This window comes from Pan paniscus, chromosome 19 (assembly GCF_029289425.2).
Source record: "Pan paniscus chromosome 19, NHGRI_mPanPan1-v2.0_pri, whole genome shotgun sequence".
NCBI classification, from domain to species: Eukaryota; Metazoa; Chordata; class Mammalia; order Primates; family Hominidae; genus Pan; species Pan paniscus.
In genome coordinates this window covers 78770678-79917572 of record NC_073268.2, presented here as the reverse complement: position 1 = coordinate 79917572, position 1146895 = coordinate 78770678, and the positions used below count along the sequence as shown (strand labels likewise).

The window sequence follows — 1146895 nt, the reverse complement described above, 5'->3', positions numbered from 1 at the left end:
TTACTTTAATATTATATAATTATAGTAGTAGCCTTGTTTTACAGACCTTTAAATTACATTTTAGAAATCAAAGTTGATAGTCTTAGTTATCTTTTGAGTAAGAAAAGCTTTCCTAAAGTCCCATACGTTTGGACCATGGCAGCTAATTTTGTAACTTAAGCATTCATATGAACTACCTATGGACATCTATTAAAGTGACTGACAAAATCTCAGAGTGCCGCCTTGACTTTCTGGAGTTATCCTACAAGAGTATAAGCTCAGAGGAAAATTCTTTCTGTTCGATAAAAGTCAGCACTGAAATGCTTTTCCTTCAAAAGAGTTCATCTGAATATTCCTTTTGTTATTACCATTCAATCATTTTAAAAATATTTTATATTTTTAGAGCCCCATATGTTATTTATGGGCTCCTCCCTGCATTCCACCTCTTGAGTTAAGACTCCATTAATTCTCCTGTGAATGCGAGGACAAAGAGAGGAGGATGTTGTTTAGTGTCACAAACTGGAAAACCACTAAGTCTCCAATCTCATTTGCATTGCCTGGATGTTTAGCAATGCCAAAATAAGCACTGGACTGTAAGACAAAGACCTGGCTTTTAGTGCCAGCAGAACTAATTACTAATCCTTTGACTTTCGGCAAGTTATTAACCTAACGTGAAGTGAGGATAGTAATTATTTGCCCTGCCTGCTTCACAGGTAGTTGAACACTAAGAGAAAATATTTATATATGTAAGATTGTTTTGTAAACTGTTTAAGCACTTTGCAAGTATAAGGCATCATCTAGGACTGGTCTCCAAGTGATGCATTCTTGCTTTACTCTCTTTTGCTTTTCTTTCTCCCAATGGAAACCAAGCAGATCCTTTCAGAGTTCTTTATCTGCAAAAATTGATAGGGTATTTTTTGAGGAAGAGGGGAGTAGCTTATGATTCTGTTTCCTTAGTAATAGCAAACCTTTTCCTGTAAAGACCAGATGTGAAACTCCTCTTTTGTTTGTTTTTGAGACGGAGTCTCACTGTGTTGCCCAGGCTGGAGTGCAGTGGTGCAATTTCGGCTCACTGCAACCTCCATCTCCCAAGTTCAAGCGATTCTCCTACCTCAGCCTCCAGAGTAGCTGGGACTACAGATGCGTGCTACCACGCCCTGCTTATTTTTTATATTTTTAGTAGAGATGGGATTTCACTGTGTTAGCCAGGATGGTCTCGATCTCCTGACCTCGTGATCCACCCACCTCGGCCTCCCAAAGTGTTGGGATTACAGGTGTGAGCCAGTGCGCCTGGCCCTAACTCCTTTCTTTAGATGGAATTTAGACCAAAGAAAAACATTGATTTCTTATTCCACCCATTCAGTAGGAATTGGCAATGTGAAGATTGTTTAGAATTGTGTTGTACAAGAATCCAGTGGATTTGGCAGGAAGAGGTGAAACACTGTGCTTTATCATCCCAGGTTCTCATTCCTTACCATTCCTGCCTCCTCTCATTTTGAATGATGTGAAACGATATAAGAGAGACAAGAGGCCGGGCGCGGTGGCTCATGCCTGTAATCCCAGCACTTTGGGAGGCCGAGGCGGGCAGATCACATGAGGTCAGGAGTTCAAGACCAGCCTGGCCAATATGGCAAATCCCCGTCTCTACTAAAAATACAAAAATTAACCGGGTGCGGTGGCACAAACCTGTAATCCTAGCTACTCAGGAGGCTGAGGCAGGAGAATCACTTGAACCCAGGAGGCGGAGGTTGCAGTGAACCAAGATTGCACCACTGCACTCCAGCCTGGGCGATAGAGCAAGACTTCCGTCTCAAAAAAAAAAAAAAAAAAAAAAAAAAAAGAAGAGTTATACCCATAGGACTGTCTTCTGTTACAGACTGCTAAAACAGAACAGTTCTGAGACAATATGTTTTCTCTACCCATTTGTAATGGCCGCAAGAAGTTTAGCATCTTTTCAAGCAGTCTCTCTAATACTCGGTTCCAAAAGACCACATGTGAAAGACCCTTCAGTAGAACACTGCTAGAAATTTTACTTCTCTGTTTATACTGTGTTGCTTTGTGAGTTTACCAAGTTTGCTCCTGAGAGTGGCATCTTATTTTGAGAATGAGAGCATGTGAGGGTAGCCCTTAGCAATGTCAAAGCACTCGATAAAATCAAAATGATGTGGCCCAGCGCAGATGGCTCACACCTGTAATCCCAGCACTTTGGGAGGCCGAGGCTGGTGGATCACCTGAGGTCAGGATTTTAAGACCAGCCTGACCAATATGGTGAAACCTCGTCTCTACTAAAAATACAAAAATCAGCCAGGCGTGGTGGCGTGCGCCTGTAGTCCCAGCGACTTGGGAGGCTGAGTCAGGAGAATTGCTTGAGCCCAGGAGGCAGAGGTTGCAGTGAGCCCAGATCACGTCACTGCATTCCAGCCTGGGCAACAGAGCAAGACTCCATCTCAAAAAAAAAAAAAAAATCAAAGTGATGTATGTAAGATCAAATGAGAACTCGTGCATACAGGTCCCACAGTTTCAGGGGCATATTTCTTTTTTTTTTTTTTTTTTTTTTGAGACGGAGTCGCGCTCTGTCGCCCAGGCTGGAAGTGCAGTGACGCGATCTCTGCTCACTGCAAGCTCCGCCTCTCGGGTTCAGGCCATTCTGCTGCCTCAGCCTCCATAGTAGCTGGGATTACGGGCGCCTGTCACCACGCCCGGCTAATTTTTTTGTACTTTAAGTAGAGACGGGGTTTCGCCGTATTAACCAGGATGGTCTCGATCTCCTGACCTCGTGAACCACCCGCGTCGGCCTCCCAAAGTGCTGGGATTACAGGCGTGAGCCACCGCGCCCGGCCTTCCAGGGGCATATTTCTATAAGTCCCTACTTGGATGTAGCTAAACTTCTCCCCCAGTCTTGGAAGTTAGGACGGTCTAAATCTGTGTCAAAGCTCAGAGCTGGCAAGAGCGAGTGTTCATTACCTGATGGTATATATCCGCGTTTTGGATACCCCCTCCTGTGCACGCGGGGGATAAGTCACTGAAAAACCTAGTCTCACAGGAGTGAGGCTTAGTTCATCGCTTCCTCATTTCTCAAGCTCTGCATAACCTGGCTTGGACAAATCTGATAGGTTTCCACAAACGGCCTCAGCTGTGGATGAGGAAGGCTTCGGGGGGAAAAAAAAGATACTGAGGGGACAAGATCGTTTTCATTAGTTGAGCTATTTTCCTTGTTTTACAAATAGTGGGGAGCAAAGAAAGGATGGGCTTCCCCTTTGCAGCTTGTTATCTGGTGCCCGAGAGGCCAAAGTGAGGGGCATTTGAGATGTCGTCCAAGAAAAGTGCGAGGCGGGTTTTCCCATAGAAGTCCTACCACATGAAATGAGAAGAACACAATTCTCAGGAACAGCCAAGTTTGCCTTTCTCTGGTCCTTCATTGTTGAAGCCACCTGCTTCCCCCTCCTGCTGCGGGGGCGGAGGCTGTAGGCGGAAGCGCTGCGCGGCGGGAAAGACAACGGGAACTGAGAACCGCTCTCGGCGCGGCGGCGGCTGCTATGGCCTGCCGCAGCCGCGGCCACTCGGAAAGGGCGGGACTTCCCCGCAGGGCGGGGTGGGGCGGAGCGCTCTATCAGTCCTCCCGGTCGCCCGACTGCGCATGGCACGTTGCGTGCTCCCCTCCCAGCAACCGGTCTGGCGGCGGCGCGGCAGTAAAACTGAGGAGGCGGAGCCAAGACGGTCGGGGCTGCTTGCTAACTCCAGGAACAGGTACCTACCTGCCTGGCGGGGTGCCTGGTGCGCTGCCGGGGCCAGTCCCTCCTGGCTCTGCCACCGATTCCATCTCCCCAGGCCCGGGCCTTCGTCGGAGCGGCCATCCTGGGCTCACCCTCACCCTCCACGGGCCCCCTTTTTAACCCGCGTCCTCGACTCCCGCAATGAGGCGCCGCAACCCGAGAGCAGAATAGGCTTGGGCCTGGCGGGGAGACGCTGAAGCGGAGTTGCCGGGCGAGAGAGGCGGGCTCCTGCTTTCCCCTTCCTCCCCACCCCCTAGGACTTCCAGGTGGGGAGCCTAGGGCTGGGTGCCCGTTTGTCCTGTTCAGGCAGAGTGGCGGCCGACCCCGGTCCTGGGCTCCCCGCTCTCCCCAGCCGCCGCGCACTTCGGGCTGACAGGCAGCGGGTCAAGTCCTCGTAAGGACACAAGATCCAGATGACTCCCAGAATCGGCCTAAACGAAGAGCTCATTGTCTTTTTGTTTTCCAGAAATGTTTTTTGGGTGCCTGCAGGGGATTTGGGCGCCGGAGATGGGGATTGGGGGTTGGGGATAAGGAAGAGAGCTCGAGGGAGGGGCAGTGGGTAGGTAAAACTGTTCATAGTTCTCAGGAAATAGGGAACTAACCTCTCTGCCCAGCCTTCTCCTGTATCCTAACATACTTTAACTTGACTTTCCCGGAGAAAGAGCCGTTGGAATTTGCCCTTTTCTTATTGTAATATCTGTTCAAGTAGAAGCATGTTCCAATACGTATACGCGACGTTAAGACAATTCTTCATTGACACTCATACCTTCCTGAAGACACCCAGGACTGTTTCTTGTCCCTGAGAGTTAAGGAAGAAACCAAATTTGATCACCTGCCAAAAGCCTGTGAATTCAGCCTTTAGTTACAGTGCTGAACTGGTCAAATCTGTCCCCTACTTTTTAATCAGATTTCTTAGAGGTGTTTTGGCTGGAATGCAGTGTTTATAGTTGTGGCCCCAGAAATGGAGGAAGTTTACTCTGGTTTTTAGAGCACAGGCTTTGGAACAGATTTAATTAGTCCCCTACCACTTATCTGTGTGACTTTGGGCATTTAACCTCCCTGCACACCTTAATTTCCTGATCCGTAAAACAGAGATGATAATACTTGTGAGCTGCTCATGAAGCATTTAAAAGCACAGTGCCTGACACGTAGGAAGTTTGCCATAAATGTTTGCTGGGTTTATTATTTTCTCTCTTTATTTTTATTTTAATTTTTTTGAGATGGAGTTTCGCCCTTGTCCCCCAGGCTGGAATGCAATGGCGCGAACTCCGCTCACTGCAACCTCGGCCTCCTTGGTACAAGCAGTTATCCTGCCTCAGCCTTCCGAGTAGCTGGCATTACAGGCACCCCCCACCACACCTGGTTAATTTTTGTATTTTCAGTAGAGACGGGGTTTCACCATGTTGGTCAGGCCGATCTCTGAGGTCCTGACCTCAGGTGATCCACCAGCCTCGACCTCCCAAAGTGCTGGGATTACAGGCGTGAGCCACCGCGCCCGGCCAATAAAGCTATTTCTATGTCTGTCCACTAGTAATATTGCTTTGTTGTGTGTGTGTGTGTGTATATATATATATATATATAGTGTTAAATGTTTCTGATAGGCTGGGTACCGTGGCCCACCTCTGTAATCCCAGCACTTTGAGAGACTGAGGCAGTAGGATTGCTTGAGCTCCGGAGTTTGAAACCAGGAACAGGTACCTGCCTGGCGGGGTGCCTGGTGCGCTGCCGGAGCCAGTCCCTCCTCGCTCTGCCACCGATTCCATCTCCCCAGGCCCGGGCCTTCGTCGGAGCAGCCGTCCCGGGCCATATAATTATGTACATTATATGTATATACATATAATTATGTACATTATATGTATATACATATAATTATGTACATTATATGTATATATGTACATATATAATATATGTACATATACATAAATATATAATGTATCAATATGTATACATAATATATACACATAAAATTATATATGTATACATATTAATACACTATGTACATATATAATATATACATATATGCATAATATATAATATACACATACATATGTATTTCTTAATTCTTGATAAGTGTGGATATATCTTTCGAATGATATCCATCTGCCCTCCCCTTCCATTAGAATTTATATTTTAAGGAAATTTACATTTGCATTTTAAGGAAATTTGAAGGGAGCAGAGTGATGATGTTAATGTCATACACATAACCGGGCATGGTGTAATCCTAGCACTTTGGGAGGCTGATGCAGGAGGATTGCTTGAGTTCAGGAGTTTGAGACCAGCCTGGGCAAGTTCATTTGTACATGATTCAATCTGAAAATAGAAAAGTCCTTCATAATTTGTATACCATTTACTGCTAATCACTAGGTAGAGCTACTCTAAACCAGCTCAGATGAAATTTATTAATAAGATTTTATCAAAGAAAATACTTGTGTGCAGTTATTAAAATAATTGTATAGGGGGCTATAAAGAAAAATACCAGTCTCATCTCTATCTCTCTCCATCCCTGTGTCTATTTCCCTTTTTTTTTTTTTTTTTTTTTGAGATGGAGTCTCGCTCTGTTGCCCAGGCTGGAGTGCAGTGGCACGGTCTTGCTTCGCCTCCCAGGTTCACGCCATTCTCCTGCCTCAGCCTCCCAAGTAGCTGGGACTACAGGTGCCCGCCACCATACCCAGCTAATTTTTTTTGTAATTTTAGTAGAGATGAGGTTTCATCATGTTAGCCAGGATGGTCTCGATCTCCTGACCTCGTGATCTGCCCGCCTCTGCCTCCCAAAGTGCTGGGATTACAGGCGTGAGCCACCGCACCCGGCCTGTTCCCCATTATTATTATTATTTTGAGATGGAGTGTCACTCTGCAGCCCAAGCTGGAGTGCAATAGCACAATCACAGCTCACTGCAACCTCCTGCCTCAGTCTCCCAAGTAGCTGAGACTACAGGTGCATGCCATCACACCCTGCTAATTTTTTGTATTTTAGGAGAGATGGGGTTTCACCATGTTGCCTGGGGCAGTGTGGAACTGCGGAGCTCAGGAGATCTGCCTGCCTTGGCCTCCCAAAGTGCTGGAATTACAGGCAGAGCCACTGGGCCCGGCCTCAATTAATTTAATCATTTTTTGTTTTAGTTCTTTAATGATGGACTTCTGTAATTCTAAACATGTTTAGACTTTCCACTGACAGGAGAGACAGAGAAATGACTAGTGAAGCTTATCCTTATTTTTCCAAGAGAGTAAAGGTCATGCTGAATCTCACACCACCCCCTCCTCACTGCCTCCCAACTTTTTCTTTTTCTTTTCTTCTTTTTCTTTTTCTTTTCTTTTCTTTATTCTTTTTTTTTTTTTTTTTTTGAGTCGGAGTCTCGCTCTGTCACCCAGGCTGGAGTGCAGTGGTGTACTCTCGGCTCACTACAACCTCCGCCTCCCGGTTTCAAGCAATTCTCCTACCTCAGCCTCCCAAGTAGCTGGGAGTACAGGTGCCCGCCACCATGCCCGGCTAATTTTTGTATTTTTAGTAGAGACGGGGTTTCACTATATTGGCCAGGCTGGTCTCGAACTCCTGACCTTGTGATCTGCCCGCCTCGGCCTCCCAAGGTGCTGGGATTATAGGCGTGAGCCACCGTGCCCGGCCCCTTCTTTTCTTTTTTCTTTTCATTTCTTTTCATTTATTTTCGTTTTTCTTTTCTCTTCTCTTTTCTTTTCTTTTCAACGGGGTCCCTCTGTGTTGCCCAAGCTGGAGTGCAGTGGCTCAATCTCAGCTCACTGCAGCCTCCACCTCTGGAGCTCAAGTGATCCTCCCGTCTCAGCCTCCTGAGTAGCTGGGACCACAGGCACATGCCACCACACCTGGCCAGTTTTTTTTATTTTTTATAGAGTTGGGGTTTCAAACTCCTGGGCTCAAGTGATCCACCCACCTCTGTTTCCCAAAGTGCTGGGAACACAGGCATGAGCCACTGTACCCAACCAGCACCTCCAAACTTTTGATAGTTGAATCCCTCTATTTTTACACTTGTTGGTTACCTTTGTAACCTTAAATATTATACATAACTTTCTATTTGTTATCCTATCAACTTTCAGTATTAACTTTACCTTCTTAGGAAGATAGGGGTATTAGCTGCCCCAGTCATTCCTCTATCTCTTCCCTGTTCCATTTCCCATCTTCTGTCAGGTGAAACTTTACTTTCATATTATCAAATTTGAAGGCATTTACATTGTGTTCTATAACTGTAATTAAGTTTATCATGCTTTGTCTATAGACTTAAAATTTATAAGCTGATGATGAGCACTTACAGTATTGTAAGTATTATTCACAAAACAGCCAAGTGTTATTCTGCACTGCGGTCCACTGTCCTAACTTCCTTGTCATTCAAGGTCAAGTGGATTTTCTTTCTCATTCCTTGCTGAACTATCTCAATTTTTTTTTTTTTTTTTGAGATAGAGTGTCGCTCTGTCACCCAGGCTGGAGTGCAGTGGCATGATCTTGACTCACTGCAACCTCCGCCTCCCAGGTTCAAGCGATTCTCCTGCCTCAGCCTCCCCAGTAGCTGGGACTACAAGCATGTGCCACCATGCCCAGCTACTTTTTGTATTTTTAGTAGAGACAGGGTTTCACCATGTTGACTAGACTGGTCTTGAACTCCTGACCTCAGGTGATCTGCCCTCCTCGGCCTCCCAAAGTGCTGGGATTATAGGCGTGGACCACTGTGCCCAGCCATGCTATCTAAAAATTGTAACACATTTAAATTTGTTTCAAATTCGGACTTTGACTTTTAAAATATAGTTTTAATTTCTGTTGGAATTTTTGGTTGCCTTTCTGCTTGATTTTTTTTTGGGGGGGGGCGGGGGGAAGAAATAGGCCACTTTCCACCCTGTCCATGATATTTTTCATCCTTTATAATCTGTATATTTCGTGATATTATTATATTTTCTTCAACCTGCCAACTTCATGTTCTAATTTTGACTGATTCCTTTCTTGATCAGCTTCGTAGCTATCATCTTGAGATATCTCTTCAGTGGACACACCACTTTATTATTATTTTTTTTTTCTTGGGGCAGAGTCTCACTCTGTCACCCAGGCTGGAGTGCAATGGCGTGATCTTGGCTCACTGCAACCTCCGCCTCCCAAGTTCAAGCAATTCTCCTGCCTTAGCCTCCCGAGTAGCTGGCATTACAGGCACCCGCCAACATGCCTGGCTAATTATTGTATTTTTAGTAGAGACAGTGTTTTGCAATGTTGGGCAGGCTGGTCTCAAACTCCTGACCTCAGATGATCCGCCTGCTTCAGCCTCCCAAAGCTCTGGGATTACAGGAGTGAGCCACCGCGCCCGGCTGGACACACCACTTTTTATATCTCATAGCTTCCTTTTTAAATTTTAGCCTCATTTTACTGGAATATTATTTGGAGTACATTAAAATAATTTCATTAAAAACCGTGTATGGGGCTGGGTGCGGTGGCTCATGCCTGTAATCCCAGCACTTTGGGAGGCTGAGGCGGGTGGATCACCTAAGGTGTTTGAGACCAGCCTGGCCAACATGGTTAAGCCCCGTCTCTACTAAAAATACAAAAATCAGCTGGGCGTAGTGGCACATGCCAGTAATCCCAGCTACTCCAGAGGCTGAGGCAGGAGAATCCCTTGAACCCAAGAGGCGGAGGTTGCAGTGCGCCAAGATCGCACCATTGCACTCCAGCCTGGCCTGGGCGACAGAGCCAGACTCCGTCTCAAAAAAAAAAGAGGAATAGAAAAGCTGCTGACTGGGAGCTCTGTGGATTTAAGACTCATGGACATGAGTGGGCAGTTACGCCAGGGGCTTGTTTTCAGCCCCACTTCTCCTTCCCTCATTCCTTATTGCTGCAGTTTTGTTTCAGAGCCCCTTAGGATTGTCTGCTGGGCATATCTGCCGTCTCCTCTACTATACTCTCCATTCACATTCTAGCCTGCAGCTTTCTCTCCATTTCCTGAGACAGCACCCTTATGTCCACTTTTCAACTCCTAGAAATTTATTGAAATTTCATCTAATAGCTCCTCTCATTCTGTCCTCAGATATATGGTTATTATTTGTATTCCTTTGCCTTAATTGGGACCTTGGGAGAGAGGTGAGATTCTAAAATCTTAAATCAGAAACCTGAAATCTAATCTTTCTAATTCTCTGAAAAAGTTAATTTTAAGGTCTGTCCTAGAAACATAAGCCATTATTATAAGCATCACTATCAGAGGGAGAAAGATATTTGTCTCAGGTGTCAGACAGATGTCATTAACCTCATTTTAGGGTTATTAACGTTGAGATTCGGCAAGCCAAAGTATGTTGATCAAGTTAACACAGATGCAAGAACGCAATTCATACCATGCTCGTCTTATTTCAGAGTATGTGCTTTTTTTACTATGCCATATTGTCACCCTTAAGTATAAATCTCTGACTTCAGGTTACTCTTAATGAGCCTTTAGCCATGTTTTAACCTTATTGATTATTCTTACGATTTGTATAGTAACATTATGGGTGAAATTAGCTCACTCTTTTTTTTGAGACAGAGTCTCGCTCTGTCACCCAAGCTGGCGTGTGCAATGGCACGATCTCGGCCCACTGCAACCTCTGCCTCCTGGGTTCAAACGATTCTCCTGTCTCAGCTTCACAAATAGCTGAGCTTACAGGTGCCCGCCACCATGCCTAATTTTTATATTTTTTATTAGAGACGGGGTTTCTCCCTGTTGGTCAGGCTGGTCTTGAACTCCTGACCTCAGGTGATCCACCTGCCTTGGCCTCCCAAAATGTTGGTATTACAGGTGTGAGCCACCGTGCCCAGCCAAATTTGCTCTTTTCTAGATGTTAACCTTTCCTAATAGCTTCTATTTTTCTAAATTAATCTTTACTATCTTTGAAACATGTCCAAGTTCTTTGTGTGTCTTTACCATTTTCTTACGTAGGACTGAAATACACATGTGGTAAATGCTGTTAGGGAAAGATTAATTTGGTCAAGGTTGAAGTTAGTTTGGCAAAAATTCAGAAAAAGCAAAAGTATCCCTGATTCTTTTTTCTTTTTTTTGAGACAGGGTCTCACTCTGTCACCCAGGCTGGAGTGCAGTGGCGCAATCTCGGCTCACTGCAACCTCTGCCTCCCGGGTTCAAGCGATTCTCAGCTTCCCAAGTAGCTGCAATTACAGGCCAGTGCCACCATGCCCAGCTAATTTTTGTATTTTTTATAGAGATGGGGTTTTCACCATGTTGGCCAGGCTGGCCTCTAACCCCTGACCTCTAATGATCTGCCTGCCTCAGCCTTGCTAAGTGCTGGGATTACAGGTATGAGCCACCGTGCCCAACCTATCCCTGATTCTTAATCCAGAATGACATTTCTTCTGCCTCTTCTCATTTAGTGAACACAGTAATAAAAGCATTTTTAGAACATTCTTATTGAAAACAGTGACAAGTTTCTTAGAGCTTTTGATATAAAATAAAGGCTATTCAAGTACAGTTCAGTAAAAATAATTTTATTGGAGGCAAATAGAGTAAGACCTAGGCCTGTAGCCATCCATTGGCCAGCCTTAATCAAGGAATAGATTTAGAACATTTAAAATAATTTCCTTCAGGTATCCCTGTATTGGAGGTTCCCAAGAACACCCTCAGGTTCAGTAATTCACTAGGAGGACTCACAGCACTCAGCATATAGTCACATTCATGGCTAGGATTTATTTCAACAGAAGAATACAAAGAAAAACCAGCAAAGGGAAACAGCACATGGGGTGAAGTCTGGGGGAAACCAGGAGCAAACTTCCAAGGATCCTCCCCAGTAGAGTGACACAGGACTCAAAGCAAGAAGTTGTGGTAGCATGTGTGAAATGTTATCAACCAGGAAAGCTCATTAGAAACTCCATACCCAGGATGGTCATGTAGGCAGCCTGTGCCTGGCATGTATCAAAACTGGACTCCCAGAAGGAAAGCAGGTGTTCAGCATAAACCATACTGTTTGTACAAATAGTTTAGGCATAATAAGCCACTCTTGTCATTTTTAGGAAAATGGGAAATCTCTCAAAATCCAAGTTCCCCAATGCCAGCCAGTGGCTAACCACGTAAGCAGACTTTTTAAAGGATAAGAAGTTAGGCCTGCTATATTAACCCTTCTTCTGCAGAATCCCAGTCTGTAAATACTATTTCTTTAAATTGGTCTTTTGAGAGATATGGGAATGGGAGTGGGTTGAAGATTGTATTCTTTGAGCCAGTTCCACTTGAGATGAAAAATAAGATAAACAAGAATAGAAAAGCAAAGATAAAAGGAAGAAGAAAAAGCAAGAGAACTGAATACAATTTTAAAAAGGAAATTAAAAAAAAAAAAGATTGTACTCTGACAAATACCAGGAGTACTGCTGTTTTATTGTCAGTTATATATGACCCATATGTCTTAAACATTTAGTAGTGAAAATTGAGGAGTCTGATAAAGATTCATACCTGAACAGAAGGGTATCCTATCCCTTTGCAAAAGTGTGTCTAGCTTGTGCCCATTGGCAGGCCCAAAATCTTAGGAAATGGTTTTTAGTTGGAAGGCCGAGGTGGGCGGATCACCTGAGGTCAGGAGTTTAAGATTAGCCCGGCCAACATGGTAAAACCCTGTCTCTACTAAAAATACAAAAAAACTAGCTGGGTGTGGTGGCGGGTGCCTGTAATCCCAGCTACTTGGGAGGCCGAGGCAGGAGAATCGCTTGAACCTGGGAGGTGGAGGTTGCAGTGAGCCGAGACCACACCATTGCATTGCAGCCTGGACAACAGCGCGAGACTCTGTCCTTCCCCAGAAAGAAAATGGTTTTTAGGCTGGGTGTGGTGGCTCATACTGTTAATCTCACCACTTTGGGAGGCCAAGGTAGGAGAATCACTTGAGCCCAGGAGTTCAAGACCAGCCTGGACAACATAGTCTGTTACCTAGGCTGGAGTGCAGTGGTGCAATCGTGGCTCACTTCAACCTCTGCCTCCTAGGTTCAAGGTATCCTCCCACCTCACCCTCCCAAGTAGTTGGGACTACAGGCACATGCCACCATGCCTGGCTCATTTTTATATTTTTGTAGAGATGGGCTTTCGCTATGTTGCCCACACTGGTCTTGAACTCCTGAGCTCAAGAAATCCATCTGCCTCAGCCTCCCAAAGTGCTGGGACTACAGACATGAACCACCACGCCCGGCCTACACAAACAATTTTTTTTTTTTTTTTTAACTAGCCAGGCAGCTTCTCACACCTGTGGTCCCAGCTATTCAGAAGGCTGAGGTAGGAGGATTGCTTGAGCCCAGGAGGTTGAGGTTGCAGTGAGCCGTGGTTACACCACTGCTTTCCAGCCTAGGTGACAGAGCAAGACCCTGTCTCCAAAAAAAGAATGGTTTTTAATATGCCACTATTGGCCAGGTGCGGTAGCTCACACCTGTAATCCTAGCACTTTGGGAGGCCGAGGCGGGTGGACTGCCTTAGCTCAGGAGTTTGAGACTAGCCTGGGCAACATGGCAAAACCCCGTCTCTACTAAAAATACAAAAAATTAGGCCAGGCGTGGTGGCTCACGCCTGTAATCCCGGCACTTTGGGAGGCAGAGGCGGGTGGATCACGAGGTCAGGAGATCGAGACCATCCTGGCTAACATGGTGAAACCCTGTCTCTACTAAAAATACAAAAAAAAAATTAACCGGGTGTGGTGGCGGGCGCCTGTAGTCCCAGCTACTCAGGAGGCTGAGGCAGGAGAATGGCGTGAACCTGGGAAGCAGAGGTTGCTGTGAACCGAGATTGTGCCACTGCACTCTAACCTGGGCAATAGAATGAAACCCTGTCTCATAAAAAACAAAAGAAAGAAAGAAAATTTGATTTTATTTTTAAATTCCAAAATTTTTCCAGACCATAGAAACTTTTTTTGCAGATAAAAACATCTGTCTGCCTCTTTACACTAATTTTCTCTTTCTATTGTAGACTACATGAGGATATGGACCTTTTTTCCTCTTAAATTTCTTTTGCATGATGCTTTGTGTTTAATACTATTAAATATGCATTCTAATCATGTTTTTTCAAATCTATATTTTTAAAATTTTGTGACAAGATAAATGAGTGATTCTCAGCTGGGGTTGGAGAAGGAGCTTCTATAAGAATATCAGGGCCGGCCAGGCGCGGTGGCTCATGCCTGTAATCCCAGCACTTTGGGAGGCCAAGGCGGACGGATCACGAGGTCAGGAGATCGAGATCATCTTGGCCAACATGGTGAAACCCCACCTCTACTAAAAAAATACAAAAAATTAGCTGGGTGTGGTAGCGCATGCCTGTAATCCCAGCTACTGGGGTGGCGGAGGCAGGGGAATCACTTGAACCCAGGAGGCGGAGGTTGCAGTGAGCTGAGATCACGCCACTGCACTCCAGCCTGGTGACATGGCAAGACTCCGTCTCAGAAAAAAAAAAAAAAAAAAGGAAAGAATATCAGGGCCAGGTGCAGTGAGTCACGCCTATAATCCCAGCACTTTGAAAGGCCCGAGGCGGGCAGATCACGAGGTCAGGAGATCGAGACCATCCTGGCCAACATGGTGGAACCCCGTCTCTATTAAAAATACAAAACTTAGCAGGGTGTGGTGGCGCACGCCTGTAGTCCCAGCTACTCAGGAGGCTGAGGCAGGAGAATCGCTGGAACCTGGGAGTCGGAGGTTGCAGTGAGCCAAGATCGCCGCTGCACTCCAGCCTGGCAACAGAGCGAGACTCCATCTCAAAAAAAAAGAATATCAGGGTAGGGCCAGGCGCAGTGGCTCACACCTGTAATCCTAGCACTTTGGGAGGCTGAGGCAGACAATTGCTTGAGCTCAAGAGCTTGAGACCAGGCGCAGTGGCTCGCACCTGTAATCCCAACACTTTGGGAGCCTAAGGTGGGTGGATCACCTGAGATCAAGGGTTCGAGACCAGCCTGGCCAACATAGTGAAACCCTGTCTCTACTAAAAATACAAAAAAATTAGCCAGGTGTAGTGGTGCGCGTACCTATAGTCCCAGTAACTCAGGAGGCTGAAGCCAGAGAATCACTTGAACCTGGGAGGCAGAGGTTGCAGTGAGCCAGGATTGCGCCACCACACTCCAGCCTGGGCAACATGGCAAAGCCCGTCTCTACAAAAAATACAAAAATAAGGCATGATGGCATGTACCTGTAGTTCCAGCTACTCAGGAGACTGAGGTGGGAGGATGGTTGGAGCCCTGGAGGCAGAGGTTGCAGTGAGCAGAGATCACATCACTGCACTCCAGACTGGATGACAGAGCCAGACCCCGCCTCAAAAAAAAAAAAAAAAGTCAACTAAGTGCAACTGGCCTAAAAAGCAGTTAGTCCAGATTGTAGCAGGAGACTGGAGGGCCCTATGAAGGCAACTTCCAGGAGAAAATTCTAATTGATGGGTTTGAGGGTATGGAAAAATACATTGATAAGGCAAATAGCAGAGATGTTGGTGTATTTGTAAAAAGTTAATAATAGCTATATGGGAAACCAAGCAAGTGAACAAATGAGGCAGTTATTAACTCTAGGAAAAAATAGGTGTATAAGGAAAGAGAGACATTGTCTGGGCACAGTGGCTCATGCCTATAATCCCAGCACTTTGGGAGGCCGAGGCAGGTGGATCATCTGAAGTCAGGAGTTTGAGACTAGCCTGGCCAACATGGTGAAACGCCATCTCTACTAAATACAAAAATTAGCCAGGCATGGTGGCAGGCACCTGTTATCCCAGCTACTCTGGAGGCTGGGGCAGGAGAATCACTTGAACCTGGGAGGCGGAGATTGCAGTGAGTCAAGATTGTGCAACTGCACTCCAGCCTGGGCAACAAGAGCGAAACTCCCTCTCAAAAAAAAAAAAAAAAAAGGAAAAGAGACATGGTTTTTTTTTGTTGTTTTTTTTGGTTTGTTTTGAGATGGAGTCTAGCTCTGTCACCCAGGCTGGAGTGCAGTGGCGCGACCTTGGCTCACTGCAACCTCTGCCTCCTGGGTTCAAGCAATTCTTCTTTCTCAGCCTCCTGAGTAGCTGGGACTAGAGGTGCCTGTCACCATGCCTGGCTAATTTTTTTGTGTATTTTTAGTAGAGACAGGGTTTTACCATGTTGGTCAGGCTAGTCTCGAACTCCTGACCTCAAGTGATCCACCCACCTCAGCCTCCCAAAGTGCTGGGATTACAGGCTTGAGCCACCAGGCCTGGCTGAGACATAGTTATTTCTATTTGCCTCAGCTCTGAACCATATTTGCATAGTCATAATAATATAAATGTGGACTATTGATTTAACCAAATTATGCCAGAGCTATGTTGGTAGAATGAAAGCAGGAGATACAGTGGAAGATGATGCTATAAGAAGCTTCGTCTTCATCTACCATAGTAGGAAGTTAAAACTGGCTGACTCTGGGTACATTGTCTATGAGTTAGCCCTGCTCTGCAAGGAGCAGTAAAGAAAATTTTAAAAGTCTAAAATTAAGTCATACCCATATAAACATTGTTTAAGAATAATTATTAAAAAGCAGGATAACACTGTGCATGGTGGCTCACGTGGTAACCCCCACACTTTGGGAGGCCAAGATGGGAGGATCGCTTGAGTCCAGGAGTTCCAGACCAGCCTGGGCCACATAGAGAGACCCTGTCTCTATAAGAAGTAAATAAATAAAAAGCAGGATAACCATGGAAAATAACTGAAGGTAATTGCTTCTGGGAAAAGGTTAGTGGGGGATTAAGTCAAGAGAAATTTAGGAATTAATTTAAAACCATATAATGACAAATTTCTCTTTCTACAGAAATTAATTAATTTTTTTTTTTTTTTTTTTTTGAGACAGTCTCACTCTGTCACCCAGGCTGGAATGCAATGGCGTGATCTTGGCTCACTGCAATCTCCATCTCCTGGGTTCAAACGATTCTTAAGTAGGTGGGATTACAGCCACCTGCCACCTTGCCTGGCCTTTTTTTTTTTTTTTTTATAGAGATGGGGTTTCACCATGTTGGCCAGGCTGGTCTCGAACTCCTGACCTCAGGTGATCCGCCCGCCTCGGCCTCCCAAAGTGCTGGGATTACAGACGTGAACCACCACACCTGGCCAGAAATTACAGAATTTTATAATGTACTTGGCCAAAGTATATTCAGATTTATCATCACTTAAAGTTTCTCTAAACAAATCTAGCAATTTATAGGTGAAGTCCAGTGCTTTGAATGGTAGACCTGTAATAAGTTTTTGTTAATCAGAAGGTATTTCTCTATAAGGAGATTTTTGCTAACTCAACCTGTTTCTATTTTCCTTTTAGGTTTAAGTTTTTGAAACTGAAGTAGGTCTACACAGTAGGAACTCATGTCATTTCTTGTAAGTAAACCAGAGCGAATCAGGGTGAGTGTTTTTCTATTTTTCTGGCTTTACTATTTTTGTTTTCTGAAAAGCAGTGTATTTTGGCAGATGTTGTAGGTGGTTTTCTATGTGAGGGTCGGAATGATACGGAAGTGAGGGATGTAGGAAGTAAGGCAGGTAGTGCAGCCTCCACTCCTGAGAAGAGTTTGCAGACAGAGGCTGACCAGAGACACAAAATTTACCACCAGCTTGTCTGATAGAGAAGAAATAAGAAGAAAGTGGCTTATTTCATGAATATCAGTCATACAACATTAAATGAGTCGATGATACTTTTCAGTGTAGACGTTTAACTGCTTATGACCCCCCGTGAGGTTGTGAGTTTTCAAAATCAAGTTGTAATTACTAGGACACTTTTTTCTAAGTAATATCATTAGTTTTAATTGAAGACATTTTGAACATGAAAGATTTTATTATACTTCAAAACTTCGTCAGATAAAATGACTTCAAAAACAATACTAGATTTAGCTTCTTTACAAATTCCCATTATTTCATGAGTTTCTTATTTTCTTTATTATCAAGTACCTAATTTCTAAATGCAGTTGTAATTATTTTAGAATTTTGTAACTGTGTAAGTGCTATGAGATATTATGAGTACACCACTTTCTTTACACATTAAAGCATAATTTATGTTTTTTGATGCAGTGCATATAATTTATATGAAGTTTTAAATTTAGGATGTTACTTCTTTTTTGATTTGGAAAAAATAGTTATAGGTAAGGGCAGAAGATGCTATAGTTCCAGTTCACAGTCTGTATCATGCAACTTATTTCTGAATGTTACTTAATCTTTTTTCTAATGTTTATGCATATAAGAACAATTTATATTAGAAAGAGTAAACTTCACTGTTAATTAAGAGGAAAAAAGGAATCTCTCCATAGCCTGAACTCCGCCCAGTGGAAAGAATGCCCCCAAGCCAAAGTGTAACACCAGTCCTTAAGGGAAATACAATCTTGATTCCATTGCTTTTAAATATGAGCTCCTTGTCTGTTTCAACGTAGCCTAATTCAGGTGAAACGAAACCACTGATCAGAATGACAGAAATCTAATACTCGTTTGAAATAGGCCAGTAAAGTGAGCCATAGATTGATCCTGCTAGTTTGGTCTTACTAGTTTGGCCCTTGTGAACTTGGTAGAAAATGTAAGCAGCCATGTCTTTAGAACCCCTAGTGGATAAAGAATATGCAACTTGTTGTGTGCCATTTTACAAACTAACAGGGTCTTGTGAATAACTACTGTTTCATCTCTGTTTTCTGTGTTATGAATTCCAGTAATAGTTTTCAAATTGACATCAGTGATCCAAGGCATCTGTAATGTAGAACGAGTAAGATGGAACCAATATAGGGAAGGCAAAAACAGTCTTCATTATTACAGCCAGTACTATTTCTCATCTGTCAAATTTAAGAATTATTCATCAAATAGGCAAAGAGGAGTAGAGAAAGGAATCTTGTTTTTAGTTCATTTCAAGATTCTGTTAAAAACTTTTCCATAGAAATGATTCCTAACTGTACTGCATGATTCTGTTTTCATAGTTGGGATTTTGTTTGTCTGTCTAAAGGCTGATAGCTAATTTGTTGCGGCTTGGAAGAAATACTAATTCTCTTTGGGGTTTTCCTCTTTAGCGGTGGGTCTCGGAAAAGTTCATTGTTGAGGGCTTAAGAGATTTGGAACTATTTGGAGGTAAGTACAGTATGGCATTTAGCCATCACTTCAGGATATAAAAATCACTACTTTTTTGTTGACTAAATCAATCTATAGCAATTGGCAATTCTAAGGGCAAATGTAACCTACAGTTGTTGGATTTCTTTGGTTCCTTTTTGAATTTATGGTTTCCCAAAGATTTGAAGACTAACATGGCAATTTTCCTTGGCCTGTCTTGATTGTTAGAAAGCCAGTATTTACTTAAAAGCATATATGTTTTCTTTTGTCCAGGTGAAATACATATTTTTAAAGGAAGAAAACTATTTAAAAGTCTGTAGCCTTGATTTAAAAAATAATTGTCAAGACAAAGGAAGCAATGATATGAAAGTTCTGGTTTTATTGATGAATCTAGTTGACTCATTTTTTCATGGTAGAAATTATGAGATTTAAGAGAACTAAGGAAAAATCTTTCAGAACAAAAATATGAACTTCCTATTGTAAAACCTGACTGTTGATTTCAGAAGTAAACTTTGACAGGCCTAGGCATTACCCTTTGGCCATTTTCAAAGTGAGCCTTTTTGGGAACTGTCATCTTAATTTAGGGCAACAAAAATTATTTTCAATAAAAATAATAGTAGAGCCCCATTCTTTGTGTCTGAATTCTAAGATACTCTTAGGATCCTATAGTTTAAGAAACAGATTACCGACCGGGTATGGTGGCTCACGCCTGTAATCCCAGCACATTGGGAGGCCGAGGTGGGCAGATTACGAGATCAGGAGATCGAGACCATCTTGGCTAACATGGTGAAACTCCGTCTCTACTAAAAATACAAAAAAATTAGCCGGGCGTGGTGGTGGGTGCCTGTAATCCTAGCTACTCCAGAGGCTGAGACAGGAGAATGGCGTGAACCCAGGAGGCGGAGCTTGCAATAAGCGGAGATCGCGCCACTGCACTCCAGCCTGGGAAACAGAGCTAGACTCCGTCTCAAAGAAAAAAAAAGGAAAGAAAGAAACAGATTATCGGCCGGGCACGGTGGCTCACGCCTGTAATCCCAGCACTTTGGGAGGCCGAGGCAGGCGGATCACCTGAGGTCAGGAGTTCAAGACCAGGCTGGCCAACGTGGTGAACCCACATCTCTACTAAAAATACAAAAATTAGCCAGGCATGGTGGTGCACACCTGTGGTCCCAGCTGCTAGGGAGACTGAAGCAGGAGAATGGCTTGAACTCGCGAGGTGGAGGTTGCAGTGAGCCAAGATCACACCACTGCACTCCAGCCTGGGCGACAGAGCAAGGCTGAGTTTTTGAGACTCCGTCTCAAAAAATAAAATAAGAAGGAAATTTAAAAAACAGATTATCAGATTGAGTACATTGGTTGGCTGATCCAAAATACCCCCAGATAGGTTTTTTTGGTTTTGTTTTGTTTTGTTGTTGTTTTGTTTTGAGACAGAGTCTCGCTCTGTCGCTCAAGCTGGAGTGCAGTGGCACGATCTCGGCTCACTGCAAACTCCGCCTCCCGGGTTCAAGAGATTCTCCTGCCTCAGCCCTCCTGAGTAGCTGGGATTACAGGATCACACCACCATGCCCGGCTAAATTTTTTTTGTATTTTTAGTAGAGACAGGGTTTCACTTTGGGAGGCCCAGGTGGGCGGATCACGAGGTCAGGGATAGGTTTAAGTAATTGAAAACTCAAACTTGTTAGTTACTAGGTGGTACCTATTATTTTCCCTAACACATCTCAAAGAATTTCTGGACTAGTAATATTTGTGAACTTTGTCAAAGTATTATGTTTTAGATAAATGGGAGTTTAGAATAATGATGAGTTCTTTATATTTTAGTTGGAAAGAATTAGTTAGATGCACAGTAAAGGAAAGGCTAGTGGAACAAAAATACCACATTCTGTTCCTATTCTCATTTTCTTCCCATCATTAATGGGAATAAAATGGTTTCAAAGTAAACAATGAGGCTGGGCACGGTGGCTCATGTTTGTAATCCCAGCACTTTGGGAGGCCGAGGTGGGCAGATCACAAGGTCGGGAGTTCAAGACCAGCCTGGCAATATGGTGAAAACCCCATCTCTACTAAAAAGACAAAAAAAGATAGTCAGCATGGTGGCGCACGCCTGTAATCCCAGCTACTCAGGAGGCTGAGGCAGGAGAATTGCCAAGATCGCGCCACTGCACTCCAGACTGGGCGACAGAGGGAGACTCCGTCTCAAAAAAAAAAAAAAAAAAAAAAAAAAGTAGGCCAGGCGCAGTGGCTCACGCCTGTAATCCCAGCATTTTGGGAGACCGAGGCAGGCAGATCACCTGAGGTCAGGAGTTGGAGACCAGCCTGGCCAACATGGCAAAACCCCATCTCTACTAAAAACATAAAAATTAGCCAGGCGTGGTGGCAGGCACCTGTAATCCCAGCTACTCGGGAGGCTGAGGCAGGAGAATCGCTTGAACCCGGGAGGCGGAGGTTGCAGTGAGCCAGGATCACACCACTGCACTCCAGCCTAGGGGATAAAGCAAGACTCTGCCTCCAAAAAATAAAAAATTAAAAAAAAAAATAAAAAAGAAGAAAGCATTTTCCTTGGTAACTAGACTTTTCTGATTTTGTAGTTTAAGGTATTTAGAATTGTATAATTTAAGATAATTAGAAATGTATAATCACTCCAATATTTTACAGTTAAAAATCTTCAGTTTGGTGATTTTTATCACTTTTACAGAATAGAGAAGGTCAAAAGCACATACAGAATTTGGCTTAAGAACAGAAAGTTATTTCAGTTGTCCTTTGTTTTGTTCATTTTCACTAGGACAAGCAGAGCGCCAAAATGCCATTGCTTTATTTACATTTAGAATCAAATCTATCTGACTTTAGAGAATCAGGTTGGGTAATGGTCCTTCATACACGTGTTGCTATCTTAAAACTTTTTGCCCTTTTTTGAAAAAACATGTTTTCTAGTTCCCACACTCACTGGGAAATGGCCAACCATCTCTGTAACTATATAATGAATTGTTTATTCACAAAATATAAGGAACTGGCCTATTCATAATAACATTGTGTGTTGATGCCAAGTAAATGTATGACCAGAAATGTAAGAGTTGAGTTCTATCCAGTAAAGAATACCCATAGAGTAGTAGCCTTGCCACCTTTTGAAGAACCATAGATCCATGTTTAAAGCCCTATCTCTCTGCAGCATTTTTACTGTGGATCTGTGTGTGTTTATATGTAGCCCCGCAGGCACTTTTTGCTGTGATGACTTTTAAGTGGTTTCTATTAATAAATGTAGTCCTAAGTACAATAATTGCTGTTCTGAATGTGGGTGTGTCTTCTGCTAAAACACAAAATGCCAACAATCAATTTCTCTACCCCAGAGCAGCCTCCGGGTGACACTCGGAGAAAAGTAAGTGGCTTCCTAGGCCCTAGCACTATGGCTGTTGCATGGAGATGACTTCTTGTGGAAGTTTGTGTGTTTTGTTGGCTTATCATTTTATGTTTCTGCTTATCTGTCACTGAGCTTTATTTGTAGTGTGATTTTTGTACTTGTGGAGATTCAGGTTTCACCCTGGAAAAATTTGGATGTGTAGTTTGAAAACTGAAAAAAGTCTCAGGTAGTTTTTGTCTCTTCTGGGGATTAAGGTCTCCTCCCCTCCCCAGCCCTGCCAATCGACTGCCACCCCTTCCCCCAAAAAAGTAAGTTTCAACAGTCAGAAATACGGTTATTGTTTAGTGACTAATGGTATTAAATTTTCCGTCCTTAGTTTATTAATAATAGATTTTAGTCCACAGAGATAATACAGATCTCTGCCTAGATAATAAGACAGGACCTCAAATCTCTTACCTTAAAAAACAAAAGCAAAATTAAAAAGTATAAAACAGAACATTTACTTTTTTCATTGGTGAAAGCTGCAAGATTCTTACCCTGTTTCCTTCTTTTCTAGTTTATTTTACTTAAATAAATAGCACCAGATGTGCACAGTGTACCAAGCTATTTTGGAATATATGAATCAGTGTCTTATAAGGAGAGAGGATAAGAGCCTTTCCTACCTAGACTTCTGACTCTGTTCAGATTGCAGACATTTGCAGCTTCTGCAGCAGCCCTAAGGTTGAGTGAAGGACAGTGATGTTGACTGGGAATTTCTGAGTAAAGCTTTGGCTGTGCTTATGTCATCTGCTAATCAGGAGCACCTCTCTATCAGATCCAAATGCTTTCCAATCTGGAGACCAAAAACGTTCCCTATAGGCTCAGTTAGCTATTTTTCTAGAATACGATACCAATTACATAGGATTTTTATATTTTTACAGCTGCTGATGTTATATCAAAAGTTATCCTGTGTGAAACCTGTGGGAAGTTGAATGTGTTTATTTGGTAGCATTTTGTGAATATTGTCTTTGTGTGCTTTACTGTATTTTGTTTTAAACTCTTTAAACACAGTTATTTTATGGTCATTTCTGGATATCAGCTGCTTATTTATTTTTCAGATGCTTCAAAATGAATAAAATGCATTTCATGGTGGGGGAAACTAAGAAAACACTTTGACAGAATTAGTTGCTTTCTATGAGCAATTGGAGATTATTACATTACACTAATTAAACTATGCCATGCTGCATTTAAAGAGAATGGGCTAAATATTTCATTCTTTTTATCTGAGTTTAGACCTGTTCTAAAACTGAAACAGTGTGATGAACTAACCTGCGTTTCTTGTGGCAATGTCAGATGATCTAGACTTCTTCCTTTCAAAATATTGCCTGTTTCCTTGTTTGTTTGTTTGTTTTCCTAAATGAAGTTTGGTCTCTCTTTGAGTTCGGACGTATACAATATCCACAAAGTAGAAGGCCTCCATTTTAGAATCATTCCTAGTGAGCTGGGGACAGAGCAGTTGCTATCACTGGACTAGTTCATTTTATGCAATTCCAGATTGCCTGTGAGCTCATATTGCCAGTTTCATAAAGAACTTTATTTTCTTTTTTTTTTTTTTTTTTTTTTGAGACTGAGTCTCACTGTTGCCCAGGCTGGAGTGCAGTGGTGCAATCTCGGCTTACTGCAACCTCTGCCTCCTGGGTTCAAGCAATTCTCCTGCCTCAACCTCCCGAGTAGCTGGGATTACAGGCCTGTGCCATCACACCCAGCTAATTTTTATATTTTTAGTAGAGACAGGGTTTCACTATGTTGGCTGGTCTCGAACTCCTGACCTCAAGTGATCTACCCTACTCAGCCTCCCAAAGTCCTGGTATTACAGGTGTGAGCCACCGTGCCCAGTCAAGAACTTTTTTTTTTTTTTTTGAGATGGAGCTTCACTTTATTTTTTTTTATTTTATTTTTTCTTGAGATGGCGTCTCACTCTGTCACCCAGGCTGGAGTGCAATGGCATGATCTCGGCTCACTGCAACCTCTACCTCTCGGGTTCAAGCGATTCTCCTGCCTCAGCCTCCCGAGTAGCTGGGACTACAGGCGCCTGCCACCACGCCCAGCTAATTTTTATACTTTTAATAGAGACGGAGTTTCACCATGTTGTCCAGGATGGTCTCGATCTCTTGACCTTGTGATCCGCCTGCCTCGGCCTTCCAAAGTGCTGGGATTACAGGCGTGAGCCACCACGCCCAGCCGGAGCTTCACTTTTGTTGCCCAGGCTGGAGTGCAATGGTGCAATCTCAGCTCACTGCAATGTCTGCCACCTGGGTTCAAGCGATTCTCCTTCCTCAGCCTCCCAAGTAGCTGGGATTACAGACATGTGCCACCACACCCAGCTAATTTTTTGTATTCAGTAGAGACAGGGTTTCACCATGTTGGTCAGGCTGGACTCGAACTCCTGACCTCAGATGATCCACCTGCCTCAGCCTCCCAAAGTGCTGGGATTACAGGCGTGAGCCACCATGCCTGGCCAAGAACTTTATTTTCTTTTTTTTCTTTTTTTTTAAACAGTCTCGCTCTGTCGCCCAGGCTGGAGTGCAGTGGCGCGATCTCAGCTCACTGCAAGCTCTGCCTCCCCGGGTTCACGGCATTCTCCTGCCTCAGCCTCCCGAGTAGCTGGGACTGCAGGTGCCTGCTGCCATGCCCAGCTAATTTTTTGTAGTTTTAGTAGAGACAGGGTTTCACCGTGTTGGCCAGGATGGTCTCAATCTCCTGACCTTGTGATCCGCCTGCCTCGGCTTCCAAAGTGCTGGGATTACAGGCGTGAGCCACCACGCCCAGCCCCCAGAACTTTATTTTCTAAAGGCCAGGTGTGGTGGCTCACACCTGTAAACCCAGCACTTTGGGAGGCTGAGGCAGGAGGATGACTTGAGGCCAGGAATTTGAAGCCAGCCTGGGCAACATAGTGAGACCCCATCTCTAAAAACAAAAAAACTAGCCAGGCATGGTAGCGCACACTGGTAGTCCTAGCTACCCAGGAAGATGAGGCAGAAAAATCCCTTAAGCCCAGGAGTTCAAGGCTGCAGTGAGCTAGGATAGCGCCATTGCACTCCAGCTTAGGAGACAGAGTGAGACTCTGTCCCTAATTAAAAAAAAAAAAAAAAATTAGCCTGGCATGGTGGCATATACCTGGGAGGCTGAGGTGGGAGGATCCGCTTGAGCCCTGGAGTTCGAGGCTGTAGTGAACTATGATCATGCCACTGTACTCCAGCCTGGGTGACAGAGTGAGACCCTGTCTCAAAAAAAAAAGAAAAAGAATTTTATTTTCTGAAACTAATACTTTTGGGTTAGTTTTGGTAGTTTTCTGTAATACTGGAGAGTAGAAATAAATACTGTCAAGTTACTAACTAAGCACATTGATAGTTTAATGAATCATTCCCTACCTAGGCTTAGCAAGAATGTGTCTTAGTGTATAGCCTAGTAGACAATATGTCTTATAAGCTTATATGCACGCCTGACAAGGAAGAGGGACATAGGTATTGAAGTATCTATCTGCCGGGCGCCATGGCTCACGCCTGTAATCCCAGCACTTTGGGAGGCCGAGGTGCGCGGATCACCTGAGGTCAGGAGTTTGAAACCAGCCTGGCCAACACAATGAAACCCCATCTCTACTAAAAATGCAAAAATTAGCCGGGCATGGTAGCACGCACCTGTAATCCCAGCTACCCAGGAGGCTGGGGCAGGAGAATCACTTGAACCTGGGAGGTGGAGGTTGCAGTGAGCCGAGATCACGCCATTGCACTCCAGCCTGGGCGATAGAGCAAGACTCTGTCTCAAAAAAAAAAAAAAAAAGTAGTATCTATCTGTGGTTTCTCCAAAGGGAGTTATTTAAAGTACATAAAATGAATATTTGAATCTCAGGACTCAGCTGTCTTTCATAGTCTCTTTTTCAAGTGAGAGAAATTTTAAGGAGTTTGCTTAGAGAGCAGATGCGCGAAGACCTTCAGATACAAAGTAGTTGCCTCTCATTGAGGCCATATTGTTACCTACTGAAAAATGCAGTACTTTCTCACATGCAGGAATCAGATTCTGATCTATAGAGTGTTCTGAGTAACACAGGAATCTAACGACTGTGTCGTTATGAGGCTGGCATTTCCAGCATAGGTCATCATGCTGAACCTGTTACCAAAGGAACTGGCTGCATTGACCTATTCTCTTCTTTAGCCCGTGGGAATGAAAAGATCATGGGCAGAAAGCCTCAGTTCAAACTTTGCTTAAATCATTTTCATTTTTTAAGTATTTGCCAGTGGTGTTCCAGGCACTGGGGGAATACATCAGTGAACATGACAGACAAGGTCCCTGCCTTTCTGGTGCTTGCATTTTAATGGAAGAGACTTTAGTGGAAGATTTTAGAGAAATAAGCTGCAATGGTAACTTCTGTGAAGAAAGGAAAGCAAGGCTGTCTGATAACGTGACCAGGAGCCTAGTTTACTTTGGCTGGGCAGTCTCTCTGAAAAGGACATTTAAGTTGAGACATCAGTGATGTTGAGGAGGTAGCCATGAGAAAAATAGCAGGGTCAAGGGAAGGAAGAGGCTAGGAGGGTTCCAAAGGGACAGTTAGTGCAAGTTTCCTGAGACTGGAACACGCTTGTTTATGTGGGAATATTGTTCAAGTCAGGCGAGCGTGGTGTGGAATGAGATCACAGAGGTAGGCAAGGGCCAAATCATTTGTATACTCATAGGCTGGGGTGGGGAGTTTGGGTCTGAAAGCAACCCACTGAGCTTTCCATTAACTGTTAACATTGATTTTATTAAGGAATAGATTAATACTTAAGAAAACAGAATCTGCAGAGCAAGAATATGTGCAGAAGTTAGGCGTATATAAGGTTGAGAAAATGAGACACTTCAAGACCAAATGAGCGTTGTGAATTCTAAACCGATGGAGAGTTGTCATTTCAGAACTCTTGCTTGAGGCTTTTTGCTCAAATTGCTGCTCCATTTTTGCCTCCTGGTTGTGTATCTCTCTCACCTTGGTGAGGTACCTGGCATGTGGTAACCAGTATCTTAAGATCTTAAGATGATTCTGAAGATGAGATCGTTTCAAAAAGCTAGAGTCAGCAGGGTGCGGTGGCTCAAGCCTGTAATCCCAGTACTTTGGGAGGCCGAGGCAAGAGAATCGCTTGAGCCCAGGAGTTTGAGACCAGCCTGAGCAACATAGGGAGACCTCATCTCTACAAAAAATACAAAAATTAGCTAGGCGTGGTGGCACATGCCTGTAGTCTTAGCCACTTGAGAGGACTGCTTGAGCCTGGGAGATTGAGGTTGCAGTGAGCCATCATCTTGCCACTGCACTCCAGCCTGGGTGACATAGTGAGAGCCTATCTCAAATAATAATAATAATAATTTTTAAAAATTTAGTGATCCTAGGCCAGGCATGGTGGCTCACGCCTATAATCCCAGCACTTTGAGAGGCCAAGGTGGGAGGATCACTTGAGATCAGGAGTTCAAGGCCAGTCTGGCCAACATGGTGAAACCCTGTCTCTACTAAAAATACAAAAATTAGCTGGGCATGGTGGCTCACACCTGTAATCCCAGCACTTTGGGAGACTGAGGCGGGTAGATCACTTGAAGTCAGGAGTTCGAGACCAATCTGGCCAACATGGTGAAACCCTGTCTCTACTAAAAATACAGAAATTAGGGGTGGTGGCAGGCATCTGTAATCCCAGCTACTTGGGAGGCTGAGGCAGGAGAATCACTTGAACCCAGGAGGCAGAGGTTGCAGTGAGCTGAGATCGCACTACTGCACTCCAGCCTGGGCAACAGAGTGAGACTCTGTCTAAAATAAATAAATAAATAAAAAAACTTAGCCGGGCATGGTGGTTCGCACCTGTAGTCCCAGCTACTTAGAAGGCTGAGGCAGGAGAATCGCTTAAACCCAAAAGGCAGAGGCTATAGTGAGCTGAGATCACGCCATTGCACTCCAGCCTGGGTGACAGAGTGAGACTCCGTCTCAAAAATAAATAAATAAAATAAAATAAAATTTAATGATCCTAGAATTTATTTTGAGAGCATTAGAAAACACAGATAAGTATAAAAACCAGTATCAAATCAACTTTACTGATCAAGCTCTGCTTAGGATTCTGTTTCCTCCATTTTCTCTTTTCCATTTTATTTGTTGAACAGGAGAGTCACCAAAAAGTAGAGAGCAATAGAAGGAGGAGGAGAATAGGATTCACATGTATTGAATGTCTTTTATACACCAGGTAGCACTAAGCTCTTAACATATTTTATCTCATCTAATAGATACAACACTATGAGATGGAAATTATTCAGCTGCTGATATAATGGAGATCCCAAGAGATCAGAGTGACTTGCCCAGGGTCACAGAACCAGTAATAGACCTCAGTTCAAATTCTGCCTCTATGTGGCCCATAAGCCTATGCTCTTTGCATTGTAGCATATGTTTTATTTAAAATAGCCTTTCCCAATTATCTTTCCCAAAATTTAACAGATGTTAGGCACAAAAGGTTCCCTAGACAGATCTCTTTGGGAAATGCTGGGTTAAACACAGTAAGTTTTCTTACTACAGAATTTCTCAGTGCCTTTAATATGGATGTACACCTTGTGATCCTCCATGAGAGAGTGTGCTGCATTTCCTAACTTCACTGGACATGGAAACTTTTTCCATCCAACTGGCAGAATCAGAGTTCCGTGGGGCCTACTTTGGGGAAATCCTGCACTGAAACAACAGGAAAATGGTCAAGAGACAGGAAGAGGCATTTTCACCTTGGAGAACGCTCACATGACTGATAAATATATGAAAAGATCCTCATCTTCATTAGTAATCAGGGAAATGTAAATCAAATCCATGAGACTGGCGAAAATTAAAAAATCTGAAAATACCAAGTGTTGGGGAAAAGATAAATTAATAGGAACACATGTGGCCGGGCACAGTGGCTCATGCCTGTAATGTTAGCACTTTGGGAGGCCAAGCTGGGTGGGTCACTTGAGGTCAGGAGTTCAAGACCAGCTGGGCAACATGGCAAAACCCCATCTCTACAAAAAAATACAAAACTTAGCCAGGCATGGTGGCTCACACCTATAGTCCCAGCTACCTGGGAGGCTGAGGCAGGAGAATTGCTTGGACCCAGGAGGCGGAGCTTGCATTGAGCCAAGATCGTGCCACTGCACTCCAGCCTGGTGACAGAGTGAGACTCCGTCTAAAAAAAAAAAAAAAAAAACCACGTACGTTGCTGGTGGAAGTGTAAATTGGTATAACCATTTTGGAAAATAATTTGGCATTGTCTCAAACAGTTGATTGTTCATATGCTCTGTCACTAGCAATTCCAGCCACTCCTAATTACAAGCTTTAGTCAGGATACATATTCAAACATGTTTATAGTAGCACAGTCCATAATAGCAGAACTGAAAAACAACCCAAATGAGCCATCAAAGTTGGAATTGGATAAACTGAGATATATTCATGTGCTGAATATATTATACAGCAGTGAAAATGGGTGAACTACAGTGAAATACAACAGTATGGCCAAATCTTAGAAATTTAAAAATTGATTAAATTAGAAATGGAATTTGGTGACAGGGCTTAATTTTGCTTGACTAGGTTCCTCTTATTGCCAGGGTAAGTGGTGAGGGAGACAGAGCCCACTTGAGGGTTTCTTTCCCCATCAGCAGCATCAACTGTTTTGAAACCACATACAGCCAATAATCTCAGCTCCTGCCAATAATCTCAGCTACTTGGGAGGCTGAGGCAGGAGGATCAATTGAGCCCAGGAGTTCAAGGCCACGGTGAGCCAGGAACTCACCACTGCACTTTAGCCTGAGCGACAAAGAGATAACCCATCTCTTAAAAACAACAGCAACAAAACAACAAACAAACCAGAGATACACGTGAAACGTCAGCCAACAGGGTGGTAGATTAATCTCACTGGCTTGGGCCTGGGTCCTGTGCCATGTACTCACGTTTTGATTTTTGGTAAGTCACATAATCTCCTTGGCCCTCGTTTTTGTTAGTGAAAAGTGGAGATAAGATCTGTCCCGGCTACTTGACTGAGCTATGGAGGAATCATGTGCAATTTGGAAGTGCTCTGGAAAGTATACTCTGGTCATCTTACAGGTATAGAGCACCGTCATCTTTATGGTTTCCTCTGCAGAGCCTCTTCCCAAAGAGTTGTTCAAGCACCGCCTTTTCAGAACACTCTCAGCTCGTGCTCTTCTGGGTAGTGCTGGGTCAGGAGCCTCTCATACTTTCACAAAGGACTTTTTCTGCCTGGAGGTCAGGTTTATGAGTGCAGCACATGAAACATGAGCTGGCCCAGGTTTCTCCATTTCAGTTAGATGTGCATCTGAAGAAAGAGAATCTAAAAGAAAAGCAGTCACAGTCCCTAAATCATACACATAAATTTAGGTGTGGAAGAAGGAAACAGTCCATTAAGCTGAAAGAAGAGCTGTTGGTCTGCCGTGTGTTTTGCACAAACTCAGACATGGCTGGACACCTTCCTCTAGGACCTTAGAGGCCAGAGTTGTGACACATCCTAAGTGGCTGGACTCCAGCTTCACTCACAGCACACGTGGGCAGGAACGAGGGAGCAGGCCATGTCAGCTGCCTGGACGATGCCTGAGACCTGACAGCTCTGTGCCTTGCCTGCAGCTCAGGGCATCAGGGTTCTCCCACTTCACTTGGAAATGTCAGGCAACGACTGGCCCGGGCTCTTGGTTTGCTAAAGAGGGGGCTACTCCTGGCCACATTTTCCCTAGAGCAAGATTCAGCGTTTGACCTTTTGGGATCTTGTGGTCAGGACCTTAAAAATAGGATCCTAATGCATCAGGAAATTCATGAGAACCCCTACCTCTCCACCTGCTTCTCTTTTCCAAACATGCTTTCATTCTCTAGACATCCCTTCTCCAAGTGAGCATTTCATAGCTTTTAGCAAATGCATTGATTGTTGGAAAGGACAAGCAGATTAACATTTGATGGGAACAGGTCCTTGTCTCCTCATTTGTAGACAACCCTAACACTTGCTCTGATATTAGTGCTGATTACTACCCTGAATGTAGTGTTTTGTTTCTCTTCAAATAGTGCTGGCACTGCGTCGGGATTTGTGTGTGTGTTTAGATGCCAGTCTCCTCGTGGGTCTGAATTACCACCTTCACCCCACTCCCATCCCACCCCCAGTTTTCTCTACTAACCTATTTTTCTTTTTCTTTTTTAGACCAATGATGCGAGCTCAGAGTCAATAGCATCCTTCTCTAAACAGGAGGTCATGAGTAGCTTTCTGCCAGAGGGAGGGTGTTACGAGCTGCTCACTGTGATAGGTATGTGCAGGGGCCGTCCTTACTCTCCTGCTTTCTGCTCCAGGGGCTGCTGCAGCTTTCTCAGCAGCCCCAGATGTGTGTACGGCAGAGGCCATCCACTAGTTAGGAGGATTCATGGGCACAGACTTGCTTCTGTGGGTCTTCTCTGTTTATTTCTGCCAAGTATGGGAAGAGATCAAACTTCCAGGAAAGAAGCTCTTTTGCCATCTTTCCTTTGTGGCTGCATGTTTCCGATGTCCTGGCCATAGTGAGTCAGAAAGGTTGGCTGAGAAGGAACTGATGAGAGAAAAATCAAGAAATGTGAGCCATGAACATAACAGTTAAATTCTGCTGGGAAAAGGAAAAAAAAAAAAGTAACAGTCGTGAAAAATTTAACATTAAGTTTCTTTTGAAATCAAGTCCCTTTTTTAAAGGAAAATTTTCTTAAAACCTTTTGTTGTTCTTGTCCTTGCGTATGGCATTCCCTTTTTCTTTTAGGCAAAGGATTTGAGGACCTGATGACTGTGAATCTAGCAAGGTACAAACCAACAGGAGAGTACGTGACTGTACGGAGGATTAACCTAGAAGCTTGTTCCAATGAGATGGTAACATTCTTGCAGGTAATAAACCATGAGTGTGTCACATGGAGGGAGAGTGGGCTCTTGGCTCTGATAGGAATTACAAGGAATTACAAAGAAATGAAGGGAGACTAAACGTTCGGAAGTTATGGAAGCTTTCAGTGGAGAATCCTGGCCATTTGGCACTAAGGATTGGGCTGAAATGCTGCTCAGCCTAATTTATATTTCCCTTTTCTTCTCCAAACACTCCCTTCTGGCTTTTTTATTCATTTATTTATTATTTAGAGAGAAGCTAAGTAACTTGCTCATGGCAGAGGCAGGATTCAAACCCAGGCCATCTTGTTCCAGACACAAGGCGCCTGCCCTGCCACCAGTGGCCATCTTCTGGCTCTCAGCCTCCTGTTTGCCTGATGTTCCTTTCTTTTTCTTTTCTTTCTTTTTTTTTTTTTTTTTTTGAGACGGATTCTCACTCTGTCACCCAGGCTGGAGTGCAGTGGCACGATCTCGGCTCACTGCAACCCCCACCTCCCGGGTTCAAGCGATTCTCCTGCCTTAGCCTCCCGAGTAGCTGGGACTATAGGCGCACACCACCATGCCCAGCTAACTTTTGTATTTTTAGAAAAGACGGGGTTTCTTCATGTTGGCCAGGCTGGTCTCAAACTCCTGACTTCAGGTGATCTGCCTGCCTTGGTCTCCCAAAGTGCTGTGATTACAAATGTGAGCCACCGCATCTGGCCCCTTTTTTTTTTTCGAGACAGGGTCTCATTTTATTGCCCTGGCTGGAGTACAGTGGCAGGACCACGGCTTACTGCAGCCTTAACCTCCTGGGCTCAAGTGATTCTCCTGCCTCAGCCCCCCAAGTAGCTGGGACTATAGGCACACCACACCTGACTAATTTTTGTATTTTTTGTAGAGACAGAGTTTCACCATCTTGCCCAGGCTGGTCTCAAACTCCTGAGCTCGAGCAATCAACTCACCTCAGCCTCCCAAAATGCTAGGATTACAGGTGTGAGCCACTATGCCCAGTCCTGACATTCCTTTCTATTCGAGAAGCAAGTAGCCACTCTCTCATTAAACTGAGAGAGGGGGCAGGCATGGTAGCTCATGCCTGTAATCCCAACACTTTGGGAGGGCAAGGCAGGGAGATTGCTTGAGCCCGGGAGTTTGAGATTGCACTACCAAACTCCAGCCTGGGTGACAGACTGAGTCCCTGGCTCAAAAAACAAAACAAAACAAAACGGAGAGAGACTGTGAGTCTAGTAAGTGCCTGGGAGTTAGACTCTCCTTTCCTGATGCCAGCTTAGATTCAGGGCCTGGAGCAGTTTTCCTTCAGTAGAGTTCGTTGCAGCCCCTCCCCTCCTTCATTTACAACTTTTTCTGAATTGGTGGTTACCTGATGGTGCTCTAGGACCTGTTCATCTGTTCATAGTAGTTTGGTGGGTCTGAGGATGGAGCAGAAACCAGTCTCAGCTGGCCTTCTCCTCCATCAACTGTGTTTTCTTTTTCTTTTTTTTTTTTCTTTATTTGAGACAAGGTCTGGCTCTGTTGCTCAGACTGGAGTGCGGTGGTGCAATCACAGCTCACCACAGCCTCAACTGCTCAGGCACAGGTGATTCTACCACTTAAGCTTCCCGAGTAGCTGGGACTAAAGGCATGCACCAGCATGCTCAACTAATTTTTTGTATGTTTCATATAGATGGGGTTTTGCCATGTTGCCCAGGCTGGTCTCCAACTCTTGGGATCAAGTGATCCGCCTGCCTCGCCTCCCAAAGTGCTGGGATTACAGGCGTGAGCCACCATGCCCGGCCATGTTTTCTTTTATAATAGAAACATAGTTTTGGGCTGGGCACAGTGGCTCACGCCTGTAATCCCAGCACTTTGGGAGGCCAAAGCAGGCCTAGGCAACACGGCAAAACCCTGTCTCTACAAAAAAATAAAAAAAATTAGCTAGGTATGTTGACGTCCACCTGTGGTCGCAGCTACCAGCGAGGCTGAGGTGGGAGGATGACTTGAGCCTGGGAAGTTCAGGCTGCAGTGAGACGGGATCACACCACTGCACTCCAGCCTGGGTGACAGAGCAAGACCCTGTCTCAAAAAAATAAAAAAGAAAACATTTTTTGGCCAGGTGCAGTGGCTTGGTGGCTCACGCCTATAATCCTAGCACTTTGGGAGGCTGAGGCAGAAGGATTGCTTGAGCCCAGGAGTTTGAGACCAGCCTGGGCAACACAGTGAGACCTTGTCTCTACAAATAACAACAACAAAATGTTTTTTGTTTTCTTATCTTAAAGAGGAATTCTATACGTTGGCCCTTGAAATTGAGATAAGCTTATAACTTCAGAAGTCTTCAGTCAACAGTTTGCCTTCATCATCTCTGAGTCGGTGTGCTGGCACCCTTTGTTGTTGGCAGTTTCCCTATCTGGCAGAAGCAAAGCAGTGCTGGGTCCCTGCAGAGGCAGCAGGGCCTTGTTTTTCCTATGTTGGCAGGCACCTGCTTAGGCTGTTCCCATGACTCTGAGAACACCCAGAAAGTGCCAGGTCCCCCTATTGTCCATGCTGCCATCTTTGTGTTGAGCGGCATCCTTCAGTGCCATTTGGTTCTGACTTCAGCTTCATCATTGCTTCCAGGGCGAGCTGCATGTCTCCAAACTCTTCAACCATCCCAATATCGTGCCATATCGAGCCACTTTTATTGCAGACAATGAGCTGTGGGTTGTCACATCATTCATGGCATACGGTGAGTGGGAAAGGGTTCTTGGTAGAAAGGGGTTATTGGGACTCTGTTGTCAGATTGCCTGTGTTTTCCTCCTCCATTACCTTTCACTGCCTCCATGCAATCCTTTTCTGCAGGTTCTGCAAAAGATCTCATCTGTACACACTTCATGGATGGCATGAATGAGCTGGCGATTGCTTACATCCTGCAGGGGGTGCTGAAGGCCCTCGACTACATCCACCACATGGGATATGTACACAGGTGCGTTCTTAGGCGGCCTTTCCCATGATTACAGTGGGTAGCTATACCCCTGAGCCTTCAGGTAAAGTGAAGTTTGACTGAAGTTAATGAAGCCAGAGTTTAAAATCAAGGATCTGGATTCTTGCTGAAGATCTCTTTGCTCTGAAAAGAAACAGGGCCCAGCGCAATGGCTCACGCCTGTAATCACAGCGCTTGGGAGGCCAAGGCGGGTGGATCACAAGGTCAGGAGTTTGAGACCAGCCTGGCCAACATAGTGAAACCCTGTCTCTACTAAAAATACAAAAATTAGCCGGGTGTGGTGGCACGTGCTTGTAGTCCCAGTAGCTGGGACTACAAGCTGAGGCAGGAGAATCGCTTGAACCTGGGAGGCAGAGGTTGCAGTGACTGGAGATCACACCACTGCACTCCAGCCTGGGTGGCAGAGTGAGACTCTTGTCGGAAAAAAAAAAAAAAAAAAAGAGAGAAGGATCTGGATTCTGACCTTGCCACTGACTTGGGAGATGGTCGCTTAGCCTGTTAGTGCTGAAGCCACTGACTTTCTCTTTGCTGAGCAGCTTGGTCCTGAGTGTTGTGTGAGAGGAACATCTGATGTGGACCTTTGTACTCCACTCTCTGCCTCCTTCTTTCTGTGCCCCAGAGTCAGTCTTATGCTGAAAGACCAGGGCGAAGACAGATAGCTTAGTAGATAGTGTCAGGAAATCAGCTCATAGTAGGGAAAATGGTAAAACTGGACCCCTACCTAACTCCTCATACAGAGAAGGACTCCAGCTGGATTAAAGGCTTCTATGTAAAACGTGAAACTGTAGACTTAAATAGAAGGAAATGTGAGAAAATGTTTTTGTGACCTGAGGCATGTAATAATTTCTCAACATTTTAGAAGCACAAAACATAAGACAAAAGATTGATGAATTTGATTAGATCAAGATGATTTCTATCCAATACAAGATACCATGAAAAAGGTTAAGAAACAAGTGACAGAGCAGATGATATTAGCTTTGTCACCACAGGAGATTAGTAACAGGGAAATCTTGCAAATCAACAAGAAATGGACAGCAAAGCAAGAAAAATGGGCCAAAGATATGAAGTTTACAAAAGAGGAAACCCCAAGACAAACCCATCATAGGAAGAGCCACTCAAATCTCACAATCAGAGAAAAGCAAATGAAAAACAAGATGTCACCTTATACACATGAGACTGGCAGCGGTTGGGAGGCTGGACGAGTCCCAGTGTGGCAAGGACGGGGAGCCTCCTGTCCAGGTGGTGGAAGATGCCCGGTGCTGCCAGTCAGGGTCACGGAACCAGAACCATCAGTGCCACTTCTGGATGTACACCCTAAAGAAACCCTCGTGCAGACCCATCAGGGGACATGTTTGGATGTCACCATTCACACGTGTGTTGGTTAGGGGTAGTGTGAGTGTCTGTCCCCAGAAGGATGGATGAGTAAAAGTGTTAGATCTCTTCCCAGAACCAAGGTGACAATTAGAAGCAAAGATGAAAGGTACACAGCAACACAGATGTGTCTGGAAACTACAGCCCTGAGTGAAAAAGGAAGAATGGGATGCGGAACACAGTACCCCTAGGTACACTTTACAAGAGTCCTACAGATAAGAAGTACAGATTAAAAGCATTCGTAGGAGGTAGGGCAAGAGGTGGTCTAGAGCATACAAGAGCACTGAACAGTCCCAGCACTCTGGGAGGCCAAGGTGGGTGGATCACCTGAGGTCAGGAGTTCGAGACCAGCCTGGCCAACATCGCAAAACCCTGTCTCTACTAAACATACAAAAATTAGCCGGGCATGGTGGCAGGTGCCTGTAATCCCAGCTACTCAGGAGGCTGAGGCAAGATAATCACTTGAACCTGGGAGGTGGAGGCTGCAGTGAGCTGAGATCGTGCCGTTGCACTCCAGCCTGGATGACAGAGCTAAATAAGCTTTTAATCTGGTGATATGTAAATGGAGTCATGCTATTTTATGTAGATTTGAAGTTTTTCATTAAAACATAGTTATAGCTGGATGCAGTGGCAGCACTTTGGGAGGCCAAGGGGTGGATCTCTTGAGGTCAGGAGTTCAAGACCAGCCTGGCTAACATGGTGAAACCCTGTCTCTACTAAAAATACAAAAACTGGCTGGATGTGGTGGCATGTGCCTGTAGTCCCAGCTGCTCAGGAGACTGAGGCAGGAGAATTGCTTGAACCTGGGAGGCAGAGGTTGCAGTGAACTGAGATTGCGCCACTGCACTCCAGCCTGGGCGACAGAGTGAGACTCTGTCTCAACAACAACAACAACAAGAACAAAAAACCTGGTTATAGGCCGGTCACGGTGATTCACACCTGTAATCCCAGCACTTTGGGAGGCCAAAGCAGGCGGATCATTTAAAGCCAGGAGTTCAAGACTGGCATGGCCAACATGGCAAAACCCCATCTCTACTAAAAATATAAAAATTAGTTGGGCGGGCCCAGCGCAGTGGTTCACACCGGTAATCCTAGCACTTTGGGAGGCTGAGACAGGTGGATCACGAGGTCAGGAGATCGAGACCATCCTGGCTAACACAGTGAAACCCTGTCTCCACTAAAAATACAAAAAAAAAAAAAAAATTAGCCAGGCGTGGTGGCGGGTGCCTGTAGTCCCAGCTACTTGGGAGGCTGAGGCAGGAGAATGGTGTGAACCCGGGAGGCGGAGCTTGCAGTGAGCCGAGATGGCGCCACTACACTCCAGTCTGTGCGACAGAGCAAGACTCCGTCTCAAAAAAAAAAGAAAAAAAAATTAGCTGGGTGTGGTGGTGCACACCTGTAATCCCAGCTACTTGGTTGGCTGAGGCACAGGAATTGCTTGAACCCAGGAGGCAGAGGTTGCAGTGAGCCTAGATTGAGCCACTGCACTCTAGCCTGGTGACAGAGTGAGACTCTATCTCAATGAAAACAAAAACATGGTTATGTATATGTAAAATACACATATACATGTATAACACACACACACAGGAGAGAGCTGGCCAGGTGGAGTGTGTGAAGACCAAAAATTTGTAGCAGGAGGGGCTCCTGCTCTCCATGACACCCTCCCCGCTTCCCCAGGAGTGTCAAAGCCAGCCACATCCTGATCTCTGTGGATGGGAAGGTCTACCTGTCTGGTTTGCGCAGCAACCTCAGCATGATAAGCCACGGGCAGCGGCAGCGAGTGGTCCACGATTTTCCCAAGTACAGTGTCAAGGTTCTGCCGTGGCTCAGCCCCGAGGTCCTCCAGCAGGTCTGTGTGTGGGCCCAGAGGAGCTCCCCCACCCAACTCATGATTCCCAAGGGAGCCTTCAGGCATTGCCTGGAGTCGGGGGCTCTCAACCTCCCAGTGGGGTAAAGGGGTTCCTGGAGGGAGGGAGCCCTCAGCGTGGGCAGCGCCTGTCCACTGCAGATGGATGTGGTTCCTCCCAGGGGGTCCTAACCTCTACTGGATGCAATTTCAGCTCCCTTTAGGGACCCTTGGCACCCTATGAGAAGAGTGAGCATTTTGGAAATGTTTGCTGCTCTCTGGATCCCTGTGCTAAGCAGGGGCGTGGGGCTGGCACTTCCTGCTCCTTACAGAGCATCGCCAGTTGCAGGTGGTAAAATACCAGTTAGTCTTCAGTAGCACAGGCAAGGAGAGTCATTAGCAGCAGGTCCTGATGTGGGGACAGCCATCCTTTTCCTCTCTTTAGTTCTACCCTTTTTCTAAGAACAAAGACCAAATGGGGTAATCTGTGGCCTTTTTTTTCTGGCTTAGAATCTCCAGGGTTATGATGCCAAGTCTGACATCTACAGTGTGGGAATCACAGCCTGTGAACTGGCCAACGGCCATGTCCCCTTTAAGGATATGCCTGCCACCCAGGTAAGCCTGCCGCCCATCGGTTTCCTTCTTGCCTGCTTGCCTTCCACAGATGTTCGTTGAATAGCTCTCACACTCAGGACACAGACCAGGAATACTAAGATGAAAGACCCTGTCTTTTCCTTCAAGAAGTCCCACCCAGTGGGGGATGGTGACCTCACTGTTTACTTCCTGTGGCAAACCTGGTGGTAAGGGAGGCCAGCTTGGGAAGGGGAGCCCGGGAGCAGGGGTGCAAATGGAGGCCCACACGCTACATGTCTATTTAAAACATATACATTAAGCTAACTAGTTTTTATAAATGCATAAAATATGTTCTGTCCTCCTACTTGGATAAATATACCTGGAAGGTCAGTTTCTAATTTAGAATTCCCACAGTTCTCAACCGCATTCCAGCTGACACCTTTGGAACCCCCATTCTGTAAGTTCAGCTTCTGTTCATGCCCCTCCAGATGCCTGTCCTTTGGCCACCCCTAGGATCCAAGGGTGCACAGTCAGTGGCACAGTCTACCCTTGGGAAAACAGACCCAGGGAAGAGGCTTATCCAAGCCTCATTAAATCCAGAAAATGGATTTGGGGTCATTTGGGCAAGGATTACCTGGGTCCCAGCTACTTGGAGTGTGGTCTAGAACTGGGAGGGGCAGGATGCAGGCTCTAATTAAGCCACTTCCGGAACCCACAGGCTGCTTGCCCGGTGGTAGGGGCAGCTGGAGGGTGGCCAGAGTGCAGCCCCCCAGAGCAGGGGCCCAGGGAAGTCCTGGGAGGAGGCAGCCTTGAGTTGGAAGGCAGACAGCAGTCACCTGTGTGGAGGAGGAACTAGGACACTCTTCTCGGCAGACAGCAGCATGTGCAGAGACCCAGTCTAGAAAAAACAGATCTGGAGAACAGCAAGGAGGTGTAAATGGTATAAATGGCCAAGGTGCAGTGCTTCTTGGGGGCTGCCAGGTGACAGGCGCAGAAGGAAGCAAGGGTACATTGTGAAGGGCTTTGATGCCACTTTAGAGCACTGGTTCCTGTCCTAAAGCCTGTGGAGCAGTGCTGAGGATTCTAAGCACAGGAGTGATAGCATAAGATAGCTCATTTACAAAGACCACCCCGGCAGATGGATTAGATCCGTAGCTCAGTTAGGCGGGTATGGAAGTCTATGTGAGGAATCTAGGAGATCTCAGTAAAATAATTCAGTGACAGAGGATGCTCAGGAAAGAAAAGGTGACTGAGGAGGAACAAGAAGTCCAGGCCTAGAAGCAGCACCATCCACTAGAATTTGCTGCAGCGAAGGAGGGCTTCTGTGGCTGCACTGTCCAGCGTGGGAGCCATGAGACTGTGGCTGTCGAGCATTTAGAAGGTGACCAGTGAGACTGTGGGACTGAATTTTAAACCTCATTTAAATCGAAATAGCCACAAGTGGCTAGTGGCTATCACGTTAATGCAGCTCTAGAGCAATTTCCAGGTTTCTGGCTTGGACAGCTTATGCGGTCATGAGGACTTCCACGAGGACAGCAGTCCCAGGTGGGGCTGGTTTTATATGTGTTGAGTTGGGGTACTTTGGAACAGCCACCCAGCCTGGCCTCCCCTTGGGCATCTTGCTCCCGTGTGGCCTGCTGCAGAGACAGCCCAGGCTGTGGCACTGCAGGGACTGCCTCTCAGACCTCATCGGATCCACCTGGGCATGGCAGACGGCTGGGCTTCAAAGCAGGTTCATCTGACTGCTCCTTCCCTCTAGGGTGAAGACTCTACAGTAAAAGGAATTTGATGCCTTGTAAAGGGAGAGCGGAAACTGTGAGCCCTGCTTTCCAGCCATGGCGAAAGCGGGTACTTTTGTGCAACCCCTCTCCTTTCACGTTGGCCTGGCTAGGGCGGAGCTGCCACGCCAGTGACCAGCGTTTCTTTGGGAAAATTGGACTTACTGCACTTCCACCTTTTCCACTCTTCAAATGATCACATTTGCATATTGGGAACAGTGTATTTGTGAAGAGACTCTCAGGCCTTCCAGGGACCCCCCCGCCCGCTACAGCCCAGGTCCTGGTTCTGTCCTCCCCAGATGCTGCTAGAGAAACTGAACGGCACAGTGCCCTGCCTGTTGGATACCAGCACCATCCCCGCTGAGGAGCTGACCATGAGCCCTTCGCGCTCAGTGGCCAACTCTGGCCTGAGTGACAGCCTGACCACCAGCACCCCCCGGCCCTCCAACGGCGACTCGCCCTCCCACCCCTACCACCGAACCTTCTCCCCCCACTTCCACCACTTTGTGGAGCAGTGCCTTCAGCGCAACCCGGATGCCAGGTATCCCTGCTGGCCTGGACCTGGGCTTCGGGAGAGCAGAGGGTGCTCAGGAGGGTAAGGCCAGGGTGTGAAGGGACTTACCTCCCAAAGGTTCTGCAGGGGAATCTGGAGCTACACAGAGGAGGGATCAGCTCCTGGGTGTGTCAGAGGCCAGCCTGGGGAGCTCTGGCCACTGCTTCCCATGAGCTGAGGGAGAGGGAGAGGGGACCCGAGGCTGAGGCATAAGTGGCAGGATTTCGGGAAGCTGGGGGCACGGCAGTGATGCTGCGGTCTCTCCTCCCCTTTCCCTCCAGGCCCAGTGCCAGCACCCTCCTGAACCACTCTTTCTTCAAGCAGGTATCGTAGCCCCTTCGTTCTGGTTCTGGTTCTAGTTCTGGTTCTAACAACTCACAATCCCTTTAGCTTTCTCTCCCCTCCCTTTGAATGAGAGAAACTACCCCGCTTCCGAAGCCCCTGAAAGACACTGCTCCTTCCTCTCATGGAGTTGGCTCCGACAGCCCGTCTGCCACCAGGCCATGGTTCCTTGCCCCATGGTGTCCTGGGACCCACAGCAACAGGATCTGTCACCCACCTCTCTCTTCTCCCCCAGATCAAGCGACGTGCCTCAGAGGCTTTGCCCGAATTGCTTCGTCCTGTCACCCCCATCACCAATTTTGAGGGCAGCCATTCTCAGGACCACAGTGGAATCTTTGGCCTGGTAACAAACCTGGAAGAGCTGGAGGTGGACGATTGGGAGTTCTGAGCCTCTGCAAACTGTGCGCATTCTCCAGCCAGGGATGCAGAGGCCACCCAGAGGCCCTTCCTGAGGGCCGGCCACATTCCCGCCCTCCTGGGCAGATTGGGTAGAAAGGACATTCTTCCAGGAAAGTTGACTGCTGACTGATTGGGAAAGAAAATCCTGGAGAGACACTTCACTGCTCCAAGGCTTTTGAGACACAAGGGAATCTCAACAACCAGGGATCAGGAGGGTCCAAAGCCGACATTCCCAGTCCTGTGAGCTCAGGTGACCTCCTCTGCAGAAGAGAGATGCTGCTCTGGCCCTGGGAGCTGAATTCCAAGCCCAGGGTTTGACTCCTTAAACCCGAGGACCGCCACCTCTTCCCAGTGCTTGCGACCAGCCTCATTCTATTTAACTTTGCTCTCAGATGCCTCAGATGCTATAGGTCAGTGAGAGGGCAAGTAGTAAGCTGCCTGCCTCCCTTCCCTCAGACCTCTCCCTCATAATTCCAGAGAAGGGCATTTCTGTCTTTTTAAGCACAGACTAAGGCTGGAACAGTCCATCCTTATCCCTCTTCTAGCTTGGGCCCTGACACCTAAGTCTTTCCCACGGTTTATGTGTGTGCCTCATTCCTTTCCCACCAAGAATCCATCTTAGCGCCTCCTGCCAGCTGCCCTGGTGCTTTCTCCAAGGGCCATCAGTGTGTTGCCTAGCTTGAGGGCTTAAGTCCTTATGCTGAGTTAGTTTCGTTGTCAGAACAAATTAAAATTTTCAGAGACGCTGCTGGAGAATGGCATTGTGTCTGCGTCAGCTCAGGGGCTACAGGCTGCTTCCTGGTGTGTGTGCTTGCAGGGATGGCCATGCTGCCCCAGGTGAGAGCTGTCCCACCATCCAAGAGCAGGCCCATGGGTGCTCACTGAAGCTCAGCAGTGACCTCTTACACTAGATAGACCAGTTTATTTGAAAACCTGTAACAGATCTGTCTCTTAACTATCTAAAATTTTAAGACTATGAATTTTAGCCTGTGGTCATCAAACCACTTTGGAGCTAAAAAGGTCCAAAGATTGAGATTGAGGCAGAGGATGCTGGTGGCCTTTGGCAGGAAAGGAGGTAGAAGGGTTTGTCTTGCAACCTGACATGGGTGTCTCCTTACCCTGGGTGCTAGCACCCAAAGAGCAGGAAACCTAAGAACCAGCCCCGCTCATCCCTGCCATGCTGGCTGGCGCCAGCGAGTGTGAGCCAGGGGGTGCAAATCTGAGGCTCCCTGCAGTGCTTCCAGGGCACATGGCTTACCCTTCTCCCAGTCCCTCAGGGGGAAGGCCCTCCCCCAGCTCGGGCACCTCAAATGCCCCTCTAACCTGAAGCTGCTCTGAACCATCAGGTGCCCTTGCTTTCCGTTTCCTCCCAAATTTTAACAGCAGTTTAAAGAAGAAAAGTAAGCCTCTTTGGGCAGTGAGAGGCTAAGGTGAAGGGAATGACACTGACCCTGGGCTAGGATGGGGCCTGGGGCGAGTGAGTGTCAGCGCGGGGGGGGGGGGGGGGGGGGGCGGGGGAGCATTTCCGGCCCTCCTCCCCCTGCTTTAAACCTCAAGTTCCCTTCGCCTCGCCCCGCCCTCCCCCCCCTCCCCCCGCCACACAAACACAGAGCCTGTCGCCCAGGCTGGCGTGCACTGGCTTCATCTTGACTCTGTAGGCTCCACCTCCCGGGTTCAAGCGATTCTTCTGCCTCAGCCTCCCGAGTAGCTAGGATTACAGGCACACACCACCACGCCTGGATAATTTTTGTATTTTTAGTAGAGACGGGATTTCACCATGTTGGCCAGGCTGGTCTTGAACTTCTGACCTCGTGATCCACCTGTCTCTGCCTCCCAAAGTGCTGGGACTACAGGCGTGAGCCACCGCCGAGCCAAGTTCCCTTTTTTTGTTTGTTTTTGACGCTGGTCATCAGTTTCCTTTGCTTCCGGATGCCTTCTGCACCTTGCTGTTGGGGCATCCTCAATGCCCATCTGCAGCTCAGCCCACAGGCCCGTCCTGGGCAGGGTGCCGGGGCCTCACCATGCCCAATGGCAGCGAGCCCTGCTCCTAGTACCCCCGGGGCTTCCCGTTTCTTGCATCAAACAGCCCCTTTGGAGAATCTGATGACAGGTGTGGACGCTTTCCCGAGAGGTAGCCACTTTAGAGGGTCTGACGCTCCCCACTAGAGAGTCGGCCCACAGTGCAGACAAAACGCAGATCTTCCTCTAGAGAGAACAGAAGGCTGGAGAGGAGACGCGGAGCCGGTCCGTGGAGTCCGCCAGCCTGGGAAACAGCTGGGCGCTGGGGAAGCTGCAGCCTCCCTGCTCCCCTGCCAGGCGTCGGGCGGGAGCTGTTCTGTTCCCTGACAAGCGCGTGGGCCGCCAGTGCTATTCCTGCCACAGTGTGGGAAGGCGCTGGGCTCAGGGCTGTGCTTCCCGGAGCTGCTTCTAGCCTGATTTCAGGCCAAGCCACGCAGTCCCTGGTGCCCGGGAAGGCGCCGGCCTCGCCGCCGCTCCAAAGCGAGTGGCCGTCTCTCGCCTGCTGTGCCTCCGGCCTGCTGTGCGGCTGCAGGGAGGGAGCAGCTCTGCGGCCCAAGCTCTCTGGGCCGCGGCTCCCACGTGAGAAATGAGGTGCGCTTGTTGGAGAGGGGGCCCCCGTTGCTGCCCACAGAATTCCGCCCCAGAAACGCTTGAGTACGTGGAGCCTCGGGGGACGGGTGCTCCGGGAACCACGCATACCGGCCTCCCCAGCCCGTCGCAGGGTTGCAGAGGCGCCGAGGGCTGGTGGGGCCGCCGGGCCCTCGTGCAGGCTCCTCCCCGCAGCCTCGCGGCCGGGCCTGGAGACGGCGTGCCCAGACGCCGCCGCCAGCCTCGTGGGCCGCAAAGGGGCGGGGCGGCCCCTGGCGGCGGGAGGACTCGGCCGCCCGAGGGACCCTGGGCCAGGCTCCGGGGTCGCCCCGGCTGGGTCTCTGAGGCCCCACAGCTCTGGGCGGGGATGGGGGCGCCGGCGCCTACGCGCGAGGCCACCCGGGGGAAACCGAGGCAGTGAATGGCCCAGGCCCCGCCCGGTTATCCCGGAGCCAGGCCGGGAGCGCCCAGTGTCCCGCGACCGCAGCCGCCGCAGCCTGAACCCGTCCCCTCCCAGTAGGATGCGGAGCGCGGCCCTTCCATCCTGTCCCTGCCACCGTTGCTTCCCCACGCCGGACCGCCGTCGGGATGGGCAGACGGCGCGGCCGGTACCCGAGGCCTGCGAGCGCGAGGCCCGCGGGGCGCTGCGGAGCCGGGGCGGGGGACAGACAAAGGCGGGGACGGCGGCGAGGGGAAGACAAAGCGCGGAGGGGGGTCGGCGGCGGCGCCGGGGCCCCGGAGGCGGCTCCGGGCGCGGCGGAGCCAATGGGCGGGCGCGGGGCGGGGGCCGGCGGGGGCGGTGCAGCGATAAGGCGGTGGCGGCGGCGGTGGCTCGGGGACCACTGGCAGCGGCAGCAGCTCGCGCCCGCGCCCTCCTCGTACCCGTGCGCCCCCGGAGACCGATCCCGCCCCGCGGCCCAGGCCGGGCCTGGTGAGAGCCGCGGGGGGAGGGGCCGCGTCCGGCTCCGGAACCGGGAGAGGCGCCGAGGGGTGTGGGGTGAGGGCCGCCCGTGGGGTCCCGGCGAGTCTGCGAGCCGCTCTCGCCCGGGGCGCACAGGCTCGAGTCCTCGTTTCGGGGCCGGCCCCCGGCTGGGCGGAGCCGAGACCCGCTGGCGGGGCTCGCGGCGCCGGGGTCTGGGGTCCGGTCCTCGCGGGGCCAGGTCGGGGGCCGAGGGGCGGGGCGGGCGGGGACCTCGGGCGCTGTCCAGGGGCTGCGCAGCCTAGGCCTGGACGCCCGGGCGCGGCGCGGGGCAGCGAGGGCCGGGGTCAGGTCGGGGCAGCGGCTTCTCATCGCGGCCCCGCCGGCCCCGACCTCCCCTCACCCCAAGCGGGGTCCGAGCCCGCGGGACGCACACGGGGGCTGCGCGGGAGCCCCCGGCCCCTCCGCTCCCACTAACTTTGTTCTTCCGAGGGACGGTGCCACTCGGGACCCCGGCCCCTGGGGAGCAGGGGTGGGGGAGGTGGGTGAGGGGCGGAAGTGGCAAGACCAAGAGCAACAGGAAATGACTTAGGGAAAGTCCCAACCGCAATCCCCCCAGCCCCTGCCTGTCAACACCCCCCACCCTGCAGGCTGGGGCCGGGCTGGCGGGGCCCTCCCGACTGACTTCCCCTTGCAGAACCCAGCGGGTGCCGCGTCTCCACCCGAGGCTTCCACCTCCAACGAGCCATGTTCCAGGCTGCAGGAGCCGCCCAGGCCACCCCCTCTCATGTAAGTGCCCGGCTGGGTGGGAGGGCCCCCCGGACAGGAGCCTGGCCTGGGGTGAAGGGGAGAGGCGCCAGAGTTTGCCGGCCCCCTTTGTGCCCTGCGGCGCGCCCCTGGGCCTTGGGCTGATGGCTGCAGCCCTGGTCCAGGGCCTCCCGGAGCTGCCCCTGCCCTGACCGCCCCTCTCCCTCAGGACGCCAAAGGCGGCGGCAGCAGCACGGTGCAGCGCTCCAAGGTAGGGGCCTGGGGCCGAGTGTGCGGGAGGAGGGGTGTGAGGGAGCGGGATGAGCACTGGGGCAGCACCTGGCTGAGCCTCCCGCACAGTCCTTCAGCCTGCGGGCCCAGGTGAAGGAGACCTGCGCCGCCTGCCAGAAGACCGTGTACCCCATGGAGCGGCTGGTGGCCGACAAGCTCATTTTCCACAACTCTTGCTTCTGCTGCAAGCACTGTCACACCAAGCTCAGGTGCGCCCCTGCCCTGCCCGCCCCCGCCTCGCCTGCCAACCCAGCCCCGACCTGACCTGACCTGACGCCGTTGTTTGGCTTCTGCAGCCTGGGCAGCTACGCCGCGCTGCACGGGGAGTTCTACTGCAAACCCCACTTCCAGCAGCTGTTTAAGAGCAAAGGCAACTACGACGAGGGGTTTGGCCGCAAGCAGCACAAGGAGCTCTGGGCCCACAAGGAGGTGGACCCCGGCACCAAGACGGCCTGAGGCCTCTGTAACCTTCCACCCCCTCTGCGGAGGGCCTGGAGCCGGCAGGGGGAAGGTGGGAAGGAGGTCGAGCTGGGCTTGCGTGGGGGCCAGGTGGGAAGGGGATGAGGCTTGCTCAGGCGTAGGGGACCAGGGCAGGGCTCTGCTCCAGGACTCCTTCCTTCTTCCTTCTCCCGCAGCCGGTGAGGGTTTGGGAACCAGGATTGGGGTCTGCCCACCACCCTGCTTCCTGCTTCGTTCAGCCTCCCTCCCCACCTCACCCCAGGACCCCCTGGGAGGCCCCCAAGCCCAGCTCCCCTATCTAGGTGCCTTTTCTCCAGCAAGGAGTCAGCATGCCCCGCTCAGGGTCCCAAGCTCCCTCACTGCCACCGGAGACTGTGTGGCCCCCACGTCTCCCCATCTACCTCTACCCTTAACCTGTTTCTGAGCCACGGAGACAGGGAGGAAGGAGCGCGACAGTGCCACCTGTTGGGCATCATAAATGCCCCTGCAGCCCATGGGGGAGGAGATGGGGAAGTGGAGCCACCCTGCCTCTGCAGGGCAAGGCAGGGCCTGCCCCAGTGGGGCTTGGGACCATCTCGAACCACCAGCGTGGAGAAGCAGAAGCAAAAGCACTCGCCAGGCTGCAGCCTCAAGCACTGGCAGGGGCTGGTGCGGCCCCACTCCCCTCCCCCACTCCCATTTGTGCCCATCCTGTTGTGACCAACCCCGTTTTAAACATGTTTCAATAGATCCAGATTCTCTATTGTGTGGCCTGCTGGGGGATCTGTCACAGGAAGGGTGCAGACTCACCATGGGGCGGGCATGGGGGGACAGGGCCAGCCCCGACTACCTCGGCCCTGATGGGGGCAGGGAGCTAGAAGTGGGTGTCAGTTCCCTGACACACCATTGAGAAATGGGAGGGCTCCTCTTCACAGCAAGGGCTTCATGCTGTCACACCCACAGTGGTTTTGGAACTGAAACTCCACCTCACCCCTCAGTTCTGGGTTGGTTCAGACCCACCAACTTACTTACCATATGCACCCCATTGTGAAGAGGCCTGAGAGCGGGAGGGCCAGGCTGCCAGTGGGTGATGGCGCCTGTCCTCGCTGCACTTCAGTGCCTGGGGTGCGAGCTGCCGCGTTCCCTGGCTGGTTCCAGCTGTCTAGCTCCCTCCCTTCTTCCCAGCCCTTTGACCTGGAAGTAAGTTAGCGAAGAATGGCGGGAACCAGCAGACCCAGCAAGTGCTGCCCAAGGTTTTAGTGACCCCTGGATTGTCCCCCCTCACATTACCCCTCGCTGCTGTCATCATCCCCTTGCCTTTTCAAGCTCTACGGAGGTGCAGTCACAGCTACTGTCTCAGGAAATCCAAAGAGAAACTACCTCTGCTTCTCTGAAAACCCAGGGACAATGAGGGATGAGTTGAGTTCACAGTAGAGCAAACCAGGCAAGTTGGGAGGACCTGAGGGCGCCCCAGTGGGACACAGGCAGAAGTCTGGGTTGTCCTGCTCCAGATTCAACTTCCTGATGTCTCCAGACATGGGATCGATGAGAACAGAGACTCCTGGAGGGTTTGCTGCCACCACACCATACACCTGCCTGAGTTCCTAAGTGGCCTCCCCGTGGAACAGGGCAGGGAGCTGGGCCACAGGCTCCAGTGTCACATACGTCACTATGCTGAGGCAGGCACTGCTCCTCGAGGGAGCAGAGCGAATACTCAGCAGAGATGGTGCCCCAGGCCTGGGTCCTCCCAAGTGTGAAGTGAGCGCCTCAGAGCCTCTCAGGGCAGGCCAACTTCCTGCACCAGAGGTCTCAGATGGCAAGGATCATCTTGGTTCGGTTAAGCAACAGTAGCAGATGACCACAAGGGGGTACTGGAGAGGTGGCTCTTGGAGACACCTGACCCCTGCCCTGCAAAGATGGGACTGAAGGAAGTCCTCTGGGCCAGGAAGACCCTACCAAATATCATGAAAGCTCCGGGAACTCAGCCACTGGTGACGTTCAGGTTGTGAGGGCCAGCAGTGCCACCCTGGTAAATCAGCCCTGTTGGGACCACCCCAGTGGAGCTCCTGGAGGGGCAACTGGAGGAAAGGGGCAGACACCTCTGGACTGACAGTGGTATCAGCCAGGTCACCCCAGGACCCCTCTACTTGGAGTCAAGTTCTCTTCTGCTTGAAAGGCCCAGGCTCGTTGCCAGGCACCATACCTGGCCCCTGCTAAGCAAAAACCTACCTCCACCCCCCCACAACTGAAAGCACTGCCACAGGACCCCTCTGATATAAATGATCCCTTTTATTGTAAGTAATGCGCAACACTGGCCTGGCTTTGCACTGCAAGCCCTCGGTCAAGATATAGTCAAATAACTATGGCTGCAGGTTCCACAGTTCCACAATAACCATGGCTGCATGATCCACAATTCAGACACAGACATAGAGCTGGGGTGGGTGGAAGGGGCAGGAGGGTGGCAGAGTGCGGACTGTCCCCAGCCCTGGCCTCTCCATGCAGAGTTGGCCCAGGCAGACACACCCCATGGAATGATGAGAAAGTGACGGCACGGCCCCTTCCCACAGCAAGCCTGGGGCTGCCAGGAACTGCCCTTCAGAACCTTTGGGCCCAGGTCACCCTGAAGCCCCACAACTTTTTATCTGGATTAGTTATTAAAAAACAATAAATTAAGCAACAACTTGGTCCTGAGGATGCTGAGCCAGCATGTCCACAGTTTTTGGCACAAAAAAATTAGGGTCTGTTTTGCTTTTTTGGAGTGCAGGGTTTGTTGGCTTGTCTTCAAATTCATTTTCAAAACACATTCCCAGTGAGGTAAGACCCCAGGGGGTGGAGCTCTGTAAGACCCTGAACCTGGGACGCACAGTTGAGTCAGCCAGCACTGTGCTCTGTATCCTCTTGGGAACAGGGACTGGGGATGGGGGTGCGGGCCAGGAAGAGTGTGCAGCCACCAAGATGGGGTCGTAGAGAGGCCTAGCTGCCACACAGCAGCTTTGGTCAAGATGAGGGCCAGGCCCCACCCTGGGCAAGGGCCGAGGTGGAAGCAGGAGCCTGTGCTGTCTTCAGAGGGCAGTGTGGGGTACAGGGGCTGATAGAGCCCCTGGGGGAACAGGGATGGACACAGGAGGGTCCAGGCCCAACTGGCGCATGCGACACACACTTCTGCAAAACCAGCTGCTTTCATTTTCTCTTCTCTCTCTTGAGGCGTCCGTCACCTGTAACAGTCTAGAATTGATATATATAAAAACCATCAAATATGATCTGAGATATAAATTAACAAGTACAAGGCCTCACATTACATGATGTGAAAAGGCTAAAAACAGCGATAGAAACTACATTCATAAAAGTGCATCGTCAACATACAACGAAGGCTTTGGCTTGTTCTGTGCCCATGGGGATGTAGGCATGGCTGGCAGGGCTGCCTGGCACTAATCCCCAGCTCCCTGGAGATGCCCATCCCTGGGCACTGGCTTTTTTTTTTTTTTTTTTTTCCTTTAATGACAACTCCCAAGGAAACTGGGTGTTGAGAGGGAGGAGCTCTAGCAATAGGCACATTTTGGAGGGGAGGGGCCGGAAGAAAGGACCAGCGCCCAGGCTGAGGTAAATATGGCCAACTCTAAGCTGCTTGGAGATGCTGTTTCCCCAACCCCTGCTGCCATTCCCCCTCCAGGGGAGGAGCTACAAGGGAAAGGGGCTGAGACCTCAAGGGGATGGGCGAGGCTGGCTGAGGAAGAACAGAGCTGGCGGTTTTGGACACAGCTGGTGGTAGCACATGGGCTTTCCCTTCTACCAGACGGAGTGGGCTCTGGCCTAGCAGGTCACGACTCAGGCAGCCTGAGACACCTCCTCGGGCTCTCTGGGATCAGGGCACTGGCCGGGCCAGATGCCCCCACCGTGTCGTCCATCTCCTTCTGCTCCAGTGGGGAACAAAGGCTGGGCCAGGAGCACAAAGGCCACAACCTTCAGCCCTTTCCAATGCAGCCTAGGCCCAAGCCCAAAGCAGGGGTACTCAGAGCCCAGAGGGCACACACAGTCTCCAGTTTAGAAACTGGGTACAGCATAAGAGTGACTCCAACTTGTAAAACAGAGACAACTGCATTGACAAAACTGGATCCCCCCTCAGTGGCAGCAGTTCCACATCGCGGGCCCCTGCCTGGGAGAGGCAGGGTCATGGCCACAGGCAGGACAGGCTCCTCCTTCCCTGAATAAGGCAGCATGACATTTGCTTCATTCATCTTTGGTAAAGGACAGGACTGGCAGAGCCAACCTGGGACTCTAGGGGACGGCAGCCTGGGCCTCTGCCTGCCACTGCTAGCGAGTGCTGGCCTTTCCCTCAGGCTTGTGGGAGCTCATCCAGCCCAGAGATGCCCTGGTGGTCTCCAGACATTGGAAGGAAAAACAAAATAACACTTTGAATGAAAATAACACTCTTCATACCCTGGCGTCAGTCTTGTGCCCCCAGACCCTCTGGGCTTCGGTGCCAATTGCAGTGTCAGGACACATCCCCGAGGGTGGGGCCCACGGCTGCCTTGCACACTGTTCCCAGCCCCTACCCCTCCACGCTGAGCTCAGGACACTGGAGCTCCTGGATCTGACAGGCTGGGGGCTCCCAGTCCTGAGGCTGCAGCCACCCCACCCCGGCTCTGAGCCCCAGTGGCGGAAGGGGCACAGACCGACGCTGGCTGGGCTGCCACTCCATGGTCCACAGCCTTGCCTGGGAGAAGCAGCAACTTCACTGAGCCCAGCAGCAGCCCCCTGCCATGCAGCAAAGGGCGACCGGCAGCTGTGTGGCCGTGAGAGCTCAGTACATGAGCTGTGCAAAGTGGTGTGTGAGCAGCTCCTCAGCTGAAGGTCTCTGGCGAGCCTCCACAAAAATGCGCCTCAGGAAGTCCCGGCCATGTTCAGAGATGTGGGAGGGCAGCTGAGGATTGGTGGGCTGGGTGGCAATCTTGAAGATGGCAGCCATAGCTTCATACTCTGCCCACGGTGGTTTCTCTGTCAGCATCTCCACCACAGTGCAGCCCAGGCTCCTGGAAAGAGAGAACCCCATGTCACCCCTCAGCCAGCCCTGGACTCCCAGCTGTCCTGCCCACCACTGCAGAAAGAGGCGCCTTTCTCACAGCATGCTGAGGTGCAGGACAGGCCAAGCTGAGGGATACCTCAGCTTGGATGTCTGTCCACGTGGGCTTCATGGACCTACACTCACCACACACCTGGGTACTTCTTGAAATTAGGAAAAAGAGAATCACTTAGCCTTGACAGAAAGAACTCTACAATAACTGTATTAGCTACCCATAGCTGCTCTTAACAAATGACCACAAACTTAGAGGCAGGAAAACAACACAAATGTATCATCTTACAGTTCTGAAGGTCAGAGGTCTAAAATCAGTCTCACAGGGCTAAAGTCAAGGTGGCGGCAGGGCTGGTTCCTGTCAGAGGCTCTGAGGGGAGAACCTGTTTCCTTGCCTTTCCTGGGTTCTAGAGGCCACCTGCATTTCGTGGCTCATGGTCCCCTCCTTGTATTACTCCAACCTCTTGCTTTCATTGTCTCACCTCCTATTAGCCACTCTGACCTCGAGACCCTTCTGTAAGGACCCTTAATCCAGGATAATCCATCCATCTCAAAACCCTTAACCTAATCCTATCTGCAAAGGCCCTTTGCTATATACAATCACATTTACAGATCCAGGGATTAGGCAGTGGACATCTTTGGGGGGGCCATTATTCAGCCCACCACAATAGCTTTCCAAGGGGAGAAGCTCTCCTGACTTAGGGGCCATTTCAGAGGATAGACACAAGGTTATGTCAAGCAAGTGCAAACTGTCTTGAGTGCTAGAAGGGACAGAAGCCTGCTCCTGTTGAGAGACTGGTCCAGGCCTTCAGGCCTTCAGAGTGGATCCTGCTTCCTTAAGAGATTTAGCAAACATGAGGGATGTTTTCCATGGCCTAAGTTCCCAGCTCTAATGGAGTGTGCTTTGAGCACCACCCATGTGGTGTGTGTGCTACTGCACCCAATAATACCCTTGCACACACTGCAGCCTGGGCCCTGGGCACACTCCCTCCTGCCACACCACAAAGTCCCCAGGGTGTGTTTCTAATGGGGGGCCACTATGGCCTGGGTGGAAGAATGGGTTCTGCATGTCCCAGTGCTCACCACACGTCTGCTTTCCTTCCATAGCCCTCGCCGCTGATCACCTCAGGGCTCATCCAGTAGGGTGTGCCAGTGACGGAGCGCATGCCCGTCCCCGACATACAGATCGTCTGCAGGCGTTTGCTGGCCCCAAAGTCCCCCAGCTTTACATTCCCAGCAGAGTCTCGGAGGATGTTGGCTCCTGAGGCATGAAAGGGCAGAGGCTGCAACCCTGGACCCTCTTGCATTTTCTCCCATCCTCCCCACCCCCAGGTCACTGAGAGCTGCTGGAGAGGGCAGGGCTACCACTGAATTAGACATGAACTGCAGAGGGCAAAGGATTTAGCGAAGGGGAGTCTCAGATCTACCGCACAAAATGACCATCTCCAAGGCCCACATGTAGAGGGAACTTGGCAATATTCTCTCATATTGCTCAACCAATCTCACCAGTTCCTCAGGGAAACAACTGGGGTCCCACTTTTCAGAAAGTTCAGAATGGTTAAGTGATTGGCCCCTGCAGGCACTCAATGGTAGACTTGAACCCAGGTCCTGGGGACTCCATGTATCCTGGCCCTGCTCACCCTTAATGTCCCGGTGAACAATCATGTTGCTGTGCAGGTAGGACATGCCCTCCAGGATCTGCCGCGTGTACTTTCGGGTCACGCTCTCTGTCAGAGCACCGTAAGCCTTCAACTGGTCTTTCACCGAGCCCTGGAGGCCACAAGAAGTCAGAGGAGTCCCCTCAGGGGAGGGCTGGTGGAGGGGCAAGCCCATTCCAGCCCCCAGCATGGCAGCAAAGGAGTGATTTGTTCAATTCCTATTTGGCTGGGCAGGGCATTTTGCCAGGAGCTGTCAGGCAGTTTGGAAAAGAGAGTACCACAAGTCCTTCTCAAGCAGAGCGCCACCCAAATCCAGGAGCAGGGAGGCCTCTCTGCTCCAGATGAAGGCTGCATTTACTGGACAGTGGGCCAGCCCTACATGCCTCAGGGGAGTGCTGGACCTAGGACAGCTGTCATCTCATACTCCCACTGCAACCTGAGGCAGGGCCCTCCTGACTCCAAGTCCCACCATCACCTCACTTTGCTCCTCTGGGCCTCTGGAGCCTCAGGTGTTCAAACTCCTATCCAAGGTGACCCCGCTCCTGCAGGCCCCAGCCCCCAGGTCAGGCCCTCTTTTGTGTGTGTCTCACATGCATTCAAGGGGCACGTACCCCTGGCATGTACTCCATGAAGATGGTCAGGGTCTTCTCAGCGCGGTCCCGCAGACAGCCATAGTACTGCACGATGCGCTCATGCTGCAAGTTCTTTAGCAACTGGATCTCGCACTCCAGAGCACTCACCTCCTAGGGGAGGGGTCAGTGGTCGCCTCAGCTCTCAGGGCCCTAGTTCTGCCCGCCTGGGTTCAGCTCAGCTTGCCCTAGTTAGTGGCCTCACAGGGATCTGCCTTGGGAACTGCAGTTGGAGAAAAGGGGGACTCTCTTAACTGTCTAGCTCTTGGCCACAATGCTGGGCAGGCCTTGGGATGGTGGCACTCCCATGGGTGGAAGGAGGCAGGGAGGTGGGAGAAGGGGCTGTGGGTGCTTAGTTAAGGTAACTGCTGTTTGTCCACAGAACTTGAAGTATAAGCGACGTTGAAAGCTGAACTGCAAAGACAGGCCATATGATTCCTCCTCTAGAGCTGGACCAAGTGAAGGAGCCCCACAGCTCCTTCCTGGGCTGAGAGCTGGGGAGAGATACTTGTCTAGGGGAGGGAGTCCCCTCTGTGTCACAGGTCATCACCTCTCAGTTTGGGTTACTTGGTACTATGGCATCAGTTTAGTTCCTTACACCCAATCCCTCCCCGCCAGGTGCTTGGTGCTCTTCAGACCACAGTCCTTTCACCCTGTGGCTGGGACCAGGATGGACAGAAAGGGAGTTTGGGAAGAATGACAGAGGAAGCAACCTACAGCATCTCAAGCAACTACTCTGTGTGGTAAGAGAGGCATTTTTGTTGAAAGGAGGGAACTGGAAGTCAGACCACGGGTTAAGTGTACCTTGCTTGTCTCAGGACTGTCTGGATCAAATTGGACCTGCTTGGAAGCAAGTTCACGTCCCGTGTCCACGTCATAGCACAAATAGACCCTGCCGAAGGCACCCTGGCCCAGGAGCTTTCCCCGGCGCCAGTTGATGGGGGCACTGGGAGCTACAGGAGAGCAGAAGGAAAGAGTTACTTTGTGTACATTATTTATGAATATCCCATTCATTCTCCAGGAACAGGGTCTCTGGCTCAGGCTCCCCCTCACCCAGCACCATCACATCATCTCTTAGTAGAGCATCTCCACCACAATCCGGAGCAAGCCCAGTGCCCTAGTCACTCGGACCTGAAGTGAGAGTCCTAAGAAGCAGAGGATTGGCTGAAGTCATGGTTAAATGCTCTTCTGCATTGATCAAATGCATTTCCTTCCAAAGCCCCTAAATATCTTAATATGGCAGGGATGAAGGGTGTGCTCTTCCCTAGTTTAAACACGGAAAAACTAAAGATCAGAGAGGAGAAGAGGCTTGTCACACAATAGTGGAGCCAGGCTTCAGACACTCCAAGGCTTATCCCGTGTGGTGCATTTGGGCCAAAGCCACCACCTGCTGAGCCTAAGGGTCCCAGGGGCCCAGCTGTTTGCCCCCGTAGCTTGTCTGAGACCACCTGGGCAGTCTCCTCCTAGCCAGGGACAGCTCCTCACACTTGGTTGGCACATTCCTCTCCTGCACAGAGAGGGCATTCTCGCTGTCCGCACTCCGCAGGCGCCCACGGGGGTCCAGGTATTGCACAGCCAGACCCATGTTCTCGCCATTTGTGCTCAGGGAGCGGCTGGAGGGCACCAGGGTGAACAAGTTGCCTTGATGACGCCGTATTCGGGGAAATGTTCTTCTGCCTGAAAGGGTGCAAGGGCCAGAGTAGAGCAAGTCACACCCCAGGCTACGAGGCGGAACGTACAAACCAGGTCTGAGACACCCCGGGCTACAAGGCGGAATATACAAACCAGGTTTCAGCCAGAAGTGATAGATAATACCAGCTCCAGCCCATCCTGTCCGCACTCCCACCTGACTCATTCCACAGAGGCTGCTGTCCCAAGCACTCCAAGAATCAGGACAAAAGCAGAAATTAGGAAGTAGTCTGGTTCAGGGAGATCTGGCCAAAGGGAAGGTGTATGGCTGGCCAACAGGCTCCCAATTGCTTGCAAGGCCAAGCCACACCCGAAGGCACTGATTTCCTTGTATCCTACTCCTTACCCCTCTACAGGGCCCAGGCCACCTGCTGCTGTGGGGCAGAAGAGGACATGGGAGAGATGGTGCCCCTGGAGCACACCACTGGCTTCAAGCAAGGTCAGAGTTCCCAGTGGCAGCATCTGGTCTACAAATACTATCTTCCCTGTTTTTGTTTTTGTTTTTTTCCTGTCTCCCATGCCTCAAGTCTGGGCCACAAATCCTCAGGAATGAAGGAAAATACAGGCACTTCATGGACGAACCCACCCTCCTCATGGCAACTTGTCCTTTCTTGAGGCAGCCAGCAGGGAGCAGGTGAAGAAGAACTCACCATCACTGTAGTCCTTGTGGTGCACAGACACGTGGTAGCGCCGGGGGTAGGTTCCACCTTTGACCCCTTTGTCATAAAGCTGAGTTTCCCGATCTGAGTAAGACAGGAGAATCACTGGCTTCTGGGTAGGTCAATGTGAGCCACTTAAGCCCCCAAGTCCCCAAGGCACCTGAGACCTCAAAGCACCAAGCCCAAGGAGAGCTACTGACTCAGAAAAGTCGAAGCAGAGCCACCTGAGGCCCCACCCAGACACCCTGCATTACCCACCCAGGCTCTGTGGAACTCACCTGAGTATTCCTGTCTGTTGTCAGGGAAGCTCTGGGCACGGGACATTCGTGATTTCCGGAAGGATGGGCTGGAGAAAACAAAAAGAAAAAACAGACTCCCACACACTTCCACAGCAACCAAGCAGGGCGTCCAGGCAGTCTCCCTTTCTAACCCCTGCCACAGCATTAGGTGGGGGAAGCAGATTTTGCGGGAAATAGCCCTTTTCTGAGCCCAGCTCCTGCTTTCTCCACCCTCCCTTCACTAGTCTGTGACCCAAATTTGACAGCACCCTGAGTGGTAAATCTCCCCCATCTGACCCAACTCCAGCCTGGCTGCACAGCCCTCTCCCTCCTTGGCCTTTCTTCCCACCTCTGTAACAGGCAAAGAGCTCCAAGAGAATCCTTTGCCCAGGGCAGTAATAAAAACAGCCACAGCATCATCGTTGATAGGTTGCTGCTTTCTTACCTATTTTCTAAAGTGAGCTTTTTCTCATTTAATCCTCAGAACGCTGTGAGGTAGCAAATACACCATATAATAAAAATAACATAATAGCAGATCCACTTGATGAGCAGCTAGGCTGTTTCTGTCTTCACAGACACCCCTACAGATTAGGCACACACAGTCCTATTTATATGCTCAAAGATAAAGCTAGGAAGACAGGGCCAGACTTTTTTTTTTTTGAGATGGAGTCTCGCTCTGCTGCCGGGCTGGAGTGCCGTAGCATCTCAGCTCACCGCAACCTCAACCTCGCGGGTTCAAGCGATTCTCCTGCCTCAGCCTCCCGAGTAGCTGGGACTACAGGCACGCGCCACTGGCCAAGATGGTCTCGATCTCTTGACCTTATGATCCACCCGCCTCGGCCTCCCAAAATGCTGGGACTACAGGCATGAGCCACCGCGCCCAGCCCCAGACTTTTTTTTTTTAAGATGGAGTCTTGCTCTGTCGCCCAGGCTGGAGTGCAGTGGCGCGATCTTGGCTCACTGCAACCTCCACCTCCTGGGTTCAAGCTATTCTCCTGCCTCAGCCTCCCAAGTAGCTGGGACTACAGGCACGTGCCACCATGCCCAGCTAATTTTTTTTGTTGTTTTTTTTTTTCTTTTTGAGACGGAATCTCACACTGTTGCCCAGACTGGAGTGCAATGGGGCGATCTGGGTTCACTGCAACCTCCGCCTCCTGGGCTCAAGCAATTCTCCTGCCTCAGCCTCCCAAGGAGCTGGGATTACGGCGCCTGCCACCACGCCCAGCTATTTTTTTTTTTTTTTTTTTTTTGTATTTTTTAGTAGAGACAGGGTTTCACTATGTTGGCCAGGCTGGTCTCGAACTCCTGACCTCATGATCCGCCCACCTCAGCCTCCCAAAGGGCTGGGATTACAGGCAGGAGCCACCGCGCCTGGCTTTTTTTTTTTCATTTTTAGTAGAGACGGGGTTTCGCTATGCTGGTCAGGCTGGTCTCAAACTCCTGACCTCAGGTGATCTGCGTGCCTCAGCTTCCCAAAGTGCTGGGATTACAGGCGTGAGCCACAGTGCCTCAAGGCCAGACTTTAAATCCAGGTCTATGAACCCAAAGTCTATGTTCTTGCTGCTAAACCAGGCATCTTTCTTTCACCTTAATCATCACCATCCCATTTTGGAGATGGGGAAATTCAGGAATAGAGAGGTTAAAAGACTTGTCTGAAGCCATTCAACTAATATTTGGTGGAGCTGGGACTGGATCTAGGTTTGTCTGGCTCCAGATCTCATGCCCTTTCCCAGATCCCGTGAAGGGAAGATGAAAGCCCTGAGCCCAAGTCAGGCTGGACCTCAAGGAAATAAGTCCAGGTCATTCACAATGAGAAGAAAACAAAGTACTGCAGGCACAGAGGAAAAAACCCAAGAATAGAGAGGCGGGTAAATTTAGCTATCTTTCCCAGCACCCACCTGAATGGCCCTTTCCCTTACACAATAGTGCTTATTGGCCTTTTGCGGGGGCCACAGGTTTGAAACTCTTAAGGCAGTGGCACAAGGGGGCTGCCCCCTCATTTCCCAACTACTAGACCTTCTGTAGTCCTCTTCTCTCCCCTTTCCCCTCCAAAGCTTAGGAGATAATCCAAAGCCAGAGTCAATCCCTGTCTTGGCAGAGCCCTCAGTCTATGACAGCAAGCCCTGGCACTCTTGCCTGTGCCTTCTTACTCCCCTGGTTGGAAAGCAAGCCCCAAACAAGGCTACACATTGGAAACCAAGTAACCATGACTGTATTCTATGATATCTAAAGGGAAGACAGTGCTCATCAGTGCTCAGGTCTATTAGGCAAGACAATGCAAATTTAGCCATAGTCATAATATCACTACCCAAATGAACAATTAATCAGTTACACAAAGTAAAAAAATCCCCAAACCTTTTCCATAGCCTCTGACCACAGTCCTAAGCCCAGACAGACGTGATCAAAAGAGTTCTTGGGCATAATGAGGCAGAGGCGAGGGAGTGGCAAGATCAATGCCAAGGCCTCTCCAAACATACCTTTGCGATTTGGTATGTAAAGGACACCACTTGTTTCCTCCCAAAGTGTAAGAAGAAGATATACACCAAGCAGGTGGCATGGTACACTAGGCATTCTGGATATTCTGTTTTTGGGTTTCAGTTTCTTACTCCACCAAAAACACTTGGAATAAAAAATGATGGTAAAACAATGAATGAGAATTCAGTTTTCCCCCTAAAACACTGACAGTCCACTCCTTCTCAGTTCAGATCACAGCAGTGAGGCCAAAAGTACGAAAGCGGCATATATTATATGGAAAGTCAAAACATGTAAAGCACTTAGAACAACAAATAAGCTGCTATTTTATGAGCTATTTTTACATTCATTTAATTATGCCATCATAACATTCTCGTGGTGTTTGGGAAATTAAGGAGAAGGCTTTTCCTAGAAGCATGATGTTTTAACCCTGGGCCTGCAGAGCTAACTCTTCTTCCTCAACCCATCAATTCCAAAAATGCCTATGCATTACCCTCCAAACCACCCACAGTCCCATACCTGTCTGCTGACCTGTCCAAGGATTGGCAGCTTCCAGACAAGGAATTTTCTGCACTGTTCAGGGGATCCAGCATCTGTAAGGCAAGTCAAACAATGAAGCCACACCCCCAGCCCCAATTCCCCCCAGTGACCCAGGCTTTATGGTAAGGGCCAGCAAATGGGCCTTTTTGTCAAAATATGAAAGTGTCCTCTTTCTCCCCATGCAATGGGAAGAATAGTTAGAAAGGTACCATCCTCCCCCTTAGTTTGAAAGGCAAGTTTCCAGGAGGGAGAAAAATGCTTGGCTGGCATCCCAAGGAGCTCTGGCACGAGAGCAAAGCAGAGGCTCTGCTTTTCTTGTTGGCATGTTCTTGGCTCATTAACACTGGAGCCTGGCGCTGGAGATGGTACTACCCTGCTGAGCCTTCCAGTGAGTTCGGGTGGGACCTTAATGCTTCTGTTTACACTCCATAATTTATAATTTACAAAGACAAGGATTGCCTCATTTCACAGATGAGCACTACAGGCCTAGAAAGGTTAGGAGACTTGTCTAAAGTCATAAAACTAGTTAGTGCACAGCTGATACCAGAACAAAAATGTCCCAGTTCCTGGTCCAATGCAGAGGTAATAGATATCTAAATATAATAAAATATTTCTCTGGCCCCTGGTCAAATGCAGCAACAAAAGGCCTTTGGAATCCCTTTTTCTCCAATCAATGTCCTGAAGGGTCCTCCCTTTCATTTTCTCTGCACAAAAGTTGGGGTGGGGTCTTCAATTTCAGAATATTCATTATCCGAGCTCCAACATTAAACATTACATAGGGGCCAGACTTGGTGGCTCATGCCTGTAATCCTAGCACTTTGGGAGCCTGAGAGGGAAGGATCACTTGCACTCAGGAGTTCAAGACCAGCCTGGGCAACATAGTGAGACCTTGTTTCTGTTTAAATATTTTTTTAATTAATTTTAAAAAATTACATAGGGAAACAAAGTATCAGAATTATGAAAATTCACTAACGACCTCCATAAAATTAGTTTCCAACTCAAATATTTTTTCCCATTTAATACTAGGGTCCATCCCCACCCATAATTTCAAATGCTTTAAGTCATGTTGTCACACATGATTTTTTAAAATCTGCCAATCAAGGCAAATTAATTGCAAAGTAAAACTGCAAATGTTGCTAAGGATATAGGATAGCCAAAGTGGATGAAACCAATATGGGAGAGAATTGCTTTAAATCCATCAGATGCATATTTGGCAAATTTAGACTAGTTAACAGATAAAGACAAAATGGACAAATAAATAACATGGCAGGTGTGGTGGAGGAAGAATACCAAAGATTCACAAGAGGCCTTGGGGAAAACTGCTGAGTCCTGTGAACACTCTTGTAAAAAATGACGTTCTTTATGGTTAGAAGTCAAGCAGGGAGTGAAGGACGTTACATTGTGCTAGCATTTTGTTGTTGGTGCTGTTGTTCGAGACAGGGTCTCATTCTGTCACCTAAGCTGGAGTGCAATTCACTGCAGCCTGGGCTCAAGTGATCCTCCCACCTCAGCCTCCCGAGTAGCTGGGACTACAGGCAGGTGTGCCACTATGCCCAGCTAATTAAATTTTTTTTTTTTTTTGTAGAGACAGGGTTTTGCTATGTTGCCCAGGCTGGTCTTGAACTCCTGACCTCAAGCAATCCTCCTGCCTTGGCCTCCCAACGTGCTGGGATTACAGCTATGAGCCACTGCGACCGGACTGACATAATTTTTGTTGGAAAAATTAGGCCAAAAAATTAACATGAATCATGCTTTGCTCATTCTAAAAATTAGTAAATAGATGCAATTATTGCTTAAACCTGATTAAAGAAAAAACAAAACTTATCATATTTTCACTTTTCAGTAAAGTCACACTGGAATATTCTTTTATTACATACTATGCAGTGTTCGTTCCTGTTAAGTAGATTGATCTCAAATGGCCTGTTACCAGGAGCAATTCTCTTCAGCTAAAGAGGCAGGCGCTGGGGGAGGACCTTGGCAATCCCCAACCACTGCCTTCCTTGGCCTCTTTCTAAAAGTCTGTCCTCACTGGGAGTCAAATCCTCCCATGCCTTCCAGGGCCATGCAGGCAAAGTACAAAAGTGAAGGGGGCAGAGTATAGGACCATGGCGAGGGACACAGACTGAGGGCAATCAAGCTCATCTGCAATCTCTGGGATTTTACACCCAAGTCACCCCTAGAACAGCTGATGTCCAGAAGTACCCTGGTTAGAGAAACCAGAAAGGATGGTCAGTAAAATGCCCAAAAAGGAAATCTGCAGCTAATGGCACTCCAGGTCACTACTCCAAACATGAATTTATCTGGAAGGCAGGAGTATAGAAGGAAGAAGAGTACAAAGGGCTTCTCATAGCCTACATAGTTTGAATAATGAAAGAAAAGTTACAAGAATCAGCTTTTTGTAAGATCTCCCATGTGACAGCACAGGCCCTTCTGTTGGACATTTTCCCCTTAAGAAATTTCCCCTTCTCAGGCCAAATCCCAGAAAGTGTAAGAGCAGCCTTTTCTTTTACATCAAAGCAAGTTTATTGAAAAGACCAGAATGAAGCTGGAGATCTCACGCTTGGTGAGTTCACTAAGCCAAATTGCCATTTGCATCAAGTAAGCCACCAATTTAAAAGCTAGCCACTAAAATGGCTGAGCCACTGTGGTAGACACACCCTAAGGTGATTGCTCCCTCTTCCAATTAGTCCCAATGAACTGCCTTTCCCTTTAGTGCAAGTAGAACCTGTGACGTGCGTCTAGCCAATAGACTATGGCAAAGAGGATAGAATATTCATTCCTATGATTATGTGATGTTTTATGACTCCATCTTTGCAGATTGGAGCAAAAGATTCTCCTGCTGGCCTTGAAGAAGCTGCCATGTTGTGAGAGGGCCCCATGGCAAGGAACTGCAGGTGGCCTCTAGGAAGGGAACTCAGAGAAGCCCCTGGGTGACATTCAGAAGAAAAGAGGAACCACAGTCCTACAGCCACAAAAACTGAATTCTGGCAACAACCATCTGAGCTTAGAAAAGAGCCTCAAACTCAAGAAAGGCAGGCAGCCTGGCTGACACCTTGATCGCAGTCTTGTGTGACCCTCAGCAGAGGACCCATTTGAGTCATGCCTGGACTCCTTACCCAGGGAAACTGGAAAATGATAAATGTATATTGTTTTAAGCCTCTAGGTTTGTGGTAATTTGTTATGGAGCAATAGATAACTAATACAACTGTCTACCATCATAAATGATCAGCCTAACCAATCCTACAGTGTAATTTTGATATGGTTTACTCCTTACCTTTCATCAAGAAACAGCAAAACTAAAATATATCCAATGAAAAACATAACCTGTCACTTTAGAACCAGTCGTATGTTAAAACACTACTGAAATGAGCTGGGCGTGGTGGTGCCTGCCTGTAGGAACAATGAGAGGACCACGATGAAGAAAAATCTGTTAAATCCTCACCCAACAACAAGGAAACTATGTAGTTTAGATCCTTTAGATCCCATCTTTGGCAGAAATTGTTATTTGGCACTTAAAAAGGGACAATCCATATTTGGGCAGGCCTGGTTTATAAAAGAGCTTTCAAATGGGGTTCATGTCCCTCACTTCTGCACTGTGACTACTGAGAACCCCTTGTTATGACCTTGGTCTGCTGATACAGGCCACAGGCATATCCCAGCCCCCCTATACTCACGCACTGCTCGCTGGTCTCTGGGATGAACTCCCCCTCACTGTTGATGCTGGTGTAGGACCCCTGCCGGGCAATGTGCTGCTGCCGCTCAGGAACATAGCCAGGGGGAGGTGAGCTTCGGCCAGGGTTCTGGGAGCCTAGAGCACATAAAGGAGGCTTTCAACAACAGAGCCCAGGGTGTGTGGCCCAAGAGGAGCAGGCATGGGGCCAACTATTAGGCCCTAGAGGTCAGGAATGTGACTCAGATGGGTCATGGCACCAACGTCCAGCATGTGCCAGCTCCCTCAGGCAAACAAAGTCCCTTCCTAATAGGAAACAAACTCCAGAGATGGAGCAGGCACTACGGCATATCCGACCAAAAAAACCTTGACACAAAACAGAAACCAGAATGACCCCTAGGAGACCATTTTAGCTGGCAATCAGACTAGCTTTTAAAAAAAGTCTTATATATAATTACTCCTTCATAATGTCACCTTCTCTCTTCCTCTAGAGCACTAATGCCATTTCCTCCCATCAGCTCAATACATCAGCTTAGTCCTCTTTAGTTTTGGGTCCAAGCAGTATTTTGAGGGTGGGGACCAGGGAAAGGTAACTGAATATACCTGTGCATCTCTCTCTGTTGCCCTGTTCCCCCAGCCAGTGTCTCCCCTTATTTGTTCTCTACTTGTATCAGGTAAAAAGGCCTTCGTGATGGTCTGGCCAGGATCAAAAGGCAGGCTTCTCCATTCCTACCCACTCCCACACTTCCTGGCTTATGAGTAATGATATTACCTTTTTTTTTTTTTTTTAATTGAGACAGGGTCTCACTATGTTGCTCAGGTTGGTCTGAGTAATGATATTATCTTGCATTTATGTGGTGCTTTACTTTTTGTTACACATTCACAGTAATTAACCTCATTTGATTTTCAACATCTCTACAACAGAGGTTTGGCAAATATTTTTTGAGTGGCTGCTAAGTGGCAATCATTCCACAAGGTATTTTTACATTTGTTACTTCACTTAATCCTTTCAACAATCCTGAGAGGTAAGCATTTGCTTTACTTAACAGAGGAGGAGACGGAGACTCAAGGAACTTAAATCTTAAAAAAAAAAAAAAAAAAAAAACCCAAAACACCCAAAAACAATTATTTATGTTTTACAGATAAGAGACTATAAAACCAATTAACAGGTACTTTCACCACATCAGCTTGTAAGATGAAATGGTTTATCATCCTAACGTTAGTGAATGACAGAGGTGTGCAGTCTTACAAATGACACACTTTGTAAGTCACTGAGCAATGTTTTTCTGCCATAAGGGATTTTGAGTCCGAGAAATCAGGTCCTCCTTCCTCCTAGCCCAAGAGCTTTTTCTGACTGGCTGTGTTGCTTTCCATGATCAGAGAAGACAAAAATGAGGCCAAAAGTTTGCATCTTTTTTCCTTCCTAAGCTCACCAGACAAACCAGAAGAGCCAATTTTCAGAAGGTTTAAAAAAAGCTTTAACTATACCCACACAAATATTTCTTGTAGCTTCAAAACTTAAACATAAGACTCTTATCCTGAACCCTTTTCCTGTTCTGAAGGGAACAAATTTATCCTGTTGTTTAGAAAACCAGAGACACAAGAGCCCTCCATTCCCTTATCTACCACCCCTTACCTCTCTCCCACGACCCAGCAATTCCCAGACACCAGGAATAGAGTAGTACCATCCCTCAACAATGCAGGTTACTTTCCTTGCTGGTTGGTTTCTCCAGTCTAGTTCAGGGGCTGTAGCACTAGGTTTTCTGAAATGGAACTGCAGGCAAGATGCTCTGTGGAAATGGCTAAGGAAGCAAGAGAGACCAAGTTTGGTAGCTGGAGACCTAGGGAAGTACCTGACTCATTCTATTCTGTTTTGTTGTTTTGTTTTGTTTCAGAGACAGGGTCTCACTCTGTTGCCCAGGCTAGTCTTGAGCTCCTGGGCTCAGGCAATCCTCCCCCTTCAGCTACAGGCAGGTGCCACCATGCCTGGCTTCTCTCCTTTCTTGATGATAGATCCCTAGTCCAGACTAGTTTTAGATGGAAAATCTGAGATACACAGTTTTAGTTTTATGTATGTGTGTGTGTATACATGTTTATACATATATGTATATATATTTCCTATTGCTCAAAAACTCATGTGTGGCCAGGTGCAGTGGCTCACACCTATTATCCCGACACTTTGAGAGGCAGGAGAAATGCTTGAGGCCAGGAGTTTGAGACCAGCATGGGCAACATGGTGAGACCCCATCTCTACAAAAAATATTTTAAAAATTAGCCAGGCGCACACTTGTGGACCCAGCTACTTGGAAGACTGAGGCAGGAGGACTGCTTGAGCCTGGGAGGTTGAGGCCGCAGTGAGCCGTGTTTGGACCACTGCACTCCAGCATAGGTGATGGAGTGCGACCCTGTCTCATAGACAAAACAAAAAAGCTCATGTGGAGCCAGGAGCACTCAGCCTGTACCTGGAAGTAGAGGTAGTGCACCAGGGACTAAGCATCTACAGCAGAGGGTGCTCAAGAGCCCAGTCCAGGGTCTTAGAACATCCCGGAAAAGAGGGTGGGCCTGACAGACTGATGGAGCTCAACAAACTCCCTGAGCCAGAGAGACTCCCACTATTTCAAAGACCCTCAGAAGGAAGAAAAATACTTAATGGAAAAAAAGAATGGCGGGGAGGCTTGCTCTGTGTGTGTGTGCACTTTTAGGAACAGGGTCTCGCTATGTTGCCTAGGCTGGTCTCAAGCCTTGGCCTCCCAAAGTGCTGGGATTAAAGGCATGGGCCCCCATACCTGGCCAGAGGGTTGCTTTTTGAAAGACATTTTCTAAGAAGCTTAAACTATTGTTTTTCAATGACCTTTAAGAAACTGACACTGACTCTTTTTTTTGAGATGGAGTCTTGCTCTGTTGCCCAGGCTGGAGTGCAGTGGTACAATCTTGGCTCAAGGCAACCTCCGCCTCCTGGGTTCAAGCAATTTTCTGCCTCAGCCTCCTGAATAGCTGGGATTACAGGTGGCCGTCACCATACCCAGCTAATTCTTATATTTTTAGTAGAGACAGGGTTTCACCATGTTGGCCAGGCTGGTCTTGAACTCTTGTCTTCAGGTGATCTGCCTGTCTCAGCCTCCCAAAGTGCTGGGATTACAGGCGTCAGCCACTGCACCCAGTTGAAACTGACTCTTTAATTCTTCTATATTAAGTCAGTTGTTCAGAACATATGGTTCATGTGGTTGTGCTGAATACATTTTGAGAATTCACCACTGAACTGGTATTGGAGAATACTTCCAATCTCTTCTTGGACACATCACCCCAGCCTCCCTCCAAGGATGTCTCTCTGGCAGGAAAGCTAACATGGGGTCCTCAGTAATCTGGCTTCCCCACCTGACTCCAGAGCAAAGGCCAGAAACAAAATTGCTCTGAAAACAGGCATAGAATTTTGCTGGATTTCCTGTCTCAACATCTCACTCACAGGGTAGAGGCCACCAATTCTGAGATAAAGTGGTATCTGAGCCATGCCTTTGCAATGGTCTCAAACAGCCCATGGAAGAGAATTTGTCCTATTTTCTAAGTCCTAACAGAAACTAAAGTTACTCTGAGTGTAAATTTAGGGATATTGTACCATGAACTAACAGAGCAATAAAATCAGTCAAGGCAATTTTTTTTTCTTAAAAAAATATTGTCACCTCTCATTTAACCCTTACTACACCCCTGCAGTGGTGATGCATTATCATCATCCACATTGCGCAGAGGGAAACCCAAGCCCCAAAGCCATAAAGTGACTTTATGGTGGGGCCGAAGCGAGAAAACAGGCTTTGTGACTCTCATACAGTTCAGCCAAGGCAATTTGGGGACCATAATTTATTTCCAAAAAGGGCAGGCATGCTGCTCAACACAGTGGCACAAGACAAAACTTCTCCTTGAACTGGCCAGGCCATCTGTCCCCCATGAGTAATCCCTATGGAGGATGGAGATCCCATCCACAAGGAAATATGACAGCCTGCCAGGTGTGGGAGGGAGGCTAACGTGGGGACTTCCTGGCAGCACAGGGGAAGCACAGTGCCATGTTTCTTTCTTTCTTTGGAGTGCAGTGGCGTGTTCATAGCTCACTGTAGCCCCAAACTCCTTGGGCTCAAGGGATCCTCCTGCTTCAGCCTCCCAAAGTGCAGGGATTACAGGTGTGAGCCACATCCACAGTGGCATGTTTCATGCAGCTCAAATTCAGGGTTGTTTTCTCCATGGTCATTTGGGAGTCAGAGGCCAGGAATACAAAATGCCGCTTGGCCAACAGAGGGCTTGTAGGCAAAGACAAGATGGAGGTTTAGGGGAAATCTGGACCAAGGGAACTACTCCACTTTCCAGTGACCCAGACCTCACAGACCCATGTACCTGGCTGTTTCCCTTGCTACTGTAACACAAAATTCCAGTGCAACTGTAAAAAAAGGATGGTTTTCCTAAGTCTTATCATGTCACAAAACACAGAGAGAGCACTATTTAACCCTTTGCTTATAAAAATTAGCCTACTGCCTGCTTCCTACTTTTAGCTTTGGATGACATCTTGGTAGTCCACAAGTTCTATGACAATTCAGTCCACATGTCAGCAACATTTGTCAGCAGCAGAAGCAACTCTAAGGAGGTAAGTGAGGTGCATGGAGAAAAGACTAAGCTTTGAAATTAGATATACGTGGGTTCAGATCAGGCTTTGCCACTCATTAGCTAAATGATCTAAGCTCTCACCTCAATTTCCTCAACTGCAAAAATGGGGAGAACTATCTACCTCATAATTTCTTTTGGAAGTTATAAATGTGCTGGCACAGGTACATATCTGCATAACCCCATCTCACAGTAGGAACTCCGTAGAATCCCATTTGTACCCTTCACTCTATGTGGCAGATATATGGGGTAGGCGTAAGATGGATTCCACCCTTCTACTGTGCCTTCCTGTACTTCAGAAGCTAACTGGCTAAAAGCTGTATTTCTAAGACTTTCTTTAGATTCAGCTAATCACATGCACTTCTATGAGATTAACAGGCTTCCTGCTGTTCCTGAGCAGTCACAGAAGCCTTTGGTTTTTCTGCCACAGTGTTAGCAGAGGCCCCACACCTGGTCTCCAGCTTTGCCGATGTTGACAGACAGGTGTGGACCAGACCTGAGGGGCACTGGACTTCTGGACCGGTGGCTTCCTGATTACAGAAGAGGGAGGACGCTCTGTGGTGTGTCTTAACCTAGAGGCTGCTTCTCTTTCTTCCCTCATTGATTCCATAATCCACAATGTGCACCTCTGGTTTATGGAATCTCTTCTTCCTGAAACTAGCTACAGTGGGTTCTCCTCTGCACAACTGAACTCTGACCAACACACTCTGGAGCTGTATTATACATTTTACCTAGAACAAATAAAAATGTCTCTTGTAAGGGATTGATTGGAGAGAAAGAAAAACTCTTATTTATGAAACCTCAGACACTGGTCCAAACTACGCCTAGGCAGGATGAAATGCCCTCAATCTGTTACATGGAGTGTCTGGGGTGAGACTTCCCTGGGATAAAATATCCATGGTCCCCCTGACACCTGTCCCCTCCTTCATCAGCTGCACTGAACTCTCCCCTGGTTTTACAGGTGGGATGGGACTAGCTCACAGGAGGCCAGCACTACAGACCCAGGAGGGTCTGGGGGGAAAAATAGCAAAGGTTTTCTGAGCTTTTATTTCCAGCCAGAAACTTTCACTTTTTCCAATCCACACTGTGCCTGCAGAGAGCCAGCCTTGTTATCTGATGGGCTATGTGCCAGCGGCTATTGTGCACAGGCCCACAGGCTGGAGCAGGAAAAGGAAGTCTCCCCAAACCAGTGGCTATCAGAGGAACCGAATGGAAAAACCAGGAGTTGGCAGAACTGTTCCAGGGCATTTTCAGTTTTGTTTTTAATCTTCATTTCAGAAATTGGGAGCCAATGAGATACACAACAGTTGAGAGCAAGTGAGACAGGGAGCTGAACAGGATAGGATACTGGACCATAAAACTACGTATTTACCAGCAGTGATAGCAATGAGCCAGACAGCCCAAAGCACAGAGCTATGCAAAACAGCTCATTCCGTAGGTCTCAGAAGGCTGCATAGGCAGGGGTCACAGGCTTTCTTGGGACACCTTTCCCTGGTATTCCAGCCTGAACTTGCTCTAGCCTCACTGCGCCACCTGTGCCACCAGCTGAAGCAAAGGAGCACAGTAGCAGTTCCACTGTTTAGAGAGAGGCCCACAGTTTCCCATGAAGGTATTTTACACAGAAGGAGAAAAGCGGGGTTTAAGCTGCCAGCTATCCTCATTCCACCCAGTGCGTGCTAGCTCTCTACCAGCCTCCTTAACCCAAAGAAGCAGAGTCAAAGATACACTCTCACCCTCGGATATGGTAGGTTCTTTTGCTTTGTACTCTGACTTAAAGCTGAACGACAGGCTCTCAGATTCTAGCCCTTCTCATAGCAGAACCCTAATCAGGAAGCTGATGCAGTCAGGAAGTTGTCTCCGCAGGGAGTTCTAGGGCTTTGGGTCAGTGTTAATGTGCAGGTCACTGCAAGTATAAAGAGATAGCTTTTTTGGCCACTAACTATTTCCTAAACTCTTTTCTCTCTTCAGGGACAGATGAGATGGGGAGAGAAATCAAACATTTTTTTCTTTCTCAATAGAAAATCTTAACTAATATTTACCAATATGCTCACAGTGGACCACACTCTGTAGAACACAGTAGTGGGTAGAATTTCCATAAGACCCTAAGAACATCTTCTGTGTTTCAACTTTCAAAATTCCCATTTTATTTTGGAGCTGCTACCACCATCAAAGTTTCTGATCTCATGTAGCATCATAGAACTTATAGCAAGGAGGGGAAAAAAACCTTTGAAGATGAAAGAAGCTAACCATTTTGTTTCCAAGTGTATGGTCACTACCTCTGCAGTCCTGGCTTCTACCCTTTCAAATCGGTACTAGGACTGGAAGCTGGTCCTGAGTACTGCTCTCTGTTTACTGCCCAGTTGTCGCTATAATCTACCCTCATCCTTTCAACATTCTTTCTTGTCCTCTGCCTGAATTTTCCCTCCATGTCTCTCAGAGGCAGAGAGGGCTCCTCTCTTCCTTGCAAAAGCATTATAAACCCTCTACCTGGACTCGATTCATCTCCAGCAGGAGTCAGCTCCCCCATGGTCTCCTCTTCATCACCTTTAACCCCTCCTTTTCAGCTGTCTTTATCCCTCCCTTCATACACTTCCTCATATCTCTAGCCTAAGAACATCCTGGGCTGGGCATGGTGGCTCATACCTATAATCTCAGCACTTTGGGAAGCTGAGGTGTAGAAGGATTGCTTGAGACCAGGAATTCAAGACCAGGCTGGGCAACATAGTGAGAACTCATCTCTACAAAAAACAAATTAGCCAGGTATGGTGGCAAGCACCTGTGGTCCCAGCTATTTGGGAGGCTGAGGCAAGAGGATCAGTGGTTGAGGCTGCAGTGAGCCATGATGGCACCACTGCACTCCAGCCTGGGTGACAGAGAGATGGGGTTTTGCCATGTTGCCTGGGCTGGTTTCGAACTCCTGGGCTCAAGCAATCCACCCACCTTGGCCTCCCAAAGTGCTGGGATTACAGGCACGCACCACTGCAACTGGCAGGCCCACCATTTCACTACCAAACTCCAGAAAAACCTGATTGCCTCCACTCAGGCGTTGGAGTATGGCTTGCCTCACTATGGGACAAAGTGGCAAGATAAGGAGAAAGACAGAGTGAGAACTGAGGCAAAGGCACTTAACAAGATGAACTTAGACCATACAGGAGTCAGAATGTAGCAGGGACAAGTCCTTTTTTTTTTTTTGAGACAGAGTCTCACTCTGTTGCCTAAGCTGGAGCGCAGTGGCACGATCTCAGCTCACTGCAACCTCCGCCTCCCGGGTTCAAGTGATTGTCCCACCTCAGCCTCCCAAGTAGCTGGGATTACAGATGCGCACGACCACACCTGGATAATTTTTATTTATTTTTTATTTTTTTGAGACAGACCAAGAGTCTGTCCAGGCTAGAGTGCAGTGACACGATCTTGGCTCAATGCAATCTCTGCTTCCCAGGTTCAAGCAATTCTCCTGCCTCAGCGGCCGAGTAGCTCGGATTACAGGCACCTGCCATCATACCTGGCTAATTTTTGTATTTTTAGTACAGACAGCGTTTCACCATGTTGGACAGGCTGGTCTTGAACTCCCATCCTCAGATGATTTGCCCGCCTTGGCCTCCCAAAGTGTTAAGATTATAGGCATGAGCCACTGCGCCCCGCCGACAAGTCCTTTAGTTGAGGCTTGGTTACATGGCTTAAGGGCACCACCCAATGTATCATGGAAAAATAGTGCTTGAGCTTCAAAGGCAGGTAGAATTTCCGTAGGCCAAGGTATGAGAGAGGATATCTTCAGGTAAGGAAATTCCACCTATCTGCCTAGTGATCTCCCCACAGAGAGATTAACTCCTTTGGATTAACTCATTACTTAGTAGGGTTTTTGTTTGTTTGTTTCTGTTTTGTTTAGCATGAACTAGTTTAACAGACTAAATGGCCTGAAAAAAACCTGGGATTCAAGGTATGCATATTATGATGGAAACAACAAAGGGTAAACATGATACCTGGCTTCACATGTTTGAAAAACTGTCATATGAAAGATTTTATCTGTGTTTATCTGTTGCTCAAGGGAGCAGCACTAGAATCAGTGGGTAAAGTGAGAGAAAGCTGATTTTCAATCCAAAATAAAGAAGAATTTCAAATATACATGTCTGGAATTTGATTGGGCTACCCTGCGCTTCCCCATCAATGCAAATGTTCCAGTGTGAACTGAGTAGCCTGCTTGCTGCAGACTCACTAAATATTCACATGTATGTAAACGATGATGGCAAGGAGGCAACAGAGGAACCCAGTGGAAGGCTGAATTGCTAAGGCTTACTAACCAAGGACTTCTTGGACCCCATTTCTACTGCTAGGACTTTTCCAAGTCTCTCATGCTATACCTTGACTTCTGTCTCTGTTTCCCTTCCAGAAAGTCTTGTCTGTATCAGCACACAGCAAGCACTCAAACATCTGTGAATGAAAATAACAGGTTTCTGTCTCTTACCCTTGGTCTGTCCTTACCAACCTGGCTGGTTCTGTGTAATGCCTTCTCCCCACACTCCTAATTTCCTTTCCTACTTCTCTGGTTACTCCTTTTCTGTGTCCTTCGCAGGCTCATCCTCTTCTAACTGGCCACTAAGTGTTGGGTTCCTAAGGCTCAATCATGGACCCTCTTTTCTTCTCATTCTATAGTCTCTGCTTAGGCACTCTCCCCTGGGTGCATGGTTTCAACATAACAATTTCCAATATTTTTTCACTAGCCCTGATTTTCTCCCCTCTGAGCTAGAGACCTATATATCTAACTGCCTCTCTGATATCTCCCGTTGGCTGTATCAGAGGCACTTCAATACCAACATGTCTAAAACATTAAGTCTGCCCCTTCCCAGCACCTGGAACCAGGCTCTCTTCCAGTATTCCTGTCTTAGTGAAAGGCGATGCCATTTATTCATCTCCACAAAGCAGTAATTTACCTCCCTCTCTCTCAATATCTGCAAATTATTTTTTCTTCCTTCCTTTTTTTTTTTTTTTTGAGATGGAGTTTTGCTCTTGTTGCCCAGGCTGGAGTGCAATGGCACCATCTCGGCTCACTGCAACCTCCGCCTCCCGGGTTCAAACAATTCTCCTGCCTCAGCCTCCCTAGTAGACGGGATTACAGGCGCATGCCACCACACCCAACTAATTTTTGTATTTTTCATAGAGACGGGGTTTCACCATGTTGGTCAGGTTGGTTTCAAACTCCTAATCTCAGGTGATCCACCCATCTCGGCCTCCCAAAGTGCTGGGATTACAGATGTGAGCCACCAAACCCGGCCTCATTTTTTTTTTTTAAATGATATTGGGTCTCATTATGTTGTCTAGGCTAAGCTCAAACTCCTGGAATCAAGCTATCCTCCCACCTTAGCCTCCTGAAAACACCTGCAAATTCAATCCAATACTATAGTAATTCTTAAGCCTTTTGGTCTTAGAACCCCTCTGCACCTTAAAACTGAGGCCACTTAGCTTTTATTTATGTAGGATATATCAACTGATATTTACTGTATTTGCAATTAAAACTCAGAAATTTTAAAAACATTTTCTCAGGAGAAACCAGTGGAGGAAAAAAGAAATTTTAAGAATACAATCATATACAAGCACACATGCCATTAAGCCATTACGGTGATGATATCACCTCAGGCACCTGACCTCTGGAAACCTCCATTGTACCCTTGTGAGAGAATTGAGTGTCATGTCTTAGCATGATTATGAAAATAATTTTGAGGGCCAGGCGTGGTGGCTCACTCCTGTAATCCCAGCACTTTGGGAGGCTGAGGCAGGTGGATCACAAGGTCAAGAGATCGAGACCATCCTGGCCAACATGGTGAAACCCCGATTCTACTAAAAATACAAAATTTAGCTGGGCGTGGTGGTGCATGCCTGTAGTCCCAGCTACTTGGGAGGCTGAGGCAAGAGAATCGTTTGAACCCGGGAGGCGGAGGTTGCAGTGAGCCAAGATCGCACCACTGCACTTCGGCCTGGTGACAGAGCAAGACTCTGTCACAAAAAAAAAAAAAAAAAGAAAAAAGAAAATAATTTTGAACTCACAGGGTCAAAGGATCCAAGTGACTCCCCAGGATCCCCAGAACACACTTTGAGAACCACCAAAACGCCATGTTCTGTCAGTTTTACCTCTAAATGTCACAAGTTCACCTGCTCCTTCCTCTCTCCACTTCATCAGCCTACTCCAAGCCCAGTTTTCTTTACCTGGACCACTGCATTAGCCTAATGCAGTTCCCTTGCATGCATTCTTGCCCCCTCCAATCTGTTATCCACACTGTAGCCAGATCAATCTTTTCAAAATACAAATACGAATATGTAACATCACCCACTCCTCTTCCCTTAAAAACTCTAAAGTAGCTTTTCACTACTTTCCATGCAATGATCAGAATCTTAACCAGGGTCCACAAGGCTCTGCCTCCCTCCCCAGCTTCATCCTGCCCTCCCCTTCCCCTTGCTCCCAGCTCTCCAGCTATCTGGACTTCTTTCCATTTCTGACATACCACACTTCCTCTTGCCATCAAGTCTCTGCTCTTGTAACATCCCCTGCCTGGAACCCTCTTCCTTGCATCCCTTTTGCCTAACTCCCAAATCCCATTCATGCCTAAGGCTTTCCTGGCCCCAAGATCAGGATCAGGTCCCATCCCTTAGTTATAGCCCACCATTTCTTTCTTTCTTTCTTTCTTTCTTTTTTTTTTTTTTTTTTTTTTGAGACAGAGTCTCACTCACTCTGTCACCCAGGCTGGAGTACAGTGGTGCAATCTCCACTCACTGCAGCCTCGATCTCTCAGGTTCAAGTGATCCTCCTGCCTCAGCCCCCTGAGTAGCTGGGACTAGAGGCACTCACCATCATGCCCAGCTAATTTTTGCATTTTTATTAGTGACGGGGTTTTACTGTGTTGGTCAGGCTGGTCTCAAACTCCTGGCCTCAAGCAATCCACTCACCTCGGCCTCACCAAGTGCTGGGGTTACAGGCATGAGCCACCATGCCCAGCCCATTTCTTAGTTATAGCCCACCTGCAGCACCACACACCTTTCAGTCACAGTTTGTAATTATACATTAATCACATCAGAAGAAGTAAATGTCTGTCTTTCCATGGATTGTAAAGGCCACAGGGACAGGGCCTGTGTCTTTTTTGCTTCCCATATTTCTGGCACATAGTAAATACTTTGGTAATTACTTTTTTTTTTTGAGACAGGGTCTTGATCTGTTGCCCAGGCTGGAGTACCATGGCACATTCATGGCTCACTGAAACCTCTGCCTCCCAGGCTCAAGTGATCCTCTCACCTCAGCTTCCCAAGTACCTGGGACTACAAGCTTGCACCACCACACTTGGCTAATTTTTGTATTTTTTGTAGAGACGGGGTTTTGCCATGTTGCCCAGGCTAGTCTCAAACTCCTGAGGCTCAAGCAATCCACCAACTCGGCCTCCTAAAGTGCTGGGATTATAGGCATAAGCCACCATGCCCAGCCAGTAATTATCTTTTGAATGAATGAACAAAAATGTAGTATGATGGAAGAGAGATAAGATAACATGATAGGTTGAGGCGTGGTGGCTCACGCCTGTAATCCCAACACTTTGGGAGGCCGAGGCAGGTGGTCATCTGAGGTCAGGAGTCAGACCAGCCTGGCCAACATGGCGAAATCCCGTCTCTACTAAAAACACAAAAATTAGCAGGGAGTGGTGGTGTGCACCTGTAACAGGCTAAGGCAGAAGAATTGCTTGAGCGCATGAAGCAGGGGTTGCAGTGAGCCGAGATGGCATCAATGCACTCCAGCCTGGGTGACAGTGAGACTCTGTCTCGAGAAAAAAAAAAAAAAGACAACATAATAAATATTATAATGGTGATGGGTATAAGGGGCAAACATTTTCAGTGGCTTCCACTGCCTACCAAAAGAGTCTGAGTGCAGCTGAGAGTCCCTTAGAAAACACCCAGGCATCCTTTCTTGGCCTCTCTATTCCTCCTCCAAATGTATCAGCCAGCCTGGACCTGAAGGATAGCGAGCTCTCCACAGACATAGTCTAAAAGCCCTCTCCTCTCTCCCCTTGTCCCCTGTGGAAATCCTCCACAATCTTTCAAGGTCCAGCTGGAACAGCTCCCCTCAGAATGCATTTTCCAGATCATTCCAGTTAGAAATCATCTCTCCCATTTCTTGGCTCTATGGAAACGCTCACAGGCTCAGCCCATTCTCTTGCCACATCTACCTTACCCTACACACAGTGCAAAGCCCCTGGGGTTCTTCAACCCACCAAGTTCTTTTGTGATCATGCCTGGCAGGTGCTCCTTACTATGCCTGAGATATCTCTCTCTACTTGATGCTCAGTAAATTTTCCTTGGAGTGTCAGCTCTGATGTTACCTTTTCTGTGAAAGCCCCTCTCTCCCAGGCGGAATCTGCTCCAGCCACCCTTGCTCTTTCAAATGCTTCACTGCAGCATTCATCTCAGCCCAACAGCTGGTACTTAATGCTTTGCTGAATGAAGGAAGCCAGGATCTAGGTATGCTAAGAGGCTGTGTTGCCCATTTTCCAGATAAACAGGAACTACTTCACAGAAATCTCATTCCTCAGCATTCTCAGCCAGGAAAATCATTTCCATATATAGCTCCCGGTAACATGGAGAAAGGGTCCAGTGGCTAAGTATTTAGCCCCTGCCTCCATGCACATATCATAGGCTCTTGCTTGGGGGCAAGAGACCCAGTTACTGCCCCATCAATCCTTACTGATTACAAGGGACCATGCTGCCCACCTCCATCCCCTCAATCTCTACAAGGACTACGGAAAAGAGGCCAAACTGGCAGAGCTTCCCAGGCTCTGAGGCACACAGATTCCAGGGCCAGAGATGCTGTGGCTAGGCTCTCCTTGCTAGGGTACTAGCTCTCCATCCTCAACCAACACATTCCCCAATTATCTACAGAAATCTGAAATTCATATACAGACTTTCAGCCTGGCAATACTTACTACCAGTACTTGCCTGGATTCCAGAAGTTACTCAGTAAGGCAAAGTCAGTACCTCAGAAACATATTTTTCCTGTAACTCCCTCAGGAGGCATATTGCAAACAGACAAACTCAGCAACAGGATCAGTGCTTAGATCTCTCAAGCTCAGCTCAGGATCTTCAGAGGACACTTCAATTTGAAGCAATTCTACCTATACGGATAAGGGCAAAGCTGGCTTTCTAGCAGCAGCAGGGGTCTCCACAACATTAAGGCAGCAGGCTCAACACAATGTTTGATAAGACCAGATTTCCCTTTTGATACAAGTTCCACAATTCAAGAAATGGGGGCTTTCTCCCCAGACTCCCAAAAGTGGAATCCACAGGAATCCTGGGTTAACAAGTAATAATGCACAGGCCTGATTTAGATTCCTGTCCTGGGAAGGACTGGTAGCAGCCACAGAGCTTTCTGACTAGTTAGCAGAGGGTTGTATATATAGTTGGCCCTCCATATCTCCAGGTTCTGCATCTGTGGATTCAACCAACCACAGATTGAGAATATGTGGAAAATTATAAAAAATAACAATAGCAAAAAAATACAAATAAAAATATAGCATAAGAACTATTTACATAGTATTTACATCATATTAGGTATTATAAATAACCCGGAGATGATTTAAACTATGAGGGAGGATGTGGGTAGGTTATATGCAAATACTACACTATTTTATTTCAGGGACTTGAGCATCCACAGACCTTGGCATCCACAGGGGTCCTGGAACCAATCCCCTACAAACACAGAGAAATGACTGTACTATGTCAATAGTCTCCTTTCCTTCCCAGACAACTTAGCTTGACTCTCTCAAAAGTTTCATTGGTCACTATCTTCCCTGAAGTATAAAGACTTCTCAGGAATCATAAGCAAGAGGTTTAAGGTCAAAATTCAAACTTAGACCCGATTCCTAACTTTACAAGTCTCTATTCTTCACAAGAATGGTCAAAAGTGAGTGTAAACACAGCTGGAAGTCTTCAAGCAGATGTCTGAGGCGATCACTTTTTCAGGAATGTTTAAAAGGAATTTAATCACACTACTATATCATTATATTTTAAGTTCCTTGAGAGTCAGGATACCATCCCAGTTATTTCTTTGCCCTTCCTCTCTAAATAAAATAAAGGCATAAAGGATTACTCTACACAGAGTAATAGTTAATAAATATTTGATGATTATTTAATTAACAAATACTTGTTGCTTTTTAAAAATGTGGGCAGATAAAATAGAGGGGGAGAAAAAAGGGGTGAAATACTCACTGACAGAGAGGTGCCTGCTTCTGGGCTCGGGGGGCTGGTAGATAGTATTTATATCCCCTGCGGACTGGGAAGCCTTGATCCGCACCTGTCTGGACACCCCAGAGTGGGGAGAGGAACTGTTCTGTAAAAGAAGAGGAAAAAGGCCAAGCTACATCTTTACACAGTCAGGCCTATCAAGGTCTTCTCACCCTTTTCCTAAGGACTCCCTGCAGGCTCAGCCACCTTCATGCTTTTAATACATGAGTTACCCAGCTTTCCCCCAAATCTCACTCTTCTATTTGTCTCAGCAAACCACTATTCGCTCAATGTAGTTTTATAGCTTCAATGATGTATGAGCGCTGAGACCTAGTGCCCCAGTTTAACAGGTGATGATCCAGACATGGAGGAATAACAGGCATTCCTGTAATAATCTGCAAAACAGAAAAGAGAGCTGTAAATACCCTCTCATAAAATTCTCCAGAGAGTTTAGGAAGAGTAGCAGAAAATTATTTCTGCAGATGAGGAAGTCAGAATGGAGAGTGAATGATGGCAACTTCCCTCCCCAACAAAATTCTGGTTGCTATATATGTATTTATCTTATTGACTGATTGATTGATACAGAGTCTTGCTATGTTGCCCAGGCTGGACTCAAACTCCTGGGCTCAAGGGATCCTCCCACCTCAGCCTCCGGGTTAGCTGAGACTATAGGTACATGCTACCATGCCCAGCTTATATATGTATGTTTAAAAGTAGCTCAATATGCTTCTTTTTCCCAACAATAATCACTCCCTGAAAATTAAGAAGATTCCAGGGTTTACACGCAAATCATCTCAGGATCATGTTCAATTGGGAAAAGCTATCATAAGTACCATTGTGCCAGACAGAGGTCAAGGGCCTGAGAGGAGGGTCAGCAATCCTCCCAGCACCCACCCACTCTTTCCACTGGGCCCAGTCCAGCCGCCAGAGAAAACTAAGCAACAAAGGGAGGCCTTTGCACTGAGAAAGCTTAAAACTAAACCCTGGAGGTAATCAAGTGATGTCAGGATGCTATTACAAATAAGCAGGGCACTGGTGAGAGTCGGGGTGAAAGCTCAGGATTTACAAACAAGTTGGTTCAAAGTTTCTACTTGCTCCTCTATCTCCTCTACCTCCCCCTAACAAAAAAAGTCCGATCTAAACAAACTCTATATCCTGTCCTCCAGGAAAAAGGTTTCCCGCTCTCAGGGGAGAGTTCAGCTGCCAAGCAACCTCCTGTAGTCCCCATGCCAGACTTTATCACATGCAGGTTGTCTTGAAAAACTGTCTTGCTCTAACGGGAAGTCAGAACCAAGGGGAAGTGAATGTTCTTGCTGAAGCCTCCGATGTGCAATAGCTCTCTGCTAAGGGTCAAAAAGGAAACAACAGTCAAAGCCACATACTGGGGAGGCAGGCAAGTGAAGGGCAAGGGAGGGTCATAGTCTTGCACTCACAAAGAGGAGGTGCATGATGAGCACCCTGCCACCTGCCTGAATGCAGGGCCTTACACACAGTGGGAATTCAAAAAATCATGGCAACATGAATTTGAAATGTGTACCAAAGGACATACTATCTAAACCCTCAATTAAAAAATCTAAAAGCTAGTCCGGGAGTGGCTCATGCCTATAATCCCAGCACTTTGGGAGGCTGAGGCGGGCGGATCATGAGGTCAGGAGATCAAGACCATCCTGGCTAGCACAGTGGAACCCCGTCTCTAATAAAAATACAAAAAATTAGCTGGGCGTGGTGGCAGGCACCTGTAGTCCCAGCTACTCAGGAGGCTGAGGCAGAAGAAGGGCATGAACCTGGGAGGCGGAGCTTGCAGTGAGCCGAGATTGCACCACTGCACTCCAGCCTGGACGACAGAGCAAGACTCCGTCTCAAAAATAAAAAATAAAATAAAATAAAATAAAAAAATAAAATATATAAAATATATAAAAGCTGAATTTCAATGGCCAGCACGAGCATAGATTTGTAAAAGAAAAGGTTGAGGTTGTGGCAACAGGTTAGAAAGCAGGTGAAGAGAATCACTGAAGGTCTCAAAGCAGAGCTTCTCACCCTTTAATGCACATATGAATCACCTGCAGTCTTGTTCAAGTGCAGATTCTGATTCGGTAGGTCTGGGGTGGAGCTCAGAGCCTGCATTTCTAACCAGCTTCCAGGTGATGCTGACACTGCTGTTACACGGGCCACACTTTGAGTAGCCACGTCTTAGAAGTGAGTCATGCCTCAATTGCAGGTAATGGTTCTCAACCCTAGCGGCCCATGAGAATTGCCTGTGGAGCTTTTTTTTTTTTTTTTGAGACGAAGTCTCGCTCTGCGCCCAGGCTGGAGTGCAGTGGCGCGATCCTGGCTCACTGCAAGCTCCGCCTCCCGGGTTCACGCCATTCTCCTGCCTCAGCCTCCCGAGTAGCAGGGACTAGAGGTGCCCGCCACCACGCCCGGCTAATTTTTTGTATTTTTATTTGCGACAGAACCTGCCTCTCGGGTTCAAGCGATTCTTCTGCCCCCACCTCCTGATTACAGGCATGCACCACCATGCCCAGCTAATTTTTTTTATTTTTTTTTATTTCTGAGACAGAGTTTCACTCTTGCTGCCCAGGCTAGGAGTGCAATGGCACAATCTCGGCTCACCGCAACCTCTGCCTCCCGGGTTCAAGTGATTTTCCTGCCTCGGCCTCCCGAGTAGCTGGGATTACAGGCATGTGCCACCACGCCCAGCTAATTTTTTGCATTTTTAGTAGAGATGGGGTTTCTCCATGTTGGTCAGGCTGGTCTTGAACTCCTGACCTCAGGTGATCTGCCTGCCTTGGCCTTCCAAAGTGCTGGGATTACAGGGGTGAGCGACCATGCCCAGCTGCCTGTGGAGATTTTGACACCTCAGATCAACAGAACTTCTGGACACAGAGTCCAAGCACTGACATTTTGTAATATTCAGCCAAATTTTGAAAACCTCAATTTAAGGGGGCAAAAGGGAATGGCATGGTAAATAAAAATGAGGTTGCTTCAAGGGTTTAGGACACCTTGAATAAGACTCAGAAGTGGGAAAAAGAGGAAGGAGGAAGGTGGGACTATGCCTGAGAATATAAGGGGACTGTCGCAGAGTGACAGGAGAGCCCATAGGTATGAACTGTGTAGCTAGCAGAACATTCTAAAGACAACAAATAGAAGATGGTGTTTGATCATTCCATGAACACCTCACTAAAGGACTCTGGGTAGAAGTTAGCTGTGGCTAACAAAACAATATGAAAAATTACCAGGAAACCATGTGCATCAAGATTTCAGTGACTGGAAGATAGGAGATCAGTAGAAAAATAAGTTACAAAAGTCCACCCACAAATTATCTCAATAAAAGATCTGGCAAGTGGATTCAACAATGCAGGGAAGAGGTGAAGCAGGGAGAGGGGTTGCTTTAGTTTGTTACATGGGAATGTAAGGTAAGAAATGGCACACTGGATCACCAAGAACATCCTGTCCAGTCCTCTGTTTTAATGGTGGTACCAAGAGATATTTGCATGGAAGACCATGATAGTTATGATAGCTGTGAAAGCATCAGAGGTGATTTAATTAAATTTACAGCTTTACCATCCATGAATTTATTAAAGCCCTTTTTAAAATCTGCTTTGAAGCTACACAATTTCAGAATAATAGATGCCACATATATCATCTTTTTTGTTTTTGAGACAGGGTCTTGCTCAATGAGTGCAGTGGTGCAATCATAGCTCATCGCAGCCTGGAATTCCTTGGCTCAAGTGATCCTCCCACCTCAGCCTCCCAGGTAGGTGGAATTGCAGGCATTTGCCACCACGACTGATTTTAAAACTTTTGTAGAGATTGGGGTCTTGCTATGTTACCCAGGCTGGTTTATCACTTGTTATACAAATTATTTCTTTTTTGTTCTAAGATAATGCTCAATATTCAAGGAGTTCATCCAAATTGAGATTAGGTGAATAAATCTGTGTCTTCATTATCCATGCTCTTAAACGCTTTAAAGACTCTGATTATATATGCTTAGGCTGTCTTTCCTAACTAAAGAGTTCCAAACTTTTTTTTTTTTTTTTTTGAGACGGAGTTTCGCTCATCGCCCAGGCTGGAGTGCAATGGCACAATCTCGGCTCACTGCAACCTCCGCCTCCCAGGTTCAAGCAATTCTCCTGCCTCAGCCTCCCGAGTAGCTGGGATTGCGGGCATGCGCCACCACGCTCAGCTAATTTTGTATTTTCAGTAGACAGGGTTTCACCATGTTGGTCAGGCTGGTATCAAATTCCTGACCTCAAGGGATCCACCTACCTCAGCCTCCCAAAGTGCTGGGATTACAGGCATGAGCCACCACGCCTGGCCAAGCATTGTAAACTTTTACACTGTTCATATATGAAAGTGACTCCAACTCCTTGAAAATTTTGTCTTCTGGACATTTGCTAGCTCAGTTGTCTTCAAAGCTGCAGGGAACAGAATGATACAACATCTCACAAGTTCTCCTCATGGACAGTATTATACTTTCTGCTTGGCTTCTAATGATTTCCAACCATGGAGGCACCTGGGTGAGGTTTCCCAAGGACTACAATAATTCTAAGAACCCTCTTCTGGGGCCGGGCGTGGTGGCTCACAACTGTAATCCCAGCACTTTGGGAGGCCAAGGCGGTCAGATCATTTGAAGTTTAAGAGTTCGAGACCAGCCCGGCCAACATGGTGAGGACCCCCCCCACCCCCACCCCGCCTCCACTAAAAATACGAAAATTAACCGGGCGTAGTGGCGCACGCCTGTAATCCCAGCTACTAGGGAGGCTGAGGCAGGAGAATCGCTTGAACCCGGGAGATGGAGGCTGTGGTGAGCTGAGATTGCGCCACTGCACTCCAACCTGGGTGACAGAGTGAGACTCCATCAAAAAAAAAAAAAAAAAATCCCTCTTCTGGATGGTGACTGACAGGCACTAGACTACAAGTCAGAACATCTGGATTTCAGACCAGCTCTGTCACTACACACTGCCTCACCTGAGCAGTCACCCTAAGTCTCAGTTTCCCCAGATGTAGACTGGAGATAATAGACGCCTGCCCTGGTACCCTCAGAGTTGTAAAAATCAAGTGAAAGATAAAAACACTTTTTATGTGCTAGGTGTTGTTATTATTACTATTATTCGAGACAGGGTCTTACTCTGTCACCCAGGCTGGAGTGCAGTGTTGCAATCTTGGCTCACTGCGGCCTCAACCTCCCGGGCTCAGGTGATTCTCCCACCTCAGCCACTCAAGTAGCTAAGACCACAGGCACGCACCACACCTGGCTAATTTTCGTTTTTTTTTTTTTTTTTTTTTTCAATAGAGACAGGGTTTCGCCATGTTGCTCAGGCTGGTCTCAAACTCCTAGGCTCAAGTAATCTGCCTGCCTCAGCCTCCCAAAGTGCTGAGATTACAGGTGTGAGCCACCATGCCCAGCCCAATGTTATTATTATTGAGATGAGATGGAGTCTCGCTCTGTGGCCCAGGCTGGAGTGCAATGGCGCAATCCTGGCTCACTGCAAGCTCTGCCTCCCGGGTTCACGTCATTCTCCTGCCTCAGCCTCCCAAGTAGCTGGGACTACAGGCACCTGCCACCATGCCCGGCTAATTTTTTGTATTTTTTAGTAGAGATGGGGTTTCACGTGTTAGCCAGGATGGTCTCGATCTCCTGACCTTGTGATCCGCCTGCCTCGGCCTCCCAAAGTGCTGGGATTACAGGCGTGAGCCACCGCGCCTGGCCCAGTGTTATTATTTTTAACAGGGGCCAGAAGAAGCTATTCTGCCCAATCAGGTTTGTTTTATCTTCCTGCACTTGTCCCACTATTTTACAAGGACTGAAAAGAATTACCTTTTAAATTATCCTTGATATTTTTAACTTACAATATTTAGGTGAGAAGATTAGAAGCTTATTTTTGTCAACGCGAATATGAGGTAACAAAACAAAGTGGCTAGGTGTTTAGTTTTTATCGTATACAAATACAAGTTACAAAAGAAGGTTCAGCTTGATATTACTTTATGACAGTGGAAGATCTGAGACTAGAAAGTCCTAAGAAGGTCAAAAGCTGAAAGACAAATGTAAAAGTTAGATGCATAAGCTAAAAGTTGGTGGTCCAAAGCAGAGGCTTAGGACAGCAAAAACTACAGAAGGAGACAATGAAGTATCTTAAAATGATGGTAGAGACCAAGGCTAGAGAGAGGCTTTTCAGACAAAGAGACTGGCCAGATCCGGTGGCTCACACCTGTAATCTCAGCACTTTGAGAAGCTGAGGCGTGCGGATCACTTGAGGTCAGGAGTTTGAGACTGGCCTCGCCAACAGTGCGAAACCCCATCTCTACCAAAAATACAAAAATTAGCCGGGCATGGTGGCATGCACCTGTAATCCCAGCTACTCAGGAGGCTGAGGCAGGAGAATCACTTGAATCTGGGAGGCGGAGGTTGCAATGAGCTGAGATCATACCTGGGTGACAGAGTGAAACTGTGCCTCAAAATAAAAAAAAGAGATAGTTCTGTGATTACCAAAACTCAGGAGTTCTCAAGAATAATATTGAGGCCTCTCAGACATGGCCTTGGCCAAAGTGAGGTGGGAGAGGTAAGACTATGTACCTTGTGAGGAATGAAGACAGAAGGAAAATTAGAAGCTGCCATATAGGGATCAGAAGAATCCAAGGCGGGGTGCAGTGGCTCATGCCTGTAATCCCAGCACTTTGGGAGGCCGAGACAGGCGGATCACCTGAGGTCGGGAGTTCAAGACCAGCCTGACCAACATGGAGAAACTCCGTCTCTACTAAAAAAAAATACAAAATTAGGCGGTTGTGGTGGTGCATGCCTGTAACCCCAGCTACTGGGGAGGCTGAGGCAGGAGAATCACTTGAACCTGGAAGCCAGAGGTTGCAGTGAGCCAAGATCACACCCCTGCACTCCAGCCTGGGCAACAAGAGTGAAACTCTATCTCAAAAAAAAAAAAAAAAAAAAAGAAGAAGAAGAAGAAGAAGAATCCGAAGAGAAGAAAGAGATAGCACAATTCAAAACAGGAACAAGAAGAGAAACAGCCAGGTACGGTGGCTCAAACCTGTAATCCCAGCACTTCGCAAGGCTGAGACAGAAGGATTGCTTGAGCCCAGGAGTTTGAGACCAGCTTGGGCAACATGGCAAGACCCTGTCTCTACAAACAATTAAAAAAAAAAAAAGAAAAGCCAAGCATGGGGGCACACGCCTGTAGTCCCAGTTACTTGTGAGGCTGAGATGGGAGGAAGATAACTTGAGTCTGGGAGGTTGAGGCTGTGGTGAGCTGTCATTGCGTCACTGCACTCCAGCTTGGGTGACAGAGTAAGATCCCATCTCAAAAAAAAAGGGAAATAAAGGAATAGGTGGTAACAAAAGGCAGTGAGGCAACTGCTACAAATGCAGGAAATTCAAAGTGGAGAAACAAAGTGACTGACAGTATCAGCGGAGGTGATGAAGACCAGGTGATATAGTATCCTGGAGCAGTGTACTTAAGGTATGATATCTGGGCTGGTGCCAGTCCACACACTGGTATACTGCTCGTCCTGCTCTTCCACCAAGTAAGTAAAGAAATGGAGAGGGCCCTTTGAAAAACTTTAGAGCAATTTGGCAGAGTGATTTTATGTTTATTGAATCTACTAATGAAAACTGTAGCCTTATAATTTATATACCTCTAGTTTATTTTTCCATTTCACTTCTCAGTTTTTGTATTTAAAAAAAGAACTGGTACAGCCGGGCACAGTGGCTCATGCCTGTAATCCCAGTACTTTGGGAGGCCAAGGCGGGCGGATCACAAGGTCAGGAGTTCAAGACAAGTCTGGCCAACATGGTGAAACCCCTTCTCTACTAAAAATACAAAAATTAGTGGGGCGTGGTGTCGTGCACCTGTAATCCCAGCTTCTCGGGAGGCTGAGGCAGAAGAATTGCTTGAACCCGGGAGGTGGAGGTTGCAGTGAGCCGAGATCACGCCACTGCACTCCGGCCTGGGTGACAGAGTGAGACTCCATCTCCAAAAAAAAAAAAAAAAGTCCATGACAGATTTGAAATCAAAAGAACAAAACTGATATTTCATCACAGATAGTTAGAGAAACACTGTTCTAGAGGTGAGGATTCCTGAGCACAGAGCAATTTTGGATCATAATTCTTCCATTTATTAAGAAGCCTAAAGTCTAGGTGAGGAAGTTCTGGAGGAAAGATTTCATCACCAACATTACCATTGTTACTCTTAAATGTAAATATTTATAAATGTAAAAAACAGGAGCAGTTTCTGTGTCCCAACAGTAGCAAAAATGGTTATTTAATTAAATTATGGTATATCCACTCAAGAGAAACATGTATCCTTACAAATTATAATTACAACATAGAAAAATGTTCATCACAGGCTGGGTGTAGTGGCTCACACTTGTAATCCCAGCACTTTGCAAGGCTAAAGTGGGTGGATCATTTGAGCTCAGGAATTCAAGACCAGCCTGGGCAACACAGTGAGACCCCATCTCTACTAAAAAAATTAAAAAATGGCCGGGCACAGTGGCTCACGCCTGTAATCCCAACACTTAGGGAGTCCGAGGCGGGTGGATCACCTGAGGTCAGGAATTTGAGACCAGCCTGACGAACATGGTGAAACCTTGTCTCTACTAAAAAATACAAAAATTAGCCAGGCATGGTGGCGGGCACCTGTAATCCCAGCTACTCGAGAGGCTGAAACAGGAGAATCATTTGAAGCTAGGAGGCGGAGGCTGCAGTGAGCTAAGATCACACCATTGCATTCCAGCCTGGGCAACAAGAGCAAAACTCTGTCTCAAAAAAAAAAAAAAGAAAAGAAATGGTCAGCATGAGCAGCATTCCACCTAAACTTTGTCCTAGTCACTACACCCACACTTATGCTGCCATGTTGGCTGTCCACATAAAGAAAAGGAAAGGCTGTCAAGCATAAGAAAAGGAAATGGTGCCAAGAAACCTTCAGAAACATGCATCTGAAGAAAACTGGTAGAAGAATCAGTAATTGGAAGACAGATACAGATTGCAAGCATTCTTGTGAAATGCGGGCCTCCAGGAATCCTTCAGGAGAGGAAACTGTGCATAAGGGATAATTCCCCACTTCTGACACCCTACAGACTGCCTGCCATTGGGTAAAGCAACAGCTGATAAGTTATAAGAGGCCCCCAACCCATGGCTTTTTCCACTGAACAAAAGGAAAAGTTTGTTTTCTACAAGTGTTCCAAGGGAAAGGCAAGGTGTTATGGGAGTTGGGTTTATAAAGCATGGCAGTCTCAAATCTTTGACAGTCTTTCCTAATCGGCACTGCCAAACGAATCAAATTTCTCTTGTTGGGGTCAAAATCTAATTGAAAAAACATAAATTTAGAGCACAAGAATTTTATTCTTTATCATAAAGTATTTTCCTTCCTCCCTCACCATAAGTCAAATAACCTTTAGATGCAACGTTAACACTGACAATCTGGCTTTTCGGTGAAATCAAATGCAGAATGTTCACTGGCCACTGACAAGTGGGCTGTGCTGTGCTTATGCTCTCAATTTGGCAGTGGCTGAGGAACGAAAATGTCTGTCAAGGAGGCAAGACAAGTTCCTGAAGGAAAGCAAGCTTTGTCTTCAGCTGCCAGACCATGACAAGGGCTACTTACATGGTTTCTGTCCTGGGACAACAGCAATATCCTAAGGCTTTTCATGCTTGAGCTTCTATCCAAAATGTCAATTGCTTTATCAAGATCATCTTGGTTTTTCAGCAGGATGGAGAGCTGTGATACAAGACATAGAAAAGGAAAATAATATAAAACAAGTTTATCTCAATGTTTCACTTTGCAGAAATAAAATAAACAAAAAATAAAAATACGTTTGGAGGAAAACAATCTCACTGGATACTATGGGGTCTTAAAAGATCTAGTTGAAACCATACAGATTTTTTTCTCTAAATGTACAATCCAAAAATTTGTAGTACCTTTACATAGTTGTGCAACCATCATCATAATCCAATTTTAAAACATTTCCAGAACTCCAACAGGATCTCTTGTGCCCATTTATAGTCACTCCTCCTTCCCACCTCCAGCCCCAGGCAACCACTACTCTACTTTCTATCTCTATTGATTTGCCTTTTCTGGACATTTCATTCCATTTAGACTCATACAATTCATACATATTCAATTCAATTCATAAAGATTCAATCTTTTTCATCTAGCTTCTTTCACTTAATGTTTTTTAGTTCATCCATGCTGTAGCATACCTCAGTACCCCGTTGTGAGATACTTTCTGAGAAGAGCTGCCTCTCCAAAAACACCATTTACTTCAAAACATCAAGTTGCAAACAGTTACAGCCCCCATATTCTTTTCCAAATTAAGTAGGATCATGTCCCACTCTACTGCCAATTGTGCTGACATTAATAGAACAAGCAGAAAAGGAAGAGAAGGGGTGGAAGGATGGTCAGAGGATGAAAATTGTTATACAAATAAAAACACAAATTTAGACTGCATAGCACGGTTTAATATCTTTCTGTTTAAGGGCAAAGTCAGTGACTAGAACCTGAAAACGACCTCCTCCATTCTCACGGAGCTTTTCCCCCTTTGCTTGGCACTTCTCTCTCCTGTCGCCATATGAAGGACGTGTTTGCTTTCCCTTCCGTCATGATTGTAAGTTTCCTGAGGCCTCCCCAGCCATGCTGAACTGTGAGTCAATTAAACCTCTTTCCTTTATAAATTACCCAGTCTTGGGCAGTTTTTTACAGCAGCGTGAGAACAGACTAATACACTCATACGTTCCAGTGAAATATTAAATAGAAGGTCCCTGAGGGTACAAATAAGTCTCACTCACTGCAAAAAGCAGAGCATGTTATGAATACTTGGTATTAAGAGATTCATAAGATGCAAACGTATGCCTTGCTTAGGACCTAGCAAATGTCAGATCTTATTCTTATTCTTATTATTTTTTGGAGACAGAGTCTTACTCTGTCGCCCAGGCTGGAGTGCAGTGGCACAATCACAACTTGCTGCAATGTCCACCTCCTGGGTTCAAGTGATTCTCCTGCCTTAGCCTCCAGAGTAGCCGGGATTACAGGTGCACACCACCACTCCCCACTAATTTTTTTTTTTTTTTTAGTAGAGACTGGGTTTTGTCATATTGGTCAGGTTGGTCTTGAACTCCTGACCTCAAGTAATCTGCCCGCCTCAGCCTACCAAACTGGTGGGATTACAGGAGTGAGCCACCATGCCTGGCCAGATTTTATACACGTATGGTAAACACAAAATCAAGCAAAAGTCCAATTAACTTATACAGTTCCCAATTTATAATACAAGATTTTTTTTTTTTGAGACAGCATCTCCCTCTGTTGCCCAGGCTGGAGTGCAGTGGCACAATCTCGGCTCACAGCAACCTCCGCCTCCTGGGCTAAAGTGATCCTCCTGCCTCAGCCTCTCAAGTAGCTGGGATTACAGGCAGGAGCCACCACAACCGACTAATTTTTGTACTTTTTGTAGAGATGGGGTTTCACCATGTTGTCCAGGCTGGTCTTGAACTCCTGAGCTCAAGAGATCTGCCTGCCTCAGCCTCCCAAAGTGCTGGCATTACAGGCATGAACCATCGCGCCTGGCCAAAAACAGTACATATTTAAAATAAAATCTCAAAACTACTTATGGAATGGGAGAATGTTCTGCAAATCATATTATATTGCAAAAGAATTTCTTCCTGCGTGACATTCAAAGTGGGAATAAATAAGAATGGTTGGGAAGGGAGTTAAATAAAAAAAAACAAGTAGGCTGGGGATAGTGGCTCACACCTGTAATCCTAGGAGGCTGTGGCGGGAGGATCACTTGAGGCCAGGAGTTTAAGACCAGCCTGGGCAAAACAGTGAGACCCCCATCTCTACAAAAATTTATTTTTAATTAGCTCAGTGTGGTGGCATGTGCTTATTGTCCCAGTTACTGGGGAAACTGAGGTGGGGGGATCACTTGAACCCAGGATGTCAAGGCTGCAGTGAGCCATGATTGCACACTGCACTCTGGCCTGGGCAACAAAGTGAAACCCTGTCTCAAACCAAAAACAAAAACAAAACTCACAGTGACATATCACTTTACACCTACTAGGATGGCTATTAAAAGAAGAAAATAACAAATGTTGGTAAGGATGGTGGAGAAACTGCAGCCCTCATTGATATGGTTTGGCTGTGTCCCCACCCAAATCCCATATTGATTTGTAGTTCCAATAATCCCCATGTGTCCTGGCAGGGACCCAGTGGGAGGTAAATGAATCACGGGGGTGGTAATTCCATGCTGCTGTTCTCCTGACAGTGAGTGAGTTCTCACGAGATCTGATGGTTTTATAGGGGGCCTTTTCTCATTTGCTTGGCCCTTCTCTCTCCTGTCGCCATGTGAAGGATGTGTTTGCTTTCCCTTCCATCATGATTGTAAGTTTGCTAGGCCTCCCCAGCCATGCTGAACTGTGAGTCAATTAAACCTCTTTCCTTTATTTGTTTATTTTAAAAAAATATAAAATAATTTTTTTAATCGTTTTTTGAGACGGAGTCTCAACTCTGTCTCAAATGAGCTGCAATCTCGGCTCATTGCAACCTCCGCCTCTCAGGTTCAAGTAATTCTTCTGCCTCAGCCTCCTGAGTAGCTGGGACTACAGGTGTGCACCACCATGCCCAGCTAATTTTTATATCAGCAGCAGAGACGGCGTTTCACCATGTTGGCCAGGCTGGTCTCGAACTCCTGACCTCGTGATCTGCCCGCCTCAGCCTCCCAAAGTGCTGGGATTAACAGGCGTGAGTCACTGCACCTAGCCACCTATTTCTTTTATAAATTACCCAGTCTCGGGCAGTGTTTTACAGCAGAGTGAGAATAGACTAATACACTCATAAGTTGCTAGTGGGACTGTAAAATTGTGCAACCATTATAGAAAATCTGGGCAGTTCCTCAAAAAGTTAGAGTTATCTTATGACCCAGCAATTCCACGCCTAGGTATATACCTTACAGAATTGAAAACATATGTTCATTTAAACACTTGTAAACAAATGCTCATAGCAGCACTATTTAATCACCAAAAAATGAAAACAACCCAAATGTCTATCAATAGATGAATAGATACACAAAATGTGGTATATCCATAAATGGAATATTTATTATTCAGCCATAAAATAGAATGACATACTGACAACATGCACAGATGACCGTTGAAAACATATGCTTAGTCAAAGAAGCCAGACAAAAAAGGTCACGTACTGTATGATTCCACTACACGAAATGTTCAGAATAGGTAAATCCAAAGAGACAGAAAGATAAGTGCTTACCAAGAGCTGAGAAGAGGAGAGAAAGGCGAATAACTGCTAATAGGTACAGGGTTTCTCTTTGGAGTGATAAAAATGTTCTGGAGGCCAAGTGCGGTGGCTCATGCCTGTAATCCCAGCACTTTGGGAGGCTGAGGCAGGCAGATCGCTTGAGCTCAGGAATTTGAGACCAGCCTGGGCAACATGGCGAAACCCTGCCTCCATAAAAAATACAAAAAAATTAGCTGGGTGTGGTGGTGTGTGCCTGTAGTCCCAGCTACTTGGGTGGCTGAGGCGGGGGAATCGCTTGAGCGCAGGAGGTCAAGGCTGCAGTGAGCCGTGTTTGCGCCACTGCACTCCAGCCTGGGCGACAGAGCAAGACTGTCTCAGAAAAAAACAGAAAATGTTCTGGAATTAGATAGCGGTGTTGGTTGCACAACTCTATCAGCATACTAAAAACCACTGAATGGTATACTTTTAGATGATAAATTTTTTAATCTCAATAAAACTATAAGTACAAAGACATAAATAAATAAAATCTCAGTAGATTTTTCATTTGGGATTCTTAGATCCTGACAGTGCAGGGTTTAAAGGGCAAACAAAAGAACGGAATTGAGGGATTTTAAATTAATCAAATGTAAGTTAGTCAACTCCTGATCATTAACATTAGTAGAGTATGTTAAGACATGTATGAACTAAAATAATAACAATGATTTATATTTGGCTTTAGAATAAAGAAACATCAGGAATTCTTAATGGAAATATTAACTGAAAAAGAAAAGAGTACTAAATGATTCAGAAAAGTCTTTACTAAAAGAAAAATTTTAACTCCTCATCAAATAAAATAAAACTACATAGTGATGATCTGGTTCTCAAAGGGTCATGATGTTGCCCAGCTTTCTTGTCTTGCACCCCTAACTCAATTTCCTCGAGGTACACATTCTTTACTCAGCATAAATACACTGCAAAGCACCAGCCTAAGCTGATTGTAGTCTGTAATATTCTTCTTGGAGCTGGGAAAGCAGCCCAGAAACTGACATTCAAAAGAATTCCTTCCTGGGTGATATTCAAAGTAGAAGTAAATAAGGACCGTTGGGGTGAGTGAGGAGGAGGAGGAGTTAAAGAACTTATTGGAGCAGGTGCTAACATTTGAAACAAATAAGCTCCAATCAGAAGAAACGCTAAGAGAAGAATCCTGCATTTATGACTGTAATAGATGACCTACTCACTGGTTTTTCACACCTCCCTAGCCCCTGCTAAACGCTCTGCTTCTTGTTAAGGCTGTGCTGGGGGGAAAAAAATAAGATACTCCTACAAAATGTAAAGGAGACAGTATAAGCCCTAGCCCTGGTGTCATACCTGATTCCACCATGGAATATTAGAGCTATCTGCACTGAATGAGTAGGGGGAATGGAGATGGCTGAGATGGCTGAGTAATCTCCCATGTAGTAAAAAACAGAAATCCCACAGTTGTTGGAATTAAGAAAAGGGGGTCTAGAAATTGAAAACCTGCAGATGATACTAGAGGAACAAACTTTAAAGGCTCTGGTAAACAGAGAGAAAAAAGGTAGGCATCTGCCCCTCTTGTCCCTGCCCCATCCATCTGCCTTCTCACCTCATTGTTCATGTAATGTAGATCAAGAGGTTGTCCAAATACTGTTGTCACCTTGTGCTCCACATCTTCATATTTCACAGGCCGGCTGAATGCTATAATTCTGAAAAGAAACAGAAAGAAAGGTTGGTTAATTGTATACTTAAAATGTAGGGTTTAAAAAGCAATGGTCTGAGTATATTCTTCCTTTCTTCTCAACATAGGATTCTGTTTTCTTTCACTCAATTTGCCTTTTCCCGATTGTTTCCTTTTTTCCTCTTCTCTACCGTTACCTTTCACCCTCTGAGCATCTATCAGGTTTGACAACAGTACCCACAACTATTGCTCAATCCCAACCATTCATCTACCACTTCAGCTTAGACTCTTCTGCCAATGACAGAAGACGCCACTAGATTTAAAAACTATGTTCCAACGATGAGAACACACAGACACATGGAGGAGGAACAATACACACTGGGGCTGTTGGGACTTGGGGAGAGAGAGTATCAGGAAGAATAGCTAATGCATACTGGGCTTAATATATAGGTGATGGATTAATCTGTGCAGCAAACCACCATGGCACATGTTTAACTATGTAACAAACCTGCACATCCTACACATGTACCCCAGAACTTAAATAAAAGTTGAAAGAAAAAAATTATTTAGGAAATAAGGTAGAAAACATACAGACTGGAGTAGCAGTCCTGAAAACATGGCCTCAACTCCTAAGGGACTCAACTCTAGGACTTGACAGGTCTTTTCCATTGTTCATCTTTGAGATGCCATACGAATCTCCATACTGATTTTCCTCAGAATTAAGATTTTCTACTACAGAGTCACAGGAATTCCCCCTTGAGTTAGTGATATGCCTGATCAGTTTTCTTAACCAGTGACATATCTGTGTATGTAACTAGTATTGACATTGAAGATTTTCTGGAGAGACTCATTAGGTCAGTTCAAAGAACAATTTCTACAAATATAAGGTAGAGTAAGGAGTCATCCAAAGAGGTGTAAAATCTGATTTGTTATTAAATACTTCAGCAAAATTTAAAAGTGGGAATTGATAAAACAAGACTGGGAAAATGTTAGTAATGTTGAAGCTGGGTGACAGGTCCATGGGAGTTCAGTTTAATACTCTGTCTACTTTTGTGTGTGCTTGAAATTTCCATAATAAAAAGTTGTGGGGTTTGTTTGTTTGTTTGTTTCGAAACAGAGTCTCGTTCTGTCACCTAGGCTGGAGTGCAGTGGCATGATAACGGCTCACTGCAGCTTCAACCTCTGGGGCTCAGGCAATCCTCCTGCCTCAGCTTCCCAAGTAGCTGGGACTACTGGCATGCACCGGCTAATTTTTTATTTTTTGTAGGGATGGGCCTCAATAAGTTGCCCAGGCTGATCTCAAACCTCTGAACTCTGGCAATCCTCCCACGTCGGCCTTCCAAAGTGCTGGTATTATAGGTGTAAGCCACCATGCTTGGCCAATAAAAAGTTTGAATGAATGTATTAGGTTGAACTATATGAGACTACTGATGGCCGACCATTTTTGATATATAAAAGTGGCAATTTTATATGGGTTCAACCCAATACTCTAGAACAGAAATGACTAAAAATAATCAGAGATAACTGAAACAGAAAAGAATATAAGAAAGAAACTCATACACACACATACTCTCAAATTTATATAAGAAAATACAGAATTAAAAAAAAAATCTTGGGGGCCAAGCACTTTGGGAGGCCAAGGTAGGAGGCTCGCTTGAGGCTAGGAGCTCAAGATCAGCCTGGGCAAGATAGTGAGCCCTCCTGCCTACTAAACATTTTTTTAAAAAATTAGCCAGGTGTGATAGTACATGCTTATAGTCTAAGCTACTTGGGAGGCTGAGGTGGGAGGATCACTTGAGCCCAGGAGATCAAGGCTGTAGTGAGCTGTGATCATGCCACTATACTCCAGCCTAGGCGACAGAATGAGACCCTGTCTAAAAAAAAAAAAAATCTCTCTCTCTCTCTCTCTCTATAAGAGACAGAGAGAGAGAAGGTCTTCCTAACCATAACATAAAATACAGAAGACAAGCCAGGCAAGATGGCTCATGCCTGTAATCCCAGCGCTTTGGGAGGCTGCGGTGGGTGGATCACCTGAGGTCAGACTAGCCTGGCCAACATGGGAAAACCCCATCTCTACTAAAAATTTAAAAATTACCTGGGTGTGGTGGCACATGCCCTGTAATCCCAGCTACTTGGGAGGCTGAAGCAGGAGAATCACTTGAACCCAGGAGGCAGAGGTTGCAGTGAGCTGAGATCACACCACTGCACTCCAGCCTGGGCAACAGAGCAAGAGACTCTGTCTCAAAAAAATAAATAAATAAACTTCTGATTGCAAAATAAGCCATCAACAAAGTTAAACAAATATCAAACTTTGAGAAAATACTTGTAAAAAATCAATAAAAGACAATCTAATAGAAAAGGCAAAAGATTAGACAATTCACAGAAGAATTGTAAGTGGCTAATAAAACACATGAAAAGATGCCCAATGTGACTGGAGAAATGCCTATTAAAACAACCTTCATCTCTTAGTACACCTAAGCAGGATAAAATCAGACTAGTGTGTGTTGGAGCAAGCAGTATTCAGCCATGGGCCTGCGCAGTTCTTGTCCTCTTCCATGCTGAGAGGAAGAAGTGTGTGGTTCTTTCTCATCTTCCCTGCTCCCCCGGAGTGGGAAGTGGTGTAACCAGAGGAAGAAGCAATAAGCCACAAGAGAGAGGGATCTAAACCATTGGGTTTTAATAAAATCTGACCAGATAATTTCTTTAATGTTCTTCTGTAACAGGTTGGCTCAAATCAGTGAGAAGCATAAAAGCCTTCATCATCTAGAACTGCATCTGCACTATTCAATATGGCAGCCATTAGCCACATATGACTATTTAAATTTAAATTGATTAAACTGAAAATTGGTTCCTGAACAGGTACAGTGGCTCACGCCTATAATCCCAGAACTCTGGAAGGCCAAGGCAGGCGGATAGCTTGAGTCCAGGAGTTTGAAACCAGCCTGGGCAAAATGGCAAAACCCTGTCTCTACAAAAATTACCTGGCTATGGCAGTGTGCCTGTTGTCCCAGGCACCTGGGAGGTTGAGGCAGGAGGACTGCTTGAGCCTAGGAGGTGGAGGCTCCACGATCACACCACTGTACTCCAGCCTGAGCAACAGAGATCCTGTCTATTTTTTTTTTTTTTTTTTGAGATGGAGTCTCACTCTGTCGCCTAGGCTGGAGTGGCACGATCTCGGCTCACTGCAAGCTCCACCTCCCGGGTTCATGCCATTCTCCTGCCTCAGCCTCCCGAGTAGCTGGGACTACAGGTGTGCACCACCACACCCAGCTAATTTTTATATTTTTAGTAGAGACGGGGTTTCACCATGTTGGCCAGGCTGGTCTGGAACTCCTGACCTCAGGTAATCTTCCTGCCTCAGCCTCCCAAAGTGCTGGGATTACAGGCGTGAGCCTCTGTACCTGGCCCAGAGACCCTCTTAAAAGAAAAAGGTTCCTCTGTCTCACCAACCACATTTCAAGTGCTCATTAGCCACATGTACAGCAGCCATATGTGTACTGGACAGCACAGATATAGAACATTTCCATTATAGCAGAAAGTTCTACAGGGCAACATTGATAGACTATTAATATAAACCATAATCTATCCTTCACGCAAAGCCTAACATCTCAAGAAGGTAATTCCTTCCTGTTTTTTTCCTTTGTCCATCACCACCTTTCATTTTTGGAAATTATACTGCTAACCAAATTAGTTTCATCTCCACTAGGAAACCCATTGAGACTGTAATTCTTTTTTCTGTGTGTGTGTGATGGAGTCTCGCTCTGTCCCCCAGGCTGGAGTGCAGTGGCTCGAACTCGGCTCACTGCAACTTCCACCTCCCAGGTTCAAGCGATTCTCCTGCCTTAGCCTCCCGAGTAGCTGGGACTACAGACGCTGGCCACCAAGCCCAGCTAATTTTTGTATTTTTAGTAGAGACAGGGTTTCACCATATTGGTCTCGAACTCCTGACCTTTTTATCTGCCCGCCTCAGCCTCCCAAAGTGCTGGGATTACAGGCGTGAGCCACCACGCCCGGCCCAGACTGTAATTCTTATATTTTTTTCTTCCAAATCAACTGTCCCAAGCAGTGATACTGTTAGGTGCTATCTAGATGGGTTCTCTAGATAGAGGTGTTTCTGAAGCCTTTTGAGAGGATAGCTTTCCATTAATGCCTAATAGCAAATCATACCCCTCCTTCTTCAAGGCCTCAGCAACAGTGCAAAAGGGTCCAGCCTTTCTGGATAAAATACCAGAAGTCCACTCAGATGTCCCTAGCACACTATTGAAAAAGGATCATGATCAGAGATAAATTCTTCTGCATTTGGCCTGGCAATGAGCCATTCAAAACCCACAAAAGCAGCTTGAAAGTCTGGTCAAGATCAGAGGCCAGGACTTCCAGATTGGGTAAGATCTAAGCTGCTGCCATCCTATTGAATAACAGGCATTTTTAGGCCAGTGCTTCAAAGAGAGGTCTAACACCCATGCAACCACCCCCATCAGTGTGTCATTAACATTTCCAAAGGGAAGGAGATCTTAATCTACAATCCTTCTCCCCAGCTCTCCTGGGGCCAAAAGGGAGGACAGTCAGGGGTCTGGTCCCCATATTCTCAAAGTAAAGGGAAAGTCAGCCCACCAGAATGAATACCTGTCATGGGTAAGTGGGAAAAGTCATGACTTCTTTCCCCTTTCCTGTGAATTCTAATTCTATAAGGGCCTACATTTAGATAAATACTGCCCATATTCCAGGTAAAAAGTTAAAAATGCCCACAATGACATTCTCTACAAAATCCTGACGTGAAATACACGAAACTAGAGCTGTGTGGCACAGAGTACTAACTCTGTTGGCTTCCCTGCACCAACTTTATAAAGTCCTCAATTCCACATATAGTACACAAACACTGAAATGCCATGGCTCCTGAAAACAGCTCCGTAAAAAGAGAATGCACCATTTTCAAAACCTTGATAAGCAACGTTCTGCTGCTCAGGGCTTCAGAAGGCCATTCCTGCCTGACCACCTTAAATATTTGTGGTTTCAATCTGGCAGCTTCTCTGAAACCAAACACATACACTTTCTCAGTGTAAGCCTGCTCACTGTAACTGCATACCACTTTGGGAACAGGGAATTCAGGAGAGCCTAACTGCGTAATTGGGCTCCAACACAATTGTGCTTTTGATGGAAAACTCTGCTGCTCTGAGTTTGGCCATCCCTTTAAAACTCAGGTTGGAAAATGTGAAAAGTAGCAACAATGAAGTGACAATTTAACTTCTCTGCTAATGGCAGGACACAGGAAAAGCAGCTGGGGACAGAGCTCAGACCTTCCTCCCTCCAGGCCTGGAACTCACATAGGAGCAGAAGGACCCTGGCTCTGCAGACCACACTTTCCACAATGCTTCCACCGGGTTGCCTCTGACAACTTTGTAGGCTTGTGAATGTGTATTTTAAAGGGAGAATAGTAGCCACAGGTCTCCTCTGGAGCCAGCTGCAAAGTAGGCTGAAAGGTACCAACTGTAGAGAACTACCAGAATCAAGAATGTTTAGAGGTACTAAGGTCCTGTCGTGAGACTCTTAAAGTAGGAAGACCTCATACTAATGGGTATGCTCTTCACCTGTCCAAATGCTCAAAGCAAAGGAAAGCTGGGGGTGGCGGGGGGTAGTATATCAATGGGAAAGAAAGGCAAAGAGTGGAAAAAACACCGAAAGGCACATTTACGTGTACATGTGCCGCACATGCGCAAACATGCAAGGTCCCAAATATCCCATGTCCAGAGTTCTGTATGCTTTCTGAATGTTTTCCCTAAATAACTTCAGAAATTAAGTACAGTCACATTTTTTCTACTGAGAACTTCTACCTTGGCTTCCCACAAAAAATAACAATAATGAAAATACTGACAATGGAGAAAAGGACAGAAGAGTTTTGTAACACTACTTTCACTTCCCTAATGAGGTAAGATTCAGAACACAGACCGAAAAACTCCCTCTTTCTATGTCCTCAAAGGAGCTAAAGTCTTTTACAACTGATGGACTTGGTGCAGCTTCCCATGACCTAGAGACACCATGAAGAAACTTCTAATTCACCAACCTGACCCTTGATGTGGACAAAGCCAGGGCTGCTCTACTGGGAATAGTAATGGCACCATATCACAGGAGAATCCTGCCCTCCCTCTAATGCCCACAGGTGACACAGTGTCAGTGTGTCTGAAAGCCATGACTCTGAGTAGGGCCAGAGTCCTCACTTCCTAATAAAATGTCAGACCTCACAGCAGCAGAATAGAGCAGAACAGTAAAACATCAGCAGTTGAAATGGCTTCCAATGCTAAGATAGGAACAAGGTTCAATTAGTAGGCCAAGACAAGGGTGAAACTTTCCTCCCTTTATGCCCAATCCACCCTATTACCCAGCCAGTGGCCCCACAGGGATCAGGACAGGGGAATGACTTCCATGAACTCAATGCTATCTGAGAACTTTGGCATACATGAACACAACTACTCATCAGAAGGCAGACTTACCGCCTCTCCCCGTTGTGCTCGAACTTGATTCTGACGTCACTCTGCCAAAAAGAATGATAGACAGGTTAGAGAATTCTCTGGAATGTGTCACTCCTGCCATTGCCAAGTAAGCCTTGGGCAGTTCGTTAGCAACATTAGGCATACATCCCTGATGGCTCCTGGTCCAGCTTCTCTTCCCAGATGGGCATGGGCATTCCTTTCCAATGAGTTAAAACTTCCAGTTCTAACATCAGGGACAACAAAGCTCTTAGGGTAAGATCCCTAGGTGGCTGCCCAGCTCAGCTGCTATGCTGTGACATGCTGTTTCTAGCTTCATACACACCCTATTTCTACAATTGGCTCTGGAAGTTTCTCCCACTCTATCACCTCCTGACCAGGATACATTTCCTTGTTGGCTGATGTGACTGAAGACAAAAAAGAAATTTTGCTGCTGATGCTTTCTAGCTATATGACCACAGGCAAGTTACTTATCCTCTGTGAGTCTTAGTTTTTCCATCTGTAGAGTAAGCCTAAACATACCTTGCAGAGTTCTTACAACAACTAAATGTAAGTAAAATATCTGACACATAATAGACATGCAATATTCGGTTTTTGCTGCTGCTGCCACTGGTACCACTATCATTGATTTCCCATAACCCTCCCAAAGCTACCCCACTGGGGGTAAAGTAGGATCTTATACACTGTTCCCAGCCTTTTCCAAAATGACCATCATGAGTAGCCTGTAAACTGCAGTAGAGCAGAGATCAGGTCTATCATGTTTCTTTTTTTTTTTTTTGAGACGGAGTGTCACTCTGTCACCCAGGTTGGAGTGCAGTAGCACAATATCGGCTCACCGCAACCTCCGCCTCCCGGGTTCAAACGATTCTCTTGCCTCAGCCTCCCAAGGTCTATCATGTTTCTATATCCCCAGTGCCAGGCAAAGGAAATGGCATATAATATTTGTGCTTAATAATATTTGTTAAGTGGTTGAATGAATTGAAGAACAGAAGTATAAATATGAGAAATAAGAGGAAGTAGAAATGTTAAAATGACAAAGAACAAATTAAAGAGGAAGAGATATTGCAAAAGGGCAAACAAACAACTTGAGGGAGTTTTAAAAATGACAGGGAAAGGAGAGAGATATTACAGAAGAACAGGTGTAGAGGAAAAGAAAGGTAAGATGGGCAGGAAACCAGCAAATAATAGAGATAAAGGAGAGAATGAAGTCATAGTTGATGAAGAAAAATTATTTTGAAGAAGACAAATTAATAGGCTGTGGCTTGGAAGAAAGAGGACTTAAGAGTATTTGAAGATGAGGAACACATAGCAAACAGACAAGACAACAGAAAAGGGAGTGAGTTTGAAAGGAAGGGTAGATGCCTAAAGGACTCCCTTTTCCCAAGGTATTAAGGGACTAGACTTCTCTTCCAGTTCAATGAATTACAAGAGTGGTTCTAATTTACACTGTAAAAATTATTAAAGACCCCAAAGAGCTTTTGCTTATGTGGATTATATCTATTGTATTTACCATATTCAAAATTAAAACTGAGAAAATTTACTTTATTCATTTAAAATGGCAATTAAAGGCCAGAGGCACAGTGGCTCACAACTGTAATCCCAGCCCCTTGGGAGGCCGAGGCAGGCAGATCACTGGAGGTCAGGAGTTTGAGACCAGCCTGGCCAACATGGTGAAACCTCATCTCTACTTAAAATACAAAAAGTGTGCCGTGAGTAGTGGCGCACACCTGTAATCCCAGCTACTCGGGAGGCTGAGGCAGGAGAATCGCTTGAACCTAGGAGGCAGAGGTTGCAGTGAGCTGAGACAATGCCGTTGCACTCCAGTCTGGGTGACAGAGTGAGACCCTGTCTCAAAAAACATACAGCCCTGATATAGCCTTCTTATCCTGTAAGATAACACATGGACCACTTTATCCATTAATAATAATGATAATAGCTAACGTTTATTGAGCATTTACCACAAACCAAGCATTGTTCTAAGCATGTTTACATATATTAATTAAACTGATCCTCAAAACAAGTACCATTATTATCCCTATTTTACAGAAAATAACTGAGTTACAATAAGATTAAGTAAGTTCCCCCAAGGTCAGGTCATATCGCTTGTAAAGGAAGAGGTAGGATTTGAACCCTGGAAGCCTGACTCTTAACTACCATGCTATGCTACAACTTAAGTGTCACACAGGCACTGAGAGCAGTTTTTCACTATCTTCTTTTTCTCGTTCCCCTGAAATTCTAAACAGTTACCATGACAAGAGTCCTCTAAAGCAGAGTTGCCATGCTCTGATGTGTGGTCTCCAGCTTCCCACACTATTTCCTCAACTGGATCTGGAGTATCCCAAGTGCTCTATGAAGTTTGTAGTCCTGTCTGCCCCTGTGGGTGGGTTACACATCCTTTTATCTGTTCCTGCCTACAGCCCAGCATACCTTGCTGTAGCTCTATTATTTTAATTAATAAATTTTATTTTTAGAAGTTTTACATTTACAGAAAAACTGAGCGTACAGAGCAGAGTTCTGATATATCCTTCTCCCCTTTGTACAGTTTCCCCTATTATTATTATTGTTATTATTGAGACAGGGTCTTACTCCTGCCACCCAAGCTGGAGTGCAGTGGTACGATCACGGTTCGCTGCAGCCTTGACTTCCCGGGCACAGGTGATTGATTCTCCTACCTCAGCCTCCCATGTAGCTGGGACTACAAACAGGCACATGTCGCCACACTGGGCTAATCTGTAACTTTTTGTAGAGATGGGGTCTTGCCATGCTGCCCAGCTAGTCTCAAACTCCTGGGCTCAAACAATCTGTCCACCTCAGCCTCCCAAAGTGCTGGGATTACAGGCATGAGCCACCACACCCAGCCAGTTTCCCCTATTATTAATATCTTACATTAGTATGGTATATTTCTTTTTGTTACAATTAATTAATCAATATTGATATATCAACTAAAGTCCATAGTTTACTCACATATTTCCTCAGGTTTTTGTTTTTGTTTTTTGTCTAATTTTTTTTTTTTTTCATTTTTAGAAGTTTTGGGCCAGGTGTGGTAGCTCACGCTTCTAACCCCAACACTTTGGGAAGCCGAGGTTTGAGGATTGCTTGAGCCCAGGAGTTTGAGATCAGTCTGGGCGACATAGCAAAACGCCATCTCTACAAAAAATACAAAAATTAGCTGGTTGTGGTGGCACACGCCTGTAGTCTTAGCTACTTGGGAAGCTGAGGCAAGAGGATTGCTTGAGCCCGGGGGGCTTGAGGTTGCAGTGAGCCATGATCACGCCACTGGACTCCAGCCTGGGTGATAGAGAAGGATTCTGTCTCAAAAATAAATTGAAACAAAACAAAACAAAACAAAAAAACGAGGTTAAAAACACACACACACATAACAGCTTTCATTCTTAAACTGGGACAACATTTTATTTTATTTTTTATTTTTTGAGACAGAGTCTCACTCTGTTGCCCAGGCTGGAGTGCAGTGGTGCGATCTCGGCTCACTGCAGCCTCTGTCTCCTGGGTTCAAGTGATTCTCCTGCCTCAGCCTCCCAAGTAGCTGGGATTACAGGCATGCACCACCATGCCTGAATAATTTTTGTATTTTTAGTAGAGACGAGGTTTCACCCCTGGCCAGATTGGTCTTGAACTCTTGACCTCAAGTGATCCACCCGCCTTGGCCTCCCAAAGTGCTTGGACTACAGGTGTGAGCCACTGCCCCAGCCCTGGGACAACATTATATTTAGATATACTAATGAAGGAATCTCCTCAGTGCCTTTATGGAACTGAAGGAACTAAATTTATTTCATAACGAGCCATAACCTAAGCACTGCTCTACATGAATTTATTCAGAAAGGGAATTAAACTTTTGTTCCAAACCACAAATCACTGCTACTTAAGACTAACCAAGCCTGTGACTAAAAAGCAGTGTAAACAAAGATGCTTCTTTGATGCCATGACAGCCTTACAAGCTTCCATGAACCACATGATATGCCCAAATCTTCTGAGTCCCTAAATCTGAATTTCACCCGTCAGGTTGACCATAATAAGCCATAGATAAGGGAAGTTCAGATAAAGATAATTTGATTCAATGCCTTCCGGCCAGCCATTCTTCTTGTCCTCTCTGAGGCATTTCACACTGGTGGGTGGCCAACTCTATTTCCAACTTCTGTGACTCTATCCCAGCACAGGGAACCTGCTACCACTCTGACCACTTCTGCTTCTTTGCTGGTTCCTCTTGTTCATGCCCTCTCCCACCCCTCCCCAAACACATGACCATTCCTCAACCTTGCGACTTCTGACTTCTGGCTTTCTCCTGCTCTGCATACAACTTCTCAGTGGGCCTCTAAATAGATGATTCCTCAATCTCTATATGTAGCCCCAATCACTGAAGCAAGGCTCATCTGCTTGCCACGTATCTGAGGCCAATATGTAGTTGTTAAGAATGTAGCACTGGAGTCCAACTGCCTGCTTCAAATCTTGGCTCTACAACTTCCTAGCTGTGTAACCTCGAACTTAGGTTGGTGCAAAAGAAATTGCAGTTTTTGCCATTAAACCTAACTGCACTAGGCTGGGCATGGTGGCCTTGTAATCCCAGCACTTTGGGAGGTCAAGGAGGGCAGATCACGAGGTCAGGAGTTCGAGACCAGCCTGGCCAACATGGTGAAACCCCGTCTCTACTAAACATACAAAAATTAGCCGGGTGTGGTGGCGGGCACCTGTAATCCCAGCTATTCGGGAGGCTGAGGCAGGAGAATTGCTTGAACCCAGGAAGTGGAGGTTGCAGCGAGCCGAGATCACGCCACTGCACTCCAGCCTGGGTGACAGAACAAGACTCCATCTCAGGAAAAAAAAAAAAAAGTAATGGCACTGCAGCCTCATACTTAACCTATAACTTAGTTTCCTCATCTGTAAAGTGAGAATGATAGTATCCAATTTATGGAATTATCAAAAGAATTAAATCATATAATTGGGTAAAGTGATTAGAACAGTACCTGATATACAAGTGGTTGGTAAATGGTAATACAGGTCTATTATCCTTTAGCCAAAATTCTTGGGGCCAAAAGTGTTTCAGAATGCAGTTTTGGATTTAGAGGGGTAGTATGGTAGATGTTCTATAAATCATGTGATGCCTCCCCAGGGAGTGGAGTGGGGGGTGTCTGAGACAGTACTACTGTGGTAGAGGCAGAATGCTCAAGTATTTCCTGGACCTCTTAAAAGTTAGTTTGGGGGGTTTGTCCCTAGTTCTGACCAAGAGCTAGGAACAGAATCAAGTTCTATACTCTCTTCCCTGGCACGCACATGTCCTAGGACAGAGGAGTCTCCCTCAATCCAGGTTCCTAAGTAACTCTGGGCAACACTGTTCTCCCCCTCCTTGTACTGGGAATACTGTGTTAAATCACTGAGATTTGGAGTCTATTTGTGAACAGAGTACATGCTTTTTATCCAAGCTATCCTAATTTTTGCAATGAAAAGTATGAATATTCACAATAAGTAGAATAAAGAAAGACCATAAATTGCCCTGTGTCTATTCAGGACAGGTCTGGTTGCCAAATGAGTCTGCTACAAATTAAAAAATAATAAATAGAAACTAAAAACTAAAAATACCCCTTTAGTTTGTAGTACTGTTTGGATCTCAGAACTGCAGATAACAGATTATGGACCTGCAAAAATCAACGTACACACATACACATACCTCACACACTCTTGAGGTTTTTTCCCACTGTAATCTCAAACTCAATCTAGCCATATGTGTCTGTATCAACTACTCTCCTAAACTAGTCTCCCTTCTCAACTATTACTTTCTTTTCAGAGATGGGGTCTCGCTATGTTGCCCAGGCTGGAGTGCAGTAGCTATTCACAGGCACAATCATTGTGCGCTACAGATTTGAGCTCCTGGGCTCAAGTGATCCTCCTGCCTCAGCCTCCCAAGCAGCTTGGACTACAGGCGCATGTCACCATGCCTGGCTCAGTGTCACTATTTCTAACATTGGTACTGCTGTGCTCCCAGCTACACAGTTACATCTCTGAGTAATGCTTGATTCTTTCCTTCCTTTTCCTCCTCACAGCCAGGGAGCAAATTTCAATTCTTCTCTCAAAGGCCTCCGGTATAAGACTCTGCTTCCCATTCTCCCTGACATCACCTTCAGTGAGACCCTTTCCCCTTGATCCCAGAGTCAATAAGATATAAAGCATTATATCTTTATACATTTATAAATGTATAAAGCTGAAAATAAGATATAAAGCAACACACAAGCCTGGCATTATATTTTGTAAGAAGGTTACTTTATAATTATCTCTTCCACTGATCTCCTACAACTTTCCAGAGTCATGCTTAAAAATAAAATTTAAATTTTTGTTGTATTTTTTTTTTCCTTTCATTCACTTACTCTCTCTGGCAAAATAAGGACTGCAATTCCAGAAATGTGGGGAGGCATCAAAGGTATGTAGCAAATGCAGGGAGAGAAATCAGTACAGAATCAGAGTGAGGATACATTTCAGCTCCCCATTTCCAACCCACTCTGCGTTCCTCTACAGTTCCAACCATCTCAATCACCTTTTTCACCATGTTCCTTCTTTGTTCATAAGGTAATCAGTGATACCCATTATCTATGGAATAAAGTCTAAATTCTCTGCTATCACTCAAAGCCCTCTGGGATTTAGGCTCATTCAGTTTACCTGATCATCTCACACTGTTTGTTCCCCACAGGGACCCCCCTTTAAAGCCAGATCAAAGCTCACCTTGTTTCCTGATACATGCCATGTTTGCTTCTTCCCCTAGGCCTTTAATCATTCTGTTTCCTGACCTGGAGTGCCACCCTTCCTCCGTTCTACCTAACTGTTTATACTTCCTTCACAGCCTAGTTCAAGTGCCCTTCCACCTGAAATGACTCCATAGCTCCTCTGGCCCGAGCTCATCTTTCATTTTCCTGGCCTTCTATAGCACTTACTCTCTGTACCACACAGCGAGGCATAGTCATATCATACTTTCTTTTTTTCATGTAGTCCTCATTTCCCAGTAAGACTGCATGATTCCTGGGGTACAGGGAATATGACATACCTTTCTTTTTTCTTTTTTTTCTGAGATGGAGTCTTGCTCTGTCGCCCAGGCTGGAGTGCAGTGATCTCGGCTCACTACAACCTTCGCCTCCCAAGTACAAGCGATTCTCCCACCTCAGCCTCCCAAGTAGCTGGGATTACAAGCACCTATCATCATGCCCAGCTAATTTTTGTATTTTTGTACAGACAGGGTTTCACCACGTTGGCCAGGCCAGGTGATCCGCCTGCTTCGGCCTCCCAAAGTGTTGGGGTTACAGGCATGAGCCACCACTCCTGACGGACATACATTTCTTTTGTGTGTCTGAGAAGCTTGACCATAGGCACATGTTAAACTGAATGGAGGTGTCAGCTACTGAGAAAAAAGTTCTAGTACAGAAATTCAGGTCTAAGCAGCTTCATGTCCCCTCCCCACCACAGGCAATCCGGTGAGAGCAGTAGTGACAGCCACGCTCAGGAGAGAGACAGTGCGGGCTGTCGGGTTGAGCTACAGATTCAGGGACTCAGCAGGAGCAACAGGAATAACTGACAATAACACTAAAGCAGAAATGACCTTCTCAAAGTCTGGACTCAACAGCTGAACATGTAGCCCAAAAAGCTTTCAAGAATCCAGAAAAATCAGGATTTATTAACCAAAGGTTTATGAACTAACTTGACCTGAAAAAGGCCTCAGTTACCCATCATTCTTCTTATCCTCGCTCTGATTCTGTACTGATTTCTCTCCCTGCATTTGCTACATACCTTTGATGCCTCCCCACATTTCTGGAATTGCAGTCCTTATTTTGCCAAAGAGAGTAAGTGAATGAAAGGAAAAAAAAATACAACAAAAATTTAAATTTTATTTTTAAGCATGACTCTGGAAAGTTGTAGGAGATCAGTGGAAGAGACGATTATAAAGCAATCTTCTTACAAAATATAATGCCAGGCTTGTGTGTTGTTTTATATCTTATTTTCAAACTGGCCAGCCCATCTTATCAACAACCCTTGAAAGAGAAGGGAGGTCCTGAAGAGCCAGGTCTTTCACACTGAAAGCAAAAGACAGTCTGCTCAATCACTGACCCTGCTGGGGGAACAGATCCTGGAATTCTCTTCCTCTAGAAATGATAGCCAAGGCCCTGCCCTGCTTGTGCCTATCATGAAGAAAGCAGCTTTTCTGTTCTGAAGCACCCACTCATGAACATCTGGAGGGTTAGATCCAGAGCCCAGACTCTGTTCAAGTATCTACCTACCATTTTGATAAGATTCAAGGGAAACAGGAATCCATGGAAATAAGGATTCCATTTCTTCCTCCACTGGGATTTTCAGAAATTAGGCTAGCTTCAGAAATTTGCAAAGATCATCAGATAAACAGTAATGATAATCTCATAAAGAGAGAAAAACCTTCATCCTTTCAGTTCCACAACACTATGGACAGTTGTAGTTAGAAGCTTTCCCCAAAGCTCACACCTGCAGTGCCAGAACATAAGAAGTGACATAACCACTGCAACTTTACATTTGTACATCTGTTTTACAATGTACACAATATTTCACATTCTGTCTATGATCTTACAACAATCTTAAGAGGTAGACACAGTGAGTATTAAGTCTATATTTCAGATGGAAAAACTCACTTCAGAAAGGTTATATGACTTATGCATGGTAAAATTACCGTGACTAGGAATCACAAGGCTTGGATTTACTTCCTGCCTCTACTCAATACCTTTGTGTAAAAGCTGTGTAAACCTTATACACATGCTTATAGCATTGATGTTAACTGTTGTTGAAAGCACTCTATAAATTATAAAATCCTACATTAATAGATGAGTAACAACTCTATGACTCCTAGGCCAGCACTCTTTTTTTTTTTTTTTTTTTTTGGTTGGTCTCAGTTTTTAATCGTGGCAGGGCCTCACACACTTGCACACGTGCGCACACACGCACACATACTCTAAGGCTTCAGACCTTGTTGAAAGCTGCAACATCGACACTCTACATACGCTCTCAAACTTGGTAATCTCCTCTTCCAGAAAGTTTGTCCCCACCTTGTCGTCCCCCACCACACACTGAATCTGCAGCTTCCGGATACCGTAGCCCATGGGCACCAGCTTGGAGGCCCCCCTAGATCAGCCCGTCCAGCTGGATGAAGCGCATACAGGCCTCCAATTGGGCTATATTGGTCTCATTGTCCCAAGGCTTGATGTCCAGCGGGATGGAGGACTTGACCACCAATGCAGTCTTCTTGGCCTTCTTCTCCACATACCACCTCAGCCACTTCTCCCACAGCCGGGCTGCCTCCTTGTCTTCCTCCTCATTGTCGCTGACAAACAGGTCAATGTCATTGTCCTCGTCACCCTCTGCTAGTGTGGCTGCCTTCTTGGCTGGGGGCTCCACTTGGCACATGGGAGACACATGCTGGATCTGCGTGGCTGTGTCCCTGTGGCCAGGCAAGCTCTTCTCCAGCATGTTCAGCCACAGGCCAGCACTCTTTTCACTATACTAAGTTGTCAGACCCACAGAGAACTAACACCCATTGATAACTCACTGTGAGTTAATGACTGCTAAAGGGACACTGCACATCATGGCCTGCAAAACTATCCATAGGACCCAGCCACACGTAGGATGTGCCACACATCTAAGAATATTCAGTCAGCTCTAACCATGCTGTAGGCTTCCAGAGACCCAATATACAAAAGGGAGAATACAGAGAATGCTCCTAGTGTACAGTATTCTCTGTACTCCTAGAATACAGAGAATACAGAATCTACCTCCTAGAAAATAGTTAATAGCTCACTGCCCATGTACTTCCATAGCTGCCTATTTGTTCTCAAATCCATTCTCTTTTTCAATTACTTACCAAGCTTGTTTACTTAGGGAAAAGGATGTCTCAAGTCTTGCCAAGCAGAGATATTAAATTAGATTTTTCAGTTCTTCCAGGCCTCAGCACCCAAACAATCCTGTTAATGAACCCACAGCTCCTCTGGCTTTCCTTGCTGGGCCAAGCTTGAGCTCCATGAAGCTGTGCCAGTCTCGACTCTGCCTTGTAGCCAGCACTGCCATTCTCATAGTGAAAGGCTGTTTGCCTCTGCCAGCCCCATTCCACCCTTGAATAAACAACCTTTCCAGCTAGCCAAAATGCTTAGCTTCTTTCAACTGGGACTCTGTAATTTGAATCTGTAATCCAATTAGACATTTCTTAACCAAATTTGGCAACTCTTCACCATTTAAATTAGGTTTTGATCTTTTATTCCTCTCTCTTCCTAAGCATGGACTTTCTGGCAGAAGAACTGGTAATGAAGAAAACTGTTTCATTCTATCTCAGGCCTAGGCTAACAAAAACTACAATAATAATAATAAATGTGTAACTCTGTGAATTATAAAATCCGATGTTAAATGATTATTAATATCACCAGGCTCCTTTCATTATACTAGGCTATAAATACCTCTCCCCAACATCTTCCCCGCACTGCCTCTTACCCCATCTTTCCTAGAAATGCATTTGCTGAGACTTTGTCTTTTTCTGCTTTCAGAATTTTGCTGAAGAATATCCCTCTTGGTCAGAAGCAAAACATCTGCTACACTTTCCAGGACAGGCCATTCTATAACCTTGACTTCATTAAGAGGAAAAGCTATCTTAGCATTTTATTTCCCCTTTTGCCCATATTAACATAAAACTTTGAGCTTCAATTTCTAAACAGCTGTTCTAGTTCCACATCTTCACATTCTTCCTAAAACAGAAATCTTAGGTAGGATTCCCATTATTAGCTTATCACAATGTACAGAAACTCATGACGTAAGGAATGAACATACCAATGAATATCTACACATCTCCAAGCATATACATAATTTCTTGCCCAATAAATCAACAGTCCCTTACATAGTGCATAAAGTCATGCTGTCCAATACAATAGCCACTAGCCACATGTGGCTGTCTAAATTAATTAAAATGATATAAAATTTAAAATTTAGTTCCTTAGTTGCTCAACAGCCACATGTAGCTAGTGGCTACAATACCACATTGGACAGCAGAGATATACAACATTTCTGTCATCACAGAAGGTTTATTGGACAGCACTGATAGAGGCTGTTTATGAATAATACTGTTGTGAGAAATGGTGACTAGAAGCACTGAACACAGGTCACGGGTAACCAATGCTTTTTACAAATCCACTAAAACAACTTGTCTGGGAAGTGAATTCTGCTGTTGCAGCATGAGTAGCAGATTTAAAAGTACATTTTGGCTTTAACAGGTAATCTGGATCCTTACCAAAAATTTCTTTTTCTCACTGGCCCCTGCACCTGAGCTTGTTGTTACTGTGGGGCTGTTCAGAAGGGCTGAGCTGCTGCTGTTGTGTTTTTTCTTTAAAAACAAAAAAACTGAGGTTAATAATTTGTATCCTTCGTGCAACATAAGTTTGACAACATTGAAGTAAATCATGGATCCAAAGATCTAGTACCTCTTGTTAAGATTACTTCCTAACAGTCAATCCTTTTTAGGTTTCTGCCTTCATAACCACTGACTTCACTCTACCAGCGCAGCAGCAGGCACAGCAAAAGATCAAGACTTCCCTCATCATGGCTTTTAGGCTCTAAGCAGAAGGAGTCCTAAAAAGGAATCCTCCTTCAAGGAACTATCAGTGACCATTCCACCCCTCCTTTTCCCAGCCTCGTCCTTTTGGGCCTTCCAATTCAAGAAAGCTTCCCCTTTTCACCTACTAACTGATATTCATGCTAATAGTCCAGTCTGGAGAAAGATCAGCTAACTGGAGCAATGTTAGCAAGCACACACTACATAGGAAGACAGGAAGGAAAGTGAGGTCATTAGGCTCAAGCAAGGGGGAGGGGACTCACTTCTGGTAAAATGCTCCTTCCAAAAGTGGCTTTGAATACAAATGAGTTATAGCAAGGGAGAACTCACACAGTCAGACTGAATAACATATGAAAATAGTGTAAGAATGGGCCCTTATCTGTTTATACCTCCAGTATTATAAGGTAACAACAACAAAAGCAGCTTTTTAAACTAATCCTTCTGTTTTAACATGAAACAAAAGGACTCCTCTTCCCTTGGGGTCCCTAGGATTCCTAAAGGCAGGAAATACTCTGGAAGGCTCTATCTAGCAGACCACAGACAGGAAAAGTTTTAGGGCCTTATACTATCTCTAGGAACCAATTCTGAAGAATCGGTAAACAAGGTGCAAATGAGAAGAAAGGAGGTTAGCTGATAACAAACAGAACCAAAAGGGAGAATGTCATACACAAATTTTCATCAAACATGCCCAATATAGCTAGCTGACGCAGCACTGGATACCCACTAGGTAGGAAAGCTCCCCATCATTCACTCCTCTCTGCAGAACAAAGTACCCAGGAAACAGGTAAGTGGCACTACAGGTGAGAAGAAGATTGTCAATGACACACAAGTTTAAATGTTAAGGAAAATAGGCAATGTTTTCCTAAAGAAGCATACAACTCTCAATAAAACAGGCACTATCAATAAGGTTAATAAGGTTAATAAGGTAAAATAACTGTAAACAGTAATAACAAAATCACTCATTATTGCCTTTATAATATACTAGGTGACATTTTAATTAATAAATTTACCTTCTTAATTATATTTTACATAAGCTAATACCAAATTAATTAGTTTTTCCTGACTATATACTGTAAGGTAGCTAAAAACCTTCTGACTTAGGGATCATGAATCTGAATTAAATATTTGCCAAATATCAGTAAAGGGGAAAAACGAATATGAATACTGTCCCCATAACAGATGAAATGCTTACACAAGGCTTTAAGACTCCAAATCATAGATCCATAACTGCATGGCATATATAACTTTTTTTTTTTTTTGAAACAGAGTTTCACTCTGTCTTGCCCAGGCTGGAGTGCAGTGGCGCTATCTCGGCTCACTGCAGCCTTTGCCTTCCAGGTTCAAGCGATTCTCCTGTCTCAGCTTCCTGAGTAGCTGGGACTACAGGCATGGACCACCACACGTGGCTAATTTTGTGTTTTTTAGTAGAGACGGGGTTTCACCATGTTGGCCAGGCTGGTCTCAAACTACTGACTTCAGGTGATCCGCCTGCCTCGGCCTCCCAATATCACTTACCATTTAACCATACCTGGTTGGTATGTATTACTTCCCATTTAACAGACTGTGAAAGGAAGGGGTCAAAAGCATTCAACCCTGGTAATATAGTCTCCTCAGCTTTTCGTATATTTCCCATTTGAAAACCCCTCCCCAACAAATCTCACTTAGCTCTGCCAGGGTCACACACACCTGCCTATTTGAGTGACCTGTGTCTTTGTTCTTCATGGTCTCATATCCAGGCATCCGGTGACGTCGGTTCATCTGGAGGGCCACCAGATCGTTCATGATTGAGTTCAATGCCTCCTGTTCGTCTGCAATGAAAGAGAGCACATGGACTAAGATACTTAAATACAGACCAGCAAAGCTCTTTCACAAACTGTATAACTAATACTCAGGGAGTTCTGCCCAGGTAAAATGACAGACCCTGTAACTATAATCAGATGCAGCCCAAAAGGTCAGACTATGGCAATTTGAATTTTAATGGATTCTTTTTTTTCTTCAAGACAAGGTCTTGCTCTGTCACTCAGGCTGGAGTGCAGTGGCGTGATCATAGCTCACTGCAGCCTCCAACTCTGGGGCTCAAGTGACCTTCCCACATCAGCCTCCTGAGTAGCTGGGAACACAGGCATGCACCACCATGCCTGGATGATTTTTTTATTTTTTGTAGAGACGGGGTCTCCCCATGTTGCCCAGGCTGGTCTCCAACTCCTGGACTCCAGTGATCCTCCTGCCTCGGCCTCCCAAAGTGCTAAGATTACATACAGGTGTGGGCCACCATGCCTGGCCTTTAATGGTTTCTTAATAGCCCTCCAATCAGATTTCCTGCAGCAATATTTACCAATTCATTGCAGGGAAGCGACACGCTCAAACAGGGCAGTTGGTCCAGTGCCAGAGAAACTTAACCAGGAAAAATAGATGAAAAATTGAAGTGAAGAACACAGTACAATGTAATATGGTACTGAATGAAAAGATGAATCCATAGAGAGAGGATTATGGCACAGTGTCAGTCCCAGACTTATTCTTAAAGCATCATAAGGAGGAGAGCACACTTTAAAAGGTACCAAATAAGGGCCTCAGGTAACTGCTTTGAACAGAAGTTGTTTTACAAGCCTAGCATTTGAATGCCACCACCACCAGCAACCCCCACAACTCTTTACAAGTTTATAGGCCTTCTACTTCCCATAGGGAAGTCAAAGGGTAGTTCTATTGTTTTTCCTCCCTAAGCTGACCAAGCAATGCATTGTCTCCACCTTACTGGCATTACTTTTAATCCCCTTTTCTTGAAATAGCATGGAGTACTAGAGTTCTCATACATTGAAAACAACTGGCCAAAACCCAGAACACAAACCAGTCCAACTCCATGTTGTACAAATTTTTCCCAGGTCCTTTAAGAGATCTTTGCCCATTCAAATAGCATTTGGAGATTGAAAATGAATAAATCTGTTGATCGTGAAGGGAACATGAGGGATGAGTTGTTACACTTGCTTTGGTGACAACTGAGCCATCTGGGGACTTGGGGCACACCTTAAAAGAAGCAAATACAAAAGATTCCACCCAAAGAGAGTGCCTATCTTCTGCCCTTTATCACTGTCCCTTGGAAATATTCTAATACCCTGTGGAAAGAAACAAACAGCATGAAATGTAGGAAGTAAAACTGCTCAAGTCTCTTCTCCCACTACTGATTAACTGATTGACTGACTGATTGAAACAGGGTTTCACTCTGTTGCCCAGGCTAGAGTGCAGTGGTGCAATCACAGCTCACTGCAGCCTCCTCCACCCCCAGGCTCAAACAATCCTCCACCTCAGCCTCCAGAGTAGCTGGGACTACAGATGCACACCACCATGCCCTGCTAATTTTTGTATTTTTTATTGAGCGAGGGTTTCACCATGTTGCCCAGGCTGATTTCAAACACCTGAGCTCAAGCGATCCTCCCTCCTTAGCCTCCCAAAATGCTGGGATTACAGGCATAAGCCACCGTGCCTGGCCCCTCACCTTATTTGCCTCTTCCCTCTTCCTAGACGAAATCTGCTCTGGTGCCCTATATGCCCTCTGACGAGGTACAGAAAAGGACAAAGTTGCCTATAAAGAGGTTTTTGCTTGTTCAGGAAAGTAAAATTAGATTTAAAACTTGCAGGAAAACCACCAGGAGCATAACTTCCCATATGATTCCACTTCAAAACATATACAAAAGTATGTATGAGAGTGACATAGCTGTAATATAGAAAGCATGCAGTAAAGGGGATAATGAATGAGGAGAAAGTGGGTATCTACAAAAAGACATCTGTCAAATTAACACATATATATCCCATCAATTATTTTATACCTTCTACAATTTCCCTATAGCTTCTTTAAAGAAGGGAACCTGGCTGGACAGGGTGGCTCATGCCTGTAATCCCAGCACTTTGGGAGGCTGAGGCAGGTGGATTGCTTGAGCCCAGGAGTTCGAGACCAGACTGGGCAACATGGCAAAACTACATTCTACAAAAAATACAAAAAATTAGCTGGGCATGGTGGTGCACGCTGTAGGCTCAGCTACTTGAGAGGCTTAGGTGGAAGGATCACTTGAGCCCAGGAGGTTGAGGCTGCAGTGAGCCATGATCATGCCACTGTACTTCAGCCTGGGCAACAGTGAGACCCTGTCCCAAAAACAAAAAGGGAACTTGGTTTTTTGTTTTGATTTTTATCCTCACAACCAAACTTTAAAAACTAGAGCATAACATCTAAGCTAGGAAGATTGGCTTATATATAATATGTATAGGTTTATATATTAAATGGCTTAGATATTATTAAATATATATAAAATTGGGCCAACTGTAATAATAAATTGGGATCAATATAAGGAGGATTATGACTAGGTTTAAGTATTTTCTGAGGAGCATCCAACAATACTCCTAAAAGCGGAATGCACGGAGTTATCAGTAACAACATTAACCACCCTAAGTATTGAGAATTTTCAGTTCTTTCAACTCAGATATTGAACAAAGATGGATGTGAATACACATACAGGCACACACATACACACACCACTTTTCAAGTCAGATCCACAAGTATGACTGAAGAAATCATTTCTAATTCTGTATAAGATAATGCTATTATAAGAGCTGGTTTATCAGGTTGACAAATTCTGTTTCCAGGAAGCTAACCAATTCCTGGCATTACTTAATGAACAAACTTGTTTAGTAGTTCCAGAGCTGAGAACACACGAGTGGAAAAGTCTGGCACTGTCATCTGAAATCTGGGACAACTGACACAAGTGAATCAGGGTTATAGAATCTAATTTTGTGTCAAAGTAAAATACATTCCTAGAGGTAGACAGGTTCTTCAACTGATACTTCAGAGGACATGTATAAAGACAGGAAGTAAATCAAGTGGCTCTTTTAGGCATTTCTTCCTGGATTGAGGTTTTGTTTTTGTTTTTTTTCCTTCTAAAAAGCAACATCACTATGCACACTTGGCTGCCACAAGCCAGTTATCTCTGTGGTATGGACTGAGACTAACTGAATTATCAGCACTCCTTCAATGTGGCATTCTTTAAAAACAAACAAAACTTTTAAAAACAAATAACAGGCTGGGCGCAGAGGCTCACGCCTGTAATTCTAGCACTTTGGGAGGCCGAGATGGGTGGATCACTTGAGATCAGGAGTTTGAAACCAGCCTGGCCAGCATGGTGAAACCCCGTCTCTACTAAAAATACAAAAAAATTAACTGGGCGTGGTGGTATGCACCTGTAATCCCAGCTACTTGGGAGGCTGAGGCAGGAGAATTGCCTGAACACAGGAGGTGGAGGTTGGTGTGAGCTGAGATGGCGCTACTGAACTCCAGCATGGCGACAGGGCGAGACTCCATCTCAAAAAAAAAAACAACAAATAACAACTTTCTTAGACTGAAGCAGTTAGGAATATGAACTTCAGAATCAGAAAAATTTGGTAAGGAGGCCCTGAGCAAATCATTTATTCTCTCCAAACCTCAATTTCCTCATCTGTAAAATGGAGATAAAGCATCATTTCACAAAGCTGCTGTGGGAGTTAAAAGCAACAGAAAACCTATGAATTATTTCTTATGGTACCTAACACAGTAACGCTAAAAAAATGCTGGCTATTATTATCATCAATGAGAAAAGGTCAATGGAAAAAGACTGGAGGCCATTTAATCTACCCTAATACTTAATTTTATTACTGAACTTTTATAAATCATTAACAACAATTTACTGAATACTTATCTTGTATTATACATTAGAAAGTTTTAAAAGATATTTCAAGGTGTTCAAACTCTAGGGATAAAAAGATAAACAACACACAAATACAAAGTTGTATGAAAAAAAAGATAGAATTGGCAGGGCCCAGGGGCTCACGCCTGTAATCCCAGCACTTTGGGAGGCTGAGGCAGGTGGATCACCTGAGGTTAGGGGTTCGAGAACAGCCTGACCAACATGGAGAAACCCCGTCTCTACTAAAACTACAAAATTAGCTGGGCGTGGTGGCACATGCCTGTAATCCCATCTACACGGGAGGCTGAGGCAGGAGAACTGCTTCAAGCTGGGAGGCGGAGGTTGCGGTGAGCCAAGATGGTGCCATTGCACTCCAGCCTGGGCAACAAGAGCGAAACTCCGTCTCAAAAAAAAAAAAAAAAAAAGACAGAATTAGACAATATATAAACCAGAGTATATAAATACAAATGTATAAAAATAAATATTTTTAAATATGAGTAGCTTATATGGTTATATAAGAGGTTATATGGATGATTTTACACAGTTGTTAACAGACTAAAGATTCTTTAAGAAAAGCAAGCTGGCTGGGCGTGGTGGCTCACACCTGTAATCTCAGCACTTTGGGAGGCCGAGGCAGGCAGATCACCTGAGGTCAGGAGTTCAAGACCAGCCTGGCCAACATGGTGAAACCTCATCTCTACTAAAAATACAAAAATTAGCTGGGCGTGGTGGTGCACACCTGTAATCCCAGCTACTGTGGAGGCTGAGGCATGGGAATAGCTTGAACCTGGGAGGCAGAGGTTGCAGTGAGCCAAGACTATGCCAACACATTCCAGCCTGGGCGACAGAGTAGAGACTCTGTCTCAGAAAAAAAAAAAAAGGATTGAAGAAAATAAGAGTGACAGGCCGGGCGCATTGGCTCACACCTGTAAGTCCAACATTCCGGGAAGCCAAGGCGGGCGTATCACTTGATCCCAGGAGTTTGAGACCAGCTTGGGCAACATGGCAAAACCCCATCTCTACAAAAAATACAAAAAATTAGTCATGGCCAGGCACGATGGCTCATGCCTGTAATCCTAGCACTTTGGGAGGCCGAGGAGGGTGGATCAGCGGCAGTCAGGAGTTCAAGACTAGCCTGGCCAACATGGTGAAACCCTGTCTCTACTAAAAATACAAAATTAGCCAGGCATGGTGGCCGGTGCCTGTAATCCCAGCTACTCGGGAGGCTGAGGTAGGAGAATTGCTTGAACCCGGGAGGCGGAGGTTGTAGTGAACTGAGATCGTGCCACTGCACTCAAGCCTAGGCGACAGGGCAAAACTCCATCTCGAAAAAAAAAAAAAGTATTTGTGAACTTTACACGTGAACAAGTTGAGGTAGCGTAATAGTGTGCTTATAACTTTGAAAAGATTTCCTGAGAGTGGGAGTGGTCTGACACACTTAGAAGCTACCAGGAAGAAGCATAAGGAGAAAGAGGTTAATTTTAGAGATTAAGAGGTTAAGAATCTAGGAAAAGGAGGAGTATTCATGGAACTAGAAAAGGATCTATGAAACAAGGATTAGAGTTCAGGCTTAAAAAGTGGAAGCTCTTAGGCAGTTTTAAGTAATTCCCCAGTGGCATGTAGTTTTTCTTCTCCTGGTACCCCAACCTGTGGTATGGAGGCTGCCAGGCAACATACTCCTCTCTTTAGCTCCAGCAGGAAGCCACTCTTCCAGACTGAGCTATTACTTGTATCTCAAAGCAGGGTCTTAAGGCACTTCCCATTTGTGAGTTCCCTTGGCTAACAACCCAGAAAAGTTGCCAGAAGCACCACATTCTCTAATAAACATTGTTATCCCGTATGGTGTCTGTTTACTATGCCACACACTCTCTCTCTTTTCCATAGATACAATCCCCAAAGTAATGTTTTAATCTTTGTTTTGTTTAATTTAACTAATGATGTTATTTCTTCATCTTGACAATGTTCTACCCAGCTCCACCAGATCGTCTGATCGCACTGCTCACTCAGGAGAGTCTGTGCTTCAGTGTCCCTGAGTCAGATTTTACTTTCTCTTCATGACATTCCACATACTTCCACTGCCTCCACCCTGTCCATGCCCAGGCAAACATCATTTTACAATGAGTATATGCAACAAGGCCAGACCCTCAATTCATAAGAAACTTTTATCCTTCAAGAAATGGTTGAACCTTTGCTAAATCTCAAAGTCAAATGCTGGCGTTTTTCTGTTCTAAGATATAATAGGCATTCAATATTAATTGATGGTTCAAATTCTTAAAACACATATTATAAAGTAGGCCATTTATTCCTCATAAGAATCAATATATATCACCACTACATTTTAACGTTTAGTGAAATTAACCCAAAGGACTGGAGACTATAGAATTACATGTGTCAATACCAAAACGACAGAATTGATCTCTCTCCTGTATATCTTTACACGCTTTTGCACTTAATTGTTTACATGTTTCTGCTTCACCTTACCTAACTGTAACTTCTTGAGGACAGGATAACACAGGCACAGGGCTTAATACTATGCCTGGCACATAGGAGGCATTCAACAAATGGGCAAAGAATAAATTAACAGCTTCCATAGAACCAGAAAAACCTCATCTTATCCTCTGTGTATTCCCCTAAGTAATGCTCAGTTGGACAGATAGTTACTTTTTACAGATGCCTAAAATTCAGCTATTTTTTGTTTGTTTTTTGTTTTAGAGACAGGGTCTCTCACTCTTGTTGCCTGGGCTGGAGTGCAGTGACACGATCATGGTTCACTGCAGCCTCAACCTCCCAGGCTCAGATGATCCTTCCACCTCGGTCTCCTGGGTAGCTGGGACTATAGGGGCATGCCACTACGCCCAGCTAAGTATGTGTGTTTTTAGTAGAGACAGGGTTTCACCATGTTGCCCAGGCTGCTCTCGAACTCCTGGGCTCAAGCGATCTACCAGTCTCAGCTTCCCAAAGTGCTGGGATTATAGGTATAAGCCACCATGCCCAACCTAAAATTCAGTTTTAAAATCCAATTGTCATTTTTAAAAATATCAGAAATCTAGTAATGACATAGCCATGTTGATTTATTAAACTGTGATTCAAATTTCAATCAAAACAGCTGCTAACTATTCAGAGTCTACATAGGTGGTCAGATTCTAGCCAAACTGAATTGAGACTATTCTAACAGGGAGCTCCTAACAGCCTTGGAACCCTAGACAAGGTGTCTGTAAGTCACAATAATTCTGACTCCAAACCAGAACCAGATCATCTGTAATCCTGTACTCCATTCACTATAGTTTCCTGTAGCATTTCCAAGTTGTTACATATTTTTCAGTGATATATAAAGTTTCAGACTGCGTTTATAAAAAGACCACATAAACAATCTCAGGTATTATGAACAGCATTTGCCACTATGATTACTAAATCTGGAAATGAATTCTGGAGTGACCAAGAAAAAACAACCAGTCAATCCCAATTTTTTATAGCCACATAGTATCAAAGCAAAAAAAAAATTTCCTGTTATTTACAGAGATAAATAATTTCCACTAGAAATTCATTGGGGCTAACAGACAATATAAAATCTGACCTGTTTTTATTAACCCAAGTTGTCAAACAGGCTTCAGTCTTGGGCTTAGAACAGCTCAGGAAAATATGACTCTTACTTAACCAAAGAACCTGCAGGGCAGAGACTCAAGTTTTAGTCCTTTCTTCATGAGGCTGGAGTTTAACAAGTATAACTAAAATACTAAGAAGTCTATGTTTCTCTCTTATCAATCCTTTGAGTTTATTTAGAACTACAGCAACTAAAAGCAAACTAACTAAACTGGGAATTCAAATTTTCATCACCAAAATGGAAACTAGTATTTAAGAGAGAGACTGTGTGTGAATGTATCTGTGTATACATATCCTCAATGAGCTCTATACAAAGCAAATTGAACAGCCAGGTGTCAAGAAGAATTCAATATTAGCTCTAACAGTGTATCAAGGTCATCTACTTTCCCCTCACAAAAAAGATGGAGAGAGTTGTATGGGGGAAAGTGAAGAAAGCTAGGGCAGTGGTTCTTAAACTAGCTTGCCTAATATACTGCAGCCACCAGGGAAGTTAATTCCTCTTGCATGTTCCTTTTACATGTGTCTTCATGTAAAACTGACAGGAGGACAACTGATGTGGGGACAAATGAGAAGATCCTGAGGTTCTGGCCCTTTTTTCTTTGGGGCTCTAGACCCAGCCTATATAGTTTCCTTCCTCCCCATCATTGGTCTCCATATACTCACACACTTATAAACTTTTTGAAAATGTCTTGAAATGTGAAAACAGGTTCATATCTATTTTCATGTTAGATAATGAGATGTAGTCAACACATGTGGGCACTCTAACTGGTGTAGCAGTCAACAAAGTAGGAAGTGGATGGTCTACATACCCGTAAGTATTTCACACTCTCCTTTGGGACTAACAGCTGCCCCACAGGACAAGAAAAAAGACTTGTAAGAAAGACTATCACAATACAGGCTCATAAATCAATTCGAAGATTTATTCAAAATATATAATACAAGATAAATGTTTGAATCCTGGGGTAGACAAGAATTCTGTGTCTCATATATAAAAAAATTCAATAAACATTTCTTCAATTATATATTTAAATACCAGGCCTTACTGGGTTCCTTTTATGTCCACTCTCACAGCAGACCTTCCCTCAGAAGAGCACGCACTTCTGAAGGAAAGCATGAGAAGGAAACAGTAAGCCCAGCAAATGAACAAACCCTTCTCATACTGTATGAGGGACAGCATGAACTAGAACAAGGCAATTCATTCAAAGCCAGGGTGTAGAGATGGGTCACAAAACAATATCTGGCGAATTTGACATAGCGTACAGTTAACCTCCTACAAAAAGGACTTGACCTTGCTATAGGGCAAGGCAAACATTAAGGCTCCCTCTTCACATGGGGCACTTCACAGAAGCAACGGAAGATTTTGCAAACGATCCTCTCACTGAAGTTTACCCTTTTATTATTATTTAGGGCAATACCAAATATTTTGCAAAACTTGTGACAACAGTATCACAACACCTGTCTGGACAGGAGAAGTAAAGAACGTTTAAAATGTTATTTCTTAGTCTAGTCCAGTAGTCATTTGCTAAACTACCAAAAAGGATATGGAATATAATTCAACTCAAATGCTACGTGCGGAAGACATTAAAAGCTTTCCTTAGATTACATCTTCACAGTAGAAATTGTAAATACTGACAAAAAGGAAGTGATTTCAGAGAAATTCTTTTGTGTAGCAAATGTTTCTTTCAAAAGTTACATAATTTCAGGGATACCGCAAGAAAAAAATAATGGATTAAACCCCTGCAACGGGATTTTTCAAAAAGTAGGATGTGAATGCTAACTGGCAGCATCCGACCAACTCCTGACCCCCAGCAATCTGCGTGCAGCACGCATTTGTCAACCGCGCGCTTGATCACAGTTCCAGTTTAATCGCCTCCTAGCCGAGCCCCGCACGCCCTCCCCCCTGCGCTGGGGCGCGCACAGGGCTGGAGAGCAAGCCCCGGGAACTCTCACAGGCCGGCCTGTGTGAGCAAAGGGAAGGAAATGACACAGGCAGGAAAAAAAAGCAAATCAAGGAAAAGACACAACAGCAGCTGGGCCTGCGGCAGCCTCCAGCCCGGGCCCCACACTGCGCTCTTGCTCCCCCGCCCTCGGGCTCGAGGTCCGGCTCGTTCGGACCAGGCTGCCCCGCGGAGCACGGGCCCTCGGTCCCGCCGCCGCTTCCCCGGGATGCGCCCGCCGCGCCGCCCGGAAGGAGGGCTGCCGAGCGGGCTCTGCCGGCCGGGCCGCCCCGCGGAGCCAGAACCCCCGCCCGGGCCGCGGCGCGCGAGCGGGGCGGGCGGCCGGCGGTCCGCAGCCCCGGGCCGGGCGGGCTGTCCATGCCTGTCAGGCGGTGGCCCAGGGTCCTCCTCCCTCAGCCCGGGGCGGGGCGTCGCGAAGCAGCGCGGGCACAGGCCGGGGCGGTGGCGACACTTACCCATGGTGGCGATGGCGGCGGCGGTGGCTAAGGTCCGTGAGTGTCACCTCCGCAGCCGGGGCTGCATGCCGGGGGCCCGGGCGGCGGGGACGGCAGCGGGCCTGGCTCCGCGCGGGGGGCGCGGGCTGCGCTCTGGGCCCCCGCCGCCTCCCCAGGCTCCGGCTCCGGCTCCGCCCGCGGCCGGGCGCTGTGGCATCGGCAGGGTGGCCCGCTACATCCCGGGCGCTCCTGGGCTCGGCCCAGCCCGGCCTCGGCGGCGCCGCTCGGCCCGCCCGCCCGCCAGTCCCTCAGACCCGCAGTCTCTCCGTCCGGCCACCGTTCTCCACCTCAGGAACGCTCCGAAAAACAAACCGCTGGTCGCGCAGCTCGCCCCCCTGTCTGTCACTCACGCCGGCCCCCACCAATCCCAGGCAGCCGCTGGGCCGTCGCACCGCCCCCACCCACCTCACCAGCCAATAACAAGAAGGAAGTCGTCTGCCCCCGCCGTCCCCCCCCAACTCTCTCCCAACACCCTAACTCTCAGCGGCCAGCTAATCATCAGCACCACACGATGAACCAATCCCGCCTACTCTCACAGGATGCCAATGGGCGAAGCCAAGGCGGTTTCCGAGGGCTGTCTAGCGCCTGCCAATCATCGGGACAGCGCCCGGCTCCCTGCGCTGTTAGCCAATCACGTAGAGGCCTCTAAGCCCCCGCCTCTGCGCATCCCTCTCTGGTGCTGTCTCCCTCTCTTGGGAGAGATTGGGAGGTGTTGGTTGTTCCAATCACAGCTCCGGCGTGAGGCTCCGCCCACATTCCCACCTCCCGTCAGTCACCGAAGGCTCGGCGGGCGCGCGGGCTGGCGCAGTTCCCCGCCGGCTACTTTAGGGCTGGGGTGAGGAGTAGGCGGCTGCAGGGGGCCCTCAGGCCTTCCGCCCTCCGGGTTCCCGGAGGCCCCAGCGATCTGGGTGGTTCCAGAGGGTGGCGTCCTGCTCCTCCCCGTGCCCAGCACAGGGCGTGTAACGAGTGGGGAGGGTCTGGCCTGAGCACTTCCCGGCGCGCGGCCACCTCTGCGGCCCCATCCCCCGACTGGTCCTCCGGTCCCGACGCTGCTCTTGCCCCGGGCAGGGGCGGCCGGCCCTGCCCAGCTTTCCCTGTCTCACACCTCCAGGTCCACACCCTCTGGTCTAGGTACCTCAGACACCCGAGGCTGGGGTAGTGCTGGCATGTGGGTCCCTGGAAATCTGAGTTCCGCCAGAGGTTCTTTCAGAAAATAACTTTTTTCTTATAAAAGCAACACAAGCTTTTTGTAGGAAAATTGAAAAATGCAGAAAACTATGAAAAAGAAAAGATCCCACCCCAGAGATAATCTATTTCCTACCTAGATAGGCGTTTGACAAAAATGGCTTTGTATTGTTTTGTAGTATGCTTACATTTTATTCTGTTTTCCCGTGCCACCAAATATCCTTCCAAAACAATTGTACTGATTGCATGATATTTCAAAATTAAAGGGACCATAATTAATTTCCCCAACCTTTTCATTGTTCAACATTTTATACACTCAGATCTTCAGATTCCAAGTCCACCACAATTAATGTGGGCTCCTTTCTCCGGCCTCTGTTCCAGTGTAATATGTCAGGCTCCAGAATAATCTTCCTCAGATGTCATTGTCCACTGTCCACTAAGAACATTTAGTGGTGGCTTTGCCTTGAGTGTCAAATCCCTTAAGAATTACCTTGGGCTCTCCCCTATTTCTTTTCTTTTTCTTTTTTATTTTTCAAGATGGAGTCTCGCACTGTCGTCCAGGCTGGAGTGCAGTGGCGCGATCTCGGCTCACTGCAACCTCCGTCTCCCGTGTTCAAGCAATTCTCCTGCTTCAGCCTCTCAAGTAGCTGGGATTAACAGGCGTGCGCCACCACGCCCGGCTAATTTTTGAATTTTTAGTAGAGACGGGGTTTCACCATGTTGTCCAGGCTGGTCTCGAACTCCAGACCTCAGGTGATCCGCCAGCCTCGGCCTCCCAAAGTGCTGGGATTACAGGCGTGAGCCACTGCAAGCAGCCTCCCTTATTTCTTTACACTCATCTCCGTATATTTAATCAGCCCCCTTGTCCTGTTTTCTTTTTCTTCCAACAAGCTTAAGCCTGCCATATTCCCACTTGATTCGGTCTCTACCCAGTTTACTGGAGTTCCTTAACTATAATAATCTCTATTCTTGAAAGCGGGGATAAAGGGGAAAGAAAATTAGTATTTATCAATATAACAGGCACGTCATTGCATTTAATTTTTCCAATAACTCTAAGGTTATTATGCTAATACTGTGGGCATTTAAATGATGAAAGTGAAGCTTAGAGAGGTTAAGCACTGTGTCCAAGTAGTGGAGCCAGGATTCATACCAAGCCTGTGTGACTCCCAAAGGCCATGTTCTTGCACTAAGCCAGTGTTTCTCAACCTTTTTTTCATTATCCACCCCTGCCAGGAAAAAATTTTTAATTTAAATTACTTAATTAAATTTAAATTCTCCCTAAGAAGAGAAATTAAATACTAAGGAATAAGATTTTGTCAGGTAGAGTAGAGCCTTTGTAAAAAAAATTTTCTGTAGAGTTGAGGGTGTCCCACCGTTTTGCCCAAACTGGTCTCAAACTCCTGGGCTCAAGCAATCCTCCCACCTCAACTTCCCAAATTGCTGGAATTACAGGTGTGAGCCGCCATGCTCCTTTCTGTTTTCCCAATTGCTAAAGCACAGATGCTGCTTACAATGGGGCCATGTCCAGATAAACCATCAGATGAACAATCGTTAAGTAGAAAATGCATTTAATACACCTGACCTACTGAACATCATAGCTTAGCCAAGCCTATCTTAAGCATGCTCGAACACTTAAGTTAGCCTACAGTTGGACAAAATTATCTAACACAAAGCCTATTTTATAAGAAAGTTTTGAATAGCTCATGTAATTTACCAAATACTGTACTGAAAATGAAAAACAGAATGGTTGTACTCAAAGCACAGTTTCTACTGAATTGTGTGTTGTTTTTGAACCATCATAACGTCAAAAATCATAAGCTGAGGCCGGGCACAGTGGCTCACGCCTGTAATCCCAGCACTTTGGGAGGCTGAGGCGGGTGGATCACTTGAGGTCAGGAGTTCGAGACCAGCCTGACCAACATGGTAAAACCCTCTCTCTACTAAAAATAAAAAATTAGCTGGGCGTCGTAGCGCACACCTGTAATCCCAGCTACTTGGGAGGCTGAGGCAGGACAATTGCTTGAATCCGGGAGACAGAGGTTGCAGTGAGCCAAGATCATGCCATTGCACTCCAGCCTGGGCAACAAAAGCAAAACTCCATCTCAAAAAAACAAAACAAAACAAAAAAAAAGGTATAAGCCGAACCATAGTAAGTCAGAGACTCTCTGTACAAACCTAGGAGTGTTCCTTGATTATTCTCTCTCCCTGACACCCATATATCCAAACATGCAGCAAATCTTTTCAGCTCCCACTTCAAAATGTATCTGAATCAGGTCGGACGCAGTGGCTCACACCTGTAATCCCAGCGCTTTGGGAGGCCAGGGCAGGTGGATCACTTGAGGTCAGGAGTTCGAAACCAGCTTGGCCAATATGGTGAAACCCCATCTCTATTAAAAATATAAAAATTAGCCAGGTGTGGTGGCCTGTAATCCTAGCTACTTGGAGGCTGAGGCAGGAGAATCGCTTGAACCTAGAAGGCGGAGGTTGCAGTGAGCCAAGATTGTGCCACTGCACTCCAGCCTGAGCAATAGAGTGAAACCCTGTCTCCAAAAAAAATACAATAAAAATAAACACACACACACACACACACACACACACACCTGAATCCAACCACTTCTCATCCCACCCCCCTTATCCAAGCCACCACCTACTCTCCTGAATGACTGCCCCAGACTCCTATCTGGCCTCCATTGTTTCCTCTGTGGCAGCCCAACAAATGATTCCCCAATAGCAACCAGAGTGATCCCTGTAAAATGTAATTCAGATCACGCCACCCTACCCCCTGCCCACTGTCAGCCCTCCAATGGCTTCCCTCCCAATCACACTCAGAATAAAACCCCAATTCTTTGCCATGACCTGCCAGGCCCAATAGGAGCTGGCCCCTCCATCCTGTCCCTCCATCACTGTCCTCTAGCTACTCTGGCCTTCTTTCCATTCTTTGAAACTACCAAGCCAAGATGTTCTCATTTCTGCAGTTTATTCAAGTCTCTGCTCAAATGTCTGCTTTTAAGTCATTTCTTATCACCCCATCCAAAATGACCCCTCCCTTCCATCATTCTGTATTTGTATATTTTTTCCTTGTTTTTTTTTCTCAGTGGCTAAAATTATATATTTATTTGTTTGCTCTACTCCAACTACCACAAACATAAGGTATGCAGGAGCAGGAATTTTGTCCTGCTTACTGCTGTATCACCAGCACTTAGAATAGTGCCTCACACATAGAGAACCGCAGTACATCTACCTGAGTCTTTAGCTGAAAACAACCTTCTGATTTACCTTCTACCTTTCTTACAACTGCCTTCTTTGTGGCTTCATTTGCACTATCTGTGTCTCAACCAGCCATCTCAAACATTCCCATACTGCAGTTACCATATCCAGAATCTCAACTGTATCTCTAGCTCAGGGAGGTCTTTCTTCTGAACTCCACAGACATGGGTGTCCCACAGGAACCTCCAATTTTGGGTCCAAACTGAAATCATTTTCCCCCATAGTTCTATATTTTCTCTGTCCCTCTCCAGTTTCCCAAGTTAGATACCTTCGAATGATCAGATAGCTCTTTCTCTCCATTTCTTTTCCCCCACAGCCAATCTTGAACAAGTCTCCAATCTGTCCATTCCTCTCCCATCCCATTTTACCACCCTAGTTCAAACCACCAAAATCTCTTACCTGCATGACTTAAGCGTAACAGCCTCTCAACATATATTCACATCACAGATTGATCTTTCTGAAATGGACACCTGATTCTGCCATACCCTCCCTAAAAAGTTTCCCATCACCCTTAGGATAAGTCATATATGTGAATGTAGTTAAGAAGGTCCTTCAGGACCCAACCCATACCTTCTTCTTCAGCCACACGTCCTTCTATTTCCACCTTAACTATAATAGTTAACCCCATTATTCAAATTCTATGCCCCAGCCACATAGAACCACCAGCAATTCCTCAAATATGAATTTCTCTTGCTTCTATACCTCTGCGTGTGCTATGTTCTCTGCATGAAATCCTCTTCGCTTCTGCTCCCACCTCCATTCTTTTTTTTTTTTTGAGACGGAGTCTCGCTCTCTCGCCCAGGCTGGAGTGCAGTGGCGCAAGCTCCGCCTGCCGGGTTCATGCCATTCTCCTGCCTCAGCCTCCCGAGTAGCTGGGACTACAGGTGCCCGCCACCACGCCTGGCTAATTTTTTGTATTTTTTTTTAGTAGAGACGGGGTTTCACCGCGTTAGCCAGGATGGTCTCAATCTCCTGACCTCGTGATCTGCCGCCTCGGCCTCCCAAAGTGCTGGGATTACAGGCATGAGCCACCACGCCCGGCCCCCACCTCCATTCTTTCAGGGAAGAGCTAAGCCTATACAGCATTCTCCAGGAAGCCTTCTCAGACAGACAACTCCAAGTCCGGGTTAAGGCCCTCAGACATGCTGTCAGAGCACTGGGTACTTTCTTCATCAAAGCATGTGTCCTGCTAATAATTGTCTTTAACCAAGTATGTATAAAAAGGCCAGGTGTGGTGGCTCATATGTCTGTAATCCTAACATTTTAGGAGGCTAATGAGGGAGGATTGCTTGACGCCAGGAGTTTGAGACCAGTCTGGGCAACATAGTTAGACCTCGTCTCTACAAAAAAAATTTAAAATTATCCAGGTATGGTGGCGTGTGCCTGTAGTCCTAGCTACTCAAGAAGCTGAGGTGGGAGAACTGCTTGAGCTCAGGAGGTAAGGCTACAGTGAGCTATGATCCTATCACTGCACTCCAGCCTAGATGACAGGGCCAGACCCTCAAACAAAACAAAACAAAGCAAAACAAAACAACCAAATTAAGCCTAAAGACAGAAGCTGCTTTCAAATCAGCATGACTCTCATCTTTCATAGCACATTAAAAAACAAATATTTGTCAAATGAGTAAGTGAACCTCAAATGGAGATGTTAGTAACTGAATGTAATTTCCATAATGTTCCCTTTTAGGTATATGCAGTATTTTATCTTCTTTTTTTTTTTTTTGAGATGGAGTCTCGCTCTGTCACCCAGGCTGGAGTGCAGTGGCGTGATCTCGGCTCACTGCAAGCTCTGCCTCCCAGGTTCACACCATTCTCCTGCCTCAGCCTCCCAAGTAGCTGGGACTACAGGCGCCTGCCACCATGCTTGGCTAACTTTTTGTATTTTTAGTAGAGACGGGATTTCACCATGTTAGCAAGGATGGTCTCAATCTCCTGACCTCATGATCCGCTCACCTTGGCCGCCCAAAGTGCTGGGATTACAGGCATGAGCCACTGTACCCAGCCGAAAATTCTTTTTTGAGACAAGGTCTTGCTGTCATCCAGACTGGAGTACAGTGGCACAGTCATAGCTTACCGCAAGCTCAACCTCCCAGGTTCAAGGGATCCTCCTGTCTCAGTCTCCTCAGTAGCTGATACTACAGGCGCATGGCACCACACCTGGCTTTTTATTTTCATTTTATTTTTGAAGACAGAGTCTTACTCCATCACCCAGGCTGGAGTGAAGTGGTGTAATCGTAGCTCACTGAAGCCTTGACCTCCTGGGCTCAATCTTTCCACCCCAGCCTCTCAAGTAGCTGGGACTACAGGTGCACACCACCATGCCCTGCTAACTTTTGTATGTTTTGTAGAGACAGGGTTTTGCCATGTTGCCCAGGCTGGTCTTGAACTCTTTGGGCTCAAGCTATCTGCCCGCCTCAGCCTCTTGAAGTGCTGGGATTACAAGTGTGAGCCACCATGCCCGGCCCTAGCATCTTTTTTAAAACAGACAATCCAAATGCCCATTGATAGGAGACTGGTTAAATTATGACACGTTAATACCAAAAAAGTTATGTAGCTATTAAAAAGAATGAAGAGACTTCTCCATACTAATACTAAAAGGTAACCAGGATATATTGTGAAGTGAAAAAAAAAAAGGTTAAAGCAAAGTATATAGCATGATCACTTTTCAGTTTTAAAAAATGCTCATTCAGGCCAGGTGTGGTGGCTTATGCCTGTAATCTCAACACTTTGGGAGGCTGAGGCAGAATTGCTTCAGGCCATGAGTTCAAAACTATGTATCAAGACCCTGATATGCCTGTCCAACATACTGAGACTCCATGTCTATTTAAAAAAAAAAAAAGAAGAAGCTGGCCAGGCAAGGTGGCTCACACCTATAATCCCAGCATTTTGGGAGGTCAAGCTGGGAGGATCACTTGAGCCCAGGAGTTCAAGACTGGCCTGGGCAACATGGCAAGATCCCATATCAATTAAAAAAAAATTTTTTTTTTTTTTGAGACAGAGTCTTGCTCTGTGGCCCAGGCTGGAGTGCAGTGGTGCAATCTCACTGCAACCTCTGCCTCCTGGGTTCAAGCAATTCTCCTGCCTCAGCCTCCCGAGTAGCTGGGATTACAGGCAAGCACCACCCAGCCCAGCTAATTTTTGTATTTTAGTAGATGTGGGGTTTCACCATGTTGCCCCTAGGGTGGTCTTGAACTCCTGAGCTCAGGCAATCCACCTGCCTCGGCCTCCCAAAGTGCTAGGATTGCAGGCATTAGCCACCATGCCTGGCCAAAAAATTTTTTTAATAAAAAAAAAAAAATGCTCATTCACACTTAGAAAAAGGCCAACATTTATTGAACACTTAACTATTGCCAGGTGCTGTTTCAAGTGCTTAACATATATTAACTTAATTCTCAAAACAGCCGCATGTAATCAGTACTATCATTACCCCCATTTTACAGGTAAAGAAGCATGTACAAAGAGGTTAAGTTCTTGTCCAAGGTTGCTAGCTGTTGGCAGAGCTAGAATTTGGTCCCTAGCAGACTGGCTCCAAAGAGTGAAAAAATATAAATCGTTAATGGTGGTTGTATCTTAGGAGGTAGAATTAAATGGGAATTTTGTTGTCGTTGTTGTTGTTGTTATTTATTTATGTAAGATTTGCCTTTTTAAAGACAATAAATGTTACCTTTTGGGCATACACAAAAAATAAAAAGAACAAAGAAGTAAAAATGCTATCCTGTTCACTGGCTGGACATAGAATAATTTCAGTTAAGAGTAGTGTGGCACCAGGTTGATGGCTCATACCTGTAATCCCAGCACTTCAGGAGGCCAAGATGGGAGGATCACTTGAACCCAGGAGTTCAAGACCAGCCCTGTCAACATAGCAATACCCCATCTCTTCAAAACTTAAAATAACCGGGCATGGTGGCATGCAAGGAGGCTGAGGCAGAAGGATTGCTTGAGCCTGAGAGGTTGAGGCTGCAGTGAGCGATGGTTGTGCCACTGCACTCCAGCTTGGCTGACAAAGTTAGACCCTGTTACACACACAAAAAAAAAAAAAAAAAAAAAGAAAAGAAAGAAAGAAAGGAAAGGAAAAGGAAAAGAAAAAGAGTATTGTGGATCTATCATCGCATTCCCTTTTGCCAGACTTATTTTCTGTGAAGAGAATGTCTCCAGAAGTGTCTTTGGGGATTCAAATAAGTCTGGGAATTGGGGGCTCTTCGAGTTTGAAAATTTATTGACTGCTATAAGTTTCAGAGAAAAAAAAGTAACTCAACCACATGGCTGAATTTCCACAGTTGGTTGGAGGCACAGCCTTTGCTGTTCCTCTTGGATTCAGCCAGGGCCTCTAGCAGAGGGGAGGTGGCTACGCACAAGAGTGCTTCTTATAACAGTCAAGACTGTGAACAGAGCCTATCACAGATACTTCTATCCCACTAAAAGGACACTTGAAGGTAAGCCCAAGGTGGCTTCAAGACCTTGAATAATTTTATGTTGCTAAGACAATGACCAAAGATAAGGCAAAGCAAGCCAAGCCAGCACTGGACCCCATTCCTCTGACTTTAACATGCATCTGACTCCCAGACTCTCAGATGCTGTGAGACTAGCTTTTAGTTTTTTTTTAATTATGTCACCTGATAAAAGTAAAACATGGGGGCTGGGCACAGTGGCTCACACCTATAATCCCAGCACTTTGGAAGGCTGAGGCAAGAGGATCCCTAGGAGCCAGGAATTCAAAACCAGCCTAACACAGGAAGACCCCATCTCTCTCTCTCTCTTTTTTTTTTTTTTTTTTTTTTTGTGAGACGGAGTCTTGCTCTGTCGCCCAGGCTGGAGTGCAGTGGTGCAATCTTGGCTCACTGCAACTTCTGCCTCCTGGGTTCAAATGATTCTCCTGCCTCAGCTTCCCAAGTAGCTGGGATTACAGGCGCCCGCCACCACACACAGCCAATTTTTATATTTTTAGTAGAGACGGGGTTTCACCACATTGGCCAGGCTGGTCTTGAACTCCTGACCTTATGATCCACACACATCGGCCTCCCAAAGTGCTGGGATTACAGGCGTGAGCCACCGCGCCCGGCCGGGAAGACACCATCTCTTAAGAAAAGAAAAGAAAGAAAGAAAAAAGGAAAACGTGATTACAGAATATAAAGCTCAGTAATAACATCACTACCCTGAGATAACCTGTTTTGATATTTTAGTACATTTCCTTCTAGTCTTTTTTAAAAAGTTCATATATATAATATGTTAAATAAATATATACATATCTATTTCAAAATTTGGACCACACTATACATGTAGTTTTGTATCTTTTTTCCCACTTAATGTTATATTCTAAACATTTTCTCTGACAAAAGATTCTTTAAAAAATAATTTTTAGTGGCAACATAATACCTTGGCATATGGATGTAACCATCTTTAACGTTTTTTTTTGAGACGGAGTCTCGCTCTTGTGCCCCAGGCTGGAGTGCAATGGTGTGATCTCGGCTCACTGCAACCTCCACTTCCCGGGTTCAAGTGATTCTCCTGCCTCAGCCTCCTGAGTAGCTGGGATTACAGGCGCCTGCCACCATGCCTGGCTAATTTTTGTATTTTTAGTAGAGACGGGGTTTCACCATGTTGGCCAGGCTAGTCTTGAATTCCTGACCTCAGGTAATCCACCCGCCTCGGCTTCCCAAAGTGCTGGGATTACAAGCGGGAGCCACCGCACCCGGCCATGACCATCTTTATTTGAATAGCTCAGGGTCTCTTTACCAGATCTAGAGACAGCAGAACAAATTCAAGAAGGGTTCATTTCTGCCTTTCCTATTAACTGCAGGAGAGAGACTGCAGGGCACCACTAGGGGTCAGTGCAGAGCCATCATCACAGGAGCCTTTACTGTGCCTTACAGTAAGCATGTCTTGATGTAAGATAATTGGTTATACAACAATCCATATTAATAAAGATTCTATATGCTACATTAGAGATCTATTCACATGACTAGCCATGTTCCCTTTAAGAGCAGACTCCCTTAGTACAGATTTCTCAGATTATAAATAAGATTCCTCCAAATTAATTTCCAAAACAGAGCTATTTTATAAACACCAAGGTCTATCAGTGTAAGACCTGTTCTTTCCTGCTTGGTATGAGATCATTTGTGCATAAAATACTTGGCCAAAGTGTTTTATAGGTTTGTTGGGAAAATCAAATAAATAACATGTAAACATATCTTACAAATTATGAAGCCACATATAAACGTAAATTTGCTCTTTTTTAATGATAAGCAATTCAGATATTTGGGCAAGTGGCATGACCATGGATTATTTCACTGGTTTTCTTCCTCATAGCCCTTGCTCTCCAGCTATTGACATCAGTGTGGAGTCAGTAATTCTTTTCTTAGAAGCTGAAGTTATCATTTACAGTAAATTTGGTTTTAGTTCTTTGTCATCCTTATTTACCTGAAGCTCCTTCAGGAAAATTACTCTGAGCTCAGAATTAGCTTAGATAACTTATAAATAGGTGTATAACAGGGATCAGAAAGCCACTCTAGGCCTGACATGCTTGACAGGCTCCGACGCAGGAGGTGGGAGTTCCTGGCCCTTCTAAACACAGATGTGACTATTAGGAGCAAAAGGTACCAAGGGCCCTATTTCCCACTGGCGAGGCTTCTTATTCAGCCCTCACTCTTCTTTCTGTTCACGTTTCCTCTTCAGTTCTCAGTGCCACATCATTTGGCATCAGAGATGAAAAGGATCTAGGGCTGGTTGTTCTCAGAACCAAGAAGCTTTCAAAACCAGCTTGTGGTAGCCCTTCTTGAGAGCAGCTCAGTCTTCTCATTGGTTCACTCTGACCAATCCCAGGATGCATAGGGACTCAGGCAAAGCAGGCCCTGGTAAGTCCCTTTTTTTTTTTTTTTTTGAAAGACAGAGGCTGGGCGCCATGGCTCATGCCTGTAATCCCAGCACTTTGGGAGGCCAAGGTGGACGGATCACCTAAGGTCAGGAGTTCGAGACCAGCCTGGCCAACATGGCCAAACCTGGTCTCTACTAAAGATACAAAAATTAGCCAGGGTGGCATGGTGCAGGGCGGTATGGGGACGCCATGGCCGAGCTGCAGCAGCTGTGGGTGCAGGAGGTGGTGGACTCCACGGTGAAGAGTCTGGAGAGAGAGAACATCTGGAAGATGCAGGGTCTCATGTTCCGGTGCAGCACCAGCTGTTGTGAGGACAGCCAGGCCTCCATACAGTAGGTGCGCCAGTACATCAAAGCACTGCCATGTGCCTCTGGCTCAAGCCCGGGCTTTGCTCACCAGTGAGTTGGAGAAGTTCCAGGACCACCTGGTCCGGTGCGCCATGCATTGCAACAACAAAGCCAAAGATTCAATGGATACTGGGAGTAAGGAGCTTCAGGTGAAGCAGCAGCTGGACGGTTGTGTGACCAAGTGTGTGGATGACCACACGCACCTCATCCCAACTATGGCCAAGAAGATGAAGGAGGCTCTCTTATCCATTGGGAAATAACAGTCTTTGCCAGTGGCCACTGGGGCTGAGGGCAAGAATATATTTTTTATAAGGAATTGGGAATTTTAGTCTTTTAAGCAAAGTTTATGAAGAAATGAAGGATGGCCACAAGTGTAAGACATATGTCACTTGCCTCTAGACACTGGTTCTTTTATGTTTCAGTCCTAAAAAATGAAATGGAAAAAAGTGGTGCTAAATTGGGTCAGAGATATTACAGGAGAGTTTTAGAGCTTATATATCCTATGGCCAGTGCTTGTCCTGCCAGTAAGGATCTCCCCTGTAACAAGCCAGAGCCGTCCAAGGCACTAGACTCTTCTTATTACACAGGTACCAACAGGCTGGCAGGTTAGAGTTGGTGGAGTTTGAGGAGAGGTATTTTCTCTTTGTTGCCAACATCCTGTTTACCAGAAGTGTCACCACACCATTTTCCGTAAGCTGTGAAACAAAATCCATGAGGTCACCCGCTTAGAAGGGCAAAAAAGTTTTCTGGGTCTTTGTTTTCTTGGTTTTGTGTAATTTATACAAGGCGATACAAATTGATTTTAAGATGTGGAATTGGGAGGGAGACTAGTTTGGATAAGAACTTTGAAAGTTTCCTTGAGGATCCCCATTTCTGGTCATCAAGATGTAGATGTAGATTTCTTAAAATTATTACATGCTGCATCTTTCAGCCTGGAGACCATGCAAAAACATGAGAGGTGATGACATACTAATTATGGGAAGCATAATTACTGGCTGATGGGCCGAGGCTGTGTGTAGCAAAATGACAGGACAATCTTGCAGTAACACTTTCCCGGTGAAGAGAAGGGGGTTTTGATTGTGATATATACTAGTATCTAGAAATGAACAGTAAAAGAAGAGCAGTTGGCTACTTGATTATAACAGAGTTATGAAGTACTGGATTTGGAAAAACCTGGTTTTTATAGAACAGATGGAATGAAAGCCTAAACCTAGCACTGCCTACTTAGCCCCCTGAATTAACAAAGCACAATTGAGACAAACCCTGGCAACAGGAAATCCAAGGGAGAAAAAGTAAGCAACTTGGGCTAGGATGAGCTGACTCCCTTATAGCAAAGGAGAGGCAGACCCCAGTACCAAAAACCATTTTTGCCTGGGGCTTTCGCAACTTGCAGTGTTCCTGCCCCGGCATGGCACGTTATTGTTTTGATAGCAACCTCATTGTATTTTCATCAACTTACTACTTGAAATGATAATATAGCCTGTCCATTTGCTGCTTCCAGGCTGTGTTATATTTTCCCGGTGGTTTGGTTTTAAAAATAAATGAAGTTTAATTTTCTCCCCTCCCCCCCCACAAAAAAATTAGCCGGGCATGGTGGTGCCTGCTTGTAATCCCAGCTACTTGGGAGGCTGAAGGAGGAGAATCACTTGAACCTGGGAGGTGGAGGTTGCAGTGAGCCAAGATCATGCTACTGCACTCCAGCCTGGGCCACAGAGCAAGACTCTGTCTCAAAAAAAAAGAGACAGACTCAGCCGGGCGTGGTGGCTCATGCCTGTAATCCCAGCACTTTGGGAGGCCGAGTGTGCAGACCACTTGAGCTCAGGAGCTCGACACCAATCTGGACAACATAGTGAAACCCCATCTCTACAAAAATATATATAAATTAGCTGGGCGTGGTGGCATGCACCTGTAGTTCTAGCTACTTGGGAGGCTGAGGTGGAAGGACTGCTTGAGTCCAGGAGGTCAAGGCTGCAATGAGCTGAGATTGTGCCACTGCTCTCCAGCCTGGGCAACAGAGTGAGACTCTGCCTCAAAAAAAAAAAAAAAAGAAGAGTTCTCACTCTGTCACCCAAGCTGGAATGCAATGGTGCAATCATAGCTCACTGTAGCCTTAGACTCCTGGGCTCAAGTGATCCTCCCGCCTCAGCCTCTCGAGTAGATGGGATTATAGGTGTGAGCCACTGCCAAGTCCCTTATCACTGGCACTTGATTTCCTACTGGGCTAGAACCTTAAGCTGTTTGGTGAAAGAAGGGCACAGAAGTCACACAAAGAGAGCAACAGATGCTTGCACAGCAGCTCACACTGCCCTGGGACAGCTCCAGTAAAGAGCAGTCCTGTGTTCAGGTCCTACCTTCTAGAGCAGGATCTAACACAGGACACCAGTTGAATAGTTTATGCTCTAGATAAGTACAGTTCTTGGTATATAGCTAGTGTTCCAGAAATATTAGTTGCATGAATGAATGACAGGTTTAGGCTGTAAGACCAGCATCAGACCATGGAGTGCCTAGATACAACTACATTTCTATGGCCAATTAAAAAAATAATCCTGGGATTGGAGTAGTAGAGCTAAGCCTAGGGACTTGAAAGTTAGTCCAGAGGATCCCAACAGCTGGACACAAACTCAGGAAGACTCAAGAGCCATACAACAGCAATGCAGCAACCAATAATCACCGTTATTATTAAGAGCAGTTTCTAGTACAGAGCGCCTCAGGGCACTTACAATCCCCACAGAGGCCAGCTACCCAACATCAGAGTCTGACCAGCTGGGTGGTCCTGCCCTGCATCCGAGAGGGTGTCGGGACACTCATCCAGATGGCTCTGAGACAGCAGCAGAGCTGACAAGGAGGCCCCACAAGTGAGATTCCTTTGGCTTCAAGGTCGCAAGTCCTGGCCTTGGGCCTCCTGGCCTGCTGAGCCTCCCACCGGCTTTACCCTCAGAGATTGCTGCAGAAGCCTGTGTGCTGGAATGGGCTGCCACATTTCTAGGAAGGAACCCGGGGGCACATGTAGCCTGGTTATTCAATGTTATCATAGACGTGAATCACATCCTCGTGGTTGCTGAGAGCCTGAATGAGATGTGCGGCCTGTTCCAGGTCGGGCTCAGCCAGCTGCACCTTTGAGTTGGGAATGAACTCTAGTGCACAGGACACAGAACACAGGCCCAGGGAGTCCAGCTTCTTCCTCACTTGGTGCAGTGAAGAGGCATCACAAATAAACTAGGGATAAAGGAAAGTCAGGAGGTGAGGAGCCAGGAGGTAATGAGACAAAGCCACACAGGACCTTGCAAAGTCCTGAATGTCAGTACTGGAATGGATCACTGGGTTTGAGCTCTTCACTGGCAGGGACATCGTTTTCAATGTTTTGACTCTTTCTTTCTCATAGTCCTCACTAGAGTCGGTCCTATTCAGTATTCACTTAATAAATGTTTGTACAATATGTGAACTGTCTCACCTATACCCTGGGGCACATGAAGGAAGAAACCAAGAGGCATGCGTAAGGCATCTATCAGGGTCCTCCCGGAAGCCCACCAAACACCCATGTTTTCATGCTTACTTTAAAAACGTTCCTTTCTTCTTCATCTTCAGTTTCCTTGACATCCTCAGCTCCTGCTTCGATTGCCATCTCCAGGGCACGCTCTAGGTTCACAGCCTTCTTCTCTCTGTCCTCCACTTCAACCACAATCACCCCCTTTTTGTCAAAAGAGTGACGAGCTCCTACAGCCATCACTCCTCTGACAGGGAAGGAAACAGGCTGGCATGAGTGGATGCCTCTAGAAGCTCAGCCTCCATAAAGCTCATCATTCTATCGCTGTCTCTTTCTCACCCAGTCTATGAAGTACACACAGACATGGAGCAGATCGCATTCTCAAGGAGAAAATGCAGCTGCTGCTGGGTAAGGGAACAGCCCAAGAATGTCCCACGCTCGATTTTCTGCCCTGATTGCAGTTGGGAGGAAGCAGACTTAGCTGATAATTTCCTGTGCCATTAAGATGCCAGTCCTGGTGGAGCATTTTAAGACTTGGGCATTATATGGCTACAGATGGGGATAATAGGACAAAGATCCCCTTCTACATCTGATGAACAAGTCTTTGGGATCCTGCTAGTAGAGACTACATTAAGGGAAAGTCAATTAACTCATTGGATTCTGCTAAGGAGCAAGTGTGCTTAAAACCCGAAACATGGCCAGGCATGGTGGCTCCCAGCACTTTGGGAGGCTGAGGCAGGTGGATCACCTGAGATCAGGAGTTCAAGACTAGTCTGGCCAACATGATGAAACCCTGTCATCTCTACTAAAAATACAAAAATTAGCTGGGCATGGCTGTGGGTATCTTTAATCCCAGCTACTCAGGAGGCTGAGGCAGGAGAATCACTTGAACCCAGAAGGCAGAGGTTGCAGTGAGCCAAGATCATGCCATTGCACTCCAGCCTGGGCGACAAGAGTGAGACTCCGTCTCAAAAAACAAAAAAAACAAAAAACAAAACCCTGAAACACTAGCAGAGATCAACAGTACTTGCCTTGCAGAGAATTGGAACATAAAGGCTCTGTCCCCTACCACTCCTCCCAGACGTACACTTACCCATTCTTATTCAGGATATGTCTAATGTCTGCTTGACACTTGTGGCTACTGTTAGATAACGCCTCGATGAGCAGAGAAGAGCCACCAGGGCCTCGACCCTCATACAGCAAATAAGTGTCCTTGGATTTCTGCAATAAACAACACAAGCACATTTTCCTGTTTCCCAATTCCTTCCCACATGTCAGCCCAGAACCACAAGTATCGCAAAACTAACTCCATGGGATGGGCTCTCTAGGCTGGAGCCTGAGCTCTCAATCTTTATTTTTGTCCCCACCCTCTAACCAACTTTTGAGGTAACAGGAAGTACTACCCCTAACTTGGAAGGAGTCTGTTTCTCCGGTCCCTGAACAATCCATCAGCCATCTCTCAGCTTTGCTTCCTACCATCCCTAACCAAATGCCACATCTAGTCCCTACCCAATCCCACTCAGACTCATCCTCCTACACCCCCATCCTGTAAGAAACCCGCCGGTCAAGTCTCAAGGTCCCTACCCTGGGCTGCTGAGTACTGCTGTGAAAAATCACACACCTAGGCCTTGTTGTAAGAGCTGCTGAAAACAGCATGGTCTCAAAATTCAAATAATTAATCCAGAGCTCTAGGGACTAATCTCTTCTGGACCTTCCATGCCCCTACTCATCCCTTGTCCATGTATTCAATATTCCCCACTCCAAGCACCCTGTCCTGCAACTTTCCAGGAATTCTCAACTCATAACTTCTCCTTTCCTCTTTCACAAAGGTAAAAAGGGCCACTAGGTGGGGAAAATAGTTGCTGTCTCCACCACCTTCTCTGCACCACGGCCTACATGAAGGCAATAAGCATAACGGTTAGAGCACAGGCTCTAAAGTCTGACTATCTGGTTTCAAGTCTGTCATTTTCTATGTGACTTGAGTCAAGTCACCTAACATTCCTGTGCCTCAGTTTCTACTTACGGTGGTTTTGAGGATTCGATGAGATAACACACATAGAGTTTTTATCCATGCTTAGCCTGCAGGAAGCACTCAATAATTTTGAGCTATTAAGATAACTATTACTTCCTCAGAGCCTCCCTACCTGCCCCAGAGAAAGGTGTACCCTTACATGGACTCTATATACCTGCCCCTCCCACCATCTCTATCACCCCCATCCTCTCCCTTTCTACTGGCTTTTCTCCTTTAGGGCATAAACATCTGAAAAACAAACACTTCCTCCACCTAACATAAGGGCTTTCTCCCACACTGCCCTTTCTTTCTATAATACCTCATCTCCCTACAACTTGGCTGAGCAGTCCCGGTCTTGACTGTATGGCCCTGCATACTGCCTATGCATCCTACTCCCAGTTGTGCTCCTAGAACCAATGACCAAGGACGGTGAGCTCTCAAAAGACTCTAGGCTGAGGGCGTCAACTACATTGCTACCGTTCTCTCTGATAATTTTTTTTTTTTTTTTTTTTTTTGAGACAGAGTCTCGCTCTGTCGCCCAGGCTGGAGTGCAGTGGTGCAATCTCGGCTCACCGCAATCTCTACCTCCTGGGTTCAAGCGATCCTCCACCTCAGCCTCCCCAGTAGCTGGGATTACAAGCATATGCCACCACGCCCAGCTAATTTTTGTATTTTTAGTAGAGATGGAGTTTCACCATGCTGGCCAGGCTGGTCTCCAAACTCCTGGCCTCAAGTGATCCACCCACCTTAGCCTCCCAAAGTGCTGGGATTATAGTCGTGAGCCACTGCACTTGGCCCCTCTGATAATTTACGGTGTGTTTGTTGGCCATCCAGACATGAGCCCGGTAGAGGCTGTGATCAATAAAAAGCATGTCAAACAGTACACACCTCCATTTTCAGCGCTGTCTCAATCGTTGACTTGGGCATATGTTTGCTGCGACACACCTCTAAGATATTGGCCAGGTTGCTGTTGTGCTCAGGGTTGGGGCCTCCTTCTGAGATTTAAAGAAAAAAAAAAAAAGAGTGAGCAAAGACATCTCATTACAACATGGGAGAAAAAAAGGGATTTCCAGCCCCACCAAGCCAAAGGAGTGGCAAATCACCATTTAGCTCCCAGTTACCTTAGAATACCTTAACTAGTGTTTCAGTGGGATACGGAGAAGTATTTTTGGGTTTTTTTGGTTTGTTTTTTGAGATGGAGTCTCACTCTGTTGCTGGCTGGAGTGCAGTGGCACGATCTTGGCTCACTGCAACATCCACCTCCTGGGTTCAAGTGATTCTCCTGCCTCAGCCTCCCGAGTAGCTGGGATTACAGGTGCACACCACCACACCCGGCTAATTTTTGTATTTTTAGTAGAGACCAGGTTTCGCCATGTTGGCCAGGCTGGTCTCGAACTCCTGACCTCAGGTGATCCACACACCTTGGCCTCCGAAAGTGCTGGGATTACAAGTGTGAGCCACTGCGCCTGGCCTGGATAAGTATTTTGGAAAAGTACTTTCTTTTTTTTTTTTGAGACAAAGTCTCACTTTGTCACCCAGGCTGGAGTGCAGTGGCATGATTTTAGCTCACTGTAGCCTCAACCTCCAGGGTTCGAGCGATCCTCCTGCCTCAGCCTCCCAAGTAGCTGGGACCACTGGTGTGCACCACCACACCCAGGTAATTTTTTTCGTATTTTTTGTAGATTCAGGTTTTCACCATGTCGCCCAGGCTGGTCTCAAACTCCTGAGCTCAAGTGATCTGCCTGACTCGGCCTCCCAAAGTGCCAGGATTACAGGTGTGGGCCACCATGTCTGGCCAGAAAAGACCCTTTTTTCTGAGACAGAGTCTCACTCTGTCATCCATGCTGGAGTGCAGTGGCATGATCTTGGCTTATCTTGGCTCACTGCAACCTCCCACTCCCGGGTTCAAGGGATTCTCCTGCCTCAGCCTCCTAAGTAGCTGGGATTACAGGTGTCTGCCACCACGCCCAGCTAATTTTTGTATTTTTAGTAGAGATGAGGTTTCACCACATTGGCCAGGTTGGTCTCGAACTCCTGACCTCAAGTGATCCACTCACCTTGGCCTTCCAAAGTGCTGGGGTTACAGGCATGAGGCACCGTTCCTGGCCAGAACTTTCTAATTCATTGTCTTTAGGGATGGTTTTCATTCTGCTAGGTTTCAGCGATCTCTACTTTGTGTCAGATGAAGAAGGGTTATGGATGGTAACAACACTTCCTGGACTCATTACTGCTCTTACTCTACTACTTTGTGCATAATAATTATTTTTATTTTATTTTATTTTTATTATTTTTTTTTGAGACAGAGTTTTCCTCTGTTGCCCAGGCTGGAGTGCAGTGGTGTAATCTCGGCTCACTGCAAGCTCCGCCTTCCGGGTTCACGCCATTCTCCTGCCTCAGCCTCCTGAGTAGCTGGGACTACAGGCGCCCGCCACCACCACGCCTGGCTAATTTTTTTGTATTGTTAGTAGAGACGGGGTTTCACCGTGTTAGCCAGGATGGTCTCGATCTCCTGACCTCGTGATCCGCTGGCCTCAGCCTCCCAAAGTGTTGAGATTACAGGTGTGAGCCACGGCGCCCAGCACTTTGTGCATAATTATTGAAATGTTCACATGACATTGTAATCTGAGGGTAGGGGCTGTATCTCATCATCTTTGTAGTACCAATGGCATGCCTGGCACAAAATAAACACAAGTTGGTTGAACTTCATTGGCACGCAGTGGCTGATGCCTGCAATCCCAGCACTTTGGGAGGTGGAGGTGGGTGGATCATTTGAGGTCAGGAGTTCGAGACCAGCCTGGCCAACATGGTGAAACCCTGTCTCTACTAAAAATACAAAAAAATTTAGCCAGGCATGGTGGTGCACACTTGTAGTCCCAGCTACTCCGGAGGCTAAAGCAGGAGAATCACTTGAGCCTGGGAGGTGGAGGTTGCAATGGGCCAAGATCACGCCACTGCACTCTACCCTGGGTGACAGAGTGAGACTCTGTCTCAAAATAAATAAACAAATAAATAAATAAATGTTGCTTGAACTTAATATCAAGAATTTTGAAGAAAAGGAAGCAAACAAATACCAGGCATGAGCTGAGGGGGTAAATTAACATTAACTGAATGTCAATGATGTGCCATAAACCATAAACTACCTCAAGGTGGGTATTATCCTTGTTTCAGGGAAACTCAAGCTACTTGTTCAAGGTTAGTCAGTGACAGAAACCAGTCTTCCTGACTCCAAAGTCCACAGTTTCTCTCTCTTTTTTTTTTTTTTTTTTTTTTTTTTGAGATGGAGTCTTGCTCTGTCACCCAGGCTGGATGGAGTACAGTAGAGCAATCTCGCTTACTGCAGCCTCCAACTCCTGGGTTCAAGCAATTCTCCTGCTTCAGCCTCCCGAGTAGCCAGCATTACAGGCGTGCACCACCATGCCTGGCTAATGTTTTTTTTTTTATGCTATTTTTAGTAGACACAGGGTTTCCCCATGTTGGCCAGGCTAGTCCTTAACTCCTGACCTCAAGTGATCTGCCCGCCTCTGGCCTGGGATTACAGGCTGAGCCACTGCGCCCAGTCCAAAGTCCATGCTTTCTACAGGACTTTTCCTTTGCTCCTACAGATGTCTGGCCCTAAACAGAAAAAAAGCCTTTTCAGTGTGGCGACCTAAGGGAGAAAAGACATGGCTGCAAATCTACCTTCCAAGGAAATGTGTCTTGGGGAAACATTAATGAAGCAAACTAAGGCCTAAGCACTTAAGTAACAGCTTTACTCAGTGCCCCTGCCACAACCAATAAGGTACTTGAGGCGACTTCAGAGGGGTTGATTTGTCTCTTCAGGAGAGACACACATCTGCCCTGACTCTTAGGGCTTGTTGCTATTAAGTACCCAGCTAGACTAGGATGAAGTCACTTCTACCTTACCGGCTTATCTTCTTAAGAGCAGCTCCCTCTCTGACAAACTGGCCAGATGCTCAGCGTCTGGAAAGGTGAGTGAGAACCTTCAACGTAGGGTAGGTGTTTTGAGGATTTATGAGGTGGGCAATGGTGGGTACTGGGGAAGGAAAACAAAGTGAAGGGCCGGAGATCTAGGTGGGCCCAACTCCGAGAGGCAAGCGAGGCTGCGGGCACTGAGAGGGCAGCGGCAGCCAGTGCTGGGTGACCGTCAGGGTCTCACCTTTCACTGCCAGGCGGATGTTCAAACAGAGTTTGGAAAAGATGCGACTCCTTTCGACGTCCTTCGGACCCTTGATGTGCCTGACTTTGGACCACTTGTTGTGCCCGGCGGGGACAGCCGCGGTGAAGTGCAGCGTCCTGCCCGGAGCGGCACCACAGCCCCGGGGCTCGGGGTGGGAGGGCCGGGGGTCGCGCGGAGGAGCCGCCCTGACCCCGGGGCCTCGTGCCAGCAAGCATAGGGCAGCGGCCCTGCTTAGGCTGGCAGCAGCCCAAGCCGCCATCGGTCCCGACCTGGGGTTCAAGCTGCTAGCAGCAGCGGCCAACGCCGGCGCGTCTCTTCCACTGCCGGAACAAGCAGTTCCGGACCCCGCGGCCGCCTATGCCGGTCACCTGAGACCCAAAGGCTTGGGCCCGCCCGGGGCGGCTCAACAGCTAATGACCCTACACCGTCCCCTCGGCACCCGGGACTGGGGGCCCTTGATGGCATAGCACACTTCCTTTACCGGGTTCGCTCCAAAAACACGTCCCCACTGCCCGCAAAGTCCGTTCCGTGGCTGCACGGTACTCGCTCCTCTCTTGCCCTTGAGCAGATCTAGTTAGTGCTCAAGCCCTCCCGGTTGCCTAGAGAGTGCCGGACTTTGTTTCTCATAATGTTCTAGTGGAGACACATCTGAGTTACGAAACTGACTTTGCTTCCAAATTGCTGCCTAAATCTGAGCAAGTCCAGAATGATATTTTGTTGTTGCCTCATTGTACTGGGAAAGAAACTGCTGCCAGAGAAGTGAATTGCCCAAATGTTTAATCTCTCTGAACGTCTTCCCTATTTATAAATAAGGATCTAATATTTGCTTTATCAACATAGGAAAGTTGGAAACACAAAATGAGCCCTTAGAGCTTTAAAGTAATAAAGTTTTACGTAAATAGCCACAGTGCACTTAAGCCCCTAGATGCAAGAGATGGTTTGGGACAGACTCAGATGAGTCACAGGCCTTTGGGAGAGGGAGAATGATCAGACAAGCCCTTTGGAGCTAAACTCCCCTCTTCATTTTCTCTCTGCTGTCTCGAAAGAGAAAACCGAATCCGTTAGAAGATGGAGAGAAACAAAGCAGCAGCTGCTGAAAAGCTTTGTAGTGACTCCCATGCTGGTGAGATTAAGTCCAAAGGGCATGACATATCAGGTAGAGAAGCAGGACAGCCGGGCGCGGTGGCTCACGCCTGTAATCCCAGCACTTTGGGAGGGTGAGGCAGACGGATCGCTAGGTCAGGAGTGCCAGACCAGTCTGATCAACATGGTGAAACCCCGTCTCTACTAAAAATACAAAAAAAATTAGCCGGCCGTGGTGGCGCGCGCCTGTAATGCCAGCTACTCAGGAGGATGAGGCAGGAGAATCGCTTGAACTCGGGAGGAGGAGGTTGCAGTGAGCCGAGATCGCGCCACTGCACTCCAGCCTGTGCGACAGAGCGAGAATCCATCTTAAAAAAAAAAAAGAGAGAGAGAGAGAGAGAAGCAGGACAGTGTGAAGTCCAAGCTTGTGCCCTCTGCAGTTAGACTGGGTGGCTTCAAACCCTGGTTGTTCCATTTTCTAGTGTATCCTTGGGCAAGTTCCTTTACTTTCCTGTTTCAGTTTCCTTACCATAGAATGGCCTTGTGAGGACTAAATGGGATAATGGATGCAAAGCACAAAAGCATAGATTTTTGATTTTTTATTATATAAGAACCTCCATGGGGCTGGGTGCGGTGGCTCACGCCTGTAATCCTAGCACTTTGGGAGGCCAAGGCTGGCAGATCACTTGAGGTCAGGAGTTCGAGACCAGCCTGGTCAACATGGTGAAACCCCGTCTCTACTAAAAATACAAAAATTAGCCAGGTGCGGTGGGTGCCCATAGCCCTTCATACATGCTTGCACCTTAGCACTTACCTTTTAAAAAAATATCAAAATGTTTATATCTGTTTCTACCGTAATACTAAATTCTCTGAGAGTAGGACTGTACTTCCTATGCCCAACACAGTTCTCATTTTTAAAAAAATTAACAGCTTTGACATATTTCACAGATCACACAGATCACCAATTCAAAGTGTACAATGTGTTATAGAATATTCAGAGCTGTGCACAATTGATTTTACATTTTCATCATCCCCAAAAGAAGTCCTGTACCCATTAACAATCATTCCCTATTTCCCCCCAATTCCCGCAGCCCTAGGCAATCACCAATTTACTTCTGTCTCTGTGGGTTTGCCTCTTCTGGACATTTAATATGAATGGGCCCAAACGCTATGTGGCCTTTGGTAACTGGCTTCTTTCACTTAGCATGATGTTTTCAGGATTCTTGCATGTTGTAGCATGTATCAGTATTTCATTTCTATTGCCAAATAATATTCCATTGTATGAATATACCAAGTTTTATTTATCCATTCATCAGGCAATGGACATGTGGTTGTTTCCACCTTCTATGATGAATAATGAGGCTGTGAACATTCATGTACACATTGCTGTGTGGACGTATGTTTTCACTTCTTTTAGTTATATACCTAGGAGTGGAATTGCTGGGTCATATCATAACTATGTTTAACCTTTTGTGGGATTGCCAGACTGTCTTCTAAAGTGGTTGTATCATTTTACATTCCCACCAGCAATATATGAGGGTTTAATTTCTCCATATTATGAATTTTTTTTTTTTCTGCTTTGTTACCCAGGCTAGAGTCCAGTGGAGCAATCATAGCTGACTGCAGCATAGAACTCCTGGGCTCAAGCGATCTTCCCATCTCAGTCTCCCAAGTAGATGAGATTACAGGTGCGAGCCACTGGCTAAATTTGTTATTCTTTTTGACTACAGCTATCACCATCCTTGTGGGTGAGAAGTATTATCTCATTGTGGTTTTGATTGTATTTCCTGAATGACTACTAATGGTAAGCATCTTTTCATGTGCTTATCAGCCATTCATATATAGTATTACTTTTTGCAATTTAAAAATAGTTTATTCAGGCCAGGCGTGGTGGCTCACACCTGTAATCCCAGCACTTTGGGAGGCTGATTTGGGGCAGATAATGAGGTCAGGAGATCGAGACCATCTTGGCTAACACGGTGAAACCCCGTCTCTACTAATAATACAAAAAATTAGCTAGGTGTGGTGGCACACGCCTGTAGTCCCAGCTACTCAGGAGGCTGAGGCAGGAGAATCGCTTGAACCCAGGAGGCGGAGGTTGCAGTGAGCCGAGATCGCGCCACTGCACTTGAGCCTCGGTGACAGAGCGAGACTCCATCTCAAAAAAAAAGAAAAAATATATATATATAATATTTACTTTGAGAAGCAAAAATCAAATTAATGGAATTTGTAATCACAAATAAGTGTAGAGGCTAAAACAAGGTTTGAGATTGCCCTAGTCCAGTCAGCCTGAGACCAGCAAGGGAAACCTATAGTCCCACAGAGTTAGGCTTATCAACTCACTGCAACAAGGGAGACCACACCAGAGGAATGGTGAAGTGTCTTACCGAAGAAAAAACTGGTCATAGGATTATGGCGAAGGGTGGAAGTTAGGTGAAAAATTAGAGTTAGGCTCAAAGAAACACAGACCTGTGTGAAAGGCGGATTAAGATCAGCTGGACTACCAAGTGGACCCAGGGGATCAGTTTCCCTGGAAAGTACAAAGTCAAGGTAAATGTGGACTGTTGTGTTCAGAAGCCCCTGCTCTGAAGCGCAATACCTGGCCTGGAAATCAAGGCTGCTTCTCTGTCAGAGTGACTCAGCTCCTCCAAGCAAGACTGACTATAAGCCTTAATTCTCACAAATACAATTGCAAACAGCAAACTTTGTCAGCCTATGATTTTGGAGAATGAAATTTCTCGGTGAATTTTTTTAAAACAGTAGTCACTCAGGGAGTTGTTATGACACTTTATGTTGCCAAAAAAAGAAAAAAAAGTTGCAGTGTGTTCTTGATAGAGGTACTATATCCTGTTAACTGTGCAGCTGGTTTTATCTGTCTGTGCATCTGTGATGAATGGCAGGGCAGATTTTAACTCTCTCAGTCTGAGTTAATAGCCACCTTTCAAGATAAATTCATAGTTGACTGAACCATCTCTAGACGCCTGGCTGTCAGGATCACTGAAATCACTTAACTAACAATGAGCCTTGGAAGCTAAAGACTGGCTACAAGTATCATTCCATTAGGTTTGACCATGTGTTGCCCAGTACTAACAGCTCTCAATGAATGAGATTACATTAGTTATTAGTCCAGATACTTAGCCGATTTGCTGGTATGGCTGAGACATAACTATTCACTACTTCACTTCCTCTTCCAGGGTACACAGGAAGACTACATTTCTTGACTTGACCTTCCTTGCAGTTGGCAGATAGGAGCAAAAGTGAGTAAGCCACTTCCAGGCCCATCCTGAAAAATGTACTCCCTCCCACCCCCCATAAGCAACCTGGAGGTCACACGTTTATTTTCATTATTTTTTGAGATGGAGTCTTGCTCTGTTGCCCAGGCTGAAGTGCAGTGGTGCGATCTTGGCTCACTGCAACCTCCACCTCCCGGGTTCAAGCTATTCTCCTGCCTCAGCTTCCCAAGTAGCTGGGACAACAGGCGTGCGCCACCATGCCTAGCTAATTTTTGTATTTTTAGTACAGATAGGGTTTCACCATGTTGGCCAGGCTGGTCTCGAACTCCTGACCTCAAGCTATCTGCCCCCCTCAGCCTTCCAAAGTGCTGGGATTAGAGAGTTGAGCCACTGCACCCGGCCCAGAGGACTTTGTGTAAGCAAAAAATAAGCTTTTGTAGTGCTCAGTTTCTGAGATTTGGGGGGTTTTGCTGCAGCATAGGCTAGCCTATAAATAGTATTACTCTCTGTTTTCTCCTTAAAAACCAGACAGCAGGACTCATGTGTTTCTCACAAAATATACATTGTCAGACCATATAGCAGCACAGTTCCAAAGGACCAGCAGGTACTCATAAAACTTAAATTCTCGGCCAGGCACGGTGGCTTATGCCTGTAATCCCAGCACTTTGGGAGGCCGAGGTGGGTGGATCATCTGAGGTCGGGAGTTTGAGACCAGCCTGACCAACATGATGAAACCCCATCTCTACTAAAAATATAAAATTAGCCAGGCGTGGTGGCACATGCCTGTAGTCCCAGCTACTCAGGAGGCTGAGACAAGAGAATCGCTTGAACCCGGGAGACGGAGGTTGCGATGAGCCGAGATCGCGCCATTGCACTCCAGCCTGGGCAACAAGAGCGAAATTCTGTCTGAAAAAAAAAAAAAAATTAAATTCTCAAGAGCAGATACTTCCCTTCACAGATCCACTGCCACCGGCTCCATATCAGCTGACACAATGGCAGGTACTTACCGAATACAGGTTCACGGAACCAATCAGTTTGCCTTTCTTTTCTTCCTTCACAGTGGCCCAACATGAAGAATAAAAATAAAAATAAATGGGGGTAGTATTTCATCCAGGACACACAGCATTTGAAGAGCAGTGGGATAGGAACTCCCCCACCCTACCGTGTGGGGCATAGGTTTGGGAAATTAGCAGGGACTTGGACATTCCTAGTCAGCCATCAGAACCTGTCCAAATCCAAAAGATCTGGTAGTTATTTCTCTGTCCTCCTTCACAACCAATAAATTACTGAATGCTGATGACTGCATCCCTCTTCACTTGTGCCCTGTCCTCTCCATCCTTGCCGTGGCTGCTGCTGCCGCCGCCGCCTTAGTTCAGGGTTTTTCTCTCACCCTATAAGAAGGAAGAGGCACTTTTTCATTGCCTATCCTTCTAAAATGCAATTCTGATGACTCCTCTCTGTGTATGTTTTCCAGGATCATACAGAAGTGTAATGTCTAAGATTTCTGCAAAGCGGGAGACTTTCCCTGCCCTGGCTCCCGTATACATCTCTAGCTACATTTCCCACTATTCACCCCACCTCAACCTGCAATTCTCTAAATATGACCATACTTTCTTGCCTCCATAGATTTGCACATGGGTGTTCTCTCTGCCTTAAAGGACATTCCCTATTTCCAGATAACTCCTACTCAGCCTTCAAAACCCAGCTTAGGCATCCATCTTAAGTAGTTTTCGCTGACCCCATGTGGCTCCCACACAGGCAGAGGTGATCACCTCCTCCTGAGGGGTGATGCCTAAACACATCCATTATCGCACAACAATGCAAGTTATTTGGTTTTTTTGTTTTTTGTCTTTTAAAAATTTGGGTGGGAGGGGGTAGGGATAAAAGACTACCAATTGGGTACAGTGTACACTGCTCGGGTGATGGGTGCACCAAAATCTCAGAAATCACCATTAAAAAAACTTATTATCCACATAACCAAAAACCACTTGTTCCTCCAAAACTATTAAAATAAAATAAATGCCAGGTGCGGTGGCTCACACCTGTAATCCCAACACTTTGGGAAGCTGAGGCAGGCGTATCACAAGGTCAGGAGTTCAAGACCAACCTGACCAACACGGTGAAACCCCGTCTTTACTAACAATACAAAAATCAGTCGGGTGTTGTGGCACATGCCTGTAATCTCAGCTACTCAGGAGGCTGAGGCAGGAGAATAGCTTGAACCGGGAGGTGGAGGTTGCAGTGAGCCGAGATCGCGCCATTGCACTCCAGCCTGGGTGACAGAGCGAGACCCCGTCTCAAAAAAAAAGAAAAAGAAAAAAGAAATGCAAAAAAAAAAGATTTGTCTTAGATCTTAGTCTGGCTAAAAAAAAAAATTTTTTTTAATAAAAATTACTGATTGATTGAGACAGGGTCTTGCTATGTTGCCAAGGCTGGTCTTGAACTCCTGGCCTCAAGTGATCCTCCCACCTCAGCCACCCCCGTGCCTCAGCTGGGATCACAGACCACTGTGCCCGGCCACAAGTATTTATGTAGATGTCTCCTCTGGTAGACTGCAACCAACTTGAGGGCCATGTCCCCCGGCATAGAGGAGGTACTCCACTGAATTAACAAGTGAATGACTAAACAGGATATAAAAGGTGATGAGTAGACTGCCCGGCTCGGGCTGGAGCACTGCCACTGTCTATGGAACATGACCAAAGTGACAAAATGGGAAGAACTGAATTAGTCACAAAAAGAAATTCAGTCAATCTATACGTGTTCAAGTTTTATTACAAAGTATGATGGGCAGAAAATACGGTACTTCTTATACAGGAGGCTGAAACAGAATGAAAGGGTGAAAATTAGGTTTAATTTACTTAGGAAACAAGAAATAGAAAGTCATAGCTATAACACTCCACTTTCAGGTGCCCATGAAGTAGCCTTCAATGGAGATTCCCCATAGTTGTTTCACAGCACAGTGTTAAAATTTTATTACAAGCCCTGTGTACAATCAGTCCTGTGAAAATATTTATAAAAGAAAAATATTACAGTACAGTTCTGCAAGGGGCAGCTTCCTCTCCACCTGACCATGGATGCCACAAAACCTATAATATAGAGGGAAAGTTTAAATATATAACAAGAATGGAAGTTCAGACATACTAGGCTAAAGGGCACAGAAATGGATCAGTTAGAGCTTAACATTTCAGAGCAAGAAATCTCCATTTTCTACATAGAGGTTTATACAATCATGCTACAAATTCACTCTGGGTGGGGTGGGGAAGGAAAGTCACTGACAAGAGGGGTAGTAAAATAACACAGGAACCAAAGCAAGTGAGTCAGACTCAACTAAATCGATTCAAAGCTTCAGCTCAACAATTTTCATAACACATGGTATACCACAATCAACCCAAGGTGAGAACATTTCTTTTAAATAGTAGATATCACATGTTAATCACTGGGTTGTCCCAAAGGTGGGTGCCTATAAACTTTCCAGCTGTTACATAGACTGTCAACATCTTTCTTCTTGAGTTTAAACTTTCTTTAGCTTATTTGTTTCTCGTTGGATATACCAGTCCAAGCCTCTTTGGGAAGGCACCTGCATGTTTCCATATTTTAAAAATGACATCCAGAAAGTAGCCTGAGAGGACCTGGCCCATCCCATGTGGCCACACATTTGACTTTGACCATTAGCAGCAGTGACACTGTGGGAGGGGGAGAAGGTGCAGGTGGGTGAAGTGGGCAAGGGTCTGCAATACGAGACACTCTCAGGAGCTGGCCCAGCCAGGGCCTGGCCCAGGGTTCACAGTGACTTTGCTCTGCTCCACTGTCTTCCCTGGGAAAACCAATCTAAGTATCAAGCATGATCTTCCTTCTTCGTCCTGGAGTACACACAGTAAAGGGAAAAGTCTGCTTTGAGGCTTCTACTTCAATGGTCTCCCCTACCCCAAGCCAGGAATGAAAGAGGCTGCCATATTCTCAAAGTGGGGAAGGCAGAGGGACAGTACTGGGCTGCCCTCCCACGTGTGGTAAACCCTGCAGCTCCTACATGTCTTCACAGCCCAGGAATTCAAGGCCCAGGTGGCAGCAGGAAGAAACAGTGGAAAAGCAAGGGGAAGAGAAAAGAGAAAAAGGAGGGGGAAAGTCTGCATAACTGTAATAACCTCTGCTTCTCCTGCTCTGTAACAAACCCACAACCAGGAAGAGTCATGGTCTGGAATAATCATGGGACCCCAAACGCCTGTAGGTTTTTTACCACCAAACATCACCCATGGCTGCTCTAAGCTGTCATCTTGTTCCCACAGTTACCTAGCATCACGGATGCCCAATTTATGGCCCAGGAAGGCTGACCCAGGCTAAGGGCAGTCTCACTCCACAGTCATGCAATGGACAGTCTGAATGTTTCCCTACCCCAGACCTTCACTGACCTCTACTATTTCCTCCTCTGATATAAAGAAAACACTTTAATTTTCTCCTGCATCCTACATCTCCTCCTAAAATTTCGGCCCTAATTGTCATCAAAACCTTGTAGGATTCTGAACTTCTTGTTTCTTCCTGAATCTTAGCCAGTTCTCTCAGAGCCAATCCTGGATTTATAAGGAATTTTCACCTATTTTTATTTTTTTTATTTTTTGAGATGGAGTCTTGCTCTGTCGCCCAGGCTGGAGTGCAGTGGCACAATCTTGGCTCACTGCAAGCTCCACCTCCCAGGTTCACGCCATTCTCCTGCCTCAGCCTTCCAAGTAGCTAGGACTACAGGCACCCGCCACCACCCCCGGCTAATTTTTTTTTGTATTTTTAGTAGAGATGGGGTTTCACCATGTTAGCCAGGATGGTCTCGATCTTCTGACCTTGGGATCTGGCCGCCTCAGCCTCCCAAAGTGCTGGGATTACAGGTATGAGCCACCACACCCATCCTCGCCCAGTTATTAAATATCTTCCCTCTTCAAGTCCTAACCTTGCAGGCTAATTCCTCCCTGGAAGAAGAGGATTCCAATACTCCTGAGCATAAAAAATTCAGGTCCTTGAATGACGTGGACCCATTCTCCAGCTCTCTGGTGGTAGAAGCCTGAGGCCTAATTTATTCAGCACCTCCATCCTTCAGTCAGAACAGATGAGGACAATACAGGCAGCTGTGCCTCAGGCTGCCAGGAGCAAAAGGGCCATCACCAGCTGGGCCACAGCCTGGCGGAGCCTCCATGTGGGCTTCCTGGTAAAGTCCTAGTGGCTGCTCCTCCCGCAGTCAGGGAGAACAGATCCAGGGCCTCCCACCCAGTCTCGCTGGCTGTCAATTTGAGAACCTCAACAAATTACAGAGTTGTTTTTGCAACTACAACAGATCGGTGCTTTCTGGAGCATGGATGGCTTAGAGACTTTCTAAATCCTAAGACTGTAGAAATCCCCTCCTCAGTCATGGGTCGTCGGGCTGGTGGAGTAAAGGGAGGGTAAGAGAGCTGGGACTCAAAGACCAGCAACTCATCAACTGTGAGTATGTGTGTGCTTGCTTAGGGGGGTGGAGTCCCCCTGGGTCCCCGGTGGCATTCAGGGGAAGACTGCACTGCAGGACCTAAGGAAGGATGACAGGAGCTGGGCGTCCACAGGGCAAGGGAAATCTCAAAAGTTGTTGGTTTCCAGAGTAAATAGCTATCTTATGCAAATATGTTCTAATTATTATTATTTTTTTCAAGTTGTTGTTTCTGAGTTCCAGCTGACAAATTCCACCATACAGACCAGGCGTAGGTGCAGATCAGGAAAGGAATCTTAGAACTCAGTGGATGTAAGCCCTGCCCAGCAGACCAGCCCCTTCTACCACTGACTTCCATTTCAGACCCTTCTCCACAGGAAGGAACTGATGGCCTCCTAAACAAGCAGCCATCAGCTTGGCCTTGCTACCCTTGAGAGAAGGACCCAGTAACCATTATCAAACACAATGAAAAGCAGAGGAGGGTTCTGACCAAGAACTGCTCGCTTTGTATCTCCAAACGATGCAGTGCAAATCCAGTGGCAAATGCAGGAGAGGCAACCACAAGCACATGGCCAGCCAGAGTCCTAAAATCAGAACAACAAAGTAAAAGGGTAGAAGGGGAAATACGCTGGCTAAAAAAAGAGCCTTTTTCTTTGGGACAGGTCCCTGTATGGTAAAGCAAAGAGCTAGACTTTGGGCATATAATGACATCTACTTCTGAAAAGGAAGACTTAACCAAAAAAGCTTAAGGGCCCAGAAGAACAAAGTTACTGTTTTACTTCTCAAGCAGGTGAGAACCAAAGAGGACAAAACCATCATCCTTCAGGCCTGCTACTCTACTAATCTCAGATGAGCAATTCAGAGGGACTTAAAAACCTTCAGGTAGGAGCAGAACGCAAGGAAACAGCCAACTTTCCCCCAAGAGCACATCCCAAACTGCCTGCCCCAAGGGCTCATCTAACGGTGGAATCACACATATGCCCCTCCATGGAACTCATTCACATAACGGAAAGACACCTGCGGCCTGCAAGTCAAAAGACAACTGCAGGCTACAAGTCCAATACTGCTCAGAACCTAAACTGGGGGAGAGAGGGGTTGACAGGTGTGGGTAGAGCTCTTAACTGGCTGACCCTGGGGGTCTATAATTCCTTCTCCTTCTTTTTTTTCCCTCCCTTTTCATTACCCACAGTATAATGCTTTTTAACTATCTATCCACTTCACAGCCCGGGATTGCCGCAGTCCATCAGTCCATCTCTCATGTAAGGTCTTGTTCAGGGTTGGAAGCACAGACAGGATGCCTCTCGGGAAGACTCTCTCACCTCAGAACACTCAATCCAAAGAATGCCCAATATACCACCAGGCACAGTAAACTCAACCAACAGAAGCACCGAAGTTCAACTCAGATATCATTCTTGCCTATCATTGAAAAGACACTAAGTGGAATGGCCTGGGGCTTATATTTGGATGGAAAAACAGACTCTGAAAGAATGTACTGGAAATATGCTTGAAGTTCAGCTTCATGAAACGATTCCCCTCAAGTCAGGTACCCTGAGAGCCTGTTTCTCTCAGCTCTACCATGCTCCCAGTGGGAACCAATGGGCTGGACAGTGGTGCTTCAGGGTAAACAGAGGCTTCCTACGTCTGTTTACAAGCCCAGAATGCCCTTGAGAGGAGCTCGGCTAAGAAAGGTGTGATGAGTCAGTGGACTTCAGAGCACCAAGGTGGTTCGGACTCCCGGTCAGGTATGTACTACACAGGCAGTGACTCAAGAAGGCAAACTGCTCATGGGGCCAGGGGCCCAGTACCAGCTCCAGGCACTGAGGGAAGAGAAGAAGGTGCAAAGAGGGAGGACTATAAGACAAAGAAATGAAGCAGGAGAGTAAAATTCTTTTCATAAAAAAATTAGCCTGATAGATAACAAATATACAAAGTTAAAATTTGTTAAACACACTGATACTAGGAGAAAAGACAAATTGGTATTTGTTCCCATGTAAGTGCTAACATGAACATGGACATGGACGAGACATGAACCGCTGCCTTGGGCAGCAAACAGAGACACCTGGGCAGAGGAATAGACACAGCCAGTGCGTGAACTGCTCCTCAACACAACGCCTGACAAACAAATATACACACATTTTTTAATTGAGGAACCAAAGGAGAAGAGGAAAGGAGAGAAAATCTTAAAACTCAGCCCTGGGCTGAGGAGGCGCCACACAGCACTGAGTCTGCCACAGAGGGCGATGGGGTGACTGGCCAGGAACTCCTAGAGCAGCTTCTGGTAACAGTGGGTGAAAAGCAATGAAAGACATACTGGCCACTGGAAACATGTTTCTTCTTACTTTGGGGGTGGGGCAGAGGCAGGAAATACAAAAGCCCCTGCCTTGTGGGCACAGCGCCACCAACACTACACTCTGAGTATCTCCAGGCAGTTGTTGTAGCAGATGGCGATCCAGTCGGGCTGAGTTGATGCCCACTGCACATTGTTGATCTCTCCTTCAGCTGTGTAGGCCAGGATAGGGTCCTCAATGGCTCGGGGCATTTGCTGGATGTCCCAGATGAGAGCCTGGTGGTCATCCGCTAGGGACAAAGAAAGCCAGCAAGCAAGGTCACAAGTGAGGCAATGAGGATGATGATCCCTGCATTTCAGGAGCAAGTCACAGTTTACAAAGCACCCCCGTGATGGCAGTTCTATTTTAAGCCCCCATTTTATCGATAAGGAAATCAAGATTCAGAAATGTTAAGGCACTTGTTCCAAATCACACAGCTATTCAGCAAGTGAGTGGCAGAGCCAGAACTCAAATCTAGGCCCTGACTCCATCTCCCAGATGTCCCCAGGCTCTATCCACTGCACTAATGAGTCCTTCTCATCTGGGTCAGGTATCAGGAGTGGACAAGGGGATACCAAACATGTCATTTGCAGCCGCTTAAAATACTTGAGTGGTTACAAAGATCATTCTCTGATCATTCAATATAATGAGAGCGTTTCTTCCCTGTTTGATGGACATTTATGCTTCAGTGAGGTGTTATATAGAAGAAGACTGATAAAGTAGTGCTGATATGTGCTGTTAAAAAATTCTTTCCTGGCTAGGCATGGTGGCTCACACCTGTAATCCCAACACTTTGGAAGGCTGAGGCAGGCGGATCACCTGAGGTCAGGCGTTCAAGACCAGCCTGGCCAACATGGTGAAACCCCATCTCTACTAAAAAAAAAAAAAATACAAATTAGCCAGGTGTGGTGGTGCACACCTGTAATCCCAGCTACTTCGGTGGCTGAGGCAGGAGAATCGCTTTAACTCGGGAGGCAGAGGTTGCAGTGAGCCAAAATCATACCACTGCACTCCAGCATGGGTGACAGAGTGAGACTTCATCTCAAAAAAAAAAATAAATAAATAAATCCAAGAAAATAGCTATGGGAAACACCAGAAAGATGGTAATCACTTTAAATATATAAAAGCACATGAAAAATAACTAGAAGGAAATATATTAAAATGAGAATGATGGCAATACTAAGATGGCAAGGTTAGGATTTATGTTTACTTTTCTCTAGTTCCTAAGTGATCCGTAATGTGCTCATATTACTTTTTTTTTTTTTTTAAATGGAGTCTCATTCTGTTGCCCAGGCTTGAGTGCAATGGTGCAATCTCGGCTCACTGCAACCAAAGCCTCCCAGGTTCAAGCGATTCTCCTGCCTCGGCCTCCCAAAATGCTGGGATTACAGGCATGAACCACCGCACCTGGCCTATATTACTTTTATAATCAAAATAGTAAGTTAATTTTTAAAAAAGAAAAAAATAAGGCAATGGCCTTCAGAGCTGCAGTGTACCCTGACTCTGCCATGCATTCTGATGAAAGCTGGTCTCAGATACACAGAAAATCTGAATAAACTAAACCCTAATAGGCTAATTGTGGGCAATACTAGTCTCCTGCCAAGGCTGCATAGTCTGGGCCAGGTGCAAGATCCCTCTCCCACGGACAATCAATGCCAAGAGGTCAGGGAATTGCACCTCTAGAGCACTAAGCCCCTTTTCCTCAATGCTCAACCGAGCACACTTGAGCAACAGCTCCTTCGGTTGAAGGGGCTCAAGGCAGGTGCAACACACAAAACAACAGCGAGCCAGACAAAGGCAGCAGCCAGGAGCAGAAAATGGGGCTTCTACGGGGCCAGTCCTGCTTTCCATGAATAATGGATGACACCTTTCTTTTCTGCTTCTTCTATCCCTCCCTATCCACACCCCTGGGGGGGAAAAAAAAAGAGGGCAATAATGAAGAAGACAGACCACAATCTGAGGTACAGAAGGCAGCAGCAGGCCCCCAGCTGCTCTTCAAGGAGACATACAGGCATGAGCAGAGGGCCAAAATCAGGAAAAGCTTCATGCCTTCCAAATAATGCTCAAATGGCAGAAAAACACCAGAGTACATTGCTTCTTGGGCTCCATAACAAACCTTGTCCATTATAAGGCTCCTGATTAGTGAGGAGAAGAAAAAAAAAACACACTAAAAAGTTAAGGAGCAAAACATCACAGGACTAGGACAGAATCCTATCAGTGCAAAAGGAAGAAGTATATAGTTGTATTTGGGGGCATAGATGTACATCCCTGAAAGTATACCAAAAGGGTCTGGAAGGAGACACATTACCTGTTGATAGAGGTCATCTATGCAGAGGGGGATGGAGGCAGAAATGATATAGGAAGGAGAAAAGATGACTTTTGCCTTGCTCTTAAATATGCTTCTGTACTGTTTTCAATTTAAGTAACAGATTGGCATTATTTCTACAATAAAAGTGCATTGACAACCAGCATATTTTTCTTTCTTTTTTTTTTTTTTTTGAGACGGGGTTTCACTCTGTCACCAGGCTGGAGGGTAGTGGCATGATCTCAGCTCACTGCAACCTCCACGTCCCGGGTTCAAGCGATTCTCCTGCCTCAGCCTCCCGAGTAGCTGGGACTACAGGCATGTGCCACCACGCCCAGCTAATTTTTGTATTTAGTAGAGACAGGGTTTCACCATGTTGGCCAGGATGGTCTTGATCTCCTGACCTCGTGATCCACCTGCCTCGGCCTCCCAAAGTGCTGGTATTACAGATGTGAGCCACTGCACCCAGCCTTTCTTTTCTTTTTTTAAAATTTATTTTAGAGGCAGGGTCTTGCTTGGTTGCCCAGGCTGGAGTACAGTGGCACAATCACAGCTCACTGTAACCTCAAACTCCTGGGCTCAAGGGATCCTCTCACCTCAGCCTCTAAGTAGCTGGGACTACAGGAATTCACCACCACACCCAGATAGTCTTTTTTTAACTTTCTGTAGAGATGAGGTCTCACTATACTGCCCAGGCTGGTCTTGAACTCTTGGCCTCAAGCAATCCTCCCACTTAAGCCTCCCAAAGTACTGCAATTACAGGCCTGAAACACTGTGCCTGGCCCAACATATTTTTAAGGGGTACTTTTTTTTTTTTTTTTTTGGAGATAGAGTCTTGCTCTGTTGCCCTGGCTGGAGGGCAGTGGCATAATCTCTGGTCAATGCAACCTCCACCTCCTGGGTTGAAGTGCTTCTCCTGCCTCAGCCTCCTGAGTAGCTTGGACTACAGGTGCGTGCCACCATGCCTGGCTAATTTTTTTTGTATTTTTAGTAGAGACAGGGTTTCACCATGTTTGTCAGGCTGGTCACGAACTCCTGACCTCAGGTGATCCACCCGCCTCAGCCTCCCAAAGTGCTGGGATTACACGCGTGAACCACTGCACCCAGCCAGTAAGGGGTGCTAGCTTTGGTCTGGGAAACAGTGAAATGAAAACCACAAGTCACAAACCACAACCAGGCAAAGTTCTGTGGGGCCCTCCGATGCATCCAGAGCTCACTGTGGGTTTGTTATAGTGAAACCTGAAAGGTCCCATGGGAGATGTTGATCTTCACAGTCCCAAAGATTCTGTTATATCCATGAGGGATGCCTCCCTTTCCCCATATTCCTGGAATTGAGTCCTCTGTGCCATCCAGATTTCAGGGGCACAGTACAAGGCACAGCCGTATAACTGACACATGATGTAAATCATATATGGAAGATGTTCTGATGTCCATGAGGGTACAAGATCGTCTAAAAATTTGTACTGATTGAATTTCACAAGTGTGGAGAGGCTCCAACTAGTCATTTTGTATAAATCTCTCAAGACTGTCCTTAGAAAACAGTAACAACTACAATTCTAAGGAGCCAAGAGAACAGATTTCCTCCATCCCTCCCAGATTTCTTTCTCCCCACCGTGATTACCAGCAGTGCAGATGTGGCAGGATGAATGTGGGGCCCAAGCAATGCCATTGACACATGCTCGATGGTTGTTTAACCTGGCGACAGGTGTGCAGGGAACCCGGACATCTAGAATCACCACCTGCGGAAATAACAAGTAAAAGGCCTGGGATCATCAGAGTTTCATACAAAAAAACAAAAAATACTATCCAGATGCAAAAATCTTTTTAGGCATAATTTTTCATTTGTGGATTTAAAGAACTAGAGACAGGACTTCCATAGGATTGAGGGAAAAGAAGACAAAGGACACGGGTAGTTGATAGTCTCTATCTTGAGCAACACTGGGTCTTTAGACTGATAGAGGAGATGCAGAAACAGGCAACAGGAGTCTGGGTAATCCTGGGTCCCAGCAGGTGCATGTGGTAAGAATTCTATGCATCTCAGAAGAATGGAATGAGAGCCCAGCCAAAGCAGAATCTGAGGTGCTAGCGCCACCAAACCAAGGACAACCAATGCATTCTCCCCACCCACAATTCACCTCTTTAATCACGTAACAGACTAGAGACAGCTGCCATTTGTTTTTCTTTTTTTTTTTTTTTGAGACAGGGCATGCTCTGTCACCAGGCTGGAGTGCAGTGGCATGATCTCCGCTCACTGCAAGCTCCGCTTCCCAGGTTCAAGCCATTCTCCTGCCTCAGCCTCCCGAGTAGCTGGGACTACAGGTGCCTGACACCACGCCCGGTTAATTTTTTGTATTTTTTTAGTAGAGACGGGGGTTTCACCATGTTAGCTAGGATGGTCTTGATCTCCTGACCTGTGATCCGCCCACCTTGGCCTCCCAAAGTGCTGGGATTACAGGTGTGAGCCACCGTGCCTGGCCTTTTTTTTTTTAGATGGCGTCTTGCTCTATCTCCCAGGCTTGAGTGCAATGGTGCGATCTCGGCTCACTGCAACCTCTGCCTACCAGGTTCAAACAATTCTCTTGCCTCAGCCTCCCAAATAGCTGGAACTACAGGCGTACGCCACCACACCCAGCTAATTTTTGTATTTTTAGTAGAGACAAGGTTTCGCCATGTTGGCCAGGATGGTCTCCATCTCTTGACCTCGTGATCCACCTGCCTCAGCCTCCCAAAGTGTTGGGATTACAGGCGTGAGCCAGAGCGCCCGGCCAGAGGGCTGCCATTTCTACATCTGTTTGCTAAAGCTAGATGAATCTGTCCAGACTACAGAAGGGAAAATCTGCTTTTTCACTCAGCACCATAGGCACATACGATTTGGTTTACTCTTTAGATATTGCTTTTCCTGGCTCTAACTCCAACTCTTCAAAAATTAAAAGTTCTTAACAAGTAATTCTTATTCCAGATTAGGCTTTCTCAGTCCCGGGACTGCTGTCATTTTAGGTAGGATATACTTTGCTGGGGGACTGTCCTGGGCATTGTAGGATATTTAGCAGCCTCCCTGGTCTCTACCCCCTAGATGCCATAGTACCAACTGTGTCTCTAGAGCTGTGACAATCAAAAATGCCTCCAGACATTCCCAAAGATACTCCGGGGGCCAACTGCTCCAGTTGAGAACCAGCCTTCTAGATATACTAAGCAGTGCTGGAGTTAGGCAGGGCCCATGGTAGCCTGAGGGGAGTGCTCACCTCCATTCCATCCATGGCCATGGTGGCCAGGTAGTTAGGGTCCTGCTTGTTCCAGCAGAGGCGAAGCAGTGGGTGATGCTGTGGGTCTTCGTAAATGATGGTGCTGTGTTCTAGATGGCGGAGGTCAAACATCCGCACCGAGCCATCAGCACCCACAGAGGCAAACATGTCCCTGCCACCCCCGGCCCGGCTAAATGCAATATCATAGACCTGTTGGTGAACAAGAAGCTCCAGTCAGATTCAGATCCATTACCTCTTCTTCCTACAGGAGGGAAATCTGCCACGTCCAGTTCATCTAAACCTCGCTCATGACACAAAAGCAGATAAATGAAGCCCAGTGTCTGTGAGTACTGAAACCCGAGAGCTCTAATATCAGTGGCTTCCCAAAGATGGAAGATCATTCTGCTATAGAAATTGGCTGGCTTCTTCCCACATTCCTGCTTTCCAAGTCTTCTTCCTCCAACCCCTGTGATAAAACAAAGGCACATGCCCTGCTGACCAACAGAACAGTGGCTGTCTTCTGCCACACAACAAGAATGAGACACTTATTTCCTGGGCCTTGTGCACAATCAGAGGCAGGTCTACGAGCTCATTAAGGCCTAGATCATCAATCACAGAGGTGAAAGCAGCCCTCCTGTGGCCACTTAATAGCAGCCAAGCTGATTCTACTGTGAAACCTGGACCTGAGACTCATTTGCAAGAAAGAGGTAACAGAAATTTTGAGTCACGGGAGGCCTAGATGTTCCTGTATTCACAAATACGTTAGTAGCACCCGCTTGTCCTAGGACATGTTGTTTCTTCTCCTAGTTGGTTTGTGATCATAAGTGAATCAATTTAGGTTCTGAATCACTGTTTTCTGCTGTTATTTGCTGCAAACATTGCATATCACTAACGTCTATGAGGAAACAGAGGCAGAGAGCAACGGAGAGCTTCAGAGAAAGGACGAAGGCCGGGTGCGGATTACACCTGTAATCCCAGCACTTTGGGAGGCTGAGGCGGGCGGATCACGAGGTCAAGAGATCAAGACCATCCGGGCCAACCCAGTGAAACTCCATCTCTACTAAAAATACAAAAAAATTAGCTGAGTGTGGTGTCTGGTGCCGGTAATCCCAGCTACACGGGAGGCTAAGGCAGGAGAATCGCTTGAACCCGGGAGGCAGAGATTACAGTGAGCTGAGATCAGGCCATTGCACTCCAGCCTGGGACAGAGCGAAACTCTGTCTTAAAGAAAAAAAAAAAAAAGAGGACGAAGAGGGACGAAGAGAGAGCCAGAGACAGACAAGTAGAGAGAGAAACAGAAAAACTAATGCCAAACAAAACTCATCTTCTGGGGATAATAACAGCTGACTTCTGGGGAGACACGACTAGAATTTCTCACTAAATATTACAGCTCCAGTGTTGAAGTTCTGCCTACAGAGGGACACTGCCAAATGAGCATCTATTGCTATTTAACCTCATGAATTCCTTTTTTTTCTGGCCATGAAGAAATTATGCTTGTCTTTCTATGGCAGGAAGTAGAAGTGGTTCAAAAGGGACCGGGCCAGTCATCAACAAGGAGGCACTCAGGCCTGACATGGCTGACAGATCGAGGCTTTGTCTAGTACTGTACAGCTGCGTTAAGGCACAGCCATGTTTATCAATATGTATACCCCCCAATGCCAGCTCCTGGTAACCCTCAGGGACAGAGATCCCACAGGTGCCATGGGCAGTGTGGCCGAGTGTGTAATGCTCTCTCGGCTCTAAGTGACTGCTCCTTCAGTGCTCCGCTAGCATGGTTCACTGGGAAACCAAGGGAAGGTGACAACTCCCAAGTACACTAAACCCTCTTCTACACTGATCTGCCAGGTATCAATGAGAGCCTTCCAAACAAGTCTTTTCCTAGAGAAAGGTGGACTGAGAAAAATCAAAGGTGCTAGAAAGGTGCTATTACTGTTTCTCTAGAGCCACTATCCTTTCTCAGGTTTATTCCTTCAAGACAAGGCTGCCGGTCCAGGCCTGTCTGCTGTCAAGATCCATTCCTGGCCTTTCTCCCTGCTCTTCTCTGTGTCACAAGAGAACTGATTCCTACAGCGTGCATTTGGCAGGGTCTCAGATCTGCTGGCTGCTTCTGGCTGGTTCAGCCATGGGAGGCTTTGGTGGGAAAATGAATGATGGGAGGCAGGGAAAAGCTAAGGTATTTCTCCTCCCCTCTCTCTGTTCCTAGAAGCGTCTCTGCCAGGTAAATCCAGCCCCTGGGCTCCAGGAACCCTGCCTCCTCCCATGGTCCCTCTGGCCTATAGGCAGCTGCAGCTTCCTGCTGCTCCCATTCTATGGATGACCTCACTGCTACCTACGTGGCTTCTCAGCTTTACCATCTTCTGTATAAGCAGCCCCTGGATTAAATCCCTGCAGTTCAAATACTTAAGAGTAGTTCCCATTCTCTGCGTTGGACCTAACAGACAACAGCAGGCTAAGTTGTCATATAACTAAAATGTAGCCGCTTGTTCAACTTGATGCCAAGAGGGTTTCCAGAAGTTCCTTACTGGTCCTCTCTGTGGGACAAACTCTTCATTTGACCCCTGGTTTAGCAGCAGTCAACTCTAGAAGTCTTGTAACAGGGCTTACCTTCAGGAGTACAGAAAGCCAAAGACAACCCCTTACTAAGAATGATAACCTGGGTCACATCTTCCTATGCTGTTGACAACCTCAAGTTTCTGACCTAAGATCAAGGCATTCCTTTTATCTGTATAGATATTAATACCCCTAGCTGTGCAGGGTAAGGTAGAAAAGAACAGGAAATAGTACCCACAGGAGATGAGAGTACCAGGAGCATGCAATGGCTCTAGGAGGAAAAGACTTATGGGGATTTTCCAAAATCACTGAGAAGAATGCTTTGATTAAAATGCAATTGGCCGGGCGCAGTGGCTCACGCCTGTAATCCCAGCACTTTGAGAGGCCAAGGTGGGTGGATCACCTGAGGTCAGGAGAGTTCGAGACAATCCTGGCCAACATGGTGAAACCCTGTCTCTGCTAAAAAATACAAAAATTAGCCAGGCGTGGTTGTGGGCACCTGTAATCTCAGCTACTCCGGAAGCTGAGGCAGGAGAATTGCTTGAACCCGGAAGGCAGAGGATGCAGTGAGCCCAGATTGCGCCATTGCACTCCAGCCTGGGCAACAAGAGGAAAACTTTGTCTCAAAAAAAAAAAAAAAGAAAAAAAAAAAGCAATCACAAATAGCTCTTCTCAGTTTTTCCAATAAACACAGAAGCATCGCCATCAAAATAAAATATATTCCATTGCCTCCATTGCCAACAGTAATGAAAGTATAAAGATTAAGTGAACATACTAGGATTTGGTAAAACATTTATAGAGAAAAATGAATAATTACGTTTGTCTCTCAGAAAATTTTTTCTCTTCCTGTCTCCCTTCTTTCCTCCCCAAATCTAATCTGTTTCAAGATAAGTATTACTCTAAAGTTATTTTTTAATCACATCAGTTCCCAGCTCCTCTATAAGAGGCTTTGTTATTTAAAAAAAGCAACCTCTGGCATGAAAAGAACAATGACAGACCGTAGAATAGGTCATTTACATTAGCCAAAAAAAAGCATTAGTTTACAATAGTGTTGTTTTCCCGTTTTTGATACATTACTATTGTCAATTTAGACAAGAAGATGTTATGTTATGATTTTCCACATAAATTGCAGAACAATGAGAGAACAAGCTGACCTCTTCCTGTGCGGAAGGCACAGGAAGCATTTGAGGAAAGACGAAATGGAAAAGCATCTTACCTCTTTGTCATGGGCGATCAGTTGGGTCTTCACGTGGCCAGACACAAGATTCACTCGCCCTAACACCTGCCCTGTCTCCAGCCCCCAGATGGTACATGTCGTATCAATGCTTGAGGTACCTGCAAACAACCAGTGCAAGTCAGGGCTGACGGGACCAAGGTTCTCATGCAAGCTTCCCTCTTGTGTCTACTCATCTGCTCAGCCCAGGGAGCAGCATACCATAAAGACTACAGAAAACAAGGTGGGGGCTACCGGCAGAGCCACAGAGGAAGTCAAGTCTTCAGTCCTCACCGTAGGACCTTAGATTCTAACTGGAGAGACAAGATCTACACACACGGAAAGCTCACCCACACAAAGGAATTAATAAATAACCACATTCCACGCCTAGCCTACTTCCCACTGAGCCTTGTTCTAGGATGATGTATGGCCCAGTGTGACATCTGAGAAAATTTATTTTGGCTTCTTCCAGCTGAAATACATACTCCCTAACTCCCTTACCTAAAAGATAAGGATCCACCTCATTCCAGTCAAAGGAAGTCAGGGGAGCACAGAAATCAGAGTTCTTATTATTGTTTAGCAAACACTCCAGCCTGGTCTCTGTTTCACCAACCTGAAGGAACAAGAATTTTTAAAAAAATCAGCCAGTCTTATCCTCATAAAAAGTCTTTTAAAAAATCCCTGTTTAGAAAATATCTTAGCAAACATAAGACATGAGGGGAAAACATTTTTATCAAAAACAGTAATAAACCCAGGACTCCCTGAATGCTACTTTTTCCCATACTTTCTCCTCTGCCCAGCTTTATTTTCTACATTTTCATCCCTGCACCTTCCTAGAGGAGAGGTCTTCTCACTTTGCCCAGCCTGGAACCTCTGCACAGGTGTACTAAGGCCACGCCCATGCTACAGAGGACGCTGCTGCTGATGAGCTCAGCTGAGGGTGGAGGGAAGCCTCCAAGATCCACTCACACACTTTATCAGAATCAATGGCCTGGTATTTCATTTAGTTTACTCAAAAATACCTTGGCTGCAAACAGAATATGAGTTCCCAAGTATTCCCACCTCCACTGAAGGCCGTCATCATCACCTTGGGTTGACTGAGCTGACTGCAGCCAGCCTTCATGGAATCTTGACTTGATATACTAGAAAATCGGCTGAGCCAAACGAGGCCAGTCCATTTAAGCTTCGCTTGCTTCTCCTGTGCTGCAATGACACTCGCTGCCTCTGACCCCTGTCTGTTCTGTGACTTTTCACTGCTAACAGCTGAGGCTGAGAAAGCCCACTTGTCTGGCTGCTAATAAAGCATCCGCTTACCCTCCACACACGGAGATAGTCACCGCTTGTTGCCAGTAGGTCTGGATAGACGCCTTTTGTGTCAGGGATCCACATGAGCTTTGTGGTGGGGTATGGGTGGTCAAAGGTGTTTCTGCAAATAAACTCTGAACTCTCCTCATCTAAACCAACAAGCTGAACCTGTAACATACCAAAGTTGAGCCACATAAGCATTTGTGAGCAGTACAGCAAATACATTAGATCCCTGGTCAGTGACAGAGGTTTTTTTTGTTTGTTTTTTGTTTTAAAGACAGGATCTTGCTCTGTTGCCCAGGCTGGAGTGCAGTGGTGCAACCACAGCTCAATGCAGCCTCCACCTCCTGGTCTCAAGTGATCCTTCCACCTCAGCCTCTCAAGTAGCTGGGGTTAGAGGCAGGCACCACCAGACACAGCTAATTTTGTTCATTTTTTGTAGAGACAAGGCCTCACATGTTGCCCAGGCTGGCCTTGAACTCCTGGGCTCAACTGATCCTCCCACCTCAGCCTCCCAAAAGTGCTGGGATTACAGACATGAGTCACTATGCCTGGCCAGTGACAGAAGTCTTGACACTGTACTACACTAAACTGCAGAATCAAAAACGATTGCCACGAGAGGGTAACTAGTCCAACCATCCTCTGGCAGACAAGGACACCCAGACTCAAAGAGGTGGTTACACTCAACACTGCAAAGCCAGTAGGAGACAGAGATTACAGGTTTTCTGACTCAAGTCTGCATTCTTGACTCCAACTACATAAGTGCACTATCTGCCAGGCCAGGCACACCTTCCCCCGAAACCCCTAAGGTATTTGAAAATGACCAGGGGTGGTTCTTGGCTGCCACAATGACTGAAGTGCTGAGGACATTTGGTGCTCAGGGGCCAGGAATATGAAACACTCTTTGCAATTTCATTAAACAAACTAATGCTCACTTAAAAATCCAATAGTACACAACCCTCACCAACCCCAAACTCAACACTGGCTCATTATGTTTACACATAAAGGTATGTCAAATGACTGTTTGAGAGCCCAAACCACTGTGATTGGCAAAAAAAAGTCGGCGCCATTGATGAGAAAGTCCCACCTAGCTCTGATCACTTTTTCTTAGAGTCAATTTTAGCCCACCATTAACTTCCAATCTTTGCTGTCAAACTCAATCTGGCTCAATGGGACACTAACTGTACATTTGCTTATGAACTTCCAACTGGAAGATGGAATGGTGGGGATATTTGGTAAAGATCCACAATAAGGGGAAAAGCACTAACCAGACAACACAAAATAGAATTCCTTCTACTCATCTTTCTGACCTCAGTCTCAGACACCAGTATCTTCCAGACATTTTCCCCCCAAAGTTAGGTATAGTTGCATATAATAAAACCCACTCAAGTGTACAGTTAAATGAGTTTTGGCAAATGTACAGTTGTATAACCCCCACAGTAAGATATAAAACATTTCCATTAACCCAGAAAGTTCTCCCAGGCTCCTCCGCAGTCAACCCCTCATACCTACCCCAAGTAGCCACTGATCTATGGTTTTGTCTCTCTATAATACGATATAAATAGAATCAGATGGTCTTGAGTCTTTGTGTCTGGCTACTTTCACTCAGTACACTGCTCTTGAGATTCATCCATGTTCTTGTGTGTATCAGTAGTTGCTTCTTTTCTTACTGCTGAATAATATTGCATTATGTGCAATGTGGCAGTATAATTTTGGGTTGTTGAGACAGGGTCTCACTCTGTTGCACTGGTTCGAGTGCAGTGGTGCAATCGTGGTTCACTGCAGGCTCAACCTCCTGGGCTTAAGCAATCCTCCAGCTTCAGCCTCCCGAGTAGCTGGGACCACAGGCATGTGCCACCACACCCAGCTAATTTCTAAATTTTTTGTAGAGATGAGGTCTCCTTATGTTGCCCAGGCTGGTCTCGAACTTCTGGGCTCAAGGGATCCTCCCGGCTTGGCCTCCCAAAGTGCTGGGATTACAGGCGTAAGCCACCGCACCCAGAAAATTTTTTATGTCCTAGTTGAGAAATCTTTGCCTAATCCCAGGTCCCAAATATTTTTCCCTGTTTTCTTCTAAAAGTTTTCTAGTTTTAGGCTTCATATTTATGTCTCTGAGTCATTTCAAGTTAAATTTTTATATGGTACAAGATATGAATCAAGGTTTGCTTTTTGTTGTTGTTTTTTTTCCTTTTGAGACGGAGTTTCGCTCTTGTCACCCAGGCTGGAGTGCAATGGGCACAGTCTTGGCTTACGGCAACCTCCACCTCCTGGGTTCAAGCAATTCTCCTACCTCTCTGCCTCCTAAGTAGCTGGGACTACAGGCATGTGCCACTACGCCCGGCTAATTTTTTAATACTTTTAGTAGAGAAGGGTCTTCACCATTTTGGCCAGTCTAGTCTCGAACTCTTGACCTCAGGTGATCCACACGCCTCGGCCTCCCAAAGTGCTAGGATTATAGGCGTGAGCTACAGCTCCCGAACAAGGTTTGCTTTTTTACATATGAACGTCTGACTCTTCCAGCATCATTGGTTGAGAATTCTTTCTCCTTTGCATTACCTTGACCCCTTTATTGAAAATCAGTTGACCATGTATTTATTCATCTATTTCTGGACTCTATTCTGTTCCATTATTTATTTGCCTGTTTGCTAGTAGGCAAACTGTCTTGATTATAGTAGCTTTCTAGTAAGTTCTAAAATCAGATAGTGAGTTCTCCAACTTTGTTCTTCTGTTTCAAAATTGTTTTGCTATTCTCTACTTTTGCTTTTCCATGTACATTTTACAATCAGCTTGTCGAATTTTACAAAAGGCCTGCTGAGATTCTGATTGGGATTGTGTTGAATCTATTGAGCAGTTTGGGGAGAACTGACATCTTACAATATTAAGTCTTCCAACGCATAAACATAGCACATTTCTCCATTAATTTAGGCCTTTTTTAAGTTCTTTTTTTTGAGACAGAGTCTCGCTCTAGCAACCAAGCTGGAGTGCAGTGGCACGATCTTGGCTCACTGCAACCTCTGCCTCCCATGTTCAAGTGATTCTCATGCCTTAGCTGGGACTACAGGTGCGCACCACCACGCCCAGGCAATTTTTGTATTTTTAGTAGAGATGGGGTTTTGCCATGTCGGCTAGGCTGATTGCTAACTCCTGGCCTCAAGTGATCTGCCTGTCTTGCCCTCTCAGGGTGCTGATATTACAGGCGTGAACCACTACGCCCGGCTGCCTTAATTTCTTTCAGCAATGTTTTAAAGTTTTCAGTGTACTTCTTATGATTCTTTCATTAATTTTATTTCTTTATTTCTTTTTCTGAGACTGAGTCTCGCTCTGTCGCCTCAGCTGGAGTGTAGGGGCATGATCTCCGCTTACTGAAACCTCTGTCTCCCAGGTTCAAGCAATTCTCCTGCCTCAGCCTCCCATGTTGCTGGAATTATAGGCGTGCGTGACCACGCCTGGCTAATTTTTATTTTTATTTTTTGTATTTTTTAGTAGAGACAGGGTTTCACCATGTTGGCCAGGCTGGTCTCAAACTCCTGACCTCAAGTGATCTGCCCATCTCAGCCTGACAGAGTTCTGGGATTACTGGCATGAGCTACTGCGCCTGGCCCATTAACTTGATTTCTACATAAGTTTTATGCTATTATAAATGAAACTGTGTTTTGTTTATTATTTTTAAGATAGGATCTTGCTTGTCACCCAGGGTGGAGTGTAGTGGCTCAATCACAGCTCACTACAGCCTTGACTTCCCAGGCTCAAGTGATCCTACCACCTCAGCCTCCCAAGTAGCTGGGACTACAGGTACAAGCCACTGTACCCAGCTAATTTTTGTATTTTTTGTAGAGACAGGGTTTTGCCATGTTGCCCAGGCTGGTCTTGAACTCCTGGGCTCAAGTGATCCACCCACTCTGGCCTCCCAGTATGCTGGGCTTACACATATGAGCCACTGTGCTTGACCGTGAAACTGTTTTAAATTCCATTTCCAATTGTTCATTGGTACTGTATATAGAAATACAACTGATTTTTGTACATTAATCTTGGCTTCTATAACTTTGCTACATTAGTTATTAGTTTTAGTAGCTTTTTTGTAGATTCCTAAGGATTTTTCTACGTATATTCATAGATCTTGTCATCCATGTTTAACTCTTAAAAATCCATATGACTAAGTCTAAATATTCATTTTATGGAGCACTCACAGACTTTCAACAATCATATAATTGTTAGGGGAGTTAACATATAAAGATGTAAAAGGAGACAAAACCCAGTGTCCTAAAACACTTAAGATAGCAATGCAAGTAATGTCACAAGGTAATACATGATTGGCTTCTTATTTATGACACAGATAATAATCGATAACAATTGAGAGGAAACAGCAATAATTCAAATGGGGCACCTGAGGAAAAAAGTAAGCATCTGAGCAGAGTCTTCAAAGGAGAATAGGAAGGATCTGGGTAGGCAAATAGGAAAGGGAAGGGCATCCCAGGTAGGTAGAACAGAAGGTCACACATACAAAGGTGGCAAACTAAATGACCCATTTGATAGCAGCAAGCAGGCCTGTTTGAGAGAGCCATGTGGGAGTGCAGCGGAGATGCGGCTGGGAAGGTGTGCTGAGGGTAGGCTGGAAGGCACCAAAAGCAACCTTCACCTTCCCCCGATGAAGGTGTCTGAGAAGACAGTGGTATGATTACAAGGCCTCTGAGGACCACACATCTGGTAGTGCTGGGCAGGACAGACTGGATCAAGGAGGTGGCTGGAGGCAGGGAGCCCAGAGGGGAACAGGAGAAAAATTAAGGGATAGTGAGAATGGCAAGGGATAACCAGGAATGGCCACAAGAGGGACTGTGACCAAATGAACAGTTTTTACATGGAACTAAAAAGTTGACATTCTGACCTTTGCAGAATTTTTTTTTTTTTTTTTTTTTTTGAGACGGATTTTCACTCTTGTCACCCAGGCTGGAGTGCAATGGCGCAATCTTGGTTCACTGCTACCTCAGCCTCTCAGGTTTAAGCGATTCTCCTGCCTCAGCCTCCCAAGTAGCTGGGATTACAGGCAGATGCCACTGTACCCAGCTAATTTTTTTTTGTATTTTTCGTAGAGATGGGGTTTCACCATGTCGGTCAGGCTGCTCTCAAGCTCCTGATCTCAGGTGATCCACCCGCCTTGGCCTCCCAAAGTGCTGGGATTACAGGCATAAGCCACCACGCCCAGCCAGAAAATATTACATAAAGAAGGAAGATTCTAGATGAAATGTGGAATTTTTGGTATCAGCCTTTGTGGAGGAGAAACGGGAAAAAAAACCCAGATGAGAGTGCTTGCTTCAGCAGCACACACACTCAAATCGGAACTATACAAAGGTTAGCATGGCCCCTGCACAAGGATGACACGGAAATTTGTAAAGTGTTCTGTATTTTCACAAAGGATAAATGCTTGGGGCAATGGATACCCAATTTTCCAAGTTGTGATTATTATGTTTTGCATGCCTATACCAAAATAGATACACCTATTATGTACCCACACAACAACAACAATAACAACAAAAACATGAAAGGCTAAATTCTGAGGCTCATTGGGCAGAATAAAGAATAAACCTCTGAGGCTGGGTGTGGTGGCTCACACCTGTAGTCTCAGCACTTTGGGAGGCCAAGGTGGGTGGATGGCTTGAGCCCAGGAATTCGAGACCAGTCTGGGCAACATGGTGAAACCTCATCTCTACAAAAAATACAAAAATTAGCCGGGTGTGGTAGCGCATGCCTGTAGTCCCAGCTAATTGGGAAGCTGAGGTGGGAGGATGGTTTGAGCCTAGGAGGTAGAGGTTGCAGTGAGCTGAGATCACGCCACTACACTGCAGCCTGGGGAACAGAGCGAGGCCTTGTCTCAGAAAAACAAAGAAAAAAGAATAAGTCTCTGATGTAGATTGTGAGCCAGATATTTATATATTCATTCAAGAAGTATTTAGTAGACAGCTCTTAGGAGTCAGGCACTGTTTTAAGTGCTGTGGATACACCAGGGAGCATGAAACCCCAAATCCCTCTCTAACTTTGCAGATAACACTGTGAAGTTCGACTGGAAGAGAAAATGTCTTTCAAGTGATCAGAGATTTCCTCCCAAGCTTCAAATATCTGATCTTGTGAGCATTTGACACTTGGGATCTTCTTAGCCTAACAAGACTTTCTACCACCCAGCCCTAACTTACCTTATACTCCACCTTCATTTATCTAGTCACTGCTTCCCATCCCTTTCCTTACACTTCCCTCTATACCTGTAAAATCCTCATACATCCTTTCCACTGACCCAAATCCTGCCCAATGTTAATACAGCACAGTGGAATTGGGCTTCTAGGGCTTCCCACTTAACCACCTGCTAGCTGTAAGACTTTGGACATGTTACTTAACTCTGCTCATCTTGTTTCCCAATCTGTAAAGTGAGGATATTCACAGTACCTACCTTGAGTTGTATGTAACAGCTCTACGTAGAACTGTCTTACTCAATATATGAGCTTTGAATATTATGACATCTTGCCTCCTTCATAAGACATTCACAGTCTTCCTGGTCCAGTGCTCTTTCTTTCAGTGCTTATCTCTACCATCTGTTTGGTGACTAATCCCATAGTGCCTCATGAAAGCACTGACATTACTGTCTTATGCTATTTCACTTAGTAAATGCCTTAAATATAGGCCTGTGTCTTACTTCTGCTTGTACTGCCTACAGCAATGGTTTTCCAACTTAGCTATCAGACTTGCCTGAAGAGGTTTACATTCCTAGGCCTTCAACTCCAGCCTAAGATTCTGATTCAGTAAGTGTCAAGTGAGGCCCAGGACTCTCTATTCTTAGGAATTCACCACCCCTGGTGATGTGATTTCAGCAAAGTTTGACAATCTCTGAAAAATAGTACCTAACCTAAGAGAGAAGTCAGGAAATAGCTGAGATTCTATCTTTCCTTGACCTTCTCAATGCTTTCAGAAGAGGTAATGACTTAAATTTTTAATTTGAATTCAAGAAAAAAGCCATCCTCATTTTTCAGAAAAGGCTCGTGAAATTCAAGTCCTGACGTAATTTTTAAAAATGATTTTCCCCAATTAGAAAATTAAAACTTTTTCTTTATAAAAAATACTGCCCCCCAACACACAAAAAATTAAAATTAAAATCCCACCACATAAAGATAACCATTCATTTTCTTTTTTCCCATGGTTCTTTATAGTTTTTAAGTATTTTTAAGCATTACAGAAGTAATTTATACTAACTGTAAATAATTAAGGTACTAAGTATAGAGAATTAAAAGTACAAGTCCCTCTTTCAATGCTACCCCATCCCTCTATACCAGTAATTGCCATTTGGTTTGATATAACTACTTCCAGATCTTGCCTACAGATTTACAGATACAAATTTTCTTTACATAAATATAATTATACTATTCTGCAACTCACTTCCTTTACACAATATATCAATTTTCTTTTCTTTTTTTTTTTTTGAGATGGAGACTCACTTTGTCGCCCAGACTGCAATGCAGTGGCACGATCTTGGCTCACTACAACCTCCACTTCCTGGGCTCAAGTGATTCTCTTGCCTCAGCCTCCTGAGTAGCTGGGATTACAGGCACCCGCCATCGCACCTGGCTAATTTTTGTATTTTTAGTAGAGACAGGGCTTCACCATGTTGGCCAGGCTGGTCTTGAACTTCTGACCTCAAGTGATCTACCAGCCTCGGCTTCCCAAAGTGCTGGGATTACAGGCGTGAGCCACCGTGCCTGGCCATCTTTTCTCTTTTCAAAAAATTTTAAAATTTTTTCCAATCATATTCTGCATGACAGTTTTCTTTTTCATGCTGGTGCCAATACAAATAAATCTGTCTAATTGTCACAACTGTATAGCATTCCACAAGATAGCCAAATTACAATGTATTTAATCCCAAAAGACAGTTAGACTACTTCCCATTTTCCCTATGAAAAACAATGCCTCAATATATATCCTAATCATGTTTTTCTGCACTAGTAAGTTATTTCTATAGAGCAGAGCACTACTTTCTGAATTGCCTTGCAATTTACACTCTTACCACCTAACTATGCAAACGCCTGTTTCCCTACACCCTCCCTCACAAGGGAAGAGGAGGCTTCCCTATCAAGGATATATATGAGAGGACCAGTATCTAGGAGGCAAAGAATATAATAAACATTTTTCCTATCTTTTTTTTTCTTTTTTTTTTGAGACGGAGTCTCACTGTTGCCCAGGCTGGAGTGCAGTGGCACAATCTCAGCTCACTGCAACCTCCGCTTCCCAGGTTCAAGCGATTCTTGTGCCTCAGCCTCCCGAGTAGCTGGGATTACAGGTGCATACCACCACGCCTGGCTAATTTTTCCATATTTTGTAGAGACAGGGTTTTGCTGCGTTGCCCAGGCTGGTCTGGAACTCCTGAGCTCAAGCAATCTGCCTGCATTGGCCTCCCAAAGTGCTGGGATTAGAGGTGTGAGCCATCACGCCTTGCCTTTCCTATCATTTCTGTCAGCTGTTAGGCTGATGTGACCAACATCCCTGTAATGAATCACCCTCCCCACCAGTAATGTTTAACCCACTGTAGTACACACACTTGACATAGCTGGTGCTTCCCAGTTTCTCTTACCAAAGTACTTGGAAAAAGACATCTAGACCAGGTGTGGTGGCTCACACCTGTAATCCCAGCACTTTGGGAGGTTGAGGCAGGCAGCTTACCTGAGGTCAGAAGTTCAAGACCAGCCTGGCCAACATGGTGAAAGCCCGTCTCTACAAAAAATACAAAGATTAGCCAAGCGTGGTGGTGCACACCTGTAATCCCAGCTTCTCAGAAGGCTGAGGCAGGAGAATCGCTTGAACCCGGGAGGCAGAATTTGCAGTGAGCCAAGATTGTACTACTGCACCCCAGCCTGAGCAACAGAGTGAGACCCCATCTCAAAACAAAAACAGAAACAAAAACAAAAAGACATCTAGACTATTTAAAAATAAAAAGGTACATTTGTTACTCAGAGGTCAGATAGTATTGGCTCCTAAATATCTGACCAAGATTTGAGACACCTTAGAATTAAACAAAAACAAAAACAAAAAACCACCAAAGTGGTATATATGAAGCCATGACTGTGGATGGTGCTGCTATGTGAGAGTGCACGGCCTGGAGATCAGGCCTGGTGGTACTGTTGGAATTTGCAGGGCAGCTTAAAAACTATGCCTGCTTGGTCCCCACCCTCTGAAGGTTCTGATTTACTAGGTCTGGGCATGAGCTTTTTTTTTTTTTTTTTTCCTTAAAGTAGAGCTCCATAGGTTATTCCAACACACCCTATAAGAAAGAGGACTGGTAGGTTAAAGCCAAAAATGGGGACACCCTAGAGGACATCTTTGGGAGAATAATCTACCTAGGCCAAGACCCCACTATCTGAGCATTCCACGCCTATAAGATGACCCTCTTCTCTCCTAGATCAGTGCTTCTCAACCATGGACCACAGCTCTATGTTAGAATCCTCTGGGAACTTAAACATATCCCAACAAATTAGGTTTAGTAACATCCCAGACCACTAAAACCAGAATTTCTGGTAATGGGACACAGGCTTTGGTATCTATTAAAGCTCCCAGTGACATCAAATAATAGCCAAGGTTGAGAATTAATGTGCTAGATTGACACAGGTGTTTGAACTGGTTGGACTTCTGAGCTAACCGATTCACTCCTAAGCATTTGGAATTAAGACCCAAAAGCTATCTAGTTTTAGCCTGGAAGGCAAAAGGCAGGAAAACGGCCACAGACGCAGCGTGCATGGAGCTGCAGGGAAAGCTGGCATACATAGCTAGTGAGAATGACAAGCATGCAAGAAAAGAGGCAGAAAAGAGACATGTATTGTTAGGTGGGGCAGGGTGTGAGACAACAGCTTTCCACTGGCCGGGTCCAGTCCCATGAGAGGCCTGAGGCTCATTCTTGCCTTCGGATTCTCCAACTCCCTTGAATGAAAACCTCCCTTTCCTTCAACTACCTTGAGTGGGTTTCTGTTTCTTGCAAGCAACGAACATTAAGCCAAGAAAATAACAAAAACAGAGACGGTTTCTGTTAATGACAGAGATCAACTAAGCTAGCTTTCACGTATTTCAGTGTAAAATTTAAAGCGCCTGAGTTTAATGTTAGGTTGGTGCAAAGGTAATTGTGTTGTGTTTTTTTGCCATCATAAGTGATGGCCAAAACTGCAATTACCTTTGCACTAACCTAATATAACTGATAACCAAAGCAAAGACTAAGAACTTTCTACATATAGTACCCCGAAGAAAATGCAAAGCTTCTCTGGAATACCTTAGGGCATGCCCAATTCTACCATGTATCTTTCTACATCCAAAATCAGACCTGGGCACGGTGGCTCACTCTTGTAATCCCAGCACTTTGGGAGGCTGAGGCGGGTGGATCACTTGAGGTCAGGAGTTCGAGGCCAGCCTGGCTCTACTAAAAATACAAAAATTAGCCGGGTGAGGTGGTGCATGCCTGTAGTCCCAGTTACTTGGGAGGCTGAGGCAGGAGAATCGCTTGAACCCAGGAGGTGGAGGTTATGGTGAGCTGAGATCACGCCACTGCACTCCAGCCTGGGCGACAGAGCGAGACTCCATCTCAAAAAACAAAAACAATAACAAAACAAAATCAGGGTGAAGTTTCAGGGTACATGCTATATTTAAGAAGGATGCCAGGCTGGGTGCGGTGGCTCATGACTATAATCCCAACACCCTGGGATGCCAAGGCCGGAGGATTGCTTGAGCCCAGGAGGAATTTGAGACCAGCCTGGGCAACCTGACAAAATCCCATCTCTGTAAGAAGTAAAAAAAATTAGCCAGGTGTGGTTGCACGGGCCTGTAGTCCCAGTTACTCAGGAGGCTGAGGTGGGAGGACCACCTGAATCCAGAAAGTCAAGGCTGTAGTGAGCTGTGATTGTGCCACCGCACTCCAGCCTGGGCAACAAAGTGAGACCCTGTCTTGCGGGGGAAAAAAAATAAGGACGCCAAATAAAATCTCATGTACTGTTACAAAACAATGTAAGCTTTGCCTACAACTAGAGTTTAGTATGTTGTGTACTTTATAATATTTCTGACCAGATATTCATCTCTTTCCAAAATTGATTGTGTTTTCTTCAACATTTCAAGATTGTACTACTTACAATAGACAGTCCTGGCCCACCTGAATGTTCTAATCACACAGCCTAGTTTCTCTTTCCAAAGAATACATTGTGTTTGCACAAGTGTGTGTTTTAGCCTCAGCCAAACTGACACTGGCTCTTCCGCTCCAAATTGCCAACCAAATATTGAGAGGAATTACAATTGGCTCTCATGTTGTTCAATTTTTTTTTGTTCAGATATCCATTTAAATTTAATGATGAAAGAAAATATAAGTTCTCTCTGAATATGCATATAATACAGAGTAAAAGAGTAAAGCCTCCCATCTGCTTATTGACCCTCACAAATCCTTACTGATGCTGTTTGGTGTGCATCTTTCCAAATACTTCTCCATGTATTTGTGTGTCGTTTTTTCTTTTTTTAAAAAAGCATAAATAGGTGCTAGGTGCAGTGGCTCACACCTGTAATCCCAGCACTTTGGGAGACTGAGAAGGGAGTATCACTTGAGCCCAGTAGTTTGAGACCAGCCTGGGCAACATAATGAGACCTCATCTGTTTAAAAAAGAAAGAAAGAAAGAAAAAAGCATAAATAGACTTGCATCATAAAATGTATTCTGCAACTTTTTTTTTGAGACAAGGTCTCATTCTGTCACCCAAACTGCAGAGCGGTGGCATGATCACAGCTCACTGCAGCCTTGACCTCCCAGGCTCAGGCGATCCTCCTGCTTCAGCCTCTTAAGGAGCTGGGACCACAGGTACACACACATCACACCTAGCTAATTTTTGAATTGTCTGTAGAGATAGGGTCTCCCTCGAACTCCTGGGCTCAAACAATCCTCCCGCCCTGGCCTCCCATATTGCTGGGATTACCAGTGTCAGCCACCGTTGTCAGCTGTATTCTGCAATTTGCTTTTAACAATAATCTTAGAAGATCTTCAGTACAAATAGCTCTCCTTTCCCTCATTCTTCTATAGCAGATTATGGTAAGCACACCATAATTTATTTAACTATTCAGTTGTTTTGGTTATGTCCCATTGTTTGCTAATACAATACTACTATACTTTTGCTAATACTACTACTCTTACTCATTTATTTTTGTATGTGTGTGCAAATGTTTTTATTGGACAGATTCTATAAGTGTAACTGTTGGTTTTTTTTTTTGAGACAGAGTCTCGCTCTTTTGCCCAGGCTGGAGTGCAGTGGCGCCATCTCTGCTCACTCTAAGTCCCGCCTCCCGGGTTCACGCCATTCTCCTGCCTCAGCCTCCCGAGTAGCTGGGACTACAGGCGCCTACCACCACGCCTGGCTAATTTTTTTGTATTTTTAGTAGAGACGGGGTTTCACAGTGTTAGCCAGGATGGTCTCGATCTCCTGACCTCATGATCCGCCCACCTCGGCCTCCCAAAGTGCTGGGATTTTCGTTTTGTTTTTGAGACGGAGTCTCGCTCTCTCGCCCAGGCTGGAGTGCAGTGGTGTAATCTTGGCTCATTGCAACTTCTGCCTCCTGGGTTCAAGTGATTCTCCTGCCTCAGTTTCCTGAGTAGCTAGGATTATAGGTGCACACCACCATGCCCAGCTAATTTTTGTATTTTTAGTAGAGACAGGGTTTCGCCATGTTGATCAGGCTGGTCTCGAACTCCTGACCTCAAGTGATTTGCCTACCTAGGCCTTCCGAAGTGCTGAGATTACAGGTGTGAGCCACTGCACCTGGCCAGAGGCTGAGTATATTTGTTCACTGACTACCTTTACTTTTGAATAACAATAATCATTAATAACGGAGCACTTACATGGACCAAGTATAAGCATTATTAATGCTTTACACACATCATCTCATTTAATCCTCTCAACACTGCCATGAGGTAGGTACTATTATTCTTTCCACTTTCAGTAAAGAATGTTGAGTTAAATATCTTGCCCAATATCACAAAGCTCCATTTTTAAATTATTATTATTTATTATTTTTTTGAGACAGAGTTTTGCTCTTGTTGCCCAGGCTGGAGTGCAATGGTGCGATCTCGGCTCACCACAACTTCTACCTCCCGGGTTCAAGTGATTCTCCTGCCTCAGTAGCTAGGATTATAGGCGTGCACCATCACACCCAGCTAATTTTTGTATTTTTAGTAGAGATGGGGTTTCTCCGTGGTGGTCAAGCTGGTCTCCAACTCCCAACCCTAGGTGATCCACCCACCTCAGCCTCCCAAAGTGCTGGGATTACAGGCGTGAGCCACCACGCCCGGCCACAAAGCTCTATTTTAAATACAGGCAGTCCCATCCCACAACCCAAACTCTTCACCATTACATGGAAATCACCAGCTTAGAACATTTGTCCAGTTTTTCTACTGGGTTGTGGATATCTCTTTCTTACTGATTTGTAAGGACTTTCTCTCTCTCTTTTTCTAAGAGATGGGGTCTCACTCTCACCCAGGCTGGAACGCAGTGGCATGATCATAGCTTACCACAGCCTCCAATTACTGGCCTCAAGCAATCCTGACACCTTGGTCCTCCCAAAGTGCTGGGAATTATAGGCATGAGCCACTGAGCCCAACTCCTCATCTAGATTCGTGACTGTACTGTTACAAATTGTTAGTAGCACTCTCATTCTTTAAACTCCTCATCCCCTAACACCGCATTTCCGCCTATGCCCATAGGAAGGATGAGTTTTTGCCCCAGTCCCCCATGGAGGGAATACTGAGCGTGGGAGTTCTGCTCTTCTGTCCCCACCACTCACTAGCTCCTCCGGTGGGGGAAGAATTGCTGAAGTGATTGGCTGAAGCCTGAGACAGGTGCATGGGCCTGACCACTCTACAGTCAGACATGTCCCATGGCTCTCTGGCTCTGGCTTATCCTGCTCCTACATGGACAGGCAAATTGGCCTCCTCAGAATGGGCCTGACCATCCTCCGCTCCAGCTTCTCTGAACCTACAACTGGGTAGGAGAGGTCAGATTGGGTCTGTCCTTGAGTCAGAGGTAGAAAAGCAGAAAGTTTCACTGAGGCTTCAAGGCCAAACTGCATTTTCCCCACTTAGTTCACCAGGGAGCAGCACCACATTAGTGGTTCTTGTTCGGTTATTAATAAAATGATGCTAGGTTTCCCCTTTGGCTACTATTATTTGTATATAATTTCCTTGATAAGACTCCAGTGGAAAAAGAGGTGAGTGCTAGAATTTAGATACCAGAGTTCTAGCCTGAACCCCTTACCATTATATCCTCTAACATTTTCTTGTCCATTTTTACAAGTTTTATCTACTTTGATGACATTCCAATTGGGTTTATTACATTCTTTAAATGTACTTTTAGATTATAAGAGGATTATAAAGTGTATCACATCATATAAAATCAAACAAAACACAGGTGTGTGTGTATATGTGTGTGTGTGTGTGTATATATATATAAAGTTAACATCCCTCTATGTCATCCCCAAGATATCACATAATTTGTTGTGTGTTGCTTCTACTTTCTTCTATATGGTCAAACATATATACATTAAGAGTAAAGTTTTCCCTCAACTTTTAGAAAAAGGAAATTCTAGAGCCAAGGCTATGAATCTCTATTAATTTGACAAAATAATGGGCATCCCTCAGAGCAATATGAAGATCCAAATCATTCTTTTAATCTATGTACCGGGATTCCCCCAGTGCTGTACACTGTTTCTCTTACTTGCCGCTACTTATTTTTATTTTTTATTATTTATTTGAGACAGAATCTCACTCTGTCGCCCAAGCTGGAGTGCAGTGGCACGATCTCAGCTCACTGCAACCTCCACCTCCTGGGTTCAAGTGATCCTCCCATCTCAGCCTCCCGAGTAGCTGAGACTAGAGGTGCCCACCACCATGCTAGGCTAAATTTTTATTTTTTATTTTTTGTTTTTATAGAGATGGGATTTCACCAGGTTGCCCAGGCTGATTTCAAACTCCTGAGCTCCAGGGATTACAGGCATGAGCCACCACGCCCAGCCACCACTACTTATTTATATGCCTTTGTACATATGTGTTTATGAACTGCTGTATTTTTTTCTGGAGGCCAATGTCCTAACAGTGGGATTTCTGTATTAGAAAGTATGTGCATTTTAAATTTTAATAGACACCAACTTACTTTTCAAATAGACTGTAGCAACTAACATTCTTAGCAGCAGTATGTAAAGGTGTTCATTTCTCCATACTGTCAACAGCACTAGAAGCAATAACTTAATTTTTATAAATTTAAAAGGGAAAGATGATATCACAATTCTCATTTCCCTTAACTACCTGTGAGGTTCAGCATTTTTCCTGTTTACTGATCACTTGCATTTCCTCTCCTATGAACTAGATATTCATACCCTTTGTCCATTTTTCTATTGCATTGAGTATTAGCTACTATTGTCTGTCATGTTTTGAAAATATTTTCCGCCGGGCAGGGCTCGGTGGCTTATGCCCGTTATCCCACTATTTTGGGAAGCTAAGGTGGGAGGATTGCTGAGCCCAGAGTTCAAGACCAGCCTGGGCAACATGGCGAGATCCCATCTCTACAAAAAATAAAAATAACTAGCCAGGCAGGGTGGTGCGCGTCTGTAATTCTAGCAACTTGGGAGGCTGAGGTGGAAGAATCTCTTGAGCCTGAGAGGTTGAGGCTGCAGTGAGCTGTGAATTGTGCCACTGTACTCCAGCCCAGCTCACGGAGCAAGACAGTGTCTCAAAAGAAAAAAAAAGAAAAGAAAAGAAAATATTTTCTGCAGTATTTGGTTTTTTGTTCTTGTGCATATTCTCACTCATAGGTGGGAACTGAACAATGAGAACACATGGACACAGGAAGGGGAACATCACACTCTGGGGACTGTTGTGGGGTGGGGGGAGGGGGGAGGGATAGCATTGGGAGATATACCTAATGCTAGATGACGAGTTAGTGGGTGCAGCGCACCAGCATGGCACGTGTATACATATGTAACTAACCTGCACATTGTGCACATGTACCCTAAAACTTAAAGTATAATAATAATAATAATAAATAAAAAAAGAAAATATTTTCTGCTGTCTTTTGACTTTGTCCATGGCATATCTTTCACAGAGAAATGTTTTATTTGTATGTACTATAGAATCTGCCAATCTTTTCCTTTGTTGACTCTGGAATTAATTAATGAGTGTCCCTGCGCACCCCCACTGCCTCATGACAAATTTCCTGATCAACTTTCTAATATTGTCTGTGGACTTTCCTTTATAATTAGACGTTTGATCTGGAATTAGTTTTCATCATACACTGTGAATTAGGGGTTCTAAATTTTTCTGCTAGATGAACAACTGTGCCATACGATGTAATCTTTTACCCAGTGAATTACAGTTCTATCTTATCACATATTTCACATTTATATACAATAAAGTTGTCTTTGAAATATTCTATTCAGTTCCACCTATCTCTCTGGCTATAATTATATCAATTCCAGTATGTTTATTCTAATCTGGTAGGGTAAGTGTTCCTCTGTTTTTCAACATGTTCTTTTTCCCCCTAAGTTTTTATTTTTATTTTTGGACACTGACATACATTTATTCTGAACACTCTGGAGACAGACAGTACTCCAGTTCTGGCCCTCCTTTACCCCTTATATGACTTTGGGCAAGCCACTTAGCATATAGCTGGGCTTCAGGTTCCTCACCTTCCTGTAAGTTTTGATATGTAGTATTTTTTTTTCCAATCAGTTGATTTCAACTTAAAAAAATTTTTTTTCTAAATACAGAGTTTTGGTAAATTGGGTTATTGTTTAAAGTGAATTTTCTGTTGAATGCAAAGCTCTCTATACTTATAACACATTATTTTCTTCTTTCGAGATGGGGTCTCACTCTGTCACCCAGACTGAAGTACAGTGGCTCGATCTAGGCTCACTGCAAGCCACTGCCTTCTGGGCTCAAGCGATCCTCCCACCTCACCCTCCCAAGTAGCTAAAACCACAGGCATGGTGCCACCACATCTGGCTATTTTTTATATTTTGATAGAGATGGAGTTTCACCATGTTGCCCAGGCTGATCTCAAACTCCTGGGCTCAATGATCTGCCAGCCTCAGCCTCCCAAAGCGCTGGGATTACAGGTGTGAGCAAACTGTAATTTTCTAATCCTCTATATCCTTGTTTTGTCTAATTCACTTAACAATTTCCAACATATGAACCAAATTCTCCCTATATTTAAAAAATTTTTGCTTTCTATTTAAATGCTATACTATTAGATATGTAAAGACTTATCACTTTTTATTCTCAGTCGGTTGTACTTTTCTTTCTTATTTTTTGAGATAGAGTCTTGCTCTGTTGCCCAGGCTGGAGTGCAGTGGCGTGATCTCAGCTCACTGCAACCTCCGCCTCCCGGGTTCAAGTCATTCTCCTGCCTCAGCCTCCCAAGTAGCTGGGATTACAGGCACACACCACCACACCCAACTAATTTTTGTATTTTGAATAGAGACAAGGTTTCACCATGTTGGCCAGGCTGGTCTTGAACTCTTGACCTCGAGTGATCTGACTGCCTCAGCCTCCCAAAGTGCTGGGATTACAGGCATGAGCCACTGCACCCAGCCTGTAGTGGGGATTACAGGTGTGAGCCATCACGCCCAGCCTGTATGTTTAACATGTAAAATATTTCCTTTTGTTTCAACATTTTTGCCTTGAATTTTATCTGATGTTAATATTATCATGCCTGACTTCTTCTCTATAAAAAGAACTGCTTCTTGCTACTATATGCCTAGTGTTTCTTCATTCATTCCTTTCTGTTTATTCCTCTTTCTGAAGTTCTACTAAGATTTAATTTTTATTAATGTTAGTTTTTTTATTACTAACTTTCTTACTAGGTAATACATACACAAGGCCCAAATTTTGAAAGGCATAAAAGCAATTACAGTACAAATTAGAGCCCCTACATCCCAGTCCCTTTCCCTGGAGAAATCAATATTATCAATTTCTTGTGTATCCCTTCTACACACAACCACATATGGGTGTACATATGTATATGCATATGCTTTTAAAAAACACAGGTGTTTACTCTTCTACATATTTTTCCACCGAATATTTATTTTAAAATATTCCATATCAGTACATGAAAAGCTAGCTCGTTCTTTTAACAGCTGCATGGAGGTAGCATAATTTATTCAACAATTTCCCTAATATTTTCATATTTTTCTCTTACAAATAATGCTAAAATGAATATCCTTGCACTTTAGTCATTTCAACCACATGAGTATAGCTGTAGGATGAATTACCGCTAGCGGAACTACCAGGTGGAAAATAATGCCAATTTAAATTTTGATAGCAACTGCATGGGAAAGCTACACATACGTGTATACACACACACACAGTAGATTACCACGGTTTTTTATTTTTCCTAATCCAGCTGAAACTCCATTTTTTTTTTTTCTTATGAGGTTCAGTTCTTCATACGTTCAAGAATCATTTACATATCCTTTCTGGAAACTCTTCCTATCTATTTCTCTTTTTCTACTGGGTGACTGGTCTCCTGGTGATTTGCAGATCTTTATATGCAGTTATTAAGGGATTTGTTCTTTGTCTAGGACGTTACATGTATTTTTTCAGTTTGTCACTTATCTTTTGACTTTGGTTTTGTTACAGAGATTTTATTTTTATATAGTTTACTTCTACTTTCATGGCTTTCTCACACCAAGATTCTCCCGTGTTTTACAGTTATATGTTTACATTCTTCCATTTATCTGGAATTCTGGTACAAGGTTTTTTTTTCTTTGAGACGGAGTCCCACTCTGTTGCTCAGGCTGGAGTGCAATGGTGCCATCTCGGCTCACTGCAATCTCCGCCTCCTGGGTTCAAGCGATTCTCCTGCCTCAGCTTCCCGAGTAGCTGGGATTACAGGCGCCTGCCACCACGCCCGGCTACTTTTTGCATTTTTAGTAGAGACAGGGTTTCACCATGCTGACCAGACTGGTCTCAAACTCCTGACCTTAGGCGATCCGCCCGCCTCGGCCTCCCAAAGTGCTGGGATTACAGGTGTGAGCCACTGCACCCGGCTGGTACAAAGCTTAAGGTAGAGATCCAATTTTTTTTTCTGGTTTCAATACCAATTATTAAAATATATATATATATGGAGTCTCACACTGTCACCCGGGCTGGAGTGCAATGATGCGATCTTGGCTCACTGCAACCTCCACCTCCTGGGTTCCAGTGATTCTCCTGCCTCAGCCTCCCAAGTAGCTAGGATTACAGGTGCCCACCACCATGCCTGGCTAATTTTTCGTATTTTTAGTAGCGACGGGCTTTCACTATGTTGGCCAGGCTGGTCTCGAACTCCTGACCTCGTGATCTGCCTGCCCCCGCCTCCCAAAGTGCTGGAATTACAGGCGTGAGCCACTGCGCCTGGCCTTAAAAATATTTTTTCTTCATTTCCTATCACCTTTAGCACAGACTACATTTCTTTTTGTATTCTGAGTTCATTTCTAGACTCTGTTTATACATCAGTTCTTACAGTATCTAAAGATCTTATTTATTATATCTTTGCATTATGTTTTAATATCCATCATTAGTCCACCTTTTCAGAAGTTTTTTGACAATGTGTGCATGTTTGTAAAATTTATCTGTAGAAACATTCAGTTTGCCTGGTTCTAAAAAACAATTATTAAAAATCTGGAGTATTTTTGGCCAGGTATGGTGGCCTATGCCTGTAATCCCAGCACTTTGGGTTGGGCAGGCAGGAGGACTGTTTGAGGTCAGGAGCTCAAGACCAGTCTGAGCAACATAGTGAGACACCTACTGATTAAGCCCAGGAGTTTGAGGTTACAGTGAGTTATACTCACACTACTGCACTCTAGCCTGGGCGACAGAGCGAGACCCTGTCTCCAGAAAAAACAACTGTGGTATTTTAAACAGGGATCACATTAAGTTTAGGGACACTGACATCTTTAGGATACCAAGCTTTACTATACAAGAAAAGAGAATACCTTCCCATTTTTCAAGTATTGTTTTGTGTTCCCCAGCATTATTATTTCCACATAAACCTTACATATGCCTAAGTATATCCCCAAGTATTTATAGCAGCACAATCTACAGTACTTGTACATTCCTAGACATTGCTCCACGGCCTTCTGTCATCAAATGTAGCTAGCCTAATTTCTTTTCCCCTCTTAAAGAAGACTTGATCATTTTGCCTGGGTGTCCAAATAATTCTTTCTTCATCCTTAAAACACAGAAATGTTCCTAGGGATGCCAGGCTCTGTGCCAGGCCTGTAGTCCCAGCACTTTGGGAGACTGAGGTTAGTGGATCACTTGAGCCCACAGTTTGAGACCAGCCTGGGCAACATGGCAAAACCCTGCCTCTACAAGAAATACAAAAATTAGCTGGGCGTGGTGGTGTGTACCTGTAGTCTCAGCTACTCGGGAGGCAGAGGTGGGACAATCGATTAAGCCTAGGAGGTCAAGAGTGCAGTGAGCTGGGATCATGCCTCTGCACCCAGCCTGGGCAACAGAGTGAGACACTGTCTCAAAACAAAGCAAAACACACGAAAAATAAGATAAATTTTTTAAAAAAGAAATTTTCCTAGGAAATGTTGCAGTGCCAACTGTTCAGTGCCAATTTTTCTTGAGATACAATTTGAACTTATCACTTCAAATCTTTACTTCTAAGTTCTTCTTTAACCATATATTTGAGTTTGTTTCATTTCTTTGGTCCTCTTCTTGAGGGACACCAATTATACTTATGTCAGATCTCTTTTACTTTCTGCATCTATTATGTTCTTATTGTTTTCTTCGATTTCATTTTTCAATCTGTCCTCCCTAACCTTTACTGTTTTCAGCACTGTGTGTTCATCTTTATTCTGTTTCTTTCTTTTTTTTTTTTTTTTTGACAGTCTCACTTCATCACCCAGGCTGGAGTACAGTGGCATGATCTCGGCTCACTGCAACCTCCTCTTCCCAGGTTCAAGCAAGTCTCCTGCCTCAGTGTCCCAAGTAGCTGGGATTACAGGAGTGAACCACTGTGCCCAGCCTTTATTCTGTTTCCAATGTGGCTTTTAATCCTGTGATAATTTTAGTTTTCTCTTCCACTGCTTTCCTGTGTGCTCTGCCAGCTGATGTTACATTTTCTCTTTGCCATGCCTTATTTCACCCAATCCTCTATATCTCTGCTTGAAGTTCTGTATTTTCTTAAGTTCTTTGAACTCACAGTGGTAGGACTGGCAATTATTTTTCAACCAAGCTAAAAACATCTTTTTAGTATGGGTACTTTATCTGCCACTTATTTTCCATTTCCCCCCATCCTTTCTAATAGCATCTTTCTACAGCTACTGTGCTGATTCCATTTGTTTTGTTTTTTTGGTTTTGAGATGGGGGTCTCGCTCTGTCACCCCAGCGGGAGTTCAGTGGCAAGATCTTGGCTCACTGCAGCCTTGACCTCCTGGGCTCAAGTGATCCTTCCACCTCAGCCTCCTGAGTAGCTGGGACTACAGGTGCATGCTACCACTCCCAGCTAATTTGTTTTTTCTTTTGAGATGGAGTTTCACTCTGTCGCCCAGGCTGGTGCAGTGGCACAATCTTGGCTCACCACACCTCCGCCTCCCAGGTTCAAGTGATTCTCCTGCCTCAGCCTCCCAAGTAGCTTGGATTACAGGCACGCACCACCACATCTGGCTAATTTTTATATTTTTAGTAGAGCCGGGGTTTCACCATGTTGGTCAGGCTGGTCTCAAACTCCTGACCTCGTGATCCGCCAGCCTCAGCCTCCCAAAGTGCTGGGATTACAGGCATGAGCCACTGCGCCCGTCTCTGATTTATTTTTTCTTTTTGAAACAGAGTCTTGCTCTGTTGCCTAGGCTGGAGTGCAGTGGCACAATCTCTGCTCACTGCAACTTCTGCCTCCCAGGTTCAAACTATTCTCCTGCCTCAGCCTCCCAAGTAGCTAGGATTACAGGCATGCGCCACCATGTCTGGCTAATTTTGTATTTTTAGTAGAGACAGGGTTTCTCCATGTTGGTCAGGCTGGTCTTGAACTCCCAACCTCAGGTGATCTGCCCGCATTCACCTCCCAAAGTGCAGGGATTACAGGCATGAGCCACTGCGCCTGGCCATATTCCACTTTAACACACACAGTCCTAGTGCAGAAGATGAAGGTGAATGTGTGTATGTATATGTAATTTTTAAAATAAGCTCCCAAGTTATCCAAATCAACATAACACTCCAGTCACTGGAACATTTTCCCACAATTGTTAATAAAACAAAAATCGGCTAACACAATATTCTGAGAATATACACTAGCTTTTCTTGGTCTTTTCTATTTGCTTTCTCTTCAAGCCTCTTCCTGACTGATTACCAAGGACGAGTGCCTGCAGGTACCCAAGGTCCTGCCCTATTAAACTTTAAGATGAATTCTGGCACAGCACATCTTTGGCTCGTGGCTCAGAGGCTGACCAGAGAGCTTTGGCAGCAAGACCGTAGGCAAGCCAGGCTACCTACAGAGCATAGATTCACTCCTTGTTCAAGTGACAGCATCTCCAATAAGTCTATGTGAACAAGATTAGGACAAAAAGCAATAAAGTAGCATTTTTTTTTAAGCATTATCACTTTTATCCAGTGGTCACAACAGGGAATGAGTCCTCTCACTGTCTAGAAAAAGGAGGAAGTTAAAACCGGAAGAGTTTTATGTCTTAAATTCCCCTGCTGACAGTCTTGACAGGGACTCGTGGAACACTGCAACGTTCTAAATATCTATCAAAAGTACTGATGTGTACCAAAACACATTGTGTTTACTCCTGCCAATCTCACACCTACTAACAAAGCCACAGACGGTTCCCCAGTATCATCATTGTGCCTAAAACACATGAGTATGTGCTCAATACACACCGGCTAAATTAATGAGCAAATGAATGATAATCCTGAAGGGCTACCGCAAATACCAAGATGAAAAATTAAATACCTGAGTCGAAATAATTATGCATCAAACATATAAAGTAATTGTATTAAAAACCTCAGAGGAATCAACACAGGCTGGCGAGGTGAGTACCCATCCCAGTGTTTCAAGTACAAGGTGGTCATGCCACCCAGACTCACTACTAGGATTCTCCAAAAAGCATCAGATATACCTACAGTCTCTCCTCAGAACCTCAAAAATACTCTCTGGATGCTAAATCTTAGAGCACAAGTAGTCAGTTAAATATTGGGGCAAACTAAATCCCAATCACGCTGCCATCTTTATCAAAACCAACCCTGAAACATGCACTTAAGTGGAACAGAAGCCCAGGAACTGCTACCCAGCTTTTCCCAATAAAAGAGGGGAAATAACACCTGGGCCTAAAGACCAAACATATTGTCAAAACACAGGAGAAATGCCAAATTCTTATATCTGACTTACGTAGGTAAGCCAGGTAGAACAAGAGAAAATGGATTTAAACTAGAAAATTACACTACTTGGAGTCTGACTATAAGAATCTGCTAGACTACAAAATGAGTTGGGTTGAAAGAGATAAGGGAATTTTTCCCCCAGAGTCTTTAAAAGGCAGAGAATGAAATAATGACCTTTTCAGCTACCTTTCTGACCTCTTATTCCTGAATCCTTTCTGGAAAATACAAGTTAAATTTACTAAACAGCCATATAATTCTCTTTGGTTATATTTCAATTACAGGTACAGTAATGATAATAATTAAATAACAGCTAACATCTCTATATGGCTTATTCCACGCCGGGTGGAGTTCCTAAGTCCATTACATACATTAACTCATTTAATCTTTGAACAAGGTAGATGTTATTATTTATTGCCCTAATTTTACAGATGAGGAAACTGAGACACAGAGGATAACTTGCCCAAGGCAATACAAAACTGGGAAGTGGCAGGACTTAGATAACCTAGGCTAATCACAGAGCTTTTTTCATGGGTGAACTTGGATGGAAGGGCAGAACCAATGTTTAAGAGCATGCAGACACAAAAAGATCAGATTCTCGCCTCTGGCCAACAGATGCCAAGGTAGCTCCAGGGCCATGTTCTGAGAGTGCCATCTGGACCACTCAACCACTAGTGTGTCTGTCACCTATCTCCAAGTCTGTTAACTTCAGGGGTGGAGCCCAGGAATGTGCAGCTCCCTCAGGATTCTCACACACTAAAATTTAGAGAACCTGTTGCTCCAACACCAATCTTGCTGTATCCCTCAAGAGACCACAACAAAAGAAGGTAGAAACATAATAACCAATAATGAGGCTGTTTTTTGAGACAGGGTCTGGCTCTGTCGCCCAGGCTGGAGTGCAGTGGCGTGATCTTGGCTCACTATAACCTCTGCCTCCTGAGCTTAAACCATCCTCCTACCTCAGCTCCCCAAGTAGCTGGTACTACAGGCAGATGCCACCATACCTGGCTAATTTTTTAATGTTTTTGTAGAGTCAGGGTTTCTCCATCTTGCCCAGGTTGGTATCAAACTCCCGGGCTCAAGCGATTCTCCCATCTCAGCCTCCCAAAGTGCTAGGATTACAGGTGTGAGCCACCACACCCAGCCCTATAATGGGGCTTTTAATTCCAGGTGTAGTTGATAGAATCTGTTTCTTTACTCTGCAACAATTCCCAAATTTATTCACATGAAGGAACACCTGGAAGTCAATTTCTTAAACTGTTGATAGACTTAATTCTATGGATCAACTAGGAACAATTTTACGTTAGGAAAACATAATTATGCTAATGCAAATTTTTAAAAATTATAACCATGTTTTCTTAGTGAATGTCTCCACACTAAAAAGATGACCACTTCTAGCCTTTTTCATCAGTGTTAATTTGCTGTGTCCATTTTACTTTATCCTCTGCTGGTGATCACTATCCATGGCAAGCAGGAACTAATGGTCCAAAAATTCCAACCAATATTTCTAAAGTTCCTCCAAATTATGAAGTTGACCACCTCTTTGGCAGGGCTTCTCACAAACTTAGCCTGCGAAATCACTTTAAGGCAGGATTTGCTGCTCACCAACCACTACACATACTTCTCTCTTGCAGGATTTCTTAACTTGGGGTCTGTGAACTTGAATTGGAAAATTACGCCCATATTTCCATTAACCTCTAGCTAAATTTTTTTGTTTCCTTCAATTACAAATGGGGTCAGGTGCTCACAGTGGCATGAGTGTCTGTGACTTTGCCAGCAAGAGAAATATTTTTTCCCACCACAGTGCAGTTGTTAAGCATCTTGAAATGCTGTTTACCCTTGTCACCACTTCAAAATTACATTAATAATTACAGTGGGTGGTGTAAATCAATAAGTTAATTTATTAAAAGTACATATGACTACATCACCACTTTTAAAAACATGTTGTTTATATCTGTAGTGCAACATAAATGGTTTCTTTTGTAATTCTATGTGTTTTATGCATTTGAAAACATAACTATGAGAAGGGGTCTGTTGGTATCAGATGACCATGGCACACAGAATTTAAGAACCCTGATCTACTGATAGGTGAAGGCACAAAAATGATTTTAAGACAGCGCATTGCCTACATCATGTGAGTTAAGATATAGTTAACTGCTAATGCTGTTGATAGTGGGGTTATTAGTTTGCATTTCACTGCTAAGCCATGCTACCTGTGTGCCTGGCACAAAGAGGAAGCTCCAGATAGTTGTTAAATGCAAGGACAAACTGGGGTAGAGTTCCTGCAACAGCAGTTTGACTACTCCACTGATCCTACCAAGCAGCCTAACTGTGGTTCAGTTTCTCCTCTCTGGGGAATAGGAGTAACTATTGCTTACCCAACGACCCTGGAAAAACTTACAAGAAAAAACATTAATTTGTGTAAAAAGACTTAAGCCCTTTGAAAGACATACTTTTTTATTTTCCACGTGTATCTTTAAACAATAGTTCTAGTGGTCTTAATTTTATTAACACGGTGTCCACATCAGAATTGTGAATCCCATTCCCAGTTCTGCTGTCCACTATGGGCCATAAGGAAGAAAGAAGCAACAGAGGAAATAAAGCTCTATCTCGCCCGGGCAATGGGTGGACTTAAAGATCAGTGCACATTCCTTGGATTTGTTTGTAAATTGTTCATGTATGTGTAATGTCTGGACAATGAGAATCCATAGCTTTCATCAGCTTCTCAAAGTGGACTCCAAAGAAGACCTACTCTAGAGAAACAAATGTGCTCCTGAAAAACTGTAAACAAACTGTGAAATGTTCAAATTTCTTTTTTACAAGACCCTCACATGTAAACCGGAACCCCTTCCGTACAGCAAACTGTGGGTCACAGATAATAAAACAGGCCTGTGCAACATCTCACAGCTAGTCAATAACCAGACAGGACCCACTCCTAGACCACCTGGTATTTTCCCCCCTACATCAGCCTTGTCACTGAACAGTTTTCTTCTTCTTTTTTTTTTGAGACAGAGTCTCACTCTGTCGCCCAGGCTGGAGTGCAGTGGCGCCATCTCGGCTCACTGCAACCTCCGCCTCCCAGGTTCAAGCAATTCTCCAGCCTCAGACTTCCGAGTAGCTGGGACTACAGGAGCACTAAGCTACGCCCGGCTTTTTTTTTTTTTTTTTTTTTTTTTTTTTTTTTTTTTGTATTTTAGTAGAGACGGGGTTTCACCGTGTTACCCAGGCTGGTCGCGAACTCCTGAGCTCAGGTAATCCGCCCGCCTCGGCCTCCCAAAGTCCTGGGATTACAGGCGTGAGCCACCGCGCCCGGCCAGTTTTACTCTTCTTAAATCTGATGTTCATGGCATAAAGCAGGAGTAGTGGCTTTAAATATCACTAGCCACAGCTTTCAGTTGCTCTGATCGCTATCATTCACAACTTTGAGTAAAAGGAAGAAAAGAAAGAAAATTCTTCCAACTGACTTATTCAACTTTCAAAAATGAGTTTATGTTGCAATGCCAGTTTAAAAGCTCCCCTACTACACCGTGCTTCTATAAAGGATTCTCAAATTGATGTATGTCCAGCAAGACTTACTACTAAAGGTCACACAACTGTACTAGCACGAAACAAGCCAAGAGATAAGGCCCTGTCATCCTTCTGTGTTCAGGAAACAACGGCGGGATCATGCCACAGGCCAAGATTTCCAAAGAGATTGCTTTAGAGAGAATGGATATCAGGAAGCAAGAGCAACAGTAATTCTGGCAGAAGGGCTAGGATCCATGAGTACCCGGGGGGTGGGAGTAGGGGGCGGGGAAGCTTGTACAATAGATCGTCTTAATAGAAATCTAGTGTGGCCAGGAGTGCACGACCACCAATAGAAGCGCCTGCATTTTCTTTCACAGCTATCACTCCCACTTCCCTTCCCCGCCCACCAACGAAAGCAATGCGGCAGGAGTGGAGAGCACGGGAGGAATAAATGGAGTATCTTTGGGGCGTAAACCCGGTTTTAAGACCTGTTTCCACCCCGAAATAGCTGCCTGACCCAGGCAAGTCACAAAACCGTGCCTCAGTTTCCCCACTACACTGCCGACTACACAAGAATGCTGCCTGGATTAAAGGAGACAGACTACGAGTACGAAACCTTCAGCACAGGGCCAGACAGAGGAACCGCTCCGTGGCCCTAGGGCGAGTCCGCAAGAGGGTTCTGGGGCCTGGGCTCCGGCCCGGAAAGGGCGCTCCCGGGGCCCGCTCCCCGCCAGCTGGGTTCCGAGCCCCTGCCCGGCCCACCTTGTTGTTGTACTCCTCCACGAAGCTGCCCAGCGCCAAGCGAAAGCGCTTATCGGGCCGCACACTCCAGTTCATCGCGTAGACTGTCCAGGGCGCTTCATACTTGTAGATCTCCTTCCGTTTGCCGTGCAGGGACATGGTGGCCACGGGGCCGCAGTACGGGCCGGGTCAACAGTGGGCTGCGGCGGGCGGGGAGCCGGGCCTGAGATCTGTGGGTCCGAAGGGAGGAGAGGAAGGGGCGGGCAGGAACGGCCTAACCCGGAAGCGGGGATGCGGCGACAAACAACGACGACGGCCGAGCCCGACCCCTAGTTTCAAACCAGCTTGGGCACAGACGACAACCACCTTCCGTTTTGGGACGCCGCCCCGCCCTCTCGGAACGGAAGCCGCCAGACCCCCGCAGCGGCACCGGCCGTTGGTTGCCTGACACGTCCTTTCGAAAGGATTCTTTCTTCTCATTGGTTATTGCGGCCGTAGCGTCTGAAATCTCCTCGCTATTGGGTTAAATGTTTGTCATTGCAACTACTCGCCCCGCCCAACTCTCGGAGGCAGGAGCTTTGGCAGCCCCAAAGGTCATTGGTTGGCCAAGATGTCAGTCAGGCAGATAACGGCGCAGTGCAGGTGGTGGGGGCGTGGGTGGCCTGGAGGCGAGCGTGCTGGAGCAGCGGGCCTCCAAGTTCTAGGCCAAGTCTCTGAGAGTGAAATCGTCTGTGACCTGCGCTGACTTCCCCTCCGCTGCTGCTGTTCTGAGCGGCTTCTCCACGCTGTTAAGTAAAAGTACAATTCTGCCTTAGTGGAAGAACTACTGACTTTCGCGGGACAGAGCCCTGCGGCCTGGCAGCCTGGCCTGCGCCTAACGGGTACCACTTTCCCGCCCCCTCTCTTCCCAGGGCCCTTTTAACCCGAAAGCTGCTCTCTCCGTGCCTCAGGGACAGGCTTCGGGCGCGCAGATGCGCTCAGGGCCAGGCCAGCTTGAGTCAGGCCCTCCCGCGCTTTCCTGCAGGATCTAGAAATGTCCCCGAATTCTGGGGTAGGCACCGACCCGACCAGCTTGGCTCTGTTTTTGTCAGTTCCCATCCTGTACCCTCCCCGCCGTGGATCCCAACGCAAATGCTAATCCAGCCCCAAAGGTATCTGTGCCTGTGAGTTTGAAAAGGGGAAGGGCCAGAGACCAAATGACACCTTTATATAAATGATTTCCAATTCTCAGCTTTCATCAAAATTGAAGGAGGTTTGTATTGAATTGTTGGATGATAACATTAAATACTTTTTTTTTTTTTAAAGACAGGGTCTTGCCCTGTCACCCAGGCTGGAGTGCACTGGTGTGATAAGGGCTCACTGTAGCCTGGACTGCGTAGGTTCAAACGATTCCCCCACTTTAGCCTCTGGAGTAGCTGGAACCACAGACATTTGCCACCACACCTAGCTATTTTTAAATTATTATTTGTAGAGATGAGATCTCTCCATGTTGCCCAGGCTGATCTCGAACTCCTGGGCTCAAGCGATCCTCCCACATCAGCATCCTAAAGTACTGGGATTACAGGCTTGAGCCACCATTCTGGGCACTAAATATAATTTTTAATGATAAATGATTTTTCCACCTCCCAGGTTCAAGTGATTCTCCTGCTTCAGCCTCCCGAGTAGCTGAGATTACAGGGGTGCACCACCACGGCCAGCTAATTTTTGTATTTTTAGTAGAGACGGGGTTTCACCATGTTGGCCATTCTGGTGTCGAACTCCTGACCTCAAATGATCTTCCAGCCTTGGCCTCCCAAAGTGTTGGGATTACAGGCGTGAGCCACTGCATCTGGCCAAGAAATCCTCTTTTTTTTAAAATTTTATTTTATTTTTGAGACGGAGTCTCACTCTGTCGCCCGGGCTGTAGTGCAGTGGCACTATCTCGGCTCACTGCAACCTCTGCCTTTAGGGTTCAAGTGATTCTCTTGCTTCAGCCTCCTGAGTAGCTGGGATTACAGGCGCCCGCCACCATGCCCAGCTAAAGGAAATCCCCTGTAAAGAGGAAAGTTTAAAAAAAAATTTAAAAAGGAAAGAAAAAGAAGTACAAAATTCGCGGTACCTTGTCTTATTCTAATAAAAAATAATGATATTTATCCACAGATATAGGAACTAACGGGGGGAGGAAATTTTCTCTTTTATGACGTATATTTCCAATAAAATTTTAGTTTTTATTAGAAAATTGAATATATATTTATGTTGTTTTGAACAACTGTACTACTAATAGATGTAACCCTTAAAGCCTTATTAAGGTTACAAAAATTAATTTTAAAATGTCAATTAATTTATACACATTCGTTTTGAGGCAGGGTCTTGCTCTGTTATCCAGGTGGTGGTGCAGTGGGGCAAACAGTGCTTATTGCAGCCTTGACCTCCCGGGCTCAAGCAATCCTCCTGCCTCCTTTATTTTTTGTAGAGACAAGATCTTGCTATGTTGCCCAGGCTGGGTTCAACTGGTCCTCCCACCTCAGCCTCCCAAAATGCTGGGATTATAGGCATGAGCCACCCCATGACCGACCTACTTTTTTTTTGAAACGGAGTCTTGCTCTGTTGCCCACGCTGGAGTGCAGTGGCACGATCTTGGCTCACTACAAGCTCCACCTCCCGGGTTCACGCCATTCTCCTGCCTCAGCCTCCCGAGTAGCTGGGACTACAGGCACCTGCCACCACGTCTGGCTATTTTTTTTTGTATTTTTAGTAGAGATGGGGTTTCACCCTGTTAGCCAGGATGGTCTTGATCTCCTGACCTCGTGATCTGCCCACCTCAGCCTCCCAAAGTGTTGGGATTACAGGTGTGAGCCACTGCGCCCAGCCACTTTTTTTTTTTTTTTTTTTAAGAGACCAAGTCTTGCTCTGTTACCCAGGCTGGAGTACAGTTGCATGAACATGGCTTACTGCAGTCTTGACCTCTTAGGTTCAAGTGACTCTCCCACCCAAGCCTCCCAGCAAGCCCTGTAGTACCTGGGACTACAGGTGCGCATCACAATGCTTGGCTAATTAAAAAAAAAATTGTTTTGTAGAGACCAGGTTGAGCTATGCTGCCCAGGCTGGTCTTGAATTCCTGGCTCAAGCAATCTTCCAGCCTCAGCCTCCCAAAGTGTTGGGATTACAGGCATGAGCGAGCCACTGCACCCAGCCTGTATACATATTTGTGTTGCAAACATATGATAGTGTGATCAATATTAGGCTTTGAAGCATACCAATAAATTACATGTAGGATAAAACTATGGGAGGAATAAGTGGGAATTATGAGAAAAGAAAAAAGAACGATGTTAAAGAAGGGTTTCTTGTGTTTTTAAAATAGATGGTGGTGGCTCTCAAATCGCTGCTATTTGGGTAGAAATGGGTCAATACAAATGAAGGATGGAATTGTTTTATAAGGTGTCAATATTTACAAGACACTTGAGATTATATCCTTTGCATCTATTTAAAGGTATCATTGAAGTATTTTATAATATTTCAGAAAGGTATCATTGAAGTATTTTATAATATTTCAGATGTCAACTTAAAAATGTATGAGGGGGATATACATATTCGAAATTCTTTTACAGAACACTGGAGCAAAGGACTGAAAACCAATAACCAGGTAGTTCTTGGACAACAGCCCTTTTCAGCAGTGGTTAATTGCACATGCTCTCAAAGCCAGACCATCTAGGTTGAAATTATGTCCTCCTTTTCCTATTGTGTTGGGCACGGGGATGATTTTTAAAATTTTCATTTTGAGACAGGGTCTTATTCCATTGCCCAGGGTGTGAGTTCAGTGATGCAATCACGGCTTACTGTCACCTTGGACTCCTGGCCTCAAGCAGTCCTCCTGCCTCATCCTCCTCCCAAAGCCCTGGGATTACAGGCATGAGCCACTACGCCTGGCCTCTTTTTTTATTTTTATTTTCTTTTTAACTGAGGTATAATTTACACATAGAAGCACACTCTTTCGCAACCTGAACACCTGTAACCAGCACCTAGATCAGGAAACAGAACAGTACCTGCACCTCAGAAATCCCCCTCATGTTTGGGTGTCTTAGTCTCTCTGCTACTGATCCCACATCTCTAAAATGGGGATAATAATACCAACCCCTTGGGGTTGTTTTGAGGATTAGATGAACAAGTATCTGCAGAGCTGTCAGCACAGTGCCTGGTACAGGGCGAGTGCTACCGAAGTGTTGGCTGTTGTCATGATCCCCTAGGGCCACCAAGCCAGTGCCTCTGCTTCCCTTCACCTCGGCCTAACAGTCCCAGGCTCCAGGAGCCTCTGGGCCCAGCAGAACCACCTTCAGGTCCCCAACACACTGGATATGGTGGAGGGTAAGTCTGCAGCTCCTTACAAGAAGGGTTTGGAGAAAGCCACAGCACAGTCAAAGACGTAATGACCTTCAGATAAGTTACACACCCAGTCCAACATGAAATGTGTACTTTATTAGCTGTGTGACACTCCACTGCCCTCAAGAGACTCAATGTCACAGAACCATCAGGAGCAGAGGGCTGGAGGTCTGTCCTGACATGTCTGCCACAGAACATACCTCCATCTCCAGCCAGGTCAGAGGCTCATGGTAAGAGTTCTGACCAACCCCGGGCCTTGGTGCTGAGCCATGAGGTGCTGGAGGGTTCTGAGCTGGGAGGCTCAGAGCAAGGTACTCATGTAGATCAGAAACCTCTTTCTTCACTGCCCCCTCAATCCTGTAAGCTGCCTCCACACCTGAGACTCTCCCACCCTGCACCAGGCTTGCTGTTTAAATGGAGCCCTGGAGGAGGCTGGGAAAAGTCGTGAGCTTCTTCACCCACGCCATCCTGGGTCACCTGGATCAGCAGTTTGTAGCTACTTTAGGAGAGGCCCATCTGGGAGGCTGTCTGCCTCCCCAAGATCTTTTTTTTTTTTTTTTTTTAGTTGGAGTCTCGCTCTGTCAGCCAGGCTGGAGTGCAGTGGTGCGGCCTTGGCTCCCTGCAACCTCCACCTCCCGGGTTCACGCCATTCTCCTGCCTCAGCCTCCCCAGTAGCTGGGATTACAGGCGCCTGCCACCACGCCCGGCTATTTTTTTTTTTTTTTTAATTTTAGTAGAGGTGGGGTTTCACCGTGTTAGCCAGGATGGTCTGATCTGCCCGCCTTGGCCTCCCAAAGTGCTGGGATTACAGGCGAGCCACTGCACCCGGCCACCTCCCCAAGATCCTTAACTCTCACCTTGCCCACCTTCAGTCCCCTCATGGTGTCTTTATCTTGGAGTTCAGTGGCCCCAACTCCCTGCAAATCCAGGATCTGAGCCATGTCTCTGGAAGTCCAGCTGCTTGGGAACAGAGCCAAGGTGTTCAGGGAGGGAGGAGAAGCAGGGACCATAGATGAGTCCTTGTACTTCCAGGGGATGTAGAGGTGAGGCTAGGGGTGGCCAGAGCCCCTCAGGCTGTTCCTGTTCTGAGGATGGTGCCAGAGTTTTGTCTGTTGCCACAGCCAGGTGAGGCATCCTGGGGGAGGAGTTCCTGTGCTTTGGACTACAGTCGTCCAAGTCTCCATAGCTTGGGGTCTGGGAGGAGCAAGAAAGAGGGATGCACCCCAGGCCAGGCTGCGGGTTAATCCACCCTGATTTCAGGGATGGGATCAGGCAAAAATTGTACCTGCCCTTCCCACACCTCAGGGTCCTGCTGCCCTGGCCCCAGCTGCAGGCTCTGGAGTCACATTCTGGGCTTTGCCAGCACCTTGCCCAGGCTAACCCTATCATGACTCTGATCATAAAGGAGGTAAGCAGAAGCCCTGGCTGCTCTGGGGCCACAGAGGCTCTGGGCCTGATGCCGCACTGTGAACAAGTCAGGGTAGGGAAGGCATGCAGCTGCTTGCAGGTAAGCCCCTGGGAATCCCCTCACCTCTTACCTGTGCAGGAGGCAGAAAGCCCTGGGGCAGCCTGGGCCCTGGACTCGTCGTCTCCGAGGCTATAGGAACCAAGGCCAGGTCATTGGAGGCAGGGGCTTCCAGAATGTAGCTGGCGTGGCCCTGGGGCATGGGCTGCTGGAGGAGCTGCAAAATGCGGCTGAGGTCTGAGGACACGCGGGACTCCAGCCTGCCAGACAGAACCCCAGTCAGGGTCAGGGCTGGCAAGAGTAGTTCCTGAGAGCAGCTGTCAATCTTGTAGCCTGCGTGCTGTTCCTGCTAGATTGAATGGCGGCCTGGGGCCTACCTGAAGCTATTTCCTTACTGGGATCCACAGCCCCGGCCCAGAATCCCCCTGGTACACCCCTGACTCTTAACAACACCAGTGAACAGGCACCAAGCATACAAGATTCAGTCCCCAAGATGCTTTGATGTGGATATTCCAATTATCCCCATTTCACAAAAGGGCAAACTAGGTTCAGAGCTGTTTAGTAACTTGCCCACACTCTTGCTGGTAGGGAACAGAGCCAGAATTTGAACCTGGACTGTTCTGCCTCTAAGCCCTCGCTCTGCCACCATAGCCCTGCCATCCACAGGACACACTCCCTTTCCCAGGACCTATGGAATTTGTTTCTGCACATGGTTGTGCCCCTCCCCCGAGAAGCTCCCTTGGCATGTTCCAGAGTTTGCTAGGGGAAGTCATTGGGGGAATTGTGCTTAATGACAGGTATGGGAAGACCTGCAGCTAAATGGCCTGCCCCATTCTAAAACCCACCTGGCACCCTGTGATGTGTCTGAGCCACTAGGAGGGGCTACCCATGCCCAGCCCCCAGCCCTGACCACAGCACACACACCTGTTCATCTGGGCCTGGAGCTGCTCTAGCCTGGAGCCCAGCTTCAGAGGCCAGCAATCTGGGTCTTCCTGAGGGCTTTGGGGGCTGTGCCTTGGGGGCATTTCCTGCAGTAGCTCAGGCCAGAGGCCAGATGCATCTGAGATGCTCAGGGGAGGGGCTGCATCTGCAGGAGGGAAAAGGAAGTCTCAGCTGGGCCTAGCTGGTTCCACAGGCCTGACCCTTCTCAGTAGAGCCCGTCCCCCACCCCCTACCTGCCCTGGGGACACAGGGTGTGAGGAGTGGCTCTCCTTACCTGGGTGCCCTGGAGCACAAGGTCCTGCCCCCATGGAGTTCTGGCTCCCAGGACCCAGGAGGCTGTAGCCCTTAGAGGGGAACTGGGGCCCCAGCTCATGGGGAGACCCTGGCAGGGTGAGGACTTTTAGCACTGGTTTCACTGCCCAGGGAGCTGCAGCCCAGTGGCCCCCCTGATGCCTTGGTGTGGAACCTCAGGGGGCTGGCTAGTCTCCATACACCCCTAGGGGTTGCATTTGAACCACAGAGCCCTCACTCTGCCTCTGAGGACACAGACCATCAGGACTGGGAGACCGGGGAGGAAGGAGGGCCAAGGCTCCAGCTCTGGGTCTAGAGAGGGAGCCCCTCTCCACTCATGGAGTGGGGTGGCGCTGGGGAGGCAGGATGGAGAGGACATGGGAGGGGTAGGAGGCTGGGCAGGGGCTGCAGGCTGGTGGGGGTGGGGGCTGGCTTTGCTCACCTGACTGGTTGTCACTGAGAAAGAAACCTTGGTGGTCTTGGCTGCCAGGAGCCTGTCGGGGGGATGAGTGGAGACCCCCGGCTGCCTTATGGGAAGCAAGAGGGTGAAATAACAGGAACCAAAGCTGGGATGGGGCCTCTTTGTTCTTCCCTGCCCTGACCCCATGGTGCTGTCACAACTAGGTGAAAGAATGACAAGCAGCTGGGCACAGCAGCGATGCCCTGGACGACTTCCTGCAGGTGGCCCAGGCTGCAGAGACCACACCCCTCCTGTCCTGGTGCCCAGCTGCTGGGCATTCTGGCCACCTGATGGCTGGGGGCCCAGGGCAGAGTCCTAACCTGTCAGTCCCCTGTGCAGATCGGGGGAGGGAGGGGAGAAACTGAGGAGGGGGAGAGGGGATGGTGTGGGGAGGGCTGTCCACAGCCAGAAAGCCCACCCAGCTCTATGCTCAGGAAGCTGGGCACAGGGCCTACGCCAGCAGAGCCCTCCCCCAAGGTGGAGGGGCGGGGCACCAGGGAAGAAATAGCCCGGGCTCTGTGTTTCCCTGCCAGATGCACACTCCCTTCTTCCCATTAGTTTCCTCCTCCGTGATACCCAGCTCTGGGCATTCCCAGGTTGGTCCTGGCTGTCCCACTCCTTGGCAAGCTTGAGTTCCACATGGCTTCTCCTTTATACCTTCGTGACTTTGGCTATTTTACTTTGTGGCTCTTTATTTTTCTTGAGTTGTCAAAATCTCCTCTACTGAGGGATGAGCATGAGAAGAGACAGCTTTGTCACCTCTTGGCAGCCCCTGTGTCTGGCACTGTGAGCTCTCTGGACAGAAGGCACCCCCTTTTTCAGCTTGGTATGATGTAGTAGGAATGCCTGGGCTTTGGAGTCAGACAAATTAAATTCACATTTTGGCTCTGCCGTTGACTAGCTGAATGGCTTTGGCCAATTTATTTATTGTCTCTAATCCTCAGTTTCCTCATCTGAAAATTGGGGATAATAATACCATTTGCAAGAAGATCATGTAAAAGAAGCCCCACCCTTAGCACCCTACTGCTTAATAAATAGTAGCTATCCTCATACTTAGCATGACGCCAGCCATGGTAGGCACAAAAATTATGGCAAAGGTTGCAGGATGGGGTTGAAAGGAAGGGTGTTGGTCAGATGGGTGCCCTCAGGCCAGGCAGGCTGCCTGGGCATTTCCACCCACCCTGGCCCACCTGGCCCTGACTCACGTCCCGCAGGTTGAAGGTGACCTCCAGCTTACTCCAGAAGCTCTCCGCAAAGGCCGGGTACATGTCCAGCACCTCCAGCAGATCTGCCCACTGGATCTTGTGCAGGTCGCAGTAGGTCAGAGCCCGCACGTCTGCACTGGACTTGCCTGGCTGGGCATGGAGACTGACGGGTTCCCCAAAGATGTCATTCTTTCCTGCCAGCCAGAGGGGTGGGAGTCTCTTCAGGGTCTGACTCCATGCTCCCTTATGAGGGTCCTTTGACCGTGACTTCCCCCAACCTCGGACATCCTTCTAGGCTGGGGCCTGCTGCCTGGGATAGAGCTCTGGGGACATGGCTGGATGTGCTGGCTGTGGGTGGCAGGCTAGGGGTGGGGCTGTTCTCTTCCTGTGTCCTTTGAGCGGCACAGAGATCCGGCGTGTGGCTCCTCTCACTGTCTCCAGGCCCTTCAGAACCACCCTCCATCAGAATCTCCCTCCTGTAGCCCATACTCTTTGGCACAGTGGGCAGGAAGGGGCCCTAAAGGCTCAACATCTGTCCAACGTCTTCCTGCTGCTTGGCCTGCCAGTGCTGTGGAGCAGGGTGCAGGGAACCCAGGGCCAGAGCACCTAACTCCGCCAGGGCAGGGCCAGAGGCTTCTCTGTCTTCCCACTCCCGATTGTGGGGCCAGGTAACCAGCATGGCCCTGGTGAAGGAAGCTTGGGGAAGTTACTCCCCCTGTCTGGACCCCAGAGTCTTCATCTCTAAAATGGATAAAACCTGATCTGCCTTGCCAACCCCACTGGACTGTTCAGGGAAGCAGATGAGGTGATGCTTGAGAAAGTGACTCAAAAAGCAACAGGCAGCAGGGCTCAGCGGCTCACGCCTGTAATCCCAGCACTTTGGGAGGCTGAGGCTAGTGGATTATTTGAGGTCGGTTCGAGACCAGTCTGGCCAACACGGTGAAACCGCATCTCTACTAAAAACAACAACAGCAAAAACAAAAATTAGCAGGGCATGGTGGCCTGTAATCCCAGCTACTCGGGAGGCTGAGGCAGAAGAATCACTTGAACCCGGGAGGCAGAGTTTGCAGGGAGCTGAGATCGCACCACTGTACTCCAGCCTGGGTGACACAGCGAGACTCCATCTCAAAAAAAAAAAAAAAAAAAAAAGCAAGAGGCACCTGACTAGGTCCATGCAAGGCAAGGGGGAATATCCCAGGGTAGACATGGGTGATGTTCAGGTATGTGGTATGTGGCAAGGGTACTGGGCCCTCCTGGTGCCAGGTGCTGTGCTGGCCAAAGGATATAAATATAAGATGTTGTGCCACCCACAAGGACCCTCCCAAATCCCTGCAAGATAGGTACGTAAGCAGCCAACAAGTTTACAGCATGATCTGTAGAGCCCTAGAAACAGGAAGAACCAAGAGTTATGGGGCCATGGAGGAGGGAAGGGCTCCTCCTGCCAGGGGTGGCTGGGGCAGAGAGGAGGGGGCTTACAGAGGAAGTGAAGTGGGGGCTGTGTCAAGAGAAACGAGGACCAGCCCCCACGAGAAAGGCAGTCAGGACAGAAGAAACAGCATGTGATCAGCACTGCACTGTCAGGGCTCAGGGGTGGAGAGCCCAGGGCCGGGGTGCCACGGAGCATGACTGCTTTGATTCCCACTCCCCCAGAAAGTCCACTTGTTAGTGCAAGTGGCAGTAACAGTTTAGCACAGAAGGATGGGTGGAGGCTGGGACATGTCCCCACAAGAGAACAGGATCAAAGGGCATTCACAAAGGAGGGGGCTGAGGCCTGGAGAGGGAAGCGGCTTGCCAGGGTCACACATGAAACCCTGAAGCTTGAAATCTGGGCAACATTATAATGTGATGGTTTTCCAGTAGATGAAAGATTCTGATCTAGTGTCTTTTCCTACTCAGGACAAAATGAGAGGTTTCATGTCTCTAACTGAAACTTAAATTGGATTAACTTCTTAATTATTAATAATAATCATCATCCCTCCCATGTGATGGCACTTTTTTTTTTTTTTTAAGACAGAGTCTCGCTCTGTCACCCAGGCTGGAGTACAGTGGCGTGATCTTGGCTTACTGCAATTTCCACCTCCTGGGTTCAAGCAATTCTCTGCCTCAGCCTCCCAGGTAGCTGGGATTACAGGCACCCGCCACCATGCTGGGCTAATTTTTTGTATTTCTAGTAGAGATGGGGTTTCATCATCTTGGCCAGGCTGGTCTTGAACTCCTGACCTTGTGATCACCCACCTCGGCCTCCCAAAGTGCTGGGATTACAGGCATGAGCCACCGTGCCTGGCCATGGATGGCACGTCTAAGGTAGGCTGGGAGTGAGGGAAGGTCTCATACAGAAACCTGTGCCTAAGCCCAGCCTTGGAGGACAACTGGGATCTGCCAGACTGGCACAGGGTAGGGCGCTCCAGGCAGAGTGGCAGCACATGCAAGGGCACAGATTTAGAGAACTCTAAGTAGTTTGGCTGGAGCATGAAGTACCAGGGGGAGGGTGGTAGGACAGGGTGGTCGGATTGGGATAACTGGGGATGCCATGCATGGACCATGGGGAACTGTGGAGGGATCTTGAGCAGAAGAGGCAGATGTACAGATGTCTATTTCAGGTCACTGGCAGAAGGTGGAAGACAGGCATGGGAGTAAACCAGACGCAGGGCCATGGGAAAGGAGTTCCCAACACCTTTCCAGGAAGGACCCAAAGAGGGCTGGATCCAGGCAGGGACAGGGAGACAGGTGTGAGATGGAGAGGTATGGACAAGTCTGGCTGGTGGACAGTGGGCAGGAATGAAGTAGGATGCCCCCTTGGCAGACTGTGGCGTGGGCAATAGGCAGATGCTTCACAGTGATGGGGATGCTGAAGCAGCTGGTTTTGAGGAAAGGTGATTTCAGGTTGGGATACATTGAGTTTGATCTGTTCATAGAATACTAGGGCGGCCATGCCCAGGAAGAAATGGAATATTCTGGTCTAAGGAGACAGTGGGGTGAGGACAGGGCTCCTTGTGGCACAGGTGAAGGCTGAAGCCGTGGGAGCGAGGAGCAGGCCCAGGGGAGGGTGTCAGGTGAGGAGGGGCGAGGAGAGCAGATCACCAGCAGTCCAGAGGAAGCAGAGGGGGAGGGCTGCCCGAGGGGAACCTGTCCAGAGGGGCTGGAGGATAGCCAGGTCATGGGGACCAAAGCAGGGCGAGGCTGAAGTTGGGGTGGAGATGAAGTCATGGGGCAGGCAAGGAAGATGAGAATCGAGAGGACCCTGTGATGCTCAGAGAGGCAAAGTGACTTGCCCAAGGTCACACAGCAGGTTTGTGACAGAGGCTGCTTGTGACCTGTCTGTCCCCCCTGCCCAGTGCTCATATCCTTCCTCCAAAGTGTCTAGCTATCCCTGTGTCTGCACTGAATGAGACTGGGGTCCCCAGCCAGGGCATCCACCTCCACCCAGAAAGACCCTTGGCCTTTCTCCCTAAACTCCCCAAGAGTGCAAGAAGGTAGGAAGACCTGCCTGGGCTTCTGAGTCACACTGGCAGCCCTGGAATCCCTGCCTGGCCACAGACTAGCATGATCTCCCTCAGCCTCAACTTCCCTCTCAGGAAAATGGGACCTCCGGCAGAGGGTTGTTTTAAGGATTCAGCCAGCTGGGTATAAAGCTCTCCCGGGCACATGCTGTGCAAGTGGCTGCCAGTAAAAGTAAAATCCTCATCAGGAAGAGGGTGGCCTGGGCAGGGCATCTCCAATCCCGCCCCCTTCCATCCAATCCCCAACACAGGCCTGGTCCACTCCGCCGGACCCACCTAGGATGGCCACGACCACGTCGTCGCGCAGGATCTCGATGGAGCCTCGGGAGATGAAGTAGAGCGTGGAGAGCACGTCGCCGAGGTGCACCAGCGTGTCCCCAGGCGGCGCGTGGGTGGTCTTGAACTTGACGGCTAGCGCGCGCAGGCAGCCCTTGCTGGCGCCGCTGAAAGCTGGGCAGTGCTGCAGCAGTGCGCGGTGCAGGTGCAGGCAGATGTCAGCCTGCAGGCACTCGGGGAAGCCCTTCAGCACCTGCAAGGCGGGCGGCCAAGTCCAGCGGGACGCGGCCGGGGTGGGGCTGGGGAGAGGGTGGTGAGGGCTCTGGGGACGCCCCGCCCCCGCAGGATCTTGGCTCCCCCCCCCCCCACGCCCGGGTCATTAGCCGGAGCGGCGGGGCTCACCGCGTTCATGTCAATGCCATTGGTGTAGGACCAGGCGTGCTGGAAATACTCCTCCAGGCGCTGGCGCAGTGGGTTGGGGATCTGGTGGAAGCGGATGAACTCCTTGACACGCAGCATCTGCGTGTGGTAGCGCGCGGTGCCCGAGTACAGGCGCTGGATGATCGCGGACACGTTCCCGAAGATGCTGGCGTACATCAGGGCTGGGGGCGGGGCGGAGAGTGAGCTCCTCCGCGGGCCCCACTGGGCCACACCACCCAGGGCTTACCCAGGTCTTCCTCCTTCCAGCAGCCCCCTGGTGAGGGACCCCTCTGTCCAGGGAGAAGTCAGGAGTGACCAGGACAGCGCCAGGGCACATGCGGGACAAAGGCCCCTGGGCTTTCTGCCCTCCTCCCTCTGCCCTGTGCCTCTTGGCATCTTACTGGGCCTAGCGGTCAAACTCCCGAGAAGAAAGAAGGAAGGCAATGGATTTTTAAAGTTCAGATCTGTTTTCTCCTTTAAGTTGTAAAAATACAATAAAGATAAAACTCTCCGCCGGGTGTGGTGACTCAGGCCTGTAATCCCAGCACTTTGGGAGGCCGAGGTGGGCAGATCACCTGAGGTCAGGAGTTCGAGACCAACCCAGACAACATGGTGAAACCCCGTCTGTACCAAAAAAATAGAAAAATTAGCCGGGCATGGTGGTGCCCGTCTGTAATCCCAGCTACTCTGGAGGCTGAGGCATGAGAATTGCTTGAACCCAGGAGGCAGAGGTTGCAGTGAGCCAAGACCATGCCACTGAGCTCCAGCCTGGGCGACAGAATGAGACTGTCTCAAAAAAAAAAAAAAAAAAACCCACAACAACAAAAAAGAGCAAACTCTCAATTTCTTGTTTTCACCCATTTTCTTCCCTTGTTTTTGTTTTTCTGGACTTTCATATCTCTAAATACTCTGAACATCACAACTCAATCTATGTGTAAAATTCCACGCTGACTCTTGTTTTCCTAAACCAGGTGTCTTGGGAGGCAGGCAGCTGGGAGCAGGGATTGAGAACAGCACAGCCTTGGAGCTGAACCCCTGGGCTGGGATTGAGTCACTCGGACATTTCCTAGCTGTGTGCCCTCTGGCACTTTAGCACTATCTGGGTTCTTGCTTTGTAAACTAGGCTCAGAAGGGAATGAAATGTGGGCTTTTGTAAAGTGTTTAAAAGAGTGCCTGGCAGAGCTGGCTTCATGTGTACAACCCATGTGGACACACGGGGCCGCATGCTAAGAGCCCTGCATTTGGTTTAATACTCTGCTGTCACTGTCAAAAAATTCTTTTTTTTTTTTTTTTTTTTTTTTTTGAGACAGAATCTTGCTCTGTCTCCCAGGCTGGAGTGCAGTGGCGTGATCTCGGCTCACTGCAAGCTCCACCTCCCAGGTTCAAGCAATTCTCCTGCCTCAGCCTCCTGAGTAGCTGGGATTACAGGTGTGTACCACCACGCCGGCTAATTTTTGTATTTTTAGTAGAGACAGGGTTTCACCATGTTGGTCAGGCTGGTCGTGAACTCCTGACCTCATGATCTGCCCACCTCGGCCTCCCAAAGTGCTGGAATTACAGGCGTGAGCCACCATGCCCGGCGAAAAATTCTTAATAATTTTTTTTTCTTTTTTGAGACGGAGTCTCACTCTGTCACCTAAGCTGAAGTGCAGTGGCACGATCTTGGCTCACTGCAACCTCCACCTCCCAGGTTCAACTGATTCTCCTGCCTCAGCCTCCCGAGTAGCTGGGATTATAGGCATGTGCCACCACACCTGGCTAATTTTTGTATTTTTTAGTAAAAATGGGGTTTCACCATATTGGCCAGGCTGGTCTTGAACTCTTGACCTCGGGTGACCCACCCACCTTGGTGTCCTGGAGTGCTGGGATTACAGCCTTGAGCCACAGCATCTGGCCGATTCTTAATAATTTTTAAACAAGGGTCCCTACAGTTTCATTTTGCTCTGGGCTCTGCAAATTATGTAGCCTGTCTTGGTGCCTGGCAGATAGCATGGGCTGTGTGGGTGTTAAATGTTGTATACACTTGGTGCACACACCAGCAAAAATTCATTGTGCTGCACACTTAGGATCAGTGTACTGCACGAATTGTTGCTATGTGTTATGTTCTATTTCAGTACAAAACTACACATAAAATTTCATGGGTAAGACCAGAGCATGAAGTTAGGCCGTGGCATGAGGTCTCACTCACAGCCGATGAGCATGACGCAGATGGAGAAGACCTTCTCAGAGTTGGTGTTGGGCGAGACATTGCCGAAGCCCACGCTGGTGAGGCTGCTGAAGGTGAAGTAGAGGGCTGTGACATACTTGTCCTGCACCGAGGGGCCCGAGGCTGGGTCGCTGCCGTTGTAGCGCTTGCCAAGCTGCACACCCAGGCTGTCCAGCCAGCCGATCTTGTGTTCTAGGTAGGGCCGCTCCACATTGCCGATGGCGTACCAGATGCAGGCCAGCCAGTGCGCTATGAGCGCGAAGGTGCACATGAGCAAGAAGAGCACAGCCGCCCCATACTCAGAGTAGCGGTCCAGCTTCCGTGCTACGCGCACCAGCCGCAGCAGCCGCGCTGTCTTCAATAGCCCAATCAGGGTTGTGGTCTGGAGGGGTAGGGAAATGGTCACAGGGCTGGGGTCAGCCCTTGGAAGGGTGCACTCAGGCCTGCTTTTGTTCACTCATGCATACAACCACATAATCATTCAACAAACATTTATGGAGAACTTCCTCCGGGCCACGCACTTGGCAGTGTGGCACAGTATGGGACATTGAGGATCTCAGCCTAAAGCTCAGAATAGTGTTCTGGTTGCTAGGACAGAAGTCCAGTGGGAGAACAGAGGAAGGGGAGGTCAAGTCTGCAGGAGCAGGTCAGGGGAGGCTTCATGGATGAGGTGACGCATGAGCTGAGCCTGGAGAGAGGAGGCTAGGGCTCCAGACAGACAGGAGAGAGAGGGAAAGGGCACTCCTGGCTCAGGGAGCAGCATGAGCAGCGGCACTGAGGTGTGAAGTGCGTGGCCGATGTGGGAAACCGAGTGTGGCACTGCAGCCCGATGCGCACATGGGAGATGGAGGAGCAGTGAGAGCCGTGCCTGGGAAGGGCAGGGCGGGCAGGGGCTGCTGCCTGTGGGCTTCAGGGTCCATCATGAACTTGGCTTCTAGTCTGTAGGCCTTGGGAAGCCACTGAAAATTCTGAGGACCCTGTACACCCCAGAGGGTGGAACACAGGGTCAGGTAGGCGATCTGAAAGTCGCTGTGGCAGCTGTGTGGAGGGGCGGGAGACTGGCAAGTTTGGTGATGGGACACAAGTGAGTACGAAGGCCACTCAGTGTCCAGGTGGGGGCAGCAAGGTAGGAGGGTGGATTTGTTGAGGGGTGGTCTTAGGGGGGTTTGGAGCAGAGGAGCCCTGCTGAACACCCCCTGCTGGACAGGCTGGAGTGATAAGGGGGCACTGGAACACAGAAGGCAGAGTTGATTTCAGTGAAAAGCTGATCGTGAGGAGAGGGGGCAAGAGGAGACCGTGGGACTGGAAGCTATGAGAAAGGCATGTAGATGCCTTCACGTCACCTATGGGCAGCCAGGTGGACATAGTGGAGGGCTAGGGAGCAAGGTGGGAGCCAGGGTACACTGGGGGAGTAGCCTGGGGATCCCTTTCTTCCTCCAGGGTGAGTGCAGTTTGGAAGTCAGCATGAGGGGCCGGGACCACACGAGTGCCCGTCCTGGAAGGGGCAGCCTGCTCCTCTTACCAGGGCCTGCTCAGAGAGGGGGCAGAGGGACAGAGGCCTGGGGGTGCAGCCTTGGCAGGTCCTTCTCCAGGGCTGGGAGGTGACAGATGTTCGGGGCCTCCTCTCCACCTCCGCGTGCTTCAGCAAAGGTGCCCAGTGCCAGATACTCTCCGCACCCAGTGCTGTGCAGCAGGGAGGGCTTGAGGCCAGCGTGCAGAGGACAGCCATGGCTGCTGGCCTGGAGGGGGTCTGCTCACCTCATCGGAGCCAGTGCGGAAGATCAGGAGGTCGAAAGGGATGGCGGCCACCATGTCAATGAGGAACCAGCCCTTGAAGTAGTGGACGGCGATGCGGCGGGGGTGGCTGACCACCTCATCATTGGTGTTGACATAGGTGGTGCGGAAGTTGATGACGATGTCCACGACGAACATGATGTCCACGATGAGATCCACCACAGTGAGGGGACTGCAGGTATAGCTGCAGGCCCCACGCCGTGATTCGTCCTGGTCGCTGAGCAGGAAGGCGGCTGAGTAGGGCGTGAAGACAGCCGTGTAGATGACCAGCAGCAGGATGAGCCAGTCCCACATGGCCTTGAAGGGGCTGTAGTGCAGGATGGTCCAGCGATGGATGCGCGGCGCCTGCAGCTTGTACTCCGGCAGCACATCCGCGCCCAGGGACAGGACCTGGGGGTGGGGGCCGAGGGAGGTCAGGCACGGGGCAGCCACTGCTGGTGAGACTGGCCTAGAGGGCTGAGGCCTGGGGAAGGTGTAGTGGGAGAGGGTGGGTGACCACGGCTCTGGTGGGCAGAGGGGATGAGGGAGAGATGGGGTGGGGGGTGTCTGAGAAGGCAAGTTCCTAAGGGGACAGATGCCTCGAGAGGAAGTGCAGAGAAAGGAGTTGGGATGCAAGAGGAGGGGTATGGCTCCGCCCCATAGCGACCCCAGGTTTGATGCTCACAAGCTCCCTTGGAAACATCCTGGAGTGGGTGGAGCCAGGCAGGGGAGGGCCAGGCCCATGGACATCTATAGACCCATTCCACACAAGAGCCCACAGAAGGGGTAGCTGGTGGGCTGATCCTCTCTGGTGAGCTTAGGAGGCTCCCTATGGTCAGGGTTCCTGATGGGAACAGGTCACCCCTAGAAGAATGTCTTCCTTTCTGAGGGCCCTGGGGATCCAGGACCAGTGAGTGCCCTCTCTGAGGCCAACTCAGAGCCTCCCATGGAAAGAGTCCATGGGGTAGGGGTGTAGCCAACCTGGACCCTCAACGGGTCCTGGGCACCAAGGAAAACTGACTCCTCCCCACATCTCCAAGGGTTTGGAATCATCACCTTCTGCAGAGCCTTCCCTTCTCCCTTCTCCCCTCCCGCCCCTGCCTCCAAGACTGTGATCAACCCAGGATCTCTAGGTCCCAGCACAACATGCCCTGGCTCTGCCCAGCTGCCCAACATGAGAGACAGCCAGGGCATTAGGAAGGGCATGGGTACTGAAGCCAGGCCTCCCCGGTTGAATCCCAGGTCTGACATGTGCTATAGGTGAGCCTTGGGCAAGTTTTGTAACCTCTGTGAGCCTCAGTTCCCTCATCTGCAAAATGGAATCACAAAGGACAACAAAAGCCATGGGTAGTGAGGAAATGAGATGCATCTCTTCTCATGTAGTTAGTGAGATCCATCTATTCTCATGGAGATGGCAGGTGCTGCTCTACACAGTAATTCCCTGTCCACCCTCCTCCTCCCTCATCCTCATCAGACACTGCTCCAGACAAGGATGGAGCCGGAGGGGTGTTCCATGGACCTCCTCTCCCACCAGATGAAATCTGGTGGATAGTTCTGATTTAGGAAAATTTGCAATGTAAGGTTTGACCTTGCAAACCAAATCAATTAGCAGATGGGATCACAGTAAGGCAGATCCATTTGGTTTCAACCAGAGGGTCCCTATCTGACATCCAAACCCTTGAGTGGGGCTACCATGTCCCCACCCTGCAGTGACCTGCTCAGCCTTGAGGCCTCACCTCGTACTTCCCCAGGAAGCCCCCTCCGACTCCACATAGACTTGGGCTCTTTTTTTATTTTCTCCCTGCCCCTGTATCCACCTAGCTGCATGGTGGTGCTCCACTGAGCCATGGGCTCACTGAGTTTGGCTCCCTCACTGGCCCTCTCCCCGCTGTGTGCCCAGCTCTTGGTCCACATGGGCTCTCAACTGCAGGTCCTTGAATGAGCACTGCAAACTGGGGCTCTGATCAGGAGCAGCTGCCGTCACACCCTGGGCATCAGAGCTGCAACTCCTCCTCCTGAGGGCTGCTAGGACCCTGCTAGGGTGAAACAAGGCCCTTCCCTAGGCCTGCCTGGGTGGGGAGTGGGAGGGAGACAGAAGGAATGGTGGGGGGTGGTTTAAAGTAGGCTGAGAATAGAGTTCCTCAGCTCCTCAGGGCCCCCAGACAGGGGGACCCCCAAAATCTCCCACTGCCTCCAAAGCCAGCTCGAGGCCCTTCGTGGCAAAGCCCACCCTGCCCAGTGTCCCCCAGAGCTGCAAGGCCCTCAGGATGCCCAGGCTCCAGTGTGAGGCCACAGCCATCGAGGCTCTTTAAGTTCTGGTTGAGGCCGATGTGACTTCCCTGATCTGGGTCCTCGCCTGCTCTTTCCCCTGAGATCTGTCAGGCACCTCCCTGGACCTAGGACCCACATGGAGCAGGGGACTGACACCAAGAGGGGCCAAGCTGAGGAACAAACGGGTAGGCAGGTTGGGCAGGTGCCGGGACCATGGGCCCAGCCAGGCCTGGCTGTCTTTACCGACCACTCTCCAGTCTAACAGCCCCCTCCGTGGCAGCCACCAACAGTGGCCTAAGATGTCCTGGAGTAAGCAGCTGGGGGGCTTCCCAGGGTCAGGCCTTTGGGCCACTCTGCCTGACCTCAGAGGACACAGTCCTGCAGCCTGGCGTCCCACCCTCCTCAGGATCCTTGAGCTCAGTGAGGTGCTGAGTGGTCTTCCCCACACCTGGTTCCAGCAGCAACTGTGCTTTAGGTGAAAACAGGCAGGGGGGAAAAGAGCTGCCTCCAGCCCCAACACAGGGACAGCCCCAGGAAAGCTGGGAGCAGGCCCCTCCATGCTCTGCATTGCTCAACCTTGGCCTGGGCCCCTGGCTATGACTTACAGCTTTGTCTGCCTCCTGGGGCCAGAACTACTCAATGTCAAATGGGTCCCCAGAGACCATTTAGTCCATCTCTCTCCTGCAGATGAAAGCCCTGAGGCCTAGAAAGGGGGCTGATAGTTCCCCTGGCCACGGTCACACAGGGAGTCAGTGCCAGGACTGTGGTCACTGGAGCCTCGGGCAGGGCTCCTCGCATTTCCCTCTGGAATGGTCAGGGCTTCCGGCCTCATGAGAAGGGACAGCAGGGTGAGCTGGAGCAGAGGACCCAGGGAAGCCTGCCTTGGGGTGGCCAAGGAGGAGCTGCCGGGGTCCTTCAGGGCCTGGCCTCCAAGAAGCTGATTAAAGATAGCTGGAGGTGCCAGCCTCGTCCTGCCCTGCCTGGCATGCAGGAGGACCCTGTGTTCACATTGGAAGGAAGTAGGGAGGGTGGTTTTTGTCTCAAAGGCAAAGGGCTGGCACAGGGCTGGGGCTGGGACCCCCCCCCACACCAGCTCTCCTCTCAGTATGGCCTTAGCATGTCTCCTCTCTGCCTCTCCTTCCCTGTGACGGGCTGAGCCTTGGTCAGGCCCCCATGGTGGCCTCCATGTCCACCCCCTGCCCTGGCTTCTCCAGGCCTAGGAGGCGGCATCATTCACAGGCCCTACTGACCCCAGCCTCCTCTGGCTCTAGGAGCTGGGCACAAGGGCTGTGACCTCAGGGCAGGCCTTCAGGTCTTTAGGTCTCAAACAGGACAGGAGGCCCGGGGCTCAAACCAGATATTAGAGGCTGGACAGGCAGGATCTCTTTACCGGCCAAGGCCCCAGAAGGGCCTGGGCCCAGAGCCTGGGAGGGGACCCTGGAGGCCTGGCACAGCTCTGCACACCCTGCTCTGCAGGCCCGCACCTGGGTGACCTTCTCAGTGACGTTCTGTGTCCGCTCCACCACCTTATGGGGCGCGATGATCTCAATCTCCGTGGTGGAGCTGGAGCGGTGCTTCTCCAAGTTGAACTCCACGAAGTTGAGCGTGAACTGTGGGATCTGGCTGATGGTCCTGTACTTGCCCCTGCCTGTGCCTGGCCCTGGTCCGCCTGGCCTGCTGTGAGAGCCCTCTGAAACCAGGGCCAGGAGTCAGAGCAGCCACGGCCAGGGGACCCTCATGCGTCCCTCCCACCACCACCCTCACTCTGCCTCACCGGAGCCCAGGAAGCTCTGGGACAACAGGCGCTGGGACAAGCTGCGGCTGCTGCGCTTGGCCAGGAGCTGGGCCAGGTCCTCGAAGTTGAGAATGAACATGATGACAGCCCCGTCCTCGTTCTTCACGGGCACCACATCTACCAGGCAGCGGAAGCTGGAGGCTGCGAACACCATTGGGAGGATGGGGGGTGGGCCCTGAAGGGGTCCCCTCCTGCAGTGGCCTGGCTAGGGAAGGGGCTGAGTGAAGGTCAAGTGAAGGTCAAGTGAAGGGCAGCCACTGGGGTGAAGAGGCTTGGACAGTGACCAGAGATACTGGGCAGAGGGTGGGTGAGGCTGCGCAGCTGGTGCTCCACCCACAGGGCAGAGGTGGGGAGAGCGGTTAAGCTGCTTATTAGGAGATAAGGTAGCATCAGATCAGGCCCAAGTCCACGCTCGGCCATCAGCTCAGAGCTTAACCTCGAGGTCTGCTTCTGCTGTAATTAAAGCTGAGCAGATGGGGGTGGATTAAGTGGGGAGGTGAGGCTGGGCATTCTACCCCATGGAGCTGGGTTGGCCCTGGGCTCTCTTCCCATATTCCCATCCTGCAAAGATGCCCTGCTCCTGTGATGCAGGGAGGAATTTGTTGTTGAAAGTACACTAAGTGCTGGGCATGGGGCCAGTTGGAACATTTGGCCTCAGGAGGTCCTTGGGGGGCAGGCATGGACCCTCATTCTGCAGAAGAGAGCCTGAGGTTCTCAGAAACTAACTTTCAAGGGCTGGGAGGGAGCATGGAGAGAGGATCCCTGGGTTTGCAGGACACAATAGCTTTGAAAAGGGAAGGGACTTGTTTGGGAGGAGAGTGCTGGGGCCAGAACCAGGCTGCTGCTCTGGGCCTAGGAGGAGTGTGGGGTCCCATGGCAGGGCTGGGCCCAGGGAGCAGGCAGAGTAGTGGCCTGGGCACCACAGAGGGAGGAGGATGGCCGTGTGGGGGCAGGGCAGGCCCCTCTGGCCACCTTCCCCATCATCTTGGGCAGCCCACACCCAGCGGCTGGCTGCTCTGTGCCTCTCAGGTCGTAGACTCTGCCCCTCCAGGGTCTGGCTGCAGCCCCCTTTGGTGGATGGAACAATACCAGCTAAAATGCCCCATGCCTGGCCGGGCGTGGTGGCTCATGCCTGTAATCCCAGCACTTTGGGAGGCTGAGGCAGGCGAATCACTTGAGGCCAGGAATTCAAGACCAGCCTGGCCAACATGGTGAAACCCCGTCTGTACTAAAAATACAAAAATTAGCCAGGCGTGGTGGTGCGCACCTGTAGTCCCAGCTACTCAGGAGGCTGAGGCAGGAGAATCGCTTGAACCCAGGAGGCCAAGGTTGCAGTGAACCAAGATCATGCCACTGCACTCCAGCCTGGGTGACAGAGCGAGACTCTGTCTCAAACAAACAAACAAACAAAATACCCCATACCCAAGAGCCCCAGGCCAGGCACCCCACGAGCACCCTCTCCATGGGAGTCCTATGTCCCTCAACTCAAACTGTTGGCAGATGTCAGGCTCAAAGTGCAGGACCCTCAGGGGGCAGGGGCCTCAGGTGACCACGCAGATGAGAAGGCAGAGCTGCACTCCCTGAGGGCAGGTTAGGCTCTGTTTCACCTGTCCCAGGTGTTGTTTGTTGACTGAGTGTATGGAAGCCCACATGTGGGGGACGCAGGCCGGCCGCTGGTGGGAGTATCACTGCTGTGGAGCTCACTGGAATGACTCTCCACCAGACTCCTTGTTTTGTCCTCAGCCCCTCCTCACAGCCATCAGAGCTGGGGTGCAGCTGAGCCACCCATATCCTCCCTCTCGCTTTCCTCCCTGGGGAGTAGGAATCTCTCGTATTGGATTTCTGGACTCCCAGGCACCAGGCAGCCATCTACCATCTGCTGCCTGGGCCCAGGGGAGACACCCACACTGAGGAGAGGAGCCTGCCTGCTTCACCCACTCCTGGGCACATAGTGCTATAGGCCCAGACTCCCAGGCCCAAGCCCATAACTCCAGTCAGCCTGGGGCATGGTGACACGTGGACGCTGGGACCTAGACAGGGAGCCTCCTTGGCCAGTGGCCTCGGACACTGCTCCTAAGGCCAGATTATATTGTCAATCTCTCTGGCACTGCAGAGATCTGTCCTGGCAGGGGGCAGGGAGAGGGCAGAGCTGGGCAGAGGGGCAGAAGGCCTCCAGGGCTCTCTAAGCCGCTGGGGGCTGTCAATGCACAGTCTTGGTGTGGCTGCACCCAGCAATTGATGTTACTGGAAAATTGATGCAATTGGAAAACTGCGGCTGGGAATGGACCAAAGACCAGCCCGTTATAGCAGTGAGGGCTGGGGCTGAGGTGGGGTGCCAGTGCGTGGTACCCCATGCCCTGCCCCCATGCCTGTGGCCTGTTGGGTAGGCAGACAGGAGGCTAGGAGGATTTGGAAGAGTCCAGAGCATTCTCTCTCCCCCTGCCCCAGGTTGTCCTTGCTTACCCGTGGCTCAGAGCCCCCACACAACAAAAGCCCACATCTAGGTGACCAAAAGTGGGTAACTGTACCATCTCAGGTTATGCCCAGGAGGGATGGTGTTCCTGTGCCCTCACCAGGGCCCTGGAGGAGGAGCCACAGTCTCTGCCTGCTTCTTCCTTGCAGGAGCTCCTCCCAGCACCCACCTTTCTGACCAAGGGCAGCAGGTTTGTCTGCCCCCTGGGAATTCCCATTCCTTCTTATATGCTAGGTTCTTACTTTTCTTAGCAAAGGCACCCCACTTCTCTCCCCTGGGAGACCCCAATTCTCTCTCCTCTTCTCTCCCTCTTGAATGTGCTCCTTCGTTCAGTTTCCCAGCACTCACAGCCTCCTTGTTGTCTTCACCTCTATCTCCCGATGCACACCCCATCCAGCACTGTGGTGAGTCCCCAGGGAGAGGCTGGTGCTACAAAAAGCCAAAAAGCTGCCACTGAGAGGGTGGCCGCTGCATGCCGCCTCCTAGCTTGGTCCTCCTGGCATTCACAGATGTGCATATGGTAAACATGGGAGGAGGGTGGGGGCAGACAGCAGCCCCTTGTCCCATCCTCCTTATCAAGAGCTGAGGACTGGAGAAGTCCCAGGACTCCTCTGATCTGGCTTGGGGATTAGGGGACTCTATGGTTCGGGATCCTCAGAGAAGAGGACCCGGGAAAGGCAGGCTGGGGTGGGCTCCCGGGCAGGTGCCAGTGCAGGGCAGGCGTGGGTGACAGTGGGGGGATCTGAGTGCTCTCCTTTCTTCCTGCCAAACTCTCACCAGTTCTAGTCCTGCCACATCCCCATTCCTCCTTATCTGTTAGGTTCTCACCACTCCTAGCAAAGGCAAATAGAGGAAGAGCCAGTTTCCCAGGGGTCTCTGAGCTGTCTCCTGGGGTATTTTTGCCAAGTGCCCTGGCCTCTTTGAGCCCAAATGTCTGTAGCTGCACAACGTGGAGCTATGTGAACACAAACCCTCCACTTTGACTTCGAGAATTTTCAGTGGATTACCCCTTTAGAGGAAAAGAGGATTATACATAAATCAGCTAGAGATCTGCTCAGGACCCCTTCCCACCTCCCTGGAGTTGGGGGTTGGGGGGAAGGGAGGTACTGACCCGAGGAGGAAAGAAATCACCATTAGGATGCCCCTCAGCAGGACCGTAAGTGTACATGAATATGGTCAAAAATGGATCATGTGCCAGCCTGGGCAACATAGTGAGACCCCCATTCCTACAAAAAATTAAAAAATTAGTCGGGTGTGAGGGTGCGCGCCTGTAGTCTCAGCTACTCAGGAGGCTGAGATGGGAGGCTGCAGTGAGCTATGTTCTTGCCAGCCTGGGTGACAGAGCAAGACCCTGTCTCAAAAAAAAAAAAAAAAAAGGATTATATGAGGTCAGAGTGGACCTTAAGGTGAACATCAGTTATCTGAGCACAACATCCTTCCCTTAGTGTAATGCAGGCCAGGAAGCTCCCCTTTCTGGGTTTCAGGACAATTTCAGGAAGGTCCAGGTAAATCAAAGCCTTGGGCAATAAGATAGGGAAGGGCCGAGGGTGGGATGGGAGTAGATTGGGACTTATGGGGCACCAGGTATGTGGGCAATTTCCCATTTTCACCGAGGGTCAGCCCCCAAGACAAGGTTCCTAGGTTCCCTTCTGAGACCTGAGGACTCCCACAGGATTCTGATCTGAGTCCTGATCTCAGGGGGCCAAGGCCAGGCTTTGACTTCTGCCCTCTGCCCAGACACCTTCAGGGTGCTGAGGGGACCTCAAGAGCCATCACCTGACATCCCTAGGAATCTGGGATCAGGTATAGCTCTAGTGTCAAGGAGAGGAAAAGAAAGGACCTGCTGTAACCCCCATTTCCTGCTGTCCCATCCTGTTCCCCAGGACCCTTCTCACTCCCCTGACTGCCACCTCTCCTCTGCAATGATGTGAGGAGGTGAGGTCACAGCTTTTAAAAATATTCTGAGTTCATTAACCCTGTGAGTACTGCCACACTAAGCCAGATTCTTCCCAGTCCCTTCCTGGCTGCCGCTGCCTGTTGCACTTCCCACTGCCACTCACTCAAGTGGCAGCAGCAGGAACAACCAGGACCTACCCGAGAAGCTGTAACTCTGAGAAGCCTGCAAACACACACACACAGGTGTGAACTTGCAAGCACACACACACACAGAGGCACACACATGCAAGCACACACATGCTCATGTTTCACACCCTCCAGGCCCCTGAAACCCGGGCTCTCAGCACTCCTCGGTCCCGATCCAGAGATATCCATTCTTTATCTCCACTCAGGTGGCCTCATGCCTGCCTTCCCTGGGGACTTCTCTCCCCTGAGCACCTCCTTCCCCAGAAATCCTGCCTGTAAACACAAAGGCAGCTGGGGTCCTTTCTCTCCTCTTGGGATTACTCAAAAGAAATCTCCGAGGGAGGAATCCAGAGACTTGGGTTCCAGTCCCAGGTTGGACTCTAGCAGTGGGATCTTGGGCAAATCCCTTCCACATCTATGAAATGAAGGGATTTACCTAAGCCAGTGGTTCCTAAAGTAAGCAGGACATCAGAACCACCAGGGAGATATTTCCAAATACAGCCGCTTGGCCTCATCTCACACCTTCTGAGTCAGCCTCTCTGTAGAGAAAGCATGTTTTGGAAAACATGCTCTGGGTAATTCTGATGCAGAACCAGGTTGGGGGCCATTGATTCAAGAGATTTCCCAGGACATTCAGGCTCTTTTCCTCGTTCCCACCCATGCTGCCAGGTCCAGTGAGGACCCTGTGGTCCTGGTGGGGGAGGATTTCCAAGGGCTGCTAAGATCTGTCTTCAGCTCCTGACTTATGCTTCTGTTCTGCTTGCAGTATGCTCCAGCTGGCAGTAACAACCCAAACTCCATCTGAATGAGCTTCCTGGTCAGGGAAAACTCCAGACCCTGTCTCCCCAAAGAGCTGAGACTGGATAAGGCAGGCCCACCCCACTTTGCCAGCCAAAAGCCCCCATGCCTTGCCTGGCCACAGAGGTCTTCAGGAGGTGACTCCTCCTCTAATCCTTGGAGCAGACGGAGAGGAGGGAAGGTTAATTTCCATCCCAGCTGCCTGACCGCTGGGGCTGACAGTAAGATAGTGGAGAGCCAGGAGACCAGGGACACAGCGGAGGGATGGCAGAGCAGGAGGCCCTGCCCCAGGCCAGGACCAGTGGGTGGCCCAGCCTGATCCCTAGCTCCTGCAAAGGACCTCAGAAGGCATCATATCCAATGCCTGTGGAGGAACCAAGGCCCCTAGAAGAAACAGGGTTTGTTCAGGCCCTTTGGACCCTGGGTCAGTGCCTTCCCCAAGGCCACCCTGGCTGGACAAGACAGAGGGCCAAGCCTGACCTGCAAAGCCTCTGGCCTGAGTATGCCTCACCATCCTTGCGGTAGTAGAGGATGTCCACCTTGCACTCCTCAGCCCCCAGCAGGGCCTGCGCTAGGCGGGACACGGCGCTGCTTGGTGTGTTGGGGCCTGTGAGGAAGTCGCAGGTGCAGGGTTGCTGCATCACCTCCACTCGGGAGTAGCCGAAGAGTTCGCAGAAGCCGTCGTTGCAGTAAATGATGGCGCAGTTCTCCATCTGAGCATTGGCAATCAGGAACTTCCGACCTGGGGTGGGAGGTGGGAGGCAAAAAGTCCATGGGAGCCAGGATCCAGCGGCTGGGAGGGAAAGATCATAAGGACTCTTGGTGGCAGTAAGGGGAATTTAGGCAGAGGAGCAGGGCAGTGACCGGAATGAGGGAGGGAGTCAGGCCTGGGGATTGTGGGAAGACTAGGGCAGTGAGGGTCTTGAGGTGGAAGGAAGGCCCAAGGCCTCCTGGAAACAGGAAAAGTGTGGGGAAGGGAGGCAGGGATGTGACCAGATGGGGGTCAGGCCTGGGAAAGCTCCTGGGAAGACCAGAACCAGGATATGAAAAGGAAGGAAAAGAAGGACTCAGGGAAGCCTCTGGAGGACGCGGATGAGGGGGCAGGCAGTGGCTGGAAGGGGAGGTTCGAACTTGGGGCACCAAGGAAACAGCTGGCAGTAGGGAGGGAAGGCCTGCACGCTGCTCCTTGTGTTCCAGAAAAGAGGACAGCATTTAAGGCGAGCGGGTCCCCCTGGAAGAGAAGGTGTTGGGGACATCAAAGGAAGGATTTTTCATGCAGCACCCGGCACTCACCACCTTGCCCGGTTAGAAGTTAGTAAAGGGGTCCAGCCCCCCCTTTCACGGAACCAGGACTCCAGATCGTCCCCCCGCCCCAACATACACACACTCACTTTGGCCCTCGAACTTGCGGATGATGGTGTCCAGGTAAGTGTTTTGGGGAGCGACGTGGCCCCTGCGGACCGGCATCTTTCGGCCGCGGCCCCTGCGCGGAGCCACAGGCGCCACTGGCTCCCGGCGCCTCCGCCTGTCCTCGGGCTCAGCAGCGTCCGGCTCCGGTGGGCACCGCCCCCGGGGAGGGCCGCCGGGCTCCGCGCCCCGCCCGCCAGCCTGCGTCTGCCCTCCCCTCCCCACCCCTGCCCCACCTCTCCTCTCCTTTCCTTTCCTGCGCTCCCCTGCCCTCCCCTCGCCTCCCTGGCCCGCGCCCTCCTGGCCTCCTCTCCTCTGCGCCGGCCCGGGAGCTGTCCACGCCTTGGTGCTGAAAGAAGCCGCGCGCCGGCGGCGGGGAGGGGGCCGCTGGGCGGGGCAGTTTCTCTGGGACCCGACGGGGCTGGGGCGGGGCCTTGCATCCTACGGGGCGGGGCGGGGCGGGGCAGGGCTGGGGTCCTGGCCCTGGAATAGGGCAGATGTTCTCTGAGGAGCTGCTTCTGTTCCTGTCCCAAGGGCCAATGGCCTCAGCACCTCTCCGATTCCCTCCCAGTACCAAAGGGCAGTCTCCCCTCCCAGTGCAGGGAGTTTCCCAGGCAGGAGGGGGGCTACAGATGGGGTTGTTAGGGGCCTCAGGTGGTCTTTGGCTGAAAGCTTTCTTCCGGGTCTGACCACTGGGCCCGACCCTGGCAATGATACCATTAGGCCTCTGGCCTGCTCTTATAGCAAGTGATCTCCAGCTCAGCTGAGACCTAGGTCCCATGCAGAGCTCCTGCCGCCAAGTCCAGCCAGGGCCTGGTCCTGAGAGGAGGGGGTAGGAGTACACATGAAGACGTGCAAGAAATATGCAATAAGGGCCAGGCGCGGTGGCTCACGCCTGTAATCCCAGCACTTTGGGAGGCAGAGGTGGGCAGATTACCTGAGGTCAGGAGTTTGAGACCAGCCTGGCCAACATGGCGAAGCCCTGTCTCTACTGAAAAAACAAAAATTAGCTGAGTGTGGTGGCACAAACCTATAATCCCAGCTACTCGGGAGGCTGAAGTGGGAGAATCGCTTGTACCCGGGAGGCGGAGGTTGCAGTGAGCCGAGATTGCGCCACTGTACTCCAGCCTGGTAGACAGAGCGAGACGCGAGACTCCATCTGAAAATAAAAAGAAAGAAAGAAAGAAGTATGCAATAAGATGCCTTCTTCAGAGGCCTGAGAGCTCTTAGCATACAGGTACATCTTGGAAGGAGAACAGATTTAAAACCACCTATTAGCAAGTGACCACTGATAAAAGTGTCTGAGTACTGAGTACTGACTGAAAATGAACACACTAGAAAAAGCAAATGGGGGTGGGAATAGGTTTATTGAAAGAGGCTTCCTGGAGAGGAAGGGGAGAAGGGGACTACTGTTCACTGAGCATCTGGGTGGGCTTGTAGTGCTGCAGAGGGTTTGGTGAGCAATTTTGAGCCTGATCTTGGAGGGCAAGGATTCAAATGGGGCATGCACCTTAGGCAAAGGCCAAAGGTGATGTCAGTGCAGAGGGGCTGGGGTGGGGGGAACAAGGGGGTGTGGGAGAGGTGAGTTTGGAGGAAAGAGGTAATTAATAAAGACCCTCAGATGCCATTTTGAACATCTAGATTTAATTGATGAACAACCAAGTTTTTAAGCAATTAGACATGAAAGAAATATTCTGGTGACATAAACTTTACAATGGTGGGTGGGGGAGGAAGGATAGACAAGGAGGCTCAGCAAGGTTTTTACTGGAGTCCAGGTGAGAGGCTTAGAGTCCTGGGCTGGATGTGCGTTTGTCATGCAGAGCCACAGTGCCTAGTGGGGGCCTCTTTGGCCACTGTGGCTGGGGGATGAGAAGAGGGCAGAGATGTCCTGGCTGCCCCTCTGTTGGACAGGCTGGCTGTGGAGGAAAAGAAGGGGCTATTTCTCATGAGCTCAGTACATGGGGTGCTGAGCTCTGAGTAGGGACTTGGGCAGTGGGACATTCATTCATTCATTCATTCATTCACTTACTCATTCCATCATTTTCCAAGTCCCTTTTGTGCACCATGGCCTGTGCTGACTAGAGTTGTTACAGAGGGGCACACTCCTGATGTGCATCCAGCTCTTATAGAGCTAATAGCTAGTAATAGGGACAAATAAGGACATTATGGCACAGAAAAGTAAGAGCAGGGACAGAGTCATCAAACAAGGGTGCTGTAGAGCCTGGGGCTGGAGCAAGTGCTTGGGCTCAGCCAGATCTCAGAAAGACCTTTTGAAACCTGGACAGGGGCAGGGTCCATGGAGATCTCAGCCTAGTATCTCTGTCCCCTGAACACCTGAGTTTGGGGCTCAGATTCTTAATTCAGAGAGACCTGGTCTCCTCTTTTGGCCACCCTCTCACCAGCTCAGTTGCAGCCGGGGTACCCCTTCTCTGTAGTTACTGGCTATAATGCCCTTTCCCCTCAAGTTTTCCCTATTCTCTGACAGACACTGACTCCCAGCCTCCCCAGGAGCCCATGCAACCTCCATCCAGACGCTCTGAATCCCCAATATTGAATGTAGGATCCTCATGGCAGGCAGACCCAGGCTGAGGATAATGAACTAGGAAAGGCAGAGGCAGAGGCCTTCCCGTTCTTTCCCCAGGCTTGTTTCTAGAGCACTAATTTCCCAAGTATTCTCCTACAGTTCCCTCCTTCCTGTCCTCCCCATCCCCCACTGAGCCTGAAAAGGTGCTGTTTGTCCTATGCTCGCTCCCCAGGGCAACGGGCCAGGCAGCAGGTGTGTGTGTGTTGAACAAGGCCATCTCCAGAGCAGAGTGGTTGGAGATGAGCTTTGTTTAAATATTAAAGAAGTCAATCATTAATCAAGCCTGGCTCAATGCCCAGCAACCCACTGTCTCCATTTGGAAGGGCTTGGGCTGGGGCAGAGAGAGCCATGGGGCAGTTTGTGAGGCTACTTGCATCTCAACTGGTCAACAAAGAGCTTTTGGGGGCTGGATTATGTAGTCCAACACAGGGCTGGCCCAAGGATTAGCAGAAAGATGTGCTGGTTGGTATAAAAGCACAGTGCTCATAAACTGGGCACTGGTGATTCGTAAAGGAATGTCCTGTTCTACCTGAGTACATTTTATGTACTGTGGACTGAAGCAGAGTCCTTTTTCTAACCAGAGCAGAAGTGGACTGAAGCAGAGTCCTTTTTCTAACCAGAGCAGAGATTCCTTGGGCACTGCAGTCCCATAGCCGGGTTACTGAAAAAAACAAGGCTGTGTGCAGAACCAATTCTGGGCATGACTTGGGGTGGGGGCTGGTTTGCAGGGACACAGCCACTGGGTCAATAAAACCTTAGGTCCTGAGCCACCAGGGGAAGGAGTTTGGCCTGAAACCCAGGACACACATAGAATCACATAGAGCCAGTTGTTTGTGCACACAGCCTCACATACATGAGTTTGCAAACACACAATTACAATATCACATGTACCCAGATCTGCCACAGCTGAACCCAATTATAATTGGGCACTATGCATGCAGGCTGTCCCCTCCTCTGCCCCCCAACTCTCTGGCTCAGCCTCCCTCCTCCTGTCCCCCAGCCTCACCAGTTCACTGGTGTCTAGTCCCAGCTTCACCATTCAGCTCTTACCCTTGGAGGCTTCCTGCTTTACTGTGTGAAAATCCAGATGGCCAGGCTGATTGAGCACAGCATCAGGACAAGGCAGAGGCCCAGCAGCATCCACTGTCCTTTAGCAGCCTGGCAGGGTTCCATGGCTATGCCCAGGAAGCAGGCATTGGGCAGTGGGCTGAATATCTCAGTGTCTTGAGTCAGTGACTGTTTTTCCAGGGACTGCAGCCTGCAGGCCAGCCCCAGCACCACCAGAGACATGACAAAGCCCAGGGCCAACAGCACCCAGTACCCAAATTTAGCCTGGTTGGGGTCCAGCTTCAGACTCAGGAATGTCACTTTGTCTGTGTCTTTTTCTGTGGAAGACATAGGAGTCTCATAGGGTGGGTAGAACTGGAGAGGGACCCCTGGGGTCTCCTGTGGCTGTCAGAGGAGATCTGATTGGACTACATGCCCCTGCATGCAAGGGACCAGAGGCAAGATGCTGATCCTTTGCTCAGATGTCAGCCTGGCAACCTAGCTGGACAGTGTGCAAGGAAGCAACTGAGCCGGGGGCTGTGGTGGGAGTGGTGGTCTTGGCTGAAGCTGCATCAGGCCTGGTACAGACAGGGTCCCACAGCAGCAGTGCTGTTGATTCAAGCCAGGTCATGAATGAGCCAGGGGTTAAGGCTGGGTAGGGGTAGGTACTAGGACAGAGCAGGGTAAGGTGGAGCCTGGGGCTGGCCCAGAGCTGGAACCAGGGTCAGATTATCAAACCTTCAAAGGAACAGCTGAAGTCTGGCCAGCCTAAGATGTCCCCTTGCTGCATGTTCTGTCACCAGCCAGGTCAGTAGGGGTTTGAAGTAGGTCATGAAGACCTTTGTAGACACCTCAGACTCCCCAGTCAGCATCTTTAGGACCTCTGGCCAGGGCTTGCTTGAGCCCAGCTTTAGAGCATCCCTAGGGGAGTGGGTGCAGCTGTGAGGCTGTGTGAGGGCATCAGCTGGTGCAGCTGAGACCCCCAGTGCACCCAATCCCGGCCCCAGCGATTGGCCAGCCAGAACTTTCCCGCAGAGCTTGGCATAGTGGATACCATCACAAGTTTGAAAGAAGATTAATCTGGGTTTGAATCTCAGCTCTGCCATTTAGTAGCTGTGGGGCCTTGGGCAAGTAACCTTTCTGAGCCTCAGTTTCCATATCCATAAAACGGAGATGATAATGGTATCTACCTCGAAGAGCCATGGTAATGATTAAATAAACACGGTGCTGGGAGCATAGCATGCAGGCAATACATGTTAACTACTGATGATGATGATGATTCCTAGTACTACTGGTAATACTGTGATGATTATTATTCTCCTGGACTCAAATAGGCATAAAGTCCTGAGACACTGTTTCCCGTGAGGTGCTCGCTGTTGGTAATAGTGGCAGCTCTTCACCCCTTTCTGGTTTCAGGGAGGGTTTGGGAGGATTAGAAACATCATGAGCATGGGAGGTGCTCCGCACACCACCTGTAGTGCTGCACAAATGTCAGCTGTGTTTCACGGCACACCCAGTCCTTAGGGGCAGGTGGTTGAACTTTATGCTAGGTCCCTTGGGCTCACAATGGGAGTATAAGGTGTGCTGAAGCCAGGGCTCCAGGCTTCTCCACTCCAGAGTCCCCAGGAGAGGCAGTGGTGGGCAGATGTTTATCCTTCACAACCTGTTGTTCCTTGATCCAACTCTCAGGACAGACTTGGGACCCAGAGGCCCAGAGGTCACGATCTAGAGTCTAGACTAACAGGGCCCAGGCTTAAACCTGACCTAGCAGTGCTACTTATGGACTGCATAACCTTAAGCAGACAACTTAGCCTCTCTCGGCCTCAGTTTCCTCATCAGTAAAATGGGAGCCATGAATACCTGCCCTCATTGTGATGAGGACTAAGTCCCACAATGATGAAGGAGGGTTTGTAGCTTGCAAAGGCTTATGCGCATCACTTAATAAACAACTGGAAAAGAAAGAGTTAGGGAAACCAAAGGTCAGTGGGGCCTTGGCAGATACCACTGGAGAAGAAAAACCACAACTAACTCTAGGTAAGAGGTTCTGATGCTGGCTCCTGAGTAAGAGGAAGAACCTAGTAGGGGAAAAGCTTCAACCATTGAGAATCTACCCATTTAGAAACAGTCCTTCAGGCTGGGTGGGACAAGATGTTTGACCAAAGGGCAGCCAACAGCCCATGTGGACAGGACATGAGACCAGAGAGCAGCAGAGATGACAAATAGATGCTGCCTGGAGCTTTCAACTCCAAAGTGACAACAACACACCCCATGGACAAGGTCAGGCGCACCATGGCTGGTGGGGTGAAGCTGGGTGACTTTGAGAACTTTGACCAGGCCCAATTCAACCCTCCATTCCCAACAGAAGCAGCCCAGAGCCTGACTCAGGGCCATCACATTTAGGAGGATGAATCAAAAGTAGCAAAACCAAGTTTTAAGATCAATTAGGCAAAAGAGCAGCCAAGAATCTTTCTCTTTTCCCCCTGCAAGCACTCACATCCCCTCTCCCCTCCACAAACCATATTCGGCTCTGCTGCTATTTCATCATCTGCAAAGGTCATGACATCCTCCTTACTCAGAAACCTTTCCTCTGCCCACGGCTCACAAAATGGTATGTGAAGTCCTAAGCCTGGAATCAGGATTTTCCCTGAGCAGGAGTCTGGCCAGGGACACACAGGGACTGGTGAGCAATGACAAGAGATGACTCACTGGCCACATGCTTTGGTGCCAAGTCAGACCCTGAGAGCCCTGTGCACCTTGAGTGGGGTGAGCGTGGGAAGTGGTGAAAATGACTGAGGTCAAACATCCCACCAATCAGGTGGGATGAAAGAGGTGAGTTGATGTAAAAGAAAACAGATATCTTGGCCAGGCGTGGTGGCTCACACCTGTAATCCCAGCACTTTCGGAGGCTGAGGTGGGTGGATCCCTTGAGGCCAGACGTTCGAGACCAGCCTGGCCAGCATGGTAGAACCCCGTCTCTACTAAAAATGCAAAAATTAACCAGGCGTGGTGGTGTGTGCCTGTAATCCCAGCTACTCTGGAGGCTGAGGCACGAGAATTGCTTGATCCCAGGAGGTGGAGGTTGTAGTGAGTCGAGATCATACCACCACAGTCCAGCCTGGGTGACAGAGTGAGACTGTCTCAAAAACAGAAAAGAAAAGAAGAGAAGAAAAGAAAAGAAAAGAAAAGAAAAGAAAACAGATATCTGCTATTTTTTTCTCTTTCTTCTTCTACTTTTTTTTTTTTTTTTTTTTTCAGACGGGGGTCTCGCTCTGTTGCCGAGGGTGAAGCACAGTGGTGTGATCTCAGTTCACTGCAGCCTCGACCTCCCAGGCTTAAGTGATCCTCCTACCTCAGCCTCCTGAGTAGTTGGGACTACAAGTGCGTGCCACCATGCCTGGCCAAATTTTGTTCATTTTTTGTAGATACAGGATCTAATCATGTTGCCCACTCTGGTCTCAAACTCCTAGGTTTAAGGGATCCTCCCATCTTGGCTTTCCAAAGTTTTGAGGTTATAGGTATGAGCCACCATGCCTGCTTTCTGCTATTTCTTGCACACTTGCATTTGAGGACAAAACTCCCTCCTTGGTCCCCCGGCATGACCTCCTAATCCTCTTTCTATGTTCACGAAAGCCCCTTTCTATTGCCTGGTATTATGAAATTTATTTATTTATTTATTTATTTGAGATGGAGTTTCCCTCTTGTCGCCCACGCTGGAGTGCAGTGGCATGATCTCAGCTCACTGCAACCTCCGCCTCCCAGGTTCAAGCAATTCTCCTGCCTCAGCCTTCCAAGTAGCTGCGATTACAGGCAACCATCACCACTCTCAGCTAATTTTTTGTATTTTTAGTAGAGACTGGGTTTTTCCATGTTGGGCAGGCTGGTCTCGAACTCCTAACCTCAGGTGATCCGCCAGCCTCAACCTCCCAAAGTGCTGGGATTACAGGTGTGAGCCACCATGCCCGGCCATGAAATTTATTTATCCTGTGGTTCATCTACCCCTGTTGGATGCAGAGCAGCTGGTCTGCATGAGGACAAGTAAATGTTTACTGAATGAATAAATGACAGGCAGCCAGAGATATGAATGCAAAGAGCAGAGAGGTGCCCTTATGTTCAACATGTTCAGAAAAGCTCAAAGCTGGGCAATCAGCTAGAATAAAGCCCTGAGACGTGAAAGGATGGAAGAGCAAATCTACTAGGGAGACAACAGTCATGCAAGGTGCAGCCCTCCCTAGGAGCAAAGCCCAGGGGATCAGTCCTGAAACCCCATCTGGCCTGGTGGCTACAGATAAATTGCATGGTGGAATCAAAAATATGCTCATTAAATTTGCAAAGGATACTAAATTTGTGGCAGTGTTAATCCTCTAGGAGAGAGGAATAAAGCTCAAGATGACCTTGACCAATTAGGGAAATGGGCCTATTGAAATCCATTGAAATTCAACAGGAAAATGATCAAGTCGGTGGGTGAGCTCCACATCTCCAAGGTTGGAGTGCTGATCTTGGAACCAGTTAGACCTGGATCTAAGCTCACCAGGGGCTGTATTCTTTGAATGATGGAGGCGAACAGGGTGAAAGATAATGTGTTCTGGAGTCAGTTCTGGGTTCAAAGCATGACTTTGCTTCTTGCTAGATGAATGACGCACAACGACACCACCTCTCTTGCCTTCAGTTTCATCATTTGTAAAAGGCAGATAATAATATCCACTTTGCAAAGTTAAGAGCTATTATTATAATATGAAACACTGTAAGAGTACTCATCAGAGAGCGCCTCCTGTAGTAGTAAATGCTTCACATTTTCAGTTCAGTCCCCTACTCCCTCAGGGTTTGCTTTAGGACTAAAAACCACTGCCACATAGGTAAGCATGGAAAGAATAAGCTAAACACCAAGTGCAGAGAAAAAGACTCAAGGGTCAAAGTGGACCACAGGCTGACCAGAAGCATGCCAAGAGGCTACTGTGAAAGCAACCTGGATCAGCCTGGGAACTGGATTTGGGCACCTCCAAGAAGAGGTGGGAGAAACAGACTGCACTCAAGGGTGTGCTAAGTGCTGCTGAGAGGGTAGGTCAGCACCTTGTAAGGAAAGGATAAGGGGGATTAGGACGGAAGGCTGAAGCCTGAGGTAGAACCCCAGTGCTGGCTTCCTATCTGGGACAGTTTGGCTTACTGGCATATGTGTGTGCATGTGTGTGTGTGTGTGTTAGTGGGAAGGGCTAAACATTGTCTTTTCTTTCTTTCTTTTTTTTTTTTGAGATGGAGTTTCACCTTGTTGCCCAGGCTGGAGTGCAATGGTGCAGTCTTGGCTCACTGCAACATCCACCTCCCACATTCAAGTGATTCTCCTGCCTTAGCCTCTCAAGTGGCTGGGATTACAAGTGCCTGCCATCACGCCCGGCTAATTTTTGTATTTTTGGTAGAGACGGGGTTTCACTATGTTGGCCAGGCTGGTTTCGAACTCCTGCCCTCAGGTGATCCGCCTGCCTTGACTTCCCAAAGTGCTGGGATTACAGGCATGAGCCACTGCGCCCAGCCTAAGCAGTGTCTCTGAACACAGAAGGCTACACAAGAGGAAATGGGCTCTGATTAATGTAGGAAAGACTGCAGTCTGACATGAGGAAGAAATTCCGCTAGAATATAAGCTTAATGAAGCTCTGCTCAAGGTGTCTAGTGTAGTCAGGTGTGGAGAGGGAGCCTGGAGCAGGACTTCCTTAGAGGGAGATGGGGGAGCCCAGAACAAATGAAGGAGAGGGCACTCACCCCAGGAGCTTCCCGGCAATCTTGGAGTTGTAGATGTCACACTGGTGCAGTGGACCCATGTGGTCCGAGGCTTTGCACAGTGTTTCGTGGAACTGGAACCGGAGCACCAGACTGAGGAAGTACCTGGTTGAGAAACGTGAGGGCAGGCTGAGGAGTGGAGACCAGGAGTGGGAAACTCAGAGCCACTTGGGACCAGGCAGCTCTGACATGCAGTGGCCACGAGGGCCCCATGTCAGCAGTCACTGCCTGAGCGGAGGCTCCTTGGGCAGGGCCCAGTCTTGGGCTGACCCTAGAGTGCTGGGGGGCTCTCCTTCTCTAGCTTTCTGAACCAGCAGTCACCCCAACCCTTGCCACCCTCTGACCTGCTCTCCTCCAAGGGACAGCAGGGATGGTCTAGAATATTCTCATCAGCTCTGCCCTCTACACCGGACCTGATGCAAAAGCTCAAAGGATTCTAGGTCAGAGGCCTCAGAAGGCTGTGCAACCCAACAGGAAGAGATGGGCAGGGGTACAGGGTGACATTTGGACCTAGGGCCTTCCTGCAAATCCTCACCCCAGTTCCCACGCCCCTCAACTCCTAGGACTGGCACTGCTAACAGGGCCCAGACCTTTACCGTATGTAGGGCACACCAGCAGAAATGTGGAACTTGGCACCTGGATCAAAGTCTTCCTCTGAGTGAGGAATAGCGGGGCACAAGCCCTGGTATTTCAACCTGGCAGGGAAAAGGCAGAGGGCTTGGTGGTGGTGTCTGGCAGGTTCTCAGAGCCTCTTTCTTTTCCTTCCTTCCTTCCTTCCTTCCTTCCTTCCTTCCTTCCTTCCTTCCTTCCTTCCTTCCCTCCCTCCCTCCCTCCCTCCCTCCTTTCTTCCTTTCCTTCTTTTCTTCTTTCTTTCTTTTTTTTTTTTTTCAGAGTCTTGCCCTGTTGCCCAGGCTGAAGTTCAGTGGCGTGATCTCAGCTCACTGTAACCCCCCCATCCTGGGTTCAAGTGAGTCTCTTGTCTCAGCTTCCCAAGTAGCTGGGATTATAGGCGTGAGCCACCGCACCTGGCCTGCCTTTTTCTTTTCAAAGCACCTACGTGTCTATCAAAACTGGACTTGGCAGGCTGAGGATACCTAATGCATTTTTATTGATTAAATAAATGAAAACACATGGGATTGGGAATCAGAGTAAAACAATAGCAGTTAACACTGACTGAACACTTCCTCTATGCTCAGAACCATGTCTGGCTCTCCACATAGACTCACGCATCATGCACTCAACACCGTCCTGGTCTCTGGGGGAGGGACCAGTGGGGGAGCGGGGGAGGCAAGGCCCCTGCTTGCATCCTAACAGTGGGGGACATATTATAGACCAATAAACAAGGTCATTTCATCTAGTAAGAAGTCTTGAGAAGAGAAAAGAGTAACAACACTGTGGGGCAGTACTACTATTATTCCCATTTTGCAGATGAGGAAACCAAGGTTTGGAGATCAGGGAATTGGCCTCAGGACACAGAGCCAGTCACAGTCACACCCTGATAACCTGAAGGTCTGTTTTTGCCCCTCTGAGATGTGCGACTGTGGGAAAGTTGCTGATTGTCTCCGAGTCTTGTTGTAAAATGTCTATAAAATGGAAGGAAGTAGGCCAGGTGTGGTGGCTCACACCTGTAATCCCAGCACTTTGAGAGGCTGATGTGGGAGGATTGCTTGAGCCCAGGAGTTCGAGACCAGCCTGGGCAACAAAGTGAGACCCTGTCCCCATAAAAAATACAAAAATGAGCCAGGTGTTCTGGTGCGCATCTGTAGTCCCAGCTACTCAGGTGCTGAGGCAGGAGGATCGCTTGAGCCCAGGAGGTCAGGGCTGCAGTGAGCCATGATTGCACCACTGCACTCCAGCCTGGGCAACAGAGTGAGACCCTGTCTCAAAAACAAGGCTTCATCATTGGCTCACTGGAGCCTCTGAACCATCTCCAAGGTCAACAGAGTGTCAGGAGCTTCCCTCCCAGTTGACAGGGCCTTATTCAAGGCCCGGGGAGTTGCCACCCCTCCTGCTTAGCCCCAGGGTTCCATCAGCTGGGGTGATGGGCAGGGCTGACAGAGGCCTCCTGCAGGTGCCTCAGATGGCCTATGAGGGTGACCTTAGAGAGGCACGAGGTCAAGACTCTGCCAAGCCCACCAGGGAGACCTGCTCCTGAAGTCAAGGGTGGGAGTGAGAGGACAAGGGGAGGAGCTCCCAGCTCTGCCACCTGCTCGTTTGCTGTGTGACCTCGGGCTGGTTTGTGACCTCTGTGAGCTTTAGCTGTTGCTTCTGTGAGCTGAGCGCTTTGAAGTGATCACAACGCAAGGTGGCTGTAAATGTTCAAATTAAACATAAGAGGCCGGGCACAGTGGCTCATGCCTGTAATCCCCGCATTTTGGGAGGCCTAGGCAGGCAGATCCCTTGAGCCCAGGAGTTTAAACCTGGGCAACATGGCGAACCCCATCTCTTAAAAAAAAAAATTACACAAAACTAGCCAGTATAGTGGCGCACACCTATAGTCCCAGCTACTCAGGAGGCTGAGGAAGGAGGATTGGTTGAGGCTGGGAGGTTAGGGCTGCAGTGAGCTGTGATCATGCCACTGTACTCCAGCCTGAGTGACAGAGCGATGCCCTGTCTCAAAAAACAAACAAAAAAAGTAAGAGCCTGTTGCAGAGCCAGGAGCACCCCCTGGCAACCCCGAATCACACTATGACCAGCAGACTGAAGCTGGTCAGTCCGAGGCCTGCCACATATGGAGGAGCCCTGGTCACAGGCATTTATTATCCCATCAAATGGCCAGGGGTCAGTGATGAGGTGTAACACGGGGGTCCCTCACTCGAGAGTGATGCCTCCCAACTGCTGGTGGGTTCCCATGGCAGCTTGGGGATGTTAAGCCCGAGGCAGGCATGCGTGCATTTTAGGGGCCTGCCTCTCTCCCATGGGGAGTCTTTCCCCAGAAAGGAAAGTGCTCAGGCCCCCGCACACTCCATTGCCTGGCACCAGGAAGGGAGGGAGGTTTGGGAGGGCCTGCCTGGTGGTCAGTGTTCTGTGATTAGAGAAGCTCAGTTGCAATCATTGTGTGAGCTTCCCAGCTACCCAGGGAGCAGGTGGGGCCATCACCAGGGTCCATTTTTCACAGATGAGGAGACTGAAGCCTAGAAAGGCTAAAAGACCTGCTCAGTGCCTGCGTGGAAGATTAGAGAGGTTCTTGTGCTGCAGAAAGTCCTGGAAATGGCCCATCTGGTGGAAGATGGTGCCCAACCCACCTGAGGTTCCACCACTCCTGATTGTAGATGTCCTTCCAGATGGTGCCGGCAAAGACCTTCCAGCGAAACAGGTCCATCAGGTAGCCGAAGGGGATGAAGGCGATCTTCTCCAGGGCAATATGCATCAGGAAATTGACCTCATCCTCTGGGAAGAGGGTGAGGGCAGTCAAGAGGCAACCCCTGGGATCTCCTTCCTGTAGCTTTGCCCGAGAGCCCTGACCCCACCAAGCCCTAGCTGCGGTCCCAGGCTTGTGCTGCCCTCCTGCTGGGCCCTTGATCCTCATCACCTGAGTCCTGGTGCTAGAGGCTGAGCAGGCCTATGTTGAGCAGGTGCTTGTGGGAGGAGGCCGAGAGGGTGATCACAGACCCCACAGCCTCTTCAAAGGCTGGGTTGGCACCTGCGCGGAAGATGACGGAGAGGTTCTTGTACTGCAGGAAGTACTGGAATGGCCCATTTCGTGGAAGATGGAGAGCGGGTCTTCTGTGGTCACTTCCGTGCACTTCTTTATTCTACAAGCAAAGGGCATGGGTCAAGGAGCATGGAGAAAGGGAGTTTCCCCATTCAGACTCCTTGAGGGATTGGGTGGTCGGGTTGGAGCCCAGACAGGCCTTGGCAGTTGTTCTTTTTTTTTTTTTTCTTTTGAGACGGAGTCTTGCTGTGTCTCCCAGGCTGGAGTGCAATGGTGCGATCTTGGCTCACTGCAGCCTCCGGCTCCCAGGTTCCAGTGATTCTCCTGTCTCAGCCTCCTAGCTGGGATTACAGGCACATGTCACCATGCCTGGCTAATTTTTGTATTTTTAGTAGAGACAGGGTTTCACCATGTTGGCCAGGCTGGTCTCGAACTCCTGACCTCACGTGATCCACTGCCTTGGCCTCCCAAAGTGCTAGGATTACAGGCGTGAGCCACCGTGCCCGGCCGGCAATTGTTCTTTCTTACTCCAGGCCCCATATCCACCCAGCAACCAAGGCCTTTCCTCTCACGTCACCTTTCCTTCTGTGTTTCTCACTTGCCTTCTCCCTCCTCTGCCCTGGCTTTCCCCTGCCCACACCTAAGACAGCCAGACGGGGCAGAGGAGAGGACCGGGTGTGTGGTGCCGCTGTGAGCACCTGAAATCGTCGTCCTGGTAGAAGTTCCAGGCAGAGATGTGACACTCCACCTCTCGCCCATCGGTTGGCCTCATTAGCATCAACTTTTTCCAGAAACTGGGTGGGGCAGGTGGCAGCGCCAAGGAGGTGAAGAATGTCTCAGCCTCTTCCAACATTTTCTCTGGCTTCCAGTGCTATGGGAGAAGAGGGGGTGTGGGGGGCGCTGCCCTGTTTGTCCAAGGATGCCAATGGGGAGGGGCAGGGACAGACAGGCCAAGCACTAACCTGGACTTTCATGATCTTTGTGACATCCTCTGGGATCTTCTTCAGGAAGGGCAGGACCGGGTCTAAGATGTTGACCCAGGACTGAGCCAACGTGTTCTCTGGAAGAGGAGGAGAGGGGCTAAGAGGAGGCTGGAGACAGTCTCTGCCCTTATCTGGCACTCACCTCGGCCACCAGCAGGGCCTTTACCCAGGAGGTGGGCAGGGATGGGCCCCCTCAGGTCGATGAGCTCGGGCCCATAGTGGCGGTGGAGGGCCCCGCGCACGTAGGTGTGCAGGTTCAGGTAGAGTGGCCGCAGCTCCTGGAATAGCCGCTCCAGGTCTTGCTCCAGGGTATCCGACTCATACTTGGAGCGCCACAAGGCCCCCATGTCTTTGTAACCTAGGACAGGAGAGAGGACTCACCAGGAGCTCACCATCTCACCCTTTAGCCATGGCCTAGCTGACAGGATACCCAGACGCCTTCTAGGGAAGCCACTCAACCTCGCTGACCGTCTGGGTCTTCTTTGGCAAAACGGGGAGAATACCTGCCCATTTCAGAAAGGCACTGAGCAAAGTCCATGATCCGAGCTCCCCACCATGCCTGCAAGGCCCTGAGTCCCCTCTTATCCCACCTCATCCTTAGCCCTGTGGTCACCTGGGCTTCTTTCAGGTCTTCCAGAGCACCGGCTCCTCCTGCCGCGGAGCCTCTGCCTAGGCTGCTCTTCTTTCACATCTTGCTTCCCGTCTTTTGCCCATCTTTCAGGTCTTGGATAAATGTCAGAGGCCTTCCCTGTCCACTTGTCTGCAGCAGCCTCTTCTCATTCTCTTTCTCAGCAGCCTCTTCCTATTCCGCATCACCCCAGATGGTAGTGAGAGACAGGTGTTTACTGAATATGGTCTGTCTCCCTGCAGGACCGTAGGTGCATGAGGGCAGGTGCCTGTCTTTTCACCTATGTGTCGTCAGAACCTCCCCAGCACCTAGCACATAGGTGCTCTATGAATATTTGGAGAGCCCAGCTGCAGGGCTCATAGGTCCTGTCTCCAGGGCCCTACAGCCACCTTCACCCTGGGAAAGCTCAGCTTTGCCCCTTCCTTGCCATCACTCCAAGCTCTGTGGCATCCCATCTGCTCACCGTTGAGCTGTGAAGCCTTGTTGCTGAGCTCCACATAGTGCTCGAAGGTGGTGCAGATCTGGCAGCCCACGGCATCCTGCCAGCCCTGCCAGGCCCACAGCAGCTCCTCTTTGTCCCTGGAGGTGGCCATGACTTCGAGTTCTATGCCCAGAAAAGGAGCCATGGGGGACCCACTCCCACTTGCCTCTTCCCTCACCCTCCTGGCAATAAGGGAGGGTGGTTGGGGGCTGGGAGGGGCCCCTGGAAGGGACTGAGTGCTGGAGATTCTGTGGTTGGGTGGGACAGGGCTTGGGTGTTCACCAGGCTCCAGGGACAGGCAGGGCCCCTCATTCAGGCACACCTGGGCCATACTGTATGTCATCTCCATGTAGGCCAGAAGCTCGTTATACTGGGGGGACAGGTGTTACCCAGGGTAGGCTGGTGCCCCAGGTCCCCCCCCAGTGCTCGCCCCACCAGCCAGGAGAGATCGGTACCCCCACCTCTACTCCTCTCCTTCTCCAGAGGAAGTTCTGATCCTGCCCTTCCTCCACTCCCTGCCTCCCTCCTGCCCCAGGCACTCTGTCTCCCCTACCAGAACCCTAGGACCAGGGAGCATGTGCCTAAAGGCCTGGGGGTTCCATCCATCACCTCCCGCAGCTCGTCCTTGGACAGAGCTGCCTTGTCTATGTTCTGCAGCTTACTCAGCATGCCATTCACATCCGGGTCCTTGAACTGGGTGACTTTAAACAGGCGGGCCTGGGTGCCAAAGTAAATCATGAACTGGGACCTCTCCATGTCCTTGTGCAGCTGCAAAGAGGGCCACCAAGGTTGGGGGACAGGGGAAGGGTCCCACTTGACCTCCAGGGCCATGGCACCCTAACTGACTCCCTAATCCCATTCGCTTAGGGAGCAAGATTTGCTGAGAGGGAGAGGGCAGAAACCTGTATCTCTAAAAGCAAGGAGGTGAGATTTACAAAGGACAAGAAGCAAGAGATTCTTGCCCGGAGGAAGTTTAGGGCTTCCAGGAGGCCCAGAGCTTGCAGCCCTCTTTGACATGTACACTGGGGCTTCCCTTGTTCCTCTTGCTTGGGATGGGGGCAGGAGGTGTGGTGCCCCATGGTCCCAAATCCCTGAAAAGAGCAAAGAGAGGAGAGGCTGGGGTGGAGGTGGTACCACATCATCTCCTCCTGATTTTTTCTGGTGATGTTGGTGACATAGTTCCAAGTGGCCTCCATGAACTTGTTCAACACAACTTCACCTGTTTGGTCATAAAACTGCAGGAAGATCTTGGCCTCGGTCTCATTGTAGAAGTCATCTGCAGGGAAGGAGATGGGCATCATGTGCTGAGAAGGTCCTGTCCGCACCCAGTCCCTTTGTCTGGTCCCATGCTTCTTGGGGTCCCAGCCACACCTAAACTGTGTTCACCCTTGATCCTGAGCCAAGGAAAGAGCTGCCCATAACAGAGGAGCACAAGTAGGGAAGGTCCAGGGCAAGTCCACCTTGCTCCCATGACCAAGAGAGCAGCAGAGCTGGGTGAGGCCAGCTCCATATTGTGACGTCAGAGGCCAGAGGCTCAGCTACAGAATGTTAGAACTGGAAATCCCCATCCACCTCCTGGTCCAACTGTCTCCATTTTACAGGTGGGGAGACTGAGGTCCAGAAAGTCAAGCCAAATGATCTGGTTCATGTAGTTAGCTAATGGCGAGCCAAAAGGAGGAACCAGGGGTCTTGACTTTTAGGCCAGAACTTGTTCTGCTCTCCTCGGCCACTTTTCCCTGGGGCTTGAGCCACCCTTGGGTTATGGCCAGGGATTGATGAGGCCCTCCCTCCATAGGCTGGGACCACTTCTGAGCAGGTGGATGGGATGATGAATGGATGGATGGATGGATGGATGGATGTGATATATCTGGGTCTCTGGAAGCCAGGTTATCTCTCTAGGTTCTTCTAACTTGACCTCTTATGTTCACATGTTTGGGCTTTTTCTCTCTTATGGGCTGTGCAATCAACCCCAGGGCTGTGCAGGGCCCTCCCCATCATACCTATTTCTCCAGGGAGACCCTGATGTTATGAGTTTGCAATTAGGAGAGGGCACACGAGGTAGGGACTGGGTGGGGTGTGGAGAGGTGAGGCGGGCACCCTCCATCCAGGGTGCATGCCCATGAGTACCTGAGCCTGATCTGAAAACCAGCTGGCAAGACACCAGCTCTCTGTAGGCCTGTGGTCACCCCCAGTACTCTTGCACTGAGGTCTGTGGAGGCCAGCTCCATCTGTCTCACCTTGGATTTCTCCTCAGACTCACTTCCCTCCACACTCAGAATCCCTGTACCCTGTGTTGCCTTCCATCACTCTCAGCCCACAATGGCTCACATCTTCAAAAAGGCCCTACCTCTACACATGGGCTGATACCACGGCTAGAGAAACTGACCAAATAACCCCCAAATATGATCCATTATGGGTAAAATATATTTATAACATGAGGAAAGAAAGAAAAAAATAGTGACACTTCTGGTTAAGCTGATCGACTGAGCTCACAGGAAAGTCTCCCTTCCTGCTTCAAGCATGTAGACAGTCCATTCTCACATTGCTATAGAGAACTACCTGAGACTGGGTAATTTATAAAGAAAAGAGGTTTAGTTGGCTCTACAGTTCCACAGGCTGTACAGGAAGCACGGCTGGGGAAGCCTCAGGAAACTTACAATCATGGTGGAAGGCGAAAGGGAAGCAGGCACATCTTCACATGGTGGCAGGAGAGAGAGAGAAGGGGGAGGCGCTACACACTTTTAAACAACCAGATCTTGAGAACTCAGTCACTATCACGAGAACGGCAAAGGGGAAGTCTGCCTCCATGATTCAACACGCCCACCTCTCCTCTAACACAGGGGAGGTCAGGGTGCATCCATCCAGAGAGCTGCAGCATTGGTGTGGGGGGATAGCTGATCCTGATGGAAATGACGTCTCTGCCAAGCTGGGAGCCCCTGCAAGCATCAGGTGCATGCATGGGATTGTGCAGGCCATTCCAACCCAACTGAAGATGGCTGATAGGTACAGTTTACCAAGTATAAGAGAAAATCCAGTTTTAGGAGGGACAATAATAATTACCAACCCTCACTGTGCAATTTCCAGGTGCCAGGGACCATCTGGGGGCTTTCAACATATGAATCCTCACAAGAAACCCATGAGGTAAGTACTGTGATCAACGCTCCCATTTTACAGATGAGGGAAGAGAGGTACAGAACGGTTGAGGAATTTGCTCATAGTCACACAGCCAGCAGATGGTGGAAGCGGGACTCAAATTCATATGGTTGGTTCCAGAGCTTGTGCTAAACTGCAGACACAATGAATGAAGCAGACTGCAATGGAGGAAGGACAAGTAACAGAGCAATCCAAAAGGGACTTAAAATGCAGGTCTTTATGCCATGTATAAAAATTAACTCAAAAATGGATCACAGCTTATTTTCTTTTTTCAATTTAAAAGAGTACATTTAAGGCTGGGCGCAATGGCTCATGTCTGTAATCCCAGCACTTTCGGAGGCTGAGGCAGGTGGATCACTTGAGGTCAGGAGTTCAAGACCAGCCTGACCAACATGGTGAAATCCTGTCTCTACTAAAAATACAAAAATTAGCCAGGCATGGTGGCACATGCCTCTAATCCCAGCTACTCGAGAGACTGAGGCTGGAGAATCGCTTCAACCTGGGAGGCAGAGGTTGCAGTGAGCCAAGATCACACCACTACACTCCAGCCTGGGTGACAGAATGAAACTCTGTCTCAAAAAATAAATAAATAAAATAAAAATAATAAAATAGTACATTTAACACCTTATCTTGGACAATGTGACAGTCATGAGATCTTTGTGTAGGAGAAGAAAGAGGGAACAAAAGAGCAAAGTCTACAAAATTCTTAGAACACAGAGGGAAGTTTCATGACATTGGATTTGGCAATGATAGCTTGGATATGACATCAAAAGCACAGGCAACAAAAGAAAAAATAAGCAAATTGAACCTCGTCAAAATTTTAAACTTTTGCATATCAAGAAACACTGTAACAGAGCAAAAAGGCAATCCATGGAATGGGAGAAAATATCTGTTACTCTCAGATCTGCTAAGGAATTAATACCCAGAACGCATAAAGAACTCCTCAAACTCAAACATTCAGAGATGGGCAAAGGGCCAGGCGTGGTGGCTCACACCTATAATCCCAGCACTTTGGGAGGCTGAGGTGGGTGGATCACCTGAGGTCAGGAGTTCGAGACCAGCCTGACCAATACGGTGAAACCCCATCTCTACTAAAAAAATACAAAAATTAGTCGGGCATGGTGGTGGGCGCCTGCAGTCCCAGCTACTCAGGAGGCTGAGACAGGAGAATTGCTTGAACCCAGGAGGCAGAGGTTGCAGTGAGCCGAGATTGCCTCGCCGCACTCCAGCCTGGGTGACAGAGTGAGACTCCACCTCAAAACAAACAAACAAACACAAACAAACAACGACAACGAAAACAAAGATGGGCAAAGGACTCGGGTAGACATCTCTCTAAAGAAAATACATGAGCTGCTCATCAGCACAGGAAAATATGCTCAATATCACTAATTATTAGGGAAAGGCAAATCAAAGCCACCACTTCACACCCATTAGGATGGCTGTTATCAAAAAAACAGAAAACAAGAGTCGGTCAACGTGTGGAGAAATTGGAAACCTTGTGCATTGCTAGGGGGAAAATGGCAGAGCTGCTGCGGAAAACAGTCTGGTGGGTCCCCCAAAAAAATTAAACATAGAATTACCATATGATCGAGCAATCCTCCTGGGTATACACACAAAAGAACTGAAAGCTGGGACTCAAACAGATGTTTGCACACAGTGTTCTGTCAACCTGAAATAATAAAAAAGATCAGAATCCAGTTTAACAGGTTTATTCGAGCGTGAAGCTGAGGACGGCCATTCTCACAGGCTCCAAAGAAATGGGGTCAGTGCTCTGAAGCTGAAAAGTTTAAGGTCTTACTTTATAGTCAGAAAACTAAGAAATTAGGTAGAATCACAACATTTCCCATATGTTTGGTTTATGAGTTACAGCAATTTGATTAGTAATAGCTTATTTTCTTTTTTTCAATTTAAAAGAGTACATTTAACACATCTTGGACAATGTGACACTCATGAGGTCTTTGCGTAGGAGAAGGAAGAGGGAAGTTAATCATCCATAATGAAGTTCAACAGAAAAGAGGAAAGGGAACTTCTATGGCACCCTTCAGTCTTTTATAACATTTTACAAAATGATGTAGCTAAGGGGAAAAGGAGTAATCTATAATCAGGGAAACAAAGTTCATAGCTGCCCGTAAGTGACTCAGGTCCCAAAATTACTTTCCTTCAAGGCTCAGAATAATTTAAAGTTTCAACAGCTTTGATTTTGAATTACTTTTTTTTATAGTTCATAGTAACATTATTCACCATAACCAAAAGGTGGAAACCCATATGTTCATGGATGAATGAATGGATAAACAAAATGTGGTATATACATGTAATGTAATATTACTCAGCCTTAAGAGGGAAGGAAATTCTGACACATCCTATAACATGGATAAACACTGAAAACATTATGCTGAGAGAAGCCAGAGACAAAACAAATACTGTATGATTTTACTGTTTAATGGGTACAGAGGCTAGGTACTGTGGCTCACACCTGTAATCCCAGCACTTTGGGAGGCCGAGGCAGGTGGATCACTTTAGCCCAGAAGTTCGAGACCAGCCTGGACAACATAAGGAGATCCCATCTCTACTAAAAAAAAATTTTTTTTTTCTTTTTTGAGACAGAGTCTTGCTCTGTCGCCCAGGCTGGAGTACAATGGGATGATCCTGGCTCACTGCAACCTCTGCCTCCCGGGTGCAAGTGCTTCTCCTGCCTCAGCCTCCCAAATAGCTGGGATTACAGGCGACCCCCACCACACCTGGCTAATTTTTATATTTTCAGCAGAGATGAGGTTTTGCCATTGTTGGCCAGGCTGGTCTCAAACTCCTGACCTCAAGTGATCCGATCGCCTTGGCCTCCCAAGTACTGGGATTACAGGCGTGAGCCACCGTGCTTGACCTCTACTAAAAACTTAAAAAAAATTATCTGAGTGTGGTGGTGCATGCCTGTGCTCCCAGCTACTGGGGAGCTTGAGGTGGGAGGATTGCTTGAGCCCAGAAGGTTGAGGCTGCAGTGAGCCTGGACAACAGAGTAAGCACACTTTTTGGGGGCACCTTGTCACACACAGAAAAATGAAACTGTTCTGGAGATGGACAGTGGTGATGGCTGCACAACAATTAACAATGTGAATGTACTTAGTGCCACTGAATTGTACACTTATAACGGTTAAGATGGTGAGTTTACATTATGTATATTTTGCCACAATTAAAAAAACCAGGTCTTTAAAGTGATTCAGAGAACAGAATCTGTGAGGCAAAAACAGGCGTTTATGAAAACCCAGGAGGTTTGAAAGAAGCAGGGATGCTAAAATGAAAAATATAGGGATTAAATTGGAACGACAAAACTCTCGACAGCCAGATTAAACAGTAGGCTAAAAATCAGAAGCACCGGGCCTGGAGGACACAGGTGGGGAATCGCCAGGCACACAGGACAGGAAATGGGGTGAGCGCTATGAGCAAGAGTTAGGAGACAGAGGGCAAGATAGAAAGCCCCAGGCAGGGTCTTATGGGGATCCTCGAAGGTGAGGGGAGATGATGAGGGAGAGGAGACATGGGGAGAGAGGATGAGGCAGAAGCGACACAGGGAGGGAGGATGAGGGAGAGGATGAGGGAGAGGATGAAGAAGAGGCAACACGGGGAGGGAGCATGAGGGAGAGATGACATTGGGAGAGAGGATGAGGGAGAGGATGAGGGAGAGGTGACATAGGGAGAGAGGATGAGGGAGAGGTGACATAGGGAGAGAGGATGAGGGAGAGGATGAGGGAGAGGATGAGGGAGAGATGACATAGGGAGAGAGGATGAGGGAGAGATGACATAGGGAGAGAGGATGAGGGAGAGGATGAGGGAGAGATGACATAGGGAGAGAGGATGAGGGAGAGGATGAGGGAGAGGTGACATAGGGAGAGAGGATGAGGAAGAGGCGACATGGGGAGGGAGGATGAGAGAGAGGAGAGATGGGGAGAGAGGATGAGAGAGAGGATAAGGCAGAGGTGACATGGGGAGGGGAGATGAGGCGGAAGCGACACAGGGAGGGAGGATGAGGGAGACGATGAGGGAGAAGTGACATGGGGAGGGAGGATGAGGGAGAGGAGAGATGGGGAGAGAGGAAGAGGGAGAGGATGAGGGAGAGGATGAGGAAGAGGAGACACGGGGAGGGAGGATAAGGGAGAGGTAACACGGAGAGAGAGGATGAGGGAGAGGATGAGGGAGAGGCGACACGGGCAGGGAGGATGAGAGAGAGGATGAGGGAGAGGCAACATGGGGAGGGAGGATGAGGGAGAGGTAACACGGAGAGGCTGAGGGAGATGTGACATGGGGAGGGATGATGAGGGAGAGGCGACACAGGGAGATGGCTGAGTACTCCCGGAACTGAGGCAAGCTGTGGGCCCCCAGTGGACGAGCTCTGTGTGCTCCCAGTAAGAAGACAGTTGATTGGCTGTGCAAGGACGTGTGGTGGGGAAGTTCCTGGAAGGCAGCTGGGAGATGGGAGTTTTCAGTCCAGCTCCGGCACCCAGTTGCCCCGGGTCCTCTTCCTGTCTCAAGTGAGAGGGCTGATCTGGACTTGGCTGATCTGGGGTTGTTATGAAACTAGCTTTCTCAGGAGACGATGCATTCATTATAAAGAGAAGACACTCTACTAGGACTTTGTACATCATCTCGTTTCATCTTCATGGCAACCCTGAGAGGGTTGATAAGAACCGTAAGAAAGAAAATGCAGGCTGGGCGCGGTGGCTCACGCCTGTAATCCCAGCACTCTGGGAGGCCGAGGCAGGCAAATCACGAGGTCAGGAGATTGAGACCATCCTGGCTAACACGGTGAAACCCTGTCTCTACTAAAAATACAAAAAATTAACCGGGCGTGGTGGCTGGCGCCTGTAGTCCCAGCTATTCGGGAGGCTGAGGCAGGAGAATGGCGTGAACCCAGGAGGCCAAGCTTGCGGTGAGCCGAGATCACACCACTGCACTCCAGCCTGGGTGACAGAGCGAGACTCCATCTCAAAAAAAAAAAAAAAAAAAAAAGAAAAGAAAAGAAAATGCAGACTGCAAAAACGAACTGCCCAAGGTCACACAGGTGATAAGTGCAGAGGTGGGGTTAGCCACTTTTTCACTTATGTTAAAAGCCAGGGTGGGTGGGAAGGGGGTTAGGCAGACAGAGGAATGTGGAGGGTGGGGAGGGGTGTGGGGATCAGAGAAACTGTCTGGCAGCCACCACCTGTGGCTAGCGTAGGTGAGAGCTGGTCTCCCAAGAGCAGCATTGGCAGGCACGGCACGGGGATGGGCTCAGCCTTCAGGGCCACCAGTAGAAAACACTGGGCTGGCCCCTCTTCCTGCTGTTACCGCCTCCTCTTCCTCTGCTACCTTCCAGGTATCCCCTGCCTCTCCCCACTCACCCAAGGAGGCAGAGGCAGGCATCTAAAGAATGATACTATTGGGCCGGGCGCGGTGGCTCACGCCTGTAATCCTAGCACTTTGAGAGGCTGAGGCGGGCGGATTGCCTGAGCTCAGGAGTTCAAGACCAGCCTGGGCAACATGGTGAAACCCCATCTCTACTAAAATACAAAAGAAATTAGCCGGGCATGGCGGCGTGTGCCTGAAGTAGTAGCCCAGCTACTCGGGAGGCTGAGGCAGGAGAATCGCTTGAACTTGGGAGGTGGAGGTTGCAGTGAGCCGAGATCAGGCCACTGCACTCCAGCACTCCAGCCTGGGCGACAGAGCGAGACTCTGTTTCAAAACAAACAGAAAAAAGATACTATTTCAAAAGCCCAGAGGGTAAGGCTGGCCAGGCCAATGCAGTGTGGAGTTTCTCTTCCCCCAGCTGCAGTGCAGTCCTTTGCGTGTTGAAAGCTGGTGACCTCACGCGGCCCACAAGCTCTGACAGGCAGCATGAACCGCTGTGGTTCATAAAAATAGGAAACGGGGGCCAGGCATGGTGGCTCATGCCTGTAATTCCAGCACTTTGGGAGGCCGAGGTGGGTGGATCACCTGAGGTCAGGAATTCGAGACCAGCCTGGCCAACATGATTAAACCCCATCTCTACTAAAAATACAAAAATTTAGCCAGGCATGGTGGTGGGCGCCTGTAATCCCAGCTACTCGGAAGGCTGAGGCAGGAGAATCGCTTTAAAGCCAGGAGGTGGAGGTTACAATGAGCCGAGATCACACCACTGCACTCTAGCCTGGGCAACAAGAGCTAGACTCCATCTTAAAAAAAAAAAAAAAAAGCAAAGGGGGGTCATATGATGATGACTTTTGTCTGGTAAACAAAGAGCTTTCAAAACAGGCTGGGAAAAGGGATAATTCAAGAAGTCTTCAGTGGTAGATGGCTTGGAACTATTTAGAGGACATGTTTATAAATTCCATTGTCCTATGTAATCATAAACTTCCACCCTCTTTCAATCCTAAAATACCTCAGCCCCACATCCTGCCTTACAGAACGGGCCTGTAACAGCCAAGCCTGTGTACAACACACACACAGACACGGACACACAGAGACACGCACGGCACCTGGATTGGGGGGCAAAAGCTGTGGACTAAGAGGGACAGATATTGGGAGATGGACCTAGCTAGGGTGAAGACATCAGCAAAGCCCAGAAGAGACTCAGGGCTGAGGGTTTGACAGAGGGGCCCGGGTGGCTGGGGAGCCCCTGGCCCCAGCAAATGGACCAACTTCTATTGGCCAAGTTTGAAGTCTGGCATTTAAATATCAGAAAAACAGATCTAGTTGTATGAAGTGATAAAAGGATGTATGACTGTAAATATGGTGTGATCCCATTTAAAATACACATGTGCTGAGAAGTCCGGCAAGTTGTACACCAAAACGTCAACAGGGCTTATCTCTTGACGTTGATATAAAGGGCTTTTATTTTCTTTACAGTTTTCTGTATTTTCCAAATTTCTACATAAACATACACATAAAAGTCATAAAAATGTCCCTCAAAATGACACTCCCTCCAATGCAGGGAGTGAGGAGGTGTGTGCTGGGACGCCAGCAGGGTGGCTGCTGGCAGCTAATCCCTGTGCAGGTGCAGCCACTGCTACACTCCAGCGTCTGAGGCCCCTCTGCACTGGCAGTGTTAGAATGGCTGTCTGAGAGCCAAGGCTGTTCACCCGAGCAGAGAGTCATGGAGCTGGTACAGGCAGGAGCCAAGGTAAGCACTAGGCTGGTGTGTGCCCTCCAGGGGGCACCCTCCTTGAAGCAGGCCCTCCAAGGTACTCGCCCCCTGAGGCAGCCAATAACAGCCGGAAGCCTTCCCCTGGGGGGACCTGGCCATTTGTGGAGCAGGGAAAGGCTCCACTGCCAGTGGAAATGTGAGGCCAGCAGCCCAGGATGTCTGCTTCCCAGAGTCCGCGTGGGTCAGTGCTTGGGCCAGACAGGGGCTGCCTGCGGTGGCAGGACAGTGGCCGGCTGCCTGGGCTGGAGGGAAGACAGGCGCCAGCGCCAGGAGGTGCTGGGGCAGAGCTCTGGGGATCCTCCCCGGCTCCTGAAGGAGGATGGAGGAACAAACCTAGTAACGGGACCCACTTGACTGCCAGGAGGCAGGAAAGCAGCCTGTCCCTGTCCCTGGCTTCCCTGTGAGGGACACAGACTCAGATGGGGAGGGCAGGACCTTTAATTGTATTCACAGAGAGACTTGGAGAGGTGGGGCTCAGTGTCAGGCAGCCGTGTGCTGGGAGAAGGGGCTGGGGCGGCTGGTGGTCTGGAGGACTGGGAGGGGAGGGGGACAGGGACAGGGCAGGAGGAGCAGGGTGGGCTGGGGTGTGGGGTGTGTCCTCAGTTGCCCACCAGTGTTCCCATCCCAGTCTCTGGTGGGAGGCCCTTGGGCAGGGCCGACCCAGCCGGGTCACCTCAGGAGTGTCTCAGCTCCACCTCGGAGTCGAACTGGGGCCCGTGGGAGTGCCGGTGGAGGCTGCGGTGGCGGATGCTGAAGAGCCGCTGGCTGAGGCCCAGGGTGGCTACCAGCAGGGCGATGCCCAGGAAGAGCAGCAGCCACTGGCCCACGCGGGCCTGCTGCGCATCCAGGTCCAGGCCCAGGAAGCTGACGCGGCCGCTGTCTGGGAGGGGCCCTTCTGAGCGAGCTGAGTGGGAAGCAACGAGACAGCATGGGCAGGGCAGGGCAGGGCAGGGCAAGGGTGCAGGGCAGGGCAAGGGTGCGGGGCAGGGCAAGGGTGCGGGGCAGGGCAAGGGTGCGGGGCAGGGCAAGGGTGCGGGGCAGGGCCAGGCTCCGAGGTCAGCCGCATGGCTGCCCAGCCTGGGGAGGGGGTTAAGGCCCAAGGCTGGAGGTGGGGTGGGTGGCGGTACCGGAGTTCGGCGTCCAGTTGTACTGCGGCCAGCCCAGCTTCTCCCCATGCAGCTCGTTCTCCGTGCGGAGCCAGTCCAGCAGCGGCTTGAAGTAGCTCAACATGGCCGAGGCGCTCATGTTGGGCTGGCCCGTGATCAGCTGCATGGCTTCCGGCCACGGCCTACTGAAGCCCAGCTTCATGGCGGTCCTGGGGAGGCATGAGACAGGGAGGCAGAGTTAGAAGGACATGGCCCCTCTTGCCCCCACCTGACATCCACTCTCCATACCCACTCCCAGCTGAAACTTGTCCCAGGGCCCCAGGGCTCCAGGTGCCTAAGGAGATGGCACATCAGGCCTGGCCCACGCTGCAGGTGGGGGTTCCCGGCTCAAAATGGCAAGTGTTCCCACAAAAGCTCCAGTGGACGGACCCCTCAAGGCCCAGGGCATGGAAACAAAGGAGGGCTGGAGGACACTCACGCCAGGCGCTGCCCGGCCTCCTTGGACTGGTAGATGTCACACTTGTGCAGGGGGCCCGTGTGGCCAGCTGCCTGGCACAGTGCCTCATGGAACTGGAACTGGATGATGAAGCTGACGAAGTACCTGGAGCAGAGCGAGGCCGTGGCCCGGGGCAGAGTTGGTTGAGGGCCTTGTGCCACTGGGCCCCAGGCCCTTCTGCACATCACATGTGATGTGTGCTAAGTCACATGCGCACAGCAGAGCCAAGGCCCCCCAACTCTGCCCACAGCTATCAGGGTGAGCTCCCTCACCCCAGCTCTTAGCATTGTCTGAGCCTCTTCCTAGCCGTGCCTGTGTAGATGCCTCCCACCCACAGAGCTGCCTCCACAACTCAGGAGGGCCTGCTCCATGGGGTCAGGGCAGAGCCCTTCAGAGATCTGGCAGGTGGCTTTGGAGGCAGTGAGGTCTCCATCCCTGGGGTATATGTGTGTGGCAAGGTGTGGCCAAATGGGCCGTGTGGATCTGGTAGGGTGGTCTGGGCAGGGAAGCCAGTCCTACATGATCTTATCCAAAGCATCACGAATTCCCTGGTAGAAATCTGCCAGTCAAGGCTGGAGGATTCTCCCCAGCTTAAAGTCTGAAGAGGTTTTAAATGTCCTGAGCCAGTGGCACAGGCCTCTCACTTTGAATGCTGGGTGCAAGCATGTACCACCTAGTTCCCTGGTCTTTCCTAAAAGTGCTTTGCGAAGGCTGCTGGCCAGAATCCGGAATGTTTTTCTAGAGCAGCCAAGTCTCCTTTGCCCACCCCTGTTTGGAGAATTGTCTGCATTAAGCTGGGAAGCTAGCCATCACACCAGCTGGCTCCCGGGTGAGAGCCAGCGCCAGCTGGGAACCCCAGGGACCACTCCAGCAGGCAGGCGGGAGCCCTGTCATAAGTGTCATCTCTGGAGCACCGTCTAGGTCAGGCCTGTCTGAGGTGCTCCAGGGATGCCCTCTTCCTGGACTCTGGGGACAGACTTCATCCATCCCACAATCAGTTATTAGCGCTTGATGATGTGCTGGCATCATCCCAGGTGCCAGGAGGCAAGGTGGGCATGGGCCCTGCCCTTGCTGGGCTTCCAGGGACCACGGGAGGCCAGGGCCAGAGGCAGCCACAGCCCTCTGGGGGTGGCCTGGGCTACCTGTAGCCCGGGGGCACCTGGAACTCCAGCCTGAGGTCTCTCTAGCCCCCAGCCTCCCAGGGAGCCTCCCGGATCACAAACAGCCTTGCTAGCCCTCAGCAAGTGCTCTCCCGGGGCACACAGAAGGAGAGGGGCTGCATTGGGCACACTCATCTGTGGCCATGTGACCTGCAGACCTAGTGTGCAGCTACATTCCACTAGAGAGTGACGAATAGTGGGGTCCTGGCCACCCCTCCCTGAGGAGGCTGTGTATGAGACAGAATGCTAAGAAGTTAGCCATCGTGCATCCTGTGAAATGGGGTTCACAGGTCAGGAAATGGAAGCTCACAGAAATTGAGGAATTTTCTCAAGGAAGCAAAGTAATGGAGATGGGGTTTGAACCCAGTTCTGTCTGACCCCAGCCTGTGACTGTAACTTGCCCCAGCAACCCTGCCTCCCACCTTAACCGGTCTCCAATCCTACATTTTAGTGTCCAGAAGGGCTTCCAGGTACAATTCAAATTGTATCGCAGACAATGTTCAATAATAGTAAAAGAATCACAGTCTTGTTTTAAAAGCAAAACAAAACAGTGCAGAGCTCATGATCCAGCCATGAGTTGTGGTTATAATGTTAACTACTTAACCAAGGTCTGGTAACCATTAGCCAATTATTAGGTTGAGTTTCTGTGTTCAACTGTTTGGATGGTACAGACTCTCATCAAAAGAATGTTCAAGAAAAAACCCATCAGCCTTGGCAGTGGGTGAGTGGGCCCAGGCACCTGCACCGTGCGGCCGGCTCCCCGGGTCTGCCCTGACTGGCAGAGCTTGTGGACCGGGCAGTGGCCGCAGTTGAAACACAAAGCTGTGGGTACTGCCCCTCACAATGCGCCCTCCTGCCTTTCCCGTTACCTGATGTAAGGCACGCTAGAAGGAATGTGGAACTTGGCCCCTGGGTCAAAGTCACCTTGAGTCCTGGGCACTGGGGGGCAGAGGCCCTGGTACTTCAGCCTGTCAAGTGGGAATATATGTTGGAAGATGAGTTTGGGGAGAACCAGGCTGGAGGTGGCATTTTTGACTTGAAGGAGGGTCCCTGCACTTGGGGCTATACTGGGCACCCCATTCTCCTGCATGCTGGGCCTCTGTGCACAATCACCCCGTTTTCCCCATCACTTACACCACACACATCATATGCACAGACACAATAGTGTACACACACACACACACACTCCCCTACCCTGGCCCATCCAGACACCCAGGCACATGCAGACACTCGCAGAGATCCCCCAGCCCGCATCCCGTGGGAGTGTTCCAGAACCTGAGGCTCCACCACTCCTGGTTATAGTTCTCCTTGGTGATGCTTCCATCAAATACCCTCCAGCGCCACTGATCGACGAGGTAGCTGAAGGGGATAAAGGCGATCTTGTCAAGGGCCATCTTCATCAGAAAGTTGATGTCATGCTCTGCAAGGGAAGGGAGCCCAGCTGTCAGACCCAGGGTCCTAGTGGCTTGGCCCTGCTGTGCCTGTGATGGTGGAGGGGTGGGGGTGCTGTACCTTTTGGGCCCTGTGACCTGCCTCCTGGGATGGTCTGGGTGGCTCCCTTCCTTCCCATTGCTCTGCCCCACACCTCTGCCCATGGGCCACTAAGTGCCCCTTTCCCACCTCCCAAGCTCACCACCCTTTCTTGGTCCTCAGCCCACCAGGGCCTCCCGCTTCTCTCTCACCGTCGCTGCCACCCTCACTGCTCAGCAGGTTGAGACTGTGCAGGTGCTTGGGCGTAGACACTGAGAGGGCTAGCACGTCCCCAATGGCCTCATGGAAGCCGGGGTTGGCACCCTCCCTCAAGGCCACAGGTAAGTCTTTGTACTGCATGAAATACTGGATGTGGCCCATTTCGTGGTGGGCCACCACCAGGTCCTCCAAGTTCACGGTGGTGCACTGCTTGATCCTAGGAATAGTGGAGTGGGGGAGAGGGTGTTGGGAGAGGACAGTGAGAAGCCCTGGGCATAAGGGAAGAGTGGGCCTTGCTACACCCAGGGCAGACCCCAGCACTGCAGCATGCAGGGGACACAGCACTGTGGGGAGGGAGGGGAAGGGCAACCACTGAGTGTGCTTAAGAGGGAATCTGGGGGCAGAAGCCCCTAGCATCAGGCCATTCAGGCCATTCCTCTGCCTCCCATTTTCCTGAATGACTCCAGCCCCCACCACCTGTTGCTTTCTGACTGTACAAAGTGCTTGCTCTAGAGGCACTGGGACATTGTGAACTTTCTAGAGAATGTGTGGCCAGTGGGTTCCCATGTACACATGCTTTATCTCCCAAGACGGAGGCTCCTTGAAGGAAACAACTGTTTCTGTCAGGGGTGAGAGTGGGCGATTCTGCATCTCATGCGGCCCAACAGCGACAAACTTATTCACCCCAAGAATTCTTATGGCCAGGATGAATGGCAGCTGCAGAGCTGCCCAAACCAGAAGGTTCTACCGTCTCTCGTCAGTCCTTCCTTGTTCTCATTTACTTATTTATTTTTTATGAAATGGGGTCTCGCTATGTTGCCCAGGATGGTCTCGAACTCCTGAGCTCAAGCAGACCTCCTGCCTCGGCTTCCCAAAGTGCTGAGATTACAGGTGTGAGCCACCGCACCCAGCCCTTCCTTGTTGTTTAGCAAACCAATTCAAACTGCGGGCAATTCTCTCTTGGATCTAACTGGAAGCCTTTTGGCTCAGGTGAATCCTGGTTTTCTGTCATTCTCATCGGGGAGGGGGAAGGAAGAGCTGCCCAGCATCCTGGCCACAACAAGGCTGGGGTCTATCCAGCTTCTCCTCTGACTCCCCATAAAAGGGAAGACCCCACAAGGGCTCTCATCCCCCAGATCCTGTCTCCTCTCAGCCCTGTGGCTGAGTCCTCATGCCTGGAAGGGCCTGCACAGCCCAGGGAATCCCATCGGGTTTTGTTTCAGGCTCCCCGTGTCTGTTCTCCTTGTAAGAGACACTTCTTCAGCTGTGACAGACGGTCTTTGCCACTTCTCCCAAGTGGGAGGGACTTTTTTCTCTTCTCTTGAATCTGGGTGAACTTGTGACTTGTTCTAGCCAATAAAACATGGCAGAAGTGACTCTGGGCCAGTTTTGGACCTAGCCTTGAGAACTGGCTGCGTCAGTAGTTGCTGTGGGGGAAGCTGGCTGCCAGGTAAATCTGCCCACCTCAGATTCCACGCTGGGAGGGCGCCCGAGCTAGCCTGGAGAGATGCCTGACCCACCTCCAGCCATTCCAGCCATCTCACCCCAAGCACCCAACATGTGAGCCAAGAGGCCAGTGGGAACATGTGCCCCAGCATCTGCCACATGGGAAAAACCGAGCACCTCAACCGACAGCCAGAACTGGGGCTCTGGACGTATGGCCCCCATTGAGCCATCCCGGCTGTGAGAGCTGCCCCCAACAGAGGGGGCCCTGTAGAGAAAGGCCATTTCAACTGTGTACTGCCTGCATTCCTGGCACATAAAATCATAAGCAAAATCAACTGGTTGTTTCGTAAGGCTAAGCTCTGGGGTGCTTGGTTGCACAGCAATAGGTAACTAAAACGCCATTCTCCAAGGAAGGCAGCTTCTGAGCCTGTCAGGGGTGAGAGTGGATCTGTACAGAGCCCCCAACATCCTCGTGTGGATCTGTACAGAGCCCCCAACATCCTCGTGTGCCTCCCTGTGTCACAGCATGTGCCCCCAGGGAGAGGCCAGCTCCATGCAGGGGCTGCTCCCAAGGAGGGAGGCGGGGCAGCCTACCATGCTCAAACCCAGGACTGGGACCTTGAGCACTTCCCAGCGGCCAGGCTGACAGAGCTGTTGCGTGCTTCAGAAGTCCCCATCAGGCGGATGGGGTTTTCCTGCCAGAAGCCAACGCCTCTCTAGACACTCAGTCCCAAACTCTGGCCCTGTCCCCATCCTGCCCTGCTGGCTCCAGCTGGGGGACAGTAGTGGACCCTTTGCTTGGCTCATTTCCCTTGCCCGTGGGGCTCAGGAACGAGGCCTGAGCCCTAGCTGGATGTACCGGAAGTCCTTGCCGTTGTAGAAGTCCCAGGCCGAGGCGTGGCAGACCACCTCCCGCCCGTCGGTTGGCTTCTCCAGCATCGACTTGTTCCAGAACTCAGGAGGCACGGGCAGCAGCCCCAGGGAGGTGAAGAAATCATCAGCCTCCTTAAACATCCTCCTGGGTGTCCAGCCCTGCAAGCAGAGGGAGTTCTGCCCAAACTGGGGGTTCCGGGGACAGACTGCGTGCTGCCGTGGGGATCCCGGGGGAGGGCTAAACTGGAGGGCACTCCTGAATCAGAGGGCCCCTCCCATCCCGGCGGGGCCTCCCTGCCCCTGGGCTGGTGCGGACCTGCTTTAGCATAGCCTCTGTGGTGTCCATCGAGGGGGCTGAAGGGAAGGGCACCACCAAGTCATAGATGTTGGACCAGGTCTGCGCCCACATGTTCCCTGGAGGCGAGTGTGGGGGATGGCAGAGAGAGGAAAGACAAATGTTACTTAGGCTCAATGCCATCCTGCAGGAAGAGCGCTCCAGATCCCAGTCCTGCTAATCATAGTGGCATTTCTTGAGCACCTACTGTTTGCAAGCTTTGAGGCACACATCATCTTTGGTGTGCATATCCAGCCCAACCCAGTAGGTCGTTACTGCCTGGCTCTAGGTGGGGGCCTTGCTGGTTATCAGGGAATCCAGGTGGTCTTCACTGTCCGTGAGCAGTGGAGACCAATGTGACTAGCAACTGCTGACATGTGAGGACATTACAGGTCCCCAGAACACCTACACCCCGGTGGCCACCTCTTATTGGCTCTGCACCAAGAACATTGTATGAATTCACTTTTAATACTGTCTGCACCCAGGTACTGTCACGATTCCCATTGGCTAGTAAAGGAAACAGGCTGGAGAGTTAAGTGACCCCCCCCCTCCGCCGGGGGCCCACGGCTCCTAAGTGGCAGGGCTGGGATTGAAAGGCTGGCAGGCTGCTCTCTTCACCAGCCACTCTGCCATGTCCCCTCCACACCACCTGAGGTCGGTGTCTGCAGCTCAGCAACTCTGACAGGAACCAGCCGTCTCCTTCAGGAGAGGCTGATGCCTCTGAGTTTAGTGTAAGAAAAGAGCCTAGTTCTCCACGACAGAGGAAAAGGAAGAAACTCAGGATGAATGGAAGGCTCAGAAACAGATTTGGACTCAAGGCTCTTTCCTAGCCAAGTGAGGGGAAGCTTCGGCTGACATCAGATGAAGTCTAAAGTGCAAACCAGTGAGAAAGGGTTAGAGCGATGAGTGATGGAGAGAACATGAGAGAGAAGAGGGAGAGAGCCAGGGAGAGAGCCAGAGAGAGAGAGAGAGAGAGCGCATCAGTGTTAGGTTGCTCCCCTTTCCCCTTTTACCAATTGTCAGGGGCTGAGTTCTAAGGCCAGCTCTGCCCCAGCTCCCAGGCCACGCTGGGCATGTTGCTTTTCTTCCTGGGGCCTGTGTTTCCCAGTTGGTGAACTGACATCCACTGTGACATCACCAGATGTTCTTTGGTCTCACCAGAGAGGGGCTGAAGAGGGCTGGACTCCCAGCCTGTGTGGGAGCTAGACCCACAGCCAGGCCGTCCTCTGGGGCCTCCCTTATAGTTTCTAAATGGTCTGAGGGCCTGTCTGGTCTCTCTGCTCCAGGAAAGTGTTCCTAACAGCCCATCAGGGACAGAGAACCAGTAGCCTCTGCTTTGCCTTACTCCCTACCATCCCTTACTGTCCTCACCGCCTACTTCACACATTCAGGGCATCTGAGATTGCAGCCCTTGGCAAAGGAGGGTCCAGGGTTGAAGTAGATTTACATTCTCAGGTTCTTCTTTGTTCCAGTTCCCTTGGCCTGAACACTGCGTCTGTCCTCTCAACCCCCACTTCCCATCTGTCAAACCCTGTCATCTTCCGAGGCCCTGCTCACAGGCCACCTCTTGGCAAAGCCTCCCCAGCTCCCACTCACAGCCTCTTCCTCGCCCTCTAAGATCACACAGTGTCGTGATGGGTGCCGTGGTCTCCTGGACAAGATTATTAACTTCTTCCCCCTATCCATGGTGACTTGCCCGACATAGATCTGCAGTGAATGTGGCACCAGATGCAAGTGGGGGGCTCCCCACTCCCAGCGCCCACCCCCCTCCAGCCTGGGCAACCTTCCCCCACCAGGGCTGGAGTCTCTCAGTCCCCAGCCTGCTCGTACCCTCTAGTCAGACCTGTCCCAACCCTCACTCACACTGTGGTCCGTCTTTACCCTCCTCAAGGCCCGACATGTGCCCTTACCCAGCAGGTGAGCAGGAATGGGCCCCTCCAGGTTGATGTGCTGGGCCCCATAGTGACGGTGCAGGGCCCGGCGCACGTAGGCATGCAGGTTCAGGTAGAGCGGCTGCAGCTCCTGGAAGAGCCGCTCCAGGTCTTGCTCCAGGGATGGTGTCTCGTACATAGACCTCCACGAGTCCCCTGCGTCTACATAGCCTACAGAGGGGACACAGCCAGGCTCTCCCAACACCTCATTACCTGCCTCCTCCAGGGATCTACCTTTTCCTAGGCTTGGGGTTTCACAGCACCTCTTTGAGGAAAATGAAGGGACCCAAGTGCCAGTGATGTTGGCAGCAGGGACTCACCATTGAGCCGGGCAGCCTGGTTGATGAGTTCCACGTATTTCGGGTAAAACTGGAGGATGGCTCTCCCCGCCTTGTCTCGCCAGCCCTCCCATGCCCATAACAAGTCTTCATATTTCCGGGATGTGGCCATCACATTCGTCAGATCTGGTAGGGGGTTGAATGGCTTGAGCTCCAGCCCTTAGCTCACCTCTGCTTGTAAGGGGAGCTCAGAGAATTTCAGAGCTGGAATAAAATTGGCGAAACCACATAAAAGTGACTGTATAGGCAGCAGGTCTAGAGAAATGGGAGAAAGGATGGGAGTGGCTCTCCAGCAGTGGCTTACAGAGTCCCCGGCCTGGGGCCACATGCTGCAGACACCTGCAGGGCCTCAGCAGTCCTGTGAGGGGCGTGCTTGAGTCTCTCTCCTTTCCTTCTTTTTTTTTTTTTTTTTTTTTTTGAGACAGGGTCTCACTCTGTCGCCCAGGCTGGAGTGCAGTGGCGCCATCATGGCTCACTGCAGCCTTGACCTCCCAGGCTCAAGCAATCCTTCCATCTCAGCCTCCCTAGCAGCTAGGACTACAGGCATGCACCACCACATCCAACTAATTTTTTGTATTTTATTTGTAGAGACGGGGTCTTGCTGTATTGCCCAGGCTGGGCTCAAGCGATTCTCATGCCTCAGCCTCCCAAGTAGCTGGGACTACAGGCATCTACCACCACGCCCAGCTAACTTTTGTATTTTTAGTACAGATGGGGTTTCACCATGTTGGCCAGGCTGGTCTCAAACTCCCGGCCTCAAGTGATCTACTGACCTTGGCCTCCCAAAGTGCTGGGATTAGAGGCATGAGCCACCACACCCGGCCAGCCTCCCCTCACACTTGGCATGCGTACCCACATCCACAACTTGTAGGCCAAACCCTGTCCTGGGAAAACCGTTTCTCCTGTTTATTTTCCATTTCCCCTTCTATTTGTCATCGTTCTAATGTGGGAGCTGGGCTGGGGGCCAGAAAGACCCATTTCTGGGTGAAGATTCCTCATGGAAGAATGTTTATGCCTCAAGTTCTCCAACCCTGGAAAGGGTGGGTTGAGAGGGAGCTGGGAGGTATCTGTGTGTGGGTCCTTGTGTCGGGGGTGAGCTCTTTCAAACGGGCTGGGGTAAGAAGGACCAGCCAGTGGGGAGAAAAGAGGATGGTCAAGAGCTGTCTACTTCTATCCAGCAGGAAGTGGCAGGGTGGGGGAGGGAAGTGAAAGGAATCAGAGGCTCAGGTTCTAGTCGGGCGCTTTCAGGGGCTGTGTGACTCAATTTCCTTATCAGTCACATGCTGGGAGAGGGGCTCAGGAAAGACAGAGAAGGTGAGGAAGTCAAGGGCAGGATCACAAAAGGAGGCCGGGGGGAGCTAGTGTCCCCGAGTTCCCCCCATTTGGAGTCCAAGCCCATGAAATACAACTTTGAGATCCCGCTGCTCTGAGGGGCGGCGTGCAGAGAGGACAGGAGAGAGTGGACACCCTTAAGCAGAGGGCGGTTCTGAGGGAGGGGCAGCTGATCGGGGCGTGGTATGAAGTAGGTACCGGCTCTCAGTGGGGCAGAGAAGCCCCCCTCGTGGAAAACAAGAAAGGGCATTTCCTGGGCACGCTGACCCCAAGAGCGAGGGGAGCCCAACTCTGTGCTCTCACCCAGCACCCCCGGGCCCCATGCCAGTCCCAGCCCTTGCCTCTCACTCAGCCTGCACATGAGCTCTCACCTGGCTCGAGCTGCAGGCAGCTGCCATTTGTGTGGCACACAGTGGCCACGCTGTAGGTGGTTTCCATATCCAACAGGATCTTGTTGTACTGCAGGAGGAAGGAGAGGCAATGAGCTGTACTCCTTTGCACTTGGTCTCTCTGGGGCCTGCACTGCCCCCAGGCCCCATGGGCTGGCGGGTGGGGAGCCAGGGAGCTGGGGAGCACTGCCCTCTCAGCAGTTCTGAGGTGCACATCGCATGGCAGATGCCATGACTTGATACAATGAGGAAGCAGTGCGAAGGCCAGGCCAGACCCTGTGTTGGGCTCACTGCCCCAGGATTCCCTTCTCCCTGTACCTTGCGAGCCACACACCTCCTCCAGCTCCTGGGCAGGCAGCGCTGCCCGTTCTAGGTCCTGAACCTTCTTTATGATCCGCTTGATAGTGGTGTTCTGCAACTGGTTCACATCAAACCTCCTGGCCTGGGTGCCGTATTTCAGGGTGTGGTTGGCTATCTGCATGTTCTTCTGCAGCTGAGGGCACAGGGGGATGGTGTCACAGGGCCCAGGAGCTGCAGAGCAGACTCTGAGTGGGAAGCCCCAAGTGGGAGCTGAGGGCTGGAGGTGGTGGTGAGGGGGCAGTGGGATTAAGTTGCAACCTTTGCCTATAAGACTCTCCGCAAACTGGACGCTGATAACGTCCTGGATGCAGTACTCACCCTCCCTGGATGCCTGCGGTCAAGCAACACATATCCAGGCAGGGGCAGAGAAGAGAAGACCCCCGAGTGTCTTAAAGGCCCTTAGGAAGGAGCCAGCTTGGTATTAGCTCTGTGGCCTTTCTGAACCTCAGAGTTAATATCAAATCCCATCTGTAAAATGGGAATAAGCTCACCAATTTTGCAAGGCTGTTGAGAAAAAGATGAGGCAACAGATCAAAGTGCCAAGGAACAGTAACAGTGTGTGGCTCAGTGGCATAATTTGTGCTCAGCCAAACAGGCAGGGAATGAGGGTAAAGAGGAAGTGTAGCCCCTTTTGTAGAGGAGACAAACAGAGGCTTTCAATCTTTTAAAAAACGACTTGAGCACCACTTATTTATGTACAAATTATTCTGTTACTAGAGATTGATTTTTGTTTATTTGTTTGTTTGAATAGAGATGGGATCTTGCTATGTTGCCCAGGCTAGTCTCCAACTCCTGGCTTCAAGTGATCCTCCCACCTAGGCCTCCCAGAGACTGATTTTTAAGGAAAGAAGAATTGCTCAGGCATTGAGTAAATGTTCATCAAAATCTGAAATTGAGTTTTGTTTTTTTTTTTTTTAGATGGAGTCTCACTCTGTCGCCCAGGCTGGAGTGCAGTGGTGCCATCTCGGCTCACTGCAAGCTCTGCCTCCCGGGTTCACGCCATTCTCCTGCCTCAGCCTCCTGAGTACTGGGACTACAGGTGGCCGCCACCACACCCGGCTAATTTTTGTATTTTTACTAGAGATGGGGTTTCACCGTGTTAGCCAGGATGGTCTTGATCTGACCTCGTGATCCGCCTGCCTCCCCCTCCCAAAGTGCTGGGATTACAGGCGTGAGCCACCGCGCCCGGCCCGAAATTGAGTATTGTTTTAAATATTCAATTTAAAATGTGGTGGCAGCCCCACTGTGTGGTGAGCGGGACAGCATCTCTGTGTGTGTGCACATGCTCAGGTTTGGGGGTGGGGAGGTGGCTCCCACCAGAATCTTGCTGGTCTCTGTGGTGATGTTGGTGTTGTAGTTCCAGTTGGCCTCGGCATACTCGTTCCACACCACCTGGGATGTCCGGTCATATTCCTCCACAAACTTGCTGGCCTCAGCCTCATCAGTCACCAGGTCTGTGGGACAGAGTGCAGGGAAACAGACAAACCTCTGCCTCCCCTCTCCAGGTTTGTGGTCTCACCAGAAGCCATTATCCCTCTCCCACTCCCTTGTACCCTGCCCCTGTCCCTACCCGGCCCCGCCTCTCCCACCCCTGGCACCCTGCCCCTCCCCTGCATGGTCCCACTTGGGCTCTGGGCTGATGTCTGGTGGGCCGTCGCCTGGTGGGTGGTTGTCTGGCCGCTGGTTGTTGCCTGGCTGCTTGTCCCATGGGTGACTGTCACCTGTCGGGGTGCCTCCTGGCTAGGGACCAGCAGAGGGTGCCCGTAGCAGAGCAGCAGGAAGAGGAGGCTGGGAAGTCCTGCAGTAGCCCAACCCTGGCCCATGGCCGCAGGAGAGCAGAGTCCTGCAGCTACCGTCCCCTGGCCAATAAGAGTGGAGCCCGCAGTGTGACCTCACAGAGCCTTGTGCCTGGCTTCCTCTGGAAGGGGAGGGGCCCTCAGGTCTGAGCACACCCTCTCTAGGATGCTGGGGGAAAGACATGCCTGTCCCCACTCGCAGGCCCTGCTGATGAGCTTGGGGGGCTGCCTGGCCCTCCAGGACAGGGTACCAGGGCTCAGCTGGTAGGAGCTGACCAGGAACCTGGGGCCTGGGCCAAGCCCAGAGTTGAGGACCCACCTTAGCCCCACACCACCCTCACTCAGGGCTTTACCTATGCCCTCCGGGTAGTTGTCAGGTAACGGCGGGTGCCACTGGTACTCGGGCCAGCCCAGGACCTCGCCGTTCTGCTGGTTCTGCTCCTGCAGCCACTGGGTGACTGGCTGGAAGTACTTGAGCAGTGGCTGGGCATCCAGGGCATCTAAGCCGACCATGTCCTTCAGCACCTCCTGCCAGGGCCTAGAGGAGCCAGCCTGCAGCACCTTCCTGGTGGGCAGAGTGGGTACCATGGGCACAGGGGACTCAGGCTGGAGTCTGCTCCTGGACCCCGGCCCACATGCCCCTGGCCACTTCCGCCCCCCAATGGACTGCAGAAACTGTGGCAATAAGACCCTGGGGCCTGGGATCTCTCTGATAGTGGCAGGGGGCATTTGTCTCGCCCCATGCCAGCCAGAAGGCCCACTCAATAAATACTTGACGAGATAGCCAGGAGACAGGCATCCACATCAGTCCAGCTCTGTGGTTGGTGCCCCCCACCCCATCAGAGCAGCCAGACACCTCCTGCCACACCCTTTGCCAGCCGCTCCTCTCTGCCTCCCACTTCCCCCGGCTTCCCACCACACACCGGAGCTTGGCCCCTGCCTTGGTGGACTGGTAGATGTCACACTGGTGCAGTGGGCCCTCATAGCCTGCCTCCTTGCACAGGGCTTCATGGAACTGGAACTGCAGGACAAAACTCACAAAGTACCTGCAGGCACAGGGTGGGAGTCAGGGAAGATCATGGGGGGCCAGGAACAGGGGTTCCTTACCCAGGCACCATCCAGCTTCCTGCAGGGCAGAGGCTGGACCAGAAGCTATCTTGGGGGAGAAGGGAGACCCAAGACAGGCTCAGGAGAGTGGGCCACTCTAACTCCAGGCCTTTGAGGTCTGGAGGAGCATGGGGACAAGCCCTGGGGATGAGGCAGCTAGGATCACAGGAGGAGAAGTGGATTGAGGGTGTAACAGTACTGGGGGTGGGTGGGGTGGGGGTGCTAATACCTGATGTATGGTGTCACATTTGGAACATGAAACTTAGCTCCAGCATCAAAGTGGGTTTCGTTTCGGGTCACAGGAGGACAGATGCCCTGATACTTGGTTCTGGAAAAGGATGGTTAAATTGTCTTAGGGCCTAGAGGTTGCAAACAGATGGAGTTAGCTTTTGTAGAAAAGGCATTTCCACCCGGCAACCCTTCCCCATCCTGAGGAACTGAGGAAGTCTTCCAGGAAGACTTCCTGGAAGAGGGAGTTTCAGGCAGGAAAGGAGAAGGCGGTGGGTCACAGCGGGGGACATCATTAGAGAGGAGAGGCTAGAACTGGCTGGGGCAGGAGGCGCCTGGCTGTCCAGGAGGCTGGGGAGGGCTAGCTGGGGCGAAGGCTTTTCTATCCCTCCTCTCACCGAAGATACCACCAGTCGAAGTTGTAGCGGGAATTGGGGGTACGCCCACTAAAGACCCCCCAGCGCCACTGGTCCACCAAGTAGCCAAAGGGCAGGAAGGCAATTTTTTCCAGTGCCATTTTTAGCAAGTAATTGATGTCACTTTCTGTTGGGAGATGAGATGAAAGGAGAGGGGAGAGGTCAGAGGGAGAAGAGGGTCCCCTAAGAGTGGGGGCTGGGGGGGCAGCAGGAAGTGAGGCCAGGGAGATGCAGAGAAGTTAAGGCTGGCCCTCGAGACCCTGGGCCCTGCTTGGAAGAGGACCCCCAGGTGTGCTGAGCTGGGCGCAGTGTGCACCGTGAGGCTCTAGGAGGATCCCGAACCCTGCCTGACCTGGGGCCGGGAGGCAGAAAGAAGGGCAGAGCTGAGTGGGGCAAGTGAGGTCCTGCTGTGGGGTGGAGCGGGGTTCAGGTGAGGCTGGGTGGGGGCCTCTCAGCCCTCCCATACCCGTGTCATTGGTGACATTGTCCAGCAGGCCGATTTTGTGCAGATGTGCAGGAGTGGAGACCGAGAGCGCCAGCACGTCCCCAATGGCCTCATGGAAGCCGGGGTTGGCCCCCCCACGCAGGGAGACGGGCAGATCCTTGTACTGCAGGTAGTACTGTATATGGCCCATCTCATGGTGCACTGTGGAGAGCTGGTCCATCGTGACCCGTGTGCACTGCTTGATCCTGGGGCGTAGAGAGGGCAAGGGTGAGAGTGACGGACGGGCAGAACAGGGCAGGGCCAGGGCACAGGGCAGATTGGCACCTGAAAGACTGGAATGAGGAGGGAGCTGCCCTGGGGCATGAAGCCGCAGTAGAAACAAGCAACTTCTTTTTTTCTTTTTTTTTTTTGAGACAGCGTCCCACTCTTTTGCACAGGCTGGAGTGCAGTGACACATTCTCAGCTCACTGCAACCTCCGCCTCCCGGGTTCAAGAGATTCTCCTGCCTCAGCCTCCTGAGTAGCTGGGATTACAGGCACCCGCCATCACCCCTGGCTAATTTATTTTTGTATTTTTAGTAGAGACGGGGTTTCGCCATATTGGCCAGGCTGGTCTCAAACTCCTGACCTCAGGTGATCCACCCGCCTCGGCCTCCCAAAGTGCTGGGATTACAGGTGTGACCACCGTGCCTGGCAGAAACAAGCAAATTCTTTACCCTGCCCTGGCTCACCACCACTTGGGCCTTCTTCCTCCATTCCAAGGTACAGAGGTGACTATTTGTCAAAGCTGCCAGGGAAGGTGGACTAATAGGCCTCCTATACCTCCTAGCCCTGGAACAGACCCAGCCTCCAACCAGTGCTGGGGTAGGGTAGAGGCAGGCCTGGGAACCAGCTTCCCCGCGCCTGGGATGCCTGCCTTTCCCCGGGCCCCAGAACCGGGGAACCCCAGAACGTGCTCTTCCCATGTCTGGACCTGAAGTCTTTCCTGTTGTAGAAGTCCCAAGCCGAGGCGTGGCACACCACTTCCCGCCCGTCAGCCGGCTTCTCCAGCATCGACCCTTCCCAGAACTCGGGAGGCATCGGGGAGAGCTCCAGGGAGGTGAAGAACTCCTCTGCCACCCGGAACATGTGCGTGGCGTTCCAGCCCTGGAGGCGGGGTGTGGAGCCAGGTCAGGGGGAGCCCACTCTGGCTGGCCTGGGGACAGGGCTGGGGTCCCCATCTCGGGTCAACTCCCTGTGCATGAAAGCTTCTCTGCTCTGTGGCCACCATTCCCAGAGGCAGGGCCCTCACTGCCCACAGCAGATGAGTGAAAGTGCGTTGCTGCTCTCATCCTGCCACTGTGGAGCCTGGAGGGAGGAGCTGGCACCTCACTGAGGGGGCCGACCCCAGCTCACTGCTCCTACAGACACACCAGGCTGCTGCTCAGTACCCGACACCTTCCCGCCCCTGTGCCCATCTCTGACTCCCTCTTTTTGCGCCCCACCCCCCACCCCCGCCACCCCAGGCTTGAGCCCAGAGCTTACCTGCTGCAGCATAGTACTGGTGACATCGAGGTTGGGCTTGTCTGGGAAAGGCACCACCATGTCGTAGATGTTTTCCCAGCTCTGGGCCCACATGTCTCCTAGATAAGGAAGGAAGGGGACAGCTTGGCTCCCTGCCTGGCTGTGCCTGCTTCTCCATGCATCGCTGAGTGGCACCCTGGGGCCGGCACCTGCACCCTGGGGCCCTCAAGGGCTGCAGGCCTGGCTTAGGGCCAGAAATCTCACACATCAGTCCCACCCACACTCCTCCGAGGGCCACATGTCCTGGGGCTGCAAGATGCTGCCACTGTCATTTCTGGCTGTGCCAGGTCCCAGCCACTCAATCCTGAGGCAGGGCCACAGTGCTTGTTTCCTTGGGCATGAGCTAGGCTGATGGCTCCCCCACTGGACCCAGGGCCAGAGCCTTTGGTTTGGCCCCTAGCTCTCTGACCACTAAGTCCCTCACGACCCTAAGCCTCAGGGTCCCCACCTGTAAAGTGGGAACACGAATGGTCTCCTGCATGTGAAGCAAACAGTATGATGCCCCACACATGTGAGATGTGAGGGTCACAACCCACCTTCCCTTATCCTGGACATCCCCCACCCCTACCTCGGGACCCACACTTCCGTGGGACTCCTGTGGAGGCGAGGCCAGGTCCTTACCCAGCAGATGAGCAGGGATGGGTCCCCTGAGGTTGATGTATCTGTCCCCGTATCGGCGATGCAGCGCGCGGCGGACGAAGGCATGGAGGTTCAGGTAGAGGGGCTCTAGCTGTTGGTAGAGGTGTTCCAGATCGTCCTCGAAGGTGGGGGAGTTGTACCAGGAGCGCCAGTAGGCCCCCGTGTCTGTGAAGCCTGGGGGCGTGGGGGTGAGGTATGTAGCTCAGGCCAAAGGCTCGGACCTCAGCCTCTCAGCTGTAAGTCGGCTCTTCCACTGGCTCGAGGCCCGTGGATCTGCAGCTAGCTGGAAAATTGGCTTGGGGGTTGCCACTCTACAATTTCTAATTAGCTACAGCCGGCTAAACAGATCCTGGAGGTTCCCAGAGGCAAAGAGGAGCACCAGGGCCAGGAGTGACAGCAGGATGGCCACGTGGGGCAGGCCAGCAGCAAAGTCCAGGCACACTGGGTGCAGGCCAGTCCCACCTCCACTTTCTGGGAAACTCAGGGCCTGCTGGAATTGTCATACCAGCTGCTCTGCCTGACTCTGGGCTGGGACTCTGGGGAGACAGCTGAGAGAGGACACCTGGCGTGGTTCCTGGACAGGGAGAGGCCTGCTCACCGTCCTGCTTGTAGGCTTCATTGCTGAGGGCAGTGAAATCCTCGTACAGCGGTTTCAGCGGGATGCCCGCAGCGTTGTGCCAGCCCTCCCAGGCAAACAGGAGCATGGCGTAGCTTCGCGAGGAAGCCAGGATGTTCGTGAGATCTGAGACACAGGCAGGCAGGGTCGGTGAGGAGGCCTCCACGTTGAAGTCTGCAACGGCCTTCACCAGAGCCTGCACCAGTCCTCACTGCTCCCACCAGCTTCCTGAACATCACGGTGCCCCCAGAGCCAGGGGCCACCTACAGGCCTGGTGGGAGGGGGCTGGGAGCTACAGAAACACCCAGGCAGGGCCCCTGCCCCAGAGACATGACCACCTAAGGTGGTTGACACCAAGGGGACACCCAAAGGCCAAAACCCAGACAGACACTTAGCGGCCTATTGGATGGAGTGCCTTCCTCGAAGCTGCTCGTAAAGGGGGCTGGAGCGGGGTTTAAGGGGAAGCCACGAGGGGTCCCTGGCCTGAGGGCTCCTGGGGAACATGAGAGGACCCACGAAAGGGGAAACCAGGCAGCCAGGAGGAAGGCCTAGGGGTGATGGGAGAGGCCGAGGTACACACAAAAGTGGGGGCTGCAGCTGGAGATTCCAGAAGTCCACTTGCCAAGAGAAGCAGGGCGTGGGGGTATCTGCACCGTCCAGCCCCAGTTGGAGGGCAACACCTTTGGGTTTACCTGCTGTCTCCACAGACCCTACACAACTGCATGGTCCGGAGTGCGGCAGGGCAATGTGGGAACACTAGGGCACCGCCGAGAGGGGAGCTGCAAGGGCCGTACCTGGGTCCAGGGACCAGCAGGTGGCAGTCTTGTTGGGGAGGCAGACCTTGGCGGTGGAGTAGATCCTGCTCATGTTGCTTAGCAGGGCGTTGTACTGGGGAGTCAGAGGGGAGGAATGCTCCAGTGACCAGCCCCTGGGACATCTGCCCTCCCCTCGCTGCTAGAAGGAGGAGCCCACAGAGTGGATGTAGCTTGGACAAGGCCACTCAGTGGCACCGGGGCACTTCTGATCACTAACACACGAGTCCCCTGCCAGTGGAGGCAGCCTGTGGAGTGGGGGACAGGAGTCCTGAAAGTCAGGGTCAGGGTCAAGTCCCAGCTTGGCACCACCCTGCAGTGAGGGCAGATCCCTCCCATTCTCTGGCTTTGGTGACTTCCCAGTCTTTCTCAACCTTTTCTCTCTCTCTTTTTTTTGGGGGGAGGTCTCACTCTGTCACGCAGGCTGGGGTGCAGTAGTGCAATCACAGCTCACTGTAGCCTTGACCTCCTGGGCTCAGGTGATCCTTCCCCCTCAGTTTCAAGAGTAGCTGGGACTGTAGGTGCACGCACCACCAAGCCCAGCTATTTTTTTTTTTGTAGAGACGAGGTTTTGCCATGTTGGCCAGGCTGGTCTTGAACTCCTGGGCTCAAGCGATGCGCCCACCTCAGCCTCCCAAAGTGCTGGGATTACAGGCTTGAGCCACCACGCCCAGCCCTTCTCAACTCTTCCAAAGAAGCTCATAAACCAGCCTAGGGAGAAGTGTATTTGAATTTGGCTTCCTACTCCAGAATGCTTCCTTTAACAGAAAATAACTCCCCACCCCATCTCCAAGAAAAATCAATGCTCAGAAAGCCATTCTGTGCTTACCTGGGCTTTCCCTTCTGCCAGGGCCCATGTGGATCCCAGGGTCCCTCCCTCCCTGACGGGCTGCTCTCCCCCGACCCCCACGATGGGGCACTAGGAGGCCGCCCCCGAGCTCTGCCTCAGCCCTCAGCCCACCTGCTGCCGCTTAGCCAGGGGCAGATTGGCAGAGCCCAGGGTGCGCACAGCTCCGATGATCCTGCGCAGCTGCGGGTCCGTGAAGTTCTGCCAGACCGGTTCATACAGCTCCTTGGCCTTCTGGCCCCAGGCCTCCGCAAACTCCTGGCTGAGCAGGGCTGCTTCCTCCTATTGGGCACCAGGAGGGCAGGGAGGGTGTAGGGAGGACCCCGCTTAGATGCACGCCATAGAGGAGAAGCCACGGTGCTGGGGGAGGGGAGGAAGGCCAAGGGCTTCCAGAGCCCGGGCCCTGGGGAGATCCCTACGGGAGACCTTAGTTTGCAGAAGCCGCGCTTCCTCCTTCTGGAGGGAATCTGCCTCATGGGAATGGTGGAGCAGAAATTGGGACCAGAAAAGAGGCCGGGCGAGTGGAGGGTGGATGGACAGTGCAGTGCGGTGACGGTGACAGCGACAGCGTCCGGAGGTGAGAAGGCAGCTGCCCGAGAGCGCGGGGGCCCCAGAGCCAAGCCCAGCACCTTCGGCGAAGGCGGGCGCGGCCTGGGAGCAGCCAGCCTCATCCATCCAACTCGTGCATGCTGGGAGCGCAGGCCGTGCGCGCAGCCCGGCGCTCGGGCCCCGCGGCTGACTGTCGGGGCGAGGGTCGGGGGTCGGGGTGGGGTTCGGGTCGGGGGCGCCAGCCTGCCCGCCCCACAAGCCGGCCGCGTGCTGTGATTGGCCGCCGCGGCCCCGCCCCGCCCCCGCCCGGGCCCGGGCGCCCACCTGGCGCCTTGCATTCTCCGCGGTGATGTTGGTGTCGTGCGCCCAGCTGGCGGCCACGCTCTGGAACAGCACCTGTTCGGCGCTGGAGTTGTAGCTCTGCGCGAAGAGCTGCGCCCCGGCCTCGTCAGCAGAAAAGTTGCCGGGCTGCAGCCCGGGGTCCAGCGCCAGGGCGGGCTGCGGCGGCAGCAGCAACAGCAGCGGCAGCGGCAGCAGCAGCCCCGGCCCCCGGCGGCCCGAGGCGGCCCCCATGACGCGGTGCGCGGTGCTCGGCGCTGCCCCCTCTCCTGCGCCGCGGCCGCCCTGCGGGTTATAAAACCCGACACACCCCCGCCCCCGCCCCGCCGCGCTTCCTCCTCCGCTCCAAAGTCCCCCGCGGCGCGGGCCGAGGTTCCTGGCCCGCCCCGGGCAGGGGCGCGGGCCGGGGAGGGGCCGAGGTGCAGCCCGGGGGTGGCGGGATGGGGCTGGGTCCGGCTCCCGCAGAGGAAGCTGGAGAAAGGGCCTCCTCTCTTTTGAAGATGGGGACCCGGCAGTTTGCCGGAACACCCGAGCCTGCCCACCGTGCGGCCGCGCAGCCTCGGCCGGGGCCTGGGAGCCTAGCGGCCTCCGGCTCGATCTTCCCAGCCCGACCCCCCGGAGCCTCCCGCCTCCGGAGTGACAAGGCCGGGGCCCCAGGAGCTGTCCGCAGGCGCCGCTCGTGCGGCGGGGATGGGGCTGATCGGGCCTGGCCGGCTTCTTCACCAGGCCATGGTCGAGGGGCGGGGACGTCGCCTGCTGGGGGTAGGGGTGTGGCGGGGGGGAGAGGAGGGAGGCGGGGACCTTAGGTGTCTTGCAGGCGCCTCCGGGAGGTGCTGGAGAGGCTCAGGGCGGCCGGCACACCTGGGGCTTGGGGCGGGGGGCTGCGAGGGAGGGGGAGCCACAGAGCGCAGGAGCTTTGGAGCGCCTGCCCTCTTTCCCCCCGAGGACACAGGCTGCCAGTCGCTCAGCAGAAAACATCACACACGATCCCAACAGAGTCCTAGAACCCGAGGCTAGCAGGCTTTGAGAGCGACACAAAGCCTCAGAGATGAGAACAACCCCCTCATTTTACAGATGAAGAAATTGCCGCTCAGGTTGAGAGGCTTGCTCCAAGTCACCTCAGGTCTCCACACTCCCCTGTGTTTTCCTGTCTCATCCACGTGTCCCTCAAAGTGACAAGTGTGGGGGAGGGAGGACAGTCTTGTCCTATTAGCGCACAGGGCGGTTGTGGAGGCCACCTCGGCACCATGGCGTCTGCTGCCAGAGGCGGGAAGCCCCTTGACCCTGGCAGAGGCCCGGCGGCGCAGTGGGAGGTGGGGCAATGGAGGAACCGTGGGGTGAGGCTGGGCGGTGGGATCAGGGAAGGAGCCAGGGACAGCTGCTCCCAAGACCCCAACCCATTAGGCTGCTGGGGGCTGTTGGGAATCACTTGGGCTTCTGGGTGAGTGGGGGATGGTGTCTGGGGCTCTGAGAGACACGTGCACCTTGCTGTGCAGCATGGAGTGTGTGCAGGAGGCTGTGACCCCGCGTTCCTGTGAGATGCACCTCCAGTGAGATCGCACTGACTTGTCAGATGACGTGTTGCAGGGGAGAGGGGGCGGTGGGGAGAGGAAGAAGGTGGCTGTCCCTAGCACTAGAGGGAGAAGGCAGGGCCTTGTTAAACACTGGCCGGCAGTGGGGCCGGGAGAGGAGAGCTGGGGTCAGGCCTGGCCCTGGCCCGCTTTGCCAGCCTCCCTCCTGACCTGCAGTTTTCCCTCACAACTCCTCCCTGCCCAGTTTGGCTTGGAGAGCCAGTGGATACCAGAGGACATGGGTGCACTTCTGGGCCGGCTACGTTGGTGGACTTTTGTGATCAGAGCAGCCCCATCGAAGGCCAGGGGCCAGGGAGGGCAAGGTGGTGGCCTGGGCTCTCCTCCCAGGAGCCACCCTGCTCTCAGGGGTCCTAACAGCTTGGCCTTCCAGGCTTTGAGGGCTGTGGGTGTCTGTGTGCAAATGAGCTGCTACCTTCTGGGAGGAAGCAGTCTTTCTGTGGAAAGAAGCTTGGGTGGGGAAGAGATGAGAGTGGGGCTCTGTCAGCCTCTGAAGGAGGGGTCCAAGGGAGGAGAGATGAGTAGAGAGGAGAAGAGCCTGAGGCCTAACCTGTATCCAGAGGCCCTCAGCCAGAGGCTGGCCTCGCCTCCAAAGAGTTCCTGAGAACCCTCTTCAGGAGGGTGGAGGGCAGGCATTGCTTCTGCTGGTTCATTCTCCCGTCTGACTCCAAGGCATTTCCACAATGTCTATAGACCCTGGGTTAGGGACTGTGTCAGCAATAAACAGCCTCCGCCTCCACTTCCAACAGGGTTGGAAGATAATGGAAGTCTTCTCCTGGACCTGGAACAGCTGACACCAGGGCTGCTGGAGGCATCACCCTGCACCTCCCTCACTGTAACGCTTTATTAGAATGGCTTGTTAAATCCCCCAGCTTCATCACTAAATCGTATGTTACTGGAGGGCAGGGATGGCGTCTGCCTTGTTCTCTGTGGTTTTCTCAGAGTTTAGCATGGTGCCTAGCACAGGGCAAAACCTCATCGAAGGAAGGGTGCAGAGGAAAGAGGAAATGACCCACACTTGTATTCACACTCCGGGGGGTGAGCACACAGCCTTTTGCAGGAATAATATAAGAAGAGCCAGACTTCATTAATTTGGAATTTGCAATAATACAGACACTGCAACCTTGAGCCCAGTGAGTAAAAATTTAAAATATCTTCTATTTTTAGGGTCTTATTCATGAAGGAGAAGGATAAATAGAAATAAATAGCTTACATTTGTATAGTGCTTTAGTGCTAAATTCTTGTGTATAAACAATCTAATTTGGTATTTACAATAACCTTGAGAGGTAGGAAAGAGATAAGGCTGTCTGGGCAGTCAGCCACCTCCTCGGCTGCCGTCACAACAAAGGAGAAGGCTCAAATCCTGCAGGAGGATGTCATTATGAATAGGCCAGTGCAGAGAGCCACAGAGACCTGACCCACGTGAGGTAACTCAGTTGGCTTGGGAATCTTTTCATCTCTCTTCCAGGAAGTACAGGTCACCAGTTACCACAGGAGAGAAAAACAGCCCTTAAAAATATGCTCAACAATGGAATAGAATTGAGAGTCCAGAAATGAACCCGTACAATTATGTTCAATTGTTTTTGACAAGAACACTAGGACAATTAAATGGGAAAGAAAATATTTTTAACAAATGGTGCTGGGGCAATTGGATTTCCACATGTAAAAGAATGAAGTTGGGCCCCTTTCTAATACCATATACAAAATTTGGGGCTGGGTGCAGTGGCTCATGCCTATAATCCCAGAACTTTGGGAAGCTGAGGTGGGCGGATCACTGGAGCTTAGGAGTATGAGACCAGTCTGGGCAATACGGTGAAACCCTATCTCTACAAAAAAATTAGCTGGGCATGGTTGCGCATGTCTATAGTACCAGCTACTTGGGAGGCTGAAGTGGGAGGATTGCTTGAGGCCAAGAGGTTGAGGCTGCAGTGAGCCATGATTGTGCCTCTGCACTCCAGCCTGGGTGACAGAGTAAGACCCTGTCTCAAAACAAAAAACAAAAAACAAAACAAAAGACTTAAAATAGACCTTGATGTAAGAACTAAAATCATAAAACTTTTAGAAGAAAACATAGGCAATAAATCTTTGTGACCTTGGATTAGTCAATGGTTTCTTAGATATGACACCAAAAGCATAAGTGATGAAAGAAAAAACAGATAAATTGGTCTTCATCAAAATTTAAAACTTTTGTGCTTCAATGACACCATCAAGAAAATGAAAAGACGGCCAGGCACAGTGGCTCACACCTGTAATCCCAGCACTTTGGGAGGCCGAGGTGGGTAGATCGCCTGAGGTCGGGAGTTCGAGACCAGGCTGGCCAATATGGAGAAACCCCATCTCTACTAAAAATACAAAAATTAGCCAGGCGTGGTGGTTCATGCCTGTAATCCCAGCTACTCGGGAGGCTGAGGCAGGAGAATCGCTTGAACCTGGGAGGCAGAGATTGTGGTGAGCCGAGATTGTGCCACTGCACTCCAGCCTGGGCAACAAGAGCAAAACTCCGTCTCAAAAAAAAAAAGAAAGAAAATGAAAAGACAACCCATGGGATGAGAGAAGATATTTGCAAAGTATGTACAGCAGCCCCCCCCCTTATCCTCAGTGGGTACATTCCAAGACTCTCAATGGATGCCTGAAATTGAAGAAAGTACCAAGCCCTATATACACTATATTTTTTCCTATACATACATACCAATAACAAGGTTTAATTTATAAATTAGGTGCAGTAAGAGATTAGCAATAACATAATAAAATAGAACAATTATAACAATATACTGTAATAAAAGTTACGTAAATGTCTCTCTCTTTCTCTGTCAGAATATCTTCCTGTGCTATCCTCCCTGTTCTTGTGATGGTGAGCACAGTGACACAATACGATGGGGTGAGATGAAGTGAGGTGGATGATGTAGTGTTAAGCTGTGATGTAGCATTAAGCTACTATTGACCTTCTGTATTCTGCATCTGTGTAACCATCCCTTGCAGTGAATGGCTTGGAGTCACTTTTCAGGGGATCTTTTGCTGACGTCTTCTAGTAGGCTCAGTGCTTTGTGGCACCACAATCAGGACACATTTCTGTCCATGTCTTCACAAATATATAATGCCTTTTCCGTCTTTTTTTTTTGAGATAGAGTCTCGCTCTGTTGCCCAGGCTGGAGTGCAGTGGTGCGATCTCGGCTCACTGCAAGCTCCACCTCCTGGGTTCACGCCATTCCCCTGCCTCAGCCTTCCAAGTAGCTGGGACCGCAGGTGCACGCCACGACGCCTGGCTAATTTTTTTTGTATTTTCAGTAGAGATGGGATTTCACCGTGTTAGCCAGGGTGGTCTCGATCTCCTGACCTTTGGTAGGCCCACCTCGGCCTCCCAAAGTGCTGGGATTAGAGGAGTGAGCCACCGCTTCCAGCCTCTTCTTTCTTTTTATTTTATTTTTTTGCAATTGTTATTTAGTTTTTATCTCATAATCATAAACTTAACTCTGAAATCCAGCTAGGCATGGAGGAGAATAAGGCAAACATGGAACCCAAAGGGAACTGAGAGATAGCACAAAGATTAGAGGCTACTGTGAGCAAATGAGGTGGAGGGTGCTCTCCTGAGCTACAAAAGGAATGATCTGGTGGTTAAGATAAAACACAAGTCAAACTTAGTAGAGTTGTCCACAGTCGGCAATGGTGATCTTCTTGCTGGTCTTGCCATTCCTGGACCCAAAGCGCTCCGTGGCCTCCGCAATATTCATGCCTTCTTTCACTTTGCCAAGGACCACATGCATGCCATCCAACCACGCAGTCTTGGCAGTGCAGTTGCAAAACTGGGAACCATTTGTGTTGGGTCCAGCATTTGCCATGGAAAAGATGCCAGGACCTGTATGCTTCAGAATGAAGTTCTCATCATCAAATTTCTCCCCATAGATGGACTTGCCACCAGTGCCATTATGGTGTGTGAAGTCACCACCCTGACACATAAACCCTGGAATAATTCTGTGAAAGCAGGAACTCTTATAACCAAACCCTTTCTCTCCAGTGCGCAGAGCAGGAAAGTTTTCTGCTGTCTTTGGAAACTTGTCTGCAAACAGCTTGAAGGAGATGTGGCCCAAGGGCTCGCTGTTGATGGTGATGTCAAAGAACACGGTGGGTTGACCATGGCTGGGCATATATATACTATAATATATGTGACATGGCATGACAGGGCTCCCGGCGGCATCGGAATCTGTGGTATGGGGTTTCTTTTAGGGGTAGTGAAATGTTCTGACATTAGTAGTGATGGTTGTACAACTCTGAATATTCTAAAAGCCACTCAGTTGTATACTTTAAAAGGGGGGATTTTATGGTATATGAACTATATCTTGATAAAACTGTTGTTTTAAAAAAAAAGTCCAAATGTTTAATTCCATCATTCTTTGTTAATCAAGAATTCTGATTATGGATTGGTTTTCACAGAAGCTGTGGTTCTGTCCCCAAAAGTCCGCATACTCCTCTTTGTTTGGCCAAAGCTTGCCCATTCCTCAAAGTTCAGTTCAAGTCTTGCCTCTAACACGAAGCAGCCCTAGTTTCCCCAACCATGCTAGTCTTTTCTTTCTATATTCAGTTTTTTTTTTTTTTTTTTTTTTTTGAGACAGAGTCTGGCTCTGTCGCCCAGGCTGGAGTGCAGTGGTGTGATCTCGGCTCACTGCAAGCTCCGCCTCCCGGGTTCACGCCATTCTCCTGCCTCAGCCTCCCGAGTAGCTGGGACTACAGGCGCCCGCCACTACGCCCGGCTAATTTTTTGTATTTTTAGTAGAGATGGGGTTTCATCGTGTTAGCCGAGATGGTCTTGATCTCCTGACCTCGTGATCCGCCCGCCTCGGCCTCCCAAAGTGCTGGGATTACAGGCGTGAGCCACCGCGCCCGGCTCTATATTCAGTTTTAACTGTCTGCATTTTCACGTGGGCACCAAAAGCACATGGAGGGGAAACAGCACTGGCCTACAGTGGAAAAATGGGGGCCACATTAACAAGCCTTATGATCTGTGCAAAATAACCTCAAAGAGCCTCAGTTTCCTCATGTGTACAATGGCTATGAAAATCTCTACCTGTCCTCCCTCTTAAGGTTGTGGGGAGATGACAGATCCTTTTTGAGCTGTAAAGCACCACAGAAAAAAAAGTGCTATTAATACTGTTAGAATCATCAGTTACCATTCCTTATATGCAAGGCGCTCAGTTAAGAGAGAAGGGTATTAACTGCCTTTAATGTAAAAATTGAGCTGAAGAGGAAATTAGTTCTCCAAGCCTAAGTGCTGAAGTCTGGTATAAATAGTGGATATTAAGGGAGGAAGATGGTTCCTACCAGCAGGAAAGGACAGGCAAGACAGCTTCACATGGAGGAAGGCAGGGCTTAGCTTCAGAGAATCAGAGGGTTAGGGCCCCCAGGCAGGGAGCTTAAATCAAAAGTGGATGTGGGAGGAACCGGGTTGCTTGGAGGTGAGAATGGTTTGTTTAGACTCTAGACCAGCGCTGTCTAGTGGACCTTTCGGTTACGATGTGTATTAGTCTGTTTTCTCACTGCTATGAAGAACCATCTTAGACAGGGTAATTTATAAAGAAAAGAGGTTTAGACCTGGTGCGATGGCTCACACCTGTAATCCCAGCACTTTGGGAGGCCAAGGAGGGCAGATCACCTGAGGTCAGGAGTTCGAGACCAGCCTGGCCAACATGGTAAAACCCTGTCTCTACTAAAAATACAAAAAATTAGCCGGGTGTGGTGGCGCAACTGTAACCCTAGCTATTCGGGAGACTGAGGCAGGAAAATCACTTGAACCCGGGAGGCGGAGGTTGCAGTGAGCCGAGATTGTGCCATTGCACTCCAGCCTGGGAAACAAGAGTGAAACTCTGTCTCAAAAAAAAAAAAAAAAAAAAACAGAAAACAAACAAACAAAAAAACAACCATTGGATCTCGTGAGAACTCCCTCACTATCACGAGAACAGCAAGGGGAAGTCCGCCCCCATGATTCAATTACTTCCCACCAGATCCCTCCCTCTACACGTGGGGATTACAATTTGAGATGAGATTTGAGTGGGGACACAAAGCCAAGCCATATCATGATGGAAATGTCTGTCTAACATAAATATAATGAGAGCTGCATATATAATTTTATATTTTCTAGTAGCCATATTAGAAAAAGTGAAAAAAGGTGTAATATTCATTTTAATATATTTTATTTAACCCAATATATCCAAAATAGTACCATTTTAACATGTAATCAATATCAAAATTATTATTTCTTTAACCCCTCCACCCCCTTTTTTAAGAGATGGGGTCTTTCCCTGTCGCCCATGCTGGAGTGCAGTGGTGTGATCACAGCTTATTGTAGCTTCCAACTTCTGGGCTCCAGTGATCCTCCCACCTCAGCCTCCTGCGTAGCTGGGACTACAAGTGTGCAGCCACCCCACACACAGCTCAAAAATTACTAATGAGATATTTTACCTTCTTGTATGTGCCAAGTCTTAAAATCTGGTGTGTATTTTACACATCTCAATTCAGAGGCTCAATTTTCAACAGAGTGAAATGTAGTCTTACTATAGCAATAAAGTTGTGTTTAATATAAAAACATTTACACTGCTTCCATTTTAAAATTTTATATTAATTAAAATTAAGGCCAGGCGCAGTGGCTCACACCTGTAATCCCAGCACTTTGGGAGATCAAGGCTGGCAGATCACTTGAGGTCGGGAGTTCGAGACCAGCCTGGCCAACATGGTGAAACCTGTCTCTATCAAAAAAATACTAAAATTAGCTGGGTGTGATGGTGGGTGTCTGTAGTTCCAGCTACTCGGGAGACTGAGATGGGAGAATTATTTGAGCCTGGGAGTCATAGGTTGCAGTGAGCTGAGATTGCACCACTGCACCCAGCCTGAGTGACAGAATGAGACCTTGTCTCAAAATAAAAGTTAAGTAAAATTAAAATTTAGTTCCTAAGTCACACTGGCCATATTTCAGACGTTAAGTAGCCACAAGTGCTGGCTGCTCAGTGCAGACCTGGGGTTAAGATCCTGTGGTAGGTTTTGAGACTGAAGCTGAAGGCAGTTTCTCTATTCACACCTCCAGCCCAGTCCCCCCTGGGCTCCTGGCTCACACCCAACTGCCTTCAGACACATCTGTCTGGGGTCTGGATTATGACGGTGATGATGCCAATGAGGGTGATGAAGAGCCCTAGACCCCAGGAGGTCACCCTGCCGTGGAAATGCGGAATCCTAACTTTGTAAAGTACTTTAAGGCTCACCTAGGGATGGTTACCTCCAGCTGGGATCCTGGACCCCTAGGGGTCTGTATTAGTCCATTTTCATACTGCTATGAAGAAATACCTGAGACTGGGTAATTCATAAAGAAAAAAAGGTTTAATGAGCTCACAGTTCCACATGGCTGGGGAGGCCTCACAATCATGGTGGAAGGTGAGGGACGAGCAAAGGCATGTCTTACATGGCAGCAGGCAAGAGAGTGTATGCAGGGGAACTGCCCTTTATAAAACCATCAGACTGGGCCAGGCGCGGTGGCTCACGCCTGTAATCCCAGCACTTTGGGAGGCTGAGATGGGTGGATCATGAGGTCAGGAGATCAAGACCATCCTGAATAACATGGTGAAACCGTCTCTACTAAAAATACAAAGAATTAGCCAGATGTGGTGGCAGGCAACTGTAATCCCAGCTACTCAGGAGGCTGAGGCTGAGGAGAATGGCATGAACCAAGGAGGCAGAGCTTGCAGTCAGCCGAGATGGCGCCACTGCACTCCAGCCTGGGCGACAGAGCAAGACTCCATCTAAAAAAAAAAAAAAACCATCAGATCTCTTGAGACTTACTATCATGAGAACAGCATGGTAAAAACCTGCCCCCATGATTCAGTTACCTCCCACTGGGTCCCTCCCATGATACGTGGGGCTTATGGGAACTACAATTCAAGATGAGATTTGAATGGGGCCGCGGCCAAACCATATCAGAGTCCTTGAAGGTGCTTATGAGGGTCTGATGACTGTTTTCCAGACCTCAAAATATCTAACAAATCATACATTTACCAGAGGCGTGTCTGCCCAGGGTAACAACAGCAACATAGCCTATGCTTTCAGCTGTCAAGAGAGCAGCTCAGGTTGATAGCCCCAGTTCTCTCCATCCACATCACAGGCCCGGCTGCTTCTGTTAACTCTGCAGTATTTCCTGAGCCCCCTTGCCGCCAGGCATGTGCACGTCGGGGCTTGGGCCATGAGCCAGCCAGGGTCCAGCTCCCACAGAGCCATATTCTGCACACGCATCTGGGTGGCAACAGACAACAAATAAATGTGAATCCGGGATGACGCTGCTTCGTGGAAGAGTACACCAGGCGAGGGGGTCAGGGAGAGGAGGGAGAAGGGTGCACGGATGGGCTGTTTGTTCTAAGGGTGGTCGGTGGGAAGCAAGGCCCCCGGGGAAGCATGGAGGACCCCCGCAGATCTCTGGGACTGGGATTTTCAGGCCAGGCACCGGCACCCGTTGCAGTGCCTGGGCCTTTGAGAGCCGTGTAGGAGTTAGTGCGGTGGTCACACTGTCGCTGCAGTAGAAACCTTGGTTGTTAGGGTGTTGGAGACAGGCTTTCATTTTTTAAAATGCCTTATTATTATTATTATTATTATTATTTTGAGATGGAGTCTTGCTCTGTCACCCAGCCTGGAGTGCAGTGGCGCAATCTTGTCTCGCTGCAACCTCCGCCTCCCGGGTTCAGGCGATTCTCGTGCCTCACCCTCCGGAGTAGCTGGGACTACAGGCGTGCACCACCACGCCCAGCTAATTTTTGTATTGGCATCTCAGGTGACGCGCCCTCCTCGGCCTCCCAAAGTGCTGGGATTACAGGCGTGAGCCACCACACCCAGTCTAAACCTCTTTTTATAAATTACCCTGTCTAAGGTGGTTCTTCATAGCAGTGAGAAAACAGACTAATACACATCATAACCGAAAGGTCCACTAGACAGTGCTAGTCTAGAGTCTAAACAAACCATTCTCACCTCCAAGACGGGGGTCTCCCCATGTTGGCCAGGCTGGTCTTGAACTCCTGATCTCTAGTAATCCACCCACCTTGGCCTCCCAAAGTGCTGGGATTACAGGTGTGAGCCACCAAACCCGGCCTTGCCTTCTTATTATGTAGCATATATACATAAACATGATATCTAATAAAATATATATGTAAGTTATGGAGCATAATACGAAGCGAGCACCCATAAACCCACCAGCCATCACCCTTGCCTCCAGCTTCGTCCTTCTCTTCCCACCCCCATGCTCCTCATCTACTCCCCTGAATGCTGGTTTTTTCGTGTTTTTTTTGTTTGTTTTGTTTTTTGAGATGGAGTCTCACTGTGTCGCCCAGGCTGGAGTGAAGTGGCACGATCTCGACTCACTGCAACCTCTGCCTCCCAGGTTCAAGCAATTTTCCCTGCCTCAGCCTCTGGAGTAGCTGGAATTACAGGTGCCTGCCACCATGCCTGGCTAATTTTTGTATTATTGTTATTATTATTATATATTTTTTGAGACGGAGTCTCGCTCTGTCGCCCAGGCTGGAGTGCAGTGGCGCGATCTTGGCTCACTGCAAGCTCTGCCTCCTGGGTTCACGCCATTCTCCTGACTCAGCCTCCCAAGTAGCTGGGAGTACAGGTGCCCGCCACCACGCCAGGCTAATTTTTCGTGTTTTTAGTAGAGATGGGATTTCACCGTGTTAGCCAGATGGTCTCAATCTCCTGACCTTGTGATCTGCCCACCTCAGCCTCCCAAAGTGCTGGGATTACAGGCATGAGCCACCACACCCAGCCTAATTTTTGTATTTTTTAGTAGAGACCGGGTTTCGCCATGTTGGTGAGGCTGGTTTTGAACTCCCAACCTCAGGTGATCCACCACCTCAGCTTCCCAAAGTGCTGAGATTACAGGTGTGAGCCATCGTGCCTGGCCCTGAATGCTGTTATTATTCCCTTAAAAAAGTTTCAGTACTGGCCAGGCATGGTAGCTCACTCCTGTAATCCCAGCACTTTGGGAGGCCGAGGCAAGTGGATCACCTGAGGTCGGGAGTTCAAGACCAGCCTGACCAACATGGAGAAATCCCGTCTCTACTAAAAATACAAAATTAGCCAGGTATGGTGGTTCATGCCTGTAATTCCAGCTACTCAGGAGGCTGAGGCAGGAGAATCGCTTGAAACCTGGGAGGCGGAGGCTGCGGTGAGCCGAGATCACAGCATTGCACTCCAGCCTGGGCAATAAGAGCAAAACTCCGTCTCAAAAAAAAAAAAAAAAAAAGTTTCAGTACTTTGTATGTATCTCTAAACATCATACTAATGAATTTTTCTTGTTGTAGAGCTTTATAATAACAATACCACCTGCGTTTGAATTCAAGGGAAATGAAAACACATCAGTGCAAAGACCTGCACCCAAGGCAGTATCCTTCAAACTCGCGGAGAAGTGGAAGCCACTCAAATGTCATCAGCTGGCGAATGGATGAACAAAATGTGGCATATCGACATAGGTGGTTATTTGGCAATAAAAAGGAATGAGGCTCTAATATATCCCACAACAAAGGGTGAAACCCCCAAAACAGTGTGCTAAGTGAAAGAAGCCAGACCCAAAAGACTACATAGTGTAAGATTCCATGTATAGGAAATGTCTAGAAAAGTCAACTCTATAGAGACGGAAGTAGATGAGTGATTGCCTGGGGCTGGGGGTAAGAAGAAGGAGAAGTAACTGAAAATAGGCTTGAGGTTTATTTTTGGGGCGATAGAAACTTCTTTCTCTCAATTATGTTTCTGAGACTTTTTTTGTCATTGCGTAGAGCTGTAGTTCATTTATTTTCACAATTCTATAATAGTCTGTCACGTGATTATGTCACAATTTATTTCTCTGATCTCCTGTCAATGGACATTTGAGTTACTTTTTGTTTTTTGCTATTACAAAATGATTTGCCAGGAACATTTTGTACATGTCCCCTTGGTATACATAAGCAATTTTATATCTGTTGAATCTAATAGCAAGATATCAGGGCTTGTAAATTGTATGCCTTTTTTTCATTCCATTTTTTAGTGGTTCATTTTTATTGTATTCTACAAGAAGGATTATTCCCCTAACAAACTGGAAATTAACACAGAAACAAGACAGGTCCTCCACCACAGTTTGAGAGAAGTACTGCTGTAGGGAATACACTGAGAGTAAAGTCACTGGGCCAAGGCTGTGCAGGTGTTCAAAGGTATGCAAAAGTTCAAGGGTATCCAGATGTCAAATTGCTTTCAAAATAGTTGCACTGATTTGCACTCCCACCAACAGTGGATAAGAGTTCCCACATTGCTCCATAGCTTCACCAACACTTACTACTGTCCAATTTTTTAATTTTTGCCAATTTGAGGGGCATGACATTTTCATTACCTTGTTGCTGATGAGGTTAAATATCTTTGCATATGTTTACAGGACATGTGTGCTTTCTCCTCTGTGATATTCCTGTTTGTGTTCTTTGCCCATTTCTTTTCTTTTCCATACTGATTCTTAAGAGTTCTTTATATATTCTTGATATTAATCCTTTGTCATTTAAATGTGTTGCAGATATCATTTCCAGTCTGTGACTTGCATGAATTTCTTTGGTGGTGGTAGGGGGGGTGTCTTTTGATAAACAGGAGGTCTTACTTTGAATGCAGTTGGATTCTATCTCTTTTTTCTTTTTTGGCCAGCTCTTCTTCACTCATGCTGTTTTCCTGGGCAAAGCTCCTGCACGGCCCTCATCAAACCGACAAGCCTTTTTTAATCTGCACCCTGCTGCTTCCAGCCTCCTCTCAGTCCCACTTTATACTCAGTAGTTTATTCCAGAGCTGATGTTTTCACCTCTGAGTCTCTCTGCTGCAAAGACCCTCTTTTGTCTGCTTGTAGAACCCCCAAGTCATTCCTCAAACCCCACTCTGGCACAACCTCTGCTTCTCAGAAGCTCTTCCAGACCCCCAAGGCTGAGTCACTTCTTCTATTCAGTGAACCCCAAGCTGAGCATCGGATGATTGCTAGTATATAGGTTTTTCATTACTCAAATGGGACAATTAGGCTGGGCGCGATGGCTCATGCCTGTAATCCCAGCACTTTGGGAAGCCGAGGCAAGTGGATCACTTGAGGTCAGGAATTCAATACTAGCCTGGCCAACTTGGCAAAACCCCATCTTTACTAAAAGTACAAAAATTAGCTGGGTGTGGTGGCGGGCTCCTGTAATCTCAGCTACTCGGGAGGCTGAGGCAGGAGAATCACTTGAACCCAGGAGATGGAGGTTGCAGTAAGCGGAGATCATGCCACTGCACTCCAGCCTGGGTGACAGAGCAAGACTCCCTCTCAAAAAATAAATAAATAAAATAAAATAAAATAAAATAAAATAAAGATAAAATGGGATAATCACTACTTTTAATAAGTGAAATTTATTTAATGTTAATTTTACATTTCAAAAAATGAGATTCTTTAAGAATGGGATGCTTGGAAGGGGAAAACAATCGGGAAACGCTGCTCTCTGGCCAGTAATGTCTCTGGTATCCTCGACATCATCCTGTCCACATCCGAACGTTTTCAAGGACAGAAGCTCACTACTTCTGTGGGCTGAGCCACTGTGGTTGTTAGAAACTGCTTTGTTATGCTAAATATGTCTCCTGCCTCATCTTTAGGTTTATTGTTTTTCTTTTTCTTTTTTTTCTCTTTTTTTTTTTTTTTTGAGACAGAGTCTCGCTGTGTCGGCCAGGCTGGAGTGCAGTGGTGCAATCTCAGCTTACTGCAACCTCCGCCTCCTGGGTTCAAGCAATTCTCCTGTCTCAGCCTCCCAAGTACCTGGGATTATAGGCATGCGCCACCAAGCCTGGCTAATTTTTGTATTTTTAGTAGAGACGGGGTTTCACTATGTTGGCCAGGCTGGTCTTGAACTCCTGACCTCAGGTGATCTACCCACCTCAGCCTCCCAAAGTGCTGGGATTACAGGCATGAGCCACCGCCCCAGGCCAGGCTTATTGTTTTTCACTGTGCTTTCTAGAGAAACAATGAGTCTTTTCTCTTTGACATGGCCACTGTCCAAGATGAGAGGTAGCAACCCCATGTCTTTTTTTTTTTTTTTTGAGATGGAGTCTCACTCTGTCACCCGGGCTGGAGTGCAGTGGCATGATCTCGGCTCACTGTAAGCTCTGCCTCCCAGGTTCACACCATTCTCCTGCCTCAGCCTCCAGATTAGCTGGGACTACAGGCGCCCGCCACCACGCCTGGCTAATTTTTTGTATTTTTATTAGAGATGAGGTTTTACTGTGTTAGCCAGGATGGTCTTGATCTCCTGACCTGGTGATCTGCCCGCCTTGGCCTCCCAAAGTGCTGGGATTATAGGCATGAGCCACCACACCCAGCCACAACCATGTCTAAGCATGTCTCCTTTTCTCCAGGAGAAACACAGTGCCTTCAGTGATTCCCGGGGAGAGAAGTTCTCTGTATCCTGATGCTCTGTCATCTTCTCATGGATGGACTGCAGATTTTCCACATCTCTCCTAAACTATGCTGCCCGTATTTAAGTAAAGCCTGTGGGCTGGCCTAACATGCGCAGAGGGAGCCCTGGTCCACTTAATGCAATTCCTTCCCTTGGTGCAGCCGAAGAGGGCTGAGGTTGTTCTGGCAGCCTCCTCACCTGCTGCAGCTCATATAGAAACTGAGAGTCAGGCCGGGCGCGGTGGCTCACGCCTGTAATCCCAGCACTTTGGGAGGCCTGAGGCTGGCAGATCACGAGGTCAGGAGATCGAGACCATCCTGGCTAACACGGTGAAACCCTGTCTCTACTAAAAATACAAAAATTAGCCGGGCGTAGTGGCGGGCGCCTGTAGTCCTAGTCCCAGCTACTCGAGAGGCTGAGGCAAGAGAATGGCGTGAACCCAGGAGGCGGAGCTTGCAGTGAGCGGAGATGGAGCCACTGCACTCCAGCCTGGGCGACAGAGCGAGACTCCGTCTCAAAAAAAGAGAAAAGAAACTGAGAGTCAGTGCAAACCCTCAGATCTTTTCCGTGTGAAAAATGGCCAGTTTGTCGATGTGCATCTGACTTCTCTCGTTTAAATGCTGACTGTCAAGTTCAATCTTAATTTCTTTTGACTCACTCAGCAATCCCATCTTAACTCTCACGTCTCATTTTAGCTCTTCCCCTCAGTTTTCGGTCAAGCACAAACTTACTAAGCAAGATGTTGTTTTGTTTTGTTTTGTTTTGTTTGAGATGGAGTCTAGCTTTGTCACCAGGCTGGAGTGCAGTGGTGCGATCTCAGCTCATTGCAACCTCCACCTCCCGGGTTCAAGCGATTCTCGTGACTCAGCCTCCCAAGTAGCTGGGATTACATGTGCCCATCACCATGCCTGGCTAATTTTTGTATTTTTAGTAGAGATGGGGTTTCACCATGTTGACCAGGTTGGTCTTGAACTCCGAACCTCCAGTGATCTGCCTGCCTCAGCCTCCCAAAGTGCTGGGATTACAGGTGTAAGCCACTGTGCCCGGCTGTTAGGTGTATTTCACCACAGTAAAAAACAATAAATTACAAAAAATGGTGACATGCCAGGGACAATGCTGTGTGGCAACTCATCTGGCCCTGTCTCCAGTGTACCCTGCTATAGGATGTCAGGCCCAGAATCCCAGGAAGCAGGGGAGGAGAGGCAGGTACCTCTTCATTTCAGGCCCAGGATACAGCCCAGCTCTGCCGTGGCTGCGGACAGTGACAATCTATCTCTGCCTCCCAGGCCAGGAACATGTGAGTAAGCTTTGACTCATATCTGTCTTTTCTCCTATTGCCTAATCTTGCCTGGTCTTAATTAAAAATGTCTCCTTCCCTTTCTTACACTCACTCATTCCTCCGCAGATTTTCACCGAGACCTACGAAGAGCAGTCACCGACCCTGTGCCCAGACACCTTGGTGAGCAGGGACAGCCTGGTCGCACTGTTATAGGAAAGGGGTCCCGATCCAGACCCCAAGAGAGGGATCTTGGATCTTGCTCAAGAAAGAATTCAGGGCGAGTCTGCGGTGCAAAGCAAAAGCAAGTTTATTTAGAAAGTCAAGTGGTGAAAGAACAGCTACTCCATAGACAGAGTAGGGCGTTCCCAAAAGTAAGAGGAGGAATGCATCCACCCTAGGTACAGTGCTTGTATATATATAGGATAAAAAAAGATCATGGGGAGATGTGCTCTGCTACAGGGTTTGTGATAAAGGATTCTTTTTTAAAATTACCAAATTTTGCGAGAATCAATATTATTATCTTTGAAGCAAAATTAGGAATGCCTTTGTTCTCGAGATATCGGGATATCTGGACACTCCGAAGTTTGGGTTTGTTAGTAAACATTATTAATCCATTTCCTTAACTGTAAACATCTAGAGGCTGGGAATACCCTTCTGGGAATGCAAGTCCCAACTTCATTTTCCTAGCCCTCACTCAAGATGGAGTCACTCTGGTTCAAATGCCCGTGATACCACCTCTCCAGGCTCCCGGGATGTTTAAACAAGCCACTCCCAGAGAGGCGATGTGAAAGGTGCAGGGCAGGCCCTGAGCCCTGGCCACAGGCGATGCTTAAGCTGAGCCCTGAAAGGAGGGGTAGGAGTTCAGCAGGCAAGTTGTTAGAAGACTCGCATTTCAAGCAGAAGGTCTGGAAAGACGTGCTGACTGATCGGCAGGAGGCCGTGAGCTGTGGGTGATACGGAGACTGCAGAAGCTGAGGCCATGGAGCTAAGGCGGGCTCAGACTTCCTCCTGAGGGCAACAGGTTTTTAGCTGGGGAGGACCATGACCAAATCTGCCTTTCCCAGTCACCTCTCTGATCTCTTTGATGCAGTGTAGATCTGTGCTTAGCAAACTCAGAAGGCCCTGTCACCACCAGGAAGGAAGAGACCCCACGACTGAGGGCAGTGGTAGGTTTAGGGGCTGGCTGCAGGTGGGACCGAAAGGGGTAGCTGTGGACTGGCTGGCTTTGGAGAGGGGGGTGAAGAGTGGAGGGGGTGATGATGCCTTCTATGGGGAGGGGGACATGCTAGAAACAGTTTTGGGGGAGGTGGGAAGGAGGGTAAGCAGATGAAGGATTTGGGTCTTGGACACGCTGCTAGTTTGGCTTTGACGGTGCAGGTCCTCTGCTATGATGTGAGTGGCTGTGCCCGCCAGTTCCTCTTCTCACTCCCTTCTAGGGCTATGAGATTTGTGACCCTTTCCTCTGCCTGCCTCTGCCCCTGCCCATTGGGACCCTGCTGGACCAGGCATCCATCCTATGGAAATCTCTATGAAGCGTCGACCTCCCTGCCCCCCAGGCATTGGGTGAGTGGCAAGTGAGAGCTGCTCACAGGGCATCAAAGGGGTTCAAAATAGCACCCAAGGCCGGGCATGATGGCTCACGCCTGTAATCCCAGTACTTTGGGAGGCTGAGGTAGGCGGATCACCTGAGGTCAGGAGCTCAAGGCCAGCCTGGCCAACATGGAGAAACCCCGTCTCTACTAAAAATACAAAAATTAGCTGGGTGTGGTGGTGTATGCCTGTAATCCCAGCTACTTGGAGGCTGAGGCAGGAGAATCACTTGAACCCGGGAGGCAGAAGTTGCAGTGAGCAAGATTGCACCATTGCACTCGAGCCTGGGGAAAAAGCGCAAGACTCCATCTCAAAAAAAAAAAAAAAAAAAAAAAAATTGCACCTAAGCCCAAGCCCAGAAGGTGGCCCCGAACCTGGGCCTTCCTTTGAAGCCAGGCCTGGTATTTGCCAAGATCGTGCCTCCTTCCCCCACATCACCAACGTTAACTGCCCTCCATTAGCCGGTGCTGCCTGGGTGCTGCGTGGGCGCTGGCGTGTGAAATGGCAACATGAGGCCGTGTCTACTGAGCCAGGCATCTTAGTGCTTTACACAGAGAAGTGAAACCTCCTAGCAACCCTGTGAGTTAGGTACCATTTGATTCCCATTTTTCAGATAAGGAAACCAAGGCACAAAGTGGTTGGTAGGTGGACTAAGGTCACCCAACAGATGGAGGCAAAACGGGACACGTGTCCCCACCAGGAGCCACCAGCTGTCCCTCCTTCTCCATCCCACAGACTGCGTGAAGCCCTGGGCTACTCCGGCTGGATGGTATCAAGTGTCACATTCTGTGGAGCCAGGATGTTCCTCCAATCCTTTAATCCCGAATCTTTTATTTTGTTTGTTTTGTTTTGTTTTGTTTTGTTTTGACAGAGTCTTGCTCTGTCGTCCAGGCTGGAGTGCTGTGGTGCAATCTCAGCTCACTGCAACCTCTGCCTCCCGGGTTCAAGTGATTCTCCTGCCTCATCCTCCCTAGTAGCTGGGACTACAGGTGCGCGCCACCAAGCCCGGCTAATTTTTGTATTTTTTGTTGAGACGGGGTTTCACCATGTTGGCCAGGCTGGTTATGAACTCCTGACCTCAAATGATCTGCCTGCCTCAGCCTCCCAAAGTGCTGGGATTACAGGCATGAGCCACCACGCCTGGCCTAATCCCAAATCTTAAACCTACTTTTCCTGGTTCTGCCTCTAGTGAAATCAAAGATCCCTCCGCTGCTGTCCCTATGGGAATGTGGACAGGGATGACACCTCTCGCCAGCTCTGGGTGGCCCCTCTGGTCTGGCCCTTTGCTGCCCAGCTCCTCAAGTCCTCCTCAACACCCCTCTTCTCCAGCCCTGCTGCCACTCTCCCCACCTGAGTACAGACCCTCATCATTTCCCACTGGGCCCCCTCTTCTCGTCCCCCCAGTCCCTCTCCCTAGTCCATTTATTTATTCTATTTTGAGATGGAGTTTTGCTCTTGTTGCCCAAGCTGGAGTGCAATGGCGTGATCTCAGCTCACTGCAACCTCTGCCTCCCAGGTTCAAGTGATTTTCCTGCCTCAGCCTCCCAAGTAGCTGGGATTACAGGCATGCACCACCACACCCGGCTAATTTTGTATTTTTAGTAGAGGTGGGGTTTCTCCACGTTGGTCAGGCTGGTCTCGAACTCCCGACTTCAGGTGATCCACCTGCCTCAGCTTGCCAAAGTGCTGGGATTACAGGCGTGAGCCACTGTGCCCGGCCCCTAGTCCATTTTTATACATGGCTCTGAGGATGCTCCAATCTGACCACAGCTTCTGTTCACTTAGCGCCCTGCCCCGGCGTCTCATCACCTTGGGGATAAAATCCACACTCTGAGAGTGAGTGCAAAGTCCTTCCTGGCGTGGCCTCTGCCTCCTCCATTTCCTCAGGCCTTGCTCTACCACACAAGTCCCTCTATTAGTGCCTCCCGATGGCCAGCTCCCTGGCAGGGCTGATAGTGATAAAATGTTCAGTAGTCAGCAATAAAGAGGCAAAAACAGCAACACTGATTTATAGATATGAAATCAACCAGATGTATCAGCCAAGTTGCCAGCATTCCTTTCTTGGTCACAATATCTTTTATTCCAAACATCCTTTCTATTTATTTTTTGTAGTTAAGATTTTATTACTTCTTTTGTAAAATGGTGGTGAGAATAAGGGACTATTTTTTTTAAATGTCCTTACTTGGCAAACTAAAAAATGTTTGCAACTCTAGTAAGACTCCACTGGGAGCTCAGGGGCTGGGGTGCCTGATCTGGCCCTAAAGCCCCACGACACTGACCTGGTGCCTGCGTGATTCTTCCTCATTGTTCCCAGACAGGGGCCAGGAAATGGAATGAAAGCAGCCACTCTCTGAAGAGCTGGAGACCATCATCTGCCTCTGGAAGCCCAGAGAACCTCGGCTCAGACAGAAGGACAGAGACTGAGGGAAGGGAGAAAGACTGTGACAGAGAAGCAGAGGAGGGTGACAGAGTCAGGGAGGAACAAAACAGCCTGCAGTGGGAGCAGAGACAGAAATGTGGGGGACCCACAGGGAGGGGAGGGAGGGGAAGGGAGGGACGGAGGGAGGGACAACTGCCGTCCAAGTGGCTGTGAGAGCCTGGGGCTGGGGAGAGGCACCCTCCTCCTGTTGGCTTCTCATACAGTCTCTATCAGGGGACCCAGGACACAAGAAGCAAATTCATCTTTGGGTCCACCCTTCAGCTCTAGAAGTCTAGGGCCTGGCCAGGTCCTCTGAAGGGGTCTCTGGCCCCAGGCAGCTTCCTGCCCCCCTGCGTGGCCCCCCAAGCCCTTCTCAAGAGCCCTTCAGTAAATAAATTCACTGGAAGACATCAATGATGGGTCATAGGAGGTGTTCCTAGGGGAGAAAATGACATTTAGTTTTTAGCTCACTTGGAGCCATTTGCTTTAAGAAGCACCTCTTGGCCAGGTGCAGTGACTCACGCCTGTAATCCCAACACTTTGGGAGGCCGAGGTGGGCGGATCACCTGAGGTCAGGAGTTCAAGACCAGCCTGGTCAGCATGGTGAAACCCTGTCTCTACTAAAAATACAAAAATTAGTTGGGTGTGGTGGCATGTGCCTGTAATCCCAGCTGCTTGGGAGGCTGAGCTGAGAGAATCGCTTGAACCCAGGAGGTGGAGGCTGCAGTGAGCCGAGACCACACCACTGCATTCCAGCCTGGGTGACACAGTGAGACTATGTCTCAAAAACAAAAAACAAAAAACAAAAACGAAGCACCTCTTGAGAGAGCTTTGCATGCAGATGTCACAGGCAAAATGTCTCAAGTTGTGGGGAATGTGGCAGTGGACTTCTGGGGCCAGGCTGAGGCCCCCACGTGCCATCCCCCTTGGGAGCAGGGCAGGGTGGCTGGGTTGACAGATGTGCAGAGAAGGAGAGAAGTGGGGGCAATGCCTTCTCTCTGATGGTCAGCTGGCGGGAAAGGCTCCAGGGGCTTCTGAGGAGAGACCCTAAGAGGAGTCTGGATGGGCCTCGGCTGGGGGAGGCTGGTGCTGACCTGGCACCTGGGCACTGTGGGGGTGCAATGGGGGACAGTGTGGGAGGTGTCATGGGGGGTCTTTACACTGGGTACTAAAGAGCTTAGGAGCCTGAGCTACCTGGTGTGGGGCAATCACATTTGCTGCTGTGTCCAGGCAAGGAGGAGCAGCTGGGCTTGGACCCCAAAGTGACATGAAGTGGCCAGGACTGAGCGCTGGGCCAACGTGAGCCCCAGGGGGTGCTTGGATTTATCAGCTGAAGAAGGGCCTATGGAAGGGGAGAAAACAATCCTCCAGACAGATGAGAGCACTCAGTCACATCCACCTGGACCTGACATCACCTCCCAGGCTGTGCAGGGGCACACACAGAACTGGAATGGGTAATGACTTATTAGAGCCTCCTTCCAACAGCTGTGGGCCCTGGAGCCTAAGAACTCACCTTTGGAGAACATTTTTGGGTCTGAGAGCTTTGAGGCCAGGCCTTGAGACAAACCCACCCAGAAGCCCTGAGCTACTTTTGCTGTAAGAGTAGGAGGGCCCTGCCCCTGCTCCAGGAGCCGCCCCTTGATCCCTGGAAGAGAAGGAAGCACTGACTGATCCAGAGGGGCGATGAGTCCAGAGGCTGAGATCAGCTGGAACCGGGCCACCAGCTGAGCGTGTGATTCCTCTGGCTCCAGGCCACCTCTGAGGGTCTCCCAATGGCTGGGAGGGATTAGAGGACTGTGGCTTCTTGGGTGAGGGAGCCTCTGGGTTACAGTCACCATGCCCTTTGAATCTAATCTGCTCTCGACAAGAATCAGCTGACCTGATAGGCATGCTCAGGCAGGAGGCAATGGCCGGGCCAAGAGAAGCATAAGGATGGAGTAGAGGGGGGAGCAGAGCAGGGTCAGGTGAAATCTCTCACTCAGGACAATTGTGCAGCTGACTTGCTGATACCTTGGAGGAGTCACGAAGTTCAGTGTGCCCAGTTGGGGCTTCTTCCAGGCTGTGGCTCCATCACCCTGCAGTTTTGGCTCAGAACAGCCACCACATCCTCACTGCTCTCCTGGGATGAGAAGCTGGGTGGAGAACCAGGGGCTTGGTGCGTGGCCAGAGCTGGAGCAGCTTCAGGAGCCAGGTGAAACCTCAGAGCCTCACAGGCTTTGAACAAAGTGCAGGAGTCCCAGCCCTGCCGTTTATGGCGGGTTCCTGGCGGTGATCAGTCATTATCAGCAGTATGTTCACTCTGCTGATATCACCCAAGGCCATGATCATCCCTTACCCCAGGCCTTGCACACTTGCTTCCCTGTCCTAGACAGCTGGGGCTGTTCCTGCTCTTCGCTGCCCCTGGCACTCACAGAGCAGCTGACCGACTGACCTACCAACTTAGGGAGAAAAGTGGGGAGGTGGGGATGGAGGACACTCTGGGGATACAGCCTCTTTGTGATTTCCTTCCTGGAGGGGAGAGGCGGCCAGGGCAATGCAATGCTGGGGCTGCAGTACCTCCGCTCAGCCACAGCACTGGCTGCAGGGCAAACCCTCAGGACCAGATGAGGGGAGCTCAGCCTGATGTCCAGGTTCGCTGGCATGTGAGGGACGTGGTCAGGCACAGCTATAGCCATGGGTCTATGGACGGTTCCTGGATCCCAGGAATTGCTGGTGGGGTCCCTGATACACACCTCACGTCTTCAACCTCTGCCCTCTCTGATGGCCTGTTGGCACTCCTCCTGCCTATCTCTGCACACTCAGCGACTTTCCCCTTTGATGGGGACAGGAGTGGAGGAGGGCAGGGCAGGATGGAGACACCATGCACATTCCTGCACAGCGCCTTTGCCCTCCCTCTTCCATCCATGGGAGTCACCTCCCCTAGACCTTCATGTGGCCTGCGCCCCAACTTCTCCCTCCCAGAGCCTTCCTAGTGCCCCCAACAAGTGCCTGCCCTCGCCTGACGCCCCGTTTGTCCCCTTCTGCTTCTTCTTCATGCTGCTTGTTAGGTTGAAACATAACATCTGTGTTTCAAAACACATGCAGTCAGGTTTCTGTGCATGTGTGTATGTAGATATAGATTGTGGTGCAATCTCAGCTCACTGCAACCTCCTCCTCTTGGGTTCAAGCAATTCTCGTGCTTCAGCCTCTCGAGTAGCTAGGACTACAGGCATGCACCACCACGCCTGGCTAATTTTTTTTTTCTTTTTGTATTTTTTTTAGTGGAGATGGGTTTCGCCATGTTGGCCAGGCTGGTCTGGAACTCCTGGCCTCAAGTGATCAGCCTGCCTTGGCTTGCCAAAGTTCTGGGATTACAGGTGTGAGCCACCGCACCCAGACGTTAGTTTACTTTTTAATTCCCTGTCTACCCACTTCTTGTAAGTTACATGAAAGCAGACACCTTGTGTGTCTGATCTGTTACTGTCTCTCCAGGGCCTAGGATAAGCAGGTGCCAGTAAGCCTTTGTTGGAAGAAAGGAAGGAGAGAAAACGGACCTCCTCTGGATGGGATCCTTGGCTCCTGCGTGCTGATGTGCAGCCTGTGACCCGGGCTCTGCACTGCTCCTCTGGCTCCAGGCAATCATCATGGAAAGGGCGGCCTCCCCAGAGGGCTGCCTGGGAATGAACTGGGCATCTGGGGAAGCCCATTCCTTTGGCTGCCTCTTGCCTGTGGCGCCCAGGGCTGCCGTGCCACCTCCTTTGTGAAGCTGGTCCCCAGCCCTGCTTATCAGCCCCATGTCCCATTCCCTTGGGCCCAGCAGAGGTAAAAGTGGCTAAGTGGCTTAACTGGGCCAGGCGCAGTGGCTCACGCCGGTAATCCCAGCACTTTGGGAGGCCAAGGCGGGTGGATCACCTGAGGTCGGGAGTTCGAGACCAGCCTGACCAACATGGAGAAACCCCGTCTCTACTAAAAATACAAAATTAGCCAGGCGTGGTGGTGCATTCCTGTAATCCCAGCTACTTGGGAGGCTGAGGCAGGAGGATCACTTGAACCACGGAGGCGGCGGTTGCAGTGAGCTGTCATTGCACTCCAGCCTGGACAAGGAGAGCGAAACTCCGTCTTAAAAAAAAAAAAAAGTGGCTTAACTGTCCTCTCTCTCATGGCCTCTCCATCCCTCTTGCCCCAGTGGTATTTGGCTCTTTTGTCTGTCTTGTTTTTCCCAGACTGACCAGCCTTGGGGTTAACCAGGGGCAGGGTGACAACTCACAGGCAATGACGTCCCTCAGCCTCCTTCCCCCCACACTCCAGAGGCTGCAGGTGACTCAGGGTCTTCGTCGGTGGCTCCGGAAGCCTTGCAGGTGCCCTGCCACATGGCCGCTGTGCTGCTGGCTGCTCTGACGGGTCCTGCTGGGGCTACTGCTTTCCTGTCCCCTCCCCCGAAGCTGGGAGATGGATTTCCTCCCTGAGTGATTAATTGGTCTATTTTAAGCTCATCAAAGTAGCCTCGTACTTTCAAGTTCCTCAGGGAGCAGGCCCGGAAGATGATACCTGCGGACTTAAGGCTGCTCCACTGCAGGATATGGGGTCAGGGGCTGTGTCTGTCAATTGTGAGGTCCCTCAGGGCAGGCCCCCTCCTGAGCTGGACAGGGCTTGGCTCCTGCATGCTGATTCTGCAGGCTGTGGCTCAGTTCTGCACTATTACTCTGGCTCCGGCAAATCCTCACGAAAATAAGCCTGGGAGCCCCGAGGGTTGCAGGTTAGCCCCCTACAGCCTTCCCTTGCATCATCCTTGCTCCTCTAGCCAGGGACACTCCTGCCTCCTCCCTGACTATCTCTGCCAGGTTAACACCTGAGCATCTTCTGGCTCGATAATTCTGTCATGACCCAATACGCCTTCCCTGACCCTCACATCTGGGTTGAGGGCCTTCCTATGCCCTGTACCTAATCCTGGTTTTCCCTCTGTAAGGTGGTCAGAGATGGGCTTGGGCAGAGAGGTTTCAAAGGCTCTCCCGAAATCTCTGTGCAGCTCCCCTGACTGACGGCCTGTGAGAACAGGGTGGTGCCTGTCTTGTTCACTGTTCCCCAATACCTCACCTAGTGCCTGGCACAGAGAAGGTACAAAAATAAAACTTTCCCAAGAATCAATGGTGTGCATTTGAATCTTATAGTGTCTGAGGACTGGGGATCCATCTCTTATCCCTTTGTATCCTCTGCTGCCCAAGGTCAGGGCCTCTGCCGCCCAAGGTCAGGGCCTCTGCCTGAAGTCCCTACTGAATGAGGGTTAACTGGTTCAGAGATGAGGGAGGAAGCCATTGCTGGGAGGGGCTAGAACTGGAGGAGGCCCCGCCCCTGCCCTTCCCACACCCGAGCAAGAGCAGTAGGATTGTCAGATGAAACACAGGACATCTGCTCACATGTGGGGAATACATCTTTTTTTTTTTTTAAGACAGATTCTCTCTCTGTCACCCCAGGCTGGAGTGCAGTGGCATGATCTTGGCTCATTTCAACCTCTGCCTCCTGGGTTCATGCCATTCTCCTGTCGTAGCCTCCCCAGTAGCTGGGATTACAGGCATCCACCACCATGCCCGGCTAATTGTTGTGTTTTTAGTAGAGACAGGGTTTCGCCTCATTGGCAGGCTGGTCTTGGACTCCTGACCTCAAGTGATCCGCTCACCTCAGCCTCCCAAAGTGCTGGGATTACAGGCATGAGCCATGGCACCCAGCTGGAATACATCTTTAGTATACTGCATGTAATATTTGGGACATGCTCATGCTGAAAAAACTAACTGAATTTGAATTTTGTTTTGGTTTTCTTTTTTTGAGATGGAGTCTCACTCCATTGCCCAGGCTGGAGTGCAGTGGCACAATCTTGGCTCACTGCAACCTCCGCCTCCTGGGTTCAAGCAATTCTCCTGTATCAGCCTCCCAAGTAGCTGGGATTACAGGTGCCTGCCACCTTGCCCAGCTAATTTTTGTATTTTTAGTAGAGACGGGGTTTCACCTTGTTGGTCAGGCTGGTCTTGAACTCTTGACCTCAGGTGATCCGCCCACCTCGGCACCCCAAAGTGCTGGGATTACAGATGTGAACCACCGCACCCGGCCTGAATTTGAATTTAACTGGGAAGCCTTTTTTTATTTTTTCCTCTTCTTTCTGAATCTGGTAACCCTAGCAAGGGAGAAGTGACTAGCCAGGTGCCAGGTGGGTCTACAGCCTGAGTCTCCAGCTCTCTATTCACATTCTGCCTGCTTCCTTGATGCTTCCCGCTCCTTAAATGCTTTCTGTCACAGACCAGGGGGCACTCTAGGCCTGGCTTCCCAGCACGCGGAATCCAGGAGCACTCCTACCTCCTAATCCCTGCCCCAGCTGCCCTCTGGTCAGGGAAGGCCTGAGGAGGTGATGTTTGAGCTGAGATTTGAGAGAATGTGACCAGAGATGATCCAGGAAAGAACATTCCATGGAGAGGTGGGAGTGAACTTGGTGCATCTGAGAACAGAAAGGCTAGCGTGGTTCCGCGATGTGGGAAGGGAGTGGAAACATGGAAACACAGTCAGCATTTCCTTTTTTTTTTTTTTTTGAGACGGAGTTTTGCTCTTGTTGTCCAGGCTAGAGTGTAATGGCGCGGTCTTGGCTCACCACAACCTCTGCCTCCTGGGTTCAAGTGATTCTCTTGCCTCAGCCTCCGGACTAGCTGGGATTACAGGCATGTGCCACCACGCCCGGCTAATTTTGTATTTTTAGTACAGATGGGGTTTCTCCACGTTGGTCAGGCTGGTCTCCAACTCCCGATCTCAGGTGATCCGCCTGCCTCGGCCTCCCAAAGTGCTGGGATTACAGGCGTTAGCACAACTCAGGAGGCCCTGGAACTCATCTTGTGCCACTCAAGAAAGGGCAGGAGGGGTCCTCTCCTTTCCCACCTTTCCCAAGCTGAAGGACTGCACACTTCTCAGGCTTCCAAGGCAGGAGCTTCGGCAGCAGGAACAGGGTTGCAAGGTAGTTAGTCTGGGTGTCTGTCGTCCTGGGTTGGGACATCTGGGAGCTGGGGCAAGGCCTCTGGGCCCTAGTGCCAGAGAGCAGTTTGGTGGCATTGCCTGTTCTTTAAAATGGGTTAGGTGTAGCCATGAGCCCCCCCCATGCAGCGGGTGTGCAGGCCTCTCCCTCAGTCAGAACACCCTCACCCACCCCTCCCCACCTGAAGCAGGCCCTTGAGAACACTGCTGGCAGGGAGGCGGCTGCTCTTCCTCCTAAGGGAAAAGCCTGCAGCCCCGTGCTGCTGGGCCGTGGGGTGAGGGGGAAGCCAAAGGGCCCCTATCACCCCTCAGCAGGAGTCTCTCCTGGCTTTGGAAGGGGCTGAAGGCCCGGGGCTCTCACGAGGGAACTCAGCCCTGCTCAGCCGGTCAGGACTCCTCCTCCACGTCTAAATCCACAGACCAAACAAAGGACATGGCTCAGTTCCACCTTCAATCCACAGGGATTCTGCCTGTTAGCACGCTAAGGAAACTGTTTCTTACTTTAAATTATCCATTAATTTCCTCCAACTGAAAGATACTCTAAAAATTTTCTGTTGTTAGAGGGTTTAAGCTTGGTCCCTCTTAGGGGGTGGGCCCTGCTGTGTCGGCCCGTTGTGTCTGCTCGTGGAAGGTGTGCCATGTGCCACCGTGTGCCATGTGCAGCTGACACGCCTGTGCGTCTCGCCTGGCGCTGGAGACTGCTCTCTGTGTACTAAGCGAGTACTGGATCCCCAGGGCCTATCTTGCCCACTGCCTGTGGGAAGCCCACAGTCTACACAAAGCGCATTCAAGTAAGCAGGTCTCCCTGCCCCCCGGCCTCCCAGAACTTCGGTGCCTGGAGGGCAGGTGGGGGAGGGCGTTCCTGAATGGAGGCCGGTTTCCCTCTGCGGGGAGGAAACCCCATTTCCCTCCTACCCCTAGGCGCTTGCTACATCTGGCCCGGCATCAGACAGGAAAGAACCCTTTCTTCCCAGCTTGTAGGAAGTCTGAGCTGGGCCCCTTATCTACCCACAGCACTTCCTGGACCGGGGCCCTGGACCGGGCTCCGAAGGGGCTGGCACCCGGTCTTGGTCTTGGCCTCGGCGCCCTCCTTTCTCTGCGCTTTGGGCAGGGGAAGCTGCGGACGGCAAGGTCTCGGCTTTCGTGACAGCCTGGTGGAACCGGTGTTCCCCGAAGGCTACTCTGCGGGGGCGGGGGCTAGTCCGGGCCTTCCCGGCAGTATCGTCTCCCCCGTGGGGGCTGGGGAGGTGCCCCCAGGGCTCCCGGAGCGGCGGCGTGGCCAAGGCCCGAACCGGGTCTGACATCTAGTGGCCTCTTGGGCCCGGGCGGGGCGAGGGCGGGGCAGGGAAGAAGGTGGAGGGCAGAATGGGAGGCGTGGAGCGAGAAAATCAGGAAGCGCGGGACCAAGCCGGGGAAGGGCGGCGGGTCTCGCCCCTGGCACCCGCTCTCCTCGGGGCCCGTCCCGTCCCCCAGGCCTGGACGACCCCAGGTCCTTCTGTGCGCAGTCGGGGCTCGCACCGGCGAATCCCGCGGCCCTCGAGGCAGGCCCGGGGGAGCTCCCGGCCCTCCACCCCCGCAGGCCGCAGACCCCACGCACCCCCGATCATGGGGGCCCCGGAGAGAGGTCGCGAGGCCGGGCTCACGGTGGCCGCGGTTCGCCCACGTGCGGGCCCGGAGCTGGCAGGGCCCGGTCCCGAGCGTGGCCGCAACCGCGGGGACCTGGCACGTGCGGGGCAGCCCCGGGGGCCGCGTGCGCCACTTCCGGTCTCGGAGACACCGCCCAGCCCGCCGCCCGGTTGCCATGGCGACGCCGTCGCGCCACGGCCCGCAGAACCGGCCGAGCGACCCGGGCGCGGCGCGGGGAGGCTGGCGGGACGCTCGGGTAGGCAAGGTAGGAGGCCGGCCTGGGGGTGGGAGCGGAGCGCGCAGGGGTGCGGGGCGGGGGCGGCCCAGGTGAGCCCTGACTGCGCAGGGAGGGACAGCGCGGGGCTCCCGAGTAGCAGCCGGCCTCGCACCTGCCCCCTGCGGCCGCGCACCGGACTGCGGCGCAGACCCGCACCCTGGGCCCGAGGGCTGCAGGGCTCGCCCGCCCTCTCGGAGCCGCAGCCTCTCCCGGTCCAGGCGGCCCCTGCCCTGGCCTGCCCGGGTGCCGGGTCTCTGCTGAAGTTAGAACCGAGACCCCCGCTTGCTGGTGACCCCGAGTTTGGATCTTTGCTCCTGCGCCGCGTTCTAGAGCAAGGTAGGGTGCAAATGGACCAACCAGCCTTTGCCACGGCTGCCCTCTTGAAATCTGAAACCGGAGCCACCGCCTCTTGCCCCGAGCAGGGCCCGGGCTGCAACTTGGAGCCGCAGGTCCCCGCCTGTGTCTCCCGACGCCCCCAGCTTCTGAGCGCGAGGGTGGGAGTTTCCCGAGTGGGAAAGCCCCACGGCTTCAGTGGCCTCGGTGGCCCTGTGGTGGGTCAGGCCGGTGCCAACTGCGCTGAGGGCGGAGCTGCCGCCACCTTGACACCTGGGAGATGGCAGGGCCACCCTCCCTCCCTCCCTCCCTGCCCTGTCCTCGACTGTATCACGGAGCGAGGATCATCCGTGTGGATCTGGGGTCCCCTTCCCAGACTTCTCCTTTCTGGTCGTCCTCCTCTCATTCATTCCACCTTGGCAGCCTTTGTGGATTTTCTGACTCCGTAAATGAAGTTACATCTAGGGCGCCTAGATTCTGCCCCTTTGTTTTAATAGCTAATGGAAAAAAAAAAAAAAAAAAAAAAAAAAAGCTTTGCCACCTCCTCTAGGTGCCTGGATTTCTCCCGGTGAAATTTGATGGAGGCAGGAAAATACGAGGCGGCGGCAGCCCCACCTCCTTGCATGAGGAGCCTCCTAGAGCTGGAGGTGGAACCACCCTGCTTGTCCCACTCCTTTTCTTTCTTGCTTTATTGCTTTCTTGCCTTCTTGCTTTCCTTGCTTTCCTTCCTTCTTTTTTTTTGAGATGGAGTCTTGCTCTGTTGCCAGGAGGCTGGAGTGCAGAGGGCAATATCAGCTCACTGCAACCTCCATCTTCCGGGTTCAAGCGATTCTCCTGTTCCAGCCTCCCTAGTAGCTGGGATTACAGGTGTGCACCACAACACTCAGCTAATTTTTGCATTTTTAGGAGAGACGGGGTTTCACCATGTTGGCCAGGCTGGTCTCGAACTCCTAACCTCAAGTGATCTGCCTGCCTTGGCATCCCAAAGTGCTAGGATTACAGACGTGAGCCACCGCGCCCAGCCTTGTCCTACTACTATTCTCCCCTCACCACTTTTCCTTGGCAGGCAGAGCTTGGGCTCCTGCTAATACTGGGATGGTTCAGTGGCATTAGATGGCATTGGTGGAGGGGAATGAGAAATTAACCCCCCCTGAAAGCGTAGCTTCACTGGGAAAAAGCACTCTACTGTCTGAACAATTCATAAATGAATTTTGGGAATATACAATGTCACAGATTAAAAGCAGACCATCCTGTGTTCTTCCAGCCCCAGGAGCTTCTGCTTGGTGTGCAGGGGCTAATGGTGGACAGCAAGGGAGTGTAGATTTATTAGAGACGGCTGCCATCTGGCTCTCTGTGGCCCCAAACCTCATGTGTCAGCAGTGTGACTCTTTCTAAGGTGCTCTTAGGACCAGATTTCATTTTTGTAAGATTGCTCTTTGATGGAATGCCTACTTTGTGGCAGGCACTGTGCTGGGCGCTGGCACACCTTTATCCACTTACTCTTTCTGTGTTCCATAAGGTAGATCCAGATATCCTCCACTTTACAGATTAGGAAGCAGGCTTGGAGAAGGGACTTGGCTTGTCCAGGAGCTGATGGTTATAAATAATGAGTCTGTTTTGAAATCACATCTCTCTAACCTGGGCTGCGCTGGGCCTTTCATGGGCCGTTGGCCCTCTGGCCTTCATGAGCCCCTTCTTCCATAAAAAAAATAATAACAATTGGCCCGGCGCAGTGGTGAAAGCGCATCTCTACAAAAGATACAAAAAATTAGCCAGGCATCGTGGAGCACGCCTGTAATCCCAGACTCGGGGAGTCTGAGGCAGGAGAATTGCTTGGACCCGGAAGGCAGAGGTTGCGGTGACCCGAGATCTTGCCATTGCACTCCAGCCTCAAAAAAAAAAATTAATAAAAATTATATTTTACAACTGCATTGGTATAAAGACAAGTATAGTCCAGACTGGATTACAATTAATTTTAAAAACAAAACATTTTAGGGCTGGCTCATGTCTGTCTGTAATCCCAGAGCTTTGGGAGGCTGGGGCAGGAGGACTGCTTGAGACCAGGAGTTTGAGACTAGCCTGCGCAACATAGTGAGACCCTATCTCTCCAAAAAAAGAAAAAATTAACTGGGCATTTCAGCATAGCTGTAGTTCCAGCTACTTGAGAGGCTGAGGTGGGAGGATCCCTCGAGCCCAGGAGTTCGAGGCTGCTGTGAGCTATGATCATGCCATCGTATTCCAGCCTGGGTGACAGAGGTAGACACTGTTAACAACGACAACAAAAAAATTAATTAAAATAAGTTTTAAACAAATTGCAACGTTTTCCTCAACCCTAAATGTTCATTTTTTTCTTCTGATTTTCATGGAAATGGAAACATTTTGGTTTGTAAGCATTGGGAGCCCTCTGTCTTGTGGGAGAAAGGAGCTCAGTGTTTGACTTCAGGCTCTGCTGCTTCCTGGGTACCTAGTTCCTTGGTACCTGGTCCAAGCAGCCTGGATACCCCGGGTCCCTGGGCTGCCTGGGCCAGGACAGCCGCCCTAGGATAAATGGAAATGCAGCCCCTGCGGCTTGTTCACCCTCCTGTAATGCCTTCTCTCTTACCCTTTGGTCAGGGCCTGGTGTCTCTGCATGCACCAGGGCTTAGTGCCATGCTGGTACCAGCGTGGGGAGGATGCAGGAGGACTGGCATGGGATGGGGAGCACTGCCTGGGAAGCCCCTTCTTCCTGGGGCTACTGGGGTGCTAAGAAAGTACCCTAATAGCTCACACCACACTTTGCTTTCTCCTTCATCACATGCTAGGACGCTCTAGGGCAATTGAGCTGTTTTCCCCTTCACCCATCAAGAAGAGATATCGGCCTTTCCGCAGTCACAGTCTTTCCTAACTCAATTCAAACTCTGTTGATAAGGAGGGCTGTAGCCAGCCCAGGCTGCCTGCTTCCCAGCCTCCCCTGCTCCGCCTTCCGCCCCCGAGGCTGTGCACCATGTGCAGTGTCTGGTCCCCAATAATGAGATTAGTCTTGGTTGCCTTTTAATAAAATGCAGTGGGCACGGGGAGGGAGAGTGATGCTCGGCTCAGTGAAGATCTGCGGGTCATGCTGTCCCTAATGCGCTGATTGCATTAAGTGGATTCTGGCTGCAGGTGGGGTGAGTGGGTGGGGACGAGGGTGACTCTCACAGCTCTAAGATCCAGAAACTGCCAGAGATCTGTCACCCTCATCCTGAGCTGTCACAGAGGAAGGCAAGTGACTGTGTGAGGGGCTACGTGAGCTCCCTCTGGTTGCAAGGTTCTGGTCTGCAGGGCAGTGGAGCCCTTGGGGGTGGGGAGTGGCAGCTTCCAGGCCTTGAAGCTGCTGCCCACAGTTCTGCTCTGAGAACACAGAGGGCCCAAGAACAGCCGGTGTCCCAGGGCCGCCCAGTGAGGAGGGAAGGGCGAGAGAGTATTCTTGCTGTCAAGACTGGGGAATGAGGGCCACAATTCAAAGCCTTGCCTCCTAGGGAGAAATCTCACCCAATGTCCAGGTTTGCAAATGCAGCAGACACATTTGTGGGTGCGTCAGATTCTGTCCAGAGATATCAGAATGTCTATCCCTGTACACCCCCACCTCTGGCATGGGACACAGCCCTTCCCTGCACACAAATGGGTTATCAATTATGTCCAATGAATGGCCTCACGAGAGCCCTGTTGCGGAAGGGATCTTCCGCTTATCTCCTGTAAAGCACAGAGCCACGCTCAGAACCTACGGACTGTGGTCGCCTGCAGGCCAGCCATGGGCTTTCCTTTCATCCTCACACTTAGATTTTGAAGCCTCGCCTTTGAATCAGAAGCAGGCTGCTGTCATTCAGAGGCCGCTGTTCATCTCTGGCTTCCTCCCAGATGCCCAGGTGCCCCGGGTGCCTGGGCTGCCTAGGCCAGGGCACCCGCCTTAGGAGCAAATGGAAATGCATCTTCCTCGGCTTGTTTGCCCTCCTGTAACCCCTTCCCTCTTGCCTTCGGTCAGGGCCTGCTGTCTTGCACGCACCAGTGCTTAGTGCCATGGTGGAACTGAGGCGGGGAGGACGCAGGAGGACTGGCACAGGAGGGGGGGCACTGCCCGGGAGCTTCCCCTGCGTCAAAGCAGCTTCCTCAGTGAGCTCCAACACAGACCCTTGCTGGCCTCAGTCTCTGGAAAGACTGACAGCACCACCCTAGTTCCTGGGCCTTGGAAAGGCCAAAGCCACGAGCAGGCAGCCAGTGTTCGGCAGGAGAGCTAGAGATGCTTTTGCCCACAGACATCAAAGCAGGGGAGCCGTCTTCCGTGTGCATGCTGGGACGGGTCTTGGAGGCCCAGATTAGCTCCTGGCTTGAACTTGTACCACCCTTACCTGAAAATTGCATCTGTACCAAAGCTCATCCGCACGCCCCTTTAGGGCAGGGACCAGGCCCCCTCTGTGTGGCCCTAGCACCTGGCCAAGTGCAGGTGGCTGCGGGTCGAGTTGAGCTGCTATTTGCTGATGGGAATTTGGGGGCGTGTCGCTTGTCCTCTTTGAGCCTCCATTTCCTGGCTGGTCAAATTGGGGCAATGCTCCTGTTATCCACACAGTGTCATTTAAGGGTGACATGAGAGATGGCATGAAGTGCCCAGCACAGAGCAGGTGCTCACAGGCTGTTGGGTCCCCACCCTACTGACACACCAAGCACACGTCTGCCCTGCCATGGTGGGGAGCAAACAATGTTATGGTTCCAACTCCCCGGGAGGCCAGGCCAGGCATTTCACTGTAGGATGTTGAAGCCGCAGGCAGTCGTCGCTGCGAGAAGAGAGCCTGGCTCTGATGTCCACTGTCTTCCAGGGAGCCTGGTGGGAAGGAAGGAGTGGGCAGCGGCCCCTCGCTCTGCAGGCCTCTCCTGCCCTTTGTACTCCACGAGGTGTGAGGAAGTTGCCGGGTCACCCAGCAGAGGGAGGGGTGATGTCCCCTCTGTTCTTCCTAATTTGTAGCTAATCAGATTCTGCCTGCAGCCAGGCTCTCTGGAGACGAATCTAATAAAGGAGGCGGCGACCTGGAGAGGAGGACAGACGACAAGTGACAGGGGGGGACAGCACTTCTTTCAGTACATTTTCCTGTTAGACTCGGGGTATTAGAGACCCAAAGATACCCAAGGAGGAGTGAGAGCATCCCTGCCTTCGAGGAGCAGACAGGGCACCGCGAGGGTAAGGAGGCTCCGGGAGAGCCTGGGGACGGAGTGATCTGCGCACCGCGGTGCCTGAGGAGTGGAGGCAGGGGTGTGGGCCCGCAGCAGGGAGCCAGGCTGGGCCATGTCCTTGGATTCTGTGAGCCCAGGCGTCTCCTCTAGAGGGCCTAGCAGGAACAGCGGGGGCTGCAGATGGAAATGGGCAGGATCATGCCATGCAGTTGGCATTTCACTGGCACTCGGGGGCACTTGCGCAGCGGACAGCATGACGTTGGGAGCTGGTTTTGTCCCTGGCATGTCTGTCACGTTGAAGAGGGAGAAGCTGCAGGCCCTGACTTGGGTGGGGCAGTGAGGATGCTCAGGAGGGAAGTGAGGGGAGGGGTCCCAGCATGCAGCGGCCTGGGCAGCCTTCTGTGGAGGAGCTGAGGTGTCACCTGGGCCCGGAAGAAGGGCAGCCCCGCTAGCTAGTGGGGAGGGCATGAGAGAACTTGGTGACGACGGGAGAGAAGGTGACGTGGGACGAGCTGGGTTTGAAGCGTCTGTGGGATGTCCAGGTAGAGATGAATAGTGAACCGTCAGAAATGGGGCTTGAATTTGGGGTGGCGGGGACAGAACTGATACCCGTGTAGGTGACAGATAAGGACAGAGGCAGGAGTTCCAAAAATACGGTTTATTGTTGGCTGGGGCTTCTGGAATCCCGTATTCCCGTCCACCCTGGGAATGTGGATTGGAGCTATGTTTCTGGGAGATGATTTGATGGAATGTGTCAGAAGTCTAAAACAGAACCTAGCCCTTGTTTCAGGATTCCCTGCAGAGAAGTTTGCAGATGACCACATCCTGTTGTTTATTTGGTGGAAAACTGAAATCGAAAGCTAGCTAAATGCTGAACAATGGGAACTAGTTGGCTAAAAAATGGCCGTGCAATGCAAGAGTGTGAGGTTACGAAAATGATGATGTGGGCACGTATCCATTGACACAAACATCCATGTGTGCTACGCCCTCAGTTAAAAAGCAGGTTAGAAAATGGAATAAATGATCCTGCTTCTATAAAAGGATGCATATGTGTTTTAGGAAGAAGGTGTGTGAGGATATAGATCAAATTCTGATGGCCTGTCATTTTACCTTTTTTGCTGATCCATATTCTACTGCAGTGCATGTGGATTATTAGCACACACACACACCCTTTTTTTTTAATTAAAAAAAAAATTTTTTTTGAGACAGAGTCTCATTCTGTCACCCAGGCTGGAATGCAGTGGTGCGATCTTGGCCCACTGCAAACTCTGCCTCCTGAGCTCAAGCGATTCTAGTGCCTCAGCCTCCCAAGTAGCTGGGATTACAGGTGTGAGCCACCATGCCCGGCTAATTTTTATATTTTTAGTAGAGATAGGGTTTCACCATGTTGTGGCTGGTCTTGAACTCCTGGCCTCAGGTGATCCACTCGCCTTGGCCTCCCCAGGTGCTGGGATTATAGGTGTGAGCCATCGCACCTGGCCCACACACCCCCCCCCCCACTTTAATGGTAGAGTTGCCAACAGTTGTCCGATGTGGCAGAGAGAACTGGGGAGCAGAGAAGGAGCCCATCACTGGGAGGGACTGAAAACCAGCTCCTGGGCACTGCAGGGCAGAGCGTGTGCCGGGTGTGAAGGGGGTCAGTGCCCCTGTGCTGGCCACTGTCCCCCTAGTTCTGATACAGTTGCTGCCAGGAGAGGCTGGACCGTGGCGAGGGGCCAGTGGGGAACCGGGGCGGGATGGGGGGCAGCAGCAGTGCTCTGGGGTCTGCTTGTGGTGGCCATGGTGGTGGCAGTTGCAGTGGCAACTGTGGGCCATGGCAGCACTTTTCCGTGGCGCACAGGCCGCTGCCGGGTGAGGGGAGAGCCCCGCTTGTTCTCCTGCCGCCTTTCCTCCCATCCCCAGCTGCTGGGTGTGCTCCGGCCGGCATGAAGCTGTGCAGGCACTGGGCACTCCCTTGGGCTCTTAGCGGGGCCTTCTCATTGCTGCTTCGCTAGGAACCACCCGCTCTCCTTTCCTCCTGGAGGGCCACGTGGGGCCGAGCACCTGGGACAGCCGTGCTGAGCTCTACCCGGCCCCTTCGCAGGCCTCGTTTCTGGGGGCCTTCAGTTTTGGAAACCTCCCTGAGGCCCCCTCTAGAGTGCGGGTCCGCCCCGCCCCGGGTGTGGAGGGGAAGTGCCCTGTCCCTGTGTGCTGACAGGTCCCTGTGTGCAGCATGGTCGGGGCACTTCTACTCTGCAGGCGCGGCCGGGCGGGGAGCGGGGCGGGGGGCGGGCGGGGGTGTGGGGGGAGCGGGGCTGGCTCTCCTGGGTGTGGGGTGGGGAGGCCTCCTCATCGCCAGCATGGAGTTAAAAACCAGGATGGGGGAGGGAGACTTCCCATTTCTCCCGAGATGTACTTCATGATGCGTCTGGAGAAAAGGTGTGACCAGCCCCCTTCCTTCCCGTCAAGGAGCGCGCTTGCCTGTGTAACTCACCTGTAAAGCCCACCCAGGGAAGGCCAGGGCCTCAAGAAACAGAAAACAAAGCCAGGCACTGGGCCCTTGCGCTCACTAGAATTTGGGGTATCTTTCCTTGCACCTTCACCGCATATGGAACTCCTGGCGTCGTGTCCCAGGTCACGCCTGTCCCTGTGGGGAGGCTGGGCCCCTCCCCCCAGCCACTCCCGAGACTTGAGACCTCTGCCCCAGGACGATGGGTGGGAAGGGGCTTGCGGGTAGGAGAGCGAGCGCTGCTTCCAGCGGGAGCCTCGGGGGAGGGTGGCGGGGCCGCCGTGGGGGGAGCCGCGCCGCATCTCAGGCGCAGTCTCTAGGGGCTGTGCGCATCCGTGGGGGGGACATGTGCATCTCGGGGTCTGCTCGCATCTGGGGGTGCTGTGTGCATCTCGGGGGGGCTGTGCCCATCTAGCGGGGTGGCTGTGCGCATCTGGAGGGGGCTGTGCGCAACCCGGGGGGGTGTTGCGCGCATCTAGCAGGGGCGGCTGTGCGCATTTCGGCGGGGGGGCTGTGCGTATCTGGGGGGACCGTGCTTATATCCGGGGGCGGCTGTGCGCATCTTGAGGAGTGTGTACATCTCGGGGGGCCTGTGCGCATCTTGGGGGGCTGTGTGCATCTGCGGGGGCTGTGTGCATCTCAGGGGCTCTGTGCGCATCTCAGGGTGCTGTGCGCTGCTCCTCTGAGCTCTGCTCTTTCTTGCAGCGTTTGCCTCAGCATGGAGGGCGGGGCCGCGGCAACCACCCCCGCAGCACTGCCTTACTACGTGGCCTTCTCCCAGCTGCTGGGCCTGACCTTGGTGGCCATGACTGGCGCGTGGCTCGGGCTGTACCGAGGCGGCATTGCCTGGGAGAGCGACCTGCAGTTCAACGCGCACCCCCTCTGCATGGTCATAGGCCTGATCTTCCTGCAGGGAAATGGTGAGTCCCATGGGCCGCTCCTCTTTTCCCGGGCTTGTGGGGGTCCCTGAGAGGCAGTTTGCAGGGGTCTTGTCACCCCTGCGGTCTCTTCTGGTTGGACAAATCTAAGATTCTAGAAAAGACAGAGACGGAAGCTGGTTCAGAGCCTGGGGAGATGGAATCCAAACCCAGGCTCTGAGGTTGGTGAGTGGCAGCTCCTCTCCAGCCTGGTCCAGCATTTTCACCTCGTTTCCACACACAGCATCCAAGGCGGGCACTTCTTGCAGCAGAGGGAAAGGAATGAGGCTCCGAGCCAGGCCCTGCTGCAGGGGTGGTTTGAATTGAGGGAAAAAAAGTAATCATATGTGAGAGTTTGTATGCGTGCGTGCGTGCGCGCGCATGTGTGTTGTTGGTCTTGGACTTGGCAGAGCTACAGCACCTCCCCCTGGGGCAGGAGCAAGGCAGTGCTTGGCCTCCACCTGCCTCCAGGCCAGGGATCCAGGAAGCGGGATCTGCATCCGGTTGACCCGCTCTTCCTAGAGGTGGTCCTGGTGACAGCCACCCCTGAGCAGCAGAAAGCTAAGAGGCATTCCTCACGTCACCTGGCCTTGCCCACCTCTTCTGGACGCGGGAGATCAGGCTGGGATCACAAGGTTCTGCTTGGGAGCCAGGCGCCTGCTTGCTAGGAGTAGGACCATCTGCCCAGGCTTAGGTGGGGGCCTGTGTGAGGAGCCATGTGGCTAACAGGTGAACAGGCTGCTTGTTGCCTCAGTGTGACCAACAGTGGACCTCAAACACAGCCTGGAATTTGCAGGACACCTGACAAGAAGGTGGGTGGAGTGGGGCGTCTGCTGGGCCGGGCAGCTCCTTTAGGTGGGGACGAGGGCAGAGGCGCTGCCTTCACTACCTGTCCTGGTGGTGGGGACTGTGGTGCAGCCTCCGGCCCTGCCCTCTTTGTGCACAGCCGGGGGAGGTTGGAGGGTGGGGGAGGGGTGTTAAGGTGCACACAGCCCTAGGTGCCCTCAGAGAAGGCCAGGAGCTGCCCAGGGTCCCCAGGGAACCTGGCTTTCTCCTCCGGTTCCTGCAGCTAGGCTCCTGTTACAAGCCATCAGCTCACATCACCTCTCCACTAAGGTGCCTCCTTGCTGCTGGGGCAGGAGGCCTCACTCGCAGGCGGATGCACTCACGTTCCCTCTCTCACCTCCCACAGCCCTGCTGGTTTACCGTGTCTTCAGGAACGAAGCTAAACGCACCACCAAGGTCCTGCACGGGCTGCTGCACATCTTTGCGCTCGTCATCGCCCTGGTTGGTGAGTTCCCGGGCGCGGCCTTCCCCGCCACCTGCCTGCCTCTTCAGGTATGGCAAACAGCCGCTTCACCTGCTCTGTTCCCTCCCCAGAGCCGTGATGGGCCCGCCCCCACCCCAAACATCCCCTGCAGGGCCACTAGGTGCTGGCAGCCGTCGAGCTGGGACTAAAGCCCAGAAGTCCCGCTAGCTGGTTCCCTTGGGTCATCTTAACCTTCCTTTTCCACATCCAACCCTGTCCTCATATGACCCGTCTCTGGCCCAGGCTTGGTGGCGGTGTTCGACTACCACAGGAAGAAGGGCTACGCTGACCTGTACAGCCTACACAGCTGGTGTGGGATCCTTGTCTTTGTCCTGTACTTTGTGCAGGTGAGTCCTTCCAGCACCCCGGGCCTGGGGCCACCTACCAGGGAGGTGGGAGGGGGAGGGGAGCTGGGCTGAAATGTACCTCATGGAAGGGCCTGATTTCTGGGGTGCGTGCAGGTGAGAGAGCTGCCTTCCCAGGCCTGTGTGGGTGCAAAGCTAGGATTGGCGTCCAAGGGTGCCCAGCTCCCAGGCGCCCCATGGCTGACTCAGCACTTTTGGCCACAAGCCCAGCTTTCCGAGTGTGCCAAGGCCTCAAGCGTTGGGGGACCGGTCCCTTGTCCCTAAGCACTTAGTGCTCCTCCCACCACTGTGCTGAGGAGGAAGGAAACCAGGCAGGGCTGAGGGGCTCACAGTCGCCGCGTGGGCACGTGGGTGTGGGCCTGGCCGACCTCGGCTGCTGGGGTGTCCGGCCTCCCTGTCCCGGAACCGTCTCCTTTCAAATCCTAGTGGCTGGTGGGCTTCAGCTTCTTCCTGTTCCCCGGAGCTTCATTCTCCCTGCGGAGCCGCTACCGCCCACAGCACATCTTCTTTGGTGCTACCATCTTCCTCCTTTCCGTGGGCACCGCCCTGCTGGGCCTGAAGGAGGCACTGCTGTTCAACCTCGGGTGAGTGTCCTGGGTGGGAGAGGGCAGGGCCTGGGCCACCCTTGCACAGACCTCACCCTGCCTTCAGCTTCCCCAGCTGTGGCTTCCCGAGCCGCCTCTCGTGGCGTCACAACTGGTGGCTGTAGTTATGCTTGCTAAGATTTGGGTGCGTGGGGCTTGGCTTTGGTTAGCTTTCTTGATTTTACCCTTTCAAAGAAACTTCTGGGCTATGGGCACCCTATTTATTCCCACCACGCAGCAGGATCTGCAGGACAACTGCTTAGAGCTAGAATATTGATCTAGATTTTTACATTACCCATCTCTTTCTGTCTGTGAGCCATAGCTGGAGATTGCTGGTTGGGGGCGGGGGGATGGTTGTTCTCTTCAGGCAGGGCAGGGAGGCAGGGGCTGGTGCTGGAATCCCCATGGCATCTTTAAGGCCCAGGATACAAAGGGCATTTGGCCTAATTGTGACCCCTTGGGCAGCTTCTCCCTTCCTCTCACCCCTGCAGGGGCAAGTATAGCGCGTTTGAGCCCGAGGGTGTCCTGGCCAACGTGCTGGGCCTGCTGCTGGTCTGCTTCGGTGGGGCGGTGCTCTACATCTTGACCCGGGCCGACTGGAAGCGGCCTTCCCAGGCGGAAGAGCAGGCCCTCTCCATGGACTTCAAGACGCTGACGGAGGGAGACAGCCCCGGCTCCCAGTGATGCACCCGGCCGGCCCTGGGGGTTCGCGGGGTGTCTTCTTGCCTGCCCCTGCTGAGGCGTCTTCAGGACTGCAGGCTCCAGAGAGTGGCTCTGGCAGCAGGCGGGTGCGTGGGTGCAGCTGCATCTATTTGAGTGCTGCTTTCTGGGGTCAGGTCTCCGCCTCCTCTGCTTCTCCTTTCTCCGCTGCTATAGACCAGTTCATTGTGTGTAGCTCCCGTGTCTCTGTTGCCCCCTTCAGTGCAGAAGGCTTTGGGTAGGACTTCGGGTGTTCAGTCCTGGTCGCAGAGCACAGATCTTTAAAGAAGCGAGAGAGGAGGCCCCACCCTCCCGGCAGCAGATGCCTGGGGCAAGGCCAGGGGAAACTGGGGGGGCCTCAGGGACAGGCCTGGAAAGGCCACGATGGCTGCTGAATTCAAACAAGGAGTCCCTCCAGCCTGAATAACACGTGGCACAAATGGGCCCGGCCTTTGGCAGAGGAGCAAGTGATACGATGTGTAAAGTATGTTGGTGGTGAGAGCAAGGTTCCCCAGGAGAGGGGAGGGACTGGCCCCTGGGAAGCTCTGAGATGAGGCTGTGGCCCAGCTGTAGTCCTGACCTTCCTCTTCTTTAACCCTTTAGCCCTAGGACGGCTTTGGTGGGAGAGGGGATAGAAGCCCATGACTTCAGACAGACTTTCTCTTGGCAGATGCAGGCGGGCCTCCTCCCAGGCTGCTCCAGACATGGGGGTTGGGGATGGGGGGCACCTTGCAGCCCCTTCCTGCTGGGGCTCCCTCCTTGTAGCACCCCCCTTGCGGCTCAGCTCTGGTTTCCTCTCCCAGGCTCACCCAGGCTCTGCTCAGGCTGGGAGGCAGAGGGCACAAACCTTAGAATTTTTTAAATGAAAAACCGCTGCCGCTGGCTGTGGCTGGAGCCCCCTGGGGCTGCTGGAGCTGCTGCCTCTGTTCTGGAGGACGGGCCTTCTCCTTATCTGCTGCCCATCTTTCCAGGAAGTCAGGACGGAGTCAGAACTACAGTCATCCCCCGTGGTGTCTGCACTTCACTCCAGCCCCATAAAGAGTGTCATGTTAGCTGAGTCACCATTTGGCTTCAGCCTGGAAATAGTGTGATTAGAACACTGATCGTGTGCGAGGCCAGGAGATCAAGACCATCCTGACTAACAAACACAGTGAAACCCCGTCTCTACTAAAAATACAAAAAAATTAGCCAGGCGTGGTGGCGGGCGCCTGTAGTCCCAGCTACTTGGGAGGCTGAGGCAGGAGAATGGTGTGAACCCGGGAGATGGCGCTTGCAGTGAGCTGAGATTGCACTCCAGCCTGGGCGACAGGCTCAAAAAAGAAAAAAAAAAGAACATTGATCATGTGCTTCTTGGATCTGGTGACTGTTCTCTCCCTGTTTTCCTTTCTTTTTGGGGGTTTGAGGAGCATGGCTTAGCTTGAGACAGACACAGACACAGTGTACTTCAGTGAAGGGCTTAATATACAATTTCCAAACCTGATGACTCTTCTTGTAATGGCTGCCCTTTTCCTACCCGAGGCCATCTTAGAGAAAGGGGCCAGCCTCCTCTAATGCTCAGATTTCCCATAGTTGGCTTTTGCTGTGGCTCCTGCCTCAGGCAGTGTCATTTCTGGGAGCAGGTGGTTGTAGTCCAGGCCCCTCCCCAGCAGGGTCTGCCCAGGCTCCTTCGAGTCCCTTTCCCCGCCTCCTCTCAGCCTGTCCGGATGACAGTGTTCGCCTCCTGTTTAGACTGTACACTCTTCAGGGGTAGGGGTGCCGTCAGTTCTTCAATCAGCTGGCACACACTTGTATAGTGAAATGTTTACATGTGGGAAAACTCCGCCTTAGACAAACTACCAAAGTACAATCGTGTCTCTCCTTAGCCGGAATGCTAGAGAGAGAAATGGAACCTTAGATTTGCAACAAAAGTCTGTAAACTGGTCTGTTTGCCAAAGTGAACACTGGATGACTAAGGAGCTGAAGAAGGCCCCCAGAAGCAGATTTGTGGTGGGTTATTTTTTATTTTGCCTGTGGCCAATCTTCTGTGAAATACAATGTGCTGTTGGTGCAACAGATGATTCAATAAATGTCTACAGCAGACCTCTCGCCTGTTATCTTCCTTTACTGTGGTAATAAAAGGAGCCGGAGCTTTTAGCAGCCAGACACATGACGTTAGCTCTAGGCCTGAGAGAAATTGAATATCCGCAGGCTGGGCACAGAAGGTAAAGCGATTAGTGATATTGATCATGGCCTAGGGTCTGAAAAGGCCCAGTGGTTGTCCAGTCTCGACCCAGCAGAGGCAGTGTTTCCACATGGTTAGATAAGCCCTTTACTCTCAGCCTGAGAGGGTGGCCTGGATGGTGGAGCTACAAGAGCCTGATAAGAGCCTTGGCAAGGAAGGTCCCCCAGTGTTTAATGGACCCCTTCCCCTTTGAAATCGGTCTTTTTGATCCTTAAGAAGAGGAGCAAAGCTTTTGGAACGAGCTGAGATTCCACTTTAGATCCACGTACGTGGCTCAGGCAGAAGGTGAGTTTTTGGCAAATTTGGGTGGGATCGTACTGTGTGCTTTGTGCCTTGTCACTTAAAGCAGTGGCCTCCAACCTTTTTGGCAGCAGGAACAGGTTTTGTGGAAGACAATTTTTCCACAGACCAGAGCTGGGGGTGGGGGATAGTTTTGGGATGATTCAAGCACATTACATTTATTATGCATTTTGTATTATTACATTGTAATATATAATGAAATAATTATACAACTTACCATAATGTAGAATCAATGGGAGCCCTGAGCTTGTTTTCCTGCAACTAGACAGTCTCATCTGGGGGTGATGGGAGACAGTGACAGATCATCAGGCATTCGATTCTCCTAAGGAGCATGCAACCTAGATCCCTCGCATGCGTAGTTCGTAATAGGGTCTGCACTCCTATGAGAATCTAATGCTGCAGCTGATCTGACAGGAGGCGGAGCTCAGGTGGTCATGCTCAGCCGCTGCTGCTCACCTCCTACTGTGCAGCCAGGTTCTAACAGCCACAGACCCATACTGGTCTGTGGCCCTGGGGCTGGGGACCTCTGACTTACTTAAAGCAATTTAAAAACTCACCAGAGCTCACTATTTAAAGGGACCCAACAGCAAATCCTCTAATAAGGTAACAGGAGTCCCTGCTTCCCCGCATTGGTCTCAACTTTATCTTCTGTATTGTAGCTGGTCTCTAATGTGTAGGAGCCAGAGTGGAGAGGTCTTTCCTTAGGGCACCTGTAGAGACCCTCCTGAATCAAGGCTTCCGTGTGGACCTTTATTTTTATTTTATTTTTTTGAGACGGAGTTTCGCTCTTGTTGCCCAGGCTGGAGTGCAATGGCGCAATCTCAGCTCACTGCAGCCTCCGCCTCCCGGGTTCAAGCGATTCTCCTGCCTCAGCCTCCTGAGTAGTTGGGATTACAGGCATGCGCCACCACATCCAGCTAATTTTTGTATTTTTAGTAGAGATGGGGTTTCTCCATGTTGGTGAGGCTGGTCTCGAACTCCCTACCTCAGGTGATCCACCCGCCTTGGCCTCCCAAAGTGCTGGGATTACAGGTGTGAGCCACCACGCCCAGCTGAGTGTGGACCTTTATTTACTGAAAAGCATTCAAAGCACATGGCTTGATACATGTCACAAACTGGTTCCTCAGTCAGCATCTCATTTCTGTTTTGGTTTTTTTTTTTTTTTTGCACCAGCCTCTGAATCTTATGGGTCTCTGTGAATATTGAAGTGATCCCAGTCACCAAGGGATGATGCCTCCCTCTCCAGCCAGCCACTTCACCTCTTTACGAATCTCCGGCTGGATAATAGCAGGGACCTCATTTTCTTACTGGGGTCCCAAAGCGACTCCTCTTGACTGTGGCATAGAGTTATTTCTCCCAACAAGCACGCGGCATTTCCCAAGCCATCCTCCCGGACCCAGCGCCTGCACTCCGTGGGGCGCCATTCGGGTTGCTTGCTCTTTTCAGACCATCCCTTCTGAGAGAGGAGGCAGCGTGGTGGAGGGAAGAGCTGTCAGTGTGGCTGATTCAGAGGCCTACCTGTGCCTCTGTGACCCTGAACAACTTCAGCTCTCAGGATCTGCTTCTGCATTTGTTTTGGAGACAGCAGTGTCGTCTGTCGAGGTGTGAGGAATACATTAGGGAACACATGTGAAGTCCCTATCAATCAGTGTCTGGGACACAATGGACCTCCCAAGAGGATGGCCTGTTAGAATGGACTCTGAGCACCTTCTCTTCTATGTGGGCCCTCTCTTTATCACAGGGCCTTCCAGACATGATACCTGTTATCAGTGCCCCATCTTATTCCTGAGAATGGAATAACTCAGCTGCCAAGACTCCAAGCTCCTCCAACTTGTTTTTAAAGCTGAAAGAGGGTGACTCCATTCCCCGCTGGTTCGCCTACCCATTCCCAGCCGACCGCAGGGGAGTTTGGCCACCATGTGCACGTGCGTACTGTGTCTGCCTGCAGTTACCAAAAGGTACCCATGAGCAGATATCCAGGGGAAGAAAGTCTGACTTAGTGCTTTGGAGGATCTACACAGACTTCTGCTGACTTTGCTGTTTGCTTCTACTCTGAGTAGCTTTTTATTAAGGTTGAGGGTAAATTCTTTTTAAGAAGTATTAATAGTTTTTTAAAATGAATCACTCCTTTTCCTTTCCTCCAATGTCCCAGGACTTCTTAAAAAGCTGGGGGTTTGGCCAGGTGTGGTGGCTTATGCCTGTAATCCCAGCACTTTGAGAGGCCAAGGCAGGAGGACAGCTTGAGGCCAGGAGTTCGAGACCAGCCTGGGCAACATAACAAGACTCCATCTCTGCAAAACAAAACAAAAGTTAGCAGGGCGTGGTGGCATGCACTGTGGTCCCAGGTACTTGGGAGGCTGAGGCGGGTGGGTCACTTGAGCTCAGGAGGTTGAGGCTGCAGTGAGCTGTGATCACACCACTGCACTCCAGCCTGGGTGACAGAGTGAGACTCCATCTAAAAACAAAACAAAACAAAACATCTAGGTCGGGCACAGTGGCTTATGCCTGTAATTCCAGCACTTTGGGAGGCTGAGGTAGGTGGATCACTTGAGGTCAAGAGTTTGAGACCAGCCTTGGCAACATGGCGAAACCCTGTCTCTACTAAAAATACAAAAATTAGCTGGGCATGGTGGCGGGTGCCTGTAATTCCAGCTACTAGGGAGGCTGAGGCAGGAAAATTGTTTGAACCTGGGAGGAGGAGGTTGCAGTGAGCCGGGCTCACGCCATTGCACTCTAGCCTGGGTGACAGAGACTCTGTCTCAAAAAAAAAAAAAAAAAGAAAGAAAAAATATATAAATTAAAAAGCTGGGGCTTTGCCAATGACTTTTTTTTTTTTTTTTGAGATGGACCCTCGCTGTGTCACCCAGGCTGGAGTAGAGTGGCACGATCTCGGCTCACTGCAAGCTCTGCCTCCTGGGTTCATGCCATTCTCTTGCCTCAGCCTCCCGAGTAGCTGGGACTACAGGTGACTGCCACCACGCCCGGCTAATTTTTTGTATTTTGTTTAGTACAGACGGGGTTTCACCGTGTTAGCCAGGATGGTCTCGATCTCCTGACCTCGTGATCCGCCCGCCTCGGCCTCCCAAAGTGCTGAGATTACAGGCGTGAGCCACCGCACCCGGCCCCGACTTACCCATTTTTTAATGAAATAACTGGAGCAGCCCAGGAATGGTTTTGAGATTGAGCAGGTGGCTGCTGCCAGAGTCCCCTCTTCTCTTTGAAGGCAACTGTGGCGTCTAGGCTGGGCTGTGTGTTGCCTGCAGTTTGTCTGCTTCCCTAGGCTTTGGGAAATGCAGGTATGCACAGCAGGAATGTTTGTTTAGCACAAATCTGATGTCAAGAGGAAGTGGTCTCCCTCCTCGCTTGTCCCTGAAGTAAACACAGAGGTAGCAGTTAAACAGGAAAGGCTGCAGGCTCAGTGCTGCTCCCCCTCTTCCCCACTCCCTTTTAGAAGGTATTGAGTCTCCAGCCAGTTGCAGGAAACCTGCCACTTTTCCATTCACAATGCAGCTGCCTAGCTCTCTATATGGTGAGGACTGGAGTTCGACCAGATTTCTGATGAAAAGACAAAGCCCCTGGAAGCAGTGGGCCTCCAGTTGTGACGAAGCCCTTAGGTCTGCAGTGGGAGCTGTGCCCTCTGCTCGCTACCCTCTCAGCATGCAGCCTCTAAACACAGCCACTCAAGCTGGCAGCCCACCTCAGCCTTGGCTTTGGTAGGGTGGCTGGATTGGGTGCAGCTTCAGCTACAAAATGAAACAAGAGCTCAGTGCTCCCTGGGTATAGCTAGAGAGAAACCTCTTCCAATGAAGAAAAAGCCCCCCATTCTCAACAAATGTCACAAGCCTGTGCTGACAGCTCCTTAGAACGGCGTCTCTTGTCCACAGCTCTCTTGAGGGCCGACCACAGTGTCCAACTCTGAGGAGAGGAGGTGCTCAATAACGTGACCGAGCAAATAAATGCACAAAGGGGTGGCTCTGAATGTCCCACAAGAGACCAAGCAAATCATCGGGAATTTGGCCTTAGCCCTAACCTGCCCAATTCCTCCTGAGGGAGGGTGCCCCCATCACTGCATCCTCAGGAGGGTAAGCTTAAAAGCCAGCTCCCTGAAGAGGCTGTAATGGAAGGAGAAAAGCATCACAACACCATGGTTTTCCAAGTGTTAGCCATTTATAAATAAGTACATTTGCTTTCATACATACAGTTCATTGTACAGATGACAATCTGTATACATGGGGCAGGAAAATGCATTCATTTGAACTTTTCACATCTATCTCACACAGCTCACATGTACAGACAATAAAACTGCTCAAGCAAGTACAGCAAAGGAAAATGTCTTTCCTTATACACAGGGGTAGATGCCTCTGTGGGGTGTGGGGCATCCCCACTGCACGGCTTCACAACTGTGTGGTGTTCAATATATCAGGAGAGAGAACAAACATGCATTGGATAATATACTGTACAGAGAAAGTCCTTTACATCTGAGTCATAGAAAACCTAAAGGAAAACTAAGTGCATTAAAGCTTTTTCCAGCAAGTGTCTTGAAAGGACAGCAAAGAGGAGGAAGAATCAAAATCATATTAGTACAAATCACTCTTTAATTGTAGACTGTACATGTCTGTACTAATTAAAATCATCTTGGATTTGGAGGAGACAGAACAGAGACAAAGATGCTGTGCTAGATGGAAAGGAGGCCACGCCTGAAAAGGCACCTGCCCTGAGCCTGATGAGGAACTGGCCTCACTCAGCAGGAATCAGCCAAAGGAAACAAAAAACAAAACAAAACCAGAACAGGAAGTGTAACTTACAGGATTTCCAAAATCACCTGTGAATGAAGTGGAGATCTGGAGCCGGCATCTCTTAACTTTTTTTTTTTCCCCCCAGTAAATTGGTATGCAATAAGGCAGGTACATTCAAGTACTGAATTTTCCAGAATTAACTCTTGTCTGGCGCTGGGGACCAAAGGGATTGAGTTGAGCCCCCTCTAACCAGACTTTCTGGTTAGCGATTAGCAAAAGAAAAATTCAGCCAGCAAGTGCTACAAAAACAAAGCAGCTAGGGCACTTCCGTTCCACAGAGTAGGTCTACCTGGAAAAATGAGCGCGGCGCTGGCCTGATCTCTACGCATCCAGCGGCAGCCTGGCAAGTCAGCTCAGCGTCGGTATCAGAGTCAGCAGGAGGCAATGAGATGATGGGGTGAGGAAACATGAAAGTAACACTTGATTTTTGGTGTCCAATTATGCGTTCATTTGGTACTGACTTTCAAAGCTCTGACTGTGGCCACCATGTGGCCACAAGCATCTCAGGGTGGCTCACCTGCTGTGAGGCTTTGGACACCGAAATGAAGGTTACCAACACTTCAGCCCTTGAGTGGTCTGTATGACAAAAGGAGTTGATGAAAACCCAGTGATTATTCAAGTAGCTCTGCACAGTGGCTCCACCAGCCCCATTGTGCTTGTGTCCAGGCCCCCAGCCAGCCACCTTTTCTTGGGAGCAGCCAGAGCTGAGTTCAAGGCATTGCATGGTGAAGGGTTCCATGACACGTCTTTGCAGGTAGCTCTTGCCCCTAAGCCCTTTGTTCATTGTTGTTAGTCATGGTAGATGGTCGGTCTGGAATTCCTAGAGGAAGAGGAGAAAGAGCTGCACCTCCCAGTGAGCAAGCAGCAGGACCGCACAGCCCTCGGTGTGGAGGCAGCAGCCGGCTGCCTTTGCAGGTCGGTTTCTTGAGAAATGGGCAGCCCAGGAACAGACAGGCAGGGTGTGCGAGGCTGCTGGGCACTGGGAGCATCAAGAGGAGGCTGGGCACAGGGGCGGGCACCTCTTGCCCCCTGGGATAGCCTGTTCCATTTTGTGGCAAAGATTCAGTGAGCACTGGTTTTGTCCAAGGCATTTCTGCAGTAGAAAAATAACTCTCTCTGAATCAAACCACCCAACTGTGACGCTTCTGGAGTTATAAAAGCTGGAGGCTGAGAGGAACTGAGAGGAGGGAGGCTCATGGGGAAGAAGGGGCTTCTCCAGGTACCCATCCCTCTACCAGAGCAAGGGAGCTCTGGTCAACCTTCTTCCAGCCTCTGCCTGGCTGAAGTCCAAAGCATGTAGTGTTCAAAGAGTTCGTCTTGCACAACTGGCACAGGTGCACGAAGACCCCTTCCAGGCCTCTGTTGCCTTCTCCTGAACCTCTGAGCCCGCTTGCCTGTTGCCCTGGAAGCAGCTCCTCTCTCCCGAGGGGATGCCGCTGTTCTTTGCTACAAAACAAGCGCAGTGCAGAGCCACAGTGACACCTAGTGGTAAACTATGGTGAAGCACAAGTGACATCCACATAGCCCCACTGTATGTGACTAAAATCTAAGGAAAAATACTTATGGATATTAAATTAGATACTGATTAATTTTTAATTTTTTCTATTGGGTACATCTCTGGAATATAAAAATACCAATATTTAGAGAGGGGCTCATAAGCTACTATACAATATAAGGACTGAGAATACCTTTCTCTAAGCTGTTCTGTTTACAATAATTTAGGAAAAGTGTTTAATAATCCAGGCTTAACTACATTAGCAAACTTGTATATCTGGACAACGACCTGGGGTACTGTACATGATTCTAATTAGTGGAATTTTCCTGAGCCATCGAGTTTAAGTTATACACATCTAAAAAGAGGGGCACATGGGGGAGGAGCGAGAAGGGTTTGTGCTCTATTAACTTGGGACTTTAATAGTGCACGTCTGCAACCCGGACAAGATACAACAGCAGATACAAAATGGTCTCCATTTTGTCATGCCAAATTCTCATGTTACACAGGTTTTCCCTTTACTTTGTAAATAAACATTAATTGTTAATTGTTAATTGTGTGCCTTACTGATCCAGTAGATAAAGTAACCGTGTCTCAGGAGTCCCTAAGAACATTGCTGGAAAAGCACTTTAAAATCACTGCAAATATTTTTCATATTAAAAAATTCTTAATCTTTTTGATGCTTATATACAAGTTATTTCTTGTGCTATAAATGTTGTGATCCACTGCTTGATGTCTTTCCTTTCCTTTTTTCTTGAAAAATACACTAAAAGACAAGAGCGGTTCTGCTATTTTCTAATGAAGACATTACTCACACTTAAATATCCAGTACTTCAGTTACAAATTCAAACAGTAAAGTGCACCCATTTATAGACATGATGTGATAGAAACCCATTAGTGCAAGAATCCTGGGCCAATGGAACATACAACTTGGTGAGAAACCTATTAAACTGAAGTTTGTCACCTCTGTCCTCCATTTCAGGGTGATATGAATTGAGTAAGTTTCATCTGAAACATTTCCTCCCACCTGAAGCCAGACATGGACTCAGCGAGTGTTTGCTGCTGGGGAAGGGGCAGCTCTGAAATACAGTACTCGGATCATTCCATGGCAGTGAAATAGCAAACAGGGCACAGGGCACAGGCAGTCTGCTTGTAAGGAAAGACGTCTCCTGCCCCAACAAGCTCTGGTTGGCATATTCTAGTCAAAAACAACAGGCATGCAGCAGTGATACCTACTCCCTCTTATGATGGCCAAAAAGAATGGCATTTTGACTGTTGACATTTTAGGTGTTTTGCCCATAGGGTATAGGCCCTAAATCTCCTTTTTGTCCTGGAAAACTGAGAGACCCTGGGGAGAAGCAGCATCAGCGGCATGTTTGTAAAGCTACAGGACCTGCTCATTCGCCTGGACAGGTGAGTGTGGGTGGTGTGTGGCGTTCCAAATGAGCAGGAGCACTTTTCTAACAGACACTGAGAAATTCTTCAAAATGCAGTGGCTCCTCAGCGAGAGGCGGTTGTAAGGAGTAAGATGTAAAGATGCCAGCAGTGCTGAGACCTGGCCAAAAAGCAATCTGAGAGGCCACTGGGCTCCTGGCTAGAGGTTGCCGCTAGAGCTACACATTTCATCTTCCTGATGTGAGAGAGAGGGGTATAGAGATGGAGAGAGGACGCTGATGCCTACCCTGGTCTAGCTGAGAAGGCGTCGCTGATGCCCACCCTGGTCTAGCTGAGAAAGCAGTCCTTAGGTATCAGGGAGGGTGGAAAGAGGCTGGGGCTTGAGTTAGTCCCGCTATTTGCTTTCAGCACAGAGACAAGTCCTGGCCTGTTTTAGGTTTGGGGGTGGAGAGGTCCGTCCATTTCGCAGAATCTAAATTAGTAAAGAAATGCTTCTGATCTCAGGTTCATGCTCCCTGTGTCTTAATGATCCCTTCAAAGGGCACTTACTTACTTACTTACCAGACACATGGGACTGGTCGCAGCCAGATTTTTATTCAGGAAACTGCCCTTCCTGCAGCCCTTCCCTAACAGAGCAGAATGATTCCTAATAACAGAGAACGAATGCTCCGTTGTTTCGTTTCAGTTGCTTAGTTGAGTTGTTTAGTTGTAAGAGCTGATGTACAGCCAGTGCCAGGCCTGTGCCGAGGCTTTGGTTCCAATGTTCTTGCTATCCACTCAATAGTGGCCTCGCTCACTCAAAGGTCAGCCTACCAAATGACCACGAGACCTAGAAGATGTGTACAGTGACCAGATCAGAAGCTTGCTGTCTATCTCATGCCCCCACCCAGGGCTACAAAACAGGGCTGAAAGGGGTCTTTCTTCACCCTGAAACAGTTTTTGCTGCGTCTGACTTTAAAATATCACACTCTCATAAATACTCCTAGAAAAAGAAAAGAAACAGTTCCTGTAATAATAGATAATCAAACTATAGATCTCAAAATGGAAGTAGACAACAACGGGCATGACCCTGGGTGGAAATATTGGGACTCAGTCTCATGGTCCCAAGAGATTCCAATCTGCTTCTGAAAGAAACGATTTCTGTATGACACCATCTGGGTTTACAGAAAGAGGGCCACTAGAACAAAATCTGGCTGTAGGTGAAGATCCAACTAACGGGATTGTCACACCAGCCAGCCTTCGGTTAGAGTTTCCTTTTAGTGGAGTATGACACTCAGTGATGTATCAGGATCTAAAAAGTAGATGTCTCCAGAACAGACTTCCTATAGCCTTTCACTGAGAATCCAGAACAATCTTTTTTGTTTTTCTATGTATTCATTCCCTCCCCCACCCTGGAAAAGCAGCAGCTTTTAGTGGTTAATTGTCGGCTAAAAATCTAGAGAATAACTCTCAGTGAATTCTCTTAATAGCCACAATTCTCATCTAATTTCCTTGGCTAACTGCAATATTTAAAGGGCTGGCTGTTTTTGACATGTTCCTACAATGCCTCTTGGAAAATCAATGTAGTGACATTTTACATAATTATATTGGGGTTTTCTTCCAATTTAGCACTTAATTCTTCTCTCTCTGATCCTTTTACCCCCTAGGAAGACCAGCAATAATCCTAATGCACACTGTAGACCTGGTGGCTGCAGGGCGCTGGCGGTCAGGGGAGGGGCCACAGCATGAGAATGCGCTGCGGCTGGCTGTGTGGGTGACACTGGCTAAGAATGCAAAGGCAAAGGGGCATCGCACTCTTTCTAAAGTTTCTAGAAGAAAACGAACAAGAACACCTTATTTTTTAAAAAAGGAAAAAGACAATTACACAACAAGAACATCAGTGAAAGCGATTGTCTCCTGGAAAAAGCTGACCAGTGTGTCTGATCTCCCTGGGTTAAAGCACACGGCACGAAAATCTCCTCGTTGGCATCTGAAGAGAGGGAGAGAGCATGTGGCTGGGCACAGACAAGAGAAACTGAAGTCCTGGCTCCCGGGAGGCCGCTTCCCAGTCGGCTGCATGCAAAGGATTTCAGCATGTGGGCTGCCACCTCTGAACACCACACAGAAACTACATGAGAAATTAAGCCAGAGAACTACCTCGAATGTGGAAACCAAGCCTGAAAATGTGCAGTGAAAACATATGGGTCTCACTCCAACAAAACGTCTTTTAAACATTAGACTCCACAAACGGTCTCTTTGGTTTGATAGGGGATGTCTGCCCTTGCCGAGAGTCTCGGGACAGCTGCCTGTACAGGTTGTCCTGGTATGCCTGAGCCACAGGTAGAGTCCGAGCTACCTTCACATCGGGATAGGAGGAGGCCTGGCTGACTCGCTCCAAGAGGTCTCCACGAGACCCGTTAGCCAGCATCCCATGGGGGCTGTAATAATCGTCCTCCAGCAAATGGCCATTCTGTGCATTGTTGGTTTTGTTATAAAAGGCAATGTTGCTGATGGATGATGGTGGACTGAAGGACTCAGGCTGAGGCAGGTTGCCTGGAGACGTGGGACTGAGGACGGTGTCCACAGATGACACTGCCCAGGTCCGATTCTGCTGGTGGAGGTGGGGGTACTGCTGAGTCCGTGCTGTTTTATCTATGATCCCCATGAATGGTGTGGTCCTGGATCGGGTGGGCTCACTGGGGTAACCTCCTTGAGTTGGAGACACTGGCGACAGCTCGTCACATGACCTCTCATATGCAGGTTTCAGTGGGATCTCCATTTGCTGGATGGAAGAAGATGGCCGGAAGGTCGGAGTTAGGTTGGAGGTGGAGGAGATACTATTGCTAGATGGAGAGAAGCGAAGGCCTACACTTTGGGAATGCAGCAACGGCCTGGGAGTTGGCGGGTGCGGTTTGATTTCGTTAGGGTTGACACTGATAGGTCTTCTGATTAAATGCGACACATCAGGGGAACCTAGTTGGCTGGAGGAGCGCTCCAGATCTAGTTTTGAGTGACAGACTGGGTAATAGGATGCTGACTGGCTGCGTCCGATCTGTGGTGTCTGGCTGTATCTCACGCCACCTCGGTATGCTGAGGAAGGTCGCTGTGGAAGATCCTCTTTGGTCAATCCTCCATGCTGACAGATGGCGCCTGCACTCAGGCTGGCTTGGACATGCTGCACCGGCCTCCCATCCCCTACGATTCCCCCAATTGACCCTTGATAAACCAACCGGCTCTGGCTGACTCCTATGTCTCCTTGTGAAGACTGGTATTTACTGGCCATTGAATGGGCTACTTGGCCATAGGCTCCTGTGGGGATGACGGTGCTTGAATGGACGGCTGGGCTGGGCTGGTTACTTCTCACAATCTGGGCCTTGGCAGGCTGTAGCCTGAGCCCTTGCTGGGGAACTGCCACAGGGAGCTGAGGCATCTGGTAGGGCCGCTGGGCCATTTTGGATAATGGAGATTTGGGTCTGCCAGGAAGCTGACTGACGTTTGTTTCCTGCTGATAGCGCACGGGTGAACCAGACTGGGATCTATAGACACTCATACTTTCAGCTGGAGGGCTGGCCCGATACTGAGGGCCTCTCCGGAGAGGGGAAGGGGGAGGGCTTGGGTATTCTTTGCCCTGTCCTCCCACAGGAGGGGGGCTGAAACGGTAAGATCCTCCCTGATGAGCCGGGGAAGTGTGTGGTGGGCTAGGCCTGTAATGTGAATTCTGATGAGTTGGAGAAAGGGCAGGTGAGGTGGACTGATAGGTCTGTCTAGTGGGAGAGCCTACAGAACTACTGGACCGGAAGTCAAAAACCTGATGAGAGCCAAGAGGTGAGCTGGAGATGTAGGCTGAGTCCCGATGCGGGGGAGAGGAGGGTGGGCTCTGGATGACCGGGAGCCCCTGGCTGGGCCGGGCCTCTGTCTGGAGGCCAATGGAAACATTTTCAACATCCTGTTCCAGGTACTCCTCCTCGAATATATCCTGTACAGAGTATATGTCTTCATGCTGTGGCTCAGGTTCTGCTTCTTCCGGCAACTGCTGCTGAGGCTGCGGTGGCGGCGGTGGCTGCTGTGGCTGCTGCATCTGTCTACACTCTTCTTCCACTCTCAGCAGAAGTCTCTGGATCTCACGGTTGTTGGGACACAGCTTGATGGCCTCGTTCAGGTCCTCTAAGGCTGCTGCGAACTGTCTGCTTGACAAAATGTGAACACAGGAACTGGAGTTATTCTGAATCCAGAGAAATCACCAAGAGCTGAGAACATGGTCACTATCTCAGAGAGCTGTGGTGGCGTCTGTGGGAGTCTGGGGTATTTCGGTTTAGTTGGATTTATAGGGAAGGAAACAGGAAGACTCATTCTGGAAGAGTCCGAATGATTCCCTAACCCATTCAGCCTCCATCTTCCTTCTGGCCTCTCTGGGAATAGTGGAGAAATGCCCCATTTTGTCAGTCCAGCCAGGCCCTTCGGGAAGTTGTTTTGGTGCCCAAACACACACCAGGCAGTATGAGAGTTGGGTGGGGTTGTCATTTACAGGGTCACTGTCAAGTAGCTTAGGAACAAAAAAAACTACATATTTAAAAATCTTGCTGATCCAGCAGAAATTTTTCTTTATATTCTCAATATTTTAGCTCCAAATTTCAGGCCTGTTCTACTCTAGGCAAGAACCCTGTCCTCTGCCCTTTCTAACCCTCATCTCTCAGAATTGCTGTGTCTCCATTTGCTCTATCAAAGTGGGGCAGGCATTAGGCTTGCTGACTAGGTCACTCGGGGCTGGAGCTGAGCTGACTCCAAGGAGACTCTAATTTACAAATGAAGAAATGAACTGTCAGAGACATTCCCATCTTCTCTACTAATATCACCTGACAGGGGCAACTGGCCTTGTGAAAAAGGAACTATCCAGAGGGAAGGAGAATTTGAGTCAGATTTCTGTGAGGACTTCGTTGCCCCAGCTAGGTAAGAGTGCGATCACTGCCACCACCATCACTAGCCTCAACCTGGGTGTGATTTTCAGGACCATATGCCCCTGGTCATAGCAGTGAACCTGAAGCAGTTCTTTCCCATGCAGCTGGGGAGAAGGAGGGCAGGAGGCATAAGAGACAGTGACAAGTTACACAAAGATCACTGATGGCAGGTTCTAGGTTATTCTGGGAGCTTTTCTGCCCAGTGGCCAAACTAAAGCAGATGGGCACAAGGAATGTGGAATGGTGTTCTCTTAGAGGGTCCTCTCCATCCTGGCAGCAGGGACCTCCTGACTCTGTGTGTGTGTGGTGGGTGATGGTTTAGGTGGAAGGGGGTCTGATGCCACCAGACTTGAGGAGAGCCCCAGAGGGAAGACTAACTAATCCGGGATTCCTCAAACGCCTATGGGAGAAGGAAGAGGAACCTGTGATGTTAAGTGAACCATCCTACTTTCCCTCTAAAGGGGGGGTGGGGTGCTCTGCTGAAGTGATTTCTTTAAGTCGCCGTTGTCTCTTTATGCTAGCTGCTCTGGGGGTTGAAAAATGCCTGAGATACGGCAGAGGCTTCTTGGAAGAAGCTGCCATTCTCCAGTGAAAAAGTGTTTTTCTCCCGAAGTGAAACATTCGTGGCCTCCACAGCCCAGCAGATTTGCTGATCTCGAGCTGAGGGCTGTGCTATGGGAGCCATCCCCAAAGCTTGGCCCTGACAGTTCTCAAGGACAGAGATGTATTTGGGTACATATGCCCCAGGGTGGCCGACGCTGCCTTGGCCAAATTTTCAGAAAAGAGACCTCTTGCTTTCACCCTCTCTCTCTCTCCTCACCTGCTGCTGCGTTTTGCCCTTGCTCTCGCATAGTAAGCTTCATAAGATTTCGGTTTCAGCTCCAGGGCCTTAGTAGCAAATTCCTCCGCCATTCCAAAATCCTGTCATTACAATAGGTGTGCAAATGAGTCATTGATGAGATATAAAAAATAGACAACTTGGGAATAAAACAAATTATTTGTACATTTTTTGACATTCATGGATGGAACGCCTGGGACGCTAGACGTGCCTGACATGGCTCAAGCCGCGGGGCCTGTGGACTGAAAGTTCCTTCTGCCTTTGTCCTGTGTAGCCCTGCGACTGCTCACTGGACTTTATCTGCCCCGAATATTAAAATAGTTTTAATTTTCCCTCTTTTTGCCTTTCTAATAAAGTTCTCAGCCCGGAAGCCAAACACCAACCCTTTCCAGTGAAGCTCCTGAAGTTATCCATGCATGTAGGAGGCAAACGCACACATGTCCACATTTCGCGTGGACCCTGGTCTGAGCCCCACACCTTCCTGCTACATGCACTACACTGTGGCTTTCTAAGGAACAGGTGAGAAGGTGTCCTGTAAAGTCCGGGAGGATGACGTCTGTAAAGGAAACTGCACTGACTACGGAGACTAGAGGGAGAGGGGGTGTCAGACAGACCTGGGTTCAATTCTCTGACCAGCTTCATAACCCCCAAGTGTATGGTGTATTTTCTCATCCATACCTACCCCAGAGGTAGGATCAAGTGTGATACAGTATTTAAAAGCCCTGCACAGTTCCCGGCACATAGTAGGTGCTCATTAATGATCGTTTTCTTTCTATTTCACAGAGGCTTCTCTGATCTGTTCCTTTTCTTAACTGGTTCCTTACTTAGGAAACACTTAAAATTAAAAATAAAACAAAACAAGAGAAGACCCCGGCTGTGACTGAGGTCTGTGCTCTCCCTAGAGGAACACGCTCACAGGCATGTCATTCCTGAGAACCCCTGGAAACAGAGACTGGGGGGTGGGGTGGGGAACAACGCCGACTAGGCAGCCTATGGTTTTCAGTATTCCCTTAAAATACTAAGCTAAAAGAGAAGGCTTTCGCCTTCTTTTAGTGTCAAAGCCACAGTATAGCATGGTAGCCTCTGGTTATGGTCATGAGTCCTAAGGCAGAAAACAAGGCCTTGGGCAGAACAAAGGCCCTGGGGCATAGGTAAAAAAATTTTTTAAAAGTTGATGGGAAATCCTCTACCTAAGAAGACCGACGTCTGGTGTTTGGCACAGTATTGGCCCAGGAGGTGATTAACAACCGCTTCTGAACAAATGTGGAGCTAGAAAGAATTTCAGCTTTTATGGGTCACCCTCTATCCCTGCTCTGCTTCCAGCCTTACCCTTTTATTTGTTCTTTTGGGACCATCATTATTCCTAAAAATATGAGGGCATTTAAAAAAAGTCTATTATTTGGTAGGGAAAAGAGATCAGTGGGTTGGCAGCAACTTCTGAGCTTTGCCTCATCCTCATCGGCTGGTGCAGGGGAGGCCTTGGTGCTGTTCCTTTCATTTCACAGGAGACCCCAAGAGCATGAAAATCTGTCTCCCGAGACCGCCACCTTCTCCCTTCCCGGGGTTGGGGGGCCTCTTCCACATCCCCACTTCCCTCAGCACCCTGGAGCAACTCTGCCTCTGAGGGCCATGGCCGTGTTCTCTGAGACAGTCAGGTTTAACTCTGCCTCTGAAGGTCATGGCTGTGTTCTCTGAGATAGGTTTAACTCTGCCTCTGAAGGTCATGGCTGTGTTCTCTGAGACAGTCAGGTTTAACTCTGCCTCTGAAGGTCAAGGCTATGTTCTCTGAGACAGTCAGGTTTAACTCTGCCTCTGAAGGTCATGGCTGTGTTCTCTGAGATAGGTTTAACTCTGCCTCTGAAGGTCATGGCTGTGTTCTCTGAGACAGTCAGGTTTAACTCTGCCTCTGAAGGTCATGGCTATGTTCTCTGAGACAGTCAGGTTTAACTCAGGCTCCTTCCAGTGTCAGGGTTTAGGGTCTGGAATGGATGATCTAAAGGTTACACACACAAATCTTTCTGGAAGATCCCTGGCCATGAGGTTCAAATCTTGCTTCTGTCCAGCTGAGTTTTTAATTGATCAATACATCTGTTTGGCTTGGATTATTTTTATCTCCTGAGGAACTGTGAGACCTCAGGTAGGTGGATGTCAGAGACTCCTGACACAATCTTAGCTATTTCCAAAACCTGAGAGAGGGTTCTTGGCTTGGAGTGTCTTTATGTTAAAGGGCAGTGGCTGAGGGAGCAGTGTCTGGGGACATGTGAGATGGGTCTGCAAGGTAGGCAGGAAGGACCGCGGCTTACCAGGGAGACGATAAAGGTCCAGGGGGAGTTCTGAGATTCCCCCTAGGACAAGAAGGGACATAGCATGCTGGGATACAAAGATGAGGAAAGAGGCGAAAAGTTCGATAGCCTCAGAAATTAAACCTTCAAGACCATGGTCCGAGCCCTCTTCTTAGCCCTTCTTCAAATGATAAGGGAATATACCTGAGAGTAATGACTACAATTCACATCTAATTGCTACTGGAATTCTAGTGACCACTGCTCTCACATTTTCCCAAAGATCAGAACACTGACTTGGTGGTATGGGGGTGGGAAAGATGGTATTCTCATCACTTTCAGTGAAATTATGAACATTCAGAAAGCTGCAAAGTACTCGCAGCATTAATTTCTGTACAGTTTGAGATACAGATTGTACTTAGACTTGATTTCTTTCAAATTGCAAATGTCAGTGCTCTGTGAAGGACAACCAAGTTCCAAATGGGGCAGAGGAGGATTTCAGGGGCCTGGTAAAAGCTAGTGAGTGACACAGGCTATCAGCTACCAGGATTGCAGAAAGGAGTTGGGGTGACAGGGACTTACGTTCATTTTCCTGCGACACCGAGAGAGGTTGAGGAGGAGAGACACCTTTAGTTCCCGGAAAGTTTTCAAGTCCTCACCAAACCCTTCTCTAGGGAACTTCTTCAGGGCGTACTGGTAGCGCTGGGCAGCTTCCTTTACTTTACCTTTCTAATGGGAGCACAAGATGGCGAAACACACAGTTGGTCTGCTGAACAGCTGAGGAAGTGTGGTCCCCACTCCCTTCCTCTTCTCAGCAGCTGTTACTAAGGGCTAACCCTCCCAAACGCCAGCCTAGAGAGGAGTTCTGGCCCTGATGGTGAGGGCAGAAGGGTCTAGTCTTTTCTATAGGAAACTCACCTGGCAGGAAAGGCAAGGTTGAGGGGATACCCAAGATACAAGCCAGGGAGGCAAAGCCTTGGCAAATGGAAGGCCCTGGACCCTGACTTCCCAACTGGATTCCAAAGAGGCTGACCATGCTCATTTCAAAGTTCCTTTGCTCTCTATAACACATATGACTTCCTAACCCCAAGCACTCCAAAGTTATTACTTCCTCCTTAATTTCTGGCTTGTCTGGAGAACTGTTTTTTTGGTCTGACGCTCCACCTGGCCAGCCCTCTAGAAGTCACTCTCTTCCTCATGAAGGATGTGGGAGCTAAAGCAGTCTAGCAGTTGCTTCCCTAATCTCATGGCATAAAATAATACCAATCAGTGTTCCCCATTTTTGGAAAGGCATGGAGTAGGGTGGCAGTAGAAAAGTGAAGTTTAGAGTTTGTGATTCCATCTGATGTTGCAGGAGGGATTATCCAAGAGGAAGTAAATCTATGACCAATTTAGAGATCTGGCCACAGCAACCTTGAACTTTTCTTCCACTTTGTATCTGAAAATCTATAAGCTGAGACCAGAAAGATGCAGGCGGCATCTCCCACCCCTTTAGCTGATCTTTATCCACTCTATTCCTTCTCTATAGTTACAACTCCACAGGGATCCCAGTCTTTTACTTTTCCCTTAGCACCATTCACTAAGGAGAGATTTGGAGTCTTTCAAGGTAGAATTCTGAGGGGAACAATAATGGCACTGCATATTTTCATTAAGAGGACTCCTCGCCTCAGAATACCAGAAGTTATGCTATAACCAGGACATAATCTGAGAGTAATGCCATTGTGAAGTCCATAAATATGATATCTAGGGTAATGAGGACCTTCTATGAAGTCACGTAAAATCAAGGTTGGGCCAGGGCTTAAGCTTCCTGAAAGCCTGAGAGTCCTAGATTACCGTGACTCATTCAAAGGGTACTTAGAAGATAGAATTCTGCTCCTAGGAACTTGTACACTCCTGACACAGGTGAGAATAATATGCTTCACAACTATTTCTCCTTATCTTTTAGTCCTGGGGAAGTGTCAGTGATGACTGCTGCCAAAAACTGGGTTGGATTTGTATGAAGCTTCGGGACAGGGTAATCCAGCTGATCCAGTGCGATGACTTTGACATGTAATAGACCAAGGAATTCATTTGTGTCAGGGTATGGAGCCTTCAGCTTGGACTGTGAGTATAAAAAGCCTCCACAGTTTTTGTTATTGTCATTCAGTGAATGATTTCAAACAAATCTTATAATTGCTATTTGTCTTGGTTTCCTTATCTTATTCAAGGATGCTGATAAGCTATTGTTACTATATACTTTTTAATCTATGTACATATTATGACATATGAAAGCTAGGATCAACATACTGGAAATAGCTATACTACATAATTTTACTTTGACTTGTCTCATGAGTTTCCAGATCCTACCTAACAGATTCCATGTAAAAATCGACAAAACCATGGGTGAGTGACCAGGTGAAACCAGGGCTTTAGGTTGATCAGCTGCAGGCAACTATAGGCTACTCTTGCTCTCTTGGTAAGGCAGAACCCCAGGATCCCCAACATATGAGGCCATCACTGAGGAACAGTAGTTTCCCTTTGCCTCTACGCAAAGGATGAGAATTATCAAGACTTTGTAAGATTCTACACATGGAAAACAGTCAGTGGCTGTTCTGAAGAAATTGTGTCCCTCCCTCCCCTCACCTTATAAAACATGTCCCCCTCTTCCATCAGCTTGCTCAACAGGATGATCATGATGTCTGGCTTGGAGGTGGCCATCGCCCATGTGGCTGGACCTGTAGTGTACAGGATGCATGATGGGTAAAAAACTCATACAATGTAAGGGTGGTAGGAAGCTAGGTGAAAAAAATACCCTAGGGGAATTTCTGCTGAGAGAACAACTTGCTCCACAATTAGTACCTCATCTTTTAGACCTGGGAGTATTTTAGTAACTCCCACTGCCAAGAAGCTGCATTGGATTTGTATTCACCTTAAAATAAGAATACTGGAACCATGTGAGCCTGCCCCACGCGAGGGCAGCAAAGCCTGCGTGCTGCATGTGGGCAAGCAATGGCTCAGTTTGGAATTATTTTAAATAAGGAAATTGGGAGAAAGGATTTATATTAAACATTACCACAGGATTTGAAAAGTCCAAAAAGGGTAATTTATTTTGGATTTGGGACTCAAAACCCCCAGATGTTTAGCCTCTTAACTTTAAAATATGTACTTTGCAGAAGGGAAACCACTGATAACTCTAAAGTTTCCCTTAAATGATAAGTACCAACTAGGACTCCCCGGGATTCACTTTGAAGCAGGAGCACAGTTCGAATGTCAATCAGATGTGAAACAAACCAACATTACTGAGGATGACTTTACCCACAAAAAGAAAGAAAAGGTTAAATTGATTAGTTTACAAATGCCTGAATTATTTACAAACTATGCTTTTCAAGGTTAGTTATCAAAAGTTCAAGTTATTCTCTACAACAGTCATTAAAAAAAATCTTCTTTTAAGGTGAAGTAAATTAAAAGATTAGAGGTGTAGGGAACTCATGCAGGCTAAACCAAAGAGGAGAAGGCAAAGCTGACCAAGCCATCAGACCACGCCTGATGCTGACAGCGGTGAAATATACCTCGTGGGCGACTCGGTAACGTCTGACAACCTTCAAAGAAAGGAGAAAACAAAAAGTTGTAGGAGAGGAAAAAAAAATGGATGAAGGTGAAAAAAAAAAAGAAGGAAAAAGCAGCAGTGAGAGGCAGGCAGCACAAAGCCAGCATATCAGCCAACCCTCGTCTATAGGTCTGTGGGCTTGGGGAGCAGCTGGGACAGCGGCAGCAGGGACTTGAGTCTGAAGCACATTCAGAGCAAGGGAAAGCAAAGGCTCACGGCAGTGCAGAGATCCAGGATGCTGACAGAGTGGGGCTGGAACAGAGGCAGTGCTGAGAGGTGCTTAAGGCCAGAGCAGCCTCCTGGCTAAGGCTACAAGGGACATGGTAGAGAACCACGTGGTTCTGGACACAGGGGACTGCAGACCATGGCTCAGATGGCGCTTTCCCTGGGCCAAGAGCCTCTCTGTTCACTTGGACAATAATTGGGCCAGGGAGGAGGGGGAACTATATACACTCACACCAAATACCCAGGGCAGCCAGACCACTGGACCAGTCTGGCCCCTGGGCACAGATGGCCAACATCCTCTTCCCTTCTCCTACCTATCTTGGCTCCTTTCTTCAGAAGAGTGACAACAACAGAAGTGTTCCGGCACCCCACTGCCCTATCCAAAGGGCGCATTCCACTGTAGTCAACGTGCTCGATCATGGCCCCATGATCTACCAGGAACTGGACCTAGGACATGGATCAAGCAGAGAAGTTAGGACAGGCGTAATGGCTCAGCACTGTTCCACCGAGGGCTCTGGCTGCTGCCTGCCCTTTTTCAACTGCTGGCCTACCCCAGGCTATGCCGCCATGGTATTCAGGCCTTAGCTATATCCTTGATCTTTAATAGCATTTTGAATATTCTTGCTCTCTAGCAAGTATAGATCTGAGAGCTCTGTATCAGGAATCATCAATACATCACTCCACTTTCAACCCCAGGTAGTCTGGATGGAGAATAGCCCCTCTCTCTGCTCTCTTGAGGCTTGTTTAAAGGTACTTACCACCTCAGCGTCGCCATAGAAAGCTGCCAGATCCAGTGGGGTACGGCCATTCTTGTCAGCATGGTCTGTGGCAGCTCCGTTATCCACCAGAGAACGTACTACTGAGAGATGGCCCTTCAAACAAGCCCAGCTGAGGGCTGTCAATCCTTCTTTGTCCATAAGAGCAATGGAGGCACCTGCAAAGGCAAGTGATAGCACAGGGCTGAGGAGACATGGAATCACACAGCAGGAGGGGAAGTACGCTGAAGGGGCATGCTCCTCCAAAGAACACTGCTCGTTTCTGGACTATTTCCATTTTAAGACTGATGCTGGTATGCCAGTTGTATCTCAACTGTTAAAAGTTCATCCTATAAGCTTTCAATAAAACAGATTCCAGTCGTTTTACTGAGTATTCAGGGTCATCCACAGTCTATTCCTAATTACTCTCTATACCTGTTTTATTATTCCCCTGTGAGAATCCTCCACTTTGGCCAAATGGATGTGCTCACTGCCTCTCGGATCTCCCGTCAATCCTCCCGCATCCTCACTCTCTGCCTCTCGGATCTCCCGTAAATCCTCCTGCATCCTCACTCTTGGTCATGCTGCTCCATGTGTGGAAGAGCTTTTCTTCCCCCATGACTTGCCTCACTTCTCATTCTCTAGGAACTATCTCCATCCTCCTGCCTCTAAGAAGCTTCTCACAGTTCACTGCTACCTCATCTTAAGTATGCTTAACATAAGTCAACTTATTCCATTATTTATTTTTATGTATACTATTTGCATGTAATAAATTCTCAATGAGCATTTTCTTCTGCTTCTTTTTTTTTTTTTTTTTTTGAGATGGAGTCTTGCTCTGTTGCCCTGGCTGGAGTGCAGTGGCCCAATCTTGGCTCACTGCAACCTCCACCTCCCGGGTTCAGACAATTCTCCTGCCTCAGCCTCCTAAGTAGCTGGGATTAAAGGCATGCACCACCATGCCTGGCTAATTTTTGTATTTTTAGTAGAGATGGGGTTCACCATGTTGGCCAGGCTGGTCTTGAACTCCTGACCTCAAGTGATCCACCTGCCTCGGCCCTCACTGCACCAGAGCTCGGTGAACGTTTTCTGAGCTGAGCAGAAGCCTTCCATTGATAATAGTGCTAACTCCTTGAGACAGTCTCATCAAATAGGAGCCCAGGACATGTTTGTCATTGATCACGATGCCAGGGCCCCTTCTCCCTCCCCAGGTGGGGGAAATAAACACGAGAGGACACTGAGCCCAGGCCACGAAAGAAATCTAGAGTTTAATCTAATAAAGTTAAATTCATAGAATCAAAGAATAAAATGGTGGTTACCAGAAACTAGGAGATGGGGCGGGGGGAGTGGAGAGATGTTGGTCAAAGACACAAAATTCACTTAGAAAGAAGAAATAAGTTCAAGAGATCTATGGTACTAGTTACTAACTAGTACACTAAATCTACTCTATAGTTAACTATAGTCATAGTGATAGTTAATAACAATATATACTTGAAAATTGTTGTGAAAGTACATTTTAAGCGTTTTCACCAGAAGAAAAAAGTGTGTAAGGTAATGCACACATTAAGTAGCTTGATTTAGCCATTCCACAATGTATACATATACAGCTTGAGTATCCCTCATCTGAAAATCTGATTTCAGAAATGCTCCACAATCTGAACCTTTTTGAGCACCAACATGACACTCAAAGGAAATACTCATTGCAGCATTTTGGATTTCACATTTTTGGATTAGAAATGCTCAACCAGTAAGTATAATGCAAATACTTCAAAATGCAAAAAATAAAATCCCAACAGAAGCGTTTCAGATAAGCGATATATAACCAAGCATTTCAGATAAGGGATATACAGCCTGCATCAAAACATCATGTTGTACACCATAAATACTGTTCCTTTTTATGGTTAGATATGTTTAGCTACACAAATACCACTGTGTTACAACTGTTTACAGTAACTCAGTGCAGTTAATACGCTGTACAGGTTTGTAGCCTAGGAGCACCAGGCTATACTATACAGCCTAGGTGTGTAGTAGGCTATACCATCTAGGATTGTGTAAGTGCACTCTATGATGTTTACAAATGACAAAATCACCTAAGGACACAATTCTTGGAATGCATTTCTCTGAACATCTCCCCTTCGTTAAGTGATACATAACTGCATATACCATTTTTACTTGTCAATTAAAAAAATAAATATTTGGCTGGGTGCAGTAACTCACACCTATAATCCCAGCACTTTTGGAGGCCGAGGTGGGAGGACTGCTTGAGGCCAGAAATCTGAGACCAGCCTGGGCAACATGGTGAGACTGTCTCTACAAAAAACTAAAAAATTAGCTAGGTGTGGTGGTGGTGTGAGCCTGTAGTCTTAGCTACTAGGAAGGCTGAGATGGGAGGATGAGATGGGAGGATCGCTTGAGCCCAGGGGTTCCAGGCTTTGGTGAGCTATGATCAGGCCACTGCACTCCAGCCTGGGTGATGGAGTGAGACCTTGCCTCTAAAAAAAGACAAAAACAAAAACAAAAAACAAATACAAATAAACAAAAAATTCAGAGTTTAAACTACTCAGCCTTATTCAATAACTCCATCCCCACTTTTAAATTCTCCACCCACCCTTTCATATTCTGGATCTGTTTCCCTTCAACATTTCTATTTTCACTTGAAAGGATCAAGCATACTTGACATGCTGTTCTGTAATCAGTCTAAAATCCAATATACATTTGGTTCTTAAGGCCCAGACTGTAAGGCCTTCAATGGTAAGAAGCGAATCATTTACTTGCTAGAAGAATACCTAAGACAACGCTTTTCACACAGTAGGCATGTCATATTTAACTACATCAGAGATCAACTTACTGCACCGGGACACTTGGCTGCCCCCTCAGCTGGACAGGATTCAGATGTCAGCTCAAGCTTAGGACCTGCCACAGCAGGCTCAGGGTTTACTCAGCAGTTATCTAGCCTATCACCTTTGCATCTCTGGAGGTCATTAGAGTCTGTGGTTTCCCACAGGAGGATGAAAAGCTGGAAGGGACCATCCCTTAATCCTGATGAGAGCCATTTATGTAATGGTATAGTTTGCAATTAAAACACTGACTCTAATATGAAATAAGTTTAAATACGGAACAGAATCCAAGGCGTTTTCTCAGATGCAACATCTATAAATTTCCTGGACAAAGTATCCAGTGGAGGAAAGAGTAGGATAAGAAAGTTTTGGATGTACATTACAGATGAACTGATTTTTCCAAAGATAAGGAAAGAGAAGAAATTAAAAGGAGATACATATGAAACAAATCCATAATATGTTAAATACTTCCAAAATCCAATTTGTAATCTTCCTCTTCTCTCTTTTCTTTCTCATGCAGTTAATGAAATCACAATTCTCCCAAATGTCCGCCTTACAACTCTGGAGTTATCTTTAACTGTTCTATCCTTATTTCCTACATCTAATCAGGCTTCATATCCAAAATACCTCTTGCACATAGCCCTTTTTTCTTCTATGCTGAAAGCTACTGCCCTTGGGTTAGGACCTCATTATGCCTCATATGTTCCATTACGATGGCTTCCTAACTGATCTCCTGGCTCCTTTGTCAAATCTGCTGTTCACATACTGCCAGAGTGATTGTTTTTAAAGCATAACTCTGCCATCAATTCCTTATTTAAAATTTTTAAAGCCTCCCCAGATTCCTTTAGAATTAAGTCCAGATTCTTCTAACTTGGTCCTTTTCCATTTCCATATACCTTTCCAATTTTATTTTCCGTAGTCCCCTTACACTTTACTAGACAGCTTGCATATTTCTCCAAACCTGTCATTCCTCTTTGGCCTTTCATCTATGTTACTTCCTCTCCCTAAATACAAAACATTTTTCCTCTTCGAATTTCAAAGTCTGTCCTAGTCTAACTCAACAGACGCCTGTATCAGAGCACTCAGGATTCTCTGCTTTTTAAGGCATTTATCTTTGTTTCATCTCTTCCCTGCCACATTATAGACCCTTTGAGGGCACAGGTTATAGTGTATTAATTAAAAAAATCAGAACCACTCATAGTTCCTAGTATAGTGTTCTGCTAATAACATAGCCTAAATAAATCTTTGTTGAATTCATTAAGCCTCTAAGTGTGGAAAAAAATGAAACAGTCCAAAGATGAAAATGTCTTCACTGGTAAGGGAGAACAAATACCTGGAATCTATGGCTACGGAGCCTCTACTGGCACATGACAGGTACTTTGCAGCTATCTAAAGGTTATCAGTGGCTCAAGAGTTCCTGCCTCTTTCAGTGGACTTGGTTTGTTCTGGAATATTTACTCCGGACACATCTTATCTTGAGAATCTAGGCCCATCCTTCCTCCTCCTTGCTTCCCCAGCAGAATGAAGAGAGAGAGCATGAAGCCAAATTTCTTTGGTAGCTTATATGGGGAAGGCAAGAGCCACTTCGCACCCTGTAAGAGCAACTCTCTGATTCTGACCCAGCCTTGAGTCTGAGTCTGTGGGAAAAAAATCTTACTTGAGGGATACAGCTAAAGATCCAGTAAGTCTCTGACTGAGCTGTAGTTTGAAATCTTAGAAGAAACCTAATTTCTTCCTAATTAAACTACCCTCAGCTGCTCTGGCCTAGGCATAATTCTTCAGGAGGTTGGTTTCCTTGAAGGAAAGTACATGTGCTTGTGGATATAATTACAGACATTTGGGTCCAGTTTACTAATAGTGGAGGCTAATTGGAATGACTGCCTCTGTCTCTTGCTTCAAGTAAATGCTCAAGCTCCACTAGATGGCACTGCAGAGTCACCAGTGATGAGCTTTTTCTACTACAGAGGTCCACCATCAGCAGCCACTGTTATGCACAGGTGATAGAGGTCACAGCAACCAACAGGAGCCTGACGTACTTTAAGATGGTGGTGTGATCATCATCTCCTTTAACTTATTTCCCATTCACCAGGAATTTGTGGATGTTGGTAAGTGTCAAAAGGAATTTATTACTACAGGGTAATAATCTTGATCCCCCAAATAGGATCCCACAGTCAGCAGGGGTCTTCACTGGCATTTGCCTCCTTTGAATTCAAGAAAAATATTAGTTGTGCAGGCTTACAAAAGAATTGATAAAGTCAGAACACAATCCCCGGAAGATGAACATTTATTGAGTATATATTTTTAAAAAATCAAAGTTTGGAGACTACTGATCTGAATGAGAATTTAGAATATGTTAATTTCATTTAAATCCCTCAAGTCATAAGGAAATAGAGAGTATCAGAGTTAAAAGCATTACACTGAATACAAGAGGGGAGGAGATAGCCTTTCATTTTCCAACCCTGGATTAATATCTGTTCTTAGCATCTCCTGGGATTCATTGCTGGAAATCATGAGTTCACCAGGTAATTATGGAAACTGGCCAGCCAGCTCTAGCATTCCAAGACTAACCTTGTGCAAGCAGAAAGTCCACGGTTCCTAGATGGCCTTCGGAAGCAGCCATCATCAGCGGAGTGCGGCCCTGCTTGTCTGCCATGTTGACATCCGCTCCATGGGTGAGTAAAAGATCAACAATCTGCAAGTGCAGAGAAACAGGGACCAATTAGCCCAAAGAAGAGCTGCTGAGAAGACACGTGCACACTATCTCTTACTCTGTAGGAATTCCTACTGCTGTACGAGTCACCCATGTATTTTTCCACTTCCCCCATAAGTACCTGTATAGTCCTAGTACCATGTGATTTAATCTCTCTCTTAGGGACAGTCAAATGAGAAGGATTCAACTCTCAATGTCTGACTCAGCTACTAGTAAAAAAGAACTTAACAAAGGCCAAGATGTAGGATTAAACAATCCCATAGCGGAAGTTCCAACATAAATCACTCCTTTATTGCCCTCTAGTGGTTGCAAATCTGCCTGTAGTTAATACTTGCGACTGAACTGAACATAATCAAGTGACTCTGGTAACTCTTTAGGGCTGTTTGGCTTCTACAGCCTTTTTTCTATTGAAATACTTCTGAAGATTATTATCAGTGTGCTTTCCTTTCCATCCTAAGTGTATAAATTAACATTTATCCAGAATCCAAACATCTAAAAGGATTGTGTTGTTAGAATTTGCATTCACTGTATTTTCTTTTAGTAAGTCTCAGACATCTGCAAGTAAGTGATTAGCAGAAGTCCGCTGAGAAATGAACCTTCCAAGGAGTCTTTGGATGCTGTGAAATGTGAGAAGGAGGTCACTCTATCACCAGGACATAAGTAGTTAGTCCTTCTATACAATCTGTATCAAGTGATGGTTTTGAATGTTAACTGTTGTATTCTCAATTAACCAGAATATTAATAACAAAGGTCCAAGTCCTCAAACCTGATCACTGCTGGGTAACCCAAACTTTACTTGTGATCATTTTGCTCTGTGCATCAGAAGTCCTCACCTAGAACTCAGTCCTGCCTGAGGGACTGGAAGTGGTCGCCCTGCTTACCTGCCAGTGGCCCTGGCGCACTGTGCTGAATAGTGGCACTGCTCCTCGGCGGTTTGGCTGGGCCACTGCCGCCCCTTGTTCCAAGAGCAAACGGCACACCTCCAGTTTGCCCCTTCCGGCTGCAGCTGTTAGGGCTAAGGGCAGAGAACAAAGATTGAGGATAGGTGGTTCTGGTCCTCTCCAGCGCTCCATGTTAAATGTGACATATCCTTGTGTTTCATTAATGTAATTGCTACTTTACTTCTAAGAATAATGATTTTTGCCACCTTTTCCATAAAGAAAAGTTCTAAAGAAAAATAATGAATAAAGACACATTTAAATTGCCTCACAATATTTGGAGACAATAATAATAAATCTATAGAAAATTCACCTTTAATCAAACTCACTTGGTTTCATTTTTCCTAACCAGACTGTCTTCTCTGCTTTGGTCTACCTCTCCTTTGGTACCTCTTCCTAGCTACAAACTCTGTTAGTCTACGTGTGGGTGCAATCTAAAGACAAGAGTCTTTGCAGAGATAAAAAGTTTTTTTTGTTTTGTTTTGTTTTAGAATTAGCTGGGAACTACCTCCAGCCAAGCTCTACCCCTGGGCTCTTAAGCCTAGAGAACCAAAGTTAGGAATTGCAGTCCAAGGTCTTGGGCCAGTTTTCATTCTTTTTCTTCATTAGTTGATACAGAAGTTTCTGGTACATTTGCAATCATTTTTTATATAAGGATTTGAATGATTCAAGGTAGCAGTCTTAAAGATGAGAGAAGAGGTATGACAAAGACTATTTTCTTCTGAATATAAAATAATGAAGTCACAGGTAAAAATAGCTACAGTGAGTTTAAGAGACACATTAGGAAAAAAACAGAAACATTCTTCTTTTTGTGCCACTGTCCACTGACAATATGATCTCTGATACAAAGGAGATTTTACGAACGCCTATTTTGTCCTCAGAGTGTCATTTCAACAGTAGAAAGAGGAGTTTGGAGATATGAAGTCTATCTTTTAACAAATATGTATTTGTTTCATTTAACCATGGGCTCTCAGGTGCACAAGTCTATTGTTTTAAAAAATGAGGGGTATGGAGGATGGAAACACTGTTAGAACATGTAGGAGTTATACTTCATTTTAAAGAAAGAGGATAAAGATTTTTTTTTCCAAATTGACTTAAAAAATTGATGTAGTAGTCAGCAGGTTCTTCTTTCATTATGGCCTCCTACTCCAGTAACAAACCAGAAAATGATAATATTTGGCAGGCACAGATACTGCAGTTTGCAAACTTTAAAACGTATTCAGAGAAGCAAGTAAAATTTACATCAAATGGACATTTGCATTCATTTCCACTTAAGTGCAAATTATGGCATTTTGTCTCTGGACTTGGCCAAATTTATCCACTACTGAGTCATATGCAAAATGAAAACTACCTGTAATTTCCGCAAGTATAAACCTTCAAGTAACATTTTCCTTCCTTCTGCAAGGATAAGAAGGACTTATGAAGTAAAATGTGGTAATTTTAGAAGATACATGCACTCTTAAACCAGTTCTATCTATGGCTTGTCTTATGTGTATTTTCAATTTTAGTTGGAACTCCTGACATTGGCATTTCTTTTCAGTTCCTTACAGGAGGGCAGTGGCATGGTCCTATCTGAGGTGAGGGTCATTTCCAACCCTGAGTGGGTGAGCTCAGGTGTTAATGGCTATAATTATTTCCTGGACAAAGAAGTTTTATCTCTTGTTTTTTAAATATAAGTGATGCTCCCTCTTTCTCAAGTTCATATTTCTAAAAGGTTAGAAAACAAATTGTGAGTTCTATATATGGGTCAGAACACAAGAGTAGTTTAATAATTTGACTGGATAGACACTTATTAGGAACCATAAGAATTATCTCGGTGCATAAAACAAACCATTTGGAAAATTTCTAACCCACATTCTAAACCCGTTTAAAGTAGTTACTAGGTTGATAAGGTTGCAGCAAACCTCTGTATGTGAGGGTGCCAAATACATTATTTTTCACGAAAGAAGTTACAGCATCCTGGAGAAAATACAGAATTTCAGAATGAAGCCTCTCACTAATGATGCCAGTTCACAGAACACATCTGAATATTCACAACCAGTGACCATCTGGAAAGCCATACTGTCCAGTCTGACAATTCTATGGCTCTGGCTGCCCCATTTCTCCCCACTGGATAACACATTTACATGTGAGGGAATGTTCCATTTGGCCTTTTTCTTTGTTGTATCATCTCTGTTGTTTAGGTTATGATGTCATTTGGCAGCAACCTTCAGCTGATAGCTGGACATGGTTAACACAGCTGGCCAATTTCATCTCAGAACAACACAACTATGTAAAATGGAGTCTGGGCTTTTCAAAATCCAAGAGCAAGGAGTTGTATGGCTGGATTTTATATGAGATTTATCGAAAACTGTTAAAACTTTCTAAAAGAAAGGAGATGAAGGTAAAGCCAATTCTATAAAACACCAAACTGCAAACAGAGCAGTTAGGAGCCAACTTTCTTCCTAAAAGAGCAGTAACAGAATTTGTTTCCTAGCTTGTCAGCATCTGACGAGATGACCTGACAGAAATGGTCTTTTTTCAACGGGAAACATCTAAGGAGTTGGAAGAGGCAGACAGGATGTAGCTCAGAGTTGGGGAAACAGCCAGAGTCTGCTTGGATGGGATGCTGACACTAAAGAGAACGCAGAGATACACATGACTCTTTCATCTACTTTCAACCTTGGAAGAGTCCAGCACAGACAGGTCATGTAAGATCAAGGGGTGGGGTAGGAGGGGGAAGTGGCTGGGGAGAAATAAACTGATCACTGCTATTCAAAATGACATTAATAAAACACTTATTGAGCTATATGTCAGACACTGCTCTCAAAGAACTCATGGTTGAGTAAGGAAACAGACGAATATGTTAATATAGTGTGATATGCACAATGGAGATATGTCCTTGGTATGAGGGAAGGCACAGAGGAAGAGGTTTCTGAGATGGCCTCCAGGTAGAGATGATAATGTGAGTTAGATGCTGAAAGATGAACAGGAGATTTACAGGCATGGAAGGTGTGGGGTGGGCCAAGGGAGAGCATGAATAAAGGCACTGAGGGGAAAACAACATGTTTACTGTTATTGGAATTACTGGAGAAGACAGGCAATATATGAGACTGGAGATTATTACTGGTCTTTTTATGCTACATTAAAGGACTTAATCCTACAAGTAGTAAATGAAGGTCAGAAAGCAGGAAAGTGACACAAACAGACTATGGCTTAAAAAGATCACTTTGGCTGAAGTCTGAGAGATGTATCACAAAAGGGTGAGGCTAGAGGCAGAAGCTCAATTAGGAGGTAGCTGCAATAATCTAGGCAAATGATGATGAGGGCAGGAATTAAAGGAATCTAGTAAGTTTATGTCGTAAACTCTGGTTTCTTTTTGGGGCCATGTATTTCCAGGGTTGGCCTCCAGAGTTGCTAGAAGCTCTCAGCACTGGTCCTGGTCTGTGCCCACAACACAAGGGAGAGGAGGGTGTGGTGAACAATCTTGTCACCTTGTTTGCTTTTCTTCTGTGGTGTTCCCTAAGAAGTCTGTGAAAACTCTACGGGATGGGAGGGGGTCAGCAGATAGTGAAAGCTGGATGTAAGATGATGACATCTGGAAAGATAAAGAGGCTGCAAATGGAAGACGAAAGCAACCAGGATGCTCCAGTGATCTGCCTTCAGAAAATCTAATATGTAAAAATCACATCCCAATTAATATTCTAAGATTCACTTTCTCCCTCTACATTTTAACATCTCTGAAATTGGAATGCATCTTACAATTAATGTGATAATAAAGAATTGTGTCAGTATAGTTGGCAGAAGTTGTTTGTTTCTGTAGTGGCACATAAAATAATGGCTACATAGTTTCTTAAAGTTAATGGTGTCTTAGATTTGATAGAGTAAGTGATACATATTATAGGAAACATCACGACCATTGTATTTTCCTTAGGTTAAAAATTGTCACTTAGGTCCTGGTTGCAGATATGAGCCCCCACCAACTAGCTTTGGGTCACAGACCACTTTTGTATGTGAAAATATGTATAAGATTTTGTCATGAGAGGAAGCATCATAATTCAATAGGTCATTATAAAATTTAAATGATCATGTGCTATAAGTTAGAAAGGCACATGTATGTTTAATAAACATCACAGTAGATAGAACAGTAAATCAAAGTCCATTCTATACTAGTGATGAGTTGTAGGGTCATTGTCACATAATAAACATTATTTTCCAGAATTTTTTCTGAAATAAAATAATTTTTCATAGATATAGAAATTGTATTACAGCCAGGCACGGTGGCTCACACCTGTAACCCTAGCACTTTGGGAGGCTGAGGTGGGGAGATCACCTGAGGTCAGGGGTTTGAGACCAGCCTGGCCAACATGGTGAAACCCCATCTTTACTAAAAATACAAAAAAAAAAAAAATTAGGTGTGGTGGTGCACGCCTGTAATCCCAGCTACTCGGGAGGCTGAGGCAGGAGAATCACTTGAACCCAGGAGGCAGAGGTTGCAGTGAGCCGAGATTGTGTCACTGCACTCTAGCCTGGGGGACAGAGTGAGACTCCGTCTCAAAAAAAAGAAAAAAAAAAAAAAAGAAATCATATTACAAATAAATTTCATCTTAACTCATGTTTAAGTAGCTCTTCATGTTTATAATATTATAATTATATTGTATATATGCATAAGTCAAACACAACACAATTCTGATTACAAGCAAACACATGAAGTTTTGATTTTTTAAAATCTTGAGATATGGTACATATGTACAAAATTTACTGTAAAAATTTATTGTATACTTTAAGGAATAAAATATTTTAAAAATCCTGAGGCCATAAAATTTTATTCTAATAAGAAATTCATGTCAATAAAAATAAGTCCTCCATTTAATTCACGCCCTTCTTGAGTATTTTTAAGGATTTCTTTCAAGTACACCATCAGAATGTGTTTGATATTCATCGCTATGACTATTAGTCTTGTAATTTCTATTCATTATCACCATGGGGACACGACTCTTTTTGCTGCTGTCAGTGGTTACACCGCCATGCCCTTGGCAACAAAGGGTCTGCTGGAGATGTGGCAACACTGTTGGAGAAGGCTGTGCTGATAGAAACACACCAACATGCCCCTCCTGCAGCTCTGGGTCACACACATATGCATACTCCAGAGCGGCTGATGTCCTGCCCAGTTCCTTCTCCTCTGGCTTCCCTCAGGGTGGGGCTCCAGAGACAGCAGCTGTTTCCAGCTGTACACTTTCCTTTAATCTGTCATGGACTCTTAAGCTGCAGCTGCCAGGCATCTGCTCCCTTTGGATCTTACAAAAGGAGGGATTATTCGAGAAGCAAATTCCTGAGTTTTGGACCATTCCACATGATGTTAAAGAAGTCAGGAAACGTGTGTAAGACTTTGTCACGAGAAGAAATGCCACAATAGGTCTTTATAAATTTTAAATGAGTTCAAGAACCTCTTATTTTTAATAACACTCTTATCCTAACCCAAATGCATACCCTTCTTGTTTAGTAAAATATTCTCCCTAGATTGGCCATCTCAATATTGGTCTACTTCTCCTGGAAAATATCACACATATCTGGGGTTACTCTACAGTTTTCATTGCCCTGGTTTCATAAAAACACATCCAAGGTTACTAATGTTTCTCCAGATGCTGCAGTTTAGACTTGGAGGGAAGACAACAATCACTTCCTGCAAAGGCCACAAGGAAGAGGCTTCTGTTTGCATTGTACCGAACGATACAGAAACTGATTTGCTACAGACCAACAGGAACTGCATGAGGCTGGGCATTCATTGTGCATCCAGATAGCAACTTTACTCATAATGTATTAGATTAATTGTGTCAGATACCACGCTATCACAGTAACATTTGGTTAAGCCAGAGGTGTGGGTGAAAATTTAACATCCTGGTTAACAAATGCAAGGGGAAAGAGTTATTTTGATGGGAGAAATATTTATTCCTAACTACTACAAGGATCACATAAAAAGGAGACAGGCCACAATAATTTTCTGCTCTGGTTTGGCACATTGTAAGGTAACTTTCAGTCTTTTAAAAATATTTGGAAACAAGAGAGGGAAAAAGTTTTGTTTGAAAGAAGACTCTGGTGCAAAGAGTATGGAGAATCCACAGGCAAAGAGGATGGAAAGAGGAAAACTGCTTGACTGTTTAGTTTGGCTGAATCAGTCTGCATTACAAAAGCCGGAGACAGAAGACTGCCAAATGTATGCCAGGGAAAAAATAAGGGGGTGAGATTCGAGAGTCCACACAAACACAACACATTCTTGAGGGCAACGTCCATGAGAGGTACCTGTCTCTCCCCAGAGACTGTCAAAGCTGTTGATCTGTGCTCGCTCTACTTCCTCTTCATCTTTTTCTGGAAGATCAAGTAGGTAGGAGACAATCTGAAACAAGAAGTTGTGTCAGCTCAAACTTCAGGTGGAAAACTATGCTATTGACACTAGCCTGTGAGGTTTGGAAGATGCTTGGATGATCCAAGTATCACTAAATCTCTTGCACACAAAAGGAATCAGAATTGACCGTCCTAATAAAGAAACTCACAGCTTCCATGATGAGCATTTGTCTTATCAGGTATGGTTTACACATTTCTCTAGAATGCAATTCACTTATATAGCATGTGATTTTTAAAAAATTACATATTCTTCATATTTAAGTTAAAGAAGCAATCCTTCCTCCTCCCTATAAAAAAGCCATAGAAAATAAATATGAGAAAACTGAGGGCCTGTTTTTCTTTCTTTTTTTTTTTTTGAGACAGGGTCTCGTTCTGTCACCTAGACTGGAGTGCAGTAATGTGTTCATGACTCACTGCAGTCTTGACCTCCCAGGCTCAAGCAATCTTTGCACTTCAGCCTCCGGATTAGCTGGGACTACAGGCATGCACCACCACACCTGGCTAATTAAAAAAGTTTTTTTTTTCTTCCCCAGAGATGTGGGTCTTGCCATGTTGTCCAGGGTGGTCTTGAACTCCTGGCCTCAAGTGATTCTCCTGCTTTGGTCTCCCAAAGTGCTGGGATTACAGGTGTCAGCCACTGCATCTGGCCCTGTGTTTCCTCAGAGTAAAGTGATTATCTTCCTTTTTCCTCTCAGATGTATAAGGACTGTTCTGCAACTAGTAAAGGGAGAAAAATCTCTAAACACAATGAAAAGTGACAGTTCTGTTTCTGGGAATTTGACTGAACAGGGTTCAAAAACCTCCCATAGATGATACAAATTTAATATTACTTAACACTCCCTTGGTGACATGTCAGCTCAATTGATATGGTAGCTGTGTTGCTGATTATCCCATGCTTGCACTGGCCCATGAAAGCTGACTGTTAAATTCTCAGAAATTCTGAAAGCCAGTTGTTTATTAGAAATCAAATAGCAATTAAATAAATTAACATTAAAAACAAAGGTTAAAGAATACTCAAATCTCGCAACTTCCTATTATTTAACTATATCTTACTATTATCTATGCTGTTGAGGTTATTTATATTGATTGTGCATGTCTTGTCTGCATGGTGGGAATATTACATCACAACATGCTACTATGCTTCTCCTCCCCTCTTTGTTTCAGTGATGTCACACTGGTAGCTTGAAATTGGCCATGATGGGAGTATTTACACCCTTGAAACTGGCAAACATTATAAATCAGGGCTTCATTTAGTGCTAAAGCTGAAAGAGGATTCAGTTCAATGAATATAGTTCGTATGTGGATGAGAAGTAGTTTAACAGTAGATCACATATCAGATTTAACGGCAATACAGTTATTGAGAAAAGAGCAAACTGGGATGCAGCTCCATTTGTCAAACTTTCGTTATAAGTTACAACCACAGGTTAGCTAAAAATTTGGCAAAAATCAACAAAAGCTTTCAATTAAGAGTATTATATAGTTCATTATTATTTGTAAGTTGTGTGCAACATATTTTTTGTTTGTTTGTTTTTTTTGAGATGGAGTTTGCTCTTGCTGCCCAGGCTGGAGTACAATGGCATGATCTCAGCTCACTGCAACCTCCGCCTCCCGGGTTCAGGTGATTCTCCTGTCTCAGCCTCCCGAGTAGCTGGGATTACAGGTGCCTACTGCCATGCCTGACTAATTTTTGTATTTTTAGTACAGATGGGGTTTCACCACGTTGGCCAGGCTGGTCTCCAACTTCTGACCTCAGGTGATCCACCCGCCTTGGCCTCCCAAAGTGCTGGGATTACAGGCGTGAGCCACCACGCCCAGCCTCTTTTTTTTTTTTAATTATTTCAAATTTTATTGTAGATTCAAGGGCAGTGAATGTACAGGTTTGTTTCATGGTGTACTGGATGATGCCGAGGTTTGGGACACAAAAGTTCCCATCACCTGGTAGTGAGGATAACAACAGTTTTTCAACCCTTTCCCCTTCCTTTCCCCTCCCAGTAGTCCCCAGTGTCTACTGTTGCCTCTTTATGTCCATAGGTACTCAATGTTTAGCTCCCACTTATCAATGAGAACATGTGGTATTTGGTTTTCTGTTCCTGTGTTAATTCACTTAGGATACTGGCCTTCAGTTGCATCTATGTTGCTGCAAAGGACATGATTTTGTTCTTCTTACGGCTGTGTAGTATTCCACGGCAACACATTCTATCAGTAAAATTTATAATAAACGTATGCGCACACACACAAACACACACCCCTGTTCCACCCCACACCCCTCTTCACAGTTGGTTGTTAAACATTTCCTAGCACACTACCAATTCCCTACATTTGCCACTATTATTGTTATTATCATTAATAAATAAACTGTATAATGTTTAACAGTTTACCAAGCATCCCTTATAACAGCCTTGTATAAAGGAGTTTATTAGCTTCACTTTGCTGATGGGAAACTAAACTTCTAAGAGATTAGGTAAATTGTTCAAGGGCTAGAGTTAATGAATAGCGAGGCTGGGACTCAAATCTGGTCCTTCTGAGATTCTAAATGTTATGCTGTTCCTGTGCCACATTATCTAACCATGTGACTACACCTCAATAATTCATCTCTTTGAGCCTTGGTGCCACTGTCTGTTAAACAGGGAGGAAAACATGGAGAATAATTATATCATTTCCACGGTCCTTTCCAACTCGCACCTTTCTATACCTATAATTTGAGGGACTTTGGCATTTGAGTAAAGTGCTTCATGGAGTTTAATCTCCTTATTATTCAGAGCAGCGATCACGAATTCACACTAATTTGGTTGGCAATTTTGTCTTCGTGCAATCTTTTCTCCTGGTTTCCTGGGTCCTTCAATACATAGCTTGAAAAAACAATCCTATTGCCTACTTCTTACCTCAGTATAACCCATGCTGGCTGCAGCAATGAGGGCCTGTTGGATGGCATGGCTCTTCTTAAATACTCCTTGCTGCTGGCCGGCCATCGTCCAGTCACACTGAATCAAAAACTTGACAACCTCCAGATGACCTCGGAGTGCAGCATGAACCAAAGCACACTGCCCGTTCTTATCCAAATGATCCACCTAAGAGGAGAGGACAGGAGATATGTGTGAACACAGACTTGTGGCTGAGCTCGCAATCTAGTCACATCCACCACTGCACAAGCCTAGGCTACTAAGAATCATCCTTTCCACTCCTGGAACCAATCTCTGAGCAAATTCAGGAGACTCTGCTCAGCCTAGATTATTACTGAGCTACAACTATGCTAAATGTCTCTCTGGGAAGAACTTCTTTTCCTCAGAAAAGGTCAGACTTTTTTTTGCATTCCAAGAAAAACAAAAACCAAAACTCTCAGTTTGAGCTTCGTCTTCCTGAGGTAAATTCTTCTTTGTCTCCTCAAATAGTTCATTTTAGACCAAGATTTGAGAAACTGGTAGCTCTGCTGGCGTAAAAAAAATTATCTTTGAAATCAAAAAAGGGAAGAAAAACATTTTGAAGCTACAATTTTTTGGCCTTCCAAAGAAGCAAAACATCTCACATCATGAATCATTTGACCACCAAACTTTGGCAAAGTCTGCTTCTCTCTTCCAGCAGGAGGGAGGACTCTCAAAGATCTGCCCCAAATGGCTAGAGGCACTTCTGGCTTAGCGCACCAATAGCCGTCTTCATAATTTCAGTGTTGGTTACAAGTTTAGGCTGAAAGAAGACCCTGATCAAGACTGATTTACCAGAAGGGCCTTCGTTTCAACAGACGAGTAGCCTTTCATTAGATGAGTAGCCTTTTCTGGTAGGTAGGTGGTACTTGTCCTGCAGTAGTTAGATCAGTTGAAAATATAAGTTCTGTTTCTGGCTTTCCTACTGATTTCAGTTCCATCCAGCCATCCACATAGTGAATATTTACTGAATACAGAGTATGTGGCAAAGTACCACTTAGGTGAATAAGACAGTAAATATATAGGTTCTGCTCTCAAGGACTCTCCAACAAGGTAGGGGAGATGTGACCAATGTGACAAGAGCCTGTCCAACAAAGGAGTATACAATAAATTTAAAGGAACGTAAAAGTGAAATAACATTTCAGAGGAAGGAAAGATTAATTCCTGGCTAGAATCAGGAACAGATTCAGACAGAAAGGTCTATCTTGACTGGCTGAGATGGAAAATGATTAATGTATTCTACTTTTTGTAAGAGTAGGGCACATGAAAGGGAAGTTTAAACTCTAAGGTGGAAAAGGTCTTTTGGGACAGAGCATGGATATTTCTGAATGCCAGGCTAAGTGGTCTGAATTGTAATCAATAGGCAGTGAAGTCATTGAGTGTTTTCATGCTCAGAACTGTATTTTCAAAAACTAAGCGAATGGATAAAAGAAACCATGGCTCCTTGGAGAAATGGTTGATTCCAGGACTGGGGTAAGAGATGAGACTAGAACATCTTGTGGTGTCAGAAAGTCTGAAAATGCTCAAAAATTAATAGAGGGAAGTTGAAAGGACACAGGAATCAGTTTGAAGGAGATCCCAATGGCCAAATCTGGGGCAAGGTGAACAATGAAAATGAATAATAATGGTAACGGATTTCAGGCTATGGAATAAAATAAATATCCATGACTTCATAGTAATATCAATAAATACTTGAATAAATACATGGGGGAGAAGGGATCGCTTTCCCTTTCAGTAACATCTCAATTAATACATGTTGAGGGAATGATGGAAGTAGAAAATCACTGTTAGGCAAACATCAAAGCAATAATTATTGCAGTGGCTGGGCATGGTGGCTCATGCCTGTAATCCCAGCACTTTGGGAGGCCGAGGCGGGTGGATCACCTGAGGTCACGAGTTCGAGACCAGCCTGGCCAACATGGTGAAACCCCATCTCTATTAAAAAATACAAAAATTAGCTGGGTGTGGTGGTGGGTGCCTGTAATCCCAGCTACTCCGGAGGGTGAGGCAGGAGAATCACTTGAACCTGGGAGGCGGAGATTGCAGTGAGCTGAGATCATGCCATTGCACTCCAGCCTGGGCGACAAGAGTGAAACTCCTCTCAAAAAAATAATAATAATAATAATAATAATTACTGCAGCAAGAATCACTGATGGATCCTAACATTAGTGGACAAAAGTATGACAAGAACCGGGACGTCTATCTTTCTAGTCTCAAAAGCATAACCCTAAAAGATATTTCTTAATTACAAAAGGAAAAACAGTAACTTCAGAGCTGAGAAACCTGGAAGACATTACCTTAGATGCCTGTTGGGGGTCAATGTCCTCCTAATTCTGGAGTAGGGGTTAAGCTAGAGTGATCAAATGCTCAGAAGAATCCAGCGAAGAAAAAGACTTCTGAAATAATGAAGAACATTATTCCGTATTGGAGGCCTTTTTGGACAGGTATTGTGCGGTGGCCTTGGTATGTACTTTCTTGGACAATGTCGCATCATCACTGATATATGGTCAGTGTGTTGGTGAGCAGGTCTAGGGTAGCCAAGTGACTGAGGTTAACACCACCTGTAATAAGACCTATCAACAGCAGGGACTTCTAGTGCTGCATTTTTATAAGGGTACAGCATTGCTTACGTGGTATTCTTGCCAAAAATATATACACTCAATCTCACAGTGAGAAAACATTAGATAAACTAAAATTGAAAAACATTCTACAGAACAACTGGCTGGTATTCTTCAAAACTGTCAAGCTCATAAAAGATCAACAAAGACTGAGAAACTCTCACAGGTTGGAGGAGACTAAGGAGGCACAACACTAAATGTAATGTGAGATCCTGACCTGGATTCTCTAATGCAAAAATGATCAGTGGGACAGTTGGACAAATTTCAGTAAGGTCTGTAGATTAGTTAATAGTATTATCACCAAATTACTTTCCTGGTTTTGATAATGAGACTACAATTACTTAGGCTGTTAACATTAGGAGAAGCTGAATGGAGGATATACAGAAACTCTATGCATTTTTTTTTGCCTACAAGAGAATTATTTTATTTACTTTTATTATTTTAAATTGACACATAATAATTGTGCATATTTATGGGGTACAGTGTGATATTTTGATACATGTATGCAATGTGTAATGATCAAATTAGGGTAATTAGCATACCCATCACCTCAAATGTGTATCATTTCTTTGTGTTGGGTCTCTGCACTATTTTTGCAGTATCTTTGAAAGTCTAAAATTACTTCAAAATAGAAGCTCTACAAAAGCTAAGGGGATGGTGTGTAATAGATGAGATGAGAATCTGAAAAACGGGTTTGTTACACAAGAAGACTCCAAGAATAATTCAGGGGGATAGTGGCAGTTGGGGTAGAGACCAAGGAGTAGCTTCTCAAGCTCTTTTGAGGATAACATTGAAAAGTGCTGGCCACTAAATGAATTAGGAAGGGCAAAGGAGGGAAAGATGTCAATGACTCCCTAGTTCTGAGAAAAACGGAGGCTACATTAGCAGACTTTGAAAATCCAGAAAGAGGAGGGTAAAGATGCTGAGTGATTTTAGAAAGCTGGATCTGAGGAAGTAACTAGTCAGGGATATGAACATGCCTGCCAAGGAAGCAGTTACAAATGTGAAACTACAGCTCAAAAACACTTTCAGAAATTAGCAATTTGGGGTTAAGAGTCACCAAAATGTAGGTAGGAGAACTAGAACCCAGTCGGGTTTGACGCCAAAGCCTATGACTTTAATGCTGAAGCCATGGCGAGTATGAGGACGGAAGGAAGACCAGAGGATCTCAGTGAACAGTTCTATCAGAAGAAGAAGAGAGGGGCAGCCAGAGAAGTGGGAAATGACATTAAAAGTTTACTACTGGCCGAGCACAGTGGCTCACGCCTGTAATCCCAGCACTTTGGGAGGCCAAGGTGGGTGGATCACCTGAGGTCAGGAGTTCAAGACCAGCCTGGCCAACATGGTGAAACCCCATCTCTACTAAAAATACAAAAATTAGCCAGGCGTGGTGGTGTGCGCCTGTAGTCCCAGCTACTTGGGAGGCTGAGGCAGGGGAATTGCTTGAACCCAGGAGGCAGAGGCTGCAGTGAGCCAAGAATGTGCCACTGCACTCCAGCCTAGGCAACAGAGCCAGGCTCTGTTTAAAAAAAAAAAAAAAGGTTTATTATTGCTAATACTATGGAGGGGCTCAGAGATGTGAGGAATGAGACAAAGCTGCTTTATTTGGTGAATGGCAGTCATTAGTGACTTTTAAAAGAGCAGCTTGGTAGAATGTAGGGAGGTTGGGTTATTTTCTTTTTTACAGATACTATTTATTAGGCACTATATAAGATTAAAAGAGACTTTAACACCTCTTTTAAAAAAAGGCTTTATCTCTTTCAATGCTTACACTGACTCGTTTAACACCCTTTTTATAGATGAAAAGTGCGATTGAGAGCGGTTAAGTGACTTGTTCAAGCCCTCGTATAAATTAAGTATGGACACAGGATTTGACCCAGTTGTGTCTGATCCTAAAGCTTATCATTTTAATGAGTTGCCTCCTCTCTCATTCATGGAAGCCAGAATGCAAGTGGTTAAGGAGTAATAAAGAGGTGAATGTAGCCAGTATAGAGGACTCTTAGGACAGGTTTGGCAGAGGTGAAAGGGAAGAGATGGGATGTTGCTTCTGGTTAGCAAGGGAGAGGAACATTTCTTTTTTAGGTTAGGTAGGTTTCTACATTCATAGGTTTGTAGAAACTGAGAAAAAAGGTAGTGTGAATTTAGAAAAAGAATGAAATAACGTGAGAGAATGAGCAACACCGTGGGTTAAGAGTGTAGAGGAGGAGACAATTGCTCTGGAAAGGAAGGTAAGTACTTCCTTCTCTAAGGCAAAGTAGAGGTGAGCGTACGTAAGAACTGATAAGAGTTTTGAGATACAGGCACCTTGAGATGAGCTCGATCACAGTGATGAAGGGCAGAAGAGGCATGATAGGATCTTGAAAGAAGTACATATGAGTTACATTTCTGCTCTGGGGAAAACAATGAAAGATGAAGAAAAGGATGGCTTGGCAGTGTAAGGGCTGAACAGCAGGAAAGACCCAGCTAAGATCAGAATATGAAGTGACAGCAATAGTAAGAAGGGCTGGCTGCCGTGGCTCATGCTTGTAATCCTAGCGCTTTGGGAGGCCACAGTGGGAGGATCTCTTGATCCAAGGAGTTTTAGCAAACCTCCGAGCAATATAGCAAGACCCTGCCTCTACAAAATAGGAAAAAAATAAAGCTGAGTGTGGTGGCGCATACCTATACTCCTGGCTACTGGGGAGGCTGAAGACTGCAGTGAGCTACAATCATGCCACTGCACTCTGGCCTAGGCAACAGAACAAGACTTTGTCTCTAAAAAGAAAATGAAAATAGTAACGAGGCCCAGTTATCATTGTTCCTAGAGGTGTCCATTCAAATGAATGGGATGTCACAGGTGCACAATCACTGTGCTACAGTAAACTTCTAAGGCTCTGAGATGTCACTGAGAGGCCTACGTCTCAGTTCCCAAAGGAGTGGAGGAGTCCCACTTTCTCCCCTGGTAACAGCACTGAATACTGCAGAATGAAGTCATACTATGACTTGTATTTCACTATGAAACCACTAAAGTCCTCAGTTTGTTTTCAGGACTGAAACAAAATACTATGAGGCCAGATTTTTTTTCCCAGAGGCCCACATTTGTGAGACCAGCATTTTTCTTTTCACCAATATTGTGAAATCGAGTTTTTATACATAAAGCAAACATATTTTGGAAATGTTTTCAGAGAACTGATCAGTACTAACAGAAGCACTTCGAGGTGCCCTTGGTCAGTCTGAGTATAAATAGGGAGAATCATCTTCTTCCCTTATCTCTAGAGTGGTGGTCTTCAAGGACAGGATGAAGGTGTCTGGTCCTGTTCTCATCTCCATGGCTAAGTTTTCTTCTCTACACATGAAAGGCTTAGAGCCTGCAGGTGTCATTTGGTCCAGACCTGCCACTGCAGTCTCCTTGCTTCCTCACTTCTCCTTCCTCTCTTTGTTAAAAAGAGGCTTCTTCTGAGCTCAATAGATCATTTCTGGGTTGTTATGTAGAAACTTTTTGTGGTTACTGATAAATGCAGTTTCCCAAGCACCTCTCAAAGGGTTTAGAACTGTGTGCTCCTGCAGGATGGATAGCAGTGGCCCTGCACATATGCAGAACCAGCACTCTCTCTGATCTGCTCTCCATCATGGTTTGATATACTCTACCCAGACTCATGAAGTAACACTGGAGATAAGAAAGAGTATGCATTGAAAATAAAGAAAAAGGGAAGAAAAGCAGCAGAGCTGGGCAGCCAGTACCTTGGCCCGTTTCTTGCACAGCAGCACCACAATGCTCAGGTACCCTGCTGCTGCAGCATATCCCAGGGGAGTCAGGCCACTTTCAGAAGAGGCATCCACGTTGGCCCCGAACTCCAGCAGCAGGGCTACCATTTCTGTGTAACCAAGATGGGACTGAACACATAGAATTGGAGCATTATTTAAAACCTCTGTCCGGTAATTAATATTGGCACCTCCCAAAATCAGCAGTCGGCTGACCTAGAAATAAACAAACAGAACTAATAATTAGACAAACAGGAGTCACATCCTTTTAGTCATCTTTTATTAAACCATCTAACATTCTACAACAGTGTCTAGTAGCATTTAGTAATTGCTTTATTTTATAATCTCATTTGCTCCTTTTTCTTTTCCTTTGGTAGGTAATGTAAAATACCTCCTTTACATAAATGGCATAGTAACTAGAGCAATTGCCTCCTATACTGTAGTGCTGAACATAGTCTCTACGAAGTGAGCTCTTGGTCAGAAAAGCTCCTACCAAGACAAAGGCTACTCTTTGGAACCAGCAGGACCTGATCCCATATGTCAGAGTCAGCTTACAGAAGTTAAGAGGACAATGGAGCTAGTCTCTAATTTATAGAATAAAATTTAACAATTTAAAATATATTAAATTATCAATAAAAGGCTAATAAGACAAGTCAAAGATCAACTAAATAGCTACTTAATGTCCTTCTAGTTTTATTTTTTCATAGTTAATTCCTTATCATATTTATAATTTCTTTATAAATTTACCTTTATATTTGGAGTGTAGAGATTTCGTAAAGACGCCAGTGCCATGGAAAGACCTTCTGTGCTATAGGAGATCCAGAGACCTTGGAGGATGGAGGATGATACACCAACTTTTTTACTCAAACCCTGAATAAGAAATACAGACAATTAAATTAGTAGCCCAGCAAAAAAAAGTAGCATCAGTGGTGAATTAGTGGCCTCTTTGTTTTTGGTACTAATGAATGAGAGCGGAGTCTCACCCTAACAATGTTCATGCCAAGCAAAGCCTAGGTGGGGGGACAAAGACCAGTCCTGCAGGAACAAGCTAACTGAAACAGTCTCCATCTCTGCAGCCCTTAGCAACACGTCTACTCAACACCTCTCTTTTCTGTTATATCTGGATATAATTTATTTTTCCATATCTTTTTTATTAGCCTTCTTCAATAAATCTCTTAAATTCAAGTTACTAAATTACACACTGTGGCAGAAATAATGCAATGTGATAACTGATTTCCATTTCATTTTCTTCCTGAACATTTGGAAAAACTCTATTTCCCAGGCTCCTTTACAGTTAGGTAGGCCATGTGACTGAATTCTGGTGAATAAAATTAGGGCATAAATAATATGTCATGTCCAGGCTTGGCTCCAAAACTTCCTGCATATTTCTCTACACTTTCTATTGTTCCTTTTGATTACAGGCCAGATGTAGAAGATCCAATGGAGAATTCTGAGGCCCAAGGTGATTTTAGAACTACTACACGGAAGGAGCCTGCCCAGACATCTGCACTGTACTGTGATGTAAGGAGAAATAAATCTTTGTTAAGTCATTGAGATTTTGCAGGTTTGTCAATAGCAGCTAGTGTTCTTCACCTTAACTAATATATCCCAAAATGATTACATATGCTTATCCTCAGGAAAAAAACAGCAATACAGGCTTGATTGCCATCCACAACAAATTTTCTCCTAGTATCACTGGCACAGGTCCCACGACATGTACTAATATTTGTCCTTTTCACATGGGCTTCCCCAGAAGGAAGTTAGAATAATATGTTCTTCAGATCTCCTGATTGTTAGACACTCTCTGACAATCATCTTACTCTTCTGTCAATATCTGGATCAAATCAGTTAAAGAAGGAAATCCTGAGGGCAGGAAGATATTAACAATGAAATTTGGGTTGTAATAAGAGATATAGGGAGGTACTTCTTTTAAAAACTTAAGCTACTTCTGCTTTCTTTGTCCCTAAAATATAGAATGTTCTTGCCTAGAATACCTACATATACCCAAAATCAGGAAGTTGTGTTTATCCGGCATACTAGGGAAGGGGCATCTACAAAGGAGGAATGTGTCAGTAACTTATGAGTTATAAATTCATCTAACAAGACCTCTAGTCATGGTGGTCAAGGTCTTCCCATAGAGGGTTCAGGGTCTCTAAAGTGGGTTAGGGAAAAACTTCCTGTAGAGGGAATTCTCACACTAGAGGAAAGGCTGAAAGGTGAATAATGCTGTGGGAAGGCTAGATACACGAACGTTTTAAAGGCTTTTCCGACACAGGCACCTTTTTTTTTCTCCCTGTGGTGATATTCTGATGCAACCAAAAATTAAATCATTGAACTTTCCTATTAAAAATTTTATTTTCAGCCAGGTGCAGTGGTACATGTCTGTAATCCCAGCACTTTGGGAGGTGATGGTGGGAGGATTGCTTGGGCCCAGGAGCTTGAGACCAGGGAAATGTAGGGAGACTACATCTTTACAAAAAAATTAAAATATTAGCCAGGCACGCTGGTGCATGCCTGTGGTCCCAGCTACTTGGGAGGCTGAGGTGGGAGGATCGCTTGAGCCCGGGAGTTTGAGGCTGTGGTGAGCAGTGATCGTGCCACTGCACTCCAGCCTGGGCAACACTGTGAGGTTTTGTCTCAAAAAAACCAAAAAACAACAACAACCAAAAAACAGAAGGAAAAAAGACTTCTACATTTCAGTTTTTGAAATTATAAAAATAATATAAATTTTTTATAAAAATCAAATGAAATAATATGGTATTAAAAATAAACCTCCCATCTCAATCCTAAGAGGTGACTCCTATTAACACATTAGTGTTTATTATTTAACACATTTTCTATATATATGCAAAATACATACATACAAGTGCATATAAACAATGTAAAATTTACTTTATTAAACATTTTTGATTAAGGAAAATTTAAAACGTATTTACAAAAGTAGAGAGGAATAGTATAATAAAGCTCTCATGTACCCATCACCTCACTTCAGTAATTTTCAACTCATGGCCAACCTTGTATTATTTACACTCCTGCTCATATCCCCTTCCCTTGATGGGATTATTTTGAAAAATCCCAGATATTTTATCAGTTAATATTTAATTATTTTAGTCAGTGTCTCTAAACAGATATGAACTTTTTAAAACATACCTAAAACTAAGAAGGATTCTATAATATGAAATATCCCAACAGTGTTCAAATTCCCTTGATTAGCTAAAAAAAGGAACTAAAATTTTTTTGGTTTGAATTGGGATTCACATAAGGTCCATACACTGTTACTGGCTTTAAAACACTTTCATATTACTAGGTAGTTCTAGGCTTTGTTCTCCCTCACTATTATAGCTTTTAATAATCATCCATGTACATGTATCTTTATACACCTATGCATATATATCTATAGAATATGCCTCAAGAAGTTGATATATTTTGCGACATTTTGACATGGCTTTATCAAAGTGGCTGCAAGTGTTTATACATTCTCAACAAAAAATCCACAGCTTGATAAAATGAGGAAGGATGGTGCTAATTATTTCTACGTATCCTCTCGTTCCATTCTATCCTAAGAGCATGAGCCAAAAGGCTGGGTCAAATCCTAGCAGACTAGACCTTTGGGTGCCCAGAAACACAATCCTATGCTGGGAGGCTGAAACAGAATCCAGTTTTAACCCCTCACACCACAAGATTATTTCCCTTTTCATCCTCCTTGATTATTTAAAAATGGCTACCTAATTTCTACATGGTCCATATTCTCTCTGGCCTTGAGGAGGCTGGGCTCTGTTCTGAATCTGTCTACTATAGTACCCATGTAGGCACCCAGAGTTGGGTAAACAGAAAACAGTAGGAAAGGTGGGTAAGGGCAGCTTCTGATTGCTCATTATTACTTCAGAAGCTCTTTTAATTTGTGCAAGTAACAGGGACATCAATTACAAACTCTCATTTGGCCATGCAGTTTACATGCAAACAAAACTGAAGCAAATACATCACTAAGTAGTTCTGATTGTTATTTTGGCATATGAAATAGAATAGTTCCAGATCTTTTAGGAAGAATTCTAAATGTTACTCAGGGTTGGAGTCCAGACAAGTTAGGTTCTTGAGCGCACCTGCACTGTAGATCCTGGAAGACCAGGAAGCTTAGCTGTGACTCCCCACTTGGGCCTCAATCTCCTAATTTATAATATGTGTGGGCCTCAAGACCTTTTGAGGAATGATAAACTATATTAACGAATTCAGAGAGAAAAATCAGCATTAAGAAATATCCATAGTCTAACAGAGGAAGCTTTTAGCAATGGAAGACACGTCTTACATATGATGGTTGAAGGAAAAAAAGGCAGGAAATCTGACATTTATTCAGATCTACAATGTGTCAGGTTCTGTGCTAGGGCCTTTCCAGATTTAGCTTCTCTAATGTAATCTAATCTTCACAACAGCCCTAGGAGGTAGAATTTATCACTATTTTTATTTAGGAGGAAACACAACTCCTGGAGCTAGAATTAGAGGCCAAATCTGTTTTTACTCTAAAGTTCATGTTCCTTCCATTATACCAACTAAAAAAAGGAAAAGTAATTGGCACCTGATTCAGGACCTCACTTCTGATCTTAGCTGAAAAAGTAGCAACTATAATAGACTAAAACAGACAAAACAGCTGATTGCTGCTTTCTCCCTTTACCTTTAATTCCAAACCATTTTCCATCCTTGGCCCTCTTCTCCAAAATTGTCCTTTTTAATCCCAGACAATTTCTTCTACTCCTAAGACATCACACTTATGAATTCAACTAAGCATTATATGCTTTTTTCCCAACTATTAAATTAAAGTAAAATTGTGTCTAAGACCTGTAACAGTTACCTTTCTGTTGACATATGTATGCTAACTTTAGGATAAGGGTTATCACTGGGGAGGGAGGAGAATGGGGTAAGGGAAAGATATAAAGGGGCTTCTACTATAATTGTTACATATATAACATTTATATATATAACTATTAAATGTAGGTAAGAGTCACCTATATTTTGGTGACTCTTAACCCCAAATATATATATGTGTGTAGCCTTTAGAGATCCTAGCCCCTCTTCTGAGGATTATATATATTAATGAATTAAATCCTCACAACCACTAAGTAAGGGCTAATATTATTGCCATTTTAAAGATAGTAAGATTAGTGGTGGTAATCCCAGCACTTTGGGAGGCCAAGGAGGGAGGACGGCTTGAGACTAGCAGTTCAAGACCAGCCTGGGCAACATGGTGAGACCCCCATCTCTACAAAAAATAAAAATAATTAGCCAGGTGTAGTAGTGTTTGCCTGTAGTCCTAGCTACTTGGGAGGCTGAGGTGGGAAGACTGCTTGAGCCCAGGAGTTCAAGGCTGCAGTAAGCTGTGATTGTGCCACTATACTCCAGCCTGGGTGAAGAGTAAGACCTTGTCTCCAAAAATATAAAAAAATAAAGTTAAACAACTTGCTTAAAGTCATACAGTCAGGAATTAAGACAGACAGGGTTTGAACTCAGTCTGTTTTTAGAGTCTGATCTCTTAATTACCATGCTTGCTATACTGCCATCTTTAAATTAATGATGTGGAATAGTGATTTTTTCAAACAGGAAAAGAAAAGAATAGTGGTTTCTCAACTAGCTGGGGTGCACATTAGAATTACCTGGGAAGCTTTTCAAAAATACTACTGATCAGTCGCTGCCGGTGGGAATGCAAAATGGCACAGCCACTTTGGAAACTAGTCTGGCAATGTCTTACAAGCTAAACATAGTCTTACCATACAATCTGGTAATTGCACTACTAAGGTATTTACTCAAATGAGCTGAAAATTATGTTCACATAAAAACCTGCCTCTTAGTGTTTATAGAAGCTTTATTCATAATTGCCAAAATTGGAAGCAACCAAGATGTCCTTTAATAGATGAATGGCTAAATAAAATGTAGTAAATCCTTATAGTGAAATATTATTCAGCAATAAAAAGAAATGAACTATCAAGCCAAAAAAGACATGTAGGAATCTTAAATGCATATTGCTAAGTGAAAGGAGCCAGTCTGAACATTCTACATGTTGTGTGATTCCAACTATATGACATTCTGGGAAAAGCAAAACTACAGAAACAGTAAAAAGATCAGTGGTTGCCAGGGGTTGAGGAGGGTAAGAGGAGAGGAATGAATAGGTGGCGGATAAAGGAATTTTAGTGCAATGAAACTATGCTGAGATACTTAATGGTGGATACATGACATTATGCATTTGGCAAAATCTACAGAGCTGTACAACACATAGAGTGGACCCTAACATAAAGGATGGACTGCAGCTAATAATAATGTATCACTATTGGTTCCTCAATTGTAACAAATGTACCACATCAGTACAAGATGTTAATAATAGGGAAAATTGTGGTTGGGGGAGTATGTGGGAACTCTGTACTTTCTGTTCAACTTTTATATAAGCCTAAAATTGGTCTAAGAAATAAAGTCTATTTTAAAAATGAAGCCTAGGTTCTACTCCAGAACAATGACTCATAATCTCTGGGAGTAAGGCTCAGGAATGTGTGTGTATTTTTAAAAAAACTCTGCAAGAGAATCTAATGTATAGCCAGAGTTGAAAATCACTGACCTACATCTATAGAGAAATCTCAAAGACAGAATTGTTGAGTGAAAAAGAGAAAAAAGTTATAGAATCTTATAGCATTAAAAAACCCAAAATAGTTGTATATATTGTTTATGAACAGGAACCTACATTGGAAAAGTGTAAAATATAGATGAGAAGAACATGTTAGGGGTGTTAGCATGTGCTAAATCCCAACACATTTAGAATAGGAGTTATCTCTAAGGGAGACAGAGAAATGGGGTAAAAGAGAAATACAAAAGCGTTATCTATTATATTTGTTACATTCGTTTCTTAAAAATAAAGAAAAATATTTGAAGCAAACATGGAAAAATGTTAACATTTGTTAAATCTGGTAGATAATATTTGATTACATGCAATTATCTGTACTTTTCTATATTTCATAATGCAATTAAAGAGGAATAGGAACATCTTTTCTTCTAAAACAAGAAAAAAAGAGGTAAGAATTGATAATGATACAGATTGATTTGCTGGTGAGGGGAGGAAAATAGTTAAAGGAAGTCACACTTGGTAGCTTTGATCTTTTTCAGTGACTCACAAGTTAGGCTGTTTGTTTCATTAGTTGGCTTTATTAAGAGATAGAGGAAAAAGAAATGGGAAAAGGAGCTGAGTAACAATGGACCTTGGTAAATGAATGTCAACTAAATGGTCCAGTAAATGGACCACAAAGCAGCACTGAGAACCGCACTGAGGCTGGAGTAGATACATAAGAAATACGCCTGAAATACATAGCTTTGGATTTGGAATACTAGCTTTACTTGTACTATGGACTTTTGATTTCTTCTGGTTAGTGGAGTTGACCCTTTGTTCCTGTGAAGTACAGGAGAAAAGAGCTTCAGTTTGGTTCAATTCAACAAAGATGACAGGCAGAGAAGTGTGATCCCATTACCAGCCAGGATGTAGCCAAAAATAATGCATAATTAAATTCTAAGCTCATGGTTTCTTAAAGAGAATTTTATGTTCGAATAGCTTGAAAAAGTGCCTCTTCAGTATCTGTAACTATTGCTCAGGTAAGGGATCTTTTTGTCGGCAATAAATGGTAATGGAGTCCCTTCCTTAGAATCTAAATTTACAAAACTGTTTAGCAGCCAGTGATAAGCTTGCTCAAGATTTTTGAATACTTAAGAAAACAGGGAAAGCATGAAGAAACAAGAGCAATCTCATCTTAGGGATCTTTAGCTGTGGCTCAGGTATCTTAAGATCATGGCAAAAACTAACCTTGGGGGCTTATCCAATGAGCTTCTTTAAAGCGGGTTATTTACAAACATCACCTTTATGAAGATAAAACCAGAGAAATGTAAAATTAATTGGAAAAAAGTACCCATTGGATTGTGTGTCACTGCTGAATAGAAGTTTCAAGTGGAACTATTTCTAACCATAAAGTCTATATTTGTCTTTGACCCACAGCTGGTGCAGATTGAGAATTCTAGCAGTTTGGGAGAAGTTAAAGCCTCTCAACAGGGAACACTGCATTTAAAGGATCCTGTAAACTGCAGCACCAGGAAAACCATAGTCCAAGTCTTCATTCTTCAGCTTGCAGTCACGTCATCACCATATGCTGTACACTAGAGTATTTATGGCTTGAATCACACATGGAGCCAGTCTTATCTCAGGCAACCATGCTGTCTGCATCAGTATAAGATAAAACTGTGCTAATGACAGGAGGGCATGTTTAAATGTACGTTTCCATGTATGGGATAAAATACTTTGTCAAATGAAGCTTGGTCAAATGAAGCTTCATGCTACTTCTCTGTGAATGTGGTATTTATTTTATGGGGCAGCAAAGGCAGGGATTAGCTTCATTTTTGCATCTGATTCTAGGCAGATAGTGATGCTAAAAGGTTAATGCTTAAGTTACTGTCTTTCAGTTACTATCTAACAGCAGGACAATGCTCTTAGAGTTTATGGAATTATTAGCTACTTTTTAGTCTGCTTGAAACTGGAATGCCATACCTTGCCAGTTATTTTAGCTCCACTCTGCTCCTACTAAGTAAGTTCATTTTTGGTACAGTGATTTGTTAGACAAGACAAGTAAGATTCAAATACAAGATTTGTCACTGTGGGTTTCACTTCTGTCCATCTGATGACCAGGCTGCTCTGGCTCTGTGCTTATATATTGGGAAGAATTTGCTAGGCTCTTGAAGTTATCCTTAATGCCATCTTTCTCTCTGAAGACAATGGTTTCATTTTTTAACAATATCCTGTGGGGGAAGCCTGACCCAGAGAACTGTTTAAGATACCCATATTCTCCATCCTGAGGCAGGAAAAGAATTCTGAAAAGGCTGTAGGGACTGGAACTCTCAGACTGTGGGACAGAAAAATTAGGACAGTAACTTCCTTCTCCACTTTTGTGGGTTAACCCAAAACTGTTATCTGAACTACAAATTCCTTGAGATTAGGGATTGTATCTTTTTTGTTTTTGTATCTCTAGTACCTAGTTTAATGCCTCAGTAAGTGATGAATAAACAAATGAATGCATACATGCACAAACAAATTATGTGTCCTCTTTTTGGTCCTCCATTTCAGCCTTTTGAAGGCTGAGAGAGAAGCTGATGTTATAGAGTTCTTAAAGGTTTTCAAACTAATGGGAGAAAAACTGGGATATAATTTGAAGAGAGATTTGGGGGAAGTAGCTCCAAGGAAGGTTAGTGTTGGTTTGAAAGTCATAGCACCAGGAATGTTATTATTGTCACTAAAACAATTTTAAAAAATGGAAAGAGTAATTGCCCTCAGTGATTTTTTAGACATCATGAAAACCTGCAACTAATTGCTACAATATGACTGTCCTCAGGAGATGATAGGTCATGTATGGAGCACACATCTATAGGTGTATATGCACCTTGTCAATGATTATACATATACGTTTCCTGAAAAGCCTATCAGTTAGTTACACTGGGAGATGTACAATGTAGTTCTAAAGGCCTAGGGAGGAACAGGCCGTACATGTTGGGAGATGAACCAAGTTTGCAGCAAAAGAACTTCAGAAGGCAGGGACTACACTGAAATAGTCTCTTACATAAAGCATATGAAAGTCTGCTAGAGATGGGGGAAAAATGGTTCCAACTGCTTTAATTACCTTAAAAATGTGTGCTTTGAGGATGTGATGTCCCAGTTCAATAGTCTGCTGTCGGTTTAGTTTTCCCTCTTGGCGGGAAAACCAGAAGGCAAGTAACGTGTGACCACTCCTGCAAAAAAAGAGAAATTTATTTTAATTAATTAATTTATTTATTTATTGAGATGGAGTCTCACTCTGTTGCCCAGACTAGAGTGCGGTGGCGCAATCTCGGCTCACTGCAGCCTCCACCTCTTGGGTTCAAGTGATTCTCCTCCCTCAGCCTCCTGAGTAGCTAGGATTACAGGCGCCTGCCACCATGTCTGGCTAATTTTTCTATTTTAGTAGAGATGGGGTTTCGCCATGTTGGCCAGGCTGGTCTCGAACTCCTGACCTCAGGTAATCCACCTGCCTTGGCCTCCAAAGGCATGAGCTGCTGCGTCCAGTCTGATTCATTTTAATAGAAATGTTAATGCCCCAATTCTGCTTTGGTTGGGGGACTCTTCAGGTCCAGTCATACCTCCAACAAAACTATATCATTCAACTGATTTTTTGGGGAAGGGCACCTGCTCCTGGGCAAAGAATGGGTATTGAAAGGTTCCTAGGCAGTTCCTTATCCAAATCACATGTATAAATACCACAAAATGTCAGTTATAGCTGGCTTACACCCATCCCACACACAGATGGCATTACAAGATTTTCATTTTTATTTTCTATCTCTGTCAGCAACTCTCATTCCACCCATGCTTAAATGTCAGTGTTCCTCAGAATCTCATTCTTGGTCCTATTCTTTCCTCGCTCTAGATTAGCTCATCCATCCTCAAAGCCTTCACCACCACCTATATTCTGTATCTTTTTCTTTATTTAGACTTTTCTTCTCAGCCTTAGGCCAGTATATATCCAACTGTCTATTGCACTTCCCCATTTGGAGGTCTCAGTACCTCACACTCAACACGACCCAAACTGGACTTACAACCTCTTCCCCAAGTGACGTCTTCTCTGATCAGCCTCTACCAAGCCCCTACCCTTTCCCTCCAGCTGAGAATGGAGGGCTTTCTTTCTATGGCTACCAGTGTAGACTGTATATCCTCTAGCACAGTGTTTGCCATACTGTCACATACTCTCTCCTCCACTAGATTGAGGTTCCTGATAGCATCTGTTCCCCATTAGCTCCTTGCTAACAGATCCCAAACCTGTTTATGAAAGAGAAAGCTCTTTTATCTGCCTCTGGATATTGTCTTATCTGCCCATGATGTCCAGAACTGCCTTAGTTTTCTTGTAAATTATGTGGTCAGCTGGCTTGAGGACAAAGTCAACAGGAGGGCTAGGCTAAAAGAATTGCAGAAAAATAAAGTTTGAGCCCTATTAGCTGCCCTAATTCTGAACTTGTTATATGAGGTAATAGATTTCTGTTCTGTTTAATCTATTTGAATTGGAATTTTGTTTTTTTTTCCAGCTCAAAGCATGCTAATGATACACTTATTTTAAGTGTTAATGTGTGTGTGTATGTATGTGTGACATGTATGTATATTTAGGGTTGTATTTCTATTTACATTCACGAAAGAAACCTGAATTACTTATATCTTCCATAGCGCCTAACATAGTCTACTGCATATAAAAATGCTCAATAAAACTTTTTTAGAAGAAAAAATCTGGCATTAAAGAAAGGACACTAGATCACCTTTGAGATGTGTTTTCTTACCCCTATTTGTTATGGCCTCTAAGAACTGCTGACACTTAGAACCATCTCTCTATGGCTGATATGCTTTGAGTCTGTGTCCCCACCCAAATCTCACCTTGAATTGTAACCCCCATAATCCCCACGTGTCATGGGAGGGACTTGGTGGGAGGTAACTGAATCATGGGGGCGGTTTACCCCACGCTGTTCTCATGATAGTGAGTTCTCAAGAGATCTGATGGTTTTCTAAGTGTCTGGCATTTCCCTGGCTGGCACTCATTCTCTCTCCTGCTGCCTTGTGAAGAGATGCCTTCTGCCATGGTAAGTTTCCTGAAGCCTCCCCAGCCATGTGAGTCAACGAAATCTCTTTTCTTTATAAATCACCCAGTTTCAGGTATTTCTTTACAGCAGTGTGAGAATGGACTAATACAGTAAGTTGGTACTGCAGAGAGTAGGGTGCTGCCCAAAAATGTGGAAGCAACGTTGGAACTGGGTAACAGGCAGAGGTTGGAACAGTTTGGAGGGCTCAGAAGAAGACAGGAAAATGTGGGAAAGTTTGGAACTTCCTAGAGACTTGTTGAATGGCTTTGACCAAAATGCTGATGGTGACATGGACAATGAAGTCCAGGATGAGGTGGTCTCAGATAGAGATAAGGAACTTGTTGGGAACAGGAGTAAAGGTGACTCTTGCTATGCTTTAGCAGAGACTGGTGGCATTTTGCCCTTGCCCCAGAGATCTGTGGACTTTGAACTTGAGAGAGATGATTTAGGGTATCTAGTGGAAGAAATTTCTAAGTAGCAAAACATTCAAGAGGTGACAGAGCATAAAAGTTTGAAAAATTTGCAGCCTGACAATGCAATAGAAAATAAAAACCCATTTTCTAGGGAGAAATCTAAGCCAGCTGCAGAAATCTGCATACTCAATGATGAGTCAAATGTTGAATCACCAAGCCAATGGGGAAAATGTCTCCAGGGCACGTTGAAGGTTTCATGGCAGCCCCTCCCATCACAGGCCTGGAGACCTAGGAGGAAAAAGTGGCTTAGTGGGCTGGGCCCAGGGCCTTGCTGCTTTGTGCAATCTCCAGACTTTGTATCTTGCGTTCCAGCTGTGGCTAAAAGGGACCAATATACAGCTCAGGTCGTTGCTTCAGAGGGTGCAAGCCCCAAGCCTCATTTTGTAAAAATACAAAAAATTAGCTGGGCATGGTGGTGGGCACCTGTAGTCCCAGCTACTTGGGAGACTGAGGCAGGAGAATGGCATGAACCTGGGAGGCAGAGCTTGCAGTGAGCCGAGATTGTGCCACTGCACTCCAGCCTGGGCAACAGAGTGAGACTCCATCTAAAAAAAAAAAAAAAAAAAAAAGAGTTCAGTGGCAATTTCCAGATTTTATGAGTTCGAAAGAACCCTGGACTCACACCTTCAGATGATACTGATGATTCCATGCAAGCTACACTTGTCTGAGACATTCTCCCAATTAAATAACTTCCTTTCTATTATGGTTAATTCATCCAATCAAACAAGGTGACCTGGTATCCACTACAATTTAGAAATTCTGTAAAGGCAAAAATTAAAGTCCCTTTTTAAACTCTTACTGGAATGAAATCCATTTGATGATTCCTATGTATGATGGGAGCTGTCCCATCCCCTGTGTTCCAGGTTCTTTACTGACACTTAAAAACTCTACAGTCACAGCAGAAGGCACCTCTTCACGGGGTGGCAGGAGAGATAATGAGTGCCAGCAGAGGAAATGCCAGACACTTACAAAACTATCAGCTATCACGAGAACAGCATGGGGGAAACTGCCCCTATGATTCAATTACCTCCCACCGGGTCCCTCCCACAACATATGGGGACTACAGGCGCCTGCCACCATGCCCGGCTAATTTTCTTTTTTTGTATTTTTTAGTAGAGATGGGGTTTCACTGTGTTAGCCAGGATGGTCTCAATCTCCTGACATCATGATCCACCCACCTCGGCCTCCCAAAGTGCTGGGATTACAGGTGTGAGCCACCGCACCCGGCCCTGAACTCTTATTTAACCCATGAAAACTCAATTTAGGTGACAGGTTATTTTATTTTTTTCTTTTTGAGATGAAGTCTCGCTCTGTCACCCAGGCTGGAGTGCAGTGGTGTGATCTCGGCTCACTGCAACCTCCACTTCCCACGTTCAAGCAATTCTCCTGTCTCAGCCTCCCAAATAGCTGGGATTACAGGCATGTGCCACCATGCCCAGCTAATTTTTTGTATTTTTAGTAGAGATGGGGTTTCACCATGCTGGCCAGGCTGGACTTGAACTCCTGATCTCATGATCTGGCCACCTCAGCCTCCCAAAATGCTGGGATTACAAGCATGAGCCACTGCACCCAGCCTATTTTAGTTTTTTCAATAGAGATTGTTCTTTTTGAATAAGTTATTTTTTGAATAAGTTATTTTAACAGACCATATGGAAGTTAGACAACAATACAAAGCATTTATGAAGTATCTTACTCTCAAGATCTCAAAATTCCATCCAGCTCTTAACAGTAAAATTATTGTAGCCTCCCTGGTATAAGAATTATTACTTTAAGTTACTCATCCATGGCTGTTCCACTGTGACTAGAACTTCTGAATATAAGTCTCTGATCCACTATCTATGCTTTAGGCTGTTAATGAGAATTCATGCCTATTGGGATTAATGTAAAAAAGCTTGTGCTTGACAAGGAAATGAACTTTCAGTTAGACATAGAATTGACTTTACCCTAGTGTTTTCATTTTACCACCATAACTAAGAAATGCTGGTGAGATGTCTGCATTTCTCTAGTCTTCATTTCAGCTGGCTAGAGATAACTGCTTGCTTTTGCATCAGGCACTGAGGAGAAACAGCAAGCAATACAGGTCAAGGATAAGATGAAGGTGGCAACTATAGTTCATTTCTTTTTGTATACAAGCATGCTACATTATTACTAAAAGGATGGTTCTGATCAGTACACTGGACTCAAAGTTTGTGGTATGTAGGACATAAGGGGAAACAGCAATGTACATTCTATATTAGCTCCCATGGTGACATCTTGAGCACTGAGATTTAATTCTGCTTCTCGGTCTGCTGGATCTCTCCACCTCCATCACTATCAAACTCGCTTTTTGAAGTTGGAGCTTTCCCTCAAAACCATCTCTCTCTCTCTTTTTTAAATATTGCCAGTTACTCAGGCATAAAACGTAGTAGCTATTTCCTCCCTCTCCTATACTTTCTCTCCTGAAAAGTCACAAGTATCTCATTCTCTTCATTTTATTCTTGACTGCTCACTCCCTGGCCATCCCAATAATCTACATTGCAAAAACCTGATCAAAATTCTGCTCAAAATTATTTGCTAGTTTTATTTTCCCTCTGATATAAAATTTAAATTCCTTAGCATGGTATCCAAGGGCTTTCCATAATTTGTCCCTTGCCTATTTGTCTGTCTTTACCTTTTTACCTTATCCTTTCAATTCTAAACAGAGTAAATTATCTGTAGGGTTTCAAACATGCTTTCCCTCTGCCTGGAATTCTCTTTCCTGTTTAGTTCATCAGAAAAACAATTTCTCATTCTTCAAATGGCAACTCACATCATCTCCTCTGTGAAGCCTTCCCTGGTGCCCCCCGATAAACTCAGGGGTTCCTTCCTTAGGTTCCTGTTGTACCTGGTACACATCTCCATTACAGCACCCACTGCAGGGCACTCTTCTATGTTGCTCTACTCCACACGTGGGAAAAAGCACGGCCTCTATCCTCAACAGAGTCTAGGTAATAGGAGTATATATTTGCAGAATGGATGAGTAAATAATAACATCTTATACCTGTGTATCTTAAGGTTTTCAAAATACCCAGGCATGATGGCTCACACCTGTAATCCCAGCACTTTGGGAGGCCAAGGTGGGAGGGTCGCTCGAGTTCAGGAGTCCAAGACTAGCCTGGGTAACAAAGCAGGACCCTGTCTCTACAAAAAAGTTAAAAAGTTAGCCAGTTGTGCTGGCGTGTGCCTGTAGTTCCAGTTACTTGGGAGGCTGAAGCAGAAAAATTGCCTAAGCCCAGGACGTCGAGGCTGCAGTGAGCTATGATTACACCGTTGCACTCCAGCCTGGGCAACACAGCGAGGCCCTGACTCAAAAAAAAAAAAAAAAACCAACAACAACTGAAAAATCAAAATACTTAATAATAATAATAATTATTTTTTGAGAAAGAGTCTCACGCCATTGCCTGGGCCAGAGTACAGTAGCATGATCTTGGCTCATTGCAACCTCCGCCTCCTGGGTTCAAGCAATTCTCCTGCCTCAGCCTCCCAAGTAGCTGGGATTATGGGCGTGCACCACCATGCCCGGCTAATTTTTGTATTTTTAGTAGAGATGGGGTTTTACCATGTTGGCCAGGCTGGTCTTGAACTCCTGACCTCAGGTTATCTGCCCGGCTTGGCCTCCCAAACTGTTGGGATTACAGGCCTGAGTCACTGCACCCAGAAAAATACTTTAATAATTTTTAGATTCTCAAAAAATCATTATACCATAGGTATAGCAGTAAATACTACTCCCAATATTATGGTAGAGGATTGACAGAGACTAAGTAAGATTGAGGGACAGACCCAGCTCGCATGCCCAGGAAGTAAAAGAGCTAGAATGAGAACTTCAGTGTTTTTGAAATCTAGTTCTACTGAAACCTAGTTCCACTGAAATCTAGTTCAATTACCACACTAAGATTAGCAACTTGGTCTTTGTTTCAGAGCACACTTGTGTGAAAAAAAATCCACCACTGTAAAGAACAATATACTCATTTGTATAGTATAAACTCTGAATTCTTTAATTTTAACATAATTAAAATCAGCAACCATGATTTTGACACTTTTTGATTGGCATTTTGAGAAAGAGTAGGTAAGAAATAAGGTAGAGACAGCTCTAGGAAGCGTGATATGTTTTAAAGCATGACAGAGCACAACTATGCTTTCCCTTTATAATTAAAGATGATGAGGCCAAGGCACAGTGGCTCTCACCTGTAGTCTCGGCACTTTGGGAGGCTGAGGCAGGAGGATTGCTTGGGTCCAGGAGTTTGAGACCAGCCTGGATACCATAGCGAGACCCCATCTCCACAAAAAATTTAAAAAATTAGCCGGGTGTGGTGGCATGTGCCTGTGCTCCTAGCTACTTGGGAGGCTGAGGTGGGAGGATCACTTGAGCCTGGGAGGTTGAGGCTGCAGCAAATTGTGATCGTGCTACTGCACTTCAGCCTGGGTGACGAGCAAGACCCTATCTCAAAAAAAAAAAAAAAAAGATGGTAATCATAATCAACTTTAATATGGGTTCAGATATGGTCATAAAGGCCATGGGGTAGGGAAGTGAAGACAGAAGAGAATTATTTTCACATAGCTTATATAATATCACCTTATGATTCAAAGTTACTTTACAAATTTCCTTACTAGCATTCACAGTGCTGCCTCTTCATCCCTAAAAGTCAAACAGACCTACTTTTAAATCCTAGTTCTGCCACTTACACACTTTATAACCTAGGACAAGATACTGAACCTCTTTGTGAGACAGGGATAGTAATATCTACCTCTCAGGACTGTGGTAAGAATTAAGTGAGACATATTAAGCGAATGCATTTTATTTTATATTTCTTTTATATTCTTCAGAGTAACTAGTGTAACGCTAAACTAAAGGAATGACCAGTAACCACAAATGACTTTAAACATATAGGAAGATGACTGTGGGTTCAAATGGAACTTTAGTCTTTAATGTGTGTAGCAGGGTGAAATGTGATACCCTGTCCTTAACCCTGATCCTTACCCTTCCACACTGTACCCTACTACCTTTGCAGCCAGAAGAGAAGTCCACAGATCAGGGAAAAATTACTGGGGTACAGATGCCGTTCACTGCTAGCAAATGCAACTTGGAATTGTAACTTCAGGCAGAGGGGAGGATAAGGACAGAGCTAACTGATCCCTAAGAAACAAGGTAAAAATTGCGCTAACAGGAAGAATATAAATTTCTCATGTAGACCAGAGGTTTTCAGGAGGATAGTAAATCTTATATTCAAGGTATATTTGATTTTAGATATTTTAGGAGAAAGTTGATCACAGGTCACAGTTGAGGATCCTTCCCCCAGCACTCTCCCTTCTCCCCTTTGCTGGATAAATATGCGTGTTTTGACAAAAGTCAGAGAAGGTGGTATCCAGGATAGCAGAGAGCAAATTCTACTTGCACTCTCATTTGTAGGCATGAGTAGTCCCTTGATATTGGAGACAAATGACACTCACTTCTGGATAACTACGGGTTACAAGGCAGTGAGGAACTACTGTCACTTGATGATCCTGTACCTCAAGAGTTCAGAGCTATGGAGTCTTTTAGAGAAAAACCCTTTCTAAAGCAAGAATCACTCACCTCTATCCTCATTTAACATTATGGAAGTTGGATAACAGTTGTTTCACACAAAATATACAATGGCATTATGTTTGTTTTTCTAATAGGTTTTCACTTAGCACCCCAGGAGATAGCTAGTCTTAAAGTTTCTCTTTGTAGTACCAAAACATGCTAACAAATAAATCTGGATATTTCTAGCATGGACAGTTTCTCACTGTTCTAGTCAGAGTTACTAATATGGAGTCACACAGATTTCATTATGATGACAAACTTAATATACAACCTTCTAATGCTTCAGAGAAACAACACTTAGGTGCTTTGATTTTTTTTTTTTTTTTTTTGAGACGGAATTTTGCTCTTGTTGCCCAAGCTGGAGTGCAATGGTGTGATCTCAGCTCACTGCAACCTCTGCCTCCCTGGTTCAAGCGATTCTCCCGCCTCAGCCTCCTAAGTACCTGGGATTACAGGTGCACGCCACCACGCCTGGCTAATTTTTTGTATTTTTAGTAGAAATGGGGTTTCACCATGTTAGCCAGGCTGGTCTTGAACTCCTGACCTCAGGTGATCCACCTGCCTCGGCCTCCCAAAGTGCTGGGATTACAGGCGTGAGCCACCGTACCTGGCCAGGTGCTTTGATATTCTGTGTGAGGGTCAGATGTGACAAAGTGGTATAGTTACAGCTAGCTGGCAAGAAAATTCTTATAATCTAAAGCCTATCTTATAATTTTGGAGGAAATAATATGTGCTGCTGTGAAGTGTCTTTATATTACAGAGGTTAATGTGGGTTATTTAAAGAGACCTAGTGAGACGAGAATTATGAGGCAGAGATGGCTGGCTGCCTCCAAAGATTGTGCTCCCCTTCCAAGTCAAGAGTTCTTGTTGGCAAGTGGCTTCCTTGCCAGGGACCTTGCATTCAAGTGGGGTTATGTGACTCAGTTCTGGTTAACGAAATGCAGACAGAAATAATATTCACTTCAGACCTGGCCCAGAAGAATCTTCCACTCTTCCCCTGTTTTTTGTCTTCCCCCATCTGCCAGTTGATGAAAACAACAATTACCCTGGGAAGCAGTGTGTGAAAGATGGCAGAGCCCCCATTGGCCTGCATCTCTGAAAAATGGTACAGGGCAGACCTCTTCCAAAACATGTGGTGCCTTTGGACTTCATGTGAGTGAAAAATAAATTTCTATTGTGATAAATCACTTAGGTTTTGGGGTTTACTTATTTCAGTAGTTAGCATTACCTTAAATAAAACAAGAAAATTAGTTTTTGAGGGATTGCTAACAGGGGATGGATAGAAGGATGAAGAAAGAGTAGAAAGGAGGACTAAGGAGGCCGGGCGTGGTGGCTCACGCCTGTAATCCCAGCACTGTGGAAGGCCGAGGCGGGCTGATCACGAGGTCAGGAGATCGAAACCATCCTGGCTAACATGGTGAAACTCTGTCTCTACTAAAAATACAAAAAATTAGCCGGGCGTGGTGGCGGGTGCCTGTAGTCTCAGCTACTCAGAAGGCTGAGGCAGGAGAATGGCATGACCCCGGGAGGCGGAAGTTGCAGTGAGCCGAGATTGCACCACTGCATTCCAGCCTGGGCGACAGAGAGAGACTCTGTCTCAAAAAAAAAAAAAGAAAAAAAAAGAAAGGAGGACTAAGGAACTGTTTATCTCAATATCAGTGAAAATGGGCAGAAACAAACATAATATCCTCATAAATTAGATATTTGGGATACTAGTTGGGACATCAGTTATGAGGTTTATAGCAACAGGCTAGGTGAGAAATGCTAAGACCTATTAAATGAGAAGAGAGAGCAGGGTGTATGTGGGAGACATTTTGGTGATACTCAAAAGCACTTGGTCTTTTTTTTGTGTAGGGAAGGTAAGGATGGAGGGATTAAAAACTGCAATTAGGCCAGGCGAGGTGGCTCACACCTGTAATCCCAGCACTTTGGGAGGCTGAGGCGAGCAGATCACTTGAGGCCAGAAGTTCGAGACCAGCCTGGCTACCATGATAAAACCCCGTCTCTACTAAAAATACAAAAATTAGCCTGGCATGGTGGGGCATGCCTGTAATCCCAGCTACTCACAAAAATTAGCCTGGCATGGTGGTACATGCCTATAATCCCAGCTACTCAGGAAGCTGAGGCAGGAGAACCACTTGAACCCGGGAGGCAGAGGCTGCCATGAGCTGAGATCATGCCACTGCACTCTAGCATGGGCAACAGAGTGAGACCCCATCTCAAAAAAAAAAAAAAAAAAAGCTGAAATTATTATTCCTTTCCACAAGATTGTCGAAGCACACTCCATGAGAAGAAAAAAGGAAGAGGAGTCCTTGTGTCCCGTGACAGTAATGAGTCACTTTCTATCCCCAGCAGCCTTCCAGTATAAAAGCCTGTCTATTCCAAACCACTCATTCCTAGCCAACATGAAGTAATTTTTCAAACTCACAGCTAGCTGAAAGTATTCAAACTATGGTATCATCGGTAGATTCCCTACCAGAGCCCATCATAAAGAGAGAAAGGTGAAAGAGGGAAGTTCCTTTAAATGGATGTTTCTCTTGTGTTACTAGGGGTCTTTGTGTTTGCAAAAAAGTAACTTGTAGGATGACCTGATAAAGTGGTATTTTCAGTAAGATTAATTCCTCTGAGAAATTCAGATGATACCATCAGATAATCATTGTTTAGGACATGGGGAATTTAGTCCTTCTAGCAAGGATCCCCGTGCCTCCATCTCCCTTTCTGCCAGTTGGACAAAGGTGTCTTCTGGCCAGGTTCTTAATGTTCTGTAGCTCCTGAGCCCTACTAGGAACACGAGTGTGGCAACTAAAAAGATATGGGTTTCCAAAAGTTCAAAAAGGTTTGTTCAAAAAGGTCTTTAAGTTGCCCTTTTGATAGCCAGGTTTCTAGAACTCATCATCCTTTGCCTCTCTTCTATGTTTAGTCTCTTACTTTTTATCTTCCCGTTTTCCAGTGTCAACCGACATGGTCGAACTTTTCCCTTCCTTCATTGCTAAAATTTTGGGAAGTTGAGTCTATGGTAGTGGTCTCTACTTTTTCATTTCACATGTAGTTTTTAACTTATGGGAATTGGACTTCTGCTACCAACCATTCTATGCAAAGTATTCTAGCAAAAGCCATATATGGCCTCTTACCCTTTGCCTTATTGCAGTACAAGGTACTGGTGAGCATCCCCTCCTTGAAACTGCCTTCTCCTTTGACTTCCATGACCTTACTTCCTTTTGTTTCTCTAATTCCCGTCTAAATTACTATTTGGCTCATCATCTTCTTTTAGCATTTAAATATAACTATTCTGTTTCATGCTTCTAAACTTCCTACTTTATATTCTTGGGTGATCTCGTTTAGTACTATGGCTTCTACTGTCAGTTATTTGCTGGTAATGCGCAAAGTTATAGCTGCATGCCTTGAGCATTCTCTTTGTCTATTTTCTAAAGGCACATTCCTAAATATATTCTGTGCATCTTTCCTCAGAGGCAATTCATTATGAACATGTCCAAAATAGGACTCACTTCCTCCCCATAAGCCTGTTCTTCCTCCTGCCTTTGCTCATGTTAGAGCCCCTCCTCCATTCAGGAAGTTCTGTGTTGGTTAGTACCATCACTATTATCCATCATTCAAGATAAATCTCATCACTTTTGATCCCTCTGTCCTGACCTTTCACATACCATATAAAAAAAGACCAAGTGCTTTTGAGTATCACCAAAATATCTCTCCCACATACACTCTGCTCTCTATTCTCCTGTTATAGGTCTTACCATTCCTCACCTAGACTGTTGCTATAAACCTCTTAATTAGTAGCCCAACTTGCAGTCTCTTCCCTTCATTTCGACTCATCTTCCATACATCACTTGTCAGAGCTATCTTTCACATCACCAGAGTTATCAGATCTTTGTTTCTTCCTTCTCAAAAGGCTACAGAGGCTCCCTGTTATCTACAGAATTATAAAGTCTTAAATATGGCATTTAAGGTTTTCCCAGTGACACCTCCTATCATCCTCTCTTCCTGATCATGCATCTTATTCTCTCATCATAGCTGCTCACAGTTCCCCGAAGGCATTTCATACGTTCTCACTCCTCCTTGTTTCTGTTACTGCCATTACCTTTTCCTTTCTGCCTACAGTGCTCCTGCATTCCCTTCCTGCTTAACAGAATTCAACCCATACTTCCAGGCTGAACTTTAATGTTACCTCTTCTGAAAAGTATTTCCTCTTTGTCTAGGTTCCTATAATACTTTGTACTATGGCACTATTGTTGGTTGCTGTGTCTGACTTTCCTTTAGAGCAGGGGTATCCAATCTTTTGGCTTCCTGGGGCCACACTGGAAGAAGAAGAATTGTTTTGAGCCACACATAAAATATACTAACACTACAGATACCAGATGAGCTAAAAAAATTGCAAAAAAATCTCATCATGTTTTGAGAAAGTGTATGAATTTGTGTTGGGCCACATTAAAAGCCTCCCGGGGACACATGTGGCCCATGGGCCGTGGGTTGGACAAGCTTGCTTTAGAGTATAATGGCTTTAGTGTCAGGGGTGTCTTAAGCCACCTAAGTTTCTCTAGTGGTTAGCACAGTCCTTGGTGTAGAGGAGAAGAAGCTCACTAAGTGTTTTGTGTTTCATGAATGAATAAAACCAAGCAAGTGGGTACAAGGAAGAGCAATGCAAGGACTTCCAGATTCTCTTTCCAATTCAGTACTCAATTTGACTTTGAATTTGCAGATATTTCTGCTGTCGCTGTTAAGACTGTGAAATGAGTGTGCATATGACTCAAGTATTAAGAATAGGTTAACAATCCTGATCTTTTCCACTTCTCTTCTTAAAAATTCTGCCAACAGTTAAACTTTAGTTGTTGCTGTCTTATAGTCTGCTTGTGGCTATCCATTCTCAGCAAATGATACTCATGCTTCTTGGCGAAAATTATTTCTTCCATTTTTCACTTAACAGTCAGTAACTGCTTCGGCATATTTTTTCATGGCTTTCTCATGGAAGCTGATTTCAAAATATATTTCTGGTTCCCTTGTGCTGTTTTATAGTCAATATGGAAATGTATGACCCTTGTGAAAGTAAACTGTAAGTATGACCAAAAGGTACCTTTATAGAAATGAGTGGAAAAGCATTATTTTCTTGTAAATATAGAATCTGAATAGGAATTTGCTGCTTTCTCCCACTTTGCCTCACATCTTCCTACTGCCTTTCTGTTCTGTTAATGCATCTCTAGCTCTAGGAAAATGGTCATCTTTTCTCTGTTCCAACAAGAAGTCTTTAGGTAGCTGGCAGGGCTTCATGAGGCAGAAGAGCTATGACTCCACTGAAATGTCAGTTTGAAACACCAACGGTAGTCATAGGAAAATTGATCACTTCTCTCTTCCTCCTCCATGCCCCTCAGCTCTTTGTTTATACCTCTAGCACAGCACTCTGCCTTGAATTATAGCTAGTTATAAATGTGTCTGTTAAAAACACTAACCTGTAAGTGTTGGTAGACAGATCTTACTTGTATTTGTATTCCCAGCAGTGCTTAAGACAGAGCCTTAAATATATTACTTAATAAATATTCACTGAATACTTGCTGAAATGCGTGTCTTCACTTAACTCCTGAGGCATGGCAGGAGGTAACAAAGTGAACAAAAGATACTATCTGTTGAGTTGTGGGAAGAGTTTCTCAAATATTTGAAGTTGCTAGCTTAAAATTAGTACCACTTATCATTCCTTTGTTGGCTCATTAGTTCGTCATCAAAAAAAAAATTTACCGTGCGCTTACTGTGTTCCAGGCACTCTACTAATCATTAGGAAGACACAGTGAGCAATACAGAGAAGGTTCTTGTCCTCATCGAGCTCATTTTAGACAGAAAAGTGGACAAAAACGAGTATTCACCTACAATTAATAATAAATTGTGATAAGTGTTAGAAAGGAGGTAAAAAGGATGTTATGATTAAGAGATAAACCAGGAGGCACTTACTTAGATAATGTGACAAGCAGAAGTCTTTCTGAGGAGGTGGCATTTAAGCTGAGATCTGAAGGAGGAGTGAGAGATCTTTCTATGTGATGAGATGCCTGGGAAAGTGAGCTCCAGATGGAGGGAACTGTTAAGTGCAAAGGCCCAGAGGTGGGAAAGTGCAAGTTCTAGAAACTGGCAGAAAATTGTGAATAAGAGGGAGAAAGAATAAACTTAATTCAGGGAGGGAGGCAGAAGCTATATCTATAAATACAGGGCTTTGAACAATCTGGCTTTGATTTTACTCTAATCATAGAAAGCCACTGGAGGATTTTCAGGAAGAGGTTACATGGTCTGATTTGTGTTTTTATAAGATTGCTCTGGCTGCTGGTGGAGAATGGACTCGAAGAGGGCAAGAAGGGAGACCAATTAAGAGGTGAAAGTAATCCATGTGAGATCCCAGGATGTGGTCATTATGATCATGAGAGATGGAAACAAACAGATACTTGCAAGTAAAATTTGGGTGGCAGAACCAACTGGATATGTGGACGGCTACAGTAAATTCATGTCTCACAGCTGTGGCTTCTTATGGTTGACAGGATGGAACGCTATTAGTGTTGAAAATGTGGAGATCTACCCGCTTTTGAAAGTCTCTAGAGATGGCCGAGTGAATTGCTTTACTTGCAAAAAAGAGAATATGCTGTCATGTTGCACTACACTGGCAATAGCTCCTCCTGACTGCTGTGCCATTAATCTTGGTTTGACAACCTAGGAAAACTTGTGGGGTTCTTATCTTTTGATCCGGCCAGTATTGCTTCAGAGACTCATTAATAGAATAATTAGCCTCTAATTCCTGTGCTACTTTCAGTACAAGAAATTTCCCTTAATCGCCTGCCCTACTTCCACCTCATTTTAGATTAAGTTGCTGTAACCAGTATTCACTATACCGAACATATCCACCTTAAAAAAGCTCTATATGTATTTTTAAACACATAAAGCAGTATTACCTTTTACAAACAATATAGATATAAGTCTCCTCTGTGTTTTCATTAGTTGGCTGTTCTGTAATTTTTTTTTTTTTTTTAAGAGTCAGGGTCTCACTCTGTCACCCAGGCTAGAGTGCAGTGGCATGACATACCTCATTGTAACCTTGAACTCCTGGCCTCAAGTGATTCTCCCACCTTGGCTTTCCAAAGCCCTGGGATTACAGGCATAAGCCACCTTGCCTGGCCTGTAAATGCTTCATGAATAAGTAAACGCTAAGCATTTATTCTTGCCAAGTCATCACTTCTGGGCCTTTTGGCTAAGATCAAGTATATTCTTGCCAAGTCATAAAACGATGCACTCTTTCCAACTTATCACAAGCAGAACTATATCTCTGTATGTATACAGACTTAGGAAATCTCTCATAAGTTTTTATGACAGAATAAGTAGTTCTCAGTTTTAACTGGGTTTGGAGAAGAATTCTAATTAGCAGCTTTTTCCAAATTTCATTTTGGATTTGGAAAACGAAAAAAAAATGTTGCTGTGGCCCATCTTCTAATGGTCTGACAGGGTGAAAGATGGGAACAGTTTGCCTATTTGACTAATAGATGTCGATCCCATGATTTATGCTGAGACAAAACAAACTTGTAAAGCTAAAAGACTTCAATGTGTTGGCAAATTGAACACATTTCAAAATATATATTAGAGTTCATGTAATTCCTCCCGTTTGTCATATCACAAAACCATGACATTGGGTCATTACTTCAGATATGAGTCTCAGATTTACTCTTGATGCCAATAGGGGGTTAGAAAGTGGATAACAGGAAAAAATATTCATTGGCAAATTAGATAAATCCCCAATAATATTACAGGTCAATGAAATATCTTCTTGGAAATCACACAACTAAACTATGACATCAGAAGACTGATTACCACTCAGTGGAAGATAGAGAAGTATTAGAAGTGAAGAATGTCTAGACTCTGAAAAGAGATGAAGCACTAATAGTCCCAGGGAGGTAAGCTCATCTACTAATAGTCAAGTGTTAGTGAAAGACCCAGAATAGCCAACGCTATCCTAAGCAAGAACAAAACTGGAGGAATCATATTGCCTGACTTCAAATTATACTATAGACCCAAACGGCATGGTACTGGTATAAGAACAGACATGTAGACCAGTGGAACAGAATAGAGAGCCTAGAAATAAATTCATACATCTACAGTGAACTCATTTTTAAAAAAGGTTCCAAGAACATACTTTGGGGAAAGGATAGTCTCTTCAATAAATGGTGCTGGGAAAACTGGATATCCATAGGCAGAAGAATGAAACTAGATCCCTATCTCTCACCATATACAAAAATCAAATCAAAATGGATTGCAAACTTAAATCTAAAACCGGAAACCATGAAACTATTAAAAGAAAATATTAGGGAAACTTTTCAAGACATTGGTCTGGACAGAGACTTCTGGAGCAATACCCCAAAAGCACAGACAAGCAAAGCAAAAATGGACAAACGGGACCTCAGCAAGTTACAAAGCTTCTGCACAGCAAAGGAAGGAAACAACAAAGTGAAGAGACAACCCATAGAATGGAAGAAAATACTTGCAAACTACCCATCTGACAAGGGATTAATAACCAGAATATATAAAGAGCTCAAACAACTCTATAGGAAAAAATCTAATAATATGATTTAAAAATGGGCAAAAGATCTGAATAGACATTTCTCAAAAGAAGACACACAAATGGCAAACACGTATATGATCACTGATCATCACAGAAATTCAAATGAAAACTACCATGAGATATCATCTCATCCCAGTTAAAATGGCTTTTATCCAAAAGACAGGCAATTAACAAATGCTGAGAAGGATGTGGAGAAAAGGGGACACTTGTATGCTGTTGGTGGGAATGTAAATTAGTGAAATCAATATGGAGAACAGTTTGGAGGTTCCTAAAAAAACTATAAATAGAGTCTAGGGTGAGCTGTAAACAGATGGGAGCCCTGCCCCCTCCTGAGTTGTCAGGGTGGGAGCCCTGCCCAGCCATGGCTGCAGACCTGGGCATCCATGTGCTCTTGGGGGCCCGGGAAGATCCCCATACCCCCACAGGCTCAGAAGTGCCAGCTCTACTTGGCCTCTCCCTGTTCCCAGTGCCCACTCTGATTTCGGAGCAAAGCTGAGGCTGAAGCTGGGCACTGTTGTGACCCGGCCAGGTGTATGTCTGTTCAGGGCAGTGTTGACACGCCAGCCCCATGCTGCCTCAGTCCCCTCTGGACTTTGGGTGCTGACGAGCATGGGAGGGAGGCTGAGGGTAGGCTGAGGGTGGCTTGGTGCAGGCCTGCAGGTGCCTCTCGGCATGAACAGCCTGGGTGCCATGGATGACATGATTGATGGTGGCAGGAGGCAGACAGGCTCCTGGGTGGAAAGCGGTGGGTCCCCAGTGAAGCCCCACCTTCAGGCCAGAAACGGCCTGAAGCATGGGGGCTGGGCTGTCAGTTCTGGGTGGAGTCCATGGCCCTGAGTGAGAACTTATGGTGCTTTTTCCAGGCCTGCCCATGAACCAATTAGCATGCATGTCCTCCCTTCTGAAGCCCATAAAAACCCTGGACTCAGCCAAACTCACAGAGATGAGACAACCTGCCTGCAGATAGGAGCTACCCTCTCCATGTCTCCTCTCCCCTGAGAGCTGAACACTCGATGGGACAACCTGCCTGTAGATAGGAGCTACCCATTCCAGGTCTCCTCTCTGCTGAGGGTTGTACACTTGTCGGGACAACCTGCCTGTACATAGGAGCTATCCACTCCAGGTCTCCTCTCCGCTGAGGGCTGCACACTTGATGGGACAAACTGCCTGTAGATAGAAGCTACCCATTCCAGGTCTCCTCTCTGCTGAGGGTTGTACACTTGTCGGGACAACCTGCCTGTGCATAGGAGCTACTCAATCCAGGTCTCCTCTCTGGTGAGAACTGGACACTTGCAGGGATGACCTGCTTGCGGAAAGGAGCTTCCCACTTTGGATCTCTTGAGAGCTGTTCTGTTGCTCAATGAAGCTCCTCTCTGCATTGCTCACTCTCCAGTTGTCCATGAACATCATTCTTCCTGGATGCAGGACAAGACCTCAGGACCTGCTGAATGGCGGGACTGAAAGAGCTGAAACATGCCCCACTGCTCGCCACATTGTGGACGATGAGAAGGAGAGAAGAGCTGCAGTTCTTTGAGGAGCCCAGACCTAGGGACTCCCTGAGCTATGACTGTGACACCCTCTTTGGGCTCAGCGGTTCCTGGTGTCTCCAAGCTTCCAGGCGCCACCGCATTCCCCTTGTCCAGACGTGGTTGCCTGCAGTGGAAGCCGCGTACAATATGTTTGGTACAAAACCGCAGCCTCACATGCAGCCGGCACCTGTGCTGGTGCCTGGAGTTGCCTGCCCTGCTGCAGCAGCCAGCGTGCCTGGTTGTGCAGTGGCCGGACCCCATGCTGTCTTGTCCACACACTGCTCACTGATCTGTGCCTGGCTCACCCTTGGGAGGTGTGGGATCTGGGCCAGTAGCACGAGCTGAGTGCAGCCTGCTGAGCTGAGTAGGCAGAACGATCCCAAAGGGTGTGAGCAATACTCAGGCAGAAGGCTCTGTCAGCCACAGAGGTTTCTGGCTGGCAAAGCAACACCCCAAAGATCCTGTGACACTACCATACGATCCAGCAATCCCAGTCCTTTGTATATACCCAAAGGAAAGGAAATCAGTATATTGAAGAGATATCCGCAGTTTCATGTTTGTTACAGCACTATTCACAACAGCCAAGATTTGGAAGTAACTTAAGTGTCCACCAACAGACAAATGGATAAACAAAATGTGGTGCATATACACAATGGAGTATTATTCAGCCATAAAAAAGAATGAGGCCCTGTCATTTACAACAACATGGATGGAACTGGAGGTCATTACGTTAAGTGAAATAAGCCAGGCACTGAAAGACAGACATTGCGTGTTCTCACTTATCTGTCAGAGCTAAAAATTAAAATAATTGAACTCATGGAGATAGAGAGTAGGGGAAGGTTACCAGCTAGGAAGGGTAGTCAGGACTGGGGAGGGGTTGGTGGAAAGGGGGGGCATGGCTAATGGGTACAAAACATAGAAAGAATAAATAAGACCTAGAATTTGCTGGCACAACAAGGTGACTAGAGTAAAAAATAATTTAATCAAACATTTAAAAATAACTAAAAGAGTATAATTGGATTTTGTGAAACACAAAGGATAACTGCTTGAGGTGATGGATATTTTACCCTGATGTGATTATTACACACTGCATGCCTATATCAAAATATCTCATGTAACCATATATATATATGTATGTATGTATATACCATGTACCCACAAAAATTAAAAATTAAAAAAAAATTGAAAGTGTGAATAAAAGATGTCTGGTACATTCTCTTCTCTCTGCTTTAACTCTTCCAAGCCTCCTAAGGGTTGATTTAGTTCTAAGAGGCCCTTTTTCCTTCCCATGCTTCATCATTTTGCTGAATTCTCTCCTAATGCTTTGAGAAAGCAGAACCCATCCTCCAGTTTAAGGGTCTGCTCTGGGAGCCTGCAATGGCTATCAGGAGCAGTGACCTCAAGTTTGTGCTTCAGTGAGGGTAAGGTTAATTGTCATCTTGCCTGGAGGCTCATATTTAGATTTAAAAAACAAAATCAACACAAACTTCAACTCACCATTTATTTTGTAGTCATTTCAACCCCATCTATTCTATAAGAAGCCCTGTTATACAGACCTCTGGCACAGTTATTTTTCACTTTGGGGAGGACACCCTCTCTTTTTCCTTAGACAAACTGCTTGTCCTCTGACACCCTGCTTTGTGGCAATGGATTTTGGAGCATCAGGTCTCCAACGTGTAATTCACTTACTAATATGGTCAAATAAATTAGGAAAAACCTCGACAAACCACTTATTATAAGCAATCAATTCTGGTCATAAAGAATCAAGTAAGTACTCAACTATCCCATGGTATAGGTAGGATTTGTGTCGCCTTTTCCCTTTCCATTCATCACAGGATTTGCTGTCTTTAATTTGAGGAAATCAGGTCAAACCAAATTAGGCTCCCACATCACAACCTTAGGCTCCCACATCACAATCTCATTAGGTTGTATCAACTCAACACTCATTACATGAAGTTCACAACAAGCTTCTTGTATCTTATTCAAACATTTAAAAATAAAGCTGGCTAGGCTGGGCACGGTGGCTTATGCCTGTAATCCCAGCACTTTGGGAGGCTGAGGTGGGCAGACCACCTGAGGTCAGGAGTACGAGACCAGCCTGGCCAAATTGGTGAAACTCCGTCTCTACTAAAAATACAAAAAAGTTAGCCGGGCGAGGTAGCAGGCACCTGTAATATCCCAGCTACTTGGGAGGCTGAGGCAGGAGAATTGCTTGAACTCAGGAGGCAGAGGTTGCAGTGATCTGAAATCGCATCACTGCACTCTAGCCTGGGTGACAGGACACTCTGTCTTGAAAAAAAAAAAAAATGCTGGTGCAGCAGCTCATCCCTGTAATCCCAGCACTTTGGGAGGACAAGGTGGGTGGATGGCTTGAACCTGAGTTTGAGACCAGGAACACAGTAAGACTCTTTCTCTACAAACAAAAAAAATTAGGCATGGTGGCATGTGCCTGTGGTCACAGTTACACAGGAAGCTAAGGTAGGAGGATTGCCAGAGCCCAGGAGGTTGAGACTTCAGTGAGCCGTGACTGTGCCACTGCACTCCAGCCTGAGTGACAGAGTGAGATACTGTATTAAAAAAATAAAAACAAACCCCACAAAAATACACACATAATAACGCAGTAGAGTCTTTTAATCTGTCAAAATCTTACACACACACACACACACACACACACACACACAAATATTAATCTGAGAGCCGTTCCTATGGAAGGGAAAGTTAGATATCATGAAAATTGAGATAATGAGGAATAGAAACAGAAGAGAGTGGAGATTTATTCAGGGCGAGCCTAAAGCGATATAGAAATATTAAGCAGTAACTGGACTGCACCACAAGGCTGGTAGCTCCGACTGTCTACTCTATCAGCCTTAAATTTCTACTATGAGAGTCACTAAAAGGTTGCCTAACAAAGGCCGATGACTACTTCTCTCAAATGTCTTATTTTAAATGCACAAGTTGCCTCAAATAGGTTTTCCATCTCTTTACTATTAGCATAATAGCAGGAATTCGCTTATTAAATTAGTGAGTTAATCTGATATCTCCGTGTCCAAGAGAATAAAACATAGGACAGATTAAGTTCAGGGTATGTCAGAAGGCTGACAGTGATGAACAGTGGGAAACAGAGAGCAGAATGAGGTGGTATGGTCTAAGGTTTGTGATTGCTTCAAGGGGCATATTTTACCTAAACTGCAAATCTAAAAGATTCTTCAGTGATACTCTGCTTACAGTTTGATACACACACACATACACACACACACACATACTCTCTCTCTCTCTCACTCTACTCACCTTGTTACTCATTTATTTCTATGACAATGAGACAACGATACATCTATGTAACATTAGGTCATTCTCTCTGGTAGGTCAAGTCCTTGCCCAGATTCTGAGACAATAAGCAGTCTGGTATTCAAAATAATGAAAACTCAATCTCAGCTGTAGCATTAACCTCTGGCTCTGCTATTTCCTGCTTCCAGCACCATTCTCAGATTACTGACTCTTTTCAGCTCAGGCAGAAGCAACCTCCTTGGGTAGCCTATTTCTGGAGAAGATCAACTACTTTTTGGCATCAGTAGAATATTTGCATCTATGTCTAACTTTCTAATAAGGTCAATAAGTTCAGGGTGAACAATTGAGTGCTGAAAGCCCAGGAAAATGGACTAAAAAGGGTAAGAATGTTGTGTTGCCTCTGGAAGCTCTCCTTACACCACAGAGATGTACATGTCAGGCAGTGGCTTACCTGGTGTGATTTCAGAGGCACTGAATTGGTCTTCTTTGATCTACTGAAAGATGCTTTAGAGAGAAGGAGAGAAAGTGGAGAACAGAAGGAGAAACAATGTGCAAGAAGTGGAGGCTGAAGGCCACAAAGACAAACCATGCCTGGAGAGAGTCCTGCTAATCAGACCTGCCTGAAATGGAAAACAAGTGCAGCCAGCTGCTTTGAAAGACCAGCTTGGGCTTTGCCAATAGCATTAAATTCTTAGTGAATTTCCATCTCATTGACCTAGGGAGCCTTAAGCACTGAGATCAATACTTCAGTACTTTAGTAACAAGGTTGGTTGGTGCCAGCCATTGCTGGGAAGGGGGCTGAGTTCCAACTGAAATGAAATCTAAGAAAGCTTTTTTTGATAACTCCTGGTCCTGTTTACAATTTTACTCTCTGCCATTAAGTGAAATAAGATGATCTCTCAGCAGCCATGTTATTCAATCATCAGGGAACGGATTATACAGGATTTGAAGTTGGAAGTACCTGCTCCTCTTGTCCCAGTGCATCAGTCGGTTGCTGCAAAACTCCTAGTTAACAGGCGATGTTGAGAAGGCAAAGCCTGTATAGTCATGATATGGCTGTATAAAAGCCGTATTTTCTCCTCTGAGAGCCCCTGAGGATTTCATCTGTTGTAAGGATACTATTAATTCAGTGGTAGTCTGGTTGCCTTGGACCTCAGCTTTCAATCCTCTGAGATGTCCCAGGATCTAAGGTCCCAGATCAGCTAGCAAAGTTTCTCTGGGAACTGATCTCAAAGCGTTTATTAGGCAATTCTACATTAGTTTCTTTTTCCTATATACATAGTTGCCAGTTCTATGTATTAAATATTGACAACAGCTCTAGTAGGATTTATAGTAAAATCCTTTTGGGAACATCATACAATTCACAGAAGGGACTTGGATTGTTTTTATTTTTTCTTTTTAAAATCTTGTGCTCCAAAATGATAACAGCAGAAGATGGCTGTCGCTATCCGATTAGCCACAGGATTTAACTAAGATACACCAGAAGGGTCTATTACTGCAGGGTGAGGGGAGGAAAAAGAACATACCCCAAGTGTTTCTTTTACTCTGTACTATTCTAGGCATCATACTATCTGACCTCACTTAACTTCTCAACAACTCTAGAAAAAAGGCATTATTATTGCTCTTATGTAGATAAGAAAACTAAGTCTTAGAAACACTATGTAACTTTTTCCAAAGGTCAAAGTTCCTAGAAGAGGCAGGATTTATATGCAGGTAATTTGACTCAAGAGTTTATGTTCTTTCCACTACAGCATGTTTCTTTAAAAAAGCTTCCCTCTCAGAGAAAATGCTACAAAGTCTATTGCCTGGCTTAATATCTTCATCATAATCTGGAACTAATTTTCTGATGAATCAGCATGGAGTAGGCTGAGCAGCATGCCCACAGTACAGTTGTCTCTAATAAGGCCTGGTGAAGGACACGGGGAAGGGCAATAAAACCCCAGCATGAACACAGAGTTTTATTCTTTCTGATGAGTCACATGTGAGGCATAGTCAAATCTGGCCTCTTCTTTTTGAGCCAAAATAAGCTCTGCATTTGCCAGCTATGTTGTTGGTGTCTTCTTTGTTTCCATGAAGTCAGTAATATACCCGGCTTTTGAAAACACCAACTTTATTAAAGGAATACGTCTTTAAAAATGTTAGTATGACGGAGTAAAAGCACACCCCGACCAGGATGCCAGAGAACTAGGTTTCATGCAATAAAAAGGGAAACAGTTTCATATCTAGTCTGGTTTGAGTTGAGAAAGATTCTCAAGTCAGGTTCAAGCTCATTGGGAAAGAGTGCTGGGGTAAATCAGTGACCCTGTTGTGCGTGTGGGGTGGGGAGTGGTGGGATATATCATGCACTTGTGATCCCTATTCTGGTGTGTGCCCCTCCCTTCTCCCATGTATTAACCTTATGACTTTGTGCAAGTTGATCCAGCATCTTAAGGCCTTTATAGCAAAATGGAGATAATGACACCTTACGTATCTAAAGGCAGCATGGATAGACCAGATGATCTCTTCAAATCTTTTTCAGCTAGGAGGTTTAAGATTCTATTTTCTAGTATAAAGCTTAGCATTGGCTGGACTTTAATGGATTTAGTCACTGGAAACTTTAAAAATGATAAGGTTTTATAAAAGGGCAATAAAAATTTTGAAATGATTCTGCTCTAAATCAAAGAGATTTACAATATATCAATTCTTTCTTCATATCAGAATAATAATACTGAGGAAGTCCATTAAATGGTTAACTTAATTATAGCCTGTGAACCCTGTGGGGTCAGTGAAAATTATTTAGAAGAACACAGGAACGTAGGATAGCATTCTAAATATCTATGCAGATGTTGAGTCTTAAGGAAATAACATTGTAAAACAATAAATTAGTTAACCTCATTATAGCCTTGCCTTGAGAAGAAACACAGATGATGTCTCTTCTATGTGAAATGTTCAATGAAGAACACTTCTACTTTCAATACTCACACTCCATGCAATAAACAGAAAACAGACTCAGAATTGCTTATCACAGATATATGTCTTACCTCGGATCACAGAGAAATTTGGTTTTCTCTCCTTCTTCTCTCCAGATAAGCCATTCTCGAAAAGAAGGATGTACAAACATACGAGTCATGTCTCTGCGCTTGATTAGGAACATGGAGAGGTTCTCCATTCTCTGCTGAAAATCCTCCCATTCTAGTGTGCCTTCAATGCTCCCAGCATTGATGGCCTGGAAGATATGCTCATCAGTCAGTGGGTGGAGAGAGGCCACTGCCACATTCAGGAGAGGCATCACCCGATCAAAGGAAGACTGGGTTGGGAACTTCATATTGCACTGGAGTAAATAAACCTCTGAGAGCGAAACAGGAACTACTTTGTAGCTAGAGCTCTTTAACACTAGATAGCCTTTCTCTATGAGGTCAAATGTAAGTTTCAGATATAGATAGGACCCTTGACTGAGGGTCTTGAGATGAGAACTGAGTTTGCCAAATGTAGTATTGTCCATTTTGCCATTAAGTGAAATGTTATTCTGGATCTCTGAGCTGCTGTGTATCCGGTGCAGGATGTAAGCCTGCAGGTCCTGGTCTATGGCTTCATTCTCTTCTAGTCGATCCAAAAAAATCCTATGGAAAGGCAGCAGCTTGGTAATTTCCTAAAAAGATGGAGAGAGAGAAAGAGACAGAAAGACCTTCAGTTTCCCCTAACTCTTGTGATAAACTATGAGGTTCACAAATGTATTCTGAACTTCGAAGTGGCCAAACAGGGAAACATGATCAAGTATTAGTATCCAAAAAGTAAAACAAATTAGTTGCATAGAAGGGACACAACTTCTCCTAACATTGAGACTTAAGATATATTTTTAAATGGGTCTTTGTAAAGAGTGCTTTTGGAGTGATTTCATGATCGTCATTCTAAACAACACTCCTGAAATAAATAGAAAATGGAGTGCTGTATAACTCTTTTGCTGTAATTTTTCTCAGTGTAAACCAGGGCATAATGCCAAGTACAAGTCAGTAAGAGAAATGTATAAAGATTCAAAGAATGGCTTAGAAAAAGTTGGCTTTCTAACTCTCCTAATAAAATGACTATTTAAAAAAAAATTTCCCACACAACACAGATGTATAAAATGACTACATTTAAATGCGGGCCTTCTGGAGATACCTTAGCTGAAAGGTACACTTCTAACAGTAGGAAGCTTGGCACCTTGGTAACAGATTCCAATAGAATCTGTTGGAAATTCTATTGGGGGAAGGTGATATGGCTTTGTGGCTACTCCTATGCACTGGATTCCATCCTTTCTTACCTACCCACGGACTTTGCTCCTGTGAGTACCCATTCCCTCTCCTGCATCTGTTTCTTCTCAGCTGGGTCACACATACATAAACTCCATATTCTTCCTTCCAGCTACTACCCTGTATCTCTGTTCCCATTTTTCACAAAAGTTTTCTCTATTCGCTATCTATAATTCTTTCCTTCCCATTCTCTCCTCCATTTGTTCCAATCAGGCTGCACCCTCACCACCTCACTGAAATGGTTCTTGTCAGGGGCATCAGTAACTTTCACTTTGCCAAATCCGATAATAAAGTTCCAGTTCTCATCTTCCTCAACCTCTCGGCAATATTTGACACAACGCATCTCACCTCAATGCACTTTTTTTGGAGTCACTTTCTGCAGCTTGCTCCCAGAGAACGTTCCCCTCTTTTCTCTCTTAGCACACTGGCCACTTTTAACCTTCCCTTTTTTGCTGGCTCTTTTTTTTATTTCCCAGCTCACCCAGGGCTCTGGGCTCTGTTCTTTCCTCTTCTCTAGCCATTCTCACTCCCATCAATAGATTCTTTAGTCCCATGGTACTAAATATTATCTATATGTGGCTCATGCCTAACTTTATGTTTCTAGCTTAGTCATCTCCCCTGAGTCCCATCTTATATCTGTCTACTCAACATTTACATTTGGATATTTCATAGACGATGTGACCAAATCAGTACTTAATTTTGTCCCCCGCCACAAAACTCACCCCATGTCAATAAATGGCATTACCACTGACTCTACCACCAAATTCTAGAAGATATCTGTGATCTTTCTATTGTCCTCAAATCATCATTCACCCATTTGCTCACAACATACCCAGGATTCATTCTTGAGTCTTCTCTCTTGCTGACACCCACATTCAGCCCATCATCAAGTCCTTTTACTCTCCTTCAAAATACAGTCCAACGAAATATGACCATTTCACATGGTCCCCATCATTATCACTCTAGTCTAAGCCACCATTACCTTTCACCTATACTTCTGCTTCGACTCTTTATCCCTTACATTTTATTATGTAGACGGCCAGTTGACAGAAATCTTTAAAAAAGACAGATCAGATCTCATCACTTGTAAACGAGAGGCCTTTCCTATATATCCTATCTAAAACAACTACTATCCAGTTATCCCTCCACCCTATTTTGTTTTTCTTCATAGCACTCAACACTACCTGTAATTTTAGTATATGTTTAACTTTTTGCTCATTTGTTTTTTGTGTTCCTTACTAAAATATAAGCTTTAGGAGGATGGGAATATTGCCTGTCTTGTTCATTTTGAATCTCCAGCCCCTAGAACAGTCCCTGAAATACTCTTAAGTACTTAAGAAATGTTTGTGGAAATAATGATGATCAAATATAAATGAAGGCTCATTTTCTAAAACCTATAAATTCTTTCACTGTCGGAAATGAAATAATTTTTAAAAATTCTTAGTTGAAGTACTTTTTCTGTTGGCACAGCTGAAAAATTAAAGTCACCTACTCTATCCAGAAACACAATTTCTTTTGAGACTGCACATGATATTATGTGAGAATATGTATGAGGATAACATCTCCAAAGCATCCATTTGGTAAAGCAGTCAGAGATTACATTCCTGGAGGTTTCTTTCATTCATCTTTCATTTTTAACAATCAAGCTACTAATAATGATAGGTTATATAATTTTTAGTTGTAAAGATGGATTTATATTGATTTATCCATATCCTTTAGCTCAAACTACTTTGAGATTAATAATAAACATCTGTAAGGTGGTGGCCAGGATTAGAAATATAGTTTCTCATCATGGAAGACAGTAATGCTAACTGGTCAATATATGGAAATAATGCTAAGTGCCTGGCAGAGGGGGAAAGGAGGGACTTAAATGTACAGACTATTTTCTGTACATCAGCACTTATGACAAGGGGGCTGCATCCAAATAGTGAGATAAGCGTATAATGTTTGAGATTTTAATATTCATCATAGGAGGAAATAATTTTTATAAAAAGAATGAGAAACATTGTTCCAAACCAAGTGTGAATATGTAAAGAATGGGACACCAACTCAGCTACAATGAGAAGGCTGGGGAAAGCAGAGTCATTTATCTTTAGCCCATATATTTTTACAGGCTCAGTCTCACATTCCTGGTCCTTATTCCAGGCCATTAAGTGACCAGTGAGTGAGAAGGGAAAGTAATTAGAAAAAACAACAACAACAAAAAAAACCTTCTCTTTCAGTTGTAGTAAATTTAATCTAAAGCCCTAATATTGCCAATTTTTGTTAAAGGAGGACAGATATAGAGGAAAGTCCATATTCATGCTATAGAAGAGTTGTTTAAGTAGAAGCAGAGGGAGGAACCAGAAAATCTCATTCTAGGGTGTAGATTGAACTGAATTTTGCATAGCATTAAATGATTAAAAAATGTTAAACGAAAGTCAAAGTGTTAGAGATCATCTTTACACTGCTGTCCTCAGAACAGTCTAGAAAAATTGACTTTCTTTTCATGCTATTTTGAGGAACATTTTATTAAACCTCATCCAGAGCAACAGGAATGGGAATCTGAGAGTCACGTATAAAGAATGTCTTTCTAGATCATATCTCTCAAAATATTAGATTAATTCTTTGGGAATTATTCTTCATAATGCTCTAGGACATAGTAGAAGTTTATGGAACTAGGACCTAGAACTTTTTCAGTCTAAGCTCTTTCCAAGAGGAATCATTTATGGTTTAAAAGCAAACAAACACATACCTGTAAACTGGTCCTAACTGTTACAATTAGTTTGAGCCAAGAAGGAAACTTTCCGATCATTTTACTCAGAAACGATACAATTGTATCCCCATAATCCGGTTTGTGAAATTCTGCTTCATTTAATCCATCAATTAAAATGATGAAATCTTCATCTGGGATTTTTCTCTCTGAGATAGAAAGAAACACATTACTTAATAATTACCAAGTGGATAAATGAGTTCTTATTGGATCTTTGATCACATATTTCTTTGGAACAAAATATTAGAAAAGGCTTGTCATGTGTTTAGTGAATGCTCAGGGTACATAATTTATTCTAAGGGCATGGAAAAATTAACTTAGTAAATTCATTTTGCTTTTAATCAGGTATGAAGGCTTTTGTCACATATGAGTATATATATCATCATTTTCAGAAATCTCCATATTAATAGTTGTGAGACAGCCTGAGTATTGGAGTTAAGAAAATTTGCACATGGGAAGTAATTTTTCTCTTACACATGAAAAAGCTGAGTAGAACGTGTTCTGTTTTTTTTTTTTTCCCTATCTGACAGCATTAAAGAGAATAGTATCATATGTTCTTTTGGGAATGTCCCCAAAAAGGTTTATATAAAGTCTAAAGTCTAAAACAGTATATAGGACTGCATGTGAATGTGAATGTGTAGTGGGAAGGAAGAGACAGGGTAACAGAGAAAAGGAATCCCAGGCATTAGACAGAGTTGAACCAGGTGGCTAGATCCCAACACCGTAGCAGCTTCCTAGACTATACCTAAAGCAGCCGCAATGAGACCAGTCCCTTGCATGATCTTCCCAAAGGTGGAGGAGTCAAGCGGAAAAGATAAACATCTGCTGTGTTTGTGTCCAGTTCTCTCTTGGACTCCACATGATCCGGCATTGACAAAATAAATTTAACTTTAGGGCTATGCTGACAAAGCAGCTTGGGAAGATTTCAGGCTTCTGCACTTGATAAATGCTTATTGATTCTTGGTTCGACAATTAGAGATTCAAAAATTTCCACACTGAAAGAACATTTTAGTCTAAGTGAATTGTGAATAACAAGTAAAAGTTATTAGTTAGCAGGATCTCACAGGCTCTGAAAGGGGGAAAGCAGAGGGAAGAGGGCAAGCAGTCATCAGATACCTGGAGTGAGAAACAAGTTTTATCTGAGGAGGAAAAAGAAGATGAAGCCGAGGACAGAAGAAAATGCCTGTGGACTTGCATACAAAATTGGCTATTTTTGACTTTGAAAGTCAAGACCAATTGAAACTGAACATACTATTTTGTTTCCATATTTGAAAATATACAGATCTTTTGCAATGATTAATAAGCCCTTATTGTTTTTCTCCTAAAGCATAAACTTTATAAAAGAGATTTAATTTCAATATCCAAATCAGTTCTCAAATTATGAAGAATTTTAACAATTACTTTCATCTGCCAAGTTTTTAGGGAGTGAAATGAACTATGGATTCCAGCTCTATTAACAATCACTACTAATGGAGTGGTATTCTAGATGACGAAGCACTAAGAAAACATGAAATTCCTTCAGGGAGTGCAAAGTATTAAGGAAGAAAGAGGAGTTGCTTGGAACTAACTGGGATTTACCCAAACAACGAGGGGGGTGGGTGTTATGTTCTCGATTTTGAAGGCTCTGGCTCCCTTAAGCTTAACCATGCCTTTAATTTCCATAGAGGAATTTTCTAGTAGCATTCTGCCTGGCTAAGCACCATCAGCTAGTATCACTCACTGTGCTGGAGCTATCTATCCCTGTACTGGTTCAGGAGAGGCCACTGCAATATTTTCAAGCTCTGACTGTTAAACAGCTGGTAGCTTGGAATTGTCTATGGTGGGAATATTTACACAATAAACATTGGCAAATATTACAAATCAGCCCTCCTCTCCCAGGTGGCTGTTAAAAATTTACCAGCACACCACTGTCCCCACCCTTCAATTACATCTCCTTTAATAACTTCAACCAGGTTCCTTCATAAGAAAGTCATGATTTTCCAGTAGACAAAACAGCTGATGATAATGCATCTGTTGGGATTTTCTTTGGGAAATCACTGCAAACACATTCTCAAGCATGAAGATCAGTAATGTGTAGTAAATTATGGTCCAGACATTTTAATGAATGAATAATTCATTTGCTAATAAAATTACATTTTCATTTGCATAAATTCTTAGTAGATTAAGCCCATGAGTAAAGTAGATGATATATTATTTCTTACTTTTAAAAGGGGGTACTTGCCTTCCCCCTTAATAAAGCTAATTTTATTCTTCTAAATTCTGGTTATTATTTTTTTTTTGAGATTTCCCCTGTTTTGAAGGAATTACTTACAAGTCACCTACTAATGTAGGTGTCAAAAAAAATGTCATCACTTAGGAAGTAAGGAGGGCATATTTATCTAAGGATATCATAATTTTTAGGATTCAGAACGATAAATGCAAATAATTTCCTAATGCTACTAATGCTGTAAAACAATGAGAACTGTTCCTGAAATAATTCATTTTCCTTTGCTAAATGATAAGGTTTCTCAATTATAAATTTAAGAGGTGAGATACTAATGTTCTTTAGATTTTCACTTTGAAATGCAACCAGCCTACAAGAATGCTTCAGTATGTTCACTCATTCAAATTTCTGTAGATATTTAGAGTAGTACTTTAAATCAGTAGCTTAAAAAAAATTTACAAATAAAAATAAACTGGGGACTAACAAAGGATTGCTGCTTCGTATTTTGCCATGTAAGAACATGTAAAATATAATTACCATCCACGATCACCATATTTTATAGAATAAAAAGGATTTTAACATTAAAAAAGTAGGAGGGACATTATCTAATCTTTACATACATATATATGGAAAACTACATTATATCTACATCCATACAAATTCTGAGCTGTTGCTATTTTCTTATTTTGTCATGGACTAACTAAAAACTTTAAATGGACTGGTGCTTAGGAGCCACTGCTCTAGGTGACAAGTCACTAAAAAGGTTTCCCAAGCCCTTTAAAATCCTTATTTTTAATCCCTTGTAAATACATGTTCACCAGGGATTCCCCACTGCCTCCACTTACATGTATTCCTAACAAATACGTGAACTTTCTTCCTTAGTAGTTCCATTGTAAGACTCTACCTAGGTGCCTGAGAGAAATAAGAATTACAGAGACTGCAAGAGAAGAGATAGTAGCTAGTACTGAAGTCAGAACTGAATCGTGGCACATGAGATTCTTCTACTGGTATATATAGGAATTGTTGAAATTGAAAAAGAAGACTCATATCAGACAATATCTTTGTTCTGAAAAGCTTCACATAATATCTGAGTTATCTTTCCTTCAGTGTGGTAACAAATTAGTGTCTCAGCTGAGCCTGGTGGCTCACATCTGTAATCCTAACACTTTGGGAGGCTGAGGTGGGAGGACTGCTTGAGTCCAGGAGTTCCAGACCAGCCTGGGCAACATCGTGAGACACTATCTTTACAAAAAATAGAAAAAAATTAGCCAAGTATGATGGTGCGCTTCTGTAGTCCTAGTTACTGAGGCAGGAGGATAGCTTGGGCTCAAGAGGTCAAGGCTGCAGTGAGCTATGATCTTGCCACTGTACTCCAGCCTGGGTGACAAAGTGAGACCCTGTCCCAACAAAAGGAAACAAAACAAAACAATTTGTGTCTCCTTTCATTTCATATTGGTAGCTAAAGCAAAAGTGTACTGAGAAACTTCAAAACTTTTTCATTTGTTTTATATGAGCATGTGGGTGTGCGTGTATGTATTTTAATCACTGTACTTGTGGAACTTTAAAGTACTGTGAAAAATACTGACTCATTTTTCAAAGAAAATACATAATTTGAAATCTAGCTTCTGACTCTAAATTGAAAGTGTTTTCCATTGAAAAAACTCCAGCTACCTTTAAAAAATAACTCTATATTAAAAATTATTGCAACAAAATTTATATATAGTGAATTACAAAGATCTTAACTATACACTTTGATAAGTTTTGACAGCTATATGTACTCATGTAAGCAATACTGTGATCAAATTTAGAACATTTCTATCCTTCCAGAAATTTGTTAGGTTCTCCTCCAGTCAGTCCTCAATAGGAAACCACTGTTCTTATTTCTATCACTGCAGACACTTGTTCTTTTGCCTAACATGTTTCTGAGACTCTTCTACACTGATTGTAGTATTATTTTGTTCCTTTTTAATACTAAGAAGTATTCAATTGAATGAATGTACTACAATTTATCTATTCTGTTGATGGACACTTGGGCTGTTTCCAGTTTTTGATGACTATGAATAAAGCTGCTAGAAACATTCTTGTACAAGTGTTTTGTAGACATATGTTTTCATTTCTCTTGGGTAAATACGTAGCAATAGAGTTGCTTGGTCATAAAGTAGATGTACATTTAACTTTGTAAGAAACTGTTGGCTGGGTGTGGTGGCTCATGCCTACAATCCCAGCACTCTGAGAGGCTGAGGCGGGAAAACTGCTTGGGCCCAGGAGTATGAGACCAGCCTGGGCAACATGGCAAGACCCCCATCTCTGAAAAAAAAAAAAATTAGCCAGGTATGGTGGTGTATGCCTGTAGCCCCCGGTTACTCAGAAGGCTGAGGTGGGAGGATTGCTTGAGCCGAGGGGGTCGAGGCTGTAGTGAGCTGTGATCATGCCACAGCACTTCAGCTTGGGCTACAGAGTGAGAGACCTTGTCTCAAAAAAAAGAAACTGACAAATAGTTTTCCAAAGTAGTAGCGCTATTGTATAGTCCCACCAGCAATGTATTAGAGTTCTAGCTGTTTCTCATCCTTACCAACACTGGATGTTCATTCTTTTAAATTTTAACCATTCTAATGGGTGTGAAGTGGTATTCTAATGGGTGTGAAGTGGTATTCTCATTGTAATTTTAATTTGCATCTCCCTGATTACTCATGTTAAACACTTCTTCATGTGCTTGTAGGCTGTTGACGTATCTTCTTTTGTAAAGTGTCTAAATCGCTTGTCCATTTAAAAACTGAACTGTTTGCATTCTACATGTATCGTAGATACAAGTGCTTTGTCTCTCACACACAGAAACATAGTGAATATTTCCTCCTCTTTGGTGACTTGCTTTTCCTTTTTCTTAGTGGTATTTTTTGTTGAGCAAATATTTTTAAGTTTGATGAAGTCTAATTTGTCATCATTTTTATATAATTAGTGATACTTTATGTCCTTAAGAAATCTTTACCTATTCCAAGTTTGTGAAGATATTCTATGTTTTTTCTATTAGCTTTAGAGATACAACTTTTCTATTTAGGTCTGTGATCCATCTCATATTAATTTTGGTGTATAGTGTGAAGTAAGGATTGAGATTATTTCCCCTTCCCCAAACATTTATCTAGTTGTTCCAGTACCATCTGATGACAAGAATTCTGTAATTGCCTTGGCATCTTAGAGAAGATCAATTGACTGCATATGTGGGTCTATTTCTGGATTCTCTATTCTGTTCCATTGATCTATTTTCTATCCTTGTATGAATACAATCCTGTCTGTGGAATTTTGGACCTGACTCAAGCTGGCTCATGAGAGCTGACTGCTAAACTTTTAAGCATCAAATCAGCCCCCCATCCCTGAGCTGGTTGTTAAACATTTACTAGCATATCACTGTCATGACTATTATGGTAATCTGTAATTCTGTACATCTTGAAACCAGATCCTATCTTCCAACTTTCTTCTTCAAGAATGTTTTGGCTATTTTTGGTACTTTGCATTTCTAAAAGTTGTCCATTTTTACAGAAAAATTCTGCTGGGATTATGTGTGTTTTTTTTTTTTTGAGACAGAATTTTGCTCTTGTTGCCCAGGCTGGAGTGCAATGGCATGATCTCAGCTCACTGCAACCTCCACCTCCCGGGTTCAAGTGATTCTCCTGCCTCAGCCTCCCGAGTAGCTGGGATTACAGGCATGTGCCACCACGCCCAGCTAACTTTGTATTTTTAGTAGAGACAGGGTTTCTCCATGTTGGTCAGGCTGGTCTCAAACTCCCGACCTCAGGTGATCCACCTGCGTTGGCCTCCCAAAGTGTTGGGATTACAGGCGTGAGCCACTGCAACCAGCCAGGATTATGTTTAATCTATAGAATAGTTTAAGGAAAAACTGACATCTTCCAATCCTCATTTATGACATATCTCTTCCACTTACTAAGTTCTTTAATTTCACTCTGCAATATTTTTGCTGTGCTTTCACTAAGTCTTACATATCTTTCATACATTTATTTTTAAGTATTATATATTTTTTGGTGCCACTGAAAATTGTATTTATTCTACTTATTTGTTGCTATATTGAATAGCAAGGGGTTACCTGAATGTCTGGGGCTGGGGGTTGGAAGTTGGAATCATTTGGAAGCTTATTCAAGCGTATGTTTGGTTGCAGAGCAGGAATGAGCACTGGGACAGTCAACTAGACTCTCCCTGTGGTTTGTGCTTTGCAGCATGGTGAACTCAGGGTAGTCAGGTTTCATATATGGCAATACATGCCTCCCAAAGCAAGTGGTTTGGTGAACAAGATGGAAGCTGCATGGCTATTTATGACCTCCCTCAGTTGTCACATAGCATCATTTTGTTGGCTGAAGCAGTTGCAAGCCTGCCCAGTTATGAAGGGAGGGGACCCAGGTTGAACTATTAGTGGAAGTAATGTCAAAGAATTTGTAGCCATGTTTTAAAACTGCCACATAGTTTTAAAATTTCATTTTCAGTATTTTGTTGTTAGTATAGAAATATTTGTATATTGACTTTATAGCCTAAAGCTTTGTGCTTACTAGTTCTAGTCAGATTTCTTTTTTCTGGGTAGATTCCTTAGAGTTTGCTAAGGTAAACAATTATGTTGTCTGCAAATAAAGACAGTTTTACTTCTTCCTTTCCAATATTTATACTATTTGCATGCTTGTTTATTTTCTTATTGTACTAGCCTGGACCACCAGTGGAATGATGAATATAAGTGGTGAGAGTGAGGGAACACTCTTGTCTTGCTCTTGACCTCAGGGGAAAAAAGCATTCAACATTTCACTACATGTATTTTTGGAGTTGTCCTTTATCAGACTAAACTTCCTTCTACTCCTAGTTTGTGTAGTTTTTATCACTAATTGGTGTACTTCGGAGGGACTGGTTTCATGGAAGAGAATTTTTCTGGGGTGGAGGGTGGAGAGGATGGTTTAGGGATGAAACTGTTCCACCTCAGATTATCAGGCATTAGATGAAGTGCGCAACCTAGATCCCTTGCACGCATAGTTCACAATAGAGTTCGTGCTCCTACGAGAATCTAATGCTGCAGCTGATCTGACAGAAGGCGGAGCTCAGGCGGTAGCCGTCGCTCACCTCCTGCTGTGTGGCCTGGTTCCTAACAGGCCACGGACCTATATCCATCCTTGGCCCAGGGATTGGGGACCCCTGATGTAGTATTTTGTCAAATGCTTTTGTACATTTATTGAAACGATTATGTGGATGTTCTCCTTTATTTTGTTAATAGGATGAATTACACTGATTAACTTTCTTTTTTCTTTTTGAGACCAGGTCTCATTCTGTTACCCAAGCTGGAGTGCAGTGACATGATCTTGGTTCACTGCAGCCTTGACCTCCTGGGCTCAAGTGATCCTCCTGCCTCAGCCTCCTGAGTAGCTGGGACTACAGCTGTGCACCACCATGCCTGCTGGTGTTGTTGTTGAGATGGGTACTTGCTATGTTGCCCAGGCTGGTTTTGAATTCTAGGCTCAAGTGATCCTCCTGCCCTGGCCTCCCAAAGCACTGGGATTACAGGCATAAGCCACCAAGCCTAGCCTAAATTCCTTTTATGTTCCAGTTACCATACTAGCTGCTATGTCTTCAATGGTTATGCAGCTTTTATAGTTTAGCAGGATAAAAATATGCTAAACATTAAATAACTAGATAGTCATTAATTACAATGTTCTGCCTCAGCCTCCAGAGTAGTTGGGACTATAGCTACTTCTCTAATTTGGTCTATTTTTGATTCATGAATTTGGAACCTCTGTTATTAGGTGCATACATCTAATACTTGTTCCTTATGAGTTAGCCCTTTTATGTTTATCAAATGCCTCTTTAGAAATACTTCTTGTCTTGAAGTCTACTCTGTCTGAGATTACTATAGTCACTCCAGCTTTCTTATGCTCCATGTTTATACAGTCTCTATCCTTTTACTTTCAATCTGTGTCTTTATATTTAAAAAACTGCATATGGTTGAGTCTTGCTTTTTATCCAGTCTGACAGTTTCTACCTTTTAATATAAGTGCTTAGCCCATTTACATGTAATGTAATTGTTGATATTATTGCTTATACATCTACCATTTTGCTTGTTCTACCTCTAAAAAAATATTCTTTATTTCTCGAGTTCTTTTGGGTCACTCTAATAAATTTTAGTATTTCCAGCTGGAAAATTGTGTTTCCAGCTATTGCTCATAATAGTGATTTAAGGGTGAGTTAAAAACATGGAAATAAAATGAAGTAATTAAATCCACTTAGAACAGTATTTATAACAGAGATCACTAAAGCTGGTTATGGAGACCTAAATGAGAGGCAGATATATCTTGTAGCAAAACTATAAAACATATGAATTATGCCAGAGCTTACTGCAAGCATTTGGATAGCCTTCTTTTCTTTTTTTTTTGAGACGGAGTCTCACTTTGTCGCCCAGGCTGGAGTGCAGTGGCACTATCTTGGCTCACTGCAAGCTCCGCCTCCCGGGTTCACGCCATTCTCCTGCCTCAGCCTCCCGAGTAGCTGGGACTACAGGTGCCCGCCACCATGCCCGGCTAATTTTTTGTATTTTTAGTAGAGATGGGGATTCACTGTGTTAGCCAGGATGGTCTTGATCTCCTGACCTCGTGATCCACCTGCCTCGGCCTCCCAAAGTGCTGGGATGGATAGTCTTCTTGAATTGGCTGTAAGGTGTAGATCCTTGTATCACTGTGTTTCTTTCAAGGTACTCCTACATGTGAGCAGTTTCTATATTCATTTATCTGTTCAAAACATATTTCCTAAAATGCCTACTATGTTCAAGGTGAGGTAACCACTATGAAGGATAAAAGCTGAATTTTACAAAGTTCCTAATTTCAATAACATACAATTTACTCAAAGGGATAAGTACAAAAGTAATTCTTATAAACTGCAAAGTGTATCTGGCATATGGTAAATATTTAATAAATGTTAATAATAAAATTTTAAATTCTTGTTATACATTATGTGTTATGTACCATAAATACATATATATATTTTGAAAAAGGATCTAATGTTATTTGGAAGGACATCATTTCTGACTGGAGGGGGGCAGGTAGATCAGTAGGTATTTCATGAATGAGGTAGCGTTTAAGCTGGTCCTTGATAGATGGGTGGAATTCTGACAGGCAGAGATGTAAGAAGAAGGTATATCAAGAAGGAAAATAATGAGTAAATATATGGAGGTGGGAAAATCTAGGGGAGTATTTGAGGACTAGTGAATATTTTAGTTTACACATAAACACAGGGTTCCTAAGGATAATAGTGAATAATAAGGCTGAAAAGTAGGTTGGATACTGGCCATCAAGCATCTTGAATGTCAGAACAAGGAATTGAAAGTTAATTCAGAAGACAATAGGCAATCAGCGGATTATGAATTGAGGAATTATGTGATCAGAGAAGTGTTTTATAAAACTTTACCTGGAAGAAACACATAAAGTCTAGAAGACTGGAAAGACTGGGGAAGAACTTCCCCTCCAGGTGTGCCATGAATGGTTTAGAAGTGTACTTAAAATTCAGCCCTCAGGACATCTGAGGCTTGGCAGAGCTGTCTCCTCAGGGCCAGTCATGTCCAGCAATGAGGAGTTATAAATTTTTATCCCAGTATGCTATACAAAGTTTTATTATTTTGTAAGTGTGTCATGACGTGGAAAGAGCACTAAACTAGAGAACCAGGAAAGACCAGGATGAGGTAATTATAGATATGATGCTATGGGCAGATGAACAGTCCTTGTGGTAATGATGCTAGAAACAATTGAGCCAAGTGGGTGTGAGAAACATGACGAAGGCAGAATTAACAGATTTTAGAGATTGACTGAATGTCCAGGAAATAGGCTTAAAAATACTTGTGGAGAAACGACAATGTTTAAAAAGGTAACAGGTAGCAAAGGTAGTGACAGAGGTCATCAGAGTAGAGGAGAAAGAGAAATTCTGATATCCAAGTAACCAGCATGGAAGCTGAAATAACTGAAGATGATGGCCAGGAGAAATTATAAACCATCTTTCCTTATTAGTGCCTCCAAAGCCCTTGAGAAAGGTGTCTAAGTCTCTCAGGAATAAACATGATTGCTCAGGAATTTTATGCATACCCACATCCTTTTCTTTGGCTTCTGGCACTAACAAAACATTGTTAAGAGTATGGGGCAGGAAGACTTAAGAAGGCAGGTACCATTTTCAAGGAAATGGTTGCACTTAGGCCACTGCTAACACTAGAATTGCAGAGGAAAAAGGGAGGAAAGGCATGAGCATGAGTGGGAGATGGATCTCATTTAATTTTTTTCACTTTTAAAAAATAACAGCTCTCCTATAATACAATTTATGCACCGTAAAATACCCTTATGCCCCTTAAGTAGATTTTAAAGTGTACAGTTAAATGATTTCTGGTTTATACAGAGCATTGTGCAACCATGGATGCCATTCCACTTCACATGAACTGATGGGGTAATAAAATACGTTTTTTATTAATATTACATATTACGGGGGGGATTTCTAACCATAGAAACTTCACAACGCTGCGTTGGAGCCACAAATTTACTGACTTATTTAAACTTCACAGAAAGGACTGAAAGCTCTACTATCTTCAGGACAAGGAAAAGGCATTCTATTTGGAAATAAGAATAAGAATTTTTATAAAGAAAAGAGGAAGTAGTAGTTACTGCTGGATTTTTTTTTTTTTGCAAGTAAAATCTCTTGTCTGTTAACTGTATCCTACAGGATATCCAGCTATGGAACATTTAGTTTTGGCAATGTGATAAAATTAATCATTTTTATAGTATGACCCGGGTGAACTTGGGCTCTAAACCTCCATCTTTCCCCTCCTTTGGGCCTTATCTGTACCTTTATGGAGATTTTCTAGTGGCTCCAGAACTCCCCTCCGGAAGGAGGCCATGGGGTCTTGAACACAGGAACGAAGGCTCAGCATGCTCTGCAGGTGAGGTTCCCGAAGAAGCTGCTCCCGATAGGCTGTCAGCTGAGGTGAGCGGCAGAGCAAGGCAGCAACATTGTGGACAAATTCTGGCACCAAGCAAGTGTAGGCATTATCTGCTTGACAATAGTGATAGGCAACCACCTGCAAAAGAAAGATGAGAATGCAAACAGGCTTATCAGTAGTAAGAGCAATAGCTATGATTATCAGCTATTGAGTGATTATACTAGAAATCACTTAATATCTCAGTATTACGTAATACTTTTTTGTCTCTTCATTCCTCAACTTTTCCAAGTAAATATAAAAGCTACTAACTCAGAAAACGTCTGATTTATGTAAGATCAGAAATTTGATACATTACTTCTATTGTATGCATATGATATCATAACCCAGAATAAAATTTGTAAATAAAAATGGAGTTTTCCTCTGGATTACAAGAAATAGGAAGCAAGTCTGAAAATAAAGACTTACATTGATATCACTAACATTTATTCAGCATGGAGCAGTATAGGAAATAGTCTAATCTTTAAACAAAGCATGAGGAATAAAATAATCCAAGAAAAATCATGTTAGTCTCAACAAACACATATACTTCTATCAATTTTTGGATTACAGGTGTGTTATAAACTAAGTCTTATACAAATAAAGTAATTCAGATTTTAAAATTAGCATTAAATGTTTTCTGAGCACCCAGGCAGAGACAGAAAAAGAGTATCAGAATTAGATAAAAGGAAGAAGGAAAGGAGTGAGATTTTTGTTAGATGTAGGTCTTAAAATCAAAGAACATGGAAAATTTATAAGCATTAATACCATCCAGGGTCTGGGCTGCCTGGCTAGGACCTGGAGTTCTAGGGTCTGTTTTTTGTTTGTTAGAATCTGCACAGCACTCACCCCAGGTCTTCTGGCTGTTCTCTTTGCCTCCAGGGCAAGTACAAAGGGGATTTTAATCTGGACCACTTTTCTGGCTCATTACTACCCAGAAAAGGGATTGGATTGTGTAGAAAATACCAAACTGGAAGGGGGAGATTCAGCTTGAATGTAGAGAAAGCACTCAGCATGGTGCTCAGCTCCTACTAATCACAGCAATGTCAGCTGATGCTGCCATTTATCATCACCATCTTTATCCTCCTCACTGCCATCATTCTTAAGGATCTGTATACTGTCTTTTTCAGCTACTAGCTTTGTGCCTATATACCGGCAACTGAAATCTGTCCTAGGGGCATTCATAGACATATGAACTCCAGCTCTTCAGGCCTCTCTTCGAGAACACCACCTCTAACTCATCAGGCATCTGCCAGTCATCTACTAAAGAGCTCTGCTTTGAAAAGACTCCTCATCTACTGGTATGGTCATCCTAGTTCTTCTAACACATGTTGGAAATGTCGGTATTTTTTAAACACCTGAAATCCTTCTCATTAAACATAAAAAAACCCCAAACAATACAGGAAATGTTACTACATATACAAAACTGAAGATAGGAATTGCCTGTGAGTGAAGCAATGAAGTCTGAGCACAATATGGAAAGTGGAAATCAGAGGTTGTATTTTGAAAATCTCCACTTTTCTTCAGATAGACTGGTGATTATTTTACCTATTGTATTTTATCTATCTTAAACAGAATGTAAGGAACCTAAAGAGAAAGGCTGTCAGCAATTGATCTGTCCTCTCAATGAACAGTGAATGCCAGTGGTTAGGTCTACATGGGTACAAATCTCCACTTGATAAAAAGCAAACAGCAAACCTCTACATCAATATAAACTTTCATCATATTTCACTTCAATTGATTCCACATGTTGAGGCTAAGCACAGCTGAGAAAATCAGCTGCAACATCCTAAAGTAAGAAGATACCACTTTAAAGATAAAAATTGTGACATTTAGAAAAAGCATTATTTTACTGATTTTATTAAAAAAAAAAACCCATCTGTGCTCTTGGCTGAATGTTTCATCTAAAAGACAATGCTGAAGTTGTACCTTCTGTGCTGGTGAGGTTGTGGAGAAAAAGGAATGCTTATACACTGTTGGTGGGAGTGTAAATTAGTTCAATCATTGTTGAAAAGTGTAGCGATTCCTCAAAGACCTAAAACAGAACTACCGTTCAACTCAGCAATCCCATTACTGGGTATAAATCCAAAGAAATACAAATCGTTCTATCATAAAGACACATGCACACGTATGTTCACTGCAGCACTATTCACAATAGCAAAGACATGGAATCAACCTCAACGCCCATCAATGGAAGACTGGATAAAAACAATGTGGTACATATACACCATGGAATACTATGCAGCTGCACAACAGAATGAGATCATGTCCTCCTCAGGAACACGGATGGAACTGGAGGCCACTATCTTTAGCAAACTAATGCAAGAACAGAAAACCAAATACTGCATGTTCTCACTTATAAGTGAGAGCTAAAAGATGAGAACACATAGGCATGTAGAGGGAAACAACAACTGGGGCCTACCGGAGGGCGGAGAGTGGGAGGAGGGAGAGGATCAGTAAAAATAGCTAATGGGTACTAGGCTTAATGCCCGGGTGATGAAATACTCTGTATAACAAATTCCTGTGACATGAGTTTACCTAGATAATAAACGTGCACGTGTGCCTCTGACCTTAAAATAAAATTAAAAAAAAAAAAGATTGGAAAGAAGCCAAAGATGCCCACTTTCACCACTACTATCCAGTATAATACGAGTGATTGTGGGTAGCACTATAAAGAAAAAGAAAAGAAATAGGAAGAGCAGAGACTTAAATGGAAAAGGTAGTTTTTATTATTAAAATATATAGTTATCTATATAGAGAAAAACAAGCTATTAGAATTAATAGAGTTCAAGATTTTTGGTACAAGATTATCTTGTAAAAATTAATAACAAATAACATTTTTGACTCCAGCAATAACTACTTAGAATTATAGTAAAAAATATGATATCCACAAAGGTATGAGGCAGAAAATTTAACTAAGAATATTAAAAATAAATAAATAAAGTTGCACCTTCTGTGGCTGCCTCTCTTTTAATTTTTAGATATTTCTTTGGCATTCCAAATATAAAGTCTTGATGCATCTGCAGAATTCAGGCAACATCTTCATTAGATTTGCACTGTGGCTCAAAATAGATTATTTACTAGACTTTTAAAGTAGTTACGTAGTAGGTATATGCACATACAATCTGTCAAAAACATCTGTTACTTCCTCCAAATTTTCTATTAATATTATGTATAACTTTCCCTCTGTATAAAAATAGAAAACAAGCCTGAAAATGTAGATTTTTTTCCCTTCAGTTTCTCATTAGTACCAGCGCGCTTGGTAAGAGATATTAGATCACTCCCTACACCTTTGAGAAAGTCATCATACATAGTCACTACTATTACAACTCCTTGGGAATGGTTCAGGATTAGTCTACCCATAATAAATCAGCAGGTAAAACCTTTCTCCTTGGCGAATTCTTGTCTTTCAAAGTAACTTGTTTAAATTTCATTTTTTAGCTATGTCTTTCTTACATTATTTTTTTCATTTCAACTTTTCCTTCTGTTAAATTCCTAAACTTTTTCTTAAAACAATTTCATCCACAGCATATCTGATATGAGCAGAGTTGCATTATTTCTTTGGAGGAAGATAGCAAGTAAGTTTTAGGTTACTCTTGTGAGGGAAGAAAGAAAATGGCAGGCCTGTGGGCTATATACAGAAAAAAAAGACTAGAAGTCAATACAGCCTGTGTATAAAATCTCTTGATTTAATGCTGTATATAAAAAATGATAAAACTAGTCATAAACTTCATCAAAGGGACTGAGTGGCAGCAAAAATGTCACGCTTGCATTGAGTCACAGGCCTTCACTCTCCATAGACCATTTTCTACTTCAAATGAAGGATCAGTGACAGAATTAAGCTAATCTCACATAAAGTGAAGGCAGCTTTGAATATCTGAAATTTGTTTGGAAATAAAATTCTAATTTCCATACTGACTGGCATTTGTATCACTTAAACTAATATTGCAACTGCCCTTCCCCAGGTCAGCTGTCACACGCTTACTCTCCATGTTCCTTTTCATTACTCCTTCTGTGAATGTCTTCTTCCTCACTACCACCCGATTGATTTCCTAATCAGCAAAACCCTTCCAACTCTAAAGTTTGATTTTTAATATTTTTGGGACTTGGTGGCTCACCATAAATAACAACTCTCTCTTCCTTTTCTCTTAGTCCCTCAATTCTGATTCTAATCCTCATGCTGGGACTAGATGCTAAGAATAGATCCCAGGCTAGAGTTCTGCCTCAGTAATTTTCCAGCTTGGAGCCCTACCATTTTTTTTTTGGCAGTAGGACTTTTATTTATTTTTTAATTTTTTACTTTGAACTAACTTTAGACTTACAGAAATGTTGCAAAAGTAGTACACAGACTTTCTATTTATCCCTCATCCAGCTTCCCTTATTATTAACATCTTACATAACCATAGCAAAATTATCAAAACCAGGAAATTAACATTGGCAATACTATTACCTATAGACATTATTCAAATTTTACAGTTTTTCCACTATGTCTTTTCCTGTTCCTGGATTCTATCCAGGACCCCATACTGTATTTAGTTATTTTTCTTTAGTCTTCTGGAGTCTGTAAGAGATCCTTAGTCTTTGTCTTCCATTTCCTTGACACTTTTTTTTTTTTTTGAGAAAGAGTCTCGCACTGTTGCCTGGGCTAGAGTGCAATGGTGCGATCTCGGCTCACTGCAACCTCCGCCTCCCAGGTTCACGTGATTCTCCTGTCTCAACCTCCTGAGTAGCTGGGATTACAGGTGCACACCACCATGCCCGGCTAATTTTTCTGTATTTTTAGTAGAGATGGGGTTTCACTATATTGGCCAGGCTGGTCTCGAACTCCTGACCTTGTGATCTGCCCACCTCGGCCTCCCAAAGTGTTGGGATTACAGGCATGAGCCACCGTGCCCGGCCATCTTGACACTTTTGAAGGGTACTGATCAGTTATTTTGTTGAATGACTCTCAATTTGGGTTTGTCTGATGTTTTCTCATGATGTAACTGAGAATTTTTGTCAAGAATACCAGAAAAACAGTGTTTTATCCCTCTTTGTGGATCATATCACAGGGTTCATGATAGTGATGTTTTTTTACTGGTGATAGAGTTTGGATATTTGTCCCTGCCCAAATCTCAGACTGAAATGTAATTCCCAATGTTGGAGATGCAGCCTGGAGGGAGGTGTTTGGGTCATGGGGGCAGATCCCTCAAGGCTTGGTGCTGTCCTCACCACAGTGAGTGAGTTCTCACAAGATCTGGTCATTTAAAAGTGTGTAGCACCTCCCCAACCCACCTCCTGCTCTGCTCTGGCCATGTGATGTGCCTGCTAGCATCTCACCTTCCACCATGAATGAAAGCTCCCCAAAGCCTCCTCAGAAGCTGGACACATGCCATGCTCATACAGCCTGCAGGACTATTCAATCAAACCTCTTTTCTTTAGAAATTACCCAGTCTCATTTCTTTATAGCAATGCAAGAATGGCCTAACACAACTGGTAATGTTGCCCTTGATCACTTTGTTAAGGTTCTGCTAGGTTCTTCTACTATCATCTTTCCCTTTGTAGTTAATAAATATCTTAAGGGAGATACGTTTGAGGCTATGCAAATCCTGTTTCTCCTTGAACTTTTGCCCATTAATTTTAGTATCTATCAGTGGATCTTGTCTGCAGCAGTAATTCCTGAGTGTTTGCCTAATAGTGATTTTCTATTCCCCTCTGTTTCTTTCTACATTTATTAATTAGAATCCTATTGGAAGAAAGAGTTCTCCCTTATCTCCCATTTATTTATTTATTATTGATTTAATAAGTATGGGCTTATTTTATCCTATTGGTTATAATTCAGTACTATATTAATTTTGTTGCTCAATTTGTTCCAGCTTTAGTCACTAGGATCTCCTTCAGGTTGACTGCTGTGTTATTTCAAGAAGCCTCTATCTTTTTTTGAGCAAGTTCTTGCTTTTTGGCACCAAAAGATGTTCTAGACTTATTTTGTATTTTCCCTGCCTCTGGGATCATCTACTTCTCTAAAAAGCCTCTGTTCTTTTTATTGGAGAATGATATTAAGAAAAAAGATCTGGACACCAGTTGTGATTATTGTATTGATGTGTCATTGCTTTTGGGTTCTCACTGAACAGAGCTAAGAAATACAAGTCGTATAAAGGCATACCTTGGAGATACTGTGGGTTTTGTTCCAGGTCACCAAAATAAAACAAACAGAGCAATAAGGTGAGTCACTCAATTTTTTTGATTTCCCTGTGCATATAAAAGTTATGTTTACACTATAATCTATTAAGTGTGCAATAGCATTATGTCTAAAAACATGTACATACCCTAATTTAAAAATACTTTATTGTTAAAAACGCTAATGATCACATGAGCCTCCAGTGAATCCTCTTTTTGCTTGTGTAGGGGGGTCTTCCCTCGATGTTGATGGCTGCTGACTGATTAGGGTGGTGATTGCTGAAGGATGGGTGACTGTGGCAACTGCTTAAAATAAGACAATAAAGTTTGCTGCATTAATTGGCTCTTCCTTTCATGAAAGATTTCTCTGTAGTATGTGATACTCTTTGATAGGATTTTACCCATAGGAGAACTTCTTTCAAAGCTGGAGTTAATCCTCTCAAACCCTGGCACTACTTTATCAACGAAGTATATGTAATATTCTAAATCCCTTATTGTTATTTTTACAATGCTCACAGCATCTTTACCAAGTATAGATTCCATCTTAAGAAACCATTTTCTTTGCTCTTCCATAGGAAGCAACCCCACATCCATTCAAGTTTTATCAAGAGATGATAGCAATTCAGTCACATCTTCAGGCTCCACTTACAATTCTAGTCCTCTTATTATTTCTGCCATATCTGCAGTTACTTCCTCCACTGAAGTCTTGAACCTCTCTCAAGGTCATCCATTATGGTTAAAATTAATTTCTTCCAAACTCCTAGTAATGTTAATATTGACCTCCTATGAATCATAGATGTTCTTAATGGCATCTAGAATGGTGAATCTTTTCCAGATGAAAATCTTGAAAATCTTTTTCAATTTACTTTGCCCAGATCCATCAGAACAATCATTACCTATGGGAGTTCTAGCCTCATGAAAAGTATTTCTTAAGTTACAAGACTTAAAAGTCAAAATTACTCCTTGATCCAAGGCCTAAAGAATGTTGTGTTAGCAGACATGACAACAATAATAATCTCCTTGTATGTCACCATCAGAGCTCTTAGGTGACTAGATTTATTGTCCATGAGGAGTAGAATTTTGAAAGTTATCTTTTTTTCTGTGTAGATCTCAATAGTGGGCTTAAAATAATCAGTAAACCATGCTGTAAACAGATGTGCTATCATCCAGGTTTTGTTGCTTCATTTACAGAGCACAGGTAGAGTAGATTTAGCATCATTCTTAAGGGCCCTAGAATTTTTGGAATGGTAAATGAACATTGGCTTTAACTGAAAGTCACCAGCTACATTAGTCCCTAACAAGAGTGTCAGCCTGTCTTTTGAGGCTCTCAAGGCAGGCATTGACTTCTCTCTAGCTATGAAAGTCCTAGGTGGCACCAGCTACCCACAGAAGGCTATTCTGTCTACACTAAGAATCTATCATTGCTCTCGGGTGGCCCTGGCCAGGGAAGACAAGCTGTATGTGTCACTTCAACTGGCCATAGTGGTAGAAGTAGAGGCAGCGGGGCCTGTGTGACCACCTGGGTTTGTGAAACGGCTGCTGGCATTTCTAAATCCAGTGGGGCTGATTGCAAAGGAGGCCCAAGGAACAGTGCCAAGTTAGATGCTGATTACTCACTTTGAGTCCTTTATTGCAGAGTCTGTTCATTACCAACAGGGTACTGTGAATATATGCCTGATGTTGCTAAATGAAATGAATTTGAAAAACTTACTGTAGAAAATTCACCCAATCAAGAAGTGGAATTAGTAAGGGTCAAGGAATAGCAGGGGAAGGGGAGAAGAAAAAACAGAAGAGAGGTGGAAGGGGTCAAATAAAACCAAAAAAGGAGACTGTACCATAAAAGGTTATTATAGCCAAAATTCCCAGAGCAAAGAAGAAATATGTAAAAACAGTGTGTGGCTTTGCAACTTTTGAAGTTGATCTTAAAGAAGCACAAAGATTTTTCTGCTCAAAAATTCTCCTATGGTACCTCAGTAACAGGGGAGGATGAAATTATTCAGGAAGACTCTACGGATGGCATAATTGATATCATTCAGAAAAAACAGCCAGAGGTGGATGATGACAGCATCGAAGATCTTGAAGAAGTAAATATGTAGTTTTGAAAATACATCTGTATTTAACGGCTGGAACTGAGAGTTGATACCGCCAAATGGAGAGAAGTCTTTTAAATATAAATACACACACACACACACACACACACAGACAGACACACACACACACACTCTTATCTTACAGTAAAACTGTAGGCTTCATTCTTGGCGTTTTCACTGTTCTGTACAAGGTTGTTTGGTTTTTTATTGCCAAAGTCAAATAAATAGGAGAGATTGTCTATGTATGAAATAGAATTTAGACAAAAAATTCTGGTCATTTGCTACTGACTTTTCCCTCTCTTCTTAATTCTTTTTGAAAAACCCAGATCTTTTTGTGGAAAGCATTTCTGTTGATTATTTTACTGATCTAATGCTGAGTGATTTTTAAAAAGCATTCCAATTTGGCTTCCTCACCAGTAATACGAAGAAGAATACCTTGCTTCTTTGACATGACAGTTTAGAGATGGATGAGAATCTAATAGATTTGTGGTTGAATTTGCTTCACTGTTATCAAGTCCACTTCGTGGGCACAATAACATACTGTTGGTGGGATTTGTTCAAGCTATTCTGGAAATTATTTGGTAAAGTACACTAAAAGCCTTTAGACCATTTGCACTGTTTATACTAGTAAGCCACTTCTTTGACATCATTCTAAAGAAATAATCAGTCTTGCATAAAACTTATGAATGAAGGTATGGATCACAATGTTATTTATATATCAAAAAGTTGCAAATAATATAAACAATTAGGAAATAAATGGTTAAAGAAGTGATAATGCATCATGTGGTAGAATATTATGCATGTGTTTAAAAACCATATTTTCTAAGAATATTTGGAAACACACTTGGCAATGTCAAGTAGGGGCACACCCCAGATACATTATTATTTTTTGGGATGGAGTTTCACTCTTGTTGCCCAGGCTGGAGTGCAATGGTGCCATCTCGGCTCACTGCAACCTCTGCCTCCCGGGTTCAAGCAATTCTCCTGCCTCAGCCTCCCAAGTAGCTGGGATTACAGGCATGCGCCATCATGCCCGGCTAATTTTTGTATTTTTAGTAGAGATGGGGTTTCACCATGTTGACCAGGCTGGTCTCGAACTCCTGACCTCAGGTTATCCACCCACCTCGGCCTCTCAAAGTGCTAGGATTACAGGCAGGAGCCACCGCGCTCCGCCTACATTTTAGATATTTATTATCATCATTGTTCTCAGTGGAAGTCCATTCAGAGATGCTAGAGGCTCTTGTTGTGGCTATAAATTATGTGAGTAAAATTCTGCTAACCAATTAAAAATAATATATACCCATGTTTAACAGTCTGGAAAACAGCAATTAAAACGTATCTTTCTTATAAAAGAACGGACACTTTTAATGAATGCATTAGATGAATTATATTTTAAGTCAGGTGCTGCAAATCAAAAAGATGACTTGTATTTTAAATTCGTATGGTCACCTTTAAGAATTTGGAACCCATGAAACCATTGTTTATTGTCATGCAAATTATGATCCTGAATAAATTTTTTTTTAAATAAAGTCTCAGAAAATGTGTAATAAAGATGTAAAGTAAAACAATGAAAAAAAAGGAAAATCTATGGTTTAAGTGTAGCCACTTTCATCAATTATCTTAGCTGGATCTTCTGGATAACTTGCTACAGGCTCGTGTATCAGCACGTACTGCTTCACCTTGCACTTTTATGTTATGGAGATGGCTTCTTTCCTTAAACCTCATGAATCAACCTCTGTTACCTTCAAACTCTTTTTCTGAAGCTTCCTCACCTCTCTCAGCCTTCACAGAATTGAAGAGAGTTAGGGCCTTACTCTGGATTAGGCTTTGGCTTATAGAAAATTTTGTGGCTGGTTTGATTTTCTAACTAGACCACTAAAATTTTCTCTGTATCAGCAAAAAGCTTGTTTTGCTTTCTTACTGTGCATGTGTTCACTAAAGCAGCACTTTTAATTTCCTTCAAGAACTTTTCCCTTATACTCAAAACTTGATTACTTGTTTGGTGCAAGAGGCCTAGCTTTCAGCCTATTTTGGGTTTTTGACATGCCTTCCTCACTAAATTTAATTGTTTCTAGCTTTTGATTTAATGTGAGAGATGTGCAGTTCTTCTTTTTACTTGAACACTTGGAGGCCATTATGATGTTATTCATTGGCCTAATTTCAATATTGTGTCTCAGAGAATAGGGAGGCCCAAGGAGACAGTGATGGGGGAATGGCTGGTCAGTAGAGTCATCGGAACACATAAAACATTTATTAAATTTGCTGTCTTCATGGTATCTCAAACCAATTACAATGGTAACATCAAAGACTACTGATCGCAGATTACCATAACAAATATAGTAATAATTAAAAAGTTTGAAATATTGCAAGCATTACCAAATGTGACATGGAGACATGAAGCAAACACATGCTGTCAGAAAAATGGTGTTGACAGGCATGCTCCAGTATGAGAGTGTCTGTTTTCCCACAGCCTTGACAACAGAATAGTTTTTAAATTGTCATGTTTTAAAATTTTTGCTAGTTGATAGGTAAAAAACTGGTATCTCAGTATTGATTTAGTTTGCATTTCTTTAGTTATGAGTTTGAACATGTTTCAAAATGTTTCAAGGCCATTTAAATCTTTTTTGTGAGTTGTCTGTTTATTTTTTTCCCATTTTTTCATCATATTTTGGTCTTTTCCTCAATTTTTAAGAGTTCTTTAAATATAAGAGATATTAACTCTTTATCTGTAGTATATGCTATACATTTTTCTTAAAATTTTTATTGATTCATTGAAAAAATAATAAACCTATCATGCTGACATCTAAGAATATGTTTTATGAAAATAACTATTTTTCAAAGCAAACATTTCAGAAAGTGGCACTGTGTAAATTTTTGCGATAGACTCCCAAATCTGCCTCTGCATTCAGTATGCTCCAAGAAACTGTTTTGGATTCAAGTACAAGACGAAATGCCAGTCATATGTTGGACAAGGGAAGGTGGATGTTTTTCTTTGATACTATGCTAAAAGTTGACAAGTGGTAGATTTTTAAATTATTATGTTTGATTGACTAATCATAATTGCATACATTTATGGGGTACAATGTGATGTTTTGATATATGTATATAATGTCGAATGATGAAACCAAGCTAATTGACATGTATCACCTCCCTATTGTATCATTTTTTATGGTGAAACACTTAAAAGTTAGTTATTTTGAAATATATTATTGTAGTTGCCCTGCTTTGTAACAGATCTTAAAACTTATTCTTCCCATCTATCTGAAAATTTGTACAAGGGAGAAGTTGTTGATCACCTTTGATCAACAACTTCTCCCATTCCTTCCTTCTTCACACTCCCAGTCTCTGGTAACTATCTTTCTACTGTTTACTTCTATGAGTTTAACTTTTTTAGATTCCACATATAAGAAAGATCATGCAGTATTTGTCTTTCTGTTTCTGGCTTATTTAACTTAGCATAATGTCCTTCAGTTTTATCCCTATTCTTGCAAAAGACAGGATTTCCTTCTTTTTAAAGGCTAAGTAGTATTCTATTATACAAACACACACACACAATGAATACACACACACACACACATATACACATACACATACCATGTTTTAAAATTCTGCTTTTCTTCCAACTTTTATTTTAGGTTCAGAAAGTACATGGGCAGGTTTGTTAATGGGTAAATTGCTTGGGGTTTGGTGTACAGATGACTGTCACCCACAGTGAGCATAGTACCCGACAGGTAGTATCCTCACCTTCCTCCTACTTTCCACCCTCAAGTGAGCCCCGGTGTCTGTTGTTCTCTTTCTTGTGTCCATGTGTACTCAATGTTTAGCTCCCATTTATTAGCGAGAATATGCAGTATTTGGTATTCTGTTCCTGTATCAATTTGCTAAGGATGATGGCCTCCGGCTGCATCCATGTTGCTGTAAAAACCAAACACCGCATGTTCTCACTCATAGGTGGGAATTGAACAATGAGAACACATGGACACAGGAAGGGGAACATCACACTCTGGAGACTGTTGTGAGGTGGGGGGAGTGGGGAGGGATAGCATTAGCAGTTATACCTAATGCTAAATGACGAGTTAATGGGTGCAGCACACCAGCATGGCACATGTATACATATGTAACTAACCTGCACATTGTGCACATGTACCCTAAAACTTAAAGTATAATAAAAAAAAACCATGAATGATTTCATTCTTTTTTTTTAATGGCTGCACAGTATTCCATGGTGTATAGGTACCACATTTTCTTTATCCAGGCCACCACTGATGGGCATCTAGGTTGATTCCATGGCTTTGCTATTGTGAAAAGTGCTGCGATGAACACATGGACACATGTCTTTATATTTATATATAGAACAATTTATATTTCTTTGGGTACATACCCAGTAATGGGATTGTTGGGTTGAATAGTAACTCTGTTTTAAGTTCTTTGAGAAATTTCCAAACTGCTTTTTAAAAAAAATAACACATTTAAAAAATCCATTCAGCTTGGTTCCATATCTTGGCTACTGCAAATGATGCTGCAATGAACATGGGCGTGTGGCTATCCCTTTGACATTGATTTCAGTTTCTTTGCATATATACTTGGAAGCAGGATTACTGGATCATATGATAGCTCTATTTCTAGTTTTTTGAGGAACCTCCATGCTGTTTTCCATAATGGCTGTACTAATTTACATTCCCACCAACAACGTAAAGAGTGCCCTTTTCTCCACATCCTTGCCAACACTTATCTTTCGTCTTTTTGGCAAAAGCCATTCTAATTGGTGTGAGATGATATCTCAATGTGGTTTTAATTTGCATTTCCTTAATGATTAGTTATGCTGAGCATTTTTTCATGTACCTGCTGGCCACATGTATGCCTTCTTTTGAGAAATGTCTGTTCAGGTCCTTTGCCCATTTTTTTAATCAGGTTGTTTTTTGCCATTGAATTGTCTGAGTTCCTTTTATATTTTAGATATTAACTCCTCATCAGATGTATGGTTTTCAAATATTTTCTCCCCTTCTGTGAATTGTCTCCTCACTTTGTTAACTGTTTCCTTTGCTGTGCAAAAGGTTTTTAGTTTAGATGTCATTCCATTTGTCTATTTTTCCTTTTGTTGCCTGTACTTTTGAGCTCTTTTGTCAATATTTTCTCTCAGTTTATCAGTTGTCTTTTGACTTTGTTTCTGGTATTTTTTGGTCATGCAACATTAGAAGTTTTTTTTTTTTTGTTGTTGTTGTTGTTGTTGTTTTTGACAGTCTCACTCTATCACCCAGGCTGGAGTGCAGTGGCATGATTGTGGCTCACTGTAGCCCATACCTCTTGGGCTCAAGCAATCCTTCCACCTCAGCATCCTGAGTAGCTGGGACTATAAGCACGTGTCATTACGCTCAGCTAATTTTTTTTTTCTTCATAGAAACAGGGTCTCACTATGTTGCCCAGGCTGGTAAAATTTTTTCACGTGGCCAAATTTGTCAATCTTTTCTTCTATTCCTCTAGCTTTAGATCCTAGAAAGCCTTTCTCTTCACCAAGGTTAAAGAGAAAGTTACTAAGTTTTCTTCCATTAGTTGCATGGTTTCATTTTTAAATATTTAGATCCTTAATCCATTTGCTTATTCTTGTGCATGGTGTGAGATATGAGTTATCTATATGGTTATTTAGTTGTCTCAGCCCATTTAATTAAAAAGTCCACCTTTATCCCAATGATCTGAAATACTGCCTTCATCATACACTAAGTGTCCACATGTCCTCTGGTCTAATTCTGAACTTTTTATTCTATTCCACTTGTCTATTCACATACTAGAAACACACCGTTTTGATTTAGGCTTTACAGTATGCCTCAATGGCTGGTAGTCAGAGCCCTGTTGTTTAATTAGCTGTAGCTGAGATCAGGATAATGTTTATCTTTGTTATAATTCTAGATCTAAACAGCTGTATCCTGTATATTGCTACTATTCAATTATACATTACTGATTACTTGAGCCAAAGGAGGTTAGGGCTGATAACAAATACAAATTTTAAAGAAAAGCGGCTAATTTATTTAGTTCATCTGGAATTCCTAGAGATGCTGATCTGGCACACATAAACTGTCTAAGTACATTCAATCTACAGTTTATGAAACTTTGTCTTAGAGGATTGGTGGAATTCCAGATTCTCAAACAAGATTCATTCCCGGAACACATGAATCTGATTCTGAATTGACCTTATAAATTGGTTGGGAACCACTATCATGTATAAGTACCCAGCTGAATACTCCAAGATTTCCTAATAGAAAATACTAACATTTTCATTCATTCACAAATATTAATTGAACTTCCATTGTATATCAGGCACTGTGCTAGGTTTTAAAGCTATAATAATGAGTAATATAGCTATGACCCCTGTCTGCCCTCCATAGTTTAGCAGGAAACAGAGGCAATTAAACAAGTAATAATAATAGTGTGATAGAAGAGAGGAAACATAGGGTGCTAGGGCAACACACAGCTGGGGCACCTTAAGGTAATTTAGGAGAGCCAGAGAAAGCTTTTTTAGAAGAAGCAATATTTAAGCTGAGACATGAAGAAGGACAAGGGGTGAACCAAGGTGTGGTAGTTTTCCAGGCAGGGGAAAAAAGTATGCAAAGGCCCTAAGGCAAGACATAGCTTTTTACTTTCAAGGAACTGAAATCAATTTTAGTGTGGCTAGCATATAAGTGAGTGGGGAATGGTGGAAGATAGGGCATGGCGAGGGTTTTCCACTGGCAGTGGTTTTGCTCCCCAGGAAACATTTGGCAATTTCTGGAGACGTTTCTGGTTGTCTTAATTAGAGGTTGAGGGAGTGCTACTGGTAGCACAGAGGTCAAGGTCACTTCTTCTAAATATCCTATAGTAGACAGGACAACATCCGCCTTGCCCCTGCCCGCCCCCCGCCCCCCACCCCACACAAAGAATTATGCAGTCTAAAATAACCGGTCCTGGGAAAAGCAGAGGTCCTTTCATTACAGTTTTTATGATATTTTAAGAAGGGAGTTTGGATTTCATTCAAGGGCAAGGAGGAGCTATTTGATGGCTTTAAGTAGCAAAAAACAAATGTTTTAGAAAGATTACTCAGTACGGAGAATTGACTAGAATTTCTTCATTCAAATATTTATGTGCCATGCATTGTGTAGGAGCTGGGGATATGGTGGTGAACATTTAAACTCTGACCCATTCTAGTGGAAGAGGTAGAAAATAAAAACAACACAGAAATTAACAATAAACAACAAGGCTGTTTTCCCATAATCAGTGTTCCAAATGTAGATGAAATCTGGGTCTAACAGTAAAACGTCAGTGTTAATTTTTAGAGAAGAAAAGCCCTAGACAAATTTTATAAAACATCATCTATGGGGTATGTGTTGTTTAGTTTGGATCTCATTTCTACTAAATGAAAATATTTTTAAAAATAATCACTACAACACAAATAAAATCTTATTCTTCATTATTGTTTTTCATTTTCTGTGTATGTATGTGTGTGTGTGTGCATGTTTCTGGCTTACATTTCCATATTATGTTCAAAATGCTCAATATTAAAGGATTACTGAAATGACTACTTCTTTGGCTGACAGCTTTAATAGTGACTGCAACAATTTCAGGAACCATGATCATTTGACACCCCCTGGTATAGTACAGAACTTGTCTCTTGGCAAGGATGACATTTACTTTTTTTCTTACATAGATTTCCTTGGGAAAAAAAACCTTTGCTTTTTGTATCTCTGTGACACTTCTTAAAATTAGCTGTTTTCTCTAATGAACTCATTTCAGATATATTAGCTTCTTAATCTAAGGACTGTCAGTGACAACTTGCTTAATGTGTTGGGAGATTCTAGTTGCATAAAAACCTTTTTTGAAGAAGAATTTTAGGTCAGCAAAATGACTGAAAGTACATCTTCATTATAATTTTCTTGATGTGAAGCCACCTTAAATGATGGATGGATTTTCCGAAATAACACTAAACTAAATTCCTTCCTGTCACACTAGAGAAGCAGCTTCGTGCAGTGGTTAAGAGTATAGACTTTGCCTGCCTCAGTTTAAATCTTGACTCAGTCATGTACTAGCTTATGGTCTCAAGCAAGTTATTTAACCTCAGAGCCTCTGTTTCCTCATTTGTAAAATGGGGATAACCATAGTATTCACATTACAGGGGAGGATACTGACTCTGAATCCTCACTTCGTTATTTATTAACAGTATGACTTTGAAAAAATTAATCACTGAAGTCACTGTTTCTTCATCTGTAAAATGAGATAATGATGTACCTCATAGGGTTAAGGTAAAAATGAAGAAATGATATAGCAAATATAAGGTAAATAGCACTAAGCCCATAACACACATTAAGCCTTCCATAAAGGGAGGCCAACTTCTCCTTGTCTCGTGAATTTTGTGTGTATTACCACAGGGGCACAACAGATTCAAAACCTAGAGAAATCTCTGTTGGAGTTAAATTCACATATCCAGGAAAGGCCCTGAATGAGATCTCCCTGTCCCTCTACTGTGATTACACTTTAGAAGAAATATGCAATGTTAAGTGGAGACACGCTCGAGAGATGCCAACCTATCAAAATCTTTGCTTCAAATGGAAAGTATTTCTTCAATAAATGAAATAGTTCTAAAGTTGTGACAAAAACTCTCCAGTGTTCTCAGTTAACTAGACGCACAAGAAAGAGCAAGAATGTTATGAAATACCAATGATAATTACTGACATACAAAGAAATGACACCAAGAATATGTCAAATTGAGAGATTTTTCAAGAACACTTTAAATTTTCATGTTAGTCTACCTCATCAAAACATTAACTAATTTGAAAATCCTATTTAAAAGATAATTTCTGCTTACTGGTTTGCTATAGGTGAGCAGCAAGATTGCAGGCTTCTGCTCTATGCGTCTACAGAACACTTTTGTGTAGCTGAACTGTAACACGTAGCACAGTAACTGGGATAACATTCAGTTTTAAGCTAAGTGGCTACTTCTGATACAATGTTATAAGCTGAACAGGATTCCATGTCTAGGTGCAACTAGATTAATTTATATTTTGCTTAAGGAAGACACAATCATGAAATTTAACATGTAATCATGCCTCAAATAAGTATAAACAGTAGCCACTAATTTCCTACTTATGACATGTAATGTTTTCCAAATATTGAACATGAACATCTTGGGACTTCTCTTGATGAGAGAAAGAATAAGATGTAACAAAGTGAGGAGAATTAATTCTCTGTGATCTTAGCACTTATCATCTTCTGACATACTATATATGTATTTGTTTATTGTCTTTCTCTCATGAGAATGTGGACTGTATAACAGCAGGAATTGTGTCTGTTTTGTTCACTGATTTATCTTCAGTCCTGGATTATAGGTCCTTCAAATGTATATCTAAAGTGAATAACTAAATGACTGAATAACTGAAGTGCTGGAAGCACTTTAACATCTGTGTATTTCTAAGATAGATATTTAGTCTGTTCTTTTTTTTTGAGACGTAGTCTTGCTCTGTCGCCCAGGCTGGAGTGCAGTGGTGCGATCTCAGCTCACTGCAAGCTCCACCTCCCAGGTTCACGCCATTCTCCTGCCTCAGCCTCCCGAGTAGCTGGGACTACAGGCACCCGCCACCACGCCCGGCTAATTTTTTGTATTTTTAGTAGAGACGGGGCTTCACCATGTTAGCCAGGATGGTCTCGATCTCCTGACCTTGTGGTCCGCCCGCCTCGGCCTCCCAAAGTGCTGGGATTACAGGGATTCTAACTGTTCTAAAGAAGAGGATAGAGACCGTTTACACAGGAGATATTTAGAAAAAAACAGAGATGTCTTTTAAAGCTACAATGACTTAGCAATGAATTGACGGAAATCTCAGATTTTGCAGAAGCCCATTTATAGATGAGGGTGTACTATTGAGTGGGGATAATTAATAATGTATCTGGGAAAACATGCTGTTTCTGGCTTGGAGCTGGAGTGTATTTCTATGAAAAATTTGAACCTTACAATATTACAGACCATCTATAAAACTTCCACAAAGCATAGGAATTAGAAACACCAGGTACTGTGGAAGAGAAGGGTGAAAGGACCTGAAAACACAGAATTTATTTGAAGTTTATATAAGAAGTTAGATCCCCAGATTCCCATCCCTGCCCTGCCCAGCCAGGTGACTACCTTCCCCAACACCCACAGGAAAGAGAACTAGAGAAATTAAACAAGAGAGAATCTAGACTTAGGGACACCACACATTGAGCAAGGTAGAGATCAGGTGCAGGACTGAAAACAAGGGGCTTAAGTAAATGTCTGATAGTGAACAGTGAAGCTTCAGCCCTCTTTTCCTGCCCAGCTCCAAAATGCTGGCACCCAAGACATATACTCTCCAGTCAGAAGATTGGAGGATTCTTTGCTAGAGAATTTGAACAGCCCAGGAAAAAAACTTAGGAATACTGACTTTTGGGCATTTCAAAAAAAGGGTGGATCATCTTAATGTTCTATGGTCAAGCTCTCTACACACACAAGCTTCTAATCAGTTTTTCAGTGCCTAAGTAAAGAATACATTGCATCCATAAAACAAGAAAAGGATGCTATAAAAAGAAGGAGACAGCTGGAGAAAAGGAAGAACTGTTACACATTAAAACTATGAGAGCAAAAATAAATTTTTTGTAAAAGGATTGGAAAGTAATGTTGAAGAAATCTCTCAAAGGTGGATTAAAAAACCAAAAAACAAAAGTATAGAAAACAGAAAAGTTAAGAAAATGAGAGTATCATATCAGTATAGGAAATTTAATTTTTTTTTTTTGAGATGGAGTCTCACTCTGTTGCCCAGGCTAAAGTGCAGTGGCGCAATCTTGGCTAGCTGCAAACTCCACCTCCTGGGTTCAAGGGATTCTCCTGCCTCAGCTTCCTGAGTAGCTGGGACTACAGGCACATGCTACCACACCTGGCTAATTTTTGTATTTTTTTGGAGATGGGGTTTTGCCATGTTGGTCAGGCTGGTCTCAAACTCCTGACCTCAGATGATCCACCCACCTTGGCTTCCCAAAGTGCTGGGATTATAGGCATGAGCCACTGCGCCCAGCCAGAAATCTAATTTTTTATTAATACGAGTTGTAGAAAGAGAAAATAGAGGAAATGGTGGTGAGGAAATCATCATACATAATACAAAAGCATTACTCAGAATTAAAGAATATTTCCAGGGCTTGCTAGGTACCAACAGAATAAATGAAAAAGACTCAAGAACAATGGTGATAAAAAGGATTCTAAAAGCATTTGGAGAGAAAACAAGGTATATATAAAGGATTAGGAATAAGAATATCAGAGTAAGAATAAGTATCAGAGTATTTAGTAGCAATACTGGAAGCTCAAGACAATGGAGCAATGCCTTCAAAATTGAGAAAAAATAATTTTTACCCTAGAATGATATACTGTGTCAAACAAATAAGCAAGTATAAGCATAGAATAATGATGCTTTTAGAAACAGTAAGTATCAAAAAATTTATGTCCCATGCATTTTTTGTTAGGAAGCTACTGGAAGATATGCTCCACCAAAATGAAGAATAAAATCGAGAAAGAATATGACATGAGATGAAACACAAAAGAGGAGGGACAGGAACTCCCAGGAGAACAAGGTGGTAAGCCTTCAGAGTGTCCTGGGTCCAGACTGAGCTCGATGGAGGGCTCTAGGACGGAGGCCTCCAGGGTAAAAAATGTAACTCGTAAGTGTGGAAAACTGTACTGACAGAAACTTTACAAAACTACATTAAGGGTTATGAAATGACTTAGCCAAAGATTTGAAGAAAAATAAGCAAATTTTAAAATGAGGCATTTCATAAACCCCTAGGAAAAACAAAATCGTTCAAGAAGGAAATGTTATCCTTGGCGCCAGAGTGATGTATTTGCACAGTATTAATACTGAAAATACTATATATAATATGGATTCAGCCAAAAATCATGCAATAATTGTATTGGGATGGTGGTAGGAAGAAGGAAGGTGAAACAACTATAATTTCCCATCATCCATAATAAGAAGCAATAGATAATTTGTAAACTAATAAAAATTTTAGCAGTATACGAATAGTATTTAGAAATATGGAGGTGAAAATCAGAGAAACTTCCGTAAGAGGTAAAAGTGGCTGCCTGTGGAGAGAAGATGGGTGGGGTAGAGGAAGAGCACTGCTGGTTTTGAGCATTATTTGATTTTCTATGTGTTTATGTTATTTTGAAAAAAATAGAAATTTCAAACTCAAATGTATAAAAAATATTATGGACAGGGTAGTACAGCACGAAGAGTTTTAAGCTAGGAATGAAAATTTAAAACTGTTGATTACTTATACCCTGATGTTGGGTAAAACATACCACTTCCGGTTGGGCGCAGTGGCTCACGCCTGTAATCCCAGCACTCTGGGAGGCTGAGGCGGGTGGATCACCTGAGATAAGGGGTTTGAGAGAAGCCTGGCCAACATGGCAAAACCCCGTCTCTACTAAAAGTACAAAAATTAGTCTGGTGTGGTGGCACGCACCTGTAGTCCCAGGTACAGCTACTCAGGAAGCTGAGGAACAAGAATCACTTGAACCTGGGAAGCGGAGGCTGCAGTGAGCTGAGATTGCACCACTGCACTCTAGCCCAGGAAACCGAGCGAAACTCCGTCTCAAAACAAAGCAACCAACTAACCCACTTCGGTCTCAACTTCTTTATTTATTCACTAGAAGACGTTTTTTCTAAGGGTCTTTCCAACTCTAAGGTTCTGATCCCATCACAATAAAGTATTTTTCTAGGAATATCAAAGAAAGAGAAACTTTCCTCCACGTTCTCATGGTATAGCTTTACGTATTTTTGTTCACTTTGCCAAAGGTCTCCCTATCTTTGCTTCCTTGATATTAAAATGGAACTACCATATCCCCAACGTGGGAATCATATTGTACCTGCGAGGCTAGTCTTCGCATAGCCTCCTCCTGCCGCCTGCGCATTTCCGGAGTTCCTGGGCAGCTTCCACTGGTGATAGATGAGTGGGCTGAAGGTGGCTGTGTGAGTGGCAGCTCTCTGTTGGCATCCACATCTGGATTAAAAAGATTTAGATGTTTGCATCAGATAATCATAAAAACTTTAAGGAAAAATGGCTAAATTCCATTTGTTCTATGATCTAACAATTCTGCTCCTAAGTATATACTTAAGAGAAATAAAAACACATGTCCACCCAAAAACTTGTACACAAGTGTTCACAGAAGAATGATTCATAATAGCCAAAAGTGGAAACAACCTAAATGCCCACCAACTGATGAATAGATGAAATACAAAATATCCATTCAATAGACTACTAACAATAAAAAGAAATGAGATACCGATACATGCTAGAACGGGGATAAACCCTTGAAAATGTTATGCTAAATCAAAGAGGTCAGTAAAAAAAAGGACCATATATTGTATGATTCTATTTATATGAAATGCCCAGAACAGAAAAATCTGTAGAGACAGAAAGTAAATTAGTGGTTACCTAGGGCTGGAAATAGAGGGTTAAGAGGAGAATGGGGATTGACTGCTAACAGGCATGAGCTTCTTTTAAGGGGATGAAAATGGCCTAAAGTTACATTATGGTGATTGCTATACAACCCTGTGAATTATACTAAAAATACTGAGTTGAACGCTTTAAATGGGTGAATTACATGGTATGTGAGTTACAGCTCAATAAAACTGTTTTAAGATTTTTTTAAAAATTCAATTTATTCTTGTTATTTAGAAAATTTATTGTTACTAGTAGAAATTATAGGCTATATTTATGAATAAGATCATACTTTAAAAATAGATACCAAAGTAAATATTAGAAGTTGTTATTTGATGGCCAATAGTGATTGAAAAGAAGGAAGAATAGGAAAAAGTAGTCCTCATTTAACTCCCTACCAGTAGGAGTGAATTTAGACTTCTTTCATTAACTGGTGCAGTAAGTTTCTTGGTCACTGGATACAGTTCTGGATAACTGCAGGGGGGTGGGCATGGAGGATGGCAGTGAAAGAAGCCTCAAGGACTGTGTGACATTTGGGTTGAGGTGAAGTTCAGTGATTGTATGTTACTGTATTATTTCTGCATTATTTCTGCTGTTCACTTCCTTCCCCTACTCTATTTCCCTTTACCTGGTATTTGATTTTGTGGGTAATTACTGTCCAAATGCCCTCTGTCTTTCTAGCTATTTCCTTTTGGAAATGCCCTCCTTTTTGTCTAAACACCTTACTTTCTGTTTGGTATTCAGACAATAGTAGAAATAAAAGTTAATAGGTAGGCAATAGTCAATGTGCATAGCACATTGGCAAAAGAGACTTCTGAAATGAACAGAGTAGGAATGTAGGATTTATTTACTTAACAGCTGTTTGGGGGCTTGGCAGCTGTTGGCAAATGTCAAATCCAAATAATAACTACATTGAGACTTTTAGTGATAGAAACATACAGTCTTGTATTAGAGCTTCCCCAACTACTATACTGAGAATACCTGTAGTTAATGTAATAATCCTGAATTATACAACAGGTCTGTTTTCACAAAATATTTTTGTTCTTTGTGTGTGTGTGTGTTGGGGGTGTGGATAATGGTGGTGGTGGTGGTGGAGACTGATGGGGGTGTCAGGTTTGGGAGAGTAGGTGGAAAGCAGGATGACAGGCTAGTGCCTGCCTTGACAGCTTTTCTATACCTTTCCAGGGAAATGACAAGGAGGGGGGCGGGCTGGGGGGCTGAGTTTCTGTGGGGGAAGGACAGCCAAGCAAGGCAGTACTGCAGGCTAAACTGCTCCTATCTTCCACAGCAGTGGTGCTCAGCTTTTATTTCTACTATTCTCTGAACACCAAACAGAAAGAAGACAGGGGCAGAAGAAAGAATGACAGATGATGCAGAGAAAGAAGTTGGGAACTCCAGTGATTTCCCATGTTTTTTTATTATCACTACAACTATTAATTAGTATCATCACCCAAGGATTAAGAAAGCCAGTGAGGTTCCAAATGACCCATCCAAGCTTAATATGATAACTCATATTAAGTTTATATATAATAACTTATATTAAGTTTAATATAATAACTTATATTAATAACTTATATTCTGTAAAAAATTAAGCCAACCCTCCATATACAGACATCATTCTTACTCTTATTAGTGAAAAAACTGCTGCTCCTGCCAGTAACATATTCAACACCAGTTCATATAGGTAACAGATTTGTGCCAAAAAATAGCTTGCATTATATCAGTCACTTATTCTTGACCCTTCTATTGGTTAAGATGGCACTGGTAGAATATAGTTTGGCCATCAATAAATTGTAACAAAAATTATTTTGTATAAGGTAACATTGGTTCTGAGTAATTCTGATATATAGAACCGCATATTTAGCTCTCTTAACTCCTTTCAAATTCTGAAAGTTAACTGTCAGGCCAAATCTACAGTCTCAACAACGGATGTTTATCTCATGAATGGGGAGTGTCTTGGTGTTTCTGGAGATTCTCCTGAAGGCAATGGATGTTAGAGAATAACTTAGTGAACTACCTTTAAAGAATCTCTGCTCTGGGGAGCACATGGGCTGTTTTCTATAAACTCTTGCTCCCCCAGGCTCGTAGAGAGATCCCCAGGTACCTCTGCTTTCTGTGAAAGCAACTCTTCTTGTCCTTGGGATTTATTTTCTGTCATGCATGATTCTACCACTCTGTTATCTGCAACTCTGATATACAGAGGAGTCACAGAGAGCTTGAGCTTTCTGGCTTCCTTTCTGACACACTCAAATTGCAAGCCACTTGAACTACTCAGATAAACAGCAGTTTGGAGTGATAAATACTTAAACACTCAAAGGAAAACACTGGAATAGTGTGGAAAGTTACTTTTAACCATGAAGATGTGTTCTCAGAATCAAAATTTTAGCAGAGACAATTCTGAAAGATCAATTAGTCACACTTCTTCATTTTACAAATAAGAAAACTGAGCTCTAAAAAATTCAAGTAAAATTCTCAAGTTCACAAAGTCTAGTCAATTTGAGTGTTGGGGCACAAACCCTGGGCTCCTGACTCTCACAGTACTATGGCAATCTACCTCAGAAGAGCTTCATTTAGAAACTAAGCATTCTATTCCTCTGAAGAAAAGAATTCTTCCATACCAATTCTTACCATACCCTGGTAAAGAGGTATTTTGATTCAGTTTTCTTCCAAGACACCAGTTCTTCCATGTTAGACATCCATAAGTTTATCAGAGGCCATCTGCCTCCTTAATGATACAAGGCTGCTAACTAGCTTCAATAGGAAGTCAATAAGTTTGGAGGGTCTTCACTGAGTTCCTGTTAAGTTTCCAGCACTGTGCTAGACCCTGTAACTACTATTATCTCACACAAACCATTTCTAGTGGTTGCAGTCTGAAAGTCTGTGGTGGGCTAGATTATTGATTTAGACTAACAAAGCAATAGTTTCTTTTTTTGTTCTCTTCTAACTAACAGAAACCAGGTAAACTGGTTCTATACATGTAGTATGTATAAGAAGAACACTGATACATTTCTATTTATTTTCTTTACTCAAGTGAGTTTCACCAGTAAGGAGAGGCAGCATAGTAAAATGGATAGGAGAATGGCCTCTGAAACCAGACTGCTTAGTTCTACCATTTATTGGCTGTAAAACCTAGGAGAACTTACTTAACCTCTCTGGGCCTCAGATTACTTACCTGTGAAATGAAGACAACCTCATTGAGCTGGTAACAGGATGTGATGCATTAATATTTGTAAAAAAGTTAAGAGAGTATCTGGCACATAGTAAGTACCATATGAGTGTTTTAAAAATAAATCAGTAAGATCCTGGTAGTGATTACTGGGCTGCCCCCTGGTTGTGATGAAAGAAGCCTGAATACATATGAGAGCTCAGCACCTTTTCACAAGGAAGCAGGAGAGAACCCCTTCAAGGACACAACGAAGCTCAAGTCCAAGCAGTGCAACGCTGACGCCAACAGCAAAGAAATGAAGGATGCAAACAGACTGTGCTGGCAAATAACAAGAAGAACTGGGCACAGACTGAGCAAAATCCAACAGTGATGAATGCAAATCGCTCTACGGGCAATTGCTGCGGTCGTTATCTAGAGGACAGTCCAACCACACAGCCGGCACGGAAGAGTCATAAACTTATTCCACGAGAAAGGTTTTTCTTCAGTCACACTTAGGTGACTACTGGGTATGTGGGTTAGATGTAAATAGAGTATTACAATCTTTCTCTCAACTTGAATGAATAGTCCTCACGTGGAAGTCAGGTTTTGCAGATGAGAAAATAAAAGGATATACGACCTAATATAAATATGTCAGAAAAACTTCAGCGCCAATGAAACAGGGAGTTCTTTAAAAAGGAATACGTACGTTTGGGGGAGGCATGTGGGCTGTCTGAGGCGATCTGTCTCATCCTTGTACCATGGCAGCTGAGGGCCACCAGTCTGGAGATGATGGCAGTTTTGCCGAATCCAATGTTTCCCACAATCACTACTCCCTGGTTCACGCTGGCATTTGAACTTTGAAGTTGAGCATCTATTTCGTGGAAAACCCAATCTCGGCCAACAAACACTGACTCTGTAGTGATGCTGGGCACTTCAAAGAGCAGAGGCTTCAAGGAGATATCTGGAGGCCTGTAAGGTGCAAAGCGAACTGAAAGGAACAAGAGAATGCAGAACTTAGGTCAAACTGTCAACATTGAGAGAAACAGAGAGAAAAAATGCAGTGTGGTTTAGGGACTTGAGTTATCATATGATGGCATCCTAGGCTTATTCAGAAATAATGCAACTGCGAATGTTGATTCTATACAGATAAGCAACACAGGTGAGCTAGAGCTAATTGATACTGTAAATTGCAGAACACAAACACTGATAAAACATTAACGATTTACTTGATCAGTCCGAAAGTCGGGATGATATTCAAAATTATTACAGGGAAGGGATGGCCCAAGCACCAGCAATCACTACGGATGCAAGCCTAGTGAAGAAGGGACCTAAAGGCCTCCTGCTACGCCACGGGATAACCTTTTAATTGTTGGATTGTGGAGAGGTGCAGGAGTGAAGTTCCTGTTGGAAAGGCCAGGCTGTGGCGGGGCATCTAGACAGCTTACCGTAGCAGCTCTTTACTAACCAGTAACATATTTCAATATTTCACAACCAATATGGCTATACCAGTACATATCAGTTGAAAATCAGTCCTGAAGAAAGCAGTATAGAGAGGCTTGTTTGTTTCTTTAAAAACACCAATGAGAATAGTAATTCCTTTAAGTTCATGCTAGTATTTTTTAAAATCTAGTAGGTATTATTATTAGGGGAAGCAAGGCCACTAAAAGCTCTGATGGTTTAAAAGATCTTAGACATTCTAAGCAGTCGAGCAGAAAGCAGGCCTTCACCCAGTGTCTCTGCGCCTGTACTGCTTACTATTGATGCCAATTAAAAAATAATTTTTGGCTTATACATCTATCTTGGGGATAGATCCACACAGTTTTTCTCAAGATTTTTTTTCTGTGCTTATATAATTATGGGGTGTGCTAAGTGCCAAGAATAAACTATACTGTCAACAGTTTTCTAAAAATGCAGAATTGATGTGACGTGCTTTAAAAGAAGATCTACTAATTATATTGATGGTAAAAGGAAGTCCTGCCTGATGGTCCATATCTGGGTTAAACGGCTTCCTAAACTGTTCCCAGAGCAGCTCTAAGACGTATCACTTTATCTGTCTGAAACCAGGTATTTCATTTTTGTTTCTTTAACCTTAGCACAGCGCCTTGATATATACTAGGTGCTCAAAAAATGCTTAAGGAAAGAATTAATTAAAAATAAGGTATTACACTCTAACTCCATTTTTCAAATATTTTGGAGCACAAGAAAGGCCAGGAGTGGGAAAGAGATGGAAAGAGGAGAAAGAGAAATCACAAAGGGGAAAATGAGATAATTTATACTTCATACGTTACTCTAGAACATACTTGAACCACTTACACACCACAAGGTGGGATACAGAGATGGTGGCTTACTTGAGAAAACACAGACACACGCACACATACATGTGTACACTCTCATTTAAAACTGCCTGAAAGCCACTAGAATAACTGAGCATTTAAAAAAGGATAAAATTTCCAAAAGTAGTGCAAATAATTTAAAATATAAAGCCAAATTCTGACAACAGAAACAAAATGCCCAAAGTTTTCATTAACTAAAGTGGGGTTGTGGGGGGTTAGGGGAAGCTGTGGAGATAAAGCTACAGGGTCACTTATAATTCCCTGATTCACATTTCTGTAACAAAATTTACTCTTGTATTTATTAATAATTTCAACTTTTATTTTAGATTCAAGAGGGCACATGTACAGATTTGTTATCTGGGTATAGTGCATGATGCTGAGGTTTGGGGTATGAATGATTCTGTCCCTCAGGTACTAAGCATAGTACCTAATAGTTTTTTTACCCTTGCCCCATCTTCTTCCCCCTTCTAGCAGTCCCTAGTGTCTATTGTTACCATCTTTACATCAATGAGCCATGAGTACTCATTGTTTAGCTCCCACTTATAAGTGAGGACATGTAGAATTTGGTTTTTTGTTCCTTCCTGTGTTAATTCACTTAGGATAATGACCTTTAGCTGCATCCATGATCCTGCAAAGGACATGATTCCATTCTTTTTTATGGCTATATAGTATTCCATGGTGTATATGCACCACATTTTCTTTATCCTATCCACCACTGATGGGCACCTAGGGAGATTCCATGTCTTTGTTACTGTCACTAGTACTTTAATGAACATACGCATGCATATGTCTTTTTGGTAGAACAAAAAAACTACTCTTTTAAAATCCATACCTATAATTATTAGAATTTGATGAAAAATAAACTTTAGTTTGCCAAAAATCCTTTTAAAATCTAGTGTCTCATAGCTAATAGATTCTATTTTACTTAAACACTATTTTACTGATGTAATTCACAAACCATAAAATTCACTCTTTTAAAATATACAATTCAGTGGTTTTTAGTATATTCACTAAGTTCTGCAACCATCACCGCTATCTATTCCCGAATACCTTCATCACACCCAAAGAAATCCTATATCTATTAGCTGTCATTCCCAATCCTCACTCCTCCCAGTCCCTGGCAATCAGTAATCTACTTTGCCTGTAAAGGTTTGCCTATTCTGGACATTTCATATAAACAGAATCATAGAGTATGTGGCCTTTTACTTCTGACTTCTTTTACTTGGCTTAATATTATTCATTACTTTATTGCTGAATAATATTCCATTGTATGGATATACCATATTTTGTTTATCAGTTAATAAACATTTGGGCTGCTTCCACTTTTTGGCTGATTAATGCTGCTATGAACATTCATGTACAACTTTTATGTGAACATATGTTTTCAATCCTCTTGGCTATATATCTAGGAGTGAAATGTCTGGTTCATATGGAAACTCTTAGGTTCACTTTTCTGAGAAACTGCCCAACTGTTTCCTCTATTTGGCTTTTACTATATTCTTATTCAATATATTTTCACTATAGAAAACTTGGGGATAGTAGATAAAATAGTAACTGTGTTTCCATTAGCTAGAGAGAAATGCTATTAGCATGTATTCTGAGTTTTGCCTGTACCATATATACTTATTTTAAAAACAAAAATGGGATCATACTATATATACTGTTTCATCATTTACTTTTTTCACCTAGCAATGTAATGTAAACATCTCTCTACATGATAAAACATAAATCTATGTTATCATTTTTAATATGTGTAGACTCTTCCATTATATAACTAAATCATAAGTTATTTAACCAATATCTTATTGTTGTATGTTTAGATTATTTTGGTTTTCCACTGTTATAATCACAGCTAACAATGAAATAGCCTTTACTATATGCCAGAAACTATTTCTAAGCATGCTAACTGGCACAACAGTCTGATGATAGTTATTACTACTTTCATTTTATAGATAAAACAGAGGCAAAAAGAGATTAAGTTATTTGCCTAAGGTCTTTTACCAATCTGAATCTTATCTACTATGCTCTAGTTCCTCTCACGAAAAGCAGTACTACAAGCAGTGGTACAATACACATCATTGTATATTCACCTTGGCACACCTGCCTTATTTTTCTTGAAACAAAATGCTAGAAGTGTAATTTCTGGGTCAATGGGTTGTGTTTTTGATACACCTTACCAAATTGCTCTCCAGAAAGATTATCCTGGTTGCGTGAAAATGACCATATCCCTCTCAGTCTCATCATCACGGGATAATAATAATAAAGTATTATTATTCTTTATCTTTGTTAATCTAGTTAAGAATGGCATCTCATTGTGTTTAATGTATATTTTGAGTATGAAAAGTAATTTATGTGTGTGAAAGGTGATTTTTTAAAAACATGTGTATTGGCTATCTGAATTCTTTTGTGAATTGCCTGTTCATGGCTTTTACTCACATTTCTATTGGAATGCCTGCGTTTGTCTTACTGAATTTGTGAGAACATTTTTAACCCTGAGGACATTAATCTTTTGCCTTTCATAGTTACTTTCTGCAAATAATTTTCTCAGTTCTTTGCCTTTAAAATTTTTCTTTCTTCCTTTTATTTTAGAAATAATATTTTTCTTTTTTTGAGATGGAATCCTGCTTTGTCGCCCCTGGCTGGAGTGCAGTGGCGCAATCTCGGCTCACTGCAATCTCTGCCTCCCAGGTTCAAGTGATTCTCCTGCCTCAGCCTCCTGAGTAGCTGGGACTACAGGCGTGTGCAACGACACCAGGCTAATTTTTGTATTTTTAGTAGAGATGGGGTTTCACCATGTTGGCCAGGCTCGTCTCGAACTCCTGACCTTAAGTGATCCACCTGCCTTGGCCTCCCAAAGTGCTGGGATTACTGTGTGAGCCACCAAACCTGGCCTCTTCCTTCTATTTTAATTTGTGAAAGTTGAAACAGTTTATGTCGCCAAACTTGTCAGTCTTTTTCTTTATGGGTTCTGCCTTTAGTGTTGTTCTTTGAAAGTTCCCTCTTAATCCAAGAGTATAAAAACATTAACATTTTTTTTCTAGTGCTTTTTTGAGTCTGGTATAGAGTAGGGATCTAACTTTTTTTTTTCCCCAAAGGGTTAACAAATTTTACCAGTGACAATTTAAATTATCACCAATTTGTAATGCTTACTTTATCTTATTTATATTGGGTTTGTTTTTAAGTTATCTAGTTTGTTCCACTTATCTGTAAGTCTACTACTGCATCAGTGTCACGCTGATTTAGTTGTTATTATGTACTAGTTAATTGTGAGTCTCCCATCATTATTCTTATTTTTTCAATAGATTTTGAAAAATACATAGTTTCGAAAATAATTTCCGGAATTAGTTTGAAATTTACCATAAGAAATCTTTTCAATTTTATTCATTCAGTTCTGACAATTAATCAGAAAATGCTCCATTTAAGTTTCATTAAATGGATTTCTTGAAATAACCATAAAACATCTTCTTAAACCAAAGACAGATAATTATTTCATCCTAGCAGATATATATTACACATTTGAAAACAATGATTTAGTTTTAATGTCATATTTTAAAAACCCAGATAATTCACAAAACAATTTAGAAAGCAAACATTTAAAAATGTTTATCTTTGACATAACCAAATAAATACAAATTAAAGCAAACTATATCTACCATTAGAAAAAAATATGGTTTTTTGGTATGTAATCATATTCAAAACCATCTTTTGAAAAAATATTAGTTTCTTCAGTTACTGGTAGCACTGTAAATGTGTCCAACTTTTAGAGAACTGACATTTTGCAAATGCCAATTTGACCTTAAAATCCTGTTCTGGGAACTTATTCTAAGGAAATGATTCATAAGAAAAGTGCAGACACACACACACTAACACATACATACAAACACACACTCACATTTTTTGCAGCATGTATGGTGTTAGTAAAGGTGATTTAGTAAACTATGGTATATCTACCAAAAATTACATAGACATTAAAATAGAAAGGAATACTTTCCAGAATCATGGAAATGTGGAAGTATTTATGAAATAAAATTTAGTAAAACAGTAGAATAAAAAACAATATATATTATGATTACAATTTACAGTATATGCAGATGGAAGCTAACAATACTCCAAAACAAAAATAGTGAAGGTATGATATGATTAATTATATCTTTAATTATAATTTTTTTAAAAAAAATTTTCAATAGGAGTATTAGCTATTTTTTAAAAAGCTGCAAAATGAATTGGTTGTTATTTTACCCAAAGAAAAAATAAGCAAATATTTGATCACAATCACAAATTATTCTGTCATGCATGGGTGAATATAACTACTGCCAAATCCAACAACTAATTAAACTACATCAATTGAAACACACAAGCATATATGTCCTGGCTATCTCTCTCCCACTTTTACTGTATATACATTTTTAGAAAATGAAAACAAAGTATATGTAGTTACAAATTTTAACTGTTGTAGCTATTACAGAATGATTTTAAAAATCAAAAAATATATAAATATATAAAATTGGCTATTTCTGCCAGGACAGTCTGAATGTCAGGCTGAGTACTTGGTTTATATTTCCTTTGAGTGACAGGCAGTGATGACCCACTGAAGTGGACCTAATACTAGGGTAGGCTCACTGGAGAGGGAAGACAGACTGGAGATACCCTGAAGACTACTACTCACTATAATAGTCCCAGAAAATGTGATGAAGGCCTGAACAAGGGAGACACCAATGAAACAGTAAAGAGTGAAGAAATATGTAGGACCTGTCAAAAAACTAGATGTAGAGGGATAGGGAGCGGAAGAAGCCAAAGATTTTTCCAGTTTCAAGTCTGAGGGATTATGGAGCTGAAGAGCACCAAAATTAAAATATAAGAAGAAATTTACTATGGGATAGAAATAGATTTCCTGCTTTCTTTCTGTTATGTAAAGGCCTTCCCCCACTAAATATGAATTAGAGATATAATTTCCTCAACATCTGGGAGGAAAGGATTAAAACTCTGGATACAGGCTGGGCACCATGGCTCACCCCTGTAATCCCAGCACTTTGGGAGGCCGAGGCGGGCAGATCACAAGGTCAGGAGATTGAGACCAATCTGGCTAACATGGTGAAACCCCGTCTCTACTAAAAATACAAAAAATTAGCTGGGCATGGCAGCGGGCGCCTGTAGTCCCAGCTATTCGGGAGGCTGAGGCAGGAGAATGGTGTGAACCTGGGAGGCAGAGATTGCAGTGAGCTGAGATCGCGCCACTGCACTCCAGCCTGGGCAACAGAGCGAGACTCCGTCTCAAAAATAACAACAACAACAACAACAACAACAACAACAACAAACTCTGGATACATTAGAGTATGCCCAAATTTAAATTTCAAATGCATTAAACAAAATTGTTCACTGAATTAATCTCTATAGAAAATCAAAGAACCACACCAATATTCTTCTGTGATTATGTGACAGTTCTATACTCATACAAGCCCTGAAACTCTGAGTTTGAATTCTATAGAATATAAAAATGTAGCAGAAATCCTCTTTATTTTATTGAAGGCCTTTATTTTATGTAGGCCACTGAAATGAGGAATATGTGTAGGATGAAGGTCTGAATATCTTAGACAAGTTAGCTGATAATTATTTTTAGATTACATCGGGGGAAGGAAACTTACATGAATTGATATAAGCACTTGCTAACATAGGAAAGGGCAGCAGGGTGAGAAGAGTAAGGAGCTCATAAAATAAGAATTAACAAAGTAATGGTAGTTTTCTAGAAAAGAAAGGGTCCTTCTTATCGACTACTCCTATTGCTACCCGGACTGAGGCTGGAATGACCAGTGCTGGCACTGGGCCTGTCTGATGATAAAAGGACCATATCACTCCCCTATGCAAAACCCTCCAGTGGTTCTTTATTGCATTTAGAATAAAATCAAAACTCCCTCCCACAGTGCTCAAGGCTCTAGATGATTTGGACCCTGCCTACCTACCCCTGCAGGCATCTCACATCACTTCCCCCTCAGTCTATGCCCCAGCTCTTCTGGCCTTCCAGTTTCTTGTTTCAGCGTAAATGCTACTATGTTAGCGGGGCTTCCCCTGATAAGCTTTTCAAGTTGGTTTCCCTACTGCTCATCATTTTTTTTTAAGAGACATGGTCTTGTTCTGTTGCACAGGCTGGAGAGGCAATCATAGCTCACTGCAGCCTCAAATTCCTGGGCTCAAGCAATCCTCCTGCCTTAGCCTCCCAAGTAGCTGGGACTACAGGCATGTCCCACCATACGTGACTATTTTTAAAAAACTTTGTGTAGAAATGGGGTCTTGCTATGTTGCCTAGGCTGGTTTTGAACTCCTGGCCTCAAGTGATCTTACCTTGGCCTCCCAAAGTGCTGGGATTACATGCGTGAGCCACCATGCCCGGCCCCCATAATTTTCTTTTAGCCAGAGGGCTTATTTGTTTCTCTTGGAGAATTTATCATAAATACTAATTATTTTATGTTCTTATCACGTATTACAATCTAACAATATTTATTCTTTTGTTTTCTTGCTTATTCCTGTCTTCTTAACTAGAATGCAAGCTCTATGAAGGCAGGAACCATCACTGTATCAGTACATAGTCTGGTGTACATAGTAAAGGCTCAGTAAATATTTGTTGAATGAATGAATATTGAAGAAGGGAATCAAGAGAGTTTTATTAAAATAATTTTTATGTATTAGTAGAGGAGATGAGTGAAGTATTTTGTTATTATATCAGGGTGTCATTATATCACAAACATCCTGAGTATAATTAAAATGAAAGTTCCTGCTATTTAAGAAGTAAACTTAACCAAGCAATCCCAGTCTGTCTTCAAGTCTTATGAATTTTTCCTTAGAAAGATCTCTTGTATCAGTTACCTCTGTTCGTTTCCAACTGCTCCCACCTAGCTCAGACTTTTGCTACATTTACTCTCCTTGCTTCCTACCTGGCTTCCCTTACTTCCTGCCTCAGTCACTCCGTTTTGGATATTATGCCAGACCAATTCTTTATTACAATGACCGCATTACGTCATTCCCTTCTAGCGCGTCCAAAGGTGCAGTTTTCTGCTGTATCAAATCTAAGCTAAGCTCCTCCCCAGGTTCTGACGGCTTTCTGTAACATGGCTCAATTCTGTCGTGTCCACGCCTCACACCCTGCCACCATGTGCTATCTGAGGCAGACAAGGCAGTCTTCACAGAGTACCCTGACAAACTGCTCCAATCCAGTTCCTGCGCCTTAGGGCAGGTTGTCCCTTTGACCTGAAATGCCCCTCTTCTTCTCTTCATACCATGTCCATATATTACAGTCAAGGTTAATTTTCATCTTCTTCATAGTATCTTCCTTAATCAATCTAGTCCTCATTTATTTTCCTCTTCCCAAACTAAGTTTACTCCATATAATTTAGTGCTTAATTATACGCTGACTTACACTACTTATTAACATTTTAAATACTGTTTTTCCAACCAGATTGCAAACTCTTAGAGAAAGGATAATGTCTAGCAGTTTTAAATACAGACTACATGTGAAAGACAGAAGAAAAAAGGGAAATCATAGCGGGTGGGGCCAAGATGGCTGACTAGAAGCAGACGCGATCAGAGGCTCCCATCGAAAAGAACCATAACACTGTGTGAATCCTGCACCGGCAACCGAGGTACCCAGGTTCCATCATCAGAACTGACTATGTGGCTGGTGTGACCCGCAGAGAGGAAGGAAGAGCAGTGTGGTAAGGTGGCCCACCTGAGAGCCACACGGGGCAGAGGAGTCACCCCCAGCCAAGGTAAGCAGTGAGTGAGTACACTACCCAGCCTGGGAAAACATGTTTTTTCCACGGAACTGTGTAACCCATGGATCGGAAGATCCTACTCGTGAGCCCACACCAACAGGGCCTAGGGTCCCAACCATGGAGCCGCACAGATTCTCAATAGCCACTCGGCTAGAATGTGCTTAAGCCTACCAAGCTCCTGGGGGTAGTGGGGGCGGTGACCAGCAACACAGCTGCAGCTGCCTGCTGTCTAAGCCATCTGAGCTCCTTGGGGAAGGGGCAACAGCGAACAATAGGACTGATAGCTGCCTAACACACTAAGCTCCCTGGGCAGGGGATGGGCGGCAGCCATCTCTATAGCTCCAGGCTGCGCTTTCCCCTGCCGGAGCAAGGGAGGCTGGATGGCTTAGTCCCAAGAGGTGTCCTTCACAGCTGAACACACTGGCTGTGGCAGACCGCGGACAGAGTGCCTCTTCAGGCCTGACCCATCCCTCCTCATTGGGCGGGGCCTCCCTGCAGGAACTCCAACAACTCCAGCCAGGGACTCAGGGATAGAACTCTAATCTCCCTGGGCCTGAGTCCCTAGGCGGAAGGGTGGCCGCAGTCTCCATGGACCAGCAGACTTAGTCTTTGCTCCTGCATAGTTCTGAGGAATCCGGGAGCCCAGACAAGGCCCCCTACCCAGCAAAGCACCCCCGTCCACCAAGGGACAGTCAAAGTGCTTTGTTAATAAACAGGTCCTGCTCCCCGTGCCACCCAACTGGTTGAGAATCTCCAACAGGGGTTGTCAGACACCCTATACAGAAGCGTTCCTACTGGCATCAGGTCAGGGCCCCTTGAGGTCAGAGATCCCAGAGGAAGGAGCAAGCACCCATCTTTGCTGCTCTCCAGCCTCCTCGAGTGACAACTCCAGGCACAGAAGTGAACCAGATGAATAGGGCCTGAAGTGAAGCCCCAGCAAACTGCAGCAGCCCTACAGAAGAGGGACCTGACCATTGCAAGAAAAACAAACAGAAAGCAACAACAGCATCAACAACAAGATACCCACAAAAACCCCATCTAAGGGTCAGCATCCTCAAAGATCAGTACTAGACAGACTCATGAAGATGAGAAAGAATCAATGATAAATGCTGAAAACTCAAAAGGCCAGAGTGCCTCTTCTCCTCCAAATGATCGCCAACGCCTCTCCTGCAAGGGCGCAGAACTGGATGAAGGATGAGATGGACGAATAGACAGAAGTGGGCTTCAGAAGGTGGGTAATAAACTCCGCTGAGCTAAAGTAGCATGTTCTAACCCAATGCAAAGAAGCTAAGAACCTTGATAAAGGTTATAGGAGCTGCTAACTAGAATAACCAGTTTAGAGAGGAACATAAATGACCTGATGGAGCTGAAAAACACAGCACGAGAACTTCGTGAAGCATACACAAGAATCAATAACTGAATCGACCAAGCAGAAGAAAGGATATCCAGACCATCTTGTTGAAATAAGGCACGCAGACAAGATTAGAGAAAAAAGAATGAAAAGGAACAAAAAAACCTCCAAGAAATATGGGACTATGTAAAAAGACCGAACCTGTGATTGACTGGAGTACCTGAAAGAAAGGAGGAAAATGGAACCAAGTTGGAAAACACACTTCAGGATATTATCCAGGAGAATCTCCACAACCTAGCAAGACAGGCCAACATTCAAATTCAAGAAATACAGAGAACCCCAGTAAGATACTCCACGAGACGATCAACCCCAAGACACATAATCATCAGATTCTCCAAGGTTGAAATGAAGGAAGAAATGTTAAGGGCAGGCAGAGAGAAAGGCCAGGTCACCTACAAAGGGAAGCCCATGAGACTAACAGCAGACCTCTCAGCAGAAACCCTACAAGCCAGAAGACAGTGGGGGCCAATATTCAACATTCTTAAAAAATTTTCAACCCAGGATTTCATATCCAGCCAAACTAAGCTTCATAAACAAAGGAGAAATAAAATCCTTTCCAGATAAGCAAATGCTGAGGGATTTTGTCACCACCAGGCCTGCCTTGCAAGAGCTCCTGAAGGAAGCACTAAATATGGAAAGGAAAAACCAGTACCAGCTACTGCAAAAACACACCAAAATATAAAGACCAATGACACCATGAAGAAACTGCATCAACTAGTGTGTGAGATAACAAGATAGCATCATGATGATAGGATCAAATTCACACATAACAGTATTAACCTTAAATGTAAATGGACTAAATGCCCCAATTAAAAGACACAGATGACCGGGCACAGTGGCTCATGCCTATAATCCCAGCACTTTAGGAGGCTGAGGCAGGTGGATCACCTGAGGTCAGGAGTTTGAGACCAGCCTGGCCAACATGGCGAAACTGTCTCTACTAAAAATACAAAAATTAGCCAGGCGTGGTGGCGCATGCCTGTAATCCTAGCTACTAGGGGGGCTGAGGCAGGAGGATCCCTTGAACCTGGGAGTTAGAGGTTGCAGTGAGCCGAGATCATGTCACTGCACTCCACCCTGGGCAACAGAGCAAGACTCCATCTCAAAACAAAACAAAAAACCTGACACAGACTGGCAAATCGGATAAAGAGTCAAGACCCATCTGTGTGCTGTATTCAGGAGACCCATCTCCCGTGCAAAGACACACATAGGCTCAAAATAAAGGGATGGAAGAAAATTTACCAAGCAAATGGAAAGCAAAAAAAAAAAAAAAAAAAAAAAAAAGCAGGGGTTGCAATCCTAGTCTTTGACAAAACAGACTTTAAACCAACAAAGATCAAAAAAGACAAAGGGGGCATTACATAATGGTAAAGGGATCCGTTCAACAATAAGAGCTATCCTAAATATATGTGCACCCAATACAGGAGCATCCAGATTCATAAAACAAATTCTTAGAGGCCTACAGAGACTTAGATTCCCACACAATAATATTGGGAGACTTTAACACCCCATTGTCAATATTAGACAGACCAACGAGACAGAAAATTAACAAGGATATTCAGCACTTGGAACTCAGCTCTGGATCAAGTGGACGTGATAGACATCTACAGAACTCTCCACCCCAAATCAACAGAATAGACATTCTTCTCAGTGCCACATGGCACTTATTCTAAAATCAGCCACATAATTGGAAGTAAAACACTCCTCAGCAAATGCAAAATAACTGAAATAATAAAAAACAGTTTCTCAGACCACAGTGCAATCAAATTAGAACTCAGGATTAAGAAACTCACTCAAAACCAAACTACTACAGGAAATTGAACAACTTGCTCCTGAATGACTCCTGGGTAAATAATGAAATTAAGGCAGAAATCAAGAAGTTCTCTGAAACCAATGAGAACAAAGACACAACTTACCAGAATCTCTAGGACACAGCAAAAGCAGTGTTAAGAGGGGAAATTTATAGCACTAAATACCCACATCAGAAAGCCAGAAAGATCTCAAATTGACACCCTAACATCACAATTAAAAGAGCTAGAGAAGCAAGAGCAAACAAATCCAAAAGCTAGCAGAAGACAAGAAATAACTAAGATCAGAGCAGAACTGAAGAGTATAGAGACAAGAAAAACCCTTGAAACAATCAATGAATCCAGGAGCTGGTTTTTGAAAAAATTAACAAAATAGATAGACTGCTAGCAAGACTAATAAAGAAGAAAGGAGAGAAGAATCAAATAGACACAATAAAAAATGATAAAAGGGATATCACCACTAACCCCACAGAAATATAAACTACCACCAGAGAATAGTATAAACACCTCTATGCAAATAAACTACAAAATCTAGAAGAAATGGATAAATTCCTGGACACATACACCCTCCCAAGGCTGAACCAGGAAGAAGTTGAATCCCTGAATAGACCAGTAACAAGTTCTGAAATTGAGGTAATAATTAAGAGTCTACCAACTGAAAAAATTCCAGGACCAGATGGATTCACAGCCGAATTCTACCAGAGGTACAAAGAGGAGCTGGTACCATTCCTTCTCAAACTATTCCAAACAATTGAAAAGGAGGGACTCCTCCCTTACTCATTTTATGAGGCCAGCATCATCCTTATACCAAAACCTGGCAGAGACACAACAAAAAAAGAAAACTTTAGGCCAATACCCCTGATGAACATCAATGCGAAAATCCTCAATAAAATACTGGCAAACCAAATCCAGCAGCACATCAAAAAGCTTACCCACCACAATCAAGTGGGCTTCATCCCTGGGATGCAAGGCTGGTTCAGCATATGCAAATCAATAAACATAATCTATCACATAAACAGAACCAATGACAAAAACCACATGATCATCTCAACAGATGAAGAAAAGGTCTTTGATAAAATTCAATATCCCTTCACGTTACAATCTCTCAATAAAGTAGGTATTGATGGAACATATCTCAAAATAATAAGAGCTATTTATGACAAACCCACAGCTGATATCATACTGAATGGGCAAAAGCTGGAAGCATTCCCTTTGAAAACCGGCACAAGACAAGGATGCCCTCTCTCACTACTCCTATTCAACACAGTATTGGAAGTTTTGGCCAGGGCAATCAGGCAAGAGAAACAAATAAAGTGTATTCACATAGGAAGAGAGGAAGCCAAATTGTCTGTTTGCAGATGACGTGATTCTATATTTAGAAAACTCCATCATCTCAGCCCAAAAACTCCTTAAGCTGATAAGCAACTTCAACAAAGTCTCAGGATACAAAATCAGTGTGCAAAACCCATAAGCATTCCTATACGCCAACATTAGACAAGCAGAGAGCCAAGTCATGGATGAACTCCCATTCACAATCACTACAAAGAGAATAAGATACCTAGGAATATAGCTAACAAGGGATGTGAAGGACCTCTTCAAGGAGAACTACAAACCACTGCTCAAGGAAGTAAGAAAGGACATGAATGGAAAAACATTCCATGCTCATGGATAGGAAGAATCAATATCATGAAAATGGCCATACTGCTCAAAGTAATTTATAGATTCAATGTTATTCCCATCAAACTACCATTGAGATTCTTCACAGAATTGGTAAAAACTACTTTAAAATTCATATGGAACTGAAAAAGAGCCTGTATAGCCAAGACAATCCTAAGCAAAAAGAACAAAGCTGGAGGCATCATGCTACCTGACTTCAAACTATACTACAAGGCTGTAGTAACCACAACAGCATGGTACTGGTACCAAAACATACATACAGACCAATGGAACAGAACAGAGACCTCAGAAATACCACCACACATCTACAACCATCTGATCTTTGACAAACCTGACAAAAATAAACAATAGGGAAAGGACTCCTTATTTAATAAATGGTGCTGGGAAAACTGGCTAGCCATATGCAGAAAACTGAAACTGGACCCCTTCCTTACACCTTATACAAAAATTAACTCAAGATGGATTAAAGACCTAAATGTAAAACCCCAAACCATAAAAACCCCAGAAGAAAATTTAGGCAATACCATTCAGGACATAGGCATGGGCAAAGACTTCATGACAAAAATGCCAAAAATAATTGCCATAAAAGCCAAAATTGACAAGTGGGATCTAAGTAAACTAAAGAGCTTCTGCACAGCAAAAGAAACCATCATCAGAGTGAACAGGCAATCTACAGAATGGGAGAAACTATTTGCAATCGATCCATCTGACAAAAGTCTAATACCCAGAATCTACAAGGAACTTAAACAAATTTACAAGAAAAAAACAAACAACCCCACCAAAAAGTGGGCAAAGGATATGAACAGACACTTGGCAAAAGAAGACATTTATGCAGCCAACAAGCATACAAAAAAAAAAAAAAAAAAGCTTAACATCACTGACCATTAGAGAAATGCAAATCAAAACCACAATGAGATACCATCTCATGCCAGTCGGAATGGCAATTATTAAAAAGTCAATCAACAATAGATGCTGGTGAGGCTGTGGAGAAAAAGGAATGCTTTTACACTGTTGGTGGGAATATAAATTAGTTAAAAAATTGTGGAAGTCAGTGTGGCGATTCCTCAAGGATCTAGACCCAGAAATACCATTTAACCCAGCAATCCCATTACTGGGTATATACCTAAAGGAATAGAAATCATTTTACTATAAAGACACATGCACACATATGTTTATTGCAGCACTATTTACAATAGCAAAGACATGGAACCAACCCAAATGCCCATCAATGATAGACTTGATAAATAAAATGTGGTACATATACAACATGGAGTACTATGCAGCCATAAAAAAGAATGAGATCATGTCCTTTACAGGGACACAGATGAAGCTGGAAGACATCATCCTCAGTAAACTAACACAGGAACAGAAAACCAAACACTGCATGTTCTCACTCATAAGTGGGAGTTGAACACTGAGAATAACAAGGACACAGGGAGGGAAACAACACACACCAGGGCCAGTCGGGGGATGTGGGGGCAAGGGGAGGAAGAGTATTAGGACAAATAACTAATGCATGTGGGGCTTAAAACCTAGATGATGGGTTGATAGGTGCAGCAAACCACCATGGCACATGTATACCTATGTAACAAACCTACAAGTTCTGCACTTGTATCCTGGAACTTAAAATAATATAAAATAAATAAATAAAAAAGGAAATCTCATGATTGTAGGTTTTTACATATATTCTTCAAATAAGTTTTTTAAAATCAAGGTGAAATTAATATAAAATTAACCACTTTAAAGTGTACAATTTAATGGCATCTAGTACATTCACAATATTGCACAACCACCACTTCTATCTAGTTCCAAAACATTTTTGTTGCTCCAAAATAAAACCCTATATTACTAAAGAGTTATTCTCCATTGCTCCCTTCCCACGTCTCTGGCAAACAATTCGCTTTCTGTGTCTGTGGATTTCCTTATTTGGATATCTCACAAACGGGATGTGACATTTTGTGTCTGTCTTCTCTCACTTAGCATAATTCAAGGTTCACTCATATTGTAGCTTGTATCAGTACTTCATCCCTTTTGATGGCTGAATAATATACATTGTACATATATACCATGATGCTTATCCATTCATCCACTGATGAATATTTGGATTGTTTCTACCTTTGGCTACTACAAATAGTGGTGCTGTGTATATTCGTGTGTATGTATCTGAGCACCTGTTTTCAATTCTTTGGGGTAGATACTTAAAAATGAAATTACTGGATCATATAGCAATTCTATGTTTAACTATATGAGGAACCACTAAACTGTTTTCCACAGTGGCTGTACTATTTTACATTCCCACCAGCAATGTACAAGAGTTCCTATTTTTCCAAATCCTCATTAACACTTGTTAGTTTTTTTTGTTTTTATTACAGCCATCCTAGGGGGTGTAAAATAGTATCTCACTGTGATTTTAATTTGCATTCCCTAATGACTGATAATGTTGAACATCTTTTCATAAGCTAGACATCTGTACATCTTCTTTGAAAAATGTCTATTCAAGTCATTTATTCATTTTTAAATTGGGTTGTCTTTTTGTTGTTGACTTGTAGGAGTTTTTTTAATATATTCTGGATACTAGACCCTTATCAGATACATGATTTGCAAATATTATCTCCCATTTTGTGGGCTGTCTTTTCATTTTTTTCACAGTGTCCTTTGATGCACAAAATTAATTTTAATGAAGTTCAAAATATCTTATTTTTTGGTTACTGTTGTTCCTCATGCTTTTGGTGTCATAGCTAAGAATCTTTTGCCCAATCTAAGGTCATGAGGATTTTTCCTGTACTCTTTTTCTAAGAGTCTTACAGTTGTAGCTCTTATCTGTAGGTTAGGTTGTTGATTCATTGTGAGTTTTCTGTATGGTGTGAGGTAGGGTCCAACTTCATTCTTTTGCAGGTAGGTATCCAGTTGTCCCAGTACCATTTGCTGAAGAGACTATTCTTTCCTAGACTTAGCACCCTTGTTGAAAAGCAATTGGCTATAGATGTATGGGGTTTATTTCTGGACTTTCAACTGTATTACATTGGTCTTTATGTGTATTCCTATGCCAGTATCACAGTGTTTTGATTAATACAGCTTTATGATAAGTTTTGAAATTGGGACGTTTGACACTTCCAACTTTGTTCTTTTTCAATATCATTTTGGCTATTCAGGGCCCCTTGCAAGTCCATGTGAATTTGAGAATTTCCTTTTCCATTCCTGCCCAACAGGCTGTTGAAATTTTGCTAGGGATTGTGTTGTATTTGTAGACTCCTTTGGGTAGTACCAATATCTTAACAACATTAAACCTTAATACAGTATATAGAAAAAGCATAACTGCTTTTTATGAGCTGATATTGTATCCAGCAACTTTGCTGAATTCATGTTATTAGCTCAAGTTTGTTTGTTTGCTTTTTGTAGATTTTTTTTTCTGACCCTTTCACTTTCTCTTCTCCTGAGACTCTCAAGTGCACATTTACAAACTTGATGATGTTCCACAGATCTTGTAGGCTTGTTCATTTTTCCATATTCTTTTTTCTTTCTCTTCTTTAGACTGAATAATTCCAACTGTTTATCTTCGAGTTCACTATTTCTTCTGCCTACTCAAATCTGTTGAACTTCTCTGGTCAATTTTAAATTTTATCTATTGTACTTTTCAACTCCAGAATTTCTATTTGTTTCCTTTTTATAATTTCTGTCTCTGTTGATATACTCTATTTGCTCATAAATTGTTCTCCTGGTATCCTTTCATCCATGGTTTCCTTTAGCTCTTTGACCCTATTTAATACAGCTGATTTAAAGTCTTTGTTTGATAAGTCCAATGTCTCAGCTTCCTCAGGGATGGCTTCTGTCAATTTATTTTTTCCAGTGAATAGGCCAAACTTTCCTATTTCTTTGTATGCCTTGTCATTTTGTATCAAAAACTGTGCCTTCTGAATATTATAATGTGGTAAGTCTGGATATCAGATTCTGCCTCCTTCACAGGGCTTGCTGTTATTGCTTATTTTGGCCCTACTGTTGTCCCTTTAGTGACTTTTCCAAACAATTTTTGCAATGACTCTACTCCTTATTGTGTGTAGTCACTGAAGTCTCTCTTCTATTATCTCAGTGGTCAGCCAGTGATCTGACAGATTTCATTAAATGCTGAAATTGAGTAACCTCTTTCTTCATTAGGCACTCCTCTTGTAGCTTTAAGTTTTGATTAGATTCCAGAATTCTGAAAAAGATGATTTTGTCATTTTTTGCCAGCTTAATGGTTGCTTCAGGGCAAGGACTGATTCTTAGAGCTTCTTACTCTGCTTTTCTGTGATGCCATTTGATAGCAGGAAGTAGCTAACCACTCAGGGGGTTTCTTGGGCATCTGAGAGCCCTTGATGGAAAAGGAGACATTCAGACAGATGCACTGAGCTCTAGCCGAGTAGTCTTAGGCAGGAAACAGGAAATAGAAAGATCAGCTGGCTCCATGACTTGGGGAGGTAAAAAGAGGGAGATAAACCTCACCCAGGACTGCCTCAGTTGTGGGCTCTCCTGACAAACGGAATTATGGGCCCCTCATAAAATTCTTATAGTATTTTTATGGACGAGTCTAATTAGTCTTATAGGGATGTAAGGCCATGTAGTTAGTTTAAGAACTAGACCCAAAACCTAGTTCTCACTCTAAAATCCAGGCCTTTTCTATTATATTATGTTGTATTTGTTCTAAAGGATTTGATTATTACATCTGAATGTGGCATGAGTTATCCCACTGACGACCAGAATTGATTAGGCTTATATGACTGGCTAAGCCAGCTTCTTTCCCCTTATCTCTCTTTGTACTTCCCTTTAGGAATTTTCATGCTTGGCCAGAGATGACCTTTCCAGAGTGGAGAACTATTCAGAGACTTCGTTGCTTTCTAAATAGACTTATCTCTTCAGGTCCAAGATTACTTTACATGTTGTTTCAAAGGAGGCTTTCATGAATATGACTAATGCTAATTTATAACACGGAATAAGTATAGACTCAAAGGCCTCAGTTTCTGAGAAATAGTCTATTAAGATAACTTGTTCTCATGTTGACATAATGCCTCATCATATTTTATTCTACTGAGAAAGCTTTGACATTTTAAAAAGTTATTTTAAAAATTTTCTAAAAACGTAATTAATTCACAAAAGCCTCAAGAGAGGAACACAGACAAAATTAGCCCAGTACCATATGGCAAAACAACTGTAGACACCAAAAACAGCCCAGAAATGGATGGTTTCTGTACCTCAAAACCTAGGGCTTTTATCAGATCAATATGATAAAAGAAAGCCCTACTTTCTATGTACTCAACTATAAATTTAGAACATATGAACAAGAAAGCACTGTTGGCCTGCATTACGGGGATGAATGTAATGAATATTCTCTGTGGGGTTCACATGCCTAAATAAATGTTTCTTTATTTTGAATATCTGCTGGTTTCCAAGAGATTTTCTAAGGCAGAAACCACTGAAGTAATTCAGTGACAAGTTATCATCCCAACTATAGCTGAGCTAAGGAAAAAAGATGAACTAACCCATATCATTTAGCAACAGAATGTGACTTTCTTATCCGCAGCACCCAGAAAATGGTACAGCCAAGGCAGCAACAGAGCAGGAAGACCACTCCACCCTTCTAAAAGCATTCCAGTAAAGTATACTAATACCTGCAATTTACTTTGAAATGCATAAAAAATGATAGGTGCATAAAGAGATAGGTAGATGAACAGATGTGATAAAATAAGACAGTAAAATGTTTATGATGAAATCAAGTTGGTGGGCATATGAGTGTTTGTTGTAAAATTCTTCCATTTTGTATATCTGGAAATTTTTCTAATAAAATGTTTGGGGAAAAACATAAAAAGGAAAAGCATTCTAATAGGGCATACAAATAAGATAAACTTAGGAAGGCAGTTTCTTTTTGTTTTTTTTTCGAGACAGGGTCTCATTCTGTCGCCTAGGCTGGATGGAGTGCGGTGGTGTGATCACAGCCCACTGCAGTCTCAACCTCCCAGGCTCAAGCAATCTTCCCATTTCAGCCTCCTGTAGCTGGGACACAGGCACATGCCACCATGCCGGGCTAATTTTTGTATTTCTTTGTAGAGACAGGGTTTCACCATTTACCACGCTGGTCTCGAACTCCTGAACTGAAGCAATCTGCCAGCTCTGGCCTCCCAAAGTGCTGGGATTATAGCCATGAGCCAACACGCCTGGCCTAGAAGTTTCTTTAAGGATTTAAGAACTCCTCCAGTCTTTAATCACTGTGTCTATCTCTTCAATGTAAATTAGGCTTATGGCAGACAAATGAATTCCTTCTAGGAAAGTTTCTGTGAGATCATCAATAATTATAATTATATATCTAGGCTTATAAAGAAAATGTAGGGGCTGGGTGCAGTGGCTCATGCCTATCATCCCAGCACTGTAGGAGGCTAAGGTGGGAAGACTGCTTGAGCCCAGGAGTTTAAGATGAGCCTGGATAACATGGCAAAACCTCATCTCTACAAAAATTACAAAAATTAGCTGGGTGTGGTGGCATGTGGCTGTAGTCTGAGCCTGAGGTGGGAGGATAGCTTGAGTCCAAGAGGTTGAGGCTGCAGTGAGCTGTGATTATGGTACTGCACTCTGGGTGGGTGGGTGGCGGGCACCCACGGGAAAAAAAACAAAAACAAAAAAAACCCTTACCTTTCTTCAACTAAGGCAAAGTGTAAACCTTTAATAAACAAAGAAAAACGCATTAAGGCTAACAGATCTGTCCAGTCAAATGCAAATATAAACAGCTGCAGCTAGGGAAAAGAGGGGAAGGGGAAGTGGGGGCTCTAACTGGATCTTGACTAACGCATATTTATTCATGGAAAACAACCATGAATCATTTAAAGAGAAGTCAGTCACAGGACTGGCAGAAGAAAGTGTAACACAGCCAAAGTCTGGTGCAAATAAAAGCAGAGTTGTATTTCCTCACATTCTTCTATCATGACTATAAAGTCTAGCCTCTAAGTACCTCTGTTCCTTTGAGCAAAAGATAATTTGGGGCTTATTTTTGGGGTTCATTCCATGCATGCTATTCTCTACATAAAACAGGGAAAACACATGTGCTTCATACAAAACCTGGTATCACATTAGCACCAAACAAAAGGCAAAACACACACTTATTTTTTCTTAATACTTAAGGCCATGGTAGGAGCTCATTTTTCTACTGAGTTTCTAGAAGAAACTCATTCTTCCACTTACAAGAGTCAAGTCTGTTTATTCTTGGTGCTCAGGAATAGGACTAGAGTGGGCAGCTATTCCTATCCCAGGAAATAAGTTTTTGAAGAATGGAAAGCAATTTGAATCAGGTCCTAAAACACACTCTAAAGATAATGGTCTGAAAAATGTTCACTCTAGATACATTCTGTAAAGAAAATTAGAATAAATAAAGCAGAATCGCTTTTTTGGGTGAGCAGGGAAGCATATAGCAGGGAGGGTAAACTGTGGACTTGGAGTCAGGCTGCCTCAGTTTGCATCGTATCTCTGTGCAAGCTTAGGCTAGCTGCTTATGTTATTGATATTTCAGTTTCCTCATGTTTAAAATAGGGTTAATGATACCGTGGAGATAAAATGGGTTAATACATGTGATGTGCTTAGGACAGTGTCTGGCTGTTAACTGTGTTAGCTGTTATCACCATCCATATCATCAAGCCAACAGAGACATCCAGTGTAATCATAATCACCCCCTCCCACACACACTTATTTAAAACAAAACTAAACAAAAAGGATACCAAAACATATTGGCCCTTTTTGAGCCATCTTCCCTTTGATGCTGCTTCTTCATCTCCATTCTTCCTTTTACCACCCAAAGTTTGGAAAGAACCATGTTTGCAATTTTCACTTTCATAGCAATAATTTATAGCCTGGCTTCCACCCAAAATATTCTGCTCTAATTGTTTTAGTTAAAGTCACTAAAGACTTTCTGTTAAATCAAATTATTTATTTTCAGTCTTTATGCTTCTTAATCACTTTTTAGTATTTCACACTGTTTACCCATCCCCACTTTTTGAAATAGCCTCCTTTCTTGAGCTTAACGTGACGACACTTTCTTCTAGTTCTTTTCTTGTCTTCTCCTCCTGATATATCTTTAATGACTCCTGCTTTCTGCCCATCTTTAAAATACTGCCAATCCTAGGTTCTATATTTTATTGTTTTTTTCTTATCAATCTCAAAGGAAGACACTAGTGTCTTTCACACAATCTAAGTGGTGATGGTGCCCAAGTTTATTCTATTCTAGACCTCATTCCTGTACAGCATTTCCAACAACTTAGAAGAGTTATCTGCTTGGATATCCAATAGAAATCTCAAACTTAAAATGTTTAAAGCTAAATTTATCTCGCTTACCTTAATCTATTCGTTCTTTTCCATTTGTTACCACAGTTAATGAAATATCACCATCTGTCTGGTCTTCCAAGATAGAAACTTGGGACTTACCCATAATTTCTTCCTCCTTAATCATTACAACTAATTTGTCACAGGTCTTATCAATTATTCTTGAGGAATATCTCTTAGATATAATCCCTTTCCTCTTTTCCCATTCCACTGTTGCTTATAGTGCTGTAATCTTGGAGGGGTTGCTGGTTCACTCTAAGCCTCAGTTTTGTCATCTGTAAAATGAGGATAATAAGAGCATCTACCTGATAAGGTTAAACGAGGAAATGTATGTTAAGTCCTTAATCAGAACCTAGGAAGTTCTCAATGAATGATAGCCATATAATTTAGGTTCTCAAGATGTTTTGCTTTTATTTTAATGGATAATCTTGCATCTCTCACATTTCTTTTGTATAAAGCCACCAAATATCTGTGTCTGACATGATGACGTCCATCCCTACACTGCTACCCTTGCATCTCATTAACTCACCCCACCATAATCATCCAACCTAGTGTTACTACAGTTCTTGTCAGAGGGTATGTACATTCCAGTTCTTGTCAGAGGGTATGTACATTCCATAATGTTTAGTAAATGGATTTGTGAATAAAGCTAATATGATTTCCACTCTCAACTGCAGAGAAATGTGTATAGACTTGGTTTTGGTAGAACAGGAAGGCTAGGGGAAGACAGTTAAGGATGCAAACCCAGTCTTTGAAAATCACTGCTCTGTACTATATAATAAAAGAAAATGAAATCATTTGTTTGCCATCTTTCAGGAACACATTCCGTGTTTAAAGGCTACTGTCATAAACAAGAAGACTATTAAATAACGAGAGGGAAGAAAAACCATTTTCCAAGCTCTGTGCATGTCACAGGTAAGACCTGGATACTAGCCAAGGCACTTATAATCGGTGAATAGTATTTCCTATAGGAAGCTGGGGGAAGGGGGAAAATGCCTCAGAGTTAGTATTTAGAGAGGACAGTATGAATTTTTTTTTTTAAGACTCACTTTCATTTAGAAAAGTTATTGAGAAGGCTGGATCCACATCCATCCATTTAGTAACTAAAGTCTTGCTAATGCTACATGTTAAGTTTATTGTTATGTAAACAATGACTCATTTAACTCTTCATTATTGTAAGTACAATATGCATTGTAGCTTACGGAGAACCTAATTCTAACTACCAAGACGGTTACCTTCTAATGAGACACTGGTTTATGTTCTGGTCTACTCCATCTATAACATTCTTTTTAAAAATTTGACATGAATTTCCACTTCTGGCCAAGATGGAGTAAGCGGCACTAGATTAACCCTCCCACCTAAAACAATAAACAAAACTTTACACAAAATATATGAAACAATAGGTTTTAAGACAGCAGACATAAGGCAATGAAAAACAGTGGTTCCTCAGATGGAAAACAAATGAGGCAAATCCTGTGACTGCCCACTTATTGCCTTGAAAGCATTTCCAGGCCACAATGTAAGAAGGGAGACTTCCAGTTTCCAGTTTCACATGTAAGGAGCTTGGAAGTCACCACTTCATCCTAACAACAAGTAAAAACTTGAACAGACTAAAAATTCAACAATTCCAGGATCCATAAGAGGTGAGGGCACAGGGCAAACCACTGAGTACAGTCAGGGAGTCACAGCTTACCAGAGTGGAAAATGCAGTGGGAACCAGAGCCAGGGTAGGAAAACCTGACTTGCTACTGACAAATTGCTGGAGGCTCCATGTGGACAAGTCTGAGAGTTAACAACTCCAGGGGCACTCAGAGATGGGGGCCGCCACCATTTTGTGTGACTTACCTCTAGGAGCCCAACCAGGTTCTCACAGTAAATACTGAAGAAAAATCCCCTCAAGCTTCTGGCAGAAGAAGGGGAAAAGTAACCATTTTGAAACATGCCAAAGCACAATGCTCTTAACAAGGCCTGCCCTCAGGGGAACCTAGTTCACCAGAGCCCAACCTGCTGGAGTATTATCAGTGCCTAACTGAAGGGAAGCATTCCTTGTGGGAGAAGGGAAATACCCAACTGTCTCCCACTCTAGTCCTCCTCTCCCACTGAAGGGGGGGAAGGAAAACAATACCTGAGGAACACTTATGAAGCTTACAATTCAGAGGCACAAGCTCACTAAAAAACTGAGACCTACTTACTGAACTACAGAACGCTTCCTCACCCCCACAGCTCACTACCACATGATTAATAATAAAGGCCCACTTACAGCAGTTCCTTTAAAACAGTAGATCATATCCAGCTATCAAGAAAAAAGCACAAGGAATACTAAAAGGCAAAGAACACAATGTGAAGAGACAGGGTGAGCATCAGAACCAGACATGGCAGAGATGTAACACACAGACAGGGAATTTAAAACAACTATGATTAACACGTTAAAGGCGCTAATGGATAAAGTAGACAGCATGCAACAATAGTGGGTAATGTAAGCAAAGAGATGGAAATCCTAAGGAAGAACCAAAAAGAAATGCTAGAGATTAAAAAACACTGCAAAAGAGGTGAAGAATGCCTTTAATGGGACTATTAATGGACTGTATGTGGTCTATTAATAGATAAAAATCAGAGTAAAGAATCTCTGATTTTGAGGATGTATCAACAGAAACTTTCAAAACTGAAAAACGAAGAGAACGAAGACTGAAAAAAACCCAGAATAAAATATCCAATGACTGTGGAACAATTACAAAAGGTGTAAATATGCATAATGGGGAATACCAGAAGGAGAAAAAAGAGAAAAAGGAACAGAATAAATATTTGAAACAATAATGACTGAGAATTTTCCCCAAATTAATATCAGACAGCAAACCACAAGATGGTTGGAGAACATCAACCATAATAAATGCCCCCTAAGCTATACTTAGGCGTATCATTTTGAAACTACGATAAAGAACAAATCATGAAAGAAGCCAGATTTTTTAAATGCCTCATCTATAGAGGAACAAAGATAAGAATTACATGTGACTTCTCAGAAACCATGCAAGCAAGAAGAGAGGGGAGTAAGATATTTAAAACGTTGAGAGAAAACCCCACCAACCTAGAATTCTGTACCCTGAGAAATTATCCTTCAGAAGTAAAGGAGAAATAAATACTTTCCTGGACAAATAAAAATTGAGGAAATTTGTTGCCAGACTTGCCTTGCAAGAAATGTTAAGAAAAGTTCTTTAGAGTGGGAAAATAATATAGGTCAGAAACTAAAATCTACATAAAGGAAGGAAAAGCACTAAAGAAGGAATAAGTGAACGTAAGATACAAACTTTTATTTTTTTTTATTCTGAATTGATCTAACAGATAACAATTAGGAACAGGGAGGGGTATTACATAATGATAAAGGGGTAAATTCTCCAAAAACATATGAAGATCCTTATAGATCTCATATATAGATTTCAACATCCTTTTAACAGAAATGGACAGATCCAACAGGCAGAAAAATCAGTAAAGACACAGTTGAACTCAACGATACCATCAAATACCTGAATATAACTGACATCCATAGATGACTTTACCCAACAAGGGCAGAATGCACATTCTTTTCAAGTTCACACAGAGTATTTACCAAACCAGACCATATTCTGAACCATAAAACAGACCTTAATGAATTTAAAATAGAAAGCATATAATATCTGCTCTCAGATCACAATGGAATTATTAGAAACCAATAACAGAAAGATAGCTGGAAAATTCCAAAATACACAGAGATTAAACAATGCAAAGAGAGAGAACCCAGTCAGAATCTGACACATTCCCTTACTTGAGGAGGTGGAGCTGAGAATCCCAGGAGACCAAGGCAGTGAGAGTTCAAGGGACAGAGTTCTGGGAAGAAGAAAGCTGTGCAGAAATAATTCTGGAGATCTGTGGAAGTTAACCCTTGAGAAATCAACGGAGTACTCACTGGCATGTGTATGTGAGGAAACTATCCAAGGCTGAGAAAAGATCTATCCAAGATTAGAAAAAAAAGTATCCGCTTCTTACATAGGGCCAGAAATAGTACCTGTTCCTACCAGCCAGAATGGAAAAATTTACAGGACATTCGGCCAGGCACAGTGGCTCACGCCTGTAATCCCAGCACTTTGGGAAGCCGAGGCAGGCAGATCACCTGAGGTCAGGAGATCGAGACCCAGCCTGGCCAACATGGTGAAACCCCGTCTCTACTAAAAATACAAAAACTTAGCCAGGCACGGTGGTGCTCACCTGTAGTCCCAGCTACTCAGGAGGCTGAGGCAGGAGAATTGCTGAGACCAGGAGATGGAGACTGCAGTGAGCTGAGATCATGCCACTGCACTCTAGCTTGGGTGACAGAGTGAGACTCCTCAAAAAAAAAAAAAAAAAAATACACAGGACATTCAGTAGAATACTCAGAAGGGTCTTATCTCAGAAGTACCAAACAATTAGACCCGGAATACATGCTGCTGTGGTCCTGCTTAACAAATGATTAAGGCAAGACAGAAAACTGATCATATTGTCTGCAAATAACATTTCAGAAAAAAGCTTAAGAATATGTATAAGAATACAAAAATTTCTAACACCCAACAAGCTAAAATTCACAACATCAGATAACCAAAAAGAGATTATCAGGTATGCAAAGAAGCAAGAAAATATGATTCATATTTAGGAGAAACAAAATCAATCAACTGAAACTGACAAATAAGACAGATGTTAGAATTAGTAGAGAAATATTTTAAAACAGATTATTACTGTATTAAATATGCTCAAAAGGTATGAACAAGGAAGCTATAAGACTCAAATTGAACTTCTAGATATAAAATTAGAACATCTGAAATGAGGCCGGGTGCAGTGACTAACACCTGTAATTCCAACACTTTGGGATGCTGAGGTAGGCAGATCACCTGAGGTCAGGAGTTTGAGACCAGCCTGGCCAACATAGCAAAACCCTGTCTCTACTAAAAATAGAAAAATTAGCCAAGTGTGGTGGCGGCTGGGTGTAATGCAGCTACTCAGGAGGCTGAAGCAAGAGAATCATTTGAACCCGGGAGGCAGAGGTTGCAGTGGGCCAAGATTGCGCCACTGTACTCCAGGCTGGGTGTATAACAAAGAGTACAGAGAGAGACTCCATCTCAAAACTAACAAACAAACAAACACACACACACTCAGCTTAAGTGAAAAATACACTAGATAGAATTAGTGACACATTTGACGTTACAGAGGAAAAGATGAATGACCTTAAAGACAAAGGAATAGAAACTATACAAAATTAAAAACACAGAGGGACCCTCCAAAATAAAAATAGCATCAGTGAACTGTGAGATAACTCCAAGTGGACAAATATAGTTGTAATTGCAGTCTCTGAAGGTGGGGGAAAGAAGATATATTTAAAGAAACTATGACTACAAAATTTCCAAATTTGAAGAAAACTATAAGCCCACTGATCCAAGAAGTTCAATAAACCTCAAGTTTAAGAAACATGAATAAAATGACACTAAGGCACATCAAACTGATCAAAACAGTGATAAAGAGAAAATCTTAAAAGCAGCTAGAGAAGAAATGACATTAAGTACAGAGGAACAAAGGAAAGAATGACAGCAGATTCCTTGTCACAAATAATGCAAGTGAGAAGGCAGTGGATCTGTAGTTTTAAATTATGGAAAGGAAAAAAAATCTGTCAACTTAGAATTCTTTACCCAGTGAAAACATCTTTCAAATATTTCAAAAATCATATTAAAATAAAGACCTTTACAGACATATAGAGGCTGAATAAATTAATCACTAGCAGATCCACAATGCAAGAAATGTTAAAGGAAGTCCTTCAGGCAGAAGGAAAGACACCAGATGCAAATATGGATTAACACAAAGAAATGAAGAGCACCAGAAATGGTAACGCATGGATAAATACATAAGATTTTTATCTTATTGGTTAAAACTCTTTAAAAGATAACTAACTGCTGTATTGTGGGGTATATAACATTTATATAAGTAAAATGTCTGACAACAACAACATAGAGGTTGGGAGGGGACAAATGGAAATATACATGGTGCAGAAATAATTAATGTAACAGGTCTGAGGCTGCTCCCCTCAGAAAGCTTGCTTACAAGGTTGACTCTTGGCAGGAGTCTGGGAACTTGGATTTCAGGAGGGTTCTTACCATTCCCAGAACTGGTAAGAATGGCTCATTGTACCTAAACAGTTTGTATAAACAATGTAGTTTACCTGCTCCCCTTCTGGCTGCCTGGAATTTTGGTATGTGTTAGGCAAGGTGGGGGTCTGTATGACCACACCCCAATAAAAATCTTGGGCAATGAATCACTAATGCGTTTTCCCGGTATACAATATTTCACACATGTTGTCACAACTAATTGCTGGAGGAATTGAGTGTATGTTGTGTGACTTAACTGGGGAGGGTACTTGGAAGCTTGTGTCTAATTTCCTCCAGACTTGCACCATGTGGCTTTTCCCTTTGCTGATTTTCCTTTGTATCCTTTCATTATAATAAAGCATAGCTGTGGGAATGACTATTTGTTGAGTCCTGTGAGTCTTCCCAGGGAATCCGTGAACTGAGGGGCACTCCTGACATAACTATTGTAATGCTCTTATACTATACATGAAATGGTGTAATATCACTTGAGGGTACACTGTAATAAGTTAAACCTACATAGTATACATGATACAGTGAACAAACAATAACAAAGAGTACAGCTAATTAACTAAGGAGATAAAAATATACAAATAATCAAAATGTGGTAGCAAAATAGAGAAAAGCAGGATGAGAACAAGGAATAGATAGGATAAATGAAAAACAAACAGCAAGAAAATAAATTTAAACCTCCCCTAATTAAAAAAAAGTAAATGATCTAAATATTTCAATTAGAAGCCAAAGACAGATTGGATAAAAAAGCAAGACCCATCACTATGATGCTAATAAGAAGCTCACTGTAAATATAAATAAACAAATAGGCTAAAATTAAAGGTATGGACAAAGATAACTAATATATGCTAACACAAATAATAGAAAGGTGGAGTGGTTTTTATTATTAGACAAAGTAATTTCAGAGCAAAGAGTATCATCAAGGATTAAAAAAAGGTCATTCCCTAATGATCACTGGGTCAGTGCATCAAGAATACATAACAGTCCTAAATACACGCTCTAATAACAGAGCTCCAAACACAAAGAGCAAAAACTACAAGGAATAATACAGAAATCCACAAAATCCATTTTTGCAGCTAAAGATTTCAATGTCTCTCTTCTAATAATTAAGCGAACAAGTAGAAAATCAGCAAGGATATAGAAGACTTGAAAAAAACAATTTGACCTATTTAATATTTATAGAAGTGTCTACTGTAAAATAGCAAATTCTTTTCAATTGCATATGAAACATTTATGAAGACAGACCATATTTTGGGCCGTAAAAAATTCTGTATAAATTTAAAAGAAATCATGTCATACAAAGCATGTTCTTTGATAACAGTGAAATTACACTTGGAATCGATAGCAGAAACATATCTGGAAGTTCCCCAGAAATAAATACATGTAAATCAAAGAAAAAGTCAAAAGACAAATTTGAAAGTATTTTGAATGGAACGCAAATGAAATGCTTTAAAAAAAAGTAAAGAGGAGGGAATACTTTCCCACTACCATGATACTAAAACCAAAGACATCAAAAAACCCTAGAAACCAATATCTCTCATGAACATAAATACAAAACAGTAAATACAAAATTGCTGCAAATTGAATCCATCAATATATTAAAAAGTCATGACCAAGTAGGTTTTCTCTTAGGAATGCGAAGTTAGATTCAAATATCAATCAATGTGATTTGCAATGTTTAACTAAAAAAGAAAAATATAACTTCTATTGATGTTGAGGAATTCTGACAAAATCCAATATAAATTCCTGATTGAAAAAAAAGTATCAACAAACTAACAACAGCAAAGAACTTCCTTAATCTGATATGGAACATCTATGGAGAACATATTGACATAGCTAATGGTGAAAGACTGAATGCTTTCCACCTAAGACCAAGAAAAAGCAAGAATTTCCGCTCTCTTTGTTTCTACTCAACATTGTACTAGTTCTAGTCAGAGTAATAAGGCAAGAAAAAGAAAAAGGAAGAACTAAGATTATCTTTATTTACAGACAACATGATCATCTATGCAGAAAATCTTACTGAATCTATTAAAAAAAGTCATTACAACTAATAAGTGAGTTTAGCAAGGTTTTAGGATACAAGAGCAATATGGTAAAAATCAATTGTACTTCTATATATTGGCAATGAACAATTAGAAATTAAGCTAAAAGCAATATCATTTACAATAGCATAAGAAATATGAAACACTGAAGGATAAGTATAAAAGATTTTCAACATTTATACATTGAAAGCTAGAAAATACAGCTGATAGAAATTAAGGAAGGTCTACATGACTGCAGAGATATACTATATAGGTTGGAAGATTCAATACTGATAAGTCAATTTTCTCCCAAATTATCTATCTTCCCCCCCCAAATTGATCTGTCTGTACGTCTGTCCATCCATCCATCCATCCATCCATCCATCCATCCATCCATCTATCCAATGCAATCTCCATAAAAACTCTAGCAGTTTGTTTTTTTTTTTGTAGAAATTTATAAGGCTTCACACGGAAATGCAAAGAATCTAGAATAGCTGAAATAACTCTAAAAAAGAAGACTGGAGTGTTGACATGATTTCAAGATTTACTATAAAGCTACGTATGTTATTAGTATCAATACAGAATATTATTAGATAAGTGAAACAGAAGTCCAGAAATAGAACTATATATCTATGGATGAATAATTTTTAACAAAGGTACAAAAGGAATCCAGTAGATGAATAGTCTTTACAACAAATGGTGCGGGAACAACTAAGTATCCGTATCTTCCCCTCCAAAAAGAAGAAACCGAAAAGAAAAAGAATGTTGACACATATCTTGCATCATATACAAAAATTTACTCAAAATCAATCAGATACCTAAATGTAAAACATAAAACTACAAAATTTCTAGGAGAAAATATTTGTGTCCTTTCATTTGTCAGAGAAATCTTAAACACAACACTAAAAGGCCAGTCCTCTAAGACATAAATTCACAAGTTGGACATCTAAAAACTTCTGTCTTCAAAAGACACTGTTAAGAGAATGAAAAGAGAAGTCATAAACGAGGAAAAAATATTTGTAAATCAAGTATCTGTTAAAGGACGTGCATCCAAACTAGATAAAAAAAAGTTTCAAAACTTAAAGAGGATGTTCAGATAGCAAATAGGCGCACAGGAAGATTTTCAATATCAGTTACTAGTAAATCCAAATTAAAGGCGCAGTGAGACATCACTACATAGTAGTAGAATATCAAAAGTTTAAAAGATTGACCACGCTGTGTACCAACAAGAATGGGGAGGAACTGAAACTCTCATACATGGATAGTGAGAACGAAAATGATACAACCACTTTGAATATCATTTTGCAGTTTCTTAAAAAGTTAAACATATACCTGTCAGATGATCTAGCCACCTACTCTTAAATATTTGATAGAATTCAATGGTGAAACCACTTGATCATGAAGTTTTATTTGGTGGATGGTTTCTGATAGCAGGTTCAATTTCTCAAAGGAAATAGAGACCCTGAGATATTTTATTTCACCTTGTGTTAGTTTTGGTAAGTTGTGCTTTTCAAGAAATTTGTTATTTTCATCTAAGTTGTTGCAGTTACTGGCATATATAATATCTCTTTATATTTTCTTATTATCCTTTCTATGTCTGTAGAATGCGTAGTGATATCTCCTCTTTCATTCCTGATATTAGTAATTTGTGTTTTCTCCCATTTTTCTTAAGCAATATTAAGATTCATAAATTTTATTTATGGGGTTCATAAATTTTATTTTTTCAAATAACGAATTCTGGCTTTGTTCATTATTGCTAATGTTTGTCTATTTCTTACTCCACTGATTTCTGCTCTTATCTTTATTATAATATTTCCTTCCTTTTTACTACATTGGGTGTATTAATTTCTTAGGGCTGCCATAACAAGTTACCACTAACTTTGTGGCTTGAAACAACCAAATTTTATTTTCTCACAGTTCTGGAGGCTAGAAGTCCAAAATCAAGGTGTCCCTAGGGCCATGCTCCCTCTGAGGCTCAAGAAAGTTTTTCCCTCTTCCTAGTTTCCGGTGGCTCCTAGAAATCCATGGTGTTCTTTGGCTTATACAGCTCTATCACTCCAACTTCTGCCTCCAAATTCACATGGCCCCCTTCCTTGTGTACTTCTGTGTGACTTCTCTTCTTTTTAAAAAATACCGTCATTGGATTTAGGGCTCACCCTAATTTAGCGTGATCTCATTTTAATTTAATTACACCTGCAAGGTCTTAGTTCCAAAAAGGTCACGTTCTTAGATTCTGGGTGGACCTGAATTTTTGGGATACATTATTCAATTACACTGGGTTTAACAGATACATTTTAGAACCTCTGGATTCTGTTATGTTCCTCTCAAGTATGCTGATTTTTGTTCAAGTTAACTTAGCCGGATTCAAATTCTCTTCGGTTATAATAAGCAGCTGAAAAGTTCTTTCAGCTTCTGGGTGTTCTTTATTTGCAGAGCTTATGAGGATTTCTTCTATACATATATGGTTCAGTAGTCAGCCAAGGATCTGGGGCAAGGCTTACACACGCATTTTGGGACCTACCGCCTCTGCAGCTCCCTTTCTTTTAGAAATTCCTTGCTAACTTTCCAGTATTCTGCCAGCTTTGGGATTCTGTCCTTTGATACTTCAAGTAAGTAAAGCTGTGGCTTTCTGCCACCTGAAGCCATCCACAGATTGGAAAGAGTCCTTAAGCAAAATGCTACAAACTTGAAAATACAAGTTTGTCCTTATATTCCAAATATAAGTTTTGGTCCCTATATTTCAAATGTAAACTCACTTCCCACTTCCATCTGCTTTCTGCCACTCTCCAGTGCCTTCAAATAGTTATTTTTTGTATTTTGTTCATAATTCTTAATTGTTATCCATGGAAGGCTTAGTCCAAAAAGGCAATTCTTCCACTAACAAAAGCTGGAATTCAGACATGTTTTTATTATGGCTTTAAAATGCTTTAGCAAAGTGCGCATTCATTTGTCAGGCCAGAGGTGCCAGATGATGATTTTACCTCATTAACTCTGAGAGGAATATTTTTAGCTTAAAAATTCTCAGCAAGTAGTTCTTACAGTACAGCCAGTATAGCTACCTATTTATAGGTAGGTGTTAGCCAAAGTAAAAAGACCTACTGAAGTTCCAGAAGCATTCAGCAGAGCAACCTGTCCCTATAGATCAGTATTACATAAAATCTACCTAGCAATTTCTCTAACCCCATCAGATTTCTGCTAATAAACAGAATCAGACAAAGAAGTAACAGATGTATTTAAACAAGTCATTTTTAGTGGAAAGAGAAAAGGGAGAAAACAAGAACAAAAGTGACTAAGCTAGGAGACAGATATTTTCATCATATCTTAGTAATTAATTACTACAAAGGATGGTGGGAAGGACTCTTAAAAAAGCAACTCTTTTAAAAAGAGGAGGGAAAGGATCAACCTTCACTATTAGCAGACATCCTCAATAATTAAGAAGATATGATATTTACTTGGCAGCCTACAGTCTATTCTATATAGAGAGTAGGTCAATACCTAAACTGAATTTAAAAAAAACTAGGTTTTACTTTTTTACCCAACAATTAAAAAACATATCTGGGGTTTAGTTTTAACTATTTAGACTGAAAAGTACATTTCATCCTGAGATTTGGCAAATCTTTGAAATTTGAGAGTGTAACAGAATCGTGGAGAGGATAAGAGAGAAATGAACTAAGTTAGATCTGGATTCTAGTTCATGGTTTATTATTCTATTACCCTGGGCAAGTGGAATTAACTGCTTTTGGAGGCAGTTTCATTAAATGTGAAACAAAGGACTTGGATGAAATCTTTAAGATTCTTTCTTAGTGCTAAAAAAAGCTTTACGTGAATCAGATTTTAAACATATGAGAATTGAGTGATACTGACTATGAACTAACCATGACTCAAATGTTATTTCCCTTGTTCCTTCACAGAATCCCTTTGCCACTTCATTTCTCCCCACTTCCCCATAATCTTTCGTAAAAAACAGGGTCAATGAAGTCAGGCATGTCTCTGAAAAGAACTCTCTAGAGCTGATGATTCTCAATCTAAGACCTTTCTAGAATTTGATCTAAAACTTTTATCTCACTCATAAGACATAGGGGAATAAAAGTTAAAAATGGGTGGGGGGGGACTCCTTGGGAACAATCAGTTTATTTTTGAAAACACTATGTTCCTTGTTGAGGTGTCCTTTCTGTACAGTGCTCACCAGTGAGGATTGCTGCACCTAGTCTAAGACTTTCAGTCCTTTGAAAACATTATGTGATATGACAGGTGCTATATAAAAGCATGGGGTTTCATGAGTTTAGTATTTCCTAGCAAGGCTTAGAGCTTTTTCCTTTTACTAGATCAGCTACACTCTCTATATATCTTAATTTACCTCTCCTTTGGGTCACAATCCTCTGTTTCTAATTTATAGCCCCTAAGATCATTTAACCACAGGTATTATATCAGGGTAGGTTATATGCTCAGACATAACAACTCTGTGACCTTTTGCAAATTACTTAACTCCTCTCTCCATCTTGATTTCTTACTCTGTAAAAGGGGATACATATACCTCATGGGACTGTCATGATAATGTAGTTATTAGCATGAAACCTGGTACATAGTAAATGCTCAGTAAATGCTAGTGATGGTCATGCTTTCATCATGTCTTCCCATTCTTGATGACGAACTCTGCTCAAGTCTTTTCACTTTACACATTTCTCAATCACTTTCAGGAGTCTTGGCAGCATCATGGACTTCCCCTCACCTTCACGTTTCAGTGCCATCTGTTGCCTACTCCTGATGTTTGTTCTTCCATAGGGGGAGAGGCTAATTAAAGCACAAAGCTACCCTCTTAAATTTTTAAGTGAATAGTACAGCATGGCTAACTATAAGCACAATGTTGTACAGCAGACCTCTAGAACTTTTTCATCTTTCATGATTGATACTTTATACCCATTGAACAGGAACTCCCCATTTCCTCTTTCCCCCTGCTCCTGGCAACCACTATTCTACTTTCTATTCTGATGGTTACTTTAGATGCCTCATGTAAGTGGAATCATGTCATATTTGTCCTTTTGTGACTGGCTTACTTCATTTAGCAGAATGTTCTCAAGTTTCATTCATATTGTAGCATATTACAGGATCTCTTTTCCATTGATATATAGACCACATTTTCTTGATCCATTCATCCTTTAACATTTAGGTAGTTTCTGTCTCTTGGCAATTGTGAATAATGCTGCAATAAACATAGGAGTGAAAATATCTCTGAGACCCTGATTTCAGTTCTTTTGGAAAAATACCCAGAAGTGGGATTGCTGGATCATATGGCAGTTCTATTTTAAATATCTGATGAACCTCCATACTGTTTTCCATAGCAACTGCACCATTTTACATTCCCACCAACAGTGTATGGGGTTCCAATTTCTCTACATCCTCACCAACACTTGTTATTCTTTCTTTTTTTTTTAAATAATGGCCATGTTAACAGGTGTGAGGTACTATCTCATTATGGTTTTGATTTGCATTTCCCTGACAATAAGTGATATTGAGCATTTTTCCATATACCTATTGGCTATTTGTATGTCTTCTTTGAAGAAATGTCTATATAAGTCCTTTGTCCATTTTTAAACATTGTTTTGTTGCTATTGAGTTGTAGGAGTTTCTTATATATTCTGGATATTAACTCCTATCAGATACATGGTTTGAAAATATTTTCTCCTATTCCATAGATTGCCTTGTTACTCTGTTGCTTCTCCTTGTCCTTCTCCTTAAGACAGGTCCTCATTCTGTCAGCCATGCTGGAGTGTGGTGACACAATCATAGCTCACTGAAGCTGCAGCCTTGGACTCAAGTGATCCTCCTGAGTAGTTGGGACTACAGGCGTGTACCACCGTGCATGGCTAATTTTTAAAGTTTTTGTAAAGACAGGTCTCACTATGTTGCCCAGGCTGGTCTCGAATTCCTAGCCTCAAGTGATCCTCCTGCCTCAGCCTCTCAAAATGATGGGAATACAGGCATGATCCACTGTACCCGGCCTGTTACCTCTTTTTAAGTACTAAAAATACTGATGCCAAATACTGATGACTCATCTGGCATAGAAATAATTTTAGTTTTTGTTTTTTGCTGAATTAATAAAATTCATTAAGCATTGTGTTGGCATGTTCTTATACATTATCTTATTATCTCTGTTCCTTTAGTTCTTTTCCATTACATGTTCCATTTCATTGTCCATCTGGCAGTGTCTATTCTTTAAATTTTTTTTTTTAGCTTTTCTTAAGTATCAATGAGTTAATTTTAAAGGTAATAAACTGTAACTTGTTTTCTTCAAAATTGCTTTTAAATGTTGCTAATTTCTATTCCTGCACACTAACTGAACAAGGATGCTGGCAATGATAACTGTAAGACAGAGAAATGACATGATTCTGAGCTGCATTTTAGAAAGATTACTTTGGCAGCGAGGCATTATACTGATTAGATGACAGAAAGACCAGAGAAGCAGAAAAGATAACTGATGGGTCTTCGGCTTAATACCGGGGTGACGAAATAATCTGTACAACAAACCCCCGTGACACAAGTTTACTTATGTAATGAACCTTCACACGCACCCCGGAACCTAAAATAAAAGTTAAAAAAAAAAAAAAAAGAAGAAGATGGAAAGACCAGAGGAGGGAGGCAAGAGCTAATTAGCAATATTGAGAATGGAGAATACGGAAAGAATGTGAGAAACTCTGTGAGAGCTGAACCCTCAGGGTCTGGTCCTGACTGCATATAGGAGATAATGTAGATGGTGCTTCAATGCTGACTCCAAGATTTAAAGCTCAAGTGAGAGGAAAACTGAAGTACTATTTAGGAAGAGAGGAGTCGAAGCTGGTTTGGGTGAATGAATCATCAAGTATCCTCTCTGACCACAGCTCCTGCTGAAATATTCAACAGTCTTTGCCGTCTCCAATACCGCAGAGTACAGAGTATCTACCATAAGCCAATATACTGCTATTACTGTATTACCGATTGCTTTTTATATTAAGTTGTCTATGACACAGTTTCCTTATTACCACTACTTAAAGAGTTGTGAGGATTAAATAAGAATATGTTTAAAGCTCTAAGCACTGTGCCCACAAAGAGTAAGAACTCCAATAAATGTATGCTATCACTTTTACACCTTTTGAAGAGTGTCTCACTGTTAACATTTGTCTTAGTGTTTTAAAAAGTCCATTGCCTTCTATTAATGTGGGGATAAAAAAGGGGGAAGGCTTATTTTACTCTGAAAAAAATCTTACTTTGAATCTTTGAATAACTTCCATATTAAATTTCAGCTTTCTGACATTGGTCTTATGGGAAAACATTTGTTGAGAAAAATCTGCAGTCACTGCTGAGTGGAATTTTCAGAAAGAGAACAAAGATCTTTGGAGAACAGTTAAAAAAATAAAAAAAAAAGAAAGGGAAAACCCAATTCTCCCAAAGGTTGCTGCTTTTTTATATGCTTCCTCACATTTAATACCTGAAAATGTAGAGAAAACATAAAACAGTAAAGGTTTTAAAATAGGAAATATTTGATAAAATATTTATAACTATGGCAATACAGTTGTTTTAAGTATTGTGCTCTTAGAGTGTTGGCTTTTAAGGTGATATACAACATTTATTTTTGGGAATATAAAAACTGGGTATTTCAATTCGTTGAAATTTAAGATAAAACATTTTAAAGTGAACTCTCATTGATGAAATAGCCTTTCGTTTGTGGCCTTAAAATGAAATCATCTAGTTCTGTAATTTTATGAGCATCTGGGGAAGTTATTTCACAACAAACCTTTTATATACTACAAGATTAAAAAACTTAGATCATTTTACTGAATTACAAAATTTTTTTGCAAAGTCTTATCTAAGTAAATTTATTGGCATTATGGTTACTTTAATAGACCTAGTCACTTTTGAGGAAAATAATAAGATTAATTGGGAAGTTTATTCTTTAATTTAGATCAAAACATCAAAATAGGTTAAGAGTGTGTTATTTTTCTTTACTGCACTCAAGGCATTTTAAAGTATTTCCAGTGAGATATCTTGCAGAGTTAGATGTCATGATGAGAGTTTTGTTCATGTTACTTCACAGTCTTCTCTGCAGAAGAGCTGGTTGGGGGTGAGGGGAACAACCTCATACAACTAAAACTTACAATCTACCCATATAATATTTACTATAGAAAGTTATGTGCATGCAACCTTATCCTTGGGTTTTGAATCTACTTAAGAAAATTTAATCTTACTTGTAGGGATGAAATAATGAACAATGAGGTAGAAAAGACTGATGGAAATATTCCCTTGTAAATGTGAGAGCCAGCCAGGCAATGATCAAGATGACTAAGCAACCTCAGGGATGTGTGACTCAGTAGGCTAATGTAAGAGCATTTAGCTTCATGACATGCATCTTAGTCATCATCATAAAGGATTCATTGTTTCAGAACAGTACGGGACTCATAAATAGTGTAAAGCACAGATTTGATAAAAATTAAATTTATTGCTTTGATAAAACCAAGTTAACTGTGGCAGGGCCAATTTCACATAAATTCTGCCAATGAATCAGACTATCATTTGTACATATGCCCTCCAACCTAGTGTCTATTAAAGTAGCTAATAACTAAACACAAAGCCTCTGAATGGCTTTTTATGTAATGAGATTTAGTAAAAGTTCTAAGGAAACCACCATATATTGAGAAATGAAGTTTTAATTAGCAATATATAATTTCTTCAAGTAGAAGAGTGTGGTTATAACTTAAGACCAGGCAGGTTAGGGTCTCAATATTAATAATTTGTTGTTAATTTAACCCACGTAGCTACCATTCAAAGTCACTATGCTACAATTTGCCTTGTATATTTTAACTCCTCCTGGTTCCCTTTATATAACCCATCATAAGATTTATTACATTTATCCATAAAAATAAACTATTTCTTCCTTCCTTGTAATAGGCAGCAAACTTAGTTTCTATCTTTCTCTGCGGAATGAGAGAGCTTTCATTAAGATGATCAGAAAGAGTGGACATTTTCAGGTGGATAATTTTTAGCATAACTCCACATTAACCTAATGGTGATTAAATGTAAAAACATGAAGCCAAAAATAATTAAAAAAATTTTTTTGAGACTGTTGCCCAGGCTGGAGTGTAGTGGCACGATCTTGGCTCACTGCAACCTCCACCTCCCAGGTTCAAGTGATTCTTAAGTCTCAGCCTCCTGAGTAGCTGGGACTATGGGCCCACGCCACCATGCCTGGCTAATTTTTGTATTTTTTTAAAGTAGAGATGGGGTTTTACCATGTTGCCCAGGGTGGTCTCGAACTCCTGATCTCAGGTGATCCCTCCACCTTGGCCTCCCAAAGTGCTGGGATTACAGGTGTGAGCCACCATGCCCAGCCTAATTTTAAAATTTTAAGTTAAAAACTTTATTAGTTAAATTAATTCAAATTAATATCTATCAAAGACATTAGGCTTTGGGACTAGAAAAGGCGCTTGTAGTAGGTTAGCTAGCTATATACTCTGTACTAGTACACAATCTTCTATGACTTTTATCATTAGTATTCAAGCTCTTGGATGGTTGACAGCTAGGAATCTGTTAAGTTGCTTTGGACAGTTGACTCACATGACCTCTCCCCTGTTGGGCCGGGTTTCTGGAAACATCAATTTTTGTAGAACAGTTGTTCAAAACAGCTGTCTTGAAGAGTGAAAAAAAAAAGGACTTTTTAACTAATGAAGCAATGTTGATGTTAATATCCCACTTGGAGATGTTATCCCAACTTCTGCTTCAGCAGTCAAAAGACTACCATTATCATCAAACAACTGCAGTTACTATTAAGGCACCTGTTAAATGAATTATGCCTTTATTGTTAAATCATGTTCATGAATAACATGTAACCAGCTCTCAAACTACGCATTTTTGCACTTTTGTAAATAGACTGATGGACCTTGAGGCATAAAGCTTATCTTCAATTACAATGACATCCTCTAAACTAGTGGTTTTAAAAGTGTGATCTGCAAAATCACCTGGAAGGTTTAAGACATGGCTTGCCAGCCCCATTCTCAGAATTTCTGATTCAGTAGCTGTGGAATGGGGCTAAAGAATGTGCATTTCTGAAAACTTCCTAGATAATGCCACTCCTGCTGGTCCCAGGACCACACTGTGAGAGCCAATAAGCTCGCCTATTGCAATAGTCTCAGTGAGAGGCAGTATTGAAGGAGGTGAAAAGTAGTTGGATTTGGGAGCTCTTTGGAGGTGTAGAGCCAACAAAACTTGTTTTTAAACATTGTGATCCTAAAATAAAATAAAAGCGTCATCTGGGGATCCCTAGATTCTTGAGATATGTTCTTGGAATTTGCAAAGTCAAAACTATATTTACAGTACTAAGAGGTTATTTGCCTTTTTCCACTCTCATTCTTTCACAAGTGTACAGTGGAATTTTCCACAGCTTACATAACTTTAACATGTAATGGGTCTATAATTTATAAAAAAAATGAATACATGAGTATTTCAACAATCCCTATTATTATTTTAAAACATTATTTTAAACAAAGTATATTTAACATATTATTTTTAATTTCTAATATGATAATATCAATTTATCCCATATAAATATAAGCTCAATAATTTTTTAAAAATGAGACAGGGTCTCCTTCTATCACCCAGACTGGAGTGCAGTGGAGCAATAACGGCTCATGGCTCACTGTAGCTTTGGCCTCACAGGCTCAAGTGCTCCTCCCACCTCTGCCTCCTGAGTAGCTAGGACTACCACCATGCATGGCTAATTTTTAAATTTTTTTGTAGAGACAGGGTTGTTGCCTAGGCTATGTTGCCTATGTTGCCTAGGCTGGTCTTGAACTTCTGGCTCAAGTAAGCCTCCCACCTTGGCCTTCTAAGGTGCTGGGATTACAGGGACAGCCATAGCCGCCTGTGTAATTTTTTTATGAGTATAAAAGGGTCCCGGGACCAAAAAGTTTGAGAAACACTGCTCTTAACAGAATAGTACAAGATTCTGCCTATATGAAGTTCCCAATCAATGCATGGCTTGCCACCTCAAATGTTCTTTAGACATACATCCAGAGGATATTATTTCAGACAGTCTCTACACTTGAAATCAGTCAGTCAATAAACTTAGTTATCTACTGGGTATACTACAGCGTATATAAGCATTAACTACCATCTCTAGGATCATTTAAAACCAGAATTGTGATTAAAAAACTATTTCAGAATAAAATACCTAGGAATACAGTTAACCAGGTAGGTGAATTATCTCTATAAGGAGAACTTCAAAACACTGCTCAAAGAAATCAGAGATGACACAAACAAATAAAAAAAAATTCATGCTCATGAATAGGAAGAATCAATGTCGTTAAAATGGCCATACTGCCAAAAGTAATTGGTAAGATTCAATGTTATTCTTATCAAACTGCCAATGACACTCTTTACAAAACCAGAAAAAACTATTTTAAAATTCATATGGAACCAAAAAGAGAGCCCAAATAGCCAAGGTAATCCTAAGCAAAAAGAACAATGCCGGAAGCACCACACTACCTGATTTCAAACTATACTACAGGACTGCAATAACTAAAACAGCATGGTACTGGTACAAACAGACGCATAGACCAACCGAACATAATAGAGAACCAGGAAATAAGACTGCAAACCTACAACTACCCGGTCTTCAATAAAACTGACAAAAACAAGCAATAGGGAAAGGACTCCCTATTTAATAAGTGGTGCTGGGATAACTGGCTAGCCATATGCAAAGACTGAAACTGGATCCCTTCCTTACACCACATAAGAAAATTAACTCAAGATGAATTAAAGACTTAAATGTAAAACCCCAAACTATAAAAACCCGGAAGACAACCCAGGCAATACCATTCTGGATAAAGAAATAGGCAAAGATTTCATGATGAAGCCACCAAAAGCAATTCCAACAAAAGCAAAAATTGACAAACAGGATCCAATTAAACTAAAGAGCTTCTGCACAGCAAAAGACACTATCAACAGAGTCAACAGACAACCTACAGAATGGGAGAAAATTTTGCAAATGATGTCTCTGACAAAAGTCTAATACCCAGCATCTACAAGGAACTTTAAGTTAAGAAATTTAATTAATTAAATTTAAATTAATTTGTTAAGAAAAAACAGATAACCCTATTTAAAAAAATGGACAAAGGACATGAGCAGTCACTTTTCAAAAGAAGACAAACATGCAGCCAACCAGCTTATGAAGAAGAGCTCAATGGCAGAACACACAGACACAGGGAGGGGAACATCACATACTGGGGCCTGTTGGGGGATGGGGGGGCAAGGGCGGGAACAGCATTAGGATAAATACCTAATCCATGCGGGGCTTAAAACCTAGATGACGGGTAGATCGGTGCAGCAAACCACCATGGCACATGTATACCTATGTAACAAACCTGCATGTTCTGCACATGTATCCCAGAACTTAAAGCAAAATAAAAAAAAAGAAAAAGAAAAAGAGCTCAGTGTCATTGATCTTTAGAGAAATGCAAATCAAAAGCACAGTGAGATACCGTCTCATAACAGTCTGAAAGGCTGTTAATAAAATGCCAAAATATAACAGATGTTGGCGAAGCTGTGGAGAAAAAGGAACACTTATACACAGTTGGTGGGAGTGTTTTCCACAATCAGTTCAACCACTGTGGAAAACAGTGTGGCAATTCCTCAAAGATCTAAAAATAGAACTGCCATTCAATCCAGTGAAATCACTGGGTATATTCGAAGGGATATAAATTGTTATCATAAAGACACATGCACACGTATGTTGACTGCAGCACTGTTCACAACAGCAAAGACATGGAATCAACTTCAATGTCCATTGATGGTAGACTGGATAAACAAAATGTGGTACATACACACCATGGAATACCATGAAGCCATAAAAAAGAACGAGATCATGTCCTTTGCAGGAACATGGATGAGGCTGGAGGCTGTTATCCTTGGTGAACTAATGCAGGAACAGAAAACCAAATGCCGCATGTTCTCACTTATAAGTGGGAGCTAAATGATGAGAACGCATGGACACATAAAAGGGAACAACAAACACTGGGGCCTACTGCTGGGAGGAGGTAGGAGGAGGGAAAAGATTGGGAAAAATAATGAATGGATACTAGGCTTAATACTTGGGTGATGAAATAATCTGTACAAGAAACCCCCATGACTCATACCTATATAACAAACCTGCACATGTACCCCTAAACTTAAAAGTTAAAAAAAACCTATTTCAGAGAACTTGTCAGAGTACTCCTTTAAAATGTATGAAAGATACACCTCTATTCTAAAGTGGAAAGATATGCCTTAATGCAGACTAAAAAAGATTTTCAATCATTTCATTACTTTTTTGGGGGTAGTTTCATTTTAATCATAATCAGAAGAAAAATATGTCAAACTGAAATATGACTGTAATTTGTACATTCCTTTAAATAAAATTAGAAAGCATGATGTGACATGTTTTTAAAAATTATTCCAGGAAAACAAATCTGATTTTTTCTGAAATAAAGTACAACATTGTGGATATAATAATCACATATTATAAAGGCTTGCCAAGCAGGTCTGAAGAAACATAAGGAAAGTTTATCTGCCCAAGTTTGCTTTCCTTTCTTGATAATGTGTTTTAAGTCGTATCCTAACCCATACAATTCATCTGTAAACAATAATTAAGATAACATATTACTTTTTGAGAGAGGATTATTGTTCAGGGACTCTAAATTCTGAAAATTCTGAATTAAAGTTATTACTAGTTTTAGTATACTTTACACTGCTAAGTAAACACCTTGCTTTTTATGGATCAATGTACCAGCTGGATGGCATGTTCTAACCGTTTAGACTGCTAAAAGGAAAGCTCTTGAAAAATAAAGATGACTTCAAGGAACTGAAACACTAACATCATAGCATCTTCATCAATGGACAAACTCCAGCTTAAGTATTAATGTAAACAATAAGTTAAGACACTATTTGCAAGGAATATGAAATTAGTATTTTTAGAAATTCAATATTCAGTCAGAGCCCTTCCTAAAGATTTAGGTGAGCTTTGGGAAAATCTTTGAATGTGCTTTTGTTGTTTCACTGAATGTTTCGGCTGAAGATCAATGCAATGGAAAAGATCTTTGTTGCATTCCAGATAAAACTGGTATTTGTAAACATCAAGCTCACCAGAATGTATCTGTTAAAGACCTTATTAAATCTTCAGATACTACAAGCAGATAGGTACTATCACATATCAACAGAACTCAATATAAAGGTTTCCCAAAAATTTCACTGCTGAAATCTGTCAAATAATTTTGTTTTCTATCTAGTATAACATCTATTATTCAATGATTAGTAAAGCAGAAAATAAAGTCAACAATGTCAGTATGTTTTTTAGTAATAAGATGGAAGATGATGCCAATGTGGCAGATTTTCAATCAAATCTGAAGGTCCATATAGATCAGTAGTTCTGTCCAATCTTCTTTATTACGGCTGTGCATTCTGGTCGGGGCGCAAATCAATTATTTGGTCTCTTGATCAAATTTATTCAGACTTTAGATGTAATTAGTCTAAAATAGTGCTTGATATATTTCCATTTTCTGGAGTGTAAACACACAGTTGCATATGCCATGCAACTGGTATATGACAAACTGAAGAACTGGCAAGCAGGATGGACAAAAGGACTGGGAACTAAAAGTATGACTGAGGCTATCAACTAACTGCTGTTGATGGGAGGTATGGTAATTGTTGCAATACAATCAATTATTTTATAATCCTATTTGCTTAGCCATCACTGAAAAACTGTTAGCATAATGATGTCTAGAGTGGACAGCAGACATGTATAAATTCCTTCCCATGGGAATTGTGCACGTGGCACTATACTGCTTAGAGTACGGAATAGGACAAGGGGTGAAGAAGAGAGCTAAAGAAAGATGAAAATAATCCGTAAGATAAAATTAAAAACACACTTGTGGTAGAGATAGAGATTGCTAACATACCAGAGAAAGGAGACTCTCTGTTAAAAGCTATCAGAGACAGTTTGGTTCATTTTGAGCAAACGAGAGACACAGAAATACCAATAAGAGGCTCCTCAACTAGACCATCACTGTAACAAAATGACAGTCTTTAAAAAGATCTGGTGCCAGCTTGGAGAAGCATGTAGCATGCCACAAAGAAGGTAAGGCAACAGGTACCTGAGTGAGAAAAGGATAGGTTGTGTAGCTCTTGCTAGGCCAGGATTATAGGCACTTTCTAAAAGACCAAGATAATAAAATATTGCATGTTACTAGAAATGGCCACTAAAACAAAAATGAAAAAAATTCCCTAGCAAAATACAGCCTGAGTATCCCTTATTTAAAATGCTTGGGATCAGAAGTGTTTTGAATTTCAGATTTTTTTGGACTTTGGAATATTTGCATATATATAATGAAAGATCTTGGAGATAGGACTTGGGTCTAAACAAGAAATTCATATGTTTCATACACACCTTATACACATAGCCTGAAGGTAATTTTACTCAACATTTTGTGAAACAAAGTTTTCACTGCAACCCATCACATGAGGCTAGGTGTGGAATTTTCCACTTGTGGTGTCGTGTTGGCACTCAGAAAGTTTTGGATTTCGAAGCATTTTGCATTTTGGATTTTCAGATTAGGGATGCTCAACCTGTACATTATGATCAGCACAGTTCACCTGCAATATGGCTAGGGCTGAATCTGGTCCGCAGTCACTTCTGAAATCCAAGATCTTAGAAAGGTTATTTCCCCCATTACCACAGCCCCTTTACATCTGTTTTCTTTCAGAATTTCGAGGAACTAATGCTTCCAAATGTTGATAATTACACAATGCCTGTCTATGAGGAGTACAATGTATTTGTGTTTATCTTTCTCTAGACTCAGCAGAAATGAACTGGTCACATGCTAAAATGGATCATTTCACTTCTTAGGGAGGTTTAAATAAGTATGGGTATAGGAGACAAAGCAACTTCTTGGCTTTTGCCCATTTCCATCTGTTCCCGGGCATCCTTAAAGCCCTTCTGTGGTTCTAACCTCTTAAATCCTGCTGTGTGCGAGCACCACCCATGCTCTGTCTTGGCATTCGTAGAGAAGTTCTCAAAGGTGTATGTCTCTGCTCATCCAGGTAAGCAAGGTCTTCCAAGTGGGCAGAGCTGGTGGCTGACAAGAAAGAAAAGTTTAGTTAGAATATTTAAGTTCAGAAAATGTCTTTCAGCTAGTCTGTATCTCCAGAACTTTGGAATCAGGGCTTACTCCAGCCAAAAAATATATATGCAAAATATGTAATATATATAAAATACATGTATTTTATGCCTTTAAAAATCCAAATAAGTGGTTTGTAAAAAATATTAACCCTTCATTTCACTTGCTACTTTAAGACAGTACATAATAAACCTGTGCTTGCTAAGAGGTTCTATAACCTTAAACAGAGGGATTAAATATTTCCTATTCAAAAAGCAAAACAAACTAAGCAAATAAACATAAACCCTTACTTCATAAAAGAAATAGATAATGGTAGATTTGAGATTTAAAATGAAAAACAAAATGCTAGTCCAAAAGCTTAAAATGCCATCTTGCCTCTGAATGTCTGGATCATGAAAGCTGCAGAGACAGTAACAAAAAGGAAGTTTCTTTGTTATCAAAAGAAATAGTAAATGGGTTTTTACTAAAAACTGAGTGAAAGAAAAAATTCATTTTACAAAAATGTTTCAAATTATAAGAAATACTAGGGTATCCATTTTATTGTTTGAAAATATTAGCTACCAGTGGTTCATGCTAGTAATCCCAGGACTTTGGGAGGCTGAGGAGAGTGGATCGCTTGAGCCCAGGAGTTCAAGACCAGCCTGGGCAACATGGCGAAACCCTGTCTCCACAAAAAATGCACAAAAAAATTAGCCAGGCGTGGTGGTGTGCGCCTGTAGTCCCAGCTACTCAGGAGGCTCAGATGGGAGGATTGATTGAGGCTGGGAGGTCAAGGCTGCAGCCAGCCATGATCATGCCATTGCACTACAGACTTGGCAACAGAGAGACCCTGTTTCAAACAACAACAACAATAACACCACAAAAAAAGGAAGAAAATATTAGCTACCAACTTATTACTAACAACTGGTTTGAGTTGGTGAGAGGGAAAAAAAACCCCTAAGATTATCTTTTTATGGCTGCTGGGCCTCAAATGTTTTGCCACCAAATACTTGGGGAGTATATTTCTGTATTGTATGATGTGTTGAGATTACATGGTCATTTGCCTCAAAAACTTTATAATCCAAAATTTTAATCAAGAAATCCAATTTTGCCACCAATGATATATACTACCTTACCAAATAGCTGATTATAAATAAGCTCTTCAATATAAACTAAGAAGCAAAAAAGGAAGGGGAGACAGCTCAGAATTCCCTCAGCATAAGGAAACAAGAATTATGACAGTAAGTAAACTTACATCTCCAACCTCATATATAAGTTGTTTATGATTATTGACATTGGGTACTGATATTCATTTGTTAATCTGTTCATTTAACAAATATAACAAAATTGTTAGTAAAAAAATGTCAGCACTGTGCCATAACAATACTTTTACCATAGTTTCTAATCAGTGTATAGGAAAGAAGAAGGTTGAGCAAGGAAACATTTTACTAAAGAATGTAGCAGATAGCAGTCAAAAGAATATTTTATTAAAAATTTATTAAAACTTTATTAATATTTTATTACAATTACAGGAATGGAATGGACCTTAAGGGCTATCCCATCCAACACCTGTGCAATGCTCAACTCTGTTATCTCTTTCAATGTAGTTGTATAGCTTATGCCTGAACATGTCACTATCTCTTGATACACCATATTTCAACTTTGCATAACTCTTGTTATTAGCAATATGGTTCTATTTCTCTACCTCTTACCCTCTCTTTCTCTTGATGGTACAGATGATTCTTCTGCTTATATCAAAAAGAAGAAGGAATAATCTTTTTAAAAGTGTATTACTAAGGTGAAAAGAACTAAAAGGAATGAACATGTATTTATTAAACACCTGTAATGTGCTGGGTAGTGTGCAACATGCTTTTCTTGAATTATGGCTTTTATTTTAAAGGGAAACAAAAAAAAAACAGAAAGTGTAACAATGAAGACATTCTGTCTAGTCTCTTAAGAGAAATGCATGGGCTTCTTGCCTGGAGAGATGCTTGGAAGATTTCTATGCCTTTGCTAAGAATCCCTATGGGTAATTTTTGGCCTCTCCCATATGAAGATAATAATATTAGGAGAATCTGAGCACAACTATTCCCCTAATTTTACTAAAACTACTACTACAAGCATCATCTCCCTTCCTTTCCTGGATATTTTGAACATAAATATTACCTAAAACACTTGCTAAGTAGTTACAAAACATTAGTCATTATATGAGTCCTTTGTATTAGGATATCCTACTTTTCACAGATATAGATTCCAATTCATATGTATTCCACAGCAGCTCTGAAAATGGGTCATTAATCCCAAACAGAGGCCATACCATTGGCCCAGGGAGACAAGTCAGTTGATTAAGAAGACTGATATAGGTTGAGTATCCCTTCCCTGAAATACCTGGGACTAGAAGTGTTTTAAATTTTGAATTTTGTGGGAGATTCTGAAATGTTTACATTATACTTACTGGTTCAGCATTCATAATCCAAAAATCTGAAATATGAAATGCTCCAGTGAGCATTTCCTTTGAGCATCAGGTCAGCACTCAAAAACTTATGAATCTGGAGCATTTCAGATTAGGAATACTCAACCTGTAACTGATTCTAAGCAGAAGCTTTCACCAAAAATCTTCCTCTGCACAAGGACTACACAGAGCTCAGAAACTGTTGCGACTATTCTAACAGAGTAAACTCTTGATATCATGACATTTAGAGTATGGTAAATATATTTGGGAGTGATGTTGGCAACAGGAGAAGGTAATGAGTTCCTTTATTTTGAGACGAAGTCTCACTCTGTCGCCCAGATTAGAGTGCAGTGGTGCAGTCATGGCTCACTGCAGCCTTGACCTCCCAGGCTCAGGGTCTCCTCCCACTTCAGACTCCCAAGTAGCTGGAACTACAGGCATGCATCACCACGCTCAGCTAATTTTTTAAAATTACTATTTGTAGAGACAGGGTCTCTCTTTGTTGCCCAGGCTGGTAATGACTTCTTTGCTCTTTTCCTGTGCCTCTCCAATGCCAGCAAGCCACACACACTATTAGCAGCTTACTTTCCATATACACTACTATAAAAATAGGTAGTTTCTCAACACAAAAAGTTGAGAAATCTTTTAACTTTATACCATCTCCCCAAATTACTCAATTAAATAAGTTTAATATTACAATGAAGCTTTCAATCCAAGTTCTCAACATTCAAGACACAATGATAACCCAGTTTCTCCTTGCAAAGGCGAGGTGAAACACTCTGGTGACACTGGCATTTTGCTTGGTCATAATAGTCCAAAAAAGGCAGTGGAAGGGAGCTACTGGTTATCTCTGCATTTGCTGCTCCCCAAAACATGCCTGGAGCAAACTGAAATACTGCCCCCAGTTCTTCAGCCTTTCCTATATACATGCTCTTTCTCATCTGTCTTTGCAGTTCTCACCACCAGACCCTGAATCCCATTTTGCAGTAATTCCCATTAGAGGTTGAGTACACTTCCCTGCCCTTGACTTTGGGTTTGATCATTTGACTTGCTTTAACTAATGGTATATTAGTAGATGTGATACAAGGAAGGATTTAAAATGTGTTTGTAGAACTGGGCTTGTCTTTTTTGGTTCTGCCAACATTATGAAAGAATATGTCCAGTTAGCCCACTGGTCCAAGGAGGATAGAATAAGGTAGATCTGGAGCCAGTCTCCAGCTTGGAGCCAAACCTAACCAAACTGCCTAGACCAATCAATCCATAGTTAACCTGAGATGAGTGGGTACAAATAAATGATTATGTTGAGCTGCTATATTTTCGTATAGTTTGTTACACAGCATTATTGTACCAATAGCAGAGTGATATACCTGTTGATCTTTCAACATCTGAGTATGGCTTAGGCTGTAGAATTCTAATAGCTCTACATGAGCAGGGACTATGTCTTATTTACATTCTATTCTCAATAAATGCATTATGCCTGGCATAAAATAGGTGCTCAAAAATGCTTATTAAATTAATTTGTTGAAAGGGGACCAAGGGCTGTTTGGGTAGAGTATGGTTTCAAGAACAGGCTTGCTGACTTTCTTTTGTATTGCATCTACAAAGGCAGAGGAAAATTCTTTCCTGTTCTATAACATGGTAGATTACACTAGCTTTCTTTGGTTTAAAAGGTAGAATCAGCTAATTTCAAGAATAAATACAACAAAAAATAAACAACTCAGATTTTATTTACAGAGAAATCAAAGTGATATTCTGTGAAATATAATTGGCACATTTTATGGTACTTTAAGCTTCAAAAGACATTTTTATAATTAAGTGTTTGAACCAACTTTTATAATATAACTCTGAAATGCCCAATTATTTTACTGACACTTTGGACCAGTTATCATAAAGATTGCCAGGATGTGTCCTGTCTGCTCTAGATCTCTGCTTTTATTTGATCTTCATTTAGTTATAATATATAATTATCCTACTTTTCTATCTTAAATAAGCAAGATTTGCAGTAAAAGCTCTTTTTAAAAGATTTCTTGGCAGGCTGAAAATTCAGAGTCAGCTCATCACTATTAATATATAGAGTTTTACATTTAATAACGTTAATGTTCTTCTCTGTGCTCAACTATGATAAGAGCCGATTAAAATGTGCTTAACAATACACACGCTTTATATTTCCCATCTTAGTTATCTAGGTCTACTGGAAACCCAGCTAAAGGAATTTATCCAAATTGTAGATATAATTTCTATAAAGAAATAAGTATTTGAAAGCTAGTTTAGGGAACTTAAACTAAGAAAGGGAAGTTAGATGCCACATTTTACATCAGAGAGAGTAAAAGAGTAGCAAAAGTATTTAAAAAAATCTTTATCTCAGCATTCTGAAGTTAAAACTACCCAGAAGAGGTATCTAATGTCTTATTTTAAAACATTAGGGACAACGACAAAACCATCCCTATTGCTGTTCTAATATTTCCATGAATTCTTTCTTTCTTTTTTGGGGGTTGAGAGGACTTTAGGCCAAGATGCAGGGGGTGGCCCTGGCCCATAGTTGTTTCTTATGTTTAATCCAATGCCTCCTGCTTTAACCGAAGTCTATTTTCTTTTGTTTGATTCTTTATCGATATCTATGTAGCTACCAAAAAAAAAAAAAAAAAAAGAGGACTACTAGGGATTCAGACCCATCAAGAATGAAGACTTAGGACATCCTATCAGGGAAAGAACCCTGACTAGATGTGGTCCTGGCTTAGGGCAAAGGACACATGGGATAGGCAGTAGATGAAAAAAGTTACAAATATCAGCTGGGTGCGGTGGCTTGTGCCTGTAATCCCAGCTACTAAGAAGGCTGAGGCGGGAGGATCTCTTGAGGCCAGGACTTTAAGACCAGCCGGGGCATCAAAGCAAGACCTCATCTCTGAAAATTAAACAAACAAACAAAAAAACTGATTGGGTATAGTGCGCATGTCCGTAGTGCTAGCTACTTGGGAGGCTGAGGTGAGAGAATTGCTTGAGCCCAGGAGTTTGAGGCTGCAGTGAGCACCACTGAACTCCAGCCTGGGCGACAGAGTGAGACTCTTGTCTCTTAAAGAAAAAAAATCAATCTCAGTTTCATAACTAGCTACAGAAATGACGACTATAGCAGCTATGCATATTTTGTTCCTTGCTTTTGTTATATATGTGTGTGTGTGTTATACTAATTTATTCTTTTTCTCGCCTTCTTTCCCTTATTTTATAAATGCAAGTTTTGATGTAAATTAACTTTCCAATTTAGTTTTTGGATAACAAACCATTCAGATAGGACTGTGCCAGAGTTTGAGGAATAATTAACATAGCCAGAGATGGATAGTGTTATATCATCTAAACATAGTTAAAGTGACTGTTGGAACTAGCCTCATTTTGGAGAGGTAAATATGTCTTCAATTACATGAAAGATACTTCCATCTTGTTAGGTTAAAATATAGAGTTTGTTGTGCTGAAAATGTTTGGAGTTTCAAACATGTATAGTTTGGAAGCTCAAATAAATACAGAAGGGTGAGTATGGATGCTGGTTAGCCAAAAAGGTGGACTTTGTTAATTGTTAAGGTTACTGGAGAAATAATTTGCCCCTTCCTGTTCCTATCAGCATTACCCTAGTCTTACTTGTTCAGCCAAGCATTGGCAGTTCATTCCAGGAGCAGCAGTTGAATCTAGTTTGCAGTTTTTCCAAGGGAGGCGGGACTAACCTCATCTCACGTCTTCAGATACTGGCACTGGGTGACCAGTGCCTTGTTCTTAGTGGTCTGGGTCTAATCCCCACAGAACCCTTCTTGGAGCCCTTGTATTAGCCTCAGCTGAGCAGGATCCCCTTCATGGAGATGTAAGTGTCAGCTTTGTGAGGCCTTTCTTCCAATCTTGTATAGTTTAATAATTCTTGCCTCTTTTTGTTTCCTCAGGTCCACAGGTGGTAACTACTTCCTGCAGTTGTTAAATCCATGATACCTCAAGGTTTTCTTACTACCTTTTCAGTTCTTTAAACCTAGTTAATGATTTTTTTTTTCTTTTTTGAGATAAACTAGTCACTCTGCCACCCAGGCTGGAGTACAGTGGCACAATCACAGCCCACTGCAGTCTCAATCTCCTGGGCTCAAGCCATACTCCTGCCTCAGCCTCCGAAGTAGCTGGGAGGCTGAGGCAGGCGCACACCACTGTACCTAATATTTAAAAACAATTTCTTTTGTAGAGATAGGGCCTTGCCACATTGCCCAGGCTAGTCTTGAACCCCTGGCCTCAAATGATCCTTGTACCTTGGCCTCCCAAAGTGCTGGGATTACCGGCATAAGCCACCGTGACCAGCCAACAATTATTTATATTATCAAATTCAACCCTTATTCTGTTAAAATAAGTATGCTTTTATGTCTCCTGACTGGCCCCTAAATGATACAGGATAGAAAAGAATTGAACACCAGTCCCTTTCATACACATGATGTTGATAATAAAGCAATATCACAGAATGTAGATGCAAAAGAAAAATTTTTTTTTTTGAGACAGGGTCTCATTTTGTCACCCAGGCTAGAGTGCAGTGGTGTGATTTTGGCTCACTGCAACCTCTGCTTCCCAGGTTCAAGCGATTCTACCTTAGCCTTCCGAGTAGGCGTGCACCACCACTCCTGGCTAATTTTTTGTAGAGACAGGGTTTCGCTGTGTTGCCCAGGCTGGTCTTGAACTCTTGAGCTCAAAGCAATCAGCCCACCTTGGTCTCCCAAAGTGCTGGGACTACAGGCATGGGCCATTGCACCCAGATGAGAAATCTTAAAAGATCACCTAGTATAAACACCAGCAAATGATAATCTGTGGACCAAATATGGCCTGCTACCTGTTTTTGTTAATAAAGTTTTACTTGAACAGAACCCTGCTTATTCATGTAAATACAGTATCATTTATATCAGAGCTAAGTAGTGATATAGGCCATGTGGCCTGCAAAGCCTAAAATACTTACTAGCTGCCTTTTAATAAAAAAGTTGCTGACTCCTGATCTATTCAGATCCTCTCATTTTATGATTAGGAAACAGTGGAGTGACTTGTCTAAAGTGATTCAGTCACTGGCAGTAGAGCAGCCCATGAAGCCAGGTATCCTGACTCTCAGTACAGTGAGTGCCTCCTTCCTTCCCACTTTAAAGCTAAACAGATTTAAATCTCTTTTTAAAAGCTTATTTTTTATTCCTTATTCATCTTCACCACTTTCTTTTAATTCTGTTTTATGGCTTCAAAGAGTAGTAATAGTGACCTTGCTAATGCAAAGTAATGTACCCTGTATATCATATACTAATAAATCACAGCTCTCTGCGCTTGAAATATTTTCTGCAGTAAGAAACAAAATGAAAAAACAAAAGCCCCCAAAACACTATTTTTCATAAGAAAATAAAAATAATTATAGGGTACTTTTTAAGCTGATAAACTGAAGAGTAATTTGAAAAGAAGATTAATGGAAATAAGTATCTTCTATTTACATTAAAGCAAAATTCAAATAAAATCTTAACAGCTGGGTGAGCGACAGAAATTTCTGGTTACCATTATGGCAATATTAATGGCACAGTATATAATTTCAAAGCAAGGTTCTAGGAGAGTTCGTTTATTAAAATGGCTCACATTAAAATGGTTTGACACGTTTTAATTAAAAGAGAATGTATTTTTCATTAATAGTGAGTAAAAATGATAATAGAAATGTGCAGCAAAAATGCTGTATTAAGGGAAAAAAGCCTACGAGCAAAGGTGGAACAAGATAGTCAAATAATACCCTCCAACGATTGTTTCCCTGTCCCCCTGCAGGAACACCAAACTGAACAACTATTCACATAAGAAAGCACCTTCATAAGACCCAAAAATCAGGTAAGCAATCCTAGTACCTGGTTTTAACATCATATTAAAACTTTGGGTGCTGGTGACCTAGTGAGACACCAGCTGGGGTGGCCAAGGGAGTGCTAACGTCACCCCTCCACTAACCCCAAGCAGTGCAGCTCACAGCTCTGGGAGATGCCTTCCTTCCACCTGAGGAGAAGACAGGAGACAGTAAAGAGGACTTTGTCTTGGAACTTGGATACCAGCTTAGCCACAGTAGAATAGGGCCGCAGGAAGAGTTCTGGGGCCCCTATTTCGGGCCCTAGCTCCCAGAAGACTTTTCTAGACACACCCTGTGCCAGAAGGGAACCTGCTACCTTGAAAGGAAGGACCCAGTACTGGCAGGATTCATTATTTCTTGATTATAGAGCCCTTGAGCCTTGAATCAACATCAGCAGTACTCACACAGCACTTGCCACAGGCCTTGGATGAGACCCAGGGCCATGCTGACCTTAGGTGTGACTCTGTGTATTCCCTGTTTGAGGGAGGACTCCTGCTTGAGGAAAAGAGAGGCAGGAGTGAAGGGGGCTTTGTATTATAGATAGGGTACCAGCTTGGCCATGGGGGTAAAGCACCAAGAGGGCTTCTGGGTTCCCCAATTCCAGGCCTTGGCTCCTGGATGGCATTTCTGGACCTGCCTTGGACCATAGGGGAGCCACCTACCCTGAAGGGAGAGACCTAGGCCTAGCAGCATTCACCACAAGCTGAATGAAGAGCTCTTGGGCCTTGAGTGAACATTAGCAGTAGCCAGGCAGTACTTGCCATGGGCCTGGGGTGTTGAGACTCCTTCTACACGAGGGAAGGTGAGGAAGAGTGGGAAGGACTTTATCTTGTGGCTTTGGTGCCCGCTCCACTGCACTAGTATGGAACACCAAGTAGATTTCAAGGTTCCTGACTCTAGGCCCTGGCTCCTGGACAGCATTTCTGGATCTGCCTTGGGCATTAAAGAGGAGACAGAGACTGGGGTAGAATGTTTATTCAAAGGGAGAATAACAGAGAACTAAGAGAAATATATTAACATTCAAGTAAAAGAAGCTAATAGAACACCAAGCAGATTTAACCCAAATAGGACTATCTCAAGGTACTTTTTCCCAAAGGTGAAGGATAAAGAAAGGATCCTAAAAGGAACAAAAGAAAAGAAACAACATACAAAGGAGCTCCACTACATCTGGCAACAGACTTCTCAGTGGAAACCTTACAGGCCAGTAAAGAATGGCATGACATATTTAAAGTGCTGATGAGAAAAAAAATTCTATTGTAGAATAGCGTATCCAGGGAAAACATCCTTCAAACATGAAGGAGAAACAAAGGCTCTCCCAGACAAACAAAAGCTAAGAGATTTAATTAACATCAGACCTGTGCTACAAGAAATGCTAAACAGAGTTCTTCAATCTGAAAGAAACAGACATTAATGAGCAATAAGAAATTATCTTAGGTACAAAACTCACTGTAACAGTATAGTTCACAGACCACTGTAATTGTGATTTATAAACTACTCATATCTTGAGTAGAAAGCCTAAAAGTTGAACCTATCAAATATAATAACTACTTTTCAAGACATAGATAGTATAAGATATAAATAGAAACAATAAAAAGTTAAAAAGCAGGGGAGATGAAGTTAAAGTGTAGAGAGTTTTTATTAGTTTTCTCTTTGCTTATTAGTTGGTTTGTTTTTGCCATCAGTGTTAAGTTGTTATCAGTTTGAAATAAATGGGTTATAAGATGTTACCTGTGGCTGGGTGCAGTGGCTCACGCCTGTAATCCCAGCACTTTGGGAGGCCAGGGCAGGTGGACTGCTTGAGCTTAGGAGCTCAAGACCAGCCTGGGCAACATGGCAAAACCCCATCTCTATAAAACACTACAAAAAATTAGCTGAGCATGGTGGTGTGCACCTGTTATCTCAGTTACTAGAGAGGCTGAGGTGGGAGGATCACTTCAGCCCAGGAGGTGGGGGTTGCAGTGAGCTAAGATCACGCCACTGCACTCCACCCTGGGTAACAAAGTGAGACCCTATCTCAAAAACAAAAACCGAAACCAGATGTTATATGCAAGCTTCACGGTAATCTCAAACCAAAAAGCCAACAACAGATACACAAAAAATAAAAAGCAAGAAATTAAAACATACTGCCAGAAAAAAATCACATTCACAACAAGGAGGGCAGGAAGGAAATAAAGAACACAAAACAATGAGAAAAAAAATAACAAAATGGCAGGAGTAAGTCTTTCCTCATCAATAACAACCTTGAACGTAAATGGAATAAACTCTGCAATCAAAAGACACAGCGTGGCTGAATGGACCAAAAAAAAAAAAAAAAAAAAAAACAACCAATCAACCAACCAAACAAAAAACGAGACCCAATTATCTGTGGCCTACAAGAAACACACTTAACCTACAATGACATATACAGACTGAAAATAAAGGGATAAAAAAGATATTCCATGTAAATGGAAATAAAAAAAGAATAGGAGTAGCTATAGTTATATCAGACAAAATAGATTTCAAGACAAAAATTATAAAAAGAGACAGAGAAACTCACTACATAATGATAAAGGGTTCAATTCAGCAAGAGGATATAACAACTGTAAATATATATGCACCCAACACTGGAGCACCCAAATACATATGCACCTAACACTGGAGCACCCAATTATTATTAGAGCTAAAGAGATAGACAGACTTGAATACAATAATAGCTGGAGACCTCAACACCCCACTGTCAGCACTGGACAGATCATCCAGACAGAAAATCAAAAGAAACATTCGACTTAATCTGCATTATAGACCAAATGGATCTAATAGATATTTACAGAACATTTCATCCAATGGCTGCAGAATAGACATTCTTTTTTTCAGCACATGGATCATTCTCAAGGGCAGACCATATGTTAGGTCACAGAACAAGTATTAAAGAATTTTTAAAAATCATATGAATTAACTTCTATGACCACAATGGAATAAAACTGGACATGAGTAACAAGAGGAACTCTGGATACTATACCAACACATGGAAATTAAACAATATGCTCCTCATGATCAGTGGGTCAATGAAGAAGTTAAGAAGGAAATTAACAGATTTCTTGAAACAAATTAAAATGGAAACAGAACTAGTACGGAACACCTATAGGATACAGTGAAAGCAGTATTAAGAGGAAAGTTTACAGCAGTAAGTGCCTACATAAAAAAGGTAGAGGCCGGGAGCAGTGGCTCATGCCTGTAATCCTAGCACTTTGGGAGGCCGAGGCAGGTGGATCACTTGAGGTCAGGAGTTTGAGACCAGCCTGGCTAACATGGTGAAACCCTGCCTCTACTAAAAATACAAAAATTAGCCAGGCATGGTGGTGGGCATTTGTAATCCCAGCTACTCAGGAGGCTAAGGCAGGAGAATCGCTTGAACCTGGGGGAAAGAGGTTGCAATGAGCTGGGATCACACCACTGCACTCCAGCCAGGGCAACAGAGTGAGACTGTCTCAAAAAAAAAGAAAAGTCAAATAAACAACTTAATGATGCTTCTTAAAGAATAAAGTAAACAGTAAACTAAACCCAAACTTAGTAGAAGGAAAGAAATAAAGATTAGAGCAGAAATAAATGAAATTGAAACAAAAAATACAAAAGATCAATGAAATGAAAAATTTTTTTTGGAGAAGATAAAATTGACAAACTTTTAGCCAGACTAAGAAAAAAAGAGAGAAGACCCAAATAAATTGAAATCAGAGATGAAAACGACATTACAACTGATATCACAGAAATTCAAAGGATCATTAGAGACTACTATGAGCAACTATATACCAATCAATTGGAAAACCTTGAAGAAATGGATAAATTCCTCAACATACACAACTTACCAAGACTGAACTATGAAGAAATGCAAAACTCGAATAGATAAAGTAATGAGATCAAAACCATAATAAAAAGTCTCCCAGCAAAGAAAAGCCCAGGATCCAATGGCATCACTGCTGGATTCTACCAAACATTTAAAAAAGAACTACTGCCGGCCGGGCGCGGTGGCTCACACCTGTAATCCCAGCACTTTGGGAGGCCGAGGCAGGCGGATCACAAACAAGGTCAGGAGATCAAGACCATCCTAACATGGTGAAACCTCGTCTCTACTAAAAATACAAAAAATTAGCCGGGCGCCTGTAGTCCTAGCTGCTCGGGAGGCTGAGGCAGGAGAATGGTGTGAACCCGGGAGGTGGAGCTTGCAGTGAGCCGAGATAGTGCCACTGCACTCCAGCCTGGGGGACAGAGTGAGACTTCGTCTCAAAAAAAATAAATAAATAAAAATAAATAAATAAATAAATAAAAAATAACTATTCCCAATCCTACTCAAACTATTCAAAAAAGTAGAGGAGGAGAGTATTTCCAAACTCATTCTATGATGCTAGATTACACTGATTCTAAAACCAAATGAAGACCCATGAAAACAAGAAAACCACAGGCCAATATTCCTGATGAACACTGATGCAAAAATCCTCAACAAAATACAGCAAAACAAATTCGACAACACATTAAAAAGATCATTCACCATGACCAAGTGGGATTTAACCCAGGGATGCACGGATGGTTCAACACACACAAATCAATCAATGTGCTACACCATATCAATAGAATGAAGGACAAAGATAATACAATCATTTCAATTCATGCTGAAAAAGCATTTGCTAAAGTTCAACATCCCTTCATGATAAAAATCCTAAAAAAACTGGGTACAGAAGGAACATACCTAAACACAATAAAAGACATATACGACAGACTCATAGCTAGTATCATACTGAATGGGGAAAAACTAAAAGCCTTTCCTCCAAGAACTAGAACAAGACAAGGATGCCCACTTTCACAACTGTTATTCAACATAGTTCTGGAAGTCCCAGCTAGAGCAATCAGACAAGAGAAAGAAATATAGGGCATCCAAACTGGAAAGGAAGAAGTCAAATTATCTTTGTTTGCAGATGATATGATCTTATATTTTAAAAAACCCAAAGATTTTACAAAAAAACAGAACTAATAAATTCAGTAAAGTAGCAGGATACAAAATCAACATTTAAAACACAGTAGCATTTCTATATGCCAACAGCCACCAATATGAAAAAGAAATCAAGAAAGTAATCTCATTTATGATAGCCACAAATAAAATAACTAGGAATACATTTAAGTAGAATAGTGAAAGATCTCTACAACTATAAAACAATAATGTAAGAAATTAAAGAGGACACAAAGGAAGGGAAAGACATTTCATGTTCATTGACTGGAATCAATCAATATTGTTAAAATGTCCATACTACTGAAAGCAATCTACAGATTCAAAGCAATCCTATCAAAATAATAATCACATTCTTTATAGAAATAGAAAAACTAATCCTAAAATTTATATGAAACCACAAAAGACCCCAAATAGCCAAAGCCATCCCAAGCAGCAGGCACAGTGCTCACGCTTGTAATCCCAGCACTTTGGGAGACCGAGGCAGGCTGACTGCTTGAGTCCAGGAGTTTGAGACCAGCCTGCATAACATGGTGAAATCCTGTCTCTACCAAAAACAACAACAACAACAACAAAAACCCTCAAACCAAAAATTAGTCGGGCGTGGGTGGCACACACCTATAGTCCCAGCTACTCGAGGTTTGAGGTGGGAGAATCACTTGAGGTTGAGGTCCAGGGAGGTCAAAGCTGCAGTGAGCCATAATTGTGCCACTGCATTCCAGCCTGGGTGACAGAGCGAGATCCTATGTCAAAAAAACCCAAAACCAAAAATCAAATAAAAATGGATTAAAAACTTAAGTTTAAGACCCTAAACTATGAAACCGTTAAAGTAAAACACTGAAGAAATTTTTCAGAACCCTGGTCTGGGCAAAGGTTTCTTGGGTAATACCCTAAAAGGGCAGGCAGCCCAAACAAAAATGAACAAATAGAATCATATCAAGTTAAAAAGCTTTGTACAAGGGAGGAAACAATCAACAAAGTGAAGAGACAACCCACAGAATGGGAGAAAATATGTGCAAACTATCCATCTGTCAAGGGATTAATAAGCAGAATGTATAAGGAGCTCAAATAACTCTATAGGAAAAAAATCTAGTAACACAATTTTAAAATGGGCAAAAATAGACATTTCTCACAAGACATACAAATGGCAAACAGGCATATGAAAAGGTGCTAAACATCACTGACATCAGAGAAATGCAAATCAAAACTTCAGCGAGATATTATCAAATGGCTTTTATCCAAGAGACAAGCAATAATGAATGCTGGCAAAGATGTGGAGAAAAGGGAACCCTTGTTCACTGTCGGTAGGAATGTAAATTAGGTCAGCCACTACGGAAAACGGTACAGAGGTTACTCAAAAAATTGAAAATAGTACTACTATATGATCCACTGCTAGGTATATACCCCAAAGAAGGAAAATTAGTATCTGCAGTTCCATGTTTGTTGCAGCACTATTCATGATAGCCAAGATTTGGAAGAAACCTAAGTGTCCATCAACAGAAGACTGGGTAATTGCACCACTGCACTCCAGCCTGGGCAACAGAGCGAGACTCCTTCCAAAAAAACAAAACACAACAAAACAAAAAACAGACGACTAGGTAAAAAAAAATGTGGTACATACACACAATGAAGTACTATTCAGACATAAAAAAAGAGTAAGATCCTGTCATTGCCAGCAACATGGATAGAACCAGAGGTCATTATGTTAAGTGAAATAAGCCAGGCACAGAAAGACAAACTTTGTATGTTCTCAGTCATATGTGAGAGCTAAAAATTAAAATAACTGAACTCATGGAGACAGAGAGTAGAATGATGGTTACCAGAGGCTGGGAAGGGTCGCTGGGGTGGGGGTAGTGGGGATGGTCAAAAGGTACAAAAATATAGTTTGACAGAATGAATAAGATCTAGTATTTGACAGCAAAACAGGGTGGGCTATAGTCAACAATAATTTTGTACAACAAAATGTACAATATTGTACATTTAAAAATAACTAAAAGAGAATAGTTGGAACTTTTGCAACAAAAATAATCAATGCTTGAGGTGATGGTTATGCCATTTACTCTGATGTGATTATTACACATTGTATGCCTGTATCAAAATATCTCACCCACCCTATAAATATATACATGTACTATGACCCATAAAAATTAAAAAGAAAGAAGCCTAATACAGATATATTTTTTAAAAATTATACTCATCTAATATTTTAAAGATTAAACTATGAGAGATCTTATACTGTGGAGTACATATTCCAATTAAATAATAGTCATGTAATTCATTTTAATTTTTGTATCAAAAAATCTTCTGGCAAGTACTTTTAGCCACAGGTTTAGTTTCTCATGTTTAACTTCTTATATTTAAATAAAAGCTGGTGGTTTGTAAAATATCAATGTTTAGTGTGGTTTTAACAAGTTAAGCTAATCTTTACTATTGAAATACCTAGGAAGATGAACATCACTATTCTATCACCTTGATTTATTTCACAAAACCAAGAAATATAGTAAATATGCTTTGGCATGAGCACATTTCTCAATTTCAGACAAATGACACTAGAAGAAAAAGACAAATATTGCCATCACTGAACTGAGTGAATAGTTCATTCCTTCAAAAATCCAAATAGAAGTACAATGACCTTAAAAAAAAAGCAGCGATATTCAATATCAAATGCAATAGCTCTGGGGTCCTGATGTTGGGCTTAGACAGCTTTCCAATCAGTAAATGGGGAACTATGGCTTTAATCTGGGACTACAATAAAATTATGGTTGGTGTTATCTGAATCTATCATTTTCCACTGCCTTTTTTTCTTATTAATCATTGTCCCTAGTCCTCTTTTAGTTTCTCTTTGCTTCATCATTTTCAAAATTCTTCTCCTTTCAAATAGATTATTTAAAGGCATATGAGACAAATATTGGAAAGATCAGCCAGGAGACACAAACTTCTGTTAGGTGTTTCCCTTTGTTCTTCTAGTTGTACCTAGTTGTACTCTTCCTCACAGTCATTTGGATCTTTTCCATTTGTATATCATTTTCTGATAAAAAGGCTTGGTCAAACTGCGTCAAACTTATCTTTCCCTTTGCCAAAACTTTGCTTAGGCTGCACTTTCCTTGCTTTCCTAATCAATCTCCCAGTCAGAATTAATTGCTTCTCCTTCTCAGCAACCACATAAATATATACTGCTGTTTAGAATTTGTGTTATTCAGGTAGGTGTTTACATGTCTGCCTTCCTTCACTGATTGTAGTAGGTTCTTGAGAACAAGAAAGAAATGCCCAATTCATCTTTCATTACTCTACCACTTCAGAGTACATCAGAGTGCCCTGCACATGATACTCAATGTAGAACTAAATTCCAGACTGGTCCTACTTAGATTTCATAATCCGTTTGGCACGATCCTCCTCCTCCTCACTGTTTTGCTTTCTTAATGCTTAACAGATATCACTAAAATAATATGCTTGGCTTCAACAACGTTTCTATTATCTTCCTTCAGATATTCATGATCCCCCTTTTCCTTTTTTCCATAGCATACACCACCTTCTAGCATAGTATATAAATTACTTATAAATTACCAGCCTGGGTAACATTACTTACTAACATTACTTTTCCCAGCAATAATGTAAACTACATGAGAATGGGAATCTTTGTTTTGTTTATTAATGATGATACTTAAGTGCTTTGAACAGTGCCTGGCATATAGTACCTGCTCAATAAATACTTGTCTAATGAACGAATAACCATTATTATATGCACATTTCATGTTTCAGCTACATTTAACAATGAGCAAACAACAACTTGACTTTTGTCTTACTGGGTTATTTTGAAGGAGTTGGCTATAGCAACAATGCCTTGTACATCATCATCTCATACAAACACCAATGACGGCTCTATAGGGACACATATGTTCCTACCTTATAGCGCGAGTCTTACTACGCAATTGTACTGCAAAAATTTTTGAGATAGTTCTGTCAGATTAAATTAACATTATACTGGGAAGATATTAGGTTGGAGGATTGCTTGAGCCCAGGGATCGAGACCAATCTGGGCAACACTGTGAGACCCTGCCTCATTCATTCATAAATAAATAATAAATAAATAAATACTATAATATTTAACTAACACTTTCCAGATACAAGTATAAGACATAATCAGGTGAGTTCAGATGAATGGAGAAAGCAGAAAAACAAATCTATAACAAAATTTTTATGTAAAGAGAAAAAGCTTTAAAAAGTAAATCCACAAAGTTTGTCATTTAAAAGACTTGTTTTGAGAAGGAAGACGGAAAAGAAAAAAAGAACAGCTTTTTTAAGATTTCATCAGATTGTAACAGCTGAGGACAACTCAGCATTTAACTGACATGCATTTTTGAAGTTAAAATAATTTAAATACACTACAAGTGGGCAGAAGAAATCTAACAGACATTTGGTATACAACATTTTAGAGATAACTCTATACTGAGTTTGGAAGACAGTTTGAATTGTTTCTTCTTATATCAGTTGCCACTAATGCAAACAGATTACAGTAGTAAAATTGTCATTCTAGCTGACTTGAGCAAGGAACCTGGAATGACACTGTATGTTTGCTCCTGCCTGGGCAAGAAGCCATTCTGCTGTCCTTATACCCTTGATACATAAAGCCAACGTTCTGACTGCTGAAAAGCCCATTTTTGATTTTTGCAAAATCTCTATTAAAAGTTTCTGATTGGGTTTGCTTAAATCCCCCTAGATTCCCGTTCTGTATTTACCTGATTCTTAAGATCCTTTTCTTAGGAAAACATGAAGCTCCAAGCATTAACAAGTAGATGGCCAGAGTTTATATTTTAGCTGACTTCTGTTGTTTGTATGTTTCCTTGATAGACCTCTCATTCTCACACAAAGCACTGACGACAGCTGTTGCAAGCAAACATTTCCTGCTTCCCACATCCCTCTAATTCACTGCCAATCTCATTTTTGGACATCAAGGATGACCGTAGACTGCCTACTCTGATAATTTCTGCCATGCAACCACAAGTCCACAAGAGTCTTCTACTTCTTTCCAACACACAGGCTTAAAAACAAATATGCAATAGCAATTTACATTTTGAAAACAAAACACATTGTTAAATCTTTTTAATATTTTAGAATTTTAATTTAAAGGTGTATGAACAGCTAAGTTTATATTCAGAAAACTGAGCTACTCCAGAAAATTCCAAGCCTTAATGTCGCAGACTGCCAAAACTCAACTTTAATCACTTTATCATTTGAGTTAAAAGTTTTCATGTTTTCAGCAAACAGTACTATCCTCATATGTGGAACATGAAGTGTTAATTGTTTTATCTATTTTAACTATGAACTTCACTTGTTGGAGTCTTTATGTTTTTAAAAGTATACAGCTGAATCTATTTGACCAACATATTAGTCAAACTTCTATTTTAATACTGTAAATAAAATACACGATTTAAAAAATTTTCACTATATATATTTCTTCCATTTATGTCATATGTAAGTTAAAAGCTTAGAAAAATATTTTTAAAAATAATTCACCATAAATATTTGCATACGTGCTGACTCCATTCTCCCCACAAAAGTGTCACAAAAGCCACAAGTCATTTCTGTTCTTCTTAAAATCAAGAATCTTGGCATTATGGAATAATATATATAGTTTTATTCATTACAGTTCAATCCAGTAGCAGCCTCAAGGATTTTAAATAATCCCCTAAAAATTTCCTGGTCATGCCAGAAGATGTGGTCCTAAAGAGATGCTAAGGAGCTTAGGCAATAGAAGGTGATCCTCTTCCCAAATTGGGGAGAAATCTGTATCATGGCAAGGACCATTTAAACAATTATTAACCCAGGTTTTTAAAAGTTACTCAAATGATATTTTTCACATTATTATTCAACATCATTTGGTCTCTAAAATAATTATATTAGTCACACAGAAATTAAGTTTAAAAAAGATGAGAAGTTTAAAAGTTGGATCTGAATAAGGCTTTTTATTACTGGCATTCATCATTCCCATCCCCATCCTGCCCTTGACGTTCAGATGCTTAGAACAATTTAATAAGTGTGAATATAATTTTTTTTTCCTATTTCAAGCTCACTTCATATTTGAAATCCTCAATTATTCCTGTTCACCAGAGATTTAGCATCGGATTCTCCCCAGTTTAGGGAACCACTTCTATGTACCCATTAGAAAGGAAAGGAAAGTATGTGTATCTAGAGCTAAATGAAAAGAGCAGACCCTCCTGAGACGACAAAATTTAATTTAAAAATGGTTTAGATATGTAATCATTTAAGCTACCAGAGGTTGTGGTTTTATCAAATATTTACATACATTATACATTTAGCAGGGCAATTCCCTGTGAAAGTAATTTTATTTCTCTACGTTCTGGAAAAATTTTCAATCTACAATCTACTAAGTGTTGAAAATAACTGAGTCATTTGGTTTATAGCTTCCTTTTCTGCCTCTTTCTGAGCATCCTGAAACCATGGTTTCCAGATACAAAAAACAACCTAATACAAACTATTCCCTGACCTATGACTTGCCCTGTAGGCCAAAGTAGGTCTGTTTGTATTATGTTCAACACTGACAAGAAATAATTTTCTGATGAAGTATTTTGTTCAACACAGTCAATATGTACTACTCCAGTAGCATATAATCTTGTTCTCCAGGACAGAGCTATCTGATCTCTGATGGTATATTTACCTTTTACCCTTCCTTTAAGGATGAGTGATAAGTACTGCTTAAGAATCTAAAGCACTCTGCTAGCCAGAAAGACTAACATTATGGGAAGACAATTGTGGTAAATAAAAAAATCATTCACAATTAAGGTCTAGTCTACAGATGTAACAATTTAGGATGATGTAATTGTTTCTATTTTTTTTTTTAACATGAGTAGGGGAAGAGGAGGGACAAGAGGGAAAAAGTATTAAGTATTTCAGGAAGTATTTTCCAATACTTGAGTTAAAACAAACTCCAATGTCGTAAAGAAATCAGTTTTATAATACATGATATAAACAGTATGTTTTCTATTAAAAAGATAAAGATAAAAGTGACATGAAAAACATGGTCTATCAGAAAAAAAAATTGACAAATTGACCTCACCAAAATTTGACATTTTTATATTTCCTAATATATCAGTAAGAAAACAAAAAGACAAGCAACAGACTGAAGTATTTGCAAATACATGTCTGATGTGACTTGTATCCAGAATATACAAGTTCTTACAAATCCAAAGAAAATAACCCAATATGAAAATGTGCTAAAGTTTGAATAGATATTTCACTAAAGAATAAATGAATAGATAACAATACACAAAATAAGCTCAACATTAGCAGTCATTAGGAAAATGCAAATTAAAACCTCATGAGATATCATTTCACACCAGTTAAAGGTAAGACAGTAACAAAGGAGATGTGGAGAAACAGGAATCCTTGTACACTGCTGGTGGGAATGCAAAATAGTACAGCTACTTTTAGGAAAACATTTTTGCATTTCTTAAAAAGTTAAATATAAGCTTACCATAAGATTCAGCAATTCTACTCCTAGGTATCTATCTATCCAAGAGAAATGAAAACATATGTCTACCCAAACACTTGCAAACAAATGTTCACAGCAGCACTATTCACAATAGACCAAAATTGGAAACAATGTCTATCAAATGGTAAATGAATAGACATAATATGGTACAGTCATACAGTGGAATCCTACTTGAAATAAAAAGGAAGAAACTACTGATATATATATATATATATATATATATATATATATATATATATGTCATAAACCTCAAAAACATTATGCTGAGTGAAAGAAGCCAGATACAAGAGACGACATACCACATGACTCCATTTATGTGACATTTCCAGAAAATACAAATATATAGACTCTGTCAATTAGTGGTTGCCTGGGAACTGGGAGAGGGAATGGGATTAATGTTAAATAGATGCAGAAATCTTTCTGAGGTAATGAAAATGTCCTAAAGCTGATTCATGGTGAGGGTTACACAACTTGCTACATTTACTAAACATTACTGAATGGTACACTTGAAATGGGTGAATTTTATAATATATAAAATAAGACTCAATATACTTGTTTTAAAAAAAAATTTTTTTTAAATCCACACACAGACTGCTGCTTTAGAAAAAAAACAAACAAAAAAAAGTTCTGGCCAGTCTGGGTACTCATCTTAGGTTTATATACTCGATAAAATGAAACATTTTAAATAAATTATCTATTTGTTGTAGTTATTAGGTTTTATTAAGCAACACTAAAAATAGATAATTCAGACAAAGATCTTGTTATGTTTCCTAGGACTGCTATTTCTATACCAAAGAAAAGAGAAAATCCTTCTGCAAAGACAACAGGCCTACATACATATAATTTTTTTTTTTTTGAGACAGAGTCTCACTCTGTATCCCAGGCTGGAGTGCACTGGTGCAATCTTGGCTCACTGCAACCTCCGCCTCCCAGGTTCAAGCAATTCATGTGCCTCAGTCTCCTGAGCAGTTGGGATTACAGGTGCACGCTACCATGCACAGCTAATTTTTTTTTTTTTTTTGATAAGGAGTCTCGCCTTGTTGCCCAGGCTGGAGTGCAGTGGCACGATCTCAGCTCACTGCAACCTCCACCTCCCGGGTTCAAGGGATTCTCTGTGCCTCAGCCTCCCGAGTAGCTGGGATTACAGGCGCCTGCCACCACGCCCAGCTAAGTTTTTGTATTTTTAGTAGAGATGGAGTTTCACCATGTTGGCCAGGCTGGTCTTGAACTCCTGACCTCGTGATTCGTCTGCCTCAGTCTCTCAACGTGCTGGGATTACAGGTGTCAGCCACTGCCCCTGGCCAATTTTTGTATTTTTAGTAGAGACGGGGTTTCACCATGTTGTTCAGGCTGGTCTCGAACTCCTGACCTCAAGTGATCCACCCACCTTGTCCTCCCAAAGTGCTGAGATTACAGGTATAAGCCACTGTGCCCTGCCACATTTTATATATTTTAAAAACTGGTATGATTTACATATATAGAGTATATAAATCTTTGGTGTATAGCTTAATTATTTTTATACATGTGACAGTCTTCAAAAAGTTCATTGAAATGCATCTTATGAAAAAACTATGGATGAATTTCAAAAATTTTTTGCATCAAAATAAATTCATACTAACTTATTATAAGATGTCTGAACAGGATATAGTTTGAGGCATTAAGAACAAGACATTAGTGTGAAAAAAGCCCTCATCAGAGCAACATGAATTCTGCTAAAATTGAAGCAAGGATAAACAGCAAAGTTATGGTGAAGCCTGGGTGGAAGAATAGTAAAATCACTGATTTTTACAAAACATTTATGGAGACTGTTATTAGTCCATTTTCACACTGCTAATAAAGACGTACCCTAGACTGGGTAATTTATACAGGAGAAGAGGTTTAATGTACTCACAGTTCCACATGGCTGGGGGCCTCACAATCATGGCAGAAGGCAAGGAGGAGCAAGTCACCTCTTACATGACATACTCCCCTTTATAAAACCATGAGAAATCAAGAGATTTATTCGCTATCATGAGAACAGCACAGGAAAGACCTGCCTCCATGATTCAATTACCTCCCACTGGGTCCCTCCCACAACACTTGGGAATTGTGGGAGCTATGATTCAAAATGAGTTTTGGGTGGGGACACAGCCAAATCATATCAGAGACAATACGCTAAAGAAATCGGCGGTTTACAAATGGATAACTTGTTTTAAGAAGGGATGAGACAGTGTTGAAGCCTGCAGTGGCAGACCATCCACAAAAATTCATCTTGTTTGTATCCCAATTGAAAAGGACAAATGATAACAGCACAAACAAGAGCCAACATGACAGATGTCTCAATGGGTTCTGCTTTCACAATTATGACTGAAAAATTAAAATGGGGGCAAACTTTCCACTAAATGGGTGCCAAAACCATTGTCCCCAGATCAGCTGCAGAAAAGAGAAATGCTTTCAATGAAAATTTAAAACAAAATGAGTAGGATTCGGATCCTGGAGCATTTCTTTGAAGAACGGTAATGGGATGAAACATGGCTTTACCAGTACAATCCTGAAGACAAAGCACAACCAAAGCAAGGGCTACCAAGAGGTGGAAATAGTCCAGTCACAGCAAAAGTGGACTAGTCAAGAGCAAGCATCATGGCAACAGTTTTCTGGGGTGATCAAGACATTTTGCTTGTTGACTTTCTGGAGGACCAAAAATGACCCGCCTGCTTACTATGAAAGTGTTTTGAGCAAGCCAAAGCTTGAGCAGAAAAACACCTAGGAAAGCTCCACCAGAGAATCCTTTTCCACCACAATGATACTCCTGCTCATTCCTCTCATCAAACAAAGGCAATTTTGCAAGTTTAGATGGGAAATCCATCTTACAGTCTTGATTTGGCTCTGACTTTTTTGTTTCTTAATATTAAAATCTGTAAAAGGCATGCATTTTTCTTCAGTTTATAATGTAAAAGAGACTTAATTGACATGGTCAAATTCCCAGGACACTCAGTTCTTTAGGGATGAACTAAATGGCTGGTATCATCACTTACAAAAGTGTCCTGAACTTGATGGAACTTATGTTGAGAAATAAAGTTTATATTTTTTATTTGTATCCTTTAAGTATGTTTTCCATGGACTTTTTGAAGTCTTCTCATGAGTATAAATCCATGTAACTACCATCCAGACCAAGATACAGAAAGCTCCCTTAGTCAATAATCCTACCAAAGGTAACCATTACTTTAGTTCTATAATTATAGAAGTGTGATCATTTTGTTTCTATGAACTTTATATAAATGTACATACTTTATACAGAAGGCACTCTTTTGAGTCTTCTTTTGTTCAATATCACATCTGTGAAATATATTCACGATGTTATAACAGTAGTGTGTTCTTTTTCATTGCTGCATACAATTTATCAGTTCCACTGTTGATGGACATGTGAATGGTTTTCAGTTTTTAGATATTATGAATAAAACTGATAAAACTTTATTTTATCTGTCTTCTCATAAACAAAAGCACTCATTTCTCATGGACATTCTATTCAGAAATGGAATTGTGAGGTTTTAGATAACATGCATATATAGCTTCTTTAATACATCTTGTCAAACAACTTTACAAAATGGAGTACCAACTTATTAACATACTCCCACCATCAATGTATAATTTCAATTGCAGCATTTCCTTGTGTTGCTTGCCATTGCCATTTCTTTTAATTTTGTGGGTTTGGGTATAGGGATATCTCACTGTCAAGAATTGTGAAGAATCTGTAAACTAACAAGCTTGGATGCTGGAAAAAGATATGAAACTTTGGGTCGGAGATGAAAGACAGTTTTTTACTCAGAGCAATAGCAGTAGCCAGAGGATCAACATTGTGCCACTTTCCTGAGCCCTAATTCCCACAGGGCACCTGTACTTGTAGATGGTCGCAGTATAACAGAGGCAAACTGTGCCTACAGATTAGTTTGCATTTTCTAGGATTTTATACAAATGGAATCATATAGCATATATTTTTTTAATCTGGCTTCTTTCAAATAGAATAATTATTTTGAGATTCATGTATGTTGCTGTGGTATCCATAATTCATTTCCCTCTGTAGCTGAGTAGAATTTCACTGTATGGATACACAATTGTTTATCCATTCACCTGTTGATGGGCATCTGGGATGCTCACAGTTACTGGCTACTACAAATAAAACTGTGATGATTATGTATATATTTTTAAGAACATATGCTTTCATTTCTTTTGAATGAATCCCACTCATTTTTGACCTCATATCTCTCTTACATATATTATAATTAAATGCAATCATCCCTTGGTATCTGCAGGGAATTAGCTCCAGAACCCTTGGAGCTACCTGCAATAGGATACCGCAATCTGCAAATGCTCAAGTCCCTTTTAGTTGGCCATCCATATCCATGGATATGGAACCACAGATACAGAGGATCATGTATAGGTATATATGATTATATATCACATATAGATATTATAATGTTTTTAATATATAGATATATTTTAAAGAATCAGAAATATTAACCTTTGGAGAGAGATATTAGGTGTAGAGAGGAGAGTGGCTTTTACTTTTCCTTCTGTATTTTTTGTTTACAATAGTATTAGCCTCACAGACACTGAGAGGAAAAGCTTATCTGGCTTTTATAGGAGTACAGGAGTCTTAGACATCTCATAAGCTCACAGTTAGCATTTTTTTTGGGTAAAATAATGAATCTCAAGAGATATGTCTGTTTAAGAAGAGCAAAGTAATTCTACATTCTTTTCAATAAACTAAAAAGAAGTCAAGAGAAAATGAGAACGAATATATTAAGAGACTTCTCCACCACCAAAATGAAAATTCCTAAGTTTGGAAATGAGGGCTCTAGACTCAAGCAGGTGACCAATTTACTATTAGGCACTGTCTATGCACCACACTGATGATGAGTCTAGCTAAATGCATATTACAAAAACTTAAAACTTAAGGGTCAATTTCAGCTTTTTTGTCTCTTTCAAATCCGTTTAGTGTCTTTGCTATCTTGTATCAGTACAGCTGAGTAACAATGTCCTCTCATGGAATTCTTACACATTTCTGATTCTCTATGTAATTCATGAAGTCATGTGAAACACATCATGAAACTTTCATAAAGTCTAAAACAGTTTCTGTCCCTATGCACAGCTAACACTGTATATGACCTGTGTAGCCGAGATGTATCGCCGAGGGGTGACTTGAATCCAATGCCAGGGTAAGATTTTAGAATGAAGGTTGGGATTGCCCTTTTTATACAGGCTTTGTAGGCCACTACAATGTTAACTGTATAGCTTATGATCTCTGTTCCAATTACTGAACTCTGTTGTGGTAGAGCAAAGTAACCATAAATAAATAAATGAGTGTGGTTTTGCTGCTATGAAACTTTATTTACAAAAATAGAGTGTGCCAAACTTGGCCCATGGGCCCTGGTTTGCTGACTGCTCTCTTAGAGAAACAGAAATCTCTTAAAATCTCCATTTTTTTCCCCAACACCATTACACTGCTAATTGAATAAGGGCTTCTGATTAACCACTGAAAAATATATATTGCCAGTTGTTAGCAAATAGTGATAAATGCTGTTTATACATTCCATATATTAAAGAGAACTACAGTTTATAATTTTGGAAGAAAAGAAATTGTGAGATACTAGTAAGTCCAAAACTGTTTTGTAACTGGCTCATACTACCATCTCATATAGAGCTTACTTTCTGTAAATAAGCCCCCACCCCACCTTTTTCTGGGTAATCTCTCCTATGAGAAGACTATATTCTATAGTAAGATGAAGAAAATTATCATTAGATTTACTAACTACATTGTTATTTTTGTTTAAAGCTGATATCACAGATTGGTTGGTTCATGCATATATTCATTCATTAGTTCACTCACTATGGAACCTCTACTGGAGTCTTCTCAGTTGCTAATGTCAAAAAGTTTAGATTGTGACAGTCAGACCAACACATATACACAATAGCTGCACATAACACAAAGTAGACTGTTGACAACACAAAAAGAGAATGCTTTCTAGAAGAAGCAATTACTTGTGGCTGGGAGATGACTGGAGAAAGTTTCATGAAGGAGGAAGTATTTGAGTTCAGCCTGGGAAGGTGGCTAGGAATTAGATGGAGATAGTTTGGTAGTTGCCTCAAAGCTTATTACTGTCTAGTGGTTAGTTTCATGTGGTCCTGATGGCTTTCTGAGACCAACAGCAAAACATTAAATTAACCAGCTTGCTTGTTCCATTCTCTCTTCCCATAGTCTGTTCAGTTCTGGCACTGCTCTGAAGGTACAGGATACAACTAGAGAGGGAGCACTTGGCTAATAGGGAAGTACAACAGTTCTGGGATACACTTGGGGCTAAGGGAAGCCTGAGGAAGAGCTGAGTCGCTTTTAAACAAATGAGAAGGTCCTTGATTAACACAGTGAAAAAAGGTTCTAAGGGATACACATAAAATATAATGGGGAGTAAGTAGGAAGAAGACAGTAATACACAATGTTGATGTTAAGTAGTGACCAAGACTCATAGCCCTGAATTAACATTGTTCATTCAGACTGACTACATAGTTCCAGTCATTGAAACAAAGCTTCTCTGTCTTCTACTAAGTGTTCAGTGCCTTTCTCAAATAATAGAACCAGAATTTTCTTAGAAATCATTGTAGCTTAGTTAGGAAGTAAGTTGGGACATACTATTATGGTTGGTAGTTACATTCCTCTATTTATATACGAGCAAGGATTTACATGCTTCTTTTCGGAAAAGACTCAGGCTTGCCTGGAACTTTTCATAATGTACAGCTGATATGGTTTGGATCTGTGTCCCCGCCCAAATCTCATGCTGAATTGTAATCCCCATTGTTGAAGGTGACTGGATCATGGGGCAGACTTCCCCCTTGCTGTTCTTGTAATATGAGAGTTCTCGAGAGAATGGGTCATTTAAAGGTGTGTGCAACCTCCTCCTCCTCCTGCTCTTCCTCCTGCTTTGGTCATGTGAGGTGCTTGTTCCCCCTGTGCCTTCTGCCATGATTGAATGCTCTCTGAGGCCTCCTCAGAAGCCAAGCAGAAGCTGCTATGCTTCCTGTACAGCCTGCAGAACCATGAGCCAATTCAACCTCTTTTCTTTATAAATTACTTAGTTTCAGGTATTTCTTTACAGCAGTATAAGAATAGACTAAAACAACAGCATTCTAGGATTCTAATATGACATGGTAGTTGGGGATCGACATAGTTAGAAGGTCCTAGGATAAAAAATTTCCTGTCACTATATAAAAGTGAATAATCTTTAACAATTAATATTAAAATCTTCCGTAGTTACTTATCTTTCAGATGAGCCATTTCCCCTATAATCACACCTGATGACAGATGCTGATGGTCTCCCAGAGAACAAAGAACACGCAGGAAATGGAAATGGGAATGGCAAGAAGCATTACACTATCAGCTACATAAGGAGTAATTATCAGTGAGATAATCTATCCAGGCCTTCATGAGGAAAGTAACAGAAGCAAACATAACTTTGATTTTATAGTCTGGGCAAAGTCCAGATGATGACATATTTTGAAAAGTCAGAACATTCAACTATTCTTCAAAAGTCCCAGGTTTGAATTATTAAACAGCAATTTAGCTGTAGTAAAAATACCCCTTGACATCAATTTTGAGGAGAGTAGTTGCTAAGGAATGATGACTCCGTATTTCAACCACTTAACCCTCAGTATCATTTCTTTCTTTTTTTTTTTTTAGAGACAAGTTCTCACTATGTTGCGCAGGCTGGTCTTAAACTCTTGGCCTCAAGCAATCCTCCTGCCTCAGCATCCCAAATTGCTGGAACTACAGGCATGAGCCACCACGCTATATCATTTCTGATATGGTTTGGCTCTGTGTCCCCACCCAAATCTTATCTCGAATTGTAATCCCCAAGTGTCAGGGACCTGGTGGGAGGTGATTGGATCATGGCGGTGGTTCTCTCATGCTATTCTCGTGATAGTGAGGTAGTTCTCATTAGATCCGATGGTTTAAAACTGGTAGTTCCCCTGTGTGCTTGCTCTCTCTCCTGCCGCCTTGTGAAGCAGGTACTTGTTCCTCCTTTGCCTTCTGCCATGATTATAAGTTTCCCAAGGCTTCCCCAGCTGTGTGGAACTGTGAGTCAATTAAACCTCTTTTGTTTATAAATTATCCAGTCTCAGGTAGTATCTTTATAGCAGTGTGAAAACGGACTAATACAATTTTTTTTAACTGAGTTTGCTAGTGGTGTTGCAGAATTATTCTTTAGAAATGTAGCCACCTGGTGATTCTTCCATGAAATGATAGCCAGGATATTGTGAAAATACTGAAACTCACGGGATGAGGAAAAGCTGAATTCTTGTCTGCCTTCCACTTTTACAAACTATGGATGATGATTTCTGATAATACAAATTACACTGAGATATGCCAATTTTAGTAATGTTTTTTAAAACTAAGATTTTAAGAAAAGAACTAAAACCTCAAACTAAAATTCTTTCAAAGACTTCTCATTGAGAGAAAAGACTTTTAGTTGTTTGATGATATATTTTAGGCTGTTTCTGAATTTCTATGTGTTTTTGTATATTTTGGGAGCAGAACTAAGCAATCACTCGAGGAAGATGAACCTTCTCCCAGATTCAAATAATATATACATGTATATTACCCAAACACAAAAGAACAGCTTAGTCAGAAAAGATGAATGGAAAATTTAAATACTGTCAGAGCAGGATTTATTTTCATTTCAATATATACTGGAGTAAAATGATTATTTAACAACAGCAACAACAACAACAAAAACTTACCTGCTACTGAATTTGGCCGTGGCATGAGATACAAAGGAATAGACTGTACTGATTGAGATAACACTGTTTCCAAATTTCTCTCTGGGATCTTATTCAGACTATAGGTGGAAGCAGTCATGTTTTCATCTACTCGATACAAACAGGAGTCCATGCTGGATTTTTGAGATTGCCAAGGTTTTATGTTTCCTCCAGATCCTAATTCTTTACTGCTTTCCCCAGCATATTTTGTGCGTTCCACATTTTCAGAATAGCTTGTTAATGTAGCTGGAAAAAAAGGAGTAAAATGAATTTAATAAAGCCACATACATACAGTTATTAATCTTTGACAAAGTTGATAAAAACACACATTGGGGAAAGGACACCATTTTCAAAAAATGGTGCTAGAAAAACTGGATTGCCATATGCAGGGGAATGAAACTGGACCCCTATCTCTCACCATATGCAAAAATCAACTCAAGATACACTAAAGACTTAATCCTAAGACTAGAAACTAAAAATACTAGAAGAAAACCTACAGAAAACTTTTCTGGACATTGGTTTAGGTAAAGAAATTATGACTAAGACTTCAAAAGCACAGGCAACAAAAACAAAAATAGGCAAATGCAACTAAAACTAAAAAGCTTCTGCACAGCCAAAGAAATAATCAGCAGAGTGAAAAGACAACCTGCAGAATGGGAGAAAATATATGCAAACTATACATCTGACAGGACTAACATTAAGAATATACAAGGAACTCAAACAACTCAACAAAAACTTCACAAATAATCCCATTAAAAAGTAAGCAAAGGACATAAACAGAAATTTTCCAAAAGGAGACATACAAATGGCCATGTACATGAAAAAAATCTCAATATTAGTAATCATCAGAGAAATGCAACTTAAAACCACCGTCTTATACCAGTCAGAATGGCTACTATTAAAAAATCAAAAAATAACAGACGGTGAGGATGCAGAGAATGCTCATATACACCATTAACGGGAATATAAATTACAACAACCATTAAGGAAAATACAGAGATTTCTCAAAGAACTAAAAATAGAACTACCATTCAATCCAGCAATTCCACCACTGGGTAACTACCCAAAGGAAAAGAAATCCATATGTCAAAAAGATATCTGCACTTGCATGTTTACCACAGCACTATTTACAATAGCAAAGATATGGAATCAACCTAAATGTCCATCAACAGATGAATGGATAAAGAAATGTGGTATATACACACAATGGAATATTATTCAGCCATAAAGAGAATGAAATGTCTTTTGCAGCAACATGGATGGAACTAGAAATCTTAAACAAAACAAGTTAGACGCAGAAAGACAAATATTCCATGTTCTCACTCACAGGTGGGTGCTAAAAAAATGTGCACATATTGAAGTAGAAAATGGAATGATGGACAATGGAGCCTCTGAAGGGTTACAAGGTGGGGGAAAGGTGGATGATGAGAAATTACTTAGTGGGTTCAATGTACATTATTTGGGTGATGAATATCCTAAAAAACTCAGACTTCACCACTACGCAATTTATGCATGTAACAAAACTGACTTGTACTTCATTGATTTATAAAATTTAAACAGTGAATTTAAAAGAAAATCTAAAGTAGAGATTAATCTGTTTATGATTATGTAAATTCATGATTAGATAATAAGAATATTTAGTAACATTATTTTTAAAAGTTACTGATGATCATTTCACTTCTTTCATGAGGTTTACATAACTGAAACCAAAATACAGTCATCTCTCACATATTTCAAAAACTCTATTTAAATAAACTAAAAAAATTCATGTATCAGTCCTAGAGGACCTACAACTCAGGCCTATTAGTGGTAAAATTTTCAGAATTTCATCAAAAGGGAATTTATATAATCTTCAAGGATTGCTGGAGAGCCTCAGCGGTCCCTAAAAGATCTCTATATTCTTTTTATTCTGTTCTTTTCCTCATTTAAATTTATTTCCTTGCTTCTAATATGTAACAAAGAATTAGAATAAAATAAGCAGTCCCTAAGCAGGAACTAATAGAAGAGACAGAACCTGCCCAAATAAGTAAGCAATAACAGGCCCTACTTGTACAGATCTCTGTAGCTCTAACTTTATGGATTTAAGTACCTTAATAAAATAAACTGAAAGGTCTCTTGAATTTTATATAGTCTTACTACTAATTATACACAAATAGAAAAATTTTAATTAATGCTAGAAATGAAAGGATTAAAAACATTAACATCTAGATTATAATTTTTTAGCAATAATTATAAAACAAGAATAAAAGATATCATCCCAGAGGAGTTTTTATATGTTAGTTCATTTTCTCTTCTTATATTTTGAATGTACCTATTGCCAAAAGAAGAGACCTAAGCTCATGAGGTAATTTCCACAATCGTTTTTAGTGAGGTTCTCTCTCTGCAAATTTAAATGGAGTTCTGGATTTTCTAATAACACGGGAAGAAGATGAATTATAAAGGATGACCTAAATTTCTCTCTAAGAAAGAAAGTCTGACTTTGTTGTCACAAAAAGTAAAAGGCTAAGGAAGAAGAAATCTAAGTAAACTAGAAAAAGGTAGAGAAGTGGGAAGAGGGAAAATTTTATAAACTTAAGAATTAAAAGAGAGATGAGGGTATGTGCTTTTGGGCTCCACCTGAGAAAGGAAATCAGAAATATCACAGAACCCTTTGGAAACCTTATGAGATTTTGGAAGATAAGTTCCCATATTTATTATACTCTATTTCCCCTTTAGTGATTAGATGTAAAATCTTAAAAAATAGACAACCTATGCTCATTTTGGAAAGACAGCTAACAAAAAGAAAGCAGAGAAAATTATATTCCTACATTTTGGCTGGTCTTTGGGGACAAAAAAGCAAGGATAGTATGTGGTAGCAAATCTGGAAAACAGTTTCTGAAACTCAGAAAATCTTTCCAAAGGAAGAACATGGAAAACAAATAAAGAATTGAAAAGTAACTCCAGGGGCCTAACAACCCAAAGGCCAAAGTGATTTTTTTGATAACTGGTAAAAAAAAAAATCACCTCAGAAAAAGCTCATATACATTTTAAGCAAGATATTCTTTCTCCTGTATTAGATCATAAGCTTTAATACTAGTAATCATAATAAATTCATACTTATCACCTTATAACCTTTAAATTGTACAATGAGATACAGTAACTCATTCAATTGTCAACAGAACACTCTAAGCGGGACTGATATTACTATCTTCATTATGCAGATGAGGAAACCAAACCAATGTGCAGATTAGGCATCTTGCCCACTTATATAGCTAACAAGTAGTCTCACAGGCAACTAATTACTTGGAATCTTAATCATTTACTATCTTATGTTGTTCCTTAACTCTTTTGTAGATGTACCTTGCCTCCTTTACTACACTGTACATTTCTGGAGAGTAGAAACTATATTTTAAGGGTTTTTTCATATTTAAATTAAAAAAAAAACTTTTAGCACCCAGCTCTGTAATGCCCACATGATAATAGGAGAGATAAAACAAAGGAAAGCACAGAGGCTAAAGCCCTGTTGTTCTCTACAAAAGTCATAGGAAAAGAGCATGCAGTGAACATTCAGGAGACCCTCAGCATAGAAGGACACTGCAGACATTAACAATGAAATATAAGAACGAAAATAATCGGCCTCATTCTTCAGGGCATTTTTTTCTACTACTTACATTAAAAACATTGTTACCAATGATATGAGTGTATATGTTATCTGGGAAATTATTTAAGCCAAGAAACTGCCTACTTTTGGGGAAAAAATGTAATGAGAGGACATAGTATTTAAAGACACATAAGCTAAGCTCTGAAGAATGGATTCAGTATTGGTGAAGTGTTTATGTCTGCTAGGAATATAGTACTGTACTCTTAATGTGGAAAAGGCTTTATATTTGCGGTAGGGGAACAGGTGCAAGAGATCAGGCTTTCTATAATATTTTAGGATACTGCGAAACAATTAAATAGGTACTGAACTATTAGCTCTTGAGAAGACTGCATCTTCAATAATGGTCAAGGACTTCAATAAAAGTCCTTGCAATACCTACCCAACTCCCAGTCATTCCAGATAACAACTTCACATTCACCTAAATTTGGTCTTTTATCTTTACTTAATTTACTTTATTTTACTTTACCTGTTGGAAAAAGAGGTTTGCTTTATGAGAAAGGAGACAGAAATCTAACCCAGACTTGAGGGCTAGAGAATACTCTTGTCGACCAAGTTGAGTTGGTCAGGTAAAGACGAAAAAACAATGGTTTATCCAAAGACAAAAACATTCACAAGGGCACAGCAAAGTTTGTAAGAATTAAGTAAATTCAATAGACTAAAACTTTGGAGGTGGGTTGGGGCCAGTGGTGTGCTGGTACAAGTTTAACATCTTGGCTCTCTAAAAAACAACAACAGGCTGGAGGGGCCAAGATGGCTGACTAGAAATATATGCGTTTGGAGGCTCTCACACAGAAGAATGAAAATGGTGAGTGAATCCTGCACTGGCAACTGAGGTATCCAGGTTCTCTTATTGGGACTGACTAGGCAGTTGGCGTGAGCCATGGAGAGCAAGGAAAAAGCAGGGTGGAGCCATGGCCCACTCAGGAGTCACACAGGGCAAGGGGAGCTCCCAACCCCAGCCAAGGGAGGTGGTAGTGAGTGATTGTGTTACCCTGCCCAAGAATCCACGATCCACGCTTTTTCCATGGATCTGTGCAACCCACAGATCAGGAGATCCCCCTCGTGGGCCCACACACACCACCAGGGTTTGGGTCCCAAGCACAGAGCTGTGCAGATTCTTGGCGGCCTCTTGGCTGGAAACTGCCTAAGACTACAGCGGCCTCTTGGCTGGAAACTGCCTAAGACTACCGAGTTCCCAGGGGGAGGGGTGGCCATCATGACTGTGGCTGCCTCCTACCTAAGATGACTGAGCTCCTGGGAAGAGGGGCAGCAGCCATCACTGCAGCTCCAGTCTGCTGTTTTTCCCCTACTGGTGCCAGGGAGACTGGGCGGTTTAGACCAAGGAAGAATTCCCCACAGCACAGCACAGCAACTGTGGCAGATTGTGGCCAGACTGCCTTTTTAGACCAGACCCTGACCCATCCCTCCTCACTGGCTGGGGCTCCCCTGTGGGAATTTCAGTAACTCCAGCCAGGGGTTTACGAACAGAACTCTGATCTCCCCAGAAGGAGAGGCAGCCGCAGTTGCAGCAGCAGTCTCGGTTGATCAGCGGACTTAGTCTTTCCCTCTGCTGGCTCTGAGGAATCCGGGTAGTCCAGACAAGTGGGATTCCCCCCAGTGCAGTGCACCCCCTCTGCCCAAGGGGCAGCCAGAGTGCTTTGTTAACCAGGTCCCTGATCCCCTGCCTCCTGACTGGGTGAGAACCCCCAACAGGGGTCGCCAGACACCTTATACAGGAGGGTTCCCGCTGACATCGGGTCAGTGCCCCTCTGGGATGGAGCTCCTAGAGGAAGAAGCAGGCAGCCATCTTTGCTGTTCTGCAGCCTCCACTGGTGACACCTCCAGTTGTAGGAGGGACCCAGGTGAACAGGATGGGATGGACCCCCAGCAAACTGCAGCAGCCCTATGGAAGGAGACTCTTAAAAGAAAAACAAATAACAGAAAGCAACAACAACAGCATTAACAAAAAATGTCCCCACAAAAACCCCATCCAAAGGTCAGCAGCCTCAAAGATTGAAGCTAGACGAACTCACGAAGATGAGAAAGAATCAATGAAAAAATACTGAAAACTGAAAAAGCCAGAGTGCTCTTCTCCTTCAAATGATTGCAACACCTCTCCAGCAAAGGGCACAGAATTGGGCGGAGGCTGAGATGGATGAATTGACAGAAGTAGACTTCAGAAGGTGGGTAATAACTTCACAGAGCTGAAGGAGCATGTTCTAACCCAATGCAAAGAAGCTGAGAACCATGATAAAACATTACAGGAGCTGTTAACCAGAATAACCAGTTGAGACAGGACCATAAATGACCTGATAGAGCTGAAAAGCACAAAACAAGAACTTCACAATGTAACTACAAGTATCAACAGCCAAATAGACAAAGTGGAGGAAAGAATTTCAGAGCCTGAAGACTAACTTGCTGAAATAAGACAGGCAGAAAAGATTAGAGAAAGAAAGATGAAAAGGAATGAACAAAATCTCCAGGAACTATGGGATTATGTAAAAAGACCAAACCTATGACTGACTAGGGTACCTGAGACAGGGAGAATGGAACCAAGTTGGAAAACATACTTCAGGATATCATCCAGGAGAACTTCCCCAACCTAACAAGACAAGCTAACATTCAAATTCAGTAAATACAGAGAACCACAGTAAGATACTCCATGAGAAGATCAACCCAAAGACACATAATAATCAGATTCCCCAAGGTCAAAATGAAGTAAAATACATTAAGGGCAGCCAGAGAGAAAGGCCAGGCCACCTATAAAGGGAAACCCATCAGACTAACCGTGGACTTCTCAGCAGAAATCCTACAAACCAAAAGAGATTCAGGACCAATATTCAACATTCTTAAAGAAAAGAATTTCCAATCCAGAAGTTCATATGTGGTCAAACTAAGCTTCATAAGTGAAGGAAAAATAAAATCCTTTTCAGACAAGCAAATGCTGCAGGAATTTGTCACCACCAGGCCTGCCTTGCAAGAGCTCCTGAAGGAAGCACTAAATATGGGAAGGAAAAAAATGTTACCAGTCACTATAAAAACACACTGAAGTACAAAGACTAATAGTACCATGAAGCAACTACCTCAACAAGCCTGCAAAATAACCAGCTAGCATCATGATGACAGGATCAAATTCACACACAGCAATATTAACCTTAAATGTAAATGGACTAAATGGCCCAATTAAAAGACAGAGTGGCAAGCTGGGTAAAGACCCCGTAGTATGCTGTATTCAAGAGACCCATCTCAAATGCAAAGACACACATAGGCTCAAAATAAAGGGATGGAGGGAAACTTACCAAGCAAATGGAAAGCAGAAAAAAGCAGGGGTTGCAATCCTAGTCTCTGACAAAACAGACTTTAAACCAACAAAGATTTAAAAAAAGACAAAGAAGGGCATTACATAATAGTAAAGGGGACAATTCAACAGTAAGAGCTAACTATACTAAATATATATGCACCCAATACAGGAGCACCCAGATTCATAAAACAAGTTCTTAGAGACCTACAAAGAGACTTAGACTCCTACACAATAATAGTGGGAGACTTTAACACCCAATGTCAATATTAGACAGATTATCAAGACAGAAAATTAACAGATATTCAAGACTGGAACTCAGCTCTGGATAAAGTGGACCTGATAGATAGCTACAGAACTCTCCACCCAAAAACAACAGAATATACATTCTTCTTGGCACCACCTGGCACTTACTGTAAAATTGATCACATAAATGGAAGTCAAACACTCCTCAGGAAATGCAAAAGAGCTGAAATCATAACAAACAGCACAACCAAATTAGAACTCAAGATTAAGAAACTCACTCCAAACCACACAACTACATGGAAATTGAACAACCTGCTCCTGAATGACTCCTGGGTAAATAAAGAAATTAAGACAGAAATCAAGAAGCTATTTGAAACCAATGATAACAAACAGGCAATGTACCAGAATCTCTGGGACACAGCTAAAGCAGTGTTTGGAGGGAAATTTACAGCACTAAATGCCCACATCGAAAGCTAGAAAGATCTCAAATCGATACCCTAACATCACAACTAAAAGAATTAGAGAACCAAGAGCAAAGAAACCCCAAAGCTACCGGAAGACAAGAAATAACCAAGATTACAGCAGAACTGAGGGAGACAGAGACACAAAAAACCCTTCAAAAAAATCAACAAATCCAGGAGCTGTTTTTTTGAAAAAAATTAATAAAATGGATGGACTGCTAACTGGACTAATAAAGAAGAGAGAAGAATCAAATAGACACAATAAAAAATGATAAAAGGGATATCACCACTGACCCCACAGAAATACAAACAACTGGGCCAGGTACGGTGGCTCACACCAGTAATCCCATCACTTTGGGAGGTTGAGGTGAAAGGATCACTTAAGGTCAGGAGTTTGAGACCAGGCTGGCCAACATGGCAAAATCCAGTCTCTGCTAAAAATACAAAAAAATTAGCTGGGCATGGTGGGACACACCTGTAATCCCAGCTACTCAGGAGGCTGAGGCATGAAAATCGCTTGAGGTTGAGACATGAAAATCACTTCAACCCAGAGGGCAGAGGTTGTAGTGAGCTGAGATCACACCAATACACTCCAGCCTGGGCAACAGAGTGAGATTCTTTCTCAAAAAAAAAAAAAAAATACAAACAATCATTAGAGAATACTATAAAGACCTCTATGCAAATAAACTAGAAAATCTAGAAAAAATGGATAAATTCCTGGACACATACACCCTCCCAAGACTGAACCAGGAAGATGTTGAATCCCTGAATAGACCGATAACAAGTTCTGAAATTGAGGCAGTAATAAATAGCCTATAGTAATAAATAGCCTACCAACCAAAAAAAAAAAAAAAAAAAAAAAAAACCAGGACCAGACGGATTTATAGCTGAATTCTATCAGAGGTATAAAGAGTTGCTGGTACTGTTTCTTCTGAAACTATTCCAAACAACTGAAAAGAAGGGACTCCTCCCTAACTCATTTTATGAGGCCAGCATCATTCTGATACCACAACCTGGCAGGGATACAACAAAAAAGAAAACTTCAGCCCAATATCCCTGATGCATATTGACGGAAAAATCCTCAAAAAATACTGGCAAACCAATCCAGCAGCACATCAAAAATCTTAGCTACGATCAAGTTGGCTTCATCCCTGGGGTGCAAGGCTGGTTCAACATACACAAATCCATAAACGTAATTCATCACACAAAGAGAAGGAAAGACAAAAACCACATGATCATTTCAATAGACGTAGAAAAGGCCTTCCATAAAATTCAACATCCCTTCATGTTGAAAACTCTCAATAAACTAGCTATTGATGGAACATACCTCAAAATAGTAAGAACCATTTATGCAAACCCATGGCCAATATCATAATGAATGGGGAAGAGCTGGAAGCATTTTCCTTGAAAACCGGCACAAGACAAGGATGCCCTCTCTCACTACTCCTATTCAACATAGTATTGGAAGCTCTGGCCAGGGCAATCAGGCAAGAGAAAGAAATAAAGCATATTCAAATAGGAAGAGAGGAAGTCAAACTGTCTGTGTGCAAATGACATGATCCTATATCTAGAAAATCCCATTATCTCAGCCCCAAAGCTTCTTAAGCTGATAAACAACTTCAGCAAGGTCTCAGGATATAAAATCAATGTGCAAAAATCACAAGCAGTCCTATACACTAACAACAGACAAGCAGAGAGCCAAATCATGAATAAACTCCCATTCAAAATTGCTACAAAGAGAATAAAATACCTAGGAACACCGCTAACAAGAGGAGTGAAGGACCTCTTCAAGGAGAACTACAAACCACTGCTCAAGGAAATGAGAGAAGACACAAACAAATGGAAAAACATTCCATGCTCATGGATAGGAAGAATCAACATTGTGAAAATAGCCATACTGCCCAAAGTAATTTATAGATTCAAACCCATTCCCATTAAACTATCACTGACATTCTTCAAAGAATTAGAAAAAACTACTTTAAAATTCATATGGAACCAACAAAGAGCCCGTATAGCCAAGGCAATCCTAAGCAAAAGGAACAAAGCTGGAGGCATCATGCTACCTGACTTCAAACTACAGTAGACGGCTACAGTAACCAAAACAGCATGGTACTAGTACAAAAACAGACACATAGACCATGGAACAGAATAGAGATCTCACAAATGAAGACCACACATCTACAATCATCTGATTTTTGACAAACCTAACAAAAACAAGTAATGGGGAAAGGCTTCCCTACTTAATAAATGGTGCTGGGGCCGGGCATGGTGGCTCACACCTGTAATCCTAGCACTTTGGGAGGCTGAGGCAGGAGGATCACTTGAGGTCAGGAGTTTGAGACCAGCCTGGCCAACACAGTGAAACCTGTCTCTACTAAAAATACAAAAATTAGCTGGGCATGGTGGTGCACACTTGTAATCCCAGCTACCTGGAAGGCTGAGGCAGGAGCATCGCTTGAATCCAGGAGGCGGAGGTTGCCGTGAGCCGAGATTGCAGCACTGCACTCCAGCCTGGGTGACAGAACAAAACTGTCTCAAAAAAAATAAATAAATGAAAAATAAATAAATAAATGGTGCTGGGAGAATTGGCTAGCCATACGCAGAAAACTAAAACTGGACCCCTTCCTTATACCTTATACAAAAATTAACAAGATGGATTAAAGACTTAAGTGTAAAACCCAAAACAATAAAAACCCTAGAATAAAATCTAGGCAATACCATTCAAGACATAGGCATGGGTAAAGATTTCATGATGAAAACATCAAAAGCAATTGCAATAAAAGCCAAAATTAACAAATGGCATCTAATTAAACTAAAGAGCTTTTGCACAGCGAAAGAAACTATCATCAGAGTGAACTGACAACCTATATAGAATGGGAGAAAGTTTTTGTAATCTATCCATCTGAAAAAAGGTCTAATGTCCAGAATCTATGAGGAACTTAAGCAAATTTACAAAAAATAAAACAAAAACAAACAATCCTATTAAAAACTGGGCAAAGGACATAAACAGACACTTCTCAAAAGAAGACATTTATGCAGCCAACAAACGTATGAAAAAAGCTCAACATCATTGATCATTAGATAAATGCAAATCAAAACCACAATGAGATACCATCTCATGCCAGTCTGAATGGTGCTTATTAAAAAGTCAAGAAACAACAGACACTGGCAAGGCTGTGCAGAAACAGGAATACTTTTACACTATTGGTGGGAATGTAAATTAGTTCAACCATTGTGGAAGACAGTGTGGCGATTCCTCAAAAGACCTAGAACTGGAAATACTATTTGGCCCAGCAATCCTATTACTGGGTATATACCCAAAGGAATATAAATTATTACATTATAAAGATACATACACACATATGTTCATGGCAGCACTATTCACAATAGCAAAGATATGGAATAAACCCAAACACCCATAAATGATAGACTAGATAAAGAAAATGTGGTACATATACACCATGGAATACTATGCAGCCATAAAAAGGAATGACATCACGTCATTTGTAGGGACATGGATGCAGCTCAAAGAAGCAAACTAACACAGGAATAGAAAACCAAACATTGCATGTTCTCACTTATAAATGGGAGTGGAACAATGAGAACATATGGACACAAGGAGGGGAACACCACCACTGGGGCCTGTCAGGGAAGGTGAGGGGAGGAAGAGAATCAGGATAAACAGCTAATGCATGCGGGGCTTAATACCTAGGTGACGGGTTGATAGGTGGAGCAAATTGCTATCACACATTTCCCTACGTAAAAAACCTGCACATCCTGCACATGTATCCTGGAAATTTTTAAAAAATTAAATTAAAAAATAAAAGACAAAAACAAAACAAAATTCTGATTTGCAGTGTTTGCTGATCTCCGTGGTATAAATGTACACTCAAGCTACCTATGACTTAAATGGCTCACAAAATTACCAAAATCTTAAAAACTGGATCTTGCAGGTGCTAGCTGGCCACAGCACACCACTGGCTAGAATGACAGAGAGGAGACAGAGTCTAGATCAGACTAGAACTCGTAAGCCATATTAAAGGGATTAGATTTTATCCCGGTTTCTCCTAAGGGCAACCAAGGCACATGATTAAAGGCTTTTGAGGGACATAATTAAACTTACATTTTGGAAAGATTACTTTGGTTCTAGTGAGTAGAATACATTACAGTAAGGTGTTGCCACAGACCCCCTATGGTGTCTGGTGATGCCTAAAAAGACTCTTTCCATAATATTTCTAAATGCATGAAATAAAATGCAAAAACAGGAGAAATCAATTATTTTGAAAAACAGTAATCAAAATAATAAAAAATAGATTTGTGACACAGTAATTTGTGAGTTTCATTAACATTAAGTGATAAGATCTAGTGCAAGTCTACTATATTTTCAAGGTGGTGACAAGTGTGATATTTTATGATACCTACAAGTAACATGAAAATATCTGAGGTATTTATTGGTGACAAAGTCACAAAAACTTCTAGTGCTTCTGTGGCTTGTTACCTACATTCAAAATAGAAGTTCTAAATTTCAATTAGAAATCAAAAAATGAAAACGTAATCTTTTTTTACAATCCAAATTCATGATCTCCTGTGTCAGAGGATTACCTGATTGAAGGCAAACAGAAAAGTTAGGTTTTATAGCAATCCGAGTTAGAAATATTGACCTGTATTAAGAAATGACAAAGGAGATGAAAAAGAATGAATGGACTTGATAATTCGATTAGATGTAAAGAATGAGGTAAAAATGCAGTCATGAATAATATGCTGGTTTCTGGCTGGGGCAAACGGCTAGATGGTGGTACCATCTACTTAGGGAACACAGGAAGAGAAGCAGGATTAAGAGGAACATAAATTTAGCTCAGGAATATGTAGAATTTGAAGTGTCTATGGGGCATTCAAATAAAGATGTACAGTAGACAGTGAGATAATTAAACTGAAGCTCAGGAGAATAGAGAGTCAGATGTCAAAGTTATTAACCTTAGGAGCTGACTATTGTCTCTTAAGAAGTTTGTAGAGTGAGGGGAGAGGAAGGCCTAAAATGACACCCATTGAAACACAATTAGGCAAAGCAAGAAGAGCCTGCAAAGGAGTCTAAGAAGGAACAACCAGAAAGAAGAGGAAAACAAGGAGACTGTGGGCAAGTCAGGCAAGAGAGAGTTTCAAAAAGTAAACATGTGTCAGAAAACATTAACTGTAATAAGAACTAAAAATCATTATTGGCTTGATCTATATGGAGGTGATCTAGATAATACCTTGGGTGAGTAGTATAGGCAGAAACTGGAATGCCAATGGTTCCAAAGTGAGAGGGAGGTGAAATTAAGAAAAGGTGAGAACAATTCTTTCAATGGGTCTGTGAAGCGTAGAGGGAGATAAAAGATGCAAAAAGACTTGATCATGTTTAAATCCTAATTAAAATGGAATAAAATAGGCAGAAAAAAAGATATAGGAGACAAAGGAGATCTGTATGAGGATGGTTCCTTCAAACCTGGATATGATGATGGCCTATAGGAAATCAGCCTGAGATGATCAGCTAGAACTTCCTGGGCATAGTACTGACAAATGAGTCAGAAGGTTCACGGTGGTGGAGATTAGAAGGGACTACCACATAAGACCAATAATACCATGACCTCTCTCCACTCCCTGGAGGCCTAATGGACACTCCTTTCACTAAGGCAATAAGAAATGTACTGGTGGCAGTGGTGGGGAACACTGACATCTTTGAAAAGCCTGAAGGTGACCAACCTCTCTAAGTGCAGTTAATAGGGAGATGTTATCACAGAACTGGGGTCTCTAATATCAGTGAGGCTACAGAGGCCAGTTGGCAGCACGTATTTCTCAGATGCAAGGAGGATATATTATTGTAAAGATCAGCAAGGCTGGGACGGGTGTGGTGGCTCACGCCTGTAATCCCAGCACTTTGGGTGGATCACCTGAAGTCAGGAGTTTGAGACCACCCTGGCCAACACGGTGAAACCTCGTCTCTCCTAAAAATGCAAAAATTAGCTGGGCGTGGTGGTGCGCCCCTGTAATTCCAGCTACTTGGGAGACGGAGGTGGAAGAACTGCTTGAATCTGGGAGGCGGAGGCTGCAGTGAGCCAAGATCACACCACTGCACCCCAGCCTGGGCGACACAGGGAGACCCCGTCTCACAAAAAAACAAAAAACAAACAAACAAACAAAAAAAACAAAAAAAAATCAGCAAGTCTGGGAGAGCAACCAGGGTGCTTTGACTAAAAGTATCAGTGGTGATGGTTAACAGATGACAATGTTTCTAGTGGCGAGATGGTTGAACAGATTAGGATGCTGCTTACTTTATTTTTTAAAAAGAGGCTAACATCAGGCATAGTGGAAAATGGCAGTCCCTTAGGTTTCAGATCTAAATTAGTTCACAGACCAGAATTCACTGGTCTAGGATTGAAAAGGAAGTTGGAGCTCTTTGGGCAAGGGCTTTGCAATGCCACTGTAGTAAAATATTCCTCTGATTCTCACCCAAAGAAAATTGTGGCTATGTGTTAGGTTAACTATGTATGTGTGCTTGAGGTAAAATACACATAACATAAAGCTACCCACTTTAAAGTTGAGGTAGGAGATCAGCACCCACCTGTAATGAACCTGATGATTAAACACAGGATGCAGTAAAGAAAATGGCCCAAATCAGAAGAGGGTGACGAAGGTGACCTCTACTTGCCCTCACTGCTCGTTATTAAAGATACTCCACTGCTGCCATGACAGTTTACAAATGCCATGGCAACGCACTAGGGCAATGACCTGAAAGTTACCTTCTATGGTTTCAGGAACTCCTTGCCCCTTTTCTAGAAAAGTCTTAACACCCTGTCCCTTAAATATATATATATATATATACACACACACATATATATATATACTATATATAAAATAATTAAGAGTGGGTACAGATATAGCTAACCAGCAATGTACACTGCAGCTGTGTCTGCTGTTGCTCCTGCTTCGGACTGCTACTGTTGCCATACACTGCTGCTGTGCTCCTCCGGGCTGCTCTGCCTATGGAGCAGCCACTTTGCTGTACTCTGCTCCTCTGGGCTCCTCTGCCTATGGGATAGCCCTGCTCTCTCTATGGAGCAACCATTTTGCTATACACTATTGCTCTAATAAACCTGCTTTCTTTCACTGTTGGCTCACTCTTGAACTCTTTCTTGAGAGAAGCCAAGAACCTTCTTGGGCTAAGCTCTAATTTTGGGGTGCACCTGCATCAAAGTGAACAAATTCAATGGCATCTAGTACATTCCCAATGTTGTGCAACCATCACCTCTATTCAGCTTCAAAAGAAAACTTCATACCCATTAAGCAGTTACTATCATGCCCACCCCCTCAAATCAACCACTAGTCTGCATTTTGTCTCTATAAATTTACATATTCTAAATATCTACTAAGAAGGGAATACATAATATTTGGCCTTTTGTGTCTGGCTTCTTTCACTTAGCATGTTTCTGAGATTTGCCAATGTTGCAGTAGCATGTATCAGTGTGTCATACCTTTTCATCACTGAGTAAGTTTCCATTGTGTATATGCCACATGTGTTTATCCATTCATCTGTGGGTGGGCATTTGGATTGTTGCCACCTTTTGGCTACTGTGAATACTGCTGCTGGGAACATTCATGTAGTATCTGTTTGACTACCTGTTTTCAATTCATTTGGGCCTATGCCTAGGAGTAAAATAGCTGTGTCATGTTAGTGTGTATGTGTGTGTGTGTGTGTGTTTAATCAGTTTTATTAAGGTATAATTTACATACAATAAGATTCATACTTTAAGTAAAAAAATGCAGTTTTGACAAATGTATCCAGTTATGCTGTAATCAACTTTCCATCATCCCATACAGTTGCCTCCTGACATTTTGCGGTCAATCCTACACCTTTACCCACCACTCTACACCTTGGCAACTGCTGATTTGCTATCATTATAGTTTTGCCTTTTGTAGAATTTCACACAAATAGAATCATACAGTATGCAGTCTTTTGTTTCAAGCTTGTTTTATGTAGCAAAATGCTTTTAACATTTATCCATGATGTTGTATTAGCAGTTCATTCCATTTTTTAAAAATTGATATATCACAGTATTTATACATTTGCTAGTTTGATGGCATCTGAGTTGTTTCAAGTTTTCAGCTGCTATGGTCTGTATGCTTGTGTCTCCTAAAACTCATACATTGAAATTCTAACCCCCAAGGTGATGGTATTAGGAGGTAGGGCCTTTGGGAAGTGATTTGGTCCTGAGTGGGGTTGATCCCCCAATATAAGTGTACCAAAAAAGCTTCCTCACCCTTTCCATCATGTGAGGATGATGCTGTCTACGAAACAGGAAGTTGGCCTTCACCAGACACTGAATCTGCCTTGATCCAGGACTTCCCATTCTTCAGAACTGTGAGACATATATTTCTATTGTTTATAAGCTATCCAGTTAATGGAATTTTGTTTTATCAGCCCAAATGGACTAAGACCTCAGCCATTATGAATAAAGCTGCTCTGAATATTCAAGTACTGGTCTTTGCGTAGACATATGATTTTCTTGCTCTCTTGTACATACCTAGGAATAGCATGGCTAGGTCAAATGGCAGATTTTTGTTGAACTTTATAAAAGAATGCCTAAGGAGTTTTCAAAGTGGCTGTAACATTTTACACTCACACCAGCAGTGTCTGAAAATTCCAACTGCTCCCACATTTTTGCCAATCTTTGGTATTGAGTTTTAGACATTGTACTAGGTATACAGTGATATCCAATTATGGTTTTAATTTACATTTTCCTAATGATTATTGATATTGAACATCTATCTCTTGTCATTCATATGCTTTCATCTGTGAAGTATCTGTTCAAATCGCTTGCTCATTTTATTGAAATTCAAGTTGTATGTCTTTATATTAAGCTGTGAGGATTCTTTACTTATTCTGGATAGAACTCTTTTATGAGATAAGTGTTTGAAAAATTTTCTCTTCATCTATAATTTCCCTTTTCATTTTCTTTCTTTTTTTTTTTTTTTTGAGATGGAGTCTCACTCTGTTGCCCAGGCTAGAGTGCAGTGGCATGATCTTGGCTCACTGCAACCTCTGCCTCCCAGGTTCAAGCAATTCTCCAGTCTCAGCCTCCCAAGTAGCTGGGATTACAGGAACACACCACCACCACCACCACCACGCCTGGCTAATTTTTTAATTTTTTTTAGTAGAGACAGGGTTTTGCCATGTTGGCCAGGCTGGTCTTGAACTCCTGACCTCCTGCCTGCCTTGGCCTCCCAAAGTGCCAAGATTACAGGCTTGAGCCACCGTGCCAGGCCCTTTTCATTTTCTTAATAACTTTTGAGGAGTAAATATTTTAAATTTTGGCAGTCAAACATCAGTTATTTTTCTCTTAGGGTTAATGATTGTGTTCAATTTAAAAAATTTTTGCCTAACACAAGGTTACTTAGGCTTATGTTAAATCTATTATTTCTTCTTGCAGTTTTATAATTTTAGCTCTTAGGTTTAAGTCTATGATCCACGTTGAATTTTTGTATGTGGGGTAGGGTAAAGACAGACTGTTTTTTCTTTTGTGTATGGATATGCAAATATTCTGATATATACGTATATATATATACGTATATATACATATATACATATATACGTCTATATACATATACACGTCTATATACATATACACGTATATATACATATATACACGTATATATACGTATATATACGTGTGTGTGTGTGTGTGTGTATATATATATATATATTTTTTTTTTTTTGAGACTGATTCTTGCTCTGTTGCCCAGGCTGGAGTGCAGTGGCGCGATCTCAGCTCACTGCAACCTCCGCCTCACGGGTTGAAGCAATTCGCCTGCCACAGCCTCCCAGGTAGCTGGGACTAGAGACACGCGCTACCACGTCTGGCTAATTTTTTTGTATTTTTAGTAGAGATGGGGTTTCACCATGCTGGCCAGGCTGGTCTCGAACTCCTGACCTCAAGTGATCTGCCCGCCTCAGCCTCCCAAAGTGCTGAGATTACAGACATGAGCCACCGTGCCCAGCCTATTCTGTAATATTAATATTTGCTGAAAAAAATAGCCTTTTCTCACTAAAATGCCTTGATTCCTTTGTCAAAAATGAGTTGCTAGTGTATGTGTGGGTCTATTTTTGGCCTTTTTTTTTTATGAGACGGAGTCTTGCTCTGTCACCCAGGTTGGAGTGCAATGGCACGATCTTGGCTCCCTGCAACCTCTGCCTCCTGGGTTCAAGCGGTTCTCCTGCCTCAGCCTCCTGAGTAGCTGGGATTACAGGCATGTGACACCATGCCCCACTAATTTTTGTATTTTTAGTAGAGGAGAGGTTTCACCATGTTGGCCAGGCTGGTCTCGAATGCCTGACCTCCAGTGATCCACCCACCTCGACCTCCCACAGTGTTGGGACTACAGGTGTGCGCCACTGTGCTCAGCCTATTTTTGGACTCTTTATGTGGTTCCATTGTCCACCTTTACAGCAGTAACACACTGTTTTGAATTCTGCAGTTTTATAGTAAACCTCAAATCAGGTAGTATAAATCCAACTTTGTTCTTTTTCAAAATTTGTTCTGGCTAATCTAACTCCATACAAATGATAATATCAGGTCGTTAATTTCTTTTTTTTTAATTTTTGCTTTTATTTCTTCTAAAAAAATGGATATATGTGCAGAACATGCAGGTTTGTTACATAGGTATACAGTGCTAGCTTGTTAATTTATACTAAAAACCATGGTGGGCTGGGTGTGATGGCTCATGCCTGTAATCCCAGCACTTTGGGAGGCTGAGGTGGGTGGATCACCTAAGGTCAGGAGTTCAAGAACAACTGACCAATATGGGGAAACCCCGTCTCTACTAAAAATACAAAAAATTAGCCGGGCATGGTGGCATGTGCCTGTAGTCCCAGCTACTCGGGAGGCTGAGACAGGAGAACTGTTTGAACCTGGGAGGTGGAGGGATTTTGTTTGGGATTGCACTGAATGTATAGACGAGGAATTGAAAAACTTTTTCTTAGGGAGCTATATAGTAAATGTTTTGGGCTTTGTGGGCCAGTAGGCAACATCCAGATTGTTACATATCTGGATGTTACAAATGTTACATATCTGGATGTTACAATAATTTGCTACATATTATTATTTATATAATAATTTAAAATGTGACCATTTAAAAATACAGAAATCATTCTTAGCTTTCAGGAGACAAACAGGTGGGTAGCCAGATTTGGCCTGCCTGCCATGGTTTACCAACCCCTGGAATAGATCAATTTAGAAAGAATTGACATCTTAACAGTATGGAGTACTGTGATCTTTGAACATGGTATATTTTCCCACATATCTTTGTTAATTTTGCTCAGCATGTTTTGCACTTTTCACTGTGCAGGTCATGTATTTTTTAATTTATCTCTAATTATTTCACAATTTAGTGCTTTGTAAATGACCCTTTTATTTCAATTTCCATTTTTTTTGTTGCTGGTACAGAGAAATACAATACTTTTTTGCATATTGATCCTACACCTTGAGACTTTGCTAAACTTACTATTTTTTTTTCTTTTTTGAGATGGAGTCTCGCTCTTGTTGCCCAGGCTGCAGTGAAGTGGCGTGATCTCAGCTCACTGAAACCTCTGTCTCCTGGGTTCTAGCGATTCTCCTGTCTCAGCCTCCCTTAGCTAGCATTACAGGTGTCTACCACCATACCCAGCTAATTTTTGCATTTTTAGTAGAAAGGAGGTTTCACCATGTTGGCCAGGCTGGTCTCGAACTCCTGACTTCAGGCTATCCACCCGCCTCAGCCTCCCAAAGTACTGGGATTACAGGGGTAAGCCACCATGTCCAGCTAACTCACTAGTTTCTAATAGTTATTTTTGGTAGATTTCTTAAACTTTATACACAGAGTATCATGTCTGGAAATAGTGACAGTTCTACTTTTTCCTTTCTAATCTAGATGCCTTTTATTTACTTACTTTATTCATCTTATTTCACTGATTGAGACTGCCAACATAATATTGAATAAAAGTGATAGGTGTAGAAATCTGTCTTGTTCATGATTTTCAAGGGAAAGCATCCAGGTTTTTAGCATTAAGTATGAATTAGATGTAGGTTTTTCATAGTTACCCTTTATCAAATTTAAAATTTTTTCATCCATTCCTACTTTTAACTTTTTGTCGATTTTTTTTTCCCTCCTCTCTATAGGGTCTTGCTCTGTTACCCAGGCTGGAGTGCAGTGGCATGATCACAGCTCACTGCAGCCTTGAACTCCTGGGATCAAGCCTTCTGGGTAACTAAGACTACAAGTGTGTACCATCACACCTGGCTAATTTCTAAAAATTTTGTAGAGACAGGATCTCACTATGTTGCCCAGGCAACTCTTGAACTTCTGGCCTCAAGTGATCCTCCTACCTCGACCTCCCAAAGTGCTGGTATTACGGCGTGAGCCACCGTGCCTAACCAATGCTGGGTTTTTTTTTTTTTTTTTTAATCAGATGATCATACAGTTTTTCTTTTTTAGTCTGTTATTAATGATTAACTACACTGATTGATTCGTGAATGTAGAAACCACCTCAATTCCTGGTATAAAACCCATTAGTAATGAGACATTATCCTTTTTATATATTATTAGATTCAGTTTGTTAGAATTTTGTTAAGAACTCTGCATTCATGAGAGATAATTGGTCTGTACTCTCCTGTTCATGTCATGTCTTTGTCTGGTTTGTTCTTAGGGTAACAATATTGGCCTCCTAGTTGCTCCTCTTTAACTTCCTGGAGGAGTCTGTGTAGAAATGGTATCACTCTTCTTTAAATGTTTGGTTGAATTTACCTGTCAATGAATCTGGACCAAAAGTTTTCCTTATGGCAAAGTTTTAAACAACAAATTCAATACAGCTATTCAGGTTCTTTCTTATCAAGTAAGCTCTGATAGTTTATTTATTTCAATGAACTTGTCCATTTAATCTAAATTGTCAAATTTACTGACATTAAAATTGTTCATTTAAGTTTCTTCCCCGTGTAGAGAAAAAGAAAAATAAATTTAAAAAATAAAATTGTTTGTGACATTCCTTTAGTATTCTTTTAATGTCAGTGGGGCCTGTAATAATGTCTCTACCTCACCCTTAATAGCGGTAATTTGTATCTTCTTTTTTTGTCCTAGTCAGTACAGGTAGAGGTGTATTGATTTTACTGATTTTCTCAAAGCACCAGCTTTTAATTCATTGTTTTTCTCCACTGTTTTCTATTTAACTCATCTCTGCTCTGTATGATTTCCTACCTTCTGCTTACATTCGGTTGAACTTCTTATTTTTCTAGTTTAATTGGAAATTCAGTTCATTGATTTAAAAACTTGCTTTCTAAAAAAAGCTCTTAATGCTATAAATTTCCTCCTAAGCTCTTCTTTAGGTATATTCCACAAATTTTGATACGTTTTGTTTTCACTGATATTTAATTTAAAATATTGTTAAATTTCCACCTTCTTTTGACTGGAGCATTATTTAGAAATGTGTTATTTAATTTCCAAAGATTTGTGAAATTTCCTGATATTTTTCTATTACTGATTTCTAGTTTAATCACACTGTGGTCAGAGAACATTGTTTAGTTTGAGTCCACTTAAGTTTATTGAGACTTGTCTTACAGACCAGAATATGGTCTGTCTTGGTGAACCTTCTAAAAAGGAATCTGTACTCTGTTGTTTTTGGGTGGACTACTGAACTATTTTTACTCACAACACTTCTGATACCATATGTGTGAGTTTTTGCTGCCACCCAACAATCAATTTGCCAATTATCTGGACACCAACTGGTGCCCTACGATTCATATGAATTCTAACACTAACTACCCAGAGTTAGCACAGACTCCACAGGTTAAGGGCTTACTTCCACAAGGCTGTCCTCACTTTGCATGCCAGCTGCAAGTCCCAGGTTGTCATCTGTATTTCTGACCAATTGGCTATAGAGTGGGGATTCACACAACCTCCTCGAGTTCAATAATTTGCTGGAATGGTTCACAGGACTCAGGAATGCACTTTACTTACTATTACTGTTTTATTATAAAGGGTACAACTCAGGAATAACCAAATGGAAGAGGGGCAGAGGGCAGGTATGAAAGTGTGTGGAGCTGGCCGGGCATGGTGGCTCAGGCCTGTAATTCCAGCACTTTGGGAGGCCGAGATGGGTGGATCACTTGAGGTCAGGAGTTCCAGACCAGCCTGGCCAACATGGTGAAACCCCGTCTCTACTAAAAATACAAAAATTAGCTGGGTGTTATGGCACGTGCCTGTGATCCCAGCTACTACAGAGGCTGAGGCATGAGAATCACTTAAACCCAGCAGGTGGAGGCTGCAGTGAGCCGAGATCGCACCATTGCACTCCAGCTTGGGCAACAGAGCAAGACCCTGTCTCAAAATAAAATAAAATAGGCCAGGAGCGGTAGCTCATGCCCATAATCCCAGCACTTTGGGAGGCCGAGGCAGGCAGATCATGAGGTCAGGAGATTGAGACCATCCTGGCTAACACGATGAAACGCCATCTCTACTAACAAAATACAAAAAATTAGCTGGGCGTGGTGGCGGACGCCTGTAGTCCCAGCTACTCGGGAGGCTGAGGCAGGAGAATGGCGTGAACCCAGGAGGTGGAGCTTGCAGTGAGCTGATACCACACCACTGAACTCCAGCCTGGGCAACAGAGTGAGACTCCGTCTCAGAAAAAAAAAAAAATAAAATAAAAATAAAACAAAACAAAATAAAATAAAATAAAATAAAAGTGTGGCGCCTCCATCCCTTTTCCTGGCATGCCTTTTCCAGTACCTTGGTGTGTTCATTAATCCAGAGGCTCTCTGAACCCCATCATTTAGGGTGTTTTTAAAATGGAGGTTTCACTACTTAGGCATGATTAAATAATTGGTCACTGTTGATTAACTCAATCTCTAGCCTCTCTCCCCTCCCTGAAGTCTGGAGTGGGGCTAAAAGTGTAACCGTAGTCATCCCCTGGTCTTTCTGGTGACCATTCCCTATCCTGAAGCTATCTAGGGGCCTGCCAAGATGCTCCTATGACTCGGAAAATTCAAAGGTATTTAGGAACCCTGTGTCAGGAACCAGGGACAAAGACCAAATAGACATATTTTTTATTATCACATTGTTCAATAAAAGACGATTAGGTCAAGTTGGTTGATGGAATGGTTTAGATCCTCTATATGTTAATTGGTTCTCTACTTGTTCTATCAGCTACTGAGACATGAATGCTGAAATCTGATTATGGATTTCTCTCATTTTGAAGTTCTGTTAGTTGCATAAACATTTAGGTTATTTCCTCTTGATAAACTGATCCATTCATCATTATGAAACGACTTTCAATTGTAGATCATTCCTGTTCTTAAATCTATTTTGATATTTTTTGTTCTGAAATGGGTAGAGGGAAATAATGAGCATGCATTATGGTCTCTAGGACTACATGGAGCAGCAAGGACCTAAATCTTTGTTTACTAACCCTTTCTAAGGCTTTTTGGGAGGTTACAACTGACTACCAACTTGAAGGACTGGATTTAGAACCCACCCTCTCAGGAAAGAATTGAGAGCATCATTGCATCATCTTCCCAGGGTGAGACCAGATACTCAGAGGATACTACTGGATCAATGTGGTACAAGGGTTGGACTGTACTGGGTTTGGCATCTGCTATTCTCTGAATGTTTGTGTCCCCCAGCAAATTCATGTGTTGAAACTTACAATCTCCAATGTGATAGTATTAAAGGTTCTGGCCTTTGGGGGTTGATTAGGTCCTCACAAATGGGATTAGTACCTGTATAAAACAGGCCTGAGGAAGCATGTCTGCCTATTCAGCCATGTGAAGCCACAGCAAAGGCTTCAGCTACAAGGGATGAGCCCTCACCAGATATCAAATCTGCTGGTGCCTTGATCTTGGACTTCCCAGCCTCCAGAACTGTGAGTAATAAATGTCAATTGCTTGTAAATTACCCAAGCTAAAATAATTTGTTATAGCCATTTGAATGGACTCAAGCAGAATCCTAGATATAGTCACCTGCCAGTTGTTTGGCCAAAGTGGCCTTCACAATGATTTGAACAATTCTCATGGGTTGGAGTTAGGTCTGTGTTACTAATGCCTCTGGCTTCAGACTGAGGGATTGGCTACAAGGGCTGCTCCGAGTCATTTGTGTTGATCCTGGGCACAAGTCAATCAATACCTTACCTCATGTGCATGCTATACAGTCTGTCTCCTCTGTCCCTGGACTTCTCTATTGTCACTGAGACATAAGATATAGTAGGGCTACTGGTTTTGTGCAATAGGGAGAATAAGGGAGATAATACTCACCAGGCTGTGACCAATACAGGAAGGGAGTTAGCAGAAAAATCCTCTTTGGAGTCTCCTTTCCATGGTTCAGAGACATGTGGTCTCTCACCTCTGCCAGCTCTGTAGTATCTTCCCTTACATTTTTTCTCTTTCCTTTCCTGTCTCACTCCCCCTTTCCTTCACGCTTGCTTCCCTGGCTTGTACTCTGTTAAAAAGGTCTTAACATATAAACTTTTGTCTCAGGCTCTGTTTTCTAAGAAATATATGCTAAGGCAGTCCTGGTGCTGAAAATGTTGGGAACCAGGGGCTAGATATTCTTAAAGCTAATTTAAATGTTCAAGTCATTATTAAGTTATCATATTATTTCAGCATGTTGCCAAAACTATTCATTTTAATGAAAACTTCATTTCACATATTCAGTCTTTCAGTAATAGCCCAATGGTTCTTAAACTTTTTGCCACCAAATACAATGTTGCACCTTCCCCAATGAGATTTGTATGAATTCCACAGCATGTTTTATAATTATTTCTAAATGTATTCATTGACAGTATATAGTTGTATATATTTATATTATGTGTCTGTATTGTTTAAATAAATGTATACTTATCCTGATTTCTGGAAGTTGTCTTATTAAAATATACTTAAGTCTTTTTCATTCACTAAAATCTGACTGAAATATAATTTCATTTGGTCAGCTGGCTCTGTAATTCTTAGTTGGAAGCTTGGAGTTACATGGCTACATGGGTTGTACACTGAAAGCTAGAGAATGCAAGCTCCTGCTTCCCAGAGGACTTGTCTAAGTGTAAAGTGTCTGTTATTTAATTCCTTGCCTTTTGTGGTGTTTTCTTTGTGTGTCCTAGCAGATGCTTCTGTCTTTAGGTACCATGTCACAGTTGGCTAAGATGTACTTGTCTCTGTGTATTCTAACCCTGGTATATATGCCAGAAACATAGCCCTTTTCTCTGACAGACCATGAGCACATACGGTAGGCTCCAAACACTGAAACATTACACTTGTAAAGGTCTGAGAGGGTAGTAATGGGTTTCACTATTTTCAATATTTCATAGACTTTATAAATAATCACATATTTATTGGTGACTAGTTAACTACAACATCAAGCCTCTGTAAACTTAGCTAGAATTATATCAAGGGTGACAATATTAGTTACCTTATTTTGAACATAAGTGTTAGCAGATATATGTCTCATAAATTAAAAATGAGCAACTATTGAATAATGAATAGAGTAATGCTGACAGATTTGTTGAAAACATGAGATCTATCAATAAAAATGATGAAAGTAGTCCTGATAGGTGGTAGAAAGTTTTGAGTTAATTTGTGGCGCAAAGACACAATTATTCATTTGGTCTATGGACCTTATTTAAGTGCTACATTTCATAGTAAGAAGGGCTTTTAAAAGCAAAGAGGGTCGGGCACGGTGGCTCATGCCTATAATCCCAGCACTTTGAGAGGCTGAAGTGGGAGTATCGTTTGAGGCCAGGAGTTCAAAGACCAGCCTGGGCAATATAGTGAGACCCTGTTTCTATAAAATAATAAATAAACAGAATAAAAACAAAGAGCAGGAGGACATTCTATTTTCCTAATGTAAGCACTGATGTTATTTTGCATTTTTGTTGTATTATTTGCACAAACCAAACATATCTGTCATTACATGGCTCACTTGTCTTTCCACCTAGGTATTTCTTCAAGCACCATTCCTTCTGCTTGAATGAACATATTTCTATAGCTATTTTTATGTATGGCAATATAGATGATATCCAATTATAGATAATCTAATAATATCAAAAGAACACAGGAAGAAGCTCAGCAGGAATTATGAAAGTCGTTTTGCCAAAATTAATCATAGAGAACTTAAGAGAACAAAGTTAGTCAATGGAGAATTCTAATCTCATTCAAAATCCAATAAAGTTTCATCTTGTACCCAACAGTCACTCTAAGCACTGCCAAAAAATGAATTTAAAAAATGCCAGGTGTTCTCAGCAAACTATCACAAGGACAGAAAACCAAACACTGCATGTTCTCACTCATAGGTGGGAACTGAACAATGAGAACACTTGGACACAGGGTGGGGAACATCACACACCGGGGCCTGTTGTGGGGTGGGGGGCTGGAGGAGGGATAGCATTAGGAGAAATACCTAATGTAGATGACGAGTTAATGGGTGCAGCAAACCAACACGGCACATGTATACCTATGTAACAGACCTGCATGTTGTGCACATGTACCCTAGAACTTAAAGTATAATAAAAGAAAACAAAACAACTACAACAAAATGCCAGGTGAGCCTTTCATTCCCTCCTCCCCCATCATTAAGCTTTCCTTCTTTTTATACATTTATTGAGCATCTACTATGTACCATGTGCCAGTCACTGGACTAAATGCTACAGATAAAAAATGAACATGGCAGTTTCTGCTAACAAGAAATTAACAGTCAATGGGGGAAAAGTAGACTCAAAAACTATGCATAATACCATGTGTTAAATTTAATAATACAGATAGGCACAGGTATTACTGGGAAAGTGGAGTAATAATATGTCCTGAATAGCAGTTGGAAGTGCAGAGCTGAGGAAAGGTGGGAGGAGTAGTAGTGGTGGTGACAGAACACTTCTCAGCTGGATTTACGATAAAAGATTAGAGGAGATAATCTATTATCTCCTCTAATGTTGGGAGGAGAGAGGATATCATAGTAAGAATGATCATTGTGAACAAAATCACAGAAATGAAAAAAAAAAACTATTGCCGCTAGAACAATAAATCCAAGGCAAAAAGAAGTGGGAGAGAAGGCTGGGGAAACTGGCCATCACCAGATCATGAGGGCCTAGGTCAAAGGAAGCCTATCAATCTACAAAATGTAAATTCATTTACCTATAAGTCTTACAGGCAAATGAGAGCCAAAAGAGTGATATGGTCAGACTTTGTTTTCAAGAAGTTCACTTTATCTTTTAGGTAAACGGGAGTCAAATGAGTAATTGATTTTCAATTAATTTACTTTGGTTGCTGAGTGAAAAACAACAGAAAGAACAAGATGAAAAGTAGACAAAAAGATCTGTATTAATCTAAGTCTGAGATAATGAGGACCATTGAAGCAATACTATGAAGGATGAAAATAAAATACAGGGATGAGAAATACAAAGAGAGGGAGGAGGCAAGGGCTCCTCTCAGGTATCTGTCTTAGGTTCCTGGGTAGGTAGGGATGCCATTATAAAAGGATATTTTGGATAATTTTATGCTAAAAAATTTTTAAAAGATTAAAAACTACAAGGAAACTGATCCAAAAAGAAAAAGAAAACCTAAAATGTTCTATAGTATTAAACATAATACATAGAAACAGTAGTTAAAATTGAAATGTACATTTATTGCATGAAGACAGTGCCCTGATTATTTTAAGAGCAAATCTGACTAAATATTCAAGAAACAGATAATTCCAATCTTCCACAAACTATTTCAGAGGATAGAAAAAAAGGTTACTCTTTATCACATTGTGTTGCTCTATGTTATTTACTCAAAATGTTTAGTTATTTAATAATTACATCCCTATAAAGACTTCTTACATAAACCACAATTTAGATATTATGCTAAATCCCGAGAGTAAATAAAAAGTAGGAGACATAAATCTTGACATTAAGAAGCTTACATAAAGAAAATAAATATATAACTATAAGTAACTATACTGGTTATTGGCAATGAGTCTCATAAGTGTAGAGGAGGGAGGTAGATAGTGCAGACATCCAGAGAAGGGAGGGATAATCAGAGTCTGCTTCATGAAGAAAGTAAGATTTGGTTTGTGTGATTATTCTTGGACATGTGTCCATGATGAAAAGAATGTAATAAACAGAGAAATTGTGGAACCAAAAATCAGAGCTCGAAATACGAAATAGGAGTCAAGGAACAGAGAGAGTCATCCCAGCAGGGAAAGCAGACTGAGAAAGATGACAATAGAAAGGCTGAGAGTCAGCCTTGGGGAGTATTTATATTTGGATGAGCTCAACCTATTTTATAAGGCTAACATAATCCTTGATAGCAAAACCTGACAATTGCAGAACCAGAGAGGAGAATTTCAAGCAAATCTCACTCATGGATATAGATTCAAAAATCCTAAACAAAGTGTTAGAAAATAAGTTGATTTATTTAAAAATGTATCATAACTACACGTGGTTCTAGGAATGCAAAATCAGGTTAACATTTGAAAAATTAATGTAGTTTACACCATTGAGAGAATAAAGGAGAAGAACTATTTCATCACCTCAACAGATATTTGTAAAAGCATTTGAAAAAATTAATATTCGTTTATGGTTAAAAATACATAACAAACTGGAAATAAACATTTTAAAAACCTGATAATGATGTCTACAAACATCTGCAGGAACATAATACTTAATAGCGAAATACTGAAAGCATTCCTTTAGGCGGAGAGCGGTGGCTCACGCCTGTAATCCCAGCACTTTGGGAGGCCAAGGCAGGTGGATCACGAGGTCAGGAGTTCGAGACCAGCCTGGCCAACATAGGGAAACCCTGTCTCTACTAAAAAAACAAAAAATTAGCCAGGCATGGTGGTGCGTGCCTGTAATCCCAGCCACTCGGGAGGCTGAGGCAGGAGAATCACTTGAACTCGGGAGGTGGAGGTTGCAGCAAACTGAGATTGCACCACTGCACTCCAGCCCAGGCCACAGTGTGAGACTCCATCTCAAAACAAACAAACAAAACAAACAAACAAACAAAAAGGATTCCTTTAAAAATCAGTTACAAGATAAAGATGACTGCTTCCATCACTATAATTCAATGTGCCAGAGAATTAGCTGGTACAACAAGGAAAAAAAAAAAAGTGTGGCCGGGTGCAGTGGCTCATGCCTGTAATCCCAGCACTTTTGGAGGCTGAGGCGGGCGGATTGCTTGAGCCCAGGAGTTCAAGACCAGCCTCGGCAATATGTTAAAATCCTGTCTCTACAAAAAAAACTACAAAAATTAGCTGGGTGTGGTGGCATGCGCCTGTAGTCCCAGATGCTCAGGAGACTGAAGAGGGAGGATCACTTCAGCAGGAGTTTGAGGTGGAGGTTGCAGTGAGCTAAGATTGCAACACTGCACTCCAGCCTGGGAAACAGAGAGACTCTGTCTCAAAAAAATTGAAAAAAAAAATTAGGAAGAAATCAATCAATCAATCAATAATACATGATATAAGGATAGGTAAGGAAAACATAAAAATGTCATTATTTGCAAACAATATGGTTGTATATGTAGAAAACCACAAAAAAACTATAAATTATTTATTAAGAGACTTTGCTGCAGTGCTGAATACAATACACAAATCTCTACATATTTCTATGCAATAGGTAAGAAGTATAATGAAAAAGACATAACACTGACAAATGCATAAAAATATAAAGCATCTAGGAAAAAAGATTTTTGAAAGGATATACCAGACCCTATTGAAAAATTAGAACATTTTATTGAAAGATATTAAAGAAGCTCTAAATGAAAGAGATAAAAAATATATTCCTGGATTAGAAGATTTAATATTGGAAACAGTTGTAAATTCATCACTCATTGATCTATGGTTTCAATGCAATTCTAATAAAAATCTCAAAAGGGGTTCTTCATGAATTTGGCAAATTGATTCTTAAGTTTATTTGGGAGAAGAAAGGGTACAGAATAGCCGAGAATCCTCAAGATGATGATCAAGTTAGGGGACGTTGTTTACCAAGTATCAAGACTTATAGCGGTTGTAATTAAGACAGTACAATATTGTTATAAGGAGAGACTGATTTACCAATGGATTGAATAAAAGCTCAGAAAAAGACCTAGAATAAAAGCTCAGAAAAAGACCTAGACATTTATGCTTTTAGCAGCAATACACTGCATGCGAACATGGTAATGCAACCAGTTATTTGTATAGAAAAACATAAATTTGTACTCTTGTACCAATTCTAGGTGATTTTAAGGACTTAAATGACAAAGCAAAGTTTCACAAAAATATAAAATACAAAGGAAAAAACAAAAAAACTTGACTACATTAAAATTAAGGCTTCCTATTAAAAAAAGATTTCCTTCAAATCTGTAAGGAAAAGAAAAATCACATTAGGAAATGAGCAAAAACTTGAACAGGTATTTCACAAAAGAGGAAACCTAATTGGCTAATAAAGATGTGAAAAGATTGTTTAACCTCATCAGTAATCAAGAAAACACAAATTAATATCACAATTAGATAACTTTCATATCATCCAGATTGGCAAAATGAAGCCTGACAATATCAAACATGGGAAAGATCTATAGCAAATGGAACATTTTATAGTATATTGCTAGTGGCAGTATAAACTGGTATAGTTTCATAAAAGATGAAATTATTTTATAAAGTTGAAAGAGACACATTTCTAATAATCTGACAATTTCACTTCTAACATTCCGAATCATACATATGACTAATGACACATGCCCAAGAATAATCACAGCAGCACTATTTGCAAGAGCAAAAATCTGGAAACAACTCAACTTTTCATCAACAGAATGAATAAACAAATGTGCTATATTCATACAGTAGAATATGATATGGCAATAAAAACAAGCAGACTAAAATGCAACAACATGAATGTATCTGAGGTACATAACAGTAAGCACAAAAGAAATTTGTGGCTGAGCGTGGTGGCTCATGCCTGTAATCCCAGCACTTTGGGAGGCTGAGGCAGGCAGATCACGAGGTCAGGAGATCAAGACTATTCTGGCTAACACAGTGAAACCCCGTCTCTACTAAAAATGCAAAAAATTAGCCAAGCGTGGTGGCGGGTGCCTGTAGTCCCAGCTACTCGGGAGGCTGAGGCAGGAGAATGGCATGAACCCGGGAGGTGGAGCTTGCAGTGAGCCGAGACTGCGCAACCGCACTCCAGCCTGGGCAAAAGTGCGAGACTCTGTCTCAAAAAAAAAAAAAAAAAGAAAAGAAAAAAAAAAGAAATTTGCATAAATATGCTTTCAGGTATATGAAATTGAAAACATGAGATCTAAATAATAAATTATTTAGGGATACAAATGTGGCAAAATCATGAAAGAAAGTACTGGAATGATAATCACAAAATTCAGATGACCTCTCAGGGTAGGGTATGAATAGAGAAATGGGAAGAGATATAGAAGAAGGCTTTAGCATATAATACAGGTCATTTTTGTTATAGGGTAAGAGAGGTAGTCAGGTATTTGCTATATTCTTATTGTCTATACCATATACATATTAATAAATATTCTTTTAAAAATGTTTTACTGTGGTAAAATATACACGACATAAAATTATTTTAGCCATTTTTAAGTGTATAATTCAGGGGCGCTAAGTATATTCACAATGTTGTACAAACATCAACATTATCCATCTCTAGAACTTTTCATCATCCCCAACTGAAATTCTGTATCCATTAAACAATAACTTCCTATTTCCACATCCCACCAACTTCCCACGCCGCTGCAGCCCCACTCAGTATTCTCTATTCTACTTTTTGTCTCTATGATTTAGCTACTCTGGTATTCCATTTATATGAGTGGAATCATATATATCATACAATCCTTTTGTGTCTGGCTTAACTCAGCATAACATTTTCAAAGTTCATCCATGTTGTAGCATACATCAGAATTTCATTTCTTTTTAAGGTGAATAATATTTCATTGCATGTATATATCATATTTTGTTTGTCCAGTCATCTGTCCATATTCATTTGTATTATTTCCACTTTTTGGCCGTTGTGAAAATGCCACTATGAACATCAGCATACAAGTATCTGTCCAAATCCTTCCTTTCAATACTTTCAGGTATATACCTAGAAGAGAAATTGCTGGATCATATGGCAATTCTATGTTGAACTTTTTGGAGAACTGCCATACTCTTTTCCACAGCAGCTGCATCATTTACATTCCCAGCAGCAATGTATGAGAGTTCCAATTTCTCCACATCCTTGCCAACACTTGTTATGTTCCACTTTCTTTTTATAATCGTCATCCTAATGGGTATAAAGTAGTCTTTTATTGTGGTTTTGGTTTGCGTTTCCCTAATGACTAGTAATGTTGAATATCTTTTCATGTGTCTATTGGCCATTTGTATATCTTCTCTGGAGAAACGTCTATGTAAGTCTTTTTCCCATTTTTGAAATGGTTTGTTGTTGTTGAGTTATAGGGGTTCTTTATATATTTTGGATATTAATCCCTTATCAGATACATTATTTCCAATATCTGTGGGTTGTCTTTTTGCTCTCTTTTTTTTCTTTTTGAGATGAAGTCTTGCTCTGTCGCTCAGGTTGGAGCGCAGTGGTGTGATCTCAGCTCACTGCAACCTCTGCTTCCCAGCTTCAAGTGATTCTCCTGCCTCCTGAGTAGGTGGGATTACAGGCTTGTGCCACCATGCCTAATTTTTATATCTTTAGTAGAGATGGGGGTCTCGCTATGTTGGCCAGGCTGGTCTTGAACTCCTGAGCTCAGGTGATCCACCTGCCTCCGCCTCCCAAAGTTGTGTAACCTGTCCCAAAGTTACAGGTGTGAGCCACAGTGCCCGGCCTTTTTGCTCTCTTGATAGTATCATTTGATGCACAAAAGTTTTAAATTTATGTCAAGTCCAATGTATTATTTTCTTCTGTTGCCTGTGCTTTTGGTTCATACCCAAGGAATCAATACCAAATGCAATGTCCAAAGATTTCCTCCTATGTTCTCTGTTCCTCTCCTATATCCAATCCATGAATACAGGATGTCTTTCTATTTAAGTCTTAAAAATGTCTTCTGCAATGTTTTGTAGTTTTCGGTGTATGAGGTTTTTTTTTTGTTTTTTTGTTTTTTGTTTTTTTTGCCTCCTTGGTTAAATTTTGAGCAGTTTTACAGTTTTTAACTACTATGTTTAGGTCTTTAATCCATTTTAATTTTTGTATATGGTAGATGGTAAATGACCAACTTCATTCTTTTGCATGTCAATATTCAATTTTCCTAACGCTAATTGTTGAAAAGACTGTCCATGCCACATGGTCTTAGGACGCTTGTCAAAAACCATTTGACCATATACGCAAGAGTTTATTTCTGGTCTCTTTATTTTCATTTATTTATTTATTTTTGAGACAGGGTCTTGCTCAGTTGCCCAGGCTAGAGTGCAGTGGCTTGATCTCAGCTCACTGCAACCTCTGCCTCCCAGGTTCAAGTGATTCTCCTGCCTCAGCCTCCCTAGTAGCTGGAATTACAGGCTCCTGCTACCACGCCTGGCTACTTTTTGTATTTCTAGTGGAGATGGGGTTTCACCATGTTGGCCAGGCTGGTCTCAAACTCCTGACCTCAACTGATCCGTCTGCCTTGGCTTCTCAAAGTGCTGGGATTACAGGCATGAGCCACTGCACCTGGCCCCCTATTTCTGGTCTCTTTATACTGCTTTGATTACTGTAGCTTTGTAATAAGTTTTGAAATCAGGAAATGTGAGTCCTCCAATTTTGCTCTTTTTCAAGATTGTTTTGGCTATTTAGGGTCCTTTAAGATTCCATATGACTTTTAGGATGAGTCTTTCTTTCTTTCTTCTTTAGGATGAGTCTTTCTTTCTTTCTTTCTTTCTTTTTTTTTTTTAGAAACAGAGTGTCGCTAGGTTTTCCAGGCTGGACTTGAACTCCTGGCTCAAATGATCCTCCTGCCTCAGCCTCCCAAGGAGCTGGGACTACAAGTTCATGCCACTATTCCCAGCTGGATGTTTCTATTTCTGCAAAGACTACTGTTGGGATTGTGATAGAGATTGATTTGAATCTGTAGATGGCTTTGATAAATATTGTTATCTTAACAATAGCAAGTCTTCCAATCCATGAAGACAGTATATCTTTCCATTTAAGTCTTAAAATTTCTTCTGCAATGTTTTGCAGTTTTCAATGTAGAATTTTTTTTTTTTGCCTCCTTGGTTAAATTTATTCCTATTTTATTCTTTGTGATGCCACTGTAATGAAACTGTTTCCTTATTTTTCTTTTTGGATTTTTCATCTTTAGGATATACAAATACAACTTGTTTTGGTGTTGATTTTGTATCCTGCAACTTTGCTGTAAAAATATTTTTATTTACTCAGTATTTATTTAAAATGAATGAATCCACACACCGATGTGCATTTATGTAAGTTAGGGATACACTTTGCAGTCACGGCATTAACATTTGCCACAACTTCTAAACAAATAAATATGTATTTTTTATATCTACAGAAGGAAGCCAAATGTGGGGAAAATATTTACTTTTATTCTTTAATCATCCTCATTTTCCTTTGTCTTCTCAACTTTCATCATTTGTTGACCAACCTTTCCGCACCCCTTCCTTGGAACATGTGTCTCCCTTGGCTTTGGTGGCATTGCACTGCCCCAAGTTTTCTCCTATTTATCTGACTACTTTTTTTTTGGTGTCCACTGGCTCATTCTTCTCCCGCTTCCAATTCCCTGCTCTTCGAATGTGCTCTAAGATTTTGTGCTCAGTCCTCTGTTTTCTTCTCTTTGGATTTGCCTTCTTTAGATTATTCTTTTCCCAAAACTTCACCTATTTCCATTTGAATGACTCCCTTAACAAGTATACAATAGGCAGTGAGCATATGAAGAGCTGCAGAACCTCTACACTAATCAAAGAAATGCATATTAAAATGAGACAATTTTATAACCATCAGATTTACTAAAATCAGAAAGTCAGATGACACAGGTCTATAATCGCATATATGAAACTCTGAAGATGTGTTTCAAAATACAGAATGTCTCATATTTTAAAAAAGTAAAAAGGCACAGATACTGTATATGGCACAGGGAATAGTATCCTGTAACCAAGTATATTAACATTTCTACAATAAAATGTATAGATATTCATATTTAGTAGGATAAAGACTGTAAGTAGCCTCATCTTAGCTCAGGTAAGATTTTACAGCCAAATGAATTTGATGTAAATTTATATTTTAAAAAACTTATGGTTTTAAGAGTTTTCAGATTTTAGAACTGGGCTAGCTAGTGTCAACAAAGAACAAGAAAAGGGAAAAGAAGCTTTATATACTGCTGATGAGAATGTGAATTACTGTAACTATTCTGGATAATAATCTGGGAGTACTTCATGAAGTTAAATAATCATATGCCTCATGACTCGGTAATTCCAGTCCTAGGTATAAACTCCAGAAAAGGTTTGTACAAATGGTAGAGGAGTTGGAAGCAACCTAAGTGTTCGCAGGTAAAATGTGAAGAATATTTACATCATCAGAAGCAAGAAATTTGGTGTTCATATAGATTTCAAAAAGCAGAATAAGATCTGTATTAACATGCCACTTTATAAATTAAAATCACAAACATACACAAAAAACAACATATAATATTCAAGGACACATTAATATTCAAGGACTTATATAAATATAATAGTATGGCTGCAATGAAATGGGATTGAGGATAAAGGGAAAAGTAATAAACTGAGAGGAGCTTTGTACAGACCAATCTGTATATACTGAGGAGTATCATTAATTCAGCTCTCTGCACCTGGGGCCCAGAGCGAGAGAGGAAAAAACATAATCACTTTTGTCTACCTATGTATAAATATAAACCCATACATTCACATGTGCAATATCATAGATGATGGAACACATTCATTCCCCATTTATGCTCTGCTCCTAAATACTTAATTGGGGTTGGCATATACTATAATTTTGGGAGTCTGAAGAGAAACCTAGCCATAAATAACTTTTAATTAAAATTATTCTTATTACCACCTATGTTCTTTCCTCTTCTTTATTCTACATAAAGCTGCTGGAGACTATGACACTGTCATCATCTGGTTGTTAGGTAGAAAAGGAATACCCAGAAATGCCATTTATGTTTTGGACAGAAGCCCAATTTCCATTTTATCTTCTCACAGAGTATAGATATATAGCTTTATACTATTTTTAAATTCTTATTTCTGACTAGAAAATGTACACAGACTTATTTGTCAAAAGGAGTCTATTGGTAACTCCATTATTAAAGGAAATGCAATTTTTTTAGCATTTTGTAAATGACAATGGTATAGAATAATGTTCAATGTCTGAATCATTATACAACTTGATAGCCATAAAAACTGAGAAGCTCCAGAACTATGTTCTTCCCCTACTCTTCTTATCTCCATACCTAACTATAAGAAGAGCATTAGAACAGTGTCCCAAAGAGTAATCACAATACTTTAATATTTTCTAGTTGTCAAAATGCATTAATAGGAAATATTACTCAAGAAAGATCACTCAAAATTTTGAATATGATGAAAGATTTCCTGAGCTAGAAATATCCTATGATTTTCATAGCAAGAGGTGTTGAATCATAACAATACATATAAATGATGATGGCCTATCTCCTGAACATGAATGAGCCTCCAACAGTCCACGTCTGGCTCTGATGAAATGTTTACCTAGAGTCTACCGGAGATAATAAATTACATAATGTCCCGATCAGCATTGCCTTTATCAGAGTGGTTTTAGTTTCTGCTGCAAACTGCTAATTGGGTTGAAGATTATTTAGATATATTTCTAGGACTAAGTAGTCAACTAGGATCTTTGGTAAAAAAAAAAAAAAGGTATTAGAAAATTCACAAGGGGAAAATTAAATGGAAAATTTCTTTGCTTGAATACTTCTAAGTTTCAAGTTCTCTTTATGCCCAAGCTTGCCATAAAAATGTATTCGTATAAGGTTTCAAATCATAAGCAAAGAAATACCATTTCTCTACTTTGCAGAAGGTAAAAAACAGGGCTGTCTTATTGACAAGAAGAAAAACAAAGTCTAAAGGGGCTCCCAAAACTAATTAAATAACTAATATATGGTTTGCACAAATAGACCCAGAACAACTCAAATCATAACTCTTTCTCCACTTAATCTAATCTCACCTTTCTTTCATAAAACTCTCGACTATACCAGTAAGGAATGAACTTTTTCTGAACTACTTCTGTTGGTAGATAGTTGATGTACGTGCATTTACAGGAAGAAGTGGACAGAAGTTTTTTTTTTAAATCCACTCCTTCTTATCAGGGAATATCCTGATAAGGAGTGGTTAAGTAGGGAGGAATACCTTTCATTTTGTTTACCCTTAGGTTTCTCTCTCCAGCATCATTAAAAAGACCAGGAAAGTCTTATATATACATCTCAACAATTCAAAAGCAGAATTTTTAAAAACCTTAAGCTTTTGTAATTATTTTAAAAAGGAAAAAAAGGACACAAAATTATCAATATAAAAACCAACTCACCAATGATGCCACTATCTCTGCTTTCAAGGGTAGAGGTTGGACTAGTAACAGCCCCATAGCTGCAGTCCTTGGCAGTTGCATTTGTACTGATGGGTGGGAGTGTAGAGCAGGGGCTACTGGCTGGTGGAGAGGCAGTGCTGCTAGTCAGAGTGGAACAAGGACTTATCCGCTGGGTGATTGCTGAGGTCTGAAAAATTGGAATCATGAATAAGTAAGATAACCTGATCAGCTGTTCAAGTATATTTTAAGATAAAATAAATGCTTTGATGAAAAAAAAAACTACATGCATAGCTTTTACATCTATTAGGCTCTATTTGTTTTTGCTTTCTTAGATAAGGACTTTGGGGTCTACAAATTAATGTGAAACTTGATGAACTTAACATTAACAGAGACTGCTGCCAGTTTTTCTGCCTACAAAATTTCCAGTGACAAGTACCCTATCATTGCCATTCATTAACAGAATAGAGAAATTTTTTATTAAGCACAAGTTCTCCCTGCTATTGCAAGTTTTCCTTGCAATCAATAAAACTTTTTGGAAGACCTGGAACTTTGCCTTGTTAATAATTTTCTTTCTTTCTTTTTTTTTTTTTTGAGACGGAGTTTCATTCTTGTTGCCCAGGCTGGAGTGCAATGGCACAATCTTGGCTCACTGTAACCTCCACCTCCCAGGTTCAAGCGATTCTCCTGCCTCAGCCTCCCAAATAGCTGGGATTATAGGCATGCGCCATCACACCTGGCTAGTTTTGTATTTTTAGTAGAGATGGGGTTTCACCATGTTGGCCAGGGTGGTCTCGAACTCCTGACCTCAGGTGATCCACCCGCCTCAACCTCCCAAAGTGCTGGGATTATAGGCGTGAGCCACTGGACCCAGCCAATAATTTTCTTTAGATGGAAGGGGAAAAAAAATCTCTACAGCTGGGAAGAAATAAAGTTCTTAATGCAAGGAAGTGTCTTTTCGATACATAGGCAGCTGTCCAGAGACAATACATGAATGCAGAGAAAAATGCCTTATTCTAAAAGTTTGTCTAATAAAACAGAATTAATATTAGTTTAATACAAACCTAAATAACTTCTCTGTAACAGCATTACAGCCTGAGATCACTTTGTATCCTGAATGATTCTTACACTTGAAGCTATTTACTTTTTAAGTTTTGATGTGAAGGAATGAATAATTACTAAAAAGGTTGGTGGTAATATATTCTGATTTACCTAATTTAATGACAATTCACTTTTCTTCAACTCTTTCTACACAAATAAATTACTACAATAGTGAATAAAAGTATATTTTTTCAAACACTAAAAACATTTTATCCTTTTTTTTTTTTTTTGAGACGGAGTTTCACTGTGTCGTTCAGGGTGGAGTGCAATGGCACAATCTCAACTCACTGCAACCTCTGCTGCCCAGGTTCAAGTGATTCTCCTGCCTCAGCCTTCCGAGTAGCTGGGATTACAGCCGCCAAATATCACGCCTGGCTAATTTTTATAGTTTTAGTAGAGACGGGGTTTCACCGTCTTGGCCAAGCTGGTCTTGAACTCCTGAATGTGTACTTCCCACCTCAGCCTCCCAAAGTGCTGGGATTACAGGTGTGAGCCACTACACCCGGCCAACATTTTATCGTTTTTAAAATTATTAAGTGATCAGCAGCAAAATTACTTGAAGACGCACTAATGATAAATTTAACATCTTTAAATGTTAAATTTAAAAGAAGCCTTTCAACTTCTTTACAAATAGAGTCTCTATTCATACTCTTTCTGCTAAAATTTAATAACTGGAGAATGTGTTGATAACTAGCTATGAGAATATTAAGGCTCTTCGACTCATCCTAAGATGATTCCTAGATGCAGTCCCTTGTGTTTAATCATCTCTGTTGAATCTAGGTTTTGATTTTAATTTAAATATAACCAGGTTACAAAAGATACATTTGACTCAACCAAAAACAAGTGACATTCTCATTACCCTCCAACAAAGTAAATCTTTTCAATCATATCAATAATATTAGAATCTGATTTTTCTTAACAACACAGTAAGCTCTCAAATGTATCCAAATTTCTCTTCTACTATATGTTATCTCTCCAGAGAAGAGGAGAGTTTCAATTTTTTAAAATCTCTATTTTTATAATATGATGCTGGTCTACCAGAGCAATGATTTTTTTTTTTTAACCTTAAAATCTTTTTTCCCTTACAGAGCAATTATTCCTAACTAGGCACACAGTAATATCACTTGTGACATGGAAAAAACAAACATGCAAGCTCTCTTACAAAACTGACAGATACTGAGCCCCCACTCCAGACTTATTGAATTGGAATTGGAATCCTTCAGGTTAGAAATGTGGCAAACGATTTTTAACCTCCCACTCCCAGTCTGAGACACATGTGAGTAGATGAACTGTACTCAGGTCTTTTACATTAGATATAGCTATAGTTATTCCATATTGCAAAAGTTTTAGGCCCAGCATGGTGGCCTATGTCTGTAATCCCAGCACTTTGGGAGGCTTGAGGCAGGTGGATTGCTTGAGGCCAGGAGTTTGAGACCAGCCTGGCCAACACGGCAAAATGCCATCTCTATTAAAAATACAAAAATTAGCTGGGTGTGGTGGTGCATGCCTCTACTCCCAGCTACTCAGGAGGCTGAGGCATGAGAATCATTGAACCCAGGAGGTAGAGGTTGCAGTGAGCCAAGATCGTGCCACTGCACTACCACCTGGGCAACAGAGTGAGACTCTGTCTCAAAAAAAAAGAAAAAAAAAAGAAGAAAAGTTTTATTATGATATGAATCTATTACTTTTATAACAACTCATTTCTGTTCTAAGATTCTCATTCTGTTCTTTGTGAAAGAAAATCATATTATATGCATAATATAGACAATGTGGAGGTTAAGCCCAAACAGCACTTACTTATTTTTACTCTAAGTTATTTTGTGCAAAATAAAGCACATATCACAGAATATGTACCTTAAAAGCTTTAACTGTAAAAGCAAAGCTTAAATATCAAGCCATTTAGAAAACAGAAAATTGTTCATGGCTTATGACTTAAAAGGCAGGCCTCATATTTACTTAAGGAGACTAGTTAATGAGCTAGAGAAAGACAACTATTTATTCTTCATGCTGTAGGCTAAAATGGACGTCTATTTAAGCCACTGCACTTCCTAAACCTTTCAGTGTTTTTCCCATTGCCCTTAATGTTCTCCAGAAGGATCCTAAGAAAGCTCCAAATCTGGATCTCTTGAAGGTCCTACAAATACACAACATAAGAAGCTAAAGAGGAAATTCATAAGGTCCATATGAATACCTTGGAAACTACTGAAAGAATAAAGGGGTCAGGTGAATATCACTTTCATGCTTTGTTTTTTTTGCAGAAAAATGATGTATGCTGACTTGCATTAGATTCTGTCATTACTATTTTGAGAATATCATCACTACATGATCTTCCTAAGCATAGCAGTTTATCTTTGTTAATATACTGTTTAGCTCAGAAAAAAGTCACCAAATTAACATGACCTCCTACTTCTTCATAATCTTCCTGAGACCAGAAATTCAAATGATCAATTTAGCCACTTTCTTGTGTGGTTCCAAGATAGTTCCAGTGTATATTATACTGCAAGAAGGCTACCATTTAGCTTCATTATTAATATTTTACATTTGTATAAAGCTTAACAATTTAAAAATATTTTTATATATTATCTCATTTACTCCTTATCAACCTGGTATGAGAGGCATAATGTATGTTATTTCCCCCACTTAAGAAATGTGAAAATGAAACCAATGAAAGTACGAAAGCTATGATGTAATTTCCCCCAAATCACACAGTTCCTGCATATATTTATATACTAACTATACTGCATATTATTTTATACTTTTTATTTATATGACATTTTACAGCTTACAAAGTACTTTCATATTCATGATTTAACTTGATCCTTTCAACAACCCTGTCAGGTGTTATTATTTCACATTACACTGGAACAGTATGGTGTGGCTGTTAAGTGCATAGATTATAAAAGCAGACTGCCTGGGTATGAATACCATTCCATCACTTTCTGGCAGTGTGTTTCCATATCTTATTTCAAAATTGGAATATGAATGAACTCTACCACACTGGGTTGTGAAGAAGCTTAAACAAAATAGTGCAAGTAAAACAATTAGTACAATAATTGGTACACAGTAGGTATTTAATAAATGTCAGTTATTATTACCTATGAAAAATATAAAGCTCAGAGAGGTTAAGTGACACGTCCAAATTTACAAAATGGTAGGTGGCAGAGTTGGAACTAGAACACAAATTTTCTCCCTCCTGGTTCAATGGCTTTTCTACTACACCACATTGCTTTAATTAAATCAATGATACTACTCATTTACTTAAGATTATGTTATTCAGTAATGTACAAGTAAGGTGCACTCCATAGACTTGTGACTTTATGCAGAAATCACTGTGACATGCAGAATCTCAAGAACAACAAGTACAAATTTTATCATCCAAGGAAATGTAGCTGTGTAGAAATGACAGAGTCCTTGAAAAATATTCGGGTTATAAGATATGACATCAAGTTACCTGGTCATTACTATAACAGTCACATTTTAACTTGACATGAATATCAAGAAATGAAAGGTGAAATAGATGTTTTATTGCTCCCAATTTTAAAAAATCCCTCAACAATATTGTTCCCATTTTTTATTCACAGAGCACAGCATATTGACATAGTTACAATGTAAATTGATTTAAAAAATCATCAGCTCTGACATCATGAAACATACATTCTTGTCATAAGGTAAAACAACCCCACAACTAAACATGTAATGTAATATCAGTTAATGGTAAGAGCTATGAAAAAATAAAGTAGAAGCATAGGGGTATATGGATGGGCAGGTGCAATTATTAGAAGAGGAATTAAGTAAGACCTCTCTGAGGAGGTAACATTTAGGCAGAACACTGAATAAGTGAGGAAGTGAGTTATGGGGGAAGAACATTCCAGTAAAAATGAATATAGCTGATGTGTCTGGCGAACGACAAGGAGGCCAACGTAGCTGGAGAGCCGTGCGTGAAAGGGAGAGGGGTAGGAAGTGATGTAGGAGAGGTAGCAAGTGGCTAGATCAGGTGTAGCCTTCTGGGCCACAGTAAAGATTTTAGATTTTATTTTAAGTATGATGGGAATACAGTAGAAGATTACAAGCAAAGTGACAGAATTGGATTCATATTTTACAAGGATCACTCTGGTTACTGTGTGAACAGACTACAGGGGGGCAAGAGTGGACACAGAGACCTATTAGGAGACCATTTATTCATATAATAAATACCCACTGTGCACCTAGTAATGACAGTAATGTTCTAGGGGCAGAGGATACGGCAACGGGTAGAATAGGCAAAAATCCCAGCCTTCCAGCCTTACATTCTAGTACCTATTGCAGTAGTACAGGCAAAAGATGACAGTGGCTTGGACTTGGGTATAGCAGTGGGAATAGTGAGAAGGGATCAGATTGAGTACATATTTTGAAGACAGGGTCTACGATTTGCTGAAAGAGTGAATGTGGGTCTGATGGAAGTCAAATGGCTCCAATGCTTTTGTCCTAAGCAAGTAGGTGATACCATTTACTCATATGGGAAACACTGCAGAAGGCACAGGTTCTAGGGAGAAATCTGACATGTTAAGTTTGAGATACATTTTAAACATTAGGTAGAAAATATAATGTGGGAAGCTAAATATACAAATTTCAAGTAAAGGGGAAAAGGCAGGGCTAGAGATAATTTGGGAGTTAAGATAGTATTTAAATAATGTGCAGCTAGCAAAACCAATAACCTAAGGAGTGAGGCTTGAGGACAGCGCCCTGGAACATCTGAACTTATCCACACAATATATAAATGTATTCAAATAATCCTTGTATATCTCATTGTAACAAAAGTAGTATGTGATATAGACTCTTCACTAATATTTATTAATAAAATATGCAATTTAAAATTAATTTGTCATCTCCTGAATAAAACGCTTCACTATCAGACATTCACGCTGAAGATTAAGATCATATAAATGAATCCGACTCTAGTACTTTTTTTTGCTACATTTAAACTGAAAAAAATGAAAATAGCAAAAAGAAAGAAAACTATAAAATATTTTTTAAATTGTAGATTTTTTTAACTTTCTGAGACGGATACTTAGAAAATCCCCAAATATTTAGATATTGAGTAATATACTTCTAAGTAGCCTTTGAGTCCAAGAGGAAATCACAAAAAAATGAGAAAATATTTTAAATTGGAATAAAAACTAAGTATAAAAAAACTTGTAGGATATTGCTAAAGATGTGCTTAAAAAGAAATATTAGTTTTAAATGTGTATTTCAGAAAAGTAGAAAATCTGAACTAATGATCCAAGTAATCTTTTAGATCCCACTTTCTAAATTATCATTTTGTAACTGATAAATTCCACTGTGGTCACAGTAACTGGAATCTTTGGAAATTTGTCAAGACCTGCTCTATGGCTCAGCATATAACCAATTCGGTAAATAATCCACATGCACTTGAAAAGAATGTATATTCTGCAAATTTGGGGTGCAGTGCTTATATACGTGTCAATTTTATTTGTTGGCTTGCTCGTTCATTCATTAAATCAATCAAAACCTAAAAGTGGCTTTTTGGGTTGTTAAATCTAAGACTAAAGCTAAAAGATTGTTCATAAACTGAAGAAATAATAGTGATTATGGAAAGTTAAGTTGTATTCTAGGCCTCAAAAGGCATTCAACAATTGGGATTATTTCTGGCATAATAAGCTGATTCACACCATGTTTCACAAAGGTGACAGCAAACAGCTTACCTGATTTTCATCCTGTACTTCCATGCTGTATTGGTCACCTGGCTGAACTTCTGTGACTTTCTCTCCAAGGAGGAAACCCAGACGAGTCATGAGTGTGTTTGCTGCCTCATCTACAGATGGAGGGGGGCCAAGCTCCTGTTCAGCATCACCTGTAACAAGAAGGCATTGAAGAACATGAATCTTTCAAAATAAAATCGTCTAGTTCTGCAACTATTTGTACATTCACTTTGGTCATTTCTTTAGTTTTCACATTTTAACTCAAAAATTACAAAGTTATGAGGTTTTTCTTGGACTACTCACTCCCAATATAAATTCGCTTCCAAGTAAAAAATTTACACGAATCAAATAAAAATGAGCCAGGGAATTCAAAATGATTATAAATGTGAGGCAGAAAAAATTTTTTACCTAAAATGAGTATCTGTTTGTGTTAGGTTGACTTACCGTCCATATTTATTCAGGTTTTGTTCTAAATTCAGAGCATTTAATCTCACCTTGTAACAATCCACAGTAGCACAGATTTTAAAGGACATTACAAAAATCTTTTTACGGGGTCAGATATATCCATTAGCATTACAAGCATTAATTGAAGTGTCATACGGTTTGATGCCAAAACAACAGCATCACAAAACACAATCATATCCTATTGTTTAGGATATTCAGTATTACACAGTAAACCACTCCAAATGCTAAGAAGGTAAGATTTGCATTGTTATTATTCCATTTAACATTTATATCAACTTCTCTAATAAAGTCACAAGCTGGGGGTCAGAGATAGGGTATATGTGTATTTTTGTGTATTAGTACTGAACTCAAGTTCCATCTGTGAAAAATCTCTACAAAACTCTCACTGAATGTATGTCAAGGTAGAAAAACAAGGCTCTATTTTTCCTCTCCTATTATCCTCCCAGAGGCAACATAAATAGATTTCTTTGCCACAGAACAGAAATAAGAGAATCAGTAGGGTTATTTTTATATTATAAACATTTAGATACTTATTTTTTTCTCAAGAACAATTGAAAGCTTCTTATTCCTTGATAAAATGAAAAGGCAAAACTGGTCTCTTCAAATTAATGAGTAACACTTTCCTCCCTCCTAAAGGTTAAACTAACTAATCTTTTGCAAATTTTTCTCATCGTAGATTCCAGACCTCTAGATATTCTGGGGCTCTATTTCACTGTCTCCTACAAAGTTACTCTGATAATAAGTGTTTCCTATGTACATGGTTAACAACAGATTACGAGAATTTATACAACACGGAGATATAGTCATTGACTTTGAAAAGTTTATAATCTATATGGAAAATAAGAGTATATGTTTATTTAGCATATACTTACATAATGCTTATGATGTACAAGTCACTAGTGTAAACACTTTACATATATTAGCTTAACCTTCATTACTTTAGATTCCACTTTCTAAGGTAGAAATTATTAACCTCATTTTACAGATGAGAAAATAGAGGCACAGATACATTAAATTATTTGCTCAAAGTAATACAACCAGTAAATGGTAGAGCCAGGATTAGAACTTGAGCTCCCTGACTCCAGAATCTATGCTCCCAATGAGCACAACACAGTGTCTTCCTCACTGGAAAGAAATATTACAAATGGTGAGAATGTCTGAATAAGAGATAACTTGTAATAATAGGCATATTGCTCATAGTATGTTAATCTCAATAATCTTAACAAAGCATGTTGTAAACACTAAGTAAGGTAATTGAATGGAGGTTCTTAAGAGACAGATAACTGCAACCCTTTTTACATTACTACTTTCAGTACTTCCAAGTACTAATGCAGAAAGAAGTTCAAGAATTCTTCTTTGAGTGGCTATATTAGATACTGCTACCACACCAGGTCCTTTTCATCTGGTTTGACTGGTATTTTTTAAACCTTGCTAAATCTACTTTTTCTTTCCTATTTACTTACCTCGTCTCAAAATATCATTTGAGGATGACATTAATATATTATCTGTCGTGCACTCTATAACGAAAGAAATCCGATACCAGGTTATGATACGAAAAAACTATCTTTGGCAATTACATTTGTTTTGAACTTTTCTTATTTGTTGATCTTGAGTAAAATTTTACACATTATGAAAGGCCTAGTAGATGAATTAGTGGGGGCTTCTCAAATAACAGACAGGGACCTAATTGCGAATCCCTCCATCTTAAGTCTTAGATTATCAACGGCTGCCTCTGTCTCCTCTTCCTTAAAGTATGCCAGGATTTCTGGTGGAATAAAGTAGAAACAGTAGAGGCACTTCCTTTCTGGTTTCTAGATTACAGACTTAACTGTCAGTAACCTCTTCCCTATTCCACTTTCATTTCCTATTTTAAAATAAATTAAAAATAGTTACTTCTGAAAACAAACAAGGGTGGGGCCAGGCGCGGTGGCTCATGCTTGAAATCCCAGCACTTTGGGATGCCGAGGCAGGTTGATCACTTGAGCCCAGGAGTTCAAGACCAGCCTGGGCAACGTGGTGAAACCCCGTCTCTACAAAAAATACAAAAATTGGCTGGGTGTGGTGGCGCACGCCTGTGGTCCCAGCTACTTAAGAGACTGAGGCAGGAGAATTGCTTGAACCCAGGAGGCCGAGGTAGCAGTTAGCCATGATCATGTCACTGCACTCCAGCCTGGGCAACAGAGCAAGATCCTGTCTGAAAAATAAATAATAATTTTTTTTAAAAGGTGGGAATATCTGAAATATATTTTGAAGTTGCTCTGCAGGACCAGATGAACAGCTTCTCACTTGCAGGAATTTATTAGTTTGGTGCAAAAGTAATTGAGGTTTTTGCCATTATGGCACCATTAAAGGTAATGGCAAAAACCACAATTACTTTTGCACCAACATAATAGTGTATTCAAATACTGTATATTGAAACACAAAGCCAGGTCCTCCCCTCCAAACTATTTCATTTAAAATATGCTTAAAATGTCACCAGGTCACGCGTTTTCATTTTTTTCCTACTTAGTGTACGTTGATTCTGCATTCTTCCTTAAATACTACCATTTTTCTTCCCTTTTTGTTTCATTTCTACTTCCCACTTGCAAGTAACTGCTACGATAAAACCTCTCTGCCTGCAAAATGAAAATTCACCAGGAGAAAAAAGTCTGGCCAGTGGAATAAAGATAGCCTTTTTCCCCCTCATTACAATTAACAATAGGGCCATTTGAAGATCACTAAAAGGGAGGATTTAATGGAAATAGTGGTAGCTTAAGAGAGAGAAATCAGTGCTTAATTATCAGGGTTATTGGGTTCTTAATTTTTAAGAACAGAGAAAGTGATTTAAAAAAATTTAAGAAAATTCTTTGACATACTTTAAAGATTGTCTGGTCTTTGGAGGCAATGTGTATTTTAGAATGAGTTTCATCCATATTGTGTGTATCAAATCTTCTTTTTTTGCAGGGGGGAGGGTGCATTATGGTTTTCCATGTTCATGGTTTGGAAGACAATTTTGTTATGATATCAATACTCCCCAAATCAATCTACCAATTTAATGCAATCCTTATCAAAATTCCAGCTGCTTGCTTACTTCCTTCCTTTCCTTCTTCCCTTATTTTTGCAGACATTGACCAGCTGATCATAAAAATTATATGGAAATATAAGGGGCCCAAAATTAAAAAACAACCTTTAAAAAGAAGAACAGAGTTGGAAGACTCACATTTCCTATTTTCAAAATTTATTACAACGCAACATTAATCAAGGCAGTATGGTACTGGCATCAGAATAGACCAATGAAATAGAGAGTCCAGAAATAATACTCTTACATTATGGTCAGTTGATCTTTTTTTTCTTTTCTAGGACAGGGTCTCGCTCTGTTGCCCAGGCTGGAATGCAGTGGTACAACCATGGCTCACTGCAGCCTCGACCTCCTGGGCTCAAGCAATCCTCTTGCCTCAGCCTCCTGAGTAGCTAGGACTACAGGTATGCACCGCCATGCCTGGATAATTTTTTTAAAATTTTTTTTGTAGAGATGGTGTCTCATTATGTTGCCCAGGCTGGTCTTGAACTCCTGGGCTTAAGCAATCCTCCCACTTCACCCTCCCAAAGTGCTAAAATTACAGGCATGAGTCACCATTCCTGCCTTGGCCAAATGATTTTTAACAAGGATGCAATGACAATTCAATGGGAAAAAATAGTCACTTCAACGGTGTTGGGACAACTGGATAACCACAAACAAAGGTATGAAGATGAAGCCCTACCTCATATATCAAAATTAACTAAAAATGTATTGTGGACCTAAATGTATAAGCTAAAACTATAAAACTCTTAGAAGAAAACATGGTAGTAAACTTTGTGACCTTTGGTTAGGCAATGATTTCTTAGATATGACACTAAAAGCACAAGTGACAAAAGGAAAAACAGATAAATCAGACTTCATCAATATTAAGAAGTGTCATGCTTCAAAGGATACCATCGAGAGAGTGAAAAGACAACCCACTAAATGGGAGAAAATATATGTGAATCATGTGTTCAAGGGACTTGAACCCAGACTATATAAAGAACTCCTGCTACTCAACCATAAAAAGGCAAATAAATGAATTAGAACATAGGCAAAATACTGGAATAGACATTTCACCAAAGAGGGTATACAAATGGTCAATAAGTACATGAAAGGATGTTTGACATAATTAGTCATTAAGGGAAATGCAAATCAAAACCACAAGGAGATATCAAGTTATATCCACTAGGATGGTTAAAACAAAAAAGACAAGCAATAAGAAATAGTGAAATTTATTGGAACCTTCATACAATAATGGTAGCAATGTAAAATTGTGCAGACACTTTGAAAATAGTTTGGCAGTTCCTCAAGATGTTACACATAGAGTTACCAGGTGACTCAGCAGATCTACTCCTAGGCATATACCCAAAAGAACTGAAAACACACATCAACTTGTACATGAATGGTCATAGCAGTGTTATTCATAACAGTCAAAAATAGAACCCCACTGTCCCTCAAATGATGAATGGATAAATAAAATGTCATATATTCCCATTAGGGAACATTTGGCCATGAAAAAAAAAAAGAAATACTGATACATGCCATAAAATAAAAGAACACTCACTGAAAGTATTGTGCTAAGAAAATCAGACACAAAAGACTACATATTGTGTGATTCCAATCGTATGAAATGTCTGGAATAGGCAAATCTGTGGAAATAAAAAGTAGACAAGCCATTGCCTAGGACTAGGTTGTGCGGGGAGTGACTGTGAATGGGCACGGGACTTTTTTTTTTTGGGGGGGGGGTGATAAAAATGCTCTAAAATTAGTGGTGATAGTTACACAAGTCTGTAAATACACTAAAGTATCACTGAGGTGTACATCTTAAAAGGATGTATTTTTTGGTATGTGAATTACATTTCAGTATAGCTGTTATTAATAAATACGAAAACCCCATAACAGTACAGATAGAACCATGTACCCATCACCCAGTTTTCCCAAAGGTAACATCTTACATAACCACAGTGAGTTATATGGGAAAATGACACTGGGAGAATACAATTAACTAGACTACAAACCTTATTCAGATTTTGCCAGTTTTTTTTTTTTTTTGGACAGAGTCTCACTCTGTCACCAGGCTGGAGTACAGTGGGGCTCAGCTCACTGCAACCTCCGCCTCCTGGGTTTAAGCGATTCTCCTGCCTCAGCCTCCCGAGTAGCTGGGACTACAGGCGCCCACCACCATGCCCAGCTAATTTTTTGTATTTTTAGTAGAGATGGGGTTTCACCATGTTGGCCAGGATGGTCTTGATCTCTTGACCTCGTGATCTGCCCACCTAGGCCTCTCAAAGTGCTGGGACTACGCCACTGCACCCAGCCAGATTTTTTTTTTTTTTTTTTTAAGAGATGGGGTCTCAGCTTTGCTGTCCAGGCTGTTCCGGAACCCCTGAGCTCAGGTGGTCCTCTCAACCTCAGCACCCTCAGCATGCTGGGAATACAGGTGCATGTCACCCTGGCCAGCCTGATTTTGTCAGATTTTGCCTGCACTCATTTGTTGTGGTTGGGGTTTTTTGGGTACATTTTGTGTATAGTTCTGTGAATTTCCATGTGGTATCAATTTTCTTTTGCCTGAAGAAATTTCTTAGACATTTCTTGTAGTACAAGTCAACTGGTGATAAAGTCTTCCATTTTTTATATGTTTGAGAAAACCTTCACTTTGCTTTCATTTTTGAAATATATTTTTTCAGGGTATACCCATTCTAGGTTGATAGTGTCTTTGTCTCAGTAATTTAAAGATGCTATTCCTAAATTTGAAAATTAAAGAATTAAAAAAAGGATGCTGCCCCACTTGTCTTCTGTCTTGAATTTTTTTTTCAAAGAGAAGTGTGCTGTCATCTTTGTTTCTCCACTGTCTGTGATTTCTCTGACTGATTTTAATAGTTTTTCCTTTATCATTAGTTTTAAGCAGTTTCATATTGTGTCTTAGTGAAATCTTCATGTTTCTTGTGCTTAGGATTCATTGAACTTCTTGTATCTGTGGGTTTATAGTTTTCATCACACTTAGAACATTTCTTCAAAAAACACATGTGTATGTGTCTGTATATATACACACACATATGTATATATATATATATGAAAAACATAATTTTTGGTGGTTGTTCTCTCTTTCTGGGGCAGATTATAACTTTTATTAGCTATAATAATAGCTAGCTATATATGGCAATTAACTATACCATTAACCAAATCTGAGTAAGGTCTGTACTCTAATTAATTGCACACGCCAGGTACTATTCCTAAGCATTTTACCTATATTAACTAATTTAATCATCAAACTGCCCTACAAGGTAGGCAATATTATTCATACTTTACAAATAACGAAAATAAAGCATACAAAGAATAAGTAACTTACCAAATTCATATGGCTAGTAAGTGGCTGAGCCAGGCAATCTGGCTCTAGACCTCAGGCTCTTTACTCCTAAGTTATACTGTCATCTCCAAGTCCAGTCTCTCACCATATTGCCAGGCATCAGTCCCCAGCTCCCCTCTGCCCACTGAATTTGCTCAAAACTCTCAAAATTTCTCAAGTCATCATATCAATTATTTGACCTATATTTTTGTCTCATCCATGACCATCCAGGTGATATGAAGAGGGTCTCATCTTCATAACACAATACACTCCAATTAAGGTATGTCCCTAAACAAAGACAGTACTTTCCTTGAATGGAATTCTGTAACTTCTTTAATAATGACGACAACTTTGAGGTATGAGAAACAGATATCTGGTTGCTGAGAAACAATCTCTGTGAGACTGTGATACACAAAATAAATCATACAGCACTCATGCATTACGCTGATTAAAACTATTTAAATTTGTAGTTCTTGGTTTTATTTTGGCTCTTTGTAAGCAGTGTGTTTACGCATTAGGCTACGCTCCCAGAAATCTGGTTGAGGAATATATCACCATAAAGACTAAGGGATTATAAGTTTTACATGGAAATGGAAAGGTCCAAGAATAGTATAGAAGACTTGAAGAAAGCCCGGGTGCGGTGGCTCACGCCTGTAATCCCAGCACTTTGGGAGGCAGCGGGGGGGTGGATCACCTGAGGTCAGGAGTTTGAGACCAGCCTGACCAACATGGTGAAACCCGTCTCTACTAAAAATACAAAAAATTAGCCGGGTGTGCTGGCAGGTGCCTGTAATCCCAGCTACTCGGGAGGCTGGGGCAGGAGAATCACTTGTACCTGGGAGGCGGAAGTTGCAGTGAGCCGAGATTGCGCCATTGCACTCCAGGCTGGGCAACAAAAGTGAGACACTGTCTCAAAAAAAAAAAAAAAGAGAGAGAGAGAGAGAGAGAAGGGCATACTGCTTAATATCGAGATTAATATAAAGCTAAAGTAATTAAGACACAGCTAGACAAAAGCATAGATAAAAAGGTGGTCAATGGAACAGAGTTTAAAATCCAAAAACAGATCTCTCTCTATATATAATCACCTGATTCAGAACAAAAGTTTCACTGCAGTGTTTCAGTAACATGAGAGTGTTTTCAAGTACTGGTGACAGATCAATATGATATCCATATGGAAAAGTAAATCCTGTCCTTAAAAGAATAAGTTTCATATAGATTATAGACCCAAAGGTAAAAAGCGAAGCAATAAGTCTTCTGGAAAACAACCTTTTAGTGTATCTTTATGACCTAGAACTAGGTAAATATTTCTTAGAAAGGCCCAAAAGGCAACAACCATTAAGAAAAAAGATTGGCAAAGTCAATCTTTTCACCAAAGACACCATTAAGAAGGTAAAAGGGCAAGCCATAGAGTGAGATAACTACTACAAATAAACAAGAAAAAGAAAGACAATCCAATTAAAAAATAGACAAAAGATCTATACAGGATTTACAAAAGAGAATATCCAAATAGCTAATAAGCACATGTAAAGGTGTTCAATATTATTGGGAAATGCAAATCAAAACTCCAATGAGATACTGCTACACATGTACAGTGCAGAATGGCACACAAAACAAACAAAATAGCATCTGACAGTAGGGGGCAAAGGAACACTGAAACACTGCTGTGCTGATGGGAATGTAAACTGGTAGCATCAAATTTGGATAAAAGGTTTGGCATTTAAAAAATGTATGGTTTCAAATTTGGAAAATGTTTGCCATTTTACAGAAACCATATGACTCAGCAAGTCCACTACTAGTTGTATATAAAAAAGGAAAAGTATACTAATAGGTGCATCAAAAGACACATAACAAATGTTCATAAAACTGTTCATCATAGCCCAAGTTGAAAATGTCCATCAAGGCCAAGTGCAGTGGCTCACGCCTTTAATTCCAGCACTTTGGGAGGCCGAGGCGGGTGGATCACTTTAGGTCAGAAGTTCAAGACTAGCCTGGCCAACATGGTGAAACCCTTTCTCTACCAAAAAAAAAAATACAAAAACTAGCCGGGTTTGGTGGCACATGCTTGTAGTCCCAGCTATTCGAGCCTGGGTGACACGGCAAAACCCTAGCTCCACAAAAACATTTTTTTAAAAAAGAAGCCAGGCCTGGTAGTGCACGCCTGTAGTCCCAGCTACTCAGGTGGGTAAAGTAAGAGGATGGCTTGAGCCTGGGAGTTCAAGGTTGCAATGAAACATGATTGCACCACTGTACTCTAGTCTGGGTGACAGAGTGAGACCCTGTCTCACACTCTGTCCCCAACCCCCCCTCCAAAAAAAAAAACCATATTACTGAACAAAAGAAGATAGATTCAAAAGAATACATAGGGCTGGGCGCAGTGGCTCACACCTGTAATCCCAGCACTTTGGGAGGCCGAGGTGGGTGGATCATCTGACCAACATGGCGAAATCCCATCTCTACTAAAAATACAAAAAAATTTAGCCGGGTGTGGTGGCAGGCGCCTGTAATCCCAGCTACTCGGGAGGCTGAAACATGAGAATAGCTTGAACCTGGGAGGCGGAGGTTGCAGTGAGCCGAGATCGTGTCATTGCACTCCAGCATGGGCGACAGAGCAAGACTCCATCTCCAAAAAAAAAAAAGAATACATACTAAATGATTTTATTTATATAAAGTTCAGAAATTGGTAAAACAAATAATTGATGATGGCAGTCAGAACAGTGGGTATGTTTGTAAGGGGAGGATAATGATGCAGAGGAAGCATGAAGGAAGCTTCTGAACTGCTGAAAACATTCAATATCTTAATTTGTGTTCAATTCATAAATTTTCATAGCAAGGCATAATTGTTATTTGCATTCCTTTCTGTATTTATAATTTTTACAAAATTACAAAAAATGTAATAAAAACTTAGGGCACTGACCTTGAGAATGAAACAATATTCTCAACAATACTTGTTTATGCTTTTTTACTCTAAGAAACAAGTCTAGAATTATGAAAAAAACAAATAACGCTACATATTTAAGCTATATATTTTAATACTATTTAAGTTGCTCAGATGAGGGATACTAAATATCAGCAAACTTACTACTCTAAACATTTAGATCTTTCATTTAAAGTTCCTGTCTTATAAAGACATAATTTTAGAAATCAAGAGATTTCAAGGAAATTATATATGAAATATGTTATGTTTTAAATAGATCTTCAACTAATGAAAACTTTTATCTATTTTTTCCCACTCAGGAAAGACTGCACCAAACACATTTGCATTTCTTTTTTTAAAAAACAAATGACAAAGACTCAGTTTACCAGATTTACTTAAATTTAAAAAAATATTTTATATATTTAGGGAATACAAGTTCAGATTTCTCACATGCATGCATGACACAGTGGTGGAGTCTGGACTGTCAGTGTACCCATCACTCGAATAATGAGTGTGCATTATACGCAGCAGGTAAATTTTCGACCCTCTCAAACTTTAGTTTTTAAATTTCAGCTTAACATTACTAATTTAAACCACTGTCAAAACTAAGTTGCTAGCATTCATCCACAACTAGAAAACATCCTTAATTTATATTAAACTAGAAATGTATTACGACGAATGCATTAATAACTTGCGCTACTAAATAGAGAAAAAAATAGAAATTATTTCTGTGGAAGATTCATGCTGCCATGCTGGCAATGTTAACTTCACTTGACAGAAAAAAATAGGAATTATTTCTGTGGAAGATTTATGCTGGCAATGTTAACGTCACTTGACACTACACCTGGCTCACATTTCAGACACAATGGAAAAGCAGATCCATGCTGGTGTTAAGTGTACAATCTTGTCCTACCACTACTCATGAGTCAAGGTTCAACTAAGAGTATATTTAATAATGAAAGCAAAGTGCATACAGAGATTTACTATTTTGAAGTTTAAAAAAAAGGTCCTATTATGTGGCCTCATCAATAAATTCAAAAGTTTAAGACAAATAGGGACTCCAATGAGCTGTTTATAAATACTCTAGATTAGGCACAATGAAAAAGAAAGTCGAATTCATCTGAAATCTTCAAAGAAATGTTCCTTAATCCTCAATGGTGCTTGTTATAGTTTAACATTTCTGTTCAAATGAGTGTGTTGAGTTACTTGTTATGCAAGGGTAGCAGCTGCTCCTCACCATTTATCGGTAAGCACTTCGACTCTTTCTTGACCCTTTTTAACAATTCTCTTTGTAGTGATTTTCTGCCATCAACTATTTTAGGTATAAGTTGATACAAATTTGAAGCTGCCCATGGCACTACCACCAAATAACATGGAGGAAAATGAAGTGAGGCCTCCATGACCTCATGACTGAATGAAGCAAATCGCGTATCAAAAGAAGAAAATCCACTTCCAAAACATGGAAATCCAATCAAGGTGGAGAAAAATGACTGTTCCTCAGCTTCTGCTTCTTCAGGAACCCCTTTGATTCCCCAAAAAAGTCCTCAAACGAGTTTTCATAGAAGTTGAATAAAAATGGGTCCCTTCCACCAAAAATGTCCCTGAAGGCATCATCTGGGTTACAGGAATGTGACGCCAAACTAAAACGAACTGTCAAAATGACTTCCAACTCCTCCTCCACCACTTAATTTCTCTGCCATATTTGTCACAGATGTCCCATTTTTTAGCATCTGATAATATCTCATATGCTTCAGCTACTTGTCGGAATTTTCTGTTTCTTCTCTATTCTCAGGATTTTTATCTGGATGCCACTTTGGTGCCAGTTTCCAATATGCCTCTTTAATAACCTTGGAGCGGGGGGAGCCAGGTGGGCATGTCTCTACATGCCTAGAACTTCATAGTATTCTACCAAGTTTCAACAGATTGTAGGAACAGGCTGGAGGACATGAGCGGTGGTGTCAGGAAGAAGGGGAGGCAGGGCTCGGCTCTGGCACAGCAGTGCTGGTGGCAGTGGTGGCACCCCACGCTTTCCTCTGAAAACCTTTGTTTTAAATTGGCTATTTAGGAATTCTGTGGAAATGACAGCCAGAACACAAGTTCTCAACTTCTCTTCCTCCTACTACCTACACCTCACTGGAGTGATACAACTGTCAAAATAAGGGTGGTAGTGACACGAGGCAAGCACACTGGAAGCTGAAGGTAGATGAGAACAGGAGTGATGCTTCATTTTCTGTAACCACCGAATAACAAGGGAAGAGTGAGGAGCCAAGAGCAAGGGAAACAGCAACAACCTTAGATCTCTCCAGCTTTTCTGGTTGACAGATGCTGGTGAATCCACTTGGAGAGGGGGCTGTACCTGCTAAATGTGGTCCTTGGAGGTTCAGTCATTCCGAGAGGCAATATTATTACCAGACAAAGCAGAATTTAAGGTGGTAGGAGGTGTCGGTGTCAAGTGAAATTTCCTGGAATTGGCAAGTAGGGCCCACAGGGCAATGAACAAAAGACCTTGAAGACGCATTTTAAATACAGACCTCTGGGACTACCTTTCTCCCTGCTGGCTTGTTGAAATGTTCCATTTCAGTAGGCATGACAATACAACTTTCTCCCTTCCTCACCTGGTTCATGGTTTTCAACATGCCTAGAAAGAAGTTCACGCCTGTGCCTATAGGCCCCAAAGTTGAGACTGTAGAGGGTAGTCTATACCACTCAGGTTCATCTACCTTCCACTAGGCCAACTGAACCTACAGGGAGCTAGTTTAGAGAGAGGACCAACAGCAAGAGGACAGAAGCCCTTCCAACATCAACCCTGGGTAAATTCAGGTTATTATCAGAAGACCATTAAAGATATGTATCACTAACAAACCATGGGCAGTTATATAAAGAGTATCTTTATTTATTCTCCCTCCTCTCTACTGAGAAGAGTAAGCAGAAAGAAGAGGCGGCTCTGTGACATTGCAAATTTAGTAGGAACACACACGTCCCTCTAATTCGGAGCTAAATTAAATCACTATGCCTACTCTTTTTTTTTTTTTTTTTGAGATGGAGTCTCACTCTGTCACCCAGGCTGGAGTGCAGTGGTGCAATCTTGACTCACTGCAACCTCTGCCTCTCAGGTTCAAGCAACTCTCCCGCCTCAGCCTCCCTAGTAGCTGGGACTACATGCACCTGCCACCATGGCCGGCTACTTTTTGTATATTTAGTAGAGACACGGTTTCACCATGTTGGCCAGGTTGGTCTCGAACTCCTGACCTCAGGTGATTCACCCGCCTCAGCCTCCCAAATGCTGGGATTACAGGTGTGAGCCACCATGCCAGGCCTTTGCCTACTTTTTTCTACTACTATATTCTCAGTGCCTAACACATAGGAGGCATTCAAGAAATATTTTCTGAAAGCATGAAGTAAGTACTTCTTAGAGAAGGACACAATCAGATTTGAATATAATAAAGGTTCTTCTGGTTGCATTGAGGGTAATGGATTGGAGGAGGATGAGGCAAAAAGACTAGAAAGTTTCTCAGCTTCCTGATAACACAAACATATAAATCTGCCTATACATCATTCATCCTTTTAAATAGTGATACTGTTTAAATAGTAATACTTGTCCTGAACCCATCAACTCTATCATCCTTCCCTCCTTTTAACAGCAATATTGTCCCTTTTCCTATCTAAAATGAATCTTTCCAATTATATTTTGGATCTTACTGAAGCCTGTCCTCAGGGAAACTTGATAAAAAAGATTAGTCTTTCTCAAATTCATACTCGTGCTTTCAGATGAGTTTTTCCCATTGAGTGTTAAACATATTCCAACATCTTCCAACAAATCACAAACAACTTTACTTGACCACTCTTCTCATATCAGCTAACAACTTAAAGTGGAGCAATGGCATTAAGGAGAGAGGGAAGCCATTATTTTTGTTTTTTGTTTTTTTGAGATAGGGTCTCACTTTGTCAACCCAGGCTGGAGTTCAGTGACACGATCAGCCTCGAACTCCCAGGTGGGCCCAAGCAATCCTCCCACTTCAGCCTCTTGAGTAGCTGGTACCACAGGCATGTGCCACCACACCCAGGCTTTTTTTTTTTTTTAAAGAGATGTAGTATCCCTATGTTGCCCAGGCTGGTCTTGAATTCCTGATCCTCTTGCATTGACCTCCCAAAGAGCTGAGATTATAGGCATGAACCACCATGTCCAGCCTAGAAGAAATATTTTGTAAATTAAAGGAAGTGCTAGGAAGAGCACAAAGACAAAACAATTATCCTTATTTTGGGAGGGTGAGGGGAGGAAAGGGATGGAAGAGGATTCTTAGAGGAGGGTGTACTTGAAATTAATGGATGAGTTTGACATCGAACAGTAGAGTCAGGGAAAAAGAGCAGAGGGAACAATTTGTAGGTTCAAATTGTTTGACTTGCCAATTCAACATAAATACAGGACTTGATCACAACTGACTAAATGCAGCATATTTAATATTATTTTAAAACCGTGTTTGAAGTTTATTTCTGGAATAATGTTGATAGTACTATTAGTAGTAGTAGTGATGACTGTAACAATAACTTATTGAGATATTACTGTACTTTTCTAAATGCACTATATGTATTAAATCATTTAATCTTCACGACATTTCTTATCTTACAAATAGCAAAAGTGAGGCACACAAAGATTAAGTTCTTGCTTGTCTATGGTTACAGAGTTAGTTAAGTAACAGAGACAATATTTAAGTCCAAGCAATCTGGTTCCTGAGCCTATGTTCTCAACCATTTCATCATCCTGACAAGAAAACTGTGATTATTAAGTACAAATTGTCTAAATAGCTACTTAATATATTTTTATCTTTAACAGCATCTAGCAGAATTATCTGATGATACAATGAGCACAGTCCCTTATTCTTGAGGAGTTTATAGTCTCATGGGGGAAATAAAAAAATAAAGTTTAATTAAATCACAGTAAATTAAACTCTGTGATAAATATAATACAGGCCCCCTCAAAAAGAGGATTCTGTAAAAAAGCAGGTACTGAATATTTCAGAATATATTTTGGTCATTATTTTCTTGATGATGCCAATTCTCCAGTCAGAGATGGTTTACACTTTACAACATTTGAAAAAAGTACCTTCTACTTAAGGTAGCCAGTGTGCACAGGGATTAAACAATGATTAAAACTGTGCCAAGAAATGAATGTCTAATAGCCAATGTATCCAAATTCCTAATCTGTATTCCTAACATGGCAAGCTGCACACAAATAATACACAAACACTATATCTCTAGTTCCCCAGACTCTCTTAATTCTCAGCATTCTTTTAGCATTTGCACATCAGATTGTTTACATTTTCTGATTTGTTGATTATAAACTGCTTATTCTCATCTATTTCAAGACTTAGAAATTTGTGCCATATTTAGTCAAATAAACTCATGCTTTCTCTTTAACAGAGTTGTAAAAACAATGATTAGTTTGGCCCAACTGCCAAAGCAAACCTGGCTATATTTTCGTTTCTTAGTTCTCGAACGATTACCTGAATTTTTCATTTTTCTGAGGAATGTTAGAAAATAAGCAGCTGCTAAAAGCAGGGGCCGCAATTTGTCACAACAAATGTTGAAAAAGGCACGGAAGCTCTTCCACATCCTTCCAAAACTGAGCTCCTAGCTGTGAGAATCAATGCCCACTACTTTTCAAGAATCAAAGCAACCACCTCTAGCTTATGTGCACCCATAGGGCAGTTTTTTGTTTTTTTTTTTTTGAGACAGAGTCTTGCTCTGTCGCCCAGGCTGGAGTGCAGTGGCGCGATCTCGGCTCACTGCAAGCTCCGCCTCCTGGGTTCACGCCATTCTCCTGCCTCAGCCTCCCGAGTAGCTGGGACTACAGGCGCCCTCCACCACGCCCGGCTAATGTTTTGTATTTTTTTAGTAGAGATGGGGTTTCTCCGTGTTAGCCATGATGGTCTCGATCTCCTGACCTTGTGATCCGCCCACCTTGGCCTCCCAAAGTGCTGGGATTACGGGCGTGAGCCACCGCACCTGGCCCAGGGCAGTTGGTTTTAAGGCGCTGCTCCATATTTATTAGTGCCCTTGAGCATAATAGAAGAGGGAAGAAATATAAGAAACAAGAGTTGCAAAATAGAGATAATTGTTGAAACTGGAGGATAGGGACATAGAAGTACCTTGGGGTTATGTTTATTTATACTTCCCACAATAAAACTTTTTTGGGTTTGTCCAAGTGACTTTATTTGGACAATGCGATCTTACGAGGAGAGGCTTGAAATGTCCCTGTACAGTTTAACTTGTGTTCTTGTGCTCTGGTGATACACCAGGAGAAGCTCCTGGCTGATACCCCTTCAGCCTGAACCCAGAAACAATCACAGATGATGAGCTAAACTTGAATGCTAGAGCCATCCAGCCAACCTACAGCACGAATCAGAGCCATTTCAACCAATACTTGCAAGCCCATGAGTTTTTTAAAGTGCTTATTTTTGGTTGCTGTAAGTTTTGGAGTGGTTTCTCATGTACCATTATTGTAGGCATTTAATTTTTAGGTATTTGACTCAAATACAACCATAACTTACTTGGCAGACTATGATAAAATTCTAGTGGCTTTTCTTACCATATATTTTCTGCTCAATCTAAGCATTCTCTTAGTCATTTTCCTACTCACTCACTACCATCTAGTTGCTATCTTATTCCAGATTCAATTCCATTTCCTATTCATCTACTGATCTTCTCTTTCTAAAACTATAATTGGCAAATAATAAACTATTACCTATATAACATATACAATTCAATAAATTTTGGGGTTTTTTTTTTTTTTTGAGACAGAGTCTCACTCTGTCACCCAGGCTGGAGTACAATGGCACAGTCATGGCTCACTGCAACCTCCACCTCCTGGGTTCTAGCGATTCTCCCACCTCAGACTCTTGAGTAGCTGGGACTACAGGTGTGTGCCACCATGCCCAGCTAATTTTTTATATTTTTAGTAGAGATGGGGTTTCACCATGTTGGCCAGGCTGGTCTCAAACTCCTGACCTCAAGTGATCCGCCCACCTCGGCCTCCTAAAGTGCTGGGATTACAGGTGTGAGCCACCGTGCCCAGCCGCAATTCAGTAAATTTTGATAAATATATACATCTGGTAAAACTACCAAAATCAAGATACTGAACATTTTCATTACTCTCTGGAAGTCTGTATGTGTCCCTTTGCAGGCAAACTCACTCTCAACTCTAGTCCCAGGCAACCACTGATCTTTTTCCTGTTTTTTTTTGTTTGTTTTTGTTTTTTTTTTTTTTTGAGATGGAGTCTTGCTCTGTCGCCCAGGCTGGAGTGCAGCAGCACGATCTCGGCTCACTGCAAGCTCCGCCTCCCGGGTTCAGGCCATTCTCCTGCCTCAGCCTCCCGAGTAGCTGGGACTACAGGTGCCCGCCACCACACCCGGCTAATTTTTTGTATTTTTTAGTAGAGACGGGGTTTCACTGTGTTAGCCACGATGGTCTCGATCTTCTGACCTTGTGATCCGTCCGCCTCAGCCTCCCAAAGTGCTGGGATTACAGGCGTAAGCCACCGCAACCGGCCTTTTTTCTGTTATTTTAGTTTCTATTTTCTATAATCTTACATAAGCTTATATAAGTAATTAAATAGGTTATATAAGGAATTAAACAGTAGGTATTCTAGTCTGGTTTTTCATTCAGCCTGTTTTACAGATCGTCATGTTGTTGAGTATGTTAATAGTTTGCTCCTTTTCATAGCTGAGCAGTATTCCTTTGTATGGATACCACATTTTGTTGTTTCCCTGCTGATAAACATTGTATTGTTTCCAGTTTTTGGCTGATATGTATAAAAGTGCTATAAATGTTCACGTAAAGCCTTTAAGTGGACATATATTTTAATTTCTCTTTGGAAAACACATAGGTGTGTAATGGCTGAGTTATAAAGTTTATAATTTTAGCTTCACAAGAAATTGTCAGTTTCCAAAGTGACTGGTGACTTTATACTCTCCCAGGCTGTGCATGAGAGTTCCTGTTCCTCCATATTCTCGCCAACACTTGGCAGTGAGAGCCTTTTTAATTTTAGTTATACTAATAAATACACAGTGGTATCTCATTTTGGTTTTAATTTGCAGTTCTCCTGATAATGGTGTTGAACATCTTTTCACGTGTTTAGTGACCACTCTTACATCTTCTTTTGTGAACAACTGTTCAAATATTTCATCCATTTTAAAACTTCAGTTGTCATAATAAAATGGTGGTTGTTTCAAGCCAAAAAAAATTCAGTTGTCTTCTTGTTAATTAGTAGTAAGGGTTTATTTATTTTGGATCAAGGGTGTCAGGTATATGTACATTGATATTTTCTCCTATTTTATGGCTCCACTTTCCATTTTCTAAACACTTTATTTTGAAGAACAAAACTTTTAAATTTAGGTAAACTCCAATTTTGCACATTTTTCTTTTATGACTCACATTTCTCATGTCCTATCCAAGAAATCTTTGCTTGCCCCAAGGTTGCAAAGATTCAGTCCTAGCTCTTACATTTAGGTCTAAATCTTTTTTTTTTTTTTTTTGGCGGGGGGGAGACAGGGTCTCACTCCGTCGCCCAGGTAAGAGTGCAGTGGCACCAACATAGCTCACTGCAGCCTCAAACTACTGGGCTCCAGCAATCCTCTTGCCTTAGCCTCTTGAATAGCTGAGACTACAGGCACACAGCACTGCACCTGGCTAATTCTTAAATTTTTTCTAGAGACCGGATCTTGCTAGGTTGCCAGGGCTGGTCACAAACTCCTAGGTTTAAGCAATCCTTCAGCCTCAGCTAAATCTTAACTTTTGTGTATGGTATGAGGTAAGGGTCAATGTCCGTTTCTCCACTTAATTTCCCTAACATTTTTATTTAAAAATAAGTCCTTTAACTTTATTATTCTTTTGTAAAATTGCTTTAAACTTCGTTGTCCTTTTGAAAAATTGCTTTGGGTATTCTAGGTCATTTGCATGTTTGTATTAGTTTGCAAATGTCTACAAATAGTTTTTTTCTTTGGATTATGTTCACTCAATTTGGGGAAATTGCTATTTTACCAATATTGGATCTTATAATCCATAAACATGAGAAATCTGTTGGTTGTCTTTAATTGGTCTTAACAATGTTTATTTATAATTTTTAGTGTACAAGTCTTGATCAAATTTTGCTAAATTTATCTCTGATAATTTTATGATATTGGATGCTGTTGTAAATTAAATTGTTTTTGGATTTAATTTTCCAATGGTTCTTTGCTAGAATGTACCAATACCATTCATTTTTATATAGTGACCTCACTGACCTTCTCTTCTGAACACATTTATATATGTAATTACATTTATATAAATGCAATTATAGAAATCTATATTACAGGTATTTGTGTTTATATATTGCTCTGCTAACATACAAACATATTTATGTAATGTAAAAGTAGTTAGAGTAGGAGAGGGGAATCTCCGCATTTACTCTAGAATACTGACATATCAAAGCAGGTTACCAGGGGCTTTATTTACACCAAATTTGGGAGAAATAATGATGATATGCTAAGGAATTAATTAGCTCTAGCATCAGGTTTCTTAAACCAGAAACGGAGATGGACAAAGATTACATTCTCAATTCTTCAAGCATGTCCCTAAATGTATACAGAAACTTTATTTAATGTTCGTAGGAGCAACAATTTGGGGGGGGGAACACTTTGAAACTTTGTGTTTTCCAACTTAATTCCAGGAAACAGATTTCAAGTTTCTCCAAGTGGGGATAAAGGTAGGTGGAGTGGAGGTAGTATAAGGCTGTAAGAAAATGAGGGTAACAAAAGAGCTGTAAAACTAGAAGTACTGTAAAGAATTGAAAGAATATACCAGAAAAGGGCTTTACCTCACCCTGCATAGCTTTACTGCCAAGAGATGACTAAGTCAAATCAATTAATGTGGAAAATTATGCATCACTAAGACATTAATAGATGCCAAAGTCATGTCAAAAATCTGCCTTCGTCACTGGCAGTGACAGCATGGCAGCTGTCATGAAGGTCATAAGGTACCAACAAAAGAGAATGGCACAAGTGGCTGTAGGGGAGGATGCTAAGGTGAAGGTGTTAACCCAGGCCAGTAAAAGAAAGAACTTGTAGAGTGGAATTATAGCAGCTATTGTTCCAGGTGAAATAGTGTTCTTGTCATTTTTACTACCATCGGTGCTATGCTATTGTTCTCATAAAGCATAAGGAAGCCAGTTACATCACTTAATTTTTTTATATGAATAAGTCTGATTATTTAAAAATTTATTTTGTGTATGTATGTTCAAGCATGGAAGTCATACATATTCTTAGAACAGTGTAATTATGTGAAAAGGGCATGAAGTGAAGATCACCCCAATATTAACAGGAAAAGCCTGTTTATTCAGCACTTGCTACAGCAGGGGAGTCAGCCACAATCACCTGCATCTGGCAGAGACCCAAAGGCAGGCACAGGAATGGGAAAGTTTTATAATAGAAAAAAGGAAAGGCTTCAGATATGCCCTAACTGGAAGCACCTGGCTTGGAGAAGCTACAGGCAGGTTAACTAGAAACACGGCATACCATGAGATTGATTAGGGGTGCATATTTGGCTTTCTCCAGTTGGTCTTAAGTTGGAAGCAAGGGCAAAAATTAGAGAGGTCATCAGTTAATAATCAAGCCCTGGCCATTTTGTCCTGATTGTTACAAGGGTTACTGTTATCTTCTTGGATTGTCTGCTAGAGACAGTGGTCTGACTTGTAGATAGCAGGTTGGCTTCTTGGGTTGGTTGCTGCAGACCAGAGGACACAGTTCTATTTTTATATATGGTCACTGTCTGTCTACACATACACACTCAGTCTCTCAAAGGATAGTGTTAAGATAAACTTCATGTATTTCTCTTTTTTCCTTGATTTTTGAGGATAAATGTGTTATATTTTGCTAACAGATATTTTCCTGAAATTCTCTTTGTTTTATAGACAATTATGTTATCTAATTACATTTATTCCCTTTCCCTCACACTGATTGATCTTAGGTGGTGGATATGGCAGAATTCTGATCCAGTAAAGTTTTATGCACCTTCCTTCTGATATGCCATTCGCATTTACCTTGTATGTAGCCTCCCTTCCATGGAAGAAGATAATTTAGCAGACATTTAAAACAATGAAAAATCAAAAACCACTAAAAGGTATACCACTCCCTACCCTCCTAACCCCCAAGGTAGTGAAATTAGATTATAAACACAGATTAGGAAGTCATAGTTGTAGTTGTTCAGGCTTATAAGCCTTTTTGCAGTAAATTAGAAAGTCTAAAGAGAAATTCTTAGTAGAGAGAACATATGTTATTTATATATATTTATAACGTACTAAGTTTCTTCTTTTTCCCTTCCTCTGAGTTCTTAGGTTCATTTCACTCATTCAGCACACATTTAGTGAACACCTACTATGTTTCAGTGACTACATCACTATGGATACAGTAGCAAGCATAAAGGAGATGATGTATTAAATTATTTAAATGGGTGATTTTCATAATTTTAGTGTTTATTTTTCTTGTTTGGATGTTTGAGAAGAAATGACTGAGGGACTGCAGTTATTAAAAGTTTTCATTAGAAAAATGCTGTGATGGCCGGGGGCGGTGGCTCACACCTGTAATCCCAGTACCTTGGAAGGCCGAGGCGGGTGGATCACCTGAGGTCAGGAGTTCAAAACCAGCCTGGCCAACACGGTGAAACCCTGTCTACTAAAAATACAAAAAAATTAGCTGGGAATGGTGGCGGGCACCTGTAATCCCAGCTACTCAGGAGGCTGAGGCAGGAGAATCGCTCGAACCTGAGAGGCGGGGGTTGAGAATGTGTCATTGCACTCCAGCCTGAGCAACAAGAGTGAAACTCCATCTAAAAAAAAAAAAAAAAAAAAAAAAGAAAAAAGAAAGAAAAAGAAAAATGCTGTGATGACTCAGCTGTAGTTTAATTCTTTCTTCTCTCCAGGGCAACCAGGATATAATCAGTGTCATTATAAAAAATGTTACTTGGTTAGGGACGAGATAAGGCAGTTATTGTACTGGATAATTCACTGTATAGAATAAATTTTAACCAAGAAAATAAAATATCATTGCTCTGGTAAGGAACCAGAAAACAGCATCCATATTTTATGCCCTTCATTGTAATGGAAGTTTTACTTCTACACAAATGAATTCTAACCAATGCTCTTTCACTTTAAGACATGTAAAAGAAACTATGTAAAACAAATAATACCTTTAGATTTTAAGGGCAGCTTTCTGTTCCACAGTACCAAAGAGGATTTACAGGGATTAACAGAAGAGTAAGTCTTTAATATGTAGATATAGTAGGCATCTTGTGTTATAATACAAAAATGTATTATGTGCCTTTTGATACTCAGTTTTAATAAAACATTAATCATCAGATAACATTCATCAGATAACAACATTCCTTTCAAAACTGGTTTGCAACAGAGCCAAGAAATAGAAATCTAGACTGTATTTTAAAGCTTGTGGCTCATAATCCTCTTCAAACACTTAAAGAAATTCTCCAGTTGTTTTGCATGATAGCTCTTATTCTCTATTAAAATTTTTTTTCTGGCAGCAATATAAACATCAGTTTCACCTACTCAGAATTATAATGTAACTATTGTGACTACTGTAGAAGGTAATATAAAAGCAGAAAATAATAATGCTGAGCATACTTCAATGATCTAAGAAATAGATTTGGGGCTGGGTGCGGTGGCTCATGCCTATAATCCCAGCACTTTGGGAGGCGGAGGCAGGCGGATCACATGAGGTCAGGAGTTCAAGACCAGCCTGGCCAACATGGTGAAACCCTATCTCTACTAAAAATACAAAAATTAGCCAGGTGTGGTGGTGTGCGCCTGTAATCCCAGCTACTCGGGAGGCTGAGGCAGGGGACTGCTTGAACCTGGGAGGTGGAGTGCAGTGAGCTGAGATCGCACCACTGCACTCCAGCCTGGGCGAGGGAGCAATACTCCATCTCAAAAAAAAAAAAAAAAAAAAAAAGAAATACATTTGGGACATTTGGGATTTGTGGCTGGATGAAGTAGACTATATTCTCTATCCCACCCCACTCCCAATCTAATGCCAACAGATTGAGTAACACCAAATGGAGATCAGAAGCAGAAAGGCAAATTTTTGAGCAATTCAGTATCATGAGTAGTACCATAACAACAATAGGCAAAACTTGTCAAAATTTTGATGCAAAATTCTAATTCCTTTGAGATTTAGTACCAAGTCCAAATAAGACAGTTTGCTCAAAGAGATGGATCTTGTAGTCCAACTCTAGAAGCCTCCTTGAAAAGGGAACTTCTTTGTATTACAAGTAATCAACTGGTTAATAATACCATTTCGATTTCAGAATATATAGAATTCCCCAGAATTTAATGGGGATTCTGTGTCCAAATAGGTGGCATTCTAAGAGTCTTTTAGAGAACAGTCTACTCCTGTCTAGCTTCATTGTGAGCACAAAATAAAAAAATACTTTTACATACTTTAGTATGTGTGTGCAATTTAAAAATACAAATGCTAGAATTTTTCCCCCAAAGGAAATAATGGCAGGGACTTTTCAGTAATTGAAGACCTTCCAGCTGAGGATAACTAATAACAACTGAACAAAATAATTTTCTTTTTTTTTTTTTTTTAAATGTAATCTCGCTCTGTTGCCCAGGCTGTGAGAGCAGTGGCGCGATCTCGGCTCACTGCAAGCTCTGCCTCCCGGGTTCACGCCATTCTCCTGCCTGAGCCTCCCGAGTAGCTGGGACTACAGTCACCCACCACCACGCCCAGCTAACTTTTTTTTTTTTTTTTTGTATTTTTAGTAGAGATGGGATTTCACCGTGTTAGCCAGGATGGTCTCAATCTCCTGACTCATGATCTGCCCGCCTCGGCCTCCCAAAGTGCTGGGATTACAGGTGTGAGCCACCATGCCCCGCCAATAAATTTTTTTTTTTGAGACAGAGTCTTGCTCTATCACCCAGGCTGGAGTGCAGTGGCGCAATCTCAGCTCACTGCAAGCGCCGCCTCCTGGGTTCACGCCATTCTCCTGCCTCAGCCTCCCGAGTAGCTGGGACTACAGGCACCTGCCACCGCGCCTGGCTAATTTTTTGTATTTTTAATAGAGACAGGATTTCACTGTGGTCTTGATCTCCTGACCTTGTGATCTGCCCGCCTTGGCCTCCCAAAGTGCTGGGATTACAGGCGTGAGCCTCCGCGCCTGCCCTAAATTTTTAAAATTATTATTATTATTTTTTTTTTTGAGATGGAGTCTCACTTTGTTGCCAGGCTGGAGTGCAATAGCGGGATCTTGACTCACTGTAATCTCCGCCTCCCGGGTTCAAGAGATTCTCCTGCCTCAGCCTCCCAAGTAGCTGGGATTACAGGGGTGTGCCACCACACCCAACTAATTTTTGTATTTTTAGTAGAGACGAGGTTTCACCATGTTGGCCAGGACGGTCTCCATCTCCTGACCTCATGATCCAATCCCAAAGTGATGGGATTACAGGCATGAGCCACCATGCCCGGCCATTTTAAAAATTCTTAAAGCATTAAAGAACTGACATGATGGTGATGAATCACCAAGACAGTATCAGGGAGAGGACGGAATTTAGAATGGAGGTACTGCCTAGAGAGAGCCACTTCAGCACTGGGAAGCATCTGTTAACCAGGGAGAAATGACTGATCAGCTGGAGAGAGAGAGAAAAAATCATCATCCTAGCTTCATTTATTTCTACAAATATTTCCAAATACTGAATCTAACATATACAAATAATTAGGGGCATGAAAATACAAAAGAACTAACATAAGTAATAGGCAACGGAAATAGTAAAGGTGAGCATTAGAGGACTATAGCTAATCTCACAAGATAATTCTTAACACTGTAAAAATAAGGTGTAAAAGGGTTAGTGTCTTTGGGAGGATGAGTGGTGGAGATGGAGGAAGGAAAGAGAAAGTTACAGGAACAGGAGTCATTTGATGACCATTTCTCCAACACCACTAGAGGTAACTGGTTGAGGAAACTCTCCTTTCTTTCCTTTCCAAAGCAACTTCACATTTAAATTGTTCAGTCATGTATAATGATTCCTCCAGGTATAGCTAAATCATAATAGCTGAGAACAAATGATATTCCAAACAGTAGCATATATGTCTAAGCTAATAAAGGATCTAAATCAGGAACTCTTGATCTGAGACCCTCTGATAAATGCTGTTTGAGAAGTCTGCAAATCCTTTGAAACTGTATGTTTTAACAGTAAGTGAGTAACGGATATTTTCATTCTCCCACTCTCCAATCCTTCCTTGCCACCTTCTAAAAAAAAGTAAGGAATCCCACTAAGCCATAGCAAAGGTTACAAACTCAAATATCTTCAGGACACAAGCAGTTTTAACATATCTCACATGGCTAGGGGTAATGGTTGTAGGACATGATAAAGTATATGTTGAATTGCAGAGTATAAATACAGCCTGAAGGCATTCTAATTTTTAAGTATATGCTGGCTTACCAGTTTTTGGATACATTCTCTAGAATAATTTGTTTTAAAATTAAATGTAAGTTGGAAGTTAAGATGGTGGTCTGAGATGTTTTTCATAGTTTCACATCTCTCACTGTGAAGGGTCCAGAGAACAGAAAGGTAGGAAGAATGGTCCCTTGCAGGTAGGTAGAAAAACTAGATCCATATTAAGCTATCAATGGCACGAGTCATTATTAACATGCAACTGGGGAAAAATAATGCCTAATTAGGGAAGCCACACAAAATTATATGAAATCACAGGACCTCATCTCTTGAAAAGTATGTGTTTCTCTACTTACCCTTCCTCATCCCCTCTACCTCTCCTCCGAAACTACTGCCTTCTTTGATTTTTCTTTTTGAAGATATGAGAGTCTTGCTATGTTGCCTAAGCTGGTCTCAAACTCCTGGCCACAAACAATCCTTCTACTTCGTCCTCCCAAAGTGTTGGGATTACAGGCACGGGCCATCGTATCTGGCCAGCTACCGCCTTTTAAAAATTAACTCACCTAGGGCATAAGTTAAAGAATCAATTTTTAGGGAATTTCTCTAGTTGCAGAGGGGAGTATTTAGATGCCTAGCTTTAGGGTATAGAATGGGAGCTAGTAATAATGCAACTTGGTTAGAACACTCTAAATCTTTTTTTCTTTCCTTTTCTTTTTTTTTTTTTTTTTTTTGAGACAGAGTCTCACTCTGTCACCCAGGCTGCAGTGCAGTGGTGCGATCTCGGCTCACTGCAACCTCTGCCTCCTGGACTCAAGTGATTCTCCTGCCTCAGCCTCCTGAGTAGCTGGAATTACAGGGGTGAGCCACTGTGCCAGGCCTGAACACTGTAAATCTTTGATTCTTATTAATTTTGGTTTGTTCAGACTAGTTTTCACATAAAACTATTACACTGGGCAAACAAACCTAAATGTTTTATTTATTTATTTATTTTTTGGAAACCCAGACAGTGGGCAAAATTTTGTATGTAAGTGTAGTTTTCTATAGAGTTAATTAATACATTTCATCAGTTTTTTAAAAGGGCATGTGACCATAAAAATTAAGAACCACTGAACTAAAGATAAGCAAAAATTAAGCCAGTTTAAAAATGAAATAAACTAAGTTAGAAAACAAAAGAAAACAACATTCACTGTAGTGTACCCATTAATGAACAGATTGTCATGTAAATGCCACCAACCCAACCACATTTTCTGAAATTTTATACTTGTAGAACATACAATATAATTACATTTTTTCATTATATTATCATTTTTGAGTATTTACTATGTGCTAAGCCCTTTACTTACTTAGGTAATATTTAATTCTCATGACAATGCTATGAGGTAGGTATTATTACCTCTATTTCACAGATGAGGAACCTGAGACTAAGGAGGTTAAGTAGCTTATACAAATGTACAGAGTTCAAACTTAGATCAAAGTTAGTTTCTAACCATTAACCAATGGTTCTTGAATTTTACTGTGTGCACAAGAATTACATCTATGGCATAGCGTCAATGAATGGCACTGGAATTCCCACTACCAGAATGCTTTCTTTCTCCATTCATAATTCTTTTCCCTCTCCTTCCTTCCTTCCTTCCTTCTTGTATTCTCTCCACTCACCTAAGCTTCTGTCTCCTTTTTTTCTCTTTCTTATTCCTATCCCCTTAACTGAACTGCAGACCTACCAGTAGTGCTTATGGGCACCATTCTTAGCCCCACAGGAACACATAAACCCTATGTTTCAACCAAACCCTTACAACTCGAACATTTTCCCCATATATATGTATCTGATGAGAAAAGAAGCTTTTGTAGCCATCTGCATGGGGCTGTGGAGATCTAACACTGTTATGGGTAGAAGTGGTATACCTAAAGATGCCAGCTTTGACTTCTTATAGGGTTCTTCTCCATTAATGAGAAATTCAACCAATGGGACAAGTTCTAATATTCTCAACATTACTGTTCTGAGCTCCACATTCAAACCTAAGGCAGTGAGTTTAATGGTTTTCTTTTGCAGTTAGAATCTTAAATTCTCTGACCTTTCTTTCAGAGCTCAGGACTCCTAGCAGAAGCTAATAAAGAATATAAGTTTTATAGAAATCTATGTTTCTATGATTAAGTGATTTTCTAACTATTTGCCTTTGTTCCTTTATATGCTTCCTAAAAACAGTAAGTAAATTTGTCTACTTAGTATTTAATAATCCTACATAACTTAGACATACACAGATAAATGGAAAAAAAGTCCTCCAAACAATCTCTATCTCTCTCTCTCTCTCTCTGTGCTATCTAGGAATACAATTTTTATGACATTACAAACTCTTCCTTTTGCATTAAAGAATTCATTAGTTTGGCACTTTGGTAGGGGAACAGGGTTTCAAATGCTTACACTACAATCTTCCATCACAACTTCCTACTCTTCTGATTCTCTCCCATTGGAAACTGGAATCACTGTAGAGACGGGATATACAGAGGTGGAAAGTATTCACTGTTTAGCAACTCTTGCACTAGTGTTTCCTGGCATACAAAACTGCCCCCAGTCTACAAGGGGTACTACATGCACATCAATGTATGATGATGACTATTTGGCTTAAATGGGATGCAATATTTGACCAGCTCAAGAACCTTCAGTGCTTGACTGAAATTTCTAAGACTGATATTTCTTACTGAAATGTTCCTTTGGGTTTTAAACTGAGGTTTCTATTGTTTGCTTTCAACAGACATATGTTTGACATACAAAATATGGTAAAGATCCACTACTTCTGCAGTGTTATATTTCCATATTATTCCCTTATTGGCCTGGATTTCCTCATCAATAGCACAATTCATTCAAATATGGAAAGAAAGGCATTGATACACTGATCAGAGTAAGGAAAGTAATATATCATATCATCAAAAGTCACATTTATCTAAATGACAAATTTATTCTCTGTTGGTTTCCAAATCTGGGATGTTTTCTAGAAGTTGCACAATAAATAATATGATGTAATTACCTAGGCTTAAAAGAAAAGCACCATTCTAGGAAGAAGTAATCCACTGCAGTGTAGCAGTACAGACTGGGTAATGGGAAAGACCTACAGACCGTTATAAGAAGGGCAGCAGGGAGCTTTTAAAATGAAAAGGCTAGAGTATCAGTAGCACTATGGAACTTTTCTGTTGGAAGACAAGGATGAACAATTCATGCTTCCAGGCAATGGAATGGCACATATCAAATACGCCGAAATACAGAGAAGACACACTAAACCAGGTATCTCCAATTTGAAAGCTTTTTGGGCATAAACTGGAACTTTGTCAAGTGCATTTCTTTCTTTTTTTTTTAAATAGGGTCTCACTCTGTTGCCCAGGCTGGAGTGCAGTGGTGCTATCATAGCTCACTGCAGCCCCAAACTCCTGGGCTGAAGCGTTCCTCCTGCCTCAGCCTCCCAAGTAGCTCAGACTACAGCCACCACGCCCGGCTAATTTTTATTTTTGTAGAGGGGTGGGTCTCGGTATGTTGCCCAGGCTGGACTCAAAACTCCAGGCCTTAAGCGATTCTCCCACCTCAGCCTCTCAAAGTGTTGGAATTACAGGTGTGAGCCATTGTACCTGGCCAGACAGTGCATTCTGATGGTTAATTTTATTTGTCAACCTGACTGGGTTAAGAGAGAGCCAGTAAAACAACATTTCTGGTGAGTGAGGGTGTTTCTAGGGGAGATTAGCATTTAAGTTGGTAGACCAAGTAAAGAAGATCATCTTCACCAATGTGAATGGACATTGTCCAATCTGCTGAGGGTCTGAATAAAAGAAAAAAGTAGAGGAAGGGTGAATTTGCTTTCTCTGCTTGAGCTGTGACATCTATCTTCTCTTGCTCTTGGACATTGGTGCTCCTGGTTCTCAGCCCTCTGGATTCAGACTGAGACTTACACCATGGTTCTCAAGTCTTTGGTTTTGGACTGAATTACTATACCACCAGCTTTCCTGGGCTTCCAGGTTGCAGGTGGCAGTTCTTGGAACTTTATGGCCTTCATAATTGCCTGAGACAATCCCTCATAATAAATGCCTTTCTCTATATCTTTATCTATAACCTATTGGTTCTGTTTCTCCAGAGAACCCTGACTAATACATTCACTGCTTAATTTAAAACTTATAATTAATGCAGTTATAGCTTCAGTTTCCTTTATATTTACTGTGATGTGTTTTGGCTTTTATATAAAAGTATATTGACTAAAAATATGTAATATACTTCATGCCACTTTCATGAGGTCTGGGTTTAGAAAAATCTCTCATGGTGCCATATTAAGATTTTGATGCTGGCTAGGCACAGTGGCTCACACCTGTAATCCCAGTATTTTGGGGGGCTGAGGTGGGAGGGTTGTTTGAGCCCAGGAGGTTGAGGCTGCAGTGAGCTATGATCACACCACTATACTCCAGCCTGACCAACAAAGCGAGATACTGTCTCTTACAAAAAAAAAAAAAAAAAAAGCTGCTGATGCTGCAGCTAAGATTTGCTAATTTATCTCCCAGTAGTGATTTGTTTTTCTTGATCAACACAGAAAGGAATGTTCAAGAACAAAAGTAACTTAGCACCCATTTGTACTGTATCTTTCCCTACTACTACTATTTAAAAAATTTTCAAAGTATAACATTATTCCTCTCATCAATATGTAGCCAGTCTTTAAACAGCCAAATGTATTTATGCCAAAAAACAAACATGTATCATATACATTATAGAAAATTACTATACCCAGTTACTATCTTGGACTATATTTACTGATTTAAGACAGATATCCTTAGAATAGGATTTCCTAAACTAGGATCCAGGGAACTGAGATTTGGTTTGTGCTAAATGAGCTACGCTAAACTACAAGGTCTATGAATACAGGATTCTATTCAGCATTTTCATCACTGCATCCCTTGTGTTCACACCAATGCCTACTACTATAGTCCTCAACAAATATTAAATATTAAACAAATATTAAATATTTCCTTTCAAAGAAGGAAAATATCAGAATAAAAGGTAGTGGTAAAGATTAGAGATGTATAATAGTATATAGTAAGTTACTTTCTTCCGTAACACTCCAGCTTAAAATCCTACATCATCAAATTGTACCAATCACTGTCCTTCCTTCTTGTAGTTTCTCTAGACTTTAGGTCAGACCACTCATTCTTTGAAGATTATAGCTATTGGTTTACTCTCATACTCTCCAACAGTATTACAATAACAATTTTTCTATTCACACAGATGATCTTCTGGCCTCAGTTTGTTGACTTCCTCCCCTCCGGTGATCTCATTCCCCAATCCTCTTTCAGTCACCCACTCCCATAGTTATATTCTTAACACTGTCATTACTAATGACTACAAACTGTCCATAACCTTAATCTTAAATGCCTCTGACAACCACTTGATATTTCTAGCTCATTTCTTTGAGCCTATTGGTACCTAAAACCCACTGAATCTACAAAAGTTCACTGTCCTTCACCCGTCATGTTCTCATTTCCTCTCCTGCTTGGCTTAGATTTCACAGTCATCACCATAATCACTCCTTTGCAAATACCCTCAACTCCCTTGATCCTCTTTAATCTTCTCATTCCAATCTGGCCAAACCCCAACCCTGGTTAAGGTCCAATTCTTCACCTAATGTGTATCTCCAGTATACAGTTCCAGTACAGTTAAACGTGTCTGCAAACAAGTCCCTCGTTAAATTAATGACCACTAACGTTAAGTGGGACATTAGTACTGCCCAGCAATCCTACATTTCCCTAATCCATTCACTCTCGGAACACATTCCATGGCTTCTTCTCTTTCTTCAAACCTCAATATTTCTTTCCTCATCCTCACTTTCAGCTGGTTACATCACTCTCCATTTAATTTAGAAAATAAAAACAATCAGAAGAGGCTTTCTACCAGCTCACGTCACCATATCTACCTACTTACCTGCTGCATCTGTTCCCATAAGATAACCTTTTTTCTAGTTAGTTCACTCCTTTCCATAGTCAACCCCTTCATTTTTGCTTTTTATCTCATTTGTCATCTACTCAAGTGTGTTATTTCAGCATTTCCTATCTTTCTTCTGCATCATCAATTTCCCCTCTCTACCAGAGCACAGCATTCTAGTTTATTTAAAATAAACTGAAATTTATTCTAGTTTAGAAAATCCTTGCTTGTCTCATAGTCTCCTACAGCTACTTCCCTACTGCTCTGTTCCCTTTCATCACAGAATTCTTTGAAAGAGCAGTTTATACTCATTGATTACAATTCCTCTTTCCCACTCACTTTTAAACCCTCAGTTGTTTGTTTTTTTTTTTTTTCCAAGACAGGGTCTTGTTCTTCACCCAGGCTGTAATGCAGTGACACAATCATACTTCACTGCAGCCTCAAACTCCTGGGTTCAAGTGATCCTCCTGCCTCAGCCTTCCAAGTAGCTGGAACTACAGGCACATGCCACCATGCCTGGCTTTTTATTTTTATTTTGTAGAGTTGAGGTCTTGCTATATTGCCCACACTGGTCTCCAACTCCCGGCCTCGAATGATCCTCCCATCTTGGCCTCCCAAAGTGCTGCAATTACAAGCATGAGCCACCACACCCAGCCTGCAATCAAATTTCTGCCATCAAGATTCTACCAAAGTGGCTTGTCAAGATTGTCAGTAACCTGCAGGTTGCAATTTTAATAGTGTCAATGCAAAGTCTCAATGAAAAGGTGACATTTTAGCAAAGATCTTAAAAAAGGCAAGGGAACAGGGTAGGGCTAGTATTAAAAATATTTAACAACTGGGACAGCATGAGCACCTACTACTAATCGGTGGATGTACACTTGAGCAGGGTCTTAGAGGTCATCAAAGTAAATCTGGTGATGACAGCAGAGTCATCAATATATACATGTCCTTAAAAGATGTGGGCCTGAATGAGAATACCAACAAAGTGAGCACAGAGAAGATATCTATGGTCCAGGTCTTAGAGTATTCCAACTTTTAGAAGTGGGAGAAGAAAAGGAAGTAGCAAAATACACTATGAAAATGATGCCCGAGAATTAGGAAGAAAACAAGAATAATGTGATAACTTGGAGTCACAGAATAAGTGCTTTGGGGAAGAGGGAGTCAGTAACTGTGTTAAGTGTTGCAGGTAAGTTAAATAAAATGAGAACTGGAAACAAGCATTAGATTTAGCAATGCAGAGGGAAGAAAGTGACTGCAACAAATGGAAAAACACAAAGCTGTTCAGAGTATATGGAATCTACCTATTTTATTTTATTTTAGACATGGTCTCACTCTGTCACCCAGGCTGGAGTGCAGTGGCTTGATATTGGCTCACTGCAACTTCTGTCTCCTGGGTTCAAGCGATCCTCCCACCTCAACCCCCCGAGTAGCTGGGACCACAGGTGCACACCACCACGCCTAGCTATTTTTTTGTATTTTTAGTAGAAATGGGGTTTTGCCATGTTGCCCAGGCTGGTATACATTTTATTTCACAATGGTTATGAAGAAAACTTTTGGGTTTTGAGAAAACTCATTGAAGGATGAGGCTTCAACTGCACTTTCAGGTAGCGAGCAAGCCTATCCATCCTTTTTAGTTTGGCAAGCCTTACCACTCCTCTACATCCTTTTCAGTCATAATACATCTGGGTGAGGAGACACAGTTAACATGTGAACAAAATCAAATACACAATGCTTTTCTATATAAGACAGACTATAAAAGCCAAAAATATTTAAGGATGACCATGGGGGGTTAAAGTGATACAAAAGGCTTCTGAAGGACATGTGAAGAGACAAACACACACAAATTTTAAAAAAGCCAAAAGCAATACTCATCAAAAATATGTAGTATTGGTGAAAGTTCTGAGGAAAATATTTTGATACATTTCTGGAAGAAATGTACCAGAGGGAAATCTAGTAATATAAAGATTTAAGATTTTGAATAATCCTGGATTTCTATCAATTCCATTTCAAGGAATTCATTCTAAGGAAATAACGGTAGATATGAACAATCATTCAGCAATTAGTATGTTCACTGAAGCACCTTTATAACAACAAGAAATTAAAACAATTTAAATGTTCAGCAACAGTATATTGTTTTTTAAAAATTATGTTACATTTATATAATGAAATGCCCTACCAGGAGAAAAAATGATGGAATAGTTCTTAAGGTAAAAACACATACAACATAATTTTAAAAAGTCAATTTCAAAACATGATATATACAATATCACCTTAAGTTTTTTAAACTATTTTTAAATTTTGTGTAGCGATGGGGTCTCACTATGTTGCCAAGGCTAAGCCTTGAACTCCTGGCCTCAAGCAATGCTCCTACCTCAGCTTCCCAAAGCAATGGGATTACAGGCATGAGCCACTGTGCCCAGTCTATCGCCTTTACTTTAAAAGTACATATTATGGACTGAATGTTTGTGTCTCCCCCAAATTTATTTGTAGAAACCCTAATTCCCAGTGTGGCTGTATTTGGAGAAAGTAATTAATGTTAAATGAGGTTATAAGTGTGCAGCCCTGATCCAAATAGGATTAGTGTCCCTATAAGAAGAGAAACCTCTCTGCTCTCATTCTCCCTCCCTCTCCTGACATGCACGCACAGAGGAAAAGCATGTGAGGACACAGTGAGAAGGCAGTTATCTGCAAGCCAGGAAAAATGCCCTCACCAAAAACGGAATCAGCCAGAACCTTGATCTTGAACTTCTAGCCTCCAGAACTATATGAACAGTAGTTTGTTGTTTAAGCCACCCAATCTATGGTATTTTGTTATGGCAGCTTGAGCGGATGAATAAAATACAGCCATTTCTCAGTATCTGCAAGAGACTGATTTCAGGACCCCCCTCCCAATCCCATACCAAAATCTGTGGATCCTCAAGCTCCTTGTATACAAAATGACGTAGTATTTGCATATATCCTACGTATATCCTCCCGTATATTTGAAATCATTTCTAGGTTACTTACAATACCATATGCAATGTAAATGCTATGTAAATAGCTATTATACCATATTGTTTGTATTAGTTTTTACTCTTGTATTATTATTTTTGTGAGTGAATTTTTTAAATCTGTGGTTGGTTGAACCTATGGCTGTAGAACCTGTGGATATGGAAGGCCAACTGTATGTAAAAAGATTGCTAGGCTATATTCCAAAATATTAACAATGGCTTTCTGATTAGTGGGGTCATGGATTATGTATATTTTCTTATTTTAGCTTAGTTGATATTTTATATAATATGGATAACTTTTTAAATAAGAGCTAAAAATATTTTCAAAAGACAGTGAAAACATTCTTCAGAAAACTTCCTGACAGTACTTATGTTTCCAATAGAAACTAGACACTTAAGTTTATTTTAAACCAAGAGAACTAAGATCATAACTTCTTCAATGGGTCCCAATAATCCCCGTCCCTTCTGTAATCATGACCTTTTGTAATTCCCTCCACTTGAGTGTCTTGAGTGTGAGTTGGACCTACCGGCTGGCTTCTAATGAAGAGAATATGGCAAAAAGTGATAGAATGTCACTTCCATGATTAGGTTATAAAAACTGTCACTGTCTTGCTGGTACCCTTTCTACCTCTTGCTTGCTTGCTCTCATGAAACAAGGTGCCATGTTGTGAGCTGCCCTACGGAGACGCCCACATAGCAAGGAACTGAGGGTGGCCTTTGGGTGAAAACCAGTGAGGAATAGAGGCCCTCAGTTCAACAGCCCATGAAGATCTGAATCCTTCTAATAACTATGTGTATAAACACAAAAGAGGATCCTTCCCTAGTTGAGCTTCAAGATGACTACAGCCTCAGCTGTCACCTTGATTGCAACCTGTGAGAGCCACAGAACCCTGCTATGCTGCATTTGGATTCCTGACACATAGAAAATGAGATAACAAATGCTGTTTTAAGCTATTACCTTTTATGGTAATTTGTTATGTAACAATAGATAACTAATACAAATACCTACTCTGAAGAACACTCAATAAACAGAATTTAACCAACACTTCCTGCAGGTCTTACAAATTTAAATGTGATAATTTATAAATTCTAGATAAGAAAAAACAAAAAGACTAAGAGGATTTTAAGTGACTTAGAGGTAAAGGATGGCAGTGGAAACATCAGATACAGAATTCCAGCTTCTTGCGTGTCAAAACCCAAGTGAAGAGTACCTTTCTGTCCCTTCTTTGCTCCCACAGAATTCTTCCTGAACACTGCGCTGCAGGAACATATGTTCTGCTTAAGAAACACATTTTTTTCCAAGAAATAAATGTGTAATAGTATATACATGTGAGAAATATGTTGTTAGCAATAACTGATGTTCCAGGCATTGTGCTAAGTAAATTATAGGTACTAGCTTATTTAACTATCACAAACACCTTATGGAGTGAGTGATATTACTATCTTCATTTTATAGACAAGGAACCAGAGTAGATTAGAGATATTAAATAAAAGTCACCAGCTAATAAAGTAGCACAGCCAGAACTGAACTCAAGCTTCTCTGTTCCCAAGCCTGCACTAGACACCACTATGAAAAACTGACCCCATTAAAAAAAACACGCATACACACAACACAACTTAGTATTTATATACAGACTGCATGTAAAGATGCCCAATAACTACAGTATACATGAAATTTTATTCTTTTTGTGAAGCATTCATTGAAAAAAAAGATATAACTTTACCTACAATATCCTTAGATAAAAGGCAGTAAAAAGTCAACATAAAACATTATGAGGCCAGGTGTGGTAGTCACTCCTGTAATCCCATCACTTTGGAAGGCTGAGGTGGGAGGATTGCTTGAGCCTTGGAGGTGGAGGCTGCAGTGAGCCCAGACCCTGCCACCGCACTCCAGCCTGGGTGGCAGAGTATGACTCTGTCTCAAAAATAAATAAATATATTTTATATTTTTATTTTACATATTTTATGTATTTATGTATGTTTATATTTTTATTTTACATATTTTAATATGTCATATCTTTACAACCTTCCTGTGATATAGGTAATATTATCATCCCCGTTTTACAGAGGGAAATTAGGAAATTAACAAATCATGGTTAAGTAATTTGCCCAAAGTCACACAAGTAGTAAGCAGCAGAACTGGTATATGAACACAGGCAGTCTGGCTCTAAACCACTGGCATTTTACTCTAAACCAGAACATTTTACTTCTTCAAAAGCTGGAAGTTAAAATGGTTTTACAGTTAATGAAAATATTGCCCCTTTGGATATCTAACTAAATTACAGATCTAAACACCACATTCAGAGGCCAAGCCTTCAGATTTTGTGATGTAAAACACCTTAGAAAAGTTATCTAAAAGTTAGTGTGATGAGATTATTAACCTTCTAAATGCTGGGGCACAGAAAATCATACCCCAAAATATGGTCCCTTGACATGCTGAACTAAAGCAGCAGCCTCAAGGGCTTTCTGGCCTCCCCTCCCACTTCCTGTCTCAATCTTCTGCCTCTCCCAAAGCATAGGATGAGGCTGTTCTCTGAAGTTCCCTTATCTACCTAGAAACTGGACCCACCAAAGAGGAACACAATTGTCCCCGATCCCCTTCCTAAAATTTCATTAACTACAGAAGATTAAAACTCACATCACAAACAATGAAAAACTAAAGATCAGGAAAACAACTAAAAATGTTCAAAGTAGGGTGGGCATGGTGGCTCACACCTATAATCTCAGCAAAAGTGCGGAGGGAGGCCCAGGTGGGAGAATCACTTGAGGCCAGAAGTTCAAAACCAGCCTACGCAAAATTGTGAGACCCTGTCTCTACAAAAATAAAAATTAAACAGGTGTGGTGGCATGAGTCTGTAGTCCCAGCTACTCAGGGGGCTGAGGCAGAAGGTTGCTTGAGCCCAGGAGTTGGTGGTTGCAGTATGCCTAGGCAACATAGGGAGATCTCATCTCTATTTAAAGAGAGAGAGAGAGAAAAAAAAGAACTTACATGGATAGGAAAGTTTGGGGAAGAAAAGCCATTTATATTCATATTCTAGTTCTTATGCTTACTTCCATAACCAGTAATAAGGCAGTATCTCATACTTCTAATACACAACTTATTTCTGTTTCATTTGTCTCCTAATCTCTACTTTAGACTTCATATCCTGATAGGCCAATCCCATAGTTCTATTATTTCCTTTTTCATTCTCCTCTCAAGTCTATCCACTATACAACTTCTAGCTTTTTGTTCTTGTTGTTCTAATAATTAACAGGCGCTTTTTTTTTCCATTTCAACCTTTACAATAGCATTTCTTCTTTCTTTTTATTTGGTGCAAGGGAGGTTACCAACTGTTTTGAGAACCTGTGATTGGAAAAAGTACACATGTACATGTAGCAAGTTTTTACTTATCATTTTAAAGGGCTAAGACTCCCCCCAAAGCTCATCAATTTTACTCAGGTTAAAAATTCTGTTTCATACTTACTGTATTTACAATAAAGCAGAATACAAACACAATATAACAAAAGATATGAAACAGGAGGAAAAGGCTCTTGGTACTCATAGGACAATGCAAAATCATACAGAAGATTTTATGTACAAGCACATAGTTTGTAGCAAAACCAAAGAAGCATGGTTAATTATTTAGGATAAAGATAACATTTTATAATGTTCTCGGAAAGTTTTTAAATGGAAGAAAGAAAATGAAAAAAATATCATCCTTTGATTTTAATGGAAATGACCATGACTATACAGGAGTTGGGAAAAGACAGTTCAAGGAACTACTCACTTTAAATAAAACACTTTGTTTACAATGGCTTGTGCTTATGCTATAGAATGTACAATACAGATAAAAAATCCAAATGAAAAAAATTTTTACAGGTGCAGAATATACACAAATATGAATATGCACTAACTGTAATCAAACTGTTTTCTCTTTTTGAGTTTTAAATATATGCTAATTTTGCTGTCACCTTAAATAACACTGTCCTTTGAAAGACACTACCGTTTTTTAAGAGATTTAAAAGAATCCATATAAAAAGATTAATCTCAAATTCCTCTGAATATATTTGGTGTTGATAAAAGCCTGCCTATTTCAAGACTGGTGTGGGCTTTGGCCCTTAACCTTTCATGAACATATAGTCAAAAGTCCTATAAAACTGTCAACTTGGCCTACCATTATCTGTGTCAAAGGTCACTTCTATACTTGAAATTTTATATTATAATGTGAAACAGAAACACTTAAAAAACTAAAATAAAAACAAAGAGTATCACCATCATTTAGTGTCATCAGATTACTGAAAATTTTCAACAGAAGTTCATTGTAGAAATTTTAGAAAATGCAGAAAAGTATAATGATGATGATGATGAGTAACAGAAAGGGTGCTAATGTCTTGTTTATTTTGCCTGAGCTAAGCATGTGGCATATACATTATATTTCACTTAATCTCTGTAACAATCCTATGAGATGATAGGTTGTTTTGTTTTTGTTTTTGTTTTTTTTTTAAGATAGGTCTATTTTTATCAGTCACACAGCTAGTAGGTGGAAGAGAAAAAAATTAAACCTAGATCTAACTCCAGAACATAAGCTCTTATTCACTAATACATGCTGCCCAAGAAAGAAAATTAAAACCACCTGTAATGCCACCAACCAGATATAATCTCTGCTAACTAATATTATCTCACAACAATCCTACTCTAACTTTCCAATAATTCAAAGTCTCCCCTCCTTAGGCAACCGGTGGTACGGTTTGGTATATTCTTCTAGAAATTTTTTCCTATGAATATATATTCATGTATCTATATAAAAGCATAATTTGTTAAATTATAGAAATAATGTTGCTGTGACAGGAGACTGTGGAATGGAAAAGTTAAGTGACATGTTCCAGACCGTAAGATTCATCAGAGAAAAATCAGAATTGAAATGCAACAGGACACATTTAACAAAAAATGACCCCAAACCTTTAAGTATTTTTTCTGATTAAGACCTTGTCTTATACCTTAGGATCATCACTGCAAAAATAATAAAATCAACTAACATTTATGAGCACTGACTATGAGCCAAGCATTCTTCTAAGTGCTTTATATATATTAAACTGATTTAAAATTATCATCTCTATTTTTACAGATGAAGAAACAGGTAGAAAGGTTAAGTGACTTGCCCCAAATCACACACCTAATAAGTAATACTGTAGATAGAAAAGTGATAGAGTGTAGGATGAATCTATTTTCTTATTTTGGAAATTGCTTTATTGAAATCACTAACAGTTGGTTACCCTTTTTCATAAAAATAGAATATGACTACCTCATACTTAACTGAATTTTCTGCTTTTAAATCTAAGGACAGTAAGGAATGCTCATGCAATTTACACAGTGACAGGATTAGAGGGCAATATATTTTTGGACTATATTGTGTCCACTTCAAGAGCTGAACAACAAATCCTGCTTGTGACCCTAGACAAATCACTTGAATTCTCTAGATCTTAGTTTCCCCACTGTGAGACAATTAACACACACAATTCCCGGAACATCCCCTTTATTCTGGTAGTTTACTTAACACCATCGATTATCTCCACAGTTGTAGCTGCAGAACCAAAACATACTGTTTGCTTGTATTTTTCCCACATTTTTTGCATACAACAAATGTAACTTGAGGAACAGTAAACCTTTAATTAGATATTATAGAAGATAATGCTATATAATGAATCACTCAATTTAATATTCCAGCTCAACAGCTATACTCCAGAGTAGCTTTCCCTACACTTTTGGACTTAACCATCAGTGAATTGGTTTGGTTTGATCCACAATTTCCTTTTAAATGCAGGACAACACAGAAAAGTTAGACATGGGTACACAGATGTCAGGTACAAAAAGACATACCAAGAAAAATATATAAGTCCATTTCTCAGACACAAAAGCTACCAAAAGGTTTAAGTTTAGATAACACAGAAACAACACTGGCAGTTACTCCCCAGATATCAATAGTGGTAGAAGGAACCCCAAAGACTTTCAGCATTGTTCACTGAACCACTGAACAATGACTGTACAGTGAGCAGCCTGCAGCAGCCCTGTAACCCAATTGGTTCTCAAAGCATAGAATCTCAAACAGCAGCTTCAGTATGATCTGAGATTTTGTTAGAAATGCAAATTCTTGACCCACTCCAGACCTACTGAGTAAGAAATTCTGGGGGCCCACCAATCTGCATTTGGACAAATCTTCCAGGTAATTCTGAAGTAAGTTAAAGTTTGAAAACCACTGCTCTAACCTTCAGTTTGTGATTGTTGCCTCTGGGAGACAAAGTATTTTCCTAAATTTTCAGGTGATAATGAATAAAGCAGGCAGACAAGAAGGTATCAGAACACTAGTAGCCTTAACTGTATTACTCTGTATGAATGCACAATAAAATATCATCAGTGGTGTTAGTATATCCTATGTGAAAGAAATTCAAAAATTAAGTATTATTTCACTTTATAATACTAAAATTTGCATGAAAAAATGCAAAATCTTTTTGGTTTGTGAGTATACTCATCAATTCATTTGGTTATTGTTAATTTTTGATACTATGTAGAGATAATAGCTTCAACCCTCAGGTTACCATTCTTATCTTGGTAGAAACTAATTTTCAGAGCATCTAATAACTTGATTAGAAACGAGCAAATCACTATAAAGTTTCTATGCTTTAAAATTGTTTCAGATAAGAAAAGGAAAGACTTTTTTAGCAGCACTTTGATATTGTGTTTTAGTTTCTTCCTTTCTAAAAATCATAACCGAGCTTTAGTTTAATTCTAATTCAACAAAGAATTCATGCCTGTGGAAAATATACATAAATAATCACCTGAATAAGACTTTAGCTTTAGATTAGATTAAAGATGTCAGATGGGCAATCAGGAAGTGAAAGATTAGGCCCCCATGACAGTCATTCTGACTTGCAAATCTGGAAAAGAAAAGGCCTCTGACAGGGTTTTCCCTCTAAAACTCAAGAAAGGGATAGAAAATTAGCACACTTATTTTACTTTATAACACTAAAATTTGCATGAAGAAATGCAAAGTACAATATTCGACTGCCCAAGAAGCGTGACAATACCTCAAAACATGAAAGATTCTTCTAATCGTGTGCTATAGTACCATTTAAAGAACTACTTTGTTCCTTTTGAAAACAGAAAAGCTGGTTCCTAATACAAAACTGTGATTGATTTAGAAAAGAATGGTTATCTATAAGAGTGGATGAAGCCGTTTCAATACCCCGAAGGAAAGCAAAATCCCCAAGGTCTTTCAGTATTCAAAATTGACTCATAAAATGAAACGTCTCTCATTTTATGAGCTTTGGCCCAAATTTTCTCCTACTGTTTTGTTTTTTGTTTTACTATGTCTTATCTGGCTTCGAAGGTATATTATACTGACATTTCAGATCACAGATACTGATATCTTTCCCAGAACTAGGAATCATTTTACTCTGCTGACCCCTCATGCTGTAAATATGTAGTAGTTGTATTCACTGTGGTTTAACATCAATTTTAATGAGCAGGAATAAACAAAAGACCTAAAACCAAGTCTTCCAAGGTCCTTCCTTTACTAATGCTCTAATCTGTATACTAAGCTAGAGCTGTGAACATTTCTGACACAGCTCTATAGACTCACTGTAGAGAGAGTGTAAAGGATGTTGCCAGGCAACTCATCTAAGTTTGAAAGAATCTAAGCATTGATAATGAGTCTTTCTCAGTTTGGCTCCCACACAAGAAGAGTTTTAGTGAACTCTCACGTGTTTACAGGCCATTCACAAGAGGTATTTCTAAAAGTAAGTATCTGTATCCAAAAGGAGTCCATCTCGGAAACCTATATTTCTTTTCTAATTCAAGTTTAATGTTTCCAGCATCACAAGTATTTTCTATAATCACCAGAAATCCAACAGGAATTAGGCATAAAGGCTGTATGCAAAAGTGTTGCATAGAACACTTTTGTGTCTAGTGTTGAATATTCTTATTCACATCTTCAACATTTCTGTTTGCACATGGCCACAGCAAAATTTCTTTAAGTATCTCAAATCACAAAAGTAACCCTACTTACCTAAAACTACTTATCTACCAAAATTATTTTAATTCTTTTGAAAATTACCTTTGAAATTATTTTCAATACTTACTCTCATTATTGTATCAAAGTCAAAACAGGGCATTCAGTAAAAACTATGTTCTATTAAGAAGAATAGGCAATCAGTTGCAAAAGAGGTAACATGTTTTTATGAGTAGTATACATGCAAAACACTGCTCTGCTGGATGGGCCTGATCCAATCCTCCCTCTTTCAAAGCAGACACTTTGCATGCATGCTTACCAGGGCAGTATGCATCCACGTCCAGTTTCTGAGCTGAAGTGAGGGTTGGTGAGCCAAGCTCGGATTCTGGAATTCGTGGGCTCTCAACAAACTTTGCCTTCCTCAGAGGGGCTAAGAACAAAAAGAGAGAGAGAGCAAGCAAGAGACAGAGAGAGCAAGAGAGAAAGAAAGAGAAAGGAAGGGAGAGAAACAGGGAAAGAGAAGGAAAAAGGGAAAGAGAGAAACATAGAGGGGTCATGAGTAAGGGGAACAGCAGGCAACAGATGGAAGCACTTAAATGAACGACACACTCTGTCAGACTCAGATCAGGTTACCCTATTTTTTGAGCCAGAAAAAAAAAAAAACAACTAACTGCATTCTTCATAGAGGAGATGGGTCTTGTTAAAAGTCACTGAAAACTGGAAAAGCTAAAATCTAATATTCAAAACTATTAGTATAAATTGTGATTGTCTGTTACCTTATTTCTCTCTCTTTATAAAGCAAAGAGCTTTCTTACTTTGGCTTCTTTTGCCATTAAATACAGATGTTGACTAAGGAAAGCACAGGACTATGTTTCAAGGTTTTGTTTATAATAACTGTAATCAAAAGGTTTTTGTTATCCAGAAATAACTACTCTAATACTTGGTCATGATAAACACCATAAGTAGGATTAAATATAAGCCATCAGGCTTAATCTACGTAGCTTAACAAGAAAATCAATTACCTTACTTCTCAGCTATTAATGTAAGAAGTCAAAACTGCTGGTGGACTAAAGTATTAACTAGGCCCTGCTAGTTTGACACTAGAAGCTAAAGACATGTGATTTAGTTACCAATTTAATCATGATGCCTATGGAATATTAATATCTCATGCCATGGAATCCATTCATTCTTGTAAGGAATAAAGTATAACTCATGAATTGAAAGTTTTACTTATTGAAAGTATGTATACATTTTATTTACTAATTTTTAGGAGGAAAAATTCAGGAATGCTATTGATACACATTCGAATAATCAGTTATTGTAAAAGTTAAAATATGAGGATTGCTTAGGTGCTTTCAAACTGAGTTCTATTAAATAAACTATAATAGGGTGACAGTGCTTAGCACAGTACTGGCACAAAGTATTAGTTGAATCTGAAATTGATTTGTTTGTATTACATATTAGTGTCATAATCATAGGCGGCCAAGACATGTGTCTAAGATCACATTACTTTTCTCAAAAGTTTCTGCATGTTCTTCAAAGTCCTCATCCATTACTGACTCACAAGAGATTCTACGTTATTCTTAAAAGACAAGTAATATACAACTCTGTTATCACAATGGTCAGAAATCTCCTTCATTTTCTTTGAAGGATAAAAATCAAGCATTAAAAGTATATAGAAACTATTTTCAAAATGTGTCAATACTCAAAACCAACAGACAACTAAGTCATGCTTTATACCTTAGGGTATGCATATTTTCAGTATATGTTAAAAAATAATAATAAAGCCTGTTACTGTCTCCATGGCAACAAAGGCCTAACATTAAGAGTCCTAACAGTATGGTTCTGTCAAAAGCAAGCTTTGGAATAGCAGAACTCTCACCTTTGCTATGAGTGTGAGACTTCAGCCTGTTTTTAAAAATCATTATTACAAATAAAGATCTCAAGTGATTTATATGTATATATGCAGGCTACTAATAGCCAATATTAGAATCTCTTTCATTATAATTTCACCAACAGATTTAAAAATAATGAAACAGTTTATTTATTCAATACTGCTTAGTATAGGAAAAATGATTATATAGTAATTTAATCCTTAAGGCTCTTAAGTCCTTTACTAGAATTTTATTAAAGCATTGTCATGGCATCAGAGTAACTGTTTTACCTGCTGAGTTCTGACAAAGACAGCACAGGTCCCTGCTCAAGGGACTCTATATATCTTAAAATCTTAAAAACATTTTTAAAATAATGAAATTTAGGGCTAGTAGACAGACCAGAAACTTAAGGTAGAAATGTAAGAAAAAAAGTGAAGGATGGCGGGAGAACTTAAGGGAGGTATGAGGCGTGTACAAGAATTATGAGATGAAGTCAAGGGAAAAGATCAGGGTTCTAGAGATCATACAGAAAAAAGGAAATAGCTGAAGACTGTGAAGAGAGTATGGACTATATGGTGTTAATCAGAAGTTAAATAGATCTGGCAGAGGAAAAAAAATAAAACCTCTTACTAAAATACACAATTCTCCAGCAAAGAGAGTTATTTTAGATCTATGAAGCTCGATGTATACCAACTTCTTTATTTTCCCTTCTCAGGAAATTCCAACTGAGGTTGTCTTTATAGCTCACAGGAGACATTTAATTCTTTCTTCTATCTACTCTTCACCTCTTCCCTCATCCATGGGGTACTGTGCATGTCTAATAATAAAGTTAAACTGTTTTATAAGGTAGATGATAATGGTGTTCTCATCCAAGTCACAGAAAACTAGTGTCATTTGTAAGTCAAACACAGCAGGGACAATCACAGATATGATAAGTTGAACAATAGTCATAATATTGCTTGGTGGAGAACACAGAAGGGCAAGTTGGAAGATGGGGCATAATGTTTTACCTGGAAGCCTGGAATTTTAATATGCTTCATTGTTAAAAATGGTACATAAGATGATTCATGTGAGTAAGAGAATTCCACATTAAAAGGCCTTCTCTGATAGTTAAAAGAAGAAAGAAAGTGGTTGAGATGAGATGGGTAGGAACAATCTAAAGCCCAAACTTGGCATTTTATTGTGATGTAAGAGATAACAGAAACTACTGCACAAATAAGTGATTGGAACTGACACTGGGAACATCGATTCTTATGCCCTCAATGACTTGAGTTACAGAATCTGGCAGAGGTTGAGCAGATGAATGCATATCAGCTTAGAGGTTAAGTAGAGTGATCTGAAAAATCTAGGTCTTGATTCTAGCATATATTAATAGTAAGAAATTAGGCAAGTTATTTAGCCTTACCAAGCCTCAGTTTCCTCATAAAGTCACAGTATTGTTATGAGGCTTAACTAATTCCAAACATGTATAAGTATTTAAGCACAGTGCTTGGATACAGTGATATAGCTCACTTATTAAGTGTATTAATACATGGACTAGTGAGGGCTATGGCTACAGAAAACAAAGTAAGAAAGTAGTTTCAGACATACTATAGAGACAGCATAACATGGCAGCACATTAGTGAGGAATTTGAGAGTGCAGGAATTAAGGGTAAGGGCTCTGAAACCAGAATGCTTACATTAGAGTCCTATTTCATTCATTTTTTTTCTAGCTGTAAGAACCTTTCTGTGTTTGTTTCCTTTCATCAGTTATTTTGGGCTAATAATATCAAAGACAATTTGTGAGGATTATATTAATTCAAATAAAATCCTCAAAACAGTACCTAGCCCAGAATAAATGTTCTAAAAACATCAGCTGTTATTATTGTTTTTGCTGTTGTCATCACAGATTCAGCATGATTTGGAAGTCTGAACCGTGCATATATGTTGAGGCATGGGGGTAGTAAAACAAAGATGTCTAAGGGGATGAGAACAGTGATATCACCAATTATTTTTTAATTGAGAAGGGAATCATGTTGAAGAAAATACAATATGTTATGCCTTAGTAGAGTATCCAAATCAAAATGGTCTAAGTTAGACAACAATAAATATGTGGTACAGAATGGAAGTTAAACAGTATTCTTTAGACCATGGGTTCACAAAATGTGGTGCCTGGACCAGCAGTATAATATCACCTGGGAATTTGTCAGAAATGCAAATGATCAGGCCTCACCCCAGATAAGCTGGGTCAGACACTCTGGAAGGTGGGGGCCCAGCAATCTGTATTCAGCAAGCCCTGCAGGTGATCGTATGGCACACTAAAGTTTGTGACACTGGGTTAGAGAATCCACGAACACCACATGCAAACTGCTCATTAAGAAAATTTTCTTAAGAAAAAAGCTGTAATGAAATACAAATCAAGGCCTCATCTGTGAGAGTATCAACATGTGTGGTAAAGTTAGAATTTCTTTTCTTTTTTCTTTTTTTTTTTGTGAGACAGGGTCTGGCTCTGTTGCCCAGGCGAGAGTGCAGTGGTGTGATCACAGGTCACTGCAACGTGCAACCTCCTCCTCTCAGGCTCAAGTGATTCTCCCATCTCAGCCTTCCGAGTAGTCGGGACCACAGTCATGTGCCACCACGCTTGGGTAATTTTCGTTATTTCTTTTTTTTTTGGTAGAGACAGAGTTTTGCCATGTTGCCCAGGCTGGTCTGGAACTCCTTGGGCTCAAAAGATTTGCCTGCCTCAGGCTCCCAAAGTGCTGGGATTACAGGCATGAGCCACCCACGCCTGGCTATTAGAATTTCTTTTCAGTCATTCTTTTACCAATTTAACTCTTGTGTTGTTGTTGTTGTTGTTGCTGTTTTTTAAAGAGTCCTAAGTTATAAACTATTAACCATACGGGGTCTATTTTGAAGAAATAACAATACTATCTATACTCACTAATTCTTCCCATGATCACCTGGGAGGCAGGTGGTTGAGGGAGGATAAGAGCAATCAGATTCATCACACAGGAATGCTAACAGTGAAAAGAGAAAATCTACCTATCGAGGTTCCTCTGTATGCTGGAATGCTGTAGATAATGTTGAAGTATATCTAGTCAAAGAAATATAAGGGCATTAAAATAATAAATAATTACTGAGGTATTGTCTTTAGTAAATGTTTCATAGCAGAAGGGATTTTTTAGGAGGAAACTGGCAGAAGACTCAGATAAGAATATGCAGAGAAAACAGTATGGAGGCAGACCAAATGAAAGCAAAGATCAAGAAAATGTAAAATGAAAGATAAATATAAAGATAGGCAGAACAATAAAAGTACCAAGAAAGTATTTTCACAAAGTTGGATTTGAGATTATAAAGTATATTTAGTAAAGTTAACCTGAAGATAACTTAATAAACATTAATTGTCCAGTGTGGTAGGAAAATAAAAATGTTTGTGCAGGCAAGAAAAAGAAATACAAGGCATCCAAAATAGAAAGAAGTAAAATTATCTGTTTGCAGAAGACAACTCATATGTAGAAAACCCTAAAGACTCCAGAAAAATACCTGCTGGAACTAATAAATTCGGTAAAGTTGCAGGATACATAATCAACTCACAAAAGTTAGTTGTATTTCTATACACTAACAATGAACAATCTGAGAAAAAAAACCTAAGGAGACAGTTCAATTTAAAATAGCAACAACAAAAAAATAAAATATGTAGACATAAACTTAATCAAGGAAACAAAGGACTTGTGCACCAAAAACTATAAAACATTGCTGAAAGAAATTAAAGAAGGTACAAATAAATGAAAAGGCATCCATTCTTCATGGACTGGGGGACAATATTAAGATGGTACACCACCCAAGTGATCTATAGATTCAATGCAATCCCTATCAAAATCCCAACGACTTTCAATGACTTTTTTTTCCCCCAGAAATAGAAACATCCATCTTAAAATTCATGTGAAATCTCAAGGGAACCTAAATAGTCAAAACAATCTTGAAAAAAATAATAAACTTGGATTTCTCACACTTTCTGATTTCAAAACTTACTACAAAGCTATAGTAGTCTAAACAGTATGGTACTGGCATAAAGACAGACATATAGACCAATGGAATAGAAAAGGCTGGCCAGAAATAAACCGCATCATCAGTAATTTTTGACAAGGGTACTAATACCATTTAGTGGGAAAAGGACAGTCTTTTCAACAAATGGTTTTGAGGAAACTGAATATGCAAAAGAGTGAGGTTAGATCCTTATCTTACATCATATAAAAAAACTAACTCAAAATGGATCAAAGACCTAAAAATAAGAGCTAAAATTGTAAAACTCTTTGAAGCAACATAGAAAGAAAAGATTTGAAGTATAGAATTGTAAAGAAGTAGAGAGAAACATTCAGAAATTTATCTGGAAAGAGAAAACTATATTTTAAAAAGTTTTAACAAAGCTTTCATATGCAGAATCTTATAACATTTTAGTTCCTAAACATTTACTAGAAAATAAACCTTTGAATATCATGAATTTTCTGTAGTGGGAGTGGGAAAGAAGGGTAGAAGGAGAGAGAGTGTTTGTGTCATTCTTTGTTTCCTTCTTATTAACCCTGGATCTCTGTTAGGTTTAAAATCTGGAAATAGGTGGGAAGGGCATCCTCCTACCCTATCTAATGTGCTGATTAACTATTTCTCATGATTGTGCTTCAATGGTGACATAAGCAACATCCTGAAGAAAGTGGAAATGCAAGGAGATTTTCCCTTTTAATTATTCATTTCCTGCAAAATGGTGGGGGGATCAAGAACAATAAATAAAAATAAAATAAAGCACACACACAAAAAAAAACAGAGAGAAGGAAAAACCAGTAGAATCTGACATTTTGGCACAGGGTAGATAAAAGTGAAAAATGGTGAAGAGGAAAAAAATGATAATTCATATTCCCTGTTAATTCTGAGAAAGTAACTATCTAAAGAAAAGAAACAAACAAAAATAAAAAAGATACAATGCAGAAAAAGAAAATGAAAATTTGATATGATAATCTTTATCAAATAAAGCCTAGTCTATTGTAGAAACAATTTCTGACTCTTCATAATGCAAATAAAACTATACTTCTCCGAAACCAATTATAAATTAATACACAGCTGCAAAGTATCTTTCTAGTTATTTCTTCTATGTAAGTATAAAAAATGAAGTACATGTTTTATAAACCTCTCATCTCCCTCTATCTTCCCCAATACTACGTGTTATGCCTTTTAGTTCCCTACTCGGTATACTCCAAATTTCATATAAAAACTGTTGTGTGCAGTTTTACATCCAATTTATGCTGAAGTGTCAAATAATTGGAACACATTTATTTAAATGTGAATGTATATTATTGTAGCTAGAGATATAGTATATGTAAACATTTCTGAAAACAGACTATTAGATATCTGATTTCTCTGTGATTTATACAAATATAAAGGAAATATAACATGTATGCAGTGTGGCAAAGTAAAGATGACTTTGTTTACCAATACAAATATCAATTAGTATGTGGCCACTAGTTATCTACTATGGACTCTCATATGAACCTTTCCTAACCCTATTTATCATAGTGAACAACTGTAGAAATGAAAAAACGATTCATTTTATCTAAGCAAAAAGGCAACATTACATAGTTTCACCATTTTTAAGATTAACACAGCAATTATATCCATTTAAAAAATATTGAAATCTACCTAGTCAGCAACAACTCATAGCATATGGTCTCAATATAAACAGAGGCCCCACTAGAATATATACCATAAAGAATACAGAGCTAAGTGTGGAGAAAATATTCTGACTTTGAGTCTATTGAAAATTTAGCATTTGAATATTAAATTCTAGAATTTTTTCTTTTTTTTAAAGACAGGGTCTCACTATGTTGTTCAGGCTGGTTTCAAACTCCTGGACTCAGGCAATCCTCCTGCCTCAGCCTCCCAAAGTGCTAGGATTACAGGTGAGAGCCCCTGTACCCAGCAAAATGTGAATATTAAATTCTTTTAAAGAAAGTACTTATCACCTAAAGACTTTTATACTAACTTCCTAATAATGAAAATAAAACAAAAACTCTAAAGTAACCAGAGCCAAATAACTGAAATGTCATCATTTAAAATCTATAAATAATTCAATAAGGGATGAAATAACTATATACTAATAGTGACACAGCAAATTGCTACAAAGAAATAGCAAAAATAATGGAATTTGAGAAGGTATACTAGCATATTTATCTGCAGGTAACAATTTCAAAACATGTATTATCACAAATATATTAATAAAGTTTTCTACTGATTAAAATAAAGAGGTTGTGATATCAGAGCTAAATGCTTTTCTGTATTTAGTAATTTCTTGTTCAGAAGTTATAGCTGTAAAATATAAATTGATAATTTTATACACAGGCAAATATTGCTAAAAGCTCTAGAATAATTATGACATTCCTATTTAATTTTTCATCTTTATCTCCTTCTTTAAACATTTCATAAAAAATGTGACATAACAAAGGCCCCACTCTCTACTAGAAATGTTACTATGTAATAAATATGAAAAGAGGCATCATGATAACTTTTTAAGGATTAGTATAATCATCTGAGAGTATTGGGATACTTCACAAGCATGAAAACTCAGATGTGTTAAAAATGCAAATTTGGTGCTACATGAAATTTTCACATACAAATAATGATAGTTTAAGTGAAAATTATTGTTAGAAACCTGCAATAACTATTTGTAAACCAATTCCATAAAACATATGAGCTGTTCCCTTCAATTCAATGAATGCTTCTGTGTTCCTACCATGTGCACAGAGCAGTAAGAAATGCTTCAGGGGATTCAAACATAATTAAGACAGTGTCTAGCCTAAAGGAACTTAATGAGGGGTAAGACAGAAGAAGAACAGCTATGATACAAACAGGAGAAAGCCAAGTGCCATGAAAATGGGACAAAACATAGGCTACACAATTTAAAGAGAAAAATGTATTGCAGATGCCCCCCAACTCATCGGAATTTAATATATGTTAATTTTCTATTAACAATTGGAATTATAAGGTGATTTTAAGAAACTCGTTTCAGAAGACCCATTAATTTCACTAATTTATCTTCTTTTAAAGTTTCATGAAAATTTTATGGTTACAACAATTGAAAAATAACTGGAGAAAAACATGCTCACAGCTTATGTCTTTAAAAATCTGGAAAGCACAAATTAAACCCCATATCAGGCAGAAAAATAAAACCATAAAGATTAAAGCAGAACTCAATGAAATAGCAAATAAACTTATTTGCTTTTCAGAGGAAAATGATGAAACTAGAATTTAATTCTTTGAAAAGATAAACAAAATAGAAAAAACTTACTCTAGACTGACAAAGAGAAGCAGCAAAACATGAACTATCAAATTAGGAATAAAAATGGGGCCATCACTATTGACTCTGCAGAAACGTAAAGGACTATAAGGGCTTATTAATAACAACTTTAAGCCAACAAATTTGATAACTTAGATGAAATGGGCAAATTCACAGAAAGACACAAATTATCAAAACTCATTCATTAAGACATGGAAAAATCTGAATAGATTTATAACAAGTAAATAAACTGAATTAGTAATTAAACATCTTACCACAAAAAAGCCCAGTCTCACTTGTCACCACTGGTGAATCCTAACAACTACCTTAAGAAGAAATAATAGCACTCCTTTACAAACTCTACCAGAAAATTAAGAAAGAAGTTGGGACAGGAGCAAGTGACTTAGAAAATCAAGTTACTTCAGATATATGTGGCTAGACTTTATACCAACAGTGTATAAGAAATCTGTAGCAATGTCTGGCTTATGAATTTAGTTTGTTCTAACTTAGTTCAATCAATTAAAATAAATATCATCACACTTTGCCTTGTTTTAAAAATTAATGATAGCATTTTAATGTTTATCAAGTAAAAAAGTTTAAAAACTTTTTCCAACATTACATCTATAGTTGGTAGTTTTCTTATAGAGCTTTATACAAACTTTTAATTTTGCTCTGATCTTATTTGGCACTCAAATAAGAATTAAATGTAACAATTTTTTTAAAATGAGTATTTAAATGGAAGAGAAAACATCCCTAAATTTTGTTTTAGAAAGACCGATGAAATGGGATCATTCTGTTGGGTCTTATAGATGGCCTATTTCTTTTAGTTAGTGATGCAAAACTTCTTGCTAGAGCCCAGTTCTAATGTGAGGTACACAGCTCTAAAAACAATTACCTCACTTTCAAAAAAGGCTATGTAACGACAAATAAAATAACATCATTTGTGTAACAGTTTATTTTATACTTTTTTTTTTCCTGAGACAGAGTCTCGCTCTGTCACCCAGGCTGAAGTGCAGTGGCACAATCTAGGCTCACTGCAACCTCACCTTCTGGGTTCATGCAATTCTCCCACCTCAGCCTCTGGAGTAGCTGGGATTACAGCTGTGCACCACCATCCCAGGCTAATTTTTGTTTTGTTTTGTTTTGTTTTGTTTTTTTGTTTTTTTTTAGTAGAAACGGGGTTTTAGCATGTTGGCCAGGCTGGTCTTGAACTCCTGACCTCAAGTGATCCGCGAACACTGGCCTCCCAAAGTGCTGGGATTACAGGCATGAGCCACCACACCCAGCCTATTTTATACTTTTATTTAAATTTTTACCTAAGCTCATTCGACCTTTGTAATTTTTCTATGTAAAATACATTAATCCTGTTTTGCAGATGGGAAAACAGAATCATAAGATCTCTCGTCCAAGATTACAGTAATTAAGTGGTAGATCACAGATTCATATCCTGATATTTTGATTTCAAATATTATATTATTTCATTTATAATACTCTTCCTGGGCAGGCATGGTGGCTTGCGCCTGTAATCCCAGCACTTTGGGAGGCCAAGGCAGGTGAATCACTTGAGGTCAGGAGTTCAAGACCAGCCTGGCCAACATGGCGAAACCCCATCTCTACTAAAACTACAAAAATTAGCCAGGTGTAGTGGTGGTGCGTGCCTGTAGTCCCAGCTACTCCGGAGGCTGCAGCAGCAGAATTGCTAGAACCTGGGAAGCAGAGGATGCAATGAGCCAAGATGGTGCCTCTACACACAGCCTGGGCAACAAAGCGACACTCTGTCTCAAAAACAAAACAAAAAACTGTTTCTCAAGGTATGGGATTGATTTTAGGATGTAAAAGATGATTTAAAATCATCCATAAAAACAGCAGTAAATAGCACTGAATTACATAGCGCAGTGGGCATTACTAGTGCCCACCAATATCCTGGTCTCCATTCCCTTCTAGGCAGAGGGGTGACTACAATTACCAGCTGTTGTGCAGTTTAGAAGACTAGTTTGGGCCAATGAAATAAAAGCAGAAGTGACATAGTCCCTGCATGATTCTACAGTGTATCTCTTCCTCTGACAGAAAAATCATGATGAAAGTCTCACGTTGAGATAGTGAAACTACAAGATTGAAGCAGCAATAAAGGACAGCTGCCCTGGAGAGTTGCCAACATTTGTTGGGTGAATTAGAAACCAACATTTGTTGTATGAATCTGCTGCCATTTTAAAGATGGTTTGTTATGGCAATATAGTTTAGCCTATTCTGACTAATGAAATTGCTACAAAAGTTACTCTTTTCAATTATCTGTAAATCCTTCTGAATATGTCAAGAAGAAAATTTTAATGTGCGGCTAGTATCAGCTAATCCTCCTTTTTAACAGAGAGAGTTGAGCTTCAGAATCATTTGAATGTTTAAGTAGCCAGATTAATGTTCTAGTTAATCTTCTAGTTATGTTCATGATATTGATTTTCTAGTTTGACTAGTAGTATAAAGTTTCTTTAAAAGTAAATTATTTAAACAAAAGCATGAAATTCCAAGAAAATATTAGGTTAAACAAAAAGTAGTTATAATCAGGTGGGGCAAAAATCATGAAAATCCTATACCAAATGAATGAAATTAAGAAACAGTGCAGGTACCAACATGTATTTCTTTCTTTCTTGAGATAGGGTCTTGCTCTGTCACCCTGGCTGAAGTGCAGTAGTGTGATCACAGCTCGCTGCAGCCTTGACCTCCTGGGATCAAGTGATCCTCCTACCTCTGCCTCCTGAGTAGCTGGCGTTACAGGCGCATGCCACCACACCCAGCTAATTTATAAAAATGTTTTGTACAGACAGGGTCTCACTATGTTGCCCAGGCTGATCTCAAACTCCTTGCTTCAAGCAATGCTCCTCAGCCTCCCAAAGTGCTGGGATTATAGGCATGAACCACCACGCCCAGTGGCCAAACTCTATTTCATCATACACAGTCTTGCTCTGTTGCCCAGGCTAGAATGCAGTGGTACGATTTCAGCTCACTGTAACCTCCACCTGTCAGGATCAAACAAGTAGCTGGGACTACAGGCCTGTGCCACCAAGCCCGATTAATTTTTTTGTATTTTTAGTAGAGATGAGGTTTTGTCATGTTGGCCAGGATGGTCTGGAATTCCTGAGCTCAAGCAACCACCCACTTCTGCCTCCCATAGTGCTGGGAATACAGGAGTGAGCCACTGCACCCGGCCAAACTCTATTTCAATAGAGCAACTTGACTTAATTCTCCATTTTCTGTCTAGTTTGTGTTGAGTTATAAGCAAAACATTTAGGCAAGTGCATTTAAGTTGGTGTTCAGTATGAAGGACACAAGTGGCATTACAGTCATGACTGGAATACTGGTTAGGTAATAAGAGAATTGGGAGATAACAAGTATAAACAGAGAAAATAATAAGTTAAAAAAAGACTTCTCATATGAACAGACATAATTATTTGAGCAATCTAGTCATTTGATGAGATAGATAATCAGAGCAGTCTCCTCTTAAAAAATTTTTGCCATCTTTTCAGAAGGGCCAATCCAGTTCTCTATACTTTTAATAGCCTTCAATTCCACGGATGGCATAGTCAGAGGTCAAAAGTGAAGAAAGAGGAAGCACAGACTGAATCTGTGTGTGGTACACACGTGTAATCTGTGAAGAATCTACGTCCATGGTTACAATGCAGCTTCATAACTTAGACAAGTGTGGTATGTCAATACAGAAAAGCTGTAGTTACTGTATTAAAGTGAGAGTAAATCATGAGGTCATTCTTGAAAGCTTTAGAGTGGGTTCTCACTCAAAGTTTCTAAATTGTGTTACCACACTTTGAAATATGTGAAGGATTTTATCATGACCAAACCTGGCACAGAAAGAAAAATCTTTTAAAAACATGTTTCTGATCATTAAGAAAGAGAAAGGAAAAGATAGGTAAGATGGTGAAGAGAAGTATTTCATTTCAGAGGATAGAAGAATACAGATTGACAAGGAGGGACAGGATATGCAAGTACACAGCCTAAAGTAGCCCTTCCAACAACCGTCCAAGCAGAACAAGAGCTATTAGCACTAATACAAAAGAAAGAAAGCAATGTTTTCATCTTAATGAACTGTTTGAGAAAGACAGAAGTTTCTCAAGCTCAATTTCAGCCTATGTATTTATAAAAATTATGGTCCTCTCACAAAGATGTATCACTACAGTTACAGTACAATTATGTTTTCTCCTCGTATTAGGGTAGGCCAAGAGCTGAAACAAACAACTTTATCTCAGTAGCCCAATACAATAGATTTCTCATTCAATATGCGTATTCAGTAGGAAGCTTCTTTCTATAATGTAGTTCCAACAGTATCTTACAGCCCCAGAGTTCTTTGTTGGATTCTCTGCATCCAGAGACGCAGGGGGTGGGAGGGGGAAGGGTCTCTTACAAATTGCACATGTAAAGTTTCTGAACTTTGCAAAACGTCTGGAACTGGAACACATTGTTTCCAATCATACCTCCTTCAAGCTCAGTCATGTGACACACTTAAGTGCAAGGAAAGCTGGAATATGCAGTTATATGCAGTTTACCCATATGCCCAGGAAAAATGGAGAACAGGTTTTATAAAAAGATAGTATTCTTTGCTATACTCTATATAATACCTTGGACACTCATAAAAATGAGATGCAGAGCTAATAAAGTAGCAGATCCTGTATTAAATTTAGCCCTCTTTCTTTCAAATGGGCTGAATATACATCATCAGGACTTAAGATCAACCTAAATTTATTTATTTATTTCCAGACTTTTTCCATCAAATATAATGCTTTATATTACAATGCCTAGAATAGTATCTGGCATATGATAGCTGGTTAATCATTATTTGTTAATTGAATAGTATAGAGAATCAAAGCAAAGACAGACATTACAAATAAGAGTTTTACTATACAAAGTGAGTCTTAAAAAGCGCTCATGGATAAAACAAATCTTTGTCACCTGAGAAACACAGAGAGGCTTTCATGAAACAAACAGATTATATAAACTATCTTCATTATAATGACTACAATCATTTAATTTCTAGCTTTAATGACTGGATTCTTTTCTATAAAAGATATCCAACAAAATACACTGAGAACAAAGAAGAATTACAAGGGAAACACATTTGAAAAGAAAAGACACTTTAGCTGTGTATTGGCTCTTTCACATTGAGGGATATTTGAAGTATACAACACAAAAGAAATCAACATCCTCTTTATGCCTAACTTTTAACAGTCAGGCCAAGTAGCTGGTTCCTGGCCCTCCAAAGCAGGTAAGTCAATTGTGGATCAGTTTGTCCTTTTGAACTTATTTTTAAGCTCTATTTAGGCAGGTATGGAGTAATTTTTTACTCTGAGGCTAGTTTAGCCTTACTACTAATGTGTGTTCTTACTTGGATCTCTACTGAATGCTCCAGGTTTTTAACAAGATCTTTCTGGTCAGAATGAAAAAAAATAAAAAATAAAAAATAAAAAATAAAAATCTCCCATTCCTGTTGGGACTCCAGGAAATTGTTCAGTTCTTTCTCTAGCCTCGTGGAGTCTCATTGCACATCTCTGAAACTCAGTATTAAAGATGCAAAAGGACCCCTCTGCAGAGTTCTGCAGTTGTCTCGGATTAGCTCTGTCCTCCAGTACTCTGTAACTTCTGGTTGCCCTTGCCGCCTCAATCTCTGATCTCAATTCAGCAAGACTGTCATTCTCTGCTAGAGTTCTCCACAGTCAGAATACCTTGTGTCAGAAAGCCAGGATTCATCTAGTTCTTGTCACCCTCAATCCACGCCCTTTCTCTCAGGGATCACATTACCATGCTGTCAATTATCCAATGTCTGAAAACAGTTGTTTCTGGTGGGAAGGCAAGTCCATTACTGGTAAATTCATCATAGTGGGAAGAAGCCTCTCATTGTTATTTTAATTTGCATTTTCTATATGTTTATTATTCAGACTGTGGCTGACAAAAGGTAGAGCCTTTGTCTGTTTTATATACTGCTATATCCTTAGTACTGCCTATAATAGTGCCAGGCACAGAGCAAGTACTATTACTTGTTGAATGAATTAACTAGTTTACATTTGTGTAGATATTTATAGAGGTATAAGTGATCTGTTCATGTCCTTCATCTATTTAGAACTTAAGGCCTAAGAAAACTGGGGATTCCAAGCTGTATCCAAGGTAACTCAGAATAAGTATGTTCCTTCTACATAAGTTCTATTTTCATGCAATTATGTTGTGCCACATAAAAGGATATACCAGACACATTGATATACAGATAGAACATAGAAGCAATAAATATGGAGACAACATACTGATCCAAAGAAACAGTTACTCAAAAAATGACCACAATAACTTAGGATATTCCTACAGACATTACTTCAATGGGAATTTGAATAACTTAAAGAAATTCTCATTTCAAGAAGAAACTGAGATTTAAATCTTCATTTATCTGTAAATCTTTATCTTATAAGGAAATAGGCAAATTACTAAGGCCTGCAACTGTTGTAAATGACATCTCTTTACAGCAGTGAATAGCAAAACTCAGTGTATGAGATAAAATAAGGCAGTGTAAATTTCAATTACCTATTTTATTATTTTTGCATATACAAATCAATAATCTGAGCTCAGAAAAGCCTTTTAAATGTGCTAAGCTGAAACACAATACTCAAATGCCAATAAGTTTAACGTTATTAGGTTTCATTTCCGTATATCTAAAGAGTACTAGGTTTTTGACAATATAAAAAGGAGTTCCAAATTTCAAAGTTTGGATATATTGGCTAATACGTGATTACTGGTTTACTGATATGAGCAATTCTAACTATTTGTCAGACCAACTTCTGAGTTTTAAAGTAGCTATGATAAATAACTCCATTAAAATTTAAGATATTATATAAACATGGTTCATCATAGGAAAAATAAAATATATAAGAGAAAATAGTGTAAATAAAATTTACCAGAAATCCTATCTCTGTTAAAATTTTGTAATATATGGCCTTCCTATTTTTAAATTTTATATAAAGTATTACTGTTAACAAAAAAAAAGCTAAAAGTGATTGATGACTTCTCTTTCAAATGTATGGCTTTTGAAAGGAATATTGAGAACCTAAAAGTGGAAGGAAATTCACTGATCAACATTTTATGAGTTGCATCACTATTATTAAGATGAATATTAGCACTGTCTTTCTTTGTTGAGTAACTCACCTTCTCAATAAATATCTCAAAATAGATTTTACATATTTAACTTACATATTTACAAATGCAATCTATGCAACAGTACATAACAGATAGTGATATGACTGTAAGGTATGAGGCAAGATGTACTTGTTTTTGTGGGTTTTTTTGCTTTTTATTTTTAGCTAGGGTCTCACTCTGTCGCCCAGGCTGGTGCAGTGGCACAAGCACGGCTCACTGCAGTCTTGACCTCCTGGGTTCAAGTAATCCTCCCATCTCAGCCTCCCAAGTAGCTGGGACCACAGGCGCATGCTACCACACCCAGCTAATGTTTAAATTTTTTGTAGAGATAGATCTCACTATGTTGCCCAGGCTGGTCTCGAACTCCTGGCCTCAAGCAATCCTCCTGCCTCGGCCTCCCAAACTGCTAGGTGTGCGCCACAGTAGACAGGCTAGATGTTCTTGTGTTGTCAAAATTGTTAGGATGCCCCCTAAATTGGAAGAAAAAAATCTTTTCCAGCATCTTTCAAGATAGAAATATTACATATGTATTATCTTCTCTTATTTATGTGGAGTATGATAAAAGAAATTATAGGAATAAGTAAAAAACACAGTAACTGAATGGAGGGGCTTTTAAGCAAGACTTGTGCTACATAGCCTATCATGTAGTCTTCAACAAATTATTTAACTTTTCCAAGCTTGGATTCCTTGTCTTTAAAATGTGAGCCATAATCTGAGTTGTTCTGATAATTAAATTTATAGGGTAAAATACAGATAAGACTAAAAAATAATTAGTATTTATTTTTCTTTGGTAATAGACAGCTAAAGTATAATGCATTACTCAAGGCCACAGACCAAGTTACCCTGGAACAGAAACTAAAATATGGATCTTGGACTCATGATTTAGTGATCATGTACACAACAGATGCTCTGTATACATCTTTAAGCTAAGTGGCCTATGTAATTATTATAATAATATGCCACTCACCTCTCAAGGTAAAAGATTTAAATGAACATATTTCTGTAAAATTAGCATAGTGCCTTGCATATATAATGTGCTCAATGCTAGGTGTTATTAGTATATAATGACCATGGTGGTGGGGGTGGTGATATGACAGGCAATAGAGGAACATAGAGACATACCAACAAAATTATAAGAAGTTGGTCAGAATGTTTGGCATCTAGAGTGGATGAAAAATTACAAGAAGTAATTTACTCACGCTTCTTACCTCAGTTATGTCTGTCCCTTTCCCCACCTCTCCCCACAAGAAGGATAACTGCTATTTATTAGGTGAAAGTTACTCCCTTGCGTGGAATACATATTATAACAGGATACTAGTACAAGTGCTCTTGTATGTTTGACAGGGAAAAGTACAATATGTTGGATAAGAGGTGTTTGTATGAATGCTAGAAACCAGTTCCTTTTTGAATATTTTACCAACTATGATTTAAAATAATGCTAAGTTATATAATGTTGGATTTATGATTCTGGTTTTATAAATTTGCAGTATAAATTCTACCCATTCTATGTGTAGGAATCATCAAACTCTACTAGATTATAAACTGTTTTAAGGCAGGGGCTTTAGGAAAATCATCTCAGAATAGTGTTTTGAGAATAATACACAATGCACTCATGTTGCTGTTTTCCATTTTGCATTAGCTGTCAATAATGGCTGAAAATATGCTGACTAGGTAAAATTACATAAATTCCTTGAAAACATAGTTTTACATATAATAAAGAACTGAGGAAGAAACAGACTTGGACTGGAAGCAAGTATATAACAGTGAGCCATCATTTACTGACAATTCCAAATTGAGTTCTCCATGGCAGACCCAAAAGATCTTGCATTAACAAAGAAAACAAAAAGAATTATGGAAGGTCATTCCATTTTTTTTTTCTTTTTCAAAACTTCAGGATAGTAAGCTGAAGAAGATCCTAGTCAATCAACGTGGGAAGTAAAAAACTACTGGCCAGGCACGGTGGCTCACGCCTGTAATCCCAGCACGGTGGGAGGCAGAGGCGGGTGGATCACAAGATCAGGAGTTTGAGACCAGCCTGGCCAATATGGTGAAACCCAGTCTCTACTAAAAATACAAAAATTAGCCAGGCGTGGTGGCACACACCTGTAATCTCAGCTGCTTGGGAGACTGAGGCAGGAGAATCGCTTGAACCCAGAAGGCGGAGGTTGCAGTGAGCCGAGATTGCACCACTGCCCTCCAGCCTGAGAGACAGAATGAGCATCCATCTCAAAAAAAAAACAAAAAAAACCCTGCTACTATTTGCATATATGTGAACATTGTGCCAGTACCGTAACACAATTCTGTAAGGATAAATTAAAAACAAAGTGAGTCTTTGTCTCATAGACTAAAATGACTACTGAGGCATTTTCAAAGATTAAGTGTGAAGGCCAGTAGCTTTCTGGCTTGTTGCTGGAATGTGCAGTTGCTACTAAATCACAACAGAGAATACTTAGTAATTCTAACCCTGAGTAAAGAATCATATTTCTCTGACCTTAGAATATTTGTCAGAAATTTCTATTATTTGTAAGAGGACAAGTTGCTTTTCAATCTCCCTAAAACCCTGGTATAATCTGGCTAGCAGAGAAGAGGGAAGATAAAAAGATGATTAATTCCTGAGACAAACAGGGTATAGAAAGCTCTGGTGGAAAGTAAACCATGAAAAAAGAGAGACAGCTGGAGGGACAGAACTAGCATTCTGCCAGAGAAGGCTTTGATTTAGGGGTAGAAGCAGGAATTTTTATTCTGGCTTTCCTTAAATACACAAAGGCATGAGATACTGTTTGCCTTACTCTTCTTGGTTGTATGGTAGTAAGAGGGTGTTCTATAAATACTTAAAAAGTAGATGCTGATTTGGCTCAGAGGTCTTTCTTTTGTTGAGTTTTCATAAATCTCTTGCCACCTCTGGTTTTTAAACTAAATAAAATATATTGCTCTATTCATCACATTATTTTAAGATTTGAAAAAAAAAATCCTAGTAGTAAGATAGAGGTAGAAGCAGTGCTGCAAAATATTGTAAAGAGGAATGGAAGCTAAACAGCAAATCTCAAAAGAAATAAATCGATCCATCTTCTTGTGATTTCTGTCATTTTACTAATGTAACACTGTATGGTAAAGAGAAAAACAGAATTACCTAAAGCCTGGAACAACAAATGGTAAGGAGGAAAACAATAAAACCAAAGTTTTTATAAGATTGGGCACTAAAGCCAGATTTAAGCTGAATGTATGCACTCCAATGCATAAATATTTCCATGGCTAGAAACAAATAACTTTAGAAAGTTTCAGTGTTTATGAAAGACAAAAATCTCAAAATCCTATTGAGGAGGTTCTGCTCCTGTATTCAATAGCTTTCAAATCTTGATGGAACCCTGGAGCTCATGTAGGCTGGCGAATCTTACAGTGTGGCCTATGGACCAGCATCACCCGGAAACTTGTTCAAAGTGCAGGTTCTCAGGCTCCACACTAAAATGACTGTGTCAGAAACTCTGAGGGTGGGGCACAGCAATCTGTGTTTTAACAAGTCCTTTAAATGATAATATGAAATGATATTACTTTCAAACTTGAAAGTTGGTTACATTTACTTAAATATCCGTTAATACTGGATATTTGGATCAGTCTTGTGATGAAAGCAAATTTACATTCCAACCTAAGCAACTGGTGTAATGTAGAAAAAAAAAAACCAAAGTAATTGTTTTAAACAGTAATAACGATGTGATATTTGGTAAGAAATACATGTTTTATCCTCCCCTTCCCTTTTTTTCTGGGAGTGGAATGGGATTGTTCAGAAAGAAACCAACATGATCAACCAACAAGTGATCCCGACCTCTTTCTTTGCCCAGACCAGCTTTTATTTTATATCTGCAGCAGCAGAGCCTCAGAATTTCTACATGATAATTTTTAAAGTCTAGATTTTATTATGATTAGGTTTTAGTTTGCATACTGATGTAACAGTAATTATATTATTCTTGCCATTAAATATTTTACTTTATGAAACTGTGCTGTGAACTTAAAAACTGTGGTGGAGAATCAGTCTTATATTTCTGTTGTTATACTAGAACACAGTCCACAGTAATTTGCTTAGAGCTATTTTCTTTTAGGTAAACTCTATTTAGACATAATTCTTGAAAAGCCTTCCTGTGTTTCCATGCAGTGTTTTTGGTCTTGTGATCTGCCTCATGTTTCTCAGTTTCAGCTCCCTGAATCTTCACTGATGCTGGTTGACTCTTATAAACTCTGCTAAACTCACTTTCCCACAACTCTGAAGGAATAAAGTTAATGTGCTTTGTTTTTGGATTCCTGAAAAACAAAATGTTTATTATCCAGGGATTTTAGTGGTGTCTTTGCATATCAAGGTAAGATGCAGTAAGGTATGTATATTACCACAAGCAGCTCTAAATTTAGTGTTTACTAAACTTACTGAATCAGAGCTTTAAATTCTCAGGGGAGCCTCAAGGCAGAATAAACTACTTTGCCCTTAATAAAGGATATGTATAATTGTGTAGTAGTAATAACCATAATAAAACTCTTTATTATACAGACTCAATTATAATAAAGTTTAGGTTAGACTATGCCCCTTGAAATGTAAATATGCAGTAAACTAACAGATAAAGTGATTGTCAACACTAACTCCTATTAGGAAAGCAATTAACAAAACAGCAAACAAAAGATAGTAAATTGGTTTTTAAATTTTTGTGTGTGTGTGTGTGAGATGGAGTCTCACTCTGTCACTCAGGCTGGAGTGCAGTGGTACAATCTTGGCTCACTGCAATCTCCGTCTTCCAGGTTCAAGCGATTCTCCTGCCTCAGCCTCCCAAGTAGCTGGGACTACAGGTGTGCACCACCACGCCCAGCTAATTTTTGTATTTTTAGTAGAGCTGGGGTTTCACCATGTTGGCCAGGCTGGTCTTGGTCAACTCCTGACCTCAGGCAATCCGCCCGGCTTGGCCTCATAAGGTGCTGGGATTACAGGTGTGAGCCACTGAGCCGGCCAAGTAAATTGTTTTATTGTGCTACCTAAATAACAACAAAAATGATTAAGATGAGAGAAACAATTAAGTTGGATACTGGAGAGTAAATATAAATAGCCTTCCCAGCTTTATTTCTTATTTTATAACTCTATAGATCTATAAGAAGATTACTATAAAGAAAAGATAAGGTGGTGATTATAATTTTTTTGATCTAATTGGACTCATCATTAAAACAGGTAAAATACTGTAGATATGAAGCCAACTTTCTTGCTCATAGTTGTTCTTACGTGTTTCTGTCCATATGTGTACTTTAGTAAATCTATCACATACTTCTATAAAAGTTTTCAAAATTATTACATTATTAATAATAAATATCACTTAAAAGTTTTGAATGTCTATGAGCATACACAGATGATGTAATATTCAGTGCTCATCATATGCACACAATTTCTTATAACTGTATAGATATATAAGATTACTATAAAGAAAATGTAAGGTGGTGATTATAATTTATTTTTCTAATCTAATTGGACTCATCATTACAACAGGTAAAATACTATAGATATGAAGCCAACTTTCTTGCTCATAGTTGTTCTCATGTACAGCTACTTATGTTCAGCCTCCCAAGTAGCTGGGACTACAGGTGTGCACCACCACACCCAGCTAATTTTTGTATTTTTAGTATTTTTAGTAGAGATGGGGTTTCATCATATTGGCCAGGCTGGTCTTAAACTCCTGACCTCAGGAGTTAAGCACATTGCTAAGCACTTGACATACACTGTTCATCTTCATAACATTCTTATGAGGTAGCTACTCTTGTTATGCACATTTTATAAGAGAGGAAATTGAAACTTGGAAAATGTGAATAACATGTAAAAAAACTCACACAGCTAATAAGTGGTAACGCTGGAACCTGAACCTTGTATGTCTTACTACAAAGTCTAGGTACTGCTGGGCATGGTGCCTGTATTCCCAGAACTTTGGGAGGCCGAGGCAGGAGGTCTGCTTGGGCCCAGGAGTTTACCACCAGACCGGGCAGCACAGTGAGATCTCATCTCTACAAAAATTAAAATTAAAAAAAAATCAGCCGGACACATGGTGTAGCATCTGTAGTCCCAGCTATTTTGGAGGCTGAGGTGGGAGGATCCCTGGAGATTGTGGCTGCAGTGTGAGCCATCCAGCCTGGGTGACAGAGCGAGACCCTGGCTCAAAAAAACAAACAAAAAACCCCACAAAGTCTGGCTACTTAACTACTTCTATAAACCGTCCGTAAGTATGCAACTGAACCAAGAAGAACATAAGATTCTTTACACATAGCTCTCTAGTTTGAGAGGGCATTTAGTAGGCTCAACAGATAGGAATGACATGTTACTAAACACAAATTTCCACTCACAATTAAATTTTGACCTAAGTCATATACAGACAAGACCATAATTCACAGGTCTATTCCACAAATTCTCCTGAGAATAATTTGTGGTTTTTCTCAGGATTCTCCCAAACTTGGTCAGGGCTACTGAAAAATATGAAGGTAATATATACAGAAGTCCTCTTATCCTACATCGACAGGGACTAGTAGTGGATTGGTTTTTCTAAAATGTTGCAAATGAGCAAAGAAAAAGTTGGTACATGTATTAAACACTTTTCCTTAAAATATAAATGTACATTTATTAACCAAACTCTTGCTGTAAGGCCAAGGCCTTTTGTTTGAATATGAATTCCAACTTTTCTTTTTTGTGTAAACTGCACTAAAATGTATAATCTAGTCAATTTTTTCAAAATAAACCAAATCTTAGACAACCTAAGTAAAGACAGATTTTTAAAATACCTTCACCCAAATTCACTGAAAATTTATTTTTAATTTTTGAGGGTACGCAGTAGGCATATACATTTGTGGGGTGTATGAGTTATTTTGATACAGGCATATAATGTGTAATAATCACATCAGGATAAATGGGGTATCTATCACCTCAAGCATTTATCCTATGTGTTAGAAACAACCCAATTATGTTCTTTTAGTTATTTTAAAATGTACAATTATTATTGAGTAGTCATCCAGTTACAGCATTTTTTTAGCACCTTACTTTTACTGATATTGAGTTTTTCCAAAGCTTTTAACATAATTTTCCTAGAAACTCTTTTATAGGTGCTTTCTTTCTGTATTTGTATCTAACATATACGTAATTTAATTATATTATCATAATAAGAAGTACAATGGGCATTAACTTAACTGCCTCTCATTAAGTAAGCACAGGCCACCACAGGAATAACAGAAGTACCCAGGTGCATTAGAAGGTAGCCTACTGGTCTCTAATATACATCTTGTCCTGACAACAGTCAGTAGGTGTCACAAAGGGAATGAAAACTTTAATCCTGCAAGTGATTAGGGGAAGGTCAGTTAAGAAATCTTCTCTTCTAACTGGTAGAGTTAGCTCACAGTGTGCAGGGCATGGTAATATGCAGAATGCAAATAAAATGAGAAAGGTCTGAGAAGTCTAACAACATTTTCATATGCCACCATGCTTGTAAGGCACTAATTGTCAATATTTGGATTTGGAAATAAAGCAGAGTATAAAATCCTGCCAGTTTCTTATGGTGACTAATGAGAGCCAGTGCCCATAACTGAAAGGACCATGATGGAGTAAGAAATTAAAGCATGAATAGATTTTCATAAAGAAATCATTTCTACTTTGTCACATTTCAGTCTCTAATCTATACAATTTTTGTGACATTTTACTAGCTATTTTCTCAATAATAAATGATTTGGGAAGTAAAGTATCAAAAGCATAAGAGAAACATAAAACTATTTTGGACAGATGAACCTTGATAAGAAATGTCTTTTCAAAATCCAAGGCATAATCTGCAAAAATTATATAATTAGAATTAAAGTCAAATTAAAATTAAGTTAGAAGTAGAAGAGGTAGCTCATAGTTCAATGTCACATTGTATAAACAAATGAAATATCATTTAAAATAAGTATAAACTAGACTAGACATTAATATATCTACAGAAATGGTTCATTAAAGCAATGATTTATCCCCAGAATGGAGAAGGGTAGAAAATATTAGACATTTAGTACCATAAGAAGAATTCCTTATTGAACACAACAGAGAATACCCAGCGGTAATAACAAGAAAAAACAGCAAATTTTAATCGCAGTGTTGACAAGCTAAATCTGTCCATTTTTTGGTACTTAAAAATGAGAAACTTAGTCATAACTGCAGTATGTCCCCAGCCTCAGGCTTAGGTAAGCAGTACCTTATATATCAGCAGTACCTTTTACATTATAACCTTTCAGTAATAAGCTTTAAAAACAGGTCAAAATCAGCATGAAGAGAGCTATTTCTTTCTTTTCTAGGCACTATAATACTGTTAGAGTCCTAAGAATCAGTGGGGGGTGGGGAGGTAAAAGGAACGTGACTCATGTGTCATACTTACTTCTAGCTTCAGTTGTAAAGTGTTTACCATCACAAGTCTGATCAATAAATAAAACAGTGAGTCACAAATTTTCAAGATCTCACTTTAATAAAACCTTAGTGAGTCGGGCATGGTAGCTCATGCTTGTAATCCCAACACTTTCGGAGGCCGAGGCGGGCTGATCACCTGAGGCTAGGAATTCAAGACCAGCCTGGCCAACACAGTGAAACTCCATCTCTATTAAAAAATAAAAAAATCAGCCAGTGTGGTGGCATGCACCTGTAGTCCCAGCTACTTGGGAGGCTGAGGCAGGAGAATCGCTTGAACCCAGGAGGCGGAGGTTGCAAGTGAGCCGAGACTGCACCACTACACTCCAGCCTGGGCGACAGAAGAAGACTCCGTCAAAAAACAACAGCAGCAGCAACAACTAAACCCCCCACTAAAAAAACCTTAGTGAGTAAAGGCTCTTAACATCATAATAGTGTTATCTGCTTTGGCCTGCTTAGCCGAAGGCATTCAAGCTAAGAATATTATTGAAGCTCTAGGTAAGTGCAGGATGTTTTATTGATTTATTCAGTAAATATTTATTGAACATCTACTATATGCCAGGCATTGTGCTAAAGACTGAGGATATAATAATAAAAAGGACAAATACTGTCTCTCCCTTTTAGGGAGACAAGACGTAAACCACACAAATACTAAATAATAATAACAGCAATAATTGAGCACTTATTGTGATCAAAACTGTTCAAAGTCATTCACTCATTTAATCCTCATAATAACCCTAGGAAGTAGTAGGTACTATTACTACCTGCTTTTTGCAGATGCGGAAACTGAGGGAGAGGTTAAGTTACTTGCCCAAGGACACAGAAGTAAGGCATATCAGTCAGAATTCAAATCCAGGCAGTCTGGCTCCAGAGTACACAAACTATGTAAGATAAGCTTACGCTACATTATATTGCTAACTAATTTAAAACTTAAATTTGTAATAAATACTAAGATGAAAAAGCCTGCTGTGTACTGAATGTATAATTTTACCACAATTATATCAAAGCTTCTCATTATATCATAACAATGTGACAATATATTTATCATACTTTTTTGGTAAAGGGTTCTTTTAAATAAAACAAGGAAGGAGAAACTACATACTTATCAAGTGTTTTGGACTGAATATGAAACCAGTTCCCACAGGAAGTAATATAAACTCACAATGAAATACTCTGAACATTAATGGTTACAATATTACTGTTATCAGGAGAGGACACCACCAGTATCCATTTGACAGCAAGATGTTTTCTAAATCCAGGCATGTTTATATTGTCATATAAATTTAAGCCTTCTGATTCAAGTTGTAACTACTCTCTGCTCACTTAAAAAACTCAGTCTACCTAGTAAAGGTAAAAAACAGCTTCCCTTCTCAACAAAGAAAAAAAGGAAAAGTACACAGGACTTTAAAGTAAAGAAAGGTATAGAGAGATACATAGGATCATGCAGTTGCTATTAAGTGACAGCATCATCATCAACTATCATTATTGGACAGTTACTATGTACTAGAGGCTGTTGTAAGCATTTTTCCTGTAAAAATTCCTTTAATTCTTACAAATCCCAAGGGAGTTGTTATACTCATTTCACAGATGAGGAAACTGAAGCACAGAGAAGTTATACAACTTGCCCAATGTCACACTGCTAGTAAGCGCAGGATCTGAACTATTACATCATATTGCAGGAGTTAAGGTAAAACAGTTAACTGCTTTAGGGATCCTTTCAGCTATCTTAACGAGAAATTTACTGGAGTAAGGATGTTGAATGGAGAAAGAGAAACATTTCATTTTTAAAAGTCTTAAAGAGTCCTATGTATCAGTGGTCCCCAATCTTTTGGGCACCAGAGACCCATTTTGCGGAAGACAATTTTTGTTGGGGGTGGGGATGGTTTTGAGATGTAACTGTTCCACCTCAGATCATCAGACGTTAGAGTCTCATAAGGGGCAAGCAACCTAGATCCCTCAGATGTGCATTTCATAATAGGGTTCATGCTCCTGTGAGAATCTAGTGCCTCTGCTGATCTGACAGGAGGCGGAGCTCAAGCAGTAATGCTTGCTCTCCTGCAGGCTCACATCCTGCTGTGCCGCCCAGTTCCTAATAGGCCACGGACTGGTACTAGTCTGCAGCCTGAGCGTTGGGGATCCCTGCTACATGTGACTATATATCACAGACACCAAAAAGCAATTAGAACTCTAAGAAGTGTATTTGACTGTAAGTTTCTCATTAAATGCTTCCTTCTCCCACCGGTTTTATGTAGCCTCTCTCTTTCTTTCTCCTCTTTAATGAAACAGAATACAAATATTTGCCAAATGTAGACCACTGCAGCTAAGAGTTTGGACTACAGTTCAGGAGAGCAAAAGGCAGAATCATATGTCAAGAAAATCATGATCCTAGTCACTCAAACGGTTCCAAGCCTCAGTTTCCAGCAAAAGTTACACCATCTTGGTTCCTTCAATATCTTTCATACTGCTCCTTATTCATCTCATTTGTTTTTTAAAGTGGGTTTTTCTCTTTTGGTCCCTTAGGTTGTATTTCTTAAGATTTACTTCTTGATCCCCGAGAACAGATACTGAAGTCAGAGAGAGGTCTAAGTTGGAGCTCTGATCTCTTATGCCTAAATTCTTCATGGTTAGCCTGATTAGGTCTTGTTTTCTTCATAAATAAGATTAGGGTCATAATAATTCAAAGTGCCAACGAAAAGACAAAATGAGTAAACATGAAAATTCCTCGTAAATTCTTATGAAATATTTACTTTCTACCTTTTCTATTTGTTCAATTCGCATCCTAAAGAGACCTTATGGCCGGGCGCTGTGGCTCATGCCTGTGATCCCAGCACTTTGGGAGGCCAAGGCGGGTGGATCACAAGGTCAAACATTCAAGACCAGCCTGGCCAAGATGGTGAAACCCCATCTCTACTAAAAATAAAAAAAATTAGCTGGGCGTGGTGGCAGGTACCTGTAATCCCAGCTACTCGGGAGGCTGAGGCAGAGAATTGCTTGAACTCAGGAGGCAGAGGTTGCAGTGAGCAGAGGTTGCAGTCAGCCAAGATAGTGTCACTGGACTCTAGCCTGGGTGACAGCGAGGTTCCATCTCAAAAAAAAAAAAAAAAAAGATTTTACCTACTCTACAGTTTTAACTATACTCTCTACGGGTATAACTTCCAAATTTACAGCTTAAAACCTTACTTATTTTCAAAGTGCTGAAAACACATTTCCCCTCTTTTTTTCTTTTTTTTTTTTGAGACAGAATCTCACCTTGTCGCCCAGGCTGGAGTGCAGTGGCGCAATCTCAGCTCACTGCAAGCTCCGCCTCCCAGGTTCAAGCAACTCTCCTGCCTCAGCCTCCCCAGCAGCTGGGACCACAGGCGCCCGCCATCACATCCGGCTAATTTTTTTGTATTTTTAGTAGAGACAGGATTCCACTGCGCCAGCCAGTATGGTCTTGATCTCCTGACCTTGTGATCCACCCGCCTCAGCCTCCCAAAGTGCTGGGATTACAGGCGTGAGCCACCGCGCCTGGCCCACATTTCCCCTCTTATATCCTCCTACCACCCTGAACTCAATGTCTATCAATCTCTTAAAATCAGCTATCTGTCTAAGCTTTTCCTATTAGCAAAGCCATCATTTTTCTTCTTAAAATTGTATAATCATCTTTGGCAGATCTTTCATATTCCTGTACTCTATAACTGGCCAGTCACCAATCTGCTTATTCCTCCAAAATCTTTCTCTCTTTATACATTTTCCATGGCTACCATGTTAGCTTATCACTGCCCTAATGGCTTCGTCATTTTGGTCCCAGTTGTCTCTTCCAGAGCATCCTTCATGAAACCTCTGTTCCAGACAAACTGATTTATTTACCGCTTGAATGCATTTTGTACACTTTTGCTTCTGAGATTTTACTTGTCACTTTACCATTTTACTTTCTAGTCTACATAAGAAACAGTATTTTCTCCAATTTAAAAAACACACTCATCTTTAAAATATTAAAGCAAAGTATAATTTATCTGGGGAATCTGAGTAAATTATGTTTCCATAATCTTCTGTTTTTGTTTTGTTTCTTTTTTGAGACACAGTCTCACTCTGTCGCCCAGGCTGGAGTACAGTGGTGTGATCTCGGCTCACTATAACCTCTGCCTCCCAGGTTTCAAGTGATTCTCGTGCCACCCAAGTAGCTGGGATTACAGGCATGCACCACCATGCCTGGCTAAGTTTTGTATTTTTAGTAGAGACGGGGTTTCACCATGTTGACCAGGCTGGTCTCAAACTCCTGACCTCAAGTAATCCACCTGCCTTGGCTTCCCAAAGTGCTGGGATTACAGGCATGAGCCACTAGACCCAGCCATGTTTCCATATCTTCTGGAGTGCTAAGATGATTTCTTTCATACTTCATTTTGTGCAGTTAACCACTCTTCTTTCCTTCTAAATGACATAACTTTCTTTGGTCAGTTATTTCCTAAAGCATGCTCCTTGGAACACTTACTTGTTCCACATGGTTTTGCAGGGGCATGTAAGAAATAAAGTGTCTGCTGTCAAGTTTTAGAGATGCTAGATTAAACAATTAAAAAGTTCCATTTATTGTAGGACTTCTCAGGCTTTAAAATGCTAAACCGTTTCTCTATCATCATTCTTCTCTAGTTCCGACATGAAATATTCCTTTCTCATCCCACTACAGCTTAACTCAACTTCAAACCACTATTCACTTTTTTGAACTGAGTAAGCCTTCCAGATTCAACCAGATTGAGTTTTTCATCCTTGCCTCTTGATTCTCAATCTCTTTCTCCAGGGAAATATGCACCCTCTCCTCCCCCTCTTCCCCCCTCCCCCCGCAAGAGATGAAGTCTCACTCTGTTGCCCAGGCTACAGTGCAGTGGTACAATCACAGCTCACTGCATCCTAGAACTCCTGGGCTCAAGCAATCCTCCCACCTCAGCCTCCCAAGTAGCTGGGAATACAGGCATATGTATGCCACCACACCCAGCTAATTAGAATTTCTATTTTTAAAATGATACCCAGACCCGATGATCTAAGTAGCATGTCTTCAACTGGGGAATACACATAGGTGAGGAGTATTATGTTGGGGTATGCAAATTTATAGCAGAAAATGTAGTATATTTTCCTGAAGAGTGAGTTTTACTTAAAGATTTTTTGGGGAAACATTTTTATTATAAAATAAAAATACATGTAGAATGTACACAGTTTTAAAGAAATATGAGATTTGCAAGAAATTTCCAGGTTTCCTTTTGGGTACCACTTCAGGCTACATCCCAGATCCCTTTGGTTAAGTATTCAAATGCCTTTGCCCTAAAGGAACTCCCAAAGAAAAGTCCAAAAATCACTGATGTAGGCCAATGGAGAGGAATGGGGGGAAAGTAAGTATCAAAGACTAAGAGAATGCTTCCTCTGTGTCAAGTACTATACTAGATGCTTTATCTATATATTTTTCTTAATGCCTACAATGACACTACAAAAATGCACTATTTCATTCATCTTATAGAAGAGAAACCTCACAGAAGTTAACCTGTCCTAAGCTGCAAAGTTTACAGTGGTAAAAATGTTTTCTTACCTAATGTTGGAGTGATAAAAAACACACATTTATCACTGAAATATTATGATTAATTCCCATGAGAAAAAATAGCTAGGATGACTAGAAATGACCCTTTTAAAATAATTTATCACCAATATGAGTCCTTCATGTCTTAATGTAGACTCTAACAGAAATGAGGTATTTATTTTCTAATAAAAGCTTATTACTAACAAATTCCCAGATATTCAGAAGTGTTATTAGGACAACATGTTTAAGTTTCAGTTAGTGAAAACCAGGGGAAAAAACCTAAGAGTTTACATTTGAAATTGTTATATTCTATTCACTAGCACATTCCCTCCCCCCAAAAAAGTAATGCCTACTATTAACTAAGATTTTACCCAGTTGTATGTTATATGAACAATATTGAATAGTTTTTTTTTTCTTTTTTTTTTTTTGAGACAGGGTCTCATACTGTCACCCAGGCTGGAATGCAATGAAGTAATCATGGCTCACTACAACTTTAACTTCCCAGCCTCAGGCGATTCTCCTATCTAAACCTCCCAAGCAGCTGGGACCAGAGGTGTGCACCACCATGCCTGGATAATTTTTTGTATTTTTTGTAAAGACAGGGTTTCACCATTTGCCCAGGCTGGTCTCCAACTCCTGAGCTCAAGCAATCCACCCACATCAGCCTCCCAAAGTGGTGGGATTACAAGCATGAGTCACCACCTGGCCTTGAAAAGACTTTTTAAAGAATTTCAGAAAGTAAGACTGAAGATGTCAAACTAGTTTGAAATTGAGGGGCTAAATGATCATCCAAAGTATTAAGTCTTATTTTTTTCATAGAACACTGCCAGTTAAATCTGCAACTTGAATTTTTACATGCTGAAATAAACTGGATGGCCTTTAAGAAAACCTAACATACATACAGATTCACCAAATCAGCATAATAGGGATTATTATAAAAGGACTTACTGCAGCATCTCTTAAAATAGGGAGGTCTATAGTGGATTTTACATTAGCCAGTTTACAAACAAACAAATAGGTTAATATACAATCTTTAAGGAATATATAATAAGTAAGATCCCAAACATAAAAAAAAAATACCAAAGGATATGGTCAAGAAAGATTACTTGAAAATGAATAAATCTGCTAATAAAAATACTAACCTCATTAAAAAGTACCTAAACCAGTCTTCGTTATTAATTTTTTTTTTTATGAGACAGAGTCTTGCTCTGTTGCCCAGGGTCTCACTATGTCACTTGGTCTGGAGTGCAGTGGAGTGATAGTGGAGTGGTCATGGGTCACTGCAGCCTCAACCTCCCAGGCTTAGGTGATTCTCCTGCCTCAGCCTCCCAAGTAGCTGGGACCAGAGGCATGTGCAATCATGCCTGGCTAATTTTTTAAAAAAATTATTTGTAGAGATGGGGTCTCCTTGTGCTGCCCAGGCTAGTCTTGAACTCCTGGCCTCAAGGGATCTTCCCATCTCAGCCTCACAAAGTGCTGGAATTACAGGTGTGAGCCATGGCACCCGGCCTCTTTGCTACTGTTAATAAAAATTATAGTTTCAGAGATAATGGATATATAAAATCCTTTGTTTCTATACATACATGTGTGAGGATAGTCATAAAGAAGCATTAACTTATAATGTACACAATTATTAAATATACATAAAATTTAAAATTCCTATTTTATTTACTTGCAGAGCAATAGTTAAAATGTGAATACTTATTTGATCCGTTATAGATGACGGAAGCAAAATCTTGTTATTAATGACATATATAACTGTTAATATAAATGATTAACCCTTTCATTATCCCTTAACATATTAATTCTCCCTATTTAAAGGCTTTCTAAACATTGGGCAAAGGCACTTGTATATAAACAGGCAAAGTCTCAAAAATGGAAGAAGGAATAGAAATTGAATGGTATAATGACAAAATAACAAAAATCTTCTTTTGCTAATTGTGTAAATTAAAATAACCTAGTCATATCACTGACGTATATATTTTCCAAATAAAGTGCATTTCAGAAGAGCAACTCAGACTGGGAGCCACAGCTCATACCTGTAATCCCAGCACTTGGGGAGGCCAAGGTGGGAGGACTGCTTGAGCCTGAGTTTGAGATCAGCCTGGGCAATATGAGACTTCATCTCTATAAAAATGTTTTAAAAAAATTAGTTGGAGGGCCGGGCGTGGTGGCTCACGCCTGTAATCCCAGCACTTTGGGAGCCTGGGGTGGGCAGATCATGGGGTCAGGAGATCGAGACCATCCCTGGCTAACATGGTGAAACCCCATCTCTACTAAAAATACAAAAATTAGCCGGGCGTGGTGGTGGGCGCCTGTAGTCCTAGCTACTCAGGAGGCTGAGGCAGGAGTATGGTGTGAACCCGGGAGGCAGAGCTTGCAGTGAGCTGAGTTCGCACCACTACACTCCAGCCTGGGCGACAGAGCGAGACTCTGTCTCAAAAAAAAAAAAAAAAAATTAGTTGGATATGGTGGCACATGCCTGTAGTCCAAGCTACTCAACAGGGTGAGGGAGGAGGATGGCTTGAGCCTGGGAGGTCGAGGCTGCAGCAAGCCATCATTGCACCACTGCACTCCAACCTGGGCAACCCTGTCTCAATCAATCAATAAATCAATAAGAGCAACTTAGGAAGACAAGTAATTGAAAGAATAAGACTAAATGAAAATAACTTTTTCTTTTTTGAAGTGGCTGAAGATCACTACAAATATCCTAATTTTGAAACACCAAGTTCCTACTTTCAAGACATTTCTAAGTTACCATGGTTAGCTGAGGAACTAAAAAGAGAAAATAATTAAAAGCCAGAAAACAAAGAGTCTTTTAAGAAAAGTCAGTATATAAAATCAATATATCTTGTTGATAATTACCAAATGATCTAAAAATACAAGTAAACAAAGGTAAATTTCTAATTTAGTCTAAACTCAACTGAGAAAATAAGACAATAAATATCATAACTTGCAAATTGTGTTGTTAAAAAAAATTCTTAAACTAAGAAAGTCCATTTGTAAACACTCCAGTTAATGAAATAACAAGAATGATTTTATGTATTAAGAAAGCTTGTTTACAAAATTCTAGATTTCCATATTGTTATTTTTAAAAAAAGGTATTTTATTTATAAGGATACTGCAACAGGAAGTAGAGCTCTATTCTGGAATTGCAATCTAACAGGAGAGACAATCTAACCTTCACATTTACATTGAAAAATTGAGTTTTTAACAGGCTTCTCTGCAATGCATATTCTTTTTTAAAATATAAAACTATTTCAAAAGGTTCATATGTGCATATAAATATATAAAGCAAAAGAACACACAATTAAAAATTAAATAAATGTGCCAAAATACAGCTTCTTAATGGCTTCCTTGAAAACTAGATGTCAAATTATCTTAGGCTGTGTTTATTTTTCTATAAAGAACAAAGTAGACTTTACAGCTCAGAAATCCATGTAACAAATACTCTACTCATCATACTCACAGGTTTTAGTTTTTCTTCCTCACTAGTCAATACTACAGAGTCTTTTCCCCTAGAAAAGCTGAAAGGCTTCTTATTCACTGGTCATGTTGTTATCAGACCTGACACATCAGGAATGACCCACACTTTAATCTCCAGCCAACTCTTTACGCTGCCCAGAACTTACTGTGTGTTACAGGTGATACTTCTTATAGCAGATGTTGATTATGGTCCCAAAGCACAAGAGATGCTCCCAAAGGGGTTTAGAACCCCTAACAACATCACCTGCTTCTTTTTGTATCCAGAGAAGCACTGTGGTATTCTGTTTTGAACAACTAATGATTTCAAGAGATTACACAGACGAGTTATTTTCATTAGATTGGTTGATATAAGCTTGTCCTTTCAGAATACTGCAGCAAATATAGGTTGTATGATTCCATTAGGATAAAAGAAATATTTTTACACAATTTTTCTCTGTGGTGCAGTTTAGTTCACCCTCTGTTAGAGCAAATTACTGGAAGAACTGGTTCTTAGGTTTCTAATGGCGCAGCGTTAACAGAGTGAATGATTCACGGATGTTCTTCTTAACATTCAGGAGTAACAAGGAAGGCTAGCAGTGCAGCCCAGGTCCAGAGCTGATGAATGGTGCAGTGCTGCTGTTGTCATAGCAACCAAGAGGAAAAAAGCAGCACCATATAAGGATCTGTGACATGGATTCTGGGAACAATTTATATTAAAAAGCTGTAAGCTCCTCATGCCTTAAAGCTGTAAACTCCTCTCTTACCGCTTCCTTCTCATGTTTTGCTCTTCTGAATTTCTGAATCAGAGCTGTGTGAATATACGCTGTAAAACAGTTACTTAGTAGGCACCAACAAAAAATGCAATTGAGGTAATTTAAAATATTAATACTTTAGCAAGCTAATATAGGTCTGCAGTATCTCCATAATTTATTGTTAAGTGTTAAAATTATACAGTGATTTTGTTGCAATGTAAGGAACTGTCTAGAGTTTGAGATAGCAGAAAATTCATTTTTAAATACTTAGAGATATTAAAACCCTAATTAAATGCCTTTCATTCAGATGGTATGCATCAGATATGCCAAAACTGCAGCACTATCAACTGATTGACTAATAAAGTAGCAATGACACCAATTTCAAAGAGAGGCATACTATCACCTGTATTCCTTCTAGATAAAGAAAGTTTCAAAAGACACTTACTTCACTAAAAATGCTCATAGCCTTCATTCATGAACAAGAAAACTTCTCCGTCAATCACTTGTAAGACAGGGTTACTGGTCCACTCCATGCTTCTAAAGGCCTCTCCCTAACTGGGCCTGGACAATCTTTTTCTTGTCATAGTTTTCCCTCACCTCCCAGGAATTAGGAAGAGCTCCCCCTTCCAGGGGATAGTAGGATAGCTTCCAAACGGTATCACAGGGGAAGGGGGAGCTAGTGAAAGCACCAATGCATAGATTGTCGTAATGGTACTCTCTCTATAGTCTTCTGGATGTTGCTCTGAGATGACTGGTGCAGAAAAATATCTTTCATTAGATTTATTAAGCATGGGTCACTGATGCTATGATATTTCATCTATTTAGATAGGGTAGTTCTATATGAAATTGTTCTATATCATATCTCTGTGTTACTTTTCCATCACCATTTATTTAATGAAATATTCAGATACAATACAAAGCAAAATATTAGGTAAATTTACCTATTATACCATTCTCTTATGTGGGCAACACTGCCATTATAATACCAATTCTGGAAAAGTTACGTATTTGTTGGTCATAGATTTATGATGCATTTATCTCCATAAATGAAGAACCTCAGTAAAATGTGACTAAAAAGAATTGCAATGTAGTGGGATGGACATGCATTTGACTAGTCTTGACTGTAGCTGGACTAACAGCTTTGCTACTTCTAAATATAACCCTGAGTAAGGCACCTAACTACTCTGACCCACTGATTCATCTCAGTAAAGCATTTTCTACCTTATTCCTAAAGCTACTGTGGGAATAGAAAAAAATAAATACAAAGCAAAGTCTTAAAATTCTAAAAATCTATATTATCTTTTTTAATAGTATCTAAGCAAAACAGCAAAGATAAAAATGAAAAGTGGAATTTCAATAGAACTCCATAAACACAGAAAATTGCCTGAAAGGGTAAATATTTTTCCAGGCTAGGTTTTATGTTTGATTGGATATTGTGTCCCATCACACTGCATATACTTTTCACAAGTAGCTAGTAGCTATTTCTTTTTAGAATTATAGTAGATACAGATACTGCGGACTAGCGTTCAAGGATTATTTAATATAATAATGTACAAGTAATTCTACTGCCTCAACATGACTTACGTCTTTAGAAAATAGTAACTTGGTAATAAAGAAGTATAAGTGGTTTCTATGGAATGGTTAATATCAAAGAACATGCAAAGTGATTGAGTTGTTTAAAATAACCTATTACTTTTTATCCTACCTAACTAGAAAACTGTAGGGCAAACTCAAAAATGAGCTATTATGTTTGACTTGAAAATTCCATGGACAGCCTATCTCATTCTGTTTCCTGGATAGTCTAATCTCTTCTACCTAGTAAGTTTTTTAACTCAAATATTGTCTTGTGCCAGTAGTTATTTTTGAGGGAAATTCTCTTCAGTTGTGACTTTTTAGAATACTGATTATTCAATATCTTAGGTAAAAAGAGCAACTTTCTCTCCCACCTCCCCATCATCAAGTCATGTTGAGCAGATCTTTGCATTAGAGAGATACCAGAAAAGTTCTGCAAAAAATGTAAACTTGGACAACAAATAATTTTTTCTAACGTTGCTTATGCTGTGTAGGAGCTAACTGGGATGAGGACATGATTAAAATACTTCAAAAGACAAAGTACACAGGTTTTGTTTTGCTTGAAAAATTGGATTTAACTTAAGGGTGGAGAGAGATTTAAGGAGTTAAGCTCTTCCCCTTGGTTACTAATTTTTAACTCCTTTATGATTAATTTAGGTAAGTCATGCTAAAACTTATATAGTTTTACATTCTTTTTTATTTTTATTCTTTTTTCAGTCTTGCTATATTAAAAGCTTTCTCTAAGGAGTAATCATCCGTGCTAAACTCTATTGTGCTTAAAGGTAGGGTAATATTTATGAAGAGATGTACATACGAAATCTCTATTCTCACAGGAGTTAAGAAAGTAACCATTCTACTAGCTATAGCAATTCAAGCTTTGGCCAACTTTCTACGTGGGGTTGTGTCTTTCCTAGCAACGGCTACTGCTCCAGATCAGGACTTCAATCTGCAGCAGTAGGGTAATGAGTGACAGAGAAGAAAAAGAAATATATTCTTAAAAATCATATATGTGATCCCTATACATCAGCCAACTACTTCATCTGGTGGTCAAAGAAAAAGAGAGTAAAGAGTAAAATAGTTACAACTCTAAAGGATAAACTGGCAGGGCTGGATATACTGAGAAGCAGTATTTCTGTTTAATGAATGTCGTGAATGATATGTAATGGATTTCTGAGGATAATTTTCTTTATACTCAGTTTTTATTTTATATGTTGACTTTACTATCTAAACCCTGAATAAAATTATCCCAAATGTGTGATGCTACCTCTAAATGATAATTGTAACATTTGAAAAAGGTCATGAGTTGGCAGGTGGTTCTTTCAGAATGTTTTTATTGATAAGCAGGGCATAAAAGGGCATATTGAACCATAAGATACACATATCAAATCTCCTTTCTCTCACTTTACTTACTTCATTAATCTAAAGTTATAAAATTTACTGAATGATATAGATGTATACATAATTTTTTCTAAAAATCATTTTCAGAAATCAGAAACATGAACATTAACCAGAAATGGAGAAAACAGAGATGTTCAACCAACTCTGGTATAACTCAAAACACTGCTCATTGTGCTATCTAAACAAAGTCATCAAAACAGATAATACCACATAGATAATTCTAAAATGACCATATTTCTTGGCTGGGCACAGTGGTTCACACCTGTAATCTCAGTGCTTTGGGAGACCGAGGTGAGAGGGTTGCTTGAGCCCAGGACTTTAGACCAGCCTGGGCAACATAGCAAGACCCCATCTCTACAAAATAATGAAAAAATTAGCCAGGTATGGTGGTGCACGCCTGTAGTCCCAGCTACTCAGGAGGCTGAGGTGGGAAGATCTCTTGACCCCAGGAGGTTGAGGCTGCAATGAGCAGTGATTGTGCCACCACACTCCAGTCTGGGTGACAAAGCAGGACTCTGTGTCTTAAAAAAAAAATAAGTAAAATGAAATAACCACATTTCTTAACTTTTGAAATTCTGCCCACGACATGAATGACTGACGGACAAGGTAAGGATGCGCATTTACAATTAAGAAAGGCCAGCTGAACTGAAAATGTCCTCTGGAACACTCTGCCCTCTGGTGTTTAAAATCCTCCTCTAAGAGAGGGAGTTACTCTGCCATGCCACGTGTTTATTACTCTTATGGGCTGAATGTCAATTTGGGTGCATAATTTTCTATAATGAGAATAAATATATAGTTTAGCATTATAAAAATTTCTGTTGTTACAATGTGAACATATATTCTGTTCTAAGCTTTATATTATCCCATACTATAATTTATTTCCTGTTTAGAGAGTTACTAAGGCTTTCTTTTGAATCGTGGATATTTATTTGACTTTTGTGATGCTTTGTGACTGAAAAGTATTCCTCATGGCCAAAATTGTTTAGCCCTTAAATTCCACATTTGACACTTTCTAAACTGCTCACATTCCATAGCAGGTGGGAAGTTAAGCAAGTAGAGAAGGACAAGGTCAATTAAGTTAAAAAATTAGACTTCCTAGGGACCATGGCATAAATCATGGTGAGTTTTCTGGGGAAGGTCACAGAAGAAGGATGGACAATGAAGGATTTTTTTCTGTAATCTTCATGGTATTTTCCATGTTTAAAACTGATACCCAATTCTTGGAAACACAACACAGGAGCTAGAAAGGATATTAATCAAGTGATTGACAACTTTTTCACATGTTAGGATTCTTTTTATTATTTCCCCTTGTTTGTCACAAGAAGGGCTTGGCACAAAAAGAAACTCTACACACATTTCTGTATTCCTCTCAGCCTTAAGGTGTTATTATCTTCACTGTACATATGAAGAAACAGAAGATCAAAAAGAACTAATCTGCCCAGACAGAGTTTACAAATGACTACGTAGAACTCTAAACGGGTTCTTCGTTCAGCTGGGTTCTTGACCAGTGTGACCCTATCAGTTCTTTTGGTCCTAGAGTTCTGAGCCTTAACCCTGCCACATTACAGACATTCCATAAAGATCTGTTGAAAAACAACATTACCTTACACTGTTGTCCTCAATGTTAGACGTTTTTCTTGGTGCTGACTACTTGTCCTCCCTGGAACTTTGCCTACTGCCTCCCCCTAGATTCCCTTGGATTAACAGGTTCCACTTACTTCCTGTGACACCTAACAATTACCCTACTGCTGATCCACCCTAATCTTTAGGGTCTGCTTATGCATCTACTTCATGAGTGCTACCACACTGTTATCTTACTAACTTGCCTTCTCCATCTCAGGTCCTAGGTGTCCTTGGTTTGACCCTTCATTGGTCACAGCACTAAAAGGAATGCTGGACCGTCAATTCAACACTTCAGATTTAGGCAAACATTTCTTTAAAAATGTAGAGAAAAGAAGCTATGAGCCCATGGTCAATAATTTTAAAAGAGAATATGGTTTGAGGGTATAGATTAAAAATAAAAAGCAATGGCCGGGCGCGGTGGCTCACGCCTGTAACCCAAGCACTTTGGAAGGCCGAGGCGGGCGGATCACAAGGTCAGGAGATCGAGACCATCCTGGCCAACATGGTGAAACCCTGTCTCTACTAAAAACACAAAAATTAGCTGGGCATGGTGGTGCACGCCTGTAATCCCAGCTACTCAGGAGGCTGAGGCAGGAGAATCACTTGAACCTGGGAGGCAGAGGTTGCAGTGAGCTGAGATTGTGCCACTGCACTCCAGCCTGGTGACAGAGTGAGATACAGTCTCAAAAAAATAAATAAATAAAATAAAAAGCAATTTATACAATCATAAACACATGGAAGCATCTAAAGAAATATTGCCATATCAGAAATTTTTTGATAAAGACAGATTGTGCCTGAAGAAGAAATATACAAAGAGAAGGGGAAATAATCAAAGATGAAGAGTAGAAAATCATCTAATGATATTGTCCACGAAGAATAGAGCCCCAGTTGAGAAGAGCTATGTTTTGAAGATAGCAAAAAGGATTGCTGGGATGTTTTTAGAATTAAAAAACAGACAAGGACAGGACAGATGTGCTGCATGGGAAAGATAAATCATGTAGTGATTTTATTATAAGCTTTCATTTATGAATCACCTTCTACGAGCTAAACTCTTTACTAAGTTCTTGACACACATCTTATTTAATTAATTACTTTTTTGGCAGGGAGACAGAGTCTCACTCTGTCAGTGGTGCTATCTCAGCTCACTGCAACCTCCACCTCTCGGGTTCAAGCGATTCTCCAGCCTCAGCCTCCCGAGTAGCTGGGATTACAGGTGCATGCCACCACACCCAGCTAATTTTTTTTGTATTTTTAGTAGAAACAGGATTTTGAGATGTTGCCCAGGCTATTCTCAAACTCCTGAGCTCAGGAAATCCTCCACCTTGGCCTCCCAAATTGCTGGGATTACAGGTGTGAGCCACCATTCCCGGCCATGATATCTTACTTAATCCATACAATACTCTGTGATGCAGAAATACCAATAATACAATACAGGTAAGAAAACATACTCAGAGTAGTCAAGTGACACGGCCAAGGTCATACAGTTAATAAGTAGCAAAGTCACGGTTTCAACCAAGTATATCTGACTCCAAAGTCTGCCATGTTTAACAATATCCTGCTCTAAGTAAGAGACACAACAATCTATTACTCAACCCTTGGTGCTATGGTTTGAACGTGTCCTCCAAAATTCAGGTGTTGAAATTTAAAGGCCAGTATGACACTAGAAAGAGGTAGAACCCTTAAGCGGTAGTTAAGCCATATAAAGGCTCCTCCCTTTGTGGCTGGGATTAAGACCTTATCAAAGAGGCTACAGAGTTAGGTTATGTCACACCTCCATCTTCCCTCAGGTGTGGATGAAATGTCCCTCCCTCTTGGAAGATGCAGCAACAAGGTGTTATCTTGGAAGCAGACAGCAGCCCTCACCAGACAACCAAACCTGCTGGTGCCTTGATCTTAGACTTCCCAGCCACCAAAACTGTGAGAAAATAGATTTTGTTCTTTATGAATTACCCAGTCCCAGAGGTTTTTTCTTATAGCAACCTAAACAAATTAAGACAACTCTGATTTTGCTTTAATGTTCTCCATTAAGAAAATTATATTTAAACTAATAAACATCATTAAGAGGACATTAAAGACCAAGTTTTGAGGACAAGTTAAAATACACATAATCAAAATCCAGACCCACACAATTTACCTTTCAGAATTCTAAAAGGACAGGAAGACATGAACATGAAACTACCAATAACAGTTTCTATAAAGCCATGCAGGAAATTCACAGAACTACAGGACTAAAGGATGCCAAAATGTGGACACTAGGAGTTTCTATTCAATTTCTCAAAAGAAAAAAATGCTCACTGAAAGTTGATAAGGGGTCACAAGGAAGAGTAATTTCAAAGTAATCTCATGCCCATTTTCATATGGTTACTAGAGCAGAAGATGATGAAAATAACACAGCTGTACTACCATCTTGGTATCAGACAGGCTGTAAATAAAGTCTTTTAAGCTACAGAAAAGTAGACATGATGGCTGCTTTCCAGGATATAAAACACTGCCACGTGAAAGAAGAGGTTAATTTATGTCGTATAGTTCTACAAGGCAGAACTAGGACTAATGGGTAGGAGCAATAAAGGAGGACATTTCCATCCATGTAAATTAGCGAACTGACAGTTAAAACTACTGAACAAAGGAGCAGGCTATGTTACAAAGAAGAAAGCTCACTATCACTGAAAGTGTTCACACAGAGACTGTTGACTATCCACTAAGTTTGCTGTGAAGATTAAATTTGCTCATATAGGTAAATTACTTAACACTGTCTAGAATAGGGTAACAGCTCAAAAAATATTATCTTTAATTACTACTACTATTATTATAATTATTATTACTTGTAAGTTTAGCTAAAACTCGCCTGTAAAATCATCTAGGTCTGATGACTCTTGGAGATCTTTGATTTCTATGGTTACCAGGCTAGTCATAATTTTAAGTTTTCTTGAGTCAAATTTACAGCAGTTTTCTTCCATCTCATTCAAGGTTTTTTTGTGTGTATTGTTTTGCTATAAAGCTATATGCTGTATTCCCTTATAATAAAAAGATTAGTGACTAATTTCTTGTTCTGTATGTTCTGTATGTTATCTTTTCTCGCTCCCTCTTTTTTATTTTGATCACTTCTATCAAAGATTGCTCTATTATCTTAGTCTTTTCAAGGAAACTGGCTTTACTGATCAAGTACTAGTTTTTTGCTTATTCATTTTCCCTTTTAACTTTATTGATTACTTCATGTTTACTATGTCTTCCTTGATCTCCTTATTAGTTCATTTATTTTCAGTACTTCTTGTTTTCTAATAAAAGTATTCAAGGTAATGACTTTTCCATAGAGTACCACTTTGGCTACATTTCATAAGTTTTAATACATAATACATGTTAATTTCCAACTTTTTTTTCAATTTTGGTTTCTGTTTTAACCCAAAAGTTATTTTAAAAAGTTATTTTAAAACTTTAAAATTTTAGAAGTAGAAAAGAAATTTCTCCCTATCTTCTTTGTTGTTAGATTCTATTTTGATTTTCAATGAAAAATATGTGCATTGTACAGAGATTTCTTTATGGCCAACTATATAATCAACTTTTTAAAATTTTTTATTTTTATTTATTTATTTTTTTTTTTTTTTGAGACGGAGTCTTGCTCTGTCACCAGGCTGGAGTGCAGCCGCATGATCTTGGCTCACTGCAACCTCTGCCTCACGGGTTCAAGGGATTCTCCTGCCTCAGCCTCCCAAGGAGCTGGGACTACAGGCACATGACACCACACCCAGCTGATTTTTGTATTTTTAGTAGAGACGGAGTTTCACCATGTTGGCCAGGATGGTCTCGATCTCTTGGCCTCTGATCTGCCCGCCTCGGCCTCCCGAAGTGCTGGGATTACAGGCGTGAGCCACAACGTCTGGCCTATAATCAACTTTTATAAACAGTTCACAAGTGCTGGAAAACAATACAAGTATAAGAAATCTTATGTTTTTCAGTATGAGGTTCTACACTCGGCTGAATTAAGCTTTTAAAAACTTTACACATATTAACTTTACATATTTATGGGGTATATGTAATATCTGGATACAGGCATATAATATGTAATGATCAAATCAGGGTAACTGAGATATCCATCACCTCAAACACTTATTTCTTTTTGTTTAGAACATTCCAAATCCTTTAGCAATTCTGAAATATAATGAGTTAAGTTTAATTGCTTATTATTCAAATTATCCATATCCTTTAATGAGCTGTTCATTTTATGAGGCATGAAATCTGCCTTAACCCATTTATGCCTAGTGTTCCACTATTGGAACGCTAAGCTTGTGGGAGTTATTTATATCCTACTGCTCAAGGTCATGGCCAAGGTCTGATTTTTGACATGAAAAAATTTGTAGCCTCCGGCATAAATGGGTTAAATATAAATTCATCAACTTTCCCTTTCATTGCTAATGTTTACTATATGAAGCTTTTATTTTTAAAAAACTTCCTTATTGAGATATAAGTACAATTTAATGGATTTAGTTCATTCACAGAATTGTACAATTGTCAGCATAATCTAAGTTTAGAACATTTTCATCACCCCAAAATGAAACCCTATACCCTTAAGCATTCACTACCTATACCATCGTTGGTGACCCCTTTCCCTTAGGTAACCACCAATTAACATTCTGTCTCTATAGATTACTTGCCTATTCTGGACATTTCATATAACTGCAATTGTATAACATATGTTCTTTTGTGACTGGTTTCTTTCACTTAGTGTAACGTTTTCAAGGTTCACCATGGATCATGAAAGCATTTATTTTTAATGCCAAATAATACGAATATATCACTTTTTATTTATCCACTCATCAGCTGATGAACATCAAACTGTTTTCACTCTTTGGCTATTATGAATAATGCTGCTATGAACATACATGTACAAGTTTTGGTGTGAACATATGTTTTCTTTTCTCTTGGATAACTTTATACATTTTGATGCCATGTTGTCTCATGCATAAAAAAGCAATAATCGTTAACATCTACTTCATGAATTGTATCTGCATAAAATATCAAATAAAACTTTTTTATTTGTGTTTAATGTTATTGCAAATAATACTATCCTTTTCTCAACATTTATTTGGTATATATTTTTCATTCCTTTATTTGTAAGCTTCCTCTCAATTTGTTTAGAAGCATCTATTATAAATAACACTCACTGGAAATGCTTTTTATACATTCTGATAACTTTGCCTTTATAAGGGAAACTGAAATCACTTTCTTGTGACAAGCAACTTATTTCATCTTATTTGACTTTTAAAAATATTTTTCTTATTGTTTTTCTTCCATTCCAATTTTCATCATAACCTTGCAAATCATCTAACCTGACAGAAATGAAACCATTTCATCTTAAAAGTATCAATGACTTGTTATTTTGGCTCTCTCTTCATTAAGGGTCATTTGGGCACTTTCGCAAACTTTCCCTAGTGGTGGCTGAATAGAGGTAGGAAGACAGGGCTACTATATTTCAAAAGAATACATACAGTAATACTACACTTACTACAAATAATCCTTTTATAAATAAACACTACAATACTATAAATAAAACTTTCACTTTGTATGAGAGACTTCCATTCAAATATGAAAAGAAAAAAAACTAGAAAATTACTTTGTCTAAAACCTCACAGGTTAAATATAAAAAGAGAAGGTTTAATTATTTTGAAATCCAGTGTGTGCAAATATCACAAAAGGATTATTTATTTGATAATTTATGCTGCCTTTTAGGTGTTCAACATATACGCAGTGGCAAAGGCTCACCCCTTAACCAAACTTTAGTCAGGTTCCTCTGATACCTCTTTTCAACGCTCTTGCGTGGGCCTTGTCCTCAAGCCTCCTGGCCCAGTTGTAGCAAGAATCCTGCTAACTCAGTTTAGTGAGAATCCCCCTACCCTTGATAATCTGGTCAACATGGCTTGCCTTCAGCAAGGCACTGTTTAGTTGGTTCGGCAATAATCCCCTTACTCTTGAAGCTTCCTCTTAATAATTTTCCATCCACTGATTCTATCCTCTGCCCCACTCTGCTCCTTAGCTATAAATCCCCAACATTCTTTACTATATTCAGAATTGAGCCCAGTTCTATACTATTGCAATAGAGCCTTACTAAAATCTGTTTTTACCACTTTACTGTCGAGCTCTGGTTTTCTTTAACAATACTGACTCATGATAATTGAAATTATTATATTGAATTAAGTAATAACCCTCTAACATTCTCTACTTTTGATTTGGAAGACTACAGAAATAACCTCTTCAAGGAAATAAGGGCCCCCCCTTTTTTCCAATCCTACACTGTTTTACAATAGCCTAATCTTTATCTCATAAACCAGAGAATCTGAATTAGAAATAGTTAGAAACCAAATTAGAAACAGTACCCTGAATGAGGTCCAGATCTAATAGTTTAATTAGTCTATTATTCCAAAAGAGCTTAAAAGTCTTAGTATATATTTCCTCATTTAACCTTACAAAAACATGTGGTCTCTAACAGTTAGCAATGATGGAACTTAAGACTACCATGCATGTCTCCTATATTTTTTAATCTAACAAATTCATTATACTATATTATGAATTCCAATGTTTATCCTAAAATTGCAAGATATTTACTCAGATGCCACAGTATTATAAGTATGCTGAAATAAATCTTGACTATAGAGACTAATACTATCTACAGGCCCTTTATATTTTCCAATTCACTTTTCAGTAATTTTTCCAGGATGTTTATAAAACAAGACTATGTTTCCATTTTTTCCAAGATATAAATGAGAAGAAAAATAATATTTGTTAATGTTTGTTATATGTTAGACTATATGTTTAAGAAATCTTATTTAATCTTTGCAGCAATTCTGTATTTTTTTCCCATCATAAAATTCACCACAGTACATCTTGAATTCTAGGTTTTCAAGAATTGCAGGATAAGTATATTATTATGCAAAGAACATATCATGAATATACTAAAATATATCAGACTATGTAGAATAACACTATGTATAGGCCCTTTTCAATGTCAAAAGAGCTTTTCAAAGATCTCCCCAGGATGTTTCTGGAACAAGTAAATGTTTCCTTTTTATTCATGGCTTTGGCCATAGCTAGCATCTAAAATATCCAGGCTCAGCATGATCAAATCAGTTATTGTGACTTATTTACCATCCAAATTGGATTGCCACATGGTCATTCTAATTTATTGGCAACAAATACTTTGAAAATCAGGCCATTTTTTCTCCCAGAGATTAGATAATAATCTATTTGATGTTGGTATTTGAAGATTACTCCTCAGAAAAGTAGACTGACTGACTTAGCGTAATTGTTTCTTGAAGGCTACCTTGCAAAAGCTCAGAACACATATTTGACATAGCTGATAAACACTCGATACCCACATCTCTTTAGAAACTATAATAATAATTTTAGCTAACATTTTGACTACTTACTCTATGCCAGACGCTGTCTTACGTGCTTTACATGTACTAATTAATCTAATTCTCTTATTACTCCTATGGGGTAGATACTATTATCATCCCTAGTTTAGAAATAAGGGAATTGAAGTACAGAGACTTTAAACAAATTTGAGCGAGATTACAGAGTCAGGAAATGACAGGGTTCATTTTGTTATACTGTCTCAAGAGATTTTGCATTTTATACATGATAAGACTTACAGAAAGCTATACAGCAAAACTTATGTCATCCCTCTCCCACTTCCGAGTAAGCGTTATCTCTCTAGGCTACCAACAAACGCATGCATGTGTGTATGTATGTCTGCATATGTATCATTTAAAAACACACATGGGTTCCTATTGAGAAATATTTGGATTTTCATTTTTTGCTATATAAACAATATCACATATAGTACGCACATACATATACATTTTCAAATCTGATCAAGCTTATTTGTAAAACAAACTCCTAGTAATAAGATTGGTGTATTAAGGATTATGTGCTTTATAATTTTGATACATATTGTCAAATTGCCATAAAAATGGTTGTACCAGTTTTCACCCCTACCCAAAGTATGTATATGCAAAATTTAAGTTTTACTAAATTTAACAAATGTACATAATGGGTAAATAATATAAATTCCGTAAGAGTTGAATGAATGAAGTTTTAGCATCCTTAATCATCTATCTATGCTGAGGATCTTTATGATACTATGGGAAAGCATCTTGGAAGGAGCACTGGGCAAGAATCTAGAGACCACAGGGAGCCTCTGCTTACTCTCTTCCACATCGCCCCCAAAGCACAGCAATACCTAAGTAAGTCCAACGAACCTTGAAACCTGCCCAATTTTTAGGTCTTCTTTACTGCTTAAACCATTTGGCTGTATCTTTTATTACTTGAAACAATAAAAATCTTAATTGATAAACTAGATGCTCCGGATGAGCTATTTAACTTCACTAAACCTTGATTTTCTTCTTGGTAAAATGAGACACATGTGGAGGGACTAGGTATTAATCCTAACTCTGACCGCTGCCTAGCTGTATTATCCTCCACAAGACATTTTACTTTCAGCAAGACATTTACCTCTCTATAAACTTAATTTGCTCATCTGTAAAGTGGAGACACCAGTGACAAAAACACAAGCTAATAAGAGTATGCCACACAACAGGCATTATAATGAAAATTATTGTCATTATTATTGCTATTACTCATTAAAAAGTGCGACTTTAAAAACATATGAAGCTTTAAAGTTCCCACTGGTATCTAACATGAAAAGCAATTTTTACAAATTTCTCAACAAATTTTATTAACAATAACGGCTAACACTTTCTGAGCCCTTAAACACGGTTTTTAAAAAGTATAAAACAATGTGATTATAAGAATAAGACAAACACCCATGAAGTCGGTTGTATTATTGTTATCCCCATTTTACAGATGAAGAAACAGAAGCAAACAGTCGTGACATGACACTCAGAGCTGGGATATAAACCCAAACAGTCGGACCACAAAGTCTATGTCTCTCTTGAACACATTTACTACATTAACTTATTTTTGTACTGAATAGAGTGAGGTGTGTATACTTTTAAAAATTAGTTTTCAAGCTCTAAACTATATCTATTCTTGAGCTGGTCTTTACCCATTCTTACTCCCTCCAGACTGAAAATGAGTCAAACTATTTGGAAATGGACCTATATCTGCAAATGAGTCTTTATATACACCGGCATGGAAGACTAAGATAAATATGTTAAGAGTATAAAGGTTACAGAGTAACAATGATAGGAAAAGGATACTCCTTTGTCATATCTTACAAAATGAAAACATAAGTACCCACCTTATTAGAAGTGGAGACAATGACTAATAATGACTATTTAAAGATCAGGAAAACCTATGCAGCTGTCCCCCAGTATCCATGGGGGACTGGTTCCAGGACCTTCCTTGGATTATGCTCAAATCCTTGATATGAAATGGCACAGTGTTTGCATATAACCTAGGCACATATTTCTGTATACTTCAAATCCTTTCTAAATTACTTATAATATCTAATACAATGTAAATGCCATGTAAATAGTTGTTAGACTGTATTGTTTAGGGATTATAAAAAAATCTACATGTTCAGTACAGATGGTTTTTTTAAGAAAAATATTTTCAATCTGTGTTTGGTTGAATCCATGAATTCAGAGGGCTGACTGCACAAGGCTAATGAATATGTGATACTCTAGTCCCTCATACTTCATTCTCTACATACATGCCAACAAGATTCGATTACAAGGTAAATTGGATCATACTACTACCTGTTCCTCCTCTGTTTAAAATCGTACAATCCTGGTGTGTGATGTTCCCCTTCCTGTGTCCAGAGGTGGGGGGAGGGAAGAGCGGGGAGGGATAGCATTAGGAAATATACCTAATGTAAATGATGAGTTAATGGGTGCAGCACACCAACATGGCGCATGTATACATATGTAACAAACCTGCACATTGTGCACATGTACCCTAAAACTTAAAGTATAATAAAAATAAATAAATAAAAATAAAAAGGAAAAAACAACAGAGAGAGAATAAATAAGGTAAAAAAAAAAAAATCCTACAATCAGAGTAGGCTCCTTACCGTGACCCTAAAAACTGTGGCTTCTGCCCACCTCTCCAACTCTTTTTATTTATTTATTTATTTTTATTTTTTATTTTTATTTTTTTTAGTGGCAGGGTCTTGCTTGTTCTGTTTCCCAGGCCTGAGTGCAGTGGTGCGATCAGAGCTCATTGCAGCTCCACCTCCTGGGCTCAAGCAACACTCCCACCGTAGCCTCCTTGGTAGCTAGGACTACATATGGGTGGCATGCCATGACACCCAGCTATTTTGTTTAAATTATTTGTTGTAGAGACAAGGTCTCATTATGTTGTCCAGGGTGGTCTCAAACTTCTGGCCTCATGCAATCTTCCTGCCTCGGCCTCTGAAAGTGCTGAGATGACAGGTATGAGCCATCGTGCCCCAGCTCTAACTCATTTTCTACTACTGTCCCTTCAGACTTACTCTGCTCAGGCCACACTTGCCTTCTTTCCATTCCTTGAACATGCCAAGCTCATTTCTGCTTTAGGACTTTTGTTCTGACTGTTAGCTCTGCCTGGAAAGTTCCGATCCCAGATCTTCCCATGGCTGGCTCCTTCTTAAATTGAAAACTCAGCTCAAATATCTCCTCCTTTGACTCTCCCCAGTCATTCCATAGAAGGAAACTCTACCTCAACCCCAGTTTCTATCCCCTTCCATATTGCATTACCTTTGTAGTAGTTGCCACTATTTAAAATTCAAGTATTTATTTACTGGCTATGCATTTATTACATCTTCTCTCAACTGAAATATAAAATCCTTGAAGGCAGGGGTCTTAGTGGTCCTTTTCACCACTCTATCATATCTAGAGCAGTGCCTAGGCATGTAATGGGCCTTAGACAAATATCTGTTGAATGATTAAGTAAAAAGCACTGAAGAATAATAAGCAAACTGCTTTTAACTGTGCCAGAGACAAGAGACTATTAGAAAGTCACAAAGAAAATAGAATATGATGACTCTTCTGGCCCTATTCATTCAGTTTGGTTGGTAATATGAATACATATAAGGCACTTGAAAGTTTGAATGTATGGAAATGGAGAAATTACTAAGTGTAGTCCTAATGGCCTGATTAAATTATTGCATTTTGATAATTAATGCCAAGAAAGAACCATTCTTTGGAGAAAATTTCTTTATGGTCGGCTAATTTTTTTCCATTCAACTTTCCTTTTACTTACTTATAACAAGATATAATTAGAAAAGAAGGGGTAACTGATGATTAGGTTAAGAAGGGATAATGGATGAATAATCTACTGAGGTTTTTATTTTGAATTTCAAAGTAATTTCATTCCAGGTTAAACTAGACAATTCTTATCATCTGCTTCACTTGGCAGAAAATTGACCAAAGAAACATTTTCCTGACATACTCTTTCAGTAAAGTTGTTTTCTTCCAAAATTTAAAAATGCATTCTTAATCATTAAATTGTTAGGCCTTTGATAGTCTTCAGTAAATTAAACTATGAGAAATTACAGAAGCTTCAAATACTGTAAAATTAAAACTCAAAAGTTCATACATGTCATTAATCAATTACACTCTGCATTACTGCTTCACTACAATACCTCTGTGATATTAGGTATGTTATTGACTTTGTTATATTTAATAGTTATCTCTTAATAAAGGTTGACTATTAAGTTGACATTCAAATTAAGATAGGCAAATGGGATAGGAAAGCGGTATCTCTAAAACTTCAGGCAATCCAGCTCACTTCTACATAAAAACTGGACTTACTATTTTTTCCACTCTGTGTGGTAAAATGAAACACATCACGTGACAGCCAACAGATTTGGGATTTTTATATTTTTAGTAATCAATAATACCTTTGACTGTAAAACAGGGAGAATTTCTAAGCACTGAGATTTTATTTAAGCCTAATCACATAAAATTCATCATATTTTTGGACATTAGAAGGGAACTGGTATTTCAGGATATTATGTTTTTAGGCTATTTTACCTATTTTTTTAATCTAATGACCAAAGTGTCTTTAGACTGAAGTATCTAACGACCAAAGTGACTTTGATTCATTTATTTTTTGAAAATGCCAATAATACACAATGTAAAGAGGCATAATTTATGCTTTGTAGAACTACAGAAGAAATGCTATTATTTTAATGAAAATTATAAACAGTGAAAAAGTTTCACCCTACATAGACAGAAGTGCCCAAAAATTTCATTTCTCATTTTCTTCTGAATTGTCATAATGATAATCAAACTTCTCTACTGTCTAGCTCAATGTCAGACAGGAAACAGTCGATATATCCTTTGTGAATAACTTAATTTCATGCCTCCATGCACTTAGAACCCATCAATACTAGCCAACTTACTAACGTCAGGGATATACTGATAATGCTAGAAGAAATCTAACAAAGTGACCCAGGATTACATATTTTCACACATAAGCATTCTTCAACTATATATTAAAATTTATTTCCTGAAAAGATGTAAAAGGACAAAAGTTCATTTAATAAAGCCACAGTTTCACACCTAACAACTTGATCTAAATGGGTAATACATATTGTGAGATCATATTAAAGTCAACATAATCCATAACTTATGAATTATAGTAAATATCCTAAGAAGTTAATGTCCAGTGTAGAGGAAAATATCTAAATTATCTTCTAAAAAATATATAAAATATACAAATAACAATTTCAAATAAAATACGACTGATGTACCTTTGCTGAACTATCAAGCTCCTATTATCCTAAAATTAGAATGTCTCCATCTGTTAACCTGACATGAACAAGCTGATAAATGAAATCAGAACAACAGTGTATTCTGGCAAAACCAGGAACTTCCTGAAAACCTAGAAAAATATGTTCACAACAGATGGGTCATTTAGAAAATAAATACATCAATCTGTCAAACTGAGTACTGTTCTAATTCTCTAAATTAAAATCAGTTGGAGTTTTTTTTTTTAGTGTCAAGAGTCTGTGACATTAGGAAGGCCAGAGAGGAAAAACCTAAAGATGCAAATATACACATCTGACGTGACCTAAAGTGTCATATCGTTAGGTTTCCTGTTAAACATACTAAATTTAGGTAAAGTCCTTACCAGTTAACTTCTTCACAGGCTGGAGCCGAACACTGATAGACTGATGTGTGAGTAAGGGGGAGGATGGAAGAGAGCGAGACATGCCCTCCATAATCCGAATGTGCTGCATACCTTCACTCACTGGAAGTGGCGGGACAGCGTAGTCTGGCTCAAAAGCACAGTCGCTTTCTGTGGAGATGCCACCTGTTAGAAGGGGATGGAACAAAAGAGCTGGTGAGAAAAGATCCTGCCTTCCCTATTAAAATACATCTTATAGGATAATCCAGAACAAAAAATATTAATTTTTCACTGTGAAAAATCAAAGTATTTTCACTACATGCATTCATTTCTACACTTACTATGTACTCAATTCCAGGTCTAGCACTACAAAACTGAAGATGAGTAAACTAAGGTTCCTTCTTATAAGGTGTTCACTATCTCATGAGAGATGCAATCATATAAGGAAATATAAGAAAATAATTTCCACATAAGTTGTATAAAGAAATGATCTTACTTTTTTTTTCTGATAAGACACACATTAAAGGTATTTATCTGCTTAGCAAGCCATCGTGTGCAATTGCTAGTAGGATCATTGTAACTCTATTTCTTTCTCCCCTCCTCCAAGAAAATACATAAAAATTCAAGTGGGTAAGACTGACATTATTATATAATGATCTTTGAATCTGTTCTAATTTTTAAAAAGTAATTATATGCTGTTTACTTCTACTTATATGCTATTGACTTCCACTTCTGGTAATGGCAGAATTATGTACTTCAGATAAACTTTTCCCAAGGAAAATTAGAACCATAAACATATGGTATAAAATTATATATATATAAATTTTTACATATATATATAGAGAGAGAGAGAGTGTGTGTGTGTGTATGTGTGTGTGTGTGTAGTCTAAGGCCCACCAAGGGGTGAAAGTGGAGATAGCAAAACTCCAACACTTTTGTTAAAAGCCCAAAGAACTATACTCTAGGAGCAAGTAGGAACTGAAACTTGACTGGTTCTCACAGGGACTAAAGCTCAGCTCTAAATATTTCCCATAAAATTAAATTAAGACAGTTTTGCATTGACAGTGCCTGCTAAAAACAAACATAAATCTTTGTGGAGGAAGGTAATATCATCATAGGTCTCAAATTATTTATATAATTGATCACATACAGCATCTAGCCCTTAATTAACAATAACAGAGATAAGATAACATGAACAAAGTAAATACAGAAGCCATATAAACCAGAAATAGTCTCATAAGGAATACTGAATACAAAACAATGAGGGACAGAATTTAAAATAATATGCTAAATATGTTTAAGAAAATAAACATTTAAAATTTTAGCAGAGGAATGAAATTATGAAATTAAAAATTTAATAAATAGATGTAAAGGTAGATTAGACATCAAATCAGTAAACTGGAAGATACGTCAGAAGAAAACATTAAAATGATGAATGGAGAGTCAAAGAATGGAAATAGATTCTCAGATATGACACCAAAAGCACAAGCATTAAAGGAAAAAATTAATTGGATTTCATCAAAATTAAAAACTGTATGCAACAAAGGATACTATCAAGAGAGTGAAAAGACAATGCTCATAATGGGAGAAAATATTTCCAAATCATGTATCTGATAGAGTCTAACATCTAGAACAAGCTTATCTAGCCCGTGGGCTGCATGCGGACAAGGACAGCTTTGAATGTGGCCCAAATCAAATTTTATAAACTTTCTTAAAACATTACGTTTTTTGTGGGTTTTTTTTGCAATTTTTTAAAGCTTATCAGCTATCGTTACTGTTGGTGTATTTTATGTGTGGTCCAAGACAATACTTCTTCCAATGTGGCCCAGGGAAGCCAAAAGATTGGACACCCCTGATTTATTAGGTTGGTGCAAAACTAATTGCAGTTTTTTGCCATTACTTTTAATAGAAGGTATAAAGAACAACTTCAACTCAACAACAAAAAGACAAACAATCCAATTTAAAAATGGGCAAAGCTGGGTGTCTTGACTCATGCCTATAATCCCAAGACTTTGAGAGGCCAAGTCAAGTGGATCACTTGAGCCCATAAGTTTGAGACCAGCCTGGGCAACGGAGTGGGATCCCATTTCTACAAAAAATATTTTTTAAAAAACTAGCCAGGTACAGTGGCATGTACCTGTAGTCCCAGCTACTTGGGAGGCTCAAGTGGGAGGATCACTTGCGCCCAGGAGGTTGAGGCTGCAGTGAGCCATGATTACACCACTGCACTCTAGCCTGGGTGACAGAGTGAGACCATTTCTTGAAAAAGAAAAAAAAAAAAAAAACTTCAAAGTACTTGAATAAACATTTCTCCAAAGATACACAAATGGCCAACAAGAACATGTAACGTAGCTCAACAATCATTACAGAAAAACAAAGCCAAAATGAGAGACCACTTTATACCCACTAAAATGGGTATAATAAAAAAATAGGAGAACAAAAAAAAGTTGGTGGCAAAATTAAAATCTTCATACACTTCTGGTGGAAATGTAAGACGGTGGTTCCTCAAAAAGTTAAACACAGAATTACCATATAACTTAGCCATTTCACTCCTTTGTATATACCCAAAGATACGAAAACAGGTTTTCAAGCAAAAACTTGAACATGAACGTTCACAGCAGCATTATTCATACATAATAGCCAAAAAGTGGAAACAACCCAAATGCCATTAACTGGTGAACGGATAAACAAAATGTGGCATATTTATACAATGAAATATTATCTAGCCATAAAAAGAATAAAGGTCTGATTCATGCTACAACATTCAAAAGCCTTGAAAACGTACTAAGTGGAAGAAGCCAGACACAAAAGACCACATTTGTATTATTCCATTTATATGAAATGTTCAGGAGAGGCAAATCCACAATCTGCCATGTTCTCTCCATTTCTTCAACCATGACCTTAGTTGAGGCCACTATTATCTTATCCCAAACTTCTGTTGGGAGAAATCTAGGATTTATTCTCTATCCTTGGATTTCAGGAATTTTACTAGGATTAACTTTTTTTCTTCTCATTCATCTCCGGGCCCTTTCACTTGCTATGCTGACTAAATCTTCTCTTCCAACATTTCTTTTCTCTCTCTGGAATTCTGGTCAGATGAATACTGTATCTCCTAGACTTACTTTTCAAGTCTCTTTCTCTCATCCTTGATTTCCAATCTTTCATGAATATATCTGACATTGATTCATATGAAATTGCAGTATTTTACAGTTACATAAACAAAGAGGCATGCCATTAGTGTAATTCCTTAACTGAGGAATCCTTTTATTGAAAAAAATCAGCATTAGATTTTCGAAAGCAATATATTTGATTTAGTGAAGCACCTCTTTTCACTTAAAATGTTCCAATGTTAAAAATTAGTTGATAATTTTAGAAACTAATAACACTCCTTAAGGAATAATACTGCAATTAGTCCAGTTTGGCTGTCCTACTTTACTTTTCTGCTTAAAACTATTTTCTTCCATCTTCTTTGTCCTATAAATTGTGCCTGAACTTATTGTAGCTACAGAGAAAAAACTAAAAATACATGTTTAAAGTACTGGTGAGCAGCGAATTTGATTATATACCATTTTTTCCTGGGTAACTAGCAATCTCAAAATCTCAGTGGTTTACATTGCCTGTATGCTCATGAGCCTTCAGACTGACTCTGAGTCAGCTGATCTAGGTTGGGCATGATAGGGCTAGCTAGATACCAGTACTATGGTCAGGTTCAGAACACTGCTATGTGTCTTCAATATTGGGCCCAGTCACTGAAGGCAAGTGAACAGACGTAGCATGCTCTTCTTGGCAGAAAAGAGGAGTGCAGGAGGCCAAGTCAAATCAGAGGAACATATTTAAGACTTCTGCTCAAGGCTGGGCACAGTGGCCCACATCTGAAATCCCAGCACTTTGGGAGGCTGAGGCAGGAGGGTTGTTTGAAGCCAGGAGTTTGAGATCGATGTGGGCAACAATGTAAGACACTGTCTCTACAAAAACGAAAAATATTAGCTGGGCGTGGTGTACCTGTAGTCCCAGCTACTCGGAAGGCTGAAGCAGGAGGATCAATTGAGCCCAGGAGTTTGAGGCTGCAGTGAGCTACGATCATACTACTGTACTTTGGCCTGGGCAACAGAGTAAGACCCTGTCTCTACTGAAAAAAACAACAAAGAAAAACTCTCTGCTCACTAACATTCCACTGGCCCAAGGAACTCATGGAGCCAAGAGAAGCATCAGTGGGGCAGGGACATATACTTGGCCTATACCAGTGGGGGCTTCTGCAAAGTTGCATAGCATAAGGAATACATGTATAGTTTTATAACACGAAGTTAAAAAAAAAAAGGCGGGGCGGGGGAGGAATCCAATTTACCAAGTATGTAAGACAGCACCTACTGGTACTCTACATTACTCAATCTTTATTTTCTACTTTTCTTTTCCTGCTTCAGTCAACCAAATTAAAAGTGACTGAGATAATATGATGGAGATGTGGCAGAATTTTCAAACTGCTAACTTGACAGAAAAAATTCAGTTATGCTGGACACCTGGTGACTAAACATTCAGAAGTTGAGGTCAGAATGCAGCAGAATCTAAAGTGTGTATGGACACCAAAGAAATGTTAGGAGTGACTATGATCCAACTGAAATTTCAGTTATCACGAGGTATTATACTTAACATAAATGATTATTAGATATTAAAGTTCAAGTTAACAGAGAAACTCTTCCATTGAAGACAATACATATTCTAGAGAACTGCCTTCTAGTTTTTCAAGTAATAAAAATAACCACAAATAAAAACCTAGAAATCAAAAACCTCTAGCATAATATGTTCACTTGTGATAATTCAGTGAACTGTATACATCATTGGTGAATTTTTCAGTTTACATGTCATGCTTCAATAAAAGTTTACTTTTAAAAAGTACACAGGAAAAAAATATATAGCATGGTGATAAACTGGCCCCTAAAGACAAAGCGATTTTGCATATGTAACAGAAGCAAAGGAGTTTTGCCTAAATTATTCCAAATGTCTTTTTAACTCAGAGTTCGTATCATCACTCTGTGACTCTGTAACATCCTTACAAGTCCACACCTCAGGCAAGAAACAGGCCCCGAGAAGTTTAACAATGAGTATAGGATCATATGATCAGACAACATGATTGCCTATGTAAAAATTCTAAGGTATCTACAAAAAAGCTATAAGAAAAAATAAGTCAGTAAGGCAAATTCACAGGTTACAAAGTTAATGTACAAGAATCAAGTGTCTTCCTATATACTAGCAATGAACATTTGGAAAATTTTAAAAAACATTTAACCAATATCATTACAATAACACTACTAAAAACATAAAATATTTAGGAATACATCTGACAGAATACATACCATGTACTCTGAAAACTACAAGAAACTGGTAAGAGAAATTAGAAACCTAAATAGAGTCAGGAGTTGTGGCATGTGCCTGTAGTCCCAGCTACTACTTGGGAGGCTGAGACAGAAGAATTGCTTGAGCTCAGGAGTTTAAGACCAGCCTGAGCAACATAGTGAGATACTGTCTCTAAAAAAATGAAAACAAAACCCAAAAATCCTAAATGGAGCAATGTACCATGTTTATGGATCTGAAGACTCCATATCACTATGTCAATTGTCTCCAAAGTGATCTACAGGTTTGAAGCAATCCCAATGGAAATATAGCAGGCAGTTAACTTTTATAGTAATCAATAAGCTAATTTTAAAATTTATACAGAAAAACAAAAGAACTAGGATAGCCACAACAATTTTGAACAAACAAAACCAAAACTGGAGTCCAAACAGTATATAATTTCAAGACCTACTATGTGGTACAGTAATCCAGAGCTTAGATGGTGTTAGAAAAACAATGGACACAAAATGAATGAAACAGTCTAGAGCATCCAGAAAAAGAACCACACATATAGCCAACTAATTTGTGACAAAGGTGAAAGGATAATTCAGTGTAGAAAGGATATTTTCAACAAATAATTTTGTTAACTACTAGACCTCCAAATGCAAAAACACGGGCCTTGAAGCATACCTCTACTCATGAAAACATCAAAGAGAAATTAGTCACAGACTGAAAATGTTAAAAAAAAAAAAACTATAAAACTATTAGAAGAAACTATAAAACTATAAAATTATAAACCTTTTAGAAGAAAACACAGGAGAAAATCTGTGTGACCTTGGGTCAGGTAGATTTCTTACAAAGGATCCCAAAAAGATGAACCATATTAAAAAACTGATGAACTGGAATTCACAAAAATTAAAAATTTCTACTCTTCAAATGATAGTGTTACAAAATGAAAAGCAGTACCGTTGAAAGAAAATACTTGCAAAACACATATCTAATAAAGGACTGGTAGTTAGGCTGTAAGAACTCTTAACTCAGGAACAAGAATGCAAACTACCCAATTTTAAAAATGGGCAAAAGATCTGAACAGACGCTTCACTAAGTAAGAAACATGGATGATAATATAGTTTGGATATTTGCCCCCGCCCCTATCTCATGTTGAACTGTAATGACCAATACTGAAGGTGGGCCTGTTGGGAGGTGTTTGGATGATGGCCGGAGGGGGATCCCTCATAGCTTGTTGCTGTCTTCGTGATAGTGAGTTCTCATGAGATATGGTCATTTAAAAGTATGTATCACCTCCCTCCACCCCTTGACTCCTGCTCCCGCCATGTGAGAAGGTGGCTTCCCCATCCACCTTCCACTATGATTGAAAGTTCCCTAAAGCTTCCCTAGAAGCCAAGCAGATGCCAGCACCATGATTCCTGTACAGCTTCCAGAATTGCGAGCCAATTAAACCTCTTTTCTTTATATATTACCCAGTCTCAGGTATTTCTTTATAGCAATGCAAGAATGGCCTAATACAGATGCTCAACATCATTAATCATTACAGTAATTCAAACTAGGAGTTACTACTACACACCTAGTAAAATGGCTAAAATAAAAAAAAACCCAGCAAAACCGAATGCTGACAAGAATGAACTACAGCTCTCATATACTGCTGGTGACAATATCAACTGGTATATATAAGTTGGGAAACAGTTTGGCAGTTTGTAAGTAAACCTACCATATGACCCAGAAATCCAGCTCCTAGGAATTTACCCAAAAGAAATGAAGATATATGTCCCTCCTCCCACACACAAATAGAAAAATTATTACTCTCCACAAACTGAAAAGTACCCAAATGTCCATCAACTGATGAATGAACAAATTGTGACATATACATGCAACAGAATCTTACTCAGCAATAAAAAGAATGAACTTCTGATGTGTGCACAAAAATTAAAAATGGGTAATATGTTCTTATACATCAATAACAGACAAACAGAGGGCCAAATCATGAGTGAACTCCCATTCACAATTGCTACAAAGAGAATAAAATACCTAGGAATCCAACTTACAAGGGATATTATGAAGGAGCTCTTCAAGGAGAACTACAAACCACTGCTCAACGAAATAAAAGAGGACACAAACAAATGGAAGAACATTCCATGCTCATGGATAGGAAGAATCAATATTGTGAAAATGGCCATACTGCCCAAGGTAATTTATAGATTCAATGCCATCCCCATCAAGCTACCAATGATTTTCTTCACAGAATTGGAAAAAACTACTTTAAAGTTCATATGGAACCAAAAAAGGGCCCGCATTTCTAAGACAATCCTAAGCCAAAAGAACAAAGCTGGAGGCATCATGCTACCTGACTTCAAACTATACTACAAGGCTACAGTAACCAAAACAGCATGGTACTGATACCAAAACAGAGGTATCGACCAATGGAACAGAACAGAGCCCTCAGAAATAATACCACACATCTACAACCATCTGATCTTTGACAAACCTGACAAAAACAAGAAATGGGGGAAGGATTCCCTATTTAATAAATGGGGCTGGGAAAACTGGCTAGCCATATGTAGAAAGCTGAAACGGGATCCCTTCCTTTCACCTTATACAAAAATTAATTCAAGATGGATTAAAGACTTAAATGTAAGACCTAAAACCATAAAAACCCTAGAAGAAAACCTAGGCAATACCATTCAGGACATAGACATGGGCAAGGACTTCATGTCTAAAACACCAAAAGCAATGGCAACAAAAGCCAAAATTGACAAATGGGATCTAATTAAACTAAGGAGCTTCTGCACAGCAAAAGAAACCACTATCAGAGTGAACAGGCAACCTACAGAATGGGAGAAAATTTTTGCAATCTACTCATCTGACAAAGGGCTAATATCCAGAATCTACAAAGAACTTAAACAAATTTACAAGAAAAAAACAAACAACCCCATCAACAAGTGGGCAAAGGATATGAACAGACACTTCTCAAAAGAAGACATTTATGCAGCCAACAGACACATGAAAAAATGTTCTTCATCACTGATCATCAGAGAAATGCAAATCAAAACCACGAGATACCATCTCACACCAGTTAGAATGGCGATCATTAAAAAGTCAGGAAACAACAGGTGCTGGAGAGGATGTGGAGAAATAGGAACACTTTTACACTGTTGGTGTGACTGTAAACTAGTTCAACCACCGTGGAAGACAGTGTGGTGATTCCTCAAGGATCTAGAAGTAGAAATACCATTTGACCCAGCCATCCCATTACTGGGTATATACCCAAAGGATTATAAATCATGCTGCTATAAAGACACATGCGTACGTATGTTTATTGCAGCACTATTCACAATAGCAAAGACTTGGAACCAACCCAAATGTCCATCAATGATAGACTGGATTAAGAAAACGTGGCACATATACACCAGGGAATACTATGCAGCCATGAAAAAGGATGAGTTCGTGTCCTTTGTAGGGACATGGATGAAGCCGGAAACCATCATTCTGAGCAAACTATTGCAAGGACAGCAAATACCGCATGTTCTTACTCATAGGTGGGAACTGAACAATGAGAACACATGGACACAGGAAGGGGAACATCACACACCGGGGCCTGTTGTGGGGTGGGGAAAGTGGGGAGGGATGGCATTAGGAGATGTACCTAATGTAAATGATGAGTTAATGGGTGCAGCACACCAACATGGCACACGTATACATATGTAACAAACCTGCACATTGTGCACATGTACCCTAGAACTTAAAGTACAAAAAAAAAAAAACTCAAAAAAAAAGTCAGTAATACGGTCAAAAGACTATATACTACATGGCTTCATTTACAGAATATTCTGGGAAATACTATAGTATTAGAAAACACTTAAGTGGTTGCTAGGGATTAGGTTGAGGGAGACAACTAATTACAAGGGGGCATGAGGGAACTTTTTATGGAAATAAGCTATATTTGATTTAGTGGTATTTAACATGACTATATATGTTTTAAAAATTCATGGTATGTACACTTAAAATGGCAAATTTTACTTATATAAATTAAATAAACCCGACTTTTTAAAAACCTAATTTGTAATAACATACTCACTGTACACTTATGATTTGTGAACTTTTCTAATTGGATATTGTATCTCCAAAGTACACTTTTAAAATAACAGCACAGGTGGTAGTCTGGTCCCTAAAACGAGTGTAGGCATGTTAAACATAATACACACAATAACAATGCATAATTTCTCAAAGGTCTTTCATGTATGTCTGAAACAATGGGGTTTGGCCTAAATTATTCCTAATGTTCTTTCATGCAAAGATTTATACCACTCTGAGACTGCAATTATCTCACACATTCACATACTATTAAATACTAAAAAAAATTAAGCAGAGAAAGTTTAATAACTAATTAAAGATCATATAGTCAATCAGCAACAGAAGAAAATTAGAACCCAAATCCTTACCACGGTCTACAAAGCTCTACATGATCTGGCACCCACCTACTTAATTCTCTTACCTCCTCCCCTTCCAACTTCTCTGACTTCATCCCTTCCCACTTTCCCCCTCAATTCACACAGCACTTATCATTACCTGATATGACTTTCTTCTTTTATTTCTCTCACTCCTCCAGAATGAAAGTATCTTAACAGTAGGGACTTTCTCTCGTTTGTATATCATGTAACTCAGACTGATTGAGACATGGGTATTAGGGTAGCCCCTAGATGGGCAGAGGGGCAAAGCTGACTCAGGCCTCCAGTCTTCTGTGGAGACTCAGCTCTGGCCCTTCCATCTGCCTGGAATGCTCTGTCCCAGGGTCTTCTTTCGGTGTTTTCGTCTCACAATCTCAGCACAGGAGGGACATCTTTACTTGCAGAGGCTTTAATGCCCTGACTAGAATCTCCAGTGCAGACTTGAACAGTAGTAATAGCAGACATGAGAAAATGAACAACTTTCAGCTTTTCAATAGTATGTCTGCATCAGTGAGATGCAAACAGAGAGGACTCCTAGTGAAATAAATTCTATGAATGAAATCTATATGGAAAAGCCTTCAAAAGGAGTGCTAATGTTATTCTGCAGGAGACAGAAATCATAGACGAGACAAACCATGAGTGTAAAGACTGTACAAAAGCCTTCGGTAACCGTTATTCCCTTCAGAGACATGGGAGAATTCAAAATGAAAAGAAACCCTTTGAACAATTTTAGAGCAGGACAGTATTTGATCTACAGTCACCTCCAAAACATACATGAGATCTCACACCGAAGACAAACTTTATGACTGTAATCAGTGTGTAAATTTCTTCAAAAACAGCTCTTGCTTTATAGTGCACAAGAGAATATACACTGGGCAAAAACTCAACACAAAGACTGTGGGAACCTTTAGTAGGAGCGCTGATTTTACTGTGCACTGGAGCGGATATCCATGTTGGAGAAAACTCGACAACAGCACTGACTGGGAAAAAGCAGAAACTTTCACCTTACAATGGCTATACACACATGAGAGAAACACAACGAATGCGGTGAATTCAGGAAAGTCTTGAGCAGGAACTTTAATTTTACTGAACATGTTTAGACACATTCTGGGAAGAAAGGCTATAAATGCAATGACTGGGAAGGTTTTCAGAAGTTATTCAACCTATGCCTATGGAAAAAGGTGAGGACATATAAAGGAGAGAAATCATATACGTAATGAATATGTTAGAAAAGCTTCAACAGTCCTTCTTGCCTTTAAAGATATGAAAAGTCACACTGGAAAGAAACCTTATGACTATATACCACATAGGAGGGCCTTTAGCCAAAAATTTTCTCTTGTTCTACACAAGAGAATTAATACAAGGAAACAAATCATATGACTGTTTAAAAAAATCAGTAAGGACATATATTTGAAAAATTTAATTAGGTTCCAATTCCAGGAAAGATGGAGTACGCATACCCTACCTCGTCTCTCTCATTGAATACAACTATAAACCCTGGAAAGAATGCATAGAGCTTAATTCTAGTTTCCCATCTGGCATGTAAGAAGCTTAGAAGTTTTCACTTCATCTAACATGTAAAAAACTAAACACGTTGAAAAATCAACAACTCTTCTTACATTCTTTAGAGAAGGGAAGTCACAATGTAAACTGCTGTGCCAAAAGTTGGAGAGAGACAGGTGACTATAGAGAATGCAGAAACGCACAAGCAGCAACCTCAGTGGGAACCAATACAGAAGTAGGAAAACCTGAACTGTAGTTGATGAATTATTGGAGGCTCAGGCAGACAAGCCTGAGAAATCAAAATTCTGAGGGGACCCAGTTTCAGAGGGGCCCCAATCTTTTGGGAGTTTTATCTCCTGGAGCACTATGAGACTCTCAGTCAGTATTGAAGAAAAATCCACTCCTACTTCCAGGAGGGGCAGAGGAAAGTAACCATTTTGAAATGTACCAGAGAATGGTATTCTTCTTAACCATCAGGAGAAATTATTTTCCCAGAGCTTAACCACACTTGTGAAAGAAAAATACCAAACTTCAGCCTCGTCTAGCCATCCTGTTCCACCTAACTATGAGAAGGGAGAAAAAAAACAAAAAACAAAGAAAAACAAAGAAAAAAACAGAGAAGCACTGGTAAAGTTCATAGTGAAGGGGCACAGGCTCACCAAAAGACAAGAACTTACCAAAGTACTTAGATGCTTCCTTTTCCCACACACCTGAACACTACATTACTAAAGGTTTATTCACCACAGTTCCTTCCACTCAAAACATCATGTCTACCTTTCAGCAAAAAATTGCAAGACACATTAAAAGGCGAAAGATACTGTTGGAAGAGACAGAGCAAGGATTAGAAACACACCCAGTTACAGTGTGTCCGGATTTGGTTCCTTCCGATGGGTTTGTGGTCTCACTGACACAGACCTTTGTGGTGATTGTTACAGCTCTTAAAGGTGGCACGGAACCAAGAGTGACCAGCTGCAAGATTTATTGTGAAGAGCAAAAGAACAAAGCTTCCACAGCACAGAAAGGGAGGCCAGTGAGTTGCCGCTGCAGGCTGGGGTGGCCAGCTTTTATTCCCTTATTTGTCTCCGCCCATGTCCTGCTGATTGGTCCATTTTACAGAGTGCTGATTGGTCCATTTTATAGAACGCTGATTGGTGCATTTTACAAACCTCTAGCTAGCTACAGAGCGCTGATTGGTGTGTTTTTACAGAGCACTGATTGGTGCATTTTACAAACCTCTAGCTAGCTACAGAGCACTAATGGGTGTGTTTTACAAACCTCTTGTAAGAGAAAAGTTCTCCAAGTCCCTGCTTGACCCAGGAAGTCCAGCTGGCTTCACCTCTCAACAGCAGGGATTAAACACCCTGCTATAAACTGGTTCTGACTATAAATGTAAACAATTATGATTAATATGCTATGGGCTTTCATGAAAAAAAGTAGACAACATGCAAGAACAGATGAGTAACATAAGTAGATGGAAATTCTATGAAAGAATAAGAAAATGTAGATCAAAAACATTAGAACAGAAATTAAGAATGCCTTTAATGGCCTCATTAGCAGACTGGACGTGGCTGAGGAAAGAGTCTGAGCTTCAGGATATGTCAATAAAAACATTCAAAACTGAAAAGCAAACAGAAAAAAGAACAGAACACCTAAGAACTGTGGAACCACTACAAAAGGTGTAAATATGCATAATGGGAATAACAGAAGAAGAAATATTTAAGGCAATAATGACTGAAGATTTCCCCAAATTAATGTCAGATACCAAACCATAGACCAGAAAGCTCCGAGTACTCCCAGCAGGATAAATGCCAAACAAACTATGCTTCAGTAAAACACATTCAAACTTCAGAAAATCAAAGAGAAACAAAAAAATCTTAAACCAGAGGGAAAAAAACCTTACCTACAGGAAAGCAAAGAAAAAATTATTAATATATCTGATATCTCCTCAGAAACAATACAAGAAAAGATAGAATGAAATAAAGTGGTTAAAAAAACAAACAAACCTAGAATTCTATACCCTGCAGAATCATCCTTCAAAAGTGAAGGAGAAATAAAGACTTTCCCAAACAAAAACAGAAAATTTGTTGCCAGAAGACCTGCCTTGCAAGAAATGTTAAAAGTTCTTCAGAGAAATAAAATGATATAGGTCAGAAAGTCTGATCTACATAAAGGATAAGCTTTAGAGAATGAATACGTGAAGATAAAGACTTTTTAAAAAATTCTTAATTGTTCTAACACATAAGTTGTTCAAAATAATAATAGCAACAATATATTTGATTATGTATGCTTGTGTATGCTATGTGTATATGTATAATATACATATACACACACACATACAGACACACATGTGCATGTATGCTTGTGTGTGTGTGAGTAAAATAAATGACAACAATGATATAAGGGATGCCAGGGAGGAATTAGGGATATTTTGTTATTACACAGTATCTGTACTACCTGTGAAATAGTACAGTATTATTTGAAAGTGAACTTAAATTTATGTAAATATATATTGCAAATTTTAGGCAGCCACTAAAAAAGGTGAAAAAAGAAGTGATATAAGAAAGGAAAGAAAATGGAATTATATAAAATTTTGAATTAAAACAACAAATGGCAGAAAAGAGTAGAAGACGAATAGAAACTGTGAAGGGCAACAAACAGAAAATAGTAACAAGTATGGCAGATATTAATCCAACTATATCAATAATCACTTCAAAGGTCAATAATCTAAATATACCAATTAAAAGTCAGAGATTGTAACAATGGGTCAAAAAAACAGACCCAACTAATGTGTTACTTACAAAAAACTCACTTTAAAGGAGTCAATTCCCCAACAAGACTTAACAGTCTTGACTGATGAGTATGTAACAAGAGAGAATCAAAACATGAGGCAAAAATGGATAGAACTACACGGATAAATAGACGAATACACTATTACACTTGAGACTTTGACAGCCTTCTATCAGAAATGGACAGATCCAGCAGGCAGAAAATCAGTAAGGACACAGCTGAACTCAACAGCACCATCCATCAACTGGTTATAATGGACACCTATGGACTACTTCACATTACAACAGCAGAATACACATTCTTTTCAAGCGCACATGGAATGTTCATTATGAATGAACACATTCTGGGCAATAAAGTACACCTTAACAAACTCAAAAGAATAGAAATCATACAATGGTTGCTCTAAGACCACAACAGAATTAAACTAGAAATCAATAACAGAAAGATAGCTGAAAAATCCCAAAATACTTGGATAGTAAACACACATTTAAATAACACACAGTTCAAAGAAGAAATCTCAAAAGAAATTTTAAAATATTTTGAACTAAATAAAAATACAACTTTTCAAAATCTGTGGGATGCAGTGATAGACTGAAATTTATAGTGCTTAATATATATATTAGAAAAGAAAGATCTAAAATCAATAATCTAAGCATCTATCTTAGGAAACTAGAAAAAGAAGAGCAAATTAAATTCAAAGCAAGCAGAAGAAAAGAAATAATAAAAACTAGAGCAGAAATCAATGAAATTGGAAATGGGAATCAATAGAGAAAAATCAACAAAACCAAGTCCTGGTTCTTTGAAAAGAAAAAAAATTGAAAAGATTAATAAAATTGAGGAGCTTCTAGCCAGGCTAAAAAAGAGAGAGAAAGAGACACAAATTACTAATCCCAGAAATGAAAGAGGGGTATAGAGGGGTATCACCACAGATTTCATGAACATTAAAAGGATAATACAGGAATATTATAAGCAATTCTACACCCACAATTTGATGACCTAGATAAAATGACCAATTCCTTGAAAAACACAATCTGGCAAAATTCTTACAAGAAAAAATAGACAATCTGAATAGGCCTATAACTATTAAATAAATTTAATCAGTAACTGGTAACCTTCCAAAACAGAAAGCACCAGGCCCAGATGGGTTCACTGGTAAATTCTACTAAACATTTATGGAAGAAATTACACATATTCTCTACAATCTTTTTCAGAAGGTAGAAGCAGAAGGACTACTTCCTAACTTATTCTATAAGGTCAGCATTATCCTAATATGAAAACCAGACAGATACAACAAGAACACTACAGAAATTTCTCTCATGAACGTACGTGCAAAAATTCTCAATAAAATATTTACAAATCAAATCCAAAAATGTATAAAAGGAATTACACACCATGACTAAGTGGTATTTATACCAGGTATGCCAGACTAGCTCAACACTTGAAAATCAATTAACAAAATCAATCACATGAACAGGCTAAAGAAGAAAAATCACATGATCATATCCATATGATCAGATCCATAAAAAGCATTTGACAATATCCAAAAGCCGTCTGAAGACTGAAAACAAATATTATCAGGCAGACTGGGGAAGGAGCACAGAACTTTAAAGTTCTGAAGTGGTATTGAGTTTACTATGTTTTTTCCTTGCATTTTACCTGGCTTGGAGAGCTCAAAACTCAGAGAAGTATCTACTGGGTAAGATCAGAAAAAACTCCAAGAGAATCCCTCCCTTTCTGGTCTGAGGACCAGAAAAAGGGGCCCTTATGGCTCCAAGAGACTGGAGGAAATCTCCCCCTTTTTTTCCCTTTCCACCTTTTCTTCCATCCCAGTTCCCAGGCAGATATGGTAGTGGTGACTGGGCAAGCACCTGAAGTCTAAGAGAAGGGAATCTTTTTCTCTTATCCCAGGAGTTGTGGTCCCAAGGGTGTGAAGTACATCCTCATTGCTGTTGCTTTTTTCTCTGTCTGTTCTCTCATCACTTGGTCTGGATGAAGACACAGCTACAGGAAGTGACTGGCAGAGTAGTTATGTCATGGCTCTGCATGACATGTAGATGACAACAGCACAGCAGCCCCATTCAGGGGTGGTCCTGAAGGAGTGGTGAAGTGAAGAAGTGAAGCCCTCCCTGTGGCAGAAATTTGAGCAGGGCCTGATTGTCCATTTTGATTGTAAGGAGAGATAACAGAGGTACTGTTCTATACTGACTCATGGACAGTGTTTAATGGTTTTACTGGATATTCAGAGACTTGGAACAATTAGAAAACTGATTACAAAGATATCTGGTGTCAAAGAATTTGGCTGTATCTCTTTGAAAGGGAACACACATGAAGTAATTTATGCCCCATGTGAATACCTGACAAAGAGCAAACACAGCAGAGAAGGGGCTGCTTAACCTGGTAAACAAGATGGCCTGTTCTGGGGACTCAGTCAGTCTCAGCCAATGAAAATGGCCTAACCAGCCACTCTACCCTACCCTCATTAACAAAGGGATGGAGTTTATACATGGACTTAGCAAAATGAACTTCCACTCATCAATACTAATCTAAGGCCACAGCTGAATGATCACCCTACAGTCCATACATGTGCCGGGGGACAGGTAGGTACATATGCCAATATATGGTACCATTCATAGGACGATCAGAAAATTACCTCTCTGCTCATTTCTAGCTCCTTGTGATTTCCCCTTCCTTCTTAATAAATCAACTATAAATTTAAAATAAATTTTGTTACATTATTTACCACTTCTGTGTTTATAGTGTGAAGGTTTCAGGTTTGTCTTATTCTGCCCCCTTGTGGGAACTAGCTCTTCAATCTTTCACTAGGAAAAAAACATTAAAACCAACTGCTCTTCATATGAAACAAAACAAAAAATGTATCAACTCTATAATAATTTTCCCCAGGCTTTACCAACAGATGCCGTCCTAATAATTTCTTATCCAACTGTTTATGACCCTTCAAAAAGACTTACAAAGTTTTTTTTATAACTTTTATCTCTTACCAGAAAAATTCACATAAGAATATTTTAAAATAAAATCTTTCTAGATGTTCATACCTTTTCTGAACTTCTTTTTTTTTTGAGATGGAGTCTTGCTCTGTCGCCCAGGCTGGAGTGTAGTGGCAAGATCTTGGCTCACTGCAAGCTCCGCCTCCCGGGTTCATGCCATTCTCCTGCCTCAGCCTCCCAAGTAGCTGGGACTACAGGCGCCCGCCACCACGCCCAGCTAACTTTTTTTTTTGTATTTTTAGTAGAGACGGGGTTTCACAATGTTAGCCAGGATGGTCTTGATCTCCTGATCTCGTGATCCACCCGCCTTTGGCCTCCCAAAGTGCTGGAATTACAGGCATGAGGCACCGTGCCCGGCCTTCCAAACTTTTTAGTTGTCATGCTTTTATTCCTTTTCTATCATAAAGGTGAATAAGCAAGGAGCGGCTTCTACAAGGCTTCTAGTGTTAATTGGGCCAATTATCATAAGCTAAATAGGCTATTTACTATGTTCTGATACAAAATGTGCTTGGGGCCACGTATTCCAAGAGCTTAAGATTATAAATTAATTATCATAATCACTTTGCAAATCTGAACACTCATATATGCGGAAACAGTGGAATACATAATGGGTTACTTAGACTATCAACCAATACACAGATTTTAAGAAATTAAGAATTTAAGTATGTTCCTGGAGGGATGGCCATGCTATACTGTTAATTGAGAGAGAAGGGGAGAACTAAAACTGCATTTTATTTTTCAAAAACCTTCAAACTGGTTTATATATGCATACGCATCCTTGCATATGCCAGTATGAGCTCAGAGGAAAACATGGAAAGATACAAACTGAATGTAGGTATTTGTTACTTTAGGAGAGTGGAACAGGAAGAAGCCTTAACATATCCTTTTTAAATGTCTACATTGTTTGGTATAAATTAACTTTTTAAAAAATTAATGAAACTATAACAATACATTCTAAGACATATCCCTAACATTCTAAATAATAATGAATTATTGGCCTCAAGTTGGGGCTACGTATTCCAAAAGGCATCTCAAGTTTAATTTTATAAAAATAGTGTTTTAATTTAAAAAATCTATAACAAATTAAATTTCTGAAGAAATACAGAACAAGCAATAAAGATATTTCAGAGGGATTTATCATTTAAGCTCAGATCTTCCAAATATTATCCAACCACCAACAAACAAATATATACTTTATATATCAGAATGAAAAGGTTCTAAATACATGCTACCAACAATACTGATTCGAAACTTGGGATGTAGATAACTATAAAGCCAGAATATAATATAAAATTAATATTTCCTGTAGGAAAATAATAGTGATTTCACAACATTATTCTGAGAATTAAATGAGGATTATGCACCTAGTTTACAACCTGGCACATAAACAGAACGGTCTTATTCATTAGTAATGCTACTATACTAGATATATTCTTATACTGAGATAAAGAAATAATACACTGAATATTGAAATAATTTCCTTGTCACTCTACGTAATTAACCACAGTTGGTTCAATAAAGAAATCACTGTAACTTTCCAGACTGAAGAATAATTTGTGTGTTTCAAGAGCATAAACATCTCATTTCTACTAAATATTTTACATATTTGCAAGGAAAGAGGATCAGAATATAGTATATTTGACAATTTAATATACTAGTTCTATTGACACACCAGCATGTATTAATCAAATAAAGTTGGCTACAAATAATGGAAATCATGCAAAGCCACACCGTCCGCATTTTCCCATCTTCCAGCATGAGCTGGTTTCGTGGACATCATTACACCAGTACACATCTTGTACGCCAGAACTCAATGCCTGCATAATGCTATTTTTGCAAAAGAAAATAAAAACTGGGTTTCAATCATATCATGCTGGTTCATCTACCCACTTAATGTCTAGAACCAAGTAAGTTGCTTACATATATATGATCACTAATGAAAAAAATCATTTAATGCAGAAAATGGAGCCAGTAAAACAAACAAACAAAAAAACCAACTCTGATAAAGTAACTCAAGATTCCTGAAATACAGAATCCGAATTCCAGGAATTGTAGTTTCCTTCATCAAACTTGATAACCTAAATACAAGGCACTAGCACTGTTCTGTATGCAAAGACCCTGCTATTAATAAACTCTTACATTACTAGGAAAAATGGAGACCCAATAGACAAATAAGACAAAATATAATAAGTAATATAGTGCAATTATACATAATACGCTATTGGAAAGTAGAAAATAACCACCTAACCTGCGGCAGTCATACTGGGGTTAAACTAACACAATCAGTTTTATAGTCACATTTCAAGAGCCTGTCTCCCATCTCCTACATATAATAAGCAGAAGACATTGGAGGTCTCTGCCCCTGAACTGGAACAGTGAGTATGAGCATGTTTGAGTCAAAATCCACTGTACCAGAGAGACAGATCAGAGACCAAGGAACTTGTTAACACAAAGGAAAGAAAAGGACCCTCATGCACAGAGGGTAAGACATTGGCACAGTCCAACAGACAACATATATTTCTGCTGCTACTGGAGAAGAAACATGAAATAGAAACTGTATCCACAATCAGGCAGGGCAGATTATCAGGCAGTATGCACCTATATGGGGATCAGCTGTCTACAGCTAGCGTTTGTTCTGAATGAACTAGCATCTGTCCCGGTAGGTTGATGTTCATGCATACTAATTTTAAAATATTTTGAGTGCTATCTATATTGTAATAAAACAGAAAGTTAAGATGAAGTAAGCACACTATGCCTTGACTGAATGTAACTAAAACCCCTGAGTATAACTGAAAATCCTGGAAAGAATGATGAACCAGCAATCTGAGACTCAGAAAAGAAAACAATAGTGGGCAAACTGTGGAAGAAAACTAGAACTTAAAGTACAACCAGTTCAGCAATGAGTTTCCAGCTGTTTTTTATGTACCCCAAACCCCAAGCCTGAATCCAAATCCTGGAACTACACACCAGGAACAAACACAAAGAGATACAAAATAAGTCTTCTCTTTCTGGTTAGAAAGTGGGAATGGAGGGCCTCTATATGGGACTGTGTGAATGGGGGAAATCCCCTGGCTTTTTCTTCTTTTACCTTTCTCATCCAGCCCTGTTCCTAAGCAAGCCCATCTCACAACCAGCAGCTATAGCTGAAGAGACACATAAATCTCTGAGGAAGAGGAATTTTTCTTATCAGAGGACCAGTGGTACAAGGAATGTGACAGAACTGCAAGGAGAAATAGACAAATCCACACTTATAGCCTGAAATTTCAATATTCCTTGCTGTTCAACAAGTAGAAAGAAAATCGGCAAGAAGATAGAAGACTTAAATAACACTATCAATCAACGTGATCAGGTTGACATTTATAGAACCTTCCACCCTAAAACAGCATAATACACTTTCTTTTAAAGTGCACACAGAACAGTTATTAAAATAGATCATTTCCTGGGCCATAAAACAAGTCTTAACAAATTTAAAATGATTCAACCTACAGAAAGTTTGTCCTCTGATCACAATGAAATTTAAGTAAGAATCAATAAGAGAAAGATATCTGAAAAACTTCCAAATGTTTGGAAACTACATCAACATACTTCTAAATAACACATGGGTCAAAGAAAAAATCAAAAGGGTATTTTTGAACTAAAAGAAAATACTACTTATCAGAATCTATGTAACTAACTAAAGCAGTAAACAGAAATTTATAACACTAAATTCCTATATTAGAAGAGAAAGCTTTCATATCAATGACCCCAGATTCTACCTTAAGAAACAAGAAAAAGATAAAATTAAACCCAAAGCAGGCAGAAGAAAGAAAATAATAAAGGACAAAGTATAAATCAATGACATAGAAGACAGGAAAGCAATACAGAAACCAAATACAAAACTGATTCTCTGAGATGTATAAAACTGACAAATCTTTGTCCAAAATGATCAGGACAGTGAGAAAGAATACCCAAATTACCAGTATCAGAAATGAGAATGCTTACATCACTACAGATTATGCAGATATTAAAATGTTTCTCAAGAAGAAACACATAATTTGAATAGTCCTATATTTATTAAATAACTTGAATTCACATTTTAAAACCTTCCAGCAAATAAAATTCCAAGGCCAATTAGCTTCTGAGAAATTGTATCAAACAGTTAAGGATGAAATAATATCAATTCTACACGATGTAGCTTAGGAAACTGAAGAGGAGGAAACTGAAGTTGAAACTTCCAACTTATTCTATGAGGCCAGCATTATTCTGATACTAAAACCAGATATAAAGACATTAGAAAACAAGAAAATGAAAAGTCAATATTCCATGTGAATATAGATGCAAAAATAATTTAAATTCTTAGCAAATCAAATACACCAACCATACAAAAACAAAGTCACAGGTCAGACTTGCCCTCCTTTAGAGCATTGTTTCCTATCATAATAGTCCAAATCAAATAAATAATGAAACTATTTGTACCACATAATTAAGTAAACTGATCACGTTTTCTACTGGAGGTGACTGGCTTGGACATCAACTACTCTGGATTCTGCTAAAGAACTGACGACATTATTCTAACATCTCCTTTCTTACACATTATTTATCTTCCCTGTAGTTCAGAACTTTCTTTTGCTTACTATTTTATGTATTTATCACCATTTCAACCTTGAGACTCTCATCAGTTGTCTAAAACTTTTCTAAAGACAATTAATTGCATCAGGTTTCTACCAATCTCATTTTCCTGAAGACCACTCTTCTGGAGGCTTCTAACCCACCCCAATCTGAACTGCTAGCCCTCTATCCCCTTCTTTTTATTGTCATTCTGAAGGATCTTTCTGCTTTATTGACTTTCCTGTCTCTTGTAATTCATTTCTTTCATTTGGCTGACTTTTTCATTTGATGGATCACATCCTCCAACAGATTCCTTAGAAAGTGTATAAGACAGGCAGATTGTTTTTGAAAATGCATACATCTAATTCTATTCTTGTATTTGAATAATAGTATCAATGCATATGGAATTCAGAGATTGAAAAGTATTTTCCTTCAGAATACTGAAGATGCTGCTTTATTTTTCAGTTTCCAATGCTACGACTGAGAAGTGCAAAGCCAACTCATTCCCTCCCACCCCCCAGAAGCATGAACGATCTGTTTGGCTCCAGTGATTTCAAATTTCACCACAATGTGCCTTAGTTTGGATCTATTTTCATCCATTGTACTAAGCACAAAGTGAGCCTTTTCAATCAGGAAACTTTATGCTCTTCAGTTAAGAAAATTATCTTGAATCATCTTGATGATTTCTTTTCCATTTTCTCCGGTGTTTCTTTTGACAACTATTATTTGAATACTGAAATTCCTGGACTGATCCTGTGATTTTTCTTAACACTCCTCCTTCGTTTCTTATTTTTGTCCTTTTGCTCTATTTTTTCAGAGTTTCTTTCAGCACATTAGTCTCTGATAATTCTACGAAGCTTTTGGTTTTTACTATCAGAATTTCAATGCCTAAGAGCCTTTTTTAAAGTCATATTATTACTCTTTTATGTACTTCTTGTTTCATGGTTATTTTCTCTTATTTCTGGGGATAATAGTTGTATAATTTTCCTCTGCAAAAATGTATGTCTCTCCAAGTTGTTTTATTCCATTTAATTTCTATCTTTCATACATTTAGAGAGTTTCTTCAAATATCTACTCATCTTTGTTAGCTGCTCATATTTAAGGGCAGGGGACTGAAAAGCTGATTTGGAGCTTTGATACATGGAGTGAGCTAACTGGCCTGTTTATTTCAGGAATCTCTGATGACTAAATTTCCTCTTTCTTCTTTTATCTTCCTTTTTTTGGTCAGATTCTCCAGAAAAGACATTTTTTTTCCAACCTCCTGCCTGAAATCTGAAGGTCTAACTGCCAGTATTCTGGGAGCCCAGTAGGAGAAAACAGGAGAGAGATATCTAAGGTCCAATTCTCCCATTTTTAGCATGGGACTTCTGCCCTCAACTATGCCTGGTGTCTCCCAGGCTACAGTGTTTCTGGTTTTCCCCACTCCTAAGGATAAATTTTGCTTTTGGTTAGGGGTGAGGAGTTCAGCGTTTGCCCAGCTGACTGGTTAGTTGGTTTTGGGGAGGAAGTTCCAGAAACCCAATGCTTCTTCATCTGACTTTCAACCAATTGTCACTGCATCTCCATTTCCACACACTGCCATTCTCAAGCTTTTTGAGACCTCTTGAGGTTGTTTTGTTGATTTCCTCTGCTACTGTTGGAGTTCAGTTTTCAATTATTCATATACTCTCCAGTTTCTAAAACTGTGTTGATATTTTCTCCTTCCAATCCTTCTTTACTGATCTTTCAGTGGGTTTCTCGAGGTAACAAACGTTTTATACTCATCCCATCTTTTACTCCTAATACTATTTCTCATTCATTTCAACTCATTATTGATAGTTTTTTATAATTTTCTTTCTGGCCAGGCGCGGTGGCTCACACCTGTAATCCTAGCACTTTGGGAGGCTGAGGTGAATGGATCACTTGAGGTCAGAAGTTCCGAGACCAGCCTGGCCAATATGGTGAAAACTCATCTCCACTAAAAATACAAAAAAAGCCGGGCCTGTAATCCCATCTACTCAGGAGGCTGAGGCAGGAGAATCGCTTGAACCCGGGAGGCGGAGGTTGCAGTGAGCCAAGATCAAGCCATTGCACTCTGCACTCCAGCCTAGGTGACAAAGCAAGATTCCATATAAAAAAAATATATATTTCTTTTGAATAAAGAGATATTACAAATAAAATCTCTAAAAAGTTCAGAAACATGCTTCTACTATCAATTAACTCTAACAATGATACAATTCCTGGTGACTTCAAATTGAGATCAGGTAGTAGTCCTCTGGATCACAGAAATCCCTGGTTTTGTTGTTTGAAGTTTTAGCTTTGTTAATAAAATTCAATTACGCTCATTGATTTGAAAAATATTTTAACTGACAAAGCTCAGAGTAAATTAGGTAAGTGATTTCAAAAATCTATATTTGATATTTAATAAAATTTAAGACATTTAATAATTACAATTTTAGTAGTAATTTGTACTAATTTTATTTTTAGAGTTTTACATAATCTCATTTTTATATCAAAATATGTTTACAGGGAAAATAAGAGTGAATAAGATAAATTCCAGACAGTCATAATACATGCTTATTACTTAAGTATGATTAAGTATTAGCATAAGTTAAAATTTTCAACTCATATTATTCCTCTTTTTAATCTGCAACAAACAGTTTTATAAAAATAGTACAGCTCTAAAAACTGGGAAGAGCAAACTTGGAGAAAAAGAGGGACACGATTATAGAATAAATAAATCTGAAGCTTTTACAGGATTAAAAACTGCACATTTGTAAATCTCACCTTTATTTTATTTTATGCTATTAAAGATTCTTTGAAAACCAAACTCAATAAATGATTGTCTGAAATTTTATAATCTATTCATCATTTTGGGTTCTCAACTCATTCTCTTTCAGATCATTCATTCACCATTTATTTAGTGACTACTATATACTATGTACTTATTATTGGCACATAAGGATACAGCAGTGAACAAAGCATAAAAATCACTGCTATCACGAAACATCCATTCTAGTTTTGAACAGAGAAAATAAACAGAATAAATAGGAAGGTGGTAAGTACTATAAAGAAAAAGGAATACAGAGCTGGTGGTCATGCAATGTTAAATAAGTTAGAAAAGGTCTAACTGGGTATTTCACTGACTCAGAATGTTTTTACCTAGTTTTGAAGTTGCCCCTTCAAAAATTAATCAAAGCCCTGTGATAATAAATTTTAAATAGAAAAGAAAAATAAGTAGAAAGATCCTAACATAGCAATTACCAACAAAAACCATTTCTTCTGAGACAGCTAAGACAACAAATACTATATTGATGAAATTTAAAAAGTCAGTGTGTGATGATACTCCAACAAATGTTGTTGTTGAAAATTCACTTTTGGATCCATTCCAAAAGTGATATCCAGATATATACCATAATGCTTCAAAATTACTTAAAAGTTAATATCATTTAAAAAAACAGGCACAAGACAATATTTAATTTTCATATATCTTGAATAAATAATATATAGATTTTTACATCATATCATTTAAATCCTAAATGAGAAACTAGAATATCTAAACTATACCATGGCAATATCCTAGTCTCCAAATTAAGTACTAGAAAGAAATATCTATCATTATTTTTTGAAATTTAATAATCAATTTGATGAAAATTTACCTTGCCCAGAGCGGCTTTGGCGAGAGTCTACACTTGACTGTCTTCGATCCGGTGGTTCCTCGCTCCCTCCATCTGCATAAAATTAAAAGGAGCATAAGCAAATAGATAATGAGATTGACATAACAGTGTCTCTGACATTATCTACATTTAAAACTACTATATCGATCATTTATTTGTATTTCCTATAATCCGGATCATTAAAATATTTGAGGATTTTTCTTGTATAAACCAATGGTTCTTGCCCTGATTTTTGTGGGTTTACACTCCCCTCTTGAAGTCTTAAGAAAGTGTAGGTGTTTTTCCCCTCCCCCATATGTATATACTCTACTTTGCATATAATGAAGGAAAGTTATCAACACCAAAGTTCAGTCACAGAATTCCAGTTAAGAAGGCCTGATTTAAAACAATCTTTTAAATTAATTACAGCTGCTTTTTCTGTCTAAAGTACAACAGTACATCAAATAATCCCTAGTACTGTTTTACTATAATAAGAATTACATGCGTATGTTTTATGAGATAAAAATCAATAAACCTATAAAATAAATCAATAAAGGCTAAAAACCAAATAAATCTTGAGTTTATTTTACTGTGATTTTTAAAATTATATAGAAACAAATCCATTTCATTATATACATCTTCTTTTAAGAAATAACCAAAACAGTATATTCCCTCATGCATGTTAAGAAAAGCTAAAACAAATTTTACTTTATTGTAAATAATTGCCTCAATTTTGTTATATAGAAACAGAAAAATTATGCATCATAAATTCATTAAAATAGGCACAGTAAAACAGAAATTAATATATTAAGAATGTAAAGTATAATATAAAATATGAAACTAAACCAAGCAAAATCTTTAACATAGTGGTCTATACACCTATAAATTTGTTATCACTTTAATCAGATGAAAAATGCATTAAGGCATCAAACAATTTCCTTTGTTCATTCTTTCATACAATCACTTGTCTTATTTTTAACTTGACAGGGAAAAGGGGTAGTAGCTGCAAGCAGGTTTAATAAAGAGTATTCTTGCTCTGTCATCTACTTATTCTATGGTTTATTCTTTTTAATAGAGCTCATGTAGTAACATCTATTGCTTTTTAAACAGAATGGCCTGTTTTTTAATTCATTATTGATATAAAGCTTCCTTTTAAGTATATTTATTATATGTAAGGCCTAGCAATAATTAAATCCAATTCATGTATATATATCAACTATTCTCTATTTTGTAGAGGGCTGTTAAACTAGCAAGTACAGTAACATTTAATCAATCGATTCCAAATATACGACGACAATACAAAATAATAAGTACATTGCCAGGAAATATTCATATCTCTTAGTCCACAGTAATCTAGTAAAACACTCCACTAATTTAGTCAGATTTGTAAAATAACTTATCACATAGAAAGATACTCAAAGTGATAGGCAACCATATTTTTTCCTCCAGTATGAAAATACTTTTTAAATATAAATCAGTTTATTTTAGTTCTGCTGTTACTATATAAGTTACATTTGAATAAAAATAGACATGTTGACAAAATAAGGTGTTATCTGAAAGACAAATATAAGAAATTTTTCTTTGACATTATTTTTAAAAATTAAAGCAAAAATCTACTCATGGATTATCATCTCTGAATGGCTGATCTGCCTCTGTTGAAATTAAAACTTAAATTCTTTAATTTTGTCCTTTTAAAGGAAATGTGAACATTTACAATTCTTCTTAACTGTATATCAAATTCTAAGTAAACAACTCTATAAATATGGATTCTTTTTAATAAGGCTCAGTATTTCAACTGGGCCAACTCAAATTTAATTTCTAAGTTTTAAACCCTCTAGGATTCCTTCTACCTCACTCTCTTGTGAATTAATATTCAATATGTCCAAAAATCCTAAAGTTTTCTCTTCTTTCTAAAATGTATTTAAGAACAGAGAGAAAGGCAACCAATAATTACTATGTACTCTCTGCCAGGTATTTTACATAGTTCATCAAAGCCCTATGAAGTAAAGACCTATTTCACAGCTGAGAACACTGAAACTCATGGTGACTAACTGAAATCCAATGACAAAACCAGTAAAAATGAAACTGGATTTTAACCCAAGGATGTTTGACTCAATACATCTCTCTGATACTAATTTCTACCCAAATTTATTAAATATTTTGAGTTCAATTCATGTTCCCATTTTATTCTTTTCTCATAAAAACGATGTTAAAAAAGCACTAATCAGTAACTATAGCAATTATTCCTTTACAGAATAGAGGCATTCTAACAAAGCAGGTTATGAGGACTTAGTCTTACAATATAACCTTCCTATGTGCTTCCAATATAAAATCGAAAGATATATTCTCTAAAGAAAAAAAAATGTTTTTCCCAAAAGCCATGTTTGGTGTCTCTGTCTATTCATTCTACTAAAAGAGAGCTTCTCTTGACAATCAACTGGCCACAACCAAAATAAAGTACCTCAGTAGGAATTCTGGTACACTGCCAACCCTATAACCCTCCCTCTCCAGGTCTATATTACTGCTCCTTTCTAATGAAGACCACTATTTAAGAAATTCTAGGGCTGGGCAAAATGATTCACACCTGTAATCCCAGCACTTTGGGAGCCCAAGGTGGGAGGATCGCTTGAGGCCAGGAATTTGAGGTTACAATGAGCTATGCTATGATCACACCACCGCACTCCAATTAGGTGACAAGGGGAGACCTTGACTCTTTAAAAAAAAAAATTCTACACTCTATTAAGAAAATTTAGCACCTGACATTCTGTATACCCATGCTTAGGTAACTAAAGTCCCTATCATGCATCTATTCCCCACATCTATGAAATCTATCACAGCAAGCTTAGGTATACATGCTTTACAAGGAATTCAAGAAAAAAGCTGCTCTAACAAGAAAAGAAGTAAGTAAAAGTAGTTCTTTCTAAATGCTTACAGTGTGAAAATATGATACATTTTCTTTTTAGTGAAAAGGTCAATGCTCATGACATTGATATATGAATTACTCTTATCAAATTAACCACTTGAGATGGAAACATTTTTAACTCACCTATAGTGAGGCACAATGTTAACCTGCATGTGCTGTCATAGAAATTACACTGTGAGAAACAACTAAGAACCCTGACCTGCTTAATGTTTTTTAAAAAAATCTTTAAACACATTTACCTAGAATAATTTGCATTTTAAAAAGATACCCCTTATAGTAGTGTAGAGACTAGGGTGGTGGTTTTCGATACTGGATGAACAAACACATGTGGTTCTACTCTAATAAAATTTTCTTTATGGACACTAAAATTTTCATTTCATATAATTTATATGTCACAAAATATTATTATCCTTTTAATTTTTTTAAACCATTTACAAATATAAAAACCATTCTTAGATTATGGGCCCTACAAAAACTAGGAGTGACCTAGATTTGGCCAGTGGGAAATGACCCCTGATCTAAAGGCAGGGAGATTAGTTTAGAAGGCTAATTAGAGCAATCTCTGTGAAAAGGAATGAGTTGAATGACTTGAGAGTAAGGCCAGTAAGGATGAGAAGGCGGCTCTGCAAATGATGTCCGGCCTAGGGGCCATTGAAAGTTTAATGGCTGCATGGACTCAAGGACCCTTTTCTTGGCTCTCTCTAGGTGATCCTTTAGTGAGTAAAATGTAAAATTCCCAAAAACCACCCCAAAGCAAGGGAATACCTGACTGCTTAATTACATCTTACATCTCAATCTTCTCTGTGCCCAAGAAAGGCTCTTGCGAGGTGACTAAAAGTGCACAATGCATTGTGAAAGAGATTTTTTTCCCCTTAAGTTTATGGTTTTTATTCTAAATAAACATTGCTGAAAACCACAATATCTAGATTATGTGGTAATATCATTTCCTATTTTCATGAAAAACTAATGTGTACATAATTTCTACAGTCTGAATTTGATACTTGGGTTTGAAACCAAAATTATATTTTGAATATGAAAATCCATTTATAAAAATTTCTGTAAACAAGTGTTTTACATAAACACTTCATGATAGTTAATAAGGAAATAAAAGCAGCCCAGCAAAAGTTTCTATTGGTAACCTATTTTCTCCAAATGCAGAATGAAAATATGGCATGTCAAAAAAGACAGACCCAGGCAAAACAGAAGAATACAACAGTCCTCTGTAGAGGACCTACTCCTTTTATTTAATTTGTAATTATTTATAAGAAGTTTTCATGAAAAAAGCACAATGGAACCCAGTAATCATTAAGATGCCTGAGACAGACATCAACAAATTACTAGAGGAGATACGAAATAATATGCCTGTGAATGAAATACAAAAATAAGAAACTCTTTAGAATGTTTAATTTGTATTCTACTTTTAGTAAGGTTACCAGGAAATGTGTGGGAATATATACTCATGTACATACAAATGAACAAAAAGTCAGTATGTGGGCATAATAAGACCTGAGTTTTAGTTCCGTATCTGTCATTTTTAGATGATTTCTCTGAGTCTCAGTGTTTTCATCTGTAAAACTGAGGTCAAAGTAACATCTTCTTCTGAAGGTTGTTGTGAGGTTCAAATGAGCTAACACATGTGACAGCACTTTGTAGTCTCTAAATTGGTGATTTTCAACCAGGAGCAAACCACGGACTTCTAGGGACATTTTTGGTTGTTACAACTGGAAGAGTGCTACTCATTTCTAAAGGGCAGAGGCTAGGGATGCTGCTAAATATTCTAGAATTCACAGGACTGCCTACCACCACAAAGAATTATCAGGCCTCAGATTTCAACAGTGCCAATAGCTGAGAAATATGTTCATAATGTAAATGTTCATAACAATCATAATTATCAAAATTATATACAAATAAGTTAATTATCTTATTGTAAATAAATTTAATATATAGAAAATACGGTGAAAATATAACTCACACTGATATAGCAAATATCAAACTTCACCAAATCTTAAGATTTCCCATATTTACATCAATTTGTTTTCAACTAAAACACTACCAGTTGTACACAGCTGATATTTTCATTATACAGTTCAATACAATTTCCCTTCTTCCATCCCTCCCCAAATTAACCGCTATATCTTAATATGTAAAATCACAAGCATGTTTTTATACTTTTATTACATATATATGCCTCCACAAATGTTTATATTATGTAAGTGTAATGATACTATATCATCCAGCAATGCGCCATTTTTACTTAATACTTATGTTTTGAAATTTATCTGTGTGGACGTTCAGTTTAACTCTAGAATTCATTTTAACTCTAGAATAAAAACATGCATGTTTTTATACTTTTATTACATATATATGCCTCCACAAATGTTTATACTATGTAAGTGTAATGAAACTATATCATCCAGCAATGTGCCATTTTTACTTAATACTTATGTTTTGAAATTTATCTGTGTCGAATTCATTTTAACTCTAGTATTCCACTGTATGAATATATCAATTGTATCTATTCTCTTACTAATGAAGATTTAGATAGTCTCCAAATTTATAGTACTTCAAAAGGAAGTCTGCAATGAACCATTTCCTATAGCACATGTCTAATCTGCTTGTATATAAGCTCCTTGTGCACATGTTCAAGATATAGAAGCAAAACTACTAAATAATATAATGCAAAAACTCCATAAGAGCAACCAAATTTCTGCCAAAGACAGTTGCGTTAATTTTTATTTCCACAAAAAGTTAATGTTCCCATTTCCTCACAATCTCACGAATACTACTCAGGTTTTTTTCATTTCTGCTAAAGAATGCGAATTGGTATCTGATTCTTGTTTAATTTGCCTTTCCCTCATTAATAATGAAGCTGAGCATATGTTTTACTGGCCATTTGGTGTGTGTATATTCTTGTTTATATCCTCTGCCTATTTTTGCCACAACTTTCTGATCTGCACGTTTTCTGATGAGAAATCTACAGTCATTCAAATTGTTGTTCCCCTCTAGGTAATGCGTTATTTCTCTCGGGCTGCTTTCAAGACTTTTTCTTCATCTTTAGTCTTCAGCAGATTGATCACATAGTGATAGGGTATGAATTTCTTTGCATTTATCCTATTAAGGATTCAGTCAGCTTCCTGAATCTGTAAATTTGTGCTGTTTACCAAATTTGACAAATTCCCAGCTATAAGTTCTTCAAATATTATTTTAACACCACATTTTTCCTTCTCTTTTTCTGGAACTCCAATGTTATGAATCTAGATCTTCTGTTATTATCCTACAGATCCCTGTGGTTCTCTTCCCCGTCATCCCCTGCTTTTCTCTCTGTTGTTTAGATTTGGATAATTTCTATGGATCTGTCTTCAAGTTCACTGATTCCTTCTGCAGTCACTTCCATTATGCTACTGAACCCATCAAGTTTGCTTCTTGTTTGGGTCTTTATATTTAGTATTTCTAAAATTTTCATTAGGTTCTTCTTTATACATCTCCTATTTCTTTCTTAAGACTTTATTTTTCCTTTCATTTCAAGAAGGTTCACATGATTGCTTGTTGGAGTATTTTTAAATTTTTTTCCCATTGGGAATTTATTTATTATTATTTTTAATAAAATAAAAAATAGGGTGTTGATTTAATTTCATACATGAGAGATAAAAATTTAAGACTTTTCAGGCTGAAATATATTACACTTCAGAAGAGAGGCATCAATTGTTATAGTAACAATAAAAGGTTTCCTTCATTATTTCACCCCAAAGAGAAGCATTTTTATAATAGTTGCATTAAAATCTTTGTCAGATAATTCCAATATCTCGGTCATCTCTTGGAGTTGGTATCTGTTGTCTTTTCCCTTGCAAATTGCTATTTTCCTAGTTCTTTGTGTATCAATTTCATATGTAATTTGTATGTCAATCTTTGTATATAATTTTGGTTGCATCCGGACATTATGAATGTTTTGAGTTATGAAACTCCAAGTCTTCTTTAATACTACAGGAAATGTTAGTTACATTTTTCAAAGCCTTTGCTATCGATATCTGTACTGCCTGTGTACCCTGAAGTGGTCAGTCAGGGTGCTGGGCAGTGATCTGTTAGGTCAGTTCTAAAGTCCATGGTATGACAATTAGGACCAAATTCACACCTGTGAAGTTCAGGGGTGACTCCAGGAGCTCATAAAAACTTAATGGGGTTGACTTTGAGGTGCCCCTCACAGCAATCTTTTCAGCACTTTCCATTTCCCTAAGACTCCTCTTTTGGTACCCTGACAAACCTAGGGCTATAGTAACCTTGCTCTGCATGTACTTCATGACTATATCTGTGTCTGGAGCACAGTGCTAGGAAGAATGAAAAAAAAAAAAAGCTTTCATTAATAATCTAAAGAATGGCCTGACAACTCTTGGGACTATAGCTCCACCAGAGAGGATGGTTCCCCTTTCTCAGTATTTTGGCTTATGTGAATTCTTGATGTTACCACTAAGGTCGGGGGTTGGGGCAGCAGAAAATAAAACAACAGGAAAGGGGTGGTGAGCATTTGGCATATTCTGAGTGTTGAGTTCCTTTCTCATTCCTCAAAACAGATTTAGAGGGCTTCCACTCTAGATATCTCTTTTTGTGCCCTGGTCACCACTCCTAGCTTTTGAACTACAATGTAAACCTAGCCTCCATGCCTGCCCCAGTGCCAGGTGAGCCCCGACAGCTTCAGGCTCCAGGCTAGACCCTGCAGCCCCATGCTCCAGATCTGCCCTACCACCAGGCTGGCCCCACATACCCAGGGCTCCAGACCTATCTCACCGCCAGGCCATTCCAAGGGACCTGATGCTATAGGCAGGCTCCTAACTACTCAGACTCCAGGCCAGCCACAGGCTCCACACTAGCCCCAGAACCAGGCCAGCTCTCAAAGTCCCAAGCTTCAGACCCACCCTTTGCCAGGCTAGCATCTGTGGCCCCAGGATCCAGGCCTGACCCTGAGGGCCAAGGCTCCAGCTGACCCAGGTCCAGGCCCATCCCAATAGACCCTGACAACAGGACGTACCTTGCAGGCCCAGGCTACAGGACCAAGACTTGACTCACAGACAACAAGCAGGAGGATCACTTAAGCCTGGGAGGTCAAGACTGCAGTGAGCCATGATCGCACCACTGGGTGCAATCTGTCACCCACTGCACTCCAGTCTGGGCGACAGAGCAAGACCCTGTCTCAAAGAAAGAAAAAAGAAAAAACCTTCTGCACAGCAAAGAAAACAATCAACAGAGTGAAGAGATAACCTACAAAATGGGAAAAATATTTGCAAACCATACATCTGATAAGAAGCTAGTATTCAAAATATACAAGGAACTCAAACAATTCAATAGCAAGAGAACAAATTATCTTATTTAAAAATGGGCAAAGAACCTGAATAGACATTTCTCTAAAGAAGACATATAAAGAGCCCACAGGTGTATATATAAACATGCCCAACAGCACTAACCATCAGAGAAATGCAGATTAAAACCACAATAAGCTACCACCTCATACATAATTAATAAGACAAAAGATAAATGTTGCTAGGGATGTGGAGAAAAGGGAACTCTTGTACACTGTTGGTAGTAATATAAAATTAGTACAGCGATTATAGAAAACAGTATGGAGGTTCCTTAAAAATTTTAAAATAAAACTACCATGTGATTCAAGAATTCCCACTTTTGGGTATATATCTGAAGGAAATTAAATCAGTATGTCAAAAAGATATCTGCACTCTCTCGCATATTCATTACAACACTGTTCACAATAGCCAAGAGATATGGAATCACCCTAAGTGTTCATCAACCAATGAATGGATAAAGAAAATGTGGTGAATGTATGGATGAATACACAATGTAATACTATTCAGTCTTAAGAAAGAAGAAAATTCTGTCATTTGCAACAACATGGGTGAACCAGGAGGACATCATGCTATGTAAACTAAGTCAAGCACAAAAAGATAAATACTCCATTGTCTCACTTATATGTGGAACCTAAAAAAGTCAAAATAACTGAAACAGAGTAGAATGGTGGTTGTTAGGGGCTTGGAGGGAGCAGGGGTGTGCAGGGAGAAACGGGGAAATGCTGCTCAAAGGGTATTGAGTTTAGTTTGATAGGAGAAATGGGTGCCGGAAATCTATTGTACAGAATGGTGACTATAGTAAATAATAGTGCACTGCATAATTCTTTAAATTGCTGAGAGTACAGATAAATATTCTCCACAAAAAGCAAAAAAAAAAAAAAGTTTGAGACATCAGATAGGTTAACTAGCTTGATTTAATCCTTTCACAATTCATACATATATCAAAACATCACATTGTATGTCATAAATATATACTTTTATTTTTAAATTATAACTTAATATACAATAAACAGTATATAAAGATTAATAGATTATCCAGAGACAATAAAATCCACAATAATTTTTGTATTCCAACCATTTGAAAAGGAATATATTTAAAAAGATGGAAATACATAAAAGGAAAATTGTAAAAAGGCTCTATAAGGAGTTTATCATTGAATAGGACAGGCATTTATGTATCAATATTAGATCAAGCTTAAGAGATTAAGAGATACTTTAAAAGTAATTCTGAGAGTCTCCTAGTGAAATGACTGTATAATTGTTTGTTTTTGTATGTTTGTTTGTTTTTCAGATAGGGTCTCGCTCTGTCACCCACAAAGGAATACAGTGGTGTGATAATGGCTCATTGCAGCTTTGAGCTCCTGGGCTCAAGTGATCCTCTCATCTCAGCCTCCTGAGTAGCTGGGACCACAGGCACACCAAGACAGCTGGCTAACTTATTTTTGTAATTTTTGTAGAGAACAGGGTTTCACTATGTTGCTCAGGCTGGTCTCAAAATTCTTGGGCTCAAGCAATCCTTTTGCCTCAGCCTCTCAAACGGCTAGGATTACAGGTGTGAGCCACTGTGCCTGGCCCCAGTATTTTTTAATATAAAGACTATAATTCTTATACCTCCCAAATTGAATGGAACCAAATTACTTTTACTTTTTCATTCTATCAGACTTCTTTGAATTAATTATATGACTGATTCATGTCATTTTACAGTTATACAGCATTAGCAATCATTATGTAGAACCTGTCCATATATATATTGAAGATTACATACGCAGTAGATGTCCAGCATCTTTAAAAGCTCAGAATATAGATAAAAGCCCACATATTTTAAACATGTCAGACACTGATGGAAGACACCTTAGTTAAGAACTCTGGGCCATCAAAAAATTATAAAGAAAATTGTGAAAAGGTAGTGGCAGTGGAACAGTTTTTGGATCTTCCAAAATTCCAACGTAAGTATCATCAGAACAATAACAGAGAGTAAAACAACTACCCAGGAACAAGAATTACAATACTGGGTAACAAAGTGTGATATTGTAAGAGATATATCTCTATACACACACACACACACACACACACACACAATACTGGGTAACAAAGTGTGATATTGTAAGAGATATATCTCTACACACACACACACACAATACTGGGTAACGAAGTGTGATACTGTAAGAGATATATCTCTACACACACACACACACACACACACACACACACACACACACACACGTCTTTGTCCCAGTTCCTGACACAGGCCTCTTAATCTTTTGGAATTTCCTGGGTGACGGGAGTGTCTTTTGTTCTAATGAGTTAATTCTTGGTGGGCTCCTGGATGGGGGCTGGTCACCAGAAAGACCAAGCCATGATTAGAAGCTAGGAACTTTCAGCCCATCATGCCCCATCCTCCTGGAAGGAGAGAAGGACTAGAGATTTAGTTAACAGTCCAACATGCCTACGTGACGAAGCCGCCATAAAAATTCCTGAACTACAGAGTTTGGGAACTTCTGGGTTGCTGAATATGTGCACAGTGGTGTGCCCCCAAGGGGGCATGGAAGCTCCGGGCTCTTTATCCAATACCCTGCCTTAAGCATCTCTATCATCTGGCTGTTCCTGAGTCATATTGTTTTATAATAAACAGCTAAACATGTGTAAAGTGTTTCCCTGAGTTCTATGAGACATTCTAGCAAATGCTCAAACCTGAGGAAGGGGTTGTGGGGACCTCCAATTTTTTTCCTTGTCAGAAATACTAGAAACTCAGACTTGCAACTGGCATCTGAAGTGACTGTCATGTTTGTGGGACTGAGCCCTTAACCAATGGGATTTGACTCTAAACTCTAAGTAGCCAGAATTGAATTGAATTATAGGACACCTGATTGGTGTCTTCAGAGAATTGAAGAACTGCGTGGTGGGGAAAAAATGCCCCCACACATCTGGTCACAGAAGTGCTCTGTATGAAGAGTATAGTAGAAGAATACTGTTGGATTTTCCTTTGTACAAAAGGTATCCTTGCAAACCCTAAAATATAAATGGGTATTGCTAAGAACAAACAAAACAGCTATAGACCTGAAACTTAATGAGCATCTAAATGAGACAAAATGGGGAGGAGGGGGCTGGGGAGCAATAGGGTGTATGACAGACCATGAAACTGGCAATCACTAGAATGCAACTCACCGGAAAATACAAAGAGTTAATTTGATAACAGCAGCTGACAATGAAAGGTGTTTGCCCACTCTAAGAACAAATGAGTACATGGGGCCCGCAGTAGAAAGTTCAGAAGAGGCTGGACCAGTTTAGCCACATGTACTCTTGAAACTGATGTGCCAAGCTACGGCTCCATGCTAAAAAGAAAGTCCTAGAAGTGGAATGAAAATTCAGCAGAAAATGGACAAAAGGGACAAAGAAAAGAGAAGGTCTAAATCAAAGTACAAGAGGAGAACAGTGCTAGAAGGCAAGCTGCAATGTAACACTTCACAAAAAAACAACAAAAGAGAAAGCTATGTGGAGTTAGAAAAAGCTATCATGACATGTCTCCTTATACATACTTGGGTAAACTAATTTTAAACAAAAATGATCAACAAGAAAGCATCAGGGTCAAATCCCAAAGACAGGAAAGGAAAGAAAGAGAATAAAAAGCATCGTAATACCTCCAATGAAACTACACCAAAAAGGCTTATTAAAAAAAAATTAAAGCTGTAATATACAATTCAAAACTGTAATGTGCAATTTCAAAAAGTTCTAAAAATGTTAAGAAAATTAGATAACACATCAAAGAGCAATACAAATCAGAATCAGAAAAACTCAGAAATGAAGAGACAGAAATCAGAAAAGAATTATAAATAAAATTCATTTCAGTAATGAAGACTAAACTAGAAGAAACGCAAGATCAAATAAACAAAATGATCTTAAGAGAAAGAGAAGGTTAAAGGGAGGAAATTTTTTAACAAATAAAGAGAAGAAAGGGATTAAAAAGGATTTGCAGGAAAGTGACAAATACTGAAGACAGGCAAAGATGGTCCAGCATAAGGATAAATAGGAATCTCTACAGAAAACCAGAGAGAACAGAAAAACTGTAATTCAAGATCCCTTTTCAGAAAAAAAACCCCTGCATGTATATGTATGTTTTATATATGTATATATACACCTAGTTATATATGTATTTATGTTAATATGTGTATATGCATACATAGACATATATACATGGAAGGATACACACACACACACACACACACACACACACACACACTTGAAACTATGTATTTCAAGAGTACCCTGTATACTTGACATTATCAACTTAGATCAATGCACTAAATTCTACTAAAATTACTGGATTTGAAAAGGGGGGGATCATTTGAGTATTTAAGCAAAACTATCATGTAATCTTTTTGTTTGTTTTTTGTTTTTTTGTTCTTTGAGACGGAGTTTCGCTCTTGTCACCCAGGTTGGAGTGCAATGGCGTGATCTCGGCTCACTGCAACTTCCACCTCCTGGATTCAAGCAACTCTCCTGCCTCACCCTCCCCAGTAACTGGGATTACAGGTGCCAGCCACCACGCCCGGCTAATTTTTGTATTTTTAGTAGAGACGGGGTTTCACCATGTTGGTCAGGCTGGTCTCGAACTCCTGACCTCAGGTGATCCGCCCACCTCGGCCTCCCAAAGTGCTGGGATTACAGGCATGAGCCACCGTGCCCGGCCATAATCTTTAAAATTTTAATTAAATTTGTTTATTTTGAGACAGGGTCTTGCTACACTGCCCACCCTGGTCTCAAACTCCTGGGCTCAAAAACAGCCTCCACCTCCTGCCTCCACCTCCCAAGTAGCTGGGACTGTAGGCACACATCAAACCTCATTTCCAAAACATGATTTATAAAGAAAAAGAAACAGAATAAAATGGAAAAAGATATTTAAAATATACAAAGAATCTGAGCTAAAGATTTTACATTCAGTAAAACTTACCTTTAAGTATAAGGGATAAAGACAAACTGCTATCAACATGTAAAAACTCAGTGAATACTGTTATTAGTTCTTCCTAGTTCCATTAGAAAAAGAACTTTAAGCCAACAAAATAACTAGAAAGATATCAAAATAAGCACTAGTGGTGAGATTAATATGCAGTTGTTTCCAGAATTAAGATTAAATGAGGACTTGTTTTTTTTTGAGACAGAGTTTCGCTCTTATCTCCCAGGTTGGAGTGCAGTGGTGCGATCTCAGCATACTGCAACCTCTGCCTCCTGGTGCAAGTGATTCTCCTGCCTCAGCCTCCTGAGTAGCTGGGATTACAGGCGCCCACCACCATGCCCAGCTAATTTTTGTATTTCTGGTATAGACGGGGTTTCACCATGTTGGCCAGGTTGGTCTCGAACTCCTGACCTCAGGTGATCTGCCTGCCTCAGCCTCCCAAAGTGCTGGGATTACAGGCGTGGGCCACCACGCCCAGCCCAAACGAGGACTTTTAAAGAGAGAGATTGTAGTATGTAATCACTACATGATCTGACAATACATGTACAGTACAACCATAAATGAATGGGGAAGAATAGAGACAGCATGAACAACAACAAAAATTAACTGATTTCAGTAATTGGTGGTGGTAATATTCTCAGACCACTCTCTATATAAGGAGGGATAAAGCAAGCGAGTAATTATGGGACACACTATTTCTATCTTCCCTTACGAACCAGATTTCTCAGTGTGGAAGAAAGGAGCTATGAAGGTAGTACAGAAGTACAGTAAAAATTCTGTAATACTGAATCTATATTGGAAACATCAATACAATCTTATAAATCACAGGTATATCCTAACTCTATCCACTGAAAACGCCTAGAAACAGACTGATCCAGTAGCAGTGGACATGTCTAGTGCCCAGGTTGTGATCTTGAAATGCCATTCTCCATTAAAAGAAACCCAGACTTCTTAAAGAACTAGCTGGTCTGAAAAGGAAATGTACTAAATGAACCTGGAACATCTGACATCCCCAGTAGTAAGGAAACTATCAAGACTATTCTCAATTATGGTCATGTCAAAAAGGTTAGTGAAGAGGGTCTCACTGGCCAGGAGATCATAAAATGTTTAAAGAAAACAAAAAAACAAAACAAAACACTGGCCACATTCTGAGGTTGACAAGAAACCAATTATCTTGAAAACTGGAAAAATGAAAAAAAAAATCAAGCTTTGATGCTGCCTTACCTATATTACTAATAGCCAAAGGATACATAAGAGGAATCTCCCTAAAAATTATTTTGGATAATAAGTGGGACACAAAAGATGGAATTAGAATATCACCATTCTGCAACTTGCAATGAATTAATAGCTGTATAGGCACTGGGCATCAGTGCCTAAAAACATCAAAAGAGAGTAAAAACAAGTGATGATAGGAACACAACTACAGCTTTGCCAAAGCTACCAAACCTGAATCTGGTCAAACTTCCGAATATAGCTGTCAATTTTCAGGAAAAACAAAGTACAGAAGAAAATGTTTAATTGTTCCTGAGTACATATTCAACAAAATCCAGCTACTGATTTTCAAGAAAAGGAAAGGGAAAATGTTAAGTTGTGTCTGAGTACACAAACAACATAATTCAGACTGAAGGAAATTCTACAGGTCCAATGACCCAGATCTCTTAACAGATTTTAAAAAAAACATAAAAAAATTAATTCCCAAAGAAATCAAAGAGATGATACAAACAAAGGAAAAACACCCCGGGCTCATGGATCAGAAGAATCAATATCATTAAAATGGCTATACTGCCCAAAGCAATTTACAGGTTCAATGCTATTCCTATCAAACTACCAATGACATTCTTCACAGAACTGGAAAAAAACTATTTAAAAATTGATATGAAACCCAAAAAGAGCCCAAATAGCCAAGGCAAATCCTAAGCAAAAATATCAAAGATGGAGGCATCATATTACCTGACTTCAAACTATACTACAGGGCTACAGTAATCAAAACAGCATGCAAAAACAGTAACAAAAACTGATACAAAAACAGACACATAGACCAATAGATGAGAATAGTGAACCCAGAAATAAGGCCACACATCTACAATCATCTGACGTTCAACAAAGCTGACAAAAACAAACAATGGGGAAAGGACGTCCTATTCAATAATTGGTGCTGAGATAAGTGGCTAGCCATATGCAGAAGACTGAAACTGGACCCCTTCCCTACACCATATACAAAAATCAATTCAAGATTGAGTAAAGACTCAAATGTAAAACCCACAACTATAAAAACCCTAGAAGACAACCTAGGTAATCCCATTCTGGACATAGGAACTGGCAAAGATGTCATGGCAAAGACACCAAAAGCAACTGCCACAAAAGCAAAAATTGATAAATGAGATCTAATTAAACAAAAGAGCTTCTGGACAGCAAACGAAACTATCAACAGAGTAAATAGACAATCTAAATAATGGGAGAGAATTTTTGCAAACTATGCATCTGACAAAAGTCTAATAATCCGGCATGTATAAGAAACTTAAAAAACCAAACAACCCCATTAAAAAGTGGGCAAAGGACATGAATAGACATTTTACAAAAGAAAACATACCCATGTGGCCAACAAGCTTTTGGGAAAAAAAGCTCAATATCACTGATCATTAGAGAAATGCAAATCAAAACCACAATGAGGTACCATCTCACACAGTCAGAATGGCTATTACTAAAAAAGTAAAAAAATGATAGATACTGGCAAATTGCGGAGAAAAGGTAATGCTTATACACTGTTGGTGGGAGTGTATTCAGTTCACTCATTGTGGAAAGCAGTGTGGCAATTCCTCAAAGAACTAAAAACAGAATTACTATTCAACCCAGCAATTCCACTACTGGGTATATACCCAAAAGAATACAAAATTGTTCTACCATAAGGACACATACACATGTATGTTCATTACAGCACTGTTCACAATAACAAAGACATGGAATCAATCTAAATGCCCATCAATGGCAGACTGGGTAAAGAAAATGTGGTACTTCTATACCATGGAATACTATGCAGCCATAAAAAAGAACAAGATTATGTCCTTTGCAAGAACATGGATGGAGCTAGAGGCCATTATTCTTAGCAAACTAACACAGGAACAGAAAACCAAATACCACACATTCTCACTCATAAGTGGGAGCTAAATGATGAGAACACATGGAAACAAAGAGGGAAACAATAGACACTGGGGCCTACTTAAGGGTGAAGGGAGCGAGCAGAGAGAGGATCGAAAAAAAATATATCTATTAGCTACAAGGCCTAGTTCCTGGGTGATGAAATAATCTGTAAAACACACCCCCATGACACAAATTCACCTATAAATCAACCTGCACATGTAAACCTAGACCTAAAATAAAAGTTTGTATAAAAAGAAAAAAATTATAAAGTCCTACATTATTGTAGAATAAAGATTCACTTTAACAAAACAGAAATCTATGGCATCTTATATCAGAGGTATCAGGATGTGTAAATACAGTCTTAGTCAATTTTCCTTCCTTGTGATCATTTAATTTAAGCATACTTCTTCTCTTTTACTTGGGAGTCAATTATAATAAACAACACTCCTATGCAGGTATGTCATAAATTTTCATTTTTCTTATTTTTCTATGTGGATAAAATGGCATATATGCATTGCATTCTCTGTTTTAACATCAAAATATGCCCTCAACTGGACATGATGGCATGTACCTGTAGTCCCAGCTACTCAAGATGCTGAGGCTGGAGGATCACTTCAGACCAGGAGTTGGAGGCCAGCCTGGGCAACATAGTGAGCACAGTGAGACCTTGTCTCTTAAAAAAAAAAAAAAAAAAAAATCCTTGCCTTTGAATTATGTCAGAAGTAACATCAATAAAACATAGACATTTCCCCTCACCAGGACTGTTCTCCTAAACAATAAAAGGGAAAAAATAAATACAAAACAAATCTTCCAATAATTTTAAATTTATGCAATCTGCAGAATGCCAGAGTTTCAACAAAACAATCCACAGGAGAAATACAGATAAGAAATGGCTTAAGAAATAGTTTCAAGTCAGCAAACCAATGATGTTAAGACAAAAAAAGTCACCAATTTTGACACAATCATAATCTAAAATGTTTTAATTGCCTTATTTATTTATGACACAGGGTTTCGCTCTGTCACCCAGGCTGGAGTACAGTGGCATGATCTCAACTCACTGCAACCTCCACCTCCTGGGCTCAAGTGATCCTCCCTCCTAAACCTCTGGAGTAGCTGGGACTACAGGTGCACACTACCTTGTCTAGCTAATTAAAAATTTTTTTGGTAGAGAACGGATCTTGCTACATTGCCAGGACTGGTCTCAAACTTCTGGGCTCAAGCCATCCTCCTGCCTTGGCCTCCCAAAGTGCTGGGATTACAGGTGTGAGTCACCACACCCAGCATCCTTAATTTTAAAAAATGAATCAGAAATACATTACAGTAAAATTTCAGTAAGTTTGAAAAATTCTCTAAGACTGAAACTTTAATTACATCTTACCCCAGTGGAAACTAATCATAAAAGTCGTGATTAGCTCTCAGGTAGAAGTAAATACAGATTTTTTAAAAAATAATTAAAATCACCACTGCCCCAAGATGGTGTAGAAACTTTTTTTTTTTTTTTTTTTTTTTTTTTACACAGAGTCTCACTCTGTCACTCAGGCTGGAGTGCATGGACACAATCATGGCTTACTATAACCTCGACCTCCTGGGTGGGCTCATGTGATCCTCCTACCTCAGCCTCCCAAGTTCCTGGGACTGTAGGTGGGAGCCACCACCCCTGGCATATATATATATATATATATATATATATATATATATATATATATATATTTTTTTTTTTTTTTTTTTTTTTGGTAGAGATGAGGTCTCACTACGTTGTACAAGTTGGTCTCAAACTCCTGGGCTCAAGTGATCCTCCCACCTTGGTCTCCCAGGCGTGAGCACTGCACCTGGCCTTAGAAACCTCTTTAAAAGTGGTTGTGGTATCCTCATAGAATCTAGGAATCCATTACTCAAAAAAGCAAGACTGCAATGATACACAGTACTTTAAAGTTTTTGCTTGTTTAACACTATTCCTTCATTACAGATAAGGCCTCCTTCACATAATACTTGCATCTATATTTATGGACAAAACAGAAGGCCTTCAGTTGTCAAAAAAAAAAAAAGTGAAGATGTTTGCATAATACTGATTACCCCAGAGTACAGGAAATAGAATAGAGTTATGTATGTACATGATGATAGAACTTACTCACATCAAACTTAAGTTAAAGACTTACTTCAAATATATCATAAACTTTACAAAGGACAACCCACTGATGTAAGAGGTGCAGAAATAAAAAAAAGATCTGGCTGCCCATCTCAATTGGGGTTTCCTAGATTTCAGATAATCATCAGAGAATACTTGTTGTTTTTTTAATCAGCATACTGTTAAATCCAGCAATTATTTATAAATAATATAAAACAATATTATTTCAATACTGAGAAATACTGTTAATAGATTGTTCTCTTCCCATTATTTCAAAAGGGAAAATGTCATAAGAATTTACCTCACAGAGTAGACAGCTTTAAACTCAGCTATATTTAGGCACCAACATAGTCCTAGTAAAGAAATGTCATTTATGTAGGAATATTCCATATATAATGATTTCCTATGAAAGAATTTAAGTTAGAGAAAGTCTAATAAGAAAGTGAATAAATAAGTCCAAGAAAAATGTGTTATTTCCTGCAACTGGGTGACTATTCCTCTCAATCCAGGATCAAAACATGACAGTTGAAAAATAACTTAATCTAGCCGAAGCTCATCTTTAGTGTTCTCAGCTAAATGATCTGCTAGAATACTAGGTTTTATGAATTAAAATGTTGAAGGAGGTTGTCTTCAATACTCTAGAAACTAAAATACAGAACCCTAATAGGAGGGGTGGAGGTTATTAAAACCACAAGGAATACAATGGATACATATAGATTAAAGTTTTACTATTCAGGTATGAACTCTGGTCCCTTTTACTAAGCAGATACAAATCTGCAAGAACTGGATACACTTAATGCCAATAAGAGCACACATGAGTTAGAGGACATGAATGAAATATAAAGAAAATACAAAAGGAAGGAGCAGGAACATAAACTAAAGACCACTTATGGCCGGGCACGGTGGCTCACGCCTGTAATCCCAGCACTTTGGGAGGCCAAGGCTGGGGGATCAAAAGGTCAGGAGATTGAGACCATCCTGGCCAACATGGTAAAACCCCATTTCTACTAAAAAAAAAAAAATACAAAAATTAGCTGGGCATGGTGGCACGTGCCTGTAATCTCAGCTACTCAGGAGGCTGAGGCAAGAGAATTGCTTGAACCAGGGAGTCAGAGGTTGCAGTGAGCCGAGATCGCGCCACTATACTCCAGCCTGGCAACACAGCGAGACTCCATCTCAAAAGAAAAAAAAAAAAAAAAACATTTATGAGCCAAAGGCTACGTATGAAAAAGTATATGCATAAAATATTCCATGGCTACATAAGCACTCTGATAAACAGAAGAAATGAAGAGCAGCTCATCTATTTGGGGTAGAAAAGAGAAAAGGAGCTAGACTTGGTTTAGGCATTTCTGCTGGATATAGTACTAGTAAAATCTTCATAACATTATCTCATTTAGTACTAATAATAATTCAATGAAACAAGTAGTACTACCATTTTAAATGTAAGACAGATTCAGAGATGTAAAGTGACTTTCCCAATATCACACCACTAGTAAGTAGCAATACTAAAATCAAAATTGTCTGGCTTTAAAACTGTGTTCTTTTCAAGGCTCTCCACTGCTGAAGGGGAAGAGAGCAGAAGTAGACAAAGCAGAGAGACCAATTAAGAGGCTACTGCAAAAATTCAGAATAAGAATGAACACTTGGACTAAGTGGTTAGTGGAGGTAGTGAGAAGAGGTTGGATTCTGGATATATTCTGAAGATATGGCAAAGAGAATCTGCTGTCAGAAGAGTAAGATAAAGAAATCGAGGACAATTCTAGTATGTTGGGCCTAAGAAATGGACTTGCAACTTACTAAGACAGGAAAGACTGCAGAAGAACTGATTTGGGGATGAGGAGACTATGCGGAGTTCAGTTTTGGAAATACTAAGTTTCAAATGCTTATTAGACAAATAGGCATAGAAATATAGATATGCCATCGGCACACAAATCATTAGTAAATAAATCCCATTTAAACTATGAAACTGCATGAGATCCCCAAGGAAAGAGTATATACAAGAATGAGACACAAAAAGAGAGAAAAGAGGTCAGAGGACTAAGACTTGGTGTGGAATCGAACATGTAGAGGCTGAAAGCCTGGGGAGAATACTGTGAGAATAGGAACAAGACAAGGAGAGTATAGAAACAAAGAAGGGGTTTTATGGAGTGGAAAAGATCAAATATTAAATATTGATAGGTCAAGTAATATGAAGATTGAGAACTGATCACTGCATTCAGCCAGTGTAAATGGTTTAGCATGGTCTCTCTCTGTGGAGTGGCGGGGGTGAAACCCGATGGGATTAAGTTCAATAGAGATTAGAAAGAACTTCCGGAAAATGTTTTATCTCTCACTAGACATGGACAAAGACGGTAGGTCCCTGGATATGCTGGCTGCCATCTTGTAAACACAGAAGGGAATAAACCATGAGATATAAATTAACACTTTGAAAGATTATATGAAGAGATGGAACATAACAAGGATCTTGTTGACACTGAATTACTGAAGAAAACTACCCTATCTCTGGACTAGAGTTATACAATCTAATAAATTATCTTCATCATAAAAACCAGAGGTCAGCACACTCTTGCGAGCCAAATCTGGCCTGCCACCTATTTTTGCACAGCCGGAGAGCTCAGAATAGTTTATATATTTTTAAATGACTGCAGATGACTAAAACAATATTTTGTGACTCAAAAAATATATGAAATTCAAGTTTTAGTGTTCACAAATAAAGTTTTATTAGTACACAGTCATAACAGCAAATAAATTATTTACTGTATTTGTGTTGCAATGGCAGAGTTCAGTAGTTGTAACAAAGATGGGATTAAGTTCAAGTGATTAGAAAGAAATTCTGGAAAAGATTATGTACCTCCCTAAACATGGGAAAAGATCAATGGAGCCCCTGAATATGCTGGCTGCTATCTTATAAACCAAGAGGGAATAAACCATAGGATATAAGTTAACACTTACTACCTGGTACTTTACAGAAAAAGTTTGCTAACCCCTTATATCAAGCTATTCTGATTTAAATTTTCTGTTACTTGCAACCATAAAAATCCTAAATAATATACTCCCCTATACTATGGTAGCACCAAACTACTCAATGACATTCAAAAAGCAAACATATTATAAGGCCGCTATCAATTTATGCTCTCTCCTCTGCATAAAATGTAGCTCCCTCCACTTGACTGTATAATGAAATTATAGCCAATATGTACTAACAGTGCTGGGTGTCTAGCAGAGTTGAGCTGGACTCAATCTTTGAACTATTACAATTTATATGACTTTAGGAAAATTAATTATCTGTATCTTAGTTTCCTTATCTGTGAAATTGTCATCATAATGCTCTGTGTGGTTGTGAGAAACAAATGTAGTAACATTCACAAAATATAGGACGACATCTGGCACAAAGTAAGCACATATTAAACAAATGGAATCTTCATCTATCATATTCATGATCAACAACAAGTTCCTTTTACTGAAAGACGTCATTCCTCTTCCTACATAGACTTTCTGGATGCCTACCAGAAAGAACTTCTCTCTTCTGTGCTTCTTCAGCACGTTATTCATACAACAGTCCCGCCTTATCCGCAGGATGTGCACTATGTTTTTTCCTCACCTTACGACAGGGTTATGTCTTGATAAACCCATTGTAAGTAGAAGATATCATAAGCTGAAAATACATATAATACAACTAACCTACAGAACATATAGCTTAACCTACTCTACCTTATATGTACTCATAATACTGACATTAGCCTACAGTTGGGCAAAATCACCTAACACAAATTTTTTAAAACTATAACACTATCTTCTAATAAAGTGTTGACTATTTCATGTAATTCACTAAAGACTGTACTGAGAGTGAAAGAATATGGTTGTATGGGTACTCAAAGTACAGTTTCTACTATATATGCATCACTTTCACACAATCATAGTTGGAAGATCATTTAAATTCAACCATCCTAAGTCAGGAACCATTTATACATACATAGCTATAATAAAGTTTAATTTATGAATATTTGACTGATCCATGGATTCCTGGATCAGTCTATATGCAGCCAAAAGTGAGATCCACATGTATCCCCCTCAACATACAGTTTCAACAGATAATACCAGAGATAAATAAACAAATTAACTAAATAAATCATTTTCCTAAGACTCTAAAAGCTAGAACAGCCTCTGCCTTCTTCATATTAACCTACACCTCAGGGAAGCCACAGCTTCTCAAGTATGAGCTAGGGTTTTCAGGAACAGTACCAGATTTTATTTGCAAAGACACAAATGAAAGAAAAGGTCACTTAGAGAAATCTAAAGAGTTCAGTGTAACTAGAACACAGAAAGTATGGGTAAGAAGCAGGATATGAAACTAGAAAAGTAGGCAGAGGCATAATCATAAAAAGCATAATCACAAAAGGCATAAATATTATTCATGATGATCAATTTGAACTTTATGCTATACATGTAGGGAAGAAAATGATGGGCATTATGCAAAGGAGTGGCATGATCTGACAGGTGTTTTCAAAAGATAACCTTGGCAACTATATATTTAAGTCAATGGTGTGGACCATGGCCTAAAAGTAAAGAGATCACTGCCATAAGCTCAGAGGAAAGGAAAGCCTAAATAAATGCACTAACATTGAGAATATGAAGAAAAGGGTAGGCTTGTGAAATATTTAGGACACAGAATTGCAAAGACTGTACTCATTTGAAAGAGTCATTTTAATCACTGCCATCAATTTATTTTTCCTTTCTTCCTTAAATCCACTCCCATAAGACTTTTGTCCCTATCATTCCAGATAATCCACAATTACCAAAATCTCTTATAAAGTCCATTGTTAAGTCCAACAGTCAGTTCTCAGTTTTATTTTTTGATTTATCAACATTTGATGCAGTTAATCTTTCTTTCTTGAAGTCTTCTCTTCACTTGATATCCAAGATGTCACACTTGCCTGGTTTTGCTCCTGTCTCTAGGGCTCCTTCTGTCTCCTTGGCTTATTCTTTCTCATCTCCCCAGTCTCTACATGATAGACTGCCCCAGGGCTCACTTTTTAATCTGTATTATTTGCCATATATATTCCATTGGTTATCTCAAATAGACTCATGGTTTTATGTTTTATCATGCTGATGGTTCCCAAATTTAAATCTCTAACCTGGACCTCATCCATGAAATTCATATTTATGGAGTTGCCTACCCTATATTTCCACTTTCTTTCTTTTTTTTTTTTTTCTTGAAACAGGGTCTTGCTCTGTTGCCCAGGCTGAAGTGCTGGGGCATGATCACGGCTCACTGAAGCCTCAATTTTCCAGGCTCAAGAGATCTATCCACCTCAGCCTCCTGAGTAGGTGTGCACCACCAGGCCTGGCTAATTTTTATTTTGGAGGTTATGCTTAAGGCCTCTTTAAGATGGGGTCTTGTTATGTTACACAGGCTGGTCTCAAACTCCTGGGCTGAAGTGGTCCACACAACTCAGCCTCCCCAAGTGCTAGGATTACATGTGTGAGCCACTGTGCCCAGCCTCATTTCCACTTTTATATCACACAGGTACCTCAAAATTTAACATGTCCTAATAGTCCTCCAGGAACCTGCTCCTCTCACAGTCTTCCTCATCTCTGTAAACAGCAACTCCTTTCTTTTGGTTGTATAAGCCAAAAACCGTGGAGTCATCCTTAAGTCCTCTTTTTCTCTCCCATTGCACATACAATCCAACAGTAAATGCTGTCAGCTATTCATGATATACCCAAACTACTTCTCACCCTCTGCTACCACCACCCTGAGTCCCAGCCACCCTCATGACTAACCTGGTTTCTCTGCTTCCATCCCAGCCCAGCTTCAATCTATTCTCAATACTGCAACCAGAATGGTTCTGTTAAAACACAAAATAGATCATTAAACTCTTCTCCTCAAAACCCTCCAAAGGTTTCTCATTGTAAGTAAAAGTCAAAGTCTTTAGATCAAAGCTCTGCATTACCTGGCCCCTATTACCTCTCTGACCTCATCTCCTACCACTCTTGCTCTCTGACTTTTCTGAAGCATGCTGGCTCTCCTCATTGTACTTTAAACACTCTAAGAATATACTCATATCAAGGCCTCTGCCTGAAATACTTCTCTCCCAGATGTCCGCATGGCTTGTCCTGCATCTCCTTTGGGTAGATACATAACTGTCCCCCCAATCATGCCTTCCCTCATCACTCTAAAATGGTACCCCGCCACCACCATATTCACACAGATACACATTTTTTACTTCTTCCTTGCTTTATTTTTCTACTTAGTACTTATCACTAATATATTCTATGTTTTACCTATTCATCTTAATTCTGGTCATCTTCACCCACTAGAATATAAATTCCATGAGGACAAATAATTTTATATTCAATGCTTTATTAGCCATGCCTAGAATAGTATCTGACACATAGAAGGTACTCAAAAAATAGCTGTTGAATTAATTAATTTGCATAAGTAAAACAAGAGAAAGAAGGGAATTCTGGATGCCTCAGAATTCTTTGGGAATTTGGGAATTTCACTTGCTTGATTATAATGCCATTAAGAGAACAGAAGATGGAGGGTTGGGAAGGAGAAATAATATTCCGTTTTACTAACGGCTAAATTTAAAATCTGACTTACTCTCCTTATCTTTTATTTTAGGTTTAGATGTACCTGTGAGGTTTGCTACACAGGTAAACTTGTATCACAGGGGTTTCCTGTACAGATTATTTCATCATGCAGGAACCAAGGCTAGTACTCAATAGTTATTTTTTCTGATCCTCTCCCTCCTCCCACCCTTCACCCTCAAGTAGGCCCTAGTGTCTGTCTGTTGTTGCCCTCTTTGTCTCCATGTGTACTCATCATTTAGTTCCCATTTATAAGAGAGAACATGTAGTACTTGGTTTTCTGTTCCTGCATCAGTTTGCTGAGGATAATGGCCTCCAGCTCCAATGGAGCAGAATATAGAGCCCAGAAATAAGGCCGCACACATACAACCATCTGATCTTCAACAAAGCTTACAAAAACAAGCAATGGTGAAAGGACTCCCTATTCAACAAATGGTACTGGGATAACTGGCTAGCCGTATGAAGAAGACTGAAACTGGATCCCTTCCTTACACCATATACAAAAATCAAATCAAGATGGATTAAAGACTTAAATGTATAACTACCCTACTTAGCACCTCATTAATTCCAGGTCTAGAGCTAGATGGAGGGAAACATGAACAGTCAGAAGTGAAATTGTCTAACCCTTTTTGGTTTTCCAAAAAACAAATAAGGTGTTCTCAAACTGGAGTTCTGCAATAATTCTCAATACTCAACCCAAATATTTATGTTTTACTTGATGGAGTTCAGGACATGATACCTCAAAATATGGTACCTTGGCATTTAACAGAACAGAAGCAGAAAGATCACTCTCATCCTCCCCTCACACTTCTTCCTAAAGCAGACTCCTAAAACCTAGAAAGGATTTTTTAATCTTCTCCTAAAGCAGGTCATAAGACCCTCATTCAAGAGGTGTCCTACCTATACCTGGGGTAAAGAAACGCCTTTATCTCTGAAGACAGAGGGATACAGAAAAGAATCCTAATAAAAAGTCTTGCTAAGGACTCCCACACCCCACCCCCAGTTTACTACCATAAAATTCCACTTTTTTATCCAATCACACTTCTTCACAGCTATCCACTTATTCATCAAATCTAACATTAAAAATACACAGATTTACCCATTTCTTCAGGTCTTCATTTCCTTATGAAAGCTTCAGTTGCCACATAAAATTCATTAAGTAAATTTGTATGCTTTTTTTATTGTTAACAAATCTGTCTTTTGTTTTAGGGGTCTCCGTCATGAACCTAGTGATGAATGAAGAAAAGATATTTTTCTTCCTCTACATACTTTTAAATCCATTATTCTACTAGGGAGCCCCTATTCATTTATTTGTATATAAATTGGAAAAGTCTGTCTATATAACAACTGCCTTTTTGAAATACCCACTTGGATGTCTCAAATATACCTCAAACTCAAAGTATTGAAACATGAAATTCTAAACTTCCTTTCATCCCTTCAAACCTGATACTCTCCATCAGAGCTCCCCATCTCAATGAATTCATCATCAAATATTATTGATTTTCTCTCCTAAATGTCTCTTGAATCCATCCACTTGTCTCCATCTCCAACCTGCATCCACTCCTATATCCATTCTCTTCTCAACATATATCCAAATAACTGAGTAATCATTTAGAAATGCAAATCTAACAGTTACCTCACTTTATACTTAGAATGTTTAAATGTTCTCCCGTCAGAAGATATAAAATTGAACACGATCTATAAGGTTCTACTTTTCCAGCTTCATTTCTAATTGGATCTACTTTTGTTTTTCTAATATTGGCTTTCTTTCAGTTTCTGATCTCTACCTTCAGATGTCTAAAGCAGACACCTGAAAAACAACTACTGTATACCTAAGGAGTGGGGATAAAACAGTTTTCACCTAAAATCCCTGCCTTCGTATATGAAGATATAAAAATTTCAAAAGATATTAGTAATAGGCTATTTTTATGTCACATGGTTCACAAGAAACCTCTTACTCCCTATATAGAGAGACAGCTACTGATAGACTAAAAATCAGATCTCCCCCTCTCCATTTCACTTCCAAGAAAAAAACACAACCTCTTTCTGTTTTGACTGATAAGTAAATTCAAATATATAGACACTCACTGGAAAATCAAAGTAATACAAAGTCAAATAATCATATATTATGTAAATATTCCTCAAATTTGTTTTTTCAAATAAATTATACTTTATTCATCTCATTATGCCTAAATAATATTTTGTCTTTACTGGTTATGCGTAAATGTTTTTTAAAGTACTTAGCATAATACCATGCACTTGTGGGTACTTAATCTGTACTATATTACTTGATTATAATAATAATGGCAATGAAACTAGAAATTTGAGATTAAAATATGTTAAAGAATTTATTAAAGGCCGGGTGTGGTGGCTCCCAGCACTTTGGGAGGCCAAGGCAGGTGGATCACCTGAGGTCAGGAGTTCGAGACCAGCCTGGCCAACACGGTGAAACCCTGTCTCTACTAAAAATACAAAAATTAGCCAAGCATTGTGGTGGGCGCCTGTAATCTCAGCTACTCGGGAGGCTGCAGCAGGAGAATCACTTGAATCCGGGAGGTGGAGGATGCAGTGACCGAGATGGTGCCACTGCACGCCAGCCTGGGCAACAAGAGTGAAACTCCATCTCAAAAAAAAAAAAAAAAAAAAAAGAGCTGGGTGTGGTGGCACGCACCTGTAGTCCCAGCTACTTAGAAGGCTGAGGCGGAGAATCGCTTAAACCCAGGAGGCAGAGGTTGCAGTGAGCTGAGATCGCACCACTGCGCTCCAGCCTGGGCAACAGAGTGAGACTCTGTCTCAAAAAAAAAAAGAATTCAATAAAGATAACAGTATGACCTTTGTATATGCGATATACAAAATTTAACAACAATATTCCTTTCCCTAAACTTATCATTAGTAAAGTTCTTGAGTGTTACATTTTGTATTTTTCTCCCAAGGAACTAGGAAAAGTGAATACAATGATTAAGTAGTTGGATAATGAGAATCATTATGACCAAATAGAATATAGAAATATTTAATCAAAGAATAAAGAGAGAAGCCAGGCATGATGGTGTGTGCCTACAGTCCCAGCTACTTGGAAGGCTAATGTGGGAAGATCACTTGAGCCCAGGAGTTCAAGACCAGCCTAGGCAATATAGTGAGACACCCATCTCTACTTTTTAAAAATAATTTTTTTAAATAAAAAGAATATGGAAAGAACTGAATAAAAGAACCCAGAAAAGACTCATATGCAAATATAACAGATTCTTAGTACATGAGAAAGCTGGGATGATAAATCACTGGAGAAAGAAAAGGGTATTCAACAACAAATATGGTGGGGAAAATTGGCTTTCTCCACATGAGAAAAAAAGATTAGACCCTTTTCTCATACCATAATCCCCTTACCAAAACAATAAGAAAAAAGGAAAAAAAATCCAAATGTATTAAAAATATCGAAGTGAAAAACAAAACTTCAAAACTATTTCAAATATAGAAGAATATATTTGTAGTCTCTGAGTAAAGAAAGATTCCTGAAATAACACATAGTATAAAAAAGAATGATAGATTTGAATAAATTGAAATTTTAAACTTCTATTTAACAGAAGTTTGGAGTTTCCGTCCTAAAACCAAAGGGAACGTTTTAAGACAGCGTACAGACTGACAGAAGATACCTGTTATAAATGTCACAGGCTAAGGATCAATCTAAAACATGGGTCTGCAAACTTTTTCTATAAAGAAAGTAAATATTTTAGGCTTTGCAGAGCATATGCTCCCTGTCATGACTACTCAACTCTGCCATTGTGGTGCAAAAGCAGGCACAGACAATATGTAAATAAATGAGTGCATCTGTATCTCACTAAAACTATTCAAGAACACTGAGATTTGAATTTTTTGTAATGTTGATAGGTTGCAACATTTTATTCTCCTTTAATTCTTTTTCGGAATGATTGGAAAATAAATGGAAAAACCATCCTTAACTCACAGGCCACACAAAAACAGGTGGCAGGCTGGATTTGGCCCATGGGCTACAGTTTGCTGAACCTGCCCAGAATCCATAAAGAATTCCTATAAATCAATAAGAAAAAGACAAATAATCCATCAGAAAAATGCATAAAGGATATAAAGAGGTTATTAACAAATGAGGAACTCTAAAGGCCTATAAAATATATGAAAAGATGTTCAACCTCACTATAAATTAAGGAAACAAATTAAATCACTAGGACATTACCTTTCTCCTACCAGACTGAGAAAAAGGAAGAAATCTGACCATATGACTACTGGATAGGAAAAAGAAAAAACTCTCAGACACTTCTAAGAATATAAATTGGTAAAGTGACAAAGTAATGAAATCATGTAGTAAAAGTGATAATGCAAATAACCTACATTTGCAAGTCCATTTCTAGGTATAGCTCCTAGAAAAACTAATGTGCGGGTAAGGATATTCACTGGAACATTATTTATGATCACACACACAAAAAAGACCAGAAAACTCAAATTCATATTAGGAGGGAAATGGATGGAAGAAATGGGCTCATAAAATAGAATACTATACAATACATAAAAGAAACATACTGTACAATACATAAAAGAAACAAACTAAGTTTCTAACGAGCAAAAAAGCAAGTTGCAGAATGATATAGAGGAAATGATACCACCTATTATATTTTAAAACACACAATACTAAACAAAAATCGTTCATGGATACATTTATACTGATAATTTTCATCTCTGATAAAGGAGATTCAAACATTAATCTTTTAAAATCAAATTCTAAATCTGGTCTATATATTATCTATATCTGTGTGCATCTGTGTTAGGATACAGTTACAGCAAAGAGAACCAGTAAAAAACCAAGCCATGTTTTATTTGGAGAACTAATGGAATGCACATATTAGAAAAATCAGATGGACATTTAAGAAAATTCATTCTTAACGCAAAATAGATAATGAACTAAAGGGTACTGAGATTGGAGACACAATAATTTAAGTGACATGAGATTCTGAAGAAATGAGAATGAAGAAGTAAAGAGAAGACAAAGTTCAGAAATACACAGAAGTTTTAATCAACTGGGCTTGATGACTAATAGATGTTGGCAGCCATTTTGGGGAATACAGAAAACTTAATATATTTTTCCAACTGCTTCCTGTATATACTTGCTACGGGCTTTTAAATTGCTTTCAGAACTGTACATCTGCATTAGCTGATGATGATAATGGCCATCAGCTACAGCTAAATGATTGAAAAGGGATTTTAGAAAACAAAACATCAGTTAAAGCAATTTTGAAAGATATAGCAGAAAAGTTTTCTCTGCTTTGCAGTTTCTGCCGGAATATACATATAATGTATGCTTCTGAGGGCTAAAGATACTGTTGAATGCTAATACAGCTTAATCTTCAATTACTAGAGGAAAAGATGATGAAAGAGTTCAAAGTACATGAGTACAAGTCCCGACTCCACCATTTACTATATGACTTTGGTCAAGTCACTTAACTTCTTGCTCTCTGCCTCAGTTTTTTCATCTGTTAAATGAGTAAAATGATAGAATTTATTCCACAAGGTTGTGAAAATTAAATCAGCATCATTATGTATGGGTTTATATATGTATGTATATGGGTTTATAATTATGTATGGGTTTATATATGTATATGTGTGTGTGAATACTAATCAAACATGTTTGTGATTATTATCTGTACATCAATTACTGAGAACCCATTAAGTGATGGGGCATTATACTATGTGCTAGAGAAGTGGCAATAACATATTTACACTTTTGCCCTCTTAAAGTACATAGACTTTACAATGTGAGAGACAAGATACGTGAATGTATGTGCTGTCTTCAATCTACTTAACTAATTAATTGCTGAAGCTATTTCTCAATCTAACCAAGCCTATCAACAATTTTCATGTCATGTAATCTTTCAACAATTGCTAAAAATCAATTGAAATAGGTTATGGTTATACAAAGAAAAGTCTTTTCTAAAATACAAATAGTTTTATGAACAGGTCTTCAATAGAAAAAAATAAAATACAGATCTATGGATGTTGTTACTTTGTAAACTATATTTTCATTTTTATCTCTAAGTTTTCCAGTTATTCTATGTCTTCCATCCTTAATGTAGGCTAGTCTAGAAGATTAAAAAATATATAAAACTCCCAGAAACTTAGCTCTCAATTCCACCTCCCCATTCCAAGAATGTAACAAATTCTTCACTGTTAATTTCTTCTACCCTTAACCACACTGTGAATCTGAACGATTCATAAACAATGCCCTCAGAAACTACTTAGGTCTTAAAATTACAAAGACAATGATGGCTAAATAAATACTAACAAGAGTTTTTTATTGCTTAGTTGAAAATGAATGTAAAGCCTTTTGTTTTCATGCTGTAATCGAGTATTTTTTAATACAATGTTTATTGTCAAAAACAGCTTATACAACACTCATTCCCTCATCATCTTACTTTTTAACACTCTTTCAACAAAAGATATCTTAAATGCATCCAGCTCTCTATTGCAAATTTACAGTAGTAATCCTTGCCAGCCATTTTGTTTTCAGTTTGTAACACTTGCAGCCAGCTGCCTTCAGCCTGACTCTATTAGCATATTGGATAATTTAGAAAATAAGCACAGAACAGAAACTACAAAATATAGTTGACTTTTATCAGGACATATCTATATATATTTTCTTTAATATGCTTTATTTTATGATGCTTTACTTCCTTTCAATATTATTCATTCTCTTAATGTAAATGCTCATTCCTGCTCACAGTAACTTTCCCTCCCCCAGATCCTATAACTGAAGTTGACCTATTACCATTTAAATATAAGAATTTTCAAATTTTAGTAGAATAAACTACAGGCATATTTTAAATATTTTCTGTAAACGCACAGAAAGGTTGCATATTTGGTACTATAATTTGCAACTATATTCCAGCAGACTATCTAGCAAAGAATAATAAATACGTAAAAGCTAACATACATTATTCTCACATCTCAAGGGTATTTCTAATAGCTAGCAGACAGCAAACAATTTTCCACCTGTTCTGACTTGCAGCATCCTGCTGTTTGCGTGTCAATAACAATGTGCCCTCACCAAGCATCACTAAAGTCTTAGATGACAAATTATCTGATGCAATTTTAATATGATGGGAAAGGGTGGGACCAAAGAGTTACTATGAGTGTCGAGCTCTTTTCCATCTCATCCATCTCCTTCCCCCAACAAGTCCCACTCATTCATATTTCATAAGTGTTCTGAAATTATGTTATTCATTAACCCAGTCTATCAGTTAACATAAAACTCTTTTTAGAGAGACTCTTCTAGTTCATTACAGAATACTACTTAGAAAGTTCATTAACTCGATTGAATATAACACTCCCTTTAAGCAACAACAAGCAAAGCAAAAAATAAAAATAAAAAGAGAAGCTGAAAAAAAATGTTCAATGATTAAGATTACTGAAGTGCTTTAGCGACTTCATTTTCTCTTCCAAACCCCTTCCCATCTCCAAGGCATTTTTGTTTTTACGTGATACTAACCACCCAGGCTGCTGTAGAAGCCTCTAGTTAGAATGGATTTCGAGGCTGCTGTATCTTGTGAGGAACCAATCAGATTTCTTTGTTTCATCTGCAACATTCCATCAGGATTATATAACATTTTAGATCCATGAAACATTTCAATAATATAGTATATTTCAATCTGTAGTTAGTTATTGTCACTAAACTTGACATAAAAAATCTCACATTATTCTTTTGTGTTATTCGATAAAATCAAAGATATATAGTACAAATGAGAGATTTGTTTTTAATTTTTTTTCTTTTTGGGGAGAACACTTTGCTTTGGCTATAAAAAAGGAGTTTCTGAAAATATACAATATGAGTACTATGGAGACTACTAGGATTAATGCTGACTCCTTATTATTTTTGTCTACAGTAAGGTGGGTAAGGTAATCCAACACAGTGGCAGCCAGCCAGCCATACAGTTGTTAATTCTTATCACATACAAAATGTCTTTAGCATGGAATAAAACATTATACATTTCTAAGCTCAGGCTGAATCCTTTGCAAATCTTTTAAAAGCACAGAAAAATTAAGTATTTAAAATGTTTGGACAAATATTTTCTCAAATAAGAAAATCTGAACTCTGAATGTCATACTCCAATTTACTACCCACAACACTAACTAAAATAATATACCAGCAGCATTTTTAGCTATATGATCAGAATACTTGCATTACACTTGTAATGGAATCATACACATATTCTCTATCTCTCTCTGCCATAGATAAATGCTGCATAACTTAAATACTGCTCTTCTGTGCTATTAATACAGCAACTCAAATATTCAAAAACATAGTAAGCTGCAACCTGTGAATCTAGTATTTTCCCTCTTTTTACAACTCAAAGGCATCCCATAGATGATGGTTACAAATCAGCACAGGATTAAAATAGTGCCCCCAACACATTAAAAGCTGACTCTGCTGGGTGTGGCTTAAGTAAACATCTCGTCTCAACTGGACAGCTACCCAGTAACACAGCCACAGAAACCGAAAATATGTGAGTACATAAGTAAAGTGCTTCTAGGAGGGGGTGGGAAACTAAGCCTCCATGTTTCATCTATGCTTGATGCTCAATTGTTTCTATACTGTACTTCTGAAATGACAGTGCCTTGAGTCAATGCTGAACATTGTTCAAGAAACCAAGGACAGAGTAATGTTACTTGTCCTACTTCCTCTCCTTTATTTTATGCTCCCTGTCTACAACATGGCCGTTCTTACAAACATTTTGCTTTCATAAAAGAGGTAATCATTTAAATCAAGACTATGTGCAATGCGAACTCACACTGCATTACAGTCATCAATAAAATATGAAGTGCCAACTCCAGGGTTCATTCTACTGATTTTCCATATCTCACCACAGAATGCGCTACTAATGTTTTCTGCTATTATAAAATGAACAATATAGGGAAAGAGACATTGGCAGGAGCTGCAACAAATGCACAACAGAGAAAATATAAAAACTAAAAGTGCTTACTTTTTAAAAATCCAGTATTAATAGATATAACCTTCACAAACACCTATCTATATAGACACACACATTACACATGTTTAGTATAAATATAAATGTTTATAAACTACCATGCAAGCATCTAGTAATGCTATAAATGCAATATACCTGAACCTCTTTATATAGAGGGCATGAAGATTTTAGAACTACAACAGTTTCATCCTTACTGGCCAGAATCAAATATTAAAACAGCTGAAGACATCTGACATACTGAACCACATCCAAGCCTTTTATCTTGTTAACAATTTTCTCTCCTGTTCACTGTAGCAAACTCACCTCTGGATCATATTGACGGTTATTTTTTTCCCAAGCCCTGTACGTGCTGCACCATTTTGTTTGTCTTCTGGACAGTGGAGAAATTGTCAGAACAGCAGTGAAGGAGTGTACTGGAGTCAGCAGAGTCAGTGCCAGCCTCCTACTGCAGTCTGTATATTGAACGCACTCAAACCCACAGGTGCCTACGTAAAATCCTCCAGCTGCAGCCTGCAACTTAATGTTTCTTTCAGCAGTAAATCTGTATGCTACTTTCACTTTGCTTTAATCCAACAAAAGGACAGAATGCACAACAGTATGCCAGATGATTTTGCAAAAAATACTTATATAGACATTGTCTCTATTAAGTAGCCAAAAATAAATGAATTTTTTAATCATGAAGATTCAGAAGGACAATCACCAAAAGAGAAATGTATTTCTAACATTTCTAAAATTCTAAACTGATAATTTTTTTTCAAGAAAATTTAACATTAAAGACTAACACATGATATGTCTTAATTTTCTCACATAAATAGCTTATGAAAGTAATTTTTTACATACCATATCATGTATAAATGCATAAACAGGCCTTCCTCCCATACCTTTCATCAACAAATAATTCATTTATTAGGAGGAAATATGGAACTTATCTGATAAAAGGCAAAGTGAATCTAAATAAATCAATGCTCACTCAATAAATGACAGATAAAACAAGACAGAGAGGGTCACAGTCCTTTCACATAAACTTCAAACACATACACTCTCATCCACTAGAATTAAAAAATTGGAAGAAACCTTTAAAAAGACAAATCTAAAACTTTGATTTTTCAGATTAACAAATTAAGGACAGAGAGGTTAAGGCTAAAGTACCTTTCCCAAGGTCATAAAGTTATTCTATAGCACAGCCTGGTCTTTTAAATACACCTTTTTAGTAAACACTTAATAACTACTGAAACTCACTCAAGATTAAACAGTAACCTGTATATTGCTATAACTATTACATAAAGTCTATAGTTTAAAAAAAATTATGAAAAAGAAATATCCAAGCCCAAATAACTAAACAGGTGAATTCTACCAAACATTTAAAGAAATAACAAATTCTACAATTTCTTCCAGAAAACAGAAGAGCAGAAAATACTCCCAATTCATTTTATGAGGACGGAATTACTCGAATGTCAAACCAGATAAAGACATTACCAAAAAAAGAAAACTACACACCAAAATCCCTTTATGTACATAGAAACAAAGATCCTCAACAAAATATTAGAAAATAAAATACAGTAATGTAGAAAAAGAACAACAAACTATGAGTAGGTGGGGTTTATCCTGGAAATGCCAGACTAGTTTAGTATTTGAAAATCATTCAATGCAATCTACCATACTAACGGTTCAAAGAAGAAAACTCATATGATCTTATTACTTGATCAAAGTATTTTTTAAAAAAATTAGCACTTGAAGAAAACTAGAAAACTAGGAATACAGGGGAACTACTTCAACTTGATAAAGAACATCCATAAAATATCTACAGCTAGCATCATATTTATTGGTGAAAAGCAATGTTTCCCCCCAGCCAACGCTCAGGAAACAAGGCAAGAATACCACTCCCCCGACTCTTAGCCATCATTGTACTAGAAGTGCTGGCCAGTGCCATAAAATGAGAAAAAGAATAAAGAGCATACATACTGGAAAGGAACAAATAAAACTCTCCCTATTATCAAAAGACATTATTGTCCACTTAAAAGATTCAAAGGAATCTACTAAAAAACAAAAACAAAAAACATCGATTAGAACTAATAAGTTAGTTTAGCAAAGTCATAGGATATAAAGTAAAAAAAAAAAATCATATACTTATGTTTTATTTTATTTTTTGAGATGGAGTCTCGGTCTGTCACCCAGCTGGAACACAGTGGCACAATCTTGGCTCACTGCAACCTCCACCTCCCAGGTTCAAGTGATTCTCCTGCCTCAGACTCCCGAGTAGCTGGGATTACAGGTGCCCGCCAGCATGCCTGGCTAATTTTTGTATTTTTCGTAGAGACAGGGTTTTATCATGTTGGCCAGGCTGGTCTTGAACTCCTGACCTCAGGTAATCCGCCTGCCTCAGCCTCCTAAAGTGCTGAGATTACAAGGGTGAGCCACCACACCCAGCCTATATATATGTTTTAAATATAAGCAATGTACAATAAGAAACCAAAATTTTAAAAACAAGAGTCCACCCACCCCCTTATCTGTGATTTCTCTTTCTATGGTTTCAGTTACCCACAGTTAACTACAGTCAGAAAATATTAAATGGAAAATCCCAGAAATTACCAATTCATAAGTTTTAAATTACACCCCATACTGAGTAGTGTGATAAAATCTCAAGCCATCCTGCTCAGGATGTAAATCATCCCTTCCAGCATATCTACTGCTGTATACTGTACCTGCCGTTAGTAACTTCTGGCATATCCATGCTGTATACCCTACATGCCCGTTGGTCGTTTGGATATGCTTAGTAGTTATCTTAGTTATCAGATCAACAGATCACATCAAGAAGGATGAATAAAGTACAATAAGATATTTTGCGAGAAAAGACCACATTCATATTTCCTATAATATATTGTTATAATAATTGTTCTATTTTACTATTGTTATTGTTGTGAATATTTTACTATGCGTAATTTATAAATTAAACTTTATCATAGGTACATATGTATGTGTAAGAAAAGACATAAGTATATATAGGGTTCGGTGTTATCCATAGTTTCAGGAATCTACTGGGGGCTGTGGTGTGTATCCCCTCTGGACAAGAGGGGACTATTGTACCATTAGCTCAAAAAAAAAAAAAAAAACTTACGTGTAAATCTAATGAAACATGTACAAGATCTATATGCTGGAAACTACCAAATGCTGATGAAAAATATCAAGGAAGAACTAAACAAATGGAAAGACATAACATGTTCATGTACTAAAAGAAGATCCCACATGGAAAAAATGTTCTATCCCAGTTGATCTATAGATTTAATGTAATTCCACCCCAAATCCCAGAAGGATCTTTTTATAGATAGACAAGATGATTCTAAAATTTATATAGAAAAGCAAAGGATCTAAAATAGCTATGACAATTTTGAAAAAGAACAAAGTTGGAGGAATTATACTACCCTATTTTAAGACTTACTATAAAGCTACAGTAATCAAGACAGTGCAGTACTGGCAAAAGGATACAAAGAGATCAGTTAACAGAACAGACAGTGCAGAAATAGATCTAAATAAATATGGTCAATTGATTTTTAACAACAGTGCAAAAGCTATTCAAAGGAGAAAGTGTAGTCTTTTCAACAATGGTGTTAGAACAATTACACAACCATACAAAAACAAACAAACACATCAACCTTAACCTCACACTTTATATAAAAAACAATAAATCATACATCTAAATATAAAACTTTCAGAAGAAACACAGGAGAAATCTTTATGACTTGTGATTAGCCAAAGTTTTTAAATATGATAGCAAAAACATAAACCATTAAAAAAAGAAAAATGAACTTTATCAAACACTGTTAAGAGAATAAACAAAGCAAGCAAAACACATATCCAACAGAGGACTTGTACACAGAGCACACAACGAACTCTTAAAATACACCAATGAGAAAACAAACAACCAAATAAAAAATGGGCAAAAGATCTGATGACACTTCACCACACAGGATACATGGAAGACAAGCACATGAAAAGATGTTCATTAGCCATCAGAGAAATGCAAATTAAAACCACAATGAAATACCACTACACACAGAATAGCTAAAATTTTTTACAATTGACAATATCAAGTGCTACCAAGGGGGTGGAACATTTGGAACTCTTATATGTTGCTGGTGGGAATGAAAAGGGTACAGCTACTCTGGAAAACTGCTTGGCAGTTCCTTGTGTAGTTAAACATATACTACCATATGATCCAACAATCCCACTTCTTAGGCATCAGCCCTACAGATACGAAAACTTATGTTCACACAAAAACCCATATATGAATGTTTATAGTGGCTCTATTCATAATCACCTAAAATTGGAAATAATCCAAATGGTCTTCAGTGGGTGAATAAATGAGCAAACAATACATCCATACAATGGCATACCATTCAGCAATAAAAAGGAACACTCGCTAGTACTTTTTGACACAACAACTCAGATGAATCTCAAAGGCATTATGCCAAGTGAAAGAAGTCAGTCTTCAAAGGTCATACACAGGCATACCTCCGAGATTTTGCTGGTTCCGTTCCAGACCACTGCAAGAAAATGAAGATCGCAATAAAGCGAGTCACACAAATTTCTTGTTTGCCCAGTGCAGACAAGTTATGTTTATGATACACTATAATCTATTAACTTCGTATTATGTTTGTAATAGCATTATATCTAAAAAGAAATGTATATAACTTCATTTAAAAATATTCTCTTGCTAAAAAATGTTATCATCTGAGCCTTCAGCAAGTTGGGATCTTTTTGCTGGTGGAGGGTCTTTCTCTATTTTGATGGATGCTGACTGATCGGGGGGTAGTTTCTGAAGGTTGGTGTGGCTGTGACAATTTCTTAAAATAAGACAACAAATGAAGTTTGCCACATCAAATAACTTTTCCTTTCATGAAAGATTTCTCTGTAGCAAATGATACTATTTGATGGCATTTTACTCAGTAGAATTTCTTTCAAATTGAAGTCAATCCTTTCAAACCCTGGCACTGTTTTATCAACTAGGTTTATGAAATATTCTAAATTATTTGCTGTCATTTCAACAATGTTCACAGCATCTTCACCAGACACAGATTCCATCTCAAGAAACCACTTTCTCTGCACATCTGTAAGTAACTTCTCATCCATTCAAGTTTTATCATGAGATTACTGCAATTCAGTGCATCTTCAGGCTTTATTTCGAATCCTAGTTCTCTTACCATTCCCACACATCGACAGTTACTTCTCCAATGAAGTCTTCAAAGCTATCCATGAGGGTTGGAATCAACTTCTTCCAAACTTCTGTTAATGTTGACATTTTGACCTCCTCCCATGAATCATAAATGTTCTTAATGGCATCTAGAATGGTGAATCCTTTCCAGAATTTCCATTCACTTTGCCTAGATCCATCAGAGGAATCACTATCTATGGCAGCTATAGCCTTGCAAAATGTATTTCTTAAATAATATGACTTAAAAGTCAAAATTTACTCCTTGATCCATGGCTGAAGAATAAATGTTGTGTTCGCAGGCATGAGAATAACATTAATCTCCTTGAATGTTTCCATCAGAGCACTGTGCAGTAGATCTCAACGGTGGGCCTAAAATATTTAGTAAGCCATGCTATAAACAGACATGCTGTCATCCAGGCTTTATTGTTCCATTTATAGAGCACAGGTAGAGTATATTTAGCATCATTCTTTAGGACCCTAGAATTCTGGAAATGGTAAACGAGCACTGGCTTCAATTTAAAGTCACCAGCTGCCTTAGCCCCTAACAAGAGAGTCAGCTTGTCCTTCAAAGCTTGGAACCCAGGCACTGACTTCTCTCTAGCAACAAAGTCCTAGATGGCATCTTCTTCCCATACAAAGCTGTTTCATCTACATTGAAAATCTGTTGTTTAGTGTAACCATCTTCATAGCTCATTGGTTTCCCAGGTGAAGGACGGGGGAAGAGAGTGACCAGAAACGAATATCATGATGTAACCTGTAAGGTGACGTATGCTAATTGTGGTGGTAGCTACACACATTTACACATGTGTGAAAATTCATAAAACCGAACACCAAAATAAAAAAGTAAATTCGACTTTATAGTTTTTAAAAACTTCAATTACCACTGGATGGTCATGACTTCCAATTCTCTCTCTCTTCCTCTGCCTTCTCCTGTGGGTCCATAACCCAAATATCTAACATCCCCTGGATAACCCATCATCACCTCAAATTTCACATTTCATAAAATGAATTCATTACATTTCCCCCCAAACCTCAAATGAAGAGCACCATCATTCACCCAGTCACTTAACCCAGAAACTTCCTTTATAAACATGGTGTTGTCCTTGAATGTAAGTTTAGTTATATCATTATGACATAGGAAACATCTATTTGGTTCTGCCTCCCACCCCCAGTTCCTGACACAGAGCTTCTAAAACCCTTATAGTTTCCTCAAACCCTTATAGTGTTGGGATGATAAGGGCATCTTTTATTATAATATTTGATCTCAGTCACCCAGTAATAGACACAAGAGCTACTAAGAGCCTTGGTATTTTACTACCAGGAGAGATAAGAGTGTCTTTTTGTATGTTAATCAGATTACTGGTGGCTGAAAGCCCCAGAATAGCTTCAGGATGGGGGATGACTGCCAGGGGAACCAATCATCAAATCAGGGGAAACTTTCAGCTCCACCCACCCCAACTTCTGAGGAACGGAAAAGGACTGGAGATTGAGCTCAATCACCAATGGCCAATGATTTCATCAATCATGCCTACATAATGAAGCTTCCATAAAAACTCTAAACAATGGGGTTGACAGAGCTGCTGGGTCAGTGAACCTCATGTCAGGAGAGTGGGGCACCCCAATTCCACAGGAGCAGAGTTCCCATGCTCAGATCTTATCCTATGTACTTCTTCATCTGGCTGTTCATATAGATTCTCTGTAATATCCTTTATAATAAACTGGCAAATGTTAAGTGTCTTCCTGATTTCTGTGAGCTGTTCTGACAAATTACTGAACCCAAGGAGGGAGCCATGGGCACCTAGAAATTATAACTTGTAGGTCAGAAGAAGTACAAGGGTCTAGACTTGGCAATTAGTGTCTAAGTAGGGGGCGTCTTGTGGGACTAGTCCTCAACCTGTGGGGTCTAACTAACTCCTGGTCATCAGAATTAAATTGTAGGATACTCAGTTGGTTTTGGAAGAGTTGGAGAATTGTTTAACGGAACACATCTGGTGTCAGAATGTGTTGAGTATAGAACAAGTTGTTCTTTTAGTAATCTGATATATAGCACTGCTGTATCTCCAGTAGCTCTAGCAAGCACTTGATAAGTATTTTTGTTAAGTAAATTAAAAAGTAAGACTAAGGCTCTTCCTTCATTTTACCTACACCCAATCAATCATGTAGTTCAGTCGATTCTTTTCTCCATACCACCACCACGCTCTTAGTTCAGACCCTCATTATCTCTTGCCTGGATGCTGCTGCAATAGCTCCTACAGATGGCATGTCATTTTGCCTACTCAGAGTCACATACGCCCCTTTCTGGGAAGTGCCCTTTAAAAACTCTCACTCCCATACTAATTTACTCCCTCCCTCTACCATAGATGATTTGCACTGGGATAGGCAGCTAACCCAAGCTGAGATGATCACAAACCTCAGCCACACCCTAGTCCAAAGTGTAACTGACTTGTCAAAGGGTGGACACCAGACCTAAATAAGACCGGAGTTGACCTACCCATGAGCTTATGGATGTGAAAACAAAAGAACTGAATCAGTATCCTTCTCTGGGTGCCTGGACTATAACATACAAAACTCAGTTGTTGGTAGCTATGTTCTACTATTTGAACTAAAACAAATGTGCAAGGTTGCAAGAGAATGAAATAGATTTGCAGAAAGAAATAGATATAAGAAATGGGAGTGAACCACCACAGTACCAAACTACCTATATATAGTTCACAAAATGTGTCAAGTTTTCTCACAACTTCGTCTTTACACTTGCTGTACTCTGTGCCTGAAATGTCCTCTTCCCCATTTCTCAAAGTGGCTAGCTGCTATGTAGGCTTGGTGATAGTCACCACCTCCTCCAAGAATTGTTCCATTTCCCTCCAGTCTGAGATTGAGTCCTTCCCTTGGAACTCCCTTAGTACTCCATGTAGAAGGTTCATCACAATACTTCTCATACTATATTTTAGTAATACTGGTTTATTTATTACAGGCAGTATAATCTGGCAAAGACTATCTCTTTTATTTCTAAGTAAGCTGTGTCCCCCAATACTCTACTTGGTCCACATTAAGTGCTCACCCTATAATCAGGGATGGAAAAACAACACAGAAAGGAAGGAAAGAAGTATCTAATAGTACCTCATCCTTAGAGCATGAATCCACTGGAAGCTTAACAGAAAGGAAAACTGAATGGTCTGACCATTTTTTAAAATGGAAACAAAGTAGAACAGCAAAGTAACACAATATTCTGAGTAAAGAAGTGACTATAGTGACTAGTATATGAATAATACCAGAGCTAAGATCATGAAGTGTGATGTAAATTTTTGAAGCAAATAGTATAGCCAGGCTTTACTTTGAAAAAAATCATTTTTTCTTCAATATTCTCTTTCTCCCAAAGAACATTCCCCAGCCAAGCCTTCTGTGGTTAGGATGAAAGGTGACAACAAAAAAGTAGACAAATATGTTTCTAATACTTGAGTTTGGAAAAACCTGACCTCTTTCAGGTACAAAAAAGATTTATGTCATTAAAATTATACATTTAGGAAAAAAATTAAATAGGAGCAAATCTCCCATCCACTCCTATTCCAGAAGAGAATTCCCCCGGTCAAGAACAATCATAGAAATCTATCTTCTGGGATGATCTGCTGGTTGGTTTCCCAGGCAGGCCTCTGATACTAAAATCCTATAGTTTGGGGCCCAGTCCTCAGCTTTGCAGTCAAGAACCATGTCATTTAAGATCTTCGAAGTGGTAAGCCTCAGAAAGATTAATTTATACTACAACAGCTCCACATTTCTGCAAACTTCTTATCAAAATATTTGGATTATTAACAAACTTAAGGTGTTCTTGTCTTTCCTATCTTAGGCAAATTTGGGCTTGTCCTTCTAACTCTTGGTATGAGAAAGACTGCTAATTTTTAAGATTAAAAAAACCCAAAACTAGGTTAGAAAAACAAAGTGGCAGACTCCACTAGTTGCCTATCCAATCCTTTATTTCATGCTAAAAGAACGCTGACTTTATTTTAGGTATTTGCTTCAAGGGAGGCTGGTTCTCAGGGGTTGAACTTTGATTAGTAAATGAATCTCAATAACAACATTTGCAATTTCATTAATTGGCTTAAGAAAGGTTAAGTGATATAACCTGGCCAACTGGATGTGAGGTGAATCGGGGGGTGGGGGGTGGCATGGGGTGTCTGTCTGGAAAGTTCCCCTTAACTTAAAAAGGGACCCAAGAAGGGATTAGTTGTTCTAGTAGTCTATGAACAATGCTGTGTATGGATGTAAAAGTTGAAGGTACTGCAGTCCTCTTGCAGCTATGTAAGGACAAACCTGAGAACAATAAACAATACACTGAAAATGGCAGAGAGAAAGAAATTGAGTCTTTGGTGATGCTGTTGAGCTTCAGAATTAATTTACCTGTAATCGTTCTACTGCTGGAATTCTTAGTTATATGAATGTATAAATCCCCTTCAATGTCTCAGTATTTTAAATTGTATCTCTAGTAATTCTAACCATCCTAACTACCACAATAACAAAACTGACCAGGGAGGAGACTCTACGGGATCTAATCAAATTCAAATTTTAACATAAAGTTCATATTTCCTCTAAAAAGTTCAAGTTTAATAAATATGGGGTCACGAGGACTAAGCTTAGATGTTAAAATGATTTTTACTTACCAGTTTAAAACCCTGCAGTGGCTCACTTGCAGCTTTAAGGATATAATGCAAAGTCTTTAGCATGGCACACAAAGCATGTCATTAACTGATGAGTGATTACTGTGATTAACTGTCCATTCTTTTTAGCAACTTTCTTACTCACCCTAGGTACCAGAAATAGAAAGAATTACTGCAGTTACTGGAATGAACCAAATAGTCTCCTCTCTCCATCTACTAGCAAATGCTGCTTTCTCTATTTGGACCACTATTAACTTGTCCTTCACAATTCAACTTGCATTCTCCTCTCCTCCCAGCCTATCCTCCAAGTATATTGTTGCTGTTGGTTTAGAAATCTCTCTCCTTTATTAGACTTTGAGCTCCCTGAGACTAGGAAATATCTCCATCATGAATCACAATTTCTGATATACAGTAAGCACTAAAAAATCTCTGTGGAGTGAATTAATGAACCAAAATTGGAGGCAGCCATAAGTTCTTTCCATTACAGTATAAGACAACACAGATTTATAAAATATACCTATCATCGGAGAAAGTTGTACTGAACAGCACTGTTCTAAAGGGTTTGTAAATTATTTCAAAATGATTGAAAACTAGTTATATCTAATTTTTTAAAATCACAAAACATAAGACCAGAATAATGTTATGACTTTCTCAGAAAATTTATGCCATTTAACAAATATGTATTATAAAACATTATGCTATAGACCAAGGATACAAAATGGATAAGAGATATTTCTGTTCCAAGTAACACTCTTGGTCTGGCACAGACTACTGGCTAAGCAGCTTTACAATAATTATAAATATTATTTACCAAGTTCTTTCCTAATCAAAACTATGGAGTCCAAAAATAAAATCTTTAGTGAGCAAAAAGGAAATAATCCCAAAATTTTCAAATTTTTATACACATTTCAAGCTAATGTAGGCTGTGTAATATATGAGGATAACTCTGGTTAAAGTACTTAACATGGTGCATAATAAACATTTAATAAATGTATGCTGAATCTGAATCAACTGTATGAAGAGATGAACAAAGTATTTTTTTCCAAGTTTAAATCTTCAAATACATAAGGATACTTCAATACCATAGGCTCCTGTAAAATAGTAAAACCATTTTTTGTATAAATAAAATTAGTATTATATCTTTATCATATATCTTTTTATCAATATTATTTCACTGATATATCCTACTGACTACATGAAGTAATTGTTTTCCTTTTTCCCTTTTTTTCTTTTAACAACAACACTGGCCTGAGAACATATGAAGTAGTTTTATAAAAGACATTTCAGTAGAAAGTTATTGAGCCATGGAGTTACCATATGAAAGATGGCAGAATATGCTACCCCAAAACATGTAACTTTGGCATAAGGATTATTTTGAACTAAAGGCACTTGAAAACCAGCAGATCCAAGAAGGGCACTCTGACTTTCCTTTTTCTTCCTGAAAAGTGGAGATGAAACTCCAATGTAAAAGCTGTCCTTCCTGTACCTGGAGAAAAGAAATATTCTTATCACCCGAGATGGGGAGTTGAGGCAAATCTGAACCAACCAACCTTGTAAGACAAGCCCTTATCTTCCTAGCCATTTCTCCATGATTAACTGCCCTAGCCCAAGCCCCTGTGTCTTTTTATGTTTTTACAATTTACTACTCTTTGTCCAACTTAGTACATATATGTCTGGGTCATCATTTCCCTGTGGAGGCATACATGTAAAAATCTGTATGCTTTTCCCCTATTAATCTGTCTTATGTCAATTTAATTCTCAGGTCCAGCTGGAGACCCTGAGAGTAGAAGTAAAGTTTTACTTCCCCTATACAGGCAAAACATTCTGTCTCATTCTAATAACAAAGACAACATTTTCAATGTTACTTGTTCCTTCAATATAACACAAGTGAAATATTTAAAAATTAATATTAAAGGAAAAAACAAACCCTACCTTGTTCATTCTTGGTTTACAGACATGACCAGCTTATTTTCCATCTCGGTAAGGTATTAAAGATCCATTTGGGGCTCCTCTAAAGAACCGGGACTTCTGATGGCAAGATTTTTAGTGACAAATCAAAGAATCATGACTCTAGGTCAGAGCACTTTAAATCTGGAAAAAAGTAAGTTAACCTATTTTCTCTGGGGAGTCAAATAAAATCAGAATAGAATAGAAAAAAATTCTATGAAAATGGAATGAGGTGCGGGAGTGCGGAACTTGTTTTTAAGGTCAAATTTTTGGTTATTGAGTTTCTTTAACATAAGGAATAAAATATGTAAGAAAGATGCTTCCCGTTTATAGAAATGTATTCTAGAGACCCTTGAGGACAAAGAGTCTATGATTGCTGTATCATACCAATTTTAAAACTATCATTTGCTCTCCCTTTAATATCGCACTCATTTCTTGGTTCTATCATTAACTTTTCACTATTATGAGTACATGTATGGGTTTGTATTAAAATTCCCATATATCTCAAAAAAACAGAAGCATAATTATATTATCATAAGGAGACGATGAGATGGTATAGACTAATACCATAAATTTGCAAAAGCACAAATCTGTTATCAAGAGGTTTTTTTTCTTTGAAATAAAGTTCTCTAAGAAAACAAAAATCTAAATATATTCAGATGAAAATTTTGACAGTATTAAAATAATTTATCATTTTAATTTGGCACAAACATTGTTCTATATCAAAATATACCTATGAAAAATAGCGTATTAAGGACAAAATCATATATTTAACTCATTATTTAAATCCCTTTTTTAAAGAATCAAAAATCAGTCTATTACTCAATATTTCTTTTTCTTCGTTGCACACTCTCAAATTTATGAATGTAGAATTATAAGTGGCATACTGATATACACTTGGATTTTTACAGTAACTGATCTTCAGCAATAGCATCCAAACTAAACCAGTTTAAATTGTTTAACTTAATACTTTAAAAAATTTGTTGTTAAAATGTGAATTGATCATTTATGAAAGTAGTTTTACCAGGGAAACTTCAATCAGTACTAAGAAACCACTATTTTAAATTTCAAGTGCCTTGTACAAGTTGAGGATAGGAAGAAACTAAATAGAATGAAAATGAACTTCCTTTAAATGGGAAAGAATTAGTCACAAAACAACTTGTGCTGACTGCATAAGCCTTACATAGCTTTCTGTCTTCCTTCTTTACCAACATGGAGGGATGCAGCAAACTTTGAAAGTACCAACCTATGAAAGTAGATGATCAGGGAATAAATCTTTAGGCTAAAATATTGCAGTACAGTGCTAAAAAGGCTTGTAACATTTAAAATTGTTCTGAGGTCCTGGGGAAGCATAATCCTAAAGTTGGAATAAGAGTAATTTACAAAGATTCAGAGTATGGAAATAAACCACAGAGCTAAATAAATTACATTTGAAAGCAAAATTTAGTGCAAAAAGTTAACATTTTATCTCTGAATAGTTATTCATTTAATATATGATCACTGAATATCCAATATGAGCCTGGAACAATGCAAGGTACCAGTGTGCCAGTCTCTCTAACCAGAAATTTCAGAACAAATTATTTCTTCCCATTCTTTTCACTTCCCAGCCACTCTAGTAAACAAATCTTATATAGTCTACCTCAAAAATGTCTTCCTTGTGTATCCTCTGTCTCTTTATTCCTACTGTCACTTCTTGAGCCTTTTCATTGTCTCTTAATTAGTATTTCCTCACTGCAGTCTATTCTATACACTGATGCCAGAGTTATCATCCTTAAAATGTCATAAAGAATGTTTTCATTCATAAAACAAATATTACTAAGTACTTGCTATGTGCCGGGCAGGTACTGAGGATACAGCAGTGTAAAAGAGAATGGACTTACATGAAACTTGTACTCTAGTAGGAAAGACAGATAATAAAGCAGAAAAGCAAGACATATAAGATGAATAATGATAATCGCTACAGAGACAAAATTTAAAAGGGAGGACAAAATAAAAAGGTGACATGAAGAAGGGGTTAGAGTCTTAGATCTGGTGGCAAGGAAAGACTTCACCGAGAAGGTGATTTCTGATTAGAAATATCAATGAAGTAAGGGAGCTAACTAACATTCTAGGCATAGGGAGCAGCATGCATAGGAGTCCTCGAGTAGGAGGAGGTTAATGTTGCTTAAAGGAATGAACAAAAATAAAAGGGAGATTTACAGGATACGAAGTCAAAGGTCACCAGCAACAGATATTACAGAATCATGGAAGGACATAGGTACCTAACCAACTCATGTTGATATTTTATTTTATTTTATTTTATTTTTTATTTTACTTATTTTATTTTATTTTATTTATTTTATTTTATTTTTGAGATAGGGTCTCACTCTGTCACCCAGGCTGGAGTGCAGTGGTGCAATCACGGCTCACTGCAGCCTCAACCTCCCAGGTTCAAGCGATTCTCATGCCTCAGCCTCCCAAGTAGCTGGGATTACAGATGTGTGCCACCACACTCAGCTAATTTTTTTATTTTTAGTAGAGATGAAATTTCGCCACGTCGCCCAGGCTTGTCTTAAACTCCTGGCCTCATGTGATCCGCCCACCTCAGCCTCCCAAAGTGCTGGGATTACAGGCGTGAGCTACCATGCCTGCCCCGTGATCTCTTATTTAAAGACTGTATTTGGCACCTCATTGCTGAAATTCTTCAATAGCCTTCACTATTTCTCATTCCATTCTACCTTCCAACCCTCTCTCCCTACTTACCCATCTCCAAAGATTCTACCCAAAGATAGTAAAAATGAAGAAGGCGTCCACAACTGGAAGACATTATGAAACTTCATTCACCAACTTCTAATCATCACATGTGCCACTCTAGTAGGGAATCCCTAACATTTTCAGTAAATATTGTATGAACATATAAGCAGGTTAAAATGATTGAGACCAATGTTCTACAGCATACTTAAAAAAAAATTACCATCAACTGTATTAACACACAGTTAATAAGGAGGAAAGCCATGGAGAAATACTAATGGTAATTAGTTTAGTTTACATTTAATGTCTAATAGGGTGATTTTTCAAATAATAAAACATACAGGAAACTGACATATTTAATGTTTCTATGAAAAACAAGAAAAAATCAAAGAGCAAAAACTTACACAAATTTCTCAAAGTATTTCTCAACTCTAGCACAAGAAGCCACCAAATTTTTGGCTACTTGTTGCTCTGGTATAATCCTTAGCAACTTAAAATCTCTAACATCTGAGTCACTACTTCAAAGAAAAGACAGTTTCCAGGTCTCAGTTTAGACTTAATTCCACTCAACTGTCTCATTTATTCAGGGACAGCAATATACATACAGTGAGAATTCAATGGCTTCTATTCCTACTAGCTGTATAATCTTGGGCAATACATTTAATATCTCACCTATAAAGTCTCTCATGTATTTGCTACACAGATTAAATTAGGTAATGCACATAAAAGTCCTTTTCCTCTGTGAAATACAGAACACATGCAAATGTGTGTATACTCCATCTTGAATAGGGGCTGGGTAAAATAAGGCCGAGACCTACTGGGCTGCATTCCCAGTAAGTTAGGGCATTCTTAATCACAGAATGAGATAGGAGATCAGCACAAGATACAGGTCATAAAGACCATGCTGACAAAACAGGGTGCAGTAAAGATGCCGGCCCAAACCCACTAAAACCAAGATGGCGATGAGAGTGACCTCTGGGCATCCTCACTGCTACATGCCCACCAGTGCCAAGACAGTTTACGAATGTCATGGCAATGACAGGATGTTACCCTATATGGTCTAAAAAGGAGAGGCATAAATAATCCACCCTTTGTCTAGCATATAATCAAGAAATAACCATAAAATTGAGCAACCAGCAGCCCTCAGGGCTGCTCTAAGGAGTAGCCATTCTTTATTCCTTTACTTTCTTAATAAATTCGCTTTCACTCTAATCTATGGACTAGCCCCGAATTATTTCTTGCACGGGATCCAAAAACCCTCTCTTGGGCTCTGGATCGGGACCCCTTTCTGGTAACAGTTCTATTAAACTTTCAAGGAATAAATAATTTATATGATAAAGAAGCACCACAAAATACAGAAATTATCACAATTCATCTTGTAAAGTTAGTAAAACCCTAATATTAAAACAACAATAAAAAAGGATGAATGAAAATAGATATGAACACATGAGTGTGAATACATGTGTCTATCTGATGAGAAGCACTATTACAGAATTGCTACAAATTTGTGGAATATAAACAAAACCAGTCAGTTCAGATTTGTTTCAAATGCAATTTCAAAGTTCTTAGCACTTAGTTCACTCTCCAGTCACATTTTATTTTATAGCACAGTATCCTCTGCCACCAAATCAGAATCCTTATTTTCTGTTATAAGGCCACATTTTGATACTTCTTGAAAGGTGTTTCATTTCAGCACAAACTCAAAACTCTAACATCCTCCTGTAAGCCTGTGAAATCAAAACAGGTTATCTACTTCAAAGATACAGTAATGGGACAGGCAGCAGGTAAATATTCCCACGCCAAAAAGGAGAGAAGCAAAAATTAAGGAGTAATCAGCCCCAAGCAAGTCCCAAACTGAACAAAGCAGACATTGCATCTTACAACTCCAGAATAATCTTTCGGCCAGGGACAGGCACAATGGCATATTCCTGTAGTCTCAGCTACGTGGGAGGCTGAAGTGCAAGAATTGTTTGGGCCCAGGAGTTCGAGTCTAGTCTGGGCAACATAGCTAGACCTCATGTCTTAAAAAAATACACACATACACACACACATACACACACAAAATAATCTTTCGCTCTATGTGCCATCACCTGGACACTCTAGGTAACAGGGCAGGGGTGAGCTCCCAAGGCCTCAGGCAACCCAGCTCCCATGACTTTGCTGGGCTCAGCCCACATAACCGTTCTCACAGGATAAAGTTGTACACTGGTGCTTACAGCTTTCCTGGGCCAGCGTTGCATGCTGCCAGTGGCTGCAGCAGCAGCCCCACTTCCAAGTCCCTCATAGGCATTGCCCTTGTGGGGAACCTCTGTGGTGGCTCCACCCCATGGCAAGTTTTTGCTTGGGCCTGTGGGCTTTCTACAACATTCTTTGAAATCTTGAAGAAAAGCACTCTTCCACACCTCTTGCATTCTGCACACCTGCAGAATTAGCACCACACAGACACTGCCAGGCTTACTGCATGCGTCCTCTGGAGCTGTGGCACAAGCCACATCTAGGCTCACTTGAACCACAGCATGTTGCTGCCACAATCTATGGCATGTACCTTTTGGAGAGGTGAGTCAAGCTGCACCTGGGGCCACTTGAGCCACACAGCTGGTGCAGCCAAGCAGGACCACACTGGCATGCAAGGAGTAGACACCTGAAGTCCTGGGTAGTAGCCCATCTCCTAAAGCCATTCTGCCCTCCTCAGCCTCTGGGCCTGTGATGGGAGGTACAGCCCCCAAGGTCTCTCAAATGCCTTGGGGACCATTTCCCCATGAATTTGATGACTAGCACCTGGCTCCTTATTCATGCTAATCTCTTTAGTAACTGGTCATCAGGTCACACTCTTGTTTTGTCTTTCCAAACATTCTTTTTCATTCTTTACATGGCCAGGCTGGGAATTTTTGAAATGTTTATGCTCTGCTTCCCTTTTAATTATAAATTATATCTTTAAATCATCCCTTTGCTCCCATAGCTCACTGTAAGTGGCCAAAAGTAGCTACACAGCATCTTGAGCACTTTGCTACTTAGATTTCTTCCACCAGAAATCCTAGTTTGTCATTCTTTTTTTTTTTTTTTTGAGATGGAGTTTCACTCTGTGGCCCAGGCTGGAGTGCAGTGGCGCGATCTCGGCTCACTGCATCCTCTGCCTCCTGGGTTTAAGCAATTCTCTGCCTCAGCCTCCCAAGTAGCTGGGATTACAGGCGCCCACCGCCATACTCGGCTAACTTTTTTTGTATTTTTAGTACAGATGGGGTTTCACCATCTTGCCCAGGCTGATCTTGAACTCCTGACCTCGTGATCTGCCTGCCTCAGACTCCCAAAGTGCTGGGATTACAGGTATGACCCACCGCGCCCGGCCTAGTTTGTCATTCTTAAATTCCACCTTCCATAAAGACCTAGGGCATGGACACATTGCAGCCAAGCTCTTTGCTACTAACAAGAATAGCCTTTATTCCAGTACCCAACAAGATATTCCTCATTTACCTCTGAAATCTCATCAGAATGGTCTTTACTGTCCACATTTCTATCAATATTCTGCTCATGACCACTTATGTAATCTCAAAGAAGTTCCAGATTCCCCTAGTCCTAGGGATTTCTTGGTGTCTTCACCAGAATTACCCTTAACGCTCTGTTCATGGCAATACAGGCTTTTTCTAGCCTGCTCCTGCAAATTCTTCCCTCTACAATCTATTATTCACTTTCAAGCTGCTTCTACATTTTCAAGTATTGTTATAGCAACAACTCCACTCTCTCAGTACCAATTTTGTCTTAGTCCATTTTCTGTTGCTATAACAGAATACTTGGGACTGGATAATTTATAAAGAAGAAAGGTTTATTTTGGCTCACAGCTGTGAAGGCTGGGAAGTCCAAGATCAGGTGGCCCATCTGTTGAGGGCCTCGTGATGCTTCAACTCATGGCAGAGACCAGAAGGTCAAGCAGGCACATTTGAAAGAGACAGGGGAAAAGGAGGCTGACCTGCTTTATAACAACCAGCTCTCACAAAAGCTAATGCAGTCTCACAAGAAAGACATTAATCCACCTTAAAGACCTAACTCATCTCTTAAAGGTACTACCTCCCAACACTGCCACATCGGGGACCATGCCTCAACATGACTTCTGGTGGGAACACATCATATTCAAACCACAGAACCCTGGAAGAAAAAATATATTTTTTAGTATAAAAATACTTGCATTACATACTATTGCACATACATCGTTTATTATGAGCATTCATTATTCAGAGCGCAATAAAAATTTTAACTAAGTTCAATATGCAATGGATAAAAAAATTCCAGTGACATGGTTTGGATATCTGTCCCCTCCAAATCTCATGTTGAAATGTTACCCCCAATGTTGGAGATGGGGCCTCGAGAGGTATCTGGGTCATGAGGGTAGATGCCTCATGAAGGGTTGGTGCCCTCCCCATGGTAATGAGGGAGTTCTACTTAATTCGTTCATGTAAGAGCTGGTTGTTTTAAAAAGCTCCTACACCCCTCTCTCATTTCCACTCTTGCCATGTGACACACCTGATCCTGCTTCACCTTCCCCTAAGAGTAAAAGCTTCCTGAGGCCTCATCAGAAGCCAAGCAGATGCCAGTGCTATGCTTCTTGCACAGCCTGCAGAACTGTGAGCCAAATAAACAAACATCTTTTCTTTATACTACTCAGTCTCAAGTATTCCTTTATAGCAATACAAAATGGACTAATACAAACAGTCACACATGATTCTAACAACACCTTGTATTTACAGATGAACTGACTTTTGTGTACATGGGGTACACAGAATTTAACCCAGACTCAAATATCAAGCAACCAGCATACTATACTTAGTACTTAATGATTAATGAATAAATATTTGTTGACAGAAATTAAACACACCATCAATAAAAGTAAAACTTCTGCCTGGGCAACATCATAAGACCTCATCTCTATAAAAAAAATTTTAAATTAGCCAGACATGGTGGCGTGTGCCTGCAGTCCCAGCTACTCAGGAGGCTGAGGCAGGAGGATTTCTTGAGCCCAGGAGTTTAAGACTGCAGTTAGCTATGATCACACCACTGAACTCCAGACTGGGCAATGGAGCAAGACTCTGCCTTGAAAAAAAAGAAAAAGAATAAAACAATAAATTGGACTTCATCAATATTAAAAACTTTTGCTTTATAAAAAGTCCTGTTAAGAGGATTAAAAATACAAACTATACAGTGGCTTACACCTGTAATCCAAGCACTTTGGGAGGCCAAGGCAGGCGGATCACCTGAGGTGAGGAGTTCAAGATGAGCCTGGTCAAAATGGTGAAATCCCGTCTCTACTGAAAATATAAAAAATTAGCCAGGCATGGCGGCACATGCCTGTAATCCCAGCTACTGGAGAGGCTGAGGCAGGAGAATCGCTTGAACCCGGGACGGGGAGGTTGCAGTGAGCTGAGATCAGGCCACTGCACTCCAGCCTGGCAACAAGAGCGAAACTCTGTCTCAAAATACAAACAAACAAACAAACAAACAAAAACTATAGACTGGGAGAATACATTTTCAAACCACGTATCTGACAAAGGCTAGAATATATAGCGAACTCTCAAAACCCAACACACACACACACACACATCCAATTGAAGACAGCCAAAAGACATGAAGAGATATTTCACCAAAGACATGCAAATAGCAAATAAGTACATGAAAAGCTGATTAACAAGATGAGCCATTACAGAAATGAAAATCACTCAATGAGTACAATGTATGTTATTCAGGTGATAGATATTCTAAAAGCCCTGACTTCACCACTAAGCAATCTAGGTATGTAACAAAACCACACCTATACTCGATAAATTTATACAAATAAATAAAAATTATTTTAAAAAACTACAATGAGATACCTCTATATACTTATCAAAATAGCTAACATAAAGCCAGGCACAGTATCTCACACCTGTAATCCCAGCACTTCGGGAGGCCAAAGAGGGCCGATCACTTGAGGCCAGGAGTTTGAGATCAGCCTGGGCAACATGGTGAAACCCAGTCTCTACAAAAAATACAAAAATTAGCCAGGGGTCATGGCATGCAACTGTAATCCCAGGTACTCAGGCAGCTGAGGCATAAGAATTGTTTGAACCCAGGAGGCAGAGGTTGCAGTGAGTCATGATCACGCCACTGCATGCCAGCCTGAGTGACAGAGTGAGACTCTGTCCCCATAATAAATAAATAAATAAATAACATTAAAAATAGTGACAAGACCAAATGCTGGTAAGGATGAGGAGAAACTGAATTACTTATACATTGCTGGTGGGAATGTAAAATGGAAAAGAGTTGGCACTTCCTTTATAAATTAACATGCAATTAAAACATGAGCTGGCAATTGCACTCCTGGACATTTGCCCTAGAGAAATAAAAAATTATGTTTATACAAAACCCTGTACACTAATATTTTTCACAACTTTATTCAAAATAGCACAAATTGGAAACAATTCAGCTGTCCTTCAAAGGGTGAATGGTTAAACAAACAGTGGTATAACCATACCATGGAATACACGCAATAACAAGCAACAAATATTGATACACGACAACCTGGATGAGTCCTGTGAGAATTATGCAAAATTTAAAAAGCCAATCCCAAAAGGTTACATACTGTACAACTCATTTATATAACATTCTTGAAGTGATAAAATTTTTCAAATGGATTAGCAGTTATTATCAGGGGTTAACAAGGGAGCAGGCATGAGAGGGAAGGGGGTACTGCTATAAAAAGGCAAACCAAGGAATCCTTGTGGTGATGGAAATGTCCAGTATCTCAACTGTTATCAATGTTAATATCCTGATTGTGATATTATACTATACAGTTTTGTAAGAGATTACCACTGGGGGAACCCAAATATACACAAGATCTCTCTATATTATTCCTTTTTTTGTTTTATTTTTTGTTTATTTTATTTATTTATTTATTTTTTTTGAGACAGAGTCTCACTCTGTCGCCCAGGCTGGAATGCAATGGAAAGATCTCAGCTCAATGCAATCTCTGCCTCCCAGGTTCAAGCAATTCTCCTCTCTCAGCCTCCTGAGGAGCTGGGATTACAGGCGTGTGCCAGCTAATTTTTGTATTTTTAGTAGAGACGGGTTTCTCCACGTTGGCCAGGTTGGTCTTGAACCCCGACTTCCCGGTGACCCGCCGACATCAGCCTCCCAAAGGGCTGGGATTACAGGCATGAGCCACGGCGCCTGGCTATTCCTTACAACTGCAGGTAAATCTACAATTATTTTAAAGTAAAACGTTTAATTTAGAAAATAACTGCTCTTTTTTTTTCATAGACAGGGTCTTGCTCTGTCACCCAGGCTGGAGTGCAGTGGTGCATTAGCAGTTCACTGTAACCTCAAACAACTCCCAGGGTCAAGTGATTCTCCTGCCTCACTAGGACTACATGTCACCATGTCTGGCTATTTTTTAATTCTTTTTTTTAGAGACAAGTTCTCACTATGTTGCCCAGGCTGGTCTCCAATCTCTGGCCACAAGAGATCCTCTTGCCCTGGCCTCCCAAAGTGCTGGGATTACAGGAGTGAGTCACCGCGCCCTGCTGCTGCTGTCATATTGTTCACAAGTTCTAGTAATTACTAGCTCTATAAATTATAAGAAGAAACATTTTTCATTAAAAAATAATCTCTAACCAATTTGAGGTTTAGTACCCATAACTGTTTTTCTTACACTAGAAATAGATGTTTTGTTAACAAAAAAATTGTATCACACTCGTTCCATGTCTAGTCTGAACAGAAAACCTTGAATCCACTGAGGAGTGACTGGAGAGTATAAAAGTAACATGATTTCCATGGAAACCTGGAGATAAAGAAATGTTTCAGAATTTGTTTGGGCTTAAGGGGAACCATTTCGAATAGAAGACACTCAGGACACGACCCTGTATTCCATGTGCATCAATTTAAAGCTGATTAATAAAACACTGTATAAAAACTAAAATCCTATACGACAGAACAGTGAACAAAAACTTAAAAAATGAAACTAAAGAAATAGTTCTTTAAAAAAATCAGTTAACTGTAAATTTATAGCAGCCCATACATTTGTATCATTTTAGTAAAAAATAAAAAATTTAATTTAGAAAATATCTACTATCTTCATCATTTATCTTTATCATTTACTGATAAGGGATTAGTCATCCTTTCTGTTATGAACCAGGAACATGAATGAAATCTAAAAATCTATAAGTAACGCAAGGGTGTCAAGTCCATTCAGTAGAGAAAGAATAGTCTCTTCAAAAAACAGTGCTAGGGAAATTAGATTTCCACATGCAAAAGAATGAATTTGGACCCTTCCTTCATACCACATGCAAATACTTACTCCAAATGGATCAACAACCTAAATGTAAGAGTTAAAACCATAACTCTTAGAAGAAAACATAGGAGTAAATCCTCATGACCATGGAGTGAAAAGACAACCCCTATTATGGGAGAAAACATTTGCAAATCACATATCTGATAAGAGATTAATATCCAGAACATATAAATAACTCCTCCAAGTGAATGACAAAAACACAAGCAATCCAATTCAAAAATAGGTAAGGGACTAGAACAGGCATTTCTCCAAAGACATAAAACGATCATTAATGAAAAGATCCTCAATATCACTAATCATTAGGGAAAAGTAAGTCAAAACCACAATGAGATACCACTTCACACCTACTATAATTTTAAAAAAAGAAAGAAAATCACAACTGTTGGCAAGGATGTGGAGAAATTGGAACCCTCATGCCATGACAGAAAGAATATTAAGTGTGCAGCCACTGTGGAAAACAGTTTGTTAATTCATCAAAAAGTTAAACATAAAATTACCATATGACCCAGAAATCCCACTCCTATATACCCAAAAGAAATGAAAAAACTCAAAGATACTCATATTCCAATGTTCACTACAGCATTATTCACAGATTAAAAATGCAAATAACCCAAATGCCCATCAAAGGAAGAACAGACCAACAAAATGTGGCACAACAGAATATTATTCAGCCATAAAAAAATTTTTTTTTGTAGAGACAGGGTTTCACCATATTGGCCAGTCTGGTCTCGAAGTGCTGACCTCGTGATCCTCCTACCTTGGCCTCCCAAAATGCCAGGATTACAGGCATGAGCCACCACACCCAGCCTTAATGATGTTTTTAATTGCTATACCATTTTATAAAATACTTTTTCAACATATAATAATGTGGTTTAAAATTTTTTTCTAATTGGAAAAGTTCTGTTAATTTTCTGATGTACAAAAATCTTTGTATTCTTGGAATAAATTCTACTTCTTGTAGTACATTACCAGCAATTATCTGTGTTTAAGTTTTACGTACTTTGCTCACTTTTGTTTCTCTATCTCCTGCCTTCCACACATTCTCCAAAGGCTATGTTATGCTTATGATACTAATCTTTCTGAATTCCCGAATATCTGAAATTGCCAGTATCTCCCCACCCCCACCAGCATACTTGAATAATGATTTACCAAAACAATGACACAATGATATCAAACAACGGCATTACTTGACTCAAAGAAGCGTATTTGAAGTTTTTTAATTAAATAATTTAAGGTGATAAAGTTAGGAAAAATAAGAAAATATATACAAACATTTAATATATATGAACTTTTAGAAAATATAAACATATTTTCTTTATAGCTCATTTAATTTAAAAGAACCACACAGTGGTTTTTTTTTAAGAAAATTTCACAGTACTTGCTACAAGCATCAGAAAAAAATAATTTTCACATCATAAATCTTAATTAACTGTTATAAAATTCAAAGCTAATATTCTCATGTCGTTAGGGGGAAAACTCTGCCAGATAAAATTTATCTTATTTCAAGCAAACTATCGCAAGGACAAAAAAACCAAACACCACATGTTCTCACTCATAGGTGGGAATTGAACAATGAGAACACATGGACACAGGAAGGGGAACATAACACACTGGGGCCTGTCATGGGGTGGGAAGCGGGGGGAGGGATAGCATTAGGAGATATACCTAATGTAAATGACGAGTTAATAGGTGCAGCACAGCAACATGGTGCGTGTATACATATGTAACAAACCTGCACGTTGTGCACATGTACCCTAGAACTTAAAGAATAAAAAATAAATAAATAAATAAATATCTTATTTTAATAAATTTGATATAAAAACTATTTCTGTGAAATATTTACCTAGTGGCCCACAGAAAAATTCAGATCAGCTATTTAAAAGACAAATTAAGACAGATAATTCCCTTCATTACAAATGCTTTTTAAACTAAATACTAAGTTGATTTAAAAGAAAACCCTAAAATTATATACCTATGAGAAAACTTCCCTTATTAACCCCAAAAATAAGCCATGAGCCATCAATTAATATAAAGAATAAAGTATCTACCCAATTATTCATTAAGGGTTAAGGAAAAAAACTAATAATAAAAACACTAATGATATCTTTGCATAAATACATTTTCTCTTAATATAACATTTATTGTTGTCTCGGAATAATCTCTTAGTATGAAAAAAATTCTGATTCTCTACAAATAGAATTCTCTGCATACACAATACAAAGCACTATTTTTATAATAATTCTAAATTGTAAACAATTTGTGTGAAAAACCAGGGAATAAATATTAGAATCAGACTCCTAAAAATCATTACTGATATAACTAAATACCTAGAAAATCAAAGGAATTAGCTATAATACTACAGTAGAACCTTAACATGTATGGATTTAATAATATAATTTCTACTAACACAGTAGTTATTCAAAAGTCTAGTATGTAATAATTTGTGCTTTTGCTAAAACGTCTGTCTAGTATGAATTGACCACTAAACAAACCAAGCAAAGACATTAGTGGCCATGCACAATAACACAGACTCGGGAAAATTAGTTCAGAGAAGTGACTAAACAAATAATCAAAACAACATCAATAAATCCCTGGCGAGGAGAAGAATCTGATTTCCAGAGATAACACATTATATAATCTAAAATGTCCAGGCTTCAACAAAAAATTACAAGACATACAAAGATACAAGAAAGTATGACCTATATACAAGGGGCAAAATGCAAACGGTGGACATTGTCTCTGAGGGAAGCCCTGATGTTGGAGATACTAAGCAACTTTAAATTGCCTATTTTAAATATGTTCAAAAAACTAAAGGATACTATGTCAGTAGAACTTAATGTAAATATGAGAACAATGTCTCACCAAATAAAGAATACCAATAAAGATTTAAAATTTTTAACGAATCAAATAGAAATTTTGGAGTTGAAAAATTCAATAATTGAAAAAAAATTCAGTAGACATGATAGCAGATTTGAGCAGACAAAAGAAAAAAATCAGTGAATTTAGAGATAGGTCAATTGAGATTACACAATCTGAGGAACAGAAAGAAAAGTATGAAAAGTATGTAAGGTAAGTCAAAAGAAAATATCCAGCATAAAGCATATAGAGACAAAAGGATTAAGAGAAAATGTTAAGAGTCAGAGATGATATGCGTATGGTCTATCAAATGTATAACTGGAGTTCCAGAAAAAAAAATGAGAGAAAAATTAAAATCTGAAGACATAATGGGTAATGGTTTTCCAAAACTGACAAAAGACATCATGCCACAGAGTCAAGAAATCCTACAAAATGAATAAAAGCATGAATAGGTGATAAAGATTTTTTTTTTTTTTTTTTTTTTTTTTTAGACAGGATCTCACTCTGTCGCCCAGGCTAGAGTGCAGTGGTGTAATCTTGGCTCATTGCAACCTCCGCCTCCCAGGCTCAAGCGATTCTCCTGCCTTGGCTTCCCAAGTAGCTGAGATTACAGGCATGTGCCAACACGTCTGGCTAATTTATGCATTTTTAATAGAGACTGGATTTCGCCATGTTGGCCAGGCTGGTCTTGAACTTCTGGCCTCAAGTGATCCGCCTGCCTCGGCCTCCCAAAGTGCTAGGATTATCAGGCGTGCACTGCCACACTTGGCCAGAATATAAAGATTTTTTTCAATGATAAAGATTAAAAAAATACTCTTAGGCATACCAGTACAAATCTAGAAACCTTAAAAGAGAAAAATGGCAGGTTGCCTTTAAAGGAGTAGCAATTAGACTAACAGCTGATCACCAGAAAAAAATGGAAGAAGCCAGAAGACAATAAATAACGTTGTAAAATACTGAAAGAAAATAACTGCACCCTAGAATTATACTCGCATAAAAGTATCCTAGAAGTAACCAGGAAGAGTGGCATCCACTTGTAGGCCCAGCTCCTCGGGTGGCTAAGGCAGGAGGATCACCTGAGTCCGGGAGTCTAAAGGCTGCAGTGCATTAGGACTACACCTATAAATAACTACCGCACTTCAACCCGGAAAACACAGAGAGACCCCATCTCTTAAAAAAAAAACAAGAAAAAAATCTACAAAAACGAAGGCAAAATAAAGACATTTTCAGATAAACAAAAGTAAAGTTTGTCATAGATGACTCCTCACTAAAGTAAATTCTAAAAGAGTCTTCTTGGCCAGGTATGGTGGCTCACACCTGAAATCCCAATGCTTTGGGTGGTCAAGGCAGGAAGATCACTTGAGGCTAGGAGTTCAAGACCAGCCTTGGGAAACATAACGAGATCTCATCTCTACAAAAACATTTTTTTAATTAGCCAGGTGCGGTGGTATGCACCTGTAGTCCTAGCTACTCCAGAATCTGAGGTGGAAGGAAAGTTTGAGCCTAGAAGTTTGAGGTTATAGTGAGCTATTATACTGCCACTGCATTGTAGCCTGGGTGACAGAGCAAAACCCTGTCTCTAAAAATAAAATAAAACAAAACAAAGGGTGTTATTCAGATAAAGTTACTTCTATCTAGAAAGTGAGGGGTGCAGGAAGGAATGAAAATCAATGAAAAGGTCAAATATATGGGCATATCTAAGTAACAGTGACTACATAGAACAGTAATGTCTTGTGGAGGTTAAAGATAGGTGAAGAGAATCTAAAGCTCTTGCATTGTCCAAGAAGAGGGTAAACATATCAATTAAATATCAAACTTCAATAAACTAAGGATTGTTTTAATCTTTAGGTAACCACTGAAAAAATTTCAAAAGGGTATGTAATTTCAAAATTAATAGAGGAAAATATGGAATCATAAAAAATGTTTTGAGTCCAGGCATAGTGGCTCACACCTGTAATCCCAACACTTTGGAAGGCCAAGGCATGAGGATCATTTGACCCCAGGAGTTCAAGAACAGCCTGGGCAAAGTACTGAGATCTCATCTCTACAAAAAATTTTAAAAAAAATTAGCTAGGTGTGGTGGTGTACACCTCTAGTCCCAGCTACTCAGGAGGCTGAGGTGGGAGTATTGCTTGAGCAAAGGAGGTTGAGGCTGCAGTGAGCTGTGTTTGTGCCCCTAGACTCCAGACTGGGCAACAGAGTGAGATCCTGTCTCAAAAAAAAAAAAAAAGTTTTGATCAACACAAAAGAAAGGAAGAGAGGAAAAAGAAAGATAGGAGAGAAAGAAGCATAGAATGGATAGGCCAAGTAGACAGCACACAGATACCCAAATATATGACTGACCAAATTCATGCAGACCAAAGACTTTCTTAAGAGAAAAAAAAATGTCTGAATAAAAGAAAAGAAAACTCAACTATATGCTATTAACAGCATAAGCACACAGAAATGTTGAAAGTAAAAGTATGAAAGAAGTCATATTTTGCAAATACTAATTAAAAAAAACCTGGAGTCCTTATATTAATATGAGAAAAAAAATGAACTTTTAAACAAAAGACATGGGCTGAAGGTTGAGTTCATCACCAATGACCAATGAATTAATCATGTGTGCATAATGGAGCCTCCATAAAAACCCAAAAGGATGGGGTTCGATGGGATTCTGGGTTGATGAGCACATGGAAGATGTTGAGAAGGCGGCATACCCAAAAAGGGCATGGAAGCCCAGGGCCCTTTCCCCCATACCTTGCCCTACCCACATCTTCCATCTCACTGTTCCTGAACTGTATTCTTTAATAGGCCAATAATCTTGTAAAGAAACTGTTTTCATGAGTTGTGTGCACCATTCTAACAAATGATAGAACCTGAGAAAGGGGTCATGGGAACCTCTGATTTGTAGCCAAGTCGGACAGAGGTTGTGGGTAACCTGGGGATCCACCACACGCAATTGGTGTCTGAAGTGGAAAGCAGTCTTGTAGGACTGAGACCATAACCCATAGGGTCTGTGCTAACTCAGGGTAGACAGCGTCAGAATTGAATTGAATTGTAGGACATACAGTTGGTGTCTACCAGAGAACTGAATTGAATCACTGTAGGAAAAAAAAAAAAAAAACCCACATATTTGTTGGCCAGAAATGTTGGTGTGAGCAGTGGAGGAAAAAACAGTTTTCCTTTTGTTAATGTAGGGGAGTTTGTTCTTACAATAAGATAAACAAAAAATCAGCAACAGTTTGGAAATTGGTAAATACACTTCCAAATACTTATGGGTCAAGAAGAAATCACAATTGGAATTACAGAAACATTTTGAAATCAATGACAATAAATATAGTACCAGTATAAATTTATAAACTGCAGAAAAATAAGTTGAAAAGATTATGAAGAATACAAAAGTCTACCACTCATTAATAAAAAACAAACATTCTAATGCATTTCTTTTCGATATTTTTTACCAAGAAAGTATATATAGTTTTACCTCAAAAGCCTAAGACTTAACCCCTTGTTCTAAAAAAGAAAACCCATAAACTTTATTTTAATGGCTATAAAAAATTCAACTTATATTTCACTTTCTGTATAAATCTTTGAGGACAGTTATTTTTATAATTTCCTTCCCCAAAGAGTGCCTAGGATTGCAATAATTTCATGTGTTAATTCAAAAACATAAACTTAGGTCTAGAAGGTTTTTAATAAGCAAATGCACAGAAACATTACTCTCTAATATATTAGAAATACATATTTTTCTTCACAAGGTTTTCCTTTCTTTCGACTTTTCCTGATATGCATTCAAGTGTTCCTACCTCTTAATAGAGTATGAAAGCCCAAAGAAATGTAAACTTTCTTTTAAGTTCTAAGTTAAGCATTAATAAAGTGTTACAGCATTAATTCAGGACCCTAAAAGAACTTGTATTTGTAAAATATCACGCACAATAAATGTAGCATAGTCACTTACCACTTGACCTGTTTTTACGACTTGATTTCCCACCAGTAAGCAGCATCTTGAGACTATTCCGAAACATGGTTATACTCTTCTACTGCAAAACTGTAAAAGAAAATATAGGAAAATGTGTTTAAGAAAACTTTATTTTCATAGCATAAGAGGGTGACTATAGTCAATAACTGTACATGTTTTAATAACTTAAAGGGTACAACTGGACTGTTTGCCACTCAATAAATAAATGATTGAGAGGACAGGTACCCCATTCTTCATAATGTGCTTATTTAACATTGCATGCCTGTATCAAAACATCTCATGTACCCCATAAATATACACACCTACTATGTACCCACAAAAAGTAAAAACAAATAAAAATTTAAAAAGAAAAAAGAAAACTTGCCTATTCAAAATACTAAGAATTTAAAATTAATTATAAAGAATTAACTACGTTTACCCCCATAAATATATACAACTATTATTTACCCATAATTAAAAATGAAAATTAAAAAGTAATAAAAGTGCTAAACCAGAGAAAGATAATTAACTATGTTTAAATATATAGTACAAAACTGTAACTATATGATAAAAAAGACTATTAAACATTTAAATAATTCCTTAAAAGAATACAATACTTTTGACTACCCTAAGAAATAAAGGTAGATATCACTGAGGATGCACAGCAATAGAAAACATAATTAGGTAGCTATAAATACTGTCTACCTTTCACCTGACTCTCCATTCTTGGACAATTTTCCTACCTGACGCAGAAACACACACCGCCCCCCCACCCCCCACCACCACACACACATTCTAGAAACTTACAGCACCTGCAGAATTTCCACTGGTCAAGCCAGAATTCCATCTCACAAGACTATGGCTATGCATGAATCCGTGCTTATTCCATGTCCCACTCCTACCAAAGGAAAACTCTCTGACTGCTTTGGATTACATCCTCTCTCACCTTCTCAAGAATTTTATTTTAAAAAATCATCTTCCTTTTCTCTCAAACAGCTTTAATTCTTTTTCTCTCTCCTGAATCATTCCAATCATAACATAAACATATTTTAGTCTATCTTGTTCAAAAAGAAAGTCCCACTCTTTACTCCACCACAATTCAATGACTGCTCTTATATCCTCACTCTTCTCAACAGCAAAATTTCCCAAAAGTGTTGTAAGTACTTGGTGTGTCCAGCAGATTAAATAGAGCAAACATGGAGTGGGACACAGGTCAACAGAAAATATCCAAACCAAAGCATAGAGAGATAAAGACAAAAAATTATAGAAAAGAGTACTAGATGCATATGGAACCACTGAAAAGTTCTAACATATGTATAACTGAAATTTCATAAGAGCGTGAAAATTGGGAAGAAGCAATATATGAAGTGTGAGCAACCAAGAATTGTCTAACATTAAAGACATGAAGCCACATCTGAAAGAAGCTTGTCAAACTCAAGCAGAATAACCACAAAGAAAAACACTAAGCAAATCATAGCCAAACTGCTAAAAACTAAAGACAATCTTTTAAACAGCCAGACCCCCAAAAAACACATTTAAAGTAGCAAGAATCAACAGACTGAAAGATACTTTCAACAGTAATGATGAATAGCAAAAAATAATGACTTAAAAATTCTGAAAAAAAAAAAAACTGGCGCCAATCAAGCAATTTACTCTCAGTTTAAAAATATCTTTGCAAAATGAAAATCAAAAGAAAAAACAAATAATTTATTACTAAAAGGGAGTTCTTCCACCAGAAGGAAAATGATACTAGAAAAAAGCATATACATGCAAAAAGGAAGAGCCATAGAAAGGGTAAATATGTTCTTAAGTATTAATAAATAATGACTATAAAAATAACAATGATAGGCTGTTCTTTAAAATATATAGATTTAAAATGCATGACAACAATAAAAAAGGAAGGAGTAGGGTAATGGAATTGAAGTTTCTAAGATATCTGTATTACCCAAGAAGAGAAGTAATAATTCATGTTAGACTTCAATAACTCAAAAACTCATGTAGTAATCTCTAGGATATTCATTAAAAGCAAACTGAGGAGATAAAAAGAATAAGTAAAAACATTTGACTAAACCAAAGAAAGTAAGACATAAGAGAAAAAGCAGCATAGATCTGTGGATAAATGTAAGACAAATAGTAAGGTTTATAATTTAAACTCAAATTATATCCATTACTATGTTCAACACTCTAGTAGAAGACTATAAACATAGATGAACTGAATGCAAAATGACAGGAAAAGATATACCATTCAAACACCAACAAAAAGAAAGGTGGCATCACTATGCCAATATCAGGCAAAGTAGACTTAAGGCAATATGCATTACTAAAGAAAGGCATTTCTTAATAATTAAAAAGTCCTATCAACAAGAAGATAGCATAACTCTTTTGTCTATATTGAGACAGGGTCTCATGCTGTCACCCAGGCTGGAGAACAGTGGTGTGATTATAGCTCACTGCAACCTCAAATTCCTGGGCTCAAGTGATCCTCCCACCCCAGCCACCCAAGTAGCTAGAACTACAGGTGTGAGCTCCCACACACCACTAATTTTTCTCATTTTTTTTTTAAAGATGGGGTCTTACTATGTTTCCCAGGCCAGTCTCCAACTCCTGGGCTCAAGCAATCCTCCCACCTCGGCCTCCCAAAGTGCTGAGAATATAGGCGTGAGCCATCTCATCTAGCCAAGATATCATAATTCTAAATCAATGGACCCAATAAGAAAGCCTGAAAACATTTAAAACAAAAAGTATACAAAACTAAAAGGTGACAGACAAATCCACAGTTATATGGGAGACCAACACACCTTTGTCAATAGCTACAAGATCAAGTAGATTTTTAAAAAAACTATGATATGTTTGAACTACACAATTAAATAACTAGACTTGAATATATATAAGCAAATTTCTCTTCCAAATAAAAACAAACTGTAACACAAAACACATACCAAAATGGACCATATGTTAGGCCATAAAGTATCAGTAAATTTTGAAATCTTTCAGAGTATATTCCCTAACCACAAAGCAATTAAGCTAGAAGTAAATATTTTTTTAATCTAGAAAATCTCCTATTGCTTAAAAATTAAGTGATATACTTCTAAATACCCATAAGTTGAACAAAGTAAATAAATCACAACAGGTATTTTTAAATATTTGTAATGAATGATAATAAAAATGACTTATGGGAACTCATAGGATAAAACTAAAGCAATGATTTTAAAGGAATTTACACCTTAAATGTATGTATTAGAAGTGAAGGATGAAAATCAGTATCTAAGCTTCTATTTCAAAAAGTTCAAAAGCAAGCAGCAAATAAAAACTCAAAGAAAGTAGAAGGAAGGAAAAGAGTAAAAAGAAAAAAATGAATGAAATAGAAAACAAATGCAAAACAGATAAAATCAGCAAAGCCACATATCAGATTTATGAAAAGTATTAAATCTGCTAAACCAAGGCTGATTGACGAAAGAAAAAAGAAATCACCAATATCAGAAATGAAATAGAGGACATCATTTCAGATCCTTAATTTAAAAAATAAGATATTGTGAACAACTTTATACCAAATTTAACATTTAATATAAAATGTATAAATTCTTTGAAAAATATAACTTGTCAAAATTAACAAAATGTTGAGCAAAAAATATAAAATAGCCCTATCTCTATTAAAGAAATTGAATTTATCAAAACTCTTCACACACACACACACACACACACACACACAAACTATACAGCCAGGTGGTTTCACTAGTGAATTCTATCAAACTTTTAAGGCACAAATAACACCAATTTTATAAAAATTATTTAAGAAAATAAAAGAAAAAGGAAATACTTCCCAACACATTTTATGAGTATTGCATGATATTAATCCCAAAACCTTACAGATATTATAAGAAAAGAGAAGTGCAGACCAACATACCTCATGAACACAGACACAGAAATATCCTTAACAAAAGACACTGAAAACTCTACAATGTTGCTTAACAGTAACAAAAAAAAAATCATTAAAGACAACCTAAGTAAGTGGAGATAAGCCATGTTCATGGATTGAAAAGTTGCCCAGTGCCCATACTGTTAAAATGTCACTTCTCTCCAAATTGTTCTAAAGAGATAACAGTCTCAAATTCCAGCAGGCTTTTTTTTGTTGTTATTTTTTAGAAATTGCAAAGCTGATTCTAAAGCACACATGATAATGCAAGGAAATGAAAACACCAAAGCAATGTTGAAAACCAACCAAAAGGCTTGGGCATTTATACCACCTGAATTCAAAATTTACTCTACAGCTCTTTCTTGTTGATGAGAATATGGTATCAACAGAAGTACTAACAAGTAGATCAACAGAATAGAACAGACAGTCCAGAAAAAGACCTACACTACATGGCCATTTGTTTCTGACCAAGTCATTAATAGGTAAAGGAAAGTCTTTTCAACAAATCGTGGTGAAACAAAGAGATTATGCATTTTTTTAAAAAAATGACCTATATATCATGCTATTAAAATTAATTCAAAATAAACATCACATAAAAGCTAAAATTATAAAGATTTTTTTAAAAAAAATTCAGAGCAGTGTGAAGAAGGCGGCAACAACAACCTCCAGATCAACCAAAGCCCATGAGTCACTGCATCCCTGTGATCAGTGCCCACATCCCACCGCTGATGCCACCATGCCCACGAGAAAGATTGAAGGGGATAGATACTAAACGAGATAAAGCCAATGTGAAGGATAAACCACAGAGAAAATCCACAAGGTTGTCTGCTAAACCTGCTCCTCTAAAACCAGGGCCAAAGCCAAAAAAGGCCCTTGGTAAAGAAGGGAAAGAAGGTACCCAAAGGGGGTAAGGGGAATAACCCTGCAGAAAATGGAAATGCCAAAACAGAGCAGGCACTGAAAGCTGAAGGTGCCGGAGATACCAAGTGAAGTGTGTGCATTTTTGACAACTGTGGACCTCTGGTGACTGCACGGTTTGAAATACTATTTTTTATCAAGTTTTATATAAATGCAGAATTTTGTTTTCCTTTTTTTTTTTTTAAAGCTATGCTGTTAGCACACAGAACACTTCATTGTTGCTTTTTGGGGAAGAGGCATATATCACTACTAGAATGTATCCAAAGCTGGATTGATGTAAGGAAAACACCTTTTCCCTTCTAGTTTTAAGAAACTTCCTCTTGGCTCCCAGGAAGAAGGATTTCCTGACTTTGACACACATAGCCACCTTGGCACAAATGCCACGTGGTATGAAAAAACAAATTCATTCTTACGTCCTCTTCTCCCTTTCCACCTTCAGCACAGACTTAACTCCTTAGGCCCAAACACCTGTTGGGACCTGAGCCCCAGTAATTGGTTACCAGTGTGTCAGGCAATCTGAACCTTCCGGTGATGCCACTGAGATGGCGCCCCTCAAAAGAGCAGCAGTTGAGGATCTTCAGATAAATTTTGCCATTTTCATTTCGCTACCTGAAAGTCAGGGCTGGCTCATGAAAAGTTGTTAAACAACAGCTAAATGTGAAATGTCAACCCTCCCTCTAAACTTTCCCTGTTCTGAGCATCAAATGAAGACTTCATGGGTTTTATAGTGGCTTTCTGATTTTTGGTGGTCCATCAAAGAAGGAGTCTGAAAGTTGTTGTATACTGTTAATGATTGTCTGCCCATGTCCTGCCTGAAATACCATGACTGTTTCTGGGAAGTATCTTCAAGAAAGCAGAGTACAGTTTGAAAACAAACAAACAAATTAAAAAACAGACTGTCTCACTATTTACAGGTAGACAAAGGATTCTTAGGAACATAGAAAGCAACAGCCACTTAAAAAAACATATATTTGGAGGTTATTAAAAATTTAAAAACATCTGCTAAGATAACATTAAAGAAAACAGGCAAGCCACAAACTGGGAAAAATTATTCACAAAACATATATAACACAGGACTTACATCCAAGATACAGTAGTCCCCCTTTATCTGCAGTTTTGCTTTCCACGGTTTCGGTTACCTGCAGTCTAAAAATATTACATGGAAAACTGCAGAAATAATTCATGTTTTAAATTACACACCATTCTAAGTAGCCTGATGAAATCTCACACCATCCTGCTCCATCCTGCCTGGGAGGTAAAACATCCCTTTGTCTAGTTTATCCATGCTGTATATGCCACCTCCCCATTGGTCAATTAGCAGCCACCCTGGTTATCAAATCAGTTACTGCATATAGCGTGTACAGGATTTGGTACTGTCATTTCAGGCATCCACTGTGGGGTGCGTCTTGGAATGTGGATACGGAGGGACTACTGTATATAAAGAACACCTACAACTCAGTAATAAATAGACAATCGATTTTCAAATGGGTAAAAGATTTGAACAGGTAGTTTTAAAAAGTAGATATATAAATGACCCACACCCAAATTATAAGGGCTCAACATTATATGTCATTGCAGAAATACAAATTATAATTAGCTATCCACTACACTCCCACCAGAAGAGCTAACTTTAAAAAGTTTGACAATATCAAATATTGATCACAATGAAGAGTAATTTAAATTCCAACACACTATTTTAGGAGTATAAAATGGTACAATGGCTTTGGAGAAAAATATAGCTGTTTATTATGAAACTTACTGTACACCTAATGCATGACTCCACCTCTACTATTTACCCAAGAGAAATTAAAACATATATGCATAATGAAAAGACTAGTACAACAATTTTCATAACAGATTTATAATACCCTATACCTAGACTAGGTGTCCATCAACAGACGAATAAACTATGGGATATTCACAAAGAGGAATATTACTCAGCAAGAAAAAGGAATGAACTACTCATACAGTCAGCACAGATAAATCACAACATATAATATGCCAAGTGAAAGAACCTTTACATAGAAGCATATGCATTGCATTATTACATTTATACCAACTTCAAGAATAATCTATGCCAAAAAAATCAGAATAATGGTTGTCTCTTGGGGGTAGATATGGGGATCAACTTAGAAATGGCACGAGGAACCTTTCTAGGATGATGGTAATATTCTATATGTTTTGAAGATGATTACTTTTTTCAAATGAAAAATGTAAACAAATGCTAAAATCCACTTAATAATATTCATGCTTAAACAGGAGAAAGCATATAGATGTCTGCAGATTATTACTTTGAAATGCATCAAAAAATAAGGTGGATTGATGGACTGATGGAGGCATAGAGAGGCAGATGTGTGATGAATTATAACAAAATAAAATGTTAACAGTAAACTGTAAGTAGTGGATATACATGCGATAACTAAAACTATTTAAAATGTAAATAACTGAGCTGTTAATGGCTTGGAGATGCGCCCCCACTTCTCCAGAGAACTGCCTTTGGCTAACTGGCACCATCTTGCCCAGAAAGCTTCATGCCTTACTACTTCTACCCTAGAGAGGTTCTCAGTCAATGACTAATTATTAATCATTGAGATACAAAAGACCAGCTTCCTTAATTCCAGGGGAGGGCAACTCTGTGGTATGATTTATGCTCCAAAACCTTCACCCATAACTTCTTATGTGTTTTTCCCCAAATACTTACCTCCAAAAGACATCTTATATACCTGTTTGTCTTATCAGTTTCCCTACTAGAATATAAGCTCCAGGAGGGAAGAGAAGATGCCTGTTTAATTCATTGCTACAGCCCTGTAAATGGAAAATAATACTTGATACACAGGAGGTGCTAAATATTTGCTGAATTTATCAATTACATATATTTTGTTTGTATACCACTGTCCATATCAAATCCCTTATAAAGAAATCTGGTCTTGACCAGGCGCAGTGGCTTATACCTGTAATCTCAACACTTTGGGAGGTAGAGGCGGGCAGATCACTTGAGGTCAGCAGTTCAAGACCAGCCTGGCCAATGTGGTGAAACCCTGTCTCTACTAAAAAATACAAAAAAGTTAGCCGGGCATGCTGGCATGCACCTGTAGTCCCAGCTACTTGGGAGTCTGAAGCAGGAGAATTGCTTGAACCCGGATGGCAAAGGGTGCAGCGAGCTGAGATCGTGCCACAGGACTCCAGCCTGGGAAACAGAGGGCGACTCCATCTCGGAAAAAAAAAAAAGAAAGAAAGAAAAAGAAAAAAGAAAAGAAAAGAAAAGAAAAACAAAAAGGAAACCTGGTCTTATTAATCTTTTTAACCACAACACCTAGTTCATGGTAGGCTCTCAACATTTCTTGAATGAGTAAATAAACTGAGCAAAGACACAATTCATCAGATTTACTGATTTAGTAAAGAAGGGGCATAATAAAAGTAAGTTTCATTGAGCGAGAAATGATTTTAAATCAACCAGAACAATGAGGACTACCTAGAATGAATGTGTACCAGGGAATCAAGAAAAGGCATGAAAATTGTAGGAATAGTTCAGAATTTTATCTGAGGGAAAACCAAGAATATTCTGGGCTTACTTAGAACTTCTAACTCAAACTCTGATTATTTACACATAGTTGTTCAAAGTTTTGAAAGGAAAAAATGAGCGCAGATTATCATTATCATAAAAACAGCAACTTATTACTTAAAATTTACTAAGAGTCAAAAAAAGACCAGGAGAACATACTTAAGTTGATTTAGGTAAAATATTTTGGTGGGTGGCATAAATTATAGTGATGGCTACTTTTTGAAGATATAGAGGGTTTTTTTTTTTGCTAGTTCTAAAACAATTTTTAATTACTTCAATATATAGAAAAGTAAAACATAAAGCTACTCATCTCATAGTTACATTTTGATTAAATGATTTTCCTCAAGTTAACATACCAATAGAAAACTGATCATAATAAAATATTAATATAGAAACTCCACAAATTGAAGCTAAGTGGGAGAAGGCAGTTTGGTCTAATTGACACTAATGTAAATCTAAATTTTACCCTACTTTTCCACATTTTGTATCCAAATTTTTAAATGTTCACTCTCTCAGGAGGAATCATCAGATACATCCCTGGCAAGTGAAATATCTGGACAGGAAAATAACAAGCCATTCACAGGCCCCCAATCATTTCTAATTTTCTTACACTTAGCTGATTTGAACATTAAGTTATCTACATGGTCCCTAAGCTTTTATGTTTGTGACACTCATTCTAAACCATTCAGGAGAAGTAATGACTTCTTAATGGTCCACCAAGGCCGGAGACTCAACAACCTATTTCAATGTCTTCTTCTGCTATATTATTAACAGGCAATCAATTTTCATTTTCAATGTTCATCCCTCCTGTATATTTAAAGCCCTTTTCTTATCCTGTTGTTTAAAAAAAGTAAAACATCCCATGCATAAAAATGTTTATGTAATTAATAATGTAATCAAATTAACTATTAAGTACTTCTGTACTATTTTGATGATCATGACATCCTGTTAATATTTCCATTCTAATGCCAGCTTTTTATTTTAACTTATTATTGTAGATTCAAGGGGACATGGGCAGATTTGTTTTCTTGGTAAAATGCGTGTGACAGGGTTTGGCGTACAGATTTTGTCACTCAGGTAATAAACACAGTAATAGGTAATTTTTTGATCCTCACCTTCCACACCCCTCCATCCTCAAGTAGGCCCTGGTGTGTGTTCTTCCTTTCTTTGTGTCCATGCGTGCTCAGTGTTTAGCTCCCACTTGTGAGAACATAAAGTAATTGTTTTCTGTTCCTGCATTAGTGTGCTTAGGATAATGGCCTCCAGCTCCTCTGTCCATGTTGCTGCAAAGGACATGATCTCATTCTTTTATGCCTGCATAGTATTACATGGTGCATATATACATTTTCTTTATCCAGTCTACCGCTGATGAGCATTTAGGTTGATTCCATGATGTTGCTATTGTGAACAGAGCTATGATGAACATCCAAGCACATGTGTTTTTGGTAGAACAATTTACATTGCTTTGGGCATATACCAGGGATGTCCAATCTTTTGGCTTTCCCGGGCCACAGTGGAAGAAGAATTATCTTAGGCCACACATAAAACACATTGATGCTAATAATAGTTGATTAGCTAAAAAAAAAAAGTTACAAAAAAAATCTCATAATGTTTTAAGAAAGCTTACAAATTTCTGTTGGTTATCTAAGTCTCTAATAATTTGTTTTATGAATCTGGGTGCCCCTGTGTTGGGTGCACATACGTTTAAAACAGTTAGGTCTTTCTGTTGAACTGAATCCTTTGCCATTATGTAATGCCTTTTTGTCTCTTGTGACCATTGTTGGTTTAAAGTCTGTGTATTAGGCTGTTCTTGCACTACTATAAATACCTGAGTCTAGGTAATTTCTAAGAAAAGAGGTTTAATTGGCTTGCAGTTCTGCAGGCTGTACAGGAAGCACAGCTCCACCACCTGCTTCTGGGGAGGCCTCAGGAAGCTTTTACTCATGGCAGGTGAAGCAGGAGCAGCCACATGAAGTGGCCAGAGCAGGAGTGAGAGACAGTGTGTGTTGCGGGGAGGTGCCACAGACTTTCAAATGACCAGATCTCTCAAGAGCTGACTCACTACTGTAAAGGTAGCACCAAGACATGAGGGATCTGCTCCCATGACCCAAATACCTCCCACAAGGCCCTGCCGCACCTCCAGCATTGGGGATTACCATTTAACATGAAATTTGGGCAGGGGCAAATATCCAAACTATATCAGTCTGCTTTGTCTGAAATTAGAATAGGAATCCCTGCTTTTTTCTGTTTACAATTTGCTTGATGGATTTTTCTCCATCCCTTTACTTTGACTCTATGTGTGTTGATATTGATATATGTGGATTTGATCCTGTCATTATGTTATTAGCTGGTTATGATGCAGACTTGACTGTATAGCTGCTTTACAGTGTCAACTGTCTATGTACTTAAGTGTGTTTTTTGTGGTGGCCAGTAATGGTCTTTCTTTTCCATATTTAGCACTCCCTTGAGGACCTCTTGTAAGGCAGGTCTGATGGTAATGAATTCCCTTGGCAATTGCTTATCTGCAAAGGATCTTATTTCTCCTTCACTTATGAAGCTTAGTTTGGCTACATAGGAAATGTTTGGTTAGAATTTCTTTTCTTTAAGAATGCTGAATATAGGCCCTCAATCTGTTCTTGCTTGTAGAAATTCTGCTGAAAGGTCTGCTGTTAACCAGGGTTCCCTTTTTAAGTGACCCACCCCTTCTTTCTAGCTGCCTTTAACATTTTTTTCTTTCAGTTCAACCTTGGAGGATCTGATGATTATGTGTCTTGGGGATATTCATCTCACATGGATTTTCTGCATTTCCTGATTTGAATGTTGCCCTCTCTAGTGAGGTCGGGGGAATTTTCATGGATGACATTCTCAAATATGTTGTCCAAGTTGCTTGCTTTCTCTCCCTCTTTTTCAGGGATGCCAATGAGTCATAAATTTGATCTCTTTACACAACCCCATATTTCTCAGAGATTCTGTTCATTCTTCTTTATTGGTTTTTCTTTATTTTTGTCTGAGTTATTTCAGAGAACTGGTCTTCTAGCTCTGAGATTCATTCCTCAGCTTGGTTGATTCTGCTGTTATTATTTGCAATTGTATTATGAAATTATTGAAGTGAGTTTTTCAGCTCTATGCAATCACTCTGGATCTTAAAATGGCCATTTCATCTTTCAGCTCCTGTTTCATTTTACAGTATTCCCTATATTCCTGGTATTGGGTTTTGACTTTCTCCTGAATCTCAATGATCTTCATTTCTAACCATGTTCTGAATTCTCTGTCATCTCAGCCTGTTTGCCAGCTTTTTAAAAAATATCTTTTTCTATATCTACTTCCTGCTTAAATGGTTTAATATTACTTTTATTCTCATTTTTGGTTTTGTGGTGGATTGGCTTATTCTTATTTTTGACCTGGTTTCCAGTCTGAGAAACAAGTTTCTTGACATTAGAACTATGCCAAATAAATAAATTATACCATTAAAATGCTTTAATAAAGATTGAAGAAAATATTTTAAACGGTAAGAAAATTGAAAATAATGTAAAGTAATATATTAAGGTATTGTCTGAACGTCTCTAATTATAAAAATATGACCACAAACTGATCCAAATGATGAAATAAATATTATCTTTCCAGTCAATCCATACAATCTCCTTTTATGATTTTCTCCACAATAATAATTTGGATATGACCTTCAGAGTCCTTTTGAATACAAATCTGTTCATATAATTATAAAAAGTAAGCTACATATATTTAAAGTAAATGCTATCCATTTTCTAGCATTTGTCAACATAGAGCTTCTCCTCTGAGAAATTTCTGCAGGAGAATACAACACACACACACTAATGCATTTAATAAACACTTCCAATAACTTTTTAAACATTACAGATAAGATGCAGGGTTAATAATGCACACGATGAAAATATTGGTGGTGCACAGCTGTAGTCCCAGCTACTCAGGAAGCTGAGAGGCAGGAGAACTGCTTGAGCCCACAAGTTCAAAGTTACAGTGAACTATGATCACACCACTGCATGCCAGCCTGGGTGACAGAAAGAGAGTGAGACTCTGTCCTTTTTTTCTCTTAAAAAAAAAAAAAAAAAAAAAAAAGAGGCTGGGTGGGTGGTTCACACCTGTAATCCCAGCACTTTGGGAGGCTATGGCGGGCAGATCACCTGAGGTCAGGAGTTTGAGACCAGCCTGGCCAACACGGTGAAACCCCATCTATACTAAAAATACAAAAAAATTAGCCAGACGTGGTGGTGCGCACTTGTAATCGCAGCTACTTGGGAGGCTGAGGCAAGAGAATCACTTGAACCTGGGAGGCAGAGGTTGCAGTGAACCCAGATCACGCCACTGCACTCCAGCCTGGGCAAAAAGAGCGGAACTCCATCTCAAAAAAAAACAAAGAAAAAGAAAAGAAAATTTAGTGAATATCTGCTGAAAGCATGAGAGGCTCTAAAAAATACAATCACAAATAATCTCAAAAAAAACAAAGAGAGAAATAGAGAAGAATGGAAGAACTCAAAAGAGTATGTATTTAATCATACTGGGAGAAGTAAACAACCAATGACAAATGCAATAGTGTTCTTAAAAGAAAAACTTCAGCCAAATTAAATTTAAACGAGTTTAATTGAGCAATGAACGATTCATAAATCGGGCAGCTCCCAGAATCACACCAGATTCAGGGAGACTCCAAGGATGCTTCGTGGTCAGAACAAATTTATAGACAAAAAAAAAAGGTAAGTGACAGACAGAAATCGACTGTGAGGTACAGAAACAGCTGCACTGGTTACAGGTTGGCATTTGCCTTATTTGAACACACAGCAGTCTATGAGTGGTTGAAACATGGCTGCTGGGATTTGCTAAGACTCAGCTATTGCTACAGGCGCGTACTCCTAAGTGAAGTTTTTAATCTTGTCTGCCTATTAAGCTGGGTTACAGTTTGTCCACAAGGTCTCAAATATAGAAGTACGGAGTCCTTCTCAGGCCATATTTAGTTTGCTTGAACAGTGTGAATGATGAGAATACTAGACAGAAACACAAATCTAGCATGAATTTGAGGCTTCTGGAAAACGTAAAAACTCTGTTTCAAAAAAAGTTATATACAGTAATAGGATCAAGCCAATACAAGAAAGACAAATCATTTGTCCACCATCTGGAAATTGCATGTTTTTTCCTCTGTGAAAGGCATGCTGAAGGACTAATAATTATCAAGAAAGGCCTTCTTTAAGTGTTGACTGAGATAAATTGCTAGATGCCTCAGATATATTCTAGGACATAACTTTGGAAGTTCTTATAATTACAGCAGTGCTATCACTGTTCATTGTGGTCTTGAACTCCTGGCTCAAAGGATCCTTCCATCTCAGCCTCGGAGTAGCTAGGACTACCGGCGCACACCACTATGCCCAGCTGATAATCTTTGATAATTTCCCTAAAAGCAGAATTTTGAACTGCACTGAAGAGCTTCAAATTATGCAATCTCCTTCAAGACTGGAGGGCAAAGGAAGGAAACGGGACAATTAATAAAGAAGTCTTGAGAAAGGGAAGTAACTGATGATGGGTTCCACAGTCAGCCTTGTATGTAGTACAAGCACTGCTTCAATTATGAATCCTCATTTTTGCAATACTTATTATCAGGTCATGTACTGCTTTCTCTTTCTACCCCTTCAAAGCTCTTTCATACAGCACCTAAACTGCCAGGGCCATCTGGTGGCCAATACTGGGAGCTAGCTGACCCAGTGTTTCTTTACCTCAACACCCTCCACCAACCTTGTTCCCCATTAGACTAAATTGCCTAACTTCTGAATTTCAACTAAGTCAAGTATTTTATAAAATATCTTATCAAATATTTCCAGATAGATTTACAACTGAGTTCTCAATCCACCCGATTCTGGATCCTTACATTATGAGCTAAGAATTAGTATGTCCCTTGTTCATCCACTCCAAACCAACTACAACTGTCAACATTATCTAAGCCACTGCAGGCTGGCCTTCCCAGGAAACAACGTGAGCCAGCCAGACAAGATAACAGGATTTATAAAAGGTCTTGAAAAGAACGGCTTTATTATTCTACAATGCATGTAAACTGTAAAAGAAAGAAAAAAATCCAAAGAAAATGGAAACATGATGGATTTATCTAAAAGAATGATGTAATAATGAAATAAGTGATAACCGTTTCATCCTTCTTCAGTTTTCTTATTGCTTTGCCCAAAGTATTGCATCATCTTTCAAGAAGATATAAAAGAAATATGACACATCAGCTTTGTAGCCTTTGTTAAAACTCTTCATTTAACACAGTAAACAATACAAGAATTTTCATTTTCTACCCAAAATGTCAAAGAGAAGAATATTTCCAGAGGAAGATGTATCACAATTATTTTATCAGAAGAAGAATGCAAAAAGACAGATGGCAGTACTCCAGATTCTATTGATAAAGGTGAAATTAATCATCTAAGGGAAATCTCAGACTATGAGTCTTCAGATGACCATACCCTAGATTAATTTTCTCAAACTCAAGAACTGGTAAGTGAATCCTAGGAATACAAGGTTGGTTCAGCATATGAAAATCAATGTAATATACCAAATTAGTAACAGATAAAAACTTTAATAATTACCTCCATAGACACAGAAAAAGCATCTGACAAAAGGCAACACCCTTTCATGATTAAAAAAGAAATACTCAACATACTAGAAATAGAAAGAAACATCCTCAGTCTGATAAATGGCATCTATAAAAAGCCTGAGGCTAACATCATGCTTAATTCTGAAAAACTGAACACCTTCCTCCTAAGTTGGACAAGAAAAAACCATCCATTTAACTAGCCTGGCAAACATGGCAAAACCCCATCTCTACTAAAAATACAAAAAAAAAAAAAATGAGCCAGGTGTGGTGGTGCATGCCTGTAATCCCAGATACTCAGGAGGCTGAGGCAGGAGAATCGCTTGAACCCAGGAACCCAGGAGGCAGAGGTTGCAGTGAGCTGAGAATGCGCCACTGCACTCCAGCCTGGGTGGCAGAGTGAGACTTTGTCTCAAAAAAAAAAAAAAAATTCTACTTATCACTTCTATACACCATTGTACTTGAAGTTCTATTCAGGGCAATTAGGCAGAAAAAGAAATAAAAGGCATCCAAATTGGAAAGGAAGAAATAATAACTCAGTCTCTATTCACAAATGACATGACCTCATATGTAGAAAATCCTAAAGAATACACCAAAAAACTATTAGAGCTAATAAATGAATTCAGCAAATTGGCAGGACACAAGATACAGATTAAAAAATCAGTTGTATTTTTTTTTTCTTTTGAGACAGGCTCTCACTCATCCAGGCTGCAGTGCGTGACATGAGCATGGTTCACTGATGCCTTAAACTCCTGGCTCAAATAATCCTCTTGCCTCAGCTTCCACAGCAGCTGGGACTACAGGCACATGCTAACACATCTATTTTTTTTTTATTTTTCTTTTGCAGAGACGGGGTCTTGCTATGTTGACCAGGCTGGTTTCAAACTCCTGGCCTCAAACAATCCTCCTGCCTCAGCCTCCCAAATTCCTGGGATTACAGGCATGAGCCACTATGTCTGGCCTGAAAAATTAGTTGTATTTCTTTAGACTATCAATGAACAATCCAAAAATGAAATAAAAAAATACATTTACAATAACATCAAAAAGAATAAAAAATTGTTATTAACAAAAGTATAAAACTTGTACACTGAAAATTATAAAACATCACTGAAAGAAATTAAGGAAGACCTAATTAAATGGAAAGACATCCATGTCCATGGATTGAAAGACTTAATGGTAAGATGGCAATAGTCTCCAAATTGATCTGTAGATTCAACAAAATACTTAACAAACTCCCAGCTACTTTCCTTTCAGAAATTGAGAAAGTGATCTAAAAACTAATGCGGAAACGGCAAGGGACCCAGAATAGCCAAAACTTAAAAAGCAAGAACAAAATCAAACCAAGTCAATAGAGGTTCCCCAAAGGTGACCACATTCTAACTTCTGGAATTTGTGAATGTTACCTTACATGGCAAAGGGACTCTGAAGATGTGATTAAGTCGAGGACCTTAAAATAGGGAGATTTTCCTGAATTTTACCCAGGCAGACCCAATGTAGTCACAAATGTCATTAAAAAATGGAAAAGGGAAGTAGAAGCATCAGAAGAGGAGATGTGATGACCAAAGTAGACATCAGAGCAATGTAGCCACAAGCCAAGTAACGCAGATGGCCTCCAGAAGCTGGAAAAGGTAAAAAACAGATTCTCTCCCAGAGTCTCCAGACGGAACACAGGTATGCCAAAACATTAGTTTTTGCCCCATAAAAAACTCATTTCAAACTTCTGACTTCCAGAACTGTAAGAAGTATTAAAATAGTACATTTGTGTTGTTTTAAGCCACTAAATTTGTGGAAATTTGTTACAGCAGCAATAGGAAACAAATTATAATAGTAGCCAATATGTATAACATAGTTACATATGTCATATGTTACAGAAGCATGTAACAATGTCTCAAGTGTCTATAAAAGCATGAAGAGTTGTCACACTATTAATGTGGTGGTCCAAATGCTATGTTGCTATTTAAGAATCATTTACTGTATTATATGTATCTTTTTATATGTAAGAGTAAAGTTCTCAGTTCTCAATAAAAACACCTGAATTTTTTATTTGGCACTAAAATGACTCTACACTTTTTCTCACAGTAAGTTATTCCATATCATTTAACAAATCAGTGAAACAAAAAATACTGGACTAATAGTATACTCATTATGACAAAAAGACACTTTATACATTGATCAAAAATTTATACCATGTCTGAAGAGTTCAGAGGACAGCAGAATCTCACAACATATCACATAAGAACTATTACACTGGGATGGGCCATGGCTATGCAAGGGATACAGAAACATAAATCTTATACTCAGTCTTGTCTATGCAACCCTAAAGGTTTCTAGTTAGATTGCTATAGGGAAAGATAAGAGCATACAGTCATCCTTGGGTATCTGCTGGGGATTCATTTTAAGACAGCCCCACACTTGCCCCATACACTCACCCTATGGATACCAAAATCTGCAGATGCTTAAGTCCATTATGTAAAATGATACAGTGTTTGCACATAACCTATGCACATCCTCCTGTATACCTTAAATCATCTCTAGATTCTTATAACACCTAATAATGTAAATGCTATGTAAATACGTATCTATATTTGTATTATTTATCTACTTATTTTTAATATTTTTGATCCATGGTTGGCAGACACAGAACCCCACACGCAAAGGGTCAAACCTGGCATGAAACAACACAAGAAAACGTGCGTAAAACTCCCCTCCACCACTCCACCCATCCAGACATTAAGAAGTGGTTTCAATAAATGAGATGAAAATCAAGGCTTTAGGGTCCTAGTCAGTCTCCTCTGGTCTTTAATTCCTCTCTCTCTCAACTGGAATCCTGGATTCATCATTTCACTTGTTTTTGCTCTAGATTCTTATAACCATAATACAATGTATATGTTATGTAAATACTTATACTATATTTATTTGTATTATCTACTTAGTTTTTTTTGTTTTTTTTGTTTTTTTTGTTTTTTTTTTGAGACGGAGTCTCGCTCTGTCACCCAGGCTGGAGTGCAGTGGCGTGATCTTGGCTCACTGCAAGCTCCGCCTCCCAGGTTCACGGCATTCTCCTGCCTCAGCCTCCCGAGAAGTTGGGACCTACGGGCCCCCGCCACCACACCCGGCTAATTTTTTTGTATTTTTAGTAGAGACGGGGTTTTGTCGTGTTAGCCATGATGGTCTCGATCTCCTGACCTCATGATCTGCCCGTCTTGGCCTCCCAAAGTGCTGGGATTACAGGCATGAGCCACCGTGCCCGGCCTATCTACTTAGTTTTAATACTTTTGATCCATGGCTGGCAGACACAGAACCCACACACGCAGAGGGTCAAACTTGGCATGCAACAGCACAAGAAAACATGCATAAAACATGCATAAAATTCATCATTTCATTTGTTTTTTTAATATTATTTTGTATTTACTAATTTTTCCCACAAGAAAATGATCTGTCATTTCAATCACTCTCCCACCAAACCCCCAAACTCCCTTGCCCCTTTGCTCTCTGATTCCACATAAAATACAAATCAAAATTCAAGCTGATTCCAACTATACCAAGGCGGCTGAACACTGTTAAAAAAAGTCGTATTAGTTAGTGATATACCAAATATGTGAGAAATCTATGCTTGCAAATCTCAACTGACCCTTTTCACCTCTTAGCAATCTACTGCTTTTTTAGTCAGTTCCCTGTGAACATTCTCTGACCTCATTTCTTTGCATCACTCTCAACCCATATTTTCAGCTTCCATAACACAAAGAAAAATACATGCCATAAAAATTATCAGAAAGAACTCTGTCAACTACCCACCAACAAACCTACAGACCTAAGCCCATTAACACACACCCTCTCCTCCTATTAAAATAGACATATTCCTTTTTCTCTCTGAGGTCAAATTATCTACCTTTGCTCTGTATCCCACTCCCACTCATTCACCCAGGAACCTCTTATATTTTGACTTCTGTATTTTGAAACTCATCCTTTAATAGCTATTTCTATCCGCATTTCAAGATGCTCCCGTCTTTAAAAAATAAAAATCATGGTAGGGCACAGTGACTCACACCTGTAATTCCAGCACTTTGGGGGGCCAAGGTGGGAAGATCACTCGAGCTAGGAGTTCAAGACCAGCCTGGGCAACATAGGGAGACCTGATCTCTACAGAAAATTAAAAAAAAAAAAACATTAGCCAGCAATGATGGTACATGCCTGCAGTCCCAGTTACTTGGGAGGCTGAGGTGGGAGGATTGCTTATGCCTGAGGTCAAGGCTGCAGTGAGCTCTGTTCGTGTCACTGCACTCCAGCCTGGGTGACAGAATGAGACTCTCTCAATAATTAATTAATTCCTTTTTCAGTGTCCTCTCCTCCTAGTTCATCCATTGCCTTTGCTGTCATCTATCATCTGGATAACCAAATTTCACTCCAGGTCTCTCGTATGAACAACCCTCCTCTGGTATTTTCTAGCCCAGTAAATTAGTATCATCGCTAAGTTGCTCAACCATCCTTTATTAGTTTTTACTCACCAAACTTCTCTAACCAAAAAGCATGCCTTGGCCGGGTGCAGTGGCTCATGCCTGTAATCCCAGCACTTTGGGAGGCCGAGACAGGCGGATCACGAGGTCAGGAGTTCAAGAGCAGACCAGACTGACCAAGACGATGAAACCCCATCTCTACTAAAAATACCAAAAAAATTAGCCAGGTGTGGCGGTGCGCACCTGTAGTCCCAGCTACTCGGGAGGCTGAGGCAGAAGAATCACTTGAACCCAGGAGACGAGGTTGCAGTGAGCCAAGATTGCGCCACTGCACTCCAGCCTGGGTGACAGAATGAAACTCTGTCTCAAAAAAAAAAAAAAAAGCATGTGTTTTTTATTCTATGAGCTTTGCAGGAATGGCTTTTCTCTAGATAGCTGGATTAGCTCCATCAATGACCACAGCCATTATCTAATAAAATATTTTAAAGTTATATTACAGAATTCTTTTGTTGCCAGTTCAGTAAAAGGGCTAATGAAGAAGAATACATAGAACTACCACTACTACTTCCTGCATCATTCGACTTCCCTTGGTTTCTCCAAGCACATAATGAACAGGTTTAGCATGCCTGTGAAGTTAAAATTAAACTGTTATTTTAAAGGATTAAGTCCAGGCACTAAGCATTCTTATAAATAACATCAAGAAACAACCAAAACACACTAACACAGCAAAAAACTTATTTTAGAAACACGTTAGTGAAAATTCTTCGCAAATTATATCTTTTGCACTTAGTGACACTTCTCTACTGCATGAATACAGATGGCAATGCCGCCTCAAATCTTTTTCTAATATTAATCTATAAATTTTAAAAACAAAATGTCTTCTGATCTTCTATCTGTTCACTGTTTACTGAGAACAAACTAAGTATAAGGCCCTCAGCAGGTACTGCAGATAATTTTTTAAAAGGTTAACAAGCAGTTCTGCCTAAAAGAAGCATCAGTCCGTTAATGAGAATTAAAGAGAAGTGAGCTCAAGTAAAATTCAAACTAGAAGGTGCTAGGTATCACAAGAGAAAGATAAAGTGTAAAGGAAATTTATAAGAGAGAGGGGATTATTTAGAGGTTTAAGTAAACATATTCGTTAAGTACTTACTATATGCTTTTGCATAAGTAAAATAATTTTCACATCCCAGAAACAAAGTACAAGGGGAACTTTATACAAAATCTTTGGCTCCTTTTCTCCAACCTGAATGAAAGTAGAACACTAATCTTGCTTCTTTTGGTGTCTAATGCTCAGTTCCTGGGCATGCTGAAAAACTGCAGCTAGTACTGGTTTGTCTTCTGAAAGTTTCAAAGCCATACCTGAGTGCTGATTTTGAAAATCTGGGGCATCTAAAATCATACTCAGTGAGAATCATCTTATTATTTTTGCCCTAATTGTATACCACTAAAAAAATTGCTTCCGTTCTTTATTCTCTTCCAAATTCCTGATTTGCCTACTTTTGGCTGTAACCCAAAGCAACTGTTACCATGCCTTAATACATCTCACTGTACATCGACTGCTTTTAAACTTCATTAACTTCATACACCATTCTTGCATGAATGCCATTACTAATCCCAACAAACAATCAGAGAAAACCTCATTATGGTGTGAGCAAAGCTTAAGTGAAGAAAACCTACAAAAAACGTAATTAGAGCAAGAAACTCCATCTTGGCCAGGCACAGTGGCTCACGCCTGTAATCCCAGCACTTTGGGAAGCCGAGGTCAGCAAATCACTTAAGGCCAGGCATTCAAGACCAGCCTGGTGAACATGGTGAAACCCCATCTCTACTAAAAATACAAAAAAAAAAAAAAAGTTAGCCAGGTGTGGTGGTGCACGCCTGTAATCCCAGCTACTCGGCAGGCTGAGGCAGAAGAATCGCTTGAACCTAGGAGGCAGAGGTTGCAGTGAGCTGAGATTGCACCACTGCACTCCAGCCTGGGTGACAGAGCAAAACTATGTCTCAAAATAAAATAAAGTCAGTCTAGTCTAAGACATCTTGAAAACAGAGTAATCTGATTTCCCAGATATCTGTCCCTTATCTTGTAATAAAAATTATTACTCTCACCAAGCAAAAATATCATAGGTAAATCAAAAAGATCGTGTTTAGCAGAAACTTACTATATTGAATATGGAATATATTAATCTTCTAACATGCCTTTTTAATCATGTTACTGCTGGAATTTCTATTAAGTCTACGGCAAACAAAACAAAAAAAACTCAGTGACTTCAGCAAGATAGCTGACTAGAGACACCTAATGCTCGTCCCCTGCACCCCTTCCCTGTACTCCTTGCCCGTCTGCACTTCCCACCCACCACAAGAAAGGACCAAGGCAACAAACAGCTAAGATTTGACTGGAATGTCAAAGGGAGAGTGTTGGGGTACAGTAGGGTGTGAAGATGCACCCGTTGTGACTGGAAGTCCAGGAGACCAGCATGGAGGTACCCAGCCTCTGTAGCCCTATCTTCCCATCTGGATCAGATCTGCCTGGAGTCAGGAAAGACTTCCCATTGCAGGGAAAAGGTAGGCAGAAGAACCCCACTAGTCCCCACTGCCACCACAAATATCTACAGTCCTTACAACAGGAGACTCCTATAGTCCTCACAAGCCCTGACCCCCGTTAGAAGAGCTGCAGGGAATTCATGCAGTTCCTAGATTAGGAGCACAAGGTGTGCACTCCCTAACCCCCATTCACGCTCTGTGAACCCAGATACTGCAACATGGTGCTATCCTGAGACCAGGGCCACCTCTGAAGTGCGCCCTCATCTAGGGGCCAGTAGCCACTGCACCTCTCCAGCACGGGGGCTCCATCTTTATACCACGAATTCCACACCAGTGGCTGAACACCACGACCCCAGGAGCACAAAGTCGGGGCCCAGGAATAGCTGTGACTCTGGTCCTGCACAGCAAAGAACCAACTCCCACTGCTCTCACTTATAGCCAGAGGAACAGTCTGGCAGTCCTACCCAGGATGAACCTGCCCTAGAGCTGCCCAAACTGTTGCATGTACTCCCCCAGCGGGAGAGGCCCTCAAGTCTCTGAGTAGCTGATATGTTGTAGAACAGCTACATGTTCATATGCAGGGCATGAGAAACAGCCCGGCAGTGCACCATTCCCTGCAGACAAGGCCATGGCTAACCCAATGGACATGCACCTGCAGTCAGGGCCTCAGAAATAGCTCTTCGAGACACTCCTGGTAGACATGATCCCAGGCTTGCTGAGCAGCTGTGCAACCATGCCTCAGGCCTGAGGAACAGCTCTGCAGGCCACTCTGTCTGGTAATACCCCAGGCCGGCCAAGCAATCACGCATCTGCATCCCAAGCCTGAGAAGCAGCCCCACAGGCTGCCCTTGCCAGACATAACCCCAGTTCCACTGAGCAGCTGTTCACTTGCATTCCAGGCCTTTGAAGCAGCCCTGTGGGCCACCCCTAGCAGACATCCCTCCCCTTCTGGGCTAGCCATACAGTCATGCGCCTGTGTTTCAGGTCTAAGAAACAGCCTCACAGGTCACCCCCAGCAAACACAAGCCTCTGGCCAGCCAAGCAGCTGGACACCTGTGCCACAGGCCTGAGAAACAGCCCTGTGGTCCACCCAAGCAGATATATCCCCGGACCAGACCAGCAGCTTACACCCAAATCAAGGGCCAGAGAAGTAGCCCCATGGGCCACCCCCAGCAAACACATCCCCAGGTCAGCCAAGCAGGTGTGTGCTTGCATCCTGGGCATGAGAAATAACCCTGAAGGCTGCTCCTGGCAGGCACGTCCCAGGCCAGCTGAGCAGCCAAATGCATGTGCTCCCAGCCAGAGTAATGTCCCCGGCTTCCAAACCCAGCCCCAAGTTAGCCAACCCACTATGTGCACACAGGGACCTCCAACCTGAGAAACAGCCCAGTGAGCCTACCCCTGGCAAAGCCACACCACTACTGACAAAAATTCTCTCAGCCTAGGCCAAAGAGACATTTGCAAACATAACTAGCATGAGTTACAGCTGAAGAAACTACATGGACACTACACTACAGCATCTGCCCAGAAATAGAGCCAACATGCCCCACCTAACCGGCATGCCAAGACCCATTCATATGAATAAGTCTTTCCCTATGAAACCTACTCCATAAAATTGGAAGAGGTGACTTTACAATCAGATGCATAAGAAATCAATGTAGGGACACATCAAATATGAAAAAGCAAGGAAATATGATGCCTCCAAAGAAATATAATAATTCTCCAGTAACAGGTCTCAATCATAAGGAAATATACAAAATGTCAAAAATAATAATCTTAGGTAAACTCAGCAAGATACAAGAGAATACAGATAGACAATTCAACAAAATAAGAAAAATTATTGATAACTTGAATGAGAAATTTAACAAAGAGATAGGTATCATAAGACAGAACCAAATACAAATTCTATGGATGAAGAATTCAATGAATGAAATAAAAAATCCAATTGAGAGCTTCAACAATAGATTAGACCAAGCAGAAGAAAGAATTTCTGAACTCTGATGACAGGTCATTTGAAATAACACAGAAGACAATAAATAATTTTAAAAAATGAAGAAAGCCTATAGGATTTATGGTACACCTTTAAGTGAGCAAATATTAGCATCTAGGCATTCTGGAAGGAAAGGAAATGTGAAAAAACGTAGAAAATATATTTCATGAAATAGTAGCTGAAAATGTCCCAAGTCTTAGGAGAGAGATGAACATCGAGATCTAGGAGGCTCAAAGAACCACAAATAGATTCAAGCCGAAGAGGTCTGAGGCACATTACAGTCAAATTGTCAAAAGTAAAAGAAAAAGAATTCTAAAAACAAGAGAAAAACATCAAGTCACATATAAGGGAATCCCCATTAGTCTTAGTAGAGTAGATTTCTCAGAAGAAACCTCACAGGCCAGGAGAGAATGAGATGATATATTCAAATTACTGAAAGAAATAGAAAACTGGTAGTCAAGAATATTATGTCCAACAAAGCTATCCTTAGAGATGAAAGAAATAAAATACTTCAGACAAGCCAAAACTATGGGAATTTATCAACATTAGACTGATTTAAACACCCACTGTCAGCGCTGGAGAGTTCATCTAGACAGACTCAACAAAGTCAACAAAGAAACATCAGATTTAAACTACACCACAGACCAAATGGATTTAACAGACACTTAAGAGTGTTTCGCCCAACACCTGCAGAATACACATTCTTTTCAACAGCACATGGAACATTCTCCAGGACTGACCAAATTAGGACACAAAGAAGTCTAAAACATTGTTTTAATTTAAATCATACCAAATATCTGACCACAAGATATTTAGAATAAAACTAAAAATTACAAGAGCAACATTCAAAACTATACAAACACATGGAAATAAAACAACCTGCTCCAGAACAACCAATGAATGAAGGAAAAAAAATAAGAATTAAAATTTAAAATTCCTTGAAACAACTGAAAATAGAAACACAACATACAAAAACCTATGAGAGACAGCAAAAGTAGTATTAAGACACAAGTGTACAGTGATAAATGCCTACAGCAGAAAACTAGAAAGATTTCAAATAAACAACTTAAGGATGCATCTCAAAGGAACTAGAAAAGCAAGAACAAGCCAAACCCAAAATTAATAGAAGGAAAGAATACGATCAGAGCAGAAATAAATGAAGTTGAGAGACAAAATATACTAAAGATCAATGAGACAAAAATTTGGTTTTTTGAAAACAGAAACAAAATTGAGAAACCATTAGCTACACTAACAAAAAAAGAGAAGACTCAAAATAAAAAATGAAAGAGTAGATATTACAATGGATACCATGGAAATACAAAGAATCATTATACTACTATGAATATATGTCAATAAATTTTGAAACCTAGAGGACACAGATAAATTCCTGGACACATACAAGCTAACAAGACCAAATGAAGAATAGAAAACTTCAACAGACCAACAAGCACTGAGACTGAATCAGTAATCAGAAAAATTGAATCAGTAAAAAGTCTCCCAGCAAAGAAAAGTCCAGAACCAGATGGTATCACTGCTGAATTTTACCAAAGCCTTAAAGAATAATTAATACTAAGAGTTCTCAAACTATTCCAAAAATTGAAGTGGAGGGAATTCCTTCTAACTCATTGTATAAGGCCAACATAACCCTAATACCAAAACCAGACAAAGACACAACGAAAAAAGGAGACTACAAGCCAATATCCCTAATGAACATAGAAGCAAAACTTCTCAACAAAATACTAACAAACCAAATCCAGTAACACATCAAAAAGATAATATACCATAATCAAGTGAGATTTATCTCAGGAATGCAATTATGGTTCAACATACACAAATTATTAAATGTAATACATCACAGTAACAGAATAAAGGAGCAAAACCATACAAACATCTCAACAGATGCAGAAAAAGCATTTTTAAAAATTCAACATCCCTTCATGATAAAAAAACTGTCAATAAATAAGGTATAAAAGGAAGTACCTTGACACAGTAAAGGCCATTTGTGACAAACTCACAGCTAACATCATACTGAATGGGTAAAAGCTCAAAGTTTTTCCTCTAAGAACTAGAACAAGACAAGAATGCCCACTTTCACTCTTATTCAACATAGTACTGCAATTCCTAGCCAGAGCAATCAAGCAAGAAAAAGAAATAAAAGGCATCCAAATTACAAAGGAGAAAGTCAAACTGAAACTGTTTGCAGATGACATGATCTTATATGCAAAAAAATTTTAAATTAAAATAAAAAATAAAATAAAACCTAAAGACCCTACCAAAAACTCATAAAATTGATAAACGAATTCAATAAACGAATTCAAATGAATTCAAACAAATATCAGTAGTACTCTATACACAAACAATAAACTAGCTAAAAAAAATCCAGAAGGCAATTCGATTTATAATAGCTACAAAACATAAAATACTTAGAAAGAAATTTAACTGAGGAGTTGAAGACTTCTATAAGAAAAACTACGAAATACTGATGAACAAAATTGAAGAGCATCCAAACAAATGGAAAAAAGTCTTATGCTAATGGAAGAACAGTGTTAAAATGATTACCCCAAACAATCTATAAATTCAACAGAATCCCTACCAAAATACCAATGACATCCTTCACAGAAATAGGAAAAAGAAATCCTAAAATTTGCATGGAATCACAACAGTCTTCAAATAGCCAAAGCAATTCTGAGCAAAAAGAACGAAGTTAGAGAAATCACACTACCAGACTTCAAAAGATACTACAAAGCTGTAATAACCAAAACAGCATGGTACCGACATAAAAACAGACACATAGACCAGTGGAACAGATAGGAGAACCCAGAAATTAATCCATATATCTACAGCCAACTGATTTCTGGCAAAAAACCAATAACATACATTGCGGAAAAATCTCTTCAATAAATGGTGCTGAAAAAACTGAATATATATATGCAGAAGAATGAAACTAGACCCCGCCTCTCACCCTATATAAAAATCAATTCAAAATCAATCAAAAGCTAAATGTAAGCCCTGAAATTATAACACTACTAGAAGAAAACATAGGAGGAGTGTTTTCAGGACATTGGTCTGGGAAAAGATTTTACCAGTAAGACCTCAAAAGCACAGACAACAAAAGCAAAGATACACAAATGGGATTACTTCGAACTAAAAAGCTTCTACACAGCAAAGAAAACAGTCAACAGGGTGAAAAGACCATCTACAGAATGGTAGACAATATTTACAAACTACTTATCCAATGGGGGATAAATATCCAGAATTCACAAGGAACTTAAACATCTGAACAGCAAAAAAAGGAAAGATTCAGATTTTAAAATGGGCAAACAATCTGAACAGACATTTCTCAAAAGAAGACACAGAAATGGCCAAATGGCCAAGAAGTATATGAAAAAATGCTCAGTATCACTAATCATCAGGGAAATGCAAAACCACAATGAAATATCTTCTCATTCCAGTAAGGATGGCTATTATCAAAAAGACAAAAAATAACAAATGCTGGTGAGGATGTAAAGAAAAGGGAACTCTCAACATTGGTAGGGTTATAAACTAGTACAGACACTATGAAGAACAGTCTGGAGGTTCTTCAAAAAAAACTACAAACAGGCTGGGCATAGTGGCTCACGCTTGTAATCCCAGCACTCCGGGAGGCCGAGGTGGGCATATCACGAGATCAGGAGTTCGAGACCAGCCTGGCGAACATAGTGAAATCCTGTCTCTACTAAAAATACAAAAATTAGCCGGGTGTGGTGGCATGTGCCTGTAGTCCCAGCTACTCGGGAGGCTGAGGCAGAAGAATCGTTTGAATCTGGGAGGTGGAGGTTGCAGTAAGCCGAGACTGTACCATTGCACTCCAGCTTGAGCGACAGAGCAAGACTCTGTCTCAAACAAAACAAAACAAAACAAAACAAAACTACCAACAGAACTACCATATGACCCAGCAATCCCACTACTGGGCATTTATCCAAAGGAAAGTAAATCAGTATATCACAGAGACATCTGTACCCCCATGTTTACTGCAGCAGTAATTACAATAGCCAAGATATAGAATCACACCAGGTGTCCAATGACAGATGAATGGATAAAGAAAATGTGTTATATATACACAACGGAATACTATTCAGCCAAAAAAACATGGCTGGAACTGGATGATATTATGTTAAGTGAAATAAACCAGGAATAGAAAGTTCAACACTATATGTTCTCACTTAAATGTGGAGGCTTTAAAAAAGTTGATCTCATAGAAGTAGAAAGCAGTATAGAGGATACTAGAGGTTGGTTATAGGGGTTATCAGGGTATAGGGAGGTACAGGAAAAAATCTGTTAAAGGATACAAAATTATAGCTAGATAGGAGGGATAAATTCTAGTATTCTACACCACTGAGGGATGACTATGGTTAACAATAATATATTACACAGTTTCAAACAGCTAGAAGGACAATATTAAATGTTCCCAACATAAAAAAATGATAAATGTTTGAGATGATGGATATGCTAAATCACCCTGATCTGACCACTATACATTATACGTTGATATCAGACTGTCACTATGTACCCCATAAATATATATAATTATTATGTTGTTTTAAAAAAACTCATTTTCTCTCCACTGGATTATGTATTTACTCCCCCACTGTATCTTCATCATCATCATAGTGGAAACTAATAATTATTGAAATGCTTACTATATGCCAGAAATTATGCTAAGCACTTTAGGTAAATTTGTTCATTTAACCAAAAAATCCCACAAAAAGGTCTTTTACAGATGAGAAAACCGAGGCTTCAAGGGAATCAAATAATTTGTCACATCTAGCAAACGAAACAAGTCAGAATTTGAAAGCAGGTCTCTCCAATTCCAGAACCTGTGCTTTTAGTCATTTCTTCCCAACATACTGTGATATAATGTCTTTCTTTAAATTCATCTTGATACCTTTAGCATGTAAGCTCATCGTATGGCATGTAACATTCATAAATGTTTATCAGAAGTGGTAAGTTTAGTTTATTCTAACATTCAAAGTCCCCCACTGGAAGAGATGAGGAAGTTCCCACTATTCCTTAATGCAAACCTTCCTCCCCAACCAAACTATAATCACTGGAGTCCACCAGATTTGAACCCTGGCAGTGGGGTTCATGGAAGAGGAAGAAAAGACGGAGAGGAGGAGAACTTAGGTTTTTCTCCCAATGTAAATAATAGTTTTTATTTGTAGTATTTCCACCCATACAGCTTATTATAAACTCTTTGACACATTTAAAAGTAAAGTACATGAATACGTTGGAAAGAGTAAGACTACAAGGAAAAAAATGTGGCCCAAACAAGTACATGAAGTGCTGGTATCGGCAAATGAAAAAACTGAAAGGACATAAGGCAAAATAAGGTATATTTTGCCTATTTGAGGGCAAATTTATTCTTGAAGAGAACATTTATCATGGCCGGGCACGGTGGCTCACACCTGTAATCCCAGCACCTTGGGAGGCTGAGGTGGGCAGATCACAAGGTCAGGAGATCGAGACCATCCTGGCTTACAAGGTGAAACCCCATCCCTACTAAAATTTCAAAGAAAATTAGCCGGGCGTGGTGGCAGGCGCCTGTATTCCCAGCTGCTCGGGAGGCTGAGGCAGAAGAGTGGCGTGAACCCAGGAGGCGGAGCTTGCAGTGAGCCGAGATAGCACCACTGCACTCCAGCCTGGGCAACAGAGTGAGGCTCTGTATCCAAAAAAAAAAAAAAAAGAAAAGAAAAGAAAGAACATTTATCAAAATATCAGGTTAGTGACACTTTATAATTTGATACACTAGGTTTTTTGTGAAACATGCTAAGAAATATTAACGTCTAGGTGTGTGGTGATATGAAAATCATAGACTACAAGTCAACTCAGTAAAAGAAACCTGAAACCATCTGCTTTATAACAATCTCCAGGTTAACTTCAATGTTATTATTTTCTAGTTTAATTTGTAGAGTCAGCCACAGACATTATACAATGCTAGTGATAATCCTCCACCCAAATAGATCTCAACAAAGTTATTCACAGCATTCACAATTTATCTTGACTCTGACCCAGTAAGACTCATTATTTTTACAAATCCAAAAGATTGAGCATCAGGGAACCTATGGTATTAACTATAATTTATTAAACACCAACAAACTAGTCTAAAAAAGCATCACATTTTATTAAAATATTTTAGATATTTATATATTTTCTTAAACCATACTGCTAAGTGGGTAAAAACAGAAATCATGTAACGGAAAGAGTATGGCCTTTGAACACAGATTAACCTATGTTCATATCCTGGCTCTATCAATTACTAATTCTATGACTCTGTACAAGTCACCTAGCCTTGATGACCCTCAGTTTCTCTTCTGCAATGAACATGATACTGTCTAACTTTCAGGGATGTCTTAAGGAATAGAGATGTATGATTGCCCACCACCTGCCAAATGCTAATTACCTACCCCAAATTCTCACCCTCTTCCTAGCAGAATACCAATTTTGGATAAGGTAGTAATGTGCCTAAACTATCAACTTCCCAGACTCCCTTGCATCCTATGGCCACCATGTGATACAGTTATAACCAATGAGATAAAAGCAAAAGGCTTATGGGCAAGGCTTCAAGGAAAACTACTGTCTTGCTGATAAAAAGCTAAGATGTCAGGAGTGGAAATAGCCATTCTGCACTCATATGGCAAAAGCCACCCTCAAGGATAGCAGAGAAGAAATATAGAAGGAGTCTGTGTCATTGATGACATTGTGGAACTGCCATAAACACTTCCTGCGGCCTGAAGAAAACAAATCCTATTTGATTAAAACACTATACTTGAGTTTCTGTTACATGCAGCTGAATGCAATCCTAACACAGTATGTATGTAAAAGAACCTAGAGAAAAAGGATCCAACACTCAGATCAGTAAAGGCAATTATTCCACAAGACTTCTCATTTAACAAAATATGGTAAATTATTCATCAGTAAAGTTGTGTTAAATTATTCATCAGTAGAGCAGTGAAACAGCAGGATGTTAACACACATACACACACACACACGCAACACCATTATTTAAAAATGTGTATTATATTCATTAAGATTATAATTCTATCAGTAGAGGATCAAAGAATGAATAGCTTTAATCAAGAAAGGTATCCTTGATGAGGTAGAAAGAAGTAAAAAATGCAATTAGGTGAACATTATATTATGATAGCTTATATGTTCATTCATTAGTATTTACAGCATAATTAATGCAATGCAGTATATAACATTGTATGTCACAGTATGCAAGCTACTGTCCTAAATGCTATGGAATGAACTATATACATTTGAGACAGCTGTTAGAAATTAGATAGCATATAGAGGTCAAAATTAGGGAGGACTGAGGGAGGAATAAACAAAAGGAGAACTAAGGATTCTGTTTCAGATAAAGTAAAATTTTAAGTGGAGAGTTATGAAGGGTCAGATGAAGATAAAGAAAATGTTTTTTTTAATAACAGTACTCTGACTTTAAATTACAAAATGTCTTTAAAAGAGAATATTACTAAGATAATTTCCTAGATCACAATACAGAAGAGTAGAATATAACATGAAGCAAAGTAGTTAGAAAAGATAGGTAATAAAATAATCAGGGAAAGGGACAGAGAAAGGGTGAGAACAGACCAAGACAGAGTCAGAAAATAAAAGTGGGGATACAACAGAGAGGGATCAAGTTTTATGGGCAAAGTTTCAGTTAACCCACTTACATTTCAAACCCCACTAACCTACACTTTTGCCAGCTCCCTCCTACCACCTAAGAAAACGTATTATCCTGTTAAATCTTTCCTCTACAAATTATCCTAGTCCTCCTATTTAATATTCTCCCTTTGCTTCTCCTTATGAGTCCTGCAAGATCCATTAAAATCTTATTTTCTCTACCAATTTTTCTGGTAATCTTCACATGCATTCACAACATTGAAAGCAATTGTTCCAGATGTTCTTCTGGCAAAACTTTCAGTTTATTGAAATCTATGGAGGTGATTAAAATGAAGAATCACTACAAACTCCTGTGAGAGACAGTTCAGGATATTAACCTTGAAACTATTTTAAAATCTACAGGGGAAGGGCTTCCTGAAGATGTAAATTCCAGAATCTTTGAAGGAAAAGATTACAAATTTACACATATAAAAATTTAAAACTCCATAAGACAAATGACAATGTGCCCAAAACTAAACAAGCAAATAAATGATCAAGAGAAAATACCTCTAACTAAAACAACAAAGGATTACTCTAATTATATAAAGAACTCCTACAAAACAATAAAAACCAACAACATAATAAAAACAGAGGCAAAGCATCCAAATAGGAAATTCACAGAAGAGAAAATACAAATGACTCCCCTGATATATATAGATACTCCACTTTCCTAAAAAATGGGAAAAGTCAAACTAAATATATTTGTATTTAACAGGCTGATAAAATTAAAACCCATAATATCTACTAAAAGAATGAGAGACTAACAGGACCTCTTATACAATTGGTAGCCATCTACACTAGAATAGCCCTTCTTGGAAGAGGTGCAATTTGGCAATATCTACCAAAATTAAGTAAAGACACTCTTCGACCCAGGAATTTTACTTCTAGAAATCTATCCTTTAAAAAAACCATATAATGGGCCAGATGCAGTGGCTCACGTCTGTATCTCAGCACTTTGGGAGGCCAAGATGGGCGGATCACCTGAGGTCAGGAGTTCGAGACCAGCCTGGCCAACATGGTGAAACCCCATCTCTACTAAAAATACAAAAATTAGCTGGGCGTTGTGGCGCCAGCCCATAGTCCCAGCTACTCAGGAGGCTGAGGCAGGAGAATCGCCTGAACTCAGGAGGTGGAGGCTGGAGTGAGCCAAGATCGCGCCACTGCACTCCAGCCTGAGTGAAAAAGCAAGACTCACGTCTCCAAAAGAAAAAAAAAAAAAAAAAAAGGGTTACAACGATATTCACTACAAGCATTGTTTGGATTCAAACTAATGAAATAATGCTATACATATGGACTCAGGAAAAGACTCTAAAACATATGAAGTGAAAAGGGAAAAATACAGAATACATATATTAACAGTATGACCCATTTATGTATAATAGATGAAATACATATTTATATGTACATTAATGTTAATGCAACTGCATAGAAAAATATCTGAAAGGATAACAGCAGAAGATTAACTATGGTTATCACCAGACAGAGAAGCAGAATCTCAAAAAGCAGGGGACTTACAAATGCAGAATTTAAATTTACAAGAAAAAATTAACTCAAAAAAGGTAAATTGAATTACTAATTTATAAATTCCAACTGAAGGTATTTGCTTTGAATTTAAAATTATTTTTTGTTGGATACTGACAAATTATAATCATACTTATTTATGGGGTACAAAGTGATGTTATGATAGATGTACACAATGTGGAATGACTGAATCCTGCATCAAGGTATTAACATATCCATCACCTCAAATGTTTATTCCTCCTAACTGAAACACTGTACCCTCTTTGACCAACATTTCCCCATTCCCCCCACTCCTCAGCCTCTGGTAACTACCATTCTGCTCTCTGTTTCTATGTGTTCAATTTTTTTAGATTCCACCTATCAGTGAGAACCTGTGTTTGTATTTCTGTGCCTAGCTTACTTATAATGTCCTCCAGGTTCACCTATGTTGTCACAAATGACATAATTTCTCTTGTTTTTAAGAGGCTGAGTAGTATCCCATTGTGTATATACACCACATTGTAATAAGATAGTTCATTAAGTTCTATGGTATTTATCTTTAGGTATATTCACTCTGTCTTCCCCAATTTTAAATGTGACAAAATCCTGGGGTACCATTATTCTCATATAGTTGCTCCTTAAAAGAATTTATGACTAAGGCCCAATACAGCACAAAACAAAACAAAAAATTCCCGTGCAATCTTTCAATCATTGTTAGTCTACAACTTCCAGAGACATCGGTCTGCCTTAAAGGTACTAAAAGAAAGAATAATCGGGCCAGGCACAGTGGCTCACACCTGTAATCCCAGCACTTTGGGAGGCCGAGGAGGGTGAATCACGAGGTCAGGAGATCAAGATCATCCTGGTTAACATGGTGAAACCCCGTCTCTACTAAAAATACAAAAAATTAGCCGGGCATGGTGGTGGGTGCCTGTAGTCCCAGCTAACTCGGGAGGCTGAGGCAGGAGAATGGCATGAACCTGGGAGGCAGAGCTTGCAGTGAGCCAAGATCGCGCCACTGCACTCCAGCCTAGGCAACAGAGCAAGACTCTGTCTCAAAAAAAATAATAAAAAATAAATTGAATGCCGTTTAAGAGAACCACAGTAGCCTAAAAGGAGAGCAAACCCTGTAACATAGCTGGAACAAATCCAACATAGCTAGCTGTTACAAAAATAAAACTCAATGAAAAAAAGGAAGAAATCTTAAATAAAAAAATGAGAATTCTTAAGGAGGCCCAATTAATATACACAGAAGTATTTCTGGAATTAAAAAATCTTATTTCCAAGTTAAAAAAATCAACAGTGGTCATTATTTAAAAGTATATTCATATCTCAGAAAACCAAATTTGGGAAATATTTTTAAAATAGAAATCATGAGAACAAAGCTAAGAAACTCAGAAGACAGATTCAGTAATCCCAATATGAGAGTTTCAAAAAGAGAAGAGAAACAAATGGAGGTGAAAATCAAAGACAAAACTTTTTCTAAGTTAATGGTTCTCATCATGTGGTCTCTGGGGCAGCAGCATCAACAGCACCTCAGAACTTGTTAAAAATGCAAATTATCCAGCTCCACCTAGATCTACTAAATCAAAAACTGGTGAATGGGGTCTCACAAGGTGTGTTTTAGCAAGCTCTTCAGGTAGCACTGAGGCATGCTAAAATTTGTTCTAAGCTGAAAAAAACAGAGTTAGGCCTTAACGATTTAAAGAGCTCTCAGTTCCAGAGAGGACTAGTTAATTCCTTCAACTCATTCAACAAGTGATTATTAATTATCTACTATCTGCCAAACACTATTCTAGGTACTAAGAATACAGCAAAAAACGAGTCAGCAGTCCCTGCTTGTAGTGAGCTCAGAATCTATATGAATAAGTAAAACTGCAGTAAGTCAGAAGGTATTAAGCCCTACAGGAAGAAATAAATAAAGCAGAGAAGGGGAACAGGAACATTGGAGGTTAAGGGAAAGGAGGTTGGAGTGTTGCAATTTTAAACAGGATAAGCAAAAACATGAAGAAGGTAATGAAGTAAACTATGCAGATAACTGGGGAAAGATAATTCCAGGCAGAAGAAACAGTCAACGCAAAGGTCTGAAGCCAGGAGCATATGTACAAGGAAAAGCAAGAGGCCTGTATAACTAGAGCACAGGGCATCAGGGGACAGAAGGGAGGGGTTAGAGTAGAAGTAAATGAGATCAGAGCAATGACTGAAGCCACAATGTGTAGGGCCTTATTAGTTCTTGTGAGAACTGCAGTTTCTATTCTGAGCAAGGTAGAAAGTCATAGGGCAGGTATTAAGAAGAGTAAAGACAAGATCTGACATATTTTTAAATGATTATCTGGCTGCTGTGTTGAAAAGAAACTGTAGAAGCAGGCCAGTTAGGAGGCTGTTACAGTAATCTCAGGTAAGTGATAGTAGCTCAGACCTGGGTGGAGGTAGTCAGGAGTGGTCAGATACTAGGTATGTTTTGAAGGCATAACCAATAGATCTCCCGACAGACTGATATGGTACTGAAAAAGAGAAATCGAGGATGACTCCAACGTTCTGGACAAGTAGAAGGATGGAGCTGCTATCAAAAAGATGGAAAAGATTGCAAGCAAAATAGATGGGGGAGAGAAGGGGATAGTGAAAAGTTCAATTTGGACAAATGCGCTTAAGATGTCAATTAGGCATCCAAGCAGAAATGTCAAGCAAGCAGCTGGATATATGAATCTGAAATCTGGGAATGAAATCTGGACTGGATATATACATCTGGGACTTATCAGCACACAGACAGTAAACAAAGATGTAAGACTGAATGAGATTATCCAAGAAGTACAGACTGAGTTCATAAGAGACAGGACTAAGAATTGACTATTGTATTTATTAGCACAGGAGGCCCCTAAAGTCCTTCATAAAAGCAGTTTCACTGGAATAGTGAGGGTAAAATCCTCATTGGAAGGGATTCAAGAGAGAAAGGACTCCAACAATATGAAGATAATACACAAAAGATCATTCATTACACTATTATTTTGTATTGCAACACACTGGAAACCTACATTTAGGCACATTCCTATACCCAAACATAGGACACTGATTGAATAAACTATAGGATATACATATAATGGAGCACTATATAGCTGTAAAAAAAGAATAAAATCTCTATAAAGTAATATAAAATGACTTCCATGATATGTTGTCAAGTAACAAAGCAAAATGCAAGAGTATTATAGTATGCCACCTTTTCTGTATGAATTAAGAGGAAATAAGAAAATATACACATACATAATAATTTTTTAGAAGAATAAACACAGAAAGGATAAATCAAAAACATGTGGCAGCCAAGCTGTAACACAGAGTGAGTTTCCTCCTCTTAGAAAGCTGAGAGCTTTCAACCAAATGAGGATCAAAAATACAGAAAAATAGTAATAAAATAAAAAGAAAGCTGGGGATTCACCTATAAAGCACAAAGAGATTTCTGAAAACTTGCCAGTGCAGATACCAACCCCTTTTGATGAAAAAGTCCTGACTGTACCCTCAAAACATACAAAGCCAATGGTGGACTGAAATAAACTAAAGTGACAACAAAGTCCCCAAACAAATCAGATTGATTCAGCCTCCCACTCCAGTTACTGGACAGAAGCAGCAGCATGCCCTTTTCTGGAGGTAAATAGTATTTACCTCTGTCTCTATTATTCCTTTATACAAAATGGCTACCATAGGATCCAAACCTAGGGAGGCTCGAAAGAAGAAAGAGAATGAGACCTTAACTAGTAACTTACTGCCTCTCAGCTCCAAATTCTTCCTTTTTTGCCTGCTCTGAAAAAACAGATCTGAGCCCTTAAAATATTTTTTCTTTGCCACCCGGCTCAATGTTAAGCTTTATGACTACAAGGCACTACAGAGACTTTGCAGGAACCAAGGATTTTGTATCTAGGTTCCACTGTGCTTGCTCAGCAGGCTACTGCAGTGTGCATGGCTTCTTCAGCACTTGGTTCCTGCAGCACAAATGGCTTCTATAGCATCAAGCTGCTTGCTACACCACATGCATCTTCTCCAATGTCCTGCTCCTGTACTACATAGGAGGTAGGCTTACCTGAAGGTCAGCACCTTCTCCCAGAACCCTGCCTCTGGTGGTTTTGTAATGGCGTACCTTCGGTGAGACATCTCCACTTATAATACCTTTCCTTGGTGGAGCAGATTTCCAGCAAGTTCTGGAGGGCAGATTTCCAGAAAATTCTGCCAGGATAGCATGGTAAAGATTTCTCTGCCACTGGGGGAGCCATGACCATGCCCTTTTTAACAAAGTCTGGATGTCAGCTGGGGCTAGTGGAGCCCTCTTCCTGCTACAAAATGGAACAGAGAAATTGAGTAGTAATTGGAAGGGGAAGTGAAGTGAAGATAACTTTTTCTTCTTAACATGGAAGAAATGACAGATGTGAATGTTGATGAGATGGAATCAGTTTTAAAAAAAAACTAAAAGAGGAAAGAATTGCTGAAGCAATGTTCTTGAGTAGGCAAGAGTGGATATGCCAGTGAACAAATGAAAGAGCTGTCTATAGACAGAAGGAGCACAGTTCTATGGTAACTATCAGAATATGTACATGTAAATGCTGGTAGATAGTAGATAGGACTGTGGGCCTCTACAGAAGTTCTCTTCAACTGTTTCAGTAAAGTAGAAAGAAATGTCATTAGCTGAGAAAAAGAATGTCAATAAGTACTAGAAGTGTGAGACGAGAGGGCAAAGTGTGAAATAATCATCCACCTATTCTCCCACCTCTTAGACTAAGGATATATGGCATGATTATCTAGCAGCATTAGGGTCCCATTTGAGGTCTGTGATCATGAATTTTAAATGAAACGAATTAGTAGGGCTGTGTGTTTTTCACTAAACACATTCAACTTTACGGGTACAGGCATAGAAAAAGTGAAAAATGTGGTTTTAGTTCAGCAAAGACAATGAATTGAGAAAGAGAAAATGGTGTCAAGGGATATGTACTGGGATAATCATGATTGATTTAAGCTGAGTAAGAAAGAAGTGAGGATATCAAGAGGGTAAGACAGCATGAAATGGTGGTAGCAACAACGCATTAGAGGTCCTAGTGGGATTAAAGGATTATTGGAGTCAGGGTACTAAAGGGAGAAAGACTGAAAGACAGCAAGTGGTGGTCAGAGATTGGAAACTGAAATTATGGGGAGGATGCAGCTATTAGTCAAGATCTAGGGTATGACTATGGGAGTGAATGGTTGAGGTAAATTGGAAGACAACTTCACTGAAGGAAATAAATTCAAAGGACTGAAAGATCAAAATGTTGAAAAAAATACCTACATGATCAAAATTACCAAGAATTAACATTAGAAATAGTATTGGTAAGGTGGGGAGAACTAATTTTTTTGTTTTTAAGTATAAAGGGGGAATCCTGTGTAATAGAGAATTTTGCTGACCTTTGTCCCCAGTTCCTGAAAGGTAGTCTCTAAATCCTGGGAATTTCCTGAGTGTCTTTGTTATTCATGGTGAGCTCTGATTATTTATGCTAACAAGATGACTCATGATAGGTCCCTAAATAGTCTGTGGTAATAAAATGATGCAGGATAGGTGCTGGCTATGCTAGAGAACCCAGCCACATAATTAAAGAGTTGAGATTTTGACCCATACGAGACTGACCAAGGCAGGGCAGGGAGATGAAGACTTACTTCCATCAGCGGCCAATGATTCAATCAGTCATGCTTACATATGAAATGCCACAGAAGATTGTGGACACTGTGTAAACAATGTATGATTTGCTACATGTCTTTGTGCCAGGAGGGTGATGTATCCTGACTCCACAGGGAGAAGACATCAGAAGCTTCACATTTAGGAGTCTCCCGGCCTTATGTGTCTCTTTTTGGATGATGCTGATTTGTATCCTTTATGACACAATTAAGCCATAATCAAACCTACAGTGCTTTCCTATTCTATCAGTTGTTCTAATGAATTATCAAACGTGAGGGAGTAGCAAGAATCCCTAAATTTTAGCTAGTTGCTCAAAAATGAGGGTGCCTCTGAAATCCCCCAAGTTTGCAGCTAGTGTTTGAAGAGTAGTCTTATGGAGGACTGTGCCCTTAACTTGTGAAGTCTGGCCTAATTCAAGGTAGTCAGTATCAGAAATCATTGTAGGGAATGCCCTACAATGAACTAGGAGATACAGTCAACAACAATAAGAGGTTGTAGGTAATATAGTCAGATGACACGAGATACAAAGCTAGAGACTTTCAGGGAAGAAAGAAGGAGAATAATGTGAAAGCTGCAAATGGGGAATAATAGGTCTAGTGGTCTGAGAGTTATGTTGACAGCAATGCAGAAAAGGAGAAAAGAGGAAGAATTACAGGAACATATCCTTGAGAAGGTGAGGAGGGGTAGGTTCTAATGGACAACTGAAGGAAATGACCTTCAACAGAGAAAAAGACAGTTATTTCATAATAAGATTGGTAAAGATGCAGGTGGTGGGAAGATTATTTCTACTTTCTTAATGAAACAGAAAGCAAGGTCATCAGCTGAGAGAGAAGATGGAATGGAAATACTGACAATGTGAATGCAAGGGAAAGATATAATCATCTAAGCAATGGGAACGTGAAAGAACTAGAGTTAACAAGACAGCTGGGCAGCACTAAACCATGAACTTAAAGTCATTAAGTACTAGCCAAGAATTGAAAGTCAACATAGCTGTTTGCTCGAGCCATATTCACCTACAAGTATACAGGTATAAAACAGATGGAGTTGGTTTTCATCAAGGTTTGGCCAAGCAAGAACAACTCAGGGAGAGAAGTCAAGAGGGTTGAAAGTAGACTCAGAAGAGCAAGTGTAATGACAGGCTTTGGGAACTCAGCTAGTTGGAAAAGGAAATGAGGATATGAGGGTACGATGTAACAGAAAAGGTGGCAAATGAGAAAGTCCCAGTGAGATGAAAGAATTAAGACTCTTGGGTACTAGAAGTAAGCCAGAAAAATAGGAGGTGGTAGGTGGAGAGTAAAATGTCAGAAACTGATAAAGAAATCAGAATCTCTGGGAGTGAGTCCTAGGCATCTATAGTTTTTCAAAGCTCCCCAGTTAATGCAGATGCCCTGAGAGTTTAAAAGCATCTGCACAGGATATGCCACAGAGTTGAATGGCTAAGATAAATCAATGGAGGAGAGGAAGTCAGGAAGCCAGAGTATTGCATGTTAAGTATTCTTTACCCAAAATGCTTTGGGCCAGAAGTGTCTCAGATTTCAATTTTTTTTCAGATTTTGGAATATATGTACCACAGAGCATCCCAAATCTGAAAACCTGAAATCTTCCAATGAACATTTCCTTTGAGTTGTCATGTCAGCACTCAAAAAGTTTCTAATATTAGAGCATTTCAGATTTTGGAATATATGTACCACAGAGCATCCCAAATCTGAAAACCTGAAATCTTCCAATGAACATTTCCTTTGAGTTGTCATGTCAGCACTCAAAAAGTTTCTAATTTTAGAGCATTTCAGATTTTGGATTTTCAGATTACAGATAACCTATATGAAAAGCATCTGTATGGATCCTGAAATCACCAACAACTACATGACTGGAGTAGTGGGAGAGAGCCCAGAAGTCTAGATGCAGCAATAAGAAACAAACAGAACATCTCTGTTCCCAACAGGAGGAGCCACCACTAAAGAACTCTTCAGGGGAAGGAGTGCCCTCAGGAAGAGAGCTCAGTTTCAGGTACAGTAAGGAAATCAAGGTATTGTTTAGAGAAGAGGTTAAAAAGAAACAGTGTTTTACAGGTGACTGACAATAAACTCTAAAAGGCACAGAGGAAAGGTTTCAGAGTCATACAGTGGTGAAAACTGGGGTCAGACAAGAGAGATGAAGGAAAGAGAAGGTTCAAGCCAAACTAGTGGAGGAGAATAAGGCCAGGAAATCTCAGAAAGCAAGCTGCCATTCACTCATTCATTCATTTATTTATTTGAGACAGGGTCTCACTCTGTTGCCCATGCTGGAGTTGCAGTGGTGCTAACACGACTCACTGCAGCCTAGACCCTCCCAGGCTCAAGCTATCCTCCTGCCTCGGCCTCCCATGTAGCTGGGACCACAGGCATGTGCCACCACACCCAGCTAATTTTTAAAATTTTTTGTGGATACAAAGTCTCACTTTGTTGCCCAGACTGGTCCAAACTCCTGGCCTCAAGCAATCCTCCCACCTCAGCCTCCCAATACTAGGATTACTAAAGGCGTGAGCCACCGTGCCCTGCCTTGCCACATTTTTTAAAAGTACAGAAAAGCAAGAGAAGAGAAAGCTCTGTAAATTTAAAAAATGCTTTCCTAAACCCAGCCACATTCTAAAATATTTTTAAAATTTATTTCAAATAAAAATGAGTCCCAGAAAAGTATCAAGGTTAATCTCATACAAAGTTGCTAGTATAAGAAATGAGAGAATAGGAGTAGAATATCCCTACAGACAATGAAGGCATGCCAGAAAGACATGCCCATATAACAGACCAAAACTGTTAACATGCTATTGCAAAATAAGGTAAAAGATCTTTACTTTAAAGAATAAGACCAAAAAAAGAGAAAAAACTGGGGTCAGAAAGGCAGAAACACAGAACTATAAAGACAGGAATTACTGGCAGCATTGGGTTTCTCATGATATAAAAGGGATAAAGTATACCGTGAGATTAAACCTGAAAATCTCAGGGCATATAAGGATGGTAAAACTGCATGTATAGAAGACACTTATAAAGAAAGGAGAATCAGACTTTTCATCTGCACAAAAGGCTTGAAGACAGTGGTATAACGTGTACATGCTGCATGACAAAAAAAGGATTATGATCCATGAATACTATGTCTGGTCAAAATACCTTTCACTAATCAAGATAAAAGACATCTTCATTCAAGTAAGGATTAGGAAATTATGCCATATACATTCTGGGGAAATTATTCCAAAATTTTATCAAATGCTTTGCTGGCATCTATTGAAATCAACATGGGGCTCTTTTTTCCAGTCTCCACAACTCCCACAGTTGCAGCCAGCAGTACAGATATGGCCAAATCCAAGAACAATATCACAGAAGACCAGTCCTGAAAATGGCACAGAAATGGCTTCAAGACATTCAGATTCTAAGGAATGCATAATTCTGCCAACAAGCCCAATAAAAAAGTCCTCGAAAAGATTCAGGCCAACATTTCCAAGGCAATGAGCACCTATACAGAGGCCAAAAAGGTGCTCCTCAAGCCCAAAGTAATCAAATTGGTACTCTTAAAAGGTACCAGCCCTGAACTGGATATCACCCACACCATCCATCCCAGTCTCTTTCCCAGCTGTCCATACTGTCAACATACTAAGCTTCGGCAACCAATGGCCAGTAACGAGGTCAAGGCCAAGGCACAGGACCCATAGAGTCCCCTCTAAAGACCCCAGAATAAAGACTTTTGTCTATCAACTTTTAAGACCAAAGAACTGTATAAAACTTGGACTGCTGTCCACATGGGCAGGCATCTCCCTATGCTATTTTGTATAAATACAATACGAAGCCCCTAACTCTCCCCCAAAAAAGAGAAATAATCATGTAGTTTTTATCTCAGAATGTGTTAATATTATACAATATTTTAATATTTTAATGCCCTTGCCTTCCTGCAATAAACTCTACTTGATCATAGTGTATTACCTTTTAAACACGCGGCTAGATTTATTTTGCTAATACTTTATTTCAAATGTTTGCTTCTCTAGTCATAAGAGTGAACTAATGTTTATAATAGCAAAAAAAGGAAACAATCTTAACATCCATCAGTTGGGAAATAACATAATAAATTATGGTACAGTGTACTATAAAATATTATTCAGCTTTTAAAAATTAATTAGAGTTCCATTTACTGAACTGAAGTGATAGCCATGATATATTGTTAAATGAATAATACATGTTACTAAGCAATAAATAATATGATCCCTATTTAATTAGAAAAACAAGAAGCCTGTATATTTATGTGTATATGCTTATATATTTTTGAGCAAAGAGAAACACACTGAAAAAATACTCCTTATCAAAGTGTTGGTTAACGTTGGCTACTCCAAGGAATATAACTAGAGAAGGGAGAAACCCGAGGGGAGAGGAAAATATTAACTTTTTCTTTATTGACTCCTAGAGTTTGTTTATTTTAGTGGTTGCAAGCAGATGTATTACTTTTGTAATTTAAAAAAATAGGTAGAATGTTAGGGGATGGGGAGAATATTACTTTTGTAATTCAAAAAAAATAGGTAGAATGTTAGGGGATAGGGGAGAAATACCCCAGCTGCCCATTATAAGTAATGACAATTCACATTTGTTGACAACCAATAAATGCCTACATTTAACATATCCAAAGACAAAAACAATTAAATTATCTAAAGCAAGGAGAAGACTCATTATATGAAGTTATTTTAAAATTCAAAACAATCCAATCTGGAACCAAATTTGCATATAAGTAGTCTTTCCCAAGTGCATTAAGTGAAATGTCTTCAGGATGAACTATTCTTTAGTTTATAACTAGCACAAACTTATCAGTTTACAAAGATCAGGAAAACTAAAGATGAAACTAAGAGAAAATGAGTCAAGTTCATTTAAAGAAAAAGATTCAATAATTATACTAAAGATACACAGATAAGCAGAAATTGACAAAGTGCTACAGAAATAACTGAAGCTTAGGGAAAAATGGGATTGTTATATGTAAAAAATGTTTATTTAGAAACAGAATGCTTGTTCCCTGGGGCTGCAAAGAAATAGCACTTGAACATAAATTTAATTCTCTCAGCAAGGCCATTTTTACTTTCTGCAGAAAGGGTACACTCGCCAACAGTTTTGCCACAAGAGTACATGGAACAAAGGAGACAGGGTCATTTATAACCTGACGCGTCCACCTTACTGCTGTGTCTGGTTTCCATCGGCTGGAACGGGACCTCACATTCTGTATTTGTCACGACTGGCTAGCGACTTGGAACTTTTTAAAAGAGGCAAAGGCAGAGGAGAACAAAGGAAGGAGGAAGTAACTTGTGGAATGCTAAGAAAGGTAAAAATACTTCCAAATAAGGAAGAGGAACAAGCTATGACCTAATGCTTTCTTGGACCAGTATAAGCATGCCAGGGCAAGTATTTAGGCTAAATTGGGAGAGCTAAGAATATAAAGTACATTGATTTTTTTATTACAGGTAGTAGATATTTAAGAATGTTAGCACAGATCTTTGAATAAATTTTGCTTCTAAGAGAAGTTACTATTTATTCCTAATTAGATGGGGAGGAAAGTTTCTTTGAAGAGGAACCTCTACTTTATTTTTTACAAGATTCTAAATAGTTAACTGATTATAGCACAGAAAAAGGGGCAAAATTTTCCAATATATTATTTTACACTGTAAATAGATAAGTCCCTTTTTTATTAAGTAGGTAGATATCAAAAAAAAAAAATCAGACAAACCCTCCAAGCAGTCCACCTTGACTGACTGTCACATACAATGTTTCAAAAAAGAAAGATTACAAAAAGCTGTCAACCTGAGGCACTGGCTGGGGGTAGGGGTGTAAGGAGCAAAGTTCAAGTTATTATTCACAAAAAAAGATTTGTAGAAGTTAAAACTGTTTACATAATCAAACTGAAGAAAAGTTGTCAAGGGGCGCATCTCAAGAAACACTATGATTTGAGATTTTATAGAAAGGATTAAAATTAATTTTTGTCAAGTTAGTAGTGTTCAAAAGAAATAGTCCAAAAAAATGCATAAAAAGAGTAGGCCCAGCAGTATCTGAGTTTTTCGGTTTACAGTTATTCAAAAACTCTTTCTCTCAGCTTTTATCAAATACTTCACAAAAGAAAATTTAAGGATATGAATAAAATAAATCAGTATCCAAACTACCATGGGTTTCTAAAATGCCTTGCAAGGCTGAAAAGGAAATCAAGACAAGATAACAAAGAAAAGCTGGAGTGACAATGCCAGTAAAAAATTGGGAGGAGCTGGCATATATCAAAAAAGAAAAATTTAGGATACTTTCCACAGGCTAATAAAAATTACCATTTATTAAGTACTAGACATTGTCCTAAGGATTTTCACCAAGATTTTTTTCATTTCATCATCATAAAAACCCTGTGAGATAGATTTTTGGCCCCTCATACAATTAGTGACAGAGCAGTAATTCAAACCCATTTTCATGATTCAAAACTCATAAAGTCATATTCTTTCCAATATATACTGGTCTCATCATTGGAATTTCTAAACTTACAACTGAGCAACAGTACTGTCATCTTATAATATAGGAATGTCTGAATAACAGCTTTCAAACAAAGTCTGTCTCTACATTAAAAAAAAAAGAAAATTAAAAAAAAAAGCCCGAAAATGGAAAAGCTGATTCTCTGATCCTGAAGCAGAATATGGGTGTACGTGGTTGGATGGTTATTTATGTGGTTTAATAAGTCTTCATTCCATAGGCCCACTAAAGCTATTTACATTCATTCACACTAATTCGCAATCCCAGGGTGCCCTAGAGGATTCCATGGAATTTGAACAGAAATAGAATTACAGAGTACAACAAATATGTATCAAGTTTCTATAACCTATAACCTAACTAGCTGTGCCTTACCAAATTTCAGCAACCAGAACTAGAAATTGTGGGATTCCTCCACCCAATGAAAGATTAGGAATAAAGGGCTAAGAAGTGACTACCTTCATTTAGGCAGACAGAATTGCCTGAGATCTGAGATTTGAAGCACATTCTCCAAGCATAAAATGACTAAATCACAATCTCTATATACCCACTCTCGTTTCCAAGTTCAATAACTATAATCTACTTATAAGGCTGGATTAACCAGGGGATTTCCATGGCAGTAAAAAACTGGGGCCATATTTCTTAATGTTGTCAATCTTTATAATCAGCTACGTCATCATATGATAATGCTAGCATGGTATTACAGACAAGGAAATAAAAATGGCTACCTGGTCCAAAGATCATCCATTTGGAATGACAAAAGTTTTCCACTATTATTGCTTACGTACTTTTCTTTATGAATTTTATGTCTGTAACACTGGCTGATATCTACGAAAAGGAATATATCAATCACTGCCTTTTCATAACACTTTGCCACATAAAGAAAACAGTAAAATCTATCATCATTGGCTTACTGAACTTCAGGGAAGTGGCAAATATTAATAGTATGCTACATATTTTTTTGAACTATATTTTTCCCAGGGGTAGAAAAAATATGTAAGACACAGGATTCTGAATTACAATTTTAGCTTTTAAGGAAGAATATGAAATTTCCATCCCCAAGTCAAAGACAATAGTAGTAAAATTAACAACTTATACATAGTAGTCAATAAATATTTAAATGAATGAATATGTTAATACACTCCATGAAAATACCCCAGTTTTTCCAACATAACTAATCCAACTCAACTTTTAAACTTTACACACAAGGTGTCTACCTGACAAACTAATATACAAAATCAAGGTTTTTAAAAATATAACAATGATCTTTTATTGCAAAAAATGTATATGAGAAACTGAGATGTGAGCGAAGAAAAACATTCTACTACATGCTGTTCTCCAAACTCCTCTCCACCTTTTAAAGAAAAAAAAAAGGAATAGAATCTTGAAACACACTTTGTGAGAGTCTTATTCAGTGTTAGATATAATAAGGGTGTCATCAGAGAGGTACAACAGGGGCCTGTGAGATAAATCATTACAAAAGCAAAGTGGCCAATCGTCTCAGTAAATAGAAGGAATTATGCCCTGCGAAGCCCTTCAAAAAAGTAGCTGGTATATCTCCAACTCATGATATTCAATGAACACTTAATGGGCACAGGCTATGTAACAGACCAAGGACTGACAAACTTATTCTCTAAAGAGCTAGCTAGTAAATATTTAGGCTTTGCGGGCCGTATGGTCTCGACAGCAACTAGCAGTCAACTCTGCTGCTGCACCCAATACCCAATGTGTAAATAAGTGAATATGGCTAAGTTCCAATAGAACTTTCTTTATGGACAATGAAATTTGAATCTCCTTTAATTTTCATATGTCATGAAGTATCATTCCTCCTTTGATATCTTTTCAACTGCTTAAAATTGTAAAAACCATTCTTAGTTTGCAGGTCATACAAAAACAGACAATGGGCTGGATTTGGTCTATGGGCTATAGTTTGGCAACTCTTGCATTGTACAAAGAAAATCATCTGGCTAAAGTTCAGAGAATCTTCTCATCTTCCTCTTGCCACCAGCAAACATAAACAAGAACAAAATCTGGTTTATCTTTAGGGTTAGTTTTAGTTACAGTCCAGGACTTACTCTGAGTAATATTTTAGATGGTGTGTATATTTCTCTAAACCTACCTCCTGGTGCCTAAAGTTTCCTCTAATTCCACAATAAGAGATGAGGTTTCAAAGGCATAACTGAGATAACGGTCAACAATCCTCACTCAATAAGTAGATAATGAGCACCTACTATGTACTAACTATACTGATGCCGAAAAGATGAAAAGTCACAGTGCCTGCTTAAAAGCTCACACATTAGTGATGAACCAGTCATATTAAATATTTAAAATATGTTACGGCCGGGTATGGTGGCTCATGCCCGTAATCCCAGCACTCTGGGAGGCCGAGACGGGACGATCATTTGAGGTCAGAAGTTCAAGACCAGGCTGGCCAACATGGCAAAACCCCATCTCTGCTAAAAATATAACAAAATTAGCTGGGCATGGTGGCACATGCCTGTGATCCCAGCTACTCAGGAGGCTGAGGCAGGAGAATCACTTGAACCCAGGAGACAGAAGTTGCAGTGAGTCAAGATGGCCGCCATTACACTCTAGCCTAGGCAACAGAGTGAGAAGCCGTCTAAAAAAAAAAAAAAAAAATGTGGCAACTACTATATACACCAAGTGCAAGGGGAGAATAGATAGAGAACATCATGCCCAAGCCCACCTGGAGGAGTAAGCAAAACCTTCTTCACTCGGAAGACATTGGGCTAAGGCATGATGGCTGTGAAGCAGTTTGCCCAGAGAACAAAGGAGAGGGCAGGAGTAGTCCATGAAAAAAAGAACTTCATAAAGAAAGGCATGAAAAGGTAAGAGAATACTACATACTGAAGGAACCACACACAGTTTACTACCGCTAAAGCACTTTGAAGACAGAAGTGGCAGGCAATGAGTCTAAAGAGGAGGCAGGGACCAGATCATTAAGGACCTTAAATGGTTTGCTAAGGAGTTTCCACTTTATCCATTCAGTGATGAGGAGCCAGTGAAAGATTCTGAAGAAAAAAGTGACATGATCAAATGACTATCTAGAAAGATCACTCTGGAAGCAACACAATGGAAGAAAGGTAGGCAAAGTTGACAAAAACACTAAAGGTGTTTCCTCAGCAATTGGATTTTTAAAAAAACACACCAACAAGATCATTTCTATAATGCAACTACTCAGTTTAAATGAGTGACATGAGACTCTCTTAAGTTCTGATAAACAAAGAAAGGAGTTTAAGATGCACTATAAACCACGTAGTGAATAAAGACAAATTGATATTACGGGGAAGAAAAGGCATAATAGAACACTAACACAATTATTTTGACTCTTAAATTTAGTAATGCTTACTTTCAACTATTCAAGAGCAAACAAGAGACTGAACATAACAAGATACGTCATGTGTGGCCCACAACAAAAAAACAACTTATATGACATATCCACAAACACAGCTTTCACATGATTTATAAAGATTTTTTAAAATAAACTGACCTAATAAATTTGTTTCCAGAAAAAATTATGGTATTATAGTTACTTTGACCCTTCTAGAAAAAAAAAGGTCCCAGAAAGTTTTTTCACTAATTGCGTAACCTGCTTTAGCCTTCTAAAACTCAGACCCAAAGTTCCTGTTCTCCATCTAATATTACCTTGAATCTTAAATACGCAAAGTAAAATGTCCTCTGAAACAGTGGTCCCCAACCTTTTTGGCAACAGGGACCAGTTTTTCCAGACAATTTTTCCAGAGGGTGGGGGGGCAGAGATGGTTTGGGGATGAAACTGTTCCACCTCAGATCATCAGGCATTAGATTCTCATAAGGACAGACAACCCGGATCCCTCTCATGAGCAGTTCACAATAGGGTTCAAGCTCCTATGAGAATCTAATGCAGCTGCTGATCTGACAGGAGGAGGTGCTCACACAGTAATGCTGGCTGGCCAGCCACTCACCTCCTGCTGTGCACCCTGGTTCCAAACAGGCCATGATGGTCCAGGGGTTAGAGACCCCTGCTCTAAAAGAAAGAAAACTGGCTGGGCACAGTTGGCTCACACCTGTAATCCCAGCACTTTGGGAGGCCAAAGCAGGTGGATCACTTGAGTCCAGGAGTTTGAGATGAGCCTGGACAACAGAGTGAAACACTGTCTCTACAAAAAGTACAAAAATTAGCTGGATATGGTGGCACATGCCTATAGTCTCAGCTACTCAGGAGGGTGAGGTGAGAGGATCGCCTGAGCCCAGGAGACGTAGGCTGCAATAAGCTAAGATCACACCACTGCACTCTACCCTGGGAGACATAGTGAGATCCTGTCTTGAAAAGAGAAAAGAAAGGGAAAGCGAAGGGCAGCAGGAGACTGCTGAGTGGGAAAACATAGCTCTAGTCTTTAAGCTCTTCTTTAACCTATTTCTCTCCGTGGCCTTTTCAAGAAACTCATCAGGGATATACACTCTGCATCACCATACACACATCTCCTTAACTCATTTTTTTTTTTCATTTTAAACAGTCTTCATCTAATGCAAGTTACTCCAAAAGACGCTATTCAAAGAAACCAAGCGGTATTCTCACGGTATTACAACGAAGTCTAAACTATTTATTTGTATAGTATATTTACAGAGTGCCTTTCCCTCAAAATAATCACAGCATTTGATGACTACAGGCACATTAAGCAAATATAACAATGCTGAGTCTCAAGTCATTCAGAAAGAAAAAAAAAGTCCAAATAATTGAACTAGCTTCCAAACTATTTTATAATATTTGGTGCCTTGATTAGACTAGTACTAGAAGAGTAAACAGCCCTCTGCAACAGCTTGTTCTAGCTCCCTGAATTAAAATCTGCATATTGTACTGTCAGCAAAAATATCCCAGCTAACATTGGTGATTCTGGGTAAGTTCAATCCAACAATACTCAACTAGTGTGCCCGATCAGAGTGTCTCAGATCTCATTTTAATTCTACTGTAAAAGGAAGAAATATGACGAGAGGATTTTCATGCATTTCTTTTATGCACACTTGTTCTACCATATATTCAATCAGTACCAACTACCCTAATAGTCCCCTTTGAAACGAATGGATTAGTATACTCCTTTCTAGGGTCTCCTTCCCTCTCCATTCAAAATAATTCATACAGAGTCATTTAAGAAATAAAGAGCAAAGGCAGTTATGGGGAAAAGAAGAAAAAACAGAGCTAGCGTGGGACAGTCAAGAATTCATGATGGAAGAGGGAAATAATCTATTAATGTTTAACAATGTTAGTAAAATCCTAATTTGCAAACCAAATTAAGTTTTACAAGTGAAGTATGCTAAAATGAACTACCAACCAGTAACCAATACAAATACAAAGCATAGTCTGAGTGTATGACAATTTATTAAATATATTAAATTACGTAAGCATATATGCTGAATAAGTTTTAGCCATAAGCAGTAGATTATATTGAATTCCCATATCAACAAATGTATATAAAAAGGGAAGTGTTTGGTTACATGAGATATGCAATTCGCAGCACAATAAGGAAAGGTTTCTGTTGAAAAAGAATGGCAGAAGCAATTTGGCTAAGAGAAGAAAATAACTATTATAATTGTGAAAGATGATGTTCCATTTCTTAAACTGGGTAAAAGGCATGTAAGTGTTGGCTGCATTGTGAAGTCTTTATATTTTACACATTTTTATAAATACTTTGTCATATGTGGTCAATATCTTATAAAACAATGTTTAAGTGTGAGAAAAATCTGAACAAACATTTGTTGACATTAGAGGTAAAATGTACATAGGCATCTAATCCATTTGTGCTAATTATGGTAGTTTTTAATATAAATGAAAAAGATCATAAAAATATGAGTAGGAAGAAAAATACTGTAATTTATCCTTAATTTCCCTACAGAAAATAAGCAGTAAAGGTTTATTGGTGCTCTTAAAAAGGCTGTGTGTGTGTGTGTGTGTGTGTATGAATGAATGCGTATTTATATACACACACACACACTATATTAAACTACTTGAAATTAACTTTTTACCTCTGAAGTTCCCTTCAAACCAACCACCTTCACAAATATTTCCTTAACCACATAAAAAGTACTAATACTCCTCTACGCATAATCCCAGAAATAAGTTAAAAAACAAATTCCTAAAGAGAAATGTTCACACTGCAAATACCTGTATCTTTTGTATATATGCAGACTTAACATCTATGTGAGTTGTCCAGGTTTATCCACATCTATAGTACTTGCTTTATGATGGGCACATGCATTTTAATTATGCCTTGCCAATACTACCTTGAGTGAGAGGGCAATATAGCATATTAATGAGGAGCACAGGTTCTGGAGCTAGCATTCCTAAATGGAAACTTAGCTCTTCTACTTCTCAGCTAGATAGTATTGGGCAAGTTATTTAACCTCTCTGTGTTTCAGATTCTCATCTGTAAAACAGAAATAACAACACATACCTCATAGGGTGTTGGAACTGATTAAAACAATGTACAACGGGACTGGCAAAGAATAGGTGCTACATAAATGTGAGCTGTTACTACTAGTACACATGAACAACATGGGCCCTTGAACAACATGGGCTTAAACTGTGCTGGTCTACTCCTATGCAGATTTTTTTCAAGCAATACAGTATTCATGGGATGCAAAAACCGAGTATACTGAGGGCCGACTTTTCCCTATACATGGTTCCATACACCAACTGCGGGATTTGAGCATGCAAGGATTTTGGCATATGTGGGGGTCCTGGAACCAATCCCCTGCATACAATAAGGGAAGAACGTAGCAGTAATTGTATTGCACCCTCTTCCTGAAAGTACCAAAAACATTCTTAAGCAATCTGAATTCCTAACATCAAATGCTACCTATATTTAAAATAGACACCAAATCTGAGGCCTGATTAACAGTAAGTTTAAAGCCCTTCAACTCTGAAGAAAATAGGTGATTCACAGATCTACATAATACTCTATCAAGAACAATCCGAGAGGACTGGTTCCCCGAGCGCAACTATCAATTTCTTCCCTTACACAAGGGGGCAGTGATAACAAGAAAAGAATCGGGCTCTGTAACACCTCTTCCTACAGACAGTAGGGGGTGGCAGTACATATGGCTTACAGTCAGAACAAAACAGGAAGACCCAACAGAATTCTCTTTATTCTCCTCTGGCCCTTTCCTCTGTTCTTCAGCCCCAACAGCTTCTCAAGGTAAGGGACATATCTACAGAAAAGACTAAAACCCAAAATCAATCACCAAGGAAAATCTATTTTTGTCTTTGAAGCAAATGATCCCTCAATGGCTGAATTTGGATCTAAGGGAAAGCCAATCAGTATGAATTTTCAGATTATCTGGCAAATTACTATAATGAGAACAGCATTCACACATGTAATTTAATTTCTTTACAAGAATTATAACATAAAACATTAAAATCTCATCAATAATTAAGTCCATTCTAACGAACACATTTCCATATTTCTGCTTTTGTTATATAGTATATTCACACTCATTGTATGCATACATATAAGTTACATTAAATAGATCATGGAGTTGTCTTTTGTTACTTCTGAAATTCCAGCTATGTTCTGACAATCCTCTCGAAACAGATGTTCTTAAATGGAAGTCACAATGTTTTGCAGCATGTGGGTAATTTCTTATGTATGTATAATATACATGCACATATATCTATATAGAGACATAAATAAATATCTAGATACAGAGGGGAGCAAGAGAGAGGGAGAAAGAGAATGTTTAACGTTTTATTTCGTGCTCACATCCCTAAGAGGATCTACCTGGGAAATGCTGCAAGAAGCACTCCACTCACAGTATCCATGTTGTTGCTTTTTATGCCAATTTACTGTATTCTTTTTTTTTTTTTATTTCACCATCCCATCACCAAGAACATACAAGAATATTTTAGTACTGCCGTTCTCTGTAATTAACCACTGTGATAGATACTGGCTCCAACCCCTCAAAATGCCTGAAAATCTATCCCTTTTGTTCACCACACTGTTTTGTTTTCCTCATTACAGATATTTTCACCTGTGTAAAAATCAGGAAAAGGGCACATACGAAAAATACTTCCCTTTGCCTAATGATCTTTAACTCATAATTATGGTCAAGACGTTTGGGGTTTTGTTTGTTTCTTTTCCTGGAGAGGAGCAGAGAAGAGAGTGAAAGACACCCGAAACACCAAATCTTCTTCCTAATGTTAATTATCATTGTTTATGTTTTGTGAAGACCATTCTAAACATTCCACACCTGGAAATGAAGACTGGATACAATTGTACCAGTGCTCTATACGCTGATGGCAAAACCTGGAATTATTTTAGCCCTATTTTTTCTTTCCAATCTCACAGCCAGACACAATTTGCTTTTTTTCTTTCACGTGGTTACTTTCTCTACCTCAAAAAAAATAGCTTATCATAGCTCCTCCCGATTTCCTATGGCAAAATATCTAGCAATGAGCCTTATTAATCTTTTATTATGCTACACCTCCTTTCCCAGAGGAATTATTAATATCGCTAATAACACTTCGACCATGAATTTCAACGCCACACAGGCCAGCCCATCCTGTGCCTTACCTGGCACATTTCACAACTACTTTTATGCTGCATTCTGGGGGCACATTTTGCAACTCGTTCTGCACCAATTCCCTGCCACGTTTAGCAATCCGCCTCGCATCTTATCCTTGGTCCCCGTCATCCAGAGACGCTCTAGGTACCAAATTCCATGACATCTTCGGTGACAGCCAAGTGGCGACCCCACACGCCTCTGAAGCCCGCCTTGGTGTCATATTCGGAGCCAGCCTTCCCCACGCCTTGGACACCGAGGCACTTCGCTGCCCATTTCGCCGTCTCCCCGCTCGCCCCCGCCCCTCTCCCCGGAGCCGAGGCTGTGGAGGCGAACGACCCTGTCACTGAAGCGACCTTTCCTCGCCCTGCTCCCCGGGCCCCTTACCTGCCGCTCTGAGGGGCTCTCTGAACCTCCGGGTCAAGCCCCAGTCCCCGGGGTCTCCTGTGAGGACCGCGCCGCCCGCCGGCGCCGCCCGCGATTCCCGGAGCACCTCGCAGTCCTCCAACGCCCCGCGGCGAGTCTGCACCCCGGAACGGCGCGGCGGGGCCTCGCAGCCGGCGAGCGCAGCCCGCGGCGGTGCTCCTGTCAGCGGCGGCTCGGGGGCCAGTTCTCGCCCCTCGGCTCGGCTCGGCGGCGGCGGGCGCCTCGCTCCGCCTAGCGCGCGGCACAGCCGGGAGGTGAGCGCGAGGGGGATGGGAATGGGGGCGGGGCCGCCCGAAGGAGGCGCGGAGGGCGGTGGCGGCGGGAGGGCAGCGCCAGCGGCCCTAGGCCGGGCGCTCGGAGCGCTCGCAGCTTCCCCCGCTGGGCGGGCGGCTCGCGCGAGGCGGCTGTGCCAGCGGGCCCCGCCGGAGCAGCGCGCCCAGCAACCCGCGCCCGGCCGGCCGCTCGCTAGCGCCGCCGCCGCGCTGGGGGCGTCGCACCCTCTGAGGCCGCCCGCAGCCCCGCCCCCTCCGGGCCGGGGTGGGGAGGGGCGTGAGCGCGGAGGGAGCGCGCGTGCGTGGGGGCGCGTGCGTGGTGGAGCGCGCGCGCCCCCGCCCCTTCCACAGTTTGGGGGTGGGGAACGGCTGGAAGAGGGAGTGGGGACGCAGCCGTCCTCCGCGCGGAGAGACGGGGCCCTGGCTCTGGCGCTCTGGGATGTCCTGGCATTTCTCGTATCCCCGGGGGGCTCGGACTTGTGGGTGGCATTTGGAGGGGCAGCAGGGAGGAAGCTCGGTAACTGACAAGGCCCTACATAGTTGGGCTCCGCCCTCAGGGGTGATGTCACTCTCGAGGTGGCTGCTGCTGTCACGTGCGCCCATTTCAGGGCCTGTCCTCCTGCTTTGATGACCGGAACGCTCTCCTAGATCTCCCCCACTTTGGTCACCTCAGGCACATATCACTCTGAGAGTCCTCGAAGCCTACAAGTGTCAGTTATTCTTTCCCGGATTCTCAGTGGTAGTTTGTAGACGACTTCAAAAGGCCACGGTTGGCTGTGGGGAGAATCAGAATGAGAAAGAAAAACAAAACAACAGTGGGGTTTGTGGGGAGACCGAGACTGTTATTTAGAATAATGGCTGAAAATTCACCAACCACAGCTTGCAAACCTGAGGTAAAGTCGTGGCGCTGCTTCTGTCACTGCCAGGTTGACTAAGAAGTAGCGTGGTTTTAAGAGCTGGTCGACAAGGGCCGGAAAGCCACCACATTAATACCTCGTCGAACGATGTTAGGTCATATTTCACCCTCCACCTAGATCTTCTTCCCCTCTACTGTTTCCCTCCTATCATAAAACAGCAAGTCGGCTGTGGAAGATATTTGGGACATAAACATCTTCGCGTGCTGAAAGATGATGCGAAACAATCACCGTTACCAACTCTGCCCGGCTCGCCTTCCCTTCCATAAACTGAGATGACCTTTCGTGGTCATCCAACTTCTTAATCAGATGACATGATTGGAAATAGATGCGCCAAATTACATCAATCAAGGAAGCTCTGTCTGTGGCGCTTCCAAGGTAGAGAGGTTTGTTTGATAACAGCACTTTAATCTGCCCCATCCTGTAGCACTTCATCCAGGAGTTGCTTCGATTTTCAAAAATTAGTATTAATTTCAGAACAATACAAGAAACTGGATATGAACATGTCCATCCAACAGCTCTTCTTTACAGTGAATGCTTGCAAAGTCAGAGCTAGAGCAGCTTTGAATAATACAGCTAACATGGCAAGGTGAAGGGCTGACATATGGAATCTTTTGGTGTTAACTCCAGAAAGTTAGATTAATCTAATGAAAACCCATCTACCTATGGTATTAGAGGCAAGGTAATGATTACTTACAGGGGAATTGATTGAGAGGGGACAGGAGAGAGCCTTCTGGTTTGCTGGAAATATTCAATATCTTAATGGTTACCCGGGTGTATACATATGCAAAAAGATCTGTGCACTTCATGTCAGTTTTTTAAAATCACATACACACAAAGAAGCATTACAATGTCATCATCACTGGAGTCGGAAAACCTCAGTTTGAATCTCAGTGTCACCCAACACTTACCTGCTGTGTGACCTTGAACAGGTCTCTGGACCTTCCTTTCTTCGTCTGTCTAACGTGGGTGATATTAATACTTACCTCACAGTTGGATGTAAAGATGAAACAAAATTTTGGAAAATACTTAGCACAAATCCTGTTACACAATAAGGACTCAGGAAACAGGAGCTATTATGTTATCCTTCTTACACTTGAATTTACCCTATTTAATTCTCCTTGGGTTTTTTTTTTTTTTTTTTTTTAAGATTACTTTGTATCTAAGCCTTTCCCTGCGAGTTCCACTGAGGCTAATAACATTCCTTCTCTGAGAAATAACAAAAGGCAGTCAGGGGTGTAATGTTGGTTTTCAAACTAGTTCAGGTGGCAGTCTCTAGAAATTATGGTGCTCAATGTGGAGCATCATGAAATACAGATAGATTTAACTCTGCCATATGGAATTGACACAATTTTACAAGCACTAAATCTGGCAATTTTATGGTTATGCAAATCTCCACATAATCACATAATAAAAAAATGGGGGCTTTTTGTTGTTGTTGTTGTTCTTTTTTTTTGAGACAGAGTCTCGACCTGTCACCCAGGCTGGAGTGCAGTGGTGCCATCTCGGCTCACTGCAACCTCCGCCTCCCGAGTTCAAGCGATTTTTGTGCCTCAGCCTCCTTCCCAAGTAGCTGGGATTACAAGCACACACCACCACCCCTGGCTAATTTTTGTATTTTAGGTACAGATGGGGTTTTGCCATGTTGACCAGGCTGGTCTCGAACTCTTGACCTCATGTGATCCACCCAACTTGGCCTCCAAAAGTGCCAGGATTACAGGCGTGAACCACTGTTTCCAGCCAAAAAATAATGTGTTTTTAAGAAATAATATGTCTGTGTTTTTCTCTTTAAATTTATTTGCAACTTTTTTACAAGGTAGGAAGTACCAAAAAATTAATAATAATTCACAAAATGAAAACCTTTAAACCCATTTTTCCTGGAAATTAGAAAAACACTGTAGTTGTTCAATTTTAGCAACAGAGCTCTTTATTGGATTTACCCACAGTAAGATCTGATAGCTGTAACCCACATGGTCTCCTGCACTGATAAAGTGAGTAACTCTGACTCACTGTCCTCACCATACTTCCAAAGATCAGTCACCACTTCTTTTAGCCAACCTTTCCCAAATCCCATTTTCATGTGGGCAGTGTCCAGGAATGAACTCACTGCTTCGCTCTTTTGATCATCCACCATCCTTCTATTCTGCCAATTCTCTTCCAGGTCGTTCTACTGTCCAGTCTTACAATTTGTTGCCACACTCTAACTTTGAGGAGGAAACAATATGTTCCTGACAGAGTTGTGGGTGGGGTATAGTAGGGACAGAGAGCAACATTGCAGCAAGAAGCCAGCTCTGTTCTCAACTCCTCTCCCTGATTCCCTTTTCTGTCACTATTACCTGAAATCCTGAGAATACTAATTTTATTACCTACTAAAAATCCATTCTAGTAAAGATGTTAGTCTATAACTTAAATTTGGAAATGTAACGTATGCCGTGTAATAAGAACCTGCAAATAATTGTTCATAATGTAGCCCATCCTTGCCCTATACCTCCCAACATTTTAGCATCATCTGTATCATTCAAAATGCCCTTTCTTGCCCTTTCAACTCTGCACTATCACCCACCTCTGCATATGGTGTCTTCCCTGGTTACCTCTAAGTCTCTCTTCTTTCTTTCTTTCTTTCTTTTCTTTTCTTTCTTTTTCTTCCTTCCTTCCTTTCTTTCTTTCCCTCTTTTTTGACACAGGGTCTCACCCTCATCACTCAGGCTGGAGTGCAGTGGCACCATCATGGCTCACTGCAGCCTCTACTTCTCAGACTCAGGTGACCTTTCCACATCAGCCCCCTGAGTAGCTGAGACCAAAGGTGCATGTCACCATGCCCAGCTAATTTTTTATATTGTTATAGAGATGGAGTCTCGCTATGTTGCCCAGGCTGGTCTCGAACTCCTGGGCTCAAGCAATCCGCCTGCCTCAGCCTCCCAAAGTGCTGGGATTACAGGCATGAGCCACTGCGCCTAGCCCTCTATGTCTCTTAAGTAAACCATCAGGTTCACCTTTTTCTACCCTTTTCCCTCAACTCTCTCTCCCTAAATAAAAAGTCATACCACCCACCACTGAGTGATCACCTACTGGCAGCAAATATTTCACCAGCTACTTTATATGCACAACCTCATTTAATTCCCACAACATCCTATCAGATAAGTATTATCTTAATTTTTTGGATGAGGGGGGTTCTGAGAGGTTAAATAACCAGCCCAATTTTACAATGAATGATGCGTAGAGCCAAAAACTGAACCTAGACATAAACTTTATTCTCTATCAGTTACCCTGAGGAGATTGCCATATAAAGTGTAAAGGAGAACAAAGATTACATATTTTTTAAATGTGGGTTGCCAGTTGCTCATGCCTGTAATCCCAGAGTCTCAGAAGACTGAGACAGGAGGATCACTTGAGGCCAGGAGTTCAAGGCTACAGTGAGCTATGATTGCACCACTGCACTCCAGCTGGGGCAACAGAGTAAGACCCCCCACTAAAAAAAAAAAAAAAATAGCCATGTCACACAATGGAAGCATTTCTAAAAGGTTGATGTAAATGAGATTTTTGTCATTGATTGTTTTTCATAATCTCATTTCTTGTTGATCTGTAATTAATGACTTACCCAATAGCTTCAACATTTTCCCCACCAACTCTACCTCAGCCTTTTGATGAATATTTAATATTTCTAGATGAACACTTAAAAACATTTCCACATAGAGGAGCTACTACTTAAAAGAATTTTCTAGTAAATCCCTTTTTTGTAAAATGAAAAATGCATGTAAAATGTGAATAAACAAATGCTCATATATTTTTACATTGACATTTATAAATGTTTGACAAGTATTTTCACCTACTGTTCGTATATAGCTGTGATAAGTGCCATAGGGCATATAGAATTGATTTGAGGAAAGTCTTGCCTACTTAACTGTCATAATCTATTTGAGAAACAGAATGCTTAAAACATTTAAATATATAATATAGCATATTATAGAATTAAGTCTGAACATGAATAAAACAGCAAGTTCTGTAATTAATTACAAGAAGGAGGGATACAAGTTTGACTGGGATGGTATAGAACTGCTTCTTGAGAAAAGCAGAATAGAAAAAAGAAATGGTTGGAAAGAAGGAAGGAAGGGCCCTGAGAGCTCAACGAAAGTCCAGAGGAGGGAATGAATACGACAACCTCTTAAGTCAAAGAATGGATCTCTTTTAAAGATGAGTTGCTTTCTTAATAAAGCCATGAACTCAGCTGCCATTAGGATATGTTCTCTCTCTCATTTCTGATCTTTTGTATTAGGCTCTCTCTCTCTTCTCATTCTACATTTGAGCATTCTCTCTGTTTCTCAGGCTCATGTGTTGTAAAATACATCAGCTAACAGCATTCACAGATTTAGCTAGTAAGGAGAGACTGACTTGATTCTCTGGATATAGAGTACAAAAATTCCAGGAAGGGCTCTGATTGGCCCAGCTTGGATCAAGAGCTCTCTTGCAGCCAATTCCAGGGGTGTACATTATAAATTGTGCAACATGTGTTTAAGTATGAATGCATTTATTTTTTCTGAAGAGGGAATCCATTGGTTCCATTAGATTCTCAAAGGAAGGGATTTGTAACTCAAAAGCAGCAAAGAGCTACTACAAATACAAAATATGCCAAAACCATCTCTCATTCTTCTCTCCCAAACCAGCCCTTCTGACTCCCGTGCTCTGTCACTGATACCCCAGTCTTCTAGACTGCTAGACTTGTTACCTTGTTGTGTTTTGATACTTCTCTGTTCTTTGCTCCCTGCATTTAGTTATTCAGTAGATTATGTTAATTTTTCCCATGCAGTGGTTTTAGAACTATTCTTTTCTGTTTCCGCAGGCACAATCCTTGACTATCAGCTGTCATCTTCTTTAGCTCACTAAATAGTAACATCTTCTTAACCAGATTCTTACCAGTTGTCCCTCCCTGCTCAAATCCACCTTATTAGATGAGTGTTTTAAACTCTGCCTTTCTGTCATTCTCCTGCTGAAAGACTCCATGATGTCTCCTTTCCTGGGCAGTAAGAAACACCCTGTGCAGTCTGGTCCAGGCCCATCTTTTTAACCTTTTACCAACTGATGTCTTTTCTCCTTATTAGTAAATGCTCTCCTATTCAGCCACACTTGTTGCTCAACGATCTGTTCTTTAAACGTGAAATGTGTCTATTTGTAGTTCACATCAATGTTTGTCTTTATTAAGAAAACAACTCATCTTCAAAAGGGGTCCATTCTTTGACCTAAGAGATTGGTCCCTTCCTTCTCTGCTCCATCCATTTCTTTTTACTGCTTTGCTTTCCTCAAGAAAGCGAAGAACTCAAGAAGAAGTTCCATACCATCCCAGTCAAACTTGTATCCCTCCTTCTGTGATTTATTACAGAACTTACTGTTTTACTCATGTTGACACTTAATTCTATAGTATACTGTATTACATATTGTATATTTAAATGTTTTAAGCATCTTGTTTCTCAAATACATTATAGGTTCCGAGGGATATTCCAGTCCTTTAATGAGTCTGGAATTCTGTACAGGTGGACCCCTAGTTAGTTTTTTACCCATTCTTACCCGGTTTCTTACTTAATATATTCCTGGTAACATGTACAAACATTGATTATGCAAAAATTAAATGCATTGAATATTATAGGAGCAGAGATTTTTTCTAGGGAGCTGAAAAATAGTATTCAATTCCTACTTGCAATTCACCTTTTTTTTTTTTTTTTTTTTTTTGAGACAGAGTTTAACTCTTGTTGTCCAGGTGGGAGTACAGTGGCACAATCTCGGCTCACTGCAACCTCTGCCTCCCAGGTTCAAGTGATTCTCCTGCCTCAGCCTCCTGAGTAGCTGGGATTACAGTGTGCACCACCATGCCCAGCTAATGTTGTATTTTTTTTAGTAGAGATAGGGTTTCACCATGTGAGTCAGGCTGGTCTCGATCTCCTGACCTCGAGTGATCAACCTGCCTCGGCCTCCCGAAGTGCTGGGATTACAGGTGTGAGCCACCACGCCCGGCCTAATTCACCTTTAAGATACAATCTTTGATAATGTATTTCCAGCATGTATTATATGTTCTAATTTTGTCCTAATTAATATCTACCTGACAGGGTAAGCTAAAGTTTCACGGCTTTGTATATATCCAATGACTCCTCCTTTGCTCAATTGTATTGTTTCAAAAACTTATGCTGCTTATTACTAGCAACAGCATTTTTATTTTTCCATTTTTGACTCATATTTGTAATAGTGGGGAAAATGTAATAAAGTATTCAAATGATTACGTAAACATATACCAAAAATAGTGATGCTACCAAAAATAGGCCCTGCTGGGCACGATGGCTCATGCCTGTAATCCTAGCACTTTAGAAAGCAGAGGTGAGAGTATCACTTGAGCCTAAGAGGTAGAGACCAGCCCAGGCAACATAGTGAGACCCTATCTCTACAAAAAATAAATAATAGCCAGGCGTGGTAACACAGGCCCGTAGTCCCAGCTACTCAGGAGGCTGATGCAGGAGGATCACTTAAGCCAGGAGGTCGAGGCTGCAGTGAGCCATGATCATGTCACTGCACTCCAGCCTGGGCAACAGAGTGAGAAAAAAAAAAAAGAAGAAGAAAATAAAGAAAAAGAAAAGAAAATAGACTCTTGACTGGTAGGCTGTGCCACTGTGTAAGAAGAGCTTAAAATATCCAGTCATCAGCAGATCGGCAGATGCATAAATGTCACAATTCAATGTATAAAAAGTGACTGAGGGATGACATTGTATAATACAAGAAAGTTTTAGTTGATCTAAAGTTGAAACATTGATGATCACCTCTTTGGGCTTATAGTTAACACATTTATTTTTCAAGAGCAACATGTTAAAAAAAAATGCCCACATACAAAGATTATGCCACTGAGCCACCACATATAAGACCTGAACTTTGAGTTGATTTTCCAATAGTTGTGTGGGTTTTCATGAACCTGATATACGCCCTCACTCAGAGCACATAAGTAGTTATAAGGTTGTTAATAAATATTACTATATTCCACCTATAGGGAATTCCAAATTCAATAAAAGACTGGGATATCTCCCGGAAGCCAAGGATAAGAGTATGGTGGATCTGTAGACTCAGCTGCCATTAGAACATGTTCTGTCTCTCACTTCTGACCTCTATTTTTTTTTTCTATCAGACTCTGTTGTTCTGTCTCTCTCTCTCCTCTCATTCTGCATTTGATTTAGCTACAGGGTGGAGTTGGGTGGGGGGCAGTCAGCAGCAAAAGAAAAAGATTGTCCATTGCAGAGAATGAGCCCACAATTATGGCTTAGTACCACAGCCCATATCAATTAGGCATGAGTAAAAGTAAAGGTAAGAATACAAAGGGTTGTGTAAATTGTTTTATTTCATATAATGGAATACACTTAAATTTCTTTTTAATCAAATGAGGCTTTAGACAGATGTCAATTTTTTTTAAATAAGAGAATTATAGTTGGTTGATGTGAAATGTAGAGAGGTTTTGATTATTTAAAATAATGGTGGGGGCGTGTGCCTGTAATCCCAGCTACTGGGGAGGCTGAGGCACGAGAATTGCTTGAACCTGGGAGACGGAGGTTGCAGTGAACCGAGATTGTACCACTGCGCTCCAGCCTGGGCAACAGAGAGCGACTCTGTCTCAGAAAAAAAAAAAAAAAAGGAAAATAAAAATTAAAAAATATATATATATAGAAGAGGTGGGGGGAAGAAAAGATAGAGGAAATGAAGGTGTAGATTGGACCTTATCCCACTCAGCTGAAGCCCACTGAGCTTCAGATTGACTACGTTGAGTCAATCCAGCCTGACACGCACCCTAAAAGGAACAAAGGGGAGTAAAGAATCAGAATTCAGGCTGGGCATGGTGGCTCATGCCCATAACCCTAGCACTTTGGGAGGCCAAGGCAGGTGGATCATGAGGTCAGGAGTTCGAGACCAACCTTGCCAACATGGTGAAACCCCGTCTCTACTAAAAATACAAAAATTAGCTGGGCGTGGTGGCATGCACCTGTAGTCCTGGCTACTCAGGAGGCTGAGGCAGGAGAATCACTTGAACCCGGGAGGCAGAGGTTGCAGTGAGCTGAGATCGCACCACTGCACTCCAGCCTGGCAACGACAGAGTAAGACTCTGTCTAAAAAAAAAAAAAAAAAAAAAAATCAGAATTCAGTAGAGGAAAAGGGAAAGGGGTATTTTAACATATTGTTACCAACCTAGTAATTGTAATGAAACTTCATTTCATTACCGACTTGGAACTTGGCTATCTGAAAATCTGATCTATCAGGAGCACAGCAAAGAACCAAGGGAATAAAGGAGATGGAAAAAGGCCTCTGGAGAAACGGAGAGCACTATGTTCATGCCCTGAAGATCATGCCCATTACTCCTAGACATTCATCAAAGCCCCTTCTCAGGGCCTATTAATTTTTACTTGGATTTGATTTTAGAAAAGCTGGGAATCTGATTTTCAAACCCATAGAAAAGTAAAGCAATAAACTGGAAGGAGGAAAAACTATCACTGCAGTCATGCAGACAGCAGTGAGAAGAGAAAGCTGGAAAGCTGGATGTCTTTTTTTTTTGAGGTGGAGTCTTTCTCTGTTGCCCAGGCTGGAGTGCAGTGGCGCTATGTCGGCTCACTGCAACCTCCGCTTCCCTGGTTCAAGCAATTCTTTTTTCTTTTTTTGAGATGGAGTCTCCCTCTGTCGCCCAGGCTGCAGTGCAGTGGCGTGATCTTGACTCACTGCAACCTCCGCCTCTCAGGTTCAAGTGAGTCCCCAGCCTCAGTCTCCCGAGTAGCTGGGATTACAGGCACCCGCCTCCATGCCCAGCTAATTTTTTGTAGTTTTAGTAGAGATGTGGTTTCACCATATTGGCCAGGCTGGTCTCGAACTCCTGACCTCGTGATTCGCCCGCCTCAGCCTCCCAAATTGCTGGGATTACAGGCATGAGCCAAAACGCCTGGCCCTCAAGCAATTCTTGTGCTTCAACCTCCCAAGTAGCCACCACCATGCCCAGCTAATTTTTTTGTATTTTTAGTAGAGATGGTGTTTCACCATGTTAGCCAGGCTGGTCTCAAACTTCTTGCCTCAAGTGATCCGCCCACTTTGGCTTCCCAAAGTGCTGGGATTACAGGCATGAGCCATGACACCCAGCTGAAAGCTAGATGTCTTTAAGCAAGGTGTAGATGAAAAAAAAAGTATAAATATTAACTTAATGATCAAAAAGCACAGTAATTTAGTTCCTTTAGCGTAGGGGAAAACAGCCCTACATACCTCCATAAGCCTTGGGGAAGAAACTTTTAAAACTGATGTCTATATTAACCGTGAGTAAACAAGAAGGTTAAATTACATTCATATAAAGACACTTCCTGAGTTAGGCAACACTCAACTTTATGTAAATAGTTCCATAAGGCACATAATAAAATTTTAAGATGTGGGAGGTTTCATATCACATTAAGAAATGCAAAGAAGTCAAGTGTACAAATGAACACCACAAAGTAGGTACATAAGGCCAGAAGTTGCAGATATAAGGAGATAATGGCCCTCCATGGGCAATCTTGCAGAGCTTCTGTTCCCACGCAGATTCTCACTGCATCGGCTTGTGTTATGACACTGCTATTTGTGTATTTCCCATTTTATTACCTTCTAATTGTATTCGTCAGGGTTCTCTAAAGGGACTAATAGGATAGATGTATATATAAAGGGGAGTTTATTAGGGGAATTGACTCACAGGATCACAAAATGAAATCCCACAATAGGCCATCTGCAAGCAGAGGAGCAAGGAAGCCAGTCTGAGTCCCAAAACCTCTAAAGGAGGGAAGCCGACAGTGCAGCCTTCAGTCTGTGGCGGGAGGTCCAAAAGCCCCTGGCAAATCACTGGTGTAAGCCCAAGACTCCAAAAACTGAAGAACTTGGAATCTGATGTTCAAGGGCAGGAAGCATCCAGCGCGGGAGAAAGATGAAGGCCAGAAGACTCAGCAAGTCTGCTCTTTCCAATTTCTTCTGCCTGCTTTATTCTAGCCATGCTGGCAGCTGATTAGATGGTGCCCACCTAGATTGAGTGTGGGTCTGCCTCTCCCAGTCCACTGCCTCAAATGTTAATCTCCTTTGGCAACACCCTCACAGACACACCTGGGAAAAATACTTTGCATCCTTCAATCCAATTAAGTTGACACTCAATATTAGCCATCACACTAATCACGTCCCCAAAGAAACTAAGTGATAGGAAGAATGTAGGACCAGTCTGTGAATAAGTAAATTGAATAGGAGCAAAACATTAAAAATTTAAACAATTATGTATGAAGATGTTTTCAACTTATCATAATTTTGTGTTATCCAAGACCTTTCAGGGAATGTCTGTATTGTGCATAAGAAATATCACTTACAGGCCAGGCGCAGTGGCTCATGCCTGTAATCCCAGCCCTTTGGGAGACCTAGGTGGGCGGATCACCTGAGGTCGGGAGTTCCAGACCAGCCTGACCAACATGGAGAAACCCCATCTCTACTAAAAATACAAAATTACCCGGGTGTGGTGGTGCGCGCCTATAATCCCAGCTACTCGGGAGGCTGAGGCAGGAGAATCGCTTGAACCCAGGAAGCAGAGGTTGCGTGAGCCAAGATCGCGCCATTGCACTCCAGCCTGGGCAACAAGAGTGAAACTCCATCTCAAAAAAAACAAAACACACTTTGGGAGGCCGAGGCAGGCGGATCACGAGGTCAGGAGTTGGAGACAAGCCTGACCAACATGGTGAAACCCTGTGTCTACTAAAAATACCAAAATTAGCCAGGCGTGGTGGCGCATACCTGTAATCCCAGCTACTCAGGAGGCTGAGGCAGTAGAATCACTTGAACCGGGGAGGCAGAGGTTTCAGTGAGCCAAGATCATGCCATTGCACTCTAGCCTGGGCGACAGAGGAAGACTCTGTCTCAAAACAAAAAAAGAAATATCACTTACAATCCGGGCACAGTGGCTCACACCTGTAATACCAGCACTTTGTGAAGCCGAGATGTGTGGATCACTTGAGGTCAGGACTTTGAGACCAGCCTGGCCAACATGATGAAATCCCGATCTCTACTAATATTATAAAAATTAGCTGGGTGTGGTAGTACATGCTTGTAGTCCCAGCAACTCAGGAGGCTGAGGCAGGAGAATCGCTTGAACCCGGGAGGTGGAGGTTGCAATGAGCCGAGATTGCACCACTGCACTCCAGCCTAGGTGACAGAAAGAGACTCCATCTCAAAAAAAAAAAAAAAGAAAGAAAGAAAGAAAAAGAAAAAAAAGAGATACCACTTATAAATTTTAAGAAATAATTCAAAACAGAACAAAGATTTATATAAAAAGATGTTTATAACAGTAGTATTTAGCATCTTTAAAATTGGAAACAATCTAGTTAACCAATGTTTAAAAGTAGTTCAGTAAATTATCTTATGTAAATATTTGATGGACGATTATGCAACCATAAGAACTATATTAGTCAGAAAGTTTTTATGGAATAAATTTAAAAGACAAGATGTGTGCAGCATAATCTCAACTATGTACAAAATATATAGAAAGAAATATATAGAAATATATGGAAAGATATGGAAAGAAGATGGGACAAAAAGATCCCATTAATAATAGCCACCAAAAAAATGTCTGAAACCTAGGAACAAAATGTATGTGTGATGTCAACACAAAGCCAAATATTCACTGGAAGACATTTTAAAAACCTGAGTATATGAAAAGGTGTACCATGATCCCTGATAGGAAGACTCAATATTGGAAAGATGCCATTTTTACCCAAATATTTGATAAACTCAGTGTAATTCCAATCAAAATTACAATAGGATTTTTAATGAAATTGACATGTTAATTTTAAAATTCATCTGGAAGAATACATACTTAAGAAGAGGTGGGACTTTTTTTTTTTTTGAGACAAAGTCTTGCTCTGTCACCCAGGCTGGAGTACAGTGGTGCCATCTTGGCTCACTGCAACCTCCACCTCCCGAGTTCAAGTGATTCTCCTGCCTCAGCCTCCTGAGTAGCTGGAATTACAGGTGCATGCCAACATGCCCAGCTAATTTTTGTACTTTTAGTAGAAATGGGGTTCACCATGTTGGTCAGGCTGGTCTCAAACTCCTGAGCTCAAGCAATCCACTGGCCTCCGCCTCCCAAAATGCTGGGATTACAGGCATGAGCCACTGCGCCCAGCAGGGATGTTTTTTTAAGTACAATGAGGAACCTCATCCTACCAGGTATCAAAACATTTTATATAGGCCACTGCCACTGGCTAAAAATAAATAAGTAAATAAACAAACCATATTATACAACAACAGTAATTAGAGTATGGTATTGGCTCACAAACAGAAAAATAGATAAATGAAAGAGAACAGATCATCAGCTACTGGCACAAGCATGTGTGGAAACATTTCAAACGATTGAGAATGGGTGTCGGGACAACTGATTATGCATTTAAGAAAATAAGATATATCTGGCAACATGACAAAACTCCATCTCTACAAAAAAGATACAAAAATTAGCCAGTCATGGGGGCGCACACCTTTAGTCCCAGCTACCCAGGAGGCTGAGGCAGGAGGATCACTTGAGTCCAGGAGGCAGAGGTTGCAGTGAGCTGAGATCACTCCAGCCTGGGTGACAGAACAAGACCCTGTCTCAAAAAAAAAAAAATATATATATATATAGATATATATAGAGAGAGATATATATATATAGATATATAGATATATATATATATCTATATATCTATATATATATCTTTTACGTCACACCATTCAAAAATAAACTCCTTCTTCCCGGTGACTGGTATGGACCAAGTTCTGAAGCAGTGAGCAGGGTGAGGCCAATGTGGCTGGGAATGCATAGCTGGAGGCACACAGGAGGCAGACAGCATGGCAGGGACATTTGTTATTTACAAGGGTATTGAGAAAAGTAGGAAATATATTGAGGATGGTGAGAATGGGTTTCTCTGTGTTGGAGAAGGGAGAAGCCTAAAATGAACCTTATGATGCTGGGTTGGAGAAATCAGTGTGTTTTGTATGTCTACTTCCTGGTTTTGATGCTTGTGCTGAGTTTAGGTAAGATAATGCCCTTGTATTTAGGAAATATGAGTTAAGGGCTTCGTGTCCTCAATTACTCTCAAATGCATCAGAAAAAATATCTAATACGTATATAGTGTATAGGTAGGGTGGAGGAGAGAGAAGAGATGAAGCAAATGTGATGAAATAACAATTGGGGGATCAAGTGAAGACTTTATGGGAGTTCATTGTGTAATTCTTGCAACTTTTCTGTAAGTTTGAAATTATTTCAAAATATAAAGTTTGAAAAATAAATTCCAGATGTATCAAAAATCTAAATAATTTTACTTCTTGGAACCTATCCCCCAAAATACTCTAACATATACAAGAATATATTATATATGTATAAGAGTCCTTATTTCAACATTCTTGATCATCAAGAAAAGTTAGATATATAGGAATATGCTTCAATAGGAAATGGTTTGATAAATTGTAGAATGTTTATACCATGGAATGTTATGTAGGCCTTAAAAAGAATGGCCGGGCCGGTGGCTCACGTCTGTAATCCCAGCACTTTGGGAGGCCAAGGCGGGTGGATCACGAGGTCAGGAGTTCGAAAGCAGCCTGGCCAATATGGTGAAACCCCGTCTCTACTACAAATACAAAAATTAGCCGGGCTTGGTGGCACACGCCTATAATTGCAGCTACTCGGGAGGCTGAGGCAGGAGAATCGCTTGAACCCAGGAGGTGGAGGTTGCAGTGAGCCAAGATCATCATGCCACTGCACTTCAGCCTGGGTGATAGAGCGAGACTCTGTCTCAAAAAAAAAAAAAAAAAGAATAAAGTAGATGAGGCACAGTGGATCATACCTGTAATTTTAACACTTTGGGAGGCTGAGGCAGGAGGATTGCTTGATCCCAGGAGTTTGAGACCACCCTGGACAACACAATGAGAGCCCATCTCTATAAGAAATTTTTAAAAATTAGCCGGATCTGGTGTGCACACCTGTAGTCCTAACTACTCAGGAGGCTGAGGTGGGAGGATCACTTGAGCCCAGGAGGTTGAGGCTGCAGTGAGCTGTGATTGCGCCACAGCATTCCAGCTCTAACCTGGGCAACAGAGCAAGATCCTGTCTCTAAATAAATAAATAAATAAATAAACAGAATAAGGTAGATTTATATGTTCTGACATGGAAAGATCTTGAAGATATAGTTAAATGCAAAAACAAGTGGACCAATAGAGTATGATATCATTTATGTTTTTTTTTAAGTTTAAAAAACTGCTATGGGGTAGCATGTGTGTGCACATACACGTGTATCTGTGCTTACAGACACATAGAAAATGGTCTGAAAGAACATACATTAAGAATCTACTGAGCTCGCATGTGTTGGGGCTGGGACCCGTGGCTTCCCCCTGTGCCTCCAGGCCACCGAGGTCTGCATCTGCCCTGTGGAGTTCACCCCCACTTCGTGGCGCCTATGATACCCAAGGTGGAGTGGGCGGTGTTCCTGGAGGTGGCTGATAACTTGCACCTGATCCAGGTGCTAAAGGGCCGGTTGAGGGATATGAGGAGAACGAAGAGTTTCTGAGGACCATGCACCTCCTGCTGCTGGAGGTGGAAGTGATGGGGGGGCACCTTGCAGTGCCCAGAGTCTGGACGTATGTTCTCAATCAGCCACAGGATCCCCAACATGCTGCTGAGTGAAGAGGAAACTGAGAGTTGATTGTGCCAGGCACCAGTTTTTCTTGTTATGACCGTGTGTATTTTTGTTGATGTATACCATTTCCGAATTCTGCCACATGTATCCCTAACCCTTGACCCAATGACACACCAAACAGTGTTCTTGAGCTCAATAGTGTATATATATATTTTTCTCATTAAAGGTTCAAAACAAAAAAAAAAGAACACACATTAAACTGTTAGCAATGGTTAACTCTAGAGAAGGAGAATGGTACTACTCTTTCCAATTTTTCCATAGTGGCCATGTAATCTTTCAATTACCAGTTGAAAAACAGCCTAAGTACAAAAAGGCAGGAATATGTACACTACATTTTCAAAAGATTTCCTCTCAAGTTGATTACGATATTTAATGTTGGGAATTATCTTTATATACCTGGAAAATTCCTAGTCCAGATCCCACATATAGGGAATTGGCCTTCCAATGGACTGTGCCTGGGTGCACCTTATCTTTCACTTATCAGAGGATTAGGCAGCCTGCTGAGCCACTCCCTACTTGCTGGGCGACAGTCCAGGAGTGAATTCCCTTGCAGCTTTCCAAAAGGAGGTCAAACAAGTCCTCAGGGACTCTCAATGGAAAGAAGTTGCCAAAGGCTAAATTTGGCATCGAAGTCAGGCCCTGGACTGGGATAAACTTGTGCCAGCACTTTTCACTTATGCTTTCAAGACCTTGATCAGAATAGGCAGAACTAGACAGCTCTTTCCAAGAGCAGCTTAGCAGCTCAAACTGGAAAAACTTACCCAAGCCAGAGTTTTGGAGTGAACCTGAAAATGTAAAATTCTTTCTCTGCCTCCTTGACTCCTACTATCTCTTATTTGAAGGGATAATTCCTGCCAACCTGATCAGAGCCCCATTTTAGCCCTACTCAAGACAGAAAAGAAAGGCTGGCATAGTTTTATTTCCCCCACCCCGACCACCTACTCCCTGGTTTTTTAGGTATAACTGACCAGTTTTGCATTTAATTTGTCTTGTTTGGTCTTGTCTTTTCATACAATATTTTATTAAATTGTAATTCACATACCATAAGAACAATCATTTAAAGTATGTAATTCAGTGATTTTTAGTATATTCACAGAGCTGTGTAACTGCTGTCACAATAGATTTTAGAGCATTTTCATCACCCCAAAAAGAAATGTTTTACCCATTAATGGTCACTTCCCATTTCCGCCTCCTACCCCTAGGCAACTAGTAATGTACATTCTAGCTCTATAGCTTTGCCTATGCTGGACATTTAATATCAATAAAATGATTCAATTGTGGTTTTTTTGTGTGTGGCTTCTTTCACTGAGTATAGTGTTCTTGAGTTTCCTCTGCATTGTAACATGTGTCAGTACTCCATTCTTTTTGTGGCTGTATAATATTCCATTGTATATCTATATCACATTTTATTTATTCATTTATCAGTTGACTGACATTTGAGTTGTTTCCACTTTTGGGCTATTTCAAATAATGCTACTATGAACATTTGCATCCAAGTTTTTGTGTGGACATACATTTTCAATTCTCTTGGGTATATACTTAGAATTGCTGGGACATATGGTAACTGTATTTAACTTTTTGAGGCACTGCCAAGTTGTTTTCCAAAGCAGCTGCACAAGTTTGCATTCCCATCAGCAATGTATGACACTTCCAATTTCTCCACATCCTCGCCAACACTTGATGTTCTCTGTCCTTTTGATTATAGCTCTCCTATCGGGTATAAAGTAGTATTTCTTTGTGGTTTTGATTTGCATTTCCCAAATGATGTTGAACATATTTTCTTTCAATCTCTGGTAAATAAGAGAACGTATTTTCATGTGCTTATTGACCATTTGTATGTTTTCTATTTTTTATTCTAGGTGACTGTTTTCTTAATTTTGTTTTCAGATTTTTCATCAGTAGTGCATAGAAATACAATTGCTTTTGTACACTAATTTTGTATCTTCCAACCTTGCTGAACTTGTTAGCTCAATAGTTGTTTTTGTTTTGTTTTTGAGTCTGATCATCTTGATGAAAAATATTGCTCAGCCAGGATGAGCCCTCAGCTGCCGTGTCCTACCAGATCTGCTTTTCCCTACTCATTACCCACTTTATGTTATTTCTAGGAGGGAAGGCTTAGTGCATTTCTTTTGAAACTTTGCCTGCCCCTGACCTGCCTTTCTCTAATCTGTGGCAGGTGTTTCTTTGGCTACTAATCCTATGTAACTAAAGTTTTTGCCACCACTTACTGTAATGCAGAAACTGGTAATACTGTTTGCTAGGGAACAAAGACTGCAATAAATTCCTCATCTGCTAATCTTCATAAATATCATTTCATGCATCTGTTCATTTACTGCAATTTCTACCAATAAAACCTAGGGTTTATGTGGTCTGGTGTTGGTGTCACTGCACCAATATGATGTTTATCATTATTGTCAACAAGTGCTATCTTAGTTCATTCAGGCTGCTATAACAAAATACTATAAACTGGGTAGATTATAAATAGCAGAAATGTATTTCTCATTAATCTAGAGGCTGGGAAGTCCAAAATCAAGGTGCCAGCAGATTTTACGTCTGGTGAGGGCTTGTTGTCTTGTTCAAGGATGGAAACTTCTTGCTCTGTCTTCACATGGTAGAAGAAGTAAGGGTCCTCTCTAGAGTCTTTTGTAAGGGCAAGAATTCCATTCACAAGGGCTCTGCCCTCATGACCTAATCACCTTCCAAAGTCCCCACCTCCTGATACTCTCACCTTGGGGGTTAGGATTTCAACATAGGAATTTTGGGGGAACACAAATATTCAGACCATAGCAAGCCACAAAGAGGGGAGATCCCAAAGAGGATTCCACCACTTCAGACCATGGAGTAACCACAGATGCAAATATTCCATACCAGCAGAAGAAAGTGAACCAGGGGTAATCTGGGAATATGCCATCAAGCTACCCTCCACTAAGCCAAAGATGAATTATGTAGTAATTGCTACTATAAAACATAGTATTTTAAATTGCCATCTAAATAAAGCATGATGCAGCCATCAAAAAGAATAAGGGGGCTCGGTGCAGTGGCTCATGCCTGTAATCCCAGTACTTTGGCAGGCCAAGGTGGGCAGATCACTTGAGGTCAGGAGTTCGAGACCAGCCTGGCCAACCTGGTGAAACTCCGTCTCTACTAAAAATACAAAAAACAAAAAAAATATAGCCCGGCATTGTGGCACACACCTGTAATCTCAGCTGCATGGTAGGCTGAGGCACGAGAATAGCTTGAACCTGGGAGGCAGAGATTGTAGTGAGCCGAGATTGCACCAGTGCACTCTAGCCTGGGCAACAGAGCAAGACTCTGGAAGAAGAAGGAGAAGGAGAAGAAGAAGACATGTTATATAAAACAATTTTCAAGATACAGTATTTTGTAAAAAAGAAAATTATAGAAGTCTGTGTTGTATTAGTTTTCTACTGCTACTATAAAAAATTAACACAAACTTAGTGGCTTAAAACTACACAAATGTATTGTCTTATAATTCTGTAGGTCAGAATCTAGTATGAGTCTCATTGGGCTAAAAATCAAGGTGTCAGTAGGACTGTGATCCTTGCTGGAGGCTTCCTTGCCCATTCAGATGTTGGCACGATTCAGTTCCATGCAGTTGTAGGATTGAGGCCTCAGTTTTCTTGAGAGCTTTCAGCTTGGTGGAGGTGAAAGTTTTGAGGGCTTCTCTCTTAGCTCCCAGAGGCCTCTCTCTGGTCCTTGGATACAGTCTCCCATATTTCAAAACTAACAACCAGGCATCCAATCCTTTCACACCACCATCTCTCTAACTCTTCTTCTGATGTCACAGCTGGGACTTTTAAGGACTCATGTGATTAGACTTGACCCATCCAGAAAATCCTGGCAAGGAAATAGGGGAGACTGCAGAGTGATGGTTAATGGGCAAGGGATTTCTTTTTTGGGTGACAAAACATTTTGGAATTAGATAGTGGTGATGGTTGTATAACTGAATATACCAAAAGCCACTGAATATACTAAAAAGGTGGATTTTATGGTATGTTAATTATATCTTAATTTTTAAAAGTATTAAACACCAGTTGCAGCCGGGCACAGTGGCTCACGCCTGTAATTCCAGCATTTTGGGAGGCTGAGATGGGCAGATCACTTGAGGTCACGAGTTCGAGACCAGCCTGGCCAACATGGTGAAAATCCATCTCTACTAAAATATACAAAATAGTTGGACATGGTGGTGCATGCCTGTAGTCCCAGCTACTTGGGAGGCTGAGGCAGGAGGAGGCAGAGGTTGCAGTGAGCCGAGGTTGCACCTCTGCTCTCCAGCCTGGGCGACAGAGCCAGACTCTGTCTCAAAAAAACAAAACAGAAAACAAAAACCATTTGCATATATTTATTTTAGAGACAGGATTTCACTCTGTCACCAGGCTGGAGTGCAGTAGGGTGCAATCATAGTTCATTGCAGCCTCAAACTCCTGGGCTTAAGCAATCCTCCCACCTCAGCCTCCAAGTAGCTGGGACTACAGGCATGCACCATCATGCCTGGCTAATTTTTGTTTTAGAGTCAGTCTTGCTATGTTGCCCAGGCTTGTCCTGAGCTCTTAGCTTCAAGCAATCCTCCTGCCTCAGCCTCCCAAAGTCCTGGGATTACAAACATGAGCCACTGCACCTGACTGAAAACTGTTTTTAAAAGTGTAAGCTGATCTACTAAGTTCAAATATAATGTCATCATTTCATTTGGGTTCAATAATTTTTAAATGGCATTGGTAGATACTGAGATTACAAAGATGAAAAGACTTTGTCTCTGCCTTTCAAGAGCCCAAAGTCTAAAAGCGGGGAGAATCACACAAAGACTTCATTTTAATTAAACTTTGTTAGGACTAAGAGAGAGGTGTTCTTTGGGATCACAAGGGCCATACTAGGAAGACTGGGCTTTATTTTAAAAGCAGTCGGCCAGGCGTGGTGGCTCATGCCTATAATCCCAGCACTGTGGGAGGCCGAGGCGTTTGGATCATTTGAGGTCATGAGTTCGAGACCAGTCTGGCTAATATGGTGAAACCCCGTCTCTACTAAAAATACAAAAATTAGCTGCGTGTGGTGGTACACGCCTATAATCTCAGCTACTCGGGAGGCTGAGGCAGGAGAATTGCTTGAACCCAGGAGACGGAGGTTGCAGTGAGCCGAGATCATGCCACTACACTCCAGCCTGGGCGACAGAGCAAGACTCTGTCTCAAAAACAAAACAAAACGAACAAAAGCAAAGAAACAAACAAACAAAAAACAGTCTCTATTGGGAACCATGGAAGGTTTTTAAACTGGGGATCGACATGATTAGTTTGTGTTTTAGACATATCATCCTGGAAGCTGTTTAGAAGACTGATGTGAAGGCAGCAGGGCTAGTATCAGAGAGATGAGTGAGGAGACAGTTGTAGTAGTTTGGGTGAGAAATGATAGAAGCTTGAATGAAAAGCAGTGGTGATAAGAATGGAGAAGAGGAGGTCAGATTCAATAAATATTTGATAGATAAAACTGTAGGACTTAGTATGATGAGGAATGAGGAAACTGGAGAAGTCTAGGATGGCTCGCAGATTTCTAGCTTGGATCGCTGGGTGGATGGTGGTGCCATTAACTGAGAAAAGGAATATAGGAAGAGGTTTGCAGGCTGAAATGAAGAGGTAGTTTTTGATAATACTTAGGTATAAGGCACCTGGAAAAGGATGGAGAGGATGTGCCCAGCAATCAATGTAACTTTGATCAAGCTATTTAACCTCTCTCTGCCGCAGTTTCCTGATTTATAAAATGGCAGCATTGTAACAAGGGCTAACAATAATAAATATATTCGGCCGGGCACAGTGGCTCACACCTGTAATCCCAGCACTTTGGGAGGCCAAGACAGGTGGATCATGAGGTTAGGAGTTCAAGACCAGCCTGGCCAACATGGTGAAACCCCGTCTCTACTAAAAATACAAAAATCATCTGGGCATGGTGGCATGCGCTTGTAGTCCCAGCTACTTGGGAGGCTGAAGCGGGAGAATTGCTTGAACTGGGGAGGTGGAGGTTGCAGTGAGCCGAGATTGCGCCACTGTACTCCAGCCTGGGCAACAGAGCAAGACTCCATCTCAAAAAAAAAAATTAAAAATAAATAAATAAATAAATAAATTCATATTTATATGTGTAAATTTTTCCCCAAATTCAGGCATTTGGGATTTTTCACCTAATTTACTTTGGGGAAGTTGCAAACTATATTAACTGTTTATTAAATATGTATCTAGCTCTCTATAAGAAGACTTGCCGAGTGGTATTGGAGGCATATTTAAATTTATAAGTGCAGCTTCATGTAAGCCAACTCAATGAAAATACAGAAGTAAAAGAAAGATCAGATAGTGATAATCTGCTGCCACAAAAGACTCAGAATAAGATTCTTTTAATTAGACATTCCTCCTGGTGAATATAAACCAATTTACTTTGGAGAAATTAGACTTACATAAATTTCAAAAATAAAGATAGCTAACTTTTATTTTTTTCATACTGCATCCTAATTAATATTTTTTTTTATCCTCACAACAATTTTATTGTGGTAGATACTATTAGCCTTCTCATTTTAGGCTAATAGTATCTACCACAATAAAGAAACAGAGGCTAAGAGAGGTTAAGTAGCATAACCAAAACCATTAATCAGGTAAGCAATAAGCCAGGACTCAAACCCAGTCCTCTCTGACTACAACCAAGAGCTGTTGTTATATATAGAGCCATGTACTCTGATTGTATATAAAGCTGTGGTTAAATCAATTTAATGATCAAAATAATCATCTGGTCTGATTTATGTGGAAATTATTGACCCTTCACTATTGCTTTCATATTCCTCTTCCTCTTCAGCATTCTCAGTTAATTTCTAGGTTCTGTTTGTAATCTGCACGTGAGGTCCCATTATTTCCCTGTCCATCTTCCCTTCCTCTCATTATATTGCTCTATTCAGCACACAAATTGGACATGTTCAGTAAACAAGGCAGGCCTTGGCTTAAAACAGCAAAATTTGTGATATCTTCAGAAGAGCTTTCTTCAAACCCATTCCTGACCTGTGCTTGTGGAGCCAGGACTGCTGAAATTACTGTTGCTCAGCCCAGCAGCCCATCAATACAGAAACTTTACAGACGAAAGCAAATGCACATTCATGATGAGATGGGTTGGTGGTGCCGGAGGAATTTGCTGAGTGGGAATGGAGATGTGAAGAGTTGTTTATTCTTCATAAGAGAGCATGGCTGTGCTTCTCCCAGGAAATGGAAAGGATGCCAGCTGAGCACAGGCACCTCTAGCACTGGAGCAGTCGAGTACATAGGAGAATGAGCACAGCAGGATTCCTCATAAGATGGAGCTATGTTTGAACGAGGGCACTTCTGGACTCCTCAGACCCACGTAGGCTATCTAGGCCAGGGATAGTGTCTGCTCATGGTTATTTGCCTGAATAGTGACCAAAAGTTTTGAGAAGAACCTTGCCAAAGGACAGAACTTTAAATTAATTTAACATGCAGGTTTTTTGAATGGTTGGACTGTATTTATCTTTTCATGGTGGCAAGGCACCTCAATAATCAGGATGCATTGTGTTCAGGATCTAATTTCCCAAATGTCAGCATGCAATACATTTCAAAAGTAATTCACTTTGCAATGTATTTTTCCCATTACACTCATATGGCAGAAATTATTGCAAATAATAGCCTAGGAAGTTGCGATCGTCATTATATCAGCTAAGGGGTCTGACTGGGCTGTTGACAGTGAAGGTTATTTCTACTGAAAAGAGAAAGAGAATTCCACACTAGTTCAAAAATAAACATATTTGATGTCTTCTATCAACTGCTCCTCCACCTCTCTCTAGCTTCATACTTTCCCTTGATTCCTCAAGCCTGTCTATTTATAGATGCCTGAATGTATAATAACTTACTATTTTGCCTCCATGTATTGCATGTAATTCTCACTGCTTAGAAAAATCTATGCCCCTTCTTTTCTGTATATTTCCATCTAATCTTTAAAGCCAAAATTTACCTTTTTTCAGATGCCTTCCTTATAATAAACACATCCCAAGTGTAATCATTTTTTCTTTTTCTTTTCCTTATCTATTGCAGCTTTAGTCTACACTACACCATATTTCTTGACGTTACTAAAATGTTTCTTTGGATTTTACCTCAAGTTGGTTTATGGGTGTGTTTTTTAGCCTCCAATTAGATTTTTTTCTCTGGAAAGCTCAAGGGCTGTGTCTTTTATTTCTTTAACATCCAGAATAGTACAATGACTCATATTAGAATGAAATAAATGACATACCTGTGATATACTCTCACCAGCCTTATACATTTGACAAGGATACCAAGAAAGATTTTATTAAAGAGGCATCAAATCAATTTCAAAAGGTTAAAGATGAAATATGAACATCCAATCTGTCCTTCATGGATTTTTCATCCAAGACCTTATTAAAGCTTGTCTTGTTTATATTTATATTAGTTTCCTTTATCAAATCTCAGAATAACAATTAACAAATTGATGGAAGATTCTGTCTTAGAAAACAACAAGGTCAGTCACTCATTACCAATTTATTCTTCAACAAATTTAATTATCCCATAAACATTTATTGAGCATATACTATATAGACAGCCTATAGCAGACATAGAAAGGACATTAAATATACAATCTATTTGAGAAACCAAGACACACAACATGAAATAAAAACAAAAAGAGAACAGAAACTTAAAGTTCTAAATAAGTGACCCAGACAACATGGTGCTGAGTTAGAGAGGTGGGAGAGAAGATATAAACGAAGGAGTGGTCAGTGAATACTTCCTGAAGGTATTATGATATAACTTGGCCTCAAATGATGGGCAAGAGAGAGGCTAAAAATACAGAGAGAAGAATGTACATGCTGTGTTTGAGTGATGATGGGTGTTTAATTCAGCTGTATAAAAGAGTATAGGAAGAGCATTTTAAACACAAGACATCATTATTATTGTTGTTTTAAACAATCAATATTACTTTAGATATCCGTTTCCTGGTGCTTTTTATTCCTTCTTGCATTTCTGGGCTTCTAGCTGGGATTTCTTTTACTTCTATCTGAAGAATTCCCTTTATGATTTCTTTTAGTACATGTGTGCTGACAATGAAAACTCTAGGTTTTAATTTTTATGAAAATGTCTCTATTTCATCTTTATTTTTAAAGGTATAGAACTCCCCCCACCTCTTCTTTATTTCACCATTATTTTGCTGGGTATAGAATTCTCAGTTTGCAGTAATTTTTTTCCTACTCTTTGAAGATGCCATTGCATCATCTCCTGGTGTCCATCGTTTCTGTTGGACAAGTTAGCTGTCAGTCTTTGCTAACTTTCGTTGCTATTTGAAGATAAATTATGCCTTCTTAAAATCTCACTAATTTTAACATTTTTTTATATTTGTGTTTAGGTTTTGCGGTTTGACTAGGTGTGGTTTTCTTTGTATTCATCTTGCTTTGAATTCATAGAGCTTCTTGAATTTGTGTGTTAATGCCTTGTTAGTTTGGGGAAATTCTTGGCTACTGTCTCTTCAAATATGACTCCTGCCACATTCCTTATTTCCACTCCTTTGGGACCTTATTGACAATCATATAAGATCTTTCTTCATATCTCATATGTTTCTTACACTCTTTTCTCTATATGCCATACTTTTTCCTCTGTGCTTCAATCTGGATATTTTCCCTTGACCTGTCTTCCAGTTCATTAATCTCTTCTGCCGAGTCGAATACTGTTAAACTAATCTTTTGAATTCTTCATTTCAGTTATTATGTTTTTCCATCTGGGCTTTATAATTAATTATTTTTTATGCATTCAAATTATCTGGTGGAATTCTTTTTTAAAAATAATTTTTGGCTGGGTGTGGTGGCTCACACCTGTAATCCCAGCACTTTGGGAGGCTGAGGGGGGTGGATCATCTGAGGTCAGGAGATTGAGACCAGCCTGACCAACATGGAGAAACCCCATCTCTACTAAAAATACAAAATTAGCCAGGTGTGGTCGCACATGCATGTAATCCTAGATACTCGGGAGGCTGAGGCAGGAGAATCTCTTGAACCCAGGAGGCAGAGGTTGTGGTGAGCCAAGATCACACCTTTGCACTCCAGCCTGGGCAACAAGAGTGAAACTCCATCTCGAAAAAAAAAAATTATAGAGATGGGATCTCACTATGTTGCCCAGGTTGTTCTAAAACTCCTAACCTTGGCCGGGCGCGGTGGCTCACGCCTGTAATCCCAGCACTTTGGGAGGCCGAGGCGGGTGGATCACAAGGTCAGGAGATCGAGACCATCCTGGCTAACATGGTGAAACCCCGTCTCTACTAAAAATACAAAAAAAAATTAGCCAGGCGTCATGGTGGGCACCTGTAGTCCCAGCTACTTGGGAGGCTGAGGCAGGAGAATGGGATGAACCTGGGAGGTGGAGGTTGCAGTGAGCCGAGACTGCACCACTGCACTCCAGCCTGGGTGACAGAGCGAGACTGCATCTCAAAACAAACAAACAAACAAACAAAAACTCCTAACCTCAAACAATCCTCCCACCTTAGCCTCTCAAAGTACTGGGATTACAGGCATGAACCACCACACCCAGCCCATCTGGCGAAATTTTTCGTTTCACGTAATTCCTTAAACATACTAGCCACAGTTACTTTTTAAAAATCTGGCTAAAAACTCAAGATGTTTGTCACCTACAAGTATATTTTCATGGTCTCCTTTGTCTCTTGATTTTCAGTCATTTGATCCAGTTTTTTGGCATTACTGTTTTTTTTTTAACTGAATGCCAGATCTTGTCTATGAACAATTATAAGACTCTGGATGATGGTATCATCCTCCATGGAAGAGTTTGCTTTTTTCTGGCAGTGAGATAGACTTTGGGCACATCATCTTCATCCACGTAAGACTAGCTTGCTCTTATTTTTATAACATAGTCCTTTGAGGAGTCACCATTTAAAACCTTGTTTGTTCACAAGGGTGCTTTCTTCTTGATGGATGCTCAACTCCAATTTATGTCTCCTTAGGACCATGAAACTGCAGACATCTCTGCTTAGCTTTTTAGCCTTGTAGTAGCTGCTTTTTAAATTTCTTGGTGTCTCTTCCTACACATGTGCAACTTAGGAGTCACCAAATGCTTAGATGTATTTGCAAATCAGAAAGTCAGGCTCACTCCTCTGCTATTATTCCCTTTTCTTAAGGATTTTATGATCCTGAAGTTCTGACTACCTTGCTTACTCTCTGAAAGAGCTATGGTTTTGTGTTTTAACCAAGTTTTATTGCTGTTCTCAACAAAAAGAGTTACTCATAACCAGAAGCAGAAGTAAAGCTATCAATTTAGAAATAGGGAAAATCTTAGCTCCCTTAATTAATTAAAAAAATCTCTCTCTCTCTCTCTCTTTCTGGTATATGTTGACAACCTATTTCTGAAATGAATGGAAAGATGATGGAACTAGAATAGCCAAAACAATTCTGAAAAATAATAACAAAATTAGAATATTCATACTACTTGATTTTAAAATTTAATATAAAGTCACAGTGTTCAACATAGTATGGTACTGGTGAAAGGATAGAAACATAGATCAATGGAACACAATAAGAAGTCCAGAATAGACCCACACATATGTGGCCAATTGACTTTTGACCAAGGTACAAAAGCAATTCAATAGAGAAAGGGATCATAAAGAACTCTCACAACTCAACAATAAGAAAACCAATAGTTTGCTTTAAAAGAGTGGGCAAACATTTGAGTAGGCATCTTACCAAAGAAGATATACAGATGGCAAATGAGCATCCTTTCATATATTTAACACATGAAAGTCATTAAGGAAGTGCAAATTAAAACTATGATAACATACCACTACACATGTATTAGAATGGCTTTAAAATGACAATACCAAGTGCTGGTGAAGACATAGAGCAACGGGAACTCATATATTGCCTGTAAGAATGCAAAATAGTATGGTCACTTTGGAATATAGTTTGACAATTTCTCATATAGTTAAACGTGCACTTAACCTATAAACCAGCAATTTCACTTCTAGGTATCTATTCAAGAGAAATGAAATCTTATTTTCACATTGTATACAAATGTTTATAGCAGCTTTGTTCATTCACAATGGCCAAAAATGGAAACAACCCAAATGTCCTTTTGTTAAATGGATAAGCACATTGAGCTGCATCCATACAACAGAATACTACTTAGCAGTAAAAAGGAACTTTGATAAGTTTTCTAACTTTGATGAACCTCAAAGCATTATGCCAAGTGAAACAAACCAGACTCAAAAGGCTACATACATATCTTATGTTTCTGTTTTTATGATGTTCTGGAAAACCGAAAGTATAGGAACAGAAAATGGTATGTTTAGTGGTTGCCATGGTTTGGAATGGAGGGAGGAGTTGACTAAAAGGGGCAAAAGGGAATGTTTTGAAGTGATGAAACTGTTTTATATCTTGATTGTGGTTTTGATTATATGACTATATATGTTTGTGAAAACTCAGAATTGTACATCAAAAGAGTTTTGTTGTCAATTTTGAAAATAAATAAAAAATAATACTAAGCTTGATCCTTGTCTTCTCAAAAACATCTTTCTGATGTAAAATAAAATAAAGATACATAAAATCACACAAAATATACAGTAAAATGAGTTTTTATACAGCAAATATCCTTGAAACCCCACTAAGATCAAGAAATAGAACCTTATCCCCTACTCCAGAATCCCCTGCCTTGTGTCCAGTTTGAGTCACAAGCCCCACTCTCCTCTCATAAGTAACCATTGTCCTGACTTTTATAGAAATCACCTTCTTGCACTGTCATAATTGTTTTTACTCAAATGTGCATTCCTAGACACTGTAGTTTAGTCTTGTCCATTAAAAAAAAAAGTGATATGTTTTTAAACTCTCTTTTAAGCTATTTGTTCTCCTCTATCCCTTTCTTTTCCTTACAACTTACCAGGCTCTTTTGTCTGGAGAGTTTCCCACAGTCTGAATTTTGCTGATTGTGCACTTGTGGTGAGATTTAGCATGTTCCTCTGTTCTCTGCATTTCCTGAAATTTGGCTGCTAGATCCAGAGACTGGAGCAGACTCAAGTTCTATTTCTTTCCAAAGTGACTGTCAAAACTATAGTAGTTACATGGTGTTTGATATTTCTCTTTTAGGGACGTTGCCAAGGAATTGGTGTCTGGCAAGGCAATAGAAAGCACCTCATGTCTGGTTATTTATCTTCCATGACATTAGCAGCTGTTGAAGCTTAATACTTATATCTTTTAATTCACTGGGATTACAAAATGGTGATATTATAATCCTATCTTTTTTATTTTTTATTTGGAAAACTATTATAAGGAGGCACTTCTCCTTATCTATTATTTGGTTACCCAGTGATAATAGGAAAGGCAAGATCAATGTGTGATTCTTTCCCCTTGTTTACCAGATTTCAAAATAATGAATTAGTTCTCCATTATCCCCGAAGGTAAGCATTTTCTCTTTGGAAATCTCATTCTGAACTCAGTGGTTTAAACATATTTGATAGCTTTTAATTTATTGAAATTATTATTATTTCATGAAACTCAAATTGCTCTGTCTTTGGCCAGTAGGAACTTATTAATCTTGGCTCCTTCATACTTTTGACACAATTCTGGTCACCTTTGATACCTTCCTTGCTATCTAGTTTGACAAAAGATTCCTTTTGTAAATTTCCCACCCTAGTCCTGGAATCAGCCATCTCTCCAAGATGCACTGATTTCTTTTAAGGAGAAATGATATTTCAAGAACACATTCTGGGGGTTAGGGATATTTCTTGGTGCTGGATTGGGCATTGTTTTCAATGATTGGCCATTGTTTTCAATAGACAGAATGGACAGTATTTTCAATGGACAGAAAAAGGAAATGCACATACACACACACAAATATATATATTTAAAGATAAAATACCTCATGAGTTTATATTGATAATTCCAGTTCAAATTCAAGACTACAGAGTTTTCCTCTCTTCTTTTTCTTTTTAGAGGCAGGGTCTTGCTATGTTGCCCAGGCTGGTCTGGAACTCTGAGCTCAAACAGTCCTCCTACCTCAGCCTCTCAAAGTGCTGGGATTACAGGTATGAGCCACCGTGCCCTGCCTCATGGAGCTTTCTCTTAATCTCTTCTCTATTCTATCTGTATCCCCTTTCTTCCACACCAAGAAGCCCTATCTCAAGGAGATAGAGGTTTATAGAATGAGAATACCCCACAATTACTCATTGTCTCATTTCCTGTTAAATATACAACAATCTCAGAATAAAAATACTATTACCAAAATTACTAATGAAAACATTTTTAAAATTTTTGTATATGCTCCCCTTCATTTTTTTTTTTTTTTTTTGAGATGGAGTCTCACTCTGTCGCCCAGGCTCACTGCAACCTCTGCCTCCCAGGTTCAAGCGATTCTCCTGCCTCAGCCTCCCGAGTAGCTGGGATTACAGGTGTCTGCTACCATGCCCAGCTAATATTTTGTATTTTTAGTAGAGACGAGGTTTCACCATGTTGACCAGGCTGGTCTTGAACTCCTGACCTCGGGTGATCCGCCCACCTTGGCCTCCCAAAGTGCTGGGATTACAGGCGTGAGCCACCACACCCGGTCTATTTATTTATTTTGAGAAGAGTCTCACTCTGTTGCCCAGGCTGGAGTGTAGTGGCAACAATCTCGGCTCACTGCAACCTCTGCCTCCCAGGTTCAAGTGATTCTTGTGCCTCCCAAGTAGCTGAGACTACAGGCATGCACCACCACGCCTGGCTAATTTTTTGTATTCTGTTGCTTCTTTTCATGTAAAATTCGTTTTTCTGAACTTTTGTTGTAAAATTGCATTGAAAAAACTTCTCTTACTTCACAGAACTCCCTCTCTTGATTTGGAGGAGTGTTAAAACATAAGGCAGCTTGCTTTATGATATTTCACTATTTTGGCGTGGAGCTTTTCTTTCCCTCATCTTTTGTCCATGTCCTGTTCAATTTTTATTCCACCCCAAGCAACTTATCTTTAGTGTGAGTCTCTGTCTGGCAAAGGGGACCTGGCAGGTTGATTTTGAGAGTTCAGAGGAGCTAGGCATCTACAGCCCCTTCAGACTTAGTCCCCATGGGCTTGACATTGGTATTGGACCAAAGCCCTACCAGTTTCAGCTGCTGTTCTCAGATGGGCCTGACGTCTCTCCAGTGAATGCCTGTTGGCTATTTTGGGGTCCTCCTGTTCTCAGGCCTGTCAGATGCAGCTCCTTTATTCTTTTTCCCACACAGACACTGATACCCTGCATGTCTTGTAACTGTTGGTGGTTTATCTCTGCCCACTTGTATTTTGCGGGGCTCACTTGTCACCTAGTTTTGCAGTAAACGCTGCTCATGGATTTTTGGTTTTTCTATCTAATTGTTCTCTCTTTTTTTTATGCAAGGATTTAGAAAGAATGAAAAACTATGCTGCTGATGCTGTCAGCTTCCCAGAATCCTCTCCCAAGTTAATTCAATTGTAAGTGTATTTTGTATTACAGTCCCTTGGGGAGAATGCTTGTAACTTATGGGTGTTGACATCCTGCTTCTGTTGAAGCCCAGGAAGGTGAAGGGCCTTAAATCTTAGCTGTTTATGATACCGCGCTTAATGACCAAACATAAGGAAACTAAAATATGAACATAGTAAATTACCAACTCCCATGAATTTTTTAAAAAACATTTAAATTTAATTACAACAAATATTTCTGAGCATTTGGAGATGGTTTTTAACAATAAATAAAAGAAACCATTTGTGCATATATTCTCAGAATTAACACAATGCAGCTTGCTTTTATGTGGTACATATGCATACACTACTCATGTACACTCTTCATAGGATATGATATATTTGCATATATTGCTATAAATTTTACTTTAATTTTACTGCTCTTGTTGTTGTCAGGAAATTGTAACAACTGGCAAAAACAAAAAAACAAAACAAAAAAAACCCAGATTTTCAGTAGGCAGGCAGTCAATTGATAGTATCATTAGCTCTGACAGAGCCCACCCAGCATGGACTGGCAGAACTAGAAAAAGTCTCAAGGGGTCATCTCATTCAGACCACGGCCTCAAGAATCTTTCTAACACAATGTGTTTAAGTACAGACAATTGGGCAGGCGCAGTGGCTCACGCCTGTAATCCCAGCACTTTGGGAGGCCAAGGCAGGCGGATCACTTGAGGTCAGGAGTTCGAGACTAGACTGGCCAACATGGTGAAAACCCCTCTCTACAAAAAATACAAAAATTAGCTCGGCATGATGGTGGGCGCCTGTAATCCCAGCTACTCGGGAGGCTGAGGCAGGAGAATCGCTTGAACTGCTTGAACCTGGGAGGCAGAGGTTGCAGTGAGCTAAGATCGTGCCACTGCATTCCAGCCTGGGCAACAGAGCAAGACTCTGTCTCAAAAAAAAAAAAAATGCAGACAATTGTTAACAACCAACAGTATCTGTAAGAAATGGGTTTTGGGTTTGCTATCTACTTGTGCTATCAGATGAACTAAGGTGCAGTGACAACAAGCATAGCAGACAGAAACAATACTTGAGCACGACTTCAAAAAAAAAAATCTAACATAGCGATGGTAGCTAGGAAACAGCAGCACAGATAGTGCATTGAAGAGGAATAGTTGAGGAGCCAGGGGTAACTCTCGGGCCGTGTTATGAGGCTACGCGAGTGGCATTGCACACGGTTGCCATAGCTACAGAATTGCACAAGCTGTAGACACATGGAGCCTATGTACCCACCCACCCTGCTGCCGCTGCTTTCCACACCTGCCCTTGTGAGTTTCCTACAGCTCCAGTGGAAGGAGGAAAAGACCATATGGCTTAAATCAAAATATTTTTTCCACTTCTAAAAATCAGAATACCAAAGATTCAGAGCAAAAAGCAATAGAATACCGGAAAATGCTTATTTCCTAAGGGTCATGAGGCTTCAGAACATCTATTCAAGGAGGAAGGGCTGGCGACCCTCAGACACCCATGTCCATATCTACTGTCCTGTGCCTTTTTACCCTCTCGAGTCTCCTCCTTGCTGCACCAATCCTGTCTCTCTCTGCCTTCTCCATCCCCAACTCCCTGCCCTGACAGCATCACCAGGGAGAGTGGTAACATTGTTCAAAGGAATCCATGTGCACTGAAGTAGCGGAGCAGGGATCAGATATTTTGGTATTCGGTTTTCTTCCAGTGGGATTAAAGGAACGCTTTTTGATGCCACTGCCAGATTTAAGGCAAAACCACGGAAAACTTGAAGAAACACAATAGCGGTAAGTTGGAGTTGGGCAAGAGGAGAAGAAAAAAGAACAGAAGAGGAAAGCATCTTGCGTATAATTAGGGAGGTGCCTAGGTATCAGCCTAAATTGGGGCTTGGGAGGAAGGCAGTAACAAACACCTGTTGAGGAGGCGTCTGGGGGAATAGCTCATTTTCTCTGGTGTCCTCTACCTGGTGAGCCAGCTTGTCCCAAGACAATTTAGGGACTTAACTTCTTCATATTCACTGATATCAATGTGAATAAGATGGTTTAGGCACTTCCTGGTTCTGTTTTTGGTATTTCAGATGAAGTGAAGTCTGCAGACCCTTTTGGCATGCATTCCTTCTCAGCTCATGCCATATAAGTCAACTCTGTCCCAAAGTTGGAAGATGGCGTGGCACAGAGGAAAGATGGCTTCACCACCTGCAGTGGTTTCCCAGGGCGGCTGTAACAAGGCACCACAAACTGGGTAGTTTCGAATGACACAAATTTATGTCTGTTCTGGAGGCTGGAAGTTTGGCCATACCCCCTGTGACACCTGTTGGTGAATCCTTCCTTGCCTTTTCCTGGCTTCTGGGGGTTTGCCTGCCATCCTTGGTGCTTCTGGGCCTCTCATCCTCTATTATCACGTGGTACTCGCCATGCGTCCCTGTCACTTCACTTAGTGTTCTTTTCTTTTTTCCTTTTTTTTTGAGACAGAGTCTTGCTCTGTTGCCCAGGCTGGAGTGCAGTGACGTGATCTCAGCTCACTGCAACTTCCACCTCCCAGGTTCAAGCAATTCTCCTGTCTCAGCCTCCTAAGTAGCTGGGATTACAGGCACCCACCATCATGCCTGACTAACTTTTGTATTTTTAGTAGAGATGGGGTTTCAGTATATTGGTCAGGCTTGTCTTGAACTCCTGACCTTAGGTGATCTGCCCGCCTCGGCCTCCCAAAGTGATGGGATTACAGGTGTGAGCCACCGCACCCAGCCATAGTGTTCTTTTTGTAAGGACACCATCATATTGGATTAGGGACCGACTCTGCTCCAGTATAACCTCACCTTTACTAATTACATCAGCAACTACCCTATTTCTATTCCATGACTGGATCACATTCCATCACATTCTGGGGTATTGGATGGTTAGGATTTCACCATATCTTTTGAGGGGAAAACACAATTCAACCCATAACACCATCCATCCTAAGTTCAAATCCAAGCTTGGGCTCCTAACAGCTGTGTGATCTTGGATAAATCCCTTAGCTTCTCTGAGCTGAGGTTTTCTCATCTATGAAATGAAGCCAGGGAGAGGTCATAATATCCACCTCACAGAGTTGTTGCTGCATGGAAGAGTAGAAAAGGAAAGAAAAGGAGAAAATATAGGTGTACACATGGTGGAGAATGACAGAGCAGCCCTTTGTGGACTCACCCTCTCATAGGAAGAAGTACTGTTGACCCAGTGAGTGAATACTAAGGTATTAGGGGAAAAGGATCAGACTGTAAAGTCAAAGGTGGGTAAGGTAAACCAATCTCTTCATATGACCATGTGTGGGGCATTTAAAGTAAAGGGCAGGCCGGGCACAGTGGCTCACACCCTGTAATCCCAGCACTTTGGGAGGCTGAGGCAGGCAAATCACTTGAAGTCAGAAGTTCAAGACCAGCCTGGCCAACAGGGTGAAACCCCATGTCTACTAAAAATACAAAAATTAGCAGGGCATGGTGACAGGCACCTGTAATCCCAGCTACTCAGGAGGCTGAGGCAGGAGAATCACTTAAACCTGGGAGGCGGAGGTTGCAGTGAGCCGACATTGTGCCACAGCACTCCAGCCTGGGTGATAGAGTGAGACTCAGTCTCAAAAAAATAAAAGGGCCAGGCATGGTGGCTCACGCCTGTAATCCCAGCACTTTGGGAGGCTGAGGTGGGTGGATCACCTGAGGTCAGGAGTTCGAGACCAGCCTGGCCAACATGGGGAAATCCCGTCTCTACTAAAAATACAAAAATTAGCTGGGCATGGTGGCGTGTGCCTATAATCCTAGCTACTCAGGAGGCTGAGGCAGGAGAATCACTTGAACCCAGGAGGCAGAGGTTGCAGTGAGCTGAAATCGTGCCACTGCACTCCAGCCTGGGCGACAGGGTGAGACTCCGTCTCAAAAAATAAACACATAAAAATAAAAAATAAAATAAAGAGCATTAGGTGTTCTTTGAATGAAAAGGCTGGGGTGCAGATAATGCCTTGACTTTGCTGCTAGGCTGCCTCATGTCTAGCCCTGCTTTGTGATGAGGTCTGCTCTCCCATGTGTCCCAGGGTCTTTACTTCCTGTTATTCTTATGAGGTTCAGTAGTGCTAAGAGCAGACACTCTGTGGCTAATTTGTTCATTCATTCATCCAACAAATATTTATTGAGCAACTGAGGAAATATAACAAAATAAAGAATCCGCTCTCATGCAGCTTTTACTAGAGAGGGAGAGGCAGACAATAAGCACATAAATATGTTGATTGATAATGCCGGGTAAATATACTACCTATGAAGAAAATAAAGCAGGGTAAGATGATGGAACATTAGGGATGAAGGTGGTCAGGGAAGGCCAGCCTATCAAGATAGAATTCAGCCAGGTAATCCCAGCACTTTGGGAGGCTGAGGCAGGAGGATCACTTGAGCTCAGGAGTTTAAGACCAGTCTAGGCAACATGGTGAAAACTTGGCTCTATAAAAAAATACCAAAAAAAAAAAAAAAAAAAAAAAAATTAGCCAGGCATGGTGGTGTGCACCTATAGTCCCAGCTACTCAGGAGGCTGAGGTGGGAGAATTGCTTGAGGCCAGGAGGTCAAGACTGCAGTGAGCCATGATTGTGCTACTGCACTCCAGCCTGAGTGACAGAGTGAGACCCTGTGTCAAAAACAAAACAAAACAAAAAGAATTTGAACTGAAACCTGAATGGAGAGTCATTGTGCTGTCTGGGAAATGAACATTCTAGGCAGAAGAATAGCAAAGGCAGACTTCAGACTAAAGCATACCTGGTGTGTTCTAGGAGGAGCAGGAAGACCACTGTGGTTGGAGAGTAAACGTGGAAAATTTAATGATAACAATATGTAAGCTAAATTCTAGAGAAATTATGGAAGGCAGTATGACATAGAAAAAAACAAAAGTCTGGGCTTCGAAGCCAACAAGACTTGAGTTCAAACCTGAGCCCCACCATTTATGGTTTTATGTGCTTGGACAAGTCATCTAACATTGATGAGCCTCAGTTTTCTTATCTATAAAGTGGGAAAATAAGTCATTTTACAGGAATGTTGTAAAGTGAAAATGAAATTTCAAATGAGATTTGGGAAAGGATGGGCTTTGGGAGACAGATTTAAGTTTGAATTCTGTTTCTATACCTTCCTCTCTCTGCAGCCATAAAACAGACTTATTTGGCTTCTTCACATATAATATGTGAGTGGTAATATGATGTAATAGAGTTATGATGAGGATTTAACTAGATGAAGTATGCTTTTATGTTTGGCAGTTTCATTATGTTGCATCTGATTGTGGATTTGTTTTTGTCTTACTCAGGACTCAATATTTTCATTTAATCCAAAGACTCATATCATTTTTTAATTCTGAAAAGTGTATTAGCTCTTTGATGTCTGTCGTCTCTGCTTGCCATTTTCCCTATATCAGTCAAGATGGACTATCTTATACTGCAGAACAAACAATCTCACTATCTTTATAGTTTAAAACAATAAGATTTATTCCTCACATTTGCTACATGTCCATTAGGGGTGGACTCTGCCCTGTGTTGCCTTTAGTCTGAAATTCAGTTGACAGAACCACCACCACCTGGAATGCTGCTGGTTGCCTTGGCAGAAGTAAAAAATTAATTAATTAATTAATAATAAAATAAAATAAGAGTGTAACGAATTCTGCATTGAGTCTTTCTATTTTTTATTTTTTTAGAGACATGCTCGCTGTCTGTCACCCAGGCTGGAGTGCAGTGGTGCAAGATCATAGCTCATTGCAGCCTCGAACTCCTGGACTCAGGCAATCCTCCTGCCTCAGCTTCCTGTGTGCAATGAGTCTTCAATCACCTGCCCAGAAGAGACATGTATCACTTCCGCTCACATTGCATTGGCTAAAGTAAGTCGCATGACCACACCTAAGTTCCAGGTGGTGAGCAAGTACACAAATATCCCATGTGTCCAGAGGGATAGCAGAAAATATTTGAAAGTCAGCAATAAGGATATCACACTCTCCTTCTGGAACTCAATGAGATGCACCTTGAACCCTTTCATTCTGTCCTCCATGACCCCCAACTCCTCCTTCACATTATTCCTTTATCTTTTTCTGAGCTGCATTTCTTAGATAATTGATGGCTTTTCCTTTCAGCTATGTCCAGACTACTATTGAGCAAACCACTGAGTTTTAATTTTCAAAAACTAGTTTTCATTTCTAGACTTTTTTTTTTCAGATTCACCTGCTCTTCTTTAATACTGTCCCTTTGTTGCCTAATAGACACTATTTTTCCTTTATATTTCTATTATATTTTTAAACATTTGAAAGTTTCTTTCAGATTGGGCTATTATTTCTAGTTCTGAGTGTGAATCTCGAGGCCAGCCTGGTCAACAGGGTGAAACCACCGTTTCTACTAAAAATACAAAAATTAGCTGAGTGTGGTGGCAGGCACCTGTAATCCCAGCTACTTGGGAGGCTGAGGCAGGAGAATCACTTGAATCTGGAAGGCAGAGGTTGCAGTGAGCCAAGATCATGCCACTGCAGTCCAGCCTGGGCAACAGAGTGAGACTCTGTCTCAAAAAAAAAAAAGAGTGCAAATCCTCTTCTGAATTGTTCATGCTAACTCTTGAAATGATTTTTTTTTCTTGCCTAGTTTATAAATTTTTATTCTAAGCTTATCTTCAATGAGGATGGTCCCATATGCCCTGGGTTATAGGAATGTCCCTACAGGGCAGTTTTGCATTTGCCTCTGCAGAAGGCCCTTGGGTATCACTTGTTCTGGATAAGTGTTCATGTTAATGCCTCAGCTAGGATCACAGAACCACATGGGAGGTGTGAGTTCAGGTCCAACACTCCATTGATGGGTAGGGTGGCCTTGAGTTTTGCTTTCTCATTGATAAATCTTTTCCCATATGTTGCCTCAAGTTGATATCCAGCTTGGCTAACGCTTTCAGAGGCTGGTTAGAGGAATTTTTGTAGCGCCCATTTTGTACATGCTGCAGATCTTTGAGATTGGAGCTGGATGTTGGTCGCTGAGGCTCACTCTCCCTCAACATGGGTTCTGAAACCTACATGCTGCTCCTCATGCTGCTGTTGGAACCCCAACTTCCAACCAGTAAGACCTATTTCAGACTCCAACATCCCAACAGCCATTTGCTTTTTGTTCTCTCTCATTCTGGTTTTTAAAACTTCTTTCATTTCTAGGACCTGGAGACACCTGTTACTCAATTTGAACTCCATTATTTATTTAAAATTTAAAAGCTTGTTATATTTTAAGCAGCATTTCTATGTACTTGAACTGGGAGATGGGGTTCTCTTAAATCACTTCAGTTCTCCATATTAAATTTCCAGAATTTTCTATACCTTTTAAGATGAGCAGCTTTAAAATGAATGAGTTCAGTAAGATGCTAGCTAGTAGGTTATGAAGGGTCAAAAAAGGGCATTTTAAAGAGGAGGATGAACTTGTACATAACCTGGAGGAAAGAAAGCATGGACCAGGAAGAAATGGCAGATGTAAGAATGAGAGGGAATAACTGCATGGGAACAAGGTTGGAATCAAGAATAGATCTTGGAATCTGGAGCGCAGCTGGAAGGATTAGCTTTGAACAGAAGAAGCAGTACCTTTTCCTTAGAAACAAGAAACCAGGAAAGAAAGGGTACAGGTTTCTATAAGTTGCTGGAGGGAGTCCGGAAATTGAGGACTCTGAGTTCTCTGAGATCGGATTCGAGGTAAGCCATGAAAATGGAAGCCTGGTCAGGGGTGATGGCTCACACCTGTAATCCCAGCACTTTGGGAGGGAGGGGCGGGCAGATCACTTGAGGCCAGGAGTTCAAGACCACCTGGCCAACGTAGCAAAACACCATCTCTACTAAAAATACAACAAATTAACTGGGCATGGTGGTGCATGCCTGTAATCCCAGTCACTCAGGAGGCTGAGGCACGAGAATCACTTGAACCTGGGAGGCGGAGGTTGCAGTGGGCCAAGACGGAAGCCTGGAGAGTGCTGAAACTTTACAATACCAGCTGTGAGGAATAGTAGAGGGAGCCAAATACAGACACATAAAGGAACTTCCAAATAGACAAGCAGGTCCCGCTGAGGTTAGAAGCCATGCACTCACAATGCCACCCACACAGTGGGTGGGAAATATGTTTTCCTGCAGCCCTAAACCACCCACATGTAGAAGAAGAGAAATACATGGCGGGGTTGGTTGAAGTTAGAGTTTGTAAGGCACCTGCAGATAAAAGACAGAGAGTTACAGGAACAGAGGATGGGAAGAGCATGGCTGAAGTGATAAAAGAGGAAAACTTAGCTGACTATGAACTAAACCCATCCCTGAACAGCAGCAAAAATAGAATAGACCAGGCATGGTGGCTCTTGCCTATAATCTCAGCACTTTGGAAGGCTGAGGTGAGAGGATCACTTGAGCCCAGGAGTTTGAGACCAGCCTGGGTAACATAGTGAGACCTTGTCTCTACAAAAAATTTAAAATTAGCTGGGTGTAGTGGCACGTGACTGTGGTCCCAGTTACTTGGGAGGCTGAGGCAGGAGGATCACTTGAGCCCTGGGGGTTGAGGCTGCAGTAAGCCATGATCATGCCACCGCACTCCAGGCTTGGCAATAGACTGAGACCCTGTCTCAAAGAAAGGAACAAACTGGGTCGTGATTAATGATTCAGCCCCCACGGCAAGGTCAGACCTCTGGAAACGGCAGCATCATGCAGGACACAATGTCGCTTTTATGACCTTGTTTTCTACTTATCCTCTTAGGTAACAATTGCCCTGTCATTGTAGTGACAACTACTCTGTTTCTGCTTTTGCTAATCTTGATATATAATATTTGCTAATCTTGATCTATATTATATATCAATATATTATTATCACTTAATGTGAAACATTCTTGATATATAATATACATAGATTTGCTGATGTCTCCATAGGCTTCTAGTTCAAACTCCCCAGGAGAAAACATGTGGTTGGTGTGGCCAGTATCCACTCCTACTGGGCAGAGCCCTTGTACCAGGTTTTCCACAGGCCTTTGACCTTTGGATCAAGCATCCAGCTTTGGCCCAATCAGTTGAGGCCTGGGTGATGGGATCACATGGCAGCATGTACTTGATGCAAGGTACTGCTCAGGAAGGTCTAAGACTTTCCACAATACCTTCCAGAAGGAAAAAAACTGCAGGCAGCACTTTTCTCATAAACATTTCTCCTCCTGGACTTCATAATAGGTCTCTATCCATTTCTCCAGCTCTCGCTTCTTTCCAATTTGGGTAGCTGGACACAGTTCAAAACATTTCCTATACAGAGCACCTAATTGTGTAAGTTGCATATGTTATGTTTTTGCTTGGAATTTACTCCACCTACACCTTCCTATTCACATATACACATAAATAAGCTCTCACACTCTTTTATTTCTAACCCCTGCCTCCCATTTTGAGGAAGAAATACATTATTTTCTACACATAATTTTCTTTTTGGCATGTCTACATTAACGCTAGTAGTGTAGAATCTTCTAATGTGTGATAAAATGAGTGGTTTCAGTTTCAAAGTGGGATCTTTATCACTTAATGTGAAACATTCTGGCAATATCTACTAATTTAAATCATCTAGAGCAGGGCTCAGCAAACTTTATCTGTAAGGGGCTTGATGGTAAATAGTTTAGGCTTTATAGGCTCCAGCACATCCACTGTTCATCACAACCATTCAGCTGTCTCACTGCGGCACTAAAGCAGCCATAGACAGTATGTAAATTACTGAGCATGGTTGTATTTTAGTAAAACTTTATTTACAAAAACAGGCTGTAGGCTGGGCTTGGCCAGAGGTCCGTAGTTTACCAAAGCCTGCCCTAGAGGATAACTACTTATGGCTTCTGCTATTTGGCTGGGTGAGTAAGAGCTGAATCTTCCAACGGTGGTGGTTTTTCTAACAGATGGCATGGTGGTTCACTGTACTGTTGATTTTCTTTATGTAGATCAAGTTATACAGTGACAAATAATTGAAGGTCACCTCATTGCACAACTCTAGAATCATGCAGTGCCTAGCCTGTGTGGCCATATACAGTAACACTGAATAGATTTAAAGTAATTTGGCCAGGAGCGGCCACGCCTGTAATCCCAGCATTTTGGAGGCTGAGGCAGGCAGATCACCTGAGGTCAGGAGTTCGAGATCAACCTGGCCAATACAGTGAAACCCCGTCTCTACTAAAAATACAAAAATTAGCTGGGTATGATGGCAGGTGCCTGTAATCCCAGCTACTCGGGAGGCTAAGGCAGGAGAATCACTTGAATCTGGGAGGCAGAGGTTGCAATGAGCCACTGCACTGCAGCCTAGGCGACAGAGCAAGACTCCATCTCAAAAAAAGGAAAGAAAAAAGATTTAAAGCAATTTTTTGGCAGTTCCAATTTAAGACCAGGTTAAGGCAAAAGAACAGGTTCTGTGTTCATTCATTTATCCATTCAGCCAGGTTTGCTGATCCCTCTTACTGGTTCAGACACTGCAACAACTGCCAAGACCACATAAATAAATCAAACAAGGTCTTTGTTTCTAAGGAACTTATGGTCTAGTTAGGTGTATTGGTTTCCTAGGACTGCCTTAACAACGTACCACAAACTGGGTGGCTTAAAAAAACAGAAATTCATTGTCTCAAGGTTCTAGAGGCAAGAATTCTGACATCAAGGTGTCCCCAGGGCCATGCTCCCTCTGAAACCTGGAAGTGAGAATCCTTTCTCGCATCTTCCTAGCTTCTGGTGCTTTCTCTGCAATTCTTGGCATTCCCTAGCTTACAGTTGCAGCTCTTCCATTTCTGCCTCCACTGTCACATGGCATTCTCCCCTTGTGCATCCATGTGTGTGACTCTTCTCTTCTTATAAGGACACCAGTCATATCGGATTAAGGGCCAACCCTGCTCCAGTATTACAGGTATCATTAACCCTACTGCAGTATTACTGGTGTCATTAACTACATAATTATATCTGCAAAGACTCTATTTCCAAATAAGGTCCCATTCTGAGGTTTTTGGAGTTAAGACTTCAGCATGTCTTTCTGGGGGACACAACGCTATCCATAACATAAGGTAAGAATAAATACGAAAAATTACGGCAGCTGTGATGGAAGCCTATGTAAGATACAGGGTGAAGGCAAGCATAGAAGAGATCCATTTTATCTTGGAGGGTCAGGAAAGATTCTGTAGATGAGAGGAAGCTTGAGCAGATTCTGAAAAATAATGCAGGGTGTTTGCCAGTCAGAAAGTGGGGTTGTAAATTGGGCCTGGGGAGTGGAAGAGCAACCCCACAGGAGCAGAAGCAGAGGGGACAGTGTAACAGCCTGTTTCATACTGTTCCCCCGCAGCCTGAAGGGGATTTAGGCTTCCTGCTTTCCAGACAAATCAAGATGAGGTCCTAAATGCCCTGGCTGTTCAATGCATCTATGACAGTTATCTGAGATCAGAAGCAGCTCACTGGAGGTGGTGGGTAGGGGGTAATCTAATAGGAAGGCAGAAGGCTACGTGGCAAGTGACTAATGGAAGCTACATTTGCATGGTAAACACACTCTTTTTATTTAGTTTACCTGTTATAGATTAATCAAAATTGCAACACTATCTAAAGAGGCCTTTAATAGCACTTCAGATAAGCTGGAGAAAACGTCAATCATGTATTTCAAAAAATAAGCATGCCCAGGAGTGGCTTGAGGAAGCAGTAATGGAAACTTTGATGAGGACAGACCCTCCCCCAGGCCCATCACCCATTTGCAACACTGGAGGTTGTGTGCTGTTCCTGTCCAGGCACTGTGCTAAGTGATTAAATGTGTTATATCTCGTCATCCCCAATTTACAGATAAAAGCTCGGAGGGTTAGAAAGGTTAAATACATTGCCCTACTCACACAGCTGGTGATTTTATTTCAATGAGCATCTAAAAAAAAACATAATAAATGTATGAACTAGGATTCTGCACTATCCAGCACAGTAGCCATTAGTCACAAAGTGGCTACTTAAATGGAAATTAACTAAAAATTCTGTTCCTGTTTGCAGTCGTCCCCTTTAAGTGCTCAACAGCCATGTTGGTGAAGGGCTACCATAGAACATTTCATTAAGAACAAGATGACAGGCCGTGCACAGTGGCTCACGCCTATAATCCCAGCACTTTGGGAGGCCGAGGTGGTTGGATCATTTGAGGTCAGGAGTTCAAGACGAGCCTGGCCAACGTGGTGAAACCCCGTCTCTACTAAAAATGCAAAAATTAGCTGGGCATGGTCATGGGCGCCTGTGATCCCAGCTACTCCAGAGGCTGAGGCAGGAGAATCACATGAACCCAGGAGGCAGAGCTTGCAGTGAGCTGAGATCGTGCCACTGCACTCCAGCCTGGGTGACAGAGCGAGACTCCATCTCAAAAAACAAAACAAAAACAAGATGACTACTTCATAACTGAGCACTGCCTCATGAGTTAACTCACATTTGCATTGTGTTTGTGATCAAATTGGCATAGCATAGCATTCCCCAGTTGTCCCTGGCAAATGAGAAAAGAGCAGAGTTGGCCACCGTATGTGAATGATGCATTGCTACCATATTAATTAAGGTAATCTCATAGTTCAAATTTTAAAAAGTTGAGAGAAGTCGTTTTATAAATGCACCAAAATCAAAAGAACTTGCCCTGTGGCAATCAGTAGTACCATGTTTATGTTGTAATCAGTTATTTCGTTCAGCAAAATAACATCATCCATCTCCTTAAATTAGTATTGTCAATTTAAATATCACTGGCTCCATAATTCTGTTTAAATTTAATCTGAAACAAAAAAGCCTTTGGTTTATAAGAACTGTAAATACTAGGATTTTGTACCTGGTTTTATTTCTTAAATAAATTTCTTAAATAAATTTAAGATAATATTTCTCATTATCTTAAAATAGCATTTTAAGATAATGTTAAATTCAAAATATTGGGAGTCTGAGGTGGGCGGGTCACCTCAGATCACGAGTTTGAGGCCAGCCTGGCAACATGGTGAAACCCCGTCTCTACTAAAAATACAAAAATTAGCTGGGCGTGGCAGCAGGTGCCTGTAATCCCAGCTACTAGGGAGACTGAGGCAAGAGAATCGCTTGAACCCAGGAGGCGGAGGTTGCAGTGAGCCGAGACTGCACCATTGCATTCCAGCCTGGGTGGCAGATTGAGACTCTGTCTCAAAAAAAAAAAAAAAAAAAAAAATTATACTCAAAATAATTTCCGCAAACGTTAAGCATCAATAGAGAATTTTTATTCACCTTTAGAAGGGGTTGTTATAGTATTAAAGACTGAGAAATACTGTGTGATAACCATTAGGACAAGGGAATCTGAACACATAGTCACAGGCCCACCAAGCTTGCACGGTTGTCCAATATCCTAACAGATCTGATTAACTGGGACACTCCTGGCACCAGAATGCCGTAATTCTACCAAGGCATGTGTTACGACACCAATGCAGCAGCTGGCAAGGCTTCACACTGATGAAGCATTTTCCTCCATAATTTTCTAATCACCCCCTTGTTTTAGAATTCAATTAATAAGATTTGATTTACACGATTCATAAATACAGAATGTTCCACCAACCCTTTGTTGCTCTTAGTACTCAGAAAATTTTTGCAGCGAGCAAAGAGACCACAAAGCAAGACTTCCACTTTTTATTCTCTGGCACATTTTTTCTCTGTCTTAATCAGACCCACTATTCTCAAGCACCTCACTGGTGGGAAATGAGACTCGAGAGCATTATTTCTGTATTACCACTTCACAATGTTTTGCCGAAAGATTTTTGTCTTCTCACTTAATCTTCGGCCTCCAGCTTTCCCCTCGAAATCGACAGATGAATTTCACACTCACCAAGGCAAACGCTGCATTCCTCACAATAAATGGGAAATAGAGGCCAATCTAGGCTGGGCCATCTCACTGGGTACACCCCAGGGCTCCTGACAGCTCAAGCTGGTCTTGTCACTATGATTGTAATAATCAGAGAAGCCCATTCAGGCACCTTCTATGCCACTGGGGAAGTAAACTATTATTTTTAGTGGTATTGTATATTACATGGAGACCCCTTATTTATGTTGTTGTGCTGTATATGTATCTCCAGAACCTTGCCTGAATTTCTTACTGCTTAACTTATTTCTGAAAAGTACGTGGTAAATAGCCCCACTATTTCCTGCAAAATGGGACTTAAAGAAGACACAGCTTCTTATGTAAGTGGCAAATAAGCTACAAAAATCCTATGAACCAGAAGGATACTGTAAAGTGCTAACAAATACTGCTTAGCACCTTTTAAAATACCCCAAAGATATGCAAACTAACACTGAGAAAAGTTCTAAAAACCACCTCCCTCCCTTGGAGAAGGTGTTTCCGGTTGTTGCGATAACTAAAGCAATCTTTCACTCGGATTTCACAAGTGTAGTTAATTATAATGGTTGAAGTTCAATTATGCTGGGCAAATAATAGTACTCACCATTTATTTGGCTCTTACTCTATACCAGATGCTATGCCAAGCTACTTATATACATTATCTTATTTATTCCTTATAACCACTTAGAGAAGGTAGGTAGTAGTATTATCTTCATTTTAGAGATTTTCTTTTTTTTAATGGGGAAATTTAGAAATTAGCCCAAGGTCACATAGCTACTAATGTTGGAGTCAGGATTTGAATTCAGAACTTCCTGAATTCCCAAGCCCATAATCTTAGCCCTCAAGCAGTAATACTATAAATAAAGTATAATAAGTATATGTATAATGAGCTATAGTCCAGTTAATTTGTTGCTACTCCTCAAACTAAGCATGCTCATTTTCAATATCTGCTTCCAGCTTCCAGGAGAATATCAAGACAAGATTTCACTATGTAGATTGGATAAAGAAAATGTGCTACATATACACCATGGAATACTATGCAGCCATTAAAAAGCACAAAATCATGTCTTTTGCAGCAACATGGATGCATCTGAAGGCCATTATCCTAAGCAAACTAATGCAGAAACAGAAAGCCAAATACTGCATGTTCTCACTTGTAGTAGGAGCTAAACACTGGGTATGAGGGGACACAGAGATGGGAACAATGGATACTGGGGACTACTAGAGGGGGAAGCAAGGGCGGTAGGTAAGGGCTGAAAAGCTAGCTATTGGGTACTGTGCTCACTACCCAGTGGGTGACAGATTCATTTCTATTCTAAACCTCAGCATCATGCAATATACCTTTGTAACAAACCTTCACATGTACCCCTTGATTCTAAAATAAAAACTGGAAAATAAATTTTAAGAAGAAAAATATTTCACTATGATGAGTTATAGATTTTTTTTTTTTTTTTTTTTTTTGAGGTGGAGTTTTGCTCTTGTTGCCCAGGCTGGAGAACAATGGCACGATCTCGGCTCACTGCAAACTCCACCTCCTGGGTTCAAGCAATTTTCCTGCCTCAGCCTCCCGAGAAGCTGGGATTACAGGCATGCGCCACCACACCCAGCTAATTTTTGTATTTTTAGGGGTTTCTCCATTTTGGTCAGGCTGGTCTCAAACTCCCAACCTCAGGTGATCCGCCCACCTCAGCCTCCTAATGTGCTGGGATTACAGGCATGAGCCACCGCACCCAGCCAGTTATAGATCATTCTTAAGTTATATCTCAGGAAGTTGGCAAGTCAAATACCCTTCACGAAGTACCATTTTCCTGCTCTTAGTTGAAAAGGTTTGGCCCCATGTTCCCAAAGCACTTTCATCTCCAGTCAGAGAGTTCTTATTACAAGAACCAATGCCCCTGCACCTCCCAAGGGGAGTTCTCAGCCATGCTCAGTCACGATGACTTCACTTTTACAGTGGGGTCACCTTTGTGGGAGAGTTCAGCCACCAACAGCTGGGCAGCCACAGAAACCATGACTTATCAGGACAGAAGCAGAATAATGAATTACCCACTTGCAAATTCCAAGGGAAGTTTGAAAGCCTGGATTTTTTCCAGGTCTCTTGGTAACCATCCTAATTTCTGTCAATAAAAAAATTCACTGATCTTTAAAAAAACACAAGCCAGGTTTGTGTTCTACTTTCAGAAGATCTTAGCATTTATGCTGAGCATTATTAGGTAAGCTTTGATAGTTAACTATAAACTCCAAGCTAAACTGTTTGTAGCAAAAGCAGCTATCCCCCCCTAGCTCTAATATGGAATTTGTGATGTTTGTGATGAACTTGTCTAAAGCTTATTAGGAACCAAATTGTATACCCCCGAATTCACACATTGAAGCTCTAACCCCCAACGTGACAGTATTTGGAGATGGGGCTTTTGGGAGGTAAGTAGGTTTAAATGAGCTCATAAGGGTAGGACCCTCATGTTAGGATTAGTGCTCCACCCCTTTTTGTTTTGAGACAGGGTCTCATTCTGTCACCCAGGATGGAGTGCAGTAGCACAATCATAGCTTGCTGCAGCCTCGACCTCCCAGGCTCAATGGATCTTCCCATCTCAGTCTCCCAAGTAGCTGGGACTACAGGTGCACCACCACAACTGGCTAATTTTTGAATTTTTATTAGAGACAGAGTTTGGCTATGTTGCCCAGGCTGGTCTTGAACTCCTAAGCTCAAGTGATCTGCCCACCTCAGCCCCCCAAAGTGCCGGGATTACAGGTATGAGCCATTGTGCCTGGCCATTAGCATCCTTATAAGACGAGACATCAGAGAGCTTGCTCTCTCTCTGCCTTGTAAGGACACAGTGACAAGGTGGCTGTCTGTAACCCAAGAAGAGAGCTCCCACTAGAATCTGACCCTGCTGGCACCCTGATCTCAGACTTCCAGTCTCCAGAACTGTGAAAAAAATACATCTCTGTAGTTTAAGCCACACAGTCTATGGTATTTCGTTATGGCAGCCCAAGCTGATTAATATATCTTTAATTATTTAGAAGCACCTATTTGCATGCAAAGATAATTCATAATGTTATAGTTACCATTTGTGTGTTTATTAAGGCAAATCTGACAGAAACTCTCCTTGGCAATACTTTTATGATATTATCATTTGGAAGTGATAAAATTGCCTTTTAAAAAGTTGTATAAGGCTGGATGCAGTGGCTCACACCTGTAACCCCGGCACTTTGGGAGGCCAAGGCGGGCAGATCACCTGAGGTCAGGAGTTCAAGACCAGCTTGGCTCACGTGGTGAAACCTCATCTCTACTAAAAATACAAAAATTAGCCGGGCATGGTGGTGCATGCCTGTAATCCCAGCTACTTGGGACACTGAGGCAGGAGAATCGCTTGAACCTGGCAGGCAGAGGCTACAGTGAGGTGAGATCACGCCACTGCGCTCCAAGCTGGGCGACAGAGCAAGACACTATCTCAAAAATTAATAAATAAATAATAAAAAGTCATATAAGGCAACTTTTTCAACAGTTTGGACAGGGTTGTAGCTAATTAGTCAGAATTTGTGAAGTTTTACTCTTTTGACCAAAAACTCCACAGAAATTAATATGTATTATAAAAAATTAAATGTTGTACATGGATACATTCTCATGGCAAGCTTTTGTGTGCATATATGTTTTTTTAAACCCAGGAGCATAGATTTAAGTTGCCCTGAATATGTGCTCTGAGATTTTGTGTTTTATCAGAAGAACATTAAAATGGAATGAATTTACATTGATAATCATTGAAGCTGGGTGTTGAGTCTGTATGATATTCAATGTACAAGTCTCTCTACCTTTGTGGATGTTTTAAAATGTTGATAAAACAGAGTTTTAAATGAATACATACATACAAACATATAAGCTACATCAGAGCTAATGAGGAGACAAATTCACTTTGTAATGTATGTGGTTGCTTAGTTGTGTTTTAGTCCATAACTTTTTAAAAAATGGAAAAGAACAACCTCCTGGCCCCATTTTTTTAAAGTGCAAACTGTGCCCACTGATTTGAATGGGAGAGAATGTTTTACGTCTATTTTTACAGCTGCTTATCAGTTTCCTGAGCTGAGTTAGGGTGGAGCACAGGGTTCAAGAATTTCAGGATGGGGGGCCTAGGGGATTGGTTGTTGTGGCTTGAAGATAATGATATCTTCCTAGGCTAACCTCTTGGAGTGAAGACATTTCTCCAGGGGGAAAAAAGTAGGGCCTTAAAGATGTCTTCATAGAGTTTACAAAGCAGTTGAAACTTAATAGTCTATGAAGAACTCTGCCAGCCTCGTGGGAAAATGATTTGGTGTTCAATTGTTTTCACTTGGGCACTTTCCCAAACTATGAATGGTTCAGACTAGATAAAGCCTCTCCGTTCCATCCCACCCCTCTTCCACCTAAAATTCCCCAAACCTTTCAATGTGGCAGACTTGCTTCATTCAGGTCCAAGTGGGGCAGGAACCAATCAGGTAATTAATCAAAGTCCACTTTCAGCCTTCTTGCCTGCTGACATCACATCCCGGCTGTGTTCCCTTGGCTTTAGTGTGGAAATGAGAATTTCCACAATTTCAAAGGGAGTGTCTATTACTGTTTGGTTACGAGTGGAATAATTATTTAGGTTCTTGACCTCTTTGCACAATATGGATTTCCATGCCTGTGAGGTATGCAACGAGCTGAGGACTTTATGGGAAGTTGAAAATTGAAGAGTTTTTTTTTTTTGCAGAGTTTTCATTTTACTCATAACCTAGTTTTAGGCTGGAGATGTGGGTGGTGAGCATCCAGGACCTTTGTAAGGAATTATGCAATCTATTAGAATTACACAGAGTGGTTAGAAAAGCACCTATAGCCCACTTTTAAAAGGCGTTTTATCATATCGACTCTAAAACCCTGGAAATTTCTTCAGGGGATGGAATTAACACTGTTCCTTGATGGAAAGGAAGAATTTTCAAAACCATTAAATACTCATTGCCCCGAGAGTTCAGAGGGTAAAAGGGGAAAGGGAGACCAGGGTGATTGACTAAGGGGGTGAGGAAATGCTTTGGCTTTGGGTCTTGTCAACCACTATTGGTTCAAAGATTTGGACCCCAGACCCAGGAAAGATTCCAAGATTTGGGGGATTGCAGTTGGTGTAACCGTTAGATTTATCACAACAAATTTTTCATCAGAAACTTTCATTAAAATAAAAGCATACATTAAGGTCATCTGAGGACACCCTGTCTCAGAGGGCAGGGTGATAAAGAGTAGTTCAGTTAAATTTGGTGGTGCAGGAAGGCCAAGAATGTGGCATTTGAGGCCCAAATATTGGGAAGAAGCCCGCTGTGGCAGATCCAGGGAATTCATAATCCAAGGAGAGGGAGGGAACAGTTAGAACAGTCCCTTTGTCTTCCCAGATTTTTGTCTTTTTGTTTTGTTTTTCTAAACAGGATCTCACTCTGCCACCCAGGCTGAAGTGCAGTGGTATAATCACGGCTCACTGCAGCCTTGAACTCCTGGGCCCAAGTAATCCTCCCACGTCAGCCTCCCCAGTAGCCGCGACCACAGGCATGTACCACCATGCCCGGCTAATTTTTTATTTTTTGTAGAGACAAGGTCCCACTATGTTGTCCAGGCTGGTCTCAAACCCCTGGGCTCAAGCAATCCTCCTGCCTCAGCCTCCCAAAATGCTGAGATTACAAGTGTGAGCCACCGTACCTAGCTCTTCCTAGATTTTTAAGGTAAATTTGTTGTCTATGGCTTCATCATCAAGAACCGTATTTTGAGAACTCATAAGATAATGTGGCAATGTGATGAGGTAGTTGGGAAAAGTTATACAGAAATTTATGAGTCATAATGGTCCCAGACTTCAAGGAGCTTATCTTTCATGAATTTATTTCACTAATTTTTTTTTTGAGACGGAGTCTCACTCTGTCGCCCAGGCTGGAGTGCAGTGGTGCGATCTCGGCTCACTGCAAGCTCCGTCTCCCGGGTTCACACCGTTCTCCTTCCTCAGCCTCCCTAGTAGCTGGGACTACAGGCACCCGCAACTACGCCCGGCTAATTTTTTTGTTTGTATTTTTAGTAGAGACAGCGTTTCACCGTGTTAGCCAGGATGGTCTTGATCTCCTGACCTCGTGATCCACACGCCTCAGCCTCCCAAAGTGTTGGGATTATAGGCGTGAGCCACCGCGCCTGGCATATTTCATTAATTTTTAAAACAAATGTTTATCGAGTACCTACTGTGTACTAGGCACCCTGCTAGGTACAGGGCATGTGGCAAAAAACAAAAAAGACGAGGTTCTGGTTCTCACAGAGCTTACATTCTATGATGAACACACTCACACAAAACAATGGCACATCAGGTAGTAATAAGTGTTAATTGGAAAATAAAAGAGGACAGGGTAATCGAGAGTAGTTCAGTTAAATTGGCTAGTGAGGGAAGGCTGAGAAGGTGATATTTGAGGCCCAAATATTGGGAAGAAGCCACCTGTGGAAGATCCAGGGAATTCATAATCCAGGAAGGGGGAGAGAACAGTTAGAACAGCAGCTTCAAAGCTTGCCGTGCTCATTGAACAGAAAGATCTCAAGGCTGGGTGCAGTAGTGGCTCACGCCTGTAATCCTGGCACCTTGGGAGGCCAAGGTGGGAGGATCACTTGAGCCCAGGAGTTTGAGATCAGCCTGAACAACATGGTGAAACTCCATCTCTACAAAAAATACAAAAATTAGCTGGGCTTAATGGCATATGCCTGTGGTCCCAGCTACTGAGGAGGCTGAGGTGGGAGGATTGATTGAAAGTATGGCCGGGACTTGGTGAGCAGGGGAGGGGTCATCCGGTCAGAGAGAGGACCAGAAACCTGATCATGTAGAACCCTGAAGGACAGATTTTATGCTAAACACAAAGGAAAGATATGGAAGGATTTTACACAGAGGAGTGATATTATCTGATTTGCATTTTAAAATATTACTCTGGCTACCATGTGGAGAATGGATTATATAAGAAGGCTATAACTGTAATTCCAGTAAGAGGTGATAGCGTCTTGGATGAAGACAGAGATGGAGAGAAGCAGACAGATTTGGGATATTCTGGAGGTGGGGTGGATCCCACCTGGTGGATTCAGTGTTGGGGGCTGAGGGAATGGGTGGTCTGCAGACTCCCAGCTTAGGCCCGTCGCAGAGCTACTTGCCAGATAAGGAGAATCTGGAGAGTAGTAGGTTGGGCTGGGGAAGCAAAGATTTGCCTTGGGGCATGTTCACTTGGAAATGCATATTAAATGTCCAAATTCGATGTGAAGGAGGCAGCTGGTTAAGAAGGAAGGTTGGGACTAGAAGTATAAATTTGGAAGATATCAGCATAGAGTGGGACAGGAGCCAGTTGAAGTGGGATGAAGAGAGAATGAGAGGTGAGAAATGAAGACAGTGGCTACAGACTTTTTATAAGATGACTTGCTATAAATGGAGAATAGAGAAATAGGGTTGCAGGAACATGTGGGATCAAGGACAGGTTTTTTTTAAAAATAGCTACTTTTTTCTATAAGATGAGAGTACTGAGCTATATTTTTAAGCTGATGGGAATGATACAGTACTGAGGGCAAAATCATAGTCTGAGAAGAGTCTTAAGGGTTTACGTATTCTATTTCCTCCAAACATGGATGCAAAGAAAGAAGACAATTTGGAAAACTAAAAGCATAGCTTACTATCTGAATATATGTTATTGCAGGCTTTGGGAAAGACTGGGACAGAAAGAGAAGACAGGCATGAAGAGAGGAATTAGGGAGGGCAGGAGAAGAAGGAAATGTGGTTTAAAAAAATAGTAGAGTCAAAAAATATACCTGTGACACCTGGGAAGGGGGGCTGAGGAATGAATTATGCCTCTTTTCTAGAGACAAATATTTCCAGGAGACTTCATCACTTCCATTGTCCACTGAAATCTCTCAGGCCTGGCAAGGGCAACATTTAAGAATGGTGCTACTTCTGACCCTTGCTGCAGGGGAGCAAGTTACAGAACTGCTCTGTGTTCAGTTTCTTCCCCTGAAACATGGGCTTAGGAGAGCTGACCTCACTGGGTTAGTGTGTGAATTAAATAAGAGCATCCTTGTAAAGCACATGGCTCACTGAGTACCACTGTGAGTTTTTTTTTTTTTTTTTTTTTTTTGAGACCGTATTGCTCTGTCACCCAGGATGGAGTGCAGTGGCACAATCTTGGCCCACTGCAACCTCTGCCTCTCAGTTCAAGCATTCCCCCTGCCTCAGCCTCCTGAGTAGCTGAGACTACAGGCATGTGCCACCATGCCTGGCTAACTTTTTTGTATTTTTAATAGAGATGGGGTTTGGTCATGTTGGCCAGGGTAGTCTTGAACCCCTGACCTCAGCCTGACTGACTCCTCCTCGGCCTCCCAAAGTGCTGGGATTACAGGCATGAACCACTGCACCCAGCCTATTATGAGCATTCTGAGCCTTCTGGCAAATGCTTCTCTAAGTTCCTTGCGGTCAGGGGACATGTCTTATTGTTTTTGAACTCTCCATGACACCTAATGTATAGTCTTAATTTTAAGTGAATTTTGAATGCTTGTCTTTTCCTCCCCTTTTCTTTCCCCTTCTTTTTACTGTTCTAAACACTGCATCTCATTTCCAGCTTCCTGCCCAGTGGAAGCCTGCCTCAAAACCAACCTGCCCTTTACCTCATGCTGCTCACTACCTTATCTCATTTCCCTTCACACTTGCATCTGCAGTCTATAGAGTGTTCTGTTGGATATAGAATTATTGAAAGTCAGCATGAGGTGGAGCATTAACTTTATTCTGTCTTCCCTTGCAAAACAAGAAAGACATTAAGTATCATCAATGTCTTAATCTGTTTTGTGGTGCTGTAACAGAATACCAAAGACTCGGTAGTTTATAATGAAAAGAAATTGATTTGGCTCATGGTTCTAGAGGTTGAGAAGTCCAAGATCAAGGCACTGAATCTGGTGAGGGCCTTCTTGCTGAGTCATCCCACGGCAGAAGGTGGAAGGGCAGGAGCACACACGAGAGAGAGAGAAAGAGTGAGAGAGAGAGAGATAGAAAGTTAGAGAGAGAGAGTCAGAGAGAGAGAGTCGAACTCACTTTTATAATAAACCCACTCTTAAAATAATGACATATTCATGAGGGCAGAGACCTCATGAACTAAGCACCTCCCATTAGGCTTCACCTCCAAACACTGTTGCATTGGGGATTATGTTTCAACACATGAACTTTGGGGGGCATATTCAATTACCTTGATTAAAGATGAAAGTCTACACCAACATTAAATTTACCTTTTTAACAGAATTCATATATAATTTCTCTTCTTGATCTCATTGATGAACTCCATAAAGATGGGTTCCCAGGATGCTCTTCTACCCAAGACAGCAGCTCGATGCTATATCTTTGCCCATTTCTTGTGTGTGTGTGTGTGTGTGTGTTTGTGTGTGTGTGTGAGAGAGAGAGAGAGACAGAGAGAGAGAGAGACCTCTCTCATCAAAATGTAAACTCCCTAAGGACAGAGACCCTGCCTAGTTCTTTAAAAAAAAAAGTTTTATTATGAAATATTTTGGCCAGAGGAAAAAATATAAATAAAAATAAAATGCACAAATGTGCACAAATGTGCACACTCCATCCAGTTTAAAATATGACTTACACAATTGTAGCTGCCTGTGTTCCTTCCTTCCCTATTGGTAATCTCTATGTTGAATTTGGTTGTTATCATTCCTATGCAGATTTTTGTCTCTTGACTGTATGAGTCCACATCAGTCTGCTTTCCTAGGGTTTCTGATGTGAGCACACAGTAGGGTCTCCGTGAAAGCTTTTTAGTAAGTGACACTTGGTTTCTTAACAATAGGAACTCTATCTTTTCCCTTTTGTGTTACTCTTCCCTAAGTCTTCCACAAAGTAGGCAATGTGGAGGATAAAATAGGTGCTTAATTGTTGTTGATCTATATAAAACCTGTAACATAAATTATGTAGTATATGCCCTTAATAGAGACAGAATGAAATATTACCAAGTTGGGTAATAAAATCATGTTTGTAAGCAGGGAGAGGGAGATTGTTATTGGGAACCCTGCCAGTTGCCATTTGTGGGTACTCAGTACCACATCTGCCTTTCTGGACTCTTGTCTTTTTCTACAGGAGGACAAACTTGGAAACTACATTTCCCTGATCTTGCCAACAGTATTCAGCCTGGACTCCACCAATGAGAGGCACTTGCATGAGATTTGGTAGGGAAGAAAAGGAGAAGCCATTGTTTTCTCGAGGCAGCAGCAGATGGCTGACATGGAATTTTGCCTAAAACTTTTGGGTGTTCTCCTGAAAATACTCCAACTGGCTCTACAGGCAGCTGAGAGCAATGGCAGTGGCTTCCTTGTGATTCCTGCACTACCAGATTTCCTGAAAGAGGTGTCCCGATCACTATCACTCTTGCAGCTTTCCTAGAGTTATTTAAGCCTCTAATTCCCTGTATAAGCCTCCTTCTATCTGAGATACCTAGAGGGGTATCTGTTTTTCTGACTGTACCATAGCAGATAAAAGGACCTAGTCTGCAAGCTTCCACTGGAAATTCTAGGAGAGTGAAACTTGAGGTAGAGGTCCCCTAAGTCCCTTAGAGCAGTTGCAATGGTACCTTTGGAATTGATGGTTCTTGACTTTAGGGATTGTGAGCTTTTTCCAAGTAGTCACCCAAACCTGTGCTTGTTGGATCTAAGAAAATAGAGTTCATGTATGAAATGAAAACAATTAACATTGAATCTATAAAGCTGTATAATCTACTGAGACAAAAGAAATGGGATAGAAAAAGTTTAATGTTTTACTACACACATGTAACTGCATAAAATGTATCTGAAGAGCACACAAGAAACAGACAACAGAGCAGAGAACTAAGTGGTGGTTATGGTTTGAATGATGGTGTTCCCTCCAAATTTCATGTTGAAACTTGATCCTTATCGTGGTGACTTTAAAGGCATGGGGCCTTTTAGGAGGTAATCAGGTCATGAGGGTTCTTCCCTCATGAATGGAATTAAAGTCTTTATAAAAGAGGCTTCACACAGAGCTTGACCCTTTCTTGCCCTCTGTCTCTGTCTCACACGAGGACACACTGTTCCTCCTCTCCAGAGGATGCAGCAACAAGGCACCAGCTTGGAAGCAGAGATCAAACCCTTATCAGATGCCAAACCTGCTTATGCCTTGATCTGGGACTTCCCAGCCTCCAGAACCATGAGAAATAAATTTCTATTGTTTGTGAATTACCCGGTCTATGGTATTTTGCACAAACGAACTAAGACAGTGGCTAAAGGGCAGGGGCTGAGGGAGGACTTGCTTTCCACTGTATATGCTCCTGTAGCTTCTGAATTTTATACTGTGTGCATGTATTATCTACTCCAAAATTATATTAATGTTTAATAACATGAGTTGCATACCATTTTATAATCATCACATTTTCAAAAACCACAAACTCTGACAATATAAAATGTTGAACATGGAACAAGTAAATGAGAATTTACACCTACTGTTTGTGGGAGTCTGTAGAACTACTTACCAGGGTCTGTGGATGAATGTCAATCTGGTAATATCTAGTAAAGTTTAAATGCACAAACCCCATGATCAGCAATTTCTCTTCTGTGTATAGATGGTGGAGAAACACTCATACATCAGGAGAAAGGTATAAAGATTTTTATTGCAGCATTGTTTATAATAGTGGAAAATTGGAATTATAAAAATATTCATTAATAGGAGAACAAATAAATAAAATAAGATATAATAAAACATACAAAAGTTAAAACAAATGGCCTAGCTCTGTAAATATCAACATGGATAGTTCTCAAAAGTGTAGTTCTGGCCAGGTGCAGTGGCTCATGCCTGTAATCCCAGCACTTTGGGAGGCCGAGGCAGGTGGATCACTTGAGGCCAGGAATTCGAGACCAGCCTGGCCAACATGGTGAAATCCCATCTTTACTAAAAATACAAAAATTAGCTGGGCACAGTGGCGCACACCTATAATACCAGCTACTCAGGAGGGTGAGGCATGAGAATTTCTTGAACCTGGGAGGTGGTGGTTGCAGTGAGTAGAGATTGCGCCACTGCACTCCAGCCTGGGTGACAGAGTGAGACGTGATCTCAAAAAAAAAAAAAGACAAAAACAAAAAAGTGTAGTTAAAAAAAAAGCGGGGGCCAGGTGCTGTGGCTCACACCTGTAATCCCAGCATTTTGGGAGGCCGAGGCAGGCGGATCACTTGAGGTCATGAGTTTGAGACCAGTCTGGCCAACACAGCAAAACCCTGTCTCTACTAAAAGTACAAAAAATTAGCTGGGCGTGGTGGTGCGCACCTGCAGTCTCTGCTACTCGGGAGGCTGAGGTGAGAGAATCGCTTGAACTTGGGAGGTAGAGATTGCAGTTAGTTGAGATCATGCCACTGCACCCCAGCCTGGGAGACAGAGCGAGATTCTGTCTAAAAAAAAAGGGTTTGAGGGAGCTGCTGAATAATATATACAGTATGGAAGCATTTAGATAAATTCGAAAACACATACTAACAGTAAATTATCAAAAATGGACTAGAAGGGTTCATACCTAATGAGGTTCATACCTAATTCACTCTCTGTTGAGAGATAGAGGAGACAGACGTTGTGACAGAAACCAAAAGAAACCTCATCTTTAGTATTCTGTCTTTCCAAAAAAAAAAAAAATCTGAAGCAAAATGATAAAATCTCCTTTTTTAAATTCTGGTGTAGATTTCTATTACTGTCTGTACTTTTCTATGGTACTCTTCAAAATAACGTTTTATATTCCCTACTCTCCCACTCCTTCCCCAACCCACTTCAGTTTGGACTGAGCCCTGTATCAGTCTGGATCCCAGCAGGAAACAAAAGGCACACTTAAATTGGGTTTTTTTTTCAGACAGGATCTCACTCTGTCACCCAGACTAAAGTGCAGTGGCACCATCACGGCTCACCGCAGTCTTGGTCTCCCAGGCGTCAGCAATGTTTCCACCGCAGCCTCCTGAATAGCTGAGACTGTTATAGGTGCATGCCACCACACCTGGCTAATTTTTTTTTTTTTAATTTTTTTAGAGATGGCGTCTCCCTATCTTGTCCAGGCTGCTTTCAAACTCCTGGGCTCAAGCGATCCTCTCACCTTGGTCTCCCAAAGTGCTGGGATTACAGGCATGAACCACGGTGCCCAGACTACATTGAGTAATTTGAGGAGGGTTTAGTAGAAGGTCTATTTACAAAGATGCTGACAAGATAGAGAAAAGTCAAAAGAATAGTGTGGCACTGCAGGGGCTGGTAAGAGGAGGAAGCTGCACTACCCCAGGTCTGCAGGAAAAGGGGGAAGAGGCTTTACAGGGGGCACTGTGTGGAGAGAGCCACCCAACAGGAATGGTGGCCTTCATCAAGGAATGCAGCCAGCCCGGGGAACCCTCACCTCAAGGAAGCAAGGCGAATCAATACTTCACCCTTTCCCTCCTCCTTCCCTCTCACGTCCTGCCAGTATTCTCCATTGGCCAAGCCCAGCCCAGAATCCAGAAAACCAGGGAATCTGCTGACACTGCCCATCCAGGTCAGCATCCTAGAGCTCAGAGCAGGAACAGACTCAGGTTATCCAGCTCGGGCCACCACCTCTCACAGTGTTTGCCAGTGCCCTGTAATTGTCAAATCCAGGAGATGCTTCAGATTTTTAAAAATTTAGCTTCTTAGTTACTTTATTTATTTATTTATTGAGACAGAGTTTCACTCTATCGCCCAGACTGCGGTGCAGTGGCACAATCTTGGCTCACTGCAACCTCCGTGTCCCAGGTTCAAGCAATTCTCCTGCCTCAGCCTCCCAAGTAGCTGGGTTTACAGGTATGCGCCACCACACCCAGCTAATTTTTGTACATTTAGTAGAGACAAGGTTTCACCATATTGGTGAGGCTAGTCTCAAACTCCTGACTTCAGGTGATCCGCCCACCTCAACGTCCCAAAGTGCTGGGATTACAGGCTTGAGCCACTGTGCCTGACCCTTGGTTACATTTTACCACTGACCTCTTCCTCCTTTATACCCATTCCTCTAGTTTCCCACTAACTCAAATGGCTGCTTTTAGTCATAGTCACTGGAAATTCTTTTTCTCCTCCTCTCTTAAGTGCTAGAATTCTCCAGGTTTCCATTTTTGCCCCTATTTTCCCAGTAATTCATTCCCATGCATTTAACTTCCAACTCTTTGCTGATAAAGACTAAAATCTTTATTTCTAGGCAAGATTCCTCCTCTCAATTCCAGACTTACTTATTGATAACAATGTGCACCTGTCTCAGAGGCAGCTCAGTCATCATCACACAGCCAATCACATCACCTTCACCTGTAGACCTGCTCCTGCCTATGGAATGGCCCTGCCACCAGCCAAGTAGAAACCTGGAAATCTCCTTTCTCCTGCTGTTCCTTCTACATATTATCCAGTTCTCCTTCCCTTGAAGTGGGGGCTGGCCAAAAGAGTTCAACCAAGCATGGAAATGGCAAGCTATTAACTGCATTTTCGTCCTGGAAGAATGACAGAGCTGAGTTAATAAGACCAGAGCCAGAATATCAACTGGTTACCAGTCCTTCTCAAACATGCTGAGCATAAGAATTTTCTGGGCAGCTTTTATTAAAAAAAAAAGTCAGTACCTTGACTCCACCTGAGACCAATGAATCCAAAAACCTGGTGTTATGGGCTAAACTGTATTTTCCCAAAATTCATATGTGGAAGCTCTAATTTCCAATGTGACTATAATTGGAAATAGGCTGTTAAAGAGATAATGAAGGTTAAATGAGATTATAAGGGTAGCACCCTAATTTGATGGGACTGATGCCCTTATTAGAAGAGGGAGGGACACCAGAGCACTCTCTTGTTCTCTTTCTTTGCACATGCACAGAGAAAAGGCCACTTAAAGACACAGAGAGAGGCCAGGTGCGGTGGCTCATACCTGTAATCCCAGCACTTTGGGAGGCCGAGGCAGGCGGATCACAAGGTCAAGAGATTGAGACCACCCTGGCCAACATGGTGAAACCCTGTCTCTACTAAAAATACAAAAATTAGCTGGGCACGGTGGCACGTGCCTGAAATCCCAGCTACTCGGGAGGCTTAGGGAGAATGGCTTGAACCCGGGAGGCAGAGGTTGCAGTGAGCCATGATCGCACCACTGTACTCCAGCCTGGTGAAAGAGTGAGACTCTGTCTCAAAAAAAAAAAAAAAAAAAAAAAGACACAGAGAGAAAGTGGCCATTTGCAAACCAAAGAGAGAGGGCGCACCAGAAACCAGCCTTGACAGCATCTTCATTTTGGGCTTGTAACCTCCAGAACCGTAGGGAAAGAAATCTGTTGTTTAAGCCACCCAGTCTGCAGTATTTTGCTACAGCAGCCCTAGCCGACTAATACACGGTCTTGGCAGGGACATTTTAAATAAACACCCTGGGTGATTCTAGTGCACAGCCAGGCTGTAGAAGCACTGAGAAAGCCAGAAATCTGGAGACACCTATAGTAAGACAAACATGAGCAGGGGTGACAAACCAGGGAAGCCAGGAAGGAGGAACAGCCACCCAGACGAAGGAGGGCAAGCCTTGAGGATGCTTTGGCATCTCCGGGCAGTTTCAGCTCAGGCTTCTGCTGGTATGCTGCAATAACTAAGGGGCATCCACTCCTGATAATTCCACCTCCTAAATATTTTCAACTCTGCCTTCTCCTCCTCATTAGCAGGATCCCTCTCCTCCTATGCTCTAGTACAGTGGTTGCCAAACTATGGCCCATGTGCCAAATCTGGCCTGCCACCTGTTTTTTTTTTTTTTTTTTTTTTAGAGAAAAGGTCTCTTTCTGTGTTACTCAGGCTAGAGTGCAGTGGTGCAATCGCAGCTCACGACAGCCTCAAACTCCTAGGCTCAAGTAATCTTCCCTCCTCAGCTTCCTGAGTAGTTGGAACTACAGGCGCACGCCACCACATCCAGCTATTTATTTGTTTGTTTATTTATTTATTTTTGTAGAGATGAGCTCTCACTATGTTGCCCAGGCTGGTCTCAAATTCCCAGGCTCAAGCAGTCCTCCTACCTTGGCCTCCCAAAGTGCTGGGATTACAGACATGAGCCATCGAGCCTGGCCCCGCTTGTGTTTTAAATAAAGTTTTGTTGGAACACAGACATGCTTATTTGTTAATGTATTGTCTATGGCTGCTTCTGCACTACAATAGCAGAGTTGAGTATTTACAACAGAAATCATATGGCCCACCAAACCAAAACTATTTATTACTATCTGGCCCTTTACAGAAAAAGTTGACTGACCCCTGCTTTACTAGAAGGCTATATTTTAATGGCGATTAGGCCAGAGAGCAGTCATTTATGACTTAGTACCTCATTGGTCCAAAATAATAAAAATTCTTCATTGTGCCCAAGTCAGCATGTATTGAGCACCTACTGTGTGCCAGACTCTATGGTAAGCAGGAGGGATACAATAGTGGACAGGAGAGGAGTACTGCCCTCCCACCCACCCAAAAGAGGTCTCTACCATGGCCCCTCACTTTAGAGGATGCTGCATTTTACAAATACACACAAAAATAAACTTATTAAAGAAGATAGCCAGGCGTGGTGGCTCATGCCTGTAATCCCAGCACTATGGAAGGCTGAGGCAGGCAGATCACTTGAGGTCAAGAGTTTGAGACCAGCCTGGCGAAAATGGTGAAACCCTGTCTCTACTAAAAATACAACAATTATTTGGGCATGGTGACAGTCGCCTGTAATCCCAACTACTCGGGAGGCTGAGGCAGGAGAATTGCTTGAATCTGGGAGGTTCAATGAGCCGAGATCCGTGCCATTGCACTCCAGCCTGGGTGACAGAGGGAGACTCTGTCTCAAAAGAAAAAGAAGACAGGGTGCCTCTGTCACTTGGGCACCATGCTCAGCATTGGCACAGCATAACCTGTAACTTAAAACAACTACTCTTGTGGCTAACACCGTTCAGGAGTCAGGAAAATGCTTCCCTCTGTCCCTTGCAGTGTGTCCTCAAACAAAAGATGGCCATGTCAGAATACCACAAAGGCTTGTGGACTGTGCCGCTGCTGATGTTGGAAGAAGACGTTTCTTTGGCAAGCAAGGAGGATTTGAGCAGAGGAACGACTTAGGTAAGAGAAAAGACAAATAAGTTGTCCAACCTTTCCTCTTGACATGAATGTAATAGATTGTCAAGAAACGAGGTATGATTTCCCATCAGGGCTAAGCATCCATTTTCTTGCTTCTCTTAGTATTCTTTCAATTTGTAGTTCTGAGGGTGCTTATCAAGTAGCATGATGTTAACTATATTAAACAAATCATATTATATTTGTGCCTATGTAGGTCTAGATAGAGCATATGAAATGATACCAATTCTTTACATTGCCAACTAATAGATATTGCATAGTAGAATTGGAATCCTTTTATTTACATATATTTTTAATAAGGTTTCATTAAATGTTCACGAAGTTAAAAATTTAGCTTGAATCATTTTGATTTAAAATTTTGACCTTAATTATATATTTTTTGCCTTTTAATTTTAATATAGAGTTTTGATTAATTTAGGAGAAAAAACATATAAAGTAAATATTCATATTTTGCTTTTACTTTACTTTTTTTGAAAATATATCCAAATTTTGTATACTTTTAATGCAATTAATTTTATTTCTAATCCTTTAGATTACTAGCAATTGAACACACATTATGTGAAAATCTAGATTACAATAACAAAGTGATTTTTGCCAAAATAAAGAGAAGAGTAAATGTTATAAAATAAACCTAAGAATATAAAATATTAGAACACCTGGACATTCATAACGATTAAATTATCTTAAATAGTTTGCCAACTTTTAATCACATACAAATCATAGCTTTACATGTATTTTTCACTACATATGAAGGAATACTTCTTAGGCTGAGAGTATAAAGGTATTTCATTGAACTGTTTGTTAGCTTGTTTTAAAACATTTAAATATTTAGACAAATGGAGATTCCTTGTGGACAAAGGACAGACAGAATTTAAAGTCACCCCTCTGAGGTTCACCTGAGACAATGCATATCGGATGGCTCCCTCTGCCCTATTGTTTATGTAAAAATGAAGATTCACTGAGCATTCACAAAAAAATGCAATCTTTTGTCTCTTACCTGCTGCTAACTGGGAAGCCCCCACTTCGAGTTGTCCCACTTTACTGAACCGAACCAATGTACATCTTACACACACTGATTGATGTCCTGTGTCTCCCTAAAATGTGTAAAAGCAAGCTGTACCCCAACCACCTTGGGCACACGTGGCCAGGATCTCCTGAGGCTGTGTCATGGGTACGTCCTTAACCTTGGTAAAACAAACTTTCTAAATTCACTGAGACCTGTCTCAGATATTTTGGATTTACAACCCAGCCTCTGTCCTCAAGGAACATACAATCTAGCGGGGATACAGACTTGTCTAAGTAAGCAGGCCATTGTAATTACTGCTGTGATTCAACAATGCAGTGCTATGGGAACATATACAGGGGATAGGGTGTGGTCAGGGAGGACTTCCTGGAAGAGGTTATTTCCAGTCTAAGGCCTGAAGGGTAAGTAGGCATTAACCAAGTGAAGGGAAGGAAGGTGTGAACATGGATAAAGGACATAAGAAGAGGAGAGGCAGAAGAAATTGTATATGGAGGGTCGGCAAAGTTTTCTACTCTGTTGTTGTAGCACAAAAGTAGCCACAGATAACCTATCAATGAATGGAGTTGGATGGGTGCCAGTAAAACTTAATTTACAAAACAAAGCAGGGCTGAAGTTGGCAATCTGTCAACTCTTTGAGATATGGGAAGGCCCAGAGTTGGGAGAGAGCACACTTGAGGGGCTAATGGTCAATGAATACGGCTGATGTATAGAGGATGAGGTGGGAGCAGGGAGTGATGAGTCCGGGGAGCTCAGAACAAGGCTGCAGGGAGAAGAGCAGAGGAGTCTGGACACTGAGGCCTGAGAGGTCGCTGCTGTAGGCATCTTGGACTAAGAGAGCAGTGGGCAGGGGAGAAAAGTGAGTGGTTTGGAGATATTCAGTAAATGCCAGTACGGAGGAAGAGAGAGATCAAGGCTAACTCTTTTTTTTTTTCATTGAGATGGAGTCTCACCCTGTTGCCCAGGCTGGAGTGCAGTGGCACGATCTCGGCTCACTGCAACCTCTGCCTCCCAGCTTCAAGCCATTCTCCTGCCTCAGCCTCCAGAGTAGCTGGGATTACAGGTGCCTGCCACCATGCCTGGCTAACTTTTGTATTTTTAGTAGAGACGGGGTTTCACCATGTCGGCCAGGCTGGTTTCAAACTTCTGACCTCAAGTGATCCACCCACCTCGACCTCTAAAAGTGCTGGGATTACAGACGTGAGCCACCGCCCTGGCCAAAGGTTAACTCTTTTTTTTTTTTTTTTTTTTTTTTTGAGATGGAGTCTCGTTCTGTCGCCCAGGCTGGAGTGCAATGGCGCAATCTCGGCTCACTGCAAGCTCTGCCTCCCGGGTTCAAGTGATTCTTTTGCCTCAGCCTCCCAAGTCGCTGGGATTACAGATGCCCACCACCACGCCTGGCTAATTTTTGTATTTTTTAGTAGAGACAGGGTTTCACCCTGTTAATCACACTGGTCTCGAACTCCTGACTCCAAGGGATCCGCCCAACTCAGCCTCCCAAAATGCTGGGATTACAGGCGTGAGCCACCATGCCCAGCCTAACTCTTAAATTCACAGCAGGGAGTAGCTAGATGGTGCTGGGGGAAACAGATTTAAGGTGAGGTTTGTGAGTAGTTAGGTGATGGGATCTATTCCCCAACGTGCTCAGTTCAGTGCCTGCCACACACACTTGGCTACGTACATGCAGATATTTTTGTCAGAAATGTGCCTGGCAGTTCCTATGAAAGAACAATCTATAAATCCGGTGAAAGTCAGAGGGGAACTGAACATGCAGAGCTAATACCTTTGTAATGACCATCCTAGGAAATGATTGCTATCGACAGATTTTCTCTAGCCTATGGGAACCGCAGGCTTTAGTTGCTCTGGTTTCCTTTTATTCACAACTAATTTAACAACAGCACAAGGACCCAGTATCTGTTGGTAACAACAGCCAACTTGGTCAGGAAAGACAACTTCATCAAGGCAGCAAATCTGGTCAACCAGATGGGTTGGCACTTCAGACATCACATGTCCCAGTATACAGGATTTGCTGCTGGCTCGGGGTGGGGGTGGGCGGGCGATATTCCTACAGCCCTTCACCCACAGCCACCCCTGGAGCGGCATCCTGTGTGAGATGAGGGTGCACCGGAGTGGGGTCGGGAGCAGGCTCTGAGCACCCCTTGACACACACCTCGCGGGGTTGAGTGAGCTGTAGGCATTGTTGATCTATCAAGCCAGAACCGGGATAGTGTGTGCATGGCAGAAACAACGGAGAGATTCTCGGGATGTGACTATGGGCCTACAGCATTTGTCATCAGTCACTAGTACACTTCGTAGAAGACCTGCTTTAGCACAAATGCTGCTGGAACCGTCTGAGGTGCAGCAGGAAGCAGGTTCTGTGTGGTGCCTCCCAGGGTTCCACCTGCAGCTTCAGACACCTCGTCACCTCACCTGGATGGCAGCCTCCCTCATCCCCTTCTTGCCCCTTCCAATCTGTTATCCTCCAGGCTGTCTGAGTGACCTTTTTAAAATGTAAATTGGATCATGTCACTCCCCTGCTAAAAGCCTTAAATAGCTTCCCATTGCATTTAGGAGAAAATCCAAACCCCACACCATGGCCTACAAGCCTACTGCTCTGGTCCAGTTCTTCCTCTCTGGCCTCTCTCCCCTAGATCCCTCTACTCCATCATCATGGCTTTCTCTGGGTCCTCCCAATATCCCAAGCCTCTTCCCACTTTAGGATCTTTATTGTTCCTTTATTCTAGAAAGCTTTCTGCATTCTCCACCCCTAATGTAGCTGGCTCCTTCTTGCGTTTCAGATTCCACTTAAAAGTCAGCTCCTCAGAGGGGCCTTAACTGATTATTAGGTGTATTAGTTCATTCTCCCAATGCTATAAAGACCTACCTGAGACTGGGTAATTTATAAAGAAAAAAAGGTTTAATTGGTTCTGTGGTTCCACAGGTTGTACAGGAAGCATGCCTGGGAAGCCCTCAGGAAACTTACAATCATGGCAAAAGCAGGAAGAAGAAAGCGAAATGAAAGGTGCCACACACTTTTAAACAACCAGATCTCAGGAGGACTCGCTATTATGAGAACAGCAAGGGAGAAATCCGCCCCCATGATCCCATCACCTCCTACCAGGCCTCTCCTCCAACAATGGGGATTACAATTCATTATGGAGGAGGACACAAATCCAAACCATATTACCAGGCTAGGCTGGATTTTCCTTTCTTATTCTGGCATAGCGCCATGTTCTTTTTTTTCAAATTAAAAAAATGACATGATTTATAAGTTCGCAATTATTTGTGTGTTTGCTTGTTTATTGTCATCTTCCCTTACTAGACTGTAAGTTCCTCAGAGGCAAGACCATAATGAATTTGTTCACTACTATATTCGCAGAGATTAGCATAGTACCTGACATGTATGCTCAATAGATGTTGAGTCAATGAATACATGAGCAAATGAAATACATGAGCTCAATAGATGTTGAGTCAATGAATACATGAGCAAATGAAAATCATTCAACTGATCCATCATTGATGGATCCATTCAAAAGCATATATATATACACACATAGCTGTGTGCAAATATATAATTTCTGTTCTAGTTATCTAGTGGCTTAAAATAATTTATTATCTCTTATCATTCTGTCTGTTCAGGCTTGCAAGTTGGGCAGTTTTCTTGTGATATCTCATATGGTTGTGGACAATGGCTGCTGGGGTTTGGGGCTGGAGGCATCTGAAGTAACAGTCGATGCTGGCTGTCAACCAGGAGCACAGCTGGGCTGTCAACTAGAACGCCTACATACGGACTCTCCGTGTAGCTTGGACTGTGCACAGGCTGGTGGCTAGGTTCTAGTGGGTGTGTCCCAAGAGCAAGAAGTTGTGTCTAGGAGACCCAGACAGAGGCTTCAAGACTTCCTATAATCTAGCCTCACAAGTCACACAATGTCATTTGAGCCTTATTCTATTAGTCACAAGTAAGTCACAAGGCAGCCCAGACTCAAAGGGAGGAAGTTTTGAGAGGTGACGCCAGCTGGACTTCCTGGGTCGAGTGGGGACTTGGAGAACTCTTCTTAGAAGAGGTTTGCAAAATGCACCAATCAGTGCTCTGTAAAAATACACCAATCAGCACCCTGTAGCTAGAGGTTTGTAAAATGGACCAATCAGCAGGACATGGGCAGGGACAAATAAGGGAATAAAAGCTGGCCACACCCCGCCCAGCCAGCAGCCTTAACTGGCTGGGGTCCTCTTCCTCACTGTGGAAGCTTTGTTCTTTCACTCTTTGCAATAAATCTTGCTGCTTGTGCTCACTCTTTGAGTCTGTCCCATCTTTAAGAGCTGTAACACTCACTGCGAAGGTCTGCAGCTCCATTCTTGAAGTCAGCAAGACCACGAACCCACCAGAAGGAACCAACCCTGGACACAGTTGGCAAGGCACAAATACTAACACTGGAAGGCGTGGTTCACTGGGGCCCGTGATCTTGGACACTAGCTATCAACTATCTCTTAAAGCATGGTCTTGTAGGTGGTTCTATTCCTAGTTGAAATTCTTTTGTTTATTTCTTAGGCCAGTGCCCAAACTTTCTACAATTTGTGTCCTTTACTGCAATGACACTTGTGGGTAAAGGTGGAACATGTCTTCCCCAAGTCTTCAGAGGGCTGAAATTTAGTTGTTCAATTACCAGTGACTCCAGGGAACTGGTCCACATTTTGGATGGTGACTTTTTGTGGGAGGAGCAGTAGTGAAACTGGGCCGGTGTGTCTGGTCATCATCCAGGAGTCGTGGCGCTCAGCGTTCATTACCGAGAGCAAGTGCTGACCCTGGCCGACACTCACGGCTCTGAAATAACTGGCTTTAAGAGCCAAGCCCGAGGAGAATTTAATTTGGGATAGTTTCAAGGGTAGAAGATGCCAGCCCTGTCTCCGTTTTGCCTTGTAGCTAGTGTTTTTATCCAAATGTGAAAGCTCTCTCTGTCTCCACCTCTCCTGCACTCCCACAAACCGCCCCCACCCCCCAAACCTCTTTCCAAATGTCCTTCCAGCTGCTATTTTCAATTCCGGCCTGAAGGCAAATGTTTCACTGTAGCAGAATTACTGTAAAATTCCTTCCTGTGCTCCCACAGATAATGGAACTCTGGCTCCAAAGAACCTAGGACAATTCCCTAGAGAACTCCAGAAACCTACCACTTCAGAAATCGCCCAAAGGCAATCCCAAAAGACAGATCTAAGGAAACAGAACTATCATGAAAGGTTATCATCAGAGGGACAGGTCAAACAATATGATTATTTTTAATGGCACTGGCGGAATCTAGATATGTTTTGTTTGTTTTTTATGTATCAAGTCAGTTTCAAACCACCAAAGACAACTATGGGGCAGAAAATAATGTATGAAATTGGCTGATGGGCCTGTAAACATACAAACCTGGGATATAAAAAGCACTTCAGTGGGCATTGTATAAACAAGGAGAAAATTGTATCCAAAAACAACCTGCAAAACTGCAGAGGAAGCAGCATCTTTGGAAAACAATGAGTCATAAATCTTTTTTTTCTCCTCTGATGGACAGACAATACAAAATGGGACTAGCATCAATATTGATAAGTGTTTCTACTACACTGCCATTTCAGCATGTCTCAGGAAGTCCTGAGCATGGTCTGTGTGGAGTTTAAGAAGTAAGGAATCCTCAAATTAAACACTTCTGGAAATCTGTGTGTTGTCTGGAAGCAGTGTTCCTGATTTCCAATTCGGTCCCTTCATAAGTCAGCTATCGAAATACACATTTCACTGCAAATTCATTAGTTCAGTACTAAGACAAGTTCAGATGGCCATCTTTATTGGATTCATGGAAAATTATATAAAAACTTTATTGCATTAGAGAAAAAATAATGAGTCCTTTCTAAGAAAAAGAAGCAAGCTAGAATTAATTTCCTTGAGAATCTAGTCATAAAAGCTGATGACAGCCAAGTGTTCCCTGCAGAATCTCCCAGGGGTAGATGAGCAGAATGGTAGAGACTTAGGACAGCAGATGTATAGGTGTAGGGTAGATTTGGCCTCAGTTCTTCATCTCTCCTTCTTTCCATATCTCTTGCCACGTGACTGCCGCTCATCCCCAAAAGGGAAAAAGTGCATTTTCCTACCCTTTGACTCTGAGTTTGGCCATCTGATTTACTTGAGCCAAAGGAACATTCACATATGTAATGCAAATAGAGACTTAAAAAACATTTGCTCAATTGAACATGTACCCTTCCACCTCTGCCACTGCAAAGAGAAGAATGTGTCCAGGTTGGCTGGCTGGTCACAGGAGGGGAAGAGAGACACACAGAGTAGAGTTGCCCGGCCAGACTCAGTATAGAAGAGAGCTCCAGCTGACGATAGATGCATGGAGCAATCCTAGCCTAGATCAGCCAAACCCCAACCAATTCCTAGATGCATGAACTGTAGTAATGAGAGACTATAATGATGGTAGGTGACTATTGTTATACAATAATTAACCAATAGAGGTGTTATGGGATCATGTTGACTCCCCAGATCATTCCATAACCTCAGAATAGCTCTAATATAAGGGTTAATAACCACATGAATCTACAGAGACATTAGTGGACATTTGCATTATGGGTCCACTGTTCCTATCCAAAAACCGCAGAAAGCCTTCTCCATTCTAAGGAAAGATCCTGAGATTTTTTTCTGAAAACTCTCACCATGGTTTGAGTTACTCCAGAAGTTAACTCAGATGAGGGCTGGGTGCAGTGGCTCACGCCTGTAATCCCAGCACTTTGGGAGGCTGAGGTGGGTGGACCACTTGAGGTCAGGAGTTCAAGACCAGCCTGCCCAACATGTGAAACCCTGTCTCTATTAAAAATACAAAAACGGGCAGGGCGTGGTGACTCAAGCCTGTAATTCTAGCACTTTGGGAGGCCGAGGCGAGCAGATCACAAGGTCAGGAGTTCGAGACCAGCCTGACCAATATGGTGAAACCCCATCTCTACTAAAAATACAAAAATTAGCCGGACGTGGTGGTGCGCGCATGTAGTCCCAGCTACTCGGGAGGCTGAGGCAGGAGAATTGCTTGAACTCAGGAGGCAGAGGTTGCAGTGAGCCGAGATTGCACCACTGCACTCCAACCTGGGCGACAGAGCGAGACTCCATCTCAAAAAAAAAAAAACAAAAACAAAAATCAGTCATGCATGGTGGCACGTTCCTGTAGTCCCAGCTACTCAGGACGCTGAGGCAGGAGAATCACTTGAACCTGGGAGGTAGCGGCTGCAGTAAGTCAAGATCACATCATTGCATTCCAGCCTGGGTGACACAGCAAGGCTCTGTCTCAAAAAAAAAAAAAAAAAAAAAAAAAAAGTTAACTCAGATGAGGAATCAAGTGCAAGTAGTTTAAGTGATGTAAGTATGGAAGCACATGACAGAAGGGAAGGAAAGCAGACGGTACAGGAGGTGCTACCAAGCTAGCCACAGCTATGGACAACTGGAGATCAATCCCACTGCGGGAGTCTGAGCACCAGTGTGGAATATACTCAGAACAGGCTCCTCCGAGGGATGGGGAGCTCCGGTATTTCTTTAATCCTGCCAGTCATTGAATAAGGGCTGCCCTAGGGGGAATGATCTCCGGGCATTTCCAGGGTGCCACACTAGCAGCGGCCAGAGAGCACCCTCAGGCAGGGAAATGCAGGTTCTTGCAATGGGAAGTCTCACATTCTACAGCAGAAGTGGTAAGGCAAAGGGATACGCGCAGAGCACCGGCAGCACTTGCTACAACCCTGCTGTGGTGTAACCTCAGCTTGGGGAGCATGAAATCCTGGCAGCTTGGATGCCAGGCAGGACACGCACATACAGGTCAGATCTTTGGATCAGTGGGATACTATGTGTCCTGAAAAGAGCCATGAGCTCTTCCATGCCAACTTCCTTTTATACATTTGCACATTTTCCTGTAGCTTCCCCAGTCCTTTCTCATATCCTCATACCACTGTTTGTGGTGTCCACCCCACCGGGGTGAAAATGGGTGACAACACCCATGACTGGCTCTTGTTGCAGCTGCCCACCATCTGACAATTTAGTTCCATCTGGTCCGTGAAGCAAGTAATGCTCTCCGTGAAATTAGAGACACAGGGCCTGCAATCTCACACACAAACGCAGGTCAGGCTTCCCTCTGAAAGGTACAACATCCAGTGTGAGTACAGTCAGACCTAACTCCACACAGTAGCTGTGGGTTTAAAAAGCTATGTATTTTCATCAGTGCTCCTCAAACTTTTTCATCAAACTTCCATTATCAGTGGGAAAAGGTAGATCATGTATTCCTGCTTGTAGCTCAAAGTGGGATTATTTGAGTATAAAAATGTTTTATTCAACATTGACTGTCATGGACATGGAGTTTTTGTCTACCAGGATCCTTTTCTAGAAGGAAAACACAGTCCCCCTCACTGCATCCTTGCTGTGGGGCTGTCATTTATAATTGCTTTGGATCCTTGGTCACAGGGCTGGGCTGTAGATAGGCAAGGTCAAGCATGGTACTCCATGGGCACCTGCCTCCAGCAGGGCCAACTGAAGTTTCGTATTATATTATATTGTATTAATTTAGAGACAGAGTCTTGCTCTGTGACCCAGGCTGGCGTGCAATAGTGGGATCTCGGCTTACTGCAACCTCCATCTCCCGGGTTCAAGCCATTCTCCTGCCTCGCCTCCTGAGTAGCTGGGATTACAGGCACCCACGACCACACCTGGATAATTTTTGTATTTTTAGTAGAGATGGGGTTTCACCATGTTGGCCAGGCTGGTAGGCTGGTCTCAAACTCCTGATCTCAGGTGATCTGCCCGCCTCGGCCTCCCAAAGTGCTGGGATTACAAGTGTGAGCCACCACACTCAACCTGAAGTCTCTTTTTTAAAATTGGTGTATAAATATGAAGAGAAAGAAGTTATTTCTCTTCTGTGGGTGGCTAAGCAAAGAGAATAAGGACTGAAGTTGCCAGCAGTCAGTTTAACTGTAACTTGGAGAAAGCCTCCACACAGAATGAAGCCAAGCAGAGCAGAAAGGTGGAAAGAGCTACAGCTCTGACAACATCATTGGAACACCTAGATCCAGCCATACCTGAAGCTTCATGGGCTTCCCAGACAAGTGAACCCCTCCAAAAAGATGGGTGGCGGGGGGTGGTGGGTGGCAGTTGCTTAAGTTAATTCATTTGTAATTGGAAGCTTTATAAAGTGGTTGGTAAGGCTGACATTCCAGGAAAATAGTGCCTTGTTTACCCTGTGGCTTCATATTTCCCCAGCACATATACCCTAGGAAAATATGAGGCTGGATTTAGAATCATGACCTCACATCTTTATTTCAGAGATGCTTTAATTGCACCTTTGACTATTCTTCATATCAGCATAGATTCTGAATACTTTTGGTCTAAATTTCCCTGGCCCCTCCCCAACCTGAGCCTCCCCAGCTACCTGCTCCTCCACTGTTCCCTGTGGTACCTAAAGGTCTGCTCCCATCCTCCTTGGGTCCCCTGCTCTCCACTTGACGTGGCTCTGTGCTCAGGCACCCTTCTTCCCCGCCTCCCCATCCCTACCTTGGAAAGTAAAACCCACGAGATGTTAGCCACTGAGGAGAGAAGCTTGGAACAGATTTCTGGGGTCAAACCAGAGAGGACTATACCAAGGTGGCATGCCATTGCCAGAGTGGACTGGGAAGACTCCCTGCTGTTGAAGCAGTGAGTTTGGCTTTTAGGAATAGAGGGCAAAGGCAGGGTCCCAAGCCTAACACAACAACCACAGAACACTCCTCTCTTATTAAGAAACTGTGTGCCGGGCACAGTGGCTCACACTTGTAATCCTAGTAGCATTTTGGGAGACCAAGGCGGGTGGATCACCTGAGGTCAGGAGTTCGAGACCAGCCTGGGCAACATGGTGAAAACCTGTCTCTATTATAAATACAAAAAAAAATTAGCTGGGCATGGTGGTGGGCACCTGTAATCCCAGCTACTCAGGAGGCTGAGGCTGGAGAATCGCTTGAACCTGGGAGGCGAAGGTTGCAGTGAGCCAAGATTGCGCCATTGCACTCCAACCTGGGCAACAGGAATGAAACTGCATCTAAAAAAAAAAAAAAAAGAAACAGAAAAGAAAAAGACACTATGGTACGTGTAGCACTAACATGCTCCCTAAGCACACAAAAGAAGTAGCAGACAGGCCCTACTTTCCAGGCAATTTTAATTTAGCCAAAGGATAAAGTAAAAATGTAGAGAACCATCACAAGGTAAAATAGAACTGAGTGCCTGGCAGAGCAGGAAAAAGGGTATGAGTAATCAGCAGATGAGGTAGAAGGGCTGAGTGAGGTGAGTTAGCAGGAGAGGGACTCTTGGAGGAAATGAATCTTGAGCCAGGCCCTGAAGGAAGTCATTGACAAATGTAAACTCTCCAGCGGGCCACAGAGGAAGAGGCTGGGCTGTCTGCAGGAGTTGTGTAACTCACATATGCTCTGACCTGTTTGTCTGTGAAGACTCAGACCAGCTCTGAAGCTATTTAGCCTTGATCTCTAAGTCTACACAAAACCACTGTCTTGGTTAAAGAAATGTAGTGTTTGGCACAAGGCACACCCTATAGATGATGTCATGTCTATAGATCAAAGCCAGGCTAATGTCACCAGGCAAGGGAAGAAGACTTGGAAAACACAGTCTGTATTATGCTTTTTCTTTTTTTAGCCTTCTGTTTCCAAGGTTAGTTTTTAGGGTGAAGATTTTCATCTTGATTACAGCTCTTGGTAAATGAAGGTCATTTTTAAAGTCTGATTCCTGGAAGTGAAATGTAGAATTTATGGAAACACAAATTCTTGATATGTTAATTGTGCTAATTGAAATAGAGGGCCTCTTTAAAACAACAACAACAACAAAAAAAAGAAAAAAACACAAAAATCTTTTTGCCTTAGGAGCAGAAAGTGAATGAGAGACATAATAATGGAGTTTGCAGATTGTTCTTTCCTTGCAAGAGACATCAGCTGAAACACAGTCTTTAGCCATAATGAAAACACATTTTTAAGTTCCTTGCTTATTCTGGCAAGATAAAAACAAGTTGTCATGAAACCACTTCTGTCAAGACTAGAAGCTTTGGCCTTATCGCCATTGTTAAAGGCAATCCAAGAAATACTATTTAAGGCTAATTTTGTTGCCCTTTTGAAGAGACTTTTGAAATCATAAAAAAAGAGTCCAGACAATAAGCTGGATAGGAAGGACAAGTTCCTCCTTGGCAGCCAGTGTCGAATTACACTGTCCCCTGTCTGTGGATAAAACAGAATTGTGCTCTTCAGACTGCCAACCCCTTACTTGATAACCACTACAAATAGTTAACAATAAATGAAACTGACAGCCCACTTCACCAGATTGGGAGTACATCTGAACTTCTACAGCAAGACAGCTGGACTTGAGTTCATTTCCCTGGAGGCTGGGCTACAGCAATACCTAATGAAAACAATGATGGACATATATTTATTTCCAAGGCATTTGTAGCCTGCACCCTGGTTCCAGTCTTATCGCAGAAGCAGGATCAATTTTCACATCTTTTCACTAAATGGATGGGATGCGAAATTACTCCTATTGACAATAAGCATTCTCAAGGGCTGTGGTAATTGTGTAGCCCAGCACAGCAGAAAAGAGGTGCTAACAAAAGCACATAGACAACTGGTTACCATCAATTTCCTGTGGCGTTGGCACATGTGAGTAAGGCAGTTAAAAAAAAAAAATGCGGTCCAGGGTAAAGCCTATACCTTCTCCATCAGTAGCAAATCCAACCAGCAGAATGCAGGTGGCAGGTGATTTCTCCCCCAGCAATCTCTGAAAAGTGTGCGGTACCAAATCTAATCACAGCCAGGATTTGTAGACTGAGAAACCAAGGGCCTAACCTTCTGCCTGGTCATTTCTGCATATCGGCTCCCCCTGCCCCCATCGCACTCCATTCCTCCCATCTTTTATGCTACCCCATTTGTGAGATGAGTGCCAAATGACTTCTTTGACAATGGACCAGAGTGGACAGCTTCATTTTCATTCCCATCTTTAAAGGTTTGACCTATGTGAGATGCTTGGATTAGAAACAGCTCCTGGCTCCTGCCTTCTTATTGGTTTTGTCTCAAATGCACTGGCCTATATATATATCAGAAACAAAGAATGAAGACAAAAGTAAGCCCATTGGTGAGGTGAGTTAGGACCCAGGCAGAGAGCCTGATGGAGTATGTAAATGAAATATACTGCCCTTGGTCTCCAGATCTCAGATTGTCTTGCAGATACCAAAAGCTGATCCAGCACTAATGAAACATCATTCTTAGGAAGGTGCCCATAAGGTCAATTTCTTCACCATTATACAAATGATTTATTTCCTCTAAAATAGTCCATCTAATTCAACCAAAAGTAAATTTAATAAAAAGCACTTTATATGCTTGCATAAATATAACTTAAGTAGGAAGTTGCTATTTTGACAGCTTGACAATAAAGGTAGAAGCAGTGGGAAAACAATTTTCATGAACCGTATAGATACTGGATTTACAATGTTACGAGATCAGGTCCACCTTTTGAAAATTCTGGTTCGGTTTGGGATCTGAGCTGTCAATCAGTCAACAAAAGGGCACATTTCTTTCATGCCTTTGTCTGCCTGAAGTTAAAAAATAAAATAAGATGTTTCTGTCCAGGTTTTCTATCAAAGAATTTCCTTTTTGCAGTCCTGGAAAAACCAGATAGAAGAAGGAAACCATTTACTGAGTGTCAGCCATTATGTTAGGTATTTTATATACAGTATATATTTCACAAATGTTATCTAATTTAATTTTTATAATACTGAGGAATTATTCAACCCCAGGGTATCTGGCCTCTGAGCTTGGGCCCCTCCCTCTCTATGCTATTATGATACACTGTTTGCCAATTTTCAGAGAAATAGAGTACAATAAAATTTACTTGGCAGTAATGAAAACAATTTATTCTATTGTGATCAAAAAGACACTTTACCTCAAGTTTTATTTATCTAAATAGCAACTATCATGGCTTAGTTTTATTACTTGTACATCCATTGTGGTTAAAAGATGGGTGTTAGGTTAGGCTGAATCTTTACTGATCCTGTTATTTTCTAATATCAAATTATTTATTTAATACCTTTTCTAATAAAATGAGAGGGTAGGGCCAGGCGCAATGGCTCATGCCTCTAACCACCGCACTTTGGGAGGCCGAGGTGGGCAGATCACCTGAGGTCAGGATTTTGAGACCAGCCTGGCCAACATGGTGAAGCCCTGTCTCTACTAAAAATACAAAAATTAGCCAGCCATGGTGGCATGCATCTGTAATCCTAGCTACTTGGGAGGCTGAGGCAGGAGAATCACTTGAATCCAGGAGGCGGAGGTTGCAGTGAGCCGAGATCGCACCACTGTACTCCAGCCTGGGCAACAGAGTGAGACTCTTGTCTCAAAAAATAAATAAATACATAAATAAATAAATAAATAAAATGAGAGGGCAGAAAAAAATGGTGGTTACTTGAATCTTTTTGGTTGTATGGATTGTGTGTAGTATTTGGTATTATTTACTTATTTGTGTAGGTCCATTGTAGCATATTCCCAACCTTTGGGCTTGGGACTTTAAGCAAAATAAAATTAAAGGCCTTAATTCTCCTAAACAAATATTTTGGTTTTTATTTAATGGTAAAATTAGATAACATTAACAATATAAACAGGCTCAAGAAGGGTTGAGATAAATTTATATACCAACCCCGTCGTTGTGTGAGGGCTGCTTCAGAGCTGAGTTGAGTGGTCATGTCCCAGCGCTTCTGCCTTCCACATGGGTAGGTTCAAGAAGGGTTGAAATAAATGTATGGAACTCGACTGCCTAATAATAGATTAAGAGAAATTAAGGAATTGGGAATGTATTCTAATTTCAGAGAGCAATGCCGTAGAAAACCACCACCCTTCCCCATAGAATATTACTTGAAGAGTATTAAGAGAAACACTGCATTTTTCATGCATTTCTCAAGTTTATTTCCAACAGCTTTCCTTCAAAACTCATTTTGCTTCATCACTATCTAATCTCCTAATTTTATCAGCATTTTCTAAACCTCCCAGGAGAAAAATCTGAGAATAGCACTTTCCAATAATGGGTTCTTTAAAATACTAAGGTCTGTGATATGCTAACAAGGTTCTGCCAAATAAAGAATCTCTTTAGGGAATACTAGATTAAAGAAAATCACACAGGTTTCACTTCTAGTAAAGGCCAAGTAACTCATGTTAGACCAACCCTTCTGTAGACAAAGACTAAATTCTTGAGAAAATATACTCTCAAAAAATACAGACAACTATTTGAAGTTACTAAAAAATGATCAAAAATGGGCTGTAATACTGAAGAAGGGAATGGCATTGGATGAATTTCCCATTTTTACAGCTTTTGGTCCTAGAACAGGCTCTACAGAGAGCTGTTCCAGGAAGAATGGTTAAAACTCAAATAGAAGCTCAGTGTTACTTGGAGAACTAGAAACACAGCTCTGGATAACTATAGCAGCTAGCAAGTGGGGGACATCTCAGAAAGGAGAGAACCAGAAAGGAGGAGGCCCAAATTCTATGTATAAATCTCTGGCTGACATCTGAACCATGCATGCATGGAGCAGATTCCAAGAAGCCCAGCTAAAAATAAATTAACTGAGATTTTAGTGATGTCTTTCTCCAGGAAGACAGAGTTTGCAGTGTGAGTTCAGCCAGGTTAACTTTCTGCTAAAACAAAAACGGAAATCTCTTTAAAGGAACATCATAAAATTCAGAATGTCTATACCATATCATTCACATTGTCCAGAATGCAATCCAAAATTACTCAGCATACAAAGAAATCAGAAAATGTGACTCCTGCAAGAGAAAAGATAATCAACAAAGACTGACACCTAGAGGACCCCAATATTGGAATTAGCGGACAAGGATTTTAAAGTAGCTATTATAACTATGCTCAACAATGTAAAGGAAAATATGCTTATAATGAATTTGACCACAGAACATTAAAGAACATCTCTATGGAACACAGTTTGAGAAATGCCACCCTAGAGATTCAAATGAAGCTACCTGCAATTAGACTACAAACAAAAGACCCATAGTTTTGGGTTGACTCTGATATTGAGTCAATATTCGGTAGGGCAAATACAATTCTGAGTTATGAGTCAGAGAAAAAACATACATTATTTGCTTTGTGCCAGATAACATCATTTCACAAAATAGGCTTTGTTATTTTTGATTTAATATAAAGTCTGGGTTTAGAAAAGTTAAATTAATTATTTGCTCAAGGTTACTCAATTAGTAAGTATAGACTGGGATTCAAACTCAGTTTTGTCAGACTACAAAGCCCACACTCTTCATTCTGTTCTATTCCCTTGCTGCTGAAAGTGTGGTGTGTGGACAAGCAGCAGCAGAATTGGCCTGAGAACTTGTTAAGAATGCAGAATCTCAGATCCTGGTGAAGACCTACTAAATCAGAACCTGCATTTAACCATGTGTGTAATTGCCATGCACATTGTATTAGTCTGTCTTCATGCTGCTGATAGAGAGATACCCGAAACTGGGCAATTTACAAAAGAAAGATGTTTAATGGACTCACAGTTCCACGTGGCTGGGGAGGCCTCACAATCATGTTGGAAGGTGAAAGGCTTGTCTCACATGGTGGCAGACAAGAGAAGAGAGCTTGTGCAGGAAAACTACGGTTTATAAAACCATCAGATCTCGTGAGACTTACTATCACAAGAACAGCACAGGAAAGATCCATTTCCATGATTCAATTACCTCCCACCAAGTCCTTCCCACAACATGTGGGAATTGTGGGAGCTACAATTCACAATGAGATTTGGGTGGGGACACAGCCAAACCATATCACACATTAACGTTTGATAAGAATGAGTTTATTTTAATCAGATAAGAGTTATTAATCAGCTAAAATTAATCAGATAAGTTATTAATCAGATATTAATCAGATAAGATTATTTAATAAGAGTTTATTAAATAATCAGAGTTTGAGAAGCATTGGTCTATACCAGTGGTTTGCAGTGTAATCCCTGGGACCAGCTTCAGCATCACCTGGGACTTGTTAGAAATGCAAATTCTTGGGCCTAATCCAAGAACTATGGAATCAGAAAAATCTGTGTTTTAACAGGCACTTCAGGTGATGCTAATGCCTATTAAAGTCTGAGAACCACTGGCCTACTCCATGCGGCCTCACATGAAAAAGTAACTGAACCTACCTAGAAGAGGAAGTGAGTGAAAGGCAAAAGTGAGTGAAAATTGGATTTTGACAAAAATAAACCAAGACCCAATAGGGTAAAGTTTCAAGTAATAGCCTATGTGAAGAAAAGCATACAATTTGACTAAGAGACATAAAAGATGACAAATCTAAAATGGCAATGCTTTACAAATTAACATACCCACTTAATGTAAGTTGAATTACTATCCAAGTGAGGAGCTTGATAAAGAAATCATAAAGTTCATACAAAAGAATAAATAAGCAAAAACAACCAATAATTTTTTTAAAAAGAAGGTAAGTGGGGGAGGCTAACTCTACTAGAAAAGCATGCTAAAAGAGCTACAATAAACAAAGCACGAGAATCTGTAACTAGATTAACAAAATAGATTATGTGTCTTCTAACATAGTAATTTTCAAAAAGAAGGGCTTTTTTCAACAATGCATGCCATCCGCTGGAAATTTTGTTAAGCCTCCCTTTAGGATCAAACTCTCCAGTTACAAATCCTTGCATATTGTGATTTTGAGTTTTGTGGAGGTAGCAAAAATAGTAAGATCCACTTCCCCACAGTATATAAGAATTTAGCATATGATTAAAAGGACATCTCAAATTAATAGAAGTATAGAATATTTAATAATTCATACTGAGGGAAATGATTATTCTGGGAAAAATTAAGTTAGTGTCTCCCATCAGAATTTTTACCACATACATTTCAGAACATTTTAAAGTAGTATAAAAACACACAACAGGGCCGGGCACGGTGGCTGACGCCTGTAATCCCAGCACTTTGGGAGGCCGAGACAGGCGGATCACGAGGTCAGGAGATCGAGACCACGGTGAAACCTCCTTTCTACTAAAAATACAAAAAATTAGCCGGGCGCGGTGGCGGGCGCCTGTAGTCCCAGCTACTCAGGAGGCTGAGGGAGGAGAATGGCGTGAACCTGGGAGGCGGAGCTTGCAGTGAGCTGAGATCGCGCCACTACACTACACTCCAACCTGGGTGACAGAGCGAGACTCCGTCTCAAAAAAAAAAAAAAAAAAAAAAAAGGAAATACAGATTTAACCACACACAATTTTTACTTCTTCTTCTTTTTTTTTTTTTTTCCTTTGAGACTGAGTCTCACTCTGTCGCCCAGGCTGGAGTGCAGTGGCACAATCTCGGCTCATTGCAACCTCCACCTCCTGGGTTCGAGCAGTTCTCCTGTCTCAACCTCCTGAGTAGCTGGGACTACAGGCCACACCACCACGCCCGGCTAATTTTTGTATTTTTAGCAGAGACAAGGTTTTACCATATTGGTCAGTCTGGCCTTGAACTCCTGACCTCAGGTGATCCACCTGCCTCGGCCTCCCAAATTGCTGGGATTACAGGCATGAGCCACTGCTCCCAGCCTAAAATTTTAACTTCTATCTTTCAAAAGATGACAACATTTAAAAGGCAATAATAAATTAGACAAAAAAGTGACAATTATGATAGAGAAAAAGTTAACAACCTTAATGTTTAAAGCAGTTTTACAAATCAATGACAAAATCACTGAAGTCCCAATTTTAAAAGTGAGCAAAGAACACAAACAAATTGTGGAATAAGAATACAAATGTTAATATTCATATTTTAAAGTACAAACTTATTGATAATTGATCATTGCAAATTAAAATACCTGCTTTTAATTCAAATTTGATGGTTTAAATTTGGTTAAGATTTTACCAGGCAATATATGCATACTGGCATGCTTGTATATGGAGTGGCAAAGTAGAAGAACTATTCTAGAAAGCTGGCTGGCAATGACTTCATCCAGTAATTCCACCCACAGAAATTAATCCTAAACAAATAATCAGAGTTTATTGCATAAAATCAAGCAAAAAATTAGAAATAATATAATGATCATAACTGGAAAAATAACTAAATATATGGTGGCAGATTCAGTATATATATAGATGTATTCGAGTTTTTTGAGACAGGTTCTTGCTGTGTCATCCAGGCTGGAGTGCAGTGGAGCAATCATGGCTCACTGCAGCCTCAACCTCCTGGGTTCAGGTGATCCTCCCACCTCAACTTTCTGAGTAGCTGGCACTACGGGTACATGCCACCCTGCCCAGCTAAATTTTTAAAAATTTTTTGTAGAGATGAGGTCTCCTTATGCTGCCCAGGCTGATCTTGAATTCCTAGGCTCAAGTGATCCTCCTGCCTTGGCCTCCCAAAGTGCTGAGATTACAGGCATGTATTCTCATACTGTTATAAAAGTACTACCCGAGACTGGGTAATTTATTGTAAGGAAAAGAGATTTAATTGACTCACAGTTCCACATGGCCGTGGAAGCCTCAGGAAACTTACCAGCATGGCAGAAGGGGAAGGGGAGCAAGGACCTCCTTCACATGACAGCAGGAGAGAGACGAGTGAGGAGCAAAGAGGGAAGATCCCCTTATAAAACCATCAGATCTCGTGAGAACTCATTTTCTATCACGAGAAAAGCCTGGGGAAAACTGCCCCCATGATCCAATCACCTCCCACCTGGTCCCTCACTCGACTCGTAGGGATTATGGAGATTACAATTTGAAATGAGATTTGAGGGGAGGACACAGAGTCAAACCATATCAAGGCATGAACCACCATGCCCAGCCTAAATATAATATATGGTTATTAAAGTTATGCTTCCAAAGAAAATTTAATGATATAAAACCATTTCAATATAATAGAAAAGGTTTAAAAGGCAAGATACAAAATTACATACGATAGAATTTCAGGGGCTGGGTGCGGTGGCTCAAGCCTGTAATCCCAGCACTTTGGGAGGCTGACGTGGGTGGCCCACCCCCAGGTCAGGAGTTCGAGATCAGCCTGTCCAACATGGTGAAAGCCTGCCTTTACTAAAAATACAAAAATTAGCCGGACGTGGTGGTGGACGCCTGTAATCCCAGCTACTCAGGAGGCTGAGACAGGAGAATCACTTGAACCTGGGAGGCAGAGGTTGCAGTGAGCCGGGATCACGTCACTGCACTCCAGGCTGGGTGACAGAGCAAGACTCTGTCTCAAAAAAAAAAAAAAAAAAGGAAAGAAAAAAACAACCAAAAAGAAGAATTTCAATTTTGTACCAAGTAAAAATAAGCTAAAATATTAACGGTGATTTTCTCTGAATAGTGAGATTAGGATGAACTTAATTTTTTTCTTTAAAATTTCCTGTTTATTCCAGTAAACATTAATTACATTTATAATGAGGATTAAAAAGCTTTTTCTTTTTTTTTAGTGAAATAGTATGAAGGGTGTGTTAGTCTGTTTGGGCTGCTATAACAAAAGACTGTAGATGAGGTGGCTTGTAAGCCACAGACCTTTATTTCTCACAGTTCTGGAGGCTGGGAAGTCTAAGATCAAAGTACTGGAAGATTCCCTGTCTGATGAAGCCCCACTTTCTCTAGACAGCTGTCTTCTCACTTTAACCTCATATGGCAGAAGGGACGGTGGGTTTCTCTGAGACCTCTTTTGTAAGGGCACTCATCCCACTTGTGAAGGGTCTTCCCTCATGACCTTATCACCTTCCAAAGGCTCCAACCCCTTAATTCCGTTACCTTGGAGGTGAGGATTTCAATATATAAATTTGGAGGAAACATAATAATTCAGATCATAGCAAAAGGGGTTCATGAAAACTCATTTTCTCTCTACCACGAATGCCAGCCCAAAAATAGTGCTATTTCTTATGGAAACAATCAATTAAAAGGCATTTATTATGCCAACCACTGTGTCATATGCTACTAAGAGCAAAAAAAATAAAAAATAAAAAATAAAAAGTAGGTCCACATTCTCTGGCACCAATTAGCTAACAACCCAGATGAATAACATCTCTCGGGTCTCTATTTTATGTATGCATATGTGATGAGAACTACACAAACAAGCAAGCCCCCAAAATCCCCCAGAAAATGAATTTGTCACTAATGTTATTGGTGCCATAGTCTTGCTCCCATTATTGCAAATCTCAGAATTCTTATCTTAATCACCACTCCCTCTTGACTGTTAAGCCCCTGTTGTACCCTCCTCATTTTTTTCTGTTGTTTGACATCAATTCTGTCTACTCCCTCCAGACAGCTGTCTAGCCACACTATTCCCAAATATGTGGGCAATTCCCAAATACATGAGCAATCATCAAACTGTGAAAGGGCTGAGACTTCTTCATACTTGTAAGCAAGTTAGTCTGTTACAGTTTCAGGGATGCTGGCAGAGGACACAAGACTCTTGGGTTGGAGACAACGGACTTTATTACTCATGGCATGTTAAGTTTCATGAGCTTAGTGATTGCATCAGTTCCTTTTGCATCTGAAGTCTCACAGGAGTAACACCGAGGGGTTCTGGTGGATGCTATGCACAAAGTAGAGTTTCATCAAAGCTGAGGCACCTTGAGCTTAGGGAACACAAATTTTCTGTAATGGGCTGTAAGCAAACCTACCCAACCTTTGCCCTGGAGGGAGACAGTATATTATTATACTCAACAGTAAACAAATCTCCAGCAGGAGATTCAAACTCTATCTTTCAAGGCTCTTGACTATACAAATATTTTTGAAAAGACAATCTGGGACAACTATCTGTGCCTCTGCTCACAAGACAGACAGAAACATGGGAGACCCACAGGGAATTATCTCACAGCACCTTTCCCAACATTTCTGGTAACTTTGTATTTTGATACAATTTTAAACTTACAGAAAAGTTGCAGGAATCGTGCAAGGAACTCGCTTATACCCTTGTGTTTGCCAATTACATTTTGCCCCATTTGCTTCTCTCTCCTTCTTCCTCTTTCTCCCCTTCCTCCCTCTCTCTGACTGCATTTATGCAATATGTCCTCACGATTTGATTCAGGTTCTGCATTTTTGGCAGAATGCCACTGAAGTGATGCTGTGCCCTTGTCAGTGCATTGTATCATGACACACATGATGGAGGTTTGTCCCAATGTTGGTGATGTTACATTTGATCACATGGTTATAGTGGTGTCTGCCCAGTTTCTCCACTGTAGAATTACTATTTTTCTCTTTGTAATTAATATGTAATTTATTAGGAGATATTTTGAGAGTATGTAAATATGCTATTCCCCATCAAAAATTCACCCACGAGTTTTAACATCCATTGATGATTATCTAACTCCACCATTCCTTCTATACTATCGGTTGGCTTGCTACTATAAAGAAGAGCTTTCTCTTCTCCCTATTTATTTATTCCTTTATTTACATCAGTATCAACTCATAGAGCCTTATTTTATTGAATAGATTATAACCTATTAGTATTATTATTTATTATGATGCTCAAATTGTCCCATATTTGGCCACTGGGAGCTCCTTCAAGCACTCTCTGGTGTACAAGATGTTCCAGGCTCATTTGTATATTCCTTATTCAAGCCCTAGAGTCAGTCTTTTCTCCAGTGGTTGGTTCCTTTTGGTGGAAAATAGTATTTGGAACCGAAGATCTTAGCTCTAAATGTGCTCATGGCCTCTGGTGTATATTGTTTATAGGCTCTCACAGCAAACACACACGTGCTTGCACACGTATACACAAAATCATGAGTTCATATTGATGTTTCCAGTGTGAAATTCCGAACCAACACTGCAGGGTGCATCTTTTCCATATTAATTCTGCCCTCTATAGTGAGAAACCTGGATCCCATTATCCTGATTATCTTTACTCATTTACAATACATAGAAAAAAGTTTCAGAATTTCTGATCAGTACCACTGTGAAAAGCAAACCTTCAAAATTGTTTCTTTTATAAGGTAACATTTATATGCAGTGAAATACACAAATCTTAAATACACAATTCAATGAGTTTTGAAAAATGTACACATCTATGAGATTTAGAACACTTCCATCATCTTGGAAAGTTCCAGTAGGTCTCTTCCCAGTCCATCCTATTGCCTTTCAGATTACTACCTTCTCATTTTTGCACCATGGATTACTTGTGCATGTTTTAGAGTTTCACATAAATGGAGCCATATAATATATAGTCTTTTGTGTCAGGCTTATGTGCCCAGAATGTGTGAAAGATGCATCTGTGGTTTTGCATATATCAGTAATTTGTTCCATTTTATTGTTCAGTGTTCTTCCATTGCGTGAATATACCAAAGTATTAAAAATCCATTCTCCTATTGATGGATAATTGGACTGTGCTATGATTTGAATGTCCCCTTCAAAATTCATTTTGAAATGTAATTGCCATTGTGATGGTATTAAGAAGTGGGACTGTTAAGAGGTGATTAGGCCATGAGGGCAGAGGGTGGACATGATGGATTAATGCCATTATCTCAGGAGTGGGTTCGTTATCACAAGGGTGGGTTGCTACAAAAGTGAGTTTAGCCCTCTCTTGCTCGCTTGCTCTCTTTCCCTTCTGCTTTCTGCCATAGGATGATGGAGCACAAAGGCCCTTGTCAGATACTGGCACCATGCTCTGGGATTTCTCAGCCTCCAGAATCATGAGCCAAATAAATTTCTGTTCATAATCAATTACCCAGTCTCAGGTATTCTATTATAGCAGCATAAAACAGACTAAGAGTCTGGTTCCAGGTCTTGGCTATTAGGAATAAAGCTGCTATAAATATCCTTGTGCAAGACTTTTGTGGATATCCACTTTCATTTCTGTTGGGCAAATACCTAGGTGTGGAATTGGAAACTAAGGCCATAGGGCAGGTGCACGTTCAAATTTATGAGAAACTACTACTGTTTTCCAAAGTGGTTGTACCATTTCGCACTTCTATCAACAATGTATGAGAGTTCCAGTTGCTTCTGCAGGAGCGGAAAATCTCTACCCCCATCCTCTTAGGGTCTCTGTTGGGTCTGAGAATTAAACTGACTTAAGATGGATAAAGAGGAGAAAGGCATAATAAAAGTTTTACGTGGCACAAGAGTCCTCAGAAAGAAACAAAGACCTGAGGAAGAAGTTAGAGTCAGTTACTTATCTACTGAACTGGACAATAGTTAGTTGTGAAGAAGCAACTAAATTATGTGGGGAGGGTTAAATGATAAGAGTCATTTTGACAAGGTCTGTACAGAATTCTCTTGGTCTCTACTTCTTGTCCTTGAAGATAAGGCTGTTGCCTCTTCTCCTAGAATAGGGAGGGCATCTTCACACAGGAATTTCATCTTCTCCTTTTAAGAAACAGCATGAAGGTCAAAGTGATTTTTTTTCTTTTTTGCATCTGCTATTTTTCAAGTGCCTTTAGCTTAAATAGTTAATATGCCAGGGTAATATATTTTTAACTATTTCACTCTATATCCTTGCCAAAATTGTGTGTTTATAATTTTAGCCATCCTAGTAGTTGTGTAGAGATAGCCTGCTGTGGTTCTAATTTGTGTTTCCCTGATAATTAATGATGTTGAACACTTTAAAAAATATCCTTATGGCCATCTGGATGGCTTCCTTTTGGAAGTGCCTGTTCAAATCTTTTAAAGATTTTTTTTTAAACAGCTTTATTGAGATATAATTCAATTACCACACAATTCACCCATTTAAAGTGTACACTTCGAAGGCTTTTGGTATATTCACAGAGTTATACATCCATTATTACAATCAACGTTGGAACATTTTCATCACTCCAAAAGAAACCCCGTACTCCGTAGCCATTGCCCCACAAACCCTTCATCATCCTCACCCCTAAGCAACCACAATTCTACTTTCTGTCTCTATATACTTGCCCATTCTGGACATTTCAAAAATAGAATCATACAATATGTGGTCCTTTGTGGCTGGCTTCTTTCATTTAGCATAAAGTTTCCAAGGTTCATCCAGATTGTAGTATGTATCAGCATTTAATTTCTTTCTTGCCAAATATTTAATTAAACGGATATAATTTTATTTATCCATTCATCAGTCGATGGAAATTTTGGTTTCCACTTGGTTTTATGAATAATGCTGCTATTAATGTTCATGTACCTTTTTGTGTGTAGATATGTTATCATTTCTCTGTGTACATATCTAGAGCAGAATTGCTGGATCATATGATAACTCTGTTTAGTTGTTTGAGGAACTGAAAGATTGTTTTCCAAAGTGGCTGTACCATTTTACATTCCTACCAGCAGTGTACGAGGGTTCCAATTTCTCCACATCATCACCAACTACCGACACTTGTTATTATATCTTTTTTATTATAATCACCACCCGTCTAGTGGGTGTCAAGTGCCATCTTACTGTGATTTTGATTTGCATTTTTCTAATGGATGTTTCTTCCTTCAAATCTTCAGTCTATTTTTAAAAATTGGGTGGCTTGTCTTTTGATGAATGAGCTTCAGTTTCCTCATCAATAAATTGGTGGTAATAATAACTGTGTAGCAGGGTTGTTGTGAGGATTAAGTGCAATTAAATGTTAGTGACTTGTGGTTAGGAATCAGACTTTCACTCATTACCATGGCCAGGGATGTCGGTCTTCTTTCCTGCCTCCAGCCATCCTTAGTAGGGATAGTGTGATCTCAAAAGGCATGAGGTTTGGCGTTAGATTCCAGGTAGGAATTTTGGCTTTACTACTTAAAAACTTGTAATCTCAGGCAAGTTATTTAACGTCCCTGAGCCTCAAAGGTAAGGATACCTTACCTCTACCACACTCGACTAATGTGCAGATTAAATCACATGGCTTCTATTTAGTTCTTACCACATCAACTAGCAGACTGGAGATATTCAATATAAACTGTTGTTGCTACAAATGTTTCTTATATATGAGCGACCTCACAAGCCATGAGTAAACAGGGGAATTGGTATAACACAGATGTCATGTGGGTTCCTATGCACTTTTTTCCCCCAGCATGTAAATGTTTTGAAGCCAGGAGCCAGCTTTCTCACAATAACTACCTCTTTAATAAGAGGAAACCTTAGCACTCTATGGAGGCCTTAAGAAAAAGCTGAGAATACACACAGCTGCCTTCTTTAGCTGCAGGGACTGACGGATTTAGTGACTTGGGAACCACTATGTTGTTCTCTTGTCAAGCTTTCTGGAAAAACTGAGGGTGCTGTTGAAGAAGCAGTGAAAACGTTTCTCTTTGTATTAGAAGGATGGGTTAGCGAAGAACACCGCTCTTTAAATCAAATGTTTAATTTTGATAAAACTGGTCCCTATTAGAAGCAAATGCCCTCCAGGGCCTATATCTCAAAGCAGCAGGAGGAGCCCTAGGGTTCAAGGCTGGGATGCGGTATGCAAATGTTTGTGAAAGCTGAGGCTTACTGGGGTAATGTTTCATTAGTTTTGACATTGTTTTTGTGAGTGCTCTGGTTACAATTGCATAGTTTTTTTTGTTGTTGTTTTTGTTTTTCGTTTGGTTTTGTTTTTGAGACAGGGCCTTGCTCTGTCATCCAGGCTGAAGCGTAGTGGTGTAATCACAGCTCACTGCAGACTCAACCTCCCCTGGCTCAAGCAATCTTCCTGCCTTAGCCTCCTGGGTAGCTGGGACTGCAAGTGTGTGCCACCATGCCTGGCTAATTTTGTGTGTGTGTGTGTGTGTGTGTCTGTGTGTGTGTCTGTATGTGTGTGTGTGTGTGTGTGTGTAGACAGGGTCTCACGATGTTGCCCAGGCTGGTCTTGAACTCCTGGGCCCAAGCAATCTTCTGGCCTCACCCTCCCAAGGTGCTGGGATTATAGGCGTAAGCCACTGCACCCAGCCAGGTTTTGAGTAGACTGTCCCAACCCTATTTTTTTTTCCCCACCAACCCTGTTATTTTGGGGCTTGTGGCCATTTTTAGACCATGGAAGCTTTTCAGTAACACACAGATGGTGTTATAGCGAGACATCTATATACATTCCATTTCTCTCTAATGTTTTTTACATACTGTAAAAAATCCAAGCGATCATTATCAAAGTATAATATGTAGATACAAGTAGAATAATGAAAACAATGACTCACATTGATTGTGTACTCTTTCCACATGTTAACTCATTTGATTGTCACAGCAGTCCTCTGAACTAGGGGCTATTACACCCATTTTCTGAATGTGGAAACTGACATCTCTCTGTAAGTAACATGAGTAAATTGAGCTTATGTAACACAGCCAAGGGCACACAGCTAGAAAATGGTGGAGTGAGAATTAAAACCTGTGCTTTTTCTATGATTTAAATTCATACGTCATATTGTTTTGTCATTTAAAAAGTATGAATGGGATTATACTTCCATTGTTTCTTTAATGTAACAGGGCTATGCCTTGGTAGAATGCCTAAGTAAAGGAAAGCTGTTAGTGATTCACAGCTATTTACATTTCATAAGTCTCATGTTTCATTCCAAGAAATCAGGCTCATCAATTGTTTGCATTTGGTAACATCTTAATTATACAAATAATTAGCCTTGAGACTAGACATGAACATGAAAGTATAATGAATACTTTTGCTAATTGCTCTGTTCTGTTAGAGGACAGTCATTGGTCTGTAGCATTAACAGCTCCCACATTCAGCTTACTAAATTCTCCTAACTTTCACTTTGGCAAAAGGTCTAAATCAGGGATAACAGATTTCCTCTCTCATGCCTTTTCTAACCCATTGATCATGACTGCTGGGAGCACTGTGTTGAGAAGCTCCTGGGGCCTTCTCTGATGAGTCTGTGCCATTAGTGAGAGAGTACAGGTTGGCAGCAGGTGAGCCAGGTATTTGCCAACTCTGGCCTGAATGTTGAGAAGAGAACTTACCCCAACCTCAGAAGTTTTGGCATCATATTTTCTGCTCCCACTAACAATCCTACAAATATGCTGTGTTCTGTTGGTAGGGGGGTGGGTACAAAAGTGAGATGTGGATTCTGTTTGAATAAAAAAGGCATAAATGGCCTTATACAAAGTAAAACATGTGAAGTGCCCTGACAGTAACAGATACCAGGACAGAAGGGATCAGAGGCGGCAAAGGATTATTTATAGGAACAGGAAGGCAGGAGCAGAGATGGGGCAGAGAATGAATCCAGGGCTCCTTTTGAGGTGGGCCTCAAAAGATAGACAGACATGGGGGTGACAGTGAGGTGAAGTGAGCAGGGCTCAGCTTTTTTCCCATTTTTGGGCAGATGATGAATCACCTGCTGTAGCAAGAAAGAAGGAAATGTGCAACAGGAGCGTGTGCAAGGGAAGAGCTTAATGTAGATGGAATGTCAGAAAATAAAGGAAGGAAAAGTTGGGAAACAAGGGCAGGCCCAGGCTGTGAAGGGCCTGGGAACACCAGATTAGGAATGTTCTAGAACAATGTTTCTCAAGGTGTGTCCACAGGATGTTCAGGGTTGTTATATAACAAAAGGATCCTGTTGGACCCGGGTGTCAACTACATTTGAGAAACATTAAATTAAAAACAATGAAACAGATTTCTATACCTCAGGAGTTGGCAGAGTGTTTAAAATGCACGCTGCACACATTCAGAGCTAATGTACACTGTGAATCCCCAAGAAGGACCTGTAGTTTGCAAAAATCCCAAACACAGTCACCACAGAAATCTTTTCCTTGGAGCACTCATGGGCTGAGCATTGTGCAGCAGCTTTATGAAGGTGATGGCCATCTACTGGTGTGATACCCACAACCAGCATTAGCTGCTAATGGACCAAATGACTGATCTAGGAACCTGTGCTACTGTTGCAGGAATAGGGAGAGAATCGTTTGCCCCAAAGAAAACATCAAACCCTCTTTTCCTGTTTCCACCCTGGTTCATTATCATAAGGATCTGTCTTCAACTTGCTGACCCTGTGCCCCCTTTTCAGCCATGGCCAGTTGTCCTGCTCTTTCTCCAGAGCTCAGTTCCTACCTGGATAAAACCTTGCCTTCCTTTCAGGCTTCTAGTGGTGCCCTGTTTTGAATCTCCCATCTGTCATCCTGGCTCCCAGACGTGCTGCCTGATGCCCCTTGACCCCTCCCCAGCCCGCCTGGACTCCTTCTTCGCCACTGCTCTGACCTCCACATAATTTGAGTGCTTTTGCTCCTCCTGGTAAACCTCACAATGTCCCATCTCAAGCCACACAGAACCCCAGTGTGACTGTGGCTCCAGCTCCTGCCACTTGTTCAGAGACAAAGCCACCTGTGTCTATCTTCTGAGAAGCTGGGCTCATACGTGCCTGATAAACATCCTCCTGCCACCTTCCCAGGTTGTGGTGGTTTCCAGGTGAGTTTCCATAAATCTGCTTGGGAGGGATGAGCAAGTTGCTTCTATATTTGACATGATTTAATTATCCCCTGTGGAAGGAAAAAATTTTAGCAATGACATATTTAGAGCCGCACTTCCAAAGAGCTTCAGTCAACTGGGTAAAATCGGGTGGGATCACACAACAATTTAGGAGTGTAATCTCTAGGCTTTTAGATGTCTGTTCAACAAGAAGCTGACTGTGAGGCCAGGCGCAGTGGCTCACACCTGTAATCCCAGCACTTTGGGGGCCCGAGGCAGGTGGATCATTTGAGGTCAGGAGTTCGAGACCAGCCTGGCCAACATGGTGAAACCCCGTCTCTATTAAAAATACAGAAATTAGCTGGGCATGGTGGTGCACAGCTGTAATGACAGCTACTCGGGAGGCTGAGTCAGGAGACTCACCTGAACCCAGGAAGCAGAGGTTGCAGTGAGCCGAGATCGTGCCACTGCACTTCAGCCTGGACGACCAAGTGAGTGAGACTCTGTCTAAAAAAAACCGAAAAACAAAAAACAAACAAAAAAATACAGACAGAAGCCAACTGGTGGGGTGCAATGAGGTGGGGTGAGTGGGCACAACTTTGGCAGATAAACTTCAGTGGGAAATAAGAGTGACAAGGAGAAAAAGTACAAACTATAGAGGACGAGCTGCTGCCGCTATGAACCAACCATTGTGACCCAGGAAAGGGATGTGGGACTCATCGCAGAGTGCTCAGGAAAGTGCTCTGGCGCCCAAAGGCGAACCAAGTTTGGGAAATTGTTAGAAAAAATAAGCGGGTGAGGTGGGGGGTGGGGTTGTAGGGAAAGAAAACATCACTTTACCTTTGTTTCTTTTTTTTTTTTTTTTTTGAGACAGAGTCTTGCACTGTCGCCCAGGCTGGAGTGCAGTGGCACAATCTCGGCTCAGTGCAACCTCCGCCTCCCAGGTTCAAGCAATTCTCCTGTCTCAGCCTCCCCAGTAGCTGGGACTACAGGTGCCTGCCACCACGCCCGGCTAACCTTTGTTTCTAACACAGACTGGAATGTGCAGTTCTGGTTGATACATTTCAAGAAAGAAAGCAGGGAGTTCACAAAGCATTTCAAGTGATTAAGGGGATGGAGGGGCTTCTGTATGAGGTCAGGGTGAAGGCTGGAGGTTGACAGGATATACTGCAGTTTCAAGAATTATGAAAAGTACAGATAATGTGAAAATAGACCAAACCCCAGCTTATTAGAATGAAGAAGCTGCATGGTCTCACTCATATGTGGAAGCTAAAAAAAAGTTGATCTCACAGAAGTAAAAAGTAGAACAGAGAATACTAGAGGACAGGAAGGGGAGGAGGAAGGGAGGGGTAGGGAGAGATTTGATAAAGGATACAAAATTACAGCTAGATAGGAGGAGTAAGTTCTATTGTTCTACATCATTGTAAGATGGCTATAGTTAACAATAATATATTATACAGTTTCAAATAGGGAGAGGGAGGATACTGAATGTTACCAACACAGAGAAATGATAAATGTTTGAGATTATGAATATGTTAATTACCCTGATCTGATCATTGTACATCGTGTGTATCAAAACATCACTAGCTACCCCATGAATACGAACAACTATTATTTGTCAATTTAAATAATTTTTTTAAAGAAGAGGTTTCTTGAGATTTTCTCAAGATTTCAAGCAAGTTAAAAATGGTTGCTAAATGTATGGAACTCATTACCCCCCAAGAGGTAGAATAGGCTAAAAACAGAAATAGCTTCAAAAATTACTTACATAACGTTGTGATGGCTGGCACTAGCATATCATACTGAGGGAAATCTGTTTTAGATGGGATAAGGGCGGACATTCTTCCTAATACACAGCCCTTAGCCTCACTGTCAGCACCAGTGAAGATGTGGGGTTGGACGACGCACGACAGTTTTACTTAAAAAAAAAACAAGCGGGCCAGGTGCAGTGACTCACGCCTGTAATCCCAGCACTTTGGGAAGCCGACGTGGGCAGATCACTTGAGGTCAGGAGTTTGAGACCAACCTGGCCAACATGGTAAAACCCCGTCTCTACTAAAAATACAAAAAAAAAAAAGGGCGGGCACGGTGGCTCATGCCTGTAATCCCAGCACTTTGGGAGGGTGAGGAGGGAGGATCATGAGGTCAGGAGATCGAAACCATCCTGGCTAACATGGCGAAACCCCATCTCTACTAAAAATATGGAAAATTAGCCAGGCGTGTGGCGGGCACCTGTAGCCCCAGCTACTCAGGAGGCTGAGGCAGGAGAATTGGTTGAACCCAGGAGGCAGAGGTTGAAGTGAGCAGAGATCATGCCACTGTACTCCAGCCTGGGTGACAGAGCAAGACTCCATCTCAAAAAAAAAAAAATTAGCCAGGCGTGGTGGCAAACGCCTGTAATCCCAGCTACTCAGGAGGCTGAGGCAGGAGAATCGTTTGAACCCAGGAGGTGGAGGTTGCAGTGAGCTGAGATTGCACCACTGCACTCTAGCATGGCAACAGGGTGAGACTCTATCTCAAAAGAAAAAAAAAAGGAAGATTGTTTATATGAATATGTATGTTATCAGTTATCAGGTGCCTACCTAATATTAAGCACCAGGCTAGGCACTTTTATATACATTCTCTTTGATCTTTACATAGTACTAGACGATATAATAATAACCCCATTTCATAGATGAGAAAGTGAAGCTCAGCCAACTCACTCGCTTGAGGTCACACACAGCCAGTAAATGGGGAGCTGGACTTGAAACCTGTGCCCAGGCTGAAGCGCAATGGCATGATCACGGCTCACTGCAGCTGGACTTCCCGGGCTCAGGTGATTCTCCCACCTCAGCCTCCTGAGTTACTGGGACTACAGGCGTGTGCCGCCACGCCTGGCTAATTTTTTGCATTTTCAGTAGAGTTGAGGTTTCGTCACGTTGCCCAGGCTGGTCTCAAACTCTTGGACTCAAGCAATCCACTTGCCTTGGCCTCCCAAAGTGCCGCATTTAACAGGCATGAGCCATCAGGCCCGGCCATGTGCATACTCTTTTTATTATTATTATTATTATTATCATCATTATTATTGAGACAGAGTCTTGCTCTGTCACCCAGGCTGGAGTGCAGTGGCACGATCTCGGCTCACTGCAACCTCCACCTCCCGGTTTCAAGTGATTCTCCTGCCTCAGCCTCCTGAGTAGCTGGGATTACAGGCGTTTGCCACCACGCCCAGCTAATTTTTGTATTTTTAGTACAGATGGGGTTTCACCATGTTGGCCAGGCTGGTCTCGAACTCCTGACCTCAGGTGATCCACCCACCTCTGCCTCCCAAAGTGCTGGGATTACAGGCATGAGCCACCGCACCTGGCCTGCCATACTTTTGACCAATGCAATACTGTCTCTCATCTCACCCGTTTCTTGGGTTTTTCTGTCCCTCATGCCTAAATTTAGTCTAAGGCTACCAGCCAAAATTCCAAAAATGGTGCTTTTGTCCTTTGCTCGTTGCTGAATAAACTGACCTCAGTCATTTATAGGACCAGTACATTTGTTCATATTCCTCAAAAGTCCAAAGTACCCAGCAATGGAGAGGGGGCAGCTGGGTTCCTGAGGCTGAAACAAGAGGGGAAATGGGAGGAGCTAATATCCAGGGCCCAATAGGGGTCAGGCATTTCACACGTTCCGCCATGTAATTCTCATAATACTCACTTAGATTCCCGTTCTAGAGTTGAGAAGACCGAGTCCCAGAGAGATTATGTGAAATACCTAAGAACCCATAGTGCATAGACAGCAGACCCAGAATGTGAAGCTGGATCTGTCTCATGCCAAAGTCCCTTGGAAGCCAGGACAGAGCATTCCAACTCTGCTCTCCTTCCTTCTAGGAAGGTCGGCTTACGAATTCCTTCCATTGCCACAATTCCAAAGGGTGCTCTGCCCAACACTTTTGCTGGTAGGGGCCCAGGAGTTCCTTGCTATACAGAAATTTCGGTTGGAATGATATCTGTTGAATGGGTTTTGATCTGTCCCACCCTTTACCTTGTGAAAATTTTTTCTCGTCAGATGTCATGCTAGCCTTTTTTTTTTTTTTAACAAGACAGATATTCTGATTTCTCTAACTTGGGATTTCTCCACTTTGGGATATTGACATCAGGGGCAAGATACTTCTCTGTTGTTGGAGGCCGCACTTTGCATTGTAGGATATTTAGCAACATCCCTGGGTCTCTGCCCACTAGACAGATATTGGTAACATCCCCCTCCCCCATCAGTTGTGACAACCAAAAATGTCTGCAGGCCTTGCCAAAGGTCACCTGGGGGGCAAAATCACCTCTAGTTGAAAACCACTGCTGTAACAGTAGAGGGGGTGCTGCATGATCTTTGTGCCCTTGTACCTAAAACTCAACAAGCCAATTCACTCCATCCCGGCCTCCCCAACCCCCTAAGGAATGGAAGCCGAGGAGAGATGACACCTGTGGGTGGAGTCTGGATTTTCTGGTTTGGGAAGGGATGTAGCACACAGATTGCTGGCCCTGTACTTACTTGATGCCCCCACGAGACGTTAAAAATGTAGAGCTTTCCATGTGCAGATGGCTCGAGCTGCTTAATTACCAACCGAAAGCATGCTAACATTTTCCTCTCTCTCTCCTCGCCTAAAACAGCCCGCCAGGAGCAGCAGAGGCTTTAACAACAGCGAGCAGTTGCCCTTTCTGCATCCTTATCACACACTAATTATTTTATTCTAAAGAGACAAAGTAGAGAGAATGTAACATATGATTCTGATGACAAACACTTTCTTAAAAAAAAAAAAACTGTCGGCTTTTTCTAGTGACTAGAGCATAGGAGCTGGTTGCTAAGCAACTGGGAAACGGCAGACTCCTGTACTGGCCATGCTGGTTTCGGAAATGAGCCATAAAAGGAATTCCCCAGTGAGAAGGGATCCCATACCATTGCCTGGTTGCCATGGACACCATACATAAGTGATGGATCCTGGGTTACAGGCCCTGCTTAAGAAAAATATGTTGCCTCTGTTTAAGGCTTGAATGGTATGAGGACAGCATAGAAGCCCTCTTCCCCTGCGTTATCCATGGGGGCATGTCCCGGTCCCTTCCCCATGGGCTTCCCCCAGAGAGGTCTGAATCTAAGTGGCTGAAACATTCCATCCAATTTCAGCTCTGCTTTTATTTAATGTGTTCCAGGCTTTGCTGGAGTTGGAAAGGAGTCTGCAATCTGGAAAGCAAATTTTTAAGCAAGAAAAGATGCTTCGGGTGGCAGACAGGCTGTCTATCATCCACCCCTGTTTGGGGGCCACACAGAGCAAGATCAGGCACAAGGGCAACTCTCTATGTTCACACGTTCTATTGGAGTTTTGCAAAACAAGAGAGATTAGCAGAGAAAAAGACAATAGCCGTGACTCCAAAATGAAATTGGCATGTCATGCAGAGCAAGGCACACAATAAGCCATTACAATTCTGTCAGAAATTAGAAACAGACTTCAGATAATAGGAGTGAAAAATGTGAGGCAAATATAAAGATATGGAACTTAAAATACGAAGTACAGGTTTCACTAGGCTTCCTATGGGAAACAGAACAGGACAGATACTCCTTAACATTATCGACCCTATCCTATGAATAGGACACTTGGGACACTAGACTCCGACCCTAGGTGTCATGAGGATACAGGGGCCCAAAGAATGACAGTAATTTGCTCAAGGCCATAGAAGATAAAATGTTGCTGAATGGTGGTCCGTAGAGGACAATTCTGCGTTTTATTTTTTATTTTTGGAGATGGAGTCTCATGCTGTCACCCAGGCTGGAGTGCAGTGGCGCAATCTCACCTCACTGCAACTTCTGCCTCCCGGTTCAAGTGATTCTCCTGCCTCAGCCTCCCGAGTAGCTGCGATTACAGGTGCCTGTCACCACGCCCAGCTAATTTTTTGTATTTTTAGTAGAGACAGGATTTCATCATATTGCTCAGGCTGGTCTCGAACTCCTGACCTCATGATCCGCCCAACTCAGCCTCCCAAGGTGCTGGGATTACAAATGTGAGCTACCGTGCCTGGCCCAATTCTGCCTTTTAAATATCACTGCACAACAAATGACCCCAAAACTTAGCAGCTTAAAACAGCAAACATTTATTATCTCATAGTTTCTGTGGGTCGGGAATCCAGGAGCCTCTTAGCTAGGTGCCTCTGACTTGGGTGTCGGAAGGGCCACAACATCCCAAGGCTCCTCTGGGGGAGGGTCTGCTCCCAGCCCTGTGCCTGTGGCTGCTGGTGGGCCTCAGATCCTCCCTGGCTGTTGGCTGGAGACTTCAGTTCCTTGCTCTGTTGCTCTCTCAGTCAGAGAGTTTACAACAACATGGCAGCTGGCTTTCCTCAGAGGCAAAAAGCAGCCAAGACAGAAACGGCAGTCTTTTAAAATCTAAGCTAAAAGTGACATCCCATCATTTTTGCTGTACTTGTCAAGTCACTAGGTGCAGCCCACACTGAAGGGGAGTGGATTCCATGGGGGCATGAGAACATGAAAGCCAGGAGGGGGGACCACATCAGTGGCCATCCCAGAGGCTGCCTACTGCAGCGGGCAAGTGCACTTCCAGGATAAAAACCACGAAGGGAAGAGGTCAGGGATGGAGATTGAGTTCCTTGGGCATGGAAGATGGGAGAGGGCAGAGTAGGGGGTGCCTAGGAAGGGGCAGCTAGGGGATGCAAAAGGGGGAAGAGAGGGGAGGAAAGATAAATGTGAGAAGGAAATAGTAGCAGAGAAGAAAGAGAACCTGGTAGCGTGGGAACAGGAAAACGCCTGGGGGTGGGAATTGGGGAGCTGGGATGAAAGACATAAATTGCAAGAAAACAGAGAAAATAGGAAACGGAATGAGAAATGAACAGGAGGTGTAAGAAGGTATAGAGACCAGTGGGAGGAGTAGGAATAGGGGGAGAAAGAGAGCCAGAAGCAAGAGGCAAAGAGCGTAAGCAGACAGTGCAAGAGAATGGGGAGAAAATTGTTAGTGAGTGGCAAGCTGAGGGGAAAGTGATGATAGGAAAACTCTATAGGAGAGATGGAGAAATGCGAGCTATTTTAGGGCCGGGGGCGAAGGTGGCAACTGGGTAAAAATGACAATAATAAGAAGGATTTTTTGAGTACTAAGAATTTCATGTGTTACCTCATTTAGTCTTCATCACCAGCCAACACTGTAGATGCTGTTATTTATAGTATTTTAGAGATGAAGACATTGAATTTTAAAAGGATTAAGTACCTGCCTGAGGCTGTGCAACCAGAATGTGGCTGCAGGTGTATGGAAGCAAGGCCAGGCATCTTCTTGCCAGGCAACCAGGCTCAGCTTGCAAAGTCAGGTTGGCCAAGGCAGACGGGACTGCACAGTGGGGCGGTTTACTCCCTTATCCTAACCATACATGGATGTCAGCTCCTGTCTCATCTGCCACACCCTGAACCCCGGAGTCCTAGCACAGATTAGGAAGGATAGATTCCTCACCTGTGGCAGCAAGCTTATCAGAGCATGAGGGCCAGGGTGAGTGCCTCAGTTTATCACATGGACCCACATATTAAAATAAAATATCTCTGCTATACCGTGTAATGGTTTCTTCACATTTGCATTGCTCAGAGCCATGAGGGCACTTGTTCTTCAAATCCCCTACAGTGCCTTGCACTGCCTTAAGCAGGCATTTAAAAAATAAAAAACTTTGTGAAACCAAACATTTGCTTCTACCAAATTCAATGAGAAATGCTGCTGCAGCGAAGTGGAAAAGTCTGGCTCTGTCCCCCAGGCTCAGTTCTTCAGTTGCTGTTGAACTCTCGGTAAATTACCTAACTACACTAGAATGCAATATTCTTACTAGTAAAACAAGTTGGCTAAATGATCTTTAAGGTTTTTTCTAGCTCTGAAATGTCACAAATTACATAGCCAGGACAAGAATTAGGAATCAAAATGGAAATGGTCAATGGATCTGATAACGGATGCAGGCTACCATTTAGGCAGACCTGATATACAACTGTTCTGGGTTCCATGTTGCCCAGATGCCAATTCATTAATATGGATCTCAAGAAGTTCAGCTCAACTCTCTTATGGCATCTGTGTGCAATAGAGACTCCATGAGCTTAATTTTCTTCATCACCAAGATCCCTTTCCGATGCTATGTTAGGAACCTAGAGAGACTTAAAAACTCTCAAAGCAATAGGAACTCGAGTAGGGTATGATTGGTTCAGCTGCCAGAGTGCCATTAGGGATAAATAGAGCAGCAGGACTCACTGGGGACAAGAAGATCCAGAACTTCCAAGAGATGTTGGTGGAATTAAGATGGCTGGATTGAATCACACTTTCAGTTGTGAGTGTGTTTGGAGGTGGTGCCTAGGAATAAAAGACACAGCTCAGAGTTATACCATCTGAGGGCGAGGGAGCTGGGGTATTTATATACCAACTCCCTCAGTCATTGGTCGAGGGCTGTTCAGGGGTGAGGGTGGGTGGTCATTTCTCAGCACTTCTGCCTGCATGAGCAGAGACTACCAAAACCCAAGAAAGCTATCAGGGGAAGATATATAAGTGCTGGCATTTGGAAGCCAAGCCAGTATGTGCTGAAATGTAGAGGCTGAGAGGCTGTGGGCAGGACACCAGCAACATCTGCTGCACTTAGCTCCCTGGAGCACGTGAGAGGAAGTCGACTCTCTCTGTTGCTCCTGAGAATCACCACCAGCTTTTATTGGTAAATGTCTTCTATGTGCATTTTCTACAAACCAAAAAAAAAAAAAGAAAGAAAGAAAGAAAGAAAGAAAAATGGCTTTTAGAGACTTGTCATTAGGGAAATGAAGTATTTTCCCTCAAAAACAGGCATCACATACCCCCATTTGGCCCCTGCCCACTTGGGCACTTTACAGATGGTTTCCCTGCCACACCACAGTCCATGAGGTACCCAGGATATGTAGACACTTTCAAAAAGCATCTAAGGGGCGAGCCTATGCCAAACATGAGAATCCACTGCTGGTGGTTTAAAGACCATATTGAAAATAAAGGCTGTACATGTTACCATCTATATCCTCTATCCACTGAAAATGATGGGTGGGGACATTTTGAAAAGGATTTTTATTAATCTATTTATTGTGGTCACTGGCTCCATTTCCTCATATTTCTACATAAAGAAATATTTTGAGGGAAAACACTTCACTTTTCTAATAAGTCTTTACAACCCTTTTTAGGTTTGCAGAAAATGCACATAGAAGACAATGTGTGTCTTAAGCACAATAAAATGCTGGTGGTGATTCTCGGGAGCAATGGAGAGTTGACTTCTCACATGCTCCGGGGAGCTAAGGGTAGCAGATGTTGCTGGTGTCCTGGCCACAGCCTCCCAGCCTCTACATTTCAGCATATACTGGCTTGGCTTCCAACTATCAGCACATAACATCTCTGCCTGAGAGCTTTCTTGGGTTTTGGTAGTCCCTGCCCATGTAGAAGGCAGAAGTGCTGGGAAATGGCAACTCACTCCCACCCCTGAGCAGCCCTCGACTAATGACTGAAGGAGTTGGTATATAAATACCCCAGCTCCCTCACCCTTAGGTGGTATAACTCTGAGGTGTGTCTTCTATGCTGCCTCCCAGGGATCCTTGGCAGGATTTAGCCCCACTTACCCACAGTAGTAACCTATTTGATGTTGTATCTCTTATTGATGTCCTTCCCTTCCCTGTACCACTTCCTCACATCCCACTGGTGTTTCCTGACATTACTCCCTAGTAAACCATTTGCACTTAAACTCTTATCTCAGGGTGTGCTATGGGGGAACTCAAACTTCTACTAGGGCAATGGGAAGGAACAGAGAAAATAATTGTTATTTAAAGAAGGATTTCTGTAAGCAATGTATTCCCATGGTACATTTCAAAATTTATTTATAGCTCATTACCTTCCTTTACAAAAATGCTACGGGATAGATTAGGTAAGAAGTGCTGCCAACTAAAGGCCAGTCAGAAATGAAGATAAAACAGCTGGGCGCGGTGGCTCATGCCTGTAATCCCAGCACTTTGGGAGGCCGGGGCGGGCAGATCATGAGGTCAGGAGATCGAGACCATCTCGGCTAACACCATGAAACCCCGTCTCTACTAAAAATACAAAAAATTAGCTGGGTGGGGTGGCAGGCGCCTGTAGTCCCAGCTACTCGGGAGGCTGAGGCAGGGAGAATGGGGTGAACCCAGGAGGCAGAGTTTGCAGTGAGCCGAGATCGCACCACTGCACTCCAGCCTGGGTGACAGAGCGAGACTCTGTCTCAAAAAAAGAAAGAAAGAAAGAAAGAAAGAAAGAAAGAAAAAGAAAAGAAGATAAAACATCTCCGAAATAGTCACGAAGGCTACTAAGAACATTGGCTTGATGTACAAAAATTCTGCTGACTTATGACTTCCCTTTGTTGTGAGCAATGCAACATACCTTTAGTAATAACCATTTGCAGCATCCCTTGAGACCCATGTCCATGTAGTCACCTGGAAATAACATATGACAGGGGACAGGGCCTCTTCAGAGCAGACGATGCTGTGGCTTGGTAGTGCCCACAGTGGATCATCTGGTTTGCCTCCAAGCAGCATCTGGCCCCAAGGCTGCCCAGGTGCAGATGAATGGGGGATAGAGGAGCATAGATGTTGTAACTTGAAGGGCAACTGAAGAGGAAGCAGCTTACAGCATGTGGGCTCAATTTTCCCCAAAAAGCTCATAATATAACTGTCAAAAATGACACTATGAACCCAAATTATAAGATAATTGCGTTCGGTCCCAAATTCAACACAATAAAGGTTATTTGCTCTCATGCCTTAGCAACCGTCTCATAGAGGAGAGAAAAATGCCATACAAAAACAAAATGTAAACTCGCAAAGCAGTAATAAAACCAGCACACAACTATTCATTTCAAGTCTATTTTGAAAAGCCTTTGATAATACCAGTAATTCCCCGTAAAGCTTCTATTCTCTTGCCACAATTCCCTTCTGGAAATAGAAGAAGGTTTTGCTGTTCTACAGCCATTCCTTTTAGGGAGATAAAGTCTAAAGTCCACTTTATTTCCCAATTTTAATGTTTGCCATTCTTTAAAAAGAAAGAAAGAGAGAGAGAGAAAGAAATCCCTGATCACCTATATCCAGCTAAGCCTCCCATATAGGTAGGGCTTAGTGGCAATATTAACGTGAATCTTCCTTGTCTTGCACCACAAAATTCATTTAATGGTCTTAACAAGGTGCTTAAGCTAGCCAGAGAGCCTTGTCCAAAAGATGCTGAAACATTCCACTAAAAAATAGAAAATTCAACCAACATCCACCCATTTCCAGATATTCTGATGCTTCATAGCATGCAGGCTGGGTGTTAGCCCTTTGACGTCCTGGCTGAGCAATTCTTCCAGGTGCCACTGGCAGGCCTACCCTACAGCAGAGGCCAGAAGGAAGGGGCTTGGGGTAATTTTGGTTGTAAGAACAGAAATCTACTTAGACAAGTTCAAGTATGAGGAGGATGGTGGACTCCAAGGAACCTCGTGGACTCCAAGGAAAAGCTGAGCGATCAGGCCTCAGGAAGAGTGGGAACCAGCAGCTGTCACTCTTGGGGAGGGATGTGGTAGAGAAAAGAGACAGAAACACCTAGAAGGGTGTGCATGCATGGGCAATGATTAGACTTATTGATATAGGAAGACAAAGAGGAAAATATAGAAGAGGAATAGAAGGTGGGGAAAGAAGTACAATAATAGGAATCAAAGAGAAATGGAAGAGATGCATAACCTGAGGAGTCATGACATGTCATCACAATGGCTTCAGCCAGCAGTCAGCAGCTCACCGGTGCTAGGCATTTGCTGTCCCTGACATAGAACCAACCTGCATAATACACAGAGGTTGCAAATACCAAGCCCTTCTGATTTACCTGAAATGGTCATTCTGGTTTACATGGAATTATGGACTATTTTCAAAAAGACAAAGTTGTATTGGTTGACAGGATGTGCATGGTCTCAATGAAGATCTTGATGAAAAAGTCTGGGTGACTTTTTGTACTTAAGCTTTAACAGAAATAATTCATAATTGTATTTTGGGGGCTTGGATGTGGACATCAGTTTGTTTCACCAGGCTTATTTTTACATTTGTGGTAGACGTTCTTTGTCCCAAGATATATGTCTTAAACTTTAATAAACTCATTCCGAAATTCCACTTCAATTTTTGTCAGAAATGTTTCTTCAATATGCATGACTTTTGGCCAGGTGTGGTGGCTCACACCTGTAATCCCAGCACTTTGGGAGGCCAAGGCAGGTGGATCACTTGAGAGCAGGAGTTCAAGACTAGCCTGGCCAATATGGTGAAACCCCATCTCTACTAAAAGCACACAAATTAGCCAGGTGTGGTGGCAGGTGCCTGTAATCCCAGCTACTTGGGAGGCTGAGGCATGAGAATCACTTGAACCCAGGAGGCAGAGGTCACAGTGAGCTGAGATTACGCCACTGCACTCCAGCCTGGGCAACAGAGTGAGACTCCATCTCAAAAAAAAAAAAAAAATATATATATATATAGATACACACACACGTGTATCTATCTATATATATATACACACACATATATATACACATATGTGTGTATATATATTTTAATATATGTTTATATATGTATACATATATGTATGATTTATACATATTCACACATATATGTATGATTTTTGTTTTGTTTTGTTTTTCAAAGACAAAGTCTCATTCTGTTGCCAGGCTGGAGTGCAGAGGTGTGATCATGACTCACTGCAGCCTCAACCTCCTGGGCTCCAGCAATTCTCCTCCTTCAGTTCCCAAGTAGCTGGGACTACAGGTACATGCCACTATGCCCAGCTAATTAAAAAAATTTTTTGTAGAGATGTGGTCTCGCTGTGTTAACTGGGCTGGTCTTGAACTCCTGAACTCAGATGATCCTCCCCACTTGACCTCCCAGAGCACTGGAATTATAGGTGTGAGCCACCACGCCCAGCCTGTATGATGTTAAAGGCACTCTGCTAAGCACTTAACATAGATACACAGTTGAATAAGACACAGCCCTGTCTTCATGGAGCTTGTAAATTGAAAGTTGAGGGGATGGGTGGAAGACGAATTAGACATAATAGACATATACATCAGTAACCGTAAAGCAATAAAGACTATTATCTATGTAAAAGCAGGCTGTTCTTGAACATTTCTCACCTCTCTGAATGGAACCCTTGACTCCCTCCTCTTCCACATCCCCCCAGTCTCCTTCTATCTAAATCCTATCCTTTCCTCCTACCCATTCCATAACCTTACAGCCTCGTCAGATCCTTCTGTAGCAGGTGATTTCTTTGGAACCTCTCCAGTCTTTGTTCTCTCCAGTATGTTGGAAGTTATTACTAGAGGCTGAATATATCTTCACAACACCCTGACTCTCTTAGCCCAGTAGAAATTATTCAGGGAGATCCTGAACTGTGGGAATTTGCCAGAACTAATGGGCACCTGGACTCCTTTTCCTGCACAGACACTTACTCACTAAGCTCTCACTGTGGACTCAGTCAGGACTTCACATTTCTGTTTCCTCTCATAAGAGTTCACAATGCTTTAATCAGGGTGGAATGTACATAAATGTGCATGTATGTGTGTGTGTGTGTGCACACGTGTGTGCACACACCAGGGGGGGCAGGTAACTCTGATAGGCTTTCCAACCTTTCATTCCCTCTCTTGCCTTCCTGTCCACAGCTACCTCTCAAAATCCAGGTGGGAGACTGCCCCACACCACCCAGGTGTTGACAGGATCTCATGTCTTTAGCACTTCCTCCGGCAGCCCTGTCTTGGGAGGGAGGCTGAGCCAGGTGACTGGGGAGATGCTCCGTGGCTGGCCGCATGGGAGGGAGTGTTGTCCTAGAAACCCAGTCCCTGGAGGTAGATTTGGATACAAAAGTTTCTGCCCCCATTCCCTCTGCCCTGATTCCAGGAGTGGCAGGGATTGAATCTCAGCATTTTCTAGTCTGCCTGTTATCAGTGTCAATGGTTTCCTGTCACCCAAAAGTCCTCACCAGATACCTCTGGCCTGCAGCCCCGGTGCCATGGGGGTAGTGATAAACCCTTATTGCCTTCAGCCTACAGACCCTGGCCAAAAGATTCTGATTCTTATCAGAGGCTGAAGGACAGGTTTTACCAGAAGTTCCTATCCCCCAGCTTGAAAAACAAGTTCATCCACTCCTTTACTCCACACGCTGGAGTTCTACCCTATTCTTGAGAAAAGGTCAACACCCCACCTCCACAATGACTCTGGAACTCACAGTGGGGTCCCAATGTGGATGCTGGTCTCTACAGTGATTTTTTGTGTGTGTGAGACTGAATCTCACTCTGTCACCCAGGCTGGCGTGCAGTGGTGCGATCTTGGCTCACTGCAACCTCTGCCTCCTGGGTTCAAGCACCTAAAGTGATTCTGACCAGCTGTGACAGTGTGCCTGGGACCGAAGGGTTTCCTGGGACTTGAGATTTTCAGTGCTAAAAGTAGGAAAGCCCCAAGCAAACTGAGATGAGTTGATCCTACCACCTAGAACAGATTCCTGGACCTTGTAAACCAGTTACCCACCCTCCATGGGACCTACAGCTTTGCAAAGGCCTATAAGGGGACAAAGAAAAAGTGAGATCTGGAACAGCAGGCTGCAGCTGTCCTTTGCCTTATTCAGAACTTTTGCTGTGTTCAGAACTGTCATGTGCACATAGGATAGTCTTTGCTCCCCTAAACTTGGATGGGAAGGAGCGAGGAGGAACAGGAACCGCTGGCATCCAAAAAGAGGCTGTGGCTGCATCTCTGGGCCATGTTTTATTTTTCTGGAATCCTTAGTGGCACAGTATCTAAAGAGAGATCATGCATGTGCTCTGGGACCCTTAACTGTTTTAAAACCTCTATCTTGGCCAGGCGCAGTGGCTCATGCCTGTAATCCCAGCACTTTGGGAGGCCGAGGTGGGTGGATCACCTGAGGTCAGGAGTTCGAGACCAGCCTGACCAACATGGTGAAACCCCATCTCTACTAAAAATACAAAATTAGCCAGGTGTGGTGGCACATGCCTGTAATCCCAGCTACTTAGGAAGCTGAAGCAGGAGAATCGCTTGAACCTGGGAGGTGGAGGTTACAGTGAGCCGAGACCACGCCATTGCACTCCAGCCTGGGCAACAAGAGCGAAACTCCATCACAAAAAAACAAACAAACACACAAAAATCCCTCTATCTCTATGTAGAGTGGCCCTAGAATATGCCCTGATTTGGATCAAATCATTGGGCTTGCCTCCTCTGGGGAGATGTGAGTTTCCTCTGTCTTAGAAGCCTCTGCTGTGTAAGTATCCACGGGATTTGTGGTCAAGAGATCTGAGCTTTAATCTTTTTAAAGATCTCTGATTGATTCATGGAAAAACACTTAATTTCTCAGCTCTGCACCTGTAAAATTGATTGAACTAAGCTTTTGTGATTAAGATTTCTTCTGGCTTTGTGGTTCATCTCTTTCCCTCTACACACACACACACACACACACACACACACACACACCATATTCCACTGTATTTCTGGCCATTAACTCTCAGTGCCATACCAAGCTATATTGGAACCTGAGGCCAAAAGAAAAAATTAGTAATGCGAGTCCTCTCTTTATTTAAAATGTTCACATTTTGTTCATCGTGGGTTGTTTTTTTTTGCATTAACTCAGATTTTAAAAATATTTCATTAAAATGTTCCTCTTAATCTCCAGACATAGAAAAAGACCCTGAAGTCCCTGGATATGCTGGCTGCCAACATTATGAAATACAGTGTGGTGAGCTGGAACACAAGGTCCTTGTTGACATTGAATTACCGAAGAAAACTCCCCTATCTCTGGCCACTATGCGGCCTGCAAAGCATAAAATATGTACTATCTGGCACTTCACAGAAAAAGTTTGCTAACCTCTTATGCCAAGCGATTCTGAGTCAAATTTCCTGTTACTTGCAACCATAAAAATTCTAAGTATTACACTCCCCTGAACTCTGGCAGCACCAAAGTACTTGATGATACTCAAAGAGGAAATGTATGATAAGGGCCCCCATCAATTTATTCATGCTGTTTCCTTGGCCTAAAATGCAACACCCTCCATGTGACTATACAGTTGCCCCTCAGTATCCAGCAGGCATTAGTTTCACGACCCCTCACAGATACCAAAATCCACATATGCTCAAGTCCATTCTGTAAGATGGTATAGTACTCACATGTAACCTATGCACGCCCTCTCATGTACTTTAAATCATCCTTAGGTCACTAAAGTATCTAATATGATGTAAATGCTATGTAAATAGTTGCTATACTGTACTGCTTTCTTATTTGTTTTTTTTTTTTTTTTTTAGATGGAGTCTCGCTCTTGTCACCCAGGCTAGAGTACAATGGCGCAATCTCAGCTCACTGCAACCTCTGCCTCCTAGGTTCAAGGAATTCTCCTGCCCCAGTTTCCTGAGTAGCTGAGATTACAGGTGCCTGTGACCATGCCTGGCTAATTTTTGTATTTTTAGTAGAGACAGGGCTTCACCATGTTGGCCAGGCTGGTCTTGACTTCCTGACCTCAGGTGATCCGCCTGCCTCGACCTCCCAAAGTGTTGGGATTACAGGTGTGAGCCACTGTGCCTGGCCTTATTTGTATTATTTGTTCTTATTGGGTTTTTTCCTGAATATTTTTGGTCTGCAGTACTGAACTTTTGGAGTCCCCTTAAGTTGTGTAGCTCACTGGCCCCACCCTAGTTCCAGCCCTGTTAACCTTCCTCTGCATCTGGGTGAGTTGCTTGATGACAGAAGGAGGGAAAACACAGACAGAAAGAAGAGACTAAATACCAGCCACTTTATAAGATCCCTTGGGGCTAGGGCTAGCCATAATGGTTATTTTATTTATTTATTTATTTATTTATTTATTTATTTTTTCCTTTGAGATGGAGTCTCGCTCTGTCACCAGGCTGGAGTGCAGTGGTGTGATCTCGGCTCTCTGCAACCTCCGCTTCCCAGATTCAAGCAATTCCCCTGCCTCAGCCTCCCGAGTAGCTGGGCTTACAGGCGCCCACCACTGCGCCCTGCTAATTTTTTTTATTTTAGTAGAGGCAAGTTTTCACCATGTTGGTCAGGATGGTCTTGATTTCCTGACCTCGTGATCCACCCATCTCAGCCTCCCAAAGTGCTAGGATTACAGGTGTGAGCCACCGCGCCTGGCCCATAATGGTTATTTTATGAACAGCGACCTACCTATAATTTCTAGTTGCTTCTGCCATGTTTGTTTTGTTTCCCCAGGACTAAAAACTCTTTGGGTATGGGTATAGGGATCCTCACATCTGGTTTTGTCTTGTTTTTTTCTAATCCCACTCTCCACACACCAAGTGCCCAGCACAGAGCTATGCACTAAATTACTAGAATGAAATGGCGGAGTGCACACTGAATTCCAGAGTTCACACCAACCCTTCTCTTGACCTTTCAGGAGACAACTATTTATCATTTAAAACATTGGTTTTTATTTCTTTATATTTTTTAATTTATTATTATTATCATTATTTTTTGGAGACAGAGTCTCACTGCATCACCCAGGCTGGGGAGCAATGGTGTATCACAGCTCACTGCAGCCTCCACCTCCTGGGCTCAAGCAATCCTCCCATCTCAGCCTCCTGAGTAGCTGGGACTACAGGCATGCACCACCACATCTGGACAATTTTAAAAAGTTTTTCTGGAGACAATGTCTCATTATATTCCCCAGGCTGGTCCCATACTGCTGGGCCCAAGTGATTCTCCCACCTCAGCCTCCTAAAGTGCTAGGATTACAGAGGTGAGCCACTGTGCCTAGCCTTAAAACGTTGTTTTTTGTTTGTTTTTTTTGAGGTGGAGTCTCGCCCTCTCACCCAGGCTGGAGTGCAATGGGGTGATCTCAGCTCACTGCAACCTTCGCCTCCCAGGTTCAAGCGATTCTCCTGCCTCGGTCCCCTAAGTAGCTGGGATTACAGGCGCACACCACCACACCCAGCTAATTTTTGTATTTTTTTAAAGTAGAGACAGGGTTTCACCATGCTGGCCAGGCTGGTCTCAAACTCCTGACCTCAGGTGATCCACCTACCTCGGCCTCCCAAAGTGCCGTGATTACAGGCATGAGCCACTGTGCCCGGCCAAAACATTGTGGGGTTTTTTTGTTTTTTGTTTGTTTGTTTTTGTGACAGAGTCTCGCTCTGTCACCCAGGCTGGAGTTCAGTGGTGCAATCTCGGCTCACTGCAACCTCCGCCTCCTGGGTTCAAGCAATTCTCTTGCCTCAGCCTCCCGAGTAGCTGGGACTACGGGTACGCGCCACCATACCCAGCTAATTTTTGTATTATTAGTAGAGACAAGGTTTTACCAAGTTGGCCAGGCTGGTCTCCAACTCTGTGATCCACTTGCCTCAGCCTCCCAAAGTGCTAGGATTACAGGTGTGAGCCACTGCGCCCGGCCCAAAACCTTATTTTTTAAAGTTAAGAAAATAAAAACACAACCAGATTGAAAACCAGAAAACAAAAAACAGTTATTTTGGCAAAATGTTACCAGATAATAAAAAAGAAATTCGGGTTTCATTTCTTGCGTTTTCCTCTCAGAGTCAAAAAGAGCAGAAAGAGTTAAGACTTAGACAAAGGAGCCTCCTGGGACCCAGAAGATTCCAGAACATCCCTACCCTGGGGAGGGCCACATGCCAGACTCACCCATTCCTTGACCTAACAAACCAAAGGCTGTGGGCAACCTGCTGCCTTGCAGTGGGACCTGCAGGTCATCTTCAAATTGTGCTAAGCTGGGCTCGGGAGGAGCAGAGGGCATGGAACCGAAGCATTCCTCCTGATCATGCTGCATTAGAGGACATCACAAAAAAATGCATTGCTTTCAACGAGTGCATTAATAAAGACGAAGCTATGAAATGGATTTGTGCTGAAGCCCTCCCTGGCAAGCATTTATCAAATAAATAAGCAAGAATTGTGTTCAGGGCCAGGCACGGTGTCTCACGCCTGTAATCCCAGCATTTTGGGAGTCCAAGGCAGGTGAATCACTTGAGGTCAGGAGTTTGAGACCAGCCTGGCCAACATGGCAAAAACCTGTCTCTACTAAAAATACAAAAATTAGCTGGGTGTGATGGCATGCACCTGTAATCCCAGCTACTTGGGAGAATTGCTTAAACCCAGGAGGTGGAGGTTGCTCACTGCACTCCAGCCTGGGCAACAGAGTGAGACTCTGTCTCAAAATAAATAAATACATACATAATTTAAAAAAAGAAAAGAACTGGTATTTGGGTGCTATAGTTCAGGAAAGACCCGGATAGGATTGTCTTCTTTGGCCACTAACTGGCTGTGTGCCCTTGGACAAACCATTCACCCTCTCTGTACTTCATTTTCTTCATCTGTAAAAGAGGCTATGGATGAGATCACTGCTACAGTCTCTTGTACCCCTGATGTTATATAGAAGGTGCTGTATGAAAAGGGCGGGGGGAAATTTTGTTTGCTGAACCTTCCCTCCTGCTGTCTTTGTGCCCTACTGGGCATTTTTTCGCAGAAAATGTCAAATTCTTAATCAGTAGGTTTCAAAACGTGAAGCCTCCAAAGCTTTACTGTACATCTGGGAAGAATGAAGTTTTACCTTTTAAAGCAGAGAAATGGAGTTTGCTTAGGATTCTAACTGAAGCAAGTCACACCCCCACAGAAATGAAATGGAAGCATGAAAGATTGTGAAAATCTGGGACTCTGCACAAGCAAAGAACAAGTACTGTGTTGGTATTTTTAAAAAAAGATTTTCATTTCATATGCAACACCTTTGTGCTTCCTTTATGTATTTCTCCCTCTCTTTTCCAGCTCTACAATGAGCTATTTTAAGACTATGTTTTCCTGCTATACAGTACTCCTGTTCAGATAGGCAATTTAATTGTCACCAGACTTTTTCTTAGTCTTTCAAGACCTTTTGTTATGGTGAAATAATTTTAGGCACACCAAGCACAAATCCATTAAATACTTTCCTTATTTCACTAATGAACTATTGTGGGTGGTGGAAATTAATTTTATTCCACTCACATATCTGTTAAATTTTTAAAGGTGAAAAATGAAGGTTGCAAATAACTGAAGTCGAATGAGAGACTCCTCTTAAAACATTGTCTGTTGTTTCCTTTGTGCCGAGATGTGTCAAAAAAATCAACAAAAATAGTTCACAAAATGAAAAGGGTTCAACAGGTCCAATCTCAGGGTTGAATATTGCAAAACTTTTTACAGGCTGGATATGCTTAGGAATTGAAAGGCCCCTCTGTTAATGGATTTGAAGAGAGTTTTCTGAGTGGGTGTGTTTAAGCTCATCCCCATGGGCAGATCAGATATTAGCACACTTGTTTAAAGCCTGGTAGTGATGATACGAAGGTCCTGGACTGACCTGCTGTACAACTCAGCCATTGTTGCTCCACATCACGGCTCAGGCTCTAGCCCTAACACCTCTCTGCCATTTTACTTTATTATTTTTATTTTTTTGAGACAGAGTCTCACTCTGTCACCAAGGCTGGAGTGCAGTGGGGCAATCTCAGCTCACTGTAACCTCTGCCTCCCGAGTTCAAGCGATTCTTGCACCTCAGCCTCCTGAGTAGCTGGTTTACAGGCATCTGCAACCATACCCAGGTAGGTGATTTTTGTAGTTTTAGTAGAGACAGCGTTTCACCATGTTGGCCAGGCTGGTCTTGAACTCCTGACCTCAAATGATCCGCCTGCCTTGGCCTCCCAAAGTGTTGGGATTACAGGCGTGAGCCACTGCGCCCAGCCTCTCTGCCATTTTAAACATTTCTATCAAAGGCCACAAAGGAGAAGGGGAGAGGATGCGGAGGCAGTCAGGTAAATCCTTCCCCAAAGCATGGAAAGGGTCTCCAAGCCCAGGCTGTACTAACTGAGGACCAGGAAGGCCACTTTGACAAGCAGGGGGCAATACATTATAATCACGACAGGTCAGACCCATTAACTCTGCTTGAAAGGTATTTTGAAAACAGAAATTATCCCCATCACATGGGGGAAGTTGGGGGGGGGACGTGCCTTCAGAGAAAAAGGGCAAACACCACAGCTCAAAAGACAAAGTTCTCTTCCGGGAGACAGACCCAGTGCCACAAGGCAAGGAGGGTCAGAGTCCTGTCCCTGAAGATAAATGTCTCCAGAACGAAGGAGGACCTTGATAAATATGCAGTTGGAATAGACTGTTAAGTGCTTCCTTATTTATAATCTGTCCCTTTCAGAGCCAACTCAGATTCATGTCAGCGCCTTAGGTAGAAGCAGCAGCTTGCTGATTTTTCTTTAGTCAGATTTAATTCCAATTTCGGCTTCTAAATGTGTGCCACCTGCTCCATGGGCTTCCATGAGCCTGCGCTTTAACCCTCTACTCTTTTTTCCTTTCTCTCTTCTTCCTGACTCCTTTTAATTTGTCTCCTTTTTTTTTTTTTTTTTTTTTGAGATGGAGTCTCGCTCTGTCTCTGTCACCCAGGCTGGAGTGCAGTGGCACCATCTCAGCTCACTGTAACCTCTGCCTCCTGGGTTCAAGTAATCTTCCAGCCTCAGCCTCCCAAGTAGCTGGCCCAAACTCCATCAAGTGGTCCTCCTGCTTTGGCCTCCCAAAGTGCTGGGATTACAGGCATGAGCCACCACGCACAGCTCTCCTCCTTTCTTTCTAAACCCAAATAGCAGGTTGCTGAGAAGGCACACTAAATAAGTAAAAAGAATCCAGTCTCAAATAAAACAGACCAAAAAAAAAATCCCCAAATTCATGTTTTGTGGCCCTGAAGTAATTACTAAAAAGAATCTGGTGGAGTTCACACTGATTCTGAGTTTAAGGTTTAACGACGTAACCAGTGACAGCTCAAAAAAATAAATGAATAAAAAGGGAATGATAAGGCAGTTGTCTTTTTTTTCAGTCTATAAAACTAATTGTTTCATTGTGCTTCCATACACACACTTACACATACAATCAATCTGATGCCTTCTTTTTTTTATATTAAATGGCAGTGAGCCATGAAAGACTACAGAGAATTATAAGCAGAGTCTGCCTTAAAAAAAAAAACCTCCTCCAGTGACAGTAAATTGGATAAATGCTATTTTTAGATGAAATATATCTAACTGATGTCCAGATGTGATTCTACCACATGAAGAGAAAAACAAATCTATCTAAAGCGCTGAACTGTACTTGAAAACATTTTTTAAATTTTCTGGTAATAATGACTTATAATGGAAAGACTGAGACGTTTGGAACTGACCAACAGCCTCTGCAGAGGGTCCCTCTGGAGCAACATCGGCACACATGGCTCCAATATGTAGATGATCCTGAGGTTTGCATTTCTGATTTAATTGTTACTAACTCTTAGGGATTGCAACTTGCAGTATATTTTCACATGAGCATAAGGAATAAAGCAGGAATGTATTAATCCATTCTCATACTGCTATAAAGAACGACCTGAGACTGCGTAATTTATGAAGAGGTTGAATTGACTCACAGTTCTGCAGGCTTAACAGGAAGCTTGACTGGAGGGCCTCAGGAAACTTACAATCGTGGTGGAAGGCGAAGGAGAAGCAAGCACCTTCTTTACAGGGTGGCAGGAGAGCGAGCGAGCAAAGGGGGAAGACTTAAACCATCAGATTTCATGAGAACTCAGTCACTATCACGAGAACAGCAAGGGGGAATTCTGCCCCTCCTCCAATTTGACATGAGATTTGGGTGGGGACACAAATCCAAACCGTATCAAAGAAGAACAGGTATCATGACTTCTGTGCTAAGCCAGTGGGTTAAAGAACTGATATGGTTCAGCTATGTCCCCACCCAAAATTGCATCTTGAATTGTAATCCTTATAATCCCCATCATCCTGTGTTGAGGGGAAGACCAGGTGGAGGTAATTGAATCATGGGGGCTGGTTCCCCATGCTCTTCTCATGGTAGTGAGTGGGTTCTCATGAGAACTAATGGTTTTACAAGGGGCTCTTCTCCCTTCGCTCGGCGCTTCTACTTCCTGCCACCTTGTGAAGAAAGTGCCTTGCGTCCCCTTTGCCTTCTGCTATGACTGTAAGTTTCCTGGGGCCTCCGCAGCCATTTGGAATTGTGAACCAATTAAACCTTTTTTTTTTTTTTTAATAAATTACCCAGTCTCAGGCAGTTCTTACAGCAGTGTGAAAATGGATGAATACAAGAACTTTTATTTATTTATGTATTTTGAGACAGAGTCTCGCTCTGTGGCCCAGGCTGGAGTGCAGTGGTGCAATCTTGGCTCACTGCAACCTCTGCCTCCCAGGTTCAAGCAATTCTCCTGCCTCAGCCTCCTGAGTAGCTAGGACTACAGGTGCACACCACCATGCCTGGCTAATTTTTCTATTTTTAGTAGAGACGGGGTTTCACCAATAACTTTTAGATGGTGGATATTACCAGGTCATCTGCTTGTCTGAATGATACTGTTTCTGCTCCAGACATTCTTTGAAATCCTTCTACTCATTCACTCAACAAACATTGGTCAAGCACTTACAACTTTTCAAGTTCTCTTTTTGGTGCTGAGCATAAAGTGATGAGCAGAACAAACACAGCCCCTGCCCTCATGCTTACAGTCTAGTGGAATTTCTTTTGGAGCCCAGTTTGCAAATTACAAAAGAAAATCCATTTTATTACTTTAGTGACACGAATAGTGGTGTTGTGTTTGATCACAGCCTTAATCACTGAGCCCTTCCCTGAACAATGTCTGGCCATTTAAAAAAAGTCAATCCCTGAAATATAGTTACTGAAGATAATCAAAATATAATGTGATACAGGATCTAAGAGAAGAGTTGTGAAGAAATTATTGGGCAATGACATCCTCACCTAAATAAAGGCATGGCCTGTCGAAGTGACTGTTTCTGGAGTTTATGTTCCTACCTGGGAATAAGGGTATCCCACTCAGGAATTGCAGCCAGGTGGCAGGGAGGAAGCAGGGGTGAGAGGAGTGGCAGGGAACTAGATGGAACAAGCCCAATCCAAGTCCAGGCAGGTGATAAAAGCCCTCAGTAGAAGAAGGAATGGCACTCTTATGGGGGAGTGAGACCTCAAATGAGTGTAGCTTCAGAAGAGTTGAGCCCAGAAGGTTGAATAATCTTAGCCAAGCTATGTAAGAGAATCTATCCAAAAACTAGATGGAGAAGAGTGGGAACTAGGCCTGCAAGCTGGGCACCAAACCTCAAGAGAATGGAAACATCCAAGTTACCCAAAAGAACCTGTCTGTTAGCAACTGGATAGGTTAGTTAGCCTCTCCAAGGGCCAGGGAAGGAAGGGGTCAGGCCACATGTCTTCATGGTGCCTTGAAGCATTGGGCACTTCTGCTCTTAGTCGGAGTAGCCACAACTACTTTATTTTTATTTTTATTTTTTTGAGATACAGTCCAACTCTGTCTTCCAGGCTGGAGTGCAGTGGCACAATCTCAGCTCACTGCAGCCTCTACCTCCCAGGTTAAAGCGATTCTCCTGCCTCAGCCTCCTCAGTAGCTGGGATTACAGGCACGTGCCATCACACCCGGCTAATTTTTGTATTTTTAGTAGAGACAGGTTTTACCATGTTGGCCAGGCTGGTCTCGAACTCCTGACCTCAAGTGATCCCCTAGACTCAGCCTCCCAAAGTGCCGGGATTACAGTCATGAGCCACTGCACCCAGCCACCACCACTACTTTAAAATCTTCAAGACTACAGGTGACATACTGTCTAGATGGCCCCTTCTTTGTCCCAAGAAGAAGATGAAGAAGGCAATGGATACCCATGTACTCATTATGGACAGTCAAAAAGGAGTTAAGCTAGAACAGGGACTAATGACTTTATTTGACATAATTTCATAATCATTTCTCAAATATCCAGTAGCCATTTGAAGATGCATGAATATGAAAAGGGATCTTTTCATATACACTGTTCTGCAGTTTAAATTGAGTTTTTGTTTTTTGGTTTTTTTCAGCCCTAGAGATGATTTGCAGGTAGCCCTACAAACTCTTCTACTCTAGATCATTCACAAATGGCCACCTTGGACAGAAGTTTCATTACAACCTGGAGTGTATAGGCATGAATAGAGGTGATCAAACTGATGAAAACATTGGGCTTGCAACATCGGGTTCACCCACATTCTATAACTGACAAGGCTAGCCAGAGCCCCTCAAGCTGCCCCGTCAGGATAGGCTTTTAAACCTTGCAGGTCAGAAATATACTAACCATGTGGCTTCTCGAGGACTTGGGTGCTCCTCCCCTGGGGAACTCTCTGGAATTACTCTCTGGATTTCTGCCCCAACACCTGGCTTTAGACCAGTGGTTTTCAAACCTGGGATTCCACAGAACTCTGGGGGTCCCTCAGGGTCCGTGGAATGGCCTGGTGGGTGGGGCCCAGACTTCCCCCTCTGCATACATAACTGCTCCTTCTTTTATTTTGTTAAGTTGGTTTTCTATAAAGATCCATTCAAAATTTTCTTTCATAAAACAAACAGGTCAGAGGAAGTTCTATTATACATGCATTTTTAAAGATTGGAAAGCACCATTCTAGACCAGGAGTCAGCAGTCACTTTAGCCATATGTGGGATGATCAGGGCGAGACAGTGGAGTAAGCAAATTCCTCCCATGGCTTATTAAACACAAGGCATATAGGCAAGAAAGAAGAAAAAAACGGGAAATAGGAAGGTGGAAAAAGAAAGTCAGAGAAAGAAAAGGATCAGTGGCTGCGGTCATGATTTGGGGGCCTTTCGCCCCAGAAAATGCACACATGCATCTAATATCATGCAACTGAGCAATCTGAGAGAATCCATGGATGATGAGGAATCCTCTCCTCTAGGGACCCAGGTTGGAAACCATGGGAAGGCATCCATTCGTCCACAGAAAAGAGCCCCATTTGCCCCATTAGTGACATAGAGCTTGGTGCCTATTGAAAAGGAAAAGTCTGGCTTCTTGGATTTTTTTTTTTTTTTTTTTTTTTTTTTGAGACAGAGTCTCGCTCTGTCGCCCAGGCTGGAGTGCAGTGGCGCAATCTCAGCTCACTGCAACCTCCACCTCCCGGGTTCAAGCGATTCTCCTGCCTCAGCCTCCCGAGTAGCTGGGACTACAGGTGCGTGCCACCATGCCCAGATAATTTTTGTATTTTTAGTGGAGACAGGGTTTCACTATGTTGGCCAGGATGGTCTCAATCTCTTGACCTTGTGATCTGCCTGCTGTCATGTTACTAGTTCCCCTTGAAAGCACAAACAATTCAGGCTTTTGCTGGAGACATTCAAAATCATCAGGTTACTGGCCAGGTGTGGTGGCTCATGCCGGTAATCCCAGCACTTCGGGAGGCCAAGCACCAGGATCGCTTGAGGCCAGGAATTCGAGACCAGCCTGGCCAACATGTTGAAACCCTGTCTCTACTAAAAATAGAAAAATTAGCTGGGCGTGGTGGTGTGTACCTGTAATCCCAGCTACTTAGGAGGCTGAGCGGGGAGAATCTCTTAAACCTGGGAGGCGGAGATTGCAGGGAGCTGAGATTGCGCCACTGCACTCCAGCCTGGGCAACAGAGCAAGACTCCATCTCAAAAAAAAAAAAAATCTGGTCATTTTTGTGTTCCTAACTCTGAGCAAAGCCCTCCTGGTGTCATCCTGAAGCTTCTAACATATCCTTATGTCTTGATTGTTGCTGACACTGACACTTGCGATCAGCCTTCTATTTAGAATCTTAAGACTTAGTCATCTACCAGGTGTCTTAACCCTGGCATGCTTGACCATTACCCAAAATAACCACGGCCTTTCTGGCCATCCATCCTCTCAAGCACTAACAAAGTAGTGTTTAATGCCAGCACAGGCTTTTCCCTTTAAGTACAAGCCTCACAGATCTAGCAGCTTACCACATCACCAGTTATAGGATTCAAAGACTTAAGGCCAGGCATGGTAGCTCATGCCTGTAATCCTAGCATTTTGGGAAGGCCGAGGCAGGAAGATTGCTTGAGGCCAGGAGTTCGAGACCAGCCTGGGCAACATAGTGAAACCCTGTGTCTACAAAAATAAAAAAATTAGCTGCACTTGGTAGAGCACACCTGTAGTCCCAGCTACTTGGGAGGCTGAGGCAAAAGAATTGCTTGAGCCAGGGAGTTCGAGGCTGCAGTGAGCTATGATCTTGCCACTGCACTCCAGCCCGCACAACAGAGCAAGACTGTCTCTAAAAACAAAAAAAAAATAATTGGGCCGGGTGCAGTGGCTCATGCTTGTAATCCCAACACTTTGGGAGGCTGAGACGGGTGGATCACAAGGTCAGGAGTTCGAGACCAGCCTGGCCAACATGGTGAAATCCCATCTCTACTAAAAACACAAAAATTAGCTGGGACCAGGCGTGATGGCTCATGCCTGTAATTCCAGAACTTTGGGAGGCCAAGACAGGTGGATCACGAGGTCAGGAGATCAAGACAATCCTGGCTAACATGGTGAAACCCCATCTCTACTAAAAACACAAAAAATTAGCCGGGCATGGTGGCACTTGCCTGTAGTCCCAGCTACTTGGGAGGCTGAGGCAAGAGAATCGCTTGAACCAAGAGGCAAGAGAATCGCTTGAACCAAGAGAATCGCTTGGGAGGCAGAGGTTGCAGTGAGCCGAGATCGCGCCACTGCACTTCAGCCTGGGGGACAGAGCAAGACTCCATCTCAAAGAAAAAAAAAATAGCTGGGCATGGTGGTGGGTGCCTGTAATCCCAGCTACTCTGGAGGCTGAGGCAGGAGAATCGCTTGAAACCAGAAGGCGGAGGTTGCAATGAGCCGAGATCACGCCATGCACTCCAGCCTGGGCAACGAGCGAAACTCTGTCTCAAAAAAACAAAAAATGAAAAACCCCAAAGACACATTAAACTCAATATACCTGAAACTGGACTCTTCTTTCCTCCTGATCCATTCCTCTGTCTATCTGCACTCACCACCATACACACAGTTGCTTCAGACAAAAGTTCTCTGGTTTTTTCCTTCTTTCCCCTTGACTGTTGCATCCAACAGGTGTTGGGTCTTAATGGTCTCCACGTCCTTCATAGCTAAATGCGTTAGTTCAGGTCGTCTTCATCTGCCTTGCAGATTACTACAGTTTTCTAACTGGCTTACCTAATTTCACTTTTAACCCTCCACCCTGGCCCTCAATTTGCGGCCCATAACCTATCAAAATTACAAATCTGACCTTGTAACAACTTCTACTTAAAATCCTTCAGTAGATGCCCTTTGCCTTCAAAATACAACCAAACTTCTTAGCGTGGGACTTAATGCTCGTCATAAGCTGTCCTTGTGTCTCTCTACACTTGCCCCAGGCCAATACCCACAGCTCGGGCCCAGCACACCACGTGCTGTTCCCCTCTTGGACCCCCTTCTTCTGTTTGTTGCCACCTCCTCATCTTTCAAAAATATATTAGATGTTTACACCAGTACTTCTTCAGTGCCCTTCACAGATACTATCTTTTTGTTTTGTTTTGTTTTGTTTTTTTTGAGACAGAATCTCGCTCTGTCACCGAGGCTGGAATGCAGTGGTGTAATCTTGGCTCTCTGCAACCTCCACCTCCTGGGTTCAAGCAATTCTCCTGCCTCGGCCTCCCCAGTAACTGGGATTACAGGCGCCCGCCACCACGCCTGGCTAATTTTTGTATTTTTAGTAGAGATGGGGTTTCATCATGTTGGCCAGGCTGGTCTCAAACTCCCGACCTTGGGTAATCCACCAGCCTCTGCCTCCCGAAGTGCTGGGATTACAGGCGTGAACCATCATGCCCAGCCACAGATATGATCAGTTCTAATCCTCCCAGCAATCCCGTAGGACTTGCAGAAGCTCATAAATTTGCCCAAGTTCACAGAGGGAGTGAGTAGCTAGCCTCAAATTTGGGCTTGCCTAACATCAGTGCTTACATGCTTTCCACGAAGCTGAGACACCTCACTTTGGAACTTCACTCAGATGTCCTCCTCTGTCAGGGGCCTCCCCTGGCCCCGCATCTCACCTGCTTATGTGGCATCCAGCCTGGAATTAACTCTAACAGCCTCGGGTACCACCTGGCCGTGCAAGTGTCTGTATCTGTCAAAGGCTGTGAGCAGGCAAACATCAGGCATTTGAATTGTCTAAGTAAAACCTGTTCACGGATGTTAAAGTTCCAGTAATATACAAAGCTAGAAATAGACCTCTACCCCCCAGCCACCTTCTTAGAGTAACCAATGTTAACCCACTTCTTGTGTGACCTTCCAGAAATTTTTATGACTATGAAAGTAGAGGTACACATATCCTTTTCCCCTCATGGATGGGCTTATTTTACACACACTTTCCTGCAACTTTTCCCCTTAAGATCACATTTTAGATATTTTTCTACTTGAACATATGTAAATCAACTTTTTTGCATAAAAAATCCATATATATTATTTTCACAACACATATACATAAAAAACTTACTGTTTTAAGATTAGAAAGTCAATCTGAGGCTGGGTGCAGTGGCTCACGCCTGTAATCCCAGCACTTTGGGAGGCCGAGATGGGAGGATCACTTGAGGTCAGGAGGCGGAGGTTGCAGTGAGCCGAAATCACGCCACTGCACTCCAGCCTGGGTGACAGAGCGAGACTCCGTCTAAAAAAAAAAAAAAAAAAAAAGAAAAAGAAAAAGAAAAAAAGTCAATCTGGAAAAAATTTATCTATATGTTGTTTGTAAGAGAAACACCTAAAACATAATAACACGATGCAGAATGATTGAAAGTCAAGGGATTCATTGAATAAAATGAGAATACATGTCCCCCCCCACCCCCGCCCCGCCACTCTCTCTCTCTCTGTGCATATTTAAGTAAATAAGTGGGGGAGAAGGGAAAGTTCTGCTTTACAGAAGAAAGCCAGCTGATAAATATAGAAGGAATGACAGATGTAGAAAATTGCCAACTTGGCAACCATGATAGTATTAAATGATTCAGGCAAGAATCATAAAGTCTTCCTAAAACTAGAGGGTAAAAATTTGAGGAGTAACGGGATATTTACAATTGTCTCAAAATATCGCTCCACAAGGAAGATAATGAATTTATAATTGCAAAGAGAAAAATAATTACTTTGCAATAAAGGTACTTGACAGTCACCACCTTAACTGAGTGATCTAAATGCCACAATGAATGGAAGCTGTCATCCGATATGATGTGTGGGGAAGGACACCGCATTATTTCTGGGTATTTGTGTCAGAAGGCATAAGCGGAATCTGATCGTGAAGAAACCTCAGACCAACCCAAATCGAGGAACATTCTTCAAAATAACCAGCCAGACCCTTAAAAATGTCAAGTTCATGAAGGACGATGAAAACACTGAGGAAGCATTTCAGATTAAAGGGAGAAGTGACAACAGAGCACGACCCGCGATTCAGGACTTTCTTTTGCTATTAAGGACGCCACTGGGACAAAACCCAATGACCTTTCAAAATTACAAATCTGATCTTGTAACTATTTCTACTTAGAATCCTTCAATAGATGCCCTTTGCCTGCAAAATACAAACCAAACTCCTTAGCATGGAATCCAGCATTTCTCATCAGCTGTCCCACCTGTATATTCTTCAGTATCTCTAAGACATAGATTGTTTGTTGTTGTTTTGTTAACGTTGCCAAAATTTCATACCAGGCTGGATGTGGGAGCCACAGGAGACTCAGATGAAGCCTGTATAACAGCCGCCCCCATCATCTACGGTGTTAGGTCCATGCCTTTTTTTTTTTTTTTTTTTTTTTTGAGGCTGAGTCTCGCTCTGTTGCCCAGGCTGGAGTGCAGTGGCGCGATCTCGGCTGACTGCAAGCTCCGCCTCCCGGGTTCACGCCATTCTCCTGCCTCAGCCTCCCCAGTAGCTGGGACTACAGGCACCCGCCACCACGCCCAGCTAATTTTTTTTGTATTTTTAGTAGAGACGAGGTTTCAGCATGTTGGCCAGGCTGGTCTCAAACTTCTGACCTTGTGATCTGCCTGCCTTGGCCTCCCTAAGTGCTGGGATTACAGGTGTGCGCCACCACGCCCGGCCCTGGGCCATGACTTTTTGAGTGAGCCTCCCTACCGCTGGGAGAGTCCTTGCTGCAGACCAGCTGAAATCTGGACTCAAAGGATACATTTACATCACAGTAAGGATCCCCCATGTTACCCTCTTATGACCGTGTCTACTTCCCCCCCATTCCCCACTCCTTAACCCCTGGCAACCATGAGTCTATTTCTATAATTTTGTCATTTCAGGAATGTCATGTAAATAAAATTATACAGTATATAGACTTCTGCAATTGACTTTATTATTCACTCAGCATAATTCTCTCAAGAGTCATCCAGGGGTGGTTGTGTTTATCAATCGTTTGTTCCTTTTTATTGCTCAGAAGTATTCCAGATGTTCCATCGTTTGTTTCACTGTTCACCTACTGAAGGACATCTGGGTGTCTAGTTTTTACTATAATGAATACAAGTAGGGTTAGCATTCATGTACAGGTTTTTGTGTGAATATAGTCTTCATTTTGGGGAAATAAATGTCCAAGAGTGTGATTGCTGGATTGTATGGTAGTTGCATGTTTAATTTTTTTTTTTTTTTTTTTTTTTTGGAGATGGAGTCTCCCCCTGTCGCCCAGGCTGGAGTGCAGTGGTGCAATCTTAGCTCACTGCAAACTCCACCTTCCCGGTTCAAGCGATTCTCCTGCCTCAGCCTCTGGGGTAGCTGGGATTACAGGCATGTACCACCATACCCGGCTAATTTTTGTATTTTTAGTAGCGATGGGGTTTCACTGTGTTGGCCAGGCTGGTCTTGAACTCCTGACCTCAAGTGATCCACCAACCTCAGCCTCCCAAGCTGCTGGGATTACAGGCGTGAGCCACTGTGCTTGGCTGCATGTTTAATTTTTTTTCTTTATTTTTTTTTAATTTGAGATGGAGTCTCACCTTGTTGCCCAGGCTGGAGTGCAGTGGCACAATCTCAGCTCACTGCAACCTCTCCTCCTGGGTTCAAGGGATTCTCCTGCCTCAGCCTCCCGAGTAGCTGGGATTACAGGCATCTGCCACCACACCCGGCTAATTTTTTTTGTATTTTTAGTAGAGACGGGGTTTTACCATGTTGGCCAGGCTGGTCTTGAACTCCTGACCTCTCAGGTGATCCACCTGCCTCAGCCTCCCAAAGTGCTGGGATTACAAGCGTGAGCCACCGTGCCCAGCCTGCATGTTTAATTTTTAAAGAAATTGGCAAACTGTCTTCCAGAGTGGCTGTACCATTTTACATTTCCACCAGCAATGTATGAGTGATCCAGTGTCCTTGCTAGCATCTGGTGTTTTCACTGTTTTGCATTTTAGCTACTCTGATGGGCATGTAGTGGTATCTCATTGTGGTCTTAATTTGCATTTCCCTAATGGCTAATGATATTAAATATCATTTCATGTGTTTATTTGCCATCTGTATTATCTTCTTCATGTCTTTTCTCTACCTTCTAATTGGATTTTTGCTTTTTTGACTGTTGAGTTTTGAGAGTTCTTTATATATTCCAGTACTAGTCCTTTGTCAGATATGTAGCTTACAAATATTTTCTCTACAGAAATTTGCACATAACTTGTCTTTTTATCCTCTTTAAAAAAAACTTTTATGTTAGGTTTGGGGGTACACGTGCAGGTTGGTTATATAGGTAAACTTATGTCACAGAGGCTTATTGTACTGATTATTTTGTCACCCAGGTATTAAGCCTAGTACCCATAGTTATTTTTCTGCTCCTCCCCCTCCTCCCACCCTCCACCCTTCACCATCAAGTAGGCCCCAGTGTCTGTTGTTCCCATCTTTGTGTTCATAAGTTTTCATCATTTAGCTCCCCAACTTATACGCGAGAACATGCGATATTTGGTTTTCCGTTCCTGCATTAGTTTGCTGAGGATAATAGCACCCAGCTCCATCCACGTTCCCGCAAAAGACATGATTTCGTTCTTTTTTATGGTGGTATAGTATTCCATGGTGTATATGTATCACATTTGCTGTATCCAATCTGTCATTGATGGGCATTTAGGTTGATTCCATGTATTTGCTATTTTGAATAGTGCCGCAATGAACATATATGCATGTGTCTTTTTTTTTTCTTTTTTTTTGAGACGGAGTCTCACTCTGTGGCCCAGGCTGGAGCACAGTGGTGCAATCTCGGCTCACTACAACCTCTGCCTCCCGGGTTCACGCCATTCTTCTGCCCCGAGTAGCTGGGACTACAGGCGCCCACCACCACGCCGGGCTAATTTTTTGTATTTTTAGTAGAGATGGGTTTTCACCGTGTTAGCCAGGATGGTCTCGATCTCTTGACCTCGTGATCTGCCCGCCTCGGCCTCCCAAAGTGCTAGGATCACAGGTGTAAGCCACCGCGCCTGGCCTCACATGTGTCTTTATGGTAGAATGATTTATATTTCTCTGGATATATGCCCAGTAATGGGATTGTTGAGTTGAATGGTAGTTCTGCTTTTAGCTCTTTAAGGAATTGCCATACTGCTTTACACAATGGTTGAACTAACACTCTCACCAACAGTGTATAAGTGTTCCCTTTTCTTTCCAACCTCACCAGCATCTGTTACTTTTTGACTTTTTAATAATAGCCATTCTGACTGGTGTAAGATGGTATCTCATTTTGGTTTTGATTTGCATTTCTCTAACGATCAGCGATATTGAGCTTTTTTCATATGCTTGTTGGCTGCAGGTATGTCTTCTTTTGAACATTGTCTGTTCATTTGCCCACTTTTTAATGAGGTTGTTTTATTCTTGTAAATTTGTTTAAATTCCTTATAGATGCTGGATATTGGACCTTTGTCAGATGCATGGATTGCAAATATCTTATCCCATTCTGTAGGTTGTCTGTTAACTCTGTTGATAGTTTCTTTTGCTGTGCAGAAGCTGTTAAGTTTAATTAGATCCTATTTGTCAAGTTCTGCGTTTGTTGTGATTGCTTTTGATGTCTTTGTCATGAAATCTTTGCCAGTTCCTATGTCCAGGATGGTATTGCCTAGGTAGTCTTCCAGGGTTTTTATAATTTTGGGTTTTACACTTAAGTCTTTAATTCATCTTAAAGTTGGATTAAAGACTTTGATTTTTGTACATGGTATAAAGAAGGGGTTCAGCTTCAATCTTCTGCCTATGGCTAGCCAGTTATCCCAGCACCATTTATTGAATAGGGAGCTTTTATCCTCTTAATGAGGTCTTTTCAGAGCAAATTTTTTTATTTTGATGACATCAAGTATATCAATTTTTCCTCTTCTGGATCCCGTTTGTGGGTCAAGTCTAAAATCTCTTTGCATAAGCTTAGATTCCAAATATTTTCTCCTATTTTTTCTAAACAATCTTATAGTTTTACATTTCCCATTTAAGTTCACAATCTTTTGAGTTAATTTTTGTATAAGGTGTGTGAGTTAGGCCAAGTTCCTTTTTTTTTTTTTTTCACCTATGAATATCCAGTTGCTCCAACACCATTTGTTGAAAAGTCTATCTTTCCTGTATTGAACTGTTCTTACATCTTGGTCAAAAATCCACTGGACATATCTGTAGGGATCTATTTCTAGATTCTTTAATCTATTACATTAATATATGTGTCTAATGTGTCTCTCTCTTCGCCAACACTACACAGTCTTGATTACTGTAGCTTCAGAGTAAGCCTTGAAATTGGGAAGACTGATTACTCCCCCGTTACTCTTCTTATTCAAAATTGTTTTAGCTTTTCTTTTTAAAAATTTCTAATGATCACTTTTATTTAGAAGCCCTGCATCTCTTTGTTTTGATCAAAAGTCACATATCCTTACATCAGCATATTTTTTTAAAATTCTACCTAAAAGATAGTTCTATTTTTAAAATAACAAATAAATATATAGTTAGCTTGGAGAGACCTGGGGTAACCGACGTTGTCTAACAACTTTCATGATTATTTCTCTGCAAATGCTCTGCTGCTGCCATCGGAGTCCCTATGCTTCCTCTTGCAGAGGCCAACAGTTCTTCAATCTCAGCATTTAATTTGCGTATTACCCATTCCATTGCTTCTCAGCCTTGCCATCAGTCCTTCAAGGTAACTGCTGAGGCTGACTCCTTTCGCAGTGATTATGGCTTCTTGAGTCAAAATAGTTTTTTTTCTGTCCCAAGGATGTGGCTTTTCTATAAGTCTCTCATCTACTGAAACCTTATTTGTAAATGAAATGTTAGTAGATTTAAGTTCCATTGTTTTCTCTACATGATCAACTACAGAATGTTCTTGCACATATGTTTTGGTTCTTGCTGCACCAATTAGAGACTTCACAATGGAAGCAGCCCCCTCTCTGTGCTGAGAAGGGATCCAGAGGGATCTATATGTCTGTCCAACACATCAACTCCAACCACACTCAGGCTCATAGAGTTTGGATATTTCTGCATTGCAACTGTTGTAACAATTTCCCACAGGTGGTCAAAGACGTGTGCCAAAGTCCATAACTTCATGGTGCTGGCAGCCTGTGGTGCTAGGGGACAACGAGGCAAAGAGGCTACACCTGCCCCTGACCCACCCCAAGCATCCCAGCCAGCCACACAGTGACAGGCACCATTGAGCCTGATGCAAGGGATGTCCCAACGCACTGCCTCATGCCCTATCCCAGCCCGGGTTTTGCCCCTTAGCTTTTTGTTTGGACTTTCCATATAAATTCCAGAATAATCTTGTCTACAGCTACCAAAAGATCTTGCTGAGTTTTTAATGGGAATTACATTAAACCACTATATCTATTTGGGGAGAACTGATATCTTTACTATGTTGAGTCTCCAATCCACCAACATGGACTATTATTCCCTTTATTTAGATCTTGTTATTTTTCATCACATTACATAATTTGCAGTATAAATGTCCTGTACTTGTCTTGTTAGATTTATACCTATTTCATATTTTTGAGTGATTGTTAATATTACATTTTTAATTTAGATGTCCACGTGTTCATTGCTAGTTTGTAGAAATATAATTTTTTTCATATGTTCATCTCATGTCATGCAACCTTGTTGATCTCACTTATTGGTTCCATGAGGTGTTTTTTTTTTTTTTTTTTTTTTTTGGCAGATTCTTCTGGATTTTCGATGTGGTCAATTACATCATCTGCAAATGGGGATAGTTTTATTTCTTTCTTCCCAAACTGTATGCCATTTACTTTCTTTTCTTACCTTATTGCACTGGCTAGAACTTCCAGCACTATGTTCAATAAAAGTGATAAAAGCAGTGTCCTTTCCGTGTTCCCAACTTTAGGGGGAAAGCTTCAGTCTTTCATGATTAAGTAAAATGTTAGCTGTAGGTCTTAAATCTGTAGGTCTTAAATCTGTGATTTTATTTTTTGTTTTCTGTTTGTTCTATTTTTTCATATAGATGCTCTTTATCAAGTAAGGTGGTCTCTCTCTAATCCTGTTTTTCTGGGAGTTTTTATCATGAATAACTGTTGAATTTTGTTAAATGCTTTTTCTGAATCTATTGATATTATTATGTGATCTTTCTTCTCTAGCCTGTTAATATAGTGGAGGTCACTGACTGATTTTTGAATGATGAACCAGGCTTGTATCCCTGAAAAAACTCTGCTTAGTCTTAGTGTGTACATTTTTTACAATATAGCTAAATTCTACTTGCTAATATTTTATTAAGGAATTTTGTATCTATATTCACTAATGATTTTGGTCTGTAGTTTTCTTTTCTGTGTTGTCTTTGTCTGGTTTTGGTATTAAGGTAATATCGGCATTATAAAATATTGCCAATATTGGGAAGTGCTCGCTCCTCTTGTATTTTCTGAAAGAGAGAATGTAGAATTGGTTTAATTATGAGACAGGGTCTTGCTCTGTTACCCAGGTTGGAGTGCAGTGGTGTGACCTTAGCTCGCTGCAACCATTGCCTCCCCGGTTCAGGTGATTCTTCTGCTTCAGCCTCCTGAGTAGCTGGGACCACAGGCTCATGCCACCATGCCCAGCTAATTTTATATGTGTATATTTTGTAGAGATGTGGTTTCGCCATGTTGCGCAGGCTGTTCTCGAACTCCTGGGCTCAAGTGATCCGCCTGCCTCAGCCTCTCAAAGTGCTGGGAGTACAGGCGTGAGCCACTGCACCCAGGCAAGAATTGGTTTAATAATTCTTTAAGTGTTTGGTAGAAATCTCCAGTGAAACAACTTGGGCCTAGAGATTTCCTTTTAGGGAGTTTTAAAATTATAAGTTCAATTTCTTTTTAGTTGTAGGGTTACTCAAATTATCTATTTCCTATTGATGAGTTGTGGTACTCTGTGTTTTTCCAAGAATTGGTCCATTTCATCTAGATTGTCATATTTATAATATTTAGAGTTGTTCTTAGTATTCCCTTATTATCCTTTTGATGTCTGCACTGTCTATAGTGATTTCACCTATTTCCTTCCTGATATTGACAATTTGTGTCTTTCTTTCCTACTTTGTCAGTCTTGCTAGAGGTTTGTCAATTTCATTGATCTTTTCAAAAAATCAGATCTTGGTTAATTGATTTTTCCATTTGTGTGTGTGTTCAATGTCATTGATTTTTGTTCATTATTATTTTCTTCTCACTTTGGATTTATTTTGCTCATCTTTTACTACGTTCTTACAGGGAGATCATAGATTGATTTTGGACTTTTCCTCTTTTCTAACATATGCATTTAGTGCTATATATTTCCTTCTCGGTATTACTTTGGCTGCGTCCCACAAATTTGGACACATGGTATGTTTATTTTCACCCAGTTCAATGTATTTTTTAATTTCCCTTGAGATCTCTTTTTTGACTCCTTTGTTATTTAGATGTGTGTTCTTTAGTTTGAAGATTTTCCTGTTATCTTTCTCCAGTTTTAACTGGATATGTGTATATCTCCTTTCAGTTCTATCAGTTTTACTTCATGTGATTTGCAGCCCTGTTGTTTGGTGCATACACATTTAAGATTGCTGTGTCTTTTTGGTGGATTGACCCTTTATCATTATATAATGGCCCTCTCTGTCTCTGGAAATTTTCTTTGCTCTGAAGTCTGCTTTATCTGATATTAATACAGCCACCCTTGCTTTCTTTTGATTAATGTTTGCATGACATATTTTTCTATCCTTTTGCTTTTAACCTTCCTATATCATTATATTTGAAGTGAGTTTCTCATAGACAGTATACAGTTGGGTTGTGTTTTAAAATCCACTCTGCCAATCTCTCTCTTTTAAAGTTGACGTGCTTCTACCACTTACATTTAATGTAATTATTGATGTGTTAGGCCTTAAATCTCTGATTTTATTTTTTCCTTTCTGTTTGTTCTATTTTTCATTTCTCTGTTTTCTGTCTTCTGCTTTCCTGTGGGTTACTCATACTTCTGTTAAAATTTCATTTTGATTTATCTACAGCATTTTGGATAACTTTTGAAAAGCTTTGTATAGCTTTTTAGGTAGTGCTGTAGGTATTACATTATATATACATAACCCATTATAGTCTACTGGTGTCATTATTTTGCCAGTTTAAATGAAATATAGAAATTGTGTTTCCCTTTAAATCCTGTTGCCCTCCACTATTTATAATACAATTGTCTTAATATTTCCTCTGCATACTTTTAGAACCATATAAAACATGTCATTTTTACTTCAACTATTAAATATATTTTTAAAAAACTGAAGAATAGGTTGGGCACGGTGGCTCACGCCTGTAATCCCAGCACTTTGGGAGGCCGAGGCAGGCAGATCACTTGAGGTCAGGAGTTCGAGACCAGCCTGACCAACATGGTGAAACCCCATCTCTACTAAAAATACAAAAATTAGCCTGGCATGGTGGTGGGCACCTGTAATCCCAGCTACTTGGGAGGCTGAGGCAGGGAGAATTGCTTGAATTCGGGAGGCAGAGGTTGCAGTGAGCCAAGATTGTGCCATTGCACTTCAGCCTGGGTGACAGAGCAAGACTCTGTCTCAAAACAAAACAAAACAAAACAAAAACTGAAGAATAGAAGGAAAAACTATTGTGTTTACTCTCCCCCTTTTTTGCTTATTGTATTCTTTCTGATGCTCCAAGTTTTCTTCTTTTATCACTTCCTTTTCTGATGCTCCAAATTTCCCTCTTCTGTTTTTTCATTTGTTTACAGAACTTCCTTTAGCCATTCTTTTAGAGTAATTCTGCTGGTGAAAAATTTAGTTTTTCTTCATCTGAGAATATCTTGCTTTCCTCTTCATTTCTGAAGAATATTTTTACTAACTATAGGATTCTGGATTGACAGTTCTTTTCTTTCAGCACTTGAAAAACACTGTACCACTTACTTATGGCCCCCATGGTTTCTGATAAGAAATCCACTGTCATTCAAATAGGTTTTTTCCTTGGGTGGTTTTTTTTTTTTTTTTTTCCTGGCTGCTTTTAAGATTTTTCTCTTGGTCTCTGGGTTTCAGAAGTTTCACTATAATGTGTCTTGGTATAGATTTATTTGGGCTTTGTCTTCTTTGAGGTTTGCCCATCTTCTTGTCTCTTACCAAATTTGAGACGTTTTCAGCCATTATTCCTTTGGGTACTTTGTTGTTAAGATTGAGTACTTTTTATTATTCTACCTTCCTTTCACTGATTTTTTTCTCTGTTCCCTCTCTATCCTGGTATTATGTCCAACCACTGACTTTTTAATTTCAGTTATTGTGTTTAAGTTTTAAAATTTTCATTTGGTTCATCTTTATATATTATATTTGTTTCCTGAGGCTGTCTACTTTCTAATTTGTTTCAAGTGTGTTCAGAATTGCTTTTGAAGCATTTTTGTAATGGCTGCTTTGACATCTTTGTCATATAATTCTAACATCTCTGTCATCTTTGTATTGGCATTTATTGATTGGCTTTTCTTCATTTCATTTGAGAACTTCCTGGCTGTTGGTATGATTAGTGATTTTCAGTTGAAACTTGGACATTTTTGGGCCAGGCACGGTGGTGCATACCTGTAACCCCAGCACTTTGGGAAGCCAAGGCACATGTATCACCTGAAGTCAGGAGTTTGCGACCACCCTGACCACCACGGAGAAACCCCGTCTCTACTAAAAATACAAAAAATTAGCCAGGCACAGTGATGCATGCCTGTAGTCCCAGCTACTCGGGAAGCTGGGGTAGGAGAATCACTTGAACTCGGGAGGCGGAGGTTGCGGTGAGCCAAGATCGCGCCAGCCTGGGCAACAATAGCAAAAGTCCGCATCACAAAAAAAAAAAAAAAAAAAAAAAAAAGAAACTTGGACATTTTTATAAGGCTATTAATTTTATGTTAACTCTTTATTTTAGCTGGCTTTTTTTGACATTACTCCAGCAGAGGAAGAAAGACACCATCCCATTACTGCCAGGTGGAGGTAGAAGACTAGGTTCACTCAGCCTCTGTTGGCATCTTAGTTACACTTCTCATTATGGCTGGGCAGATGTTGGCATTCTGGCTCCCCAGGTGGTCTCCACTGACACTGAGATGGGGGTTGCCTTATTACCATTGGATGATGGTAAAAGTCTAGACTCTCTGCTAGTCCTACTCTGATACCACTGAGCAGGAATGAAGAGGAGCACTTCATTACTGCCTTTTGGGGGTGTAAGTGTAGGCTTCCCACATGGTCTCCACTGATACCATGGGGGCCAGGTGGAGAGTGGACTTATTATTGACTCTCTACTTGGCTTTCTCTGACACAACCCTGGTGGGTGAGGTGCCTCATTATAGCCTCATAAGGGTGGAATCGTAGGCTCCCCACTCAGCCTTTGTTGGCATGGGTGGGGGCCAAAGCGTTTGCTGTGGTGTTTGGCTGAGTAGAGCAGTTATTGTCTGTATTAGTCTTCTCAGGCTGCTACAACAAAATATAGACTGGTGGCTTCAACAACAGACATTTATGTTTCTCAGTTTTGGAAGTTAGGGAGTCTAAGGTCAAGGTGCTAACCAATTTGGTTCCTGGCAAGGGCTCTCTTTCTGGGTTGCAGATGATCAGCTTCTTACTGTGTCTTCACATGGCAGAGAGAATGATCTCTCTCCACTCCTCTTTTTTTTTTTTTCTTGATAGGGTCTCATTCTGTCTCCCAGGCTGGAGTGCAGCAGGCCACAGTCTTGGCTCACTGTAACCTTCACCTCCTGTGTTCAAGCGATTCTCATGCCTCAACTTCACGAGTAGCTGGGATTACAGACGTGCACCACCATGCCCAGCTAATTTTCGTATTTTCTGGTAGAGATGGGGTCTCACCATGTTGGCCAGGCTGGTCTTGAACTCCTGACCTCAAGTGATCTTCCCACCTCGGCCTTCCAAAGTGCTGGGATTACAGATGTGAGCCACTGCACCCAACCCCATCATTCTTCTTATAAAGCTGCTGATTCCATCATGAGGGCCTTATTCTCATTACTTCATCTAACCCTAATTATCTCCCAAAGGCCCCATCTCCAAATACAATTACACTGGGAGTTAAGGCTTCGACATGAATTTTGGGGAGACACAGTGCAATCCATAGCGATGTTTAAAACTTTTCTATCTTGCTAGGCTGCCTCTTCCATGGTTCTTTGGCTAAAGACAGCAGGCTTTGGTTGGGCTTTTTCGACTACTCCTGTTGGCATTTCCAGGTTGCTACCTTTTTCAACTCCAAGTCTGGTGTATATGAGTCAAAAATAAAAACAAAGTAAGTCACTGCAATGTTGTTCTTCAGGTCCTGCAGTCCATAGACATTCTGCCCTCCTTTTTTTCCCCACCTTTCAGAGTCTTCTCATGTTTGTTTAATATATAATATTCAGGGTTTTGGGTTGTACTTAATGGAAGGAATAGGGAAAAGTACATCTACCAGAAGGAAAGAAAATATGCTTTTTCTTTCTAGGAGAAAAAGGAAAAAGTTTGGGGTACTATATGTTTGTCTATATAGACAAATATATCATAAACCCGTTACTAGGCATTATCTACCTATTATTTGCCATTAAGAGACATTTAGGGCCAGGGACGGTGGCTGACACCTGTAATCCCAGCACTTTAGGAGGCTGCGGCAGGAGGATTGCTCGAGCCCAGGAGTTCAAGACCAATCTGGGCAACATAGACTCTATCTCTACAAAAATTTTAAAGTTAGCTGGGTGTGGTGGTGCACGCCTGTCATCCCAGCTACTCAGGAGGCTGAAGTGGAAGTATCACTTGAGCCCAGGAGTTTGAGGCTGTAGTGAGCCATGATTATGCCACTGCACTCCAGAAAAAAAAGAGAGAGACATTCATTGGCCCATACACTCTACTTGATATATTTACACACAGACACACATACACATACAAAGTATTTCTTTAAAAATAAAAATTATAGGCCAGGCGCAGTGGCTCATGCCTGTAATCCCAGCACTTTGGGAGGCAGGCAGATCACGAGGTCAGGAGATTGAGACCATCCTGAGCAACCTGGTGAAACCCTGTCTCTACTAAAAAAAACAAAAATTAGCTGGGCATGGTGGTGCGTGCCTGTAATCCCAGCTACTCAGGAGGCTGAGGCAGGAGACTCGCTTGAACCAGGGAGTTGGAGGTTGCAGTGAGCTGAGATCACACCACTGCACTCCAGCCTGGCAACAGAATGAGACTCCATCTCAAAAAATAAATAAATGAATAAATAAATAAAAAATAAATAAATAAAAATTATATTCTCTCAAAAACACCAGCAAAAAATACGTAAACAAAATGGGCTCTTCCTAATGAATTAGAACACCAAGTTCAATGAATTATATATTTTATGTGTCTTCCAAACCTCTTTTTGCAGAAAAGTAAATTAACATTACATATTTGTAAAATTCAAATTTCTTATTCTATTTGGTCTTACTGAGGCCTGAACTAAAGAGTAGTACAGGCTATCCTTGTTTGCTTTAGGTCAGTAGTTCTCAAAGTATGGTCCATGGGCCTTGATCGTATGTCCGCAAAATTAAAACTATTTTCACAATAATACTAAGATGTCTTTTGCCTTTCCTTTGTATTAAAATTTGCACTGATATTACACAAACAATAATGTGTTTGTTGTGATGTTACACAATTTGCACTGATATTACACAAACAACAGTGTGATGTTACACAAACACTGATGGTTTAGCAGGCATCAGGGTAGTGGCACCAAACGGTCGTAGTGTGAAAGATCCAGTGGTTTAAGAGAATGGAAAGACAAGCCACGTATTTTCTCTGCAGATTGGGAGAAAATATTTGCAAAACACATATCTGATAAAGAAAAAAAACATAACAAGGCAGGAGGATTTCTTGGGGCCAGAAATTTGAGACCAGTCCGGGCAACATAGTAAGACTTATCTCTACAGAAAAATTTAAAAATAAAAAATAAAATAAAATAAAAATTAGCCAGGCATGGTAGTGCACATCTATAGTCCTAGATACTCAGGAGGCCAAGGCAGAAGGATGGCTTGAGCCTAGGAGTTCACAGCTGCAGCGAGCTATGATTTCACCACTGCACTCCAGCCTGGGCAACAGAGTGAGACTGTCTCAAAAAAGAAAAGAAAAAAAAATTAAAAAGCACACTTATCTGATAAAAGACCAGTATCCAATATACACAAAGAACTCTTAAAACCTTAAATCTCAGCAGTAGCAAACAACCAAATTTTAAAAATGGGCAAAAGAGTTGAAAAGCTACCTCTCCCAAGAAAATACAGATGGTAGGCTGGACATGGTGGCTCACGCCTGTAATCCCAGCACTTTGGGAGTCCAAGGCGGGCAGATCATTTGAGGTCAGGAGTCCAAGACCAGCCTGGCCAACATGGTGAAACCCTGTCTCTACTAAAAATAAAAATTAGCCCTGTGTGGTGGTACGCACCTGTAGTCCCAGCTACTTGGGAGGCTGAGGCAGAAGAATCACTTTTACCTGGGAGGCGGAGGTTGCAGTGAGCTGAGATTGTGCCATTGCACTCCAGCCTGGGCAACAGAGTGAGACCCTGTCTCAAAAAAAAAAAAAAGAAAGAAAGAAAATACACAGATGGCAAATAAACATGAAAAGATACTCAGCATCATATGTCACTGGAGAATTGCAAATTAAAACAACAATGAGATACTACTATACTCATATTAGAATGGCTAAAATCCAAAAAACTATTAATACCTAATGCTGGCAAAGATGTGGAGCAATAGAAACTCTCATTCATTGCTAGTGGGGATGCAAAATAGTGCAGCCACTTTTGAAGACAGTTTGGCAGTTTACATTTCTTTTAAAGCTAAATGTATTCTTACCATCTGACCCAGCAATCATACTCCTAGGGTTTTACCAAAAAGAGTTGAAAACTTAGCCCACGCAAAAATCTGCACACAAATGTTTATAGTAACTTTATTCATAATTGCTAAAAACTAGAAGCAACCAAGATATTTTTCAAAAGGTGAATGAATAAACTGTAGTATATTCATACAGTGGAATAGTCAGTGAGCAAAATTGATGAGCATTCAATCCACAAAAAGGAACATTAAATGCATATTGCTTAGTGAAAGAAGCCCATCTGAAAAGTCTATGTGTTGTATGATTCCAATTACAGCTGACCCTGGAACAACACAGGGGGGTAGCTGTGCAGTTGAAAATCTGAGTATAACTTTTAAGTCCCCAGTAACATAACTACTAATCGTCTTGTGTTGACCAGAAGCCCTACTGGTAACATAAGCAGTCAATTAACATGTATTTTCATATATATATATATATACACACACACATACATACATATATATATACACATATATATATATAAAATATACTGTATTCTTAAAATAAAGAAAAAATATTAAGAAAATCATAAGGAAAGGCCGGCTGGGGGCAGTAGCTCACACCTGGAATCCCAACGTTTTGGGAGGCCAAGGAAGGAAGATTGCTTGAAGCCAGGAGTTCAAAACCCACCTGGGCAATATGGTGAGACCCCTTCTCTAAAAAAAAAAAAAAAAAAAATTGTCCAGGTGGGCTGGCACGTACCTGTAGTCCTAGCTACTCGGGAGGCTAAGGCAGGAGGATTGCTTGAGCCCAGAAGGTTGAGGCTGTAGTGAGACAAGATTGTACAATTGCACTCCGGCCTCAGCAACAGAGTTAGACCCCGTCTTTTAAAAAATAAGAAAAAAGAAAATCAAAAGGAACAGAACATATATTTACTATTTATTAAGTGGAACTGGATCATCACAAGGTTTTTATCCTTGGCCTAGAGGGTAGTGCATACCTGCAGTCCCAGCTACTCAGGAGGCTGAGGTGGGAGAATTCCTTGAGCCCAGGAGTTTGAGGCTGCAGTGAGCTACGATCATGCCACTGCACTCCAGCCTGGGCAACATAGCAAGACTTCCACCTTAAAAAAAATGAATAAATAAAATAAAGGTCTTTATCCTTGTCTTCACGCTGTGTAGGCTGAGAAAGAAGAGGAAGAAGAGGGTTGGTCTTGCTGTCTCAAGGGCTGCAGGGGCAGAAGAGGTAGAGGAAGTGGGAGCGGTGACAGGAGAGGCAAGCACATTCTGTGTAACTTTCATTGAAAAAAATCTTGGCCAGGTGCAGTGGCTCACGCCTGTAATCCCAGCACTTTGGGAGGCCGTGACGGGCGGATCACCTGAGGTCAGGAGTTCAAGACCAGCCTGGCCAACATGGTGAAACCCCATCTCCACTAAAAATATTAGCTGGGCATGGTGGCATGCCTGTAGTCCCAGCTACTCGGGAGGCTGAGCCAGGAGAATCACTTGAACCCAGGAGGCGGAGGTTGCAGTGAGCCAAGATCACGCCACTGCACTCCAGCCTGGAGATAGAGCGAGACTCCGTCTCAACACAAAAAAAATCTCGTGAAAGGGGACCTGTGCAGTTAACACTCCTGCTGTTTAAAGGTCAAGTGTATATGATGTTCTAGAAAAGGCAACCTATAAAGATAGTCAAAAGATCAGTGGTTGCCAAGGGTTCAGGGGAAGAAGAGAAGGGCTGAATAGGAGGAGCACAGGGAGGGTTTAGGGCAGTAAAGTTATTCTATATGTTACTGTAATAGTGGACACATATCATTATACATTTGTCCAAACCCATGGAACTGTATATCACAAATAATTAATCCTAATGTAAACTATGAGCTTTAGTTTAATAATCATGTACAGTATTATTGATTCATCAATTGTTAACAAATGTGCCACATTAATGCATGATGTTAATATAGGAAAATGTGGCGAAAGGGGGCACATAAGAACCCTCCAAATGGTCTCATTTTCTTTAAACCTAAAACTGCTCTAAAAAAAAATAAAATCTATTAGTTTAAAAAAAAATCCACTGAAAGGGTTTTAATTTCCACATTGCAACTAACCTTTAAGAAACTAACACTTAATTGCTGGGCGTGGTGGCTCACACCCATAATCCCAGCACTTTGGATTGAGGCGGGTGGATCATCTGAGGTCTGGAGTTCGAGACCAGCCTGGCCAACATGGTGAAACCTTGACTCTGCTTTAAAAAAGCATAAAATAAAATTAAACAAAAGAAAGAAAGAAAGAAAGGAAAAAAAGAAAAATTAGCCAGGAGTGGTGGCGCATTCCTGTAATCCAGCTACTTGGGAGGCTGAGGCACAAGAATCACTTGAACCATTGCACTCCAGCCAGGGTGATAGAGGGAAACCCTGTCCAAAAAAAAAAAAAAAAAAAAACAGAAACGTTTATTTTGGCTGGGAGTGGTGGCTCACACCAGTAATCCCAGCACTTTGGGAGGCTGAGGCAGGTGGACCACTTGAGGTCAGGAGTTCAAGACCAGCCTGGCCAACGTGGCAAAACCCCATCTCTACTAAAAATACAAAATTTATCCGGGCATGGTGGCACACACCTGTAGTCCCAGCTACTCGGGGGGCTGAGGCAGGAGAATCACTTGAACCTGGGAGGTGGAAGTTGCAGTGACCTGAGATCCTACCATTGTACTCCAGCCTAGGTGACAGAGCAAGACTTCATCTCAAAAAAAAAAAAAACTCCACTTGTCAAGTTTTGGTCTGGGATCAAAGCAGAATATCCATAATTATTTGAAAAGGCTGTTAAAATATTCCCTTTTACAACTACATATCTGTGTAGGGACAGGTTTTTTTCACATATTTCAACCAAAGCAACATATTACAGCAGACTGAAGAAGCAGATATGAGACTCCAGCTGTCTTCTAAAGTCAAACAGAATCCAAAACAATCTCTCTCTTCTTATTAAACTTTTTTTTTTTTTGCTACAGAAAATAGTTATTTTTCATTAAAAATGGTATTTATGTTAACATATAATGATTTATTGGTTTGGGGTTTTTTCGTTTGTTTGTTTTTTGAGACAGGTCTCACTCTGTCGCTCAGGCCGGATCGCAGTGGTGTGACCACAGCTCACTGCAGCCTCGACCCCCCCAAGCTCAGGTTTTCCTCCCACCTCAGCCTCCTGAGTAGTGGGACCACAGGGGCATGCCAAGACACCCGGCTAATTTTTTTTTTGAGACCGAGTCTCACTCTGTCGCCCAGGCTGGAGTGCAGTGGCATGATCTCTGCTCACTGCCAAGCTCCACCTCCCGGGTTCACGCCATTCTCCTGCCTCAGCCTCCTGAGTAGCTGGGACTACAGGCGCCTGCCACCACGCCCGGCTAAGTTTTTGTATTTTTAGTAGAGACAGAGTTTCACCGTGTTAGCCAGGATGGTCTCGATCTCATGACCTCATGATCCACCCGCCTCAGCCTCCCAAAGTGCTGTGATTACAGGCGTGAACCACCGTGCCCAGCCGACACCTGGCTAATTTTAAAAATTTTTTGTAGAGACGGGATTTCACCATGTTGCCCAGGCTGGTCTCAAATTCCTGGGCTCAAGTGATTCTCCCACCTCGGCCTCCTAAAGTGCTGGGATTACAGGAATGAGCCACCATCGTGCCTGGCCCTATTGTTATTTTTAAATGAATAAATAAATAAGCATTTTTAAATGTCTCAGCTCTAATTTCTTATGCAGTAAGTATTGATAAATATAATCACACAAACAAAAGCTCTTTGGGGTCTTCAAATAAGGGTGTTCATGAGATGCAAAAGTTTGAGAATCACTGCCCTCAGCCCATGTGGTCTGCTTAAACTTTTATTTTTAGGCTATTTTCAGGACCATTTAACAAGTGATACACTTATAGCAACTACCTCTAATAGTTACAGAGAAGCTGCCAATATTCAGAAAGTGGCCATCAGTGGTCTGGGTGTATGCAAAAAATATGTGTGCTAAGCATATCTTTATTCAAGCGTGGATTTGGAATTTGTTCAATTTTCATTCTCCCGTTATCTTCCTTTAAAATGAAACATTACAAAGAATATAATAAAACATGAAGGTAAATAAAAAAACAGTGCAAGTCAAATTTATGGTGTGGGAACATAAGGCTTGCTATTACAGCTTTTAATGGCAGATAGTTTACAATAAACATTGGGCTTAGCCTGGTAGAAAATAGTCACAGACAGGAGGTAATTACTTGTCCATCTCCAAGCATCAGAAACTAGGGAGTCCCTCCAGTTGAATAACGCAGATCTGCCAACTGTCCCTCATTTGGACTAACGCCTTTTTTGTTGTTTTAATTAAACTGGGGGGTAGCGGGGGAAGAACAGAAGATAAACCTCCCTCTGAATGCGCTAAAATTCCATGGATGGATAAATCCATGACCCATCCTTCTACACGGTCTTTATTAGTCTTGAGTAAATCACATAGACTCCCATAAATAGAGTCACTGAGGGAGCGGAATGTATATGTGCTGGAAAAGGCTGGGTGCCAGCAAATCTGAATGTTACAGTGAGAGTTCTAGAAACAGCGAGAGAAAAGCAGCTAGATCCCCATGCAGATAACCAGGATATAAATGGACGTTTCAATGAGCCTTGCATCACCACATATGAAGTAATAAATACACCCAAACAGAGATAAAAACAGGAAGAGCAAAATTATGCATAAATTCTGTCGTTAAGATATGTGGGCAGCATGGCCCAAAATAGAAACCAAGCAGCTTTCCAGAGACTTGAAGGTTTTAGATAAAATATAATCGCTGTAATTATCATTTAATCCTGTTCCCTCAAGCTTTTGTCAGAAACTGTTACCTACCTCTGGTTATTTGGGGACAGTGGAGCTTCTCACAGAAATATACTTGAAACTGATTGTCACAAGCACACAATCTAATTAAGTTTTTTACATGTAGAAAAAGGAACTGTGGCAAAAATCAAGGTTATGTATGTGTAGGGAGAATAACTAAAATCCAAATGACATGCATATTTTCTGTTCATCTCATATGCTTCACAAATAACTTACATTTATGTTTGCTTTATAAATACTTCCAATTAAAGGGTAAATTAGCATCAACTCTTAAATCATTATCTAAGCATTCACCTGTTATTATTAATACCTTAGATTAGTTCAAATCAAGGACTCTCACTCTATGTACTTATCCAAGGGTGTTTTCTTAAAATGAAGAATGTGGGTAAGAGTAATTTTGCTTTTTATTTGCAATATCATTTCATTGGCTAGGAGGTTGCCCCAGTGCTACAATGTAAGCTTCCGTCTCATTTTGCAGTGAATGAAAACATTTTTCCTTACATAGTTGTGTATAGCAGAACTACTATCTATCCCATGGTGATGCTAGTAAGCCTGACTCACAACTTCAAAAAGAACTTTGAAATAAATTATATGGATCTTACAAACTGTAATAATCTTTAATTTCAACTTCATTATGAAAATTTATGGCTGGGAGTCGTGGAATCGTGCCTATACTTTGGGAGGCTGAGGTGGGTGGATCACTAGAGCCCAGGAGTTCGAAACCAGCCTGGGCAGCCTGGTGAAACCCTGTCTTAAAAAAAAAAAAATACAAAAATTAGCCGTGTGTGGTGGTGCATGCCTGCAGTCTCAGCTACTCGGGAGCTGAGGTGGGAGGATCACCTGAGCTCGACTGGGAAGGTCAAGGCTGCAGAGAGCCATGATCGTGTCACTGTACTCCAGCCTGGGTGACAGAGTGAGACCCTGTCTCAAAAAAAAAAAAAAAAAAAAAAAAATCACAAGTGCCTCACCCAAAAGAAATAATAAAGTGGAAAGTGAGAAAATGAGTAACATTTAAAAGGGGAACAGAGGTGGGACTTCTGAATTACTTTTCCTTCTGGTACCAGTGTTGACTGTCATCAGTTTCACAATGTCTAAGGCAAGGTAAGGACAGGTTGAGTATCCCTTATCTGAAATGCTTGGGATCAGAAGTGTTTCGAATTTCAGATATTTTTCAGATTTGGGAATATTTCTGTATACAAAATGAGCTATCTTGAGAATAGAATTAAGTCTCAACACGAAATTCATTTATGTTTCATATACACCTTATTCACATACCCTGAAGGTAATTTTATTCAATATTTTTCATGATTCTGTTCATGGAACAATGTTTTGACTGAACCCATCACATGAGGTCGAATGTGGAACGTTCCCCTAGCGGTGTCATGCTGGCGCTCAAAAAGTTTCGGATTTTGGGCCGGGCGCGGTGGCTCAAGCCTGTAATCCCAGCACTTTGGGAGGCCGAGGCGGGCGGATCACGAGGCCAGGAGATCAAGATCATCCTGGCTAACACGGTGAAAACTCATCTCTGCTAAAAATACAAAAAAATTAGCCGGGCGTGGTGGCGGGCTCCTGTAGTCCCAGCTACTGAAGAGGCTGAGGCAGGAGAATGGCGTGAACCTGGGAGGCGGAGCTTGCAGTGAACTGAGATCGTGCCACTGCCCTCCAGCCTGGGCGACAGAGCAAGACTCCGTCTCAAAAAAAGAAAAAAAAAAAAAAGTTTCGGATTTTGAATTTTTGGATTAGGGATGCTCAACCTACATGATGGTATTAGGCCAACATTTTAGAAACCAGTAAAACTCGATATTGAATATGATGAAGTCATATTCCTTGGTGGTGTATGTCTGTAATCCCAGCTACTCGGGAGGCTGAAATGGGAGGATGGCTTGAACCCAGGAGGTCAAGGCTATAGTGATCTGTGTGTCACTGCCCTTCAGCCTGGGCAACAGAGTGAGACCATCTGAAAAAAAAAAAAAGTCTTGGACTTATCTAAAAGATGTACTCTGAAGCCTCACAAGCAGAATATAGCTCACGAGTGGGTTTTATTTGACTCTTACAGTGTTTTTCTAAAAATCAAACTAGTTGCCAACATTCACAAAACAGGGTTTTTCACAAAAACCAAAACAAACAAAAACCCGAATTTGCGACTTCTTTGAGAAATTGGAAGGACTGGACTTGCATTGCATCCTCCCCACATGGCTAGGAGGAGCTTGGGCCAGAGCCCCCACCTAACCCACACTACTCACATGCATTACCTGCTCTGCACTCAGATATATCTGAGTGTGAGACCCTGTTAATGGGTCACTCTGGCTTAGGCTGTGCATCAATGAGACTCATCAGACTCAAGTGTTTGCTTCTTTGGGGCCCCTCCCTGTACCCTCTAATTAAACTCTATATTCAGTATAGGGTGTCAGGTCCCAGTTGGGTCTAAAATGGGAGGCATTTACAGCCATGGTCCTGGACCAGAATCACTTCAATGTTTTCACTGATGTGAAGATTTTCTTGGCAAGTAAGGGTTCAGAGAAGTTTGTTGAAGTTTGTGTCTAAGCTAGGTTAAGCGGAGGAATGTGTCTCAATTCAAAATGAGAGCAACTCTGGGGTTAAGCAAGAGAATGACCCAGGATGAAGGTATTATGGAAATGTCCTCTGTGTGAGCTGGGTAGAGAAGAATATCCGGATTCCGGGCTTCACTCTGCCTCTAACAAGCTGTAAGATGAGTCACTGACCTCAGTTAGCCCCTGTCTCTTCACCTATGAAACGAAAGGGATGTTTCTGCATTTAGAGCCCAGACCGTACGTTAGAATCACCTAGGGGACGTCTAAAAATGTTGATACTTAGACCCCTCCCTAGGCCAACTGAATCTGATTCCTTGCAATGAGGGTCCAGGACACAGTTAACAAGATCTCCAAGGTCCCTTCCCATCCTCTAATTCTGTGGTCTCAGTGGCTTGGGAGCAGATGCCAGAATAGCCATTAACTCTGTTAATTTCTCCTGTATGTCAGATTGCCAGCAAAGAACATTCATTTCTCACACACACACACACACACACACAACACACACACACACATATGGAGGTGTGGTCATTGTTTTTCATTTTCTTTCTTTTTCTTTTTAATTTTTGAGACAAGATTTTACTCTGTTGTCCAGGCTGGAGTATAGTGGCGCAATCAGAGCTCACTGCAGCCTCACCCTCTCAGACTCAAGCCATCCTCCCGTCTCAGCCTCCCAAGTAGCTGGAACCATCTCTACTAAAAGTACAAAAATTAGCTGGGCATGGTAGCACACACCTGTAATCCTAGCTACTTGGGAGGCTGAGGCAGGAGAATTGCTTTAGCCTGGGAGGTAGAGGTTGCAGTGAGCTGAGATCGTGCCAATGCACTCCAGCCTGGATGGCAAGACTGTCTCAAAAAAAAAAAAAAAAAAATGTTGGCCGGGCGTGGTGGCTCAAGCCTGTAATCCTAGCACTTTAGGAGGCCGGGACAGGTGGATTGCCCAAGCTCAGGAGTTCGAGACCAGCCTGGGCAACATGGTGAAACTCTTGTCTCTACTAAAATACAAAAAATCAGCCGGGCGTGGTGGCGGGTGCCTGTAATCCCAGCTACTTGGGAGGCTGAGGTAGGAGAATTGCTTGAACCCGGGAGGCAGAGGTTGCAGTGAGCCAAGATCATGCCACTGCACTCCAACCTGGGCGACAGAGCAAGACTCTGTCTCCATTAAAAAAAAAAAAAAAAAGTTTTAATTAGCTGAGCAAGGTGGCATGCACCTGTAGTCCAGAGGCTGAGGCAGGAGGACTGCTTGATCCTAGGAGTCCCAGACCAGCCTGGGCAACCTAGCGAGACCCCATCTCTACAATAAATAAAAATAAAAATAAATCACTGGGTGTGGTGGTGCACAGGCCTGTAATCCCAACTATTCAAGAGGCTAAGGTGGGAGGATGGCTTGAGCCCAGGAGTTCAAGGTTGACTGGGCCATGATTGCATCACGGTACTCTAGCCTGGGCAACAGAGTGAGGCTCTGATTCTAAAAATAAAAAATATTCATTACATGTTGAAATGACAATGTTTCAATTTAGTGGGTTTAGTAAAATATGTTATTAAAATGAATTTCACCCATTTCCTTTTACTTTTCTGAATATTATTCCTAGGAAATTTGAAATTACTTATATGACTCATATTTCTATTAGATAGTGCTAAAAGGTGTCCACTTTCTGAACCTCTTTTTTTTTTTTTGAGGCAGAGTCTTGCTCTGTCGCCCAGGCTGGAGTGCAGTGGCGCAATCTCGGCTCACCGTGAGCTCTGCTTCCTAGGTGATTCAAGTGATTCTCATGCCTTCCAAGTAGCTGGAATTACAGGCGAGCACCACCCCATGCCCAGCTAATTTTTGTACTTTTGGTAGATACAGGGTGTCGCCATGTTGGCCAGGCTGGCCTTGAACTCCCGACTTCAAGTGATCTGCCTGCCTTGGCCTCCCAAAGTGCTGGGGTTACAGGCATAAGCCTCTGTGCCTGGCCTCTGAACCTTTAATTGAAGACTGTAGTTTGTTGTTCACTTGTTTGTTTGTTTTTTTAGACAGCTTCTCATAATGAACTAAGTTGAGGGTCTGAAAAACATCCAATTGCCAGTCTTTACTGCACAGGGCACTGACTGTAACTATACAACCCTGATGGTTGGGGAAACAAATGTGGTACTTTCTGTGAATATGACATTTTTGTACACTGAAATATGGTCCATGGGAGAATCCTAGTGGAACGCTATGACTGGGAATAAGGTGGAGGTTCCTGGTCAGTTCCCCCTGCTTTCTATCTCACATTAGAGGTAGAATTTCAATGTATGTGCCACACCAGTTCTGCCCTCATGCAGGAAACATACAAGTGGTAAACCATGAACCAAAATAGTGAGTGCATTTAAAAGAGACATTTAAACGTCCAGTCCCATTCACTGCAACTTTGTTTTACTTTTGCTTTCTTTCTTGCTCTGTCACCCAGGCTGGAGTGTGTGGCACCATCTCGGCTTACTGCAACCTCCTGGGCTCAAGTGATTGTCCTGCCTTTGCCTCCCAAGTAGCTGGGATTACAGGCATGCACCACCATTCCCAGCTAATTTCTGTATTTTTAGTAGAGACAGGGTTTCGCCATGTTGGCCAGGCTGGTCTTGAACTCCTGACCTCAAGTGATCCGCCCGCCTTGACCTCCCAAAGTCCTGGGATTACAGGCATGAGCCACTGTGCCTGGCCGCAACTTTGTTTTTCATCACTGGTCTCTCCCAGGCTTCAAAGCAGTTGTTGCTGTAGTCTTGTGGCATTTCTAGCCAAAAGGTCTGAGACTAGCAGTTATCGGCCCTCATCCTGCCTTATCATATAGCCACAATAGTGGGCAGGGAAGGGAAAACATGTAAGGCTGGGCGCTTGGAAGTAGGGCCAGCTTAAAGTACAGAAAAAGTGGGCAACCATCCAGAAAATGTGCACTCGGGTGTAGGAGCCTCCAACATACTATGAAGCTCTCCTGCTGAGCTGGCAAAAGCTCTTTTAGCTTGAGGCTTCCAGGTACATGTGCCCAGGTGTACCCTGTATGAGCAATTTATACCGTAGTGTGAATACTTTTCAGATCAATTTGATTCAATAAATATTGATTATGCATAGCTGCCCTAAGCAGATTTTGAAAAGGCTGTTGGGAGCCTCCTTCCAGACAGGGAGGGAAAGGGCGCAGACAGGAAGGCTGGGAGAGTTGACAACAAACGTCATCTAGCTCAAGGTCTAGCCAGTGTTTGGTGCTGCTGAGAAATGCTTCCTCTCAGAGGGAACTGACGCACCAGCACCCACCACTGAATGGGGCCTCCAGCAATTCTTGGAGGCCTTTCACCATCCCTCACCGTGAGAACCTTCGTTTTCCTCTCCTTCATCTCCCCTGTGCCCCCACCACCACCCAGGCCCACATCTACCTCTATCGTAGAGCTTACTCTATGGCCTTGTTTACTTTCCTACCTCCCCGCTAGCACAAAGACCGAATATTATTCCTCTGTGAATCCGCAGAACCTCGAACAGTACTTAGTACTTAAGTGCTTGATCAGCGTTTGATGAATGAATACATGATTTTGCCTTCCCATCTCATGCAGCACGAGGAGGGGGATGCTAAGAGAGCCTAGCATCCCCACCACCGTGGCATTTGGGGTGAAGGAGGTTGCAAACACCTGCATCAAACTGTGCCTGCATTTTTCAACGCTGGACACAACATTTTGAAACAAAGGTGAAGGGGAAGAGGCATAGGACAGGTCAGGGCATGCGGTATTACCACCCATGTGCACACATACCCATTCATATGCTGCCAAAATGTTGCTCTACCCTTTCCCAAGCACCCCTGTTACTGTTTAACCCAACCTCGGTAGCCTTCTAAGAGAAAGACCATTATAATGACTTGATCTGCATTAAAATAAAAAACAAAGTATGTCAAAACTTTTTCCCACAATCATAGGGCTATCACACTTTTTAACAAACTAAACCTCCACCATATCCCAGCGTTCGATATACTGCAAGTAAGTGCCTGGCACTCAGAAAGCTCAAGGTTCCAGCAACAGTTGTGTGGCCTTGGATAAGGAACACAGGGAGACTCTTTGTCCTCTTGTTTCTTCAGTGTATTAAAGGGAGATAGTGGTATATTCAAAGGGCATGAAAAAAGCTTAACATGAGTCTGCATGGAGCTCTTTGAAATGCATGAAGGGCACTACAGTGGATAAATTCAACACTTGTCCTAGTGTTCACTCAGAACCCTTGTCCGGACATTTATAAAATCCCTCTGTGGACATGTACACACACACACACACACACACACACACACACATGCACGCACGCACGCACATACACAAATATATCTAAAAGTGCTTAATTGCTTTTAAAATGTTTAAGTAAATACATTGTAATGATTATAAGGCCTCTGTACAATGTATCTAAGGCAAGCCTGCCAGGATAAGAGCTATTTGAGGAACTAAATCACATCATTGAAAGAATAGCAATGAGGCAATTGATGAAATATTGCATTAGCAGTGGCCTCTGACCCCATGTGATGCCAACCAAATACTTTTTCCTCTCTTTGTAATTTAATCATTTTTCAATTAAATTAATTTCTTAAAATCACTCAGATAAGCCGCCTGTATTAAACACACACAAGCGCAAACACACACACACAACTTCAGGTGTAGGTGAAATAAAGGACACTCTGCAATCACAATCACTGTGTTGTGATTCTGCTCCATTCTGGAAATGAATGATATCCTGTTTCCTTTTTTCTATATCTGACGAGAATTTTGCGTAACTTCTTCCTGCTACAGTGTGAAGTCAAAGGCCCCCAAATACCCCCCAAGACAGAGAACCAGTCGCCACAATATAAAATTATGAAAGTACAGCCATAAGAGGCCCATAGCATGTTTGCTGGACAGACTGACTGGTTATTTTTAAAAGTTTACTTTAATACAAATGAACTGGCTGGGAAGATGGCTTTGTAAAGGGAGCAACTCAGAAAAGTGCTAACAAGCCCGCCCCGCACGTCTGTGCTCAGGCTTGCTGGGAGAGCTTACTCCACACACATCCAGGAATTTGTTTGAGGACAGAGCGTGGTTAGGTCATGTTTTAAGAATGTTCTCTCATTATCCTGACTCAGAGGGCGCCGTGAGCCACAGAAGGGACGTTGCACAGTGATACCTTCTGTTCTGTCTGGTTTTCAAGAACTGCCTCACTATACTGATGGCTGGAGACTGATGTCGCTCGAGGTTAACTCCTTCACGTCTTCTTTTTTACAGGGCTACAGGAAGAGCCCTTTTTCCTGTTGACATTTTTCAAACTTTGTAACCTAGGGGTTAGGCTTGTTAAGGGAGGGGAGGAGAGTGTCTAGGAGCAGTGACTGGAAACAGAGAAGAGACTACATGGAAGCAGAAGAACCAATTGAAAAGTCTGTAAAACCAGCCAAGAAATCTGTTCAGGAAAATAGAAACCTAAGCGCTGTGGTTTGGCAAGGAACTTTGACTCTTAATGAGAAAGGCAGAGAGAAGAGAAGGAGAAGAAGGATGGAGAGGGGAGGGGAAAGGAGAGAAGAGGAAGGACAGGCGGAGATCAAAAGAGAAAGAAAAGAGAGGGGAGTAAAAGGAGCAAGACCCAGGATGCAACAAAGAGGGACATCAGTAAGGGACATTATGAGGATTGCATTGGAACAAGAGGCTGGAAGTTAAAAATCAGGATATGCGGCCGGGTGCGGTGGCTCACGCCTTTAATCCCAGCACTTTGGGAGGCCGAGACAGGCGGATCACCTGAGGTCAGCAGCCTGACGAACATGATGAAACCCTGTCTCTACTAAAAATACAAAAATTAGCCAGGCATGGTGGCATGCACCTGTAATCCCAGCTACTTGGGAGGCTGAGGCAGGGAGAATCACTTGAATCCGGGAGGCGGAGGTTGCAGTGAGCCAGATCGTGCCTGTTGCACTCCAGCCTGGGCAACAAGAGCAAAACTCAGCATCAGAAAAAAAAAATCAGGCTATGCTACCCAACATGGAACATCTGGTCATGTGTGTGTCCCAGAACTGGGGAAAATTTCTTTGATAATTCATATTTGATCATGTCTCATGCTGATGGACAAGCTCATGCTTGAGTGACATTTTGATGTTTCATCAAAGGCTGTAGTAGGGATCACGAGGTCATAACTACCAATTCTAGTGGGGAACCTTCTCATGGGTCTCTACAATATGCTCCAGACGATATGTCAGATGCACACACACACGCGCATATACGTGCATGCACATACATACGCACAGAGGAATGCACATACACTTTAAAGCCATTCCATGGCTTTCCATTGTGCTTAGAATAAAACCCAACTCCAACTCTCACAACCTCACCAGGCTTCCCTCACAATAGTCTTCCAGCCACACCTTAAGCTTTCTTGAATCCCCTGAGCTTTCTCTCACCTTACAATCATCTCAGTCCTGTTTTCTCCACCCCCGGAGGCTGGCTCCTCTTCATCCTTCAGGTCTCACACAGAGAGGTCATCTTTGACCACCTGTGTAAATAGGGTCTCCCTGCTCCTCCCAATATTCTCTGTTGTGGCACTCTGTTAGTGTCCTGGCACTCTATTAGTGTCCTGGCACTCATTAGCATTTGTCAGTCAGTGTTTATTTATTTTTTAAATTTTTTTAATTTTTAATTTTTGTGGGTACATATTAGGTGTATATATTTATGGGGTACATGAAATGTTTTGACACAGGCATGCGATGTGTAATAATCACATCATGGAGAATGGCAAATCCAGCCCCTCAAGCATTTATCCCTTGTGTTACAAACAATCTAGTTATACTCTTTTAGTTATTTTTATTTATTTATTTATTTATTTATTTATTTATTTGAGATGGAGTCTTGCTCTGTCTCCCAGGCTGGGGTGCAGTGGCGCGATCTCGGCTCACTGCAAGCTTCGCCTCCCGGGTTCATGCCATTCTCCTGCCTCAGCCTCCTGAGTAGCTGGGACTACAGGCACCCACCATCACGCCCAGCTAATTTTTTGTATTTTTAGTAGAGACAGGTTTTCACCGTGTTAGCCAGGATGGTCTCGATCTCCTGACCTCGTGATCCACCCGTCTCGGCCTCCCAAAGTGCTGGGATTATAGGCATAAGCCACCATGCCTGGCCCTTTTTTAGTTATTTTAAAATGTACAATTAAGTTATTATTAATTGACAAGTTATTATAGTCACCTTGTTGTGCTATCAGATGGTAGGTCTTATTCCTTCTATTTTTTGTACCCATTAACATGATCCTCCTTCCTTCCACCCCCTCCCCACTATCCTTCCCAGCCTCTGGTAACCATCCTTCTACACTTAATGTACATGAGTTTAATTGTTTTGATTTTTAGATCCCACAAATACGTGAGAACATGCAATGTTTGTCTTTCTGTGCCTGGCTTATTTCACCTAACATGATCTCCAGTTCTATCCATGTTGCTGAAAATGACAGAATCTTATTCTTTTTTTATGGCTGAATAGCACTCCGTTGTGTATATGTACCACATTTTCTTTATTTATTCATCTGTTGATAGACACTTAGATTGCTTCCAAATCTTAGCTTTGTCAGAGGCCTGGCACAGTGGCTCACACCTGTAATTCCAACACTTCGGGAGGCCGAGGCAGGTGGATCCCTAGAGGCCAGGAGTTCGAGACCAGCCTAGCCAACATGGTGAAACCCCGCGTCTACTAAAAATACAAAAATTAGCCAAGTGTGGTGCTGCGTGCCTGTAGTCCCAGGTACAGGAGGCTAGGGCACGAGAATTGCTTGAACCCAGGAGGCGGAGGTTGCAGTGAGCCGAGATTGTGCCACTGCACTCCAGCCTGGGTGACAGAGTAAGGCTCTGTCTCAAAACAAAACAAAACAAAATCCTAGCTATTGTGAACAGTGGTGCAATAAACATGGGAGTGCACATATCTCTTCAATATACTGATTTCCTTTCTTTTGGATATATACCCAGCAGTGGGATTGCTGGATCATATGTCCTATTTTTAGTTTTTTGAGGAACCTCCAAACTGTTCTCCACAGTGGTTATACTAATTTACATTCCCACCAACAGTGTATGGGGGTCCCCTTTTCTCTACTAAAAATACAAAATTAGCTGGGCATAGTGGCGCATGCTGTAATCCCAGCTACTTGGGAGGCTAAGGCAGAAGAATTGCTTGAACCCGGGAGGCGGAGGTTGCAGTGAGCCGAGATCGCACCATTGCACTCCAGCCTGGGCAACAGAGCAAGACTGTCTCAAAACAAAAACAAAAACAAAATGTTGTGGAGTAGCATCCACTTCCTGAAGGTTCAGAAGTTGCTCAGTGCTTATGTTTCTCTGCCCTCTTGATGAGATGGATTTTTTTTTTGGCTTGAGTGTTTATCTGTCCAGAAGCATATTTAATGCTCATGTGGGATTCTTGACACTGACATCGCTTTCTGAAGCCTGAGTCTTGCCCACGGCTCGATGATCAGTCCACAAATCAAACTCTTGGCCAAATATGCACAGCTCGAGTTTATCCAGAGTCCAAACAAATCAGATACTCCTTCTGGACAGAAGTCAAATTCTTCCTTTTGGTAAGAATTTTTCAGAAATGCAAAAAAGCAGTACGTTTTATGTTCTCAAAGTTCCTATAATCACATCCAATCTTGTATCAGATGCATTAACGGCCATAATGAAGGGTTTGAAAAGTCTGAAGCTTCCAAAACAGATAAATAAATCAAAGCCCATTTGAACTTTTGAGAAATATTTCAGTACTATAGGATCCAAAAACTTTAATGAGTCTGCCCCCTCTTTGTAAAACAGCACAATAGATCAGCTACAGTTACAAGTGAGGAAAATTCTAAGGGATCTCCCAGAGGACATGCTTTTTTAAAAAAATTGTAATTAATTATAGGGAATTTGCCAGTCTCTAATGGAGTCTACTTTATTCTACAAAAGAACTGGATCTCAAATATCTGCCCTATGAAAGCCCAACAGACATTACTAAATTTCACACAGTTCATGGATGGCTGCAAGCCCTAAACTGGATACGCTCTCAGTTTCATGAAATTAGATGATCTCTAACAAAAATCAGAGATGCGATCATAAAATGTCACTTTCTGAAATTCAGCATAAAAAATAATCAATATAAAATTAACCACAAAGGTATCAGTAGCATTTTAAAGAAGTAACAGCTTTTATTTATTTATTATTATTATTTTTTGAGACAGAGTCTCACTCTGTCTCCCAGGCTGGAGTGCAATGGCACAATCTCGGCTCACTGCCACCCCTACCTCCCGAATTCAAGCAATTCTCCCTGCCTCAGCCTCCCAGGTAGCTGAGACTATAGGCTCCCGCCACCACACCCAGCTAATTTTTGTATTTTTAGTAGAAACAGGGTTTCTCTATGTTGGCCAGGCTGGCCTTGAACTCCTGAACTCAAATGATCCGCCCGCCTCGGCCTCCCAAAGTGCTGGGATTACAGGTGTGAGCCACTGTGCCCGGCCAAAGTAACAGCTTTTAGAGATGCTTTATAAATGCATGGGTGATGTACTTTAGGGTGTCTCATCTCAGCAAGGAGAATGAAATCTATGTACATGATGTAAGCAATAATGATAGCTACCGTTTGTTGAGCAGCTACTGTGTCAGGCACAATGCCAGAAACTTTACATACACTATTTCATTAATCCTCATGACAATCCATTGAGAAGGCTCTGATTATTTCCACTTTTAACTACAGGGATCTCGAAATTCAAAGGGTGATGAGAATTGTTCGCTATGATACAACAAATCCCACTGCTAGGATTTTAACCTAGGTCTTCTCAACTCCAAACTATGCTGTTAATGGCATAAGAGAAATGGTCCCTTGAAGTTCAGCAAAACGGCAGTTACCTGAGAGAAAGATGTGGTAAAAGTCTCCAAAAACTTTGACGTAAATAATCCAAATCAGTCATCCAGACTGAAATGTCCTTTGAGGGGAGGAAGGTCATTCGTTAAGGCCTCGTCAATCTGCTAGATGTATCCCTTAAGAACAGGCCGAGTGCAGTGGCTGACGCCTGTAATCCTAGCACTTTGTGAGGCCGAGGTGGGGGGATCACCTGAGGTCAGGAGTTCGAGACCAGCCTGGCCGACATGGTGAAACCCCGTCTCTACTAAAAATACAAAAATTAGCCAGGCGTGCTAATTACAGGGCAGGCACCTGTAATCCCAGCTACTCGGGAAGCTGAGGCAGGAGAATTGCTTGAACCCGGGTTGGAGGTTGCAGTGAGCCGAGATGGTGCCATTGTACTCCAGCCTGGGCTAAAGAGCAAGAGTCTGTTTCGGGAAAAAAAAAAAAAAAAGGACATTCAATTCCCTTTAATGTAATTTAATATTCACCAAACCTTCAGATCTTTAATTTGATCTCCTAGGAATGCCTTTCCACCAGGAGGAAGTACCTCAAGCATATGACCAGGGTCAGCCTGCCAGCTTCATTCTCTGAGATAAAATAATAACTTGGTCAGGTGGATAACAAATGGTCTCTTCTGAGTGGGGTTATTAAGAATCAATTTCTAAAGAGGTCAGTTCTGAATTAAATAAAGTGAATTTTCTGATCCTACAAATCAAGGACCAAATCCTGGGTCTTCAATAACCTCCATCGGAATATGTACATATTTGTGTGTGTGTGTGTGTGTGTCTGTGTGTACTAATTCTTCCAGTCTGTGAACATGGGATGTCTTTGGACATCTCACAGGACATCCCATGTTTATAGACTAGAAGAGTTAATATTGTGAAAATGACCATATTACCAAAAGTGATCTATAGAATCAATGCAATTGCTATCAAAACACCAATGACATTCCTCACAGAAATAGAAAAAACAATACTAAAATTCATACGGAACTACAAAAGACCCCAATAGCCAAAGCAAACCTGTGCAAAAAGAACAAAGCTGGAGGCATCACACTACCTGACTTCAAAATATACTTCAAGGCTATAGTAACCAAAGCACATGGTACTGGCATAAAAAGAGACACATAGACCAACGGAATAGAACAGAAAACCCAGAAATAAATCTACATATTTACAGCCAACTGATTTTCAACAAAGGTACCAAGAATATACATTGTGGAAAGGACAGTCTCTTCAATAAATGGTGCTAGAAAAACTGGTTACTTACATGCAGAAGAATGAAACTAGAGCCCTACCTCACACCATATACAAAAATAAACTCAAGATGGATTAAAGACTTAAGTATAAGACCTGAAGCTGTGAAACTACTAGAAGAAAACATAGTGGAAACACTTGAAGCCATTGGTCTTGGCAAAGATTTTATGAATATGCCTCAAAAGCACAGGCAACAAAAATAAGAATAGACAAATGGGATTATATCAAACTAAAAACGTTCTGTGCAGCAAAGGAAACAATCAGCAGGGTGAAGATACAATCTGAAGAATGAGAGAAAATACCTGCAAACTATTCATCTGACAAGGAATTAATACTCAGAATATACTAGGAATTCAAACAACAGCTATATATATATATATATATATATATATATATATACACACACACACATTTAAGTTGGATATATATATACACACACACACATTTAAGTTGGAGATATATCTCCAACTTAAAAACGGGCAAATGAGCTGAATAGCCATCTCTGATGACATAAAAATGGCCAACAGGTATATAAAAAGTCCTCAACATCACTATTATCAAAGAAATGTAAATCAAAACCACAATGAAATATTATCTCTCCCTATTTAGAATGGCTATTATTGGGCTGGGTGTGGTGGCTCATGCCTGTAATCCCAGCATTTTGGGAGGCCTAGGCGACAGGATCCCTTGAGCTGAGGATTCTCAGACAAGCCTGGGCAATACAGGGAGACTACATCTCTGAAAAAAAAAAAAAAAATTAGGCAGGCATGGGGATGCGCGTGTGTTCCCAGCTATTTGGGAGGCTGAGGTGGGAGGATGACTTGAGCCTGGGGGGTGGAGGTTGCAGTGGGCTGAGATCGTACCACTGCACTCCAGCCTGGGCAACAGAGCAAGACCCTGTCAAAAAAAATCATAAGGAAGAGAAAATATATTTACTATTCATTAAGTGGAAGTGGATCATCATAAAAGCCTTCATCCTCATTGTCTTTATGCTGAGCAGGCTGAGGAGGAGGAGGAAAAGGAGGAGTGGGTCTTGCTGTCTCAGGGGTGGCAGAGGTGGAAGAAAACCAATGTATAAGTAGACCTGGGCAGTTCAAATTCATGCTGTTTAAGGGCCAACTGTATGTACATAATCCAGAAGGCTCACCTTGAAAGCCTACCAAGCTCTCTAACCATCTAATGACATCAATAAAGGATGACTTTTAATGAGTGACACTGAGAGATTATCACATTGCATACCCACAGTCTGGCCAAATACAGCTACAAGATGAATGCAGAATGTCACAGCGGCCCCTGGTATACCCAATAAGTCATTAGCCAGTTTTGAAAATGAATCAGGGAAAGCCCCTGCACAATGGCATGCTGGAGGAGAACCCATGGAGCTCTAAAGGACTCACATGTCCACAGTTCCCTTCTCAGGAAAGCTATTCCTAGAGATTCTTTTTGCAAACAAACTGCCTCAGTTTATGCTGTGTGCATGGATGAAGGCAACACCACACTGGCCTCAATGATGAGAACAGGAACCCATTAGTCATGGCGAGATCCCATGACCAAGGCAAAAATGACCAAGTTTAAGTTGTATCTGAGGGAGGCCATCTGCTTCTGAAGTCACTTGGCATAAAACTCTATGCCCAATAGGAGAGCTTCTGAATAGTTAGTTACAAAGAGACTCTCTTAGTTAGACTCTCTCTCTCTCAGCAAGAGAAAATATTAGGCAGATAGAGGGTGGGTTGCTCCAGCTCAAGTGAGTAGCTGGGCCAGGTGTCCATGAAGCTGTTGGATATCCCTGTCTCAAAAAACTTGGGAGACTTAGAATGTATGCCTATTCCTCTGCACAGCTTACTCTTTGCATTAAATATTTCCCTCAAAAGTGTTATTTCTGAAACTTAATACACAGTCTACTTTTGAAACTTTATACTTGAAGTTGTTCTTTGCAGAACTCTTAGATATAATTAAAGAACTTTTTCATGCTTGCTATGGTCTGAATGCTTAGGTCCTTCCAAAATTCATGTTGACTCTTAATTCCCATTGTAGTGGTATTAAGAGGCGGGCCATTTGGGAGGTGACTAGGTCATGAGGACTTCACCATGATGAATGGTATTAGGGCCCTTATAAAAGAGGCTTGAGGGAGTTTGTCCCTTCCACCATATGAGGATGCAAAGGGAAGATGCTATATACAAAACACAGTGAGCCCTCACCAGACACCAAATCTGCAGATGACTTGATCTTGGACTTCCCAGCCTCCAGAACTGTAAGCAATACACTTCTGTTGTTTACAAATTAGCTAGTCTAAGGTATTTTGTTAGATCAGCAGGAGGGAGCATTAGAATCTACCATCCACTTAAGTCTTAAGTTTTTTTGTTTACTTATTCATCTCTACCAGGAACATTATGCAGGAAATAATGAAGAGTAGGATCCTTTCCCCAACCAGGAGAAGTTTTTCTTCTTCATTTTAATATTTCTCCTCCTAAGGACTTTGCTTTTTAATGCCAGAACTAATCTTATTTGTAATTTACATGCCTAGCTTAAATTTACTCATTAAACACTAAAGTTGGAGTTGCTCTATAGCTTTTTATGAGCTGACCTTGGGCACTATTACCCTCTTTCAAAGGCACCATGATTTTTTCATATAACTTAATTTTCAAGAACACTTGACATGTGGAAGAGTTTAAAGCTGAGATATGAAGTGACTTCTCCAGACCTTGTTATTTAAAAATCTTTAGGCTGGGCACAGTGGCTCACGCCTATAATCCCAGCACTTTGGGGGGGCCGAGGGTGGATCACCTGATGTCAGGAGTTTGAGACTGGCCTGGTCAACCTGGCAAAACTCTGTATCTACTAAAAATACAAAAATTAGCTGGGCATGGTGGCACGCGCTTGTAGTCCCAGCTACTCAGGAGGCTGAGGCAGGAGAATCGCTTGAACCTGGGATGCGGCAGTTACAGTGAGCCAAGATCGCGCTATTAACACTCCAGCCTGGGTGACAGACTCTGGCTCAAAAAAAAAAAATTAAAAAATTAAAAATAAATAAAAATCTTTAAATATTTATGGTTAACATTCACATGCAATAAAATCTTAAGTTATGCCTTATAAAGCAAAGCTACCAATTATTGAGTGCTATGTGCCAAGCATGATGTGAAATGCTTTGCTTGTCCTCTCTCATTTAATTCCCACAGCAATCTTTTGAGATAGATAGTATTATTTTAATAGATCTTGAAGTGGAAGGAGACAAATCTGGGTACAGGAAGTACCAAGGTGCTTTTCTTAGTAGTGGGCAACATCAAGTTACTGGAGATGGAAAGCCCTGTTTTTGAACCCTGGTTCTGGTACTTACCATATGTTCTGGTCATGTCCCTTACCTTCAACAAGGTGAGAACCTGGGCTTCAACTTCCTCCTCTGTTATTTTTATTTGAGGTGGGTCCTCGCGCCAACAGAACAAGCTCCCTACCTATCATTTCACTATTATAGTTTCAACCCAGTGTGCGCATCCAAACTTTTTTTTTTTTTTTTGAGACAGAGTTTCTTGTCGCCCAGGCTGGAGTGCAACCTCCGCCTCCTGGGTTCAAGCAATTCTCCTGCCTCAGCTTCCTGAGTAGCTGGGATTACAGGTGGCTGCCACCACGCCTGGCTAATTTTTGTATTTTTAGTTGAGATGGGGTTTCACCATGTTGGCCAGGCTGGTCTCAAAACTCCTGACCTCAGGTGATCCCCCTGCCTCGGCCTCCCAAAGTGCTGGGATTACAAGCGTGAGCCACCATGCCTGGCCCAAAGCATATCCTTTTGAAAGGCAAAAACCATGAGGCAAGTTCTTAGGTTACATCCTTATCAGTTAATACTTCAATTATCAGTTAATGCTTTACTAAGGAATACTTGATAATCAGCTGAGAACAAGAACAGAATATAGACTGGGCTACTAGGGATGAAAAGATCCTAGGGTCTGCTGGAGGACCAGTGAAGTTCAGACGGGAAAGTGCCCAGTGGAAAGACTTCAGCTAAGTACATTTGTCTAGACTCTGCCCAGCTCATGATATGTTTTTGAAGCTGGTGTGAAGGCAAGGAAAAATGTTCAGTGTGTAACACATAGTCCCATCTGGCTGAAGTATGAGTGAAGAAGTGATGAAGGAGAAAAACCAAGAAAGGAAACTGTGGGGGAGGGCACAGGGAAAGTCATAGTGACGAGTTTGGACTTCATTCCACAGGCAGTGAGGAACCTTTCAGGGCTTTTTAAGCAGGGGGCCAGCAACATTAGATGTAGGCTGCTTATAGGATGGGGGAAATGGTGAAGATAGGGTGTGGAGGACAGGCGCCCAGGGTGTGACCAGGAGGCCCTCAGAATAATCCATGGAGCCCAAAACTAGGTCATGGAGCCCAAAACTAGAGTGATAAGAATAGAAAGAAGAATGTGACGCTGCCAAGGACTTGGCACCAACTGAATGGGGGGAAGGGGAGGTGTTGAGAAGACGGTCAAACCACAGACACCTAGGGATTCCGGGCACTGATGAAAGTTCCAAGAATTTCTATTCTTCCTTTACCTTACTCTCCACTCAATCAAAAATACCCTAACTTGACATCAGTTGACAAGTTGAGAGCCTAAATATGCAAAGTAAATAGGGGAGTCATCTTTGCCCATGAGAACCACAGACAGACATCAACCCGGCAAGGCCGGGCAAGGTGGCTCATGCCTGTAATCCCAGCACTTTCGGAGGCCCAGGCGGGCGGATCACTTGAGGTCAGGAGTTCGAGACCAGCCTGGCCAACATGGAGAAACCCCGTCTCTACTTAAAAAAAAAACAAAAAACAAAAACTAGCCGGGTGTGGTGGCGCATGCCTGTAATCCCAGCTACTCGGACGGCTGAAGCATGAAAATCGCTTGAGCCCCGGAGGCAGAGGTTGCAGTGAGCCAAGATCGTGCCACTGCACTGTCCAGCCTGGGCTACAGAGCGAGACTCTGTCTAAAAAAAAAAAAAAAGAAAGAAAAAAAAAAAAGAAAAGAAAAGAAAAAGAAAGAAATCAACCTGGCACAGAGAAGGTGAGGGTAGTAGCGGTTCTGGTGCCCTGGCTCCAAAGCTGTAGGGCCTGGTCTAGGCCTCTAAGCACCTCTCTCCTTGGAAAGGGGGTGAAGACGACTGATTACGAAGAGGCCTGGGCTCTAATGTCGGTTCTGCCACTGACTGGGTGCCTGGCTTCATCGCTTATTTCTTCTTTTTCGTGTTGGACCAGAGCATTCCAGATGTCCTCTGCAGAGGTCGAACTCCAGGACTGCAGTATCTTTCCCTCTTCGCATGTACTGCTTTTCACATTCCCTGATTCCATTAAAAATATTTTCCTCTCTCGTTTTCTAATCTCATTTTTTATGAAGCACAGCACCCTTTCAGGGAAGGGAGCGGAGGCCTGGATATCTGGGTCTGGGCTTGGGCACCCAGACAATGCCAACCGCCTCCTCCTTGGGCATCTCTTCTCTGCCCACCAGCGTGGCTCTGACTCCCCGACTGCAGCCCGCCTCGTTCCCACGGCAACCGGCGGGCGCCCACGCCTGGCTTGGGACCCCGGGGCCACAGCCCCGCCCCGCCCCGTGCTCTCGGCGGCTGCACCTGGTCGCGCGGGGGCGGGGAGGCGCGGTTGCTAGGGAAACCGGAGGACGCCCGGTAGCCGCCCCCACCGCCTCCGCCCCAGGCAAGGCCGGCCGGCGCCGCGGAAAGCAGCCTCAGGGAAGGAGGAGGAAGAGGGGCAGGTGTAGGGAGTGAAGAAGCAAAAAGAGGAGGAGGAAGAGGAGCTCAGGGCCGTCCCCGCGCAATTAATGGGCGGCTCCTGCGCCCTGGACCGGCCCGCCCGCCCAGCCCCTCGACCCCTTTAGCCCCGGCAGGGGAGGAAGGGCAGACCCACAGGTAACGGCCCCCTCGCCCCCGCCGCTCCGCTCCAGTTCTCCCAGGATGGGGGACAACCTTCCCTTTCGACTTACAAGATTCTGGAGGGAAACCGGGCCTGACATCCGGTGGCCTGGCCGTCCCCTCCCCTCGGCTGACCCCAGCCCCAGCTTTTTTCTGTCTCAAAGGGACAGGTTTGGGGGAGACCGTGAACCTTTGCTCACTGGCAGCCGCCCGCACCCACATTCTTTCCTGCAGACGCCACTGGTCAGAAAAGGTATACACAGACCATGGCCCACTGGGCTTCTGAATGCGAAATGGTCGATATTGATTTTGTTTATTTTTGAGAAGGAGTCTCGCTCTGTCTCCCAGGTTGGAGTGCAGCGGTGCAGTCAGGGCTCACTGCAGCCTCGACCTCCCAGGCTCAAGCGATCCTCCCGCCTCAGCCTCCCGGTGGTAGCTGGGACCACAGGCCAACACCATGTCTGGCTAATGTTTTAAATTATTTGTAAAGAAGGGGTCTCGTTATGTTTCCCTGGCTAGATATTGTTATTAATGATGGCACTGAATTGCTTGTCAAACCTGTGACGTTTCCTCCCCCAGAGTTTCCCAATTACACGTTGAGTTTCTCCTCTCTTCTGGGCTTGATGGTCGAAATGTGACCACCTATCTCTCCTAGTTTCACAGTAAAATGAAGAGTCACCGCCAAAAACAAGTCTGTTCCCCACCCTCCACCCCGCCCCCAACTCTTAAGCCAAATTGGCTGGAAGAGTTGAAAGATCTCCTTACCTTTCCCAACCAATTCCCCCTTTTTCTCTGCAGTCACAGTATTCTTAAATTGGGTCCAAATCATAAACTTTGTTGCTTATACTCAAGACATGTTTATAAGCTAAGACTTTAAAATGCAAAGTTTTTTTTAGAGCTAAGATGTAAACAAATCCTATAATGTCTGACATTACAAATTAATCAATTGGGGAAAAGGTTGAATGAGGTCTCCTGAAATCCTTCTCCAATCACCTAATTGTGGAAAGGGAGTAATTTTCGAGCCTGATTGTCCGGTATTAACAATAGCCATTTAGATTTTATTTCAAAGCAACCTTCCGTCTAAGGAGGAGGTTAGATTGTTTACATTTCCTTTATTGCTTAACAGAATATTAACTTTAGTGATGTCTTTCTCTTATGAGAACATAGTAAGAAACCAATAAGACTTTGATTGTTATTAAGAACAGGCTCCTTCAAATCAGTTCTTTTGACAAATGTGGTCATAAAACAGAGGGATGGTACGTATGCATGACTTTTAGAGCGCTGAAAAACATTCTGCAATCAGATTCTGTTCCCCTCAGTCAGGAAAACTTGGTTGGAATTCACTGGAAAATTACACTAGAGAAGAATGTGTATGTCACAAAGTTCTTAGAATATTCCCCCATTAAAATTTCACAGATATGTAGAATTTTGAGGCCAAGAAGAATTACTCGCTCTTGCTTTCAGCAAGGCAGGACCCCCTCCTTCCTTCTCCACCTGCCTCCAACTCCCTCCTCCTTTCTCTCTCCCTACTTAATATGGCTTCTTATGTTGATTTCTAAAGCACAGATTTGGCACAAGACATTATCACCAGAAAGACTTAAAACAGAAGTGTGCATAACCATGAGTGGGTTTTAAATTAAGAAGCAGTTCAAAGGTGAGCGATAGAAGAGAATACAGAGTGCTATTTTAGAAACATGCGCCTTGCTCACATTTTATTATCACCCCCACCCCAACCCTCTGTGTTTGCTGGGGAAAAATTCTTGGCTTCAAGTGGCCATCTGGTTGAGTAGGCCCACAAAGCTGAGATCCATGAATTAAGCATTATCTCATGTAGTTTTATTTCCATACTGTTATTTCTGTTTCTTGTTCATCCTGGTCAGTTTTTCAAACTGACTGAGTGCGGTATGAAGTTCAAGCAAACACAGAGAATGTTTGCTTATACTGAGGTAACCCACCATCTTCTTGGTCTGACACTAATACCGTTTTCTTGGTTCCCATAATATTTGTTTAATCTCATGAAGACTTGATGTATTTAAATAAAAAATTACATGTGGCACCACGATGTTTCTAAATATTGTAAAATACAATGTAATAGAGAGTTTATGGGAAGGAAGAGAGACTTTTGTAGGCAATTTTATTTTTATTATTTTATTATTATTATTATTATTATTATTATTATTTTTGAGGGGATGGAGTCTCTCTCTGGAGTGCAGTGGTGCGATCTTGGCTCACTGCAACCTCCGCCTTCCAGGTTCAAGTGATTCTTCTGTCTCAGCCTCCCAAGTAGCTGGGACTACAGGAGTGCACCACCACGCCCGGCAAATTTTTGTATTTTTAGTAAAGATGGGGTTTTGCCATGTTGGCCAGGCCGATCTCGAACTCCTGACCTCAAGTGATCCACCCGCCTCGGCCTCTGTAAGTGCTGGGATTACAGGCATTTTAAAGTCCTTTATTTGGTAGGTGATTGTGAAGTCAGAGGTAACTTAGCAAGTAATTCAAAGGGTGCTACTTCCTATTTAGACAAAGTTATTTCATGCCTCTTGACTTAGAAGCCTCCTTAAATTAACCCTGCTCTAAAGCCGTGATAGATTAACCGGCTTTCTATATTAACTTTGGCAACCAAAATGTATCATCCAAGTGGACTCTGGGATGCTCCCCTTTAGTGACCATTAACATATTTTTATTATGAGTCTTTATGGTCTCTGCCTGAATAAGATTCAGACAGGCTTCTCCTTCCCACAGTAGCAGCAGGAGCTTATCCTTCTGCCTGTTTTAACACCATCGTTTTCTGAAAAGAGTGCAAAGGTAACTTCATTCTATGCAGGTACACATTCAGATGAAAAGCTAAAAGTGATCTTTTAAAACATAGTCCCATAAGTGATTATTAAAATGCTTAGAGACAAAATGTATGTTTTGTGTGTAGACTGGAAATACACATTGGATTGTAGTTTCAGATTCTGACTGTCAAAAGACCAACTTTCCATACTCCAGAGAAAATAGCCCCCAAGAGACGAGCACAAGTTTTCCCCATTGTTCAGGGCCAGACGATAAACCATGTGAGATTTCATAACTACCAGACCAGACGCTGGGTCACCATGAGTCAGGGGCAGCCTGACTCTGCCAATATCTGCACAACTGAATAAACAGGAGGAGCGAGGGAATGCCGCAGAACGTATACACCTGAAGGTAGAGATGTCGCCTGTCCCATCCTGATGTTTCCCCAGAGCCTAGCAGCCCTTGTCACACACAGCAGTTGTAAAAAATATGTATGTGTGTGTGTGTAGAAATAAATGAAAGAGCTTCAGTAGACAACAAGCAGGAATAGTGTGGGGGCTTTGATGACCCCATAGATGAGGGGTCGTTATTAACAGTGCCATTTTATCCCTTTGTGAGCTTAGATATCTTGGCCATAAATTTGGGCCATGCCAGTCAAAGCCAAACTTCTTGAAAGCATGATCTCCACGCCTTTGCCTCCCATTTACGCAACCTTCTGCAGCCCTCCCAGCCCCGTCACTCCAATGAATGCTCTCACCAAGGTTATTAATAGCCTCCTTTTTGAAACCCTCTCTTCTGGGCATCTCTGAAACGGCACCCACCTGGTTTCTTCCTGCCTCTCTGGCTTTTTCTTTTTTTTCCGCAGTTTCTCTTCAGCGGCTTGTTCTCTAAATATTCGTGTTCTTCACGAGGTGTTGTCCCTGTGTCCTCTTTCTCTTTTCGTTCCCATTCTTCCTTCAACTTCAGTTATCACAGAATCCCAGCAATGCCCAAATCTGTACCTCTCCGGTCAGCTCCAGAGCCCTGTGTCTGACAGCACGCTTGACATGTCCATTTGCCGCACCGCAGACACTTGTGACGCCATGCTATCTCCTCACAAAGCAGCTCCTCCTGTGTTTTCTGAAGGGAATGCTGGCACCAACCCACTGGCTGCTCAAGCCAGTAACCTGGGCATCCCTGAGACTTCCACCCCTGGTCCATTCATATAATCGCAAGCCCTGATGACTTTCTGTCCTGAGCATCCCTTGAATCCCTTGGTTAAGAGTGTGGGTACTGGAGCGAGTCTCTGGGTTCACATCCCAACTCTTCCACTCACTAGCTCTGTAACTTTAGGCAAGTTACTTAATCCCCTTGGCCCTCAGTTTCCTCACCTGCGAAATAGAGATCTAGTGCTGGCCTCACTGTGTTGTTGAGAAGACTGAATGAATTAATTGATGTAACTGCTTAGAACAAGGCCTATCCCTTCCAGAGGGTCGGTAAAGAGTAACTATGGGCCGGGCGCAGTAGCTTATGCCTGTAATCCCAGCACTTTGGGAGGCTAAGGTGGGCAGATCACCTGACGTCAGGAGCTCAAGATCAGTCTGGCCGATATGGTGAAACCTCATCTCTACTAATAAAAAATTAGCCGGGTGTGGTGGCACGTGCCTGTAATCCCAGCTACTTGGGAGGCTGAAGCAGGAGAATAGCTGGAACCTGGGAGGCGGAGGTTGTGGTGAGCCGAGATAGCCCCACTGCACTCCAGCCTGGGCGACAGAGCAGGACTCCATCTCAAAAAAAAATAAAAAAGAGTAGCTATGATCCCCTCTCCCTCCCCATTGTCCTCCACCTCCTCCTCCTTTTTCTCTCCACTGTTGCTACCCAATGCTGGTTGCCATCTTATCACATCTAGATTACTATGAAATATTCCCAATGGTCTTCCCACTTCTTTGTTTTACTCTACCACCATCACCCCCACCCCATCCATTCTCATACTGCAACTGGAGGGATCTTTTTAAAATACAATTTTTTTTTTTTTTTAAATACAGACAGGGTCTTGCTCTGTTGCCCAGGTTAGAGTGCAGTGGCATGACCATGGCTCATTCCAGCCTCTAACTCCTGGGCTGAAGCAATCCTCCCACCTCAGCCTCTGAGTAGGTAGGACTATAGGCATGCATCACAATACCTGGCTAATTTTCAATTTTTTTTTAAATAGAAATGGTCTTGCTATATTGCCAAGGCTGATCTCAAACTCCTGGGCTCAAATGATTCACCTCGGGAGGCGTGACCCACTATACCCAGTGAGTTATGATCACACCACTACACTCCAGCCTGGATGGCGGAGCAAGATCTCGTCTCTAAGAAAAAGAATTAACAAATAAATAAAAACACGAATCTAATCATTTACTTCCCAGACTGGAAGCTTTCAGGAGTTTCCTATGACTCTTTGAATCATGACCTTCGAGGCCCCATGGGAGCTGGCCCCTGCCTCCCCTGCAGCCCTTCCGGGGCTGTTCCTTCCTCATCTCTGCTCCAGCTGCACTGCTCCCCTCCCGTCTGCCTCATCTGCACCTGCTCCTTCATGCCTGAAGCCTCTGCACCTGCTGTCCTCTCTGTCCCACTTCTCAGCTAGCTCACTCTGTCAAACCCAGTGTCATTGCCTAAGGAAAACCTTGCCTGACCCCTCCAGACCAGGTTATGCCCTCCCATAATAACGCTCTCAAAGAGCCCCATAGTTCTGCTTCAGAGGGCCTATCATAGTTAGGATTCACTTGCTCAAAGTCAGTCTCGCACCCTGGATTATAAGCAACACAGGCCAGGTGCGGTGGCTCACACCTATAATCCCAGCACTTCGGGAGGCTGAGGCGAGTGAATCACCTGAGGTCAGGAACTCGAGACCAGCCCGGCCAACACGATGAAACCCTGTCTCTACTAAAAATACAAAAATTAGCCAGGCATGGTGGCAGGTGCCTGTAATCCCAGCTACTAGGGAGGCTGAGGCAAGAGAATCGCTTGAACCCGGGAGGCGGAGGTTGCAGTGAGCTGAGACTGGCCATTGCACTCCAGCCTGAGCAACAAATGCAAAACTCCGTCTCAGAAAAAAGAAAAAAAGAGCAAAGATGAGGGTCGTGTCTGCTTTGCTGCTTGCTATACTCCAGTGTCCAGCACAGTCCCTGGATGGAAATAAGGGTGCAATCATTGTTGCATAAATGAATTTAAGTAACCAGGGGCCTGTAAGTTTGGTCACTGCTTATTTAGCTAGGCTCTCAGGTTTTCCTTTTTGTCATGCTCTAGAACCGAATCAGGTGTCTGTCAATCTAACTCCCTCTGAGTAACCAGGACAGGATCACTGAAGTGCCCGATGAAGGTGGCTGCATTATTTATGCCTGGAACAGGAGGACTGTAAGGGCATCAACAGCAACACAAGAAGTCCCTTCAGCTTGAAAGGAGCATCTGTGCCTTTCAAACAAGGGAAATTAGATGAATACACAAATAAAAGCAATTAGATGAAAATGAATCCAAATACGGCATCACGACCAAGGACTCTAACACAGCACATTTGTTTATCTTTTCTGTGCAGGTCGGGGATTAGGAATCATGTTGCATGACGCAAGGGACAGGCAGAAGTTCTTCAGCGATGTTCAGTATCTGCGGGACATGCAGCATAAGGTGGACTCTGAGTATCAGGTAATTGCAGAAAGCAAGAATGGTCTTCTGCCTTCTCTTCCAATATTTAGAGAGAATTCAGAATACAGCATCAACGTACGATAAGCAGTAAAAGTTTTCTAAAATCCAAACCCACTGATTAGGTGTGTAACTAGCAAAAGCCACTTCACCTCTCTGTATCCTCGTCTGTAAAAAAAAAAAAAAAAAAAAAAAATACGGGGATAGCTGGGCACGGTGGCTCATGCCTGTAATCCCAGCACTTTGGGAGGCCGAGGCGGGCGGATCATGAGGTCAGGAGATCGAGACCATCCTGGCTAACACAGTGAAACCCTGTCTCTACAAAAAATACAAAAAATTAGCCAGGCGCGGTGGCACTGTAATCCCAGCTACTCGGGAGGCTGAGGCAGGAGAATCGCTTGAACCCGGGAGGCAGAGGTTGCAGTAAGCCGAGATCGCGCCACTGCACTTTAGCCTGGGCAACACAGCGAGACTCCTCCGTCTCAAAAACAAACAAACAAAAACAAAAAAACGAGGATAATGGTTGTATCCACTTCTAGTATTATCATGAAAATGAAATGAAATAAACACTGTAAAAGTACTTCCCTCAGTTTTCGGCATGGAGCCCTTGTCCACCAGTGGCATTAGGGCTTAAATTTGACAAACCAACTGAGAAGGAAAGAAAACATGAAAGAGTTAACTGGGTCGCCCTACCATTTGTAAAATAACACGCCCTTCGTTGTCATCCCCACCAGAAGAAAGGTGGTTTGCACATTTTACAATGAGCTAACTGCTGGTCCCCCTAGTTACAGTGTTTACGTGCAAAACCAAAACACACAGGGAGCCTGAGGAATCCTGAGGTTGCAGTCACCCGGAGCTGGCATAGGACAAACTTGCCAGACTAGGTTGTGGGATCCTGGGAGCAGGTAAAAAGTGTCAGTCATCCCACCGGAGGTGGGACCTCAGCCCTTGCCAATCAGGAAGGCACGTCCTCAGCCTGGGCTGAGGATTGAAAAGCGCTCCTTCCCTGAGGAAAACACAGAACTGCTGTTATCAGGTTTTTCCCCTTCTTAGCAATTTCAAATATAACTAAAGCTCCCAGGTCACCAAGGAAACCAGACCTGTCTCAGTAACCTGATTTCACCTGTATAATATGGCTTAGCTTTAGGGCTGGAAACAGAGTCAGCAATTTCCTCCCACAACGTGCCAACCCACGTATAAGAAGACGAGAAAATCGAGGGCATTTCTGCAAAATAAATAAGAACATAAACATCCACACTGGTCGCCCTGGGAGTCTAACTGCTTTTCACAAAGATGCCTCTGCCACCCGGCTCCTGTTTGAAATTGTCTCCAGAACAGGCACGTAGGAAAAAATCAATCTTATAGTTTTATGGTCCTTGTTGAAGAAAATCACACAACTGTGTGGCTTTGAGCCATTGCCGTTTTATTTTCTAATCTCCATTGGGCTCTTAACACTGCCTTTTCATTCATTCATTCAGCCAATATCTATTTGGTGCCTGCTATGTGCTGAACAAAGCCTCTGTTCTCCTGGAATTCTTATTCTAGGATTAAGGGGGGGAAGGACTTACACAAGTAGAAATGTGTAAGGTAGTTTCAGTTATTGATAAATACAATGAGGAAAATAAAACAGGTTAAGGGGTTGGAGGCGGTGATCCCTTAGAAGCAGGGGAGGTCTCTTTGAGGAAGTGACACTTGACTGTTGAGGTGAATTATGGGAAAGATCCCCCCAGAGCTTCCCAATCGGAAGGAAAGAGACAGTGCAAAGGCCCTGAGGCAGGAACCAGCCTGGATGAAACCAAAGTTAGCCAGAGGGGCTGGAACACATGAACCCAGGGAAAGTACGGAAGTGTCACACTGGGTCTCACAGAACATAGCTTGGCATTTAGGTTTTATTCTTTTTTTTTTTTTTTTGAGACAGAGTTTCGCTCTTGTTGCCCAGGCTGGAGTGCAGTGGCACGATCTTGGCTCATCGCAACCTCTGCCTCCCGGGTTCAAGCAATTCTCCTGCCTCCGCGTCCCAAGTAGCTGGGATTCAGGCATGCACCGACACACCTGGCTAATTTTGTATTTTTAGTAGAGACGGGGTTTCTCCATGTTGGTCAGGCTGGTCTCAAACTCCCGACCTCAGGTGATCTGCCCGCCTCGGCCTCCCAAATTGCTGGGATCACATGCATAAGCCACTGTGTCTGGCCCAATTTTATTCTTATCACTGTGAGAATTATTGGATGGTTTAAGTGGGGGAATAGTATGATCTGATTTATGTTGTATTAAGGGTCACTCTGGCTGCGGTATAGGGAAAGGACTAGAAGGGGCAAGAGAAGAAGCAGGAAAACTTGTAAGGAAACTATGATAGAAATTCAGGAGAGAGATTCTGGTGACTTGGCCCGGGGTGGTAGGAGTGGAGGTGGTGAGAAGTGGCCCGGCCCAGGAAATAGAAGCAGAACAGACATCTTGCTGATAGATGGAGAGGCGGAGTGAGGGAAAGAAAAGAATGAAGGATGACTCACGTCAACACATTTACTTGTCCATCAGCTCCCTCTGTTATCATCACGATTTTAAACCTTTTCACTCTTTTCAAACCTCCAACCTCCATAGTTTCAACAAAGAACTCCCTGCCAGGTTTCACACACTCACACAAAACAAAATGAAGACCCCAAGGCCGGCAGGTGAGAACCCACTCAGCCTCCTCCCATTCGCTCCAGGCTACACACCATCTAGTCCCCACATCTTGGAGGATGAAGTGACCCTCTTCCTGCTGGTACCCAGCCTGAGATCCTGATTTGAGGCCCTCTGCTCTCCAGCCCCTGCCATCCACAGGCCTCTCATTGGTAGCTTTGACATTTCCTTTCTTGTTGGCTCAGTCCACGAACGTGCTTAAGTCTCTCCCATCTTAAGAACAAAAGAGCAAAGCTTTCTGTAGACATCGTGTCCTTCTCTAGCTGCAGCGCTGGCTTCTTCCTGCCTCATCCCAGATGTCCCCAAACAGCCAGCTCCATTTCTGTCTCTGCTTCCTGCCCTCCCATGGATTCCCTGGCCTGCTTCAGCCCGACCATCACCTCCGCTCTCCTCTCCTGAAATTCTTCTGCTAACGTCAGTAACCAAATTCACCGAGCTCCTTCCCAGTGTTTATTTTCTGCAGTCTTAACTACCTTTGACGTTATTACTCCTTTCTTCTCAAACATGACTCTTTGGCTTTCTTTCTTTCTTTTTTTTTTTTAATGTTTCCCAGGCTGGTCTCGAACTCCTGGCCTCAGGTCATCCTCCTGTCTCAGCCTCCCAAAGTGCTGGGATTATAGGCATGAGCCTCCATATCCAGCCTCCTTTGGCTCTCTGACATCACACTCTCTTGATTTTCTTCCTGTTTCTCTCACATTTTTCTCCGTTTTCTTTTCTATGTACTCTTCATCTCCCTGGCTCTCAAATGTTAATTTCCCTAGGGTTCCATTCTCAGCCCAATTTTTTTCTAGTTCACAAGGTCACTGTGACTCATCTCATCCTCTGCTATGGTTCAACCACCACTATACTAAGACTTGTAATCCTGGGTCTCCCCATAGCATCAGAGTCATATGTGTATTTCCCAGTTGGCTATGTCTACCTGGATGTCGCACAGGCAGCTGAAATCAAATATGTCCATGGTTGTACCCCCATGTCCATCTCCCTGCTGCCCCTCCTATGGTCTAAGCCTTCCCTGTCTCTTCCTCTCCCTCCTCATCCCCATCCCACCAGTTACCAAGTCCTGCCAAGTGTACCTAAGAACTCACGCACTTGTGCCTTCCTTTTTACCCTGTTGCCACCCCATGGTTCCAACTTCCCTAATTTCTGTCCAAGACCATTATAATATCCTTATAACTGGCCTCCTAGCATCCAGTCCTGCCATCTGTCAGACTGTTTCCTTGAAACCTATCTAAAATGTAAATGTGGCGATACCATTGGAATATAGGATACTCCTCTGTGCTTTCCCTCACTTAAAGGCAGGCCCAAGACTCAGAACCTAAGCAAAACCAACCTACACTTCACCACTTTGCCAACGTCTTCTTCCCCCTTCTTCACCTTGCTCCCCTGGGCAAAGGTGGTGAGGATCATAGTTTTAATTTAGAACTAAAGGGAATCTCTGTGCTCATACACATAGTAGCTGTTTTTAAAAACAACTTTACTGGCCAGGTGTGGTGGCTCACGCCTGTAATCCCAGCACTTTGGGAGGCCAAGGCGGGCAGATCACAAGGTCAGGAGTTCGAAACCAGCCTGGCCAACATCGTGAAACCCCGTCTCTACTAAAAATACAAAAAATTAGCTGGGCGTGGTGTCAGGCGCCTGTAATCCTAGCTACTCAGGAGGCTGAGGCAGGAGAATCGCTTGAACCCGGGAGGCAGAGGTTGCAGTGAGCCAAGATAGTGCCACTCTACTCCAGTCTGGGCAACAAGAGTGAAACTCGGTCTCAAAAAAAAAAAATTATATGTCATAAAATTCAAGCTGTTTTAAGTGTACAGTTTAAAGACGTTTAGTAAATTTACCAAGTTTGCAGCCGTAACTATCATAACTTTAGAATATTTCCACCACTCTAGTACTGCAGCACTCTTTTCATGCTTCCTGCACAGAGCTTATGAAACTGCATTGCAAATTGTCTTTTTTTCTCCCTCTTTTTTTTGAGACGTGGTCTTGCTCTGTTGTCCAGGTGGGGGTGCAGTGGTTGCCCAGGTCGGGGTGCAGTGGTGCAGTCACAACTGACTGCAGCCTCAACCTCCCAGCCTCAAGTTACCTCCCACCTCAGCCTCCTGAGTGGCTGGAACCACAAGCATGTGCTACCACACCCAGCTACATTTTTTGTATTTTTATAGAGACACGGGGGTCTCACCATGTTGGCCAGGCTGGTATCGAACTCCTGGGCTCAAGTGATCCACCCACCTTGGCCTCTCAAAGTGCTGGGATTACAGGCGTGAGCCACCGCACCCGGCTGCACATTGTCTTTTGTGTGACATCCTCTCAACCTGGACCACGACTTCTTAAGGGCAGGGGCTGAGTGTCCCTCTTCAATGTTGAACCAATTGCCTTGACATTCATGAAAGCCTGTGTTGCCTAACTTGGCTACCAACTAAGTTTGTCAGACTTAGAGCCAGCTGACTTGTGACTATTCCTAAAAGTCAAATCCACTCTCATTGAGCATTTTCAAAACCACTTACCACAAGGTTTGCAAAAAATAAATCTGGTTGTCTTTAAGATGTTCTAAATATCACTGAAGTAAGTAAATGGCAACCCACAGTAACTACTTTGCAGGGAGCAGCAAATTTCTTTTGTTATATTATTAATCTATCCCTTGCCTGGTTCCAGAAAGAATTTAAAGTAGTGGTTTAAGAATCAATTGCATGATGTAGGCCGGGCGCAGTGGCTCATGCCTGTAATCCCAGCACTTTGGGAGGCAGAGGCGGGTGGATCATTTGAGGCCAGGAGTTTGAGATCAGCCTGGCTAAATGTCTCTACTAAAAATACAAAAACTAGACGGGTGTGGTGGTGCACACCTGTAATCCAGCTACTCGGGAGACTGAGGCAGGAGAATAGCTTGAACTCAGGAGGCGGAGGTTGCGGTGAGCCGAGATGACGCCACTGCACTCCAGCCTCAGCGACAGAGTAAGACTCTGTCTCAAAAAAAAAAAAAAAAGGATCAATTGCATGATGTTAGTGACCCCTCAGTAACTCAGCTCATAGACAGCCCATGTGTATTTAGATAATTCGCTATGGTAACTTTGTGGTGGGTGGATATTGGCACTCTGGATCATCAATGAGTTTGGCCAGTGACTTCCTATGGAAATCCCAGCTTTCACTCGAGGTCCAGTGTGACCAGGGATTCCCCATTTCAGGGCATACAAATAGTGTAAGACCTAATAACTAGACACGAATCCCAAATCATCTGCACTTTGGCATGCGTCCCTTCCTGTACTCGACTCACCTTTAATGAACTGGCTCCAATTGAAGGCTTTAGAAACCTCTTGTGTGAACCATTCCTGCTACAGCCTAAAATATGCTAAGTGTTGGTATGCAGCAAATTCTCAGTGCCTTTTTTGCAGGTCTGTGTGCTAGCAGCAAGAGAGGAGGGCTAACCTCGCCCTGAGTTATTTTGATACTACTCCTTTCAGTGGTTGGGTGGGACCCTTTTGAGAAAACAAGAGGAAATAAACATCTATTTGGCATATTGCATGCTATTTCAGAATCTGGTAACTAGTATATAATTATATGCCATCTCAGAATTTGGCTTTATTGCTTCAAGGATTTTCATGCTGCCTAGCTTCTTTTTTTTTTTTGATCAAATGATTTATGTAACTGGAGGCAGAATTTAGCCATTAATGTCCACTGGAGAGCTGAAGGCAAAGATTACACTTGGCATTTCAGAGTGATTTTCTATAATCTATTAAATGTGTTCAAACTGGTTTCATTTCATGTCGCTTATTCATCTTGATTCTTTCAAGTGCAAATCAACTAAATATCTCAATATACATGTGTTCAAGGACACGATAGGCGACTTTATAGCGGGTGGCGAGGGTTTGGAGTTGTCCACTCAGGGAGCCGGAATGGGGATAAATCAACTTTTCTTCCTATAGGGACGGAGGTGAGGGATTCTCCTCCTGGCTCACCTTTGAGGTATGTGTTGCTCTACTCTTCACAGCCAAAACAGGAAAAAAAACTAGCTGGAGGGGAATACTATCTCAAACTGTTTTTATGCCTTTGATTTCTTGACCTCTTAAAATTAATGAACTTTAATAATGTCACCGAGGACAATTAAAACACCAGACTCTGGGGTATGCAAGTCAGATTGCAAGAACAACAACAAAAAGAAACCAACTGAAGGAAGTGGCAACTCCCACTTCTCAAAGTGCGTCCTGAGATAGAGGAACAGATGCCATTCTGGCTGGAGATGTAAAGTCGGGTCGTGGTTCTGATGGCTTTATACCAGAATTATGAGGCTGGGAAGTGTTCCTGGGGCACATGGCTTCTGAAGTCACATGATGACTGGAGGGATCAGATTGATAATGAAAGAAACAAAAGGAACTTTGAGCACAACTATGGACTCAGAGAGCTATAATGTTGAAGAGAAGCGGCTTCATTGTGACCCTAAATGACTGAGAGCAGGAGCTGCTCAGTTGGCTGGCTGGGGTATAGGAAACAGACCTCTACTTACAGGGCAGAAAAACAAGGATGAACCTCAGGACTAGACAGAAAGATTCTCTCTTCTTCTGTGACCAACATCAGAGTCATATGCTTTGGCAAAGGCTGACTTTAGAAATAGTTATAGAAGTAAACCAGGAAATGGGATTGAGAACAGCAATTAAAAGGCTGTGACAGCTGCTGCTGGTGATGGGAGTGGCAGTGGTGGTGGAGGCGGCAGTGGTAATGGTGGGGAGGTGAGATGGGTGGTGGGGTTTGGTGGTGATGTGGTGGTGGTGGTGGTGGTGATGGTTGTGGTGGTGGTGATTGTGGTGGTGGTGGTGATGGAGGTGGTGGTGGTGATTGTTTTGGTGGTGGTGATGGAGGTGGTGGTGTTGGTTGATGGTGGTGGTGGTGATGGTTGTGGTGGTTATGGAGATGTGATGGAAATGGTAGTGATGGTGGTGGTGGTGGTGATGGAGGTGGTGGTGGTGGTTATGGAGATGTGATGGAAATGGTAGTGATGGTGGTGGTGGTGGTGATGGAAGTGGTGGTGGTCGATGGATGTAGTGGTGGTTGTGGTTGATAGAGGTGGTGGTGGTGATGGAGGTGGTGGTTGATGGATGTGGTGGTGGTGGTGGTTGATGGACGTGGTAGTGGTGGTGGTGGAGGTGGTTGTGGTGCTGGTGATGGAGGTAGTGGTGGTGATGGAGGTGTTGGTAGTGATAGAGGTGTTGGTGGTGGTTGATGGAGGTGGTGGTGATGGTTGTGGTGGTGGTGATGGAGGTGGTGGTGGTTGATGGAGGTGTGATGGTGGTGGTTGATGGTGGTTGTGGTGGTGGTGGAGGTGGTGGTGGTGATGGAGGTGGTGGTGGGTGGTGATGGTTGTGGTGGTGGTGGAGGTGGTGGTGGCAGTGGAGGTGGTGATGGTAGTGATGGAGGTGGTGGTGGTGATGGAGGTGGTGGTGGTAGTGATGGAGGTGGTGGTGGTGATGGAGGTGGTGATGGTGGTGGTGATGGTGGTGATGGTTGTGGTGGTGGTGGAGGTGGTGGTGGTGATGGAGGTGGTGGTGGTGATGGAGGTGGTGGTGGTGGTGATGGAGGTGGTGGTGGTGATGGAGGTGGTGGTGGTGATGGTGGTGGTGGTGATGGTTGTGGTGGTGGTGGTAATGGAGGTGGTGGTGGTGATTGTTTTGGTGGTGGTGATGGAGGTGGTGGTGTTGGTTAATGGTGGTGGTGGCAATGGTTGTGGTGGTGGTGATGGAGGTGGTGGTGGTGGTGGTTATGGAGATGTGATGGAAATGGTAGTGATGGTGGTGGTGGTGGTGATGGAAGTGGTGGTGGTCGATGGATGTAGTGGTGGTTGTGGTTGATAGAGGTGGTGGTGGTGATGATGGAGGTGGTGGTTGATGGATGTGGTGGTGGTTGATGGACATGGTAGTGGTGGTGGTGGAGGTGGTTGTGGTGCTGGTGATGGAGGTAGTGGTGGTGATGGAGGTGTTGGTAGTGATGGAGGTGTTGGTGGTGGTTGATGGAGGTGATGGTGATGGTTGTGGTGGTGGTGATGGAGGTGGTGGTGGTTGATGGAGGTGTGATGGTGGTGGTTGATGGTGGTTGTGGTGATGGTGGAGGTGGTGGTGGTGATGGAGGTGGTGGTGGGTGGTGATGGTTGTGGTGGTGGTGGAGGTGGTGGTGGCAGTGGAGGTGGTGATGGTAGTGATGGAGGTGGTGGTGGTGATGGAGGTGGTGGTGGTAGTGATGGAGGTGGTGGTGGTGATGGAGGTGGTGATGGTGGTGGTGATGGTGGTGATGGTTGTGGTGGTAGTGATAGAGGTGGTGATGGAGGTGTTGGTAGTGATGGAGGTGTTGGTGGTGGTTGATGGAGGTGGTGGTGATGGTTGTGGTGGTGATGGAGGTGGTGGTAGTGATGGAGGTGGTGGTGGTTGATGGAGGCAGCGGTGGTGATGGAGATGGTGGTGGTGGTAATGGTTGTGGTGGTGGTGATGGAGGTGGTGGTGGTTGATGGAGGGGATGGTGATGGGTGGTGATGGTTGTGGTGGTGGTGGAGGTGGTGGTAGTGATGGAGGTGGTGGTGGTGGTGGTGATGGAGGTGGTGGTGGTGATGGAGGTGGTGGTGGTGGTGATGGAGGTGGTGGTGGTGATGGAGGTGGTGGTGGTGGTGATGGAGGTGGTGGTGGTGATGGAGGTTGTGGTGGTGATGGTGGTGGTGGTGCTGGTGATGGTTGTGGTGGTAGTGATGGAGGTGATGGTGGTGGTGATGGAGGTGGTGGTGATGGAGGTGGTGGTGGTGGTGGTTGATGGTTGTGGTGGTGGTGATGGTTGTGGTGGTGGTGATGGAGGCGTTGGTGGTTCATGGAGGTGGTGGTGGTGGGTGGTGATGGTTGTGGTGGTGATGGAGGTGGTGGTGGTGGTGCAGGTGGTGGTGATGATGGAGGTGGTGGTGGTGGTGATGGAGATGGTGATGGAAATGGTAGTCATGGTGGTGGTGGTGATGGTGATGATGTTAGTAGGCACCTTTGATTGAACACTCCCCAAGGGCCAGCCATTATTAACATATCACCAACTGTATGCCTTGTTGATGTTAACATATCAACAATCTGCAACTTCCTCTTACGGATGAGGAAAGCAAGAATCAATGGCATTAGTCAGCTCGCCCAAGGTCACTATGTTAGAAAGTGGCAGAGCTGGGGATTGTCGTGTTTACCAGGATTGAGTTATCGTGAGTCACAAAACCCACGTCATCCCCACAGACATTGATGCACATTCTGCATTTTGCCCCCACAGTGGTACCTTCTGTACAGAAGGCAGCCCGACTACGTATGCTGTAGTCAGGGGGACGCACTAGGGGGGTGGGGGTCAACACCAATGGAGGAGGGAAGGAAGAAGCCCTGATCTCCCCAGAAGGAAGAAATAAAAAGTTACCTGAAGCCTTCAATTTCAAGACTGCCCTCGGCCAGTTTTGCCACATGATCAGAGACTTATTTATAGCCATCCAAATCCTGACACGTGCAATTGAAAGGGGAGAATGTTCTTTAAGTCCAGGGTAAGGGAAGCCGCTGGTGGTTATGAATTACAAATCCATTCCTCTCCTGACCCATGGATTCCGTCCTCCCCTGCCCAGTCACCTTAGGCTCCCCACACCCACCCCGCACAAAAACAACATCAACAGCTGACAAAAAAATCATTTACAATTGCAAATACAAAGAAAACCAGCCCTTGCAGGGAATAAGGCAAAGGTTCTTGCTGCTTCTACGACTGTAAGTCTGGATATTTGCTCTGCCCCTGTGTTCCTTCTCAGCAAAGCTATAACTTTGAGAGGATTCATGTTTGATTTACACAGAAAGATTGCTTGGCTCTGTCAAGATAAAAGTTTAAGTACCTGCCTTGCCACTGGTTTGTTCTGCTCCTCTGTAAAAAGAGGAACAAGGAACTAGAGGGAAAAAATTTTTTTTCAACTTTGCAAACCAATCTATTCTTCCTCCCCTTTTGGTAAAGAAATATTTAAGTCGTATGCATTCTTGGAGAGAATTTTCAAAAAACACTCAGCCCACAAGAATTCTGTTCATCCCACAAAATCTGCCTTGGTCCTGGTGCATTTGCTAACACTGCCTCCTCCACTTTCAGCCCATCAGCATTTTCTTCTTTTGCCTTTAATACCAGTAGGTTAGGACGGCACAGACATCTGCCCCTTTCGGAAACAACACTCCACGCCAGTGCTCTTTCCAAACACAAGCTCCCATTTGAAGTCCTTGTAAAAGGATTGGAACAACAAAGGCACACGTTTAGCTGAACTTCGTTACACTTTCCAGCCGACTCCCTTTAGGATTACCTGGGTTTCTCTATGATTGGGTGTTTTTGTTTGTTTTGTTTAACTTATTTATTATGGTTACTGCCTAGTGTTCTTTGGTTTTTCTTGCTTAAATTATTAAAACAAACAGCGTCCAGTGTTTATTATGGAGACTTACTATCTATGTGGCATAGTTTTTGAAAAGAAGATTAACTGTGGGACAGATGTTGTCCCTTCCCAAGCAAGTTGGAATGAAGCTGCATCTCTCTCCCCAGAATCTAGGATTCCACTTCCTGCAGGTGACCACTTGGCTGCTGTGATGAGCCCGGAGGCTAGAGTGTCACCTGCAATTCAGACATAAAGCACGGTGTGAATAACTGTCCCAATTCCAAGGAGTAAATGTTTTGTTAGTATTGGGTCATTTCTATTCTTAACCTTACAGCATAATGTCAGGCTTACTCATGGCATGAAATTCTGGTAAGTCCTACTGCATCACGGAAGGAGATGCTTTTTCTAACAGAGGGCGTGAAACGTGCTGAAGGAATCTTTCCTTTCTCAACCCAGCCAGGAAGGGCAGTTGTCAGGCCTAGTTTAGAAACAATATTGTTGGTCTTTACTTCAAATTCATTTTCTATGACAGTGGGTAATTTGGCCCTGGCAAGGCAAAGTTGAATTGGGCTACTGGATCTGCAAGTATAGAAACATTCCAAAAAAGTTTTACTGGGCTGGGTGCAGTGGCTCATGCCTGTAATCTCAGCACTTTGGGAGGCTGAGGCAGGCCGATCACCTGAGGTCAGGAGTTCAAGACCAGCCTGGCCAACATGGCAAAACCCTGTCTCTACTAAAAATACAAAAATTGGCCAGGCGTGGTGGCACACTCCTGTAACCCCAGCTACTTGGGAGGCTGAGGCAGGAGAATCGCTTGAACCAGGGCGGTGGAGGTTGCAGTGAGCCAAGATTGTGCCACTGCACTGCAGCCTGGGTGACAGAGCGAGACTCCATCTTGGGGGAAAAAAAAAAACTTTTACTATTTTGAGGTACTTAAAATCAGTTGAAATTTCCATAGTACATGATATCCTCAGGTTTGTTCAGTCCTAGTACTACAGGAGAAATATTTTGGTACCAGATTTTATTTTAATTTTGTTAAGAAACATGGGGAATTATTTTCATTGGTAATTTTATTTTTCTTATTTTGCACTTAGGGATTGATATTTTCCTCCAAAGCAAAAATGCAATTCAACTAAAATTATTATTATTAATTTTTTGAGACAGACTCTTGCTCTGTCACCCAGGCTGGAATGCAGTGGCACTATCTTGGCTCACTGCAACCTCTGCCTCCCAGGTTCAAGCAATTCTCATGCCTCAGCCTCCTGAGTAGCTGGGATTACAGGCATGTGCCACCACAACTAATTTTTATATTTTTAGTAGAAACAGGGTTTCACTATGTTGGCCAGGTTGGTCTCGAACTCCTGGCATCAAGTGATCAACCTGCCTCAGCCTCCCAAAGTGCTGGGATTACAGGCATGAGCCTCTGGGCACCTGGCCAGCTGCAATTCAGCTAAAATTAAATGCTGGATGCTGGGGGATTCGAAGATAAGAAGTTGTCCTTACTCTCAGGGTTCTCAATGATCAGCAGGAGAAACAGGCTCAAAACCACAAACAACTACCTACAATAGGAAAAAAATATGTATAATTCAAGCTTAAATTAATATACATTGCAACTCTGACAATTAATTCGGCCTGGAGAAGAGAAGGCAGAGGAAACTAAAGAGAGGCAAGGCCACAGCAGCAGGCTTTTTAGTAGATCAGCCGGTTTTGCCAAGAGAGCTTCTAACAGAGGAGATTCCAAGTGCAGGAAACACACATGCTCTGATGTTGACAATTCTCATCCCGCAACTAGGGTGTCATCTCCAGGGTCACAGTATAGTGAAGGTAGGAAGAGGGAGGGGCCATGAAGAGAATGACCAGAAAGAGAAATTCACAAGGTGTAACAGGTGCTGCCCTCCTTGAGAAGGCAACAGTTGGGTACATTCTTGGCAAAATGCCTCTCAGTATGTTTATTGTTTGAATTTATTAAAGCAATGGCTATTACGTCTGACCTAGCATTTTAAGCAAAGGGAAGAGTGATACCTGGTCTTTATACTTGGTGAGAGGTATTTGATGAACACCTGGAGATGCATATAATTTATTTCATGCTCCTCACCATTGGAGTTAAGCATAAAGTTACCCAAGCTTGCCATGGTCCTAAGACAAACATTTTATTGTTGTTGTTCTTCAGGCTTGTCTGAGACGACAGGAATATAGAAGAGACCCAAATGAGAAGAAACGCGATCAGTTTTGGGGGCAAGACACAAGTTTTGAGAGATCCCGGTTTTCTAGCAGGTCATCTTCCAAACAGGTATGAAGAATTCTGGGAGACAGTCTCCTAGGGCTGCTGCTGCTGCTGCTGGTGGTGGTGGTGTGTGTGTGTGTGTGATGTAGGAAAAAGCCAACTCAAAAAGGAGATGTTGCAGATTCCCAAAGGTCAAGGCAGGGAGAGCCAGGGGCAGGAAGGAGCCTAGGGCTGGGAACTCCCTTCCTGGGGACACCACCCCTGTGGCTCCCAGCTCTGCAGTCTTCATGCCTCACTATGGTTGGGCTCACTCTTCTTTCCTGTAGATAAAGGTCCTGACACAGATGGTCTATGAGACACCATCCAGATGAGAAACGCTGCAACTCTATAAGAGTTGGAGGCACTGGGCCTTCTTAAGCACAGCATCATCTCTGTGGCATATGGTCTAACTTGATGCAAGGTTGGGCCTAGTTTTTATTTCTGATGAAGGAAGAGAGTAAAATGTGGTAATAACTGTATCATGTAATAATTGGCAATTGTTTAAGTATTTTTACCTAGATATAGCAATATGATGATAAAATATTTTTGCTTAGAATAATATAACAATATGATGATAATAACAATATGATGATAATATGATTAATAATAGTATCATGATGATAATAATTAAGCAGTTACCATTATTTCAGTGCTTGCAACATTCCAGGCACTATGCGAAGCACTTTATACATATTAGCTTATTTAATTCTCACAAATGTATATATCTATCACCTATCCTTATCTGTCTGTCTATCTATCTATCTATCTATCTATCTATCTATCTATCTATCTATCCATCCATCCATCCATCTTTGCCCCACTTTACTGATGAGAAAACTGGACCTTAGAGAAGTTACAAAACTTTACCTAAGATTTCACAGCCAGTGTGTGGTAGAGATTCCATTCTAGGCAGTCTGACCCCAGAGAAGGTGCTCTGAATTGCTAAGCTCTATGATCATATTTCATGTTTAAGATCTTATCTAATAATTTAACTTACCCTATGTAAGAGCTCAATACCACAAGCTGTATTCAACACTGATTGTTAGCATGGTGAATTGATTTAAGATGAGTAATATGCCTTTTATGAATTCCTATTTAATATTTGATGCCTGAAATATACTCTAGAGGAGAGACTACTTCTTTCCTATCAATGGCGTGGATCCTGAGATAGATCCTGAATACGTGATATCAATCAAGTTCTTGTTGAGATTTCTTTTTTAATCTAGGATGTTCACACTGTGGTTATTTAATGTTCAAAGGACACCTTAAAAACATCAGTGATTGATGTTTATAGATGTAGATGTATACCTGGGAGAGAGATATGCTCTCTATTAAGGAATATAAAATCGTACAATAAAATATTTCACTTAGAGTCTGAAGGTGAAAGAGACTATCTCACAATATTGGCAGCACCAAGAACACGTTGCCTGGATCTTTTCCTGTTAGTCTAAGACTAAATATAATGCCTGCTGCTGATTAAACTTAAGGAGTGAGATTAATCCAAAAATTAAATCTAGTTTGACTAGAACAACATATTTTTAGCATTAAGATAAATTCTCACATTTTTACACTCAGAAATAAGACCAAGGACAGATAAGAAAATATAATTCAAGTCAAACAGTAGCATGTAGCAGTCTTCCCAGATTGGAATTGCTAAACAAGTGGGCAGCTGGGTGCCTCTGCAGGGAACTTTCATGCAGAGGCTCATGTGCATAGTCACGGCCATTTTATGTGCAATACTCATGCATTTGGGATATGCAGGATTTGAAGTTTTATGTTCCTTTTCACACTTAAGCTTATGGAACAAGCTGGTGTCAGATTCCTATAGTTTTCTTCTTGCTGCTATACAAATTATGCATTCTTTAAACCATCATTGCAAAACACTCAGACCACTTCTGAAAAAGGCCATGGTTGTATACATAATAGTAATTATGTGAAATAGCTTCTATAATACAGTTTATATGGATCTTATTTCCCAATAATTTTATTATTCACCCCACTCAACACAACATTTTTTAAAATTATACTTTAAGTACTAGGGTACATGTGCACAACGTGCAGGTTTGTTACATAGATATACTTGTGCCACGTTGGTTTGCTGCACCCATTAACTCCTCATCTACATTAGGTATTTATCCTAATGCTATCCCTCCCCCAGCCCCCCACCCCATGACATGCCCCAGTGTGTGATGTTCCCCACCCTGTGTCCATGTGTTCTCATTGTTCAATTCCCACCTATGAGTGAGAACATGTGGTGTTTGGTTTTCTGTCCTTGTGATAATTTGCTGAGAATGATGGTTTCCAGCTTCATCCATGTCCCTGCAAAGGACATGAACTCATCCTTTTTTATGGCTGCATAGTATTCCATGGTATATATGTGCCACATTTTCTTAATCCAGTCTATCATTGATGGACATTTGGGTTGGTTCCAAGTCTTTGCTATTGTGAATAGTGCCACAATAAACATAAGTGTGTATGTGTCTTTATAGCAGCATGATTTATAATCCTTTGGGTATATACCCAGTAATGGGATCACTGGGTCAAATGGTATTTCTAGTTCTAGATCCTTGAGGAATTGCCACACTATCTTCAGTTCAACAGTGGTTGAACTAATTTACACTCTCACCAACAGTGTAAAAGTGTTCCTATTTCTCCACTTCCTCTCTAGCATCTGTTGTTTCCTGACATTTTAATGATTGCCATTCTAACTGGTGTGAGATAGTATCTCATTGTGGTTTTGATTTGCATTTCTCTGATGACCAGTGATGATGAGCATTTTTTCATGTGTCTGTTGGCTGCATAGATGTCTTCTTTTGAAAAGTGTCTGTTCATATCCTTTGCCCACTTTTTGATGGGGTTGTTTGTTTTTTTTCTGGTAGATTTGTTTAAGTTCTTTGTAGATTCTGGATATTAGCCCTTTGTCAGATGGGTAGATTGCAAAAATTTTCTCCCATTCTGTAGGTTGCCTGTTCACTCTAATGGTAGTTTCTTTTGCTGTGCAGAAGTTCTTTAGTTTAATTAGATCCCATTTGTCTATTTTGGCTTTTGTTGCCATTGCTTTTGGTGTTTTAGACATGAAGTCCTTGCCCATGCCTATGTCCTAAATGGTATTGCCTAGATTTTCTTCTAGGATTTTTATGGTTTTAGGTCTAACATTTTAGTCTTTAATCCATCTTGAGTTAATTTTTATATAAGGTGTAAGGAAGGGATTCAGTTTCAGCTTTCTACATATGGCTAGCCAGTTTCCCCAGCACCATTTATTAAATAGGGAATTATTTCCCCATTTCTTGTTTTTGTCAGGTTTGTCAAAGATCAGATGGTTGTAGATGTGTGGTGTTATTTCTGAGGCCTCTTTTCTGTTCCATTGGTCTATATATCTGTTTTGGTACCAGTACCATGCTGTTTTGGTTACCGTAGCCTTGTAGTATAGTTTGAAGTCAGGTAGCATGATGCCTCCAGCTTTGTTCTTTTTGCTTAGGATTGTCTTGGCAATGAGGGTTCTTTTTTTGGTTCCATATGAACTTTAAAGGAGTTTTTCCAATTCTGTGAAGAAAATCACTGGTAGCTTGATGGGGATGGCATTGAATCTATAAATTACCTTGGGCAATATGGCCAATTTTCATGATATTGATTCTTCCTATCCATGAGCATGGAATGTTCTTCCATTTGTTTTTGTCCTCTTTTATTTCGTTGAACAGTGGTTTGTAGTTCTCCTTGAAGAGGTCCTTCACATCCCTTGTAAGTTGGATTCCTAGGTATTTTATTCTCTTTGTAGCAATTGTGAATGAGAGTTCACTCATGATTTGGCTCTCTGTTTGTCTGTTATTGGTGCATAGGAATGCTTGTGATTTTTGCACATTGATTTTGTATCCTGAGACTTTGCTGAAGTTGCTTATCAGCTCAAGGAGATTTTGGGCTGAGACAATGGGGTTTTCTAAATATACAATCATGTCATCTGCAAACAGGGACAGTTTGACTTCCTCTTTTCCTAATTGAATACCCTTTATTTCTTTCTCTTGCCTGATTGCCCTGGCCAGCACTTCCAACACTATGTTCAATAAGAGTGGTGAGAGAGGGCATCCCTGTCTTGTGCCAGTTTTCAAAGGGAATGCTTCCAGTTTTTGCCCATTCAGTATGATGTTGGCTGTGGGTTTGTCATAAATAGCTCTTATTATTTTGAGATATGTTCCATCAATACCTAGTTTACTGAGAGTTTTTAGCATGAGGGGTTGTTGAATTTTGTCAAAGGCCTTTTCTGCATCTATTGAGATCATCATGTGGTTTTTGTCATTGGTTCTGTTTATGTGATGGATTACATTTATTGATTTGCGTATGTTGAACCAGCCTTGCATCCCAGGGATGAAGCCGACTTGATCATGGTGGATAAGCTTTTTGATGTGCTACTGGATTCGCTTTGCCAGTATTTTATTGAGGATTTTCGCATCGATGTTCATCAGGGATACTGGTCTAAAATTCTCTTTTTTTGTTGTGTCTCTGCCAGGCTTTGGTATCAGGATGATGTTGGCCTCATAAAATGAGTTAGGGAGGATTCCCTCTTTTTCTATTGATTGGAATAGATTCAGAAGGAATGGTACCAGCTCCTCTTTGTACCTCTGGTAGAATTCGGCTGTGAATCCATCTGGTCCTGGACTTTTTTTGGTTGGTAGGCTATTAATTATTGCCTCAATTTCAGAGCCTGTTATTGGTCTATTCAGAGATTCAACTTATTCCTGGTTTAATCTTGGGAGGGTGTATGTGTCCAGGAGTTTATCCATTTCTTCTAGATTTTCTAGTTTATTTGCATAGAGGTGTTTATAGTATTCTCTGATGGTAGTTTGTATTTCTGTGGGATTGGTGGTGATATCCCCTTTGTCGTTTTTTATTGCGTCTATTTGATTCTTCTCTCTTCCTCTTTATTAGTCTTGTTAGCAGTCTATCAATTTTGTTGATCTTTTCAAAAAAACAGCTCCAGGATTCATTGATTTTTTGAAGGGTTTTTTGTATGTCTGTCTCCTTCAGTTCTGCTCTCATCTTAGTTATTTCTTGCCTTCTGCTAACTTTTGAATTTGTTTGCTCTTGCTTTTCTAGTTCTTTTAATTGTGATGTTAGGGTGTCGAGTTTAGATCTTTCCTGCTTTCTCTTGTGGGCATTTAGTGCTATAAATTTCCCTCTACACACTGCTTTAATGTGTCCCAGAGATTCTGGTACGGTGTGTCTTTGTTCTCATTGGTTTCAAAGAGTACCTTTATTTCCGCCTTCATTTCGTTATTTACCCAGTAGTCATTCAGGAGCAGCCAATACAACATTTTTTTAAGAAAAACATAGTAAAATGCAAAAAAAAAAAAAAACTGGCAATTTTTCCTCTAAAATATGAGGACAGGATATTTTATGTTTGCACTATGACACTGTCCCTCAGTGTGTCAGAGAACAAGAAACATTGCTTACATAATCTCAGTTTTCTCCAGATAATGATCTCCCAAGTGTTTGAGCCCTGATTGCACAAGTGTCATCAAGGCCTCATCTTCTCTACTGAGAAAAGTGACACAATCAAAATTTTCCACAGTGAAATTCACCTCTGCTTTGCTCTCTGCATTAGAGATATTCTTTGGGGGATACTGGAGGATTTGCCCCTGGACACAAAAGCAGAGGAAGGGCAGGGTGAGAGGAAGTGTCACTGAATGCATCATTCTTAACAGCCATTCAACTTGTGCTCTCATAACGTCCATCCTGCCTGGCTCAATCCTTTGGGTTTTGCTTGATATAAATGAAGCCAGAGATCTCTTATGAAACTCAAGCCAGATCCAGGAAATCTTCAACCCCCAAAATCATGGATTGGTTTGGAGATTCCCCTCCCAGATTTGAACCCCTAGCCCAATTTTTATTAAAATACAGTTGTTTGGCCAGGCGCGGTAGCTCACACCTGTAATCCCAGCACTTTGGGAGGCCAAGGCCGGTGATCACAAGGTCAGGAGTTCGAGACCAGCCTGGCCAATATGGTGAAACCCCATCTCTACTAAAAATACGAAAATTAACTGGGCGTGGTGGCATGCGCCTGTAGTCCCAGCTACTTGGGAGGCTGAGGCAGATGAATTGCTTGAACCTGGGAGGCGGAGATTGCAGTAAGCTGAGATCGTGCCACTGTACTCCACCCTGGGCGACAGAGTGAGACTCCGTCTCAAAAAAAAAGCAGTTGTTTGCAAACCTTCAGAGTATAGGCTGCCCATCCTGAGGGGATGCAGAACTTATTCAGCCTCTTCCCACAGGGTCCACAACTCCAGGGAGGTCCCGGAGCTAGTCTCTCAAGGGAAGCTGTGAATAAGAAGGCTGTCATGTCTCAAAAGAGAACCAAGGTCAGACAGATCCAATGTCCAGAGCTCAGTGTATTGAATGTTGCATCAGGCACTAGAGTTGCAAAAGATTCTCCGTCAATCAGAAAGGGGCAGGAGAATGATATATAGCTCAGTGAGATGATGTAAACTCAAACAAAGCCTTCCTCCCTAGGTGGAAATATCCCAAGTCATTTCCTCCTAGAGATTGCAGCACCTGAAAACTCGAAATAGCATTTGCCTCTGATTTGTAAAGGCAGGTTCCTTCTCTGATTGAGTGGCTGTTATGAAAGTGAATTGCTTAATCCATGGAAATTTTTCCACCGTTCAGTCACTATGTGCTTCTTACCACTACCAAATTTTGACACTTATATTGCAGTTTTCATCACTTGTTCATTCCTTAACCCAGACTCCAATTGTCACAATTCTGATGAGCCTGGAACGAACAAGGCATTTACCATCAAATAATGGCTTCAGTGTCAAGGTATCCTTCCAGACAACTGCCTTGAGGTGGGCAGATCCCCAAACACACAGTTAACCTGCTGGCTGCTTCATCCTGGCATAACCTCCTCACCACAACCAGTGGCTCTAACTGCTGGTTATGCAGCAGTTGGATTTCATCTAAGTCCAAGATGAAGCAATACCTATCAAGCCTGCGCTGAGAAGTTCTTTAGAGTGGTACTTCCTAAATATGTTTACATTCGTGGCTTGGCATAGTAGAAAGCATTTATGAAGGGCCAGCTCTGCCTCTCATTACAGTGTGAATTCAGGCAAACCACTTGCAAGCACTTCAGTTTCCCATCAAGGAGATACTTATTATGCATATCTCGTGGGATCATTGTGAAAACGAAGGAGACTCCTAAGTGGCACACTGACATTACAGTACATTATAAACTGCCTTGGTGTCCAAATATACTTGCAAGTGATGCTCCAACAGGTATTGGTGGAGGAGAAGGTTCTGAGGCTTCTAGAATCCCTCAGCCCAGTCCCAGGCCACATTTTTAAAAGCCAACCTAATACGGCAACTTAATTTTAGAGGCTTTTCAGAGTTACGTACAACCCTGTGAACTGTTTCATCAGATTGGAATTTAACAGGGAAATAAATAGTGGCTCTGCATAACCCACTAGAAAGTGGGTAATTTAGTAGACTAAAAAGCAAAGAGGCTTCTGGATATAAGGAGAAAGCAACGCCCCTCCTTCCCAGGCACCGGCGAGACCGCTGCTGGCCCAGAGGAGCTTGCTGTGATTGACAGAGGCACGGAAGGAATTTTGTCCCCGCGAACCTTCACAGAGAGGGGACAGGAGCCCCGATTTCCCCATAGAAGATGATGAAAATGATTAATTGGCGCAGGACATGGTAAGCCGCAAGCTTCTAGAAAGCAACACATCACAGGCCCTTCTCATCTTTCCAAGATCCTGTATCCTCACTGGAAAGGACGTTGTTCCAAATGCACAAGCCTCAAGGACTGAGGACACATTCTCACTGCATTTACTTCATGGGGAAGGAAGGTAGAGATCACTGTCAGTTTTTTAAGTGCACCATTTGCTCTGCTAATAAAAATAAGATTCTAGTCCTTTCACTGTTGGCAACCGAGCGCTAAATATTTAGATTCCAGGTCACCAGGACTCAAGGTTACATCGGAAGGAGGCGTAGGCAGTGAACCTGATACCGAGAAGCAGCTGGCAGTGCCCCAGGCCTGGCCCAGTGTGCTGTTCACATCAATGAAGTCACTTGACTGTACCAGCAAGCAAGGCGCGCCTCCAGAGGAAGGCTGTTACCCAACGTAAACACTGTAATTGTTTTGTTCATGAGAATCCACACGAATTTTAGAGATTAACATAAAAAATAAAGTCTTTTCAAGTAGCCTGCAATGGCTTAAAAAGTCAGAATGTCCAGCCATGCATGAGAGCAGCAAAGGTCTAAAACTGTGCCTTTCAATACAGTGGCCACTAGGCACATGTGGCCATTAAACTTTAAGTTTAAATTAATTAAAATTAAATGTACTGTGTAGATCCCTAGTGGCACTAGCCACATGTTACACACTCAAGAGCACGTCTGGTCAGTGGCTGCCATATTATTTTTTGTTTTTTGGTTTTTTTTTTTTTTAGACCGAGTCTCGCTCTGTCACCCAGGCTGGAGTGCAACGGTGAGATCTCAGCTCACTGCCACCTCCACCTCCCAGGTTCAAGCAATTCTCCTGCCTCAGCCTCCCGCATAGCTGGGATTACTGGCACCCGCCACCACGCCCAGCTAGTTTTTGTATTTTTAGTAGAGACAGGGTCTTGCCATGTTGGCCAGGCTGGTTTCGAACTACTGACCTCAGGTGATCCACCCGCCTCGGCCTCCCAAAGTGCTGGGATTACGGGTGTGAGCCACTGCACTCAGCCATCCGGCTGCCATATTGGACCATGCAGATCTAGGACACTTCTGTCACTGCAGAAAGTTCTGTGGCACAGCACAGCTCCAGATTATAGTCAAGCTCAAAAACAAAACAAGACCCCATGAGCCAGGGAAGGGTTTTGTTTCCCAGAATCCAGCCCTGCATAATCCATAGCACAATGCTTTGCATACTGCGGCTCCTAGCAAATATTAGCTCTCGGGTGACTCAGCTGTCCGTGGAGGCTGGCTCGATTTGCATTTTGTGTTTTTCTATGACCTGGGTATATCTGCATGACTCGTTTCATTCCCTATTGATTCATCCTATCATGTCCGTGAAACCTTCAGCTTCTCCACTTTCAAACGGCTCTTGGGGAGACGTCCTCCCATTAATCTGTCAATGTCAACCCACTGACACCCTTTACAGTGTCATAAAAGCAGCCACGGCTTAGGATGTGGCATATGTGTTCCATGAATCATGCTTTTAATTTTCTCTAATTTCTGCTTGCCCATTCTCAGATTCCTTGTGGGTCGGGCCTCTTCTTTCTGGCCCCAGGCCTGTGTGCTGATGAGGCAGGTCGCGCATGCACACGCTGGTTCTAGCTGCCAGGGGGCCCCACCCTGGGAGGCTGTGAGTCACCCTTAACACCTGGCGTGGTGTTCTTCACAGCCGCCCTCTTGACTCTAGCTCAGATTCTGCGCCCTCGAGGTGCACTGGGTAAGAACGCAGCTCTGCATGCAGCATCTGGAGCCTGAAACGCACGTCATGGAGAGAGAATGTGCAGCCCACGGTTTGACAAGTGCGGATCTGTGGGAATTTTCCTTTGAGTTTGTTTTCCATTTTAGCTGTTGCTCTGTTCACCGTGGCAGGTCCCACAAGCCCCTCAGGCTCATGGTGCTGAATACATCATCATCTCCCCTCAAATTGTTTCCTCTTCCTGAAGTTCTTATTTCTGCCCAAGCCAGAATCCTGGAAATTATCTTAGACTCTGCCTTCTCTTTCTTCTGCTCCTCCTCCTACTTCCAGCAATCAAACACTGAAACCTGACTGTCTCCTCTCCTCTCCCTCGAATCTGTCCACTTTTACCTGCCTTTGTAGGGCCCTCTCTTTTCTTGTCTGGATTTTTTTTTTTTTTTTTTTTTGAGACAGAGTCGTGTTCTCTCACCCAGGCTGGAGTGCAGTGGCGTGATCCTCACCCTTCTGAGTAGCTGGGACTACAGGCGTGCGCCATGATGCCCGGCTAATTTTGTGTTTTTACTAAAGACAGAGTTTCACCATATTAGCCAGGCTGGTCTTGAACTCCTGACCTCAAGTGATCCACCCGCCTCAGCCTCCCAAAGTGCTTGGATTTGTCTGGATTATTGTCATTTCCCTAATGATTTTGTCTTTACTTTTCCCCTTACAGGCAGTCTTCCAGGCTGCTATAAGAGAGATAGATATATCCCTCTAGGATCAAATTGGATCACAACACTCCTTTATTAAACATTCTTCAGTGGTTTCCCATTGTCTTTGGGATCAAATTCAGACACCTTCGCAAGGTACCCAAGGCCCTTGTGTGCCTGACCCCTGCCTACCTCCCGAGCTCATCTGCCCAGCCTCTGTGCACCCTCAACTCTGAGGGCACCTCCTCTGAAAAAAGTTTCTGGAGCTTCTCCTGGGGGTCGAGTGGTTTTGCTCGTCCTTTCTTTGTATTCTTAGAACACCCTCTGGGCTCATGCCCACCATGGGGTACATCTTTCTGTCTGCCTCCTCCCTTAGGCTGGGAGCTAGTCAAAAGAGGAGGCACTGTTTGTGGTTATATTTCCAATGCCTAGCACATAATAGGAGCTCCATGCATATTTGATGACTGACAGTTGTGATGCAGGGCAGGTGAGCCCCAGCCTTGGGACTTAGCCCAGGAGGGTTGTTGGCTTTGCCCAGGAAGGTATTCAAGGGGAAGCCGGTGGTGTTAGGCAGCAATTTTTATTGAAGTGGTGGTGCACAGCAGCAGCAGACAGACTGCTCCTTGTGGAGTAGGACTACCCCATAGGCAGTGTGCCCAGAGTGGCAGCTCAGGGCCATTCTCAAATCATATTTATACCTACTTTTCTTTTTTTTCTTTCTTTTTTTTTTTTTTTTTGAGATGGAGTCTCACTTTGTAACCCAGGCTGGAGTGCAGTGGCAGGATCTCGGCTCACTGCAAGCGATTCAGGTTCAAGTGATTCTCGTGCCTCAGCCTCCCTAGTATCTGGGATTACAGGCACCCACCACCATACCTGGCTAATTTTTTGTATTTTTAGTAGAGATGGGATTTCACCATGTTGCCCAGGCTGGTCTCAAACTCCTGAGCTCAGGTGATCCACCCACCTTGGCCTCCCAAAGTGCTAGGATTACAGGCATGAGCCACTTCGCCCAGGCTATACCTACTTTTAATAGCATGCAGATTATGCAGAAATTTCTAGGAAAAGGTATTAACTTCTGGGTCGTTAGGTCATTGCCATGTAAAGGAGTGGTAACTCCCAGGTGTTGCCATGGCAATGGTAAACTGACATGGCACATTGTTGGGCATGTCTTATGGAAAGCTGCTTGCAGCCCATCCCCGTTTTATCTAGTCCCCAATTTGGTCCAGTGTCTGAGCTCCACCTCTTACCTTGATTGCAGGAATGTTTTAGGAATGTGCACCTATCAAAAGTTGTAACAATATCGCCGTAATAGCCAGAATAGGGATCCTTACCGTGGGCAAGAGAAGAAAGGGGATAATGTGACTTGGAGTGGAGAATGCTCCGTGACCTGGCTTGAAATGATTGACGGGAGAATGGTTTGGTAAGGCTGCCAATCTACAGTGGCCATTTGGGCTAGAAGATTAGTCAGTTATGATCAGACCCTCTTGAAACCCCGGAACAAGTGGTGACCAGAGTAGCCAGCCAGCTAAATAAAGCATTCTTTTCCTGGCATACCACTCTACAGAGGGACAGATGGCTTCTTTAAAACACCAGGTTCCTTTGGTCACAGGTAGGCAAGGATGCAAAGGCATGAGAATGGCAGGGTTGCAGCTCTGAGTAGATGGAGGAAATTCAGAACGGCCTGAAGTTGACCCAGGACTCACTTGTACATTATAAGGGAGGTCATCTTGTTGTGGTTGAAGATTCCGCCAGATGACTCACCAGACTGAACTGGCTATTTCTTTTATGATCAGGTTATAGAGTAATTGGAATACTGGTGTGCAAACCCCTCTGTAGGCAGACCAGGGTGCTGGAGATCTTCAGCAGCATTAATGCAGCAAACAAGTACTAGCTATCTTGGGCAAAGCCAGCAGCGCTTAATTTCTCCTTCATTTCTGTGCTTCGTCTGAGTTCCTCTAGGTAATTTTAAAATAGGGCATGACATTAAAATGGGAGAACTGTCCGTTTGAATTGCAAATGCTTCCAGAAAGTCGTCCTGCCTTTTTCAACGCATAGGCAAGACAGCCTCGTCCTTGCACCAGGGTGATCCTGCCATGTGGCCGGGTTGATAGAAGCACCAATTGTTATCCCAGCTCAGTGAATTGTTGGTGCAGAGGATTGGTGACCTCTGACCCAAAGGGTTCCCTGTGTTGATTGGTCTTAGCAGCTCAGCCATTGTGTGAGAGGAGATTATAATAAAATGTCTTTTTTTCCTTTGTAGTAGCGCTATGTGTTTGTTTACTACATTTTCTTTAAATTCTCTATTTTGAAAAATGTTTCCAGTTTTTAAAACCACAGTACTTATTAAAAACCATTTAAGGGCCAGCGCAGTGACTCGTGCCTGTAATCCCACACTTTGGGAGTCTAAGTTGGGAAGATCACTTGAGCCCAGGAGTTCAAGACCAGTCTGGGCAACATAGCAATACCTCATCATTACAAAAGATTTAAAAATTAGCCTGTAATTCCAGCTACTTGGAAGGCTGAGGTGGGAGGATCACTTGAGCCCAGGAGTTCAAGGCTGCAGTGAGCTATGATCACACCACTGCATTTCAGCCTGGGAGACAGAATGAGATCCTGTCTCTAAATAAATAAATAAATAATTGAAAAGACGTTAAAATTCAGATATCAAAAATTTAAAAATTTTAAATTGCGAGATAAAATTATTCAGGTTCATACCTGCATTCCACATATTTTATAGCATACAACATTTCATCCTAAAACTCTTTTATTTTGTTTTTATATTGCTTTATTCATTCAGAAATTATAATACAATTATTATTTGTCAATTAAAAATAAAATAAAATTTTTAAAATTTAAAAATAAAAAATAAGGAAACTAAAGTCACTTGTGTACAAGACACCGTGTTGGGTACCATGGGGATGGTAATGAATAAGCCACGCCCCCCCTCGAGTGGCTGACAATGTTGGTAAACTAAGGCATTATACAAATGTCTGTAGTTCAAAACTGTGTCTGATGAGCATAATAAAAAGACTATGGGGGCCGGGCTCATGCCTGTAATCCCAGCACTTTGGGAGGCCCAGGTGGGCTGATCACCTGAGGTCAGTAGTTCAAGACCAGCCTGGGCAACATGGTGAAACCCCGTCTCTACTAAAAATACAAAAATAAGCTGGGCGTGGTGGTGGGTGCCTGTAATTCCAGCTACTCGGGAGGCTAAAGCAGGAGAATTGCCTGAACCCGAGAGGCAGAGGTTGCAGTGAGTGGAGATCACACCATTGCACTCCAGCCTGGGTGAGAGAGTGAGACTTCATCTGGAAAAAAAAAAAAAAAAAGGCCAGGGGGAGACCTGGGAAAGCTTCATAGAGGATGCAGTTTTTTTGTTTGTTTTTGTTTTTTCTTTTTTGTGGAGATGGGAGTCTTGCTCTGTTGCCCAGGCTAGAGTGCAGTGGCAAGATCTCAGCTCACTGCAACCTCCGCCTCCCAGGTTCAAGTGATTCTCTTGCCTCAGGCTCCCGAGTAGCTGGGATTACAGGCACAAGCTACCACACCCGGCTAATTTTTGTATTTTTAGTAGAGGCAGGAGTTCACCATCTTGGCCAGGCTGGTCTCGAACTCCTGACCTCGTGATCCACTCACCTCAGCCTCCCAAAGTGCTGAGATTACAGGCGTGAGCCACCACGCCCGGCCTTTGAGGATGCAGATTTTTAAGCTGGATCTTAAGTCACCGACAAGATTTGGGAATCTGGAGGTGGGGCTGGGGAGCTGTGGTAGAGAGGACGTTACAGGAGGAAGGAAGACTCTGAGTCAAGGAGGGGCGGCAGGTCTGGGAAATGGTGAGCAGTGCATCCTCCCTGCAGCGCAGGAAATGCACCTCAGACCCCTTCTCAGAGCTCCCTCCCCTCCCTGCCGCAGTGAAGCTGGCTTTTCCTTGAGGCTGTCCTACTCCCGCTGCTGCTCCAGACCACTGCCCACCAGGCTCTGGTGGAAACACCGTCCACCGAGGCTTGTGCTGTTTCATTCTACCATCCTCTCCCCCTTGTCATTCCTGCCACTGTTAGTCCCCTGGCAGTGCAGACTTTGGCAGGCAGTTCAGTCTCTGTCCCCACCACATCTCCTGATCTGCTGCCACAATCCTTGACTCCAGCATCCTCCAGGCTAAGCCAGCCACATCCTGGCATCTCAGATCCCGAGTTCCTCAAGTGCCCTCCTCCGTCCCACTCTGCCACCCCCATCCCCAATAGCACATCCCAGTTGGCGTCATCACCCAAAAGAATTTCATCTCCAAAATCGCTGGATCATCACAGGTCTCCAGACCTTCCGGCTCTGCTGTTTAACCATTTCCCAGTGATACTTCCTCCACCTCTGGGGAACCTCTTGCCCGTGGATTCCTCTTTCCTTGCCCTGTGATTGTCTGCTCCGCACTGACGTGTCCTCCCTACACAGCCTAGGTCCTGTGCTTGACCCTCTTAATAATTCTCTTGTCCTTTTGTCTTCTTTTACACCTGTCTGGTGAAATCCCACCCATCCATCATCTTCTGCCTCATATCCAGGCCACTGGCCACTGCTGGAGAAAAGTCACTCAACTTTCAAAAGTGATGCCGCTGAAAGGCCACAGCCTCTGGAATTCCTCAGTGCTGCCCCGCTTCTCTGGTCAACGCTGTCTTCCTCCTCAAACTGTCTTCCTTCTCCCTAATCTTCACGCCCTCCTCTCTTCCACCTCACGCCATAGTGTCCCTCAGCTGGAAACTTCCTGAGCTTACTGTTACTCCAGCCCCTGTCTCCCACCATCACCGCCCTCTCCACCTGTGCCTGGGATCCCGTGAGCCTGGGTCTCATCCCTTTCCCATCTGGATCCCCTGCTCTGTGCCAGAGCCTTCCCATCCGCATTTAATTGTGATCTGAGATCTCTCGGCAGAAAAGAACAGAACAGCCCTTCCTTATCCCACATCCCCCTCCACTTATTTCTTCCCCTTCACAGCCAAAGTTCTCAAAAGAATTATTTACACTGACTGACTCCATTTCCCCACCTCCTACTCACTCCTCAGCCCACTCCAATCTGGCTTCCATGCTCATCATTCCACAGAAATGGCTCTTCAGCAAATGACTTCCCCGTCTCTGCACGCAGCGGGTCTCTTTCTGTCCTCACTGTGCTTGACCTCACAGCGGCTGTCCATTTGCTTGGTCACCAGCCCCTCCTGGACACACTGTCCTTCTGAGCTTCTGCAAAGCCACCTGCTCCTCCTGGTTTCCCATTGTCTCCAGGGGCGGCTTCTCATTCTCCACTTCTCATCGTACTCCACCCAGGCTCTGAACCTTGGGATTCCTCAAGGATGGGCTCTCTTCTCATCTCTTCCTTGGTGTTTTATCTCATTTTTGTGCCGCAAACCTTTTTGGCTGCATGGTGAACTCCCTAGATCCCCTTCTCAGAATAATATTTTCAAAAACATAAAATGAGATACACAGGCTTTCAAAGGAACCCACTTTTATTGAAATAGTCATCAAAATATTTTTAGAAAGTTGTGATTGAGTAATATACATGCTTCTTTATTAGCACATTAAATAACAAGCGATGGGTGTAAAGGGTATTTTGAGACATCTGCAACCAATTTAATGAGATGTGAAAATATCTGTGATTTCTAATGGTGACAAAAATCACAGGTCCTGCTAATGCTGCTGTGGCTTGTTGCCTGCATTCGTAGATGAAAAATATGCTGAGATTTCATTAGAGGTTGGAGAAAATAAAGATGTAATTTTTTTCCCATGCAAGTGAATGCCCTGCCCCCAAGAAACTCTGCTTCTTGAACATTTTAGCAGCCAAAGTCAAGATGTCAACTGCCAATGACTCCCAGGCCTACATTTCCCACCCAAACCTCACTTTGATCGCCAAATCAGAATATCAAGCTGTTTACTCACTGTCTCACTCAGGCATTTCAAAAGACACCTCAAGCCCAACAAGCCCATGCTAGAGGTCCCAGTGTGGCCCTTCCTTTTCCTTTTGTGCATTGTAATTAGTCCATTTTCACATTGCTGATAAAGACATACCCAAGACTGGGTAACTTATAAAGAAAAAGAGGTTTAATGGACTCAGTTCCACATGGTTGGGGAGGCCTCACAATCATGGCAGAAGGCGAAAGGCACTTCTTACATGGCAACAGACAAAGAGAGAACTTGTGCAGGGAAACTCCCCTTTATAAAACCATCAGATCTCATGAGACTTATTCACTATCACAAGAACAACACAGGAAAGACCCACCCCCATGATTTAATTACATCCCACTGGGTCCCTCCCATGACACATGGGAATTGTGGGAGCTACAATTCAAGATGAGATTTGGGTGGGGACACAGCCAAACCATATTATGCATCAGAATGGGACATTTTCTCTCCATCTCCCCCCGCACTGAATTCGTCACCAAGTCCTTTCCATTTCACTTCCTCAATACCTATGAATCCATCTGGATCATCTTGTCTGCCACCATCTCGTTGAGTTACTGCAGTGGCCTCCTAACCAGTGTTCACACTCACACTCCTGCTCCCAGATCCCATTTTCTATAACACAGGTAGAGAGAGATTGACAAGCAGGCTGGGGATGGTTGCTTGTGCCTGTAATCCCAGCACTTTGGGAGGCCGAGGCTGGCAGATCACTCGAGGTCAGGAGTTTGAGACCAGCCTGGCCAACATAGCAAAACTCCATCTCTAATAAAAATACAAAAATTAGCTGGGCATGGTGGTGTGCGCCTGTAATCCCAGCTACTCAGGAGGCTGAGGCATGAAAATTGCTGGAACTCTGGAGGCAGAGCTTGCAGTGAGCTGAGATCACACCACTGCGCTCCAGCCTGGGCAACAGAGTGAGACTCTGTCTCAAAAAAAAAAAAAAAAAAAAAAGATATTGACAAGCAGAGCTCAGTCCATTTTATTTGCCTGCTTAAAATCCCTCCATGGCATTCTGTGGCTTTTAGCTTGAGGATGTAACCAACGAGGCCCTGCGAGATCTAGCTCTCCTTACAGCTCTGCATTTCACCCCCACTGGCTTTGTGTCCTCTGAAGTACCCGGCCACCTCCTGATAGAGCACCTTTGCGCATGCTGTTCCCTCCCCTTGCAGCACTCACCCCCTTCCGCCATGCCTGAGATTGCAGCTGAGGTCACTTCCATAGGGAGGTCTCTCTCAGCTCACTAGTTATACCCCCCAAACTAGATTAGGACACCTCCATCCCCCATTCCATGTTCTTATGGGTGTTCATATTTCCTTTTTTAAAAAAAAGTCTGTGACTCTACTAATTTTACATTTGTTTAATAATTATTAGATTACATGATCTACAGCCACACCTAGACTGTAAGCTCTATAAGGGCAAGCCCTTTGTTTTACTCATCATTCCCTTATCCCCAGTGTATGGTTACACTGCCTTTTCCATGGAGGTATATGCTTATCCTAAAACACTAAGGTTAAGATAAGACGTATCTTTCCAAATCTGTCTTACATTGACCTTTCTTGTTTTGATTATTGATTTCTCATTGTTACTAGATGATATCATAAAGGAAGCAATGTTTAATCTAATGAAGTAAGTGTGTATTATGGACCATACAAGAGAAAGCTAGTGGCCAGGCATGGTGGCTTATGCCTGTAATTCCAGCACTTTGGGAGGTTGAGTTGAAAGGATGACTTGAACTCAGGAGTTTGAGACCAGCCTGGCCAACATGGAGAAACTCCATCTCTACTAAAAATACAAAAATTATCTGGTGTGGTGGCACATGCCTGTAGTCTCAGCTACTCAAGAGGGTGACATGGGAGGATTGCTTGAGTCCAGGAAGTTGAGGCTGCAGTGAGCTGCACTCCAGCTTGGGCAACAGAGTGAGACCCTGTCTTTAAAAAAAGAGAGAGAGAGAGAGAGAGAAAGCTGGCAGTGTTCCCACAAAGTGCCTAGTTCATCTCATAGCCCTATAATATCTATATATCAATGTATCTATATTTCCGCTCCATTTTCCCCCAACATTTTACTATGAAAACTTGCATACATATAGAAAAGTTGAAAGAATTATACAGAGACTATCCATATACCTACCAGCCAGTTTCCACAAGTGTTGACATTTTGCTCTGTTTGCTTTATTACATCCTATCCATTGATCCATCTTGTGTTTTGGTGCATTTCAAAGTAGTTTGTAGACATCAGTGCTCTGCACCCTATATACTTGGGCATGTACATCATTAACTAGAGTTGACTATTTGTTTATGGCTTTCGTGTTTCTGATTGTTCAATTTGTTTTTCCAGTTTTTGCTTTAGGGATAAAAATTGTTTACAGTGAATTGTACAAATTTTAAGAGTAGTATACTATTTGATGAGTTCAGACAAATGCATGTATCTGTGTAACCCAAACCCCCATCAAGTTCTCATTACCCCATGAAGTTTCCTCAGGCCCCTTCCTAGTCAATTCCTGCACCTGTCCCTCTCACAGGTATCCACTGCTCTGAGAGTTTTCATCCTGGATTAGGTCTGCCTTTCCTTATTCCATTTTTAACTGTTTTCTCTGAGTTCAACTAAGTTATCTCAGACCATTTTTAGAAATAGGTAGAAAACACACTTTAAACAAATGCAATACATAAGCATGTATAATAATTACTCTTAAGTTACACACAAGTTACAAATTAATTACAATCTTCTTGCAAAATGATAGACTTTAAAACATACATAATAGTTGGAAGAGTTATATGGAAACTGATATTCTCATATACATCTGGAAACAAATTGGTATGGTATTTCTGGAGGACAATTTAGGAACAAAAAAATTAAATCTTTATGATGCTTTTAACCTAATAATGTAAATTCCCACTTTCGGGAACTTAAAGAAATAATTAAAGATATGCATAAACATACAAGGATATTCCTCATAGCACGATTTATTATGGCAAAAAGTTGCAAACAACCAACATGACCAACAAAAAGAATGATGGGCTCTATACAATGAAGAATAAATTCTAAAGACAAAGAGAACTTCAAAGAAATAATAAACTTTATTTAGTAGGTTTATTCTTAGAGTAATATTTGTATGATAATTCTGAAATTATTTCATGTTTACTGCAGGGCAAAACAAATAAATATATTAATATATAATATAATAAGTGTATTAGTATAATTAAGGAACAAAGATAAATATGAGAGAAAAGTGATACAAATATAAATAAAAGAAAGAAAGGAAAAAAACCCTGTAGTGTTAAATTTTACAAATAGTGTAGGCCGGGCACGGTGGCTCATGCCTGTAATCCCAGCACTCTAGGAGGCCGACGTGGGCAGATCACGAGGTCAGGAGTTTGAGACCAGCCTGACCAACGTGGTGAAAGCCTGTCTCTACTAAAAATACAAAAATTAGCCGGGCATGGTGGAGCGCATCTGTAATCCCAGCAATGCAGGGGGCTGAGGCAGGAGAATCACTTGAACCCGGGAGGCAGAGGTTGCAGTGAGCCAAGATCACACCATTGCACTCCAGCCTGGGCGACAGAGCAAGACTCTGTCTCAGAAAGAAAAAAAAAAGAAAAAAAAAGTATACTGTTAAATATTAAAAATATTGTAGTGAATCCATAATTTTTAAATATATACTTCTAATTTATTTCATTGAAAGAACTTAGAAACAGTGTCACTATAGTAACCATGAACACACTTCACACACAGATACTGGTTTCTAAACACCATTCTCAACTAAAAAGAAGCAGCACTTCAGCTGGGCACAGTGGCTCACGCCTGTAATCCCAGCCCTTTGGGGGGCCAAGGTGGGTGGGTCACCTGAGGTCAAGAGTTCAAGACCAGCCTGGCCAACATGGTGAAACCCCATCTCTACTAAAAATACAAAAATTAGCCAGGCATGGTGGCACATGCCTGTAGTCCCAGCTACTTGGGAGGCTGAGGCAGGAGAATAGCTTGAACTTGGGAGGCAGAGGTTGCAGTGAGCCGAGATGGCGCCACTGCACTCCAGCCTGGGTGACAGAGTGAGACGTCATCTCAGAAAAAAAAATTAAAAAATAGAAAATAAAAAAGAAGCAGCACTTGTTGGAAAGACAGCTGATTCCAGGTGCGAGGCAGGTAAAGTACAAGGCAAGGCCATAATATTTCTTATTGTACCAGAAAGCAAAGAAGTATGCAAATACTCAATCAAAAGCCAACTTGCAAATATTTTCTCCCATTCTGTAGGTGGTGTGTTTATTCTGTTCATAGTTTATTTTGCTGTGCTCTTTAATTTAATTAGGTCCCCCTTGTCAATTTTTGTTTTGTTTTGTTGCTTTTGGGGACCCAGCCAAAAATTATTTGCTGAGGCCAATGTCAAGAAGGGTACTTCGTAGATTTTCTTCTAGGATATTTTGTTTTGTTTTGTTTTGTTTTGTTTTGTTTTGTTTTGTTTTTGAGACGGAGTCTTGCTCTGTCGCCCAGGCTGGAGTGCAGTGGCGCGATCTCGGCTCACTGCAAGCTCCGCCTCCCGGGTTCACGCCATTCTCCTGCCGCAGCCTCCTGAGTAGCTGGGGCTACAGGCGCCCACTACCACGCCTGGCTAATTTTTCTTTTTTTCTTTTTCTTTTTTTTGTATTTTTAGTAGAGACTGGGTTTCACCGTGTTGGCCAAGATGGTCTCAATCTCCTGACCTTGTAATCCGCCCACCTCGGTCTCCCAAAGTGCTGGGATTACAGGCATGAGCCACCACGCCCAGCCTCTTCTAGGATTTTTATAGTTTGAGGTCTTATATTTAAATTTTTAATCCATCTTGAGTTTTTTTTTTTTTTCCCACAGCGCAAAAGGTAAGGGTCTAGTTTCATTCTTCTGCCTGTAGTTAGCCAGTTACCCTAGCACCATTGATTGAATTAGGGAGTCCTTTCCCCATTGCTTTTTTTTGTTAGGCTTGTCTAAGATCAGATGGTCATAGATGTGTGGCTTTATTTCTAAGTTTTTGATTCTGGTTCATTGGTCTATGTGTCTTTTTTTGTACCAGTACCATGCTGTTTTGGTTACTGTAGCCTTATAAGTATAGTTTGAAGTCAGATAATTTGATGTCTCCAGCTTTGTTCTTTTTGGTTAGTATTGCTTTGGCTGTTTGAGCTCCTTTTTGGTTCCATATGGATTTTAGAATAGCTTTTTTTATTCTGTGAAGAATGACCTTGGTAATTTGATAGGAATAACATTGAATCTGTAAACTGTTTTGGGCAGTATGGCCCTTTTAATGATATTGATTCTTCCAATCTATGAACATGGAATGCATTTCTGTTTATTTGTTGATCTCTGATTTCTTTTGGCAGTGTTTGTAGTTCTCCTTGTAGAGATCTTTCACTTCCTTGGTTAGCTGTATTCCTAGGCATTTCATTTTCTTTGTGGCTATTGTAAGTGGGATTGTGTTCTTGATTTGACTCTCAGCCTGGGCACTATTGATGTGTAGAAATGCTACTGATTTTCGTGCATTGATTTTGTATCCTGAAGCCTTGCTAAAATTGTTTATCAGTTCTAGTAGCCTTGAGGTAGAGTCTTTAGGGTTTTTTAAGTGTGGAATCATATTGTCAATGAAGAAAGAGTTTGACTTCTTCTTTTCCTATTTGGATGCCTTTTATATTTCTTTCTTTTGCCTGAATGCCCTGGCTAGGAATTCCAGTATTATGTTGAATAGGAGCAGTAAGAGTAGGCATCCTTGTCTTGTTCCAGCTCTCAAAGGAAATGCTACCAGCTTTTGCCCATTCAGTAGGATGTTGGCTGTAAGTTTGTCATAAATGGCTGTTATTATTTTGAGGCATCTTCCTTTAATGCCTAGCTTGTTGAGAGTTTTTATCATGAAGGGATGTTGGATTCTATTGAAAGCTTTTTCTGCGTCTATTGGGATGATCGTATGGTCTAATGTCCAGAATCTGTAAGGAACTTAAACAAATCTACAAGCAAAAAATAAATAACCTCATTAAAAAATGGACTAAGGATATGAACAGACAATTTTTTTTTTTTTTTTTTTTGAGACAGAGTCTCACTCTGTCGCTCAGGCTGGAGCACAGTGGTGCAATCTCCGCTCATGGCAACCTGTCTCCTGAGTTCAAGTGATTCTCCTGCCTCAGCTGCCTGAGTAGCTGGGATTACAGGCGCGCACAACCACACGCAGCTAATTTTTGTATTTTTAGTAGAGACAGGGGTCTCAACCTGTTGGCCAGGCTGGTCTTGCACTCCTGACCTCAAATGATCCACCCGCCTTGGCCTCCCAAAGTGCTGGGATTACAGGCATGAGCCACCACGCCTGGCCCAGGGCTGACAATTTTTAAAAGAAGAAATACAATGTATGAAAATCAGTAGCATTTCTATACATGGCTAACAAACATGAAAAAATGTTCATCATCACCAATCATCAGAGAAAGGCAAATCAAAACCACAATGAGATACCATCTCACACCAGTCAGAATGGCTATTATTAAAAAGTCAAAACAGGCTGGGCGTGGTGGCTCATGCCTGTAATCCCAGCACTTTGGGAGGCTGAGGCGGCTGGATCATGAGGTCAGGAGATCAAGACCATCCTGGCTAACACAATGAAACCTCGCCTCTACTAAAAATACGAAAAATTAGCCAGGCATGGTGGCGGGCGCCTGTAGTCCCAGCTACTAGGCAGGCTGAGGCAGAAGAATCACTTGAACCTGGGAGGAGAAGGTTGCAGTGAGCCAAGATCATGCCACTGCATTCTAGCCTGGGAGACAGAGTGAGACTCTGTCTCAAAAAAAAAAAAAAAGGTCAAAATACAGACCAGGTGCCGTGGCTCACGCCTGTAATGCCAGCACTTTGGGAGGCCAAGGCGGGTGAATCACCTGAGGTCAGGAGTTTGAGACCAGCCTGACCAACATAGTGAAACCCTGTCTCTACTAAAAATACAAAAATTAGCTGGGTGTGGTGGTCCACACCTGTAATCCCAGCTACTCAGGAGGCTGAGGCATGAGAATCGTTTGGATCCAGCAGGCCGAGGTTTCAGTGAGTCAAGATTGTGCACTGCATTCCAGCCTGAGAGACAGAGCAAGACTCTGTCTCAAAAAAAAAAAAGTCAAAATACAATAGATGCTGGCAAGGCTGTGGAGAATAGGGAACACTTACATACTGTTGCTGGGAATGTAAATTAGTTCAGCCACTGTGGAAAGCAGTTTAGAGATTTCTCTAATTACTTAAAACAAAGCTTCCATTCAACCCAACAATCCCATTGCTGGGTATATACCAGAGGAAAATAGATCATTATACCAAAAAGACACATGCATATGTATGTTTATTGCCATGCTGTTCACAATAGCAAAGACATGGAATCAATGTAGGTGCCTATCAATGGTGGATTGGATAAAGAAGATGTAGTACATATACACTATGGAGTACTACACAGTCATAAAAAAGAAAGAAACCATGTTTTTTGGAGCAATATGGATGGAGCTGGAGGCCATAGTCCTAAGGGAATTAACGCAGGAACAAAAACCCAAATACCACACGTTCTCACTTATAAGTGGGAGCTAAATATTGAGCACACATGGATATAAACAAGGGAACAACAGATACTGTGGACTACTAAGTGCACTAAGGAGGGGGATGTGGATTGAAAAACTATCTATTGGGTACTATGCTCACGACCTGGTGCAATATACCCATGTAACAAACCTGCATATGTATCCCCTGTATCTAAAACAAACATTGAAAAAAATTTTTAAAAGCCAACTTGAATGAACTGCCACTCACCATTTTTGGCACAATTTGAGGAACAAAAAAAATTGAATAAAACATATCCTTGAGAATGCAATGATAATAAAAAGAAAAAAGAGAAAGGGGAAGGGGAAGAAAATACTTCTTTAGAGAAGAATGCTAGCTAATAATTGTAAAAGGAATGTGGAATTAGGCTGGGCGCGGTGGCTGACGCCTACAATGCCAGCACTTTGGGAGGCCGAGGTGGGGAGATCACTTGAGCTTAGGAGTTCGAGACCAGCCTGCCCAACATGGTGAAACCCTGTCTCTACTAAAAATACAAAAATTAGCCAGGCATGTTGGCATGCACCTATAGTACCTGCTACTCAGAAGATTGAGGCACAAGAATTGAACCTGCGGGGCGGAGGTTACAGTAAGCCGAGATCACGCCACTGCACTTCAGCCTAGGTGACAGAGCGAGACTCTGTCTCAAACAAACAAACAAACAAATGTAGGATTAGAAAATCATCAATTTTGCTACCCCAATGTAATTATCAATATAGGCAAAGCACATTAAAAGGTGCTAAAATCATTGGGTAAAATACTACTTAGGGACAGGCTATTCGATCAGTGCCAAAGAACCATCCCACTGATTACCTGCTAGTTACAAAGGGAAAAAATGTACCTTTACATTGGAGAAATCTGGTGGTCACCACCTTATCCTATAGATCAAACACAGCATTTACCAATATTGGGACAACCTAACAAGGCACCTGCTGATAGGATATTATAAAGAAGGACACCACACCACCTATAAAATAATCACACGCAAAACGATTGAACTGAATTTTATTATGAGGAGCAATCAAATTTAGAGCGTAAGACATTCTATGAGACAGCTGACTGGATCACTTCAAAATGGGAAAAATAATTAAAAAGTCAAAAGACCAGAGAATTGTTCTAGATTAAAAAACTAAAGAGACATTGTGCCTTGACTGAATCATTGATCCAAATGTATACCCAAAAAGACATCTTGGGGACAATTGGGTTGGAATCTGCTCTGCATATTAGAAAATATGGTGGAATGATTAAATTTTCTTAGGTAAAATAATGGTATTGTGGCATTGCAGGAGAATGTCTATTTTGATAGGAGATGCCTGCTGAAGTATTTAGGGGTAAAGTATCTTGAAGTGTGGTCATTTTGAAAATGTTCAGAAAAAGACTATATATAAAAAGAGAAAGCAAATTGCCAAGGTGAAGAATAAAGGGTGTGATTTGTACTATTCTTTCAATTTCTCCGTAGATTTGAAACTTTTCAAAATAAAGTTGAAAACAGTTCTAGAAAGGTATCTATTGCTGCAATGCATTGTTAAGTAAAACAGTATAAATGGTACAATTCTTTTTTTTTTTTTTTGAGACAGAATTTTGCCCTGTCGCCCAGACTGGAGTGCAATGGCGTGATCTTGGCTCACTGCAACCTCTACCTCCCAGGTTCAAGCGATTCTCCTGCCTTAGCCTCCCAAGTAGCTGGGACTACAGGTGCCCATGCCACCATGCCCGGCTAATTTTTGGTATCTTTAGTAGAGACAGGCTTTCACCATGTTGGCCAGGCTGGTCTCAAACTTCTGACCTCTTGATCCACCCACCTCCGCTTCCCAAAGTACTGGGACTACAGCCATGAGCCACTGCACCTGGCCCATATGAATGGTACAATTCTATGTTAGGGTAATGTTAGCTGCTGTAACAAAGGGACCAAGAATGCAGTGGCTCAGTCGACAAGATAAAAGTGTATCTCTTGCACACGTGACAGTCCTGGTGAGATGTGCAGGTCAGCAGGCAGCACTTCTCAGACTTTTGGGAACTCAGGCTGATGCTGGTTCTGCCGTCTTCAACATCTGACTTTCAAAGTTGTTGCTCTCCAGCTCACAGGAAGGTGATAGGCAGAGGTGCAGGGCCAGAGATTTTCTCTGTGGAGGCTGCACACATTGCTTCTGCTCTTACTCCCCTGGGTGAGACCTTTCTCCTGAGTTGCAGTGGGGCAGTAGGTGCAGGGGCTGAACGATTCAGTTCAAGATGGGCAACCACACATCCCGACTTCAACTCTTAGCAATTTAGAAGGGATTTTGCTAGAAAGGTAGTAGTCTCCATCAGTCATTAAAAAGTGTCTAAAAGAATACAGGGCCGGGCATTACAGGTGGCTCACACCTGTAATCCCAGCACTTTGGGAGGCTGAGGCAGGTGGATCACTTGAGGTCAGTAGTTCAAGACCAGTCTGGCCAACATGGTGAAACTCCATCTCTACTAAAAATACAAAAATTAGCCAGACGTGGTGGTGCATGCCTGTAATCCCAGCTACTTGGGAGGCTGAGGCAGGAGAATCACTTGAACCTGGGAGGTGGAGGTTGCAGTGAGCCGAGATCATACAACTGCACTCCAGCCTGGGCGACAGAGGGAGACTCCATCTCAAAAAAAAAAAAAAAAGAAAAGAATACAGACCAACCAATTCAAAGCTTTTATTTCAAGGTTAATTGGTTTTTGAATGTTTTAAATATCTTTATGCTTGTCTTTGTTTTTCCATTCTGAGCATGCATTTCTTTTGTAATAAAGAAAAGAATTATGCTTTACAAAAATAAATCATTGAAACCACAAAGAGATTATTTGACTGGCAAATTTGCAGGATGTTTTGTTTTCTCTCTCTAAAAGAAACATATAGCTAAATTGTAAGTACTACTTTAAGCATTCTTCTACTCAGAAACCTTCAGTGGGACCCCACTCTCTATCACATTTGCTTGAATCTCAGGGCTCCCCACAATCTGGCCCACACCCTCCTCCTCACTCCATCCATCCTGCGGCTCATGTGCTGCCTCCAGCCTAGCCAGACCCCACCCATTCTTCAAGTCCCAGCACACACCACCACCTTCCCTTGACCTTTCACCTTTTCCCAGGGGTTTTCCATGACATTTAGAATTGGTGCAACAGAACGTATCCCTTGATTAAACATTGTTTTCCGTTTTGCTGGTAAGTCATTAATCTTATCTCTCTCCTTGTCAGCTTATTTCTGTATCCTTCACAGAGCCTAGCACGGTGTTAAAGATATAATAGGCACATATGATACATCTCAATTGATTTCCATGTTTAATGACCTGTTATTCTGAATAGGAAGCATTTTCATCGATGATCTCCATTTGATGGCCAAGCCCCCTGGTGTTGCTCAGATGCTCCTCTCAGCTGAAAGAATATGAATTCAAATAAAGGATGAAGGGGAAACACATTGTAGCAAAACCATATCTGAAAGACACCTACGTCAAGGGCAATCTCAATGTGCTATTAAACTATTAAACACCGCATTTTAGCGTTCTTTTTTTCTTTTCTTTTCTTTTCTTTTTTTTTTTTTTTTTTTGAGACGGAGTTTCACTCTTGTTGCCCAGACTGGAGTGCAATGGTGCTATCTCAACTCACCGCAACCTCCACCTCCCAGGTTCAAGTGATTCTCCTGCCTCAGCCTCCTGAGTAGCTGGGATTACAGGCATGCACCACCATGCCCAGCTAATTTTGTATTTTTAGTAGATACAGGGTTTCTCCATGTTGGTTGGGCTGGTCTTGAACTCCCGACCTCAGGTGATCTGCCTGCCTCGGCCTCCCAAAGTGCTGGGATTACAGGCGTGAGCCACCACACCCGGCCCCAATTATTTATTTATTTATTTTGAGACTGGGTCTTGCTCTGTCCCCCAGGCTGGAGTGCAGTGGCACAATCACAGCTCACTGCAGCCTCAACCTCCCAGGCGTGGGCAATCCTTCTGCCTCAGCCTCCTGAGTAGCTGGGAATATGAGTGCACACCACCACGCCTGGCTAATTTTATTTTATTTTTTGTAGAGACAAGGTCTCGCTATGTTGCCCAGGCTGGTCTCAAACTCCTGGGCTCATGTGCCTCAGCCTCCCACCGTGCTGGGATTACAGGCGTGAGCTGCCGTGCCCAGCTGCATTCCGGTTTTTAAAATCTATCAATTTCCTGGCCACATACTGCTTCCTTTTCATCTTCACACCACACAGAACCCTGCTCCTGCTACAGCCAGATAATACTACAGACAGGTGTCCCTAGTATTTGGAAGCGGGGAAAATGTGTGGTCACCAACCATGTAAACTGAACAGTGATTTCTGCAGCACACAAAGGATTGCCTGGCATCATAAGAAGTACCTAGCACGTCCTGCTTGCCATGTCAGTAACTTGCAGCACGAAGTTTCACTCTGGCCATTCCATAGTGGGCTGAATAGTAATCGCAAAGCAAGCAGACCCACATGCCTCTCCTTCAGAGGGCACCCCCGTAGTGATGGAATGTTATGAAGACTTAAATCACCGAGGCCACTCTCCAGCCAGGGCCGCAGGCTGGGTCGTTTCAACTTGCTGGACTGAAAATCTGAGAGAAGCCTGTAGGTGGGAGGGTGTTCTCTGTGGAACTCGATGGTAGACAGGTGCCTGTGATATTTAGGCAATCTGGCAGCCCAGCTGACTCCAAAAGGCATCTTTTTTTTTTTTTTTTTTTTGAGACAGAGTCCTGCTCTGTTGCCCAAGCTGGAGTGCAGTGGCACAATCTCAGCTCACTACAACCTCTGCCTCCCGGGTTCAAGCAATTCTCGTGCCTCAGCTTCCCGAGTAGCTGGAATTACAGGCGCATGCCACTACGCCCAGCTAATTTTTTTTTGTATTTTCAGTGGAGACAGGGCTTCACCATGTTGGCCAGGCTGGTCTTGAACTCCTGGCCTCAAGTGATCCTCCTGCCTTGGCCTCCCAAAGTGCTGGCATTACAAGCGTGAACCACAGCACCTGGCCTCCAAAAAGCATCTTCAGGCAAAATGGAGACCAAGGGCATGTAGTGCCTAGTCTTACCCAGCTCCACCTGGCAGCCACGTCTTCAGATAGGGGAGACAGATGAGAGTCAGCAGCAGTTTGATTCAGGTGGGTGGTACCTGAGTCCAGAAAGACCAAAAAGCCTACTGAGCCTCGTTCTTTATTGTCCAAGCGTACAATTCTGGCACACTCAAAATTGTCCTGAACACACGGGAGGGATTTTGCTGCTGTAAGAGTTTTTTTCTAGACAAGAAAAAGTTTTGCTTGCTTTGTGCTACAACAGCACTTTGTGCAGAACATATTTTACATTTCATGACTACGTAAAGGTAACCGTCCTATCCAGAATGCTATTTATACAAGCTGCCCTCAATTCCCTAAGGTAGTTTTTGTGCTTGAAGCACAATTTGAGTGTGGGCTTTGGGGACAGTGCTCTGAAGGTGGCACACACAGTCCCTTGATCGACCTTCCCATGTTGTCACTGTTTAAAGGTTGAGGTTCACTGCCTTGATCACACTCCTTTATAATCTCATGAGACCAAGTTCATTTCAAATGTACTCAACACAGTCTGGCACCAGCTTGACACTACTCTTTGCCTTTTCCCTCCCATCCACAGCAAGCTGTGCCCTGCACTATATCATAGATCCACTTAGCTCAGCCTCCATCACGTGACTCACGGCAAAGATGGGTTCGGTACACATCAATCAGAATTCAGTAGCACCTCTCGGGGAGGGACAGAAATGGCATATCAGTTAAGAACCAGTTTCCCGGTTCTTGGAAAGGAGCCATCAGGCAATAGTTGGAAAATAACTTGAAGTCTTTTCTGTCCCCGACTGCCTTAGTCTACTTGCTCTTCGGGTCATCTCTGTTCACTGTCGCCTTATCATTTCAGACACCATATTGTTAGGTCCTAGTTGTTAAGAATTGAATCATTCTCACATTCCCGAGGAGATTCATCCCCCTTCTCAACCCATGCGTTTTCACCTTCCAGGACGTCTACTTGAACCATGATGTCATTGCCTCACTGCCCAATGCTACTTACCCAGTTAAGTTCCTTCTCTCCTCAGTGTGGGCCTTTCTGTGAACTTTTGAAAGCGCGTAGCCCTGGGCAGAGTGATAACTCTACTTTATTAGACATGAGGCCAGTAGAGCAAGTTCAGGATCTTTGGAAAACCTTAAGTACAAAAATGACGATTCTCAAGAAAATACTGATTTCGTCAACTTATTTTAGTTAACATGGCTTTGTTAGAACTTTCATCAGATTCTCAGCAGAGAATGTGAAGTACACTTAAGTGTCACGTAGGTTGGGTTTTGTTTTATTTTGGTTTTTTGTTTGTTTTTAATGTCGTGGGCTTTGATTTTTAAAGATAGAGCTGGCTTTCGTCCCCCAAAGGAATAGCAGTGTGCTGTTGCCTCCACCTCCAAGTGACATTTCAACTTGGGGACACATGAGGAAGGAATGAAAATTGTAATTATTTTTCAAAATTACAAGAGGAAAAGATGCAATTTAAAAATCAACTTTAAAATTAAAATTTTAATTATTATTGTTTGATTATCTCTAATGTTGTCAAATATTTGCCATTAGAGCTTTACTGTCTCAAAAACCATTGCACCATATTTTCTTAAAACTAGATAAATTTCAACTGGCCATTTATAAGATTGTCATACTATTATAGATTATATTCCCTGGAGAAGAAACCAAGAGTCTGGTGTGGAACTAACCCACATCTCCATTCATACCACCCTTTTGGAATAGGTGAAATCCAATAGGATTTTTCACTGGGGACTTTGACTTTAGTTTCAACCATAGGTAGTAAATGTTCAGTAGTTAGCTAGTTTATTTTATAAATGGCTGAACATGAATTAATGGCTAATTATAAAAGCCAATACTTGCATGGCGCTTGCTGGGTTACATGTATATGGTGCTGTTCTAAGTGCTATGGGTACATATATATATTATGTAATCCTCACAAAACCACCAAAAGGTAGATACTATTGTTCACAAATGAAATCTGAGATCCAGAGAAATGAACTAACCCAGTGTCACACAATTACTATGTGCAAGAGCTGGGATTCACTCCCGTGGAGCTGGGCTCCAGGGCCTTAAGTACCACACTTTAGTGCCAGGATGATTTACTACAACTTCTCCCACTCAAGGACGATCCTCCCTGCGTGATACGATGGGTTTTCATGAAAGAGGATAGGCCGGGCGCGGTGGCTCACGCCTGTAATCCCAGCACTTTAGGAGGCCAAGGCGGGCGGCTTGCCTGAGCTCAGGGGTTTGAGACCAGCCTGGGCAACATGGTGAAACCCCATCTCTACTAAAATACAGAAAATTAGCCAGGCATGGTGGCGTGTGCCTGTAGTCCCAGCTACTCAGGAGGCTGAGGCCGGAGAATTGCTTGACCCGGGGAGGTCGAGGTTGCAATGAACGGAGATCGCACTATTGCACTCCAGCCTGGGTGACGGAGCAAGACTCTGTCTCCAGAAAAAAGAAAGAAAGAGGATAGATGGGAATGGCTGAGAACGTAAGAAGACAGAATAAAGACCAAAAGGTGGACGTGATTTATTTAAGATTTCTCAATGAGGCAAGCAGGAAAAAAGTCCATTAACACATTTGTAAGTATTACACTTCTTGCCATTGTACCTTCGGTTTACAACTGATAAAACACCAACTTCTAGCTGCAATTTCTAGACTCTTAATGATTACTACCTAGAAATAAGGTTGATTGAACCAGAGAAGGATGTATTCACAATGTAGGCTCACAATCCCGCAGGTAACAGGATGGTTTAATTGGCCAAGCTTTCACCTCTTCAGTGCACTAAAGGCTTGAGGTTTAATGAATGGGTGGAGGAAGGATAAACGTGGCTTAACAGCTCAACCAATAAAGGTCTCCTCGCTATTCACCAAGCCAAGAATTCCGGCCCTGGCTGGGGGTAATGGAAATGGATCCGCTAAGATGAGCTCAGCGGACACCTGCTGCTGCTGCTGCTGCTACTGCTGCTGCTGACACAGGTGTTGGTCATCCTCGCCTGGAGCATTTTTCCTGCCTTTCTGCTGGCTGGAAATAAAGGGCTGACTTGCAGGGCCCTGTGGGAGTTGACTTAACCCACTGCAGTGAGCTGATTTTGTTGGGCAGTTTATGGAAGAAATTCTGTCCCTTATTCATTGATGCTCTTCTTGGGACCCAGTTCCAGGACTGTGACTTCCAGGACCCAATTACAATGACATTCTTAGGTGTCATACTTAAAATGTGCCCGCATTTTCTTTTCTGAGAATAGAGAACCTATCTCATGTTCAGAAATGACCTAATGTTTTAGCCAGGCACGGTGGCTCACGCCTATAATCCCAGAACTTTGGGAGGCTGAGATGGGTTGATCACCTAAGGTCAGGAGTTCGAGACCAGCCTGGCCAACATAACGAAACCCCGCCTCTACTAAAAATACAAAAATTAGCCGGGTATGATGGTGGGTGCCTGTAATCCCAGCTACTCGGGAGGCTGAGGCAGGAGAATTGCTTGAACCCGAGAGGCGGAGGTTGCAGGGAGCCAAGATGGCACCATTTCACTCCAGCCTGGGCAATAAGAGTGAAACTTTGTCTCAAAAAAAAGAAAAAAAGAAAAAAGAAATGACCTAATGTTTCATCTTTGACATTTCAGAGTTATTTGCAAGGATTTCAATTAAATAGCAAAATCGAAAAGGAAAGGGGAGAACAGTCAGTTTGTTGTGTCTTGTGCTTTTCTGGTTCCTTTATCTGAGGGTGGTCTGTTTTCTGAAATTGTGCGGAGAAACAAGAATTATTTGTTTGAAGGCTGTATCCAAACTCTAAATTTAAAATATGATTCATCATCTTGGAGCATAATGATGTGTCCACCTGTGGATTTATGTAGACTTCTTTACAGAAGACTGACAAGTAGAGGACTTTTTTAGAATTTAGTTTGTCTTACATCACACCCAATAATTCAAAGCTACTCAGAGTATTTTCCTGAGTCAGGAGCCTGTGAAATGAAAATGCCACAACTGACAGGGAGAACGGTGAGCAAGATCAATACAAATTGCAACAGTTGGGGAGGTACCAGGGATGTTAATTTAGCATTCTATGCCTGCAAAAGACCACATTTTCACAGGACTTTCCAACACTGGACTAATGTGCAATGGAGGAGAGAGCTTAGTGCCCCCCTCCACCCCCACCGCGACGACCCCCCAGGGTCGGGGAAGGGGGAACCTAGTGATTTATTTGTTGCAGAATGGATAGCCTAGCAAGTCATACCAACACCAGGACCTAAAGCCATCAGGCTGTACTTAAATCACCTTTAAGACCAGGTTTCTGATATTTATATTGTTTTCATCCTTTCTTTGGTGGGTGTAAGTGTGGCCAAGTATAAAGCTGTTCCATGCCTGGATAATTTTTATTGCGTTGGCATGGCTGTGTTGAGATATTCTGACACAGCAGGAATCATGATTTGTCCATGCATAGATTTATACTGACTTCTTTATAGAAGAGTGACAAGGAGGGGACTTTTTAAAAGATTAATCTGTCTCGTGTTGCACCCAGTAACGCAGAGTATTGAAACTGAGGTCTGATTTAATCTGCCTCCGTCACACTATCTACATTTCCTTTTCATTGTCAAGTGTATGATTAACATAAGGAACATTTTTTCTTCTAGCCTATCTCCAAAGTAGTTCAAATAACAAACAATAAGAAGTTTAAAAGCACATGTGCTATTTATCGGTCATCAAATTACTTAAGGGTCAGAAATGCATTCTTTTCATAACGTTCTACAAAACACACTCACAGAAAAATGCATTCTTTCATAATGTTCTACAAAACAGACTCATTAACTCTGCCGTTATTTCTAAGTTGCTCTGCCCAGTCCATCTGAATCTCTCTGGTGAACGGGCGTGTTGACCTGGCAGAAGACTCTAGGATTATTGCCGGAGAGGGTCACTGCATTTGCCTCATTTCTGTTTTGTCTGCCTAACAAAATTGACCTACTTGGCCACTGATACTCAGACGTATTTCATTTTTGGTAGAGTTCTAGTGAGGAGGATGCTCTAACTGAACCAAGGTCATCTATCAAGATATCTGCATTTAAGTGTGACTCCAAACTTCCAGCAATTGACCAAACATCAGTCAAGCAGAAACATAAAAGTACCATGACTGTAAGGAAAGCAGAGAAAGTGGACCCCAGCGAACCCTCTCCAGGTGAGTGGCTGGCTTATTGAAATTCATCAGATCTGAAATCCCGGTATTAAAAATAACAACAACAGGCCGAGCACGGTGGCTCACGCCTGTAATCCCAGCACTTTGAGAGGCTGAGGCCGGCGGATCACTTGAGGTCAGGAGTCCAAGACCAGCCTGGCCAGCGTGGTGAAATCCTGTCTCTACTAAAAATACAAAAATTAAACAGGTGTGGTGACACACGCCTGTAATCCCAGCTACTCGGGAGGCTGAGGCAGGAGAATCGCTTGAACCCGGGAGGTGGAGGTTGCAGTAAGCCAAGATGGCACCACTGCACTTCAGCCTGGGCAACAGAGCAAGACCCCACCTCAAAAATAAATAAGTATAACAACAACAATCAAATTGATGGTATTGGTTAAACCTAGTGTTTTCTGAATGGCTAATTCAGGTTTTGAAAGGCCAGTGATCCTATGCAAACAGTAACATTAATTTCAGAGTAGAATATAAGGTCAAGGAGGCATGAATCATGCAATGTAACTTTCTCCACTGCCCGCATTTTCTGCCCAGTCATTTGTGTGGCTTCCGCCTAGAGCTGCTGCCTTTTCATCTTCTTCACCCTTCTTGGGGATAAAGGCATTTGGCCCCAGGTATCAAGTTTTATGGCTCAAGCAAGATCATAAAGAGAAGCTTTCAAATACATCTGAATAGCATAATTTATAGCCAAGAGAGAAAGTAATAAAGTTTTCCTGTTCTGGGTTTGTCCTCTCTGAGAGAAAAGGTGCTTGATAAATCCTCCCTTTTGTGCAATTTGGAAAAATAGTCACTCTTTAGCTGCCTTAGAGTAAAGACCAGTCTTCTGCCTGGGGCAGGAGTGATTTAATAGTATCCAGAAAGGGGATAAAATTCACTGAAAATTTAATGTCTCTCGGGCTCATCTCCATCAAAGACAACAGCTATAAGACAAACTTGATTCCTCCAGGAACTGAGGTTTAAGTTGGAGTAACTAGGCAGAAAGGTCTAAGTTGAGTGGAAAGGATCCAGGCTAACTGCTGAAGAATTCGTCAACAGTGTGCAATTCATTAAAATCCAAATCACAGCTACTTTCCAATCCTAAATAGCTTCTGCGGTGCAACCACCCATCCAGTTAAGTGTTCACACATTTTTAGAACATGGCAGCTTTCACTCAGATTAACCACCCACATTTTATTGCTTTAACGAGGTCAAAACCAAATTGACTTCTGAAATGATGTCCTCTCAGGCAAAGCCCCAACTCTTGCTTCTTATTTAATCAGGGGAAAGTATCATCACAGTTAATTTCTCATTTTAAAGACTTTTGATAGGAATTAGGCTTTTAATTCAGCTGTTTAAGGTTGAAATAGAGCAGGTAAGGTCATTCCACCAATATTTCAAAATACAAGTTGTAATTTATCGAATTGAGGATGTTTTTAATGGCAAAAGTTTGAATTTCAGGGTTTTTTTGTTTTTTGTTGTTGTTGTTTTTGTTTGTTTGTTTCTGTTGAGACAGAGTCTCGCTCTGTTGCCCAGGCTGGAGCGCAGTGGCACGATCTCAGCTCACTGCAACCTCCGCCTCCCCGGTCCAAGCGATTTCCGGGTAATTTTTGTATTTTTAGTAGAGACAGGGTTTCACCATGTTGGCCAGGCTGGTCTCGAACTCCTGATCTCAAGGATCCGCCTGCCTCTGCCTCCCAAAGTGCTAGGATTACAGGCGTGAGCCACCGCACCTGGCCTGAATTTAAGTTTAAATAATGCAACTCCATTTATGCAATATAATTTTTAGCCCTCTTGCTAAAATCAGGTGGTTGTTTGTATACTGTGCTTTGTCATCATGGAGAAAAATCATTAAAAGGAACCGTTTAGATCCACCCAATGCTTTAGTTTGTCTAATTAATACAGATGTACTTCAGACTGAGCAAACTATGTATGGAACTTATAGCACTGACGAAAAGGAGGAATTAATTCACTTAACATTCTTTAAAACATCAAATTTGAAGAATTACCAGACAAAAACACCAGGTTTCAGTGACAGAGCCAAGTTGGCAGAAAGATATCTATTTCATCAAATGAGGGATGTTACTTGTAGTAAAAGCCTCTGCAAACCGCCAGCTTCATCACTGCGTTCTGGCCCTAGACCACGTCCAAGACCCATGCAGACGTGAGCAGGGCTGTGGCCTGGCTGTCCCCAGGCAGAGCAGTCCTGGTGATGGATGGCAGTTGCTGCAGAAGTGGAATCAGTTGTGCAGCAATCTGGCTAAAAACAAAGCATCGATGTGTTAAGATCCATCCATTTTACATGTGTAGACTCACCCTCTGGGCTCCCTAATTAGCATAGTGAAATGAGAACTGAGACACGGCAAGGATTTTAGCTGAGTCTGTTCAGGAAAAGTTGAGCTCAGTGGCAGTCGTGACAGTTTTCTGCTGTTACAGAAAAATAGGATTTGGTACCTGAATTAGCTGGACACGTTGATCCAATTCACTAGTTAAAGTCACAGTTCCTTGCTTTCCTCTGTAGACAGATATTTCTCTAAAGCATTTTGGGGGTGATACAAAGTTGGCAGTAAGTCATCAAAACTTCTTCCATGTCAGACCTGAGATTCTGTACGAAATTGAAGCATCAAACACAGTGAAATTCCTTCGCAACATCTGCCTAATAGGCTACAGAAGTAGAATCTGGTATAACTTCCTGTGTTATACCAGACTTTTACTGAAAAAAATATATATAGCTGGGGAACATGGCTGGACTCACTGCAAATCTATGTAATGATAATCCATGTCATCAAAAAAGCATTTTTCTTTGTATGTAATCTGCCATCTAGAACCTCCAAAACAACTATTTAAAATATAGGAACTATCAATGCCCTCTACAAACAGATTTGTAACTGAGAAGGCATCAGATTGCTCTTCATCCTGTTAGAAGGAATTCACACATTTAAATTAAGTTTGTATAGTCCATGAAACTGCTTCTGGATGAGTGACTTGTGGTGGTCCTTGTTATCTCTCTCCATGCAGTGGCGCATGCGGTTTATGGGCAAGTGTTTTGGAGTCAAAATGTTTGCATTTGCATCTGGGCCCCATTTATTTGCTGTCTACCTTTGGCCAAGTAAAGCATCTCTGTGCCTCAGTTTCCTCATCTGTACAATGGGGAGAAACAGATCCTGCCTGCTGGGATTGCTGTGAGAACTCAATGATAAAACATACATCCAGCCTTTAGGACAGTCCCTGCCACTGTGGCAACTCAATTAATTATTGCATTATTATTCCTAGCACATGAGAGCAGCAGATAATGAGTAGATGGGACTAGAAAACTTTGTTTTCTTTGTCTTAAGGTTGTCCTCCCAAAACATCTTTTTTTCTTTACAAAAATCAGAGTTGTATTTTATTGATTGACTGATTGATTGATTATAGAGATGGGGTCTTACTGTGTTGCCCAGGCTGAAGTGTACTGGTGCAATCATAGTTCACTGCAACCTCAAACACCTGGGCTCAAGTGATCCTCTGACCCCGGCCTCCCAAGTAGCTGTGACTACAGGCACACGCCACTATGCCTGGCTAATTTTTTACTTGTTTTGTTTTTGTTTTGTTTTGTTGTTGTTGTTGTTTTGAGACAGAGTTTCGCTCTTGTTGCCCAGGCCGAAGTGCAATGGCGCGATCTCGGCTCACGGCAACCTCCGCCTCCCGGATTCAAGCAATTATCCTGCCTCAGCCTCCCGAGTAGCTGGGATTACAGACATGCGCCACCATGCCCAGCTAATTTTGTATTTTTAGTAGAGACAGGGTTTCTCCATGTTGGTCAGGCTGGTCTTGAACTCCCGACCTCAGGTGATCCACCCACCTTGGCCTCCCAGAGTACTGGGGTTACAGGCATGAGCCACCACACCTAGCCATTTTTTTTTACTTTTTATGGAGACGAGGTCTTGCTTTGTTGCCCAGGCTGGTCTTGAACTCCTGGGCTCAAGTGATCCTCCCGCCTTGGCCTCCCAAAGTGCTAGGATTACAGACATGAGCCACAGCACCCAGCTCAGAGTTGTATTTTTTAGAATCTCTAACATAAATGCAGGTACAACTACTTTTACAACACTCTGAGTTTCAAAGCAAAATGCCAAATGGAAAAAGATGAAGAATCAGACAGCATTCACCAAGCCAGAGAAAGGCTTTATCTCCAGAAAGACGTGGAAAATTCAGGCAGTGAGTCAAGACCTGGCCGGGTCTCACGTGCAGTCAGCTCAGAAATCCCACATCATGAACGCTGGTGTAGGGTGAGGTATGAGCCTAGTGGAGTTACATGTTCTTAGTTACATGTTCAGAATTGTATATATACCCTTGAGACCCAGAACAGCTAGCAGGCCCAGCGAGTGCAGAGGCACAGGGACATCTGGGGAGCTGCAGTGGCCTCCAAGGCCTGCCTGCTGTCAAGACCTCTCCCAGCCCCACCCTGAGTTGGAGAGGAGCCGCCTCTCCTTTCCAGGACACGAAGGGGCATCCAGAGGCCACTGTGCTGTGGGATTCTGGCACCTGGAGTCCTAACGAGCTCCCTACCCTAGGGCCAGACGTGTGGGAAGCAAGCGTCCCCTCTCCTGCCCTCTGCTGTCACCTGGAGCTTGGGCATGGTCCCCTGAGCTGTGTGCCAGGAAGACAGATCTGGATGGAGTCCTGTGAACCTGCTTCCAAAATCTTGCCCTTTAAAGCAAAGCCAAGTGTTCTGAAATTATCCTCACTTCTTATTGGGTGCAATGTTAGTCATTACTGGGTTCAGATTTGCAGGAGTAACAAGACTTTTCAGCTGTAGAGTGGATTATTGTGAGGACACGTTCTTGTAAAGCTAAGAAAAAGCAGTGCATTCAGATGTTAAGAGACAAACATCTAAAATAACTGTGGTCTCTTTTGGATGGGGAAATATTTATTTGAAGAGCAGCCTGAAAGAGAAATTTGAGGGCAAATCCTAAATCCTCATAATTCACCTTGCAAATAAATTCTTCTGAAGATTTTTCTCTGAAAGGCCAAGATTAATGGTTTTCGCGGCAAGTCCAACTGGTGTCCAGGAACTTTCCAAGCTATCTGCCAAGTTAGAAAAAAACAAACAATTTAAGTGGATACTCCCACTTTTTAATAGAGAATCATATTCTCTATTATGATACATGCTCTCAAGACAGGGGGGCTCGGGGTTGTCGCAGAACCCAGAATGAAGTCTTGGCTCCAAATCCTGGTGCTATCACTTTATAACCCCATAAATGTGAGCGGACAACTTCTCTGAACTCAGTTTCCTCATCAGTAAAATGGAATCCTTGCCAGTCTCACCAGGTAGATAGGTGGGTGGAAACCCTGGATGTAGACCAGGCTTTAGGCAAAGGTTAATCCCCAGGCCTTCCTCTGCTTATGAACCCTCCTCCCAACACCGCCAACTACTCCAGGGCTAATGTCTCCATAAGAACACTGCTTGACCAAAGACACTTGTATTTGAGATGTAAGAGTGGTTAGAATTTGGCCGGGCGCAGTGGCTCATGCCTGTAATCCGAGCACTCTGGGAGGCCAAGGCAAGCGGATCACCTGAGGTTGGGAGTTAGAAACCAGCTTGGCCAACATGGTGAAACGCTGTCTCTACTAAAAATACAAAAATTAGCTGAGTGTGGTGGCATATGCCTGTAATCCCAGCTACTTGGGAAGCTGAGGTACGAGAATCGCTTGAACCCGGGAGGAGGAGGTTGCAGTGAGCCGAGATTGTGTCACTGCACTCCAGCCTGGGCGACAGAGTGAAACCATGTCTCGACAACAACAACAAAAAAAGTGGTTATAATTTGATTATTAAAAATTTTAACGATTTGATCATCAGTGAAGTCATCCGTTTATCCAGTACCTATGGGGATGTTAGCAAATACATCCAACTGTCCCCCACGTCCCAGGGTGTATGATACCAGGGCGAATTGGTGTACTCATTCACTGCTCATTCATTCAGCACTTCATTTATACGTATTTACCTGCTGGGTAATGGGGAACCAGAATACAAAACACACGGGGCCTGCCCTCCAGGGCTCCCAGCCTGGTGGGTGAGCAGGATTCCAATAAGGGCAGATAGTGCAATGCACACCCTGACCAAGGTAAGTTCTAAGAGCTTGTGGGCAGGGCCAGGTGGAGTGAAAATCCTGAAGGACAGGGGTTTAACCAGGTGAAGAGGGCAAGAAAGATGTGCCTGGCAGCAGGTACTGAGTGTGCAAAGGAACGGAGGAGAGGGAGCAAGGAAGACAGGGAGAGACACATATCGAGGAGCTACAGATAATCTAGGGCCTTGTGCTCCAAGTGTCCCCAGGCAAGTAGCAGAAACCATCATCTGAGAGCTTCTTAGAAATGCAGAACCTCAGGCCCCAGTCCAGACTGACTGGCTCAGAACCTGCATTGAAGAAGATCTCAGGGATATTCCTATGTACATTTGAGTTTCAGAAGTTCTGGTTTAGGGCCAGGCGTGGTGGCTCACGCCTGTAATCCCAGCGCTTTGGGAGGCCAAGGTGGGTGGATCACTTGAGGTCAGGAGTTCAAGACCAGCCTGGTCAACATGATGAAACCCCATCTCTACTAAAAATACAAAAATTAGCCAGATGTAGTGGTGCGCACCTGTAATCCCATCTACTCGGGAGACTGAGGCAGGAGAATCGCTTGAACCCAGAAGGCAGAGGTTGCAGTGAGCTGAGATCACGTGACTGCACTCCACACTCCAGCCTGGGCGACAGAGCAAGGCTCCATCTCAAAAAGAGAGAGAGAGAGAGAGAAGCTCTGGTTTCTGGTTTAGGGTCAGGCTACAAATTAGGAAATATAAAGTTGAGGCCCCACCAGTAGGCAAGGATCAGGCCTCCAAGGGCCTTAAATGTCATGCTGGAGGCGACGGGGCATCAGTCCTGGAAGGGCTCTGCATAGGAAAGTGATGCCATCAGATTGGATTTTTAAAAGCTGACTCTGACTGCAGCATGGAGAAGGGCCAGCTGAGAGTGTGAGGGTGGCCAGACACAGCCAAGAGACCAGACAAGTAGCAGTTGCAGGGAACTGGGGGAGAAATGAGAAGGGCTTGAGCGGGAGCAAAAGCAGAAGGAAGAGGGCCAGATGCAGTGGTTCACACCTGTAAGGAATCCTAGCACTTTGGGAGGCTGAGATGGGAGGATTGCTTGAGGCCAGGAGTTCAAGACCAGCCTGGTCAACGTAGCAAGACCCCATCTCTATTTAAAAAAAAAAAAAGCAGAGGGAATAGGAAGAGGGAGTGGGCTTGAGAGCCATTTAAGAAGTAAAGCTGGCAGAACTTGGTGACTTGGATGTAGGGATAAGGAAGAAAGAGGAATCAAAGAGAACTCAGGAATCTGGCCCAGGAAACTAGGTCAGTGGAGGTTGCCTCTGCCAAGGCTGAGGAAGCAAGGAGAGGGTGGGTCCCCTTTTGCAGTGTTGCCTTTGAGATGCAGGCAGGGCAGCCAGGTAGCAATGCCAGGAAGCACCTGGGGACCCAGGTCTCCTGCCCAACAGAGCACTCCCCTTCCTCCCAGAGCACTTGCTGGTAGGACCCAAGGGCCTGCAGTGAGTAAGAGGTGGCTGAAATGGCAAGAATGTCTCCCCTGAAAGAGTGGATGGAGTAAGAAGAGAGATGTTGGGGGGACTTTGGGAGATAACAACTGTAAAGAGAAGAATGAGTGAAGACAGCTAGAGAGAGAAAAATGATCCCGAGAAATAGGAGCCACTCCAGAGGCCATTTAGGAAGAAAGAAGTGGATAATATTTACTCGAATCCTCTGTAGCATGGCACTAAGGACTGAGACCCCTCCACGATAGGTAATGGTTTTCTTTTCTTCTTCTTTTTTTTTTTTTCTTTTTTGAGATGGAGTCTTGCTCTGTCACCCAGGCTGGAGTGCAATAGCCCGATCGCGGCTCACTGAAACCTCTGCCTCCGAGGTTCAAGCGATTCTCCTGCCTCAGCCTCCCAAATAGCTGAGATTACAGGCATGCACCACCACGCCCGGCTAATTTTGTATTTTTAGTAGAGATGGGGTTTCTCCCTGTTGGCCAGGCTGGTATCGAACTCCTGACCTCAAGTAAGCCGCCTGCTTCGGTCTCCCAAAGTGCTGGGATTACAGGCGTGAGCCACCACGCCCAGCCTTAGGTGATAGTTTTCAACTGGATGGCTACAACTGTGGATTTTAGACTTGGAACTGATTTTAGCTGCAGCATCTCCCAAACTTTTTTGACAATAAAAATCACCAGGGAGGTTCTTCATAAAAATAAAAATTCCTGCTTCCTGTCCCTGACCCACAGCATCAGAATCTCCAGTAAAGGGGCCTGCGAAGCTATTTTTGAACAAGAACAACAGGTGATTCTCATCACCAGGGTTTGGGCAGCTGTCTCAGAGCCTTGCTTTTCCAAACATTAACATTCATGAGAAACACCTGGGGCTCTTGAGCAACTACAGATTCTGATTCAGAAGGTCTGGGTGGGCTGAGATCCTGCATTGCTAAGAAGTCCCAGGTGACATCGATGTGGCTGGTCTGTGAACCACCTTTGAAGGAGCAAGGCTAGAAAAAACACCCGTCTCGTTTTGCAGGTGAGGAAACAGGTTCCGGGCAGGTAAGCCGTCGATTCAAGGTGACCCAGCTGGTTAGTGACAAAGCTGAGATTTGTCAGGCGTGAGGGGGTAGCTCTGACTCATGACTCCATCAGGCACCCGTATTCTGCCTCCAGCGAGGTTAGCAGTTTGAGCGTGAGGTTAGTGAACAGATCATCAGCTTCAACGAGACATCTCTCTTGTTTACCTGCTTTTCACCCAGCTTGATTTTTCTCCCTTCCCATGATCCCGCCAGGATCTCTCTCCTTTCTTTCTCTTTTTCCCAAGCTTCCCCTCCGCAGCAGAAAGGCCAGATCAGGGCATGACTACAGCCTACTAGCGGGGGCAGCTGGAGGATTGAGGGAGAGAGCCTTACCCAAGTGAGACCCTGCGGGGCGCCATCTGTTGCTACCAGCACAGCTCATTAAGCTGGCAGTGGGAGACGAGAAAGGCCCCAGAGCTTCCACAAGGCAGCCTCAGGACATTCTCCGGGATCTTACGGGGAAAAGAACTTCCCAACATCTGTCAGGGACGCTGGAGACTGTTGGCTGGAACAGGGTGTGATGCTGGTGCCGCTTCCCTTGGTTAACTCCTCAGTGACGCTGAGATCTAGGCCAGGTGCCTCCTGGGCAGGAGCCAGGCCTGCTGCTCCTATGACATTGGAGAACAATTTTTGAGTTTGGATTCATTCGCAGACGTTTCTATGTCCTTCCCCCCACCGCCAGTGCTGCTTCCTGACTGCTCTTTTTCTTTTGTGCAGGTGGCAGCAGCAAGCACCCCCTGTTCTGTGTTGAATACACCCCTTACTGCTCCGTCTTCGCTTTCTCCCCTGTCCTGCAGCCCAATACCAATTACTGCTGCCTCCTCCTGCCACTAGTGCCACCTGCCTCCCCAGTGGCCCAGGAACCTCCCGACTGTCCTCTCCCTCTGGTTACCGTTCCCTCCTTCACAAGCACCGCTTCCACCTCCCCGGACCCTGTGCCCGAGTCCCCCGCCGCACTGTGCTACTTCCCCATCTCCTGCCCCACTCCGGCTGAGACCCCTGTGCTGTGCCTTCAGGGCCCCAGAAGGCCCAGTAGGATTTACCTCATGTGGTAAGTCACTCTTGCAAGGCACACAGCACAGCGCAGTCAGGGAGAGGGGACTTCGGGCTTCCGGAAGGCAGGTGGACAGGAGAGGGGCCAGAGGCAACACCAAGAACAATACCAGGCAGTGTGGTGTTCGGGGGAGCAGGAAGATGGGACAGCGTGGCCACTGCACTGGGGCTGCACCTTCTAGCGCCAAAGGAGCGAGCGACCAATAAAATCCCATCCTCTCCGGAGACTCATTTGATTTCTTACCTCCTGTAGCTGGCACGCTGTGCAATGTCACCCCCAGAAACCAAACAGGCTCTCCTAATGCGTCTGATCATACCCTTGGCTATGTGAATGTGCACACGCCGAGGCCGCCCTGAGCGGTGGCACCGGGGGCAGGCCGTTCTGAAGGCACACACTGGAACCGAAACCCGTTCAGAACCACTCGGAGGAGGGACAAATGAAAGGGCTCAGCCGATGTTTACATTCCCTTTCCTGCCTACTTATTAGGCATCACATTTCCTAAAATCAAAAATCCCACCCCTGAGTTCCAAAATAAAACATATTTATGGTACATAATTAAGCTTTAATTAAGATCTCCTCTGGGTACGTGAGACAACACACATTTCTCGCACACTCAAATAGGCAAATAGACGCGACCTATTATTTGTGACTGCACAGAAAGCTGCCTATTACCCCAAGGCAACATTGGCTCCTGCGATTAAGCTGTAATTCTTCCCAGGATCCAAAGAAAGCACATTTTTTTTTTTTCAGAGTTGTCTCTCCATTGGGATCTTGGCACCTCCTAGGCACCAGGGATCCCAGTCAAAGTAATGTGGGGCGGGATAAGGGTTCCGGAACTGTATTTCCCTTTTATGCTTCCTTTTCGACTTTGTCTATAAAGAACTATCTGTGGATGACAAGTGTTGGGAGGAGCCGAACGTGAACAGCTGAATGGACTTGGTTCTCACTTGTCAGGGTCTTGTACAAATATAAGATTTCTACCTTTTTTTCCCCCTTTCCTGGTCAAATTAAGAAGTCTTCAGTCGACAATCACAGTTTCCCAGCATTGTCAAGAGAACAGAGGCAGATGCCTTTAATCTAAACAGCTGTTTGGTTTCTTTAAAACTGGAGGCATCACCTTGCTCAGATCCTGGAAGCAGGGGGTCTGTATGTTGTCCAAAGCAAACCAAAGTCTTCCCAAAATTCATTGATAAACAGGATATTGAGTTACCTGGCAGTGAAACTCCTGAACACAAACCCCTTCCTTTTCTATAAGGCAAAGGGCTTGTCCTGCTACCTGAAAAGGAAGGTAATTTCATCGTCCAGGATAAATAGGACTTGGTCTTCCTGCAGATTATGAATCCATGGACATGGTAAAGACCCATCCTAGCCCCCAAAGGTCTGAAATTTGATTCACTTTTCATGCAAGTGAAGTGATGGGAACTTGGTATACAAATTGAGGGTTCGAAACTCTTTTTCTAGACAATGTCATGCTCTTGCCCAGGCTGGAGTGCAGTGGTGCAAACACAGCTCACTGCAGCCTCGACCTCCTGGGGCTCAAATGGTCCTCTTGCCTCAGCCTCCCATGTAGCCAGGACCACAGGTATGTGCCAGCACACCCAGCTAATTTTTTTTATTTCTTTTTTTGTAGAGACAGGAGTCTCACTTTGTTGCCCAGGCTGGTCTCAAACTCCTGGGCGCAAGTGATCTTCCTGCCTCGGCCTCCCAAAGTGTTAGGATTACAGACATGAGCCACCATGCCTGGCTGAATGTTAGAATCTCTTTTTTGTTTGTTTGTTTGTTTGTTTTTGAGATGGAGCCTTGCACTGTCACCCGGCCTGGAGGCTGGAGTGCAGTGGTGTGATCTCGGCTCACTGCAACCTCCGCCTCCCAGGTTCAAGTGATTCTCCTGCCTCAGCCTCCATAGTAGCTGGGATTACAGGTGCGTGCCACCATGCCCAACTAATATTTTGTATTTTTAGTAGAGACGGGGTTTCACTATTTTGTCCAGGCTGGTCTTGAACTCCTGACCTCGTGATCCACCCACCTTGGCCTCCTAAAGTGCTGGGATTACAGGCGTGAGCCACCGTGCCTGGACCTAGAAACTCTTAAACCCATGTACACACAAACTGTGCAATCTAGGTCACCTCATTTGTGACTGCACTTACAGACAGAGAAGAGAAAATATTTTGCAAGAGTTTTGTTTTCCATGGAACCAAAAGGGTATCACAGGGAAGAAGTCAGCAGTGCAGCCAAATTAGATTATAATAATCTTTAAGGTCATGAGGCAACATCTTGCTCATCTTTGTGAACCCTCAAATTATAGCATAGCAAAAGCACACAGGTATTTGTTGAACAAATCATAATATAAAGAGTTGCTATTTGCCTTTTGGATTTTATAAAAGAAGGATTGAGGGAGAGAATCAACAAGAACTACACCGGAATGAAGGCTATTGAATAAGTTATTCCCAACCTGTGAAGTCTGCATAACAATGAGTTTCTGGTCAAATTCAGTTGTCTCATGGGAATGACTTCAGATTTCCCATTATTATTCTCAGTAGTAGTGGTAGTATTCTTTACGGTAGAAGAAGCAGCTACCATTATTAGCACCTAGCATGCACCAGTTAGGCCATTTATGTACATTTTTGCTAAACTTCACAGTAACAAGATGGACCATTTTACAGTTGCAGAAACTGAGGTTAAAGTTGCCAAAGGTCAGAGGATCCTGCCTACACTAATAGCGGCGATTTCTTCACTGCCAGGCCTAGTACAACAATCTCCAGTTGTTCAGCTTTATTATTTTAGTTTGCTGAGAACTTGATTAGAGGACACATGGTAATGGTTTTGGCAATCATTTAAGAGATCTGATGCTTTGAAGACCGCAGTTTTTTTGAACAAGAAAACAAATTAAATAACCTTTTATCTTAAGCCATCTTGGGCGTTCTGCACAACAAAAAAATGTGTTCTAGTTTTGAAGTTCCCCTGTAGTTTGGGCTGAATGCATCTTCTCAAGCCTCACAAATCATACTAATATTTGTCCTGCACGACAAGGCAATTAATACTTGTCCTGCACAGCAGTATGAGGCAACGTGTAGACTGGCTGAGAGACGATCCTCATTCTTAAGGAGCGTGCAGGCTAGTTGGAGAGAAAAGACATACTCATTAAGCAATTTTAGAATATTTAAACACTAAAGGCCATTTTTTAAAAACGCTGAAAGTAAGGGTTTTTTCCAAAGCAGAGTCAGAGCCGACTTGGTGGAATAAACCGGAAACAGACCTCAGAGGACCTTCTGGCTGGTGCAGTCTGGGGAAGAAAGGTCCCATGAGCAGAAGCATCCCTCCCTGTGAAGGTGAATGCAGTGGCAGGGCTCGGTGGCCTCTGGGCAGTGTGAAGTTCTGCTGCCTGGGGTGCGCGGGAACTTTGAATATTCTGCTGGGATTCCTGCTGGAAATCAAAGTGAAATTCTTATCCTCAGGACCTTGGGGCCAGGTCCTGACCTTCTAGACTTGGCCTAAGCCCCACGCCTGCCCCTTCCCTGGCCCTTCTTCTGTTTCTTCCTCTTCTCTCCATGAGTTGGAAAGCAGGAGGCAGGACTTCTGAGAACTGAGGGGGTCTGAGGTCTCAGGTGATAAGGGAGAAGCCTCTATGTTCAAGGAATGCAACTTTTGGTAGTGGGAAAATGCTTCCCTCCTTCCCTCAGTGATGGATCCCTTAGTGTAAAACACCTGATCCCTCTCTCTCTCTCTCTCTTCCTGTCTCTCACTCTCTCACCTTCCTCCTCTCACCCCCTTTTTGATCAGCAAAATCATGTCTAATCAACATCCTACGCCATCCCAAGACTATCTTCTCATTTGGCAGAGAACTTTCACTCTCTCCTTTCACACCTACAAGTTCTCTGGGCTCCATCAACTTGCCCCAAGTTGCTCCGATGCCACCAGCAGCTTCCCTCTTCTAGTAAGTTCCCTGCGGGGCATGATCCTCTCTGTCTTGGCCTGCAGGACCCACTGCCATGCCCTCCTGGGGCCCGTCAGAAGTAAGTAGACCTAGTCATTGTATTAAATTAGGTTTCATGGGCTGCCAGAAAGAATTTTAATTCCCTTCCTGAATCTGGAGGAAAACTATTCACACGACTACAACTTACACTCTGGAACATGACTCCAGTTGCCTCATGTGCCAAAAAAGGCTGTGCTCTCACACACAAGTCGGGGGCCTTCCCCGGCTTTATCCCTATGTTACCAGCTGGCTACATCTATTTGTGAAATTTCCAAACTGTCTAAAGAAGATGAGCCAGACAAATGATCTTGGGGAATTTCGTCCAGATATTCACGATGTAACTGCCTTGTAAACCCAAGAACTTGTAGAGGTGCATGGTATATACTAGAACTTTTCCTCCACATTCACGTGCACTGACGCTAAATACATGTGAAGAGGAAACTCAAAACTGTATCAATTAGCAACCCAATTCAAAATGTGGATTAAAAAGATAATGTTCATTGGAAACTAGGTCCACAATAGCACCGCAGCTACTGTCTTCCTATGAATATCGTCCCAACACAGTGGAGGGTAGGGGACAGGAAAGAGAAAGGCATACGGTTCCCAGATGCTTGCAACCTTTCTGTACAGGCATGTTTGCTAATAAACCTGAGGATATAAATATGCAGGTATTATACAAAATATGTTGTGATTCAAACCTGGATGAGCACTTGGGAGGCAGGGCCATTGCGTGTCCCAACTGTAGAAGGCTCTTGACAGTGTTGCTAGCGGGCATATCCCAACACCTATGGATTGGAACCTAGAAACTTCTTAGCAAGGCTGGGCGCAGTGGCTCATGCCTGTAATCCCAGCACTTTGGGAGGCCAAGCTGAGTAGATCACTTGAGGTCAGGACTTTGAGACCAGCATGGCCAAGATGGTGAAACCCTGTCTCTACTAAAAATACGAAAATTAGCTGGGCATGGTGGCAGGCACCTATAATCCCAGCTACTCAGGAGGCTGAGGCAGGAGAATCGCTTGCACCTGGGAGGCAGAGACTGCAGTGAGCCAAGATCATGCCACTGCACTCCACTCTAGGCAACAAGAGCAAGACTCCATCTTAAAAAAAAAAAAAAGAAAAAAAGACAAAACTTCTTAGCAAAAGGAAAGATCCCTACCTTCGGCCTCTGCATCGCAGGCGTCATGGGTGCTTATGAAGGAGGCTTTTTTTTTTTTTTTTGAGATGGAGTCTTGCTGTGTTGCCCAGGCTGTAGTGCAGTGGCACCATCTCGGCTCACTGCAAGCTCCGCCTCCCAGGTTCAAGCAATTCTCCTGCCTCAGCCTCTGGGACTACAGGCATGCGCCACCATGCCCAGCTAATTTTTGTATTTTTGTAGAGATGGGGTTTCACCATGTTGGCCAGGCTGGTCTCAAACTCCTGACCTCAGGTGATCCTATGAAGGAGGCATGATTATTTCCATGTAGCAGGTAGGGAAACTGAGGCTTGGAGAGGTGAAGTGATTTTCCCAAGCTCACATGCTTATATGAAACCAGATTTCAAATCCAGCTCTTCTGTGACCTCCTGGGTCCCTTCTCTTGACTGCCCTTCCACCTAACCCCACCCCCAAACATTGCTGGGCCCTTTGAACATTCTTTATATGGAAGACATTTTCCTGTAAACAAAATAATTATTGAAAAGACTTTGCATCTTTCAGCAGACCAAGCACCAATGGTTTTATTAAGAAAGAGGAAGCCAAACCTGAGGAGATTTACAGTCAGCCCAGAATCGCACAGCCCGAGAGCATCTGGGGACAGAAGCAGACAGAAACAGCAGTGGCCTGCAAAGGTGCCGGTTCCCAGGGGAGCAGGTAAGGACCCGGGGCTCCCGAACCTTTGTCCTTGGAGAGGAGGACTGATTTTTGCTGTTACCCGGTGAATTCTTTATGGTTTTTAGATACTTGTACTTTTAAGTAAATGAGGTGCATGTACCTTAAAATGAAACAGCTTTAAAAGCAAATTGTATGATCCTAGGGCTTTTGGCGTTTTTTTTCCTCCAAGAGAGGCTGGTGGGAAAAGGGGAAGGCGGGGTCGGGGGGGGTATCTTTTTCTCTCCCATAACTCCATGAGTGTAACTGGTTTTGAGTGGACACCAGCTGTACAGCTGCTCCAGAGGGCATTTGGATGGTGGATGGCATTTGGGTGGTAGATGGCAGGGGTTGGGGAAGGCAGAGAAGCGGATCTGCAACTCTGGGGCATGTCCCACCTGGCAGTTGTTCTCACTTAGTTCCTGGGATAGGGAGGATGTGTGTCTGTGGGTGACAGGCTGCTCACCTCCCAACAGAGATCTTCTCCCTCTGACCCAGGGCACTTAACTCAGAGAGATCATGATGTGTGAGAAATACACAATATTGGAACGAATCTATGCTTTATTCCCCAAGACTGGTTTGGTGTATCACCCCCTTGGAACTCATGGAAAGCATCACCTCACAGTCAACCTGGCCATGGACCCATTCTTTCTCTTAGGAAACCACTGAGCATCACATTATGTCATGTCCAACGAACACAGTTGCCTTTGTTTTATTTTTTTATTGTATTTATTTATTTTGAGGTAGAGTCTCCCTCTGTTGCCCAGGCTGGAGTGCAGTGGCACCAGCTCGACTCACTGCAACCTCCACCTCCCGGATTCAAGCAATTCACATGCCTCAGCCTCCCAAGTAGCTGGGACCACAGGTGCGCACCACCATGCCCGGCTAATTTTTTGTATTTTGGTAGAGACGGGGTTTCACCATGTTGGCCCGTCTCAAACTCCTGGCCTCAAGTGATCTGCTTGCCTTGGCCTCCCAAAGTGCTGGGATTACAGGCGTGAGCCATGGCACCCGGCCTGCCTTTGTTTTTAAATGTGATATAGATGGTGGTGGACATATATACATATTGAAGAATGTGTTAGTATTTTGATGGCTTGGAATCTGCATATATGAGTCTGCAGCAAGGAGATGTCCACGGGGTCCCAGTGATCAGTGCCTTCTGCCGGGAAGGGCATGAGCTTTAAGGCAGCCTTCAGCTCCAATGCCAGCTCTTCCTCCCAGCAATGGCATCTTGGGTGCTAAAGTAGCCACTCTGGGCACCAGTTCCTTTATCTTAAAATAAGGATAATGAAATCTACCTCATTGCATTGTTATAATAACTAAGTAAAATAATACACTGACCAGCACCCAGCACAGAATAAGTCCACACAGTGGGCACTGAACTTTTTATAGTTTCTCTCCTGCCAACAACCCTTAATGAACTGTTGAATATTATTTGAAAGGTGAGGTTCACCAGGCAGGGTGGCTCACCCCTGTAATCCCAGCACTATAGGAGGCGGAGGTGGGAGGATCACTTGAGTCCAGGAGTTTGAGACCAGCCTGGCCAACATGGTGAAACCCCATATCTCCAAAAAAAAAAAAAAATTAGCTCAGGACATCGAGGCTGCAGTTCACTGTGAACATGCCACTGCACTCCAACCTGGGCAATGGAGTGAGACACTTTCTCAAAAAAAAAAGAAAAAAGAAAAAAGAAAGGAAGGAAGGAAGGAAGGAGAAAGGTAAGCGTCTCCATGTGTGAAATGTTCCTGGACCCACGGATGGGACTCATACAATTCTGTCTGCACCCAGGAGTCATCGCCCATCATCCTGTGACCTGATGAGAATTCATCCTAATGTCCCATTATACCCATGGCTCCTTATCTCCCCAAATTATTTCCTCACAAGTCTCCCTTTAGCTTCTTTTCTCACATTCTAAAGTGGTTTGCACAAAATGGAGTAGGAGCCAGGTATTTGAATTGTATCAGTGAAAGAGTTGAAGCAAATATGACAGAGATAATATGCAGAAAGCTCTCACAAATCAATAAGAAAAACACAAATACCTAATAGAAAAATAAGGAAGGAGGCTGGGCATGGTGGCTCACGCCTGTAATCCCAGCACTTTGGGAGGCTGAGGTGGGCGGATCATTTGAGGTCAGGAGTTCAAGACCAGCCTGGCCAACATGGTGAAACCCTGTCTCTACAGAAAATACAAAAATTAGCTGGGCGTGGTGGCGCATGCCTGTAATCCTAGCTACTCCGGAGGCTGAGGCAAGAGAATCGCTTGAACCTGGGAGGTGGAGGTTGCAGTGAGCCAAGATCATGCCTACTGCATTCCAGCCTGAGTGACACAGTGAGACTCCATCTCAAAAAAAAAAAAAGAAAAAAAGAAAAAAAAACAGTTTCCAGGCTGGGCGCGGTGGCTCATGCCTGTAATCCCAGCACTCTGGGAGGCCGAGGCAGGTGGATCACAAGGTCAGGAGATCAAGACCATCCTGGCTAACATGGTGAAACCCCATCTCTACTAAAAATACAAAAAAAAAAAAATTAGCCAGGCGTGGTGGCGGGCACCTGTAGTCCCAGCTACTCAGGAGACTGAGGCAGGAGAATGGTGTGAACCCGGGAGGCGGAGCTTGCAGTGAGCCAAGATAGCACCACTGCAGTCCAGCCTGGGTGACAGAGTGAGACTCTGTCTCACAAAAAAAAAAAAAAAATACAGATGGCTAATAAACATTTTTTTAAAGTTCATCTGGAGACAATATAGGTCATATTTTTTAAAAAGTTCAACCTCAGAAGGTAATAAATGTAAATCTACATGACGTAAATTTGGCCTACCCATTTGACTAAGGTTTTAAAAATGATACGTAATACTAGTAGTGAAACTAACAACGAACATTCCTGGGCACTGTTGTGTCTATGCTACTGACATGGATTGCTGGTGACAGTTATGAGAGAGATGCTTTCATAGCCTACCTGTTGGGTCATTTGGTAAAAACTCTCTGGAAAGGAATTTGGTAACGTGTCAAAGCCTCTTAGAAAGTTCATACCTTTTGACCTAGCAATTTCACTCCCATAGATCTAGTCTAAGAAAATATATAGTCAAAAATGTATGAGCAAGGACATTTATCACATTGTAATCGCTGACAGTCAAACCTCAAAACAACCTATATACTCAACAATAGGGGAAGAGTTAACAAATTATAATATATACCTTTATACTATAATTAATATGTTCTTAAAGAATAGCTAATGGCATGGCATAATGCTCATAATAAGATACTTAATTTCTTCACTTTAGTTTTGTTTGTTAAGAAATATCTCTTGATAAGAGAGCCCTGGGTTATAAATTCAAATGCCTTCAGGGAGCAGGTGGATATAGCAGGACAGATGCATAACGGGTTATGGAGCCTGTGGTAAGCTACAATATACATGTTCCACCTAAAGGTAATAAATTCATTGTTCAAATACTGAGCCATGGCCAGGCACGGTGGGTCATGCCTGTAATCCCAGCACTTTGGGAGGCCAAGGCAGGAGGATTGCTTGAAGCCAGAGGTTCGAGACCAGACTGGGCAACAAAGTGAGACCCCATCTCTAGAAAAAATTTTAAAATGAGCCAGGTGTGGTGGCATGCACCTGTAGTCCCAGCTACTCAGGAGGCTGAGGCAGGAGGATTGTTTGAGCCTACAACTGTACTCCAGCCTGGGTGACAGAGCAAGACCCTGTTTCTAAAATTAAAAAAGAAAGAAAGAAAAAAAGAAGCTGAGCCAAAGCACAATTGCAGGATGAAAACAGCCCTGGGGTCTTGAGTATGCAACCCACTCTGAATTCCAGAACAATAGCAATGATCATCCGAGTTTTGGATTATGGGGGATTTTTATTTTATTCTTCATCCTCTTCTATAGTTTCCAAATTTTCTCCAATGATGATAAACCACTTTTATAACCAGAGGGAAAAAAGTTAAAAGTGTGTGGCTGTTGGAATGTAGGAAACTATTGGTCAAGCACACCAAGAAGTCGAGACCAAAGGCATAGTCTTAAGGCAGACAGATGCTTGTTCTGGTTTCATTCTGTTGCCCTAGAACTCCTGGAGATGGCAGGCACTTCACTCACAGCTGGAGCCCAGGGCCTCAGAGAAGCATTTGCAGCATCTGCAGGGCCTGGTCTATGAATAGCACATCCCTGGCATACCAATGTGCCTGTCTATTCCCAGCCCTAGAGCTCCTGAAATCTGCTATTTGATAGACATAAAAAAAATAAGGTTAAAATAGCATAAATCGAGAATGGCACAATCTGCCACCTTTAGGGGAAACACACACACACACGCGCACACACACACACACACACACTGCAGAGAAGCTCTGATTGAATTTTTAAAGAGGAAGACCATTGTGGTGATGAGACAGGGGTGAAGATGCATGTTTCAGGAATCTGCAGGAGCCGCAACACCGCGCATACCCTGGGACTTCTTCTGTCCCCCAGGCCAGCATCACTCCGTGGCAACTCAGTGGCCTCTATGAGATGAGCTAATGGCTCCCATTGAGCTTCCAGTTTCTGTTTTTCAAAAGCGGCCCTTGCTGATTCTTTTGCCCATTGGGTGTTTCTCCTCACAGGGATGGGTCTTGTGCGTTCAGGGAATGACCGGAAGGTTCCGGTTCCAGCGCTGTGAGCTCACCTCCAAGGCCCTCCAACAAACTCAAAACAAAAAGTCATCAGCCGGCCGGGCACGGTGGCTCACACTTGTAATCCCAGCACTTTGGGAGGCCAAGGCAGGCGGATCACTTGAGGTCGGGAGTTGGAGACCAGCCTGACCAACATGGAGAAACCCTGTCTCTACTAAAAATACAAAATTAGCCGAGCTTGGTGGAGCATGCCTGTAATCCCAGCTACTCAGGAGGCTGAGGCAGGAGAATTGCTTGAACCCAGGAGGTGGAGGTTTCTGTGAGCCGAGCCGAGATCGCACCATTGCACTCCAGCAAAAAGAGTGAAACTCTGTCTCAAAAAAAAAAAAAAAAAAGTCATCAGCCAAAGCCTGCACTGCCAACTCCTCTGGATCCCTTTTCTATTTTATTGATTTATGTATTTATGTATTTATTTATTTTTAAGACAGAGTCTCACTCTGTTGCCCAGGCTGGAGTGCAGTGGTACTATCTGGGCTCACTGCAACCTCTGCCTCCTGGGTTCAAGCGATTCTCCTGCCTCAGTCTCCCAAATAGCTGGGATTACAGGTACACACCACAGCACCCGGCTAATTTTTGTATTTTTAGTAGAGATGGGGTTTAACCATGTTGTCTAGGCTGGTCTTGAACTCCTGACCTTAAGTGATCTGCCCACCTCGGCCTTTCAAAGTGCTGGGATTACAGGCGTGAGCCATGGCCCCCAGCCCCCTTTTCTATTTTAAAAAATTTTCAGGAGAATTCAGTTGCTTACGTAGAAGCATTTGTTCCCAAAATGGGGGTCGGCCCAGTCTGGAGTGGCCTCGCCACCAGCTCCAGCGCTGTAGTTCCACAGCCAGATGCTCAAAGCATCCTTGAATTGCTGCTGCATCTCTAACTGGGGTTTATAAAACCCAGGAGGGGCCTGAGAGGAGAGCTTAACTGATTTCTAGAAGAGCTGATGAGTCAAGATTCATACTGCGTTGCTGAGTGTCCCATGCAGTTAACAATAAAAGAAGCTGCCCGAGTATTAGGACATTAGAGACTCACACTGGTGCCCCCCTGTGAGGAGCCCCAATTAAAGTAAGCCAGAATTGACTTGGCCCTTGGTGGTGCCCGATGCTCTGAGGATTTGCATTTCACCAGCCCGAGCTGTTATCAACACAGACCTTCCAGGGCCCGTGGAGTCCCGTCCACTCTACAGGGTGAACCGCTTTAGAAATGGAATGATAAAAAGAGCAGCATCTCATCAGATCCCACACAATAGCAGAGAGGAGAACAAAGCGGGGGGAGGCCAATGTCAGGAGGGAATAAAGGTAAGTGGCATCAGAGAAGTACTGTCAGTTTCCTTCTCACATCAAGAGGGTAAAAGACCCTCAACAGCACACACGCACCACGATGAATTCAATGGATTCTCATTTTCACAAGGAAATCGGAAGGCCAGCCAGTTTCTTAAGGGCTAACACAGGGTGGTGGTTAAGAACACAAACCCTAGTATCGAGCAGGCGTGGGTTCAAATGTTCATTCCATCACTTACTGGAAATAGGATCTTGGGCTAGTTATGTGACTGCCCTAAGCCTTGGTACTCTCAAGTTATAATGTCGTATGATTGTGTTACCTATTTCACAGGGTTGTGAGGCTTAAGTTGTGTGTGTGTGTGTGTGTGTGTGACAGAGAGAGACAGAGAGAGACAGTTAGCATGCTTCTGGCCAGTTCAGTGATTCTGTGTAGGAATTCATAGTAGGGATTCTAGGGCAGCCAGAAGTTACAGAATTGACCTGGGGCTAGTGACAAAGAGAAGATAATGATTTCATGAGCGATTTATAATTTTTATTTTCACTAAATAGTAAACATGACCAAAATCCCCAGTGTTCCCTGGGCGCCAGCTCCTATAGCCTTCCTCCTGATCTGCCAAGACATGTTGTACTTCTCTTAAGTTCTTGTAAAGCTGCGTGGGAGGCAGGGTGTCATAAATGTACATTGAATGAACGTGGATGAGGAAGGGCTGGTGGTTTTTGTAGAAGTCATTCCCAGAGTGGTGGTTTTCCCTTTCAGTACGTATGGAACAAAAGCCAGTATTTAGTGTGAGGTTTGCGCATCATCAGTCCTGACTGGCTGGGGCTGGGCCAGGGCCAGTCTTCCGGGAGCTTCTGCAGAAAGAATCTGTATCCTCAGGGTCCCCCCGTTTCCCTAGGACCACAGGGGTACAAAGGAGAATACGGGGCAGTAAAATGAAGCCTGCTGGGCTCTGCTCCTCTTGTACCTCCAGCCATTTTGACCGTGTCTGTTTTCTTCTCTAGGTCTTATCTGTTGCATTTAAAGGGCAATTTTGCACTTGGTGCTAGAGGCCTTTCATCCATGGGCCCTTTTACTGGAATGATAAATGTGTATTTTCTCAATGCAGATCAAGTAGTTCAACAAGAAGGCCTGATGTGTAACACTAAGCTGAAGAGGCCAAATCGAGAGAGAAGAAACTTGGTCCCATCGTCACAGCCAATGACTGAGAACCCCCCTGATAGAGCCAAAAAAGGAGACCCGAGTGCTCCTTCCCAGAGTGAGCTGCATCCAGCCCTGTCCCAGGCCTTCCAAGGAACAAATAGTCCTCAAGTATTGAGTGAGTTCTCGGGGCCACCACTCACACCCACCACTGTAGGAGGGCCAAGAAAGGCATCATTTAGGTTCCGAGATGAAGACTTCTATTCCATTTTGTCATTGAACAGCAGAAGAGAAAGCGATGACACTGAAGAGGAAACCCAGGTTGAAGAATGTCTGTGGGTTGGTATGCGCTCACCCCGTTCTCCTTCCCATCACAAAAGAAGTAGATTTAGGGGGACATCGACCCCTCAGGCCAAAAATAAAAATTTTGAAGAAAATGCTGAAAATTGCAGAGGTCATTCTTCAAGAAGAAGTGAGCCCAGTCATGGCTCATTGAGAATAAGCAATGCAATGGAGCCAGCAACAGAGCGGCCTTCTGCTGGGCAAAGGTTGTCCCAAGACCCCTGGCTGCCTGATAGGGAATCTGCTACAGAGAAGGACAGAGGTGGCAGTGAAAATGCGAAAAAGAGCCCTCTTTCGTGGGACACCAAATCCGAGCCCAGACAAGAGGTTGGTGTCAATGCTGAAAATGCATGGAGTGATTGTATTTCTGTGGAACATAGGCCTGGCACCCATGATTCTGAAGGATACTGGCAAGACTATTTAAACAGTTCTCAAAATTCTCTTGACTACTTTATTTCTGGCAGACCAATATCTCCAAGATCATCAGTGAATTCATCCTATAACCCTCCTGCATCATTCATGCATTCTGCTCTGAGAGATGATATTCCACTAGACTTGTCAATGTCATCGACTTCAGTTCACAGCTCAGACTCAGAGGGAAACTCAGGGTTTCATGTTTGCCAACCACTGTCTCCCATTAGAAATAGGACTCCATTTGCCAGTGCCGAAAACCATAATTATTTCCCAGTAAACAGTGCACACGAATTTGCTGTCAGGGAAGCAGAAGATACTACTTTAACAAGCCAGCCTCAGGGGGCTCCATTATATACAGATCTCTTACTAAATCCACAGGGCAATTTGTCCTTAGTGGATTCTTCCAGCTCCTCTCCATCAAGAATGAACTCAGAAGGCCATTTGCATGTGTCTGGGTCTCTGCAAGAAAATATACCATTTACTTTCTTTGCAGTGTCTCATTTCCCAAATCAAAATGATAATGGGAGCAGGATGGCAGCCTCTGGTTTCACAGATGAAAAGGAAACCAGTAAGATAAAGGCAGACCCTGAGAAACTCAAGAAATTGCAAGAAAGGTGAGGACTTTTCATAATTATATATTTTTTCCACTTTCCCAAGGCCGAAATTAGCATTGCTTTCATTAGAGAGCCATGGGAATTTTAAGTCATAAATGGGTCCTTCCTTGACATTTTAGTGGTTGCTTATTTTGAGAAAATTGTCTCTGTTTTGTTGCTCTTAAAACATACGTATTTATAAAGAAAAGTCTGGTGTTCCTGATCAGTTTCTTCTCTATTTCCCAAAGTGTTTTTTTCCTTGAATACCACACCCTTAAGTCTGCTGGGTATAAGGATCTCTGACTGCTTCACAGGGCTTGTTCTTCTCTCCAGCAATGAAGAACCAAGATTTTTTAGGAAAAGGTTGCTATCTCCCTAGAGAATGAACCATTCCACACTTGAAGTTCGCAGCTCTCCCTTATGGGACTTACCCCAAATCCAACCAACAGTTCTAGAATTCGAACCTTGCGAACTAAAAGACCGTTCTTAGTTACCATAGTTACCTCGGTTCTCTGAAGGGCCACACTGGGGTAACCACTGCTTCTATTTTATGTGCTCTTTTTCATGCAAGAGAGAGAGAGAGAAATAAGATCTTTTCTGAATTGCCCTTTTCTTTGATCTTTCCTTTTTTGTGAGATGATTTGGGGATAGTTCACAGCTATGAAATGTGATACTTTGTAAAGCCATCATTAAACACCATGTCAGGATTCTACCATTTCATTTATGATAGGTGTTTACCATGCTCTGATCTTGGCTTACTGATCTGGAAATTGATTCTTGGAATCTGAGCCCTCTTTGTGTATATTAGCATGACTCATGTGGGCTGTGAATTAGAAATGTAAAAACAAGAGGAAAATGGAACATAGAATGCATACCTGTTCCTATTAATAAATATCATTTATCCAACTCCAGTAATGAAGTAACTTTCTAGTTAGCAGTACCTTTTCTTTTCCACATTAAGCTACCAGAAGACCGACCCACGGTTAAGGGGCAAGAGATCTTACACCCACCAATCCTCACCTCCCCAGAAATACAGCTTCAGACCTACTTGTCAGAAGTCTAAATTTCTACCATCCCAAAGTGATGCCCTTGAGCTAAAAATAATTTCTTTGAAAATGCATTCACTTCCAGGCATGGTCTTGCATTAAACAGCTATTATTCGTGTACCTATTAATAGTTTATCCAGACACTCTCTTTTTTCTGTATAAAATAAACTTTGTGCTTTTCTTATTATTTCAAATTTGTTCCTTTTGGGAAATATTAAAAATACAGACTTAAAAGAAAAATCACCTGTAACCCTATCATCCAAAGATAAACAGTTAAAAACATTGTTTCTAGTCTTTTATCTTTGCATATAAATGCAATTTTTAGTGAGTATCTGTTGATATTGTTTTCCAACATGCCTTAATTTAATATCTAATCCTATTTCTCAATCACACGTTTTTAAAAGTTCACCTCAGTTATCTTAATACATATAAATTAATACATAACATACGTACCCTTCAGAGAATTTTTAAAGCGCACACATCACACACAAACCCAGACACCCCTGTGCCCACCGTCCAGCTAACAGAACATTCCTTACACACTGGAGCCCTCCTGAGCCCCTCACCCACCCTATCTTCTCATCATCCCACCTTCAGCTCCCCACACCCACCCTGACCATTCCTGTATTGCGTTTATCATCCTTTTGCATTTCGTTGTGTTGTGTTTTGGGGTTTTTTGCTTTGAGCTTTTACCATATGTTTATATGTTTTTTGTTTTTTTTTCTTGAGAGAGTCTTACTCTGTCTCCCAGGCTGGAGCGCAGTGGCATGATCACGACTCACTGCAACCTCCACCTCTAGGGTTCAAGCAATTCTCATGCCTCAGCCTCCCATGTAGCTGGGATTACAGGCCCACACCACCATGCCCAGCTAATTTTTGTATTTTTAAGTAGAGGCAGGGTTTCACCATGTTGGCCAGGCTGGTCTCGAACTCTTGATCTCAAGCAATCCACCCGTCTTGGCCTCCCAAAGTCCTGGATTACAGGCATGAGCCACCGACCCAGCCAGTTTTTCTAAACAATATGTTGTGTATATTTATGAACTCTGAGGAAGTGTTTGACTCTGTAGAAATAGAATCTCTAGTCTTCTGTGACTTGCTTTTTCCTCTTACATCCTTAGTGAGATGCATCCTTATTGATATATTTGGCTTTAGTTTATTCTTTTCACACTACAAAGTATTCTCTCATATGGATATACCACAATTTAGCCATTCTGTCAATGGACATTCGTGTCCTTTATTGTTTGCTGCAAATGGCGCTGCATGAACATTCTTGTAAATGTCTCCTGGCTCGTGTGGAAGAGTTCTCTGGGATCTTGTCTAGGAGTGGAAGAGCTGGGCTGGTGGGCTGGTGGGCTGGTGGTGAACACATTTTCCACTGTACTAAATAATGCCAATTTAGTGTCAAACCAGTCATGTCTAATGTTATACATCCTTGACAACATTCGTATTGATTGGCTTTTCAAATTTGCCAGTCTGATGGGAATAAAATGATATTGTAGCTTGAGTTTGCATTTTCATGACTTAATGAAGTTAGGCATTTTATATGCTCTTTAAATATTAAATGACCATTTGTGTTTTCCATTCTGTGAAATATTGATGTCTTTATTTTTTTGTAGAGATGGGGTCTCACTACGTTGCCCAGGCTGGTCTCAAACTTTTGGCCTCAAGCAATCCTCCCACCTCAGCATCCCAAAATGCTGCGATTACAAGCGTGAGCCACTTTGCCTAGCCAAATATCTATGTCTTTAGCTCATTTTTCTTTTAGAGTATTTGTATTTTATTTTAAAATACCTTTATATCTCTGGCCTATTAATTTAATCTTTCAACAGTTGTGTGTTGGAAATATCTTTTCCCAGTTTGTAGTTTGTCTAGTTTGTCTTTTTCTTTATGTTGTCTTTTTTTTTTTTTTTTTTTGAGACTGAGTCTTGCTCTATTGCCCAGGCTGAAGTGCAGTGGTGTGATCTTAGCTCACTGCAACTTCCGCCTCCCAGGTTCAATTGATTCTCCTGCCTCAGCCTCCCCAGTAGCTGGGATTACAGGCGTGCACCACCACGCCCAGCTAATTTTTGTATTTTTATTAGAGACGGGGTTTCACCAGGTTGGCCAGGCTGGTCTCAAACTCCTGACCTCAAACAATCAGCCCGCCTCGTCCCCTCAAAGTGCTGGAATTACAGGCTTGAACCACCGTGCCCGGCCCCATCTTCTTTTTGGATTGCAATTTGTATCTTGTCTTGCTTAAGAAATCCTTCTCTTAACCTGATATCGTTATGCTATTCTTCCTATTTTCTTGTAAAATCTCTAGCTTTATATTTAGGATTTAATGTGAAATGGATTTGGACTTAAATGTGAAGTGGTTCTTAATATGTGATGTGAAGTAAGCTTTATTTTTTCCCACTTATGAATATGAAATATCTGAGCGTTTGGGATAGTTCCCTGTTGATCTGCACAGCCACCTCTCCTTTGGAACATGGCTCAACAAGCCCCAGTTTCAGGGCTCTCTATTCTGTTGCATTGGACTTTTGTTGTCTTTCCCTAATCTAATGCCATTCCGTCTTAATGCCTGCAGCTTTCATAACTTTTGATATGCGATGATGTAAGCCTCCTTCCCTAATTTTTTAAAGAGTCCTTGACTGTATACTTAAGAATCCACTTGTTGGGATTTTTATTGGAATTGCATTTAATCTATAGAATATTCTGGGAGAATTGACATATTTGCGATATTGACTTTTTCTTTGATAAACATGCTGTATCTCTCCTTTTGTTTGTGTCTTCTTTAATGTCTTTCAGTATAGTTTTGTGGTTTTCTTCATAAAAGTCATTTATTTAATTTATCCCTTGGTTCTTTTATTTGTTGTTATTTGCTATTGAAACAGTATTTTAAATTCTAATTTTAACTCTTTGTTGCTAAGATGTAGAAATCCAACTGACTATATGTTTTCTCTGTATTTTTGCCAAAATACAAAATAATTTCAACTGTAAAAAATATTAGTAGTTTGATTTCTTTCTTTCCAAACTCTATGCTTTTTAATCCTTTTCTCATCTTACAGTGTTACGTCAATTTTTTTGAGGGCTGCTTATATTAAATGTGTCTATTATGATTTGATCAGTCTCCTTTTATAACACATGCATAACTAATTACTTAGAAAAACTTCCTAAATGTGTAACTGCTGATGAAAGGAATGCAGAGTCTTAAGGTTCTTAATGTATATTGTCAAATTGTGCTTCAGGAAAGTTCTACACGTTAGCGATCTCACCACCCCTTATGAGGGTCCTCTTTCTCCACGCCCTTTCCAGTTCCAGGAATTTCTATGCTTTTTAATGTTTGTCATTAGTAATTCTTGGCTGGGCACAGTGGCTCACTCCTGTAATCCCAGCACTTTGGGAGGCCAAAGTGGGTGAATCACTTGAGGTCAGGAGTTTGAGACCAGCGCCTGGCCACCGTGATGAAACCCCATCTCTACTAAAAATACAAAAATTAGCAGGGCATGGTGGCGCACAGCAGTAGTCACAGCTATTTGGGAGGCTGAAGTGGGAGAATCTCTTGAACCCAGGAGGCAGAGGTTGCAGTGAGCTGAGATGGCCCTACTGGACTCCGGCCTGGGCAACAGAGCAAGACTCCATCTCAAAAAAAACAAAAAGTAATTCTTTGTCAAATATTTTACAGATATGTTTTTACTTTTCCCATTTTATTTACTTTACATTTTATGTATATATTTTTGGTGTAGTAGAACTTTAACATTACTTACAATCAAATCTGTCAGTATTTTCCTGTATCACTTTCGCATTTGGTGCCATGCTTAGAAACTGCAATGCTCACTCAAGCACCCATAATTATTTTTGTCTAGTATTGCTATATTCTCCTTTCATATATCATAGTGGTTAGAAATATGGGCTTTGCTGTCTTATGGTTCTGGATTTCATTCCCGATTCTACCAACTTTTAGCTCTATGATTCTGGCAGTTTCCTTCACTGCTTTTGTTGTTGTTGTTGTTGTTGTTGTTGTTGTTGAGATGGAGTCTCGCTCTGTTGCCCAGGCTGGAGTCAGTGGCACGATCCTGGCTCACTGCAAGCTCCGCCTCCCGGGTTCAAGCGATTCTCCTGCCTCAGCCTCCCAAGTAGCTGGGATTACAGGTGCCCACCACCATGCACGGCTAATTTTTGTATTTTTAGTAGAGACAGGGTTTCACCACATTGGGCAGGCTGGTCTCGAACTCCTGACCTTGTGATCCACCCACCTCAGCCTCCCAAAGTGCTGGGATTATAGGCATGAGCCACCATGCCCAGCCAGGTTCCTTCATTTCTAAAAACCTGTTTTTTGATCCAGAAAATAGAAATAACAATACATACTCCTCAAAGAACAGTGACAACTAAATGAGGTTTTAAACATTTATGTGTGTCATAGACTATCTAGCATACAGTAAGCGCTTAATACATGGTAGCTATACTTAAATTCATATGGAATATATTTTGATGTATGGTATTAGATGAGGTTCTAAGGTCTTTTTAAAAATGTTTATCCCATTAATCCACAGTCATTCTATCCTTTCCTTACTAATTTGAAATGCTTTCTTTGGCATACACTATCCTTATCAGTCTGTTTTCGGACTTTCACTGCCTGAAATGCTCCATCAATTATACACATTTATTGTTGATTTATGATTTTGTTTTTGTTTTTTGGGGTTTTGTTGTGTGTGTGTGTTTTTTTTTTCTTTTTGAGACGAAGTCTTACTCTGTTGCTCAGGCTGGAGTGTAGTGGTGCAATCTTGGCTCACTGCAACCTCCACCACTCACTCAGGTTCAAGCGATTCTCCTGCCTCAGCCTCCTGAGTAGCTGGGATTACAGGCAGGCGCCACCTCACCCGGCTAATTTTTGCATTTTTAGTAGAGACGGGGCTTCACCATGTTGGTCAGGCTGGTCTCGAACCCCTGACTTCATGATCTGCCCGCCTTGGCCTCCCAAAGTGCTGGGATTACAGGCGTGAGCCACTGCACCCGGCTGATTTATGGTTTTTTAAAAATATTTGAGGGCTGAGCATGGTGGCTCATGCCATCAACTCCAGTGCTTTGAGAGGCCAAGGTGGGAGGATCACCTGGGGCCAGGAGTTCAAGACCAGTCTGGACAACATGGCGATACTCTGTCTCTACAAAAAATATATATGTTCTCTGGGTGTAATGACACATGTCTGTAGTCCCAGCTACTCTAGAGGCTGAGGCAGGAGTATCCCTTGAGCCCAGAAGGTCGAGTCTACAGTGAGCTGTGATCACTGCACTCCAGCCTGGGTGACAAAGTGAGACCCTGTCTCTAAAAATATATATACATTTATATTTGTATATTTATACATATATATGTATATATACACACATAGATTAAATATGTTTTTAGTATATTTATATAATAAATATATATCATCTATATATAAATATATATAATCTCTCTTTGTTACCCTCTTTTCAAAATTTTTTATTGCCCATCCTAATTTAATTACATTGTGATCTCAGAAAATACGAACAGTATTTTTTGTGCCCTAATACATATTCAATACTTAAAAATATGCTATGGCATTAGAAAAGGTTGTACATTCTTTCTTCTCTCTTTGTTGGCATACATATATAAAATACATATGTTAAAATCCTTCAGGCCAGGCACAGTGGCTCACACCTATAATCCCAGCACTTTTAGAGGCCAAGGTGGGCAGATTCCTTGAGCTCAGGAATTCAAGACCAGCCTGGGCAACATGGCAAAACCCCGTCTCTACAAAAAAAAAAAAAAAATAGCCCGGGGTGGTGGCGTGTGCCTGTGGTCCCAGCTACTTGAGAGGCTGAGGCAGGAGGATCACTTGAGCCCAGGAGGTGGCAGAGGCTGCAGTGAGCCAAGATCTTGCCACTGCACTCCGGCCTGGACAACAGAGTGAGACCCCTGTCTTAAAAACAAACAAACAAAAAAACCCTTCATACTTTATTCTTTTCCATTGAGTTTGTCAATTTCTGAAAGACATTGATTAAAATCCTTCACTCTGATTTGGATTTGCCCATTCTCCTTTGCATGTCTAAGAATTTTGCTTTTATTTAGTGCACTAAAGCTCATGGCTGATCTCTTCTTGGTGGATCAATCAATATCTAGCTTTAGACTTTTAGCCTGAATTATATTTTGTCCATTAATATTGTTTGACCTGGAATTTTTTATTTCGTTAATCACATTTTTTTAAATCCCCAGAAATCCTCCTTATCTCTTGTTGTTCCTTTTACATAGCAGCTGCCAATATTCTCTGAATCCTCCTGAGAAGTACCTCCTCCCTTCGTTAAACAATTCATTTCCTCTAGAGTCAGCTGACTTATTTTCCTTGTCCCCTCTCATTCATGCTGGTGGTTTCCACATGTGACAGGTGGCCCCCAGTTGTTTTATGAAGGAAGGAATGGGTGGTTTAGTAAGAGAGGTGGCCAGCACGCTGTCCCCGGCAATTGTGTGCTTCTTCTCCTCTGAGATCCAGTTTCCTGAATGGGAGGTTTTGTGTAATTGAATGTCATTCATGAACTTTTTGAAAAACTTTGACCTGTGGCCAGGCACAGTGACTCACTCCCCACAGTCCCAGTACTTTGGGAGGCTGAGGCAGGATTGCTTAAGGCCAAAACTTTGAAACCAGTCCTGGCAACAATGGAGACCCTGTTTCTAAGAAAAAAAAAATTAAAATTAGCTGGGCATGGTGGCGTGCACCTGTGGTCACAGCTACTTGGGAGGCTGGGATGGGAGGATCAGCTGAGCGCAGGAGCTTGAGGTTGCAGTGAGCTATGATTGCCACTGGGCGACAGAGTGAGACCTGTCTCTAGCAAGACAAAAAACTTTGACCTTTATGGAGAGTTCCCTTTCTTTGGAATACAATGACAGAATGTTCCCCTGGGAGAGGCACTATGCCACCTGCTGCCTGCATCACAGGGTATCTGAAAGGGGGCAGCAGCTGGTCCCCTCGTGCTGAAGCAGTTCTTGAGCTTGTACCCTCATAATTGCCCCATCCCCTGCATTGGTGCAGCCCAAGCCTGGAATTTCCCTGGGTCTGCCCTTCCCTTCTCCATGCTTCTGTGAGAATGCCTTGGGTTGCCATTTCCTTTCCTCTCGTCAATATCATCATATCTTCATCGACTTTCCAAGAATTCCTCATTATTTCTGGCCTGCTTGTTTTCCAGCACTATTGTGGATTCATTCTATTTAATTTTCTTTTTTGGTCTTTTAAGAGATTTGTGTGGGAAAGGAGACTGATGGGGGTGCTTAGCCTGCTATCTTGAGCTAATCCTAAAAGCAGTCTCAATTCTATAAAACAGTATGTGCACAGGAGTAATACCAGAGGCTAGTACACCAAGCTATATATTTTTTCTTTTTTTTGAGACAAGGTCTCGCTGTGTTGCCCAGGCTGGGCTTGAACTCCTGAGCTCAAGCCATCCTCCTGCCTCGGCTTCCCAAAGTGCTAGGATTACAGGTGTGAGCCACTGCACCCGGCCAGACTCAACTATTAACAAGCAGTTACTTTGGGGTAATGATTTTATGCTTGATTCTCCTTTTCTTTTCTGTGCTTTTCTGTCTCTTCTTCACTTTTATTTGTTAAAAAAATTTTTTTTGCAAAGTAGGGTAGCCAGTGGATCCCCACCTATACCTTTGAGAAGATGGAGGACCTTAAGTTAAGAGTCAGATATTTATCAACCATAACAAGTTCACCACAGAGCCCTTCGTCCTCCTGTTGAGATCAGTGATCTTCAGACCTGCATGACCATCTTAACGTTCAGGTTCCTGGGCCCCAGATACTGAACCAGAACCTCTAAGGGTGGAGCCCAGGAATCTGTTTGTAAAATCTCTACCGGTGAACCCGACGGTCATTTATTTTCTATTGGAAACCACTGATTTAGAGCACTTGTTTCCAAATGCAAATCCCGTGTAGTTGCCTAAATTAAAAATCTTCTAGGCCAGGTGTGGTGGCTCACACCTGTAATCCCAGCACTTTTGAGAGACCAAGGCAGGCGGATCACCTGAGGTCAAGGGTTCGAGACCAGCCTGGCCAACATGGTGAAACCCTATCTCTACTAAAAATACAAAAATTAGCCAGGTGTGGTGGTGCACGCCTATAATCCCAGCTACTCAGGAGGCTGAGGCAGGAGAATCGCTTGAATCCGGCAGAGGTTGCAGAGAGCTGAGATCGAGCCACTGCACTCCAGCCTGGGTGACAGAGCAAGACTCCATCTCAAAACAAACAACAACAACAAAAAATAATCTTCTACCACTTTTCTGCCTACCTTCTCAAACTTGCAAGATCTCCCACTAGTGTATCTTCACCAGTTGGAGCACTCACTCCCATGTACACATGTTCTTCCTGATTACTTATGAAAATATGGAAATTATGTTGAAATGTATTGAAGTCTGAATGTTGAAAATGTCTTTAAGTTATTGAGAATGTCCATAATGGAAAACTGTAATTCTGCTTCTTTACACTGAGCTGCCCTTTCATGGGGAAAAAAGTCTTTCAAGAAATTGAGCATATATTTCTCCATCCAGAGCAATGTCCATTTCTTCCTCTTTTGATTTTAGTCTCTAGCCAGTTTCCTTTCCTTGACCAGATGGCCCCCAGTCCCGTGAGGACTCTAAAGAAAAGAAAATAGCCTTAGGCTTCTTAAAACCTCCCAACATGAACATCGACCAGCTATTCTTCACTCACCATTTATTAGACACAAATATCTTTACTTACATTTTCGTTAGTTCTTATCTTCGTCAGATTCCAGCCGCTTACATTCTGGAATGCTGACGTCATTTGTTGGCATGTGTGGTGTTATTCGGGAGATTGTGTCCAGGTTTATTGGTTCATCATCCACCTAAACCAACATCTATTAAGTGAACTCTGTGCACAACACCTTGCCAGACACTAGATGTACTTTACAGTTTGCAGAACAGGTTCCTCATTGTCACACGTAGCCAACCTGGCCACAGCCCTAGGAAGTAGGTGGCAGTGGTGTTATCACCATGACCCTCATTGTACAGATGAGGAAACAGGATCTTGGGAAGATTAAGGAACTTATCCAAAGTCACACAACTCACAAGTTTCAGAGGCTGGCCTCAAAACCAGACCCCCTGACCACGAATCCCATGCACTCACCAGTATGCCACCCCCACCAACTTCCTGGCAGGGAGAGGGGCTCCTGGCCTTGACTCCAGTTTGGAAATGATTCTGTAGCCATTTCCCTTTACCTCTTGATTTATGGTGGCAGTGCTGGTCCTCCATGTCAGCTCACACGTATCGACAATTGCAAAGAAGCCTGTTACAAGAATTTGTGCCTCAGCCAGGCCCAGGGGCTCACACCTGTAATCCCAGCACTTTGAGAGGCCAAGGCATGTGGATCGCTTCAGCCCAGGAGTTCAAGACCAGTCTGGGCAACATCGTGAGACTCCATCTCTACAAAATAATTTTTAAAATAGGCAGGTGTGGTGGCATGCACCTGTAATCCAGCTACTTGGGAGGCTGAAGTGGGAGGATCACCAGAGCCTGAGGAGGTTGAGGCTGCAGTGGGCCAAGATTGTGCCACTGCACTCCGGCCTGGGCAATGGAGTGAGACTCTGTTTCAAAAAAAAAGGAGAATTTGTGCCTGTGTTATCAAAAATCATCTCAGTAGGGTCAGAGGGAGCAGCGGGTGAGTACCAGGAGCCCTCTTCCTTCTCTGTCAATGCTCTGGGAACTGGTATTTGTAGAAACTGCAAACGTGTAGCCTCCTGGTCACGAGGGCTTGTTTTCCATTTAGTCTCTTGGAGGAGGACTCCGAGGAGGAGGGAGACTTGTGTCGCATCTGTCAGATAGCCGGGGGTTCCCCAAGCAACCCCCTCCTGGAGCCTTGCGGCTGCGTGGGAAGCCTGCAGTTTGTTCATCAAGAGTGCCTGAAAAAGTGGCTGAAAGTGAAAATAACATCAGGTAGGTGGGGAAGGAAGTGCAGTGAACGTGCCACCACATGTAATTAACATGAGGCACCACGGTGTGGGCCCCGGAGCCTTGTCATCAGCTCACTCTCCTCCGCAGAACAGCGACTCAGGGACACGTGGCTGAGCTCCAGATCCTTGCTCATAAAAGCTGTCTTTAAACTATGGGAGGGAGTTGGGGGTTTTTTGTTTGTTTTTGTTTTGGTTTGTTTTTTGTTTTTTGTTTTTTGCTTTTATCTGAGAGAAGACTCCTGGGAACAAATGCTATTGAATTCTACCTCTGCTTGAGGCCTGAGCAGAGATGCTAAGATCGCCTCTCAGGAGGAAGGAAATAGAAGTGGGTCAGCGGTGGAAGCTCAGCAGACACACAGTAGCCGTGCCCAGCTAGCAGACACCCAGCAAAATACTTCAGAAGGTCCCTCATGAGAGACCCCCAGCACACACATCCTACTTCCTTTTATTTGGGGGTCACCTAAGAAACTAAACAAAGCTGCCTTTTAGCAATAGGGATAAGAGCGCTGATCTGATTGTCTAGAACCATATTGGATAAAGAAATTTCCATGTGCTGATTTTGTCAGCTCCCTAGCATCTTATAACTGAGTGTGCGGCACCTTCTCAACTCCCTGAGCAGGTTATAACCTAAATACAACCACATCGGTAGGTCAGCTGTAGTTTTCTGGGCAGAGAACAGAAGTTTTCTTTAAAGCATGGCTTTAGGAATGAGATCAACTTTAACCAAAAAAAACGCATGGAACATCAGTGCAAAGAGCAACTTGATCAGAAAATAGTTGTGGCTTCTTTCAGACACACCTCTCTGAAAACATATCCCCCCACAGCCAGATCCTATTTCTCCCCGTCTTCCATATCCTTCTCCTTAGCCGTCACTATCCAGGCTGCAGGGAGACTTAGAGCTTTACCCTGTCCCCATGAGGTGTTGCCACGCCCCCTCACCAAGGACAGCACACCATGGAATCAGAGAATGAACATGTGGGGTAATCATATTACTGTGTCATCCATGGAGCCCATTTTATGCAACTTCCCTAGCATAAGAAATGTAAGTCCACTGATCAAGATGCTTAAACGCATATCCATATAACGAGCAAAGTATTCAGTCCTTCAGAGAGGGAAGAAAACGAGTAGATTTTGGTTGCTAACGACTCTGCCATGCAATCCTTTGTCTTCCTAGAAATTTGGGCCAATTAAACATCCAACACAGAAAAAGTTACCTGTGAAACATGTCATGAAAATGCTGCTATGCTCATAAATGTCAACGCTTGTATGGGTGTGTTCAGTAGGATTCGATCGGAAGACTCATGGGACATTTGGTAGCCTAAAGCGTTACTGAATGATGCTAAAAAAAAAAAAAAAAAAGTCAAGCGAACAAAATGCAGATAAGGGATTACTTCCTGTTCATCCTTGCCCTTTGAAAGTCTCTATTATTTACTGTTTCTTTATATCCCCAGTGGGGAAACAGAATGGAGGTATGAAACTGCACAAGCCCTATTTTTACCAAATACATGCAGGTAACTAATAGGTCTTTTATTTTCTAATGCATAAAATAAACACCAGTACATCATTAGTCAAAAGCCGCAACTAAGGGGGAAAAACTGTCTGGCAGAATGTTTGCTTAGACATAACAGCCCAGTTCTGCATCCTCCACTTTTGCATTGGGGAATAGGATAAAAATGCTGGTCTAGAATGCCTGTTTTTATAAAAACAGCAACAAAGGAAGCCTTCTCATATTTCTTTTCCCAGATGAGTCTGAGCTCAGGCTGATGAGCTGGCCCTGGGTACTACTGTAACTAGTACCCACACCTGGCCCCTCGCTCCCTCACTGTTCTCAGGTGGCAATGTTACCTGGGCAGGAGTAAAGGCAGATTTTTAAGCCATTGATCGAGAATAGCTTCTGCCATCTATTTTGGTCCTCACTAATTTATTTACTTGGACCTGTGTTGGGTCTATAATAAAAAAAAAAAAAAAAAAGCTGAATAGTCACTCTTTTTACAAACACCTGTGTTACAGACTCTTAGCCTCTGTGCAGCAATTCCAAGTTTATGAACCATCCTGTTTATATTTAAATAGCAAGATCTGCTATTTAAAAGTCATGGGAATTTCACTTCTATGAAGCTTGCATAATAGATGACTACAAAGGAAATTTTTCAGCTCTCAGATTCAAGGTCATTTTCTACAGAAGATGGCTGGCTTTAAAGGAAGGTCACTGAAGCTCAGAATTCATAACACACACAAGTTCACTCCCCAAATATCACCTGTCCAAAGTGCTAACACAAACAGACCCATGGTTATATGTACATATAATTCTTTATCCAATTTAAGGAGCAGATCTTGGTGCCGTGAAGACCTGTGAGATGTGTAAGCAAGGCCTGCTGGTTGACCTGGGTGACTTTAACATGATTGAGTTCTACCAGAAGCACCAGCAATCTCAGGTAAGAAATGTGGCCACTCTGCCTCCACAGGTTAAAGTATGTTAGAGGGGCAGGGCGAGAAGACATTCCCCTTCCCTGATCTAAGAAATGTAGAAGGTCTCTGCTGGCGGGAGTCTGACAATATCCATTTAGCTTACTTCTCTGAGAAGACCTGCCACTAAATTAGAGTATTAGAGAGTTGAAAAGCCTTTTTTTTTTTTTTTTTTTTGAGACAGAGTCTCACTCTGTCGCCCAGGCGGGAATGCAGTGGCACAATCTCACTGCAAACTCTGCCTCACAGGTTCAAGCGATCCTCCCGCCTCAGCCTCCTGAGTAGCTGGGATTACAGGCGTGTGCCACCACACCCACCTAATTTTTGTATTTTTAGTAGAGATGGGGTTTCTCCATGTTGGCCAGCCTGGTCTTGAACTCCTGACCTCAAGTGATCTGTCTGCCTCCACCTCCCAGAGTGCTACAATTACAGGTGTGAGCCACTGCACATGGCCGAGAGTTGGAAGTCTTATTTGTCCTGGGTTGAGTTTGCCCTGCTGTTGGGAACAAAAGTAAGAAGCTTCATTGGGCAACTGGACACAGAAAAATACCAAAAAATTCTGGCAAGCTCCACACCCACGTTTGCAGAAGTAATTTAATAACAAGAGAAAAAAAAAATCAGGGTCTTGGAGGAAACGGTCCCTAATTTAAATACCAAGTAACCCTGGGATAAGAAGGAACTGCTTTACCTACAGCTAATAAACATGAGGTAAATGCCTACTGGCTGATCTTTAACACCTAGTGAATTAACTCTCCTAGGGTATTTGGACTGCATTTCTAATATTGTAAAAAAGTTAGTTACCCTCAAGTGGGAAGTTGATTTGTGCCTGAGATAACAGTTAATCACCCAATTCTCAGGCAAACAGTCTTCCATTTAGAACTATTAGGTTGGTGCAAAAGTAATTGCAGTTTTGCCACTTTTGTTGGCAATATCCACAATTACTTTTGCACCAACCTAATACTATTTTGTTCAATATAGAAGTCACAAGCCACTTGTGGCTAATGAACAGGTGGCTTGTTCTAATCAACATATCCTGTAAGTGTCACATACACACCAAATTTCAAAGACACAGTACCAAAAAAAAAAAGGGGGGTAATATATCACCTAATTTTAAACACCAAGTTTCAAAGACTTAGTACACTTTCCAGTTCAGTATGTAAAGAGTTTGAAGTTGTCACTTCGTTTTAACAACAAGTAAAAAGCTTTAAAAAGTGCAAAATCAACAACCCTTCTTAGATCCATAAGAGAAGTGAAGTCACAGAGCAAATCACTGCCCCTAAAATTGGAAAGACAGGCAGATAGAATCACTAATCCCAGCACTTTGGGAGGCCAAGATGGGCGGATCACTTGAAGTCAGGAGTTTGAGACCAGCGTGGCCAACACAGCGAAACCCCCATCTCTACTAAAAATATAAAAATTAGCTGGGCGTGGTGGCGCATGCCTGTAATCTCAGCTACTCAGGAGGCTGAGGCTTGAGAATCGCTTGAACCTGGGAGGCAGAGGTTGCAGTGAGCCGAGATCGCACCACTGCACTCCAGCCTGGGCGACAGAGTGAGACTCCATCTCAAAAAAAAAAAAAAAAAAAAAAATCACAACTTACCGGAGCAGAGACTCCTGAGCAGAAAGCTCTATGGAAACCAGTGCTGGACAAGCAAACTTAAGCTGTAATTAATGAACTGCTGGAGGCTCAGTGTAGACAAGTCTGAGAGTCAAAAATTCCAGGGGGACCCTGTCATAAGGGTATCCCCACACTTTAGTGAGTTTTCTGTCCAGGAGTGCAACCAGGTGCATACAGTGAATAGCAGAGAAAAATTCCTTCATGCTTCCAGCAGGGGGAGGGGGGAAAGTAACCATTTTGGTACAAGCCAGAGCTTTCTGTTCTTACTAACAGTTTGCCCTCAGGAGAAACTATTTAACCAGAGCCTAACCTTTGGAGGTTTTATCAGAGCGCCATACCTAACTGGAAGAAGGGAAATACTCAACCCCAGCCCTCTCTAGCCATCTTGTCCCACCTAAGGTGGGAGGGGGAGGATAGAGAAACTGAGAAGCACTTGTGAAGTTCACAGTCCAGAGGCACAAGCTCACTCAGACTGGGACCTAGAGTCTCAAAGGACTGTAGAATACTTCCCCTCTCCCCACACCTCACCACCACATGGCTAACAACCCATTTATAGCAGTTCCTTTTACCCAGTACATCACGTCTGGCTACCAAGAAAATATTACAAGACATACTCAAAGGTGAAAAGCACAGTTTGAAGAGACAGAGCAAACACCAGAACCAGACTCAGATATGGCAGGGATTTTGGAATTACCAGACCAAGAATGTAAAACACTATGATTAATACGCTAAGGACTCTAACAGGTAAAGTAGACAGCACTTAAGAACAGATGGGCAGTGTACACAGAGGAATGGAAATTCTAAGAAAGAAAAAGAAATGTTAGAGGTGAAAAACTCTAACAAATGAAGAATGCCTTTGATGGGCTTATTAGTAGACTGGATACAGCTGAGGAAAGAATCTTTGAGTTGAGCATATCCCAATAGAAACTGCCCAAAATGGAAAAACAAAGAGAACAAAGATTGGAAAAAAAGAAAAGAAAACAGAGCAGGATATCCAAGAACTTGTGAGACAATTATCCAAAAGGTGTAATAGACACATCATGGGAATATCCAGAAGGAGAATAAAGAGAGAAAGGAACAGAGAAATATTTGAAGCAATAATGACTGAGAATTTCCCCCAAATTAATGTCAGACACCAAATCACAAATCCAGAAAGCTCAGAGAACACCAAACAAGATAAATGCCAAAAGCAAAACAAAACAAAACAAACAAAAAAACCCACCACCACGACACATCATATTTAAAATGGAAAAAAAAATCAAAGATAAAGAAAAAATCCTGTAAGAGGCCAAAGGGGAAAAACACCTTCCCTAAAGGGGAGTAAAGATAAGAATGACATCTGACTTCCCAGAAAGCATGCAAGCAAGAAGACAGAGAAACAAAATAAAGTGTTAAGAGAAAAAACTGGCCAACCTAGATTTCTGTACCCTGCAAAATTATCCTTCAAGAGCAAAGGAGAAATAAAGATTTTCTTAGGCAAATACTTAATGCCAAAAAAGTAAAATATCAAAAAAAGTAAAAATTACATACAGAAATAATCATTTGAAAATATTAGGTTAATAAATTATATTGTTAAAATTAATTTCACCAGTTTCTTTTTACTTCTTTAATGTGGCTACTAGAAATTTTAAAATTACATCTGTGATTTGTGTTTGTACCTCTGAGTGTATTCTATTGGATGGGGCTGATCTAGAAGGTGATTTCCACTTTATAAGCAGTCAATTAATATTTACCAGACCTTTTTTTGGCCAACGTTTTGACAGCTAAGTCAAAATGATTTGTGTGAGTCTAGGCAATTCTGCAGTTTCCTTGTTTAAAATTTTAAGGGTGTAGACCAAAGAACAAAATATTGACAAGAATGAAGGATATTTGAAGAGTTCAGTGAATAAGGGCATAATGCCACAGCAGCATTACAGAAGTTAGGCATCAGGAGGTTAGAGAAAGAAAAGGAAAAAAGAGAAAAGAAGAGAGGAAGAGAAGGGAGGGCAGGGGAGGGGAGAGAAGAAGGACTTCTTGAGAAATAAATAGTGTTTTGAGGCCTGAAGGTCTCACATAACCACCAGGCACTAAGATCTGAGACGATAAACAGAGCAACTCACATTCCTGGACGCTGAGCATGTGGGAGGCGAAATATTGAAAGAAACCAGAACCTCTCAGTGCCTGAGGTCAGGTGCCAGCCAGGGTGCCGACAGGTTCATCTCAAGAAATAGATCATTTTGGGCAATGGAGCCTGCCAAATCCCCTAAGGAGGACGTGTTCACATGAGGATGGGTTGCCCAGAATACTATCTATCAGAGCAATCTACTGACACCACAAACACCGTGCAGCCCAGGGGAATGCCTTATCTAGAAAAGACCCCTTTTGGCCCCAAGCCTTTCCACATGGTTCTCCCTCTGCCAAGCTGCTGCCACCATCTAATGTCCTTTATCAATGGTATTTATAGAACTGACCCAACAGCAGCACATTTTTCCATTTGTACTAAGATGTTTGCACTCATGTAGTCTGAGGCCGCAGGTCCCACTGAAAAGCCTACCAGCTTTGATTAAGATCTCAATCTAAACCCTACTCTCTTCCCCAGAGTGGCCCTGTGACCTTGAGGAGACTATGGCAATTCTCTGCACCTCAGTTCTCTTATCTGTAGAAGTCTCTGCACCTCAGTTCTCTTATCTGTAGAAGGTGAGAGATGTTAACTCACACCTCACAGGTCTGGATGTAGGAAAAGACTCGAGTACATCACCTCATAGACAGAGTGTGTGCAGAGGAGGCTCCACGCATGAGAACTGTCAGATTACAGCCACAGAGACGCTCGACTGACTTGGCACTCAGGGGAGAAAGCTACATGCACCAATGACTGGCCTAGAGTCCATCAGTGAACTAACAAAACAAACTAGCCCCACTGGGTCACATCCATATCCTCGGCCCCACCGCACCCTCCATGTTAAGACAACTGGCTACAAGCACCTTCTAGAAACAACTATGACAGTAATTGTATCAGCCAGGATCTGGGTGGGAAGAGATGGTGGCACACTCAAAGGGGGCAAGTGAAGAATGCAGAAGGGAGGAGGGAAATCTGGGCAGCAAAAGAAAGCAGCAAGGAACGAGGAGGCGTCCTGGGACTAGCAGTGTGGCCAGGGTCATGAGCGCTGTAGCTAAGGATCAGCCACCAGCAGCCTGTGGCCTTCAGGAGAAGACAGCAACCACTGTCACACCACGCCCAGCAGAGAGGGATTGGGAAGAGACACCCAGCTTCTCCCTCCTCCGCCCTCGGGTCTCCTGCCGGGGCCTCCCATGGGCCAAACCCAACAGGAAGCCAGAGGGCAAGGAAGCCCAGCTGGGGAAAGCCATGGGGCCGGCCCCTGGGCCACAGAGCAGGAGGGGTGCGGATCGGCAGGAGAGACAGAAAGCATCCAGCACAGTCATTGCTCCACGTGGAAGCAGGAATGATTTTAAATTTGTTTCAGTGAGAACTTCACAAGCCATCAGAGCCTTTGGGAAATGCCCGCATTATCATCCCAGGTGGCAGCTAGGCTGCCAGGCCCGCCCTGTGGGGAGAGCCAGGTCATAGCATGGGCGGCTGCTGTCTGGCGGCGGCTGAGGGCTCACACCTCACTGCAGTCCTGACTGTCCCCATGACCTGCTGGGAATTCATAGTGCCTGTCTGCTCACAGCCTGGGCGAAACCCCAGGCCCCAGGGAGCCTGACTTGGGTGAATTCTGAAGCTCGCCATAGATAAAGACTGAAGCAACTGTTGTTGAACACAAAGATATCTACGATGTCACTGAACCTCAGCTCATCCCCGAGGCGCGGTGAGCCCACTGAGGGGACAAGCCCCGCTGAGGAGGCCGCCAGCCTGGCCGTGGAGGTGACATGGACACCTGTGCCTTGTGGGCCTGGTCCCTTCCCCTCGCTCCCAAACCTGGCTCACCTGGGCCTCCTGGCCACCCTCCTGCTGCTTGTCCTTGGCAAATGGGTTCCTTTCTGGAGAAGTGGCACCACTTCTAGACGTGTACAAGTCTAGACATGTACCAAAAAAGGGGCAAAACCAAAAGAAACCTAGAACTGGCTTCAGCTCAGCCTGGTTCTCACTTAACCTCAAACTGACTGACTAGTGAACTGTTTTTCTTATATATTTTCCCACTTAGAATTTTTTTTTTTTTGCTTTTGTTTAATTACAAAAACCATACAAAAATTTCTTATAATTTACCACCCAAAATGATAATTTATAACATTTAGCTGCAGGTCTTCTTTTTTTCTATTAAAATGGTGATACACAGGCCCAACCCAGGTCTAACCCCAGCTCTGGGTTGGGGCCAGGGTCCCTCCTGGGTTCAAGGGATCCTCCTGCCTCAGCCTCCTAAGTAGCTGGGTCCACAGGTGTGTGCCACCACACCCTGCTTTTTTTCTTTTTTTTTTTTTTGAGAGATGGGGTCTGTCTCACTTTGTTGCCCAGGCTGGTCTCAAAATCTTGGGCTCAAGTGATCTTCCCACCTTGGCCTCCCAAAGTGCTAGGGTTACAGGTGTGAGCTACCACACCCAGCCAGTTTAACTAAATTTTCAAATACTTATTGAGCACCTGCTGCCTGTGAGATACTGTGCCGAAAATGCTGCCGTACCCAAGACCCGCAGGGCCCTACCGACCAGCAGCGAAGACTGAAGCCAGCAATTCCTGCAGGTGGAGGTCAAAACAAGGACCATGCAGGCTGCTGCGGGAACAGCTGCGGGACTCCGACTTGCTCTCTGAACCAGAGAAGGCCTTTCTGAAGAAGAGATGTTTAACAGCGGAAGGGAAGAGAGGAGCAGGCCTTCTATCCACTGGGCCTTGGAGTGAAGTCTGTGACATCTGGGACGGATGCCTCCCCTGGGACCTGAGCACAGATCAGGGCGTGTCCTCTAGGTGCCGGGTCAGCACTGTCGGTGGCCTTTGAGAGTGTGGAGGGGCTCCCGTCAGAGCACATTTTCCTACCTTAGTTCTGTACTTCTGGTGGGAGCAGGGCAGATGCTGCTCACAGGTGCTAACAGGGCACTGAACTCGGATTATTCTAATATGAGGCCCAAGGTCAAGGTCTGTTACCAGGCTTCAAGCGGCTAGATCAGGAACTCCTACAAGCATCTGGAGAGGGGATCATTAGACAAGAGCAGCTGTGGGACCCCAGGGACCTGGCGGTTTCATCTTAGGTCTGTCAGGGCCTGTGGCAGTACAGCCCTCCTTTCTCCTGACTCTTTCGGTAGTGCTGTGTGTGAGGCAAGCCTACATTTGCTCCTGTGAGCATTGGCTGTCACCTGGAAGCAGGACTCGTATTGGATGCTGGTTGGGCACTCGGTTTTGGGGTGGAGGGCAGAACTCCTGGATAGCAGCATGCGGCGAGCCAAATAACATTCTAGCCTCCAAAATGGATGAGGTGAAAACAGGTTTAAGGAAAGCTTAGGTCACAGGTTACACACTCAAATACCACAGAGGCCAGGCAGACAACAAATGATGGTAATCTTCTAGGTATCCTGCCATTGGGCGTGATGGCATTTGTGGCAAAATGGAAAGTGCTCTCCCCAACTAAAGATGGTCATGCTCTTCTTTTCTACCTTCCTTCTTGCTTCCTTCCATCCAACCAGAGCACATCCACAGGCCAGATTCAGCTTAGCAGCTACCACGTGCTCACCCTTAGTTTAGATCAGTGGTTCTCAAAAATGGGCGGTCCCCAAACCAGGAGCGTTAGCATCATCTGGGAACTTGTTAGAAGTACACATTCTTGGGCCCACTCCAGTCCAGCTGAATCAGAAATGCAGGGAGGAAAGGAGGAGCAGTGAGGCCAGGCGCGGTGACTCACGCCTGTAATCGCAACACTTTGAAAGGCCGAGGTGGGTGGATCATTTGAGGTCAGGAGTTGGAGACCAGCCTGGCCAAATGTGGTGAAACCCCGTCTCTACTAAAAATACAAAAATTAGCTGGGAGTGGTGGCACACACCTGAAATCCCAGCTACTCGGGAGGCTGAGGCAGGAGAATCACTTAAACCTGGGAGGCGGAGGTTGCAGTGAGCCGAGATCACACCATTGCACTCCAGCCTGGGCAACAGAGTGAGACTGTCTCAAAAAAAGAGGAGAAGGGGGAGGGGAGGGGACGGGACTGCCTGGCAACTGTGTTTGAAAAGGCCTGCTCAGTATTTCTGATGCATGTTAAACCTGGAGCCACTAGATTCAAAAGTTGTGGCTGAATGGGTCACTGTCTGATCCATCACAATTATGCATTTTTTTCTCATTGCTTCATCTGTGCATATATTTATAAAGCATGCACAGTATACCAGGCACTGGGCCAGGCACTAGGAGTCAGGAGCAAACAAGACAGATGCAGGTCTTGCCCTCACAGATCTTAACGCCCAGACAATTTACCTGGAATCCTGTCTTTAAATCTTGTCTCTTGTAGGATGTGTTGGTTTTGCGAGATCTCATATATTAGCTCACTTTACTATCATGCTTTGAGGAAACAGGCAGAACAGAGGTTACTTCCCTTCCATTACAAATTGAGTCCCTTTGGCCCTGCACAGTTAAAACTCTGCCTAAAGTCACAGTGTCCGGTGGCCCTGTACTGCCCACCTTAGCCAGCAGTGCTTTCCAGGTAAGGTGCACTCCAGGGGCCCCTGCTCACTGAATTGGAACACACCCCTGCCATCCTTGCTCTGCCGCACAGGAGAGTCTCAGTGGGCCTCAGGCTGTCATTGCTGTGAAGCACAGGCCTGGCCTGGCTCCATCTCAGCCAAGGACAGATGTCCTCAGACACACGCAGTCACCTAATCACCCTTATACCTAGGAGCACTCTTGAATATATTTGAAGACTTGATAGAACGTTCAGCCAGGCTGTCAGCTTCTTTAAGTGGAATATATTGAGAATTTCCATCAGTAGCAAGTCTCTTGGCCTAAATGAATATTAGCAAAATGGAGAAAACAGCTGGCAGGTGGGCTGAGATCTCCAGAGCCCTTTTGCGCTGTTTCACATGCCTTCTCCTTTTTAATGTCCCCGCCCCCTCCTATTAATGCCACCCCCATTCCCTTCAGTCTGGCACACAAAGGGAACTCCACGTGGGAGTCAAAGTGTGATGTGATTGGGACAAGGAAGGAGTGGATGGGCCGTAGCTCCAGTAAGCCCTGCTCCAAAACCTCGTTCATTTGGCCCTGGCCAGCCAAGTGCGGTGGAACTCTTTGAGTTAACAAATCCCTCCCACTTGTAGCTCAGGAGTGTAAAGGCTGATTCGGAGTTGACTATCACACGCCTGCTCTGATTGGTGGGCTGAGCCCCTTTGTCGAGCATCACCAGCACTGCAAAGGGCGCACATAAAGGAACTGAGCCGGCGAGATTGATGGCGCCGTGTGGCAGGTTCCCTCCCACAGATCAGAGAAGAGACACAATCTGCTAGAAGTGACTTTTCAAATTATCTGCAGAAAACATTAGTGGATATTCTCCCATCTGCATGCCTCTGGGCCTTATTGAGTCATAAAAAGTAAATGATTTCCCTGAATGCTTTGACAAACCTGATAGTTCCAAACCATTTTCTAGCTGATTGATTTGTCATTATGCATCCCGGTGTCTCGAGCATAAAAGCTGGCTGGCAAAGAGCACTGGTGAGAGAACCACTGGCAGCTTTTGCAGGAAGAAGCCGGGGACGAGGTAAACAAATAAGGACCAAGGCTTTGTTGGTGAGGAGGAGCTAAAAGCCAGGTGAGGAAGGCTTCTCAGAAGAGGTGGTTGGCGAGACAGTCGGAGGCAGGCACAGACTCACGGGGAGGGCAGGAGGAGGCAATTAAAACAGAAAAAGTGGCTAGGCAGGGTGGCTTACACCTGTAATCCCAGCACTTTGGGAGGCCAAGGCAGGTGGATCACCTGAGGCCAGGAGTTCGAGACCAGCCTGGCCAACATGATGAAACCCCATCTCTACTAAAAATACAAAAATTAGCTGGGTGTGGTGGTGCACACCTGTAATCCCAGCTACTCAGGAGGCTGAGGCAGGAGAATTGCTTGAACCTGGGAGGTGGAGGTTGCAGTGAGCCGAGATCACGCCATTGCACTCCAGCCTGGGCAAGACTGTGTCTGTCTCAAAAATAAAATAAAATAAATAAAACAGAAATAATGCAAACAAGCAACTTGTTCTCTACTCACTCTAGGCCAAGGTCAGCAGAGCACAAAAAACACGACCAAAGGCTAAAAATAGGAGGCTAACTGCTAAGGACAGAGGACTGGGGCCTTCGAAGATGGATCTGTAGAATGGTGGAGAGGCCTGCAGCAGTGATCTCAGGGCCGGCTGTCACCAAGATCCAGAGTTGGCCCTGATTCAGAAGGAAGAGCATATCAATCCTTGCTCAACTTCTGTGCCTTTTCTGGCAGCTGCTTGGTCCTGGGAGAGGTGGGTTCTGTGCCAACCTCCTGAGCTGCCCTGGATCTAATGAGAACAGGAAGATGTGGCACCCGCGCTGCTGCAGGAAGAAGGCAGATGAGACACTGAGTGCTCACTGTGTCATTCATGCCCACGCATCGTTATCCTGGGCCGACAGAGTCACAGTTGCAAGCTTTCCCAAGGGTGACGGAAGGGGCCATGCCCTCTGCTGGGGACTCTATTCCCCGGGGGCTGGGTGGCTTTGTGAGCACAGCCTGGCCCATCCCAAGACCCCCACTCAAGGGAAAGATGGGGACTGAAAGGGCCTTCCCCTCCTTCCCCTATAGAGGCATAGGAGTAGTTGTTACTAATACCACTGATTTATGGAAGGTCTGTGAAAGGTCTAGAGTGAGCACAGCCACTCTTGGCAGCAAAGCCCAAGTGCTGAGGACAGAGAAGTGCCATGGCCAGCCAGACCATCACATCCTCCCTGTGTAGCGCCTGTTCTGAGCACCAGCGAGAAAAAAAGCACAGCCCACTCCTCAAGAAAAAGCGGAAACGTTAACAAGTGCAAAAGGTGATATGCAAGATCAAGACGAATGCTTAGGGACTGGGAAGCGAAGGAATGATGGGGGCAAAGGAGGCTCCTCAGGAAGCCTTTCACAAGGGGACATCTGTGACTGCTGAGAACGTTATGGACAAGGCCTGGTGCATCTCTGTTGTAGCACCCGACACATCCAGCTTGTACTGGAGCTGTTTACCGATGAAGTTCTCTCCCCCACACCAGGTGATGGGTTCCCAGCAGGGAGTTCTGAGGCTTTTTGCCCTGTGTTCCCCACAACATCCAGCTCAAGGCTTTGCATATGTAACTGCTCAATAAATGTGGAATGGGATTGAGCCTGGAAAATGGAACTTTCTCCGAGCATCCTCCACTAGATAGTAAAAAATCCCAGGGGAGTGGCTGCCCTGGCCTCTACCCTGGATCTCCTCCTGCTCTGTCTTCTGGTCCCCAAGAGCAGGCCTTGCCTTGGAGCTTGGGCTCTTCTCCCAGTTCTTGTCACCTCTTAGCCTTGTTACCCTGCATCCCACAATTTAGACCATGACTATTTTACAGATGAACTGAAGAGCTTTCTTTTCCATTTGTAGGCACAAAACGAGCTGATGAATTCAGGCTTGTACCTGGTGCTGCTGCTTCACCTCTATGAGCAGAGGTTTGCAGAACTCATGAGGCTCAACCACAACCAGGTGGAAAGAGAGAGGGTAAGTCTGGCTGTGACCCAGAGCTGTCCGGTGGCAGCCCTGAAAACCCTGCAGTGCTGTTTATTAGATGTGCAAGCTGTTGAGGTCCTCACGGTCGCTTGGGAGGATATGGGACTATCATTGTTAGGACTAAGATTTAGCAGCTGCTAAGTGTACACATGGTGACCCTCTGGCTGAAAAGTAAGTGATGATCACATAATTGCTTATTATTAAACATGAGTAGTAATTAAATGGTCATCAATGGTCATATAACCGAGTGAGCCTCTAGGATATTTGCCCCCCAAAAATAGAGGAGAGCAAGGATGCAGGGGCTGGTTGTGTATTACGTGTGGGCACCCGAACATGGAGGACCTGCGAAAAAGAGGAACCTGGCTGGGTGTGATGGCTCATGCCTGTAATCCCAGCGCTTTGGGAGGCCGAGGCTAGAGGATCACTTGAGTTCAGGAATTTGAGACCAACCTGGCCAACATGGTGAAACCCTGTCTCTACTAAAATTACAAAAAAATTAGCTGGGTGTGGTGGCACACACCTGTAATCCCAGCTACTTAGGAGGTTGAGGCAGGAGAATCGCTGGAACCCAGAAGACAGAGGTTGCAGTGAGCTGAGATTGTGCCACTGCACTCCAGCCTGGGTGACAGAATGAGACTCCGTCTCAAAAAAAAAAAAAAAAAAAAGCTGGGTTCAAACTGTTAGTCATAAGAAACCTAGATTTTTTTTTTCTGGCTCACATTCTCTCCTTAGACCCTGAGCTCTCAATTAAGAAAACAGGCTGGGGCTCTGCCAAGATATCTCCTCAAGAATCTCACCTTCCTTTTGACCCAGGCCTGTCCTTCCTAAACTCTTCCATGGTTTAAATGCTGACATAAATTTCTCAGAGAAATACATTTTTTAAAAAAGAAAAGTACCAGAAGCAGGATATGATCCTTTGTTAACATTTCTGTAACCTTATTTTCATGATTCCACATCTTTTTAATGAACTTTTTATTGCACACTGAACTTCAAAGCATCCGGGGTTGATACAGGTTACAGATGGCCCCAAGAGCAGTGAGCCAATGCAAGCAACATTAGCCACCAGGCTTGCAAAGCAAACATGACAAACGACAAACAGTACAACCCAACGGATGAAGACCAAAGCCCTAAAGCACTGCCTCTAAAGAAACTTCCAGTAAATCTGTCCTGGACTAGGAAGAAGTTGCAAGGAGCAAGCTGGGAACCAGAGCAAAAAGCAGCAGGAGGGACCAGGGACACTCTTCTCTCACCACAAGCTCACATTGAATTGGAGAAACCCTGAAATTGATCTCACCCACTTAGACCACCGAGCAGTAACAGGTACAGATAACCAGTTAAGAGGCACCCAGGCCCGGTGCCGTTGATGCTGCCGGGAGGCTGACGCTGCAGTGAGCCATGATTGTGCCACCGCACTCCAGCCTGTGTGACAGAGTGAGACCCTGTTTAAAACAAAAAACAAAAAAAGGCACCCAAATGAAAGTAGGAAACCAACTGGCTCTTGTTAAATTCACACTTCTTGATTTGCATCTCAGTAATTTCTTGTAGAAAACATTCAGAATCTGATGGTAACATTGAGCAAAAGAGAGGCACTAAGTTAGGAGAGAAGCCCTCCTTCCCTCTCCTTTATCTACCAGAACTGGAGAACTCACTCACATTGTGTTTCTTGGTTGTGTCTCATGAAGAGACCCAGTGATGGATGCCTCGTTTTTTTTGGTTTGTTTGTTTTATTTTTTTGAGACAAGAGTCTTGCTCTGTCACCCAGGCTGGAGTGCAGTGGTGCAATCTCAGCTCACTGCAACCTCTGCTTCCCGGGTTCCAGTGATTCTCCTGCCTCCGCCTCCTGAGTAGCTGGGATTATCGGTGTATTGTGCCCGGCTAATTTGTGTATTTTTAGTAGAGGCAGGGTTTCACCATGTTGGTCAGGCTGGTCTCGAACTCCTGACCTCAGGTGATCCACCTGCCTTGGCCTCCCAAAGTGCTGGGATTACAGGTGTGAGCCCCCGTGCCCGGCTGACAAATGCCTGTTAATGGTGGTGATCATTTGTCATCCATTCATGCACTGCCCTGTACCAGGTGCGGAGATGAGGATCAGGGAAAGAAGCTACTAGACGCTAGACATGACGCCCTGATGTCCCTTTCCGTAAAGAGCTTGTCAAGGAGTTGAAAGAGGAGACACATATTTATAAAACCAGGAAATAACTGGAAAGTAGCACCTGTGCAAGAGAACTAGTGGACCCAGTGAATTCCTACAGGCTGTGAATTTGACAACATAAGTTCTTCCCTGGCTGGGGCTTCCTGGGGTTTCCTGCAATCCCATAAACAATTGGTCTCCTCAGTGAAGTTGTGAGCTATATGAATGCAAAGCCAGGCCTTCTATGCCTGCCTCTTATGATGCTGGGCCCACAGTGAGTCACATCTGACTGCTGACCATGTCCCTGGCACTATGGATACCAGGAACATTGAGTGTTTACTGACGTCCCAAATGATTTTGCCAGATAAGGAAGTGGCCCACATGGGTTGGGGGCACTCATTAACAACTTGGGCACGGGAACCTTTATCTCTTTTATATCTCACAGGCCTCCAGTGCCTAGAAAATGCCTAGTACCTAATAGGTGCTTAGTAACATTCTGATGCACAGTCAACTACTGAATCAGAACCTACTTTTTGGCCAGGTGTGGTGGCTCACACCTTTAATCCCAGCACTTTGGGAGGCCGAGACAGGTGGATCACAAGGTCAGGAGATCAAGACCATCCTGGCTAACACGGTGAAACCCTGTCTCTACTAAAAATACAAAAATTAGCCGGGTGTGGCAGCATGCACCTGTAGCCCCAGCTGCTGGGGAGGCTGAGGCAGGAGAATGGCGTGAACCCGGGAGGCAGAGCTTGCAGTGAGCCGAGACTGCGCCACTGCGCTCCGGCCTGGGCAACAGAGCAAGACTCTGTCTCAAAAAGAAAGAAAAAAAAAAAGAACCTACTTTTTCCAGGAGGCGAGTCCTGAGTTATGTTTTGGAGAAACTGATAGTACAAAATTTGCAGAGTGAACAATATTCTAGGTAAAGGAATACTTCCAAGTTCAACATATATTTATTTACTCAAAGATTTTCTTTCTCTTTTTGAGACAGGGTCTCACTCTGTTGCCCAGGCTGGAGTGCACTGGCGGGATGACAGCTCATTGCAGCTTTGAATGCCTGGGCTCAAGTGATCCTCCCACCTCAGCCTCCTGAGGAGCTGGGATGCATCCACCACTACACCTGGCTAATTTTTTATTTTTTGTAGAGATGAGGGTCTTGCTAGTTTACCCAGGCTGGTCTTGAATTCCTAGTCTCAAGAAATCCTCCCACCTCAGCCGCTATTCAAAGATTTTCTGCGAACTTACTACATACTAGCCTCTAAACTAGCTTCTGGGAATACAAAGATAATTAAGACAATCCTTTCCTAGAAGAGACTCAGAGTCTAAGGAGAGAACACACATGTAACCAAGAGTATCCACAAATGTGCCTGTGTTGTAACGGAAGGTTGGGTCAGATGTGAGGAACACAGAGCAGTCGGATGAAATGGGGCGCTGCCATTCTTGCCCCTCCTTCCGCCCCTCCTCTAGGACAGACCTCCAGCTAGGCTCTTCGCGGACACGTGCCAATGCTTCTGAGGCCTCGCTTTTCATCCAATCAGATTGTGCCCTTTGCAGTCAGTGTTCCCACTTCTTTGGGAGCCTGGTGGCAAACCTGCTTCATTATTGCTCTCACCAATGGATCCACCGCGGGGATGATGTTGACCCAGAATCCTGGAGGGTTTGGCAGATGGGCAAGGGTAGGTGTGATGGGAAAGAGTGTTCCATGCAGAGGGAAATGGAAACGCACAGAGACATGGAAAGACCTGCATGTTTGGGGAAAGTCAGGGAGGTGTGTGGCCAGGGAGGGCAGAGAATGAGCCTAAGGTGCAGGCAGGGAGCGGGGCGGGAAGGGTTTGTGAGCGGCTCTGGAGGCCATGGAACAGTTTCCAGCCTGGGATTGGCAGGCCAGGAGATGTGGGTTTTGGGAGGAGAACTTGGGCAGCCACATTGGAGGGGAAAGAAACCAGCCGGGAGGCTGCTGCAATGGCACGGGGTAATAAGGGGGCCCGTGTGGGAGCATCAGACATGGGAAGGACAGGGGTGGATCTGGGGTGAGGGACAGGCTGGCGGAAGCACTGAATGCTCGCTTCTGCAAGTGGCCGGCAGGAAGCTGGCCTTTCCTCCCATCGGGGAGCATCTCCAGAGAAGACAGGACCCACCAGCCTCACTTTACCCCACCTTTGAGGTGAAGCTAAATGGCCTTGCCTTCCCTCTCCTCCTTCCCTTTCAGCCCCCACACGGAGCACTCCGTTTGTCAGGGCCTGGTCCCCCATCCCCCGTGTCCTGGCTTCCTCCCAGCTCAGGTCTTGTCTCTATCTGATTATTACAACGATCTCCTGGAGCAAGGACCCTACTCTGTCTTCTGCCCCAGGTGTGCCGTTAATGGTGGAAAACTTCAGGCTAGGTGCAGGGGAAGGGAGCCCCGGGGCTGGCCGGAGGGGCAGGTACGATCTAGAAGCCATTCTCAAATCCCCGTTGGTTCATTCACGTGTGAGACTGGATGGAGTGTGCCTACCCCAGTTCCTATCCACATCATTTCTACAAAACCGAAAGCTCTTCCCTCCAAGGCCCAGATCAACCCAAAATATGGGAAGCCCAGGTTTGGTCCACAGTTACAAAAACTTCCCACTCACCAAGATGCAGTTTCCTGATGGAACAAGAGTTGATGAGATAGATACGATCAGCTGGCACAGAATCTAGAGGCAGGTGGAGGTTATCTCAGGAGCCCAGAGAAAACGGAGGCAGTGGCTAGCCCAGTCCTGATGCATAATTTACCAGGTAACCAGGACCTGCTACTCTAGATGAAATTCCATCCTTCCCCTGCCCTCCCTCTCCTTGGGCACAGAAACGGTCCCAGGGACTAAAGCTGCCTCCACACTGGCCAGGCAGTTGCCTCAGTAACAGTGTCCAGCACCCCTTGTTTTGTCCCCCAGCCTGTCACAAAGCCCCTCTTCTTCCTGGGGAAGAGCACCAGGCCCTCTGCACCGGAGCCCACATCCTTGCAGCCTGGCACAATGGGCTCCCACGGAGTACACAGTGTTTCTTATTGTGGCATAAAATGCCATAAAGTCAGAACAAAGAGTGAGCCCAGGGCCTTGATGGGTCTGCTGCTTCCTGCCGGGCAGAGAATACAAGCGATTGTTTCAAAGCCAGTGGTGAGGCAAGTGGCCAATTAGCACGGCCTTCACCCCCACAGCCTGTAAATGTGATTCGGACCATCAGAATGGGATTCTGCTATTCAGATCAATTGCTCAAAGGAAGCGAGTCTGTTCTCGCTGCCAAATTTAGAAGCCCGAGACAGCAAAGGTGACCCAGGTTATGGCTGCAGCTCTCATCAGGATGAGGCTGAGCCCTGCCAATGCTTAGCACTCACCCAGCCCTCAGCACCTCTGCCCATTTTCCTGCCCCTTTAAAGTGGTGTAAGGGATTCCTAGAACGTTTCTGCGACTAGGAGGTTATACATCTGTTCACAATTGTATTGGAAAAAACAATTCATTTCTCATTGTCTTCTTTCTTGTAGTTGTCAAGAAATTACCCACAACCCAGAACAGAGGAAAATGAAAGTAGGTTTTGGGGGCCAGTCCTGCCATTTTGAGGGTGTTTGCTAAATTACTCTTTTCTGTGACTGTGTGGAACCAAATGCCATGGAAGGAAGGAATGACCACCACCCAGAGGCAAAAATAACCCCACAAAGCTTGGGAAAGTCAGCCGCAGCAAACAATCAGGAAGGCGAGGCCAAGTTCACTGGATGCAGAGCAGATAAGAATTTTAATTCATCCTGAACACAAGGAAAGGCGCCAACAAAGGGAAGAGGTTATCTTCCGGCATGAGATAAGATTTGTTCCTTTTCCTTGCTGGGATTCTCCAGCGTCCAGCACTTGGAGAGTTTGGGGGTTGGTTTTTTTACTGCCAGGATTCCTCTAGGAAAACCCTCCCCAAGCCCTGGCAGGGGCTGTCTGGCCCTTACCTGAAGGGACCACATTCACTCATAAGCTAGTGGCCTTGGTGGATTTGGGGTCTGCTGAATTCAGAGGTTGAACAAAGCAAACAGGTCTCCCGAGAAAGGGCCCTCAAAGCGGGCAAGACGGCTCTCTGCAAACAGGTTCGAGAAAAGCCTTCTCCCTGTTCCTTTTTCCATTAAAAAAAAAAAAAAAAGACTGGAGAAGAACGTGCTTAATAAAGCAGGCGGGCTCGAAGTCAGACTCGGGAAGAACTTCATCAGGAGGCAGAATCAACACCGCAGTGAATCCAGCGGTGTGTGACAACTGGGTCCCCAGAGATTCTTCTGGGGGAAAATTTCACAACTGCCTGTTCCAAAAGCCCTTAGAACAGTGGCTCCCACATGGGCTTTGCCATCAGAATCACCCGGGAACTCACCAAAAACTCGGATTCCTGGGCCCCGCCCAGAGATTCCGCTTCAGGCGATGGGGTGGGGCCCTGGAATCGTGTTCACACCGGACCCAGGTGATCCTGACACAGCCGACCGCGGGGGTGCTTTTGAGAACTCCCAGTAGTCCTGCCTGGAAGGCGCGAACCAGCTCAACGCTGCTCGGGGTGGGGCCCAGATTACGACCCTAGAGAAGCCAATTTATTATTCCGGGCACGCAGCCCTGCGAAGCCGAACTGACCATTTTCAGAGACCCGGAGAGGGCCCTGCTTTCCGCTCTTTTCCACAAAAGGAGCCCGGGCGCAACCGCGGGGTCCGGCCGATCCCAGCGCCCCCTCGCGCGGCCACCCCGGACCCCGGCCTCGCCCCCCCGGGCCTCCAGCCTCCGCAGCCGGGAAGGGCGCTGCGAGGTCTTTAAAAGACCTTTGTGTCGCGGGCGCACGCCGCACCTCCGGGGAAAACGCCCTGCGCCTCGGCCCCGCGGCTCCCCGCCGCCGCCCGCCCCGCGCGTCCCAGGCTCCGCCTCGGCGAGGGCCTCCTGCTCCGGAAGGGGCGCGACGGGGAGCCCGGCCTGGTTGCTGCGGCCCCGCGCTCCGTCCAGCCGCGGCCGGGAGGACAGGGCAGCAGGGTCCCGGCGCCGCGCCCAGGCGCCCCCTCCCCAGCCCCGCCCCGGAGATGCCTCGCTTTTCCCGGTCCGGGGAAACCTGCGGCGACCGGGCGCGCCCGCGTGGCTTCCGCTGGGCAGGGGCGACCCCTAGTGCCCAGGGCGAGCCGCGCCGAGCAGGACCGAGCCTTTCCCCGCACACCCTGGAGCCTGGGTTTGGGGCACCCTGGCCTTGAGCCCCGGCCCCAGGGAAGACCGACGTCTCCGGAGGGCAGAAGAACATCCCTAGGGTGGTGCTCCAAAAAGAGTCTCCACGGGAGGCAGGGAACCTGCCGCCCTTCCCTGCTGCTCCGAGGCAAATGGTCCCACAGAGGGAGCGACCCCCACTCATTTGTCATCCTTCCTCCGGGAACTGGGACCCGCTCGAGGATCCACCCCATCACCAACCCTCCCCTGCCGCTCTCGGCCCCAAGGTGGAGACAGCCAGTTCTCCCCTGGAGGCCCAGGCCATCTCCACCTGCCCCCAGCTCAGCACACACCCCAGACACGGGTGGGCACAGCCGAGGCCGAGGAGAACCCAGCACAGAGGGACCATCCTGGGGTGCTGACCAGTCGCAGCTTTGGCCTGGCTTCCCGCCAGAGCCGTTCTCAAGACAAGAGCCAGGGTAGCCATTGGCAGAGCCATGGGCACCCAGCCTCCCCCACAGGCCACACTCCCTTGGTCCCCTGGCATCCTGGCATGACTCGCCTGGTTGGCAGCACTTTGTTAATATGGGTTGCCGGAGGTGAGTCACAGCTGTGACCTGCTGCCCTAGCTCGGTTCAGGTACACAGGAGGAAAAGAGGCAAAACATCAGGGCACACCAGGTAGCACAGAGAGGTGCCAGCCTCTTTGTGGCTCTGTGGTGCCCATGCCAGCCTGCTGACCAGGCCCCCCTCCCTTGCACGTGAGAACCAAAGCCTCACACAAATGCCACAAGTGAAACCGAGGTTAGGGCAGCTGGGGAGAGTCCCTGGGTGTGCACAGGAACCAGCACCAGGACAGCTGCTTCCCAGTGGCACAAATAACTTCCCAGTGTCACCAAGACAAGGGGTGGCGGGTCGGTAGTGGGGGCAATACCTCCTGCAGATATGCAAACAGATGAGGACGGGGCAGGAACAGGGGCGGGTGTGAGGGCCCTTGGCCAAAGGCTGGGCCAGAGCACCTCCCCAAACACCCAGTCAAGGCTACTGGCTTTTGGAGAAAGCACAGGATGGACGAGGGGATGGGGGCAGCTCAGGGGCTTGGGCTTCCTTGGGTAGAACTGAGAGGGTGAGAGGGTCCAGGTAGGATTGAGGGGATGTCAGTTGCTCCTGCTCCGTGCAACAGTTTCTTCCACAACAGGCAGAAACTTTCTTTTTCTTTTTTCTTTTTTTATTTTTCTTTTTGAGATGGAGTCTCGCTCTGTCACCCAGGCTAAAGTGCAGTGGCAGGATCTCGGCTCACTGCAACCTCTGCCTCCCAAGTTCAAGCGAGTCTCCTGCCTCAACCTCCTAAGCAGCTGGGATTACAGACACCCACCACCACCCCTGGCTAATTTTTTGTATTTTAAGTAGAGATGGGGTTTTGCTATGTTGGCCAGGCTGGTCTCGAACTCCTGACCTCAAGTGATTCGCGCCCCCCCCCCTTGGCCTTCCAAAGCACTGGGATTACAGGCGTGAGCCACCACGCCTGGCTTAAACTGTTTCTAAATTGTCAGAGAGCATTCACTCAAGCCAAGGGGGAAAGAAACATATTGAGACAAGAGTTTCCCCGAAGAATAAAGGAGACCACCCACCCCCCACCAACGCCACCTCCTCCACTGGGACTGCACTGCGTCCCAGTGCCTCTTGCTCTCCCTCCCTTTCCCCGTCCTATCACTTGTCCCTCTGCATCCAGCCATTGATTTCTGAAAGACTCCTGAAACACCTGGGTCCGTTCCCCCTTCCCTGCCAAATTAGGAAGCGGGGGTTCAAGTGGGGCCTTAACCTGAGAGGAAGCAATGGCCCCTGCAGCTATTCAGCCTGAAAACAAGTGCTGCACCAGGCTATGTGGGGACGTGGAGATGACCAAGATGCTGTCTTTGGGGGAAGCTGGTGTGGCTGAAACCCCAATGGGGCAGTCTGTGGATTCCCCGGCCCCAGACTGCAGGTCTCTGTTCCCCACACTGTTCCAGGCACTGTGGCCATGTGGGTGGCTGGGCCTCAGGGATGGGGTGGGAGAAGATGAAGCAGCAGTGCCGTGCCCCCTGTAACAGACCCACGGTCTGCTGCGGCCCTCCAGCCTGAAACATCTTCTTGCCTTCCAGATTCGGAGTTGGGAGATGGAAATGAAGGCAGCATTTCTCAAAGCCAGGTCGTCTAGCAAGGAAGCCAACTGTGGAGCTCGGCGGAGACCTCTCCCGCCAGCCCTTCTTTCTACGTCCCCAAGTGCCTCCCTCCCTCCTCCTCTTTACTGAAACTGAAACCAAAGCGTTCACAGTTAGATTTTCACCTCGTGCCACTCTCTTCTGGGGTCTGGCTTGAGCATCTATGGGCAGCCACAGCGACCAGTCTAGTCCCAGACAGCACAGGTCAAGCAGCGTGGGACTGTGGAGCCCCTGGCAGGCTGGCCTGGTGCTGCCCCCTTAGCCCAGAAGCCCTGCCAGGTCCAGTGGCCTGTGGGGTCCCACTGCTGAGGGCACCTGCCAGGCCTCACTCCACCCTGAATGGACTCGAGCCATGTATTCATTCAGTAAACTGACATTATTCTCCCAGCTTCGTTCATGTTTATTTCACTTGCCTTGGTCAGAGGCCAAGGGTCTCAAGCTGGAGGGAGAGGGAAGCACATGTCACAGCCCACACCTCACCTCTACTTCTCCCTTGCTCCCACCATCACTGGGGATGCTACATCCTGGGCCCCCATGGGCTGGGGCAGGCTGGATGGTGGCTGCCCCTGTAGGTACCCACTTAGGACCCAACTGGGGTGTGGACTCCACACTTTTTTTCCTGATTGCATCTTAGGGCCCAAAGACCAAGTCAGGACTTGGGGTGGAAGGTCAGAGGGTTAGTGAGAAAATTGTGTGTGCGAGTGTGTTTGAGTACGTGTGTGTGTGTGTGTTTTTGTTTAAAAAAATTGTTTTTTAAGCCAAAAAACAATAAAAGAGCTGGACATGGTGGCTCACACCTGTAATCCCAGCACTTTGGGAAGCCAAGGAGGATGGATCACTTGAGGTCAGGAATTGGAGGCCAGCCTGGCCAACATGGCAAAACCCTGTCTCTACTAAAAATACCAAAAAAAAAATTAGCTGGGCGTGGTGGTGGACATCTGTAGTCCCAGCTACTTGGGAGGCTGAGGCATGAGATTCACTTGAACCCCTGCAGTAAGCTGAGATCGCGCCACTGCACTCCAGCCTGGGCAACAAAGCGAGACTCCACCTCAAAAATAAATAAATAAAAATAAAAGGGCCAGTTATGGTGGCTCATGCCTATAAGCTCAGCACTTTGGGAGGCCAAGGCAGGTAGACCGCTTGAGTCCAGAAGTTTGAAATCAGCCTGGGCCATAGCGAGACCCTGTCTCTACAAAAAAAATTTAAAAATTTGCCATGTGTAGTGGCATACCCTCGTGGGCCCAGCTACTCGGGAGGCTGAGGTAGGAGGATCGCACGAGCCTAGGGGGTCAAGGTTGCAGTGAGCCATGATCGCACCACTGTACTGCAGCCTTGTAGACAAGACTACAAGACCCTGTCACAAATAATAATAATAATAAAAGATGGAGGAGACAAACTACGGTACATGCAAAAACGTTATGCTAAGTGAGAAAAGCCAGACACCAAACACTACATAGTATATGATTCATTTTACACAATTTCTAGAAAAGGCAAAACTAGAGAGACAGCAAGCAGATCAGTAGTTGCTGGGGGCTGGGAAAGGAGCAGGGATTGACTGCAAATAGGGTCCAGGGGACTTTTGGGGGTGAGTGAGGTGTTATAAAGCTGCTTTGTGGCAATATTTACACAACTGGATAAATTTACTAAAGCTCATTGCCTCTATAGATTTTCTAAAAAATGGAGGGAGGGACAGAAAAAGGGCAGAGAGAGGAGGACGAGAGAGAAAGATGAAATGAGGAGGCGGCGCTTCTCCCCCCTGCCTTTAAGACTTCTCAGACTAGGAGAGGCCCCTGCTTCCCTGACCCACCCTCTCCTGGGGGTCTCTAAGGATGAGATTTTGTGGCAAAGGGGTGCCCTGAGCTGAATTAAGGAGTCAGTAGTGTTTTAGGAAGGCCAGGCTTGACTCACCTTAAAATCTGGTCCCACTCTTCCGATATGTTCCAGTTAAAGTGATGCAACGCTTGAAAACCAGTAGGTTCGCTGGGCACAGTGGCTCACGCCTGTAATCCCAGCACTGGGAGGCGGAGGTGGGTGGATCACCTGAGGTCGGGAGTTCGAGACCAGCCTGACCAACATGGCGAAAACCCAACTCTACTAAATACAAAAAAAATTTGCCAGGCATGGTGGCACATGCCTGTAAACCCAGCTACTTGGGAGGCCGAGGCAAGAGAATTGCTTGAACCCAGGAGGCGGAGGTGGCAGTGAGCCGAGATTGTGCCATTGCACTCCAGCTTGGGCAACACAGCGAAACTCCATCTCAAAAAAAACAAACAAAAAAAGAAAGAAAACCAGTAGTAGGTTCAACCAGGCAGCCTAGACCCAAGATCAAAGTTAAGAGCCATTCGAGTCAAAAATATCTCCATGATCTAAATAAAATTCCTAAAACCTCAAGTTCCTCCACTCACAAACATGGCCTCAAGCTCTATGAGAAAATGAGCCTTTTGAACTGAACTTTAAGGTTGACTAAAAGATTTGTCCAGGATCCAGTACTGAGGAATGTATAAGAAGGGACAGTGCACGTCTAAAAATAAGTTTTTGTAGAGAGCGGAATGGAATTTGAGGTGGCCATGTAAACATCCTGACAGCTTGAATCCACAGTAGGATGTGACAGTGTTTGAGGCAGCTGAGGAGACCATCACAGGTTTACATCAGAAAATCAGGTTTTTGAAAAACTGTACTTTTTTTTTTTTTTGAGATGGAGTCTCGCTCTGTCATCAGGCTGGAGTGCAGTGGCATGATCTCAGCTCACTGCAACCTCTGTCTCCTGGGTTCAAGCGATTCTCATGCCTCAGCCACCCGAGTAGCTGGGATTACAGGCATTCGCCACCACACCCAGCTAATTTTTGTGTTTTTAGTAGAGACAGGGTTTCACCATGTTGGCCAGGATGGTCTCGATCTCCTGACCTCATGATCCGCCCGCCTCAGCCTCCCAAAGTGCTGGGATTACAGGTGTAAGCCACGGCGCCCGGCCAAAACTGTTTCAGGGATTTACCCAACCTGGAATGCTTCCCATGAGGTCCAGGGTGGGGTAGACATTGAGGAGCTGGGGACTACCCACACTATCAATTTGATTTCCTGGCAGGAGTCTGCCTGCCATATGGGGCTTTTCATGGCTTGAGATTCCAAGAGGACAGCCTCATTTATTAAAAGGCAGTGATGAGGCCAGGTGCGGTGGCTCACGCCTATAATCCTAGCACTTTGGGAGGCCGAGGTGGGCGGATCACTTGAGGTCAGGAGTTCATGACCAGCCTGGCCAACATGGTCAAACCTGGTCTCTACTAAAAATAAAAAAATAATTAGCCAAGCCTGGTGGAGGGTGCCTGTAGTCTCAGCTACTCAGGAGGCTGACGCAGGAGAATCGCTGAAGCCCGGGAGGCAGTGAGCTGAGATCGCGCCACTGCACTCCAGCCTGGGTGACAGAGCAAGACTCCGTCTCAGAAAAATAAAAAATAAAAATAAATAATGCTAAAATATAAAATAAAGCATCCCCAATGGTATAAATGTCTAATACGTCAACCGAGCCCCACTTTATTTCTATGCATTGTACCCCACAGCCCAGGAGACCCAGGTGTCCCTCTGCCACTGCTTTGGGAAGGGAGGCCGTGGAGGCTCAGAAGGAAAGAGGTCATTCTTAGCCCTCAAGTCTCAAAATAGCCCTAAAACTCTCCAGAGATGAGAGGTTGGGACAAAGTTCTTTAGTCCCCAGGCCTGACTGCAAGATCTCGAGGGGCTCTCTGTAGCCCTGTTGCCCACCCCACAACACGTTTTCCAGTGCAGGGAGGAGAGGTGGCATGGCAAGTTCTTCACCTTTGTGCCTTAGCTTTCTCATCTGTAAGAGGGGGACAGTAGCACCTACCTTATGTTGTATTGGGAAGATTAAGTGAGTTAATACGTGTTAAGCAGTTAGAACGGCGTGTACATAGTAAATAATACCTATTTTGTTATTATCATTGTCATGGAGGAATAGTGGGTCAGAGGCAGTGTTCTGAGCCCCCTGCAGCCCCAGTATGAGGAAAGACACCATCCAAGGTTCCCCAAGTCCCTGAGGGAGATGCAGAAGGGCAGGACACCCCTGCATAAGCCAGCGGGGACATAAATGACCGGGAACCAGATGTCCCTCCCCCAGCTGTGAAACCTGGACGCTCCATAGGACCTTAGAGGCACCTGGAAATATAGGCGAAAATCCCAACTGCACTAGAAAACCTTAACTGACCAGGATTTCCCTGAAATGGCTATAACTAAAGCTCTGCCATCAGCCGATGCAAGGAGACAGTTAAGGTTTTGCACTCCTCACTGTGTGGCCTTGAACCTCAGCGCCCCCAGCGTGTCTACCTCCAGCAGGAAAGGCCTGCCCACCGCTCCTCCTCCTCCCCTTTCTCCAGCGCTGGCATCCTGCCTGCTTGTCTGGCCAAGGAAGGATTGAAATCTTCCCCTCAAATGGTGCTGGTTCTGGTGGGAGTGAAGCCTGCAGGCTTTCCCCAGGGCCTCTTGGCAGTCCCAGCCCCTAAGATAAAGAAAATCAGGCCTGTCCGGAACATCTCGGTACTTTCATCTGGTGCTGGTCTTTCACAGCCCCCTTCATTTCCCTGCTGTCCTTTCCCCACCCTCCCTCCCACCAGCCTGCCTTCCTCCGGGCCCTCCCTCAAGTCGCAATTCTTTGCCTTGTGCCTGCAATGGACTCAAGCCCTGGTGCTCGAGGCGGCTTGGCCGGGCTCAGGCAGCTCCGTTCCAGGAGAGCCATGTGGTGTGGCTGGCGGCTCCTCGCCCCTGCGGCCTCACAGGGCTGCCCACTGGGCCAGGCCAGCTCTGCCAGCATACCTTCGAGGAGGCCATCTCTGGTGCGACAAGAAGCGGTTGAGAGAATGCTGTTCTCTGGAGAGCGGCCGCATTCTCCCATTCATTCACGGATCCAGGTGGCCAGAGCGGGGCGGGTTAACCTTGCAAGTGAAGGCTGGGCCTAGCGCCTGGCATACAGTGCTCATTGCCCAGGCCTGCCAGGATAGGCTTGGGGGCATCTGCCACCCAGCAAAGAGCCTGGTATGTAGAGGAGGTGCTTGATGTATTGAAATGAAATGAGCAGAAAGGAAGGAGACTGCCACCAGGGCTATCCTGAGCCAGAGGGTGAGTGGCCGGCGTCCAGAGCCTGCCTCCTGCCCCTTCAGAGAGATGCAGGAGCCTCCCTTAGTCATCTCTGGGCAGGCTTAGAACGAGGTCTAGGGGTAGCCTCCAGGCACCCGTGACGCTGTCTGAAATGCTTGCAGGTGGGTGCAGGGCCCTGGGGAGACTCGTCACCTGAGCAAGGCAGAGAGACGTGAGGAGAGCAGCCACCAGCCACTGACGAGGGCAGCTCTGGCCACTGGGGTCCTCCGTCCCTCCGCTGCTCCCTCCCACCCCTCAAGCTAGTGATCCGGACCTCACCCCTTGACCTTTCTTCTGTCCCAAGGTTAGAGTCACTAGGGTCTTGGGGGGCCTCTCCCCCAATGTTTCTTGTGGTGTTGTGTCTGGAGTTGGTTCCTTCCAGTGGGTTCGTGGTCTCACTGACCTCAAGAATGAAGCCTCGGGCCTTCAGGGTGAGTGTTACAGCTCTTTTTTTTTGTTTTTGAGACAGAGTCTTGCTCTGTCGCCCAGGCTGGAGTGCAGTGGCACAATCTCGGTTCACTGCAAGCTCCGCCTCCTGGGTTCACGCCATTCTCCTGCCTCAGCCTCCCGAGTAGCTGGGACTACAGGCGCCTGCCACCATGCCCGGTTAATTTTTTGTATTTTTAATAGAGATGGGGTTTCACCATGTTAGCCAGGATAGTCTTGATCTCCTGACCTCATGATCTGCCTGTCTCGGCCTCCCAAAGTGCTGGGATTACAGGCGTGAGCCACCATGCCTGGCCTAGTGTTACAGCTCTTAAAGGTGGCACGGACCCAAAGAGTGAGGAGCAGCAGCAAGATTTATTGTGAAGAGTGAAAGAACAAAGCTTCCACAGTATGGAAGACGACCCGAGCAGGTTGCTGCTGGGGATGGGGTGGGTGGGGAGGACACAGCTTTTATTCCCTTATTTGTCCCCGCCCATGTCCTGCTGATTGGTCCATTTTACAGAGTGCTGATTGGTCCATTTTACAAACCTCTAGCCAGGTACAGAGTGCTGATTAGTGCATTTTTACAGAGCACTGATTGGTGCATTTTACAAACCTCTAGCTAGCTACAGAGCACCGATTGGTGCATTTTTACAGAGCACTGATTGGTGCATTTTACAAACCTCTTGTAAGACAGAAAAGTTCTCCAAGTCCCCACTCAACCTAGGAAGTCCAGCTGGCTTCACCTCTCACTGTGGCCAGTGGCAGGGCACTTAACTCACAAAGGGATCTGTTTGGGCTGCAGGGCTAGATAGCAACTCACTCCAGGGTGAACCTCCCACAGGACTGGGACTCCCTCCTCTGAGTGATTAGGCGCCTTCCATGGGTCCTGCTGTTGCTGGGGCAGCACAGAGAGGATTGCTGGAGGGGGTCCCCTGGGCTCCACCATCGTCCTGGACTCAGGCCAGCAGCTCATGGGCTCTCCCTAGGGCTCCTGTCTCAGGAAACAGCACCCCATTCACCCTGCAGTCCAGGCGGGAAGCTTGGAGTGCTTCCTGACTCCCACTGCCTTTCCCCAGGCAGATCCCATCCCCAGCAAGGGCATCCGCCATCCCTTCAGTCCAATCTGGCATTCATTTGCTTTCACAAAGAAACACTGGAAAGACAGGAAACTGACAGGGCAGGAGGGTATAGGCTGGAGGGCGACGGGCAGGGGCAGGACTTGCGCAACATCTATCTTGGGATATCATTTAGGTTTGAACTGCGTGACTGCATTGTCTATTCATAAAAGTGGAAACTTATTTTAAATATCATGAACAGGGCAAAACACACACACACGCACGCACACACACACACACACACACACACAGAATCTGACCACTACTGCAGTCCTGATCCCAACAAACCACCGTCTTGTTGTGCCTGAATTATTACAAGAGCTTCCGCACCAGCCTTCCTGCTTTCACTCCCCCGTTTCCCATCCATTGTCTATTTCTCAACTCCTAGCCAGAATGATCTTGTTAAAAGGTCAGCCCGATTAGCCATTCCCATTGACTTCCCACTATCCTGAAAATAATGCTACATTCTACCACTGCCTTCAGGGCCTTGGACAATCTGGCCCTGCCTGACTCATCTCAGCCTCAGCCCACCTCACCTCCCTGCTGGTCCCCTAAAGCACCAGGGATGCCCCCCTAGCCCTGGCCCAGATATTTGCATTGCTCACTCCGCCACCTCCTTCAGGCTGCAGTCAATCTCAGTCCCTCTAGTGAGACCCTCCCCAGACACACAGGCCACATTAGCAGCTTCCCCCTGCCTCGCCCGATTGGCGTTGGTTAACCTTCCTTTGTTGGCATCTCCAGCTCAAATACCGGCTGAATGAACAAGCAGGTGAGTAAAGGTCCTGCCGTCCATTCTGCCTTCTGTGGTTTCAGAGCCCAGGCTCCCTAAGGACACATGTGAACTTTCAGGCTGTTAGAGGGCAGGTATGATGGCTGCCTTGGAAGGACGGTGATGTGGAGCCCCCACCCAGGGCCGGCCTGGACACATCAAGTGCTCCCCTGGAGCCGCAGCCCAGAAACGGCAGTAACGCCTAGCGCTTGCAGAGCCCAGAGGCACTGTTCTAAGTGCTCTGCACAGATGAGCTCCCTTGATCCTCACATATCCTTAAAACAACCCTAGGAGGTGGGTCCGGTTCTCCCCACCGTGCACATGTTGAGAGGTGTGCTAAGTTGCCCAAGCTTGCACGGCTGGCTGCTCAGCAGCAGATGGCCTGGCTCCTGAGTTCTCACCCACATTCAAGCCCCCAGGAACAGAGAGAGGGAGGCACAGGCCCAGAGGGGTGAGCTCCTAAAGAAGATCGGGGGTGAGAGTGTCCCCTAGAGGCCCAGAGACAGACGCAAAATGGCCAGCTGCAGAAAACACCTGTGGTGCAAGCTCCAAAACAGCAGTTATCTCCGAAGGGACAGACGTGAAGAAGCAGGCTCACCACAGGACAAGGCAGAACCTTCTCTTTCAAGCCTCTTAAAGGTGTTTTATTTGTTTGCTTTTCTTTTTTCCTTTTTTTTTTAAAAACAATAATGGCACATTTAAAAAATCAACTACAGAGAAAGGGCCATGTCTTCGAGTCCATGTTCACACTGTCCCACGCTGTCGCACCAGGATGGGCCGCATACTTTGTCCTGGCTGGGACTGTGGCCTCTTGGAAGGGTACTGGGCCACTCCAGGGCTCGGGTGCTGCTCCTCCTGGATCCACTAGAGGGTGAACTCTGGGCCCTCCCAGACTCCTGCTCCTCTGGGGCCCCCAGGACTCTGGCAACCCCTCCCCTTGCTCCAAACCAGAGCCAGGAGCTGGAGATGTTAGGGAACTTATTTTGGTCCCCACAGGGGACTCTTCCAGGGGCAGAGCCCTCCCCCGCCCGGCAGGAGATGACACCCCAGCCCAGCCCAGCTCCCACCCTGGGAGGTTGGGGTGTCTCTCCCCAGTCTTATCTCCAGCCCAGCAGACACCACACCCGTGCCCTGGTTCTCAGGCCCAACCCACCTAGGCCCCTCCTGCCAGGCCTCACAGCCACCCCAGCAGGCACAGGAGTGATGGATGCTCAGCCCCCTCAGCTGACCCTCATCAGGAACAAGAGGGCTCCCCAATCCCCAGGGCCCGGCTCAGAAGGAAGGGGTGGGAGAGAAGGGGCGAGAGGGAGCAGGGTGAGGGGCACAGAGCTGAGGCTGCCAGGTGGGAAGAGAGACACAACAGATCTGCCCGAGAGGACAGGGGAGGCTCCTCGGGCTCTGCAAAGAAGGGGGTCCTGGGGCGCGGATCAACAGGCCTGGGCCAGGGGCTCTGGGGAGAAAGAGGCTCTCGTTCCCCCTCCCATCCTACCTCTGGTTCCTGTGGGGGCACAGGACCAGGTGACAAGACCTCAGGCCCCCCCCAGAAAGGGAAACGCCACGCTGCACTCAGCTGGGTCTCAGCCCAGCCCTTGTGGGAGGGTGGCACCCCACCAGCCCAGGCTCTGCCCAGCTCCGGCTCCCAACAGCGACTCCCAAGGGCACCCTTCCATAGGCCAACTGGACAGGCAGCTGGTGGGGGGCCAGACTGACCCAGGGCCCCAGCTCCCCAGCTCCTCCCGCCCTGGCCCTGCCCACGCGCCTGGCTCTATTCTTGCTGCTCATTCATTTCCATGTCTGACACCAGGATGTTCTTCTCAGTGGCCTCGGTGGGGCTGGAGCTGCTGCGGCTGTAGCGGGCACCCTCAAAGGCCCCGCGCTCGATGCTCTGGCGCCTCCGGTAAAGGATGAGGGCTGCGGTCAGCAAGGCCAGGAGCAGCAGCACCGCCATCAGCACCACCACCAGGGCCGCTGGGTTCTCTGGAAGCGCTGCCAAGGCGAGTGGGCGTGAAAGGCCAAGTGGGCGTTAGGCCCAGCAGTGCTTCCTGCCTGCCCACCTGGGGGCATTGCCTTTCACTCACCTGATGGGGAGAAGCTGCTCTGCTCAGCTGTGGGCAAGAGGAGGGGGCCAGTAAATAATAGCAGTGATCATCGTAATAATCACTTAAGTAAACATACAAAGCACACAAGCCTGGGCCGGGAGGTCTGGGGAGAAAGAGGCTCTAGTTCCCCCTCCCATCCTACCTCTGGTTACTGTGGGGGCACAGGCCCAAGAGACAAGACTTCAGGTTCCCCCAGAAAGGGAAAACGCCATGCTGCACTCAGCTACGTCTCAGCCCAGCCCTCGTGGGAGGCCTGGGTGTCAGCCCCTTCCCTAACTCACCTCATCTTTACTAGCTTCACTAGCACTCTAGGAGGTCGGGACTTTTTTTTTTTTTTTTTTGGAGACAGGGTCTTGCTCTGTTGCCCAGGCTGGAATGCAGTGGTGCGATCTCGGCTCACTGCAGCCTCCACCTCCACGGTTCAAGCAATTCACATGCCTCAGCCTCCTAAGTAGCTGGGACTACAGGCATGTGCTACCACGCCCAGCTAATTTTTGTACTTTTTGGTAGAGACGGGGTTTCACCATGTTGGCCAGGCTGGTCTTGAACCCCTGACCTCAAGTGATCCGCCCACCTCAGCCTCCCAAAGTGCTGGGATTACAGGCATGAGCCACCACATCAGTCTGGGACTACTATTATTCCCATTTTACATACGAGGAAACTGAGGCCACAGACTCTGCCCAAGGTCACACCACTGATAAGTGACATGGCCAGGACTTGAACTCTGTCCATGCCCTTGACCACTACAAAGTGACAGGGGGTTGCTGACCCCCGAGCCTTGTGGTCTAGTTTGGATGATAAGTTTCAGGTCCAGTCCATCCCACAGACTAATTTATCCCGGGGGTCCCAGCTGCCCGCAGTCCATTCTGTTCAGGCCTTCCCATCGGCTGTGCCCCCTGCAGTTGTGAAGCAGCCCCCAGCCCCAGCCCAGGACCAGTGGCAAGGGGTGGAAGGAGGCTGAGTGTGGGCCTGCCCGGCGCTCACCACGAGGAAGCTTGCAGACGACACCCATGGTGATGTTGGTGCAAGCGCCGGGGCGCCATAGCCCGCTGTTGCTCTGAATCCAGTAGCAGCTGTTGTGGCTCAGCATGCTGGGGCCCAAGCCCGGGGGCCCCCAGTTGGAGTAGTTCACAGCTGTGTTGTCCTGCCAGACCAGAGTGCCTCCTGCAGGAAAGAAGGCGCTGAGGGAGCAGGGACAAGGTGGGGCAGGAGTAGGTGGAGGAGAGCAGGCGTGTTCTAGAACCGACTCCCTGTCCCCCGACAAGCCCCAGGGCAAGGCTCAGGGCAAAGTGGAGGGCAGCCCCTTACAGCCTGAGGCTTGATCTCTCCACCCCACACACAGGGCACCCACCTTTGGGGTTGAAGTTCATGCCCAGCCAGGCGCCCCGACTCTGGCCCTCATAGCTCTGCAGGTGCTCCCAGACAAACACATTCTCCATCTCATCCAGAATAGACAGGACGGCCCCACCCGCTGGATGCAAAGAAGGCCCACATCAGGGCGGATGGGTCTCCGGGGGGGCAGAGTCCCCCAGAGCTGCCCCAGCCCTCTTCTCTGCAGCCTGAGTAGAGGATGGTGTGGAGTCTGTGGATTCATGTGTGTGTGTGTGCACGTGTGCAAGTGTGTGTGGGGCAGCATATGCACATATAGTGTCATGTATGGTCTCCGCATGTGAGAGCACGAGGGCATCTTGTGTAAGTGCTGCCTATGGGTAGAGAGCAGTGTGGGGATGTACTCATGGGTCTGAGTGCCCACGAGAGGAGGTGCCACCTGCCCGCCATGTGTGGGCTCTGGCCTGGTCACCCACCTCTCTGGCAGCGCTGTCGCGCCTCCTTGTGGCCCAGCAGCAGCTCCATGTGGAAAGAATAGCAGTGCTCCCGGAAGGGGATCCACGCGGAGTCTGCCAGTCCCTGGGGACAGCTGCCATGGTAGCTTATTCTTCGGGGAGGAGGGGGCCCTGTGGGGGTACAGGATTAAGAAGTGGCTCAGCACCCTCCCCGGGGCCACTGACACCTTGCCCATGCCCCCGCCCTGGCAGGTGGGCACTCACCACTGCTAACCCCACACACAGCCCCCTGCAGCTTGGTGTCACAGCTGGTGGTGCGCCAGGCCCCGTCCACATCTACGTAGGTACAGCCCCCCGGCTGCTGCGGCTCCCCGTCCTGCCAGCCCACGTAGTTCAGCGGCTCCTCTGAGACCCAGGAGTACCGCCGAGAGCCCTGGGCATGGGGGGCCATGGGGTGGGAGGAAGGGAATAGTCAGGATAGGGTGCGGATAAGGTGGGGGCAGGAAGGGGCAGGGAGGGGAACCCGGGCAAGGCTGGGGCCCAGGGCAAAAGCGTCGGGAGCCCACCTCCTCGCCAGCCAGCCCAATCCAGAGCGGCGTGCGCAGCCCTCGGGCAGCCTGCGTGAGGAAGGCCTGGGTGTAGGGGTCGGGCACGTAGGCCAGGCTGGCATTGCGGCTCTCACACAGCAGGAGGGCATCGTGCCAGCGCAGCGGCTTCTGAAGCAGCCGGAAGGTGCCGTTGAGGTAGGAGAGCTCAGTGCCCGGGGCGGGGGGCAGCGCTGCTGGGGATGGGCTCAGGGAGGGGTCTACAGGGAAGGGGTCAGGGTTCAGGCTGGGCTCTGCTTCCCTCACCCCGTTCCCAGGCACAAGGCCAGGAGAAGGCCGGACACCAGGCAAAGACCAGGTCTCCACCAGACTCGGCGCTTGGCCCAGTCCAAGGCTTGGTAGGTGTCAGCCCTGTTGTTATTAATAATACATGTTTGCTAACAAATGGACAGGGAGGCGAGGGCCTTGACCTCCTCCTACCCAAGGAACCCGGGGCAGAGGCCACCTACGCATGGAACTGGAGGTGTCTTGGACCTGGAACCTCAGGGTCCTTGACGCCACACGTGCCAGCACTTCATGCAGCCCAGCGTCTAGCTCTCCCCCCGACCCAACGAGCCCTCCATACCCCCAAATCTTCCTCCTGAGACCTGTGGGTGCTACTGCTTTTCCATCTTATTGGCACCTTGCCTTTCTACCCATCTGCTTCCCAAGCAGAGCCCTGCTCTGCCAGGGACCATGATTCCTTCCTCCTGGCATGGTCCCAGCATCCAGCCCGGTGCCAGGGCCCCACTGGGGTTTCCCAGGTGACTGGTGACACATACCCGTGCCCTTCTGGCAGATGAAGCCATGGGTCTCCTCCGTGCAGCTCCGATCGTCCCAGCGGCCAGTGAAGTGGGCTGAGGGGCTGTGCAGGACCACCGCACAGCTGGTCTGGGGGGAGGGAGCTGCTCAGGGGAGCCCCAGCAGCTGCCTCCCTGTGCTACTGTCCCCAGAAGGCTGCAATGTGAGCAAAGAGGCTGGAAGAAGGGAGACCCTGGGGCAAGAGATGCTGGGGCAAAGGCAGCCCCACAGGCTTAGGGCAGCGGGGTGTGGAGGGGAACAGGGAGGGCATCCTCACCGGTTTGTTGCCACTGGGAGCGGGGCTAGGGCCAGAGGGCTCCCCAGGTGCCCAGTTGGCATACATCAAAGGCTCCTGCTCCACCCACTGGAAGTCCCTCTGCGAGGCATGGAGGCCAATCCAAAGGTCAAAGGTCACATTGGGCAGGCTGGCTGTGATGAATGCTATGGTCCCCAGAAGACAGTTGTGAGTGACTCTGCTATAGCTATTTGGGGGGACAGTGTCAGAGGATACTGGGGGCTCCCCATAGGCTGGCCCTACCTTGCTCTAAGGGGTTTGTGATGGTGACCAGCTGGGCCTCTTGCTGTTCACAGGAGAACTGTGCCTCTGACCACTTCACCCGGCTCTGGGGGTCCTGGCCCTGGACCTGAAAACACTGTGGGGCAGAGGTGGGGATGTAATGGCCAGCCCCACCACCCCATCCACAAACCCAGAAAGGCCACTGCGCGCCCCTCAGCAGCAGGTGCTGGGGGGCCTTTGAGGGCCGGGAGAGAACAGTATCTGAGAACCAGGACAGCTGGATCTGCTTGGCAGCCTCCAGCACCTCCCAGCTTGGCACTGCAGATTCACACACACCTGCCCACACTCCAGGGGATCTTCAAATGGGAGGATTTCTTTGGGCCATCAAAGGCTATGACGACAGTGCCTAGGCCAAGCACTAGGAAGATGGGGACAAGGATCTATCTTGCTTTCTGCTAAACACCCTTCCGAATGTTGTCTGACATCCATTATCTTGCCCTTTAAACTTACATGATCATCTATCTCTAGGACACTTTTTTTTTTTCGAGACAGAGTCTCGCTCTGTCTCCCAGGCTGGAGTGCAGTGGCGCCATCTCGGCTCACTGCAAGCTCCGCCTCCTGGGTTCACACCATTCTCCTGCCTCAGCCTCCTGAGTAGCTGGGACTGCAGGCGCCCACCACCATGCCCAGCTAATTTTTTGTATTTTTAGTAGAGACGGGGTTTAGTAGAGACGCGCCCAGCCCTAGGACACTTTTATCTCTATTGTTGAATGATCTATTAGCAGCAGCTTCTAACTCTGTAATTTTACATTTCTCTTTTCCCACTTTCATTAGCTCTATAAGGTTTCCAAACAAACAAACAAACAAACAAAAGCCCTGGGTAGGAAATCTCTCATCAAGTGAAGACTCTTTCTTAGGAAAATGAATATCTAATGATTTTCTGCTCAGAGGCAGTGTGATGGAAAATAAAGGGTGTTGGCCAGGCATGGTGGCTCACACCTGTAATCCCAGCACTTTGGGAGGCCAAGGCGGGTGGATCACCTGAGGTCTGGAGTTCGAGACCAGCCTGACCAACATGGAGAAACCCCATCTCTACTAAAAATATAAAATTAGCCAGGCGTGGTGGCACATGCCTGTAATCCCAGCTACTTGGAAGGCTGAGGCAGGAGAATCACTTGAACCCAGGAGGCGGAGGTTGCAGTGAGCTGAGATCACGCCATTACACTCCAGCCTGGGCAACAAGAGCGAAACTCTGTCTCAAAAGAAAAAAAAGAAAGGGTGTAGGGAAGCTTTGGAGTCATAAAGACAGGGGTGGGATTCAGGTAAGGGGGAGATGTCAGATTCCAGCTCTGACAACCTTACGGCCTCAACTTACTCTTCTGTAAAGTGGTAATACAAAGCCTGTCTTTGGGGATCATTTTAAGGATTAAAGATAACAGTACATGACACAGTAGGCACTTAACCAGTGAGAGCTGTGACTATTAATAATTAGCTCCAGCACCATCCTTACTGATGCAGATGGCAGATTTGGGGTAAAAAATTGTAAGCCCAGAAATAATGCAGATTTTTGGAGGTCTGTCACAAAGTTCAAGGATTTGGTTTCACAGAAGTAGTTTCAGAGCCATGCTGAGGCCCAACTTAAATCATGAGTAGAATTCATCATAAACTTGGAAGCAGCAAGGTCACACCAGTACCAGCAAGAAGTGACAGCTAAAGGGGGAGGGTATTCAGCTCAGTCCAGCCGACACTCAGGGCATCCCTGCCACGTGCAAGTGTATTAAGGGGTATGGCAGGTGCTAGTGGCCCTGCCCTCCAGGAGCTTAAAGCTAGTGGAAGAGGCTGTCCCACAAACCAGGGGTCCCCGGCCTCTTAGGAGGTGAGCAGCGGGGCGAAGGGGCATTACAGCCTGAGCTCCACCTCCTGTTGGATCAGCAGGGCATTAGATTCTTTGTTGTTGTTGTTGTTGTTGAGATGGAGTCTTGCTTTGTTGCCCAGGCTGGAGTGCAATGGTGCAATCTCGGCTCACTGCAACCTCCGCCTCCCAGGTTCAAGCTATTCTCCTGCCTCAGCCTCCCGAGTAGCTGGGATTACAGGCGCCCACCACCACACCTGGCTAATTTTTGTATTTTTAGTAGAGACAGGGTTTCACCATGTTGGCCAGGCTGGTTTCAAACTCCTGACCTCAGGTAATCTGCCCACCTAGGCCTCCCAAAGTGCTGAGATTATAGGCGTGAGCCACCGCGCCCAGCCAAGATTCTCATAGGAGTGCGAACCCTACCGTGAATTGCACATGCAAGGGATCTAGGTTGCGTGCTCCTTATGAGAATCTAATGCCTGATGATCTGAGGTGGAACAGTTTCATCCCAAAACCATCCCTCCCCTCCCCTAGTACATGGAAAAATTGTCTTCCAAGAAACCAGTCCCTGGTGCCAAAAAGGTTGGGGACAGCTGCCATAAATGCTTTACCTACATCCAAATGCTATAGGGACACAAAGAAGGGCAGAGAACTAGTAAAGCAAGATGTGTGAGGGCAGGCAGTGAAGGAGTGAACACCCTAGCATACTTCCAGAGCTTTCCACAGGCCAGGCACAGTGGCGCACACCTGTAATCCCTGCCCTTTGGAAGGCCAAGGCAGGAGGATCGCTTGAGCCCAGAAGTTCAAAACCAGCCTGGACAACATGGCAAAACCCCATCTCTACAAAAAAAAATAGAAAAATTAGCTGGGCATGGTGGCATGAGCCTGTAGTGCCAGCTACTCAGGAGGCTGAGGCAGGAGGATCACTTAAGCCTAGGAGGTCGAGGCTGCAGTAAGTAAGCCATGATGGTACCACCATACTCCAGCAGTTTTTGAGACAGAGCAAGACCCTGTCTCAAAAACAAAAACAAACAGAACTTTCCACAGGGCAGGAGAGTAACTGGTATCTTGACAATGATGATTAAGAATGGGACCTATTACATATATAAAATATATTCTGTTTAAAAAGTGGGTGGAAAAAGAACAAGTTTTTGGAAAAACTTTATAACATGAGAGATGCTCAAAATATGATACAGAGAAAGAAGAGTTGGATAGGAAATTATATTATTTAGTATGAGCTCAATTCCATGGAAAAAGGCAGGAAGGAGAATAACATATTGATAGCTGTGATCTCTAGAGAGTGTTGGGTGAGTTTTGGTTTCTCTTCTGTATTTTCCAAAGTTTTAATAATATACATGCCTTAATTTTTTAAGGTAGAAGAGGTGTAATTTGTTTTTTTTTGTGGTTTTTGTTTTGTTTTGCTTTGAGAGAGAGTCTCAATCTCTCGCCCAGGCTGGAGTGCAGTGGCTTGATCTCGGCTCACTGCAACCTCTGCCTCCCAGGTTCAAGCGATTCTGCTGCCTCAGCCTCCCGAGTAGGTGAGATTACAGGCGTCCACCACCATGCCCAGATAATTTTTTGTATTTTTAGTAGAGACAGGGTTTTGCGATGTTGCCCTGGTTGGTCTCAAACTCCTGACCTCAGGTGATCCACCCGCCTCGGCCTCCCAAAGTGCTGGGATTACAAGCATGAGCCACAGCGCCTGGCTGTGTAATGTTCTTTTGAATATTCTGAGGAGGGCAGGAGATCCATGACACTAAGAGGCTGGCTGCCTTCCTGTGTATGACAAGGATTTGTGGATTATATTATTCAGTGTTAACTAATCTAATCTTCACAACAGGGCTAAGTGTTCTTAAAATGTCCTGCAAAGAAGCCATGGCTTGAGATTAATGCCAATTACCCGGGCACATAACAAGGAAAATGACAACCTTCTCTTCCTGGTATGAACTCGTTGTCAATCGCCAGGTAAAAACAACGAAGGACTAATCAGGTCTAATAAATCAGCCTGTGCATGGAAAAATAACGACTGTGGGGAAGAAACTCAGACTATGGAGGGGGTGTTGTAAAAACGTGTTGAGAAATGCATCCATAGTGATTAATGTCAGTGCCCCAAACTTTCCTACCTGCACACTCAAAACACTTGGAAAAAGAATTTTCTAGATAGGGTCTTGCTACATTGCCCAGGCTGGTCTCGAACTCCTGGCTTCAAGTGATCCTCCCAGTGCTCAGCGTCCCAGCCTACTAGCCAATTTTTAAACAAAAATGTTTAATTGGTAGAAGGACTAAAAATGGGGAGAATTATTTAGAAATGATGGATGAACTTTTTTCACTTCAATCTATTTGTCTTTGTGAGGCATATTTAATCTATAGCCACCATGAAATGCATGTTTTGAAATAACTTTGATTTTCAACACGTTAGACCTGTGAGTCATGAGTCATAAAGTGTCAGACTAAAATTTTTAAAAAACGTGAAGTACATGTAATCACATTGCTCTTATTAAAATTATTTAGACAATTTTTTTGTTGAACAACCTTCAACTTTCATGAACTACGCAAAATATGGACCCTTCAGGAATTTGCATAGCATCCTTGTGCAGGGCCATGCTAATCTTCTCTGTATTGTTTCACTTTTTGTACATGTGCTGCCAAAGTGAGCATATTAAACAATAATTATTATAATTGATCTTTTTTTTTTGGAGAAAGGGTCTCACTCCATTGCCCAGGCTGGTATACAGTGGCAATGACCATGGCTCATTGAAGCCTCTACCTCCTGGGTTCAGGAGATCCTCCCACTTCCCACCTCCTGGGTAGCTGGAACTACAAGTGTGCACCATCACACCTGGTTAATTTTCCTATTTTTTGTAGAGACATGGTCTCTCCATGTTGTCCAGACTGGTCTCGAACTCCTGGGCTCAAGTCATCCTCCTGCCTCAGCCTCCCAAAGTGCTGGGATTACAGGTGTGAGCCACCTCTCCCAGCCAATTAATCACTTTTGAGTGAGCACAAAAAAATGTTTTCATACCACTAGTAAAAAAACAAAAAAAAAAAAAAAAGTTTTTTTTTTGTTGTTTTTTTTTTCTTTGTTTATTTTTTTGAGACGGAGTTTCGCTTTTGTTGCCCAGGCTGGAGTGCAATGGCACGATCTTGACTCACCGCAACTTCCGCCTCCAGGGTTCAAGCAATTCTCCTGCCTCATCCTCCCGAGTAGCTGGGATTACAGGCATGTGCCACCACACTCAGCTAATTTTGTATTTTTAGTAGAGATGGGGTTTCTCCATGTTGGTCAGGCTGGTCTCGAACTCCTGATCTCAGGTGATTCACCTGCCTCAGCCTCCCAAAGTGCTGGGATTACAGGCGTGACCCACCACGCCCAGCCAAAAAAATGTTTTAAACTTAAAAGTATTTAAAAATCTTTAGCTAATGTTTTATACTCTTTTGTTCTTATACATATTTTACTATATATAATATTAGTCATATTAGTATGCAGGTAGGTTTTATTTACACACACATATTATACATATATAAGTTAAATGTACACACACAGTTTGGTTATGTAAGCTCAATATTTTGTTTTACTAATAGGAGTTCATTATCAAAATCTTTGATAATCAGGCCGGCAATCAGGCCGGGGGCGGTGGCTCACATCTGTAATCCCAGCACTTTGGGAGGCCAAGGCAGGTGATCACCTGAGTTCAGGGGTTCGAGACTAGCCTGGCCAACATGGTGAAACCCCATCTCTACTAAAAATACAAAAATTAGCCAGGGGTGGTGGCAGGTGCCTGTAATCTCAGCTACTCGGGAGGCTGAGGCAAGAGAATTGGTTGAACCCAGGAAACACAGGTTGCAGTGAGCCGAGATCACGCCACTGCACTCCGGCCTGGGTGACAAGAGTGAAACTCCTTCTCGAAAAAAAAAAAAAAAATCTTTGGCAATCACTGATCTAGAAAACTCACCAAATTATTTGGACAACCTTGCTTCCCGGAGGATTGGAAGGTGCTACTACAGTGAGTCATTTTCCAAGGAGTCTGGCCCTGGTACTGGGGCCAGGTGAAAGAGAAGTTGGTGGGTACAGGCAAGAGGCCATGAGTTTGGTGCTGCCAAAAGGCCAGGACTCCTGAGGCTCAGCCTTTCCCTGTTCACGTCCTCTCCCCTGACTCCCTTGGGTGCCCCCTTGCCACCTCCTACCTTGTTGAGGAACTGGATCCAGTCAGAGGGGCAGCCCCCCAGGGCTGTAGTTGGCAGGTCTGGGGGCTGCGTTTCTTTGGTGACGTTGCTGCGCTTGCAGATGTAGGGCAAGGCTGTCAGGCACCTCTGGTCCCCCCAGTCCTCTGCGGAAAGGGGAGGGGAGGGCAGTCACCACCAGGGCAGAGCAGGGCAGGGCATGGCTGGCAGCACACTCAGCCTCATGCCCTGAGAGGAGTCTGGGCAGAGGCTCAGGGCCTGTGTCCAGCTCCGAATTCAAGTCTTCTGGACCATGGAGACAGGTCCACCCCTCACTGAGTCTAGCCTTTATTGGGTTGTGGGAACAAAGAGAATGAGAACAGACTGATGACTTCTGCCCAGGCTCGCCCAGCATCAACCCTCTGCACAGCTGACTGCGCACTCTGCCCCCACCTTGCCCTCACCTCGGCTGGCTGTCATGTACACGCACTTCTTGTCCTTGCCGACAGGCCGAGGTTTGCCTGGTGCCCAGGAGATGAAGTTTATAATGGAACCATCTGTCCATCTGCAATGGCATGGAGCAGAGGTAACTCCAGCACCAGCCCCCAGCTGGGCCTCCACCGGATGCAGCAATGAAGGCCGCAGGAATGGGGGCAGGGAAGGGCCCAGGTTCTGGGGTTTAGTGGCTGTAGGCTGAGGGGTGGAGCTACTGAGCTCAGGGCAGTCAAAGACCCAAGGACCTGGTGCCTCTAGATAAGGCCCCAGCTGTCCCTGGACACTTGCTGCTCCAGAAAAGAAGCCTGAGGACTCCAGGGCAGGAAGCCCAAGGGCAAAGACAAGCTCAAATTCTGAGTCCCAGGTGCTCCTGGTCCTTCCTGCCTCAAGCCCCCCAAAACATGGTAAGTTGGCACCAAATACAAAGAGGCCCCCGGATCATATGTTCTGCCCACTTCCCCGAGAGGGCCTTAGTCATGATGAATGACACCAGACATAACAGGAGCTGCCATTATTTAGTAACTAATGTGCTGGATGCTGCGTAAGAACTTCGCACATGTTATTTCTAATCTTCACAAAAATCTTACCAGGGAGGCCTCATATTCCCATTTTCAGATGAGAAAACCAAGGCCCAGAAAGGTTAAGTCTCTTGCTCAAGGCCACACAGCCAGCAAGGAAGGGGCAGGGCTGGATTCAAATGCAAGTCTGCCTCTGTGCTCCGTGTGTGGACAGCCAGCCCCCTTCCACATCTGCTGCCTGCCTGGGTTCCTACCTGAAGCGCCCATCGCTCTCAGAGGTGTGCAGGCCGATCCACCAGTGCTGCTCCTGGGCCCGGGAGAACTGGAGAAGCCAGGCGGGCAGGTGTGGGTAGGCAGCCCCCTGCCCTCATCCCGGGCCTGCCCTCCCCCAGCCTGCAGCCCCCTGCTCAATCCAATGCCCACCTTCTGCAAGTTGTGGCTCAGGAAGTCTAGCTCCGCCTGGCTGTGCACGGAGGTCAGCTCGGCCTGGAACCACGTGCAGATGCGCTGCGCCTGCGCCCACGTGGAGTGGTGCTCAAAGAACTTGTACTCGGCCTCCTGGAAGCGCAGCCATTCCCGTCGGCCTGCAGGAGCAGCGCGGGCGTGGGAGCGGCGGCCAGGCGGAGGCTGCACGCCAGGCCCCGGAGGCGGGCGCGGCAGGGCCGGGGCAGAGGCAGGCGGCAGCAGGCGAGCCTGCAGGCACACCGGACCCAGGCAGGCACCGTGCCAGGCCCCAGGCCCCAGGCTTGCCTCGCCTCCCAGACGGAAGCAAACAGGGCTGCGGCTGCCTCCGTCCGAGCCAACCCCGTCCCCCTTCTCTCGACCGGAACTCCTCATCCCCTCCATTTCATTCAGGCCTCTCGGGCCTTACCCCAGAGTTGACGCCCCCTCCCACGCGATGGGTAGCGGGATGGGCTGGGGGGTGCTCACCTTGAGGGCTGTCGTCGGGCTCCCGCACGTCGGTACCTAGGGGAACAAGGACAAAGACGTTGTGAGGAAAGGAGACCCTCCCTGGAATTCCTGGCCCCCGCCACCCTTCGCTCCATCCCGCGTCCCCCAGCGCCACTCCAGCCAACCTCTGGGGATCTTGCAGATCCAGTCCAGCTGTGTGTCGCACTGCATGGCCACCCACTGCAGGGAGGCCAGGTCCAGCACCGCACAGCCTCGGATGTCGTCGTCGTCGTGCCGGCTCCGGTCGAAATTGTGGTAAGAGAACTGGAGGAGGCGGGTGGAGGGAAGAGGAACGTGAGGAGCAAGGTGCATGCCGCCCCCATACCCAGAACAGGTGAACAAGACGCCTGGCCTGAGCTGCGAATTCTCACCCGGGGCCGGGTGACCCTTCTCGGACCTGCTTTCCTGAAGCCGGCTCCGACCGGGGGCCCGGCCCCCAAGAAAACCCGCCCACCTCCAGGCCCCGCCCCAAACAGGCCCCGCCCACCAAGCTCCCCGCCTCGCTGTCCCAAGTACCCCAGGCCCCCTCACCCCTACGCCGTCGCTCCAGCGCCAACTCTGACCCCCTCTGGGATCCCGACGGTTCAGGCCGATCCAGAACCAGTGCTGCTCGTGGATCTCGGGTTCTGATTCACTTCAGCACAACCCAGGAGTGGGGACGGAAGAGATGGGAAGTGAGAGGGGCAGGAACCCAAACGTGCCCCCTGTCCCTTGCAGCTGTGACCAGGGCAGCCCCCAGGGCCTGGGGCCTCTCCATCTGGGCTTCACATTGACCCATCGATACAGCATTGAGGTCACTTCGGTAAAGTTCTCCCCCAAGACAGAGCTGGGGAGAGCTGGACCAAGCCATCCACTCAAGGGGCAGTGGCCCCTCCCCTTTGTTTGGGTTCCTTTTGGGTGGGGGTGCCCTGTCCAGCAAGATTCTGCAGGCTTTTACTTTACGGAGTTTAGGAAGTTCAGATGAGGAGGTGGCAGGGCTCTACGGCTCTGGAGTTAAATAAACCTGGATTCAAGTATCCGTTCACCCATGAACTTGGGCAAATAACCTCTCTATCAACCCACAAGGGTCAGGGGTTAACGTCTACTCCATAGGGTTGTCGGGAGGCTTGAGTGAGGACTATATGTTTAGCACAGTGCCTGGTACATGGTGAGAAGTGATGACCATGAGCTATTGTAATTATGAGTCAAATAATGTAATTTCAATGTTTGCTGAGAGGAGAGATCCCTTCAATTAAGGTATCAGGAAGCTCGATCCATCTGGATTTTCCCAGTGCTAGGGGATTCCACGTGCTGATGCTCAGAGCCCAGGACAGAGGTGGTGTCTCAGAGGGATGCCCATGGGCAAATCCTCACAGCTACGGCCTTTCTCCTCCTATCTCTCAGGAAAAACTGTTGATTGAGGAGTGTGGGTCATTGTAGGATGGTGTAAGGTGAGGGGAAACACTTGCCAGGACCAGTGTGTGGGAGATTTTGCAATGGGGTGGGGGGTACATATGTAAGTTTGTGGGTCTGTTGGAGCATTGCTGGGGGGATGATGGTGAGCAAAACACAGTCTCCTATGAGTGCATGGATCACACCAGCCTGTTCTCCCAAGATGCCAGGGCACCATGGCTACTTGAGTGAGGACAAGATGGTCCTGGCACCAGCAGCAGGTGCAGGTCTCCCTGGGGTCTACCACATTCTGCCATCCCCCCCCTCGCCCAACAAAACCAAGGGTCTGTCGGCCATGCCTGCTCCTACACGTGTGTGGGTGCCCTCCTACCACGCCTCAGCCCGGCTCAGTACCCGAAGATCTTGTTGAGCATGTTGGCCACAAAGTGCTCCTCCTCGTAGCTGGCCAGGCTCAGCAGCTGGGCCCCCAGCTCCTGGCAGGCCCCCTGGGCCTGGACCCAGCTCTTCTTGTCCTGCAGCCGCTCTGAGCTGAACACCTGCAGGGGCAGAGTCCAGCGGTCTAAGCTGTCCCCACTGGCCCACCCCTCAGGGGACACCTACTGCCTTTCCCACCATGGCAGAGGAGGGGGCTGGAGCCTTACTGGACAGGGGGCTCAGGCTAGCTAGGGACAATCCTGTTCATCTGCAGATGAGGTCTGGGGAGGGGAGCTGGCACAGTCACCTCCTGGAGAGTGCCCCTGAGCCCCATCCCCTGACCAGCAGGGAGATCTGGGCTCTAATCCCGGCAGAGCCACAGCTTAACGTGGGTAAGTCCCTTCTTCTCCCTAGACTTCAGTTTCTGTGCATAATAAAAGACCTCGGACTCTGCCAGTGGCTCCCAAACCTAGCGTGGTTAAAAATACAGATTACCAGGCCCAATCCAGACCTAATGAATCTAAATCTCCATTGTGACAGCCTAGATTTTTATTTTTATTTATTTATTTATTTATTTATTTATTTATTTATTTATTTTTGAGATGGAGTCTTGCTCTGTCACCCAGGCTGGCGTGCAGTGGCACGATCTCGGCTCACTGCAAGCTCCGCCTCCTGGGTTCATGCCATTCTCCTGCCTCAGCCTCCCGAGTAGCTGGGACAACAGGCGCCCGCCACCACACCTGGCTAATTTTTTGTATTTTAGTAGAGATGGGGTTTCACCATGTTAGCCAGGATGGTCTCGATCTCCTGACCTCGTGATCCACCCGCCTCGACCTCCCAAAGTGCTGGGATTACAGGTGTGAGCCACTGCGCCCGGCCAAGATTTTATTTTTATCAGGTTCCCCAAGCAATTCTGAAGAACAGCTAGGCTGGCCCCAACATTTGGGAACCTCTGAAATCAATGATCTGTGGTTCCCTCAATTCCTCAAATGATTATTGAGCACCAGGCCTCCAGATTCCATGGACAAGTCTCACCAGAAATCACCCGTCTGCAGCCTGGTGTGTCTCTGGATTGTGGCTGGTCCCACTGGGACCTCCACCTAAACTGTCTCTTTGCTCCTGTCCTCCCCCTGCCCCCTACCCGGCCAACAGGCTGCCCTACCTTATAGCAATACCGGAGTTTGGGGTCCGAGGCCCAGCCCTGGGGACAGGAGCCAGTGAGGCTGGGCGTGGGATCTGGCCCAGGCAGCTCCGGCGTCACTGGAGTGCCCAGGCTCTGCCGGCAGATGTAGCGGGCCCGGAACGAGGTACAGTTCTTCACCTCCCACAGCCCCATGGCGCTGCCAGTGGCCAGCGCCACGCAGCCCCCACGGCTGTACCCTGAAGGAGAGGGAAGGGAGACCCAGGCTCTGAGAAGGATTCATAGTCCGGTCCTCCCTCACATCCCGGCAGGGCACTAGCACGGCCCTCACACTGGGAACCAGCTTGGCCACCTCTTCAGAGACATGCTCTCTGGGGTTGGAGCCAGGAGGGAGGAAGGGAATGGAGGCAGAGCCCTGGCTCTGGGTTCACCCACTGTGAGGGCTCAGGCAAGCTGCTTAACCTCACCGAGCCTGCTTCATCATCTACCTCATCAGGTTATTGAAAGGGTTAGAAAGATAATGAATGTGAAATGGTAATAATAGTAATAACAAGCACTTGTATTGCGCTCAGTATTCTGAACACATTTTTTAAATGAGTCCAGATAGAGAAGAGATTATTTGTTTCTTTTTTGTGAGCCCAGATAGAGAAGTAATCTAGACACTTTACACACATTAACTCTTTACACATATTAGCACTTTACACATATTTAAGACTCATGTCATCCCTATGAGGAAAGGATCATTATTCCCACTGGACAGATGAGAAAACTGAGGCTCAGAGGATGCACAGCTAAAAGATGGCAGAGTCATGATCGGAGCCAGGCAGTTTGGTTTCAGAGCTTGTGCTCATAGCCACTACACCACAGTGCACCAATGATCTGTTTATGGGGAAGCCCTGGGGCTCGGTGCTGGCAGGGCCAGTCTACCCCGGCCTCCCTCCTCGCTTCACCAAGGCAAGTCAAAGAAGGGGCTCACCAGGCTGGTCCCGGTTCCAATGGGTGTACACGACTTCATCCCCACTGAGCCAGCGGAAGGAGCCGGTGCTGTTGAGGTCCTGCAGGGCCGTCCAGAAGTACTCGCCCTCCCAGTTGTAGATGAGGCTGCTGACGAAGGCCTGCTCGAACCTTCAGGAGACGGGCTGGTCAGGGCAGGGATCTCCCTGCTTCCCAATCCCCCAGCCACAGGCCAGACGCCCTACCGTGGGAGCTCGGGTGCTGCACCCAACCAATAACTTGCTCAAGAAAGCAGGGACCCCTGGGAACCCTGCAGCTGATTTATGGAACCCCCAGCTGCCCCTTCTACTCTCTGCACCCCTTGCTTTGCTGAGAAGAAAGTAGAGAAAATCAGACACAACCAAGGCCTCTCTTTCTCAAGTATCCAGCCCACAGGCCCTGCCCTACACTGGGGTCACTTAACAAGTGAGAGTCATTCTTCTGACAAGATTTTAAAATGCCCTGGAGCCCACTGAGGTTCAAAGGACTCCAGGTCCCTCTGGGCATGATGGCGGATGCTACCCTGTTTGCTGAAGGGGCCACATTAGGCCCAGACATGGGCAAGGGCTAGTCAGGGCACCCGCCCCTGCTGTACCTGTTGGTGATGGTGACCAGCTGAGAGCCATGGTCGGTGCACAGGCGCCGGGCCTCACTGTAGGTCACTTGGTCCTCTCCCAGCCAGTAGCAGGATGGGCTGTGCCATGTCCAACCCTGGCTCAAGAGTGGACAGAAGAGGGGTGTCTGTAGGGAGGATGACTCTCCACCCTCACTCATAAATCCTGCGGTGGGAGATGCCATCAGGGACATCACTGAACGTGCTCAGGACGGAGGGGACTGGTTTGAGTACTGGGCTATGTTCTGCACCTCATTTCTCCACATTCCCCTTCCACCATCACCCACAGCTGTGGAAGCTGGGGTGGAGGCCCAGCCCCAGCGTGGCTGATCGGCAGGCCGCCAGCGACCGGCCAGTGACCTGGCTCGGGAAGATGAATGGCCCTTCAGGCTCCTCTCTTGGGCATTTAAACCAAGAGACACAGTGGGGAAATTACTGTTGGCTGGGAAACCACAGCTAAAAGCTGGGGAGAGCTGCCAGGATGGAGAGGGGATGGGCAGTCCTCGAGGGCCTGGCAAAGCTGGAGTCGGCGCAGGATGCTCCTGGCCCGGGGATGGCAGGAGGGGCTCAGAGACGAGACCCTGGCAGGCGAGGCTGGCAGGAGCCAAGGCAGAAGAGAAGCCGATGTGGTATGTGTGGTGGGGGCCTCATCTGCTGGCAGGGGCTGTGCCAAGACCCCTGGTGATCCTGGGCTGTTAACCATGGACCCTCAACACTCCCCACACAAATTCCAGGCTGGCCTTGGTGCCAGAGAAGTTGGTAATTCCTCTCTACTCCTCCCTTCACCTCTTCGCAGCCATGACACAGCCCCTGGGCCAGGCACTGTCCTTGCCAGTCCACAGACTCCGCAGCTGGGCTCTGCTCTCCCCTCTGCTCCCTCGCCCATGGGGCCATGCCTGTTAGTGTTTCCTGCTCATTTTCTGGGGGAGGCTTTGGGGTCCAGGTGGGTGTGGTAGGGGCTTAATCCAAAGGAAAACAGAGTGAGGAGCCAGCCTGGCTGCAAGGGGCTGCTGGGGTGGGGGGCCAAGGGCCAAGCAGTGTCTTTTAGAAGCAAGCTCCCGGCACCCATCACAGCATTTGCACCCCTGCTCCACTCCCTGGAGGAGGAGAGGGTCTGTCACCCCCTCACACCCTCAGTCACTCACCCCCCACTCACTTACACAGCTTTCATTCCTTGACCCCCCCCAACCTCCCTGAACATCCTCTAGAAGCCCACTGGGGCTGGGAACACAAGGAGGGGGAAGGTGCAGCCCCACCCTGAGTGGCCTCACTCCTCCAGGGGAGACAGACCAGCACACGCCCTGTGTCAGACGGCAGAGGAGGGGGAAGTCAGGACTGGCGGTGCACAGGGGCCACACTTCACTTCGGCAGCCACTGCTTGACATGACTAGGCTGGACTCTGAGGGGGCACTCGAGGGTAGACCAGCCCCCACCTCCCTGTTCTCTGCTGTCTCGAGGAAGTGGCTTCCCCCATGGGGAGGGACTCAGGACTGGGCTGGGGGTGGGGAGCTCTGCTTCCTCCCAACAGCGCCCACCCGTCCCATCCCATCCAGTATCACTCCTTCAATAAAGGAGCAGTTTGGAGAGCTCAGGGAAGGGGGTGCCGACGAGAGGGCGATGCCATGCGAGGCAGCAGGAGTTCATCCACCCCTCCCTCCCCTGGTAGCCCCTCTGACAGGTGGCCCCACTCAGGGCAGCTCCAGAAACTCTCACCTTCCGGCAGCCATGGTCCTCCTCGGCGGCCCCCTGGCTCAGCTGGCCTGCCTTCTTGCAGATGGATGGCAAGGACTGGTTACAGGGACTGTCGTTCCAGCGGCCTTCCTACGGACACAGGGTGAGGAAGAATCTCAACCCCCACCTCCCCATAAATCTCCCAAATCCTTCTTGGAATCTGGTTCCTAGAGCTGGCCCTGTCTCTGACTTACTGTGTGATTCTGACATCTCTGTGTCTCAGCTGTGCAATGGGAAAGGCGGGATGAACCCATAAGCCTCACAGGGTGGATGAGAGCACAAGCAGTTCATGTGCAAACGCCTTGAAACTTAACAAGCATTGTCTAAATGGGAAAGGCGTCCTGGCCTGGCGTGGTGGCTCATGCCTGTAATCCCAGCATTTTGGGAGGCCGAAGTGGGCGGATCACTTGAGGTCAAGAGTTCAAGACCAGCCTGGCCAACATGGTGAAACCCCATCTCTACTGAAAATACAAAAAGTTAGCCGGTTGTGGTGGTGCATGCCTGTAATCCCAGCTATTTGGGAGGCTCAGGCAGAAGAATCGCTTGAACCTGGGAGGCAGAGGTTCCAGTGAGCCAAGATCGTCCCATTGCACTCCAGCCTGGGCGACAGGGTGAAACCCCGTCTCAAAAAAAAAAAAAAAAAAAAAAAGGAAAGGCGTCCTTTTACATTATTGATAACTCGTTTTATAAATATCAAAAACAAACTGGCTAAGATTGTTAGAGTAACTGATGGCAGGATAGACAGCTTGGATTCCCAAGGCGTCTAGCTAGTGCCTGCAGGGCCAGAGTGAGCAGAGGCCAGTGTGCCCAGACCAGAATCTCAGCTGATGAAGCTGAGGAGGAATTTAGTCCTCGGCCCCTGCTTCTGTCTTGGCCCTCCCCAGTATCCACAGGCCCCCAGCATCCACAGGCCCCCAGCCAGCAGTATGTCTGTCTCTAAGCTCCATCCTGAGGGCAGGCGTGTTTGTGTATCCTAGCACCCAGAAAAATGACTGGCACATGGTAGATACTCAATACATAATTGTTTTAAAATTCTTAAATAGCATCCCCTAAGGCAAATGACTGCCACTACAGTCCCCAGCACTGTTTGCAGTATGTGACAGCAGAACATCCTGTCTGTCCCTAGGAAGGGTGGTCTGTGTCCCTACGGCTTTCTCCTTTTTATTTTATTTTATTTTATCTTTTTGAGACAGGGTCTTGCTCTGTCACCCAGGCTGGAGTGCAGTGGTGCAATCTCAGCTCACTGCGGCCTCTGCCTTCCAGGTTCAAGCGATTCTCTTGCCTCAGCCTCTGGAGTAGCTGGGATTACAGGCATCTGCCACCACGCCTGGCTAATTTTTGTATTTTTAGTAGAGATGGGGTTTCACCATGTTGGCCAGGCTGGTCTCGAACTCCTGACCTCAAGTGATCCGCCTGCCTCAGCCTCCCAATGTGCTGGGATTATAGGCATGAGCCACCACACTCAGCTGGCTTTGTCCCTTTTTTAAGGGTCTTTCATCTCTGCTTGAAGCCCTCCATCAATTCCTTCACTTACACCACATCTAAGCCCAAACCATGGCAAATTGTCATAAAACCCAACAATCTCTTGAGATGACAGGACCCTGGACTGGGTAGAGCACTGGGGGCGAGGGCTGGCAGAGTGCAGCCCTGCTTGCAAAGTATCTGCACATAATGTGGGTTCTGATGCCACCTTCTGGCAGGGAAGGGCAGCTGGAAGGAGACCAAGAATGCGCCAGGCACTGTGCCTAAGGTTTCACGAGAATTAACTCCTCTGATCTCCCCAGTGACCCTCTAGTAACTTGCCCAAGGTGACTTGGCTAGTTGGAGGTGGAGGTGGAGGTAGGATTCAAGCCCCGGCAGTCTCTCACATGGAAGGGAAGGCATTGGTGGGGAGGAGGGGGACTGCTGAGAGGTAAGAGGTTCCAGGCAGGTTCTGATAGTAACTAGGATGTCCTTCAGCTGGGGTGGCACCTGGAGGTTGGGGGTGTATTTTGTGGCCCTGTGATAGGGAGAGGGAGATCTCACCGGGCCCCAGATGGTGACACAGTCCTCCAGACTGTCCCGGAAGTTGTTGGGCTCAAAGGGGTGCCAGTGGGTGAAGCTCACAAGGCTCCCGTCAGACCACTCAAAATTCATCTGCAGTTTCAAATCGTTGAGGCCGATCCACAGCTCCTCCACCTCTGGGGGTGCAGCAGGAGAGGAGGGGAGAGAAAACATTGAGAGGTCAGCCTCAGCCACCAGTAGGGAGGAAGGAACATTCTCTGAGGCTCCTGGACAGGATGGGTGGGGCAGTGGGAGGCGCTGCCCTCCACCCAGACACGTGGGCGGGCAGCTCCTCACCTTGCTTGATCTGCTTGGTGATGAATTCCAGCTCTGCCATGCTGTGGATGCTGACCAGGTCGCCACCGCCCCGTAGACATGCCTTCTTGGACTCCTGCCAGCTGCGCTTCTCGGCCTGCAGGCGGTAGCAGTGGCCCTGGAAGGGCTGCCAGCTCGGCTCACACTCCACCTTCACATTGGCCCACCTGTCTGCAGAGACCCATGAGGCTGCTGCTCAGGGACTGAGCCGCCCAGTCTGGGAACCAACCCACTGGGCTGACGTCAACACAGGCGAGGCCTCCCAGTCACCTCCTCTCCAAACTCTCCCAGATCAATCCCGGTCCCCACCACAGGTCTTGGAAATGCTAAAAAAACACAAAACTTTACAGGGCTGCTGGAGCCCCGGGGCAGAGACCCAAGTCGTGGTGGCAGATTCCACCCAGGACAGAACACTTCCTCTGGCTGTGGCTCTCAGAATACGATGGGTGGGCCAGGCATGGTGGCTCGGGCCTGTAATCCCAGCACTTTGGAAGGCTAAGGCTGGAGGATTGCTTGAGCCCAGTAGTTCAAGAACAGACTGGGCAACAAAGGGGAGACCCCATCTCTATAAAAAATAAAAAATTAGCCAGGCATGGTGATGTGCGCCTGTGGTCCCGCTACTCAGGAGGCTGAGGTGGGAGGATCACTTGACCCGGGGAGGTCAAGGCTGCAGTGAGCCATGATTGCACCACTGCACTCCAGCCTGGGCGACACAGCAAGACCTTATCTCAATCAATGTATCAATCAATCAGTCAATAAACGATGGGTAGAAAGGACAAACCAGCCCCATGAACCTCAGTTTCTCCCTCTGTAAATGGGGTTTCCTGCTATGAGATTCAAGCTTGGCTTATGGCCCCCTGCCTAGTAAATGGAATCACTGTTATTCTCTCAAATAACATTTATTGAGCACCCACTCTGTGCAGGTCTGGGCAGCCCAGGAGGGAGAAAACTGGGAAACGGGACCTTGAGCCACTAATGGGGCCCAGGCAGGCCCACCAGGAATCTGAGGTCTTGGTGGGCGGGCAGCCGAGAACATTAGGAGGTGCTCAAAGTCACTACAGATCGGCCCCATCCCCCAGCTGGGACTCTTTCCCCGCTCCTAACCCTGAACCCCAGGGCTGAGAAATCCACCCGTCCCAGGCCCTCCCTTGCCCCGATTTCCGTGCCTTTCAGGTTCACCTTCTAGGGGTTGGGGTCCGAGGGCAGCTGAGGCAAACAAGCCCTTACTTGGTCTTGGCAAGAGAAAACAGGACTTCACCAAACCACCCACAGTGTCAGGCTCGGGCAGGATTCTGCCTAGCCGGGCAGGAAAGTGCGCGCCCACTAGAACACGGCCTCAGACTGGGATTCCAGTGGTCCAGCCACACCTGCTCCTGGAGACTCGGCAAAGCTGGGCGGGCTGAGAGCCCGATTGGGCTCGCTCTCTGGCTCAGGACCTGTCAATCATCTCTTGTTAGCCAATGAGCTAAGACCTGACGCTGCCGCCCCAGACAAGCGGATTTTAGTGGCTGCTGAGACCCGAGGGGCCTCAAGGACCGGAAGGGAGCTTGGGAAATGTGGATGCTTTGGGGACACGACGGCGCCTGCCTTCGAAATGACAGGACTTAAGTGATGAGACCGGGAAAGCAGAACCTGCCTAGAATATGCCTCGTGCAGAGAGATATGGGCTGGGCAGAGGGGCGGAAATCCGAGGCCTTACATCTGTCTGCAGGTCCGGGAAGACCCAGAGGACAGAGGACTTGGTAAGGGGCCACAGATAGGCTAGGCATGCCCACACCCGGGCCTCCCAGCGGGCCCCTTCCTTCAGAAAGGTGCTTGTGGGAGGACTGGACTAGGGCCCAAGGCTCCCTCCAGCTAGAGGTGGGGGTGCCCTAGATCGGGTTGCTGACGTTTCAAGCTTCTGCTCCTGGCCCCTTACGGAATGGGAGATAAAGCAGTGGTCAACAGTCCTGAATCAGGCCAGAGCCGTGGCTCACGCCTGTAATTCCAGCACTTTGGGAGGCCGAGGCGGGTGAATCACTTGAAGACAGGAGTTCGAGACCAGCCTGGGCAACATGGTGAAACCCCATCTCTAAAAATACAAAAAAATTAGCCGGGCGTGGTGGCATACTCATGCCTATAATCCCAGCTACTCGGGAGGCTGGGGCATGAGAATCGCTTGAACCTGGGGATGAGAATCGCTTGAACCTGGGAGGCGGAGGTTGCAGTGAGTGGAGATTGTGCCACTGCACTCCAGCCTGGGCGACAGAGCGAGACTCTGTTTCAAAAAATAAATAAATAAAAATAAAAAGGCGGGGTGCGGTGGCTCACGCCTGTAATCCCAGCACTTTGGGAGGCCGAGGTGGGCAGATCACCTGAGGTCAGGAGTTCAAGACCAGCCTGGCCAACATGGTGAAACCCCGTCTCTACTAAAAATACGAAAGTTAGCCGGGAAGTAGTGATGCCCGCCTGTAATCCCAGCTACTCAGGAGGCTGAGGCACGAGAATCTCTTGAGCCTAGGAGGCGGAGGTTGTGGTGAGCCAAGATCGCACCACTACACTTCAGCCTGGGTGACAGAGTGAGACCCTGTCTCAAACAAACAAACAAACAAACAAACAAAACCAGTCCTGAGTCGATCATTGGCAAGACTTCCACGGTCAGGAGCAGAAGTTTTGCTCTGTAAGCTCTTTACTGTCTGTGGTTAGTGTTTTGTGTGTGTGTGTGTGTGAGTGTGTGTGTGTGTTGCCATATTTTCTTTGTAAAAGTCTCCTCACCGCCCCACAGCTTCCCAGGAAACTGCACAGCCCCTCCAACCTACACCATAGTAAACATCCACAGCCAACTACAGAAAAACTCCTTCGTGCCAGGCCAGATCTCCAGCCTTCCTCACAACAACCTTGCAAGGGGGGTGGCTTTATTCTCCATTTGCAGTGAGGACTCTGCACCCCAGAGACTAAGCTGCTTGCCCAGGGCCACACAGCAGTAAGGGGCAGAATCCCTAAAGCAGGCCCAGTCCATTGCCCCAACTCCTCCACGAGGCCCCTAAAGCTGTCTCTATGATCACAAACGAGAACCCGACACTCCCTGGCTTAAACATCTGCAAAGGCTCCCCACAGCCTACCTGGCCCCACCCAAACTTGGCCCAGCAGCCAAGACCCTGCAGAGACTGGCTGCAACCTGCCTTTTCTTCACCATGCCCTTTAAGCCAGGGCTTCCCAAACTGTATCTGCACATGAATCATCTGAGGATCTTGTTAAATGCAGGTTCTGATTCAATTACTCTAGGGCGGGCCTGACTGTGCATTTCTAACAAGCCCTCCGGGGATGCTGTGCTGCTGGTTGGAGGACCATACCTGAAGTGGTTAGAATCTATACTCCACCCAAACTACAGCAGGCACCATCCATTTTTTTCTTTTTCTTTCTTTTTTCTTTTTTTTAAATTTTATTTATTTTTTATTTTTTATTTTTTTGAGGCAGGGTCTCGTCTCGCTCTGTTGCCCAGGTTGGAGTGCCGTGGTGCAAGCGAGGCTCACTGCAGCCTCAACCTTGCAGGCTCAAGCAATCCTCCCACCTCGACCTCCCTAGTAGACAGGCGTGCATCACCACAGTCAGCTAATTTTTTAAAAATATTTTGCAGAGACAGGGTCTCGCTATGTTGCCCAGGCTGGTCTCGAACTACTGAGCTCAAGCAATCCTCCTGCCTTGGCCTCCCAAAGTGCTAGGATTATAGGTGTGAGCCACGGTGCCCGGCCATCACTCACCACCCCTTAAAGCTGCAGTGTAGTTCTAGGCCTCCACACCTTTGCATATGCTCTTCCCTCTGCCAGGAATGCCCTTTCCCCACACCTCTTTATATCTTTTAAACTTAGACTCAATTTGAAAGGCCCAAATCAAATGTTATTTCCATAAACCCCTCCTTAACTCTCAGAAGCTGAATCAGTTTCTTCTGTATGCTCCTCTAACACTGATCCATATTTCTATAATCACTCATGACCTGGGATAGTCTAACTGTGCGTTGAGATGTCTGTCACCTCCAGCAGACTGTGGTCTCTACGAGGTAACAGTGGATATTGCCAGCGTTTAACACAGATCTCAGCACATGTTCCCCAAATGAATTAATGACATATTCCAATTTGCTCAGACTTTAACTGAACAATGAAATAAGAGTCAGAGGATCCAGAGTCCCCTTGTGCTGCGGTGGTAACCGGAGGAGAGGCTGGGCCTGCCACGGCTCTGTGGCTGTGTCCCTGGCCCTGGGAGCCCCTCCCCACCCTGCGGCACAGTTCCTGGCTCACCTGGAGGGATGGGCTCGGCCGTGGGTTCTGCGACGGTGTCCCTGGCCCTGGGAGCCCCTCCCCACCCTGCGGCACAGTCCCTGGCTCACCTGGAGGGGTGGGCTCGGCCGTGGCGTTGGGCTTCTTCTTGCACACATAGGGCAGCGCGATGCTGCAGTCACGGTTCTGCCAGCCGCCCGAGGACTCAGTGCGGATCACTCCACAGTTCTCCTCACTGGGGTTGTCCGGCTGGTCTGTGGGGAGGGCAGGGCGCCAGCACCCCCGGAGAGAGAAGCTCACACCGTGGCTCCCGGGGCCCTGCTCAGAACCTCCTACCTCCCTCTGCTCCCTCGGAAGCCTGAGCCAGTTCGGGAAGCCTGGTGCTCAGCTCCAGCTCCGCCCCAGACCACGGGGTCCTCCGCGCTTTCTAACCTGGGTGCACGTCGCCTTGAACCTTCTACCCAGTAACCAGTACCAGCCCCGCCCCGGCCTCCCCATCCAGGCTGCTGGGTGCGCTGGTGTCCGCTGCCCACAGGGGTGGCTGAAGAGGTGAGTGGAGGCTGGCACCCAGTCCATATGCACCAAGACCTTCGGCCTGGGGCAGCGCCGCCCTACATGGGCTAGGGCGGCGCAGTCTGGGGAGGGGGGTGGAGGTCGGTGCTTCCCCTACCCACACTGCCCCTCTGCAGGAGGACATGAGGAGAGGAGTCCATGGGAGGCCAAGAGCCCGCGGGGCCCCTATGCTGCCCTGCGCCCCCAACCTTGTGCCTCACCACTCTCCCAGTTGAGGTACTTGAGGGGCGAGTTGTCCGACCACTGCCAGCCTCCGCTCGTGTCCAAGTCATTCAAGCCGATCCACAGGGTGGAGCTGTACCCAGTGAGGAGGCCTGACAGCAAGGAGGGACACTGAACAGGGGATCCCCAGCCCCAGCCTCCCCCCCTCCCCATCGCCCTCTCCCCAACCCACAAGCGGAAAGGGCCCGGGCCCTCCAGAGGCACGAGCAGGCATCAGGCCCCGGCTCACCGTTGATGTAGGTCTGCTCGTGGATCTCCGTGATGCTCAGCAGATCCGCACCCTGCTGCTCGCAGCTGGCCCAGGCCTCCCTCCACGACAGCGTGGACTGGAAGTTAAACTGGTAGCAGCTGTCAGTCAGCTGGTCCTTGTCCCAGAAGGTCTCGCAGTCGTTACCTGCCACCACGACAGCCCTCTCCTTCAGGCCCCCTCCAGGGTCCCTCGGGAGTGCAGACCCTCCCCCACCAAAAGGCTACACTAGGTAGGGGAGGGGGCAGTATCTCACCCTGGGCCCCGGGGCCCCTCAGCACCAGCCTCCCTCCAGGAACACTGCCCCCGCCCCCACGGCTCCAACAGCTCTCACTCTTGATGGGGCAGAAGCCCCAGCGCTCGTCTTTGCCGTAGTCCTGGGTGGTGGCACACCACAGGTGACCATCCTCGCGGCCCGTGCTGGTGCAGCCGTGGAACCACTGGTTGTCATATTTGAAGGGGATGGTGCATGGCTTTCCGTGGGAGTTCCCCTGGATGGTGTAGACCTCTGCAGGGGGTGGACAGGGGCCAGGCACTTGGCATCTGGACACCAGAGGCTGCCGCGCCCCTCGACCCTCAGGAGAAATCCCCTAAAACCCAGGGTGCTGGGTGTTCGCAGGGGTCAGCAGGTGGGAGAGGCAATGGCACCCCATAGTGGCTTTAAGTTTCCTTCTGCTGTTGAGTCAGCCCAGGAACCAGAGAGAGGCCTTGCTGCACACCTCATAGGGCTGGGAAGGGGCTCCCTAGTACCCCTAATCCCATCCAAACTCCAGCTGGGCAAGAGGGCCTCCAAGTCATCCACAGAGGGCTGAGCCTGATGGAATCTCTGCTCAGCTACCCAGCCCATGGGCTCTGTGTCCCCACAAAGTTCTATCTCGGAACTCAGGGGGGTCTCCCAGGAAAGGCCCCCCCAGGACGGGGCTGTCCACCACAAGAGGCCAGCCCCTCACATGGTGACTCTGGTCCCCATTCACCACATGCAAGACAGGCATTAAGACAACATGGGGGGCTACAATGGGGTTTCACCTGGAGAGTGGGCCTGGGGGAAGGGAATTTTCATTTAATTTTATGTTATATACTTGTATACTATTTGAAGACTTTACAAGCATGTATTTTGCAATTTTTACAAAAGTAAATTAAATGCTTTGAAGTTAATTTTTCTTTTTTCTTTTCTTTTCTTTTTTCTTTTTTTTTTGTGGGGGGACAGAGTCTTGCTCTGTCACCCAGGCTGCAGTGCAGTGGCGCAATCTCAGCTCACTGCAACCTCTGCCTCCTGGGTTCAAGCGATTCTCCTTCCTCAGCCTCCCAAGTAGCTGGGACAATGATGGGCATGCTCCACCACACCTGGCTAATTTTTGAATTTTTAGTAGAGATGGGGTTTTTCCATGTTGGCCAGGCTGGTCTTGAACTCCTGACCTCAAGTGATCCACCCACCTTGGCCTCCCAAAGTGCTGGGATTACAGGCGTGAGCCACTGCACCTGGCCTGAAGTTAATTTTCTTAATTATTAAAAAATGCTTCCTATTATAATTAAACATGTGACTGCCAAGGGTCCACAGAGGCCAAAGGCCTTGTCACTGGGAATCTGTCCCTCATGGCTCCAGTCCCCTGGACATCGGGGACCCCACCCTCCCGCCTGCAAGCGGCCCCTCACCGTGGTAGGGCAGAGCACATAGGTCCTCCTCGCTGCCGTAGATGCGCCACTGGCCACTGCGGGTCTGGTCACCACGCTCAAGGGTGCCAGGCTTGGATATGTTGCTGGTGCGGGCCCCCAGGAGCAAGGACAGCTGGTCACCCAGTGTACGACAATGCCAGCGAAGATTCAGTGCCTCCCGGTCACACTCGTACATGCCCAGGGAGGCCGTGGTGTTGGTGCCTGGCCAGCCTGTGCCCAGGCACTGCATGGTACCCAGGTTGAAGAGCCGGTTTCGGGAGACCCACTTCCAGCGCTGGGCAGGGAGGCTGGTATTGCAAGCCGGGGTGACTCTGACCTGCCCGCCCTGGGCCTCCAGGCAGCCCTGCAGTCCATGGCTGAAGATGAGGAAGACGTTCGGTTCTGGAAGGGAAGGCAGGACACGAAGGCATCACAGGGGCTCTCCTGGTTGGCCCTTGATGACCGGTGTGGCTGACAGGCACCTACCATGTGCCCAGCGCAGGATGGTGAGCCATCACTCATACGTTAAATCACTCGGTCGTCACTACCAACCCTCTGAGGTGGAAGTGAGTGGCAGTGCTAAGCCCTTGTGCCCAGATGAGGCAGAGGCCTGCAGGACTACCTCTGTTCTAGCCCCTGCTCACCAGGAGGGAGGACTCAGTCCTCTGTACCACCCTCAAAAGCAAACCCAACTCCACCCGGCACATCACCTGTATACTTTTCTGAAGATTTTATGAGGAGCAGTGGAGGCATTTACACCACACACCACGTTGCAACCTCAATCTCAATCTCTATTACATGGCGTGGTTTTTCTGCCAAAATTCTTCTTTGATCCGGAGGCATTGTGTCTCACCCTTCCCCCTGCCCCTTGCACTGGTTCCATCCTTTCCTTCTTCTAGGATCTTCCCAGACCACTCATCCCACCCCTGAACTATTTCATGCCTTAATTTTTACGCAGCAATTTAATTCTTTGGCTTCTTCAACCTTTCCTCTTTCCACCTATCTCCTCGCTGAGCAGGCGCACCCTCTGTAGAAGTCATTGGGGGAAATCCAACCTGCCCCCGCCACAGCACACCCACTTTACAGAGTAAGAAATGAAGCTTCAATGCATAGAGACAGAAAGCAAATTAATGGTTGCCTGTGGGTGACGAGAAAGGGGAGTGGCTGCTAAAGGGCACGGTGCTTCTTTTGGGGATATGATGAAAATGTCCTAAAATTAGATTGTCATGATAGTTGCACAATGCTGTGAATAAACTAAATCCGAATTAAATATATGTTTTAAATGGGTAAATTCTATATGTGAGTTATGTTTCAGTGAAGAAAAAGAAAGGAAGGAGCAAGGGAGGGTAGGAAGGAGGAAAGAGAAAGAAAGGAAGAAACGAGGGAGGAAGGAGGGAGGGAGGGATGGATGGTAGGAAGGAGGGAATGAGGGAGGGAGGGAAGGAAGGTAAGAAAAGACAGACAGAGTCTTAGAGACATGAAGTGACCTACTCCCAGTGTCACACACCCAGTAAGCAAACCCAGAACTCTGTGACATCCATCACCTTCCTCTTGTTCCCTGACTGCCACTTATGTACACAACACACATACGGAGTACATCCAATCTCCAAAGAACTTTCGCATCCACTAGCCACTAGCTCCCCAGGATACTTTTCATGTCTTGAAATGATGAATCTGACTGCTAGTGTTTATTTTCTTTTCTTTATTTCTTTTTTTTTTTTTTTTCTTTTTTGAGATGGATTATTGCTCTTGTTGCCCAGGCTGGAGTGCCATGGCGCGATCTCGGCTCACTGCAACCTCTGCCTCCTGGGTTCAAGCAATTCTGCCTCAGCCTCCTGAGTAGCTGGGATTACAGGCATGCACCACCACACCTGGCTAATTTTTTGTATTTTTAGTAGAGATGAGATTTCTCCATGTTGGTCAGGGTGGTCTCAAACTCCCAACCTCGGGTGATCCGCCCACCTTGGTCTCCCAAAGTGCTGGGATTACAGGCATGAGCCACCGTGCCCGGCAGCTAGTGCTTCGATTCTAGGTCTGCCACTGAATATGGGACTTGGGCAAAGTGCTTCATCTCTCTATGCCGTTTCCTCATCTTAAGACTCTGGTAATGATGAAATGAGATAATACATGTAAAGCATTTGGAACAGGATCTGGCACAGTAAGAAGACTATAAATCAGCATTATGCTATGTTGTTGGTAAAGAAATTGGCTGAGGGTGGTGAAGCAATTTGATGACAAGAGTCATAAGATTGTTAAGGGAAGGAGCTGAAATGTGGCCCTCATCTCCTGGGTCCAAATCTCAAGTTCTCTCTCTTCCCCCATGCTGATCTCATCATCCTATTATAGTCCATTCTCCAAAGACAGTCAAAATAATCTATTTTTTTTTTTTTTTTTGAGACAGAGTCCCGCTCTGTCACCCAGGCTAGAGTGCAGTGGCGCAATCTTGGCTCACTGTAACTTCTGCCTCCCAGGTTCAAGCGATTCTTCTGTCTCAGCCTCCCGAGTAGCTGGGACTACAGGCACATGCCACCATCCCCGGCTAATTTTTTTGTATTTTTAGTAGAGACAGTGTTTCTCCATGTTGCCCAGTCTGATCTCAAACTCCTGAGCTCAGGGAATCTGCCCTCAGACTCCCAAAGTGCTAGGATTACAGGCATGAGCCACCGCACCTGGCCTAGAATAATCTTTTAAAGATATAAATCAGTCCTAGAAAAAATTTAAAAATATTATTGGAATGTTGAAGGTCATAGACAACAGTGATGAATTCAATAGCATAAGAACTTTTTTCCCATAAAAAGATTTTTTTCATGGCAACATATAATGCCATCAGCAAGGTCAAAATTCAAATAAATGACAAAAATATATGTGCCTTATTAGAGGCAAATAGTTAAGCCCACAATATTAAAAGAGCCTCTGGCTGGTCCAAAGATGGTGAGTTATCTCAATTGGTTGTTCATAGTCAGTTACAGACCAAAGTCTTTGTTCTACTCTTTCCTCCTTTCTGACTTTACTAGTCTTAAGAAAGAAGGAAGGAAGAAGGACAAAGAAAGAAAGAGAAAGAAAAAGAAAGAAAGAGAAAGAAAGAAAAGAAAGAAAGAAAGAAAAGAAAGAAAGGAAGGAAGGAAAGAAAAGAAAAGAAAGAAGAGCTTCTACCAAAAAAATAGATACATGAAATTTAAGGAAAGTATCAACAATGCAGTAGAAAATGAAGAAGAGATATGCATAGAAAGCAAAAGAAGAAAATGCAATTGCCTCTTAAATATTTGAAATGACAGCCTCGCTCATAGTAAAAGGGAAAAAAACAACAACAACAGAAGGCAGGTAAGTCTTCCTCCTGCTGGAATTACTACAAAGATGATTCATCATTCTTCAAATAAGATTCAGCCTCTTACTATGAGCCACAATTTAATATGATCTGGTCCTGTCTAACGGCCTGATCTCAAATCTTGTTACTCCACCTTGCTCAAGTCGCTTTGACCTCCTTGTTCTTCCTTGAACAAGCCTGGCTGTTTCCCATCTCTGGGCCTATGCATTATTTCCTCTACCTGGCATTTCACATTTCAAACAACAAAAAAGGGTAACATCTTTAGAGAGATCCTCCTGGCCTCCCAATCTTAAAGTGACCACAGTTACTCTCTATCATATCACTTGATTATAATGCTCTTCATGGCATTTATTATCTGATTTTTTTCACCATCTGGGTTGTCTGTGCATCTGCATCTATTGACTGTTTTTTCTTTTGATTATGGGTCATCTCCTGCTGCCTACTATCTGCAAATTTTTATTATATGCTGGACATTGTGGATAATGTCATAAGGAGTCTGGACTTTTTTGTTGTATACTGAACGTCAGGGATGCTATGTTAAAGGAAATCTGGATTTTAAAAAAATCTTCCTCTAAAGAATGCTGGATTTTGTTATGGCAGGCAGTTAAATTACCAGTGGATTACCTTGCTCTTGTGGAGGTTTGGTTTTAAGCTTTGCTAGGGTGGGGTTGTTTGAGTTTTGCCTTTAGTCTTCAGATGTGGCTCTTAACCTTGGATTTAATCATAAGGTGAGGCCCTTCTGGGATTTCAAAAGAAAACCTTAGGTGATTACTAAGCCCCTCAAACTTGGTGGAACTTAAATTTTAAACTCTGTTTCCTCAGCACCAGATAGCAACTGAAACCTCTACCTCCCAGCTGCTGTTTCTGGCTGGACTGCTTAGAGCCCTACCCTGCAAATGCACAGTTCAGGAGTCACCAAGGATTTAAGGAGAATCTGTAGAAGGAATTTCTATGGCTCCTTCCTTTCCTAACATTTCCTCTCAATGTTAGCCTTTCTAGTGGCCCCAAGCTCTAACCGGTAAAACTGCTACTTTCTGTATGAGCTCCTCAAACCAGGTAGTGTGTTCAGGGAAAAGCTGGTTAAATGTGCCAGGTTTACTTTTTACTTTCAAGGATTTTTTCCTCTCTACCTCTGTCTGGTTTTAATTGCTGTTCATTGCCTTCAAATCACCATAATCACCATATTTTATATTTTTCCCTTAGTCTATAAGCATTCTTGGCCAGAGAGTTAGACTGACACAAGCTACTCTGCCACTTCCAGAACCAGAACTCGCTATCTGACACTCTGTTTTCTGTCTTCTCCACCACTGTAACCCCAGCACCTACAGTTCTGCCTGACACACAGTGATGCTTAAATACTGAAGGAACAAATGAACACATGCATGAATGAACGAATTTCATGCCTAGATAATAATCACAAACAACCAGCCTATCTTTCTGCTCCTTGTTCCAACAGCCAGATGAATTTTCCTAAAACATAGTACCCACAGCTCCTGTCACTGATGCTCAAAACACCACCATGGGAGTGTAGGTTGGGGCAGGGACCCTGTCCCTCTGTCCTCTAACAGCACTTGGATGGGGTTCCTCTCTGGGCAGGACAAAGTGAGCTTCCTAAAGTACCCCTAGGACAACTGCCACAGCTAATCTCTGGGTCCCCTGCCTTGAACCTGCTCCTTCCCTCCTGCCATGAACTGAATGTGTCAACCTCCAAAAAATTCATGTGCTGAAAGCTTTTTTTTTTTTTTTTTTTTGATACAGAGTCTCGCTCTGTTGCCCCAGCTGGAGTGCAGTGGCGCGATCTCTGCTCACTGCTGCAACCTCCGCCTCCCGGGTTCAAGCGATTCTTCTGCCTCAGCAGCCTCCCAAGTAGCTGGAACTACAGGCCTGCGTCACCATGCTCAGCTAATTTTTGTATTTTTAGTACAGACGCAGTTTCACCATGTTGGCCAGGCTGGTCTCAAACTCCTGACCTCAGGTGAGCCTCCCACCTTGGCCTCCCAGAGTACTAGGATTACAAGAGTGAGCCACCCCGCCCAGCCTGTGTTGAAATCTTAAACCCCCAGGGTGATGGCATTAGGATGTGAGACCTTTGGGAGGTGCTTAGGTCATTAGGGAAGAGCCTTCATGGATAGGATGAGTGTCCTAATAAAAGACACCCCAGAGAGACCCTCACCTATTCCACCATGTGAGGGTACAGTGAGAAGATAGCTGTCCATGAGGAAGTGGCCCTCACCAGACATTGAATCGGCAGGGACCTTGATCTTAGACTTCTCAGCCTCCAAAGCCATGAGAAATACATTTCTATTGTTTACAAGCCATCTGTTTACGGTATTGTGTTATAACAGCCCAAACAGACTAGGTCACCTTTCAGCCACCCACCAGAAACCAGAAACCAGCTCCAGGACTTGATCCACGCCTGCCCAAGCTTCCTTTAAGGAGTAGGTATCTGGTTCTCAGAAACTCTACTCCAGGCAGTAGTAACAGAAAATGGCCTTGGCAGGAGGTAGCCAAAGGGGCCTGGGGCCGGAAAAGGAAAAAAATTATTGCTTGTTTTGTAGATGTTTCTCAGAGATACGACTGGAAAACGAAGCCCAAAACTTCACGTGAGCCCACAACAGCCCAAAGAGGACGTTATCTTCCTCTCCTCCCCAGCCAGAAAATCCACAAGTGTGCTAAATCAATGCCAGGTGGGCTGTAGCAGTTGTAGCAAACGGTGAATGAAGGGTCTGAAAGAGGTCCAGGTTAGTCGGGAGGGGCTTCTCCCAGGGTCAGGCCAACCTCCCCTCACTTGACAGAGGAAACTGAAGTCCAGAAGGGGGACGAGATTAGAATGTCCAACAGAAGTACCTTTCAGGCCTCAGTTTCCTCCTTTGTCACATGAGGCACAGCTTCGAGGCCCCTCCTCCCTCTGACATCCTAGGCTCTGGGTTCAAATCCACCCAACTTTCTGCTAGGTGCATGGCATGTTCCAGGCAATGCTGGGACCACAAGGAAACTCGCAGCACCATCCCTCCCCTCGCAGGATTTGTAATCCAGTTAGAGGAGAAATGCCGGGCATAAGAGCAAACAAGCCTTTAAAATCCCAGGTGTCTGGGGGCGTTACAAGGAGCTCTGTGCCTCCCAAGGGCCGAGAGACTCCGCTGGGCAGAGATCTGAAGACTGCAATGTGGAGGAGGCACTGAAGAACACAGGTCACATTTTCTCATTTGGCACCAAAAGAGGACAAAGGCAACCTCTTGCATTTTCTCATTTGGCAGCAAATGAGAAAAGGCTGAGGAATCAAAAAGCAGAGGAGAGGCGTGCAGGAGCTCTGCAAAGCAAAGGAGAGGCTGAGGGGGGATTCCTGTAGGTGGATCCGTGGGGACTCTGCCAAGCCGGGGTCAGGGGGTTCTTGAGAGCATTTTCCACCCGAAGTGGCCGGTGGGCCTGGGCCCTCACTGAAAAGAGGCTCTTTCTCCAAGGCCTAGTGGAGGGGGAGTGCACGCTCAGGCTGGGCTGGAACTGCTGGGGAAAGAGAAAAGGCGTCCTGAGAGCTGGCTCTGTGTTCTTTGTACCCGTGCTTCATCAAGCACATACAAAGCGGGCAGAGGGAGCTCAGAGTGCAGAGGCCTGAGGCCCCCACCCCCATCCAGAGAGGGCCCCTCCAGCCTCACCCACCCCCCAGCCTCATCCATATGCATAGGAGCATCAGGTGTCAGTGCAGGGAGCAAAAGTGCCCCCCACAGAAGGTGCAGGGCCCCTCACAAGGATCTTGGGATTCTCCTCCCCAAGGACAAAGACCACTTCTTGCATTTTTTAGGCAATCAACCCATGCCTAGCACAGTGCTACGCATCAAGCTGTGGCTCAATATGTTCTTACTGAGTAAATGGAGAAATGAATGAAGCTAGGCAGGGAGCTGTGCACTGAGCACTGGCTGGGTGTGATTCATTCATTTATTCATTCATTCATCCAACAATGATGTATTGAGAATTTCATAGATGCCAGCAGGGCATTAGGCACTGAGGGTATTGTGAACAATATAGACATGATCCCAGCCCTTATCACCATATGGTCTGGCAGGGCGCTGGGCTCTACAATGAAGACATGGCAACGATAACAATCTGTGACCTCACTGAGCTGTCTTTATCTGCCCAGGAAACTTCCCACCCCCTTCTTGTTCTCCTTGTATTGTGTACCTCTGGCTATGTGGATGTGTGGGTGGGCACAAGGCTCACTCTTGAGCTGATGACAGTGTCTATCCCCTTGGCCACAGTGATGGGGCACATAACTCAAACAGGGCTGATCAGAGAACTCCCCTGGAACACATAAAGCTTTCCCTTTTTGTTAAGATTGCTAGGCTGGGGCTGCCAATGGCCATGCTTCCTACGATGAGGGGATAATATATAAAGAGAAGCAGAGTGAAACGGGACAAAGAGATGGAAAGAGAGGAAGTGAGTCCCAAAGATGCTGGATGTCCTGTCCCTGAATCCCTGAGGCTCTTTCCTCCATTCTGTGAAACACTCAGGATCATCTGCAGCCAGCTGGGCTCCTGCATTCCTTTTTTAATGAGCTTGTCTGCATTGGGTTTCTGTCCCATTCTCCTTATTTCCTGGGAGGTTACTGCTCTAGGACCTCCTCTGACCTGTCAGACCAGCCTCTTGGGTCAGCTGCAGCACCAAGGCCATGTCAGAGGAGGTGCATGGAGGCTGGACCCTCAGCCCATTCTCCTAATCATCCTTCTGGCTGCTCCCTTGGGGGCTTTCTTATCCCATACAGATGATAATCATTTATGAAGCACTGTAAGGGAAATTAAAAATGAACTAGATGCTGGGCACAGTGGCTCATGCCTGTAATCCCTGTACTTTGAAAGGCTAAGGTGGGAAGATCGTTTGAGCCCAGGAGTTCAAGACAAGCCTAGGCAACATGGTGAGATCCCGTCTCTACAAAAAAATTTAAAAATTAGCCAGGCGTGGTGGCTCACACCTGTAATCCCAACACTTTGGGAGGCCGAGGCGGGTGAATCACGAGGTCAGGAGTTTGAGACCAGCCTGGCCAACATGGTGAAACTCCATCTCTACTAAAAGTACAAAAATTAGCAGGGCATGGTGGCACACACCTGTAATCCCAACTACTCAGGAGGCTGAGGCAGGAGAATCTCTTGAACCCAGGAGGCGGAGGTTGCAGTGAGCTGAGATTGCACCACTGTACTCCAACCTGGCAACAGAGTGATGCTCCGTCTCAAAAAAAAAAAAAAATTAACCAGGTGTGGTGGCATGTGCCTGTGGTCCCAGCTACTCAGGAGGCTGAGGCAGGAGGAATAACTGAGCCCAGGAGTCTGAGGCAGTAGTGAGCTATAATCACGCCACTGCATTCCAGCCTAGGAATCCAAAGAAGATACGGCCTCTGCCCTCATGCGTTTATAATGAAGCTGGAGAGGCTGAACTCATGAAGCAATCCATGGAAAAGTTTAAGTCTGCACGGTTGGGGGTGAAGATGATAGATAGAAATGAACTTTCCAGATAAATGAAGTGTGATAGAAATATTTCTTTCTTTCTTTTTTTCTTTTCTTTTTTTTTTTTTTTTTTTTTTTAAAGAGACAGAGTTTCGTTCTGTTGTCCAGGCTGGAGTGCAGTGGCATGATCATAGCTCACTGCAGCCTTGAATTCCTGGGCTCAAGTGATCCTCCCACCTAAGCCCCCAGAGTAACTGGGACTATAGGCATGCACCCCACCATGCCCAGCTAATTGTTTTTTGTTTGTTTGTTTGTTTTGAGACGGAGTCTCGCTCTGTTGCCCAGGCTGGAGTGCAGTGGCGCGATCTCGGCTCACTGCAAGCTCCTCCTCTGGGGTTCACGCCATTCTCCTGCCTCTACCTCCCGAGTAGCTGGGACTACAGGCGCCCGCCACCATGCCTGGCTAATTTTTTTGTATTTTTAGTAGAAACAGGGTTTCACCGTGTTAGCCAGGATGGTCTCAATCTCCTGACCTCGTGGTCCACCCACCTTGGCCTCCCAAAATGTTTGTGTTTGAGACGGAGTCTGCTCTGTTGCCCAGCCTGGAGTGCAGTGGAGCCATCTCCACTCACTGCAGGCTCCACCCCCTGGGTTCATGCCATTCTCCTGCCTCAGCCTCCCGAGTAGCTGGGACTACAGGCGCCCACCACCACACCCGGCTAATTTTTTTGTATTTTTAGTAGAAACAGGGTTTCACCGCATTAGCCAGGATGGTCTCGATCTCCTGACCTCGTGATCCGCCTGCCTCGGCCTCCCAAAGTGCTGGGATTACAGGTGTGAGCCACCGCACGCAGCCCCAGCTAATTGTTTTTACTTTTTGTAGAGACGGGGTCTTGCTTTGTTGCCCAGGCTGATCTTGAACTCCTGGCCCCAACCTCCTGATCCTCCTACCTTGGCCTTCCACAGTGCAGGATTTCTAGGTGTGAGCCACCGTGTCTAGTTTGATAGGAATATTTCTGATGTAGTCCACACTTCTTGTTTCTCAGACATCCAGGTCATCACCTGGGAAACATGCCTGTGCTCATGGGCAACTGGGTTTTAAAGCAATTTGCCCTACGTTGAGTAACCCATCTCCTCCCTCCTTGTTGATGGTCACTGAGGCCTCCTCTCCCGTCCTGTCTGCTTCAAGGCACACAATGCTTTGGTGAAGTCGCGAGGCTGAGTGCAAAGGCTTAACAACAGTTTGTGTCTCTGGAGCAAAACCCTCAGCTGTTTCTGCAGTTTCCCCAGACTCAGCCCATCCACAGAGGCAGCCAGAGGTCTGACCTCAGATAAGACGGCTGCTCTCCACAAGACATCACAGATGAAGGAGGCAGATGAGAAGTTAATTCTAGCATGGTGCCTGGCATGCAGCGGACTCTCAACAAATATGTGTTGAATGAGAGGCATGTCACATAAAACCCTGAAAGGCACAAGCAGAGACAAGGACAAGGAAGGCATTCCAAGGACAAGGAAGGCGGTCCAAGCTGCCCAACCGCAGGAGCAAAGGCTGCAGGCAGGAACGCAGGGCCCAGCGACCACCTGGCTTAGCTCCTGGAAAGCTGGGGGCTGGAGGACAGCTGGCCAGCCCTGGAGGGGACTCAGTTCCATCCCTGAGGGCATGGCAGGGTGGCCTCCAGCCTCTGAGCCTCTCTCCCTTCACTGCCCCTCCCCAGGCCACGCAGAGGCAAGGGGTCATCCCAGGGAGAGCCAGAGGCCGCCTGAAAGGGCCGCCAGCCAAGAGGAGCAGCTGTTTTCAATGAGCTGCTTAACCTCCAGGCCAGGCCTGGAAATGTCCCTGAGTCAGCAGAAGCTGCCAGCCCCACCCTGCTAAGAGGCCAACCCTGGGGACCCAGCACCCCACCCTGCACCACCCCTGGCTAGAGACTGTGTCCACGTACATGCATGCACATTAGATCCTGGGCTGGACGAGGGGAGCATCGCTTCCATGGAGGACGGGGGGTTACATGATGTCGAAGCCCAATACCCTGCCCAACTGTGCAACATCCCCACCGACATCCTGAACCATGGTGGGTTTCCCTCTACCGGCCACCTTCCCCTTTTCACACCCTCCTCCCTCCTCCCCAACAGCCCCTCCATCCCAGCCAGGCCAAACTGCTTTCCTCCCACAGCTTAAAGCGCTTGTGCCTAAAACCTACACACACAGTCCCAGTGTTGCGCTGTTGCTGTCACAGGCCACCCTTTGTAGAGCAGTGGCGGGCTTCCCCCACCAGTCATTTCCAGAGATGCTTTTCTCCCCACTTCAAATCTCTTGCTGCAGACTGTGATATCCTGTGTTCTAGGAAGACATTAAATCACACTCTGGCAGGGAATGGGTGGAGAGGTGGGACTGTCCCTCCACCTACTATGCAGGCGGTGGTGGGGAAGGCGACTGTCACCTTTCCCGCGGTTTTGCTGATCCCCCAGACCCCGCCCCGGGGGTGGGGGCGGGGATGGGGGTAATGCGGGCTGAGTGGAAGCTAGCCCCGCCCCTGGGGTTCTCTGGGTAGGCAAATCCTCACCCGCCCTGGCCTTCCCCTTCGCAGTGTCATGGTGTTTGATCTCATCCCCTGCTGGCTTTTGTCTTAGACCAAAGCATCACAGTATTTTCGGCCAGTCCTCCCCCAGGCCCCCCTTGCCGGAGGAACTGGAGAGCGGCCGCGCTACAGCAAGCAGCAATCGCTCTCGCCTCCAACCTCTGCTCCGGGCAGCGCCCGGCCCTTTCCTCCCACTGGCTCTTCCTCACCGGGGGTCACCAGGCCTGGATCCCCAGAGTCCGAGCATCCCGGGGGCGGGCACACCTTGACCCCTTTCTCCCCCAACCCAGTGCCCAGGATCTGGGGCTCCCAGATCCACCTGCTCTTGGAGTTCCGAGTCTTCTCTGCTTCTGCTCCCGAGGGGCACCCCTGCCCCCGCCATCGTGCGCCCCCAACTCCAAGGAGCGCCCCTCCCCAAGACGCCGTTCGCCCTCAATCTGCGGCACGCCCCTCCCCCTCCACCGTGTGCCCCTCCCTCCACCGAGCACCCCTCCCCCTGCCATCGTGCACCCCCCCAAGCGGCGCCACTTCCTCTGTCACCGTGAGCCCCCTCTCCACTGGGCGCCCCTCCCTCCACCGCCGTGCGCCCCTCAATCTGTGGCACTTCCCGCTCCGCCGCCTCCCGCCCAGCTAGACAAATGCCCGGTCTGCGTGGCCGCTGCCCCCGGCGCCGTCTGCTAGCCCGCAGCCAAAATAAACAGCCCAAGAGCCACTTCCTTCCCCGTGGGGGGAATTTTCACAACGACGGCTGGCTCCAGTCGCGGCAGGAAGTGGCTTTCTGGGCCAACGATCCAACCTCATTGACCAGGCCGCTGAGGGCAGAATTCGGGAATGGGACCCGGAGCGCGGGGGCGGAGGCAGAGCCTCGCCGTGGCCACGCGATCACTTGTGCCCTCGCGGGGACCCCATCGCCGACAGCGGCCACCACTCCATAACGCAGGTGCGGAAGGCCTCTGCCGAGCCACACCTGTTCATTTCTCCGTGCGGAGGTGTTGTGCGCCTGTCCTTTCTTAAAATCATGGACAGGTTAGGACTCCACGCCTGGTTGATTGAGGACGAACCAGTGAGTGACTGAGTGACTTTATTAGGAGAATCCATACGAATTTGGGGGAAAGCATTTTTTTAAAATGTAGTTTTGACAAAGTGTCTACAAGGTGTGTGGGGTGGGGAGTAACCGAAAGCGGAAATATTACACGTGCCCCTCTGGTTCATTGAAGAGTCAGCAGAAATGAAGAAAATCTTTGGGCCTTTCTGTAATTTACAATTTTCCATAGTGAAAATTTATGTTTTCTGACTTAAAAAAAAAAAAACAACTTAGATACCCCCCCACAAACAAAAGAAATGTGTAGCGAAATGTATTCAACCAGAATGATTAGTTCCTGAGAAACTGAGGTTTAAAATATTAACAGTCAGGCAGGGCGCGGTGGCTCACGCCTTTAATTCCAGCATTTTGGGAGGCCGAGGCAGGTGGATCACTTAAGGCCAGGAGTTTGAGACCAGCCTGGCCAACATGGTGAAACTCCATCTCTAATAAAAATACAAAAATTAGCTGGGTATGGTGGCAGATGTGGTGGTGTATGCCTGAGGAGACTGAGGCAGGAGAATTGCTTGAACCCAGGAGGAGGAGGTTACAGTGAGCCCAGATCGCACCACTGCACTCTAGCCTGGGGGACAGAGTGAAACTCGTCTCCATAAAAAAGGAGAAAAAAATTAACATTCAATTCAATTTCTTGGTAATGGTCTTTCAAGTAACACTTGACAAAAAAGGTAGAGATTCCCAACAACCTGCACTGGAGGTTTTCACTGGCCAAGCGCCCACTGAGGACCCAGGCTCTGCCCCTGGCTTCTCCATGCCCTGGACCTTTGCCTGGCATGAGTCTGAGCTTGTGAAAGATGTTTGTCGGCCGGGCGCAGTGGCTCACGCCTGTAATCCCAGCACTTTGGGAGGCCGAGGTGGGCGGATCACGAGGTCAAGAGATAGAGACCATTCTGGCCAACATGGTGAAACCCTGTCTCTACTAAAAGTACAAAAATTAGCTGGGCATGGTGGCGCTCGCCTGTAGTCCCAGCTACTTGGGAGGCTGAGGCAGAATTGCTTGAACCCAGGAGGCGGAGGTTGCAGTGAGCCGAGATAGCACTACTGCACTCTAGCCTGGCGACAGAGCGAGACTGCGTCTCAAAAAAAAAAAAAAAAAAAAGATGTTTGTCAAATGACAGAATGACTGTGAATGGAGGGATCTTAGAATTCATCTTGCCAGTCCTTTAGAACGGGAAAACTGAACATAGAAAGGTTAAGTGACTTGTCCAGGGATGTTCAAGGAATCCGGACCATGGCCTTTCTATTAGGTCTAAACCTCATCAGAGTCCTAAACAGCACTCTGCCAGTATTTGCTTCTCTAGGCAAATCATATCATTTACGTCAATACCGACAATGAAATGGCAAGTTAGTGATCATTACACCAGCACCACAAGCATGAACCAGGCCTGCCCCTGGCAAACTGGGACCTGTGGTCACCCTGCGCTTGTAAAAAGAGACACAAAGAATGCCAGGCATTAACCATGCGCGTCCAGGCACCAGACAGTGGGTTCCAAGGCTTTTCATTAATCCTTATAACAACCCTCAGATGTAGGCAAAATTCTGATCTGCACTCGACAGATGAGGAAACTGAGGTATTAAATAACTGAGAGATTAACATCTTGATAACACAGTTAATAAGGGGAAGAGCTGGGAAGGATGGCCAGGCAGACTTATTCCAGAGCAGACTCCAGCTAGCCTCCGTATTTTAGATGATGATAGCCCACAGGCAAGTTGTGTTTGGCTTCAGGATGTGTGAGAGAGATTACACATAAAAATGTAGATTTCCAGTCGAGGCAGCATGCCTGCAGGGTGCCAGCCACAAGAGCTGGTGCAGCTGCCCACCTGGGAGGGGTGTGGGCTCACCAGTTTGCCACAGTCTCCACCCATCCCTTTTGTGCCCCCACCATACACACACACTGAAGTGGAGTGAGAGTGGCCATATAGTATCATGCTTGTACCCTTGTTTTTCTGAGTGGCAAAGCATTTTTCAGTATCCTGGTGTCTATTAAGAATGACGGCCAAGCATGGTGGCTCATGCCTGTGATCCCAGCATTTTGGGAGGCTGAGGCAGGCAGATCACTTGAGGCCAAGAGTTCGAGGCCAGCCTGGCCAACATGGTGAGACACCGTCTCTACTAAAAATACAAAACTTAGCCGGGTGTGGTGGCGGGTGCCTGTAGTCCCAGCTACTCAGGAGGCTGAGGCAGGAGAATCACTTGAACCCTGGAGGCCGAGGTTGCAGTGAGCCGAGATAGTGCCACTCCAACCTCGGCAACAGAGCGACACTCTTGTCTCAACAAAATTTTTTAAAAATTAAAAAAAAAAAAAAAAAGAATGACAAGAAGGCTGTATCTATTTCAAAATAAAACAAAACAAAAAATGTATGTATCGGTGGGGCGGGGGGGTCTGCTGCCCTGCCAACATGATTGATGTCAAATGACACTGTGACACGCTGCATAGGAGACATGAGACACATTTGAAGCACAGCACAATATGACTGAGAAATCAAGGCACGTTTCCTAATGAGCTGTTTGCTCCACACATTGGCAATTCCCTGCCCTCCTGACATGGCAACATTCAAAGATCACTTGTTTGGTTCTAAAAGCAAGGCATGGCACTCTTTTTGAGACAGTCTCTCTCTGTCACCCAGGCTGGAGTGCAGTGATGAAATCTCGGCTCACTGCAGCCTTCACCTCCTGGGTTCAAGGGATTCTCCTGCCTCAGCCACCCAGGTAGCTGGGATTACAGGCGCCCACGACCATGCCTCGCTAATTTTTGTATTTTTAGTGGAGACGGGGTTTCGCCATGTTGGCCAGGTTGGTCTTGAACTCCTGACCTCAAGTGATCCATCTGCCTCAGCCTCCCAAAGTGCTGGGATTACAGGCATGAGCCACTGCGCCCAAATGGCACTCTTTAAAGTCAAGTGAATTTAGAATCGTTCTTGCTTGGGAACCTTCAAGATCTCCCTTTAAAATTCTAGCCAAAGATTAAGCACTTGCCAACTTCTGTGACGACAGATCAGCCGGGCCTTGCCCCCACCTCCAGGAGGCACCATGGTGGAGGGCTTGGGAGGGCAGCTCTAGAATGTGGACCTACCCAGGTTCGCACCTCTGCTTGGACCCTTGGGCCCTGGGATTGGCTGCCTCACTTCCGCAAGCCTGGATTTGGGAAGGACACGAATAAGACCTGTCTCCTGGGTTTCTGGGAGGACAAAGGGAGAGAAGGCTTCCTGTCCCTCTGTACCTGGGGAGCACAGAGTAATGGAAGACCATTACTGCTTTTGATATTTAAGCAATAGCCTCTGCCCAGTTTTGGGCAGCGAGCTCAAGAATCTGTTTGTGTTTCACAGCGGAGAGCCTGGGAACCAGGCTTAGCAGACACTGCAATCTGGATAAGAAGAAACGATAAGAGGAAATACGGCCAAGGACTCCAGTGTTTAAGCTGCTCTTCAGAAGAATTAAAAGAAAAATAAACCCACGGTCCAGATGCAAAGTCCTCCCCCGACCCCAATTCCCATGGGTGCCCAGTCCCTTGCAACCACCATTTGTTTCTGTCTTTGAACTCTGGACCCCTCCTCAGGTCTCCCAGGAGGGAGATGCAAGGAGAAGAGGAGGGTGTGTCAGGGAAAAGTAGGGGGCTCTCTGGAAGGGCTAGGGCAGGGCAGATAGGGTGTGCACTCTTTCAGCCACATTCCGGTTCTGCAGAAATAAACTCCAAGGGCAGCTGTAAAGGGAAAATGAGGTCACTCACAACGCAGCTGGAAGGGAAAGTGTGGAAAGAGGTGGGGCAGCGCCCACACCCCTTGGCCTGGCAGACACTGGACAGGAGGAGTTGGCCTGGGACCCTCACCAGGACCCTTGCGCAGTCACGCAACCTCCGCCTCCCGGGTTCAAGTGATTCTCCTGTCTCAGCCTCCTGGGTAGCTGGGATTACAGGCGTGTGCCATCACACCCAGCTTATTTTTGTATTTTTAGTAGAGATGGGGTTTCGCCATGTTGGCCAGGCTGGTCTCGAACTCCTGACCTCAAGTGATACGCCCGCCTGGGCCTCTCAAAGTGCTGGGATAGCAGGCGTGAGCCACTATGCCTGGCCTGTTCTTCCCTCTCTAATATCAATTAAAAATTAATGGGGTGGTGAAGAGAACTCAGGCTCTAGATTCAAAGCTGGCTTTGAGTCCCAGTTCCTGAGCAAGTCACTTGACCCCTCCACTCTCAGTGTCCTCCTCTGGTCGGTGGAGAAAACACTCCTCCTGTCCACTACGTAGACCAATTACTGAGCACTTAGCAGGTACCACTGGGCAGGTGCCTTGTGCTGCCCGCTGGGTAGTTGGCAGGGATGGCTGAGATCATGGATGGGAAGATCTCACTTCACGGCTCCTCACAAAGGGAGCTCATGGGAGTAGCAGCCCCAGTGGAGCAACCTTTTTGCTGGAAAAATTGGCAGCATCTATCAAAAACCTTCAAAAGAATGAAAACTTTCACCCCAGAATTCATTTCCTAGGAATTTAACTTCAGGAAAGAACTAAGAATGTATACAAAGATTTAGCCACACAGCATTATTTACAATAGCAATGATGGGGGAGCAACTAATGTCCAACAATATAGTGTTGACTAAGTAAATGGAAATATATTCGTCTAATGTAATACTATGCACACAACAGAAATGTATAAAGGCTATTTAGACACAGAAGTTCACATTCTATTGCTGATTTTTTTTTAAAGCAAAAATGGCGGGGCGCGGCAGCTCACACCTGTAATCTCAGCACTTCAGGAGGCTGAGGCGGGTGGATCACCTGAGGTCAGGAGTTCGAGACCAGCCTGACCAACATAGTGAAACCCCTTCTCAACTAAAATTACAAAAAATTAGCCAGGCATGGTGGCATGCACGTGTAATCCCAGCTACTCAGGAGGCTGAGGCAGGAGAATCACTTGAACCCAGGAGGCGGAGGTTGCAGTGAGCCAAGATCACGCCACTGTACTCCAGCATGGGCGACAGAGCAAGACTCTGTCTCAAAAAAAAAAAAAAAAGGAAAAGCAAAATTGAATATATAGTATAACTTCATTTTTATTTTCTTTTAAATCAAGTAATGTCTAGAAAGATGCTTTTGCATTCTTGTTCTTAAAGTTGGGTGTCCAAATCGCCTGGGGAGCTTATTTGCAATGCCGGTGTGTGGGCCCTAGAGCAGGTCTACTGAATTAGAATCTCGGAGTGATGGAATATCTAGATTGTAAACAAGAGTCCCAAGCAATTCTGGGGTACACCAGGGTTCCAGAACAACTGTACATACCCAGGTGTTAACAGTGGTTATGACTGACTTATGAGATAGCTGTTGATTTTTATTTTCTTCTCTTTGTATTTGCTACAATTAATGTATTTGGTAATTAAAAAGAGATAGGGAATATATGGTGTGCATCTGTCCTTTGTTTCAAACTTAACCCTGCGGGACTTGAACTCATATATGCAGAGTTTGACACTAAACCCAGCACATTTGGAGAGGGTGAGCAAACGAGTAAACCAAAGAAGATCCTTCTGGGAGAGGCTCCAGATGGATGAGACCAACCACCCAATCCTGGTGCCAAGGAGCAGACACTGCTGACAACAAAGAAGTGGGTGCCTTCAGAGGCATGAAGTTGACGTAGGTCAAGTACCTTTTCACCCTGACTGGGATCCACATCCGACTTCAGGTCTGAGCAAGGAGTCTGGTGTGCTACGATGTACACAGTGACACTTCTATCAGTGACAATGAGAAATGACCTGCCCAGCATGGTGGCATCACACCTATAAACACAGCACTTTGGGGCTGAGGCAGGAGGATAGCTTGAGCCCAGGAGTTCAAGACCAGCCTGGGCAACATAATGAGACCCTGTCTCTTAAAAAAAGAGAGAGAGGGGGCCGGGCGCGGTGGCTCACGCCTGTAATCCCAGCACTTTGGGAGGCCGAGGCAGGTGGATCACGAGGTCAGGAGATCAAGACAATCCTAGCCAACACGGTGAAACCCCATCTCTACTAAAAATACAGAAAATTAGCTGGGCATGGTGGCGGGTGCCTGTAGTCCCAGCTACTCAGGAGGCTGAGGCAGGAGAATGGCGTGAACCTGGGAGGCGGAGCTTGCAGTGAGCCGAGATCACGCCACTGCACTCCAGCCTGGGCAACAGAGCGAGACTCCGTCTCAAAAAAAAAAAAAAAAAAAAGAGAAAAGGACAGAGAAATGACGTAAATGTCTAATAGGGGATAAGTTACGGTCCACTCACACAACAGAACCCTATGTAGCCAATAGAAGTGTTGGGCAGAAATACATTGATGACATATTGCTGAATGAAAGAAGAACATTATGAAACAACATGAAAACATCTCTATAAAGTTTTTTACAGGGAAAGCCAGGTGCGGTGGCTCACGCCTGTAATCCCAGCACTTTGGGAAGCTGAGGCAGGTGGATTGCTTGAGCTCAGGAGTTTGAGACCAGCCTGGGCAACATGGCAAAAACCCATCTCTACATAAAATACAGAAAAAAAAATTAGCTGCAGTTGGTGGTGCACACCTGTGGTCCTGCTTACTCAGGAGTCTGAGATGGGAGGATTGCTTGAGCCCAGAAGATTGAGGCTGCAGTGAGCCAAGATCATGCCACTGTACTCCAGCCTGGGCAACAGAGCAAGACTCCATCTCAAAAAAAAAAAAAAAAAATATATATATATATATATAAAATACACACACACACACACATATTATGTGTATATATATACACACACAATATGTATATTATATATATATGTGTGTGTATATATATAACATATATATATATTTTTTTGAGATGAATGTATATAATGTTTCTAGAGGACCATGCAAAGGAACCAGACCTGGATCACATTCCTTGCTCCTGTGATCCTGTCTCTTAGCCTCTCAGGCTCAATTTCTTTATCTGTGAAATGGAGGAATGTGAAGGTTTAAAATATGGGCTATACGGAATTATCTGATGCTGACCCTGGCTTACTTTATGTAAATTTACCGTTAGTAAATGATAATGGGGTCTCCCATTTCTCATTTGTTACACAAACATTATATGGAAACATTATAGTTTTTAAAAAGAAGGAAGCCTTCCAAAGGCCAATTCCCTAACTTACTGGCACCCTTCTGAGTTGCATTCGAGTCACATACCAGGTACTGTCATTTCATGTTTATAAAATTTTGTGTCCTGTTGTTTTCCGAAAAGCAAACGTGTATGACAGCGTTTGAGCCCTCCACCCCGCCCCTTCTGTGAACACTGGGCTAAGTCACAAAGATAAAGAAGAGAAAACTCGCGGTAGGGGGCTATTAATGGAGAGAGCACCAGGTGGTTCCCTGCAGACACAGAACCAGCTCCAGCTGGTGACCCTTGAGAGTCTCTCCCGCAGAATCTCGGAGGCTGACCCTCGACCACCAGCGTGGAGGAATCCTACGCCCTCAGGTAAGTCCCAAATGAGGATCTGCGGGCTGTGCTGAAAAACACCACCTTCCAGGGAGGCTCTGATTTGCTCATCCTCTGACCAATTACAGGACGGTACTGGGAACAGGACACAAGTGCTGCTGGGGTCACGTGACTGACTGATCACAAGCAAAAGACGCCCGCTGCCACTCCATGGCCCAAGATACCAACATGTTTATTTCTTATTTTTATTTTTTGTAAAGATGGGGTCTTGCTATGTTGCCTAAGGTGGTCTTCAACTCCTGGCCTCCCAAAGTGCTGGGATTACAGGCGTGAACCACGGCATCCCGCCTCCAGACATGTTTTTTTATTTTTCCAGACGGAGTCTTTCTCCGTTGCCCAGGGTGGAGTGCAGTGGTGTGATCTCGGCCCACTGCAACCTCCATCTTCTGGGTTCAAGCAATTCTCCTGCCTCAGCCTCTCGAGTAGCTGAGATTACAGGTGCCCATCACCACACCTGGCTAATTTTTGTATTTTTAGTAGAGACAGGGTTTCACCACGTCGGTCAGGCTGGTCTCAAACTCCCGACCTCAAGTGATCCACTTACCTCAGCCTCCCAAAGTGCTGGGATTACAGACAGGAGTCACCACACCCAGCCTCCAGACATGTTTAAAACAGAAAAATTTCATCTACAATCACCCCTGTTAAATAATATGTAGTAGATAGCATAGTACAGTCTTTTAGTTTTGCTGTGGTTTTTCTACCAATTTTATCTAGACATCCAAAATATTTCTATTTATATATATACACACACATGTAATACACATATATATATACATAAATATACATGCACATATCCACACGCAAACATTTTTGGATCTTTTTTCACTTAACGTTTCAGCAAAGGGATTTTTCTGTGTCCTTAAAAATATTCGTAAAAATCATCTGTATATTATTCCATGATATAATATCACATTTCATTTCATCATTTCCTAGCTATTACTTTAACTTATAAATATAATTTCCTAATTATAATGTTACGTTGAACATATTATTATATCAATCTTTCCTGGCACTGTTGCGAGAGGTGAAATTGTTTTGCTAGTGATTTTAAACATTTTCCATTGGCTTATTAGACACTGGCATTTCCTCTTGGTGAACTCCGTTCAGATCTTTTATAGTCTTAACTATTTTGATCTTAGTTGCCTTAAAACTATTGCAGGTTCCTGCGTTTTTCTCATAGTTTTATATGAGCTAGTTGCCATGTTTGTTACAGATCCCTTCCCTGTTTGTTGTTCTTTTTAAATTTTATTTGAAACCCTCCCTGGTTGCTGAGTACCCTTCTCCCACACTAAAGGTAACCACTCTCCTGACTGCAAACAGCACAGATGAGTTGTGTCTTTTATTTTGGTATTTTCTTTTTTCTTTTCTTTCTTTCTTTTTTTTTTTTTTTTTTGATGGAGTTTCACTCTTTGTCACCCAGGCTGGAGTGCAATGGTGTAATCTCAGCTCACTGCAACCTCCACCTCCCGGTTTCAAGTGATTTTCTTGCCTCAGCTTCCTGAGTAGCTAAGATTACAGGCACCTGCTGCCATGCCCAGCTAATTTTTGTATTTTTAGTAGAGACAGGGTTTCATCATGCTGGCCAGGCTGGTCTCGAACTCCTGACCTCAGGTGATCCACCTGCCTTGGACTCCCAAAGTGCTGGGATTACAGGCGAGAGCAACCGCGCCTGGCTATTTTGGTGTTTTCTATACACTGGGTCATATGGTATGAAGTAGCGTCTGGCTCAGTTTGTGAACTCCATCCATGCTGTGGCATGCAACTGGAGCTTGTTCATTCTCATCACTGTCTAATATTCAATTTTGTGAAGCTGCCACAATTCATCCATTCTATCGCTGATGGGCATTTGGGTGGTTTTCAGTTTGGCACTAGTTTTTAGTTTTTGGCTATTATGAATAATGCTACTATGAACAACTTTGCTTTTTTAAGACTATGGTTCAAATTCCTTAGGTTATCTACTAAATACAAAGGGGAGGCCAGGCATGGTGGTTCACGCATGTAATCTCAGCACTTTGGGAGGCCGAGGCACGTGGATCACTTGAGCTCACGGGTTCACAACCAGCCTGGCCAACATGGTGAAACTCCATCTCTACTAAAAATACAAAAAGTAGCCGGGCATGGTGTCAGGCACCTGTAATCCCAGCTACTTGGGAGGATGAGGCAGAATAATTGCTTGAACCTGGGAGGTGGAGGTTGCAGTGAGCCGAGATTGTGCTGCTGCACTCCAGCCTGGGTGACAGTGAGACTTCATCTCAGAAAAAGGGAAAAGGGACCTTTTTAGTGGAGAGATCTGGTAGACACCAGCTGAAACAAATGGTCAAAGTTAGCGTAAGGGAACAAATTGACATTGGTGTGACAGAATGGAAGGACACAACATCACCCATGAGTTCCCTTTCCAAAAATGTTTAATATGAATCCAGGAACGAGTAAACAATCAGACAAATTTAGACTGTGGGACGTTTTACAAAACAACTGGCCTGGGATCCTCAAAAATGCAATGCCGATAAAAGACAACAAGGCCAAGCAACTATTCTAGATTAAAGGAGATTAAAGAGACATGACACCTAATTGAATTCTGAATTTTAAAACAGCTATAAAGGACATTATTGGGACAAATGGAGAAATCCTAACACGGACTGCATATGAGAAAAAAAATTGCATCTGCTCTATTTCTTGGGTGTGATTAGATATTATGGTTACATAGTAGCATGTCTTTTAGTTGTTACATGTTGAAGTATTTAGGTGTGAAATGTCATGTCTATAACTTTCAAAGTTTCACCAAACAGACCCGCCACACACACACACACACACACACACACACACACACACAGAGTGAGATAAGCAAATGTGGCAAAATGTTAACAACTGGTGCTTCTAGGTGAAGAGTATGTGGGTGCCCACTGTATTATTTTTTCAGTTTTTCCAGTGGTTTGAGAAAGAGTATTGTACCATATGCAGTCCTCTGGGATCTTTTCCCCCATTCAACATTAAGTCTCTAATATTCACCCATGTTGTTGCAAATAGCTGGGGTCCATTCGTTCACCTCTGTGTTACATTTCATTGTGTCTATTCTATAATTTATCCATATCTCTTTCCAAGTACATTTTTGTTTTTGCTACTATAAACAGTGCTTCCAAGCTCTTTGCAAACCATCAATGCCCTTACATACTTAGATCCTTCAGGAATGAGGTTAAATTTTTATGGGGTAATACCAGAATCCCCTTTCCTTGGGGACCAAGATGACTGCAAAGCTGCTTCCCGTTGAGTCCTTCCTATTCAGCCAGGCTAGTTTGTCTGGGAGTCGTTCTCCCCACTGTCAGACAGGTTCCTGTTCCTAGGTCTAAGGTTTTAGAGCAGTCGATTGCCTCCATCTTTCTTTTCTTTTCTTTTTTTTTATTTCCTGAGACGGAGTCTCGGTCTGTTGCCCAGGCTGGAGTGCAATGGCGCCATCTCAGCTCACTGCAACCTCCACCTTCCGGATCCACCCACCTCGGCCTCCCAAAGTGCTGGGATTACGGGCATGAGCCATCGCACCCAGCCGATTTTTCTCTTAATGAACTTAAAAATTGCACCTACAGGCCAGGCACAGTGACTTATGCCTGTAACTCCAGCACTTTGAGAGGCTGAGGTAGATCACTTGAGGCCAGGAATTTGAGACCAGCCTGGGCAACATAGCAAGACCTTGTTTCTATTTAAAAAAAAAAAAAATAGGCCGGGCACGGTGGCTCACGCCTGTAATCCCAGCACTTTGGGAGGCTGAGGCTGAGGCGGGTGGATCATGAGGTCAGGAGATCGAGACCATCCTGGCTAACACGGTGAAACCCTGTCGCTACTAAAAAAAAACACAAAAAACAAAAAACAAAAAAATTAGCCGGGCATGGTGGCGGGCGCCTGTAGTCCCAGTTACTCAGGAGGCTGAGGCAGGAGAATGGCGTGAACCTGGGAGGCAGAGCTTGCAGTGAGCCGAGATCGTGCCACTGCACTCCAGCCTGGGCGACAGAGCGAGACTCTGTCTCAAAAAAAAAAAAAAAAAAAAAAAATTAAATATTAGCCAGTGGTGGTGGTGTGCTTGTATTCTCAGCTACTGGGGAGGCTGAGGGGGGAAGATCACTTCAGCCCAGGAGGTCGAGGCTGCAGTGAATCCCACCATTGCATTCCAGCTTGTGCAACAGAGCGAGACAGTGTCTCAAAACAAAACAAAACAAAAAAAGTGCACCTGCAAATGAAATCAGTGTACGTTTGAGATTATTTATGGCACTCTATATTGGGAAGGGACTGCTTTCAAAACGCAAGCCTCAGGAAAGCAGGAATCATGCCTAGCCTGCTCACCACGGTGTTGGCAGCACCAAATACCATGCCTGGTACGTTTTCAATGTTCAGGAAAGAAAACAAAAACAAAGACACCAGTTAACTGAATGAATGAACAAAGACACCAGTTAACTGAATGAATAAACGGACAGATGAATGTCAGGTATGCATCTTGTTTCCAGTATGTGCATATTAAATGTTGTAAGACTGTCTCACAGTCCTCAGAACTTTCCTTGTAAGAATCAGCTGGCCAGGCGTGGTGGCTCACACCTGTAATCCCAGCACTTTGGGAGGCCGAGGCAGGCAGATCACCTGAGGTCAGGAGTTCGAGACCAGCCTGACCAACATGAAGAAACCCCCGTTTCTACTAAAAATACAAAAAAAAAAAAAAAAAAAAAAAAAAAAAAGCTGGGCATGGTGGCAGGTGCCTGTAATCCCAGCTACTCGGGAGGCTGAGGCAGAAGAATTGCTTGAACCCAGGAGGCAGAGGTTGCAGTGAGCCAAGATCGAGCCATTGCACTCCAGCCTGGGCAACAAGTGCAAAACTCTGTCTCAAAAAAAAAGAATCATTAGCCATACATTTGTCACTTAAAGTTACGTAAATCATCCATCATGTGGTTTCCAATTTGTTTTGCTACTAAAGGCTGTGGCTCAAGCCTGTAGTCCCAACAACTCAGGAGGCTTAGGCGGGAGCATTGCTTAAGCCCAGGAGTTTGAGGCTGTAGTGAACTATGATTGTGCCACTGCACTCCAGCCCGGGCAACAGAGTGAGACCCAGTCTCTTAAAAACACTTCTAAGAACATTTTTTTTATCTTTGAGATTAATATCTTATATTACCAAAAGTAAAATTATGACATCAAAGGATAGGAAGTCTTACATATCCAGTTTCTTACATATTGTCCGAAAGATTGAATCCTGAAAAACAGAACCAATTTACAGTCCCCCAGTCAGATATATTGGCTTCTTCACAGCTCTGCCAATACTAGCTTTTCTGTTTTTGCTAGTTTAAGTAGTTAAAGAAAGCTAATTTCCTTCATTTCCAGTGATCCTTGCACTTTGTTTGTTTATTTATTTATTTAAGACAAAGTCTCACTCTGTTGCCTAGGCTGGAGTGCAGTGGCACAATCTCGGCTCACCACAACCTCTGCCTCCTGGGTTCAAGTGATTCTCCTGCCTCAGCCCCCTCCCCAACTGAGTAGCTGGGATTACAGGAGTGTGCCACCACGCCCAGCTACTTTTTGTATTTTTGGTAGAGATGGGGTTTCACCATGTTGGCCAGGATGGTCTCAAAACTCCTGACCTCAGGTGATCCGCCCGCCTTGGCCTCCCAAAGTGCTGGGATTACAGGCATGAGCCACTGAGCCCGGCCCAATCCTTGCACTTTCTATGTGACAGCTTGCTATCTGAATTTCCTCAAGTGTGATCAACTATAAACTGAAATTAAAATTTCTAATTATAATCCAGGTGTCCTCATAACATTTATTTTTGTTTTATTTTGCTTTTGAGACAGAGTCTCGCTTTGTCACCCAGGCTGGAGTGCAGTGGCACGATCTCAGCTCACTGCAACCTCGGCCTCCAGGGTTAGGAGTTCAAGAGCAGCCTCAATCTCCCAAGTAGCTGGGATTACAGGCGCCCACCACCACGCCTGGCTAATTGTTTCTTTCTTTCTTTTTTTTTTTTTTTTTTTTGAGACAGGGTTTCACTCTGTCACCCAGGCTGGAGTGCAATGGCACCACCTCGGCTCACTGCAACCTCTGCCTCCCAGGTTCAAGCGATACTCCTACCTCACTCTCCTAAGTAGCTGGGATTACAGGCACACGTCGCCACACCTGGCTAATTTTTGTATTTTTAGTAGAGACAGGGTTTCACCATGTTGTCCAGGCTGGTCTCGAACTCCTGACCTCGTGATCCGCCCACCTTGGCCTCCCAAAGTGCTGGGATTATAGGCATGAACCACCGCGCCCGGCCATCCTCATAACATTTAAAAGTAAAAATTCCTTTTCCTATTAGTGTGTTTTTTCTGGTGTGTCTCACATTATTATAACAGTTTAAATCCACTTCTGGAATTTTTTTCTAGTACATTGGACTTTTTTCTGTTTATTTTAATTTAAAACCATATGATGTTTTTCATGACCGTGGCATCATGTAAAATTCTAGAAGGGTAACTCTCATTGCCTTTCTATTAAAAAAAAAAATTCTTTGGAACACTTGTCTTTCTTTTTTCATTTTCAACAAATATTTACTAAATAATACCAAATGCCAGCCTCATAGTTGCTCACGCCTGTAATCCCAACACCTTGGGAGGCTGGGGCAGGAGGAGCCCTTGAGCCCAGGAGTTCGAGACCAGCTTGGGCAACATAGGAAGACCCTCCCACTACTAAAAATAGGAGCAACAAAATAGAGTGGTGGCGCCGCCTGTCGTCCAGCTACTTGGGAAGCTAAGGCAGAAGAATCGCCTGAGCCCAGGAGGTCGAGGCTCCCGTGAGTGCCATTGCATTCCAGCCTGGGTGACAGAGCAAGACCCTGTTTCAAACAAACAAACAAAAACAAATGCCACCGTGGCCAAGGTACTGTGCTGGAACCTGTGCAGTGACAAAAAGGCCCTGCTCTGGAGGTGTTTGAGGGACGACAGCAGTAAAATGCTAGAGCAGCCGTGGAGAGAAAGGCTTCTTCCAGCTGAGGGTAATCAGAAGGTCACAGGTGTGAGTTGGGACTCAGAAACAGCCCCCTGGGAAGCTGGTGCTCCTGGCAGGGAAAAAAAGCCTGAGCAGAGTCCGGGTTGGGCAGTACTGGGAGCTATGGGAACGGTAAGGAGCTCAGCTTGACCTGCACAAGCACTGAGAAGGCCGGGAATTCTTTCTTTTTCTTTTCTTTTCTTTTTTTTTTTGAGACACAGTCTTCCTCTTTTACCCAGGCTGGAGTGCAATGGCGTGATCTCAGCTCACTGCAACCTCCACCTCCAGGGTTCAAGTGATTCTCCTGCCTCAGCCTCCCGAGCTGCTGGGATTACAGGCATGTGCCACCACGCCCAGCTAATTTTTGTATTTTCAGGAGAGACAGGGTTTCACCATGTTGGCCAGACTAGTCTCGAACCCCTGACCTCAAGTGATCCACCTGCCTCAGCCTCCCAAAGTGCTGGGATTACAGGCATGCACCACCACACATGGCTGATTTTTGTATTTTTAGTAGAGACAGGGTTTCACTATTTTGTATTTTTGTATTTTTAGTAGAGACGGGGGTTTTACCTGGCCAGGCTGGTCTTGAACTCCTGACTTCAGGTGATCCGCCTGCCTTGGCCTCCCAAAGTGCTGGGATTACAGGCATGAGTCACCGAGCCTAGCAGAAATTCTAAATTCAGAAAGTTTACATTGATTCAAGCTTCCCCTTAGCAGCGCTAACCTGGCAGCAACGCCAGCTCTGGACTGAGGGTGGAAGGGAAGACCCTAAGGGAGGAAACTGTGGATGTAAATTACACCACAAAGGCCGGGGGAAGAGAGTTTTCAAAAGTGTCCATTGGTCCAGGTGCAGTGGTTTGTGCCTGTAATCCCAGCACTTTGGGAGGCCAAGGCAGAAGAATCGCATGAGCCCAGAAGTTCAAGGCCAGGCCTGGGCAACATAGTGAGACTCTGTCTTTAGTTAAAAAACAACGACAGGCCAGGTGCTGTGACTCACGCCTGTAATCGCAGCACTTGGGAGGCTGAGGCGGGCGGATCACGAGGTCAGGAGGTTGAGACCATCCTGGCTAACAAGGTGAAACCCCATCTCTACTAAAAATTCAAAAACAAAATTAGCCAGGCGTGGTGGTGAGTGCCTGTAATCCCAGCTACTCGGGAGGCTGAGGTGGGAGAATGGCGTGAACCCGGGAGGTGGAGTTTGCAGTGAGCCGAGATCACGCCGCTGCACTCCAGCCTGGACGACAGAGCAAGACTCCGTCTAACAAAACAAACAAACAAACAAAACAACAACAAACCCCAGAAAACAGTCCATCGTAGGGAAGCAATTTTGTTTTGTTTGAACCAAGTATATCGTAACAATGAAATATTGAGCACTGTTAATAAGAATGAGGCAGCTCTGCAGACGACTGTGGCAAGATTGCTAAGAATACATAAAATAAAAATTATTTTGCAGAAGAGTTTAAAACATGGGCCTATTTGGGTAAAAGGAGTATTTACGTGTATGCATATGCATTTTAAAAATCAGAAGATTACCCAATGAACTACTACTAATCTTCATTGGGGAATCTTGGTTGGGAAGATTACCCATAGAATCTACCAGTGGTAGACTGTGGCCTGTGCTAGTGTGTAATCAGTGTAGTATAAGGGAGTGGACTTCACATTTTTTTGCACTTACTTGTGTATGGTTTGAATGTTTTCCACTGAGCATGCATTTTTACTTTTTTTTTTTTTGGCGACAGGGTCTCACTCTGTTGCCCAGGTTGTGCAGTGGTGCAATCATAGCTCACTGCAGCCTCCAACTCCTGGGCTCAAGTAATCCTCCTGCCTCAGCCTCCTGAGTTGCTGAGACTACAGGCACGCACCACTGTGCCCAGCTAATTAAAAAAAAAAATTGGCCAGGCGCGGTGGCTCACGCCTGTAATCCTAGCACTTTGGGAGGCCGAGGCAGGTGGATCACGAGGTCAGGAGATTGAGACCATCCTGGCTAACACGGTGAAACCCTGTCTCTACTAAAAATACAAAAAATTAGCCGGGCGTGGTGGCGGGCGCCTGTAGTCCCAGCTACTCGGGAGGCTGAGGCAGGAGAATGGCGTGAACCCGGGAGGCAGAGCTTGCAGTGAGTGGAGATCGTGCCACTGCACTCCAGCCTGGGCAACAGAGCGAGACTCTGTCTCAGAAAAAAAAAAAAAAATTGTAGACACGGGGTCTTGTTATGTTGCCCCAGCTGGTCTCAAACTCCTGGCCTCAAGCAGTCTCTCCTCCCGTGGCCTCCAAACGCACTGGAATAATAGGCATGAGCCACCATGCCTGGCCCATTCTTACAATTGAGGCCAATGAACAGCATGCATGCTGCAAGGTGAGGCCTAAGAAAGGTCACTTAATTTAGTAATTAGGGAGCCTCATCAGTATGACCCTTGGGAGGCAGTCCCTCAGACAGTAGGCTAAAGGCAAGTAGAGGCAAAAAGGGGAGAGGTATGCCCAACCATCCCAGTGTTCCCTAGTCTGTCTTGGTTTTATTCCAGAGTCCCAGGAAGCTCCTTATCCTTCCCTAAATGAAGGTTAAATAGAGAAGTGTAAGGATGAAGAGGAAGGTGATAAAGAGGATGGTGATAAATTGAGGGGCTTTAGGGGGTAGGACCATTGAGGGTGGGATTTTTTTTCTTTGGTATTTCTTTTACTTTCAGAAAAACTATGATTACTTTTTGGCACTTACAGTAGTTAGCAAAGTGTCACGAAGAAGTAATGCCTCTGACTGAGGCTATTTCTGAAAAAAAAAAAAAAAGAAAAAGAAAAATAGCAATGAAGTAACAGGTTCAGACCTGCTTCAATTTAAAAAAAAAAAAACAATGGGGCTGGGCACGGTGGTGCGCTTCTGTAATCCCAGCACTTTGGGAGGCCAAGGCGGGTGGATCGCCTGAGGTCAGGAGTTCAAGACCCGTCTGGCCAACATGGTAAAACCCCGTCTCCACTAAAAATACAAAAATTAGCTGGGCGTGGTGGCACGTGCCTGTAGTCCCAGCTACTTGGGAAGCTGAGGCAAGAGAATCGCCTGAACTCGGGAGGTGGAAGTTGTGGTGAGCCAAGATTGTGCCACTGCACTCCAGCCTGGGTGACAGAGGGAGACTCCGTCTTAAAAAAAAAAAAAAGTTGTGTCAGAGGTGTTCGAACCAGAGCAACTCCATCTTTAAAAGGGGCTGGGTAAAACGAGGCTGGGAACTCCCGGGCTGCGTTCCCAAGAGGTTAGGCATTCTAAGCCACAGGATGACACCGGAGGTCGACACAAGACACAGGTCACAAAGACCTTGCCAAAACAACAGCAGGCAGTATAGAAGCCACCCAAATCCCACGAAAACTAAAAGGTGACAAAAGTGATCTCTGGGCTAGGCGTGGTGGCTCACGCCTGTAATCCCAGCACTTTGGGAGGCTGAGGCAGGCAGATCATGAGGTCAGGAGTTCAAGACCAGCCTGGTCAACATGGTAAAATCCCATCTCTACTAAAAGTACAAACATTAGCCACGTGTGGTGGCACATGCCTATAGTCCCAGCTACTTGGAAGGCTGAGGCAGGAGAATTGCTTGAACCTGGGAGGCAGAGGTTGCAGTGAGCCAAGACCACGCCATTGCACTCCAGCCTGGGCAACAGAGTGAGACTCCATCTCAAAAAAAAAAAAATGACTTGTGGTCATTCTCACTGCCCATTTTTTTATACACTAATTATAATGCATTGGCATGCTAAAAGGTACTCCTATCAGCACCACGACAGTTTACCAATGTCATGGCAACGTCAAGAAATTACCTTATAGGGTCTAAAAAGGGAAGACTCCCTCAGTTCCGGGAATTGCCCACCCCTTTCCCGGAAAACTCATGAATAATCCACCCCTTGTTTAGCATATCATCAAGAAGTAACAATTGTATAAGCAGCTGAGCCGTCAGTGCTACTCCTCTGCCTATGGAGTAGCCATTCTTTATTCCTTTACTTTCCTATTAAGCCTGCTTTCACTTTTCCCTATGGATTCGCCTCAAATTCTTTCTTGCGTGAGTTCCCTCTCTTGGGGTCTGGATTGGACCCCCTTTCTGGTGACAGCTGTAGTTAGGATTTTTTTTTTTTTTTTTTTTTTTTTGAGACAGGGTCTCACTCTGTCACCCAGGCTGGAATGCAATGATGCAATCGTGGCTCACTACAGCCTCAACCTCCTGTGCTCAAGCAATCCTCCCATCTCAGCCTGCCCAGTAGCTGGGACTACAGGAATGAGCCAGGACACCCAGCTAATTTTTTTTTTTTTCTGTAGTGACTGGGTTTCGTCATGTTGCCCAAGTTGGTCTTGAACTCCTGGGCTCAAGCCAGGATTACAGGCATGGGCCACCGTGTCCAGCAGGATTTTGTATATTGAAGACTGTGTTTTATCATATTTGGGAACCTTGATAGTCATGTTTTCTCTTTTTTTTTTTTTTTTGAGACAGAGTCCCGCTCTGTTGCCCAGGCTGCAGTGCAGTGGCATGATCTTGGCTCACTGCAATCTCCGCCTCCTGGGTTCAAGCAATTCCCCTGCCTCAGCCTCCTGAGTAGCTAGGACTACAGGCGCCCCCACATCACACCCAGCTAATTTTTTGTATTTTTAGTAGAGATGGGGTTTCACCGTGTTAGCCAGGATGGTCTCGATCTCCTGACTTCATGATCCACCAGCCTCGGCCTCCCAAAGTGCTGGGATTACAGGCGTGAGCCACCTCACCCACCCTTTCTCTTCTAATAAAAATAGCAATAATTTAGTATTGTTTGCTAAGAAATTATTCTGTGCCCAGTAGTGTACCAGGCACATATCTCATATGTTCATGATCTCATTTGTATGTAATCTTATAATACCTCTACAAGAGGTATTGATTTTTCCCATCTTATAAATGAAGACACTTGAGCCTCTGCCTGAGGTCACATAGCTGGTGAGTGGCATCAATCCTGGTCCCACCAACTCTGTCCCTATTTACATTTCCAGAGGACTGAGGGGGGGAAACACTGCCAGCCATGCCCACACTCCTGCCTCATCTACAGGAGGGAGGGGCCACTGCTCAGCCTCGCACCCGGCTGCCTTCAGGGAAGGCTGGGGAAGGCTGAGGAAGGCTGGCTATAGTGTTCCCTACATGTGCCCTCCTGAGGTGATCCCTGGGAAGGAGATAAACAGAGAGGCCACCCATCCAATCTGGGATTTGTCACCATGGGCCATGTCTGTGTGCTTGTCTCTCGTCACCCCAGGTCAGCCCAAGAGGCAGGGACCAGGCTCCCTCAGTGTCCTCCCCAGGATCCTTGAGTCTCGAAGGAAGGGTCACTGGAAGGTGGGAAAGAAGAGGGGAGGGGAGGCACACCAGGCAAAGTGATCGTGCGTGGGCAGAAGCCTGGAGGTGGAGAAGGCTGGGGCAGGACAAGAGACCAGAGGCATGGGGGGCCGGGGAAACTAGGAAAAGTTGGTCCTTCTTCTACAACAAAAACCAGAGCTGCAGAGGGCAGAATGCACAGTCAGAGAAAGAGAAATCGGGAGGAGTGGAAGGCTGAGGGGAGCAGAGCGCAGGTGGAAGGGTCTGCGCTGTGAGAGTGCAGAGCCAAGAGGCTGGTGCCCAGCGGCGGAAGGAGGGACGAGGGGCCAGGGGGAAGTGCAAGAAGGGAAATAACTGGTGGAATTCCACGAGGGGCCACAGTGTGCAGTTGAGGGGGTCGACCCAATCTGTTTCCTAAAGGGCTGCAGCTGGTGGACCCCGGCAGTCCCCCAGTGTCACAGGTGCCACTGGACAGCCCTCATCCAGCTGCCGTTTACTGGTACAACCCCTAGCTGAGGAGTGACGGATCTGCAGGGCCCAGGGTGAGCTCCAGGAGCGCGTCACCACCCCACTGGCCCACCCCACCCACATTCACAGGACCCAGGCGTGGGAAAGCGGCCCCCTCCCATCTCACGTAGGCCTAAACAGGAAGACACGCTTCCTATCAGCAGTGCTCAGGCCTTCCAAGTCCAGCGACCCCCACTGGAGACACGGTGGGGAGGTCTCAAATAAAGAACAGGCCATGGCCATCTCTGCTTCGGCTCTGCAGGAGCTCAGTAGACACCCACTGAAGGAACGAATGAATGAATGAAAAACCATGTGAATCCTTGACCTCAGGGAAGCTGGAGTGCCAGGCTGGGGCACCCTGAGTCACTCATTTATCAATGCCTTCTTGGAGGGGGTCCCTCAGAGATCCTGAGGACACTGCAGGCGGCTCGGTCCAGGCCTCCTGGACCCACAAGGAAGTGGCTGACCCAAGCGCCCAGACCGCTGACATGTGACAGAGGGCTGCTCGCTCCACCCTCCTCCTCAGGAGTCTTCCCGGTGGGACACATTGAGAGGTGTCCTAGAGGGCTTGGAGTTATGGGGGCGGGGAGAACACATGAGGCAGAATTTCCCAGGCTTTCCTAACACACACACACTGACAGTGCTTCATGCGATGGAAACGCTGTATGGTACTGGAGCGTTCAGGCTCCGTAACCACTCCTGGGTTCGAATCTCACTGGTAACACCTTCTAGTGGTGTGGTGGCACAGCCTTGAGTGACTCCCTTAACATCTTTAACATTTTCACGCCAGGTGTGTGCAAGGGTGACACCTGCTCAGAGATGGGAGGTGCCGAAGAGCTACTGCCAGCACAGGACCCAGCATGGCGCCCACCACATGCACAGCGCAGCCGTGGGTGCCATCGCTCCATCCCTCCGGGGGGATGGACAGTGCAACAGGACTCCTCCTCGATGCTTAAACTGATGAGGAACTCAAATGAATATCTGCCTGAGAACTGCATGGCACTTCCGAAATCATCTCATTGAGCCAAGTCACGGTGCCCTACGTGCATCAGAAAGCCAGGATTTCTCTGGTGTGAAAAATGGGGGCCAAAACCCGGGGTTCTTCCTCCCCTCCATGTACCCTCACCTTGCCCAGGTGAACCCAGAAGAGAGCCAGGATCCCAGCACTAGCCACAGCTCGGCTGGGCACCTCCTGGGCCCTGATGACTCACGGAGAGCCAGAGGGTTGGAGCAAGGAAAACTGAGTTTTGAGTGGGGGAACAGTAAGAAGTTTCCGAACCCCACGACTCAGCAGAAGCTGGGCCAGAAGTGTAGGGAGCTGGTCTGGCTGACTCTGGTCAGAGCCCCAAGTACCCGATGCCTCCCTCCCTGTCCTTTAGGCAGCACCGACCTTCCCCACAGGAAGATTTCCTGAGGTCTCCTCACCCCATGGCCTTGAGACTTGATCCCTGGAGCTCCCAGAAGCCCCTTTCCCAGCAACTATCCCCTCATTCCTCTGCTCAGAAACCTCCAAGGGTCCCCTGGGTTTCCCCACAGCCAGCGTGCAGGTCCCATCCCCATTCTGGCCTCCCAGGCACCTCTTTCACTCACCTTCTCCCCGGCCCAGCCAGCAAGCTTCCACATCATCCCCAGAAGAGCCCAGCCCGGTGGCCCCTTCCTGCCTCTCTCCAGACAGCCTTGGCCACCCTTTGGCCCATACGGTCTCTCCTGCCTCCAATCTCCAGACGGGAAGCATCCACACTCCAGCCTTTCACTTACTAAGTGTGTGACCAATGTAAATGATCAGACCCCTCTTAGCCTTCATTTCCTGAACTGCAAAAATGGTCCAACAATAACCATCTCCTTGGGTTGTTATCAGAATGAAATGGGAACTTGCACATGAAGCGTTTAGCGTGGGTCTGGGCAGGCAGGCATCCCACCAATGGCATCCTGCCCCCTACGCAGTTCACTGTTCCACGTTTCATTCTCCCACACGATTTTCTTTTTCCAGAGGATGCATCTTACACTCTTCTCTACCTTCCCTCCACCCCAAGAACTTGGCTCAAGGCTGAGCAAACTGCATGCTCCAGAAATGCGGTAATATGGCAACTAACAAAGAGGACTCTTTCCAGTGACAGTCTCCGCGGGCCACTCCACCAAGGTGGAGAAAAGATGGATTCCACCATCACGCACCAAGAAGGCACTGCCGCCTCGCTGCCCCTGCCCCGTGCTCTGGGCACACAGGACTCCCCCATGGTGGTCAGGAAACTGCCCACACGCAGCCCCTGCCCTGCCTGGCATAAGCCTCGCCCCCAGCAGCACTGGCCTGCCACACCCTACCTCCCACATGCATTTCCTGGGCTATTTGGTCCCTGGTGCTGGTGAATTCCTCCCAACGACAACGTAATTCACCAGGTACTAGGGGCTGCCAGCTCTTCGGGCAAGGAATTCGGCCCAGAGGCTCTGAACAGGCTTCCCAGGGTAGGGCCCAGTGGAATTTGGCAGGGCAGGGGCAAGCGCACTCTGGGCAGAGGGCACAGTTCCGAGGGAAGGAACCTGCAGCAGCTCCATCCTCCTCCTGCTCAGCTGCTGCTGGAAGACCTCACACTGCCTGCCACCCAGATCCAAGCCTCCTCAGGGTGTGGTCAATGCAGTGCCAACGGGAAGGGGATCCTCTGAGGCTATTCATCCCTGGACACAGCCCCAGGGAGGGCCAGGTACAGAGACCAGGAGGAGAAGGGACACTCCGGGCGTCCTTGTCCTCCCTGACCGGGCCTCTCACCAGGCACTTCCAGCCCCCTCTATGAAAAGCTCCAGGGGGAAAGGCCGAGTCAGCACTTTGGCCACAACTCTCTCCCAGGGCCTGGCTTTAAAGTGTGCTCTGGAGCTCTGGGAATGGCCATCCTCCCCACCCCTTCCCACCGCCTGCCTCCTGAGGCCCTGCGCAGAGGAGCAGAGGAAGGCAGGGGTGCGAGGAGGTAGGGGAACTGCCTGTGAGGCCGCCCTGCAGTGGGTTAGGGGGTTACCCGGCCTGGTTTGTGTCTGTCCCACATTCAATGCCAGGTGGGCCCAGAATTGCCCCGGGGGTCTCTGGTTGATGTGAATGTGGGTCACTGTGGCCCCCATCTTTCCCATCTGGCAGATACGTGTCTTGTGCCTACGTCACGCCAGGCCAACCCAGCAAGCACGGGCCAGGCTGGAGGCCCCAGACTCTCCAGGGGGCTGTCTGGTCCTTGCACAAAACTGCAGACACTGCACGGACTATCCCCATCCCCCAATTAAACAGCCAGCAGGACCAAGCTGGGCCGGGCGATTCCCCCGTTCACTCCAGACACCCCCACCCCCACTCCCCCAGGAAGTGGATCTTTCCTTTCAACTCTTAGATTCTTGGCGAGGGATCTGTCTGTCCCCACACTTCACTGTTACCCCTGAATAAGGAGCAGGAAGAGAATAGCACAGTTTTGGGGTTTTCTGATTTTTGTTTTGTTTCCTGTTCGTTGGGTTTTAAAATCTTTAGCAGCTCTTTTGCCGCTCAAGATCTGTCCCCTCTGGAGGGCCACTAGTGTGCCCAGAGCTGCCCACGCTACGCAACATCACAGCACGGCGGCGCCCAGCCTGTCGCTGCGTCCCAGTGGCAGGAGCCTCCTCACAGGGCTGCCGAGCTCACGCGGGGCGGATGCCGCGCGCCACAAGCCTCCTTGAAGACTAAGTGTGGAAAAGAAAATATCAACGCCCACGAGATGCAGGGGGCGGGGGAAAGGTGGGGGAAACGAACCCTCGCGGATAGTTGGAAAGCCGTCCTAACGCATCAGTCCTGGGGCAGAGCGAGGAGACTGGGCCCGGGAACTCCCGGACAGAGAGCCCTGGCTCCCCGGGCGCGCCCTGCAGGTCCCCTGCCGAGGACGGGCCGGCGCCGGGTGGTCCGGGAGCGCGGTGCGCGGGGGTCCTCAAGAGCCCACCCGCTTCCTCCTAGGCTGCTGGAGTCCCCCGGGCTCCCCTCCCCCGCCGCCCGCCACATCTGGTTCCACTCAGGTCCTCCCCCACCTCTAGGCGCGCTCCTCCTCCCCTCTCCTCCCCCGCTTTCAGAAAAGCGGAGACGAGTTTTAAAAACCCAGTCACACACACACGCACACACGCTTCTGGAGAAAAGAGGGGGGAAAAGGAGGGAAAAGTCGAGAGCGGCCCGCGCCTCGGCGCTCCCCCCGCCCGGGCCCTGAAGTTGGCCAAGTTGGCAGCGCCTTACCCGGGAGGGCGGCGTCCCCAGGGGCGCCGGGACGGCCGAGGTGCAGGCACCCGAGGAGCAGGACGCAGCGCAGCAGGTGACGAGGCCAGGGCGCGGGGGCCGGCCGGCCGGGCCCCATCCCCGAGCGCGGCGCTCAGTGGACGCGGGGACCGAGGGCGCACGGGCGCAACGCGCTGTGGCAGCCCCGAGGCTGGGCTGTGATGACCGCCCGCAAGGGGCTCGCGTCCTCCTCCGGGTCGGGACGAAGTGATGCCTCCCGGGGAGGAGGAGGGAGGAGGCAGCCCGGGCGGAGGGAGGGCGGAGGGAGGAGCGCAGAACCGGGGAGGAGGGTTCGAGGGGTAGAGGGGAAGGGAAGTGGGCAGCGTGGGAGGGGAAGGGGAGGAGGCGCGGGTCTGGGGCTAGAGCGTCGGGAGGGAGAGAAAGGGGTGGCGGAGAGGAGGACACGCCGGGTCCAGGAGGACCCCAGCGTGCGCCCTTTCTCTTGCTGCTCTGTTTCCCAGTCTCTCCCCGCCTCGCCTTCCCTCTCTTCTGTCCCGGCCAGGAGCCCCAGACGCTGCGTCACAACTCCCCGCTGGCGCGGGCGGGGAAGCAACAGCAAAACTTTCCGCAAACTTCACGGCGTGGTGGGACCTGGGCTACGAGGTCCGGCCAGCCCGGGGCGGGGGCGTGCAGCTGACCCAGGTGGCCAGACCCGGGCCGCCAGCATCCGCCCCGCCATCCCGCCTCTTTCTGCGGGCGTCTCCAGCAGCCTAGCATCCCCTACCTCCATGCCGAGGAGGACCCCTCCCCCAGTCTGGTGGGGAAGGGGCGGAGCCCAGGGCCTGGCCACCAGGGCGAAGATTGGGGGAGGGGGAGGCAGAGCCCTTGTTACGTGTGCGGAGCGCAACAATTCTTGCACGTCTTGTTTTAGCATTTTCGTGACCCCTGTGTCAGTGTCCCCGGTGCAGGAGTGTAGCACTTTTGCTTGTTGGGGCTGCATCCAGAAACCTGGGGAAAATCTGTCCACTGGACGTCCCAGAAGACCGGCATCATCACTCCCACCAACTGGACTGCTGGCCGGTAGCAAAAGACCAGCTGGAAATTTCATAAAAGGTTAGACAATCCACAGTTACTCAGTGTTACGCAACAGGTCTCTGCAGCACAGAGCACGAACTGGGGAGTCAGGATGCTGGAGTCCAGCCCTGCCTCTCTGCGGATTCCCTGCCTGACCTTGGGAAAGCCTCTTGGGGTCTCGGGGCATGGGGCAGGACTGAGACGTTGAGACCCCAAGTGCAAAGAAGACACATTTCTCCTACCACGAGTAATCAAAAACACTATGAAACTGTAATATGGGCCGGGTGCGATGGCTCACGCCTGTAATCGCACTTTCGGAGGCCGAGGAGATTGAGCCCAGGAGTTGAAGACCAGCCTGGGCAACATAGGCAGATCCCATCTCATTTTGTTCATATAAAATTTTTAAATAATAATAAAACTGTAATATAAATTGTATTGTTTCCTATCTTGTCCACCTTGGTATGTTTTTTTGAAATAAATTCAATTTTTTTCCTTTTGATTCCTCCTATCTTGGGTAAATGTTTCCCCAACTCTGCGGTGGGGGTGTTGGGTCAGAAATGCTCACTCGTCTCTTCCCATCTCTGTCAGGCTGAGGCTCTTGGTAAACAGTCCAGTGGTAATAGAGCCTCGAAGCAAGCCCCCACTGAAATCCCCTAGAGGCCCCTGGAAAGGGTCCCATTAGCCACCCTTTGGTTAGCAGCCAGACCAACAAAGCCCCTGCACTCCACGGCTAGCTTCAGCAGGTCCGACAGGGCCAGGTCCCTTCTGGTGGCTGTGGCTCCACTGCCCTTTGGGACATGTCTTCTTGGTGTGGCATGTTCTGGGATCTCAGTCCTCTGCACACAACAGGCCATGCTGGAGCTGCCTCAGAGGTCCCCCTCTTGGCCTTCCCTCTTGCACAATCCTGTAATCTCTGAAGGATTTAAGGATTTGCCGGCTAAGCTGCTCTCTCGCTCTCAGAACACAGGATACTCCTTCCCCTGAAACAGGGCTGGATTCCCCCTTCTCCAGCAGCTTGAGTGGGTTTCGGCGTTTCCTGCCGGCCTTCCCTCCTACTATCAGTGGCAGGACAGAAGCCCACCCCTTGACATCACCAGCGCAGAGCATGGGGCCAGAGAGCCCACCACTTGCCGGCACCAGGTCCCGCCATGCCCGGCACACAGGAGGTGTGCTCTCTTCACCCACCGGCTCAACAAGCACCGACTGCTAGCCCTGTGCTAGCTGCTAGAGAAAGAGAGATGGGCAAACACAGTTGCAGCCCTAGAGGAGCCTCATTTAGTGGGGAAAATAAACGTTTTGCCATATTCCAGGCAAAGAAGACGCAAGGGCTGAGGAGCACGAAAGTGTGCTGCTCTTGCAGGGACAGAGGTTGGTTCAAGCTTCTAAGGCCCAGTTCTAGTCTCTGTCAAGGGTGAGACTTCCTCCTCCAGAGCGACATGGTTCCACACTGTGTTCCACTGACTTCTGCTGATGTCTGCAGCTGCCAACTGCTTTTGATCTTGACTTTGGGGCAGAAAGCGGGGAAACATCTGGGAGATTCTCCCTGTGGAGAATCCGGGCCGGTTCCCTACTGCATAAAGATCCTGTGCAGGCTCAGTTGTCAACAGAACATGGTCACAGTCTGTAGGAGTGTTGGGTGTTGTGAGCAGCATGGGACTTTCGAGGAACCCCTCATCAACACCCAGACCTTCATCTGCTTCCAAAGAAGGGCCAGCGTCCTCTGTGCCCACAGCCTCCTCACCATTCCTGTGCCCACAGTTGAACAGCCGTTTATTGAGGGCCAGTATGTGTCAGGCATCAGGCTAGATGCTGGAGACTTAGTGAGGTCTCTGACTTGTCCAGGGGATTTTTGCCAAGATGGTATTCGCTATCGTGGAACTGAAGCTGAGAATAGTTCTCCCCTAGACACTGACCAACTGTCAGCCAGCAACAGGTACTGAGGGTGATATGGTTTGGGATGTGTCCCCGCCCAAATCTCATGTCAAATTGCAATCCCCAGTGTTGGAGGTGGGCCCTGGTGGGAGGTGATTGGATCATGGGGATGGATTTCTCATGAATGGTTTAGCACCATCCTCTTGATGCTGTTCTCATGACAGTGAGTTCTCACGAGAACTGGTCATTTAAAAGTGTGCAGCACCTCTCCACTCTCTGTCTCGCTCCTGCTCCAGCCATGTGAACTGCTGCATCCCTTCCGCCATGATTGTAAGTTTCCTGAGGCCTCCCTAGAAGCTGAGCAGATGCCAGCATCATGCTTCCTGTACAACCTGTGGAACCATGAGCAAATTAAACCTCTTTTCTTTATAATTACCCAGCCTCAGATATATATATATATTTTTTGAAATCAAGTCTCACTCCGTTGCCCAGGCTGGAGTGCAGTGGTGCAATCTTGGTTCACTGCAACCTCCACCTCCTAGGTCCAAGCGATTCTCCTGCCTCAGCCTCCTGAGTAGCTGGGATTACAGGCGCGTGCCACCATGCCCAGCTAATTTTTTTATTTTTAGTAGAGAGGGGTTTCACCATGTTAGCCAGGCTGGTCTCAAACTCCTGACCTCAGGTGATCCACCCGTTTCAGCCTCCTAAAGTGCTGGGATTACAGGCGTGAGCCACCACACCCGGCCTGGTCTCAGGTATTTCTTTATAGCAATGAGAGAATGGTCTAATCGTGTATTAGCATTACCCATTAGCAGACCCCCTGTGGGTCTGCTAATTTCATCAAAACCAGTTTATGCCTGGTGTGGCGGTTCAGGTCTTGTAATCCCAGCTCTTTGGGAAGCCAAGGTGGGAGGATCACTTGAGGCCACGAGTTAACAATCAGCCTGGGCAACATAGCAAGACCACACTTCTACAAAAATTTTTTAAATTAGCTGGGCGTAGTCATGGTGGTATGCACCTGTAGTCCTAGCTACTTGGGAGGCTAAGACAGGGGAAGTACTTGAGCCCAGGGATTTGAGACTGGAGTGAACTATAATCACCACTGGACTCCAGCCTGAGCAACAGAGCGAGATCCTGTCTTTAATCAATCAATCAATCAAACAGTTTAGTGGAAGGAGTACAGACTTTGGATCCAGAGAAACCTGAATTCAAATCCTGACTTCGCCATTTCCCAGCTTTGTAACCTGCAGTAAGTTATTAATGCTTTAACTCTGAGCTCACAATAATTCTTACTTGTAAATGGGGCAACTTGAGATGTTTCCTACCTTGGGAGTTAAATGTTAAGTGTAAAGCAATGGCATGGCCCCTGGATGAATGGGGATGTTCAGGGAATGTGGTCTCCTCCATCTCCCATCTTCCTTTGCCATTTGGACATCAGGGTCCTTACCCTTCACCCTTACCCTTCACCCTGCCTGTCTCTCCCCTACCCTCCCACCCTACCCTGCCCATGAAATCTGCACAGATCAGTTTTATCGGATTGTAACATTGAGTTTTACTTTGCCTGGGAAAACAATACAACATCCCTGCATTTTCTGAACATCTCCATATTTAATTGTGTACAAAAATGGTACCCTAAAGTGTAAAGTAATCTAATAAGAAGCATGCTCACTTTGGCTAATAAATGTGTGTCCATAAACAGCTCGGCATGGGGCAGTGGGGTGAGTCCAGGCCTGGGGAGTGGAGGTGAGTGGGAGTTCCGGCTCTGCCATTCACTAGCCACATGTCCTCGAGCAAGTCATTTCCCTTCCCTGAGTCTCAGGTGCCCTGTGAGGTGTAAGTTTTGGTGTCATTACTTACTGTGCTTAGGGATCCTCTGGCATTACTCTTCTCTTCTCTGGTTCTGTGGCTCAGCAGCCTCTCCAGCCAGAGGGTTCCCAGGGGAGCAGAGCACCCCAGCAGGCCAGGTCTACAACAGAAGCTTAGGAAAGAAGAACTCAAGACAGGGAGGGAAAATGCAACTGGATGGCTTGGTAGGGTAGGAGCCTATAAAGAAAGACTTGGGCCAGGCGCGGTGGCTCACGCTTGTCATCCCAGCACTTTGGGAGGCTGAGACGGCCGGATCACAAGGTCAGGAGTTTGAGACCAGCCTGGCCAATATGGTGAAACCCCTTCTCTACTAAAAATACAAAAATTAGCCGGGTGTGGTGGCGGGCGCCTGTAGTCCCAACTACTCAGGAGGCTGAGGCAGAAGAATCACTTGAACCTGGGAGGCAGAGGTTGCAGTGAGCTGAGATTGCGCCACTGTATTCTAGCCTGGGTGACAGAGTGAGACTCTGTCTCAAAAAAAAAAAAAAAAAAAAAGACTTGGCCAGTCCTTGCCTGAGGCAACTAGAAAAGAAGCAGTGACCCCAAAGGGTTCTGTATGACCTGCCCCACCCTGCACCTTCTCCAAGCCAGGGAAGAGGACTGGCCAAATGTGGGGCTGGCCCAAGTGGGTCTCACCCTCTCTTCTCCCTGGCTCCTGCATCTCAAATCCCCGGGGCTCCACTCAGGCAATCCACTCCAAGTCCATCTGGCTACACCCTCGTCTACACCACCAAGGATCCTAGAGGGGACTGGGCTAAAGAGGGAAGGAAGAAGGCAGGCTCAGGATTCAGAAAGACCCACAGTTCAATATCTAGTTCAACCTCTTCCAAGGGTAACTTAAAGGAACTATTTTTTCCCACACCCACATGACTGGGGAACCTTATAGCTGGTCTGTCTTCTCTTGACTGGTCCACCCCAGCCCTCCTCACCATTCATCCAGCCACAGTTACAACCTGACAAAAATTCTGCCCACTTTCTCTAGGTTCTTTCCCTTCTCCCTTCTGTGGAGAACACCTAGAAGGGCTCCCCGATCCCAGGAAAGCCTCTGAGTTTATATCCACTCACTTCCAACCCAAGGCCTGTATTAGAAGAGGAATCCTTAGGCCAGGCGGGGTGCCTCACGCCTGTAATCCCAGCACTTTGGGAGGCTGAAGCGGGTGGATCACCTGAGGTCAGGAGTTTGAGACCACCAGCCTGGCCAACACGGTGAAACCCCATCTGTACTAAAAATACAAAAAATTAGCCAGGTGTGGTGGCGGATGCCTATAATCTCAGCTACTCAGGAGGCTGAGGCAGGAGGATTGCTTGAACCCAGGAGGCGGAGGTTGCAGTGAGCCGAGATGGTGCCATTGCACTCCAGCCCGGGCAACAAGAGCAAAACCCTGTCTAAAAAAGAAGAGGGATCCTTTAAAGGGACCCCAAATCCCAGCCTTTTCTCTACCAAGGGCTAAGAGATAGTTACCTCACAGTGTCTTCCAGGAAGCAGGAAGTACAGATTTCCTCTCCATGAGCCTAGGAATCTGGACATCGACTCTCACTTGGAGGAGCCACCACGAAAACATTGTGAGCTGCCGGCGGAGTAAGCTCAAAGCGGGAGGGCTCAGGACTGCGAACCCCGGCTGCAGCAGGGGTCACAAAGCAAATGCCTCTCAGATCCTCGCTGGCTCCTGTCTCCACTGGGGAGGCTTCAGCGGGTCAGGAGCAAGCTGGCTAAGGGGAGCTCAGAGAGGGACAGAGGTTGCCCTGAGGCGCCGCAGTAAGGAAAAGAGGGCATCACAGAGCTGAGCTGAAGAACCAGTTGTGCATGAGTGAGATGGAGTCCCCAGAACTTTCTACTGCCCTCCCCAGCTGGGGAGGCGGGGAGGAAAGGGAGTCACTGAGATGGAGCAGGACGCCACTTAGGGCTCTGCTGGGCCTCCTAAGCATGGAAATAAAGGAAAAGTCTTCAGTCCCTTTTAAATGACATCCCAGGCACTTAGCTAGCCTTAAAAAGTCAATGAAGCCGGACACAGTGGCTCACACCTGTAATCCCAACACTTTGGAAGGCCAAGGTGGGGTGATTACTTGAGGCCAGGAGTTGGAGACCAGCCTGAGCAACATAGTGAGACCTGGTCTCTACAAAAATAAAATAGCAATCTGATAAATGTGAAGCTAAGTAACAATCGTCTCACAAGCAAGTCACTCACAAGGTGTTTTGATTCCCCATAGAAACTAAAAGATAACCTCTTAACATATCTTCTTGTGATGTTTCCAGAAACCTCCACCAGATGGAAAATGCCTCTATTACTATACAGACCTTAGATAAGGGGGAGCTGGGGACTGAACTCTGACCACTGTTCTTTGCCACGAGCCAGATCAGTGTATACCCTCCATGTATTTCTTGGTTTAAAATTTTGCCTGCAGCTTCTGCTATCCTGAAATGTAACCCCATCTTTAAAAACTCTTGCTCATAAGCCACCAGGGAGTTCTGGTCTTTATTTTATTATTATTATTATTTTTGAGACAGCGTCTTGCACTGTTGCCCAGGCTGGAGTGCAATGGTGCAATCTTGGCTCACTGCAACCTCCACCTCCCAGGTTCAGGCAATTCTCCTGCCTCAGCCTCCCAAGTAGCTGGGATTATAGGCGTGCGCCACCACGCCCAGCTAATTTTTGTATTTTTAGTAGAGATGGGGTTTCACCATGTTGGCCAGGCTGGTCTTGAACTCTTGACCTCAGGTGATCCACCTGCCTCAGCCTCCCAAAGTGCTGGGATTCCAGGCATGAGCCACCACACCCAGCCTTAGGGAGTTTGGGTCTTAAGCGCTAGCTGCCTGTTCTTCTTGCTAGGCACCAAACAATAAATATGCTTTTTCCCGCTGCAAATCTCAGCATCAGTGCCTGATTTTACTGCAATGGGCAAGCAGACCCCAGTTCAATTCGGTAACAGTATCACCCTGACTACTCTACAAGGGCCTCCCCTGACCTGAAACCGCAATGCCTCTGAGCCTGTCCCTGCACTGAGGATGAGGCCGAGCCAGGAGTCCAGGCCTCCTCTGAGCCACAGCTGTAGTTGGGCTGGCAGCTCTGCATCTTCACGATGTCACCCGAGATGCTCCACGACCTTTCCCTCTGTCTCCCCAACTCAGGAAGGACAGGCAGGGTGAGGTTTCCTCTAGTCTCAGTACTTGAGCCTTCTAAGCAAGGCCCAGTCCCTGCCAACAGCCTTCTATGGCTCTCACTGATCCTGGCCCAGCAGAAGGCCAGGCTTTGCAGATGCAGAGCCTCCCCTGATCCATCCCTTCCAGCCCAGGCCTCTGGCGGAATAGAGCCTGGACCAGAACAGGAGCCAGGAGGCTTCATCCAGCTGGCCCACCACCTCCACCCTGTCCCAGGAGGCTGGCCCCACCTCCCTCAGCGGAGCAGCAAGTAGGAGACAGGGGCACCTGGGAAGCACTGCAATGTTTTCCAGCTGTTCAGTGGGTGGTGACCAGCATTTTCAAAGTGCAGTAAAAGACTAAATGTCACAGTGCACTGCACATGAGTTAAGCCCTGTGCTGGGGGATATGTTCTGGTGGAGATGTTAAGATGTTAGTCTGCTCACCTGACTGAGGAACTGCATCTGACACACTGCCCAGAGCTCCTCTTGGGTCTCACACCTAAGTTCCCTCACCCCACCTGTCTGGCTCTACGTCCCCTTCAGAGGCATCGGCGTTCAGCTGGTCCCAGGCTTCCCGAGGGGCAGCTCATGCTGCAACAACACGATACGGTGTTTGGAGCAAGGGAGAGATGCACAAGGCGCTGTGAGAGCCCAGAGGAAGGCTGGAGGTGACGCCTAAGCTGAGTTCTCCAAGATGCTCAGGCGGCCAAAGCGATGGAACAGCACTGGCAGAGGCCAGGATGTGTGAGATCATAGGGGCCCTGCAGTGACACACATTGTTTGTGAAGCTTCTAAGACCCTTTGCTGCTATGTTCCCCTCCTCAGCCTAGTGAACTCTGCTCCTCTCTCAAGGCCCAGCTCAGTGCCCTCTCTCCATCCCCAGGGTCTCATCTCACTCTTACGCAACTCCCCACCTCCCAGCTCCCACTCAGCTTCTCAGCTGTAAGCTTCCTTAAGGCAGGAGCCAAGCTGAGGGGCCTTTTTATCACCCACAAATCCTGGCCCAGTGCATTAACAGAAGGGCCCAACAGGTGTGTCTGAGTGGATGCATGAAGTTCATAGATGCGGCAGTTGTAGCTCAGAGTGGGAGTGCCTGGCTCAAGGTCACACAGCAAGTTGTGGAGTTGTGGCGTGAGCGCAGTCCTCACTCAGGGCTGTACTATGACCTTGTTCTACGATGCCAAAGCTGGGCACTTTTGTCCAGCTGACGTGGCAGAGAATGCCGGAGGAGGGGTATTGGTGTGAAGGTTGTGGGGAGGGTTGAGAGGGTCGCAGATGCAAAGGAGCAAGGCCTTCCTGGATGTGCTGCCCAGAGGCAAGCCCTGCTCTTAGGGCATGTGAGCCAGGCTAAAGGGCTCACGTCTGACACTATGACAAGCCAAGACCCCCACTAGGGGGACATCTATGTCCTCTGGACATCTCTCCTGGGGCCACTGTGACATGGAAGTGGCCACCAGCCTCACCCTCTGTTTTATCCCACAACCCCTTTATGCCTTACAGCAACCTTAAGGAAGCCAAGGCAGAGGGTCCCATTCTCACTTACCCAATTAGGACACTCCGGAGCAGGGAGATGCAGTTTCTAGGGGCAGGACAGGCTTATGGCTTCCTAATCTATGAGCGTGACAGGAACAGAGAGGGCTTAGGGAATAGGCAGCACTGACATTCTGCAAAGCCACGCCTCCATTTTCCCATCTAAGTTCACTTCCAGCCCAGGACTGCAGAGCCAGTCTGCTGCCCACACTGGCTGAGTCTCCAAGTAGATTTCTTCTGAGGGCCATAAGCCATGAGGCAGGGGAGGGACAAAGTGAAGGGAGTCTGGCGGAGGGGAGCCGAAGTGCAGCCCTTACCCACAGCAGCCTCTGCCCAAAAGATGGCACTCATAGAATCCAGCTCACCCAATGTTCAAGCCTGTAGGCCCTTCCTCCCCAGTCACTCCTGCTCCACCCACTGCTCGTACCAAACCTCTCTAGGCCTAAGTTTCCACATGTAAAATCAGAGAGTGGCTGGGCATAGTGCCACAATGCCTGTAATCCCAGCAATTCAGAAGGCTGAGGTGGAAGGATCACTTGAGTCCAGGAGTTCAACACCAGCCTGGGCAACATAATAAGAGCCTGCCTCCACAATAACAAAAAAAAAAAAAAAAAAAAAAGGAAAAGGAGGAAAAAACCCATCAAGTTGCCCCTACCTTGCATATGCCTAGGTTGTGAAGCAACACAGCCGAGAAACTTCTTTGCAAAGCACAAGTGCTAGAGCCCCTTCTCTCTGCTATCGACCTCTGCTCCCTCTCCAAGCAGCTTTCAGGGTGAAAAGCCTTGGATGACACATGGGGAAGCCACCACAGCTGCAGGCTGCTTGCAAGGCTGAGGACAGCACAGCTCTCTAGCTGGGCACTTCCCTCCACACCCAGGAGTCAGTCAGTCAGTCAGCCAGCTGCTCTCTGACCCCCTCACCACGGGGTCTCCTGCCCAGCGCCTCACACATGTACACACACACCCCTTTGCTGACTCCAGCCTGTCTCACACCCCTGCTGGGCTCCCCCAGCACAATAGCCCTCTTGTATTCCCTGCCCCCACCAGGTCCCAGACCTGCTCCCAGGCCTGCCTGTTTTTCCAGCCTCTGGCAGGTTCCCCCTACCCAACCACAGAACTCAACAGCAACCTGAGTCTCTAGCCACTCACCACCGCTTTAACCCTCCTCCTCTTCCTGCGACCTCTTCTCTCCCAGCTTTCCAAAGAGCTGCAATCCAGCCCTGGCCCTCCTCACCCCTCCCTCATCCAGTGGGCCAGGGTGGACTCATAAGCAGACCCAGGTCTTAGCCAGCTCCTTCTGCAGCCCTGGACCCCTCAGGTGAAAGGAAAATGTTATAGTTGTTTTATATTTTAAGAGAAGGCCAAGGGTGAGAAGCTTTGCCCGAACGAGTGAATGTTTCTTCAGTGTATTGTTAGGTACTTGTGCAAGGGATATGTTGTAGGGGCCCTCCAGGTGCTCCCCATAAAGGCAACTATGTATGACATCATATGCTGTCGGACAGCCGACAGCGTTGGAGTTTTTTCCCAATGTAGAAAATAATAGTCCTGTCTTCCAAGTGGGTGAGTTCAGAAGAGGCCTCATAGCCACCCTCTCTAATGACCCCACCCTTATTGCAGCAGTTGGCTGGCAGGAAGGGTGGCAGGACTGGTACCCTTCAGTGTTCATCCCGCCTGGGAGTCAGGTAGCCTACAGCGGCGTTCTCAAACTGGAGCCTGCATCAGCAACACCTGGAGGATGAAACAGCCTGTTAGGCATCCCCCCTTCTGTTTCGGACGCAGTAGGAATGGGTGGGACCTGAGAGTATGCATTTCTATAAGCTCCCGGGTGATGCTGACGCTGCTGGACACCTTTGTCCATAGAGATGCTTCTCCCAGGTTCAGCCAAAAGCAGTTTTGGAGCCAGGGGAAGAAGAGGAGATTGCTGGCCTTGTAAGATAGAGGTTGATACTGAACCTCAAGCCAAAGGGGCAGTCTCTTCAAAGGTCTGCATGTGGTATGTGGTGAGTAGAAGGCTCTGAACCTCACACTAGTGAACTTGGGGTTCCACTACTAGATCTTGTGATATTTTTTTAAACCACATTTTTTGATTCCCCTCTTATGAGCAAGCCAGGCACTTTACATATCTTATCTCTACTCCTTACTCCCACAGTGCAAGGAGATATCTCTGAAGCTTGCAGAGGTGGGGTCTAAACCCAAACCTAAAGTCTAGGCTCTTAACCCTTCTGTGATTCTGCCTTAAGAAATGAGGCAGATAGCTTCGGCAATGAGAATGATGGAAGGAGGGAAATAGAACCCTTTTTTAGATAGCTGACATGTACAGGTCTGCCACAGAAGTGGGGACATACAGCTCTTCCTGGTGAGTCTCCATCTAAAGCTGCCCATCTCACACTGCACGAGCCCAGTTCCTTCCCTCCTGGGCCCTTACTCCCGGACTGCTGACTCCTAGATTGCCAGGCCTTCCCTGTCCTGTTCACTGCTGTATTCCCACCAACAAGCATTATTCCTGGCACACTTGAAGGTACCAAAGGTGTTGCATGAATCAACACATTCCCACGCCTGCAATGCCCTGAGACTCAGCCTGTTGCCAGGATTCTCCCAATCTGCACCCTAGGTGGTCAGGTCCCTGTGAGAAGCTGGAGAACTAGAGTCAAATCAAGAGGCTGGGAAATTTGCTTCTTAAAACTTATTTTAATATCCTTCTTCCCTCCCCCACCCCATTGGGAAAAGGCTAAAACAATCTGGATGGGTTTAATTACAAATTAATACATACTGTCATTGTGTAAAGTAAATCAACATTGTGGCAACAAGGGACTATTCTTGGAAAAAGTGAAACCCATATTAACAAAATATGTCATGGAAGAACCCCACTTAGTGATTTCACTGGCTGCTTGAAAGACAGTCAATGGAAAGGTCAATGTTCTGCACGTTCTCTGGGGCTTGTCCATGCCTCGGAAGAAGGTCTTGCCCAGACTCAGCCAAGCCTAGTTAGCTCCAACCAGGCCCTAGACCAAAAAAGCAAGGGAAGAGGGCATCCTTTCAATAGGATAAGGGTAGAAAGGGCAGATTGAAAGATAAAATCCTGCAGCTTCACTTAAAAGCCCACGGGGAAAAAAAAGGCAGGAAGTTACTGGGGAAGGCTTAAAGAAAGACGCAGCATTTTTTCAACGTTAAAAAAATGTTAAAAAATTAAAAAACAAACAAATCAACTGCAAGATCATTGGAGAGGAAGAAAAAAGGAATAGAACTTCATTGTTTTCAGTGAGTTTGAACACGGTCTCAGCTTCATCCATGTCTTCATTATGCAGACACCATCCTCTCAGCACTGTGCTCGACCTGGGAGACCCTTTGCTTAGCAGCTTGGAGGAAATGTTTTTTTAAAAAAGGTACTATACACACATACATAAATGCACACGTTTATATGTGCATGTGTATATACATATAAATTGTAATAAAGTAGTTTTAGAAAGCTGGGGGTACCAAGGCCTCTGGGGTTGACTTCCTTGCATTCAGAATTCCACAGGACGATACCTACCCATGAACTTCTCTCCAATTTGAAACACTCCATCTTCCCTTAAGATCGCCTGATACTGAGGAGACTGAGGCAGGTCCACAAAACAAACGAAGGTCCTAGAAAATGTGTCATCAGTGACACTGTTCACATGTGAAAGGAACACTAGAGTCATGAGTTATTTGAGAGCTCTCTACCCTTTCTGACTCCCCCTCCCTGCCCAGACAATTCACAGGCCGGAATACTACATCTTTAAATATTTCTGGCTAAGCCCTCGCCACATATGTCAGTAACATTCCAAGCTGGCGACCACATGTTCAGGCTCTTGGCTCCCTCCCTCTCTACTGAGGAGTGCTCTGCTGTTTCAAGGGCACGGTGGGGCCACCCGTCTCCCATTTCAGCTCCATCTTCAGTTGATCATACATCTCAGAAACAACCAAATTAAAAAAGAAAATTGGTGCCAAAAGAATGTTCATATTTGAAACATCTATTTCTCCTTTTTTTTTTTTTTCTGAGACAGAGTCTCATTCTGTCGCCTAGGCTGGATTGCAGTGGTGCCATCTCGGCTCACTGCAACCTCCGCCTCCTGGGTTCCAGAAATTCTCCTGCCTCAGCCTCCCGGGTAGCTGGGACTAGAGGCACACGCCACCACGCCAGGCTAATTTTTGTATTTTTAGTAGAGATGGGGATTCACCATGTTGACCAGA

At 43.4% G+C, this 1146895-nt stretch overlaps 14 protein-coding genes, 1 long non-coding RNA gene, 2 other non-coding genes and 6 pseudogenes across 61 annotated transcripts; 8 read left to right on the top strand and 15 right to left on the bottom strand.

The window, feature by feature from the left end:
* The first annotated feature begins 3100 nt into the window (after positions 1 to 3100).
* Positions 3101 to 42555, top strand: STRADA (STE20 related adaptor alpha). Of its 11 annotated transcripts, none has more exons than XM_008963757.7 (13): positions 3447 to 3726; positions 16994 to 17049; positions 18711 to 18768; positions 22089 to 22117; positions 31297 to 31399; positions 31877 to 31998; positions 34582 to 34690; positions 34804 to 34927; positions 37994 to 38165; positions 38673 to 38777; positions 40813 to 41054; positions 41348 to 41390; positions 41644 to 42555. In XM_008963757.7, exons 2-13 carry the CDS (start codon positions 17038 to 17040, stop codon positions 41794 to 41796), a joined length of 1272 nt encoding a protein of 423 aa, XP_008962005.1. In that variant the 5' UTR covers positions 3447 to 3726; positions 16994 to 17037; the 3' UTR covers positions 41797 to 42555. The 11 variants fall into 11 exon arrangements, with proteins under 11 accessions (XP_008962007.1, XP_054958103.1, XP_054958107.1 ...); XM_003811344.5 differs by having other exon boundaries at positions 16994 to 17073; XM_008963758.6 differs by lacking the exon at positions 41348 to 41390 and having other exon boundaries at positions 16994 to 17073.
* A 113-nt stretch (positions 42556 to 42668) lies between these two features.
* LOC130540954 (collagen, type I, alpha 1a-like) lies at positions 42669 to 45705 on the bottom strand. Its single transcript, XM_057300379.2, has one exon. The coding sequence runs from the start codon at positions 45703 to 45705 to the stop codon at positions 43948 to 43950; it is 1758 nt and encodes a 585-aa protein (XP_057156362.2). The 3' UTR covers positions 42669 to 43947.
* Positions 44277 to 47563, top strand: LIMD2 (LIM domain containing 2). 6 transcript variants are annotated; one of them, XM_034942698.3, is made up of 5 exons: positions 44277 to 44417; positions 46031 to 46122; positions 46310 to 46351; positions 46441 to 46580; positions 46668 to 47563. In XM_034942698.3, the coding sequence occupies exons 2-5, from the start codon at positions 46081 to 46083 to the stop codon at positions 46825 to 46827; spliced, it is 384 nt and encodes a 127-aa protein (XP_034798589.1). In that variant the 5' UTR covers positions 44277 to 44417; positions 46031 to 46080; the 3' UTR covers positions 46828 to 47563. The 6 variants fall into 6 exon arrangements, with proteins under 6 accessions (XP_034798589.1, XP_034798590.1, XP_034798588.1 ...); XM_034942699.4 differs by lacking the exon at positions 44277 to 44417 and adding an exon at positions 44882 to 45022; XM_034942697.3 differs by lacking the exon at positions 44277 to 44417 and adding an exon at positions 45211 to 45345.
* A 1520-nt stretch (positions 47564 to 49083) lies between these two features.
* MAP3K3 (mitogen-activated protein kinase kinase kinase 3) lies at positions 49084 to 123454 on the bottom strand. 5 transcript variants are annotated; one of them, XM_034942691.4, is made up of 17 exons: positions 123107 to 123454; positions 113075 to 113196; positions 111068 to 111160; positions 99787 to 99827; positions 93230 to 93329; positions 87985 to 88098; positions 78353 to 78473; positions 63480 to 63613; positions 59785 to 59858; positions 56794 to 56861; positions 56507 to 56599; positions 55653 to 55844; positions 54972 to 55120; positions 54150 to 54281; positions 53521 to 53650; positions 52964 to 53141; positions 49084 to 51839 (listed from the first exon to the last, which is right to left on the bottom strand). In XM_034942691.4, exons 1-17 carry the CDS (start codon positions 123108 to 123110, stop codon positions 51611 to 51613), a joined length of 1974 nt encoding a protein of 657 aa, XP_034798582.2. In that variant the 5' UTR covers positions 123111 to 123454; the 3' UTR covers positions 49084 to 51610. The 5 variants fall into 5 exon arrangements, with proteins under 5 accessions (XP_034798582.2, XP_034798583.2, XP_034798584.2 ...); XM_034942692.4 differs by having other exon boundaries at positions 59797 to 59858; XM_034942693.4 differs by lacking the exon at positions 111068 to 111160.
* On the bottom strand, positions 103108 to 109860 carry LOC117976584 (elongation factor 1-delta-like; annotated as a pseudogene).
* An 11203-nt stretch (positions 123455 to 134657) lies between the features above and the next one.
* Positions 134658 to 135967, top strand: LOC134729526 (protein FAM136A-like; annotated as a pseudogene).
* A 1500-nt stretch (positions 135968 to 137467) lies between these two features.
* On the bottom strand, positions 137468 to 144981 carry LOC100995944 (translational activator of cytochrome c oxidase 1). The gene is made up of 5 exons (XM_003811335.7): positions 144467 to 144981; positions 141199 to 141305; positions 139393 to 139520; positions 138369 to 138546; positions 137468 to 138031 (listed from the first exon to the last, which is right to left on the bottom strand). The coding sequence occupies exons 1-5, from the start codon at positions 144744 to 144746 to the stop codon at positions 137831 to 137833; spliced, it is 894 nt and encodes a 297-aa protein (XP_003811383.1). The 5' UTR covers positions 144747 to 144981; the 3' UTR covers positions 137468 to 137830.
* Positions 144982 to 151555: 6574 nt separating this feature from the next.
* On the bottom strand, positions 151556 to 197038 carry DCAF7 (DDB1 and CUL4 associated factor 7). 2 transcript variants are annotated; one of them, XR_610621.4, is made up of 8 exons: positions 194851 to 197038; positions 167198 to 167356; positions 166385 to 166496; positions 165887 to 166005; positions 162121 to 162330; positions 160500 to 160617; positions 156586 to 156823; positions 151556 to 151621 (listed from the first exon to the last, which is right to left on the bottom strand). XR_610621.4 is itself a non-coding variant. In XM_003811334.5 (7 exons), the coding sequence occupies exons 1-7, from the start codon at positions 194986 to 194988 to the stop codon at positions 156651 to 156653; spliced, it is 1029 nt and encodes a 342-aa protein (XP_003811382.1). In that variant the 5' UTR covers positions 194989 to 197038; the 3' UTR covers positions 151556 to 156650. The 2 variants fall into 2 exon arrangements, 1 of the variants encoding a protein (XP_003811382.1); XM_003811334.5 differs by having other exon boundaries at positions 151556 to 156823.
* LOC112437727 (U6 spliceosomal RNA) lies at positions 172489 to 172592 on the top strand. Its single transcript, XR_003026270.1, has one exon. It is a non-coding gene; the product is annotated as a U6 spliceosomal RNA (small nuclear RNA).
* A 128-nt stretch (positions 197039 to 197166) lies between the features above and the next one.
* On the bottom strand, positions 197167 to 222724 carry KCNH6 (potassium voltage-gated channel subfamily H member 6). 5 transcript variants are annotated; one of them, XM_008963752.4, is made up of 14 exons: positions 222534 to 222724; positions 221654 to 221884; positions 215769 to 215930; positions 215479 to 215684; positions 211709 to 212134; positions 209933 to 210332; positions 207727 to 207926; positions 207325 to 207577; positions 203549 to 203742; positions 202326 to 202410; positions 201867 to 201974; positions 201575 to 201737; positions 200724 to 200910; positions 197167 to 200379 (listed from the first exon to the last, which is right to left on the bottom strand). In XM_008963752.4, exons 1-14 carry the CDS (start codon positions 222607 to 222609, stop codon positions 200086 to 200088), a joined length of 2985 nt encoding a protein of 994 aa, XP_008962000.2. In that variant the 5' UTR covers positions 222610 to 222724; the 3' UTR covers positions 197167 to 200085. The 5 variants fall into 5 exon arrangements, 4 of the variants coding, with proteins under 4 accessions (XP_008962000.2, XP_008962001.2, XP_034798579.1 ...); XM_008963753.5 differs by lacking the exon at positions 201867 to 201974; XR_004667297.3 differs by lacking the exons at positions 201575 to 201737; positions 201867 to 201974; positions 202326 to 202410 and having other exon boundaries at positions 200243 to 200379.
* Positions 222725 to 224172: 1448 nt separating this feature from the next.
* Positions 224173 to 238595, bottom strand: LOC100981368 (angiotensin-converting enzyme-like protein Ace3). The gene is given in 14 exon segments (XM_063598788.1): positions 224173 to 224465; positions 224579 to 224687; positions 226184 to 226518; positions 231932 to 232054; positions 232546 to 232644; positions 235195 to 235339; positions 235482 to 235640; positions 235643 to 235704; positions 236303 to 236475; positions 236567 to 236664; positions 236754 to 236945; positions 237201 to 237389; positions 237679 to 237819; positions 238306 to 238595. Coding segments are annotated over 9 exon segments (1098 nt in total). The 5' UTR covers positions 236935 to 236945; positions 237201 to 237389; positions 237679 to 237819; positions 238306 to 238595; the 3' UTR covers positions 224173 to 224465; positions 224579 to 224687; positions 226184 to 226460.
* A 9826-nt stretch (positions 238596 to 248421) lies between these two features.
* ACE (angiotensin I converting enzyme) lies at positions 248422 to 269516 on the bottom strand. Of its 6 annotated transcripts, XM_034942682.3 has the most exons (25): positions 268795 to 269516; positions 268036 to 268203; positions 267057 to 267150; positions 266245 to 266388; positions 265629 to 265820; positions 264969 to 265066; positions 264418 to 264590; positions 263467 to 263690; positions 262983 to 263127; positions 262586 to 262684; positions 262173 to 262295; positions 261603 to 261814; positions 260771 to 260907; positions 259428 to 259586; positions 259076 to 259163; positions 257355 to 257498; positions 257014 to 257205; positions 255086 to 255183; positions 254756 to 254928; positions 252444 to 252667; positions 252037 to 252181; positions 251631 to 251729; positions 249584 to 249706; positions 249127 to 249314; positions 248422 to 248903 (listed from the first exon to the last, which is right to left on the bottom strand). In XM_034942682.3, exons 1-25 carry the CDS (start codon positions 269041 to 269043, stop codon positions 248674 to 248676), a joined length of 3921 nt encoding a protein of 1306 aa, XP_034798573.2. In that variant the 5' UTR covers positions 269044 to 269516; the 3' UTR covers positions 248422 to 248673. The 6 variants fall into 6 exon arrangements, with proteins under 6 accessions (XP_034798573.2, XP_063454855.1, XP_063454856.1 ...); XM_063598785.1 differs by lacking the exon at positions 257014 to 257205 and having other exon boundaries at positions 268795 to 269160; XM_063598786.1 differs by lacking the exons at positions 267057 to 267150; positions 268795 to 269516 and having other exon boundaries at positions 268036 to 268173.
* A 204-nt stretch (positions 269517 to 269720) lies between these two features.
* LOC100980370 (peptidyl-prolyl cis-trans isomerase A-like) lies at positions 269721 to 284594 on the bottom strand. The gene has a single exon (XM_055101181.2). It carries the CDS (start codon positions 274568 to 274570, stop codon positions 274034 to 274036), a length of 537 nt encoding a protein of 178 aa, XP_054957156.2. The 5' UTR covers positions 274571 to 284594; the 3' UTR covers positions 269721 to 274033.
* A 10481-nt stretch (positions 284595 to 295075) lies between these two features.
* Positions 295076 to 311973, top strand: LOC100993774 (transmembrane ascorbate-dependent reductase CYB561). 6 transcript variants are annotated; one of them, XR_010110698.1, is made up of 7 exons: positions 305929 to 306244; positions 306726 to 306940; positions 308130 to 308228; positions 308490 to 308593; positions 309038 to 309195; positions 309687 to 309983; positions 310866 to 311973. XR_010110698.1 is itself a non-coding variant. In XM_034942681.3 (6 exons), the coding sequence occupies exons 2-6, from the start codon at positions 306739 to 306741 to the stop codon at positions 309877 to 309879; spliced, it is 756 nt and encodes a 251-aa protein (XP_034798572.1). In that variant the 5' UTR covers positions 297870 to 298006; positions 306726 to 306738; the 3' UTR covers positions 309880 to 311973. The 6 variants fall into 6 exon arrangements, 4 of the variants coding, with proteins under 4 accessions (XP_063455389.1, XP_034798572.1, XP_003811377.1 ...); XR_010110697.1 differs by lacking the exons at positions 305929 to 306244; positions 306726 to 306940 and adding an exon at positions 295076 to 298006; XM_034942681.3 differs by lacking the exon at positions 305929 to 306244 and adding an exon at positions 297870 to 298006 and having other exon boundaries at positions 309687 to 311973.
* Positions 311974 to 316563: 4590 nt separating this feature from the next.
* On the bottom strand, positions 316564 to 788432 carry TANC2 (tetratricopeptide repeat, ankyrin repeat and coiled-coil containing 2). Of its 11 annotated transcripts, none has more exons than XM_008963747.5 (28): positions 787892 to 788420; positions 733571 to 733660; positions 669845 to 669916; positions 644537 to 644719; positions 592655 to 592765; positions 550218 to 550366; positions 543418 to 543604; positions 506255 to 506518; positions 476539 to 476664; positions 429745 to 430026; positions 425319 to 425452; positions 404054 to 404285; positions 392977 to 393143; positions 388995 to 389602; positions 364539 to 364647; positions 355603 to 355725; positions 354835 to 355071; positions 348461 to 348646; positions 345477 to 345570; positions 339141 to 339274; positions 338118 to 338241; positions 332719 to 332894; positions 332275 to 332407; positions 331698 to 331727; positions 330772 to 330863; positions 328732 to 328878; positions 325853 to 325953; positions 316564 to 324261 (listed from the first exon to the last, which is right to left on the bottom strand). In XM_008963747.5, the coding sequence occupies exons 2-28, from the start codon at positions 733635 to 733637 to the stop codon at positions 322305 to 322307; spliced, it is 6225 nt and encodes a 2074-aa protein (XP_008961995.1). In that variant the 5' UTR covers positions 733638 to 733660; positions 787892 to 788420; the 3' UTR covers positions 316564 to 322304. The 11 variants fall into 11 exon arrangements, with proteins under 11 accessions (XP_008961995.1, XP_034798562.1, XP_034798560.1 ...); XM_034942671.3 differs by having other exon boundaries at positions 644648 to 644719; XM_034942669.3 differs by lacking the exon at positions 787892 to 788420 and adding an exon at positions 694111 to 694175 and having other exon boundaries at positions 733571 to 733632.
* Positions 405375 to 412438, top strand: LOC103784925 (density-regulated protein-like; annotated as a pseudogene).
* Positions 561087 to 561894, bottom strand: LOC106633995 (dnaJ homolog subfamily B member 6-like; annotated as a pseudogene).
* Positions 788048 to 1061098, top strand: MARCHF10 (membrane associated ring-CH-type finger 10). The gene is made up of 16 exons (XM_055102255.2): positions 788048 to 788184; positions 817821 to 817912; positions 819234 to 819307; positions 824990 to 825169; positions 850091 to 850216; positions 954248 to 954354; positions 967572 to 967691; positions 1001276 to 1001447; positions 1014322 to 1014432; positions 1016770 to 1016922; positions 1023951 to 1025352; positions 1036149 to 1036315; positions 1038655 to 1038764; positions 1049918 to 1050031; positions 1055671 to 1055713; positions 1059468 to 1061098. Coding segments are annotated over exons 4-16 (2682 nt in total). The 5' UTR covers positions 788048 to 788184; positions 817821 to 817912; positions 819234 to 819307; positions 824990 to 825168; the 3' UTR covers positions 1059524 to 1061098.
* LOC100993071 (multifunctional methyltransferase subunit TRM112-like protein) lies at positions 803413 to 807384 on the top strand (annotated as a pseudogene).
* LOC100992731 (PRELI domain containing protein 3B-like) lies at positions 913129 to 915040 on the bottom strand (annotated as a pseudogene).
* LOC117976581 (uncharacterized) lies at positions 1006325 to 1055025 on the bottom strand. The gene is made up of 3 exons (XR_004667294.3): positions 1054784 to 1055025; positions 1010383 to 1010657; positions 1006325 to 1006496 (listed from the first exon to the last, which is right to left on the bottom strand). It is a non-coding gene; the product is annotated as an uncharacterized LOC117976581 (long non-coding RNA).
* Positions 1061099 to 1067596: 6498 nt separating the features above from the next.
* On the bottom strand, positions 1067597 to 1135713 carry MRC2 (mannose receptor C type 2). The gene is made up of 30 exons (XM_003811320.6): positions 1133223 to 1135713; positions 1096335 to 1096736; positions 1095016 to 1095189; positions 1094664 to 1094828; positions 1094413 to 1094526; positions 1093750 to 1093893; positions 1089369 to 1089557; positions 1089054 to 1089208; positions 1087011 to 1087118; positions 1085280 to 1085395; positions 1084668 to 1084816; positions 1083713 to 1083930; positions 1082530 to 1082672; positions 1081276 to 1081378; positions 1080870 to 1081008; positions 1080724 to 1080759; positions 1080217 to 1080377; positions 1080048 to 1080115; positions 1079245 to 1079345; positions 1078805 to 1078947; positions 1072786 to 1072900; positions 1072525 to 1072688; positions 1072229 to 1072337; positions 1071429 to 1071667; positions 1071127 to 1071295; positions 1070884 to 1071033; positions 1070430 to 1070549; positions 1070063 to 1070242; positions 1069058 to 1069084; positions 1067597 to 1068965 (listed from the first exon to the last, which is right to left on the bottom strand). Exons 1-30 carry the CDS (start codon positions 1133338 to 1133340, stop codon positions 1068745 to 1068747), a joined length of 4440 nt encoding a protein of 1479 aa, XP_003811368.5. The 5' UTR covers positions 1133341 to 1135713; the 3' UTR covers positions 1067597 to 1068744.
* LOC112437729 (U6 spliceosomal RNA) lies at positions 1077172 to 1077277 on the bottom strand. Its single transcript, XR_003026272.1, has one exon. It is a non-coding gene; the product is annotated as a U6 spliceosomal RNA (small nuclear RNA).
* Positions 1135714 to 1146895: the final 11182 nt, after the last annotated feature.

Bases quoted from the DNA above. Each gene is read 5' to 3' on its own strand.
- STRADA (XM_003811344.5), top strand. From the start codon at position 17,038: ATGTCATTTCTTGTAAGTAAACCAGAGCGAATCAGG. The intron at 18,769-22,088 runs GTAAGTACAGTA...TCTCTACCCCAG, and splicing joins AGATTTGGAACTATTTGGAG to AGCAGCCTCCGGGTGACACT. The intron at 34,928-37,993 runs GTGCGTTCTTAG...CCGCTTCCCCAG, and splicing joins CACATGGGATATGTACACAG to GAGTGTCAAAGCCAGCCACA.
- LOC130540954 (XM_057300379.2), bottom strand. From the start codon at position 45,705: ATGAGAAGCCGCTGCCCCGACCTGACCCCGGCCCTCGCTGCCCCGCGC.
- LIMD2 (XM_034942698.3), top strand. From the start codon at position 46,081: ATGTTCCAGGCTGCAGGAGCCGCCCAGGCCACCCCCTCTCAT. The intron at 46,123-46,309 runs GTAAGTGCCCGG...CCTCTCCCTCAG, and splicing joins CCCAGGCCACCCCCTCTCAT to GACGCCAAAGGCGGCGGCAG. The intron at 46,581-46,667 runs GTGCGCCCCTGC...TGGCTTCTGCAG, and splicing joins CACTGTCACACCAAGCTCAG to CCTGGGCAGCTACGCCGCGC.
- MAP3K3 (XM_034942691.4), bottom strand. The intron at 63,614-78,352 runs GTGAGTATTTCA...TATGTGCTCTAG, and splicing joins AAGCAGGCACCTCTCTGTCA to GCTCCCAGAACCCTGGCCGA. The intron at 53,142-53,520 runs GTGAGCAGGGCC...TTCATGCCTCAG, and splicing joins TGTTCACCGGGACATTAAGG to GAGCCAACATCCTCCGAGAC.
- LOC100995944 (XM_003811335.7), bottom strand. From the start codon at position 144,746: ATGGCGGCTTGGGCTGCTGCCAGCCTAAGCAGGGCCGCTGCCCTATGC. The intron at 141,306-144,466 runs GTGAGACCCTGA...TTTAAATCTCAG, and splicing joins CATCCGCCTGGCAGTGAAAG to AAGGAGGCCCCAACCCTGAG. The intron at 139,521-141,198 runs GTGTGTACTGTT...TGTTTATTGCAG, and splicing joins AGACAGCGCTGAAAATGGAG to AAATCCAAGGACACTTATTT.
- DCAF7 (XM_003811334.5), bottom strand. From the start codon at position 194,988: ATGTCCCTGCACGGCAAACGGAAGGAGATCTACAAGTATGAAGCGCCC. The intron at 167,357-194,850 runs GTGGGCCGGGCA...GGTATGTTACAG, and splicing joins TGGAGGAGTACAACAACAAG to GTTCAGCTTGTTGGTTTAGA. The intron at 166,006-166,384 runs GTAAGGGAGTTA...GGTTGTTTGCAG, and splicing joins GGTGGATCCTTATCTTTTAG to GTACCTCAAGCATTGATACG.
- KCNH6 (XM_008963752.4), bottom strand. From the start codon at position 222,609: ATGCCGGTCCGCAGGGGCCACGTCGCTCCCCAAAACACTTACCTGGAC. The intron at 207,578-207,726 runs GTGAGCCCCGCC...CCCGCCTTGCAG, and splicing joins ATGGCATTGACATGAACGCG to GTGCTGAAGGGCTTCCCCGA. The intron at 201,975-202,325 runs GTGAGCAAAGCC...TCACCCTGCCAG, and splicing joins TCTCAGTGACAACCAGTCAG to GGTCTCCCCATGAGCTGGGG.
- ACE (XM_034942682.3), bottom strand. From the start codon at position 269,043: ATGGGGGCCGCCTCGGGCCGCCGGGGGCCGGGGCTGCTGCTGCCGCTG. The intron at 262,296-262,585 runs GTATTAGCACCC...CTGTGCCTGCAG, and splicing joins AATGTGACACCATACATCAG to GTACTTTGTGAGTTTTGTCC. The intron at 255,184-257,013 runs GTAAGGGCACAT...ACTCGCCTCCAG, and splicing joins CATTCCTGCTCACCTGCTGG to GGAACATGTGGGCGCAGACC.
- LOC100980370 (XM_055101181.2), bottom strand. From the start codon at position 274,570: ATGCCATGTCACATATATTATAGTATATATATGCCCAGCCATGGTCAA.
- LOC100993774 (XM_063599319.1), top strand. From the start codon at position 297,481: ATGGGAGGCGTGGAGCGAGAAAATCAGGAAGCGCGGGACCAAGCCGGG. The intron at 308,229-308,489 runs GTGAGTTCCCGG...TCTCTGGCCCAG, and splicing joins GCTCGTCATCGCCCTGGTTG to GCTTGGTGGCGGTGTTCGAC. The intron at 308,594-309,037 runs GTGAGTCCTTCC...TTCAAATCCTAG, and splicing joins TTGTCCTGTACTTTGTGCAG to TGGCTGGTGGGCTTCAGCTT.
- TANC2 (XM_008963747.5), bottom strand. From the start codon at position 733,637: ATGTTTCGGAATAGTCTCAAGATGCTGCTTACTGGTGGGAAATCAAGT. The intron at 430,027-476,538 runs GTTAGAACCACA...TGTTCCTTTCAG, and splicing joins CACACAGCAGGATTTAAGAG to TTCGCTTTGCACCTTACAGG. The intron at 345,571-348,460 runs GTAAGAAGTAGG...TTCTTGTTTCAG, and splicing joins CCAGCATGGGTTATACTGAG to ATTGTCTCCTACCTACTTGA.
- MARCHF10 (XM_055102255.2), top strand. The intron at 1,016,923-1,023,950 runs GTAAGGACCCGG...TTCTCAATGCAG, and splicing joins GCCGGTTCCCAGGGGAGCAG to ATCAAGTAGTTCAACAAGAA. The intron at 1,055,714-1,059,467 runs GTAGGTTTTGGG...CTTGCCTTCCAG, and splicing joins CAGAACAGAGGAAAATGAAA to ATTCGGAGTTGGGAGATGGA.
- MRC2 (XM_003811320.6), bottom strand. From the start codon at position 1,133,340: ATGGGGCCCGGCCGGCCGGCCCCCGCGCCCTGGCCTCGTCACCTGCTG. The intron at 1,081,009-1,081,275 runs GTGAGGGGGCCT...CGCCTCCTCCAG, and splicing joins GCTGGAGCGACGGCGTAGGG to TTCTCTTACCACAATTTCGA. The intron at 1,080,116-1,080,216 runs GTGGGCATTGGA...TGGCTTCTCCAG, and splicing joins TGAGCCACAACTTGCAGAAG to TTCTCCCGGGCCCAGGAGCA.